General features: G+C 42.5%; 5 protein-coding genes, 1 long non-coding RNA gene, 2 other non-coding genes and 9 pseudogenes across 47 annotated transcripts; 9 read left to right on the plus strand and 8 right to left on the minus strand.

The window, feature by feature from the left end:
• Window positions 1-24,764: 24,764 nt before the first annotated feature.
• GOLPH3 (golgi phosphoprotein 3) lies at window positions 24,765-67,436 on the plus strand. Of its 3 annotated transcripts, none has more exons than XM_002745087.7 (4): window positions 24,765-25,062; window positions 51,951-52,082; window positions 56,417-56,531; window positions 65,521-67,436. In XM_002745087.7, the coding sequence occupies exons 1-4, from the start codon at window positions 24,838-24,840 to the stop codon at window positions 65,943-65,945; spliced, it is 897 nt and encodes a 298-aa protein (XP_002745133.4). In that variant the 5' UTR covers window positions 24,765-24,837; the 3' UTR covers window positions 65,946-67,436. The 3 variants fall into 3 exon arrangements, with proteins under 3 accessions (XP_002745133.4, XP_008990462.4, XP_035147611.1); XM_035291720.3 differs by lacking the exon at window positions 24,765-25,062 and adding an exon at window positions 49,196-49,796; XM_008992214.5 differs by lacking the exon at window positions 51,951-52,082.
• Window positions 67,437-80,901: 13,465 nt separating this feature from the next.
• On the minus strand, window positions 80,902-552,054 carry PDZD2 (PDZ domain containing 2). Of its 21 annotated transcripts, XM_035291724.3 has the most exons (26): window positions 551,755-552,054; window positions 381,401-382,239; window positions 200,113-200,614; window positions 187,124-187,266; window positions 181,972-182,104; window positions 174,788-174,940; window positions 149,223-149,334; window positions 140,829-140,974; window positions 136,905-137,024; window positions 135,740-135,854; window positions 131,937-132,010; window positions 131,565-131,790; window positions 129,984-130,101; window positions 128,172-128,304; window positions 118,421-118,502; window positions 116,914-116,948; window positions 115,715-115,871; window positions 113,676-113,833; window positions 113,025-113,531; window positions 110,079-110,223; window positions 99,979-104,020; window positions 98,710-98,827; window positions 94,037-94,138; window positions 92,470-92,755; window positions 89,941-90,075; window positions 80,902-83,750 (listed from the first exon to the last, which is right to left on the minus strand). In XM_035291724.3, exons 2-26 carry the CDS (start codon window positions 381,874-381,876, stop codon window positions 83,584-83,586), a joined length of 8,385 nt encoding a protein of 2,794 aa, XP_035147615.3. In that variant the 5' UTR covers window positions 381,877-382,239; window positions 551,755-552,054; the 3' UTR covers window positions 80,902-83,583. The 21 variants fall into 21 exon arrangements, with proteins under 21 accessions (XP_035147615.3, XP_078221761.1, XP_035147612.3 ...); XM_078365635.1 differs by having other exon boundaries at window positions 113,025-113,833; window positions 187,204-187,266; XM_035291721.3 differs by having other exon boundaries at window positions 113,025-113,833.
• Window positions 85,448-89,149, plus strand: LOC144581480 (uncharacterized). The gene is made up of 2 exons (XR_013532349.1): window positions 85,448-85,570; window positions 87,128-89,149. It is a non-coding gene; the product is annotated as an uncharacterized LOC144581480 (long non-coding RNA).
• On the plus strand, window positions 194,745-194,951 carry LOC118151580 (guanine nucleotide-binding protein G(I)/G(S)/G(O) subunit gamma-5 pseudogene; annotated as a pseudogene).
• Window positions 273,557-274,602, minus strand: LOC144581479 (translationally-controlled tumor protein-like; annotated as a pseudogene).
• Window positions 321,703-328,285, minus strand: LOC144581534 (large ribosomal subunit protein uL18 pseudogene; annotated as a pseudogene).
• On the plus strand, window positions 349,715-357,266 carry LOC108590687 (large ribosomal subunit protein uL6 pseudogene; annotated as a pseudogene). The gene is made up of 2 exons (XR_013532348.1): window positions 349,715-349,838; window positions 356,590-357,266. The product of XR_013532348.1 is annotated as a large ribosomal subunit protein uL6 pseudogene (transcript).
• Window positions 352,816-352,920, minus strand: LOC118151978 (small nucleolar RNA U13). The gene has a single exon (XR_004740366.1). It is a non-coding gene; the product is annotated as a small nucleolar RNA U13 (small nucleolar RNA).
• On the minus strand, window positions 430,485-431,101 carry LOC144581478 (prothymosin alpha pseudogene; annotated as a pseudogene).
• On the plus strand, window positions 494,002-494,523 carry LOC108590688 (myosin light polypeptide 6 pseudogene; annotated as a pseudogene).
• Window positions 552,055-562,127: 10,073 nt separating the features above from the next.
• LOC100413759 (ribosome biogenesis protein NSA2 homolog pseudogene) lies at window positions 562,128-562,913 on the plus strand (annotated as a pseudogene).
• A 37,537-nt stretch (window positions 562,914-600,450) lies between these two features.
• LOC118151901 (U6 spliceosomal RNA) lies at window positions 600,451-600,555 on the plus strand. The gene has a single exon (XR_004740296.1). It is a non-coding gene; the product is annotated as a U6 spliceosomal RNA (small nuclear RNA).
• A 47,671-nt stretch (window positions 600,556-648,226) lies between these two features.
• On the minus strand, window positions 648,227-676,531 carry C2H5orf22 (chromosome 2 C5orf22 homolog). 3 transcript variants are annotated; one of them, XM_002745063.6, is made up of 9 exons: window positions 676,351-676,531; window positions 674,102-674,247; window positions 671,617-671,766; window positions 666,881-667,310; window positions 664,108-664,170; window positions 663,733-663,854; window positions 658,447-658,513; window positions 654,416-654,555; window positions 648,227-650,220 (listed from the first exon to the last, which is right to left on the minus strand). In XM_002745063.6, exons 1-9 carry the CDS (start codon window positions 676,429-676,431, stop codon window positions 650,091-650,093), a joined length of 1,329 nt encoding a protein of 442 aa, XP_002745109.2. In that variant the 5' UTR covers window positions 676,432-676,531; the 3' UTR covers window positions 648,227-650,090. The 3 variants fall into 3 exon arrangements, with proteins under 3 accessions (XP_002745109.2, XP_078221767.1, XP_035147633.1); XM_078365641.1 differs by having other exon boundaries at window positions 671,617-672,888; XM_035291742.3 differs by lacking the exon at window positions 674,102-674,247.
• LOC100414477 (large ribosomal subunit protein uL18 pseudogene) lies at window positions 662,721-663,775 on the minus strand (annotated as a pseudogene).
• On the plus strand, window positions 668,798-670,058 carry LOC118151582 (histone-binding protein RBBP4 pseudogene; annotated as a pseudogene).
• Window positions 676,532-676,715: 184 nt separating the features above from the next.
• DROSHA (drosha ribonuclease III) lies at window positions 676,716-822,456 on the plus strand. 12 transcript variants are annotated; one of them, XM_035291734.3, is made up of 36 exons: window positions 676,716-676,835; window positions 677,300-677,369; window positions 677,886-678,016; window positions 679,632-679,695; window positions 682,353-683,186; window positions 687,948-688,040; window positions 694,220-694,330; window positions 694,559-694,790; window positions 699,430-699,571; window positions 705,234-705,388; window positions 709,852-709,932; window positions 718,985-719,071; window positions 729,064-729,150; window positions 735,458-735,529; window positions 737,079-737,160; window positions 738,106-738,180; window positions 750,081-750,250; window positions 754,218-754,342; window positions 755,970-756,069; window positions 757,965-758,072; window positions 771,663-771,770; window positions 774,168-774,306; window positions 774,984-775,044; window positions 784,869-784,928; window positions 786,295-786,394; window positions 790,182-790,284; window positions 792,247-792,317; window positions 798,134-798,178; window positions 799,664-799,821; window positions 801,169-801,274; window positions 812,513-812,654; window positions 814,089-814,171; window positions 814,262-814,365; window positions 816,409-816,501; window positions 817,648-817,694; window positions 822,046-822,456. In XM_035291734.3, exons 4-36 carry the CDS (start codon window positions 679,676-679,678, stop codon window positions 822,174-822,176), a joined length of 4,125 nt encoding a protein of 1,374 aa, XP_035147625.1. In that variant the 5' UTR covers window positions 676,716-676,835; window positions 677,300-677,369; window positions 677,886-678,016; window positions 679,632-679,675; the 3' UTR covers window positions 822,177-822,456. The 12 variants fall into 12 exon arrangements, with proteins under 12 accessions (XP_035147625.1, XP_078221766.1, XP_035147628.1 ...); XM_078365640.1 differs by having other exon boundaries at window positions 754,218-754,318; XM_035291737.3 differs by lacking the exon at window positions 694,220-694,330.
• Window positions 822,457-889,022: 66,566 nt separating this feature from the next.
• CDH6 (cadherin 6) lies at window positions 889,023-1,039,378 on the minus strand. 4 transcript variants are annotated; one of them, XM_002745091.7, is made up of 12 exons: window positions 1,039,185-1,039,378; window positions 962,495-962,850; window positions 923,802-924,096; window positions 920,016-920,135; window positions 917,861-918,028; window positions 915,080-915,267; window positions 912,288-912,541; window positions 904,238-904,374; window positions 901,569-901,690; window positions 900,415-900,532; window positions 900,008-900,259; window positions 889,023-895,062 (listed from the first exon to the last, which is right to left on the minus strand). In XM_002745091.7, exons 2-12 carry the CDS (start codon window positions 962,720-962,722, stop codon window positions 894,572-894,574), a joined length of 2,373 nt encoding a protein of 790 aa, XP_002745137.1. In that variant the 5' UTR covers window positions 962,723-962,850; window positions 1,039,185-1,039,378; the 3' UTR covers window positions 889,023-894,571. The 4 variants fall into 4 exon arrangements, with proteins under 4 accessions (XP_002745137.1, XP_035147635.1, XP_035147634.1 ...); XM_035291744.3 differs by having other exon boundaries at window positions 899,898-900,259; XM_035291743.3 differs by lacking the exon at window positions 1,039,185-1,039,378 and adding an exon at window positions 1,038,919-1,039,037.
• Window positions 1,039,379-1,153,433: the final 114,055 nt, after the last annotated feature.

Here is a 1,153,433-nt window from a genome sequence, read left to right on the forward strand (position 1 = left end):
CGGGGCGATGTCAGTGGCAACTGCAACAAGATTCACACCCTGGCCCCTTAGGAGCTTGGTTAAGGATAGGAGCACACCTCAGAATGGTGGCTGTATCTTTGATGTAGCTGGAGAAATTGCCATTGTTTACTAAGATGTCAGGTGCGATACAATTTAGTGTGTAAGGCCCGCCCCACAAGGGTTTATTCATGTTTCTCTTTGCTTTGTAATCTCCCAGTGGTCTGGCCTTTGCAGAAAGAAAACCTACTCATTTCTCCCCTCTCCCCTTTTACTGAGACAAATCAATAAATAAAAATAAAACTGGTAGGACAGATCAGAAGGCTGAATAGACTTATGATTTCAGACTTAGCTAAGGACAAACCAAAATAGCTAATGACCCTTGGGAGAGAGTTTCCAAGTCATGAGGCACCAATTAGTATATCAGGCAAATGTATTAGAAAAGGCTAATAGGATAAAAGAATCACTGATGAACCGGGGGACTGTGGCTCATGCCTGCAATCCCAGCACTTTGGGAGGCCAAGGCGGTGGATCACCTGAGGTCAGGAGTTCAAGACCAGCCTGGTCAACATGGTGAAACCCCGTCTTTACTAAAATGACAAAAAATTAGCCAGGCCTAGTGGCACGTGCCTGTAATCCTAGCTACTCAGGAGGCTGAGGCAGGAGAATTGCTTGAACCTGGGAGGCAGAGGTTGCAGTGAGCTGAGATCATGCCATTGCGCTCCAGCCTGGGTAACAGAGCCAGACTCCATCTCAAAAAAAAAAAATTATGAAAATTAGCCAGTTGTGGTGGCCAGTGCCTGGAATGCCAGCTACTCAGGAGGCTGAGGCAGGAAAATCACTTGAACCTGGGAGGCGGAGGTTGCAATAAGCTGGGATCATGTCACTGCACTCCATCCTGGCAACGACAACAAAAAGGATCACTGATGCTTCCAAAGGTAAGTGCTGTTGTCTCCAGGGTGGCTGTCTACAGTGGGAGAAGATGACTTATTTTTTTTTTTTTGAGACACAGTCTCTCGCTCTGTCTCCCACTCTAGAGTGCAGCGGCCCGGTCTAGACTCACCACAACCTCCATCTCCCGGGTTCAGGTGATTCTCCTGCCTCAGCCGCCAGAGTAGTTGGGATTACAGGCATGCACACGATGCCCGGCTAATTTTTTGTGTTTTTAGTAGAGATGGGGTTTCTCCATGTTGGCCAGGCTAGTCTCAAACTCCTGACCTCAGGTGATCCGCTTGCCTCAGCCTCCCAAAGTGCTGGGATCACAGGTGTGAGCCCAGCTGAAGATGGCTAGTCTAATGGAAATGTTCTACATTTGTATTGTAAGCCTTCTTTCTTTCGTTTTTTAAATTTATTTTTTACTTTTTTGAGACAGAGTCTTGCTCTGTCACCCAAGCTGGAGTGCAGTGGCACGATCTCAGTTCACTGCAACCTCTGCCTTGCAGGTTCAAGCAATTCTCCTGCCTCAGCCTCCACGCAGCTGGGATAACAGGTGCCTGCCAACATACCTGGCAAATTTTTTTTTTATTGCATTTTAGGTTTTGGGGTGCATGTGAAGAACATGCAAGATAGTTGCATAGGTACACATGTGGCAGAGTAAGTTGCTGCCTTCCTCCCCTTCACCTATATCTGGCATTTCTCCCCATGCTATCTCTCCCCAACTCCCCCGCCCTGCTGTCCCTCCCCTATTCCCCCCAATAGACCCCAGTGTGTAGTGCTCCCCTCCCTGTGTCCATGTGTTCTCATTGTTCATCACCCACCTATGAGTGAGAACATGTGGTGTTTCATTTTCTGTTCTTGTGTCAGTTTGCTGAGAATGATGTTCTCCAGGTTCATCCATGTCCCTACAAAAGAACACAAACTCATCTTTTTTGATTGCTGCATAATATTCCATGGTATATATGTGCCACATTTTCCCAGTTCAGTCTATCATCGATGGGCATTTGGGTTGGTTCCAGGTCTTTGCTATTGTAAACAGTGCTGCAAGGAACATTCGTGTGCATGTGTCCTTATAGTAGAACGATTTATAGTCCTTTGGATATATACCCAGTAATGGGATTGCTGGGTCAAATAAAATTTCTATTTCTCGGTCCTTGAGGACTCGCCACGCTGTCTTCCACAATGGTCGAACTAATTTACACTCCCACCAGCAGTGTAAAAGTGTTCCTATTTCTCCACATTCTCTGCAGCATCTGCTGTCTCCAGATTTTTTAATGATCGCCATTCTAACTGGTGTGAGATGGTATCTCAATGTAGTTTTGGTTTGCATTTCTCTGATGACCAGTGATGATGAGCATTTTTTCATATGTTTGTTGGCCTCATGTATGTCTTCTTTGGTAAAGTGTCTGTTCATATCCTTTGCCCATTTTTGAATGGGCTTGTTTGTTTTTTTCTTGTAAATCTGTTTGAGTTCTTTGTAAATTCTGGATATCAGCCCTTTGTCAGATGGGTAAACTGCAAAATTTTTTCCCATTCTGTTGGTTGCCGATTCACTCTAATGATTGTTTCTTTTGCCGTGCAGAAGCTGTGGAGTTTGATTAGGTCCCATTTGTCTATTTTGGCTTTTGTTGTCAATGCTTTTGGTGTTTTGGTCATGAAGTCCTTGCCTACTCCTATGTCCTGAATGGTTTTGCCTAGATTTTCTTCTAGGGTTTTTATGGTGTTGGGGCTTATGTTTAAGTCTTTAATCCATCTGGAGTTAATTTTAGTGTAAGGTGTCAGGAAGGGGTCCAGTTTCTGCTTTCTGTACATGGCTAGCCAGTTTTCCCAACACCATTTATTAAACAGGGAATCCTTTCCCCATTGCTTGTTTTTGTCAGGTTTATCAAAGATTGTATGGTTGTAGATATGTTGTGTTGCCTCCGATGCCTCTGTTCTGTTCCATTGATCTATATCTCTGTTTTGGTATCAATACCATGCTGTTTTGATTACTGTAGCCTTGTAGTATAGTTTGAAGCCTGGTAGGGTGATGCCTCCTGCTGTGTTCTTTTTTCTTAGAATTGACTTGGCTATGCGGGCTCTCTTTTTGTTCCATATGAAGTTTAAGGTGTTTTTTTCCAGTTCTGTGAAGAAGGTCATTGGTAGCTTGATGGGGATAGCGTTGAATCTGTAAATTACTTTGGGCAGTATGGCCATTTTCATGATATTGATTCTTCCTAACCATGAACATGGAATATTTCTCCATCTGTTTGAGTCTTCTCCTATTTCATTGAGCAGTGGTTGGTCATTCTCCTTGAAGAGGTCCTTTACGTTCCTTGTTAGTTGTATTCCTAGGTATTTTATTCTCTTTGTAGCAATTGTGAATGGCAGTTCATTCTTGATTTGGCTCTCGTTAAGGCTGTTATTGGTGTATAGGAATGCTTGTGATTTTTGCGCATTGATTTTGTATCCTGAGACTTTGCTGAAGTTGCTTATCAGTTTCAGGAGTTTTTGGGCTGAGACGATGGGGTCTTCTAGATATACTATCATGTCGTCTGCAAACAGAGACAATTTGACTTCCTCCTTTCCTATTTGAATACCCTTTATTTCTTTTTCTTGTCTGATTGCTCTGGCTAGAACTTCCAGTACTATATTGAATAGGAGTGGTGAGAGAGGGCATCCTTGTCTAGTGCCAGATTTCAAAGGTAATGCTTCCAGTTTTTGCCAATTCAGTATGATATTGACTGTTGGTTTGTCGTAAATAGCTTTATTATTTTGAGATACGTTCTGTCAATACCGAGTTTATTGAGGGTTTTTAGCATAAAGGGCTGTTGAATTTTGTCAATGCCCTTCTCTGCGTCAATTGAGATAATCATGTGGTTTTTGTTTTTGGTTCTGTTTATATGGTGAATTACGTTTATAGACTTGCGTATGTTGAACCAGCCTTGGGTTTTGTCTTTTTATCCAATTTGCCAGTCCGTGTCTTTTGATTGGTGCATTTACCCCATTTACATTTATGGTTAATATTGTTATGTGTGAATTTGGTACTGCCATTTTGATTCTAGCTGGCTGTTTTACCCGTTAGTTGATGCAGATTCTTCATTTTGTTGATGCTCTTTAGCATTTGGTATGTTTTTGGAGTGGCTGGTACTGGTTGTTCCTTTCTATGTGTAGTGCCTCTTTCAGAAACTCTTGTAAAGCAGGCCTAGTGGTGATGAAATCTCTGAGTACTTGCTTGTTCACAAAGGATTTTATTTTTCCTTCATTTATGAAGCTTAGTTTGGCTGGATATGAAATTCTGGGTTGAAAGTTCTTTTCTTCAAGAATGTTGAGTATTGGCCCCCACTCTCTTCTGGCTTGTAGGGTTTCTGCCAAGAGATCTGCTGTGAATCTGATGGGCTTCCCTTTGTGAGTAACCCAACCTTTCTCTCTGGCTGCCCTTTGCATTTTCTCCTTCATTTCAACCCTGGTCAATCTGAGGATTATGTGCCTTGGGCTTGCTCTTCTTGTGGAATATCTTTGTGGTGTTCTCTGTATTTCCTGGACTTGAATATTGGCCTGCCTTGTTAGGTTGGGGAAGTTTTCCTGGATAATATCCTGAAGAGTATTTTCCAGCTTGGATTCATTCTCTTCGTCACATTCAGGTACACCTATCAAATGTAGATTAGGTCTCTTCACATAGTCCCACATTTCTTGGAGGCTTTGTTCATTCCTTTTTGCACTTTTTTCTCTAATCTTGCCATCTCATTTTATTTCATTGAGTTGATCTTCGACCTCTGATATCCTTTCTTCTGCTTGGTCAATTTGGCTGTTGAAACTTGTGCGTGCTTCGCGAAGTTCTCATGTTGTGTTTTTCAGCTCCATCAATTCACTCATAATACCTGGCTAATTTTTGTATTTTTAGTAGAGGTGGAGTTTTGCTGTGTTGGCCAGGCTGATCTCAAACTCGTGACCTCAGGTGATCTACCCACCTCAACCTCCCAAAATACTGGGGTTAGAGGCATGAGCCACTGTACCCAGTCTTCTTTTATTTTAAAACCCTGTAATATAACCGAGTATTAACTTTGCCCAAGGAACTAAAAATTGTAGTGTTGCCAAGAATAGTAAACCTATTTCAAGGCCACTTTTCATTAAGAAACTCATGGCCGGGCACAGCGGCTCTCACCTGTAATCCCAGTACTTTGGGAGGCCGAGGCAGGTGGATCACATGAGGTTGGGAGTTTGAGACCAGCCTGACCAACACGGAGAAACCCCATCTCTACTAATAATACAAAATTAGCCGGGTAGGGTGGCACATGCCTGTAATCCCAGCTACTTGGGAGGCTGAGGCAGGAGAATGGCTTGAACCCGGGAGGCGGAGGTTGTGGTGAGCCACGATCACACCACTACAGCCTGAGCCAAAAGAGCGAGACTCTATCTCAAAAACAAACAAACAAACAAACAAACAAAAACAAGAAACTCTTTGGGGAGACTGAAATTACTTTCCAATTGCTCATCTCAAATTCTAGGTCTTAGTTAACCTCAGCTTTGGAATCTTAATTTTCCTGCCAGTAGGATATTCTGTTTCCTTAGTGAGTAGCCATTCTAAAGTTCCTTGGGAGAAGTCACTAAAGAAACAGTTAAAGGCTGGGTGCAGTAGCTCATGCCCATAATCCCAGCACTCTGGGAGGCCAAGGAGGGCAGATCAACTGAGGTCAGGAGTTTAAGACCAGCCAGACCAACATGGAGAACCCCGTCTCTACTAAAAATACAAAAATTAGCTGGGCGTAATGGCACATGCCTGTAATCCCAGCTACTCGGGAAGCTGAAGCAGGAGAATTGCTTGAACCTGGGAGGCGAAGGTCACAGTGAGCCAAGATCACACCATTGCACTCCAGCCTGGGCGACACGAGTGACACTCCATCTCGAAAAACAAAAAACAGTTAAAGGCAAAGGAAAATGGATGTCAGAGAGTGTTTCATGTTAGTTGGGGAAATCAAGACATAAGCTGTGGCTGAGCACAGTGGCTCACACCTTTAAGAGGCCAAGTCAGGTGGATTGCTTGAGTCCAGGAGTTCAAGACCAGCCTGGGCAAGATGGTGAAACTCCATTTCTACAAAAAATTGCAAAGATGAGCCAGGCATGGTGGTGCATACCTCCCTACTTAGGAGGATGAAGCAAGAGGATTGTTAGAGCCCAGGAGGCGGGGGTTGCTTGTGAGAGCCATGATCACAGCATTGTACTCCAGCCTGGGCAGCAGAGTGAGACCCTGTCTCAAAACAAACAAAAACAATAACAACAACAACAACAACAACAACAAACACAGCATAAGCTACTTTGTTCATCAATCCACATTTAATTAATGACATGGAATCTATCGTAGAGAAACACTTGGCATGCAGTTGTTTGTAAAAGGGAGTTTATGCCAGCACCATTGGAATAGTGAACATTCAGACATAAGTTAAATGCCCATCACTACAGAACTAATTAAGTTGTTTATCTCTGCTGTGGAATACATTTTGGCCATTAAAAAGAATGAGGTATATGCCATATATCCATGTAACTGAATTGTATGTATACCCTTTCAATTTATACCAAAAACGACTGATGTAGAGGTAAATGAACAGGTGACTGGCCAGCCTAAAGTTCTTCGTAATTGTTCTAGGAGGAGATCCCCAATATATAGTTAAGTGGAAAAAGCAACTTCCAGAACAATGTATATGGCACGATTCTTTTACATTAAAAATCTTTATGATATATGTGCAGGTGTATGCATGGAAATATCCAGAACAGAGGTGGGAAGACTGGGCACCAACCTCCAGTCCTGGGTACTTTGGTGGAAGGAGTGAACGTGGCAGTGAGAATAAAGGTGATATATATTTTCCTCTCTAGAAGTCATTATTTTTATTTGTTTATTTTTTGAGATGAAATCTCACTCTGTTACCCAGGCTGGAGTGCAGTGACATGATCTTGGCTCACTACAACTTCCGCCTCCTGAGTTCAAGTGATTCTCCTGCCTCAGCCTCCCAAGTAGCTAGGATTACAGGCATGTGCCACCAGGCCTGGCTAATTTTTGTATTTTTAGGAGAGACAGAGTTTCACCATGTTGGCCAGGCTGGTCTTGAACTCTTGACCTCAGGTGATCCACCCACCTCAGGCTCCCAAAGTGCTGGGATTACACGTGTGAACCACTGTGCCCGGCCTAGAATTGATTCCTGTCTGAACCTTTTATAAGAGTGTGCTCATGTTACCAGAGTAATTTTAAAAATTTACTTCAGTCTCTGTGCTTGTATACTTGAGTAGTTTTTGAGAGATCATTTGATGCATTCAATCCCTCTTGAAGACAAGAACTGAACTTATGACGATTTGTTTACCTCCTTGTGTGAATAGCTCCTTGGCATCTGACTCCATCCCATCCTCCTTCAAGAGCTAAGAAACCAAGAGATGATATCCGTGACAAATCCTCAAATTCCCACTCAGGTCACTTAACTAATTTGACTTTTTTTCCCCCTAACCTAACAATAGGAGGGTTCTCTCCCTGGCTCTTATTTTTTCTTTCTTTCTTTTGTTTTCTTTGTTTTATTTCCCTGCCTCTTAAGAGCCAATATATTGTCTCCTTTTCATTTCTGCTGTGTTAACCTGATTATTTTTCTTAACCAATCTGCTCTTGGCCCTGGTATCCATTGGTGACTTAATTCTTCCTAAAGTCTGCAGCCTGTGGCTGGGTGTGGTGGCTCATGCCTATAATCCCAGCACTTTGGGAGGCTGGGTGGGCAGATCGCTTCAGGCCAGGAGTTCGAGACCAACCTAGCTAACATGGCTAAACCCCATCTGAGCCCCAAATATAAAAATTAGCAGGGCATGGTGGTGGGTGCCTGTAATTCCAGCTAGTTGGGATGCTGAGGCAGGAGAATCACTTGAACCCAGGAGGTGAAGTTTGCAGAGCTGAGATCACACCACTGCACTCCAGCCTGGGCAACAAGAGCAAAACTCCAGCTCAATAAATTAATTAAAATTAAAAAATTATAAAGTCTGCAGCCTGTAAAATGAATATAGGGTCAGCTCTCACTAAATTACTCATTTGGATAAATGATGCTGATGAAGAGTTCAGAGTGCTTCTGGCAATAAATAACAATTCTTCTTAATTACTGACTTGGTTGATGTACTTCAAGAAGAGGGAAATCTTTTGAACCTAAATATTACCACACCCTTCTAGAGAAGCTTGAACCAAGTAAACTCTTCTTACCCTGTGTTTTAGGAATCTATTTCTCATGACTATTTCAGTTTTCTACTTCTTATGAGTCAATGGCTCATATCTGCTTCACATGGCATCAGCTGGGTTAATGCAATTAGAAGCTGAAAGAGTCACTGTCAAGATCCCCCATTCACATGCCTGGCAAATTGGTGCTGACTGTCAACTGGGAACTGAGCCAGGGCTATAGGCCAGGGGCCTCAGTTCTTTCTGTGTGGGCCTTTCCACAGGATGCTTGGACTTCCTCACAACATGGTGGCTGGGTTCCAAAAGCAAGCATCCCAGAAGAACAAAGCAGACATGCATGATATTTTTATGACCTAGCCTCAGGAGTTACTTCATGTGAATTCCAACATACCCGATTTGTTGAGACAGTCTCAAGGCCAACTAAGGTTCAAAAGGAGGGGATATAGTCTCTACCTTTTGATTGGGTACAGGGTATTGATGGTGGTGGGTGGTATGGTGGCAAGATTCTAAAAGAGTAAGTAGCCATACCATGGTTTAGAGAGAGAATTGGTTACTGGATCTGATCTGGAGTACTTCAGTATTTAAGCAAACACTTCAGTAGTTGAGCAAATAGAAAGACTGAGAAACTCATATTCCCAGCTTTTCTTCAATCAGATCTTCTATAGTTTGGTTAAAAATGAATTTTCCGGGGCCGGGCGTGGTGGCTCATGCCTGTAATCCCAGCACTTTGGGAGGCCAAGGCAGGTGGATCACGAGGTTCAGAGATCGAGACCATCCTGGTCAACATGGTGAAACCCCATCTCTACTAAAAATACAAAAAATTAGCTGGACACGGTGGCGCGTGCCTGTAATCCCGCTCCTCAGAAGGCTAAGGCAGGAGAATTGCCTGAACCCAGGAGGCGAAGGTTGCGGTGAGCCAAGATCGCGCCATTGCACTCCAGCCTGGGTAACAAGAGCGAAACTCTGTCTCAAAAAAAAAAAAAAAAGAATTTTTCAAAATCCACAAATACTTGCCTTCAAAAGTAAATGCAAAAAACAACAAAGTTTTTTTTAACCAATCAAGAAGAAACTCTTCAAAAAACCAACCCAATTCAATGTCAAGTTAAGGTTATATATTACTTATTTGACATGTTGACTTATTTAAACCTTCTCTTTCATAAGAGAGGGAGAGAGAGTTAATTATATCCCACCATCCTATTTATTTATTAAGTGGTGCAAGGTAAAATTTTACTGGGATTTTGAATAAAATAAGATATTGTAATAGTTACAATTATTATGTATATAGCTATGTCATCTGTTAGAATAACTTTGCTGCATCCTCTTCTTATCCTATTGGTAGAAAAAAATTCAGTTGAAATTATATTTTATATTTATAGTAAATTGTATTTTGGTAAAACTCTGCTGCTTTTTTATATGGTTTTAAAATACTCTATTTAAAATATCTCTCGCTATTCACTTAAAAATCATTTGAAATACTTTCTGAATGTTGTTAGTGAATTGATGGGGAAGGATGTTGGCACTGAGAAGGTGACTGGGTGAGAATAAGTGTGGAAGGAGAACACCTGTAATCCCAGCACTTTGGGAGGTTACAAGCGGGTAACTCACACCTGTAAATCCCAGCACTTTGGGAGGCCGAGGAGGGTGGATTGCCCGAGGTCAGGCGTGCCATTGGGGGCTGAAGAGCTTCTAGGAAGGGGGCTATATAAATGCAAAGTCATAAAACAATTTTGCCTTTTTTTTTTTTTTTTGAGATAGATTGTCACTCTGTCACACAGGCTGGAGTGCAGTGGCGAAATCTCGGCTCACTGCAACCTGCGCCTCCCAGGTTCAAGCGATTCTTGTGCCTCAGCCTCAGTCCCAAGTAGCTGGGACTAGAGGCTTGGCTAATTTTTTGTATTTTTAGTAGAGACGGAGTTTCACTATGTTAGCCAGGATGGTCTCTATCTCTTGACCTCGTGATCAGGAGATCATGCCTTGGACTCCCAAAGTGCTGGGATTACAGACATGAGCCATCGTGCCCAGCCAACAACTTTATCTTTTTTTTTTAATTTTTGTTTATCTTTTAAAGTTGAGCAAAAGATCGGGGGAGACCAGAAAGTCTGCTGTACCAGTGATATACCTTGAGAGGTATGTCAGGTAAAACAGAGGCAGGGAGAGAGAGAGCAGTGCTGGCTTATTCAGGAGCAGAAAACTGCTTAGGAAATTCCATGGTGGCTAGGGACAGGCAGCTGACAGACAGCCGCTCATTACTGACGTTGAGCATTTATGGGAACAAAACTAAATAAAGTATGGTGGCAATTGGAGAGGGAAATGTTTCTTTTGGCACCAGGGCAAAGTGAGCAGAGGTGGCAGTGAGTGAGGAAATAGATTAAATGTGTACACAGAGAAGAAAAAAGAGGAACCCACACCCCACAGAGCAGGCAAATAGGCAAATCTACAGAGACAGAAAGTAGATTAGTGTTTGCCTAGTTCTGGAGGACTGAGGTGAGAGGCAATGGGAGGCGAGTGCCAGTGCAGCCATTTTTGTAGAGGGAATGAGGGAAATGTTCTAAAATTGATTATGTAACGGTGGCACCACTTCGTGAGTATACTAAAAACCATTTGTACAATTTACATAGGTAAACTGTACAATATATGAATTAAATATCAACAGCTGATATTTTGAAAAAGCAAATTTAAATTTGAATACAAATAAAAATACGTAGATGTGTAGATGTTTAAAAAATTCGTGCTGCACGGAGCACAGTAACATACCTTCTCCATGTCCATTACTGCGTCCCTATTCTTACTCTCAAATTGTGTAGTTCCTTGCTTATAGCCATTACTGGAAAATAAGGAAAAGGAAAAAATAAAAAGAAAAAAAACATTGTGTAGTTCCTTTGGTTAGTTTCTTTTGTATCTTTCCAGGGTTTTAAAAAATGTATATATAGGCCAGGCACAGTGGCTCACTCCGTAGTCTCAGCACTTTGTGAGGCCAAGGAGGGTGGATCACCTGAAGTCGGGAGATTGAGACCAGTCTGGCCAGCATGGTGAATACCCGTCTCTACTAAAAATACAAAAATTCTCCGGGTGTGGTGGCAGGTGCCTGTAATCCCAGCTACTAGGGAAACTGAGGCGGGAGGGAGGAGAATTGCTTGAACCTGGGAGGCAGAGGTTGCAGTGAGCCAAGATTGAGCCATTGCACTCCAGCCTGGGCACTAGAGTGAGACTCTGTCAATAAATACATAAAGTACATGTAAATAAACATGAATATGAAATAAATAATGTACATTAAATGTGACTATGAAATAAATAAATAATGTGAATATGTACTCTTTTGTCCCTCGCATTCTTACACGAAAGGCATCATATTACAGAAACTGCTCTGCTCTTTGTCTTTTTCTATGCAGTATATGTTAGAGATCGCTCCACATTAGCACACAGAAAGCTTCCTCATTCATTTTCAGAGTTCATGGTCTTCCACTGCCCGGATGTTCCACAGTTTAACCAGTCTGCTATTGATGAACCTTTGGGTTATTTTCAATCTTTTATGTCTACAAACAATGCTATAACAATCATGTACATATGTCATCCCATACACTTTCAGATCCATCTGGAAGATAAATTCACAGAAGTGAGATTGTTAGTTCAAAAGGTAAATGCATTCACAATTTTAGGTGATATTATCAAATTGCCCTCCATTTTGCACTTCTACCAGCAATAGGTAACAGTCCTGATTTCTCTGTACTTTTGCCTAGATGGTATAGGCAAAACTTGCAAAACATACTGTGTGCCAGACTTGTCAATGTAATTGCAGAAATGAGCCAGGCACAGTGGCGCAGCACTTTGGGAGGCTGAGGCGAGTGGATCACTTGAGGTCAGGAGTTGGAGATCAGCCTGGTCAACATGGTGAAACCCCATCTCTACTAAAAACACAAAAATTAGCTGGGCATGGTGGCGCACCCCTGTAGTCCCAGCTACTCCAGAGGCTGAGGCACGAGAATCACTTGAACCCAAGAGGCAGAAGTTGCAGTGAACCAAGATCACACTACTGGACCCCTGCTGGGGTGACAGATCGACACTCCATCTCAAAAAAAAGCAAAAAAAGGAGAATAAATCTAGCAACACTTAAGACTAATATGCAAAGACATCCGTAGATAACAGATAAGCAAAGATCAATGAACTACTTTTAACAATAATAAACATTAAATGCCATTATATTTCTTTTTTTTTTTTGAGACAGAGTTTCGCTTTTGTTACCCAGGCTGGAGTGCAATGGTGCAATCTCGACTCACCGTAACCTCCACCTCCTGGGTTTAGGCAATTCTCCTGCCTCAGCCTCCTGAGTAGCTGGGATTACAGGCACGTGCCACCATGCCCAGCTAATTTTTTGTATTTTTAGTAGAGACGGGGTTTCGCCATGTTGACCAGGATGGTCTCTATCTCTTGACCTCGTGATCCACCTGCCTCGGCCTCCCAAAGTGCTGGGATTACGGGCATGAGCCACCATGCCCGGCTAAATGCCATTATATTTCTAAGCAGTTATATGTCATTTTGTATATGAGGATTAATACTTTGTAATAGTTATGTCATTTTGTATATGAGGATTAATACTTTGTAATAGTTATCAGGCCACAAAGTGCTCTCAGTTCTGAACTTGGCATAATTCTAGAAAGGAAAAGAGATGGAGTCTATTTGTCCACTCGTTGAATCTGGCCGTACCTTGGGCTTGCTTTGACCAACAGAATGTGGCACAAGTAATACTGTACTACTTCTGAACCCTGCATCTTCTCTTCCTCTTGGAAACCAGATACCGTCTGAAAAAGACTGGACCATCCTGCTGAAGACATGTGGCACAGACTATAGCCAGCACCAATTCCTTATCTGTGAGTGAGGTTACATTAAACCAACTGGCTCAAGTCAACATGACTACAGGCGTATGAGTGACCCCATGAGAGACCAGAGGAACAGCCCAGCTAAGCACAGCTCAAATTGCTGAATTAAGAAGCAAATAAAATAGTTGCTGTTTTATTTGAGCGGGATGGTTTGTTATATGGTAATAAATAATTATAAAACTGTTTTGGGGAGGAGCTCTGAGTAGAGAAAAAGATAGTGTAAAATAATGAAGGCTGGGTGCAGTGGCTTACACCTGTAATCCTAGCACTTTGAGAGGCTGAGGTGGGCAGGTCATTTGAAGTCAGGAGTTCAAGACCAGTCTGGCCAACATGGTAAAACCCAGTCTCTGCAAAAATACAAAAATTAGCTGGATGTGATGGTGAGGCCTATAATCCCAGCTACTCAGGAGGCTGAGGCAGGAGGATAGCTTGAACCTGGGAGGCAGAGGTTGCAGTGAGCTGAGATCATACCACTGCACTCTAGCCTGGGTGACAGGGTGAGACTCTGTCTCAAAATAAATAAATAAATAAATAAAGTAATAAAAGATAGGTTGGCTTTTGTTCATTAATTTGTTTAATCACATACTCTCCATCTCCATGCAGAAAGGATTAAAGGCTGCTCTAGTGGATAGACCCTAGGGTGACTGCTATTCATGATACCTGCCTTCTGGTGTTCACTATTCTTGAGCATGGGATGACAGGTTTCTAACTGACAGAATATGACAACAGTGATGAGATGTCATTCCTGTGATTTTGTTGCATTATATAACACTCCATTGTGCCAGCAGATTCACACTAGGGATTCTGCTTGCTGGCTTGAGTGAGTAGGCGACCATGTTGAAGAAGCTCACATGGCAAAAAACAATAGGCAGCCTCTAGAAGCTGAGTGCGACCTCCAGCCCATGGTCAACAAGAAACACAACCCCGCCGCAAGGAGATGAATTCTGCCAATTACCAAAGCAAGCTCAGAAGCCAGTTCCTCCCAGTGGAGCCTCAAGATGAGATGCAACTCAGCTGTCACTTAGTTTGCACTTGTGACTGGCTGAGGGTCCAGCTACGCTGTGCCTGGATGCCTGGCCCACAGACATGGCGAGATCAGAAATACATGCTATTTGTTATGTAACATTGAAAAGGAATACAGCTGCCCATCCTTTTATAGGAAGTCAACCTTTATTCCCAGAAGAAAAATGCGTGCTTTGTGAAAAGACGAAGGCATTCTACAGCTTTAGAAGGTCATTACTTTCTTATCACACTCTGATTTATTTAAAATCCAGAACAAGAGAGCATTTATTTTCATAGTTGACTCAAGGAACTGAGGATAATTAACTTAGAGAAGGCGAAGCAGAAAGCAAATTAAATGTATATACAGGCTGGGCGCAGTGGCTCACACCTGTAATCCCAGCGTTTTGGGAGGCCAAGGCGGGCAGATCACCTGAGGTCAGGAGTTTGAGACCAGCCTGGCCAACATGGTGAAATCCTGTGTCTACTAAAAATATGAAAAATTGGCCAAGCATGGTGGCGCGTGCCTGTAATCCCAGCTACTCGGGAGGCTGAGGTGGGAGAATTGCTTGAACCTGGAAGGTGGAGGTTGCAGTGAGCCGAGATTGCGCCACTGCACTCCAGCCTGGGCAACAAAATGAGACTCTGTCTCAAAATAAAATATAAAATAAAATAAAATAGTATATACATATATTAGGAGCTTTTTTTCCAGATAGCAATGAATAAGCGATTCCATTTCCATTTCCACGGAGCTGAGGAAAAGGGGTTGTCAAGTACAACAGAAGGCAGAGGATTATACATAAACCTGAATGAAACTTCAAGAAGATAACTTTGGGCTAAAACTTCTGGATCACAGGAGAGACCCTCACTAATAAGTTGGAAGATCCCTGATCTTTGGGTCAATTGCATTCCATATTCTGCCTTACAGAGACTAATTAAGGAGGTAGCTTAGAAGTGTAGAAGACTTCTTGATGATCATGGTGGAAAGATTTAAAATTTACCTAGTAAAATCATAAAATCTTGTCTCTAGATTTCTAGGAATAATGGAAAGTTAGAAAAGTTTCAAAGTTGTAAACTGATCTCTTGAGGGTTCCTTAAACTATGTAATTTGGGAATTTGTGTGACAGACTGCTATGTAAACAAATAACTAAAATAATTTTTGTAGTTTATCTAGTCTGTACATTCCCTTGATAGTCATTTGTTTCCTCTCTATAATGCTCAATGAAGGTAAATAAAAATGTCATGTTCTATATTTCTCTCAAATTTTAAATTATTATACAAACTTATTGGTTAAAAAAAGTATAGTTTATTATCCTGAAAGTATTTTTGTTTATCACCTCCTTATGAGCAAATCTTGTTCAAAATATTATAACCTAAAAATGAAAAGCACATATTACAAAAAGTATATTTTTAGTCCAAATCTTTTTTTCTCAATAATATATTATCTGGGAATATTCCAATACTCCACCTTCCAATATTATACACACTCCTAACCAAACCTAATTCAAAGATTCATAATTATTAATAATAGATTAAAATATAATTTACATATCACAAGATTTACCCCTATAAAGTATAGAATTCAGTTTCTAAGTCTTTAATTCATTTTGAGTTGATTTTTGTATATGGTGTGAGATAAAGTTCTAATTTAATTTTTTTCCCTATGATTATCTAGTTTTTCCCAACACTATTTATTGAAAATACCATCCTATCTCCATTGTATGTTCTTGGCACCATTGTCAAAAATCAGTTGACCATAAATGCACAGATTTATTTTTGGACTCTCTTACTTCATTCTAGTGGTCTATGTCTGTTTTTATGTCAGTACCATACTGTCTTACTTACTGTAGCTTTGTAATATACTTGAAACCAGAAAGCGTGATACCTCCAGCTTTTTTCTTTTTGTTCAAGATTGCTTTGGCTATTTGGGGTTGTTTGAGAAGTGCTTTTGGTTTCATATGAATTAAAAAAATTTTTTTCCATTTCTGTAAATAATGATATTGGGATCTGGATAAAGATTGCATTGAATCTGTAGCTCACTTTGGGTATTACGGATATTTTAACAATATTAATTTTTCCAATCTATAAACATCTAATGTCTTTCCATTTATCTGTGTCTTTAATTTCATTCATCAGGGCCAGGCACAGTGGCTCAGACATGTAATCCCAGAACTTCAGGAGGCCCAGGCAGGTGGATTGCTTGAGGCCAGGAGTTTGAAACTAGCCTGGCCAACACAGCAAAAACCCCTCTCTCCTAAAAATACAAAAATTAGCCTGACATGGCGTGCATGCCTGTAATCCCAGCTACTCAGGAGGCTGTGGCAGACGAATCACTTGAATCTGGGAGGTGGAGGTTGCAGTGAGCTGGAATCACGTTGCTGTACTCCAGCCTGGGCAGCAGAGTGAGACTCCATCTAAAAAAAAAAATTACTCATTCATGTTTCATAACTTTCAGTGCCTACTTTTAAATTGAGTTGTGTTTATATTATTGAATTGTGAGAGTTCTCTCTTTTTTTTGAGACAGGGACTTGGTCTCACTCTGTCGCCCAGGCTGGTGTGCAATGGCATGAACTTGGCTCACTGCAACCTCCACCTCCCTGGCTCAGGTGATCCTCCCACCTCAGCCTCCCAAGTAGCTGAGATACAAAAATGTCCAGCTAATTTTTGTATTTTTTGTAGAGACGGGATTTAGCCATGTTGCCCAGGCTGGTCTCGAACCACTGAGCTCAAGTGATCCACCTGCCTCAGCCTCTCAAAGTCCCAGGATTGCAGGCGTGAGCCACTGTACCCCACTGCACTTCCCCCTTTTTGATGGCCCCCTATTTTTAGGGGAAAGGGACGCTGCCAGACTTTAAGGCCAGGATCTTCACGAAGGTGGTAGGGCTGGGTCTCCTGGAGAAAACAATGGCTCCAACCCTTTCCTTTTTTATTTCACTGAAGTTTGTTTCCTCTTTGTATTTTTTGCAGAGATGGGGTTTTGCTACGTTGCCTAGGCTGGTCTGGAACTCCTGGGTTTAAGCAATCCTTCCACCTCAGCCTCACAAAGTGCTGAGATCACAGGCACCTTACTCAGCCTGTGAGAGCTCTGTATATATTACAGATACAGATCTGTGTTAGGCCATCTTTTTGCATTGCTATAAAGAAATACCTGAAATACAGGCTGGGCGTGGTGGCTCATGCCTGTAATCCCAACTACTCAGGAGGCTGATGCACGAGAATCACTTCAACCCAGGAGGTGGAGGTTGCCGTGAGATGAGATCGCGTCACTGTGCTCCAGCCTGGCGACTGCTGGACTCTTGGAGAGGACCTCAGGAAGCTTACAATCATGGTGGAAGGGGACGGGGTAGCCAGAGTATCACATGGTGCAAGTGGGAGCAGGAATGGGAGAAGGCGTGGGCCCCAGCCTTTGTCAAACAACGTATTTCTCATGAATGAACTGAGCAGGAACACACTTACCACCGAGGGAACGGTGCTAAACCATTTGTGAAGGATTGCCCCCAACCCCTGGGATCCAGTGGCCTCCCTCCCAGCAGGCCCTGCCTCTAACACTGGGAATCAAATTTTAACATGGGATTTGGAGTAGACAAACATACAAACCATACAATGTCCTTTATCAAACATATGATTTATAAGAGTTTTCTCCATCACATGGGCTATCTTTTCATTTTCTTGAGGGTATCCTTTGAAGTACATTTTCTTTTTCTTTTTTTTTGAGACGAAGTCTCACTCTGTCACCCAGGCTGGAGTGCAGTGGTGCAATCTCTACTCACTGTTAACATCTGCCTCCTGGGTTCAAGTAATTCTCCTGCCTCACCTGGGTTCAAGTAATTCTCCTGCCTCACCCTCCTGACTAGCTGGGATTACAGGCATATACCACCATGCCCAGCTACTTTTTGTATTTACAGTAGAGATGGGGTTTCACCATTTTGGCCAGGCTGGTCTCGAACCCCTGACCTGGAGTGCTCTGCCTGGCTTGGCCTTCCAAAGTGCCTGGATTACAGGTGTAAGTCACCACACCTGGACTTAAGACACTTTTTTTTGATTGAGTTGCTTTAATGATGTCAGGTTTATCTCTTTTTTTCTCCTGTTACTTGTGCTTTTAGTGTCATATGTAATAAACCATAGCTAGACTGGGTGCAGTGGCTCACAGTCTAATCCCAGCACTTTGGGAGGCTGAAGTGGATGGATCACTTAAGGTCAGTAGTTTGAGACCAACCTTGTCAACATAGTGAAACCCCCATCTCTACTAAAAATACAAAAATTAGCCAGTGCGATGCCACATGCCTATAATCCCAGCTTCTCAGGAGACTGAGGCACGAGAATCACTTGAACCTGGGCGAAGGAGGGTGCAGCAAGCCTTTTTTTTTAATCTCAAAAAAAAAAAAAAAGAGAGAGAAATCATAGCTAATCATGAAGATTTACACCTATGTTTTCTTCTGCGTATTTTATATTTTTAACCCGCACATTTAGATCTTTGATCCATTTTGAGTCAATTTTTGTGTATAGTATGAGGTAGGCATTCAACTTCACTTTCATATGTGGATAAATAGTTCTCCCTGCACTGTTGGTTGTAAAGACTGTTCTTTCCCCATTCAATTGGTACCTTTGTTCAAAGCCAATGAACCGTAATTTAAGCATGTATTTCTCTTAACTTTTTTTTGTTGTTTTAAAGGTCTATTTTGATGTTAGTATAGTCACTCCAGGTATTTTGTAGCTGCTGTTTGATGATATACATTTTAACATCTTTTTGTTTTCAACTTATTTGTATTTACAGCATAACAAATTACTATACGTTTAGTGGCTTAAAACAACTCATGTTTATGGTCTCACTTTCACAGGACAGGAGTTTGGGGTAGCTTATTGGATTCTCTGCTTAGGGTCTCACGAGGTTATAATCAAGGTATTGGCGGGGTTACATTCCCATCTTCACTTAAGGGTTCCCTTCCAAGCTCATCATGTGGTTGGCAGGTTTCCGATGCTTGTGATTATAAGATGAGACCATCAGCTCCTAGTGGCCACCTTTCTCCACAGGCAGTTCACACATGGCTGTTTTCTTCTTAAAGGCCACCTGGAGAGGGTCTCAGCTGACCCAAGTCTCCCTCCTTAGGGAAGGGTTAGAGCCTTTTTTAAGGGCCCACCTGATTATGTCAGGCTCATTTTGTGTTGCTGTAAGGGAACACCTGAGACTGGGTAATTTGCAAAGAAAAAAGGTTTATTTGGCTCATGACTGATTCTGCGGGCAGGAAGACTGAGCATCTGATGAGGGCCTCAGGCTACTTCCATTCATGGTGGGAGGCAAAGGGGAGCTGGTGTGTGCAGAAATCATGTGGTGAGACAGAAAGCAAGAGCAAGTGAGGGGGAGGTGCCAGGCTGTTTTTAACAACCAGGTCTCATGGGCACTAACAGAGAACTTACTTGCTCTGCCCTACCACAGAGGGTATTAGGCCCCACCTCCAACACTGAGGATCAAATTTCTTTTTTCTTTTCTTTTCTTTTCTTTTCCTTTCCTTTCCCTTTCTCTCTCTCTCTCTCTCTTTCTTTCTTTCTTTTTTTTTGAGACAGGGTCTCACTCTGTTGCCCAGGCTGGAGTGGACTGCGGTGGAATGATTATGGCTTACCACAGCCTTGATGTCCCTGGGCTCGGGTGATCCTCCCACCTCAGCCTCCCAAGTAGCTGGAACTACAGTCACATACCACCATGCCTGGCTAATTGTTCTATTTTTTGGTAGAGAGAGGGTTTCGCCATGTTGCCCAAGCTAGTCTCAAACTCCTAGGCTCAAGTGATCCGCCCATCTCAGCCTCCCAAAGTGCTGGGATTTACAGGCATGAGCCACCGTGCCCAGCCAGAGATCAAATTTCAACATGAGACTTGGAGGGGACAAACATTCAAACTATAGCACCCAGGAGAGTTTCTCTTTTGATGAACTCAATGCAACACCTGAGATTGAGTAATTTCAGTTAAACAGTTACCCAGTTTCCTTTTTTTGCCTCTGTTTTAGATCCAGGGACAGACTGGATCTCAGTTTCTTGAAACAAGCAAACAAACAAACAAACATACATACTTACCATATGATCCAATTGCACTCCTGGGCGTTTATCTCAGATAAATGAAAACTACATCCAAATAAAAAAAAGGCCAGGCGCGGTGCCTCACATCTGTAATCCCAGCACTTTGGGAGGCTGAGGCAGATGGATCACTTGAGGTCAGGAGTTCGAGACCAGCCTGGTGAAACCCTGTCTCTATAGAAAATATAAAAATTAGCCAGGCATGGTGGCACATGACGGTAATCCTAGCTACTCAGAAGGCTGAGGCAAGAGAATTGCTTGAACCCAGGAGGCGGAGGTTGCAGTGAGCCAAGATTGTGCCACTACACTCCAGCCTGAGTGACAGAGCAAGACTCAGTCTCAAAAACAAAACAAAAATAAAAATAAAAACATGTACATGAACATTCATAGAAGTTTTACTTGTGATAGCCCCAAATTAGAAATGACCTGAAAGTCCTTCAGTGGACCTGTGGGTAAACAAATATGGTACATGAATCCCATGAATTACCACTCAGCAAGAAAAAGGAACAAACTATTGATATATGCAATTTGGATGGATCTCAAGGAAATTATGCAGAGTGAAAAAAGAAAAATCTCAAAAGGCTTCATAATGTACAATTCCATTTATATAACATTCTTAAATGACAAAATTATAGAGATGGAGAACAGAGCAGTGGTTACCAGCAGTAGGAGCTAGTCAGGGGTGGAGCTGGAGCCGCCATGACTGTAAAGGGGCAGCATGAGGGATCTTTGTGATGATAGAGCAATTTTATATGTTTGTAATTATTTATTTATTTATATATTTTTTAGAGACAGGATATCACTCTGTTGCCCAGGCTGGAAAGCAGTGGCACAATCAGAGCTCACTATAGCCTTGAACTCCTGGGCTCAAGTGATCCTCCTGCCTCAGCCTTCTGAATAGCTGGGACTACAGGCATCGCCACTATGCCCGGCTAATTTTTTTAGATGGAGTCTCACTCTATGCCTCGCTAATTATTTTTAGATGGAGTCTCGCTCTTGTCACACAGGTTTGAGTGCAGTGGCGCGATTTTGGCTCACTGCAACCTCTACCTCCCAGGTTCAAGCGATTCTCCTTGCTCGGCCTCCTGGTAGCTGGGATTACAGGGGTGCACCACCATGACCAGCTAATTTTTGTATTTTTAGTAGAGACCAGATTTCGCCATGTTGGCCAGGCTGGTCTTAAACTCCTGACCTCAGGTGATCCACCTGCTTTGGCCTCCCAAAGTACTAGGATTAGGAGTGAGCCACTGTGCCCTGCCGAGACTTTTTTTTTTTTTTTGAGATGAAGTCTCACTCTGTCACCCAGAGTGGAGTACAGTGGCGGCATCTTGGCTCACTGCAACCTCTGCTTCCAGGGTTCAAGTGATTCTGCTGTCTCAGCCCCGCCCCCTGCCCCCAGTAGCTGGGATTACAGGCACGCGCCACCACACACAGCTTTTTTTTGAAGTTTTAGTAGAGACAGGGTTTCACCATGCCCACCATGCTGGTCTTGAACTCCTAACTTCAGGTGATCAGCCTGCCTCAGCCTCCCAAAGTGTTAGGATTACAGGCATGAGCTACCGTGCCCAGCCAATGAGGCTTTTAAGTATGAATCTAGAATGCTGTCCAACATAATTAAGCGGGAAAAAAAATGCTTCCCAACACAAGCATAGGTGGGAAAATGTATATATAATGTGCTTTTATATAAAAGTAAGAAACACATTTTCGTATTTGCTTAAATATATGTTAAAACTCTCTGGAAGGATAACCATGAAAGTACCTATGTATGTATGTGTTACCTATGTATGTATGTGTGCATGCACATGTGTGACATGTATACATGCAAGTATTTTAGTATCTATTACTATATAACAAATGACTCCAAATTTAGCAGCTTAAAACAACAAATATTTATTAACTGACAGTGTCTGTAGGTTAGGAACTTGAACAGCTTAACTGCGTGGTACTGGCTCAGAATCTTTCACTAGGTTTTTTTTTTTTTTGACGTGGAGTCTCATTCTGTCATCCAGGCTGGAGTGCAATGGCATGATCTCAGCTCATGGCAACCCTGCCTCCCGGGTTCAAGTGATTCTCCTGCTTCAGTCTCCCAAGTAGCTGGGACTACAGGTGCACACCACCACACCTGGCTAATTTTTGTATTTTTAGTAGAGACAGGGTTTTACCATGCGGGTCAGGCTGGTCTTGAACTCCTGCCCTCATGATCTGCCCATCGTGGCCTCCCAAAGTGCTGGGATACAGGCGTGAGCCACCATGCCTGGCCTCTTTCACTAGGTTTTAGACAACAAGTTGACCAGGGTTGCAGTCAATGGAAGGCTTGACAGGACAGACCTGCTTCCAAGATAGGTCACGCATATCTGCTGGCAGGAGGCTTTGCTTCCTCCCTACCTGGCGCAATCCTTATGCCTGAATGTCCTCAAGATATAGCAGCTGGCTTCCTCCAGAGTGAGCGATGGGTGGGATGGAGGGCAGCTGGGGAGAGAAAGAAGCTGCAAAGACTTTTAGGACCTAATCTCAGAAGTGACAAGTCAGTCATGTTGGTCACATTCTAGTTATTTGAAGCGAGTCACTAAGTCTGGCCCACACTTACGGGGAGGGAAATTAGGGTTCAGATTTTGAGGGGAGGAGTATCAGATGATTTGTTGGCATTAAAACCTTCAGGAGAGAAAGGAGAACAACTGGGTGAACAGGGGCAGAGCTGGGAGGGAGATTTTCACTACACACATCTTTGTACTCTTTGAACTATGTACTTGACTATGCTAGTCAAGTTATAACTTTTTTTTTTTTTTGAGACGGAGTTTCGCTTTTGTTACCCAGGCTGGAGTGCAATGGCGCGATCTCGGCTCACCGCAACCTCCGCTTCCTAGGTTCAGGCAATTCTCCTGCCTCGGCCTCCTAAGTAGCTGGGATTACAGGCACACACCACCATGCCCAGCTAATTTTTTTGTATCTTTAGTAGAGACGGGGTTTCACCATTTTGACCAGGGTGGTCTAGATCTCTTGACCTCGTGATCCACCCGCCTCGGCCTCCCAAAGTGCTGGGATTATAGGCTTGAGCCACTGAGCCCGGCATAACTTTTTTTTTTTAAAACAGGGTATTGCTCTGTCTCCCAGGCTGCTGTGCAGTGGCGTGATCACCCTCGTGGCAGCCTCAAATTCTGGGCTCAAATGGTTCTCCTGCCTCAGCCTCTGGAGGAGATGGGATTACAGATGTGGGCCACCACTCCTGGCTAACTCTTTTCAAATAATAAATCACATTTCTTTTACAAAGAAACATTTCAAGCTACAATATTTGGTAAAATCAGAAGAGAGAGAAGGGGGGGAAAAATGCAAAGAGGGTGTGAATGGGAGAAATTGGTTGAGGTGAAATCGACCTTCTCCCAGACAGGTGGGAAAAAGGGAAGGTCTACGTGGTGCTTCCCCCGCACCCTCTCCTCCCCTCATTTAGCATTGTCGCTTTTCAGGACATGGGATGATAGGCAGCAGGAGTTCTGGATAATGGATTTGTGGAGGGAGAACCCATCCAAAGCACTCTTTAACCACAGCCCATGATCACTGGTTTTTAATTTTTTTTTGCTTTGCTGTTGTTCCAGTCTGTCCATACACTGTTTATTTTAACAGGACGGTACACAATGCCATTCTTGGTTAATGTTTCACTTACAAGCGCCACCCTCTACTCTTCCAACTCCTCTCTCAGGTTCGACGGCTATTCTTTAATGTAATTTGCGCACGCCAAGAGGATTTCACCCGGTAATTACACGGAGAGAGATCTGATGCGTACAAAGACGTGGTATGAAACCCTTCAAGTTTATTGTCTCTATAAAAAGATCCTTAAGGTCGAGCGTGCTAACGTGTGCGGTACTAACTGTACTCACTGCGCCCTGGTCACTTTACGGCACAAATTCGAGGCAAAGAAAAGTTTTACAAACAAAACGGGTCTATTTATTCTATCTCCTTACTCCTGGAAAACACTAAAGGTCCACTTTCAAAACATTTGGACGCAGCTGCTCCTTCTAAAGGGTTAGGGAGTCCCCGCAGAGAGCGCGCCCCTCCTCGCCCAGCAGTGGCGGGCCAAACACTTCCAGCCGGTCGTGCGGACCCCAGAGTCCGAACGCGACCCGGTCACACTGCCGCCTCCGAAGACAGCAGTGTCTGGGGCGCGGAGGGCACAGCTGAAGGCTGAGCGGGGTCCACCTTCGCCTGGCCTCTGCTCCTCCGATTCGTGAGGGTGGGGGCCCGCCAGGTTCAGGCTCCAGACCCGGGTAGTGAGGGGGAAACGAAGAGCGGAAGGAGGGAGAGCACGTCGCGGGAGCTGGACTGCAGGACTGCAGGTCAAGGGGCGCAGGAACGCTCAGGAAAAGATAAGCACCGGGTGTAGGCGGCAGCTGCAGTGGCAGCGGATCTCCGCCTGCCGGTCCCCGCCCGCCGCTTCCGGCGCCTCCTGCCCCCGCCGCGCCGACTCTGCCACATCCTCCGGTGACGTCAGCCGGGGCCGCCATATTGGAAAGGCGCCGCCGCCGCCGCCGCCGCCTCCGCTTCAGACCTCGGGTTGTTTCGGGGGCCGTGGCCGCAGGCAGGAAGGAGCCCCTCTCCTGCCCCGCCGACGCTCAGCCAGCCCGCTTCGCCCTGACCTGTCTCTTCATGACTGGCCCCGGCCCCGCTGCCGACGGACGTCGCCCCGGCGTCCGGATTTAACCCGGAAACCCGGGTCGGAGGCCGCGCGGGGAGGAGGAGGGCGACCCGGTCGGTCCCGCGTCCCTCTCGGCCCGGCTCGGCGCCTCGGCCGGAGACATGACCTCGCTGACCCAGCGCAGCTCGGGCCTGGTGCAGCGACGCACCGAGGCCTCCCGCAACGCCGCCGACAAGGAGCGGGCGGCAGGCGGCGGCGCCGGCAGCGGCGAGGACGACGCTCAGAGCCGCCGCGACGAGCAGGACGACGACGACAAGGGCGATTCCAAGGAAACGCGGCTGACCCTGATGGAGGAGGTGCTCCTGCTTGGCCTCAAGGACCGCGAGGTGCGGGCGCGGCGGGCAGGGCGGGGGGCAGCGGCGCGGGGCCCGGGCGCCAGGTGAGCGTGCGACGCTTCCGGCCCGCGCACTTGCCCTCATAGCTCCGAAACCCGTGCCCGGTGGCGCTCAGTTAACCCCGAGCAGTGTAGGTGTTAGTTGACCCCTGCGCGGCGGGTGCTTTCCAGATCTTCTCAGTAGAGATGCCTGGGATTTTTTCTTACAGTCGCTCCTTTCATTTCGACACCCTGACAGTTTGTATTTCTTCGTCGCCTTTTTCCGCGTTTTTAACCCGTGTAGACCCAAGGGTGCAAATTCAACCCGGAGACGGCTCGGGAAACCAAAACACCTGGAGCCACCAGCGCCACGAACTCTCGGATTTTTGCAGGTTTAAGGACCTGGGAGGGGTGCCCGGATCTGCTTGCTGGGGATTTTTTTTCCCTTGAGTTAAAGTGTGCTGTTGGGAATTAGGAAAAATGTAGGCGAAGTGGTAATGGAAAAGCTCTTGCTGAGCAAAGTTAAATCAAAATTCTCATGAAACCTCCTGGTAAATGACCTTCTAGGTGAACTTGCATTGGGTAAGAGATTATTTTTAGTATCGCTTTTATATATTATCAGTTGATTAATCTCAATGTCTTGCCGTCTTTAGAAAGGGCTTTTTCATGGAGTGCTTGAAATGTAGGTTTGTGAGTTGATGGAAGGCCTCAAAGCTTCAGGTGTGTTGAAGTTGCAGTAAATATTTGTATTCTGACTTTGAAAGCGTTTATTTTCACTTCAGTATCCAAAATTTTCACACACAGAAAAGTTGAAAAAGTGCTAGATACATACACAAATGTACTCTTTCTAGACTTTATAATTAACGTTTTGCTATATTTGTTATATTTGCCTACAAAAATGATTGTTTTTAGACAGACACCTGCAATACCGTCAGATAAATGGAATATTCTATGAATCATGTATGATGAGGTGGTCCCAGAATTTGTTTTATCTCAGCTTGGAAATTATAGCACGTTTTTAGAGTTGGACACGATGTTGTGTTTTGAGTCTAAGAAAGTTTTCCAAATTCAGGAAGGTGGGCAAAAAAAGTTTTACAAAACAACGTAATCTTTCTACGTCGCTGAAACTTACTAGATATAGGCGAGTTTTATATGGACTGTTTATGGACCCTTCATGTTTAAAAACCTGATGAACTGAAGGTTAGCTTGTTATGTCTAGGGCATCTGCCGTGTCTTGGTTTCCCATTTCTCAGGTTTTAATAACAGTAATTTTGAAAAAAGTTGATGTTCCTCTGACTGTGAAAGGGGCGCTGAACCTGTTTGTGATGTTAAAGCAGGCTGTATGTGAAATTCCTTGTTTTTTGGATGAAAAAGTAAACTAGGTGTATAGTGTCCTAGTAATGTAATTTTTAGAAAATAGTCAACTTTAGGCTTCACAATTTGGAATCTTGATTATAAACATTTGTCTTTTTTTTCTTTTGTCTCGATCTGTTGCCCAGGCTGGAGTGCAATGATGCCATCTGGGCTCACTTCAATCTACCCCTCCTGGGTTCAAGCGATTCTCCTGCCTAAGCCTTCGGAGTAGCTAGGATTGCAGGTGCGCCAACCACACCCAGCTAATTTTTGTATTTTTAGGAGAGACGGGGTTTCACCTTGTCAGGCTGCTCTCCAACTCCTGACCTCAAGTGATCCACTTGCCGCGGCCTCCGAAAGTGCTGGGATTACAGGTGTGAGCCACTACGCGGGCCATAAAGATTTTATTTGGACAAAAGTAACATTATTGCAGACATTTTAGAAAATACAAAAACAAAATTGAAACGTATTCTTGAGTGAACATTTTGGTTTACAGTTTTTGAGACTTTTCTGTGTGGATAAAACTTGATGGAAAACAAAAACTTAAAAAAAAAGCTAAGGTAGCTTTTGGTGTTCTGAGTCACACTGAAATTATAGTGAGAAAGTACCTATTTGTTTTTTCAAGTACATGTTACTCTAAATCAAGCTTGTCCAACCCATGGGTCACATGTGGCCCAGGATGGCTTTGAATGTGGCCCAACACAAATTGATAAACTTTCTTAAAACACTGAGATTTTTTTTGCAATTTTTTTTAAAGCTTATCAACTATTTCTAGTGGTAGTGTATTTTATGTGTGGCCCAAGACAATTCTTTCATTGTGGCCCAGGAAAGCCAAATGATTGGACACCCTTGCTCTAAATGTTTAAGCTAAAACCTATTATTAACATGCTTTGTTTCAGTGATTGGTTCTCAAGATAATCAAAATAATTTGTTGAAGTTTAGCAGTACTCACATAATTGAGACAATTTTAAGTTCTTTGGCAGGTAATTGAAACCATGTGTTGTGTTTATTTTGTGTCAAGAGTCGCTCACTATACTTTGCTAGTCATGGCTTAGGCCCAGACGCTTGCTAGCTGATTGTGAGCATTTCTTCCTGATTTCAGCCACCACATAGGGAAATTTTTTCTCCTTTTTTGTAGGCAAGTCCAGAGAGTTGGGGGGTGGGGTTGGGACAACTGGGATTTTTTTTGTTTTAGGTTTTGGTTTTAGGGATTAGCTTTTATATATTTATTTAATCACATCTTAAAACATTTTTTTTTTAGAGATGGAGGTCTCAAGATGTTGCCCAGGCCGCACTCAACTCGTGGGCTCAAGCCATCTGCCCTGTGTAGCTGGGACTACAGGGTTTATGTCATCAAGCCAACTTACGTATTTACACTCTAATAACCAACTTTGTCAACTTACCTGTTCATATGTTTTTCCCTTGGGAGGCTCTCCGCGCCTCCCCCGCCCCATGTCTTTAACTTGTAGTACTCTTTTTGGGGGCAAGAATTGCTCTCTTATGCTGAGCCTAGGCATTTATGCTAATTAGTTGCTTTGACTTACTTTTACTTAGCATTCATCTTTTTAATCTTTTTATTTTACTTAGCATTCATCTAAGACATTTAAAAGCTAAACTTTACATTTAGGCAAGTCATTAATGTTGTAAATATTTCATATATATATGTGAGCTAATAACCTTATCTGAAATCAAAATCAAAAAATTTTAAGAAATTACTAAATGGTGAAATTAATTTACTTTTTTTTTGAGACTGAGTCTCGCTCTGTCATCCAGGCTGGAGTGCAGTGCCTGGATCTCGGCTCACTGCAACCTCCCACTCCAGGTTCAAGTGATTCTCTAGCCTCCCGAGTAACTGGGATTGAGTAGCTGGGATTACAGGTGCACCACCACACCCAGCTGAATTTTGTATTTTTAGTAGAGATGAAGTTTCACCACGTTGGCCAGGCTTGTCTTGAACTCCTGAGCTCAAGTAATCCGCCTACCTCTGCCTCCCAAAGTGCTGAGATTACAGGCCTGAGCCACCGTGCCCAGCCTTTCTTTGATTTTTGAAAGAAAAAACGGACTTCGTAATTTACATGTGTTGGATTTAAAAAATTTTTCTGTTGGAGAATAATAAACCAGGAGAAAAGTGTACATAAAGGGTGATGAAGTTTCACAAACCAAATATACATGTTAAACCAGCACCTAGGGCAAGAAACAGAAGCTCTAGCCCTCTGCTTGAATTTCTTTCCAGTCATTACCCATTCTTATAAGGGTAACCACTGGCTTAATATTAGAATTCAGCATAGATTAATTTTTCCTCATTTTTTGTACTTTGTGTCTGATTTTTGTTCAACATGAGATTCATCCATATTGTGTGAGGTTGTCCTTTGTTCTTACTGTCTTACCAGTTTATTTTTAATATGTTTATATTTAAAAAATTGACATATTCTGAGTCAAGTTCCCCTCTTCTTTTTACTGAACAGAACTTTCAGTTTTTGAATAAACAGATGGTCTGGCTTCAGATTACCTGTTAGGGGTGAGTCTAAAGTCATTGTGATTGATTTTTTTTTTCTCTTTACGTATTTCAGATTTTTTTTTTTAACCTATTTATTTTTGTGTTTATCCCCTTAGAGGATTTTGATTCTCACTTGGGCAGAGAATTAGTGCATAGGTATTTAAGTAATTCTTCGAAGGCGAAGGTGGAGGAAAGGATGGCAGATACTTTACACCTGAATTCAACTGCCAAATAATTAGCAGTATTTCTCTAATTGCCCCTGTGTTTGATGGGGAGGGGCAGCAAAGTGCAGGTATTTTCCTTTCCGTATGTGTGTGTTTATTCCATAGATGCCTTCAATAGAATATTTTCAGGATGCTTTATTGAGAATTACCAGAAATAACTGATGTGATATATGTTTGAGTGTCTTCATTGCTGGCAAATCTTAGTTTTTTAAGGTTAGATTTAATTATTTTCAGTGGCCAAGTATAATTTGGAGACATGGTCTTGCTCTGTTACCTGGGCTGCAGTGCAGTGGTGTGATCTCAGCTCACTGCAGCCTCAACCTCCTTGGCTCAAGTGATCCTCCTGCCTCAGCCTCCTAAGGAACTAGGACCACAGGCACACACCACCATGCCTGGCTAATTTTTTTTTTTATTTTTTGTAAAGACAAGGGTTTAGCCGAATTGCTGGGGCTGGTCTTGAACTCCTGTGCTCAAACTATCCTCCTGCTTCAGCCTCACAAAGTGCTGGTATTACAGGCATGAGCCACTGCGCCTAGTCTTTTTTTTCCCCCCTCAGAAGACGGATCTTGCTCCTTCACTAGGATGGAGTACAGTGGTGAGATAATAGCTTGCTGTAGCCTTGAACTCCTGGCTTCAAGTGATCCTCCTGCCTCAGCCTCCCAAAGTGTTGGGATTACCACGATGCACTCTTGAAGCATATTTTTCCCTTACTGTTTTGTCATGCAGCCAGACTTGTCCAATCAAATGTTTTCTCTAAGATGTAGGGTTTTTTGGAGACCTTTCCAGAGTAATGTCAGTGTGTGGATCAGACTGTTCTTTGGCATGGTTCTTTGAGCTGCTTTCTCTGGTCTATGGGCACTGTTTTTTTCCAGCCATCTTTCAGTTTTGTGAGTTTCAGCAGCCTTCCAGTAAAGTTGCTTTTTAAAGATAGAGTCAGTTAATAGTGTTTCTAATGCTTGTAGACAAGAACTGTAATACAGTAACTTAACTCTACATCTTGAAAAATAAGTAGGTGCTTGAGGTAAATAATATGTAATGGGGTAAAATAATTGAGTTTAAATAAAATGATGGAACTGACTTTCATGTGACTTTTACACAGGCTCCAAAGATGTGTTCCGTTTTTGGAATAAGGTTCTCAGGGTCACTATTTTGAAGTATAATACTGATCAAGATGTATAACTTAACGCTTTTTTTGAGATAGTCTCACTCTGTCACCCAGGCTGAAGTGCAGTGCTGTGATCTTGGCTCACTGCAAGCTCTGCTTTCCGGGTTCAAGTGATTCTCCTGCCTCAGCCTCCTGAGTAGATAGGACTATGGGTGTGTATCACAATGCCCAGCTAATTTTTGTGTTTTTATTAGAGATAAGGTTTCACCATATTGGTCAGGCTGGTCTTGAACTCCTGACCTATGATCCACCCACCTTGGCCTCCCAAAGTGCTGGGATTACAGGTGTGAGCCACCGCACCCAGGCCATTTTCCTTTCTATACAAGCAGTGATGTCCACTGTCTTTATATATCAAATCTGTAAATGAGAAATTCATTCAACAAGTATTCAGAATTTCTAGATGTGCTGAGTTTTAGTAATTTAAAATATTACAAAGGCTTCTGAGTTTTTAATGAATTTTGTGATTTCTAATACAAATATTCCCTTCATATTTTTGAAAGGTTTGAATACTCTGTCGTCAGGCTGGAGTGCAGTGGTATGATTTCGGCTCACTCCAACCTCCTACTCCCAGGTTCAAGCGATTCTCCTGCCTCAGCCTTCAAGTAGCCGGGATTATAGGCACGTACCACCACATCCAGCTGATTTTTGTATTTTTAGTAGAGTCGGGAATTCACCATGTTGGCCAAGATGATCTTGATCTCCTGACCTTGTGATCTTCCTGCCTCAGTCTCCCAAAGTGCTGGAATTCCAGGCGTGAGCCACTGTGCCCAGCCAAAAAGTTTCAATTTTTGTCAGTTGTTTTCAGATGTTTAAACACAGATATGAAATACACAGGATCTCAAACATTAGTTTTTGAAGTTCATTAGACCATTTGATTGTACTTTTTTTCTTTTGAAACGGCCTAGCTTTCTCATCCAGCCTGGAGTGTAGTGGTGTGATCATGGCTCCTGGCAGCTTCAACCACCTGAGCTCAAGCAGTCCTCCCTCCTCACTCTCCTCAGTAGCTAGGACAGTAGGTACAAAGTATTATGCTTAACTAATTAAAAAAATTTATTTTTTGTAGATCGTGATCTCAGTATGTCGCCCAGTCTCAAACTTCTGGCCTCAAGCAGTCTTCCTGCCTTGACTTCCCAAAGTTCTGGGGTTTTAGGTGTGAGCCACCACACCTGGCCTGCTTATTCCTTTTCAACAAGATTTTATACTGTTGAAATTACTTTTCAGGGCTTTGGGATTCTTTCACAATATGGTCAAAATATTCTCTATCTCTTAAGTTATCCTAATATTTATTAATTTTGGACTACCTGAGAGTTCTTGTATGGAGCATTTGAATTTACCTTTTAGAATTGTATTTTGAGGGCAGGGCGGTGGTGGCTCATGCCTGTAATCCCAGTACTTTGGGAGGCTGAGGTGGGTGGATCACCTGAGGTCAGGAGTACCAGACCAGCCTGGCCAAGTTGGTGAAGCCGGTCTGTACTAAAAATACAAAAATTAGCTGAGTGTGGTGGCAAGCACTTTTAATCCCAGCTACGTGGGAGGCTGAGGCAGGAGAATCACTTGAACCTAAAAGGTGGAGGTTGCAGTGAAACAAGATCTCGTTACCACACTCCATCCCGGGCGACAAGAGCAAAACTCCGTCTCAAAAAAAAAAAACAAAAATAATTGTATTTTGAAGTTATTTTGATGAGATTTTGAAACATTTGGGGGATTTTTCTGATATTTAAAGAAATACACTTTTATAATATCAGCTTACATGTAAATCTTAAAGACCTTGGAGGCATCAGGCATTATGCTTGTTCTGTTATGTGTGTCATGTTAAACTTTTGGCTGTACACTATTTTATATCTTTGCAAACCCCCCCACTTTCTAACAGTGTAACTTTTCTACTGCCGTTAATCATTATACAGTATCAAAGTATGCTGTAGTCTTTGTTTAGAGGATTTTATCGTCATGTTGTGAGTCTCCCTTTCCCTTTTTTTTTTTTTTTTAAATAAAAGATGGAGTCTTGCTCTTGTTGCCCAGGCTGGAGTGCTTGGCTCACTGCAACTTCTGCCTCTGGGGTTCAAGCGATTCTCCTGCCTCATGGGTAGCGTCCACTAACATGCCTGGCCAATTTTTGTATTTTTAGTAGAGATGGGGTTTCATCGTGTTGGTCAGGCTGGTCTTGAATTCCTGACCTAAATTGATCTTCCTGCCAAGGCCTCCCAAAGTGCAGGGATTACAGGCATGAGCACCATGCCCTGCCATGCTGCTGCTTTTTATTAAGGGTGCTGACAAGTGCCAAAGGTGGAAACTTGGCTTTATTTTAAAATTGGTGTTTGTGACTTTGGGTTTCTCTTATCAAAACTGGGAAGACTGCAACCTGTTTCAGTTGCATTGTGCAGTATTATAATGTAATCCAGTACATTTTGAGTTTTTTGACTTAGGTGTTACAGATATATTTAGAACATAGGCTGTTTCTCTTCCTGTTTGGTAAACTTCTCATCTGAAAACACACACACACACACACACACACACACACATACACACAACTAATATTAAAGTACAGTGTATTGCCAGAAAGGATGTTTCTGGTAACTTTTAAGAATAACATTTTAAACAAAAAAATAATTTATTTTTAAACTGAATGCATTGTATTTGGTTTACATATTCCTTTAATGGAAAAGTTCTTAAATTGGAGTCAACAGATGGAGCTTAGAAACTGTGAATACTCTGCAATTGTATGTGTGTGTTCTTGGGGGAAAGAGGACAGAGCTTTCATTAGATACTCAAAGCATTTAGTGAATCAGGACGATTAAAAATTACTGAACAGGAACTGTTTGTTTTAGCTTAAGGTGTTCATCTTTTTTTTTTTCTTCCTGAAAATAAACTACAGAAAATTCCAGGTTTCCAGCGTTGTAGCAAGTTGAATTTTAAGTGATTTGAGATATGAAGTCCACATTTCTGTGACCTGGCCGGAGGTACTCACCTTGCTAAATGACTTTTAGAAGCAGTGTAACTGCTTCTAAACTAGGATTACTACACATCTAGGAGTCTAACCATTTCCATCCATTCATCAAATGTTTATTGAGCACATGCTCTGTGAGAGGCCCTTTACTAAGTACAGATGCTCTGAAGAACGTGTCTTCAAGTTTATGTCATTTTAGTTCTGTATATCAAATCTCATGTAGTAAACTACAAAACTAAATTATGTTGCTGTTCTAGAATTTTCTTCCTGAGAAGAAAGAAAATTCACTCTGACCCCAGGCTGAAGTGCAATGGTGCCATCTATGCTCACTGCAACCTTCGCCACCCGTGTTCAAGCAATTCTCCTGCTTCAACCTTCTGAGTAGCTGGGATGACCGGCGTTCGCCACCATGCACGGCTACTTTTTGTATTTTTAGTAGAGGCAGGGTTTCGCTATGTTGGCCAGGCTGGTCTCAAACTCAGGACCTCAGGTGATCTGCCTGCCTCAGCCTCCCAAAGTGCTGGGATTACAGGCAAGAGCCACAGCGCCTGGCCTGTTGTATAATTTTTTGATGTCAAATATTTCAGCCTGACATTTGGCAGTCTCTCAGGACATTGACATTATTCACATTAAGAATACGTAATTTATTTAACCCTGGCTGGGCGCAGAGACTCCCACCTGTGATCCAAACACTTTGGGAAGCTGAGGCTGGTGGATCACCTGAGGCAAGGAGTTCACAACCAGCCTGGCCAACATGGTGAAAACCCATCTCTACTAAAAATGCAAAAATTAGCCAGGTGGGGTGGTATGCACCTGAAATGCCAGCTACTCAGGAGGGTTGAGGCAGGTGAATCTCATGAACCCAGGAGGTGGAGGTTGCAGTGAGCATAGATCGCGCCACTGTACTCCAGCCTGGGCAACAGAGCAAGACTGTCTCAGAAAACAAAACAAATCATAGTTTACTTTATTAAGTAATATTAAATTAATATTACTAAAGTAGCTTTACTTATTAAATTTGCTTAATACATTTACTTAAGTGATTTTTATGTATAAAAATACACTTAGAGTGTATAAACAAATATATAGTATATTCCATTAAGATTTCATGGGGGAGAAGGTAATTGAAAAAAATCTGAAAATACTTCTTAAGGAAACAATGATGAAATAAAGGGTGAGAAACATTGAAATAAGTCACTATTGAAAATTCTAAGCTTATGCTCAGTTGAGGTTGAAATTTTGTGTTTTTTTTGAGATGGAGTTTACTCTTGTTGTCCAGGCTGGAGTACAATGGCGAGATCTTGGCTCACCACAACCTCTGCCTCCCTGGTTGAAACGATTCCCATGCCTCAGCCTCCCTAGTAGCTGGGATTACAGGCATGTGCCACCATGCCTGGCTCATTTGGTATTTTTAGTAAAGACAGGTTTCGCCATGTTGGTCAGGCTGGTCTCAAACTCCTGACCTCAGGTGATTCGCCCGCCTCAGCCTCCCAAAGTGCCGGTAGATTACAGGCGTGAGCTGCAGCACCCAGCCAAAAATCTTTTTCTTTGATAGGAATTTTTAGTGCAGTAGAATTTGGCTTGTAGTTCAGTAGGAAGAGGAACAAGTTTAGCATACTAAACGGCATGTAGGAACTTATGAGTTAACATTTTAAGGTAAAAGTTATTTTTGTTGATAATATATAGGCAAACTTTGTATTCTTCTACCACTACCTTCTGGGACAGACTAGAAATTAAGGAACTGTATATAAAAGTTGCTAATGGTTATTTTTACTCTGGTTTCATTTTTCTAGTTCCAGTTTCTTAAACGGAAATGCTAAACAGTTTTATACCATATTTACAAAATAACCTCAAATAACACTTAAGAACTTAAATTTCAGTTCAGTCACTGAATGGAGTATGCCATTTAATTTTTGTCTGTACTGTGTTAGCTAAAATGAAATCAGAGGTTATTTAGTATTCATATGTTCCGTTTAATCCAAGTGTTGAACATCTTCTATGTGCCATTCCCTTTGCTAGATGCTGGGGTTAAAAACTAAAAATATTTTTTTTTTTTTCCAGACTAAGTCTCCCTCTTTTATACAACAGAGGAGTGTAGTGGCATGATCTCGGCTTACTGCAACCTCCACCTTCTGGGTTCAAACAATCCTTGTGTCTCAGCCCCCCAAGTAGCTGGGATTATAGGCACATGCCACCATGCCCAGCTGATTTTTGTATTTTTAGTAAATGGGTAATTTACCTAGCCTAGAGAAGTAAATTAAAGTTTATAGTGGTCTTGACAAGTATTTAATATTTCCATTATTTTTACTATTCCTTGACTCTCTTACACTTTATATACTGGACTTACTGAACATTTTACTCAAATTCAGATGCTCATCTATGCCCTTTTTTTTTTTAATTTTAATTTTTGACCAGGTGCGGTGGCTCACACTGGGAGGCCAAGGTGGGCAGATCACAAGGTCAGGAGTTCAAGACCAGCCTGACCAATATGGTGAAACCCCATCTCTACTAAAAATACAAAATTAGCTGGGCGTTGTGGTACATACCCTGTAGTCCTATCTACTCAGGAGGCTGAGGCAGGAGAATCGCTTGAACCTGGGAAGCGGAGGTTGCAGTGAGCTGAGATCATGCCACTGCACTCCAGCCTGGGTGACGGACACGGCACTGTCTCAAAAAAAAATTATTTAAAAAAATTTTTATGGGCCCATAGTAGCTGTGTTTATCTCTGCCTTTGTTCTGAACCTCTGGTCAGTTTTCCCGTTGGAATTCCTAGCCAAGCTGGTTTGGGAAATCTGGAAACCTGAAGTACCACTTGACTTCTGATTTTTAGGTCAAGCCTAGAGTCTTCCTTAAAGAATTCTTGGGATTGATTCCATAATTATTTCCTCTTTTACTGCTTAGCCTCCAGAGATACCAGTAGCCTTCAAGTCGCCAAAATGATAAATGACTCTAGTGACAAAATAGCACATGTAAAGTGCCTGGTAATTGGTACACAGTAAGTATTAAGTATTAATTTTCATTACACTTTGATCCTCCAAATTAGAAAACTTGAAAGACCTTGACCTCTTCCAGCTCTAGTGATCACCTGTTCTCTCCACCTTTCCATATTCTCACCTTCCCCCCACCCTTTTTTTTTTTGAGACAAGATCTGCTCTGTCACCCAGGCTGGAGTCCAGTGGTGTGATCTCTGCTCACTGCAGCCTCAAACTTGCTGGGCTTAGGTGATCCTTCCATCTTAGCCTCCCAAGTAGCCAGAACTACAGGCATGCACCACCACACCTGGCTAATTTTTGTATTTTTTATAGAGAGATGGGTTTTGCTGTATTGGCCAAGTTGGTCTCAAACTCCTGGGCTCAAGTGATCCTCCTGCCTTGGCCTCCCAAAGTGCTGGGATTATAGGTGTGAGGCACTGTGCCCAGCCTCACCTCCTCTTTTTGATGGTTCCCTATTTTTAGGGGGAAGGGACGCTGCCTGATTTCAAGGCCAGGATGTTCACTGAAGATGATAGGACTGGGTCTCTTGGAGAAGTCAGTAACTCCTAACCCTTTCCTTTTTTTTAAATTTCTTTTAAATTTTTTTCCTCTTGCCTCTATTATGTTGATCACTTTCATTTCCCCGTCACTGTAGGGTCCTTTGACTACTAAGGCCTCATCCCCAAGGGGCTTGAGAGTAGGGAAAGATGTGGGAACAATAATTAGCAAAATTGCCTTGAACTGTAAGATTATACCTTGTGCAGAGCTTTTTGTTAAGTGAGTTTAGAAATAAGAAGTAACGTGTAAAGTCCTAGCCTCCTCAGGGTTACAGTCCAATGGTGGGGAGATGAGACATGAGAATTAGAATTACCAGTATCCAGTAGTACTGTCTTAAGAGCCAGGTAGGGAGTAGAAACTAAATATTCAGTTCAGAGGAAGTAGTAATTTAGCCTGAGACTTTTCCAGGGAGGAAAAGGAGCAGAGGGGAGTAGAGCTGGACATTGCAAAATTTATGTAAGTGTGAGCATTCTATTCTAGGGCAGTAGGGGAGCCACAGCCTGGAACAGAACCTGCCAGGGAATTCTAATCACAAGGCAGTTTTGAAGCTGACTAGAAATTAGTTTCAGGATTAACTTCTATTCGATTATCACAAATATTCTTTTAAGGGGGCTTCTATGAATTTTGAATTAGAAAATTGTTTTTACATACATTTTAATGAATTTCAAAAGATCGGGAAACATTTAGAAATTATTGTTTATAAAATTTGAACTTACAATGTTCTGTTTATCCACCCACCCACCTATCCATTCATCTCTTCTTCATCTGCTTGTCTTCAAATAGTTAAGGGTCCTTTATGATCTGGGCAGTGTCAGAGTACTGGGCTAGAAACATTATACAAGTATGGCTTCCTTTTGCAGTCTCTGTAGTCTTAATCATGACGAGTACATATAAAAGAATAGAAGGAAAGCTGTAAGTTTATTTATTTTTTTGAGATGGAGTTTCGCTTTTGTTGCCCAGGCTGGAGTACAATGGCGTGATCTCAGTTCACCACATCCTCTGCCTTCCAGGTTCAAGTGATTCTCTTGCCCCATCCTCCCTAGGAGCTGGGGTTACAGGCATGCAACACCACTCCTGGCTAATTTTGTATTTTTAGTAGTAATTGAGTTTCTCCATGTTGGTCAGGATGGTCTTGAACTCTCAACTTCAGGTGATCCACCCGCCTTGTCCTCCCAAAGTGCTGGGAGTACAGGCGTGAGCCACTCTGCCCAGCTTATTTTTAATTTTTTTTTTTTGAGACAGGATCTGACTTCGTCACCCCAGGTTGGAGTGCAGTGGCGCCATCTTGACTCCCTGCAGCCTCTGCTTCCCAGGCTCAAACAGTCCTCCCGCCTTAGCCTCTGAATAGTGGGGCTACAGGCATGTACCACCATGCCTGGCTAATTTTTGTGTTTTTGTGTAGAGACGAGGCTTCGTTATGTTGCCCAGGATGGTCTCAAACTCCTAGGCTCAAGTAGTCTGACTGTCTTGGTCTCCCAAAGTGCTGGGATTACAGATGTGAGCCACTGCGCCCTGGCTTAGAAGACTGTTTTGCGTGTAGAAAAGATTGGTAGATGGAAAAACTGGAGACAGGAAGGCTGTTAGTAGGCTTGAGGTTATTAGAATTTGTAATATTTGGTGCTTGATCTTGGATAGAGCAAACAGGATTGATCAGAAGGATAATTTTTTTATAGAATTATTAGAACTTCATCTGGGCTTGGTGGCTCACCCGTGTAATCCTAGCACTTTGGGAGGCCGAGGTGGGTGGATCACAAGGTCAGTAGTTCGAGAACAGCCTGGCCAACATAGTGAAAACCCATTCCTACTAAAAATACAAAAATTAGCCAGCCATGGTGATACATACCTATAGTCCCAGCTACTCAAGAGACTGAGGCAGGAGAATCGCGTGAACCTGGGAGGCGGAGGTTGCAGTGAGCTCAGATCGTGCCACTGCACTCCAGCTTAGGCAACACAGTGAGATTCTGTCTAAAAAAAAGAATTATTAGGATTTCACAATCGTTAAAATTTAGGAGAGAAGATTATTAGTTTGAGTTTGAGGAACCAGTAGGGTGGAAATCCTGTCTTAATTATTAGCAAGCTGTCTGTGCTAATTGTAGAAAGAGATTTAGAAAACATAGATTACAAAAAGAAATAAAAATAAAACCCATCGTTCTACTTGTATTCTTTCAAAATGTTACTTTAATTCTGTAAAATTTTACTTTCCTCTGTTGTCTTGTCTGCTGTATCCTAGGCACTGTGCTATGGAAGACAGATGCATATATAGACGTAGATGTATATATTTATGTATTTGCATAATTACAAACTGTAATAGTTATGAAGGAAAATTAGAAGGTACTATGTGAGAATAGGTGTGTGAGGGAGGGCACAGGGACAGTTTAAAGAAATGGTATTTAAGCAGAGACCCACAGGATGAGTAGGAACCAAGTCCAGTGAAGACAGACCTTGTACAGTAGGTCTGGAGTGCAGTAGGTCTTGAATACTGAATGCCCTGAAGCGAGAAAGAGCTTGTTTTTGTTTGAGGAATGGAAAGGTGGTCCAGGTGGCAGGAGTGGTATGACTGGGAGAAAGGCATGAGATAGGGAGGGCCAGACCCCACAGGCCTTACAAGTCAGGCTAAGGGTTTTTTTTTATACTGAGTGCCATTGGGAAACCATTGATGGGTTTTTGGAGAATGATACAATCAGTCTGCATTTAAAAAAAAAAAAGCCAGGTGCAGTAGCTCATGCCTGTAATTCCAACACTATGGGAGGCTGAGGCAGGAAGATGGCTTCGAGACCAACCTGAGTAACTGTTTTTTTTACAAAAAACATTTGTATCTTAGTCATCTTTATCAACTTTGTTTAGTAATGTCTTGGCACTCAATAGAGTTTATTGAGTTAAAATTATTCTTGAAATACATTATTTCCAGCTGTGCCTGGTGACTCATGCCTGTAATCCCAGCACTTTGGGAGGCCAAGGCAGAAGGATTGCTTGAGCTCAGGAGTTTGAGACCAGCCTGGGGAACACAGCAAGACCCTGTCTGTATTTTAATAATAAAAATATATATTCAAAAGTATTCATGGCCAGGTGCAGTGGCTCACACCTGTAATCCCAGCACTTTGGGAGGCCGAGGCGGGTGGATCACGAGGTTGAGAGATTGAAACCATTGTGGCCAACATGGTGAAACCCCCTCTCTACTAAAAAATACAAAAATTAGCTCGGTGTGGTAACATGCGCCTGTAGTCCTAGCTACTCAGGAGGCTGAGGCAGGAGAATTGCTTGAACTTAGGAGGTGGAGGTTGCAGTGAGCCGAGATCACGCCACTGCACTCTAGCCTGGCACCTGCCAACAGACCAAAACTCTGTCTCAAAAAAAAAAAAAAAAATTCCAATAATTTTTTTTTTCCCTGGAGTCTCACTGTGCCACCCAGGCTAGAGTGCAGTTTGTACAGTCATAGCTTACTGCAGCCTTGAACTCCTGGGCTCAAGTGATCCTCCAACCTCAGTCTACTTTGAGAATTTAAAAAGTTACAGTTTTTACTTTATGCAGCATTGTGCCTCAGCTTTCCAAGTGGGAATGATTTTCCGCTTTTAGAAAATAATGCAGAGGCCAGTATCTAATAAATGTTAAAGTGACTTGATATAAAACTTACATGCTTTAATTTTATGTACTTCTATAGAGACTTGTCAAAATGTCCTCAACTTAAAATGCTTACAGTGTGATGCAGTGGTAAAAGTGCTGTACCTAGAGTCACAGCTCTGGGGCTTGTGGTATCAGTGCTTCTTACTTTCTCTAAACCTCAGATTTTTCAGATGTAAAAAGGATAATATTTTACTAGGTTATTGTGGAACCTAGATGATTGATAAATGACTTTGCAAACTGAAATGTTATTCTCGTATTAAATAAAACCTTCATGTTTCTTACATAAGAACACTATGACTTATAGTTAGGTCTTACTAACAAGATGCTGTTAAATATAGTTTTAAAAACTTCACCAGTGAAAAGCCGTTAAAAATTCATTTGCTTGAAAGGGAGTGTCTGCTAACATTGTGCTCTCCGCTGTGAAGTGATCAGTGGCAGGTGTGGAAAGAAAAAAAGGGATACCAGTCAAGCACCCCAGTCTGAAAATCTAAAGCTCTAAATGGTTCCAAAATTTGAAACTTTTTCAGTGCTGACATGATATCACAAGTGGAAGATTCCATACCTGACACACTTTGTTTCATGCTCAGGACTAGTTAAAATATTTTATTAAAAATATTGTATAAAATTACCTTTGGTTGTGTGTATAAGGTATATGTGAAACACATGAATTTTGTATTTAGACTCAGGTTCCATCCCTAAAGTATCTCATTATGTGTATGCAAATAATCCAAAATCTAGGATCTGAAACACTCTGGTCCCAATTTTAGGGATATTCAACCTGTACCCTCTTCTGTTTTCAGGGGCTGAAAGGAAGCACACCTTGATCATGCATTAAATAGACAGGTCTTGGGGCCGGGCGCGGTGGATCACATAATTACTTTTTTAGTAAGGAGGTCAGGAGATCGATAGCATCCTAGCCAACATGGTGAAACCCTATCTCTACTAAAAATACAAAAATTAGCTGGGCATAATGGTACGTTGTCTGTAATCCCAGCTACTTGGTAGGCTGAGGCAGGAGAATCGCTTGAACCAGGGAGTCGCAGTGAGTTGAGATCGTGCCACTGCACTCCAGCCTGGCGACAGAGCGAGACTCTGTCTCAAAAAAAATAAAATAAAAATAAAAAACGGGCCTTAGAAAGTAAGACAGAAAAAGAGAGCCAGGGCTTTGGAGCTAGATAATTTCATTTCCTGCTTTGCCACTCAGTGCGTGGCAGGTCCCCAGAGCCTCAGTTTCATTATCTTGTGAAATTGGAAGAATAGCGCCTACTTTACAAGGTTTTCTAAGAATTAGAAAGAATGTACACTGAATACTTAGCACAGTTTTAACAGACTAGATACCCAGTGTATGGCAGAGTATGACTGTGTGCACTTTTAAAAAAGGATTTGGAAGGATACGTTCAAAATGTTAGTGGAGATTATCTTGAAGAGGGAATGTGTGAGGGATGGAAGGGGAAAAGAAGGTGGAGACTTTTAATTATCTGTCATGTATTTCTATTTGAATCTTTTTTGAAAACAAGTGAGAGGACCTGAGAAATCTGTGTAAGTGGCCAAGAAACCACTGAGCAATCTGTCGAAGGAACAGATAGCAGAAGAGTAAACTGACAGAGCTGGAGCAGAAGCTGCCAGAGCGAAGCCTGGGGAGGGAGGGAGGTTATGGAGACAGCAGGAGGAGGAGCAAAGAGGAGTAGAGACAGACTTGTTGACTGTACCTTCAGGGAGTCTGCTGTGAATAGAAAGGAGATAGGGCAGGGTTGGTCCAGGTCTGTCTCTTTTGTAAATGTGAGAATATTTGAAGGCCATTTGAAGGCAGGTGCTAGTATACATGGTAGAGATTTAAGGTATTTTAGGAGGGCAGGAGTTGTGAGCAAAGGTAAATCTGGAAGGAGGAGAGAATGGGGGGTAGGGTTAGCTTTAGGCAGACTGTGTACTTTAACCAGACGAAAGAGCGGGTAGGTATGAAATTGAGTTTATTTAGTTGGTTTGTTGCTTTTGTAAAGTCATCTGCTAAAAATGAGCTGCGTTCAGAGGTTTGGGGAGAATAGGTTTTTGAAATATCTGATAGGGACAGTGGTGAGCTCTGAGTAGGGAAACAGGTGGATTTGCCGTGTGTGTGTGTATGTGTGTGTATTTTTGAGACAGAATTTCGCCCTTGTTATCTAGGCTGGAGTGCAATGGCACGATCAGGAGTTTCTTTTTCTTTCTTTTTTTTTTTTTTTTAGTGCATATAATTATATGGCAAGTTAGAATCAGAAGTTACATTTCCATCTTTGTTTCGTCTACCTTGTTATTTCCTTCCTTTTAGTTCTTGAAAAGTTAGTTTGGAGTTTATCTTTCTGGTATTTTCTTAGCTAAACTATACATATATTCATATTCTTGCCCCTTTCCTTCATACACACTGTTTGCACCTTGCTTTTTACATGTTATATCCTAAAGATTGTTCTCTGTCACTATTACTTAGAGATCTAGTAGCTATATCTTAGTATATTCATCCAGTCACTTATTGATAGATTTATGAGTTGTTTCCAGACTTTTGCTTCTACAGATAATGTCACAATAACCGTAAGCATATGCTGGTTTATATTTATGGGGCTGTTTCTTCACAGTAGATTCCTTAGCAGTAGAATTGTCAAGTTAAAGGATAAATGTATGTGTGATTTTTCTAGATCCCCAAATTTCCCTCAGTAAAAGTGGTGTCATTTTGACATTCCCATCATAATGTATGAGAGTGCCTGTTTCCCTTATCTTTGCCAACTATGCTGTCAAACATTTGGATTTTTTTTTTTTTGAGACTGAGTCTTGCTCTGTAACCCAGGTTTGAGTGCAATGGTGTGATCTCAGTTCACTGCAACCTTGACATCCTGGATTCAAGTGATTCTCCTGCCTCACCTTCCTAAATAGCTGGGATTACAGGCACATGCCACCATGCCCAGCTAATTTTTTTTTTTTTTTTTTTTTCAGTAGACACAGGGTTTCACCATGTTGGCCAGGCTGGTCTCAAACTCCTGACCTCAAGTGATCCCTCCACCTTGGCCTCCCAAAGTGTTGGGATTACAGACGTGAACCACTGCATCCAGCCAAGCTTTTGGATTTTTGCCAGTCTGATACATATGATTTCATGTAACTGAGAAGAAAAAAAAAAAGGTAAAATATGCGTAACATAAAATTTACCACTTAAAACATTTTTAAGTGTTTAGTTTCGTGGCATTAAGTAGATTCACATTGTGCAGTCAACAACACTGTCCCTCTGCAGAACTTCTCTATAATTTCATACCAAAACTCTACCCATCAAACAGTAACTACTATTCTCTTCTCTCCATAACCCCTGGGAACCACTCTCTCTATGAATTTGACTATTCTAGGTACCTCATATATGTGGAATCATAGAATATTTTGTCTATTTGTGACTGGCAAATTTCACTTAGCCTGATGTCTTCAGAGTTCATCTATGTTTTGTATCTATGTAATAGAATTTTACATAGATATGTGTATCAGAATTTTCATTTTTAAGGCTGAATAATGTTTTCTTCTATGCATATGCTACATTTTATTTAAATTCATTGTTGATATATACATGTTTTGCCTTATTTTTGAATTAGGTGGGGTTCTTTTTGCTATTAAGGTCTCATGTATTTTAAATGTGTATTGTTTTTATTAAGAATGACAAAGCGGCCGGGCGTGATGGCACATGCCTGTAATCCAAGCACTTTGGAGGCCAAGGCGGGTGGCTCACCTGAGGTCAGGAGTTCAAGACCAGCCTGACCAACATGGTGAAACCCCGTCTTTTTTAAAAAAAGAAAAAAACAAAGAATGACAAATCATCTTTTGTTATGTTTTGGTAATTTCCATTTCTTTCATGAACTTCATTATCTGTTACCTTTTTAAAAATTAAATATTTCAAAAAAATATATATATTTTGAGACAGGGTCTTGCTTTGTCACCCAGGTTAGAGTGCATTAGTGCAATCATAGCTCATTGCAGCCTCAACCTCCCAGGCTCAAGGCCTCTAGCTGCTACAGGCATGTGCCATCACACCCAGCTCATTTTAAAACATTTTTTGTGGAGACAGGCTCTCACTGTGTTACCAGAGTGGTCTGAAACTCCTGGCCCAGGTGATCCTCCTGCCTTGGCCTCCCAGAGTGCTGGGATTACAGGTATACACCACTGTGCCTGGCCTCAAAATAATAATAAAAAACAAACAGCAACAAAAACCCCTTAATTCTTAGGAACTAATTATATATTCAAGATTTATCTGTAAGTTGTAAATATCTTTTTCTGAATTGTCATTTGTCTTTTTATTTTGCATATGATTTTGTCTTGCAAAGTTTACCAAAAATATGTGTGGTCTCTTTTATTGCTCCTAGATTTCCCTAGCTGGGAAGTTTTTTCTTCCACTCCCAGATTATAAAGGTTTTCACTCCTATTTCATCTAATAGTACTTAATTATTTACTTTACCTTTCAGCCTCTGATCCGTTTGGAGTTTCTATTGATTTATAATGAGGAATTGATCCATTTGTTTTTCCTGATGGCTCTTCAGTTGTCCCAACACGTTTCATTAAAATGTTCATCTGTCCATGTTACATTGTTTTGTGATGACATTTTTATCATACACAGATTGAGAATCCCAAATCCGAAAATCTGAAATTGGAAATGCTCCGGAATCCGAAACGTTTTCAGCACCAACGTGACTATCAAAGAAAATGCCCATTGAAACATTTTGGATTTCAGATTTTTGGATTTGGGTATAATGCAAATATTCCAAGATGTGAAAAAAAATCTTAACTCTATGACACCTCAGTAACAAGCATTTTGGATAAGGGATACTCAACCTGTGTTTCATTTCAGCATGTTCTTGGGTCTATTTCTGGACTTTATTTTGTTGGTCTGTCTCTTCATGTGCCATCATTTTAATTTTAGAGACTCTTAAATCTATTTTAATGTCTAGTAGGACAGCTTTCATTTCTATTCCCTACGTATTGCTATCTCCCCAAATTTTCCTGGTTATTCTTTTTTATTTTTCTTTAGGAATTTTTATTTTTAACTTGCATAGCTCCAGGAAGAATCTGTTGCTATTTTTATTGGGATATTAAATTTATAAGTTAGCTTAGGAAGAACTGATAATAATGCTGAGACTTTGTATCTAAGAATGAAATATCTATTATTCAAGTCTATTTTTAAGTCTTTCAAGAGGGTTTAAACTTTTCACATAGGTTTTGCCTTGTTATTTTATGTTGCTGTTGTAAAGGTCTTTTCAGTTATATTTTAACTTTTTAATATTTCAGCATTTATATTTTGTTTGCATATAACAGCTGATGTTTAATTTTATATAATCTGGCTACTTTAGTTAGCTCTTATCTATAGTAATTTTTCCATTTTTTATAGGTATCCAACAATATCACCAGCAAATGCAATTTTACTACTACTATTTTTTCTTCTTCTTGAGACGGAGTCTCACTGTGTTGCCTAGGCTGAAGTGTAGTGGCTCACTGCAACCTCTGCCTACTGGGTTCAAGTGATTCTCCTGCCTCTGCCTCCTAAGTAGCTGATTATTACAGGCACATACCACTACGCCGGCTAATATTTGTATTTTAGTAAAGATGAGGTTTTGCTCTGTTGGCCAGGCTGATCTCAAACTCCTGACCTCAGGTGATCTGCCCAGCTCAGCCTCCCAAAGTGTTGAGATTACAGGCTTGAGTCATTGAACCTGGCCTTATTATTTCTTTAACGGGAGTCTTGTATCTCTAGATGTTTTTTCTTGTCCACCGTTTTTAATCTGCTCAATTAGTTATTTTTGTCAAGAACTTTTTGATTCTTAATTTTTGACGTAATCAAAATTTCATGTAAGACTTCAGACTTCTGAAATCTTCAGACTTTATACAATTTCTTTTTTTGTAACAGCTTTGCGATACAATTCATATGCCATATAATTCAGCCATTTGAAGTGTACAATTCAAGATTTTTAATATATTTACAGAATTGTACAACCATCACCATAATCAATTTTAGAATATTTTTATCTCTTCCAAAAGAAAACTTATACCCTTTAGCCATTGCCTCTCCCTTCTCTCATTCCGCCAGCCCTGGGCCCCCACTATATTAATTATCTTACTGCATAACAAAACAGCAACTTAAAACAACAAACATGCTGTTCTGTGTATGTGTCTGTCTGTCTGTCTCTGTTTGTCTTGGTTTGCCTCACATTGCATTCTCTCTCATTTCTTCTCTGCATATGTCTTCTGTTTTCCTTTCTGTCACCTTCATTCTCTGCATTTGTACCCAGTGGCCAGTAGCTTCTGAATCCACACAACCAGTACAGCTCTAGTGACATGCCCATATAACTGATTCAGTATGGCAAGTTTAGATAGGAGGAGGACTTAATTTCTTCATCCCGGTCCAGTTAGATTTGGCAAGTACAATCACCTTTTTTTTTAATAAATTTTTTTGAGATGAAGATTCACTCTTGTTGCCCAGGCTGGGGTGCAATGGCGCTATCTTGGCCAACTCCAACTTCTGCCTCCTGGGTATAAGTGATTCTCCTGCCTCAGCCTCCCAAATAGCTAGGATTACAGGCATGTGCTACTACACCCAGCTGATTTTGTATTTTTAGTACAGACGGGGTTTCACTGTGTTGGTCAGGCTGGTCTTGAACTCCTGACCTCAGATGATCCAACTGCGTCAGCTACGCAAAGTGTTGGAATTACAGCCACCATGTGGACCTGGCCTGTATGTCTGTTAGCCATTTCCAAAACACTGGCCACACCAGAATTCAATATTATGTAGAAAATACCATGTTGTATTTTAGTGATTTCATTTTGAAATATTTTGTGCATAAGAACAAAATGAAAACTATTTTGAGTACTTTATGCATATTCTGACTAGTAACTGAACATTTATATAATGTAGTATGTTTTATAAAATAGTTTAAGAGGTTGCTTACTGGTTTGCCAGGTATGTTTTATTTAGTAAACCTTGAGTTGTGATCCTTTCAAAGATGGGAAATAATAAATAGAAATGCACTTTTCTGCCCTCTTTTGAAAAAGATGTGGCAAGAGTAGGCCCATGTTTTACACATGTCAACAGTTGATAAGGGCTAAGTTGTCCTCCCCAGATAGATGAAAGAGGACATTGTCCAGCTTGCTGCAATCCACACCTGGGTCTCTTTATTCTGTCATGTTATTTATACATTCTAAATAACTGAGTTTGCAATCCTCCATCCCCATTCCATTCTAACTGTACATATTTGTCATTATTAAACAATTACTATTTGCCAGGAGTTGTGCTTTCTAAATATTATTTAATCTTCACAACTTCTGTTTTATATTAAGAAAACTAGTCTCAGAAATTTAACTGCATAGTATGTGTAGAGCTGGAGTTGATTCGAATTGCCGGGTGTGTGTTGTGCAGTCTGGGTTTTTGAGCACTGTTTTTTACTATTTACTTTGTGGTTCATAGTTATTTTCATGGAAAGTTTTTAGTTCTTCCAGTGTTTTGCCTTTGTCAAATTATTGCCACTGTCCTAACTATTGCCTTTAAAGCCTGAACAGCTACAACTATAGTCTTTTCCTTCCTGATCTTCTTGCTTCCAGTTTTCTTTTAATATATGCAGAAAAGCCTAAAGAAAATAAAGACCACCATAATCACCAGACATTACTACTGCTAAAACTTTTCTTCTGATCTCCCTAAAAAAAAAAAGACTATTCTCTCCACACACACACACACACACACACACACACACGCGCGCGCGTGCGCACTCATGCATACAATTTCATAATTTTTTTTGATGTTTTATAATAACCTCCTGCACCAGATATTTGTGTGTGTGTGACTATTGCTGGGCTGGAGTGCAGTGGTGCAATCTTGGGTCACTGCAACTTCTGCTTCCTGCACCAGGATTTTAAAACTGATTTTCATAGAATTGTAATATTCTGCAAGCTGTTAAAAGTATACTGTAAATTAAGATGTTTCAAGGTTAGGAAAGTTTGGGAAACACTGAATTTATTCCCTTTTTCTTCTAACTTTTTGGTTGTTTTTGTGTTTTACTATGATAATTATGTGATCAGTATATTTGTACATGTATTTTTGTGCACAGTATTTTCTAACTACAGGCCCATAAGAATTGTGTTAAAGAATATGAACATTTTAAAGTTTTTTGTAAATATAAACCTCTAATGTGTATATGTATTAATATTTACACAATTTCAAAATAAGATTATACTTTAGATCAAACTTGTCCAACCCTTGGCCTGTGGGCCACAAGTGGCCCACGGCTTTGAATCTGGTCCAACACATATTTGTAAGCTTTCTTAAAACATGAGATTTTTTTTTTCTTTAGCTCATCAGTTGTCATTAGTGTTAATATATTTTATGTGTGGCTCACAACAGTTCTTCTTCCAGTGTGGTCCAGGGAAGCCAAAAGACCAGATGCTTCTGCTTTAGATAATATAATTTTTTATCTCTTTCTCATATAGAATGTGTATTATGAGCATTTTCCCATGTTGTAAATGTTTTTAATAACATAGGACGAAAATCTTATGCTTCTGGTTATATCCCTCTTACGATATTTATACAGACTTTTTATTACATTTCATTTTGGGTCACCAACCTTATGACTTCCTTCTTTTTCTGAGACATGGTCTCACTGTGTTACCCATGCTGTAGTGCAGTGGCGCGATCTTGGCTTACTGCAACCTCCACCTACTGGGTTCGAGCAGTTCTGCCTCAGCCTCCTGAGTAGCTGGGACTACAGGCGCGTGCCACCATGCCCAGCTAATTTATATATATTTAATAGGTATGGGGTTTTATTGTGTTGGCCAGGCTGGTTGAGTTTCTTCTTAAGAAAAAGCTTCTGGGTAAGTAGGCACTTAAGAGGAGAACACCATCTCTTAACTCTAGTGGTGAGAACTCTTCTCAGTGTTTGCAGTTTTAGGAGACTTAATAAACAATACCCTTTTCTACCTTTCAAGTTGAGGTACTTGAAAGAGAAAAGGCAATCAGGCAGATGGAGATCTGGTGGCATATGGCCCAGCCCTACTTGAGATGTTTCTGCCCTCTCCCATCCTTTTATTTTAGAACATAGGAACTATTTATGACTACAATCATAAGCTGCTTGATATTGCCAGTTACTAATTTTCCCCACATACTTTATGATATATATATTTTTTCTTTTGAGATAGGTTCTCACTCCTGTCACCCAGGCTGGGGTGTAGTGGCATGATCACAGCTCACTGGAGCCTCAACTTCCTGAGCTTAGGTGATTCTCGCACCTCAAGTATCTGGGAACACAGATGTGCATCACCATGCCTGACTAATTTTGTATTTTTTATAGAGATGGGGTTTCACCATGTTGCCCAGGTTGGTCTGGAATTTCTGGGCTCAAGCAGTCTACCCACCTCTGCCTCCCAAAGTGCTGGGATTACAGGTATATGCCACTGTGCCCGGCCACCCTTTGGTTAGTTTTTGATCCTGCTTTTATGATGTGGATTTTAGCAGGAGTGTATCAATATACGGGACTTTTCTGTTGCTTAGTGTGTCTTTGTTGGCTTCATTTGTCTTTGAAATCTTGCTGGCGAGTCCCAGAAGCTGTGGTACAGAACTGTCTATGCCCATTCGTCTATTTTCCCATGTGAATCCAATTCTGTTTAAGCATGTGTCTTTCACTGGTGATGCCTAGAGCCATTCACTAAATTTAGATCTCTAAAGTTTGATATTAAAGACTCCATTTTGCTAACATCTCTGGTTATGCCATTAGTCTAGGAGCTGTTGAGGTTGAGATACATTTTAGTTCTTTGCCATCAGATGTAAGCTTCCAGGTACTGTTCAGCTGGAGTTGCAGGCTGTAGAGCTGTTCATGTCCAGTGTTGCTTTATGAGGTGTTCTGTTGTTTACAGTTTGTAGAGCTTCACTTAGGAACTCTTGTCTATTTGTCCAGGCCAGTCAAAGCCAGATACCTGTAACTTTAATTTCATGTAGAATTCATTCTCAGGATTCTTAGGGCTTTAATTTCATGGACACAGAAGCCATGCATTTTTATCTAGCCTCTGTAAACTGGTATTAGCCACTTTGCTAAATGTGTGGTAATCTTCATTTGATCTGGTAATCCTCACTTAATTGAACCTAACACTGATTTAAAATGATTCCCTAAAATCCAGTCAGTGTCGGCTGCTTCAACCTCACATTTAAATTGGTCTCTTAACACTGATGTTTTTGTTTATCTCCTTATGCCTCCTTTAATCTAAATTATTATTTTCCCAAAGGTCACATTCTCAGAAGTGGTAGCTTCATGAAACGAATTTAACTCCTTGTATCAAAAATAAAGTTTGATGGACCTCAGTGGTCAGTCATTTTCTGAAATAACAAGCTCACTGCTCTGGCCTAGCAAAGTGCTAGGATTGACCTGGGTCAAGCACCAGAGGTGAGGGCCAGGCCTTCCTAATCCTGGGCCCTCTATTCTTGAGAGATTCACTTGGCCTGCTCTCCTACCAAAATTATGTTATCCTGTTCTGAGCCTTAATGAGAATTAAGTATAGCTTCTGCTGTCTCATGAGAACTGGGTATGTTAAATTGATAGCTGGCAACCCTGCTGGCAAGATTTGTGGCTTTATAATTTGAACAACCCAGTTATTTGTTGTTAGAGTGCCCTGACCTCATCTGGTGATGCCTGCTTGACCAGTGTCCCGGATCTCTAGATGTCTGTCAACTTCCTTGTGTCTAGCTATCCTTCTACATTCTCTGTTGGGGCCAATCTGATTGTTACACTGTTTATTATTCAGAATTTTAGGCATATAGCCAGCCGTTTGTTCGTGGGCGGATATGTGTTTTTCTAATATATTCTTGCAAAATTAGCTGTGTGTGTATTCAAGAGACAGTGTCTCACTGTTTTGCGCCGGCTACAGTGTGTTGGTGTAATCACTGCTCATCGTAGCCTTGAACTCTTAGACACAAGTGGCCCTCCCACCTTAGCCTCCTGAGTAGCTGGGACTACTGGTATGCAGTGCCATACCTAGCTAACTAAATTTTTTTTTTGGTAGAAACAGGATGTCACTATGTTGTCCAGGCTGGTCTCAAACTCCTGGGCTCAAGCCATCCTCTCAGCTCAGCCTCCCAAAGCACTTAGATTAACCTTGTGTTTTTATCTTAAACAGCAATGAAGGAATGGTATTTAATTCTCTGTGAAGCTAAATTTGGCTAGGTTGTCTTTCCCTGAGCTGCTTAACTTGTCCACATATAATCAATCACTGTAATCTGAGGTTAACTCAATATCCGTTGGAGTTTGCAGAGTTCTGAAAGAACCTAATAAACATAGCTTAGTGAAATATGAATTATATTTCTAAACCTCTAACCTCTAAAGTTATTTGTTATTTATCTGTATGTAAGAATAAGTGGTGGAAAAATAAGCCCCTGAAAATTCTCCATTAGTAATTTGTGTTAATTGTATATTTTTCAGCATATTCTTATTGAAAGGAAAGGTAAAAGGCACCAAACATGACTTTGGCTGAGAATATTTCTGTTTTCACTCTAAATTCAACATAAATTAGCTATTTTGTTTTCTTTCTTTTTTTTTTTTTTAAAATAGGGTTACACATCATTTTGGAATGACTGTATATCATCTGGATTACGTGGCTGTATGTTAATTGAATTAGCATTGAGAGGAAGGTTACAACTAGAGGCTTGTGGAATGAGACGTAAAAGTCTATTAACAAGAAAGGTAAGAGGAGTGCTGGGTACCATTCTTTTTAAAGAGTTTGTTCTGCTTAAAATGTATGTTTTTACTAATAGCCTTCAAAAATTAAAAGTTGATTTTAAAGTTGTCTTTATCCAATTGTATTTCCATATCTTTTTTGCATTTCTGGTTTTCTGGTTCTTTATACATGTAATGAATAATGTAATTCATTGTTAGGGTAACCGGCCACTGGATCTTACATCTTCAGAAAGATTCCAGACTTCATTTGCTGCTTTTAAAAGCCATAATTTTGAAAGACTTGATATTAAAAAGTCAGAAATGTTACTGTGCAGTTTACACATAGGCTGTTGATTTTTTTCATTAGATTATGAATTCTTTTCAGATATCCGTCTGTGAAGGTTTGTGTAGGTACTTCTCTGGTATAATAGAGGTAATATTGGCTAGTTTTTAGAAATTAAACTTCAGCCTCAACCTCAAATGTTCAAGACTGTTTTTCTTCCGGTTTGTCATTGTGTTTCTTGGGCATGGTGTTTCAAAGCTATTAGTTTTTTTCCTGAGTTGATGTACTAATGAGTCTAAAAGTCTAAAAGTTTTAGGTCAGAGATGAAAGTTTTTGATTGATAAGCTGTCAAGAATAAGTTCTGTAGGAAAGAACACCATTCATGCATTTTTCTTTTTCTTTTTTTTTTTTTTTTTTTGAGACAGTCTCACTCTGTCACCCAAGCTGGAGTGCAATGGTGTGATCTCTGCTCGCTGCAACTTCCGCCTCCCTGGTTCAAGCGATTTTCGTGCCTCAGCCTTCCAAGTAGTTGGGACTACAGGCGTGTGCCACCACGCCCAGCTAATTTTTGTATGTTTTATGGAAATGGGGTTTTTCCATGTTGCCTGGGCTGGTCTCGAACTCCTGGGCTCAAGCGATCCACCTGCCTTGGGCTTTCCAAAGTGCTAGGATGACAGGCATGAGCTACCACACCCAGCCCATCATTTTCTAGAATACAGAGTTGCTGTTAAAGTCTGGTACCTTTCTGATTTTCTTTTCCATTTATTTTTTGTTTTTGAGATAGAGTCTCCATCGTTTGGGCTAGAGGGCCAGTGGTATGATCTTGGTTCTCTGCAACCTCTGCTTTCCAAGTAGCTGGGACTATAGGTATGTGCCACCATGTTTGGCTAATTTTTTTTTTGAGATGGAGTGTCACTCTGTCACCCAGTCCACAATGCAGTGGTGCCGTCTCAGCTCACTGCAGCCTCCACCTCCTGGGTTCAAGCGATTCTCCTGCCTCAGCCTCCCTAGTAGCTAAGATTACAGGCATGCACCACCACACCCGGCTAATTTTTCTTTTCTTTTTTTTGTTATTTTTAGTAGAGACGGGATTTCACCAAATTGTTGGTCAGGCTGGTCTTGAACTCCTGACCTCAAATGATCCACCCACCTTGGCCTCCCAAAGTGCCAGGATTACGGGAGTGAGCCACTTTGCCTGGCCTCCTGGCTAATTAAAAAAAAAAAATACATTTTTTTTGTTAGAGATAAGTTCTTTATTGCCCAGGCTGGTCTTGAACGCTTGGGCTCAAGTGATCTTCGTACTTTGACTTCCCAAAGGGCTGGGATTACAGGTGTGAGCCATGGTGCTGGGCCTCCTTCTGATTTTCAGTCTTCCTTGGTTTTTTTTCCCCGACTTCTAGAAGCAGTTGGGATCTTCTGTTATCTTTGTTGATGTTCTGAAATTGCACAATATGCCTTAATTAAAAAAAGAAAAGAAAAATGCCTTAGTGGGTCATTTTAAATTCATTATACATTAATTTTTTCAATCTGGAAATGTGTATGTTTTGGTTTTGAAAACTTGTAGTTCTCATGTCTTTTGCCCTCTCTTTTTCTAGAACTCTGTAAATTGGATATGGACTTCTTGGCTGCTCTTAAAGAGTTGTCCTCTGACCTTTCTGTTGAGTTTTTTATTGTGGCTCTCATGTTTTTGATTTCCATGAGCCTCCTTTTTAAAAATTGTAGTTTGTTTTATGGATGTTAATACCTTCTTTTAGACTTCTGAGGATATCATACCTCTTTTGAAAATTTCCTTCATCTGTATTATCTTTGTTTCTTTAGAGTTCTTATTTTCTCTTTTTGGTCTCTTCTGTGTTGGAAGCTTTTTTTCACATGTTATTGATTATTTATATTTAGGAATGGCCCTACCCCTCTCCCAAAATAATAAAACACCAGCAAGCTAAAGACAAATTATATGTTTGGATAGAAAATATTTATTTGTGAACCACGCTTACTACTGAATTTTTAAAAGGAATTTAGAACTTACTGAGTAATTGAAAAGTTTTAAGCAGAAGGAGTGGAATGCCATGGTAAGATTTGCCTGTTAGAAAGATCACTGAGGAGAATGGATTGAAAAGGCTGAAACTAGTTTAAGGAAATTAAGAGGCTTAAATTAATCCAGGTGAAAAACAACCAGATTAGGCAACTAGAATATAGTTGTTAGTATCTGTGGGGGATTGGTCTAGGACTCCTCTCAAATATCAAAATCTGGATGCTCAAGTTTCTTATAGAAAATCTCGTAGTGTTTGCATATAACCTATGTACATCCTCTTCTATACTTTGTATCATCCGCAGATTACTTTACAGTAAGTAACACAGTGTAAATGCTGTGTAAATAATTGTTACGCTGCATTTTAAAATTGGTATTATTATTTTTTTCTTAATATTTTCGATCCTCAATTGGCTGAATCCGTAGATATGGAAGGCCAACTGTAATGTCAAGATGATAGAAAAAGTGATACATTTGAGAATTAGGGGATAGGACTTCATAAGAAAAAGTGACTCACCTGCACCCAGGCTTTGGTATCCCTGACATAAGATTCATTGCAAAGGCACGTGTGTGGGTGAGCTTTGAGGCCAAATTGCAGTAAATATAAGGAGTGAGTGGGACATAAGGAGTGAGTGGGATGTAAGAAGTGGTGGCATGGCCACAATATTTAGATGTAACTTTTTCTCCTGAGGCTCTGCTTTATTTTCTTGTGCTCTCTCACCCTTCACTGAAAGCATGGTCTAGAATAGCACTGTTTGATTGGAACTTTGTTTGATGATGAAAATGGTGTGTTATCTGTACTGTTCAATATGTTGGCTACTAGCTACATAGGTGTATGAGCCACACAGTTAAGCACTTGAAATTTGGCTCCTGCACATTGACACATGGTGTTAATAAAACATATACTGGGTATACTGGATTTTTGGTCTTAGTATGGAAAAATCTATTAAGTACCTCAGTTCAAAAATATTTATTACATGTTAATATTTTGGTTATATTTGGTTAAATCAAAATATTAAAATTAATTTTACCCCTTTTTCTTTTAAAATATAGCTACTAGATAATTTAAGAATAGATTGTAGTTTATATTGTGGTTCTTTTATTTCTACTGATGATGATGTCATAGAGATGGATACTGTATGTGTATTTTAAATTTTTTTATAAGATTGAACAAAAAAGCAAAGGACACTTTGAGGACAAATTTAAATGAAGACTGTCCCATTTTAAAAGTAATATTAAATTGGCCAGGCGGGGTGGCTCACACCTGTAATCCCAGCACTTTGGGAGGCTGAGGTGGGCGGATCACAAGTTCAGGAGATCAAGACTAGCCTGGCCAACTTGGTGAAACCCCATTTCTACTAAAAATACAAAAATTAGCCGGGCATGGTGGCAGCCACCTCTAATCCCAGCTACTCAGGAGGCTGAAGCAGGAGAATCACCTGAATGCGGGAGGCGGAGGTTTCAGTGAGCTGAGATTACACCATTGCACTCTAGCCTGGGCAACAGAGCCAGACTCTGTCTCAAAAAAAAGAATAATGTTACATTTTATAACATTTAAGTAGCTAACATTATAAAATAATACAATGGATTTAATTTTGATACTATAGAATTTTTGTTTTCTTTTTTTGAGGTTGTAGTGAGCAACCTGGGTTAAGGTGATTCTCCCGCCTCAGCTGCCCGAGTAGCTAGGATTACAGGCATGCACCACCACACCCGGCTAAGTTTTGTATTTTTTGTAGAGACAGGGTTTCACCATGGGGGCCAGGCTGGTATCGAACTCTTGGCTTCAAGTGATCCACTTGCCTCAGCCTCCCTCTGGAATTCAGCTGTGAGCCACTGTGTCCAGCCAGTTTTCATTCATTATTATAACAATCCAGTTAGGTCAGATATTGGATTTCCTTAACATAAAAGTAATTTAAAATCTGAACTTTGATACTACATGAACATGGGGCTTTAAGCATAATGAATTATTTATATAATTGTTTGTTTTTCATTTAATGAAATCAAGTCTGAAGAGACATCAGTGGATCATTCTTTTTACTTTCTTTTTAGGTAATCTGTAAGTCGGATGCTCCAACAGGGGATGTTCTTCTTGATGAAGCTCTGAAGCATGTTAAGGAAACTCAGCCTCCAGAAACGGTCCAGAACTGGATTGAATTACTTAGTGGTAATCTGCTTTGAATAAACCAAAAACCAATTTCTGTTTAAAAGATTATGTAAAAGTTTAGATCCTTTTGAATGGAACCTAAACAAAATAGTCAGAAGCTTGTTATTTAGGCAGACTTGAAAATTATCAGTCATAGAATTGGAAAGTAATAGTTTTTATAAAATTTCATCCTCTTTAACAATACTGAACAGATACAGAATGAGAAGGTAATATTCTTTTCTTAGCGGTCCCATGTTCTTTATCAAAATTACCACATGCTACCTTTATCTGGATAGGCTAGGTTAAGCTGTGGTGGTAACCTCAAAACCTCAGTGGATTAAAACAACAGTTGATTGCTCATTCAAGCTGTAAATCAGTTACAGGCTACTTCATCCTCACTCTGGCAGCCAGGCAGATGGAGCCACTACCACCTGGAGCAGTATCAGTCACTTTCATAAAGGGGGGTAAAAGATAGCAGATTACTCTGGCTCTTAAGTTTCTGCTTAGAGAAGCCATGTTGTTCACATTTCATTGATCAGAGCAAATCAAACAGTCTCCTCTAACTTCAGGGAGACAGGAAAGTGTGCAACCTGAGGGAGGAAAATGTGAAAAATTTGGTTGATAGCATGGAGGACTGACATTTATATTAAAGTAATTTGTATATTAACATGATGTAAGTTTTATTATAGATAAGCAGAATTTCTAAAAGTCCTGTTATGAGGATATTCTTCTGTCAGTAAAAGAGGTTTTTTTAGGGGTTGGGGGACTAGTCAAGTGAAGCAGTGGGAGTGGAGAGGGAATAAAGAAAGCTAATTGTGATCAGTTAGCTGTAAATAACTGCTGCACTTGGACTAGCTGATTTTGTTCATGTATAGACATAAATATCTTTCTTTTTAAGACACAGGGTCTCACTGTTGCCCAGGCTGGAGTGAAGTGGCATGATCCTAACTCACTGTAACCTTGAACTAAATCCCGGCCTCAAGTGATCCACAGCTTCTGCCTCAGCCTCTGGAGTAGCTAAGACTACAGGTGTGTGTCACTATGTCTGGCTAAGTTTTTATAAATTTTATTTTTTGGCCCGACATGGTGGCTCATGCCTGTAATCCTAGTTCCTTTGGAAGCTGAGGTAGGTAAATCTCCTGATCCTCAGGAGTTGAAGACCAGCCTGGGCAACACGGTAAAACCCTCTTTCTACCAAAAAATACAAAAAATTAGCCAGACGTAGTGGCACATGCCTGTGGTCCCAGCTACTTGGGAAGCTGAGGTGGAAGGATTGCATGAGCCTAGGAGATGGAGGTTGCAATGAGACAAGATCATGCCACTGCACTCCAACCTGGGTGACAGAGTGAGACCCCATCTTAAAAAAAATTTTTTTTTTAGAGATAGGAGTTTGCTGTGTTGCTCAGGCTGGTCTTGAGCTCCTGACCTCAAGTGATGCTCCTCATCTAGGCCTCCCAAAGCACTGGGACTACAGGCATGAGTCACCATGCTCAGCCTGTATTTATTTATTTAAAAATTAAGTACATACACTCAATTTTTAGCTAATAGGGCAGTAATAGGCACTTTACACTTAGGGCAAGTTTCATTCTTCTTATTGGTAGAGGTCATAAACGTATTCTTGATAAATTTGCATTTTTGTTGGACAACCCTCTTGTAGCTCTGATAATTGACCTTTTTATCTCACTGAGAGAAACTCTGACTTATACCTTTCCCCCCTTTGTGCTTATTAGAGTTTTCTTCAATTGTAATTTCTTTTGCAAGAATCTATTAAAATTTCTTTGCAAATTTGATGAGGGCTTGTTTGGTTAAAACTAGATTGTATTATCTGCATATTCACTTAATCATCACATCCATCACATTGTCAGTGCTCTCTGAGTTAGCCTCCCATGTATGCCTGTCAGTGACATGCAGCCATCTAACAGAGACTCAGTGAGGGCATTAATGTCAACTCATTAAATATTAGCTAACATAATGTTTTAAGATAGAAATAGAACTGCTAATAACATTTAACTATACTCTCGTGGATCATTTTGCACAACATGGTGTTATTGTCTAGAGGTCATTGGCTTAACCAGTCTTTGGGTCTTTCTCATGTTGTGCTGCCAGTGTTGGCCCAGGACTGCTTCTGGTGGTGCAAACTAGAATTTGTAATTTGGTTCCCAACTGACCAAAAGAAGCGCTTCTCAAAGTTGCGGTGACATGTTTGGCAGATGCGTCACAGTGTTAAAGATTATTTTTATGGAAGGTAGAGTGTTTGCCGTCACTTTCCTGTTACTGAAATCCATCTTACACTTAATCTGTTAAGCAACATTTTTGTGAATGAAATTTGTAATATACATGCTAACTGAACTTAGTTCTCACCTTTGACTACTGTTCACTGTAACCACTTGATTAAAGCAGTGAAAAGATAGGTCTCAAAGCTTTTCTCACAAGTATGTACATACAGTTCAGATTCTGTAAAACAGTGTCTATTTGGATTAGAAATTTGGGTAAAATGTGAAACTAAAGTACTTAGCAAGGTTTTTTAAAAAACAATATCCTGTGAGTTTTATGTTGGCTATCAATGCCAGCACATTACCTGTGGCGTTTTAGTTGCTTGCTCTTGACATACACTGGGAATGCTTCCATTTCAGCATTAAGGAAGGGAATCCAGAGTGGGAGAAGGAGAATAAGAAAGTATCTCCTGGCAAGTAACATGTAAAAAGAAGAAAAAGAAAAAATACCTAATTCCCACCTAGTTGAGTATGAGTTACTTGCTGATTTAAAAATGTATTTTTAAAATATATTTTAATTGTAAAATACATGTAATGTAACTTTTTTTTTTTTTTGCCCATCACTGAGTAACTTTTTTTTTTTTTTAACCATTTTTAAGCATATGGTTCTTTGGCTAGCGTGCTGATTTTTAGATTTTTAAAAATGTTCTGTTGCTTCAATGTGTTATGTGGTATCCAACATTAATTATTGTACCAATAATGACATATGTGCTATGAAACTTAAAAGGTACTTCCAGACTGAAAGTATCTTAAAGTCCATTTAGGGAACAGTTTTCTCCATCTAATAATGTAGAAATAATAATATAACAGATGAGAGTTTGACAGTATGGTTCTCTGAAAGTTCAGTAGTTCAGAGAAAAGAAAAATCCTTGAGAACTTTAGTAGTTACAAGAGGAAGTGGAACTTAGATTAGGCCTTTGAAGGATAAGAGATGCAAAGAAAGGAATGTACTTGTTCAGAGGGATTCCTTGCTGTGAAGCCAGGGAATGTTTTAATAAAGAAACAACAGTTTCTCTACCTGGGGTGGAAGATACCCAGGGCCTCTCTTTTTTTTTTTTTTTTTATTATTTATACTATACATGTATGCATGTTAAAACTCTTGATAAATTTTAAACATTTTCTAATAATTTAAAATTAGTATACATATGTTTGAGGCAAGTTGAGAGACTACTGTATTTGTTTTATTTTGTTTTGTTTTTGAGACAAGCTCTCACCGTCACCCAGGCTGTAGTGCAGTGGTGCAATCACAGCTCACGGCAGTCTTGACCTCCCAGGCTCAGTTGATCGTCCTGCCTCAGCCTCCCAAGTAGCCTGGGACTACAGGCACATGCCACCATGCCCAGCTAATTTTTCTTTCTTTCTTTCTTTTGTTTTGTAGAGATGGGCTTTCATCATGTTGCCCAGGCTAAGACTACCGTTTAAGAATAGTTTTTAGCTTCTGAATCTTAAGGCATCGTTGGTTAGTTTGGGCACAAGGTATCACTACTCTGCCAAATTTATGGCCTAAGCTGCTTTAAGTTTTATGTCAAGGAAGATAAGTGAAATGATTTAGGTACCTGTCAGCATGTCATTCTCAACCGAAGTGGTTGTTGGGCAATGGACATGAATAATCTTTGAAGAACTTTTCCTCTGCATATTTACTTCTCACAATTTCCTTTACAAAAAAAGGAAACTATGAATAGATTCATTACATTTTAAATTTGCTTGTATAACTTGTAGTCTTTTCACATAGGTGAATAATTTCACCAGACTAACAACTTGGATCACAGTAACATATTTTAACCTAGGAATTTAAGAACTATTAATCAAGTATTTATTTCAAATTATTTAAAAAGTATTCACTGTTTTAAAAATTGAAGCAGCTAAATCTTTAGAAGCTAGCTAGATTAAACTTTTATTCCATCTTCTTCTGTTCAGTGATCTGAACATCTATTCTCTTCCTATCCCACTTAAACTGATTTTTTTTTTTTTTTTGGAGACAGAGTCTTGTTCTTTTGCCCAGGCTGGAATGCAGTAGTGTGATCTGAGGTCCCTGCAGCCTCCGCCTCCTGGGTTCAAGCAATTCTCCTGCGTCAGCCTCCTGAGTAGCTGGGACTACAGGCGCGCCACACAACGCCTGGTTAGTTTTTATGTTTTTAGTAGAGAAGGGGTTTTATCATATTGGCCAGGATGGTTCTCAAATCTCCTGACCTCATGATCTGCCTGCCTCTGCCTCCCAAAGTACCGGGATTATAGGCGTGAGCCAGCGCGCCCGGCCTACTGATGTCTTAATAATGCTAAACTCAGGTGTGACTTTATTCTTTCAATTTAGCTTAATTTAATTATTGGAAAATAAAAGGCAGAAATTCAGGATACCAAGATATTTTGATCACATGGTTATTACTTTGTGCCTTTTTTCTGTATGACAAATACTATTCAACAACATTTGGGATATTTCCTACACAGTTTTAGCCTTCTGCTGATGAGATTTCTTTATTCTTTTATAACATCTATTATATTTAATATAATATAATGAGGAGATCTGAATACCTTTCTATTTGTTGGAGTGAGCACATGGGGTTTACCCTCTTCCCAGGGAATTGCTACAAGAGATGATGATGACTGGGTCCCTTTTTATTGCTTCCTTTAAGGCAGAAATTGCCAGTAGGAAGGTCCAGTCATAAGTGAAATACTTTATTTGAAAGGTGGGCTTGTGTTTAGGCTATTCAAATTTTTAGTAGAAACATTAAACTGCAAGTTAGCATACTTTGGAATTGGGAAATTTCCACAGGAACTTTCGTAAAATTTACTAAGCATCAATTTTCACTGGTTGCAATATGTAAGTTTTAACTAAGGATACAGTCAGGATAATAAACCTTAGCATAATTTCAGTATAAGAGACAGTAGTCATAACTGTTAATTCCACTTATTTCCCATGAGAAAAAACAGAGCAGCAGTAGAGGGATGTGTGGGGGTGAGGGAGTGCTTTTGCGGGGAGGGGACTGGGAAGAGAAGTTTACTGTAGATCTCAAAATAATTCACTTCTTGATTTTTTTTTCGCCCCTATTGTTTGGCAGTAGATGTTTGGCTAAGATGTCTCTGGAGTGTAGAATTCCTTCCTATTTGACTTTGGAAGGTAAAAAAAAACATGGATGGCTTGGGCGTCATTTTTTCCACTATACTTTGGTTTTGTGACAACATAAACCTGTTAAGTCAGTGATGTCAAATTAGAGTTGCTAGGGGAGATAATACTTCTTTCATAACTTACAAATTATTTACATAATCTTAAAATTGAACTGTAGTTTTTTAAAATAGGCTTTTATGTAAGTTTGGCTTTTCATTATTTTATGTTGTATTAGTTTAAATTTCATAAATCATTTAACACAACAGTTACCCAATTCTAGCCTAGTGTCTAAAGCTGCCTGACACCTGCCATTGACGTTAGAAAACATAAAAGCAAAACTCATACTAGTGAAAGATGCAGCAGTTATTTAATGGTGAGACATTGAGTTTATACGATTATAAAGAAGATGGAAGTTACACACTTTTGAAAGATGTGTGCCTCTGCTTCGGGGCTTATTCTCTTCTCCTGCCTATGCACTTTGTTTCTTTTGCGTGGAATTCAGGCTTCTCTCCCTTTCATAGGATGTGGTGAATTCTGCTGGACTTTGAGGTTTAGTATAAAGTTCCTTTTTACTGTAACTTTCCTATGTGATACTTTGTAACGTCAAACCAGAGTCATATCTTACTCCTCTAGGCACTTTGTTCACATTGTTCTTATGGCCCTATTTTCATTTTATTCTGGCCAGTATAGTTCTAATATATAATATGAATGTTTCTTTCACTTGATTTTAAATTCCTACAGGATGTTAAAAATATATCCTGATGTTTGTATTCTCATTACCTAACAGGATTCTTAGAACATTACAAGTACTATAAATTCTGCCACATAGTTTATTCTGCATGTGGGCAAATAACAGCTAACATTTACTGAGGCTTTGTTCTAAGAACTTGATATATCATTTAATCCTCATAATAGCCCTGTGAGCTTGATAAATTTGTTACTGTTACTTTATAGATGAGTAAATGGAGAAGTAGATTAAGGACACTTGCACTAGGTCACTAGGTTTTTTTGTTTGTTTTCTGTATGTTTGTTTGTGTTTTTGAGACAGAATCTTCTTCTGGTAGCCCAGGCTGGAGTGTAATCCCAGCTCACTGCAACCTCCGCCTTCCAGGTTCAAGCGATTCTCCTACCTCAGCCCCCAGAGTAGCTGAGATTACAGGTGCCTGCCACCATACCCAGCTAATTTTTGTATTTTTAGTGGAGACAGGGTTTTACCATGTTGGCCAGGCTGGTCTTGAACTCCTGACCTCAAGTGATCTGCTTCCTTTCACCTCTCAGAGTGCTGGGATTACAAGTGTGACACCCTCTCACCCCACCATGTGCCCAGCTCTGGCTAACTTTTGTATTTATTGTAGAGATGGGGTTTTCCCATGTTGCCCAGGCTGGGACTGTTTCTGTTGACTTCCCTGCTACTCCTAGTTTTAGGTCACTTTCTTGCTGCTTTGCAAGTTTTTTTTTTTTTTTTTTTTTTTTTTTTTTAAACTTGGATGCTTGACGTGGATGTTAAGTGATGAATTTGATGGTCTTTCTTTAAGGAGTGTTGAGTTTTGTCTTGGGAGACAGCTGAGTTACTTGTGGATCAGCTTGCTTTTAATCTTTATTAGGGCAGATCTAGGTGGGTTTTTACTCTAGGGCTAGTTTAGCACTAGTACTAAGGTGTGATTTTTCTGGGATTCCTTCTGAATATCCTTGGTTTTTAGTGAGGTCTTTCTTTGCTCTCTAGCTAGTTGGCAATCGTATTTTTCCCAGCTCTGCTGAACTCTTGGAATTGTTTACTTTCTGGTAGTTGTTCTTTGCCTAGCTTTGTGGAATTTTTTGCCCTAATGTGTAGCTTCGCTTTCAGCCAAAGACTCAAGGAACACTTTGCAGATTTTTAGACCTGTTTATCTGCGTAGCTCCCTTTCTCCAGTAGTCTGCTTTGCGCATTGCAGCTGCCTTAGCTACTCTAACTCTGATCTCTGCCACCTTAACATCATGTGACTGCTGTGCTCAGCTTGGGGCCTTCCTGCCCTGCTGCCTGGGACGTGCCTCCGGGTGGTAAAGCTTAGGCAGTTGTGGGGTTCACTCACTCTCACTCTGTGTCACAGTTCTGGGCTGCTCTTGACTAGTGTCAGAGAACAGTTTTTTCATAGATTTTATCTAGCTTTCTAATTACAGTGAGAGGGCAGTTTTAGGACTGATTACTTCATCATAGGCCTGTGTTCTTTAGTAATAAGTATAGGAAAATAATTCTGTGTCCAGTTGAATGGTAATATATTTTAAGACAGCAACTTAAAATTTTAAGATAGTCTGCTAAAACTTTCTATGATGATGAAAATGTTCTCTCTTCCTATGCTGTCCAGCGAGTAGCCACTGGCCACTTCTCACTATTGTATAAGTAAAATGTGGCTGGTGCCACTGAAGAGCTGATTTTTTTTTGGGATGCGGTCTTGCTCTGTTGCTAGGCTGGAGTACAATGGCGCAATCTCAGCTCACTACAACCCGCAACCTCTGCCTCCTGGGTTCCAAGTGATTCTCCTGCCTCAGCCTCCTGAGTAGCTGGGACTACAGGTGCATGCCACCACCACACCTGGTTAATTTTTGTATTTTAAGTAGAGATGGGATTTCACCATGTTGGCCAGGATGGTCTTGATCTCTTGACCTCATGATCCACCCACGTTAGCCTCCCAAAGTGCTAGATTACAAGTGTGAGACACCACACCCGGCCAGAGCTGAATTTTTAAATTAATTTAAATAGCTCCATGTGGGTAATGGCTCCTGTAATGGACAGTGTGGTTGAAGGTTTTTCTCTTAGTATTATAGAGTCTTGGCCTTACAACTTTTGCATTTAAAAAAGATGCCTGTGGTTGATCTTTAATGTGTTCTAATTTAGAAAAATGTTAGTTTTTTTAAAATTATAAAAATAGTTGCATGTTCATTGGAGATCATTTGGAAAATACAGAAAGCACAAAAATTTAGCACACATCCCAAATATAAGTATGATTAATATTTTGGTGTATTTCATTCCATATTTCTATAAAGAATAACCCACTTTAGAGAAAAATTGTTTAGTTTTATTTTAGATATTTTTGTCTCAAAAGGAAATGTGTATAAATGGTGGGTTAAAATTGTGAAAATTTGTGTTCTTCCAGAATTAGCTTTATATTGTCATCGAATAATATCGTGGCCTTAACAGGCTTTCCTACCTTTATAGGTCATATATGTATAGCTGTTTCAGGAGTAACATATTAATCGGGAATCCTCCTTTTTTGGTCTATTAGTTGCAGACTGGTGTTTAATAGACGAAAATTTCTTATTTGGCTACTGGCTGCTTTTTGACCAGCAGCCAGAGGGAGGCTCAGACATATTTGGCTCATTTCTACTTAAGACTAAGGGTAACTGTGGTCAGAAGACTGCTTGCAGTTTAGTCATCTGAGAGACTCCTGTGCCTGAGGATTTGCCAGGTGCTTAGAATCCAAAGGTCTCACTGGCCTTAGGGAGTTCATGGTCTAGTTAGGGAGAAAAACATGGTGGATTTTCTTCTGTTTCTCTTGAGGGGGAAATAAGGTTTTACTGTTTATTTTAATAGTACAAAATTTTTGCAAAATTAGCAGATAATACTCAGCATTTCTAACTTCTGAAATCTTTTGTTTAGGTGAGACATGGAATCCATTAAAACTGCATTATCAGTTAAGAAATGTACGGGAACGATTAGCTAAAAACCTGGTAGAAAAGGGTGTATTGACAACAGAGAAACAGAACTTCCTACTTTTTGACATGACAACACATCCCCTCACCAACAACAACATTAAGCAGCGCCTCATCAAGAAAGTACAGGAAGCCGTTCTTGACAAATGGGTGAATGACCCTCACCGCATGGACAGGCGCTTGCTGGCCCTCATTTACCTGGCTCATGCCTCGGACGTCCTGGAGAATGCTTTTGCTCCTCTTCTGGACGAGCAGTATGATTTGGCTACCAAGAGAGTGCGGCAGCTTCTCGACTTAGACCCCGAAGTGGAATGTCTGAAGGCTAACACAAACGAGGTTCTGTGGGCGGTGGTGGCAGCATTCACCAAGTAACTCTGCTTGGGGTGAATCATTCTCCTTTCTCTCAAGTAAACCAGTAGTTTTTCTTCTGTTGACTTCTGGTTTTCTGTAATTTGTACTTTCGCACACTATAATTGGCTTTTGTTTTACAAAATGGTGGGTGGCTTTTTCTTTTTTGTATGTATACGGGATTCTGCTGGTACGAGAGGCCTTTTTCTGTTTTTAAAAAAAAGTTTTACTGCCATATTGGCATTCCATTCCCTGTTGCCATCCTCACTGTTACCTGTTTTGAGTTTCTGGTCTACTTTGACTTTCAAAGTACCTCCAGCCTCCTCATATGCACAGCTTTTGGATGACCTCAGCTTGAGTTTCTCCAGATGTGCATGTATGTCTAGCATTCTGCCTACAGTTCAGACAGAAGTCACAAAAAGGCCTTCAATTCACCAAAGGTAATATCTGTATCTATTAGGACATTTTATACATAGACTTCAGTTGAGATGTATACTTAGCAAAATTATTTTTAAATTGAAACAGCACAGTAAATACTTAATATAAAATGCCCCTTGGATTTTGCTTCCCATGTGAATCTATTGTATTATTACACTTGTTATAATTTTAACTATAAAGGTCCAATTGTTTCACGGAGCCAGTTTGGGATGGGCTGCATTCCATTTATGCTGTATATAGTTTGAATTATCTATAAATTGCCCCTTCTTCTGGCCACCCCTGCTCCCATCTTAGTATTTTGCAAGATTTAATGGGTTGTACACCTGGTGCCCTCACTTGCTTCAGTCATGGTTACTTGATGGCAAAATTGACCTCTCATCGCTGAAGGAGAGAGAGAGAGAGATGTATGTCTCATTGGTCCTGGGATTTTTGAGCTGTGCCGTTTATGGTACTCTTTGCCTATGCATCCCCTTTTTAGATTTTTAAAAATTTTATCTTACTGTTTTTATAATTTCTATCGAGAAGAGGCTTGTGACCAGTACCAATCTTGAGTACAGTTTTTTCTTTTTCTGTCCAGAAGTAAATTAATGTCTGCTCTGAAATGTCATTTATCTACTCACACGTTCTTGGGGGAAAAAAATCAAATGTCCTAGGAGATGTTGCATGTAAATTGGTAGCAAGTAATGATTACAACCCAGATGATTAAGAATTTTGTAACAGAAAGCTCTGCTATGTTTTTTTATATACAATTATAATTAGCATTGTCAGACTATAAATCTTTGCTTTTTAAAGTTTATTTTTACTATTTCTTTATCACTGTTCATTGTATCACCATTGGTTTCATAATGTAAATACTATATATTGAACAAATTAAATATCAAATTTTTTTATTACCATAGTCCATGTTAATAGTGGGGCTTTCAGGTGTTTAGAGATTTCTTTTGTTGTCGTTAACATTCATTGCAAAAGTACTAGATGCTATATAACTCTAGAGTTGAATTTTAAGGGATTCCCTAATATGTATACTATCTTTTTACCTGAAGTAATAAATAAACAATGATCTTGAAAGTGCCTGAATCAGAGCAAGCATGTCATTTGTATTTTTGTATTCTCATTTGTTTTCTTTGAAATGAAGTTTTACTTACTCTAGCATTATAATATTTTAATGCAAGGGTTGTGTTTCTTCAAGGGCTAGATAGTAGATATTTTAGGCTTTGTGAGCCACCTGCTATGTCCGTTGCAACTACTGAACGTTACTGAATGAAAGCTGTCATAGATAATACAAATAAATTGGTTAGGTTGTGTTCCAGTAAAACTTTATTTGCAAAAATGGGGCTGGCATGGCTTATCAGGCCTCAGTTTTAATGCATGGAAAAAAGACATTTTTCTATCCATTGAAATAACCTTCTTTACCTAAAATGACACTGCTGGTGATAACTACATGTAGAAACCATTAACTTATTCTTCCGGCAAAGTAGATACTGGAAACTGATACTGGTATACTGAAATTTCTTATTGAGTGAAAAGTTCCTGTTTTTCACTTGAGAAGATGTTAGAGGTGAGGTAACCGGTGTTTCTGAGATACTCACTTCCATCAGCAGCATCAGTATTCCCCAAGCAAGGGGACAGTTCCCTCGCCTGAACTGTCAGTGTTTGCTTTAGACCAGAGTACACGCTTAGCTCTACCTGTGTGTGGCCCCAACTTCAGTACATTTCTATATCCAGAGGAGAGGAAGTACAGTAAAATCTAGGAGTGGTGGTAATGGTGTAATCGAGAACTGTCCTGTGAAATATTGGTGCTTACAGTCCTCTTGAAAGCAGGAATGATGCAACTCCACATGTTAAGAGCAGTACTTCCACAGGTTTATGCTACTTTGATTAAAAGCCTTTACATAGATATCTATGTGCAGAGAACTCATAGTTTCTGTTTCTTTTTTGGTGACTTTTTGTAATTAATTGATTGTTCCTTAAAATAACCTGATTGGTGCAGTGTGCTAACAGAAACTTACTAAGTACCTGCTATTTTATATCTTATTTTGACCTCCCCAAATTCCAGTTACAATCTTCACTTTGTGAAGAAGCAGCTCAGAGAGGAGGATTTGGTCAGTGTCATATTATCTACTAACTCTTCGAGCTCTTAATCCCAAGGTGATTGAGTGACAGTGATGGCATTCAGCTGCAATTGTTCCTTTCTTATTTTGGCACTGGGAGGGGGCTGCTTTTCTCTAACTGAGACAGAATAGGCGTGCAAAATACTTTGATGGTGGTGTATAATAAAAAGATCAAGGAACATCTCTATTCTAATATCTTGATATAACTTACATAGATTCTCTTTTGGGGATGAAAAAGATGACTAATTCTGTGTATTCTCAAAAGAAAGCAGAAATGTCAAATGGCCAGGAAAGTCCCTGGCCTCCTGAAGCAAGGTTGATTGCAAGTAATAATTACAACCCAGATGATTAAGAATTTTGTAACAGAGAGCTCTGAACGCATTCCACCACTCAACCCTTCCTATTGTTCGTGAACAGATAGATAAAATACTTTTTGTAAGTGTAGTAAATCTTTGAATTTGTTCATCTCCCAAAAGAAAGAAAAGGGTTTAGAGCCTGGTTGGTTCAGTGGCACATGGGACCAGTAAGTAGCGACACCCAGCCTGATACTGTCAAGGGTCCATGGCTGCCAGGCGTGGCTACTCTCACCCAGCAGTCACAAGTTTATGTGAGGTATTTATGAAGTGTTTAATTTCCAACTCTGTGGCTTCTCTATCTTGTATTAACTTACGTATTGTGAAATAATACTGCTCCATTTCACTTTTGTCCAGGTTAAGATGACTGACAAACTGAGGTAGTTCCAATTCATCTCAGCCCTTTGGGTCCCAGGACGATATGTTTGACTATTGTAAGTTCCGCACAGATGTCATGTATTCTGTAACAGCACCAGTAAAGTGGTGATACTAACGTTCATAATCTTGCAGGCTATCCTTCAAACGGGTATGGACAGTAATGTGGTTTAGTTAAATTGGTATCCATACTTTCTGAGCCCAATGCTAGAATTATATAGATATTTACTCCTGATAGAACAGTTGGTGTAGTGTGGCTCCCATTAGTATCTTTATACACTGATATGCATTTTACTTTTTGCACTTATGTTGTGGAGAGATTTTGGGGAAAGTACACATCATTCTTTTGAATGGCTTTGTTGTATAGCTTAGTTAAATGTCCCATTAATGGACATTTAGATGATTCTCACATTTTACATTATTACAGTATTGTAGCATACTTTATTTCTTATTTCTGTAGAGGGATTTGATAGAAATGGATTTCCTCAAATAATATACCTTCAGAATGTAAAAGATAAATCCAAATTGGTTTCCAAAATTTATGTTAACTTACACTCCTGACAGTGTGAATGCTGGTTTTCCTATCCCCTAGCCATTACTGTAGAGCAGTGTTCCCCAACCTTTTTGGCACCAGGGACGAGTTTTGTGTCAGACAATTTTTCCATGGACTAGGGGTTCGGGGAGTGGTTTCAGGATGAAACTGCTCCACCTCACATCATCAAGCATTGGTTCGATTCAGTGCACAATGGGGTTCGAGTTCCTATGAGAATCTGATGTGGCTGCTGATCTGATAGGAGGTGGAGCTCAGGTGGTAGTGCTCGCTTGCCCGCCACTCATTTTCTGCTGCGTGGTCTGGTTCTTACAGGCCACCATTAGTGTTCCGTGGCCTGGGGGTTGGGGACCTCTTTCTGGAGGGTGTCATCACTCCTAGTCTTATCTATTGAGGGGTTTTCTTTTACTGCCTTTTGGTAATTTGTATTTTTTCTGTGAATTACTTGATTGTGTTCTTTATTCATTTTTCTAAAGGCCATTATGTTGTTATGTATTAATTCACCACGACTTAAGCCTGTATCTATCATGCAATTGGTTTTCCCAGTCTTAAGAGCTGGCATATGGTAAGTTTTGCTTTGGATTTCTTTAACATTCAGAAGAGTGTAAGGTGTACTGCTTGAGAATGCAATTTGTGGAGATCTTCTTTCTTCTAAAGAGGTATGTCTAGTGGTCAGATTTGATATATATTAATTAACTTTGGGAGAGTATGATCAAATTAACAAAATGAAATGTGTAAGTTCCAAATATGAAATGTATATAAGCATTTCATTAAAAGTTTTTATGATTAAAATATAAATGGAAAATCTCATAAATGTTTACATTAATGAATTAATCTAAAGCATACATGCTTACAGCCATCACTCAGGTCAGGACACAGAACCTTGCCAGCTGTACCCAGAAGCTATTCAATTCTTCCTCCCAATTACAGTCTTCCTAAGAGTCAGCACTGTCCTGATCCAGTGTGCATCTTTCATAATAGTATTGTTCTATTGTTTCATTTTGATAGGTCTTTTTTTTTTTTAATCTGTAGGTTTCTTTTCCCTCCCTCTTGTTTTTCCTTTGCAAAGTATTTGTTGATGGAATTAGATCATTTGTCCTGTAGAGTTTTGCAAAGTTTGGATTTTGTTGATGGTTTTCATGTAGTGTGATTTAAGGTGTTTCTTTGACTTCTACGCTGCATTTCCCAAGAATTGGTAATTGGGTCTAGAGGCTTAGTCAGATTCAGCTTCCTTTGTGTAGGTGATGCTGTTTAGTCTGTGGTGGTGTATGCTTCCAGCAGGAAGCACATCATATCTCATATTCTCCTTTCGTAATGTTAGCAGCCTTTCTGTTCAATTCTTAGATCCTGTGATTTATTAGGCTTGCAAAATGATGATATTTTATTTATTTGTTTTTTTATTTTTGAGACAGAGTCTTCTCTCTGTCACCCAGGTTGGAGTGTAGTGGCACCATCTCGGCTTGCTGCAACCTCCATCTCCCTGGTTCAAGCAATTCCACTGCCTCAGCCTCCAGCATAGCTGGGATTACAGGCACATGCCACCACGCCCGGCTAATTTTTTTGCATTTTTAGTAGAGACGGAGTTTCACCATTTTGGTCAGGCTGGTCTTGAACTCCTGACTTCATGATCCGCCCACCTCGGCCTCCAAAAGTGCTGGGATTACAGGCGTGAGCCACTGTGCCTGGCCAAAGTGATGATATTTTAATTCTTTTTCCTTATTAGTTAGAATATTCCTATAAGGAGAAATGTTATCTACATTACGTTTTAGTATAATTCATAGAGGGAAGGTAGAATAATTCTTATAGTCTATTTACCTATTTTCAAGATACAGCTGGTTTCCTGGCATCCTCCAAAAATAACTTTAATTTTTAAAATATTGTGAACTTACGGAAGCAAGTTCTATTTATTTTGAATTGACAAATAATAATTATGTATATTTATGGGTATAATGTAATATTTCATTCTTTTTACACATTGGAGATTCAGTCAAGCTAATTAAAATAACTATCACCTTACCATCTTACTTTTTTATGGTAAGAATACTAAAAACAGTTCTTTCTGGCAATTTTGAAGCACACAATACATTGACTGTTGTCACCATGCAGTGCAGTAGATCACTAAAACTTGATTCCTCAAGTCTGAGACTTTGTATCTTCTGAACATTTGTTTCCTTCCCTCTCTCCCTCCCCTCAGCTTCTGGTAACCATTTTTCTACTCTTTTTTTCTATGAGCTTGGCTTTTTTAGATTACACATATAAATGAGATCATTCAGTATTTGTCTTGTTTGTGCCTTATTTCACTTAGCATAATAGAACAATCATTCTTTTATATGTTTTGGTCTACTACAGTTATTAGCTCTGTTAATGCTTTAAATGTCCTGTCTTTAGCCAGTGGAACTCTCTTCAAGGATCTGGAGTCCTTTCGATAGTTCTAATAGTCTTTGATAACTTTCTGGTATGCCAAGATGTTTCAGGTTCATTTTGCATATTTCCTACCCTGTATCTGGAATCATGTCTTTTTCCAACAAGCCATGGTTTCTTTTAGCATGATGGTATTTCAAGACCGTAATTTGTGCTTTCAGAATACTTGTTACTACTGCCTTGATAGTTGCTTCTGGTGGAAAATTGTGTGTATGTGTGTTCGTGTGGTGTATGTATGTGCATAAAAAGTACCTCACAGAGTTTTAGTGTGGCAAGATAAAGTTGCAGGGATAGAATGATGGTGACACCGTGTCAGTACTGACTGAATGTCACTGAACTGTGTACTTAGAAATGGTTAAGATAAGGAACTTTATGTATATTTTGCCACAATAAAAAAACGAAAATTAAAGTGACTTATGAGTTTACATTGATGATTCAGATGGAAATTTCTTTTTTCTTTTCTTTTCTTTTTTTTTTTTTTTTTTTTTTTTTTTAGAACAAGATTTCACACTCTTGCCCAGGCCTAATATGGCTCGTTGCAGCCTCAAACTCCTGGGCTCAAGTGATACTCCTGCCTTAGCCTCTCAAGCAGCTAGGACTACAAGCATGTGACACCATGCCTGGCCAATTTTTAAATTTTTTGTAGAGATTGAGTCTCACTATATTTCCCAGGCTGGTCTTGAACTCCTGGCCTCAAGTGATCCTCCTGTCTTAGCTTTCCAAAGTGCTGGGATTATAGGTGTAAGCCACCCTACTCAACCCTCAGATTCAAATTTAGAATTTATTGGGTGTTTCTGTCTTCTTCTTCTCCATACCAAGAATGATGGAAATGAGTGATGATACCACACAGTTGTTCATTTGTTTCCACACATTCTCAAAATAATAGTATCGGCACTATACCAGCAATATTATTACTTAAAAATGAGCTTTTAAATGCTTGGTCCACTTGCCTTCCCTACTACCCTTTTTGTAGTTGGGCTACGTCTGCATTGGAAGAACATTAGTAATTATATAATCTTTCCCTTTTTTAACACTTCTTTAGTCTCAGCTCTTCAAGTAAATACATATTTAATGCTCGTCACCATTTCCAGTGTCACTGCCTGTCCAGTTATTTTGATTGCCTTGCTCATTTGTTGTTAGTGTCTTCAGAAAGGGCTTGTGAGAATAACAGTTTTGAATTTGTGTATGTTGATGGCAGTTTATCTGCAGCCTTTGACTTGAAAGTCAGTAGGTCTGGATAACATTTTTTTTTTTTTGAGATGGAGTCTTGCTCTGTTGCCCAGGCTGGAGTGCAGTGGCGCGATCTCTGCCCACTGCAACCTCTGCCTTCTGGGTTCAAGCCATTCTCCTGCCTCAGTCTGAGTAGCGGGGATTACAGGTGTCCACCACTATGCCTGGTTAATTTTTTTATTTTTAGTAGAGATGGGGTTTCACTGTATTGGTCAGGCTGGTCTTGAATGCCTGACCTTGTGATCTGCCCACCTTGGCCTCCCAAAATACTGGCATTACAGGCATGAGCCACTGTGCCTGGCCAATAAAGTTCTTAAGTCACATTTTCTTTGAGTAACCAAAGTATGTTCTTTCTGAGCATAAAGCATTGCTGTCACACAGTACTGGGATTATAATACGATCATGATTTTCTTTCTCTCATAATTGCCTTGTCGTTTTTGCCTGGATGCTCATGAAATTTTTTCTCCTCGGTATTTTTCCAACGTTACTAGAGTGTGTTTTTTTTCCTGGTTATTCTGGATCAGTATTCCCAAGTACATTGTGTGTTCTTTCAACATGTAGTGTTGACCATTTTTTAATTCTCAATTTCAGGAAAATAAATATTTTTAGTCTTCTGTTCACTTGTTCAGGTTTTCCTTTTGGGGGACTCATCTTCTATCTTTGTTTTGCTGTTTTTTTCCTTCTCTTTCTTACTGATCTTTAAATATTTGTCCTTTCTATTTCTTCTCTTTCTCTTATGGCATTATTGTGGTCTATTCACTGGGAATGATCTTTCCAGAGGACTCATCTTTTCTGAAATTATCTTAAATTTTTTCTTGAGTTTTAATACCTGATTTCTGAGTCTTTCTGGTTTTGGTTTATATTATTCATATTCCAGGTCATTATCTTGATATATTTTATTTTAGCTCATTCTGAGGTATTGAGTTTTAGTTCTCATTGATTTTTGTGGGCACAGCTTTCTGGTGTGCTTTTGTTGTCTGTAGGGATTTTATTTCTTCCTTATACTTTTTTTTTTAGATGGGGGTCTCACTCCATTGCTCAGGCTGGAGTGTAATGAGTGGCATGATCATGGCTCACTGCAGGCTTGACTTCCTGGGTTCCAGCGATCCTCCCACCTTAGCCTCTTGAGTAGTTGGGACCACAGGTGTGTACCAGCATGCCTGGCAAATTTTTTTAGTATTTCTTGCAGAGTAGGGATATTCTTGGGACCAGGATGTTACCCAAGCTGGTCTTGAACTCCTGGGCTTAAGTAATTCACCTGCCTCAGTCTTGCAAAATGCTTCTGTTGGAAAATTGTGTATATGTGTGTTTGTGTGGTGTATGTATGTGTTTATAAAAAGTACCTCACAGAGTTTCAGTGTGGCAAGATAAAGTTGCAGGGATAGAATGATGGCGGTAATTACACAATGTCAGGTGTGTGAGCCATTACACTCAGCCTCTTTTTTCTTATAACTACTTTGTATGGGATCTAACCTAAGATTGTCTTCTGTTTCTCCTTTTTACATGAAATTGCCTTTCCTTGTTACTTTAGAAGAGAGACGAGTTGGAGTAGCTTAACTTTAGCCTCTCCCTCTTCTGTTTTGTGGAGTGAAAAGACCTGGATCTGCTCCCCTCACATACTTTTAACTGAATTTTATTTTTCATCCTTGCTCTTGTCCTACTCAATTGGATTCTGTTTCCCATAGTTTTTCCTCAGCATGGGGTTTTGAGAGGTCATAGCCTATATCAGCCCTTTTCTCCTTCATCACAGACTTCACACACTTGCCCACTAGGAGAGGATGAAAACTGTTCCACACCCAGCTGCTGCTGTCTCACTGGTCCTCTGAGCTTTGCTGGTGATTTTGTGGGGTTATGGGGCCATCACTTGCTGTGTTGCTTTCCTTCTGTTTCTCTTGCACAGACAGTGATATCAGATTGGTCTCGGTAGTCATATCCTTATTCACTTGTATGTTTTGGAGTTTGTGGGGATACCTTTGTATCTAGTTTTATTGTGGATGTTTACTGTGTTTTTCTATCTTAACTACAAGCGTGTGTGTGTGTGTGTGTGTGTGTGTGTGTGTGTGTGTTTCCTGGGTGTGTTAGTGAGGATATGGGAAGAATAGAAACTACGCCAGTGTTCTGCCATCTTCTTCGAATCCACTGGGAGAGCCCCCGGTAGTTTTTAGTTTGTATGTAGTCTGGTTAAATTGTGAGTCTGTTGCTTTGTAGATTCGGAATTTAGCTTCCTGCTTAGAAGAGCTTATTCACTTTATGATTAAAGCAATATATTTAGTGTTTTTTTGGAATGTTTTTGTTTCCTTTCTTGCTTTTAAATCTTTGACCCTTTGGGAATTTTATTTTGATGTCAGGGATTTTGTTGCAAATGAGCTAGCTTTTTTCTTTCTCCAAAATACCTAGCCAATTTTTCGACACCAGTTATTGAATATATTGAATAATTGGTGTATATGTGGTGTTTTGTTGCTGCTGATTTTAAATGCCACTTTTTTATTGAATTGAGAATTATTATATATTTGGGCTTGTGTTCTAATGGTTTGCCTGTCTAGTTCTATAGCACAGGAGCCAACATCTTAATAATAATAAATTTCTGATAATATTTTAATAGGGCCAGTTCCCATCTTATTCTGCTTTTTCAAATTATTTTCTGGCTATTTTTACATATTTATCCTACCAGATGGACTTCAAGATAATTTTGTCAAGTTAAAAAATTTGAGATTATGATTGGACTTATGTTGCAAATTTGGGGAAAAATAAGATCTTTATAGTATGAGTCATCCTGTCCAAGAATAAGCTATACACATGGCCAGGTGTGGTGGCTCACGCCTGTAATCCCAGCACTTTGGGAGGCCGAGGTAGGCGGATCACCTGAGGTCAGGGGTTGAAGACCTGCCTGGCCAACATCATGATACCCCATCTCTACTAAAAATACAAAAAATATTAGCCGGGTGCAATGGTGTGCACCTGTAATCCCAGCTACTCAGGAGGCTGAGGCAGAAAAATTGCTTGAACCCGAGAGGTGGAGGTTGTGGTGAGCTGAGATTGTGCCACTGCGCTCCGACCTGGGTGACAGAGCGAGATTTTGTCCCCACCGAAAAAAATAAGCTGTACATTTACCCCTCCCCCCTTTGTAAGTTATCGCTTATGTCCCTTAATAAAGTTTTATAATATATTTAGGTCTTGCCAGTTCTTGCTAAGAATAAATTTGTGTTTTCAGTTGCTGGCATGAATAGAATATTTCTTCCATGATATATTCTAACTGGTTATTATTTGTAGAAAAGCTATTGTTTTGCTGGATGTTAATTTTTGTAGCCACCATACTGAATTCTATTTTAGTAGTTTTTCAGTCGAAACTTTTGTGTTTATGTGTACGCAAGTTTTGTCACGTGCAAATAATAATACTTTTGTTATTTATATCTGTTTTTAGAATTTTACATAATTGGACCTGGTACAGTGGCTCACACTTGTAATTCCAGCACTTTGGGACGCTGAGATCGGGGGATCACTTGAGAGGAGTTTGAGACCAGCAACATAGAGAGGCCCTGTCTCTTCAAAAAAAAATTTTTACCTGATTACATTGGCTTATACCTCCAGAACATTGCTTTTCAACAGTAATACTTTTCAGCATCGTGAGCATGTGTGTTCTCGACATGTTTTTGGAGTTCCTCCATTAGAGCATGATGTAGGCTTTTAACATGTCTGTTGACATCTTCCTCCCCTTTCTGCTCCCCCCCACTCCCCCCCTTCCCCTTTCCCTCGTTCATTTATTGACATGGAGTTTCGCTCTTGTCAGCCAGGCAGGAATGCAGTGGCATGATTTTGGCTCACTGCAACCTCTACCTACCGGGTTCAAGTGATTTTCCTGCCTCACCCTCCCAAGTAGCTGGGGTTACAGGCATGTGCCACCATGTCTGGCTAATTTTTATATTTTTAGTAGAGATGGGGTTTCACCACATTGGCCAGGCTGGTCTCGAACTCCTGACCTCAGGTGATCCAACTGCCTCAGCCTCCCAAAGTGCTGGGATTACAGGTGTGAGCCACTGCGCCGGGCCTGTGGACATCTTTCATGATGATTCTTTTCTCTTATGTCTTGTTAATGTAATGTCTATAGCTTCTTAAATTCAGACTGTTCACATATTCCTGGAATTAACATCAGTTGTGCATATTTTCTTTAATGTACTGCAGAATTCTATTGGCTAACTTTTAATCAGGATTTTTCAAGTTAATCTTCAATGTCACTTAGATGTCTACAATTTGATTTGACTTGTTGCTTCTAATGTGGCTTTTTGGTAAGGTGATTGGTTTAGTTCTACCAGATCTGTTTTCATCTCATTAAGTTTTCTTACTGCTCTTTTAATCTTGTGCTTCTTAGAAGCCACATTTACTTAAGTACATTGACATAACAGTTTGTATTTAGAATTCTTTTTCTGAGTCATGATCGAAGTTATATTTTTTTATCTGCCTTTTGGGTGTGTTTCACTCCCTGTCTTCTCCTCCCTTCTCTTTACCAGTTCTGAATTTGTAAGTAGGACCCTTGCTGGCTTTGTTTAATGGGGGTAAGTGAATTCTACTAAGCCTGCCATTTGCTCAAGATTGGTCAGTGATGGATCCTTTATAGCTCTCTGTGTTTAAGCATTGTTCAGATCATTCCTTAGGACAAGAGAAGGAAATTGGGTACTAGCTGATTTTAGTCCAAGATATTCAGCTGTTTTGAAGGGATCAGGAGGGTATGTGGAGTGATAGTGGCCATGGAATTTATGGAGTAAGGGTGAGCTGGGGCAGCTAATCTCTTACTGATTCAGGGTCCTATCTGGTGGGGGCTCCCCTCAAATCTGGCCATGTCCTTTCCTGTTACTCCTTTGGCCTGCTTAGACTGACCACTAGGTGTCTGGGAAGATGAAAATGTTTCCCCTTCTTCAATCTCATCTTCCCTGCCATTCTGAGGCATGAAGATGACTCCGGTTCAGCTTCAGCCTGGTTGTTTTTTGTGGTGGGGGGAGTGAGAGTCTTACTCTTCCACCCAGGCTATAGTGCAGTGGTGTGATCTTGGCTCACTGCAACCTCTGCTTCCCAGGTTCAAGCGATTCTCCTGCCCAAGTACCTGGGATTATAGGCACACACCACACCCAGCTAATTTTTCTATTTTTAGTAGAGACAGGGTTCCGCCATCTTGGCCAGGCTGGTCTTGAACTCCTGACCTGAAGTGATCAACCTGCCTCAGCCTCCCAAAGTGCTGGGATTACAGGTGTGAGCTACCACACCCGGCCTTCAGCCTGCTTCTGAAAGGGCTCAACTTCAGTAGTCCCCTTTCTCCAAGTTAAGGATTTTGGTGGTGGTCTTCAGAACTCTCATTCATGCCACCTGTGCTCTCAGTCAGCAAGAATTGTATTTCATTTCATTGTTCTCCTTCAGTTTGATCTTACCTTTTTTTGGAAATGGAGTTTCATTCACCCAGGCTTGGAGTGCAGCTGCCAATTCTTGGCTCACTGCAACCTCTGCCTCCCTGGTTCAAACTGTTCTCCTGCCTCAGCCTCCTGAGTAGCTGGGATTACAAACATCTGCCACCATGCCCGGCTAATTTTTTGTATTTTTAGTTTAGATGAGGTTTCACCATGTTGGCCAGGCTGGTCTCAAACTCCTGACTTCAAGTGATCTGCTGCCTTGGCCTCCCCAAGTGCTAGGATTACAGGAGTGGGCCACCATCCCCGCCTGACACTTGGTATATAGTTTTCCATTTCATATAATGGGTTTGTGGCTATTTTCCATTTAAAACTATTAAGAGTTTCCCTCTGTATTTGTTCATTTCATTGGGTTTCAAGAGGGGAGTTATGCAAACAAGAACTCTGTCTCCTAGGAAAAAGCTCTACCCAAGTAGAGGCAGGAGGGAACCAATCAGAAATTTGATTTCGGGATGTATATAGAAAATCAGGCAGGCAATAGCTTGTTTGTCCAGAGAAACTGTGATACTGAATGGGGCCAAAATGAGGACAAATGACCTTCATAGGCGATTTCTAGGTAAAGAACAGGTGAGGATTGGGGATTAGGATACTGTGACCAGCAGAAACAAACCTGAAGTGGGGAGGGTGCAGGGTGAGAACCCATGAATCCGAGTTCCTCCAGTCTGAGGCCAGGTTACATGCTGGGTCCTGTTCTGGGATTTCTGCAAGATGACATCTTGCCTTTTTCCTTGGGTGACTGTAGGTTGATATCTCCATCTTAAAACCAAGGCACCTAGGCTGGGTGCGGTAGCTCACGCCTGTAATTCCAGCACTTTGGGAGGCTGAGGCAGGCAGATCATGAGGTCAGAGTTCAAGACCAGCCTTACCAACGTGGCAAAACTCCGTCTCCACTAAAAATACAAAAATTAGCTAGGCGGGGTGGCGCGTGCCTATAATCCCAGCTACTTAGGAGGCTGAGGCAGGAGAATCCCTTGAACCCGGGAGGTGGAGGTTGCAGTGAACTGAGATCACGCCACTACACTCCAGCTTTGATGACAGAGTGAGACTCCATCTCAGAAACACACACACGCACGCAGGCACCTAAATGATGCTTTTTATTTAGCTCTGTAAAGTAGGATCCCAGATCATCCCAAGTGGGAGGGGGAAGGTGAATGGGTAGGGTTTTTGAGAAAAAGAACATTAGTCATTGTGAAAAATGTGAGAAAAAACTGAAAAGGCAAGAAGTGCTGAGTGGCAGCAAGGGTCCAGTTAAGGCTGGAACCCATGGATTTACAGCAGCAGCCTTCTGTCTAGTTGTGGGACTTTTCTCTAGGAATAGGGTTATAGGAACCAAGATGCTGGCTATTTGGAAGGATCCAGGATTGCCTGGTAAAACTACAGTGGGGCAAGTGATCTAAGCCTCTGCGCTGGACAGAGATTGCTGTGCTATGCGAGGGTTCTAGTCTGAAAGGGAATGGAAGGGTGGAGTTCTGACAGGGAGAAAACCGTCAGGGGCTTGTTGAAAGTGAAGAAGTGGGAGGAAGTGACCAGAAGGCCGGGAGCTTGTGGTAATGAGAGTAGGACATTTGGCCTGGTGCAGTGGCTCACGCCTGTAATCCTAGAATTTTGGGAGGCCAAGGCAGGTGGATCACGAGGTCAAGAGATCAAGACCATCCTGGCCAAAATGGTGAAACCCCATCTCTAATGAAAATACAAAAATTAGCTGCATGTGGTAGAGTGCGCCCGTAGTCCCAGCTACTCCAGAGGCTGAGGCAGGAGAATCACTTGAACCTGGGAGGTGGAGGTTGCAGTGAGCTGAGATCGTGCCACTGTACTCCAGCCTGGGTGGCAGAGTGAGACTCCTCAAAATAATAAAGAGTAGGACGTTCAATTTTAAGATTTTTGAGGTGGAAAAGTTTTAGATTGTGTTAAGATTGAGTGTGACATGGAAAAGAATGGCTAATTTGAGTTCTAGTGCCTTTGTACCTCTGACTCATTTAGGTGACAATAGACATTTCTTATATCAATAATACTCTATAATGGCCAAAATAGAAAAAAAAAAAAATCAAGTAGTAAGCAGAGTGTTTATTTTTTTAAAATTACTTAAAAAAGTTGTTTACAGAGATGGGGATTTATATAACTTGGCGACAACATTTTTTAAATGTACAGGCTATTTCATATTATTGCACTTACTCTTTAATATATAAGGCATTTTACTTTACATAAATAAAGGATAATGTATAATATCATACAAAGTTATGGTGCCAATTAAGTCAACCATCAAATTCAATGAGATGTGTGTGGGAAGATGGAAATGAAACCCAACCTACTTTAATCTTCATGGTATATTCTTGCAACTACGGTTTACTTGTTATAACACATATTTACCCTCATAGCTTATTGTGAATGACTGACCAGTTTAAAAAAAAAAAGCAATGACAGTTTTAGTAGGACAATAATACCATTAGTGTTCACTTTAGGAAGTGTGGGAATTAATTAGGCTAATTAGAAATACTAGTCATGCCTTGAACACTGAAGACAAATAAATAGCTTTCTATCTTAGGGTCAAAGACAGTTTAACTTTTGCTTCTTCCCTTAATTTTCAACTGCTGGCCAGGGAAACCTTCTGGCAAGACGTAATTCAGTGGCTGATAACTTTAGCATAGTGTATGTGATAAGCCAGAGGTCCGCCCGTATACTCCAGAGATGAGGATTAATGACTGTCAGAAGGAGGCCATTCCATTCGCTCCACATTGCGCAAGAAACTCCTGTTTGTTCACATAGGGCTGTGCATTTCTTATTATTAGGCAGAGCTCTAAGAGTGGAGACGAAAAGCAGTTTTCAGTGTTGACTTGAAATAGTCTTAGGCAAGAAAGCAGAAACCACAAAACTGACCCCAGAGACTTAAAAAACATTCAAGCATGCACCTTGCACTGACTTCCTACAGTATCCTACCTGTAACTGTAGTGAAAAGTATAAGTTAAATCAATCAGACCTTTCTAACTAACTCCGGTACTATATTTTCCTTTGTATTGCCGGTTGATGAGAAATCTGGACTCAGACAAGCCAGATATTCACTCATCTGAAGGACCTCTCCAGGCCAACTTCAAAGATGTTTAGTGGGATTAGTCACTTAGAAAAATCATGTACAAAGCTGATAGCTAAAGCCCCTCCATGAGTCTGGGGTCATAGCCATAGACCCAGGCTGCAGGTTATTTAAAGAAGTATCTCCAACATAAAATTTTCGTGTCATCATGCATACAGGTATGGCAAATGCATTCTCCACTCATATTCTCAGGATTCAAGGGTTGGTTTGTGCCACTGAAGATCTGGCTTGTGACTACGTAGTTCTGCTCCTTTACCTTGACTCACCCTGTTTCTCCATGTTGTTCCTCCTCCTCTTTATGACCTGATGAGGGTTTGGAATTTAAGAAAATAAGGTACAGTATGAGAGGAGAAAAGCCAACTCTGACAACGAACTGAACATCAAATGGGAATAGCTACTGGGAAGCAGCTCGTGCTGCCAGAGGAGGAGTGGCCAGGGTGAGTTTCATGAGCAGCATGAGTCACAAGTGTTCTGTAGGAAAACATTTTTGGCAAAAGGAGGACATTGCAAAGCAGGAAAATGAAAACAGCAAAAACTTAAGTCACTGCAGTTGCCATTATACTAGGTCAAGAAAAGAGATCCAATACTTACAATGTTAACATGTTGGGAAAGAGGAGAAGAACCAGTCTCCTCAAAGGATTCCATTAAGCTCCCCTATTTGGATTGTAAATATAATGTCTATTGTTTATAAAGCCAAGGACACTTAGAAAGATACTTGATTTTTAAAAATTTAGTTTAAATTTGTGGTTGGAGTGCATAAAATACAGAAATGGAAACCCAGTGACTGTGATATTTTTGCCTGCTCTTGTACTGACCAGTCTTGAATTCAAGCACTTTTAACCAAGACAGGTTCAAAAACTACTTGTAAGGTGCTTTCAGAGGCTGACCTTTTTGCTGCCTCTAAGCAGTGAAGCTCATAGCTATTTAATAAGGTTTATCAGAAGTGCTATCTGTGAACAGCCTTATGGCTTACACTTTTAGAGATAGAAAATGATCAATACTTCATGGTGATCAGTAACCTATTGAACTCTGCATACATACATTATACATTACACTCTCTAAAAAATACTCTATTTTGCTTTTTCGTTTTGGGATAATTCCTGAGCTCAGCCTAACAGGTCATAATTCACTTTTTTTTAAGTCTCTTTCTCTTTTCAGGGTAACATATACAGACCTCCAGCTCCTCCTTCCATTGAATGTGCCTAAAAGCATTCTGTCATTTATTTACTTAAAAAATCATATAAAATGATAGTCCTCTTAGGTGTGACAGTTGTGTCCCCCTCAGACTTTTAGTTACCTAATCACCAGGATTGGGTATGTTGGGAGAGCTGGGAAGAAGGAATCAAAGGTCTAGCTAAGTGTTTCAAATAAAGAACGGTATGTCCCATCTCGTATCCCCATCAGTAAACATAAAGGTAGGGGACAGGCACGGGAACAAAGGAACCCTCCAGGCGTGGGTGATCCAGGAGTTCATTTCATCGCTGCTGCACATATAAAGTCAGGCTTCATGTGTCGTAAGCACAAGCTTGCAGATTTTTATAGTCCTTGTCTATACCAGCGCTGGCCATTTCAAGAACGTGTAGTTAAGAAGTCGCTCTGATTTGCTAAAGAAAAAAGACAACTGAGAAAAAGGTTCTTGTTAAAATTCATGAAGCATTCCTATGCTTTCTAATTAATAACTGCACAGGTCCTTCTGGGACAGACTTCATAATATTCCAGGCATCGAAGTGCATGAGCCCAACCAGAGGTTTCCCATTAATAGCAAGAATTTCATCTCCAGCCTCTATTATTCCAGCTTGTTCAGCTGCACCACCTGTGAGAATAAACACAGAATAATGGCTTGACAGTTTCACAGTATTCAAAAATCCTAAGTAAGCTTAAATGAGAAAAATCTCTATTATTATTCTTGAATAGAGAAATATTTCTTAGAACACACAAAAATATCCATAAAAATAAAACTGGTCTACATAAAACAATTCAACCTAGCCCTTCCCCCCACAAACATAAGCAAGATAAAAATAAGCAACCGAGAAGGGGAAGATATTTTCAATGTATTTAATCAACAAATGGTTAATATCCAGACTAAAACACTGCAAGTCAACAACACAAAGTTGGGCAAAGGAAATCAACAGCTAAAATCCAAACAGCCAGTAAACACAGAAAAACAGGCTCAACTTTTTTTGAGACAGGGTCTCACTGTCACCCAGGCTGGAGTGGAGTGGTTCCATCTCAGCTCACTGCAGCCTCCCCCTTGCTGGGTTCAAGTGATCCTCTCACCTCAGCCTCCAGAGTAGCTGTGACCACGGGCACACACCACCATGCCTGGATATTTAATATTTTTGGTAGAGATGGAGTCTCATTATGTTGCCCAGGCTTCAGCTTCTAATTGTTAACAGATATTGGCTGATATATGCAAGTTCTGAGAATCAGTGACCGTGGAGACTACTTACAGAGTTCAGCATCTTCACATTATAGCTTTGTGTAGCTTTGTATGAGCTTTGAAAAAATGCAAGTGGAAGCCCTCCATTTATGTTCTCACACATAAATGTCTAAACAATGACACTGAAGAAAGGTATACCAGCTGTGGAGGCTTCATGGGAAAAAATCAGCATTAAAAGAAAAATTCCCACGTGTGAAAATAAAAATTTGAAAATAAAAATTATCTCAGAAATTTTGATTAGACCTCGAAGGATTGAGCAGATGTATTGATTTCATCTTTTTTTCTTTTTTTTTGAGACAGAGTTTCGCTCTCGCTACCCAGGCTGGAGTGCAATGGCACGATCTCGGCTCACCACAACCTCTGCCCCACTGGGTTCAGGCAATTCTGCCTCAGCCTCCCGAGTAGCTGGGACTACGGGTGATTGCCACCACGCCAGACTACTTATATATATATTTTTTGTATTTTTAGTAGAGATGGAGTTTCACTGTGTTAGCCAGGACGGCCTCCATCTCCTGACCTCAGGTGATCTGCCTGCCTCGGCCTCCCATAGTGCTGGTATTATAAGCGTGAGCCACTGTGCCTGGCCAGTTTCATCCTAAATTACTAAAGATCACTGTTGAAATCAAATATTATGTGATAAAATTAAAATACAGCTTGCAAGAAATCCAACCCACCCAAGGACAAAAATATTTTCCGTGGTTAATGATAGAGACAGATACAGTAGAAGAGAGACCTCACCAATATCAGCCCGTAGTGGGCCCCAGGAGAATGATTTGGTCCCGGTCACTGGTTTTCTTGAGATATGTTTTTGGAAGGACCAAAGAACCAGTTATACTTGTGGTAACATATGTATATTAACTAGCATATTAACTAAAGGCCCCAACAGGTTATGTGAAACAAAATTTTGAGTGTTCACCTGAGCCTCAGGGCATGGGGGGGGTTCCAGCCAACCAGAACAATGTGACACACACTGAGGGAGCAATAGGACTGGGTTTTGGTCTCAAATCTGTAACTTTAGGCAAGGTACAAATCTCGCTAAACTTCAGTTTTCTCATCTGCAAAATGATGATTTCGGTCTTGTTATCTTACTAGGCTATTAGAAGGACTGAAAGAGATGAAGCAGAGGAACCCGCTTAGGACAGGCGTCCTCAACCCCTGGGCCACTGACTGGTAGCAGGAGGGCTGCATAGCAGGTGAGCAGTGGATGAGGGAGTGAAGTTTCCTCTGTATTTACAGCCTGTCTCCATCGCTCACATTACCACCTGAGCTCTGCCTCCTGTCAGATCAGCAGCGGTATTAGATTCTCATGTAAGCGTGAACCCTGTTGTGAGCTGCGCATGCAAGGGATCTAGGTTGCATTTTCCTTATGAGAATCTAATGCCTGATGATCTGTCACTGTCTCCCGCCACCCCCAGGTGGGATGTCTAGTTGCAGGAAAACAAGTTCAGGGCCCCCACGGATTCTACATGATGGTGATTTGTATAATTATTTCATTATATATTACAATGTAATAATAAAGTACACAAATGTGATGTGCCAGAATCATCCCCTAACTATCCCCTGCCTGACCCCTCACCATGGAAAAATTGTCTTCCACAAAACCAGTCCCTGGTGCCAGAAAGGTCCTTTAGGAAACATTCAGTGTTGTACAAAGCAAAGGGTTGCCAGCATTTGGACTTTTTACACAACAGAGAGAGAAATTCTCTCGTTTAAACCACTGTTATTTTGGATTTCCTATTACACGAGGCCAAACTGAATCTTAACAGATTTGAGCCGGATATGTCCCTCCATTTACTCATGGATTTTTTTAAAATGTCCTTTAGAAAGCTTTTATGCTTTTTCCCAAAAAGGTCTTGCATAACTTTTGTTTAACATATTCTTAGGTTCCTTATGCTTATGATGAATTGGTGTCACACAGTGCAGAATCTGCATTTGGCTTTTTTTTGCTCAACACTGTTTTGAGCTGGTTCCAGTTCATATATATATATATATATATATGAGAGAGAGAGAGATGTAATTTACTTTTTCAACTGCTATTTAGCTTTCCTTTTTATGAGTATATTTTATTCAGCTACAGATAGAAATTTAAATTGTTTCTTAGCTTCCATTTTCATAAGCACTGCTAAAATTTTCCTTAGAAAATTTTGCATAAGAAAAAAACTTGCATAAGAAAAAAAATTAATGCTTTCCTTTCTCCACATCCTTGCCAACACATCATAGTATGAGATTTTTTATTTTTGGCCAACTTGATACATTAAAAAATGATTTCTAATATATATATATATATATGTATATATTTTTTGAGACAGAGTCTCGCTCTGTCAGCTGGAGTACAGTGGCCTGATCTTGGCTCACTGCAGCCTCCACCTCCTGGGTTCAAGTGATTCTCCTGCCTCAGCCTCCCAAGTAGCTGGGATTACAGGTGTGTGACACCACGCCTGGCTCATTTTTCTATTTTTAGTAGAGACGAGGTTCACCATGTTTGTCATGCTGGTCTCAAACTCCTGACCTCATGACCTGCCTGCCTCAGCCTCCCAAAGTGCTGGGATTACAGGCGTGAGCCACCTCACCCAGCATATTTATACTTTTCATTTGATACATTTAAGTTTGATCATCTTCCTGTGTTTCTTGGCCACCTACGTTTTAACTTCTGTCAATTTTGTATTGTTTTCTTTACCCAAATTTTCTTTTGTATTTTTCTTACTGAATTATATAGTTCTTTACATATTCTGCTTTTTTTTTTTTTTTAGACAAAAATCTCCCTCTGTCACTCAGGCTGGAGTGCTGTGGCACAATCATGGCTCATGGCAGCCTCGACTTCCTGGCTCAAGCAATTCTTCCACCTCGGCCTACTGAGTAGTTGGGACTATAGGTGCGTCCCACAACACCTGGGTAATTTCTATATTTTTTATAGAGATGGAGTCTTGCCATGTGGCCCAGACTAGTCTTGAACTCCTGGGCTCAAGTGAGCTGCCCACCTTGGTCCCCAAAGTGCTGGGACTATAGGTATGAGTCACAGTGCCCTGCCTATTCTGGATATCAACCCTTTGTTGATTAAATATACTGCAAGTACCTTCTAATAACTTATTTTTATATTTGCTTATACATTTTGCCATATAACAAATATTTCACATATATATATTTTTTAGACATAAGTCTTCTGTCCCCCAGGCTGGAGTGCAGTGGTATGATCTTGGCTCACTGCAACCTCTGTCTTCTGGGTTCAAGTGATTCTTCTGCCTCAGCCTCCTGAGTAGCTGGGATTACAGGTATGCGCCACAATGCCCAGCTAATTTTTACATTTTTAGTAGAAACGGGTTTCACCATGTTGGCTAGGCTGGTCTTGAACTCCTGACCTCAGGTGATCTGCCCACCTTGGCCTCCCAAAGTGCTGGCATGAAATCCCTGATTCATGAGTCACTGCGCCTGGCTGTATTTTTTTGAGGCAGAGTCTTACTCTGTCACCAGGCTGTAGTGCAGTGGCGTGATCTCAGCTCACTGCAACCTCTGACTCCCTGGTTCAAGCTATTCTCCTGCCTCAGCCTCCTGAGTAGCTAGTATTACAGGCACGCACCACCACGCCCGGCTAATTTTTGTATTTTTAGTAGAGACAGAGTTTCACCATGTTGGCCAGGACAGTCTCAATCTCGACCTCGTGATTTGCCTGGCTAACAAGGCTTGGGGTTTTTTTTTTTTTTTAAATAAATTCAGACTGTTTTGCCCTTGATGAGTTTTTCAGTCTGCATAGTCCTGTCACTTTTTCACTTCTGGAAAAGTCTTAGTCATGACTTCTTCAAATATTTCCTCATCCTATTTTTCCCTTCTGGAACTCTCTCATTACCTTGTTATCATCTTTATTTCCCTACACTGTATCTTTTAATAGTTTCTTCTGTTCTGTTTTTACAAATTCTGTCTTCACATGGATTTAGTCTCCTTTTTACTATTCATTAATTTAAAAATATATTTAACTCCATTTTCACTAATGAGGGGGTGTGTGCATTTAGTTTTTCCTTTTAAAGAGGCAGGGCCTTGCTCTGCTATTCAGGGTGGTACTGAACTAGTGGGGCTTCAGTGATCCAAGGAGCTGAGACTGTAGGCATGCACTACCCCACCCAGCTTGCTTTATTTTGTTTTTAAACGTATCTGAATACCCTCTTGGTCTTGTTTGATGGGTAACATTCCTGCCTCCATCGTGAATGGGCCATCTTGTTTGTTAGATCTGCTGGCAGCAGATGTTGCCCTGTACCCTTAGTCTAAGAGCCTTCTCTTGCGAGGGCTTTTACAGTCGAATTGCCAGGTGCTTGCCTGAGCCTGGTTCTCCTCCTGCTGCTGTTCTGTCAACTTGGTGAGTCTGAGGTTTTCTCTTTACACTGCCCTGGTACTATTGGTTCACACATCACACATAACAGAGACCTGACTCCAGATTTATGCCTGTCTTCTGCTTGCCCCAGGGGCGGGGAGCAGCAGAAGTCCTGGCTGCCACTCAAGTAAAGCAGACCTGTGGTGATCACAGTTCACTGGCAAAAGAGCGAGTCCCAGGCCTCCGCATCTGGCTACCGTGGGTGCTCAGCCCCTGCTCCTGGGTGGGCGTGAAGCCCCAGCCTCCAGCGCAGAGTTCTTTCTCATCCTCTGCTTCCTCTGCACCCCAAGGATGCAGCCTGCTGACCAGAGAGGCTTCATTTCCACTTTTCATCCATAAAGTTTTTTTTTTTTTTTTTCTATTAACACTGCATGTCAAGAGTGGAGAGAGGCTTTGGGATTACTATGCAATTGTAGAAATGTCTCAAGGTCATTAACTAACTAGTTGGTCTTTTAAAGAAACAATCCTTAGCCAAGAAGAATTAACCTTGTTACTTGCTGACCTACTTATTCTGTTACATTCTGTAACTAAATGGTTTCTGATCTATCTACAAGTATAATTACCTATATTGTCCATACAATTATACTTTTAAATATTATTAGTACAATGATATGAGTTGTTAATCTAAGATTTTGAAAAACTGCCCAAGACCAAAAAATGAATTATCCAAGTTGACGGAGAGATGTGTATTTACCAAGCATTTCAATAATACCTCCCATCTTGCTTTTTTCCCCACAAAGGCTATGCTTGGACTAATTACTTCCTTGCAGTCTAGCATTTACAAGTTTAGTGTTTTAAGTCAATGAGATTTTGGCCATTACTCAGTACTCCTGACTGGGAAGTCTAATGGTGTTACTTAGTGTGGTGTGTTCACATGAGACAGGGATCAGAGGCTCTGGCACCAGACTGCCTGCACTGTAGCCTGGTTCGCACTTACAGCTGTGTGACCTACATGGCTCGGTTTCCCCTTTTGTAAAATGCGGATAATGATGGCACCCACCCGATAAGTGTTGCCATGTGGATGGCATGAGTTAATACGTGTCAATACAGAATAAACCTTATATGTCACAAAGCATTAAAAACAGTTCAGATTTTTAAAAACAAATTTGATTTCTAAATGGAAGGCGTGGACTTTTTTTCACCGAGACATCCACGGAAAGATGACGGGTAACAGAAGGCTGACTGAGTTTTCTAGGACGTTACCTTTGTACACTCTTTTAATGACCAAGGGCCCGTCTCCCGTCACAGAGGATTTTCCCCCATCCAGACTCAGTCCCAGCCCAGCCGAGGTCTTCAGCACTTCCACACACACGGCATCATGTACAGCCATGCTTCTCCCTGCAGCGGCAGCATGTGTCAAGACAAAAATGACAGGTTGTTCATCATGCCACCTGTCCCAGTCTCCCCGGAGGCATTGCCTGAAGCCCCATGTACTCCTGGCACCCTCGAGTCCCATCTACCTTGAGGTGTTTCCAACAGTATTTGAGCCCAACTGCTGGCCTCCCGACTTTGGAGCTGGCCTCCTGGCTGTGTTACTGCTGTGCTTGCATCCTTTGTTCTGTGTGTTTTCTGCAAGCACTGGTGAGGGCTTTTATGCCCAAGCAGAAAACCCCGGAAGGCAAAGTGTTCTTGTTAAGCCTCCACACTGGCAGTGCACTTCTCAGTGAGGACTGAAGTCACACCTGGGGACTCCAAATTTGATTTCCTGCCAACCCTGGCAGCAGAACATCACTCTCTGGTATCAAAACTTGGCAGCACCAACGTGCCCAGCCTCATGTGAGACTGTTAGAATGGACCCCAAAGCCCCCAGGAACCCACAGAGCTTCCTGCCTCCCTGGCTCCTGCCACTCCTGCTCCTGCAAAGGGAAACCCTGCCCCAGGCTATGGCTCTCTTCACAGACACACTCGCTGCCTCCACTGGCATCTTGCTGCACAGTGGGGAGATGTGTTTCCATGGTGATGCCTGCTGTGTGTGAAGGTGGGCTGGGTTTGAATCAGGATTGTAAACTTGCTTGTACTTCCCTCCCTCGCCTGCCGTATCAGCCAAGGACGTCAGAGCTGACTGCAAAGGCACACTTAGTTGACTGGGATGCAGACGAAGGACCACATGTGTTCACTACGGCTGAGGCCAAGCTAGCATTGTCGTCTTTGGACATAAAAACCAGTCCATTGTCGTGGTTTAAAGAAAGCCACTCCACAGGGTCTGAAGGACATTTACTAATGCTGGGAGCAGCATGCTTTTTCAACAGGAAAATGGGTCCACTGCAGTGGCTCGACTCTGGCTGCATACTGGAGTCACCTGGGATCGTGAAAAGGTGCCTGGCTCCCACCACTCAGCATTTCCGATTTAATTGAGCTGGGGAATTTCCTGGGCATCAAGGCTTTGAAAGCGCTCCAGCGTCTCTACTGTGCAGCCTACTGCCATGCCCTTAGTTGGACGCTGTCAGTGTCTGGTGAGGAATGACTGCTAGGCCCAGGTAGACCTGGCTTAGGAAGACTGAAGAACAGGAATCGGAGCGAAGTGAAGCCTCCAGGCGCTCAGCATTTCATAGCTCTGCAGGGTCTGCTTCGAGGCCAGAGGCTCTGAAGTTGCTGCAGAAATACTGAGTGACTATAAATGACAGAGGACCATCCAGTTCTGAGTTTAGGAGGCTTCAAAACTGGCAGCTGTGAGGATTAAGTGCCAAGTGGTTTCCTTTGACAATTTCCTAGGATACCACTGAAAATCCACCAAGCAGTTGAGACAGTTCCAGGGGAAAGGCAAGCTTGACAAGGTCTGATGACCAAGGTGTTTCCCTGTAGTGGGGACAGCATCAGCCCTCTGGAAGAGGGAACATGAAATGACACAGACTGGGGCATGACTGCGGACGCATCTGGACGAGAGCGTTCCTCATTTGTTCTATTAAATCAGAGCCATTTTCAGCAAGGACTATAAACAGCTCAGGCCACAAGGAAGCCAAGCTATAGAAAGGAATCCAGCTACCCCCGACTTTATGAGAGAGAGATGTGGAGAAAGAACAAAAGGCCCTTCCCTAAAGGCAATGCCTGACCCATGTGCTCTGCTTTGCCCTCTCAAGACATTACCCCTGAAGGTCAAAGTGAACGGAGTACCACGTCTGCGGTACGTAACGGCATTACACGGCCCGCACTGCAGAAACAGACGCTGCACGTGGTCTGGGGCTCTGAGTCTGCATGGGACGTAGAAAAACCTGTTTCTAAACCTCTTCCAGTAAGTCTCTGTTTTCAGACACAAAATACTCTTGCCCTCATTTCCTTCTGTTCTTCTAAACCAGGAAAGAATACAACCTTGCTGTTTCCCAAGGACAAATCTTGGTTCTGGAATTTCTCCCTCAACACTGATTCATTCCCCCATCACAATAGTTTCCTGCTTTTCTTACCAGTCCTAACGAGAGGGTGTGAATAGGAAACAGATTCTGTCTTAGGACCCTTAGGGAAACTGCTAAGCAGTCATTTGAAATCTTCCACAGTCTAGCTTCTTAGGGAAACTGCTAAGCAGTCATTTGAAATCTTTCACAGTCTCTAGCTTGAACTACTGGGGGATTTTTCTAATTTATAACCCTGCTTTTGCAAGAGGCATCCAAACACATTAGACTTCGCTACATTTAATTTTTCGAGTCTAGAATTTAGCCGTAATTTTCCGTCATGTTCAAGCAGAACCTCCTCTTTCCGCAGTAGCTCACACCCTGCGGGTTGTTGAAATGATTATCTTACCAACACCAGGCTCCAGGGGGATGGTCTTTCTGGACAGCAAACCCTTCCCATTGGCTGTGGGAGGCTCCTGCCGGGCAGAGGCCTGCCGGGCAGAGGGCCTAGGCTGATCTGTCCCTTTCTTGATGACCACGAGGGCATCTTTGTGCAGCTGAGCCTGGTGCAGAAGCTTCAGGACATTCCCGTGGGCCAAGCCAGCCAATGAGGCGCCGTTGACTGACAGAAGGAAATCCCCTCGGTTCATAGTCCCTTCCTGAGAAGCTGCCCCCTGAGAAAACACCCTGTGGACCTGGGACGAGGAAAGGAAAAGGGAACAAAAGCCAGATCCACTTATGATTTCCAGTAAAATCGAGAAAGTAACTAATTGCATATCTGTAGTAAAGGAACTTTTTTTTTTTTCCGAGATGGAGTCTCACTCTGTCACCCAGGCTGGAGTGCAGTGGTACAATCTCAGCTCACTAGAACCTCCACCTCCCAGGTTCAAGTGATTCTCCTGCCTCAGCCTCCCAAGTAGCTGGGGTTACAGGCAAGCGCCACCACACCCAGCTGATTTTTGTATTGTTAGTAGAGATGGAGTTTCACCATGTGCCAGGCTGGTCTCGAACTCCTGACCTCAAGTGATCCACCGGCCTCGGCCTCCCAAGATGCTGGGAATACAGGTGTGAGCCACTGTGCCCAGCCTTGTAGTAAAGGAACTTTCTAAGGACAAGTTTTCTAAATCATACACACACCTGCTTTATAAAAAAAATTCAATGTGGGGGATGGATCACAAATATCAATGCCAGTGGCTGCACACATTTTTTTAAAAATCAACTTCTCATTAGTGTCTGACATGTGTCTGGCATCCAGGAGGCAATGGGAATAGAAGATGAACGAGGCCTGGGCTTGTGCAGTGAAGGGGACCCTCTAGATGGTCCCGGAGGCTTCTGAATGCTGAGTGACTGTTTTTGAGAAAGGGGTAACTGTATAAGCAAACACCAGTCTGGCCAGTTGATTCTCATTTTTTTAACTGCTTAAAATATTTAGGCAAATGATAAGGAGATAGCGAATTGTGTTTCTAGGTATTCGAAATGGCCTATACATCATGTCAGCTCTGTGTTAAAAATGTTGGCCGGGCACAGTGGCTCATGCCCACAATCCCAGCACTTTGTGAGGCTGAGCAGGTGAATCATCTGAGGTTGGGAGTTCAAGGCCAGCCTGACCAACACAGTGAAACCCCATCTGTACTAAAAATACAAAAATTAGCTGGGCATGGGGGCACATGCTTGTAATCCCAGCTACTCAGGAGGCTGAGGCAGGAGAATTGCTTGAACCTGGGAGGCGTAGGCTGCAGTAAGCCGAGATCATGCCATTGCACTCCAGCCTGGGCAACAAGAGCAAAACCTTGTCTCAAAAAAAACAAAAAAACAAAAAAAAAAAACCCGTCTTTGTGAACGAAAACCTTACATGTTACGTCTCTCACTTTTCCCTTTTTATGTTGGTAGCAGGGAATGAAACCACCCAGCAATCTCTGAACCTGATCACATTCTGAGGCTGCTTAAGGAGGGATTTTCCCGAGAGTCTCACTTACCGTGACTGATTTTGGCTCCACATCTGTCCCTCCTGCCACACTGAATCCCAGACCTGAGCCTTCTTTTTTATTCAAGACTATGAAGCAAACATCTTCTTTATTCTAGTGAAAACAAACAAAAATTATCCTTTGAGCTGGAGCTGCATAAAGTTAATAAGAAAAACAAAAACATATCTCCTTGTGCCAAGAGTAAGGAAGCTCTGATGTAAACCCTCTTGGAAGCAGTTTTCACTGCGGACCCTCAAGACTCTTCGGCTCTCAGCCAGGCGTGGTGGTTGATGCCTGTAATCTCAACACTCTGGGAAGCGAAGGTGCGCAGATCTCTTGAGCCCAGGAGTTGGAGACCAACCTGGGGAATGTGGCAAATCCCTGTCTCTACCAAAAATACAAAAATGAGCCAGGTGTGGTGGTGCACACCTATAGTCCCAGCTACTCAGGAGGTTGAGGTGGGAGGATCACCTGAGCCTGGGAGGTCACAGCTGCAGTGAGCCATGATCACACCACTGCACTTAAGCCTGGGCAACAGAGTGAGTGAAACCTTGTTCCCCCCCCCCCCCCAAAAAAAAGGTTCTTCAGCCCTCACGGCCCTGTCTTGCCCATCAAGCCGCATCCTGTCTAGATGGTACTTACATGGCAAATTCTGAGGGCCCACCTTGTAGCTGTAGAGCAGTGGGGAAGGTAGACAGGAACCAGGATGGGGGCAGGGGACAACTGAGAACTCCCGAGTCTTCAAGCCATTTGAGGCACCAGACTGCATCTTCCCAAATATGATCACAGCACAGAATTTAATCATGACGGGGATCCTTTATTTTTTACTCTACAATTCTTCACGTCTACAGTTTAGCTACGCCAGTCCCAGCAACAGCAGAAAGATAAGCGTCAGTGCAAAGAGGCAGGATAAGAGCACATCGAGGCCATGTTTTCTACATCTCCCTACCCACGTTCAGGTCATTGGATTTCAGGTGCAATTAATTAACTGACATCATAAAATAGAAAGTATAGCTGGGTGCAGTGGCTCACACCTGTAATCCCAGCACTTTGAGAGGCAGAGGTGGGCGGATCACCTGAGGTCAGGAGTAGAGACCAGCCTGGCGAAGGTGGCAAAAACCTGTCTCTACTAAAAAATACAAAAATTAACTGGGCATGGTGGCGGGCACCTGTAATCCCAGCTACTTGGGAGGCTGAGGTCCGAGAATTGCTAGAACCTGGCAGGCAGAAGTTGCTCTGAGTGGAGATCACACCACTGCACTCCAGCCTGAGTGATGGAGTGAGACTGTGTCTTTAAAAAACCCCAAAGTTCATTCAAACCAAAACCTAGAATGTCCTGCAGAACTTTTGGGGGAGTTGGGAGGTTGACTTCATGAGCACCTTCAACCATAAATGTGCTCACACATGGATGGACAGGGAGAAAGATGCTAAGCTTTCCAAACAAAAATGGGAATACTGGGCCCAGTAAGTGGTCTTTGTCCAGCTTCTGGGAGGTAAGGCTGATGCTGAAAATAGAAACACTTCTCAGATTATTATTATTTTTTTTTTGAGACAGTCTCGCACTGTTGCCCAGGCAGGAGTGCAACGGCACAATGTTGGTTCACTGCAACCTCCACCTCCCAGGTTCACATGATTCTCCTGCCTCAGCCTCCCGAGTAGATGGAATTACAGGCACACACCACCACACCCAGATAATTTTTTGTATTTTTAGTAGAGACGGTGTTTCACCATGTTGGCCAGACTCTCGAACTCCTGACCTCATGATCAGCCCGCCTTGGCCTTCCAAAGTGCTGGGGTTACTTACAGTCGTGAGCCACCACACCCAGCCCACTTCTCAGGTATTAAATGTCTTACTGGAGCAAAGAGACAATATTTGAAAATGAGACCCTCCTGCATTCCAGGACAAGTTAAATCACAAAATTTTCAATATATTCACATTGTTTGCAGTGGTATTTAAAGACACAGATATGCTAGAAGCTGACTGTCAGGCCAAATTTTGCCTCTGAGAGCCTCAGTGTGGTCTCAGGGCGGCCAGATCAATCATCAGGAGCTCTCCAAGGTTTGGGTGAGTTGAAGTTAGGAGACCAGGGTTTGTTTTCAATCTCTCTAATCTCTAATCTCTCACAGCATGGCCAAGGCCACAGAAAATAGTTTTGTGCAGTTCTATTCTTAGTACCTGCAAACCATACTCCTTGGGAAAAGCAAGGCAGGAAACTTCTAGATCAAAGACAGCAGAGTTAGCCCTGCTCACCGCTCCTCTGAAGACAGTGAGTAAATAAAGGGAAAAGAACGCCGGGTTCTGATGAAAGTAGGAACGATCTTCAAACCAAACCACAACCTCTGCCTCGTGGTGAACGTGACGGGGAGGTGAGGGAGGCCCCAGAATGTGCCCCCAAGGGCACACTCGGCATGCCATCCATACTGCCTTAAGGTCCCTGAAGATGTACATCTCGCTCGTGGTTGGACAGTCTGGTTTTCTCCTGTGACATTTCACCTCACACTGTAAAATATCTGGAGCAAAGGGGGCCTGGCAAAGTGTGACCCCACCTGTGCCCCCTTGACTGGCGGTCTCAGAGAGAGATTTCACATGTGAAACCCCTTCCTTGTCGTTATAACAAGTGGGAGGAGGAAGGGAGACGAGGGGCTATCCTCTTTTACTGAAATCGAAAGTGCTTAGCATCTTAAGGCATTTTGTTTTTCTTCTAGAGAGAGGGTCTTGCTCTGTCACCCTGGCAGGAGTGCGGTGGTGCGATCATAGCTCACTGAACCTCAAACTACTGGGCCCAATGATTCTTCTGCATCAGACTGCCACGAGGCTAGGACTAAAGGCATATGCCACCACACCTGGCTACATTTTTAATCTTTTTTGTTGTTGTTGTTGTTGACACAGGGGTCTCACTGTGTTGACGAGGCTGGTCTCAAACTCCTGGCCTCAAATGATCCTCCTGTCGAGGTATTTTTTAACTGCACAGACCCAAACCAGTGGCTGAGAATCAGAAGAGAGTGGAAGCTGAAGGGACTGGTCTCCTCTACTCCAACCTCTCTCCTTACCTCCTGGCCAACTCCTTACTAGGTGTCAAGGCTGGTCATTGGCTGAGAAACCGCACAGCCCCTCTGGGTAATAGTTCAATTTCTGGAACAGCGTCCTTAGATGACTTAATGACCCAGGTATACTACCCCTAAAGAAACGTTGTTCAGATTTTTCTAAACAGAAAAAATTCATTTATTAAGGTTCAAATCGCATTATAGCCCCAAGAAATGAATCTTCAGATTAGTATCTTAGATGTGAACCTGTGGTTTCTTCTGTCAGTGTTTACTGTCATAACTGATTTACTGAAAGATTTTATTTATAATTCCTTGTACTCCAGGGTTTGGATGCTCTTCTACAGGTGATCTTTGAACAAGACAGGCTGTAACTGCACTGGTCCACTCACACTGGGGGTTTCTTCTGCCTCTGTCATCCTTAAGACAGCAAGACCAACCCCTCCCTCCTTCTCAGCCTACTCAATATGAAGACGACGAGGATGAAGCCCTTTATCATGAGCCATTTCCGCTTAATGAATAGTAGATATACTCTCTTATACTTTTTTTCAATTAAAAATCATTATCTCATGTTTTTTTTTAATTTAAAAAAATCACTCCTGGCTAACTTTTTTAACTTAATCTTTGTGTGTGTGTGTGTGTGTGTGTGTGTGTGCAGTTCTGTTTTTTTTTTTTTCAATTAAAAAAAAATCACCTGACTGTGAAGATAAATTACTGAAGGGAGCCTGCCGCCCAGGCTGGAGTACAGTGTTGCAATCTCAGATCGCAGCAACCTCCACCTCCCAAGTTCAAGCAATCCTCTTGCCTCAACCTCCTGAGTAGCTGGGACTACAGGCACCCACCACCATGACCAGCTACTCTTTGTATTTTTAGTAAAGACAGAGTTTCACCATCTTGGCCAGGCTGGTTTTGAACTCCTGACCTCAAGTGATCAATCTGCCTGCCTCAGCCTCCCAAAGTTCTGAGATCACAGGTGTGAGCCAATGTGCCTGGCCTCTTAGGATTTTCTTAATAACATATTATCTCTAACTTACGTTGTTGTAAGAAGACAGTATATGATATATATAACCGACAAGCTTGTGTTAATTGACTATGTTATCAGTAAGGCTTCCAGTCAACAGTAGGTTGTTAGTAGTTAACTTATGTAGGGAGTTAAAACTTATATGTGGATTTTCGACTGCAAGAAGGTCAGTGCCCCTACCCTCAAGTTATTTCAGCAAAAGGGCAGGACTACACCGATGTATCTCTTCTCTCACCAGCAGGGGGCTCCCTTGACTAGTTTATGTCCACAGTTAGGTGGACAGAGGTACTTGAGGTCATTCTGCGATATTTCCGAGATGCCTAGCTCTGCTTTGTGGACTCTCTGTGAACAAACTCCAAACAGAGAAGTAGGAGTGGGGAGAATGGTAACTAGTTGCTACTGGGGGATTAAAACAGCAGTGACACCCATCTGGCACCTGGACATTCAAGATAAAGCCTAGCTTCTGAAGCTGCCTAGCAGCACGTGAGGCCCAAGTCAGACTGAGCTGTGAAACTCGAAAACCAAAGCAGTCCTCCCTCTCCAGGACCTGGGGTGGGGGGCAGACACCTGGGCACTCACGTGGCCGCAGTTCATGTTCCAGAGTTTTCTGTGTTTCACTCACCTCTGATTGTGCTTTCGCTTCCTGAATGAGAGTTAGGATGGTAGACTTCGACCCCACTGACGATAAAACAGACTGTAACCTTTGCTGGTCCCCCGCAGAGACCAGAAGTTGATCCAAACTAAATAACATAAACATATTTAAAGAACACTAAAGAAAAAAGCAATTTCTTCATTTTGTAAGGATGCATTTAAAATTATCTTACTCGATTGCAGGTATTTTCTGATCATCATACTCTCTTTTGGTCACAACTTCCAAACTAATGGAAGAATAAATCCTGAGTGCTGAACAGGAATGTCATTCACTGCCAATGGGAAGGGGAATGGCTATGAATTCAGAGATCCCCCAAGAAGTTGTGGGACCCATGCCGGAGCTTAATTGGACACTTCTGACATATTTAAAAATATCCAATACATAGGTTCAAGTGAAATATTTTATTTTTTATTTTTATTGTTTTTGAGATGGAGCCTCTGTTGCCCAGGCTGGAGTGCAATGGTGCGATCTCAGCTCACTGCAACAGCCATCTCGCGGGTTCAAGCAATTCTCCTGCCTCAGCCTCCTGAGTAGCTGGGATAACAGGCACCTTCCACCACATCCAGCCAATTTTTGTATTTTCAGTAGAGACAGGGTCTCACCATGTTGGCCGGGCTGGTCTCGAACTCCTCACCTCAAGTGATCTGCCCACCTCAGCCTCCCAAAGTGCTGGGATTACAGGTGTGAGCCACCATGCCTGGCCTCAAGTGAAATATTTTAAAATATGTTAGAAATTCTCCATTTCAACTCCAGCCACCTGCAGAGTCCCAAAGTACCCCCTGCACCGCACTCTGTCTCCCCCCGCACCGCTCTTAATGTTGCTTTTGCTTAAATGCCATGTCCTTTAGCAGCCTCTCCACAGAGCAATGCTTTGGTAAACACGTTTCCCTGCAGGGACTTTTACTGTTCCAGTAGTGAGACTAAAAACCAGGGGCTAAAATGCAGTGTGGGATCCCGGATCCTGGAACAGAAAAAGGATATTAGCAGAATTTATTCAGCAAAATCTGAAGGAAGAAGCCTGTAGTTTAGCGAATGGTATTATTCTGTTAAAAGTAAGAAATTAACATTAATTTCTTACTTTTGACCCATGGACCGTGGTATGAGAGATGTGAACGTTAGGAAGAGTGGGTAAGAAGAAAGGGGGAACTCTGCATTATCTCTGTGACTTTTCTGTAAATATAAAACGATACCAAAATGAAACAAGTTTATCTGAGATTAAAGTTAGGGACAGATACTTACTTAACTGACCAGCTTTTCCTACAAGGCAGATCCTGGGCAGTTTCGCCCACATCACTGGCTGAACTGGGTGTCTCAGAAACACTGGTTTTAGGGCCACTTCCTCCTGGACAGGCCCTGTTCCCGCCCTTCTCCGGACCTGAAACGCCTCCAGCAGGGGAGCTCGGCGACCTCTTGGGGATGATCTCCAGCTCAGTTTTGAAGAGCATGGTGTTTGGGCCTGCCGAGTAATCCTCGCTGCAGAGCTTGTCAAGGTCAGGCATGCTCAAGGCTCTCAGCTCCTGGAGCTTGGAGCGGGACACCAGCGAGGGCTGCACATGACGCACCGAGGATTTGTTCCTCTTAACAGGAGAGGCCGGGGTCATCGCTGGGGTGGGGATTCCCAAAGGACCGAGTGATTTCCTAAGGTCCGAATCAGAGCCCTTACGACTGGTCTCTGGCGGGTTCTGCCGGGAGATGGTCAGTGTCATGCTCGAGGGAGACTTGGCCATCTGGGGGAGGAGGGCACCAGCTTCACTTTGGCTTTCGCTGCAGGAACTCAAGCTGCGTCTCAACAACCTCACAGCGGCATCACCTGGGTGGCCTGGGCTCCCTGAAACAATGCTGCCAGAAGACCGCCTCCCAATGGGAGGCTTGGAGCTCACCGACAAAAACGGGGAAGCCCCAGACTTGGCTACCGGCCTGTCAGCATTGGCCAGGTTCTCGAAAGACTTGATCCGCTGCTTCACAGAGAAAAATGAGGTAGATTCGTGGAGCCAGTTCTGCTCATAGCAGTAGTGTCTTCTGGTGACTTTGATTTTGTCTGTGACTAGGCGGCTCGTCTCCTGGACTGAAATGAGATCCCCTTCATCTGTGGCTGGAAGATTCCTCGATGATTCCAGCAGTGGCTTGACACTATATACGCCCTGTCCGCTAGCCAAGCCAGGAGGACCTGCCCTGGATGCCTTTGCCTCGGGACCACTGCTTGTCGCAGGGACCTGGCTGTCCCGAGGAGAGCGACCCAGGCTGTGTGGGGAGTGACCCTCCCGCCCAAAATGGCTTGAGAACTGGGCTGGCATGGAGTAGGTCCGGGTCGCTGGCCTTGGGGTGAAGTAGGGATGGTCCTTCCCCGAGGGACCCCCTGGAATGCCGTTTCTGGTCACCCCTAGGGAGTCCAGACTTGACTTTCCCTGTGAGGAATCTGCCTTTCTAACGGGCAGTTGAGGGGAGGAGGAGGAGGATGCCAGTTTGGCCATGCTGAATGATCCTGGCATTTCCTGCTCCACCTGGGAGGCATGAGACGGGACTGCGGACAGATGACTTGTGGACGATTCCATGACCGGGTGACATAGGCTGATTTCACTCTTCTTCTGATAGTTGCCCTGGACCAAGCACCCTCCCCATCTGTCACTTTCAGCTGACTTGTTACCACATGCAGTCCTTGGCACTGTTTCAGCAGAAATCTCCACAATTTTCAGCTGGTTTGTTATTTCAAGGCAGTCACTGGCCATGATGCTGCCTCCTTTTTCACCTGTCAGCCTGGGTTGGGCTATGCCTGCTGCCGAATCCACATGGCTGGTCAGGCACTGCTCGCTCTGTCTGTTCCCTGCCACGGACACACCGTTCCTGGATGCCGCGGGACTCACCAGCCCAGAGTCAGCCCGGGGCGCTTTGCCCTCCACTCCACACTTAGGAGACTTAGGCGTGGCTGGGCTACCTCTGTCAGGCTCAGAGAGGACAGCCACGTGGAACCTGCTCCACATGCCTTGCTCGGGAAGAGCCTTGGGGGAGGTCAGGGGCGAGACGAATGTCCTGATGCTTGAGTCAGACACCGAGGGCTTCAGTGACCCGGAGGTGGCAAGGGGCGGTTTGCTCTCCAGCACACCCTGGGGGGATCTGGTGGGGGCTGTGGGGTTTCTGTCGGGCTCCTCATGCTCGGCTACGTGGAGCCGCTGTGATACCACCTTAGAGAGTGTTTTGTGGGAGGTCTGGGGTGAGATCAAGGGTTTCCTGTGGTCCATCCCCCCGGCCTTCACAGCATTTGCACCAGGAGCCTCGTAGCTGACTTTGGCCTTGCCCTTGAGGCTGAGCCTCTTCAGCTTTGGACCATACTTTGGCTTCTGACCGTTGGTCAGAATCACTTCTGCTGGACTCTTCTTAGACAGGTCCTTATTTTCCAGATTTGTTTTGGGTGGCGGAGGGCTATGAGGCACAGCAACACCCTTTTTTTGGCTTGAACTCGCCATCTGAATCTTGGAGTGAGGGCTTCCGGCAGGCATCAGGGAGTGCTCCTTCTCAGTTTTGCTCTGCAAATGGGTGCCTTGGTTATGTTTATTTATTTCTTTAAACCAGGCCATGATGGGCCTCCTGGTGATCACTTTTGGTTTCTGTAGCAAGTCATCCAGGTTTTGACTTTCAGAGATGTGTAGGTTTTCCAACACAGATTCTCCATTCTTAGGGACATCCACACTTAAGGACAGATTTGCAGCTACAGTAAGGTTTGTTTCGTATTTATCCAGCGTTTGGTCATCTAGCACGTCATGTTCCAAACCATTTACCATGTGAGGGGAGCGGAGAATGATGGGTGGGCTGTGAAAATGCCTGGCCACTTTAGAAGGCTCACTCTTTTCCATGGCTGAGCTAGCGCTGGTGGCTTCTGCGGTTTCTTCTGCACACAAAGGCCTGTGGTTCTGGGAGGTGCTTAAGTCTGCCTTAGTTTCAAGCTCCTGAGAGCTCATATCCAAGAGTGAAGACAGCTGGGAAGAGTTTGGGCCTGGATTGCATGAGCCTGGCAGGCCAGCGGCCTCCTCACAGGGACCAGCCACTGATCCACTCTGAGTGCCATATTTTAATGGCAGAACTTTGGCCGGGCCAGGACAGACGGCAGCCTGGGTGGGAAGATGAGCAGGACTTGAGGGTGGATTGGGGCAGCCATTTGTGGAACAAATTTCAATCTGCTCCTCCTCTGACTCCAAAGGATCTTCCTTGTGCAAAGACCCCTGGGAACGAGGAGGGGACCAGCTGTCCCTGGTGGAAGCTCGTGGGGCTTCAGTGAGTGACTCAGGTTCAGAAGATGAATCCTCAGCATCGCCATACATGGATGACAGAGATGGCTCCGTGCTGTCGCCCAGGCCTGATAGGGAGGTGCTGTCTTCATGAAAACTGCTAAAATTTCTAGAGTAGTTGCTCAGGAAATTTTTGTTCACAGTAAAATGTTTGTCGGGATTAATGGAATCTAAAACCGAAGGCTGGGAGGTCCACTGTGGGTGAGAGGGGGCACCAGCAGCCCAGGTTCTCCTTGGGGAGGAGGTCTGGCCCCCCAGGACTGGTTCAACACAGCGGGAGCTCCCACTTCCAGCCCCGGCTGCTGGGCGGCCTTGAGTGCTGCCCTCCTGACAGCTACTGTCCTCCATCTGGGAAGACGGAGACTTCACTGCAGAAGCATCCAGCTCCTTAATGAAGCTGTCAATGTCTGTCACAGGGCTCTCTCTACTCCCCGCTGGGCAGCAGTGTCCTGAGACACTGCCACATGCTCCTTTGGTGTTGTCAGTGGATGGCAGCAGGGAGAGGCTGGTTTGCGGTGCCCTTGAGGACACAGAATCTGTTCCCTCCAGCAGGGAAGGCTCCCAGGAGCTCTCAGGTACATGGGTTCCTGTTATTTCCAAAGCCTTGCTGTGGTTCCCTGGAACTTCCTGTCTTTGCTCCTGGTATGCGAGGCAGTCTCGTGGCAGGATGGCACCAGCTGGTGTTGCTCCCTCTGCCCCAGACCCCACTCCCCTCAAGGCAGCTGCCCTCATGATATTGAGAGGTGTGCTGGCTTCTGATGCTGATCGGGTCTTGCTGCAGTCAGTGGGAGCTGCTGCCTTCTCACCCGGGGAGTGGCTGCCCTCATGGGGGAGCCTGACTGGAGACCTGGCCTTGTACTCGGAGACCCTGGGCAATGCAGGCTGGCTGGGGGTCTCGGGCCGACTGACTTGCCCTGTGTCTACAGAGATCTTGCCGGGGTCAGGATGAGTGGTCCCCTTCTTCCCTGGGGAAGGGATGAGGTCTGAGGAGCTGTCCAGTCCTGTGTAGAGAATTAAACAGAAGGTTCACAAGAGAGGTTTTGTAGAGGAGCTAAAAGGAAAAATATGAGAAAGCAGCCTCTCAATTGTTAAAAACTGGAAACTATCTCAAATATTTTCTTCTTTTTCAGAAAGCCAGGCATGGGGTGGCTCACGCCTGTAATCCCAGCACTTTGGGAGGCTGAGGTGGGCAGATCACTTGAGGTCAGGAGTTTGAAACCAGCCTGGCTAACATGGTGAAACACTGCCACCACTAAAAAAAAAAAAAAAAAATTAGCCGGGCACGGTGATGGGTGCCTATAATCCCAGCTACTCAGGAGGCTGAAGCAGGGGAATTGCTTGAACCCAGGAGGTGGAGGTTGCAGTGAGCCAAGATTGCCCCACTGTACTCTAGCCTGGCAAAAAGAGAGAAACTCTGTCTCAAAAAAAAAAAAAAAAGGCATTCTGTAGCCTAAATGGAGGCCCTCCTTGTCTTTCTCGTTTTGTCTCTAAAATCATGGAGTACTCACATCTAAAAGAAACACCCTGCTTTAGACGCTCTAAGAGACGTCAGACTAGCCGGCAGAAGAAACGTTTGCATCTGCCCATTTTTCTCTCTTTTGGTTATTTCTATGATGGCGGACACCAGAGATCCCTCACTTGGGTCTCTCTACGCCATTGAGCCTCTGATGGCAAAGCTGCAGACGTGGGCTGTTGTTCCAGCTGGTTTCCTCCACTTCTGTATGGATGCCGCAGGGCCCTCATGGCTCTCTCAGTCCCAGCATCTGGCCTATCGTGTGGACTGGGGGATGTGAATGATGAACTTCAGCGTAAGACAGTCTAAGTGCTGAACTCGAGAGGCTTCCTTTTTAGTGCAGGGATGAGGCTAACTGGGGAAAACACACAGAATACAAAAGCCAGGATACAGGTTTACATGGAGCTTTGGCTGTCTTGATCGATTCAGAGGAGTGGGAGAAGCCAGATTATCCTGGGAAGCTTTGACAGAGGAGGTAGGCGCTTGAGTGGGGTTCACAAGGGAGTTTGGCCAGAGAGTGAGGAGGAGGAAGGTGAGGATGACTCCATCTCAAAAAAAAAAAAAAAGGCAATAGAATGAAAAGCAGAGAAGCAGGAAAGAGCATGAAATCTTGGGAGGTGGCAGGGCAAGGGTTGTGTGCCAGTAGACAGTGGGAAGTCATGCAAAAGGTGGGTTCCAATAGCCACTCACTCCTGAAAGTGCCTTTTCGTAAGGCCCTGCATAGTCTTGGGCTAATCTTCCACCTTAGACACACAGCATCTCCAACAGGGAAAAAATCTGGCATCAAAAAGAACAAAGCTATTTTTCTAGGAACTATGGGTCTGAGGTTGGAGTGAAAAATGAGGTTCCATGAAAGCTCATAGTTTGAGAAGTCAAACCCATTCTACCCCAAATATTATGTTTCTTTCACGTCTCTCACATTAAATCATCTTAGCTGATTTTTTTTTTACGTCCCGAAGTTGCTATGTGAATAATTAAAAACTAATTATTAGGACTCAGCACTGTGCTAAGAGATTTTCCAATAATTAAGGAACTACCACTATGCTGAGTTTTGCATACGTTTAATTTTCCTCCTGACACTGAGGTAAGTCCCGTGACCATCCGCATCGGAAGGATGAGGACATAGGAACAGCGTGGTTAAGCAGTGTGTCCAAGGTCACAGAGTTCACAGGTGGCAGGGCCAGCGGTCACCCCAGGAAGCCAGCTCCACAGCAAATGCTTCTGCCTAAACCCTGACTTTCTGGCCTCTGGGTGGAGAGCCCTTGGCAATAACAAGGTTGGATCATCGAGACCCCCCCATGGAAACCGTACTAGCTTTCCAGCCCACTGTGGAAGGCCAGGGGCCTGCCAAGACTCAAACCGACGTGCTCTTTCCTTCTCTGCTCAACCTTTTTTGAACTCCCCCTTAAGCATAATGGTCCTGCTTCTGCTGATACCAAATATGAGCGGTGGCGGGGGGCTGGGGGCAGTAGCAATGACACAAAAGGAGGGGATTTAAAGTCTGTTTTTAAATTTTGTATTCAGGCCGAGGGCGGTGGCTCATGCCTATAAGCAGGCGGATCACTTGAGGTCAGGAGTTCAAAACCAGCCTGGCCAACATGGTGAAATCCCATCTCTACTAAAAACACAAAATTAGCTTGGTGTAGTGGTGCACGCCTGTAATCCCAGCTGCTTGGGAGGCTGAGGCAGGAGAATTGCCTCAACCTGGGAGGCAGAGGTTGCAGTGAGCTGAGATTGAGCCACTGCACTCCAGCCTGGTGACAGAGGGAGACTCCATCTTAAACAAACAAATAAATAAAATTCATATTTGTTCACTGAATAAACCTGAACAGGCAATTCATGTTAGCAATTCGACTTTATTGCAAAGTCTGTAACTTAAAACACCTTTATTTGAGGGAGATGAGGTCACACTGAGGCACCCCATGGTTGTCACCTTTCAAAACCACCTTTCCTCTAGAAACACCTTCGAAACGCCCAGTCATAGGAGGTAAGTTGACTCTGTCATGGCACATCTGTGGGCTGGAAGGCCCAGCAGCCTCTCCACATGATGCTGGGTGTGGAAGGGGCTGCAGGACTGCTGTGTGGTTTCCTAGAGCAGGCTATGGGTGTGCTGACACCAGCATTGCCAATGCAAGGGACAGCCTGCTACGGCAGGCACATGGGCTGAGCAGCAGTCTCGCTGACCCCAGCAGGCTGCTCAAATATTATTTTCTGTGGATGTGTGAGTTTAAAAAGGTTGTTAGGTACTGGTGACTACCAACCACAGTCTTTTTCCTTTTTTTTTTTTTTTTGGTAAAAAGATTAAAAAACCCACAGGACTGATATATTTATTCTACACACTCATATATATGCAAGACTCAAATAATACAGGCCAGAATGTTAATACAAGTTTTCTCTTGGGCTTAGGTGATTTTTATGCCATCTTTCAAAACTTTCTCACTTATAGTTTCTTACATTTCTATAACGAACGTGTATCCCTTTCATAAGAGAGTGAAACATTTAGTGACAAACAAGGGCCCTGGATTCCCCACAGTGCTTCAGTCTCTCACAACAGCTTTGACAGCTTTTCCAACAGCTCCCACCTCCTCTCGTCCTGGTTTCCAACAGCCACCCTTTAACAGACAGTCAGCTGCTGCCAGGAAGCTGAACAGGCTGTAAAAATCAGACCTCACAGTCAACACGTCTTGGTCGGCCATTTGTTCCTGTGTAAACAGCAAGTTGATTTGTATTCCTTTCTAAAACTTTGTTTTTTTTTGAGACGGAGTTTCGCTCTTGTTACCCAGGCTGGAGTGCAATGGCGCGATCTCGGCTCACCGCAACCGCCGCCTCCTGGGTTCAGGCAATTCTCCTGCCTCAACCTCCTGAGTAGCTGGGATTACAGGCACGCGCCACCATGCCCAGCTAATTTTTGTATTTTTAGTAGAGACAGGATTTTACCAGGTTGGCTAGGATGATCTTGAGCTCCTGACCTCAGGTGATCCACCTGCCTCGGCCTTCCAAAGTGCTGGGATTATAGGCGTGAGCCACCGCGCCTGGCACATGTACCACATTTTCTGTCATTGATGAAACTCACAGTATTGACAAAACCTGGCCTACCTAGAATAAGAAACTCCTCAGTGTCAAGAAAGAAAAGAATTTTCCGCATGAAGTTGCAAATAGGAAATGTTGGTCTTAGTGAACAAAAACCAACCCTGTGCTATCCCTCTTCCATTCCAAAGCAAATCTGGATTCCAAGAAAACTCCCAGGGGCCCATTATGTAGAACAAGCACTCTTCAAATGTATGAAGATGCTGGCCTCAAATGAAGCCTTACTTTGAAAGGTGACACTGAAGACTGCCTCAATGTAACTTCATCTTTCTCAAATAAAACCCTTTTTAACGCACTTTGCAGTAAAGTCAACTTGCTAACCAAAAAAACCTTGTGTTTGTTCAGCAAGTGAACCTGAACCCAAAAGACAAGCCAGAAACCCCAGTAACAGCCTCATCACTGACCGAGGAACAAAGAGCCTTGGATCGCAGAACAAAGACATCAGGGGCCTGTATTTTTTCTGTGAACCGCCGTCCAGATATGGGGTAGATATTCTGGGGTTTCACCTTTTTATTTTTTGGGACAGCCCTATCAAGTGAGGCTACCTTGATTTCTCTGTAGTGCCATAGTTTGCTGACCAATCAGAAGGCAGGCGCTGTGACAGTAACCACCAGGTGACAGCTGCGGAGGACTGCCAGGACGCCCACAGAGCTCAACAAGTGGGACCACACTCATCACCAGTCACTGAGAAGAATGTACCCTAACCACAGAGTGCAAATTTAGAATAGCATTTTCCTTCTCTCTCTCTTTTTAAAAGTCTCATTCTGTCCCCCAGGCTGGACCAACCTCAGCCTTCTGGGTTCAGGCAATTCTCATGTCTCAGCCTCCTGAGTAGCTAGGATTACAGGCACGTACCACCACAGCTGCTAATTTTTTTTTTATGTTTCGTAGAGGCGAGGTTTCACTATTTTGGCCAAGCTGGTCTTGAACTCCGGACCTCAAGTGATCTGCCCACTTTGGCATCCCAAAGTGCTGAGATTACAGGCATGAGCCACCGTGCCTGACCAGAATCCAAATTTTCAATAAAGGTCTCCACTAACAAGGAAGCAAAGTCACTTAATTCAGCTTGATTTTAAAAAATCATGTTTTACAGCATTATTTTGCACAACTACTAGATGATGGGTAGTCAAATTTTATATCTACACACACACACACACACACACACTTTTTTTTTCCTTAGGGTCTAGATCTGTCACCCAGGCTGGAGTGTAGTGGCATAATCCTAGCTCACTGCAGTCTCAAACTCCTAGGTTCAAGTGACCATCCTGTCTTGGCCACCAATTACAGGCACATGCTACCACACCTAACTTCCTTTTTTTTGGGGGGGGGGATGGGGTCTCACTCTGTTGACTAGGCTAGAGTGCAATGGTATGATTTTGGCTCACTGCAACCTCCACTTCCTGGGTTTAAGCGATTCTCCGGCTTCAGCCTCCCAAATAGCTTGAATTACAAGTGCATACCACCACACCCAGCTAATTTTTTTTTGTATTTTTAGTAGAGACAGGGTTTCACCATGTTGGCCAGGCTGGTCTCATCCACCTGCCTCAGAGTCCCAAAGTGCTGGGATTACAGGCATGAACCACTACACCTGGCGAATTTTGAGAGTAGGGATAGGGTCTCACTACATTGCCCAGATTGGTCTTGAACTCCTGGCCTCAAGCAATCTTCTTGCCTTGGCCTTCCAAAGTGCTGGGATTACAGGCATGAGCCACCGTGCCTGGCCGCTAAATAAATACTGAGATGATTTCTGCCTCCATGATGTTACTTAATCTCTCATCAACACTTATGTGTAGTTTTTCACTTTCATTTCACTTGTCCATGATGGAGGTTTTCGCTGCCATTTCTCAGTGCATTTGATTTTCATAAGCAGAGTGCTGAGATTATGATGGGTGGGAAATCCTTTTGATTCATCTTTCATCTTGTTGGTGTCTCAAAAGGGTAGAAAAGGTCAGGTGACTGAGAATAGATGTATTCAACTCGGCACGAAAACTCTTTGAGTTCAGGCACGATGACCTAGCGAAGGTGCTAAATGCAGGCAGTATTTCCATATTAATTTGCATAAAAGATTTTCCCCTCAAAATGATCCATATATAATGCTTTTTTAAAAAAATACTGAGTCTTGCTCTTTTTGCCCAGGCTAGAGTGCAATGGCAACATCTTGGCTCACTGCAACCTTCGACTCCCCAGTTCAAGCAATTCTCCTGCCTCAGCCTGCCAAGTAGCTGGGATTACAGGCACCCACCACCATGCCCAGCTAATGTTTGTATTTTTAGGAGAGGCGGGGTTTCACCATGTTGGCAAGGCTGGTCTCAAACTCCTGACCTCAAGTGATCCGCCCGCCTTGGCCTCCCAGAGTGCTGGGATGACAGGCCTGAGCCACTGTGCCTGGCCTGTATAATGCTTTTATTAGGGTATTCCCAACCAATCTTTAAGTTTAACAAATGATAAAATAATCTTACCAGTCATGAGTTGTTGCCCTGGCTCTGGTGCAGCTTTGGGCAGATTCTCTGTGAGGTGGCTGGCATCTGGGTAGGACAGAGCACTGGCTGGCTCACAGTCGGCAGGGACATAACCATCTCCAGTGGTCAGCTTTCCCAGAGATTCCTGGCACAATGACAACCACAAGCCAGTTGAAATAGCTATCAGGCTTTCCGCATCGTAAGACGAGATCATATAGAGACAGCAGAGCTAGTCTGGGAAAAGTCAAAAGAGCCCTGGACTAGGAGCCAGCAGATCCAGGTTGTGGGTGTAAGGTCTGCTAGGAATTGAATGGGCTCATCATTCTTCCCCAAGCCTCCATTTTTTCAACTCTAAAATGGGGAGGATAAAACATTCCCAGTCTTACTCATAGAGTTTAAAAGAAGATGATTAAAAGAGAACAGTTACAAAAACAGCACATAAAAGGCTAGACAGATGTAGCATATTGTTATTATACTGCACAGAGATATTCAAGACTATAAAACTAACTCGTTAAGTTTGGTAGTGAGGGAATGAATGAACCTGGATATAGGAGATTGACATTTCATATTTCAAGACTTCACTTTGGCTAAGTGTCCATTACCTTCTCTTCCTTTCTTCTATCTAACATCCAATGCAATGAAATTCTAAAACTTTAATAGTTCAATCAGATTCATGTGAAATTTATCCATTGTGAGTCATGAGGTGGCCCAAAGGTGGCAGCAGAGCACAGAAGTGAAAGGGAAGAGGTGTTTTTCAGCAGCTTTGGTAAGAAATCATTTCATAAAATGTCAGTTGCCCACTGAGAGAAACCTACACAGGGTTTAACTCAGTTAATTTTCTATTTATTAATAACACAAATGTAACATAAAAATAGTAGAGGAATTTCAAAACTAGACAGAGGCAGTGGGTCACATTATATTGTGAATGTACTAAGTGCCATTGAATTAATTGTACATTTCAAAATGATTTCATGTTATATGAATTTCACGTCAATTTGAATCAAGTAATAAATAAAAACAGTATAATATAACCCACTTACCAAAAGAGGAAGGTTCTTTTCTTCCAATATTTGAGGATATATACTTTATAGCAATCCATTCTATTTTCTTTCTCAGATATAAGTAAAATCAAATTTTGTCACTAAAATTTTTATGAGAAAAATTGGTCTTATGTACAAGTTTTAAATGCTGCTCAAAAGTTCTGACAGTATGAATTCAGAATTACAAAAGCTCTTATTTTAATAGATATAAATTATTATGAATAAAAATCCTAATTTGGCTTTATACAGTTATCCAAAACTTGTTGATACTTTTTTTTTGAGACAGAATCTTGCTCTGTCACCCAGGCTGGCGTGCAGTGGCAAGATCTCAGCTCACTACAACCTCCATCTTCTGGGTTCAAGCAATTCTCCTGCCTCAGCCCACTGAGTAGCTGGGATTACAGGTGCACATCACCACACCTGGCTGACTTTTGTATTTTTAGTAGAGATGGGGTTTGTCCATGTTGACCAGGCTGGTTTTGAACTACTGACCTCAGATGATCCCCCTGCCTCGGCCTCCCAAAGTGCTGGGATTACAGGCATGAGCCACGGTGACCAGCTGATACTTTTTAAAAGTAGAATTTACCCATTGGCCAAACATTATATTTTAAAACACAGGTAGTGGTTGCAGGTAAAATATGATTTCTGAGAAAGAAAGAAGATGTGCATTTCTACTTATGAAAAATTAAGGTTTTGACTTTTGCCTGGTATAGTTTTTATGACTTAACATTTTCTGGGTCTATTTACCTATATTTTTATATAAACCACTTGAACACACATCTTTAAAAATACGGCATTATAAGTCATCTTAGATTCTTTGTTCAGAGAGAGAGAGGTTATTTATGTTAAGGAGATTATAAACATTGATTTCTCGTACTTTCTCCTTGGTGAAGTAGAGGTGTATTGAAATATTTAACAAATGAACCATTTGATAATTCTAACATACTTGTAACCACATAGTAACATAAACAATACTGACTTGCATTTAATGTGGTGCATTATACTAAGTGAATGCATGCCTGTTATTTCATATGATACCACAGCAAGGTAGTGAGTGGCCATAATGATATATAACCACTGTAGAAATTTGGGGAAACACAAGTATCGCTCATTACCTTATCAGCTGGAGGGAATCACTGTTAACATATAATTGGTGCCCCCGCCCCCAACTCTGGGAGATGACCAAGGCAGAGAGCACCAGCCCAGAGAACTAAGCTCAGAAATGTTCAGTAACTTGTTCAAGTTGTCACTTGACCAGTGCCAACTAATCAGCAGTGAAGCCCATGCCATGCCCAGGATTTTACTATCCCTGTGCTACACTGCCCTGCCATTGTCAGCCATAGGCCCTATATACAGGTAAGGTAGCAATTCTATAATATCTTCCGGCTAAATTATCTCATGACTCACAACCTGCTGATGTATTAATAAGCTCCCTCAGCTCACACTTGTAATCCTAGCACTTTGGGAGGCCGAAGCGAGTGGATCACTGAGGTCAGGAGTTCGAGACCAGCCTGACCAATATGGTGAAACCCTGTCTCTACTAAAAAGTACAAAAATTAGCTGGGCATGGTGGTGTGTGCCTAAGTCCCAGCTACTTAGGAGGCTGAGACAGGAGAATCGCTTGAAGCTGGGAGGCAGAGATTGCAGTGAGGTGAGATCACGCCACTGCACTCCAGTCTGGGTGACAGAGTGAGACTCCATCTCAAAAACAAAACAACAGCAACAACAAAAAACCTCCCAAGCAGTCCAGGTATTTAAGTGAATGACTCTGTTGAAAGACAATTCTCCAGCCGTCATCCTTTCCCACTGGCAGCTTACCCATGCTTTCCAACAGACTCCATCTTCATGCACATTCATGCATATTCATGCACTTCCACACCAAGTAACTTAAGAAAAAGTCAGTTACCTTCTCCACAGCTCCGCCTGGCCGAAAGCCAGTGACAGTCACTTTAATGGAAGTGGCCTGGACTTCCGAGTCCAGATCGCGTGGATCATTGGCTCTGCCAGTCAGGTTCACTGCCTCTGAGCCACTGGGCCTGACCTCAGCCTCAGATCTCTTGCACTGCGGGCTGACCCTGGCCACTGGTCTGTGCTTGGAGGACAGGCCTTCATTCTTCTGCTGGGGGGAACTGGGGCTCCCAGTGTTCATCGGACTCTGGGTGTCTGTATGGACTGTGTATTCCAATTTGGGTGCACTACTTGATCCTGGCAGTTCCTTTCTCCACCAGCTTCCAGGGCTCCCCTTGGGGGCCTCTGCAGAGTCTGTGAGCTTGGCTGCTTGGGAAGGAGTGCCCATCATGCCCTCTGGGACACTCTCCTGTAAGTCCACTGAGCTGCCAAGAAGAGGTGCCGAGACAGCCTTGCTGACCAGTGTTTTCTGGGGTCGTTCCTCTTGGTTGTTGATGTCCACACCCTTGGAAGAGATCAAGACACACCTCGAGTCATCCTCTGCCAGAGGCCTGCTGGGATCCAGGAGGGCCCCTGGGAGTGAAATGCAGTCCCCTTCTCCGTCAAACTCTTCCTCATCACTGGCATCATTGGCATCGTAGCAGCCTACCTTCCTCTGGCGGAGGAGAGGGTTGCGGAGGGCCTGCGGGCTTCCGGGGAGACTGGCTTGTCTGGCCACTGTCACCTGCTTGTGGAAGAGCCCAGAGGTCCGCTGGCTCCCAAGAGTCACAAGGCTGTTGGCTCTGGCTTTTCCAGGCTCCTTGTGAGCTGTTGGAGATGGGCACAGAAAAGTCAAGTGAAACTGAGCTTCCCACTTGGTCCTGTCTTATCCTCTGACCCCTTCATTAACACGTAAGCATTTCCACATTCGCTAACACCAGACAGCCAGCCAGGCACAGTGGCTCATGCATGTAATCCAGCACTTTGGGAGGCCAAGGCGGGTGGATCATGAGGTCCAAAGATCGAGACCATCCTGGCCAACATGGAGAAACCCTGTCTCTACCAAAAATACAAAAATTAGCCAGGTGTGGTGGCGCATACCTGAAGTTCCAGCTACTTGGGAAGCTGAGGCAGGAAAATCGCTTAAACCTGGGAGACAGAGGTTGTATTGAGCTGTGATCACACCACTACACTCCAGCCTGGCGACAGAGTGAGACTCCGTCTCAAAAACAAACAAACAAACAAACCACCAGACACACAACCTCCAGCCACTGGATACAAAACCTAGGCAATATGGTTTCCTGGAGGCTATACCAAGTGGACAGCCTTTCTCCTTTCCCTACTGACCTACCCAGCCCCGTTTTTTCTTAATCTCCAACCTATGGATTAACTCAGACATGTGCTATCAGAAGATAGAAACTTAATTCTTCCACCTCCATGATATCTAACACATTGTTAGGGTTCAACCTAAATGCTGCTGAGAATTCCTCTGTAGAAGTCCTCCCGAGGACTGATGGCATGTCCCACACACCTGGGCTGCCTTCTTGGCCCCTTGAGGTCTTTCCTTTATCTGCAGAAAGGGACACTTGGTTGACAGGCACATGAGCGCTTGCAGTGTGGTACAGCAAAGCCTGAACCGTCCTATGTCTCAAAGGTACTCTAGAAGAATGCCAACCTAAATCTGCAAACTTTTTATATCTTGCTAAATGTAGTCAAAAATGATATGTGTTTGCACCTTGAAATGTTTCTATAAGAACAGAGCAAGCTTGTCAATAGCTCTAAATAGAGTGACCATCGCCTGCCTCTACTAAAACAAGGGGATGTTCTTCAGATGTCAGAAATTAACAGGAAACCTCACCAGCAGAAAGAAGTCTGAGAAATTGGTATGAATCGCATCAGATTATCACCTCATATTGTCTTGGATAGATGTATCAATGAGATTAAAAAAACTTCTGATAATATATCTGAGTTCTCAATCTTTAATTCACTGCCTTCTACAAAGAATGAAGCTAGGGCTAGTGAGGAAGGGACCTGGAAATGGGCTGAATTCCCTAAAATGTAAAAATGTAAGGACATCAGGTTGCCCACCCTGATTTGATGCCATCCATAAAATTCAAGAATATGTTATGTAAATGGCATTGAAAGCAGATCAAGTTTAGCCACCACCCACTCCCGCTACAGAATGTGCATCCAGCCTGTTTAGTAGTAACTGAGTGGCCAGTCACTAACAGTGGCTGCATTTTCCAAGAGTAAACTCTTAGGGTACAGCATTGTCTCCAGTTCCTTTTTTTTGAGATGAAATTTCACTTTTGTCACCTGGGCTAGAGTGCAATGGCATGACCTCAGCTCACTGCAACCTCTGCCTCCTGGGTTCAAACGATTCCACTGTTTGAACCTCAGCCTCCCAAGTAGCTGGGATTACAGGTGCATGCCAACATGCCTGGCTAATTTTTGTATTTTTAGTAGAGATGGGGTTTCACCATGTTACGCAGGCTGGTCTCAAACTCCTGACCTCAGGTGATCCACCTGCCTCAGCCTCCCAAAGTGCTGGGATTACAAGCATGAGCCACCACACCCAGCCTGGTCTCCAGCTCTTTCCTCTTATTACAGCAGTAGGGTAGTTAAACTATGGTAGCCTCCAGCACAGAGGTGGGAAAGTCACTGCTGCCTGGAATGCAGAGCCCAGCCCCCTGGGGTGCCCCTGCTTACTGGAGGTGCTGGGAGGCAGGCTGCCATCCTCTGATGTGCTGCAGCCACTTCCTGGGTGATCCTCGTCCTCAGAGCCGGCCACCATGAAGTCCGATAAGGGGCCAGGGACATCATGAACAAAGTACTGGGAGAGTTCAGATTCAGAAATCAGGGAGTCCTATTGAAGAAGAAAACATCCAATGACTAAGAAAAGGCACCAGAAGCAGATTTTAAAGGGCAATTACGTCTTATCTTTCCAAGAACACTTCGTTCTAATCCACGGTCATTTGAAACAGCTGTGATAGTAAACACCAACCTCCATTTACTTCAAGACGGTGAAATTGACAAGTAATGAATAAAAAGGTGACTGCTGCCAGACAATGTGTTTAGAGACTTTTTTTTTGTTGTTTTCGGCTAAATTTTTGGCAATGATCAGAAAAGCCACAGCAGCAGAACATCCACCATCCCAGGAAAAGCACTGTGGGGATGCAATGGGAAAGCCAAATGTGATTCAAGCCAACCAGTCTAGCCAAGTGGTGAACAAAAATCAGGGGAGTCTGAGTCCTGCACCCCAATGTACTGAGACTCCACAAGAGCCTGGCTGAGGTTGATTCCACATCCTCCTTAATGCCCTGAGTCCCGGCTCAGCCTGCTTTATCATGGAGCAGTCTGAAAAGTTATTTTGCAAACTGTAAGGCCAGCTGTGGTGGCTCATGCCTGTAACCTCAGCACTTAGGGAGGCCGAGGCAGGCGGATCACGAGGTCAGGAGTTAGACCAGCCTGGCCAACACAGTGAAACCCCATCTCTACCAAATATACAAAAATTATCCAGGCGTGATGGCAGGCACCTGTAGTCCCTGTTACTCGGGAGGCTGAGGCAGGAGAATCACTTGAACCCAGGAGGCAGAGGTTGCAGGGAGCCAAGATCATGCCATTGCACTCCAGTCTGGGCAACAAGAGCAAAACTCCAACTCAAAAAAAAAAAAACCCTAGTTATTTTATTTTGTTGCTCTGTTCTTTTCCTGGATAAGTGTTTAACAAAAGAAACGCACATTTTTGCATCTGTTCTCAAGTGAGCATTGTTGTGATTTCCTGTATAAAGTGGCAAACACGACTCATGAGCAGGAACAGGAACTGGGCCCTCAGGCTTGACTTGTGGGCTCCAGGAACTGGCTTGTGGTCCAGTTGAGAGAGGCAGGTAGCAGTGCACCTTGACTCACCTTTTTTGCAAGAGAGGGACTCTTCAAGGGGGTACCTGTTGGAGGGAAAATTCACATATTGACAAAACAATAAAGCTCAAGTCACAAACAGGCTCACAGCCTAAACTAGAAGAGGAGGGGCAAACACAGTCAACAACACTCCCTTTGCTGGCAATGGGCTCCATGAACAGGTGTAGGCATGCATGCAGTCTACCTGGGTATCTGATCCTCACACCCATCCCATCTGCCATGAAGCTTCAAGCCCTATCTCAGATGCTACTGTCTGCATGATGAGCCCAGTTCAAATTTCTTCTGAATTTCCAGTGTTGTATCCTACCCACACATCAACTTCCATACACATCATATCACACATGAGTAGATGTGTCTTCTCTCTCTCCTTCAATCTACAAAGCAAAAATGTTGACTGATCTGATCCCATGGAGCTGGACACTGTACCTTGCATCTGTTAAGCTTTTGTTGATAAATTGCTGAATGGATTGAAGGATGAATGAACAAATGAACATCACCCAAGAAACTCATGCAAGAACTGAGGAGATGACTGAATATCTATTTTAGTTTTTAACTGCAGGGTGAAAAGGCTCAGGATTTAAACTATATGCCATGAAGCGGAAGGAACTTTGGGCATGAGGACTATGGCTTCATAAACTCTTTTATAAATGATCAAGTGGAAATGCTAGAATCATGAGAGCACAGGTTTCAGGCAGGTCGGGATGATGAACTGGTTGAATAAAGAGCCGATGATGGCAGTGTCCACTTTAAATATGTTAATTACAAATGTAAATAACCAGGATATTTCATGATTGCCAAAAAACAAAAACAAAAACAAAAAAAAACCCTATGCTTTCCTTTTCCTCTGACAACTAATAATTTATGTCTCAGTTCCTTTTCCTCCCAGGTAGCAATCTGATCATCAGTATAATCCCAAACTCTGAAATGTGTGAAGAGTCCCTTTAGGCTTCCATGCTAAAGGAAACATTATTTTTAAAACTTGATACAATGTTTCATATTTTAAATTAATAAGAACTTCCTACTATCTCAAGCCTTCCCTGCCTGAACTTTTCCACTTAAGAGAGAAATCATGATTTTTGCTACCTCTATTACCCTCTTTGAATGAAAACTTTTAAATTCACGTAAAGAAATCTCAGGCTTTTGGGTAGAGAATACTCTCCATCTACTAAACTACTGACATTTTGGTTATCATTTCCCTTTCATCTTTAGTATTTTGGATAAATCAAGCACGAACACATGAAATGCTTCTAACTCACCTTTGCAAATTATTTGAATGTAGTGTAAGAAACATGCATAATTAGATCTTTAATGAAACACATTAAATAACTGCAGAAATCAAAAGTAGCAGCCAAGAGAAAGCACAGACTGTCTTTGACAGCTACTTTTGCCAAACCTGATAATTACAAAGAATCCAATAATAGGGCACCGGGGAGTGCATCAGGGTGAACTTAATGAGAAACTCTTCTGAACGCTGAATGAAAACGTGTGATTACAGTACCTAAGCCAGGAGAGGAATTGGCCTCTTTGCTCTCCTGATAAGTGCTGCGTGCTATCACTTCATCCATTTCCTGCTCGGAAACCTGATTTTCAGCAGAAAGCAAAGATTAGATGGCTTCATTTATTTATTTATTTCTCCCAGTAAAAGTACCTAGGACCACAGTTAGAGTCAAGTGTAGTTAAAGAGGCAAACCACAGGGCCAAAGATTATGACCATCCTCTGAAGCAGTAACTCAGAGCATGTACTAAGTCCAGCAACACATACGTAACAAGACTTTCAACTGGTACCCAAGTTCATTAAGCAAAGCATTCAGTGCTACGATTGCCAACAACATGGCTAATATTTGCCTCTCTAGAAAATTCACTTCTTTCTTTTTTTGTTTATTTTTTTAAATTGAAAATTCATTTCTAATTTTATTTTTTGAGACAGACTCTCACTCTGTTGCCCAGGTTGGAATGCAGTGGCATGATCTCAGCTCACTGCAACCTCCACCTCCCAGGTTCAAGTGATTCTCCTGCCTCAGCCTCCCAAGAAGCTGGGATTACAGGCATGTACCACCACGCCTGGCTAATTTTTGTATTTTTAGTACAGACAGGCTTTCAACATATTGGTCAGGCTGGTCTTGAACTCCTGACCTCATGATTCACCCACCTTAGCCTCCCAAAGTGCTGGGATTACAGGCATAATCCACCTCACCCAGGCTTTCTTTTTTAAAAATTTTTCAACAATTTTAAACCTATATAAAACATGTAAGAGTAGTGCAATAGTATACTCCTCACCCAGAATCACTAATTTTTAACGTTTCTACCACATTCACATGCATGTCTTTCCTACACACACATAAAATTACAGCTTTTTGCTAAACCATTTGCAGCTAAATTGCAGACATCATGACCCTTATCTTTTAGAAACAAAGTCATTCTTTTAACTAACCATGATACTATTATCAAATGCAGGAAATGCAACGTTCACAACTGTGTATCATACATTTCATATTCCAGTTTGACTAAATACTGAATACCAAAAGTGTTTTTCTAATACTGTTCTTTGCAAGTACTACTCAAGTGTGCCTGTAGTCTGGGACTAGCTCACGGAAAGTTTAATGCCAGCCCGTGATGAGATAAGAACTTCACTACAGAATGCAAAGTAGCATACGGCTTCCTTCATCAACATCATGCTAAGGAAAAAATGTCAGCTCAACTATATAATAGTCTGCACAGCGAGAGTGTTTACATTTTGGTGCAATTACATCTTGCTGCAGACCTGAGACAGATTGGCCTGGATCAACATCTTTGCATAGTGATGCTTTGTTTAAAAAAAAAAAAAAATTGTGGGCCAGGAGCAGTGGCTCACACCTGTAATCCCAGCACTTTGGGAGGCTGAGGTGGGCGGATCACGAGGACAGGAGATCAAGACCATTCTGGCCAACAAGATGAAACCCATCTCTACTAAAAATACAAAAAATTAGCCAGGCGTAGTGGCATGTGCCTGTAGCTACTCAGAAGGCTGAGGCAGGAGAATCTCTTGAACCTGAGAGATGGAGGTTGCAGTGAGCCGAGATCGCACAACTGCATTCCAGCCTGGGCAACAGAGCAAGACTCCATCTCGGGAAAAAGAAAAAAGTTTTTGGCAATCTAGGATCTAGTTTTTGTCATGTCTTTAGTCTCCTTTAATCTGAAACAGCTCCCGAACCCTCCTTGGTCTTTCAGGGCACTGATCTTTCAGGAAGAAGCCAGGCCAATTCAAACCTTCAATTAGAATCTGTCTGATAGTTTCCTCATGCTTAGATTCAGATTACTAATTTTTTTTTGACAGGGAAAGTACAAAAATGATTTGCATCTCAGTGCATTCAGAGGCACTAAGGGTCAATGTGTCTTATAATTGGTGACAATTTTGATCTCTTGGTTAGGATGGAATCTGCCAGATTTCTCCATTGGAATTTTTTAAGTCATTAATGAGTAATCTGTGAAGAAACAGTTTGAGACTATGTAAATATCCCACTCTCCAATATATTTTTATCCCATGGTTTTAGCATCATTGACTATTATTGCTTAAATCAATTATTACTATGAAGCTTTCAAAACAGTGCCTCTTTAAATGTTCTATTCCCTCTATATTTATTAGTATCAAGGCAGAGTCATGGATGTTTTTCTCAGGTGCTATCCATTAACTGTCATTATTCATGGGAGGATTTTTTTAAAAGGCCTGACATATGGAGAAATATATTGATTAAAACAGTAAGAAAATAGGCCGGGTGCAGTGGCCCATGCCTGTAATCCCAGCACTCTGGGAGGCTGAGGTGAGCGAATCACGAGGTCAGGAGTTTGAGACCAGCCTGACCAACATGGTAAAACCCCATCTCTACTAAAAATACAAATTAGCTGGGCATGGTGGTGCATGCCTGTAGTCCAGCTAACTCAGGAGGATGAGGCAGCAGAATTGCTTGAACCCAGGAGGCGGAGGTTGCAGTGAGCTGACATCGCACTACTACACTCTGGCCTGGGTGACAGAGTGAACCGGTCTCAGGAAAAAAAAAAAAAAAGGTAAGAAAATGTTGTGGTCGGGCATGGTGGCTCACACCTGTAATCCCAGCACTTGGAGAGGCCAAGGTGGGCAGATCACGGGGTCAGGAGTTAGAGACCAGCCTGGCCAACATGGTGAAACCCCATCTCTACTAAAAATACAAAAATCAGCTGGGTGTGGTGGTGTGCAGCTGTAACCCCAGCTACTCGGAAAGCCAAGGCAGGAGAATCACTTGAACCCGGGAGGTGGAGGTTGCAGTGAGCTGAGATCACACTACTGCACTCCAGCCTCGAGAGAGAGCAAGACTCCATCTCAAAAAAAAAAGAAAGGGTGGAGTTTATTTTTTAAAGGTAAGAGTAGTTAAAACTTAAAATGGTAATTTTATGTATTAAGATAATATTTGGCATAAGCAATGTTTGAATAAGCACAGCAATGTCTTAATAAATATTTCTATATAGAATTAAGCATTACATTTTAACATCACAGGTAAATCATAATGACATTGTGGCCTTTATGTAATGCTTATGGTAGGCTTCACAGGAAATAAAATATGTACACCTACACACACACAGGCATACACACTTAAACACCACCCTCCACACAGAAAAGAATAATTTTTTATAAATGAGTCAGGGAAAACATCAGCTTAAACAGTGGTTGCTGTTTTTCTTAATACTCAACTTTCAATATTTGCAATTGCTTTTTTTGACTAGGAGAAAATGGACTTCTATTACTTTCTTCCATTTAACGTAAGCTAGAAGCTGCTGTCCCAGCAAGTCCAAATCTCAGGCTGACTAGACCTGGAAGGCTTAAATATCCCTACTGGGCAGCCACCGCTCCAGAAATTATGAGAAACAGAAGAAAAGAAATCCTTGTGGTATTTCTCTTGGAACGACAAGAAAACTAAGCAAGCACATACATTCAGTATCAAAATGTACCATTGGCATGAAATGCTGGGCTAAGTGGTACAAAAATACATTCAACATAAAATGGAATCTTGACCAAAAGAAAAATAACAGCATGAGGTTACAACTAAGAACACCATGTTTACCTAGGAAGAAACGTGAAATCCAGTCAAACAAGCACTGGCATTTGGTTTTGCTGGACGTATCTTCAAAACTATCATAGAAGACCGTTTTACTGTGGCTAGAAACACAGATGAACCTGCATGGTCAATGGGATCACAGCCACCAGTCTATGCCTTGCCCTGAAATGCCATTTGGATGTTTGATTGTATTGGTAAAACAGGCAGGGGGTTTGGGGCTGAGATGAACTGGACCTCTAAACAAATCATGACCCATGTTATGCTGTTATTTTGAAGTCAGACATGCCTTGAAGCCAATGACTGCAAACCACTGAAAACTTTGTTTTCTGTAACATTGCTGAGGGATTATTAGGGCAGCCACAGGTGACAGGACTGCTTCCCAAGATGAAAGGGGGTGATGTGGGTGGTAGAATCCAACTGGAGATTCTGGCCGAAGGAGCTGAGAACCACTTTAGATGCAACCATCAGGCAAAGAAAGCCAGCAGTGAAACAAGAGAAAACAGATTTTAAGTGAAGGTATCAGAACCACAGAATAGAAAGGAGAAAAAAATAGGAGGTAACAAGGAGGAAAAAATGGAAAAAGCTGGAAGCAGGAGTTGGTTGGTTGGTTTGATTGGACTGATTGATTGACTGACTGACTGACTTAAGACAGAGCCTTGCTCTTTTGTCCAGGCTGGAGTGCAGTGGTGCAATCTCAGCTCACTGCAACCTTCACTTCCCAGTTCAAGTGTTTCTCCTGCCTCAGCCTCCTGAGTAGCTGGGGTTACAGGCACCTGCCACCACCCCACCCAACCCATTTTTTGTATTTTTAGTAGACAGGGGTTTTCACCATGATGGTCAGGGTGGTCTCGAACTCCTGACCTCAAATGATCCACCTGCCTTGGCCTCCTCCACAGTGCTGGGATTACACATGTGAGCTACTGCGCACAGCTGGAACTTGGTTTTATATTAAAAATATTTATTTTAAAAACTTTTTATGCAAGACATTTCTGAGGATGCATATAGAGAACATGATCTGAAGAAAAGTAGAGCTGCCTCTGCATTAATCTAACGGCAATCTTTGTTCCAACACTGTTACTGACATCACGTCCCCAGATCAAGACACAGAGCTGTACGCAGCTTGACAGCACTTATTTGTCCTGGGGAGGACCAGGACCACAAATGAACATCACTAAGTATCTAAATTGATGCCATCAAGACATCTCAGATGCGGCACACAGAGCCCACAAGGGCTCTTGGCATAGACTTCTTACTGTTATAGTAACCTGGGAACATTTAGGATGTAATTAAGCTATACTACAAGGAATGCCAAGGTATGCCCATATGACAAGCATGGGTAAGAAGTTTTCTTTTCTTCTGAGACAAAGTCTTGCTCTGTTGCCCAGGCTACAGAGCAATGGCGTGATACTGGCTCACTGCAACCTCCACCTCCCAGGTACAAGGGATTCTCCTGCCTCAGAATTAGAGTAGCTGGGACTACAGACATGTGTCACCACACCCAGATACTACTTCTGTATTTTTGGTGGAGATGGGGTTTCACCATGTTGGCCAGGCTGGTCTCGAACTCCTGACCTCATGTGATCCACACACCTCAGCCTCCTAAAGTGCTGGGATTACAGGCATGAGCCACTGCACCTGGCTAAGAGGTAATATTCCTAATGAACACTTTTTTTTTTTTTTTTTTTTTTACTTATTTGAGACTAAGTCTCGCTGTGTCACCCAGGCTGGAGTGCAGTGGCGCAATCCTGGCTCACTGCAATCTCTACCTTCTGGGTCCAAGTGATTCTCACGCCACAGTCTCCTCCTAAGTACCTGAGATTACAGGCAGAAGCCAGCACACTCAGCTAATTTTTGTATTTTTGGTAAAGACATGGTTTTGCCATGTTGGCCAGGCTGGTCTCAAACTCCTGACCTCAAGTGATCCACCAACCTTGGCCTCCCAAAGTGCTGGGATTATAGGTAGTAAGCCACCACACCTGCCCTTAATGAATATTTTGAGTTGTTGAAAGGAAAGGCTGAATTTTGTTAAATACAACTTAATCACAACATTAGAGATAAGCTAATTTAAAAAGACTTTTACAACAAGTACTCAAAAGAGTAAAAAATAGTGTTAAAAGTGGATTGAGGCCGGGCATGGTGGCTCATGTATATAATCCCAGTGCTTTGGGAGGCCAAGGTGGGAGGATCACTTGAGGTTAGGAGTTCGATGGACAACATGGTGAAACCACATTCTAGAAGAGCGCAAAAAATCAGTTGAGCATGGCAGCACCACCTATAATCCCAGCTACTCAGGAGGCTGAGGCAGGAGAATCACTTGAACCTGGGAGGTGGAAGTTGCAGTGAGTGGAGACTGTACCACTGCACTCCAGCCTGGGTGACAGAGAGAGGCTCTGTCTCAAAAAAAAGAAAAACAAAAGAAAAGAAAAAAAGTGAATTGGGCTTGTTCCTTTCTTGTGTATGTCAAAAAACAAAAAATATTGGGTTGAGTTGAATGAAACGAACTTGCTGAAGTGTCCTATGGTTAGCTTCAAAAATTAAAGACAACTGTACAAGCATAGGAGATATAACCAAGTAACAGTGAAGACCAGCAACGTAGGGAATTTGATTATCTGCAAGCTCAGTACAGGTCAAGTGTGACACTGGTGCTGAGAAAACACGAGTGGGCTCTTAGGCTTTAGTTACAGAAGTGTTCTGCTCAGGGCACGGCTGGCTTAGACAGAGGAGGAGCCACTCTTTAAACCGGCTCTTGTCTTTTATCTAACAGCAACATCCTCACCCTAACAAGGCGGTTAACGTTCTTGGGGTCATGAATTACTGAGTATTTGACAGAAGCTATTGACTCCATCCACCATTGCAAATACTTTCACAAATTTGTGTAGTTCATAATGTCCTGGTAAGGGTCCCATGAACTTCAGGTTCAGAGTAGGCTGTGAATTTCCTGAGACACATTCCAATTAATCATGTAGCCCCTGTAGTCCCTGGCACCCAGTGGAAGCTCAATAAATGTTTAGGTAATGAATATGATATAGGATGAGAACTGATTATCTGAATCACCCTGGCTGGAGGGAGAGAGGGAAGGAGAGTCGCTCTGTTGATGCCTGGCAGCCTGCCTGCCTGCCTGCTTCACAACCTCCACATGTACCCCAGTTCACCCCCAGGGCCTCCTTGGTGCCTCTGCCTCCTGTTCAGTACCAGGTTCATGTGGACTGGTGGTCAGGCTTAGCAGCTAACATTAGACTTGAAGGATCTTCCCTCTCTACTCCCTAGTACAATTTGTAAGTAAGAAAAGGTCATTGAAAAATTCATTCTCAGGCCGGGCACAGTGGATTACACCTACTAAGACGTAAGCCCAGCATCTCTGGAGGCCAAGATAGGCAGATCATTTGAGGTCAGGAGTTCCAGACAAATCTGGCCAACCAACATGGTGAAACCCCCATCTCTACTAAAAATACAAAAATTAGCCGGGTGTGGTGGCACCTGCCTGTAATCCCAGCTACTTGGGAGGCTGAGGCAGAAGAAACGCTTAAACTCAAGAGGCAGAGGTTGCAGTGAGCGGAGATCACACCACTGTACTCCAGCCTGGGTCACAGAGCAAGACTCCGTCTCAGTAATAATAATAATAATAATAATTATTATTATTATTCATTCTTAACAGAAGACTATATGGGTATCTTTACAAAGACAAAATGTAAGGAGCTGCAGTGATATGCTACGTTCTGTTGGCTCAAGGTCCCACGTGGTTCCTCTTCTTTCCCGTGGAGCCATCTGTATTAGATAAACCAAGAAAGAACTCCCACTTTCAGAATGTGTCTTTAGTAGAGCAAGCAAAACCAGTACTGGAAAATGCGAATATATGTTAAATGTCATGGTCAGGAGAATTTCAATACATATTTATGGTGCTTACGTAGATTCCAGAACAATTGTGTGAGACACTGTTTACACAGAGTAGTTAATGAAAATGATCCTGGGATGAATTTAAAAATTCAATCGCAGCACTTTGGGAGGCCAAGTGGGTGGATGCCTTGACGTCAAGAGTTTGAGACCAGCCTGGGCAACATGGTGAAACCCTGTCTCTACTAAAAATACAAAAATTAGCCAGGTGTAATGGCACACACCTATCATCCCAGCTACTCAGGAGGCTGAGGTGGGAGGATCGCTGGGGCACAGAAAGTTGAGGCTGCAGTGAGCCATGACTGTGCCACTGCACTCCAACCTGGGTGACAGAGTGAGACCCTGTCTCAAAAAAAAAAAAAAAAAAAAAAATTTAGTCTTGAGGACTTGATCTATCAGACAGAAAAATAGTATCCTTCATAATTTTGAATGAACTTATAAGTAACTTTTCCATTATAGTTTATTTGAAATGCTGGGCTTTATTATTTCCCCCAACTTTGATGGAAGCAAAATATACAAAGTAACATTTGCAGATAAGCAATTGGTTTGCAAAGCCAGATTTCATCTTATTTTCACTTATTTAAATTCCAAGATAATCATTTGGTAAGATAAATAGGTATTTTTCTGACTCAACAGTTGAATGAACATTAAGAAGGAAACATTCCTCCACAAATCTGAAGACATTTATTTGTCCTTTAAAAGTATCTAATATGGGGCGTGGTGGCTCACAACTGTGATCCCAGCATTTTGGGAGCCTAAGGCAGATGGGTTGTTTGAGCCCAGGAGTTTGAGATCAGTCTGGGCAACACAGCAAGACTCCATCGCTATTTTAAGATTTTTTTTAGGCAAGCCATGGTGTCTCACACCTGTAATCCCAGCACTTTTTTGGGAGGCTGAGGCAGTGGGTGGGTGGGTGGGGGAATCACCTGAGATCAGGAGTTCAAGACCAGCCTGACCAACATGGAGAAAACCTGTCTCTACTAAAAATACAAAAGCATCAGGGCGTGGTGGTGCATGCCTGTACCCCAGCTACTCAGGAGGCCGAGGCAGGAGAATCACTTGAACCTGGAAGGCAGAGGTTGCAGTGAGCCGAGATTGTGTCATTGTACTCTAGCCTGGACAACAAGAGCAAAACTCAGTCTCAAAATAAATAAATAAATAATTTTTTAAAAAAAAGTAAACTGAACAACTTTGTACTCTAGAAATTCTATAGAAATGCAGAAACAGTTTAAGTGAATTAAGTATATTACCTGAGTTTAAGTTAATTCTAGTTATCTTTCCAACTATTATGAAAAATTTATTTTTATACTATTTTAATTGTGATACTTTCTCATTTTTTAAAATTTTTATTCTTTTTTTAATCTTCCACCATCTGACCAAGAATTTTATTTATTATTTATTTTTTTTTTGAGACAGAGTCTCACTCATTCACCAGGCACCAGGCTGGAGTGCAGTGACACTATCTTGGCTCACTGCAACCTCCATCTCCTGGAATTCTCCTACCTCAGTCTCTCAAATAGCTGGGACTATAGGCACACGCCACCACACCCAGCTAATTTTTTTATTTTTTTTGATAGAGATGAGGTTTCACCATGTTGGCTAGGATGGTCTCTATTTCTTGACCTCGTGACCCACACACCTCAGCCTCCTAGAGTGCTGGGATTACAGGCATGAGCCACCGTGCCCAGCCCGTATTTTTATTTTTAAAAAATAGAGACAAAGTCTCACTATGTTGCCCAGGCTGGTCTCAAATTTCTGAGCTCAAGTGATTCTCCCACCTCGGCGTCCCAAGGTGCTAGGATTACAGGTGTGAGTCACCATGACCCGCCCTCATTTCTTAATCAAAGAAAGTTTCAAATCCACTGAAACTGTTTTAAAAATAAATTAATTATTCAGCATTAAACTTAAAGATGAGAGAATTCCCAACATATGGCCAAACAAAAGATGTGGTAAGAAAAGCCTTCTTATTTTGAAACTGACATGGTCATAGAGATCGCCCAGTCCAAGGCTCTCAGATTCTCTTGCTGCAAAAATCCAAAGAGGTTAAGGACTCAGCATTCTTACCTCCCACCAGACAAGTTTCAAATTTACTAAATAACATTGTCAAAACTTTCTAGTAAGATTTTCTAAGACTGCGAAGATGAAGTCCAGATTAAAGATTCATTTCCCACATGAACCAGCTGTAGGCTGCCTGTCTATCCCCAGATGGGAAAACCATCTCATCAAAGAGTATACAATATCCTAGGAAGGTATATCATCTTCCCATGCTCAGAACAGGGTGAACCACCTCACCTTTGGATTAGGGTGCCGGCCGATGACAAGGCGAACAGGTCCTGGAGGGCATTTGCTCAAGATGGCGTGGACTTTGCTTAAAGCAGCATGGCGAACGTTGACGGAGTTCACTTCCAGGATTTGATCTCCGCGGCTAGGGAGAGCAACAGAATCCACACTCTGTGTTAGCAGCCAGCTTCTTAAAAGCTAAAAAAAGCTTTCCTTCTGGGAGAGGTTTATTATATGAAATGTTTTCTTTACTTTAAAGCAGCACAAGATATCCTTTCCCCTTGGCATACATGTAAAAATGCAACACATAAACACGTTCCATTTTAAGTGGGCAAAGGTCATTATGCATATTTACTGGCATTTTCAGAAATAGCCATGTCAAATAAAATTAATAAAGACAACAATGAAAAATAAAAATAAAAAAAGAAGAAAGAAATGAAAAATAAGAGACAACAATGAAACCCATCATTTCTTGGGCATATACTGTATGCCAGGCACTATACGATGCAGGCTGTATAACAACGCTTTGAGTAGGTACAATTATTCCCATTAGGTAGATAGGAACACAGGCTCAGAGAGGTCACCCAGATGTCACACACTGTTGGACTAACTCGGGTCTGTCTGACTCTCAACCATCACATGACAGAGCCCCTTGACCACCAGCAGCTCTCTCTTCCTACCATCTTGAAGTGATTATTATAACTGAAGGAGGAAATAGCTGAAGCTCAAAGGTTACCCAAGAATTTGTAAAAACGTTTCGAATTTGAACAAATGAGAAATTGGGGACAAGCTCGCGTTTTGACTGGAAATTACAGGGAGAGAAGTCAGTAGGAGGGAACAAAGACTCTTTATATGGGATTTGAAGAACGTTCATTTGGCAGGCTGCGGACACATGGAATCATTCAAGAAAGAAACATCATCTTGGGATGTTATTAAAGGATTTTTTTCTTGGGGTCTAAAAGTATATTTTCTTCAATGTAGTTTGGATGATTTGCTAATTTTTTTTTCATATGGAAATTTACTCTAATGATTAACTAAAAACATAATATAAGCTATTAACAGGGCCCCAAAATGAGAACCTCAGCGAATGCCATTTTGACAATCCCTTAACCACTGAAGGACTTAGAGGTTTACAGGGGAGAAAGATGATACTGTTTGCACAAAGTGCTTTGTGCAATGCATGTACATTCTTGTGACATGTAGGTGGGCACTGACCCACTGCAATTACTATATAATAGAACGCCTACATTATTTCTTACGTGAACAGAATGCCCATGTTACAACTCAACTATCTGGATTAAGAAATCAGACACTCAGTGATTTCAGAAAATAGGCACCTGGACCATTCAACAAGGAATGAAAATGGTAGAAAAAGTTTGAGAGAATTCTTAATAAGAAATGCCTCCAGTTCAAGGGGACGATTTCAGGACTGTTTGGCATCAAGTGGATTCTGAACCATTTGAGCAGTTCCAGTATTTCATATGCATATTACATATGTGGACATAAAATGAAAGAAAATATTGAGCTAACCATAGGTATCTGTGGAGTTGTATCTTGTCAAGTTTCTGAAACCGGACCTCTGAGACCAAATAGAACAAAATAAGTAGGGAAGCCAAGATCCAGAGTTCTCAGATTCAACCAAATTTCATGTATATTAGCATTTACATTTTTGGAGATGTATTAATTGTAGTCTTGGCTATACTCTTGGAAAGAATTCAAAGCTGCAGCAGCCCTCAAGGAAAGGAATAGGGCAAGTATCACAGGTGTGTGTATTTCATAGTTATGAACACTCCAGAGCCTTACGCTATCAGGCAAACAACAAACCTCAGGTTGCTCTCCATCTTGGCCACTGATCCTGGAGCAAGGCTGTGAATGTAGATGCCCGGAGGACTGTTTTCTAGAGCCAAGCAGCAGGCACCAATGCCTAATCCAACTCTTGGCTCTGTGAGAGGCACCATTCAAAGAAAACAAAAACAAAAATTACACAATCACTAGAAAAAAAGTGTAACTTATTTGAAACTGAATTAATTGGTATATTCAGACCAATAACCATTTATTTCTGGTTCACACTCAGAACGTAAATCCTGCTTTTCCTTGTCAACACTGCCACTTCTGTTAATGAAATGGGCCCATGGCTAACCTGGGAGCTAGTTACGGACTGAATTATTCAATAGTCGACTCTCTGCTTAGTCTAACGAATCTCATCATGTCTGCTTTTAGAAACAGGCAGACTAGGGCCAGGTGCAGTGGCTCTCGCCTGTAATCCCAGCACTTTGGGAGGCCGAGGCGGGTGGATCACGAGGTCAAGAGATTGAGACCATCCTGGTCAATATGGTGAAACCCCGTGTCTCTACTAAAAATACAAAAAATTAGCTGGATGTGGTGGCACATGCCTGTAATCCCAGCTACTCGGGAGGCTGAGACAGGAGAATCACTCGAACCCAGGAGGCGGAGGTTGCAGTGAGCCAAGAATGTGCCATTGCACTCCAGCCTGGGCAACAAGAGTGAAACTCTGTCTCAAAAAAAAAAAAAAAAAAAAAAGGAAGAAAGAAATAGTCAGACTATAAGTAACATTTTTATTTTTATTCTGGGTACATAAAGTCAAGCTTTCTTTTGCCTTTATTTTTTAACAACTAATCTGTTCATTGTTTAATCTTCCGTCATGTTTCTACAGTAGGTGGGGAGGAAAAAGAAACAAGGATGAAAAGTAGTATGATTTGGTGATCACATGTGACTTCTAGTTACTGGTGTTAACTATACACTTAACTATAATCTTTTGTTCTTTAAATTTTTATATTAGCCCTAGACTTAAGCTCATTGGTGATTTTTTTTTTTTTTTTTTTTTTTTTTTGAGACAGAGTTTTGCTCCTGTTGCCCAGGCTGGAGTACAGTGGCACGATCTCAGCTCACCGCAATCTCTACTTCCTGGGTTCCAGCAATTCTCCTGCCTCAGCCTCCTGAGTAGCTGGAGTTATAGGCGCTCACCATGCCCAGCTAATTTTTGTATTTTTAGTAGAGACAAGCTTTCACCATGTTGGCCATGCTGGTCTTGAACTTCTGACCTCAGGTGATCCACCTGCCCTGGCCTCCCAAAGTGCTGGGGTTACAGGTATTAGCCACTATGCCTGGCCTGGTGATTTTTTTTTTAAACACAAGCCTCTGACACACAGTGATTCATGGAGAGAGCTTAGAGAGCTCTGTGCTACTGGTAACTTCCCTTCACTTTGACTAAAGTAATTAACATCTTTCTACCTGACCCCACTGTCCATGTAGAGACCACCTGTTGTTGATAGAAGATTGTTCCAAAGGAATAACTCATAGAACAATGAGGAAAAATTAAGCTAAGAACAGATTCCAAAATGTAATTCAAGAAATGCAATGAAGGCAAGGAATCACTGGACTCACCTTTGTTGAGTGTTACTTCCATGACGATCCTGTCCTTGGGCCCAGGGGTCTTCCGGCCCAGGGATGAAGAACTGCTTTCATCAGAGCCTCCCGCTGAGGCTCCCGCACTGGTGTTGAAGTTCGGGGAGGCGGATCTGCTCATGTGTGTGGGTGTCGAGCAGGGGGTGAGGCTGGGACTCACCAACTTTGTGCGTACCGTTAAGACAAATAATCCACTCCGGATTTGCTGAGAAAACAGTGAGGAAAGGTGGGTTGAAATGTTTGGATTGCCTTCCTCTCAAAGGGTTAAAAAAAAAAATCTCACCAAACCCAAGCCAGAAGGAAATAAAGGAAGGAAAACAGGATAAAGGAGATCAGTAAGAATGTTGTTACCTTAAAGGTATGAATGGCTTCTTGAAACGTCAAGCCCTTTATTGGTATTCCATTTACATCTAGGATTTCATCCCCTAGTGATCAAATGTGAGAATTACATTAACATTAACCTTTCATTTCCTGGAATTTAGCTGCTCAGTCAGACTTATAATGGGATACCATATGGTCCCTGATTTACTACCGTATAAAATGACTTTTATTGTTTAGCTTAGCTCTCAGGAATGTCACAAAATGGGACAATTAATGACAATACATATCCTTTTGCAGTAATTCTGTATTTCAATCTTCAGTTAAAATAACTATGGGAAGCATGAAAATCTAATTTTTTTTTAGCCATTGCCAAGTTTGACAACAGATGTCCTATGTTTGGAAATCAAACTGCAAAAAATCTAGTTCAAAGGCGTTCCTCATAGTCATTGTTTAAAAACTTAAACCCACTGGCAATGAGGCATGAACACATCTAACATTTGAGAAGCCACTCCTGTATTTATAGAAAGACAAGCTCCCCGAGCCCAGAGAATCACCATGGTGTATGGAAGATGCTTTTAATGATAACAGAAACATTGCTAAGATATTACTGAGCAGTGGCAGCCCAGAAATAATAATTTTTTTATTAAAAAATTTTTTTTGAGACAAAGTCTTTTCTGTCACCCTAGGCTGGAGTGCGGTGGCATGATCTCGGCTCACTGCAACCTCTGCCTCCCAGGTTCAAACTACTGTTATGACTCAGCCTCCCGAATAGCTGAGACTATAGGCCACGCCATCAAACATGGCTAATTTTTTCTTTTTTGTATTTTTAGTAGACAGGGTTTCACCATGTTAGCCAGGCTGCTCTTGAACTCTTGGCCTCGAGTGATCTGCCCACCTTGGCCTCCCAAATTGCAGGGATTACAGATGTGAGCCAGCGCTTCCGGCCCAGAAATCATCTAATTGATGCAGTTCCAGGTTCTCTGCCAGTAAGCTGGCAAGTTACTATAAGCTTCTCTCTCAGAGATGACTGCAGGGTCATGTTAATTTGCCAGGCACGTGCAGGAACATGTTCGCTCACGGCCCCTGCCCCAGCTCTCCTATTATTTCCAACTCTAAGAAGGCATAGTCGGGCCATTTTTCAAGCAGTTGATAGTGTCTGCTAGGAATATAAAAGAACTTGGACATCCTGTTGACTTATCAGAGCTCATTTCTGGTTTGCACTCCTGTGACATGGCCTGTTTTCTGGAATAACAGTTCATCAGAAACACTACAAAGATGCCCCAGAGAGAAGAACAGATGAACTTTGCACAGCATTGCTGTATAGAAGAGGGATTCTGTACAGCTATAAGAAAGTGCAAAGCAGCTTAAGAACACACATTGTCACCTCTCGCAGCCAGCCAATCCCAGGAGCACACTGTGTGCATGATTCATGGAATCCTGTAGCTGGGTTACAAAAACGTAGCTGTGGCCCATGCATTGTTATGCACCTTCCCCTTAACGCAATTACAGAAGCTATAAAATAAGTGAAGTAATCGCTGCTTAAAAATCACCTGGCATAACCAATTACTCAATTAGGCCAGGAGGTGGATGTTTTTAGGTTGTTTCCATATGGAAAAAGGGACAAATATTAAAATGATTACTCAAGCTCTTAAAATGAATGCAAGGTTTTTAAAAGACATATCACTCAACAGGTTGAAAATCCATTCCAGTTACTAGCATTTCTTGTAAATGAACACATATGAAAAAACAGTATTTAGAAGAATCAAGTTCTATTAATCTTTCTTAACTATTGATTTTTCCCCCCATTCACTCCATTTTATCAGCCTTGCAGGATGAATTTCAATAAAGTGAACACATGGCACATTCATTATAAAAACGCTCTGCTAGAATTTTATATTGTTCTGAAACTCAGCACAAACACCACCTGGGAGTTAATCCTTCCTCTAAGAGAGAGAAGTAAATATTCTGCCATGGAAGAATTAAGCCTGGTCACGTCTTAGTGTTAGCATACAGGGTAAGATGGTTGTTCTACATAAAAAGTAGGAGATTCCAATTCACTCTTATCAGTTCCAAAAACAGAACCGGTATGACACAAAAGCACCTATAGCTTAGGTCACTTAAACTGAATAATCACAGCATTTTTGAAGATAACTAAAAATATTCTAAAGTCACAATTTCATGAAGGAAGTATATTAACAAATGAGGGGGAAACGTATCAGGATTCATGCTCTGGTGAATGCTATTTAAAATATGTGCAGGCTAGGTGCTGTAGCTTGGGCCTACACTTTGGGAGGCAGAAGTGGGACAATCACTTGAGGCCAGGAGTTCGAGATCAGCAGCCTGGGAAACATAGTGAGACCATAACTCTTAAAAAAAAAAAATTAGCTGGGCATGTAATACACACCTGTGGTCCTGGCTACTTTCGAGGTTTAGGCAGGAGGATCCCTTGAGCCCAGGAGTTTAAGGCTGCAGTGAACTATGATCACACCATTGCACTCCAGCACAGATGATAGAGCAAGATCCTGCCTGTGTATGTGTGTTCAGAACTTTTGGGCAATTCTACTTTATAAAAAGCATATAATCTTAATCCAGATAAATATGTCAGAGAAATAAATATACACAGAGATGTATATCTATTCTAGATACTCTAATAAAAGCAGCTATTGTGTCTGTATATAAAGAAAACTTTGGCCTATTTAAATTTTATTTTTTCAAGTAAGGTAGGAAAGTGAGTTGAACTTGGGATCACAAAGCTGGGTTTAAATTTCACTTCTGCTGTTTACTAAGGATGGGACAAGTTTCTAGTAACTTCATATTTCTGAGTGTCACTTTTCTGTTTCTAAAATGGTCATTCCAAAATGCCTATTTGTCAGGTTTATAAGGCAGTTAGTGAAATAATTAAATATGTGGAATTGCTTTGTGTTTAAAGCATGATAAAATATAAGATATATTTAAACATGAAAAAAATTATTTGCAAGGTAGAACTTGGCACCTCAATATTACTCTAATTTGCATTCAGAAGTACTTGTCTAAGTATATTCGCATTTGGGAAAATGGTAGGTACTGTGGAGAATTAAAAGATGTTCATTTAGGGCCAGGCACAGTGGCTCACACCTGTAATCCTAGCACTTTGTGAGGCTGACGTGGGTGGATCTCTTGAGTCCAGGTGTTTGAGACCAGGCTGGGCAACATGGTGAAACCTCGTCTCTATGAAACAATACAAATATTAGCCGGGCATGATGGTGTGCACCTATAGTCCCAGCTACTCATGAAGCTGAGGTGGGAGGATCATCTGAGCCCAGGGGGTTGAGGCTGCAGTGAGCCATGATCACGCCACTGCGACTCCAGCCTGGGTGATGGATTGAGACCCTGTCTCATTAAAAGAAGAGTTTTGCTCTTTATTTTTTTTAAAAAAGATGTTAATTTAGGAACCAGACTGTGTGGTGGTTGACTTCTGTAGCAAGATATTAAATGCCCACTAATGACCAGGAACTCTGCTTCCACACAAGCCCTGAGCTAAGAATGGGCCCCAAACTCAGGAATTTTTAAGGAAAAGAACATAATCAGACCAAGTGAACAAGAAAGACACTAAAATCCCAACAGAAAGATTAAGCCACTTTCCACATATTATCTCATGTAATCCTGGCAACCACTCTTCAAGGCAGCCATTAATATTCCAAGTTTACAACTAGGGAAAGGGAAGCTCAGGTTACACTGACTGTGCCAGGCAGATTCAGCCCAGGTCTTCTAGGCACTGTGGCATTCACTGCACGTCTTGTAAAGAGGCAGATTTTAATGGGATCAAAGTCACTGTCACTGAGGTTTTCTCCTACCTTCTTTAAGTCTTCCATCCTCGGCAGCTGATCCATTTGGGAAGATGGTCTTGACAAAAATCCCCATCTGTCCCCGAATGCAGTCTCGACCTCCAGCAATGCTAAAGCCAAGGCCCTACATCCGAAGCAGATGAGAGTCCAGGTTGAGAAAGTAGTATTTAAGTGAGGTCATCTTTCCCACTGTAGTATTTAACTGAAGGCATCTTTCCCACTGTAGTATTTAACTGAGGGCATCTTTCCCATTGCAGTATTTAACTGAAGTGCCCTCCCCAACCAGGCCTGGAGTTGAACTAATAAACTAGCTGCAAACTCAAGTTTGTGTTCTCTTCCTTATCCTGCTCCTTAGATCTATTTACATTGCACTAGCTATGCATTACATTAAGGGAGAAAGTTTTAGGCGGAAACATACCAAATTGCCAATATTTGACAATCTTTGACCTCCAAAAATGGCAATTTCATATGGATCCACTAAACAGCTCATAGGAGTTATTTCCCATTATTATGCAGGTGCCACATTTGTTTTGTTTTAGTGTTTCCATTTTGTATATCAAAAAGAATATTTTGATATTTGTGTAATGTCAAGTTATTCATATCATTTCCTGTATGATAATGGCAATGCCATGAAATTCATTCAAAAGGATAACTGAGGGTATTCCCTGAAGCTGCAGGCTCTGCTTTTCTTTCACTAGAGGTAAAAGCTGAGGGTCATTCATTCATTGCACCCTTGGTTCTTCCCTAGTGGCCAAGAGCTGGTGACTTGTCACATCATAGGAACGAAGATGGCATGGCCATCTCACACTGAGACCTATAGCACAGAATGCCAGGGAATCCACTTCAACCCATATAAAGGCCACTTTATCTGTCCTTTATTATTTTCATTTCATGTAAAGACAAAATAAAAAGTAACCATTTAAAGAATATGTGTGACTGAGTGCAATGGTTCATGTCTATACTCTCAGGGCTTTGGGAAGCTAAGGTGAAAGCAATGCTTGAGCCCAGGAGTTTAAGGCTGCAGTGAGCTGTGACTGCACCACGGCACTCCAGCCTGGGCAACAGAGCTAGAACCTGCCTCTAAAAACAAAAACACACACAAAAATAAAATGAAACAAAAAATGTGGGCTAACATTCACACAAAAGGCAGAACAGTCTGCAGAGAAGAGCTCACCTTGCCTTTTTCTTTGTACAGCCCAATGATGGAGATGACGGATGGCCGAATGAGCCTCCAAGGAGATTCCACCTGAGTCGTGCTTAAGGAGCGGGTGGACTTCTTCACAATGTGGTATTCCTGAAAGTCACACATAGCAAGGTCAGAGATTACTCTCATTTGTTCTACTGTGGTAGCTGGCAGAAAAATAGACTTTGAAAATCTTAGATGTCTTCCATATTAGACATCTCTCTCTGGTCCAGTGGTTTTTAAAAAAACCTTCCTATAAATACTATCACAGGTACTGGGTGCAGTGGCTTACCCTATAATCCCAGCACTTTTGGAGGCTGAGGCAGGCAGATCAGCTGAGGCTAGGAGTTTGAGACAAGCCTGGCCAACATTCAGAAACCCCGTCTCTACTAAAAATAGAAAAATATGAGCCAGGCGTGGTGGTACACGCCTGTAATCCCAGCTACTCAGGAGGCTGAGGCAGGAGAATCGCTTGAACCCAGGAGGTAAAAGTTGCAGTGAGCTGAGATTGCTCCACTGCACTCCAGCCTCGGTGACAGAGTGAGATCCAATCACAAAAAAGACTGTCAGAAGAACAGCCCTTACTACAACAGCCTGCCATGGCTTCTTTCCCCGCATAAAGAACTGCGTGGAGACCTCAAGCACCTTGTGTTGCTCTTTCCTCAGCCGCATTCTGCAGATTCTACTTCTGGAATGAAGTCAGGAAGCAGAAGGGAGAGGCCTCTGGGATCTAGGACGACCACCTGTGGTCAGGCTCTCCCTTGCTGGTCACCCCTGCCTCCACCCAAGGTTCACAGTCATGGTTAGACAGTATCTTACCATTTTAAGCTTAATTCACTCAATCAAAAACTCAGCAAGCCCTTGTTCCTTCTAAAACAAACCCAAACCACAAACCCAGACAACTGTTATTCCACATAAAACATCCCGCTGAGAGACGGCAGCAGCTCTCATCTCTCACATTTGGAAAATAAAACATTTTCCCAGAATGAGCCACACTTTCCCTTCCTGACACACAAAAGTTCCAACCTCTCCCCTTTTCTGTGTCCATCACCCATAATATACACATGCGTAGTAAGCAGGGTGTGCTCCTTAGAACATAAACAAGAGATCAAGGGACTATCGCCAAAGCACTTCTACCACCTTGCTCCTGCTCTTCTTCTTAGAATAATAAACTGCTTCAAGGATGCAGATCTTCTACCTAAGCCAAAAAAATCACTTCATGTTTAATATGAGAAAAGAGACATCACAAAACAGTTTTTATCCTAAGTCTCTGTGGATGCTACATTCAAACATAAAAATTAGATGTCCCCAATGATATTTTTGTATCTTTGACAGCTTAGAACAGTTATATTTTTTGCAGTTTTACAATATATCTGCCAACAATGTTGGCCTTCCAGACTTCCAATCATTAAAAGAAACGATGTGGGCTTGGCAAGGTTACTACCCTTTTAATGAAACCGTTGCAGTGATGGCCAGACATTGCCTGGGTATTCAGTCTCTGAAGACAGAGGTTTGTGTATGACCTCCTAAGGGAACTCCTCTGATCAGCAATCTTCAGCAGCACTTCACACCATCTCTCTTTGGGGAACCGTTAGGGACCAAAGGCCTATAGGCTTCACCAGGCTCTCAGAGTTTCCAGGGTCTCCCTGAACTTTTAGACCTGTGTTGTCTAATATGTTAGCCACTTGCCACCTGTAAGTACCTATATTTAAATTAAAATTACTTAGGGCCGGGCACAGTGGCTCATGCCTATAGTCCCAGCTACTCAGGAGGCGAAGGCAGCAGAACTGCTTGAACCCAGGAGGCGGAGGTTGCATGAGCCGAGATTGTGCCACTGCACATCAGCCTGGCAACAAAGCAAGACTCCATCTCAAAAAAAAAAAAAAAAATTAGATACACTCCCCATTAGCGACTTTCCATGTGCTCAGTAGACATATACGGCTACTATATTGGAAAGTACAAATAAGAAACATCTCCATCATTGCTATAAGTTTTACTGGAGAGGTCTAATTTAGATAATCTATTTTTTTTTTTTGGAGACAGGGTCTCACTCTATCACCCAGTGTGGAATGCAGTGGTGTGATCACAGCTCACTGCAGCCTTGACCTCAGGGCTCAAGTGATCCTCCCACCTCAGTCTCCCAAGTAACTGGGACCACAGGTACACACCACCATGCCCAGCTAATTAAAACAATTTTTCTTTCGTAGAGTTAAGGTCTTGCCACGTTGCCCATGCTGGTCTCGAACTCTTGAGCTCAGGCAATTCTCCCACCTTGGCCTCCCAAAGTGCTGGGATTACAGGCATGAGCCTGGTCCTAGATAATACTTTTTAGTAGAGGGAGAGAGAGACCAAGAAAAAAGAAAGATGAATCCTGGGAGAAAAAGAAAAGGGCAGAAAATAAAAAGAGGAGGCATGAGAAAAAACAGTTTTCTCGAAAAGAGAGGGAAAAATCCTTCCTTCTTTTTAAACTTTTTGCTGTGCCCTAGGTTTCCAGATTCCTGGAAGCGTGGTTAGAAGTGGATGCTTCTGGGCTACAAATGCCGTCGGGTGCCCTTGGCAGGTCAGTTAAGGAATTACCTCAACACTTAATCTCTGGTCATGACGGCAGTAAACCCGCTCTCATCTTTCAGGCAGCCAGACAAGGCCGGGAGTGGTGGTGCATGCCTGTAATTCCAGCATTTTGGGAGGCCAAGGCGGGTGGATCACGAGGTCAGGAGTTTGAGAACAGCCTGGCCAATATGGAGAAACCCTGTCTCTACTAAAAATACAAAAATCAGCCAGGCACGGTGGTGTGCACCTGTAGTTCCAGCTTCTCAGGAGGCTGAGGCAGAAGACTCGCTTGAACCCAGGAGGCAGAGGTTGCAGTGAGCCAAGACTGCACCACTGTACTCCAGCCTGGGCGACAGAGTGAGACTCCATCTCCATTAAAAAAAAAGCTTTACGGAGGTTCTGGCATATCACCTTGGGTGAAATACTTAACCCCTTCGAGATTCAGTTGCTCCATCTGTAAAAGGGTCATCACACACCGAAAGGGCAGGCCTACCTCCGATGCCCTGACCCAGGTCCTTTAGAACTCTACTCTCTATGGCTCTCCAAGCATGTGTGAATGTCGTTGCCGCCACACCCCGTCCTCTATCTCTGCTTCATCATAGGCCTCAGGACAAGATGCTAATGGTTCCCCTTGAGCCCCTGGGTTAGTGGTGCCAGGACTCAAAGAATATCCCACAGGTTTCTCAGGGACTGAGCCTGCCTTAGCCTTGCTTAGGAGACCACCTGTCCAGTTTCTGCCAGGCTGAGGATGCTGAGACGGAGAAGCTGCCTTCATGCAGGGCTGTGGAGCCCAGAGCTCAGATGGGAGCAGGTTCTGGAACATTCACTTGAGTAGCTAGTGCAGCCCCCTCTACAGCCCCCTGTGACCTTGGCTGCTTGAGTCATTGCTGTGTCACAGGTGGGACTCCAGGTGAGCCATGGATGGATGTGCACGCACACACACACACTCCCTCTCATACATGTGCCCCCGCCCAGCCTCACAGTTGTTACACTGACACAGGCCGCTCCTATTAACCCAGCAATGGTGGTTCACCACAGACTGCGAGGCTATTAACCCAGCAATGGTGGTTCACCACAGACTGCGAGACGCCGCTGTCTCCTGGCAATTGAAAGCACCTCTCGGTTCCAAAACACACAATAGGAAGGAGATGATTTTGAGATGCAATAAGGGATATCCCCCCCACTATTTTCAAACATTAGGCTGACTTCTTTCTAGCCTCTGCAGGTAGACCTCACTTTCTCTACTGTCTCTTCTCTCTCTCTATCCCATTTCTCTAGCCCCAGATACTCCTGGCCTGCACAGATGGGCCGTTCTTAACATGGAAGCCCTTGTGGTCTTTGAAAGATCCACAGCCCGGGTCAGACCTGCGAGGCACTGGAAGAGTCCAGCAGCTGCGGGAGGGAGTGCTTCCGGCCATCTCGGGAGACCTCCAACATCCGGATCCGGGGGTCCCCATTCCGCACCATCAGCTCATTATATTCTTCAACCGACTCGAGGCGGTGTACACCCCCTTGAGAAAAAAGAGGAGAAAACATGGTTTGATACGGGACAAAAAGAATCTTAAGCACATCCAGATGCACAAACTCATTGTATTTACACTCAGGGTTTTGAGAAGGCCTAGCATCCAGTCAAAGCACAGAGCTCACTCCTTCCTAACAGCAATCTCTGCATCAGCTAGTTACGTGCTGAAGCCATTAGTGTCAGGCTATGAAAAAAACTGCCAGTTTCTGAAATGACCAGACTGGATAAGGGGCAATGCAAATGTTTGTTCCAAAAAGATGTAGCTGTGGTGGATCAGGGAATAGTGAGAAGGCTATTAGCAGATGGTTCCTGATGACGGAGGAGTATCATTTTGTGACTGGTAGAGTTTCATTATTGGTGCAGATGCCTTTTTTCCAAGTATAGGCATGACTTTTAAAATAAACTTTTAATTAAAGGATAACAACTTACAGAAATGCACACAAATCATAAGTGTACGATTCAATAAAATTTCATATATCCATAACCAAAACCTAGATCAAGAAGTAGAATATTTACCAGAACCTCAAAAGCACCCTTTGGGCTACTAACCATCCCTCACCCAGGGTAAACCCTATCCCAGCTTTTAACATGACAGATTACTTTCGTCTGTTTTTGAATTTTACACCAATGAACACATACAATACATACGTTTTGTCTGGCTCCTGTTCTTAGCATCTTTTTGTCAGATTCAACCACACCATTGCATGCCAATAGCCTGCTCATCCCCATTCTGTAGACTAGTCCGTTGTCTAAACATACCACAATTTACTTATCCATTGTATTGGTGATGGAAGTTTGGCTTGTCTCCAGTTTTAAATCTATCACAAGGGTCAGCAAAGATTTTTGGCAAAATTTTTTTCCATGGTCACTTTTTTTTTGGACAGAATTTTCACTCTTGTTGCCCAAGCTGGAATGCAGTGGCATGATCTTGGCTCACTGCAACCTCTGCCTCCATGGTTCAAGCGATTCTCCTGCCTCAGCCTCCTGAGTAGCTGGGATTAACAGATGCATGCCATTACACCTAATTTTTTGAATTTTTAGTAGAAACTAGGTTCATTCACCATGTTAGCCAGGCTGGTCTCGAACTCCTGACCTCAGGTGATCCGCCCACCTTGCCCTCCCAAAGTGTTGGGATTACAGGCATGAGACACTGTGCCCAGCTCACTTTTTTTGGTAGAGTTGGCAAGCTTTTTTGGCACATGTTTTAGCCTTTGTCGGCCACAATTGGTCTTTGTTACATATTCTTTTTCTTCTTCTTCTTTTTCTTAACAACCCACTAAAAATGTGGAAAACATTTCTAGCTTGTAAGCCCTGCAACTAGAGTTGTGGACTAGAGCTTGCTGACCCCTGATCTAGAATATCCTGTTACTAAATATTCTCTCACATGTCATTAGATGTCACCTAGGAGTGTAGTCTCTGGGCTACACTACAAGCATCTGCCTAGCTACCCATGTTGCTTCACCAGCGCAGGAGAGTTCTAGAACTTCCATATCCTTGTCACACTAGGCAGTGTCCATCTTTTATTTTAGCCATTCTGGAATATATGATGGTACTCATTTGTGTTTTTTAACTTGCCTTTCACTGACAACTAATAGATCAAGATTCTTCTCACACGTTCATTGGCTGTGTTCCTTACGTAAAGTTGTAAAGTGCCTAAACAAGCCTTTTGCCCATTTTAAAATTGGATGTCTTTTTTATTCATTTATAGGCATATTTATTTACTTATTGGTGTTTTCTGTTTATTTTTTTGAGATGGAGCTTCACTCTGTAGCCCAGGCTGGAGGGCAGTGGTGCAATCTGCCCACTGCAACCTCCACCTCCCAGGTTCAAGTGAATCTCCTGCCTCAGTTTTCCGAGTAGTTAGGATTACAAGTGTGAGCCACCATGCCTAACTGATTTTTGTATTTTCAGTAGAGACGGGTTTCACCATGTTGGCTAGGCTGGTCTTGAACTCCTGACCTCAGGTGATCCACCTGCCTTGGCCTCCCAAAGTGCTGGGATTACAGGCGTGAGCCACCACACCTGGTCCATTTTTATTTATTTATTTAGAGAAAGAGTTTCACTCTTGTTGCCCGGGCTGGAGTGCAATGGTGTGATCGTGGCTCACTGCAACCTCTGCCTCCCAGGTTCAAGTGATTCCCCTGCCTCAGCCTCCCAAGGAGCTGGGATTACAGGCATGTACCACCATGCCTGGTTAATTTTGTATTTTTAGTAGAGACGAGGTTTCTCCATGTTGGTCAGGCTGGTCTCAAATTCCTGACCTCAGGTGATCCTCCCACTTCAGCCTCCTAAAGTGCTGGGATTACAGGCGTGAGCCACCACGCCAGGGCCATTTTTATTTATTTTTAATATATCTTGAATAAAATCTTTTGTGGGATCTGTGGATTGTAAATATCTTCTCTGCATCTATGCTTTGCCTTTTCACTGTCTTAATGTATATTGTGATAAAAATAGTTCATAATTTTAATGCAGTATAATATGTTTTTAAAAACTTTATTGCTTGTAATTTTCTTAAACAGAACTACTACAGAAGTTCTGTTTAAGAAACTTCTATAGTAACAATTTAGGCTGGGGGCAGTGGCTCCTGCCTGTAATCCCAGATCTTTGGAAGGCTAAGGTGGGTAGATTGCCTGAGCTCAGGAGTTCAAGACTACCCTAGGCAACATGCTGAAACCCCATCTCTAATAAAATACAAAAAATTAACAGGGTGTGGTGACATGCACCTGTAGTCCCAGCTACTCAGGAGGCTGAGACCAGAGAATCGCTTGACCCTCAGGTGACAGAAGGTGCAGTGAGCTGAGATCACACCTGTGCACTTTGGTTTGGGCTACTGAGTTAGAGACTGTTAAAAAAAGAGAAACTGCTATAGTACAATTTTCAAGACTTTATCAGTACCTAATCTATATTATGTTACTTTAAAATAGAATAATTTAAGGGACTTTCATCTTAAATAATGTATCAATTACATATGAACATAGCTATAATCATATGACAATGCTTATATTATATAAAATACGTGTTCATGTGCATATGTGTTTGTATGTATATACAGATTCTTCACATATCGAGTTCATCACCTAGACTAGGTAATGTTTCATCTGATGACCTAAAATTTCAATTTACCTAATTTTCTCTCTAAAAGTTTTGCACTGAATAAAACAAGATTGTTTTTAAAAGAATGTAAAAAGTAACAGAAAGAAGAACAGTGATACAGTTATATGACAACGAATGCCATTAAGGTTTTTTTTTTAAAAAAGCTAAATATTAATTTTGTATTATAGGGGTTTTTTTGGTTTCTTTTTCTTTGTTGTTTGTTTGTTTTTGGCAGAGTCTCACTCTGTTGCCCAGGCTGGAGTCCAGTGGTGGGATCTTGGCTCACTGCAACCTCTGCCTCCTAGGTTCAAGTGATTCTCCTGCCTCAGCCTCCCAAGTAGCTGGGAATACAGGTGCCCGCCACCATGCCCAGCTAATTTTTGTATTTTTAGTAGAGATGAGGTTTCACCACATTGGCCAGGCTGGTCGAGAACTCCCAACCTCGTGATCCACCCACCTTGGCCTCCCAAACTGCTGGGATCACAGGCATAAGCCACCGTGCCTGGCCAGTGATACAGGTTTTTAAACATATAAAATACTGTTGCAATCAAGAAAAATTTTGTTCTTAAAAAGATCACACATTGGGCACGGTGGCTCAAGCCTGTAATCCCAGCACTTTGGGAGGCTGAGGTAGGCAGATCACCTGAGATCAGGAGTTTGAGACCAGCATGGCCAACCTGGTGAAACTCGATTTCTACTAAAAATACAAAAAAAACTGGCTGGGCATGGTAGTAGTGCATGCCTGTAATCCCAGCTACTCTGGAGGCTGAGGCACAATAATTGCTTGAATATGGGAGATAGAGGTTGCAGTGAGCTCAGATCTCGCCACTGCACTTCAGCCTGGGAGACAGTGAGATTCCATCTCACAAAAAAAAAAAAAAAAAAAAAGATCACAAATCTAAGATATTAACATAGATAAATTAAAAGTACCAAAATTAACAGGAAACCCTGCTGACAAAAAAGAAGGTATGAAGTAAGGAAAACTCAGGTTAGAATATCAGAAAAATGTTCCATGAAATAAGAGATGATGTTGCTTTAGTCATTCTGGAGCCAGTCTGGGCAAAACCTTAGTGGAAAGAGTTGGAATCTCTAGAGCAGCTCTTTAATAATTCATGACTTCATACAAACTCCTGACCAGATTAATCTCTCTTGGCATGCTTACTTATCTCAAAAAGATTTATTAGAAGAAAATTCCTTGTGAGATGACAGGGAGGCACTTGTCATCAACAGAAAAGAAACCACATACAGTAGCATCTACAGATAATATGCTGATATGTGGATACGAGAGTGACTCATTTTAAGAAAATATGGACTAAATATCCTAGTTTATAGGACAAATTAGGAGCTGATCACATTAAAAATCTGTATGTAAATATCTTTAGAATGAACAGACTTAGTCCTGAATCAAGGCCCAATTCCTTAGGCCTCTTTAATGTGTCTCTGAATTACTTTTCCGAACTTCTCTTCCACTGTCCACTATAATAGTTTGTTGATCTATGCTGGCAGTTGTCAAAGGAGAGACCTGTCCTCTTCCTTCCTCCTTTCCAAAACTGTGGAGCATAGAAATACCACGTGAAGTTCTACCCGACTTTCCCTGCACCATCATCTCCCTCCCACCCAGAAATTCTGCTATGTCCATTTCCCTAATGACTCTGACAAACTCTGTTGGATTGAAGCATTGCGACTGTCAGACTCTCTTGGCTTTTTCAAGTGGCTGCGGAGGAAAAACAGCTGCCAAAAACTTATCGAATTAATTTTTCCCCATTATCCCTAAACATCTCCTATTTTGTCCCAAGTCTAGCCCACTGTCCCTACTTCGTCTACCAAATTCCCCAGCATACTTCCTTCCCCTCCTGTATCTTGCATCCCTGTGACCCAGACAGACTTCCACTCCCTGTACTCTCGTGTGTGCCTCATGGTGGCCATCACTGTGTGTATGTGTGTGCTACCTCCCACTGGGACTATAAGCTCTTTAGAAGGCCTTCCTGTCTGAACCCATTCAAACCTCTTCCCCTCTTGAGAGAGAACAACAGTAAGAATGAAAATCAAAATGACGACAATGGATATTAATGATGACAGCAGTCAGGCAGGGCATGGTGGCTCACACCTGTCATCCCAGCACTTTGGGAAGCCAAAGCAGGTGGATCACTCAAGGCCAGGAATTCAAGACCAGCCTGGCCAACATGGTGAAACCTTGACTCTACTAAAAACACAAAATTAGCTGGGCATAATGGCATGTGCCGTAGTCTCATCTACTCGAGAGACTGAGGCGCGAGAATCACTTGAACCTGGGAGTTGGAGGTTGCGTTGAGCTGATATGAAGCCACCGCACTCCAACCTGGGTGGTAAGAATGAAATTCCATCTCAAAAAAAAAAAAAAAAAAAAAAGAAAAAGAAAATGATGACAGTGGTAATAAAGTGGCAGCCGCCTTGTGGTGAGGGCTGTTTGCTGCCACACCAAGGAGTGGCAGTGCCATATGCATTCTTCCAAAGTGACCTTCCAAGAAGTCAAAGCACCTAGAAGGCATTCACATTTATTGGCAAAATAAATATATAACATAACCCTCATTTGACAGGTGAAGAAACTGAGACCCAAGAAAGTCACCTGACCCAGGTCATGTTAGCCAAGGTGGGGGATGTGGGAACTGACCCAGTTCTGCTGGATTCATGCACATGCTACTGCATTTCCTTGTCATGGCCTTGAATGTCTGGAAAGGATACAGGAGGAGAGGGTGGCATTCATGTGTGGCAAACAGGGGCCAGCCCTGGAACGACTACTCAGCCAAATACGCTACTTGTTCTGAATTAAGTAGTAGGAGCAGTTAGAGCATCACACATCTGGGAGGCCCTCCAGCTCCCCTCCCCATATCTGCATCAATAAAGGTCCAGATGGGGGAACAATTCTTTTCAAGATCTGCCCAGAGGCCAAAGGGCCGGGAAGGAGAACTCTGTCTGGGAGGCGGATCTTTTTCCCGGCATTGACTGAGTGACCTTTGGGATTCTCTGAACTTCTCCAGTCTCATCCATAAAATGAGGAATGTGACCTTGCTGGCTTCAGAGGCCTCTGCATTTCCTCAGAGTTCTGGGCACCTCCCTGAGAACCCGTTTATAAGGTACTGAACAACTCTGCCAAGACGGCAGACAGGAAAGCCTCCTGTGTGCCCTTGTGACTCCTTCGCCTCAAACACAAAGGCCTTATATGAATTTCCCTTTGTTCTTCCTCAGGGATGGAAGGGGCTGGTCACCGGCTCCCTGAAGACTTCTTATCAGCCTCTGGTCATCACCACTCTTTTTTGGTCCCCAATCCATGTTGTAACACTCATTCAAGTGTGATACTGCCTAATCATTCTGAGTCATGAGCACAAAATAACACATTCTGTCAATCAAAGGTGTGTTTGTTTTTTTTTTTCTTTAGACGAGTCTGGTTCTGTCGCCTAGACTGGAGCGTAATGGGACAATCTCGGCTTACTGCAACCTCCACCTCCTAGGGTCAAGCGATTCTCCTGCCTCAGGCTCCGGAGTAGCTGGGATTACAGGTGCATACCACCATGCCTGGCTAATTTTTTTTTTTTTGTATATTTAGTAGAGATGGGGTTTTGCCACATTGGCCAGGCTGGTCTCGAACTCCTGACCTCAGGTGATCCGCCCGCCTTGGCCTCCCAAAGTGCTGGGATTACAGGTGTGAGCCACTGCCCCCAGCCTGATGTTTTTTTAAAAAGATGTATTTCACCATCTTACACCTGCCATCTGCTCTGAGAATAAACTCAGGGCAGTGCGGGCATGCACTCTCCACCAATCTGGGTGGCAGGAAGGGGAAGCGAATGTTTTTTGAATGTTAACATACTACACGTTGTGCTAAATGCTTTCATGTGCTTTTCTACAAAATCTGCCCAACCTTTCAAAGTCGGGGTGTTCTCCTCTTTTTTCAGGTGGGGGAGTGGAAGTTAAGGGAGGTTAAGTCACTAGCCCAAAGTCACAAGGTAACTCAGGGCTAAATCTAGTTCTGCCAGGCTTCAAGACTCTTGCTTTTCTGGCCATACCAGATGACTGTTGTAGGGACCGAGGGTTTACATTCCCACTAAGCCAGCAGGCACAGTGCTGAGGGCCCATGCCACCTTCTGAGACCCACAAAAATGTTTCTATTTTACTATCTTTTAAATAAGTAGAAAAAAAGAGAACATAATAGTAAATGAATAGACACGAATGAATCCAGCTGCACCTTTGTGCCAACACAGCCATAAAATACAATTTTTAGGCTGGGCACGGTGGCTCAGGCCTGTAATCCCAGCACTTTGGGAGGTCGAGGCAGGCAGATTGCCTCAGGTCAGGAGTTTGAGATTAGCCTGGCTAACATGGTGAAACCCCATCTCTACTAAAAACACACACACACACGTGCGCGCACGCGTACACACACACATACACAAATTAGCTGGGCATGGTGGGATATGCCTGTAGTCCCAGCTACTCTGGGGGGCTGAGGCAGGAGAATCTCTTGAACCCGGGAGACAGAGGTTGCAGTGAGCCCAGCTCGTGCCACTGCATCCCAGCCTGGGAGAAAGAGCAAGACTCCATCGAAAAAAAAAAAAAAATTATTTTATTTTTTAATGGAGAAAAAGACCCATCAAGTGCTTGTGCCTAAAAAGTACCTTTCATAATGACTCATGAAAGTTCTAAGGTGCCTCCCGCACAGAGCTGCTGCTTTCAATACTGACTTTCTCTCTCTGGGTCCAGGCCAGCTGCCGTAAGGAAATGCCCAGAAGACATAAGTCTATTTGCTCCAAAAGCTGCGACTCCATCCTACCTTTTTCCTGCTTAGTTGACAAACGATCTGATACTAATGCCACATTAAAAGGATCATCTGAAATCTTATCCAAGTAAATGAACCAAACGTAAGACATTTAAGTTTCAGGACACAGACACACAGAAATGTTGACATTCACTTTGTTATGACTCAAAAAAAAAAAACTCATATGGGCATCCAGGCTGAATGCAGTTGTTATGCCTGGGGCATGTACCATCTAAGGAAAAAATGACTTTGAGGATTTAAGGAAGACAAGAGCTCCTTCCAGCAATGGCTTCATCTCCCCGCTCCTGAGACTAAAGCTCATCTTATGCAGGCTGCATCAGGTAGAGCGCCCACCTACCTGAAAGGCGACTCTTGAGCTTGATTTTATTGCTGCCCTGTTTGGGACTGTCCAAGTTCCCCTTGGATTCCTCAGCACCGCACACATCTTGGGGTTCATCTGTCCCAGGCATCTGAAATGCAGAAAGCACAGAGCAGATGGGAGAGGCCAGCTATCTGCGAGGAGTTATGCTGTCCCCCTTCACAACATTATCTCAAGGTTCAAGGAACAGCAGTACAGGTGTTATGTGAGAAGAAGGATCACGGGATCAAAGCACAGCCCTTTAGATAAGTTGCATTCAGAATGCCTTGCCTCGGCCAATTCCTCCTCAGCACTCATCTCACTGCCCAGCATGGAACCAGGGCCCCCAGGGCCACTTCGTCTTCCATTCTACATTTGAGGACACTTGTTGGTTAGAGTTACCCAGGTGGCCTCCCAGTGGTCACCACAAAGCTACAGCACGAACCCAGGTCTCTTGACCTGTGTGTGGGCCAGTGCTCTTCTCACAATGCAAGCTACAATAAATATTCAACTAGAAATTCAAACCCAATTCTAAGGTTTCCAAAATACAATAAACCGAATGTTCTGTGTACTACATTCCTGGGTATTGATCAGATGCCTCCAAGAATCAAGCACAACCCAGGCTCCCTGGAGGCGTCGACATGAGGTCAGCCCACACATCTGGAAATCGTGTGACCCCAGAAGATGATACAAGAAGTCTGATCCCAGGGCTCACTAGGTCCTCCATCCTACAGAAACCAAACATGCTGTAAACAAAACAAAACTCCTATTTATTAGAGAAGAAAAAGAGACTCATGCCCTTAAGAGTATTTATAAAAAATTGGGGGGGGTAGCCGGGACAATGGCTCATGCCTATAATCCCAGCACTTTGGGAGGCTGAAGCAGGTGGATCATGAGGTCAGGAGATCGAGACCGTCCTGGTTAACATGGTGAAATCCAGTCTCTACTAAAAATACAAAAATTAGCTGGGCATGGTGGCTCATGCCTGTAGTCCCAGCTACTCGGGAGACTGAGGCAAGAGAATCGCTTGAACCCAGGAGATGGAGGTTGCAGTGAGCCGAGACTGTGCCACTGCACTCCAACCTGAGTGACAGAGAGAAATTTCATCTCAAAAAAAAAAAAAAGGAACAACTGGGGGGTAAATTTTCATGTACAGGACTTTTGAGATACATCAACAATAAACCTTCCCATTTGAAATTTTATTTTCCTTTAAGGTTACAGAAGAAAAAATGTCTTATATTAAAATAGGTAATATTCTCACTGAGGAAGATATACATGCTTTAAAAAACATATAAGAGGGGCTGGGCGCGGTGGCTCACGCCTGTAATCCCAGCACTTTGGGAGGCCCAGGCAGGTGGATCATGAGGTCAAGAGATCAAGACCATCCTGGCCAACATGGTGAAACCCTGTCTCTACTAAATATAAAAAAAAAAAAAAAAAAAGGAAAAAAAATTAGCCAGGTGTGGTGGTACACGCCTGTAGTCCCAGCTACTCAGGAGGCTGAGGCAAGGGAATTACTTGAACCCAGGAGGTGGAGACTGTAGTGAGCCAAGATCGAGCCACCGCGCTCCAGCCTGGCGACAGAGCGATACTCCATCTCAAAAAGACATTTAAGGTATCAAGTAAAGAAAGGTTGATGATAAAAAGATTTCTGGCTTCTCTTAAAGATGCCAGTCAGTCTGACAGTTGTCTGGAGTTCATGACCATGAAGTTAAACTCAATTGGCAAGAGTCTTCCTCCCAACTGGGGCTGGGAGAAATCAACCTGGTCCTAGTAAAGTGCTTTTTGTATGTATTCAAAAGCTTCTTGATTTGCATTTTCTTTCACCAGTTATCAAAAGGTGGTGCAATTATAGTGCCACTCCTCACCCTCAAATTAACAGGTAATGAAAATTACATATTGTACATTAAATTCAGTACATAGCTAGGTACAGTGGTAGGTACCTGTAGTCCCAGACATTCAGGAGGCTGAAGCAGAAGGATCACCTGAGCTTAGGAGTCTGGACAATGTAGCAAGACCCTTTTTACCTCTTTAAAAAAAATTCACCTGAGGTCAGGAGTTCAAGACTGGCCTAGCCAACACAGTGAAACCCCATCTTTACTAAAAATTAAAAATTAGCCAGGCATGGTAGCACACACATGTAATCCCAGTGATTCAGGAGGTTGAGGCCAGAGAATCACTTGAACCTGAAAGATGGAAGTTGCAGTGAGCTGAGATCATGCCACTGTACTCCATCCTGGGCGACAGAGCGCGACTGCCTCAAAAAAAAAAAAATTCAGTATCTAAAAAGGTTTAAAGTAAGTAGAGTAATTCCACAGGTAATCTATTTTAAGAAGTAATTGTTTATATACAGATTCTGTATACAGTATGTAAAGTCTGGAAGAGTCCCTCTTCTTCCTCAAGTTCAAGTATCTTTCTGAGTTAGAAGAATAAAAAGGTCTGAGAACAAGGCAACGTAGGCAAAATTGAGGAAGGGGCATTGAGAATAATTAACTCAGACATATAAAACAAAGGTAATACATTTGTTGCATTCATACTGCCTTATCAGGAGCTGGTAGGTGTCCAGGCTTAAAATATGAAGGAAAGGCAGGAACAGAATCTTGAGGGAGATTTTAGAGATTCCCTGGAGGGAAGTCTTTCGCAAGCCCAAATGCTGACATCGATGCGTACACAGTGAGGAAAGAGCCATCTTTGAGACATGCCTGAGCTCTCAGCCATGTACAAATGGAGGAATCCAGAGAAAAGCCTTAGAGCTTCCCCTTTGCTTGGCTTAAAAACTTCATAAACAGAACCTGTCTCCAGACTGTGAACAGCAATTACCAGAAAGTGAGTTGAATTCCTGGTTCTGGCTGGGCGTGGCGGCTCTCGCCTGTAATCTCAGTACTTTGAGCAGCAGAAGTGAGCAGATCACTTGAGGCCTGGAGTTTGAGACCAGCCTGGGCAACATGGTGAAACCTTGTCTCTACTAAAAATACAAAAAATGGTGTGATCTCAGCTCACTGCAACCTCCTTCTTCTGGGTTCAAGTGATTCTCCTACCTCTACCTCCCGAGTAGCTGAGATTACAGGCACCCTCCATCATGCCCAGCTAATGTCCGTATTTTTAGTAGAGACAGGGTTTCAGCATGTTGACCAGGCTGATCTCGAACTCCTGACCTCAAGTGATCCACCTGCCTTGGCCCCCCAAAGTGCTGGGAGTACAGGCTTGAGCTACCACATCCAGCTGCCAGTAAGGTTGTTTTTATGCCAAAGATGGTAGATGTGGGCCAGGAGTGGTGGGTCACACTTATAATCCCAGCACTTTGGGAGGCCGAAGAAGGCAGATCTCTTGAGGTCAGGAGCTCGAGAACAGCCTGGCCAACATGGTGAAATCCCCCCTCTACTAAAAATAAAAAATTAGCTGGGTGTGGTGGTGGGTGCCTATGGTCTTGAACCTGGGAGGCGGAGGTTGCAGTGAGCCGAGATCATGCCACTGAATTCCAGCCTGGGTGAAAAAGCAAGACTCTGTCTTTAAAAAAATAAATAAATAAATAAACCAAAAAATAAATAAAGAGGAGGACTGACATCTTATTTCAGAACCCACTGAAAGGGTTAGCAGTGGGTAATGAATTTAAATGGAACTGTTTCCTCTTGTAACAAAAAAACTGGTTTTTCGTGAGTTTGCTGTGATATTAGATGGCTTGTAACTCAATGACCAAGAAGTGGGTTGCTTAGACACATTCATTCCAGATTATGCCAGGAAGCAGCAACATAAAATGCAATTTCGATTACACGTTGACTATTGTCTGAAAATGTCCACACTCTAAGAGAGTTCCTTTTCTGTGTGTGGTTTTTTCCCCTGATGCACAGAGCAAACTGTTCTGGAAATGATGTCATTTTAGTTGTTCTGAAATGAAATTTGCAAAATGTTCTCCTGGAAGGCCTTCAGTTCAGTGAAACAGTTGATAAAATCTATTATTCATGAGCAGTTTCTAATTCATGTGTTACAAAACAATGCCATTATTGCTTCTTGGCCTTTTGGCGAAGATCGCGTGTAGTACAAAACAAGGCCATTATATTAATGGAGTCTAAGAGGATTTGCCAGTTTCCACGGTAGAGCCTTCCTGCATTATTTTCCACACCTGTAACATACACAGTGCTCACTCAGTGAGGAAGCATCTTCAGCATCTGATTTTGTAGAGACGTGGTGGGGCAGAGTGGTTGAGAATCTATCCAGCTACCTGGGCACAAAGCCTGATTAGACCATTTTACTGCAATTTAGGCACGTCAATCAAGCTTTGACTGTCAATGTCCTCATATGAAGAATGGGCCTGCATTTAGGAATTAAATAACAGCTATCTGACTAAAGGTGGCAGATTTCTCCTGATTTCCCTCTTGAGGCCACACTAACATGAGGGAAAATATTTTTAGGAAAAGACAGAGATAATTCACAAGGATACAGAAAACAGAAGACAGCCAGGCATGGTGGCTCAAGCCTGTAATCCCAGCACTTTGGGAGGCCAAGGTGAGCAGATCTTGAGGTCAGGAGATCGAGGCCATCCTGGCCAACATGGTGAAACCGTTTCTACTAAAAATACAAAAAAAATAGCAGGGTGTGGTGGTAGGCACCTGCAGTCCCAGCTACCCAGGAGGCTGAGGCAGGAGAATCGTTTGAACTCAGGAGGCGGAGGCTGCAGTAACCTGAGATCCTGCCACTGCACTCCAGCCTGGTGACAGAGCAAGACTCCATCTCCCCCACCCCCCAAAAAAGAAAACAGAACACAACAGCAACACATTCTGGAAATCAGTAAGCTGATGACCATGTGGCAATGGATCTGACTTGAGAATCTCAAGCTGAATCCTAAGTGTAGATTGGAGAAGGCTGAACATTCATATAGAGAACTCCCCTAAATTTCAAAGGTTGCCAAGAGATCTCTGGAAGGAGCAAGAAGGTGGAAGCAGTGCCCCAAGAAACAGCCAAGAGAGTGAAAGTGATTGATGTGGCCACCAATATATACAGGTCTGATTCCGAGGCAGAGTCTCAGGGGCTGAGAATGTCTAGGGAAACTTTGAGGTGCATCAGACTCCACAGGAAAGCTAATAAAGAACACAGAGACCAAGCTCGTGGAAGTGGAACAGGGCCTGGGCCTCTGGAACCCACCACTGCGCTGGGCCAATAGAACCAACCTCCAGTGGAAACTTGGGACTGAGCAGCGACTTCCCAGTTCTTCCTGCTCTCCCCACGTTTACTTCAGAAATGAAGGGAAGAATGAAAGCTTCTCAGCTGCACCTGAGTATCCCACCAGCCAACAAATAAGGGAGACTGTCATCATGTTGCTCCCTAGTCAGAGTTTACATCTTTTCACCAGCAACTTACGGAAACTTGTTCTACTCCATGTATAAACCCCAAGCACAGGAGGTGTATGCAGAGTATAATGCAAGTTACATGCTCTATGGGCAGCAGCATGGACTGTGCCTGTAACATATTGATCATTGATATCCAAGGCAGGTTTTTCATTATGTGAAATAGCAACAGTCATATTTATGTTTAAATGGTTAAAATTACCTTGCAATTGTCTTATAGGGTTATCATAAGGATTAAAGAGAAATTCACTGGGAGTAAGTACTTAATGTGTATTATAAGAATAAAGGTAAGGTTTAGCCAGCCACGGTGGCTCACACCTGTAATCCCAGTACTTTGGGAGGCTGTGGCAGGCAGATCGCAAGGTCAAGAGACTGAGACCATCCTGGCCAACATGGTGAAATCCTGTCTCTGCTAAAAATACAAAAATTAACTGGGTGTGGTGGTGCACACCTGTGGTCCCAGCTGCTCAGGAGGCTGAGGCAGGAGAATCACTTGGACCCAGGAAGGAGAATCACCTGAACCCAGGAGATGGAGGTTGCAGTGAGCCAAGATCACAGCACTGCACTCCAGCCTGGTGACAGAACAAGACTCTGTCTCAAAAAAAAAAAAAAAAAAAAAAAGGATATAGGTAAGGTTTAGTTGAGCTGGGTGTGGTGGCTCACGCCTGTAATCCTAACACTTTGGGAGACCAAGGCAGGTGGATTGCCTGAGGTCAGGAGTTTGAGACCAGTCTGGCCAACATGGTGAAACCCCATCTCTAGTAAAAATACAAAAAAATTAGCCGGGCGTAGTGGCATATGCCTGTAATCCCAGCTACTCTGGAGGTTGAGGCAGGGGAATTGATTGAACTGGGGAGGTGGAGGTTGCAGTGAACCAAGATTGCACTGCTGCACTCCAGCCTGGGCAACAGAGCAAGACTTTGGCAAAAAAAAAAAAAAGGCCCAAATTTCCCCTCTCCCTAGGTCTCTGGATGCCTCCAGATTTGATGATTACACAGACTGTGGTTCTAGACTACAGAGATACACATTTCAACTTCATACCTATGGAAAGGGAGCAGATTTCTTAAAGAATAAAGCAAAACCAATGGAAATCCAAAGACATATGCCATCTTCTTTGATAGCATTCATTAAAATTACTTCACTAAAATTACTGCAAAACTAACAGCTAAGAAGTCACTTTTAAAGGCATGTGCCTGAAATGCTCAGTTTTTAGAAATCACCTTTGTGCACCAGAACAAGGAGGGTTTGAAAACATGCTCTGGTCCTCTGATCAGAGTAGGAGCAGAAGAAAAGAGAAAATAAAGCAATACATAATGACTAGAGAAAAGGGGAAACTTCCTTAAAAGAGGAGATCTCAGACAACAGACTCCACAGTGTGATGGGGAACTGGGATTGTGAAGTCCTAGAGCACAGCGACGTATGGAAAAGACCCTTGACGGTTCCTATCATAAAGAGACCAGTCACAGGAGAGGGTCACAAAAGTAGGAAGATGCTATGTCATTCCTAAATGAGGGGGTGACTGGGACCTGAAGAAATCTACCCCAGAGTCAAAACCACAGGGAAGAGAGTGGGATCCATGCCCAGAAAGCATGAAAGAAACGATTTTAAGACTATAGAGGGAGCTTTAGAAGGAAGATTTGGGACAGCTCTCCCAAGAGAGATCGGCAAGTGTGCACAGATTTAAAGGCAAACAGCGAGGAAGACCAAGAAGAATGAAAAAATCCTCAGTACATTCTAAAGGGACATAGTTATCGGTCATTGCTTGGATGAAAGTGGCCTGGGAAATGCATGAAGTGAGGGACTCTAAAGGGAAAAAACTGGAGAAATACCAAGCGGGCAGAGCCAGGCAGGAGGAGAATCAGCCAGAACTTAACGCTGGTCTGAGAGAACATTTCCTAGGTGGAATGAGCTAACACAGAGGCGGTGGAGGTCAGGATGCATTTGAACAATGGGTACTTCACGAAATAGAAGAGTCATTGACTGATTTCATCTCTTTCAGTGATGGACCTTGTATGATATAATCTAGATTAGTATGTTAGAAAAAAAGAGGTCTGAGTCACAAAGCAAAGAAACAGTAGAAATATTTTAAGAAGCACCCAAATTCAGCAAGCAAGTCTATAAAGAAGAAATGAAACTAATTTAAGCAGCAGGTTAAAAAGAAACTCAAGTGAGTCTTCCCCAAAGGGGAAGGATATGAATCACTACAGGCATATCCAATTACTGCCCCAAAATACTTAGGAGAAGGCAATGCTCTGTGGCCCCTGGGACATTCAAAACCTGAGAAAAAACGAATCTCAAGGAGTAGGCTGCAGAGGTATTAGCTCCTACTGGCTCATTAGGAGTACAAGCTCTAGAATCATCAACAGAAGGTCTGGATCATGAATCTGCCGAGGGTGTTTTTTCCAGCTGAACAACCGTGGAAGGGGAGATGAAGCTTTCTTCAGTCTAAGCACTTCTATGCCAAGAGGCAGTGGAAATGGAAAATGTGGCCCAGGACTGAAAACTCCTGCTTTTTAGAAGGTAGAGCTCCATCAGAGGCACCACTCACACCAATGCAGTGCCACGAAGCCTTTTACTTTTATGACAAAGTAAAAATGCAAATCAAGAAGCAGCTATTCAATATACACAGAAAGCAGCTGAAATAGGATGGGGTTGATTTCCCACCAACTCCAGTTGGGAGGAAGATTCCTGCCAATTGGGTTTAAGTTCACCGTCGTGAACTTCAGAAAACTGTCAGACCAACTGGCATCTTTCAGAGAAGCCAAGGATCTTTTCCTCATCAACCTGCTTTTACTTGATAGATTACTGAATCTCTCTGTTCTGGCCTATCGGGAGATAATTCTCCCTGGGTCTCTTGCATTTCTGCCCGGCTTGCAAACAAGAGACAGAGGCTGTTGTTACACGCTATTATCTACCTTTCCAGGGATGTTTGTAGAGTCAGCACCCTTGAAAGTTAGATAGTGTTGCAGGAGGAAGGGGCAGGTTCGTTACTCTCCAGTGCACTCGCATCTCCCTCTGGTGCAAAGGCTGATCAGGTTTGCTTTTAGCCCTTCATAAAAGACAAGGTTGCCTATGGTCAGGGATCCTCGGCTGTGATGCAAATCCACTGTGTGTGCACACACTGGGGCCCCTCTGTGTCACCACCACAGGGCTTGCGGGGAGAAGGGAAAATGATGTGAACATAAAGCCCTAAACTGGGATTAAATCCTAACGGGGATCAGAGAAGCCAAAATCTAGTTGCTGTGCCATGAATAATAAAGTCGTCTGTCTCTGACTCAGGAGTCGCAAGCCTCCTGCCAGCATCCATGAAACTATAGCGTAAAAGCTCAGGGGTTTTTTTGTTTTTGTTTTTTTCTTTTTACAGTTCTTGACATCACCTTTGGCAAATTTAAATAAGGTCCCAAGAACAAAATCTTGCCTAGGACAACTGTCTAGGGACTGGGGCTTGGCTCATTTTTCTAAATGTCAAGGGTGTGGGGACAATGTTTTAATACTATTGAGGGTCCACTTACTTTTTTTATTTGCATATCACTAAAAAGTATAGCACATGAGAGACCTGCTGCTGCATGAATTCAGTCATGCAATGGAGCTGGAAAAAACTGTATTTGTTCCCGTGGAAAACAGCCCAGCTACAGATGCTGAAAAACACAATCTCTTTCCAGCATTCAGCACTAAGGATCTCCTTAACTAAGAACTAGCAAAACAGTGGCAGGGCATGGTGGCTCACGCCTATAATCACAGCACTTTGGGAGGCCAAGGCAGGCGGATCATTCGAGGTCACGAGTTCCAGACCAGCCTAGCCAACCTGGTGAAACCCCCGTCTCTGCTAAAAATACAAGGTAGGCATGGTGGCGCATGTCTATAATCCCAGCTACTTAGGAGGCTGAGGCAGGTGAATCTCTTGAGCCTAAGAGGCGGAAGTTACAGGGAGCCAAGATTGTGTCACTGTACTCCAGCTTGGGCAACAAGAGTTAGACTCTGTCTCAACAAAAGAAAAAGAAAAGAAGGAGTAAAATAAGAAATAGGAGCGATCAAAGAAGGCCATTAAGACCTTTGTTTTTTTGTTGTTGTTGTTGGTTGTTGGTTTTTTAGCCAGAATTTCTCTCTTGTTGCCCAGGCTGGAGTGCAATAGCTCGATCTCTACTCATCCCGCAACCTCCATCTCCCGGGTTCAGGCAATTCTCCTGTCTCAGCCTCCCGAGTTGATGGGATTACAGGCATGCGCCACCATGCCTGGCTAATTTTGTATTTTTAGTAGAGATGGGGTTTCTCTGTGTTGGTCAGGCTGGTCTCAAACTCCTGACCTCAGGTAATCTACCCACCTTGGCCTCCCGAAGTGTTGGGATTACAGGCGTGAGCCACTGCATCCAGCTGAGGCTGTGATTTTTTAACACAAAAAGCCAAGGAAATTTAAGTCGAGATGTTAATTACTTTAGATTTTAACATCTTTGGATTATGACTTACAAGGGCATTTAATTTATTTGAAAATTATTATTATGTTGACATTTTATCTCATTGCAGAAGCTCTGAAAAGTTGCACCAGATGATGTGACTAGAAATAATTTTGGATGAGAAATACCACAGGGACTGAGTTTTAGTTTCTGGCAAATTTCGTCTTCTAGGGGGTCGGTGGGGAGCAAGCCATCACTACCCATGAGGCAGGTCTCTTGAGTTCAAGCTAAAAGTCTAGTACTGGCTGGGCGCGGTGGCTCACGCCTGTAATCCCAGCACTTTGGGAGGCCAAGGCGGGTGGATCATGAGGTCAAAAGATCGAGACCATCCTGGTCAACATGGTGAAACCCCGTCTCTACTAAAAATACAAAAAATTAGCTGGGCATGGTGGTGCGTGCCTGTAATCCCAGCTACTCAGGAGGCTGAGGCAGGAGAATTGCCTGAACCCAGGAGGCGGAGGTTGCGGTGAGCCGAGATTGCGCCATTGCACTCCAGCCTGGGTAACAAGAGCGAAACTCCGTCTCAAAAAAAGAAAAAAGTCTAGTACTTAGAAATGTCCTGTAACTGTTTCAAAGCATTTGTGAGATCTCCTGGAACGCACCGTGACTAATATCGTGTCGCAATCCCGAGTATGCTCGTTCTCAGCTAGCTCTTGCAGCCTTACAAAGCAAACATGCAAAGTGTGGCTTTTATCTCCAGCCGTTTTCTTTGCACAGGCGTGCCTAGTCCCCAAGAAAACCTCAGGACGGGTTGCACCCAGTCCTCGCCATGGGTTTACGATTCCCAAGACTTGAGAGAAAGAAAAAAATCTGCAGATGTGACAGAAGACATCTAAGCTCCAAATCCCCAGGAAGCTCTGTTGGCTCATTCCACTGGTCAGCATCCACAGGACAGAGGAACATGGTGATTTCCCTTTCAGGCTTCAGTCACACTAAGATTATTTTTAGGTTGCCAAAGGAAGCTCATTTTCCCAGTCTCTGGAGCAGATGTTTGAGTGACCGAAGGAGAACCAGATGGTCATCAGAGAGGCCTGGGCTGGGAATGAATAACCATTCAGAAAGTGGGAATCAGGACAACAATAAATCAGCACAAAGTAGCCAGAAGCCTGCAAGTTACTTGTAGAAATTAAAACACGAATCTACTGCTACACTCAACCCACTGCTTTCCAACCAAGAGAGTAACTCAGAACTAAAGAGGAAAACAGTAAAACTAAAAAGTGAAACCTGCCAACCCAGGGCATGCTCTGGTACACGCAGGGCATGTGTGCGTAGATCAAAGTCATCAGATGCAGCTGGGAGTGGGAGGAGCTGCAGCTGGGAGTGGGAGGAGCTGCAGCTGATGCCCACTGCAACACTCAGGCTGTGGCTCTGCAAATGAATTAATACTGCCCTTGTTCCAGCTGAGCCCATTTCCAGTTTCCTCCCATTCATCACCCCCAAACAATTTGAATGGGCTTAACATGTATTGCGAGTGCTTATTTTTATGTATTCAAATTTAAAGAGAATTTTTTAAATTTGAATACATAATTTGAGAATTTGAGGCAAAGCCATCACCTTTAAAGGCATGTAATCAGTCATTAGCTCCCAAATGACCCTCCTGCAGTCGGTTTGCATGTGTCTCCTTCCCAAGAGACGGCAGTGACCTCTAGTAACTTTCAGTTCTCTGAAAATAACAGGGGATGTGGATGTCAAGGAGGAGAATGCATGTGTTCGTCCTTAGTACAGATTTCAAATTTAGGTCAGGTAAGAACAGGCATTCTCTGGGAAGTGAGACTCCCTCACTCTTGCCGTGGTCCCATGACCTAGTGGGTGAGAAAACCATGGGGTCTGGAGCTGTTCTTTGGATTTGGGGGCTGGCTGCTCAGGGTAGACCCCTGGGTCCTTCTGGTCATTTCTCAGCAGGGTTGGCTACCAGGTTCACATCAGACGTATTTCTGGAAGTAGGACTGTGATATGCTTTACCCTAAACTCCAGAATGACAAAATCAGGTGTGTGCGCATACACATGCACACAGGAACGTCTCAAGACATGCAAAAAGAGGTGGGACGGCTGCTAAAAAAAGAGGCAGTGAAAGAGCCCAAAGAAGGAAACAGGGCTGAGCGCAGTCGCTGATGCCTGTCATCTCAACACTTTGGGAGGCCGAGACAGGCAGATTGCTTCGAGCCTGAGTTCGAGACCAGCTTGGGCAACATGACAAAAACCCATCTCTACAAAAAAAATACAAAACCTAGCTGGGTGTGGTGGCACATGCCTGTAGTCTCAGCTACTCGGGAGGTTGAGGTGGGAGAACAGCTTGAGCTCGGGAGATGGAGACGGGAGTGAGCAGAGATCGAGCCACTGCACTCTAGCCTGGTTGACAGAGTGAGACACTGTTTAAAAAAAAAAAAAAAAAGGCATGGTGGTTACATTTGCACATTTGGGCTCACTGTTAAGTTCCAGGCAGCACTCTCCTGCTTTCTGCTGCCTTCTCCAGATCAACATGAGCTGCTTGCTGCTTTCTTCCTTCCTTTCTTTTTAGGAATAGTGCTGAGCTCGTGGGCTTTGCTGACATATATTTCTAAGGGCAGGCGCTTCTTTAAGAACCTTTTGGGAAAGCTGAGATGCTGGTGAGTCTATGGGAAGGAGCAAAAAGAGAGGCTGTTCCAGGCTCACATGATCACCTAGCAGGGCTCAACAAACTCATGCCTGGGGCCAAATCTGGCCGAAGCACTCGTTTTTGTAAAGTTTTACTGGAACACAGCCATACCCACTCATTTACTAATTATTGCTTATGGCTGCTTTCAACGTAGAAAGGCAGAGGTGAGCGGTTGCAACAGAGACTATTTGGCTAGCAAAGCCTGAAATGCTTATTATCGGCCCTATGGTTATAAAGCCTCATCTACAACAGTGCCTCCATCCATGGGGGATATGTACCAAACCCCACATTTCTTTTTCTTTTCTTTTTTTGGGGGGAGGACAGAGTCTCAGTCACCTAGACTGGAGTTCAACAGCACAATCTTGGCTCACTGCAACCTCCACCTCCTGGGTTCAAGCAATTCTCCTGCCTCAGCCGCCTGAGTAGCTGGGATTACAGGTGTGCACCACCACACCTGGCTAAGTTTTGTATTTGTAGTAGAGACGGGGTTTTGCCATGTTGGACAGATTGGTCTTAAACTCCTGACCTCAGGTGATTTGTGTGCCTTGGCCTCTCAAAGTACTGGGATTACAGGCACGAGCCACTGTGCCCGGAGCTATTCATCAGAACGTTTCTGTTCACGTCTTCCACCCACAAATCTAATGCCTTTTCCATCCTGGCTAAGCGCTTATGCAGTTGGGCTGTAACTTCTGCAGCTTGAGGAGTGACAGCAAAACTAGCACAAATTTTCCTTCTTCACAGTTTCAAGGATAGAAGATTCGCTGTTACCGTGTTACCACTGATCTGGTAACCTCGGCATGTGACTTTTCTTCCTTCCTCAGGAACGCTTCCACTGAAAGGAAGCCCCATACAGCTTCTCTCTGGCATATCTGCATGGCCAGCATCACCGCTTGCTCTACAGGGCCATTATGAAGTAGGATACAAATGGCTCGATCACAGGAACCACAATACCACAACAGTGGATCTGATCATGGAGCTGGCTACGTGGCAAGTAATGTAGACGGCGTGGAGACACTGGATGAGGGGGTCATTCATGTCCCAGGCAGGACAGAGCAGAACAGCGTGAGATTTTACCACTCTCATCAGAATGGCCTGCAACTGAAAACTTCTGAATTGTTTGTTTCTGGAATTTTCCATTTAATATTTTCTGATAGAGCGTGACTGTAAGAAGCAAAACTTTGGATGGGGGGGTACTGTCTAACAGTCTAGGAATAGTTCATACTCTAGACTTACCCATCTCTCCACTGCCATCTGTATCCAGTCATTATGAAGACTTGAGAATTTTCAGAAAAGACGACTTAGGAAGTGGAAAGGAAGGAACTGACAAGGAGAGACATCTTAGGGGAGGAGCTAGCACCATAGTTCCTCTAAAAGCAACGTTCTCACCCAGGATTCTGCGTAATTTTATCTTTAAATGTCATTTTTAAATCGTACAGATGAACTCTTTAAAAAAACAAGGATTCTCTTTTTAAAATGCACATACTTTGCTAACTGTCCCAGGATCACTTGCCACTGTTTAAGTCGGTTTTAAATCAGACTGCTTTCCTAACAAACACACTGCTTGGAAAAATGGAAGAGGTTGGTTTGTATTTTGGCCTATAGGGTTGGTGGTGGTGGTGAAATGAGACCATGTGGCTTGGAGGACGAGGAAGAAGAGGCTGCCTAGGAGGGGAGACAGTAGGGACATCAGTGGGAAGTTCACACCAGGATGAGGGCTCTGAGCAGCAGGGGGCCTGTGAAGGCAGCAGGCATCAACTGAGCGGGAGAGGATGACAGGAGGGTTCAAAGGCAAATAGAATCCCATTCAAAATATTGCGTAGGGTCAGCCCTGCCTTCAGGAAAAAGGGAAAGAAACTTTTCATCCTCTCCCTCCATGCCAAGTTGTCCTTGCTCCCAGAAGCCAGCACCCCTACTGGCAGGTGACTTGCCACTGCCTGTCACTCACATGCTTCCCACCTCTCCATCCTCATGACTCCATGCCAAGGGGTCCTTGCTCCCAGCAGCCAGCACCCCTACTGGCAGGTGACTTCCCACTGTCTGTCACTCACATGGCTTCCCACCTCTCCATCCTCATGACCACCAATCCTGCAGCACAGGCTCTGGTTACTTCTCAGTGGGGCTACGCACGGCCAAGGGTCCCACATGCATCTCCCCACCTCCATCCTGCCTTTCTTCAATCCTATCCTCCTCTGTCCCACTGCTTGAGTAATTTTAAAACAAAAACTCTGACCCTGTCACTCAACTGAAAAACCATCAGTGAGTCGTTTTCCTTGTAAAAGAAGTCATAATTCCATAGTTTGAAACTGAAAGTGTGGGCTGAACACTTTGCTTAACAGACTTTGTGCCTCTCTGGATAGATTCTGCAATGTCCTATTTGAGGACCACTGTACATGTTATTTTTCTGTTCCGGAATGCCATCCGTTTCTGCAGGTATTCCTGTGGACGTCCTATGGAAGAGTCAAATGCCTCCCATCCAATGACCCCCGGCTGATTCACGGAAGGAATTAGATGTCTTCTCTAGCTCAGTATTGCATATGGCTCCTTGAGGATTCATTATGCAGGAGAGGGAAATATGAAAAGCACAGAAATAACCATAATTCATTGTGGAATATAAAAAACACCACGAGAGATGGAACAAGACTGGGTCTGCCATCTATGTATCCCCAAAGCACCCAGCACAGTGCTCAGAGTGTGGACGGAGATGTCAGGCTGGCCGCCATCCAGCGTTGATTCGTGCAATGACTTGGTTGTGGGCATCTGCAGGGTTATGTTATGAACTACTGCGCTTGTATCTGGTATCAGTAGGAAGAACGCTAGGAAGAATTCCAGATGTCTGCCGTGGGAGCTAAAGAGAAGGAGTAGATGGGTGGTGACACAAAGGCCACCTTTTGCTACTCAAAGCTTAAAAGATAATTCCACAGATATTTACTGAGTAGATATATTTGTTTCAAGGGGAAATAAATTTGAATATCCAAACAAAATCCTTATCAACACATTTTGGAAAATGCCTGCCCCATTTACAAACCAGGGGCTGGCTTCCTGATTATAAGTGCTCAAATGTGAGAAACAGGTACAACTGGCAATCAGAGAATGCAGAGATGACTGAAGGCTTGGAGGAGTTAGAAAGTCTCTGAGAGGAGGCTGTGTGCCACGGCTCATGCCTGTAATCCCAGCACTCCGGGAGGCCGAGACAGGTAGATCACTTAATGGTCAGGAGCTCGAGACCAGCCTGGCCAACATGGTGAAACCCCATCTCTACTAAAAAATATATAAATTACCCTGGCATGGTGGTGTGCGCCTGCAATCCCAGCTACTTGGGAGGCCGAGGCACAAGAATTGCTTGAACTAGGAAGGCTGAGACATGAGAATCGCCTTAACCCAGGAGGCAGAGGTTGCAGTGAGGTGAGATCATGCCACAGCACTACCTCCTGAGAAACAGAACGAGACTCTGTCTCAAAAACAACAACAAAACCAAACATCAAGGCAAGCAAACAGTAACAGCAGAGGGTGGGAGGAGGAGTTCGTCCTAAATTGCTCCATCTCTTTGTGAAATTTCTGCCCTGGATTCCACAGGGGAACTTCTAACCTCTTGTATTTTGCTTTGTTTTTATTTCTCAGGCTCTGAGCTACCATGTTGCATAAGATGTGGCTAAAAAGAGAAAAATGTCAAAAAAAATTCCCATCTTCCACTGCTCATGAAATCTTTAAGTGAGGTGGGTTTTTCTCTTCCCCCGGCACCCAATGCCCATTTATCTAACTCACCTATAAGCTGTCAAAGATCATGTTTTTGGCCAGGCACAGTGGCTCACACCTGTAATCCCAACACTTTGGGAGGCCAAAGTGGGTGGATCACTTGAGGTCAGGAGTTCGAGACCAGCCTGGCCAACATGGTGAAACCCCGTTTCTACTAAAAATAAAAAAAATTAACCGTGTGTGGTGGTTCGCACTTATGTTCCAACTACTTGGGAGGCTGAGGCAGGAGAAGCGCTTGAACCTGGGAGGTGGAGGTTGCAGTGAGCCGAGATCATGCCACTGCACTCCAGCCTGGGTGAGGTCCATCTCAAAAAAAAAAGATCATTTTGTCATTTGCCTAAAAACCAGCACAATAACTGTAATTGGAACTAAGCGAGGATCTTCTGTTCCTCTTAAGAGTAAAGTTTACTTCCTTGAGAATTGCAAATTGCTTGGTTGAAAATGTAGCAGAGGGCCAGGTAGCCAGTTGGAACAGGCCCCTGAAAGTGTGCCACGGGAGTAAGCCTAATTCAAACTTCAGCAGTTTTCCAGGCAATCCATCTGGGCCAAATAATTATTCTTATCTCTTTTCTTCCTCCATCCACTTAAATAATCACTTCGTCTTCTTAAGTATCAAACCAAACCAAACAAAAACCACCCCCTAATTAAATCTTATTTTCTCAGACCAGCAATAATTGCCATCTTGTCTTTCTTATCTTGCTCTGGCAATCCGACATAAGGCATTGAGTTTCAAGCCAACTTTTATCCATCCTGTGCCAGCTGAAGTGTTGCTTAAGGAACCTCTAAGTGAACTGAGACCTACTTGGGGAAGTCTGGGACTGAGGCGGGGTAGAGAGAGAAGTTCACAGTTTGGGGCAGTGGAGACAAAAGGCACAACTTGGAGAGCTGTGGATCGGTACGTGTTGCTGCCTGCTGTGGGTTGGTGCTGAGAACAAGGCATTTTCTGCATCGGCAGCTCTGGTCTATTTAATAGGAACTGGTGTCTGGGAAGGCTATGAGAACGATGATGTGCCAGCCAGTCTGTGCTCATGAGGATCCGGAGCAGGCTGGGGGATCTGTGCTTGTTTCCCATGAGCCCCACAAACACCCTAGCCTCACTCCCTCTGTCCCTGAACTGCAGAAAGTAGGGAGACAGCAGGGGGCTTAAAACCTCCCCTTGTCTCAACACCATGCACACAGAGGTCCCTGGCCGTTACCTAGCCCCTAGCTGGGAGACTCTCAAAAGCCTTGCCACTTTCACTTTTTTTTTTTCTGAGATGGAATCTCTCTCTGTCACCAGGCTAGAGTGCAATGGTGTGACCTCGCTCACTGCAACCTCCACCTCCTGGGTTCAAGCCATTCTCCTGTTTCAGCCTCAAGAGTAGCGGGGACCACAGGCATGCGCCACCACACCCAGCTAATTTTTGTATTTTTAGTAGAGATGAGTTTCACCATTTTGGCCAGAATGGTCTCGATCTCTTGACCTTGTGATCTGCCTGCCTCAGCCTCCCAAAGTCCTGGAATTACCGGCGTGAGCCAACTCACCCTGCCTACCACTTTCACTTTTTATAATCTTGCTGGGCATCAGAATTACCAGAAACACAGACTGCTGGGCCCTACCCCATCCAGATCTGCCAAGTAGGCCTCTCCAGAGCGCACAGGAGCCAGATGGGGGCGTGTGGAAGCTCCCTGCGCCCATTCATGCGTCCGCATCCACAGTGATCGTTCTGCATTTCTGTGACGTCTATGAACTCTTTGCACTGCATTCATGTCATTTTCCTGGCTCTTTTCCCCTCACAGCTGCCTTGAGCTATAATGTGACTTTTCCAGGGGAACGAGTTTGCTCTCGGCAGAGCTCTGCGGTCTTCCCTCGCATCGCAGGTCTCCAGCTTGTAAAATGCAAGGTTGGGACCAGCTACTCCCCAAGGTTCCCTGCAGCTCTGACACTTTATAGTTGTGTTTACCACAACCCACATCTCTGACTCTTGCAGTTCTGGGCTCTTTGCCCTGGTGCCTTTTTGGGCTTTTCACTTATATCCTGCTTATTTCTTCACCAACTCCCCCTGGGATGCGTAATCCTTTGTTTTTGCTGCTGATTTGTGAAAAACCAAGTCCTAAATTCCCTCTAGCTGCTTGCAGGTTTCTAACCTTAACCAAATAAAAAAGAAGAAATCTACTTAACCTGTTAATGAGCTGCTATTACAGATATCCCATTTTAAGAGAAGGGACACTGTGTTCTCCCAATGCTACATTTCAAAAAATGTCATCTAAATCACTAATATTCTTATCCCAGACAGAAATTCCCAGAAGGGAGGAGCAGAGAGACTTTCTCTCACTTGGGGACAGAAATGGATGTCCGCTATGTGCCAAGTCCATTTTAAACTATTTTTTTCTAATTTTTTTTTTTTTTTTTTTGAGACAGGGTCTGGCTCTGTCACCCAAGCCGGAGTGCAGTGGCGCCATCTTGGCTCACTGCCACCTCCACCTCCAAGGTTTGAGCAATTCTCCTGCTTCAACTTCCCAAGTAGATGGAATTATAGGCATGAGCCACCATGCCTGGCTAATTTTTTTGTATTTTTTAGTGGAGATGGGGTTTTGCCATATTGGCCAGGCTGGTCTTGAGCTTCTGACCTCAAGTGATCCGCCCACCTAGGCCTCCTCAAGTGCTGGGGTTACAGGCATGAGCCACCACTCCTGGCTCAGGTCATTTTAAATCCATGGTATGCTGGCTGGGGAAGACAGTGGAAGGTGACAAAACCTTACGATGAGAGGTATGCAGGGAGCATTACAGGATGATCAGAGGGTGCACCAACCATCCCCATCTGCACATCTGTCCAACCATTCATCTATCTTATACACACAGTGAGAGGAAGGACCTGGAGACACAATGAGCAACCCTGACGGGGCCCTGCCCCTGCGGAGCCTCCACTAACATTAAGTGAGCTGTCACTTGAATAACGATGTCACTGCCATCTGAGTTAAGGGCCATGAAAGACAACATAGGGCACTGCATGCTGGGAGCCTAGGGAGGTAGGATGTGTGCATCAGGGAAGACTTCCTGGAAGAGGTGAATCCTGAAGTTACAGAAATAGGAAGTGGAAGTCCAAAGAGGACAGACTGTTTTTGACCGAGGGACAGAGTGGAGAATCTATAAGCGGAGGCTGTGATTGCCCTGGGCTCAGCGAAGCTGCGAGGCTCAGCCCACACTGTGCATAGAAGCAGCCTAAGTGCTAACACTCTATCCTCAAGGCTTCAGGAAGAACATTCACTCCCGTTAGATGCAGAAAGCTCCATGCCAGTGTCTCTCAGCATTAACAGTTTTACTCTGTGAAGATCTGACTTCCAGTCAGACTCTGTGTCTTTCTGTTTTAATAATAATCACAGGTTTACACCCTTGGTGTTCATTGTTCTTTGTATAAGACTCAAGTTTAATTAGCCAGAAAAATCCAGGTCAACCCTGAAACAAGAGAGAGTTTCCCATCTAGGACACCATGAATCAACCAAAAATGATACATTCAGATGCTGTAACAGAAGTTCTTGATGCCCGGGACAGATTTGGAAACATTTAGAGCAGACATCTGATCAATTATTCAGTCCAAATAAAACACAAGAGGGCCTCTCTCCTTTCTTCCCACAGGCCTAATATCTGCACTCGAGGGTACTGGCTTTCAGGTCCCCAGACCCCTGCCAGTCCCACCAACAAACAGAGTCCAACACCCATATCAGACTCACAGAATCGGAAGGTCCTGCTTTGCTCTTCTTTCAAGAAATAGGTCCTTTATTCCTTCTAAAACCTGAATTGCCCGAAAGTTCTCCAAGATCTTTCCAAACTCGTGATTCCAAAAATGTTAGAACTGATTCTCTTGATACCAAAGGAAGCCGGATACAGGTCTCCTGATTGATGTACTAAACAAACCCTTCCAAGCTGAGCGTTGACAACTGCAGATTTGGCAAAGACAACCATTATTTCCATTTTGTTTGTTTTTGTTAAAAATATAAAAAGGGAGACAGGCTCCAATCACTTAATAAGTGTCATCCGTTTCATGTCCTGTTATACTGAAACTCTTCCTTTCTCTTCATTTTAAAGTTTCTTTCTCAGAAGGCTAGAACATAGACTTTTCTCCTGAAAAATCTCTTTCCTTTTTCAGATAAAAATTATTTACACTTGAGAAAGGACACTTCCTTTTTTTGAATAGCCAATAGTCATAATGCATGTGCCGCTCATTTTATTGGAGACCTTAAACATTTAAATGACATGCCAGATTCTTATTTAAAATATTGCTAATATTCTTAATTAAAATATTCTTCTTTAAATACTGCTTAGTCAGGCGAGGTGACTCACATCTGTAATCCCAGCTATTTGGGAGGCCAGGGTGGGAGGATCACTTGAGGCCAGGAGCTTGAGACCTGGCTGGGCAACATAGCAACAAAAAAATACTTAAAAAATTAGCAGGGCACGGTGGCATGTGCCTGTAGTCCCAGTTACTCAGGAGGCTGAGGTGGGAGGATTGCTTGAGCCCAGGAGTTTGAGGTTACAGTGAGCTATGATCACACCACCGTACTTCAGCCTGGGTACCGCCAGAGTAAGACCCTAGCTCTAGAAAAAAAGAAATTGTTAGTACAGAGCAGAAAATGAAGATTCGGGGAAGAACGGCCAATCAGGTAGAATAGGACCACAGGTGGTATGGGGAGGGGCTAGACTCTGATATTTCTGAGACCAAATTGGCAGTCTTTAATCTTGGATGTGGTGATGATGGGGGGGTTTGTGGCAGATATCGAGCTCTGTCACTGAAGCCAGACCCCACTGAGATGACTGACAGTTATGCAAATGACAGTGGGGTTCCGCCATCCTGCCCCCATTCTCTTTTTCACTGGCTTCTACTCCTCAAACTTGATAGTCACCATATGGTTTTATTCTAAGCATGGATGGAGCTTTCTGAGAGGGAAATCTCATTGCTATTTATTAGAGCCATTAAAAGTAAATCATAAGGGGGATGCATGGCAGCTCCTCGCCATTTGTATTACATTTGCTCAGCTTAAGTGCTCAAGACACACCACGACATACAGGTGCAAAAATGGTCCGTGTCTGGCCGGAATTTGGCGGCAGGTTTAATCATTATCATCTGTGAAATAAAAGGCTTATGTATCATAGTTGATTAAGAGTACCACATTTCTTTGAGTGGTCCTTTCATTTTTAAAAATGCTGAAACAAAGAATCTTGGATTGTGAACATATAACTAAAAAAAGAAAAAACATTTTTTCTGTACTTCTGCAACTTTATTTTTAAAAAGTTTTTATTTTTTGGAGTTCTGCACCTTTATGAGAAACAGCAGGGCCGACCCTGGTAAACTATGAGGCCTAGAAAATACCTGCTTCCACTGCCCACACTTCCTGCGCCCTACAGGGCTCGGTCTCAGGCCTGGTTCTCCTGGACTGAAACGACAGCTCAAGAGATGGCTGAAAAACTATGGGTGTTCGGGCTTTGGTGATGGATGGGCATGAAGCCCCGAAGATAATAGGCTTAGGAACGGTGTATTAAGAGCTTCAGGTGATGGCTGGGTGTGGTGGGTCACACCTGTAATCCCAGTACTTTGGGAGGCTAAGGTGGGAGGATCACCTGAGGTCGGGGGTTCAAAACCAGACTGACCAACATGGAGAAACCCCGTCTCCACTAAAAATACAAAATTAGCCGCGCATGGTAGTGGGTGCCTGTAATCTCAGCTACTTGGGAGGCTGAGGCAGGAGAATCGCTTGAACCCAGTAGGCAGAGGTTGTGGTGAGGTAAGGCCATTGCACTCCAGCCTGGGCAACAAGAGTGAAACTCCATCTCAAAAAAAAAAAAAAAAAGAGCTTCAGGTGACATGATAGAGAAACCCAGAAACAGAGCCAGGGCAACAGGTATACTGGTGGCGAAATACTGCTGAGAGGCTTAGCTTCACCTTAAAGGCAGCACAAAGCTTTCCGAATCCAGTGTGTTATGACAAAATGCACTGAAATTCCCTGGAAAAAACTACAGGGATAAACTCATAAAACAATGTGTGAGTAATCGGCAAACTTGTCTAAAGATAACGTTTTTGGTGATGGTGGGAACTGGCCTATGCTGCAAGTGTAAATTACTATCATCTCTCCAGGAAAAACACTTTTGACTAAGTAATTTTACTGCTATAAGCCATGTAAGGAAGTGTCCAAAAATAAAAAAAAAAAAGGTAACACAGACAGCTATAGGAGCCAAGATGTTCTATGCAAAATTAACAGTTTGAAAAAATGTGACTATAAATGTGAGATACATTGGTGAAAACAAATTATGGCACGTTCATGTTGAGGAATATTAGCCATTATAGATCGTGTTTCAGAGGACCCTTTAATAACAGGGATACGCCCATGATTATGCCATTAAGACCACAGCACACGTCGTATGATGATGTTGACATAAGGTCAACTAAAAATACAAATGTGCTTAGAGAAAACAATCAATTAGAAATCCACGGCAAAATGTTATAGATGGCTATCTCCGAACATAGGATCGTTGGTGATTATATTGTCTTTGGAATTTTTTTTTGGTTTTTTGGTCAAAAACATTTACATAGTAAAGCATTACTTTTATACTCAGAAAAACTCATAATTATGCATAATAAATTGTATGTAGTCATTCAAATTATAGATTTATAAAGTCTAAAAAATAATAATTTAAATAAAAATACATTATATAACATGTAATAGATTTTATTTATGTGATAGGTCATTTATTAGATCAGTATTTAGTATACAAAGTTCCCAATTAAATAATTCCTGGGAGTTTTTTTGCAAGAGAGTACGACTTAAGAAATTTTTTTAACAATGTGTGTGCTTGTCAGCGCTCCACAAAGAGCTGTTATGCTCTGTCCATGGCTTGGAGGCTCAGCGGAGGGGGTGCGGACGTGCTGCTGGGCTATCCTTGCTGCAGACATGGGGCTTGCTTAGCTTTCCACTGAAAGCTGGCTGAGATGTCCCGGGGCACAACTGCTGAGCAATCAGATCCTGCTCAGCAGGGACAAGCCCTCCGGCCAGCGGGAACAGGAGCGGACGAGAGGAATGGGCAACCCGCTGGGCTGGAGAGCCGCTAGTAAAGGATGTATAGTAAGAAAAGGTCAGAATGCTGGAGCCGTGCTGGAGTGGAAGTCTGCTGTTGCCCAGACACATTACTTCCCTTCTTGTGGGAAATAAGGAGCAGAGGGCATCTGCTGTGCCAGCACAGAGCACAGGGAGCCCCCCTACTGCCATCCTTCAGAAAATAGAATAAATCTAAAAGCCTTTGATGCTTACGATGTGAATGGTACACCCTTAGATGTGACGCCTTTGTGCAGTCTACAACCTGCACAACCATGCTTGGTAGCCCTAGGTTTCCAAGAACAAAAAGGAAGAGGAAAAGCAACTTTTTCTCCTTTAAATATAGCTTATTGTGCTAAATATGAGATGTGTCTTTTTTTTTTTTTTTTTTTTTGAGACCGAGTCTCTCTTGGTTGCCAGGCTGGAGTGCAGTGGCACAATCTTGGCTTACTGCAACCTTTGCCTCCCAGATTCAAGCGATTCTCCTTCCTCAGCCTCCCAAGTAGCTGGGACTACTGGCCCGCACCACCAGGCCTGGTTAATTTTTGTATTTTTAGTAGAGATGGGATTTCACCATGTTGGCCAGGATGGTCTCAATCTCTTGACCTCATGATCCACCCGCCTCGGCTTCCCAAAGTGCTGAGATTACAGGCATGAGCCACCGCTCCTGGCTGCATCTTTCATCTTCCAAGGCCTTACTGGAAGCAAAGCTGATTTTCCAGTGCTTCCCTATGCTGCCTAGGTTCAGGAGGAAGGGGCTCCAAGAGGCAGAGAGAGGGCGCCTACCCCAACAGCTGTTTAGATGGAGAACAGGGGCTGATAAGCGTTCACACTATAAATGACACATCCTTCAGATTGGGACACAAAGAAGAGAACACAGAGCCACCTTGCAACCAGTTAACCAAAAGCCCTCACGACTGTGTGTGTACCAGGCAGTGCAAGAGCAAACCAAGAGGGTGTGAAGTGTCCCGGTTGTGTAAAGAAGAGCTGCGAGCCATGCAGGGAGTCCCGGTTCGATTAAAATTGGGAGTCGGATTCCACACAACTTCACCTGAATCATTCTGTATTATTAAATTATTATTATTATTATTATTTTTGAGACAGAGTTTTACTCTTGTTACCCAGGCTGGAGTGCAATGGTGCGATCTCGGCTCACCACAACCTCCACCTCCTGGGTTCAGGCAATTCTCCTGCCTCAGCCTCCCGATTAGCTGGGATTACAGGCTCGCGCCACCATGCCCAGCTAATTTTTTGTATTTTTAGTAGAGACGGGGTTTCACCATGTTGACCAGGATGGTCTCGATCTCTTGACCTTGTGATCCACCCGCCTCGGCTTCCCAAAGTGCTGGGATTACAGGCGTGAGCCACTGCGCCCGGCCCTATTATTATTTTTTCAGACAGGGTCTTGCTCTGTCACCCAGGATAGAGTGCAGCGGCATCATCACAGCTCACTGCAGGCTTAGCCTCTTGGGCTCAAGTGATCCTGCCTCATCCTCCTGAGGAGCTGGGACTACAGGCATGCCCCACCACACCTGGCTAATTTTTTTTTTTTTTTTTTTTTTTTTTGTAAAGACGGGGTTTCATTATGTTGGTCAGGCTGGTCTCAGACTCTGGAGCTCAAGCAATCCACCCACCTCAGCCTCCCAAAGTGCTGGGATTACAGGTAAGAGCCACTGCACCTGGCCTTTTCTCCTTTCCACCAGAAATCTCCCCATCTAAGTTAAATTCGCTAATAGTAGTTGTCAAACACACTAGCAAGGCATAGCAGCAAAATCCTTGTGTATATTATAAAGCATTCTAGAAATTAACACATGTACTGAACAGTTGCCTTTTTTTTTTTTTTTTTTTTTTTTGAGATGGAGTCTTGCTCTGTCGCCCAGGTTTGAGTGCAGTGGCAAGATCTCAGCTTACTGCAACTTCTGCCTCCCAGGCTCAGATGATTCTGTTGCCTCAGCCTCCTGAGTAGCTGGAACTCACAGGCATGTACCACCATGCCTAGCTAATTTTTGTATTTTTACTAGAGACAGGGTTTCACCAAATTGGCCAGGCTGGTCTTGAACTCCTGACCTCAGGTGATCCACCTGCCTCCCCCTGGTGACTTTCTCATCTTACCATTTCAGTTTTTTCCTTAAATGAAAAATATCACCCTCACAGATTTTTCTCAAAGATTCTGAGAAAAACAGAGAGAATGCACTGGCATCTTTTCCCATCATCCTAGGCTCTATCACACTATTTCAAGCATTTATCCCATAATCCTGGTGCCCAGGACTCCAGGAAAACAGAATTCCAACAGAAAGCCAGGAGCACAGAGCCACTTACTGCTCTCTGGACAGAAGAGCCGGTTCCTTCGTCCTCTTCCCCGTCTGCCTCCTGGTCTTCGTTATCAGTCCAAGAGGACACGTCTTCCACGGAGCTGGTCAGATCCGGCAAGCTCTTAGATGTTAACCTGAGGAGGTCCTCCGCGGAGCTTTCCTATGGGGACACAATGAAAGGCCCACCCATGAATTACTCCTCAGAACCAAGCAGTTCTTGAGCGCAACCTGGCACAGGCAAGCTATGTGCTCCCAACCCAAAGACTCCGTGGAGTAAATGTTCTGCACCTGCAAGGTTACCACAAAGGTCGGGGGGTGTGGACTCAATTTAAACCCAAACCCATTCCACCCCCACCATCCGCCCACCGCCAAAGAATGTGTGATTCTTAGCTGTTTCTTTCTTTCTTTTTTGAGACAGAGTCTTGCTCCATTGCACACGCTGGAGTACAGTATGTGATCCTGGCTCACTGCAACCTCTGCCTTCTGGGTTCAAGTGATTCTCCTGCCTCAGCCTCCCAAGTAGCTCGGACTATGGGCATGAGCCACCACACCCGGCTAATTTTTGTGTTTTCAGTAGAGATGGGGTTTCACTGTGTTGCCAGGCTAGTCTCAAACTTCTTACCTCAAGTGATCCACCTGCCTTGGCCTCCCAAAGTGCTGGGATTGCAGGCATGAGCCACCATGGCCAGCCTTTAGATCAGTGTTTCCATGGATAATCCAAGCTCCCTGAACTTAAGATCCCTTTAAAAAACAATTATATGTATGCGTACACACGTGCGCGCGCACACACACACACACACACACACACACACACTTTTTTTTTGTGGGGAGGATGGAGTCTTGCTCTACCACCCAGGCTGGTGTGCAGTGGTGCAACCTTGGCTCACTGCAACTTCCACCTCCCAGGTTCAAGTGATTCTCCTTTCTCAGCCTCCTGAGTAGCTGAGACTACAGGCACATGCTACCATGCCCAGCTAATTTTTTTGTATTTTAGTAGAGTCGGGGTTTCACCACGTTAGCCAGGATGGTCTCAATCTCCTGACCTTGTGATCCACCTGCCTCGGCCTCTTAAAGTGTTGGGATTACAGGCGTGAGCCACAATTATATATTTTTTATAGACAAAGTCTCATTCTGTCACCTAGGTTGACTGCAGTGGTGCAATCATAGCTCACTGCAACCTCAAACCTCTGGGCTCAAATGGTCCTCCTGCCTCAGCCTCCTGAGGAGCTGGAACTACAGGCATGGCTTATTTAAAAATTTTTTGTGGAGTCAAAATTTCACTATGTTGCCTAGACTGGTCTACAACTCCTGGGCTCAAGCCATTCTTCTGCTTTGGCTTCCCAAAGTGCTGAGATTGCAAGAGTGAGTCACCACCCCTGACCCAGGCTCCTTTGCTGGCCTCTCCTGGGCTGCTTTCAGGATGCTGTCTAAAGCCCTCATCGGCAGGTCAGCATCTTCTAGAGCCGCTTCTGCCCCACTCTCCAAACTCATCCCTGTCCACTCTCCCCACAAACCCACTCTGATGCCATGCTGCCTTCCAAACCCTTTGGACTCTTCCTTGCCCACTGCCTTTCCTGCCGGCAGCTCCCTCTGCTGGTACTATCCTTCCTTTCATGACTGAGGCCCACGCAAGGAAGGCTTCAACACCTCTCCTTGTGAAAACCTACCTCGGTCATCTCAGTAGCCACTCCATGTGCTCCTCCTTTCTTCTCTAAAGTCTTGGACTACTGCTTGCAGGGTGTCTAACTCCATGTGTCCATCTCCCCTGCATGTCTGAGAACTGCTCCCACCTAACACCATGTCTATTCACTGCTGTGTCCCCGGCCCTAGCCCAGAGCTCACAAATCCATCATCTCCTCCTCCCTGCTCCTGTGCTCATCTCCCCAGCATATACTCATTAGAAAGAGATTCAATTGGCTCAGCGCAGTGGCTCATGCCTGTAATCCCAGCACTTTGAGAGGCCAAAGTAGGTGGATCACCTGAGGTCAGGAGTTTAAGACCAGCCTGATCAACATGGTGAAACCTGTCTCTACTAAAAATACAAAAATTAGCTGGGCGTGGTGGCAGGCGCTTGTAATCCCAACTACTTGGGAGACTGAGGCACAAGAATCCCTTGAACCTGGGAGGCGGAGGTTGCAGCGAGCTGAGACTGTATCACTGGGCAACAAGAGTGAAACTCCATCTCAAAAAAAAAAAAAAAGAGATTAGATTGTTTGTCAAATCAAAATGCCAGATAAAGTCTTTTCAATGAAGGCGGTCCTTGAACAACTCTTTCTGAGATACAGTCTTATCTGTCACCCAGGCTGGAGTGCAGTGGCAGGATCTCAGCTCACTGCAGCCTCTGCCTCTTGGGTTCAAGCAATTCTCCTGCCTCAGCCTCCTGGGTATCTGGGATTACAGGCACCCACCAACACACCCTGCTCATTTTTATATTTTTAGTAGAAATGGGGTTTCACCATGTTGGCCAGGCTGGTCTTGAACTCCTGTCCTCAGGTGATCCTCCCACCTCGGTCTCCCAAAGTGCTGGGATTACAGGCATAAGCCACTGCGCCCAGCCTTGAATAACTTTTAAAGATCAACAAAAATACATGGAATCAGACTCTATTCATTTATTTATTAGCATTTTATAGAGACGGAGGGTGGATCTTGCTATGCTGACCAGGTTGGTTTTTAACTACTGGCCTCAAGCGGTCCTCTCATCTTGGCCTCCCAAAGTGCTGGGATTACAGGCATGAGCCACCGCGCCCGGCCCCTTGAGATTTCATTTAAATGAAATGTGGAAACATCGCCCTCAGGAGGTAGTTGCTGATTCTCACTGTACAGAGAAGAAAACTGAGAATGAGGAAAGGTAACAACTTGGTCGGGCCATGCAGCTTTTAAAGGGCTGTGCTTGGTTTAAGTCCAGGTGGGACTGCCTCCAGAAAATGTGCTGTTTCCTTGCTTTTGACTCCGTTTTAAAGAAAACGTGTATGTACATGTTGCAAACACATACAGACGTTCCCAGCTGGAAGGACATGCCAGTTAATGCACAGTGAGTACTATCGGCGGTATTATGAGAATTTCAGCAGCATCAGCATCTCTGCATTTTGGGGGGTTTGTCTGCATTTGATATAATACATACATATTACTTGTTAATAAAAACTGAGAGTGAAAAAAACAAAAAAAGCAAGCAAGAGATCTGTACTGTTACATATTGCTTCCAGGAATATGAAAACTAACTTGTATATTTTGAGTTTATTCATTCAATACAAACTTCCTTAGCTCATACTGTAAGCAACAATACACTTGTGTGGAAACATCAGGCATCCTCTCTGCAATCAAGTAACTGCTGTATTTCCAAAACGATGCCGTAAAGTTTTGCAAAGAAGTGACTATTATCCGTAAAAACAATAGTTTACATTTTAGTTGTTCTTTACATTCAGCAAGTCAAAAGCTCTCCCCTCCCTCTTCAAGGAAGCTTGTGAATTACTTGCTCTTGTTGGATAAAGAAGAGAAACAGATGTCAAGAGGTACCTGAAGGCTGTTATCTTTCTCCTCCTAAGTGGATGAGGACCCTGGATGGTATAGGTGGAGTTGAGGAGCAGCAGGCAGCTGCTGCAGCAGTTTACTGCCTAATCGTAAAAACGAAGCTTATCTGAAGATGTTAGAGGCCTCGGTCAGCTTTAGGAGCACAGCTCGGGACAGATGCCCAAGGGCCAATAGATTGAGAACTTGGACCGACCCTCATTCTTTGGCTCTGCAATGCTACTCGGCCCTACAAGGACCCAAGCAAGTGTCCCTAAAAGTCAAAGCCTCTAGTAGGAACACATTATCTTTTTCTAATACCATTGGTTCTAGCATCCTTTATATTTTGTTTGCAAAAAGGCTGCCTGGTGCATGAGAAGCAGCATGAACTGTGAAGTCTGCTGCTCAGGCTAAAACCCGATTCTGGTTTCTACTGTGGTGTGACCTCAGGGCAAGGTAATTCACCACCTGGATGTTTGTTTGTGTGTTTTTGTTTTTTGAGACGGGGGTCTTGCTCCGTCACCCAGGCAGCCGTGACCTCCTAAGCTCAAGCAATCTTCTTGCTTCAGCCTCCCAAGTAGCTGGGACTACAGGTGTGTGCTACCATACCTGGCTAAATTGTTTATTTTTGTGTAGAGAAGAGGTCTCACTATTTTGCCCAGGCTGGTTTTGATCTCCTAGGCTCAAGCAATCCTCCTCCCTTGGCCTCCCAAAGTGCTGGGATTACAGGCATGAGCCACCATGCCCAGTCCAGCCACTTGGAACTTAATACCATTCACTGAATAAAAACTAAACGGCCGGGCGCAGTGGCTCATGCCTGTAAACCCAGCACTTTGGGAGGCTAAGGCGGGCAGATCACCTGAGACTGGGACTTCGACACCAGCCTGAACAACATGGAGAAACCCTGTCTCTGCTAAAAATACGAAATTAGCCGGGTGTCTGGTGGCACAAACCTGTAATCCCAGCTACTCAGGAGGCTGAGGCAGGAGAATCACTTGAAACTCAGGAGGTGGAGGTTGCGGTGAGCCGAGATTGTGCTATTGCAACAAGTGCAAAACTCTGTCTCAAAAAAAAAAAAAAAAAAAAAGAACTAAAAGCACCTGGCACCCTATGGGCACCTGGTACATGTAGCATCCTTTCTTCCTTTAAGTCAATGAGTCAATGCATCTCACAGAGAGCAGGCACCATCGAGGAACTAGTTTTCAAAGCCCTTCATTATTTGCTTTACCCATGAGTGGCTTTTTTTTTTTTTTTTTTAAATCTTTTATTTTGTGTGTGTGGATAATGGCTTGACAAAGAAAAGCTATCCTCCTCCCTGTTTTTAAAACTAGCAGGAGAGGCTGGATGCGGTGGCTCATGCCTGCAATCCCAGCACTTTGGGAGGGTGAGGCGAGTGGATCACCTGAGGTCAGGAGCTTGAGACCAGCCTGGCCAACATGGTGAAACCCCGTCTCTACTAAAAATACAAAAAATTAGCCATGTGTGGTGGCGGGCACCTGTAATCCCAGCTACTCAGGAGGCTGAGGCAGGAGAATCGCTTGAACCTGGGAGGCAGAGGTTGCAGTGAGCTAAGATTGCGTCATTGCACTCCAGCCTGGGTGACAGGAGTGAGACTTTGTTTCAAAAACAAACAAAAGCTAACAGGAGAAGAAGTCAGTACCAGAAATGAAGGTTTAGCACTACGTGATAGAACGCCTGTGCAAAAATCTACGTTCTTCAGCACACGACATTGAGGTCAGCTGTGCGAATCAAACAAGCTTTCTGTGTGTGTGTGTGTGTGTGTGTGTGTGTGTGTGTGTCCGTCCGTGTCCCAAAGATGCTTTCAAGCTCCCACTCTATCTGTCAAAATGAGGAACTGGTTTCTCCTTCTCTTGTAGCATTTCCCTCCTTGTGGAATTCACCAGCTGACAAAGAGAATCCAGGGTTTGTCTGCTGCCCCATCCCTAGCAAGGGGCTACAGATAACCCACAGGCAGACACTCTGAGTGAAGACATGCAGGGAGGACAATGGACTCAAGAGAAAGCCCCAGGCTGTCCTCTGGTATCTCTAGATGGGGAGGAAGGGAACTATCAATGGACAGTGGTCCCACGCCTACCTCCAGGGACTCAGACGCCCACTCTTCCTGCCAAGTCTTCACCAGGGCTCTGTAGATAGATTCTCTTTGGAAGTCTGAGAGTCTAGGTCAAGGACTTGGGGTAAAAGGTATTAAGGAAAGGAAAGCAGGGATATCATTTTTTTTGGATAGCTCAAAATGTTCTTCTAATCTATTTGTTCAGTATTCCAAAAATCAGCAATCAATCTTGCAATTCAAGGGGGAAAATACAGAGAAGCCTATCACGCCAGGTTTGAAATAACAGCAGAGACCATGGAAAAAGGATTATCCATATTAGCTCGAGCGTCATGCGGCAAAGGGCTAAGCGGGTGTGGCCTTGTCATGTCCTTCCCGGCTGTAATTGGAACAGAGCCTCATGGTTCCACTTCACTAGCTCCTCGGCCACACAGACTCTGCCCTAGTCTCATCAACGCGTTGTACTTATCCCACAGCTCAGACACACAAGAGGCCAACGCCTCCTCTTTCTCACCACGGCTGTAAAGTCCTACAGAGTTTAGCCAGTGCTTTAAGAAGCAGATGCTGGCATCCAGAACTGGGCACTAGATGAAGGCACTGCAGGGTGGGAATGAAAGAAGCTCTGGCCTGCCTGGGGCCTCAGGACGTGTAGAGGAGCCATGAGAAGAGGCAGCAGGGAGACAGGGGACAGACACCGGGTTGGGCGTTAGGGCCCAGGTCCTGGTGCAGCTGATGGCATCATGGCCTCTGTGAGACAATAGGAGTCATGAAAGCTCTCCCCCACTGTCTCATGTGTAAATTGACTGGGCAAACAGGACTCACAACGCTTCCTCCAGCTCCAACACTCAGAGGCCACAAGTGAGAGCAGAAGCCACACCTGCCCTTGGCACCCCTGAGGCTCTCTTGGCTGTCCAGGCTTCCCCGTCTCCTCTGCAGCTCCTCCTGGAGGAGCTGCTGCTCTCTCCACATTGTCCTTCCTTCCATCTGCCATTCTCACCTTTTCTTTAGTTATGTTCTTTCCTTTCATCCCCTATCACAGTGGTCCCCAACGTTTTTGGTACCAAAAACCAGTTTCATGGAAGACAATTTTTCCAAGGATGAGGAGGATGGTTCTGGGATCAAACTGTCCCACCTCAGATCATCACACATCAGATTCCCATAAAGAGTGCACAACCTAGATCCGTCATGTGTGCAGTTCACGATAGGGCTCGTGCTCCTATGAGAATCCAGTGCCGCTGCTGATCTGACAGGAGGTGAAGCTCAGGAGGTAATGCTCCCTCACCTGCCACTCACCTCCTGCTGCGCAGCCCAGTTCCTAACAGGCCACAGATCAGTACCCATCCACAGCCCAGGGGTTGCATGTGCCCTAACAAATACCTACAAAAACTCTTAAGGAAAGCCAAGTAACTAACTGCACTTTAGCTAAGGGTCTCTGCATAGCATTGCCCTGTAGAAGCATGGCTGTTTCAATGGCCCAAGGTAAACAAGTGTGTGTGTGTGTGAGAGAGAGAGAGAGAGAGAGAGAGAGAGAGAGAGAGAGAGAGAGAGATGGGAGGTGGGGCTCAACCCCAACTCACCACTGCCACTGTTACGAGTACCAAAAAACAAACATGACCTACCTTGCTGGCTACCACCAGCTGCACCATTCCCGTGGCGGAGCGAAGAATGGCCACTGCTTCCTCGTGGGAGAGCCCAACCAGTAAATGACCATTGATTACCAGCAGCTCATCTCCTAAGGACAGCCTGCCATCCCTGAGGAAATGGAGACGGGAAAAAAATCCCTTGTCAAGACATTCTGGCCTGAGAAGGGCCATTTGCTGGAGCTACTGAGGGTTGTGAGAAGGGACAGTCAAGACTGGGCTAAGGAGGACACTGTGATGGCCAGAAGCAGTTTGGGTGGGATTGCTTTATTCTTGGTGTCCAGATTCCCATCAGAGGAGTGAAAGCCTCCATGATTTCAGGCAGTGGTTCAATAATAAGCAAAGCGAGGTCACCACCCTACCTGGCATCAGTGTCACTGAAACTCCCATCCAGGTGGAGACGGTCATAGAGGAACCAAGACCCCAAGGCTTTAGGAGAGCCAAGTCATTCTTTTCTTAATTCTACCTGCCACCCTGCCCTGACGACAGTCACTGAGCTAAGCTCAGAAAGAGCAGAAGTATCCTAAGCCCACCTCTATTTCCTTCCTGATGCACTGCCCTCCTCTCTTCCCAGGTGGCACGACCCTGAACAGATGTCCGCTGGGGCACTGTGCTTTACTACATGTGTCTGTGTCTCCCAGTGGAGCTACATGTCCTTGAGGATCAAGTCTCTCACTCTCCTCAGCACCTTGTTCTTTTTCTTTCTTTCTTCTATGTTTTCTTTCTTGTTTGTTTTTGAGACAGAGTCCTTCTCTGTCATCCAGGCTGGAGTGGAGTGGCGTGATCCTGGCTCACTGCAGCCTGGAACTCCTGGGTTCAAGTGATCCTCCTGCCTCAGTCTCATAGCTGAGTACTACAAGTACTACTTGTAGTAGTACTCATAGCTGAGTACTACAAGCTGGACTACAAGTGTGTGCCACCAGGCCCGGCTGCAGCTCCTTTTTCATCCCTGAGTCTCTACAGCCAAGCTTCATATGCAGAAGGATGAATTAAAACAAAACAAAACAAAACAAAAAACAAGAAAGAAAGGAAAAGAACAAATAAACTGCCGGAAATGCTATCGCTGCAGGTATCACACCTGAGTGACAAACATGGTGTACAAACATTTTGTTTCTTTCCTCAATTACATTATGGCTGACTGAGCTTTCTTCCTGCTGGCAGGAGACTCAGCTGTCACAGGGACTGCCTCCCCTAGGGTGGGTCAGGGCTCTGCATGGCGACCATGCCGGAGCACTGGGCAGGCCCCTTTGATCGTGGTGAGTCCACAGTCCTGTGGACTCCACCAGCGCCTCCAGGGATCTGATCTCCCAGGATCCTAAAGGAGCCAGAGAAGGCTGAACGTGGCATAGGAAAGCTGGTGAGGCAGACAGACCTCAAGCTTCGGATCCGACCGTACCCTCTAGATCAAGGTTGGCCAACCCACAGCCTGCATGCAGCCCAGGACGGCTTTGAATGTGCCCAACACAAATGTGCAAACTTTCTTAAAACATGAGTTTTTTTGGTGATTTTTTAAAAAGCTTATCAGCTATCGTTAGTGTTAAGTGTAGTTTATGTGTAGTCCAAGGCAATTCTTTTTTTTCCAGTGTGGCCCAGGGAAGTCAAAAGACTGGGCGCCCGTTTTAAAGGCTCACATCAGCACCCAGGATACTGCCATGAAACACACGCATGTCCCTGACACGCCCAGAAACTCAGTGTCTCTCCAATCTGCAGGCTCTCTCCTTGCTTTCCTTCCATGAATCAACTGACTTCTCTCCTTCCATCCTCACCTCCACTTTCCTGCCTTCGACAGCTGTTCTCTCACTTTCTGTCTCCTTCCTCTAGGGCATGCGCCACTGCCTTTTCTATGAATTTAGGCTTTAACAGAAGACAGGAGGCACCAGAGACTTCTGCTAGTCTCTGATTCTGTCCTTCAAAAATCCCTGAAGCTGAGAAATGCTGAGGGCCCCGCAGCTGCTTGGAATGGTGGGAGAAGGAGAACGGGAAAACCACAGAAGAAACGAGCGGGACTCTCAGGAGTTGTGTGGGTGGGCCACTCAGGAGCTGCTTCCTATGGGAGGAGAGGGATTCAGGAATCAAGAATGCAATGGTTCGGACCAGTGTCCAGGCCTTACTTATCCAGAACACCACCAAGACCATTCCTATCCCTTGGGAGGCCAAGGCAGGCGGATCACAAGGTCAGGAGTTCGAGAACAGCCTAGCCAACACAGTGAAACCCTGTCTCTACTAAAAATACAAAAATTAGCTGGGCATAGTGGCATGTGCCTGTAGTCCCAGCTACTCAGGAGGTGGAGACAGGAGAATCGCTTGAACTCAGGAGGCGGAGGTTGTGGTGACCCGAGATCATGCCACTGCCTTCCAAACTGGGTGACAGAGTGACATTCCGTTTCAAAAAAAAAATCCCCATCCCTTTTCTTATTTCCCTCTTTCCTATCTCTCATCTCCTGTTATTAACTAAAATGCCCCGCTTGTGAATCATACACCCCAGAGGCTCATACACAACTCCAGGCTAAGAATGAAAAGAAAATAATGAGATCCACCAGAAATGGCTCAGATGGAAAACAGACAAGATCAGTTCCATGTAAGTTTTTATCTCTGGGCACAGGAATTTCCTTGCTAAAGACAGACTAGAACTTAAGACCTAGGATTAATGGGTAAGTGTCTATCTGACAAGAGCTCCTTAACACACATGCCATTTTGGAAGCTTAATAACACTATTTGGCATAAAAACCACCTAAGGTCTTAATCCTTCAGTAATTACTACCACCCAGACAACTAACAATTGCAGTTAATCTTATCTCTACTCTAGTGATTAGCATCCTATTCTGTAATAAAAGAACTGATGAGCATAAAAGACTGTGCTGGTTTGTGCCCAGTTTTCCATTCTTCAGACCACTTCCCTCCAGCTCCTTCAACTGTAACTCAAGTGATATCCTTGCGTCCCCTCTCAAGCTTGGGCAGACCAGTACCAGTCTGGTTTGCCACAACCCTCTTAGAAACAGGGTACCTGAGCTGAACACCAGACTAGATACAAGATGATCACCTCGCTCATCAACAAAACTCTCCCTTTATACGCCTACTATATATGTGTGGGCGTACAACATACATACACGCCCCACCAGACCTTGCAAATAGTAAACACCCTATTGTGCGTGGAAGCAATTAGCTAGCAGTCAAGAGCCTGCCTGACATTTTGGGATAGCTACATCCTTCTTACTCAAAATAAACTGTTTTGCACATGCTCTAGCTAAACACTGTTACTCTTCCTACTTCAGATCATTGCTCAGTTTAAAAAATTAGTTTTTGTTTGTTTTTTTTGAGACTGAGTCCCTCGCTCTGTCACTCAGGCTGGAGTACACTGGCACAGTGATGGCTCATTGCAGCTTCGATCTCCCAGGCTGAAGTGATCCTCCCATCGCAGCCTCCTGAGTAGCTAGGACTACAGAAGTGTGCCACCATAACCAGTTTTTTTTTTTTTTTAATTGAGATGAAGTCTTGCTCTGTTGCCCAGGCTGGAGAGCAGTGGCGTGATCTCAGCTCACTGCAACCTCTGCCGCCTGGGTTCAAGCAATTCTTGTGCCTCAGCCTCCTAAGAAGCTGGGACTACAGGTGTGCGTCACTACACCTGGCTAATTTCTTTGTATTTTTAGTAGAGGCAGGGTTTCACAACATTGGCCAGGCTGGTCTCAAACTCCAGACCTCAGGTGATCTGCCTCCGCCTCTCAAAGTGCTGGGACTGCAGGCGCACGTGGCTGCTATTTTGTTTGTTTTGTTTGTAAAGGCCAGGACTCACCATGTTGCCCAGGCTGGTCTTTTTTATTTTTATATATTTATTATTATTGTTTTATTCTTCAACATGGAAAGGAGAACATATATATATTCTTTGAGACGGAGTCTTGCTCTGTCACCCAGACTGGGGTGCAATGGCACCATCTCAGCTGGCTGCAACCTCCACCTCCCAGGTTCAAGCTGTTCTCCTGCCTCAGCCTCCCAAGTAGTTGGGATTGCAGGCGCCCACCAGCACCCCTGGCTAATTTTTGTATTTTTAATAGAGACGAGGTTTCGCCATATTGGTCAGGCTGGTCTTGGACTCCTGACCTCAGGTGATCCGCCTGCCTTGGCCTCCCAAAGTGCTGGGATTACAGGTGTGAGCCACTGTGCCTGGCCCTTTTTTATTTTTTATTTTTGAGATGGAGTCTTGCTCTATCACCCAGGCTGGAGTACAATGGCGCAATCTCAGCTCATTGCAACCTCTGCCTCCCAGGTTCAAGCGATACTCTTGCCTCAGCCTGCTGGGATTACAGGTGCGTGTCACCATGCCTGGCTAATTTTTGTATTTTTAGTAGAGGTGGGGTTTCACCATGTTGGCCAGGCTGGTCTTGAACTCCCGACCTCAGGTGATCCACCCATCTCAGCCTCCCAAAGTGCTGGGAATATAGGCATGCACCACTGTGTCCGGCCAAGCTGGTCTTAAACTCCTGGGCTCAAGCAGTGCTCCTGCTTTGGCCTCCCAGAATGTTAGAATTACAGGCGTGAGCTACCACAGCTGGCCTACAAAAGAAATTTTGAGGTATGAATTGTTTTCAGATTACAAGGAAAAAAAATCACATTTACTAAATTTCCTTTCCACATCTGTATGACAGAGATCCATGTATCTAAGTGTGCCTGAAATCCTGACAGACCTGACAGGTGAAGCCCCAAAGCATGAACTGTGGTCACACTGAAAACCGGTCACTTTCCTGGTCATTAGTCAAGTCTTATGGGAGTTAAGATCTTAGGAATGTGGTGTTCTACTCAGCAGCATATTCCCAGTAAGTAGCCTCAGCAAGTTACGATACATAACATTCACTTGAAACTAAAGCTGGACTATAAAGAGAGTCAGTCTCTCCTTGTTTTAGAAGATCCTGCAATATCCTCTGCAATTAGCCACTTCCTGTGCTCAGAGATGGGTTCGATTAGAACCACTCTTGCCTGGTTTCCTTTGCGCCAGCATAATCCTTATGAACTGTAATTACCAGGGCTTTGAACAAGTAAGTGGAAGGGCACCTGCACCAGCGGGGAAAGAGGAGGGAGGGAGGGATGGAGGGAAGGAGAGGAGGTGGAGAGATGAGGGAGGGGGTAGTTATCTAGTCACCTGTGAGCGGCACCTCCTTCCTTCACTTGAGTGACAACGATAGCGTGAGGTGAGCGCTTTGATCCTCGGCCTCCACTAACCTGAATTCCCAGCCCATCCGATTCTTTGAGCAGCTCCATCTTCCATATTCGGCCAACTTCCTCCTTGGAAGAAAAAGTGAGCACACAGTGAAGGACGCTGACAGACACATGGCACTGACACAGGAGAACGGAGCTGTCACGTCTGGCCAAATAACCATCACTTGTCAACAGGTATCACAGATCATCACAGGAGAAAAGAATCCGGTGGACTGGATCCAAGTCTGGCTGGCAGTGCTGTCCAGCAGAACTTTCTGTGTGATCGTGGAAATGTTCTGTATTTGGGCCATCCAATATGGAGCCACCAGCCACATGTGGCTACTGAGTGCATGCAATGTGGCTAGTGGCAACTGGGGAACTGAATTTTTTTATCTATTTGAGACGGAGTCTCACCCGTCAGCAGGCTGGAGTGCAGTGGTGAGATCTCCGGTCACTGCAACCTCCACCTCCTGGGTTCAAGCAAGTCTCCTGCCTTGGCCTCCTAAGGAATTGAACTTTTAATTGAATTGAATTCTAATTAAATTTCAATAGCCACCTGTACTCCAGCCTGGGTGACAGAGCGGGACTCCACCACCAAAACAAACAAGAAACAAACAAACAAAAACCAAAACCACCATATTGAATTGAATCTCAAACTTTCTTAAAACATACAAATGAGACGTTTGGTAGAGAAACCGAAACAGAAAATTGATGAATCTGATACCCACTGCCATAGACACTGGTCTGCACATTCCCTAAACACATTTTAAATATGCTTCAACCTCTATTAAAAAAATCTTCTTTAAAAAAACAACTAGGCTGGGCGCAGTGGCTCATGCCTGTAATCCCAGCACTTTGGGAGACCAAGGTGGGCAGATCACCAGAGGTCATGGGTTCAAGACCAGCCTGTCCAACATGATGAAACCCCATCTGGGCTAAAAATACAAAATTAGCCAGGCGTGTTGGTGCATACCCCTAATCCCAGCTACTTGGGAGGCTAAGGCAGGATTATTGCTTGAATTTGAGAGATGGAGGCTGCAGTGAGCTGATATCCAACCACTGCACTCCATTCTGGGTGACAGAGACTTCATCCCCCACAAAAACAAACAAAACACACAAAAAAGCCCCCCGACTAATCAATGTCTCTAAGCCATCTGATTTCTGATAGCCTTTCTACCTTGATTTATCTATCCTCCACTTGTCTCCTTATTTCACTCCAAGGACACACACATATGCTCAGAGCAGAACTGCTGACTTCTCCCAAGTCCTTAGCAATTCAGAGAAATGAAAGCAAAACCTTCGAAAGTGATTTACTTTGAGGTCTCACTTCAGACTCAAACTCTTCACTTCAGGCTCTTTGTAGCTCTAGTTATACGGGCCTGGGTCACAAGACATTCCTCAACATATGAAACAAAAGCCATCTGCTTTTAACATCCATCATGAAAAGTCCCACGGAACTATTAAGGTCCAACATGGACAAAGCCGCTATCTCCCTAGAAACAGGCAACCTACCTGCTCAAGCTGCTTGCAAAAGAGAAAGAATGTGAAGCATTTAGAAAATCTGAAATACACAGTCAGAAACTGAAATGAAACTTTATGCAGCAGTAAAAAAAAAACCAACCACCAGATGTTGCACAGTCACTGATGTGCAGCAACAGGAATGTCTGGGGAAATTATTAGCAGATACAGACCTGGTGGATCCCACTCTCTTTTGGGTACCACACTGTTCAGTGGGGCTCTGCTAGCCCAGGAACAGATACTGGTGCCAACTGTCTCCTCCATCCACTGACCACAGTCAAATGAAGCCTGTCTGGCCAAATGTAACTTCAGAAGTCACTGGTTTACCACAGTAGTTCATGAACTTGTCAACAATCTCTATTTCATCCAATCACCTCATTTTGGATCCACTGTTTTTGGTTTGCTGCCTCTGACCTCTGGAACACCTTTCCCTTCCCCATTCAGAAACATCCTCCCTGGCCTTCGAAGTCTCTTATTGCTCTACTACTTCCAAAAAGTCATCCTTGAGGATCAGTGCAACCGCCAAGATGGCAACATTCAACACTTACAGTGCATGAGGCCCTGTGGCCCAGTGGATACCACTGAAAAGAACAGAACCTGGATGTGCTGACTGGATATGGTCCTGGCCTGCTGGGCCCCCCAGGCCAGCACAGGGAACAGCCTTGTGGCTGCCTCACAGCATGCTGGAGAGTAGGATGGTGGCTGGTTTTTTTCCATGGAAGATATGCTTTGGCTGCTGGGGTCTAGAAGATGAGAGAGTGTTTCTTCCTGCCCCAGGACAGAAAACCTGTGGATTTCTTTCCCAAGAGCATCAGGGACCATTACGGAGCCCAGAAATAAGACAATCCATTTGGATTTTAGCCCAAATTATAAAAACCTATTTTCCAGGCATGGCAAATTTTTACTTACTACAAAGTGCTGTAGTCCCAGCACTTTCGGAGGCCGAGGCAGACAGACCACGAGGTCAGGAGTTTGAGACCAGCCCAGCCAAAATAGTGAAACCCTGTCTCTACTAAAAATAAAAAAAAAATTAGCCAGGCGTGGTGGTGGGCACCTGTAATCGCAGCTACTTGGGAGGCTGAGGCAGGAGAATCACTTGAACCTGGGAGGCGGAGGTTGTAGAAGATCACGCCACTGGACGCCAGCATGGGCAACAGTGTGAGACTCCATCTCAAAAAAACAAACAAAAACCTGCAAAAAACCCTATCCATCCTCCTTAGTAGTATACACCATCAATCTTTCCCTCTTTTCCCCTCCTCTTTGTTAAACAAAACATGTATGTATGGTTAACAGAGGACGTGACAATACTAGGTACATTCCTTTCTAATTTTTAAATGCTTTTAGAAGTAGGACTTGTGACAAGAAACATGGAAAACTATGTTCATGGAAACAGAATGTCAGCTCAAAGCATACAGACACTTAGAAGAGCTCAAGACACTTTCTATCAAGAGCACCCACATATCCACTCCACTGCCTGCCCCAGCCCCAAACCACAAAACTCATTAAAAGCAGAGTCATGCAAAACACATAACTAATAAAATTGGCTGCACAGGGCAAAAAGCATCAATCTGTAATAGGGCTCCCAACTACACTAGTCAAGAAACAGATTCTGTAACGTAATTTTTTTTTTCAAAATTGAAAGTAGGAAATAGAAGGGAGTGTCCAAAGAAATTAATGGAAGTTGCCTTGCCTTGGAATTTCTGATCATCTAATGAGGGAGTTCAGAGGACTTAAAAGGAAGATACAAGCAGCAAGAAATAGATTAGCAGTTGGGGTTTTTTGTTTGTTTAAGACAGGGTCTTGGTCTGTCACCTAGGCTGGAGTGCAGTGGCGCAATCTCAACTCACTACAACCTCTCCCTTCTGGTTCAGGAGATTCTCCTGCCTCAGCCTCCTGAGCAGCTGGGATTACAGCCATGCACCACCACATCCACCCGGCTAATTTTTGTATTATTAGTAGAGACGGGGTTTTACCACATTGCCCAGACTGGTCTGGAACTCCTAACCACTGGTGATCCACATGCCTCGGCCTCCCAAAGTGCTAGGATTACAGGCATGAACCACCATGCCCAGCTCCTTAGCAGTTTTAACCATACAATTATCAGGTTTTTTTTTTTTGAAATGGAGTTTCACTCTTGTTGCCCAGGCTGGAGTGCAATGGCATGATCTTGGCTCACTGTAACCTCTGCCTCCCAGGTTCAAGTGATTCTCCTGCGTCAGCCTCCCAAGTAACTGGGACTACAGGCATGTACCACCATGCTTGGCTAATTTTGTATTTTTAGTAGAGAGGGTAATTCACCAGGTTGGTCAGGCTGGTCTTGCACTCCTGGCCTCAAGTTATTCACCTGCCTTGGCCTCCCAAAGTGCTGGGATCATAGGCGTGAGCCACTGTGCCTGGCCCACAATTGTCAGTTTTATAAGTATCTGCCTACAGCAACATTCAGTAAAAAATCAAATCAGTGTCTGACATTTATTAGGCTAAAACTGGTACTGGCCAAAAACCAACAGGCTAACTTAAATGCAACAGTATTAAGGATATTTCCAACTGCCTCCTTAACAATTCCACTTGGGTATCTGATATATACCTTAGTACAATCAAAACTGGACTTTTTCCCTAACTTCTGGCTTTTCCATCTCAGTGAAAACCGCATTATCCTCTACTCATGCTAAAGATGATCCACAAGCCAAAAGCCTTTGAGATATCTTTGATTCTTTCTGTTTCATCTCCCACATCTGAACCATGAGCACAATCTATAGAGTCTACTTCCAAAACAGATGTCACATCCACCAACTGCAGCTCATCTCCCCACTCCCTTACCTCCCCCTTGTCAAAGTGATCCGAATCTTTAGCTTGAGTGACCACAGTAGCCTTCAGTTTGGTGTCCCTTTTAATTTTTCATCTCCTACAATCCTTTATTCCCCATCAAACATCCGACAAGAACGTTTAAAAAACATAGGCTGCAGGACAGGTGCGGTGGCTCACGCCTGTAATCCTAGCACTTTGGGAGGCTGAGGTGGGTGGATCATGAGGTCAGGAGTTCAAGACCAGCCTGGCCAAGATGGTGAAACCCCATATCTACTAAAAAAAATACAAAAAATTGCCAGTCACAGTGGCTCACGCCTGTATTCCCAGCACTTTGGGAAGCTGAGGCAGTGGATCACAAGGTCAGGAGTTTGAGCCTCCCCAACATGGTGAAACCCTGTCTCTACTAAAAATACAAAAATTAGCTGGGCATGGTAGTGCATGCCTATAGTCCCAGCTATTCAGGATGCTGAGGCAGGAGAATTGCTTGAACCTGGGAGGTTGGAGGTTGCAGTGAGCCCAGATGATGCCACTGCACTCCAGCCTAGGCGGCAGAGTGAGACTCCATCTCAAGAAAAAAAAAAAATACAAAAATTAGCCGGGTGTGGTGGTGGGTGCCTGTAATCCCAGCTACTCAGAAGGCTGAGGCAGGAGAATCGCTTGAACTTGGGAGGTGGAGGTTGCAGTGAGCCGAGATGGTGCCACTGCATTCTAGCCTGGGTGACTGAGCAAGATTCCATCTAAACAAAACAAAACAAAACAAAACCACAGGCTGTGTTGCGCTCAGCATAAGCCCTCCAACAGCTTCCCACTGGACCGACAATAAGATTCAAACTCCAAGGTGGCATGCGCGAACCTCTGTCAGCAGCCCTGCCCACACCTCCTGAATGGTCTCCTGGTGCCCACTCTTTTTTCCTGGAACACTCTATCACTCCTGCCTGAGGGCAGCTGCTTTTGCTGATTCTTCCCTGGGAACATTCTGCCCCAGACTGTGCAGGCTGCCCTTTTCCGACACCCAATCCTCAGCTCAAACATCACCTCTGTACTGAGATCTTCCTGCTCTGATACCCAACATCAGCCAGGCCCCTGCCCATGACACTGCCTGGCCAGCTTTCACTTCATCCTGTTTTATTTCATTTACTCATCCCCATCTGATGTGTGATTCGCTTATTTGCTGATTTATTGTTTGTGGTATGCTATCAGTGCTGCGAGATAGGAACCTCGTCTGTCTTGTTTACCAACCAGTTCTCCGGCAATGAGAATGAGGTCTACCACATAATAATGAAACAGATAGAGAATGTGTATCCACTAATCCTACAGTTCAGTGACGGTCACTGCGACTGAGGTTAAGAAGTTCACACAGATGGGAGATTTGCTTGTCAGTGTTCAATGTGTGAACCCTGGTCCAGCCGGAGAGACTGAGTTCTGCAACAGACCCTGTCTAGACAGATGGTTTGGCCATTTGTTTTCTTTTACATTAGCTTAAAGGGCAACAAGACTTTGTCAGCCTATTGAGAAGAAGCCAAACCCTGAAAAACTGGATGCTATGGACTACTGCACTAATGTTCTTGGAGTGTTACTCTTTCCTGTAAACTGCCAATTACTGTGTGAGTTCACGCAAGCATCCCTTCACTAAAGCCAAGGAAGGGATTTGTTTACCAGAACAGGAGCGGTGCATTAAAGGGAGCTGTCTCACAGCATTTAAATGACCCCATTACTGCTAGTACCAAAAATAAAACTTTACAACAGCATCTTTGCCCCAAATGTGAGAAGACACACTCCAACCAGAATCTAGCTGCAGTCAGTGCTCTGGCTCTAGTTGCAAACCTTTTCTGAAACCGTTTGCTTACTACCCCTTCTTATTTGGAATGATCAGTAAGACATATGTGATCATAATGTCAGAGCTGGAGGAAGTCCCTTGGTCATTAGACCAATATGTTTGGCTTATAGGTGAGAAAACAGAAGCCCAGAGAAAGGCCATGGCAGCCTGAAGACCACAGTGCTGGGGAGGGCAGGTCTGAGGCAGAAACTCCGCATCCCATCTCCCAGGGCCAGTACTCTTGGGGCCTTGATTAATAGCTACAGAGCGCCTACAGGTACAAGGCACTGAGCTAAGACTGGACATAAAGACAAAGAAGGTCCCGCCCTGCACTATTCACATAGCAAAGATACAGAATCAACCTAAGTGTCTGTCAACAGCTGGCAGGATAAAGAAAATGTGCTACGCATCAGGCTAGGTGCAGTGGCTCACACCTGTAATCCGGTACTTTGGGAGGTCGAAGTGGGTAAATCACTTGAGGTTAGGAGTTCGAGGTCAGCCCAGCCAACATGATGAAATCCCATCTCTACTAAAAATACAAAAAATTAGCTGGGCGTGGTGGCGTGTGCCTGTAATCCCAGCTACTTGGGAGGCTGAGGCAGGAGTGTCACTTGAACCTGGGAGGTGGAGGCTGCAGTGAGCCGAGATCACACCACTGCACTCCAGCCTGGGTGACAGAGTGAGATTTCATCTGAAACAAACAAGAAAGAAAATGTGTGGCTGGGTGCGGTGGCTCATGCCTGTAATCCCAGCACTTTGGGAGGCTGAGGTGGGCATATCATGACGTCAGGAGATCGAGACCATCCTGGCCAACAAAGTGAAATCCCATCTCTACTAAAAATACAAAAAAAATTAGCTGGGCATGATGGCGGATGCCAGTAGTCCCAGCTACTTGAAAGGCTGAGGCAGGAGAACTGCTTGAGCCCAGGAGGCAGAGATTGAAGTGAGCTGAGATTGCGCCACTGCACTAAAGACTGGGCGACAGCGCGAGACTGTCCCCCCCGCAAAAAAGAAAATGTGGTATATACCACAGAATACTCCTCAGCCATAAACAGAATGAAATCATGTCTTTTGCAGCAACATGCATGGAACCAAAGGCATTACTCTCAGTGAAATAACTCAGGGACAGAAAGTCAAACAGCCCATGTTCACATTCAGAAGTGGGAGGTGAACACTGGGTGCCCATGAATCCACAGAGTGGAATCACAGACACTGGAGACTGCAGAGGGGAGGCAGGCTGAGAGATGAAAAATAACCTATTGGGTACAATGTTCACCATTCGGGTGATGGGTACGTTAAAGCTGGAACTTCACCACTACATAGCATATGCATTGAAGAAATCTGCACCTGCATCTCCCAAATATATAAAACATTTAAAAAAATCAGGACCCCCGACCCACGAATCGGCCCGGCCCTCCAGCACACCATGCCTGGCTCCTCTAGCGTCGCTGCTATGAAGAAAGTGGTTCACCAGCTCCGGCTGGAGGCCGGGCTCGACTGAGTAAAAGTTTCCCAGGCAGCTGCAGACTCGAAACAATTCTGTCTGCAGAATGCTCAACATGACCCTCAGCTGACTGGAGTATCTGCAAGTACAAATCCCTTCAGACCCCAGAAAGTCGGTTCCTTTTTGTAGTGAAATGAATCTTTCAAAGGTTTCCCAAACCACTTCTTATGATCCAGTGAATATTCAAGAGCGCTCCATTTGAAGCCTGTACAAAAGCTTATCTCTGTAACACTTGTGCCGTAATATACAAACTTCCACTTGTCAGTCCCTAACATCTACCTCTCTGAATTTTCATGAGTTTCTATTTCACAAGGGTAGTTGTTTTATATACACTGGCAGCAGCATACAAAAAAACTTAGTATGAAAGGTTAAAAAAAAAAATCAAAGGTGCTGCTCTTAAAGTCTACTGGGGACGCAACAAGCCAAATGGTAACTGGAACACGTGGAGTCGGGCATCAATAAACACCAGCAGAGGGTACCACGGGAGACGGAAGAGGAGACGGCTAATGACAGAGCAGGTGGTGGGAGTGTCACGGAGGCCTCCTAGAGGATGGTGTCTTGAGGGTGTCCCCCACGAAAGGTAGAGGCTAAGTGATGCAGGAGAGGGGAGGAGAACCCGGGTAGTGACAGCAGTACTCACAAAGGCTCAGGTGACAGTAAGCATGGTCTTTGAAAAAGCCTGCAGTGTATTCACTCCAAATCAGGGAGGAAGAAAGCAGTAAGAAACTGGACATCAGGGATAGCTTTCAGACAGGGGTGAGTCACCAGAAGGGACAGGCCATGAGAAGCCTGCAACTTTCAGCCCCACCCCTCCATGTTTCGGAGTCAGGGGGGAAATGTTGGATTTTGAGTTAACAAATGATCATGCCTTCAGGATGAAGCCTTCATACAAATCCCTAGAGTATGGGGTTCAGAGAGCTTCCAGGTTGGTGAATTCATCCACGTGCTAGGAGGGTGATGGGCCCCCTTGCTTCCAACTCCACAGGGACAGAAGCGCCTGTGCTGGGAGCCCGCTGGACCTCACCTTATGTAATTCTCCATCTGTATTCTTTATTATATAATACAGTGGTAGAGGTAAAAAAAAGAAAGCAGTGAGAGATGGAGGCAGACAGTTAAGCAGGGATCAGATAATAAAGGGCCTTGAGGCCTGGCACGGTGGCTCACACCTGTAATCCCAACACTTTGGGAGGCTGAGGCGGGTGGATCACAAGGTCAGGAGTTCGAGATCAGCCTGGCCAACATGGTGAAACCCCATCTCTACTAAAAATACAAAAATTAGCTGGGCATCGTGGCAGCTGCCTGTAGTCCCAGCTACTTGGGAGGCTGAGGCAGGAGAATCACTTGAACCCAGGAGGTGGGGGTTATAGTGAGCTGAGATCATGCCACTGTACTCCAGCCTAGGCAACAGACCAAGACTCCGCCTAAAAAATAAACAAAAGGCATTGAATGACATGCCAATGTGTTTGGTACCAACCATGAAGGCAAAGTGGACCCACCCAACAGGTTTCAGCACCAGCGGAAGTATGTGTGTGCACGCACATGTACGTTGTGCACCCACGTGTATGTATGTGAGTAATGAGATGTGCTGTTTAGAAAGGTCCCTCTGATGGCAGTGGGCACAGTGGATGAATGGGACAGGAGTAGGGGTGAGGACTCAGGCAGGGAAATACTATGACAGCCCAGGGGGGATATGAAAGAGCCTGGCCCTGACCTGAAATTATGGGAGTGAAGAGAGGCGGGTTGAGCTGCAGAATGTCAAAAGGAGCTGGAGTCAACGGGACTTGATGATTGACCAGACATAGCAGAAGGGAGCGGGCAGCACTTCAGGTGACTCCAAGATGACCAGCTGAGGGTTTCCCAGGATTTTCAGTGAGAAACCAGGGAAGGTCCTGGACAAACGATGGTTGGTCATCCCCAGTAAAGCTCATGAAACCTCTAGCCCGGGCAAACTTTGTGGACAGTGAGACCTGGAACACTGGAGTGGGTTCAGGGGGTCTGGGAAAGGGACGCACTGAGTTTTAGGCATGATGTGAAATATCCAAGATGGAGACATCCTGCAGGCAGTGGGCACAAAACTCAGGGGCTCAGGAGAGAGCTGAAGGCTCAGACACGGACTTGGGAGATGTTACCAGTAGGTCAATGTAAGTTCACCCAGTGACCAAGGGGCCTTCCTGGAAAAGGACTATCCTCAGGCTGCTGCTCATCAGAAAGATGTTCTGAGTGTGACGCTCCTGAGTTTCCTACCCATTTCTGCAGATGCAGGTCCAGGCAGCCTGCATGAGGTCTTTGCTGAACGATTTACAGAGAAGGCACAGGAAAAAGGGCTGGTACTGTACAGGGTAGGAAAGACACAAATGGACCCAGACATACCCATGTCAGTCATGAATAAACTCGCCTGATTGGCAGGTGGTAGGACTATTTTCTTCTTTGCCATGTGACTACATTTGGCTGTATGCATTTTCAACATGTAGCATTACAAAAATACATTACAGTCTATGTAAGCCAACTTGCAAAAACTGTCATCTTAGAGGAGTAAAGATCTTTGCTAAGAAGGTAATGAGGGGCCAGGCGTGGTGGCTTACACCTGTAATCCCAGCACTTTAGGAGGCCGAGGCAGGTGGATCACCAGAGGTCAGGAGTTCAAGATCAGCCTGGCTAACATGGTGAAACCCCGTCTCTATTAAAAAAAAAAAAAAGTAATGAGGAACTTTGAACTCATGTCTAAAATAGTTTGTCTATATCCTAGAAGATTGTTTTAGAAGATAAATCCAACCTTGTCTTTTTAAATAGTAATCTGCTTGTATATGTATTATTGTGTGTTAACATTTTATAGAAAATACTACTTTTAAAAAAGAAAAATTTGTTTGAAGCAAATACATTTCCCGTTGGTCTGTTAAGAGAGAACAGGATGGAAAAGGAAAGACTGAGGATTCATTTTAATGTAACATTGTCTTAGAACAAGAAACAGTCTATGAAAAAGAAGTACCTGACAAACAAAAATGGTCTGAATCACTCTAAGCTTTTCTGTAATTTATTAGGTTTTTGCAGATATATTAAATCATTAGTAATGCAGAAATGGAAAAATACTGACATGTTTAAGCTCCCATTATTCAAATGGAATATAATTTTGTCCCACAAAGGCTTAAGAGGTAAATGGCCATTTTCTGTTTTCTGGAAATTTCCTTTTAGCATGACCTTGGTCTTTATCCTGGAGTAAAAATTAAAATGAAAGTCTACTGGTTCCAATTTGGGTGCCCCCAGAATGTATGGGAAAGCTGTGAAAATCTACTTTTTGCCAACCCTATCAATCCTGGGCAAATGCACCTAATAAAGATAATTTTATGGTTGAAAAGGGTGCTAAAATATTTGTGCCTGAGAAGATGTGTGGTCCATTCTGATTTACCAAGACAGAGTATGATCCAGAGCTGATAATCAGAATATGAATTATAAAGTCACAAAGAATGCACATTTCAGATGGCAAGTCTCCCCTCTCTACAGGCATATGGCTTTTTAGAAAAATGCCCCAAAGGGAATACATCACACTTTGGTTTTTTTAACTATTTATTTATTTATTTTTGAGACAGATTCTCGCTCTGTCGCCCAGGCTGGAGTGCAGTGGTGTGATCTCGGCTCACTGCAACCTCTGCCTCTCAGGTTCAAGTGATTCTCCCGCCTCGGCCTCCCAAATATCTGAGACTACAGGCGTGCATCACCATGCTTGACTACTTCTGGTATTTTTAGTAGACATGCTGTTTCACCATATTAGCCAAGGTGGTCTTGAACCCCTGATCTCATGATCCACCCACCTCAGCCTCCCAAAGTGCTGGGATTACAGACGTGAGCCATATCATCTTTTTTTTTTTGGTCCTTAATCCTTTTGGAGGGAACTCATAAAATTGGTAGCAAATCAATGGAGACACCAATTTTTTTCTTATTCACACATTCCATTTACAAATAATGCCTTCTCTGTGTCCAGCTTCATGAAGATCACCCAGCTCCTCAAATGAAAGAACATAATGTCTTGAGAGGGGGTTATTCTAATTCTTTTTAACCCATTGTACATGTGGCTACAATGGCAGAAATCACAGTTACTTTCAGGGTGCCATTTCCCAGCAGGCAAAACTCAACTTGATACTTTTTTGTTTTGTTCTGAGACAGGGTCTTGCTCTGTTCACCCAGGCTGGAGTGCAGTAGCGCAGTCTTGGCTCACTGTAACCTCCACCTCTCAAGCTCAAGCCATCCTCCCACTCAGGTCCCCAGCTAATTATTTTGTATTGTTGGTAGAGACAGGGTTTCACCATGTTGCCCAGGTTGGTCTCACACTCCTGAGCTCCAGCGATCGCCATCCTTGGCCTCCCAAGGTGCTGGGATTACAGTCACAAGCCACTGTGCCAGGCGCCAACTTGATACTTCTATGCCCATTTTTGATCTTTGTAACTTTCTCTTTCATCCCCAGAGCGCAACTCCCGAGTCAGAGAAGAAACCAATCAGTACCCACGTCGGCAGTTTATTGTTTCAGTTGGAGTCTGCAGGAATGTCTGCCAAGAAGATTCTTGGAATGAATGTGTCTACCCTAAAGAAACGTAACTCTCCTAAGACAGAAGGTTGTTCATAATGAGGGAGACCATTTGAGTCTAGAAGCTTACCCCTTACCATTCAGAATACACCAAAAGCAAAGCAGGTGTGGTAACCAACCTTGACCCTCACAGCTGGATTTCATAGTATCAGAGATTTTTGTGAAGCTTCCAAACTTCCTTAGAATTCAGCAATGTAATAACACGATCTCATGAAAATATCACCAATTTTGAACAGCTAAAAATAAAAGCAGATGCTTCCCTGCGTATTGAATACCTTTCCTGTGTAATACTGAGGCTTAGATGTTTGCGGTATCAGCTGTCACCAGGAATTCTTGGCGTGGCAGCAATAATTCCACTGGTGACAGCAGCAATAAATAATGATGCAGCTAAGTACTTTATCTGGACCTCACATGACTCAAATTTTAACACAGAAGACTTGAGTTTTCCACTTAAAATCACTGACTAGCTCTTCATTTACGTAGCATAAAATGACTGGAGTTTTGTCATTCTCTGATCACTTATCTTAATGGATTTGTTGGTTTCTCAATGCGAGGTCATCTTAGATGTATTTTTTAAACCTTAAAAGCAACTTCAAACAATATTTCTTTTAAAATTCTGAGCCCAGCTTGTATTTCCCACATGGGCTGGCCTGTAAAAACCAACAAACACCCCCAATAAATAAAATTCTGATTCCATAATCGAACCAAGCTTACCCGTGCCAGGCAGTCACTCGACTGGAAGTCCGTCTTCCCACCTTTTGAGAAGCGGCGTTTGTCATTGCTTGTGGTCAGAGGAGCATCTGTCTTTGGATTTCTCTGCTCTGTCCCTCTGTCCACTTCTGACCTCTCTAGATGGGGTCCAGCCACCTCCTTGAGAGAATCTGGACCATTTTCTAGCTGAAAGACATGGCCATTTCCAAGTTCAGAGTCAGGGCCGTTCTCTAGCTCAGCACTGGGATCACTGGACACCTCACAGCTAGTGCTGCCCTTGGATTCTTCAGGGGCCTTGTTGGCAGGCGGCCTGGAGATGACCCCAAACTTTCTGGTTCTTTTCCCCTTTTTCGCAGTTCGGTCACCCAACTCCAATGTAGGTGTCTCTCCTGGTTCAGAGCTGTTGCTGCTGTTGCCATTATAAGTGGAGTGGGCTTTGTGCTTAAAGCGACGCAGCATGATCAGGTAGATAAAGCCGCCATTCCAGCACTGCTCAGCCAGGTAACTGTAACAGACAGAGAGGCGCCAGTTAGAACCCACACACCCTTCCTGGACAGCACAGCAGACCGAGGAATTCAAGGGTCTGTACAGGACCCAAGTAACAACAAGTTGGCCAAAGGACTGAGGTACTAAGCTCCCTAAAGAGGTTCAACACCCAATTCATTTTTTTAATCTATGTAATAACTGGTGCAAAAAATGACCCCCCAACTCCCAAAACAAACATAAAACCCCAAGAACTAGAAATTACTAATTTAAGTACCATAGGATCAGGAGCTGGAGGAGGATTTTTCTAGGAACACAGCCAATGCTAACATATCATTAAAAAATAAAATTCTTGGGGAGGGGAGGGGAGGGACAGCGTGGTGGCGGGGTGGGCAGGGCAGATGGGGAGGGATCACACTGGGAGAAATGCCTGATGTAGGCAACCAGGGAGGGGGAGGGGGGATGTGGCATGTATGTACTTATGCAACAATCCTGCAGGATGTGCCATGTGTACCCCAGAGCCCAAAGTACAAAAAAAAAATAAATTAAATTAAATTCTTCTTGGCTCCAACCATTTCTTACATCAGAATTATGCTAGGTGCCCATCCATCTAGTTCCAATGGAATGAAACTATGAGTCCCCAGAGTAAAGAATGGAGAGCATGGATAGGGGAAAGTGTCAAGTTCTGCTCTTAGGGGCAAATAACACAACGGGAGCCTAGGCCTTAGTGAGTAGGGGTCACAGGTGTTGGCTGGTATTAAAAGGCAACTAGTGAGCCCGGGCATGGTGGCTCATACCTGTAATCCCAGCACTTTGGGAGGCTGAGGTGGGCAGATCATGAGGTCAGGAGTTCAAGACCGGCTAACATGGTGAAACCCTGTCTCTACTAAAAAATACAAAAATTAGCTGGGCATGGTGGAACATGCCTGTAATCCCAACTACTTGGGAGGCTGAGGCAGGAGAATTGCTTGAACCAGGATCTGGGAGGAGGAGGTTGCAGTGAGCTGAGATGGTGCCACTGCATTCCAGCCTGTGTGACAAAGTGAGATTCCATCTCAAAATGGAAAAAAAAAAAAAAGGCAACTTGTGGCCGGGTGCAGTGGCTCACACCTGTAATCCCAGCACTTTGGATGGCCAAGGTGTGTGGACTGCTCTAGTCCATCCAGGGGTTCGAGACCAGCTTGGGTGACATGCAAAACCCATCTCTACTAAAAAAAAAAAAAAATTAGCCCAGCATGGTGGCCTGTGCCTATAATCCTAGCTACTCAGGAGGCCGAGGCAGGAGGATCGCTTGGGCCTGGGAGACAGAGGCTGCAGTGAGCCAAGATCACGCCACTGCACTCCAGCCTGGGTGACAGAGTGAGACCTTGTCTACGAAAAACAAAACAAAACAAATAGGCAACTGGCTAAGCAGGCACTGGCAGCAACACTAGGCTGTGTTGAATGAGGATCGGGCTCAGGTCTTGGTAACGGTGCTAGTTGGGGCTGATCAAAGCATACATGGAATGTCATTCCCAGTCTGCACACCACATTAGGAAGAACACTGACAATGTAGAAAACACACAGGCAAAGGCGGACGGGAACGAAAGGCTGCTGCAGACTGTCAACCAGGAACAGTGAAGGAATAAGGGATGCTCAGCATGGAAAGACAAGGGCCAGGGTCTGTCGCTTCATGTATGGGAGAGCTGGCAGATGTTTAGAAGCAGGAAATAATATAAAGGAGATAAGGTGTGTGAAGCAGGACACACGGTAACTGCTCCAGATCTTAAAGAACAGTAAGAAAACACAACATCAAATGAAATGAGTAATTAGGGATATTCAGGACCAGATCATCAAAGCTTTAGCAAACAAAACACTTGCTCAAAGTCAGGAAACCAGGCGGGGCTGGACCCTCCACTCATGCTACCCAAGATCCAGCAGCACAAATCCGTGATGAACCCAGGGAACACCTTCCCCACTGGAATCTTGCCACATTCTACACATCACTCGTTCCTAAGCAAAAGTGTGAACAACCAAATCCTTCATAAATCATATCTGCTTCTGGACTTCACATGCCCACGAAGTAAAAGCCTGAGGCTGCATGCAACGCTGCCTCTGAAGAAATGATGACTGCAGGTAGAGAGACATTAGCATGCCTTCTGTGATCTTGTCAGCAGGGAAATCAGACCTGAGAGCTGGGCCAGTCATTACATTACGTGGGAAGGAAGCCAGATCATCAAAGGCCTCCTTTCATCTCATAGTGAGCTTTCACTTAGGTAGCAGGCCAGGGAGCGGGAAGGAGAGCTGACCAGATGTGCTCGAAATACACTAAATTCTGGCCCAAAGGCATATATTCCCCATATGTAATGGTCATGTTGAAGGAATGACAGTGACTAACTAAAGAAGAGAATACTTCTGAATTTTTGCCATGGAATAAAGCGAACCAAAAAAAAGCGGGGGACTCATGACTCAAACATCAACCAAACTCAAAGTCTTCTTTGATCTCAGGCTATAAACCATGGTAGTAAACTTACAGGTACAAAAACAGGCAGATAAAAGATCCTGTACAGATGCCAGGTCATCCTGTGAAATACAGAGGGACAAAGAGGCATTAAGACCATCTACTAGGCCAGGGGTAGTGGCTCACGCCTGTAATCCCAGCAATTGGGGAGGCTAAGGCAGGCAGATAACCTGAGGTCAGGAGTTCCAGAACAGTCTGGCCAACATGGTGAAACCGCATCTCTACTAAAAATACAAAAAGGAGCCAGGTGTCGTGGTATGTTGCTGTAGTCCCAGCTACTCAGAAAACGGAGGCATGAGAATCGCTTGAACCCCAAAGGCAGAGGTTGCGGTGAGCCAAGACTGAGCCACTAAACTCCTGCCTGGGCGACAGAGCGAGACTCCATCTCAAAAAAAATAAATAAATAAAAAATAAAATAAAAGACCATCCACTAGTCTCAAAAATAAAAATTAAACCTGGCTCTCAGAACAATTTTTCTATAATGTATAGATTTCATTTCTTTGTGTATACATTTTTTTCCATACTGGAAAAATCCACGGAAAAGTATAAAATCCTAAAAGTAGGTAGCCAGGTTGTAAGGTTTTCTTTGACCAAACCACTACTATTTAAAATACATGTGCTCAGATGTATCATCAACACAAGGCCAGATTGAGAGTGGTCAGCCAAGTCCTCGTTTGGGCTTTGACCTAACCATTAAAACAATGGTGACTGTTTTCCACCAGGCCTCACCTCTGGGTCTTCCATGCCTATCAGCCCATAAACAGATAAACAAATGTTGGTGTATCCGTATAACAGAATACTATTCGTCAGTAAAAAGGAATGAGTTACATGCTACGACATGAGTAAAACCTGGAAACATTATGCTAAGTAAAAGAAGCCAGACCAAAAAAGAGCTACGTGTTGTATGATTCCATTACATGACACAGCAGAACAGGCGAATTCATTGAGACAGAAGATTAGTGCTTGCTCAGCGCTGGGGGAGAGGGGAATTGGGACTCACTGCTAATAGACCCAGGGTTTGAGGGGTAAGGAAATGTTCTGGAATTAGGTAGTGGTGATGGTTGCAAAACTCAGCACTCACTGAAATGTACACTTTGAAATGGTCAATTTTCTGTTATGTGAATTGTGTCTCAATGTTTAAAAAAACCATGAATATAGTATTATTGGGTGAATTAGGAGTTCACAATGAATATAGTATTATTATAGAAAAATTTTGAGTTCATTTTTTGAGTAGGTGCCTTATAGACATTATTTACCTAAGAACTGTCTTAACAGAAGATGAAACTGCAGCTTGGAAATATCAATCAGCTCGCCCAAGTTCACATCATTAGTCAGTGGCCTGATTCCAAAGCTCACACTCTGCCCACTGAGCAATTCTCTTTAGATCACCGTCAACTCTGCACTTCAGTTTCCTCATCTGTAAAGTGCAGGTGTTAAAATGGATCATCTTATTGGCTTTCACATTCTAATAATTGTGAACACTAGCTTCCCAGGAAGAATTCTGGGGATAAGAGGAGCAAGCCATTCCAACAATATTAATCCGGTATGCAGCACAAAACATTAACCTGTTAAAAATTGTTTGTTTGTTTTTTTTTGAGACAGAGTCTTACTCTGTCACCCAGGCTGGAGTGCAGTGGCGTGATCTCAACTGACTGCAACCTCCGCCCCCGGGTTCAAGAGATTCTCCTGCCTCACTCTCCTGAGTAGCTGAGATTACAGGCACCCACCACCACACCCAGCTGTTTTTCATATTTTTAGCAGAGATGGGGTTTCACCATGTTGGCCAGGCTGGTCTGGAACTCCTGACCTCAGGTGATCCACCCACCTTGGGCTCCCAAAGTGCTGGGATTACAGGCATGAGCCACTGCTCCCAGCCAGAAATATTCATTTTATCTCCAAGTGGTCCTAGGTCTCCTGAACATTTAAGATCATTCTGAAAAAGATTTAGCCTGGAGACAATGTTCATTTAAAATTGCTTTTTGGGAATCCACTTTTTGTTAAATATGTGAAATCTTTAAACAACATGATGAGTGGTATGCAGAGACCTTTTCAGTACCCAGAAAGTTGGCCCACTGATTCAGAGTATAAGAACTTAAATATCTTTCTCCCCTGTACTCTTCTGGAAGTTCCAAAACCTTGGAAGGCGCCTGTGGCTGAGACAGTATTTTAGTTTGTCTGCAGGGTCCATTCTCGGCAAAATGACAAAGCCAGGAGGAGTGTACCTTGAGTTCAGCACCATCTCCCTGTCCTCTCCAGCTTCCTGGCAATAAATAAGACCCTGTCACCTTAAAGGAACTGTATGACAGGTTGTTTTATTCCTTCCTGGACACTGAATTTTCTAAGGCCTTCCTGCAGACGAAGGGCAATGGATGAATTATGGATGCTGTGGCAAGCTGGTGAGAGAGAGACTTTATTTAAGTAGGGGGCACTTTTCTTAGAATTCTTTAAACCACCTTCAATGTGATACTAGTATTTAAATGACTTACCTAACTTTTCTAACCTCTTCTAATTCATACACTCCAGTTCCTTTTTCTGTTCAGTAGGATTCTTATCCAGCATCAGAATCATTACACTTCATTCCAAAGTCAGTATGAGAAAGAAATGAAATACAATCATGTCCTCTAGGAAAATAGAAGGCGGCTTCTCCGTAAACAGGTCTGATTAGTCTTTCAGAAGCTTCTCCATCACATATTTTTTTAATTTGTGATTTTCCTCTGGCATGTAAAATTATTAATTCAATTAAGAGTTATTTGACTTTGACCTTTGCAGGATGACTATAAGACAAATGGAAGGACCAGGGTATCCAAAAATGAATGAGGTTCTGAGTTGTAGCCTAGAACTTTCGCTCTGAAATCTACTGTAGTTCTTTTTTTTTTTTTTTTTTTTTGAGACAGAGTCTTGCTTTGTTGCCCAGGCTGTAGTGCAGTGGTGCGACCTCGGCTCACTGCAACCTCTGCCTACTGGATTCAAGCAATTCTCTGCTGCCGTCTCCTGAGTAGCTAGGATTACAGGCACCCACCACCATACCCAGCTGTTTTTCGTATTTTTAGTAGAGATGGGGTTTCACCATCTTGGCCAGGCTGGTCTTGAACTTCTGACCTCGTGATCCACCTGCCTCAGTCTCCCAAAGGGTTAGGATTACAGGCGTGAGCCACCATGCCCAGCCAGTTCTCTTTTTAAGAGCCACACTCGCTCTGCTGCCCAGGCTGGAGTGCAGTTGTATGATCTCAGCTCACTGCAGCCTCTGTCTCACAGGTTTGAATGATATTCCTGCCTCAGCCTCCTGTGTTGCTGGGATTACAGGTGCATGTCATCATGCCTGCCTGAATTTTTTGTATTTTCAGTAGAGATGGGGTTTTGCCATGTTGGCCAGGCTGGTCTCAAACTCCTGGCCTCCTGTGATCCACCCGCCTCAGCCTCTCAAAATGTTGAGATTACAGAAGTGAGCCACCACATCTGGCCAGTTGTAGTTCTTTACTTCACCAGGTTTTTTCTGGACACATTGCTTCCTCCTCCCTTTCCCACAAAAGGTCCCTTATCTGAAAGAAAGTTTTGAGCAACTCCTCTGTTCCTTGATGCTTTATCATAATTCTGGAGTCTGGGCTCTCCAAAGATAGGAGTCCTGGGAAGAGGTTGGTAGAAGTGGAAGCTTAGAAAAGCTGGAGGAATTAAGCTGCCTGGAGTTTAAAGACCAAGAAAGACAAGAAAATAGATGAGAGGAGCAAATACAGGGAGATGTCAGAAGACTGAAGACATACATAATTTATCTATTACCCAATTCTATTAAAAGAGGGCGTGAGGCAGCTGTATGGTTTTGATATTTGACTGTTTTGAAAAAACCTTTGGAAAAAACAATTTCCAGGTACCTCTGAAAATCATCTTGGGCATTTAGCCATTGATTATTGATGCCTGGCACACAATGTGAACCCATGGTGGGTGCTGCCAAGCTGAACCGTGGTGCCTATGTGCACAATTCAAAGTAACCTGGAGCAGATGCTGGAGCTCATAACTGTAATCCAGAGCTTTTGGAAGTCATGGTGGGAGGATTGCTTGAGCCCAGGCATTCAACCAGCTTCGGCAACATGGCAGGAAGCTGTCTCTACTTTAAAAAAGTCAGCTGAGTGCCGGGCGCAGTGGCTCATGCCTATAATCCCAGTGCTTTGGGAGGCTGAGGCAGGCAGATCATGAGGTTGGGAGTTTGAAATCAGCCTGACCAACATGGTAAAACCCATCTCTACTAAAAATACAAAAATTAGCCAGGAATGGTAGTGTGCACCTGTAATTCCAGTACTCAGGAGGCTAAGGCAGGAGAATCGCTTGAACCCAGAAGGTAGAGGTTGCAGTGAGCCGAGATCACACCACTGAACTCCAGCCTGGGTGACAGAGCAAGACTGTCTCAAAAAAAAAAAAATTAATAAATAAAAAGTTAGCTGGGTGTGGTGGCACATGCCTGTAGCCCTAGTTACTCAGGAGGCTAAAACGGAAGGATCACTTGGCCCAGAATTCAAGGCAGCAGTGAGCCATATTTGTGCTACTGTATTCCAGCCTGGGCAACAGAGTAACACCCATAAGATGGACGGACAGCAATTAATTGTTCTCGCCCAGGATTGTCCCTCCCCTAGGAAGTAATGGGAGGCTGCAAAGCTGTTTGTGGTCTTTTGAAAACTTGCTAAGCCTAATTAACTCAGAGAACTGTTTGATGCTGTAAATCTACAGGGTTCCCAGAGAACAACTGGTTCAGAGGAAGCGTCAAATATATACAGATTAATTTCCCAGGGAAGTCCTGGCTGAGAAATGGGGCAAGTTTGGAGAGCTCCGTAAGAGGGATGGGACCCAGGTTGCCAGGGGCACTTTCTCAGGTGTCATCTTCCTGCTCTACTCAATTTCCTCACAGATTCCACAAGTCTCCCTAGACAGAGTCAACTTGTCCTTAGGGGACTCAAGGTGCATTTTTTTTGGCTGAATATTGTCTAGTAAGAGTGACTGACATCAGGCCAGGTGTGGTCCCAGCACTTTGGGAGGCAGAGGTGGGCAGATCACAAGGTCAAGAGATCAAGACCATTCTGGTCAAAAAGGTAAAACCCCATCTCTACTAAAAATACAAAAATTAGCTGGGCGTGCTGAGGAGTGCCTGTAGTCCCAGCTACCCAAGAGGCTGAGGCACAAGAATCACTTGAACCCACTACAGTGAGCCGAGATCATACCACTGTACTCCAGCCTGGTGACAGAGCAAGACTCTGTCTCAAAATAAAAACAAAACAAAAACAAAAAGAGTGATCGACATCTCAGCCTGAGCAGCACAGTCAGACTCCATCTCTACAAAAAATAAGTAGGTGTGGTGGTGCACACCTGTAGAGCCAGCTACTTGGGAGTCTGAGGCAGAAAGATCATTTAAGCCTAGGAGATCGAGGCTACAGTGAGCCATGACTATGCCACTGTACTCCAGCCTGGGTGACAACTGCCTCAGAAAAAAAAAAAGGGGACTGATGACTTCAGTGTGCTCATAATACCTTTTGTGAATATAATCGACTTCTTTGCTAGGACAGAAAGGGAGAGAGAGAAAGCCTTGCTCATATGGAGGAAGACAGAGTTTAGGTACCTGAGGCTTTGAAAACTGGGTCAGAGTCTAGGCCTAGAAGATGTGACTAAAACAGTCCATTCCAACTGCCCGCTGAAGAAACAGACTGAGGAAGCCACTTTCTACTACTTCCATCTCCTCTACTCAGCACAAATGGCTGGGGCTGAGCACCACCTGCCTCCTCTCCTGTGTCTGAACTCTAGAGCAGGGAATATAATATGGTTTGGCTGTGTGCCCGCCCAAATCTCTTCCTGAATTGTTGCTCCCATAATTCCTACGTGTTATGGGAAGGATCCGGTGGAGGTAATTGAATCAGGGAAGCAGGTCTTTTCCATGCTGTCCTCTGGAGACCTGATGGTTTTATAAAGGGGAATTCCTCTGTACACACTCTCTTGCCTGCTGCCATGGAAGACATGACTTTGCTCCTCATTTGCCTTCCACCATGATTCTGAGGCCTCCCCAGCCACATGGAACTGTGAGTCCATTAAACCTCTTTCCTCTATAAATCACCCAGTCTTGGGTGTGACTTTTTTAGCAGTGTAAAAACAAACTAATACAGAATATGAATAAACAAAAATGTTTTCTTCATTACAAAATGTGTACATTTAATTATTTTTATCACAAATTTATTTTTATCCATTTAATTATTTTTATCACAAATTTATTTTTATCACAGCCACATGGGACTGTGAGTCCATTAAACCTTTTTCCTCTATAAATCACCCAGTCTCAGGTGTGTCTTTATTAGCAGCGTAAAGCAAACTAATACAGCCCGGCACGGTGGCTCATGCCTGTAATCCTAGCACTTTGGGAGGCCGAGACGGGGGGATCACTTGAGGTCAGGAGTTTGAAACCAGCCTGTCTAACATGGCAAAACCCCGTCTCTACTTAAAATATCGGGCATGGTGGTGCATGCCTGTAATCCCAGATACTTGGGAGGCTGAGGCAGGAGAATCACTTGAACCTGGGAGGTGGAGGTTGTAGTGAGCCAACATGGTGCCACTGCACTCCAGCCTGGGCAACAAGAGCAAAACTCCATCTCAAAAAAACAAAAACAAAAACAAAACAAAACAAAACAAATACTAATACAGAATATGAATAAACAAAAATGTTTTCTTCATTACAAAATGTGTACATTTAATTATTTTTAATCACAAATTTTAGATTAGGTGACGTGTTGAGGAAGAAATAATTAGGTAAATATTTATTCAAGATTTCTTTTTCTCTGACTAATTATACTTTATTAGTGACTCACACCCAATTCAAATTATCAGCTATCAGAACTTGTTACCATTACATAGTTTATTGTTTGTTTCTGAGACAGGGTCTCACTGTATCTCTGGAATGCAGTGGCACAATCATGGCTCATAGCAGCCTTGACCTCCCAGGCTCAAGCAATCCTCTCACCTCAGCCTCTGGAGTAGCTGGGACTACAGGTGTGTTCCACCACACCTGGCTAATTTTTTAAAGATGTTTTGTAGAGATGGGTCTCACCATGTTGCCTAGGCTTGTCTCCAACTCCTGGGCTCAAGTGATCCTCCTGCCTTGGCCTCCCAAAGTGCAGGCATCACAGGTGTGAGCCACCACACCCGGGGACCACATGGGTTAGCAGCGGAATTTAAGTCACACTCATCTATACATCAGAACAGAGGTCCATGTTGCCCTGAAGCAACTGGCGCTTGGGGAGCCAGTGAAAATATGCTGATACTCTGGATCCTGCTATTTCTGTCAGTAACAAACATTTTTCATCTTTGAACCAGGAGTCTGCCTTCTGCCAACATCCATACAACTCTGGTGCGTTAGCTTGGTAGCTTACTAGTAGAGTAAAATCACAGTTCTTGACATATGATGGGAAAATACACAAAATATTTTAGTTTGCAATTGGTCTTTTCCCCAACATTAAGCCTATAGAAGGAGCTCAATGACATTTTATTCTTGATATCAATGATTAATATAAACCAATGTGCATCTTAAACCAAACCAATATTGAAAATACATTTTTCTTTTATTTTTTTGTGAGACAAAAAAGTAGAGACAAAAACCCCATCTCTACTAAAAATACAAAAAAAATCACTCTGTCGCCCAGCCTGAAATGCAGCAGTGCAAGCAAAACTCACTGTAGTCAGCGAGGTACGGTGGCTCACACCTGTAATCCCAGCATTTTTGGAGGCCAAGGTGAACAGATCACCTTAGGTCAGGAGTTAGAGACCAGCCTGGCCAGTGTGGTGAAAGCCCACGTCTACTAAAAATATAAAAATTAGCTGGGTGTGTTGGTGGGTGCCTGTAATCCCAGCTACTCGGGAGGCTGAAGCAGGTTTATCGCTTGAACCTGGGAAGTGGAGGTTGCAGTGAGCCAAGATGGTACCACAGCACTCCAGCCTGGGTGACAGAGACTCCATCTCAAAATAAAACAAACCTCATTGCAGCCTTGAACTCTTCGGTTCAAGTGATCCTCCTGCCTCAGCCTCCCAAGTAGCTGTGACTACAGGTACAGGCCACCACTCCCAGCTATTTTTATTTTTGTATGATAGAAATGGGGTCTTGCCATGTTGCTTAGACTGGTCTAAAACTCCTGGCCTCAAGTGATTCTCCTGCCTCAGCCTCCCAAAGTTCTGGGATTACAGGCATAAGTCACTGAGCCCAGCTGAAAACACAGCTGAAAATAAATTTTAAGACAGAACAGAGGTAGAATTATATTAAGAGGAGTAAGAAGGAGGTAGATATTTTACTCTATGATTGTACAACATGCTAATTAAATTCAGGATACCAGTTTCTAAGGCAGCAGTTACATTAGTGTCAGTCAGCATTACGTGTCCCTCCTCCACTGTTTCCCACCGTTTCTTGCACTCTTTGGACCATTAGCAGCCATATCTGTGCCGAAGCAGAGTTAGTTCTTTTTCTGATTACTGCCAAGAGCTCCTAGATTTAAAGGAGTAGGAAGAGGGGGAACTACAGAAAACTCCAGATAAAAAGCAGCTAAATCAGCCAGGTGTGATGGCCCATGTCTTTAATCCAGCACTTGGGAAGGCTGAGACGGGCACATCACTTGAGGTCAGGAGTTCGATACCAGACTGGTCAGCATGATGAAACCCTCTCTCTACTAAAAATACAAAAATTAGCCAGGCTCGGTTGTGCATGCCTGTAACCCTAGCTACCTGGGAGGCTGAGGCAGGAGAATGGCTTGAATCTGGGAGGCAGAGGTTGCAGTGAGCTGAGATCGAGCCATTGCACTCCATCCTGGGGGACTAAGTGAGACTCCATCTTGGAAAAAAAAAAAGGCAGGGAAATCACATAATCAATGGAAAAAATTATTTTTATCTCCATGCAACAAAGTATCACTAACTGTCATATTTATCTTGAAAGTTGACATCTCAAACCATGGAGACTGACTTAAATTCACAACTCTTACAACAAAGTAACTTTACCATAGGATGCACTGTACATTTCAACTCCAACAAAGCGTCACAGGAAGGAAACAGCAGTATGGCCTTTCCATCATGTAAGCTTACGTGGAGGTTCATTTCTTCAAAGGTTTTCATGGACCTCATTTCTGCATGAATCAATAAAAGCTTTTTACAGCACCGATACATCTATTGAAAATAGAAACTCAGAAGCTAAATGAAGCAGAAAATGATTAACGATGAGAACTGATTTTATAAAACATACTGCAGAGATACTGGCCCTCAAAGGAGAATCTCTAGGCTTCTACTTGCCAGTGATCGTATTTCTTTATTAAATTACTGTAAGTGGATCAAGGTTTCTTATAATCCTGTAGGGTTTACCTGCAGTCTATACACAATCAAATTAGAACTCTAGCCACACAGCTCTACCACACAACTTATCTTGATGAGGTTGGCAGCATTTTCCTGGAGGGGGTGGTACAACAGGGAATGCTGGGAAAGTCAGACTTTGCTGTACATGATTGAGTCTCATCTCATCAGGGAAGTGAGGAGCATCAGAACACGCACATAGGAACTCATTTCACTCTTTTTCCTGTTGACATAATGCTATTTTTTTTCTGTTTATAAAATTACTAGTTCATTACAAATTCACTTACTCATTTATTCATTCAAATAGTTACCGAATACCTACTATAAGCTAGGCACTGTTCTAAGCATTTGGGGGCTCAGAAGTGAGCCAAGATTCCCATCTTTGTGGAGATTAGAATCTAGTAGGGGCAAACAGACAAATGATACACCTATTAAAGTAAGCATCTAACTATAAGGTGTGTTAGAAAGTGAGATGTTCTGGCTGGGTGCGGTGGCTCACGCCTTCAATCCCAGCACTTTGGGAGGCCAAGGCAGGTAGATCACAAGCTCAGGAGTTCAAAACCAGCCTGGCCAACATGGTGAAACCCTGTCTCTACTAAAAATACAAAAATGAAGCAGGTACAGTGGCAGGTGCCTGTAGTCCCAGTTGCTTAGGAGGCTGAGGCAGCAGAATTGCTTGAACCAGGAGACAGAGTTTGCAGTGAGTCGAGATGACACCACTGCACTCCAGCCTGACGACAGAGTGAGACTCCATCTCATAAAAAAAAAAAAGTGAGATGTGCTATAAGAAATAGAAAACACTGAAAAGGCCGAGCACAGTGGCTCACATCTGTAATCCCAGCACTTTGGGAGACCAAGGTGAGTGGATCACTTGAGCTCATGAGTCCCAGATCAGCCTGGGCAACATAGTGAGACCCCATATCTACAAAAAATACAAAAATTAGGCAGGTGCGGTAGTGTGCACCTGCGGTCCTAGCTACCTGGGAGGCAGAGGCTGCAGTGAACCAAGATCGCACAACTGCACTCCAGCCTGGGCGATGAGAGTGAAACCCTAAACAAAACATTGAACAGCCTAAAGGGCTCCAGCATGCCAAGGGTTGAAAGTCAGGTTGAAATTTTAAATTCTGCAGTTAGAGTAGCCCCACTGGGAAGAATACACTGAACAAAGACTTGAAGAAGACAAAGAATTGGCCATGCAACTACCTGGGAGAGGAGTGTTCCAGACAGAGGGAACAGCCAGTGCAAAAGTGGTAAACTGGAAACATACCTGCTGTGTCGGAGGAACAGTGAGGAGGCCTTTGTGGCTGGAAAGGAGCGAGTGAGGAGCAACAGGAGATAAGGTCGGAGAGGTAACAGAGACCCGTTTACGCAAGGACTTGTAGTAGGCTCTTGTTAAACACTTTTGGGCAAATTGGGGTGCTACTGAGTTTTGAATGTGAAATGTATTCTGTTTTAATATGACCCATTTGTTTCTGTGTTGAGAACAGACTGTGGTTGGGAGGTTAGAAGCAGAGAGACCAGAGAGAATAACATCCACAGGAATTCCAGTAAGAGAAAAGGTGGAAATGGTAAGAAATGGCCAGAATCATGATTAATTATACAGGCAGATACAACAGCTATTGTGTTTTGATTGGATATGGGATGTGAGAAGTCAAGACGGTACGATGGTTCAAATGTATGTGTCCCTCCAAAATCCCAGTGTTGGAACTTAAACCCCAATGTGATAGCATTAAGAGGTGAGACATTTAAGATGTAATTATATCATGGGGCCAGAGGCCTCAGGAATGGGGTTAGCTTCCTGATGAAAAGGCTGGAGGAACTAGCAAGGCCTCTTCTGCTCTTCCATTCTTCCTACTGTAAGAGGGCACAGCGTTTATCCCCTCTGGAGGATGTAGCAACAAGGCATCATCTTGGAAGCAGAGACCACACTCTTACTAGACACCAACCTTGCTAGTTCTGGAGATTTCCCAGCCTCTAGAACTGTGAGAAATAAGTTTTTATGAATGACCCGATCTGTGGCATTTCTGTTATAGCAGCACAAATGGACTGAGACAGGTAGTGTCTAGGTATCTGAGCACCTGAAAGGATGGAGTGAGCAGTCATTGCCTGAGGCTGTAGAGCAGCTTTCTGGGGAAGGGTCTGACTTACTCTGAATGCACAGATCTGTTCAGAAGTTCTGGACACCCTGAGTTTGAGATGCTCATGTGGTAGTTGTGCAGGCAGCTGGATGTCTGAATCTTGATTTGGGGGCAGCGGACTGGTCTGGAGATAAAAGTGTTTAGTGTGAGAAGTGTCAGCACGTTGATGGTAAAGTATCCTGAAGATAAATCCTTTTAGGGGGGATTTCCTAGGTCAGAGGTCTTGCTGGGTCATAAGCATATTCAAATTATTTCCTAGGTACTGTCAAGTCTGTCCTTTAGCAAAAGGGTGATAATTTAGAATCCCACCAGTGGTGTCTTAGAGAACCCATCTGCTCCTGAATATTGTCACTCTTTTTGCGGGAGGGGGTGGGGGAAGGAGTCTCACTCTGTTGTCCAGGCTGGAGTGCAGTGGCATAATGTCAGCTCACTGCAACCTCCACCTCCCAGGTTCAAGTGATTCTCCTGCCTCAGCCTCCCAAGAAGCTGAGATTACAGGTGCTGCCCCTCTGCCCCGTCCACCCCTGGTTAATTTCTGCATTTTTAGTAGAGATGAGATTTCACCATGTTGGCCAGGCTGGTCTTGAACTCCTGACCTCAAGTGATCTGCCCACCTCAGCCTCCCAAAGTGCTGGGATTTCAGGCATGAGCCACTGTGCCCAGCTCTTGTCACTCTTTATAATCCTTGCCAGTTTAATAATCAAAAGCTACCTCATCTTCAAATCCACAAGTGAGTGATGACTACTTAAGTTAAAATTCTTAGTAGTCATTGTCTTGAGAATTGCCCTTTGTAAAAATCCTTAGTCTATTTACCCTCATGTACCAGCACAGTGGCATCACAAAAAATGCTGGTTCATGGAAAGATCCCTTCTATTAAAAAAAAAAAGACTCTTTAAAAGATGACTTTACTGAGGCATATCTTACATATATGATTCATCTGTTTCCAATGTATAATTCAATGATTTTTAGGAAATTTGCCAAGTTGTGTGGCCATACCATAAATCAGTGTAGGACATGTTCATCTCCCCAATAAGATCCCTCATGTCCACTTTATGAGTAATGCCCATTTCAATCCCAGCCACCACGTTCTATCTCTAGAGGTCTACCTTTTCTTGATGTTTCATATAAAGGAAATTATACAGTAAGCGGTCTTCTGTCTTATTTAAAAGTGACTCCTTTATAATAGGTCCTTAGTCACCAGACTTTAACTCTTCTGCATCTCCTACTGCCATTTATCCCCTACAAAATCTCAATTTGTGAGAACATGTCCTTTTTTTTTTTTTTTTTTAAGAGGGGGCCTTGTTCTGTCATGCAGCCTGGAATGCAGTGGCGCAATCTTGGCTCACTGCAACCTCTGCCTCCCAGGCTCCTGCCATCCTCCCACCTCAGCCTCCTGAGTCGCTGGGACTATAGGTGTGCACCACCATGCCTTGCTAATTTTTTGTATTTTTGGTAGAGACAGGGTTTCACCACATTGCCCAAGTTTGTCTTGATCTCCTGAACTCAAGCAATCTGCCCACCTTGGCCTCCTCAAGCGCCGAGATGACAGACATGAGCCATCGTGCCTGGATGAACATGTCCTTCTGGTGATATCTTTTTCACTTTGCTCCCCATTACCCTGAAGAGAGAGACCTCACCGTCCTGCTAGCATCTCACACATCCCTTCCCCTCCCATCGGTCCAGTGAGTATCTACCATTCCCTCTATTTTAGGCCATGAATCCCCTGGTGGCCCTTTCCACCTCCAAAGCTTGCTCATGTGACCCCACTTCAGTGAAGAAAGCATCCTCTCCCATTTGGCCTCCTACGTTATTCCCACAATTCCAATGTCACAAACTAACTCTACTTTGTCATCACACAACCAAGTCATTCCTCATTAACAAATGTTCCAAACACGCTAAAGCCATAGTATATGGTATGTTTCAGTTTTTGTCTGTCCAGGCTGCTATAACAAATTACCATAGATTGGATGGCTTATAAAAGCAGACATTTATTTCTCATAGCTCCGTAGGCTGAAGATCAAGGCACAGCAGATCTGATGTCTGGTGAGGACCCACATCCCAGTCCATAGAGTCTTCTTGTTTTGTCTTCACATGGTGGATGAAGTAAAGAGCTCTCTGGAGTCTCTTTTTTGTGAGACAGAGTCTCACTCTGCTGCCCAGGCTGGAATGCAGTGGCACAATCTCAGCACTGCAACCTCTGCCTCCTGGGTTCAATGCATTCTCCCACCTCAGCCTCCCAAGTAGCTGGGACTACAGACACACGCCACCATGCCTGGCTAATATGCACATTTTTAGTAGAGATAGGGTTTTGCCGTATTGACCAGGCTGGTCACAAACTGGGGTCTCTTTGTAAGTGCATGAATTAGATTAGATCATGAAGGCACCGCCTTCGTGATCTAATCACTTCCCCAAGGCCTCACCTCCAAAATACTTTCATATGGAGGATTAGATGTCAATATGTGAATTTTGGGTGGAAAGAACATTCAGTCTACAGAATTGTATATGCTAATATATTCATGTTACTATGCAATCACATCAACTGCATTTTATTTTTTACTTTCTCTATGTATTTGTGGCCAAATCTCTTCTCTACTTTCGTGGCCTGGCGCATGTGCTAATAAGCTTCCAAACCTCCCCGTGCCCTGCTCCCTGGACCAGCCAAAAACATGTATTTCCTATCAGAGGGGGGCTTTGCTATGACTTGTGCTTCAAAGCTGAAGACCGGTCAGAGCTGAGACACAGAAAATCCAGGGCATCCTCCCCGCGAGTTTCCAGCCCTGCCAGGTGCACTGCCCTGGGCAATTCCTGCGCTTCTCACACACAGCAGTGCCCTTAGCCTTACCTTGGAAGAGGCTACTATCAACGCCCAGGGATAACTAAAGGCAGAGCGAGAATCAGAAATTATGTCTGATGTATCTTCTAACCTCAGGGCCACCATACCCTGAAAACTGTGTCAAAGGTCTGGCGCGGTGGCTCAAGTCTGTGATCCCGGCACTTTGGAGACGGGTAGATCATGAGGTCAGGAGATCGAGACCATCCTGGCTAACATGGGGTAACACCATCTCTACTAAAAATACAAAAATTAGCTGGGCATGGTGGCATGCACCTGTAGTCCCAGCTACTCAGGAGGCCGAGGCAGGAGAATCGCTTGAACCTGGGAGGCAGAGGTTAAGCCGAGATTGCACCACTGCACTTTAGCCTGGGCAACAGAGGGAGACTCCATCTCAAAAAAAAAAAAAAAAAATGTTTCAAAGATGACCTAAGGGCCGATTTGCACACTTCCCCTGTCGATCTCCCGTGTTCCTCCACCGTGAGAGCTGCTGGCACATTTGCCACTTCCGCCTGGCTTTCCCCAAACCAGCCAAATCCAACAGGTCCCAAACGGCCAGTAAGTCACCCTCAAGCCCACACAGAGCAGCATTCAAAGGCTGCCTCGCCTTCCCCTCCTCAGAGGCGACTCTAAAAGATGGGAGATTCCCATGGGCCCACATACCTCAGAAGGCACTTATGCTTCTCACACATCAATTCAAACACTCAGGGCACATCTGTCCCCTCCAGTTCCCTCCCCTTTCAAGTGGATCCAGCTCCATCTTGAAACAATTTCCCCAGATCGTCTCAATTCTTCCCGGCGTCGCTCCATTGGCTGGGCCAGAGCCCGCCTCCACCTCACACCAAGCCTGGTTTCACTTATGTCAAAACAGCTTCCATCAAAATAGTGGGCTGCTTTTCCGAATTTATTTCACAGTTTTGAAGTCAGCAGAGAAAAGATATTCAAGAAATTGCAAAAATGACTAACCCCATCAACATATTCTGGCTAAGGCCAGGCGCTGTTCTCCTGAACCTCTTCTCTGCAGCCTAGAGGACTTCTGAAGATCTGATTTTCTCCTTTCTTTGTTTTCAGAGGTTCTGTGGCAGGCTGGCTGGGCCGGCCAAGTCCCCTAATCTATGATGGCTCATACCGACTGGCTTGCTAAGTTCTGCGACTATCCTCCCCAAGCAAAGGGTACTCCTTAGAAGCCGAGTTTGTTGGGTATTTTCCCTGTGGTTCATCTGTCTTCACCATCCTTCGAATTCTTCCTCTGGGTTTATAAGACTTTGATTACAAGAAAATTAAACCATCAGAACCCTGGCCTAGAAAAACGGATAAGCCATGTCTTTCCAGATGTTGACAGAGCAACTTTTAAGTCTTGGATTCTGATCAGTGCACTCTTCATGTGTCTGTTGACAGCTGGAGCCGTGACGGGTTCAATCTCTCTGTGACCCCTGGTTCTCAGTTATATTCAGACAGGAAAATGCAGAGGCATTTGAATTGATCTACTGGGATTTAATTTAAAAATAACGGTACGTGAAGCATCATGGAAACCCGAAATTGTTGGAGGCACAAACACAAATGTTGAAAATGCAAAGCTTGCTTTTAATGGTATGTTTATTTTAAAAGTTCCAAAAACTCATGTGGGTTTTTAAAAAGATATGGGGGCAGGTACAGTGTTAATTATAGTAACTACACGCTGTGTGCTGTGTTACCTGCATGCACACATCACCTCATTTCAATCTAAAACAACACTGCCAATGGAGAATTGATAATCTGTCTTTTAGAGGTGAGAAAACTGAGATTTAAAGACATTAACTTGTCCAAGGTCAGAAAGCTGGTGAAGGGTAGAGCTGGGATTCAATTCTGCCTCTGTCTGATTCCCAAAAATACCCTTATGATGACCTTGGGACTCCCTGTGGCAAAGGCCTATCCTAATGTTGCTCATCATGACCAGGTTTAGATGAGAAAGGGCTGCAGCTTCAAACAGCCCCAGGAGGACTCGCCCCGCTTTAACTTCATAACGGATTGCACTTTAAGTGTTTTTTTTTTTTTTTAGATGAAGTTTTGTTCTTGTTGCTCAGGCTGGAGTGCAATGGCTTGATCCAGGCTCACTGCAACCTCTGCCTCCTGGGTTCAAGCGACTCTCCTGCCTCAGTCTCCTGAGTAGTTGGGATTACAGGTGCGTGCACCACCACACCTGACTGATTTTTTGTATTTTTTAGTAGAGATGGGGTTTCGCGATGTTGACCAGACTGGTCTCAAACTCCTGACCTCAGGTGATTCACCTGCCTTGGCCTCCCAAAGTGCTGGGATTATAGGCATGAGCCACCATGCCCAGCTGCACTTTGAGTGTTAACACCCAAAATACGTCCCATACCAGTAAGAAAAAGGCCTAGGGAAAACAGGATATCCTCAGGCAAACCCACAGGGCAGGGAGCAGGTGAGGTGGTTTCTAAGGGTGTGGGAGGAATTTGCCAACTGTCTCATTCCATGTCTCAGTTATAAGCTTGAGTGAGTTCCCAAGAATCCTAGACAAATGGAATCAATACTTGCTCAGATTACCTAGAATCAGAGGACTAAGTAACCTGGCTCCCAGCCAAGGCCAAACTAAAGGACACACACAGGACATGCCTCTCTGACCTTGGCCTCTCCTATCAAGGGTACCCTGACGCTCAGCCATGTTAGTGGAGAAACCAAACTCTGTAAAATATTTAAAGAAATTTATTCTGAGCCAGTATGAGTGACCATGGCCCAGGGATCAGTCTCAAGAGGTCCTGAGAAAGTGTGGGTGGTCAGGATATACTTTGGTTTTATACATTTTAGGGAGACAGGAATTAGACATAACATCATAAATCAATACATGGAAAGGCTGGGCACAGTGGCTCATACCTGTAATCCCGACACTTTGGGAGGTCGAGGTGGGCAGATGATTTGAGGCCAGGAGTTCAAGACCAGCTTTGCCAACATTGTGAAACCCCATCTCTACTAAAAATACTTCTACCCGGGCATAGTGGCATATGCCTGTAGTCCCAGTTACTCTGGAGGCTGAGGCAGGAGAAACGTTTGAGCCTGGGAAGCAGAGGTTGCAGTGAACTGGAATTGAGCCACCACACTCCAGCCTGGGTGACAGAGTGAGACTCTGTAAAAGAACAACAAAAAAAGGCCAGGCATGGTGGCTCAAGCCTGCAATCTCAACACTATGGGAGGCCGAGGCAGACGGGTCCCCTGAGGACAGGAGTCGAAATAAGCCTGGCCAACCTGGCGAAACCCCTTCTCTACTAAAAAAAGGCCGGGTGTGGTGGCTCATGCCTGTAATCCCAGCACTTTGGGAGGCCAAGGAGGTCAGATCACCTGAGGTCAGGGGTTCCATAGCCATGTCTGGAAAAAAAGTCTCTGGAAAAACCAAGTTCACGGGAACAGGCAGAGAGTCAGAAATAGACTCAAACTCAAGTGCTGGGAAGCCGGAGCAAATGTGCCTTAGAGATAGAGCTCCTGTTGGCCCCTTGAGGCAGAGGTATGGTGAGGGCTGGGTGGGCCTAAGTCTTTACACTGAGAAGGATGAGGGTGTGTGTGGACACACCTGGGTGCTGGGCATTGGGGGACTGAGCTAGTGTAGACATTAAGCACAGAGTGGGGCTAACTGCAAACCACAGTCTTCTGCCAGAGAGAGATGAGGCAGATGTTTCTCAAAACACAGACCGCCAGGTGTGGAGGCTCACACCTGTAATCCCAGCACTTTAGGAGGCTGAGGCTAGCAGATCACATTGTCGGGAGTTTGAAATGAGCCTGGCCAACATGCTAAAACCCCATCTCTACTAAAAATATAAAAATTAGCAGGCCATGGTGGCAGGTACCTGTAATCCCAGATACTCAGGAGGATGAAACTGGAGAATTACTTGAACCCATGAGGCTGAGGTTGCAGTGAGCTGAGATCGCACCACTGCACTCCAGCCTGGGCGACAGAGCAAACCTCCAACTCAAAAGAAAAAAAACACAGACCAACAGTGGACTCTTGTTCCGCTTCCCCGTCCATCAGCTAGAGTCTGACCCTCAACTCCCAGGGCAACTGAATGCCTTCTGGCCTGACCTGAACTCCGAGGATGTTCCCAGAGGTCCTGGAATTGCCTCAAGGCTCCAGGTGGAGCCTGGGAGGCTGCCCAACCCAGCCAGGCTGCGGGATCAGCTGACCCCTGAATATTCTGTAAAACATGCAGGCTAGGCTACTCCACGAATATATCAGATGCACGTGTGTGCATGGACAGCCCTCGCCTCTCCCGTTCTAGCCTACCAGTCAGAACAGCTGCTCTCTGATCTTCCCTCCATTTGTCACAAATATTTGGGCTAAAGCCCTTCCTTTTGGTTTATCTGCCTCATTTAAAAAGAAAAAAATCAAGTTTTTCCCTTTCCTGAGGCAGGTGTTTCAAAAGCTTGGTTGTGGTAATATTAAATGCTTGTTTATTTATTTTATTTATTCATTTTTGAGATGGAGTCTAGTTGTGTCACCCAGGCAGGAGCGCAGTGGCACAATCTTGCCTCACTGTAACCTCCGCCTCCCAGGTTCAAGCAAGTCTCTGCTTCAACCTCCCGAGTAGCTGAGATTACAGGCGCCTGCCACCATGCCCAGCTAATTTTTCTGTATTTTTAGCAGATATGGGGTTTCATCACGTTGGCCAGGTTGGCCTTGAACTGCTGACCTTGTGATCCACCTTCCTCAGCCTCCCAAAGTGCTGGGATTACAGGCGTGAGCCACTGTGCCCGGCCTAAATGTTTAAACATTTTACAATGCCATTGGTCAGTCAACATTGTGACGGTTTTTCAATGTCAAGAGAAGGTCTCTGCAGACATAAAACTCCGGCTCTGGGAGAAAATGCCCACAGCATGAATAGCTGGGGCTCTGCTCTTGTCTGGCCTGACTTCAGAGGTACGAGCAGGTATGGGCATCTGAGCTACAAACGTGTTTTAGAGTACCAGGAAGTCACTTCATTGCCAAGTGTTCTCAGCAGGAAGCAGCTGGCATACGGCACACACTGGACTCGGAACCCTCCTATTTAGAGCAAACGGAAAGCATCCAAAAACAAAGCCACAGCCAGGGACTGCATGGAAAAACAAACACCAAGAAAAATTATTTCTTGAACAGCACACCAGGAAGAGTGTGATCTGGAAGAATCTGGAAGGGGACAGAAACAAAAGCATTTGAACAGAGGCGTTCCCCAAATCTCTGGGTGGGGTAGCGGGGAGACCTTGATAAGAGAGTTTCCACTGTGGCCCTTTTCCCTTGAGACTCACAAATACTTTTCACAGATACAGGGGCATCCCAACTCGTTCTAGCTCCCCAGGCTGGGGTGCAAACCACACACCTTTTCCACGCAGATTGGAGCTTTATGCGGGTGGCAGCAGTCCCGGTTCAGGACTTGAGACACACAATTCACCAGATGCTGTACGGCTCAAAATGGGCTCCAGGGGAGGCCCAGGACACGGCAATGCCAAGGACAGAGCCACACTCAGCCACGGGGCTCCTGCTGTTAACACTTGACACCCTCACTCTCTGCAGACATCTAAGAGACTCCTTGCAGCCCTCTGAGACCAGCTCTTCCGGCCTGCTGAGACCGTCAGGTGAGATTTATTTATCTTCCCTCCCTGTCCAACTGCCCCAAAGAATTTACATGTTGGCACCACCTGTTCTCAAAAGGGACAGCCTCCAGGTACTTTGGCTTTGAGCAAAAAGAGAGGAGTTAAAGGAAAGACTGCTAAGTCAGAAATGACTATAAGGAAAGAGAAGACACAGGCAGATCCGTGGAAAATGCCAACACTATTTCTTAGAAAAGAGCCGTAAAAAGGGGTTATTTAAATCATCAGGCACAAAGTTTATAAGGTCCAATTTTATTGGGAACATCTTCAAAACACAAATGTGTGGCTAAGCCCAAAGGGCCCATACAAGGCTCTTTCATACAGCTGAAGTTTCAAATCAAAGACTATGGATACCTTATCTAAAGAAAATTTGTTTTTAGGCTAGTCGTGGTGGCCTAAATCCCAGCACTTTGGGAGGCCAAGGCAGGTAGATCACAGGAGGTCAGGAATTCGAGACCAGCCTGGCCAATATGATGAAATTAGCTAGGCATGGTGGCAGGTGCCTGTAATCCCAGCTACTCGGGAGGCTGAGGCAGGAGAATTGCTTGAACCTGGGAGGTGGAGGTTGCAGTGAGCCGAGATTGTGCCACTGCACTCCAGCCTGGGCAACGAGAGCAAAACTTCATCTCAAAACAACAAAAAAAGAATTCTACAAATTTGTTAACTAAATTATACTCTATATAAAATATTATAGCATAAAATATTAAAGTAAAATGTACAAAATACATAAATTTTAAAACAACAGTAATTATATAAAGAATGCTTCAACAGAAGCACGGGTTCCTTCAGCAGCTTATAAAAGGGGGACTGGCTTGCCCTGGGGGTAGCTGTGGATAGGAAGGTTCTCCTTAGGAAATGGTTCGTGACCCAGTAGGAATTAGCTAAACTGCAAGGAGGTGGAGGCACAAGCTCTAGGTGGAAGAGAGAGGATGGTGGGCTAGGACTGTGAATTCCAACTCTGCCTCCAACTGGAAAGTAAGCAGTAGAAATCATGTCCACCTGGAATCTCAGAATGTAACCTTATTTGGAAACAGAATCTTTGCAGATATAATTAGTTAAGGATCAAGATGAGATCATCCTGGATTTGGGCAGCCCCTAAATCCAATGTGTGTGTCTTGATAAGAGATAGAAAAGGACACGCAGAGACACAGGAAAAGGTGAGTGAAGATGGAGGTAAAGATTGAGGGGACATGTCTACAAGCTGAGAAACGCCACGATTGCCTCCAACCACTAGACACTGAGAGAGGCATGGCGAAGTGGCTTTCTCCCTCCAAGCCTCCAGAAGGAACCAACCTTGACGACCACTTGATTTCAGACTTCAAGTCTCTGGAACTGTGAGAAAAGAGTTTCTGTGGCTTTAAGCCATCAGTTTGTGGTGGTTTGCTATGGCCGTCCTAGGAAAGGAACACACCCTTCTCCCTCCATTTGGATTTTCCAAGCTTTGGTGACTCTGAAACTTTCACAGCAGGCTGGCTGCGGTGCCTCACACCTGTGATCCCAGCACTTTGGGAGGCCGAGGTGGGCAGATCATCTGAGATTGGGAGTTTGAGACCAACCTGGCCAACATGGTAAAACCCTGTCTCTACTAAAAATACAAAAATTATCAGGGAGTGGTGGCGCACACCTGTAGTCCAAGCTACTTGGGAGGTTGAGGCAGGAGAACTGCTTGAACCCAAGAGGCAGAGGTTGCAGTGAGCCGAGATCATGCCACTGCACTCCAGCCTGGAAGACAGAGTGAGAATGTCTCAAAAACAAACTTTTACAGTAAGAAACAGTCTTGTACAACCTCTAAGACCTATTAAAAATAACATTTTTGCATGATTATGTAACAAAGTCATTTTAAGTAAATACATTTTTAAGATATTCTATTGAAGTGTTTTAAAGGCAGGGTGGCTCACACCTATCCCAGTATTTTGGGAGGCTAAGGGAGGAGGATCGCTTGAGGTCAGGAGTTTGAGAACAGCATGGGCTACAAAATGAGACTGCCATCTCTACAAAAGATATTATTTTAAAAAATTAGCTGGGTGCCATGGCATCTACCTGTAGTGCAAGCTACTTGGAAGGCTGAGGTGGGAGAATCACTTGAGCCTAGAAGATCAAGGCTGCAGTGCTGTGATCACACCACTGCACTCCAGCCGGGGTGACAGGGCAAGATCCTATTGGTGGGGGGAAGCAGTACTTTAAAACTAATAATAAATAAAATTCAATGCAGTCCTTTAAAATAGCAAGATAAGCCAGGCACGATGGCTCATGCCTGTAATCCCAGCACTTTGGGAGGCCTAGGCAGGTGGATGATTTGAGGTCAGGAGTTCGAGACCAGCCTGGCCAACATGGTGAAACCCCATCTCTGCTAAAAATACAAAAATTAGCCAGGCATGGTGGCACGTGCCTGTAATCCCAACTACTCAAGGGGCTGAGGAAGGAGAATCGCTTAAACCCAGGAGGCAGAGGTTGCAGTGAGCTGAGATCGGGCCACTGCACTCCAGCCTGGGCAACAGAGTGAGACACCGTCTCAAAAAAAAAAAAAAAAAAAAAAAGATAATTTCCCCTATTTCACAAATGAAGCCTGCTGTTTCATTTACCTCAGATTAATCCGTAAGACCAAAGTTGAGTCACTGACTAAAATGTAAATATCTATCACTTAAATATATTAAATGTGTACATTTTTAAAAATCAGAGAAAAATTGTCTGTGTTATGACATGAATAATAAGGAATCTCTGCTGCTTTAATTCTTGGATATTTGTAAGTTTTGCATTTAAATGGTATAAAATTTCTGAGTTTTTAAAATTATGATGTTTGCCATCTGGGTGACAAGAGGAAAGAGATTTCCAGTTGTGACTTGTAATCACATCACCTCAACCTGTATATTGCAAGCGGAAATAGCCTTGACCTCAATAAACAGCAGTTACATTGGACAGAAAAAGAGATTACTGCTGTATAAACATTTTGATTGAGCCGGTGTGGTGGCTCACACCTGTAATCCCAGCACTTTGAGAGGCTGACGCGGGTGGATTATAAGGTCAGGAGTTCAAGCCCAGCCTGGCCTAGATGGTGAAACCTCTCTTCTACTAATAAATACAAAAAAATTAGCCAGGCACGGTGGTGGGCGCCTGTAATTCCAGCTACTCAGGAGGCTGAGGTAGAAGAAATCCCGGAGCCCAGGTGTTACAAGCTGCTGAAGATCATCTTGAGGAGAACATGGAAAGTCGGAACTGTTAACGCTCCTCGTTCATTTGACTCATCAATGTCCCTTATACCTTCTGTCTTAACCAGTGATCTCCTATGGGTACAGGAAATCAAGAGGTTACAGGAGCGCGAGGCTACAGTGAGGTATGATCGTGCCACTGCACTTTAGCCTGGGTGACAAGGAAAGACGCCATCTCTAAAACAATAAACAAAAATAAAAGGCAAACCCAGTGGAGATTTCAAAGTCATCTACCCATGCTTCATGCAGGCTGCTAAAGGAACCTAAGCTTTGGGAGGAAATCAGTTTCCTCTTTGTCCTTTCCTTTACCCATACCTGCCAAGTTAGCAGAGCGCATGTTTTAACTTGGTAGCAACTTCTTCCCACTCCCTTCCCCATACTTCTAGACATCTTGTTAGTCTCGCAGGGACAGACGTGGTAGGTAACAGAATCAAGTACTTCAGGCAGCTGCACCGCCAGACATCACGTAAAAGGTCTTGTGAAGCAAGGCCTCCGCATTCATATCTTCCTTGAGACATGCCCACATTTCTAAAGGGTGCCCTCATCTAACAGGGCTAACTTCCCATCCTTATACAGTGAGGTTTGGATTTGCTACTCATGGTCCTATATGCAGGGGAAAGTGGGAGAAAGGTCAAGAGTAGTGCTAGACAAGGTGTATCCGTGAGGGACAAAAGATCAATTGGAACTGCAGGAGTTACACACTCGCTTTGTGCCCTGATTGCTGTTAATACTGCACTACTTTGTTATGTCTGATTTTTTTTTTTCTTTTGAGAGAGTCTTGCTCTGTTGCCCAGGCTGGAGAGCGGTGGCATGATCTCGGTTCACTGCAACCTCCGCTTCCTGGGTTCAAGTGATTCTCATGCCTCAGCCTCCCAAGTAGCTGGGATTATAGGTACCTGCCACCATGGCTTTTCTTTTTTTGTACTTTGAGTAGAGATGGGGTTTCATCATGTTGGCCAGGTTGATCTCAAACTCCTGACCTCAAGTGATCTGCCTGCCTTGGCCTTCCAAACAGCTGGGATTATAGGCCTGAGCCACTGTGCCTGGCCTTTTGTATTTATCTCTTATGAAAGTCACTATTGGGATTAGTGTCACCATCATCGTCTGACCACTATAAGCTTGTGCAATACATAAGGAAGATGTGGTCATCACCAGTGTTTAAGTGCCAACACTCAGGGATGGAGATGAAGCAGCTTCACTGAGCAGATCCAGACCTCTGGAACATGGCTCCTTCCTCCCCTTGTGGGGAGGGACAAGAGATGGTGAAGTTGCTATTTGAGGAAGTTGCTGGCCTCTGCTCAGAAAGATCTTCCCAGATTTCTCCGAGTCACAAGAAGGGCATGAGATTCACTAGGGAGTGGGCTGGGTGAGACCCAGCAGTGTATCGGACAGAAGGCAGGTTTGGAAGTTTGGTAAACCTGGGTCTGAAGCCATGTACTGTCCCTTACCAGTGGAGTGACCTTAAGCAAATTGTGTATTTATTTTTCTTTTTTGGTGTATGGTTATTTCTCTTCCCTGCTTTATTAAGGGATAACTGATTTATAAAATTTAATTTTTAATAAAAATTATTTTATTTTTTAAATAGATATGAGATCTCGTGATGTTGGCCAGGTTGGTCTTGAATTCTTTTATTTATTTATTTATTTATTTATTTATTTAATTTATTTATTTTTTAAGAAAGACATCTAAAAAAGATAGACTGGTAACTTGAAGATATTCAAAGAAATGCAGTCAATAAAGTTTCTTCTGCACCTTCTGTTATTTTTTGGGATCTTGAAAGGTTTTAACAATTGGAGGAAGAAAAAAAAAATTTTTTTTTTTGTATTGAGTAGAGGTGAGGAACTAGGATGTTGAAAAGCAAAAAAAGGAGAGAAGGAGAGGAAGAAAGAGGAAGAAAAAGAGGGAGAGAGAACAGGAATATTGCTTCATTCTAAAAATGGGTATTAATAATTGCCAATCAATATTTTGTGTATTTAAAATGGAGAACTCTATAAATATTTATTGAGTTTACTTGTTCCGGATCTGAGTTGAAGTCCTGGATATCCTTATTAATTTTCTGTCTCGTTGAGTCTAAATCTCGTTATGGGTCTTATGTATCTGGGTATTAAGATCTCTTATTGTTGCATTGATCCTTTTACCACTGTATCTTTGTTGCTTTGAAATCTATTTTATCAAATGTGAGAATTGCAACTCCTGCTTTTTGTTTATTTATTTATTTTTGCTCTCCATTTGGTTGGTAAATTTTTCTCCAACCCTTTGTTTTGAGTCTTTGTGTATCTTTGGATATACCGTTAGGTTTTGGCTGTATCTTTTGATGGGGGATTTAGTCAATTTAAATTTAGGATTACTGCCATTTGATGTTAACTGGCTATTTTAGCCATTCGTTGATGTAAATTCTTCTTTATGTTGATGCTCTTTACTTTTTGGTATATTTTTAGAAAGGCTCATACTGGTTGTTCCTTTCTATGTATAATGCTTCTTTCAGAAGTTCTTGGTCTTGAATTCTTGGCCTCAAGCAATCCTCCTGCATTGGCCTACCAAAGTGCTAGGATTACAGGTAAGAGCCCCTGAGCCTGGCAAAGGGATAACTGACAAACAAATATTGTATACAATTACAGTATACAACATAATTTTTTTTTGAGACAAGTCTCACTTTGTCACCCAAGCTGGAGTACAATGGGGTGATCTCGGCTCACTGTAATCTCTGCCTCCCAGGTTCAAGCAATTCTCCTGCTTCAGCCTCCTGAGTAGCTGGGATTATAGGCACATGCCATTATGCCCAGCTATTTTGTATTTTTAGTAGAGATGGGGTTTCACCATGTTGGTCAGGCTGGTCTCAAACCCTTGACCTCATGATCCACCCACCTCAGCCTCCCAAAGTGCTGGAATTACAGGCATGAGCCACTGTGCCTGGACCAATGTGATGTTTTGATACATGTAAACACTGTGAAATGATTAAATCAAGCTAATGAACACATTTATCACCTCACATACTTCTAATTTTTCAATAGAGAGAACATTTCAGACCTATTTTAATTTAGCCATAGTCATCATGCTGTACTATCAATCTTTAGAACTTCATCATTATAACTGAAACTTTGCACTCTCAACCAACATCTCCCCACACCGCTCCAACTCCCCACCCAAGCCCTGGCAGCCTCCACTCTACTCTGCTTCTGTGAGTTCAGCTTTTTAGATTCCGTATCTAAATGTGATTGTGTGGTATTTGCCCTTCTATGCCTGGCTTATTTCACTTAATATAATGTCATCTAGGTTCATCTATGTTACAAATGGCAGGATTTCCTTCTTCTAAAAGGCTGAATAGATTTTATTCCATTGTGCATATATATTGAATTTTGTTTATCCAGTCTTCCATTGATGGACACGTAGGTCGATTTCATATCTTGGCTATTGTAAATGCTGCTGCAGTGAATCAGAGAGTGTAGATGTCTCTTCTACACACCGATTTTACTTCCAATTTCTTGGATTACAATTGTTTCAATAGTGTATTATTCTTTGCATTTCTGTGATATCTGGTGTGATATCTCTTCTTTCTTCATAAGTTTGAGTCTCCTCTTAATAAACTTTTTCTTTTCAAAAAACCCAACTCTTAGTTTCATTGATTTTTTTTTTTTTTTTTGAGACGGAGTCTTGCTCCGTTGCCCAGGCTAGAGTGCAGTGCCATGATTTTAGCTCACCGCAACCTCCACCTTGAGGGTTTAAGGAATTCTCCTGCCTCAGCCTCCCAAGTAGCTGGGGTTTACAGGCACCTGCCACTGCACCCAGCTAATTTTCTATTTTTAGTAGAGACAGTGTTTCACCATGTTGGCCAGCTGGTCTTGAACTCCTGACCTTGTGATCCACCTGCCTCGGCCTCCCAAAGTGCAGGGATTACAGGTATGAGCCACTGCGCCCCGCCTTCTGTTTTCTGTTGTTTTACTTCTATTGTTTTTCACCCAACATTGGTGCACCTAAACATATAAAGCAAATATTAATGGAACGGAAGAAAGAAAATAAGCAGCAATATAGTAGGAGATTTCAATACCCCACTTTCAACAATGGATAAATCAAAGGCAACGCTGGACTTGCTTGAACAGCACTATGGAGCGAATGGACCTAGCAGACATCTATCTAGAACATTCTATCCAACAGCAGCAGAATACATTTTTTTCAGAATACGTGCACATGGGACATTCTCCAGGATAGATACGATGGACTACAAATGAATTCTTAACAAATTTATGAAGACTGAAGTCACATCAAGTATGTTTTCCAACCACAATGGTATAAAACTACAAATAGGAGGAAAATGGAAAAACTCACAAGTACATGGAAATTCGGTACTACATTCCTGAACAATCAATGGGTCAAAGAATCAAAGGGAAATTTAAGAAGTATCTTGAGAAAAATGAAAATGGAAACACAACATACCCAAACTTAAGGGACACAGTAAAAGCAATTCTAAGAGGAAATTCACAGCAATATGCCTACATTAAGAAAAAAGAAAGATTGCAAATAAACCCCGTGTGTGTGTGTGTGTGTGTGTGTGTGTGTGTGAGAGAGAGAGAGAGAGAGAGAGAGAGAGAGAGAGAGAGAGAGACTCACTCTGTCATCCAGGCTGCAGTGCAATGGCATGGTCTCGGCTCACTGCAACCTTGGCTTCCCAAGTTCAAGCGATTCTCCTGCCTCAGCCTCCTGAGTAGTTGGGATTACAAGCACCTGCCACCACACCTGGCTAATTTTTGTATTTTTAGTAGAGATGGGGTTTCACTATGTTGGCCAGGCGTTTCACTATGTTGGCCAGGCTGGTCTCGAACTCCTGACCTCATGATCCACCCGCCTCAGCCTCCCAAAATACTGGTATTACAGGTGTGAACCATGGCACCCAGACACAACCTAAATTTGATCTGAGAGAACTAAGGGGGAAGAAAAAAAGAACAAAGCCCAAAGTTAGCAGAAGGAAGAAAATCATAAAGATCAGAGAAAGATAAATAAGAGACTAGAGAAACAACACAAAGGGCCGGCGCAATGGCTGGCACCTGTAATCCCAGCACTCTGGGAGGCTGAAGCAGTTAGATCACCTGAGGTCAGGAGTTCGAGACCAGCCTAGCTAACATGGTAAAACCCCATCTCTACTAAAAATACAAAAATTAGCCAGGTATGGTAGCACATGCCTATAATCCCAGCTACGCAGGAGGCTGAGGCAGGATAATTGCTATAACCCAAGAGGTGGAGGATGCAGTGAGACAAGATCACACCACTGCACTCCAGTCTAGGCAACAGAGTGAGATTCCATCTCAGGAAAAAAAAAAAAAAAAAGAAAAGATGGATGCCAACCACCATCCTTCTTTTCTTGCCAGCCTTCTAATCTAGCATTCTAGAGGGTCGCATGTGAATCACCCCAATGTCAGGGTGTACGCTCAACTAGAAAGAAGTCCGTTTCAAAAAACAAAGAGGACAGGGAAGGTTTTCAGAAACATCTGTATCCCACTCTCGGCTCCTTGATCCACTTCTTCCCAGCTCCTAGAGACAGATCCTCTCTAGAAGTTCCACAGGGCACAGGGCTTGGGGGTCAAGTGCCCAGCTCCGGCCGGCATATGATTACACTCAATTTGGCACGTGAGAGAACTGTCAAATTGTTCCCTAGTGGTTTTTATGTGAACACAATGTCAGACAAGACTGTGCACACCTTGAAGCGGGTTCATGGTGCTTTTGTAACCTTGTGTCTCTGACCCTTCCAAAGCCAACCGTCACAATGCATTTCATAATATAATTAAATCTTTCACTGTCTGCACTGAGCAGTAATGAGGAATGGTAGAAAAATGCAGGTTATCAACAACAACAACGAGGCAACATATTCGAACCATAAGAAAACTTTACACAATCACATTCAGACATAGAGACACATTTTCTAAATATGAATCACTGTAAGTGAGGAAAGCAGTTTAAAAATAATAATAGCTTCTGTAATTTATGAGTGTTTACCATGGTTTATGTACTATGGCAAGAACATTGAGGAAATCATGCAATCAGTAAATACATTCTTGTAAAAAGCAACAAAAACCTCACGTGGTAGTGAAGTAGACAGAGTCAAATGTCCTAGTTACCCCTTCACACCACTCGCAAAACCAGTCCTGTCACCCAGGTTGGAAGGGCAGTGGCACAATCATGTCACACTATAACCTTGAACTCCTGAACTCAAGCAATCCTTCTGCCTCAGCCTCCAGAACAGCTAGGAATACAAGCTAGAGATACTGTGCCTGGCTAACTAAAAATAAAAATATATATTATATATTTTAAATTATATAATTTAAATATATATTTATATATAAAAGAGATTTACATATGATACATATTATATACATAAACAATGTATCGCTCGGCATGGGTATCTCAAATATACATATATATATAATCTAACGTATATTAGAGACAGGGTCTTGCTATTGTTGCCCAGGCTGATCTTGAACTCACGAAATCCGCCCATCTTGGCCTCCTAAAGTGTTGGGATTACAGGTAACAGCCACCACGCCAGGCCTCACCTTTTATTTTTTGTGATGTGTAAGCACACATCGGTTTAGTTCCTCTTCTCCTTTATGACTTCCTGTACCAATAGTCTTATTTCAGGAGGTTTAACCACTCTAGATAATAAAAATATTCTCCTGTTTTCTTCTAATATTTTCACAATTTTTTTTTATGTTTAGCTCCTTTTATCTCATCTGGAATTCTGTGAATAGGATTTAAGATAGGCTCGAACTTTATACTTTTTTCCTAAAGTTTTAGACAATTATTTCAATAAAATTTACTAAAGAGACTTTTTTTTTTGAGACAGAGTTTTGCTCTCGTTGCCCAGGCTGGAGTACAGAGGTGCGATCTCAGCTCATCACTACCTCTGCCTCCTGGGTTCAAGCAATCTTCCTGCCTCAGCCTCCCACGGAGCTGGGATTATAGGCATGTGCCTATACCCGGCTAGTTTTGTATTTTTAGTAGAGACATGGTTTCTCCATGTTGGTCAGACTGGTCTCGAACTGCCCACCTCAGGTGATCTGCCCGCCGTGGCCTCCCAAAGTGCTGGAATTACAGGCATGAGCCACCATGCCTGGCTTTAAACAGACTGTCTTTTTTCTTTCACTTTCGAAATACTTCCTTTCCATATATAAAATTTCCGGTCATATAAGGGCCAATTTAGGATTCCCTATTCTGTTCCACTGGTCTATGTGGCATGTGGCAGTTCCTACGCCACACTCTTTTAATTACTAGAACTTTAAAGCACAGTTTGCTCTCTGGTGAGAACCCCTCTTTATTCTTCTTTTTCTTTTTTTGAGGTAGCGTCTCGCTCTGTCTTACCCATGCTGGAGTGCAGTAACACGATCATGACTCACTGTAACCTCTACCTCCCAGGTTCGAGTGATTCTCCTGTCTCAGCCTCCCAAGTAGCTGGGACTACAGGTATGTACCACCACACCTGGCTTATTTTGTATTTTTAGTAGAGACAGGGTTTCACCATGCTGGCCAGGCTGTTCTCAAACTCCTGACCTCAGGTGACCCACCTGCCTTGGCCTCCCAAAGTGCCAGGATTACAGGCATGAGCCGCCATGCCTGGCCTATTCTTATTTTTCAAAGATTTCTTAGGTATTCACTCATTTTCCCCTCTTTTATATAAATTTTGGTTGATATGTTCAAGTTCCAAATAAATTCTTTTCAGATTTGATGGAAACTGTATTTATTTACAGATCGGAAAGGAAGACAGCAGAATCTGGTATCCTTAAAAGAATGCCTGCAGGGTTCATTGATTAGTTATAGGAACTATGGTTGTAGATACATAATCTCAACAACTCTTCTTAAAGATGCAATAAGTTAAGGCTGGCCCATTAAAAAGCAAACAAGTAATTCACTTAGTCAGCTCTAGTGGTCAGTTTTGAATCTTTAGAGTGAATCTTCATGCTATAATCAGTATCCCACGAGTTTTCAATTGAGGTTCTGAAATCCAAGATTTTCTTCTAATGTTGCTTTTACCAGATAATAAATCAAAGATATATAGAGATTACAAACGCAGACATTCCCATCACATAATTATTTCAAATCACTCTCTGCTATGATATCCCTTTCTCCACTCTAACTTGAATTTCAGAATGCAGTGTTTACACTATATCTCTTGGCGTGGATATCTCAAAATTATTACCACAGACAGTGGAACAAGTCCAAGGTTAAACTGAAAACAGCACTTAAGAGTTTTTAATTCTGTCATCCCTGTTTATATAATAATTACAATTTAATAAAGAAGACATAAAATAGTGACAGAGTTCTTTAGATACTGACCAGATCTTTCTTTTTTTTTTTTTTTTTTGAGACAGAGTCTCGCTCTGTGTCCAGGCTGGAGTGCAGTGGCACAATATTGGCTCACTGCAACCTATGCCTCCCGGGTTCAAGTGATTCTTCTGCCTCAGCCTCCTGAGTAGCTGGGACTGTAGGCATGTACCATCACGCCCAGCTAATTTTTGTATTTTTTTTTTTTTTTTAGTAGAGATGGGGTTTCACCATGTTGGCCAGGATGGTCTTGATCTCTTGACCTCGTGATCCACCTGTCTCGGCCTCCCAAAGTGCTAGCATTACAGGCGTGAGCCACTATATCCGGCCCTGAACTTACTTTAAACAGAACAAACAAAAACCAAAAAGGTTTAAAGTTGTTTCGAAGTGTAATGAGAGAGAGAGAGAGAGAGAGAGAGAGAGAGAGAGAGAGAGAGAGAGAGAAATAAGATCTGTGTTCAAAACAGACAAAAATCTAAGACAAAAAAAAATTTTAAAAATCTAGTGCTGATGCTTGAGGGCAGAGAAAAAGAAAACATACATGCTCTTTTATAAATACTTTACTTTTCAAACTTTTTTCCAAAGCTTTAGGAGATGACAATCGAGAATGACTGGAGTGCAGTGGTCACATACAAAAGTTTCTTTGCCCGATTCACCATATTTTTCCAAGAGGAGAGAAGGGGCACAGAACCTCTCTCTCATGAGATGCTACAGGGACCTATACTTGATGTAACAGGACATTCTAAGAGAAAACAGACAAACCAGCTGTGGCGCATTCATAAGAAGGAATACTATTCAGCAATGAAAACGAATGGATTACTCAAACATGAAACAACATGAATGACTCAAATACATTATGCTAAGTGAGAGAAGATTCAAAAATGAGAGAGAAATGACCAACAGTAAGCCAATCACACTGAGCTGGCGGGTGGGAGTTGGGGGTGAGAAGCCAGGAACACTCCCCCCCCACCCGGCCCCAGAAAGAGTTTCACTCTGTCATCCAGTCTGGAGGGCAGTGGCACAATCTCAGCTCACTGCAACCTCCACCTCCTGGATTCAAGCGATTCTCCTCCCTCAGCCTCCCAAGTAGCTGGGATCACAGGCGCCTGCCACCACTCCCAGGTAATTTTTGTAGTGGAGACGGGATTTCACCATTTTGGCCAGGCTGGCCTCAAACTCCTGACCTCAGGTTATCCGCTCTCCTTGGCCTCCCAAAGCACTGGGATTACAGGCGTGAGCCCCCACACCCTGGCCGTTTTCCAGGCAATTCTCACAGACTCTCCGTAGTCTGGCATTTGGCAAATAGAGTTCTAAGCAAGGAAAGTGACCGAAGCCACTGAATACAATTTGTCTGTATTACTAGTTGAGTCTTTTCAATCTCTCCTCTTTCCTTTCAGACTAAATCTGAGACTGACCCTCTCCCAGCCTTCTCATTAGCACACAGCTCCTCACATAAAACACACAGGGCAACACTTCCTCCTGAGCCGCTCCCGGTACTTTCAGTCTCTGGGAATGCACTTTCCATTCTCTCTGCGTATATGAATGCTATACATGCATTAAGGCCCAATTTGAGCAGCTGTCTTGGTTGGGTGCAGTGCCTTACGCCTGCCATCTTACTACTTTGGGAGGCTGAGGCAGGAGCTTGCTTGAGCTTGGGAGTTTGAGACCAGCGTGGGCAACACAGTGTGACCCCATGTCTTCAAAATAATTTTTATATATGAGTGGTTCTCTCACCTACTCCCCCAAGCTGAGACTGTTACAGAATCACACGACCTCAGAGCCAGAAGTACCCTTGGGGAAGCCCATTCCATTTACATCACGTCACTAAATTAGATACTCCTCTTATTAGAATTTCTTTTATTTTACATAAGTTTTCTCTTTTTAATACCTTATGTCTGCAAATCGGTATGTTTTCTTTAAGCCACTCTATGGAGACCTTGCTGGTACTTAAGATCATTAAGGTTAATTATTATACCACAGACTGCCTTCTGTCCTTCTCAAGCGCTATCATTTCCTGGGGGAGGAAAATAAGGCTTTATCTGTTCTAGGGATATCTCTTTCCTGGAGGAGTTGCAGCAACTCTTCACAGATATTAAAATCTGTCTGGTTCTTAATCTGGTCTGGAACACAAGGTTGAAAAGCCTGCCATTCTCAAAATGACAACTCTAGAAGCATTTCCACCATCTGGAGCAGCAGCAGAGGCATCAAAGCCAGCCCCCACCCCTGAGCAGACAGAAAAACATCCTCTGACTTACACGTCCCAGCTTGCTCGCCAAGACAACTCCAAACTCTGGAGCAGAGCTGGAAAGCAGCCACAAAAAGGGCAGAGGGTGTGAAATAATTTACTAATGGCCCATTAGAACTACTTTAGGAAATTCAGAAGTGATGTATTTCTGTGGCAATCCTTCCTCCCAAGTAGCCTTTGGTTGGGTTCTAATAGAATAACGTATTTCTTCCACCTGTACTGATTCTATCTGGAGCTACTCAGCAGACATGTGAAGTTTCTGGAGGTAATATATTAATACTGACGATGATAATGAGAACACTCTTACAGTTATATAATGCTTGGCACTTTCTTTCCCAAAGCCCTTCACATACATTATTCATTTGGCCTTCCCTCCCCTCCCCTCCCTCCCTCCCTCCTTCCCCTTCCCTCTCCCTCCCCCGCTACCTCGCTTGCTCCCCTTCCTCCCTACCCTCCCAAAAGACCATCAGAGCAGATATCACAAGATGGCACCATCTTGGCTCACTGCAACCTCCACCTCCCAGGTTTAAGCCATTCTCCAGCCTCAGCCTTCTGAGTAGCTGGTGGCACAAGTTTGTGCCACCACACCCAGCTAATTTTTGTATATTTTTAATTTTTAATGTAATTTTAATCTTTTTTTTTTTTTTCTGAAAGAGACAAGATCTCATTATGTTGCCCAAGCTGGTCTCGGATTCCTGGGCTTAAGCAATCTACCTACCTTGGCCTCCCGAAGTGCTGGGATTACAGGAATGAGCCACCACACCTGGCCTATGTTTCATTTGATTTTCAAGTCAACTTTGTAAGGGAGGTAGCACAGAGAGATTTTAATTTATAGATAAGGAAGTTGAGGCACTGAAGGATGAAACAGTCTACTGAAGAGGTGGGGCACCCAGGCCATTCCAGGGGCCTGTCAGCTGTGGAAGCATCAGGATGGTTGATGTCACTCAAGTTTTAGTCTAGAACTGAGAAAGGATGGTCGGGTTAAATTTGTTCCTGTACCCGGCATATACGGTTATTTCTTCATTGCCATTCTAATGCCACAGCCCGGAAACAAGGCCCATGGGCCTTAACGTAGTGGAGCTAGTCAAGAACCAGAGAGTACACACAGAACATGGTCTTTGTACACTGAGCCGGTAATTTCCAAAGTACCCTTGTCTATTGTCCCTACAAACCGAGGGTCAGTCCTGGCACCCTTGATGCCAGTTAGCCCGTTCTTTCTCAAGGCCTTAGTTTCCTCATCCATAAAATCAGGGCTCTGGGTCTGGGATAATAGGTCTACAGTGGTGATTTCCAAATTTGATTGATCAAAAGAATAATCCTGGCTGGACATGGTGGCCCATGCTTGTAATCCCAACACTTTGGGTGGGAGAAGTGAGAGAATCTCGTGGGGACAGGAGTTCAAAACCAGCCTGGGCGATGTAGTCACACCCATGTCTCTACAAAAAAATATTTTTAAAAATTAGCCAGTGGTGGTGTGTATCTGTACTCGCAGCTACTTGGGAAACTGAAGTGGGAGGATTCCTTGAGCCCAGAAGTTCAAAGTTACAGCGAGCTATGATTGCACCAGTGCACTCCAACCTGGGCAACGTTTCTTAACAAAAAACAGAATGAAACAAAAAATCTAGGAAGTCTTTTCTTTGAAGAAAAAAAGGACTGCTTTGTAAAATGAGCAGTGAAGATTTAAGCAAAAAAGTATGAATAAGGGACCTCCAAATCCCCTATCATTCACTGGTGGCAGAACAGCTGTGCCACAAAAACATTCTGACATGGCGGGCGGAGGGGGCATGCACAATCCGAGGAATCTTTTACAAATATGACTCTAGACTTCAGACCCGCCGGAGGGCCCAGCAATCTGTATTTCCTAAAATGCCTCTCCTGATGCAGTCAGGTTCACACAATGGATTTTGGGAACCAAGGACATAGATAATTGGGACTCTTCCTGCAGAGATTGGTATAAAACAGCATGTTTGGCCAGGCATGGTGGCTCACACCTGTAATCCCAGCACTTTGGGAGGCTAAGGAGGGCGAATCACCTGAGGTCAGGAGTTTGAGGCCAGCCTGGCCAAAATGGTGAAATCCCGTCTCTACAATAAAAATCAGCCAGGCGCAGTGGCACACGCCTATAGTCCCAGCTACTCAAGAGGCTGAGACAGGAGAATCGCTTGAACCCAGGAGGCGGAGGTTGCAGTGAGCCGAGTTAGCGCCACTGCACTCCAGCTTGGGTGACAGAGAGAGACTCCATCTCAGAAACAAAAAAACAAACAGTATGTTTATCAGGGGGAATTCTTCTAGTCCTAAGAGGTGCCACCAGTGCTTCCTCAAGGCTGGGATGAATACTCTTGGGGCCACAGAAAGTTTACCTCAAGAGGAGAAGTAGAATTAGGAAAGAAGAAAGATAGGAAGAGTGGAAATAGTGAGGATTACCCTGGAACAGCCGTGCGCCTCTCCGCATCCTCATGCCCATCTCCTTCAAGACCATCCACACACAGGCGGCTGGGGGAAGTGACCCAGGAAGCACCTAGATCCCATCCAGGGGAGACGATGTGGTCTCAGGCAGGCAGAGTCAAACTATGAAAGCTGCCACAGAACACCCTGGGGGCTCCCATAAGGAACAGAACAAGGGGGAAAAATAGGCTTGGGGAGAGTTTCCCAAAGGAATCTAGTAAAGGTAAACCCAAAGAGAGAATTCTGGTGGTTCTTCAGCCCTCTACATGGAGATGCTGCATCTAGAATCCTAAAACATTCCTAAAGACATATTCCGTGTGATGTTCTCATAGTCAACCACCTCTCTCCTCAGAAGGTAGGAGTTAGACAGCAGAAACAAGCAAAAGATGGCAGTAACATCTTTGGCCACTGGAAGAATCCCTCCTTCACTAGGAATCAATGACCTGGCTTTGGATTGCTCAATGCTGGTCTCCTGGGAGTCTGATTAGCATGAGTCAGTTTCCAGGCTGCTGTTAACCTCTGGTAAACACACAAAATTGGATTTCTGTGTATCAGTGCCACCCTGTGAAGCCACCAGCTGGCCCTGTGACATAAGTGGTTTGACCAGGGCCAAAAGCACACCATTAGGGGATAGTCAGTCAGGTTTCAGAGTTCTGGAGCTATTAAAGGGAGCTGCTCAGGCTGCAGAGGTACAGGGCCATTTTTATACCCTGATGCTCTGCCAAAAGACCTTTCTCTAACTTGCAAACGTCCATGAAAATCTTACAAAGATATACAACGTGCATCATCCAATGACGCACTTAATAAATCTCCCTTCTGGAAAGAAGCAAGCCCTATACACAACGCTCCTGAGCGCAGAGCATCTGGTCTGCACACGTGTGGGATCAGACGGTAATCTGCCCTCTTCCGCATCCAGCAGGGCTGAGGTAATTGGCTGCAGGCAGGCAGCTGCTGCGCACGGCTCGGCTCACAGCTCACCTGGTGCACACCAGCCAAGAGCCCAGGAAGCAGCCCCTCCAAGGCGCAGCTGCAGCTGCTTCCTAGGGAACTCACACCATGAGTCAGTCACCTGGGGACACAGGTACACACGCTGCCACCCCACCCTTCACATTGGCAGCCTCTCCCCAAGCCTGAGCTTCCACCTAATTAACATCCCAAAGTACTTTGGGAGACTGAGGCAGGTGGAACACGAGGTCAGGATTCTGTAGGCCAGCCTGACCAACATGGTGAAACCCCGTCTCTACTAAAAATACAAAATAAGCTGGGCGTGGTGGCGCAGGCCTGTCATCCCAGCTACTCGGGAGGCAACATATAGACTTGGAAGCAGGTGAAGTCTGTCCTCTGGGATTTTCCCACATTTCCTCTCCTGGAACATCTCTTCCCACAACCAATATTTAAGTTACCTACAACTCAGATTTATCAAAATTACAGGAAGTGAGTTTGGAAAACAGAGGTTCTTATCTGAATTGCTGAGCCCAGCTACTTTGAATTTGTTAGAAAAGCAGAGATCTCAGGCCCCATCCCAGACTTACTGCATTTTATCAAGATCCCCAGTCACCTAGGGATAGGCTAGAACACATTGTGCTGTCCTGGGGTTATTTTTTTTTCCTGGGAAATACCAAATGGTAGCCCTTAAGACTGGGTTCCTTTTCTTCCTTCTCTCATTATTTTGTGCTGTGGATTCTCTGGTTATCTAGTAAAGTTTCAAAAATTATATTTGAAGTGCATAAAATGCATAGGATTACAAAGAAAACCAATTATTTGGAAAAACAATATCCTAAATATTTAGAAAGTTGTAATACAGTAACCTATATGTGCTTCTTTGTTACACAGAATTCAAAGACTAGCAACACAGTTGCTGAACAGACTAGCTGACATAGTCTCAAAGTAGTAAACGGTGTAGATGGTATTGGGATTTTTCTGCTACAAATAATGAGTATCATTCGTGCTGGTGACAAAGACATAAGGATTGCTACTACTACTGTCCTTTGTTGCCTATATCCATTATGGAAGGAAATATTAAATTTGAGCTACAGTTCAGTTTGCTTCCCCTTCCAGGTTCACAGTCGTGCTGAAATCTAATCGAATCCATGTTAGAGGGAGAGATGCTTAAAGATCCCGTGTGAAAGGAATAAAGAGAACGTGGTGCCCTCTGTCTGTCTCTATCTGATCTTAGTTTGCGCACAAGCTGGTCAAATCACTTCCTTCTCCAATAGCGACTGCATTTGCCTCGTCAGCTTGTGTTTGTCTTGTGGCTTCCACATAGCTAAGCACACAAGTGTTTAATACGTACTTTGGATCAAACGCTCTAGGTTGGGTTCTAAATATTTCTGAAACAGAATTATTACATGCCGAATATACATTCCATGTTACATCCTGAATACCATGACACAGGGTAACTACAATAATCCCACTTTGTAGGAAGCGACTTCTTGATCTGCTTGAGTCCTACCGTACAAATGTGGATTTAATACAAACTACTAATGCTGAGTTCTGAACTGTTCCCCAGCTCGGCCAGAGTGTCTAGGGCAGGCTTCTGTCTCCTGCATCATAAGCACCTTTTCAGGGCAGTTTTCTTGCCAAGAATAAGCAACACTTTCCACAGCCGTGTCAACTGTGATTCTCAAAATAAGATCCATTTTCAGGAAAAGCCAAAATCAATTTGTCTCTAATTTTTTTTTTCAGATGGAGTCTTGCTCTGTTGCCCAGGTTGGAGTGCAGTGGCATGATCTCAGCTCACTGCAACCTCTACTTCCCAGGTTCAAGAGATTCTCCTGCCTCAGCATCCCAAGTAGCTAGGATTACAGGCACACGCCACCACACCTGGCTGACTTTTGTATTTTTGGTAGAGGTGGGTTTTCTCTATGTTGGCCAGGTTGGTCTCAAACTCCCGACCTCAGGTGATCCACCACCATCCCCACCACCTCTCCTGGCCTCCAAAAGTGCTGGGATTACAGGCGTGGGTCACCATGCCCAGCCTTGTCTCTGAATTTCAAAACTATACATCCAAAGCATCTAGACTGTTCTGCAGGCTATTTTCCCCTCACACCAACCCAAGTGCCCATGAAAGCAAAATGGAACTGAGCACATCAGCCTTGCAGAATTCATCTGACACTTGGTCTGAACTCTCACAGAAAAGTGCTATGACAGCATGAGGCATTTCTCTAACAAAAGCAAATTATTTGAGTGTGTTTGGACCACACATTTACAAAAAAAGGCAGATCTACAAACTGAGACACAGTTTTATATAAAGAGTTTTGTTCAGCCAGGTGCAGTGGCTCACGCTTATAATCCCAGTACTTTAGGAAGCTAAGGCGGGAGGACTGCGTGAGCCCAGGTGTTCAAGGTTACAGCAAGCATCGCACCACTGCACTCCAGCTTGGACAACAGAGTGCAACTTAGTTCCTTTAAAAAAAAAACTTTGCTCATCTCCAGGTCCCTGTGAGTGCCATGAAACAATAGCATTTCTCTCTTTTTCTCTCTCTCTCTCTCTCTCTCTCTCTCTCACACACACACACACACACACACACACACACACACACACACACACGATAGCATGCATACTCAGCATTTCTTTATCTAGGTTTGGTCACCTGAAAAACAGATCTCTAAACCTTGCAGTCTGAACATTCTATGACTAGTCAGTTGCATTAACATCTTGACCTAGTTCTCCACCTATCCTTGTTCCAGGGCCAATCACATAAGACATAGCCATAAAAAAGAAAATAGGTTGAAAGCAGAGGAAATATTGCCAATTTCAGAGTCAACGTGTGGATAACAAGGGTCTATCATAGTAAATCACATCAGAGTAAAAACGATTTTAATAATCAATGCTGTATTCACTGTGATTTGGCCTAGAATAGTGACTAACTTGTAGGTTTGAGATCTTGGCTTCGAGACTGCTTAGAGTCCAGAGATTGCTTCTAGAGTAAATGAAGAACCCACAGAATCAAAACAAAACAAAACACACACTAAAACTGAAAGCAGATTCTAGCCCCATTTTGAAATTCCAGTGACAACAAATGTAATGAATGAAGCCACCAGAAGACTACAGAGATGACTAATGTTTCTTCTACTGAAATGGCTGAATCCACTCACTTTTAAGATGAGAAGTTGAATTTCTATTACTCTAACAAACGCGTTACAAATGTCTCGTTAGACACAGGTGTAAGAGGATCTAATGTCTCAGCATTATGAAAACAGCAGGATTTTCATCACGCAAAGTTTGGATGGGCCAGTGGGACCCCAATAACATCCTCAAACACCAAGCTGTCCCCAAGTACATACATTTCTCAGCTTCAGCATTTCATTCTTTTACCATTCTTTGACTCACTTGAGGGATAAACTGAAGTCAAGCAAGTTCTAGCCTGTAAAACAGATTGTGCAAAGGACTTAGCTTTGCAAATCCAAACTGCATCCTTTATTTCTGCCACCTTCCTTCCTGCAGCACTTAGATGTAATTTTCTGCTTTCCCTCCAGGTCTTTATGGCTCCCCTGCCAAAACAGTCTTGCATCTGTTACAATAAAATACCTGTGATGTTTTCCAAAGCCAGCAGTTTACTGCCAAAAGTCAAGCCTCTACCCCGTAGGCAGTCACCTGGGAACTGAAGTCAGAGTGTTGCAAACTCAGGGCGAAGGTGGAATTTGGCAAGTCAAAGATGGTGCTCCTTGGAAAGCTCCTCCTCTTGCTGGTGGAAGTGGCCAGCAAGAAAAAATATGAACACTGTTGCCAAAAAAGCAGAAATCTTGGTGCAAAAGGCAAGAGTGGGGCTGGGCTCAGTGGCTCATTCCTGTAATCCCAGCACTTTATGAGGCCAAGGCGGGCGGATTGCCTGACCTCCGGAGTTCAAGACCAGCCTGGGCAACATGGTGAAACCCTGTCTCTACTAAAATACAAAAAATTAGCCAGGTGTGGCGGCGTGAGCCTGTAGTCCCAGCTACTTGGGAGGCTGAGGTAAGAGAATTGCTTGAACCAGAGGCATGGGTTGCAGTGAGCTGAGATCGAAACACTGCACTCCAGCCTGGGCAAGAGAGCAAGATTCCATCTCACACAAGCCAACAAACAACAAAATAAGGCAAGAGTGAAAAGCTGCTGTTCCATGAAGAGCACCATGATGAATTTTGGGATTCATGCCATTCAAATGAAGACCAACTCTGCTACCCTTGAATCTCCTGCCACTTACCTCATTGCTTTGGGGCTTCCATTTCTGTTATTTGTGTGGAGTTCTAAGTTATTCTCTGCAGAACCACTTTTTTCTGTAGGGGGAGGTGTGGGGATGGGAAGCAGAGTTTGTAAGAATTTTAAGTTTTTGTTAAAAGCGGAAGCCTTGGAAAAATACAATACGTAAAGAGAACGTTTGCCTGCCCTTCACTGGGAGTAATCTGCACTGATGTTCTGCCCCTGCGGTCTGAGCTGTCTCACTGAAATACAGGCTTCTTATCAAACGGGTTCTCAAAGGCCACTTTGTGCCTTCCTCAGATTCACCTTACTCTGCCAATTTCCAACTTGGTTTCCACCTTCTAATTTGGGAAGTGTTGAAATCAGAAAGGCAAAGAGATGGTCTGGGTGTATTTGGCTTTAGGCCTCCCTGACAGCCTCCAAACCTCAAAATTACCAAAAATACAAACTATCGGGTGATCCTTCTCTTCTACCAAACAAGTCACTTTTGGTCCCTTTAAAGACCAAGTTCTTCTGCTGCATGTAAAATATAATTGGTTTGATTCTGCAGGAAGAGATCCTGACAGAAAGGGAAGGCAGATCTAGATTCCCAAGTCACCGCTGTCATGGCCTGACTCATGGTGCAGGGACCTCATGGTGCAGGGCTAACGATGTGCCCCGCTGAGGCCATCTGTGGAGTCACAGTGTGGCTACCCAGTGAGGCACACTTGCGCTTATTAAACAAAGGCAATCTGGGCAGAGGGGCCCACAGCAGACAGCAAAGACAACAGAAGGCATAATGGCGCACGCTGTGCTATAAGGAAAAGTTGCCACGTCCATGGAGGGAGAACGTCGCTATCTTGCTCCCAGGACACTGAGGAAAGCCAGGGCTCCAGTGGGGATCTCCACGACATGATGGACCTTATGCTCCATCCCCAGTGCCCAGCGCAGAAAATGTACAGAAATAATGTTTGGAAGTGAGAGGCTGTATCGCCTACAAAAGCTCTTAAGAGGGGCACAGCCTGTAGGTAAACACAAAGCCACAGAAGGATCCCCTGCTGCCCACTGAGCCACGGAATGATTGATTCCCTTTTAGAGACATGGTCACATCTTGAACTCAGAATGATAACTTCTATTTGGCCTGGCTGTTCCTCTCCTCTAGGTTTACACACTTTGCATAGATCTGCATACATCTGGCTTGGTCTTTGATCCTATTCACCAACAGGGAAAAAAACCAATAAAGAGATGTCAGATTCCAGTCCTGTTTCCCCACAGCCGAAGGGAGATGACAGCAGCTCCAGCTTTGAGCAGGACACTCAGCCCTCACAACACTGTATAGACGAGTTGGCTTGTTACGGGCTGCTTGTGGCTTGCACGCCACTCCAGTGATTAGACTTCAGTAGTTTCTGTCTCTTTAGAAGCCAGCTTGGTTGCATGGCTCAGAAACAAAAGGGCCCCGTGTGCCACTATGTGATAACAGGTAGTTTTAGCGTTCTGACACACACTGCCTACTGCAGAGGAGGAGGTTACTCACCCTCCAGCCTGAGCCTTCTGGGAACCCAATGCCGGCCCTTCACCCCAGAGCCCACCCCACTGCATCTGGCCACACAGCACCACTCCCTCCTGGGCAAGCCTGGTACATTCTCTCACGTGCTGATTCCTGACCACCCCTTGCCTGCCTGGGGTGTCTAGGCCTCAGTCTGGTTGGTTTCCAGTTGAGTTTCAGCAGTTACGCAAATCAGGTTTCTGACTGTGTCTGAAATTCCAGTGCATACAGGAACAGCAGGTTGCTTAATCTCTAAATTCAGAGCCAACCCCTTTTCTAAATACAAAAGTGCTGCCTAGCTCCCATGGTAGATTCAAGGACCCAACCCTCTGACAGCCTGGCTCATCAAGCATACGGGCGCCATCTTGTTTTCCAGGCCTTACCTCCCGTGGGGCACCATGCTATTCATATTTTCATCCTTCCTCACTTGTTTTGTGAAATGAGGCCCCACCCCCATTCTCCTCTACTGACAACATCCCATTTCCAAATACAGGAGAGATGGTTGAAATGCCCTAGCAGTAAACTACCATCTCCCGTGAGGTGCTTCCCCGTGTTTCTGCAATGGACAAAAAGCTACTGACAAAGTCAGCTCTGTATCTAGGCCTGAGGTTTCGACACAAGTTACACATGAATAAGGCCACCAGATTTTCCTCTTCCTTGACTAGAAATGACATTAACAATGAAATACTGTGCTGAGTAGAAGAGAACTGCATGTTCGGGGTAAGGCTGGAGGGGTGAGGGTCGGGGGTCCACAGTGAGCTTTCTTAGAGAGCCATAAAGAAACACTGTTCCAAATATAAGAAAACATGGTATTCAGCTGCCTTTTTAAAAATAACAAAAAACATCCTTTTTTATCAAAGTGGCAACATGAAACACTCTCAGACTGTGGAAGTCTAGCCAGCATTCAGTAGGCAAAAGTAAGAAGTGAATGATTTGTGTGATTTAGCGGACGTTTGGTCCCCTCTGGGTTCTTCCAGTAGGCACACAGTCGATACATGGCTGGCTCATTGGTATCTTCTCCAGTGGAAAAAGGGTGGAAATCCAACCACAAGCACACAGTTCATCTAATATTTCTTTACTATTGATGGGACGCTGCAGAAAAGCTTCAACTTCCTAACTCCCGAATCTACCCACTTGGAGGCGATGGCACCATTTAACACAGACTAAGAAACTAAAATCAGTTTCCCAAACAGCAGCCCATTCAAATCACTGAGGACTTAATCTGCCGCATCAACCCACCAATCACGCTGTTCACCAATGATATTAAAAAGTCAACAGGTCAGGGTGGGGTGCTGGGTTCGGTGGCTCACACCTATAATCCTAGCACTTTGGGAGGCTGAGGTGGGCAGATTACTTGAGGTCAAAACTTTGACACCAGCCTGGCCAAGATAATGTCTCTAAGAAGAAAAAAAAAAATCAACAGGCTGACCAGCAAACCAGCACATTTTATTTCAGAAGATCAGATAGGCCTTGTGGGTCACTGTCTCTGTCCTATATTCTTGTTTCTTCAACTCTTTAAAATGTAAAACACATTCTTAGCTCCCAGGCCATACAAAAACAGGCGAGGACAGGGTGGATTTGCCCAAGGGCCATAGCTTGCTGAACACTGCTTCCAGGTGGAACCCTGGGAAGGAGCCTGTCCCCGACTCAGCTTAAGTCACTGTAGATAGGACCTGGGACAGATGAGTCTGAAGGATGGGAGACAAAGGGAGCCTACACAACAGGTGAACAGTAGGCAAGAAAGAGCAAGAGTTGGGGTGGGAATTGTAGGAATATAGGGTGAAAATTTTCCTAAAAGACCACAGGAGTTGGTGTTCCTCCTCCCATAGAAGGCTAGCTATGAAATGCTGAGAAATCACAAGGAGAAAGACACTAGCAATGATGTGTGGGCTTGCTTGACTAAACAGTCATCCCCCAGTCCTCCAAAAATGCAAAGCCACATAACGTGGCCACCATGGCATGAGGATGACCACAGCATGAGGACGCCAGCCAGGCAGTATGCAGCAACCAAAGCAGCTCCCACTTCTGCCTTTTCAGACACACTCCTGTGGCTACGGGGCATTCTCCAAACCTCAACACAGAGTTCCAGGATTCAGGCTGGGCTACTCTACTCAAACAAAGTTCTCTACCTACCTCTGATGTTCTTCTCGGGCTGACCACGCGCACCAGTTCTATCCAACCTCTTCCATGTTAGACCAATCCCACAGCACTCTGACCACTTCAGTAGGGGGAAAGCATGTCAGATCATCCCAGTGCCCATGAGAAGGCCTAGAAATGATTCAGAACCCCAGGCTGGAGATGATCTTTATTCTGTTCTTCTACTCTTATCACAAGCCCCAAACCTGACAACGGAAAGAACACCCTGAGACTCAGCTACCATCATGGGAATCGAAAATCAGTTTTAAAATTATCCTTGCATGTGGCTGCCACCCATGGTCCTCCCCATTTATTTTCTACTTCTGAGTGTGAAACGTCACTGTGACAGTTTCCAAGCCTCTGCACTCCCCCTACTCCATGACAAATATTCAGGATTCACACTTCACTTTCACACTGCTTTCCAACCCCCTGACTTAGAAGCTGAGCAGAGGCAGCCTGCCTTAATGGAGAAAACATTAGTGCATTCGGGATTCGCTCTGGATCCCAGTCAATTTCAGGATATTTCACAGCTGTTACACATCCACCTCCTTTCTTACAAAAGCCAGCAAAAATTAGTGAGCACCTCATTGGCTCTGGAATCTAAAAATATAGCCACAGTCAAGCCTGAAAATCAGTTTCTGGTTGACTCCCTTCAAAGTATTTGTTCTAAAACACAGTGTCTGAAGTTCATTTATTATCTGCCAATTTTTAAATGAGTTTTAGCTTCAATCCTACATGCTTTTGTGTAATTTTTTTTTTTTTAAGCAACTCTCAGAATAAAACTGTCATTTGGTCATCAGACAAGTAACTGAGAAAACTCTTGCTTGGGAAGACATCAGTATGATTCCAGCTGAGTCTTTTCTTTACGTTATTAATTGCTCATCTCTCATATAATTAAAAAGAAACCTTTGGAAGACCTGAAGTTTTGTGTGAGAGAAAATGTGACTCTCTTCACCACTCAGGTCTCCCCTCCTACCTGCTTTACGGCTGGTCAGGTGAACGTGCCCTGCTGTGCTTCAGCAGCCTCTGGAATGGGACAGACTCCAAAGTTGGTTGTGCTTCATTTCCCTTCTCCATTGAGGTCTTTAAAGTCCTGGGTTATTAACTATCAACAAAACACAAGCTGCGCCATGTGTGCTCCAACTTCCTGCCAGCTCCCCATGCTCCGTGGAGCTGAGGAGCAGATTCTCTCTTTCTCTCTCCTCCTGGCTTCACCTCCTGAGCTCCAGAGCCCCACCCACCCACAGCACTCAGATCATTTTTCATTTATGAGTGCATCCAGCCACATTGTGTTTGTAAAAGAACAAGCCAATCCTTGCCCTGCCAGTGTACTGGAACCAGGCTGCTATAAACAGTTCTCATTTTCCAGGAGTATGGGGGGAAATCAAATCCCAGCAGATGTCATACATGGCTTCCTCCTGCAGGTATCTGCAGATCAGCTCTTCCATCAGCCAAGGACACACACCTGGCTGGCCACAGCCCACAGCTGCTTCATTCTAGACTGCCATGGAGGTGGACTGAAGATTTCAGGCAGGAGAAAACCAAATGTGCACTTCACATAACTAAAAATGTGAAGCTAGGATGATCAGTGAAGAAACTTTCCACCCAGTGACCTAGTATTTCACAATGAATTTAATCTGTCTTGCACTTATTAAAGGGCCAGGTTTTTTTTTTAAAATGCATTCAAATACAAACAAAAATCAAAAGAGTTTGAAATATTTTATAAAGAAATCTGTTGGGAAATAAAAGCCATTTGTCATGATGACACCAAATCTACCAAGTTTTTTTTCTTTTTCCTTTTTTTTTTTTTTTTGAGACACAGTCTCAGGCTGTCGCCAGGAGTGCGGTATCTGCTCACTGCAACCTCGACCTCCCGAGTTCAGGCAATTCTCCTGCCTCAGCCTCCTGAATAGCTGGGACTACAGGCATGTGCCACCACACCCAGTTAATTTTTGTATTTTTAGTAGAAAAGGGGTTTCACTATGTTGGCCCGGATGGTCTGAATCTCCCGACCTCATGATCTGCCTGCCTTGGCCTCCCAAAGTGCTGGAATTACAGGCGTGAGCCACCGCGCCCGGCCAAATCTACAACTTCTGTACTCTATGCTTCCAAATTCCACTGTAGACCAGTACTAGCAAAAGCAGAAATTATCAGTCAGCCCTTGAGTTGCTGAGAACATCAGCAGCTTTTACTGACAATATGACTTTTCTAAGGTTTTTTGAGAAATGGAACGTTAAAAAATAGGTTTCCCTAAACCAACATACGTAGATAGTGGTTTCTATTATGTGTAAAATTTGCCTTGTTTTACAGCTGAAGCAAAAGGGGTCTTGCATGATGCAACAGCCAGACACTGTCGTAGAATTTTGGAATCTTTATTCCAAGAACCTTTGGTGTAGGTATAAAAATGTACATACACAACTTGGAATGGCATTTTCTTAATTCCAGTACTCACAAGGTCCTTTATTAGCTACACTTGCAAGGGACAATAGAAGCAAACATCCTCTGTTTTCTTCTTGCAGCCACTTTTTTTTTTTTTTTTTGAGACAGGGTCTGGCTTTGTTGCCCAGGTGGGAGTAATCTTGACTCACTGCAACCTCCATCCTCCAGGTTGAAGTGATTCTCCTGCCTCAGCCTCCTAGAATAGCTGGGATTACAGGTGCTTGCTACCATGCCTGGCTAATTTTTATATTTTTAGTAGCGATGGGGTTTCACCATGTTGGCCAGGCTGGCCTCAAACTCCTGGTCTCAAGTGATCCGCCCACCATGGCCTCCCAAAGTGCTCGGATTACAGGCATGAGTCACCACCCCCAGCCAGATTTGGGGTTTTTTTTTTTTTTTTTTTTTTAGTATATTCATTTATTTTAGAGTTTTATCCAGTATAAATTCTTCCCCTAGGAGTCCTGTATTGTCATAACCTAGTTCCAATCACAGTGAGAACTTTTTGAAACTGCTTCTACATTTTCCATATATTAAAAACACTGATGGCTTAGTATCTGGACTTAAGTCTTTTTTTTTTTTAAGATGGTTAAAATATCTCCTAAAAAGAAAATGCTATACATTTTCATCAAATGTGCTCCAAATGGGTTCTAGTCATCCCAATACCCTAACACATTCCTGAAAACAGAAACAGGATCCGCCTTTTCCAGATGAAACAAAGACACGACATTGCTGGTACATACGAAGTCTCCCTGGTGGGGCAGAGAAAGCACTAATGGGAGGACTAGTACCTCATCTCCAAACCCTGGCAGGGAGCCCCAGGCTAGTCAACATTTTTATGTGCACTCGAGAGGCCTGGAAGTTGATGTGTGGGCAACTTCCTGGAATTTACCTTCCTAGTTCAGGAAAGCGTGGACTCCTGCTCACAGTTCAACCTAAAGAGAAGGAAGTCTGCTCTTTAATTTTTTTTTTTTTTAAAGAAGGGAGGGAAAATGATTAAAAATTGCCTTGGCCTGTGACCAAACTGCAGAGCTAACAAGTGGTAACATTTGCCTATGAAGTATCCTTGATTCTATTAGCTGGCGACTTGCCTATGAAGTATCCTTGATTGTATTAAATGGCGATATCCGCCAAAAATCCATGGTCAAACCAGTTATCCCGCCTCTCCTTACCCCATTCTCTCAACAAAGGGTGGATAATACATAGCATATAGTTTTGCTTTAAGGGGAGTTACTGCTACGTTTACTCACAAAACAAGCCACGTCGCATGTGCCAGAATTCAGCAAGGACACAAGCCATCTAACCGTCCCAGATTTCTGGGAAGCTGAATTGCATTATCCATAACAGGTATCTGGGGCTCTGCCTTCTTCGTGCCCACCTTGGTTCCTTGGTCACCGAGCTTAGGAGACCACTGTGACCCCACTGTCCATCACCTGGGAGGGGCCCTGAAGATCACTGAGTTCTGCCTTCTCATTGTGTGGCGCGGAAACACAGCTCTACAGGAAGAGGAGGAAGCTTTGCAACATCACAAGGCACACAGGTGGAAGTACTGAGGTTAGAACGTGAATCTTCCTGACCCAAACTCTAAGATGGTGCTAAGTGGACAAGATGTGGATCTCTGTGGGCAGGACCTTCAGGCAGGGGCTTAGTAGTGGCGCTCCAGCTGGTCACAATGCAGCCTAGGGACACACCTAAGATTCTCCCAGAAGCTAAAACAGAAGGGTAACAAAGACAGCAATCTCAGAAATCCCCAGCAGAGTAGGAGTCAATCAAACAGCAAAAACCAAGGGACACCCCTGGGTATAAACCCAAGAACTGAAAACAGACACAAATTGATATTCACATGCCTGATATTTTTGGCAGCACTGTTCACACAATAACCAAAAGGTGGAAGCAATCTGTGCGCCCACTGATGGGCGAATGGATACAGAAACTGCGATACATACGTATAGTGGAATACTGTTCAGCCGTAAAAAGGAAGGAAATTCTGACGCAATGAGTTTTGAAAAGACACTATGCTAAATGAAATAAGCCTGTTATAAAAGGACAAACCCTGTATGATTTTAGTAATATGAGGCACTCAGAATAGCAAAATTCAGAGACAGAAAGTAGAATGAATGGTGGTTGCCAGGGACCCGGGAGGGGTGGAATGGGAAGTTCCTGCTTAATGGATAGAGTTTCAGTTTTGCAAGATGAAGAGTCTTCTGGAGATGGCTAGTGCTGGTGGCTGCACAACAGCGTCAAGGTACTTAATGCCACAAAATGATGTGTTTAAACTTATTAAAATGAGAACTTTTATATTAAGCATGCAAAGTCAATGGAGCCTAGATTTTCTTTGTCTAAAAAAAAAGTCTCACTCTGTTGCCCAGGCTGGAGTGCACTTATGCAATCTGGGTTCACTGCAGCCTCCTCTCCTAGGTTCCAGCGATTCTCCTGCCTCAGCCTCCCAAGTAGCTGGGACTACAGGCGTGTACCACCACACCCACCTAATATTTTGTAGTTTTAGTAAAGTTGAGGTTTCACTATCAAGATCAGACGGAATGGTCTCGATCTCCTGACCTCGTGATTGCCCACCTCAGCCTGCCAAGGTGCTGGGATTACAGGTGTGAGCCACTGTGCCCAGCCACCACTGGCTAGTTCTATGGCTATCATGCTTCATATGCTTGATGTCGCAAAATGAAAAGACCAGAAAATGCAATTCATAAGTGGTCTTAAAAACAACAGGAAGCACTAAGGTTTCCTTCTCCCCTTTTCCCATCCCCCATCAAAAATCCACACAGAAAGTTATGAAAGCAAACAAGGTTTGTTTCCCTGCCCCCTGACAGGAGACCATAAGGTCAGTGCTGATGGGGAACACCCTGCCAATTGTGCCAGCAAAGAGGACCCTGACCTGCAAGTTTGAGGAAGCAGCTCCCTTCCAACTTCTGCCATCAACGCAGAGGAGGGTTCAGAATACATCGGAGAAAGCTCCACACGGCTGCGGCCCATCCCTCCTCTCCCATCCAGCCCTCTTGGAGTTCGCACACCCTCAACTCATGCAATGCTGGGAGCATGAACTGACACCATCATGCTCTGGGGCTTTCATCGTATACAGATCTATTTCTTAGCTATCAAATCTGTCCCATTAGCCATAAGACTCTGGTGGACAGAGCTGCCTACAGCTCTCTGGTCCCCTCTTTTCAGCCTCCTTCCTCCCGCCAGGCCAGGGTGAGCCTTGGAGTGGCACCAGCTTCTTCCTTTGTTCCTTCCTCCCTCCTGTGACCTGGGTTATTCCCTCTACTTCCATAGCTATAGTAACCAAGTAAGAGCCACCAACTCCTCAATCTCTCTCTCTCCTGACCTCCTGCCCAGCTGCAGCTGAGTGTCCTGCCGGCACCTCGAACCTGGCATGCCCTAAAAAACCCACTATGCGGTCAGGCGCAGTGGCGCACACCTGTAATCCCAGCACTTTGGGAGGCTAAGGTGGGTGGATCACTTGATGTCAGGAGTTCAACACCAGCCTGACCAACATGGTGAAACCCCGTCTCTACTAAAAAATACAAAAATTAGCTGGACGTGGTGGCAACTGCCTGTAATCTTTTTATTTTAGATCCAGGGGTACATATGCAGGTTGGTTACCTGGGTTATACTGTGTTATGCTGAGGTATGGAGTACAACTGATCCTGTCACCCAGGTACTGAGCATGGTACCCAACAGTTAAGTTTTCAACCCTGGCCCCGCCTCCTCTAGTAGTCACCAGGGCCTATTGTTCTCATCTTTATGTCCATAAGTACCCAATGTTTAGCTCCCACTTATAAGTGAGAATATATAATATTTAGTTTTCTGTTCCTGTGTTAATTCACTTAGGATAATGGCCCCAGCTGCATTCATGTTACTGCAAAAGACATGATATCATTTTTTTTTTTTTTTTTTGAGTTGGAGTTTCGCTCCCATTACCCAGGCTGGAGTGCAATGGCGAGATCTCGGCTCACCACAACCTCCGCCTCCTGGATTCAGGCAATTCTCCTGCCTCAGCCTCCTGAGTAGCTGGGATTACAGGCACGCACCACCATGCCCAGCTAATTTTTTGTATTTTTTGTAGAGATGGGGTTTCACCATGTTGAACAGGATGGTCTCGATCTCTTGACCTCATGATCCACCCGCCTCGGCCTCCCAAAGTGCTGTGATTACAGGCTTGAGCCACCGCACCCGGCACAATTTCATTCTTTTTTATGGCTGTGTTGTGTTCCATGGTGTGTATGTACCACATTTTCTTTACCCACTCTACCATTAATAGGCACACAGGACATAGACTGATACCCTGTCTTTGCTACTGCTGCAATGAACATACCAGTGCACATGTCTTCTTGATAGAATGATTTGTTTTCTTTCCAATAGATACCTAGTGATGGGATTGCTGGGTTGAATGGTAGTTCTGTGTTAAGTTCTTTGAGGAATCTCCAAACAGCTTTCCACAGTGACCAAACTAACTTACATTCACACCGACAGTGTATAAGTATTTGCTTTTCTCCAAAGCCTATTCGAGCACCAGTTATTTTTTGGCTTTATTTTTAATCGAGTTTCCACCTTATTGCCCAGATTGGAGTGCAGTGGCACAATCTTGGCTCACTGCAACCTCTGCCTTCCAGGTTCAGTAGATTCTCCTGCCTCAGCCTCCCAAGTAGCTGAGAGTACAGACATGTAGCACTATGCCTGCCTAATTTTGTACTTCTAGTAGAGACAGCGTTTCACCATGGGTTAGGCTGGTTTCCAGCTCCTGGCCTCAGGTGATCCACCCACTTTGGCCTGCCAAAGTGCTGGGATTACAGGCATGAGCCACCGTGGCTGGCCTGGATTTTAAATTTAAGAGACAGGGTCTCGCTATGTTGCCCAGGTTGGAGTGCAGTGGCTATTCACAGGTGCAATTCCACTACTGATCAGCATGGGAGTTTTGACCTTTTCCGTTTCCATCCTGGGCTGGTTCACCCGTCTTTAGGCAACCTGGTGGTTCCCCGCTACCAGGAGGTCACCATATTGATGCTGAACTTAGTGTGCACACCCAATCAGCAAAGTGTACTACAGCCCAGAATTCCTGGGCTTAAGTGATCCTCCCACCTCAACCTTCTGAGTAGCTGGGACTACAGGGACACACCACTGCACCTGGCGGCTTTTAAATTTTTTTAAGAGGCAGTGTCTTGCTCTGTTACCCAGGCTGGAGCACAGTGGCACAATTATGCTCTCTTTAGCCTCAAACTCCTGGGCTTAAAGGATCCCCTGCCACTAAGTTAACTGGATTATAGAAACATGCCACCATGCCCGGATGTTTCTTAGGCCGGCCTTAAACTCTTGGCTTCAAATGATCCTCCTACCTCAGCCTCCAAAAATGCTGGAATTATAGGCATGAGCTACTCTTTGATGTGAGATGGTATCTCATTGTGGTTTTAATATGCATTTCTCTGATGATAAGCAAAGTTGAGCATGTTTTCATGTTTGCTGGCCACTTAGAAATGTCTTTTCCTGTCTTTGGCCCACTTTGGAACTGGGTTTATCTGTTTTTTGCTTGTTAAATAGTTTAAGTTCCTTATAGATTCTAGACATTAGACCTTTGCTGGAAACAGAGTTTGTGAATATTTTCTCCCATTCCGTAGGTTGTCTGTTTACTCTGCGGATAATTTCTTTTGCTGTGTAGCAGCTCTTTAATTAGGTCTCACTTGTCAATTTTTGTTTTTGTTCTGCTTTTCAGGACTTAGCCACAAATTATTTTCCAAGGCCGATGTCCAGAATGGTGTTTCCTAGGTTTTCTTCTAAGATTCTTACTCTTTGAGGTCTTACATTTAAATCTTTAGTTCATGATGAGTTAATTTTTGAAGTAAAAGGTAGGGGTCCAGTTTCATGCTTCTGCATATGGCTAGCCAGCTATCCCAGCACCGTTTATTAAACAGACAGTTCTTTCCTTGTTGTTTATTTGTGTTAACTTTGCGGAAGATCAGATGGCTAGAGGTGTATGGCTTTATTTCTGGATTCTCTATTCTGTTCCGCTGGTTTGTGTGTCTGTTTTTGTACCAGTACCATGCTGTTTTAATTATTATAGACTTATGCGTAGTTGGAAGTTGGGTAATGGGACGCTCCTGGCTTTGTTCTTTTTGCTTAGGATGACTTTCCACGCCCTCACTTAAAGGCATTTGTGCCTCCTTGGTCCCTTAGACCCTCCCGCCAGTCATCAAGGGCCATAGATAACTGCTCAGTCCCCATTTTCCAGCCTGGCTTGTCAGCCCAATCAATCCTCTGAGTTAGAAGTTGTTTCTTTCTTCACAGAAATGGAGACAATTTTCGTTTTGGAAACTCAATCCAGTTCCACCAGGACTTGAACTCATTTCCAGGAATCCTGCCACAGACATGAAGACCCCGAGGGACAGGCTCCAAGAGTTGGTGACAACACATACTCTGCTAGGCAGAGAGGGAAGAAGGAATTTTCTGAGCCAATTATCACCAGCCAATTTCAGCTTGAGAATTCTGTCGAATGCCTCTCAAGGCTCTGGGAACTCTAAGAAATCAACATTTCTTAGCATCCCTAAAGATATTTCTCTAAAGCTTCCGGGTATGATCCTGCTGGTATCCATGAGAACGGCTACCTCTCAAGACCAGAATCAGACAAATAATTAACAAGGGTCTCCTCTAAGCACATGCGCTATATAAACTCGCTGTGAAGATGAGGAGTATCCAGATGAAAAGATTCCCACCACTACAAGGCAACACACGCCAGATGTGAATCGATGGATTAAGGCAGTGAGGACACCGAGGTTCCCACAGGGACCTATCACCATGGGCTGGGAGAATCAGGAGCAATTTTTTTTTTTTTTTTTTTTAACAGAAAGTGGGTCTTCGGGAAAGCCTCAAAGCTGGTTTCTTGCTCTTGACATTTGCTCAAGTTCCAAGCTTCTCCCCATTACGGACAAAAGGAAAGTGGGCCACTCCTCACAGCAGCTGTACCTGGAGACAATTGCAATCTAGCTCAGCCCACCTAATTGGCACCGCACAGTGGGGAGAACAAGCCAAGTGGAACAGGCCTTTGGGAAAGGACTGCAGCCTGGGCTCAGACTGCTGCCCATGCTACTTGGAGCATATGAACTAAAGCAGTGGACCAAAAACCCATCGCAATTCCACTCTGACTGTGGGGAGAGTTTGGAAGCTCCAACTCTTTGTATTTTATCTTCACTGCACTGATACTGTAGAATGGTGAAAGCACTGCCATTCACTTGGTTTTTAGAAACTCAAGACGATGCGGATGTTTCCTCCCTAATGACTCCCCTGGAGTGTGGTACATCTTAATGCCACCAAGTGTGGAGGCGCATACCAGGTGTGTCAGAGGTAGGAGTCAGGGCTCTGGTGTTTTTTCAGCCAACGAGAATAACCTTGAAGCTTGACTCTCGCCAACGTGCTACTGTGGTCAAGGGCAGTCACTGATACTGTGCTTCTCTAGGCACCTGTACAGAGTGTACATTCAACAAATACTCCACCCCACTGTGATTCATCTGCAAGCACATTTTATTGTTTTGTTGTTGTTGTTGTTGTTTTAGATGGAGTTTCATTCTTGTCCCCAGGCTGGAGTGCAATGGTGCGATCTTGGGCAACTGTAACCTCTGCTTCCTGGGTTCAAGCAATTCTCCTGCCTCAGGCTCCTGAGTAGTTAGGATTACAGGTGCCTGCCACCATGTCCAGCTAATTTTTTGTATTTTTAGTAGAGATGGGGTTTCACCATGTTGGCCTCGAACTCCTGATCTCAGGTGATCCACCTGCCTTGGCTTCCCAAAGCACTGGGGTTACAGGTGTGAGCCACCACACCCAGCCTGCAAGCACATTTTAGAAGAGCTAGTGAAAAGCTGGGTATGGCAGCTCAGGTCTGCAATCCCAGCACTTTGGGAAGCCAAAGTGGGTGGATCACTAGAAGTCCGGAGTTCAAGACCAACCTGGTCAACATGGTGAAACCCTATCTCTACTAAAAATACAAAAATCAGCTGGGCTTAGAGGTGCATGCCTGTGGTCTCAGCTACTCAAGAGGCTGAGGCAGGAAAGTTGCTTGAGCCTGGGAGTTGGAGGTTGCAGTGAGACCAGATCCCGCCACTGCCCTCCAGCCTGGTAGACAGAGCAAGACTCCCTCTCAAAAAAAAAAAAAAAGGCTAGTGAAGCTTCTGTGAACTGGAAAGTTGTGTTTTTCAGAGTAGTTTCCTTGCCTAGTCAATCCCTCCCCTCCCCGTCTTTCTCTGCTCTTCTGTAAGCAGAGCAACAGTAGCAACGTTTAGTTCCCAGTGATCTCAGAGTTTTAAAAATTTACTGCAATCAGGGCATAATTTCCAGATCGCAAAATAATTCTTCTTAAAAGCAAAGCAAAAACAAAAACCAGGCGCTTACGTTTACTAAGTCTCCATTAGGATTTAAAAAATGACTAGTCTTTCTTATTCGAGTGGGAAAGGGTAGAGCAAAGCCCTTGGAGGAAGAAATCTATCAAAAACCACACTGCACCCAATGACGTGTCTGGGCTCAGAGCGGTACTTCCATTTCTCATCTTTACCATGAAGAATCCTCTCTTGGAATCACGTCTGTTCTGGGGTAGTAGGAACTTGACTCACAAAACCACAGCTTTCCGAAACACCGGCAAGGAAGCTGGGTCATATATGGAAATTTCTTTCCATGAGCCTGTAAACAATCAGTTACTTGTTTTCCCCCTTTTTTTCCCACAAGAATTTTCTCTAAGTAACTGAAGGAGATTTCCCATGGGAATTGGGCAATGGTGACTTCCAGGTCTTAAACTTTATCTAAAATAGCTGGAAAACAAAAGATACAAGAATGTGCCTGACTGGCCTCTAACAATGCAAATTCTGGCAATAAGAACAGCAGCTAAAGTGTGGAACTTCCAGGACCTCCGAGGAGGGCAGGCACTAGGGCAAAGACTCTCTGGTTTGTATTTAAGAAAGTATAAACCTCCCACCATTGACCAACTAAAGCTTAAATTTTTTACGACCTATGAAAAAAGTTTGCAAAAAGCCTTCATAATCTAAGTAGCAAGAATATTAGACTGTAATAAAATACATTGGGCTCAAGAGCTTCAAAGAACATTTTTTTTTTTGAGATGGGGTCTCACTCTGTCCATCAGGCTGGAGTGCAGTGAAACAATCTCGGTTCACTGCAACTTCCACCTCCTGAGCTCAAGTGATCCTCCTGCCTCCGTCTCCTGAGTACCTAGGACCATAGGGGCAGGTCAGCACACCCAGCTAATTTTTTTTTTTTATAAATATTTTTGGAAGAGACAGGCTTTCACTATGTTGCTCAGGCTGGTCTCAAACTCCTAAGCTCAAGTGATCTGCCTGCCTTGGCCTCCCAAAGTTCTGGGATTATAGGCTTGAGCCACTGCACCCAGCCTCAAGAGGTTCACGATTTTCTTTAGCTGTACAACCATTAGAGCATAGTTCACACATGGATTTCAGGGTGCCCACGGAAGGCTAAATGCTTCAGAGAGCACGGTACGTTAATGGCAGGGAATACTGAGAATTTTAAATCATAGATAGAAGAGAGTTGGGATTCAAATTTCCAAGCAAATCAGGTCTGTCTGATAACAAATCCTGTATGTTCTTTCCTCTCTGGCACCAGACTTTCACCATGTCCCATTTGTCACAGAGGACCTAAGTGAGTCCTCCATGAAACCTCTTAAGTGGAACAGAATGTTCTGTGAAAAGAGAGTGAGCACATGGATGTTTACAGCAGCTTCATTCATAATTGCCAAAACCTGGAAATGACCAAGATGTCCTTGAGCAGGTGATTAGATAAACTGTGGCACATGAATACAATGGAGTTATTACACGGCACTAAAAAGCAATGAGCTACCAAGTAATGAAGCCATGAAGGAAACAGAAAGGCATGTTACTAAGTGAAAGCAGCCAATCTGAAGGGGCTATCTGTGGTAAGGTTCTAACTACATGGCATTCTAGAAAAGGCCAAATTATGGAGACAGTAAAAAGATTGGGGTCCAGGTGCAATGGCTCACATCTGTAATCCCAGCCCTTTGGGAGGCCAAGGCAGACAGATGACGAGGTCAGGAGATTGAGACCATGCTGGCTAACATGGGGAAACCCCATCTCTACTAAAAATACAAAAAATTAGACATGTGCCTGAGGTCCCAGCTATTTGTGAGGCTGAGGCAGGAGAATCGCTTGAACCCAGGAGGCAGAGGTCGCAGTGAGCCAAGATGGTGCCAAGTGCTGGAGGGAGAAAGGGAAAAATGGGCACAGAGGATTTTTAGGGCAGTGAAACTACTCTGTATGATAACGCCACCATTATCATGTCATTATACCTTTGTCCAAAGCCATGGAATGTACAACGCCAAGAGTGAACCCTAATGTGCACTGTGGATGTTGGGTGATTATAAAATGTCAATGGAGGTTCATTAATTCTAACAAATGCGCCACCCCGGTGGGGGGTGTCGATAATGAGGAGGCTGTACATTTCAGGGAAAGAAGATGTATAGGAAATCTCTACCTTTTTCTCAGAAAAAAATTTTCGTTTATTTTTATTGTTAGGTCTCTATCACCCAGGCTGGAGTGCAGTGGCGCAATCATAGCTCGCTGTAGCCTCAACTTCCCAGGCTCCAGCAATTCTCCCACCTCAACCTCCCAGGTAGCTGGGATGATAGGTGCATGCCACTATGCCTGGCTAACTTTTATATTTCTGGTAGAGACGTGGTTTTGCCATGTTGCCCAGGCTGGTCACAAACTTCTGAGCTCAAGCGAGCCACCCACATTAGCCTCCGAAAGTGCTGGGATTACAGGTGTGACCCACAGCCCCTAGCCAGAAAAAAACCTTTTTTTTTTTTTTAAGGAGGTTGGGTCTTGCTCTGTCACCCAGGCCAGAGTGCTGTGGCACAATCATAGCTCACTGTAGCTTCAAAGACTTAGGCTCAAGCAGTCCTCCTGTCTCACGCTCCCAGGCAGCCTAGACTACATGCACACACCACCATGCCTGGATCATTAAAAAAAAAATTTTTTTTTTTTAGAGGTGGGTTTTACTATGTTTCCCAGGTTGGTCTCAAACTCCTGGCCTCAAGTGATCTTCCTGTCTCAGTCTCCCCTATAGCTGGGACTACAGGTGTGAGCCACCATGCCTGGCCTTTTTTTCCCCCCTCGATTTTGCTGTGAACCTAAAACTGCTCTAAAAAAAAAATTAAGTCTTAAAAGAGAGATGGTCGGGCATAGTGGCTCATGCCTGTAATCCCAGCACTTTGGGAGGCTGAGGTGGGCAGATCACCTGAGGTCAGGAGTTCAAGACCAGCCTGGCCAACATGATGAGACCCTGTGTCTACTAAAAATACAACAATTAGCTGGGTGTGGTGGCAGGCACCTGTAATCCCAGCTACTCAGGAGGTTGAGGCAGAAGAATCACTTGAACCCAAGAGGCGGAGGTTGCAGCGAACTGAGATCATGCCACCGCACTACAGCCTGGGCGGCAGAGTGAGACTCTCTCTCTCAAAAAAAAAAAAAAAAAAAGACAAGACAGTGAGTTCAGTTAAACTATGGGACTAAACTTAGCATTCCTGCTCACTAGCCATATGAATAATAACAAAGTCTTTATGCCTCAGTTTCCTCACATGAAAATGTAACGTAGCTGCAGAGGTTTCGCTAAAATCTAGAGACAGTGCTTTAGATCATCTCAGTGCCGGCCACACAGTGGGCATCTGTCAGGCTGTGGTTACAGTGACTCTCCACTAAAACCTACTCACTCCTCCACCACTGTTTCTTCACATTTCAATCCTTCTGCTGTTTGGGCTTATTTACATAACTAACCAAATTTTACATAGCTTGTCCTGGTTTAATTGAAAGTGACAAAGGGGAAAGTGGGAAATGAAAACAGAGTGCTCAGTGCACAGCCGTGTTAAAAGACTCAGAAGTCAGCACTCAGCGGTTCCCAAGGGGGCTGCCAGCTCCAATCAGGCCACTGGTTACTTGACAAGAGGAGGAAGCTGGGAACCACACACACCACCCAGGATTCTCCCGGAAAACATCTTGGAGTAGCACAGAAAAGCCTCCTGGTCATCTTCTGGTTGAGTTCCTGTGCCATCAACAAGACCTAGGGCTTCCACTCAGAAGGGAACTGTACTGTCCTTCTCAGGAGCACTACAAGCTTGATCTTTTTTATTTTCCAAATTATTTCCTGGCTAGGAATGAGCCAAGTCTAATGGAAGATAAAATAATTGTAATGATCAAGGCTACCCTAAAAATCAAGAGAGAAGCTTCCACCGGCATGATTAGCCACACTGTTTAAAAAGAAAGGTCATCCCTGAGACAGCCAGAACCCCAGGCCTCTCTTTTTCTGCCCTTTCCATTTGCTGACTACAGTAAACCTCAAGGGAGAATTCTGAAATGCCCAAAATGATGCCCATGAATGATTTCCAGCTGGTTCCTTCCCTATCATAACTTTTCAATTCCAGGAACTCTGTTCACCCTCGCTGGTTCTGTGTCATATGTAAGGAATTGACATTTCCAATGCAACATGACTGTGACCTTTCACCCAGCTCAATGCCTTTCCTTTCCCTACAGACTTCTTTTCAGTCTTGATATAGTTTGGATGTCTGTCCCCACCCAAATCTCATGTAACCTTTAATTCCAGTGTTGGCGGAGAGGCCTGGGGGGAGGTGATAGCATCATGGGGGTAGATCTCCCCCTTGCTGTTCTCGTGATAGTGAGTTCTCATGAAATCTAATTGGTTAAAAGTGTGAGGTGGCTGGGCACAGTGGCTCATGCCTGTAATCCCAGCATTTTGGGAGGCCAAGGCAGGTGGATCACCTGAGGCCAGAGAATCGCTTGAACCCGGGAGGTGGAGGTTGTGAGGCAAGATCGCACCACTGTACTCCAGCCTGGACAACAAGAGCAAAATTCCATCTCAAAGAAAAAAAAAAGTGTGAGGCACCTCCCGCTTTGCTCTCTGCCTCCTGTTCCAGCCATTTAAAATGTGCCTGCTTCTCCTTCACCTTCTGCCATGACTGTTTCCTGAGGCCTCCCCAGAACCAGAAGACTGGCTGGCCACAGTGCCTCACCTTAAGTCAGGAGTTCGAGACCAGCCTGGCCAACACGGTGAAACCCCCATCTCTACTAAAAATACAAAATTAGCTGGGTGTGGTGGCACAGACCTGCAGTACCGGCTACTCAGGAGGCTGAGATAGGAGAATTACTTGAACCTGGGAGGTAGAGATTTCAGTGGGCTGAAATCGGCACTGCACTCCAGCCTGGACAAGACAGAGGAAGATTCCACCTCGAAAAAAAAAAAAAAAAAGCAGCAGCAGAAGCCTGTAGAGCCTGCAGAGCTGTGAGCCAATTAAACCTCTTTTCTTTATAAATTACCTAGCTTCAGGTATGTTTTTAGAGCAGTGCGGGAACAGACTAATACAAGTCTCATGGGCACCTCTACTCTGAGCTCTTGGGAAATCCTTCCGGAATTTTTTTTATTTCTACACATCCTTCAATGGAAAGGGCTATTTTATGTTTATTTTTGAGAAAGAGTCTTGCTCTGTCACCCAGGCTGGAGTGCAGTGGTGTGAACATGTCTCACTGCAGCCTCAACCTCCTAGGCTCAAGTGATGCTCCTGCCTCAGCCTCCCCTATAGCTGGAACTGCAGGCACCCATGCAGGCTGATTTTTGTATCTTTTGTAGAGATAGGGTTTTTCCATGTTGCCCAGGCTGGTCTCAAGTAATCCTCTCACCTTGGCCTCCCAAAGTGCTGGGGTTATAAGCATGAGCCACTGCACCCATCCAGATCTCACTTTTTATTTCCTTCTTAACTCTCCTTGGCTACAAGTTTACAATATTCTCTACCTGGCAAGTGTCAGATGCAATAATCGTCCTAATCTTGTGGCTCCCAAGGGTTTTCTGGATCTCCTGCAAACTTCTGACCGTGGCCACTGACCCCTTCAACTGGCTGACCCTGTCTCCCTTGCCAGCTCTATCTGGTTCCCTTCATCTTGTGTGGCAAGATACTGCGTCCCCGCCCTTGTTCAAGAGATAGTACCTGTCCCTCATCGACCTCCTTCCACTCCTGCCAGCCTAAGTTTCGCACATTTGCACATGGTTTTATGGAGTTTATAAATAGTTTCACACAAACCTGACCTGTCATGATGACAGTTAGCACAGGGCTCTCGCTAATAGAGACGGATGCTGGTAGGAGGCTCACACTCACTCAAGTGAACTGTCCCATCAAGTCTGTAAGCCCCTCCCTTCCCCAGGCATCTGGACACTAATTTTATCTCTAGCTAGATGAAATGTCTTTGCCCAGGAACAGCTAGGCAAGTGGCTGCTGCACTGGCTTTGTGCAGAGCACAAGGCCTCCAAAGAGTTAGAATCAGGGAACACCCGGGATCTGTGAAGAAAACAGCTGAACACCTGCAAGGTCACAGTCTTGCTCAAGTGCTACTCAAGCCAGGGCAAGCCCAATCTAAAAATAGATGTACCTGAATTGGGACATCAGAAGGTACCAGCAGGCACAAGAACACCACGCCCAGCTCAGCTGGCCTCACTTGCTGGGCTGGGACAGCCAGCACCCCAAGTATGAAGCAAGAAAAAGATGGACGGGCACTGTCATTCAACCCTTACTCAAGGGCAATCAGGGACCCAGTGGGAGTAGAACCAGGCCTCTACAACTGACTGTGGGCATGCAAAGGCACCCTCCCCAGGAGGGGTTGAACCTGCTCTACACAAACGCAACTGAAGTAGAGAAGCCAACCCCTGGATACAGCCATCTGTTTCTGAATGACACCCAGGGAGACGAGCCCGCTCCAGGCAGGGTAACCGAAGCCACCAACACAGACACCAATGCCTTACTTCAGGATGGACCAATGACTGTTGGAAATAGACGTGCCACAAAGAAAAATCAGCACTGAGACAAAGGATTTTTCGGCAACGCAATTTTTACTTCCTGGACTGCAGGAAGGGTACTCTGGCTAGCCATCTCGCCACAAGAGTACAACGAACAAAGGAAAACACACAAATTTATTCCTTACACATCTGGGGTTGTCCTTACTGTTGTGTCTGATTTCCATTGGCTGGAGCCAGACCTCACGATGTAAACTAAAACCCAATCAACTAACAACTGAAAACTTTTCTAAGTAGCTAAAAGCAATGGAGAGCTGGGACATGCCAGTGAGCCCATTCAGCACAGGTATCTTGGTTAAAGTACAAGGAGTGCTGTAAGCATGGCATGTCTAACAGCTACATAGGATAGGGCTTAACGAAGTTATTACATGCTTATTTTAAATAAGAAAGGAAACTTTAAAAACTTTTCTACTTCCCACAATGATGAAGCCTTTTTATATTGTAAACACACCCAGCTAGAAAATGTCCAGGAGAAAAAACGAGATGGAAAAATAAATTCCAGCATTAAAATCAAAACAAAAACAATTGTTTGCCTTCCACAGATTCGGTCTTTAAACTCTATGAGCACCCACGACCATCAGGAACACATATGGCGCCCCTACCCAATGCTCTCTCCCACCGTGCCCCCAGCACATGTACAATCTGACACTCACAGCCCCTGCCAAACCAATCTCCAATAAATCTCTTAAAAACAAAAGGCTCTGAATAAAGGATTTCTGAACAAAGCCCGCTCTGAAGATGCACTGTAAAAAGGAAGTTTTCCCCATGGACAGAATGAAATCAGGACTGGGTTCAGATAGAAAGGCCAAGTGCATATTAACCTGTCTGTATACTACTGATCCTTTCATCTGTTTTTCAAAAACAGACCAGAAAATAGTATTTGTCTCTACACAGGGTAAGCGCTTGAAAAAAAATTAACACACACACACAAATCAAAATTCCCTTCTCTCACATCCTGGGCCCTGGGTCTTTAAAACTTTCTGGCCTGTATCTAGAGCAAATGGTATGCTTGCCAGCCTTCAGGATGTTTTCTGCCAAACCCAGAAATGTCCTTCTCCTGGGGACAGAGCAGGGCTTTCCTGGAGAGTCTGCCTGCTTCTAGGCTGAAATGTCTGCATGTAAGACAAAGATGGTTCTTTTGGTCAAGAGCTCAGAGGACAAGCAGCAAGGAATACTGGGAAACCCTGGCTGCAGGGTTTGCTGTCTCTATGGAACACCCCACAGCACAGAAGGTCCGTAACTGGTTAACTGGGGAGTCAGCAGAATCTGGGGGCCACAAGGCTGAGTCTGATAGGAAGGGCCAAGTGGAGATGCCATAGGCTTATCATTTTTTTTTGCCTGGATGTGACAGCAGCAATCTAATAACGTGGGGGCTTCAAGTGAGGGATGTTTCTCTAATTGGAATGCAGGCATTAGGAGGGTAGGTGCCATCTGGTCCCAGTATTCATTTGCAGCACTGCACAGTTCTGGAAACACCCAATATACTCTCTGTTGTTTAGAAAGTAATGGTATCCAGCTGGGCACAGTGGCTCATGCCTGTAATCTCAGCACTTTGGGAAGCCAAGGTGGGTGGATCACCTGAGGTCGGAAGTTCAAGACCAGCCTCACCAACATGGAGATACCTCATCTCTACTAAAACTACAAAATTAGCTGGGTGTGGTGGTGCATGCCTCTAATCCCAGCTACTGGGGAGGCTGAGGCAGGAGAATTGCTTGAGCCCAGGAGGAGGAGGTTGTGGTGAGCCAAGATCGTGTTATTGCACTCTAGTCTGGGCAACAAGAGTGAAACTCTGTCTCAAAAAAAAAAAAAAAAAAAAAAAGAAAAACAAGTAAAGGTATACAATGAAGACCCCCTACAACTTCTAAAAGAAAGAGGAATTCAACTCTAAAACTTTGCTTCTCTCACAGGGGCAACTAGGAACCTTTTCACCACTTACAGCTTTCCCCACCCCCTACATTTTGCTGAACTTAACCTCTGTATACACTAATCCCCGCCAGGCTCACTGTAAATATTTCATGCTACCGCCATTCCTGTATGAGCACATGTCAGAATTACTGAGGCTGCTAAGCCTGAATTTAGGTCTGCTTCACCAGCTTTCTGTGTCAATTCTGTGTTAAGAAGTGGTCCTGTAGACAGCATACACTCAATTTCAAAGACCACCCCCTGGAACAAAAACCACCTTTGTCATTGATTCATTTTCTCCAGTTCGTCATCTAAGAACATGACATTAGCACTGGCACCAGATTTCATTGGGGCATCCTTTCTCACATTGACATTTGTCCTCTGAAAGTTTCAAAGTTGTACTCTGAGACTTATTTCATCTACTCGTAAAGTTTTCCTTTTCAAAATGAGATCCCTGTTAAAGTCAGAATTTTTTTTTTTTTTTTTTTTGAGATGGAGTCTCGTTTTGTCACCCAGGCTGGAGTGCAGTGGTGCGATCTTGGCTCAATGGAAACTCTGCCTCCCAGGTTCAATAAATTCCCTGCCTCAGCCCCACAAGTGGCTGGGATTAAGGCGCCCGCCACCACGCCTGGCTAAATTTTGTATTTTTAGTAGAGACAGGGGTTTAACCATCTTGGCCAGGCTGGTCTTGAACTCCTGACCTCATAATCCACCTGCATCAGTCTCCCAAAGTGCTGGGATTACAGGCGTGAGCCACCGCGCCTGGCCAGGATCAGAATCTTGAGTTCTGACTTACTGGAATGACAATGCAGTTTCTTAACCTAGTCATTTTAATTTTGAAAAAACCTCCAAGTTTTTATGTTTGGAGCCATGTCAGCATGTGCCACTCGAGTGGAGAATTTCATTCGCTGTTTAATGCTGGGATCACATGGTACTGGAGAAGTTCATGGGGGCACACTGTGGTTGCGTTGGTAGCCACTGAAGAGTTACAGACATGACATTCCTGTCACCCAGAGGCAGGGAGTGACATCTGGCTCTAGCTCTTAGCAGTAGAGAGTGTGTGCTGGGGGTAGGGGAGAGGTTGGAGAAGGACCCAATTAAAATGCAAACGTTCCTTCCCTTGCTGCTGCTAAATGAACCTTGAAGGAAAATTAATACATATATTCCAAGCCTCTGGCAAAACCAAGACTTCAAGATAACCAGAAAATGCAAACTAAAATCCTTCATGACTGTATTTCTAATATTGCGTAAGCTCTAAACCCTGCCATAGTAAACAATGGTGTTAAACAAGCAGATTTGTTTTTTCCCCCTTCAACTCTGACCTGCTTATTCACCTGAGGATGTAAACCACCCATGTGCTAAGAAGACAGAAACCCACACTGGCAGCACAAGCCATAGGGAATGGCCCCACCCAGCAGGATCACAGTTTCTAAAATGCCCAGAAATTAACATTATAGTAGTATGAACCAGACACTGCATCCAGAGTCTGCACATTTCTTACAGTAACTCTTAGGGTCTTAGCCTTTGTATTTTTTTTTTCCAATTGTACCAACTAGATAACTAAGCAGAGATATGAATTAGATTTGCCTGATGCCGTCAGTGAGTAATATAGGATGTGGGCTAAATCTTAGTTTTGTGTTTCTTTCGTTTTTTTTTTTTTTTGGAGAGGAAGTTTTGTCCTGTCTTCCAGGCTAGCGTGCAGTGGCGTGATCTCAGCTCATTGCAACCTCTACCTCCCAGGTTCAAGCAATTGTGCCTCAGCCTCCTGAGTGGCTGGGACTACAGACATGCACTGTCACGCCCAGGGTTTTGCCATGTTGGCTAGGCTGGTCTTGAACTTCAGACCTCATAGGAATCCACCTGCCTCAGCCTTCCAAAGCACTGGGATTACAGACATGAGCCACCACATCCAGCCTGATACTATTCTTCTCATCAACATATTTTCTTCAAGTCTCCTTTATTTTCAGATCTTGAGCTTACTTCTGACGCTTTTCTCAAAAGCAACTGAAAACCTTTACCCTCAAAGAAGGATGTCATGTTTTTCATATTAAAAAAAAATGCTACACTTTTGTTCACTGTGTACGTTTGTTATCCTTGCACTCAGCATGTGGGACCCAGCAAATGAAAGCCCAAACTTCAGAGAAACATGGGAATAGAAGGTTATGTTCCTCACCCTATGAACTCCAAATAGGATACCAGACTTCAGAAGAAAGACTTCCTCCACTAAAAAAACAAAAAACAAGCAACGTAACTTCAGAAAGTAGCACCATGCTAGAGAGACACCTCCATGGAGTGGGTTTCCTTTGAGTGGTTGAGCAGTTTTTCACACTGGACCCTCACGTTAGCCCCACTGTTAGCCCCACGGCCAGAGGAGGAGAAACAGAACAAGGCGAACCTTCTCTAGTGTGTGAATTGTGGGGTTTGGTTACACTTAGATGAGCACAGAAAGGTCAATCTTCAATTCAGTCTGTATTCGCCAAAGCACCAGAGAATAAAGGCACAAATGGTGTACCCACCTGTCTATTATGGTCTGAATCTCTGTGTTCCTCCAAAATTGGAGGAGCCCCCTTAGGGGTTAGGATTTTAGCATACAAATTTTGGGAGGCCCACCTCAGCCTCCAAGGTATGATTTAGGAGGTGGAGCCTTTGGGAAGTGATATGGTCATGAAGGAAGAGGGCTCATGAATGGAATTAGTGTCCTTATGAAACAGACCCTAGAGAGCTACCTGGCCTCTTCCACCATAGAAAGACCCAGCAAGAAGGCACCATCTATGAACCAGAAAGCAGACCCTCACCAGACACTGTATCAGCTAATGCTGGGATCTTGGACTTCCCAGCCAGCAGACTGTGGAAAATAAATTTCTGTTATTTACAAGCCATCTCATTTATGGTATTTGTTATAGTAGTCCAAATGGACTAAGACACTGGTCTTTGTGTGGAAGAGCCGAGGTTGGGGTTGGGGCTGGGGCTGGGACGGGGGTGGATTAAGCGGTAGACACTGTAGATTGATTCACTCAATCCTCATTTAGCAGAAAATGTGAAACCACCATATTCCATTGCAGCCAGAATGTAGGCATGTGAGCTTATTTCTACCAATCAGAAGCATCCCAGAGTGACTGAGTGCAGTGGTTCATGCCTGTAGTCCCAGTGCTTTGGGAGACTGAGGCTGGAGGATCATGAAGTCAGGAGTTCAAGACGAGACTGGCCAACATGGTGAAACCCCATCTCTACAAAAAATACAAAAATTAGCTGGGCATGGTGGCACACGCCTGTAATCCCAGGTAATACGGAGGCTGAGACAGGAGAACTGCTTCAACTGGGATCCGGGAGGCAGAGGTTGCAGTGAGCTGAGATCACACCACTGCACTCCAACCTAGGTTACAGAGCGAGACTCTGTCTCCCAAAAAAGAAGCATCCCTGCGCAACCTGGACACAGCGTGAGTGACAGAGGCAGCAAGGGTCACCCATCATGATCCAGGCCTTCTGAGGAGCATGGCAGAAGAGAAGTGCAGTCCTGGCATTCATTCCTTCAGCTCTTGGGGATGCAGCAGCCAGCAGAGGCAGCGTGATTTCTCTGCTAGAACAGACCCACGGTGTGGTTTGGCTCTTTTCCTGGCTCCATCACATCCAAGCCTGATTCTCGGTTCTTCCCAGAACTTCTGTGAACCACCTAACCAACAACTTTTAATACATCCCTTTCTGCTTAAACTAGCTACAGGAATTTCTGTTGTTTGCAGCCAGAAGTCCTGCCAGACTCAGCAAGAAAGCAGAGAAATGAAAGGAAGCTGGAAGAACTGTGGGAGCCAGCTGACAGGGTGACGCGGTGGCCACGTGCTGTTAAGTCTGGGGCTTCTGAACCCAGTGCTGTATGCCCAGTGAGGCCACGTGGTGGCATCCACAGAGCAGAAGCTTTAGCGGTGGCTGCACAAAGGTTGAATGTCAACTCTACTGCCCTAGACTCTATACTGTCCTGGACAAGTTTCTTATATTGTCTGAGCCTCAACTGACTCATCTACAAAACTAGAGCAATGCTACTTCACTTCCAGAGTTTCAGAGAGAATAAAACTAGGTAATATGGAAACGGCCAAGTCCCGTGCCGAGTGACCGGTGGCTGTTTCAGAACTAGGACAACTATACCATCAAATCGTCACCAGCTGATTTGGCTTACATAGCATGCATGTCAAATATAAGGTTATATTTTCTCTAACACCTTATAAAAGAGGAAGCTGTTATACCGCTGAGTCTGTACAAATTATATTATGTACCTCCTTCAGTTATGTTGTTTCGGATGAAAAATGACTATCTGGAGAAGACACAACTGTCTAATACTTAACCAATGGGACTTTTAGATGCTTAGACACAACTGGTTTAACATCGAGGGGGAAATCAATTTAAAGTTAAGTTTAACAATTATTCCTAGGGGAATAATCTCACCATCTTAAGTGCTCTATTTTATCATAGCAGAGTAACAGGGTGGTTAAAAGTGGGAGCTGGCCAGGCTCGGTGGCTCAAGCCTGTAATCCCAGCACTTTGGGAGGCTGAGGTGGGTAGATAGCTTGAGATCAGGAGTTAGAGACCAGCCTGGCCGACATGGTGAAACTCCATCTCTACTAAAAAAATTAAAAAAAAAAAAAAGCCCGGGCACGGTGGCTCAAGCCTGTAATCCCAGCACTTCGGGAGGCTGAGGCAGGCGAATCATGAGGTCAGGAGTTTGACAAGCCTGGGCAACATGGTGAAGCCCTGTCTCTACTAAAAACACAAAAAAATTAGCTGGGGGTCATGGCAGGTGCCTATAATCCCAGCTACTTGGGAGGCTGAGGCAGGAGAATCTCTTGAACACTGGAGAATCTCTTGAACCCAGGAAGCAGAGGTTGCAGTGAGCCGAGACTGCACCACCACACACCAGCCTGGGTGACAGAGTGAGACTCCACACACAAAAAAAATTAGGCAGGCATGGTGGTAGGGACCTGCAATTCCAGCTGCTCGTGAGTCTGAGTCATGAGAACCCGGGAGGTGGAGGTTGCAGTGGGCCAAGATCGCACCACTGTACTCCAGCCTGGATGTCAGAGTCTCAAAGAAAAAAAAAAGGCAGAAACTCTGGAGCTCCACAGGTAGGTTTGAATCTTGGCTCTGCCTTTCACGAGCTGTGTGCCTTTGAGTAAGTTATTTGACCTTTCTGAAGCTTAGTTCCGTGAGTAAAGTGAGATAAGGCATCAATCTCACAGATTTCTCTGAGTAAATGAGTTAACACACGTAAGGCACCTATGACAGTATTTGGCACATAGCAAACGCATCCATAAACGTAAGCTAGTTTCAATTATACCATGAAGGGATGGAGGAACTGTGTCAGGGTTATATGAATACTTGTGGCCTTGGATAAAATGTCCAGTGGCAGCACCATACATAAATATAAATATTATAGTCTTTCAAATAATAAAGATGGAGGGTGATACACTCTGAAAACTGAATCAGCTGACTTAAAATGTGGCTCTGAGTATTTGAATAAATTTGCTTCATAAACGATATGAGTGGGAAAAGGAATATTCAAAATTAATGTCATTTAAATTTTAAATGTGATTTTAATTATGTATGTGAATGAAATATTAGAGCTATACATGACTATTTCATGTATATCACTGTATTATTAGTAAACTAAACTGTATCCTATTAGTATACTAAATAGTTTCTGTATATTTATGTTGGCCAAAAACCTTTTTGTAGCTCTTACTTATGTATGAGGCTTATATTTTACTATACAGGGTAAAAGAAAATGTTCTTCTCTTTTTTTAATCAGCATAGAAAATTCAAACTGCTTTCGAAAAGCATTTTTTTTTTAGACAGAGTCTCGCTTTGTTCCCAGGCTGGAGCACAGTGGTGCGATCTCAGCTCACTGCAACCTTTGCCACCCGGGTTCAAGCGATTCTCCTGCCTCAGCCTCCTGAGTAGCTGGGACTACAGGCGCCCCCTCTCCCATACGCAGCTAATGTTTGTATTTTTAGTAGAGGCAGGGTTTCATCATGTTGGCCAGGATGGTGGCGCTTTCTTGACCTTGTGATCTACCCACCTTGGACTCCCAAAGTTCTGGGATTATAGGCATGAGCCACCCCACCCGGCCTCAAAAAGCATCTTAACCACATGTCCTTGTGCTCCCCAAATTAATGCTCTTATGATCCCCACTCCTGACTTTTGCTAGATTTGAGTTTAAACGTATTTTATATTCAGACAAGCTACATGTTTTTCTAAAAAACAATGCCTCTACTCCAAATAAAGCATGGTCAAAATAAATGAAGAACTCAAGATGACATCAGTCCCATTTTTCTTAAGTCCTGTTGTTGTGTGGATAGCAAGTGGCAGCCAGTTATGATGACAGGTGATAGATCCAAAGTAACTGCCAAATCTGTTAACATTTTCCCATTTCTAAACCATCTTCAAAGAAAATCACATATTGAGTCATCCCATCCTCACAGTAGTCCAGTAGAGCAACTTCACCACCTGGACTCATGCTTCCCCCAATACAGAACTGGCAGCATTTTTGAGACGAGTCTTCCTCTGTTACCCAGGCTGCGGTGCAGTGATCTCGGCTCATTGCAGCCTCTGCCTCTCGGGTTCAGCAATTCTCCCACCTCAGCCTCCCGAATAGCTGGGATTACGGGTGTGTACCACCAGAGCCAGTTAATTTTTTTGTATTTTTGGCAGGGACAGGGTCTCACTATGTTGCTAAGGCTGGTCTCAAACTCCTGAGCTCAAGTGATCTGCCCACCTCAGCCTCCCAAAGTGGTGGGATTATAGGTGTGAGCCACCCTACCAGGCCAGAACCTTTTCTGAAATTACTAAGGATGTGCCTGATTTGTTCATAAAAGGTTTTACTCTTTCTGGTCTCTGTTCTTCAAGTTTGCCTTTGATTGATTTCACGTAACCTCTGATGTATTTCTTGTAGGCTTCTCTGGTGAAGGTTTCCTGCAAGTGAGGGTTTGTGACCATATCAACACCACAGCCATTTACTATGCTTTCCATACCTCACCATCAGAGCCTTTGGCAGAGGCATTTCCACCAATGAGCCAGTCATCAGTGTCATCCTACTGACCGTCTTCCCCTCCACTTCCAAGCACAGCCAGTCAGATTTCTGGGATCTTGTGAACACACCTTATCATGGCAGATGAGGTCCAAGTAGATAATCATGATGGTGGCTGAACAGTGGCGCTGCCTTAGAGGAGCCCAGAGCTGCACTCAGTGGGGGTGGGGCAGAGGAGGTACACATCTGTAATCCGAGCTACTTAGGAGGCTAAGGTGGGAGAATTGCTGAACCCAGGAGGCAGAGGCTGTAATGAGCCGAGATCACTGCACTACAGCCTGGGTAACAGAGCAAGACTGTCTCAAAACAAACAAAAAGCTAGCAGTTCTGTAACGGGAAAAGCATGAATCCAGGTGGCTTGGTTGCTCACTGGACTACTGTAGGCCTTGCCTACATTTCAAACAAAAAAAGGATCAAACCAAAATAAAAGGAAATAGAGAGGAAATATAAACTATCTTTGTGCATTGGCATTTTAAATATACATAAAATCAGTCTGGTGCAGCAGCTCATGCCTGTAATCCCAGCACTTTGGGAGGCCGAGGTTGGCAGATCACCAGGGTCAAGAGATTGAGACCATTCTGGCCAACATGGTGAAACCCTATCTCTACTAAAATTATAAGAAGTAGCTGGGTGTGGTGGCCCCCATCTGGTAATCCCAGCTCCTTGGGAGTCTGAGGCAGGAGAATCGCTTGAACCCAAGAGGCAGAGTTTGCAGTGAGCCGAGATCACACCACTGCACTCCAGCCTGGTGACAGAGCAAAACTCCGTCTCAAAATAAAAAAATAATAATAAATACATATACATAAAATCTCCAACATGGATAAAGATGCTATTCAATTCTATTTACCTGATCCTTTCCTTATGTCTTCAGTTAATTGGGAGTGGGAGTGGGGATAAGAAAATCCAACTAAAACAGCAAGACTTTCTTCTTAAGGCATAAAACATTAAACATAGAAAATACCGTATTTCCAAAAATTAGACAGGTGTGGTGGCGGGCGCCTATAGTCCCAGCTATTTGGGAGGCTGAGGCAGAGAACTGCTTGAACCCGGGAGGCGGAGGTTGCAATGAGCTGAAATTGCACCACTGCATTCCAGCCTGGGTGACAGAGTGAGACTCCATCTCAAAAAAAAAAAAAAAAAAAAAAAAAGAAAATATTGTATTTCCCAGTGTCCTCTACTTCATGGGAAATGGATGGATTGATGAATTTGGCCTGATAATCCACTACCTGTAGGTTTTAGTGGATCTCTTGAAAGAAAGGCACAATAACCCTGATGGGTGTATGGACCAGAGCCTTTATGTCATTTATGACTAATACTATGAATTGTGTCCCCTCTCAAAATACACACGTTGGAGCCCTAATCCCCCAATGTGAAGGTATTTGGAATGAGATCTTTGGGAGGTAACTAGGTTTCGATGAGGTCAGGGAAGGAACCCTATGATTGGATTAGTGCCTGCATAAGAGGAGAGGCCAGACAGCTTGCTTGCTCGCTTCTCCTGCCATGTGAAGACATAGTGAGAAGGCAGCCATCTACAACCCAGGAAGAGAGCCCTCACCAGAAACCAACATGCTGGTACTTTTGTATTAGACTTCCCAGTCTCCAGAACTGAGAGAAAATAAACGTCTTGTCATTTCAGCCACAAAGTATTTTGTTACGGCATCCTGCCAAAGAAAGGTAAGGATCATGGCCACTTAAAACATTAAGAAGTCATCGTAACCAAAACAATAATCTACTATAACAAGACAAAACCCTTTGCATTGATCATCTTCTTGGCTCTCAATAATAAACTTGGGCTAACCAAGCATTCTACCCAGATGGATAGTACAACCTTTAAAACTTATATATAATATTTAATCTAATTCTTACTGGATATGAGCCCACCCAAAGGTGGAAAATATGTTCAAACATTCTGTTCTAGATCGTGTAAGTAGTCTCTTTGATTTTTTGAGATGGAGTCTTGCTCTGTTGCCCAGACTGGAGTGCAGTGGCGCAACTGTGCTCACTGTAACTTCTGCCTCCTGGGTTCAAGCGATTCTCCTGCCTCAGCTTCCTGAGTGGCTAGTACTACAGGCACGTGCCACCATACTTGGCTAATTTTTGTATTTTTAGTAGAGAGGGGTTTGACCATGCTGGCCAGGCTTGAACTCCTGACCTCAGGTGATCTGCCCACCTGGGCCTCCCAAAGAGCCGGGATTACCTGATTAAGAGTCTACAGCTGGCTGCAGTCTCTTAATAGATTTTCTAAATCATTGGTAAAATGAAATTAAGGCCACGTGTGGTGGCTTACATCTGTAATCCTAGCACTTCGGGAGGCTGAGATGGGCTGATTGCTTGAGCCCAGGAGTTCCAGATTAGCTTGGGTAACACGGCAAAATCCATCTCTACTAAAAATACAAAAACTGAGGTGGAAGGATCACCTGAATCTGGGGAGGTCAGGGCTACAGTGTGATGGCATCACTGCATCCCAGGCCTCTGCAACAGGGGGAGACTCCATCTCTAAAACAAAAAACCAATAACCAACTGCACATCAGTAACATGAAGTGTATTTTACTTGTGTGGCATCTCAATTAAAATTATCTCAATTTCAGCCTCCAGGCACGGAGGCTCATGCCTGTAATACCAGCACTTTGGGAGGCTGATGGAGGTGGATCACCTGAGGTCAGGAGTTCGAGACCAACCTGGCCAACATGGTGAAACTTTGTCTCTACCAAAAATAACAAGCAAGCAAAAAAATGGGTGCCTGTATTCACAGCTACTCGAGAGGCTGAGGCAGGAGAATCACTTGAACCCAGGAGGCGGAGGCTGCAGTGAGCTGAGATCTAGCCACTGCACTCCAGCCTGGGCAACAGAGCAAGACTCTGTCTAAAAAAAACCAAAACAAAACCACAAATTCACTCCCTCGGGTAAAAGCAGATTCACTTGCATAATTTTATAGGTGAATCTGAAAGACAAGCAGCATTTAGATGTTCTGCTTCTTTCCTAATGCTCAACTATACCTCAGCCTTATTTGATGTAATTGTGCCTGGAATTCTGTCTCTGTACCTTTCCAATAATATTTACCATCTACTACTAATAATAAAAAAGACATATTAACAAGTGTTGACTTCCAGTGACTCAAATCTCCACATCTCAGCCTCTAGGTCATGATAATAGCAATATTAATTGTTTTCTCAGGCAATAAAATGTATTGGCATGTTTATAAATACCGGTTAATTTAAAAGGAAGATAAGAAATCTTTCAACTATGAGCAGCCTTGCCCACAGTAAGGGCTCATTAAATGTTTGTTTATTGAATGATTGTTGACTAAATAAACTTTTCCCAGATTTTTAACATTTCTAGCTGATTTCACTATGCTAACCTTCACCCACTTGTAATTTGTAGATGTAATAAGTTTTTACTAATAATTGAGCGTATAAGAAGTGGCCTAACTTAATGTTGAATAAATATCTCATGATAAAGACTTACTGGTTATTATTTTGCTGGTTTGGTTTTGTTTGTATTTTGGCTAATTGAAACCCACACAGTTGAAAGAAATACATTGCTCCAAAATACTTAAAAAAAAAAGGTGGAGGGGTGCAATGGCTTACAGCTGTAATCCCAGCACTTTGGGAGGTTGAAATGGGCAGATCACCTGAGGTCAGGAGTTCGAAACCAGACTGGCCAACATGGCGAAACCCTGTCTCAACTAAAAATATAAAACTGCTGTGCGTAGTAGTGGGTGCCTGTAATCCCAGCTACTCGGGAGGCTGAGGCAGGAGAATCGCTTGAACCCAGGAGGTGGAGGCTGCAGTGAGATCATGCCATTACACTCCAGCCTGCAACCAGAGCTAAACTCCATCTTTAAAAAAAAAAGCTTTTTGTTTTTTTCGAATTTACAACAACTTTTCCTTTCCATTTTTTGGAGACACGGTCTCATTCTCATTGCCCAGGCTGGAGTACAGTGCCGTGATCGTGGCTCACCGTGTCATCTCTCAGCCTCTTGGGTAGCTGGAGCTACAAGCATGTGCCACCCTACCCAGCTAAATTTTTGCACTTTTAGTAGAGACAGGGTCTATGTTGCACAGGCTAGTCTCAAACTCCTGGGCTCAAGCAATCCTCCCACCTTGGCCTCCCCAAGTGTTTGGATTACAGGCATCAGCCTTTCCTGTTCTTTCTACCTCTAAATTACATAATAATATTTACTTTTTACTTTTTTTTTTTTTTTTTGATACAGAGTATCACTCTGTCTCCCAGGCTGGAGTGCAATGGTGCAATCTCGGCTCACTGCAACCTCTGCCTCCCGGGTTCAAGAGAATCTCCCGCCCTCAGCCTCCTAAGTAGCTGGGATTACAGGCATGCGCCAACCATGCCTGGCTAATTTTTTGTATTTAGTAGAGGCAGGGTTTTACCACGGTGGCCAGGCTGGTCTTAAACTCCTGACCTCAGGTGATCCACTAGCCTCAGCCTCCCAAAGTACAATTTTTACTTTCAAGTTGTAAGACGTTTTTTTTTTCCTGCTGAATGCAAATCCCTTATCAGACTTTATTATTTGCCAAAATTGTTTTTTGGCAAATAATAAACCTTTTTCATAAATGGTGCTGGAACAATGAGAAACTGACATGCAAAGAAATAAAACCCTAATACAATTTTAAGTTCTTGTTGTTGTTGTTGCTTTGAGACAGTCTCACTCTGTCAGCCAGGCTGGAGGGCCATGATCTCAGCTCACTGCAACCTACACCTCCTGCGTTCAAGTGATTGAACTTGAACCTCCTTCCTCAGCCTCCCGAGTAGCTGGGATTACAGGCATGAGCCACCACGCCTGGCATAAAATTATAAGTTTTAACAAAAATTAATACAAAATGGATCACAGACCTAACATAAGAGCTAAAACTATACAACTTTTAGAAGAAAAAATAAGGATAAATCTTCATGATCTTCCATTATGCAAAGGCTTATCAGATAAGAAACCAAAACTACAAGTGACAAAATAATAAACTGGCCTAACCCAAAATTAAAAGTGTTTGTGTTTCAAAGGATATCATCAAGAAAATGACAAAAGCAACCCACAGGAGAGAAAATATTTGCAAATCATATCTAATAAGGGAATTGGGTTAAGAATGTATCCAGGCTGGGCGCAGTATAAAATTGTGGATCACCTAAGGTCAGGCGTTGGAGATCAGCCTGGCCAACATGGTGAAATCCCATCTCTACTAAAAATACAAAAATTACCCGAGTGTAATGATGCACACCTGTAATACCAGCTACTGGGAGGCTGAAGCTGGAGAACTGCTTGAACCTGGGAGGTGGAGGTTACAGTGAGCGGACATTGTATCACTGCATTCTAGCCTGGGCAACAGAATGAGCCTCTGTCTAAAAAATAAAAAAAAGAGAATGTATCCAAATCAATCCCTGTAACAATTAAATAGTAAACAGATAATTCAACTGAGTAACAGGCTGAAGATCTGAACAGATGTTTCTCCAAAGAAGATATACAAAAATGGACAATAAACCCAGGAAAAGATTCGTAACACATCATTAGTTATCAGACAGACGCAAATCAAAACCACAATGAGAGACCATTTCATACACATTAGATTGGCAATAGTTGTTTTTTTTTTTTTTTTTTTTTTTTTTTGAGACAGTTTCCCCCTTATTGCCAGGCTGAAGTGCAATGGCGCAATCTCGGCTCATCTCCTCCCTCAGCCTTCCCTAGTAGCTGGGATTACAGGGCTTGCCATCATGCCCCACTCATTTTTTTGTATTTTTAATAGAGACGAGGTTTCACTGTGCTGGCCAGGCTGGTCTCGAACTCCTGAACTCAGGTGATCCACCCACCTCAGCCTCCCGAAGTGCTGGGATTACAGGCATAAACCACCTCACCCGGCTGGTGATAATTTTTAAAAAGGACATAATAACAAGCGTTGGTGAGGATGCGTAGAAACTGAAACTCTCACTCATTGTTGGCAGGAATGTAAAATTGTGTAGTTACGTCAGAAAAGTTTCACAGTTTTTCAAAATGTTAAACATAGAATTACCAAATGACCCAGCAATTCCACTCTTAAGTATACACCCAAGAGAAACGAAAACATTATGTCCACACAAATCTTGAACATGAATGTTCTTATTAGTTACTATAGCAAAAATGTGGAAACAACCCCAATATCTATCACCTGGTGAATACAGAACACTGGACTGCCATCTGGTGATAAAAAGAAATGAAGTAGTGACATATATCACACCTGTATGAACACTGAAAATATGCTTAGTGAAAAGAAGCCAGTCACAAAAGACCACATAGATTTCATTTACATGAAGTGTGCAGAAAAGGAAATTCAGAGACATAGCAAATAGATGAGTGGTTGCCAGGGAATGGGAAGTGCTGTGGGGGAGGAAGAGTGACTGCTAATGGATGCAGGGTTTCTTTTTGGGGTGATTAAAATGTTCTAAAAGTAGATAGAGGGATGTCTGCAGATCTGCTTGAATTTACTTAAAAACCATTTATTGTAAACTTTAAATGCATGAAATGTGTAATAACGTAATCTCAATAAAACTGTTAAAAACAAAAACAAAAGGCTGGCCTTGGTGGCTCCCACCTGTAATCCCAGCACTTTGGGAGGCCAGTGGGAAGATCACCTGAGATTGGGAGTTAGAGACCAGCCTGACCAACATGGCAAAACCCCCGTTCCTACTAAAAATAAAGAATTAGCCAAGTGTAGTGGCACATCCCTGTAATCCCAGCTACTTGGGAGGCTGAGGCAGGAAAACTGCTTGAACCCAGGAAGCAGAGGTTGCGTTGAGCCAAGATCGCGCCACTGTACTCCAGCCTGGGCGACAAGAGCAAAACTCTCTCTCAAAAACAAAAACCTCAGATGTAGGTGTGTGGACTCCCCAACACTATTTATGTCCCCTCACAAAGGTACTGAAAATTGATTGAGAAGTATATACTTCTCCAATTTGAAACAGACAAAAATCAAGATCCTTCAAGTCACTTTTTTTTTTTTTTTTTTAGATGGAGTTTCACTCTTGTTACCCAGACGAGTGCAATGGTACGATCTCAGCTCACCGCAACCTCCGCCTCCTGGGTTCAGGCAATTCTCCTGCCTCAGCCTCCTGAGTAGCTGGGACTACAGGCACGCGCCACCATGCCCAGTTATTTTTTTATATTTTTAGTAGAGATGGGATTTCACCTTGTTGACCAGGATGGTCTCAATCTCTTGACCTCGTGATCCACCCGCCTTGGCCTCCCAAAGTGCTGGGATTACAGGCTTGAGCCACCGCGCCCGGCCACTTTTTTTGTTTTCTTTTTTTTGAAGACAGAGTCTCGTTCTGTTGCTCAGGCTGGAGTGCAGAAGCGTGATCTTGGCTCACTGTAACCTCTGCCTCCTGGGTTTAAGCAACTCTTGTGCCTCAGCCTTCCAAGTAGCTGGGATTACAGACACATGCCACCATGCCTGGCTAATTTTTGTATTTTTAGTAGAGATGGGGTTTCATCATGTTGGCCAGGCTGGTCTCAAATTCCTGACCTCAAGTGATCCACCTGCTTTGGCTTCCCAAAGTGCTAGGATTACAGGTGTGAGCCACCGCGCCTGGCCAAAGTCACCTATTTTTATAGCATTAGCCTAAATGCATATTAAAAATGCTTGGCAAGTATAACAAGTTCTTAGAAAGGTCAGCTCTTGCCTCCATCTCCCCTTCCCCTTTTTAAACTGGCAACACACTAGTGTTCAGGAAAACCAGAAAAACTGTATCTCAATGAGTAGTAAGTATTTGTCCAGGAAGATTTAGGAAACTCACTTTTAGTAGAAAATTAATCAGCAAAATCCTCTAAGCATTTCTGATGGGGTTTTCCTCAACACACACCCCAGCACAAACTTTGGGGATGGCAGGAGAGCAGCTCTGAGAAAAGCTCTCTGCATCAAACCCCTAAAGCACTCACCTTCACCCAACAGCTTCAACAGGACTGCCCTGGCCATGTCAGCATTTTATGTAAGTCATCTCTTGTCCTTTCCCCCTCCCTGGCAACTGCCAGAGGAGCCTAATTTACTAGGGCTCCTTCTTACTGTCCTGAAGCCCAGCTTTAAAGCCATATGTCCACTTTTATCATTGGCCATATACTACGTGCAGTTATCGATAAACTGATAGAAGCAGATAATCCTACAGAGGCAAGAATGGTCCAACCATTTGAAGAAGCCAGGTCTGGATCCTACTGAGGGACTATGCTAACTTCTCTTCCTGGGTCCATAAGGGGCATGGTTTCAAAGGCAAGAACTTCCCAGCGCCATGCCTCCATCCGCCTCTGCATCGGGGAACCTAGAGTTCTTTGTCTAACTTTCCCACGCCTGAGCTAGGTAAAATTCTAGGTGGGCTTCCTTTGTTCAGAAAGCCCGCCGAATGCCCTGGAAGGAGACGCTCAGTTGTGGGCCCAAGCAACCAATCTGGAATCAGAGTCAAGGATCAATGACTCCAGGGGAAGTTTGAAAGAACTCCTCTCATTGGACAAGAACATAAATGGAGCAGAAATAACTTCAAAGTTAAAACTCCACTGCACCTTGCCTGCGCGCATTTCCCTCTCTGGGATCCCCTCCCACAACAGCATGGGAGCTCTCTCTCTACCTCTCTCTCTCTCTCTCATAAATCTCTCTCTGCAAAACTCTTTGGTTCCTATATTTACTTAGCAGGTAACCTCACCATGCCGCCAGGGCCTCTCCCCCATTCCTGGGGCGAAGGAGCCCAAGAACGTGGGATACCTGGTTACACTTCCATACTCTGTACTTTTGGTATGATTCATATGAGTTCATCACTAAACAAAATGCCTGTAACATAGTTGACTCCAGGGAGGAAACAAATGTTGAGTGTCCACCCTCTAGAGGTAGAGAGAAAAGATACACAAAACTGGCCGGGTGCAATGGCTCATGCCTATAATCCCAGCACTCTGGGAGGTGGAGACGGGTAGATCACCTGAGGTCAGGAGTTTGAGACCAGCCTGGCCAATATTGTGAAACCCTGTCTAAAAGTAAAAACACACAAAAAAAATTAGCCAGGTGTGGTGGCAGGCACCTGTAATCCCAGCTACTCAGGAGGCTGAGGCAGGAGAATCATTTGAACCTGGTTGGTGGCAGTTGCCGTGAGCTGAGATTTGGCACTGCACCCCAGCCTGGGCAACAGAATGAGCCACCGTCTCAAAAATAAAATAAAAACACACACAAAAAAACCAACAAACAAAATGAGACCTTATATCATCTGCATTTTCCTGTTTCATATGTGTCTCTTCTGTACTTAACTAGACTGATTCGTTGGATGTTGGAAACTTTCTGCATGCTAATACTTTTGTTCGTTTTTTGAGACAGAGTCTTGCTCTGTGGCCCAAGCTGGAGGGCAGTGGCACAATCTTGGCTGACTGCAGCCTCCGCCTCCCGGGTTCAAGCAATTCTCCTGACTCACCCTCCCAAGTAGCTGTGATTACAGGCGCTCATCACCACGCCCAGCTAATTTTTGTATTTTTATTAGAGACGGGGTTTCACTATCTTGGCCAGTCTGGAATTCCTGACCTCATGATCTATCCACCTTGGCCTCCCAAGGTGATGGGATTACAGGCACGAGCCACCGTGCCTCACCTGCATGCTACTTCTTTTTCTGCCCTAGCCCCAGAAAAAGAGAACATTTCATTTCACATCAATAGAAGGCACTCAGTGATGCTGGGGGAACACAGAGATTCCATGTCAGCGACAGTTGGGATCTCAAGTGCAACTTCAGCCGGCGATTCTTCCGAACACACAGCACCTGCGACTTACATGTGAACATCAGGACAACACAGAGAATAACAGAGGTGTGGACAACACTCCGAGGGCTGAGGACATGGATCATACTGGCTGGCTAGGAAAGTTCCACAGAGAAGATGAAAAGCAGTTTAGGCTGCCCACAGACTTCAGAGGCAGGAACACAATTTTCGCACTGTAGTAAGAGAAACTCAAGGTTTACCTTCCCAGGAATATGTTCCCCATTGGCCTGACACAGTCCTGGTGCCCTAAACTTCAGCGTTCAAGTTCATACACTGTTGGTGCTAATTCAAAAAATATTTTAAAATATGTTTCTGCAGAAGGTAAAAAAAATAGTTTAACCTTGTATTTTTCACATGAGTAATGTATAGGCCCATTTTAAAGGAAAAAAGCCTCACCAAATCCCCCACCCCACATCCAGAGCTCTCATTTGAGTAACATTGATTTATGAAAACAAAATATTGGCTGGCTGTGGTGGCTCATGCCTAGAATCCCAGCACTTTGGGAGGCCGAGGCAGACGGATCACCTGAGGTTCAGAGTTCAAGACAAGCCTGACCAATGAGCAACATGGAGAAACCCTGCCTCTACTAAAAATACAAAGTCAGCCAGGCATGGTGGTGCATGCCAGTAATCCCAGCTACTCGTGAGGCTGAGGCAGGAGAATAGCTTGAATCCGGGAGGCAGAGATTGCAGTGAGCTGAGATCGCACCATTGCACTCCAACCTGGGCAACAAGAGCAAAACTCCGTCTCAAAAATAAAATAAAATATGATTTTATTGCTCTATCTTTCAGCTGTAAAATATTGCTATAAAAGAAGCTTTCTTTGTAACTTTTTTTTTTTTGAGACAGGGTCTCTGTCACTTAGGCTAGAGTGCAATGGCACAATCATGGCTCCCTGCAGCCTTGACCTCCCAGGCTCAAGCAATCCTTCCACCTCAACCTCCCAAGTTGCTGGAACTACAGGTGCATGCCACCATGGCTGGCTAATTTAAAAAATTTTTGAGGATACAGGATCTCAGTATGTTGCCGGGGCTGGTCTCAAACTCCTGAGCTCAAGTGATCTGCCCACCTTGGCCTCCCAAAGTCCTGTGATTACAGGCATGAGCCGCTGCATCCAGCCAGTAAAATAAAATCATTGTGACAAACACAATTTTAAAAATTCTTATGCATCTCTAAAAGCTCAGAAATCCTTGTTTGAGAAACAGAACTTTAAACTATTTAACGGTTTCTCTGGATTTAATATCCAGCCCTCAGCACACGGCCTGACATGTAGCAGCAATTCACTAAACTTTTTCTGAGCAGATGAATTCTATCTGGGGAAAGAAGCTGGGGAAAGTCCAAGGTTTAAAACACTACTGAGGTAGATGAACTCAAAATCTAGGCACTGAACTGAGATCCTAGGTAGGTGGATATTTAAAATGCACGCGCGCGCACACACACACACACACACACACACACACGTGCCTGAGAGTATCATACAGGAATCTGATGAGGCAATAAAGTCACTAGGATGAGCTAACTCTGCCAACAGTTACCTCCAAGAAACCAGCTGACACGCATTCTCAATTGAGTCTCCAGCCCCACAGGTGTACGCCTAGAGTAGTCTATTTTTTTTCTACCTTTCCGTCACAATACCTGGGAGATGTCAGAGAGGGCAGACACAAAGCATGGTCCAATGGGAAATGCCAGGCTCTGAAGTCAACCAGCTCTGGATCCTAGTGCTCCCGAGTCTGTGTCCTTGTGCACAATTCTGAAATTCCAACATGCAGCCTCCACATGAGCAAAATGGAACAAACTGCTATTGCACAGTGTGGCTGGGGGTTACAGTGAGAAGGTATTAAGCACAGCATTGGTGCTTAATAAAGCCAGTTCCCTGACAGAGGCTGGAACATGGCCCCCGCTACTATCGACAGCCATGAAGAAAGAAGAGTGAGGTGGGAAAGGCTTCCCAGCGCGGGCGTCAACACAGTAACATCGTCTTTAGAAAGGGTGGGAGCAGACAGTGAGGAAGGGAAAAGGTAGAGGCGCCTGCATGAGGGAGGTAAGCGTGTTTTGTGGCTGAGTGAAAAAAAAAAGAGGAAGAGGATTTACAATATGTTCATGTAAGGCTCCGGGCAGAATTTAAAGTCACTCTATCGGCTCAGCCAAATGAGAAGATCGTCTTTCTGACAAATCCCAACAGAAGATGTGTCAGTGAGCTAAAAGTATCTTGGTAGCTTCTTCCATCTGGGCTGCTATCACAAAATACCGTAGACTGGGTGGCTTATAAACAGCAGAAATTTCTTTCTCACAGTTCTGGGGCCAGAAAGGCCAAGATCAAGGTACTGGTGGAACCTGGTGAGAGGCCATTCACAGATGACTGTGTTCTGGTGTGTCCTCACATGGCAGAGGCCTCTTTCGTAACAGCGCTCATCCCATTCATGAGAGTTCCACCCTTCAACCTAACCAGCTCCAAGAGGTCCCACCTCCTGAGACCTTCAACCTTCAGGGTTAGGATTTCAATATATGGATTTTACGGGGACAGAAATGTTCAGTCCACTGCACTTGGCAAAAAAAGGAAAAGGAGGCTGGGCGCGATGGCTCACTCCTGTAATCCCAGCACTTTGGGAGGCAGAGACGGGCAGATCACAAGGTCAGGAGTTCAAGACCAGCCTGGCCAACATGGTAAAACCCCATCTCCACTAAAAAATACAAAAGGTAGTTGGGCGTGGTGGTGCCTGCCTATAAACCCAACTACTCGGGAGGCAGAGGTTGCAGGGAACCGAGATCACCCCACTGCACTCCAGCCTGGGTGACAGGGTGACACTCCCTCTCAAAGGAAAAAATAAATAGAAAAGAAAAGAAGAAAGGGCAAGATTGGGACAAGATTGAGGAAATGAGGTAATGAACTCCAGAATAACTTTCTAGCACCTGAGTAACCTTTTGGTTTACCTTCGGGGGCATTTCCCTCAAGCAGCGTTAGGGATTCATTGGGCTGAGGATAGAGCCATACTTAGGACATTATCTTTCAATCCTCAGGCCACACCGGCTCACCCCAAACTTAATTTCAGACTATAGAAAAACCAGACTAAAATGAAGCCAGGATACAGCATAATCATAACCATGTTATTCTGAGTGTGCATGCAGACAGGGGTCTGGAAGTGCTTGGAAAAGCAAAATACAGTTGAAATGTACTGGGTGTAAGAAGGAAAAAAAAGAAAAAAAAAACAACCAAAAAAAGAATAAATGTACTGGGTGGTGGGACTGAGGAAAATTCTCCCTTTAAAAATAATTCTGATCTTATTAGTGCAATGCATAAAAGCTGGGAAGGGAAAAAACATCAAGAATGGCCCAATCTCCTTGATGTCACTCAGCCCATAGCAGGAAAATCTGGACTGAGACCACTGTTGAAATCCTACACCCCACCGTGCCTGGCTTCTAGTCCATTCAATCGTAGGCCAGATGCAGCTGCAGCTGAGGCCAGAGCTTAGGGGAATGAAAGGCTTAAGACTAAATTTCCTTTTGTTTTGTTTGTTTTGAGATGAAGCCTTGCTCTGTCACCCAGGCTGGAATGCATTGGCACCATCTGGGCTCACTGCAACCTCTGCCTCTTGGGTTCAAGCAATTCTCCTGTCTCAGCCTCCCGAGTAGCTGGGATTACAAGTGCCCACCACCATGCCCAGCTAATTTTTTATATTTTTAGAAAAGACAGGGTTTTACCATCTTGGGCAGGCTGGTCTCGAACTCCTGACATCAGATGATGCGCCCGCCTTGGCCTCCCAAAGTGCTGGAATTACAGGTGTGAGCCACTGTGCCAGGCCTGAAGACTAAATTTCTTTCGGTCAAAACTTCAGTGCAAACTCTACTCATATAGAGCACCCTTAAAATGCAATGTGCTGACTGGATGCTGTGGCTCACTCCTGTAATCCCAGCACACTGGGAGGCCGAGGCAGGTGGATCACCTGAGGTTAGGAGTTCAAGACCAGCGTGGCCGACATGATGAAACCCCATCTCTACTAAAAATACAAAAAAAAAAAATTAGCCAGGCGTGGTGTCGCCTGCCTGCAATCCCAGCTCCTTGGGAGGTTGAGGCAGGAGAATCTCTTGAACCTGGGAGACGGAGGTTGCAGTGAACTGAGATTACATCACCATTGGGTGACAAGAGCAAAACTGCACCTAAAACATAAAAATAAAAATAAATAAAAGCAATATGCTGATAGCAGACTAAACTCAGCAATTTCTATACAACTTCATGCTAACAAATGCCTAAGCTAATTTTTTCTTACTAGTCTGAAATTTTTAGTAACTGTAGCACACACACACACACACACACAATCCCTGCTGAGAAACTAAACAGTATAAGAAGAATAGAGTAAGAGCCTACGCGAGGTGATTTACACTTTAAGACAGACTTAGACATGGCTCATCACTACATTCATTCTTCTGGAAAGTCTCTCTATACTCACGGACATTCATTCATTATCCATGCATTAAGCTTTTTGGCATTTTGTTTTGAGACAGAGTCTCACTCTGTCACCCAGGCTGGAGTGCAGTGGCAGGATCTCGGCTCACTGTAACCTCCACCTCCCAGGTTCAAGTGATTCTCGTGCCTTCCTTCGCCCTCCTGAGTAGCTGGGACTGCAGGTGTGCACCACCATGCATGGCTAATTTTTGTTTTTTGTAGAGACAGGGTTTCACCATGTTGCCTAGGCTGGTCTTGAACTCCCGGGGTCAAGCAATCCTCCCACCTTGCCCTCCCAAAGTGTTGGGATTACAGGCATGAGGTACAGCGCCCAGCCAGGTTTTTGTTTTTTAATGCATACCGCAATCAGTGGCGGGCTAAGCAGTAACGTGGGGCCAGGATGGTCTCAAGGATGATTGCTATCTCCGGTCTTCACCACGACCTAACTCTGCCAAGGCCAACACAAACAACCCTCACAAGGGCAAGGGCGGAAGGCCCCAGTCAGTGAATATAAGTTTAATAGTTTCAAGATTATCCAAAAAATATTTTCTTGGAGAAATAAGCCATGACAGGAAAAAGCAAAGCTTAGTTTTTGTCTGCCTCCCTCTAGAAAAGCCCCCCCTTGCCCTCTCCATTGCTCCTCCCACTCCATACTTTGTTCACACCTGTTTCAGCACCCACACTGTAGCACTGCCTGTGTCTACACACCTGTCTCCACCATCAGATTGTGAGCTCCTTAAGAAACTAGGCCCAGCTGGGCACAGTGGCACACACCTATAATCCCAGCACTTTGGGAGGCCAAGGCAGGAGGATCGCTGGAGTCCAGAAGTTCAAAACCAGCCTTAGCAACACAGCGAGACCCCCTTATCCCTACAGAAAAATACAAAAAAATTAGCTCGTGTGTTGGTGCACACCTGTGGACCTAGCTAGCTGGGAGGATGAGGTGGGAGAATCGCTTGAGTCTGGGATGTCGAGGCTGCAGAGAGCTGTGGTCCCACCACTGTATTCCAGCCTGGATGACAGAGCAAGACTTCCCCATACCCCTCAAAAAGAAACTAGGCCCACTACACCTGTGTACCCCAAACTCAGGCACAGCCTGGCACACAGTAGATGCCCAACCTGCCCTGCTGTTCTTAGATCATCCTGGTTTATTCCAGCATAATTATCAGTGCTCTCTTTTGCTCTCAGAAGTGCCCAGTGTGAACACTATATCCTGTGATCTCCCTATCAGTAAACAGTAAATACATCTTGGCCCTTGATGTTTATAAGATCTTGTTCCGTGATCTGCTGTGGTTACTGCTGGTGAGCAGAGCAACAGGTAACATGGGTTGAAAGATGGGTACAGCCGGATGCTGTGGCTCACACCTGTAATCCCAGCACTTTGGGAGGCTGAGGCGGGTGGATCATGAGGTCAAGAGATCGAAACCATCCTGGTTAACATGATGAAACCCCATCTCTACTAAAAATACAAAAAAAATTAGCTGGGCATGGTGGCACGTACCTGTAATCCCAGCTACTCAGGAGGCTGAGGCAGGAGAATTGCCTGAACCCAGGAGGCGGAGGTTGCGGTGAGCCGAGATCGCACCATTGCACTCCAGCCTGGGTGACAAGAGCGAAACTCTGTCTCAAAAAAAAAAAAAAAAAGAGAAAAGAAAGATGGGTAGAGACCCTGAGGAGAAGGTGATCCAGAAATGAGTTTTGTTAAGAGTTAGAGGCGGGGCATGGTGTCTCACACCTGTAATCTCAGCAGTTTTGGAGGCTGAGGTAGGAGAAATGCTTGAACCCAGGAGTTCAAGGCCAGCCTGGGCAACACGTATTGAGACCCCCGTATCTACACAAAATGTAAAAAGTTAGCCAGGCATGGTGGTGCACACTTGCAGTCAGAGCACTCAGGAGGTGAGGCGGAAGGACTAGCAGAGCCTGGGAGGTTGAAGCCTCAGTGAGCTGCGACTGCACCACTGTGCTCCAGACTGGCCAAAACAGTAAAACCCTGTCTCCAAAGAAAACAAAAAGCAGCCATGGCTGGTGGCTTGGATTTGTCACAGCAGATTTCCCTTCTAATTACTTATTAACCCTTTGATAACGGTATCAGTCTTGCCTCTCCTTGGCTCCGCTGGGCACACTGGCATGGTTTGGGCATGGGATGAGACTGGCAATGGCAAAAATGTACTGGGAGCAATGGGGAAGGCTCTGCTGTGATTGACAGTGTTGGCGAGTGTTCAGCATTCCCACCTGGATCTCCCTGCCTCAGTGGCTCAGTACCCTGCCCACGATGCCAACTCCTCTCCAGTGCCCTGAGAAATGGAAAAACTGGCCGGGCATGGTGGCTAACACCTGTAACCCCACCACATTGGGAGGGTGAGGCAGGTGGATCACCTGAGGTTGAAAGTTCAAGACCAGCCTGACCAACACAGAGAAACCCGTCTCTACTAAAAATACAAAATTAGTTGGGCATGGTGGCCCGTGACTATAGTCCCAGCTACTCGGGAGGCTGAGGCAGGAGAATCACTTGAACCCAGGAGGTGGAGGTTGCAGTACCAAGATTACACCATTACCCTCTAGCCTGGGCAACAAGAGCAAAACTCCATCTCAAAAAAAGAAAAAAAGGAAAAACCGCCAGGCATGCTGGCTCACTCCTATAATCCCAACACTTTGGGAGGCCCAGATGGGTGGATAGCATTAGGTCAGGAGTTTGAGACCAGCCTGGCCAACATGGTGAAACTGTCTCTACTACATACAAAATTAGCTAGGTGTGGTGGTACATGCCTGTAATCCCAGCTACTTGGGAGGCTGAGGCAGGAGAACTGCTTGAAACCGGGAGGTGGAGGTTGCAGTGAGCTGAGATCATGCCACTGTACCCCAGCCTGGGCAACAAAAGCCAAACTCCATCTCAATCAATAAAAATAAAAATACAAAAATTACCTGGGCATAGTGGCACATGTCTGTATTCCCAGCTACTTGGGAGGCTGAGGCAGGAGAATCGCTTGAATCTGGGAGGCGGAGGTGGCAGTGAGCCAAGACTGCACCACTGCACTCCAGCTTGGGCGACAGAATGAGACTCTGTCTCAAAAAAAAAAAAAAAAAAAACCAAACCCTGAGCTTTCCTTACAGTCCTCCAGGATGAGAGGGAACATCAAGAATGAAAGAAGGTGAGGATGGGGCTGAGTCAATGACGGCACTCGGCTCAGGGTCCTGGCTGATATGGCACAGCAAGGGGCATGTTAATATGGCTGCCAGACGCACTGATAGCAAGGAATTATCCAGGTGGATGCCATGTGTCCCGGGGTCTGGCCTCCTTACAGCATAGTAAGTATAGGAGACTAGGACCACCAGTCTCCACAGGTCCTTCTTCCCCCCATCTAATTGCCACAGACAAGGGCAAGCACAGGCAGCCAGGCGGGAGGGGAGTTACTATTACTCCACCTGTCTGGCCTGTTTCCTCTGGTTCCAGAGAAACTCCTCCTTGGATTTAGGGGCCCACAGGGACTTCCCAACTCTCGCCGCTCATTAAGCCTGTTTGATTTAAAAGGAGAAGATTAAATACACAGCTCACAGCCAAGATTCCAAATGTTAAGCCAGCCTTCCCTTTGTGGTTGGGGTACCCTGCTAAGCAGTACTAGTAATTAACATCTAGAGCTGGGTTCTGAGCGGCTGGAGGGGGTGGGAGTCGGGGAAGAAGGGGCCCTGGCTCTAGGCCCGGCTTGGCTGTTTTTACTAGTCCATGATCTGAGCCATTCATTTGGTTTCTTCATTTTTCCCTACCGGGAACTGACCCTCTACCTAACCTCCATCCCCTGTGAGCAGGCTGTGAAAAATCAAAGAGGGTTAATAGAGTCATTTTGCAAAAGCATTAAAAAGGCCCACAGCACTGCACTGTCCAACAGGATACCCACTCGCCACATGCTGCTACTTAAACCTAATTAAAATGAAAAATTCAATTCTTGGGTCAGGCGCATCACGTTTTGCACGTGGCTAGTGGCTGCCGTTTGGCCACCTCACGTAACACGGCATCACCCGTTAAGTTCTAATGGACGGCACTGCCCCACAGCTTCTCTTGGTCTCTCCACACACACAAAAAAGAATACCCCAGCCTTGTCAATGCTCAGGAGAGCAATGCTTCCTATGTGGTTTGTTTTTGGGGGCTTTGTTTTTGTTTTTGGAGGGGGACAGTCTCTCTCTGTCACCCAGGCTGGACTGCAGTGGCACCACCTGGGCTCACTATAACCTCTGCCTTCTGGGTTCAAGCGATTCTCTGGCCTCAATCTCCTGAGTAGCTGAGATTACAAGGTATGCCTGGCTAATTTTTGTATTTTTAGTAGAGACAGGATTTCACCATGTTGGCCAAGCTGGTCTCGATCTCCTGACCTCAAACGTTCTGCCCACCTCAGCCTCCCAAAATGCTGGGATTACAGGCGTGGGCCACTGCACCTGGTCCCCATGTCTTTTAATGCCTCCAAGGAGAGGAGACCCTTACTCGGACACAGTAGGGCCACCACCAGGCCCACTTCCAAATTCTAGAAAGTGGCACCGTTTTTCTTCCAACACTTAAAACTAGCGTTGGTGAGTAAGCAGCTTTCCATGCAAGGCTCCTACTGCCTTTATACTCAGATGGCCCTTTCAGACCTAATCTATTATTTACACAGTCCTACTTTTAAGAAAACGCATTTCAAACATTTTCTCAACAGGAGCGTGAGGTCCGTGTGAAGCCAGGGACCAGGAGACCCAGGCACTTCCCTCCCATCCTCCTGACAGGCTTTTCTGAAGAGCACCAGAAAATGGCCAACTTGAACTATTTAACAAAACAAAAAGACACAGTTGTCCCTCCGCCAAGTGTTAAAAACATTCCAAGAGAAAGGGCCGAAACAGAAGCTCCTCCCCTCCAATCTGTTCCTCATCTGTCCAAGGACTTATTGGCTCTCACAGTAAATTAATCAATTGCCAAAAGAGAGCTAAAACCTTGACTCCAACATAAATACTTCTTGGTAACAATCCCTCAGCATGACACTTCAGATTTCAAGTGGCTGGGTGGCCTTCCAAACGCCTCATTAAATGGCTACTTTATAGCATTAAGAGGAAAAGGCTCTGGGATTTTCTGTACAAATGTATAAATCAATCTTTTCAAAGACAACAGAACAACTACTCACACAATCTACGTGATCGGGGGACACGGGGAGGAGCGTGGAGAAACTGAGGAAGGAGAAACTGACGCCGACGGAGGTTGGTCTAAAGATTTTCTTGGCTCTGGGCATGAGGGTATCTTGACTGGGAACATTTCCATTCCGTCCAACATGTTTTTCCATTATCAAATGGGACCACTCTACTGATGGCCAGCTCCTCCGCCCTGTGCGTATCATCCCAGACTGACTTCCTATCCCTCAACAGCATTTCTCATAAAGATTTCCAACTCACAGGCCGTTAAAATCAGTCAAGTTTATGGACTTCTCTCACAGAATGATTTAGTGTTGAGAAAAACTACATCCTCAACAGCTGGTTATTCACGACCCTCTGTGTCTAAGACATGGTAAGAGTTAGGAAAGCACACATTCTCCTCTCCCCCCAAATAATTTTATGTGCCTTGTAGCGTATAAACCACCAAGTTAACAGCCAAGCGTAGACATCACTGCCTCACAACTCCGAGTACATAGCCCTGATCAATCTCATTCCATTTTCTTTTTACAAAGCTTCTATGGGGCCAGGTACAGCTTCTATGGGGCCAGGTACACCTCTAATCTCAGCACTTTGAGAGGCTGGGGAGGATGGATCACCTGAGGTCAGAAGTTTGAGAACAGCCTGGCCAACATGGCGAAACCCATCTCTACTAAAAATACAAAAATTTGCAGGCTGGGCATGGTGGCTTCCACCTGTAATCCCAGCACTTTGGAAGGCAGAGGTGGGCAGATCACCTGAGGTTGGGAGTTCAAGACCAGCCTGACCAACATGGAGAAACCCCATCTCTACTAAAAATACAGAGTTAGCCAGGCATGGTGGCACAAGCCTGTAATCCCAGCTACTCGGAAGACTGAGGCAGAAGAATTGCTTGAACCCAGGAGGTGGAGGTTGCAGTGAGCCGAGATTGTGCCGTTACACACCAACCTGGGCAACAAGAGCGGAAACTCCGTCTCAAAAACAAAAAAAGCAGCTGGGTGTGGGGGCATGTACCTGTAATCCCAGTTACTCAGGAGGCTGAGGCAGGAGAATTACTTGAACCCAGGAGGCGGAGATTGCAGTGAGCCGAGATCATGGCACTACACTCAGCCTGAGTGATAGAGTGAGGCTCCATCTCAAAAAAAAAAAAAGGAGGAAGGTGGGGGGGGGAGGGAGAAAGGGAGGGGAAGGGAGGGAGGGAGGGGAAGGGAGGGGAAAGAGTGAGCTTCTATGGGCAATATCTGCACCATCCAAATTCCACTGCTGTAAATGGCCCAAAACAGCTGCACCCCTGGAACCCAGGCTTGAAAAACAGGGTCGTATCCCTCTGATGTGCCCAATCACCCACTGTGTGCTAAAGTTAACAATGCTGAAGACTCCCACTCCCTCTCCAGCTAAGCAGCCTTTCAAAGCTATGTGTGACTGTCCCTCCCATAAACTAATCCATTTTATTTTTCCTTTAGAAAAAGTGCTATTTTTATTTCTTAACTATATAAAACTGATGACTGAAAGCAAAGCGTAGGGCAGTTCTGAGACACAGTCCAAGCACAGGCAACCCTCAGCATTTGAGCCTGTGTCACTCTTGACTCTGTCCCCCTAACTGGCAGTTCTCTGTACGGCTATGCAAAATTTAGTCAGATTCCTATGGAAAAATCAGCCCCATTGTGCCAACAGAACAATGGACAATGGATAGGACAGTGAGAGGAGGGAAGCCAGCTCTGGAGATCTCAGGAATGGCACTTCTCTGCTGTAAAAATGGTTCCTATTAGAACAGCTGCCACCCTCCTAGCCCTCCTCCATCCACAATGCTGCTTTCTTTCTCAAAAAGCAAAATGAAACCAAATCAAGCCTGTGGATGAAAGTGCACACTGCTCTCAGGCTCCGAATGTGGTCCCTCCACCGGCACCAAAGTCCTTCCAGAGAGGGCGTCCCAGGACACCACAAGTGCTCCAAGCATTTCTGAAGCAAGAGTCAGTTTCCTCACACAATTCCCACTCTGCCGCTGCCTCTCCATTCACACTACATATCGATTTTGTGTGTATGTGTGTGTCAAATCTGCCTTTCCCCCAGAGCATACCAAGTATGTACTTAAAAATATCCACCACATTGTAAGATTTTCAAAACTCATCCAAGTGGTCAATACAAAGAAATCCACGGTAAGAATGAGCCCAGCCCATAGAAAACATCAAGGAAGCAGGCACAGAAGGAAGAGGCCAGACCAAGTAGGCACGAGGCACAGCCTGGCACTGGTTCTGGCACCCAGGCGGCATTCAAGAGATAGTACAGAGGCCGGATGTGGTGGCTCACACCTGCTATCCCAGCACTTTGGGAGGCCAAGGCCGGCAGATCACCTGAGGTCAGGAGTTCAAGACCAACCTGGCCAACATGGTGAAACAAAAAATGAGCCAGATGTTGTAATCCCAGCTACTTAGGAGGCTGAGGCACAGAATTGCTTGAAGCTGGGAGGCAGAGGTTGCAGTGAGCAGAGACCACGCCACTGCATTCCAGCTTGGGCGACAGAACGAGACCCAAAACAAAAACAAAGAGGCAAGTGCAGAATCTACTCGATGCAAAAGTCCCTCTGGCTCTACCTGCAACAGGCACTGGGTCCTCCCGTAAGACCTCACTTCCACCCTGGGCCGGGGCTGCAGGCCCACAGACCTCAGCATCCTTCACAAAAGCACTTTCCGTCACGGAGTATCCTGGTCCCTTGCCAACCCACAGTTCTCAGAAAGGTGGAAGGGCAACGGGAGGAATTTCTCCAGCTGGCAGAACCTCAGTGGAGAGGAGAGAGGAAGGGAGTCGGGGCAGCAAGCTCAGCAGGCTGGGAGGAAGAAGGAGCAGCAGGGAAGGAAGGGGCCCAGGGGAGGCACGTAAACAACTTGGCACTAGCAAACCCAACCACAGCTTGGAGTCGCTACCAGCCTAAGGGTTCACCCCATGCAGCAACATGCTGTAAACAAATGCACTGTTCATTGCTGAAGATATGCACTGATCCATTATTTCAGTGTGTTATTCCAACTATATAATGGTCAGGTGCGGTGGCTCATGCCTGTAATCCCAGCACTTTGGGAGGCCGAGGTGGGCAGATCACCTGAGGTCAGGAGTTCAAGACCAGGCCAGCCAACATGGTGAAACTCCATCTCTACTAAAAATACAAAAGTTAGCCTGGTGTGGTTCATGCCTGTAATCCCAGCTACTCAGGAGGCTGAGGCAGGAGAATCGCTTGAACCCAGGAGGCAAAGGTTGCAGTGAGCTGAGATCGCGCCATTGCACTCCAGCCTGAGTGATGAGAGTGAGACCCTGTCTCAAAAAAAAAAAAAAAAAAAGGCAAGCTACCTTTCTGCTCTTGTATCTGAGGTTATAAGAGCTCATGTTTACCCAACTTGGCTGCCAGGACATTTACAGCTTCCATTTGGCCCCCTTGAAATCACAAAGAATGTGTTCTGGCCCAGGCCCACCACTCCAGGGAACAATAACCATTTCATACATTGGTATTTAGTTACAGAGCTATGAATGCCTGACAGCCAATCAAAATAGGGTTCCTGCAGATCAGATTTTGATCTCTGCAAATGAGGATAAAAGCTATAGCCAACTCTGGAAAAGCAAGAAAGAGAAAACACTCTGTTCATAGAATTTGAACATGCTTTCTTCTATCCATTCATAGAGATGGCTATTGAAGCGGTGATGAAATGCACTATACGCAGCACAATGTTGGGACACGGACAGTCCCCATGGCATGGAATCTTGATATGTCCTCAAAGATTTGAATAATAATTTAGGAATCTATGTCTTCAAATTAGCCAAATTTGAAAAATCTTAATTGGATTTCCATATAAAGTATAAACCAAAATGTCCATCATTGCTCCGATCTTTTAAAGGTAGGTATTGCTGAGAAAAATGTAAGTAGTCTAGCAGAGCCCAAATCAGATCTAGTGATTAAATCACAGACCAGTGTGGTCACTGAAGGCACCTTTTTCTCAATTACAGAAAAAAACATTTGTTTCTCTAACCAAGATCCTGAAGATAATGAGAAAGGCTAAGAAGAAAACATTTTAAAATCTGCCTTGGAAGGGAAAACGTTACCCAATTCTTATAAATCTCTGAAGGCTGCTGCACAGGAAAGAAAAAGGAAGGACAAGGCAGTTGAAATGTAGGCAGGAAAAACCAACCAGCTGACAAACGGAGTTTGCCTGTTGCTGAAACTGATTTGACCATTCATAAAAATGCTAGATACTCTCCAAATCCTGCTAAGAGGAGACTCAGGAAACAGCTATCAGAATAACTTAGAGTTACTCTCAATCTTAGCCTTTATTCTCTAAAAAAAAATAGTGTGTGACTACTTGCTGGGGATACACTTGAGGAGAAATGTCAATTCTTAACATCCATTTGAGCATTCTGCCGCTGACAGGAATTAGAATGTAAATGGGTGGTCGCCCCAGTGAATGACCATATCAATGTCCTGGTCCAACTGCTGATCCACCTACACTGTTGGACATTGCTGTGCCTATACAGTAGGTTGGCTAATGGAGGAAGGGTGGATAGTAACAGATATTTAAACACTGGGTTAGCCATTTTCTAACAAATTCCACAATGAGCCAAGGTCATCTGACCACCAAAGAAAAGGACCTGCCCATGTCCAAGCTCTTCTCCAAGCATCCTTCATTTGTGGTCCCGCTAAGCAAGAGACAAGCTATGCCATTCAGGGTCTCGGGATCGTCTATGTTCTTCTGAAGTTGAGAAAAAGAGAATAGTGCTTTTAAAGACACATTCTAGTAAAACAGGCTGGTTGATGGGGGCACTGGGAAGGGATGGAGCCAGTTGTCTGGGAGCAAGAAAAAAGCCCCTGGGGAAGGCATGGACCAGAGAACATCTTCAGTGAATGAAGTGGTGCAGGGCAGTGCTCCCAGGCTTGCTGTGCTGTCTGCCACACATTTCAGTTACCACCAACCACAAGCAATCTGAGCATGTGAGGTGTCAGGGTGCTTGTTGAGCTAATCAATTACCATCAGGGTATTTTTCTCCTTTTCTCAAAAAATAAAATGCAAACCACTTGAAAACTCTGCACTCTGATTTATCATTATTAAAAAACTAGGACTAGAGCTAATTAATACAGAGTTATAAGGTATCTTCATAGGCAAAAATAATCTGGGCATGGTGGCTCGCACCTGTAATCCCAGGATTTTGGGAGGCCAAGGCGGATGGATCACCTGAGGTCAAGACCAGCCTGGCCTATATGGTGAAACCTGGTCTCTACCAAAAATACAAAATTAGCTGGGCGCGATGGCGTGAGCCTGTAATCCCAGCTACTTCGCAGGGTGAGATAGGAGAATCACTTGAACTCAGGAGGCGGATGTTACAGTGAGCTGAGATCACGCCATTGCACTCCAGCCTGGGCAAAAAGAGCAAAACTCCATCTCAATCAATCCATCAAGAGATCTTTCAGCAAAGTTTCTCAAGCAAATTGTTGTGAAGCAATTTTCCTTTTGACCTATATTAGGGATACCAGGTGTGATCTTACCGGAAGCAATACGATGACAGTGAACAAAGCACAGCATTTTAAAACAAATCATAAAAGAGAACAGATTGACTTTCTGGGTTGGGCGTGGTGGCTCATCCCTGTAATCCCAGCACTTTGGGCGGCTGGGGCAGGCAGATAATGAGCTCAGGAGTTCACGACCAGCCTGGCAACATAGCGAGACCCCATCCCTACCAAAATCCCCGCCCCCCCGCCCCCAAAAAAAAATTAGCTCGGTGTGGCAGTATGTGCCTGTGGTTCCAGCTACTTGGGAGGCTGAAGTGGGAGAATCACTTGAGCCCGGAAGACCAAGGTTGCAGTGAGCTGAGACTGCACCATTGCACTCCAGCCTAGGTGACAGAGTGAGAACTCATCTCTTATTTATTTATTTATTTTTAAAGAGACAGGGTTTCACCTTGTTGGTCAGGCTCGTTTCGAACCCCTGACCTCAGGTGATCCACCCACCTTGGCCTCCCAAAGTGCTGGGATTACAGGTGTGAGCCACCCGCCCAGCCAAACTCATCTCAAACAAACAAAAAAAAAAATTGATTTTCTGATAAAGCACTAATAAATCTAAACTTAATAATCCTGTGCTACTCAGAAGTTTTAAGACAGTTGAAATTTTAAAATGCAGTAATGCTATCAAGAGTAACGATCAACACTTATCAGAAGCTTAAACTAGACCAGATAAATGCAATAATTCAGAATCCTCACCATCTCCTGTGAGTAGATATTACTAATATTCCCACTTTACAGATAAATCTGAGGCACAGATAGTTCCCAAGGTCATACAAATGAGAAAATGCTGGAACCCGGGCTGTTTCAGAACCCAGTGGTCTGAAAAGCTGCATAAACACTGAGTTTTGTTTTTTTGAGACATATTTTCCCTCTGTCCCCAAGTTGGAGTGCAATGGTGCGACCTTGGCTCACTGCAACCTCTGCCTCCCAGGTTCAAGTGATTCTCCTGCCCCAGCCTCCTGAGTGGCTGGAACTACAGGCACATGCCACCACGCCCATCTAATTTTTGTATTTTTAGTTGAGACGGGGTTTTACCATGTTGGCCAAGATGGTCTTGACCTCCTGACCTTGTGATCCACCCATCTCGGCCTCCCAAAGTGCTGAGATTACAGGCATGAGCCACCTCACCTGGCCAACACGGAAAAAAAATTTTTTTTTTGAGATGGAGTCTCCCTCTGTCGCCAGTCTGGAGTGTAGTGGCACCCCGCCAACACTAAAATTTTTGAAGGAGTAAATTTGAGGCCATACCTGGTCACCGCCCAGAAGTGGGGCTCCATTGCTTTCATCTTTATGTCCCTTGGCACACAGCCTGGCTCCAGAGTCAATGCCCTATGTTACATTATGCTCAGGGAAATTTATGTAATTGTGGATGGCAGTATAATTACAGAGTTTATAATTCAAAATAGTACTGAAGACCTACAGACACTTGATTACATTTAATTATCAAGACCAACCTCCAAACAATTAGAATTAATAGGAGGATGCTGCAAGATTGTTGGAAACAAAAATCCAAATTCAGGCCGGGCACAGTGGCTCACACCTGTAATCCCAGCACTTTGGGAGCCTGAGGAAGGTGGATCACTTAAGGTCAGGAGTTCGAGACCAGCCTGACCACTATGGTGAAATCCCATCTCTACTAAAAACACAAAAATTAGCCCGGCATGATGGCACACACCTGTAACATCAGGTACTTGGGAGACTCAGAAAGGAGAGGCTGAACCTGGGAGGCAGAGGCTGCAGTGAGCTGAAACCACACTACTGCACTCCAGTCTAGGCAACAGAGTGAGACTGTCTCAGAAAACAAAACAAAACAAAAACTCAAAGATCAATAGTATTCCTTTAAACTAGCAATAACCAAATAGAGAATGCAATACTAAGAAAAAACACTGACTGGTATAGTAACCGAAACTAGAAAGTACATAGGCACGAGTCTAAAAGAAACTTTGGTAAGACATCATAAAACTTTACTGAAGGCTATAAATGAAGAAGATTTGGATTAATGAGATGAGAGACCTTATTTACGGAGAGGGGAGGACAACATTTTAAAGATGTCAATATTTCCGAAGTAATCAATAACTTCAGTGAAATTCCAATAAGAAATTTTAGGAAACTTGAAAAATATTTTAATGTTTATATGGGAAGAACTAAGAATATCTAAGCCAATTGTGAAACAGGAGTATGAAAAGGATGAACTGATTCTATCAAATATTAAAACACAGTAGGTAACTGTAGTAATTAAGACAACATAATATTAATGCAGGAACAAATTATCAGAAGGGAATAAAGAACCATAACACTGACCTTAATATTTTTAGGGACTATACATGTGAGACCAAGACCATGTTAATCAGTGCACTGGATTTTTAATCCATTTAGGGTGTGTGGTGTGTGTGTTTGTGTATGTATGTATGTATTTATTTATTTTGAGATAGAGTCTTACTCTGTGGCCCAGGCTGAGGTGCAGTGGTGCTATCTGAGATCACTGCAACCTCTGCCTCCCAGGTTCAAGCAATTCTCCCACCTCAGCCTCTCGAGGAGCCAGGATTACAGGTGTGATCGACCCCACCTGACTAATTTGTTTGTACTTTTAGTAGAGACAGGGTTTCGCCATGTTGGCCAGGCTATCTCGAAATTCTGGCCTCAAGTGATCAGCCCGCCTCGGCCTCCCAAAGTGCTGGGATTACATGCATGAGCCACTATGCCTGGCCTTGAAATATACTTTTAATTCATCTGAAGCTTGTTTTTCCCTTCCAAATGAAGATCTTATTATATATTTTCCACATGAAAGCCAAAAAAAACCCTAAATATGAAATAGTACTGGAAGAAAAATATAGAGGATATAGAGAATTTTCTTAAAGCAGAAAAGGCAGTTAAAATGAATCACTCCATTAACATGGCCAGATTTCAGAAAGAAAAAATGTAGCGTACAAAAGGCAAGATGCGATATGTTAATACTATTTATGTCAACTAGAATACACATAAAAAACGCATCTATAACAATACATAGTATTTAAACATCAAAACTTAGTCTGGAAGGATATGCACTAGAAGAGAATGGAATAGAGCTGGGCTTCCCAGGAGTAAAAGGGACTTTTGTTATCATTTTTATTAAACAAAGACTAAAAGGCTAGGCAGAGTGGCTCATGCCTGTATTTCCAACACTTTGGGAGGCCAAGGTGGGTGGATCACCTGAGGTCAGGAGTTTGAGGCTGAGCCAGGAGAAGGCTTGAACCCAGGAGGTAGAGGCTGCAGTGAGCAGAAATGGCACCATTGCATTCCAACATGGGCAACAAGAGCGAAACCTCGTCCAAAAAAAAAAAAAAAAAAAGAGCCTCCCGAGTAGCTGGAATTACAAGGGAATTACAAGCAACCACGCCCAGCTAATTTTTGTATTTTTAGTAGAGATAGGGTTTCTCCATGTTGGTCAGGTTGGTCTCCAACTATCATGACTCACTGCAGCCTTCACCTCTTGGGCTCAGGTAATACTCCTACCTCAGCCACCAGAGTAGCTGGGACTATAGGCACATGCTACCATGCCAACTAATTTTTAAATTTTTTGTAGAAATGGGGTCTCATTACATTGCCCAGGCTGGTCTCAAACTCCTGGGCTTAAGCACTCCTCCTGCCTCAGTCTCCCAAAGTGCTGGGATATGTGAGCAAATTTCTGTGTTTATTTTTTTTTTTTGAGACAGAGTTTCGCTCTTGTTACCCAGGCTGGAGTGCAATGGTGCGATCTCGGCTCACTGCAACCTCCGCCTCCTGGGTTCAGGCAATTCTCCTGCCTCAGCCTCCTGAGTAGCTGGGATTACAGGCACGTGCCACCATGCCCAGTTAATTTTTTGTATTTTTAGTAGAGACAGGGTTTCACCACGTTGACCAGGATGGTCTACGTGATCCACCCACCTTGGCCTCCCAAAGTGCTGGGATTACAGGCTTGAGCCACCACACCGAGCCCTTTTTTTTTTTGAGACGGAGTCTCACTCTGTTGCCCAGGCTGGAGTGCAGTGGCGTGATCTTGGCTCACTGCAACCTCCGCCTTCCTGGTTCAAGGGATTCTCTTGCCTCAGCCTCCCGAGTAGGTGGGACTACAGGCACACGCCACCACGCCCAGCTAATTTTTTTTTTTTTTTAAAGATGGGGTTTCACCATGATGGCCAGGCTGGTCTTGAACTCCTGACCTCAGGTGATCCACCCACCTCGGCCTCCCAAAGTGCTAGGATTACAGGCGTGAGCCACCGCGCCCAGCCTAATTTTTTATATTTTTAGTAGAGATGGGGTTTCACCACATTGGCCAAGATGGTCTCGAGCTGACCTCATGATCCACCCTCCTCGGCCTCCCAAAGTGCTGGGATTACAAGTGTGAGCCACCACACCTGGCCGCAAATTTCTTAAAATAAATCTCAATCGCTCTCAGGCTCTCTATATATAATACTTAGTCATACATTGCTTAATGATAGGGATATGTTCTGAAAAAAGTGTTGTTAGGTAATTTTGTCATTGTGTAAAAATGCCATGTACTTACACGAAACTAGATGGCAGCTTATATATTATTTATATATTTTTTCATACGAAAAACCAAACATCCCAGCACTTTACTATCAATCATTTCCCCTACTTGTCCTGCAATGCCAATATCAAGTGCCATTAGCAGGTTTCTGTGTATGTTCCATTATAATCACATGGAACCACCATTGTATATGCAGTCCATCGGTGACTGAAACATCATTATTCAGTGCATGACTGTACCCACACACTCGTGACATACACACATGTGGGTAGATATATGTATCTATGTGTGTACACACATATCCTCTCAGTTCTGTTTCTCTGTAGAACCCTGACTAATAAGCCAGTGTTTTAAGTTTGGAGGCAGCCATGGTTTCTCAACAACTACATGGCTACAATAAATACAATGTCTGTCACACTGAGAAGGCAGAAAAGGCTGCCTTGGGGGAGGAAGGGGCAATGACAGGCCATAGTAGACACAGTGGGTTTAAACATATATTGTTTGTCTTCAGGGAAAGTGTATCTCATGAAAAGATAAACTTCTTCAGCCAGGCAGGCTTCTTGTTGCATGTGTATTTCCTAGTGACAATCTCCATCTTACCTGTTGGCAAGATGCATTCTAGAGGACATATGTCCACATTCCCATGGAGTGGGATGAAGAAGAGCTAGAGAAGTGACCTCTGTCCTTCCTGTACCCGATTCTTTCCCAGGGAAATTCTCCATGTTTGTTTTACCAAAACCTCCAGTTGGCCGGCCCTGAGATGGAGCACTCTCCGGACTGTCCTCCCACCTCCTATGGCTGGGCTCTGCTTTGCCCACAAGCTGTCAGCAGCCTCAGGAGGGCTGGTTACACACACACACAACACTGTAATCTGCTCAACGCAACTCCAAATACCACACATGCCCTGCTATGAAGTGACTCCCAAAGATAAGCTGGTACCCCTTTCCCAGTAGAGATTCCTTGATTTCAAAGAAAACATATTTGAATCATTTCAATATTCTGCTTTTTTAGCCAGGCATGGTAGCTCATGCCTGTAATCCCAACACTTTGGGAAGCTAAGGAGGGCTGATGACTTGAGCCCAGGAGGTAAAGGCTGCCGTCAGCTTCATTCACACACACAGCACTCCAGCCTCAATGACGAGACTGTCTCACAAAAAAAAAAAAAAAAAAAATCTATACGTACGTTCATTTTAGTTTGACTCTTGCAAATCAAGACAACTCAAGCACAGGGCACAGTGGCTCACACCTGTAATACCAGCACTCTGGGAGGCTGAGGTGGGTGGATCACATGAGGTCAGGAGTTCAAGAGCAGCGTGGCCAACATGGTGAAACGCAGTCTCTACTAAAAACACAAAAATTAGCCGGGCGTGGTGGCACAGGCCTGTAATCCCAGCTACTCAGGAAGCTAAGGCAGGAGAATTGCTTGAATCCAGGAGGCGGAGGTTGCAGTGAGCTGAGATCGTGTCACTGCACTCCAGCCTTGAGACAGAGCAAAACTGTCTCAAGAAAAAAAGAAATCTCAATCAAGAAACAAGAATGAAGGTATAGAAACAATGATTCCAGATGATAACAATATATATTATTAACTCACTTCTTGACATGCACTTTCTATATAATTGGTGTGAATGAAAGACTTCTCCATTAGATCATAAGGATATTCCAAATATAGGTGGATCCTCTACTGTCCCAATTAGATTATAGCTGAAAATGTTTTGGGGGCAATTTGATTAGATAACTGTAAATGAAAGAATCTGGGCCCGCGCAGTGGCTCACACCTATAATCCTTGGCCTTTGGGAGGCCAAGGCAGATGAATCCTTCGAGGTCAGGAGTTCAAAACCAGCCTGACCAACATAGTGAAACCCTGTCTTTACTAAAATACAAAAAAAAAAAAAAAAAAAAAATAGCCAGGCATGGTGGCACATGCCTATAATCTCAGCTACTTGGGAGGCTGAGGCAGGAGAATCACTTGAACCCAAGAGGTGGCCATGGCAGTGAGCCAAGATCACACCACTGCACTCCAGTCTGGGAGACAGAACAATACTCCCTCTCAAAAAAAAAAAAAAAAAAAAAATCTATATTATTAGATGTAAATATCCCATTTAAATATTAAAATATGATACACTTAAAATACCTTAAGGTATTAATAGAGTAACACATATACACATGTATATATTATATACATGAATATATAAACATTAAATGCATGCTAAAGTAGAAAGCTTTCCGGTTTACCCTCAGCTCTCGCTCACACTTTAGGAAAACATTTATTTAAAGTCTACAGCGGCACTGGCATTTTCACACCAGTTCCTGTGATTAGAGCTACATTTTGTGAGTTTTCCAAAACATATCTTCCTCACTTCAATCTAAGTTATTTGAATAAAGTTCTTAACTTGTTTCTTTCTTTTTTTTTTTTAAGAGTCTCACTTTGTTGCCCTGGCTGGAGTGCAGTGGTACGATCTCCACTCATCGCAAACTCCACTTCCTGGGTTCAAGCAATTCTCCTGCCTCAGCCTCCCGAGTCACTGGGATTACAGGCACCTGCCACCATGCCTAGCTAATTTTTGTATTTTTAGTAGACACGGGGTTTCACCATGTTGGTCAGGCTTGTCTCAAACTCCTGACCTCAGGTGATCCGCCCGCCTTGGCCTCTCAAAGTGCTGGGATCACAGGCATGAGCCACTGTGCTGGCCAACTTGTTCCATTTTTAAATGATCTTTAAAAGTCTTGTTTACAAAGAAACCCGACTCTTGTTACTGTGAGGTCAGATGCTCTGGAATATTAGTAGATTTTTTTAAACCACCCTCTTCCTTTTTAAAACTACGATTTCCTTAGATGACCTCCAAAACATCCAAAACCAGCACTGACTAAGGTCATTTTGAAGTAATGTGTGTTCTCTAAATACTACTTTGTTCAATATAAAATAATTGCAAGACCCTCCCACAGTGAGAGAGAATTTGTAGAGACTTAAATATAAGGCAACTCTCATTTCTGATCACTTTTTTGGGGGGCTGGGGGCAGAATCTCACCTTATATTTGGGCCTATGTGTTAAGCTGTATAACTTATTTTCCACATTTTCTCTCAAATGTTCTTTTCCCTCAGCAGGTGGTGAGGGCAATATGGTACTGCGTCCTAAGTAGAATTCCCCAAGCTAGAATTGGGGACTCCAGAGGAATTCAAAGTGTGGGTCCCAAGAACACAGAAACAGGTGCGTCTCCCACAGGACAGTGTGGCCAACATGAGGTCAGCCGGCAGGGTCAACGGCTTTCTGTCTTTCTTCTTTCTCAAAAAATAATTTGCAGCTAGGTGTGGTGACTCATGCCTGTAATCCCAGCACTTTGGGAGGCTGAGGCGGGTGTATCACCTGAGGTCAGGAGTTCAAAACCGACCTGACCAACATGGAGAAACCCAGTCTCTACTGAAAATACAAAATTGGGCCAGGCGCGGTGGCTCACGCCTGTAATCCCAGCACTTTGGGAGGCCGAAGCAGGTGGATCACAAGGTCAAGAGATGGAGACCATCCTGGTCAACATGGTGAAACCCCATCTCTACTAAAAATACAAAAAATTAGCCGAGCATGGTGGCGCACACCTGTAATCCCAGCTACTCGGGAGGCTGAGGCAGGAGAACTGCTTGAACCCAGGAGGCGGAGGTTGCGGTGAGCCGAGATTGCGAGATTGCACTCCAGCCTGGGTAACAAGAGTGAAACTCCGTCAAAGAAAAGAAAAGAAAAGAGAGAGAGAGAAAGAGAGAGAGAGAGAGAGAGAGAGAGAGAGAGAGAGAGACGAAAAAGAAAGAAAGAAAGAAAGAAAGAAAGAAAGAAAAAGAAAGAAAGAAAGAAAGAAAGAAAGAAAGAAAGAAAGAAAGAAAGAAAGAAAGAAAGAAAGAAAGAAAGAAAATACAAAATTAGCTGGGCGTGGTGGCACACGCCTGTAATCCCAGCTACTCGAGACGCTGAGGCAGGAGAATCGCTTGAACCGGAGAGGCGGATGTTGCAGTGAGCCAAGATTGCACCATTGCACTCCAGCCTGGGCAACAAGAGTGCAACTCTGTCTCAAAAAAATAAATAAATATAATAATAATAATTTGTATACTTGTGGTATGATACCTTTAAGGGTGCTGGGAGAGTATCTGTCGGAGATACTCCTGGGCAGCTGAGGGCACAAATCCTCCCAGACGCCATCACCACTTTCTGCAGGGGGTCAGACCCACCCTTTCTCTGTCCTCAGATGCCGGAGCCAACAGCAGGAATTAAGACTCTGAGCTCAGCCGCAGCACTGCTAGAAAGCACTGCCGACAGCCATGAGAGCCAGAGAGGGCTGTAACAGACGGAACATCCTGAAGAAAGGCATGAATATCTTGGGAGATTCCAGGGAGTCCCCATGATTACCTATTTCAATAACTGAAGTGGAAAGGACAATGGGCAATATTCTAAGCTATAAAGATGCTCATCGCAGCCAATGCATTTCTGTTTCAAGGGGAGGGGGAGGCAGAAAAAAATGTGCAGTGCTGACAAACATACGTCACAGGGACAGTGGGTCAGGAAGGAGGAAGCCCAAGCAGCTAGGACTAAGGAGGGTGGCTGGAATTTAGCTACAGACAGCACAGGCTCCTCCAGCCCAGCTGACCAAGTCCAGCCTCTCACCAGTAGCCGTGAATGGATTACGTCCTGAAGGAACATACAGACAGAGCATGACTGGAACTTTGATAGTTGCAAAGTTTCTCTTTCTCTTCGGGATTTTCTCCATTATGAAAACTGACCTTTATCTGGGGGCAGTTGGCTCACACCTGTAGTCGCAGCACTCTGGGAGGCCAAAGCAGGCAGATCGCTAGAGGCCAAGAGTTCAAGACCAGCCTGGTCAACATGGCAAACCCCATCTCCACTAAAAATACAAAAAATTAGCCAGCAGTGGTGGCGCACATATGTAATTCCAGCTACTCTGGAGGCTGAGGCAGGAGAATCCACTTGAACCCGGGAGGCAGAGGTTCCAGTGAGCTGACATCATGCCACTGCACTCCAGCCTGGTGACAGAGCAAGACTCTATCTCAAAAACAAAAAAACCTCATCTTTAATGCAAGCCTCATATGATGAATGAGCAAACTAATTCAATGATGTTAACAGCTGGCTCAAAAGTGACAAAACCCTTTAGAAAAAGCAGCAGCAGCAAACCCAGCACAAGGGGCCCAGGAGTTAAGTTTTATGAAGGGCATCCATAGTTGGCGTAGTGACAAACACATGTGCAGTCCCTTGCTCACTCTACCCTCACCACAAACCTGAGAGTGACAAACTTTATCCCCACTTTATAGTTGAGAAAAGCAAGGCAGGGATGCTAACTAGCTTTTCCCAAAGACTCATGGGGCAGCTGCATTCATTCATCCGTTTGAGACAGAGTCTTGCTTTGTCACTCAGGCTGGAGTGCAGGTGGCATGATCTCAGCTCACTGCAACCTCCACCTTCCAGGTCTAAGCGATTCTCCTGCCTCAGCCTCCTGAATAACTGAGATTAGAGGTGCATGCCACCACACCCGGCTAATTTTTGTATTTTTAGTAGAGACAGGGTTTCACCATGTTGGCCAGGCTGGTTTGGATCTCCTGACCTCATGATCCGCCCACCTCAGCCTCCCAAAATGCTGGGATTACAGGCGTGAGCCACTGCACCTGGCTGACAGCTGCATTTAGAACAGTATCCTTCAATAAGACAGTTTGTGTGTGGGGTCAGGCAGAAGTGAGCAAGTGACATACCACCTTACATTACCTATGCAACTCAGGGTATGTCAAGGCCCTTCTGAGCCTCAAGTCCAGAACTGCAAAATGATGATAATCCTCAGCTATCTAGCTGTGGGATCCCCTAGTTAAAATTCCCATCACAAAGCCTGACAAATAGCAGGTCATCAGTAAAGGTTACCAGCTGCACCTGCCCAATCCGGCCCCACCCCACTCCACCCCTGCTGCCTTCCTTTTCCTAATCTTTCTGAACCTATGTCTCATAGGTGCTGGTAGAGATTTATCAGGACTCTGGCTGACACACATATGTAGAAGAATGTAGTAACACGTGGGGTGGAACACTCAATAACTGGGATTCACCTCATCACACAGACCTAGGCTTACTCTCAGTCTAATTTGCTTTATGTCTCTTCATTAAGGAAAGGCTTTTTGTCCACTTGAATCCAATTTGAAGCTGTAAATTTAGTGGCATCAAAAGTTTTTGATTTTGTAGGGGACACCTGGTACCCTGGTCCTTGAACTAAATATAGACCCATGAAGGGCCACAGTTTCAGAAGCAGCACCGATCGATCCCTGTGTGGCAGCAAAGGCCTCTCAGAAGCCCTCGCCTGGCTTGAAGGAGACCACGTCTGCAGATGACAGCTGAGGCTCTGGCTCCAAAACCCACACAGCTTATAACTAACTCACCCGACCCAACGCCCAGTACCTCATACACCCACATACAATGCTGCTCTGAAGTTTACAGGTGGTGAGATGCTCCAGAGCAGTGGTGGTGGGCTGGTCTGAATAGCCCCCAGCTGTCTACACCGGGGCTATGTTGAAGTCTAGGTTGGAATCCGCTGTCTGGATGCCATTAGGTTTTTTTTTTTAATGAGCTCAGAGCATGACTATCTGGTTTGCATTTGCAGCCAGAGGGAATCAATAAAGAACAACAGAGAAGCTTTTTAAAGGATACCTAGTGTAGGTTAGTTGCACCAGAAAGCAGCCAGGAAATGACCAGGTGGTGTAACCAGAGCAAAATGAGGACAGAACTCCATCAAGCCACGGAGGTCTGGTACCATCCACCGCATTTACTAACTGGGCTGCAGACAAGGCCCTGAACCTCGTGGCCTGAGCTTCACCTTCAAAGGATGAAGCTGGATTAGACATGCTCCTAGATCCCTTCTAGCTAGAAAATTCTATTATTTTAGTCCTTTAAGGAATCCCTGGCTCTGAAAAACATGATAGTTAATTGCTAGCACAGTGTGATGCCTATAACTGCCACTCGGTAATTGCTTACCACATGAATGAACTGACACTGATAAGGACACAAATGAAAAGTTACAAAAATTCACTAACAGGCCGGTCTCGATGGCTCACACCTGTAATCCCAGCACTTTGGGAGGCCGAGACAGGCAGATCACGAAGTCAAGAGATCAAGACCATCCTGGCCAACATGCTGAAACCCTGTCTCTACTAAAAATACAAAAATTAGCTGGGTGTGCTGGCATGCACCTGTAAACCCAGCTACTTGGAAGGCTGAGGTAGGACAATCGTTTGAACCCAGGAGGTGGAGGTTGCAGTGAGGCAAGATCACGCCACCCTGGCGACAGAACGAGACTGTCTCAAAAAAAAAAAAAAAAAAGAAAGAAATTTCACTAACAGGCTGCACTCCAGCCTGGCAACAGAGCAAGACTGTCTCAAAAAAAAAAAAAAAAAAAAAAATTTCTCTAACAGTCACAGACATGATATCTGCATACATACTAGAGACACATGCACTCCGATATGTATGTTACTATTCTACTTCAAGAGTCGCCATCCTGAGGCTGGGTGTAGTGGCTCATGTCTGTAATCCCAACAATTTCAGAGGCCAAGCCAGGCTGATTGCTTCAGTTCAGGAGTTCCAGACCAGTCTGGACTACATGGCAAAACTCTTTTAAAAAAAAAAAAAAGAGAGAGAGAGACAAAAATTAGCCAGGTGTGATGGTGTCTGCCTGCAATCCCAGCTCGGGAGGCTGAGGTGGGCAAATTGCTTGAGCCAGAAAGGTGGAGGTTGCAGTGAGCTGTGATTACACCACTGCACTCCAGCCTGGGTGACATTGAGACCCTGTCTCAAAAAATAAATAAATAAATAACAAAAACAAAAACACAAAGTAACAAAAGCAAAGAGTTGCCATCCTGGTTTAAAAAAAAAAAAAAGTTGCCATCACACACAGGTGGCTGAGATCTGTAATCCCAGCACTTTGTGAGTCTGAGGCAGGAGGACTGCTTGAGCCTGGGAGTTCATGACCAGCCTGGGCAACACAGGGAGACCCCCATCTCTACAAAAAATAAAAATAAAAATTAGCTGGGCAAGGTAGTGCACGCCTATGGTCCCAAGTACTTGGGAGGTTCAGGTGGGAAATCAACTGGGCCTGAGAGGTTGAGGCTGCAGTGAGCCGTGATCATGCCACTGCACACCAGCCTGAGAGAAAGTGCAAGAGACAGGCAGAGTGCAGCACCCGGGGCCAGCAACAACAGCAGGGAAACTGCTAGGACCTCTAGGTCTGAAGGGCAAGGTCAGGAAGCAGTATTATCAGACTGTGCAGGAACTGGAGCTAGGAAACTGAGTTGCCTCAAGCGCTTAGAAGACATCAGCCATTGTCAGAACCCCTGCAAGGTTAGGGGACCACGAGGGAGATAAATACCCAGATGCTCTTTCCTCCTCCTCTGATCCCCTGCCAGTGCCTCCCATTGGCTGAATCCAACCAGAAACCGCAGGCAAGGGAGTCCAGATGCTGCAGTTCAGAGACACAATCTTCTTAGGACCGAGGAAGACTGAGAATGAATTGGGGGCAGGGGGAAGAATGACACATACAAACAACTGTAAGTTACACACACACACACACACGCATATATATCTGGTATGTATTTGGGACAAATATGTCTTGACTTCTAAAAAAAATTATTTGTTCTACAAAAGGGCTTCACCATAGGATTAATCTAAATGGAAACATCAAGGTCTTCTAGTGTATCTCAGTTACAACTTACAAAAACAGAAATTTTTTTATGTGTAAATTTCTTCAGGTGTAAACTTCCACAGAATGCTTACATTGTTTAAGGAATGGCATATTTATTTACAGGGGGACTGATAAGTGAAACCGTTAAGACAACAGCCCACAAACCAGACAAAACTGTCTCTAACAGCTTTCCTTCATCACCTGTCCCCACAAGCTCACCAATTTCCAGAGATAAAACCAGCTCCAAAGTTCTCACCCTCATGCATTTTTCCACTTAGATTTTCTATCAGTTGGCAATTAAAACAAGCATCTCAGAGGTCAGCCAAAAGTCTTAGCAAATGTAAGAGCCAGTTAAATAATCTCTAGATTCAAAAGTGTAGTAAGACGTGTTAGGAGAAACCACCTGGAAAACCATGCTAGGCAGGCAACGTTTCAGGGATGCACATTTCAAATGGCGATTCCCTGCCAACCAATGCTTAACAGGAACCCCTGGAAAAAGTTACAAAAATATCAGTACTTCCAAAATGCCATTTTGAGATGGAGTTTCGCTCTTGCTGCCCAGGCTGGAGTGTAATGGTGCGATCTCGGCTCACTGCAACCTCCACCCCCTGGGTTCAAGCGATTCTCCTGCCTCAGCCTCCCTAGCAGCTGAGATTACAGGCACCCACCACCACACCCAACTAATTTTTTTGTATTTTTAATAGAGAGTAGAGATGGGGTTTCACTATGTTGGCCAGGTTGGTCTTGTTGCTGAGTTTGGCTGCTGGCAATGGGAATCTGGAACTGGGATGCTAAGGGCTTCTCTGAAGATTATGGGGTTAGGAAGATAGAGAGTAACATATAAGGTGGATGGAGACTAGAACAGTCAAAAAAAAAGGTCTCATGGCTGGGCATGGTGGCTCATGCCTGTAACCAGCACTTTGGGAGGCTGAGGCAGGCAGAATCACTTTCAGTCAGGAGGTTGAGACCAGCCTAACCAACATGGTGAAACTCTGTCTGTACTAAAAAATAAAAAAATAAAAATTGGCCACGAGCAGTGGCTCAGGCCTATAATCCCAGCACTTTGGGAGGCTGAGGCAGGCAGATCATTTGAGGTCTGGAGTTCGAGACCAGCCTGGCCAATGTGGTGAAATTCTGTCTCTACCAAAAATACAAAAAAAAATTAGCTGGGCGTAGTGGCACACGCCTGTAATCCCAGCTACTTGGGAGGCTGAGGCAGGAGAATTGCTGAACCCAGGATCCTGGCAGAGGTTGCAGTGAGCCAAGGTGAGGCCACTGCACTCCAGCCTGGGCGAAAAAGCAAAACTTTGTCTCAAAAAAATAAATTAAAATAAATCTGGGACTGGTGGCACTTGTCTGTAAATCCCAGCTACACAGGAGGCTGAGGCAGGAGAACTACTCGAATCCAGAAGGCAGAGGTTGCAGCGAGATCACATCATTGCAGTCCAGCCTGAGGAACAAAGTAAAACGCTGTCTAAAAAAAAAAAAGTCCCATAGTCATCTCCCAATTAATGACCACATGTATGAGATTTCTCAGTATGGTCTCAGTCTCAGCTATTCTAGCCCATACTACTTTAAATGTCTAGTCCTGGGGAAACAGGTGCACAAATTGTGGTCCTTCAACTCAATGGGAAAATGTGCTGCCATTAAAATTAATGAGTCTGGGCCAGCACAGTGACTCACCTGAGGTCAAGAGTTTGAGAACAGGCTGGCCAACATGGGAATATCCCCATTTCTACTAAAGATTCAAAAAATTAGCTGGTCGTGGTAGAGCTTGCCTGTAGTCCCAGCTACTTGGGAGGCTGAGGCAGGAGAATCAAGGGAACCATGGGGGCAGATGTTGTAATGAACTGAGATCACACCACTGCACTCCAGCCTGGGCAACAGAGCAAGATTGCCTCAAAAAAAAAAAAAAAAAAAAAATTTAATGAGTCTGTATTAACATGAGCAATCCTTGTGTTACTCATTCATCATAGTGTTTGAATACCAACAGATGGTGTAGGGTGTTCAGGATGTAAGGATGAACTATAGGGTGTAAGGCATACATGTTACGTAGTACCGAATGGGCTCTGGAGGCATTCCATTCATAAAAATAGGGAGAGCACATCATTGCCACTTGAGACAGACAGGAACCAACAGTGTACTTTCTCCTGCATTCTGGTCTCCCCGACACCACCAAGCATTTCCGGAGTTTGTTTCATCTTTGAAACTTCCCAAAGTCTGGCAGGCACAAAGGGTGGAAGATGGAGGAAATGATACAAAGTCCGCAGGCAGACTTTTCAGCCTCCCTGGTCCCAGGAGGGAGGGATAACTAGCGCTTCGCTTTTCACAGGCAGGAGCATGAGGTGTCTTCAGTGCTGCGCCATTTAAAAACAGTCCTCACTTCAGTGACAGCCCAGGATGTTTGCTCCCTAGGATCGGTTGGCAATCTCCAAAGCAAAGAACTCCCCCTTTTCCCCAAATGTCTCAATAGTTATTCCTTCCTTTGAAGTTGGAAGAGAGAATAAAATTACTTTCATCTGCCTAGAAAATAGGCTGAGTAGAAAGGAACTGTACTTGGAATCAGAAGGAGAATCAAAGGAGGAATCGAGCAGCTCAAAGCTGAGTGAGCCCATGGTCTGCCTCATCTCTTTTTGGAGATGAGTGATACATAAATAAATCTCCACCTGCATCACTTTGGCAGCAAATGATATCAAACCCTGACTCAAAGTGGCTTAAACAGGGAGCAAATTAATCATCTCACATGCCAGAAGTGCAGAGGAAGGGTGGGGCCCCGAGCTGTGCTTCTCTGGGACTCTCTGGGACCTGCTACTTACTCTCTCCTGCACTGTGGCTTCATCCTAAGGCTGGAGGCAAGATGTCCGTGCCAGTTTACACAGCAACACAGAGAGGAAGCAAAAGAGCCATCTACTTTGCGTTTTTCTTGGTAGTGAGTACACCTTCCCTAGAACCTCCATGATGGACTTTCCTTCACTCCTTAGCCTTTGATAGTGAACTCTTTCTTACAGCTTGTCTCTGGGGTGTGGAATGGAGATACATGACCGGAACAGGCTGATCATCTCAGACTATAATGCTTCCAAGTCCACCTGAGCACACCGCCACCCAAGGGGCTGCTGGTGAGGACCAAAGGAGGAAACAGACACGAATATATTTCAAAGTTAATGTGCTGCAGAGTTATCCTCATAGACAGAACCCTGATAAGCCGCAGCATCACATATGTTCAGAAATGCCTTCTGCTCAATACTCCACACAAAAGCAGCAGCATAACGAATGACCCGATGGAGAAGACACTACCATGCCAACAGGAATGACCAACAGCCACTCTCTTCAGGGGCTGGGGCATTTCAAATGATTACTGCTGAGATGAAAGTTCAATGTGGCCTATCTGCAATGTGGCTCCAGGTGGGCACCTGCAACAGGAGAAGGAACTGAGAGGAGGGTTCTGGGGCAAAGTTGGGGGTGTCAGGCAGGGAGATTCATTTTCCAATAAACACAATGGTCCGATATGAGTGAGGGTGAAGGGAGGGATGTTAAACTCGAAAAGATAAAGAGAACAGGAGAAACAATGATTGCAACACAATTTTGGAAGCTGGAATGCAGACAAACTAGTGGTAACTGACTTAGCAGATGAGGGAAACTGAAAACCTAGCACAGCACAGCAGTGTGGAAACCAGGTTGGGATTTATGCCCCCAACAGCTCTGAAACTGGGGGCAACATGCACTGGTGGGGAAGGGGCCCCAAATCACCTTAGCCCTAGATACGAAGTGAAGGCTGAAATTCTGCAACTTGTGTGCTCTGCTGTGTCATGGCAACTCCAGACTCAGAGACACCAGGTGTAGCTGAGGGCAGGGGCTAAAAAACAGGCGAATAAGACAAAGTCATCATACCACATGGTTAGACTTTCAGACTCCTTCTCATCTGGCTCCCAGAACACTGCAGCCAACCAATTCCCTTTGTATGGGATTTCTCTTCACCGGATCAGTTTCCCCAGAGAACAAATATTTTCTACTATCAGGTGGGAGTCCTCCAATAAAACCACCAGTGGGCTAATCCTACAGCAGAGGTCCTCTATGCTAGCTGCATATTTGAATCACCTCAGAGCTTTAATATTCACAACTACCTGGGCCCCAGCAAGAGTGTATGTCATTCAGTTACTCAGCAAATACTTATATGTATGGAAAGGCTAGTGTGTGCCAGGCATTGTTCTAGATTCGGAGACATTGTTCTGTCTCCTTAGTAAGAAGTAACTATTCCTGGGTATACTTAATCTATGTAGACCTTCCAGTTAGCTTTTTAGTGAGTGACCAGTCGAGGATCATTAGACATTTGAAGAAAGCCTTTAATGTGGAAGTGATTAAAAACCAAAAGCAACACACACACACACACACACACACACACACACACACACACAAAACCAAGAGGAAATCAGAGGAAACAAACAGTGCAGGGAGCAGAGAAATGCTTCAAAGAAGCTGTAATTGAGATCCACAAAGAATTGAGAAGCTTTTCATCCAAGAAACAGTAACAGGAGGTTATAAAAAGAAAATTTCAGATATTTTTAAGGCTTTCTGGGGAATTAGAAATATGACAGACATAAAAATTGAACATATGGGTTGGAAGACAAAAATGAGGAAATTTCCCAGGAAGTAGAAATGTTGTTTTAAAAAGGAAATAGAAAGTATAAGAAAAAAGGTAATAAAGCCACCCAACAGGTTCATTTTGCCTGCTGCCCAGATAGAGCCAAGTTATCAAGACAGGGGAATTGCAATAGAGGAAGTTTGACACAGAGCCAGCTGAATAGGAGAATAGAATTTTATTACTCAAATTAGTCTCTCTGAAAATTCGAATGCTATGGTTTCTTAAGGATAGTTTGGGGGACAGAGTGGCTAGGTAATGGGTGCTACTTACTGGCTGGGGATTCAATCATGGGGTGTGGAAAATAGTCCTCATGCCGAGTCCATTTCCTGGTGGACAACATGGTGAAACCCAGTCTCTACTAAAGATACAAAAATTAGCCGAGCACAGCGATGCATGCCTGTGGTTCCAGCTACTTGGGAGGCTGAGGCACGAGAATTGCTTGAACCCAGGAAGTAGAGGTTGCAGTGAGCTAAGATCATGCCACTGCATTCCAGCCTGGGCAACAGAGACTCCGTATCAAAAAAAAGAAAAAGGAAATGCCAAAACCTGAAAAGACATCTCAAAAGGCCAATCTTAGGTTCTATAATAGTGATGTTATCAAGCTGCAAATCTTGTGGCTAATGGCTAATCTGTTAGTCCTATCTGATCCCCAGGCAACATGGGGATTTGTTTTGGGGAAAGGGCTCTAATCATCTTTGTTTCAAAGTTTATAAACTCCTCCCAAAGTTAGTCTGGCCTACACCCAGGACAACCTGGAGGTTAGAAGCAAAATAGATCAGAGCTCGTTCACCATCACAGCTGTTCTAATTTTTGCAAAGGTGGTTTCAGTAAGAAAATTAGAGATTCAAAGCATGAGGGTCTCCTTCCAGTTGACTGGGTGTTCCAGAAGAAAAGGAAGGAAAGTATTATTATTATTTTAACTCTAAGAAACTGGCCAGGCACAGGAGCTCATGCCTGTAATCCCAGCACTTTAGGAGGCCAAGACGGGCGGATCATTTGAAGTCAGGAGTTGGAGAAAAGCATGGCCAACATGATGAAACCCTGTTTCTACTGGAAAAAAAAAAAAAAAAAAAGGCCTGGTGTGGTAGGTCACATCTGTAGTCCTAACACCCTGGGAGGTCAAGGAAGCGGATCACCTGAGGTCAGGAGTTCGAGACCAGCCTAGCCAATATAGTGAAACCCTGTCTACTAAAAAGACAAAAATTAGCCAGGCGTGGTGGTACATGCCTGTAGTCCCAGTTACTTGAAGGCTGAGGCAAAAGAATTGCTTGAACCCAGGAGGCAGAGGTTGTAGTGAGCTGAGATTACGTTACTGCACTCTAGCCTGGGCAACAGAGCGCGACTCCATCTCTAGAGAATAAAAAGAAGTGGAAGTTGGTGAGGGGTAAGGTGAATGAGTACCATCCTAGTTATAAGCTTTGTAGACATATTTGACTTTTTAAATTATACGTGTATATATAGTTTTGATAAGGAGGGAAGCTCAGGCTATGAACCAGATTACAGGAGAACCCAATAAAATCAGGAAGAACCACTCTATGGAGGACAGAGCAACAAGCACTTGGCCAAACCTCTGGGAAACAGAAGACTTGATGAAGAACGCAGGGCTGAGCAAAAGGGCACAGCAAGTAAGAGACCTCAATGTCCCAGGAAACGGGGTGCAATGAACTTGCCATTCTCTTCAATGACACCTTCCTTAAGTGTGACCTGCCTGGAGCATACAGAGATGAGCAGGAACTGAGGCTCAAGTGCCAGGTGCCCCGCTGGGAAATTTAGGCACGTGAGGAGGCAGAAAGGCAGCTGGTGACTATGCTGCTCTTAGACCGGTCTTCCCTTCATCCCGAAATTAAAGGGAGACTGAAAATTACACCCAGCAACACAGGCTCAGAGAGGCTGAGGGCGCAGAGCAAGCCTTAAGTCCACACTTCGGTTCCCCGACCCCCATCACTTTCCCTTTCTTGTTTGTTTGATTTGTGGCCCACTCTGAGAACTCTTTCTTTTCTTAATTAAGACCTGTCCCAGGCCTCTTTCCCCAAAGGCTATCTTGTCTGAGAGTCCCGCAGCTGCCCCCAGGGGACTTGGGTTTGACTGGAGATCCCGAAGAATTAACTGTGGGTGGGTCCCGCTTGCCCTCAACTCATTAACATGTCAGCAAAAGGAGCCCCGGGCGCCTACAGGTTAGTATTCAACGGCCAGATTCGCAGTTGGGATGAGACTATGCCCTTGCAATTCACCTGCAAAGTTGAATTGAGAGTTGCAAAACAGTGTAAGAGTGCAAAGTCTGAAAGTACTATAGTTTGTGTGTAAAGATATTTCTATATTATTCAGAGTTTACAGTATCAAACTCAGCCTGGCCGATTTCTATGAAAAGCATTAACTGTTTACATTCGCAGAGCCTTTTTCTCCCAGACATGGTTCCCAGGATGACAGCTGTGGTTACCTCCTTTTTTCCCTCCATCTCACGAGACAAGACTGACTTCATTTCACTTCCAGTGTTTATAAACTACCTAGCAGAGAGGAGCTACGGGACAGAAAATGCCATGCTCTTTCCAAACATCCTGCATCTCTAAAACTCTGATTTGTGGATCCTATAACCAAAACATTTTGTGAATCAGTGGTGGGGCTGTTATCCAAGCAGGCTGTTTAGTAGTTTGGGGGCAAAGATCTGTCCCCAAAGGAGATCACGACTTCGTGTGGGAGCATCCACAGTTCCCGCGGGTAGAGAAGGCAGCTTTGCTCCGCCTCTCCTCCTGCTAGCGACGGCTGAGGACACTGACGGATGCCCGGGCTGCTGCCATGCACCCCGCTCCTACGGGGGCCTCAACTGCACAGCCCCGGGTTCTGAAACCGCCTTGGTCTCGGAGCGCCCCTCCCCCCCGCCACCTGTCCCCTCTGCGCACTCCTTCCCTGCCCGTCACACATACCCGGGGCGCCTCCTTCCGTCCAGCCATTGACAGACCAGCTCCAAGTCACTCACTCCTCCCGAGGAACACAAACCGTCTCTCCACACGCATATCCCCCGCTTTAAAAACAACACACCCCAGGAGTTCGGGAGACGCGAAGAGCAAACGCTTAGGGGGCGGCTCCTAGGCTATGGCTAACTCTCCACGTTTGTGGATTCAGCCTCCATCTGCACCCCGACCCGGATCAGACCGGGAAGCCTGAGGCTGTCGTCGCCGGAGAAGCCCATGTCCTACCTCCAGTTCTGAAGTCACCTTCGGAAGGTTCCCGTCCGCCCCCCTCTCCGGGGCTCCTGGGAGTCTCCGCCAATTGCAGCCGCGCGCGGGGTAATCCGCTCGCCGGGCCGGGCTCCGCGCCCCCGGGGCGGTTCATTAGCCTAATCAGCTGCGGGCGGCCCGGGGGCGGCGGCCAGCTGCCCTCCCGGAACGCGCAGCCCCTGCAAGACTTCCCAAGGGCTGCTCTCCTCCCGCTCCGCGTCTGTGGGAGGACCCTCTCCTCCCTGCGCGCGGCGGTGGAGGAGGTTAGGAAAGCCTGTAATGCAATCCTAAACTCGGCTCGCCACTCCCCGCCTCACTTGTCAAAACCCCACAGCATTCCAGGATCCCTGCCCCGGTCACTCCCCTGGCCGGGAAAAGGAAACCGCCCTGCGGAGGATTTCAGGGAGTTTGGGGCTTCTCATCCAAGACACTTTTGTTGACACTAGGGGCTCAGGAGCTTCCTGGGGCAAACCGGAGCAGGCTAGAGGAGAAAGCGGCAGACCCCAGCCCCTCGCCTGCTACGAAAGTTCTCCCTCCCAGCCCTGGCCAGAAGCTCCACCCACCCCCATCAATTACACTTCACTGCCACTCCGTTTCATAATCCGCAGCAGCCTGGGTTCTTACGGGGGTGGAGCCCCCAGCTAAAATCACAACTATCGCACGGGGCAGGATGTCAGGGAACTTTCCAGAAATCTCCGGTCAGAGCCTTTCTGCTGGAGTAACCAGATTTACCACCGCGGAATTAGACTCGCCGGTGACCGCACGACTGAAGCATTTCCTTTATACCTTCTCCAGCGCCCCTACCCCTCCCACCTTCTGTGGGGTTCAGTCAACAAGCCATCCCCGGAGAGGCCTGAGTGGGCCTCGGCCCCGCAAGCCATCGCTCCAGCTGCAAACTGATGAGGAAGCCCGACCCACGAGGCCGAATTGTTTACATCACACCCACTGAGGCTTCCTGTCTTAAATTAATGGGAACACAAATAAGACAGGAAAAGAGTGTTTGCTTTTCTTAAAGCAGGGGAGGGGGCTGGCAGCGGGAGGGGGAGGGTCACCCCACATTTCACTGCTTTTCAAAACTTAGTTGTATTCTATTCATTCCATTTTTCTACTCCTGACACTTGTTGAAAAATAAAAGCGTCGCTGGTGCCAAACCTCAAACCCTTATGGAACCTCTGCTCAAAACACATTTCACCTGCCTAAAAAAGGCATCCAGGGTGGAGCTCCCAGGGACTTGAGTTAGAGGTATGGAGAGCTCCTGAGTTTGATGGCATCAATCTCAGTGCAAACAAACTCACTCAAGCCCTGGGCCTCCCTCCCGGGACTTGCACAGGCAGGTACACATTCACTCCACTCCTTGGGGTTGATGTTAGTCACACCCCAGTCTCACTCCACCCTTCTCTCTCTAAGCTCTGGTGCGGGCATCCAGCAGCTCCTGAAAGTAATGAGCTTTGCAAGGGACAGATCTGGTGGAATTCGAAGCAATTAATTATAATGGAGGAGGCAAAAGAAAGCTTCAATTCCCAGTACCATTACTGCCACTGGAATGGGTAATTAGAGCCGAAGAAGGGCCAACCCATGTCAAGCATGGGCTGGAAATCTGCCCACTCTCAGAAGCAGCCCCAGAGCACATAGGAAATAATGATCATCATGACCAGCCCTGGAATTACCCCTACTTGCTTCATTCGGGTCCGCACAACAGCCAAACCAGAAACAGGCAAGGAGTGTCAGGCCCTGCCAGTCCTCCTCTGGAAGAACCCAAAGGAAACAAAACCCCAGGATAAGGTTTGTTTCAAGGTGTGGGTATTGCAACCAACAATACCTCATGGAGTTTAGGCACCCATGAGAACAGGCTTTGTAGGCCAGTCCTCCACTGCAATTCCTGGGTCAAAGCAAATTAGGCTGATGATTTCATAAAGAGCGAAGATGCCGGGCACAGTGGCTCACGCCTATAATCCCAGCACTTTGGGAGGCTGAGTTGGGTGGATCACTGTTTGATACCAGCCTGATCAGCATGGAGAAACCCTGTCTCTACTAAAAATACAAAAATTAGCCAAGCGTGGTGGGGTATGCCTGTAATCCCAGCTACTCGGGTGGCTGAGGCAGGAGAATGACTTGAACCCAGGAGGCAGAGGTTGCAGTGAGTCGAGATCATACCATTGCACTCCAGTTTGGGCAATAAGAGCAAAATTCCATCTCAAAAAAAAAAAAAGAGAGAGAAAAAGGCAAGGTCAAGGGTATTGGAACTCTCTAGCAGAACCTATCTGGCTTACAAATATTATAAGGGCCTCAATGAATGTTGCCTTCTCCTCCTTCCCTTTTCCTACTCTTCTGCCAAGAGGCAGTCGTCTTTCATTAGTATCCTGTACATTTCATGGGAATTAAGTTCAAATTGAATAATTTTCTAATAATTTCAGAAGTGCTCCTTCGCTTCCTTTCTATTTTTCCATGACAGTTCTCAACGTTTTAGCTTCTTTCCTCCTTCAATGCAGGTATACAATAAATTATGTGTGTACATCAGTGGCTCATGCCTGTAATCCCAACACTTGAGGAGCTAGAGGTGGGCAGATCACTTGAAGTCAGGAGTTTAAGACCGGCCTGGCCAACATGGTGAAATCCTGACTCTGCTAAAAATACAAAAATTAGCTGAGTATGGTGGTGGACACCTGTAATCCCAGCTACTCTGGAGGCTGAGGCAGGAGAATCACTTGAACCTGGAAGGCGGAGGTTGCAGTGAGCCGAGATCGCACCACTGCACTCCAGCCTGGGCTACAGAGGGAGACTCCATCTCAAGAAAAGAAAAGAAAGGGAGGCTAAAGTAGGCAGATCACTTGAGGTAAGGAGTTTGAAACCAGCCTGGCTAACATGGTGAAACTCCATCTCTACTAAAAATACAAAAATTAGCTGGGCGTGATGGCACACACCTGTGGTCCCAGATACTCTACTTAGAAGGCTGAGGCAGGAGAATTGCTTGAACCCGTGAGGTGGAGGTTGCAGTGAGCCGAGATCTCACCACTGCACTCGGGCTTGGAAAACAGACTAAGACTTCCTCTCAAAAATTAATTAATTAATTAAATTAAAAATAATAAAAACAAATGTATGGTTTTAAGTATAATGCAAATAAATACTCTGCCCCTGTCCTCATTTTTGTTGCCTAAACTCAGTTTAGGGCCTGTAAGTGCTGGGAATTAAAAATGTGGTGGCTCATGCCTGTAATCCCAGCACTTTGGGAGGCTGAGGTGGGCAGATCATGAGGTCAGGAGGGCAAGACTTGGTGAAACCCTGTCTCTACTAAAAATATAAAAATTAGCCAGGCATGGTGGCCAGCGCTTGCAAGCCCAGCTGTAGGAGGCTGAAGCGTCAGAATCACTTCAACCCGGGAGGCAGAGGTTGCAGTGAGCTGAAATCTCACCCTGCACTCCAGCCTGGGCAACAGAGCAAGACTCCATCTCAAGGGGGAAAAAATATGACCACATCTGTATAATACCTTAATTTCAGGAAAGCTTTTGCATACATATGCCATTCTCATCAGCAGCAGGCCAGAAAGATATGATCTGGTGCGTCTTTTCCCTAACCAGGGTTTCACTGCTGACTGGAAAAGAGATCAATAGCCCAGTAAACAAAGGGGTACTTAGAATGCAGTCTACAATTTTATCTTGGGTCTGGTTTAAATAATACTTGAAATTGCTACATGCACACCCAGGGTCTACAAATAACATTAATTTGAGTGAGAACTGCTGATATGTTAAGAGAATCCAAAGTAGCTTCCACACACTAAGGAAATGGTTCATTAAAAACAGTTTAGAGTTCAGCATGATGGCTGATTTCAAAGTGGTATCCTCAGGGGTGATGATCAAAATGACAGGCACAAATGGGGCTTAATGTCTAGATTCAAGAAAAACTGACAAAGAGGTGAGGATCACAGCAGATCATGCATTTAATAGGAATCTGCCTGCTGCACTAAGAAATAGGCAAGGCAGTGCTGGGGTGAACTCACATTGGTGGGAGTTTGACAGGAAAGGGAAGTGCCCCCCTTCTTCCTACCCCATAACAAAGAATTTTATAGCAGAGAGACTCTTTCTGGTGTGGGGGGCGGGTATGTCCAGTCTGATGCTCTTATTGTAAGGAAGATGTGGAAAGGTTCCAAAGCAGAACCTAAGTGATTAGACAGAAAATAGAACCTATGAGGGGAGGTTAAAGGATTTGGAGTTGTTTAGTCTAGAGTGAAAAAACATGATTAAAGACAAACTTAACAGTCTTTTCCTACTTGAAGAGTTATTATAAAAAGGATACTGACCAGCTGTTTGTCATCTCTACAGAGGACAGAAGAGGTAAGAGATTCAAAATACAACTTTAGAATTTTGGAGGCTGGGTGTGGTGGCTCAAGCCTGTAATCCCAGCACTTTGGGAGGCCGACGTGGACAGATCACAAGGTCAGGAGATCGAGACCATCCTGGCTAACACGGTGAATCCCCATCTCTACTAAAAATACAGAAAATAAGGCCAGGCGCGGTGGCTCATGCCTGTAATTCTAGCACTTTGGGAGGCCGAGGTGGGTGGATCACCTGAGGTCAGGAGTTCAAGATCAGCTTGGCCATCATGGTGAAACCCCATCTATAAATACATATATATATTTATATTTATATGTGTGTGTGTATATATATATATATATATATATACACACACACACATACAGAAAATAAGCCAGGCGTGGTAGCATGTACCTGTAGTCTCAGCTACTCGGGAGGCTGATGCAAGAGAATCACTTGAACTCAGAAGGCAGAGGTTGCAGTGAGTCGAGATTGTTCCACTGCACTCCAGCCAGGGCGACAGAGCAAGACTCTGTCTCAAAAAAAAGAAAGAAAAAGAAAAAAAAAATAGCTGGGCATGGTGGCTTGTGCCTGTAGTCCCAGCTACTCAGGAGGCTGAGGCAGGAGAATTGCTTGCAGTGAGCCGAGATCATGCCACTGCACTCCAGCCTGGCCTGGGTGGCAGAGTGAGACTCAGCCTCCAAAAAAAAAGAATTGGGGTACAATGTAAAGACGACTTGCTTAATCTTAATGGTAACTGCTTGACCTTAGGATAGTCTCATCTCATATCACTGTGCAATCTCCATCTATCAGACTCCATGCTAAGTGATAGTTTTGCATGTTTAAGCAGAAGCCAGGCTAGAAAACTCCTTCTATTCCCTTCTAGAACTACAGCATTCCACTGCTATTCCATCACATGTGGGAGTAAAGATCCTGAACCTCTATGTTCCCTAATTCACAAACAAGGTGCCATGAGAATGTAATATTCCCTCAAAACATTGGACCTTTGTTTTGTTTATTGGGATGAGCATCTCATAAGAATATGCCCAACTGTGGACACTGACTAGATGATAATATGTATTTATTTATTTATTTTTGAGATTGAGTCTCGCTCTGTCCCCCAGGCATCTTGGCTCACTGCAACCTCCGCCTCCCAGGTTCAAGCAATTCTCCTGCCTCAGCTTCCAGAGTAGCTGGAATTACAGGTACGCAGCACCACACCTGGCTAATTTTTGTATTTTTAGTAGAGACAGAGTTTCACCGTGTTGGTCAGGTGGATCTCGAACTCCTGACCTCAAGTGATCCACCCGCCTTGGTCTCCCAACATGCTAGGATTACAGTGGTGAGCCACCTCGCCCAGACTGATAAGTCTGTTTCATAGTTTCACTCCTGTTCTGTGTACAGGATGTATTGCTTTTTAATGGGTCTCAATAATTAGCTGATGATGATGATGATGATAATAATAGCTATGACTTATTAAGCTCTTACTATAATTATATTGGGCACTCTGCTAAGTACTTTATATAGATTATCTTTTTTTATTTGCATGAGCCCTGTGAAGTGGGTATAATTATTAGTCTTTTTCTAACAAGGAAACTGAGTCACAAAGAGGTTAAGTAACACAGCTAAAAAATGTTGAAATCTCAATCCAAACCCATTTGGTCTGACTCAAAAGGGTGTACTTAATCTTTACACTACTGCCTCTTATCATTAGGTATTTTTAGCTATTCAGAGGGAGGAAACACGGCAAAAAGAAACATTCATGCTTATTGGCCCAAGCTGATTGAAAAGCAGCCTTTACATAGGTTTACATTGCCTGTGGGAAAAGAAATCATCTTTTCCCAGCATAACAGGAAGGGAAGGACCAAGTTCACTTTCTGATAGGGAGGGTGCATTGCTACCTCCCACACAGCGGAAGAATTCAAATCAAAGTTCACCTTTATACATTTAGTTATTCATCTAACTTTGCATACAGTAGGTCTTCTGTGACTGTTGAATGAATACAAATGCTTTATGACTGTGATGCCTTAAGACACACTGAACTGAAATGAGATTTTCCAGCATGTTGGTCAAGGCTCTGCTTGGTCATTTCCTTTTTTCTTTTTCTTCAGCTGCTTAGTCAATAAGTTTATTGTCTTTATCTGAAAAACCTTTATAGAAAATTGTTTGGTTTATCTCTCAGCATCCCACTCCTGAGCTCTGAGGAAGCTTGCCTTCTTTTTTTTTTTTCTGAGATGGAGTCGCCCAGGCTGGAGTGCAATGGTGCAATCTCCACTCACTGCAACCTCCGCCTCTGGGGTTCAAGTGATTCTCCTGCCTCAGCCTCCCAGTAGCTGAGATTACAGGTGCCCATCACCATGCTCAGCTAATTTCTTTTGAATTTTTAGTAGTGACGGGGTTTCACCATGTTGGCCAGGCTGGTCTCAAACCCCTGACCTCAAATGATTCACCCGCCTCGGCCTCCCAAAGTACTGGGATTACAGGCATGAGCCACGACACTCAGCCAAGTTTGCCTTCTTTTGAGCTACCTGATCTTTCTTCTGGGCAAGGGGCATTTTGGGATAGTTCCACCTCTGCTTTTTAACTTCTTTTTTGGGCCTCTTCTCATAGAATGGATTCTCTTGCATAGCAGCATGAGCTTTCTTTTTTTTTTTTTTGAGATGGAGTTTCGCTCTTGTTACCCAGGCTGGAGTGCAATGGCACGATCTCGGCTCACCGCAACCTCCGCCTCCTGGGTTCAGGCAATTCTCCTGCCTCAGCCTCCCGAGTAGCTGGGATTACAGGCATGCGCCACCATGCCCAGCTAATTTTTTGTATTTTTTTTTTAGTAGAGACGGGGTTTCACCACGTTGACCAGGATGGTCTCGATCTCTCCACCTCGTGATCCACCCGCCTCGGCCTCCCAAAGTGCTGGGATTACAGGCTTGAGCCACCGTGCCCGGCCCAGCATGAGCTTCTTACACATCCCCATCATGTCTGGCATTACACTGTTCTGTGCGTATTGAGAGAACTGTTTCTGGTTAAGTATCTTCATCACCTTCCATTAGGTAACGCATGTCATCTGCCACATTCTGACACATGATGTGCTTCCAATGCACTTCTGCATGAAATTCCTCACTTTCAGAATCATAACCAGGGAGAGACAAGCCTTTGGTACTGCCAGGAAGAAACAGGCCTCCATTCACGGCTTCCTTCAGGGCCTCCAAAACTTTATTGCCAGTGGTAGTTCTGGCAAGGCGTGCATCCAAATAGCAGGTAAAGGCTATGATTCTGGCTGATCATCAATGCTTCCCACATTGTATTCATCTCCGGTCACCTCCACTTGGCCTTCCTACATCTTGCCCATGCCAAACCTACTGAGAACCCTGAGGGCCAGCAGCAGGCCAGGACAATATGCTGCCGCAGAGTTTGTCAGCCAACCTTCACACCAAATTTTGGCAGTTTGTGTGCATAGGCTGCGCAGACTCTCATATCCCCTCCTACATGGGCATAAGCAATCTGACAAATGATATCTCTGTTACGCGAACTCTCATCCTGCATTTGGGTGTGTTGTACTTATTTTTATCTGTATCACCAAGCATTTCTTAGCATAGTGATCAGTTTTACCCTCTCATCGTCGTCTCAGTTTCACTTGGTATCTCTTAAAGTGGGCCTTATTCTTGACAGCTTTAACAAACCCTGTTCTACAAGACAGAGACTCACATCCATGGCTCAGCATAGACCTCTGGCTGGTCATTTCTTTTTTTTTGAGACGGAGTCTTGATCTGTTCAGGCTGGAGTGCAGCGGTGCGATCTCAGCTCACTGCAACCTCCGCCTCCCAGGTTCAAGCAATTCTCTTGCTTCAGCCTCCTGCGTAGCTGGGACTACAGGCGTTCACTGCCATGCCCGAATAATCTTTTTTTGTATTTTATTAGAGGCAGGGTTTCACTGTGTTGCCCAGGCTGATTGTGAATGCCTGAACTCAGGCAATCCATCCTCCTCGGTCTCCCAAAGTGCTAGGATTACAGGCATGAGCCACCCTGCCCAGCCCTGGCTGGTCATTTCCATGGACTTCTTATCAGATGTCCCCTGAGAGTCTTACAATCCAGTGTTTCCTTCAACTCAGTATCTATGAGACAACATAGATCATATAATATGGGTCACATATTTTCCCAATGTCAACTACTTTTAGATCAAGACAAGATTTTTAATGAGGTTTATTGAGTGCTGTTGTATATCAACAACAGATGAGTCATGAGTGAAACAGACATCAAAATGATTTTTAGAAAGGCAAGTGAACCACACACAAACAAAAAATAAAAAGCCTTTTACGCCAAAGGACAGATATTTTCCCATTAGGACAATTTATCCTGAATCTATAAACAGAGAGGGGCATAATTATACAAGTGTTTGCTAACAGATCTAAACCTCATGCGGCTATAAAAAGCTGGAGAGAGGAAGAAAGCGGAAATTCCCAGGAGAAGATTCCCAACCACGTTCAGAACCACCAGCTCTCCACAAACACAAGCCCCAGCCGTGGCACCAAGCAAAGCACGAGAAGAAACCTCAGGATTCTGACACAGTCCACAAAATTAACTTTGAATTGTCCTGAAACCAAACAATGACAATTCTATCCAATCAACTTTTGGCTGACACACAGGGGTGGTGACTTATTGGTGTCCCAGATGTAGTTAATGGAAACATGACGCCATGATGCTCAGAATTGAAAAGGTATTTAGTCAGTGTTGATTGAATGGATGGATAAATGAATGAAGTCTGAACAGATGCCCGTGTCTCCTTCCCTCTTTGCAGCTCTGTTGGGAAGATGTCCTCAATGCTTCAACCCTGGCCGGGCATTATGGCTCACGCCTGTAATTCCAGTATTTTGGGAGGCAGAGGCAGGCGGATCATCTGAGGTCAGGAGTTCAAGACAGCCTGGCCAACATGGTGAAACCCTGTCTCTACTAAACATACAAAAATCAGCCGGGCGTGGTGGCACATGCCTGTAATCCCAGTGACTCGGGAGGCTGAGACAGTTCAGAATCACTTGAACCCGGGAGGCGGAGGTTGCAGTGAGATGAGGTTGCACCACTGCACTCCAGCCTGGGTGACAGAGAGAGACTCTGTCTCAAAAAAAAGAAACCAAACGAACAAACAAAATGCTTCAAATCCAAAGCCACCACAGAGGGGCTGAAACATTTGACATAGTTCCCCAGGAACAGAACAGTTCATGGAACTGGAGACTGGCTTCCCACCCAAAGATATACCAATGGGTGATCTTCCAGTGAACACAGGAAGGGGAATTGTGGTACCTATGGAACATCTTTGCAGGCCTTGATTGAAAAGCTGCCGTTATTTACAGTACAGATTCTAAACTCTATTTGAAGTCCAACAGAAGCAAATACTAAACAGCTAGCATCCATACAGGATGCCAAGATCTGTTCTAAGACCTTCACATATTAGGTCATTAAATTCTTATTACAATCTTAGAATATATAATTATTACAGCCACCCATTTTACAGGCGGTGAAACTGCACAAGATTACCTAATTAGCTCATGGTCAGACAACTAGTATGGAGAGGAGCTAGAACTCAGAGTCCCTTTGGAACCAGTGCTTGCTCTTAAGTGCTACTCAATGCTACCAGTCCGGATCTTACTCTCTGCCACTTCTCTGCATAAATTCATTGTTTGCCCACAAATATGCAAAGAACATTCTAATCTCTGCAGGACAAGTTTCCTGACCTCCCTTCCACCATTACCTCTCTCTTGTGAGTGCTCATCACTCATTCTCCAGGGAACACACTGAAACTTACTTGGTTCACATCACACCTCTCCAAATACCTCTGAAATTCCTTTGGTGTTGGAACTGTGTGTTACATGGCAGTCCGGAGATGGAGTGGAATAAGAAAGACCTAGGTTTAAAGTCCAAATCCCATAATTATGACCCATGGGATTCTGGGTAAGTCATCTGACATTTCCTGTCCTTATATTTAAACCATCTGCCTTAAGGGCTTGTTGAAGAGGAGGGGCTGAGTGTCTAGGATGATGCCTGATATTGTAAGCCAGAGATTCTGAATCAGGTGTTATTTTACACACCCTTACCCCACCCCTGCAGGGACATTTGGCAATGACTGGAGATATCTGATAGTCACAACTGTGGGGAAGGATGCTTACTGGAATCTGATGGAAAGAGAGAAAGAGAGAGAGAATGCTTTTCCTTTTTTTTTTTTTTTTGAGATGGAGTCTCACTCTGTCACCAGGTTGGAGTACAGTGGTGTAATCTTGGCTCACTGCAACTTTCTCCTCCCAGGTTCAAGCGATTCTCCTCCCTCAGCATCCTGAGTAGCTGGAACTATAGGCACGCACCACCACGCCCAGCTAATTTTTGTATTTTTAGTAAAGACCTGGTTTCACCATGTTGGTCAGGATGGTTTCGATCTCTTGACCTTGTGATTCACCCGCCTCGGCCTCCCAAAGTGCTGAGATTACAGGCATGAGCCACTGTGCCTGGTCGAGAGAGAGAATTCTTCTCATCTCCCATTCTTTGGACATGGTGACAATATCTTCTTCCATTTCTACCTTTTACAGTCAGAAAACATGAATAATTTTTGTGCAGTTGTATGAGAGAAAATGTGAAACTTAACTGTGGCCTCTAGTCATCTTGAAGCATCTCTGGGAGATGTCCCGAACTAAACCACCTGCCCAGAGCTGAGCATAACAAGATAGGTTCTTTCTTACCTTGGGCCTCTGAACAGACTGAAGCTGAGGCTGTCCTTCCCACTTTAAACACCATCACCTGCCAATTCCTACTCACCTCTCAGGACTCAGCTTAGAGATCACCTTCTCGAGGGAGAAGGGGGACCCTTCCCTAGAATATATTCAGGGCCCTCCTTGGTGCCCCAGTAGTGTCCCCACTGCCCATCCATCTGTCTGCTTACCCTTATAGACTGTAAAACCTTTCAGGGAAAGGTCATGTGGTCTGACACAGTTTTATTGCCAGAACCTCACACTGTGCCTAGCATATACAGGTGCCCAATAGTTATGTGTTGAACAATGAATATAAATCAAGAGACTCAAATGCATTAATTCCTGCAACTACTTACTGAACGCCTACTATAAATCAGGTACAGAACTAGGCAATGGGCAAACAACTATTTGTACCCTAATATGAACAACAACAACAGTGAAAACAACCACAGCTAATGTTTACTGGACATTAACTATGTCCCAGGCATCCTGCTAAGCTATTATATTTGATTTTTATCCTCCCCCAAAAGCCCACGTGGCAGACACTATTATTCCCATTGTACAGATGAAGAAAGACATCGATTCACTCACACAGCCCCTAATGAAAAAGAGTCTCTGACACGTAAGTTCACAGCCATCCATTTACACGAACTTAACTCCCACCAAGAAAAGACTACGTGTGAATTCACTCATGAGCTTTTCTGATGGCCATCATCTTGCCTGGAATGTCCCTACTGACTCTGTATATTGCTTGAAACTTACTTTAAAATATTTTGGATGGGGCATGGTGGCTCACACATGTGATCCCAGCACTTTGGGAGGCCAAGGCGGGCGGATCGCTTGAGGTCAGGAGTACGTGACTAGCCTGGCCAACACAGCAAAACCCTGTATCTACTAAAAATACAAAAATTAGTCAGGTGTGGTGGCATGCACCTGTAATCCCAGCTACTTTGGAGGCTGAGGCAGGAGAATTGCTTGAACCCAGGATGTGGAGGTTGCAGTGATCTGAGATCATGCCACTGCACTCAAGCCTGGGCTCAAGAACAAAACTCCATCTCAAAAAAAAAGAGAGTAGGCTGGGCTCACTCCTGTAATCCTAGCACTTTGGGAGGCCAGGGCAGGTGGACACTTGAGGTCAGGAGTTCAAGACCAGCCTGGACAACATGGCGAAACCCTGTCTGTACTAAAAATGCCAAAACGAGCTGGGTGTGGTGGTAAACACTTGTAATCCCAGCTACTTAGAAGGCTGAGGGAGGAGAATCACTTAAACCCAGGAGGCAGTGATCTGAGATCACCCCACTGTATTCCAGCCTGGGTAACAGTGTAAGTCTCTGTCTCAAAAAAAAATTTTTTTGGCCGGGTGTGGTGGCTCACGCCTGTAATCCAAGCACTTTGGAGGTCAAGGCGGGCGGATCACCTTAGGTCGGGAGTTCAAGACCAACCTGACCAACATGGTGAAACTCTATTAAAAAAAAAAAGAAAAAGACAAAAAATTATTTTTGATACAGACTGTGTGATGTCAAGTGATGTCACCATCACCTACACTCCAGAGGCCATGAGCTAACGTGTGAAAGACACCCGTCACGAGTCTATGCTCTGCAGCTACAGTGAACACTTGAAATATCATTATCTAAATCTGCAGCAGAAGGTTCCGAAGGTACCAAAATGGAAGTTAGAAATATTTCTTTCTTCTGTGGAATGATCAAGGTAAGTTGGTTAGAAAGGTTTGCACAGGGACCTCTGCCTTTGCCTGCTGAGCTGTAAGGATGATAGGTGTGCAGAGCCCTGACACCTCTGATATGGTTTGGATCTGTGTCCCCAGTCAAATCTCATGTAGAACTGTAATCCTCAGTGTTGGAGGTGGGGCCTCATGGGAGGTGATTGGATCAAGGGGTCGGAGTTCTCATGAACAGGTCAGCACCATCCTCTCAGGGCAACTCTCATGAGAGTGAGTCAGTTACTGTGAGATCCGGTTGTTTAAAAGTGTGTAGCACCTCCCCTTGCCTGCCTCTCTCTCTCTCTCTGTCTCTCCCTGGTCCTGCTCCTGCTCTTGCTATTTAAGGCATGCCTGCTTCCCCTTTGCCTTCCACCATGATTGTAAGTTTCCTGAGGCCTCCCCAGAAGCTGCTATGCTTCTTGTGCACCCTGTAGAACCAAAACCTCTTTTCTTTATGTATTAACCAGTCTCAGGTATTTCTTTATAGCAATATGAGAATGGACTAATACACCTCTGTGTTAGCCGTAGCTGGGCAGATGGGCCTGGTGCTCCCCAGCTAATGGAAGATTCTGTCACTGGGTGTGATGATGAGGTCAGGTGCTTCTTGTTCAGGATCCTGGTGCCTGCACCTCACAGTGAACCTGCTAGGAAAGAGCACGTACAAGAACAAGCAGTGGAGACGTTGCCAGACTTATCTAATAAAGCAGGCTGTGGACGATCTCTACCACTCCATGGAAAGGCAGGAGTCAAGGACTTGCTTTCATGGTGACCTCCCACCTGGTAGGGAGGCTGTGGGTCAGGAGGCGAACAGCTTCCACCTTTCCTGACAATCAGAAGCTACTGATGTTGAACAAAGGAACACGACAACTCTGAGTGGCCAGTTGGCTCGGGCGGGGCTGCAACACCTCCTTCTCTGCCTTGCTCTCTTGGCAAACACCCATTTGTCTCAACATTCAGCACCAAAGTGCCCCTGCTTTGAACACTTTCTTTCTTGATAATCGCCACCCTTTGGGAGCTCCGAGGGTTGCTGAAATGGCTGCCTACACATTGCTGAGACCCTTCTGATAAACCTCAACTGCCTGAGGTAAGCTGGGCAAGACTCTTCCTGCACCCTGAAAATGCTGATTTTTAGAATATGGTTTTCTGAGCCAGGTGCCATGCTAGGTGCCGAGGTGGGGTGATGAAGCTGCAGGCAGTTACCATGTATTATGGGATAACTGCTAAGTCCAGGGAACTGGGAGATGCCGTCGGGGCAACTGGTTAGACTGAAAGATTGGAGAGGGCTTCCAGAAGTGCTTGTAAGCGGAGCCCTGAAGAAAATATTCCAGGAAACAGAAGTGGCAAGGGCCAAGGTCCATTCTGGCTGCAAATTTGGTGGGTCTGGGGTCAGTATGAGGAGAGAGGGAAACTGAACAGAAGCTGAGTGAGGGCTTCGGAGGCAGGGGTTTGGGCTTCATCTTTGGCGGGCTTTTAACAGAGGAGTGAGGTGGACAGATTTCCATGTTAGAAAGATTACACTGAGGCAGGGCATGGTGGCACATACCTGTAATCCCAGCTACTCTGGAGGCTGAGGCAGGAGAATTGCCTGAACCCGGGAGGTGGAGGTTACAGGGAGCTGAGATGGCACCATTGCACTCCAGCCTGGGCAACAAGAGTGAAACTTTATCTCAAAAAAAGAAAGATGGCTGGGCAAGGTGGCCCACGCCTATAATCCCAGCACTTTGGGAGGCCGAGGCAGGTGGATCATGAGGTCAGGAGTTCAAGACCAGCCTGACCAACATGATGAAACACATCTCTACTAAAAATACAGAAAATTAGCCAGGTGTGGTGGCACATGCCTGTAGTCCCAGCTACTCTGGAGGCTGAGGCAGGAGAATCGCTTGAACCCAGGAGGTGGAGGTTGCCATGAGCCGAGATCGTGCCACTGCACTCCAGCCTGGGAGACAGAGCAAGAATCTATCTCAAATAAAAAAAAAAAAAAAAAGGGAAAGAGAGATTACACTGACTACAAGGAGGAGCACATCCCAGAAGGCCAGCTGGGCAGAGGTGAAAAGAGGGGTAAGGAAGCTGTCACGTGAATCCAGGCAGGAAAAGATGGTGCCTGGCCAAAGTGAGTTGCTGTGGGCCAGGGCTTCCCTTGTGTCAAACAAAACTCCAGAGCTGCTCTGTTTATAGGCTCTTTCCTACTGCTAGACTGTCAATCCCTAGAGGGCAAAAATTGGAATTCACTCATCTCTGGATCCTCAGTGGCCACAGGTGATAAAGTCCTCAGTAAAGGGGTGGCTGGTGCATGTTGAACGACAGAATTCCTTAAGTACAATGATCATTTCCTTTTGCTAGATTCCTCAGGCGAGGCCTGTCCTCTCTGCCTCTGCGGCCTGCAGCAATCTCTTTTCGCCAGTTACCCTACTCCTTTTACCCTGAGTTGCTCCAAGGTGTACACTGCCGCTCACTTCCTTTCTTACAAAGCACAGACTTTGATTCTAGTCTTCACAGCCCCCTAAATATCTTACATTGTCTTTTCCTCCCACTATGGCCCAGCTTATTCCACTACTGTAACTAGTCAAGACCTGGGCTTGGCTTAAAGAGTCCCCTCCCCAACCATCTTGAAAGTTTTACAGTGGCAAACTCACTTGTGTGGAGTGACTCCTCCCTCCCATCTGATATCCTGAGTCTACTTCATTCTTTATTTTACGTTAGAAAACACAATATTTTATGGTTTTATTTGAAAATAAAATAAAACAGGCCAGGTACAGTGGCTCATGCCTGTAATCCCAGCACTTTGGCAGGTCAAGGCGGGACCATCACCTGAGGTCAGGAGTTCGAGACCAATCTGGCCAAGATGGTGAAACTCCATCTCTACTAAAAACACAAAAATTAGCCTGGTGTGGTAGCAAATACATATAATCCCAGCTACTTGTGAGGCTGAGGCAGGAGAATCACTTGAACCTGGGAGGAGGGGGCTGCAGTGAGCCGAAATTGTGCCACTGGACTCCAGTCTGGGTAATAGAGTAAGCCAATGTCTCAAAATAAAATAAAATAGTCCCCCATCTGCAAGAAGCATTCATGAACTCCTACTAACCGGATACAGAATCTTACCCAACCTTACTCCCATTAATACATATTCCTGTCAATTGCATATGATGGCAGTTTCTCCTGTTTGTTTTCTTTCTTTCCTTCCTTCCTTCCTTCCTTCTTTCCTTCTTTTCTTTCTTCCTTCTTTCCCTCCCTCCCTCCCTCCCTTCCTTCCTTCCTTCTTTTTGAGAAGGGGCTTCACCATGTTGGTCAGGCTGGTCTCAAACTCCTGACCTCAGGTGATCCACCCACCTCAGTCTCCCAAAGTGCTGGGATTACAGGTGTGAGCCACCGCACCCGGCCTCTCCATGTTTTCTCTTCAAAGGGGTAAGAGCACCCTTGCCTGTACCTACTCCATCTTCCCTGACATGGTTTGGCTGTATCCCCACCCATCTCATCTCGAAATGTACTTCCCATGTGTCAAGGGAGGGAACCTGGTGGGAGGTGACTGGATCATGGGGGTGGTTTCCTCCATGCTGTTCTTACGGTACTGAGTGAGTTCTCGTGAGATCTGATGGTTTTACAAGCTGCTCTTCCCCCTTCACTCTCTCTTTTTTTCTGCTGCCTTGTGAAGAAGGTACTTGCTTCTCCTTTGCCTTCCGCCATAATTGTAAATTTCCTGTACTCCCCGCACCAGCCGTGCAGAACTGTGAGTCAATTAAACCTCTTTCCTTTATAAATTACCCAGTCTTGGGTATTCCTTTATAGCAATCTGAGAACGGACTAATACATTCCCCTTTCCCTTTTCCTTGCACCAAAGAATCTTGTTCCAGCTCACAGAAGTCTTCCGCTTTGACTTATCCCTGAGAACTGGGCATTGGACAATGCAAACTCAGAAGCAAAAAATCCATCGCAGCCATTGCTCACCTCTAGGCCGGGTCCACACCCGGCCCTGCCAGATGGCTTTTTAATAGTGAGTGCTGTATTACCATGAAGGGCCTTCTATAAACTCTTAGGAGAGTTAAAGCTGGATAGTATCCCAGAGGCTGTTCCTTTCCCCTGCAAACCTTTGTCTAGCAGGGGCTGGTGCCTTTCCTTACACAGGTTTATAGTAACGTTTCCAGATAAAATACAGGAGACCCAGCTGAATTTGAATCACAGCTGAAAAATGAATTTTTTTTACTCTCAGTAGATCGCAAAAATCACATGGAATTTTTCACTTATTAAATCTGAAAATCTTATTTTATAACGACCAAGTCCTTACTCCTTGGTCTTGACAAAAATCATTTCTCTACTCAGTCACGGGTAAATAATTATATGGAAAACAAAACATATGCACATTGTTACAAACTGAGAAGCTTGAAGACATTCCTTTGTGGTCTCTGTTTCTCACTCTGATGGATATCTGCTTCCAACAATAAGTTTCTAATCATTTTCTTTATAGCTGACTTGAAGTCCCTCGCCTTTGCCTAACCTCTCTCACTCCGTTTATAACTCTCTCCATGATCATTCTTTTCGCATCATTAAGTTCAACCACTTTGACCCTTCTTCCCTTCCCAAGCAATCAGCATTCAGCTGAGTGCTTCACCTTGACTTGCTCTCTTATAATGATGTATCAAAATGGCTCTTCTTTACGAGTCAATGAACCAAGTTCAGGAAACACTGAATTGAGGGTAGGTAGCTCCCTCAGTTCTTCCAAATTGACCTCAAGGATCAGATACCTCTTCGTAATTATTCCATGCTCTCCAACTCTAGGAAATCCTCCTGAAAAGCAGCTTAGGATTCCAGCCTCAGTTCTTATCTGGTCCACCACTGTTCTCCATCAGCTAAACAAGCTCCTAGTTGGGAAAAGCAAAGGATCAGACAGAACCCTGAGTAATTTTCTTGCAAATGAAAAACGTGGCTTCCTCTTCAGGCTTCAGGGGCCATCTCAGCTTAAAAGCCACGTTGTTTACACATGGCACGGTACCGAGGGCCCACCTCACTTTAACCCCAAAGAGGGTCGAGTTTAGCCCATTTATCAATGCATGTCTGCGGAGGAAGGGATGAAGGGGAACTGTAACGACTATTTTCCAGTTTACACTTGGAGCACTGTGGGGGAGACTCGGAGAGGGAGACAGGGTAGAAAGCAAGCTCTGATGGAAACCCGGGTGTGCTGGTTAACACAGAAGGAAGGACACAATGAGATCAAGAAAAAATAGTTAATGACCAGGTATGCTGGCTCACACTATAGTCCCAGCACTTTGGGAGGCTGAGGCAGGTGCACACTAGAGCTCAGGAATTTGAGACCAGCCTGGCCAACTTGGTGAAACCCCGTCTCTGCTGAAAAATACAAAAATTAGCTGCGTGTTGTGGCAGGCGCCTGTAATTCCAGTTATTTAGGAGGCTGAGGCAGGAGAGTTGCTTGAACCCAGGAGGTGAAGGTTGCAGTGAGCTGAGGCTGTGCCACTGCACTCCAGCCTGGGTGAAAAAGCAAGGCTCCATCTAAAAGAAAAGAAAAGAAAAAAAAAAAAGTTGTTGTTAATATGTCCAGGGTGGGAAAACACTTTGGAATTACCAGAGTCATAAAGAATTTCATTAAAAACAGGGTGGTAGTCTGGGGTGGTAGTCCAGGAGTTCAAGACCAGCCTGACCAACGTGGTGAAACCCTGTCTCTACTAAAAATACAAAATTAGCTGTGTGTGGTGGCGCACACCTGTAATCCCAGCTACTCAGGAGACTGGGGCAGGAGAATCGCTTGAACCTGGGAGGCAGAGTTTGCAGTGAGCTGAGATCAAGTCATTGCACTCCAGCCTGGGCAACAAGAGCGAAACTCCATTTCAAAAAGAAAAAGAAAAACGGGAGGAAAAAAAACATTTCATTATTATTAGTAATAGTAATTAGTAATGAAAGTATTAGTAGGGAGGTGGAGGCAAAAAAAAAAAGTATTCGTAATTAGTCACAAAGTCATCTATACCTTTTGAAACTCCTGTCATATTGTTAGTATATCTTTGCTTTTATCTGCCTTTCACTTCACCCCACAAAGAAGGAATGATAGATATGATTATACACACTCCAGAATAATGAAACTGTGAAAAGGATGTGGGCACTTCTAGGAACCCAGGTTTCTTGACTTCTGGTCCAGGGGGTTTCCCTGTCTAGCAGATAGCAGTTGCTCTATTAGAAACCAGCCAGATCCAGGCCAAGACACTGCTTTCAGACTTATCACAGTGCCTTTGGAAGGCTGGATGGGCTGTGTCAGGGTGAGTGGCCCAGTCGACAGAGGCTGTGGAGCCAGGGGGCCTGGGTTCAGATCTCATCCCTCCTTTACCAGCCTGGATTCTCTCATCTGTAACTGGGGATAATGACAATTACCTTGCAGAGGTGTTGTGAGCTAGAATGAGCTGGCGCATAACTGTAAATGTGCATCAACATTGTATTAACAATGACTAATTGTAGGTTTAGAATTCTAACTTGTGTAGAAGAGTTCAAATATATGCAAATCCCAGCTAAAACAGGGATGAAATGGAGGAGAACTGGTAGTTTTTCAAAGCTACCAAAAGGCTTATCAAACTATATGGTTTTTTTTAAGTGACAAGATAAAGTTACAAATTAATGGCTCACCTTCATTAAGTGTTCATGGCATGTCAGTCCCTGTGATAAGCCTTCACATGCAGACTCTCATTTACTCTCTCATTGCCTTAGGAGTTACGTATTCTTTTTTTTTTTTTTTTTTTTTTTTTTGAGATGGAGTCTCACTCTGTCATGCACCGTGCCTGGCTGATTTTTTGTATTTTTAGTGGAGACGGGGTTTCACCATATTGGCCAGGCTGGTCTCCAACTCCTGACCTAGTGATCTGCCCACATTGCCCTCCCAAAGTGCTGGGATTACAGGTGTGAGCCACCACACCCAGCCAGGTATTGTTCTTGAGACAGATTCTTGCTCTGTTGCCAGGCTGGAGTGCAGTGGTACGGTCTCTGCTCAGTACAACCTCCGCCTACCCGGTTCAAGTGATTCTCCTGCCTCAGCCTCACAAATAACTGGGACTACAGGTACGCACCACCAAACCCAGCTACTTTTTGTATTTTCAGTAGAGACAGGGTTTCACCATGTTAGCCAGGATGGTTTCGATCTCTTGATCTCATGATCCGCCCACCTCAGCCTACCCAAAATGCTGAGATTACAGGCATGTGCCACTGCTCCCCGCTGGGTATTGTTCTTTATTCCATTTTACAGTTAGGGAAAGCCTGACTTAGTGGGATTAAGAAAGAGCCCAAGGTCACACATTTTATAAGTGGTAGAATCAGGACTCATTAAGTTCATACCCACAGATGTGTATAACCGAAGCAAACCATTCTTGTAGGTGTGTGTGTGTGTGTGTGTGTGTGTGTGCACCCGTGCATAGAGAGAGTTCAGAAGAAAATAGACCAGATATTAGCAATATCCCACCACTGGATGGTGGAATGACAAGTAATGTTCACTTTCTTCTTTATGCTTTACTGAATTGAGTAGATAGTGCTTTTATAATTTAAATGTTTTTCCTTTTGATAACACACTTTAAAAAGTAAACCAAAATGAGGCTTCAAAAATATAATGAGTGGAACCACCATCCTTTAGTAATTAGCCAAAATGATGAGCACAAAGGGAAAGAAGAGAGGCACCCAGTATATGTTCTGCAGGCCTTTCAGAAACATGGAGTTGTTCCTTTGGCCACATATATGCAAATCCATAAGAAAGGTGATACTGTAGACGTCAAGGGAATGGGCACTGTTCGAAAGGGAATGCCCCACAAGTGTCACCATGGCGAAACTGGAAGAGTCTATGTGTCACCCAGCATGCTGCTGGCATGTAAACAAACATGTTAAGGGCAAGATTTTTGCCAAGAGAATTAGTGTGCACACTGAGCACATTAAGCACTCCGAGAGCCAAGATAGCTTCCTGAAACGCATGAAGGAAAATGATCTGAAAAAGAAAGAAGCCGAAGAGAAAGGTACCTGATTCAACTGAAGCACCAGCCTGCTCCACCCAGAGAAGCACACTGTGTGAGAACCAATGGGAAGGAGCCTGAACTGCTGGAACCTCTTCCCTATGAATTTATGGCATCATAGGTGTTTTAAAAAAGGCCTCTCTGGACTGTAAAACATATATATATATAATGAAAATGAAAATGACTACTCCTTGAATCAATGTGTGTGGGGGAGATATAAATAGCATTTGCAAGGCCCATAGTAATTAAACTTTCAGGATTTTCACCACGCCCCCAATCAAAGAAACCTTTAGAATAAAATGAGTTGTTTTTTTAAAAATCAGGGTCTGACCCAGGCTGGAGTGCAGTGACATGATCACGGCTCACTGCAGACTCAACCTCCCTGGGCTCAGGTGATCCTCCCCGCTCAGCCTTCCGAGTAGCTGGGAGTATAGGTGCGTGCCACTATGCCTGGCTAATTTTTGTGGGTTTTTTTGGTAGATACAGGGTGTATTAGTCCCTTCTCATGCTGCTCTAAAGAACTGCCTGAGACTGGGTAATTTATAAAGGAAAGAGGTTTAATTGATTCTCTCCTGAGGGGAGGCCTCAGGAAACTTACAATCATGGCAGAAGGGGAAGCAAACATGTCCTTCTTCACATGATGGCAGGAAGGAGAAGTGCTGGGCAAAGAGGGAAAAGCCCGTTGTAAAACCATCAGATCTCTTGAAAGCTCACTATTACAAGAGCTCTCGCCAGTTATTTACTACACATGGGGATTATAGGAACTGAACCGCAATTCAATATGAGATTTGGGTGGGGACACAGACAAACCATATCATGGGGTTTTGCCAGGTTGCTCAAGCTGGTCTTGAACTTCTGATGCTCAAGTGATCTGCCCACCTCAGCCTCCCAAAGTGCTGAGATTACAGGCGTGGGCCACCATGCCCGGCCTAAGCTTCTTGAAAATAAAGATTATATTCCATGTCCCTTCTACCTAAAATGTCAGGTTGCTATCTCTTAGGCAGTAGATCTCAGTTCTAAACCTTAAATTTGAGGTTTAGAAATATCATGAACCAAATATTTGCCGCTTATTTACTCTATAATAACAAAATGAGATCTTAAAGTCTGTTTTTTTTTTCCTTTACCACATTTTCCCTTGACATGATTATTTATAACTTATGTGCAAACTCCTTGCTCTTCTGTGGTCATTACAAAGGATAAAATGATAAAAGATCACTAAAGCAAACATTTGTCTTTCTGTTTGCTTCGAACTCTCTTCAAGGAGTACTACAAAAGTAAATTAAGATTTTGCACCCCGTCAACAGAACTGTCTTCAAAGATGGCCTCTGGAGGGGAGTAAAAGAATTGAAAGCAAACTGAAGGAACTCAAAAGCAATGCCATTTTCCTGTTTTTCTGCAGTTAACAACAATGCAGCGATGGCAGAGGAAAGCAACCTGTACCCAGAACAGGTGCCTGAATCTTTCTGGTGAGAGCTCCTGGGGTCCTTGCACATCAGATGATCTGGAGGGCAGGAGGGATGCATGTTGAAAAGCCACATGGGAGGATGGGAGATGCAGAGGCTGAGCTCTCTCTCCCAGGCCATTAAAGACTTTTCAGATAATGAAGAAACTCTCACAACAGAATTGGTGTGAAGGTCAGCTAGGCCAGGTGTGCAGAATGTGCTCACAGACCTGGCCTCCTGGGAATGTCCCAGACCTGAAATTCTCTGTGGCTCATCCAGATGCCCTGGTTGTGCTATAACGTGAGAGTGGCAGGGAGGTTTTAGAGTTCATGTGCATGGATATCAGCCTACTCCACTAAGTCAATGAAAAACTACCATTGAAAACCATGGACTTGTGAAGAAAATAATGATAACTTGTTTGCCTAGCCTTTGTTCTGTTTATTTTCAGAGAACAATGCCTCCAGATCAGCTTTGGAAAACCCACCTGCAAACTGACATGATTGTTTACCTGTTCGAAATTCGGTGTGTTTCTTTTTCAAAGAAGAAAAGGAGGGTTAATTATCAAAATATTTTAGACTGTAATTCCAGAGATGAGAGGCTGTTTGTGCTGCTGAGCCACGTGATTATACGGATCTCTTTGAGGAGCATTTCCAGCTCCAGGGGTTTCTGGGGATTAAAATATACCTGAGCAGGGCATGGTGGCTCACACCTGTAATCCCAGCACTTTGGGAGGCTGAGGCAGGCAGATCACTTGAGGTCAGAAGTTCAAGACCAGCCTGGCCAACATGGCGAAACCCCACCTCTAAGAAAAATACAAAAATTAGCTGGGTGTGATGGTGGGCACCTGTAATCTCAACTATTTGGGAGGCTGAGGTGGGAGAATTGCTTGAATCTGGAGGGCTGAGATCATGCCACCGCACTCCAGCCTGGGCAACAGAGGCAGACTCTATCTCAAAAACAATATAAAAATTAAATAAATAAACCTAGGGTCTATAAAGTATGAAAATGCAGAATATAATTTTTAATATAATGTTATATTTTACAGATTGAAGAGCTCTCAGAATTTTGTGTATTTTACCTGTTTCTGAACTTCACAGACACCAATAAGCACATATATTTTCTCACTCTCTTTTTTAGCTGTTCATCTCAGTTTCTTTGGTCTGACTTCATTTACTTTGTGCTTTTTATTTTTGAGCCAGGGTCTCACTTGTCACTCACCCAGGCCGGAGTACAGTGGTGTGATCTCGGCTCACTGCAGCCTCTACCTACTGGCTCAGGTGATCCTCTCACGTCAGCCTCACAGGCAGCTGGGACGACAGGCACGCACCATCATGCCTGGCCAATTTTTTTGTTTGTTGGTTTTTTGAGACAGAGTCTCACTCTGTCACCCAGGCTGGAATACAGTGGCATGATCTCAGCTCATTGTAACCTCTGTCTCCCAAGTTCAAGCAATTCTCCTGCCTCAGCCTCCCAAGTAGCTGGGATTACAGGTGTGATCCACCATGCCTAGCTAACTTTTTGTGTTTTTTACTTTTACTTCCAAAGTACTGGGTCTACAGGCATGAGCCACTGTGCCCACCCTCATATTCTTTATGATCTTTTAAAAATATGAATCCATTCTTAGCTGGCCGGGCACAGTGGCTCACGTCTGTAATCACAGCACTTTGGGAGGCCAAAGTAGGCAGATCATCTGAGGTCAGGAGTTTGAGACCAGCCTGACCAACAGGGAGAAACTCTGTCTTTACTAAAAATACAAATTAGCCAGGCTTGGTGGTACATGCCTGTAATCCCAGCTAGTGAGGAGGCTGAGGCAGGATAATCCCTTGAACCCAGGAGGCAGAGATTGCAGTGAGCTGAAATCATGCCACTGCACTCCAGCTGGGGTGACAGGGTGAGACTGGATCTCAGAAAAAGAAAGGAGGATTTAGATCAAGTCAGGGAAATTTGTAAAAATCATGGCTTTTTCCCTCAAAATCAATAAAATTGGCCAGGTGCAGTGGCTCACAACTATAATCATAGCACTTTGGGAGGCCAAGGCAGGCGGATGACTTGAGATCAGGAGTTCGAAACCAGCATGGCCATCACGGCGAAACCCCATCTCTACAACACAAAAATTAGCTGGGCGTGCTGCTGCACACCTTTAATCCCAGCTACTTGAGAGGCTGAAGCAAGAGAATTGCCTGAACCCTGGAGGTGGAGGTTGCAGTGAGCTGAGATCATGCCATTGCACTCCAGCCTGGGCCACAGAGCAAGACTCTGTCTCAAAAAAAAAAAAAAGCGAATAAAATTATTCATTTATAGAGAAAACATTGAAACAGGCTTACACAAATACCACCACTGTGCTGTTTTTAAATAGGGAAACATTTCCTTCTATTTCAAAACATCTAAGTCAGACTGGTAAATTGGGAGCACCAATGCAGAATCCTTTTTGCAAACAACAGATTTAAAAAGCACTTAACACATAACACTTTTATTTATTTTTAGGTGGACAATCATGGCCATTCCAAATTGAGACCCACAAGGGTTTATGACTACATTCTCAATGAGTGACGCGCCTGCTGGAAATAACGGGACTGACTCAGGACCAGTGAAAGAAGATACACAGGACAGACGAGGAGGCTCATGCCTGTAATCCCAGCACTTCGAACGGATCACCTGAGGTCAGGAGTTGGAGTCCAGCCTGGACAACATGGCAAAACCCCGTGTCTACTAAAAATATAAAAATTAGCTGGGCGTGGTGGCACATGACTAATCTGTTTCTTGGGAGGCTGAGACAGGAGAAGCACTTGAACCCAGGAGGTGGAGGTTGTAGTGAGTTGAGATTGTGCCACCTGGACAACAGGGCCAGACTCCATCAGAGAGAGAGAGAGAGAGATGGGGGGAGGGAAGGAAGGAAGGAAGAAGAAAGAGAGCAAGAGAAAGAAGGGAGGTGAAGCGGGGAGGGGAGGGGAATGGGAGTTGGGGAGGCACAAACCCAAGACTTGGATTTTTCCGAAGGAACGCTTATGTCTCTCAACAAACATTTGCTGAGCTTTCGCCAGGTGTTAGGTGCTGTGCTAGTTAGAGGTGCTCACTCAACCCAGGACAATGAAGCTTTCATTTTCTCGGTCCAATTGATGAAAAGTTAAACATCCGCTGGAGAAATCAAGACTGAGAAGATGAGTTCATGTAACCATCCCTAGATGAATTCTTATCTTCTTGGTCAGTAAGGCAGGGTCCTTGACGCTAAAAGATACTTTTTTTTTTTTTTTTTGAAATGAAGTTTCACTCTTGTTGCCCAGGCTGGAGTGCAATGGCGCAATCTTGGCTCATTGCAACCTTTGGGTTCAAGCGATTCTCCTGCCTCAGCCTCCTGAGTAGCTGGGATTACAGGTGCCCACCACCATACCCAGCTAATTTTGTATTTTTAGTAGAGACGGGGTTTCACCATGTTGGCCAGAATGGTCTCAAACTCCTGACCTCAAGTGATTCACCTGCGTAGGCCTCACAAAGTGCTGGGATTACAGGCATGAGCCACTGTACCCGGCTCTAAAAGATAAAATTTTGAAAACATTAAATAGAACAACACAGCATATAGAAGAAAAGTACGGAAGATATAGGAGGGATAATAACTTGCAGTGATCTCATCTCACAACCACGCAGCCACTGAGGCCTACACATCAGTGACCACTGTTTGGCCCCACTATCTTTGGATTACGTGCACAGGAAGAAGTCAGCACAGCTGCAATTTGAAGTGTCTTCCTCTAACACATAGAATGTTCTTTCTTTGTCTCAAAAACATCTAAGAGTTGAATCCACCTCATGAGGCTATCAAAGTTTTGAAACACTAGCAGATATTTCTCAAAAGCAAATAGACTTGAAGAGTTCATGTTTCTTGCTTTTTGATCACTCCTTATTTAGACCAACTGATGCTCAAATGAGATAAAGCTCTTAAAGGTATGTTCCCTAGTCACTGATTTTTTTTTGTCTCTACAAGCTGAGGTCATCCACCACCTGTGGGGCTTGAGATATCAAAATGAAAAAAATTCACCAGGAGGCTGGGCGCGATGGCTCACGCCTGTAATCCCATCACTCCGGGAGGACAAGGTCAAGAGATCGAGACCATTCTCGCCAACATGGTCAAACCCTGTCTCTACCAAAAAAATACAAAAATTAGCTGGGCGTGGTGACACATGCCTGTAGTCCCAGCTACTCATGAGGTTGAAGCAGAAGAATTGCTTGAACCCCAGAGGTGGAGGTTGCAGTGAGCCAAGATCACGCTACTGCACTCCAGCCTGGGCAATAGAACAAGACTCTGTCTCAAAAAAAAAAAAAAAACAAATCAGAATTGATGTTTAATCATTTCATTAGTTACTTCGAGCCCTTATCTTTGTCCAAACTTTTTACTCCATTTACCGTTTTTCCCGTGCCATAGTTATTCTTTGTACCATTAAGTTTAACCACTTTGACCCCTTTTCACTTCCCAAGCAACTACTTTCAAATGTCCATATCACTGTGACTTCCTACATCTAGCTGAATCCTCCATTAGAACATCTCCTTTTCTACAGAGTAATGATCTCTGATAAGGAAAAAGACTAACAGGGAGCCGGGTCTCCACACTTCATAAGTTGCCCCATGGAAGTCTTCCAGCCCACCTTGCTTTCCCACTGGGAGAATTCCTCCGGAGAAGGAACTTTAGAATGTCAACGCCTGCTGTCTGAGCTGTGCCACAATGGCTCTGAATTAGCCTGAGAAGCCTTGGTCAGGAAAAGCAAAGAAATCAGAATTGCAGGATAAGGCTTCTCCCAAAAGACTCTAAGAAGTGTCCCTTCTATCTGTACAGATCAGACCGTTTGGACACCGTGCGGAAGTCTCATGAAAAACACATAACTTTATCCTGAAGACATTTCAGCTTCCCTTTTTAGGTGAAGGATCAAGGGTGTCTGCACGTCTGGGAAAAGGGATAGAGGAGAATTAACAGCCAGTACTCCAGGGCCTGGCTTACTGATAAGGAAAGGTTGTGACGATAGAGGAATCTGAGGAGGCAGGAGGAGCTTGACACAAACAAATGGATATCCCAAATAGGCTAGTTAATAATTTTTACAAAGTTGAATATTAAAAAAATAAAATTCACAGTTAAAAATGCCATCAGATTAAATGTATTAAGGGAGTGGTTTGGAGGGAAAATTCGAACAAGTAGAATCAAACAGAGTTGGAAAAAATCATATTGGTGCTAGACAAGAAAGTTTTTTTTGTTGTTGTTGCTGTTTTGAGATGGAGTCTCGCTTTGTCACCCAGGCTGGAGTACAGTGGCCAGTCTTGGCTCACTGCAACCTCCAAACTCCCAGGCTCAAGCGACCTTCTTGCCTCAGCCTTCTGAGCAGCTGGGATTACAGGCACCTACCACCACACCTGGCTAATTTTTTGTATTTTAGGTAGAGATGGGGTTTCACCATGTTGGCCAGGATGGTCTCAAACTCCTGACCTCAAGTGATCCACCCACCGTGACCTCCCAAAGTGCTGGGATTACAGGCTTCGGCCACCATACCCAGCCATAGACAGGAAAGTTCTTACAGCTATTGATACCACTTCACTTTGGCAAGGCAGAGTTAGTAACTGGTAAGAGGTAAGAAGAGGGCTCTGACATACTAGTTAAGCTCTGTTTCTCAGTTTGGGTGATGGTTAATATAAAAGTTCACTAAGCTGGGCTGGGTGTGGTGGCTCATACCTCTAATCCCAGCACTTTGTGGGGCTGAGGCAGGCAGATCACCTGATGTCAGGAGTTCAAGACCAGCCTTTTCAACCCCATCTTTACTAAAGATACAAAAATTAGCCAGATGTGGCGGCACATGCCCGCAATCCCATCTACTCTGGAGGTTGAGATAGAAGCATCACTTGAACTGGGAGGCAGAGGTTATAGTGAGCCAAGATCATGCCACTGCACTCCAGCCTTGGTGACAGAGTAAGACTGTCAAAAAAAAAAAAATTCACGAAGCTGATTACTTTTGATATGTGCCTTTATGTATATTTCAAAGATAAGTTTACTGGAAAAAGTACTTCAGGAATGATAAAAACAAAGACCTCCAAAAATCTATTCCTCTATAAGAGTAACAAAAACACTGGAAAAAAATGACCAAAATCAACTTTTCCAGAACTCTGGAAGTTAGCCAAAAGCTTGAAACATCACTAGGAGCCACTGAGGCAGAACGAGTTTGGAGGTTCCCCAAAACTCTATCTTCACAGCACCGTTACCATTTGACCTGTTGGGTGGCTCACTGAAAGGCTCCATTTTCAAGGTTTCTCTTTACTTGACTTGATTCAGAGTTGATGCTGCAAGAACAGCTTTATCCCTAGGTTATTTGTTGCAAAAAACCCATGACAACTGTTTAATATGTGCAGTTGCCTGAGAAAATATCTGTAAATCACATATCTGATAAGGAACTTATATCTAGGCTATTTAGTCTATATAAAGAATTCTAACAACTCAATTTGCAAGTGGGTAAAGAATTTAAGTAGACATTTCTAGCTGGGCATGGTGGTTCACACTTGTAATCCTAGTGCTTTGGAAGGCTGAGGCGTGAAGATCGCTTGAGGCCAGGGGTTTGAGACTAGCCTGGGAAACATAGCAAGACCCTATTTCTACCAAAAAAAAAATTTTTTTTTTTAATTAGCCAGATGCAGTGGCATGTGCCTGCAGTCCTGGCTATTCAGGAGAATAAGGAGGATTGCTGGGGCCCAGGAGGTTGAAGCTACCGTGAGCCTCTGCACTGCACTCATTCCACTGCATTCCAGGCTGGGTGACACAGCAAGACCCTGTCTCAAAAACTAAAATAAACAGACATATCTCCAAAGACGTACAAAGGGTCAAAAACACATGAAAAGGTTCAACATGATTAACCATTAGGGAATATAAATCAAAGTCACAGTGCGGTAACTTCACACCCACTGGGATGGCTGATCTATAATAGAGACAGAGCACACATGTTGGCAGGAATATGGAAAAATTAGAACCCTTATACCCTGCAGGTGGGGATGTAAAATGGTCCTGAAAAACAATTTGGCAATTCCTTTTAAAGTTATACATAGTTACTATGTCATCATCAATTCCATTCTTACGTATATATCCAAGAGAACTAAAAACATACTCATACAAAAGCTTGTAAACACAGCATGACTCATAATAAGAGTTAAAAAGTGGAAAAGGCCCAAATGTCTACAATGGATGAATGGCTAAACAAATATGGTTAAACATATGGAATACTATTTGCCAACATAACGAAGTAAAGTTCTGAAACCTGCGGAAACATCGATGAGCACTGAAGGCGTTACACTAAGTGAATGAAGCCAGTTACAAAAGACCACAGATTGAAATACCTGGAATAGGTAAATCTATAGGAACAGAAAGCAGTCTCTGTTCTCCCAGGGCTTGGAGAAGCCGAGTATGGTGAATGCCTGTAATGGGTATGTGGCTTCTTTTTGGAAGGATAAAAATATCCTAAAATTAGATACTGGTGATACTCAATCCTGTGAATATATAAAGCCACTCATTGTACATTTTAAATGATACATTTTATAGTATGTGAAAATCTCACTAAGGCTATTTTTAAAATTATTTTTATTTTTACTTATTTATTTTTGTTGAGACAGAAATATTATTGCCCAGGCTGGAGTGCACTGGTGTAATCTTGGCTTACTGCCACTCTGCCTCCCAGGTTCAAGCAATTCTCCTGCCTCGGCCTCCTGAATAGCTGAGATTACAGGTGCATGTCACCACACCCAGCTAATTTTTCTATTTTTAGTAGATATGGGGTTTCACCATGTTGGCCAGGCTGGACTCAAACTCCTGATCTCAAGTGATGCCCCCACCTCAGCCTCCCAAGGTGCTGGGATTACAGGCGTGAGCCACCACACCCAGCCTCAAATATCTTGTAAAAAATACAAATAAAAGGGAAACAGGTGAGTGGCTGTTTTCAGACTGCAGGGAACTGTCACCTGGAAAGGTGTGGAGCCTCACTCCTATCCTCCCCACCAGGTGGCACTGAGCAAGGTAGAGAAGCACAGAAACTCTACCCCTGCAGAGCAGCCCCCACTCACTAGCAGCCCACAGCCTGGCATGAAACCAGCACGATTATCTTGCAGGGGATAAAAGGCAGGAGACAGGAAACACATTGGCTCACCTTGAGAGAGAAGAGGGATCCAGGTATTTACACCCCCATAGACCAAATACCTTTTTCCTTCTGTGTTGCAATCTCGCTACATTTAATTTGTTGTTTTCTAATTAAAAAGGAGTACATGGAGGGCCAAGTGAACTTGAACTGTTTCTCATCAGAAGCTGTAAACTCAGTCTTCCTGTTCATTAAAAGAAAAAAAAAGCTTTCCTTTTACTTGACAAAAATAGCATGCCTGCAGAAATAAGTAACAGTGTTGGAAAACAACCTGCAATTGCTGGATAGAAACAGTCACTGTGATCGCTTAAGGTATTACGTACCTAAAGCAAGCAGCACTGTGCTGAGCATGTTGTTGGTACTCAGGAAATGGTAACTATTGTTTCAAATACCTTTTCCTTAAATGCTCTGCTGGTGTAGTGCTCACTACCTTGGAATAATCTTAACTGAACAGTGCCCTCCAGAGGCCACTGGGAATTCAACTGTGCTGAGTTTAAAGATGGTCTGGAAAAATACCACAGAAAATTATCATTTAATTGTCTTTTTTTCCCTTTTTTCTTTTTTTTTTTTTTTAAGATGGGGTTTCACCATGTTGGCCAGGACGGTCTCGATCTCTTGACCTCATGATCCGCCCACCTCGGCCTCCCAAAGTGCTGGGATTACAGCAATAAGCCACTGCACCCAGATCATTTAATTGTCTTTTTTTTTTTTTTGAGCTGGAGTTCTAAGGTGCGATCTCGGCTCACTGCAACCTCTGCCTCCTGGGTTCAAGCAATTCTCCTGCCTCAGCCTCCCGAGTAGCTGGGATTACAGGCACGCGCCACCATGCCCAGCTAATTTTTGTATTTTTAGTAGAGACAGGGTTTCACCATGTTGACCAGGATGGTCTCAATCTCTTGACCTCGTGATCCACCCGCCTCGGCCTCCTAAAGTACTGGGATTATAGGAGTAAGCCACTGCGCCCGGCCCATTTAACTGTCTTTTACATTGATGTGGAGTCAGCACCAGAGCCTGGTGTCCCAGGATGTATTAGAACCTGATCAATTGTCTGATTTATCACCCACAGCAGCCTTTTTTTTTTTTTGCCAGGGCTTGTTTGTTTGCAAGGGATACTTCTGAGGACATGGAGATTTGGGGACACAAGTCCACCTAGGCACGGTGGGAAGTGGTGCTGGGAACTGCCAGCCCCGGGAAGGTACTGCCCCATCCCTTTTTCTGGGGACACTGTCTCTCAGCCCTGTCCTTTTCTTCATGTCCACTCTGTGTTTCTCTAAAGAAACTGGCTTCCTCTTGGCATCTGCCATTCTGTAACTGTAGCATGGGCGTGTGGCTCTGGCTCTGGCTCTGGCCATGAATCCAGATGTGGTTCCGCTTGGCCTTCTAGCTTGTGTCATGCAGCAAAGCAGCTTGGTCTCTCCCTGGCTTGATTCCAGATTTTCAGGAGATTAAACTGGTTGTCAATCGAGTCTAATGGCTGGATTTAGTGCACCTATCCCTGGTGGGCAGCCAGGAGGTGGAAGTGGGGATGCGAGTGTGTGTGTAGGGAGATAGGGCCAGTGTTATGTGACACAAAACAAATTTAGCACATATGGAAGGGCAGACATGTTAAAGAGGCTGTTTTTCTACAAACACAGAGCTATATTTATAGAGCTTTACCATGTGCTATGCACTGTTCTAAGGTTTTTTTTTTTTTTTGAGATGGAGTCTCACTCTGTTGCCCAGGCTGAAGTGCAGTGGCACAATCTTGGCTTATTGCAACCTCTGCCTCCTGGGTTCAAGCAATTCTCCTGCCTCAGCCTCCCCAGTAGCTGGGATTACAGGCACCCACCACCCCACCTGGCTAAATTTTTTGTAATTTTTTTAGTAGAGACGGGGTTTCACTATGTTGGCCAGGATGGGCTCTATCTCCTGACCTCGTTATCCACCTGCCTTGGCCTCCCAAAGTGCTGGGATTATAGGAGTGAGCCACTGTGGCCAGCCTGTTCTAAGAACTTTCTAAACACCATTTCATTTAATCTTTACAAACCTTCTATGAAATTTGATCCTACAATCATCCCCTATGAAGTAGTTGCTGATAATGATGTTTGGGTATGTTTTTCTAATGCACTTTATTCCTATTTTAAAGATGAAGGAATCAAAGCTTAGAAAGTTTAAGCCAAGACTTAAACCAAGGCAGTCTGATTCTTTTTTTTTTTTTTCAAGTTAGGTAATGAGCTGACATCGTAACAAAGTTTGAGGGTGGCACATCTCACGCAAGTGCGTGAACACCCAGTCATTAAACTCACTAACTACAAAAGGATCAAGGCAGGCCGATTCTATTTTTCTTTCTTTCTTTTTTTTTTTACTTTTTTTTCCTTTTTAATGGAGACGGGGTTTCACCATGTTGGTCCGGATGGTCTCGAACTCCTGACCTTGTGATCTTCCCGCCTCGGCCTCCCAAAGTGCTGGGATTACAGGCTTGAGCCACCGCGCCTGGCTGATTCTATTTTTCTTTTGTGTGTGTGTGTGACGAAGCCTCGCTTTGTCACCCAGGCTGGAATGCAATGGCGAGATCTCGGCTCACTTGCAACATCTTCCTCCCAGGTTCAAGTGATTCTCCTGCCTCAACCTCCTGCATAGCTGGGATTGCAGGCACCTGCCACCACACCTGGCTAATTTTTGTATTTTTAGTAGAGACAGGGTTTCACCAGGTTGGCCGGGCTAGTCTTGAACTCCCAACCTCAGGTGATCCACCTGCCTTGGCCTCCCAAAGTGCTGGGATTACAGGTATGAGCCATTGTGCCTGGCTGGCTGATTCTAAAGCCTGGAGGTTAAACACTCACCCCACCTTCCTTCCAGAGTAGCCCCTATGGCATGGGAGATAATTTGGCTATGCAGAAAAAAACATCAAATTTGGTCTGGTTCTTAGGGAGGTTATAATCTGGTTAAGGCAGGCAAGATTTATACATGCAAAACAATGAGTAAATGACAGGAGAGGGATCAAGTACTAAATTGCATGTTGCCATTAAATTTGTTTGATATTGCTATGTAACAAATTACCACAAATGTAGAAGCTTGGGAGCAATACCCATTTATTAGCTCACCTTTCTGTAGGTGAATACAGCTGCTCACACCTGTAATCCTAGCACTTTGGGAGGCCAAGGCAGGTGAATCACCAGAGGTCAGGAGTTCAAGATCAGCCTGACCAACATGGAGAAACCTGTCTCTACTAAGAATACAAAATTAGCCAGGCATGGTGGCATATGCCTGTAATCCCAACTACTCAGGAGGCTGAGACAGAATCGCTTGAACCCAGGAGGCAGAGGTTGCAGTGAGCCGAGATCGGTCTCAAAAAAAAAAAAAAAAAGAATACAGCTGTGGCAGGGCTGGGCTTGTGTTGACTGGAGTTGCCAACAATCTCATCTGGGGCTCAGGGACCTTTTTGAAGGATATGCTGTCCTGGCATACTGATTATTTAAGTTAAAGGGACCTGAGAAACAGCAGGTTGCAAAAAGATCGCTTTGACCTTCGTCCTGTTTCTTAAAAGCAGAAGATTAAATTCCCATGTGAAAGACACCCTCCCTATGCTAGCAAGATGCAACATTCTTGTCATCAAGGGAGACACTTCAGGTCAAGGAAATTCTGTACAAACAAGCCTTTCTTTTCCTAGTTACTTTCCTACCCTAATAACTATTCTAGCACAAGCCCCTTTGCCTTACACGTTTTCAGAGTTTACTATCGTGTCCATTCCAGAATGGAAGAAACTGACAATAACTGCTTCTTTGGGTCTTCATTTTTTTGGAGGGCTCCTATAAAACACCTGTGAAGAAGTTTGTATGCTTTTGGCCAGGTGCAGTGGCTCACGCCTGTAATCCCAGCACCTTGGGAGGCCAAGGCAGATGGATCACGAGGTCAGTAGCTCAAGGCCAGCCTGGCCAAGTTGGTGAAACCCTGTCTCTATTAAAAATACAAAAAGTTAGCTGGGCATGGTGGCAGGCGCCTGCAATCCCAGCTACTCGGGAGGGCTAAGGCAAAGAACTGCTTGAACCCAGGAGGCAGAGGTTGCACACAGATCACTTGAGGGCAGGAGTTCGAGACCAGCCTGACCAACATGGAGAAATCCCTGTCTCTACTAAAAATATAAAATACATGCCTATAATCCTAGTTACGCAGGAAGCTGGGGCAGGAGAATCACTTGAACCTGGGAGGCAGAGGTTGCAGTGAGCCAAGACTGCACCACTGCACTCCAGCCTAGGCAGCAAAATGAGACTCTGTCTCAAAAAAAAAAAAAAAAAAATCGATCTTATCTCACTTCTCAGGACCATAAGAGGAGGGAGGTGGTTCTTCTGCTCCTGTATCTTCCAAGCTCACCAGTTGTTGGCAGAATTCAATTCTTTGTGGTTGGAGGCCTGAGGTACCTTTTGCCTATGAGTTGCAATCAGGGACTGCTTTCAGCTCCTAGAGGTTGCACCTCTCCATCTGCAGTTCACGATGGGGATTATTTGCTTTCCTCTAGACCTGCTGGAACATTTCTCTTACTGTCACTTCTGTTAGCTGCCAAACTCTCTGCTTTGTTTGTTTTACTTGTTTGTTTTTTGATTTTTGAGACAGTCTCACTCTGTTGCCCAGGCTGGAGTGCAGTGGTGTGATCTTGGCTCATTGCAACCTCTGCCTCCTGGGTTCAAGCAATTCTTGTGTCTCAGCTTCCCAAGTAGCTGAGATTACAAGCACATGCCTGTAGAAATTTTTTTGTATTTTTAGCAGAGACAATTTTCACCATGTTGGTCAGGCTGGTCTCAAACTCCTGACCTCAAGTAATCTGCCCACTTTGGCCTTCCAAAGTGCTGGGATTATAAGTGAGAGCCATCTCGCTCAGCCAAACTCTGTGCTTGTAATGGGCTCCTGTGATTAAGTCAGGACCACCTGGATAATCTCTCTTTCTTTTCTTTCTTTCTCTCTCTCTCTCTCTTTCTTTCTTTTCTTTTTTTGAGATGGAATTTTGCTCTTGTTGCCCAGGCTGGAGTGCAATGGCGCAATCTTGGCTCACTACAACCTCCGCCTCCCAGGTTCAAGCGATTCTCCTGCCTCAGCCTCCCAAGTAGCTGGGATTACAGGCATGTACCACCATGCCTGGCTAATTTTGTATTTTTAGTAGAGATGGGGTTTCGCCATGTTGGACAGTCTGGTTTCGAAATCCTGACCTCAAGTGATCTACCCGCCTCGGCCTCCCAAAGTGCTGGGATTACAGGCGTGAGCCACCATGCCCGGCCTAATCTCCCTTTCTTAACGTCAACTGTATTCTGTAACATAACCTAGACACCAGAGTAAAATCCATCAAATTCAAAGTCCTGAGGATCAGGCAAGACATGTACACAATGGGGCGTGTGGAACTGGGGGACCATTTGAGAATCCTGGATACTACTCCACATAGATTAGGTGGATGTGCAGGTCTGAGACGTTTGCAGGAGTGGGAGGAGGAAAGGCTTTACGCAGGGGCTTTCACTGCGCCCTGAAGCATAGGCCATGCTAGAGAAGACAGCATGACCTGGGATGGCCTTAGAAACTCAACCATGTGAATTACGATACTTAGGAAATTTTAGGGGATAAGAATTTCAAATAATATTAGAAAATGTTTCATCAATGAGATGGAGGAGGGAACTACCACTACTAGATGTTAGAACATAATTAAAAGACTGGGTAATGAGCATCAAAATAGACATACAGATCAGAAGAAAAATAGGATACCCAGAAATGGAAATGTGTGTATACTGCTGGGTGCGGTGGCTCACGCCTACAATCCCAGCACGTTGGGAGCTCGATGTGGGCAGATTGCTTGAATGCAGGAGTTTGAGACCACCCTAGGTGACATGTGAAACCCAGTCTCTATAAAAACTACAAAACATGTTTTATTTTGTTTTTTTATTTCTGGCAACTTTCATTTAATTTTTTTTGTCTTTCTTTTTAATGTTTTGCTTTGTTTTTGTTTTTAGCCGCATCTACTATGAGAATAAAGATGATTCTCAGCAATCAGACTGCTGACATTCCAGAAAATGTCAACGTTACTCTGAAGGGATGCAGGGTCATCGTGAAGGACCCCAGAGGAATGCTGTGGAGGGAGTTCCATCACATCAACGTAAAACTCAGTCCTCTTGGAAAGAAAAAAAAGAGGCTCCAGGTTGACAAATGGTGGGTGACAGAAAGGAGCTGGCTACCATTGGGACTATTTGTAGTCATGGACCAAATATGATAAAGGGTGTTGCACTGGGCTTTCGTTACAAGATGAGGTCTGTGCATGCGCATTCCCCATCAACGTCGTTATCCAGGAGAACCGGTCTCTTGTTGAAATACGAAATTTCTTGGGTGAAATATATCTCCCCAGGGTTCAGATGAGGCCAGGTATTCCTTGTTCAATATCTCAAGCCCAGAAAGAATAATAATCCTTGAAGGAAATGGCATTGAACTTGTTTCAAATTCAGCGGCTTTGATTCAGCAAGCCACAACAGTTAAAAACAAGAATATCAGGAAATATTTGGATGGCGTCTCTGTCTCTGAAAAAGGAACTGTTCAGCAGGGTGATGAATAAGACCCCATGTCCAGCTACAGAAACAAGATGCTGGATGATTCCTAAGACTTATTTGTAACTTTTAAATGATGCAATAAGGCCGGGCGCGGTGACTCACGCCTATAATCCCAGCACTTTGGGAGGCCGAGGCGGGTGGATCACGAGGTCAAGAGATTGAGACCATCCTGGTCAACAAGGTGAAACCCCGTCTTTACTAAAATACAAAAAAAAAAGTAGCTGGGCATGGTGGTGCGTGCCTGTAGTCCCAGCTACTCGGGAGGCTGAGGCAGAATTGCTTGAACCCAGAAGGCGGAGGTTGCGGTGAGCCGAGATCGTGCCATTGCACTCCAGCCTGGGTAACAACACGAAACTCCGTCTCGAAAAAATAAATAGATAGATAGATAATGCAATAAAAGAACCTATTGATTTGGGGAAAAAAGAAAATTACAAAAAAATTAGCCGGGTGTGGTGGTGCAAACCTGTACTCCTAGCTACTTGGGGGCTGAAGTGGGAAGATTACTTGAGCCCAAGAGGTTGAGGCTGCAATGAGCTGAGATCATGCCACTGCACTCCAGCCTGGGTGACAAAGTGAGAACTGTCTCAAAAAAAAAAGTGTATGAAAATAAGTGTGTGTATGTACACATATAAATCATAATAAATCATCCCGTTACTGGGTATAGTCCCAAAAGATTATACATCACTCTACTATAAAGACACATGAACACGTATGTTTACTGCAGCACTATTTATAATAGCAAAGACTTGGAAGCAACCCAAATGTCCATCAATGATAGACTGATAAAGAAAATGTGGCACATATACACCACTGAATACTATGCAGCCATAATGAGATCATATCCTTTGCAGGGACATGAATGAAGCTGGAAACCATCATTCTCAGCAAACTAACACAGAAACAGAAAACCAAACACCACATGTTTTCACTCGTAAGTGAGAGTTGAACAATGAGAACACATGGACACGGAGAGGGGAACATCACACACCGGGCCTACTGGGGGTCAGGAGGCAAGGGGAGAGACAGCATTAGGACAAACCTAATGCACGCAGGGCTTAAAACCTAGACGGCAGGTTGATGGGTGCAGCAAACCACCATGGCACATGTATACCTATGTAACAAACCTGCACATTCTGCACATGTATCCCGGAACATAAAGTATAATTTTAAAAAACATAATAAATCAAACTTCACAAATTGAGGAAAGTTAATGATTAATAAATGGTATTTAGGCTGGGCGTGGTAATCCCAGCACTTTGGGAGGCCGAGGTGGGTGGATCACCTGAGGTTCAGAGTTCAAAACCGGCCTGACCAATATGGTGAAACCCTGTCTTAACAAAACAAAAAAAAATAAAGAAAGAAAAAAAATAAAATAAAATAAATGGTGTTTAGATAATTAGATAGCAATTTAGAAAAAAATTAGATTTATAATTTCCAGCAAACATAAAAATAAATGCTCATTAAATTAAAATTTATTTAATTTTTTAATTTTTAATTTAATTTTATTTATTTTTTTAAAGACGGGGTTTCACCATGTTGGTCAGGCTGGTCTTGAACTCCCGACCTCAGGTGATCCGCCCATCTTGGCCTCCAAAGTGCTGGGATTACAGGCCTGAGCCACTGTGCTAGACCTAATTGTGTGCAGGTTTTTTTCTTTTTCTTTTTTTTTTTTGAGATGGAGTCTTGCTCTCCAGGCTGAAGTGCAGTGGTGCAGTCTCAGCTTACTGCAGCCTCTGCCTCCTGGGTTCTAGCGATTCTCCTGCCTGAGCCTCCCAAGTAGCTGAGATTACAGGTGCCTGCCACCATGCCCGGCTCATTTTTGTATTTTCAGTAGAGACAATGTGTCACCATGTTGGCCAGGCTGGTCTTGAACTCCTAACCTCAGGTGATCCACCCGCCTCGGCCACCCAGAGTGCTGGATTACAGGTGTGAGCCATTGCGCCTGGCAGTTAAAATTTAAATTATAAAGATAAATTTAAATATATAATCACTAAAATTGGTAGAAGAGAGTTACAGGTCTTTGGGAAAATGATATCATCCTAAGATTTGAAGCAGTGAAAAGATAATTATAAAAGAAAAAGCTCAGATTTACTTATAGAAACAGTTAAAACTTCCATACAGTAGTAACAACATTTAAAAGATTAAGGAGAATTTTAACCACACAGGGTAAAAAGATTAAGATCTATAACATCTAAATGTGTACCCAGTGCTGCAGATGAGGGCCCCAAAAGATAATAGTCAAAAGATATGAATAGATCGTTTAGATGACATGTAAAATAAAATAGAAAAAAAAAAAAGAAAACTAGGGCAAAATGGCCAAACTTCCTGATCGAATAAGTGCAAATTAAAACTACAAAAATGAGCCATATTTCCATTAAAAAAAACATAAATTTTAATTTTAATATCTAACATGGAAATGCTTCTGCCACACAGGCATTCATACATTATTGTTAGGAATGTAATCTGGTAAAACAAAGTGTATAACACAATTTAACAAAAATGTCCTTTGACATAATACCTTCATTCCATGAAATTTGTCCTAAAAGGATGGTTCAAAAGGAAAAAAAGTCCTGGTCACAAGCATTTTAAGCAGCATATAGAGAAGATGAGGATGAAAAAATAAAAATTTTTTAAAAGTAAAAAAAAAAAATGCAGTGTTAAATATAATACTGACAACTGGCAAGGACAGAAAGAACATGCTTACCTCAATTACCACTGAGGATTACACCTATCAAGACTACTTAACAAGGAGAACATGTTCAAGTGTGTTAAGGGAAAAAGTGTAGCCACACCTGACCAATCTGGTTCCTCTTTTGTTGTTGTTGTTTTGTTTTGTTTTGTTTTTTGAAAGGGAGTCTCTCCCGCTCTGTCACCCAGGCTGGAGTGCAGAGGCATTATCTTGGCTCACTGCAATCTCCACCTCCCAGGTTCAAGGAATTTTCCTGCCTCAGCTTCCTGAGGAGCTGGGATTACAGGAGCACGCCACCACACCCAGCTAATTTTTGTATTTTTAGTTGAGACGGGGTTTCACCATGTTGGCCAGAATAGTCTCAATCTCCTGACCTTGTGATCCACCTGCCTCGGCTTCCCAAAGTGCTGGGATTACTACGGGTGTGAACCACCGCATGTGATCTTTTTACATCGAGATCTGTTTTTCATTCGCCATGGACCCTCGAGTCATGTGACCTCAGCATGCCTAGATAAACCAAGCTTGCACCCACAGGAAGAACCTAAGTGTTTGGGCTAAGGAGTGGGAAGGAATTAAGAAATGGACACTGTATGGCAGGATCCAGAATCCAATCAGATTGAGCTCTGGCATCAGCCCATGGCCAGATCCTGCCATATCATGTATCCCAGCATCTCCTCATTGCAAGATCCAATCAGGTTACACCTCATTACCTTATGCTTATAATGCCAGACCCCATCCCCAGCTTGGGGAGGCAGTGGTTTGGGAGCTATCCCTGGTGTTCTCCTTATTGCAAGGAATAAAATCCCTTGCCAAATCCTCCTTCATTGTCATCATTGGGCTGTCACCTGTCAAGTGACTGAACCCACCCATCGTGTGAGTAAGAAAAGGATAATAGAGAATTCTGCATGTAGTATGATTCAAAGTAATTCCTGTGGTGTTTGTGACACTGTGAGAAAAACAGCACTTCTGTATATTGTCAGTGGGGATACAAATTAGTATAATCTCTTGGGGAAAGCAATTTGCAATAGGAATAACAAATTTAGAATGTGATTTATTTGAAGATCCCACTTCAAGGAATTTATCCATTACATACACTTACACATATACACACAGACATACGAACATAAAATTTATTGCAGAGTTCCTTTTTTTTTTTGAGACAGAGTCTCACTCTGTTGCCCAGGCTGGAGTGCAGTGGCACAATCTTGGCTCACTGCAACCTCAGCCTCCCAGGTTTGAGCGATTCTCCTGTCTCAGCCTCCTGAGTAGCTGGATCACAGGTGTGTGCCACCACTCCCAGCTAATTTTTGTATTTTTGGTAGAGATACCGTTTTACCATATTGGTCAGGCTGTTCTCGAAAACCTGATTTCAGGTGATCCATCCCCCCTCAGCCACACAAAGTGCTGGGATCACAGACATTAGCCACCACACCAAGTTTAGAATCTTAACACAGAAAAAAAAACAACCACCAGTTGGTGACTGATCAAATAAATCACATGAGGAAACTCAAGTGGGATACTACACAGCTGTTAAAAAGAACAAGAGACAAAGTGACATGTTCTAATTTGAAATAAGTGCTAAGATGGGTTTTTAAGATCTAAAAACAAAGGTTAAGATTCAGAATACTGTGGATAGTGTGCACCCATTGTGTAAAGAAGAAGATAACACAGAGTATTTGTAGATGGTTAGAGAATTCCTGGAAAGATACCGAGAACAGAGTGAGGCTTGTTGTGTAGCTGGAAGTAGTGACAAGAAAATGGAGGTCTGAACTGAGGAAACTTTTCATTCATTGTCCTTCCATTCTATTGCATGCACATTGTAAAAGCATTCTTTTCCAACGAAAAGAATCAACAAAGGTAGTCTGAAAAACATATATTGTAGATAAACATAGATTACAAGGAAATAGAAAAATTAAATCTGTTGAGTTAGCATGATAGAGCTGTAGGCACATGGTCACAAATTAGATCTTAACATAGAAAATTTAAATTAATGGAGAATTAGGGTGTTCTTTTCTTTAAAATGCTATTTTGGGCCAGGTGCAGTGGCTCATGCCTGTAAACCCAGCACTTTGGGGGGCTGAGGTGGGCGGATCATGAGGTCAGGAGATCGAGACCATCCTGACCGATGTGGTGAAACCCCCATCTCTACTAAAAATACAAAAAAATTAGCTGGGCATGGTGGCGCATGCCTGTAGTCCCAGCTACTCGGGAGGCTGAGGCAGGAGAATTGCTTGAACCCAGGAGGCAGAGATTGCAGTGAGCCAAGCTTGTGCCACTGCACTACAGCCAGGGCAATAGTGTGAAACTCTGTGTCCAAAAAAAAAAAAAAAATGCTGTTTCAATGTTGCCATTGAAATAAATAAAAATTAGTGTGGGAGGAGAGAAGGGGTACCTGAGGAATTAAGTGATAGGATTATAAATATGTTGTTCTAAAATGAATAAACAGAAGAATGAGTCACAGAGAGCTTGCAAATGGTCCAGGGAGCAAGCACTTAGCAAGAGGAGCCAGTGTGTCTGTGCCTGGTAGGGTAACTGGCCAGGACACACTGACTCCTCTCTTTGGGAACTCCAGGTCAGACCTGGAGAATAAGAGAGGAGAAATTGGGGTGGAGGAGTTAGAATAAGGTCTGGTTTACAGATCCCAAGGAAAACCAGTTCCCTGGAGAAGATTGGTAGTAAGCACAGGGTGGAGGAGAAACATCTAAATCCTGTAAACTTCAAAAGAGACATCTTCCTTAGGAGGACAGGGTTAAAGTCTCTACTTGTGAGACAACTACTTTCAAAGTTTTGATTTTTAATGCCTCTCAGTAAAAAAAGAAAATTGAGAGGCTGGGTATGGTGGCTCATGCCTGTAATCCCAGCACTTTGGGAGGCTGAGGCAGGTGGATTGCTTGAGCCCAGGAGTTCAGGCCAGCCTGGACAACATGGTGAAACCCCGCCTCTTTAAAAAAACACAAAAAATTAGCCAGGCTTGGTGGCACACACCAGGTGGTGACACAGAGAGACTCTGTCTCAAAATACACACACACACACACACACACACACACACACACACACACACACACATTTTAACCTGAAGTGCTGAATATTTTAAAAGTTATGTAGTTAAATATACTTCAAGCTTTTCAAAAATTTGTTTTAACACTTTGAGATGTGATAATCCAGAAGTATAGCTTGAAGTAAGTTCATAATAAATGGGTGCTATATATTTTTTTCTTTTTGAGATGGGGTGTCACTCTGTCTCCTAGGCTGGAATGCTTGGCTCACTGGAGTCTCTGCTTCTGGGTTCAAGTGATCTTCCCACCTTAGCCTCCCAAGTGGCTGGGATTACAGGCATGAACCAAAATAGCCAGCTAATTTTCATATTTTTAGTAGAGACAAGGTTTCACCATTTTGGCCAGGCTGGTCTTGAACTCCTGACATCAAGTGATCCACCCACCTCAGCCTCCCAAAGTGCTGGGATTATAGGCGTGAGTCACCTTGCCCAGCCGGATGCTGCTTTTAACAGCTGCCATAGCTGAGATATCTCACAAGGATACATAGATTCAAATGGAAGAAATATGTTAGTGGCAGCATTTAATCAATCATAATAGTCATTTTCCAACCCTATCCGCCACCTGTGCTAACATTTGGTTGAAACTGTACATTGACTTTGTCAAGTTTTTCTTGCAAACTCGAAAGCTACCATACTTTTAATAGTTTTTAACATATAGCTTTTGGAAGATTTAAAAATATAAAATTTTGTTCTCCAGATTTTAAAGATGCATGTGAAACTTTTTGTTGGCAAATGTAATCATTTTTGTAAAAAAAAAAAAGTCATAAAACTATGGAAACATTTCCTAATACCCATTTTGAAAATGCCCTTTGCATAGCATGGCTTTTTTTCAAAAAGTAGATATTTTCTTATTTATTGTTAAAATGTCATCTTTTCCTTGGAGAGACACGTTGTCTGTCTGTCCTTGCAAAAACGCCTCTAGGAAGGAGGCCACCGGCAACTACTGTACTTGGTTTCAGAGATAAGTGATTCAAGGTCCTCAAATTTGAATCACTTGTCTTTTTTGCAGAATAAAAATCCCAGTCATCTTTAAGTTCTATTACTCTATAAATGCTTTGTCTAGAACTAAACATCAAACCTCTATATAGTAAGATATTTTCTTTTTTTTTTAATAGAGACGGGGTTTCACCATGTTGGCCAGGCTGGTCTCGAACTCCTGACCTCAGGTGATCCACCCGCCTTGGCCTCCCAAAGTGCTGGGATTACAGACGTGAGCCACCGCACCTGGCCATATAGTAAGATACTTTCATCATCATTCCCTGAAATAAGCCAACAGGATGAAATGGCTGAATCAATTTCATACTCTTAGACTATTTTTGTAATCTTACCTAAAATTTTTAAAAAACTTATTTACACATTTAACTTTTTAAAAAAATTTCCGGGTTCACGTGATAATTTCATATATTCATAGGTAAACCAAAAATAAAATTCTAAGCCCTCCAACTGGCTAAGTGGACCCTGCTTCTTGGCCAAGGGGATTCCAAAGTAAACCTGAGAAACTGGTTGAAGCCATGATGGGAAAAGGGGGTAAGACTTCCCTTTGGAATTCAGGCACAACAGACCAACGTTAACATTAAAATAGAGATTTCAAGACAGACAAAACAGACTCTTTGTAGCAACAAGATACCAGATGCTGACCTGACTCTCACATTGCATCATATGACAGACAGCAGGCACTGAAAGAAATTGAAGCATTTTATTCCAAAATATATTTTTTGACATATTTCGAAACAGCCCTGCAAAGCTGTCTCTTGTGGGGAAAGTCTACATTCTATAAAGAATCCCCTTCCTTTCTCTCCTGCTGATCCAGAAGAGATTTAACTAAGAGTCTAGCACCTTTTACAGTCTGATAAGAGATGTTTGTCATCTATTCTTTTTTTTTTTTCTTTGCTGCCTAGGCTGGAGTGCAGTGGCGGGATCTCGGCTCACCTCAACCTCCACCTCCTGGATTCAAGTGATTGTCCTGCCTCAGCCTCCTGAGTAGCTGGGATTACAGGTGTGCCCCGCCACCACACCCAGCTAATTTTTTGTATTTTTAGTAGAGACAGGGTTTCATCATGTAGGCCAGGCTGGTTTCAAACCCCTGTCCTCAGGTGATCCACCCACCCGCTTCAGCCTCCCAAAGTGCAGGGATTATAGGCCTGAGCCACTGCTCCCAGCCATTGCCTTGCCATCTATTCTCTCGGAAGCCTGCTACCTGGAGGTTTCATCTACGGAAGAACTTTGGCTTCCACAACCCCTTATCTTAACCCAGACCACTCACTTTCTATTGATTCCAGGTCTTTTTTTTTAAGAGTCTCGCTCTGTCACCCAGGCTGGAGTGCAGTGGCACAATCTTGGCTCACTGCAACCTCTGCCTTCCAGCCTCCCAAACTGCTGGGATTACAGGCACCCACCACCACGCCTGGCTGATTTTTTTTAGTAGAGATGGGGTTTCACCATGTTGGCCAGGCTGGTCTTGAACTCCTGACCTTGGGTGATCCACCTGCCCCGGCCTCCCAAAATGCTGGGATTACATGTGTGAGCCACGACACCAGACCTGATTCCAGGTTTTTAGATAATAACTCTTTCAACCAATTGTCAATTAGAAAAATCTTTGGGCCGGGCGCGCTGGCTCACGCCTATAATCCCAGCACTTTGGGAGGCCGAGGTGAGTGGATCACGAGGGCAAGAGATCGAGACCATCCCGGTCAACAAGGTGAAACCCCCGTCTCTACTAAAAATACAAAAATTAGCTGGGCATGGTGGTGCGTGCCTGTAGTCCCAGCTGCTCGGGAGGCTGAGGCAGGAGAATTGCCTGAACCCAGAAGGCGGGGGTTGCGGTGAGCAGAGATCGGGCCATTGCACTCCAGTCTGGGTAACAACAGTGAAATTCCATCTCAAAAAAAAAAAAAAGAAAGAAAAATCTTTGATTCCACCTTTGACCTGGAAGGCTTTCCCCATATTGACTGATGCCTGCCTGTAACTTCCGTCCCCTTAAAAGGTAAAAAATCAGGGCCAGGAGCAGTGGCTCACACCTGTAACCCCAGCACTTTGGGAGACCAAGGTGGGCAGATCACGAGGCCAGGAGTTCCAGACCAGTCTGACCAACATGGTGAAACTCCATCTCTACTGGAAATATAAAAATTAGCCAGGTGCGGTGGCACGCCTGTAATCCCAGCTACTCAGGAGGCTGAGGCAGGGGAATTGCTTGAACTCAGGAGGTGGAGCCTGCAGTGAACCGAGATTACACCACTGCATTCCAGCCTGGGTGACAGAGCAAGACTCCATCTCACACACACACAAAAAGGTATAAAATCAGGCTGTAACCTAACCACCTTGGGCACATGTTTTCAGGACCTTTTGAGATTATGTCTTAGGTCTTGGTCATTCATATTTGGCTCAGAATAAAACTCTAAATATTTTACAAAGTTTGACTCTTCTCATCAACATATAATTTGTAAATCTCAAATCAGTGCAATTGGGATATCCTGAATTCTTTTTTATTCTAGTTAAAGCTACTGTTACCTGATGTAATTTTCCCATAAAGCATTGTTTTAACTAACAAAATTGTTGAATTTTGAAAAACATATCGTTTCTGGTACCTCTTACCTTTAGTGACCTCACAAATAAATAGGTATATTTCATTATTGAAAAAGAAACAAGCAAATATTCTTTAAAATACATTTTTTTTTTTAAGATGGAGTTTTGCTCTTGTTGCTGTTGCCCAGGCTGGAGTGCAATGGCGTGATCTCAGCTTACCACAACCTCTGCCTCCTGGGTTCAAATGATTTTCCGGCCTCGGCCTCCAGAGTAGCTGGGATTACAAGCTTGCACCACCACACCTGGCTAATTTTGTATTTTTGGCTGGTCTCAAAGTGCCAACCTCAGGTGATCTGTTGGCTTCAGCCTCCCAAAGTGCTTGGATTACAGGCATCAGCCACCTGGCCCGGCCAAAATTTTTTTTTATTTAAAAAAGCTTTTACAAAAATAGAGTTCATTTTGGAATTTAACCATGTTGCCTTGGCTGGTCTTGAACTCTTGGGCTCAAGTGATCCACCCATCTTGGCCTCCCAAAGCACTTAGATTACAGGCGTGAACCACCGTGCCTGGCCAGAATCAAGCAAGTACTCTTAATTGGAGCATGTGTGCAACAGCAATACTTAAGTCCAGCTGTATGGCTAATCTCCCCCATGGCACTCTTTCTTTGAAGTTTCAGCAATATTTCTGTGCCTCTTCCAGCAGAATTTGCTGACAAAACCGTGTGTTCTATTTGGTAGCTATGTTGTTTTCCATGCATTATTTTAGCTATTTTTACCACACCAGGAAGACTGTTTCTATTGGAATGTAGGTTTTCGCCTTAAGAAATTATGTTTTTAAAAACCCTCACAACAGGCTCTTAAACATTCAGTTTGCTAAAATTCTGAACTAAATTTAGTATTGAAAAATTTTAAACACTGCTAAAACATTTTAAACTATTCGTATTCATGTTCTGAATATTTCGATTTTAAATATCTTGCTAATTGGGATGGCCTCATATCATCAAGTATTACCATAAGGCACGATCTATGCTTAGGATGAGGTTTTTCTTTAATGCCAGTGGTTGTAAGTTTGTATTTCACAGGGTTTCCTGATGAATTTTGGTTTTGTCTGACTTGTCAGTCTACACAGATTGTCATCGCCTTACTTCATCATTAGCACATGGTAGTGGGAAGAGAAGTGTTAACTCAGTCCGTTCTTATCGTTTGCTTATACCTGCATTCACTGTATTATTTTTAGGCTGGGAGCAGTGGCTCACTCCTGTAATCCCAGCACTTTGGGAGGCTGGGGTGGGAGGATCCCTTGAGGCCAAAAATTTGAGACCAGCCTGGACAACATGGTGAGACCCTCATCTCTGTATATGAAAAATAAAAATAAGAAATTTCTTTAATTTTTCTGCCCATTTGGTAAAGATTAATTCAGTTGAAACAAGATAATTTAATCCATAAACCCACTTCATCAAGTGAGCCTACATAAATTCCAGTCCCTTGACATAAGCCCAAAGTGGATTAAACAGCCTAGGCACCATGGTTCACACCTGTGGTCTCAGCTACTTGAGAGGCTGAGATAGGTGGATTGCTTGAACCCAGGAGTTCAAGGCTGCAGTAAGCTTTGATGGTGTCACTGTACTCCAGCCTGGATGATGGGAAAAAAGAAAAGGAGTGGTGAATTAACCAGTGAGGGAGCCTTTATGGACCTTCCCCTCTTCCCTCAGGATGTGTCATGGACTACTCAGAAAATGGGACTCACTGACACTCAGATTGAGCAAGGAAGTCAGTGTCAGTCCATACTTAAATTATTGGTCAAACTCATTTTTTTAAAGATTAAAAAATATCTTGGGATGCTAATATAATTTTTCCTCTTACCCATGGATCTTCTCAGGTTTCCCACCTTAGCAACCACCATTCTAGAGCATAAGCCATTTTCTGGTGACTTCCATCTACATTCTTTCTGCCCATTCCGCTGGTTCAGATAAGGACTTCACAGGAATGGATATCTGGACTAAATAAAACCCTTGAGTCAGGGAAATACACCCAGATTTGCTGTGGAATTCAACAGAGATCTGTACTTAACAGAGCTTGAATTTTTATTTACTTATTTTTTTGAGATGGAGTCTCATTCTGTTACCCAGACTGGAGTGCAGTGGTGCAATCTCGGCTCACTGCAACTTCCACCTCCTAGGTTCAAGCAATTTTCCTGCCTCAGCTGGGACTACAGGCGTGCACCACCACACCCAGCTAAGTTTTATACTTTTAGTAGAGATGCGGTTTCACCATGTTAGCCAGGCTGGTCTCCAACTCCTGACCTCAAGTGATCTACCTGTCTCAGCCTCCAAAGGTGCTGGAAGCACAGGCATAAGCCACCATGCCTGGCCAGAGCTTGATATCCACTTCCCTTGCCCCCATAATGGGTCAGGCCTCCTTTCAGGGATGTTTGTGAAGATACATAAGTGATTCCCAAGGTCAAAAGTTTCTTAATAAATCCCAGGCCCATTTAAACTAACCAACCTTACAGTCCAGCCTAAGGGCTGAGGAGACATGCACTTCAGCCATGGAACTAGCCCAGCCTTCCTCCCCAAAAGGAAATGGCTAAATTTAAGTCAAAGAGACATTGAAAGTGATAGAATCATCTTTTCTTTGGTGAACAAGGAGCCCTGAATTAGGGACTTTTGGGATGAGTCAGCTATTTTACCATCCCTGTAGCCCTGGCATCCAAGTTTCTGTGACTCAAAGATAAGGGATCCAGGATACTCACACCTTTGTGTGTTCTCCATACAATTCAACATTGTTATTCCAAATCATCAAAAAAGCCACTAGTAAGTCCAGGCTGGTGGCTCACACTTATAACCTCAGCATTTTGAGCTACCAAGGTGGGCAGATCACTTGAGGTCAGGGGTTCGACACCAGGCTGGCCAACATGGTAAAACCCCATCCCTACTAAAGATAAAAAAATTAGCCGGGCATGGTGTGTACCTATTGTCCCAGCTACTTGGGAGGTAGAGGCAGGAGAATCGCTTGAAACTGAGAAGTGGAGGTTGCAGTGAACCAAGATATTGCCATTGTGCTCTGTCCAGCCTGGGTGACAGAGCAAGACTCTGTCTCAAAACAAACAAATAAATAAATAAATAAGCCTCTCGTAGTCAGCACTTCAGGGCATTTTAAATATAGTATAACAAACTCATATCCTCAAAATCTTTGGATAAAGATCACATCTCAAAGAAGAATCCCATGCAGAAATCTATATAACTGCTTAAAAGCTTTGTTTCATTTTACCTTGTACAAAAGAGTTACATATTTGGGCCCTTAAAAAGCCGATATTGTTGCCTTCCAGCAAGAAGTGCCTTTTTGATACTGGTGCCCTCCAACACCAAAAGATGGGAGCGCAAGTGTGTTCATTTCTGTGCTTGGCAAACCCAGGTGGAATGGGAGTGAAGGTCATTAGCAATGGCTCACCTAAGCATCGCATGCAGTTGGCTACCTGCCTCTGCTTCTACAGTAACTAAGAGAGGGCCAAGGATCGAAACAGGTGCCAAAGCTTGAAGTTCAAAAGCGTTTGGGGGCAGGAAAAAAAAAGCCCGAGAATCATTTGAGGGCATTTGGTGCTCAAAACGAGTGAATAAAAATGTTCGTAACTTATTTAGTACCTGGACACAAATGATAAGGTAGAAGTCAGGATTGCAGAAACTGGCCAGAGGTGCCCACAGATAGAAGGGCATGAAGTTGGACTCGTAACACTACACTCACACTAAGATGCTTTTATCTTTCTTCTCTGTATAGCTTACAATTGCCATTACAATTCCCAAAAATAGTGCTAAGAGTTTAAACAGGAGTCTTTTTTTTTTTGTTTGAGACGGAGTCTCTGTCGGCCAAGCTGGAGGGCAGTGGCGTGATCTCTGCTCACTGCAACCTCTGCCTCCTGGGTTCAAGCAATTCTCTGCCTCAGCCTCCTAAGTAGCTGGGATTACAGGTGTGCACCACCACACCCGGCTGATTTTTGTATTTTTATTAGAGACGGGGTTTCACCATCTTGGCCAGGCTGGTCTTGATCTCCTGACCTCGTGATCCACCCGCCTCAGCCTCCCAAAGTGCTGGGATTACAGGAATGAGCCACCATGTCCAGCCCAAGAACAAGTGTCTTGCGTGGGTATTTTGGTTTTCCATCTTCCACGGCTAAAGTTAATCACCCAGGGGCTGAGCTGCCCCCATTCAGAAAGGTTGTGACAAGGTACCAGAGGAGGAGCAGGTCACTGGGATAAAATTAAAGAGCATCTCTTGATCTGGCTCTGAAACCTCAACTCCCCGTAAATGCTGGGAAGTCACTCCTTTTATGGAATCTCTTCCCTCATAAAAATGAGTGGATCCTGAAAAGCAGCTGTGCATGCCGCTTTCAACAACGATCTGTTGGCTGCAACTGAGGGTGTGGCCAAGTTCACCAGTTTTCTAAAAGGACTCACCTCACTGGCTATCGTGGTGCTGGAAATTGACTTGCTGCTCAGGCTTTCCTTAAAAGGCTTCTGATTCCAGGCTGGAGTTAGAGAAACTCAGGATGAAGAACTCCCCTCTGTCATCCATCATGAAGAGCTCGGCACAGGCGGATTTCTCAGATCAGCTCCTCATTCATTAGTGCAGTGCCTGAGAGCCCCGGCTGTGTGTGTGAGGAAGAGAGCCGGATGGGGCACCTCCCAGGGCCATAGGAAAAAACACCAGTCACAGAGACGAGAGGATAGCTCAGATGCTGCCATTCAAGAGAGAGCTCTGAAGGCCGAAAACGGTCGAACAGCACAGCCTGTGAATATTAAACTGGACTGGGGCTCCCAGCACTTTCTCACTGTGCTCGATTTCAACCACAAGATGGCAGGCGACGGCCCTCAGATCCTCACAGCTTGTCAGACGGCACTCCCGAGAGCTGAGGAAAGCAAGCTCCCACCGTCCACTCCAATGGCCATCGCTACACTCTTAGGAGGCAGCTATAAGCTAAACTCTTGTTGAGATGGAAGGTTCTAGATGTAACCATCCATTTTCAGAACAGGTAGAAAAATAGATTTTCTATATTTTTATGTAAACAATAAACTGTAAAAAAATCCTAATTTCATTAGTTATTATTATTTTTTTTTTTTAATTTTGAAATGGGGTTTCACCATGTCAGCCAGGCTGGTCTTGAACTTTTGACCTCGTGATCCACCCATCTCGGCCTCCCAAAGTGCTGGGATTACAGGTGTGAGCCACCGCACTCAAAAATATTATTATTTTTGAGATGGAGTCTTGCTCTGTCACCCAGGCTGGAGTGCAGTGGTGCAATCTTGGTTCACTGCAACCCCTACCTCCCAGTTCCAGCGATTCTCCTGCCTTAGCCTCCTGAGTAGCTGAAACTACAGGTGGGTGCCACCACGCCCAGCTAAATTTTGTATTTTTAGTAAAGATGGTATTTCACTATGTTGGCCAGGCTGGTCTCGAACTCCTGACCTCAAGTGATCCACCCGCTTGGGCCTCCCAAAGTGCCTGTGGTTACAGGCATGAACCACTGTGCCGGGCCTCATTAGTTATCATTTGTGATTCTACAGAAAAAGTTCTAGAATTTGAGTCAGAGGGCATGAATTCTAGTCCTCACTCTTCTCTAAGATGATACTTGATCCCGGGAAACCACCTCCTGAAGCCCTAGTTTCCACCTTGGTAGTGAGAAAATGGGACTTGGATGAACCCTGGGATACCTTCCAGAAACCAAGTCTTGGAGTGAAATAGCATGTGGAGACAGCAGTCTGAAAAGAATGAAGTGGGTCACGAACAAACCGTCCGCAACGCTTCATTCACACTTCATCCTTGGGGAATGGGCTGTTCCACATGGTGGGTTTTCCACATACTTGAATTTTAAATGCTGAGACTTGTTTTCCTTTCAACCTGCAAGGAAAATCTTTCTAAAGTGTATTACATGCTTCTCTGGCTTCTTAAACAGCTAGCTGTGTATAATTTCACCTTTCCTTAATATCTCTAAGTCACTGTGATGACGACCTCCTACTATAAATCCAGTTCTGCATAGAGCATCAGGTTCCTTTGGGTATATTCGGGTAGGCAGGACCCTTATGCTAAATGGCCCCAGAGATGATATTATCAAGCTATAATTGGCAATTCTTCCTCTCCACCATCTCCTACCTACATCAGTACCTGCAGTCATTTCTCCAAGTAACACCTTCTAGCAGCCTCTTGACACTGTTTAAAGTCTGCTATAATCCAGAGAGAATTCAAGGTTGCCATGGGTAACCAGAGCCTAAGCTTGCAACAACCCTAAATTTAATTTCACACGCAAGTTCAAGGCAGCGGGTACTGTGCTGAAGGTGACTTCTGACCAGGGCTGACATTCCGCTGGTCCTCACAGCATGTCACACCTCTGTACCAACTGTCCTGTCGCCCTGAGCCCCCAGCCCCCTCCTGCCAGCCCAGCCTCCTGGCTCTTCTTGTAGGACTGCAGACTTCTCACACGCCAGGAACTCAAAGGTGCCATTGGCCCGCGCAGGCTCCAGTTCCTGCATGCACCAGCATCCCTTCCAAATGGTGGGTCCCCATGCATGCCACTTGCTCAATATTGGAATGTACCCCAGTGTCTGGACCAAAGAGTATTGTTTGTCTTCGCTGTGAAGTGAGCTGGCAGCATTTGAGGCTCTTCCCTCTCCCTCAAATTCAAAGGGTGTTTCTCAGGTACAGGCTGTGCTCTGGGTTCAGGCTGCCTGAGGCTGACTGGGTGGGGTGTTAAAAGTTACCTCCAGTTGAACATCTACCATGTGCTGTATTCAGTACATTAGGTAAGTCATCTGTCATCCACTTAACAACCCTTTTAGGGAAATTAGCAGCAACAGCCTGTGGATGAGGTCACCTGTCCCCATCATGCAGCCAGTAAGTGGCTCCAGAAGCCAGACCCACCTCTCTCCAAGGTCTCTGTTCTTTGCACTGTGCTCTGCTCACGTTTACTAATGTACAAAGACGGACAAGCGCAGTGGCTCATGCCTGTAATCCCAGAACTTTGGGAGGTCAAAGTGGGTGGATCACCTAAGCTCAGGAGTTCAAGACCAGCTTGGCCAACAGGGTGAAATCCCATCTCTACTAAAACTACAAAAAATTAGCCAGGCATGGTGGTGGGAATTTATAATCCCAGCTATTGAGGAGGCTGAGGCAGAGGAATCACTTGAACCCAGAAGGCAGAGGTTGCAGTGAGTTGAGATCGTTCCACTGCACTCCAGCAGGAACAACAAGAGTGAAACTCCGTTTCAAAAATATGGGTGTGTGTGTGTCTCTGTGTGTGTGTGTGTGTACACAAACACACCAAAAGTTTACATTTTGCAAAAATGCATTTTAAGTGAAAAGACTTTTAGTTTTCTGAAAAGACTATTTGTTTCTGTTTTAGTGTGTGGGTTTTGTTTTAATTAATTCCGTATTTTGTGACCAATTTGGAACAATCTGTCCTTAGGGAACAAATCTGGTCTACTTATAGAAAGCTAGGGAGTGACTGCAGTTACAAAGTATTCCTCTGTAGGAACTAATCTAGAAAAATCTTCCCAGTTCTCCTGCACCAAACAAGTAAGTAGAACATTCCAGAAGGTCCCCAGAGTGGCTATGATGGAGCTCACAAACAAAAACTTTCCTCCATAAGTTATCAGTTATGGCTTCAAGATGGGACACGTGACATCAAACACCACGGATACCTCCTGTTCCCAGAAAGTTCTCCAGGATGAAGCTGCTACCACTCAAAAGAATAAAGGTTCCCAGGGTTACTAGGGATCAGGAGTGCCAGCCAGTGAGAAGGTAGGAATCAGGAACAGGATCTGTAATTTGGGGACAGTCAGAGGTTTAGGTTCTAACCTGGGTCTAGGGTACAGAAGGTCTGTCAAACCCATGGCCTGGAATTTTTTGTTCTTTCTTCAGGTATGGACATTCCAAATTGACCCTAAACTACTTTTTGAAATAAGCAAATCATGACCTCATCTTCCACACATTGTACCTGCTCCTCCCACACTCAACACACACATGATTCTCAGTGTCCCATCCAAAAACATCCATAGCACTCTGAAGTGTCCAGTGTCGGGGAGGAAATCATCCGAAAAATGGACTCCTATAAGGTGACAGGGATCACATGCCACCTGTATTAGAAGTTTTCTAGGGTGACCACAAACTGGGAGGCTTAAGCCACAGGGATTTACAGTCTCACGGTTCTAGAGGTGAGAAGCCTGAGCTCAAGGCATCAGTAGGGCCAAGCTCCCCTAGTAATGGAGAGGCTGGGGAAGGGCCTGTTCCAAGCCTGTCTCTTGTCTTCTGGACATTCCTTGGCTTTCAGTAGCATAACTCCAATCATACATGGTGTTGTTCCTGTGTGTCTGTGTCCGAATTTGCCCTTTTTTTTCTTTTCTCCTTAGACGGAGTCTTACTCTGTCACCAGGCAGGTGTGCAGTGGCACGATCTTGACTCACTGCAACCTCCACCTCCTGGGTTCAAGCGATTCTCCTGCCTCAACCTCCCGAGTAGCTGGGACTACAGGCACGCATCACCATGCCCAGCTAATTTTTGTATTTTTAGTAGAGAAGGGGTTTCACCATGTTGGCCAGGATGGTGTTGATCTCTTGACTTTGTGATCCGCCTGCCTCAGCCTCCCAAAGTGCTGGGATTACAGGCATGAGCCCCTGTGCCCGGCCAGAATTTGCCCTTTTAATGAAGACAACAGTTATCCTGGGCTAGGGGCCAGCCTCCTCCAGTAGGACCTCAGCTTAACTAATTCCTTCTGCGATGACCCTGTTTCTAAATAAGGTCATATTTTGGGGGCTAGGACTTCAATGTAGGAATTTTGGGGGGGCGTAATTCAACCCATAACATCATCTAAGGTAGTTTTGAATTCAAAATCAAACTCCAGACGTGGAGCAGAACAGACTGCAAGAGAGTGCCTCATAACGACAGCTGTACTCGCTAGTGTGGACTGTTTATCACGCTGGCGGTTAAGTTGGTGTGTTAACCCCGAAACCCATTGGTTGCAAATAAGAGTGAACAGACAACCACAACTGAGGAGCCATTTGCTGGGGGGCAGAGAGGTACACCAGCGTCTCAACAGAACTCTAATTTCTACTTACTGCTTTTTAGGACAAAACTCACATAGATAAGTGTGAAAATTTAGTGTTGAAGGAAACAGTTACAAAGAGTGACAAGGAACATCTTGAGAACATACAATACAACACTTTCAGGCTGGGCGCGGTGGCTCACGCCTGTAATCCCAGCACTTTGGGAGGCTGAGGTGGGTGGATCATGAGGTCAGGAGATTGAGACCATCCTGGCTAGCACAGTGACGTCTCTACTAAAAATACAAACATGAGCTGGGCATGGCAGCAGGCGACTGTGGTCCCAGCTACAGGCAGAGGAGAGAGAGGAGAACATGCCTCAAAGCCTTTATTTTATTTTTTATTTTTTTGTTAGAGATCACATCTTACTCAATCACCCAGGCTGGAGTGCAGAGGCACAATCATAGCTCACTGCTGCCTTGAACTCTTGGGTTCAAAGGATCCTCCCACCTTAGCCTCTTCAGTAACTAAGACTACAGGTGTGCACCACTGCATCTGGCTATATATATATTTTTTTTTTGTAGAGATGTTATCTTACTATGTTGTGGGAGGCTCCTGTGGGAGGCTGATGCAGGAGAATCGCTTGAACCTGGAAAGCAGAGATTGCAGTGAGCTGAGATTGCGCCACTGCACTCCAGCCTGGGTGGTAGAGTGAGACTCCATCTCAAAAAGCAAAACAAAACAAAACGAAAACCAAATAAAAATAAAACATTTTCAACTCTCTACTTCCTAAATCTCAAAAGTGCTTCTCTAGTCCTGAAGCTCTGGCTAGAGCTAAATTTGCCAAAAGGAATCTATACTAAAACTAGGCTTCCTTTTATTTTACTTATTTTATTTATTTTGAGATGGAGTCTCTGTTGCCCAGGCTGGAGTGCAATGGCAGTGCGATCTCAGGTCACTGCAACCTCTGCCTTCTGGGTTCAAGTGATTCTCCAGCCTCAGCTTCCTGAGTAGCTGGGATTACAGATGCACATCACCATGCCTGGCTGTTTTTTTTTGTATTTTTAGTAGAGGCAGGGTTTCCCCATGTTGGCCAGGCTGGTCTCAAACTCCTGGCCTCAGGTGATCCACCCACCTCAGCCTCCCAAAGTGCTGGGATTATAGGTGTGAGCCACCACTGCCCGCCAGGCTTCTTTTTATAAAATGAGGCAGGGGGCTTGATTTCCTTGTCAAGTTTGGGCAGGTAGAAGCCTTATAGTTTGCTCTTCATAAGTCATTTTCCTACCTGGAGTCTGATTATAGTGAGGAGGTATCTGGTGAAGATGTAAACCATCCATGAAATGACGCACCACATCGCACAGGACCAAAATACAGGTCTAGCGCAGAGGCTGAGGCAGCACAGCGCAGTGGTTAGGAATGTAGACGATGGAGCCAGAAGGACTTGGGTTCAAATCTGGTTTTGCCTCTTACTTTGGTGACCTTGGGCTATTGATATACAGCCAAGGTTTCTCATCAAAGGCGGTCCTTTATGAAATTGTGGTCGCTATTAAATGAGATAGTGGTTGGCAGACATCCTTTATGGCAGAAACTGCTCGATAAATGGTACTTGCAAATTTTTCTTTCTTGAGACGGAATCTCGCTCTGTCACCCACGCTGGAGTGCCATAGCACAATCTTGGCTCGCTGCAGCCTCTGCCTTCTGGGTCCAAGTGATTTTCCAGGCTCAGCTTCCTGAGTAGCTGGGATTACAGATGCACATCACCATGCCCGGCTGTTTTTTTTTTGTATTTTTAGTAGAGGCAGGGTTTTCCCATGTTGGCCAGGCTGGTTTCAAACACCTGACCTCAGGTGATCCACCCACCTGGGCCTCCCAAAGTGCTGGGATTACAGGCACCAGCCACTGTGCCCCACCCACTTCTTGCAATTATTCAAGGGAACTAAGGAGTGAAAATTCAAGCTAGTCTATCTGGTTAACTCCTTGATTGTTATGAGGGAAGAGGAGCCCAGAACTTGAGGATTCCTTGCCTCATTACTTGATTTAATTTCAAGCTCTCTTTCATGAACACCAAGCAATAGGTCTTCGTCTTCCCCTTCTCCTACTACTACATCTCAGTGGCTTCAGGGTACACCGTCTTTCACCTGGCTTTTCATTGTCCAGCAAACAAATGGCGACATCATCACAGACAGTACTTTCAAAGTCATGACTGTTGAGCACTAAACTAGACTTTACTTCCTCAGTTGTGGAAGGTTTCCAGAAGCCCAGCGTTTTCATTATTATATGTTTATATGTTCTTATTATCTATATCCTTTTTTTTTTTTTTTTTGGAGGCAGAGTCTTGTTGTGTTGCCCAGGCTGGAGTACAGTGGTGCCAACATGGCTCACTGTAACCTCGACCTTCTGGGCTTAAGCATTCCTCCCACCTTAGCCTCCCGAGTAGCTGGGACTACAGGTGTGCACCACCATACCTGGCTAATTAAAAAAATATTTTTGTAGAGATGGATCCTTGCCATGTTGCCCAGGCTGGTCTTGAACCCCTGGGCTCAAGTGATCCTCCTGTCTCCACCTCCCAAAGTGCTGAAATTACGGGTGTGAGCTAATTTCCCCCTATTTTTTGTATTCTTGATGCTCTGACATTTGGAGTCTTGAATGTGGACAAGCTGCCTGTCCCAGGGGTAGCTAATTCCTGGAGATAGCAAAGGACTCCCTTGTGAGTAGAGCTTTAACATACAAACCAACCAACCCAGAGTCTACCCAATTATCTCCTTTATCAAACTCACACACTACTCTCCCTTCCTCAAATCACTCCAGGGCCAGATAGTTGGACAACTAAGGACCACCCATATAGTCCAGAGCCTACTGAAATTATTCAAACTATCCAATCCTAAGCACACTCAGCATACCTACCCTGCCTCCTCTGTTCCTTCCCATGAAAACCTCAATAGAGCCTATGGGGCTGGGTGCAGTGGCTCACACCTGTAATCCTAACACTTTTGGAGGCTGAGGTGGGAGGATCACTTGAGGCCAGGAGTTTGAGACCAACCTGGGCAACATAGTAACATACCATCTCTACCCAAAAAAAAAGCCAGATGCGGTGGTGCACACCTGTAGACTTAGTTACGAGAGAGGCTAAGGTGGGAGGATCCTTTGAGCCCAAGAGTTCAAGATTGCGCCTCTGCACTCCAGCCTGAATGACAGAGTAAGAGGCGGTCTCTAATAAAAAAATTTAAAAAAAAATAAAGGCTTTAAGTCATGCTCTCCTCACTCTCCTCTGCCTCCTGAGTAACCCTGGCATGTCCCTGTGTAGCCCTGCGTGTTGTGGCATGCCTCCTGCTTCTAGAGATCTGAACGTTCGTGACAGTCATTTCCATGTCAGTGTCTCTTACCGTACTTGACTAAAACAAATCTCAGGTATGTTATGGAAGAGCCAAATGTAACGATTATGAAACGTACTGGTCTATTCCCTGACATTTTCTCCCATTCCTATTTCCTAAGCTCCTCAGCTTCAGCTATTTGAGTGCAGATATGTACAGGCCACACCCATCCAAGCATCTCTTTTTGAGTGTCCAGAAGTGGATCAGTACACAGAGTCGGACATTCGGCTCGGAGTCAGAGAGGGGGACTGAGCCTCGGCTCTGCCAGTTATCACTGTGGCATCCCAGGAACACCAGTTGACCTCTACAGGCTTCTGGAACAATAACACTAGCCCAGAAGATAAAAAAGTGTTTCACAGATTTACCCCTAATATTTTAGCTTAGGCAGCTACAGCAAACCTCCCTCCCACCCCAATGCCACCATCCCAACACACTTACCCAGGGTCTCAAAGCTAGTTGCTAGATGACCTCGGAGAGAACCTGGAATCCCAAACCCAGTCCACTGTTCCCTCGCTAAAAGCATCTCTGCAGTTGAAGAGGCAAACCAAAGGAATTACTGGTAAGATGTCTACTACATACGTACTCACACCTGCCCACCAGCTCTGTGCTACGTCCTTTCCATGTACTGGATCGTTTGAATTTGGACCATGTTCTATGTGCCCGATGACTTCTTATTGACCTCCACATCCAATCTCCATCCTTCTCGACCCTGTACTTTGCACCAGGGCACTGATACATATAGACAAATCGATGGACTCCCCTGCCCCTTGGCTTCTGGCTGGTTTCCACGGATGGGGGGCTCTGACATCGGAGGGAAGATGAAGATTAAGGTCAAGGTATTTCTGCTCCAGTTCTCTCCTTGCAGAGTCTCCTTGGATTAGATGTCTCCATCATCCAAAGATTACTACGTTTCTCAAGGTAGCCTTATCTCCATGATTCTCTCCTTCTAGGACATAGGAGCCATACTCCCAGGAGCCCCTGAAAGCTTGACAAAATTCATGGATCTCACTCAGAATATCTTGAAATTCTCTTTTCTATATACCTATTGTTAGACACCATGAACTCCAGGCTTCTCTTCAAGGAATCAGTATGTCAGTACTGATTCATCCTCCATTTTAAAGTCTAACTTCATTGTAGCTTCAGTAAACAACCTTTCCCATCAGTTCTGATCAGTCGTTCACATCTGTTCCCCGGCCCCCTGCTCTGTCCTGACTCATCCTTGTCACCTGTCCCAGCCACCTGCTCCAGTCACCTGCTTTGACCTAGGTCACCCCTGGCTACCTGCTCTGACCTGCCCGTAACTGTCCTTCCCGCCAAACTACCCACCCTGCCACTCTGACTCCTATCACTGCTCTCTTTAAAACAGCCAGTCGGGATTAGTCTAGACTGTGCGGTCTAACCCTAGCTAATAAGGGAATGACACAGCAGTAGGGGTGACCTCCGTCAGGAATAGGAACCACTTCCCCTCCCTTGTCCAGGTGTACACTCGCCATTGTTCCATCTGTAGTTGCCTTGCTGAGGCAATTTACATTGCAGTGCTACTTCTTTTGCATTAAAACCCTGTTGTGCAGTAAAGAATTAACTTCAGGGGTGGGGTATTGAGACCATGTGCATTCCAAAGAAAGGACTAGCTCCCGGGAGATAACATCTAGCCCCTTGGAATACCTTGCTTGACAAAAGTATCTTTGTATACCTGGGGGCATTTGGCCTTGTCAAAGAGTTTACGCTAAGACTGTGACTTAGGGTGGAAGACTTGGGTCATGTGGCATTAGTCTGACCTCTGGAGTGACTTGAGAGGAGTAGCTAAGGCCAACCACACAGGTACTCCATGCTCATATGACCTACCCCCAAGAAAAAACCTTGGACACCAAGATTCAAGTGAGCATCCCTGGTTGGCATCAAACATCACTGCCGGGAGAACTGAGCACTGTCTGCACAACTCCACCGGGAGAGACGACTGGATGCTTGAGCCTGGTCTCCCCTGGACTCGACTCTCCCTGTCTTTTACCTTTGCTGATGTTCATCTGTGTCCTTTCAGTGTAATGAACTGAAACTACAAATACGACTGCTTTTCTGAGTTTGTGAATCCTAGTTAATCACTGAACCTGAGAATGGTCTTGGGCCCCTGGGGTCTTGTTCCCTGATGCACCTGGGAAACACCAAGACAGTCCAATAATAACTTCGTAGGGTGGTGGATGGCCATGTGGGTAGAAAACAGAAATATGCTCAAGAGTGTTCAGTAAACATTCAGATGAGATCAAAGTGGAGCTTCCAGGGTGGGGCTTCTGGACTGTGAGTCCGGGAGCCTCATGGTTACTGGGACTAAGGTGATTTGGGACAGGCAGATGAAAACGAATCCAAGACCCAGCCTTTGTGCTCCAGTTGTAGCAGTGATGCTGGTTGAATGGATGAGAGGCTTTCAGTGAGACATTTCTTATGCCATCAGCTTCTTACTGGCAGGATTCATAACCCTCTGCAGCTGCAGATTTACACACCCGACACCTGGGAACCACAGCCTTCCCATGTCCAGCCCCCATGCCAACAGGTGTTCCCCCACTTACCTGGCCCCACTGACATCAACTCCAACCATCAGCTGCCCGTTCAGTGAGAGGATCTCATCCCGCAGTCGCACCTTCCCACTCTTCCCTGCTGGGCTGTTCTTCCTCAGCTCTGTCACCCAGATGCAGCCCACATCCAGCACAGGACCCTGGTGGGTTTTCCTCTTCTTGCCCCCTCTGCGCTTTTCACCATAGTCTCCGAAAACAGGGATGTTCCCAAAACTGAGCCCCACAGTCTCGGTGTCCCCCAGCTCCTTGGTGAGGTACACAGTACAGATCTCCATTTCAGGGGGGCTGTGATCAGGTGGGACTGTACTCTCATCCACAGAAAAGTTCAGCTGGATGTACTCCTGCAGCTTCTGGATGGCCGCCTGGCAGAGCCGCTGCTCCGGCCCATCCCCACCCTCCTGCAGGCTGTTCTGCAGCCACTGGTAGAGGAGGGGCAGGTGCAGCACAGCATTGTCCTGGGTGATGGGCATGGTGCTCACTCCCAGACAGCAGCATCATGAAAGGGCCTGCTCCTGGGGGCCGGACCCCACAGGGCCCCATGTCCCCTGGGGTCCCTGGCCATCATTAGCTTTACCTGTGTTCATATTCAGGCTGGCAGATGAGCCTAGGGACACCCACTCGAGACTATGCTATTTGCCTTGGCAAGAGGAAGGTAGGACCCAGTTAGGATAACTGTGGAACGATGGCCCAGGAGTGCTCAGTGAGGGAAGGAAGGAAGTGTCTAACAAGTTCCTGCTGGGTTCTTTTCACAGCAGGACCATGCAAGTGACGCAGGAATGGAGGATCCCTCTAGCAGCGGCTGGCAGTGTGTCCTTCCCTGGGCTCATTCGCACCTGGGAGAGGAAGAGGAAAAAAACAAAAAGCTCCAGTTACAACAGTGAGACTTGTCACCTGGAAAACATGGCCTCCTGTGGTACAGAAGGACTGTGTACTTTTCAGATACCAAGCACAAACCCAGAATCTAACGCCTCCCCATTCCCCCATGTCGCCCCCTCCACGCTGTATAGACATACACTCTCTTCTCTCAGACAGAAGCCTCTGGAACACTGGTATTCTCCAGGAAGTTTCCCTGATCAGCAGAGAAACCAGATGACTTGTGCTAAGACGACCCCCATCAATATACCATCAAACTCACAGCCAAACAGGAGACTGTGTGACAAGACCCTGTGGAAGGCTGTGGCAAGATGTGAATATATTTAAAATCATACAATCCTTGAAAATGAAAATCTATGTTGATTCGCCTTGGGCAGCCCAGCTGCACACACAGGAGGGCTCGCCATTCCAGAAATATGTTCTGACAACACTGCCCAGAGAACAAAGATCCGATCAACACCACGGAGAGATCCCGCCTCCGTCCCCAGGCACCACCATTCCTAAACTTTGCCATCGTGGAGATTCAGAGGGAAGCCTGGCTCTTTGCAGCCCGGCTTTTCCATTTCCTTTGACAAATGGTTAAAACTGATTTATTTTCAGGCCAACCTAAAAGCCATCCACTACAGAGAATGGTTTCTCCAAACACCTGGGTGAGAAGACAGGCGCCTTCTTTGCTTGCTTTTAAACAATTGAATACAGTGGTGACACCAGCCAGCAGATAGCAGGGCCAGCGGCTCCCACCAGAGCTAGAGCCTCACACTCCCTCTGAATTCTGCACAGTGCCTGGCACCTCTTAGACCCCCAGTGAAAGGTTAATTGAATTCCACTGCCAACTTGCCTTCTCCACCAAAGAAAAATTTCACCTCCATTCTCCATAAACAGAAAAAAATGATCCCTTTCACTCTTTTCTCTGAACTTCACTTTCTCCCAGAGAAAGTAAATATAAACCATGACATCCAAGGTGGAAAACATTCTCCATCCTTCTCAGGAAGTGATTTAACAAGGAATAATAATGCAGGGGAGAGGTGTCAGAAGCCATGTCAATAACAAATGACCTTATTACTCAGTAACGAAAAAGAAATTTCCAATATAGTGTGCTTTGACTTTCCAAAGAATTTAACTGCCAGGTATTAATTGGTTCCAAATAAATCAAATGCTTAGCAAATATCATCTATATAATCACATGGCTGTTAAAAAGAAATGCAAGGCCGGGCGTGGTGGCTCACGGCTGTAATCCCAGCACTTTGGGAGGCTAAGGCGGACAGATCACGAGGTCAGGAGTTCGAGACCAACCTGACCAACATGGTGAAACCCCGTCTCTATTAAAAATACAAAAATTAGCCGAGTGTGGTGGTGGGCACTTGTAATCCCAGCTACTCGGGAGGCTGAGGCAAGAGAATCGCTTGAAGCTGGGGAGCAGAGGTTGCAGTAAGCTGAGATCATGCCACTATATTCCAGCCTGGGTGGCAGAGCAAGAATCTGTCTTGAAAAACAACAACAAAAACTAAATGCAAGATAGGTATGGGATTGAAAGGTTCTGTAGCCCATGGACACCTAAGAATGAGACTGAGTGTCTTTAAGGGTATCCGTGTATTTCCAACAATTTTCCCTCTTCTGAAAACTGCTCCCCAGCCTCCACCACCTTCTAGAGCCTGAGGGTGGGTCCTCAGTGGTCCAGTCGCTATCCTTTGGCCCCACCCCCTTGGCCAACAGTGATTGGACATCTGATCTGAGCTGAGCCAATTAGCTTCACTCACTTCCAATGCAGTAATTCACAACTTGGGTTGCAAAGAGTGGAAAACAACCAGTAACCAAAAAAAGGTCTTTCCAGTAATCCTTCCAGTCCTTTATTCTATATTAAAAAAATAATAATCCATATATGTACAAAGACTGAATTGCTTATTGCTGAATGAATAAGCGATACCTCTCACTGAAAAATTAGTTCACAAGCATCCATATTAAAATCTTATGAATAAACCAAAGCATTTTCCATCAGGCCTAACAACCTTTATGAGTCTCCTTTTCTTCATCTGTAAAATTAGAAAGTTAAGCCTTCCATTAAATGATCCCTAAGGTTTTTCACACTCAATGGAGAGGTATTCAAATACAACGCCAGGGTCTTTTTTTTTAGCCGAAGTCTCACTCTGTCACTAAGGCTGATGTGACATGATTTCAGCTCACTGCAACCTCCGCCTCCTAGGTTCAAGCAATTCTGCCTCAGCCTCCCAAGTAACTGAGACTACAGGCCCCCGCCGTCATGCCCGGCTAATTTTTGTATTTTTAGTAGAGTCAGGGTTTCACCATGGCCAGGCTGGTCACTGTCTTATTCATCAATATCTTCACTACTCCAGCACAGCACCTACCACATCGTAGACTCCCAATAACAACATTTTAAAAGATGCTTTACATTAAAATTTTAACAGCCTGTGATTCAAGATGTTAGTCAACAGTTGAGATGGCTCCACACATATAAAAACAGAGTAAATATCTTGGGCAAGATGCTCTTTAAATAAGTCTGATTGAGAAAAACCAAACTGAGGAGTAGTAGGAAGTATTTTCCTGGTGTCAACTGGTATTCACTCACTCACTGATTTATTCAGCAAGTATTTATTGAACATTTATCAAGTCCTTGAACTTGGCACTGGTTATATACCATCAATAAGGCAAATTCCTTGCCCTGAAGGAATTCATAGCTTAGTGGGGAGATACATAAATAAATGGAAATTAGGTCTACGATAACCCCACCCTGCAGTTTAGACAGCTCACCCATGCTGGAACAATCAGGGTTCTTCCCTGAGAGCTCAGTACTGAGACTCTGAAAGAGCCCTAGTTTCTACTGTGTGGCAGGAATCATAGCTTTTTAACTAATGAACTTTTGAGTAATTCTATCTCCTGTGTGGACTGAGTAGCAAAGAAAGTCATCCTGCTGAGAAATAAAAGTTGATCAGTGGCGGACAGAGACGCAGGACTGGGAGAGAGCATCCCCTTGTTTCCCCACGGCTTTCCCATCCTCACTTTCCGCCATCTGGACAGGGCTACATTGCTGCCTGCTCCATAACCTGAAAGACAGCATTGATCCTTACAATAAATTACATTGTAAAATTCTGATGACTTTAAAATGAAAAAAATAGAAAAGAAAAAACAGTCATGTGGGGTGGCTCACACCTGTAATCCCAGCATTTCGGGAGGCTGAGGTGGGTGGATCACCTGAAGTCAGGAGTTAGAGACCAGCCTGGCCAATATAGTGAAATCCTGTCTCTACTAAAAATACAAAAAATTAGTTGGGCATGGTGGCGGGCACCTGTAATCCCAGCTAGTAGGGAAGTTGAGGCAGAAGAATCTCTTAAACCCAGGAGGCAGAGGTTACAGTGAGACAAGATCAGCCATTGCACTCCAACCCGGACAACAAGAGCAAAACTCTGTCTCAAAAAAAAAAAAAAAAAAAAAAGAAAGAAGAAAAGAAAAGAAAGGAAAGAAAAAAAAAACAAGAAAAATGAAACTAAACAAAATTTTCAATGAAAATAAACTTTGCCTTGAGTTGTTTTCCACTCCACTCTTTGCAACCCGAGTTGTTAATTACTACATTGGAAGTAAGCGAAGGTAATGGGCTTAGCTCGGATCTGATGTTCAATCACTGTTAGCCAAGGTGGTGGGGCCAAAGGATAGCAACAGGACCACTGAGGACCCTAGAAGGTGGTAGGGGCAGGGGGGCAGTTTTCAGAAGAGGAAAAGTTGTTGGAAATACACAGATACCCTTAAAGGCACTTAGTCCACGTGTCCGTGGGCCAGCCCAGCCTTTCAATCCCATACCTGTCATCAAGGGCTCTCCAGTCATCCTTCCAGTCTTTATTCTACCAACCCATTTCCTGGGATTTTTCTAAAAACAAGGGAAGTAAAAGCATCAACATCCACTTACAATGATTTGAGATGATTCAGGGCATAAGAAAAGACAGATGATGTTGCAATACTATGAAAAGTGTGGTTCTTCCACAACATCCAATAAAACAGTCCAGTAAGCAAAACATTGACTCGGAGAAGACACAGAACAGAAATCTGCAGTTATAAATGCTGACAACCTGGATGGCTGGTCTGTGCAAAGGCCTACAAGCTTCCCATCTTGAAAATCAGTCCATCTCAACAGTGAGCACAATTTTTGGACATGGAGGTTCACTGCAACAGCCCAGTCCACTTTTGCATATCAAAAATAATTCTCCAATTAGATTCCCATCTCAAGCAAATAGCTGTGATAATTTAAATTAATTTTGAGTCATCTGAAGCTGACAGCCTTAGCATTCAAAATAAATGCTTCTGTTACTGAGATAATGTACTGATATGGTGATAACATCTACCAGGTTTCTTGGATCCTGTCTCAGCTAAGCCATGCATTCTCAGTAGAGGTGACATTACTCACAAGGGGGTGACAATTAGTTGAGGGGGGCAAAAAAAAAAGTCTTAGATGCTATAATGGTTAGTGGACCCCTCCTCCTCCTACCAAAGCTCAATCCTACCAGACAAAATCTTATACCTTGGCAGGTATTTTCTCATCTTACCGAAAAGTTAAATTTAATTTTTCTCCAGGTAGGGATGTGAGGACAATAAAAGGCTTGAGAAACAATGAACTAAGTGACGCTAATCACTTCCTACAGGCCTAGGGTCACTCACAATTCAGAGCCTAGATCCTTACCGAGGCTGGGGGTATAAAAGGAACCTCTGGGTTAGCCAGACCTTGCCTTAAAATCAGATTCACAAGGGGCTGTCATGTACGAGCTCTCCCTTCAGACGTCCTGGATTCTAGACATTCTCCTATTCTCACCTCTGCTAAATTCCAAGTTCCTCAACCTTCGCCTAATCTTCCTATGCTCTGGGCTGGGTTCCTCTTCTCACTTTTAGAAAATGCTATCATTTTAAAAGGAAACCAATTCTGTACACACCTGCTATGTAAAGCAACCAGCTATGATTAAATATCTACTATTCATTCATTCAACAAATGTTCACTAAGTGTCTATCATGTGCTGGGGCCTGAACAAAACAGACAATGTCCCTCAAGTGCAAAGGCCCTGAGGTGAGGACGTGCCTGGCTGCCCAAGGATGAAAGAGGACAGTTGTAGCTACAGGAGAAACAGTGGGGAAGTGCCCTCACTGCGCTAGGAGCTTCCTTGTTTTCTTCTTCTGCTCCACCCACCCCCTACCCCACAATCTTCACGATTATCCTCTAAAAAAGGATGTCTGGCCCTATTTTACCAACATTAGCTAATGTTTTCTGAGCATAACTATGTGTGAGACACTGTTCTAAATAAGCACCTTTGGTGGGATGTGGTGACTTATGCCTGTAATCCCAGCAATTTGGGAGGCCAAGGCGGGTGGATCATCTGAGGTCGGGAGTTCAAGAGCAGTCTGGCCAACATGGTGAAACCTCAGCTCTACTAAAAACACAAAATTAGTAGAGATGGGGCATACACCTGTAATCCCAGCTACTAGGGAGGCTGAGGCAGGAGAATCACTTGAACCCAGCGGGTGGAGGTTGCTATGAGCTGAGATCACTCTCACTGCACTCTAGCCTGGGTGAGACAGAGTGAGACTGTCCCAAAAATAAATAAATAAAATAAAATAAATAAGCACCTTCCTCAGATTACCTTAATGGCCACAGCAGTGCTACTGGGAGACATTGTTAGCATTCCCCTTTTATAGGCCCAGATAAAGAAAGGAATCAAAGGCTAGGAGCAGTGGCTCATGCCTATAATCCTACTTTGGGAGGCCAAGGTAGGTAGATCACCTGAGGTCAGAAATTCGAGATCAGCACGGGCAACACAGTGAAACTCTGTCTCTACTAAAAATACAAAATTAGCTAGGCATGGTGGCGAGTGCCTATACTCCCAGCTACTTGGGAGGCTGGGGCATAAGAATTGCTTGAATCCGGGAGGCAAAGGTTGCAGTGAGCTGAGATTGCGCCACTGCACTCTAGACTGGGCCACCGGACTGAGACTCTGTCTAAAAATAAAGCCATAATCATAGACTCAAAGTAGTGAACTAATTTGCCCAAGATCTCATATTTCATAAGTAACAAAGCCAGGACTAGAACCCAGACCCACTAGACTTGGCCTTGCTCCTTGTACATCAGCATGCTGCCTGCCTGCCCGCCTGCTTCTGATGACCCTGGCCTCCTGTACTATATATATACCTGACTTATCCAGGCCAGCACCCAGCCTGGTGGTCCCTGCTCCACAGCCACTCATGGGCCTCATATGATAAACATGTAGCTTGTGTCAGAAGCTTGTAGCTTTCTTTTTTTTTTTTTTGAGATGGAGTTTCGCTCTTGTTGCCCAGGCTGGAGTGCAATGGCGCCATCTCGGCTCACCGCAACCTCCGCCTCCCAGGTTCAGGCAATTCTCCTGCCTCAGCCTCCTGAGTAGCTGGGATTACAGGCACGCGCCACCTTTTTTTGTATTTTTAGTGGAGACGGGGTTTCACCATGTTGACCAGGATGGTCTCGATCTCTTACCTCATGACCCACCCACCTCGGCCTCCCAAAGTGCTGGGATTACAGGCTTGAGCCACCGCGCCCGGCCAGAAGCTTGTAGCTTTCTACCTGATACCCATTCTCTCTTCCTTTATTTTGTTGCAAGTAGCAATGAATTCAACTAAAATGCAGTCTCTCTTGCAGGTATGGATAGCTCAACAACATAATTCTGGCCAATAGGATGAAAGTGGAAATTGTTGGGCAGGGCTTACACCAACATTCCTTTAGGGAAGAGCAGAAAGGAGAGGAAAAAGGAACCCCTGTGCCGCTAAGTTGCTGTTATCTGGATTTTACCAATCCAACCAATCAGCTGAATGATACCCCCAAAAAACACAGAATTTGGTGCCTGGAAGTGGGGGAACTAAAAGTAATAGGACCTCTAATGTGGAATTGGATGAGCAAGAGGGGTCAGGAAACAGATGTTAAGGACTTGAAAGTTGTGAACTGGAAAGCGGTGACCCGAGCTATTCAGTGTGAAGTGTCCGTCAAACTGCCAACTGCTGGATGTTGCAAAGTCATTTACATGTTGACTGAGGTAGTGGAGTTAGGAAAAATGGTAAGGAAATTTTAGAATATTGGTAGGTGCTTTTTCACTCTCAGCAAATCTACAGCTCCCCAACTCAGTAAGCAATCAGAGATGAAGAGAAATAGCACTTTGCTTAGAAAGGCGCTCTCCACATTGAGTCTGCAATCTAAATTGCGTAAGCCCAACATCATGGACCCTTGCAGGGTTAAAGAAGCAGACAGGTGGTGTTCTACTGGCTGGAGTTTGTAAGTCTGTTGACAACACTGTGATTACCCACTAGAAACATCGTTCCAATTGTCCTCAGCAGCATACATTAAGCAGCACATGTTATGTTAAAATTTAGAGAGATGGGTGCGGATTCTCAGTTAAAAAGTAAAGGAGGCCAGGTGTGGGGGTAGGGGGTGAGATTACACACCTGTAATCTCAGCATGAGGTGGATGGATCACAAGGTCAGGAGATCAAGGCCACCCTGGCCAACATGGTAAAACCTCGTCTCTACTAAAAATACAAAAATTAGCTGGGCATGGTGGCACGTGCCTGTAGTCCCATCTACTTGGGAGGCTGAGGCAGGAGAATCCCTTGAACCAGGGAGTTGGAGGGTGCAGTGGGCCGAGATCTTGCCACTCCACTCCCGCCTGTTTCAAAAAAAAAAAAAGCAGAGGATTCAAATCACAAGGAATTGACTAGAAACACACAGACTAGATACCTTAACACACACACACACACACACACACACACACACACACACACACACACACCCAACCCTGGTCCATAACAGCCTGGGATGGTTAAATCTCTATGGCAAACTTGCACCTCTTCCTCTCCCTCTTTCTCCCCAGCAATTCACATCAACAAGTAGGCTTCAAAATGTGTTCAGCCCCCAGAAATGATGTCCTTCCTGTGCCTAGCACAAAAGTGGCCATGGCGGGTAGCACATGAAGAATGCGCTCCCAGTAAGAGGCAAGGGCCATGGAAGGCAATAAACAAGGAGTTCCTTCCATCAGAGCGAGGGGTGGCCAGGGTGAGGACCCTTGCTATTCGTGGCCAGAAGGATTTGGTCATTGCTATCGACACCACTGTATTTTTCCATCTCTCCTTTTATAAATTGATTTTTTTTTTTTTCTGAGACAAGTTTTGCTTTTGTTGCCCAGGCTGAGTGCAGTGCCATGATCTCAGCTCACTGCAACCTCCACCTCCCAGGTTCAAGCAATTCTCTTGCCTCAGCCTTTCAAGTAGCTGGATTACAGGTGTAACACCATGCCTGGCTGATTTTGTATTTTTAGTAGAGACAGGGTTTCACCATGTTGGTCAGGCTGGTCTCAATCTCCTGACCTCAGGTGATCCACCTGCCTTGGCTTCCCAAAGTGCTGGGATTACAGGCATGAGCCAATGTGCCTGAAATTTGTGTTGTAGTTATTTTATACCTTTCCCAGTATTGTATGTTGGGGGTACTGAAGATTGCTCACAAGGAGCCCTATCTAGAGCTGATGGAAAAGACCACAAATCACCCAGAGATCTGGGGCTCTAGTCTGGACATGCTACCTGGATGAGGCTTGGGTGCCACCTCCCTTGGCCTATGCCTGGAATGGAAAGAAGGGCATGTCTCAGTAACCAAAGAAGGGGACTGTGGCAGAGAATACTAGTTCCCTACAGAATATCATGCTTGCTTTTTCCTTACTAACAGAAACCCACTTGTGTTTGAGGAGCAAATGCTCAGCCAAAAAGCAGTTTCTTAATGGGCCTTCAAAGAGGGGTGGACATAAGATACGGGCCTGGCCCATGAAGTTGTTGGGAGAGGTATCCAGGAAGGCTCCTTTTATATGGGGTCTCTTTTACCTTGTTCTTGCTTAGAATGCATGTGTGATGGCTGGAGCTTTAGCAACCATCTTGTGATCCTGAGCAGCTGTACCAGCCCCAGACGTTCCACCTCCAGACTTCTTACCACATGAGAGAAAAACAGGCACCTATCTTGTCTAAGCCCTGTTAATTAGATATTATGTTAAAGTTGAATAAAATCCATAGGAAAGATATTGCTTTAATTTACTCTTCATCCTCAGATTCAAGACCCTGAATATAATCCTGACTTCTTCAACTTCAGCCCTGCTACTTTTTCAATTAGCAGTTATTCCAGAGTTCCTACCTCGATTTGAGGGTTGCACAAAAAAATACAGAGCATGTGTCTGCCCCTTAAAAAGGTGAAAGCACACATATAAACTTAACCAGTGACACATTAGCATAATTGTATAATCCCAGGTATTTCACGCAAATGTACAACTGACTGAGAAACTGCAAATACAAACTACTGGGATTCCCTTAAGTCAGCTTATGTTTTGGGAGAGCTAGTTTTTTTCTTTTTTGAAAATGAAGTTTCACTTTTGTTGCCCAGGCTGGAGTGCAATGGTGCAATCTCAGCTCATGGCAACCTCCACCTGTGTTCAATCAACTCGCCTGCCTCAGCCTCCCGAATAGCCAGGATTACAGGTGCCCACCACCATGCTCGGCTGATTTTTGTATTTTTAGTAGAGACAGGGTTTCACCACACTGGCCAGGCTGATTTCGAACTCCTGACCTCAGGTGATCCACCCACCTCGACCTCCCAAAGTGCTGGGATTACAGGCATGAACCATAGCGCCCAGCCTGGGAGAGCTACTTTTTATCTGCCTACATGGCTGACTCCACACTAGATGAAGGGCTGCGCATATGAGGCAAAAGAATTTGATCCAGCCTTTTACTTCATGCCACAAGGGTTGATTCTGCCAGGCACTGTGCTAGGCTAGAGAAGAAAAGATGAACAGGCTGTGGAGGCTGCAGTCCACTGGAGAAAGAGACCATAAAATAAACAGCAACAGTAAAATGTGCAAAGAGCCGTGGAAGGTGCACTCAGAAGCACAGGATGGATTCTGAGAAGTGAGGCTTTCCAAGGTCAATGCTGAGGTTTTAGGGGATGAGGGAGGTGGCTCCCATATATTAATAAATTATAGAAGATAAGAACCTAGAAGGAACCTCAGGGATTATCGCCTCCAGCCTTCAATTTCACAGATGAGAGAAATGAATATCAAGGCAGGCCCAAGATCCTTCAATTTCTGGGTTTGATGACCCTTGATGAATAGGAAAAAGAAAAAAAAAAAAGAATGAAATTAAAAAGAGCAGCTATTTTGAGAATCTATTACCTGAAGACATTATATGTCCTATGGACTGTCTGTCCAAATAAAAATGGGAAAGAGTAGAAATTACAGGTAGACTCATGAATGTTGAAGACCAAAAAACTGAAATGAATATTTGAAGTTATTTCTGTTCCCTACCTACTTCTAAAATGTATTTGCTGTAGCTTCAAATGTGAGCTCTGCAGTTTAAGACTGTTTACTCAGCATGTCAGGATTCGGTCAGTTCCGGTTTAAGAATATTTCTAGAGTTTAGATATCTCACTCCTAAAAGAGCACACTAACTGAGGGAAGAGGACACGTATCAGGCAATCTGCATACTTGTACAATGGCAATTCAATGCTTTGAAACAGTTGCTATCTACTGAATGGGTGATTGACCACGAATAGTCAGGGCTTCTGTGTTAGCAGCAAGACAGCCATGAGGTCACGGTGACTGTCCATTGCCTCTGACCATCCTGTCCATGTGGTATGGAATAGGCAGCCATGACACTACCAACCCGCTCTTCCACAACCCAGGAGAGCACACCATCCACATACAGCATTATCATATGTTCTTTACTTACACCAGAGTGATTTTTTAAAAAAGGGTAGTTATTTTACAAATCCTTTCTTTTTTTTTTTTTTTTGAGAAGGAGTTTCGCTCTTGTTAACCAGGCTGGAGTGCAATGGCGCCATCTCGGCTCCCCACAACCTCTGCCTCCTGGGTTCAGGCAATTCTCCTGCCTCAGCCTCCTGAGTAGCTGGGATTACAGGCACGCACCATCATGCCCAGCTAATTTTTTGTATTTTTAGTAGAGACGGGGTTTCACCATGTTGACCAGGATGGTCTCGATCTCTTGACCTCGTGATCCACCCGCCTCGGCCTCCCAAAGTGTACAAATCCTTTCATACCAATTGTGCTATGAGATGCTTCTGGTGCTTAGACTTTTGGGTACATAATCCATTTACTATATTTAAATTCTTGGCATGTAACTACACAGGATCTGACCTCATCATTAATTAACGATGATATAAATATTTATGATAGCCGGTAATACACTCTGCCACTAGCAGGCAAGTCATGCAAAATCTTTGAGCCTCAGTTTTCTTACCTGTCAAATGAGGCGGTTTTACTACATCTATTTCCAGCTCCGGTATTGCCCCGACACCTCCCCAAACCTTGAAGCTGAGTTAGCGAGACAGGGATGAAGTGGCTGGCCTCATCAGGAAGCATGTACACAACACGGGAAGTCTAAGCTGCAGAGAAGACGGGCCAAATTGCTTTATCAGACTTTGAGTATCTGCCGAGACAAAGGAGGAGGGGAGCCCCAGGGGTGGTTTTACATTTATGTGCTTATAACCCTAACCCAGCTCTTCCAGAAGACAAGACAAAATAGATCCTACTGAATAAAAGCTCTCTGGAACAGCAGAAGAACCAAGGTTTCAAGAAGCGGGGAAGAATTTCCCTGGGCGGTGGGCTACAATAGGAAATCCTGGGTCTCCACTGAGGCCCCACAGCCTCTTCAATTTGGCAAGATCCTCAACTGTGCAGAGACTGACCTCCACCCGTTCCCTTCCCTGGACTGCTCGCCTGCTTGCCTGCAGGAACTAGGGCTGGAGGCAGAAGTGAATTCTCAGAGGAAACCAAAAGATCACAGAGCACAAAGGTTCGACCTTGTGTCTCTCTGAGAAGCTCCCCCATTTCCCAGGCCTTGCTGTGGGAAAGGCCTCAGACAATGAGAAGGAAAGTCAAAGTCCATGGGAGCGAGAGAAACAAGAATCCTCAGCTGACCTCTTTCAGTCAGAAACTCAGAATTCAGCAGAAGAAAATATTATAGAGGAGGTTGGAGAATATACTAATCCCGAGTCCCTCCATGACCCCTTGGCTACTCATGTGCCATCTTGGTCCTTAACTGGGTGGGAGAGAAGTGATGTGGAGACAATAGAAGACTTGAGATAGCATAAATGGAGAGGAACTAGGTGGAAAACCATCAAAGCTTGGGGTGAGTTCTGGGGAAATGACGAGGTTGGATCCACCGTCTCTCTAGGTCCTGCTGTGGTAGCCGCATGTACACAGTTAAAGACAGGGCTGGGCAAGGCACAGTAGCTCATGCCTGTAATCCTAGCACTTTGGGAGGCTGAGGCGGGAGGATCTCCTGAGCCCAGGAATTCAAATGCAGCTGAGGCAACATGGCGAGACCCTGGGTCTACAAAAGATTGAAAAATGAGCTGAGTGCGGTGGTGCGCACCTGTGATTCCAGCTACGTGAAAGGCTGACATGGGAGGATCTCTTGAGCCTAGTAGTTTAAGGCTGCAATGAGCCATGCTCACACCACCGCACTCTAGCCTGGGTGACAGAGTGAGACCCTGTCTCAATATTTTATAGACATGTAACTCTCTCTCTCTCTCTCTCTCTGGTGGGGAAGGTTCACTGCCAAGGAGGTGCCACAAGATGACCTTGATGTTGGTGAACTTGCCACCATCCATGTCTTCATGTTCTCAGGCTTGGAAACATGAATTCAGCACATTGTAACGGCATCCATTTCTCATGTGCAGACATACAGTTACCAGCAAGAAAGCTCATTCACGAATGTTCAGTTGGAAAGACAATTACTGAGTGGGCCGGATGTCTGCATCCACATAATCAATGCATGCTTACCCTGAAGGCAGGATACAGCAAAGCAAACTTGGAATCAGGAGAGCCAGGTGAGCACAGGAAGGGCTGTAGCTCAGGCAGCTTCAGGCACTCCCACTCCCACACTGGAGTCAAGGCTTTGCAAAGGAAACTGTCTACTTAGCCAAGGCTCCCTCCAGCAGAAAATATTAGAAAAGACATCACTAACTTTTTTTTTTCATTTATTTTCTTTATGACCTCGTCTCTGAGTATTTTTCTTTCTTTTTTTTTTTTTTGAGACGAAGTCTTGCTCTTTTGCCAGGCTGGATTAAGGTGGCACGATCTCGGCTCACTGCAACCTCTGTCTCCTGGTTTCAAGTGGTTCCCCTGCCACAGCCTCCTGAGAAGCTGGAACTACAGGCACACACCACCATGCCTGGCTAATTTTTTGTATTTTAGTAGAGACACGGTTTCACCATGGCCAGGATGGTCTCAATATCCTGACCTTATGATCTGCCTGCCTCGGCCTCCCAAAGTGTTGGGATTCCAGGCACGAGCCACCATGCCCAGCCATTTTTTTATTTTTAGTAGAGATGGGGTTTTACCATGTTGGCCAGGCTGCTCTTGAACTCCTTAACTCAGGTGATCCACCTGCCTCGGCCTCCCAAAGTGCTGCGATTACAGGCGTGAGCCACCATGCCTGGCCACTAACTTCTCACTCTTAGAGGTTTTGATCCCTGTTGTGCACTGACCACCCCAACCGTTCTGTTCACACCCACCTTCTCCAAACTGCACATTATGACATCCATAAGTAGTGATTTCTGCTCTCTGAATTACAAGCACAATTGCATTTCAGTCCATCCTCCGCATGATCGCTGTGATTTCAGGTTTGGATTCTGCATGCTTTCAAGGACAATGTCTTACCTTGGGAACTCAAAGACTGGCTATTCAACCCTGTATGTTGTATTTACTAGTTTAATTCTCAAAATAAAACTTGACTTCCTTATGTCTAAGTTCGGGGCTGTGAAGAAGGGATCTCACCATTGTCCCAGGTCCCGAGGACAACTTCTGGATTTAGTGTAACTACAGGAGCCAACAAAGTGGCCGCCTGGGGCACTCCCAGGCAGTTTTGATGTGCTCAGAGTGGTGTCTGTGAATGCCTGAGAGGTGAGGACAGGAGGGACAGAACTAAAGTCACAAGCAAAGCTGGGAATCCATGTTCTTCTGTCCACTCTTGACCCAGAGCCCTACTGAGGAGCCTTATGCTCTGAATTTCCAGACAGCTCCTGCGTTTCCCAGAGCCCTGCGGTCCTGTGGCAGCGTCCCAGTGCCACAGACGGGGGAACAGATTGAGAAGGACCAGCGACTCAGTGACAATCAGAGCACTATGTGTCCATGACATCACTCGGCAATAACTCCCTGCAGACTGGAAAGCAGGTTCTCATCCATTAAGCAAAGCATTTCTCCAGGAAAATAGGAAATTGGAAGGAAAAAAGAATTCTCTGTATTAGAGACAACATAGGCACAAGGACACCTCTTTACAGGGGGAATGTAGGCGGTTGGGTACATTTAAGACAGGAGTCTAATGTTTCCATTGCTGAGCCCTCAGAGGAAGGTGCTGTGGGAAATGGACACTCTCAGGCACACTGCCGATCTGGGGAATTACCAAGATTAGCAAAATGGCCATTACCTGCCACCTACCAGGTTCCGCTGAAGCACTTCCAACATACTTTAAACACCCTGGTTGGACAACTCCAAGTTCAGTATCACCCTCTTTGTGATGCTGAGCGTGTAGCCTGTGCCAAGTCAGATGCTAAAGGAACTATGTGAAAATAACCGAAGACTTGTTCTCAACTTGAAATCACAAGTCTTCTCGCCTGAGGAGGTGATTAAAAACTTGGCCTCCTTCCCCAATGTGGATGCTCGAGCCCCCTGCCTGGCAGGCCCAGGCGCTCTCCTGCCCAGTCCTGTCCTCATCCTTCCTTCCCTGTTCTCCATGGCTCTCTCCATTATACTTTCCACCCAAGTCCTTTCCCAAGAAGCCCAAGACCAGAAAAAAAAAAAAGAAAAAAAAAACCAGAAAAAAAAAGGAAAGAAAGATACCTGTGCATGCTTCTGGTGTTGCCAAGTTCCACAAGATAAAGACTGGTTAAGCAGTGAGGAATCACTCCTTAGGGAGGAATCATTCATTCATCCAGCAAATAAGTATTGAGTGCAATAAATAAAGCAACCTGTCTAAATAAAGTGTAAAGTAACTTTAAATAAAGGTCTTCACCTTTGGGAACTTAAAATCTAAAGTGGTGGCCAGGCACTTTGGGAGGCTGAGGTGGGTGGATCGCTTGAGGTCAGGAATTTGAGAGCAGCCTGGCCAACATGGTGACACCCTGTCTCTACTAAAAGTACAAAAGTTAGCCAGGTGTGGAGGTGCATGCCTTGTAATCCCAGCTACTCAGAAGGCTGAAGCAGAAGAAATCGTTTGAACTGGGAGGCAGAGGTTGTGGTGAGCCGAGATCATGCCACTGCACTCCAGCCTGGATGACAGAGCCAGACTGCATCTTGAAAAAAAAAAAAAAACTTTTAAAGTGGTCTTTCCAAGCCAGGTTGAGCCTCAGAATCATCTAGGCTTCTTAAAGACAGGCAGATCCAATCTTCAGAGATTCTGATTCCCAAGACCTGGAGGAGTGGTGGTGGCAAGCGGATGCCTGTACTTGTTAACGAGTGTTTCAGGTAACTAGCGTAACCGGGCCCTGGAAACTAATGGTCGGTTAGAACAAGGGGTGACAACTACTGCATGACTGAGATGGGGACCACAGAAGAAAGTCAGCTCTAACATCCTAATGTCTCCAGAGATTCCTCATTTCCCACCCGTGTAGGGCGGTAAGATTTAGCAAATAAGAATGCATAGCTCCCAGTTAAAAATGAATTCTTGAAAACAACAAATAATGTTTCAATATAAGTATGCTCCAAATATTGTAGTATATATATATATATATATATATATATTTTTTTTTAGATGGAATCGCCAGGCTGGAGGGCAGTGGCACGATCTTTACTGTAACCTCTGCCTCCCAGGTTCAAGTGACTCCCCTGCCTCAGCCTCCCCAGTGGCTACCATTCCTGGCAAATTTTTTTGTATTTTAGTAGAGACAGGGTTTCACCATGTTGGCCAGGATGGTCTTGATCTCCTGACCTCCTGATCCACCCACCTCGACCCTCAAAGTGCTGGGATTACAAATGTTAGCCACCGTGTCTGGCCATATTGCAGTATATCTTAATATAGGTATGTCCCATGTAATAGTTGGGACATATTTATACTAAAATATTATTTGTTGTTTATCTAAAATTCAAATGTAACTGAGTGTCTGGTATTTCGTGTGGCAACCCTACTCCCATCCCATCCGAAAATGAAGCTCTCAGAGCCTGTGACCTGCATGCCTTGTCTGCCTTTGTGATATATGGAATCCCAGCTGGCACCTCTGCCCTGCTTCAACAGCCTTTCACTTCCTCCTGGGTGCAGATATCACCCATGGGCCAGGGCCACCCACAGGGTGCAGGCGGAGAGTGAATGAGTCAGCGCTGGGATCATAGCTCAGCACCCCACTCTGAGGAATTTCTCTTCCTGACTCGTATTATCTCAGTCTCTGGTCTCAAATGCCCAAATCTGCTCCTCACAGCCCAGCTGCCTCCCTCAATGCCTCTATTTGCCCAATCCCTGTAAATACTAGTCCCCTCTGGCCAACCGAGCTCCCGAAATAGCCACTGATACAACGAGACGTCTGTCTCATATTATACAACTGTGTCATAGGGTGAAAGAAGATCAGGAGCAGAAAAGGAAGATCAGAAATAGGAAAATGTTCGCAGTAATCACAAGAAATCATCCACCAGTGATTTTCAAACCATGATCCTAAGGCTACAGCATTTCATAGGTTTTCAAACACAGCTGCTCTGATTCGATTTCATTTGCTTATGCTTCTGGGTAAGATTTTATTTGAATGAATTTAAAGAGCTAAAACACTGAAGTATAGAGTTTGCAACCAGTTTGAAGAGATGCTTGCATTGGGTTGTGAAGAACACTGCACTGTCTACCCAGCAACTCCTCCCTTTTTACCCCCAATAAAATCCTGGTTTTTGTTTTGTTTGTTTTGAGACTGGAGTCTGCTCTGTCACCCAGGCTGGAGTGCAGGGGCATGATCTCAGCCCACCTCAACCTGCGCCTCTTGGATTCAAGCGATTCTCCTGCCTCAGCTTCCTGAGTAGTGGGATTACAGGTGTCTGCTACCATACCTGGCTAGTTTTTGTACTTATAGTAGAGACAGGGTTTGACCATGTTGGCCAGGCTGGCCTTGAACTCCTGACCTCAAGTGACCTGCTCATGTTAGCCTCCCAAAGTGCTGGGATTACAGGAAGTGTGAGCCACCATGCCTGGCCTGAATCCTGGTTTTTGTGCAAGGATTCAGCCATCCTCCTCCACATAGCAGGGGCCTCAGCTTTAAAGATGGACCTAATTGGCCAGACATGGTGGCTCATGTCTGTAATCCCAGCACTTTGGGAGGCCAAGGTGGGTGGATCACGAGGTCAGGAGTTCAAGACCAGCCTGATCAACATGGTGAAAACCCGTCTCTACTAAAAATACAAAAAAATTAGCCAGGCGTTGTGGCGGGTGCCTGTAATTCCAGTTACTCGGGAGGCTGAGGCAAAGAATTGCTTGAACCTGGGAGGCGGAGGTTGCAGTGAGCTGAGATTGTGCCACTGCATTCTAGCCTGGGCAACAGAGTGAGACTCTGTCTCAAAAAAAAAAAAAAAAAAAAAGAAAAAAAGATGGGCCTAATTGATCAGTAAGTGACATCCTTCCCTTAAAGCAGTGGTTTCAGGAATGCGCAGGTGACCTAACACTGGGCAATGAGACATGAGGCGGTGCCTTCTGGAATCTTCTGGAGAACACTGCCTTGTTCCTAAGACAAAGTGCTGAGATGTGATAGTCCCTTTTCTTTCTCTGGATGTCATCAGCTCTCAGTGACATGCCTGGAACTGCTGCTGCTACCCTGCTGCAGCCTAAATGAAGCTCAATCCTGGGGATCACAGAGTGAGAGGAAAATGAGATCGTGATTCTGAGGACACCCTAGAGCCACCAAATATTCTTCCTGTTGAAGCCGGTCTGGGTTGGAATTTTGTAAGCAGCCTCTCAAAAACATCCTGTTATATGTGTGCTTCTGTGCTTGGAGCTGCATATTAAAAGGGAATGTCTAAGACAGACACACCTGAGATTCACAGCAATAAAAGTGGACCTACCTGCCTTTATTTCTATCCCAGAGGGCAGAAATGTGCTCAATCCTTATTGCTCTCTAGACACTGGCTTTCACTTTCTTTTGACTTTGAATGAAAATAGCTCTACTTTAATGTTTGTTGATAAAATATCAAAAATAAACTTACTCCTCCTTCTGGCAAGACCTCCATATTTAAACCATATCAGAACCACAAGAAAAAGCAGAAAGTGTTTGAAATCCCTTGTGAACTTTGCTTTGGAACACAGGCAAAGGCAGAGGCTGAACTCCCCACCCCATGCCCCAGCCTAAAGGCGCAGAATCCCACAGCCCATGGATAGTTCCTGTGCTGACTCCCCCACCCCAGCCCTCACGCGCTTTTTTCCTGCGGCATTCCCCTCCAGTGACTACTGAGCTAGTCCCCGGGCTCCAAGGGTAGAACTCCCACTCTGCAAACTTTCTACCGATGCTTCTCCAATTTCACACAGTCATCAACCTATCAATCAACTCTTCAGAAGAGGGCTGCAGGCTTGACTCTGGACTATTGACTGGAAAAGTCAGCTTGCTTCTCAGGGCTTCTAAATGGTATAGTAAAGCCACTAGAAATAGTGACATCTTCAATCCTCCAGTGAAGACATAATTAAAGTAGTGAATGGCTCCAGGCCAGGAGTGCTGATTCCAGCACAGCAAGACAGAAATACAGCCAAAGTGGACAAGAAACTAGAACACAGGGCCAGGTGCAGTAGCTCACGCCCGTAATCCCTGCACTTTGGGAGGCCGAGGCAGGTGGCTCACGAGGTCAGGAGATTAAGACCATCCTGGCTAACACGGTGAAACCCGTCTCTACTAAAAATACAAAGAATTAGATGGGTGTGGTGGCACGAACCTGTAGTCCTAGCTACTTGGGAGGCTGAGGCTGGAGAATCACTTGAACCTGGGAGGTGGAGGTTGCAGTGAGCTGAAATAGCGCCTGGTGATTGAGTGAGACTTTGTCTCAAGAAAAAAATAAGAAAAGAAAATAGAACACAGATTAATCCTGAACACTAATAAAAAGAAACACGTGAAGCTGCCAAGGAGATGAGAACATGCATACCAAATTGAGGCCAATTCATTCCCTAAATATTTACTGAGTGCCACTATCCTGTGCCAGGCATTACCATAGATTGCTAAAAACACAAACTGAACAAGTTCTGTTTTTGGCTTCAAGATTCCCCAATATTCCTGCCGATAGCTACATAAATAACCTTCAAAAAATGACAGAATTCACAAGGAGGAATTGGGGGTGACTGGAGTCATTTACACAAGCCCAGTCCTATGGAATCCTGAAAGTAAACGCAGAGGTGGTATATTCACACAACAGGCATGGAGGGTGTGTGAACGATGGGGCTGGAGTTAGGGTGCAGATGTAGACTGGGGCAGAGTACACGTGGAGTTTGACTTTTGTCACGTAGGTCTGGTGGTTTTATTAATTTTTTTTTTTTTTTTTTCAGACGGAGTTTCACTCTTCTTACCCAGGCTGGAGTGCAATGGTGTGATCTTGGCTCACCGCAACCTCTGCCTCCTGGGTTCAGGCAATCCTCCTGCCTCCGCCTCCTGAGTAGCTGGGATTACAGGAACGCGCCACCATGCCCAGCTAATTTTTTTGTAGTTTTAATAGCGACGGGGTTTCACCATGTTGACCAGGATGGTCTCGATTTCTTGACCTCGTGATCCACCCGCCTCGGCCTCCCAAAGTGCTGGGATTACAGGCGTGAGCCACCGTGCCCGGCCTGTGATTTCATTTTAGAAAAGTATCGAGATGCGAAAATGTTTGCCATCATAGGAGGAAATGGGTTACAAAGTAATTTTGATTATTTTCATTTTTTAAAAAATGAAATTGTTATGTAATGGCTTTTAAGGATAGTCACTAAAATGACTGTTTTGATCTCAGGAAAGGAAGACTATGAGTGGTTTTTTACCTTTAAATACCTAGATTTTCTAAATGCTTAAGAACATATATTACTTTACTGATAAAAACACAATGTGGCTGGGCATGGTGGCTCACACCTATAATCCTAGCACTTTGGGAAGCCAAGGCACATGGATCACCTGAGGCCAGGAGTTCAAGACCAGCCTGGCCAACATGGTAAAACCCTGTCTCTACCAAAAAAAGAAATACATATATATATATATATATGTGCCAGGCATGGTGTTGTGTGCCTGCAGTCTCAGCTACTAAGGAGGCTGAGGCAGGAGAACTGCTTGAACCCAGGAGGTGGAGGTTTCGGTGAGCCAAGACTACACCACTGTACTCCAGCCTCAGCAACAGAGAGAGACTGTCTCAAAAAAAAAAAAAAAATGAGACCAGGCACGATGGCTCATGCCTGTAATCCCAGCACTTTGGGTGAGGCAGGTGGATCACATGGTCAGGATTTCGAGAGCACCTGGCCAACATAGTGAAACCCCATCTCTACTAAAAATAAATAAATAAATAAAATAACATAATGTGTGGGGAGTGGGGTAGGGACGAGATGGGATCTCTGTGCACTGAGTGAGACCACATGGCAGAGAGGCAGTTGGAGGAGTGTCCTCATAGCTCAGATGGGACACAGTGACTGCCTGGATAGGAGAGTGGCAGTGGGATGGTGGGGAAGGGGCTGGCATCTTGGACAATTTCAGAGGCACAGTTGACTAGTCTTGGTGACCACTTGGAATGAGGTTAGAGAGGAAGGGGATAGAAAAGAGGAGGAGTCCAAGGTGACCTAGGGGCTCAGCCAATAAAGGCCCCTTATTCACACAGTCCTTGTCCTTTGCCTCTTACATTCCAGGAATCTGAGTCTGGCCCTCAGATTCTTGCCCTTCTCTGTTCCCTTGGCTAGCTCCAGACCTAGTGGGAATGGCCAAGGCTTTCCTTCTTAATGCGACAGTGGACTGGCCCACCCCATGCCCACCTACCACAGGCTGCCCCCCACACTCATGAAGTCTTAGTCCAAAACTCCCCATCTGAATCCACAGGGCCTGGGAGAGCCAGGTTTGTTATCAGAAGCTCACAAAGCTCAGCCTCTTTTAAAGCAATTAAACCCCAGTGTGGGAGACCTTTGGCACCAACTTTTTCCACCTAGTAGGCTCTTGGCAAAGATCTAACAGTCAACCAGCGTTGGAAGGCCAATGCGTTACCCTGGAGCCAAGTGGGAGATGAATACACACACATACACACACGCTTTGTGAGTGCAGCTCTCCATTCCCTCTTCCCCTTCCAATTTCCCAAAGCTCCCATTCAACAAGCAAAACATGGATCTGATTATGAGGTTTGACTTGGGCCAAACAGTTGCAGCCCAACTCTCATCAGACACACTAGAGTAGGGGCCAATTTCCATCAGAAAAGCCAAGGGAAATGAATGACAAGTATAGAATGGAGCTGGCTGGGCTGAGGAGAAGGAGATGCAAAGGAGAAAATTGTCTCTATTATGTCAAATCCGTCCTCAGATAATGAACTGCCAGGCCGCCACATGCTTTTGCAGCATCACATTCATCTGTCTTTTTTTTTTTCGATTACGCCTCCATTCCAGGCACCTAATAAAAAAGTATGGGTCCACTCCCCATTCAGGCAAAAATCTATAGAACATGAAAAAGGCAAATTCTAACTAGAGGACAGTATTTACAATCAGCTCCAGATTCCCAAAGGAAAACAATTTTGACTGAAAAAAGTCATTTGAGAAGGACAACTTTTGAAAGTTTAGGAATAAAGACTTTGTACTAGAGTGTGAGGAAGAAAGGCTAATTAGAAAACAAAATGTAGTTGGCAGTGCGCTGGACTTGGCTCCTGCTGTTTCCCAACAGCTGATTGTTAAAGTTTCAGGAAGTTTGCAAGCTGGCTGACACCATGTTGCTACTTTGAAACCAGCCATGGTGGGAGTGTTTACACCATGGAAATTGGCAAATGCTACAAATCTGCATGGCCCCTCCCTGCCAGCCGTTTGTTAAACATTTAACAGCACACTAAGGAGTATGATCCCTTTCCATTTTTAAAGTTCTGTTTATATACACATTGGTGTTATGTGTAAAAAGCCAGGAAGTAAAATAGCTAAAACATTAAAACACTAACAATTTTCATTCTGGGTGGTAAGACTAACAAGTAGTTGTCTTTTGTTTTCTGAGATGGAGTTTCGCTCTTGTTGCACAGGCTGTAGTGCAATGGTGCACTCTTGGCTCACTGCAACCTATGTCTCCTGGGTTCAAGTGATTCTCCTGCCTCAGCCTCCCAAGTAGCTGGGATTACAGACGTGCACCACCATGCTTGTCTAATTTTTTGGGTTTCTTTTGTATTTTTAGTAGAGACAGTGCTTTGCCATGTTGGCAAGGCTGGTCTCAAGCTCCTGACCTCAAGTGATCCACCCACCTCAGCCTCCCAAAGGGCTGGGATTACAGGCATGAGCCACTGCACCTGACCTTCACTAGACTATATGTACATCATGAGACCTCAAATTTCTTGCTGAATAGTTAGAATGAAACTTGAGCTCCTATTGTCTCATGATTAAATAAATCTAGGAGCTTTTTTGAGTAAAGGAAAGGGGGTTACTAGCCCCAGTTTGACTTGGTTTTGGAACCAGTTTATGGTCTCTGCAGGAAAATTCCACCTTGTTTTTTCCTACTTCCTACATACTCCCTGTGTGACTTCTGACTGTCGGGTGTGGGTTGCCGATATGTTGCTTCTCAATGGCTTTCACTTCCTAATCCCATAGACTGTGAATCTCAAGAACTACATGGGGCCTCCAAAGTCCCCACTCGCACATGAACATGAGAAAGCCGGGACGGGAGGGGTTTTCTAACACTCCATGGAACCTTCTCAAGCAGACAGTGAACATGTGTGTCACCCAATGGTCCCGCTTCAATCAGTTGTCTCCCTGCTCCAGTTACTCAGTTGGCCTGAAGAAACTTCTGGCTGGTCTGTGATTAATAGAGAGGCCTGATTCTTCATGGATGTCATTCTTCTAAAAACAGGAGGTGCCCTCCAGGCAAAAATGTCTAGGAAACCATGAAAAAAAAAAGGCAGCACTGATTCCAAAGTCTTGTTGACCAATCTTTTAAGACAGAAGTTTAAAATGTATCCAATATCATATATTCCAATGTTGCACCTAGAAGGTCAAAGAACCACCTAGATCTGTAAAACAGATCTGTAAAACAGGAGCTCAGGTGTCCAATCCTGCTCCTCCTCCCACCCCCACCCAACCAGACAGGGCATATCCATCTCATTGATTTACACATTGGGATTCCATATCAAAATCTTAGTTTAAGAAAGAGTTCCAGTGCCTAAAAAGTAGTACATTCGAAAAATCGCTTATCTAATCTAATCATTTCATTGAGTAAGTTAAAGAAATTGAGGCCTCAGAAGGGAAAAGTCACCCAGGCAGTGAGTGAAGGAGCCAGGACTGCCCACTAATTACACCCAATCACTCTTGCGTCAACTGTCCTTTAAATTGGCAGACAGTTAACTTGGCCTCATGCAATCTTCCTGTCTTTCTGGTCTACCACACTGTTCTTGTTCTTGCTGATGAGGAAGTGATTGTTTTCAATTAGGGTCTGGGCTCCAGTACCTACACTGGCCTCCCTTTTGACTTAGACCTTCTTTCCCTGGACTCTGGCCAATCCAACAGCAGACCTGCCAGACCTCATCTTAATTCCATATCCTTTGTCTCTCCCAACCACACAAATCCACACAATGCACGCACAAAGCAAATCCACATAGATTTTGGTGGCCTTGAGAACTTCCAAATATCCCATCAGCCAAGGATGTAACAGACTCTAATAAACCCAGTGCCCCATGCATAGCAGGCACTGACTCAGTGTTCCTAATGATGTTGATGATAAGCTTAGGGATGACAGGTAGCTACGCACAAGATAAATACTGAAATATACTGCAACATCCACACAGACTGCGATCTCCCCTAGCTCTGAATAGTTACATGGATATTAAAACAGTCACAGACAGGCCCTGTATCACTCTCGATTTCCTGTTCTGTCAAATACCGAGCAGCAGAACTGTATCTGTTGTCACAGAGGTTCCCAATTTATAAACAGCAAATGTATTAGACTCAAAGCTCATCCTGGAGCAGTTTCATTAGATCATGCTTATTTGCACATCCAAAGGATTTTCCCTTCATAAATTGCATCACGGCAGTCTTTCCATTAACAGCAAGCTTCCCTAATGATTTAACTATACATGCTTCTTTAGCAAAACACACACACACACTTTTAAGACAGCAACTCCTGCAAACTGAGAGGCATTTAAATGAAAAACAGAAGGGGAAAAAAAGTGAAGAAACAGAAGATAAGACCGAGCTGAGGCCATTCATGGCACCTTGATTTCTTTTTTTTTCTAAATTTGAGGCTCTAAGAGAGCTGGAGCCACAGCAGAGAAACTGCTCTGATTTGGTGCTTTGCGCAGAAAGCATCCCTCTGAACCCAAGTGTGTAGAGCTCTCCCAGCCACTGCGTTCCATTATATCAGACTATTCCGGGGTGGCCATAGCTTGCGAGTCATCATCTCCTTCTAGGAATCTGTCCTGGACCAAGAAATCTCACAACCCTAAAGACCAATGGAATTAGAACATATTCTGAGCCCCCTGACTATTGTAATTCTGTTAATAATTCCTGACCCCACTGATGGCCAATGACAGCCAGTGAACTGGAAACTCGGGGTGACTCAGGGTTACCTGGGATGGCATCTACTCAGGATGAATTCTGCAACCCTAGATAAGCCCTCCAAATACTCTTTTCCAATTCAAAAGCCTGCCATTCAGCTGCAAATTAAATTCTCACTGAAGCACATATGGGGAATCCTGTTCAATCAGTCCCATCAGCTCCCGTTGTCTGGCAGTATCTCTGAGCTGAGCTCTGGAAGGTTTTCTTTAAACCTGCGGGAGACCTGGCGTGCAAGGATGGTGTCAGACCTCAAGCCTCTGACACCATCGGTTTGGTTTAAGAAGCTGTGATAGAACTAAATTATCTGACATTTTCTTCTTCATCCTCTTTTATTTTTCCTCCACAAACAGAACAAGCTCCAAATGTGACCTACTTTCCCTTTCTTTGTGATTATGCAGAAGTCAAAAAGCTTTCTCTTCAGCCTGACTAATATTTCCAGTGACATGCTTTTCATCTTTGGGGAAAGAAGAGTCTGCCTCAGGCTGCCAGAGAATATAAGTCGTGGTGAGATGACCGACCAGGACGGGTGAATTACAAAGGTTTCACCTGGGGACTCCTAAGCCACTGTGACCGACCACAAGAAAAAAAACAAACAATCAAAATAACAAAAACCAGATTTCGTCCCTTGAAAGTGATTAGCATTTAGTCTGAAAGTTTTCTTCAACAAGAATCAAGATGGTATGGGTGGGTAAGTGACTCTGAAGTCCTCTCCACAGCCCCCATCCTATAACTCCAGCCAGCCTCTGTGGCCTCGGCCTGGAATCCTGCCACCCTCCAAAATCCACTCAGGAGCTTCCAAATTCTGCATTTTGCATTAAAAATTAATTGACTTCTTCCAACTCTTCAGTGACTCAGAACACAACAGCGTTTCAAAGTATCAGGAGAAACGATTTGAAAATAAAAGCCAAGTACCTAGCTTAGGAGGAAACCTGGCTCTATTAGTTAACATTAAGCTGATATTGACTTTCCCCCACTATTTTTACTTTGGAGGCTGTGCATTTGGGACACGTCTGATCTGCTGTCCTTTTCCCCGACATTGAAATTCCAAATTCCAATTTGTAATCGGGAAACATTTGCTTTGGGGACTTTAGAAATGTCCCTGCTGGCCAGAAATTCTGGCACTAGGATTCTGACCCAAAGCTTCTCTTTTATCCTCAGTGAGGTGAAACAGGGCCTGCTCAATGTTTACCAGACAAATTGTTCACAACAGACACAGACGTGCAGCCTTGGGATCCAACTGCCTTTGCTGAGATCCAGGTTGGTTCAGCTTCAGGCCACCTTCAGGCTGTCTGGTCAGTATGGACTTATACACGGGCGCACAGCTTGAGGGGTCTGGAAAAATCCCTGTGCCTCAATGGGGCTCTCTGGCTGCATCTGCCATCAGCAGTGCAGGGATGGGGGTGTCCAGCGTCCTCAGTATCGTCTCCCCAGAGCGCTGAATGCCATCCCCATGGCTGTTAAGTAGTTTATTCACTCATTCATTCCAGAAGAATTTGCTGACACCTGAGGGCAGCACAGGCCACATGAAAGTGATGGAAACAGACATTGTCCCCACCTTCAGGGAATCTGGGAGCGTGATAAGAAAGGACAAGGGTTCCCCGTATTACCATAGGGAAGCTGGAGTGTGCTGGCTCTCGGCCTCTGCCTCTCCCTCTTCCTACATGTGATCCCTTTGGTCCTCCACTGCTGTCTCTGCTCCAGTGCCACCATAAATCTCTGGTGCAATCATGACATGAAGCAGGGATGAATGAAGAGTGGCTCTGGGTCATACCCTCCAACTAGGCATCAGTTCTGCCTCATCACTGCTTAAGTCCTGATCTTGTGTCTCAGTTCTTTCTTTTTCTGAGATGGAGTCTCACTCTGTTGCCCAGGTTGGAGTGCAGTGGTGTGATCTTAGCTCAATGCAACCTCTGCCTCCCAGTTCAAATGATTCTCCTGCCTCAGCTTCCCGAGTAGCTGAGACTACAGGCAGGTTCCACCATGCCTGGCTGATTTTTTTGTATTTTTAGTAGAGACAGGGTTTCACCATGTTGGCCAGGATGGTCTTGAACTCCTGACCTCGTGATCTACTTGCCTCAGCTTCCCAAAGTATTGGGATTACGGGTGTGAACCACTGTGCCCTTCCTTCCTTCCTTCCTTCCTTCCTTCCTTCCTTCCTTCCTTCCTTCCTTCCTTCCTTTTCTTCCTTCCTTCCTTTCTTCCTTCCTTCCTTCCTTTCTTCCCTCCCTCTTTCTTTCTTTCTCTCTCTTTCTTTTTCTTTTTTGAGATGGACTCTTTATATGTTGCCCAGGCTGGAGTGCAGTGGTGTGATCTCAGCTCACTGCAACCTCTGCCTCCCAGGTTCAAGTGATTCTCTTGCCTCAGCTTCCCAAGTAGCTGGGACTACAGGCATGTGCCACCATGCCCGGCTCATTTTTTGTATTTTTAGTAGAGGTGGGGTTTCACTATGTTGGCCAGCCTGATCTCAAATTCCTGACCTTGTGATCCACCCACCTCAGCCTCCCAAAGTGCTCAGATTACAGACGTAGGCCACTGTGCCTGGCCTTGTGTCTCAGTTCTAATCCCTAAAGCGTCATCTATTTCTAGTTCCCATCGCAGCACCCAGAATAACGCCCTGTCCTTTGGGCTAATGGCTGGAGCGTGTTGCAAGCTGTCTGCTCGCCTACCCTTCATGGAGTTCCCAGCCTTTGGAGACTCTGGTGCCAACTGTTTGCCTGAACTACAGCATGCTGTTGCTGGACCTCTTTGACATGAGTCTTTGCCTACCCCACTTGAGTGGAGAGACCTAACTCCAGGTCCCAGTTCTGTGCAGCTGGCGCCTCCCATCCTCTTGCCATTGGCTGGGCCAAGCCTCTAGATGTGGTGACAGCCCTGGAAGGAAGAGCTGACCTCACAGGTGGAAAGCCTGGCTGATAAGGAAGACACTGTTCCAAAGAATGATCTGGTTGTTCCCAATTTATCACTTTGCCTTCAAGTATGTTACCACAAAATATTTGGCAAGGAACAGGCCAATTCAAAATTGGAGAAAGTGAAAATGACTAAATAGCAGTTGGCAGAAGGGGCCTGGATAAACCCTTTCAAGCAGCATGGATCAAGGAGACTAGGGACAGGCCAGGAACCCTGTTCTCAGGCTCAAAGGAGACCATGCCTGGGGGCATGGGCAGTTGGTCCTGGGCAACTGCTTCAAGTCTTCAGGCCCCAACATCCTCATCAATATTGCAGAGAAGATGGCCATCTGAAAATTTTAAATAGTCTGCATCTTACTTTCAGTTGACGGACTGATCTTTTAAAAGATGTGGCCAATTTCTTAAAAAATCATCATGTAAAGGGGAAATGAATACAAGGTAGAAGTCATCTGGTTTGAAACATCAACAGAAAAATGAAGATCTTGGAAATGAGGACCAGCACATTTTCGGTATCACATGCAGCAAAACGTGATGCTGAAAAACAGTTCCAAGAGCTGTCTTCCTGCCAAGGGTGACCATTGGCGGACACATCTGAGAGCAGCCATCTATCACATGGTCTTCTTCAAGTCATCATTCCTCTTGAAGTCTCTGAGAAGACCTGTGCAGTTAAAAGCTGTTTAAGGGGCTGGGCGTGGTGGTGCACGCCTGTAATCCCAGCACTTTGGGAGGTCGAGGTGGGTAGATTACCTGAGGTCAGGAGTTTGAGACCAGCCTGGTCAACATGGCGGAACCCCATCTCTACTAAAAATACAAAAATTAGCTGGGTGTCGTGGTGGGCACCTTTAATTCCAGCTACTCAGGAGGCCGAGGCAGGAGAATTGCCTGAACCCAGGAGGCAGAGGCTGCGGTGAGCTGAGATAGTGCCATTGCACTCCAGCTTGGGTGACAAGAGCAAAACTCCATCCAAAAAAACCAAAACTAAACTAAATGCAGTTTAAAGTTTAAAAAAGAGCTTTTGAATCTTGTATAGGTTGGGTGATGTGACTCATACGTGTAATCCCAGCACTTTGGGAGGCTGAGATGGGTGGATCTCTTAAATCCAGGAGTTCGAGGCCACCCTAGGCAACATGGTGAAACCCTGTCTCTACTAAAAATTCAAAAAAGATTATCCAAGGATGCTGGTATATACCTGTAGTCCCACCTACTTGGGGATGGTGGGGCTGAAGTGGGAGGATCACCTGAGGCTGCAGAGGTCAAGGCTGTGGTGAGCTATGATCACACCACTGCACTCCAGCCTGGGCGACAGAGTGAGACCCCCATCTCTAAAAATAAAATAAAATAAAATGAATACAATAATAAAAAAATTATTTGACCATGAAATTCTTTTTTTTATTAGCATCTCTCAAATATGGACATCTGAGCTTCACATTAAAGGAAATAATACTATAAAGGGCATATTTTTGTTTGTTTTTTTCCAGACATAAAGACATGCCCAAGCTCATCCCCACTGGTCATTAGAGAAATGCAAATTAAAATCACATTGAGATACCATCTCACACCAGTTAGAATGGCAATCATTAAAAAGTCAGGAGACAACAGATGCTGGAGAGGATGTGGAGAAATAGGAACGCTTTTACACTGTTGGTGGGAGTGTAAATTGGTTCAGCCATTGTAGAAAACAGTGTGGTGATTCCTCAAGGATCTAGAAATAGAAATTCCATTTGATCTGGCAATCCCATTACTGGGTATATATCCAAAGAATTATAAATGATTCTATTATAAAGACATAGGCACACATATGTTTAATGCAGCACTGTTCACAAAAGCAAAGACTTGGAACCAACCCAAATGCCCATCGATGGGAGATTGGATAAAGAAAATGTGGCACATATACACTATGGAATACTGTGCAGCCATAAAAAAGGATGAGTTCATGTCCTTTGCAGGGACATGGGTGAAGCTGGAAACCATCATTCCCAGCAAACTAACACAAGAACAGAAAACCAAACACTGCATATTCTCACTCATAAGTGGGAGATGAAAAATGAGAACACATGGGCACAGGGAGGGGAACATCACATACCAGGGCCTGTCAGGGGGTGGGGGTCGAGGGGAGGGATAGCATTAGCAGAAACACCTAATGTAGATGACGGGGCAATGGATGCAGCCAACCACCATGGCATGTGTATACCTATGAAACAAACTTGCATGTTCTGCACATGTGCCCCAGAACTTAAAGTACAATTAAAAAAAAAAAAAGTGCCCAGCAAAAGCCAAGCAGGCAGAATTTTTTTTTTTTTTTTTTTTGAGAGACAGTGTCTCACTCTGTCACCTAGGCTACAGGGAAGTGCCCTGACCACTGCTCACTGCAGCCTCGACCTCCTGGGCTCAGGTACCTCTTCCACCCCAGCTTCCTGAGTGTCTGGGACTACAGGCATGCACCACCATGCCCAGCTAATTTTAGTATTTTTTTGTAGAGATGAGGTTTTGCCACACTGCCCAGGCTGGTCTTGAACTCTTGGGTTCAAGCAATCCACCTGCCTCAGTCTCCGAAAGTGCTAGGATTACAGGCATGAGCCAACACACCTGGTCTCAGAATCTTAATTTACCTTTTTTTTTTTTTTTGAGAGGGAGTCTTGCTCTGTAGCCCAGGCTGAAGTGCAGTGGTGCGATCTCGCTCACTGCAACCTCGGCCTCCCTGGTCCTGGTTCAAGCAATTCTCCCACTTCAGCCTCCCATGTAGCTGGGATTTCAGGCATGAGCCACCATGCCTGGCTAATTTTTCTATTTTTTCAGAGAGACAGGGTTTCACCATGTTGGTCAGTCTGGTCTTGAACTCCTGACCTCGTGATCCACGTGCCTCAGCCTCCCAAAGTGCTGGGATAACAGGCATGAGGCAAAGCACCCGGTCTTAATTTACCATTTTAAACCTAAGTTCACGACTAGCCACAAATTCAAAGATATGCCTACCTTGGTCTCCTTTCTTACCCATTGACTCTTGAGGCCCTTCAAAGGTACCATCCAGCTAGGCAAGTGGTGACCACTTTTCAAGGGGCCCCAGGGCACACACAACACTGTCAGCAAACTGACCAACACAGAACTAAATCACAGTGATGTCTTCCCGCCTCAGGGATGTGCCTCTGCTGGTTTGGACACAGCCTAGGGACAACTAATTGCTTTTCAGCTCAGGCTACACAGCTTTCTCACATTCATTACTCCCCAGGGCCATATTTTCCAGAGCTGCATTTTTCAGAGAATAGAGTCAGAGGAAGAGGGAAAGAGAAAGAGAACAGGGGTGGGCAGGAAATAGCTTTTCATCTTTATTAGAAGTTAGATTACTATTTTCAAAATCCTTCACTTAAAACAATAAGCAGTCCTTTCCCAATTGCAGCTTTTGAGCATCAAGTTGAAGGCTGAGGCTGCAAACTAGAGGACAGTGTGGCCAGCGATGTTCTGGGAGGGCAGAGGAGCACTGTCCAGCAAGGACTAGGTGTAGCTTCCTCTCCAGGGCTCTGATAACCTGGTTACCATTAGCAGTGGTGTTGAAGGAATGCCAGTGGTCCTCTGATGTGGCAGTGGGTGAGGTCTGGGCTCTAATGAGAGAGGGGGCTCCAGGAGAGAGAGCCACCAGCGATGGGCCTGAGAAACCCCGTTCACTCTCGGTCCTCTTCCTTTGAGTAATTCTTTTATTTCTTGAGATGCAATTTCGCTCTGTCACCCAGGTTGGAGTGCAGTGGTTTGATCTTGGCTCACTGCAACCTCCACCTCCCGGGTGCAAGTGATTCTTCTGCCTCAGCCTACCGAGCAGCTGGGACTATAGGCATGTGCCACTATGCCCAGCTACTCTTTGTATTTTTAGTAGAGACGGGGCTTCTCTATGTTGGCAGACTGGTCTTGAACTCCTGACCTCAAGTGATCCGCCCACCTTGGCCTCCCAAAGTGCTGGGATTGCAGGCATGAGCCACTGTGCCCAGCCCATTTGGGCAATTCTGAAGGAATGGTAGCAATCTTGCCAAGGCAATTCAGGAAAACTGGGCATTGGGGCATTTGCCAAAGGAACACATGATGAAAAACGCGAAGAGGAAGATCCAGAACGATGGTATGAAGTGGACACTGGAAAACACTGACATAGGACAGCTTGTTTTTTTCAAGGAAGAGAGAATTTCTAGGAGACAAAACAAAAGTCCTTCTGCATTGGGTTTCCTGAATGCCCCTAAAGAAGACTGGCCAGGCGCGTTGGCTCACAACTGTAATCCCAGCACTTTGGGAGGCCGAGGTGGGCAGATCACAAGATCAGGAGATCAAGACCATCCTGGCTAACATGGTGAATGAAACCCCATCTTTACTAAAAATACAAAAAATTAGCTGGGTGTGGTGGCACGTGCCTGTAGTCCCAGCTACTAGGGAGTCCGAAGTAAGAGAATCACTTGAACTGGGGAGGCGGAAGTTGCAGTGAGCCGAGATCGTGCCACTGTACTCTAGCCTGGGCGATAGAGCAAGACTCTGTCTCAAAAAAACAAAACAAAACAACAACAACAGAAAACAAACAACAGATGAAGAAGGTTTTGTTTGTTGTTCAAATCTTTAATATGTATAGGAGGGAGGAGGGGCTTTGACTTGAGGTTGCCCTCTTTCTCTGAGGCAAATATTCCAGAAGTTCCAGGAAAGTTTTCGGACATCTGATCTAGAGGCAAATCCTCTAAGGGTGTATTTTCTAGCCCTGAGACCTGAAGGTTTGAGAGGAAAAGTAAAAGTGAAGGGGCATGAGGGCCGAAACAAGAAATTAGCATTCTGAATCCTGACAGAAAAACTGTCGTCTGGAGCTTCCAAATTGTTTTCACATCTGAAGGAAGGAAAAATCCATCTCCTCTTCTTTGAGGTCAGAATCATGCTTTACTCTATGATGAGAAATGATGGACTGACGGCATGAAGGGAACGAGTGTGGATGGAAGCATGTGAAAGCTTCAGGCTGCAAGTCCACGAGTTCCTCCCGAGCACCAGTGGGTGGACATCCGTGATGGGCGCAGGTGCACTCTCCCACAGTTCTGCAGCTTGTCTTCCAGAGAAATTCCATGGCCAGACCATCCCACTCGTACATAGTAAATAACCTTCTGGGCTTGGCTATTTTGGTGCCTTTGGTCAAGTCAGAGCCTGAGCTCACCGCTCTCAGAGATTAAAGGTCTACACTATGACTGTTTTCTTTTTTTTTTTAATCAGAGGGCTGCCTACTGTCCTTTACTTTCAAATTCTTTGAATTTTCAGATCCTTTGAAGACTGCTTGCAGCTGGCCATTTCCAGCTTGATATCAGATGACTGGCTTCGATGAGGCTGATGAAGTGCTAACCTGAGGGACAGAAGCCTCTGGTTTCTGGATTTTTCACAAAGAGAACTGGTCTGCATGGTGCTGAGTCACTATCTCCACGCCAAGAAGGAGGGTCTGGGGCTACCTCTTCTGCTTTCTTGCTGATGTCACAACCTTTTAGTCTCCTCTTCTCAAATGTTCCATGTTCTCTACTTCAAATTATATTTAAGAACATGGCTGGGCATGGTGGGTCACACCTGTAATCCCAGCACTTTGGGAGGCCAAGGTGGGCGGATCATAAGGTCAGGAGTTCGAGACCAGCCAGGCCAACATGGTGAAACCCTGTCTCTACTAAAAATACAAAAATTAGCCAGGTGTGATGGGCGCCTGTAATCCCAGGTACTTGGGAGGTTGAGGTAGGAGAATCACTTGAACCCGGGAGGTGGAAGTTGCAGTGAGCTGAGATCATGCCATTGCACTCCAGCCTGGGCGACAAAGCGAGACTCTCTCTCAAAGAAAAACCAAAAACAGAAATACACATATGCATCGTTCAAATTCAGCTGAAGAATTTGCCAAAATGGTTCCTTCCTTCCGATGTGGCTCGTAAACATCATTCTGTCCTTGTGGTAGATTTTTATTTTGTTGAGGTTCATGAATTTATTTCTTTTGGGTCTACTCTAAACAAGAAACTGCACAGACAATAAGGACAGAGGCTCATGGCTGAGGTAGAGAATGGGCCACATGCTGGGGACTGGCTGGGGAAAGGGTTTTCTCAGGACGCTGTCATCCTGAGCGCCTGATACCAGAGGCCCCGGGACAGCAGCCCCTGGCAGGGAGGAGCTGTGTGGGCAGGAGCCGCAGGCTTGCTGATGCTGGCAAGGCTCACTGATGCTAAGAGCTCCTGAGGGCTAGACTCAGAGCTCTGCAGCTTCCAAAAACAGAGAGAATGACCTCTCAGTCACTGCCCTCACAAACCAGCAACTCTTATTCAAATGAAAAAGACATTTCTATTTCTAATAACTCCCTCAAGTGCTTTAAAAAAAAAAGCACATTCTTAATTACCTACTCTACTGAGCTCCACCTTGATTTCAAGACCAATAATTCCCAGTGTGTTCACTGCTGAGGAGAGCGCGTGATGTAGGGCTGGGGGCAGAAGAGGGGCCGAAAACGCCGAGAAATATCAGGCCAAGTTTAAACAGCAGAAGGCAGCACTCCAAAGGGGAAGGCCACCAAGCAGACTGGATTACTCTGAAATCCAACTCCCCATTCACAGTCTCCTCCCTCCCCAATCCTGAAATTACTCTTCCATCTAATGAGCTTTGATGTATGGCCAATGTCTGCACTCAGCCCACGGTACTCAACAACCACTATGAGACATGGCTCCCATAGAAGTCGATGCGCAGCTGTGAACTGCTTCGTGTCAAATGGTCACACTGAAGGGAAGGCGAGGCCTATGCTGGCCTAAGAAGTGCCCACAGGGGCCAGACGTGGTGGCTTACGCCTGTAATACCAGCACTTTGGGAGGCTGAGGCAGGCGGATCACCTGAGGTCAGGAGTTCGAGACCAGACTGGCCAACATGGTGAAACCCCATCTCTACTAAAAACACAAAAATTAGCCGGGCATGGTGGTGCATGCCTGTAATCCCCCCAGCTACTTGGGAGGCTGAGGCAGGAGAATCTCTTGAACCCAGGAGGCAGAGGTTGCAGTGAGCAAAATCGTGCCATTGTACTCCATCCAGCCTGGGTAACAAGAGCAAAACTCCATCTCAAAAAAAAAAAAAAAAAAAAGGCGCATAGCCCTTCCTCAGCTGTGGTTTCTGAACTTTTAGAAGGTAAACTGATTATATGGTTTGGATCTGTATCCCCGCTCAAATCTCATGTTGAATTATAATCCCCAGTGTTGGAGGTGGAGCCTGGTAGGAGGTGACTAGGTCAAGGAGGTGGAGTTCTCATGAATGGTTCAGCACTAAGCGCCATTTCCCCTTGGTACCAATAGTAAGTTCTCACCAGATCTGGTTGTTAAAAAGTACATGGAGCCTTCCCACCCTTCCTCCTGACTTAGTCATGTGAGGTGCTGGCTTCTCCTTCACCTTCTGCCACGACTATGAGTTTTCTGAGGTCCCTCCCAGATGCCAGCATCATGCTTCCTGTAAAGCTTGCGGAACTGTGAGCCAATTAGCCCTCTTTTTTATTGTTGTTGTTGAGATGGAGTTTTGCTCTGTCACCCAGGCTGGAGTGCAGTGGCATGATCTCGGCTCACTGCAACCTTCAACTCCCAGGTTGATTCTCCTGTCTCAGCCTCCAGAATAGCTGGAATTGCAGGTGCCCACCACCACTCCTGGCTAAGTTTTGTGTCTTTAGTAGAGACAGGTTTCACCATGTTGGCCAGGCTGGTCTTGAACTCCCAGTCTTAGGTGATCCACCCACCATGGCCTCCCAAAGTGCTGGGAGTATAGTCATGAGCTACCGTGCCCAGCCTCACCCTTTTACTCAGCCTCAGGTATGTCTTCATAGCGGTGTGAGAATGGACTAATACATTCTCATTTTTTCCCTTCGAGAATACCAACATTCTCCTAATTATTCAAATTCTGAGTGTTGTCTTTACTTTTAACTTTCTTCTTTTCCTTTATCCCCCAAGCCCTCTGTCTTTGGAACATTTCTCACAGATCTTATTATTTCTCTACTTCCACTGCTACCAGCCCATTTGCAAGAGTCTGACTCTTCTCCTTCTCTCATCCTGCCATCAGTCACCAAACTAATATTCCAGACTAAAACCCTGCTGCCGTTGTTATGTTTCCATTTGAGTGACTTTTCATTGTAGTTGCCTTCCCATGTTAAAAACCTAGGCCAGGCACGGTGGCTCTGGCCTGTAATTCCAGCACTTTGGGAGGCTCAGGCAGGCAGATCATGAGGTCAGGAGTTCAAGACCAGCTGGCCAAGATGGTGAAACGTTGTCTTTACTAAAAATACAAAAATTATTTGGGCGTGGTGGCACGCACCTTTTATCCCAGCTACTGGGGAGCCTGAGGCAGGAGAATCACTTGAACCTGGGAGGCAGATATTGCAGTGAGCCGAGATCGCACCACTGCACTCTAGCCTGGGCATCAAAGCTAGACTCTGTCTCAAAAAAAAAAACACATTTGAATTTTCCATCCTGGTATTCAAGACTCTTTACAATTCAAAACACCCCCTGCCACTGCTTTCCAACCTACAGCTCTTACACAGCACCACCCCCATCACCACCACCCCTACAGTGCTTCCCCTCCCCACGCTGAGTGAAGGCATTTCCACCCTAGAGTTTCTGCCTGATGGTTGACTTCCAGAATGCTCTTCTTCCCTCCTCTGCTCTTTCACCCAAAAATTATTTATTTATTTATTTTGGAGACAGGGTCTCGCTCTTGTCGCCCAGGCTGGAGTGCAATGGTGTGATCTTGATTCACTGCAACTTCTGCCTCCCAGGTAAGTTCAAGCAATTCTCCTGCCTCAGCCTCCGAAGTAGCTGGGATTATAGGCATGTGCCACCACACCTGGCAAATTTTGTATTTGCAGTAGAGATGGGGTTTCACCATGTTGGCCAGGCTGGTCTCAAACTCTCGGACTCAAGTGATCTGCCCACCTTGGCCTACCAAAGTGCTGGGATTATAGGCATGAGCCACCGCGCCCGGCCCCTCACTCAACAAATGTTTATTGCAGTGACTCTGTGCTGAAGACTAAGTGCTTAGGATACATAAGTGGATAAAACAAAGATCTCTTCCTGAGGATGCTGCCTTTTTTTTTAAGACAGAGTTTCACTCTGTCACCCAGGCTGGAGTGCAGTGGCACGATCTTGCTCACTGCAGCCTCCACCTCCTGGGTTCAAGCGATTCTCCTGTCTCAGTCTCCTGTAGCTAGGACTACAGGCGTGCACTACCACGCCCATCTAATTTTTTTGTACTTTTAGTAGAGATGGGGTTTCACCATATTGGATGGTCTCGATCTCCTGACCTCACAATCCGCCCACCTTTGCCTCCCAAAGTGCTGGGATTATAGGCATGAGCCACCGCACCCAGCCTGGATGCTGCCTTTCTATTGTTTTATAATCCACATCCCTCCCATTCTTTGAAATCTGCCTCAAATCCCACTTTCTCCCAGCGATCTTCATGATAACCCAGGCATGTCCAAAGTCTTCTGTGTTTCTACAGTTCATGATGCTTACTGTTGGCACTGTACACCCAGGCTCACAATTATTACTGCCTTGAATTATTTTCTCATTATGCCTCTAGGCTTGTTTCATCGAACTCCTGAAATTATTTCATGCCAGAAACTGTGTTTGGTTCATTGTTGTTCAAGCACCTAGCATGCTGTCAGCACACTTCCTAAGAATCACGCTGGGTTCCCTGTAGATGCTCAGTAAATACATGTTTTAATGCACTTATGCCTGAGTTCAACGTAAGAACCACCAATGCAATGGCCACTTTATTAATTAAGGACCACCCTCCTCCCACTCTGGGTCTGCTTCCTTAGAGGTGCCAGCAAACACTCCCCACTCCTCCTCCCACCGGCTTTACCGGGAGCAGGGCCTGAAGCCGTGTCCCTGAGCTGCTCTGCAAATGCAGAGTCCTGGGGTTGGAAGAGGCTGTGTAAACCATATTTCCTTTTGGAAATTCATAACGCATGTATTCATTTTTGATGATCTTTTATTAGAAGGCCTCAGAATGAATGACAGAGACACAGTCTTTGGTCTTAGAAAACACACACCTTATTAAGAGTTCTGAGGCCGGATGCAGTGGCTCACGCTTGTAATCCCAGCACTTTGGAAGGCCAAGGTGGGAGGATCACCTGAGGTCAAGAGTTCGAGACTAGCTTGGCCAACATGGTGAAACTCCATCTCTACCAAAAATACAAAATTTGGCCAGGCGTGGTGGCGAGTGCCTTTAATTCCAGCTACTCGGGAGGCTGAGGCAGGAGAATCGCTTGAACCTGGGAGGTGAAGGTTTCAGTGAGCCAAGATCACACCACTGCACTCCAGTCTGGGCAACAGTGCAAGACTCTGTCTCAAAAAAAAAAAAAAAAAAAAAAAAAGTTCTGAGAAGTCCTTTGGCACAGAGATTTTAGGTATGTTTATCTGGGTTTTCCCAAACGATTCCCACCTCCCACTTCTGGTGAATCACCTAGCAGTGTTGCATGGGCTGCATGTTGGACTCTGACTAGAAGGTCAGCAAATCAGGCTAAAGCAAAATTGAGGATGAAAGAATAAAGAACTTATCTTTTAACTTCATAGTAGGAAACTTCAGTCCCCCGAAGCCTGGAAGAGCCTGGTGTGTGTGCACCACCAGCTGTTCAAATGCATCCTTTTAAAAACACTGTGGTTCTGAGCGGGGTGGTCACAATACACTTGAATCCTGCAGTCGCTAGTTCACACTGTTCCTCCCCGGCTCCCAGAAATAACAACAATGGGAGGAGGTGGAAGAGGGGGTGTGCACGGCGGGGGAGGGGCTGAGATGAGAAGTGCTGGTGTGGGGGAGTGACCCACTCCTGGGTTCTAAGAGTCTTGCTCATCGGGTTAAAATTGGGGCAGAGCAAATGGCTCATCCAGTGTGCAGACCTGTTGGCATTGGAGGTGGGAGAGGAGGAGGGAGTGGGAAACACAGCCAAGCCGACCAGGAACACAGTGTAGCGAGGGAACGCGGCGGAGGCGGGTGTGGAGATGATTTCTCTAACACTTTTCTTACTCTACCATTTTACTTTCAAAGCAGAGGCCATACACCTTCCAGACTTTGGGAGGAAACGGGCAGATTCTGAAATGGACCCATCTACCCACCTGGGGTGCATTCTCCACCCTTCCACCTCTGGGGAATGAAGATGGAAGGGGCCAGGTTAACATGAGGATGGGAGAAAGGGAGGGAGAGAGAAGGACTCTTCTAAGGGAATACATCTTGTGAAACTCAAAATCAGAGGCGTTTCTAAGCCCCTTTCTGCTTGAAGGTGATGCGTGATTAAGGGCTTGCGCCAGGCAGGCCTGCATAGGGCCCAAGCGTGAGAGTAGAATCTTCTGGGGCCCATCGCCTGCGTCATGTCCCTCCTCCCCTCTTAATGTTTTCAGGTAGGACCTGCGCCCAAACTACATGTGCTGTCCCCCCAGGTAGGGCCTGGACCTGCTCCTCCATGGTCCATTTCCAGGCCCCATGTGTGTCTGCTAAGCTCTGGGGGGCCCTTCGTGGAGGCACCTCCCTGGCTGTAAGGCTGCCAACCCTAACTCCACCTCCAGTGCAGTGGGCGCCCTTTCCAGCAGCCACTGGGCATGCCTTCCAAGGTGCTCTAAAGCAGTCACTGACCGAACAAGATTTGTTGAGCACCTGCTAAGTATCAGGCTCAGAGAAGACATAAAATACAAATGAGTTAAGGTCCAGGCTCTCGAAAAGTTTACAATCCAGTGCAGTCCAGAGCAGGAGGAGGCATCCCCCAGAGAGGCACCTGAAAACCCCGGGAGCTCCTGGATGGAGCTGCCAGCGCCTGTCAGGCGAGAAGTACAAAACAGATGAGCCCTGGCCTGGGCAGGGACTGCTGTGGGCGGAAGGGACCAGACATGTGGAAAGAGTTAGGGAGACAGACAGGAGCTAGAATTAATGGTGCAATAAAAACAAGAGTTAACTCACCCTCAGAAGCCAGAGCACTTTTTAGGGCATGAGAAAAACAACAGTTCAGCACAGCTGGCGGGTGGCGTCACAAGGAGGGAAGGGGAGAGAGTTGGCGTTGACCTCGCAGGTGGCAAATCACAGCCTGGACAGGGAAAGTGTCTCTAGTGCCCATAACAAAACCACCTGTGATCATTCTCTTTTTATTTTGAAATGGAGTTTCACTCTGTCACCCAGGCTGGAGTGCAGTGACGTAATCTCGGCTCACTGCAACCTCCGCCTTCCAGGTTCAAGCAATTCTCCTGCCTCAGCCTCCCGAGTAGCTGGGATTAAAGGCGCCCACCACCACATCCAGCTAATTTTTGCATTTTTAGTAGAGACGGGGTTTCACCACGTTGGCCAGGCTGATCTTGAACTCCTGGCCTCAGGTGATTCGCCTGCCTCAGCCTCCCAAAGTGCTGGCATTACAGGCGTGAGCCACATTGCCCAGCCAACCATTCTCTTCCACTTAAGACTCTCTTTAAGAATGTGCTGAGCTTTTCGGGAGTGCCACCTCAGCCAATTAGCTGCACTAGCCACTGGGCACTTCCATTCACAATTTTTTTTTTTCTTTTTTTTAATGAGAAGGGGACTCGTCTGTCATCCAGTCTGGAGTGCAGTAGTGCGGTCATAGCTCACTGCAGCCTCGAACTCCTGGGCTCAAGCAATCCTCCTGTTTCAGCCTCCTGAGTATCTGGGATTATAGGCATGTACCACCATGCCCAGCTGATTTTTTAAAATGTTTTGTAGAGACAGGGTCTTGCTATGTTGCCCAAGCTGTTCTCAAACTCCTGGTGTCACGTAATCCTCCCGCTGCGCCCTTCCAAAGTGCTGGGATGACAGGCATGAACCGCCCCACCCGGCCTACATATTCTTAATATGCTGTAACTTCAGGCCCTTGCCAACTGTAGACACAACATTCAATTCCAAAATGTACATAGTGGTGTTTTTACTTTGTTTCTTTATTCATATTTGCTGAATTAACTGGAGTACTCATATCACCATCTCTTCCAACACCTGGCCCTGAATATGTGTGTCTTTTGTGTGGCCCCCAGCAGGGCCAACTTAGAAGGAAGGAGGCCTTCCCCACATGTAAGGCAGTGCAGGTGTCCGGTGGTGCCTGGCAGGGCCATGGATACTGAGCCAGCACCAAGTCACCCAGACCATCTCTGCCAGGGTCCCAGCTGTCACCCTGCAGCCACGTTCCCCAGCTCCTATGTTCATCACCTTATTGGCTCTGTGGGGTGCTCAGGATCCTTCTAATCCATTTTCTTTCTGCTCTGAGTATCCAGAGGAGGTCTGGTATCTACCAAGCACAAGAGTGTCCCCACAGCTCACCCAGCCACAAGGCCTGCAGTAGCCACAGGACTCCTTGTGGGCCCAAGGACATGGCTGATGAGTGCTGCTGGGAGGTCTTGCCAAGATCCTCTATCCCTTGCTTTTATTTAATTGCTCATCAAATATGAATGAATAATTGGAAACAAACTGGAAGTGGTCCTTATCCTCAGAGAGAAGACAGCTTCTGGATCTTTCTCAGAGTGTACAATTGGCCCTTAGAAAAATTCTGACGTTTTCAAAGCCACCTTCACTCCAGCCTCTCTTATGTTGGAGGTAAGTGTGTGACCTGGAGCCAGGCACATGCACCCTCAGGTCCTCGAGGGGCCGGGGCTTCTGAGCTTCCCCATTCCATCTTCTCTGGGCGCTGTCCTTGTCTCCCTTGTCATCACTGACCTTTCGGGTGTCCCATTCCTCTACAGGCCAGGCATTTCTGGAGGTCTAAATTGCAGCCCTTCACACATTAGTGGTCAGCACATGTTCCAGCTTTGTAAAGACATCTGAAGGCATCGTTTTCTGTAGCGAATCCCTAGACCCAGTAACACTAGGATTGGAGTCAATGAGGGCAGCTGTCTATTGCAAAGGCCATGTCTAACTCTTAAGAGCAGTAAACACATAGCCTTTTACTCCGCTGCTTGGCCCCGCCCCTCCTCTCTCCTGCCCACTTATGACATGGCCGAGCCAGGCCACGTTCATCAGCTGTTAATAGCTGCCATTTAGAAGCTTTTATTCCGTTTCACAGAGAGATGAACAAATTGTTTCTGGGGGAAAAAAGGGGGGCATGTTTTTCCTAATCAATGAATCTATTACTTATGTTAGATTTAGTCCTTTTTAAGGATGTTTACTTCGAGAAGATAGAACCTGCAAAAAAAAAAAAAAAAAAAACAAAAAGGCACACTACCTAAAGATTAAAAAAAAAATAAGTGATATAGATAGCTAACTTTTGCCGAAGTGTGGACTTGGAGTCTCCAGGATCAAAGTGTGCTCCTTCGCGGAGAGAGAGGAGAATGCAGTCATCTGATTAGCTTTGTTGTAGGCGACGTTTGTACAAAACAGGGTATCCCACGCTTACTACCTTCAAACTGTGCAGGCGCCACCTCCCCCAAAAATGCTGGTTAAAATGGCCATTGGCAACTTCCAAGCCCAGAGAAACTTCCTCAGGCTCAATGTTTCAGTTTTTACCCCTACCCGTTCTTCCTATGTTATAATTTGCTCCCATCTAGAACAAAAACAAAAAACCATCCAGAAACAGTGGTGGAAGCAAAGGCAGCTCAGAAACCAACACAAATAAGGAGCTGTTTGTCATCGGTGAGGAAGCAGACCACAGGCTCTGAGCATCTGTGGTTTGTCCAGAGGGTGGACCCTGGGAAGCTGACACGAGGCGGCCGGGAGTCGGCCGCGGGCCGCTGCTGCCCTATCATTGCCTCCGTTGCCTGTAATTTTCAAGCAGGATGCCCCACATCACACAACATCAACATCCTTCCCTGCGCTTTTTATAACATCAATGCTGAGTTTTCGCTGAACAAGCCCTCACTTGTCCAAGCCTCAGTTAGTCTGTTGTATAACATATGTAGATCGGTATTTTTATTGACTTTCGAAACACACCAAATGTTGTTCTAGGAGGCGTGGCATGTCGGTTCACAGAAACACTTAGGTTATCCATTGCAAGCACCAGAAGGGACTTTCGTGGTCCTGTAATTTAACCTACTCCTCTAGCCAGTGTGGAAATGAGGCCAGGAGACTTGAGTGAGTATCTGATCTAAGGATACACAGATCTTTCCAGAAAGAGCCACAGCCAGAATTCAGGCTCTCTGACTTCTGAACCAGAGCTCTTTTTACTCAGAGAGACCAAAGAAAAGACTTAATCTTTTAAAGGCACGCTCTATTGGCTCTGATTAAAAAAAGGGGGAGAAAGTTACTTAAAATACAGAGGGAAGCTGGAAGCCTGATGATAGCCAATTAAGTTAATACACTCTCCCAATTAAACCTTCTCCACAAACCAAATTGTGGAATTTGTGTTCCTCACTTCTCTTCCAGTAGAATCCATAATGAGCTGTGAGGAGACCCAAAGGTGAAGAAGAGGAAAAAGACAGCCGAGAACCTTGAAAATTCAGCCTCAGACCCTTCATGCCAAGGGGTACAAAGGGATGCCCATCGCCCGCCCTCTCCTCCAATTGCCCATGGCTACAGGGGGCATCTGATCTCTCATCCCTGTGGTTCCATATCAGGATGGAGTGGGGGCTCTCAGGTCCCTAGCAGCTGTCCCCTCCTGAAGAGGGTGTGAGGATCGATGAAGGACTGGTTGCCAAGGGCAGCAGGCAGAGGCTGCAAGGCACCACATTGAGCCCAACATCTTCATTATTAAACCTACAATTTAAACCCAATTATACTTTGCAGAAGGCTGCAGTCTCCCATTTAAACCACTCCTGGAGGAAAATAAAAAAGCCTGTGATACAGAGTTCAAGGCAAGCTAGAGAAGCACTTGTGCCGCAGGAAGCTGGGATTCGGGCTCACCACAATGATAGTAGCCCTGGGGTTCTCACTCAGAGGGAAGAAGAACAATGGGATACTAATGCTAGAGAATAAAAACAAGATGTAGGCATCCTCCCTTTAGGAGAAGCAACGAGATATCCTGGAGATTTAGAAGTAAGTTTATTTACTTTCCTCAGCAGGAGAAGGCCTAACACCTCTGTGAGGTCTCAAACTGGTAACAAGTTCCTCCCGAATGCTGCCTGGAGAAAAAAAAAAGGAATCACTTGCTAACATCTAGAAATCAGGATTGTCCAGGCAGAAAGTAACTTTGCAGCCTTCTATTGAAAAAAATCTATTATCCAGTGATACTATGGGTTATCTGGAGCCAAGTTTGGCTGTCAGCTTTACTTATTTCTTTATTTATTTTGAGACAGAGTATCACTTTGTCCCCGAGGCTGGAGTGCAGTGGCTCAATCTCAGCTCACTGCAACCTCCACCCCCTGGGATTCAAGAGATTCTCGTGCCTCAGCCTGAGTAGCTGAGGCTACAGGTGTGTGTCCCCACACCCAGCTAATTTTTGTATTTGTAGAGACAGTATTTTGCCATGTTGGCCAGGCTGGTCTTGAACTCCTGACCTAAAGTGATCCACTCTGCTGTCAACTTTAGATGAATGAATGGGGCACTGGCTGTCTTGTCTACCCCAGTCTCCACCACTCCCTATTGCCTGCTGGCATAGCAGACCTGCATCCGGGTCCCTTATCATGCAGATATGCTTTTGCCTTGTGCTTCTGCTTAAAGAAAGTTATGAAGAAAGTGAAATCTGCCTTATAATGGTACCTCAATAAAAATTTTTCTTATATTTATCTCACTTCATTTATTTATGTTATCCATCTGACACCTCATAGACATTTAATTATTTGATTTCGAATCCAAATGTCCTTCAGGAGACACGTGTCCGACAGCAGCTGCTGAAAATACCAATCATAAGGAAAGTACATTTTAATTCAGATAATAATCATCAAGTACCCGCTGGGGTCAAGAGGCTGTGCTGGCCTTGGAGGAGGGGCTCAAGGATAACTAAAGGCCACGGCTTTCACTGTGAGCATTTCAACTCAGAAGACTGGGTATGACCGTGGAGAGGATGGTGGCTTAAGGAAGGCTCCAGACACTATGGGATACAGAGGAGGCAGCAACCACATCTGCTGAGACAACAGGAAAGGCCGTATCTAAGCAACAGTATTTGAAATAGGCTTCAAAAAAAGGGGTGACCTTGACAAGTAAAGAAGAAAATCAGCCGGGCATGGTGGCTCACGCCTGTAATCCCAGCACTTTGGGAGGCTGAGGCAGGTGGATCACCTGAGGTTAGGAGTTCGAGACCAGCCTGGCCAACATGACAAAACCCCATCTCTATAACAAATACAAAAATTAGCTGGGTATGGTCGCGCAGGGCTATAATCCCAGCTACTAGGGGAGCTGAGGCAGGAGGATAGCTTAAACCTCGGAGGCGGAGGTTGCAACAAGCGGAGATTGTTCCACTGCACTCCAGCCTGGGCAACAGAGCGAGACTGTCTCAAAACAACAGAAAAAGGAAATCAAGAGAAACCTGCTCAAGGATAAGTGTGGTGGCTCATGCCTATAATCCCAGCACTTTGGAAGGCTGAGGTATGAGCATCAATTGAGCTCAGGAGCTTGAGACCACCCTGAGCAATGTAAGGAGACCCCGTCTCTCAGATAAAAACTGATTTTATTTTATTTATTTTTGAGACAGAGTGTTGCTGTGTTGCCCAGGCTGGAGTGCAGTGACACTATCTTGGCTCACTGAAGCCTCTGCCTCTTGGATTCAAGTGATTCTCCTGCCTCAGCCTCCCGAGTAGCTGGGACTACAGGTGTGCACCACCACGCCTGGCTAATTTTTGTATTTTTAATAGAGATAGGGTTTCACCACGTTGGCCATGCTGGTCTTGAACTCTTGACCTCAGGTGATCACCTGCCTTGGCCTCCCAAAGTGTTGGGATTACAGGCATGAGCCACTGTGCCCAGCCTCTACAAAAGCATTTTTAGGAGAGATCCAAGATGGCTGATCACTAGCAGCTCAAGCTTGTAGCTCCCAGTGAAAACGCAGAGAACGAGAGGACGCCACACTTTCAGATGAATTTTTGTTGCTCACGGACCAGGAGATTCCCAGTGGATGAAACCCATGGGTCACCAGCGCGAATCTTGTGGCCGGCGCGGCGGTTTTGCTGGCACCCCAGTACGGGGGTTCTTGGTGCAGAGTAAAAGGGACTGGGTCCCCTTTTGGTCGACATTTGGAGCTCCGGGAAGGCAGAGTCACCCATTCAGCAGATTGAAGAAGGGATTCAGGAGGGAAGCCAGACCAGAGACTCCCAGGCAGAAAAGCACCACAAATCTTGACACTGCTGTATTAGCCCACACAGTGGGTTGCTCAGATTTCGGCACTGGGAATTAACAAGTTGGATGTCCACTCAGAGACCTAATTTGAAAATCAGTAATTACAAAGACAACAGGTGGATAAATTTACAATGACTGAAGAAACCAGCATAAAAAGTCTGAGAATACTTAAAATAAGAATGCCTCTCCCTCTATAGAGGATCACAGTTCCTCATCAACAAGAAAACAAGGCCTGATGGAGAACAAGTGTGTTCAAGTAACAGAATTAGGCTTTAGAAGGTGGATAATAAGAAACTTCTGTTAGTTAAAAGAACATATTCTAGCCCAATGTAAAGAAACTAAGAACCTTGAAGAAAGGTTTGATGAAATTCTAACGAGAATAGACAATTTAGACAGGAATCTAAGTGAATTAATGAAACTGAAGAATACAATAGAACTGTGCTAAGTATGCACAGGTTTTAACACTCGAATTGATCAAGCAGAAGAAAGGATATCAGAGGTCAAAGACCAACTTAATGAAATGAAACAAGAAGACAAGATTAGAGAAGAGTAAAAAGGAATGAGCAATCTCTCCAAGAAATATGGGACTGTGTGAAAAGACCTAATTTACGTTTGATAGGTGTACCTGAATGTCATGAAGAGAATGAATCCAAGCTGGAAAATATTATTCAGGATTATTCAGGAAAACTTTCCCAACCTAGTAAGGCAGGACAATATTCAACTCCAGGTAATACAGAGAAAACCACAAAGATATTCCTCAAGTAGAGCAACCCCAAGACACATAATCGTTAGATTCACCAGGGTTGAAATAAAGGAGAAAATTCTAAGGGCAGCTAGAGAGAAAGGTCAGGTTGCCCATAAAGGGAAGCCTATCAGACTCACAGCAGATCTCTCAGCAGAAACCCTACAAACTAGAAGAGAGTGGGGGTCAATATTCAATATCCTCAAAGAAAAGAATTTTCAACCCAGAATCTCACATCCGGCCAAACTAAGCTTTATAAATGAAGGAAAAATAAATTTTTTTGCAAACAAGCAAGGACTCAGAGAGATTTCATCACCACCAGCCCTGCTTTACAAGAGCTTCTGAAAGAAGCACTACACACAGAAAGGAACAACCAGGATCAGTCATCCCAAAAACTTACCGAAAGGTAAAGAGTATCTCCATAATGAAGAATCTATATCAACTAATGGGGAAAATAGCCAGCTAGCATTAAATGACAATATTAAACTCATAAATATCAATATTAATGCTAAATTTAAATGGATTGAATGCCTCAATCAAAGACACAGGCAAATTTAATAAAAAGTCAAAACCCATCGGTACACTGTATCCAGATCCATCTCATAAGCAAGGACACACAAAGACTCAAAACAAAAGGTTGGAGGAAGACTCACCAATCAAATGGAGGAAAAAAAAACAGGAGTTGTAACTTTCGTCTCTGACAAAATAGACTTTAATAGTAACAAAGATTAAAAGAAACAAAGAAGGACGTTACATAATGGAAAACCGATGAATGCAACAATAGGAGTCAATGATCATAAATATATATGCACCCAATATAGGAACACCCAGATACAAATTCTTAATGACTTATAAGGAGACTTGGACTCCCGCACAATAATAGCGGGAGACGTTGACACCACATTGTTAATATTCGATGGATCAACAAGATAGAAAATTAACAGGGACATTTATGATTTGAACTCAGACCTGGAACAAGTAAACTCAGCGAATATTTATAGAATTCTTCACCCCAGGTCCACAGAACATACATTTTGTTGTTGTTGTTGTTGTTGTTAGAACAACTCAGCAAAATAAAATTCCTGTTTATTGTTAGACAACATTGTTTCACACATACATCAAACAGGCCAAAAAAAATAAACAGCAACTTCATAGACAAAAAAGGAAAAAAAGGAAATCTTTTAATCTCTGGCCTTTTAACCATCTCATACAAACCAACTACTTATAGTACAGCTAAGTACATACACAACAAAGGTACCGGAATGCTCGGAATACGATTGTTTTTCTGTTGTCGTTTTCGCTTTTTTTTTTACAAGGTTTTTTTTTTCCTCCTTTGAGATTATAATGAACATGGTCACACCACAATAAAGTCAGAAGTAGGACAGAGAACGCTCCGAAGGCTGGCTTGGTCATCCGAGATCATTAAAAATGGATGACCCTAACAATATGTACAAAAATATAAAATGTAAATAAAAAATACAAACAAATTTCCTTTTTAAAGTACTTTTAAGAAAAAAAGCAGGGCCTTGGAAGTTTTGGTTCTTTTTTCCTCCCCTGTTGCAAATTCTCATGGTTTGGGTTGGGTAGTGGAGAGCGCGTCGTTCGTCTGCGGGTGGCACTGCCCGCGGTGGGCGGGCGGGCCGGCCTCTCTACTCGAAGGTGACCACGTTTAGATTCTGAGAGGGGAAGTGAAGGGTGAAAAGGTCACGGCGGCCTTTTTTTTTTTGTTTTTTTAGTTTAACTTTTCCTTTTTTGCTGTCTAATCATCCTAGTCGGTCTTCTGCTTCTTGGTATCGACATCATCATCATCATCATCATCATCATCTTCAGCTGCCTGCTTGCCCGTAGCAGACTCAGCTTCCTCATCTTCATCTCCATCCTCCTTCTCGCCATCACCTTCTTATTCCTCCTGCTCTTCGTCCCCACCTTTTTCCTCTTGTTCATCTACCTCCGTTGTCAGCCTCCTGCTCCCCATTTTCCTCATTCGCATTCCCATTAGCAGGGGCGTCTCTTCCATTTTCCGCCTCTTCCACAACTTCCTTCTTCTCCTTCAAGTCCTTGGTGGTGATTTCGGAGCTGGTGTCTACCGCTGCGTCTGACATGGTGGGGCACACCGGTGATCCGATGCGGGGGATTAAAAAGAAAGCGAGATTTGAAGGACTCTGGCGATAAAGCTGCCGGAGTCGGCGACGGCGGAGGGGCTGCTGCGAGCAAGGAGTCGGATGAGGAACAATGCAAAGATGGCTTTTCAGAGCAGCCAGTCAGAACATACATTTTTTTTTTTAGTATTACATTACACCTATTTTGAAAGTGACCACATAAATGGAAGCAAATCACTCTTCAGCATTTGCATAGCATTTCACAGACTTAAATGAAATATTGGTTGGCTGTTTGTTTGTTATTTTCTTTCCTTATTCCTTCCTGTCTCCATCGTTAAGCACAATTATCGGCATAAAAGAGGCTTTTAATACCTACTTTTAGATTGCATTCCAGCCTGGGAAATAGAGCAAGACTCCTGTTCTCTCTCTCCCTTTTCTCTTTCTCTTTCTTTCTTTCTTTCATAAAAAAAAAGAGAGAGAGAGAAAATAGTTATCAGCACCACCTGCTGCCTTTCTCCTGGGTCTTTCCTTCTCTGGCTTAAGTTCTCTGGCTTCTTTAACCACTCTTCACATGACATGTTTGAGTCTCTGCAACATAATCCTCCCTTGTTCAGATTTTCAGTCATTCCTCTTCATGAACAGCATTCTACAAAAGGGTAGGAACTGCCCTCATCCCAGCCCTCTGCAGCCTGAGAAATGACACCACCATTTTTGGTGGCCCCTGTTGATCAGCCAGGGAAGGGGAAACCAAGCAGCCGGCAGATGCCCATCCCAGTCGGGAGTGCTGTCCAGCAGTGTGTTTCTTACTCCACAGTGGCAGGTCATGAGAGCCTGGCTTTCTGGCTGGATGTTTCTTTTTTACCCTCAGGGTTCTTGATGTGGGCTTTCCCTGTTTTGTTAGGAGGATAGTGAATCAATAAAAGGTCAACAGCATCTTCAAAATTAGTTTGTCGGCCGGGCGCAGTGGCTCATGCCTGTAATCCCAGCACTTTGGGAGCCTGAGGCGGGTGGATCACAAGGTCAAGAGATCGAGACCATACTGGTCAACATGGTGAAACCCTGTCTCTACTAAAAATACAAAAAATTAGCTGGGCATGGTGGCGCATGCCTGTAATCCCAGCTACTCAGGAGGCTGAGGCAGGAGAATTGCCTGAACCCAGGAGGCGGAGGCTGTGGTGAGCCAAGATCGAGCCATTGCACTCCAGCCTGGGTAACAAGAGCGAAACTCCGTCTCAAAAAAAAAAATTAGTTTGTCATCAAGATTTGATCAGAATGCTCAACTCCAAGAGGTCTTGGAACTTATTTGGTATGTGTTAGTATCTAGCAGTTAAAATGCACAGTTCTTTTTCATTTAAATTTTGTATTGTTATAATTGTAGATTCACATGCAGCCATAGAAAATAATACAGAGAAATATCCCTTTTACACTTTCCCTAGTTTCCACCAAACCTTTGCAAAACTACAGTACAATATCACAACCAGGATATTGATATTACTACAATCTACCAATCTCATTCAGGTTTCCCCAGTTCTGCTTGAACTCATTTGTTTGTATGTATTAAGTTGCATATCATTTTGTCACCTGTGTGGGCATGTATATTTATAAATTAAAGACTCCATGAAAATATCATCCCCTTTCTTTTAGGCTGTCATCTGACTGAAATTCTCAAACTTGCTGTTAGGCAGAATCTGTTCTCCATTCTTTCTTGGGATGGTGGAATTCTAACCCACAAATAGAATTTTAATAACAGAAACAAACAGGCCAGGAGTGGTAGCTTACACCTGTAATTCCAGCACTTTGGTAGGCCAAGGCAGGTGGATCACTTGAAGTCAGGAGTTCGAGACTAGCCTGGCCAAGATGGCAAAACCCTATCTCTACTAAAAATACAAAAATCAGCCAGGTGTTGTGGTGGACATCTGTAATCTCAGCTACTCAGGAGGCTGAGGTAGGAGAATTGCTTAAACCCAGGAGGTGGAGGTGGCATGAGTTGAGATCACACCACTGCACTCCAACCTGGGCAACGGAGGAGACTCTGTCTCAATAAACAAACCAACACCCCAAAGTACAATGAAATAGAGTAAAAAAAAAAATTTTTTTTTAAACTAGCTGGGCAGGGTGGCACACACCGGTACTCCTGGCTACTTGGGAGGTTGAGGTGGGAGGATCACTTTCATCCAGGCAGTCGAGACTGAAGTGAGCTATGATTGCCCTACTGCACTCCAGCCTAAGTGATAGACCAAGACATTCTCCCAGGGAAAAAAAAAAAAAAATACAAAGAGAGACAGAGAGTGAAATCTGCACAAGAGAAAATGAGGTGAGTATGTACAAAGGCAGAGAAGCACTGGGGTGTGCAGGGAACAGTGAGAAACCCTCCCTCAAAGATAGATAAACTTGGAAAGGGAGGAGTTACGCAGTTTAACTTCTGGATTCTGTTCCCACCTCCTCCCCCAGCCCAGCTTCAAAGAGGCAGAGGCGGCATCTTAACTACCTGATGACAGCTGAGTGATGCAGAAGGGCCACCCTCACAAAAATCTCACGCCTCGAGAGCACCCAAACCACCTCCCAGAATGCTGATGCCAGGGAGCTGGGGGAAGGCTCAATGTTACCGATCTGCAGTTCTGGCTGCTCATACACCCTGGTATTTAATGCAGCACCAGCTGAGACCCAGGGCCCTGCTGGGGATATGCCTCATTATGCGGTATGGCTCCTGCTTTCATCCAGAGGAAACTTACAAGCAGGGAATTAGCAAACACATGGGCTACCATCATCTTTCCATGCAATTGCTGATAGAAATGCCTTGGAGTTCAGACTTGGCTCCCCACCTATCCATCCTCAAAACGTATAGTCTCTTACCTTAAAAATGCATCCTGGGCCCAAAGTCTTTTCACTGGCTTCATTGCAGTCATCATAGCACGAGCCCTTATCATTCCACGGACACCTCTGCAAGGGTCTCTTAATTGGTCTCCTTGCTCCTCCTCTAACTCCCCATCACCTGTTCTCCACACTGGAGAAAAGGTCAATTTAATCATCTCTCTCTCTCTCTCTCTCTCTCTCTCTCTCTCTCTCTCTCTCTCTCTCTCTCTCTCTCGGAGATGGAGTTTCACTCTTGTGGCCCAAGCTGGAGTACAATGGCATGGTCTTGGCTCACTGCAATCTCCAGCTCCCAGGTTCAAGCGATTCTCCTGCCTCATCCTCCTGAGTAGCTGAGACTATAGGTGCACACCACTGCACCTGGCTAATCTTTGTAGTACAGATTGAGTTTCACCATGTTGACCAGGCTGGTCTCGAACTCTTGACCTCAGGTGATCTACCCGCCTTGGCCTCCCAAAGTGCTGGGATTATAGGTATGAGCTACCGTGCCTGACCCATGCCACTCTCTTACTCAAGACCACCAAATGGCATCCCTTGATACCTAGCATAAAATCTGCAGTCTTCACTGTGGCTTTCAAAGTGCTGCATAACATTACCCCTGACTGCCTCTTCCCCATAACCCACCCACTCACTCCACTCCAGCCACAGTCAGTCAGGTATTTACTGAGCGCCTGCGAAGTGCCTGGCAGCCCCCTCACTGCTGGGAGTGCACCAGGAACAGCGCCCCCCTTGCTCTGTCTTGAATAGAGGAAAAGTGCCCTTACCTCACATCACAGCACCCACTCAGACCTTCTCAAATATCCTCTGTGGAGCAGCGCCCCCTCATGACCCCACTCTTCACCCTCCCGGCACCCATGCTTGGCAGACCCTCATGTCACACATATCCTTGAGCACTGTATTCCCTCTTTGTCTCCTCCACTAGAGTGCAGCCTCCAAGGGGACAGGCTTTCTGTTTGTTTTGTTCACTGTGGCACTCCTGCATCTGGTGGGTGCTTGGTACAGCATGATGGAAATAAGAGCTACTCTGTAAGGCCCTGCCCAAAGGAACTAGCAGAACTCAGAAAGGAGGATGCACGGGTGAGCTGAGGCAGGCAAGAGGGGGTGGTGGAGATCAAGAAAGCCATGACTGGAAGTGTAGGAGGATTTGACATGGGTGGTGTTAGAGATGGCAGACTGGTCCATGTGTCCCTGAAGTCAGTTCCTGGGGATTCCTGCCACATGATAAAGAGGGACAGGAAGGACAGGGTAAGCTGTGGGTATCCAAGGGCTGATTGTTTTAAAAATCATCTGCATCTCCAGAAATCCTGCTTCCAGAGTCCTGGATAGCCCCAGGTTTTGGAGACACTCACTGTTCAGAGGACCCTACAAGCCCAGAGATAAACAACATCATAGCAGATGACAGTTTTCTACGGAACACTGTCTTTCTCCTTATCCCCACTGAGGGCCTCACCGGGAAGGCAGAGCCAGGCGCAGTTCACTTGGGGAAAGGAGCCATCCTGAGGGATAGGAGAAGCCTGTGAAACACCCCAGGGACACTTGGGGAGAGCATAAGGGACTGCAGGTGAGCACCAGGAAGGTGAAGACATCAGAGTCACACCGTCACCTTTGCACTCTTGAATCAGACGTCTACCCCAGATTCACTGCCACGCTAATCACTTAACCCCTCTAGCCTTCATTTTCTCATTCACTTACCTATACAGGTCATGGAAAATAAACAGATATCTGTGGACCTACACTGTGTCGCTGATTTAGGACAAAAGATGCACAGGTGAAATATCCTTCCTGCCTCTCAAGCCCTGTTTAGTGCTACCAGGAGACATAAGGAAGGAAGCAACTTTAAAATAATAAGCCCTACCTCACAGGGCTGCAAAATGTAAGACGTGAATATGAATGAAGGCCCCCTATGAAATAGAGTTAATGAAGTTCTCTGATCTTGCTAGCTTAGCGCTGCTCCTAATTTTAGCGAGTGCTGACAAGGGACTGGAGAACCCCAAGGTCAGGGTTATTCCTGTGCTATTCCAGGCCTGAGAACCAGTTTCCTGGAGGACCAGTGCTAGGGAGAGACAAAGAACAGGGCAATCCACCCAACACCACACACCCATGCGCAGCTAGCCCAGCCCCACTGGCACTGCAGTGCCCAGATAACCTAAAATCTGTCATTGCAATGCAAAGACAAGCTCACACCTGGGATTGCAATGCCCAGATAACCTAAAACCTTCTCTGAGTCTTTGGTTTCAACCTCCACCCCAACCAAGCCTGTGATCAGAGCTGCTGACAGGCAGCAAACTGGAGAGATTTAAATTTCATCTCCTTTTAATTTTCCCACCCACCCCTTGCCAGGAATGCCTACAGGCAGGGAACAGCCTTCCCTAGAAGGATGTCCAGAAGGCAGGCATCAGGAGAGAAACCCCACAGCTTTCTGCTGGAGGTGTCAGAAAGACCCATCCTGCCTTCTCTCAAGAGGAGCCTGAAGGTTCAATGAGAGCAGCTTGGCTTTAGGATGTTGCGATTATGTGCTGGGTTTTGAAAGGGGGATACTTCCTCTGAAACAGCTTGATGACAGCTGATTTGATTCCCCTAGCCACATTACAGATGAAGAATGGGGAGTGGCTGGAAAAATGACATGTCCATAGTCACACAAATAATTTGTGAGCAAGTCAGGTATAGAATACAAGTCTTCTGACTCCCAACGCTTTCATCTCCTATTAGCAAATAAACACACAACAGCGAAACAAAAAAAATAGACCAGTGCTAGGGAGAGACAACAGTAGAAACCCTGTCTCTACTAAAATACTGGCACCAGCTGGGTACAGTGGCTCACACCTATAATCCCAGCACTTTGGGAGGCTGAGGCGGGCAGATCACGAGGTCAGGAGTTTGAGACCATCCTGGCTAACACAGTGAAACCCTGTCTCTACTAAAATTACAAAAACTTAGCTGGGTGTGGTGGTACGTGCCTGTACTCACAGCTATTCAGGAGGCTGAGGCAGGAGAATCAATTGAACCCAGGAGGCGGAGGTTGCAATGAGCTGAGACTGTGCCACTGCACTCCAGCCTGGCAACAGAGTGAGACTCCATCTCAAAAAAAAAAAAAAGACTATGTCATGGCAGGTCAAGGACATTATTTGTCTGATCAAATATCTTGTTGCCCAGTCTGGGAAATGAGGCTAGCACTCTCGGGTGGCTTGTCTGAGCAAGGCCAACACATTTACCAGGAAGAGAGCCAACTAGACGTTTCCAGAATGCACCTCTGCTGGCAACGGACAGCCACTCATGGCATCATTTTAAATTTGTGACTTCAGTCCCACATAGCCTGAGCTTTTTCATGGTAATCTAAGGAATACGGACCTTCTTGGGAATATAACTCAATCGAGAGTTTTAACAGAGAAAAAACAACTACATACTTTGGGAATCCCAACAGGCCTGAGGGCTATGCGTGAGCACTCCGCCCTGTGGTAGAGAATGCTGGCTGGCAGGTTCCTGGGGCAGGATTATGGGGCTGGGGCATTGGGAAGCTAGCTCTCTGAGGTCCGGTGGCACAGCCATTCGCACCACAGGGAGTGGGAGGGCGACCCTGGCATTTGGCAAACAACTCCTTGAGCACAATACATGGACTGGATGGTTCTGCCACCAGGGGGAGCAGAGGTCAGTATGGGACATGCCCTGGAAGCTGGCCAGCACAGGCAGAGCCCTCAAGCCATGGGACTCTTACTGTGAACTCCTTTGCACACACATGGAGGACAAAAGAAGGTGGAGGCTTGGGTCATTCGTCGCCAGGTTGGCAAGTTGAGACTGATGGTGTTCAGGACGCTACCCCAAAACACGGCACCTTGGCACCTGAGAAAACAGCAGAAGCAGGGAGGCCACTCTTACCTGCTCCTTGCTGTCCCTATATTCAGAGGAAAGGAGCATGCTATCGCTAAAGATACAGGGACACAGAGAAGAATCTGAACACAGGCCTTGCTAGGTTCCCTCCACTCCACTTTCTCCCTTTAGATCATACCTTCTTTGTCAATTCTGTTTCTCCATGAATACTCATGCTTCACAAAAGCCAAGCATAAAAATCTTACACGTTTACTATTTCTTTGGGTCATTTTCAAAGGCTCTCATGACCTGTAAAACTTTTTAAAAAATTATTTTGAGATGGAGTCTTCCTCTGTTGTCCAGGCTGGAGGGCAATGGCACGATCTTGGCACACTGCAACCTCTGCCTCCTGGTTCAAGTGATTCTCCTGTCTCAGCCTCCCAGGTAGCTGGGATTACAGGCATCCACTACCACACCCAGCTAATTTTTGTATTTTTAGTAGAGACAGGGTTTTACAGGCTGGTCTCGAACTCCTGACCTCATGAGCCGCCTGCCTCAGCCTCCCAAAGTGCTGGGATTATAGGTGTGAGCCACGGCACCTGGCCCATGACCTGTAAAACTCATATTAAATAAAACTGTGGCCGGGTGCGGTGACTCATGCCTGTAATCCCAACACTTTGGGAGGCTGAGACGGGTAGATCCCAAGGTCAAGAGATTGAGACCATCCCGGCCAACATGGTGAAACCCCATCTCTACTAAAAATACAAAAATTAGCCGGGCGTGGTGGCACACATCTGTAGTCCCAGCTACTCAGGAGGCTAAAGCAGGAGAATCACCTGAACCTGGGAGGTGGATGTTGCAGTGAGCCAAGATTGTGCCCCTGCACTCCAGCCTGGTGACAGAGCAAGACTCTGCCTCAAAAAAACAAAACAGAACAAAAGCTGTATGTTTTTCTAACCTGTCCTTTGTTACAGGGACCCCTGCCACGAACCTAGTGATAGGTAAGGAAAGAAATCTTTTCTCCTCTTTGGGAGGAAATCAAAGGGCTCCCTGGAGAGAGTGCAGAGCACAGTGGATAGGCCTTGTCCAAGTGGCCTCTGAAACTCGGGGTGAGGACACACGGACCACCTTTCCATCTGCGGGTTATCTGCAACGAACCAACTGTCAGAGGTGCTTGTTTGCACCTGTTGTCCTTGGATAATAGCACCCTTTTTACTCTCAAAAGTATCCTAATTTTATGAAAAATCATACGATAACCCTGGTTACAGCACCCTTTGTAACATATTTTTTCCAGGGTGATGATTTAAATACTATTTTTGAGCACAATTCCTTGTGTATACCAAGAATGACAAACATTGGCACACCAGTCCACGCCCACCTCTGCACCCACGGCGGATGCTGCTAATGCATCACAGCTCTGTTTCCCACTGATCCTAGACAAAGCGACAGAATCCTCTCAAAACAATTCAGACAGCCAAGAAAACGAGTCAATGCGAAAACTGATATTGATCTGCTCTCGCTGGTCTATACTTCATCTGTTCAGGAAGCTACTCAAAAGGACTTCAGCTTCCTGAGGCCAAGAAGGCAGAGCCATAAAAATGCTGCCCTGGTTGAACCTGGGCATTTGTCTTGGCCAAGGCCAAGATTGTAGTCTCATTTCTTTGGGGACTGGCAGTGACTTCTGCCCAGGATCCAACAGACTGTTGGTTGGATTCCAGGCATTCTGGGCAGAATGACTTCCAATCAGTCCAAACCAGCTAGAGCCCCACACTTCTATTTAGAGCCCTATACTTGGTTGCTTATGTTGCTCTAAGAAACAGTCTATGCAGTGGCTTGCTATAATGGTAGGCGCTCCACTGGCCTCTATGGATCAAGTTTCACTAGGTTATTTTGTACCCCTCTCAGATTCTGGCTACGGTAGAAGGCACAATTCAGACCAATTCTGCTGAAATTTAACATTCTGCTTCCTAGAACAGACCCATGATTTCTTCATATTAGAAAAAAAAATCATTTACATGAGTTAGGAAACCTCTCGCCACAAAATTATAAGACGATCACTGAACATTCACAAAGATAGAACATGGTGACCTAATACAACTTGAAATAGAAGAAATTTGACCTTACAAAGGAGTCTTCACCTCCAAAGAGGGGATGATGCTAAAACAGGAAGGCGAAAAGGCTAATGGAATGCTTTTTGTAAAAATGGACGACTCTAATGAGCATGTTGGTATCGAAAGGTGAGAGGTAGAGTGAAAGCATGAGCGAAGGTGACTTGGGCCTCATGGTTAGTGAGATCTGGGCAGGGATGTATGTCCAGGGCGCGTGTGAGAGCTCCTTGGAGGGCAAACACTTCCCACATACACTTGAATCCATGTATTATTTTTTAAAATACTTATTGAGCACCTAGTGCGTATCAGGCACTATTCTAGATGCTGGGGATAAAACAACAAACAAAATAAACAGAACTAAAACTCTCTGTACACACGTACACACACCCCCCAAGAGGTGTGGCCAGTTTTTATCTGGATGGTGGTGTTATTGGTCTTTATCCCCCCTTGGGTCCATCCACATATTCTAATTTTTCTTCAATAAGCACAAATTTCTTTATTACTATGAAAAATATCAGGCCAGGCATGGTGGCTCAGACCTGTAATCCAAGCACTTTGGGAGGCGGAGGCGGGTGGATCACTTGAGGTCAGGAGTTTGAAACACCCAACATGGTGAAATCTCATCTCTACTAAAAATACAAAACAATTAGCTGGGCATGGTGGCACATGCCTGTAATCCCAGCTACTTGGGAGGCTGAGGCAAGAGAACTGCTTGAACCCGGGAAGTGGAGATTGTAGTGAGCTGAGATTGCACCACTGCACTCCAGCCTGGGCAACAGAGCAAGACGCCATCTCAAAAAAAAAAAAAAGAAAAGAAAAGAAAAAGAAACATATTGCTTAAAAACTAAACATTTTGAAAAGAAGGCACTGAGACACAGGAGAGCAGGCCATGGTTATCTCAGGGACACTCGTTTATTTTTCAGTTGAATTATGAAGGTGGGGACAAGGGAATCCAAGTTATTTGGATATTCCCCTCTTCCTTCCTTTCTTCTTTCTTTCTTTTTTTTTTTTTTTTTGAGAGAGAGTCTTGCTTTGTCACCCAGGCTAGAGTGCAATGGCTCAGTCTTGGCTCACTGCAACCTCCACCTCCTGGGTTCAAACGATTCTCCTGCTTCAGCCTCCTGAGTAGCTGGGATTAAAGGCACCCACCACCATGCCTGGCTGATTTTTGTATTTTTAGTAGAGATGAGGTTTCACTACGTTGGCAAGGTTCGTCTTGAACTCCTGACCTCGTGATCCACCTGTCTCAGCCTCCCAAAGTGCTGGGATTACAGGCGTGAGCCACTGCACCCTACCTTGTTCCCTTCTTTCTAACAACCCTGTGAGGTGTTTGTTGTGGGGACTTGGGAGGATTCCAGGTGGGGACGGAGCTAACAGCATAAATGACACATACTTCATTGCTTCATCTAACACAGTGTCTTATCCTAGCAGGGGGAGAATTTTCTTTAAGCATGATGAAGCTATTCAGTTATTCAGTAAAATCCTATGAAATAATTTGAATATATCCTTAGCCTCAATAATTATACATGCAAAAAAGGAGAAAAAGAAAACAGTGTTTTTACAATGAGATTCTTTCCTATTCAACCATGAAGGGGAAAAATCTTTTTTTTTTTTTTTTTTTCAAGAATTCAAATTAAGATAATATTGGAGAATACATGTCAAAAAAGATTATATAATTCTCTCAAATGATATTAATATCAAAAGGTACTCTCCTTTTTTTTTCTGGAAGTTAATTAAGACCCTCTCTTGGACACCAGTTATGACAGAAGGGACTTTTTACCTAGTAAGGATGTGACAGACCTACTCCTGACCCTCCTCTGTTAGTGGCCAGTAAACATGGGCAAGGCAAGGTCCCACCTCCTACTTTTGAAAAAAGCCAAACTAACAACTCCGCCCAGTCTCAAGGAACTGAGAGAATTTTAAGTCCATGAGCGTGATTTAGAAACATCAGAGCAGGGTTAAGTCAACAACCAAGCCACAGACCTCAAAAGGACCAGACTTGATGGTTCAATGATGCCAAGAAAAAGATCCCACCTATAAACCCTTTAGAAAGCAACCCCCTCAGACAGTCCAGAGAAACCAGTTCCACTTTGCAGACCAGCCCTGTACAAAGCTCTTACCACGTTAGGAAGAGGTTACTTCTGCTTTGGTTATAAAACAGGCACAATTAAAGGGAAGAAAAGGAGAGACTAGGACAGAAAAACTCTACATTTCATGTCGCCTGAGCCAATGAGCCGAGTCTTGAAGTCTTGATTTCATTTTTTCACCTACCAGCCTCTCAAAATGCAGAGTCGTTGTCTGGATTAGAAAATTACACACATCATGCATACCTGGTTTTTCAGTTTCTTCCATGGGGTATGGTTCTTCCATTTCTTTAATATCTGAGGCACCAATATCCTGGCTGAGAATCTGACAGGGAGTGGGTGCCCCCTCAATGGTTGTTGGGGATAGATGCATGAATGAATGGGTGAAAAATCCGTCCTAAAAAAACCCGGATGACATGGGCCTGCCTTCAAAAGAGCCATTCCCCTTTTCCTAGCAATAATTTTGACTATTCATTCCATGAGGAATTTATTATTTTCAATATGCTAGGCATCATGCAAGATACAATAGTATAAAAATATGACAGACTTCCACCATAACTGATGAGAAAAGACAGGCAATGGCAAGCAGTAGAATACGGGCAGGCTCACGCCTGCAGTCCTAGCAGTTTGAGAAGCTGAGAAGGGTGGACCACTTGAGCCCAAGAGTTCGAGACCAGCTTGGCAACATGGCAAAAACCTGTCTCTACAAAAAATACAAAGATTAGCTGGGCATGGTGGTGCATGTCTGTAATCCCAGCTACTGGGGAGGCTGAGGCTAGAGGATCACCTGAGCCTGTGAAGTTGAGGCTTTAGTGAGCCGTGATTGTGCCCCGCATTCCAGCCTGGGCAGCAGAGTGAGACCCTTTCTCAAAAAAAAAAAGAATGTAACCAAATATGAAAATACATGATATACTCAACACTAAAGATATTCATAGTAGGTCAAAATCAATTTATGTATGGCAGAATTCAGCAGGGGAAAAGAGTACTAATGCTATTCATATACCATCCTCCAAAGGTGAGGCCGGACTGGCTAATCTGAAAGAATACTTGGAAGAGTTCTTTCTCTTTCTTCTTTCTTTCTTTCTTTCTTTCTTTCTTTCTTTCTTTCTTTCTTTCTTTCTTTCTTTCTCTTCTTTTTCTTTCTTTTTCTTTCTTTTTCTCTCTCTTTCTGTCTGCTCTCTCTCTCTCTCTTTTCTTTCTTTCTCTTTTTTTGAGATGGAGTTTCGCTCTTGTTGCCCAGGCTGGAGCACAATGGTGTGATCTCATATCCCTGCAATCTCTGCCTCCCGGGTTCAAGTGATTCTCATGTCTCAGCCTCCCAAATAGCTGGGATTACAGGCGTGTGCCACCACACCTGGCTAATTTTGTATTTTTAGTAGAGACAGGGTTTCTCCATGTTGGTCAGGCTGGTCTTGAACTCCCGACTGCAGGTGATCTGCCCACCTTGGCCTCCTCCCAAAGTGCTGGTATTATATGCATAAGCCACCAAGTCTGGCCTCCTGGAAGAGTTTCTGAATTCACTTAGAAGCTCATTTTTCTATCCAGTACTACCAAATAACAGATAGCAGAGAAAGTGCTAGGTAGACAAACAGAAGAAACAATAATCTTCATTCGATTCACATCTTCCAGCAGTAGTGGTAAGCCAAGTGCTTTTAGAGACCAAGCAGATCACCGATCAAAAGGCTTTGTGAACCAGGGTTTGTTCTGAGTGTATCACAAGCATTTTTCCTAGTCCTTGCTACAGTCCTCTGGGAAGACACAAATATTATTCCACGTTACAGATAAATAAACAGGGGCCCTAGCAAGTTACAGCTCTGCAAGTTTACTAGGCTGGCGGCTGAAGTCAAACAACCAGCAAAGGCTAGAGACTCAGGGCAGGAAGCTGAATCCACAGCCTCAGCTGTTCAAGACCACCATCCCCTGGGGTAGAAACAGTTGCAGGGAGATCAGGGGAGGGGGCAGGGGATGGTGAAGCTGAGGCTTGGGATCCCTTAATAGTGATGGGCCACGACTGGGCTCCAGCAGATTGGAGCCATGTCAGAATGTCAGGGCCTAGGGAAATGAAAAAAAAAAAAAAATCCACACTTCTAAACATAATCTCTCTTAATTTTCAAATATTTACAAGCATTTCAGTCTTTAATAAAAAATAAAAAGTAACCACTGTGCAAACCCAACAAAACCATCCACATCAAGCTCAGCCCACGTGCTTCAAAAGGCAACCTTCACCTTACACTTTGCCAAGAATCATTCACCTGTGTTGTTTCGCTTTTCACCATAACCCTGTGAAGAAAGCAGGATGACTTCTTATGGGTGGCTACAGAATCCGTAAACAATTAGAAGACTAATGTAATAGAAGACTGCAATGGCATGGTTGAATCCCGCTTAGAAAGAATAAATAACTTTCCTGCACCTGTTCATAAGAAGGGGGCCTCAATTCAAAGTCCTGACCGAAATGTGGGAAGCAACCAAAGCTGGACTTGAGTTCCACCGCATTGGTCAGAGACCTCCACTATGCAGTTTGCTGGAGAGAGAGCTGCCCTTTGATTTACAGGTTGTTTCCTTTTCCCTAGAAAACGTAGCCAACTCTAGGCAGGGTCCTGGGTTAAGTATACACTACTCAATGCACCTGGTACTCAATGAATATGTGTCTAAAGGAATAAACCAGATTCTTTCCAAAGAGGAGTTTTCAGTAGGAGTGAGTTGCAGACAGCATGAGAGTATGTACTGGGGACTGGGGAGCCTTGGGAGGAGAACAAACACCAAGACAGAAGCAGAGGCACAAGTGTTTTGTCTGCTTCACAGTTTTGCCTAGAACTGGCACTGGCGGGTCCATGCCTCTTCCAAGAGACTTGGCAATGAGAGAAACTCAGAGTACCTAATGGCTTCCCCAAGGCTCCCAGCTAGTAAGAGAAGGAAGTTTGGATGAGAACTCTGGTATTTTCACCCCGAGTTCAGCTTTTTCTTGTGTTTTACTATAGCCCCTTGTTTACTGCACAGCCTAGAACTCAGGCCTGCTGTGATCTCGCAGGCTTCAGGTTCTAGGTCACCATGGAGGGATGGATGCACATGTAACAAGCTCCTAAAAAAAATTCTGGAAAGAGATTTTTTTCTTTAAAAAAAATCTTGGTTTTAAACTGAATCAATTTTCATTGCCAAAAATTGGGGGAAATAGAGAAATGCATAATGAAAATAAAGTCACCCACAATCTTACCAACCAGAGACTGCCACAATTTTGAATTATTTCTTCACTCTTTTTCTGAAGTGTGTGTGTAGAATATTCTATAAGATCTGACTATATGTGCAAGTTCAAAGCTTGTACAGGGGGTCTTCAAAAATTTTATGGGAAGAGCATAATATTAAAAAACTATGCATAGATTTAAAAAAATTTTTTGCACCCAAATAGACTTATACTAGTGTGTTAAACACGTCTGAGCAGGATGTCGTTTGAGGCACTAAGAAGGGTAAGACATCAGCTTGAAAAACCCTATGAGTTCTGCTAACATTGAAACAAGAACAAACATCTAATTCATGGTGAAGCTTGAGTGGAAGAATGGTGAAATCATTGATGCTTTAGAAAAAGTTTATGGGGACAATGCCCCAAAGAAATGAGAAGTTTCCAAATGGATAATTAATTTTTAAGAAGGGATGAGACAATGCTGAAGATAAAGCCTGCAGTGGCAGACCATCCACACCAATTTGCAAGGGAAAAAATTCATCTTGTTCTTGCCCTAATTGAAGAGGAACAACAGTTAACAGTGCAAACAATAGCCAACATCACAGACGTCTCAACTGGTTCAGCTAATACAACTGTGACTGAGAAATTAAAGTCAAGCAAACTTTCCCGTCAGTGTGTACCAAAACTCTTATGCCCAGGTCAGCTGCAGACAAGAGCAGAACTTTCCATGGAAATTTTAAACATGTAGGATCAAGATCCTGAAGCATTTCCTTGAAGAATTGTAACAGGAGAAGAAACATGGCTTTACCAGTATGATCCTGAAGACAAAGCACAATCAAACCAATGGCTACTGAGAGGCAGAAGTGGTCCAGCCAGAGCAAGAGCAGATACACAGGCCAAGAGAAAAGATCATGGCAATAGGTTTTTGGGATGCTCCAGGCATTGTGCTTGTTAACTTTCTGGAAGGCCAAAGAACAATAACATCTGCTTACTATGAGAGCGTTTTGAGAAAGCCAAAGCTTTAGCACAAAACCACCCAGAAAGCTTCACCAGAGTCCTTCTCCACCACAATAATGCTCCTATTCTTTCCTTTTGTGAGAGTTTCAGTGGAAATCATTAGGCACTACAGTTCTGATTTGGCTCCTTCTAACTTCGTTTCCTAATCCTAAAAATACCTTTAGAGGGTATCCACGTTTCTTCATTTAATAACATATTGAAGGCCTTTGACATGGTTAAATAAATACCCAAGACCCCCAGCTCTTAGGGAGGAATTAAATGGCTGGTATCATTGCTTACCTTGAACTTGGAGTTTCTGCTAGGAAATAAAGTTTATCTTTATTTTTATCTGTTAATTCCATTTTCCACTAACTTTTTGAAGTCTCCTCATATCTTCCCTTCTTTTATCTTAAACATTTTATCATATAATTATAATTCTTCAAAGACTGACATTTTAATAACTGTATAATACTACAACAAATGGATCACCATAATTTATTCTGCTAATTCTATTGTTGAGAATTTAGGTTATGAACCATTTTTTTTGCTATCATAAACGATGCTCTGATGAATAAAAAATTGTCTTTATTTCCTATTAGTTCTGCAGGATGTATTTAAAGACAAGGAATCATTAGCTGACAGGGCATGCATTTTGAGATTCTTTGCACATATTGTACACGTGCTTTCCAAAAAGGTAATAGCCACTTACATTAAAATTGTGTATATCTGGCCAGGTGTGGTGGCTCACGCCTGTAATCCCAAGCACTTTGGGAGGATCACTTGAGGTCAGGAGTTCAAGACCAGCCTGGTCAACATGGTGAAACCCCATCCCTACTAAAAATATAAATTACCTGGGCATAGTGGCATACACCTGTAGTCCCAGCTACTCGGGAAGCTGTGGCAGAAGAAGTGCTTGAACAGGGGAGGCAGAGGTTGCATTGAGCTGAGATGCTGTCACTGCACTCTAGCCTGGGTGACAGAGCAAGATTCTGTCTCATTAAAAAAATGTGTATATATATTTTTAAATACTGTATTTGCCCCTTAGTCTTCCTTAACTTCAGAAACAACTGCTTTTCTAAAGAGACGAGGCTCCCTCTTGTTGTGTATCACTAAACGATACTTAGGCAATAACTGTAGCTGTATTCTTCCCAATGAAGCTTTTATTTCATTTCATTTCATTTATTTTTGACTAGAAATAAACATGCAACATTTGCTAAAAGAGGCAAAAACGCACTTGATTGTTTTCAAAGAGCCTCTGGTGAGTGGGCTGTTGTGAAGTCACATGCAACGGCTGAAATCTACCCCCATCATACAAATCAAGAGGAACAGGCTGGAAGGAGAAGCATTCCATTTGAAATGGCAGCAATGGTTTGGAACTGTGTGGCCAAAATGCCCATTAGCTGTTTGTCAGGAATATTTTTAGAAAGTGCAGAACAAGCCCACGAGGAGAACTGGTGCTATAGTGTCACCCTCTCCCCAGGAATCTGCCGGCAGCCTTTGGAAGCCGGCTTGGAACCAGCTGTGCTCTCTGCACTGACAAACCCAGCACCCGCACAACTCTGACAGCCCTAAAAGCACAACGAAGGAAGGACACACTGCTGGCCACCCAGATTCCCCTCCGAGGATCATCGAGAGTTCCACTCACTGCAGGTGGAGAATTTCTCTTATCAGGCTGTGCGGTTGTGAGAAGTCTGAGGTTAAGACTGGGGACTCCACATGTGGTGAGGTGGGCTATCATTTTCTCAGCTCTATGGAACAAAACAATTCTGGGAAAAATTCCCATGATCTGAGTACATCAAATATCTCATATCCTGCAATCTCTCCAACATTCCAAACTGTAATTTTCACTGCTGCTCTTCAGGTCTGCTGTCTTCCATGGCGACTGAAGCTTGCACTTAGGCAGACCTGCGTGACCCTGAACACATTACTTCACATCTCTGAGCCTCAGTTTCCTCATCAGAAAAGTAGGGCTAGTAGCAATGTCTGTTTCCTACGGGTCTTATAAGAATTAATGAAATAATCCATAGAAAGCACTTTACAGGACACCCGCTCCATCAAGAGCCCAGAACAGTGCTTATTTGATTCTACTAAGTGGTCATGATATAGTTGAAAAGCAGATTTATCCAGCTAGAAATTACTGGCCATTTTCCTTCTGGATACCACTGTTCTGGAAGGAGAAGAAAGGAGATGAAATCGAAAGAGGACATCTGCATTATTTTAGCCACTCCTATAAACCACACACAGGAGGAGGAATTTGTAACAACAGCTAAAAATGAAGTTATTGAATGACCTATGGTTATCACGGTCCTGCTTTGGCATCTTGAGGATATGGACATTAGTGTGAACGCTGCACAGCGGCAGGACTTGCCTCAGACCCCACCCTCTCCTTTTCCTATAAGAAGCAGACTGCCCTGGCTCATGCCTGTAATCTCAGCATGCTGGGAGGCTGAGGCAGGTGGATCACAAGGTCAGGAGATTGAGACCATCCTGGCTAACATGGCAGAACCCCGTCCCTACTAAAAATACAAAGTATTAGCTGGGCATGGTGGTGTGCACCTGTAGTCCCAGCTACTCAGGAGGCTGAGGCGGGAGGATCGCTTGAACCCAGGAGGCAGAGGTTGCAGTGAGCCAAGATCGCACCACTAAACTCCAGCCTGGGTGACAGAGTGAGACTCTGCCTCAAAAAAAAAAAAATTAGATTTTCTTTTTTTTTTTTGGATACTTTAATTTCAGAACAAAATGAACAAACAAAATAAAAACCCACAATACACAACATCCAATCCTGCTGTCAGAGTAGGGAAAGAATGGGGGCTTGACACCCTTGTTTCCTGCCTTCCACCAAAGGACAGGACAGAAAAACACCAGACACCAGCAGGGGAAGCCAGGTGGGATGGGGCACTCAAGGCTGCAGGGGGAGCCACGGGGACACTATACAAGGGCAGTTTTCCAACTATGAACTCCTAATCTAGGCAAAACCATTCAGGACATAGGAGTAGGCAAGGACTTCATGAACAAAACACCAAAAGCATTGGCAACAAAAGCCAAAATAGACAAATGGGACCTAATGAAACTCCACAGCTTCTGCACGGCAAAAGAAACAGTCATTAGAGTGAATCGGCAACCAACAGAATGGGAAAAAATTTTTGCAGTTTACCCATCTGACAAAGGGCTGATATCCAGAATTTACAAAGAACTCAAACAGATTTACAAGAAAAAAACAAACAAACCCATTCAAAAGTGGGCAAAGGATATGAACAGACACTTTACAAAAGAAGACATACATGAGGCCAACAAACATGAAAAAATGCTCATCACCACTGGTCATTAGAGAAATGCAAATCAAAACTACATTGAGATACCATCTCACGCCAGTTAGAATGGCAATCATTAAAAAGTCTGGAGACAACAGATGCTGGAGAGGATGTGGAGAAATAGGAACACTTTTACACTGTTGGTGGGAGTGTAAATTAGTTCAACCATTGTGGAAGACAGTGTGGTGATTCCTCAAGGACCTAGAAATAGAAATTCCACTTGACCCAGCAATCCCATTACTGGGTATATATCCAAAGGACTATAAATCGTTCTACTATAAGGACACAGGCACATGAATGTTCATTGTAGCACAGTTTACAATAGCAAAGACCTGGAATCAACCCATCGATGGAATCAACCCATCGATGATAGACTGGACAGGAAAATGTGGCACATATACACCATGGAATATTATGCAGCTATCAAAAACTGTGAGTTCGTGTCCTTTGTAGGGACATGGATGAACCTGGAAACCATCATTCTCAGCAAACTGACACAAGAACAGAAAATGAAACACCGCATATTCTCACTCATAAGCGGGTGCTGAACAATGAGAACACATGGACACAGGGAGGGGAGCACTACACACTGGGGTCTGTTGGGGGGAATAGGGGAGGGACAGCGGGGAGGTGGGGAGTTGGGGAGAGATAACACAGGGAGAAATGCCAGATATAGGTGAAGGGGAGGAAGGCAGCAAATCACACTGCCACGTGTGTACCTATGCAACAATCTTGCATGTTCTTCATATGTACCCCAAAACCTAAAATGCAATTAAAAAAAAATTAGGCCAGGTGCAGTGGCTTACGCCTATAATCCCTGCACTTTGGGAGGCCAAGGTGGGTGGATCACGAGGTCAAGAGATCGAGACCATCCTGGTCAACATGGTGAAACCCTGTCTCTACTAAAAATACAAAAATTAGCTGGGCATGGTGGTGCACGCCTGTAGTCCCAGCTACTCAGGAGGCTGAGGCCAGAGTATCACTTGAACCCAGGAGGCAGAGGTTGCAGTGAGCCGAGATCGTGCCATTGCACTCCAGCCTGGGTAACAAGAGTGAAACTCTGTCTCAAAAAAAAAAAAAAAATTAAATAGAAAAAGGAAAATAAAAAAGAAATATTTGAGCCTGGGTAATTTATAATGAAAAGAGGTGCTCATGATTTTGCAGGCTGTATAGAAAGCATAGTGCTGGCATTTGCTTCTGTGGAGGCCTCAGGAAGCTTTTACTCATGGTGGAAGAAGTGAGAGCAGGCACATCCCCTGGTGAAAACAGGAGTGAGGGAGAGAGAATTGCGGGGGGAGGTGCCACATGCATTTAAACCACCAGATCTCAGATGCTGTGTGAACTCTGAGTGAGAGCTCACTTACCACCAAGGAGACGTCCAAGTCATTCACGAGGGATCTGCTCCCAAGACCCAAACACCTCCCACCAGGCCCCACCTCCAACACTGCGGATTTGGGCAGGAACAAATATCCACACTATCAGCAGGCATACCTGCAGGGTAGGCCACACCATAGATCTGAGGTCTAACCTTATTCTGCCACTGATTTGGCAAGCCACTTCCCCTCGCCATAAAATAAGGCAATTAACTAGTGCTCATCTCGAAACTTTTCAATAATATAAGAATATGTAGTTCTATCTGCATAAATAGTTTTTTCTTTAGACGGAGTCTCGCTCTGTCGCCCAGGCTGGAGTACAGTGGAGCAATCTCAGCTCACCGCAACCTCCGTCTCCCAGGTTCAAGAGATTCTCCTGCCTCAGCCTCCCGAGTAGCTGGGATTACAGGCATGCGCCACTACACCTGGCTAATTTTTGTGTTTTTAGTAGAGACGGGGTTTCACCATATTGGTCAAGCTGGTCTCAAACTCCTGACCTCATTCATGATCTGCCCACCTCAGCCTCCCAAAGTGCTGGGATTACAGGCATGAGACACCGTGCCCAGCCAACAGTTTTAAGATCTAAAATATTTTTTCCTGTGCATTTAGTAAAGCGTTTTCTTTGTTCACATTAGTGTGAGCAAATGGGTCAAAGAAGGTATAATGATAAGTTGAAACAAGATTATGGGCTGCTGGTAGACTTGTGGATTCAGTGCAAAGAACCTGCATCAAACTAGGTCAAAGCAACAGGTCCTTACTGAGTCGCTTTCACAGCCGAGCCTGTAACAGATCCTCACGCACTGCTGTGGCACCCACGAGCCCTGTGCAGACTTCCAGGCAGAACATGAGCAGTGATGGGAAGACAAGTCAAAAGCAAGAAAGCCTATTGATTATCTTAATGAGATTCTTTTTTATGTTTACTTACAAAGTTGCCTCAAATCATCAAATACTTTATTGAAGAATATTTTCCACCCAGTGAACAGCTGAAAACTGTATAGCAAAACACAAGGTACTGTCAGCATTACCTCCATTTTAGATCATTTTCATTCAGTGCATTCCTCCGCACCACCCACAGATAGGACCTCCTTAACAGATGTATTCTGAAAATTGCCACCTTAGAATTCTTTTGTGTGCTTTATAATTTGATTTTTTTTAAGACGGAGTCTTGCTCTGTTGCCCAGGCTGGAGGGCAGTGGCACGATCTCAGCTCACTGCAACCTCTGCCTTCCAGGTTCAAGCAATTCTCCTGCCTCAGCCTCCTGAATAGCTGGGATTACACGTGTCCACGTCCACATCAGACTAATTTTTGTAGTTTTAGTACAGATGGGGTTTTGACATGTTGACCAGGCTGGTGTTAAACTCCTGACCTGAGGTGATCTATCCACCTCAGTCTCCCAAAGTGCTGGGATTACAGGTGTGAGCCACTGTGCTGAGCCTGGAATATTTAAAAATACAGAGTTTACAAATGGGTCTTGGAAGGTCATTATCGGGCTCTTCTTAGTTACCTTCAGCAGATGGTAAGCTCCCATCAAGCTATATACTCTTGTCTCTTATACTTCTAACTTACAGATTTTTTAAAAAGCATCAAGATCCAACTACCAGGAGAAAAGGAGGCAGCAGTGACCCAGTGACAGCACGAGGCACCCCCACCGCACCATCCCCAACAAACACACTAGGCAAAAACAGTGCATGAGCTGTGCTAATACAATTCAGAACTAGCACCTTCAGCTCACCCTCCAACCCAAGAGCTACTTCTGAATCCCTCCCCTTCTCCCACATGTCTTGAGCTGCCATCACATCCACACATCACAGCTCATGGAGAGGCGGAGAGGGGCAGTGGAGGGATCAATGCTGGACAAGTACATTAGCAGTTCCAACTGACCTGACCAAGAAATGAATCTCTCTATATGTAGTCAGAACCTTGGAGTCAAGGGATAGAAACCATTCTGAAGGGCAGAGACAAAGGAATTTACGGATGCATGTAAATGAAAAGTCCTTGAGGAATTGCAGTATTGTCATTTATAATGAGAAATACATGTGTGCTCTTCGTTTCTGGCACAGCTCCTAAAACCCTTGAAGTCTCTGAAATGATAAATGTTTTTCCTATGCTAATGAGATGACTGGTGGCTGAGAGTTCCTGGAGAGTCATAGGATGGGGGCTGGTTTTTAGGGGAACCAACTTTTCGATTAGAGGGTGGGCACTTTCAGCCTATTTCCCAAACTCCAGGGAAGGGAGAGAGGCTGAAGCTGGAGTTGGTCACCAATAGTCAATGATTTAATCAAGCAAGCCTTGTAATGAGGCCTCTATAAAAACCCAAAATGGGCTGGGCATGGTGGCTCACGTCTGTAATCCCAGTACTTTAGGAGGCTGAGGTGGGTGGATCAGCTGAGGTCACAAGTTCGACACCAGCCTGGCCAACATGGTGAAACCCTGTCCCTGCTAAAAATATAAAAAATTAGCTGGGCGTGGTGATGGGTGCCTGTAATCCCAACTACTCAGGAGGCTGAGGCAGGAGAATCGCTTGAACCCAGGAGACAGAAGTTGCAGTGAGTGGAGATCGGTTACTGCACTCCAGCCTGGGAGACAGAGCAAGACTCCATCTCAAAAACAAAACAAAACAAAACAAAAAAAACCCAAACCCAAATGACAGGGTTTGCAGTGCTTCCAGATTGCTGAACATTCACACCCCAAGAGAGTATGGAGGTCCCGCCCTTTTCCCCAGCCTCCACCTCTTCATCCGGCTGTTCATCTGTATCCTTTATCCTATTTTTTTATTGGACAGTAAACTGGTCAATGTAAGAATTTTACTGAGTTCTGTGAGCCATCCCAGCAAATTATGGAACCCAAGAAGGGAGTTTTGGGGACCCTAATTTTACAGCTGGTCAGCAAGAAGTACTGGTGAGAACCTGGGACTTCATACTGGTTTCTGAAATGGGAATAGTCTTGAGAGACTATGTACTTAGCCTGTGGGGTCTGATGCTAACTCCAGGTAGAGAGTGTCAGAATTGAATTAAATTGCAAGACACCCAGCTGGTGCCCACTGGAGAATTCATGTGTATGAAGAAATCCCCACATCTGGTTACAGAAGTGTTCTGTGTTGTGCTGAGTGAGAGGAGAGTGGGAGAAAACCATCTGAGTCTTCCTGCATCGCAGGATCAGTGATAGCTCTCCACACAGCCGGATCTGCATATACCGTCACCAGGAATCGCGACTTTCCTGAATGTATTGGCTTCGCTTCCAGTTGGCTCTCTGCACATAGGAGTAAAGACGGCCAGCAGAAGGCAAAGCTTCATCGTACCAGCTTGGAAACCCCGCTGAGAGCACGTGCCTCTTTCACGCTGGGTCCAGAAAAAGTCTCAGAATAGACTCATTGTCTGACTTGGATCGTGTGCCCATCACTTCGCCAGTCCCTGAGTTTTGTGCCTGCTCTTGGGACCAGAGTGTGGGTCAGACCACACGCAGCACGTGGATTAAGAGTGAGAAAGAATGAGCTCCAAAGCAAGAGAACGGGGAAAGATGCCAGAGAGACAGAAATCAAAGATATCCCCAAAGCACAAGCCTTAGCTGTCAACCATTTGAACCCCCAGGATTTTTTCATCCTCAGTTTGATGCATGCTAAATACTGTTTGAAATTCTGTTAAATCACAAGGCGTTGTTCCCCGTGAAGAACTGGAGCATCACCAGCACCCCAGGGCAGCCCTTGTACTTCCTTCCAGGCACCATCCACTAGAAGGTAACCGGTCCTGAATTCTAACAGCACAAGTAAGTTTGGCCTGTTCTGATGCTTCACATAAACGGAATCGTGGCTTGTACTATATTGTGATTGTGTCCTTTTCTGTCTGCATATTATAATTTAATAAAAAGTGTATTTAAACAGCTGCTCTTGGCCAGGCGTGGTGGCTCATGTCTGTAATCCTAGCCCTTTGGGAGGCTGAGGTGGGTGGATCACCTGAGGTCAGGAGTTCAAGACCAGCCTGGCCAATGAGGCGAAAGCCCATCTCTACTAAAAATACAAAAATTAGCCAAGCATGATGGTGGGCACGTGTAATCCAAGCTACTTGGGAGATTGAGGCAGGAGAATCACTTGAACCAGGGCAGCAGAAGTTGCAGTGAGCTGAGATCACACCACTGCACTCCAGCCTGGGTGACAGAATGAGGCTCTGTCTCAAAAAATAAAATAAAATAAAAATAAAGAGCTGCTCCTGATATTTTCCCCACTCTATCAACATCATAAATTATGGAACTTTCGAGGACTTTCTCAGCTCTCTTAAAAATGGCCTTCTCCTCCAAGGAAACAATCTCTTAGGTAGCAAATTCTTTCAAGCATCTGCAGTAAACCACAGGTGGCCAAGGTCATAGGCAATGGGGCTTGTGTGAAGAACTTGCCGTGTTTTTTGGCCTCCCACCTCCTTCTTCTCAGATTTCTGGCTTAGGCTCCATCCTATTAGAGGTGGGCATTGAGTAAACGTCTCTGGCTGGGTGCAGTGGCTCATGCTTGTAATTCCAGCACTTTGGGAGGCTGAGGCAGGCAGAAAACCCGAGGTCATGAGTTCGAGACCAACCTGGCCAACATGGTGAAACCCCATCTCTACTAAAAAACAAAACAAAACAAAAATTAGCTGGGCATGGTATCAGGTACCTGTAACCCAGCTATTCAGGAGGCTAAGGCAGGAGAATTACTTGAACCTGAGAGTCACAGTTCACAGTGAGCCGAGACTGCACCACTGTACTCTAGCCTGGGCAACAAAACAAGACTTTGTCTCAAATAAAAAGAAAGAGAGAAAGAAAAAGAGAAAACGGGCTGGGTGCAGTGGCTCATGCCTATAATCCCAGCATTTTGGGAGGCCGAGGTGGGTGGATCATGAGGCCAGGAGATCGAAACCATCCTGGTCAATATGGTGAAACCCCATCTCTACTAAAAAAATACAAAAATTAGCTGGGCGTAGTGGTGTGCACCTGTAGTCTCAGCTACTTGGGAGGCTGAGGCAGGAGGATTGTTTCAACCCGGGAGGCAGAGGTTGCGGTGAGCCAAGATTGCGCCATTGCACTCCAGCCTGGGCAACAAGAGTGAAACTTGGGCTCAAAAAAAAGGAAAGAAAAGAAAAGAAAAATCATCTCCCCATGCTGGTCTTTGCACCTGAGGTTAAAGGTGAGCAGAGGACAACCATCAGTCAAGCGACAGCTTGCTAGCAAACCGGCAAAAGATCATGGGTAGGACAGAGAGATGACATCACTAAGTCACCTCAAAATGTGGTTCAAGGACCCCTTAATAATGAAAGTTTCAAACTCTTGCCCCCTCTCCACATGGAAGCTCATCTGTGGATAAGCCCTGAGAGTCCACAGATTCCAGGTGAAAAAGAACTTCTCTGTAGGGCAGAACTATGGCAAGCCACCAGGTCAGGCTAGCTAGAGGCAGAATAGCCAGGCTTGGGAGGGAGGGTACCCCTCCTCTGCTCCAGAATTATGCATGTAGAGGATGAGGGGCTTCTACAACGTTTGTTCCTGACAGACTTCCTGTGATGGGTGAGAAGGCAGATTAAATGATTTGTAAGCCTTTTTTTTTTTTTTTTTTTTTTTTGAGATGGAGTTTTGCTCTGTCACTGGAGTGCAGTGGTGCAATCTTGGCTCACTGCAACCTCTACCTCCCAGGTTCAAGTGATTCTCATGCCTTAGCCTCCCACGTAGCTGAGATTACAGGTGCATGCCACCTAGTCTGGCTAATTTTTGTATTTTTAGTAGAGATGGGGTTTCACCATGTTGGCCAGGTTGGTCTTGAACACCTGACCTCAGGTGATCCGCCCACCTTGGCCTCCCAAAGTACTGGGATTACAGGTGTGAGCCGCCACACCCAGCCTTTTAATGCTCAGATTGCATGATCCTAGCAAAGCTCCTCTAATGACCCTAATGGCAGCCCAGGGGCTAAACCACTGAAACCAACACTAAGCACTCAAAAAGGTAAACACAGAATAATCCCATGAATGAGCAATTCCACTCTTAAGTATATGCCCCTAAGAACTGATAACAGGTTACTCAAGCAAGTACTCAACATGGATGTTCATAGTACCAAAACTGTTCACAGTGGTCAAAAGTTAGAAACAGCCCAAATGTTCATCAACAGATGAATGGATGCACAAAGTGTGGTGGAGCCATACGATAGAATACTATTTGGCCATATAAAGACATGAAGGTCTGGGCCAGGTGTGGTGACTCACGCCTGTAATCCCAGCACTTTGGGAGGCCAAGGTGGGTGGATCACCTGCGGTCGGGAGTTCAAGACCAGCCTGATCAACATGGAGAAACCCCGTCTCTACCAAAAATACAAAACTAGCCGAGTGTGGTGGCACATGCCTGTAATCCTAGCTACTTGGGAGGCTGAGACAGGAGAATCACTTGAACCCAAGAGGCAGAGGTTGCTGTGAGCCAAGATCACGCCATTGCACTCGAGCCTGGGCAACAAGAGTGAAACAGACAACATTGCACTAAGTGAAAGAAGCCTAATACAGAAGGTCACACATTGTATTATTCTACTTACATGAACCATCAGAAGAGTTAAATCCAGAGAAATAATGTTCAGCTTAGTGGTTGCCAAGAGCTGCAGAGGGGAGCCAATAGGGAGTGCGCTTCATGGATACAAGGTCTCTTTTGAGGGATGATGAAGATGTTTTGGAATTACACAGAAGCAGCAGTTGTACAACATTGTGGACATACTAAATGCCATTGAACTGTATACTTTAAAATGGTTAATCTTACCTCAATTTAAAAAATAGAAATAAAACCGGTACTGAGTAAGCAGGCTCTGTGCTGCACTGGGTACCACGATTGCCTGGTAAATATGGGGGCCTATCATTCTGGGCCTCTTAACTAAGCATACCCAACCCACAGCCGTTTTCTGGATTTGGAAATTTAAAACAAAGCAAAACAACATCAACAAAACACCAGCCACCCTGAAAAGGCTCTTTAGCCTCTCAATCCCCAAACTGCAGGCTGGAAACAGGAGAGGTAGATATAAATTCATCACCCGCAAGTCAAAAGGCCAAGCAACCTAGGCTTGAAAATACCTTGGGAGCTCAAACAGAGGCACATGAAATATTTTTGCTTTAACTAGAAATTAAGTGAAAGAATATGTTTTAGACCAGTTATGATATACACAACCTTGAGAAGACATAACAATATTTGAAGGCCTCAAAATCAATTATTTCATTTCAGCAGATTCAGCAATTGGCTTGGCCAGAAGAACTATCATCCAAATATCCACCCTTTTATTCCTTGAATCAAAGCTTTTTTCCTCTTAAAGTAAGAATGTATCAAATGTTTCAACATGTAAACAATGTCACCATCCAGCTCATGATAAAGCGGCTGATTTTCTCATTTTGAGACTCATTCCAAGACCCTCCGGAAAATACTGATCTTCTAGGTCTCTTGGAGGGAGGACCCCATAGCTATTCACCTGGAGAGATTCCTCCCCCACCTCCATTCCCTTATACACACACACACACACTCACACACAGACACACTCACACACACACACACAGACACACACACACTCTCTCTCTTACACATATACCCCTGGTGGCTTGGTTTTTTGCAGCCATTTATTCTTTGGCTGATTGGTCCTTATGGCAGAGTGGAGGGTGGAGGGCTGAACCTCTTCTGTGGCCCACCCTAAGGAGAGATGCAATTCCTGGCAAAATCACACTTACCCCGCCTCTCACAGGTAATACAGTTAGGCCCTGTGGAAACAGGAATTGATGTGTGCATGATGTGGCAATACTGACTCAAGTACTTTTTTTTGTTTGGTTGTTTGTTTTTGTTTTTGAGATGGAGTCTCGCTCTGTCACCAGGCTGGAGTGCAATGGCATGATCTCAGCTCACTGCAACATCTGACTCCTGGGTTTAAGCGATTCTCCTGCCTCAGCCTCCAAAGTAGCTGGGATTGCAGGTGTCCACCACCATGTCCAGCTAATTTTTGTATCTTCAGTACAGACAGGGTTTCACCATGTTGGCCAGGATGATCTCAATCTCTTGACCTCATGATCTACCCACCTGGCCTCCCAAAGTCCTGGGATTACAGGTGTGAGCCACCTCACCCAGCCCTCAAGTACTATTTTAACAGCTGCTCTTCATGGGCTCTAAAATTAAAGGGCAACAAGAAATCATTCATCCTCTGGAGCTAACCTACCTATAAGACAGAATTTCCAGCCCTTCAGAGACGTGAAAAATTTTTACTCCTCAACACTAAGTCTTGCCAGAAGTACATAGGGATTAAGAAAAATCAAACAGCAAACAGTTATTAAGAACTAACTCTGAGCTGGGTGCGGTGCTCACGCCTGTAATCCCAGCACTTTGGGAGGCTGAGGCAGGCAGATCACCTGAGGTCAGGAGTTCAAGACCAGCTTGGTCAACCTGGTGAAACCCCACCTCTACTAAAAATACAAAAATTAGCTGGACATGGTGGTGCATGCCTGTAATCCCAGCTACTGGGAGGCTGAGAAAGGAGAATAGCTTAGGCCGGGCGTGGTGGCTCACACCTGTAATCCCAGCACTTTGGGAGGCTGAGGCGGGTGGATCCCAAAGTCAAGAGATCGAGACCATCCTGGTCAACATGGTGAAACCCTGTCTCTACTAAAAATACAAAACTTAGCTGGGCGTGGTGGTGCATGCCTGTAATCCCAGCTACTCAGGAGGCTGAGAAAGGAGAATAGCTTGAACCCAGGAGGTGGAGGTTGCAGAGAGCCGAGACTGCACAACTGCACTCCAGCCTGGGTGACAGAGTGAGACTCTGTCTCAAAAAAATAAAAAATAATAACTAACTGTGGGTATGACTCTTGAGATACAGAGTCACAAGGCACACGCTCTGTCCTTGCGGAGCCCATCAGCTCTTTGGGTGGAAATGCTGTGTACATCATAAACAGCTACACCCAATTATAAAAACAACCCTTGGGTGAAGAGATTGTTCTGAAATTGGTGATGGATGAAAAGAGCTAAGGACGGTCCTCTAACTCCTAACCTCACATTCCTTCTAGGGGAGTGGAAAAAAGGCAGGTCTAGAGTAGAACACTCTGAGTTCAAACACCATTCCCACCCTGTGCAGGCAGTGCGACCCTAGCAAGATACCAAACCTTTCCAGACCTCGCCTTTCCATCTGTAAAGTGGGCCTGGTACCACCTATTTTGTAGGGTGGTTGTGAGGATCATATAAGATTTCTGTCTCTCAGCCAGGCGCAGCAGCTCACGCCTGTAATCCCAGCACTTTGGGAGGCTGAGGTGGATGAATCATCTGAGGTCAGGAGTTTGAGACCAGCCTGACCAAGATGGTGAAACCCCGTTTCTACTAAAAATACAAAAATTAGCTGGGCATGGTGGTGAGTGCCTGTAATCCCAGCTACTCGGGAGGCTGAGGCAGGAGAATCGCTTGAACCTGGGAGGTAGAGGTTGCATTGAGCCGAGATCATGCAATTGCACTCCAGCCTGGGCAACAAGAGTGAAACTCTGTCTCAAAGAGAAAAAAAAGGTGTCTCTCTCTCTCATTTGAGGCTATGTATTTCATTTGATTAATGTATATATAATAATAGACCACAGGATGCAGTGGCTCAGGCTGTAATCCCAGCTACTTGGGTGGCCGAGGCATGAGAATTGCTTGAACCCAGGAAGCACGGGTTGCAGTGAGTCAAGATTGTGCCACCACACTCCAGCCTAGGCGACAGAAAGACTGTCTCAAAAAACAAAAAACGAAAAAAAAGATGCACATTGCATACTAGGTATAATAAAAATACCACATGGAATAGAAATTCATCGATAATAATTAATACAAACAGCTATAAATCAGAGACCGAATATGCTGCATATATTATTTCAATCCTCTTGACAATCCTCCATTAGTCATTTTATAAATGAAATATCGTTTCATGGACATTGGAAAAAATGTCCATGGGCAAATAAATCTTTGCAACCAAGAAGCATGTAGCTCTCTGAATTTTCCTAGGTTACATCAAAGCTATAAAGAAGCATCAGATTGAATGCGGTCACTACCATTTTTGCCCCAACATCGTTAGCGCTTGCAAGGAGCATCCAAAATCAAGTGCCCTTCAACATCCAGACAGTCAGGTGACTTGCAAAAGAGAATTCATGTTTTGCATTCAGCTGAAAATACACCACTCCTTCTCCTTTTCTCCTCTTCCAAATTCTTTATGTCCATCCTGTTTATTGGGCCATAACTTTCCTTAGGGCAGCATTTCTCAAGGGGTGTGTGTGCGTGTGCGCGCGCGCTTGTGTGTGTGATTTTGCTCCCAGGGGACATTTGTCAATATCTGGAGACATATTCAGTTTTCATGTGTGTATCTGTGTTTGGGGGGAAGGGGGGCTGCTGTGCTATTGGCATCTAGTGCATAAAGGCCAGAAAATGCTGCCAAGTCACCCATCCCAGTCAAACAAAGAATTATCCCACCCAAAATGTCAATAATGCTGAGAAAGCATGCTTTAGACTCCAAGAAGGAATTTCTTTGCAACCATAGCACATGCCCATAGGTGGTCAGCAACCACGTGCCGATTTTCTTTTTTCTCTTTTTTGAGGCAGAGTCTTGCACTGTTGCTCCTGCTGGAGTACAATGGTGCGACCTTGGCTCACTGCAACCTCCACCTTCTGGGTTCACATGATTCTCTTGCCTCAGCCTCCTGAGTAGTTGAGATTACAGGTACACACCACCACACCTGGCTATTTTTTTGAATTTTTAGTAGAGACACAGTTTCACTATGTTGGCCAGACTGGTCTCAAACTCCTCATCTCATGATCTGCCTAACTTGGCCTCTCAAAGTGCTAGGATTACAGGCATGAGCCACCACGCCTGGCCTCCTGCCTGATCTTAAAACAAGAGCCTAGCTTCATTGAGTGCAGGCTGATATATCTGCAGTGGGAGGCAGTATTGGAGGACAGAAAAATTTCAATCAGCCTCACTCTCACAGTGACCCAAAAGGCGTCTCATCAAGATGAAGAAATACAGTTCAAGTCAAGCAGACATCAAGCTCATGCCTATTCTTTGCAAGAAATTTCTCACTTGGCTCTTCAAATAGTTTGGATATTTGTTCCTGCCCATAATAACATGTAATCCCCAGCGCTGGAGGTGGGGCTTGGTGGGAGGTGTTTGGACAGTGGGGGTGGATTGCTCAAGGCTTGGTGCTGTCTTCGTGATGATGAGTTCTTCTTGCAAGATTTGGTCGTTTAAAATTGTGTGGCACCCCCATTTTCTCGCATGCTCCTGCCATGTGAAGTGGCTGCTTCCACTTCCCCTTGTGCCATGAGTAAAGGCCTCCCTGAGGCCCCCCCAGAAGCTGAGCAGATGTCAGCACCATGCTTCCTGTACAGCCTGCAGAACTACAAGCCAATTAAACCTCTTCTCTTTAGAACTTTCCCAGTCTCAGGTGTTCCTTTACAGCAATGGAACAACTACCTAATACAGCTCTTTACTATCTGAACGGTGGGTATCTTTCTGGGCCAAACCTATGCTCTACACCACAACGGAATGTACAGGTCAAAGCCTCAGACAGGATGGTCATCTCCCAGGGCCAAGCCTGGCTCTGCCCACCTCCCTCCTCCCACAATCCTCCCAGATCTGCTGAGGGTACACTGTCCAGGCAACTTTTTTTGATCTGGGTTTCTCATCTCCAAGTTGATCCTCCTCTTCCCAAATGAAACCTAGGCATGCTGGGTAATATACTTTTTTATTTTTTTTTTTTTGAGGTGGAGTTTCGCTCTTGTCTCCCAGGCTGGAGTGCAATGACACAATCTTGGCTCACTGCAACGTCCACCTCTTGGGTTCAAGTGATTCTCCTTCCTCAGCCTCCTGAGTAGCTGGGATTACAGGCATGCACCACCACATCCAGCTAATTTTTGTATTTTTAGTAGAGACAGGGTTTCACCATGTTGGCCAGGCTGGTCTTGAACTCCTCACCTCAGGTGATCCGCCTGCCTTGGCCTCCCAAAATGCTGCGATTATAGGTGTGAGCCACTGTGCCCAGCCCATACTGGGTAATATATTACTACTGCAAACTTAAAGAGTTGACAACAGCATGTGCAAACATCACTCCATGGCCCTGGAAGATAGCCCAGAGGAGGCACCTCTGCTCACAGTCTACAGGTGAGGAAAGCAGAGTGAGGTTCCCCAGGTTACACAGCCAAGGGGAAGTAGGAGGGCTCCAAAGCTGTGCTCTTGCCTCTGCTTTGCTTTCCATTCCATTATGTATCCACAGGGAAGACCTGGGAGTACCCAAGAGTGCCTATTTCATCAACTGTTACTCATGCGACAGGGAGTGGAGACACAGGCAGCTGTAGGAATGGCCCTGTGAGAGGAGATCGTATAGTCCTAGAAAAAGACCAAATGGAAGACCATGGTGTAGCAGAAGCCATTCCGACAATGACAGATTCAAATACCAAAATGGATCTTTTTCAAGAGCTAAATTCAATTCAAGATCACAGTCCAAGTCCCAGCCCAAGAAAGAAATGAAGGCTAAATCCCGTTGTAGGCCAGCACCTCACACCAAAACTAGAGGCATCTCTAAAAACAGATTCCAAAACACATTAGAACTCTGGCTCAAGATATGAAAAGGAATCAAGGGAAAAAGGACCTCCTAGATCCAAATCTCAGTCAAGATCAGTCTAGGTTAGGTCAAAATCTAGATCAAGGTCTTGGACTAGTCCTAAGTGGCCACTGGCAGCATAAACCATGATCATTTTTAGGCATGTATCATTCACTCACCCATAGTTTAGTTTACTTAAATTATCAGGTATACAATGTAGCAATGATACTTAAAAAACACTTGTTAGTTTTCCCTGTACCAGGTAATGGTTACAATTAAAATGGTACATTGTTGAGAAGCTACTCTTTTTTTTGAGACAGTCTTGCTATGTTGCCTAAGCTGAAGTGCAGTGGCATGATCTCAGCTCACCGCAACCTCCACCTCCCGGGTTCAAGAGATTCTCCTGCCTCTGCCTCCTGAGTAGCTGCGATTACAGGTGTGTGCCACAATGCCTGGCTAACCAGCTAATTTTTGTATTTTTATGGAGACAGGGTTTCACCATGTTAGTCAGGCTGGTCTCGAACGCCTGACCTTCTGAACTGCCCACCTCGGCCTCACAAAGTGCCGGGATCACAGGCGTGAGCCACTGCACCCAGCCAAGAAGCCACTCGTACGAGTCCAGTTTGTTCAATGTTATGAACAGCTACTATTTTGTGGTATCTCTGTATATTTCTGTAAAGATTCTGATTTTTTATTATTGATGTATTTAGTGAAAAAATGTTGGTTAACCATAATTTGCAACATTGTCTTATTAAAAATGAACTTTCATAACATATTTGGTAGAACTGTTAACTTAGAAATGCAGCTTGCTAATAAGACAGAATGACACAAAAGTGAGGTAGTAGCCACAGTACAACACTGACTGCCCAGACGCATTTAGGTTCGGGGTGCACCTTTCTATCTTGTCAAATGTCTAGGTCCATGAGAATTCTTTATGATGCAGTGTGGATTTGTTCTTTTGTTAATTCCACCATCCTGAGGAATGATGCCAGTTGGATTACACAGTATTTTCAGGGAGATTGAGTCTTTGACTGAAACATGGAGCCTTCACTGCTTTTTACTGGTTCCCATAAATTTGTAACATAGAAAACATCACAAAAATTCACCTTAAAATTTGAGCAGGTTGATGATGGCCAGATAATTTTAAGGGGAAAAGAATGTTCTTATGTAGTTACCTAAAGTTTAAGGAGCATCATTGACCATAATATCACTTAGTTTTCTTACAGCTGTGAGAAGCAGGTAAATTGTTTAAAAGTAGGTTTTGTGCGTGTGTGCATAGTGTAAAAGAACTGAATTTTTTTTTTTTTTTGAGATGGAGTCTTACTCTGTAGCCCAAGCTGGAGTGTAGTGGCACCATCTCAGCTCACTGCAACCTCTGCCTCCAACGCTCAAGCAATTCTTGTGCCTCAGCCTCCTGAGTAGCTGGGACTGCAGGTGCACGTCATCATGCCCTGCTAATTTCTCGTGTTTTAGTAGACACGGGGTTTCACCATGTTGCCCAGGGTGGTCTTGAACTCCTGAGCTCAGGTGATCCTCCCACCTTGGCCTCCCAAAGTGCCAGGATTACAGGTGTGAGCCATCACACCTGGCCAGCACTGAAACTTTGATGTTTACAGCACTTGGGCTATGCATTTGTACCAAAATTTGCCTGCCTCTTTCTGAGAGAGGCTTGCCTTTCACGCCTCAGTTTATTCCATAAGAGGCAAGTTGAAAGACAACGCTGTCAATCTAGGTGATTCTGTGGTGCCATGAAATTTAAAATAATTTTGGAATGAGGATTAGTCAGTTTTAAGCAAGAGTCACATCTTTGGAGTTTTTGATGATCAGTGTAGTTCCTGTCTAAAAATAAAGAAGTAGTACCCTCAACCATTTCTAATTTCTAGTATTTCTCTGAAAGATCGTTTTGGGGACAAAAGTGACTTGATATGTCCGATCTCGTTTCAGAAAAAAAAAAAACAACTAACATCTTAAAAAAATCTCAGATTGCTTGCTTACAGATATAAGTAAGAATTATCATGGAGAAATGATCCCTTTTAGAAGATTACTTTTTTCAGTTTTGGTTTTAGTAATCTAGGCTTTATCTATAAAGAATGAAACAGTGAATTTAAAATACTGTTTGTGGAATGTGTTTAAAGGATTGATTCTAGAACCTTTGTATATTTGATAGCATTTCTAACTTTCATTTCATTTACTGTGCAGTTAATGTTCCTGTTCTGCTATGTAATCATTTATATGTACATTTCTTCAATTTTTTAGATTTTTCTGGATGTGTAGTTTAAGCAACAGAAAGTCTATTTAAAACTGTCGCAGCGGGCTAGGCACGGTGGCTCACACCTGTAATCCCAGTACTTTTCGGGGTCATGGCAGGTGGATCACCTGAAGTCAGGAGTTTGCAACCAGCCTTGACAACATGGTGAAACCCATCTCTACTAAAATTAGAAACGTTAGCTGGGTGTGGTGTTGGGCACCTGTAATTCCAGCTACGTGGGAGGCTGAGCGGGAGGAATCGCTTGAGCTTGGGAGGCAGAGGTTGCAGTGAGCTGAGTTCGAACCACTGCACTCCAGGCTAGGCAACAGAGTGAGATTCTGTCTCAAAAAACAAACAAACAAACAACACACCCCCCCACACACACAACTATAACAGTAGTTTGCAGTTCTAGCAAAGAGAAAAGTTGTGGTGTTAAACTTTGTTTTTCTTTCTTACAGAAGCTTCTAAAAAGTCATTTTCGTATGTTCTTTTTAATGAATCTTGTGTACAACCTTTAACATCAATGTTTGGGTCAAAACAAGAACCAGCTTATTTTCTGCCTGCTGTAAATTAAGCAAACACGCTATAACTAAAACAGAATAAAGGGGAAAAATAAAGATAAGAAGAAATCAGCTGTACAGAATGGAGAGGGTGGCAGGGCGTGGGGGCAGGAGAGGCTCTCTGTCCAGGCACTGGGAGAGCTCCCGAGCTTGAGAAATGGCTTGACGGTTACCTTGGCTGTCCGGAGGTGAGAGGGAGGAGCAGAGCGTGTGGTGTGGGCAGGGGCTGCCTCATGCAAGGCCTTGAATTCTGTCTAAGAGCAATGGGAAATCAGCACTGGAAAGTTTATGCAAAAGAGACACTGCTGTTGCGGAATACTCGGTTGTGGTGAGAACGGTCTTGCGAAGAGCAATGTGAGGCTGTCTAGGCTGGAGGAAGCGGCCTTGCTTGGGGATGGACGCAGTGCCCGCGGAGAGGAGAAGAAAAAAATCAAGATGATATTGAGGCGGAGCAGATAGGGCTTGCTGATGGATGGGAGAGAGGGAGGAAGGAAGGCTGGGCTGTGTGTCTGAATTAAGCCCATTACTAAGGGATGCAATTTATGGAGATGAGGAAATCCAGAAACAGATTTTCGGGGAAGTAGAGTCCCATATACCAGCTCTGTAACCAACCTCTGTCTTTAAAATATCCTCATTCTTAGCCTCCTCATTATTAATAAATATTTATTGATGAAATAAAACTGCAAGACACTGCTACTAAGACTTTTTTTTTTGAGACAGCTAAGACTCATTTTTTAAGAAACTGAAGACAGGGAAAGCAGAAAAAAATTGCGAAGCATTAGGCATAATTTAATTGCATTTGAGGTTGGCTTTTTTTCTTAAAGATAGGCTATAAATATATACATGCTAATTACGGAGGGACTTGTACGTTCCACTTTATCCTTTCCTTTCCTTATTAGCTTCCTAATACTTTTTCTAAAAAAAAAAAAAAAAAAAAAAAGAGGCAGTTATTTGGAGTCAGGCTTTGTATTCCCAGAGAGCTCCTCTGAAAAGGCACTGTGTATTTCCTACTGGAAGCCCTAACCTGTTAGGACATCTGAAGAAAGCAGAGTTGGGAGGGAAAAAGATACAAGCCAAGCCAATTATGTGGACAGCCCTATATGGGGATGGGCTGAGCACTTCCCAGGGTCTTCTCACATGGGTTCTCCACTAATACATTCAGAGTCCAATCTGCCTTTTCTTTTGGCTTCATCCGTTTCCATTTTTCTAGTCTGGCATACTCACTGTGGAGGCACCTTAAAGTCAGACGGTGAGGATCCCTTTTCTTATTTAGCTCTCAGCTGCTCCTCTCTTGCTTCATCTGTCAGGATGTGCTCAGTCATCCATCACCTCCTCCAGGAAGCCTTCCCTGACCATGCCAGTCTGTTAACAACTCCCTTTCTGGTCTTCATTGTTGGGGCTCACAAAATAAGAATCCAAAATGAAGCCATCAGAAGCAGCTCTCTCCGACCTTCTCCTGCCCTCTTGTCTCTGACTCCCTCATTCTCCCCACAAGCTCAAGGCTACCCACAGAAACTAGAACGCCTTTCCCCAAGGCAGTTCATAGAAACCAGAACCCCTACTCTCCAAAGCCAGCCAAAAACCCTAAAAATATTACCCTAACTCCCACCTTCTCCATAACCTTTGGTTAAAAACTGGCCATAAAGAATCCATCTGACATATCTTGTTTGATTGTAGCTCATAAGACTCCCATTCCAGAGAGGGTCCTGCCCCATCCCCAGGAAGAAGGAACATGGCACAGAGAGGCCAAGAAGAAGCTACACAGACAGGACTTGCTAGATTTCCCCAGTCGATTCATGCTAGATCACACACCTTTTGTCCATATTTCTTTTTTTTTTTTGAGACGGAGTTTCGCTCTTGTTACCCAGGCTGGAGTGCAATGGCGCGATCTCCGCTCACTGCAACCTCCGCCTCCTGGGTTCAAGCAATTCTCCTGCCTCAGTCTCCCGAGTAGCTGGGACTACAGACGCGCGCCACCATGCCCAGCTAATTTTTGTATTTTTAGTAGAGACGTGGTTTCAACATGTTGACCAGGATGGTCTCGATCTCTTGACCTTGTGATCCACCTGCCTTGGCCTCCCAAAGTGCTGGGATTATATGCATGAGCCACCGCGCCCAGCCTGTCCAATCATATTTCTACATGGAGGTCCAAACTTTGGTAAACCTAAGCATGAAAATGGACAATTTCCCCTGTATCTTTGGGTCTTTGTTCTGAAGGCTCCCATGTCACACAAAACTACGGTGAAATAAATTTGTATTCTTCTTCTATTAGTCGGCTCTTTGTCAGTTGATTTGCAGTGAACCTTCAGAAGCAAAGGGGAAGTTTCCCTAAATCATCATGCCATAAGAATATCTCAATTATAGCATTTTTTTTCACCATGTTGTGATGTTTTTCAAGGTATGTCTGTTTATTCCATTAGACTGGGTGCTTAGAATGGATACCTACTATGCTTTTTTGGCTATCCATTGCCTTTCAACGTTCTATTTGCAGAAGTTCCCTTCTTCTGATTCTGCACATCTTTACGGGAGATGCCAGAAACTTGATTTCCCAGCTGCCCTTGCAGCTAAGATGTAAACATGTGATCTGGGCTCTGCCAATCAGAAGGAGAGAAGTGAAGAAGTGACTGTTTTCTGGAAACCATATGGCAAAGTCAGTTGCAGACACCCAACTTCAGGAGACAAAAGCAGTGGAGGAGTTAAAGTAGTGTCTTGTACTCAGCACTAAGCCTTGGTGCCAGGGCACTGATAAGAGCAAAAGATCTCCACTGGGGCAGTGCACTGCCTAGACTGGCTGCTTTGCTTCCAAGCCAATTCTGCCTCTGCTAGAGCTTCTTTAATAAATAACCTCTTTGGCCACGCATGGTGGCTCATGCCTATAATCCCAGCACCTTGGGAAGCCGAGGTGGGCAGATCACCTCAGGTCAGGGGTTCAAGACCAGCCTGGCCAATATGATGAAACCCCATCTCTACTAAAAATACAAAAATTAGCCGGATGCAGTGGCACATGCCTGTAATCTGAGCTACTTGGGAGGCTGAGGCAGGAGAATTGCTTGAACCTGGGAGGCGGATGTTGCAGTGAGTTGAGATCACACCACTGTACTCCAGCCTGGGCAACAGAGTGACAATCCATCATAAAAACAAAACAAAACAAAACAAAAAACTTCTTTGCTTAAACCAGCTAGAGTTGATTCTGTGTTTTGCAACTAAACTTCTTAACTGGTAACTGGGGTCCTCAAGGCAGAGATGAAAATCTTTTACTTCTCTGTCACTAGTTTCTAGCAAAATGTTATGCATATTCAAGGCACTCAGTCAATTATTGCTGATTAAAGGACTAAATTAGAAAACGGACAGAGAAGCTACACTGTAAATGATTAGCTTCTCAAGTCCTCTTTCTTTCAGTCATTAAAAAGTACTATTTCTTCCCTAAATCTTCTAATTAGAGAAAACACACGGGGATTTTGCTTCCCTCCATGATTCTCCAGCTGTGTTCCTGTGGAATGCTAGTGACATTTTTATTGCTAAAACAGAATAATGGTGAGTTTTTCCAAATATGTGGAGATAATTTATTTAATACGAGGAGTTTTGTCAGTTTCAAGTTGTCACTCAGTAACTTCAAAGCTCTGGCAGCTGCTACTGCTTTGTCAGCAAGTGCAGTGGATGAAAAAGTGATGGTGCCAGTAAGCGAGTAACAGCAAAAACGCAAAACCTCTAGTCTGCTTAGTTCAACAGTTTCCCCCTTTCCTGTGCCTATTTTGTTCCCTGGGATTTTACTTAATAGATGGCATACTTCACACCGCATCCTATTTTCCGAGAGTAAAGTTGCTCCTAGCTCATTCAGTAGAATCCAATGACTCAATGTTTATTGAAAGAACACCATTGACTCACAAATTATTGGCCACCTGAATATTTTTGAGAATGGCAATTCAAAGGCCTTCCTAACACCACGCTACCCTTCTGTTACAAGCTGAATTGTGACCCTGCCATAAATTTATATGTTGAAACTAACTTCTAGTACCTGGGGAGCTAGGGTCTTTAAAGAGGTCACTGAGTTAAAATGAGGCTGTTAGGCCGGGTGCAGTGGCTCACACCTGTAATCTCAGCACTTTGGGAGGCCAAGGCGGGTGGATCATGAGGTCACGAGACCGAGACCATCCTGGCCAACATGGAGAAACCCTGTCTCTATTAAAAATACAAATTAGCTGGGTGTGGTGGCAGGTGCCTGTAGTCCCAGCTTCTGGGGAAGCTGAGGCAGGGGAATCACTTGAACCCTGGAGGCAGAGGTTGTGGTGAGCTGAGATGGCACCACTGCACTCCAGCCTGGTGACAGAGCAAGGCTATCTCAAAACAAAAAAAAAATGAGGCTGTTAGCATGGGCCCTAATTCAACCTGACTAGTGGCTTTATAAGAAGAAGATTAGGATACAGAGAGACAGCAGGGATGCGTAAGCAGAGAAGAGGACACAGCAAGAAGGTGGCCATCTGCAGGACCAGGAGACAGGCCTCAGAAGAAACCAAACCTGCCCACACCTTGATCTTGGACTTCCCACCTCCAGAACTGTGGGATAACAAGTAGCTCTTGTGTAGCCGCATGGCCTGCGGTCCTTTGTTACGGCAGCCCAGGCAGACTAAGATCCCTTTCTTTCAGGCCTCCCAGCCTCAAACTGGAGCCTGCAGACTCAGACCATGGAACCTGGACTGGAGCTTCTGGGTACCAAACCTTCTTCCCCCAGGCCCATCTGTCTCTTGCCCTAGTTTATTCTCCACACCTGGGGCTGGGCAGGTGGATGATCAGATAACAGTACCAGGCTGGGAAATACAAAGGGATGTCCTCCATAAATCGGCAGATTCCCAGCTCGCCATCCCTGGGAAGTCACTCCTTAACACACGCATCCTGCCCTCCTTAGCATCTCACCTTCCTTCCTCTGTTCTTTTCCAGAACCAAAACCAGCAAAAAGAGTGACCTTTAAATTCCATTAGTGCAAGATGAGTTATAGGGAGGAGCTGACAGCACTGTCAAACCAGGCCCCTTCAGAAAGCCCCAAGGGAAATGAGGAGAGGAAGAGAGGCAAAGAGGAGGTGGGAGGGGCCGAGACAAACTGTCTACCTCAAATTTGTCCCTGGGACTTGTGCTGGCTCCAGGCCCCTTCTAGAGACAGTGGTTTCTAGGGATGACCAAGCATCTGAAGCAGGACTCCCTGGGTGATGAAGTCCCCGGGAGGGCTCCCACCTTCCCCTGCCAGGCACCCCTCCTGCACTGTCCCCTCTCAGATGCCCACCAGCAGTGGGTGACAGCTGCTCTGAGTTAGTGTTCAGGCTCTGCGTGTCACAGAGGACAGCAGGAATGGGGACGTCCCACTCTAACCAGCCTGTAGGAGGGACTGGTGGCGCGCAGCCATGTGGCATCTCTCATTACAGTCAGTGGAGATGGAGAAGGGACAAATTCAGGGACAGCTTCAGAAGGTAGGATACACCAAGCCTGAAGCCTGGGAAGGTTTGGGGGAGGGAAGCAGGGGCAAGTGTGGAGCTAAGATCACTCAAGTTCTGGCTTACGTGGCCAGGTAGGTCATGGGCACCATTCTCTGGTAATAAGGACCCTAGGAGAAGTAGGTTTGGAGGCAATGATCACGTTATAGTAAATGTATGCATGCATCTCTTTCTCAGGCTAGACTGTATTCTCCCTGAGGGCAGAGTCAGTGATTTAGGCATGTCTGTATATTCCAGTCACAAGTTTGCAGCATTCATTAAGCATTTATGGAACAAACATGAACTAAGGGCTTCCCACATGCCCAGGACTAGCTCCAATACCACACACCGGATCTAGACTCGCAAAGGCCAGACACAACCGGCACTCGATACACGCTGTCTCATGGGTAAGTAGTTTATTTACTTTATTTCATTTTATTTTATTTTTGAGACAGAGTCTCACTCTGTCACAAGGCTGGAGTGCAGTGGTGTGATCTTGGCTCACCACAACCTCTGCCTCCTGGGTTCAAGTGATTCTCCTGCCTCAGCCTCACAAGTAACTGGGACTACAGGTGCCCGCCAGCACACCCAGCTTATTTTTGTATTTTTAGTAGAGACAGGGTTTCACCATGTTGGTCTCAGGATGGTCTCAATCTCTTGACCTCCTAATCTGCCCACCTTGGCCTCCTGAAGAGCAGGGATTACAGGTATGAGCCACTGCACCCAGCCTCTTGGGCCTCTTGGGTAAATATTTTAAAGGATGATGTACTGACTTTTTTTTCTTATTTTCTGTATTCTTAATGTTTTGACATTTAGGGCCTTGTTGAGTGGGGAGAGACTTCCTCTCCGAGGGCTAGTCAATTCTTAGACATAACAAATCACTTACCTTCAGTATACCTTTCATATATAAACTGATCAATCAAGAGGCCATACCCAACCCCCCGGCCTCTTCCCACTACCTCTTTGATTGAATTCCCACACAGAGCCCCCTGCCCTAATCATTCCAGGGCCAGGTATCAGATCACTAGGGACAGCGCCTGTGCCCCAGAGCCCACTAAAAGTATTCAAACTTGCCAATTCTTTTTTTTTTTTTTTTGAGACCGATGCTTGCTCTGTTGCCCAGGTTGGAGAGTGCAGTGGTGCGATCTCAGCTCACTGTGATCTCTATCGCCTGGATTCAAGCGACTTTCCTGCCTCAGCCTCCCTAGTAGCTGGGATTACAGGTGCCCACCACCACGCCTGGCTAATTTTTTGTATTTTTAGTAGAGACAGGGTTTTACCATGTTGGCCAAGCTGGTCTCAAACTCTTGACATCTCAAGTGGTCCCCCTGCCTCGGCCTCCCAAAGTGCTGGGATTACAGGTGTGAGCCACCGCACTGGCCTACAACAAGCTTGCCAGCTCTAAACCTGCTCACCGGCCTTGCCCATTCCTTCCCTCAAAATCACAATGAAGATACTTCCCCACACTTTCCCCTCACTTTCCTTCCGCATCCTAACCCAGTGTGTCCAGGTGTGGCCCTGTGTGGTGTTCTGGGTCTCTGTTTCTAAGGATCTGTGAGTATAAGCTTCCTTCTTCATGACAGCCATTTCCATGTCTGTGTCTCTTACCATACCTTATTAAAACAAATCCCAGGCACATTTTAAAACAGATGGCTCAATGTGAATAAGCATTCAGGAACTGTAAATTCATAATTCATTCCTTCCAGGCAATGCAAAGTACATCTTCTTCAAAAGAGAGAAAGGAGGCGTTGGTTCTCTCATTATGTTGAAATTGAATGAAGTGAGAGAGAAAGCTAGTTTTGGGAGAAGATGGGCCTTAATCCCAGCTACTTGGGAGGCTGAGGCAGGAGAATCACTTGAACCTGGGAGGTGGAGTTTGAGGTGAGCAGAGATCATGCCGTTGCACTCCAGCCTGGGCAACAGAAGCGAAACTCCATCTCAAAAAGAAAGAAAGAAAAGAAATAGCAGAAGAAGGGCCTTCTCCATATGCCCTGCAGAGAGCTTTGCACGGGCTGAGAGAACGCAGGACGATCAGTCAACATTGGCTACATCAAAGTCAGAATCATCCTTGTCAGGAACGACTTCATGAAAGCCACACAAGCCAAAAAGACATAAAGGAATCATCCCTTTTATGATCGTTCTTTCTAAATGGTGGCATCAGAAGCTCCCATTAATCCAGAATGATGAAATGAGATTGTGGATACACAAAGCACGTGGCTCAATGTCTGGTATCTGGTATTCGCTCCGCGAATTATCCTTGTCACTGCTGTTGTTCTTAGCAATTGGTAAAAGGGAGTCTGTGACCAAGTGGCTTTTCTAATGAACAACTTTTGGGTGACCAGCTACTAAAAAGTCAGTAAAATTCATTCATTTGACATTGTGGCTGAGCTGCATGCGATTTTATCTTCCTTAGATGATCCTGAATTTACTTGGAGATGTCATCCAGCTTCTAGGATGTCATAAATAAGATTAATTGCCTCTGTGTCATAATGATCACAAAATAGATTCTGATTTATTTGGTTCCTGGATGTGCACAAGGAAACTCAGTGGGAATGCTGAGTGACCCACAGAATTGCTGGACCAGGAAGAAGCGTGACTTTCCTATGGGGCATCCAAAGACCTATGAACCTTACCAGGCATGCCAGCCATGTGTGTTTGCCTCCAGAAGAACCAATCCAATCTTGAAGAATTCATTTCTTCAAGAAACTTCTTTCATAAAGCCCTCTCTACCAGAGACCGGAGAGGAACAGACAGGAAACAGGTATCTAAGAGTCCTGCCCAAAATTAAGATGTTGACTTTTCCCACCTTACCTGATCAACCCATGGACCATCCCAAGTTCCACAGAATCAGACACTTTATTTCTTAGAAATAAAGTAACCTAAGTTATGTGTCTGTTTCTTTACATTTGTCTTTAGGGACTTTATATGCCCAAGCAGATGAACTCAAATAGAGCAATACACGACTCAAAGGAATTCTGCCAAATCCACTTCTTGGTTTTGAGTTGTAGATACAGGATTAGGATTATAAGCACCTGAAAAATATTAGCCCTCCAGCAGGAAGAAGAAATGAAACCTTTCCTTGGACAGTATGAAGCTGCAAAGCAGGGGGGCTTGAGCTCCTGTTCCCATTCCCATAATACCTCCGAGGTTTCTCCTACCTCCTCAGTGACACCATTTCCCTCTCTGGAGTCTTTAAACATCCCCCATTCATCTACCAAAATACTGATGGAAGCATCTACATGATCATTCAAGTAACAGACAACAGCAAGGACTGTAGAAGTCCAGACACGAGTGGAACCCACAGATGCAGCATTAGGATCACTCATGCATCAGCCCTGGTGGCCTGACAACCTCAATCAGAACCAACATCGGGGGGTACCTGGCCCACGGCTCTGCTTCAGCCCTGGCTGGCCAGGCAAGCTTTCCTGGCAAAACTTACTGAGCCAAGCTAGTGGCTACAAACCTATTTCCATCACTGATGCCTGTCTGCAGGGAAAGACGGATTCAATATATTCAGATCTTCTTCTGATACGTGTCCTCAGTCACTGCCATCAGAAGAAATGCCAGTGTACTCACTGGGTGTGGGTAGGATGGATACTGTCTTGGGCCGTTTGTGTTGCTAAAAAGGAATACCTGAGGCTAGGTGATTGATAAAGAAAAGAGGTTTATTTGATCCATGGTTCTGCAGGCTGTACAAAAGCATGGTGCTGGCATCTGCATCTGGTGAAAGTCTCAAGATGCTTCTGCTCATGGGAAGTGGTATGGCCGGGTGTGGTGGCTCACACCTATAATCCCAGCACTTTGGAAGGCTGAGGTGGTCAGATCACCCGAGGTCAGGAGTTCGAGACCAGCCTAGCCAACATGGTGAAACCTCATCTCTACTAAAAATACAAAATTCACTCTGTGAGTGGCACATGCCTATAGTCCCAGCTACTCAGGAGGCTGAGGCAGAAGAATTGCTTGAACCTAAGAGGCAGAGATTGTAGCAAGCCGAGATTGTACCGTTACACTCCAGCCTGGGTGACAGAGTGAGACTCTGCCTCAAAAAAAAAGCTGTCATGTAGAGATCACATGGTGAGAACGGAAACAAAAGAGAAGGGAGGGAGGTGCCAGGCTCTTTTTAACAATCAGCTCCCGCAGGAACTAACAGAGGAAGAACTCACTCATTACCACAAAGACAGCACCAAGCCATTTATGACAGATACACCTGCATCACCCCAACACCTCCTGCTAGGCCCAACATTAGGGATCAAATTTCAACACAAGATTTGCAGGGCTCAAATATCCAAACCATAGCAGATACCAAGATGTACTCTTGATTTCAATTATCAAGCAGCCTAATTGGGAATAATTAGTTTGCAGATGAAAAGATAATTAACAATGCACGGTAGTGTCTCATGCTGGGAAATCATGTAGCCCAAGGTTATAGAAATCCAGAAGCTCGGGTCTTCCAGCAGAGCCTGGAGAAGGAGGCAGATCCTGAAGGCCAGGCAGGCTGCAGGTAGTCGAGAAGGAAGTGAGCCCTGCAAACGAGGGATTCGGGCAAGCACATGCAAATACAGAGGCCAATCAATACACCTGTCCCCTTTCTGGTGAGAGCAGAGCATGATCAGACCAGGTATGGAATTAATCTAAATGGCACAGGCCACTCCTCAATGCCATACCCAAGAGAAACACGACCAGTACCTCTTGGCACTGAAGTTTGACATGGTCTCAAAATCCTTGTCAACACTGTGGTCCAGCAGCCATAGTCTGAGTTAGCAGATCACTGGGTCAGAATTATTTACCTATAGGATGCAAGGAAAAAGCAAAGACCTGGAACCAACCAAAATGCCCATCAATGATAGACTGGACAAAGAAAAAGTGGCACATATACACCAAAGAATACTATGCAAGGAACAAAGAAGGCTCATGTTGGGTACATCTCACTCCTGCAGTCAGAAGGAGCTTTGATCTTCTGGCACAGTTAGGCTGACACCTTTGCACACACAAAGACCCTCTGGCATCATTACCCTCCATTGCCCTTAATGCGACCCCAGACTCCAAATCTCTTTCCAACTTTACCCTCAAAGACAGCTGTCTTCAATTCCTGCCCTTGTCTGTGCACACAGGCCACTTCCCTACTGAGAGGTAAAGTGTATTCCTCCACTCCTTTCAATACGAGCTGCTCCGTGACTGCTCAGCCAATGGAATATGGCAAAAATGCACCATGCCACGTGGCCCCTAAACTTTAGAAGAATTAGCAGCTTAGCTTACTCTCTCTTGGGAGCCACGAGCTGCCATGTAAGAAATCCAGTGACCCCACTCAAGAGAGCACCTGGAGGGACTGTACGGAAAAGGAGAGGCCCTGTAACTACAGAGAAAGAGAGAGAGAGAGAGAGAGAGAGAGAGAGAGGATCAGCCATCCCAGCACCCCAGCTGAACCCAGTCGTCCAGCTCTTCATTGCCAAGGTCCCTGACCTGAGAGCAAAACATTCCTAGGACCTCTGGATCAGCCCAGCCATGAGCTGACCCAAGAAAGCCGAGTCAATGCCATGTGAAGCAGAGACCCGCCCCGCCAAATTCTGCCCAAATAATCACAATCAATAAAATAACTGTTCTCTTAAGCTGCTGAGTTTGGAGTGGGTTGTACTGTAGCAACAGGGAACCAGGATGATGTGTTCACGGGGCCCACTCCACGGCAACTGCAAGCGCCCCTCAGGGCTATGGGTTCTCACAGTGATCCCTGCAAGTGCTGTGGTCTTTCCATGTCCCACTCAAGTCAGGGACCTGCACTCTGGACTGAGACGCCACACTTCTGATCACCCACAGCCTGGGCCTCAGCTTACCACCAACTTCCCTCCTTTAATTTGACATGTACAATTTCCCAAGAACTCAAGTTAATTACTGACTTCCAGACTCAAAGGTTCCAAGTGTTGTCTATTTGTTATTCTATTTTTAAGGAATACAAAGGGCAAACTCCCCCTCCTTCTGAGGCTGGGGCCTTTGAGAGCTGCAGTCAGTGACGGGTTCAGCTGCACAAAAACAAGCCTGCAAGCCGGCTGAAGATAACCCTCACCCTGCTTCGGCCACAGGCAATCGTGGATCGGGAAGTCCTGCTGAAGTTGGCTGTGGCCCTACGGTTCACAGGCTCCATCTGGCTCATATTACAGATGAGGCCACTGAGGTCTGTTGATGAGGCGTGGCTAGTTCAGGGTCACAGAGGAAGTGGGTGAAGACTGCAGCAGATGCCCACCCTGAGTCACAGTTCAGCAGTGACCTGCTACCTCCTTCCACATCTCTGCACTGACAGCTCCAGGGAAATGCTTCTTTTGCACATGCTCCAGCTTGTGCGTGTCCTTTAAAGTCCCCTTGGCTTAAGCCACATGTGCAGTCAAGCATAGACTTGATTCTGCTTTGGGGTCTTTATGCAGGAGCTCACTGAAAAGCCCACCCTAGGCAAGAACAAAGAGACCCTCTCCTCTTAATTTTCCTTCCCATCCCCTGACACGCATACACACAGTAGCTAAGGGTACAGCACATGTTCCGGTTTAGTACGGTACATACAGACTCTCTGCCCTTTAATTAGGTTGGACTGCAAATTTTGGTGCAAAGCCACAAGGAATGAGCTTTGCGGTTTTGTTTTAGGAAAAAGGGCAGTCCAGATCCCTTTACCAATCTCCATCCATGACGAACATCCGGCACAGACCTGGTGTCTAGAAAGGCCTTTCGCTGCTCTGACCCCCAGCTTGAATGTTGTGGCTTGGAGGCAACCCACAGACTCTGCAGCTGGAAAGAGCTCCCAAACAAGTTACTATCACAGGGCGTGGCTGGGAATGGGAAGGAACACACAACATGTACTTTTGTGTGTGTGTCTTTTTTCTTTTTACAACATAGGCTTTTTATTATAAATGAAGACTTCCTCCATGCCAGACACTGTACTAGGTGCTTTGCAAATAGGTTATCTCCTTTACTTCCCACAACAACCTAATAAGGCAGCCTCTCATATCTTCTTTTTTTTTTTTTTGAGCTGGAGTTTCACTCTTGTTGCCCAGGCTGAAGTGCAATGTTGCAATCCTGGCTCACTGCAATCTCCTCCTCCCAGGTTCAAGCTATTCTCGGATGACAGTCATGTGCCACCACACCCAGCTAATTCTGTATTTTTAGTAGAGACGAGGTTTCACCATGTTGGCCAGGCTGGTCTCAAACTCCTGACCTCAGGTTATCGAACTGCCTCGGCCTCCCAAAGTGCTGGGATTACAGGCGTGAGCCACCACACCTGGCCTTATCTCTATTCTCTAAAGATGATGAAACTGGGAGTCACAGAAGCTGGAAACAAGCTCCAGGTGACCAGCAAGCAAGCTGCAGAGCCGGAATGTGGACAGAAGTTCAGCCAACTCCAAAATCCACGTACTGCATGGATGGTGCACTGATAATGACGCTGACTTGTCAAAACTTTATTTAGTACCACAAACCTGCACTAATTTACTTAAACTATCTCCGTATCATTCACTAGCGCAAATCATGTCAAATATGTAAAACTGTCACCCAGGTGACTGGATGGAAAAATGCACCGTGCCACTGGGTGCTACTGGGATCACAAAAATACAGTCCGAGCAACCAGAAAGGAAGTTCGAGCTCTTTGCATGCATCTTTCAAACACAATTTCATGGGCCTGTTATTTTTCTTTAAATTTCCTTTTATCTCTAAGCCACTTCCTTCACAGGTTCTTCGCTTTGCAACATGTAGTCCCAAATTCCCCAGCATAGGAACAGAGTTGTGGGTGAGCAGCTGTTCCCTGGTGTAGACTCCCTAAAAATGGGTGCTGCTTTTCAACCAGTTTTTTTTTTTTTTTTTTGACACGGAGTCTTGTTCTTTCACCAGGCTGGAGTGCAGTGGCATGATCTCGGCTCACTGCAACCTCCATCTCCCGATTCAAGCAATTCCCCTGCCTCAGCCTCCTGAGTAGCTGGGACTACAGGCGGGTACCACCACACCCAGCTAACTTTTCGTTTTTTTTTTTTTTTTTTTTTTTTTTTTTTTTAGTAGAGACGGGGTTTCACCATGGCCAGGATGGTCTCGATATCCTGAACTCATGATGTACCTGCCTCAGCCTCCCAAAGTTCTGGGATTACAGACGTGAGCCACCATGCCCGCCCTTCTCAACCAGGAGAAATGTGTTGACATGACCTTTTATTTTTTAAGACAGTCTCAGGCTGGAGTGTAGTTTTGCAATCTCGGCTCATTGCAACCTCCACCTCCCGGGTTCAAGTGATTCTCCTCCCTCAGCCTCCTGAGTAGCTGGGATTACAGGCATGTGTCACCATGCCTAGCTAGTTTTTGTATTTTTAGTAGGGATGGGGTTTCACCATGTTGGCCAGGTTGGTCTCAAACTCCTGGCCTCAAGTGATCCACCCATCTCAGCCTCCCAAAATGCTGGGATTATAGGCGTGAGAGCCACAGCGCCCAGTCAGTGTGACTTTCTTTACGGCCTTGGAAAAGATACTGAAGGAAGCTTGGTGAAGGCAAAGACTGTAATCCTAGAGTTGTGGGGGGAGGTGCTTTTTCTAAACCCACATTTCCCTATCATTCAAGGTGTGCTGAAGAGAAAACCGACCCAGGACAAACCCTGGCTCTCACCTTCTCTCCTGTTCTTTTTCTTTTCTTTTTTTTTTCTGAGATAGGGTCTTAGTCTATTACCCAGGCTGGAATGTAGTGCCATGAGACTCACTGCAGCCTTGACCTCCTGGGCACAAACTATCCTCCTGCCTCAGCTTCCATGTAGCTGAGATCACAGGCATGTACCACCATACCCCACTGACTTTTTGCTTTTCTATAGAGATGGGGGTCTCACTTTGTTGTCCAGGCTGGTCTTGAACTCCTGAGCTCAACCAATCCTCCCACCTCAGCCTCCCAAAGTGCCTAAGCCACAGCAACTGGCATTATTATCATAACCATTTAAAAATAATTGCTGAGGCCGGGCACTGTGGCTCACGCCTGTAATCCCAGCACTTTAGGAGGCTGAGGAGGGTGGTTCATGAGGTCAGGAGATCGACACAATGCTGGCCAACATGGTGAAACCCCATCTCTAAAAAATAATAATAATAATTGCTGAAAACTACCCAGGCCATCAAGAACGAAGTTGCAAAGAAAAGACAAAATACTGGGCTTCCCTTAATGGGTTATCAAAGAAGCCCACAATTAGTCCTGAGCTGAAAGTGACCAGAAATTGACTTTGGCCCAATACCACGTGGAAGTCTAGCCTCAGACCCACCAGGCTGCACATTTCTAGGGGCTCCACTCATGTTGTAGACTGGGCAAATTTTACTTCCCTGAATTGGTCAGAGCACATGATGTACTTGGCGACCCAACTTTACAAAGAAATCTTGATTTTCAGAAACAGCATTTCCTCTTAGGACAAAACAGAAGCATCAATTTCTCCTTGAAATAACTTTGAGACCTTTGGAGGATCTTCAGTGGATGCAAAGTGAAAAAAGAAAGAAGGCTAGGCTTGGTGGCTCACACCTGTAATCCCAGCACATTGGGAGGCCGAGGTGGATGGATCACGAGGTCAGGAGTTCAAGACCAGCCTGGCCAACATGGTGAAACCCTGTCTCTACTAAAAATATAAAAATTAGCTGGGTGTGGTGGCACATACCTGTAATCCCAGCTACTTAGGAGGCTGAGGCAGGAGAATCCCTTGAATCCAGAAGGTGGAGTTTATAGTGAGCCGAGATCGTGCCACTGCACTCCAGCCTGGGTGACAGAGCAAGACCAGAAAGAAAAGAAAAAAGAAAAGAGAAGAGAAGAGAAGAGGAGAGAGAGAGAGAAAGAGAAAGAGAGAGAGAGAGAAAGAGAAAGAGAGAGAGAGAGAAAGAGAAAGAGAGAGAGAGAAAGAGCAAGCGAGCTTTGGGGCTATAGCAGGAGAATCCCTTGAATCCAGAAGGTGGAGTTTATAGTGAGCCGAGATCGTGCCACTGCACTCCAGCCTGGGTGACAGAGCAAGACAAGAAAGAAAAGAAAAGAAAGAAAGAGAGAAAGAGAAAGAGAGAGAGAGAAAGAGCAAGCGAGCTTTGGGGCTATAGAAGTGAGTTGAGAAAGAATAAGCATAATCTAAGTTCAGAAGACAGCCAAAGAAAAACAAATGGCCAGGCTCCTGCCACGTGGCCCCTTCTCTAGGACACTGGTTTCTCATGGGCCATTTATGGTTGGGACCAGATGCTGTAAATGAGGGGTATGCAGTGACCACTGCTGTCCCCCATACCATCTATTCCCATGATGTGCAATTTTAATTTATAATTGTGGGTAAGTCATATATGTGCTCAGAAGGGGGCAGAGAAGGGCCACAAGGGGCCAGGGATTTAGATAAATAGGCTGTAACAGATACAGTGAAAAACGCCAGACCAAAATTGAAGAGATTGGCCTTGATCAGTTCCACTCCATGGGCGTACCCTTCCTGCCTCCCCTGGCCTGGTATTGTTACATATCTCTTGAGAATGAGGCCTGGGAGCCACTGTTACTCCACTGTAGGAGTGAAACAGCTCTCACATATTTGGGGACATGAAAGAGAGCATCTCAGAATTGGTAATGTTTCAAGTCTCTTCTAAAATTAAGACTTGGCCGGGCATGATGGCTCACACCTGTAATCCCAGCATTTTGGGATGTTGAGGCAGAAAGATCATTTGAGGCCAGGAGTTCCAGACCAGCCTGGGCAACAAAGGGAAACTCTTGTCTCTAAAAATAATACAAGCTGAGTGCAGGGGCTCATGCCTGTAATCCCAGCACTTTGGGAGGCTGAGGAGAGTGGATCACAAGGTCAGGAGTTCAAGACCAGCCTGGCCAACATGGTGAAACCCTATCTCTACTAAAAATACAAAAATTAGCCAGGCGTGGTGGTAGGTGTCTGTAATCCCAGCTACTCGGGAGGCTGAGGCAGGAGAAGTGCTTGAACCTGGGAGGCGGAGGTTGCAGTGAGCCGAGATCGTATCACTGCACTCTAGCCTGGTGACAGAGTAAGGCTCCGTTAAAAAAAATTAGCGGGGCATGATGGTGTATGCCTGTAGTCCCAGCTACTCAGGAGGCTGAGACAGGAGGATCACTTGACAGGAGTTGAGGCTACAATGCCGTATGATTGCATCACTGCACTGCAGCCTGGGCAGCAAAGTGATGAGACCCCAAATTAAAAATAAAAAGGAAGTTCACTTTTGCTGTAGTCTCCACGTGGGTGCCGCTCTATCTTTCTATACAGACTGTATTACTCATATTAGCCATAATGAAATACCACAGACTAGGTCACTTGTGGCAGAAATTTCCTTCCTCCACAGTCCTGAAGGCTAAAAGTCTGAAACAAAGCTGCTGTCAGGGCTGGCTTCTGGTGAGGCCGCTCCTCCTGGCTTGTCACTTCCTGCTGTGCCTTTCTTCTGTGCACAAGCAGAAAGAGCACACTCCCGTTCTCTACCTCTTCTTATAAGGACACCAGTGTGACTGGACGAGAGACCTACCCTTCAGACCTCATCTAACTTCAGTTACTTCCTTCAGAGCCCTACCTCCAAACACAGTCACACGGAGGGTTAAAATTAAGGCTCCAACACGTGAATTGTAGAGGGCTGGGCATAATTCAATTCAAAACAGAGGTCCTTAGGAGGAAATGATGGGATTGCTTTTTCTTTTTTCCTTTTTTTTTTTTTTTTGAGACAGAGTCTTGCTCTGTTGCCAGGCTGGAGTGCAGTGGCGCGAGCTCGGCTCACTGCAACCTCCGCCTCTGGGGTCCTAGCGATTCTCCTGCCTCAGCTTCCCAAGTACCTGGGACTACAGGCACACACCGCCATGCCCAGGTAATTTTTGTATTTTTAGTAAAGACAGGGTTTCACCATGTTGGCCAGACTGGTTTCAAACTCCTGACCTCAAGTGATCAGCCCACCTCAGCCTCCCGAAGTGCTAGGATTACATGCGTGAGCCACTGTGCCTGGCCTGCTTTTGCTATTAAATAATTCTGCCCAGGCTCTCGCTTGTAGCTGCTCACCGTGCTCCTGGCCTCAGTCAAGAGGCTCCTCCCCACTCACCACATGCCTACTTGCCAAACCGTGTTTCCCTGCTTCCCCTGCGCCCCAGCCTGCTGCCCACACCAGCCCTGCCCCTTGCAATATATCCCGATCTCTCCCAGATGTGACCTGGCCAAATCCTCTCTCCAGTGCCTGCTAAACCTGTTCCTTACTTGTAAATTGAGGCCTTTGCTGAACCTATTACTACATGTGCTTTGTCTACAGACAAGCTGAGAGTCAAAACTACATCTGGCCACTAGCAATGTACACAGGACCATACGGCAAACATCTTAGCCACCTCATTCATTGATTCAACAAATATTTATTAAACACCTACTACGTTCAGCCATTAATCTCGTTGTGTGGGAGCCATCAGTGAATACAACCAGCAAATAATCCTTCCCTCATAGAGTTTTGTTATTGTTGTTTTGACATGGAGTCCTGCTCTTGTCGCCCAGGCTGAAATACAGTGGTGCGATCTCGGCTCACTGCAATCTTTGCATCCTAGGTTAAAGCAATTCTCCCTGCCTCAGCCTCCTGAGTAGGTGGAATTACAGGCGTCCATCACCACGCCCAGCTAATTTTTGTATTTTTTAGTAGAGATGAGGTTTTGCCATGTTGTCCAGGCTGGTCTTGAACGCCTTGCCTCGGGTGATCTGCCTGCCTCGGCTCCCAAAGTGCTGGGACTCACCCGACCCCCTCATAGAGTTTACATTCTTCCTATCCTAATCTTCCTGCTCATACCTTCCCTTTGCCCTGATTTCTTCCATTTCTAAAATATTCATTGTTCTGTGTCTATTTCAGTCATTTTATATTTGACGGGATTTCCAATCTTATTACATTATACAAATCTATACCTTATGGTACTGTATATTTTTTGAAAGGGTCTAGTTGCCTTCAACAACAATTAGGTGGAGTTACTGTAAGAAATAAATTACATGATATGTATAAAATACCGAGCACATTGTCAGGGCTCAGTGCAAGGTAGTTTTCTTTCTTTTTAAATCCTAGATATTTAAGACCAACCTCAAATTCCTTCTCTATCTAGGAGTCTTTACTGGCACCAGAAAATGCAAATATTTTCTCTTTTTCTGTGTTCTCTTAGTACAAATTCATCCACCGTGTTGATATCCTGTTATAGTCTTTCGTAAATTATTCTCTAATTCTATCCCATGTGTGTATCAGCCTTCCTTAAGAGTAGATGGTAAACTTCTGGAGGGAACAGAGCCAGTACTCTGTGTGTGTGTGTGTGTGTGTGTGTGTGTGTGTGTGTGTGTATACATAATCTTGCTCTGTATGTGTATATTTTTTGAGATGGAGTCTTGCTCTGTGTGTGTGTGTGTGTATATATATATATATGTATTTTTTGAGATGGAGTCTTGCTGTGCACATGTGTGTGTGTGTGTGTGTGTGTATTTTTTGAGATGGAGTCTTACCCTGTCAGCCAGGCTGAAGTGTAGTGGCATGACCTCAGATCACTGCGACCTCTGCTTCCCAGGTTCCAGTGACTCTCCTGCCTCAGCCTCCAGAGTAGCTGGGACCATAGGTGTGTACCACCACACCCAGCTAATTTTTGTATTTTTAGTAGAGACAGGGTTTCACCATGTTGGCCAGGATGGTCTCAAACTTCCGGCCTCAAAAGACCCACCCATCTTGGCCTCCCAAAGTGTTAGGATTACAGGCGTGAGCCACCACGCCCAGCCAATATTAGTATTTGTACAATACAATCCAGGTTTCTGTAAGAGCTGAAGTAATGTGCATTCTCTCATTCTCACTCTATATTTTATTTTTAAAATCTGGCCCTGTTTGCCAAATAATACCAGTTTTCCTAATTTAGGTGAGGGGAGCTCTGTATTTAAACGGTAATTTGATCTACATTGCTAGAACACATTCATCGTTTAGCATGAGGAAAAAGGCAATGATATTTCAAACAACAGAAACATTTCATGTAATTAAGAGCAAAGGGCAAGAATATTACAGTATGTTCTATAATAGGAAAAATATGTAGTCAACATATCTGAGGAAAAGAGCACTAGTTAACTGTGGCACGTCCAGTGGATGAATGCACTTAGGTTTTCAAAGAAACACGTTTTGAAGGGTCCTTACTGCAATGAGAAGGTACACACTGTGTGCTGTTTTGTTGTGGGAAAGGCAGTATGTGAAATGTAGACCATGACTCCAATTTTATAGACATTCTATTTACATGTATCCATACATATAGGAAAAAAAGATTTAGAAGAAACTTCTTAGAAATGAACAGTATTGTAGGCTGGGAACGATGGCTCATGCCTGTCATTCCAGCACTTTGGGAGGCCAAGGAGGGTGGATCACGAGGTCAGGAGATCGAGACCATCCTGGCCAGCCAGCCCACCTGCCCCTCCCCTCCCCTCCCCTCCCCCATCCTCCATCCCTTCCTCCTTCCTTCCTTCCTTCCGTCCATCCTATTATACTTTAAGTTCTGGGATACATGTGTAGAATATGCGCGTTTGTTACATAGGTATACATGTGCCATGGTAGTTTGCTGCACCCATCGACCTGTCATTTAGGTTTTAATCAATCCATCATCTAGGTTTTAATCAAGTCATCTAGGTTTTAAGCCCTATATGCATTAGGTATTTGTCCTAATGCTATCCATCCCCTTCCCCTGACCTCTGACAGGCCCCAGTGTGTGATATTCCCCTCTCTGTGTCCATGTGTTCTCACTGTTCAGCTCCTACTTATGAATGAGAAAATACGTTGTTTGTTTTTCTGTTCCTGTGTCAGTTTGCCGAGAATGATGGATTCCACCTTCATTCATGTTCCTGCAAAGGACATGAACTCATTCTTTTTTATGGCTGCATAGTATTCCATGGTGTATATGTGTCACATTTTCTTTATTCAGTCTATCATTGAGGGGCATTGGGTTGATTCCCTAAAGCACTCTGTAATTCAGGCTTTCCACAAAATCCAGTGGCTGCTCTTCACAATTAAGGCAAAAGCTTCTCTGAAAATAAAAACAAGTGCTTTGTTCTTCCCATTTAGACAGCATGAAGCCCAGTGCTCTTCCATGTATGAATGGAGCTGAGAAGACCAGCTGGTGACCAGTGGTTATTCCCAAGAGCAAACAGAGGAAAGAAAGCAAATGTGAGGGCAGAGGCCATCCTCAGCCAAGCCCTCTCCCCTGCCCCGGCAGACGGAGAATGGAATTCATAGCTGCCTGATTCCTCCAGCCAGCAGCCATGGCAGTATTTTTAACAAGGCATAAAACTTGCAATTCTATTAAAAACACATGTCTCTTGTTTCAAAGTACTATTAGCAACAGCCACTGAGAGTCAGTAAACACAGCGTCAACCAGAGAACACACTCATTCGACGGAGCCTCAAATGCTGAGTATTCTATACTTTACAAAGAAACCCTGGTTCTGGCTGGAAGAAATTTTGAGATAATCTCTTGGGCTTTCTCTCTGACTTCTAGAGACTGTTCAATCTGCTTGAAAACACTAACTGTTCTCATTCTTAACCATTTCCCAAAGAAAAGAGAGAAAGTCAGTAGGCTAGACTTTTTAAAGGTAGGGAGAAGGAACAGCAAAGTGGGCAAAGTGGAACTCGATGCCTGGAAAGCCAATTTCTGCCCTTAGATCCGCCATCATCAATGCATGTCCTTGGGAATTCTATGGGCACCTCTAAATTAAGGAGAGATGTCGGGCGCGGTGGCTCACTCCTGTAATCCTAGCACTTTGGAAGGCCGAGGCAGGCGGATCACAAGGTCAAGAGATTGAGATCATCCTGGCCAATATGGTGAAACCCCGTATCTACTAAAAATACAAAAATTAGCTGGGCATGGTGGTGTGCACCTGGACTCCCAGCTACTCAGGAGGCTGAGGCAGGAGAATCGCTTGAACCCGGGAGGCGGAGGTTGCAGTGAGCCAAGATCACGCCACTGCACCCCAGCCCGGAGACAGCGCAAGACTCCATTTAAAAAAAAAAGGCGTGGTGAGAAATGGACTGGTTGAACTCTTATATCCAAGGCCTAAGGTGGGGAACTTGAGCCTTGCTTTGTCAAACCCAGCTTTAAATCTCTTTCCCCACTTAGCAGCTATAGTAGCTTAGCTTGTTTAAGACTTAGTTTTGCCATCTGTCCAGCAACGGAAAACAATGATGCTTCCCTCACGGGATGGCTTAAAGACAAGATGAGACAAAGGAAAAAAAATGCCATTAACAAAGGGCTTGGCATGTAAAGCTCCATAACTCTCATCCCCTCTCTACTCCCAAGAATGCTGCCCTAAAGCCCATCGGAAAGTAAATATGAAGAAAAAATGAGCCAAGGTGGGGTGTTGGGGATGGAGAGACAGCCAGCAAATCACTGAGAACGGTGTATTTACAAGTGTCAGTTTCTGTGGGAACCCAGGCCATGTGGCTGCTTAGAAGTCAGTTCCATGCACTCAGGTTATCAGGCATTTAAACATTTCCCTTCAAATCCTGATGTTTGGGGTGGAGGGGAAAGTAGGGAGGGAACCTCCAGATCAGACATTTTAGACTCTAGGAGAAGAAACAGAAAGCTCTATTTATCTGGGCTCCCCAGCTTGCTAATTAACTTAGGGACTGGAAACTATTCTCACGTGTCGGCGCCTGCACCATCTTCTCGTTATTAGAAAAACATCTGCTCATTATCCCCATGGTTTCTGAATGTGAGAGAGAACCAGAGTTGCGTTCCCAGATGCAAATGTGTGGCATCAAAGCTGCCTGGGGACTGGTGGCCCCATGCAGAGTTGGGGGCTTTGGGAGATTAGAGGCAGTGGATTAGAACAGGCAGTGGGTTTTCTAAATAAGAGGAAGAAGGCTTTCATGTCTGAGGATGCAGAAGGCATTGTGAGCAAAAAGACACCTGTGAGTATAGCTAAAGGGCTCCCATTGAATAGGTTAGGAAAAAGGACGTCTCAGCTGGGTGCGCTGGGCGCGCTGGCTCACGCCTATAATCCCAGCACTTTGATAGGCTGAGGTAGGTGGATCAATTGAGTTTGGGAGTTTGAGACCAGTCTAGGCAACATGGCACGTCTCTACAAAACATACAAAAAAAATTAGCTGGGCATGGTGGCACATGCCTATAATCCCAGCTACTTAGGGGGCTGAGGTGGGAGGACCACAGGATCACTTGAACCTGGGAAGTGGAGGTTGCAGTGAGCCGAGATCGCACTTCCGCACCCCAGCTTGGGTAACAGAGTGAGACTCTGTCTCAAAAAAAAAAAAAAAATTATCCAGGCCTGCCCCCTTTTTGTGTAAAATTCAGGTTTTAGCCATGGGACAAATATTCACGGAGGAGCCACAGTGTGCTCAGTGTTGGGTCTCTACAACAATCCAGCCCTGGGGACTAGAGACTCAGGTGTCAAATGGCAGGTGGCTCCAGCACTGGAAGCACACCTGTCCCTGCTCCAGCACAGCCAGAGCACAGGCTGCCTATGCTTCAGCTGCCCACTAAAGGCCTGGGAAGAAGACAGCCCCCTGAGAGATGGGAGCCCAGGCGCGGTGACACCTAGCTCCTGACATTCAGAAGAACGCCCTCCCTTTGCCCTCCCAATCTAAAGTCACCAAGTCTCCTGGTCCACCCAGGTCTGAGAGGTTTCCTGGGATGTGGGACCCTCCTATGCTAATGCCATGGCAGTCCTGACAAACTAGGATGAGCTGGTCACCTTAAAATGTCCCATTCTTCTTCCCTTTTCCTCCTCGGCCAGGTAATAGCTTCACCCTTCCCTCACTAGGAAACTAGTATCAATCGGCTTAAAATTTTTTCATGCCTCAGTTTCTCTATTTGTAAAAAGGAAAGGCTAGGAGACTTTCTTTCCCAGGATGCTGGGAATCTTTGCAGGGCCTGACAGGGAATGCAGCCACCCTGGCCTGAACAAACTACACACAGGATGAGACAGAGGCCACCTAACTAAAAGGGCTGACAGCAGGATGTGGGTGGAGGAGAAAGGAAGCAGGGACGGGGAAGGGAACAAAGGGAGAGAGGATGAAAGCAAAGACCTCAAGCTCCCACCTACCACTGAAACCATCTGTTTAACTCAGGCATCCCAAGCTCATCCTCCACCAACTGCTGGCCAGCCCTTCCTCCCCCCACTGCCTCCTCAGCCTCCACCTCTGTCTCTCCTCCCTCCTGCCTCCGGGAAGGCCCCACCATGCACTCCTGGTCCCAAAGTCAGCAATTACCTTGGCTTTCTTCCTCTTTTACTCCCGCTAGGCCTAACTCACTTTCTCATCGTATGGTGTCTTCCTCCCAATCTCTCTCACACCTCATGTCCTCCAGTCCATCCCCACAGCCTCTGCCTGGCTCTCATTTGGGCCAAATCACCTGTCCCCTGCAACAGACTCCTGTTTCCATCTGTCCCACTCCAGGCCAGCCTCCACTCTGAAGCCAAGTGTGCTGTCCGGAACACACAGAGCTGATCCTCATGATCCTTCAAGGGTTCCCCAAGCTTTCAGGATGGCATTTAGACTCCTTAGTTAAATCTCTCAACCTCCTTTATTTCTTTTTAAATAAAGTAGAGGGCCAGGTGTGGTGGCTCATGTCTATAATCCCAGGAGTTTGAGACCAGCCTGGCCAACATAGTGAAACCCCATCTCTACTAAAATACGAAAAAAAAACAAAAAAAAACAAAAAAAAAACAGCCTGGCATGGTGGTGTATGCCTGTAAGTTCAGGTACTTGGGAGGCTGAGGCATGAGAATCACTTCAACCCGGGAGGCAGAGATTGCAGTGAGCCATCATGTCACTACACTCCAGCCTGGGTGACAGAACAAGACTCTGTCTCATAATAAATAAATAGGCAAGCAAGCTAGAAATGGGGTTTTGCCATGGTGCCCAGGCTGATCTCAAACTCCTGGGCTCAAGCAATCTGCCTGCCTCGGCCTCCCAAAGTGCTGGGATTACAGGCATGAGCCACCATGCCTGCCCTCAACTCCGTTCTAATCTGGCACTTCTGAGCACCCCAGACCGTGTCTTTGCCCCTAATTCCCTAGCTTGACTTGAGCCATAATGAACCACAGGCGCTTTCCTGGACACTCCGTGCTGCTTCAGGCCTCTCTGCCTTCAACGTTCAGTTCAAAAATTCCTTCCTTTGGGAAGCCATTCCTTAACCCACCCCTCGTCCATCCCTTCTTGAGATTGTTCTGATTTAGATGCTTTTCTTCTTTCCTGCCCCGGGACTCTGCACTGTTGCACTTACCACCATGAACGGGAGGGGTGAGGTTCATGTCCTTCTCCCCTACCAGAATATAACAGTGAAGACAGGTCTTCACAAATACTCATCTTCCTATCCCTAATGGCAGCTCAGGACTTGGTGCATATTACAAATAACTGTTGAATGAATGAATGAAAACCAGCAGCCTTGTCCACACATAATACCAAACCCCAAAGCAGCTTCAATATCAGGGTCAGATCTTCTCCACTGCTGAGGGAATAGAAAATACTCCAACCAAAGACTCTGCCTGCCATTCCAGCCCTCCACAAACGACAGCAGGGAAAAGGGACAGGATCACAAACCAGGGTGGCTCCAAACGCAGATGACCTCCGGCTGCAGCCCAAATCTGCAGGTACTTCCTACTTAATTCCTGGGCATTGGTGGCCTCATTTACAATATAAGGATAATAATAACACACATCACGATATTGTCATGAGGAGTGAATGGAATGAGGTATGTAAAACATTCAGCACTTTGCTGACGCTCAGTGCTGGTTCCACCCAGCCTTCTTTTTTTCAATATTTCCACAACAGAGGCAGAGGCTAATAAAATTTGTATTCACAGTGCACTCAGGCAGCTCCTGCTGGGTGAGATTCAGTCTAAGAAATAAGGAAGGAGGCAGAGACTTGCTATCTCACCTGTAGCCTGGAGGTGCTTAGCTACTGCCAGGGCACCCCAGCCAGACCCAAAGGTCTCCTTCTTGGCTTGGAGGGAGGTGGTATTACTGAGCATGGTAATCTCAGAGGCCTCCTGGTAGCCACGGAGCAGCTGGAGGGGCTTTGTGCCAATGTCCTGTGCTCCTCCCCTGCTGGTTCAGAGCCAGAGGAACAGATTGGGCAGTGGGCTTCTCTTCACTTTGGAGATCACCATTTCCTGCAAAGAGACACGGAAGAAAGTCTAGCAGAGAACATGAAGATGTCCACAGTGAGTGGTTCTCTCCAGGGGCAAGATCCCAGGGGATTTTTAAATCTTCTTTATGTTCTTTCATATTTTCTTTTACTTTTCCTTTTTTCTTTTTTCTTTTTTTTGGAGACAGAGCCTTATACTGTTGCCCAGGCTGGAATGCAGTGGTATGACCTCCGCTCACTGCAATCTCTGCCTCCCAGGTTCAAGCGATTCTCCTGCCTCACCCTCCCAGGTAGCTGGGATTACAGGTGAGCGCCACCACGCCTGGCTAATTTTTGTATTTTTAGTAGAGACAGGGTTTCACCATGTTAGCCAGGCTGGTCTCAAACTCCTGACCTCAGGTGATCCGCCCACCTTGGCCTCCCAAAGTGCTGGGATTATAGGTGTGAGCCACCATGCTGGTATTCTTAAAGAGGTTATGGAAATAGAGAAGGGAAGCTGAGAGCAGTGGCTCATGCCTGTAATTCCAGCACTTTGGGAGGCTGAGGCAGGCGGATCACAGGGTCAGGAGTTCTAGACTAGAATGACCAACATGGAGAAACCCTGTCTCTACTAAAAATACAAAAATTAACCAGTTTTGGTGGTGGGCACCTGTAATCCCAGCTACTCAGGAGGCTGAGGCAGGAGAATCACTTGAACTCTGGAGGCAGAGATTGCAATGAGCCGAGATCACGACACTGCACTTCAGCCTGGGCAACGGAGCAACTCCATCTCAAAAAAAAAAAAAAAAAAAGGAAATAGAGAAGGATAAAAAAAAAAGGTAAGACAGCTGACAAGAGAGGAGAACTTTGGGGAAGAAAATCAAAAGATGCCTAAGGCAGAATTATGAAGACATTTTACACCTCTGTCTGCCTCACGATGTCTTCAGAAAAACAGACACTCTTCCCCAAAAGGCTTCAGAGGTTAAACTGGGTAGGAACCATGGAAGTGCTATATTCTGTTCTCAAGATAGGAGGCAGGTGAAAGCAAAGGTTGACCAAAGAGACCCAATCAGATCTTTTTAACACCCGAAGAAAGAGGCTGCCCCTGCCTGAGGGTTCATGATGCAGTGGAAGGATGCCTTGCAAAGAAACCAGCCTCTACGGTGGTGTGCACCAAGAAGGGAGATGGAAGGGCCTTGGCACAAAATTTCAGGAGCATCAGAAGACTCAGTCTTGGCCAGGCGCGGTGGCTCACGCCTGTAATCACAGCACTTTGGGAGGCAGAGGTGAGCAGATCACAAGGTCAAGAGATCGAGACCATCCTGGCCAACATGGTGAAACCCCGTCTCTATTAAAAATACAAAAATTAGCTGGGCGTGGTGGTGTGTGCCTGTAATCACAGCTACTCGGGAGGCTGAGGCAGGAGAATCGCTTGAACCTGGGAGGTGAAGGTTGCAATGAGCCGAGATCACCACTGCCCTCCAGCCTGGCAACAAGAGTTGAGACTTTGTCTCAAAAAACAACCACCAAAATTCAGTCTTTAGGACAAGTCATATTTTAATGCAGCTTTTGACAAGATCCAAGTTAATATGAAAATGCATGATGAACGAAACTTCAATATTTTCAATAAAAACTGGATTTGAGAACAGGGTTGGGATTACAATGAGGCAAGTTGAGACTGAGTTGTACAAGTGTGAGGTCAGATTCTGTCTTGATTTCAAATGTAAATATTCAGTTCAATGTAGATTTTCTGGCATAATTTTTACTTTTTGAAATGTGGCATCAAAATGTCATTGACTTTGATGGATGAGGTTTTGGGCACCCCCAAAATCTAGGTCTCATCAGCAGCCCTGAGCGGGGGGGCACTCAGGAATGGGAGGACCAACTTGGCCAGAAAATGTTTCTCTGAGGACACAGCATTCAAGGTGGACTTTGAAGAATCAACAGTTGCTCTGCTCATAGTGAAGCCATTCTTTTATTTTTTTTTATTTTTAAAAGATGGGGTTTCAGCACGATGGCCAGGCTGGTCTTGAACTCCTGACCTCAGGTGATCCACCCACCTTGGCCTCCCAAAGTGCTAGGATTACAGGCGTGAGCCACTATGCTTTATCCCTTTCCTTTTTTTTTTTGAGATGTAGTCTCTCTCTGTTGCCCAGGATGGAGTGTGGTGGCATGATCTCAGCTCACTGCAACCTCCACCTCCCAGGTTCAAGCGATTCTCCTGCCACAGCCCCCTGAGTAGCTGAGATTATAGGCACGTGCCACCACGCCTGGCCAATTTTTGTATTTTTAGTAAAGACAGAATTTCACCATATTGGTCAGGCTGGTCTCAAATTCCTAACATCAGGAGATTCACCTGCCTGGGCCTCCCAAAGTACTGGGATTACAGACATGGGCCAGTGTGCCCGGCCTAGTCCTTTACTTTCTTAATAAACTTGCTTTCACTTAAAAAAACAAACAAAGCCATTACTGCAGGAGGAGAAGGTCCTGCAGAACTGAGCAGTCAAGATGTGTGACTTCATCAAAGACCAGACCGCAGAGTTTAAGGAGACCTTCCAGCTGTTTGACCGAACAGGTGATAGCAAGATCCTGTACAGCCAGTGTGGGGACGTGATGAGGGCCCTGGGCCAGAACCCCACCAATGCCAAGGTGCTCAAGGTCCTGGGGAACCCCAAGAATGACAAGATGAATGAGAAGGTGCTGGACTTTAGGCACTTTCCGCTCATGCTGCAGACAGTGGTGAAGAACAAGGATCGACCAGGGCACCATGAGGGTTATGTCAAAGGACTTCGGGTGTTTGACAAGGAAAGAAATGGCACCGTCATGGGTCCTGAAAACCAGCATGTGCTTGTCACACTGGGTGAGAAGATGACAGGAAGAAGTAGAGATGCTGGTGGCAGGGCACGAGGACAGCAATGGTTGTGTCAGCTGTGAAGAGCTCATCCGCATGCTGCTGGATGGCTGAGGAGCGCCTCAGTTTCCCCAGAGTCTGTGCCTTTTCCTGTGTGAATTTTGTATCTAGCCTGAAGTCTCCCTAGGCTCTCCTGTCTCAGCTCCTTTCTCATCTTGTCTCTCTTGGATGATGTTTGCTGTCACCATTCACCAAATAAACCTGCTCTCTGAGTCCTCAAAACAAACAAACAAACAACGGGATGTAACAGATGCAAAAAAAGTAGGGCCCAGCCTGTGCATGGTGGGAAGGACACAGTGTGTCTGGGGCAAGAGGCAGCCGAGTAAGTCCCTGAAGTGCCCAGTCCCATTTCCTCTTCCAGGCCTCCTTCCTCACAGGTGCTGAGGCATTCAGCATCTCGTGAAGCATCTCCTATGCACCAGGTACTACAGATTCATGCCGAAGGTACAGTCACTACCCACAAAGAGCTCACGTCCAAGACACCCTACAGTTGAAGACAGCCAACCCTATGGTTGTGTCCAGCTTTTAACATTCTACAAACATTGTTGTTGTTTTTTGTTTTTTTGTTTTGAGATGGAATCTCGCTCTATTGCCTAGGCTGGAGTGCAGTGACACAATCTTGGCTCACTGCAACCTCCGCCTCCCAAGTTCAGGTGATTCTCCTGCCTCAGCCTCCTGAGTAGCTCCGATTCCAGATGCCTGCCACCACGCCGGGCTAATTTTTGTATTTTTAGTAGAGATGGGGTTTCAGCATGTTGGCCAGGCTGGGAGTGGAACTCCTGGCCTCAAGGGATCTGCCTGCCTCGGCCTCCTAAAGTGCTGGGATTACATGCATGAGCCACTGAGCCTGGACTACAAGCATTGTTCTGTTCTTGACATTCTAAATGCAACCATCATTACAGAAGCATTTTATTTAGGAGTGGCCTATATTCTATCATTTTCTTTAAAAACAATATTCAATCCTGGGCAGTTAATGGTGCAGTTAATGATGATCCCTTTCAAAAAGGGCTTTGACAGATGAAATCCCTTTTGCTCCTTCTCAGCCTGGGAAGCAGGAAGGAGTTAGTTTTCTCATGTCTCGTTTTTCAGGTGAGGAATCTGAAATTCAGCATTAAGTGACTTCCCCTAAGTTTTCTGACCATAAGGGCAGAACTGGGACTAGAATCCAAGTCTCCCAGCTCCTGAAAAGAGACTGACGGTCCCTTCATTAACTGTGCATAGGGAATATGGGAGCGAACTGAAGGGCAATTTCCCCTCATTTTCATCTAAACTTTGCTAACAAAGCAACTCCCGGCTTCAAGTTGATCCCTGGAAGCCACAAATGCAGACAGACACTTTGGGCTTGACTCTAAACTCCCTGCTGGTGATGATGGGAGGCTGTATAGCCCTAAATATTCATTACTGAAGGAGACAGAAAAGGAAGTGCTTTTCTCACTGTCCTCCCGCCCTCACCCCAACATTCCTCACCACTCTGAGCTCTGAACAGGCAGAGGCCCCAGAAACTTCACATCCAATCATGAGTAGCACGGCAGGCCCCTGCCAGGCTCTATCCTCCCAATCAGGGACTTCATTTTGCACACCAAGGTCCTTGCCAGATCCAAAAGTTGCCTCTTTCTGGCCTGAAGTTAAAAAACAAACAAGCCACTTAACCTAAGCCAAGCAGCAGCCATAACAGCAGCAGCATTCAAGGCTGAGCAGGAACACCGGCCCGCACGGGAGTCCGGGAATGACGCCGATTCCCCTGGCCCCAACAGAGGCGGCAGGTCCTCCTGGAGGCCTGGACAGCAGCCGGCAGCCAGTTGGATGCAATCACCGGATCATGAGCTGCATCACAGCTCCTCTCAGGTGCTGGCAATGGGCCCTGGCCGGGCCTGCATGCATAACAGGGCCTGTTGGAAATATCATCATGCTTGAGCCCTCACACACGGTCCACATCGCTCAGCTGGTCTAGGAATGGCACAACGCCTCTGCGTCCGGGCTGCCGTGAGCTGGCCCAGGAGCCTAACAATCCTGGAGATAGAAAGTCATGAGGATGACAGAGCTAGCGAAGCAGGAGGCTGTCAGAAGGCAGGTAACTGAGTCAGGCCAGAGCCTAGACTCTGGTGCTGTTCCTGCCCATGCCCCAAACCCCTGCCAGACTCATCTGTAATTTTTTTTTTTTTTTTGAGACAGAGTCTCACTCTGTTGCTCAGGCTGGAGTACAGTGGTTCACTGCAACCTCTGCCTCCCAGGCCCAAGCGATTCTCATGCCTCAACCTCCCGAGTAGTTGGGACTACAGACATGTGCCACCACGCCCGACTATTTTGTATTTTAAGTAGAGACGGGGTTTCACCATGTTAGCAAGGATGGTCTCAATCTCCTGACCTTGTGATCCACCTGCCTTGGCCTCCCAACGTGCTGGGATTACAGACGTGAGCCACTGTGCCCGGCCACACCTGTGCTTTTTACTGCTTTGTGTTGGTATTGGCAATGCCATCAAGGTCGTCATCATCATCATCATGGGCAGCATTCACTGAGTGAAGTGGGCTGGACAGTGGTCCCCAAAAAGACATGTTGGCATTCTATTCCCAGAACCTGTGAATGTTACATTATTTGGAAAAAGTTTTTGCAGATGTGCTTAGGAATTCTGAAAGAAGAAGCTTATCCTGGATTATCCAGGTGGGTCCTGAATGCAATGAATGACAGATTCTTAGGAGACAGGCAGAGGGAGGATACACAGAGACACAAAGAGGAGAGGACACAGAGAAGAGGAGGGGCAGTGTGGTCACAGAGGCAGACACTAGAGTAATCTGATCACAGCTGAGGAACAGTTGTGACCACCAGAGCTGGAAGATGTAAAGAAGGAGTCTCAGGGGCGGCATGTCTATGCCAAAGCTTTCATTTTGGACACTGGGCCTCCAGAACTGGAAAAGAGATGTCTGTTGGTTGATGCCTCCCAGTTGATGGAAACTTGTTATTGCAGCTCCAGGACACAAACGCCCACAACACTATCTCGGCCATCACCCTCGTCATCAGCCACAGCTCTTCCTCAGCACATCCTGAGCGTGCACAGCACATTCTGGGCACCAGACACTTGACAAGGTTGTCCAACAACTCCACAAGTTGCTTGTATTTAACAGAGGTGCAAACCGAAGTTTAGTGAGGAACTGGCCGGGGTGGTCTGGACCCAGAAGAAATGCAACCCTGTATGGACTGCTTATCCAACTAGAGACCAGAAAGCACTTTGACAGTGTCTCCCTTATTTGCAGCTGCCTTGGGAATTTACACATAGGAGTTGATCTTGTTTGTGATCCCAAATGATCTTTTCACCAGACTTGTCTCTGAGGCTTGGCTCTTTCTAAAAGTCAGGGAATGAGTAACTGTGGGGACAGGACACGACGTTTCAAATGACCTACGTGGTAGTTTTGATGAGTTTGCCAGTGCTTCAACAGCTCACATGGGCCTATGGGAATTTCTCTTTCTCCTTCCTAAGGAAGGACTTTGAAGCCAAGACCCTACCCAGAGACCCTTCGGCATTGACTATCAGAGCAGAAAAATATCAGCGTACTTTTGCCTTCGTTTTGAACAGAAATTATGGGAAAATGGATTCATAAGGAGAACATCATAACCTTCCAGAAGTTTCCCTGGCCCAGAGAGCAGTGCAGCAGAGAAGAATCTTGAACCCTCTCTGGGAGCAGAGAGGAGAATCTTAGAGGTCAGGGTTAGCTCCACCCAGGACTCTAAGGATACAATCAACCATGACAAGCCTCACAGAATCCAGTCCAAATGGCTGCAACTTTAGGGACCAAATCTAACACCAATATTCTTATTAAACATACCATATACACATGAAGGGCTAGCTGACTTAACACATAGTTCTGCTCATACAGCAATACCTTGGGGACAGGCTGGGCATTGTGGCTCATGCCTATAATCCCAGCATTTTGGGAGGCCAAGGCAGGCAGATCACCTGAGGTCAGGAGTTTGAGACCAGCCTGGCCAACATAGTGAAACCCCGTCTCTACTAAAAACGTGTGTGCGCGCACACACACACACGTTAGTCAGGCATGGTGACAGGTGCCTGTAATCCCAGCTATTTGGGAGACTGAGGCAGAATTGCTTGAACCCAGTAGGCAGAGGTTGCAGTGAGCCGAGATTGCACCACTGCCCTCCAGCCTGGGTGACAAGTGCGAAGCTCTATCTCAAAAACAACAACAACAACAACAACAAAACCTGTGGACAGATGTGGCTTCATCTAGACAAGCCCATCCTGAATCCCACAGATGCTAGGCCCCTGAGTCCCAGTTCTTGGCCAGCCTCCATAGGCCCCTGAGTCCCAGTTCTTGGCCAGCCTCCATAGACCCCTGAGTCCCAGTTCTTGGCCAGCCTCCATAGGCCCCTGAGTCCCAGTTCTTGGCCAGTCTCCATAGGCAGGGCTACATCCTTGATGTTTTCAATGTTGCTGCTTGGGAAATGCCAATTACCCCAGGAGAGCCTGGAAGGGAAACAAATCAAAGGAGTTCTTTTGCCCTGTTGTGACCTGGCTGACACCTCCTGCTTAAGGAAACCCAATGTTCTCAAGCAGAGCAAATATTAAGTCAACTCTGCAGTACATTCATTCACTCTTCATTGAGGAGAAAAAGAAGGGAGGGGACGCAGGAGGCAATCAGCACCTCCAAGGTGGTTCTCCTCAGCTTTCTGGAGTGGGAAGAAAGCCTGGTGAGCAATCTCCTCAGCTCTCCAGGGCCAGAGAGTGTGCATATGTGAGAGTGTGCATGTGTGAGAGTGTGCATGTGTGAGAGTGTATGTGAGCGTGTGAGTCTGAGTGTGTGAGAGTGTGTGCATGTGAGTATGTGCGCCCCCATGCACATGCGCACAGAGCCTTCACTATATCCATCACCTACCCTGGTCACCTGGTAGGAAAATGGGCTGGAGACTTGGCCCCTGACCCTGTGCGTTTTTCACAGAGGGGCAAGGAACAGTAAGGAACAGTAAGAAGCCTAAGGTGCTGGTTTGCCCTGTGTGCTGACAGCTGGAGACTACAGAGCCTGCGTTATCTAGTTCAACGGAAGCCAATGCGACCAGAAGTGGACCAGCTCTATTTACCTCTTTCTGGCCTCCTCAGGGGACTTGGTTAGTCTCACCAGGGCCTTTAATTTCACAGAACCACAGTTTCTATCTGCAGCTCCCAGATCAAAAAGCTTTGACAACTGAGGTTTTTTTTTTCTTTTGTAAGGCATCTGGCAGCAAAACTTTGCCTGATCTCAACTACCCTGAGGCCATTTATTGTCTTTATTTATCTACTCTTGTAATAGTTCCACATCTGGCTGCGTAATAGTTCCACATCTGGAAATATTAATTGATTTGTGAGGTACTACTCCAGGCCCCACTGTATATGTTATATAACACAGTATATGTACTGTGTGACCTTTCTAAAGATTCCAAAAAAGCTGAGTTCTAGCCCCAGCACCACCGCATAATCCCAGCACTTTGGGAGGCTGAGGTGGGTGGATCACGAGGTCAAGAGATTGAGACCATCCTGGCCAACACGGTGAAACCCCATCTCTACTAAAAATACAAAAATTAGCTGGATGTAAAGGCTGGGTATGGTGGCTCATGCCTGTAATCCTAGCACTTTGGGAGGCTGAGACAGGAAAATCACTTGAACCTGGGAGGCAGAGGTTGCGGTGGGCAAAGATAACATCATTGCACTTCAGCCTGGGCAACAAGAGTGAAACTTAAAAAAAAAATATTAGCTGGCCGTGATGGTGTGCACCTGTAATCCCAGCTACTTGGGAGGCTGAAGCAGGAGAATCGCTTGAACTCGCGAGGCGGAGGTTGTAGTGAGGAGATTGCGCCACTAAACTCAAGCCTGGCAACAGAGAGACTCCATCTCAAAACAAAAAAAAAAAAAAGCTGAGTTCTAAAACACCTCAGGCCTTAAGGATTTCCAATAAGAGACTGTGTTCCAAAGTTAAATGTTGCTATGGTCTGAATTGTGTCCCCTGGAATTCATATGCTGAAGCCCTAACCCACCATGTGACTGCCCTGGAGACCCGGTCAAGAAGAAGGTGATTAAGGTTAAATGGGGTCAGGAGATGGGGTCCCGATCCAATAGAACTAGTGCCCTCATAGAAAGAGAAAGAGACATCAATGCGCTCTCTCTGCCATGTGAGGACACAGTGAGTAGGTGGCAAGCTGAGAAGAGGCCCTCACTAGAATCTGGCCGTGCTGGCACACTGATCTCAGATGTCCGGCCTCCAGAACTGGAGCAAATACTTCCCTGTTATTTAAACCACCCAGTCTGTGGTATTCTTTTATGGCGGCCCAAGTTGACCAATATAGATTTTGGTACCAAGACGTGGGGCGCTGCTTTAACAGATACCAAAAGATATGGAAGCAGTTTTGGAACTGGGTACTGATGGGCAGAGGCTGGAAGAGTTTGGAGGTGTATGCCAGAAAAAGCCCAGAGCGACGTCCGCTGAATACTGGTTATCAACATGGAGGTTAAAGATCACTCCGGCGAGGTCTCAGACAGAAATGAGGAATATGTTACTGGAAACTGGAGGAAAGGCCATGTTTGTCATAATGTGGCAAAGTACATCTGTAACTTTTTGGGTACCATGGATTTATTTTTTAAAAATAAATAATCAGATGGCAAAGAATGTGGCAGAAATGTGTTTTGTTATGGCAGCTTGAGTGGACGCATACACAATCTTGCGTTTCTCCGCCAGACTTGGTCCATCAGCTACTTGGAGCCTTTACCCATTAACCTGACTTAAGAACACTCCCATACCCTGAAATCCTTTCTGGAAGCTTGTTTAGGTAGTTTGGATTTACTGATGAACTTTTTTACATCTGTGACTATATCATTTTGCCTCTTTTTACGTCTCACTCCAGATGAATAAAATTCCCTCTGGTGTCTGTAACAGCCTAGTTGGGGTCTCCTTCAGGCTCACAGCACCAACTCCATAGCCCTGCACACATCGCAGGTGAACAGAGATTCTGAGGGGTTAGGCACTTGCCAAACTTATTCCAGAACCCTCCAACTACAGGCATGAAAAGACTAGGAAAGGCTAGAAACAAAAATAAATGTAGCAGATTATGAAATTAACATAGGGAAACAGTTAATTGTAATATATGCAAAAATAAGTTTGAAAAATATAATGGAAAACCGTATCCCTATTTTCAATACAAACTAAAAAGATTGTAGAAGATTTGATACATAGATACATCAAAACTTTGACATATGGATATTCAATAAGAAATATCTATATTGGCTGGGCGCAGTGGCTCATGCCTGTAATCCCAGCACTTTGGGAGGCTGAGGCAGGTGGATCACCTGAAGTCAGGAGTTTGAGATCAGCCTGGCCAACACGGCGAAACACTGTTTCTACTAAACATACAAAAAACTTAGGTGGGTGTGGTAGTGGGTGCCTGTAATCCCAGCTTCTTGGGAGGCTGAGGCAGGAGAATCGCTTCAACCTAGGAGATGGAGGTTGCAGTGAGCCTAGATCATGCTACTGCACTCCAGCCTGGGTAACACAGCGAGACTCTGTCTCAGAAAGAAAAAAAAAAAAAGATATATAACTTAAAACTATCGACAAAGAAATATGAAATTTTTGTATAATAATGTATTATGGCTATTTTTAAAAGTCATCATCTTTCATAAATACATAGCAAAAACATTGACAAATAAATGATGATATCTGGGATTTGTCTGAAAATAATATGGGCTGGGTATAGTGACTCACAGCTGTAATCCCTCCGTGGGAGACCAAGGCAGGTGGACCGCTTGATCCCAGGAGTTTGAGACCAGCCCTGGCAACATGGTGAAACCCTATCTCTACAAAAAATACAAAAATTAGCCAGGCATGGTGGCACACGCCTGAAGTCCCAGCTACTCGGAAGGCTGAGGTGGGAGAATTGCTTCAGCCCAGGAGGTGGAGGTTGCTGAGCTGAGATCACACCAATGCACTCTGGCCTGGGCGACAGAGTAAGACTCTGTTTCAAAAAAAAAATTATAAAATAAATAATCTGGAGGGTAGTAGGTATGCATGTGGACAAGGCAGCATGGGCTGAGGGTGGAGAAGTGGTTTGATGGATACAAGAAGGTTCATTTTACTGTTTTCACAACTTTTGTGTATGTTCTCAGTTTTCCATATTAAAAAGTTCTTTAAAAAAACCTGTTGAGGAACTGAAAGAAAATTTTAAATTTTAAAAGTCTAGCTTGCTTTTAAATAAAAAGGTTTGATGATTTTTTTCACTCCAAATTAATCTATAAACTTAATATAAACCCAATTAAAATACCAACAAGGAGTATTTTTAGAAAGCTCCTCTGGAAAAATAACCGTAATAGCCAGCAAAATTATGAAAGAGAACGGGGTGGAAGGGGGTAGGGCAGAGAAAGCCTGTTCTTACAAGCATTGAAACTTATGAAGCTACAATAATAAAAGGAATTTAGGAATGGAGAATAAACAGAGAGGGCAATGGTGCAAAATGAAATTCCAGAAATAGGCTCAGTGCCTGCTAGGTGCCAGCCACTATTCAAGATGTTGAATAACTGGCACCAAGCAAAATGGAGAAAGATTCTACCCTTCACTACGTACATAAATAAGAACATCTACATAGTGGGAAGTGTTTTAGAGAAAATAAGACAACGAGATAAAGGGCAACAGGGGTGACATGAGTTGAGACCTAAGGAACTAGCATAACCCAGATGATCTAGGACAAGGGGAAAGCATTCTAGGCAAAGGGAGAGGCAAGAGCAAGACCCTAAGGTTGAATGAGTTCATACATGACAAAACAAAAAGCAGGTTGTAGGAGAGCCGGGCACGGTGGCTCACACCTGTAATCCCAGCGCTTTGGGAGGCTGAGGCGGATGGATCATGAGGTCAGGAGATCAAGACCAGCCTGGCCAATATGGTGAAACCCTGTTGCTACTAAAAATACAAAAATTAGCTGGGCATAGTGGCTCACACCTGTAGTCCCAGCTACTCAGGAGGCTGAGGCAGGAGAATCGCTTGAACCCACTAGGTGGAGGTTGCAGTGAGCCAAGATCGTGCCACTGCACTCCAGCCTGGGTGAGAGATTGAGACTTCGTTACCTATAAAGATACAATGGGTAATGGAGAAGAGGCCAGGAAGACAGGCAGGGGCTAGATTATATCAACCTTGCAGTGACTGGTGAGGACTCTGTATTCTATTTTAGTTGAGATGGAAAGCACCTTAGAGGGTTTAAGTTTGCAGAGTGACATATCTGTTTAACATTTTTTAAAAAAATTACTTGGGCCGGGCACCGTGGCTCATGCCCAAATCCCAGCAATTTGGGAAGTCGAGGCGGGCGGATTGCCTGAGCTCAGGAGTTTGAGATCAGCCTGGGCAACAAAGTGAAACCCCGTCTCTACTAAAATACAAAAAATTAGCTGGGCGTGGCGGCGTGTGCCTGTAGTCCTAGCTACTCAGGAGGCTGGGGCAGGAGAATCGCTTGAACCCGGGAGGTGGAGGCTGCAGTGTACTGAGATGGTGCCACTGTACTCCAGCCTGGGCAACAAAGCAAGATTCCATCTCAAAAAATAATAATAATACTCTAGCTGCTTTGTAGACCAAGGGTTCTACATCAACAAGAATATTCTGGAACTGCCCTTCCAGTTTGCAATGGGGTACCTGAGAGGTGATGTTGGGATAAAAGAGGTGGAAGTGACAGAATTGATGGCAAGTGTTCTGATTTGAAAGATGACCTTAACACAGCACCAGTATGCTGATGGGTTAGAAGTGGAGAAAAAGAAAGGAATCCAGGGTGACTTCCATTGCTTTGGTCAAAGTAACTGGGAAGATGATGGAACCATCAATCAAGACAGAAGAAGAGTAGGGGCCATGGGGGCAGTAAATCAAGGACTCTACTGTCACATCATCCGTCACTTGAGACACCTATCAGACACCCAAGTAGGACTGTCAGTAGGCAGGTAGGTGGCTGCTACAGGAGGATGGAGCTCACCTGGAATTTGTAGGGTGGCATCAGCATAAACATACAAGGAGGGCAGAGTGTATGTGGCAAATGACTCTCCTGCATTCTTGGTGGGAGTGTACCTTTGTGCAACCTTTCTTAGGGACAATATGGCACTGGGTATCAAATTTAAAATATACGTTGACTTTGTTCCAGTAATGCTACTACTTGTATTAATTTATTTAACAGATAAACATGCAAGAATTTCCTAGGATAGAGGTACAAGGATGTCCATTGAAGACTCACGGCAGTAAAAAATTAGAAACAAGCAAAGCATGCCTCAGTGAGGGACTGGTTAAATAAATTCAAATGTCCATATGATGGACTACTTTGCAGAGGATACAAAAAGTACAGGAAACCTTTGAGCTGATATCGAACTAGCTCTGAGGCACGTTATGTGAAAAATTAGCAAACAGAACTTCTTGTATTTTATTATCCTTCTACATAAATGTATGTGTGTCCATGTACAAAGCCTTCTGATTTTCATCTTTTCTCATTCCCAAAGCACTGTTTGAATTTTGTAACCACGTACATATTTTCCATTTAAAAAAACCAATAGGGATTATCTGAATGGTGAAATTATGGGTCACCTTTTTGTTTTCTTTACACTTCTTGGAATATATTTTTTAAGGCACCATAACAAATGTTACTAGAAAATAAAACTTCAAAGAATATGATCCCACATCCTATCCACTAAGATTGTGGACAAATCACTTTAAATCTACAGGACAATCTTATGACCTTCTTTTCTAATTTGTTTTCTTTTTTGTTTGTTTGTTTAGCATTCTGATCTCACTGAGATTTAGTACCTTCAGGCTCTGTAGGAAGCAGCCTGTACCCAAAGCCAAGCTGTAATAGTTGCAGGGGAGCTACAGAGCTGCCAAGGAGGGTGTTTAATGAGCAAAACTTATGGGCCAAATGCAAATTACTAGCAAACACCAGATGGCCGGGGTCAGGGGGAGATGGCCTCAAAGAGGTAAGTCAGAGCACTGGTCAGGTCCAGAGAAAAACGACTCCCATCTGACTTGGGGGCGGGGAGAGCGTCACAGGGTGCACACAGCTGGTGTGCTCACTCCCCATGATCGGAAGAAGGGGTGATTCTGCTGAAACTATGGCTAGAAAGTCAGCAGAAAGGGTGGGGTGGAGGATACGAAAGGAACAAGGTCACTTGTGGTGGAAATGGAGTGTCTTGGCCTATGTGAAAAATTCACCTGCAGGGCTTTTGAGGGTTAGCTGTCCTGAAATCCCAAAATGTCTAAACCTTGTACACAAACATACAAATGCACACACACACACACACACACACAGAGCCTAAAGACGAATATGCTAGTTCTATTTAATCTTGGAGGAGAAAATTAACAGAATTCAATTAAACAGTTATTAAGAACTTTAAATGGAGATTAGCTGTTATTTTCACATTTCTTTAACCTTTCAAATTACACTCCTTATTTAAATACAAAGTTAATAGTATTGGATAGTGCTGGTCTTATTTGTTGTAATGAAGCCTCGTTCTTAACTGCAAAGCAAGAATGTACCATTCCACCTCTCCCATGAACCACCTTTACTGGCAGCCAGCCTTCCAGAAACACAGAGCTATCACGAAGGCACTGATATTCTCCAGGGGCAGTCTGCCCTAACCACGGACTTGAAAGAAAGTAAACTGTTCGCATTGGCCTTGTACACCCAAACTTAGACCACAGACACGAAAGCGTCCAATTCGAATGCTGACCCCTGTCTTTGCCAAGTCCAGCCTAAGCCCCTCTGCTAAGCTTGTGTGGTAGCTCTCCCTCCCTCCGCCCACCCGTGGGTCCTCCAGGAAATCACAGCAGCTGCTTCAGACCACCATTGCTACCCTCACTCTCGCCTCTAGTTTCACCAATCCTAGTTCCTTTAAACTCGCCATTTGGGTCTAATTTTCTAATCATATAATTCTATCTATATGTCTTAGGGAGAAGAAAGAATATGATGTTCCAAAAAAATTACAACTCTCTTTTGGTCCTATACTATGTATTTTCTGCCTCTGGTAAGGAATCTAAGCTATGCCACTATGATATATTTAGTTGGAATAAACTCCTCTCCAGCATTCCTTCTTTTAAATTTTTACTATTCCTTTCTTAGGAGAAACTAGCTCAAGGGAGCTGAGGTATTTAAATGGAGTCTCTACAGTCATCAAAAGTATCACATGCCCTGAGAGCAACCACTGTTGCTAAAATCAGCCTGTCAGTATCTTCAAACTCTAATAACTTGTCTTAAGGTCAACTTTTTATTATAAGGACTAACTTTTGAAAAGTGTTATAGTTTCGAAAACCCTTCTACAAAACATTCTGTGATCCAATATGCTAGGAGAGGCAAGTATTGACAGGAAGACAGACACAGACACATATGCAAATATTATATATATTACACATATATAGTGTATATATGTATATGAGGAACCTATACATATGTATAGGCTCACACCTGTAATCCCAGCACTTTGGGAGGCCAAGGCAGGTGGATCACTTAAGGTCAGGAGTTCAAGACCAGCCAGACCAACATGGCGAAACCTCATCACTACTAAAAATACAAAAAATTAGCTGGGCGTGATGATGCATGCCTGTAATCCCAGCTGCTCAGGAGTTTGAGGCATGAGAATTGCTCAGACCTGGGAGGCGGAGGTTGCAGTGAGCCGAGATTAGGCCACTGTACTCTAGCCAGGGCGACAGAGTGACACTCTGTCTCAACAACAACAACAACAAAAAAAACAAAAACAAATAAAACATGTTATAAGTATTGATAAATCAACAGTCGTAAGCCTTTAATGTTCATCACAGGTTAAAAGGAAAAAATAATAATTTTCCATCCAAGTGAATATCACTACACGCATATTCAGAAGCATTTAGTGATATCCGGCAATGGTCTCCATTCATGGAAAAAGCAAAATTATTTGCATATATGGTGGAAATTATTTTACAGGTGTTGACCTTGAAGACAAGCAAGTTGGGTGGGGGAAGAGGAGGGATCCTGGGAAGGAAGTCAGATTTGGCCAATCCGCAGAACGGGTGTCCACAGTCAGCCACTGTCCAAGGGGCCAAGGCCGGCTCGAGAAGCACAAGCTTACCTGTGGTCGTCACTGCGGCAGGCATCTCTCAGAGCTGCAGGGGACAAGCTGCTGGGCTGGGCAGAGGCTCCCTGCACCCACCATAGGAGGTAGCTACCAACCCAGCAGGGCCTGGCGCCTGGTCAGAGATTTCAAGGACAAGCCGACGTCATTTCCAGAGAGCAATGGAGTAATTAAGCTCGCATGTCCTGATGAGAAGGCTGGCAGGACTGGCTGCAGAGCCACAAGCCTGTTCCTGGCTGCCTGAAATGTGTTCACCACCAGGGTCTGGCCACAGAAACGGGAGCCTCATGCAGGTCGATTCTAGCCCCTCTGGGCCGCACAGGTAGACTTAGCTTCCTGAGGCTGGAATAAATGAGGAGTATATATATTTTTTAATTGGCTTCCCAAGTGCAAAGTTCCTCCTCAAATCTTAGGAGGCTGAATCCCAGTCAGCCATAATCACCGCTTATTAGCAGTTGGTCTCAGAAATGTTATTTGAACCCAGAACCCTTCTAATTTCTTCTCTGATCAGACAGATGGGTAGAAGGCTTTCTTTTGCAATGTCTACCAAGCAAAGGCTTGCCATTTCCCCAGTACCTGCTCCATCCTTCCATCTGACAAGAGCCTTTCTGTGAAGGGAAGTTTGGGGTCACCATCAGATTTGTCCCCTAGGACCCAGGCAGATCCTTGTAACAAGCAGTCAGCCGAGGGCCTTGTCCTCCCCAAGCCCACTGTCCATTCAGTTTTCTGGTGACACCTACTCCACCCATGAATGAATGAATGAGTGAGGACTTGGCAAGCCTTCTCAATCATTTCACGAGTGTGAAGCATTATAAACATAAAGTAATTCCATACCAGATAGCCGAGAAAAACGCTCTAGGAGATGCATGTAAACCCTGTGGAGCTAAACATTTTGAGGATTGTGGTGTTTGAAGATTTGATCCAATTCTACAAACCATGTACTTTTATGTAAGTTTAGGCAATCCACAGATCCTTGGAAGGTGAGTTTAATAACTCTCGGTTTACACAGTCTCAATACTACAGGATCTAAGAAACTCAACCCCCAGGGAGAACCTTCAAAAATCCAATACTCAGGCTGGGCATGGTGGCTCATGCCTGTAATCTCAGCACTTTGGGAGGCTGAAGCAGGAAGATAACTTGAGGTCAGGAGTTTGGGACCAGCCTGGCCAACATGGCAAAACCCTGTCTCTACTAAAAAAATACAAAAATTATCCAGGCATGGTGGTACACATCTGTAATCTCAGCTACTAGGGAGGCTGAGGCACAAGAATTGCTTGTACTCAGGAGGTTGAGGTTGCAATAAGCCGAGATAGTGCACTCCAGCCTGGGCAACAGCAAGACTCTGTCTCAAAAATAAATAAAAATAAAGCAAAAATTAAAAAAGCAATTCAACACAACACAAGACACCACAATACAATACAATGAGAAGCATCTTTTCAGATCACAATGCCCCACCAGATACCTGCAGGGAAACCCAGCGTCCTCAGAGACCACGCCTTTCACGTGAAAGAACAGCTGCCTCAACCCACTTTTTAAAATCCTACGCTTTGGAGAGGGAACCTTTTGAAAACATAAGCTACCGGAAATATTTTTATGCAGAAGCTGCTTTGCAAAAGTGAAAAAACATTTTGCTTTCCATAAGAAAGCTTGGAATCTGTGCCCATCCAGCATGGATCTTTCAGTCAAGGGCAGGGAAAAGAAGAGGCACGTGTCAAGTCATCTTACTAGGAAAATAACACTCTGAGAAGGGTCTCCCACAAAACAGAGAGCCTTTCTCTTTGGTCAGCTCAGTGGAGGGGGCTCTGTAGCCAGAGGCCACTATCCTTCCCATACCGCCCTTCCCCAAATAGTCTGGAAGGGTAAATTTTTTGACATCACTCAATGTATAAAAGAAAAAAAGTAGTTGAGGGAGGAAAGTTACCTAGTGAGGTGGGACCCTAGCTATTTCTCCCTTTGGCATAATTAAAAAGGAAAAAAAAAAAGAAATATAGCCTGGGCACAGTCACTCTCAGCTGTAATCCCAGCACTCTCGGAGGCCAAGGTGGGCAGATTACTTGAGGCCAAGAGTTTGATACCAGCCTGGCCAACATGGTGAAACCCTGTCTCTACAAAAGATACAATAATTAGCCAGATGTGGTGTCATGAGCCTGTAGTCACAGCTACTCGGGAAGCTGAGGCAGGGGAATCGCTTGAACCTAGGAGATAGAGGTTGCAGTGAGCCGATATCACACCACTGCACTCCAGTCTGGAGACAGAACAAGACTCCATCTCAATCAATGAATCGATCAATCAGAAATTCCACTGAAAACACCCAGACTGTAGGGAGTGCTGTGATGAATCACCCCACAGAGACTGACGTCCCAGGCTCCAGATGTCCCCACCAGAACTGACATCCCCAGGCTCTGGAAGTATCACTGCAAGGCCAGCTCTCTCAGGGAACTGCCCTCACCAGCTGCTGCTTCCAACATGGGGACATAGAGCCTTGGATCCCAGATCACAACTCTTTACGGCTGTGCTAGCCCAGAGCTCTGGGGTGAGTGGAGTAAACCGAGTCCTTAGCAGATGTACTGCAGCTGGTGCTGGTCACAGGTGTTGGTCTCATCACACGGGTACTGGCCAGGAGCTTCCTCCAGGGTATTCTCACTAGGAGCTGGCTTCCCTGGGAATCCAACCTTCAACTCACAGGCCTGCCCTATGGGAATGCTGGCTGACTGTCTGTGCCCCATGTCTGGAGTTGGTATAGAGACCTTTATTGATATGTAATTGACATGCAATAAACCATACATATTTAAAGCATACCGTGTGATAACTTTTAATCTATGAAACCATCTTCACATATGGTTATATATGAAACCATTATTATACATGAAACCATCTTTACGATTAAGATAATGAACATAGCCATTAGCCCCAAAAGTTCTCTCCCTTCCCTTGGTCCTTCCCCCTCACTCCTGCACTACTGTCCACCCATCCCCATTCAAGTCCCCAAACATTGGTCTGCTCTCTACCCCTAAAGACCAGCTTGCCTTTTCTAGAATTTTATCACAGATAAATGCATTTATGCCGTATGTACTCTTTTTTGTCTTGCTTCTTTCACGCAGCATGATTCTGAGATTCATCCCTATTGCTGCATGTGTCAGTATCAATAGCTCATTTCTTTTTCTTTTTTTGAGACAGAGTTTCACTCTTGTTGCCCAGGCTGGAGTGCAATGGTATGATCTCAGCTCACTGCAACCTCTGCTCCCAGGATTCAAACAATTCTCCTGCTTCAGCTTCCCGAGTAGATGGGATTACAGGCATACACCACCATACCCAGCTAAGTTTTTGTATTTTTAGTAGAAATGGAGTTTCTCTATGTTGGTCAGGCTGGTCTAGAACTCCCAACCTCAGGTGATCCGCCTGCCTTAGCCTCCCAAAGTGCTGGGATTATAGGCGTGAGCCACCGTGCCCGACCAGTTCATTTCTTTCTATTACCAAATAGTATTCCATCACATGGATATCCTCCTTTTTAAACAAGTAAAAAAAAATTTTTAGAGACAGGGTCTCATTCCTGAATGGTTTTGTCCCAGAAGCTCCCCTCAAACCCAGTGAAAGTCTGGAGAGAGCAGGCACAGTAATCCACGGTCATCCCAGTCATGCAACCTTCCTGGCAACTGAAGCTTTCAAAGCTTTCAGCTCTTTTCAGCCATGAACCACTTTTCATTTTGGATGTTTTACCCCAAGCAGGGCACTGCTCCTGGGCAGATTCATCCTTTGCTTATAGGGTTGACCCTATCAAGGGGACACAAACCCTCAGAACAAGGGAGTGAGTGAGGTTACCCGGTAGGGGAAGGAATAGGATCCACTATGTCTCTGGCCTTGGGGAAAACAGACCTCAAAGCCAAACCCCCTGCCCTTTCTAAAAAATCTCCTCTAGGGAAGCCATATGCCTTAGAGGAGTCACTTGAAATTGTTCTACAGGGCCAGGCCTGGTGGCTCATGTCTATAATCCTAGCACTTTGGGAGGCCAAGGCTGGCAGATCATGTGAGGTCAGGAGCTGGAGACCAGCTTGGCCAACATGGTGAAACCCTGTCTCTACTAAAAATGCAAAAAATTAGCTGGGTGTGGTGACACGCGCATGTAGTCCCAGCTACTCGTGAAGCTGAGGCAGGAGAATCACTTGAACGAGGTTGCAGTGAGCCAAGATCATGCCACTGCACTCCAGCCTGGGCAACAGAGGAGACTCCATCTCAAAAAAAAAAGTGTGCAGAAATGAATAGTGCCCACTTGCCAGCCAGTGCCCTCTATGCACCCTGTTCTCATCCTTTAGGAGGACCGGCTGGTAAGAGATGGATTCTGGGGGTTTCTGGGTCCCCCAACCAAATACTCTCTTACTTTCAGCTCTGTTCTCTCCCTTTCCATCCTCTCTCCTCAGCTCCCATCCACTCCACAGCACCCGGTTCCCACATACAAGGTGGTTGACACAGAACAGGGATTGATCTATCTGATGCCTTCTGGGGCTTCATATTCCCACAGTCCCACACGTGAATCCTCCACCCCTCTGGGTCAGAGGACAATGTGCCTCTGCTTCTTTCTGCCCTCATTTGCAACATGGAGACAACAACAGCCCCCACCTGGAAGGGCTGTCATATTGATTAAATGAGATAATGGAAAATGGAGCTCATAGTACCATACCGGCCACCAACAGCAGCCATTCATGTTTTATGATTAGGATTCCCAAATGTTTCATCTGTCCCCAGATGTTCCCTCTCCAACTTCCACATTTCCATAAAAGGTCCCATCATCACTCTCAGTCACCCAGATTCAGAGGCATCCAGTAGGCCACAAAATTCTATCTTGTCCTCCCTCCTCTGTTCCCGCCCCTCTGACAGCCACCACCCAAGACCAGACGGCTCTCATCTTGCGCCTTCACTGTTCTAATTGCCCAATTCAGCGGCTTCTAGACATCTGGCTTTCACAGGCCAATAAACATTTTACAAATTATTTTTGGAACCAAACTATTTCTAAGTATTTTTGCTTTTGGCCAATAAAGATACTAAATAAATATCCCTGAGAAACAACATACTCTCATTAATGACAAGACAGTTCAAGTTCCTCCAAAGGAGAAAGGCCATAAGTGTAGCATAAAGCTCTGTTCTTTAAAATGAGTAAGTTTAGCTTTTAAAAAAAACTGACTGTCTTGACTGTATTTTCTTCATTTCTCACCAGACGGAAACTTCAGTGCTGACTGGTACCTGTCTTTTCACAGACTCTATTTGAAGCCTGTTGGTCTCAGTCATCTTTCTAACTGGCTTAGTCCACTTGGGCTGTTACCGCAAAGTACCACTGACTGGGTGGCTTATCAACAACAGAAATGTATTTCTCATGGTTCTGGGGGCCGGGAAGTCCAAGAGCAAGGCTCAGGCAGATTCAGTTCTTGTTGAGGGCTCTCTGGCTCTCTTCATGGTTATGACCTCAGTGGTGGAGAGAGGGAGGAAGCGAGTTCTCTGGTATCTCTCTCTCTCTTTCTTTCTTTCTTTCTTTTTTTTTTTTTGAGATGGAATCTTGCTCTGTTGCCCAGGATGGAATGCAGTGGCATGATCTCAGCTCACTGCCAACTCCACCTCCTGGGTTCAAACAATTCTTCTGCCTCAGCCTCCCAAGTAGCTGGGATTACAGGTGTGCACCACCACACCCAACTAATTTTTGTATTTTTAATAGAGACGAGGTTTCACCATGTTGGCCAGGCTGGTCTTGAACTCCTGACCTCAGGTGATCCACCTGCCTCGGCCTCTCAGAGCGCTGGGATTACAGGTGTGAGTCATTGAGCCCGGCCTAGTATCTCTTCTTATAAGGGGACTGATCCCACTGTAAAGGCTCCATCTTCAAGTCCTAATTACCTCCCAAAGTCCTCAGCTCCTAATACTATCACATTGATGATTAAGATTTCAACATATGACTTTGGGGGACAAAACATTCAGTCTATAGCACTGACTAATCCCCATCTGCTCTAACCCACACCAATTTTTCCCCAACTCTCCCCATGTACACACATCCTCCTTCGGGAAAACCAAGGAGTCATATCCTCTTTTTCTAGGTAGGACTTAAACATGGCATCCCAGGTCCAGGCAGATGACTTGTCCCAAAGTAACAGCTGGCATTTTGGAACTCGCAATGGATTTCCCCATAAAAACACGGAATGGGGAAGACTCCCTCACATCAACACACACACACTCACTCTGTATTGTACAGAGTCCAGGACAGTCCTGTGCAGGGCAGGGCTGTCTTCACAGCCCCACAGAACCAGTGGTCAGAAGGAAGAGCGTTGCTCCAGAAAAGAGCCGCGTTCCCACCTGAGATGTCCTGGGGAGCCCTGCCACCCCCCTTTACAGGTCAGCTGCTCCTTCTCTTCCCCCACACCTGAATACCTTCCTTACAGGAGCTCCACAGCGCAGTAGCCACTTTTCTTTCCCCATAGTATCTCAAAGCTTCTCCCTAAGCCATGGAGAAAAGGTCTCCCAAGAATTTTTCCTATTCCCAACAATAGGAAACAATGGCTAAAAATAACAATGGGCAAAGTGACAGCATTTCTAGACGTCTACAAAGTGTTTCATTATCAGAATAATTCCTGGGGTTCAGTGTTATGTAAAAGGGAGCCCCCCTGCCCGTCCCATCTGCCTTAGGCCCTTCCTGTTCCATAACTGCTTCCTTCTTTGTCTCTGAGAACAACCGCTCACCCTACTCCATAGAGACAATCTCCTCTAAACCTCCTAGAATTTCAAGTTAGCAGACAGACCTGTGCCTCTCACTGTGCATAGGGAAGTGCCCTTCCTCTCATTTTCCTCTTTAGAAATTTAAAGTAAAAAAAAAATACTAGAATCCAAAATGCAAAGTGGGTTCTTTGGATCCGGAGAGGGCCCTCGTGAGATCCTTCTGCATGCTGAAGGAAAACTGGTTTACTGTCACTTCCAAAGGGATGCTAGCTCCTCCCTGGACAGCAGGGCGGGAGGCCCCAGGCTGCAGGTGTGGTTGGTGGGGGGAAAAGAAGCAGCAGCCACAGATTCATTAGCCTGGGGGAATCAGAGGGAACTACGGGGGCTGCCCAAATCCCACACTGGCAGGGACGCCTTTGAGCCTTTGGGTCCAGCCAAAGCACGCCCCTCACTGGAGTGTAGACTGCTGCTCCACAGAGGGTGGTCCACCAACTGGCTGTAGCAGCTTTGCCGAGGAGGGCAACAGAAATGCAGGCTCCCAGGCCCCCCCCCGAGACCTACCAATTGGAATCTGCATTTTAACAAGACCCCTGGATGATTCCTACATATATTAAAGTCTGAGAAGCGGTATTGCAGAACATCTAGGACAGTTGTTCTCTAGGTGGAGGGATTTTGCCTCCTAGGGGATGCCTGGCAATGGCAGGAGACATTTTTGGTCATCACTATTGGAGGTGCTAGTGGCACCTGGTGGGTAGAGGCCAAGGATGCTGCTAAACCTCCCACTGTTCACATGCAGCTCCCACAGCAATGATCCATCCTTACACATCAGCAGTGCTAAGGCTGGGAATCCCCTGATCCAGGTGAAAACATCCAGGAGAGAACTGAGGAGAGGGCCTAGAGCCCCACCCCTCCAGGTGAGGACTGCAGACCAGCAGCTTCAGCAGAGAGGAGCCCCTTAAATGCAAAGCTTCTGACCTGACCCCATAACCACAGATCAGAACCTCTGCAGGGGTGGGCCCCAGGAATGAGTGTTGAACAAGCTCTCCATGGGATCTGCATGCATGCTTTCTGGTTTCTCGCATTTTGCATTGAAAGCATTAGTGGAGGCCATGGGTGCCTGGCCTTGGATGGCTGTCGGGAAACTCAGGCTCAGCCAGGCTGGCCACTTGCCCAAGACTTCACAGCAGGAGCAACCACAATCTGGATGTGAAGGAGGGCCGTGCTAGAGGATGTGGGGGGCCGTGGGACTGGCACTGGGCTCTGCAAGACAACTTCAAGGACAATGGCTTAGAGGCTGTGCCACCGCTATGAGCACAGCACGCCAGCTCCTGGTCCTGATGCTGACAGGGGTGTCCTGACATGACTCTGCCCGGGAAGAGAAGCCTTCAAAGCTGTCAGACAACAAATGCCAGCAACCATGGACGCAGCATTACACATACCATGCCCTAGCAGTGAGAATAAGGAAGATGATGGTGCATTGGTGACAGGGAACTATTTTTTCTTTTCTTTTCTTTTCTTTTTTTTTTTTTTGAGACAGAGTCCTGCTCTGTTGCTCAGGCTGGATTGCAGTGGCGCAATCCAGGCTCACTGCAACCTCCACCTCCCGTATTCAAGCAATTCTCCTGCCTCAGCCTCCTAAGGGGCTGAGATTACAGGCGTGCGCCACCATGCCCGGCTAATTTTTGTATTTTTAGTAGAGACTGGGTTTCAACATGTTGGTCACACTGGTCTCGAATTCCTGACTTGTGATCCATGCGCCTCAGCCTCCCAAAGTACTGGGATTACAGGTGTGAGCCACTGCGCCTGGCTGACAGGAAACTGCTTTCAATCTGCTCTTACCCTCTCTATGTCACCACCTCTGGAAAGCTCTCCTTAACGCCCCTGATGAAACCCTCATATCTTTTCGGTTGTACTCCATTCCTTGCGCTCATCTTCCGACTGTCTGACTGCACTGTGACTGACCTCTGTGAATCCTCCTGACCCACAGGACTGGGAGCAGGGATGGATTGTAGCAGACATCAGGGTCCTAGCTTCCAGCCCACCCTGCCTGGACCACCTAAGGACAGTTCTGTCTCTCTCCGAGGGTGCTCTCGGGCCTGGGAGGTGCCAAGGAATTGTGCCCCTAAAAGCAACCTGTACCCAATAAAGAAATAAGGGTGGGAGCTGATAGATAACCCTGAGTCCAGGGGTCTTGGTGGGGCGATTCTGAGACGTGTTCTACACAGACTCTTAGCAGTCACAGAGGGCCTGAGCCCTGGTTGTCACCGCAGTCACCTCATTAGCGCACCCTTTGTCAGCTCTCTCCCTTCTCATCATTTCTGCACCCAAGTAAACTTCCTACCCCAAATCCTTGTCTCAATGTCTGCTTTTAGGGGAACATGAACTAAGACAAATATTTTGCTCACTGCTGAACCCCGTGTTTAGCCAGCTCCTGGGCACAGTAAATCCATATAAAAAGTATTTGTGGAAGTCAAATTCAAGTCCTGATATGACTGAAAAATCCAAAACCAGCAGCAACCAAAACACTGTCAAAAACCCCACTGATGGCCTGAGCAGTGCGAGCCAGGAGAATGTACATTTCTTCTCCTTGAGTTTAGGTCTCAACACGCTAAAAACAACGTGTCCTAACTAGAGGAACAATGGAATTGCTAATCATCAGGGAGGAACAGGGGCGAGCTCAGCGGGGAGGAGTGTCCACTCTGCAATCCAGAAGAGCAAGGCTCTGATTCCTCGCCTCTGGCTCCTAAAGCTCCTTGCATTTCATTTTTCTCACCTGTAAAATGGGAACAATAAAGGTGCCTGGTTGCAGGGTTGTGGAGAGGATTGAATGAGATCCAGGATTTAAAAAAAAGTTTAGTATAGTCCTAGCTCAGAGTAAACACTCAGCAAATGTTCTCAACATCATTATTACTATTACTATTGTTTTACGGCCCATTTTAGGCAGCCTTCATGTTTCTTCAGGTGATAGATGGTAGCAGAGTGCCAGCGACATAATAGATACTCAACAGTTCTTGCATACATGTGCAAAGCAAGCAACCAAGAGCAGAATGTAAAAAGCCTATAAAGCAGGTCAGGTGCAGTGGCTCACACCTGTAATCCCAGCACTTTGGGAGGCTGAGGTGGGCGGATCACAAGGTCAGGAGTTCCAGACCAGCCTGGCCAACATGGTGAAACCTTGACTCTACTAAAAAAAATACAAAAATTAACCAGGAGTGGTGGCGTGCGCCTGTAGTCTCAGCTACTCGGGAGGCTGAGGCAGAAGAACTGCTTGAACACAGGAGGTGGAGGTTGCAGTGAGCTGCGATCACACCACTGCCCTACAACCTGGGCGACAGAGTGAGACTCCGTCTCAAAAAAGAAAAAGCCTATAAAGCCTCTTTTACAAATGCTCCTAATAACTTTTTCTGTTCATTAATCCCACTTGTGTTACTGTGAACTTTGGAAAGCCACTCAATCATGTGAAGGCCTACAAGTCCTACCTGTAAAACTTAGTATTAGATAATTTTAGGGTCCCTTGCAGGCTTTACTTCGAGATATTTGAAATAACTCCCAGGGAAGTGTGGCAAGAGCCAATCCACACCAGAGATGAGGCCAGGACAGGGGACAGCCGGGAGGCACAGTTTTTCCCTACTATTTACATTAGGGGCTGGATAAATCTTTTTTGTTTTTTTGAGACAGAGTCTCGCTCTGTTGCTCAGGCTGGAGTGCAGTGGCGCCACCTTGCCTCACGGCAACTTCTGCCTCCTGGGTTTAAGCAATTCTCTGCCTCAGCCTCCCAAGTAGCTGGGATTACAGGCATATGCCGCCACACCTGGCTAATTTTTGTATTTTTAGTAGAGACAGGCTTTCACCATCTTGGCCAGGCTGGTCTTGAACTCTTGACCTCATGATACCCTTCACCTCAGCCTCCCAAAGTGCTGGGATTACAAGCATGAGCCACCGTGCCCAGCACATCTTTCTTTCTTTCTTTCTTTTTTCTTGTGACAGGACCTCACTGGATCAACCAGGCTGGAGTGTACAAGCATAATCAGAGCTCAGTGCAGCCTCAAACTCCTGGAATCAAATGATCCTCCTGCCTCAGCCTCCCAAGTGGCTGGGACTACAGATGCACACCACTACCCCAGCCTAATTTTGTAAATTTTTGGTAGAGATGGTCTTGCTATGCTGCCCAGGCTGGTCCTGGCCTCAAGTGATCCTCCCTCCTTGGCCTCCCAAAGAGTTGGGATTACAGGCATAAAGCACCACACACACCATGGATAATTATTTGTTAGAGAGGATATCCCGTGTGCTGTTAGATGTTCAGCACCCCTAGTGACACCAAAAACATCTCCGGACATTGCCAATGTCCTGTGGGGCAAAGTCCCCCATCGCAGAGAACGCCAGTGGTAGAGGCTTGCTTTACGCAGTGACCCACAGATGAGCTCCAATCCTGTGGTCGGGCCCCAGTCCCAACGCCACACGGAAGTGGAGATCCATGCTGCTCCTTTGTCTTGGTTTGTCGATTTTAGTATTTATTAAAACAACAACAACAAAACCGAGAAACGCCTGGATGCTGTTTCCACCTTTTTTCCTCTCTTATTCTTCATGATTTGCTACACGTCATTAAAAAGCAGGCCCTTTGGAAATAACCGAGCACTGACTGCAGATTTGGAATTATTTTGTTTTCCCTAGTCTGTCATTAGCCGTATTTGCCCACAAATAAGATTAATGTTTTTCAAGCTCATCTACTCGCAACCCCAAAACATAATCCCCTCCCGGGTTATTACCAGCCATTTATGACGTTAGGAACAGCAGGAGACCTCAACTCCAAAACCCAAATGATCCTGACATGCAAATATGCCATGAAAAACACAGGGCAGAAGAGTTTGAAGGATTTATTAGCAACAGGGCTGCTGTTAACCAGCCAGATCCGAGGACTTAATTCAGGCAATGGCCAAAGCTGCTCTGTGGGACAATGAGACCTGAAGTTGCCTGCTCAAAGTCAGCACACTCTCACGAGCCAGACACTTGCCCCGTGGGTGGGCAGCCCCATGGTTCCAAGGAACAGAAAGGGGTCATTTGGGCCAGGCGCGGTGGCTCACACCTGTAATCCCAGCACTTTGGGAGGCCGAAGCGGGCAGATCGTGAGGTCAAGAGATGGAGACCATTCTGGACAACATGGTGAAACTCCATCTCTATTAAAAATACAAAAACAATAGCTGAGCGTGGTGGCACGTTCCTGTAGTCCCAGCTACTGGGGAGGCTGAGGCAGAAGAATGGCTTGAATCCAGAAGGTGGAGGTTGTAGTGAGCTGAGATCATGCCACTGCACTCTAGCCGGGTGACAGAGGGAGCCTCCGTCTCAAAAAAAAAAAGAAAGAAAGAAAGAAAGGAGTGGTTTGATCTTCCACCAACTTCCAGTGGCTTTCTCTGAACAGGGGCCACAAGGTTATTTGTGTTAATCAATTCCTTCCTTTTCACCAAGAAGCAAATTCCTATAAGACTGGAAAGCAGACCTCCATCTCAGCATACACTGGCCAGCACAATGAAAAAAGGCAGTTTGGTGAGAAATGCACTCTCTCTGCAGACGTCTCCTCTACCTTCCTGACCAGGGCGGGCAACCTTGCCCTGCTGCCTCCTGCCTTCTGGTGTGCAGGGCTCAGGGAGGCCATGACTAGACCTTCAGGAGTGAGCCGTAGGGGCACAATAGCTGCAGTGAAGGGGAGTCTGGGTAAAGGCATGTCCTACTCAACCACCGTGGGCACTGCTGGTTTCCCCACTCAGGGTCCTTGCACTGGCTGTTCCTTTTTGGTGGCCCTCCTGCCCTGGAATCTGTGCCCGTCTGAGTCCTTCTTATGGCTCAGGCCTCTCCTCACTGTCAGTTTCTCAGAGTAGCCCTCCCAGCCCCCACTATCCAGTAAGTCCCCTCCATCCCTCCGTAGTCTCTTAACCTGCCTGATTCTTCTTCCAGAAGCACCTGAAGTTTTATTTCATTTTATCTGGCTTCCATTTCGTGTTTGTCTTTCCACCTCCTAGAATGTGGGTGCTAAGCGGGCTAAGAGTTTTGAGGGTCTCGCTCACCCCTGTATCCCCATGCCTAGAAAGAAGGGTACCAGGCACACCACAGGTGCCTGTCAATATTTGGTGAATGAGTGAAAGTTTGGGCTTGGGCTAAGCAGTCACAAAAAACACAGTGGACCACCCAGCAGGCTGGGAGTCTGAGCGCTCTTGAATGGCTGCTAATCAAGAACTGCTTTATCTGATCTTAAAGACTGACCCCATATCGTCAGCAACAGGACTCACACCTGTAATCCCAGCACTTTGGGAGGCTGAGGTGGGTGGATCACGAGGTCAGGAGTTCAAGACCCGCGTGGCCAAGATGGTGAAACCCCGTTTCCACTGAAAATACGAAAATGAGCCAGGCGCAGTGGCAGGTGCCTATAATCCCAGCTACTCGGGAGGCTGAGGCAGGTGAATTGCTTGAACCCAGGGGACGGAGGTTGCAGTGAGCCGAGATTGCACCAGGGCACTCCAGCCTGGGCGACAAGAATAAAACTCTGTCTCGAAAAAAAAAAAAAAAGACTGAACCCATGTCTTGGATATTTTGCCTTCAGTTTCTGTACCTATCATTAAGCTCCCAGTGAAATTACTGTTTTATGGTATATGGGCCCAAACTGTGGCTTCAGAAAACCAAGCCTTCAGACTGGAATGGAGGAGAAGAGAGACCGGCTGCATTCTGTCCCATGGGGGTTAGCTCAGTCTCCTTACTAAGCCATCCTGCCAAGCCTGTTTCTGAGCACCCAGCTCATGGGTCTATTTTTAGGGAGCGCTAATGGTTACCTAGACAGTAAAAGCAGCCATCGCCTTGTAAACACAGGAGCAGCATGCCCCTTGCATGCATGAACTTGCCAGAATAATTGCAAAAGTCACTTTTCCTTGAGGTCATCACAAATAATTAGTAAGAAAATTTTTTTTAATAAGGAGATAAGCTTGGCTGCAGGAGAAATATGCTCATTTCTCGTATTTAAAAATTAAAACCCAATGCTCCTTTCCAAGATCCTGGGCCTGTTGGAACTGGAAGATGCATTCCAGGATTGTTCCGACCCTAGAGAAGTCTATATTCCCTCCACCTTCTGCTCCAAGATTGAGGCTGGCTGGACAACCATCTCCTTCTCCTCCTTGGTCAAAGAGGACGCTTTCCCTAGGAACAGTCCTACCTCCATTTGGGTGTCTCACTTCTCAACTGCCATTTGGAAATCTTTCTCATTTATTCCCTAGAAATAAACCCTGAGAAACAACTCATCAAACCCAGTTGTAGAAGTGTAAGTTCCTGTACCAATGTGACCGCGGAGCCCATGCTGCCTCTCCACCTCCAAAGGACTAGAGCTCTCCCCTCTAAGCTACTGGAAAACTGAACATCTGAATGAATGAGGTCCTATCCTCAGTTCCCTATCACCTTATGGCTTCCTTGCCTTTCTTTTCTCTGGATGCTGAAGTTTATGTGTGTAAAACTTCCGTCTGACGAGCAGACATGCGTTTCGTGGGCTCTTGTATTAGTCGGTTTTCACACCAATATAAAGAACTACCTGAGACTGGGTAATTTACAAACAAAATAGGTTTAATTAGTTCACAGTTCCACATGGCTAGGAAGGCCTCAGGAAACTTATTATCATGGCTGAAGGTGAAGAGGAAGCAGGAAGCTTCTTCACAAGGCAGCAGGAGAGGGAGAGAGAGTGAGGGGAGAACTTCCAAACACTTTTAAACCATCCCATCTCAGGAGAACTCCCTCACTATCACAGGAACAGCGTGGGGGAAACCAACCCCATGATCCAATCACCTCCCCCAGGTTGCTCCCTCAACACAACGGGATGATGATTGAGATGAGATTTGGGTGGGGACACTGAGTCAAACCATAGCAGCTTTCAAACCCTAACAAACAAAAATCGCCTCTCTGCCTCCATCGAAGGCCAGAACACAAGCTGAATTTTTGGGTCCGGGAAAGGCTTCTTGGGGGAATGCCTTCCATGCTTGTCCCTGATGGAATACCACACGAGCCACAGGAAGGGCAAGGTGAAGTGGGAGAGAAATTCCAGGGACAGGAAAGAGCAGGCGCAATGGTGTGACAGACACACATGGAGGAAGAGGCAGGCTGGAGGCGTGAAATCAAGCTCAGGAGGAGAAGAGGGGAAACAAGAAACAATCTGTGATGATTCCCCCCACCAAATCCAGGTTAGGTGCCTCTCTTACCTGCCTGGGTAGCATCCCAAGAGCACCCCCTGCAGTGAAGTACTTACCAGACAGTAGCAGAAATAGCAGGCGAACACCACAATTCCATATATTCCCCCTTCATAGTGTAGACTCATTGTGGGCCACCTTTTCCAGCCCCCCCTTCCATCTGAGTGGGGCTATTTGGGGCTATCTGGTTACTTCTTGCCAATGAGATGTACAAGGAAGTGAGTGTTTCACTTCCAACTCCAGGCATTTCAGAAGCAGATGCACTCCCCACTATCTCCTCCCTTCCACCAGTTGGGGACAGAGTCCTTGCAGCCCTAGGACATTGTGGGGACACAAGATGGAGAGAATCTGAGTCCCTGAATCACCATGTGGAGGAGAGCCACCTGCTGACCAAGGATGAGTGAGATCATGAGAAATCTGGGCTAGTTTGCTTGACAATTCTTTCTTTCCGATTCCAATTTTCTTTTGTGGTTTTTGGCTTTTTATGACACCCATGCTGGAGAAAAGAACCTTGAAAGGGTTGCTCCTGGGATGGTTTCGTATGGATCACAAGACAGCTAGGGCAGGTTTGGCCATGAGCTGTTTGTGACTTCAGTGTAGAAATTTAGTGTATGTGTGTGTGCATGTATTTCTGTGTGTGTGTGTGTGTGTGTATGCAGGTATGCACATGTGTCTGAGTGTGATGGCCATAAGATTTCTGCTTCCTGGGATTTGAGTTCTGCACTAGGCTGTTATGTGAGAGAGAAATGATTTTTTTGTTATGTTAAGCCATTAAAACGTGGAGGTTTGGGCTGGGCATAGTGGCTCACGTCTGTAATCCAAGTACTTTGAAGGCCAAGGCGGGTGGATCACCTGAGGTCGGGAGTTCAAGACCAGCCTGACCAACATGGTGAAACCCCATCTTTAAAAAAAAAGGAGGTTTGAGCAGGGTGCAATGGTGCATGTCTGTAATCCTGGCTACTCAGCAGGCTTAGGTGGGAGGATTGCTTGAGGCCAGGAGTTCAAGACCAGCCTAGGCAGCACAGCAAGATTCCCATTTCAAGAAAAAAAAAAAGTGGAGGTTTAATTGTCACAGCAACTATCATTACCCTAATACACAGGCTAGATAATATTTACTTATTTAATTGTAGGTAACATCCTCTAGCCAGTAAGAGGCCCCCTGTATCATCACCGCCTAGTAAAAGCTGGACATTAGGTTAACATTTGCTGAATAAAAACAGTCCATTTGATTAAAAAAGGGCTCAAATCCTAGTAAGCAGTTACCTTCTTACTTTGCCATATGCCATCACACTCACACACAGACACATGTATAAGCATGCCCATGTGCACATGTACACACACACACACACACACACACACACCCTAAACTTCCGCACCAAAGCCACAACAGTTCAGGGCCAAACCTGCCCCAGCTGTCTTGTGATTCATATGACAGCAGAGACCATCCGAGGAACAACCCTTTCAAGGTTCTGTTCCCCAGCATTGGTATTATATGGAGCCAAATACCACAAAAGAAAATTGGAAGAGGAAAGAAAAAGTCATCAAGAAAAATAGTCCAGATTTCTCATGATCTCACCCGTGAGTCAGATTTGCATTTGGGATAACAACTAACCAAGCAGACCAGAACAGTCTGTCTACAAGATGTGGGCCTGCCAATTTCAACAGCACAGAGAAGGCAAACTTCTTAAACTGGATTAAAAGGACAAATCTAGTACACTTGTTTATTTATTTATTTTCTTTTTGTTTTTTGAGAGAGAGTCTCACACTATCGCTAGACTGGAGTGCAGTGGTGCCATCTCGGCTCACTGCAACCTCTGCCTCCCAGGTTCAAGCAATTCTCCTGCCTCAGCCTCCCAAGTAGCTGGGACTACAGGTCCTGCCACCACGCCCAGTTAATTTTTTGTATTTTTGGTAGAGACGGGGTTTCACCATGTTGGCCAGGCTGATCTCAAACTCCTGACCTCCCAAAGTGCTGGGATTATAGACAGGCGTGAGCCTCTGCACCTGGCTTACTTTTTTTTTTTTTTTTCTTAAAAAAAAAAAATACCAAGGTAAAACAGCCTCCTGTTTAAAAATAGCTCTATAATTGTCTCTTAAACACTGAATGCCAAGTACCTGTACCGTGGCATTTGGGGCAGGGGAAAAGTCCTACCAAACAATCTTTGCCGTGTGACCCTTAGAAAGCCACCTTACCTCTCTGGGTTTAGATCTGTTCATTTATAACATAGGCGATTACAACAGACGAACTGTAAGTTGAAGGAAGAAATCATCATCAGTAAAAGGGAAACTGAATTTTTCACACCTTGCAAGTCTTTTACTATTAATGTAACTTATTCCTAACAGAAGAAACAGAATATTTTTTATGGGTAGCTTAATTTAGATCAATTTATTCACCTAGGACAGAAAGTGAAGTCCAAGGCACTGTGGAGGTGAATGGGTCTTTAGTAGTGAGAGGCAGGAAAGGGGTGACTGTTTTCATGTAAGAGGCGGTGCTGTGGTCTGAATGCCTGTGTCCCACCCCGCAACTCCAAATTCATATGCTGAAATCCTAAACTCCAAGGTGATGGCATCAGAAGGTGGGGCCTTTTGGGAGGTGGTCAGGTCATGAAGCCAAAGCCCACATGATTACAATTAGTACCCTTATAAAAGAGATCTCAAAGGCCAGGAGCAGTGGCTCATTCCTGAAATCCCAGCACTTTGGGAGGCCAAGGAAGGCCAATCACCTGAGGTTAGGATTTCGAGACTAGCCTGGCCAACATGGTGAAACCCTATCTCTGCTAAAAACACAGAAATTAGCTGGATGTTGTGGTGCATGCCCGTAGTCCCAGCTACTTAGGATACTGAGGTGGGATCGTGCCACTGTACTCTAGCTTGGGTGACAGAGCGAGACTCCATCTCAAAAAAAAAGAGGGGAGGGGAATCCAAGAGAGCTGCCTTGTCCCTTCCCCATGGGAGGAGGCAGCTAGAAGGTGCCATCTACGCACCAGAGAGCAAACCTTTACCAGACACCAAATCTGCTGGTGCCTTGATCTTGGACTTCCAGCCTCTGGGACTGCAAGAAAGAAATGTTATTTTGTATTTTATTTATAAGCCACCTATTTTATGGAATTTTTGTTGTAGTAGCCCAAAAGGACTAAGACGGGCAACAGGTGGATTATGGAGCTCCAACTGTGCGTCAGAACAGTTTCTGCTTTTATAGATAAAAGAGACTTTAGGAATTACATATTTACTGATTGATATTAGATGGAGTTTCAGTCTTGTTGCCCAGGCTGGAGTGCAATGGCATAATCTCAGCTCACTGAACCTCCACCTCCTGGGTTCAAGTGACTCTACTGCCTCAGACTCCCAAGTAGTTGGGATTATAGGTATGCACCACCACACATACTAATTGTTATATTTTTAGTAGAGACGAGGTTTCACCATGTTGGCCAGGCTGCTCTTGAACCCCTGACCTCGGATGATCTACCTGCCTTGGCCTCCCAAAGTGCCAGGATTACAGGAGTGAGCCACTGCACCCGGCTGACTTTAGGAATTATTCACTGCAACTGTTTCCTTCTAAGGGTGAGGAAACTGGACCTCGAGAGGCCACTACCTCACCTAGGATGACTTGTCTGGACTAGAGCTGAGAGTGTTGGTGTCGGGGCCACCCACGAGTCTTTTCACTCTCCCATCATCTTCCTTGGCCTGCACCTTGTACAGTTACAACATTTACCTTTTTGCCCCTGAGTATCTCTGATTTAAAAACAAAAACAAAAAATCTGATAGAGAAACTGGTTATTTCTATCTATCTTTAGGCTTGGTGATTATTGCTGGATTTTAATTACTCAAGCTGTCCCTAATTCTCAAGCCCAAAGGCCAAGAAAGCTCTCTGAATATTCATATAATGAAGTTAGAATCAGGTGAAAGATGGAGAAGTGATCACATACTTCACAGCATGTAAGAGGGGAAGAGAGGGTGAGTTCTCCTTAGTGTTCCAAGAGTGGCAGCTAATAGGTGCTATAAAAATAACCACTCACAGGTTATCTGTAAGTCGAGTCTCTACAACTTGGATTTCAGATCCTTGGCTCCGCTGTCCCCTTTGACTCCTTTCTTCCACCTGGTGGACTGTCCTAGGCTGATTCCTCCCCATTTTGATGCTTATCTGCTGTTTTAATCAGTCCTCTGGTTCCTACCGGGATAATGTGTTAGAGGCGAAAATTAAAAGAAGGTAAATATTTGCTTATAATAGTCTTCCTATACCTCAAGCCAATTTCCCTGCAGTATATGACATCTCCTTTTCTTTTGAGTTTGTAAAAGAAAACCCAGGATTGACCTCCTCAGCATGGGCCACACAACAGGCTGCTATTTTAGCAGCAGCCCAGAACCTCTGAAGCCAGGACCTGCATTTAATTAAAAGCCATTCTAAGCAAATGGAAGAGCTAACCCTGTCTCATTTGTTTCTTTCCAAGCCTCTGCAAACCGGAGGTGGTGGCGTATGAAGAACACTGCACTTGGGTCTAAGAATTACTTGTTATAGGCCAGGCTCAGTGGCTCACGCTTGTTATCCCAGCACCATGGTAGGTCAAGGTGGAAGGATCATTTGAGGCCAGAAGTTCAAGACCAGGCTGGGTGATACAGCAAGACCCCATCTCTACAAAACAAAACAAAAAATAAAATTCAATGGGCATAGTGACACATGCCTGTAGTCTAAGCTACTCAGGAGGCTGAGGTGGGAAGACTGCTTGAGTTCAAGAGTTTAAAGTTGTAGTGAACTATGATCACACCTTTGTCCTCTAGCCTGAGCAGCAGAGACCCTGATATAGTTTAGCTTCGTCCCCACCCAAATCTCATCTTGAATTGTAGTTCCCATAATCCCCCTGTGTCGTGGGAGGTAATTTAATCATGGTGGTGGTTACCCCGTGCTGCTATTCTCATGATAGTGAGTGAGTTCTCTCAAGATCTGATGGTTTTGTAAAGAGCGTTCCCCTCTTTGCTGGGCATTTCTCTCTCCTGCCACCTTGTGAAGAAGGACATTTGCTTCCCCTTCTGCCTTGACTGCAAGTTTCCTGAGGCCTCCCCAGCCATGAGGAACTGAGAGTCAATTAAACCTCTTTCTTTTTTTTTTTTTAGAGAAGGAAAGAAAAAAAAATAAGTAAAGGAGAGGAAGAAAGAGGAAGAGAAAGAAGGAGAGTAAATGGAAATATTGCTTTATTTTGAAAAAAATTGGGTATTAATAATGGCCAATCAATATTTCATTTAAACTAATGGGTGGGTGTGGTGTGGTATTGACAAGAATGTATATTTTGTGTATTTGAAGTGGAGAGCTCTATAAATATTTATTAAGTTTACTTGTTCTGGATCTGAGTTCGAGTCCTTGATATCCTTATTAATTTTCTGTCTCATTGAATCTAAGTCTCCTATCTGGGTGTTAGGATCATTAGCTCTTGTTGTTGCATTGATCCTTTTACCACTATATCTTTGTTGCTTTAAAATCTGTTTTCTCCGATACGAGAATTGCAACTCCTGCTTTTTATTTATTTGTTATTTATTTTTGCTCTCCATTTGGTTGGTAAATCTTTCTCCATCCCTTTGTTTTGAGTCTTTGTGTATCCTTGCATGTGAAACAGGTCTGGATGTAACATGCCGTTGGGTTTTGGCTGTGTCTTTTGGTTGGGAATTCAGTCAATTTAAATTTAGGGTTACTGCCATTTGATGTTGACTGGCTGTTTTATCCATTTGTTGGTGTAAATTCTTCTTTATGTTGGTGCTCTTTACTTTTTGGTGTATTTTTAGAAAGGCTAATACTGGTTGTTTCTTTCTGTGTGTGATGCTTCTTTCAGAAGCTCTTGTAAAGCAGGCCTGGTGGTAATAAAATCTCTGAGTTCTTGCTTGTTCATAAAAGATTTTATTTTTCCTTCAGTTGTGAAGCTTAGTTTGGCTGGATATGAAATTCTGGGCTGAAGGTTCTGTTCTTTGAGGATGTTGAATATTGGCCCCCACTCTCTTCTGGCCTGTAGAGTTTCTGCCGAGAGATCTGCTGTAAGTCTGATAGGCTTGCCTTTGTGGGTAATCTGACCTTTCTCTCTGGCTGCCCTTAGTATCCTTCGTTTCAACCCTGGTGAATCTAACGATTATGTGCCTTGGGGTTGCTCTTCTTGAGGAATATCTTTGTGGTGTTCTCTGTATTACCTGGGGTTGAATGTTGACCTGCTTTGCTAGTTTAGGAAAATTTTCCTGAATAATATCCTGAAGGGTATTTTCCAGCTTGGATTCATTCTCTCCGTTGCATTCAGGTACACCTATCAAACATAAATTTGGTCTTTTCACATAGTCCCACATTTCTTGGAGACTTTGCTCATTCCTTTTTATCCTTTTTTCTCTAATCTTTTCTTCACGTTTCATTTCATTAAGTTGGACTTTGACCTTTGATATCCCTTCTTCTGCTTGAACAATTCGAGTGTTTAAACCTGTGCATACTTCTCGGAGTTCCTGTATTGTATTCTTCAGTTCCATTAATTCACTCATACTCCTCTCTAAGTTGTCTATTCTCAATAGGATTTCATCAAACCTTTTTTCAAAGTTCCTAGTTTCTTTACGTTGGGCTACAACATGTTCTTTTAACTCACCGAAGTTTGTTATTATCCATTCCTTGAAGAGTGATTCTGTCATCAGGAGGCGCTCGTTCTCCATCAAGCCTTGTTCCATTGTTGATGTGGAACTGTGATCATCTTTAGCGGGAGAGGCGTTCTGACTTTGAGTATTCTCAGCCTTTTTACGCTGGTTTCTTCCCGTCATTGTTAATTTATCCTCCTGTCGTCTTTGAAATTACCAACTTTCAGATTAGGTCTCTTGAGTGGACGTCCAGGTTGTTAGTTCCCAGGGCCAGAGCAGCAGCGTTAAAACTGATGGTGCTTTTCTTCCCAGGATTCTCCAGTCGGGCTTCCTTCTTGTTTCCGTAGTAGGCGACTCTGCCTTCCCGGGGCTCCAAACCTCGGTCAGAAGGGGAACCGGTCCTGTTTACTCTGCGCCGAGCGCTGCCGCATCAAGGTGCCGGCGGAACCGCTGCGCCAACCACGAGAGTCGCGCTGGCGACTTGTGTTTCCACCACTGGGGGATCTTCTGCTCCGTGAGTGACCAGACTTTGTCTGAAAGTGTGGCGTCCTCTAGTTCTCCGCGCCTTCCCTGAGAGCTGCAATCCCGGGATGTTAGCGATCGGCCATCTTGGATCGTTCTCCTAAACCTCTTTCTTTAAAAAATTACCCAATCTCAGGTTTTCTTCATGGCAGTATAAGAATGGACTAACAAAGACCCCTATCTCTAAAAAATGTTTTATTAAAAAATTTTAAAAAGAATTACTGATTGTAACAATAAAGTATCCATAGAAATGGAATGGAAGAATAACATGCCAATAGATGTGGTGACATATTTAAGGAGCACTTAGGCTCCAAATTTATTTAATTTATGAATCAAAGAATTGCTCCTTTCTATTATCCCTAAACATTTAATTGTGCCAATGAGGATATACTGATAATTGCACTCTATTAAGTTGAAATTTGTCTCCAACACCAAGTAGAAGGCAGTGGTTTACCAAAAACAGCGGACCATGGGGATACCAGGTCTCCTTCAAAAGTCTGACTACCCAGCTGGGTCACCTTAGGAAAATTACTGATCCTCTGAGCTTTTGGTTCTTCTCTGTTCAGTGGAGCTAATACTCTATTAGGGAGCTTAAATGAAATGATGTAGACAAAGTATATAGGATGGGCTTATTCGTTGCTGATTTAAACCTCAAAGTTGGTATCGGCATTCGAAGTCACCCAGCTCAATCTTGTAACATAAGTCCTCCGACCTCTGCTTTATGCCTGCAGGAGAAGGAAACTTACAACCTCCCAAGGCACCCCATGACACTTGGAGACAGGTACAATGGATAGAAAAATTTGCCCAGCATGGGGCTGTTATCTCTTTCCCTTAACTTCAATGCTTTGCCCCTTAGTCTGGCTGCTGGACCAGAAATGAGAATAAGTCTTAGCTGTTCCCGTACAAGAAAAGCCGTTGAAATAGTTTATCCAATGACTAGTACTTGCAAACCCCCTATGTGCAAGCATACAGAGCCATATACAGAGAGGTGAGGGATCAGTCTGAATGTCTTATCTCAGGGGCTAGTTGAGTGGGGGTGCCGCTGGACAAGCTGGGCAACAGAGGAAGAGGTTTATATGGGGAAAGTGGTGAGCTTGGCTTGGGACGTGTTACTCTGGAGTAGCTGAGGGATAACCAGATGGAGATGGCAGGTAGACACTGGATGTGTGGGTCAGAGCCCAGGAGGAGGGTTGTGTCTAAAGGTTCAGATCTGGGAGTGACCAGTACTGAAGTTGAAGATGTGGCTCAAATTGCCAGAGGGTGAGATGAGAACCTTTGTTTAAGAGGCAAAGTATGACACCAATCAAAAAAGTAGAAGGGGAATAAAGGTTGTTGCAAAAGTAAATTAAAGGGCTCCACGGAAAGAAGCTCAGAGAGAAGGTTAAGACTCAGTATTATTTAAAGAGGTAGGAAAAAAGTGGTGTTCAAGAAGCCAGAAGAACAGGGTTCCATCAAAGAGCAGTGCCAACCGAAGTCGGTATGGAAAAGATTCACGGGGAGGCAGGGGAAGAGAACCACTGGTGAATGCAGCAAGGGCATTTCAAGGAAGAAGCAGGAGCAAAATCTCACTGCACCATCCACTGCGGAATTAATGAGAGATTTAAGAAATGAAAACAGCCCATATAGACCAGATTTTCAAATCATGGAGTTGTTAAGCATATAAAGACAAACGGGTCTTAATTAATGAAGGGGGAGGTTTAAACATGGTGGAGAGGAAACAGACACAGAGAGGTTAATGACAGAAAAGAAACGATACTGATCAAATGTGATCTTTACAGGAGAGAGAGAAGACAGGCTCCTGAGCGCCTGGGGGAAATCTTTGATAAAAGGAGGGAAATTTTCACAGAAGCAGGAAGGAAAGAGCGCAGGCTGGATGTGGAAATAGATCCTTTGTAAGTGAGGGAACAGGATGGAGTTTCCACTGATCATCCGTCTATGAAGAAAATATGAAGATCCCTTGCTGAGAGGGAGGGAGAAGACGAGGAGGTAGAAGTTTGAGCGAGAGGAAAAGAGTTGGAATAGACACTGGGGTGACCAGGGGCCTGAAGACTGTCCATCTACCTGTCTGCCAGCCTGTGGATCTGATGAGCTTAGAGACCATTCTACAATTGCAGCAATCCAAATAGCTGGGTGATTATTTTTTCTTTCATAGAAATGCTTAGCAGCTAGGACATAGAGGCAGAAAATGCAGGTGGTTGAACTTATTTTGTGCAGAGATTTTGGCAGGTGGGGACAACTACAGGGAAGAAGATGGGCGGTTAGAGTATTGGCAGAGGAGTGGATACAGCTAGGGGTATGGGCTAAAAAGCGCAGGACTTAGAAGGCAGCTATTGTCTTTCCGGCACATCTCTTCTTCTTTCATTTTTTTTTTTTGAGATGGAATCTCACTCTGTTGCCCAGATTAGAATGCAGTGGTGTGATCTCAGCTCACTGCAACCTCTGCCTCCTGGGTTCAAGCGATTCTTCTGTCTCAGCCTCCTGAGCAGCTGGGATTATAAGTGCACGCCACCACGCCCACCTAAATTTTTTTGTATTTTTAGTAGAGACGGGGTTTCACCATGTTGGTCAGGCTGGTCTCGAACTCCTGACGTTGTGATCCGCCCGTCTCAGCCTCCCAAAGTACTGGGATTACAGGCATGAGCCACATCTCTTCCACTAACTCCTCCGTTGTGGGTGTCGCCAGGAGCAGCACACAGTGGTCAAGATGTGTGGGATGAGCACCGAGATCAACACTCTGTCCCTGGCCCCCTCAGACCTGGGGTTTGCTCTTATTTCAGAGTCACGTCTCAGTGCTGATGCATGTGGATCACACAGTCTCATGACCTGCCTCCGTGTTTTATACAAAGGCTGCTGTTAAAACAGGCTCCTGACTATCCCATAATAAATGCAGTTGACTTTTCCAGATTCAAGTGCAGGACCTGCACCTGAGGCCCTTGGCTGACTTTTGCAAGACTTGGCCTATCCTGTAAGCCTATCTAGATTCTGATTCTGGTGTGAAATGAGGTCACTGTGTTTCCTAGATCCGGGTCATAAGCAAATAAGATAAACTTGTCATTCATGTCTATATTCAAATAGTTGATAAAAATGTTGAACAGGAGCAGGATAAAGCCAACTGTAGAACTGTACAGGACTCTCTCTGGAACTTTCTCTCTGGATGAACACCAATCCACCACCCACTGTCCAGGCATTCAAGGGTCAGCTGCAAATCACAACCTGCTGCTACTGTCCAGTCCATACTGCACCATCTTGCCCTCAAAGACACTGCACAGGGCCAGCCAAACACCTTGCTAAAAAGTCCAGATAGGCTAAGTCAGCAGCTTTCCCATGATATGCAGGTCTAGTAACCTTATCCCCTTTGGATAAAAACACAATGTGCTTTTCTTTGCTGTTTCTTGTACATCTACAACCAGATGGAGATTGGTTTATGACATTTTCCAGCTTTACAACATTTCCTGTCTCACTATGACATCACTCCCTCCACCCACCAACTGAGAACTTCAAGGGCCCACAAAGGTGTTAAGAGCTTCATTTCTAAACCCTCCTCCAACTCCTGTGTATCAGGTTACCCATCTCCCAGGCTGTGAGGTGAAGAATGTTAACTTGATAATGAGACTACAATAGAAAAGCCACTACTTCTAATGAAGAGAGAAGGGCTCCTTAACACAGCCTCTTTGCCCTGTCTTGGAGCTTCCTCTCAAAGCCCCTAAAAGGCAGCTAAAATTTTATTACTTTGAATCTGATTTAGAAAATAAAGCTAAATGAGATTGTATCTGAGCTTTCTTGAATACATCATTTTCAAAACAGGATACTGAAACCTTAGGATTTGAAATCTTAAAAGCTCTGCACTCCGTTGCTTTAAAAAATCATAAAATGAGAATGACACAGATCCATGATAAACCAGAGTGAACAATGCCAAGGTGTTTGTGCTGAGTGACACCCCTTCCGCTCGGCAATGGTGCTTAGACGCTGCAAACACATTAAACGAGGATAGTTTAACGAATCCATCAACATCCCTTTACTGACTGATGCTGGGGACACACAGGGGTGAAAGAGATGGCTGAGTGCCCTTGGAGAGGTTACAGTTGAGTCCAGGAGGGAAGGGGAAAAAAAAGGCAACTCCATCAAAAGGTTCACCAACAAAGCAACATGTGCTGGGTAGCAGGTAAAGATGCCAGGTGTTCCAGGGAAGGCTGCCAGCCAGGGAAGGAGGGGAAGACTTTTCAAAGGGAATGAGACTTTCCCTGGGCCTTCAGAGACGGCCAGAATTTAGACAGTGGGCAGGTGAACATTCACGGTGGGAGTATGGAATACATATGCATAGTCCATTTAAGCAAGTGAAGTTTATAATTAGCCAGACTCACACCCCCACCCTCTTTTCAAATATAAAGATGAAAGTCTGACATGTAACGGGGAAATTAACAAAGAACAAACCTGACTCTGCAGTATGGGGTCTATGCCTCCCCATCCAAGTTCAGCCTAGGTCAGAAAGGGAAGAACGTCCACAGCATCTACACTAATGAGATGATCCAATTTAAACCCTAATATGCTATCATACATAACACAGATTTCATTTCTACCATCCACTGCAATTTGAGTTTTGAGACTAATGGATTTTCTAAGAATGCAACAACTTATGCCACAGAGGCAAAGTCCTTAAAAGCAGAAAAACAACAGAGTTCAGATCTGGAAAGCAGTGGTTGGCAACCCTGGCTTCACTTTAGAATCACCTGGGGAGCTTTCAAAAAATACCAGTGCTTGGGCTATACCTCATACCAATTAAATCAGCATCCCTGGGGCATCAGTATTTAAATTAAATACCAATGATTCTAATTCATTCTCTCAACAAGTGTTTCCTGAGTGCCGGCTATAAGCCAAGTATCGTTCTAGGTGTTGACGATACGACAATGAACCAAACAGACACCACCCCCTTCTAAAAAATACCCTCATAGGTTTTACATGGTAATGGGAAGAAGCAGGCAGAAAAGCAAATTAGGTCAGTAAAATATACACTCTGTTAAAAAACCGACACTGTGCAACGGAGAAAATAAAGCTGAGAAGAGGGATATGAAGCCATGGGCTAGTGTAGGGCAGCAGAGAAGACTTCACTGACGGGGACATTTGAATCGGACCCGAAGGAGGCAAGGGAGAGTCTGCTACATGAAGGAAGAGCATTCCAGGCTGAGGAAATAGGTGCAATGGCCCTGAGACAGAAGCAAGAGATGAAATCAGAATGAGAAGGGTAAGGGGAGGGGAGAGACCACCAAGGGCCTGGTGGGCTGTGTAATGAGTTTTGCTTTTCCTCTGAGTGAGATGGGAAGCTCCTAGGAAGGTCTGGCAGAGAACTGGCATGAAATGATTTTCATGTTACTAGACTCTTTGTGCCTGCTCCATTGAGAATGGACTATGAGGAGGAAAGGGAACAACAGCAACTGGGAGATTCCTAAAATAGCCCAATTGAGAGGCGAGTGTAGCTTCCATGAGGGGAGAAGTGATGAGCAATGGTTGTATTCTAAAGAATGATTTTAAAGAGCGAACAAGAGATGAAGCATCTGGAAGGGGCAGGGTGGGAATCGGAATTCGGTTTCAGATGACCGGGAGACCTTCAGCAGGATGGTCAAGTAGATAATTATATATGCAAGGAGTACAGGATGAAGATCGATCGGTGGGAGTTCTCGACTTATGGGTAACATTAAAGCCAGGAGGATGACCGACACTGCAGACAGTAATCACAGAGAGAAAAGACAGGAAGTGCAGCCAGAGTCCTGGGCCCTCCAGCGTTACCAAGACGTCAGGAGGAAGAGGAGGCGGTCTAGAAACCTAGGAAGGAATGTTCCTACAGCACCAGGGGGAATACCTGGAGAGTGCGGTACCCAGAGAGCCAAGGTAAGGAGCATTTCAAGGATAAGGAGGGATGACTTGTGTGTCAAATGCTTTGCAGCATCAAGTAAAAGGCGCAGAATTGACCCCTGGCATGAATGTCATGTGCAGCAATGACAGGAGCAGTTTCTAATGTGCACCGGGTAGAGAACCACTTCCCTAGAGGGTCATGTTCTAGACTCAGCTTAAAACATATATTGAATGTCTGTCTTCCCTACTAGAATGTAAGCGTCGAGCACATAATAGGTGTCAAATAAAGATCTGATTTATACTTCGGGAGGCAGAGTTGGGTGGGTCACGAGGTCAGGAGATTGAGATCATCCTGGCTAACATGGTGAAACACTGTCTCTACTAAAAATACAAAAAATTAGCTGGGCTTGGTGGCACGCACCTACAGTCCCAGCTACTTGGGAGGCTAAGGTAGGAGAACAGCTTGAACCTGGGAGGGGAAGGTTGCAATGAGCCAAGATCATGCCACTGCACGCCATCCTGGGCGACAGAGCAAGACTCTGTCTCAAAAAAAAAAAAAGAAAAAAATCTGATTTACTGAATGAATGAATGGGGCCGCTTAAGTGTGATATTCTTTAGACAGTTCAAGAAATCATCTAAAATGATCAGTGTGTAAAGTGGAAATCTTTCCATTTGAAAAGAAACTTGGTGATGGAAGGATAACTCTTCAGTTGCCTTTATCAGAAGATTCATCTTCCCACACATCCTGAGTCATAACTAGCCTGCCTCAGAGGTCCTCTCTCTCCCATTAGATTATATGTTTTTGAAGGGCAGGACTATATCAAACTATGGGGATCTTCATAGATTCCTTATAAGTATGACCTGAAGTATAGTCCAGGCTCTTTTATCTCACCCAGACATGCTGATCTGATGCTAATTTCATTCATTAAAAACCTTCATGAAGGGTCTGCTGTAGTACAGCCACTGCACTAAGTACTTGAGTCACAACATCAAACAGGATATAGTCTGTGCCTGGAAGAGCCTTCCAGTCCAGTGTTCCTGCCCCACAGTGGATATCAACTGCGGCTTCACTTTGGACTAGTTTGCAACCTCAACCAAACTCACGGGTGATGGAGTACAGTATTATATGGCTCCATATTTACTCAGTCCTAGATATATGTATCTATCAGCAACTATGCCAAGGGAGATCCTAGCTAGTTCCAAGCGCCCAGCAAAAGAAAGTGAGGTTCAGGAGGCTATGTTCTTGCTTTTTTTTTTTTTCGGTCTTTTTTTTTGAGACAAGTCTCACTCTGTCACCCAGGCTAGAGTGCGATGGCACGATCTCGGCTCACTGCAACCTCCGCCTCCTGGGCTCAAGTGATTCTCCCACCTCAGCCTCCTGAGTAGCTGGGACTATAAGTGCATACCACAACGTCCAGCTAATTTTTTGTATCTTTAGTAGAGCTGGAGTTTCTTCATGTTGGCCAGGCTAGTCTCAAACTCTTGACTTCAAGTGATCTGCCTGCCTTGGCCTCCCAAAGTGCTGAGATTACAGGCATGAGCCACTGTGCTTGGCCACTATGTTCCTGAAGCAATGTTTTCATCATTTTTTTCCTCCCTCTGGTCCTGAAGACAGCCAAACAATTTGATACAATTGATAATTCAAGGCAAGCTGAATTTGATTTTTATTCCCTATACTCAGAATCTGAAGTATATATAACTTTTCTCTATGTGGCATGTGCTAAATAAACATTAGTTGGATGAAAAAAGGAAAAAGGTTGATTTGGGGGCAGTGAGGACAGAGTATAAGCACTAGGAAAGAAATGAGTGTCACGTTGAGAGGATAACACTACCTGCTTCAAACGTTTGCTGAGCTTTCATCGTTTTCAGAGGTTTTATGGGAAGCTACCCACCTCCCATCTGCAGGACCGCCATTGTTGGCAAACCTTATAGGCTGTGGCAAGATGAAAGTGGGGAAGAGCAGTTGAGAAAAAGTTATTTACGATGTCAAGTCCAGGCCCAGGGCAGTGGCTCACACCTGTAATCCTGGCACTTTGGGAAGCCAAGGTGGAAGGATCACTTGAGCTTGAGAGTTCAAGACCAGCCTGGGTAACATGGCAAGACACTATCTCTAAAAAAAAACCAAAAACATTAGCCAGGCATCGTGATGCATACTATAGCTTCAGCTACTTGGGAGGCTGAGGTGGGAGAATCACTTGAGCCTGCGAGGTTGAGGCTGCAGTGAGCGGAGATTGTGCCACTGCACTCCAGCCTGGGCAACAAAGAAAGACCTTGTCACAGAAAAAAAAAAAAAGCAAGTCCAACTATCCTAGCGTACAACTTTCAGCACAGATTTTAACCAATGGAAATCCAGAAGCACATCTTGCTCCAACAAATAAGAACTGTGGTGGGTGGTGACATTCCCCCAGGAGAATAGCACATACAATTCCTCCCAGGCTCCATTGTGACTACCCACCTGCATGCTAGCAGGAACAATGAGCAGCTCCTCTTTGGTTTATGCTAAAAATAAAGGGTCCTACCAATGAGTGACACCTTACATGCACAACCCTTGGGCAAAGTTCTGGTTACCATAGCAAACCCCACTCATGACAGCAGAGGTGAAGCACAGGATATACAGCAAATGGCCAGAGTTCAGCCTTTCTGCAGGAGAGCAGCTATATTTTTGCCAGATATCCTAAAACAATCAGCCACTATAGACCTTTCTATGAACAAAAGCCCAACCTACCTTTGTGGGTCTTGGACATTCTCACAATTACTATTTGCCCAAAATAGTAGTTTTTTTTGTCCGATGTTTACTTACTGGGATGCTGATGTAATTCTCAAGATGGAACTTATTTTTAAAAGGAGGTCCAACAACAGGGAAAGAAATGAATAGGTGATTTCTCATTCTCCCTCCCTGGTCTGCAACCTTTGAGACCTATCTGCTACCCACCTCCTATCTCTGCAGGACCGCCACTGTTGGCAAACCTTACATGCTGTGTCAAGGCAAAGATGGGGCAGAGCAGTTGAGAAAGAGTTATTTAAAATAGCAAGTCCAGGTCCGGGGCAGTGGCTCACACCTGTAATCCTAGCACTTTGGGAAGCCAAGGCAGAAGGATCATTGGAGCTTGAGAGTTCAAGACCAGCCTGAGTCTTGAACTGGGCAAGAACCTGTCCTTTGTCTTCTTTCATGACTGGCTCAAAGCTAGTGACCAACAAATGGACCCATCTTTTAGTAAGACCCAGTGGAGAGGCTCTTGCTAACAGCCAATCTGAAAATGGAGGCCATGCTCCCACCCTAGGGCTCTTGTCAGCTAGGAAGAAACGTGGAGGCCAAAAAGAGCAAAGAACATCACAGTGTTCATGTGTAAGGAAAACCAGGAGGAAGAAGATCGCAGAGCTTTCTCTCATTACAGAAAAATTCTATTTTGCATATAAGGACTTGACCCAGTCATCTCTGCCTTTCCTTTAAGCGTTCAAAGAAGAGGGGTTAAAACCATCAAGTTGCAATAAAGATCAGAAAAAGTCTTGAGCCTGAAAGTCCTAAAGTGGAGAAAAAGAGGAATGAACTTCTTAGTTTCTCTTGATGAAGTCGCAGGCCAACATTTCAGAGAAACAGTACATTGGGAATGTGAGTGAGTATATTTCTTCCCTGTGTGGTAACAATCTGTGTCCTGGGTTTATGGGCAGGAAAATGAATTAGTAAACTCAGAGCTCTGTAGAGACTTTAGGGATCCCAAGCAGTTCCTGCTTCTAGGAGATTCTGTATGCAATCGTGTTGGGAATAGGGGCTTAGTAGCCAGAGAGAGTTGGATTCAAATTCTCACTCCAACTCTTGATATGTAACCTCAAGCAAGTCACTTACCCTTTCCAAGCGAATGTTTCCTCATCTGAAAAATAAGGATACCTGGGAACAGTGTCTGAAATGCTTTAAGAGCTTGACTTGTCAACAGACATTTACTGAGTGTCTATTGTATAATTCATTTTCTGCTCATAAACCCAGGACACAGATTGTTAACACACAGGGAAGAAATATGCTCACTCAGATTCCCAATGTACTATCTCTCTGAAAAGTTGGCCTGGGACTTAATCTTGAGATGCCAAGAAGATCATTTCTGTTTTTCTCTACTTGGAGGCTCAAGATTTTTTCTGATTTGCCTTCAGACTTATTTTTGTTGTTGTTGCTGTTATTTGAGACAGAATCTCGCTCTGTCGCCCAGGCTGGAGTGCAGTGGTACAATCTCAGCTCACTGGAACTGCTGCCTTTCAAGTTTGAGCGATTCTTCTGCCTCAGCCTCCCAAGTAGCTGGGACCACAGGCATGTACCACCACGCCTGGCTAATTTTTATATTTTTAGTAAAGGTAGGGTTTTACCATATTGGCCAGGCTGGTCTTGAACTTCTGACCCCGTGATCTGCCCACCTCAACCTTCCGAAGTGCTGGGATTACAGGCGTGAGCCACTGCGCCTGGCTAAGACTAGATATTTTAAACCCTCTTCCTTGAACCCTTAAAGGAAAGGCAGAAATAGGAACAATTTTCAGCATGTGAGATACACAAACTAGTTCATTGCTTTAATGGAGCTTATAATCCAACAGGTAAGACAGACGGATTTTATTTCAAACAGGAGTCATGCGATAGAGTACCTGGGGGTGGTTCTGTTAGATCATATGTTCTTGGAGAAGACGTTCCTGTGAAGATCTGGGGGAAGAAGTTTCCAAGCAGAAGACGGGCCCTGATATGGGACAGAACTTGGCGTGTTCCAAAACTGAAAGAAGTACACCGTGTAGAGATCAAGGTTACGGACACAAATGTGGAAGGCATGGAATGGAATGAGGGCAATGAGTGTAAGAGAGGGAATCACGGCCGGGCGCGGTGGCTCACGCCTGTAATCCCAGCACTTTGGGAGGCCAAGGCGGGTGGATCACGAGGTCAAGAGATCAAAACCATCCTGGTCAACATGGTGAAACCCCGTCTCTACTAAAAATACAAAAAATTAGCTGGGCACGGTGGTGCGTGCCTGTAATCCCAGCTACCCAGGAGGCTGAGGCAGGAGAATTGCCTGAACCCAGGAGGCGGAGGTTGCGGTGAGCCGAGATCATGCCATTGCACTCCAGCCTGGGTAACAAGAGCGAAACTCCGTCTCAAAAAAAAAAAAAAAAAAAAGAGAGGGAATCACAGGAGAGGAGGACGCGAGGAGCCTGAATCACACTGAAATGGCAACGAGAAATGTCCAGTTTTAAGCTGGGGAGTGATATGACTTGATTTGTGTTTTTAAAAGACCCCTCTGGCTGGACACAGTGGCTCGTGTCTGTAATCCCAGCACTTTGGGAGGCCAAGGCAGACGGACTGCTTGACCCTAGAGTTTGAGACCAGCCTGGGCAACACAGTGAGACCCTGTGTTTTTTAGAGACCCTCTAAAAAAACAAAAAAACAGGAAGAGACCCTCTAAAAAAACAAACAGGAAAAAACTTCTGAGTTAGTGGGGCAGGAGGGATGAATAGGAGGCAGAGCACAGATTTTTAGGCCAGTGAAACTACTCTGTATTCTAACATAATGGTAGATACATAACATTGTACATTTATCAAAATCCATATAATATACAACACTAAGAGTGAACCCTAATGTAAACTACAGACTCAGGGATGAGGATGTTCCAACAGCTTCATAGACGGTAACAAATGAACCATGTGGTGAAGGATGCTGACAAGGGCGGAGCCTCTGCATGTGGAGGGCAAGTGGTATACAGGAAATCTCTGTACTTTCCTCGTTGTGAACCTAAAATTGCTAATAAATAAATAAATAAATAAATAAATAAATAAAGTCTTTAAAAAATTAAAGACCCCTCTGGCTCCTCTAAGGAAAAGGACTGGGGTCAAGTGTCCTCAGGTAGCCCAGTTAAAAGATGACTGCAGCACGTGTCCAGGGGTGAGATGGCAGTGACCTTAACAAGGGTGGCTGCTGTGGAGGCGGGAGAATGGCGTGGACGCTAGAGGTGGGGCCAACAGGACTTACTCCAGGATTTGGATACAGAATGTCAGGAAAAGAGAAATGAAGGGTGGTTTCTAGTTTTGGGGATGTGCCCTTGGGTGGATGGTGGTGCCATTTACTGAGATGGGAGGAGGAGAAGGAAAGAACTAGCTTGGAAGAGATATTATCAAGGATTGTGTTTTGTTGTGTTAGGTCAGGAATACCTGTAACACCCCCACACGGAATGGTAAGGGGGCAGTGGGGCACATGAGTCTGGAACACAGCAGAGATCAAGCCTGTGGACAAAAATTTGGAAGGCAATAGTGCAGAGACAGTAGGCAATGCCTTGAGATAGTTGAGAACTCCTGGGAAAAGCCAAAAAAGAGGATCCAAGGCCAAGTCCTGGGTCAAGAGCATAAAACAATGACTCTCAGTTGTTGTTATTATTTTCAATACATTGGGAAGGAGAATGTCGGCCAACTATTGTTATCAGCATCTTTTCATCCATCTATTTTCCCACCCATCCTCCCATCCATTCATATCGTGAACCATCAGGGAACACATTTACTAAAAGGCAATAGAGGGTAGTGGTCCACGTGCAAGCTCTAGAGCCAAGCTGCTGTATGTAAATTCCAGTTCTACCAACTCCTGGCTGTGTAGCCTCAGAGAATTCTCTTAACCACATTCTATCACCATTCTTCCATCTGCAAAAGGGACTGCAGTGGGTTGAACAGTAGCTCCCAAAAAGATATACCCACATCCCAAAGCCTGCAAACGTGTCCTTATTTGGCAAAAGTGCCTTTGCAGATATAATTAAATTAAAAATCTCAAGTTGGAATCACCCTGAATTATTTGGGTACCCCTAATCCCAATGACAAATGTCTTTATAAGACACACAAAGTAGAGACATGCAGACAGGAGAGGAGAAGACACAGACACGCAGAGAAGGCGATGGGAAGACAAAGGCACAGACTGAGCTGAGGCAGCACAAGGAATGTTGCCAGCTCCCAGAAGCTGCATGAGGCAGGGAAGGATTCTCCCCTAGAGCTTCCAGAGGGAGCACAGCCCCATCAACACCTTGATTTCAGACTTCCGACCTGAGAAGAGGATACTGTGAGAGGATAAATTTCAGTTGATTTAAGACAAGTTGGTGCTAATTTCTGACAGCAGCTCCAGGAAACGAACATGGGGTAATAACAGTATGTACCTCACCAGATTATGAGAACTGAATGAGCTGTATGTGTAAAGTGTCTAGAACGGTGCCTGGCAGATAGCAAACGTTCGGATAATTTTAATTTTTACCCGTGTACTAGGGCATTGTACTGGACTTTTTTTGTTTTTTTTTGAGACAGAGTCTCGCTCTGTTGCCCAGCCTGGAGTGCAGCGGTGCAATCTGCCTCCTGGGTTCAAGTAATTCTCCTGCCTCAGCCTCCTGAGCAGCTGGGACTACAGGCATGTGCTACCACACCAGGCTAATTTTCTGTGTTTTTTAGTAGAGACAGGGTTTCACCATGTAAGCCAGGAAGGTCTCAATCTCCTGACCTCGTGATCCACTCGCCACAGCCTCCCAAAGTGCTGGGATTACGGGCGTGAGCCACTGTGCCTGGCCACATTATACTGGATCTTGAAGACTATAGGGGAAGAGGCAGTCTTCACAGATCTTCAAGGTAAAGACAGAGCAGGTGAGGGATCCAAAGGCGGGAAGTGTGCTCAGGGGCCCTGTGCATCTCCTAGGTGCCAAATAGTGGGCTGCAGCTCCACAGCTGCCACCAATAAAGCAATCAAGAAGCCTGACATCTGCTTAGGTTTTCAAAGGCAAGTAGTAGGTCCAGAGAGGGGTTAATATGATTCTTTCTGGTACCTTCCTCTCTTCGTGCCATCTCACTGCCTACTCTCTCTTGGGAATCCAAGCTGATGAGGACACTCGGAGCACATTTTCTGGAGACAGCTGTCCCGTCTTTCAGCCTAATGATACTGGCAATTAAGGTGACCAAGGCAGGGTAGGAGTGGAGAGTGGGCGGTGGCAAACTGTGGAGGAAAGCGATGCCAGTTTTGTAGGCTGAGTGGTTTTGTAATAATATTTGCATGGCTGCTTTAGCCTTGGAAGTGAATTCTCTTCATCAGGAGACCCATATAGCACAATCTAGTTTTACCCAATCTCTATAAAACACACTGTGCCAGTAAGAGTGTTGGGTGGCTGGTGGGGGGTGTTCCACTGAAACTCAGCTGAAATCAGACATTTTACAAGTGTCCATTGGCCAACGCACAAAAACCTAGAGTTTATTGCCATCTTGCTTTATTAAACAGAAAAAGAAACCTTCAAGCACTTGGAGACAGTGTGTGATTCTATTTGATCACCTGCATGCAAACAGAAGCAGCGTCAGGAGCTACTTAACGTTCAGGAAATGCAGAGGTCAGGCTGCTGAAGACACTTCTGGTGGCTCAGTCCCTGGAATTCCTCAGGGAAAAGGGGTATTACTGGGTGTTCCAACTTGTACCCACAAACCCCAGATATTATTGCTACCCCAAAATACACTTGCCTCTCCACTCTTCAGAAACAGAGTCGTCTGGAATATTGGAATTACAGTAACACCCCAGGACGTGTAAACAGGACAAGCCAGGTTCATCTTAGGCCGGCATCAGAAACGTGCTGGTCTTTGGTGAAAAGGACAAAAGAGTTGATGTTTGGCCAGTACAGTGGATCACACCTGTAATCCCAGCACTTTGGGAGGCCAAGGCAGGCGGATCACCTGTGGTCAGGAGTTTGAGACCAGCCTGGCCAACATGGTGAAATCCCATCTCTACTAAAAATAAAAATAATTAGCCAGGTGAGGTGGCACATGCCTGTAGTCCCAGCTACTTGGGAGGCTGAGGCAGGAGAATCTCTTGAACCTGGGAGCCAGAGGTTGCAGTGAGCTGAGATCACGCCACTGCACTCCAGCCTGGGCAACAGAGTGGAACTCTGTCTCCAAAAAAAAGAAAAAAAGAATTGGTGTTTACTTTGTTCCCCCTAGGTATCCCAAGGTCTCCCTAGGAGTGACAGCAGTGAGAAGGCCCCTGCAGCACCAAGCTCCCTGGCACCCTCTCTCCTCCCACCAGCTGTCTGGGGATGCCTGGAGGCCTCCATGTAAGGCAGCTCAGTTCCCCACCCTCTTCCCCCTACTGAGTACACCGTGATCTAAAATTACCATCTCTCCCACCTTCCTCCCAGCACAGCTCCCACTGCCTGAGCTGGCAGGTCCCAGCCAGGGAAATGACTCTGGGATAGCCACAGCACAAAGTGTGCCTCCGCGCATGGTAGGAATCCTAATTCTGCACTGTATGAGTGTGGTCTTTATTTTTAGCCATGCAGGATGATCTTGGCTGTCCTGAGGCTGGGATGATAGAGCGTGTTGTGTTAACTTGGATGATAAAGTCTAGGGCTCACAAAGCCAAGTACTAGAGGTGTCCAAGTGTTGATAAAAATGAGAGCAAGAGGAACCCCTCTGAGATCCATTTCGACTCCTGCTAAAACACCTCAGAGAACCAGTCTGGGGCATCCCAGTGTTAAGGGCCAAATACGCCCTAGAAGCCCCTTCCTCAGGAAGCTGTTAAAACCAGAGATCCTCAACTGCAACGAGCTAAATTTATTTCACCCTGAAGGCCAGAGATTGGAAAATGCCCATTCTTTTTTTTTTTTTTTTTTTTGAGACGGAGTTTCGCTATTGTTACCCAGGCTGGAGTGCAATGGTGCATTCTCGGCTCACCGCAACCTCTGCCTCCTGGGTTCAAACAATTCTCCTGTCTCAGCCTCCCAAGTAGCTGGGATTACAGGCATGTGCCACCATGCCCGGCTAATTTTTTGTATTTAGTAGAGACAGGTTTTCACCATGTTGGCCAGGATGGTCTTGATGTCTTGACCTCGTGATCCACCCGCCTCGGCCTCCCAAAGTGCTGGGATTACAGGCGGGAGCCACCGCGCCCGGCCTGGAAAATGCCCTTTCAAGGGCTTGCAAATCCTTAAGAATTTGTGATTTTTTAATCCTCCTGCAGATATCTAGGCATTTCAGACTGCTTCTTAGACTTAAAAGACAACAAAACTTCTCCCATCTCCCTGCTAGTATTTCATTCGGAGCTCGCAACAATTGTGTGTTCAGAATTAATCCTCTTTGCTGTGAAGTTGGTTCCCCCAATGCTGCTTTCCCAAAACCTCTTCACATGTCCTAGAGGACTCAATGAGCCACAGAAACACTGTGTAACCCAAAAACAAATAATCCAAGAACACCTTTGTCAGCCAGGTGTTCGATGCTATCTGGTTTCATTCACTGGCTTCCTAAAGAGAGTCAAGAATCTTAGGTTTCTGATTTTCTGGAAGTTAAGAGCCCAGTCATTATTCACTCAAGATGCGTTCCGGTAGGGAAGGCATGCACAGAGCAGCCGGGACTCTCAGGCTGGAGACTGTTTTCTGGTCCCATCGAGAGTGTGGGGTGAAGACGCTGCTGGCATCAGAGAGAGGTCATGGCCAGGGGTAGGCCTCTTCCTGGAACTGGGAGAGGCTTAAAAGAGAAATGTGTCTTCTCCGCATGCTTAGTGTCTTAACAAACCATCTCTCAACTCAGCCACTTTATCAGACCACAAAAGGCCTCTTCATCTATTAAGTTTTCAAACCGTAAATGCTCCCAGTGTCTTCTTGAACATATTTGTAAATAGAACGCAGAACTCTTCAGTTCTCAGACAATCAGCCTGAATCAGATGACCTACCTGGCTTCAAATCCTCCCTGCCAGAACCCATGGGAAATGTATTCTTTTCCAATTCCATCTTTTCTCTATTTCTAAAGTACGGATAATAGGAGATCGGGATGGTCAAATTTTTAGATACCATAAGAAGATCTATCCTGGCCGGCCATGGTGGTTCATACCTGTAATCCCAGCACTTTAGAAGGCCAAGGCGGGTAGATCACGAGGTCAGGAGATCGAGATCATCTTGGCCAACATGGTGAAACCCCATGTCTACTAAAAATACAAAAATTAGCTGGACGTGGTGGCATGTGCTTGCAATCCCAGCTACTCAGGAGGCTGAGGCAAGAGAATTACTTGAACCTGGGAATCCAAGGCTGCTGTGAGCCGAGATGGTACCACTGTACTCCAGCCTGGTGACAGAGCAAGACTCCATCTCAAAAAAAAAAAAAAACTATCCTTTTATATGCAACCTATGCATAAGTCCAAAAGACAATATAATCTAGACATAGACCATCTGGTTAGAAAATAAGGAATAATTTGAGAAAAATTTTCAGATAATTCTATACTTCTGTTTCCTTAAAAAACATTATTTAATGCCTATAATCCCAGCACTCTAGGAGGCTGAGGTGGGTGGATCACTTAAGCCCAGGAGTTTGATACCAATCTGGGTAACATGGCAAAATCCAAGCTCAACAAAAAATTTTTTAAAAAAAATTAGCCAGGTGTGGTGGCAAGTGCCTATAGTCCCAGCTTCCCAGCTACTTGGGAGGCTGAGGTGGGAGGATCACTTCAGCTTGGGAGGTCGAGGCTGCCGTGAGCTGTGGTCATGCCACTGCAGCCTGGGTGACAGAGTGAGGCCCTATCTCAAAAAAAAAAAAAAAAAAAAAATTCACATTTCTCCTAGATTCATTTAATTTGGCAGATACCTATGTAGTGTTTAGTAAGTCAAGTGCTCCTTTTCTTTCCCTCTTCACTAATAAGTAAGACTAGTTTTTCATCTTTCCAAGTATAATCAAAGACCCATTAATAAAACCAAGGGGGACTGCAGATTTTTAATTCTTCCTCAGCCACCTGCATCTTGGCCAACACGTTCACTGCTATTGAAAGACAAGAGTTCCTCAGATCAAGTAACTGTATTTTGTGACTCTAGTTATGGTTGTCTAAGGGGGCAAGTTCTCTGCTTTTCTGGGCCTCAGTTTCCTCAAATGCAGGCCTTAGCAAGTGTGAGTGCATGATCCCCTTCCAAACCACGGAGGACAGAGGAGACTATCCAGGCTCTCCCTGCTTTGCACCTGGCAACTGGATCTCTGAATAAGAGAGGGACACGAAATTCAGATGCAGCAGGGCAACAAGTCAACAGATTAAAAGGCAGAAATCTTGAAGGATTCATCACGGTGTGAACAGGGAGACCCAACTGCTCAGAGTAGTCCAAAGCGTTACATCCACAGCTGAAGGAAAGCGTCAGGCAAGTCTGCTAAAAAGTCCAGCCTTCTGCATTCATCTGGGCTCTCGCTGACTTTGGTGAGAGGTTTAAGCATTTCTGGACACACTATTCAAAAGGATCCACTACAGAGCAGATGCTGTCATGGAGAGCCTTCCAAACACACCTTACTACCTCTTTTGATTCCTCCCAAGAACAACCCTGTGAAGGAGCGACTGCACCAATTTTACACATGAGCAAACGGAGGCTCCAAAATTTCTAATCATCTGGCCCAGCAGGAAATTCTCTGCACTGCTAGGATTGCAGCCAAAGCCTCAGACCCCAGCTCAGGAGTCCTTCCTTTCCCTCCCGGCTGCCTCCACTGGTGCCAGGTGCCAGGTTTGCTTCCCCTGGCAGGCAGCAGTACTGCAGCCTTTCCCTAGCCCCCAGCTTCACAAAGTGACCCCCAGCTTTCAGCAAATGACTCCCCTGTTTTCCTCACACTCTCCAGAGCCTCACCAACCTCTGCTTCCTTCTGGCCTTCCAGGGAAGGCAGATGCCAGAGCTGTTCTTTCTCTGCACCTGCTCTTGATCATCTGTGCTCTCTCTCTGGCCTCTTCCAGCCCAAACACCCCTGATCTTGCTTCTCTACTCTCTCCCACTTCTCTTTTGTTTACCAAACATGTCTGGGAGGGAGAATGAAGGGACTCTCCTGAATAAACCTTCCTTTAATGCTACAACCTCCTCAAAATACTCTGTGGATTATTTTCAACCAGCACACTTCTGGATCCAGTGTCTATACCCACAGTTTCGCTGTCTTGGCCATCATTTTCTCCTTCTTCCCTTGCAGCCTGGCTTCATGAACTCCCCTTGTAGACACTGTTCTCCCTATCAGTGGCCTTTTCCTATCAGCCTTCTGGGTGTGGGTGCCTCTGAGACATCCCTGCCTCTCCACTTGTCCACCAACCTTTCTCATGGGCTTGCCTGCCTAGCTCTTCCTGTCCTTGAAACTCAGGTCTGACCTTAGCATCCTCCCTAGTGCTGCGGGGATGCGGCTCAGGGCAGAAGAAAGAGGCTGAAAACTGTTGCGTCTCCAAGTCTGGCTTCTTTTTTTTTGAGATGGGGTCTCGCTATGTTGCCCAGGCTGGAGTGCAGTGGCTATTCAGAGGCACAATCCCACTACTGATCAGCATGGGAGTTTCGACATGCTCCATTTCCAACCTGGGTCGGTTCACCCCTCCCTAAGCAACCTGGTGGTCCCCCGCTCCCCGGAGGTCACCATATTGATGCCGAACTTAGCGCAGGCACCCAATTGGCATAGCGCACTACAGCCCAGAACGCCTCCGCTCAAGCGATCCTCCAGCCTCAGCCTCCCGAGTAGCTGGGACTACTGGCACGTGCCACTGCACCTGGCCAAGTCTGTCTTCTTAAAGAGATTCGGCCTCTCTTTGGATTTGCTCCTGACCTTTTGTGGGTGCATCTTTGGAATATGTCCCCTTGTGGTCGGTGCAGTAGGAGAGACCTGGAGCCACCTTCCAACAGAGATGCCCCCACCACCATGGTCTGAGTCACTTAGGCCAAAATGATCAAAGGCAAGGGAGTATCCACAGCTCTGTGTTATCTTGCTCAGCTCACCCGGCCTGGAGCCTGTGGGAGAGGGTTTCCACAACACCCTAGAGTATGATCAGCCTGGGCGGTGGGGCCTGGGGTGTTCCCTCCGCCTCTTTTCCTGTCTAGCATAAGGAAGTTGATGGGTGACCTGTTCCAGGCCTTATCTGGGTATGAATAAAATAAGGCCCTAAAGAAACACACCCAGGGCAGCATGGTATGTGCTAAAGGGCTATGAAGGAGCAGAACAAGGGTCCAGGCCCGGCGCAGTGGCTCACACCTGTAATCCCAGCACTTTGGGAGGCCAAGACAGCAGGATCACTTGAGCCCAGGAGTTCAAGACCAGCATAAACAACATGGTTGCAAAAAATACAAAAAATTCAAAAATACAAAAAAAACAAAAATTATTTCTACAAAAAATTATCTAGGTGTGGTGACACACACCTGTGATCCCAGCTACTCAGGAGACTGAAGTGGGAGGATTAATTGAGTCTGGGCAACAGTGAGACCCAGTCTCAAAAAAAAAAAAAATTCAACACATCTCCCTACTATCTGGAAAACTAAGTTTTTCTGAGTCCTTAGCACTGAGTCCTAACTCAGGATCACCGTCTCAGCACACACGACTTCTACCTAAGAGCTCCTCCACTAAGCCTTTCAGATGCTCTGGCAAAAGCGACTTCTTTTTCTTCCATACTCCCAAAATGTTTTATTTGGACCACTCTTCAGGTACTTTACCCACTTAATCATCTCTTCATTCCTTCATCCAATAAACACAGGGCGCCTACTACATGCAGCATGCTCAGTGGTCTGCACCAGAGCCCTCAGCAGGCTTTTCTCCCTTCTCCTGCTGGACGGAAACTGACAAACGGACGGCTGCGAGGGAGCCTCTTTCATCTAAGCATATCCCAGAACCTCAAAGCCTCCTCAGCCTCCAGCACAGCAAACCACAGGTATTCCAAAAATAAAATGATTGAAATGAATAGAGAAATTATCATAAGTTTCCTTAAATAGTAAACTGCCATAAAGCGCATGCAAAATCCATTTCAGTGATAGATTTAAAGTAGAATTCAATATTTCTCCAGGAGCATATTAACTATGTCATGGTAGATGCACTTATTTACTGTACATGGTTCTGATTCTTCCTCTCCTATCACCTGCCACCCCCCTACTCCCACACCTAACCCACAACACACACACACACACACACATTCTCTCACTCTCTCACACCACTAGGTGGTTATTACAGGAGCAGCAGCTCTGGGCCCATCCTAATAGAAGAAGAAATTGATGAAGCCAGAACCACCACCTACAGCCAGGGGTGTGTTCTGAGACATTCTCTTCTGCCCCCACAAGCAGCACTCCCACACCACACCTGCCAACCTGTACCTATCTGACCTCAACCCACAAGTCACAGCCCACAAAACCTAGCCCAGCAGAGATACCAGGCCCCTAAAACCCAAGCCCAGAGCAATCTGAGTGTGGGAGACCCCAATGGAGAAAAAGCCCTGAAAGTCCAGGGGGTCTCTCTGCAAGGACAGATCAGGGCATCACTTATTGCAGCCACTCAGCAACCACTTCCAGTAGTTTCATTGCGGTTTGTCAAGGCAAACATATCCACCTACCCTACCTTCGTAGGAGGCAAGGGGTTGGGCCAGCTGCAAGGGACAGACTCAGACTCAGCTCCATCCCCCAACACCGCCCAACCTCCAGTACCAAGGCAAGTCTGGGGCTCTGGAATGCCCTCGTGCCTGCCATTCCAGTCTCTGTGACCAGCCTGTGCCAAACCTCGTCCTCTTCTCACTTCAGTGTCCCTTATCAAGGTCTCTGCATAGATTTGGGCTGCCGAGGACAGCTTCTGGCAAACTCCTGCCAGGGGTCCTGAACCCTGCCCCTGCTCAATTCAGCCTTGCGCTTTAATGGATTTTTCGAATAGCGGGAACAACGGGCAGCTCAAAGGCTTAAAACGCAAACGCTAACCCGAGGGAGGGAGCGAGGAAGAGATGGTGGGGAAAACCAGGTTTTAGGAGAAACTCGACTTCAGAGGAAGAGCAGGATTTTCCTATCACTACATTCCCCAGCTCCCTGGCAAACGCCAATAACCGGCCCTAAGATGCCCTTGCTCTTTGCGCGCCCCCTGCACTCCCTCGCCCCGCATCTAACGTCTCTTCTGTGCAGAGAGGGGGGCGAGAGATGAAACAAATCCGAGGGAGGGTGGTCCCCAAGACAGTACCTGCAGCTGGAGTACCTGAGTACCTCCGCTCCTGCCGAAGGAGGGGGCCAGAAGACGGCCCAGGGATGGGGACCCGGGGTGCGCGCCAGGGCAGGGGCTCCCGGCCCTGTCCTGAGTACCCCCCGGCAGTGCGTCTCCGGCGGTCCCGCTATCGTGGTCCCGCTCTGCCCGACCCCCTCGCCTGCGCCCCGCCCTCCCCGTCCCTGGCCGAATGCGAGAGGAGTTTGCGCCGCCCAACGTGGGACCCCGGTTCGGCGTCCTCACTCCCCGCCCCGCCGGGACTGGGATTCCCGCACCCGCATTTGTCGCTAAACTTTCCCGGGCACATAAGGTCTCGGGGGTGCCGGGCCTCCCCACTCGCCTGCCCACCCGGAGCCGCGCGTCCTGCAGCGCGACGGTCGCTTCACCTGCTGGCGGCTCGGCCGAAGCTCCCGCGGCTTCCTCGCGCGTCCAGACCCAGGCGCCGCCCGGCGGGTCCCCGCGCAGCTGCCGCACCGCGGCCACCACCGGAACCGCCGCCGCGCCTGCCTCGAGCTGCAGAGCCGCGGTTCGCCGGCAGCCGCGGGAGGCGCAATCCCGGCGCCTTGGGCTCGGCCTGCGGCTCCTCCGCCGCCTGCAGCCGCCGCCCCGCCGCGTCCCGCTGCCCGGAGCCGGCACACACCGGCGCTGGGGTCCGCTCCTCGCCGCGCCGCTCCGCGCAGGGTATCAGCCAAGCCTCCAGGATGGGCGGGGATTCCCTCCCTCTGGTTGATTCGAGGGGCGGGAACTCCCTTCCCGGAGTGACAGGGACGGGGGGCGGGGATTCCCCTGTAGGAATAACAAGGTGGGCGGGGATTTCCCCGAGCGAGCCCCGCCGCGGGCCAGGCGTCTCTCTGGGTGAGCCAGGAGTCCTGGTGCGCCCGCTTCAGAAACCTGGGGATCGTGGGAGGAAAGCATCCAGGGAGATGGCTGCTCAGAATCTCCAGACAGGCGGGGCTTGGGGCGCCATCTAGGTGGAACCGAGCGAGCTAGGGGACTTGAAGTTGCCTCTGCATAGCACTTTACATAGCAAAGAGAAAAATGTCAATTGCCTTATCAAAGAATGGGGCGGAGGGGCCAGAGGAGAAGGGAGCAGAGCTGACCACTCACCCCAAGCTACCCTTAGCCTCTGGTCCTTGGGATACCAAAGGTAATTTAGCACTGGTATGAGGATTTCGGGGAGAGGGGACCTCTTGGCACCTCAGAGCTGCTTAATCCCCCAGTTAAGCCCCTGCGGGAAATCCCATGGCCCTGGGGTGGTGCTTTGGGTCCCATGAGCACTAGCCACGAGCTCCTGCTGAGTGGACTGTGAGAGCTAGTGCCAGCCGCCCTTGGCCTCCGTCCAGGTCACTCGAGGAACGGAGCCTCAGGCTTTGGGGATCCTTCATTCCTGTGGATTTTCACGAAGGCCTTCAAATATTTTTGGTTCTTTTTTTGTCATCCTTGTCATTCTGCCTACCACAGGGAGAGGCTGATAAGAACATAATAGGAAGACTGCGCAGCTCTGCACATTAAGCTCTCTTAAGAGGAAAAAGCTGGTCTTTTTCAAGTGCTGGCAGATAAGAGTAAAAACATATGAAAAATTACAAAACCTGGGGTAATGAATAGTTGAATAATGCTTTTGACATTTTCTACAGAGCAGTAATTGGAAATCTTTGCTTTCGGGGGGGATGGGGATGGGACAGCGCAGGCCCCAGCTGCAGTTCTGCCCAGCAAGGCAATAAGCTCTGATCTCTCCGAAAAGCGGGCAGACATAAATCACCTGCACAGACCGGACAGAGCTGTCCCACAACACCGGAGACCAGGGTGGTCCCAAGGCGTTTGGAGACGGTATTTTCCTCAGAGGTTGGGGTGGAGACATTCTTGATTTCAGCTGTTCTTCAGCTTTTATAATTACCAGGCCATTGAGATTAATGCTTGCACAAATCCAAGCATCGTCTATTACAAGCTGGGCACTCTCAGGCACTCAGAGCTTCTCTTCCTGTGTGTAAATAGAGAAAACACCTCCCATGCAGGATTGCTGGAGGGACTAGGAGTAACACAGCTATTCAGCACAGCACTTAGGAGGTGCTTTATGAAATGGTAACCATTATCAAGAAAAGGGATCATTAGGACACCACAAAAAATCCTTCTAGAAGGATCAAACAGGGCTGGTGCTTTCTGTTTGTTTCACAGCTAGGGGACGTGAAGTTGCCATCTTCCACCACTCCCTCCCGTGTTTTCTCAGCCTCTGTACCCAGCACTTAGGCCTACCTCCCTCAGCACCCATTAAAAGTTTGCTGAATCAATGAATATGCAAAGAAATTTATCACTCAAACCGTAGTCACTGCTATTTCATATCCACTCCGTCCCCAACTCTTTCATTCCAGCCGTGTACTCCTAACCTGTAAATTCTGTTTCCTCTGCCAGAGTGACATTCTCACTCTCCTGTGTCTGCTGTAATTCCAAGGAGGTAAATGTCATCTCTACTGAAAGGCTTCTGTGATCATCAGAACAAACATCAGTTTCCTCTCCTTGGTAATTGCTGCAATAGTAGCACTTTATGCAAATTGCTAATCTAACCCTTGTCAGGTGTATTAATTTGTGGGAGTCCTGGCGTTTTGTCTCATATATTTCTAGCCTGTGAGTTCTTGGAGGTAAGAAAACTTAAAGCTTATTGCTTGGGTTCCCAAAGCCTAAGGTGGCATGGTCAATAGCCACTCAATAAATATTTGCTGAATTAAAATGAATTGTTAGGTATATATATGAATGTTATATGTGGCATATATGATGTACAAATATATTATGCAGATGTATTTTATCATCTGTTCCTTCAGACATGGTCCTGCTGACCTGCTTTAAATACTTTGTTTCAATCACTTTTCATCTGGTATTTTCCAGATATTTTTGGCAAGTTCTCGTTTGCTAATAATAGCTCAACTCACAAGAGGTCAGTCAAATGCATGGAAATTTTGTTTTGCCCTTGCAGTCTTGTCAGTTTGGAAAGCTGACAACTAAGGGCATTTATTTTCCAATGTTTGAAGATCAAAATGTAAATCCTTTCTGCCCCCTTGTTAAATATTTAGTCACAGATTAGTACTTCTATCAAAGTTGCCATTTTAATTTAGTGCTCATAAGATATGTGATGTGGAGGAGGAGGCTGTATATAGAAAATCTAAGACTTAAGAGCAAGGGAAGACTAAAATGATGAACCAAGAAAAAAAAAATGTATTATCCTGAGCTATATGAGTGACAGAATGCAGTGCGCTTTGGGTGAGTCCAAGTAGATTCCCATGGATCGGGGTGCCGTGTGGTTTACCTCTGAGCTTTCTCTCTGTGAAGAAGAATCTACAGAGCAGGCAGCTGAAACTTAAACTGGAGGTTTTGTTACCAACTCTTGAAAAGACTGCTTCCCATCTTTCTGCCTCAGCTGCTCTTCCAAGTAAGTTTCAAGGGAGGAGGAGAAGTAGCCTTAGTCAACAGCTGGCTCAGTCACCATTCTCCTCCCAGCCCCTGTGGGCTCATTTTATCGCCAAAACAGATTTTAACTTCCTGTTTACCTAGCTAATTACCCTTTCTTCTTTATTCCGGAAATTCCTGGCCACTAACTCTTCCATTCATGACTTCAGGCTGGAATGAGCCATCCCGCTAACCAAGAATGGGGCTTAAAAAGAGCAAATGAGGCCAGGTGCGGTGGCTCATGCCTGTAATCCCAGCACTTTGGAAGGCTGAGACGGGTGGATCTCCTGAGGTCAGGAGTTTGAGACCAGCCTGGCCAACATGATGAAACCCTTCCTCTACTAAAAATACAAAAATTAGCCAGATATGGTGGTGGGCACCTGTAATCCCAGCTACTAAGGAGTCTGAGACAGGAGAATCACATGAACCCAGAAGGTGGAGGTTGCAGTGAGCTGAGATCCTGCCATTGCACTCCCACCTGGGAGACAGAGAAAGACTCTGTCTCAAAAAAAAAAAAAGAACAAATGAGTAACAATGACAGTAAAACATTAATTCAGTGGATCCCAATCTGGACTGCGCTTAAGGATTCCTAGGAAATTTGAAAATTTTAAAAACTGCAGCCTCACTCCCTGAGATCACCATATACTTGGTCTTTGGGGAGCCCCCTGGATGACCCTTAACCAGAACCCCAGTGATTGCAATTTGGCAGGCCCACAGAGGATACTTGGAGAAACACTGAAGTAGAGTGACGTTACAGCTGACAGGGAGCCCAAGGTCAGATTCCAGTATTTGGTCCTAGTACTGAAGAGAAAGGCTTTATTTTAAACATTGATGAAAACGTTGTAATATTTATCCTCAGACCAAATATTTTATTTAGCCAAAAAAAAAAGTACCTGCATTTGATGCATACTTTAAAAAAAAAAAAAATTGGGGTTTTGCTTTGAGACGGAGTTTCACTCTTTTTGCCCGGGCTGGAGTGTAGTGGCATGATCTCAGCTCACTGCAACCTCCGCCTCCTGGGTTCAAGTGATTCTCCTGCCTTAGCCTCCTGAGTAGCTGGGATTACAGGCACGCACCACCTTTTGGAGGACACTACTGTACCTGGGTGACAGAAGCTGTAAGCCCCAAGAAGACTCAGTGCCATGTCCTGTCTCTTGTGTAAACCAAAAATAAAGACCAAAGCCAAGTATAAAACAAAAGCTATGTGTGTGTGTAACTAAAACAGCAGTGGTGTGATCACGGCTCACTGCAGCCTTAACCTCCCAGGCTCAAGCGATCCTTTCACCTTAGCCTCCCAAGTAGTTGGGACTACAGGTGCATTCCACACTCTTGGCTCAGTTTTTATTATTTGTAGAGAAGGGACCTCAGTATGTTGCCAAGGCTGGTCTCGAACTCTTGGGTTCAAGCAATCCTCCTACCTCAACTTCCCGAAGTGTTGGGATTACAGAAGTGAGCCACTGTACCCACGCCTGGTTAATTTTTGTGCTTTTGGCAGATACAGGGTTTTACCATGCTGGCCAGGCTGGTCTCAAATGCCTGACCTCAGGTGATCCACCTGCGTTGGCCTCCCAAAGTGCTGGGATTACAGGCGTGAGCCACTGCGCCCAGGCCATACTGTTTGAAAATATATATTTAGGGGAAAGGTTTAAGCACTTTTCATCCTATGTACATTGAGAATGATGAGTTTCACTGTATCCATGAGCATGACATTGGATTTTATGCAAATGTGTTTTGCTGTTCCCAGTGCGGTCTAATAATACGGCACGTGAAGAATTTGCAATCTTCTCCTGGGCTACCCCTTACAAGCCAACCCATTATTTTATATCTTTGTCTCTCAACCTTCCATTTATACTATGGAAGCACTGGTTGCCAGGGTAATCTTTTTATACAAGTTTTGGCAGAAAAAAACTGAATTACAAACTAATAACTACAGACCAATATGACTTTCACAATTTATATAGATGATACAGTCATTTTGCAAAAGGGTAGAGTGTAGTGTGAATCCAAGTAGATTCTCCTGGACTGAGGTGGGATTTGATTTACCTCTGAGTTTACTTACTTGACACACATTAAGACAAGCCAGGCGTGGTGGCTCAGGCCTATAATCCCAGCACTTCGGGAGGCCAGGGCGGGTATCACCTGAGGTCAGGAGTTCAAGACCAGACTGGCCAACATGGCAAAACCTCATCCCTACTAAAAATACAAAAATTAGCTGGGTGTGGTGGCAGGCACCTATGATTCCAGCTACTTGGGAAGCTGAAGTAGGAGAATCATTTGAACTTGGGAGGCGGAGATTGCAGTGAGCCAAGATTGCACCACTGCCCTCCAGCCTGAGAGACAGAGTGAGACTCCATCTCAAAAAAAAAAAAGACACTAGCAAAACAAGCCTACTAAAAAAAGACAGAAAGAGAGAGGTTCAGTTTTGCTTAGCATAACCAGTACTCTGCTATCAGCATATCTCAGAGAAGCTGTTTTAGTTATGCATAGCTTTTGTTTTATACTTGGCTTTGGTCTTTATTTTTGGTTTACACAAGAGACAGGACATGGCACTGAGTCTTCTTGGGGCTTACAGCTTCTGTCATCCAGGTACAGTAGTGTCCCCCAAAAGTTGGGAAGCTTGGGTTCTCCCCCATTCCCTGTTCCCACGTTGTTAGAATTCAGTCAGATCGCTGTGTATCCAAATTTGTAGACCACGAGATGAAGGTAAGCTATTTGCACAACACATTCTCCTCCCTAATTCCTATCTCCCCTGCTGATCTTTCTTGTTCTGTTCTGCATTACTTACTTATGAAAAGGCATTATTTTAAGTTAATCATATACTATTTTTACTCCTTCATCAGATACTTCTACTTCCAGATATTTTCACCGAATAATCTCAAAAAAGTAATTATAAAAATAAATTACATTTCTTATCTATCTATTCCATTTTCTTTGGGTTTTTTTTGTTGGTTGGTTTGTTTGTTTTTTGAGACAGGTTCTCACTGTGTCACCCAGGCTGGAGTGCAGTGGTGTGATCACGGCTCACTGCAGCCTTAACCTCCCAGGCTCAAGCGATCCTTTCAACTTAGCCTCCCAAGTAGTTGGGACTACAGGTGCATTCCACACTCTTGGCTCAGTTTTTATTATGTGTAGAGAAGGGACCTCAGTATGTTGCCAAGGCTGGTCTCGAACTCTTGGGTTCAAGCAATCCTCCTACCTCAGCTTCCCAAAGTGTTGGGATTACAGAAGTGAGCCACTGTACCCAGCCCTGTTTTTATTTCTTTGTTTGTTTTTAAATAGTACTTATTTTGCCTATCTTAGCACCTGACTTCATTGGCATAGCTAATGTGAACATGGAACTAAAAGTCAGCTAAATGAAACCCAGCCTAAGAAAACCAACAGAGACCCAGTGCTGTGTTCTATGACCAATCACAATAACACAGTAAAATTTGAGCACCTCTCTGTAAAATGGGGATATTAATATCTATCTCTAAAAGTCTGTTAGGATCTTGTGTCCACAGCAAGATGGGAAAGTACTTTAGAAAAATTTAAAGGTCTCTTCAAATGAGAGAATGTGAGAGCAACAGCTCTTGGAATGACAATTTGTCATAAAATGTACATGAATAAGATGGCTTACATTTCTTCTCAATGTACAGCAAGAATTACCAAGTGTGGTTGATAAGGCCATTGATAAATCATCATTCACAACTAATTTGCATGATGTATGAATTAGTGAGCCAAACAAAAAATGCATTTTGCATCTCTGCTGCACTTAAGGGCACCGGTCAATGAAATCCACGGAAAATACAACCTTGGGGGAAATGCTAGGGCACACTTGATAAAGCCAGATTTGGTAACAACAGTCTTTGTCTATTTGGAGATACATAAGAATGTTTATTATTATTTCAATTTTAGCAAATGCTGACAATGGCCTCCTTTCTAATTATCCATTGCAATGGCTTCCCAATTGAGCTATTTCTCGGAAAAAAAAAACAAAACAGAGAATAGTGCTCTTGGTTGTCCTTTATTTAAGTCACAGGGTCACTCTCATTTCTAGTTAATAAAACGCCACAAAAAAATTTCAATGCCCATTTTCTCTATCTGTTGATTTTTTTGTGTGAATCTCGGGGGAAGTGAATCATGTTTTCTGCTTCACTGTGTGCACCTATCAACCAAGCATATAACCCAAACTGCTTTTAAATAATTTGCTATTGTAATCTACCTCATTAGACCTCCTGGAAATAAAGAAGAAACCAAAGAATGAAGGACACACGGGAGATGACAAGATCCCAGAATTCTAGAGACCAAAGGCAACATCATAGGAATCGCTTTGCCCGGGTTGGTTCTGTGACTTGCCTAGGAAGCACTCTTTTTTTTTTTTTTTTTTGACAGAGTCTCGTCTTGTCACCCAGGCTGGATCTTGACTCACTGCAACCTCTGCCTCCCCGGTTCAAGCAATTCTCCTGCCTTAGCCTCCCAAGTAGCTGGGACTACAGGTGCCCGCCACTACACCTGGCTAATTTCTTGTATCTTTTGTAGAGACGAGGTTCTACCATGTTGACCAGGCTGGTCTTGAACTCCTGTCCTCATGAGCTGCCCACCTTGGCCTCCCAAAGTGCTGGGATCAGAGGTGTGAGCCACCGTGCCCAGCAGAAGCACTCTTAATGGAGACACAGCATGTATTTTAGAAAGATGGAGAAGAGGCTGGGCATGCATGGTGGCTCATGCTTATAATCCCAGCACTTTGGGAGGCCAAGGAGGGCAGATGACGAGGTCAGGAGTTCGAGACCAGCCTGGCCAACAAGGTGAAACCCCGTCTCTACTAAAAATGTAAAGATTAGCTGGGTGTGGTGGTAGGTGCCTGTAATCTCAGATACTCAGGAGGCTGAGGCAGGAGAATTGCTTGAATCTGGGAGGTGGATGTTGCACTGAGCCGAGACCGTGCCATTGCACTCCAGCCTGGGCAACAGAGCAAGACTCCATCTCAAAAAAAAAAGAAAGGAAGAAAGATGGTGAAGAAAGACCCTGTAGGATCAGGTGACCTTTCTTTCTGCCCATCATTTTGGCCATGCTAATTCTATCTCTTGCATAATATCCAATGCCTGGTTTTCACAGTCAAGATGCCATGTCTCAGGACTGTGAGCTCTGAAGAAGGAGACTGACTTCAAGGACTGATGTCATTCCTGTTCCCTGTCATTGAAGGGTACACACATATCTCTGCTTTATACCCTGGTTGAGGAAATATTCTCCAATGAAGGTAGCAGACTTATAAATTAATTCCTTATAATAAATTCCAAATACTCCTCAAAGAATGATGTTTTTCTTACTAAAGTCTTTTGAGGTGTGTACTATCAGTCAGGATGTCATGGGGCTTATCAATATTGTATCTCTGCATGAATTTGCAAGATAGTGCTTTTAGAGATCAAAAGAGTCCACAGAAAATGCAGTAATGTGGAATGGCATATAGCAAAGTTTGAGAATTACTGTAGATATGTAATTTTTTTTCCTAACAAGAGCTCACAATCTACTAAAAAAAAAAGGTACCTGTTTTCTGGAATTGTTAATGGACAAACCTTTATGTAAAATCAAAGTGAATTGTCCCATAGACACCACTTCCTATTATAGTTCTTTGCTAGATCAGAACGAGGGCAAGGCAAGAGAGGTGCTAGTGCATAAAACTTAAGGGGGACCCCACTTTCAAGGTCAGCCCTGAGAGTGGGTGCACAACACTGAGAATGAGTACCTTCTTAGATTTTCCAAAGTTGATATCTCATAACTGTACATACTTGGGGGGTACATGTCATATTTTTATACCTGTATGCAATGTGTAATGATCAGTTTGGGTTAAATGGGATATTGATCACCTCAAACATTTCTCTTTTCTTTGTGTTGAGGACAATATAATCATTGTAGCTATTTTGAAATACACAATAAATTATTGTTAACTCTAATTTCTCTACTCTGCTGTCAAATGCTAGAACTTATTCCTTCCATCTCACTGTCCTTCAATTTGTCCCTAGCTTCCTCTCTTGCGTCACCCTATCCCTGGCCCTGGTTCTCTGACAGAGCACTTAGAATGCAGAAGACATCCAGAAAGACATCAGCTGGGTGCTGATCAGCAGAGGGGAGTGTAGCAATAGCGACTAACAGCACAAATGTTAGAGATCAGCCTGGGCTTTGCCAATGACTGTGGGCTTGACCTTGGGCAGGCTGGATCCAGACAGAGAACCCCATGATGCCATGCTGCGGCTGCCTGCCCTGCCTGCCTCCCTCCTTCCCTTGCAAATGACCACACACAAGCCACCAAGCAACACGCAGCTGTCAACACTGCACAGACAATGAGCAGAGGCAGGTCTGGCAGCACTGTATACATACTTTCTAGTTTCTACACCTCAGCAGAGCGCTGGAAGGCAGAGTGCTCAGCAGCCTCCGAGAGACACTGGCGATGTTTTCATTGGTCCATGCCTGCTGTACGCCTTTGCATCTGCATCACCTGCCTTGTTCTCATCTCCATAATCCTCTGCCTCCACCTTGATGCAGTTTCCTCTCCCACACTGCCTCCCAAACCCTTGGGCCAACTAGCAGTCCCTCTCCATAATTAACAAATATCCCATTTCCTCTTCCTTCCCATCTCTAGATCTTCAACCTCCAATGAAGACATGGCATCCCCTGCAGCTCTCTCTAGTTAGTCCATTTATTTGATCACAACATACATTACCTTGCAATTTAAGGTCAGGAGTGGTGTAGGGACTCCCATCCCCATATATTCCATGGCCTACCATTTCCCTCACTTTCTTTTCTAAATTCTCTTGTGCCTTGGTTGCATCTACTTGGAGAACTGCAATCCAGGATGAAACCTGACCTCCCTGGGCTTGTACCTTGAAGTTAAAGCACTGACAGAAAAAAGTATGTACCTGGGCAGATGGTGAATTCCTGGTTGCCCTGATTGTCCAGTAACTGTTTCTCTAATCGACCCATCTCCCATGTATGCAATAAATGTTTCAAAGCTTTGTAGAATGTCAAATTTCTGACTCCTCTTGTATTACCTTTTTCTTACCCTCTTCTTATCTGAAGATGACCTTATTTTAAAATTCCCAGATAAGGCCGGGCACAGTGGCTCATGCCTGTAATCCCAGCAATTTGGGAGGCCAAGGCGGGGAGTTCACGAGGTCAGGAGTTCAAGACCAGCCTGGCCAACATGGTGAAACCCCGTCTCTACTAAAAATACAAAATTACCTTTCCTGTCACAGCCTGCGTGGTGTCGGCTCATGGGTTTCTGAGATCCGAAAATTAAGAGCGTTTTCACACCCCAGGGGCCGCTCCTGGTGGCTCTGTGGCCGTCACCATGCCACAGAACGAATATATTGAATTACACCATAAACGCTATGGATACCATTTGGATTATGATGAGAAAAAGAGAAACAAGGAAAGTTGAGAGGCTCATGAAGGTTCAAAGAAAGCAAAGAAAATGATTGGTCTGAAGGCTAAGCTTTACCATAAACAGCGCCAGGCTGAGAAAATACAAATGAAAAAGACTATTAAGATGCATGAAAAGAGAAACACCAAACAAAAGAATGATGAGAAGACTCCACAGGGAGCAGGAGCTGCCTCTCTGCTGAAGAGAGAGGGACGATCTCGAACTAAAGTACTTTCCAATATGATTAAACAGAAACGAAAAGAGACGGCGGGAACATGGGAAGTCCCTCTGCCTAAAGTCTGTGCCCAGGGAGAAACAGAAGTATTAAAAGCTATCCGAATAGGAAAGAGAAAGAAGAAGGCATGAAAGAGGATGGTTACTAAAGTCTGCTTTGTTGCAGATGGCTTTACAAGAAAACCACCTAAATATGAAAGATTCATTAGGCCACTGCACTTGCGTTTCAAGAAAGCCCATGTAACACATCCTGAACTGAAAGCCACCTTCTGCCTACAAATACTTGGTGTAAAGAAGAATCCCTTCCCCACTGTATACAACTTTGGGTGTTATTAGCAAAGGTACTGTCATTGAGGTAAATGTGAGCGAATTGGGCCTTGTGACGCAAGGAGGCAAAGTTATTTGGGGAAAATATGCCCAGGTTACCAACAATCCTGAAAATGATGGATGCATAAATGCAGTCTTACTGGTTTGACAGCAGTTTCATATATAATTATTGAGGACTTCACACCAATTGAAAAAACTGCCATTACTGTAACGTTTCTGAATTCTACCAAACAACCATACATGTCTGCAATCAAGAGATTTATTATAAACATTTTAAAAATACAAAAATTAGCCAGGCATGGTGGCACGTGCCTGTAATCCCAGCTACTCAGGAGGCTGAGGCAGGAGAATCGCTTGAACCCAGGAGGTAGAGGTTGCAGTGAGCTGAGATCGTGCCACTGCACTCCAGCCTGGGTGAGATTCCATCTCAACGACCAAAGAAAAATTCAGATAGGAGCTCCTTAACTTCCCACCTTCAGGTTAGTAGGTCTTCCCTGAATAAGCTCCCACCTCCCTTTTTTTTTTGAGATGGTGAACCTCTGCTGTAAATACAAGTTTTTTCTTTAGTTTTTATTTCAAAACAAAGCTTTTTTTTTTAATTCCAGGAAACAAGTTGTTGGGGTTTGTTCGTTTGTTTTTTTTGTTTTTGAGATGGAGTCTTGCTCTGTCACCCAGGCTGGAGTGCACTGATGAGATCTTGGCTCACTGCAGTCTCTGCCTCCTGGGTTCCAGAGATTCTCCTGCCTCAGCCTCCCGTGTAGTTGGGATTACAGGTGCAGGCCACAAACCCCAGCTAATTTTTGTATTTTTAGTAGAGACAGCGTTTCACCATGTTGGCCAGGCTGGTCTCAAACTCCTGACCTCAGGTGATCTGCCCACCTTGGCCTCCCAAAGTGCTAGATTACAGGTGTGAGCCAGCACAGCCGGGCAGCAAACAAGTTTTATTGGAATACAGCTGTGCTCATTCATTTATGGACTGTCTATGACTGCATGTACTGTAGGAGCACAGCTGAGTAGTTGCAACAGAGTCCGTGAGGCCCATAAAGCTGAAAATATTTACTAGCTGTTCCTTTGGAGGAAAAGGTGCAAGAACCTCCTGAATGTATCCTGCACCAAACCTTGTACTCTGTTCTCAGACATCTTTTTAAAAAGTCTTATCACCATCCTTGGAAACATGTAGGAGCACAAACATCACGCTTTAAAATGCAGCGTCCCTACCCTAGCCTGCGAGGCTCCACGTGATTAGCCCGTCCACCTCTCCACCCTCACCTTGTGTACGCCTCCAGTGCCGAGTCCAACCGTGCTGTCTGCCTTTCCATTCCCCCAGTGCTCTCTGCTCTTCCACACCGCAGAACTGGGAATACTTTGTTTTGTTTGCCTTGGAGGCTCTTTTTTCTTTTTCAACTTGTCCAATTCCTACTTAGTCTTTAGGACTTTGCGTAAACCTCATTTCCTCCAGGGAGCCTTCTCTTTCTCCAGTTTAGGTCAGGTGCCCTGTTTCAGAACACTACTTGCTTTCATTTAATTTTTATTTGTTTGTTTATTTATTTTACAGGCAGGGTCTTAGGCTGGAGTGCAGTGGTACAGTCATAGGTCACTGCAGCCTTGAGCTCCTGGGCTCAAGGGATTCCCCTGACTCATTATCCTGAGTAGCTAGAACTACAGACACACATCATCACACCCGGTTAGTTTCTTTTGAAATTTTTTTTTTAACAGAGACGGGGTCTCACTCTGTCATCCAGGCTGGTCCTGAACTCTTGGGCTTAAGCAATCTTCACCTAGGCCTCCTAAAGTACTGAGATTACAGGTATGAAACACTGCTTCAGGTGTTCCGTTTTGCTATTTATTTATTTAGAGATAAGGTCTTGCTCTGTTGTCTAGGCGGCTGGAGTGCAGTGGCATGATCATGGCTCACTGCAACCTTGGCCTGCTGTGCTCAAGTGATCCTCCCACCTCAGCCTTCCAAGTTGCTGGGACTACAGGCACACACCATCACGCCTGGCTACTTTTGTATTTTTTGTAGAGACAGTGTTTTCGCCATGTTGCCCAGGCTGGTCTCGAACTCCTGGGCTCAAGTGATCCACCCATCTTGGCCTCCCAAAGTGCTGAGATTACAGGCGAGAGTCACCAACCCTGACTTCCAGTTTTATTGTAAAGCTCTTAATTTTTTGAAAACGTTTGTTTAATATTTGCTTGTGTGGTGAGACTAAAGACTTCATGATAGAAAAATCTTTGTTTATCTGATTCAGAAAAGTAATCTTCAGTAACTGACACAGAGCCTGGCACAGGACAGATACTCAGAAAATATTTATTGAATAAATGGATGACTGGCAATAACATTATAGGGTTGTGGTGAGGATAATGAGAGGAAATATACACATTCCATTTAGTTAATTGCTTAGTCCTGAAAAAAGTAGAGAATATTTATATTTTTAATGACGGTGATGATGATGCCCTGACTTTGAATTACTTCTGGATTTCTTGATTTGGCAAAAGACTGAGGACCAATAACGTATTTTATTCTTATAACAAGAAGTAGAAATTGTTCTTCAATTGATTTCTTCTCTTTGGCCATGTATAAAAGCCGTAACTGGCTTTTCATAGTGTGAGACCTTAAAAAAAAATATCCAAGCCCAGGAGCCTAAAATCCTCATAATGCATGACTCTTCTGTGGAATAGTTTCTGCTAGCCCTCTATTTTCTACCCTGCCCTACACCCCAGGAGGCTGACCTGTTATGTTTCTTTGACTTCTGTCTTCTGGTTGGGTTTGACCAATGGGTACCACCAGCCAGAGGTTGGAGGAAGGAGAGCAAGGGACAAATATGGATCCTCCCCCACCCCTCCCCTGGGCTGCAGGTTGACAGCAAAGCCCCACTACCTAAGGTTGTAGCTTCTACCAGGAGGCTCTTTAACTCACGGGCCCTCTGTCTGCAGGGACTCCTCCTCTTGCTGGTGCTAGCCTGTGGTAGTTACAGCTCCTGCCATCGCTAGATGTGGCAGGCTTCATTATCATTTTGGCTTCTTTTAACTTGTCCACACCTTTGCCAATTAAACTCTCCTCAATGATCCTATCCCTGCTTGAGTGTTCAGTCTGACTCATATGATTCCATCACTTAAATAAACATAATGAAAACATTTCAAGAGGTTCTTGCTGCTTCTGTAGATCTCTCTGGTAGTCTGAGTACATCTTCAAGATTGGCTGATGTCACATGAGCTTAGATGCCATTGTTCCCCACTTCTCAGTAGGCCAAAGGAGTCTGGAAGCAATCTGAGTCGGGCATGTGCCCGCGCTTCCAGAGGCTGGCAGTGGCAAAGACAGAGCTACTCCTCATCTCCAACCCCTATGCACGGAGCTCAGAGCTACATCACGGCTACTTCCCTCTGAGAGGATCACCCACCAAAAGCCAGGCAGCTGGGACCCCAGATAAATCATTCTTGATGACAACCCCTCTGCAGTGAGTCTAATCCAGGTGAACTCTGAAGCTCGGGAGTGTGCAGCTGGCTCTGTGCCCCAATTTAGAGCAGGTCTGGGAAGCATTCCCAGATGGCTCCTGGATGTCATTGCTTTTTCTGGCTGCATTCCTGGGGGAAGTGCGAAAACACACATAGGTCTCCTAGCTGCAAACCCAAGCAAAGAGCACATTGCCATATCTTTAGCAAATGATAACACACAACTCAGACAACCAAAGAACAAGAGAGAGACATATCCACTCAGCTGAACCGATTCACTCTTTAGAGCCAAGAGACAGCCTGTGGAAGGTCCTCTATCCTCTCAATGAATCAATTCTCTGCCTTAAAAGCAAGTGTCCAAGGCTTCAAGCAAATCACAGAACCTGACACTTCTTTGTGCATCTCAATTTCCCTATCTGAAAAAGTGGAATTCTACCCACTGGCAGAAAGGTAAGCAGTCACCTATTAAGGTGAGCCAAAATCTCCATACGCCTCAATTTAAGAACCCCAAATGCAAAACCAATGTTTTATCTCCTTTATTAGGCAGGAGGTAGGTCCCATACAGAGGCGGTATGAGTTATAATTAAGGGCATGGACTCTAAAGCCAGACTACCTGGGTTTGACTCCTGTCTGCTACCAACTAGCTGTGTGATCTTGGAAAAGTTATGTAACCTCTCTGTGCCTCTGTTTCTTATCTGTAAAATAGGAATGATGATCATGTCTACTTCATGGAGTTGACATGAAGATTAAACGACTTATAAAGAAAGCGCTTTGAATATGCCTAGTATGTGGTAGAGACTGTGTAAGTCATTCAGTAACATAGTAATTTCAGTCATTATTCATGTATCTTTAGATAGACTTATCTGGAATGTTGATCAGTCCATAGTTTTTTCACATTTTTTGGCTGTAGCCCAAATAACTTCTGGGATGAAATAACAGAACCTCTGTACCGGCACTGCCAATTGTTAGATCAAGGGAATTGGGCTTGTGTCTTAGCTGTCATCAGGAAAAGAATATACTGGATACTAATAATTGGAAAAGCACATTCTGGTCCCTGGCCTCAGCCTGGCAGCTAATCGGTTATGCCCAAAGAATAAGGTAAAGCACCAGGTGGCCTTACCTGTAGGCCTGCTGCAGAATAAAGAGAGGGCTTTTAAGCAGACATCCATCACTGCTAACTGAAAGCCTAGCGTGATTCCCCATCCATCCAACACAAAGGTCTTTTCACTTAGGCATCGGTCCCACGAGGCAAATGCATCTTTGCCCTCCTAACACGCTGTGTAACTGTGTGCTCTTCCCTCTATCCTCTTCTTCAATTTCCCATTTTAAATCAATGACCCACCTAGCTTTCTAGAAGCAAGTTTTGTTTTTTCTCCACTGGCTTTCTTTCTTTTTTTTGAGACAGAGTCTCGCTCTGTTGTCTAGGCTGGAGTGCAGTAGTGCCCTCTTGGCTCACTGCAACCTCTGCCTCCTGGGTTCAAGTGATTATCCTGCCTCAGTCTCAGCTGAGATTACAGGTGTTGGCCACCACGCCCAGCTAATTGTATTTTCAGTAGAGACAGGGTTTTGCCATGATGGCCAGACTGGTCTCGAATTCCTGGCCTCAAATGATCTGCAAACCTCGGCCTCCCAAAGTGCTGGGATTACAGGGATGAGCCACTGTGTCCAGCCATCCACTGGCTTTCAACTACAACACAAAGCCTCCAGGTCTGAGGAGGAGTTCAGTCTTCAGCAGTCTTCCTCCTAAGGTAATCCTGATCATCTGATAGTCTTAATGAAAACACTTCGGTTCCCCTGAGAACGGTCAAGAGTTCTTAAGAGTGGCTGTCCTTTCGTATCTTAGTACTAATTGCTAACTTTCATTGAGTACTTATGTGCTAGGCACCATGCCAAATATTTTATATAAGATTCACATTTAATTCTCACAATAATCCTATGAAATAGGCACAAGAGTTTACCATCTGAGCCCTTAGAACAGTGCTGTCCTTTACGAATAGAATGTGAGCCACAAATGTGGGCTACAGATGTAATTCTGAGTTTTCTAGTAGCCAGATTATAAACAGTAAAAAGAAACAAGGAAAGCTAAATTTTTTAATTTTTTGAGATGGAGTCTCACTGTCGCCAGACTGGAGTACAGTGGCGCGATCTTGACTCACTGAAACTGAAATTGCCTCCCAGGTTCAAGCAATTCTCTTGCCTCAGCTTCCTGAGTTGCTGGGACTACAGGCACCTGCCACCATGCCCAGCTAATTTTTGTACTTTTAGTAGAGGCGGGGTTTTACCATGTTGGCCAGGATGGTCTCAATCTCTTGACCTTGTGATCCGCCCACCTTGGTCTCCCAAAGTGCTGGGATTACAGGTGTGAGACATCATGCCTGGCCTAATTTTTTTTTTTTGAGACCGGGTCTGGCTTCATTGGCCAGGCTAGAGTGCAGTGGCATGATCATTAATTTTAGTAATATATTTTGCTTAACCAAATACATCTTAAAAACTTGCATTTCAATATGCAATCAATATAAAATTATTAATAAGCTATTTTACATTCTTTTTTTTTTTTTTTTTTTTTTGAGATGGAGTTTCACTCTTGTTACCCAGGCTGGAGTGCAATGGCGCCATCTCAGCTCACCACAACCTCCGCCTCCTGGGATCAGGCAATTCTCCTGCCTCAGCCTCCCGAGTAGCTGGGATTACAGGCACGCGCCACCATGTCCAGCTAATTTTTTGTATTTTTAGTAGAGACAGGGTTTCACCATGTTGACCAGGATGGTCTTGATCTCTTGACCTCATGATCCACCCGCCTTGGCCTTCCAAAGTGCTGGGATTACAGGCGTGAACCACCGCGCCCGGCCTACATTCATTTTTTTGTACTAAGTCTTCAAAATCCAAATTTCAATGAACACATGTAGAAGGCTGGACATGCTGGTTCACACCTATGAAATCCCAGCAGGCCACTTGTCTTGGGAGGCCAAGGCAGAAGGATTGTTTGAGCCCAGCTTGATACTAGTCTGAACAACATAGCCTGTATCTAGAAAAAAAAGAAAAATTAGCCAGGTGGTGGCACCCACCTGTAGTCTTAGCTACTTGGGAGGCTGAGATGGGAGGATCACTTGAGCCCAGAAGGTTGAGACTGTAGTAAGCTATGATTATGCCACTGTACTCCAGCCTGAGTGACAGAATGACACCCTATCTCTAAACAGAACAAAACAACAACAACAACAAAACAAATATAGAAGGAACGAGGGAAATGGATAGAAAATCACCATTTGCCAAACACCGTGGTAATAAGTGTTGCATGCAAGAGCACATGTGGTGACATGCAACAATTATTACCGCGGTGTTTGGCAAGTGGTGATTTTCCATTTCCCTCATTTCTTTTACATTTATTAATTAGAGAATGAAAATTTAAGGAAAAATAGGATACTCGCCTACTTTATACTCTCAAAGTAACTCTCCCAAGATACTCATTAATTGGCCGGGTGTGGTGGCTCACACCTGTAATCCCAGCACTTTGGGAGGCTGAGGTGGGTAGTCATGAGGTCAGGAGATCCGAGGTCAGGAGATTGAGGTCATCCTGGCTAACACAGTGATGTTAAAAATACAAAAAATTAGCTGGTCATGGTGGCAGACACCTGTAGTTCCAGCTACTTGGGAGGCTGAAGCAGGAGAATTGCTTAACCTAGGAGGCGGAGGTTGCAGTGAGCCAAGATCACGCCACTGCACCTCAGTCTGGGCAACAGAGCAAGACTCCATCTCAAAAAAATATATATATATATTCATTAATTATAAGAAAATAAACAGTAACTTTACAGTGGAGAAACCCAGCAGACAGTTACCGTTCTCAGTGGTAAAAAGGTAGCAATACCATGTGCCTCCAGATAGCACGTGCAGAGGAGGACACAACATCACTTCTGTGGTCTTACAAAAAATCTGTAACCCCAGTCTAGTCATGGGAACATGTCAGAAATACCCATATGGAGAGATAGTGTACAAAATAACTGGCCCATAGTCTTCCAAAATGCCAAAGTCATGAAGGATAAGGAAAGCCTGGGGAACTGTCATATATTGAGAGAGACAAAGGAGACAGAACAACTTAACACAATTGGAATCCTGGATTGGATCTTGAAACAGAAAATCATATTAGCATCACAAGGGGTGGTCGAATAAGGCCTGTAGTTCAGTGAAAAATTATGTACCAGTGGCTAGGCGCAATGGCTCATGCCTGTAATCCTAGTGCTTTGGGAGGCCAAGACAGGAATATTGCTTGAGTCCAGGAGTTCGAGGCCAACCTGTGCAATATAGTGAGAACCATCTCTACAAAAAAATACAAAAAATTATTCAGGCATGGTGACGTGTGGCTGATGTGGGGGAATTGCCTGAGCCTGGGAGGTGGTGAGCCGAGATTGTGCCACTGCTCTTCAGGCTGGGCAATGGAGTAAGACCCTGTTTAAAAAAAAATCTATCTATCTATCTATCTATCTATCATCTATCTATCTATCTATCTATCTATCTATCTATTCGAGTGTTGATGTCCTAGTCTTGATCATTGTTCTCTGGTTATGAAAGTTGTTACCATTTGGGGCATCTGGGAAAAGGGTATACAGGAACTCTACTGTTTTTGCAGATTTCTGTAAGTCAAACTATTTCAAAATAAAAAGTAGAAAAACAAAACAGGCCAGGCACAGTGGCTCATGCCTGTAATCCCAGCACTTTGGGAGGCCAAGGTGGATGGATCACCTGAGGTCAGGAGTTCAAGACCAGCCTGACCAACATGGTGAAACTAAAAATAAGAAATTATCTGGGTGTGGTAGCGCATGCCTGTAATCTCAGCTACTTGGGAGACTGAGGCAGGAGACTCGCTTGAACCCAGGAGGTGGAGGTTGCAGTGAGCCAAGATTGTGCCATTTCACTCCAGCCTGGGCAACAAGAGTGAACCTCTGTCTCAAAAATAAAAAAAAGAAAGAAAAAAAATGCAATGCAAATAAAATGCAAATTGATTACAAATTACCTTTGCAATTACTTCAAAAGATGTGGAAGTCCAGGAAATTGATAAAAATATTGAAGTATTGCTAGAAATGCATGAAAAAAAATTAACTAGGTAAAACGGTTCACTTTTAGAGAAAAGAAATCAACAAGGATGTTAACAGGGTGTGGGTTTCAAAACAAAACCAATGATTTAAATGCTGAAAAATTATGAGAGATCCTTGGAAAAATGAATGATGCACTCTAATGTTTGCCAAGGACTTTCTGCTAGAAAATCATAGACAAAGTGAAGGCTGTTGTACCATGCTACCGTATAATTTTAGTTTAAAAATTATGCCAAAAAATCCACATGAGATTTATTTTTATTCATGCTAAGAATGAGCGCATAGTTGCAATTATAATCTATGTTCTACTGGATGAGATGAAATGTTATTTTTATAATTTATAGCTTTATTTTTCATTAAAAGGAAAAAAAGCCTCACTTGAAATTTTAATCCATCTTTAATGGCTTGACTTTAATTGCTCTATTCCAGCCTCAGAAACCTGATCCTCAGGTCCACACTCTTAACCACTGCACTATTTCTGTCCCAAAGAAGAGGACTTCCCTTTGTTTCCATTACCTGATCAAATTTCCTCTGAGTCACCCGAAACAAGTTTCATGCCCTTTGTGAGGCCAAGGCACTCTGGAATGCCTTTTTTTTTTTTTTTGAGACAGAGTTTCATGCCTGTTGCCCAGGCTAGAGTGCAGTGGCGCGATCTCGGCTCACGGCAACTTCCAACTTCCGGGTTCAAGCGATTCTCCTGCCTCAGTCTCCCAAGTAGCTGGGATTTACAGGTGCATGCCACCACACCCAGCTAATTTTTGTATTTTTAGTAGAGACAGGGTTTCACCATATTGGTCAGGTAGCTCTCGAACTCCTGACTTCAGGTGATTCACCCACCTCGGCCTCCCAAAGTGCTGAGATTACAGGTGTGAGCCATGGTGCCCGGCTGAATGTCTTCTTTTCTATGACATTCTATGCATTTATTGAGGATGGGCAACTCTATAAATAAATGGGAGACAAGGCACAGGACAGAGTAAATGTGTGCATGAGTGTCAGCCGTGTGTGTGTGGCACCTGTGAACTATCCACCCTTGGTTCTCCAAAACCCATCAAGCTTACAGATAACACTGAATTTTATAGAAACTGACTGAATCCTAGCTCAAAACCAATAAAATCATTCAAAAATACTTCAAGTGTTCAAAATGATTATTTGTGATTTTTTAAAGTGAGACATGAAGAGGCTAGAAAGACTGGAGAAAGGAAACATCCATTATCGGAAAGGAGCTCCATACAATGGAAACTATCAGTAGCAAATGTTATGGACAGAGACCACTACGTTCCAGTGAGGGGTGGGAGGCGCAAGTGGAGAATGGTGGAAGAAACTTGGAGGAGCCAGACAGGAGAATATTCTCAAATGCATCCCTGTCGAGGAGTTTGAGACCAGCCTGGGCAACATAGGCAGACCTTGTCTCTACAAAAAATTCAATTAGTCAGCTTTAGTGGTGCACGCCTGTGGTTCCACCTACTCAGGAGACTGAAGTGGGAGGACTGCTTGAGCCCAGAAGGTAGAGGCAGGGTGCAGTGAGCTGTGGCAATGCCTGTGCTCAAGCAAGCAAGACCTTGTCTCAAAAAAAAAAAAAAAGTGTTGGGAAGTATTGGGTAGGCAGATGAAAATTTTAAAGTATTGATGGAAATGCAGAAAAGAACCAATGACAAACTAGGTCAAATAATTCACTTTTAGAGAAAAAAAAAACAACAAAGATGGTTACAGGATGTGGGTTTCAATAAAACTGATATAAATGTCAAAAAATTATGAGAGATCCTTGGAAAAATAAATGATGCTCTCTAATACGTTTGCCAAAAACTTTCTGCTAGAAAATCATACAAAAAGTGAAGGCTGTGGCATTGCTTGTGAAGGACAGGCATTGCTTTAGACATACATGCGCGCGCGCGCACACACACACACACACACACACAATTGAAACACAGGTGATCTCAATTATTAAAGTGTACTATGGAAAGTTACCAGTCCAGCCCTGATCCTGATCCTGAGCTTGGGAGGTTACTTCCCAGACAGACAGAGGGACGACCATTTTCTTCACATGCACATCCTGGCACACGGAAGCTAGGTGGTAAAAAAATTCATTCAGATTCATCTTTATCCCAAAATGACCCTCTAAACAATAAAAAAATTGGTGACCTTCTAGTAACCTGTGGAACTGACAGTTTGAGAGATGACATACAGGGGCCAACCAATGTCAGCAGGTAGTGGGCAGCAGGGTGTGACTCCCTGTCTCAGCATATTGTAGTCTGCCCGTTGATCCCAGGCAGGCTAACATCCTAGCAGGCCACTCTCCTCCTACCTCAGTGCCACTGCCACCATTACCCAGGAAAAGGAGACACACAGAGACGAGGTTGGGGGCAACCTTTTCCCAATGTGGCCCACATAGTTCTCGAAGCTCTTCGTTAATTGTTTGTTTTGAGACAGAATCTTGCTCTGTTGCCCAGGCATGATCTCGCCTTACTCTCCCTGCAACCTCTGCTTTGTGGGTTCAGGCAGTTCTTGTGCCTCAGCCTCCCAAGTAGCTGGGATTAGAGGGGCATGTGCCACCATGCCCAGCTAATTTTTGTTTTTATTTTATTTTTATTTTTTTGAGACGGAGTTTCATTCTTATTGCCCAGGCTGGAGTGCAATGGCGCCATCTCAGCTCACCTCTGTCTCCCGGGTTCAAGCCTTCTGAGTAGCTGGGATTACAGGCAACTGCGTCATGCCAGGCTAATTTTTGTATTTTTAGTAGAGATGGGGTTTCACCACGTTGGGCAAGCTGGTCTTGAACTCCTGACCTCAGGTGATCTGCCTGCCTTGGCCTCCCGAAGTGCTGGGATTACAAGTGTGAGCCACCATGCCCTGCCTAATTTTTGTATTTTTAGTGGAGCCAGGGTTTCACCACATTGGCCAGGCTGGTCTCAAACTCCTGACCTCAGGTGATCTGCCCACCTCAGCCTCCCAAAGTGCTGGGATTACAGGCGTGAGCCACTGTGCCTGGCCTCTTTGTTAATTCTTCACAGTGCTTCTAGAAAGTTCTTTTTTCTGAGTGTCCTGGCTGCGAGTCCTCAGGTTCCGCAGTGTAGTGAATACTGCCCTGCACTGCTTTCTGTGATCCCGTCAAGGATAATGCTCAGGTGTCAGTGCTCTTTGGGAATTGCCTTAGCTAAGAAGAGCTGCCTTGCCCAAGGACACACCCCCTTCCTAAGGCAGAATAAAGATCCAGGCCTCTGCCTGTCCCAGCTAAGGAAGAGTTGCCCCAGAGTTATCCCAGCTTCTGAGTTCTCAGGAAGGTTAACTGAGGACTGTGCTGCAACTGAATCAGAGACCAACTCCCCCCCGCCCAATTCTGCTTCCTTCCCCACCTTCCCCAGGTGCCGATCCCAGCAGCACTCCCTGATCAACTTACCACATGCAAATCTCCATCTCAGAGTCCACCTCCTGGAGGGCTCAGCTCAGGACACACTCCCTTCTCCATTTGCCATCTCCACCACCTGCCATGAAGGCCCACTTTTTCCCAACCACTCTTGGTGTTTTCTCTCTACATGGACTTCCAAGGCTCACTGACACTGGGTCGTTGGTCATTTTGAGCTCCAGTTCCCAGTGAAAAGTTCCCTCCCTCTATGCATGATTAGCCACTTTATTCTGCCAAAGGGAAGAAAAACCAGTCTGGCATCACCATATGTATATGTCCCACCTCCACTTGCAGCTTCCCAGTGGCCTGGCAGAGTTGCTGGCTGGGAAGAAATCATGCCAATGTGAACATCTATCTCTCTAGTAGCTGAACCCATCTCAGAGCTCCAGCTTACCAGGAGCGGGGGTACCCCATCTTTAATCATTCCTGAGCCAAAGGTTATACACAGGCTGGCTGCAGTGGCTCACACCTGTAATCACAGCACTTTGGGAGGCTGAGGTGGGTGGATCATTTGAGGTCAGGAGTTTAAAATCAGACTAGCCAAATGGCAAAACCCCGTCTCTACTAAAAATACAAAAATTAAGGCCAGCTGCAGTGGCTCATGCTATAATCCCAGCACTTTGGGAGCAGAGATGGGCAGATCACCTAAGGTCGGGAGTTTGAGACCAGCCTGACCAACATGGAGAAACCCCGTCTCTACTGAAAATACAAAATTAGCTGGATGTGGCAGCAGGCGCCTGTCATTCCAGCTACTTAAGAGGTAGAACAGGAGAATTGCTTGAACCTGGAAGGCGGAGGTTGCGGTGAGCCAAGATTGCACCATTGCACTCCAGCCTGGGCAACAAGAGCAAAATTCTTGTCTCAAAAAAAAAAAAAAAAAAAAAATTACCCAGGCGCGGTGGTGCATGCCTGTAATCCCAGCTGCTCAGGAGGCTGAGGTAGGAGAATCACTTGAACCCAGGAGGCAGAGGTTGCAGTGAGCCAAAATCATGTCACTGAACTCCAGCTTGGGCAACAGAGTGACACTCCATCGCAAAACAAAACAAAACAAACAAAGGTTACACACAGCCTCAGGCAGCTTCCATTGTATATCTTTGGCCAAGACCCGTTGCTACCTACCTTGGCAGCCATGTTAGGTTGGCACAGCAAGCCAAGAGGCACCAATCCTCTGTACTTGCCCACATGTGGAAAAAAGTACAGTTTCTCACACCTAGAGAGGCATACAAGTAGAATCCAGCAATAACTGTGCTGCCTTTGTGAGAATCAACTCAACTCTTTTTTTTTTTTGAGACGGAGTCTCGAAAGTGTGGCCTGGGTGGTGTGCAGTGGTGTGATCTCAGCTTGCTGCAACCGTGATTCTTCTGCCTCAGCTTCCCTAGAAGCTGGGATCATAGGCACCAGCCACCATGCCCGGCTAATTTTTTTGTATTTTTAGTAGAGACGGGATTTCATTATATTGGCCAGGCTGGTCTCAAACTCCTGATCTCACGATCTGCCCTCCTTAGCCTCCCAAAGTGCTGGGATTACAGGCATGAGCCACTGGGCTTGGCTGAGAATCGACTCTTAACAAGAATAGAGGAGAGCAAACAGGGGCCAGAGAGAGGCAGGACCCAGAGGCTCTTCCCAGGGTGTGAAGACTCTGGGAGGAGAAATGACTGCATGAAAGGCAGGGGCGGGTGGTGCAGAGGTCAAAATACAGGAGGAGATAGACTGGCACGAAGGGAGGGGAGGGCAGCCTCTGAGCAGGGAGGTGGGGAGGCAAATGCTGTCGCTGGATGCCCCAGGGGGACGGGGATAGAAGTTAGGAGGAAGATCAAGTGTTAGCTAGCTCAGGGGGTTCAGTAAACCAAAGCCACAGACGCTGGGCACAGAACAGAGTTTCTTTTTCTCTCCCGAGCCTCTGTGGAATTCTGCTAGGTGTGGGCAACTCCTCAGAGGCACCCAAAAAACAAAGATCTCTCCACAGCCCTTCCAAGCTCAGAACAAGGTGCTGCTGTGAGAAGCCTCAGCCCCACGCCAGCTCCCTGACTGGAGGAGGTATCAAGAGTCGCCAACACAAGGTGCCCTGCCTGTCACTCTGGTTTCCCATGGCTAGAAATGAGGGCATCTCACACTCCTCACTGGCATGAGAGGACCCCTGTGTATTTTCCCTGTGAAATACACCAACATGAGCCCAGCCCCTTTGCCAGCCCCTTGCCTGGGAACAGCTTGTTATCCCATGGAAATCTTCCCCCAACTCCCCACTGGGACCAATATGTAAAGCCCAGCCTGTCACAATGGTCTCCGTTTTTCATTGTTTTGTTTCGTTTTCAAGAAATAACCTTGGGTTTTCCTTGCTCCTACTCTCTGGGAGAGCTACCTAGAGAGAGAAATATTGGAAGCAGCCTAAGCTAATGGCCTTTTAGTGCAATTACAGATGCAGCCAGCCAGCCAGTTTTGCTCACATTGTAGGGGCTGTGTGACCCAGGGGCGCACACTAAAGCCACATCTCACTCTGCCCACACCAGAAGGCAAGGCCTTCTGGCTTTCACAATGCACTGGGGTTTGTTGTTGTGTTTCTGTGTGGCTAGGTGCCTTACAATGTTCAAATGACACCAGTTTTCATGGGATCATTCTGCTGTGGTTTATATATGCACCCGGGGTCTTGACCAAGGCTCATGCTTTTTCTATTAATTAAAAATCAAAGCTCCCTGAAGGAAATCTATTGACCCAGAAATTAAGATGAGCACAGTGAGATTTTTTTTTTAAATCGTAATTTCTCCTTCCACTTATCTATTTTCTATGGTCCTTCAAAAGTCTTTCCATGACCGTAGAATCCACTGAAGAGTTCCACTGGGGATTTGAGAGGAAAAAAACGGGGGAAAATTGACTTATGACAGAATGCTCAAGTCATTATGAGCTGCTAGTAGTTGCTAAAATCTGTTGCAGTTTGAAGATACAAATGGCAATGCTGCAATAACTAAGATAATTTTTATTATTAAAAAACTGAGGGGCCCGGCATAGTGGCTCATGCCTATTATCCCAGCACTTTGGGAGGCCGAGGTGGGTGGATTGCCTCAGGTCAGGAGTTCAAGACCAGCCTGGCCAACATGGTGAAATCCCATCTCTACTAAAAACACACACAAAAAATTAGCCAGGTGTGGTGGCAGGCGCCTGTAATCCCAACTACTTGGGATGTTGAGGCAGGAGAATTGCTTGAACCCAGGAGGTGGCGGTTGAAGTGAGCTGAGATTGCGCCATTGCACTCCAGCCTGGGCAATGAGAGCGAAACTTAAAGTCAAAAAAATAAAAAACAAAAAAAACCGGGTGGTTGCAATGGCTCACACCTGTAATCCAAGCACTTTGGGAGACCACTTTGGGGAGGATCGCATGAGGCCAGGAGTTTGAGACCAGCCTGGGCAACATGGGGAGACCCTGTCTCTAAAAAAAAATGCTGGGCATGGTGGTGCACACCTACAGTCCCAGCTACTTGGGAGGCTGAGGCAGGAACCCTTGAGCCCAAAACTTCAAAGCTGCAGCGAGCTCTGATCGCCTACAGGTGTACACTACCACAGCAGGCTGAAAACAGGTTTTAAAAAGAGTAATGGATGGTACGTAAAAGTGTGTGTGTGTCAGGGGTACCATCTTGAAGCTAGAGACTGTCAAAGCACTCTTAGAAACTTGGAATTTGGCTCGTGTGTCAACTTTTCTCCCAGAGTAACTTTTGGCTTATACAGGGTGAAGCTGGGTTAATGGTACAGACCTATTTTATTGCGACAGCTTGGAGGTTAGTGGTCTAAGACTAGGTAGCAATGTAGAGCAGCAAGTTAAAAAGCGAAGCTTGATGTGACGTAGGGTGGAAATCTCTCCCTGCTTCTGTGAGCTCTTTCTGTGAAGGAGGTATCCCTCGCTGAGTTTGTTTGGCAGAGCTGGTGTTACAGACAATCCCACAGCCTCTGGGGTGGGCTCTCCCAGAAGACAGAGGGGAGGTCTGACTCCCAGGCCCACCCATAAATGCACACACAGGCAGCCTACTGTAAATCGAGGAACTTCCTGGAGGCCTTGCTCTCTCATCTTACATTTACAGTAAGGCCCTTGGGACTGACTAAGCAAAGCCGAATTTCCAAATGAATGAAAACTTAATGGACTTCTTCATTCCCCACGTGGCTGCCAGTACTTGGACAGTGATGAGACCAGTCACTATTACTCTCAACTGGTTAAAAAAGAAAACAGGCCAGGGGCGGTGGCTCACACCTGTAATCCCAGCACTTTGGGAGGCAGAGATGGGTGAATCACAAGGTCAGGAGTTCAGGACCAGCCTGACCAACATGATGAAACCCTGTCTCTATTTAAAATACAAAAATCAGCCAGGTATGGTGGTGCACGCCTGTAATCCCAGCTACTCAGGAGGCTGAGGCAGGAGAATTGCTTGAACCCGGGAGGTGGAGGTTACAGTGAGCTGAGATCGCACTACTGGACTCCAGCCAGGGCAACAGAGCAAGACTCCGTCTCAAACAAACAAACAAAAAAAGAAACGGGAAGCAATTCTCCTTCCTGCCCCAGTGTCCAAGGAAGGAGACCTCTTGAGCTGACAAGACGTGGGTCCACCCATAGAGTGCTAAGAGCCGAGGCTTTGTGTGAGCTCAACGCAAGGCCAGCTCTCTCTTGCATGCCCTGGCAACACTTCAAGGCCTTTATTCAAACACCTGCCAGGTGCCTCGTATGTGCCAGGCACTGCACTAGGAACGAGGGGCATACACTAGGAGAGCCTAAGTCCTGACTGCAAGAGGGCAGGGAATAGCCTGAGATGCACACATGAAACTCTTCCACGTCAAAAGGTAGCTCAGCCGGCCGCCACGGCAGTAGCCACAGATGGAGTACAGAACCAGCCGTGTTACCTGATGGGCCCTGTGTTTGGACTTCCTTATTGCTCACTTCCATGGAACACTGTAGAATGATGGAGGGCTGGGGTCTTGGGTCTGTCCTCAGCTCACATTGAATGTGTGGCCATGAGTAAAACCCTTCAGCCTCCAGGAGTCATGGATTCCTTAACTATAAAAAGAGGGTAGAAATAATATCTCGGCCCATACCAAATAGTAGGTGGAAAGATTTCTGGAAAACTTCAGGCCCTGTGCACTTATGCAGGTCTAGGTCCCTCACTTGAGTGGAGCCTGTCACTTACATGTCTGGTCCTGGGACAAGTGCTTTTCATAACATTTTCCACAAAGAAGTGGTCAGGTTTGGGAGCCTCACTACTAGGGTTTTAAATATCCTTCTTTTTTTTTTTGAGACGGAGTTTCTCTCTTGTTACCCAGGCTGGAGTGCAATGGCGCCATCTCGGCTCACTGCAACCTCCACCTCCTGGGTTCAGGCAATTCTCCTGCCTCAGCCTCCTGAGTAGCTGGGATTACAGGCACGCACCACCATGCCCAGCTAATTTTTGCATTTTTAGTAGAGACGGGGTTTCACCCTGTTGACCAGGGCCCTCTTCTTATTTTTTATTTTTATGTGTGTGTGTGGTTTTTTTGTGTTTTTGAGACAGCATCTCACTCTGCTGCCCAGGCTGGAGTGCAGTGGCATGATCATGGCTCACTGTGACCTCCACCTCCTGGGCTTAAGTGATTCTCCCACCTCAGCCTCCCAGGTAGCTGGGATTATAGACGTGCACCACCACACTCAGCTAATTTTTAAATTTCTTGTAGAGATGAGGTCTCACTATATTGCCCAGGGTGGTCGCAAATGCCTAAGCTCAAGTAATTCTCCCCATTCAGCCTCAAAAAGTGCTGGAATTACAGGCATGAGCCACCACGCCTAGACCAACATGCCCTGCTTGCCCCTCTTGTAATGGGAATCCACGCTTACTTCCTCAAACAGCAAGCATGATGAGTGCAAATCCTCATGGCAGAATTTCATCTTTCTTAGCAGAGAGCTCAGCTTACACACTGAATGAGGGTAGCTTCTTATGGTTGTTTTTTTTTTTTTTTGTTTTTTTTTTGAGATAGAGTCTTGCTCTGTCACCAGGCACCAGGCTGGAGTGCAGTGGCATGATCTCAGCTCACTGCCACCTCCACCTCCTGGGTTCAAGCAATTCTCCTGCCTCAGCCTCCCAAGTAGCTGGCACTACAGGTGTGTGCCACCACATCCAGCTAATTTTTGTATTTCAGTAGAGACAGAGTTTCACCATGTTGGCCGGATGGTCTCAATCTCCTGACCTTGTGATCCGCCCGCCCTGGCCTTCCAAAGTGCTGGGATTACAGGCGTGAGCCACCGCACCTGGCAGCTTCTAGCATTTTTTTCTCAGCCACAAATATGTCTTCCCCAGCACAAAGATGAAAAATTACACTTTTTTTTGAGACGAAGTTTTACTCTGTTGCCCAGGCTGGAGTGCAGTGGCATGATCTCAGCCCACTGCAACCTCTGCCTCTTGGGTTCAAGCAATGCTCCTGCCTCAATCTCCCATGTAGTTGGGACTGCAGGCATGTGCCACCATGCCCGGCTAATTTTCTGTATTTTTAATAGAGATGGGATTTCACCATGTTAGCCAGGATGGTCTCTAACTCCTGATTTCGTGATCTGCCCACCTCAGCCTCTCAAAGTGCAGGAATTATAGGCGTCAGCTACTGCACCTGGCCCACATTTTTAGCTCTTCCAGTGTTTTGTCTTCTTTTAGTGCTTATATTTAGGTGCGACTTAATGTTGTCACAATGTGTGATCTATTTTCCATTTCTGGGGTATAAGGTGCAGCTTAAAAGAAAGGTGTTTGTGGCCAGGCATAGTGGCTCATGCCTGTAATCCCAGAACTTTGGGAGACCGAGGCAGGTGGATCACAAGGTCAGGGGTTCAGACCAGCCTGGCCAAGATGGTGAAACTCTGTCTCTACCAAAAATACAAAAATTAGCCAGGTGTTATGGTGCACGCCTGTAATCCCAGCTACTCAGGAGGCTGAGGCAGAGAATTGCTTGAACCTGGGAGGCGGAGTTTGCAGTGAGCCAAGATTGTGCCACTGCACTCCAGCCTGGGTGATAGATCGAGACTCTGTCTCAAAAAAAAAAGAAAGGTGTTTGCAGTTTCTAACCGCATGAGCTGACCATAATCTAACAACATGAGGTTTAATACAAGTACAACTTTAAATAATACTATAAATCATTTCTTCTTAACCGTCAAGCCACAACTTACACATCCAAATGAATCTTTTCCTTCCAGAAATATCTAAAGGAAAAACATTTTAAAGTTGTTTTAAAAATGTTCTGAAGAGGACTCATCCAAGAAGATTATTTTAAAGTTCGTCAAGTTGAAAGTACAAATTTAAGTGTGTCTGTTAAAAGCAGTTGCTGGTCAGACATGGTGGCTCACATCTGTAATCCGAGCACTTGGGAGGCCGAGACCGGCAGATCACTTGAGGTCAGGAGTTTGAGACCAGCTTGGCCAACATGGTGAAACCCTGTCTCTACAAAAAATACAAAAAGTTACCCAGGCATGGTGGTGCATGGCTGTAATCCCAGCTACTTGGGAGGGTGAGGCAAGAGAATCACTTGAACCCAGGAAGTGGAGGTTGCAGTGAGCTGAGATTGAGCCACTGCACTCCAGCCTGGCTAACAGAGCGAGACTCTGTCTCAAAACAAAACAAACAAACAAAAAACAGCAGTTGCCTTATTTTATTCTTTCATATCATCTACATCCCTACCTATTCTACATACAGTGAGGTGAATACAGCTGGTCCTCAAATAATGTTATTTCATTCAACCTGTTTCATTATAATGTTGATAAGAAGAAAAATGGATTCCTGGTTGAGGCCACTGTCTGTCTGGAGTTTGCATGTTCTCCCCATTTCTGTGTGGCTTTTCTCAGGGTACTCCAGCTTCCCCCACATCCCAGAGTTGTGAAAGTGAGTGAACTGGCTTATCTAGAGGTCCCAGTCTGGGTGTAGGTATGAGTGCGCCCTCTGATGGGATGGCGTCCTATCTGGGGCTCATTCTCCTCTTGGACCCTGACCTACCACCTGTGACCCTGAACTGGCATAAGTAATAATCTTACTTGTTTTTATCTTCTTCCCTTTTTTTCCTTCCTTCCTTCCTTCCTTCCTTCCTTCCTTCCTTCCTTCCTTCCTTCCTTCCTTCCTTCCTTCCTTCCTTTCCTTCCTTCCTTCCTTCCTTCTTCCCTTCCTTCTTTCCTTCCTTCCCTCCCTCCTTCCTTCTCTCTCTGTCTCTCTCTCTCTCTTTCTTTCTTGTCTTGCTCTGTTGCCCAGGCTGGAATGCAGTGGCGTGATCTCGGCTCACTGCAACCTCCACTTCCCAGGTTTAAGCGAGTCTCCTGCCTCAGCCTCCCGAGTAGCTGGGATTACAGGTGCCTGCCACCACATCCAGCTAATTCTTGTATTTTTATTAGAGACAGGGTTTCGCCACGTTAGCCAGGCTGGTCTTGAACTCCTGACCTCAGGTAATCTGCCCTCCTCAGCTTCCCAAAATGCTGAGATTACAGGGGTGAGCCACTTCGCTGGCTTTTATGATCTTTCTTAAATGTATGTATAGCTCACATTTATTTCGATGTTTAAAATTAGAAGCGTTTTGTTCTTTTTTTAGACGTTTGGGCCTGGTGCAGTGGCTCATTCTTGTAATCCCAATACTTTGGGAGGCAGAGGAGAGAGGATCGCTTGAGGCCAGGAGTTTGAGACCAAACTGGGCAGCATAGTGAGACCTTATCTCTACAAAAATTTAAATATTAGCCAGATGTGGTTGTGTAAGCTTGTAGCCCTAGCTACTCTGGAGATTGAAGTGGGAGAATCACTTGGACCCACAAAGTTGAGACTACAGTGAGCCATGATCATGCCACTGCACTCCAGCCTGGGAAACAGAGCAAGACCCTGTCTCAAAAAAAGAAGTTGGGCCGGGTACAATGGCTCATGCCTGTAATCCCAGCACTTTGGGAGGGTGAGGCGGGTGGATCATGAGGTCAGGAGTTCAAGACCAGCCTGACCAACATAGTGAAATACTATCTCTACTAAAAATACAAAAAAATTAACCAGGTATCGTGGTGGTGGTAATCTCAGCTACTCTGGAGGCTGAGGCAGGAGAATCACTTGAACCCAGGAGGTGGAGGTTGCAGTGAATCGAGATCATGCCACTGTACTTCAGCCTGGGCGACAGACAATGTAAGACTCCATCTCAAAAACAAAAAAAAAAGAAAAAAAGAAAGAAGAAGTTTGTTACTAGAAATATGCTGTAGCAACTTAATTCTTGTTTATATCAATTAGCCTAAGGTAAAATTGTTTTCATTATTCCCCATTTCACTTAAAGTTGCAGTTTCTAAGAACCTATTGAGTACATTATGTGAGGACTTACCATATTCAAAATATTCAACAACTGGTACAGGGGGTACACCTGGCAATCAGAACACACCTAGCCGAAATGTGGTGCCAGGCCATGCTGGTTGAATATCAGACAGAAAAACAGATTAAAGGATTCACATGCCTTGTCTGGGATATTTAAATTTTAGTGCTACATGTGAAGGACGAGTTCTACCTTTGAGAACTCTTAACCTTAGACAATTTGATAATGCCAGATGAACTGTGGCAGGGACAAGACCACTCAGGGAACAAATAGTTCCTAGCAAGAGTTCTTGCTGTCCATCTGAGAAAAACTAGAGAGTTTAGGATAGTCCCAGTTACTGAAGATTTATTTAAGGCCGGGAGTGGTGGCTCACGCCTGTAATCACAGCACTTTGGGAGGCTGAGGCAGGAGGATCACCTGAGATCGGGAGTTTGAGACCAGCCTGACCAACATGGAGAAACCCTGTCTCTACTAAAAATACAAAATTAGCCAGGTGTGTTGGTGCATGCCTGTAATCCCAGCTATTCAGGAGGCTGAGGCAGAAGAGTCACTTGGACCTGGGAGGTGGAGGTTGCGGGTGAGCCAAGACTGCGCCATTGTACTCCAGCCTGGGCAATAAGAGCAAAACTCCACTCAAAAAAAAAAAAAAGAACATGGAATCCTCAAGAGAGGGGTCTGTACTTGGCGGATATTTCCCCCCATCACCTAACACCAAACCCGGTGTGTCATGTAAATTACAAATACAGATAGATGTAAGCGTGCACGTTTTTATGAGAGAGACGCAAGTGACTATGGTACTTATTTTGTGCAAGTCATTCATTGCTGATGGTGAACCCATAGACCTGGTTGACATTTAAAAAAAGAGTAGCTCATACTTCAAATAAGATTAGATAACCAAAGTTTCTAATATGAAAGGAGACTATCAGCAAAACGTCAGAATTAAGTTCTGTAGTAATGACACCTTGACACTGTCGGAGACATATAACCACGATAAACATGAGGACTCCAGTATTAACTGCAGCCCAGAAGCAGCCTCAGACTTTATCGTTATTCTAAGAGCCACATGGAGACTATCAAATACCCAATCAAATTTATACCACAACAAAACATACATTCACTTGTTTGGCCATTTTAAAATTTAATCCATATGTCCCTGAAAAATTTATTAACTATTTGTGACTAGAGAAGACTGCTAGGCATCAAGACGGAGTCTCTCTCTGTTGCCCTGGCTGGAGTACAGTTGTGTGATCTCCACTTGCTGCAACCTCCACCTCCCGGGTTCAAGCGATTCTTCTGCCTCAGCCTCCCAAGTAGCTGGGATTACAGGCATGTGCCACCAGGCCTGGCTAATTTTGTATTTTTAGTAGAGATGGGTTTTCTCCATGTTGGTCAGGCTGGTCTCAAACTCCCGACCTCAGGTAATCTGCCCACCTCAGCCTCCCAAAGTGCTGGGATTACAAGTGTGAGCTACCATGCCTGTCTTAAGCAATTCTTATTATCCAACAGTGTCTTCTCCTATATTGTTTTATGATTTCTTTTTGTACCTTAAAGTCTGCTTTTAAATTTAAGATGCTCTGCTTCCCATGAATCCAGATTTTTGTACAAATTTAAAAGTGTACATTTAACCTGAAGGCCTGAAGCCCTTAACTTTAGGGTTCTATCTGTCTTGTCTGTCTTTACAGATTGTTATCCTGCAGAATATAGTTTGAATAGAATGCAGATGTATGTATCGGCTGGGGTTAATGGCTATGTGGAATGCAACTCTGGTTAGATGGTGTTAGGTCACTGCTGGGTAGAGGAGAGTCATGTCTACATCTAGTCATGGTCAGATCAAAACTCATCGCCGGGCAACCTACACTTTTTGGCGAAGAGCAAACTTCTCTGCTGCTAGCCATTGCTGCTTTTCTCATCTTCCTTTTAACCATTAGGCTACTTTACATACCAAACATGTTTTAACAACATGTTTTACCAGTTCTCGGCCAAGTGCGGTGGCTCACGCCTGTAATCCCAGCACTTTGGGAGACCAAGGCAGGTGGATTGCTTGAGGCCAGGAGTTTGAGACCAGCCTGGCCAACATGGTGAAATTATAGTTATTGTATTAAGGGAAAGTCCAGGGAATTAAAAGGGAAATGTAGACTGAAAACTAGAGTAATATGTGTACCTGGGAATATCTCTTGGAAGCTGCCCAAACCAATTTTTTAACCTTGATTCCATGAATCAAAATACAAAGAGCAGAATGGCTGGCATTTAGAAGGCACTGGATAAATATTTGTCCAGTGATTGCACAAATTCTTTTTTTTACTTTAAAAATATCTCCGTATCAGGCTGGGTGAGGTGGCTCATGCCTGTAATCCCAGCACTTTGGGAGGCTGAGGTGGGTGGATCACCTGAGGTCAGGAGTTCGAGACCAGCCTGGCCAACATGGTGAAACCCCATCTCTACTAAAAAATACAAAACTTAGCTGGGTGTGGTGGCACATGCCTATAGTCCCAGTTACTCAGGAGGCTGAGGCAGGAGAATTGCGTGAACCCAGGAGGTGGAGGTTGCAGTGAGCTGAGATCACGCCACTGCACTCGAGCCTGGCGCCTGGCAACAGGACAACACTCTGTCTCAAAACAAAATAAAACAAAACCTCCATACCTACTAATTAATTTATTTGCATTAAGGGAGGCATTTTCCTCCTCCCCCTCCTCCCCTGCTCCTTCTCCTCCCCTCCTCCCCCTCTTCCCCCTCCTCACCCTCCTCCTTCCTCCCTTTTCTTTCTTTTCCTTCTTTCTTTCTTCTTCCTTTTTCTCCTCTTCTTCCCCTCCCCCTCCCTCTCCCCTCCCCTCCCACTTCCCCTCCCCCACCTTCTTCTTGCTGGAGTGCAGTGGCTCAGTCATAGAGCAGTGCAGCCTAGAACTCCTCAGCCCAAGCGATCCTCCTGCCTCAGCCTGCCAAAGTGGTGGCACTGTAGATGTGAGCCACTGTGTCCAGCCAGCATATCTGCTTCTAAGGGAAAAAACCCTTGTGGATTTTAGAAATGTTGTATTCTGTATTAATAATGACCAGTTATTGGCCAAGTGCAGTGGTTCACACCTATAATCCCGGCACTTTGGGAGGCTGAGGCAGGTGGATTGCTTGAGGCCAGGAGTTTCAGATCAGCCTGGGCAACATGGTGAAACCCCATTTCTACTTAAAAAAAAATGCAAAATGTGGGCTGGGTGCTGTGGTTCACGCCTGTAATCCCAGCACTTTGGGAGGCTGAGGTGGGTGGATCACGAGGTCAAGAGATCGAGACCATCCTGATCAACATGGTGAAACCCCGTCTCTACTAAAAATACAAAAATTAGCTGGGCGTGGTGGCGCGTGCCTGTAGTCCCAGCTACTCAGGAGGCTGAAGGAGGAGAATTGCCTGAACCCAGTGGGCAGAGGTTGCGGTGAGCCGAGATCACGCCATTGCACTCCAGCCTGGGTAACAAGAGCAAAACTCTGTCTCCAAAAAAAAAGCTTAGCCAGGTGTGGTGGTGCATGCCTGTAATCCCAACTAGAGTGGCTGAGGCATGAGAATTCCTTGAACCCAGAAGGCAGAGGTTGCAGTGAGCTAAGATGATGCCACTGCACTCCAGCTTGGACAACAGAACAAGGCTATGTCTCAAAAAAAAAAAAAATTACCAGACATTAAAATATCAGAGTCCCACAAGAATGGCTTAAAAGATATATAAAATTATCTTAATGTTGATATATAATCTCTATGCCTGGGCTGTCCAATAGAACCTCCTGCAATGCTGGAAATGTTGCATATCTGGACCATCCAGTAAAGGAGCCACTAGCCACATGTGGCTACTTAGCACTTGAAATGTGGCTAGGGCAACTAAGGACTGAGTTTTAAGTTGTATTTAAATTTAAGTAGCCACATATGGCTAGTGGCTTCCAATATTGGAAAATATAGCTTATCAAAGGATGAGAAAAACACAATTGGAAACAGGAAAAGATTTAAAGGCGTTCCCTTAGTAGGCCTTCCCCATTTTTTCTCTTCCATGGGACAATTTGTTCACTTCTCTTCTGACTTCCTTTACTGAGATCATCTTTAAGTTTTATCGTTTTAAGGATGGTAAACGCTGTTTCACCCACCGGTTCTTTGCTCTGGTGAGTCTTAAACTTGGCTGCACCTCAGCCTCACCCCCAGAGATTCGATTCAGCATGTCTGGGGAGGGGACGGGGCATCTGTGTTTTTTAAGCTCCACAGATGATTCTGATCTGCAGCCAGGCTTGGGAAGAACTACTCTACACCAGAGACCCAAACCAGCAGCCCTTGGGCCAAACACGCCCTCAAAACATATGTTATCCCACACAGTGTTGTAAAATGTTTTGAATTAGTTGCCAACTTCTGCACATTGTAATTTTTTATCCAAAAAAAAAAGTATTGAGTAAAGGCTGCCCCCTTCAGATACGGCATAAATTCTTTAATTCCATACTACTTGCCTACCTCAGAAGGACCCCACTTCCCAACAGGCATTTGAGCTTGAGATCCATTCCTTATCCCATATCTATACAATACTTGCCAAAGCAGAAAGAATTACTTTATCACCCAACCATCGTGTAAAACCCCTGCATGAATATGATGGAAGTCTCAATAGGAGGATAGATCGTAATCCAGAATCACAAGACCACTCCTGTTCAGGGACAAATCATCATTTTCAGCAAAAATATTTTCTCACTTTTATTTCATTTATGTATTTATTTATTTTGAGATGGAGTTTTGCTCTTGTCACCCAGGCTGGAGTGCAGTGGTGCGATCTCTGCTCACTGCAACCTCCACCTCCCAGGAGGTTCAAGAGATTCTCCTGCCTCAGCCTCCCAAGTAGCTGGGATTACAGGCACACACTACCATACCCGGCTAATTTTTTGTATTCTTAGTAGATGTAGGGTTTCACCATGTTGGCCAGGCTGGTCTCCAACTCTTGACTTCAGGTGATCCACCAGCCTTGGCCTCCCAAAGTGCTGGGATTATAGTGTGAGCCACCATGCCCGGCCACTTTATATATATATAATTGCACTTTAGGTTCTGGGGTACATGTGCAAAACATGCAGGATTGTTGCACAGGTACATACATGGCAATGTGGTTTGCTGTCTCCATCCCCCCGTCACCTGTATCTGGCATTTCTTCCCATGTTATCCCTCCTCAACCTCCTTACCCCCCACTGTCCCTCACCTATTCCCCCCAACAGACCCCAGTGTGTGATGCTCCCCTCCCTGTGTCCATGTGTTCTCATTGTTCAACACCCACCTATGAGTGAGAACATGCAGTGTTTGATTTTCTGTTCTTGTGTCAGTTTGCTGAGAATGATGGTTTCTAGCTTCATCCATGTCCCTACAGAGGACATGAACTCATCCTCTTTTAGGGCTGCATAGTATTCCATGGTGCATATGTGCCATGTTTTCCTTGTCCAGTCTATCATCGATGGGCATTTGGGTTGGTTCCAGGTCTTTGCTATTGTAAACAGTGCCTCAATGAATATATCTGTGCATGTGTCTTTATAATAAAACAATTTATAATCCTTTGGATATATACTCAGTAATGGGATTGCTGGGTTAAATGGAATTTCTATTTCGAGGTCCTTGAGGAATCACCACACTGTCAATTGTTGAACTAATTTATACTCCCACCAACAGTGTAAAAGTGTTCCTATTTCTCCACATCCTCTCCAGCATCTATTGTTTCCAGACTTTTTAATGATCCCCATTCTAACTGGCATGAGATGGTATCTCAATGTTGTTTTGATTGGCATTTCTCTAATGACCAGTGATGATGAGCATTTTTTCATATGTTTGTGGGCCTCATATATGTCTTCTTTTGAAAAGTGTCTTTTCATGTCCTTCGCCCACTTTTGAATGGGTTTGTTTTTTTTTTTCTTGTAAATCTGTTTTAGTTCTTTGTAGATTCTGGATATTAGCCCTTTGTCAGATGGGTAGATCGCAAAAAATTTCCCATTCTGTTGGTTGCCGGTTCACTCTAATGATTATTTCTTTTGCTGTACAGACGCTCTGGAGTTTAATTAGATCCCATTTGTCTATTTTTGCTTTTGTTGCCAATGCTTTTGGTGTTTTAGTCATGAAGTCCTTGCCTATGCCTATGTCCTGAATGGTTTTGCCTAGGTTTTCTTCTAGGGTTTTTATGGTGTTAGGTCTTATGTTTAAGTCTTTAATCCACCTGGAGTGAATTTTAGTGTAAGGTGTCAGGAAGGGGTCCAGTTTCTGCTTTCTGCACATGGCTAGCCAGTTTTCCCAACACCATTTATTAAACAGGGAATCCTTTCCCCATTGCTTGTTTTTGTCAGGTTTGTCAAAGATCAGATGGTTGTAGATTTGTGGCATTGCCTCCGAGGCTTCTGCTGTGTTCCATTGGTCTATATCTCTGTTTTGGTACCAGTACCATGCTGTTTTGATTACTGTAACCTTGTAGTACAGTTTGAAGTCAGATAGCATTATGCCTCCAGCTTTGTTCTTTTGCTTAGGATTGTCTTGGCTATGCGGGATCTCTTTTGGTTCTATATGAAGTATAAGGTGTTTTTTTTCCAGTTCTGTGAAGAGGGTCATAGGTAGCTTGATGCAGATAGCATTGAATCTATAAATTACTTTGGGCAGTATGGCTATTTTCACAATATCGATTCTTCCTAACCATGTGCATGGAATGTTTTTCCATCTGTTTGTGTCCTCTCTTATTTCCTTGAGTAATGGTTTATAGTTCTCCTTGAAGAGGTCCTTTAATCCTTTGTTAGTTGTATTCCTAGGTATTTTATTCTCTTTGCAGCTATTGTGCATGGCAGTTTGCTCTTGATTTAGCTCTCTTTCAGTCTGCTATTGGTGTATAGTAATGCTTGTGATCTCTGCACATTGATTTTGTATCCTGAGACTTTTTGCTGAAGTTTGTGTTTACTTATACTCCAAACTCTTTTACATAAAGTACTGTAAGTCCAGGCAGTGAGACTGTCAGGGAGGGTAACTTTGTTACAAATTTATTCCCATTTTGGAGGGGAAAACAAAGCTTTTTCTAGCTCTCTCATCCTTCACTCATGTTTTCCTTTCAATATATTTATATTCAGCCATGGTTCTTAACATTAAAAAGAATAGATCACATTTGTTTATCTTTCCTCCCTCGAGACTCCGCTGTAATGATCGCTAATGAATGAAAAGTATATAAACCAAAATGATGAAATAAAAAGTAGACAGGTCATCAGTTGATGCAAACTTGATAGAAGAGTGCTAATTGATTTAGAGGCAGAGGAAGGCATAGCTTTTGAGTATTTATGGGAAAAATGGCTTTTCTTCCCAGAAAAAAATGCATGCATGCCAAACACTTTGCAATCAATTTTAGGAGTTTCTCAGCCTCTGTGTCCCATCTATTGATTCCTGGTTAAAAAACAAAAAATAGGCCGGTGCGGTGGCTCAAGCCTGTAATCCCAGCACTTTGGGAGGCCGAGGTGGGTAGATCACGAGGTCAAGAGATCGAGACCATCCTGATCAACATGGTGAAACCCTGTCTCTACTAAAAATACAAAAAATTAGCTGGGCATGGTGGCGCATGTCTGTAATCCCAGCTACTCAGGAGGCTGAGGCAGGAGAATTGCCTAAACCCAGGAGGCGGAGGTTGCGGTGAGCCGAGATTGCGCCATTGCGCTCCAGCCTGGGTAACAAGAGCGAAACACCATCTCAAAAATAAAAAAAATAAAATAAAATAAAAAAAACACCACCAACTAACTTGAAATAGCACACATTACTCGACAGACAGTTTTACTGGATACAAAGCACCCAAATGTCAGCCACGGCTTTCTAAAGTGGGGCATACTTTTTAGATAAAATACTGTAATCGGGCTTTTGTGTCAATAAAGGGGAATGCAGCCTGGCATACCATTAGCCTTTAAGTAAAATGCAAGAATAAATTGTCTCACTTCCAGGAGCATGTTCAACTAAACATCATCTAGAATTTATGACTGAAGGCACAGTGGATTTCTCAGCATACAATAGATAAATCGATAGCATTTGAATTTTTAAACAAATCCTTAGAGACATCCGTGACAGGGCTGAGACATTTCCTGAATTTGCACTCATAGAAACAATTGCTTGACACTTTAGCCTGGTCAGTTCCACTAATTCAGAGCTGACTCTTTTGCTCTTGAGTTTTTTTCCCTGAGTGGCAGTTGGTCTCCTCACTGAGGTGATAAATTAGGAGTCACCTTAAGGAGTGAAACATGCAATATGAAACAATCTTATTTGCTACATAGAAATTCCTGCACTTCCATTCTAATCTATTTCTACATATGACAGGCATCAAAGGTAAAGTGAATGATTTTTCTCACAAGATGACTTAAGGTTTTCTATTTCAACCACTTTATATTATTGAGAATGTTTAGGCTTTTCACACATCTTGATTCCCCACCAAGTAATGCGATGGATATTTTTAGAATCTTCATGTACTGATATTCTCCTTTTGTCCCCGGCAGAGGCTCTCTCAACTCTGCTCATGGCAGAAAGAGGATATCTCTCTTCTACCCAGACTGGAGTGCAGTGGTGACATCTCAGTTCACTTCAACCTCCGCCTCCCTGGTTCAAGCGATTCTCCTGCCTCAGCCTCCTGAGTAGCTGTGATTACGGGCACCCACCACCACACCTAGTTAATTTTTGTATTTTGAGTAGAGATGGGCTTTCACCATGTGGGCCAGGCTAGTCTTGAACTCCTGACCTCAGGTGATCCACCCACTTCAGCCTCCCCAAGTGCTGGGATTACAGGTGCCACCATGCCCAGCATCCCAGGCTTTCTTGATAACTGGCTTCCAGTAGCAAATGGGATACCCTAGCAGGAAATCAGAAGGTGGGAGAAGAGAAATATATGGTTTATTTCTTCCCTTCTTCATTTCTGTTTTGGGGTTAGGCCTCTGATAGTAGCAACATCCCTCTGAAACTATAGATTCTGCTGAATGACACCTTCCCATCTCCAGCTCTCACTGGTCTCCAGGTATTCTGTTTTCTCCCCCTTGTCTCCTCTGCCCTTGGTGTGGTCATGGCTGCCCTTGCTTGCTAGCCTCTGGGTGTCTCCATAGGCTTTGTTGGTTCCTTTATCCATACCTCTGAAAAAAATTCCCTTACGAAAGTCCCTTCTTTGGAACTAGTTGAAGTGAAGTCTGCTATTTGCCGGGGTCATGGCTGACACACTTCATGTCTCTTTATTTCAAACAAGTAAGACTAGTGAAGCAGAAAGAAGAAAGGAGAAAATGCTGAGGAAGAGACAGGAACAGTGTGGTTTTAAAAGGCAACACTCGGCCAGATGCGGTGGCTCAAGCCTGTAATCCCAGCACTTTGGGAGGCCGAGGCGGGTGGACCACGAGGTCAAGAGATCGAGACTGTCCTGGTCAACATGGTGAAACCCCGTCTCTACTAAAAATACAAAAAATTAGCTGGGCACGGTGGCGCGTGCCTGTAATCCCAGCTACTAAGGAGGCTGAGACAGGAGAATTGCCTGAACCCAGGAGGTGGAGGTTGTGGTGAGCCGAGATCGTGCCATTGCACTCCAGCCTGGGTAATAAGAGTGAAAAAGAAAATGCTCTTGAATTAATTGCTTTAATTTTCTAGGGATTAAAAAAAAAGAAAGAAAGAAAATGCTCTTTTCTTTGCAATGGACCCCCTAGTAAGATGCCACTAAGTAAAGTAGGCATCAACCTACTCTTGAGCTTTGCTTTTACCAAAGCAGTCCAGTCTTGATGAGCTTTATCACTCCTTGTCATCTTCTGTGTGTTCATTTCTTTTTTGAGACAGAGTCTTACTCTTGTTGCCCAGGCTGGAGTGCAATGGTGTGATCTTGGCTCACTGCAACCTCCGCCTCCTGAGTTTAAGTGATTCTCCTGCCTCAGCCTCCCGAGCAGCTGGGATTACAGGTGTGTACCACACCCGGCTAATTTTGTATTTTCAGCAGAGACAGGGTTTCTCCATGTTGGTCAGGCTGGTCTCCAACTCCTGACCTTAGGTGATCCGCCTGCCTCGGCCTCCCAAAGTGCTGGGATATTGAGTGAGCCGCCCCACCCAGCCTTGCTTGTTCATTTCAAAGCAAAAAGGGAATTTCTATTAACTGAACACATTGTATGTGCTCATAACTCTTGACAATACTTGAGGTATTATGACTCACATTTTAAAGAGGAGGAAACTGAGGCTCTTGAGAGATCCAAATATTTGCTCCAAATTATATAACTAGCAGGTAGTAAAGCCAGAATGAATAACTTAGCATATATGCTTTCATATAGAATATTGCTTTCTTTAAAGTATTTCTCTTTGACTGCAATCCTTTTTTTTTTTTTTTTTTTGAGAGGGAGTCTTGCTCTGTCACCAGAATGAAGTGCAATGGCATGATCTCGGCTCACGGCAACATCCACCTCCTGGGTTCAAGTGATTCTCCTGCCTCAGCCTCCCGAGTAGCTGGGACTACAGGCATGTGCTAACACACCCAGCTAATTTTTGTATTTTTAGTAGAGACGAGGTTTCACCATGTTGGCCAGGATGATCTCAATCTCTTGACCTGGTGATCTGCCTGCCTCGGCCTACCAAAGTGCTGGGATTACAGGCATGAGCCACTGCGCCCATCTTGACTACAATCTTAAGACACTGTGGCCCTCTGCAAAAAAAATCTTACTGCTGCTAAATATTTTTGATGAAAAATAGTTGATCCACTTGTTTATTTTTTGTCTCTTTTGAGCCTTCTCTGTAATGACAGCTAATGAAAGGAAAACATGTAAGCCCAAACGATGATATAAAGGATAGAAGGGCCATCAGTTGATGAAAACCAGACAAAGGAGTGGATGTTGATGTAGAGTAAGAGAGAGGCATATCTTAAAGGGTTTCCAGAGGGAATTATGGGCAAGAAGGAAGATTATTTGACTGATGGAACCCTGGAGAACTTTGGGAGCAAAGATCGGACACACACTGGTGGACAAGAGTAAGAAGTGGGGCTGAAAACAGAACTGGTGTAAAAACAGATGTCTACTGTCCCTGCTTATCTCTACAAATGTACATATTTTTAAAATGAGGTATTGAACAGATAATTGGGAAGTCTAGGTTATTGGGGTTTGTCACTTTTTCTTCATTGCTGTAGGATGATCAAGAAACGTGACTACTATTCTTCTCGTCTCTACCCTAACTCCCTCTCTCTCAGAAGGCCAGCAGCAAAGTATCTACCAGGTAGGCAGGAAATTACAGGCTCCTCCTCTGGAGAAATTGACTAGTCCTAGAGAAAAGTCCTCCACATTTTGGCCTTTGGAAGTTCCCTGAGATAATGGTCATTGCCCACACCTGATCACTCTCGACACACTTGGTCACAAACACAGCTCTCAGCTTTTCTGTGTCCCATTCTCAAATATAAATAGATTTAGAGTATTCAGATAACAACAAAAACATCAGGAAAATTAAAATTAGATGGCGGAAATGAAAACCTCAGTAGCAAAGTAGAGGGTGTATTTAGTGGATCCAAAACCAGAGCAAAGAGGCAAATAATTGGACAATACAAGAGAAAACATAAGAAATTAGATGCTCAGTCCAGGAAGGCTGACACCTCATTAATTTGAGTGCCAGAAAGAGAACAGAAAAGACTGGTGGAGAAAAGCATTAATAAAATAATGTAAGAGAATTTTTCAGAGCTGAAGAACATGAGCCTCTTGTTAAAAAGGTCTTTTTGTTATCTAGCCCAATGAGTAAAACTCAACGAATGATATCCCACAAGGCCAGGCACAGTGGCACATGCCTATAATCCCTAGCACTTTGGGACGCCAAGGCAGGAGGATTGCTTGAGCCCAGGAGTTCAAGAGCAGCCTGGGCAACATAGTGAAATCCTGTCTCTATAAAAAATTAGCTGGGCATGGTGGCACATACCTGTAGTCCCAGCCACCTGGGAAACTGGGGTGGTAGAATCACCTGAATTCGAGAGATCAAAGCTGTAGTGGGCCATCCTCATGCTGCTGCACCGAAGCCTGGGTGACAGAGTGAGACCCTGTCTCAAAAAAAAAAAAAAAATTCCCACCAAATAACATAAACCAGTGACAACAAAGGACTCATTATCACGAAATTTCAAACCCTAGGGATAAACAGAAGACTTTAAAAACTCTGGTAGGGGTGGGGAAATAAGGTGGAGAGAGAAAATTCAGGAGCAGAAGCTTGTGAATAAGAATGGCATCAAACTTCTCAAGTGGAAGGAAGAAGATAATGGAACTACACCTTCAAATATCCAAGGGTAAGTTATTTTTTTAACCAAGAATTATATATTTAACCAAATTGTCTATCAAGCGTAAGTGTAGAAAAGAGACATGTTTACACGTACACATACAAGTGTTCGAACAGGGTACCTCCTGTGAAATTAAATAATTCAAACTTAAAGCTGTTGGAAATTTGAATTATTCTGAACTTCAAGTGGAGGGTGGCTATGCAGTCGGAGTCACACCAGACGCAGCTGCAACTTCTGCCTTTTTCTCGTAAATAATTAGGAAACCAAATGGCCTCAGCCATAAGACTCCCTCCAGCACTACCCCCGTCATGGAGTAATAAAGTGATCTTCCTTGGGATGCAGCAAGCTGTAAGCAATCTAACTGCTGTCATATAGGTACTGGTCTTGTAAGGAAAACGCTGTAATCTGCTAAAATTCCTGTCTCTGCCTATTTAAGTGAGACCTTAGCTTCTCCACTGTGGAACACTGACCTTGTTTGCCTGTAGTCAGTGCTTCCCGAGTAGCCATCCTCAAGGCTCGTGTTTGAATAGACCCTGTACAAATTTATATTTTCTGAATCTCATTACTTAAGGTTGAAATGCTGGCAACCATGACGGGACTTGAAGCAGAACTTCGGAGATCCTCATCGCTTTGTCAACAGTTGAGCCTTGGTACCAGCACAGGTGATGATTTTCATCCTCCTGACTTCACAGACTATGCAAATCTCTGGTAAGGCCCCTTTCAAGTTTGCATTCTTCTGGATCGGTGGAGGATTCAGACTTTGTTTGCATCATACACATTCCCAAGTCAAGGGGGTTAGAATTGAAGTTCCACCGCAGGGTAGGAGTTTGGTTTGTTATTCTCTAGAGATTCTGCTAATGGAAGATTTGTGATGTTCACTTTTCTTTTGTTTGGAACTACTGCCTGGAATTTTTCAACCTTTTCCCTCGTTCCACATTTTGGTTAGGGAGCAAACAGTTTCTCTTTGAATATCTGTGGCTTAAGTGAAAATTTTGTAAATTTTAGAGCTGGTCAGATTCTGAAGCTTGGTTCAACTGACAAATCTAAAGGTTTTTTCTGAGTGACAATATTATAAAAGGCTTTCTATGAGGACAAGATAAGTCCTGAAGATAAGAGACATTGTCCTTCCCAGCCAAAAGGCACCTTAAGTGAGTTAGGTGTTGAGGGAGCATTGGCACTTATCACTCATGACATAAATTGTTCTAAAGGGAATCCCTCCAGAATAACACACAGGGAAACTTGCTTAATCCTGTGAGCATACATAGAGGTTGATCACCTAGTGCCTTAAGCCCTCAAGTCTCTTGGGACCATCAAGACACATAAACCAGAGGAACTGACTCAAGGGTGATACTTTGAAGAGCTATTACCACAATCAGCACACTCAGTTCAAAACACCTCCCATTTGTAAATTAGTTCAACCATTGTGGAAGACAGTGTCATGATTCCTCAAGGATCTAGAACCGGAAATACCATTTGACCCAGCAATCCCATTACTGGGTATATACCCAAAGGACTATAAACACTCTACTATAAAGACGGATGCACACGTATGTTTATTGCGGCACTGTTCACAATAGCAAAGACTTGGAACCAACCCAAATGCCCATCAATGACGGACTGGATAAAGAAAATGTGGCACATATGCACCAGGTAATACTATGTAGCCATAAAAAAGGATGAGTTCATGTCCTCTGCAGGAACATGCATGAGGCTGGAAACCATCATTCTCAGCAAACTGACACAAGAACAGAAAACCAAACACTGCATGTTCTCACTCACAGGTGAGAGTTGAACAATGAAAACTCATGGACGCAGGGAGGGGAACATCACACACTGGGGCCTGTCAGGGAGTGGGGGATCAGGGGAGGGATAACATTAGGAGAAATACCTAATGTAGATGACAGGTTGATGGGTGCAGCAAACCACCACGGCACACATATACCTGTGTAAACTGCACATGCTGCACATGTACCCCAGAACTTAAAGCATAATAATAATAATAAAACTCCCACTAGGTCTCTTTGGTTATTCAAAAGTAAAGTCTAAATTATGAGCAATCACACTTCTAAAGCTGAGTCTTCCTCCTTATGGAGAGATCCACCCTTAGAGACACCAGCTAGATTCATGTTTAATATTTATGGTACCTTTATATGCAAATATTTAGAAAAATGGTCCCACATAACTGACAATAACCAAATTATATTGCCAAATGGGGGTACATTTTAAGTACCTCAACTAGTTTGCACACTTAATTAGAAAAAGCTGGCTCTAAAATAAAACAACTGCAGATTGATTTCCGCGGTACTTAGAAGCTTCTCAAAGAGGTTCTGATAAATCATTTCCTTGCAAGAAGAAAACAAAAGTGCCTAAAAAAAATTTTTTTAATTGAAAAAGACTGCTGAAATCTCTCCTTCTTCAGCTCTTCCTTCTCTTTTGTCAAAACTTCTTTGTTTGGACTTACTTTCCCTCCCTCCCTCCCTCCCTTCCTCCCTCCCCTCCCTCTTCCTTCCTTCCTCCTTCTTTCCTTCTTCCTTCCCTCCCTCCCTCCCTCCCCCTCCCTCTCTCCCTCCCTTCCTTCTTTCTTCCTTTGCCTCTGTCTCCTCCTCCTCCTCCTCTTCCTCCCCCTCCTCCCCTGCCTCCTCCTCCCCCTGCTGTTCTGACTCCATTTTGGGAATGCCCTATGTTCAGTAGAGGAGAATCTGCCTTGGTTTAAAGAATTACTGGATCCTCTTCAGGACCCTACTGGATTTGCTAGAGCATTTGTTTTGTTGTTTGTTTTGTTTTGGAGACAGGGTCTTGCTCTGTCACCAAGGTTGGAGTGTAGTGGAATGATCTCCGCTCACTGCAACCTCCACCTCCTAGGTTCAAGTAATCCTCCTGCCTCAGCCTCCTGAGTAGCTGGGATTGCAGGCATGCACCATGATGCCTGGTTAATTTGCTAGAGAATTTATATATGTGCTGCTGAAGTGAGCACAATTTACCAGAGAATTTGAATTAAACATTCACACTTATGATCCTAGATTTTCTGATTTATATCAATTGGTTCATATTTAGTGTTAGAAAGTAAAGCCAAACATTAGATAGCAAAGGGAAGTTGGAGAAATCCTTTAGAGGACATCCATAGAGTTCCTGAGGATCAAGAATGGTCCTGCAATACTGCCAAAGGTCTACTGGCCACTATTCCCTTAGGTTTCTAAAGGTTGGAACAAAACACAACCATGCAAATAAAATCCTGATATGCCTATAATGTCATACTATGAACATTTTGAAAAAATATTAAATAATATTCAGGCTTATCAGAAGAAAGTTATGCTCATTGCCAAAATGATACTCTCCTTAACTAAAGCTTTGTAAATGGTGTAGATGAAGAATTGTCAGTTACAATGAAAAGACAACACCCCATTTGGGGTACCTCTCAAACTCATGATCTAGTTCATTTTGCTGATCAAATGTCCTGTACCTTAACCCAGAAATAAAAGGAAAGGGAAGCTAAGCAGGGAAGAAAAGCAAATAAGACCATGAGTTTACAATTCATACAATTGTCCAACCAATGTGTAACCCCTGAACAGCCTAAAAACGTTCCCAAACTGACCCAGTCCCCTGCTTTGCAATTACTGAAAAAAAGCCCGAACGTTTCAAAACAGATTGTAGAAAAGGAAAATGGAAGGGACAGCAACAGGAAGAAAAAGAAAGGGATGCTGTGAGGAAACAAAACGCATCTTTTCTTTCCTCCTTATAACACCTTCAGGAAAGTCAGAATTAATTTAAATGGAGGCCAAACACAAGCTCTTACTGACACTGGAGCTACATTATCAGTGATAAATCTCACCTAGTGAGGTTCCATTCCTCGGAGTCAAAAAACAACACAAATGATGGGGGTAACAAATACTCCTATACCGCTATATCAATCTCAACCTATAGTTTCTCAGTTAGGTCCCCTATAGGGAACCTAACGTGCTCCTCTTTGCCCCTCAGCCTTCAACCACTTGATGGGGAGAGACTTCCTGGAGTTACAGAACACTCATCTCTCTTTCCCTCAAAAGGGGGGAAATGTATTTAGAATTACAAGACAAAATAGAATTATTAGGTCCAAATTTTTTTCAAATTCTGATGCTTTTTATTCACAAATAACAATTCATATTGTCATAGAGGAAACTAGATTGTTAAATAATGAAGAGTTACTTATGAGCTGTTAAACATAGTACTTGAGTGCTCACTTCAGGAGCACATATGATAAAATCGGGATGATGCAGAAATTCGTGTGCCCCCTGCATAAAGATGATATGTTAAGTTCATGAAGTGTTGAACTTCATATTTTATATTAATAAAAAATTTTAAAAAGATTAAAAATTGTACTTCATCAATTGTGGTCAAAATTCTCCACCAATATTGGGAAAATTATCTTAGCTGCCCGAATTAAAATTGAAATAAATGAATCAAAACCTTTTCCAAATCTTAAACAATACTCTCTAAGATCAGAGGCATAGGAAGGGAAAGACCTATAATTCTGGATCATATGAAAAGAGGCTTGATTATTTCTTATACAAGCCCATACTCCAAACCGCAGAGGGTGAAGTTTTGTACAGAATCTGAGAGCAGTTAATAACACAGTCATTCCTCAACATCCAGTGGTTACCAAACCTGCCTATGTTGTTGACTGCCATCTCAACTGAAGGTGTGTGCTTTTTTTTTTTTTTTTTTTTTTTGAGGCAGAGTCTTGCTCTGTTGCCCAGGCTGGAGTGAAGTGACATGATCTTGGCTCACTGCAACCTCTGCTCCCAGGGTTCAAGTGATTCTCCTGCCTCAGCCTCCTGAGTAACTGGAATTACAGGTGTGTGCCACCAGGCCCAGCTAATTTTTTGTGTATTTTTAGTAGAGATGGGTGTCACCATGTTTGCCAGGCTGGTCTTGAATTCCTGACCTCAGGTGATCTGCCTACCTTGGCCTCCCAAAGTGCTGGGATCACAGGCGTGAGCCACTGCGCCAAGCCTGAAGGTGTGTTCTTTATTGTAAGAGACCTATGTAGTGCATTCTTCAGCATTCCTGTGGATAAAGATAATCAATTTCTCTTTACTTTCACTTGGAAAGATAGACAATACACATGGACAGTTATACCTCAGGGATATACTGAGAGCCCAACTTATTTTTCACAAATATTAATAGCAGACCTTTTAGATGTTGACTTCCTTAAGGAATACACCTTGATACAGTATGGAGACAACTGACTTCTCTGCTCAGGGGATAAACAAACCTCGATAGAGGTTAGAATTTATTTATTACAATGATTAGCTTCAAAGAAACATAAAGCCTCAAAGAAACAACCTCAATTCTGTTAAAAACAAGTAAGATATTTAGGTTACCTAATATCAAAGGAAGGTCTTTTTATCAATTCAAGAATTAAGGAATATTGGCCTTCCCTATCCCCAAAACTAAGAAACAACTGAGAGAATTTTAGAGTTTGCAGGATACTGAAGAAATTGACTTCCAAACAACTCCTTAAAAACTCAACCCTTATATACTCTTTTTAAACTAGACCCCCTGGAATGAACAGAGGGAAATCAGTTAATATTGAAATTTTTTTTTGAGATGGAGTCTTGTGTTGCCCGGTACAATCTCAGCTCACTGTAGCCTCCACTTCCTGGATTCGTGATTCTCCTGCCTCAGCCTCCTGGGTAGCTGGGATTACAGATGCGTGCCACCACACCAGGCTAATTTTTGTATTTTATTTATTTATTTATTTACTTTTGAGATGGAGTCTCACTCTGTCGCCCAGGCTGGAGTGCAGTGGCGCGATCTTGGCTCACTGCAAACTCCGCATTCCAGGTTCAAGCAATTCTCTGCCTCAGCCTCCCAAGCAGCTGGGATTACAGGCACACACCACCACACCTGGCTAATTTTTGTATTTTTAGTAGAGATGGGGTTTCACCATCTTGGCCAGGCTGGTCTTGAACTCCTGACCCCATGATCCACCCGCCTTGGCCTCCTAAAGTGCTGGGATTACAAGCATGAGCCACCGTGCTTAGCCAATTTTTGCATTTTTAGTAGACATGGGGTTTTGCCATGTTGGTCAGGCTGGTCTCAAACTCGTGAACTCAGGTGGTCTGCTCTCCTCAGCCTCCCAAAGTGCTGGGATTACAGGTGTGAGCCACGATCCCTTGCTAACACTGGAAGAAATGTAAGAGTCTTATAGACGTCTCAATGTTAAGGCATCTGAATTATAACAGTTCGTTTTCATTGTTTGTTCATAATTGCCTTAGGCATTCTGACTCAAAAAACATGGAGATCAAAATAGACTTGTAGGATACTGTAGTTAACAACAACTGGACCCTACAGCTAAAGAACTGAAACCTGGCAAGACAGTTATGGTGGCTACTGTCCTGTTCACAACAGTGACCAAACCAACAGCGATAGGATCGCCCCCTCACGGTCTTCATTCCAAAGCACTTCCAAACTTGCACCACATACAACACTATTCAGTTAGTAGTCTGGCTTCCTATACAAAGTTCTTCTTTCTGCTCCCTAATACAATCTGCAGATGTAAAAGTCTAAATTTTTCTAAATTCATCTGCCCTTAAGATGAAACACCACATGATTGCATAATCTTAACCAACCAGCTCCTCCTCTAGGATGGACCTGTAAGAAACCCTCTTACTAATGCTGACGTTAATTGGTTTGCAGATGAATCTTACTTAAAGGACAGATCTGAAATTTACCATGCAGGTGATGCCATAGTATTCCTGACTGAGGAAACAGAAAATGCTTATCTTCCAGGGGAGACCTTGGCTCAACAAGCAAAGTTAATAGCATTAATTAGAGCCTGTCAACTGGCAAAAGGAACAACTGCTAATATATATACAGATAGCTGATATGCTTTTTGAGTAGCTCATTACTTTGGAATGCTATGGAAATAAAGATGATTTTTAACCTCTTCTGGGCGGTCCACAAAAAATGGACACCTTATTTCAAAATTATTGGAAGCTCTATTATTGCACAAATCATTACCTATTATCAAGATTCCAAGCCATTCAAAGTTGAATATTCCAGAAAGCAAAGGAAATCAATTAGCAGATAGCACAGCAAAAAGGCCTGTACTAAGCGTATCTCAACAAGAAAACCCATTTTAGCTTTTAAGAAGGCACTTGATTTTGATATAAAATTAGCTCAATCCAAAGCTCCAAAAACAGAACTAGAAAATTGGGAAACTAAAGGGGGAATGTACTTCTCTGAGACTGGGCTATGATATGGACCAAGTGGGCTGTCCATGCTTCCAACCAAATTACAGTCATCTGCTTAACTCATGTGCATGATTTAACTCATTGGAGCCCTGATAAGATGATTGGTTTGGACAAACAAGATTATTAGAAATCTCCAACTGTTGCTCATAAGGTACATAATTGCTGCCACATCTGTCCAAAACAATCCATGGAAAACTACATAATTCTCTGGGTCATTTTCCTTTACCCGAAATGCTCAATTGAGATATGGCAACTAGATTTTTTATTCAGCTACCATCATTACAAGAATATAAGTAGGTTCTAGTAACGATTTGAATGTTTTGTCATAGGGTGGAAGCATTTCTATACAGAAGGGCAACAGTCTTAGTGATAAGTAAAATTCTTGTAGAAAAAAATTATTGGCCGGGCGTGGTAGCTCACGCCTATAGTCCCAGCACTTTGGGAGGCCGAGGTGGGTGGATCTTGAGGTCAAGAGATCAAGACCAGCCTGGCCAGCATGGTGAAACCCCATTTCTACTAAAAATACAAAAAATTAGCTGGGCATGGTGGTGTGCACCTATAGTCCCAGCTACTCAGGAGGCTGAGGCTGGAGAATCACTTGAACCCGGGAGGCGGAGATTGCAGTGAGCCGAGATCGTGCCACTGCACTCCAGCCTGGTGACAGAGCAAGACTCTCTCAGAAAAAAAAAAAAGGAAAAAATTATTGCAACTTGGATAGTCCCTCTAGAACTTCACAGTGACAGAGGACAGACGTGCTCATTTTACTATACAAATAATCCGGCAAGTATGTAAAATCTGGCTCATTCTCCAGTGTTTCCATTGTGCCTGCCACCCTCCAGTCATCTGGGACAGGGAAATGCACAAACAGAATCACCAAAACTCAACTAGCAAAATTAACCGAGGTTTTAGAAATTCCTTTGGCCAAAAGCTCTTGCATTGGCTTTGCTTAACCTAAGATCGACCCCTTCTGGTAAACGTCAGTTGTCTCCATTTGAAATTATCACAGGCACACGAATTAAATTGTTTCTAGGAAACTGTGAATCTATGATATTAAAAGGGGATATGTTCTATTATTGCTGTAGCCTTTAAAGGCAGCTAACTAAAAACCCGAAGTTAGTAAAAGACTCTTTCCACACGGAGCTTCCAGGAGATGAAAAACTCAAGGACTATGGAATTCAACCAGGAAATCTTGTTGATTGGAAATGCTACCTTTTAAAGTAGAAATGCTTTTTTTTTGAGATGGAATCTTGACCTGTCGCCCAGGCTGGAGTGCAATGGCGTGATCTCAGCTCACTGCAACCTCCACCTCCCGGGTTCAAGCGATTCTCACACCTCAGCCTCCTGAGTAGATGGGAATACAGGCATGTACCACTATGCACAGCTAATTTTTGTATTTTTAGTAGAGACGGGATTTCACCACGTTGACCAGGCTGGTCTCAAACTCCTGACCTCAGGTGATCCACCTGACTCGGCTTCCTAAAGTGCTGAGATTACAGGTGTGAACCACTGTGCCGGCCAATAATTTTTTTTTTTTTTTTAAAAGCAGGGCCAGGCTCGGTGGCTCACGCTTGTAATCCCAGCACTTTGGGAGGCTGAGGCAGGCGGATTGCAATGTCAGGAGATCGAGACCATCCTGGCTAACACAGTGAAATCCCATCTCTATTAAAAATACAAAATATTAGCTGGGCATTGTAACACACACCTGTAGTCCCAGCTACTTGGGAGACTGAGGCAGGAGAATTGCTTGAACCCAGGAGGTGGAGGGTGCAGTGAGCCGAGATCTCACCATTGCACTCCAGCTTGGGGGACAGAGCGAGACTCCGTCTCAAAAATAAATAAATGAATAAAATAAATTTTTTAAAAGCTCATCATTATTGATCATTAAGAGAAATGAAAATCAGAGCCACATTGGGATACCATCTCACACTAGTTAGAATGTCGATCATTAAAAAAATCAGGAGACAGCAGATGCTGGAGAGGATGTGGAGAAATAGAATGCTTTTACACTGTTGGTAGGTGTATAAATTAGTTCAACCATGTGGAAGACAGTGTGGCGATTCCTCAAGGATCTAGAACCACAAATACCATTTGACCCAGCAATCCCATTACTGGGTATATACTCAAAGGATTATAAAACATTCAATTATAAAGACACATGCACACGTATGTTCATTGTGGCATGGTTTACAATAGCAAAGACTTGGAACCAATCCAAATGCCCATCGATGATAGACTGGACAAGGAAAATGTGGCATATATATATATATATATATATATATACCATGGAATACTATGCAGCCCTAAAAAAGGATGAGTTCATGTCCTTTGTGGGGACATGGATAAAGCTGGAAACCATCATTCTCAGCAAACTGACATAAGGACAGAAAACCAAACACTGCATATTCTCACTCATAGGTGGGAGTTGAACGATGAGAACACATGGACACAGGGAGGGGAAGATCACACACTGGGGCTTGTTGGGGGTGGGGGGTAGGGGAGAGATAGCAGGAGGTGGGGGTATTGGGGAGGGGTAACAGGAGAAATGCCAAATGTAGATGACAGAGGAATGGATGCAGCAAACCACCATGGCACGTGCATACTTATGTAACAAACCTGCATGAACTGCACATGTACCCCAGAACTTAAAGTATAATTAAAAAAAAAAGAAGTAGTCTCACTCTGTCACCCAGGGTAGAGTTAAATGGCATGACCTTGGCTCACTGCAACCTCCATCTCCTGGGCTCAGGCAATTCTCCTGCCTCAGCCTCTTGAGTAGCTGGGATTATAGGTAGCCACCAGCACACCCGGCTAATTTTTGTATTTTTAATAGAGACGGTGTTTCACCATGTTGGCCAGCCTGGTCTCGAATTCCTGACCTCAAGTGATCTGCCAGCCTCAGCCTCCCAAAGTGCTGGAATTACAGGCATGAGCCACTATGCCTGGCCATTTTTAATAATATTTTATAGGAGGGCAAGACAGGCACATCACTTGTGGTCGGGAGTTCAAGAGCAGCCCAGCCAACATGGTGAAACCCCGTCTCCGCTAAAAATACAAAAAGAAAAAAGAAAAAAGAAAAAAATGAGCCAGGCGTGGTGGTGCCTGAAATTCCAGCTACTCTGGAGGCTGAGTTGGGAGAATTGCTTGAACCTGGGAGGTGGCAGCTGCAGTGAGCAGAGATTGAGCCACTGCACCCCAGCCTGGGCGACAGAGCCAGACTCCATCTCAAAACAAAACAAAACAAAACTTTAAAAGCAAAGGAGCAAAGGACATAGGGACATAGGAAGGCTTTTCAGAAAAAAACAACAGTTCATTATCTTTATTGGTGGTACTGTCCCAAATGAGAGATAAGAAAACTCAATTTCAGGATAGTATAACACAAATTTGGGATGGTTTTATCTGGCTTATCCCCTATTTGTTCTGCTTAGTCAGCTTTCCCCTAAATGTTGAGAACAAAAGAATCACACCAAGGATACACAGCCCAGTAGCACAAGAGCTATGGGATGGATACCCAATGAACAGTGCATCCAAACCATTATATTACACAGTGTTGATTGACATGCCACTGAGGGGGCATGGGTATTTACTGGCTAGCTCCAAATTGGACATCTTGGCTATGTGGCATCAAGCTATGGCCATGGTTACTCCCAGGGTGGTTAGAGTTAGAGCAGTGTTTTTTGCATTATGCCCGGGCACAAGACTGAATAATTTGCAATCTTGTAAATTACAAAGCCTGCAAATCTTCCTCATTTATAATCTTATTGGTTTTGTTCTGCATTTCATTGGTATGATCATTTAGCTTCCATCTTTCTGCCACGACAGGGTATCGATGAGGTCCTTTGGCATGTAAAGGCCCTAACCAATTACACAAAAAAGACACTAAATGATAGTTGCATGATTATCTTGTTATTAAACAGTAAAGTTTCTCTCATGAGAAAGGCTGCATTGTCCAGGTGCAGTGGCTCACGCCTGTAATCCTGAAATGGGAGCCACAAAGAAATTATTTAGATAGTAAGGGCAACAGAGTCCTTGCTGGAGTTTCTCTTTTAACAAAAAGCAGCCCCCAAATTATTTCTTTTCTAACAAAGAGCAGCCTGAAAAATCAAGCTGCAGACATAGATAAGCAAGCTGGAAGCTTGCACGGGTAAATGCCGGCAGCTGTGCCAATAGAAAAGGGCTACCTGGAGGCCAGGTATGTTCAAAATGGAGGCCCCATCTTTCCTTTTCTTTGTCACCACGTGATAGTAAAAAGGCAGGCAACATGGCACCCACCGGATAGAGAACTCTTCTGCATAACAAAAGATTAGGGTGGGGTTGCCAGCTTCCTCTCACACTATGCAAATGACACACCTAGTCCTAACCAGTTATTTGTGTGCTATGCAAACAGAACAATGGTCTGGCCAATCTTTTGTGTCCTATGTAAATCAGACACTGCCTCCTCAAGCCCATCTATAAAACCTTCTGCATTGCACTGCAGCAGCAGAAACCAATTCGGGTCGCCTCTCTCTGCAGAAGAGAGAGCTGGTTCGCCTTTTCCACTATTAAACCTCCACTCTTAACCTCACTCCTTGTGTTCACATTCTAGTTTTCTGTGGCCATGGGACAACAAGCCTCTGATATTACCCCAGACAAATGACACCACTTCAATTCCAGCACTTTGGGAGACTGAGGTGGGTGAGTTATTTGAGGCCAGGAGTTCCAGACCAGCCTGGCCAACATGGTGAAACCCTGTCTCTACTAAAAGTACAAAAATTAACTGGATGTGGTGGTGTGTGCCTGTAGTCCTAGCTACTCAGGAGGCTGAGGGAGGAGAGTTGCTTGAGCCTGGAAGGTGGAGGTTGCAGTGAGCTGAGACTGAGACACGGCACTCCAGCCTGCATGAGAGATGGGGTTTCACTACTTTGGCCAGGCTGGTCTCAAACTCCTGACTTCAGGTGATCTGCACATCTCAGCCTCCCAAAGTGCTGTGATTACAGGCATGAGCCACTTGCCCAGCCAATTAATAAAAAGAAAGGTTGCATTACAGCACCATATGGCTTTAGACATACTCACTGGTATCCCCTGTGATGACACTGGGGGAAACCATGTTATCATAAAGACAAGAGTTGTGTCTCTTTCCGGGAAGAATCAGATAACATCACTAAATTAGTGGCTGATATGAAATTCTAAGTAACTACCTTTCAGATCCTACACCCACTCTAAATGACTGGCTACTAAGAAGCAGGTTTGGATCTTGGGGAACTTTGCCTCGGAAGCTGTTATGCATTCTCGGAATTACAAGCATTTGTTGTATTTTGTCCTGTTTTTGCCTTTACTGCTGCTGTGGCATTTGTTTGCAATGGAGTCAACATACAACTGAAAAAACTAAAATAACAGTTGCTCAAAGAATGCATTAATTGAAGATGCAACTGTGTAGCCTGACTCAGGTCACAAAATCACTTCATGTTGCTTTAAATTCAGCCTATACCCAACCGTTTTTGTTTTTTTGGGGGTGGGGGGATGAAGTCTCACTCTGTCTCCCAGGCTGGAGTGCAGTAGTGTGATCTCAGTTTGAAGCAGGAGCGGCCACGGGAAACAGACCTCACGAACACCGAACTGTGAAGGAAGGGGTGACTTATTCGGTCGGGAGCAAGGTGGCGTAGCTGTCCAATAGCCAAGCCCGAGCTCACAGAGGAAGTCTCTGCCCTTTTAAAAGTTCACAACTCTAGAATTTACATGTGAAAGGGTCTTGGGCCATGGAGCAGGGTAGGGTGCAGTGACTTAGGTGGGGGTTTGATTGTGTTTAAGTAAAAACGATGCCTGCAGGAACGATTCCTCCCTATCATCCCTGTGATCTATAGGAGGGCAATTAAAGGTGGCACCCAGTCTGTCAGCCTTTACTTCTACTGAAATGCAATGTGGAAGTCAAGGGAGAGGTGGTCTTAGATGCTTAAGGGTGATTAAGGGTCTCCTTCCTCTGGCTCACTGCAACCTTTGCCTCCCTGGTTCCAGATGGGCTTGAGGAGGCAGTGTCTGATTCTCCTGCCTCAGCCTCCCAAGTAGCTGGGATTACAGTCTCGTGCCACCACACCCAGCTAATCTTTGTATTTTTAGTAGAGACGAGGTTTCACCATATTGGTCAGGCTGGTCTCAAACTCCTGACCTCAGGTGATCCACCTACCTTGGCCTCCCACAGTTCTGGGATTACAGGTTTGAGCTACCCCACCTGGCCACACCAACAGTTTTAGAGCCTGACAAATTCCCCCTGCCATGGGATATTACACTCTAGGAATGAGCCCACCTAGCAACACAGGACTAAACTCTTAAACTTAAAAGGAACCAAAACTGAGTTCATCTATGAAAGATTGATGTAAAGAGGGAAATGTGAAATTAAATAACTCAAAACTGTTGGCGATATTTTTTTTTCTTTTTTTTTTGAGACAGAGTTTCGCTCTGTTGCCCAGGCTGGAGTGCAGTGGTGCGATCTTGGCTCACTGCAACTTCCGCCTCCTGAGTTCAAGGGGTTCTCTTGCCTCAGCCTTCCGAGAAGCTGGGACTACAGGAGTGTACCACCACGCCTGGCTAATTTTTTGTATTTTTAGTAGTAGAGACGGGTTTTCACACTGTTAGCCAGGATGGTCTCGATCTCCGGATCTCGTGATCCGCCCATCTTGGCCTCTCAAAGTGTTGGGATTACAGGTTGGAACTTTAAATTATTCTGAGCCTGGAGAGGAATGTGGCTATGCAGCCTGAGTCCTGCCGCATGCAACCGCAACTTCTGCCTTCTTTTTCCTGTAAATAATTAGGAAGATTAAATATCACCAGAGATAAGACCCTCTCAGATCACTACTCCTCACAGAGTAATCAAGTAATTTGCCTTGGAATGTAACAGTCCATAACCAATCAAATCACTGTAAAGCATGCACTGGTCTTACGAGGAAAATGTAATCTGCTAAAATTTCTCTGTCTCTGCATGTATTAGTGAAACCTTAACTTCTCCACTTTGGAATGATGATGCTGTTAGTTTAGAGTCAGTGTTTCTGGGTGGTCATCCTCAAGCTTTGCATTAGAATAAATTCTGTTCTTAATCATATTCTCCGAATCTCATATTTAAGGGTGACACACCCAATCGCCTTTCTTAGAAAGCTGTTTAAGGATGTGTCCAAGCATTCACAAATATGCACATGCACACACACACATACACACTCTCTCTCATACACACATAAAAGAACTCAATTAAAGCCAGTCACAGTGGCTCACGCCTCTAATCCCAGCATTTTGGGAGGCCAAGGCAGGTGGATCACGAGATCAAGAGTTCAAGACCAGCCTGACCAACATGGTGAAACCCCATCTCTACTAAAACTACAAAAATTAGTCAGGCGTGGTGGCACACACTTTTAGTCGCAGTTACTCGGGAGACTGAGGCAGGAGAATCACTTGAACCTGAGAGGTGGAGGTTGCAGTGAGCCAAGATGGCACCACTGCACTCCAGCCTGGGTGACAGAGTGAGATTCTGTTTAAAAAGAAAAAAAAAAAAAGGAGGATATTGGGATTTTGGAATACATGGAATTGAAGAAACAAGAAGATCCAAGAGAGGCAAAAAGAATTTCCAGGGTGACGTGAAATGGAAGTTCCAGTATAGCAATTAAGCAATAGGCCCATGGTGGAACCATGCAGATTGGAATAGGAATGAGGGGGCACTAGGAAGAGACTGGAACTGAAGCAGGGCAGGCAGTGATGTAATTCTTCAATTAACTGACATGTTTTGTATAAAATTTAATTGAGAGTCATTTTACAGGGCTGTTGAGGGTGTGGAAATAGTTAGATGTCCAAAGAAAATTAAGAAACTTAAAATGAGGCAATCATTAACTCTAGAAAAAAACAAATTGCATAAGAAAGGATAATCATGCTACTAGGCTCAAAAATAAACTACATGCTACATATACATAGTCAAAATTATAAAAACACTATAAAAATTTTACAGACATTTGAAATTTTGGCCAGGTGGAATGGCTCATGTCTGTAATCCCAGCACTTTGGGAGGCTGAGGCAGGTAGATCACCTGAGGTCAGAAGTTTGAGACCAGCCAGAGCATCATGGCAAAACCCTGTCTTTACTAAAAATACAAAAATTAGCTGGGCATGGTGGCACATGTCTGTAATCCCAGCTACTTAGGAGGCTGAAGCACAAGAATTGCTTGAACGTGGGAGGCAGAGGTTGCAGTGAGCCGAGATCGTGCCACTGCACCCCAGCCTGGGTGACAGAGGAAGACTCTGTCTCAAAAAATAAACAAAATAAAAATAAATAAATAGATATTTGAGATTTTTTTTTTTTGAGAAAGTGGTGAAAGGAAAAGATAGAAGTAAGCTAACATCCTTATTACTCCTAGCGGGAAATCAATGGATATGTCTACTGAGATACACCAAGAAACAGCAGTATGTACATATTACTAAGAAATAAAAAAGTAAAATCAGTGAAAACAGCCTAAAAAATTGAAATTAGGTATTTGGCGAATTGTGGCAGTAGGATAATGAAGAGAAGGATCTATTTTATAAAAATCAAGTTTAGTAATCTTTGATCCTTTTTATTTTTTTTGAGACAGAGTCTCACTGTGTCACCAAGGCTGGAGTGCAGTGGCATGATCTTGGCTCACTGCAACCTCCGCCTCTTGGGTTCAAGTGATTCTCCTGCCCCAGCCTTCCAAGTAGCTGGGATTACAGGCACACACCACCACACACAGCTAATTTTTGTAGTTTTAGTAGAGATGAGGTTTTGCCATGTTGGTCAGGCTGGTCTCTAACGCCTCACCTCAAGTGATCTGCCCACCTTGGCCTCCCAAAGTGCTGGGGTGACAGGTGTGGGTCCCCTCGCTGGCCAATCTTTGATCTTTCATACTATTCAAGTATAGCACTCTGATAAAAAAGGAAAAAAAGTAATAATTAAAGTTATTTTATATAATACAAAACTTTGTAGTTGAAATTATACAATATAACAAAATCAGAATTTTGAAGTATAGTATTAATGTTCAGTTTAAAATATGTAAAATTTTATTTAATCATATGAGTTATTACCACAAAGAAGACATGATTTGGAAAAGCCATTTTTCACTTTGTAATATGCTTTGTAAAATTGGAGTTTTTAAGTTGTGATAATTAATTCATGAAGGGTTAAGGATTTTTTTTCTGCTTTTTGAGGTTTATTAATATTTAAAGCTTGGATATGTATTTGAAGCATAAAGAACTTTATCAAATTAAAGAGTGACAAATCATTCCCCTTTGAAGAAAAATGTTACAATTTGCATTCAAATTCCTTCCTTATCTTTTTTAAAGAGGAAAGACAGACTGGGTGCGGTGGCTTATGTCTGTAATCCTAGCACTTTGGGAGGCCGAGGTTGGTAGATCACAAGGTCAGGAGTTCAAGACCAGCGGGACCAACATGGTGAAACCCTGTCTATACTAAAAATACAAACATTAGCTGGGTGTGGTGGCATGCACCTGTAATCCCAGCTACTCAGGAGGCTGAGGCAGGAGAATGGCTTGAACCTGGGAGGCAGAGGTTGCAGTGAACTGAGATCATGCCATTGCACTCCAGCCTAGGTGACAGACCCAGATCCCGTCTCAAAAAAAAAAAAAAGACAGCATGAATTTTATGTCTCATTATACTTACCATGCAAGAGTTTGTAAATGGAAATTATATCGAAATGATAAATATAATTGTTTATGCTTTTCCTGGATTAAACACATATGCACATGCCCATATATATATATATATATATATATATATATATATATATATATTTTTTTTTTTTTTTTAGATAGAGCCTCGATCTGGTGCCCAGGCTGGAGTGCAGTGGCACGACTTTGGCTCACTGCAACCTCCACCTCCCAGGTTCAATCAATTCTTGTGCCTCAGCCTCCAGAGAAGCTGGCATTACAGGCACCACGCCTGACTAATTTTTGTATTTTTAGTAGAGACGGGGTTTCTCCACATTGGCCAGGCTGGCCTTGAACTCCTGACAGGTGGTCTGCCTGCCTCACCCTCCCAAAGTGCTGGGATTACAGGTGTGAGCCACTGCACCTGCCCATGCACCCATATTTAAATGATAAGAAATCAGCAACAGTTATTGTACCCATCTGCAGTCGGAGCCTGATGATGGGACAGCCTTCTTTTCCTTTTTCCTTTTCCTTTTTTTTCTCTTTTCCCTTCCCTTCCCGTTTTTCCTTTCTCTTCTCTCCTCTCTTTTCCTCCTATTTACTTTGTTCCCAGTATTGGCTGGGTGCTGGGAATATAAACAAGGATAAAGTATCACCTTTTCTCTACAGAAATTATAATTTGGTGCCACTGTACACAACTAAATAGAAAACAATATGAACACGGCAAGAACAAATTACTATGAAGAAATCAAAATTTACGAGATGTCTGGGGACAGAGTACATTGTGTTGGGGCTCAGAACATACCACCCCAAATATGACTGTAAGAGATGAGAATAGGCTACCCCGAAACATGTCTCTTTGGCATGTTGTTTATTTTGAGCTGGTTATTTTGAGAAACTGCAGACACAGGAGTATTTCTGAAAAGTTACCCTTTAAAAAAGAAATTTACGGGCCGGGCTCAGTGGCTCACGCCTGTAATCCCATCACTTTGGGAGGCCGAGGCAGGTGGATCATGAGGTCAAGAGATGGAGACCATCCTGGTCAACATGGTGAAACCCCGTCTCTACTAAAAATAGAAAAAATTGGCTGGGCACGGTGGCGAGTGCCTGTAATCCCAGCTACTCAGGAAGCTGAGGCAGGAGAATTGCCTGAACCCAGGAGGCGGAGGTTGCGGTGAGCTGAGATTGAGCCATTGCACTCCAGCCTGGGTAGCAAGAGCGAAACTCCGTCTCAAAAAAAAAGAAAGAAAGAAATTTACATCTTTAAAGGCAATCTCCACTTGTAAGGGTATCTCTCTCTCTGCACCAGGAAAAAAGGGAGAGTAAATCAGTAGAGACTCATAACCAATGGAGAAGGCTTAGTTAAATTTAAATCTGCACAAAAAAACCTTACCTTTGTTTTATGGTGTTTTCCAGACCTTTCTTCTTACCCTTCTTTCTTTTTTTCACAGAATGATGATATTTAAGCCTGAAGTGTAAATGCTTCTTTTGAGAACCACTCTAAATATTTACACACTTCTCAGAGTTTTCTCCCAAATATACATGAGGTATATATGGTAAGAAAGCGTTTGTTTTTCTCATGTTAATCTTTCTTTTGTTATAGGTAGTCCTGATTAAGAACTATTAAGGGAGGTCGGATAACGTGGCTCACATCTGAAATCCCAGCTCTTTCGGAGGCTGAAGTGGGCGGATCACCTGAGGGCAGGAGCTCAAGACCAGCTGACCAACATAAAGAAATCCCATCTCTACTAAGATACAAAATTAGCCAGGTGTGGTGGCATATGCCTGTAATCCCAGCTACTTGGGAGGCTGAGGCAGGAGAATTGCTTGAACCTGGAGGCAGAGGTTGCAGTGAGCCGAGATTCTGCCATTGCACTCCAGCCTGGGCAACAAGAGCAAAACTCCATCTCAAAAGAACTATTAAGGGTAGAGAGGAAATTATTTTTCCATCCCTACAGCTGGGAAGAAGTCTGATGAGGACAGTTTTTCACTTTGACTCGGAGGGTGTGACAGGCAACGGAAGAAGCCTCGATGCCCTGCGGCAGAGGGGCATGAAGAGTCCAAGGGCACAAGCAGGTCCCGTGCAAGCCCCTGCATCCAGAGAGGTGTATGACTTCTGGTCCACGGTTGCCCTGACCACACTCTCCCCCCAGATCACTCACAGACACTGGGAGGTGAATAATAAGCCTGGGGGTGTTGGGTTAGAACTGGAAACACCTGGGTGGGGGCGGGGTGGACTACGCATAATGAGGAATGGCTGTTCATTTTTAGCACAAAGGAGAATGCATCGCAAGCACATTTAAAGAAATGAGTGCTCTATGAATAGTGCTAAATGAAAAATTCTTGGACAAAAGGATTTTCTTCAACTTCCAGATTATTCAGAAACAAATTCATATGTGCAATTGGACATGAGATGTTCTTTCGTTCAACAGTTATTTATCAGGTGCCGGCCATGGGATGTTGTCAGTATTCAAGGCACTGGCAGCCAAAAAAGTTCTTACCCTTGTGTCATATTCCAGTGACTCCTATTCATTTTTAGTTCATCTTTCTAGATAATAATAATAATAATAAAAAACAATTGTCAGAAACTAACTTAAAGATTTGTCAAAAAAAAAAATAAAGATTTGTCAAGACTAATTTAAGTGACTGACCAAGAATAGTCAAAAAACTTCGATGCAAACAAATGTATGGGATTTTTTTTTTTTTAAACATTCTTCTTCTTTTCGTTTTTGTTTGCTTGTTTTTTTTGAGTCAGAGTCTTGATCTGCTGCCCAGGCTAGAGTGCAGTGGAAAGATCTCCGCTCTCTGCGACCTCCGCCTCCTGGGTTCAAGCGATTCTTCTGCCTCAGCCTTCCAAGCAGCTGGGACTACAGGCGGGCGCCACCACGCAGGGCTAATTTTTGTATTTTTAGTAGAGAAATGGGTTTCATCATTTTGGCCAGGATGGTCTCGAGCTCCTGATCTTGTCATCCGCCCGCCTCGGCCTCCCAAAGTGCTGGGATTACAGGCGTGAGACACCGCGCTTGGCAACATTTCTTCCTAGAAAAGTGCATCATTGCCTTTATAGTAGAATATTAATGTCACAAAACTGGAAAGCGCTCTTTTGATAAATCTGATAGTCTGGTGCCACCTTGTGTCCAAACTATTTAATTACGCTATTTAATAACAGCGATAAATTTAATAAAGAAATGTATGGATTTGCCTGTCTGGACATTCCATAAATGCAATCATTTTCTGGTATGATTGCATTTATGGAATGTCCAGACAGGCAAATCCATAGAAACATAAAGCAGAACAGTGCTTTACTCTTTTAAATTTGAAATTCCCTAATTACGAGAGGATATTTCCCACAATTAAAAATTAAAAATTTAGCTGGGTGTGGTGACTCACTTCTCTAATCCCAGCACTTTGGGAGGCCAAGGTGGGCAGATCACGAGGTCAGGAGATCGAGATCATCCTAGCCAATATGGTGAAACTCTGTCTCTATTAAAAATATAAAAATTAGCCAGGCGTAGTAGCAGGCACCTGTAATCGTAGCTACTCAGGAGAATCGCTTGAACCTGGGAGGTGGAGTATGCAGTGAGCCAAGATAGCCCCACTACATTCCTGCCTGGTGACAGAATGAGACTCTGTCATAAAAAAAAAATTAAAAATTAAAATATATTAGCCAGGTGTGGTGGCACGTACCTGTTAATGAAGAAAGAGTGTGTATTAATTTCCTATTGCTGCTGTAAAAAATTACCACAAACTCGGTGGTTTAATGCAATACAAGTGTATTATTTTATAATCCTGGTGTCATATGTTCAAAATGGGTCTCTATAATGCAAGACAAGTGTATTATTTTATAATCCTGGGGTCATATGTTCAAAATGGGTCTCTATAATACAAGACAAATTTATTATTTTATAATCCTGGGGTCATATGTTCAAAATGGGTCTCTAAAATCAAGGTGTCAGCAGAGCTCTGTTCCTTCGAAAGGCCCTAGAGGAAGAGCCATTACTTTCTCCTTTCTACCATCTAGAGGCTGCCCTAATTCTTTGGCTGGCAGTCCCCAGCGTCTTCAGAGCCAGTGATGCTGCTGAGTCTTTCCCATGATGCAGCCCCCTCACACTACCTCTGGGCCCACCTAGGTGATTCAGGCTAGTCTCCCCATCTCAAACTCAGTGGATTTCTTTCTTTTAGTAGAGATGGGGCTTGCTGTATTGCCCAGGTTAGTCTCCAACTCCCAAGCTCAAGCAATCCTCCCGCCTTGGCCTCCCAAAGTGCTGGGATTACAAGGATGAGCCACAGCACCTGGCTGTCAATGGATTTCTTGGTCGCACCTGCAAACTGAATGCCCCCTTGCCTAGTCACAGGTTTTGGAGATTTGGATGAGGACCTCTTTTAGAGAAAAGACATTATTTTCCCTATCACAGAGTCCATTGGTTTTTTTTTCTGGAGGCAAATATGCTACTTTTTATGTTTCCATTAAATGGGAAAGACATTCTCTGTCCCTATTTGTAACTTGGAATCGATGAACAGGAGAGAAACATCACTTCTGCCAATGCCTGTAAAATTAACCAAGGGTTTAAAAAGCCCCACAGTGAATTTTTATTTATGCTTTCTTCACTAAGCTTAGCTAGAGAAACCCAAAGTAAATATTAAAAAATGTTAAATTAATCTTTTTTTTTTTTTTTTGAGACGGAATTTTGCTCTGTTGCCGGGCAGCAGTGCAGCGGGGCGATCTCAGCTCACCGCATCCTCCACCTCCTGGGTTTAAGTGATACTCCTGCCTCAGCTTCCTGAGTAGCTGGGACTACAGGCACTGGCCACCACGCCCAGCTAATTTTTGTACCTTTAGTGGAAATGGGGTTTCTCCATGTTGGTCAGGCTGGTCTCAAACTCCTGATCTCATGATCTGCCCACCTCAGCCTCCCAAAATGTTGGGATTATAGGCGTGAGCCACCATGCCTGGCCAAATTAACCTTAAAATTAATTCAAGTTGACAAAGACAGGTGTAAGCCCAAATATTGCTTGATAGTACACAAAATATACAAGTAGAAGGTTTTGTTTGTTTGTTTACTGGGAAAAATGGTTTTATCTGCAAACTCATTAGAATTAAACTCAGGAAATGGAAAACTGGAGACCTCTGATAGGGATAAAGGAGGAGAAAAGAGGAACCTGCACCTCTTTATCACAGTAGCAGGTGAACACCCTGTATATATTGGTCATTGGCCAGCAAGGCACGAGTGGCCTCCACACCCAGAGATTTTAATGGTTGCTCCTGAAGTAGTCTTCAGGATGAGGATGATAAATACGGTCCTTCTCTTTTCTGTGAATGTAGGCAGTATATGCTCATCTAACCTCAGTGGAAAATCAGCAAGAAAAAATGAGTTTTCAATAGTGCTGCCCTGCCTTTTCTAGAATGTCATATATAAGGTTCTATGGTAAGGGGACATCAGTATTATCTAGGTAGGATAAGAAAAAAGAGAATTGAATTATTCCAAATAATTGAATCATTTTAGAATATTCAACCATTAATAATTAAATATTCCTAGACGGAGTTTTGCTCTTGTTGCCCAGGCTGGAGTGCAGTGGCGCAATATCCACTCACTGAAACCTCTGCCTCCCAGGTTAAAGTGATTCTCCTGCCTCAGCCTCTCAAGTAGCTGCAATTACAGGCATGCGCCGCCATGCCCAGCTAATTTTTTGTATTTTTAGTAGAGATGGGGTTTCTCCATGTTGATCAGGCTGGTTTTGAACTCTCAACCTCAAGTGATCCGCCCACCTTAGTTTCCCAAAGTGCTGGGATTACAGGCATGAGCCAGTGTGCCCAGCTGAGTATTCAATTATTTCTGTTATTAAAATGCTTTAGCAACTGTGAATAGTACTGCTAATACTAAAGGAAGTCTTTCCGGGGCCTGTGTAAGGCCAGGCTCACGAAAATAAATACTAAAATGCCTCCAAGAACCTCCTTAATTAAAGTTATGTATTAATTAAAATCTAATAATTTTAATTATAAATTGAATAATCATAAAAATATTAAAATTTAATAATCTAATTAAATATTGAATAATTAAAATTATTAAAGTATTTTAATAAATAGTCATTAAACTGCTAGCATAAGTCTTGGAACTATGTGTTATATAGTTTTCGTTGTAGAGGTTTTACATGTCTTTTTACCCTGTTCCTAAGTATTTTGTAAATTTTAATGCTTTTAAAAATAGTAATGCCTAGCTGGCCCTTTGGAAAATTAAAAAAAGAAAAGACAAAAATGGTAATGGTTTGATTTCTTCCTTTCCAATACATATGACGTTATTTTTCTTGCCTTTTTACACTGGCAAGACCTCCAAGAAAACATTGAATAACAGTGGGGAAAGTGAACATTCTTGTTTTGTTCACAATAACAAGGGAAAGGTAGCCGGTGTTTCACCATTAAGTATGCTACTGCCTTCCAGCTTTTCCTAGATGACTTCTGTCAAGAAGTTCCCTTCTAGCCTTAGTTTACTAAGAGATTTTCGCTTTTAAATCATGATGGCTATCACTGAATTTTGTCACAGGCATTTTGTTGCATTTATTGAGATGATCATATAGTTTTTCTCCTTCATTCTGATAGTGTGACAAATAGCAACAATCGATTTTCAAGTGTTAAAGCAACTTTGCATCCCTAAAATAAACCCCACTTAGCCATAATGTATTATCATTCCTTTCTATGTACTCCTCCTTTCAACACTCTATTTCCTCCTCCCTCCCTCCCTCCCTTCCTTCTTTCCTTCTTTTGTGTTTTCAAACAGGGCCTCACTCTTTTGCCCGGGCTGGAGTGCAGTGACATGATCACTACCACCTCGGCCTCCCAAAGTGCTGGGATTACAGGTGTGAGCCACTACATCCAGCCAGGAAACTATTTCCTAAAGGAGTGATGGCCGGGAGCGGTGATTTACGGCTGTAAGGAGGCTGAGGCAGGAGAATCACTTGAACCCGGGAGGCGGAGGTTGCAGTGAGCCAAGATCGCGCCACTGCACTCCAGCCTGGTGATAGACAAGACTTGGTCTTAAAAAAAAAAAAAAAAATTTGTGTAAGATTAGTGTTAGTTCTTCCTTCAGTATTTGGAAGAATTCCCAAGGAAAACCATCTGGGTCTGCTGTTTTCTTTGAAGGATGGCTTTCAGTTCTCAATTCAACTTCTAAAATTAATATAGAGTTATTCATATTTTCTATTTTTTTTGCATCTGTTTGTAAGTTGTGTTTTTCAAGAAACTCCTTTCATCTGACTTGTCACATTCAACGGCATAAAGTTACTGACTGCAGGCTTTGTGGTGACTCCCCTCCTTCTGTGTGAGGACGGGAATGTGTGCTTTCCTTCTGTTCTGGAGCAGGCTGCTGAATTCTCTCTCTCTCTCCTTTTTTTTTGTTTTTTTCTGAGATGGAGTCTTGCTCTTGTTGCCCAGGCTGGAAGGCAGTGGCACAATCTCGGCTCACTGCAACCTCTGCCTCCTGGGTTCAAGCAATTCTCTTGCCGCAGCCTCCTGAGTAGCTGGGATTTTAGGCACATGCCACCATGCCCAGCTAATTTTTGTATTTCTAGTAGAGACGGGGTTTTGCCATGTTGATCAGGCTGGGCTCAAACTCCTGACCTCCTGATCTGCCCGCGTTGGCCTCCCAAAGTGCTGGGATTACAGGCGTGAGCCACTGTGCCCAGCCAGGGTGCCGCATTCTCAGTCTCCCATGCCAGTGTCCTTTTCCTAGGCAGGGCGAAAAGGATGATCTTCTACCAGCTATAGAGAGGCTAGCACCCTCTTCCCCTTTCTTCTATTTCTCATCATCCACAAACCCCTACACACTCATAGATAAGACAGACACTGTCTGGAAGATCCCTCATTTTCCCCATGATAGGTTCCCCAAAATGTTTTTGGGACACAAGAATGTATAGATTTGGGGGATGTGGACAAAACAGACAAATACCAACTCATAATTACTATTACTATGATTATACATATGCACTTTAAATCAAATTATATTGAGTTTTTTAGTTGTGTTACTATATATAAACAGACATATTTTTTACTGTATATAAATACACACACATTTATCATTTTAGCCATTTTTAAGTGTACAATTCAGTGGCATTAAGTACATTCACAATGCCATGCAACCATCCCCACTCCCAATTTCTGGAATTTTTTTTTTTTTTAGACAGATTTTTGCTCTGTCACCCAGGCTGGAGTGCAATGGCATGATCTCGGTTTATTGCAACCTCTGCCTCCTGGGTTCCGGTAATTCTCCTGTCTCAGCCTCCAGAGTAGCTGGGATTACAGGTGTGCTACCACACCTGGCTAATTTTTGTGTTTTTAGGAGAGAGAGCGTTTCACCATGTTGGCCAGGGTGATCTTGAACTCCTGATCTCAGGTGATTCACCCACCTCAACCTCCCAAAGTGCTGGGATTACAGGTGTGAGCCACTGCACCCGGCCCATTTCTAGAACTTTTAAATCATTCCGAACAGACATTCTATACTCATTAAATAACAACTTCCCATTGCCCCCTCCCTGCAGCCCCTGCTAGCCTTTATCTACTTTCTGTCTCTATCAATTTGCCTACTATAGGTACCTCATATATACTGTATTAGTGTTTTCATGCTGCCAGTAAAGACATACCTGGAACTGGGTCATTTATAAAGGAAAGAGGTTTAATTGACTCACAGTTCCACACGGTTGGGGAGGCCTCACAATCATGGCAGAAGGCAAAGGAGGAGAAAAGACACATCTTACATGGCAGCAGGCAAGAGAGAGAGAGTGTGTAGGGGAACACCCATTTATAAAACCATGAGATAGTGAGTAAGATTTACTCACTATCATGAGAACAGCCCAGTAAAAACCCACCCCCATGATTCCATTACCTTCCATCAGGTCCCTCCCACTACATGAGGGAATTATGGGAGCTATGATTCAAGGTGAGATTTGGGTGGGGACACAGCCAAACCATATCATATACCTATTATAGGTTCCCCATATTACAGGTACTTCATACAATATTTGTCCTTTTGTGTTTGGCTTATTTCCGTTAGCATATGCTTTTAAAGTTCATCCATGTTGTACCCTATCAGAATGTTATTCCTTTTTGTGGCTGAATAATATCCCATTATATATCCATTATATATATATACACATGCCACATTTTACTTACTCGTTTCTCTGTGATGGACACTTGGCTTGTTTCCACCTTTTGAATATTGTGAATAATGCTGCTATAAGAACTAGTGTACAAATATATGTTTGAGAACCTGCCTTCAGTTCTTTTGGGTATATATGTAAGAGTAGAATTGCTGGACCATATGGTAATTCCATGTTTAACTTTTTGAGGAGCTGCCAGACTTTTTTGCACAGCAGCTGTACCATTTTACATTCCCATCAGTAATTCATGAAAATTCCAGTTTCTTCATATTCTTGCCAACACTCGTTATTTTCTGCTTTTTTGATAATAGCCATCTTAATGTGTTTGAAGTTATACCTCATTGTAGTTTTGATTTGCATTTCCCTAATGAGTTATGATGCTGAGCATATTTTCATGCATTTATTGGCCAGCTGTATATCTTCTTTGAAGAGATGTCTATCCAAGACATTTGACCATTTTTTGCATTGCTTTTTTGTTGTTGTCGTGTTGGAGTTATTTATATATTCTTGATACTAATCTGTTATCAGATATATCATTTGCAAATATTTTCTCCCATTCTATGGGTTCTCTTTCCAGTGTCTTGATTGTGTATGTGTCGACTTGACTGGGTCACAGGGTGTCCAGATAGTTCTCGGTGTGTCTGTGAGGGTGTTTCTGAAAGAGATTAGCAATTGAATGGACAGACTGAGTAAAACAGAATGCTCTGCCCAATGTGAGTGGGCATAATCTAATCTGTTTAGGGCCTGAAGAAAACAATAAAGTGGAGAAAGGGAGAATTTGCTCTCTTTGTCTGAGTGCTTGAGTTGGGATAGTGCCCTTTTCCTGATCTTGGAGTAGGACTTACACCATTGGTGCTTCTGGTTCTCAGGCCATGGACTGGAACTACACCGCTGGGTCTCTAGTTTGCACAGGGTGCATTGTGGAACTTCTCAGCCTCTATAAACATATGAGCCAATTTCTTACAGTCTCTCTCTTTCTGCTTGTGTGTGTGTGTTTGTATATCTCTCTCCTATTGGTTCTGGTTTTCTGGAGACCCCTAATGCAGGTGTCCTTTGATGTACAAAAGTTTTTGGTGAAGTCAAATTTTTTCATTGTTGATCATGCTTTTGATGTCATATTCAAGAAATTATTAGCAAACACTAATGTCATGAAGATTTTCCCCTATGTTTTCTTCTAAGAATCGTATTGTTTTAACTCTTAAGTCTTTGATCTATTTTGAGTTAATTTTTGCATATGGTGTGTGAGGTAAGAATTCCATGTCATTTTTTCCTGTATGTATATACAGTTTTCTCAGCACAATTCGTTAAAAAAACAGTTCTTTCCTCATCGGATGATCTTGGCACCATATATGTGAGAATTTATTTCTGAGCTTTCTATTCTCTTCCTTTGGTCTGTATGTCCGTCCTCATGCTAGTACCACACTCTTACGATTACTGTAGCTTTGTAGTAAGTTTCAAAATCAGGAAGTCTCAGTCCTCCAAATTTGTTCTTCTTGTCAAGATTGTTTTGGCTATTTGTGGTCATATATTAACTTTTAAATACGATTTCCTTCCACTTATTCTTCATGATGCCTTCATTCATTCATTCATTCATTTTTTTGAGACACAGTCTCACTCTGTCACCCAGGCTGGAGTGCAGGGGTGCGATCTCAGCTCACTGCAACCTCCACCTCCCAGGTTCAAGTGATTCTCATGCCTCAGCCTCCCAAGTAGCTGGGATCACAGGTGCGTGCCACTATGCCTGGCATATATATATATATATATATATATATATATATATATATATATATTTTTTTTTTTTTTAGTAGAGACAGGATTTCACCATGTTGGCCAGTCTGGTCTCTAACTCCTGGCCTCAAGTGATCCACCCACCCCAGTCTCCCAAAGGGCTGAGATGTGCCTGATCAATGGTGCTATTTTAACCAAACATATCACATGCAATTTTAATATGGTTTATTCTGATACAATTATTTAAGGTGGATTAGCTCCTATGAGATTGGAAGCAGGGAAATGAGGTCAGTTTGCATGGAAACTATATTGGTTCATCTGCAAAATTACCCAGCATGTAATATTTTGTGCCGTCAAGAAAGAGCAGCAGGATGCAAGCACAGGAGCACAGCTGAATACAGCAAATATAAAGGAGTACGGTATTGAAACCGATGCACTTTCTCTCCATGCCCTCCTTTTTCCTTTTGAAATAATTTTCCAAATTATTGCAAAAATAGTACAAAGAGTTCACATATGCCTTTCTCCCAGCTTCTTCCATTTTTAACAATTCCACAACCATTACATAATTATCAAAAGCAGAAAATAGCACTTGTACCATACAATTAACCAAACTGCAGACTTTGCATATCACCTGTTTCCTCCCTTAAAGTCCCTTGTCTGTTTCAGGATCCCATCCAGGATCCCATCTTGCTAAATCACATGTCTCCTTCATCTCCAATCTGTGAGAGTTCCTCAGTCTTTCCTTGTTTTTTATGACCCACTGATTACTTTACAGAATGTCTCCATTTGGATTCATCTGATGATTTCTCAGGATTAGATTGAGGTTATGCATTTTTGGTAAGATTACCCCAGAAGTGATGCTGTGTCCATGTCAGTACATAATGACATCAATGAGACTCATTACTGGTGATGTTAACCTTGATAACTTGACTACTCTGGTTTCTCAATCAAGTTCTGCACAAAATTTCTTCTGTAATTGATAAATATCTTAGAGAGATACTCTGATACTGTGAAAGAGCTTGTTTCTCCTCCAATATTCGTGATCAATTTTAGCATCCATCAGAAGAATCATGCTTGCAACAATTATGGTAGAGTTTGCCTAGTAATTCTGTATTTCTTTTATTCCATGTTTTTAAATTAGAATTCTTTGTAAGAAATACATACCCTGTTTCTCCCATTTATTTATTCAACTGCTTATTTGTATCAGTATGGACTCACGGACATTTATTTTATTCTGAGCTAAAATCCAGTACTATTTTAATTTGGTTGCTCCAGTTGTTCCAGCTTTGTTCATTGAGAGCCCTCCTTCACATTAGTTCCTATGTCTTTTCTTTCTTTCCTTCCTCCTTTCTCTTTCTTTCTTTCTTCTTTCTTTCTCTTTCTTCTTTCTTTCCTTCTTTCTTTCTTTCTTTCCTTCTTTTTCTTTTTTCTCTCTCTCTCTTTCTCCTTTTCTCTTTTTTCTTTTCTAAGACAGAGTCTTGCTCTGTTGCTCCGGCTGGAATGCAATGGCAAAATCTCGGTTCACTACAACCTCCGTCTCCTGGGTTCAAGCAATTCTTCTGCCTCAGTCTCCTGAGTAGCTGGGATTACAGGCAAGCGCCACTACGCCCAGCTAATTTTTGTATTTTTAGTAGAGACGGGGTTTTACCATGTTGGCCAGGCTGGCCTCAAACTCCTGACCTAGTGATCCACCAGCTTCAGCCTACCAAAGTGCTGGGATTACAGGCATGAGCCACCGCGCCCAGCTGTTCTTGTCTTTTCAACATGCTTCCATCCTTTCAAGCACCTCCTGATTTTCTAGTGCAACAACCTATTCCAGGCTCATTTTGCATTTTGCAAAGGAGACTTGGTTCCTTTCACAGGAGAATGGTGTTTGGAACTCAAGACCTAGGATCTAGGTATGCTCATAGCCATTGGAGTATCACTGCCTTCAGGCACTCTTAGCAGAGAGCTAGGACATTTATGTATGTATGCTAACTCACACATATACACACATCTAAATGTAAAGGTGTGTGTGTGTATGTGTATATTTGATATACTAAAACCAGTTATTTTGGACTGGGCACAATGACTCATGCCTATAATCTCAGCATTTTCGGAAGCTGAGGTGGTGTTGATAGCTGATGTGATATCTCAGTTCTTGTCTCCTTAGTTTAAAAGGATTTAAAAAGAGACACACAGCAAAGGGAGTGCAGCACAGAGTAATGTATTGCAAAAGAAAAAGAATATTTTGAAAGTTAGGTGCAGAATAGACAGTACACCCTGAGAGAGAGGATTCAGGGCGGGCTGCTCGTAAGGATAAGACAGCAAAGATTGGCACTAGGGAGACTCCTTTATGGGAGCCTTCCACGATGATTCATAAGGAGGTGGAAAGAGGTGTTGCTAGTAAGCATGTACTGGGGGAGGGGAGGGGAGGGGGTTGTCCTCTGGGTGCACATGCGCAGTAGCTGTACATGCCTGTTCGTACGTCGCATGTCTCATTAGCATCTTAAATCTCTACCCAGGGGTGTGTTTTTTACTATTATAATGAGCAAAGGGTCAGTTTGAGGATGGGTAAAATCAAAATACGCATGTGCTCTAGAAGCAGCGTGCCTGCTGAAGATAGCTTTGTTTGAATGAGCCCAATGCGGATGCCGAGGCTTACTGTGTTGACTGTATGGTCACCATGGTTGTTTGTCCTGAGAACATGGTCACTTCCTTGACTACCAGCTCTGCCTCGGTGGGAGGATTGCTTGAGGCCAGGAGTTTGAGACCAGCTTGGGCCACATAGCAAGGCCCCATCTCGATAAAAATAATAAATACAAAATTTAAAAATGACTGTAATACTGATCTCTCTGATTCCAACTTAATACCACAAAGCTCATTCTAGCCGTCTCCCTTTCTCAACTTGTAACTTTTTTTTTTTTAAGAGACGGAGTCTTGCTCTGTCACCCAGGCTGGAGTGCAGTGGTGTGATCTCGGCTTCACTGCAACCTCCGCCTCCTGGGTTCTAGTAATTCTTCCAGCCTCAGCCTTCCAAGTAGCTGCGACTACAGGCACATGCTGCTACGCCAGGCTAATTTTTTGTATTTTAGTAGAAACAGGGTTTCACCGTGTTGCCCAGGCTGGTCTCGAACTCTTGAGCTCAAGCAATCCACCTGCCTTGACTTCCTAAAGTGCTAGGATTACAGGCATGAGCCACTGTGCTTGGCCCCCTACTTCTAACTTATTTCTTTGAGAGATAATGGCTCCTATATATAATGTTCATTTATTTATTCAGTAGTAGTATATACACAAAGTATTTATTGAATTGCTAATTCATAGCTCTATGAGAAACTAATTTACTAACTAGGGTATGGTATTTATAAATAGTTATTTTTGCCATTAGCCTTTCAGTATCCAAGCAAAATACTGTTTTCAAAGTTACTTAATTATTTTCTTCCCCATCCCCTCCTGAATGGTCGTTAGTCATTTGTAGTATATTTAATTTGTTCAGTCATTACTATTTGCATTCTTGTTTTGGTTCTTCTCCCATTGTGGTTGGTTTTAATTATTTATTTTTTGGATGTGTGAAACATGACTACGATTCTAAGAGGCAAAGCTGCACACAGAGCTGTTCTCAGAGAAGCAAAACTTCCTTCCCTTCTCTAGAACTCCTTTGGAATTTCCCCTTTTTTTCCCACCCCTTTGCTACCCACATCCTGTAGGTAACCAATCTCTTTGGTTTCTTGTTTATCTTTCTGTATATCTTTTGCACAAACAAGAAATCTGTTTTCTTATACTCCCTTCTTAATTCTTTTTTTTTCTTTCCTTTTTTCTTAAAAAAATTTTTTTTTTAGAGATGGGGTCTTACTACATAGCTCAGGTTGGTCTCGAACTCTGGGGTTCAAGCAATCCTCCTGCCTCAGCTCCCAAATCTCTGGGACTACAGACGTGAGCCACTGCGCCCTGCTGCCCCACCACTTCTTTCTTACATGAAGGGTAGCATGCTTTTGTATTCTGCATTTTTCACACCCTCTTCTTCCTGTTTGCTCCGTTTGGTCACATCCTCTGTCTTGGCTGTGCAAAATACTGTTTTCACCATCCTGGTGTATTTTGTTTTTGTTATTACATCCCAGAAGCTCAGATTCCTTTCTACATCTTCTTCCATCAAGCTATTTTCAGCTTTTTTTTTAAAGGTAAGATTCTATATTTATTGTATTGTTTTTCTATTTAGAGTTTAGTGTGTTGCTTATTGCTATGCCAGTATTTCTTAAGAGCTCTGCTTTAAAAAAAATTCTCATTATAAAATTGCATAGTCTTTGAGTGGCCTGCTTCAACACTTTCCCCCATAAGCCCTGTTATTTTTAGTATGCAAGTTTGCAGAAGATAAACCTTTTATACAAATTTGTTTAGTAGCAGAAATGCCTGTTATCCGTACTTCCATCATCACTTTTTGAGTCTTTTAACACATTTCAAGAGGCCATCATCGTGCATTCCATCTAAATTTTCAAGAGAGTACAAATTTGTGTGTGATGATATTACTGGAAATTGTATTCTGAGCCAAGTACTCATATATTGTTCGTTATCTACAAAACAACCACTTACTGTGTTTCTTTTCAAAGATATCTGTAAATGGTTTATTTATAATATTTTGCAACTGTGAAGCCATCCTCTAGGAATAATTAGTAAATCTGTGTAAATTTCTTTACCTCCTTTTAATCAATTCCATCCTATAAAGCTTGCAAAATTGTTCAAACTCATGTAATTGAGGTAATTCAAACCAGGATGCTCCTGCTTGATAAGCAGTGGGTGATGGCCAGACTCTTTGTCCCTGGAAATCTTCAGCAGGTGCAAAAGAGGATTGACCACTAAAGGAGCTTCTCAAAGCTGGTGATGATGATGCTAGTGCAGTGCTTTGAAATCTTAATGTGCATACAGATTACTTGAGGGTCTTGTCGAAATGCAGACTTTGGTTCCAGTACGTTTGGGAGGGCTCGCCATTCTGCATTTCTCACCAGCGCCCAGGTGATGCTGATGCTGATGCTTCAGGTTTATGGAGCCCTCCTTGATAAGGAAGATTATAGATTTTTACTGAGAATTGAGAGCAGCATTCAATGGAAAATTCTGAAATACTGGAAGTGCTCTCTGTCTGTACTGTCCAATAGAGTGGCCACAGGCCATGTGTGGATACTGAGCACTTGAATTATGGCTAGTGAGACCAGGAGCTGAATTCTAAATTAAATTTAAGTTAATTTGTGTATAAATGAAAATAGCCACATGCAGTTAGTGGCTATTATCCTGAATAGTGAATATCCTTTTTTAAAAAAAATGTGTATATAGGCTGGATGCTGTGGCTCATGCCTGTAACCACAGCACTTTGGGAGACAGAGGTGTGTGGAGACTTGAGCCTGGGAATTCAAGATCAGCCTGGCAACATGGTGAAACCCTGTTTCTACAAAGTACAGAAATAAAGTATTAGCCAGGGATGGAGGCATGCCCCTGCAGTCCCAGGAATCCAGGAGGCTGAGGTGGGAGGACTGCTTGAGCCTGGGGAGGTCGAGGCTGCGGAGTGTGCCACTGTACTCCAGCCTGCGTGACAGAGTGAGACCCTATCTCAAAAAATAAAATAAAATAAATAAATATAATCATGTTCAGAAGTGAAGGGAACTTTCCTTCCACCCTCTGAAGGTTTGATAATTTTAGTCTCTGGAATAAATTGGACAGTAGACAGATCAACAGGAGAAAAGGCGTACAGATTGATTATGTGCATATGCATGGGAGTCCCGCAAACCATGAGACTCAAAGAAGGACCAGATGGCTGAAGCTTAAATAGCATTTTGGGATACAGAAAGATATAGTAGCTTGGGGTTTCCAGGGGCGGGGAGGTGCAATCAAATTATGGAAAGCTAAGGTTGAAAATGTCTGGCAAACAGAGGTTGTCTTTTTATGCAGATAGTCTTCCAGCTAGCAGTCTTTCAAAAGAAGAGACTAGGCCTGTGTTTAGACTTCTTTCCTGAGAGTTAATCTTGCCTGTCCAATGAGATTACAGGGAGGGGCTCACAATTGCATTCCTTCTAGAGCAATTTCAGAGAAAGCTCCTCTGGCGGGAGGCAAAGAGGGGAGAGAGGCCTTGATCTTCTTTTAGTGGAAACCATCAATTTCTGAGCCCCAACACTTGTGTGTATAAGTATCTGTACAAACAAGTAATATTGTTTTTGAGGTCTTTATGTTTTCATAAATGTAATGCTATTGAGCACATTATTCTAAACCTTATTCTAAACTTTGGTATGTTACGTATTAATAAATATTCAGGTTGTTGTCCATTTTTTTTCAACTACAAACCATACAGAAAAAAAATCTTGGCCTGGCGCAATGGCTCACGCCTGTAATCCCGGCACTTTGGGAGGCTGAGGCAGGCAGATCACGAGGTCAAGAGATCAAGATCATCCTGGCCAACATGGTGAAACCCCGTCTCTACTAAAAAAATACAAAAATTAGCTGGGCATGTTGGTGCGTGCCTGTAGTCCCAGCTACTTAGGAGGTTGAGGCAGGAGAATTGCTTGAACCCAGGAGGCGGAGGTTGCGGTGAGCCGATATCGTGCCACTGCACTCCAGCCTGGCGCTTGGTGACAAAACAAGACTCTGTCTCAAAAAAAAAAAAAAAAGAAAAAAAATCTTTGTGCTTGCCACCTCAAATACATGTTTATTTCCGTAGGATAGATATTGAGAAATGGAATCGCTGGGTCACTGAGAATAGTTACTGTTTTGAGTTATTGCCAATTCGCTTTTCAGAGAAGTTGAAGTAATTTATTACAATCAGTTTCAGAAGGAGAGTACCATGTCTCCACATTCTTGATTAGTATTACCAACTTTTTAATATATTTTTGCCAATTATATGGTGAAAAGTTACATCTTACTTTAATTTACATGTCTATAATTGACTAGGGAGACTAAAATTTATTTGTATGTTTACTGATCATTTGTATTTTCTCTTCTGTGACTTGACAGTTCACATTCTTTGTTCATTTTTCTTTTCTTTTTTTTCTTTGGACAGAGCCTTGCTCTGTTGCCCAGGCTGGAGTGCCGTGGCGCAATCTTGGCTCACTGCAACCTCCGCCTTCCGGGTTCAAGTGATTCTCCTGCCTCAGCCTCCTGAGATTACAGGAGGTGGGATTACAGATGTGCACCACCCTGCCTGGCTAATTTTTGTATTTTTAGTGGAGACAGAGTTTCACCATGTTGGTCAGGTTTGTTTTGAACTCCTGACTTGATGATCCACCTGCCTTGGCCTCCCAAAGTGCTGGGATTACAGTCATGAGCCACTGTGCCCGGCCTCTCTGTTCATTTTTCTGCTGAGTTGTCTTATTCTTATATATATCCAAATTAAATTTTTTTGTTACATTTGTTTCTAATTTGTATTTTTTTTTGTACTTATATTTTAAGTTTGCTTATGTCTTTAGGTTTTTACAGAAGGTTTAAATTTAGACATGGTTATGCTAATCTCTTCCCTTGCAACTTTCCTTAATTCAGGCTTTTCTGACCCAGAGTCATAAGCACAGTCTCCTACGTTTTTATATAATACTTTTATGATCTTACTGAAATATATAATCCATATGCAATTTTTATTATGTGCGAGTTAGAGATCAACCTTCTTTTCTCTAAATGCATGGCCAATTATCTCAATACTGTTTATGGAATGGTCCAGCCTTTCACCACTGATAAATGTCAACCTTTATTAGATAGTAAATTCCTATGTATGTGAAAATCTTTTTCTGAAGTCTTCATTCTGTTTCATTAATTTTGTCTGTTTATTCAAGCATCAATATGACATTTTAAACAATATTAAACATATGCTTTGATATCTGCCAGGGCAAGTTTCTCCCATTTTTTCCTCCTAAAATTGTCTAAGCTATGCATCCACTTCTAGCCTTACTTAGGAATTCTTGAATTAGCTTGCCAAACTGTATGCTAGCGACTGCTGGGTTATTTTGGGGATAACATTTTTCGTATCAAATTGAGAGAACTGGCTTTTTTGAGACAGTCTTGCTCTTTTGCTTAGACTGGAATAAAGTGCATGATCTCCACTCACTGCAACTTCCACCTCCCGGTTCAAGTGATCATCCCACCTCAATCTTTCTAGTAGCTGGGACTATAGGCATGCATCACCACATCCAGCTAACATTTTTTTTTTTTGAGCCAGAGTTTCGCTCTTGTTGCCCAGGCTGGAGTGCAATGGCATGATCTCGGCTCACTTCAACCTCTGCCTCCCAGTTCCAAATAATTCTCCTGCCTCAGCCTCCTGAGTAACTGGGATTACACATGTGTGCCACCATGCCCAGCTAATTTTGTATTTTTATTAGTGATGGGGTTTCACCATGTTGGTCAGGCTGGTCTCGAACTCCTGACCTCAGTGTGATCCACCTGCCTCAGCCTCCCAAAATGCTGGGATTACAGGTGTGAGCCACTGCACCTGGCCTAGTTTGTTTATTTTTATTTTTTGTAGAGAAGGGGGTCTCACCATGTTACCCAACTTGGTCTCAAACTCTGGGGCTCAAATGATCCTTCTGCCTTGGCCTCCCAAAGTGCTGGGATTATAGGCATGAGCCCCTGCACCCAGCTTGGCATGTTAAAATACTGAGATTTACTGTCTATAACCAGTAATGTTAGGATTTCTTCTACATCCCAGAAAGTTTACTTTTCTTCTTGTAATCTATATTTATTATTTAGGTTCTGTTGTGAACTTTTTTCTATTACATTTTCCATCTATTACTGGTTCTATTAGACCATTTCCACACTGCCATGGAAAAATATCTGAGACTGGGTATTTTATAAAGGAAAGAAGTATAATTGACTCACAGTCCCACATTGCTGGGGAGACCTCAGGAAACTTAGAATCATGGCAGAAAGCAAAGGAGAAGCAGGCACCTTCTTTACAGGATGGCAGGAAAGAGTGAGTGCTGAGAAAAGAGGGAAAAGCCCCTTGTAAAACCATCAGATCTCATGAGAACTCACTGTCACAAGGACAGCATGGAGATAACCACCCCCATGATTCAATTGCCTCCCATTGAGTCCCTCCCGTGACACATGGGGATTATAGGAACTACAATTAAAGATGAGATTTGGGTGGGGACACAGTCAAACCATATCACTGGTGTATCAGAAAACTATTAATTTATAAATGTCCATCTGCCATCTAAGCCACTTTGTTATTATTTGTCAGTTTTCATAATCTATCATGTGGTAGATTAATCATACCCTGGAGCCTCCCCCTCTTATCTCAAATCCCTAGGAATGACAGAAAAGTTATACAAAAAATAAAATATATCCCTGCCCCGTAAAACATATAGATAAGAAAAAAAAAAAAAGAAAAATGCATAGTGGCATCCTGTATATACTGTTAATCATTTTATATTTTCTGCTTCCTCCTAGTGGAGGAACAGTACACAGACAGGAACCCCCTTCTATGTAAGGGTACCACTGTATGGATGTCTGATAACTTAACCAGTCCCTGTTGAAAGACCTTCCTCCCCAGTCTTTTACTGTCACAGTGAAAATCCACATGTAAAAGTCTTGCCATTGCCCCATGGGTTCTTCCTGCCTGCTGCACAGACGATTGCAGTTCACTGAGACTGTGGTACTGCAGTAAAGAAAGTTTAACACAAGCCGGGCGCGGTGGCTCACGCCTGTAATCCCAGCACTTTGGGAGGCCGGGGTGGGTGGATCACGAGGTCAACAGATCGAGACCATCCTGATCAACATGGTGAAACCCTATCTCTACTAAAAATACAAAAAATTAGCTGGGCATGGTGGCGCATGCCTGTAATCCCAGCTACTTAGGAGGCTGAGGCAGGAGAATTGCCTGAACCCAGGAGGTGGACGTTGTGGTGAGCCGAGATCGCGCCATTGCACTCCAGCCTGGGTAACAAGAGCGAAACTCCGTCTCAAAAAAAAAAAAGAAAGTTTAACACAAGGCTAATTATATGGTTTGCCTGTGTCTCCATCCAAATCTCGTCTTGTAGTTCCCATAATCCCCATGTATTATGGGAGATACCTAGTGGGAGGTAATTGAATCATGGCAGTGGTTACTGTTCTTGCAGGCTATTCTCATGATAGTCAGTGAGTTCTCATGAAATCTGATGGTTTTATAAGGGGCTTTTCCCCTTTTGCTCAGCACTTCTCCTTCCTGCCACCCTGTGAAGAAGGTACCTTCTCCTCTATCGCCTTCTATCATGATTGTAAGTTTCCTGAGGCCTCCCCAACCATGCAGAACTGTGAGCCAATTAAACTTCTTTTCTTTGTAACGTACCCAGTCTCAGGTATTTCTTCATAGCAGTGTGAGAATGGAATAATACAGTAAATTGGTATGCAGAGCATGCAGTGCTGCTATTACAATATTCAAAGCCAGGTGCAGTGGCTCATGCCTGTAATCCCAGAACTTTGGGAGGCTGAGTGGGGTGGATCACGAGGTCAGGAGATGGAGACCATCCTGGCCAGCATGCTGAAACCTCTGTCAATACTAAAACACAAACAACTGGCTGGGTGTGGTGGTGCGCTCCTGTAGTCCCAGCTACTCAGGAGGCTGAGACAGAAGAATCACTTGGACCCAGGAGGCAGAGGTTGCAGTGAGCTGAGATCATGCCACTGCACTCCAGCCTGGTGACTGAGTAAGACTCCATTTCAAAAAAAAGAAAAACCAAAAAGCAAAAAAAACAAAACAAAAAAGATACTCAAAAATGGAGAAGTGACTTTGGAACTGGGTAACAGGCAGAGGTTGGAAAAGTTCAGAGGGCTCAGAAGAAGATAGGAAAATGTGGGAAAGTTTGGAACTTCCCAGACTTGTTGAATGGTTTTTTTTTTTTTAATTTTTTATTGGATTTTAGGTTTTGGGGTACATGAGCACAGCATGCAAGACAGTTGCGTAGGTACACACATGGCAGTGTGCTTTGCTTTTCTTCTCCCCTTCACCCACATTTGGCATTTCTCCCCAGGCTATCCCTCCCCACCTCCCCCTCCCACTGGCCCTCCCCTTTTCCCCCCAATGGACCCCAGTGTTTAGTACTCCCCTTTCTGTGTCCATGTGTTCTCATTTTTCATAGTGATTTGGACAATGAAGTCCAGGCCAAGGTGGTCTCAGATGGAGATCAGGAACTTCTTGGGAAGTGGAGCAAAGGTGATTTTTGCTATGCTTTGGCAAAGAGACTGGTGGCATTTTGCTCCTGTGCTAGAGATCTGTGGAACTTTGAACTTGAGAGACATGATTTAGGGTAACTGATGGAAGAAATTTCTAAACAGCAGAACTTTCAAGAGGAAGCAGTATACAAGTTTGGAAAACTTGTAGCCTGAAGATGTGATAGAAAAGAAAAACCCATTTTCTGGGGAGAATTTCAAGCCGGCTGCAGAAATTTGCATAAGTAATGAGGAGCTGAATGCTAATAGCAAAAGCAATGCTAATAGCAAAGGCAATGCTGGGGGGTGGGGAATGTCTCCCAGGATGTCAGAGACCTTTGTGGCAGGCTCTCTCATCACAGGCCTGGAGGCCCAGCAGTGAAAAATGGTTTTATAGGCCAGGCCCAGGATTCCCTGCTCTATGCAGCCTCAGGACATGGTGCCCTGTGTCCCAGCTGCTTCAGCTCCAGCTGTGGCTAAAATAGCCAATGTACAGCTCAGGCCATTCCTTCAAATGGTGCAAGCCCCAAGCCTTGGTGGCTCACATGTGGTGTTGGCCCTGTTGGTGCACAGAAGTCAAGAATTGAGGTTTGGGAACCTCTGCCTAGATTTCAGTGGATGTATGGAAATGTATGGATGTCCAGGCAGAAGTTTGCTACAGGGATGGAGCATTCACGGAAAACCTCTGCTAGGGCAGTGTGGAAGAAAAATGTGGGGCCAGGTCTCCCACACAGAGTCCCCACTGGGGCACTGCCTAGTGGAGCTGTGAGAAGAGGACCACTGTCCTCCAGACCCCAGAATGGTAGATCCACCAAAATCTTGCATTGAGCGCCTGGAAAAGCCACAGACAATCAATGCCAGCTGATGAAAGCAGCCAGGCATGGGGCTGTACCCTGCAAAGCCACAGGGGTAGAGCTGCCCAAGTCCATGGGAACCCACTTCTTGTGTCAGCATGACTAGGATAGGAGACATGGAGTCAAAGTAGATTATTTCAGAGCTTTAAGATGTAATTATTGCCTTGTTGGAGTTCAGACTTGCATGGGGCCTGTAGCCCCTTTGTTTTGGCCAATTTCTCCCATTTGGAATGGATATATTTACCCAATGCCTGTACACCCATTGTATCTAGGAAGTAATTCACTGGTTTTCAGTGAATTACAGGCTCATAGGCAGAAGGGACTTGCCTTGTCTCAGGTGAGACTTTAAATATGGACTTTTGGGTTAATGCTGGAATCAACTAAGACTTTGGGGGACTGTTGGAAAGGCATAATTGTGTGTCATTTTTTTTTTTTTTTGAGAGAATCCCACTCCATCATCCAGGCTGGAGTGAAATGGTGCAATCTTGGCTCACTGCAACCTCTGCCTCCCAGGTTCAAGTGCTCTCCTGCCTCAGCCTCCCGAGCAGCTGGGATTACAGGCATGTGCCACCACACCCAGCTGATTTTTTGTATTTTAGTAGAAATGGGGTTTCACCATGTTGGCCAGGCTGGTCTTGAAATCCTGACCTCAGGTGATCCACCTGCCTTGGCCTCCCAAAGTGCTGGGATTATAGATGTGAGCCACAGTGCCCGGACACTTAATTGTTTCTTGAAATGTGAATACATGAGATTTGGGAGGGGCCAGGGACAGAATGACATGGTTTGGCTGTGTCCCCACCCAAATCTCATCTTGAACTGTGGTTTCCATCATCCCTACGTGTTGTGGGAGGGACCCAGTGGAAGGTCATTAAATCATGGGGGCTGTTACTTCCATGCTGTTCTTGTGATAGTTCTAGCAAGACCTGATGGTTTTATAAGGGGCTTTTGCCCCTTTACTTGGTACTTCTTCCTGCTGCCCATTGAAAAAGGTGCCTTTCTTCCCCTATGTCTTCCACCATGATTGTAAGTTTCCTGAGGCCTTCCCAGTCATGCGGAACTGTGAGTCAAGTAAACCTCTTTTGTTTATAAACTACCCAGTCTTGGGTATTCCTTCATAGCAGCATGAGAACAGACTAATACAGCCAAGCACAAGAACTGGAGTTATCACTCAAGTGAGTCTTCATAAAGGCTTGAAGATTAGGGTTTTTCAGGGATAGTTTGATGGGCAGGGAACTAGGGAATGGATGCTGCTGATTGGTTGGGGATACGATCATAGGGGTGTGGAAAATGGTCCTTTTGTGCTGAGTCTTCCTCTGTGTGTGTGGCCACAGGACTGGTTGAGTCATGGGTCATGAATCTGGGTGGGGTCAGTCAGTTGCCAGAACACAAAAGTCTGAAAAACATCTCAAAAGATCAGTCTTGGGCTGGGCATGGTGGCTCATACCTGTAATCCCATCACTTTGGGAAGCCAAGTCAGGTGTATCACCTGAGGTCAGGAGTTCAAGACCAGCCTGGCCAACACGCTGAAACTACATCTCTACTAAAAATACAAAAATTAGCTGGGTGTGGTGGCAGGCACAGCAGTAGTAATCCTAGCTACTCAGGAGGCTCAGGCAGGAGAATCACTTGAACCTGGGAGGCGGAGGTTGCAATGAGCTGAGATCACCACTGCACTCCAGCCTGGGTGACAGAGCTCGCTGTGACTCCAGAAAACAAAAGCAAAATAAAGACCAGTCTTGGTTTCTACAATAGTGATGTTACCTATAAGAGTAATTGAGGAAGTCACAAACCTTGTGACCTCTGGCCACATGACTCCTGAGCAGTAAGGGATTACAGAAACTATGCCTACATTTTAGCAGAATTCAGGCCCCTCCCACAATGCTAATCTCATGGCCTTTCATTAGTTTTTGGCCCCTGAGCAAGGAGGAGGTTAGTTTTAAGGAGAGGCTATTATCATCCTTGCTTCCAAGTTAAACTGTAAACTAAATTCCTCTCATGGTTAACCTGGTCTACACTCAAGAATGTGCAAAAGAGCTATCTGTGAGACTAGAAGCAAGATGGAGCCAGCCATGTCAGGTTTCTCTCATTGTCAGTGTCTCTGCAAAGGTGGTGTCCGTCTTTGCTCAAGTATCTGCAGGATAAATTCCTAGAAGTGAAATTCCTAAAACCTGAAGTGTATGCAATACACTTCAATGTTAATAGCTATTACCAAAGTGCCCTCCAGAGGTCGTACCAATATGTATTTTTAACATTAATATATCAGCATGCTTGTTTTCCCACACCTTCAGGAACACACTTGGTTTAACACTGCTCAAAAGAAATACAAAAATGGCATCTCAATTCTTGCTATAGCAGATGCTACGGATGTCCCAGCCAGTATTTCCATGTCCCCTCTAAGTTTACCTGCAGAGGATGGTTCCTGTCCATCCTGACAGCGTCCAGCGTCAGCGTCCATATCTTTCTGATTCTTTTCCTGAGTCATTTTGAGATGTCGCAGGAAGTTGCTCAGCCCATGTTAATTCTTGGCTGGGAATTAACAGCCTATCAGCCTCTCAGAGGCAACCCTCAACCAAAGAGGAATGGGGACCAATGGATAATTGCCCAAACTTCCCCATCTCCCAGCAGGCAATTCTGAGGCATGTTCCTGCCAGTTCTTCTGGGGACGCTAGTGAAATTGAGCTCTTGTTGGCTAGAGCAGTAATCTCATTAACGCATCCTTTAATCACTTTGCTACCTTCCCTGTCTCACTTTCCCCACTCCCTCACTTCTTGCTATCACCTCTCAAATAAACTACATTCACCCAGATCCTTGCCTCAGAGTCTGCTTTTGGGGGAACCTAAACCAAGAGGGATGGTTCTAGAGCTGGTTCTAGAAAGGAGTCCCTCAGAATGGGATTTGAGAATTTGTTCATGCCCCGGTCGGGAACAACAACCTCACTGCTGCTCAGGGAAGGGATAGCCCATGGCTTAGCACCTTTTTTTGTGTGTGTGAGATGAAGTCTTACTCTGTTGTCCAGGCTGGAGTACAATGGCGCCATCTCGGCTCACTGCAACCTCTGACTCCGGGTTCAAGTGATTCTCCTGCCTTGGCTTCCTGAGTAGATGGAATTACAGGTGCCCACCACCACGCCCAGCTAATTTTTTTGTATTTTTAGTAGAAACAGGGTTTCACCATAATGGTCAGGCTGGTCTTGAACTCCTGAACTCAGGTGATCTGCCTGCCTCTGCCTCCCAAAGTGCTGGGATTATAGGCATGAGCCACCATGCCCGGAACTTAGCATGTTTACTAAGATTTTCACCAATGATTGTTTAGTATCAGACAGAAGGGAAAGCACTCAGCTAGGGAAGGATTGTGGAGGTGGCTGACTTTTGTGAACTTTCATGGAGTCCTTGAAGAGAATAGCACAGCAGGTAAACCAGCTATCAACTCAAGGCATGAAAGCCAAAAGGCTTTCATGATCAACTTTATTTGTATTTATTTTTTTATTTACTTTTAGAAACGGGGTCTCACTATGTTGCCCAGGCTGGAGTGCAGTGGCTATTCCCAGGTGCAATCCTACTACTAATCAGCATGGGAGTTTTGACCTGCTTTGTTTCTGACCTGGGCTGGTTCATCCCCTCCTTAGGCAACCTGGTGGTCCCCCGCTCCCGAGAGGTCACCATAATGATGCCCAACTCAATGCGGACACCTGATCGGCATAGCACACTACAGCCAGAACTCCTGGGCTCAAGCCATCCTCCCACCTCAGCCTCCCGAGTAGCTGGGACTACAGGCACGCACCACCACCCTGGGCCATGATCAACTTTACTTAGACCCTCATCTCTTGCTGCAGGAGGGCAGACTTTGCTATATTAGACTCAGAATATAATCATGAAAATGTCAGCACTACAACAGATACCAAATTCACAGCCAGAGCAGATGTCCTATGTTAATATCAGGGCCTAGAAAGGGAAGTGGTAGGACTGTGGAACCTGGAATGGCTATGCTACACAACCTTGAACCCCATATTCCTTTGAATCTTTAAGAAAAAAAAAAAAGCATGCTGGCTGGGTGTGGTGGTTCATGCCTGTAATCCCAGCATTTTAGGAGGCTACAGTGGGAGATTCACTTGCGCCCAGGAGTTTGAGATCAGCTTGGGCAACATAGTGAGACATCATCTCTACCAAAAACAAAAAAAAAATTAGCTGGGTGTGGTGGCACCCACCTGTGATCACAGCTACTTGGGAGGCTGAGGTGCAAGGATTGCTTGAGCCTGGGAGCAGTGAGCTGTGATCATGACACCACTCCAGCCTGGGCGACAGAGTGAAACCTTGTCTCTAAGAAAGAAACCAAGCATACTTATTTATTAATAATCTTTCTTTTTCTCCTGTGATCTAGAAATAGTTTCCTTCCTTCCTTTTTCACTTTATTGTAATTTGATTCAATTGTAATTAATTTTGTTGTAAGGAGTAAATTGGGACTGCAACTACCCAACTCATCTTTCACCACTGATATAAAATGCTAACCAGATTGTATACCAAATTCCAGTATGTACTTGGGACTTGTGGGAGAGAAAGCTAGGTGTTCTCCAAACCTGCTCTTTCTTCTATCTGTCCGGATAGAAGAAAGGATACATTTCCCAGGTTTCCTGCAGCTAGGAACTGATGGGCCTGGCACATAGGAGCCTCCCAAAAGATACCCCATCCAATTTGCCTTCTTGCTAGGTGGACTGGAGATACTCTCTAAGAAAACCTCGAAAGCTAGTGGGGCGTGGTGGCTCATGCCTATAATCCCAGCACTTTGGGAGGCCAAGGCGGGTGGATCACGAGGTCAAGAGATCAAGATCATCCTGGTCAACAAGGTGAAACCCTGTCTCTACTAAAAATACAAAAATTAGCTGGGCATGGTGGTGCACGCCTGTAGTCCCAGCTACTCGGGAGGCTGAGGCAGGAGAATTGCTTGAACCCAGAAGGCGGAGGTTGCAGTCAGCCAAGATCGTGCCATTGCACTCCAGTCTGGGTAACAACAGCAAAACTCTGTCTCAAAAACAAAAAACAAAACAAAACAAACAAACAAACCTCGAAAGCCAATGTTAAGGATGGCAAAACCGAAGGTATGAAGAGCCTGAGTAGAATCCTCGTGAAGAGGAAAGCTGCTGAGCAGAAACACATTCTGGACTTTATGAAAATGACAAACAAACTTGTATTTTGTATGAGACATTAATTACTTTTTATTAAATCAGATGTCCTTACTTTAATATAGGTCTATTTCTGGACCTTATTCTGTTTCATTCATCAGTTTCTCTGCTCATATCCCACACTATACTGTTTTAAATGACTAGTTTCATAATGTATTTTAGTACCTAGTAGGAGTTAATAACTTCATGAATTTTTCACAATTTTTTGGAGTTCTTGTATGATCATTTTTCCACAGGAATGTTAGAATCAGCTTCGCTAGCTAAGATAAAACCTCCTTTGTTATGTTTATGGAAATTTTAAACATTAAAATTCGATATAAGAAGCAGTGACACCTTTATAATAATACTGAACTGTCTTATATAACCATAATATCTCTTCATAGATGGTCATGTCTTCATTTATATTCTTCAGTAGTATAAAGTTTTATTTGTATAGGTGGTAATTTTTATCTTGTTTACTCAGTATTTTTTCGAATTGATGGTATCATTAATAAGGTCTCTTTTCTATAATATTTTATACCTGGCAGTTGCTTATCCAGGAAGCCTACAGAAATGCTGTGGTACCTGTTTTAGCGCGGTGTCAAATGAAAATGAAGTGACCAGTCGGACATGCAAGAAAAACATCTACAAGCAAAATAAATGTTAGGTTTACAAATGTTTACACCGTATAGCAGAAAGACAGACTGCCTTCAGAGAAGGCATGTTGCTCTTGGTTAATTCACAATGGTCAGAGTTGCCCTCCGTTTTGATTAGAATTGCAAAGAGCTGCTATTTTATATACTGTCCGTACTATTTAATGAGCAAGGACTGCTGTGCTGGGGTTTGAGGAGGCACAAGAAACCTCACCATTCTCCACTGTTTCTAATAACTCAGAAACAGGTCCAGGCCTCCAGGCACATGGATATATCACTATCACCGATAAAACTGATATTACTCTTCACAAGATGGCACCAAAAGCGAAGGAAGCGCCTGCCCCTCCTGAAGCCAAAGCCAAAGCAAAGGCTTTAAAGACCAAGAAGGCAGTGTTGAAAGGTGTCCACAGCCACAAAAAAAGATCTGCACGTCACTCACCTTCTGGCAGCCCAAGACACCACGACTCCAGAGGCAGCCCAAATATCTTGGAAGAGTGCCCCCAAGAGAAACAAGCTTGACCACTATGCTATCATCAAGTTTCCACTGACCACTGAGTCTGCCATGAAGAAGACAGATGACAACACACTTGTGTTCACTGTGGATGTTAAAGCCAACAAGCACCAGATCAAACAGGCTGTGAAGAAGCTCTATGCCACGGATGTGGCCAAGGTCAACAGCCTGATTCGGCCCGATGGCGAGAAGGTACGGGTTTGACTGGCTCCTGATTACGATCCTTTGGATGTTGCCAACAAAATTTGGATCATCTAAACTGAGTCCAGCTGGCTAATTCCAAATATATGTATATCTTTTCACCATATGTCTTTCCAAATATATGTGTATCTTTCACCAGCTGGCTAATGTTTGTGGCAGCAACTAGCTTCCCAATACTGCACCAAGACAGACTCTGTCATCCACTGGCACCGCGGGACAACTGTAAGCCCCTCCCATGGGGCCTGCCCTTACAAACTTAAGGCATGGAAAGGCAAAACAGAACATACATTTCTATAAGAGGGCATCTTACAATTCTCTTCTTTCATTTTTCCTCAGGAAGGAAGGAGGAAAAGGGTAGATAGAGCAAGGCAGGACTGTAACAGAAGGTACCTCAAAGTGGAAGTAGGTATCAGAAGTGAAATTGGTACTCCTTTAATGGCAAAACAATATATTTTTAGGGATCAAAAGTTCATACACAGTTTTTGGATATATCAAATGTTAGATTTTAGATTTTGAATGTTAGAAAGAAATTTAAACTACATGTATTTTTAGGTCATGCTTACACATACATTGTGGAACTTTTTTTTTTTTTTTTTTTTTTTTTTTTTGAGACAGAGTTTCGCTCTTGTTACCCAGGCTGGAGTGCAATGGCGCGATCTCGGCTCACCGCAACCTCCGCCCCCTGGGTTCAGGCAATTCTCCTGCCTCAGCCTCCTGAGTAGCTGAGATTACAGGCACACGCCACTGTGCCCAGCTAATTTTTTGTAATTTTAAGTAGAGACGGGGTTTCACCATGTTGACCAGGTTGGTCTCGATCTGCCGACCTCGTGATCCACCCGCCTCGGCCTCCCAAAGTGCTGGGATTACAGGCTTGAGCCACCGCGCCCGGCCGAACTTTTTTTTTTTTAGATAGAGTCTTGTTCTTGCCACCCAGGCTGGAGGGCAATGGCACTGGCATGATGTCGGCTCACTGCAACCTCTGCCTCCTGGGTTCAAGCGATTCTCCTGCCTCAGCCTCCCGAGTAGCTGGGATTACAGGTGCCCACCACCACACGCAATTGAGTTTTGTATTTTTGGTAGAGACGGGGTTTCACCATGTTGGCCAGGCTGGTCTCAAACTTCTGACCTCAGGTAATCCCGCCTCATCCTCCCAAAGTGCTGAGATTACACTCATGAGCCACCACACCCGGCTGGAACATGGTTCTTATCAGGTCTTATTCATAACTACACAAAACAGATCACAAAACTGCTGGGAAAATGACAAAATTCGCCTTGGCCTCCTGTTTGTAATACAGTTACAAACAGTCTATGGACACAATCCTTAGATTACAGGTACAATCGTTTAGCTGTTCCGGATTCATGTATTCACTACACTTAATCCTCGGTAAATGTTGGTCCTTGCATTAATGTTTGTTTAATGTGCTCTCAAAGATAGCATGTTCATAATAGGATGTATAACATAGGGCAGATAATAAGGTTTATCACCACCGAGCCTCCAGTGACCATCAGATTTTCAGTATTTATTAATTCATTACACATGCTTAGAGGCTAATTCATTACACATGCTTAGAGGCCTTATGATGTGACAGAGACTATACCAGAGACTGGACCAACGAAGCTGTATCAGAATGCACTCGAGGAGCTTGTGGACAGATGTGGGGGTAGGGTCGGGGGGCAGATGTAAGAGCTCACTGAAGTGTTCTGACAGCACAGGAGTCCTCTAGGAACACAAGTTGGGCCTCGAATCATGCCTAAATCAAGGGACTCTGACACTTTAAGTTGCCCAGCTTTACACAACTTGTGACTGGCAGAGGAAGTACTCGGACTTAGACTGATTCCAAAGCCACCGATACTTCAGGTGCCACTTTGTGATGATGCTGCCCTCATTATAACGGCTCCTGAAGGGGCAATGCTGCAGAGGGCAGACGGTGTGGCTGTGTGGTTCTGAGTAGTCTCTGCTCAAAAAGCTGGCCTTCGAACCTAGTGCTAACCCTGACTTCAGCCTCCCTCCTTGAGTCATCAGTGTTAGCTGATGGGCTGTGACCTTATTAGGCCAAGCTGACAAAGGCATTCCCCCTTCTCTAACAATCCCGTTTTCCTTACCCCTCAACAAGATGAGGCTCATCTTTAGTCAGGCAGAGGCCCAGGAGAAGGAAATGCTTGGGAGTGGTTTGGGAAATACTGTGAACTGGCTGCAGGTACCCGTTTTACCACACCTCCCTGTCATGCTTCGGCTGATTCATGAGGGATTTGTTGTTTTATTTCAAGTTGCCTATAAATCAGCTATACCAAAAATGGTGAGGACAACCCTAGATTCTATGAAGGTAATTCGTTAAGTCCAGAAGCAGGAACTTCCAAACACTGTCTACATCAAAAATTTAGCATCACAAATCTGAGTTTTATCTACAAGCATCCAGAAGGGAAAGTACAAAGAAGCGGGGCAAGCTTTGTCTTCTCTGACCCTCTGTAATTGCATAAGAGTATAAGATTTAAAATTGTGAATAAATGGATGTATAATATAGGGCAGATAATAAGGTTTATTAACTGAAAGACCCAAGTTTTAAATTATCAGTAGCTCTGCCTAAAGTTATCTCTTCTTTCCTTACAGGCAAGAACCTACTTTTTTTTTTTTTGAGATGCAGTCTCACTCTATTGCCAGGCTGGAGGAATGCAGTGGCATGATCTCAGCTCACCGCAACCTCTGCCTCCTGGCTCCAAGCGATTGTTCTGCCTCAGCCTCTTGAGTAGCTGGGACTACAGCCACGCGCCACCATGACTAGCTAATTTTTTTGTATTTTTAGTAGAGATGGGGTTTCACCATGTTGACCAGGCTGGTCTTGATCTCTTGACCTTGTGATTTGCCCACCTTGGCCTCCCAAAGTGCTGGGATTACAGGCGTGAGCCACTGCACCTGGCCAAGGGCCTACCTTTCTTGAATAGACCTCTAACCTTGAAATTCTGTTATTTACAGGAATATGGTTGGCACTAATAGGGGGCTGAAAATAATCAGTATTTGGAGAGTCATGGGAAGAGCAGCTAAGACTGGGGCAGCCACCAAAGGATATTCTCATTTGGACTGAGTTTGGAAACAACAGCCAGTGATTCCAGTGCTAAGGACTTTATACGTATTTTTCTTCACAATGTCCTGATGAGTTAAGTTCTCTTCTTGTAAAAGGGGAGCTGAGGCTGAGAGAGGTCACTGAGCTCGAACATGGGGAAGGGGACACTGGAGCCAGGCAGTCGGCCTCTGGAACCCACATTCTTACCACCATCTTCTGCATTTAGTTATGGAACTTCTCACTCAGCTCAATCTTGGCATGATTCACCTCAAATGGGATGCGAGGGCTTCTAAATAGTGCTGCTGGCTGACTGACAGGCTTCAAAGATCTGCTTGCTGTCGAGGAGCGTTTTGAAGTTAGCAAAACGGTAGAGATGCTGTAGTTGGAGATTGGCTGACTATTCAGTGAAGGTCCTCAAAGGAAGTACTAATGTGCCGTCCTCAGCCTTGTCTTAGTTTCTGTAACAGAACTCCTGTTTCTGAATTATAGGACTCAAACTCACCAGACATTAATGTATAGAATGCCAATTTACTAATTTGCAATGCTTAGATAGACCCTCCTAGTGAGTGACCAGAATGTTCACTGTTCAGAGAACTCTGTTCTAAGAACCAAGGTTGGTGGGAACCTCCTTAGTCATTATAACTTCATTTGTGAATGCAAATGAGAATAAAGGGAAAGGATGGTGCTGATACCTGGAATCCAGGATGCGGCTAGAAATGCAAGAGGCAGTCCAAGACCAGTGAGTGCAGACACGAGCACTGCAACTGCAATAAAAGTGCTACAACTGAAGGTGACACAGCAGAGTACGACCATGAGGATGCATAAAGCTAACCCTCACTTTCATGTGGAGCCTAAAAAAAAAAGAGTCAAATATACAGAAATAAAGAATAAAACTGGTTCCAACGGCCAGCGGGGAGAGGGAAGAAATGGAAAGATGTAGGTCAAAGGACGCAAAGTGGCTGATCCACAGGATGAGTGAGCCTAAGATGTAATGTGCACACGAAGATACAGTTAGTAAGGCTGCACTTGATTCAGGATTTTTACTAAAAGAGATTTTAGGTGCTCTTGTCACGCTCACACACACAAAGGGCAACTATGTGAGAAGTGCTTCTGTTGATTTACTTGACTATAGTAACCATTTTACTATGTATATCAAAATATGCTGTACACCTTAAACATTTATAATAGGCCGGGTGTGGAGGCTCACGCCTATAATCCCAGCAATTTGGAAGGTTGAGACGGGTGGAACACAAGGTCAGGAAATAGAGACCCATCCTGGCCAATATGGTGAAACCGTCTCTATTAAAAATACAAAAATTAGCTGGATGTGGTGGCACATGCCTGTAGTCCCAGCTACTTGGGAGGCTGAGGCAGAAGAATTATTTGAACCCAGGAGGTGGAGGTTGCAGTAAGCTTAGAGTGTGCCACTGCACTCTAGCTTGGTGACAGAGTGAGACTCCGTCTCAATAAAAAAAAATTAGCTGGGTGTGGTGGCGTGCGCCTGTAGTCCCAGCTACTTAGGAGGCTGAGGCAGACGAATTCCTTGAACCCAGGAGGCACAGGTTGCAGTAAGCCGAGATCACACCACTGCACTCCAACCTGGCGACAGAGCGAGATTCCATCTAAAGAAAAAAAAAAACACTTTACAATAAAAAATGTTGATCCCCTCATCAAAGTATCAGTATACTTTGAGAAGGCAAGACTGTATGTCAAGCATTTCTGAAAGATGCCCAACAAAAACTCCTGAAATTTCACTAAAGTGCTTTCTCTTGAGATGTATGGTGAATGAGAGAATCTTGTATTGAAAAACACACCACTGACTATAAACTACTGGCAGTATGATGAGTTTGCTGCCAGAAATCCAGGGCCACTGCTGCAAAAACAAAGCCAAGACGAGGAGAGATTATCATAAAGAGTGAAAGAGGCCGGGCATGGTGGCTGACGCCTGCTATCCCAGCACTTTGTGAGGCTGAGGCAGGAGGATCACTTGAGCCCAGGAGTTTGAGACCAGCCGGGGCAACAAAGTGAGACTTCATGTCTACAAAATAATAATAATAATAATAATAATAATAATAAAAAGCCTAGTATGATGTCATGCACCTGTAGTTCTAGCTACTTCGGAGGCTGAGGTGGGAGGATCACTTGAGCCTAGGAGGTCGAGGCTGCAGTGAGCCAGCATCACACTACTACATTCCAGCTTGGGCAACAGAGCAATAGCCTACCTCAAAAAAAAAAAAAAAAAAAAAAAAGTGTGAAGGACATTAACTAAGAGCTCCTTGAGAAGCTAGAACGCATAAAGACCCATGCCTATAGGAAATATTTCTAAAGATATATAAAATTGACAGTCAAAAGGTTATTATGAAAGGCCTGACTTAAATTTTTTCCCCCTAGATACTAGGAAATACACAACTTATTAAGTCTGCACTTACGTTTAAGTCTATGCTTTCATTTAAGTTACATTTTAAAAAAGCCACTAAAATCCCATGCTTTAATGATATTAGTATACAATTCAAAACACTGTACCACGGTATCCCCTCACTGGTACTTAGAACACAAATGAAATACATCTTAAAGTATCATCCTATTTGTGCAAGACATAATTTACTAAGTTGATTCAACAATTGGGGACTGAATTTTACTCTGAAAGAGTTGATCACAAAACATGAGAATTAAACAAACATTCCTATAAAAGAAACTGATGCTCTTTTATTCAACCTGAGTTAAAACCACAATGAATCTTATCTGAGTTCATGGGAATCAATAAATGACTAGTAAACCACTCACAAAATCAAAGCCATCAACATACTGAGATCACACACAATTAGTGCTACAGTTCAAAACATAGCCTTTAACTTCTTTAGCATGCAAAGGAATCATAAAAGTAACTCTGTAAGCACTAACCAAAAATTTAGAAAATTCAAAAAGAAATAGCACAGTTCTACAATTCTGATTTTACCAAGAAAATAAACCTTTTTGGCACAATACTGTTCTATCAAAATGGAAAGCTGAGTCAGGCTGGTCTGCTTTTCACAACACAAATAAGCATTCATGCTATCAGACTTGAGAAATTAACTCGGTGACAAAAATTCACTGGAAAATAGAATCCTTGGAAAAACGGGGTTAGGTGCCATCCACTGAGAGGCAATGATAAAGTGTGTCCTTGGGTATTAGCACAAAGTTAGGCAACACAGTATAATTTCAGCTACATGCAACTCTATAGAATACATGCGGATAAGACCTGAAAGTTACATGCAAGAGTGAAAAGAACTGCTGTGTTGGGATTGATGAATGATGGGGGTTTTTCTTTAAATGTCATTTCACCTTTTAAAGGAAAATAAATCAAGTAGTTAGGTAACGAAGATTACTGAACTAAAGAGATACCAAAGATCAGAAGATGGCAAATTAAGAAAATGAAGTTTCATGATTAAGAGTGACTCAGGGAGGGTGTCTTAGTCACGAGGGTTGGTGGAAGACAGTTTATGTCTTTGGGTATTTATGGCAGGTCAGAATTAAAGATTTAATTTTTTCCCTTACTATTTACATAAAAAGTATCTGAAAAAAGTATCAATCCAGACTTGCCAATAAAGTGGCACTTAGGGACTGTATTATTGATACCTACAATGACTGCCTAGAGGCACAAAAACCCTGAAGGGCTTTATCAGCAAAAAAACAAAAAACCAAAAAAAAAAAGTTAATTTTTGTTTGGTCAAGTGTATTCAACCAGACCACCTTGACACCAACAATGCTGGAGAGCATTTGGCAAGAGCAGGGCCACAATGCCAAATTCCTTGGAAAGGTGGCCTTCCTGTGATAATTTCACTGACTGGCAAATTTGTGGGTTTTTTTTTGGTAGTAGCTTTTGAGAATGTTAGTTTCTGGCTGGGGCAGTGGCTCACACCTGTAATCCCAGCACTTTGGGAGGCCAAGGTAGGTAGATTGCTTGCGCCTAGGACTTCGAGACTAGTCTGGGTAACATGTGAGACTCCATCTCTATTTTTATAAAATTAGAAAAGAAAAAAAAAAGAGAACGTTACTTTCCTATAAGGCCAGGGTACCCTGAGTACTGAGACATGTCTGTGGTTGTCCTTTCCTTCATAACATTTCTCATAATCCATAATTTATTTCTCATCTGTCTCCCCTAAAAGGGCAGGGGACTTGTCTATTCTGTTCATTACCATATATATATACACAGCACGTAATATCTGGTACATGTAAGTGCTCAATAGATATTGGATGAATGAATAAATAAAGTATGAATGAATCTCATATAGTCCAATAGACTTAGGTGAAAAGTGAAAAGAAAAAACACCTAAAAAATACTTAAGGAAGACAGATAAGCAAGAGTTCTATCAGTTGAGGTTATTAGACTTGATGCCAAAAAAACTATCATCATTCTACAACGGACAATAGTTGTTTAGAGATTCAAAATATCTGAAAGATTTCAATTGAAAGTTAATACAAAAACAGCGTTCTCTGGAACACTCATTTATAAATAATTAAAGGCCTGTTGCTAAACCAAGATACAATCGGAGCCTAACATCTTATTTGTTTCAAGGGGGAGAAGACTCTGCTGCATACACTTGGATGTCTAGATTTCCATAGAGGGCACGTAGCATACTGAGGACCTTTTCTTGAATGATGTCAACTTGGTCAGAAGGACAGTAATCATCCAGACTCGACCTAGAACCAAGAAGAGAAAGAAAAAAATATACATAGGATAAAATCATATTCTGAGGAAAAGCTGAATGTGTTGATTTCAACATAACACAGAAATTAAGGTGTGCTGGATTTTGTATTAGTATCAGTTGAAAGCTAGTAAATGTTTACCCTGTGTGAGACACCTTACATAAATTATGTTCTTTAAGTTTCACAGCAACTCTATGAAATAGGCACAATTACTATCCCTTTAAGGAAATCTGAAACACAGAGATTAACTTGTACAAGGTGACATGTGGCGTGAGCCTTAGTGCTTGATTGCTAGACCACTGTTTGCCTGAAAGCGAGATGATGCTTGGGAATACAGGGGCTTACAATCTTAGTGATTGGACATCTTTTATTGTGTGTATGCTGGGCTAGAAATGATGAGGGTTGAGGTTTTCCAACTGATAAAAGGATTCTATTTCTAAAAATGATTTGTTAACTACAGAAGTATAAAGGATTGATGCCTTGGTTCAAAATGAAATGTGGTGATGCGCTGGTGTTGGATTTAGTTTCCTCGGCAGTAGGAAGCAGACACGAGCCAAGTGAGTTGGGGCAGAGAACTGTATTTTGGGAGTCTTTCCAGAACTCACCAGCTACAACCTGAGTTGCACCGGGCAGTTATACAGTGCTGCTACCAATTATGCCTGGATTAACCAGTGTCTCCTCATTCTGGATAAGGGTGAATAAAGCCTTTTAGAGGATAGAATGAGAAGAGCAGCACAGAAATCTTTATAGAAGAAACTGGAATTAGTTATCTAGCCCAATCCTTAGCACAAGTATTTTAACCTAAAAAGTTAATCCGTAAGACCACCGATAAACTCATTCCATGCCCTGGTAACAGGTTATTTTTGTGGCTTAATGTGAAAATTTAAGACACAATCAATAACATAAAAAACTTTATATTTATTTATTTATATATTATTTTTGAGATAGAGTCTTGCTCTGTCACCCAGGCTGGAGTGCAGTGGTGCAATCTTGGCTTACCACAACCTCTGCCTCCTGGGTTCGAGTGATTCTTCTGCCTTAGCCTCCTGAGTAGCTGCGATTACAGGTGCCTGCCACTATGCAGGCTAATTTTATATTTTTAGTAGACTGGGTCTCACCATGTTGGACAGGCTGGTCTTGAACTCCTGAACTCAGGTGATCTACCCTTGGCCTCCTCCCAAAGTGCTGTGATTACAGGTGTGAGCCACCATGTCTGACCTGAGAAACTTTATTAAATACTAACATACACATATGGACAAAGGCCTACTTTATTTTTTGAGACAAGATCTTCCTTTGTTGTTCAATGGCATGATCATGGCTGACTGCAGCCTCAACCTCCTGGGCTCAAGCGATCCTCTCATCTCAGCCTCCTGAGTAGCTGGGACTACAGGTACACGACACCATGCCCAGCTAGTCCGTGTGTGTGTGTGTGTGTGTGTGTGTGTGTGTGTGAAGTCTCACTATGTTGCTAAGGCTGGTCTTGAATTCCTGGGCTCAAGCAATCCACCCACCTCAGGCTCCCAAAGTGCTAGGGTTACAGATGTAAGCCACTAAGCTCAGCAAGACCTAAAGTGTCTTACAAGTCTTAACAAATAAAGGGTACTGCAATGCTTTTGAAAATATTTTTGACTTTTTTTTTTGAGACAGGGTCTCATTTTGTGGCTCAGGCTGGAGCGCAGTCATGTGATCTTGGCTCACTGCAGCTCAGCTCCACAAGTAGCTGGGACTACAGGCAAATGCCATCATGCTCAGCTAATTTTTGGTGTTTTTTGTAGAGATAGCATATTGCCATGTTGCCCAGGCTGGTCTCAAACTCCTGAGCTCAAGTGATCCACCGGCCTCTAACTCCCAAAATGCCAAGATTACAGGCATGACGTGCCACTGCATCTTGCCAATTTTTGAGTTCTTTAAACACTATTAGAGTGGTTCTTGATGGGCGCTACTCCCATGAGGGTGTTTCAAAAATCTCTTAGTATATTTTTGATTGACACAATAACTAGATGAATCCTATTGACACTTAAAGGACTGGGACAAGAGGGCTGGGCTGCTAGAAGGCTTGCAACAGGCAGGATCATCCTGCGATATGAACAGCTGTGCTATGTCTTTAATATTTTCAAAGTCTACAGGGTACTCAAGTAAGTGAAAAGGCAATTTTTAATTTTTTGAGTCTATGATACAGTTTGGCTGTGTCCCCACCCAAATCTCATCTTGAATTGTATCTCCCATAATTCCCATTGCTGTGGGAGGAAGCTGGTGGGAGATAACTGATTCATGGCAGCAGTTTCACCCATACTATTCTCGTGGTAGTGAATAAGTCTCATGAAATTTGAGGGTTCTATAAGGAGAAACCCTTTTTGCTTGGTTCTCATTCCGCCTTTGCATGCTGCCATCCTCTTAAGATGGGACTTGCTCCTCCTTGCCTTCCACCACGATTGTGAGGCCTCCCCATCCACGTGGAACTGTAAGTCCAATTAAACCTCTTTCTTTCGTAAATTGTCCAGTCTTGGGTATGTCTTTATTAGCAGTGTGAAAACAGACTAATGCAGCCTAGAACTGAACATTCTTTTATATATAAAAGTATTAAAAATGCATTAAATACCAACTACTCTTTAAATTGGGGAAAGACTGGACTTTAACTGCAGACCCTTATGAAGAGGCTGTGCAATGACTAAAAAAAATCTTGTCATTATGGCAGTGCTGCTTGTGGCATCTGGTCAACACATGGTATCTGTCTGCATTTGTAACTGCTACATTTACATCACGCAGTGTAACTGCTACAGTACATTTTTAACTGCATCTCTTAAAGATGTGAGGCTAGTGTGGCATTTTAATATATTTTATTATCGATTACGTTAATTCCTCCTATATGTGTAGGTATTATGTGTATGGGAGATTATACTACCTATAATGTATATTATCTATGTGTACATTATAGGTAATATGAATATTATCTATATATTTGAATTATATATATATATGTAGGTTATATAATATGAGGTTTTAGGATGATAAAAGGATGTTACAAGGCCAGGCGCAGTGGCTCACACCTGTAATCTCAGCATTTTGGGGGGCCGGGTCAGGCGGATCATCTGAGGTCAGGAGTTTGAGACCAGCTTGGCCAACATGGTAAAACCCTGGCTCTACTAAAAATAAAAAATTAGCCGGGTGTGGTGGCACGTGTCTGCAGTCCCAGCTACTCACAAGGCTGAGGCAGGAGAATCGCTTTAACTTGGGAGGCAGAGATTTCAGTGAGCTGAGATCACGCCATTGCACTCCAGCCTGGGCAACTCCGTCTCAAAAAAAAAAAAGGATGTTACAAAATGTTTGTCGTGAATTACATATTATTAGCCTGAGTGTTTAAAGTACTTATTTTAGAACCTTATACTTCCATATAAAACCAGCCCAAAAATTAACACAGGAAGGCATTATAATTATTCAGCAATTATGTTCAAATTAAAAACTGGCTGCAGCTAAATATTAATTGGTAGGACACAGAAATGAGGATTCTTGTGTTCATCTGAAAATTCTTTGTTCACCTGAACATTACCAACTTCAAAGAGAAGATAACAATAACTACATTGTTTGTGTATCATCACTCATAGCAAAGAGAAAATACAACATCTAAATTTTGAGCTGAGTAGGTAAAAAAAAAAAAAGTATTATATTAGAAATCATTAGATTTACCTACAGAGATTGTATTAGTTTCCTGCTACTGCTATAAAACATTACCACAAACTTAGTAGCTTAAATCAACACTAATTTATTATCACATAGTTCTGGAGGTCAAAGTCCTAAAATAAAAGTGCTGACAGGGCTGCATTTTTTGTAAGATCCCAGGGATAATCTGTCCTGTGGGCTTTTCTAGCTTCTAGAGGCTGCCTGTGTTCCTTACTTTGTGGCCTCATCCTCTATCTTCAAAGCCAGCAGTGTAGAATTTTCGAATCACACTCTGTTTGAATCACACTCTGATTCTGACCCTCCTGTCTTTCTTTCTAAGGACCCTTGTGATTACACTGGGCCCACTTGGTGAATCCAGGATAATCTTCTCACCTCAAAATCCTTGAGTTAATCATGCTGCAAAGTCCCTTTTATGCACATAAATATAATGCAACATATTCACAGGTTCCAGAGATTAGGATGTGGGCATCTCTGGTTTGCCGTTTGCTGTTATTCAGCCTAACACACTTACCTTGCAATTGTCACAAGAGCAGGCTTTGGTAAATTCTTCAGTAAATAATGTACAGATTGAATAAGATACTCTATTTCTTGTTCTGTGCTGATATGGTGAGGAAGTTCTGAATAATCGCAGGTCAAACCAGCCTGGTGAACCTGAAAATAAGACAATTAAAAATTACACTGTATGATAGTTGTTTTTAAGAGCTTCTTTAATCATTAATGGCCTTATTGACAAATCTTTATTTTACTGATACATAAAGGATGTACATATTTTCAGGGTACATATGATAATGTAATACATTCATAATAGCATATAAGTATCAAATCAGGGTATCTGGGATATCCAACACCTTAAATATGACAAACTTTTAATTATTAATATTTTTATGCATTGGGATTATTTTTTCCCTAACAGTTAATATGTCATAAAAGTTACTTGCTCTCTGAAGTGTTGGTAGAACTCGCCTATATATCTGTCTGGGCCAGATGCCTCTTCTTAGAATAATTATTTAACTACTTCTTCATTTTATGATTATTGGTCTTTAGTTGAGTCAATTTGGTAATTCATTTTATTTTGAGATGGAGTCTCGCTTTGTCAGGCTGGAGTGCAGTGGTGTGACCTGGGCTGACTGTAACCTCCGCTCCCCTGGGTTAGGTGACTCTCCTGCCTCAGTCTCCTTGGTAGCTGGGACTACAGGAACATGACACCATGCCCAGCTAATTTTTGTATTTTTAGTAGAAATGGGGTTTCACCATGTTGGCCAGGATGGTCTTATCTATTAACTTTGTGATCTGCCCGCCTTGGCCTCCCAAAGTGCTGGGATTACAGGTGTGAGCCACCATGCCTCGCCGGAAACCTGATGGTTTTAAAAACAGGAATCTCCCTATACAAATTCTTCTTGTCTGCTGCCATGTGAAATGTGCCTTTCACCTTTTGCCATGATTGTGAGGCCTCTCAAGCCATGTGGAACACTAAGTCCATTAAATCTTTTTCTTTTGCAAATTTCCCAGTCTTGGTATGTCTTTATTAGCAGCATGAAAACAGACTAATACAGTAAATTGGTACTAGTAGAGTGGGGCGCTGTTGAAAATGTGGAAGCAACTTTGGAACTGGGTAACAGGCAGAGGTTGGAACAGTTTGGAGGGCTCAGAAGAAGGCAGGGAAATGTGGGACAGTTTGGATCTTCCTAGAGACTTGTTGAATGGCTTGGACCAAAATGCTGACAATGACATGGACAATGAAATCCAGGCTGAGGTGGTCTCAGATGGAGATGAGGAACTTGTTGGGAACAGGAGCAAAGGTGACTCTTATGTTTTAGCAAAGAGACTGGTGGCATTTTGCCCCTGCCCTAGAGATATGTGGAACGTTCAACTTGAGAGAGATGATTTAGGGTATGTGGTGGAAGAAATTTCTAAGCAGCAAAGCATTCAAGAGGTGACTTGGGTGCTGTTAAAGGCATCCAGTTTTTCTGAGAATGGTCTTGCCCTGTCACCCAAGGTGGAGTACAGTGGTGCCATCTCGGCTCACTGCAGCCTCCGCCTCCCAGGTTCAAGTGATTCTCTGCCTTAGCCTCCCGAGTAGCTAGGATTACAGGTGTGTGCCACCACACCCAGCTAATTTTTGCATTTTTAGTAGAGATGGGGTTTCCACATGTTGGCCAGGATGGTCATGAACTCCTGGCCTCAAATGATCTGCCTGCCTTGGTCTCCCAAAATGCTGGGATTATAGGCGTGAGCTACCATGCCTGGCTAAGGCATTCAGTTTTAAGAGGGAAAGAGAGCATAAAAGTTTGGAAAATTTGCAGCCTGACAATGTGAAAGAAAACAAAATTCCATTTTTTTGAGGAGGACTTCAAGCTGGCTGCAGAAATTTGCATAAGTAACGAGAAGCCAAATGTTAATTCCCAAGACAATGGGGAAAATGTATTCAGGGAATGTCAGAGACCTTTGCGGCAGCTCTTCTCATCACAGGCCTGGAGGTTTAGGAGGAAAAAGTTGTTTCATGGGTAGGACCCAGGGTCCCAGTGCTGTGTGCAGCCTAGGGACTTGGTGTCCTGTGTCCCAGCTGCACCAGCAATGGCTACAAGGGACAACATAGAGCTTGGGCTGTGGCTTCAGGGGATGCAAGCCCCCAGCCTTGGCAGCTTCTATGTGGTGTTGAGCCTGTGAGTGCACAGAAGTCAAGAACTGAGGTTTGGGAACTTCTGCCTAGGTTTCAGAAGATGTTTGGAAATACCTGGATGCCGAGGCATTAGTTTGCAACAGGGGCAGGGCCCTTATGGAGAATCTTTGCTACAGCAGTAAGGAAGGGAAATGTGGGGTAGGATCCCCACCCAGAGTCCCTAGGGGTACCACCTAGTGGAACTGTGAGAAGAAGCCCACTGTCTTCTAGACCCCAGAATGGTAGCTCCACTGACAGCTTGCACCGTGTGCCTGGAAAAGCGGCAGACACTCAATGACAGCCTGTGAAAGCAGCCAGGAGGGAGGTCATACCCTGCAAAGCCACACTAATGGAGCTGCTCAAGACAATGTGAACCTACCTCTTGCATCAGCATGACCTGGATGTGAGACATGGAGTTAAAGACAGTCATTTTGGAGCTTTAAGATTTGACTTTCCCGATGGACTTCAGACTTGCATTGCCCCTTTTTTGGGCCAATTCCTCCCATCTGGAATGGCTGTATTTACCCAATGCTTGTATATCTACTGTATCTAGGAAGTAGCTAACTTGCTTTGATTTACAGGCTCACAGGTGGAAGGGATTTGCCTTGTCTCGGATGAGATGTTGGACTGTGAACTTCTGAGTTAATGATGAAATGAGTTAAGACTTTATGGGACTGTTGGAAAAGCGTGGTTGTTTTGAAATGTGAGGACATGAGATTTGGGAGGGGCCAGGGATGGAATGAAAAGGTTTGGCTGTGTCCCAAACCAAATCTCATTTTGAATTTTAACTCCTACAATTCCCACATGTTGTGGAAGGAACCCAGTGGGAGGTGACTGAATTGTTGGGGTGGGTCTTTCACACGCTGTTCTCATGATAGTGAATGAGTCTCATGAGATCTCATGGTTTTAAAAATGGGAGTCTCCCTGCAGAAGCTCTCTCTGGTCTGCTGCCATGTGAGACATGCCTTTCACCTTCCGGCATGCCTGTGAGGCCTCCCCAACCATATGGAACTGTAAGTCCACTAAATCTTTTTCTTTTGTAAATTGCCCAGTCTTGGGTATGTCTTTATCAGCAGTGTGAAAACAGACATCTCTTATTTTAAAGAATATCAGCAAAATCTTACAAATTCAATCAATACTTAAATTAATACTTCAACTTCAGTCAACAAGTGGTCTGACTGTATTCCATAAGTAAATACAACATGCAAACTCAGCTTACTGAAGTAAGAGAAAGACACACTAAGAGGCAGGAGACGTGGAAGTCTTAGCCTTGGCATCAAATCTCAGAGAAGTCATTTGAACATTTTAAGCTATAGCTTTCTCATCTCAAGTACAAGGTCAAAAGGGAAAATATACGCTTCAAAGACTGCAAAATGATGTAAAAATAAAGGAAATTATGACTCAAAGTATCTTTGGCCACAGCATTCAGATCCCTGTTGACAAACACCTGACACATTTAAAATGTGCTAGTCACAGCTCTCCCTTTTTTCTTTGTCTTTTGGTTTCTACAAACAGAAAGGTTTTAAATAGGAAGGAAAAAAAGGAAGGAAGAAGAAAGCATAAATACTAATCAATAAAAAATAGACAATTTTAGAAACGGTGTACTTTTGGCTGCTGAAGAGAGATCTGACCACAGACAAAATTTAAAAAAATACACAGGACTTTCACCTGATACATAAAATTGAGAAAAAAATGTTTTTCCTGGAAAACTTTTCTAGTATTCTATTTCAATGTATGTGTTTTTTCACTCATTTCTTAATAATTCTTTCAGACTTCACAGGAGCACAAACAAAAACGAACTACTTTAGCAAAAAGCAAATTTTTCTACCCAGAAAATTGTCTTTCTAAAGGGTCAATTTTATACTTTAATATAAAATATTTACCATTTCATAGTCTGGTACTTCCATCCGTTTTTTCAAACTCTGTACAAGGGGAACCAGTGATTCCATTCTGGAAAAAAGCCACCCCATTCAAATTAAACATCACAACCACTGCAACTAAAATGACAATAGCAAATGATACATTATACTAACATTTACCATAATAACATGCTTCATATGGTACTTAGGAAATAAAATATAAAGCTGTTCAAATATCTTAAAATATTAAGAAATAAATGTTTCCTATTTTCTTACCTAAAAGATTACAGATTGTGTTAAGGATTAAAAGTGAGCATTCAAGAAAATGAGATTTCTTCTTCAAAAATAGGAAGTTCCAGTGACTTTAAAAATTATTTTGAGGACTTTATTTACTTGACTATAGTAATCATTTTACTATGTATATCAAAATATCATGTTGTACACCTTAAATATTTACAATAGGCTGGGTGGGGTGGATCACACCTGTAATCTCAGCACTTTGGGAGGCGGAGGCAGGCAGATCACCTGAGGTCAGGAGTTTGAGACCAGCCTGGCCAAATGAAACCTTGTCTCTACTAAAAATACAAGATCAGCCGAGTGTGGAGGTACATGCCTGTAGTCCCAGCTACTTGCGAGGCTGAGGCAGGAGAATTGCTTGAACCTGGGAGGCAGAGGCTGCAGTGAGCTGAGGCCAAGCCACTGCACTCCAGCACAGGCAATGAGTGAAACTCTGTCTCCAAAAAAAAAATTATTTTGATTAGCAAGAAAACTAAGTGTCTGTAGCGTGCTGTGATGAAAAATTAGACTGTTTCCTGAAAGCTAAAAAAAAAAAAAAAAAAAATTAAGAATTGTTAATTGGTATATATAATTATTATTACTATTCTTATTGAGACAGGTTCTTGCTCTGTCACCCAGGCTGGAGGGCAGTGGTGTGATCACGGCTCACTGCAGCCTCGAACGCTAGGCTTGAAGAATCTCCCACTTCAGCCTCCTGAGTAGCTGGGACCACCACATCCGACTAATTTTAAAATCTTTTTGTAGAGATAGGGTCTTACTATGTTGCCTAGACTGGTCTTCAACTCTTGGCCTCAAGTAATCCTTCTACCACAGCCTCCAAAAGTGTTGGGATTATAGGTATGAGACCAGGCTTGGCCATTATATACAATTATAACCAGAAAAATCCTACATCATCTGATATAACATTGGTGCATTTAAGGTATTAAGTTTAGGCGAAACCCTTTGGAAGGTCTGACTGGCTAATGTTTCTAGTATTTTAATCCCTCCTCCATGAATATTCATTAATTTGCTGGGAGGGGAAAAAAGAAAGAAAAAAGGAGACATGGAAGCCTGCCTGCTTGCCCACTGGTCCTGTTACTTTTTCCTTTTCACTAATGAAATTTTCTAGGCTTTTGGATCCTTACCACTCACCTAACTTCCCTAGACATAGTAAAGATTCCATGCCGAGGGTCTGGCTCTCTAGGGTCATGGTTAGTTGAGGGAGACTTTTCTTTCAGGCGCATCTACTTTTCCTTTAGGCTATTTTTTCCCCCTCAATACCAAGCACAGTCTAAACTCACTACTGTTGTAGTCTCAGCATATCTTCAAGTCTGTGATAGAACTCTCTGCTGGTGATGAGGAGCTAACTGGGCATGCTCAGTAGGCAGAGTGTTGTTTCAGTGGAAGTCTATACAAGTCTGTGGGCTGGACTTAGGATTCTAAGGTTTCCAGGCCTATTGTTGTTTAACTTTTAAACTTAGTTTGAGACTTCATGAAATAACAAAATAGTAGATATTTTTCAGTATTTCTAGGAAGACTCCTGTCCTGTGACCTATTTTTGTATCTCCATCTTCTATCGGTTCAAAAAAGAGGGAATCATTTTTAGAACCAGCTCGCTATACTAAAGAGGAAAAAGCAATAACTGATTTTTTTTTTGAGACAGGGTCTCCCTCCATTACGCAGGCTGGAGTGCAGTCGTATGATCCAGCTTACTGCAGCCTTGACCTCCCAGGCTCAAGTGAACCTTCCACCTCAGCCTCCCAAGTAGCGGGGGACACAGGCGCACACCACCATGCCTGGCTAATTTTTTACATTTTTTTGTAGAGACAGGATTTCACCATGTCACCCAGGCTGGTCTCGAACTCCTGAGCTCAGGCGATCTGCCCACTTTGGCCTCCCCAAGTACTCAGATTACAGGCGTGAGCCACCACGCCCAGCCATTAACTGATGTTAAAGTGCCTAATCAGTACTTACTGATGTGATTAATATTACTATGAATTATTCTTCCACATCACTGCTGTGTTAAGTCTCAATAATTAAAGCTTTAAGATGTTTACATTTCAGGGATGTTTCTGAATATTTTAAGTAAAATTTACAATGAGTATTTTGAATAGATAATACTTATCTGTTAGCTAATTATCTATTATCACATAGCAAAATAAATAATTTCTCACTCATATACTTTATCATTTAGCCATAGAATTCCTCTTCCCAGAGGCAACCACTGTTCCAGTTTCTTCCATATTTTTCCAGAGATCTGCTGAATTATTTTTAATAACCATAACATGACAAATCTTAGGGCTATTCATGTTCTGGCCTAAAGTACTATGATTCTATTTTCCCATTTTGTCTTGCTGTCTTACAACTGACTTTCTTTTGTTTAAACCAGAGAGAATAATATGACAGTTTATGGGAATCTTTAATCTTAAAATATGTTAGTTCAGAGGCAAGAGGTTGCAGTGAGCTGAGACTGCGCCACTGCACTCCAGCCTGGGTGACAGTGCGACTCCGCCTCATAAAAACAAGACAAAGCAAAACAAAAAGCTAGTTCTGGTTTTCCTTTGCTCATGGGGACAAAAAGTTTGTCTGATGGTTTTATTTTAGTTTTCTGGCCATTTGAGTTTACATGATTTAAGAAATATTTTAGAGAAAAGTAACTAATATTTATGTCAATATTCTTTCACGCCAGCTTCAATACCAAAGACTTTCACTCCAAAAGAATGTCTCTCTCCATACTTTCAAGGTAATATGAACAGTCAGTCAAATAAATGACTTGATGGAGAATTTAGCCTTCAAATACTGCTCCTTCATGTCAAGAGATTGAAAATCCCCTTCTACTTGTATTTGGGTTTTCCTTAAAAGAAGGTAACATTTTCACATTGTAATTTACTTGTCAAGTAATTTACTTTTCTGTTGGTAGGTTAGTATTTTTTTCTTATTCTACTTAGAACAGGGGATGCCTATGTACTACTCATCTTTAATTCTCTATAAGAACTCGTACAATATCTCATATTTAGGGGCAGCTACCGTACCAAGACTAAAAACATGTCTACTCACTATGTGACTTTGGGTAACTTACTTAAACCTTGGTTTCCTCATCTATAAAATTTACATAATAAAACCATGAGACTGTTATAAGGAATACATGAGATAATACAAGGAAAAATCTTAAATAAAGTGTACACAGAAAACACCCAATAATGTTAACTATTGTTAGTAAATGTGTTGAAACTTAATACTAATTCTTTTTTCTTTCTCTCTCTCTCTCTTTTTCTTTTTTGAGACAAGGTCTCTGTCACTCAGGGTAGAGTGCAATGGCATAATCACAGCTCACTGCAGCCTCAAATTCCTAGGTTCAAGCAATCCTCTCACCTCAGCCTCCCAAGCAGCTGGGACTATAGATGTGTGCTACCATATCTGGCTAATTAAAAACCTAATTAAAGACATGGTCTTGTTATGTTGCCCAGGCTGGTCTGGAACTCCTGGCCTCAAGTGATCTTCTCCCGCCTCAGTGATCCAAGTAGCTGATACTATTTTTTTTAATTGCTGTCCATAAGTTTATTGTCTTTATCTGAAAAATCCTCATAGAAAATTGGTTTAGCTCTCAGCAGCCCACTCCTGAGCTCTGACGAAGCCTGCCTTCTTTTGAGCTACCCGATCTTTCTTCTGAGCAAGGGACATTTTGGGATGGTTCCATCTCTTCTTTTTAACTTCTTTCTTGGGCTTCTTTTCATAGACTGGATTCTTTTGTATAGCAGCATGAGCTTTCTTATACATCTCCTCCATCATATCTGGAGTTACACCTTTTTTTTTTTTTTTTTTTTGAGACAGAGATTCTCCTGCCTCAGCCTCCCGAATAGCTGGGACTATAGGCGTGCCACCATGCCCAGCTAATTTTTGTATTTTCAGTAGAGACGGGGTTTCACCATGTTGACCAGGATGGTCTCAATCTCTTGACCTCGTGATCTGCCTGCCTTGGCCTCCCAAAGTGCTGGGATTACAGGCATAAGCCACCACGCCTGGCCACGCCATTCTTTATGTTTTGAGAGAACTGCTTCTTGTAAGCATCTTCATCTTCTTTTCATAGACTGGATTCTCTCATATAGCAGCATGAGCTTTCTTATACATCTACTCTATCATGTCTGGTTACGCCATGTATTGAGAGAACTGTTTCTTGTAAGCAACTTCATCTTCTTCCACTGCATGTAATCTGCAACATTCTGGCCCATGATGTGCTTCTGGTGTACTTCTGCATTAAATTCCTTGCTTTCAGAATACTAGCCAGGGATCATTTGGTACTGTGAGGGATAGACAAGCCTCCATCCACAGATCCCTTTAGGGTGCTAAAAACTTTATTGCCAGTGGTAGTTCTGGCAAGGCGTGCATCCAAATAGCAGGTAAAGGCTATGATTCTGGCTGATCATCAATGCTTTCCACATTGTATTCATCACCAGTCACCTCCACTTGGCCTTCCTACATCTTGCCCATGCCAAACCTACTGAGAACCCTGAGGGCCAGCAGCAGGCCAGGACAATATGCTGCGGCAGAATTCGTCAGGTTAACCTTCACACCATATTTTGGCAGTTTTGTACATATGCTGTGCAGACTCTCATATCCCCCTCTATATGGGATAAGCAATCTGACAAATGATAGTTCATGTAACAAACAGAGCTTGTTTACACAAACTGTTTGTTACACGAACTATCATCCTGTATTTGGGTGTGTTATATTTATTTTTATTCTGCATCACCAAGCATTTCCGAGCATAGTAATCAGTTTTACCCTCTCATCGTCTTCTAAATTTCACTTGGTATCTCTTAAAGTAGGCCTTATTCTTGACAGCTTTAACAAACTCCATCCTGTGGAACACAGACCCACATCTGTGGCTCAACAGAGACCTGCAGGCCCAGCAGTGCTAGGGGACAGAAAGGTGCTGAATTCTAATTTTTTAAAAGCAATGTATCTTGCAAATTTAGGAATATATCTAAGACTGAAAGTTAGTAGAGTTGGGGAAAAAATGTTTGGGAGTCTTACCCAGGGTTTGAAGCCCATCTCTGTACAGTTTCTTCATCATCACCATCACACAAATCAGCAAAAGTAGCTTCCAAATCCTCTAATTGATGAATTCGAGTATCAACAATATCGACCAAATCTTCCTTTAAATACATTGGAAAACTGAGATTATATAGTTATTCTTTCAAAAAACAAGCAACATCCTATTACAAAAAACCTTGGCTCAATTAGTTAAAATGTAATTTTCAAGTACTAACCATGGGCTTCACCAACACACACACACACACACACACACACACACACTGAGCAGTCTTTTGAGATCACTCTAGTAATTTGCAAGATATTATTAGTTATATGATAAATGAATAAAACCCCAAAGAAACAAATGGAGGATACCTCTGTTAGGTCAGTGCTGGGTTTCTTAAATTGGTACAGCTCTTGTAAGATTTTGTACTCCTCCTGGAAAACAAAATAAAAAATCCACATACCAGAAAAAAAAAAGTTAAACTTTTTTTTAATGATATGCTTTAAGGAAGAGACAGCTTTGCTTGTGATACAAAAACATCCTAGATAATTATTTAAAGGTTTGTATAATAGAATCAGACAAAATGTATAAATTTTTATTGTAAATATCACTTTTTTAAGGCAACTCTATCTAGTTGGGCATGACAATACTATGTAAATATTATCTAAGGAACCATACTAGGGGGCTAGTGAGTCAAGAGACAAAAATATTTTTAATAATATTCTGCTATATAAATGGCATGTCCTAGGATCTAAACAGACTTTAGCTGTTTAAAGGAAATACACGTATCTTTAATAACAACAAAGCACTCCCCATGCCCACTTTCAGAAGAGAACTCTGAAGTACACAGGCAATACTGTAGGCAGAATCCACGTAAGATGCTTGCTATACAGACTCTGCAGGAGAATGTTTCCTTTTGTTTAGCACAGCTACATGGATCTATTATATAGGTGGGTACTTCTGGCCCCAGTAATCCTATATAGGAGCATTCTCAGGAAGAGGTTATGCCCAAGAGCTAAAATTCATTACGCACAATGTGGTGGTATATCTTCAGTGCTTTATTCATAATAACAATCCTATGAGTTGGGTCTGATTATTCTGATTTGATACTTGAAGAAACTATGGGTCAGAAAGGTTAAGTAACTTTTCTAAGATCATATAGCTAATAAATAGTAGAGGTAACAATAGAATGTAACTCCCTTTAACTTTTGAAAATGCTTTTTTCTTTTTTTTTTTGAGACGGAGTCTTGCTTTGTCACCCAGGCTGGAGTGCAATGGCGTGATCTTGGCTCACTGCAACCTCCACTCCTGGGTTCAACAGATTCTCCTGCCTCAAGCCTCCTGAGTAGTTGGGACTACAGGCGCATGCCACCATGCCTGGCTAATTTTTGTATTTTTAGTAGAGACGTGGTTTCACCGTATTAGCCAGGATGGTCTCCATCTCCTGACCTCGTGATCCACCTGCCTCAGCCTCCCAAAGTGCTGGGATTACAGGCGTAAGCCACTGCGACCAGCCAAATTAAGAGATGGTCCTTGCTCTGTTGCCCTGGCTGGAGTGCAGTGGTGTGATCATGACTCACTGCAGCTTTGACCTCCCAGGCTTAAGTGATCCTCCCATCTCAGCCTCCTGAGTAGTGAGACACAGGCATGTGCCACTATGCCTGGCTAGACTTAAAAATAGTTTTTTTTATAGAGATGGGGTCTTGCTACGTTGCCTATGATGCTCTCGAACTCCTTGGCTAAAGTGATCCTCTTGCTGTGGCCTCCCAAAGTGCTGGGATTATACACATGGGCCACCATGCCCAGCCTGAACATGTTCTTGAAGAAAAAATGAACAAATGTCTTTCCTAATGACATTTAAAAAATTGTTGCTAAATAATAAAGTGTAATATGCTTTTAAAAAGTTCATTGTACCAAAGGGTATAAAGGCTCTAAATATCCTTGTGTTCCCCGGTTTCCTGATAGCACTCTAAAAGGAATAACTGCCATTGAATTTCTCATGTAACTTTCTAGAAACTTCCATTACAGATATTTAGTTGAGTAATCAGGCATGTCACTGCTCAAGGAGTAATTTGTTTCACACAGGATTTATATATAGAATATCTCTGGAAAGGTACACAAGAAACTGACCACAATATTTGTTTCTTATTTATTTTTGAGATGGAGTTTCGCTCGTTATCCAGGCTGGAGTGCAATGGTGCGATCTCGGCTCACCACAATCTCCGCCTCCTGGGTTCAGGCAATTCTCCTGCCTCACCCTCCTGAGTAGCTGGGATTACAGGCACACGCCACCATGCCCAGCTAATTTTTTGTATTTTTAGTAGAGACGGGTTTCACCATGTTGACCAGGGTGGTCTCAATCTCTTGGCCTTGTGATCCGCCCGCCTCGGCCTCCCAAAGTGCTGGGATTACAGGCTTGAACCACTGCGCCCGGCCCACAATATTTGTTTCTGAAGCAAAGAACTGAGGGAATGGGGATGTAAGGAAGAGGGTGCTATATTTCAATGTACACTTGTCCCTTGGTATCTATGGGGGATTGGTTCTGGGACCTCCTGTGGATACCAAAATCTGCAGATGCTCAAGTCCCTGATATAAAATAGTAGTATTTGCATCTAACCTATGCATATCTTCTCATATGCTTAAAGTAATCTCTAATATTAAAATATTATGGTACCTAATTCAGTGTAAATCCTATGTAAATAGCTGTTATACTGTACTGTTTTTTATTTGTGTTATTTTTTACTCTTGTATTGTTGTTTCTAGTTGTTTTTTATTTTTTCCAAATATTTCCTATCTGTGGCTGGTTAAATCCAGTGATAGAAAACCCATGGATACAGAGGGCTGACTGTATATACTTTATCCGTCACCCATGTATATATTACCCCAATTAATAAATGCGAAATAATAAATACTATCTAGGGCAGCCGTTGGCAATCCATAGCCTATGGCCCATTTTTGTATGGCCTTCAAGTTAAGAATGGTATATACAACTTTAAAAGGGTTTGAAAACAACAACAGAGAAGATCAGCAGAGAATGGGAACCCCAAAGCCTAAAATAATTACTAGCTGGCTGTTTGCTGATTTCTCATCTAGAGAAAAGCCATACAATTCTCAAGATCCATGTGTTAAAAATACAGTATTTACCTGAGTGAACATTTCTTTGAAGGGATTCTTGACTGAAAAAAAATCCAAGTCAATATCTAAAACAAATGGATTCCCTTTCTTCAAAATTTCCAGGACTTCCCCAGTGCTGGCTGTGGTCTGGCATTCCTGATTTCCAGAAGAACATGAACATGATGGTTCTGGACAAGTCTGGCCACTTCTCTGTGTCACTGTGTCCTTTCCCAGTCCTTCTGAAGAAGAGTCACAGTTAGTAGAGGCAGTGTTTTCCGAATCTTCGAGGGCTAGCTTTGGTTTCTTAGCAGAAGACATTGCATCATTTTCTTCTTGATTGTTACAGAGTTTATAAGGTTTTACCATAATTACATCCAATTGTAAAGGTTTTTGGTTCTCTAGCTGGTCTTCAGGTACATACAGACCATCACTTAGGAAGTAATGATCTGTACTTGTAACCCTGAATCAGAGAAAAAATGATTTTTAAGAAGAATGGGCAAATCAGTCAACATTTCATTATGGCACGGCAGAAATATACGAAAGGACCTATTTGACAAAAACTGAGAGCTGTCTCTAGTATTTGTACTTCCTGTTCTTCTGTAGAAATAGCAGTCCTCAAATTCTTAGCTGGACACACAGCTGCCCCATGTAAGGACTATATTTCAGTCTGCCTTGCAGCCTGATGTGGCCAGGTGATTAAATTCAGACCAGTGGTTGTGAATGGAAGAAAAGCGTGTTGAGCGTTGTTATCCTGTTCCCTGCTGACTGGCACGTGAACACAGAGGGGGGAAGCCACCTTGGACTATAAGGACAAGGACAATATTCTAGAGATGGTGGTGCAAAAAGAGAGAAGGAAGTAGGGTTCCCCAAACTCTAGAGCTGCCACATAGGCCTGGACTGTGTATAGTGAACTCCAATATAAGAATAAACTATCTCAAGTCAGTGTTCCTTTGTTCTCTCTTATACCAGCTGAATCATTATCCAAAAGAATCATTTAAAAGAAAAATTACATCTGGAAATAATTTCTCTTACTAGAAACTTCCCCTGACATATTTTAAAGCTACGTTAATTTCTATAAAACCGTAATATTTTCAATATGAAAAGTGACTTGGTAAATACTTTTAACAGTGAAGCCAAATACTCCTTCTAGAGGCATGCCTTACCCACCTAAAATAATGGTTAATATTTATTTCCCACTTGTCCTCTCCCAGCATACATGGCTTTAAACTGTAAAAGCTAGTTTCCAAAAATAGATTAGTGACATAATAAAACTAATGTCCAAGCTTATTAAAAACTGTACAATCCTAAGAAAGACAAGGCTGTATCCCCCAACCTAAATTTAGATTCTTTTTAATAACAGTAGTTTCTCTGTGCTCCGATCATACAAACATACAAATATTTATCAAACTGCACACCTACATGTATATGTGTCTCGTCCATACATTTTTACTTGCAGGAACAACCAAAATCATGAATCAAAATCTTCCAAAATTGTTAATCACACATGGAGTTTCAAATGTCTGTGTCAGATTGCTGAAAATTATTTGATTTTATAGGTTAAATTAGGCCTAATCACTGAACTATTCAATAAAAACCCTACTACTACTTTACACATACCAGTAGTATGTACAGTACTTACATGCTGAGTCTTAATTATTTCTTTTGAATTATATCTGAAATAAATACAATTTTCATATATCACAGCAAAGCTATTTCTGCAAAAGATGAATCTATACTACAAAGTTAATTGTATAATTAAGAATTAGAAATAAAAAGTATCATTTTCAATGAGAAAGACTATCTTATTTTCAATGTATTACTATTCCATTCCATTATCCCTAAGGTTCTAGAAAGTTATGGCTATACTGCTTAAAATATTTACCCCATCAGCTTGCAGCCTCCCTGCCCCTCCTGCAACACTTGACCCCAGTATTCCCCTGGCTCGCCATGGTTGACAAGGAAGCAGCTTTTGATAATGCAGTGGAGGAACGAGTGATCAATGTACAAAATATGGAAAAAGAACACTCCTTTTCTTTATGATTTCGTGAATCGTAATTCTGGAGTGGCCCAGCCTAACTGCCCAGTGGCTTCCAGATGTAACCAGACCAGAAGGGAACGATTTCAGCATTCACAACTTGTCCTGGGGACACACACATCGGATGAACAAAACCATCTTGCTATAGCCAGTGTGCAACTCCCTAATGATGATGCTCAGTTTGATGCGTCACACCATGACAGTGAGAAAGGAGAATTTGGAGGTTTTGGTTCAGTTAGTGGAAAAACTGAAACAGAAATTAAGAACCATGAAGGAGAAGTAAACAAGGCTCATTATACGCCCCAGAACCCTTGTATCATCACAACAAAGACTCCTTCCAGTGATGTTCTTGTCTTGGACTATACAAAACATTTTTCTATGCCAGATCCTTCTGGAGAGTTTAACCCAGACCTGCATCTTCATGGACATCAGAAGGAAGGCTATGGGCTTTCTTGGAACCCAAATCTCAGTGGGCACTTGCTTAGTGCTTCGGATGACCACACCATCTGCGTATGGGACAGTACTGTCCAAAGGAGGGAAAAGTGGTGGATGTGAAGACCATCATTACAGGGCATACAGTGGTAGTAGATGTTTCCTGGCATCTGCTCCATGAGTCTCTGGGTCAGTTGCTGATGATCAGAAACTTATGATTTGGGATACTGGTTCAAACAATACTTCCAAACCAAGCCACTCAGTTGACACTCACATTGCTGAAGTGAACTGCCTCTCTTTCAATTCTTATAGTGAGTTCATTCTTGCCACAGGATCAGCTGACAAGAATGTTGCCTTGTAGGATCTGAGAAATCTGAAACTTAAGTTGCATTCCTTTGAATCACATAAGGATGGAATATTCCAGGTTCAGTGGTCACCTCACAACGAGATTATTTTGGCTTCCAGTGGTACAGATCACAGACTGAATGCCTGGGATTTAAGTAAAATTGGAGAACAATCCTCAGTAGATGCAAAAGATGGGCCACCACAGTTGTTGTTTATTCATGGTGGTCACACTGCCAAGATACCTGATTTCTCCTGGAAGCCCAATGAACCTTGGTGATTTGTTCTGTTTCAGAAGACAATATCACGCAAGTGTGGCAAATGGCAGAGAACGTTTATAACAATGAAGACCCTGAAGGAAGCATGGATCCAGAAGGACAAGGGTCCTAGATGTATGTCTTTACTTCTTGTGATTTTAAACTCCCCTTGTTTCTTCTCAGCCCTGAGAGTGATTTAACACTGGTTTTGAGACACAGACTTTGTTCAGCTATCCCTCTATGTAATAGGTACCCCCAATGATGCTATTAGCCCAAACAATGGGTGTTTTCTAAATACGAATGGTGGGGAGAGGGGGCTTGATTCAGCAAAGCCACAGACTTACATTGAAATGTTCTTCAGGAATTTTCCAGTAGCAAACCCAGGTCTAAAGTAGCTACAGAAAGGGGAATATTATGTGTGATTATTTTTCTTATGTCCCCAAGTTTTTCAGACTCAGTTAAGTAAAGGCTAGAGTGAGTAAGGAATAGAGCCAAATGAGATAGGTGTCTGGGCCATGAAGTATAAATACTGAAAGATGCCACTTTAATTCACGAAATAGGGGAGATTCAAGTCATATATTTGAGTAGATTCCTACTCAAATCTTGACACCTGACTTTGCAGGCTGCACATTTTCATATGTAGATCAGTTTCCTCTTGGTTTCTTCAGTTAGGTCAAAACTACATGTTCCTCTTTCCCCATATATTTCTGCTCATTAGTGTATTTCTTGAGCTGTTTTCATGTTGTTTCTTTCCTTTCTGTGAAATGGTGTTTTTTTTTTTTTTTTTTTTAACTTGCAACCACCGAGTTGTAAAGATGTATGTTTTTACCTGACAGTTATACCACAGGTAGACTGTCAAGTTGAGAAGAGTGAATCAATAACTTGTATTTGTTTTAAAAATTAAATTAGTCCTTGATAAAAGTTGCTCTTTTTTTCAGGAGTTAGTCCTTGACCACTAGTTTGATGCCATCTCCATTTTGGGTGACATGTTTCACCAGCAAGCCTGTCACTCTCCATGACTAACTGTGTAAGTGCATAAAATAGAAGAAATTGCTTTTCTACATTAAAAACAAAATTCAACCCATCAGAAGAGAATTTTTAAGTCAAGAACATATTGGTATTTCTAAAGGTATGATAGTATCACAAGATACACAAAACATTGGTTAAATAGCTTATGCAGTAAAAACAGTTGCACCTGCATCTCAAGTCAGAGGATGCTGTACTTTACTTTAGATTAAGTACTTATCTGAAATTAATTATATTATAATTAAGAAAATTAAAGCCCCAAATCTACTTATTCAGCTGTTGGATTTATAAAAAAATCAAAGTGAGATAATTTTGCCCTTTTACTGCTAATTGTTTAATTCAGCAGACAACAGTTACATTGAGCGATACACTACTGAATATATAAATCTGTAAGATACTTCAATGGCTTAAGGAGTTTATCACCAATGAAGCCCAAATTCCCGAGGATAAAGATCACATTCAAAATCTAATTAGACCAGCAGCTACATATAAATGGTATATGAAGAACATCAAGAGACTTAAAAGTTTGTTTTTGGTGTTTTGAGAACTCTTCGGAGAAGTTGAGGCTTAATCTGACCCTATTTGTGGGCAGAGACTTAGGAAGTTATTATAGGAATCTAAAATAAGATAGAAACATTCAATAACTTCCATATTCACAAATATGAGGAAATTACCTGATTGTTGTGGTAGAAGTGTCTTTGCCTACTAAAAACTGGTGTCTGCCCTCTCTGATTTGCTGAGCCCATGTGGGATGAAACCATATTACATGTGAAAAATGGCCTGCATAAACCGCGGGCATAATCCAATTTTCAATACTTAATTCTCTGGAAAAGAAATAGAAAGACAACATTAAAACTTTTAGTTTTTTTTTTTTTTCCCCAAGTGTAATTTCATCCACAATATTTTAAGACCACAGGTATCAAAGTGTGGTCCCTTGGTGGTTCCTGAGGCTTTTTCTGGGACATCACTATGACAAAACTATTTTCATAAAAGTACTGACGTATTGCTGGGTGCAGTGACTCCTGCCTCTAATCCCAGCACTTTGGGAGGCTGAGGTCGGCAGATCACAAGGTCAGGAGTTCGAGACCAGTCTGGCCAACATGGTGAAACCCTGTCTGTACTAAAAATACAGGAGTTCAAGACCAGTCTGGCCAACATGGTGAAAACTCATCTCTACTAAAAATACAAAAATTAGCCAGGTGTGGTGGTGGGTGCCTGTAATCCCAGCTACTCGGGAGGCTGAGGCAGGAGAATCGCTTGAACCCGGGAGGTGGAGGGTTGCAGTGAGCCGAGACCATGCCACCACTGCACTCCAGGCTGAGTGACAGAGAGACTCCATCTCAAAAAAAAAAAAAAAAAAGTACTTGGAAGACAGTGTGGCAATTCCTCAAGGACCTAGAAAAAGAAATTCCATTTGACCCAGCAATCCCATTATTGGGTATATATCCAAAGGATTATAAATCGTTCTACTATAAGGACACATGCACATGAATGTTCATTGCAGCACTATTTACAATAGCAAAGACCTGGAACCAACCCAAATGCCCATCGATGATAGACTGGACAGGGAAGATATGGCATATATACATCATGGAATACTATGCAGCCATCAAAAATGATGAGTTTGTGTCCTTTGTAGGGACATGGATGAACCTGAAAACCATCATTCTCAGCAAACTGACACAAGAACAGAAAATCACGCACCGCATGTTCTCACTCATAGGTGGGTGTTGAACAATGAGAACACATGGACACAGGGAGGGGAGCATCACACACTGGGGTCTATTGGGGGAAATAGGGGAGGGACAGTGGGGGGTGGGGAGTTGGGGAGAGACAGCATGGGGAGAAATGCCAGATATAGGTGATGGGGAGGAAGGCAGCACATCACACTGCTATGTGTGTACTTATGCAACAATCTTCCATGTTCTTCACATGTACCCCAAAACCTAAAATGCAATTAAAATAAAAAAAGACCAAATCAAGGCCAAAGGAAATGAATTTAAAAAAAAGTACTAAGGTATTATTTCCTGTTTTCATTTATTGACATTTGCAAAGATGGTACAAAGGCAATGGTGGGTTGATGTTCCAACATTAATTAAGGCAGCAACACCAAACTGTTAGTAGTTACTGTATTTTTCATTACCAACCACCAGCATAATAAATAGATAAATAAAAAAGTTTCATTTGAGAATATCTCAATTTTATTAACTTTCCACCCTAAGTATACATTTTTAAATATTCTGTGTGGCAAATTCAGAAATGCACTGAAAGCTCTTCTGCTATACAGTTTGAAGCATAACAGCTGTCTTAAGGAAGAGCACTTGTGACTGAACTTCGAGCTGGGCACCATTTATCTTGAAAGGATTGATCAATAAACTATGGTTATTCACACTTGACACTGAATTGCTGAATTCCACATTTCAGCTAAGCTTTCATAAACTACTACCTGTCAAGTTTTCTTGTACTATCAGACTATTATCTGAAAAGGCTATGAAAATACTCTTTCCTTTTCCAATTACATGTCTGTGAAAGCCTGAATTTTCAGCATATATTTCAATCAAAACAACATATGGCAATGAACTAAATGCAGAAATTGACATGAGAATCCAATGGTGTCTGTAATGTTTTAGCAAATATTAAACATTGGCCAGGCTGTTTTTGTAAACAAAGTTTTTTTTTTGTTTGTTTGTTTCTTTTAAGAGATGGGGTGTGGTGTGGTTACGTTGCTCAGTCTGTAGTGCAGAGGCTATGCACAGGCTTGATTACAGCCTGGAACTGCTGGCCTCCAAGTGATCCTCCCACCCTAGCCTCCTGAGTAGCTGGGACTACAGACTCATCCACCATGCCCAGATTGTAAATAAAGTTTTATTGGAACACAGCCGCTGTCATTTATTCACACAGTGCCTCTGATTGCTTTCATACTACAAAGGCAAAGATAGGTAGTGGCAACAGAGACCATATGGCCAGCAAACCTAAAACATTTACTAATTTGGCTCTTTAAGAAAGTTGTCAACACTTGTTCTAAATAAAATGAAAAAGACAAAAAGAAATGAAAACTCCCCAAACCCATAAGGTTAGCAAAGTCTATTTGCTATAATTGCTTATTATCTGTGAATTGTACTTCAAACACAAAAGACCATGAATAAAATCACTGATTACCCGAAGAGTGTTTCCTTATCAAACACGGTGTCTGCTGGCATATTCACAGGAATAAGGAGGTCTGGATGTGAATCAAAATGTAAAAACCTTATATTACTGGCAGGAAGATGCTTTGAGCCAATGGCCCTATATATAAAGGGTAGAACCTGTAAATGACAGAGGCATACAATCAGAATTAATACTGAAACCATGAGCACATACCCCGCTGCAGACTGAAAAACAATGCTAAACAGTGTACATATCGAAAGCATACTATGTTGTGAAAAAGTGGAAAAAGAGAGCCAGGTGCAGTGGCTCACGCCTGTAATCCCAGCTCTTTGGGAGGCTGAGGCAGGTGGATTGCCTGAGGTCAGAAGTTCGAGAGCAGCCTGGCCAACTTAGTGAAACCCCGTTTCTATTAAAAATACAAAAAAATTAGCTCGGTGTGGTGGCGGGTGCCTGTAATCCCAGCTACTAGAGAGGCTGAGGCAGGAGAATCACTTGAACCTGGGAGGTGGAGCTTGCACTGAGCTGAGATCATGCCATTGCACTCCAGCCTGGGCAACAGGAGCAAAACTCTGTCTCAAAAAAAAAAAAGTGGAAAAAGATAAAAATTTGTTTCTTGTAAATGGTGCAGATGATAATCTCAAATATTACTTTGTCCTCAGAACTTTCAATTTGCACCTCCAGCTACCTTCCTGCTGCCACCTTGAACTCAACAGGTCATGAGGGGAAACAGACCAGGACTGGGGCTCAGGAACAAACTATGGCTTAATGCCTGTTCTAACATTAATGAGGTGTTCAAGGTACCCTAGGTCTCAAAGTTTTATTTATTTATTTATTTTCTTTAAAAAGAGGTAGAGTTTTACTCTGTTGTCCAGCCTAGAGAGCAGTGATGTGGTCATGGCTCACTGTAGTCTTGGACTCCTGGGCTCACGAGATCCTCCCACCTCAGTCTCCTGAGTAGCTGGGATTACAGGCACATGCCACTATATGCAGCTATTTCTTTCACTTCAGTTTTTGTAGAGGTGGGGTTTCGCTCTGCTGTCCAGGCTGGTTAGGGTCTTTCTGGTACCCTGAGAATGGTGGGGTTGGGCTAGGTGGTCTGTAAAGGCCATTTCTCCTCTTCCATCTTCTCTAGTTTTAGGTTTAATACCTAATTTGAAAGCACTGTCTAACCCAGGCTTTCTCATTCTCTCAAGGTCATAGACATTATATCTAGGTCCTGAGAAACCTATCTTCCTCTCCTATTAATTTTCGCCGTCAGTAAATCCTTCTTTTTTAACATCCAGAGAACCGCTTCACATCCCCAAGCTTACTGATGCTACTTTAAAACAAATTTGTTAGATCCATGGGCCTCCTTTGTTGACTTGGAAAAGTCTAGATTAAGACACCAATTTAGCTACTGTAAAGCAGCCCGGCCATAAACATGGAAACCCTTTTTAGTATTTATATATGCAGGCACCGTGTTAAGTTTTTTTTTTTTTTTTTTTTTTTAAAACAATACGGGCCGGGCGTGGTAGCTCACGCCTTAATCCCAGCACTTTGGGAGGCCGACCTCAGGTCAGATGTTCAGACCAGCCTGGCTAACATGGCAAAGCCATGTCTCTACTAAAGATACAAAAATTAGGCGGGCATGGTGGCGGGAGTCTGTAGTCCCAGTTACTCAAAAGGCTGAGGCAGGAGAATCGCCTGAACCCGGGAGGCGGTGGCTGCAGTGAGCTGAGATCACGCCATTGTACTCCAGCCTGGGCAACAGAGAAAGACTCCGTCTCAAAAAAAAAAAAAACAAAAAAACTTTTTAAACACAATATGTACACAATAATACTCCTAACGTGAGTCCTATGATTGCTGTCCCCATTTCAGATCAGAGCCCAGGTTCCAAGCATAAAGCCTCCCATCTAAACAGCACGGCTGTGATGGCGATGCCAGGAGACATTTGGAAGCCAGAGTTAACTGCAGGTTAAGGACACGGGGCTCTGTAGCCAGACCGTCCGGGTTCGAGTCCCGACCCTACCAGTGGTTTGGTCCTGGGATTTGGGGCAAACCGAGGTAAATACATTGCCCCGACCCGTAGGAAGCGCACAGAAACGTTAGTTCCTATTCTTCCTAGTTAGCTGTTTTAGTGTCTTTCCCCAAGCAACGTAATCGGGCAGTTTAACTCTGGCTAACTCTCAGGCCTCCGAGGCTAAGGCTACGCTGTCTGCTTGGTCCTCGGAGCGTCAGGGCGTCGCCGACTCTGCCCCAGAGCCCGGTCGCCGTCCGCTCACCTCCTGATGATCCTCCACCACCCATACAGGGAGCTTCGGGTAACGTCGGAGGCCAGTGGGCCATCCGGCGGTGTCACTCATGTTTTTGCGCCCGTCAGCTTTGCAGCAAAGCCGTGGCAGCTGGAAAGGACCCGGGAAGGCAGGCGCCTCAGTCCGGCTTCCCCTCTCCCGGCGGAAGCACGCCTTCCCCCGGTTGCGTTTTTGGATTGGAGGATTTAGGAGGAGGGAGGGCAGGCTCCAAAGGGTCTTTTACTGACTATTGGTGTAGACGTCCATCGCTCTCTTTGACGTGTCCAATCACCGCGTACAAGGCCCTGCGGTGGGCAGAAGCGTTTTTCTTCCCTTGGCCCAGCTTTCTCAGATTTGCTTTTTAATTCCCTCGGTTTCCTGTTCCGGAGGCTCGAGCGGCGCCAGGGTCTTGGTGCCTGCAGTAGTAGCCTGGCTTTGCTCTGACGGGGATCTCGCGGCCTGAGAGCCTTTTATAGGTAAAAGGGGTACTTTGCAAGTGTTAAAAGACAGTTTCCGAGTGTCAGAATTTAAACGGGGCTGGAGTCTCTGGGGCTGGGGTGAAAGGCGTCCGGTAATTGGGGTCGGGCAGCCCCATTTCCGATCTGCAGCTAAGGGCAAAAGAACGACCCTAGGCCTGGATTCCGCAAATAAATGGAAGTGAAAAAGGAGACCTTTCATTCATTTGCGGAGTACACGCTGTGGTCCAGGCCTGGGGCCGCCCGGCTCTCGGAGGGGAGCGAGATCCTGAGCTCAGCGCCTGTCTAGTGGGGCGCAAGGTCTGGCGGGAGATGCAAACACTAAGCATGCAGTTACAGAGCAGGATGAAGGTGACTGCCCTGCAGATCCACCTGGGGAAAGAGGGAGGTCTCAATACAAGTGTAGTCACACTTTACAACTCTTTTACATGTACTGACGTTCCTGGCCGTGTTAACTATTCAAGACGGCTCCCTCAGTGTCTCTGCTTTCAAACAGCAACTGAGAAGAGACGGAGAAAACAGTTACTTTTCCAGGTGCAGTGAATTCCTTGACTTTGGAAGTAAAGTTTGCATTCACAACACAGCCGGATTGTGCCTTTAATAGGTCAATTTCATGATTAGTATTTTTAGATTTTCTAACTACAAAAACATCCACAAGGATCTGGTAGTGAATGTTCAGCTGTTGTTACGCACTGTAAAAGAGTGTTTATGACCCTGACTTTTGCCCGCCTCTAGGTTCAGCATACATCTTTGTGTTCCCTAAGACCTGCACATATCTCCTTTTTGTGTTTATTGCATTATTTGTATTTAAAAAAAAACTTATTTGTATGTGGGTTCTGAGTTCCTTGAACCCTACAGGCTGTATGTCTTTCTTATCTCTGAGTCTGCAGGGCCTGGGACAGTGCTTCCCATATATGGGCTCATTAAATGTCACCTGAATCAGTGAAAAGGTCTGCTTTCTGTTGTGGAGGTACATGGAAGGGAAATGTACAGTAGCAACATGGAAACATACTAATGGTGAGACAGTAAACATTTATTGACCACCTACAGTGTGAAGGATGCTTTTCCCGAAGGATATGGGATACAGACATGACTGAATCAACCCATGTCATCAAGGAACTTATAATCTAGTGGAGGAGTTAGACATTTGCATACTTCACCATGATGTGAGGCAGCCTCTGGTAAGTGCAGTGAATGAATTAAGTATAGAGGGAATAGGATTACTTAAGGGAATCAGGAAGGGCTTCATAGAGGAGGTGGCATTTGAGATTGGTAGATGGATGGAAATTCATTGGACAAATTCCTAGGTGGGAGATTTTTTTTTTTTTTTTTTTGATGGAGCTTCTCTCCTGTTGCCCAGGCTGGAGTGCAATGGTGTGATCTGAGCTCACTGCAACCTCCGCCTAGGGTGGGAGATTTTAGAGAGGAGAATGGGAGGAAAGAACTAGGTGGTTCTTTGTACTTGTATGGTAATCAGTTGGGAAAATGTGGGGTAGTAGGCTCTTTCAGGAGGTACCGGAGAACAAGCCTGGGTTCAGAGTCTCAAGGGTCTTAAATGCCAGCACAGAGTTTGAACTTGATTCTGTTGTCAGTGAGTAGCCTATGGTGGCAGGAGCTGTCTGGGCCCCAGGTTTATCATGAGGGTATGGGACTGGATCATAATCAGGAGTTGGGCCTGTAGTTCTAGCTATTTTGGAGGCTGAGGTGGGAAGATTGCCTGAGCCCAGGAGTAAGAGACAGCAGTAAGCTATGACTGTACCACTGCACTCCAGCCTAGGGACAGAGTAAGACTCTGTCTCTAAAAAAAAAAAAATCAGATATTATTTGGTGCCCATTATTTATTAAGCACAGTGATTGATAACATAATCTGAAATTATTTTCATGAGCCATTCGAAAGTCTACACAGTAAAGTTCTATTGGTGAGACTTTTAGTTAGAAAGACTTTAGGAGTATGTTTCTATGTTAAAGCTTTTTGTACTCAATATTTATGAGTTTGTTTGGATGTTTTGCTGAAGTTCAAGTATTTGGAAAATCATTCATGTTTACAATGTTTTTCTGTGGGAGGAACTGAGAATGAAAATCAAGAATCGTAACTGTTGTGTTAACAAGATTATGGTTATGTTTGAATTGGAATGCTGGCCTCACTGTGATGTTTGTGTTTGGTCTATGCCTACATGTTTTTACCAAGAAGGAAACTAGAATATGAAGAGGGAGAGGGGAAATGATTTTTTTTCCCCTCGTCTTTTAACAAAGTAGAGATGATCTATGCCTATGATTTAAGTCTTTTGAGCTGGTGATAGTTTTGAGTCAGCAAAACTAGTAATAAGGACATTTTATTTTATTTTATTTATTTATTTTTTGCTCTTGTTGCCCAGGCTGGAGTGCAATGGTATGATCTCAGCTCACTGCAACCTCTGTCTCCTGGGTTCAAGCTATTCTCTTGCCTCAGCCTCCTGAGTAGCTGGGATTACAGGCATGTGCCACCATGCCTGGCTACTTTTGTATTTTTAGTAGAGACAGGGTTTCTCCATGTTGCTTAGGCTAGACTCGAACTCCTGACCTCAGGTGATCTGCCTGCCTCAGCCTCCCAAAGTGCTAAGGACATTTTAAAATTTAAGGACATTTAAAAATGTAGTTGGAAACTTTAATGCAGTTCAACACGCTTTTAATTTTGTTAGTAGGCTAAGTGTATTGGAAACTGCAGAATCAGTGTTATGGTAATTGCGGAAGTACTTTTTAGCATTGGCAGTTGGGGAAACATGTTTATGTCGGTTTCATTCTTTCTGTTTTTTACAGCTCATATTCTCTGTAGAAGATGTGACATATCCAGGCAGTGCATCATGATGCAAGGCAGTACATGGTGAGTGTTGTGATGGGAATGGCAGTAGTTAGGAGAACAGAGAGAGGAACAAACATTGGTGCTGGCCTATAGAGGGTGGAAAGGATTTAGATACTTGGGGAGACAGGATAATATGCCCGTTCTTTCAGCAGTGGGCACAGTACAACAGAGGGCCATGCACAGGGCTAGAAAGCCAGACCAGAACTGTTAATGGAAATCCCAGAGCCTGCCTTGATAGCCCTTACAGTTCTGAGGTGCAGTAGACATTAAAGGTGGAATTAGGTCCTTAGTAGGTGGATTGTAATTATTGTAGGACCTGCTAAGAAGCAACAGAGAGTGTTGTGAGAACAAGGAACCTAACGAATCGTTGGGGGCAGTGACAGGGTTGTAGAAAGGCCAGCAAGGATATTATTGTAATAGTTATGCAAGAGATGATGATGTGAAGTAGATTAATTCAGGAAGTATTTATGAAGCAGAAACAATAGGAATTTTTGTTTATTTTTTATTAAGGGATAGTTGCCATATAAGTGATAGCAATTTTAAAATAAAATTTTAGCTAAGGATGGGGGGTGAGGGAGGACAAGTCAGGTGATTGATTCCCTGGTATATGTCTTAAGAACCATTAATGGTGTCATTTATTGAAATAGGAAATACTAGGAAAAGAGCAAATGTTTGTCTTGGAGGGAAAGGTAATTAATTTGTTTTAGCATATGTTATGTTGAATTTGCAGAGTCAGTGAGACACTCAAGGAGAGAGATCAGGTTGGCAATTAGTAGTGAGGGTCTGGAGCTCAGAAGTTGGGGGCTAAAGATGTAACTTTGGGAGTTACTGACAGATTGGTGGTAATTCTAGCAATGTGGGTAGGTAGTGTCACTTTGGAAGAGAGAGCGAGCAGAGCACCTGGGCTAGACCCCTGAAGAATACCAGACTGTTAAAGGCCCCCTAGCAGAGGAGAAGCTGGCATGAGGAACAGCCAGAGATGTAGGAAAGCCACAGTGAGGGTGTTATGTCAGGAAGCCAAGAAATGCATCCATGGGGGTGGGGGCTGGAGAGGCAAGCGGGGAGGAAACTGGACTGATCCAACAGAGATCAAGCAAGTTGATTGAAAATGACCTTTGGTTTTCAAGACGAGGTGAACACTGATCATGACACTCATTGGATTGGTGGCAGAAGCTGAAGTTGGATTAGAGTGAGTTGGAAGTGTATACGCTTTTGTCTTAGCTTGGGCTGCCATGACTAAATGCCATGGACTGGGTAACTTAAGCAGTAAACACTTATTTCTCACAGTTCTGGAGGCTGGCAGTCCAAGATCAGGGTGCCCGCACAGCCAGGTTTCGGATGCACGCCCTCTTCCTGCCTTGTAGGTGGCTGCCTTCTTGTTGTAGTCTCACTTGGCAAGGGGTGGTGGCGGGGATTTCTTTTCTCTTCCTCTCTCTGTAAGGGTACTAATCGCATCATAGTTGCATCTCAGATTTCCCACTTCTATATAGCATCACACTGGGCGTTAGGGTTTTCTCGGCATGAATTTTGGGGTGGACACCCGTAGGGTATTAGGGTTTCCTCAGCATGAATTTTCGGGTGGACAGAAACATTCAGTCTGCAGCCACTTTTTCTGGTCATTTGACTGTGAAGGGGAGGACACAGAAGGGGCAAAGACAAGGGAAACCTGGAGACCAAGGACAGTACTTTATGCTGGAGTAAACCCAAGCACTTTCAAATGCTGATGTGAAGGGTCTGGTGGTGGGGAGAGGTGGAAGATTGCAGTGGGAGGGTGGTAATCCCAAATATGCATTTGGAGATGGGATCCAGAGCACTTGTGGCAGGATAGGCTTTGTCAGGAGGAGGGAATTGGGAGAGGCTGGAATGGGATCCATTGTAGAAATGGTAGGAGAAGCTGAAGGAGTTCTTTTCTGATGGTTTTTGTGTTTCTGTTTGGTAGGAGACTAGTTATGTGTTGACTGTGAAGAGAGAATGGGATATGGGGCAGGGTCCTGAATGTTATCAGTAGTTATGGTGGGTAGTTCACCATGCCAGAGGAATGGGTTGGCAGAAGCCAGTGATCATGAATTTCTTTGGCCACCACCCTGCCCAGTCAGGTATTTTTCTATAGTACTACTTTCTGGTCAGCCTCCAGAAAGCAAATTATTGGGTTCTTTGAGGGCTGGGGTATTGCCAGCTTCTTGTGACTGAAGTAGAGCAGGGCAGAGGAGTGTAGGGTATTAAAAATGAATCATGGAGATGCCGATGCTGGGCAGTGGAGTCTGTGCTGAATGGAGAGGGAGGTGAAGATGGGAAGATGCTGGTGCAGATGTGCTTGGGACCGCCTATGGTGAGGTCAAGATCAGAGGGCAACTTGAGCAAAGGCATGATAGCAAATGGTTGAATAATGGGATGTTGAATTGCTCATTTTGGAAGTGGAGCAGCTTTCAGGAATGGTTGTTCCAGGGACTAAGCATGGCAGTGGGTTGGGTGGTCAAGAAAGGGGAAGAGGAGTTTATTGACCTTAAAGGGTTTCAGATGTTAGCAGGAACCCAGTATTGAATGGATGGAATATTCCAGTGCCTTCACTAGGGAGTCTTTGAGTTGCTCATGAAGATGGTCAGGCATTTATGAAATGCTGTTAACACAGTGAGGATTAAAAAAAAAAACTTCCTTTTTTTTTTTTTTCCACCATGAAGTCACAGAATGTCATTCCACCCAGGACGAGGATGTCCCCGAGGACGAGGAGGACATGGAGCCAGACCCTCAGCACCATCCTTTAGGCCCCAGAATCTGAGGCTGCTTCACCCTCAGCAGCCTCCTGTGCAATATCAATATGAACCTCCAAGTGCCCCTTCCACCACTTTCTCAAACTCTCCAGCCCCCAATTTTTTGCCTCCACGACCGGACTTTGTACCCTTCCCCCCACCTATGCCTCCGTCAGCACAAGGCCCTCTTCCCCCCTGCCCAATCAGGCCCCCTTTCCCCAACCACCAGATGAGGCACCCCTTCCCAGTTCCTCCTTGCTTTCCTCCCATGCCACCACCAATGCCCTGTCCTAATAACCCCCCAGTCCCTGGGGCACCTCCTGGACAAGGCACTTTCCCCTTCATGATGCCCCCTCCTTCCATGCCTCATCCTCCGCCCCCTCCGGTCATGCCGCAGCAGGTTAATTACCAGTACCCCCCAGGCTATTCTCATCACAACTTCCCACCTCCCAGTTTTAATAGTTTCCAGAACAACCCTAGTTCCTTCCTGCCCAGTGCTAACAACAGCAATAGTCCTCATTTCAGACACCTCCCTCCATACCCACTTCCAAAGGCTCCCAGTGAGAGAAGGTCCCCAGAAAGGCTGAAACACTACGATGATCACAGGCACCGAGATCATAGTCATGGGCGAGGTGAGAGGCATCGGTCCCTGGATCGCCGGGAGCGAGGCCGCAGTCCTGACAGGAGAAGACAAGACAGCCGCTACAGATCTGACTATGACCGAGGGAGAACGCCGTCTCGCCACCGCAGCTACGAGCGGAGCAGGTAAGCCACACGTGTGTATTTCTTAATGAACCTCAGGGGCCCAGGCACAGTCATTTTCCATTTGGCATGGCAACCAAACCAGAAGGGTCCAGTAGTGCATTTTCATTTATACAAGGAAAGACAGCACATTTTGGACTCTCTTTTCAAGAGGAAGAAACGACCAGCAGACAAATAAGTTGATGTCAGAAAAAAATTGCTTTTGAAAAGCATTCCAACTCATCACTGTAGATTGATTTCAGTGAATATAAGACTTTTGCTCTGAGAATGCAGTTGACATTTTAATGATGATCCCATTAGATGAAAGATCTTGTATTGTTTGTGTTGTCATAGATTAAATTGTATTCAGTGTGATCATCTTATCAGGTTACAGCATTTGAGTTTTTTTGGAACTGGTGATCTGCATGTTAACGAAGAATCAAATTAGCTAAAGGGCAGGACATTCTGATTTTTAGGATACGTGGAAATTTATTGTACATTGTTGCCTTCTTGGTTTGTTTCTTTGTAATTTAATGAAGTAAAATTATTTACACATTATGAAAGTTAGTTTTCAAAATAGTTTTTTTTTTTGTGATAGAGTCTCACTTTGTTGCCCAGGCTGGAGTGCAATGGCGAGATCTCAGCTCACTGCAACCTCCACTTCCTGGGATCAAGAGATTCTTCCACCTCAGCCTCCCAAGTTGCTGGGATTACAGGCATGCACCACCATACCCGGCTAATTTTTGTTTTAGGTTTTTTTTTTTTTTTTGAGATGGAGTCTCGTTGTGTCGCTCAGGCTAGAGTGAGTGCAGTGGCGCGATCTCACCGAAACTTCCACCTCCAGGTTCCAGTGATTCTCCTGCCTCAGCCTCCTGAGTAGCTGAGATTATAGGCATGTGCCACCATGCCTGGCTCATTTTTGTGTTTTTAGTAGAGACAGGGTTTTGCCATGTTGGCTAGGCTGGTCTTGAACTCCTCACCTCAGGTAATCCACCTGCCTTGGCCTCCTAGAGTGCTAGGATTACATGCGTGAGCCACTGCGCTCGACCCAAAATAGCTTTTAATCTGATTTTGTTGCACTGAAATGGATTCTTACCGAAGAAAGTTGTATTTAGAAAATACGATTCCATTCTATATTACATTTCTTTTTTCAAAGGACTAAAAACATATTTAAGTATGAGAGAAAAAAGGTTTCAAGGAGGCATTTCTAAAACTGGAATTCTAGCTGGGCTTACAGTAATACTCAAGTTATATGCAACTTTTCGTGTGTGTGTGTGTGTCTTTCTATAAGGAAGCTTACATCAGATTCTCAAAGAGGAGGGTGTGAGTCTATTACCCTAAGAGCCTAAGAACCATTGGTTTATATGGAAAATAAAAGACACATCAGTTGTGCTACTGTTTATTTGTTACCTCAGTGAACTCTTGGGTTGATGAAGATTCGAGGTCTTTGGTTGTCAAGCTAATTCTGGTGCTTCTCTTTCATTCCCCTGTAGTGTACTTACCTTCATTGTCTGGTGGAACTTTTGTGCTGAAAGTGTTTGAGCTCCCCAAACCAAGTCACTTCGCTCTGTGGGTTTGCAGAGAGCTGGTCCTGGCTCTTGTCACTCTGCAGCTGATTTCAGGAACCAGTTCACATCTGTGTCCACATTTTCCTCAGGGCTTTATTGATTTGGTTCTGACTGAACATTCTGCCAGTAAATTAAATGATAGTGGCCATTCTCTGCCCTGAAGAGAGGGACTAGTGCTCAGAAGGTTCGGAAGGAAAATGCTTTGTTTCCTCTCCCTGGTGGCCTGGTAGAAGGTAGAAGGGAATGTGTTTCTTGTAGGGATGACTGATTTCTGGTGGGCCAAAGCTGAGTGAGAGTTGGTAGACTTTAAAAACTTTTTCAGCTTGAACTGCGGTTTCTGGTCAATATTATTCTATGATGGACTAGCTGGCAGAGGCATGTGATAGTTGGTGTTACTACAGTTCTATAGTGCAAATCTAAACTGGAAAGAGTAAATAGTTCCTAAATAGTTTTCTTCAGACTCTAAAGTAATTGTTAACAATCTTGTTTCTGGGAATTTTGCGGCAAACATTCTAGATAGTGTTGTATTTCACCCTCTGTTTTGAGAGGCTATAATTAGAGGAGTTGTCAGGGCTCTGCTGTAAATCCTACATTTTTCCATCAAGGCTTCAACTTTGAGTTATGTGTTTGTTTGAGGAAACTCAGAAGTCCAGTGAATTGAGGATTTCAGTAAAATCAAGTGTCATAAGAATTACTTCTAACTTGATTTATCCTAAACTTCCTTTACTATGAGGATCTATATCTTTCTAAAATGGTCTTTATTTATATTCGAGTTGTTTTATAATGTGCTTGGGGCATTTGCTCTGGAGCTGCCTAGTAGCATAGCTTCATTATAATTGACTCCCTTTGGGATATTAATTAGGCGAAGTGTCAGTCATCTGTTTTATATGGCATGCTTCTATGAAACAAACATGGATCATGTGAAGTCCTAATATAACTTCTAGAAGTATGTTGGGGAAACTGAAACTTCATAAATTTGGATTGTGTTAAGTTTATGCAAATTCTGTAGTCTGTCGTCTGGCTGCTCCTCCCCTGCTTCTTGGGGTAAATTAATCTATCCTTTCACAAATTCTATCTTCCCTCTTTTTCTCTGCCTCTAAAATGTGATTGAATAACAATTGCAAGGTTGTTTTAGGTTGGACTATTTTTAGGAAAGATTTGTGTAGAAGTGGATATATATATCTGCTGTCACGAAAGATGAAAGTTACTCTAGGGGATGAGGAAAGAAATCACCACAGGCAGATGTAGTGCACCAAGCACACTGTTCAGCTGAGTGGTAAGGAAGGGAGCCCTGGGCTTCACCTAGCAAGAATTCTCACAGCTGTCCTGGTGACAGTACAAGTGTAGCTACTGGAGAACTAGCATAATGTACCTAAGGAACATCTTAATGTTTGCAAACAAGGAGGAATCTTGGGAAAAGTAACACAAAAATAGCTTTCCTTGCTTTAAGTGAGTTTGTCTTAGTAGTGTTACTAATGTGATTTCTATCCAAATTGTTCTTTTCAAGTCCTACCCACTCAGGGGTACCAATCATCGTTAGAAGTGTTATTCTTTTTTTTGAAACGGAGTCTCGCTCAGGCTGGAGTGCAGTGGCGCGATCTCTGCTCACCGCAACCTCTGCCTGCTGGGTTCAAGCAATGCTTCAGCCTCCCAAGTGACTGGGCCTACAGGCGTGCGCCACCATGCCCGGCTAATTTTTTATAGTTTTAGTAGAGATGGAGTTTCACCATGCCGGCCAGGCTGGTCTAGAACTCCTGACCTTGTGATCCACCTGCTTCGGCCTCCCAAAGTGCTGAGATTCTAGGCACGAGCCACTGCACCTGGCCAGAAGTGTTATTCTTAAATGCAAAATTCTATTGACTACATGTTAAAAAACAAAAATTAGAAATATCCTCTAATTAGGATTTTTATTTGGAAATATAGGCAATTCTTTTCAACAGCTGTGCCATTACAAATTACATATATCTTTGACATGTGGCATGTCTATACAGTAATTGAGATTTACTGCCCAAATATAAACTGTGATTTTAGAAATGTGTGAGATGAAGAATGTAGAGTCCCAATCTCTGGCTGCTTTATTTGGGACAGCTGATAAATGCCTGAGGATTTGTGTATATATATCAGAAACATTATTCAAAGGAGTCTTCCTATAAAACAGGGAAATCTTTAAGTGAAAAACAGTTTCTGTTTTAATACCTAAGCACTCTCTGATCTCTGTCAGTTTTGTAAGTTTTATTTTCAATGTATTGACATTTCTGTTTGGTGATAGCTTGGGGGATATTTTTGAGTTCAGACATTTTTATGGTTTTCTTTCCGGACTCAGGTTAATAGAGCATTTTATATTTTCTATTCTAAGATTGGAAGGTTACTTCCTTTAGACTTAAATAGTTTTGATTCAGACATACTAGAGTTCAGATTTCTCTTCTAGAAGCTATTATTATTAAACTCCAATTTTACATTGGAAGGTTTTTAAAATTCATTATTCTGTTTTTTTACATTAAGTAAACCCAGCATCTCCATTTAGAGTTTTTTTTCCAGATGAAAAATAGTATTCAAGTGACTCAGTCATGGCCTTGTGGCAGGTTGGTGATAGTTAGAACTACAACTCAAGCCTATAAGCTATAAGTGTTAAGAGCTCTTTCATTATAGAACCTTGTCCTAATTTTCATCTCCATTTAGAGTTTTTTTTCCAGATGAAAAATAGTATTCAAGTGACTCAGTCATGGCCTTGTGGCAGGTTGGTGATAGTTAGAACTACAACTCAAGCCTATAAGCTATAAGTGTTAAGAGCTCTTTCATTATAGAACCTTGTCCTAATTTTCACTATAAAAGCTTTATAATTTGCATTTATTTGATGGGTAAACTAGAGCGTTTTCTAGAAAGCAATAGTTTTCCCTGTAAGTTAAATAAACAAGGAGGCTGATTGCAAGATCTTAAGGGAAGATTAGGATAAAATTCCCTTTATTGCTTAGCATCACGTATGACTTCTTTCTTTAATGAAAACTGCAAAAATTGTCCAAGTTAGTTAACTTCTATAAAGGGAAAAGCTCCTTTATAACCTGTAATAAATTAAGGAGGCATAAGAATGTCCCCTAGTGAATAGTACCTGAAAAATTCTTGGATGTGGTCCATTGATTTAGAAGATGAATTCAGTGAAAAGAGATGGTGTTTTTGAGTCTTTCTGTTGAAAACAGCTCTGTGTATTAATTCCTTTAAGAGAGCGAGAACGGGAGAGACACAGGCATCGAGACAACCGAAGATCACCATCTCTGGAAAGGTCCTACAAAAAAGAGTATAAGAGATCTGGAAGGTAAGCAAGGAGTTGACACTGGAATAAGTCATAGGATTCTCTCCTTGAATTCAGGTTTTGTGCTTGTATAGAGTGTCGGCAAAGTCTTCATAATGGATTCAGAGTCTGTCCAAGATGACTTGTGAAAAGCGAAAGCAGCCTGTAATTTAAAAGCCATTATTTTCAAGATGTGTTGATTATGCACCAGGAAAATCTTGATAAATTTCCAACAATTAGAAATTATACAGACCACTTTTTCTGACCACAGTGCTATAAAATTATACATTAGGTAGGGGCCGGGTATGGTGGCTCACGCCTGTAATCCCAGCACTTTGGGAGGCTGAGGCGGGCAGATCACCAGAGGTCAAGAGTTCAAGACCAGCCTGACTAACATGGAGAAACCCCGTCTCTACTAAAAATACAAAATTAGCTGGGCATGGTGGCATGTGCCTGTAATCCCAGCTTCTTGGGAGGCTGAGGCAGGAGAATTGCTTGAACCCAGGAGGTGGAGGTTGCAGTGAGCCGAGATTACGCCATTGTAATCCAGCCTGGGCAACAAGAGCAGAACTGCATCTCAAATAAACAAGCAAACTGTACATTAATAATTCATATTTCAAAAAACCTTGGAAATTCATAATTATACTCTTAAATTTACATGTTTCAGAAAAAAGGAGCAAAACTGCAGTCATATTTTCATTAGAAAATGACAATGATTAGATTGTTATCACCCACAACTTAAAGGGTGTAATCAATTCTATATCCCAAAGTAAAATTTTGTGGTCTCATATGAATATAATGGCAATAAAGAACAAAACTCTAGAGTCTGACAGATTTGGTGTTAGTTGTTAGCTCTCCCAACTTTATTATTGGGCAAAGTTATCAGTGTCTTCGTTTGTAAAATGAAGACAGTTATATGTACCTTCTTGAGTGATAAGGAGTCACTGAGATAATGCATGTCAAATACTTAGAGCTGGGCCTGAACTAAGTGCCAAATAAATGGTAACTATGTATGTAATTATTATCTGAGCCCTTGGCTACAAAAATTGGTGGAGCTTAAGAAAAACAAAAAAGGGACCGGGCATGGTGGCTCACACATGTAATCCCAGCACTTTGGGAGGCCGAGGCGGGCGGATCATGAGGTCAAGAGATCAAGACCATCCTGGCCAACATGGTGAAACCCCATCTCTACTAAAAATACAAAAATTAGCTGGGCGTGGTGGCATGTGCCTGTAGTCCCAGCTGCTTGGGAAGCTGAGGCAGGAGAATTGCTTGAACCCGGGAGGCGGAGGTTGCAGTGAGCTGAGGTCTTGCCACTGCATTCCATCCTGGCTCCCAGCGATGGAGCGAGACTGTCTCAAAAAAAAAAGGGATTTAAAGATAAATTAATGAAATGGAAACAGAACTATAGTCATATAACTATATTGTAAGTAAATGCAAGTACAACTTTTAAAGTGGGAAATCAAGAAAAGAAAAATGTAACATTAGGTTTGAGAAAATATAGGAATGAAAAGAGATTAAAAAATTTAAAACAGCGTAAAAATTAACTTGAATGTGATGGGTTGATTTCTAAGAAAGCAAAAATAATTTCACACAAGAAGCAGAAAACTTTAATAGGTCAGTAATTGTGGGAAAAATGGAAAAAGCTGACTTTGCACCACCTCTAAAAAAAGTTTTAAAGTGGTCTTGAACACTAAAAAAAGACAGAAAGAAAGCTCAGCTCATTCTGTGGTAGCAGGAAAAACCAGATGGCAAAACTTAACCAAGGGAAAAAACACTGACACAAAATGATGCAGCAATCTCTCTTACAAATGTGGATATAAGAACACTAATTAGGATATTGGCAAATGTTTTCAGTAGTTCATTAAAATAACTGATAGAGTTTATTCCAAGACTGCTTGGATAGGAAACTTAGTATTAGAAAATCTATATTCTTTTTGTCAAAATCTGTAGGGTTATCTCAGTACTTGCCTATGAGATATTTAAAGTAAAACCAGCATCCAGTTGTGAGTAAAAACTAATAAACTAGAAATATTAGCAGATGTCTTTAACATGATGAAGAACGCTAGCTCATGATGAACCTGTGGATATCATCCCTGATATGTAGTGTTGAAATCTGCAGGTTTTTTCCATACAAATTTGAAAAAGGGCAAGGAGGCCCCACTGCTTATCTTTGTTACCCAATATCCTTATGACACACAATCAACATGCTAATTAAAAACATGGTGTTTTTGTGTTTCCCTGGTATTGTACTGCCATCGGTGGTATAGTCATTAACAAGGATCCTCACTTAATAGGAAAAGGAAAGTTAAGTGCTACAAGTGCTTTTGATAGGATGATTACATGTTGATCCAGGTAGATGAGATTAATTAGGAAGGATGATATGACATGAGTTAGATGAGATTAATTAGGAAGAATAAAAAGAGGGCCTGAGGAGGAGAAGATGAAATAGGAGAAAAGCCAGGGTATTATGTCAGTGGACATCACTGAGGACCTATTTGAGGAGGATGATTTTTAATGTATAAGTGCTGGAAATAGCCTCGGTCTAATGGTTTCTTCTCTAATGCCTGGGAGCTTGCACAGAAGGTAGACTTGCATTCTGTGAGTTCTGACTAATGCAGTAGAAAATAAAAATTAGAGATGGAAATACCAGGGAGGGGAAAAGTTACCAGTTTGCCCTATAGCGTATTGGTAAGAGGAAATATTTGGAGTTTGTATTTTGAATTTTGGAGTGCCGAAGACACTTAAAAAAGATCTGTTTCTGTTTTGAAATGCCCTTCTCAAAGTGTTAGAAAAAATACTAATTGATGTTCATAACAGATGACCATGACCATTCATTACATCATTCACAACACCTTTTTAAAAGGATGGGGGAGGATGTTTTTTGCCTGTGTTTCTTGGCAATAATAAGAAACATTTGGTGGGATTTCTTTTTAGAATGTGCTGAAATGTCAATATCAACCATATTAGCGTTTAACTCCCACTTCCTAGCTTTATTGTGTTAAGATAAGTGACTGATTTTCAAGGCTCATTTGTAGGGCATGTTAATATCTGTCTCATTGGCTTGCTGTCAGGATTAAATGTGAAATGTCAGTAAAGTGGTGACATTTCAGCAGAGTGCCAGCCTCGGAGTAAGCACCAAAACAAACAAACAAACAAAAAAGAGCCACTAGGAACTAAGAGTTGCCATTACTGCCTGACCAGTATTTTTAATAGCCTTTTAAATAAAAAGGACTACCTGGTTAGAAAATGTAATGCAAGGAAAAATTAAATTTAAAATTCGCTATGGAAAGTTATTAATAAATTCATTAAGCATCTTGTAATGCATAGGACCAACGGGAAGAATAAAATGTAGCTGATGATAAAGAAGCTGATGTAGTGAAAGGGAGGTATGTCATAGTCCCGTAGCGGATAACCATGTGGTAAAAATACTAGTTTTCTTCACAGTATACTCATGCACCACATGACATTTCAGTCAGTGACAGACTGTACACAATGTTGGTCCTAAAGATTATAGTACCTTATTTTTTTACTGGACCTTTTCTATGTTCAAATGTGTCCAGATACGCAAATACTTACCATTGTGTTACAATTGCCTACAGTATTCAGTACAGTTCCTGCTGTACAGGTTTGTAGCCTAGAAGGAACGGCTATAATAGCACCTGTCCTAGGTGTGTAGTAGGCTATCCTATCTAAGTCTGTGTAGGTACACTGTGATGTTTGCATGGCGATGAAATCACCTAAAGACTCATTTCTTAGAATATATCTCTGTTGTCATTAAGTGATGCATGACTGTAATGTATAATTTTAATGTAACTTCAGTTAAAGTACTGGTTTTTAAAAAATTTTTTTAAGTTTTAAAAAATATAAAAAGAGATGGGGTTTCACTATGTTGGCCAGATTGGTCTTCAACTAGTGGCCTCAAGAGATCTTCCCTCGTTGGCCTCCCAAAATGGTGGGATTACAGGCATGAACCACCCATGCCTGACCCAAAGTACTGGCTTTAGAACTTATAATGAGTCATTAATTTTTCTTTAAACTGGAAGTTAGGATAGTATAGAAAAATAGTAACACGAGGATACTTACTCTGGAAGTATTAAATGTTCTGGAAATAGATAATAATTTGAAAAATTTAGTATAGGTTAAATAGATCAATGAAACAGATATTGAGCAACATTCAAGAATATACATTACTTACATCTAATACATAATATGTAAAGTTATATGTGATAAATCATACCTATTTTTTCAAATCAGAGGAGAAACTGGCAATTGGTGAGCCATTTGGAGGAAAAATTGAGATTAGATTTCTGCCTTACACCTTGAAGAGAATTTAAAAATTGTGTTAAAAGTAACTGATGAAAATGTAAAATTTTTATTTAACCTTGGGATAGGAAATGGTTTCTAGGCATACTAAGGCAGGAAGCATAAAAAGATCTCTAGATTTGACTTTATAAAAGTTTATGTAGCACCAAACAAACAGATTTCAAAGCAAGAAACTAGAAACAGTTACAATGCATATGACAGAAGGAGGACAGTTATCTTAATAAAAATGGTTTCAACCAATTAAAGAAAGACTCTAATCCTAATTTTAAAAGTATTTGCATACCTATGACCAGAATGTTCACAAAAGAAGTAAGCATGAAATGTATTCATTTCAGTATTCATAAAATATTGCAAATTATATAAAAATACATTTTCATCAGAATGGCAAAGATTAAAAATAACCACGGTGATGGGATGTGTGGAAATGGGAATTCATATGTGGTTTTGTTGGTTCTCTAAACGAGTAGTAGCTAACTGGAGAGAAGCCTTAAAAAGTATACATTTGGGAAAGAATCTGAGAAGTCTCCAAAGAACACAAATGTGTTCATGATAGCATTGTTTATGGTGGAAGAAAAGTAAATGTTAACCTAAATGACAATTATTAGGTTTGTTAAATTATGATACATACATTTAAAAGAATAATAATGCACCTGTTAAAAATGCTCCAAATATAGAATTATGGAAACGTGTTCCTGATTTACTACTGAATTGAGAAGGTCAGGCTATAACATTAAAACATTTGTGAAATATAGTGATTATCTCTGAGTGGTGTTATGTGTGGTTGTGTTTTCTTTTTGTTTATGTTTGTGCTTTATTTTTCTCTATAGTGAACATACATTGAGAGTAAGTTTTCTGGTAACAAAACTAATGCATATTGTAATGTTTAGAAGTTATATAAATAATGGGTATACACTTTCTAATCCTCCCCAAGTATATATACCTACACAGACATATATACATACAGACTTTCCCTATTATAAAATTAGAAGTTAGTGGTAGAGTTAATGAGAATAGTTGTTACTTTGATCAGGACGTACAGTTTCATGGACAGTAGTAATATCCATGGTCTAATAAAGCAGTTTTTCTACTTAGCTGCATTCCCAAGGTCCGTTCTACCTAAATTTCTTGGGCTTAAATTAAAATCTACCCTGTAGGTTTTCTTGTTGTTATTGTCATTGTTTTGAGACAGGGTCTTGCTCTGTTGCCCAGGCTGGAGTGCAATGGTGTGATCATAGCTCACTGCAGCCTCGGCCTTCTGGGCTCACGTGATCTACCCACCTCAGCCTCCTGAGTAGCTGGGACTACAGGTGTGCACCAACATGCCTGGCTAATTTTTGTATTTCTTGTAGCGACAGGGTTTCACCATGCTACCCAGGCTGGTCTGGAATCCCTGGGCTTAAGTGCTCCTCCTGCCTTGGTCTTCCAAAGTGCTGGGATAACAGAGGTGAGCCACCATGCCCAACTGACCCTATATGTTTTTTCCCTCAAGTACATCCCAGGATGGGTCTTTGCAGACTTCAAGGCCAGGATGTCAAGGAGATGGAGTTGTTTTTTCATTCTTCTTTATTGACCGAGTTAATGTTAGTATATGTGAGGATCAAAATTAGGCAAAGTGTTGATTCACTAAGTAGTAATACCCAAGTCTGAGGTTCCAGAGACATAGTTAAGGATGATATAACTGGTTTACTCTTGGATTATAATTATAGTCCTCAGGCTAAATTTATGGCCATCTTGGGACCTTGTTTTGTGGAATCTTAAAAGTTTTTTTTTTTTTCCTGGCAAAGCAAGATGTGGAGGATTCAAAACTGGCCTTCTCATTGCTGAAATTGTCCATACGTGGACATTTCCAAACATTTCGCAAATATTTTTTCTTCTAGGAGTTACGGTTTATCGGTTGTTCCTGAATCTGCTGGATGCACACCAGAGTTATCTGGGGAGATTATTAAAAATACAGATTCTTGGGCCCCACCCCTGGAGATTATGAATCAGTAAGTAGATGTGGGGTGGGGCCTGGGAATTTGTATTTTTAAACAAGTAAACTTCAGGTGATTCTGATGCCACCAGACTGGTATTTGGGAATCACTCGTTTAACAAAAGTATGTGGTTTGGCATGGTATTGGTATTTTAGGTGAAAATGCACCAAATAGGTGAAGTAGAATAGCTTTTACAATGGAAGAGAATTTTTAATAATTAACCTCCTTTGCCCTCTTTTGAAGTCGCTCCCCGAGTAGGGAGAAGAAGAGAGCTCGTTGGGAGGAAGAAAAAGACAGATGGAGCGACAACCAGAGCTCTGGCAAAGACAAGAACTATACCTCGATCAAGGAAAAAGAGCCCGAGGAGACGACGCCAGACAAGAATGAGGAGGAGGAAGAAGAACTTCTTAAGCCTGTGTGGATTCGATGTACTCATTCAGAAAACTACTACTCCAGCGACCCCATGGATCAGGTGGTAGGTCCAGAGCAGCAGACAAGCTATAGACCAGGGTTTCTCTGCATTGTCACTGTTGGCATTTTGGGCCGGATAATTCTTTACTGTGGGGACTGCCCTATGCAGTGTAGGATGTTTAGCAATATCTCTGGGCTCTACCTATTAGATGCCAGTATTATCCCTCCTCAGTTGTGATGACCGAAAACGTCTTCAAATATTGCTGCATGTCCCCTGGGGGGAAACGATCACCCCCAGTTGAGAATTGTTGTTATAGAGAAAAGCCGTTTTAAAAAGCTAAAGGCCAAGAGTGCAGTAGGTTAATAAAAGTATCTTTTTATAATGCATTTATTTATTTTTGAGACAAGGTCTTGCCCTGTCACCCAGGCTGGAGTGCTGTGGCACGATCATGGCTCACTGCAGCCTTGATCTCCCAGGCTCAAGTGCTTCTCCCGCTTCAGCCTCCTAAGTAGCTGGAATTACGGGGGCATGTGCCATCATGACTGGCTAATTTATGTTTTATAATTTATTTATTTTAAGATGACCTCTTACTCCATTGCCCAGGCTGGAGCGCAGTGGCGTGATCTCGGCTCACTGCAACCTCCACCGCCCGGGTTCAAGTGATTCTTCTGCCTCAACTTCCCAAGTAGCTGGGACTACAGGCATGCGCCACCAAAACTGGCTAATTTTTGTATTTTTAGTAGAGTTGGGGTTTCACCTGATTGATCAGGCTGGTCTTGAACTCCTGACTTTGTGATCCATCCTTCTTGACCTTCCAAAGTGCTGTGGTTACAGGTGTGAGCCACCACACCCGGCCTTTTTTATTTTTTAGTAGAGACAAGGACATACTATGTTGCCCACTCTGGTCTTGAATGCCTGAGCTCAAGCAGTCCTCCTGCCTTAGCCTCCCAAAGTTCTAGGATTATTGGTGTGAGCCACTGTGCCAGCCTATCCTGCATTTTGAATGATACTGGTAGTCTTGATACTGGTGGTTTCATAAGCTTTAACGTGTAACTAGTTTATGGTGTGTATGTGTATATGTGTGTGTGTGTGTGTGTTTCTCCAAAATGAGAAATAAGGAAGAATTTGAGTTTGTCTCTTCGAAATGTATCCTTGACCAAAAGAGCACCAACCGCATGAAGTTGCCCATGCGTATTGGCTAGTTTTGCAGAAAGGGAGAGCCATTGTTGCCATTAATGGGCTGGAGGGAGGACTCCTAGGGCACATGCTGCCAGGGACTGGGCATCTGTGGAGCTGCAGCTGCCACTCTTATCACCATGGTGGACTGCACCACCACCTCTACATGCTCACTTCTCTTTTCTTTCTTCTGTTTACATTTTATTTTCTGTTACTGTCTCCTTTTCACTGTGTCTTTCCCTCTTCCCCCTACGTGTTAGGCCTCCATCCTGTTAGGCATCTTTGCCGCAGAGTAGGCATGCAGTAATGTTCATTGATTAAATCAATGAGTTGACATCTCATTCATTGAATTAATGAACTCATGGACAGATTTAGGGCATGAAAAGTTGCAGATGTTAGATTTAGTGCATGAGATTAGATAAGAGATAAGAGATAAGAGAGGGTTGTGTTGTTTGTAATTTTGTGAAAATAGTTTCTATTTGAACTCATATCTGTGGAGAACTTAAAAGGAGATTTCTGTGTTTTTGGAAATAAAGGGTTTGAGAAGGCTCTCATAGTGGTGCAATATTTTACTTGATAAATTAGAGCAGACTTTGAAGTCATAGTTTCTGTGGTCATCAAGTGAGATGTTGATCACTACCTGCGGAGGTCTGTCCTGCAGACCCTGTCTTGGTGATGGATGGGTAAAATACACACACACCGGAGTACAGTAATTGAGTGGGCCAGGGACGTCCAGCTGCTCTCAGGGCGATTGCAACGACCTGACCCCTTCTAACTGTTCCTCTTTACATTTATTCAGTATATATTTAATAACAGAGGTTCTAAGTCAACAGGCTCTTGGCTAATTAACATGGTTTAAAGAGTGGTTTTACAAATGATAAAAGGTTTTCTTTCCGTTACCATGAATGGGTAATCCCCCTTTGCGACCTCCCCGTGAGAGGGCCATCCAGTACAAAGTTTACTTGAATAAACAAATAGAGACAAAGGAATGTGGGGTAAACAGACTTAACGGGGGAAGCTTCTATTATCCCTAATCTTTACCCTGTGACCTACTGCTGTAACCAAAGAACTGGCCGCCTTCAGCCTGTTAATGAAAACCTTTTGGCCTTCCAAAAGCTTTGAGACTGTAATCTTACAACTTTCCCTAATCTTTCCCTTAATATTTTGCCAACCACCCTGAGTGAATATCAGCATGGTACAGGGAAGGGAAAGCTCACATAGTGTGCACTTTCACTGTGTGAGAACATTACTCCATGCTTCTAATGTTATCTTAGTTAACCCTCAAAACACCCCTGGCAAGAAGGTGTTTTGTCAGCTTAGAAATGCTGCTGGGAGTAATAACACCTGACTAAATGGGACTTCAACAAGCTGGGTTTGTTTTTCTCATAATAAGGTACCTGGAGGGAGGCTCTGGCTGGTGTTTGTGGAATGGCTCAGCAATGGCAGGCTTTGCTGTCTTCCTGAACATCTTCCACAGTTGCAGGATGATGCAGGACCTGCAGGCCTCAGTGTCCCCATACACAGGATGCAGGTGGTATGTGGGGTGGAGCATTCCTCTAGTGTCTTGCCCAAATTCTCCTTCCATCCCTTGGTTCCCCTTCTCTCCCTTCACCAGAACCATGTCACATGCCTACCCCAGGGATTCGTTTTTCCTTACTGCCATGACATCCACAAATGGCATGGATTAAAACAACACACATTTGTCATCTCACAGCTCTGAAGGTCAGAAGTCCAGCTTAGGTCTCACTGGCTCCATCAAGGTGTCAGCAGGTCTGTGCTCCTTTCTGGAGGCTCTGGAGAAAATCTGTTTTCTTGTCCATTCAGGTTGCTGGCAGAGTTCAGTTTCTTGTGTCTGGAGGATAGGACCTTGTGTCCTCGCTGACTGTCAGGTGAGGGCCCTTCTTGGTTCCTATAAGCCATGTGCATTCCTTGACTTATGGATCCCTTCCTCTGTCTTCAGAGTCAGCAGTGGTGGTTGAGTCCTTCTCATGCTTTAAATAGCTCTTGCCTCTTTTGCTGTTATATCTCTGACTCCTGTTGGCAAAGGTTCCTTGCTTTTAAGGGCTCTGTGCTATGATTGAGTTCACCCAGGTGCAAGTCCTTTTTGCCATGTAAGTTAACATATTCAATTTCTGGAAATTAGGACATGGACATCTTTGGGAGGGGCAGGTGGCTCAGCCCACTTTCCCAGAGATCAGGAGTTCTCTGGAAGCCTACTTCTATTAGGAAGAAGGCAAGAATGGCTGCCATAGATGTTTTTATTCTTAAAAGAATAAAGGTGAAGACACTGAAGTTCAGGGAGTTTAAATAGAGCTGGTTGTTTTGTATTACATCGTTATGGGTATATAAAAACTCCAGTGTAGGAGCAAGTCTGATAAACTCAAAAGGCTGACATTTGCCTTTGAGTTTTGTCATCTGTGGTGCAGAGAAGGTGGTGAGAACGTCAAAGCTGTCCTGGCATTGCCACTCTCAACAATGAGATGGAGCCTGAATTATCCCCTCTTCTGAGTACCAGATTTTATGATTTGCCTTAATTTTACATTTGACAGGTCTGATTTTTACATTTTAAGGCTACTAAGTCAGAGTGTGGACATGTAAAGTGATTTTCAACCTGGAAAATGAGTGAGAAAACCTGGAAAACTTCCACTAGGAATGTGTTGCAGAGTCCCCTATTTGTGGTATGTGTGTGTGTGAGAGAGAGAATGTGTATGTATGTTTATGTCCTTGTGTTTAAAGCATGAGTGTGTGTGTGTGTGTGTGTGTGTGTGTGTGTGAGAGAGAGAGAGAGAGAGAGAGAGAGAGAGGGAGAGAGAGAGAGAAGATATATAGCATATTGTTGCTGGTTGGATTGATGTAGTAGAAGATAGATTATCAATGATTTTCAGTAGGAAGTGTACATTCCCTAGGAGGGTATTTGGTGTCAGTTGTCATAAATTCTCTGATGGTCATTATTTTTAAAAAAAATGACATATTAAGAGGGCATAGATGAACTATTTAATGTTTCTTTTCTTTTTTTTTTTGAGATGAGGTCTCACTGTGACACCGAGGCTAGAGTGTAGTGGCACAGTCATAGCTCACTGTAGCCTCCAACTCTTGGGCTCAAACAGTTCTCCTGCCTTAGCTTCCTGGCTAGCACAGGCACATACCATCTGACTACTTTTTTATTCTTTTTCATAGAGGTGGGGTCTTTCTATGTTGCCCAGGCTGATCTTGAACTCCTGGCCTGGAGCAATCCTCCTGCCTCGGCCTCCCAAAGTGTGCTAGGATTACAGGTGTGAGCCACCACGCCTGGCCTGTTCTAATGTTCTTGAATGTTGGCAAGGCACTTTTACCTGAGGACTGTGTCCACTATCAGTGTGTGTTTGATTCGGAGTAAGACTGCCAGTAGTTGAGCATTTTGTTTTTAAATGTTTGTTAAATTGAGGGTTGAAAAATAGCATCTTGCTATTATAAATGCTTTAATTGCCTGTGAGACCTTATGTATCTTTGATATGATTGCCTAATATTGATCTTTTATTTTTAAAAGGGAGATTCTACAGTAGTTGGAACAAGTAGGCTTCGTGACTTATATGACAAATTTGAGGAGGAGTTGGGGAGCAGGCAAGAAAAGGCCAAAGCTGCTCGCCCTCCGTGGGAACCTCCAAAGACAAAGCTTGATGAAGATTTAGGTGAGTCAGAGTCACTAACGAGACTGAGACCCTTGCAATTATAGCTTCATTCCTGAATTTTGGGGAAATACCCTTGAGAGTCCCACACTGAGGTTTCTTCTTTTTCATTTTATTGTTTTTTAATTACAGTCAGTAAGATACATAGTGGTAAAACTTCCTTGTTTTTGATTGTATTTTTCCTTAGTTACATTTGGCGGAATATAGCAGTGATCTCATTTGCAAGGCATGATGACAAGGGTGCCTGCTGGGAGTTGTCCAGTCAGAAGAGACAATAGTTCAGCATCCTTCTGAAAGCAGGAATCTGTGCCCCTGCCTCTCATGAGGGCAGGTGGCCTTCCTTGGCCCTCTCCTTTGCCAGGTGCGCCTGCTTTGATGAGGGAGACAGCGACTGTAGTCCAGCTCTGTTCGAAGGTTTCCCTCTAGTCACGTGGACAGTTTGCATAGCTTTTTCTTAAGGTGGTCTATTTTTTCATGCATATGTACTGAGGTTCCAAGAAGGTGAGCTCTTTGAGGATGAAAATTGCTTTTTACCACTTTGTATCCTAACAGAATGTCATGCACAGATAAGACATTCAGCATGCATTTTTTTTTTGGTATTTTATTTATTTATTTATTTTTTAGGAAGGGAGGAAGGGAGGAAGGCAGGAAGGGTGGAAAGGAGGAAGGGAGGGAGGAAGGAAGGGAGGGAGGGAGGGAGGGAGGGAGGGAGAGAAGGAAAGGAAGGAAATCAGGCAATGAGAGAGACATTGCTGACCTGGATCTAGAGGTCTACAAGTTGATTTCTTTTTTTTCTTTTTTTGAGAGAAGGAAAGAAAAAAAAAGTGAAGGAGAGGAAGAAAGAGGAAGAAAAAGAGGGAGAGAGAACGGAAATGTTGCTTTATTCTAAAAAAAGGGTATTAATAATGGCCAATCAATGTTTCATTAAACCTATGAGTAGGTGTGATGTGGTATTGACAAGAATGTATATTTTGTGTATTTAAAGTGGAGAGCTCTATAAATATTTATTAAGTTTACTTGTTCCGGATCTGAGTTCGAGTCCTTGATATCCTTATTAATTTTCTGTCTCATTGAGTATAAGTCTCTATGTATCTGGGTGTTAGGATTGTTAGCTCTTGTTGCATTGATCCTTTTACCACTATATCTTTGTTGCTTTAAAATCTATTTTATCAGATACGAGAATTGCAACTCCTGCTTTTTATTTATTTATTTATTTATTTTTGCTCTCCATTTGGTTGGTAAATCTTTCTCCATCCCTTTGTTTTGAGTCTTTGTGTATCCTTGTATGTGAAACGGGTCTGGATGTAACATGCCGTTGGGTTTTGGCTGTATCTTTTGATTGGGGGATTTAGTCGATTTAAATTTAGGATTACTGCCATTTGATGTAAACTGGCTGTTTTATCCATTCATTGATGTAAATTCTTCTTTATATTGATGCTCTTTGCTTTTTGCTATATTTTTAGAAAGGCTAATACTGGTTGTTTCTTTCTATGTGTAATGCTTCTTTCAGAAGCTCTTGTAAAGCAGGCCTGGTGGTAATAAAATCTCTGAGTACTTGCTTGTTCATAAAAGATTTTATTTTTCCTTCAGTTGTAAAGCTTAGTTTGGCTGGATATGAAATTCTGGGCTGAAAGTTCTTTTCTTTAAGGATGTTGAATATTGGCCCCCACTCTCTTCTGGCTTGTAGAGTTTCTGCTGAGAGATCTGCTGTAAGTCTGATAGACTTGCCTTTGTGGGTAACCTGACCTTTCTTCTCTGGCTGCCCTTAGTATTTTCTTCTTCGTTTCAACTCTGGTGAATCTAATGATTATGTGCCTTGGGGTTGCTCTTCTTGAGGAATATCTTTGTGGGGTTCTCTGTATTACCTGGGGTTGAATATTGTCCTGCTTTGCTAGTTTAGGAAAATTTTCCTGAATAATATCCTGAAGAATATTTTCCAGCTTGGATTCATTCTCTCCATCGCATTCAGGTACACCTATCAAACGTAAATTAGGTCTTTTCACATAGTCCCACATTTCTTGGAGACTTTGCTCATTCTTTTTTATCCGTTTTTCTCTAATCTTGTCTTCTCATTTTATTTCATTAAGTTGGACTTTGACCTCTGATATCCCTTCTTCTGCTTGAACAATTCGAGTGTTTAAACCTGTGCATACTTCTCGGAGTTCCTGTATTGTATTCTTCAGTTCCACTAATTCACTTATATTCCTCTCTAAGTTGTCTATTCTCATTAGGATTTCGTCAAGCCTTTTTTCAAAGTTCTTAGTTTCCTTACATTCGGCTACAACATGTTCTTTGAACTCACAGAAGTTTCTTATTATCCATCTTCTGAAGCCTGATTCTGTTAATGGATGCGCTCGTTCTCCATCAAGTCTTGTTCCCTTGTTGATGAGGAACTGTGATCCTCTTTAGAGGGAGAGGCGTTCTGATTTTGAGTATTCTCAGCCTTTTTATGCTGGTTTCTTCCCATCATTGTAAATTTATCCACCTGTCATCTTTGTAATTACCAACTTTCAAATTAGGTCTCTGAGTGGACGTCCAAGTTGTTAATTCCCAGGGCTGAAATATGAGCAACCCACTGTGCCGGCCAAAACAGTGGTGTTAAAACTGATGGTGCTTTTCTGCCCAGGAATCTCCAGTCTGGCTTCCTTCTTGAGTCCGTAATAGGTGACTCTGCCTTCCTGGAGCTCCAAACCTTGGTCAGAAGGGGAACCAATCCCGTTTACTCTGCACCAAGAGCTGCAGAGCTGAGGTGCCGGCACAACCGCTGTGCCGGCCACAAGAGTTGTGCTGGCGACCTGTGTGGCTCCTCCAAACCTTGGTCAGAAGGGGAACAAGTCCCGTTTACTCTGAACTGAAAGCTGCTGTGCCGAGGTGCCGGTGAAATCGCTGCTCTGGCCACAAGAGTTGCGCTGGCGACCCGTGCAGCTCCTTCACTGGGAATCTTCTGCTCCGTGAGCGACCAAAATTTGTCTGAAAGTGTGGCGTCCTCTGGTTCTCTGCGCTTTCACTGGGAGCTGCAATCCCGAGATGTTAGCGATCAGCCATCTTGGATCGTTCTCCAGTCTGCATTTTTTTTTTGAGGTAGAGCTGCACTCTGTTGCCCAGGCTGGATTGCAGTGGTGCAATTTTGACTCACCACAACCTCTGCCTCCCGGGTTCAAGCAGTTCTCCTGCCTCAGCCTCCCAAGTAGCTGGGACTACAGGCATGTGCCACCACACTTGGCTAATTTTTTTTGTATTTTTAGTAGAGATAGTATATTTTTTTGTATTTTTAGTATTTTGTATTTTTGTATTTTTAGTTTTCACCATGTTAGCCAGGATAGTCTCTATCTCCTGACCTCGTGATCTACCTGCCTTGGCCTCCCAAAGTGCTGAGATTACAGGCATGAGCCACAGTGCCCAGTCTTCAGTGTGCATTTACCTATATGCTCTCTCTGGCTCTCATCTCCCCACCTCCATTACATCCCATATGCTGAGAGGCAGTTATCCATACTGGGCAAAGCCAATGAGTTGGGAGCCAGATGGCCTGGGTTTGAATCCCTGCTCTACCACCTACTTGATATGTGACCTTGGGCCAGAGGTTAATCTCTGTCTGAGACTTTCCCATTTGTAAAGTAGGGATGACAGTAGCATTGCTCTCATGCAGTACACATAAATACAACTCCGTGTTGGATTTTATTGTGTTAACGACTACATTAATCTCTTATAGGATTATTTAAAAAAATTAATTATTTTTCATTTTGTAGAGATGGAGTCTCACTACGTAGGATTAATCTAACTTCTAGGTCTTTTGTTTTAATTGTGGTAAAATACACATAATATAAAATTTACCATCTTAACCATTTTTAGGCATACAGTTCCACAGGGTTAAACATGACATTGTTTGCAACCAGTCTCCAGAACTGTCTTCCATTTATAAAACTGAAACTCTGGCTGGGTGCGGTGGCTCACACCTGTAATCCCAGCACTTTGGGACGCCAAGACGGGCAGATCACTGGAGCTCAGGAGTTCAAGATCTGCCTTGTTAACATGGTGAAACCCCGTCTCTACTAAATATACAAAATTAGCTGGGCATAGTGGCATATGTCTGTAATCCCAGCTACTCGGGAGGCTGAGGCAGGAGAATTGCTTGAATCCAGGAGGTGGAGGTTGCAGTGAGCCAGGATCGTGCCACTGCACTCCAGCCAGGGTGACAGAGTAAGACTCAGTCTCCAAAAAAAAAAAAACCAAAAAAACAAACTGAAATTCTGTACCTGTTAAGGAATAATTTCCCAGCCCCCAATTCCCTCATTCTTTTGGCTACTACTATGCTACTTTCTTTTTCTATGAATTTGACTATTTCAGACCTTTCATGTATGTGGAATCACGTAGTATTTGTCTTTCTGTGACAGGCTTATTTCAGTTAGCATGACTCTGTCTGTTTTTATTCGGTCACTTTAAGAACTAACATCTTATCTTGCTGTTATTGAGAGAAAATAATGTAGTTTTTGGATTTGCATTCCCAGCCTTCAGCCTGGCATTCCCAGCACTCCCAGCTCCTCACCTCCCAGTGTTCTTCTATGTGGCCTGTGATCTAGCTAGTCCACTGTGTTCTTAGCTCCATGCTTTTGCCTGCGGTGCTCCCTCTTCATTCCCTTTTTTTTGAGATGAAGTCTCTCTCTGTCACCAGGCTGGAGTGCAGTGGTATGATCTTGGCTCACTGCAACTTCCGCCTCCTGGGTTAATGTGATTCTTCTACCTCAGTCTCCTGAGTAGTTGGGACTACGGGTGCGCACTACCAGGCCCATCTAATTTTTTTTGTATTTTTAGTAGAGACTGGGTTTCCCCATATTGGCTAGGAAGGTTTCGCTCTCTTGACCTTGTGATCCATCCGCCCCAGCCTCCCAAAGTGCTGGGATTATTCCTTTCTTCTTCTCTCCTCCTCATCATGCTTTCTCATCCTGTCACAGTGCCTGGTTCATATGTGCTCATACTTTGAAATTGTCACCAGTCTTTCTGGATACAAGTGAAACTGCCCTTTTGTGGATCATTACATAGCTCAAGTGTTAAACTACGTAATACTACTATGGTTTCTCATTTTTCTGGCGTTGCTCATCGAGCCTTACTTTTCTCTCTTAAGATCTTTATTTTCTTTGCCTCTCCAACTAGATTGTGACTTAGCATTGTGGGCTGTATTATTTTTTTGTGGTGTTGTTTAGTAGAGTATTCGGTGTAGAGTAGGCCCTTAAGTATTTTCTAGAAGAATAAAGAACTGTTCTTACCTTTTGAGGTTTAAATCATTTGGAAGTCTCCACAAAAATCAGTTTGTTGGTTAGGTGCGGTGGCTCACACTAATAATCCCAGCACTTTGGGAGGCCAAGGCAGGCGGTTCACCTGATGTCAGGAGTTCGAGACCAACCTAGCCAGCATGGCAAAATCCCTTCTCTACTAAAAATACAAAAGTTAGCTGGGTGTGGTGGTGGGGGTCTCTAATCCCAGCTACTCAGGAGGCTGAGGCAGGAGAATCACTTGACCTTGGGAGGCGGAGGTTGCAGTGAGCTGAAATTGCGCCACTGTACTCCAGCCTGGGTGACAGAGTGAAACTCCATCTCAAAAAAAAGAAAGAAAACCAGTTTGTTAATTCCAATTCCATCAATTTCTGTGTTTTTCTCCCGACCCCTGTTAGAGAGTTCCAGTGAATCCGAGTGTGAGTCTGATGAGGACAGCACCTGTTCTAGCAGCTCAGACTCTGAAGTTTTTGACGTTATTGCAGAAATCAAACGCAAAAAGGCCCACCCTGACCGACTTCATGATGAACTTTGGTACAACGATCCAGGCCAGGTGCGTGTTTTTAGGCCCTTGCTGTGAAGGTTGCAAACAGACATAACGGTTATTGCTGTAGGCTCAGAAGATGCATGTTGTCTGGTATTGAAACTGAATTTTACTCTCAGGGTTGTGTCCTTCAGAACTATTTCTTTTCAGCTTCAGGTTCAGTTCCAAAGCATAAGCACTAGAGCAGCTGTTCCTTGAATCATTTTTGATGATGTTTGTAAATTTCATTGTAGGGGAGAGGGGTAATGGCCTTGCCTCATTAAACTTGCAGTAGATGGAAGGAGACAAATGGTAGGATGAGGAAGAGAGAACTGGGAGGTCTTTTTAGAAGTAGTTCACCTGGGAGGTATCTTGCTGCAAAATAGTAAGTAAGTCCTATAAAATTGCATATTTTTAGTTGGTAACGGTCACAAGTTCTCTTCCTTGTTAAGCATGTTTGAGCTGATGATATAATAGCTGGACATAATCATTTTTATTTTTAATTACTGTTAATATGAAATAATACATAATAAAATTAGCATTTTTATAACAGATATGTGCCACAGTGGTATAACACCTACAAAAATAGTATCTTTAATGCATATAAAGTTAGTAAGCATAATAAAGCATCTCTATAAAAAGATAATTTAAAATGTATATTTTGTGAGTAAATTTATAGCATTCTATATTAATTAAAACACTTTTTTTTTGGTTCTTGTTAGATGACAGCTATCCATCTTTTTTTTTCTTTTTTTTGAGATGGAGTTTCGCTCTTGTTACCCAGGCTGGAGTGCAATGGTGTGATCTCGGCTTACTGTAACCTCCGCCTCCTGGGTTCAGGCAATTCTCCTGCCTCAGCCTCCTGAGTAGCTGGGATTACAGGCACGTGCCACCATGCCCAGCTAATTTTTTTTTGTATTTTTAGTAGAGACGGGGTTTCACCATGTTGACCAGGATTGTCTTGATCTCTTGACCTCGTGATCCACCCGCCTCGGCCTCCCAAAGTGCTGGGATTACAGGCTTGAGCCACCACGCCTGGCCCCCATCTTTCTTTTTGATAGAATGTCTGGCAGAAATGTATTTTGTGTGTTCCTTTTACTCTCTTAGAATTGAGCAGAAATGTTTGCAAAACTGCCAATGCATTTTAAAACTTGGTTTTCTTTTTAAACAGCTTTGTTGAGTTATAATTTGCATATGATACAATTGTACTTGAAATTTATAATCCAGTGCTTTTTAGTATATTTATGGGACTGCACAACTATCTCTATAATTGAATTTTACAACATTTTTGTCCGCCCTAAAAGCAGCTTTCCCCATATATGTTTTTTGTTTGTTTGTTTTTGAGACCTGGTCTCACACTGTTGCCCAGGCTGGAGTGCAGTGGTGCAATCATGGCTCACTGTAGCCTTGACTTCCTGGGGGCCAAAGCGATTCATCTGCTTTAGCCTTCCCAGTATCTAGGACTATAGGGGAACCCCGCTACTCCTGGCTAGTTTCTTTTTCTTTCTTTCTTTTTTTTTTTTGAGACTGAATTTTGCTCTTGTTGCCCAGGCTGGAGTGCAATGGTGTGATCTTGGCTCACTGCAACCTCTACCTCCCGGGTTCAAGAGGTTCTCCTGCTTTAGCTTCCTGAGTACGTGGGATTACAGGCATGCACCACCATGCCTGGCTAATTTTGTAGTTTTTTTCTTTTTTTTTCTTGAGACAGTCTCGCTCTGCTACCCAGCTTGGAGTGCAGTGGCACGATCTTGGCTCACTGCATCCTCTGCCTCCCGGGTTCAGGCAGTTCTCCATCCTCAGCTTCCCAAGTAGCTAGGACTACTGGTACCCGCCACCATGCCTGGCTAACTTATGTATTTTTAGTAGAGACAGGGTTTCACCATATTGGCGAGGCTGGTCTTGAACTCCTGATCTCAGGTGATCTGTCTGCCTCTGCCTCCCAAAGTACTGGGATTAGAGGCGTGAGCCACTGTGCCCGGCCTGCCTGACTAGTTTTTAAATAATTATGTGTAGAGATGAGGTCTCGCTATGTTGCCCAGGCTGGTTGTGAACTCCTAGGCTCAAGCAGTCCTCTTGCCTCAGCCTCTCAAAGTGTTGGGATTAGTGGTGTGAGCCACTGCGCCTGGCCCTTTAGTCTTTAATTGACTGTTGTTTTCCTGTCTCGCAAGAAGCCTCTACGTTGATTTCCGTGGATACCTGTTTCTATCAGAAATTCAACAGTGCTTTGTATACAATCTCTAATGCTGTTTAGTGTTATTGGGTTTGTGTCCTCTGTATGGTTGAGCCTTGTAAAGGGCTGAATATGTAGGATCCCAAACCTTGGTAAAGGCAAGCATGTAGGATGTCTGTGTGCTTCCGTGGAGACCAGTGAGCACTAAGTTAGTTTTTTGTATTTTTCATCACAGCAATTCACGACCAGCATTAGGAGTATGTTATAACTTTTTTTCTTTTTCCTTTTTTGAGACAGTCTTGCTCTGTTGCCCAGGCTCGAGTTGTAGTGGAATGGTGTGATCTCAGCTCACTGCAACCTCCACCTCCGGGAGGTTGATTGATTCTCCTGTGTCAGCCTCCCCAGTGGCTGTGACTCTAGGCATGCACCACCACGCCTGGCTAATTTTTGCATTTTTAGTAGTGACGAGGTTTCACCATGTTGGCCAGGCTGGTCTTGAACTCCTGACCTCAAGTGATCTGCCTGCCTCAGCCTCCCAAAGTGCTAGGATTACACGTGTGAACTACCACACCCAGCCTTAGGAGTGTGGTACAACTTTTTCTTTTTTTTGAGACAGAGTTTTGCTCTGTCACCCAGGCTGGAGTGCAGCGGCATGATCTTGGCTTACTGCAACCTCTGCATCCCTGGTTCAAGCAATTCTCCCTGCCTCAGCCTCCTGAGTAACTGGAATTACAAGCACCTGCCACCATACCCAGCTACTTTTTGTATTTTTTAGTAGAGACGGAGTTTCGCCATGTTGGCCAGGTAGGCCTCGAACTTTTGACATCAGGTGATCTGCCTGCCTCGGCCTCCCAATGTGAGCTACCGTGCAGAGCTGTGTTGTAACTTTTGATGAAATCCTGTTACATCTCTTATTTGCCAGCTGTTACCTTAGGTAATATCTTAACATAATATTCCTTTTAGGTAGTAGTATTATTCCTCTGCTGTACCACCTGGAGCTTTAGATTTCCCAAGAGGCTAAAGAAAGTTATAGCTTTTATTTTAATACTTTTTTTCAAAGAGTCTTATTGACTTTTATATTTTAGCTGGACACAGTGAGTTAGAAATTTCAGTAACTTTAAAGAAATATGTGTACGTATAAATGTATATATATTTTTTCTTTTCTTTAAAGGCTAGTCAAGAAGCAGTGGGAGTGGGGAAGGAGCAAAGAAATCTGTAACTGGCTGTGATCCATTACTTGTAAAAGCCATCGCATTCCGACTAGCCTGTATTTTTAAATTAATACCAAGAAAGAGAAATGGAACTCCACTTCTTCATTCTTCCTATTTGAGCTCTGGTCTTGTTTTTGATTTAGTGTTACCATTTACACCAGAGAAACTCATGAACCTGGCTTGTGAGGCCCTTCAGATTTTGATCTTAGTTCAGCTTCTTTGGTTTTCTCTGTCACATAAAATGATCCATTTTATTTAGATGGATCTTGTGGCCCAGAGCATGACATGGCCTTCCCCTGCCTTCTCTCCTTTTCCCATGCATCCTGGTGCCTCTTGTGGAGCAGCCATCTTGTTTTCTCATCCAGCCCATCTGTTTGACACCCTGGCGTTACTTCCTTTCAAGTGATTTTTTTTTTTCTTGTGAATTACCAAGCATATCATATATATGTTGTTCTCCTGTCTAGAACAATTATTCCTTGAGCACGCGGACCCTCTGCTCTTTTTCATCCCCCAAGCTCAGCACTCATCTGTCTGAGACGTTTTGAAGAATTGCTCACCTATGGAGCCTTGTGGGTGGAATCTGGGGCACTGAAGCAAATTCAGGGAAGGAGATGTAATCTAACCTGACCAGTGTGGGAAGTGTTTCTGGTTTTAGTAGCATTTTCTTCTCTCTGCTAGTGAGCTACTTTACAGTTTCTCTTTCAAAACATTTAATCCGCAGGTCACCTTCAAAGCATTCAACGTGTTCCTCCAGGACATAAAATTTGCTTTTGTGAAAGAGTCATTTTTCTTGAGATAAGAATAGGGAAACAAAAACGTCCTGGGAATTGGTAGAAGGAGATGGGGGCAAAGAGTGTGCTGACACTGGTATTTTTTGCTTGGCTGCACAAACAACTCGGGAATACAGTATTGTCATACGGTTTCCCTTTATCAGGCAATATAGACATTTTGCAGCTTTATTGGTTTTGGAACATCCGTTTAATCTTCTAACCGTGACAGCCTCTCGGCTTCAGTGCTCATGACGTTAAAACCTACACATTTTCGGAGGCATCATCGTGCATGGTGTAGATTTTTCCCTCCAATAAAAACGAATTACATTGTGTTTCTGACAGATGAATGATGGACCGCTCTGCAAATGCAGCGCCAAGGCGAGACGCACAGGAATTAGGCACAGCATTTATCCTGGAGAAGAGGTAACTGGTTTCGGTTATTGTGTTTGTAAATGCCGAGAAGCCTGAAGTAGACAGATGTTGTCGCTGTTCTTTCCCCTGTAAATGAAATAATACCATCAAACTTCTCTTCATATGCCCTAATAGTCTCTGTTACTGATAATTGCTGAGGAAAACACGTGGGTTTTTGGGAGTGGGAGTGTTCTCAAAGAAACTTTAAAAAAAGTTTTACCAGTTTTATTATTTAAAATAGGCATGGTGTATTTCTTTTTCTTTTTTTGGTGGGGGGGATGAAGTTTCACTCTTGTTGCCCAGACTGGAGTGCAATGGCACTATTTCAGCTCACCGCAACCTCCGTCTTCTGGGTTCAGGTGATTCTCCTGCCTCAGCCTCCTGAGTAGCTGGGATTACAGGCACGCACCACTATGCCCAGCTAATTTTGTATTTTGGTAGAGACAGGGTTTCTCCATGTTGGTCAGGCTGATCTCGAACTCCTGACCCCAGGTGATCCACCCCCTTGGCCTCCCAAAGCCCTGGGATTATAGGTGTGAGCCACTGCACCCAGGGAGCACAGTGTATTTCATATGTGTTTACCATTTTAAGTATTCTTCAACTGTACATATTATAGTTTTGTTTCATTCTAAGTGGCTATGAATTACCCTGGAGAAATGCTCTTACTAAAGTGCTCTGAGGTGCGTGTCTTCTCTGTTAGTCTGTTCTTTCCACCAAACTGAATATACATTGACTATTTTACCTGTGTCTCCGCCCTTGGTTTGTCAGGGACCCTCTAAATAAGTTTAACTGAATAGGTAGAACACTTTCACACTGTAGAGTCATCTATAACTATCCCTTTCAATTATTGTCCCTTATTTTTTTGCATTATCTTTTATTTGTATAAACTATTTTAATTAATCCCAGGCTTCTCACTTTGTAATTTGGCTCATTATATTTAAACATAGTGTATGTAGAACCTTAATTTAAAACTTCTTTGAGGCCTTAACAATAATGGAAATAAAGACTATGAGATGGTGCCTGACAGTTTGAAATACTTGCATCACTTCTGCTTGTTCATCTTTGAAAGTCGGCAAGCGCAGCAAGGAATTGTGGCACAAGGTGGTGTCTTGTGAGCACTTGTTCATGTGCTTCAGGTTGGGAGCTCTGAGATATTGATGAGGGATCAACATCTGTGACAAGAAAAGAGCAGAGGTGGAAACTATTCACCTGTGATATGGGCTGGTCAGGCCTGGCTTGTCAGAATTTTTGTGTGTTGTGCGGGGATGGCTGTCATACCCCCCTCTCCCTCAGTCCCCAGAGCAGGGCGCCCCAGGAAGGGCACACCCTTGGGAGAGAGGGCTCTGCAGCTGAGGCTGACCCTGAAGGAGCCAACAGCTACAGGCTGTGTGCTGACTGCACGATGCACATCTGGGCAGCAGGCCTTTCCTTGAAGAGAGACTGGATGGGCAGTGGTGCTCAGGACCTGTGGGCAGGAGAGGCAGGTGACAGTTTGGTCTCCTGGAGGAATGGTCCCATTTTGGGGGCTCAGCATGGGTCATTGTATCTGGCTAGTTGGACGTTTGGCAGTAGAGCTTAGCTTAGCCTTGATAAGTGGGGTCCATGCTGTTGATCTCATGTGAAGCCTCCATCTCTGCTACTGTGGCTACTTCATTCATGTGCCCCTCCTGTCACTCAGATGGCTGAGGACAGAAGCTGGCTGGCACCACCTGCCCCAGTCATTTTGTCTGCTTGGCACCTTGGTACCTCTTCCATGGTGGCTGCTGTCTGACGGACCTTTATGTGTGAGATAGAGCTCATCGTGTTCCCTCCTGTTTGTCCACCTGCAGGTCTCTACCTGAAGACCTTCTCATCCCTGATCTTCCAAGCTTTTTCCTTCTAGGCCTCTGATCAGCTGGCATGGCCACTTGCTTCTGCCCACGAGTCTATCTATATTCTAACTTCAGGCCATATCTCTTTCCCTGCAAAGTGGATGACCAGGTACACTGCCTGAAACTCTGCCCATTGGGAAAGATTTCCCCACATCGCTGTCTTTCAGAGCCATCCCAGAGTGAGGCCTTAGTGCTGTCTATTTTCAGCTCACCCGTACTTGCCACCTGACCTGTTCGTAAGCCAAGCTTGGGCTTTTTCCTCTGCTTTCATCCATACATCCTTAGTCATTAGCTAAGGGAGGGGAGCTGGCACAACAGTGGTGGAGCTGTGGGGATCTGGGCCACCTGCTCGGGCAGCTTGTTTGTGCCCTTGGCTCCTGGGTATGGTTGACTCTGGGAGTACCACCTCTGCCTTATGATGGATTGTTGCTGATGCTGTATTTCCTGGTGGGACTGAGAGAATTTAACCTATGATGGGTGGTTCTGGCCACATGTGTATCTGGTATCTCTTGGCCAGGCCTTATATATCTATCAGGGCCCAGTTGCACATCTGGAGTATTTTTTCAAAGGCACATAATTCTTCACTATAGATGGCAGAATGTCAGGGACCAGCATCCCTCTTGGCCTCTTTTCCCACCAGCACTGTAGGATCTGCCGAAACATACAGCCCCAGCAGGAGGGCTGCTTGTACTCTAGTCTGGAACGGCTGAGGCCCTTTCTCACGTGGGCTGTCCTCCGTGTGGGCAGCTGTCTGTGCTGTTTGCGCCACTCTGTAAGTGGGTCGGAGCAGTGTTTCTAGATGTGCATTCTCTTGCCTCCTGAACCTGAAAAGGCCCACTAGGTGTTGTGCTTTCTTCATTGTAGAAAGTTGAAGATACAATAATTGTCTTTTACTTGGGAGGGGATGTCTTGGCATTCTCCAGACCACTGGACTCCTAAAAATTGGGTGGCTGCAGCAGGCCCCCAAATCTTTGTAGAGTTTATCTCACATCTCCTGTGGTGCATGCATTTTACTGAGGTCTCTAGCCTTATCAACATAATATCAGAGGTGTAATGGAGCGGTGTGAGCTTCTGCAGTATGCCTGGACAGTCGGGAGCTCTTTAATATTATGAGTGGGTGGGAGTATTAACACAGCCCTGGAGCAAAACTGTAAATGTCTGTGAACCATTCTGATCCTCATTTCTGATTGGGATAGAAAATGACCCATTCACCAAATCAGTTGCCACATACTTTATATCTGTTAAACTACAACACCTGGCCTGTCAGGTACACTCGGAGCTCCTGCTTGGTTGAATTTGTGTTAGTCTACAGTCATCCTGCAGGATCTTCAGGGGCCAGACAGGTGAATCAATCAGAGATGGGGGTGGTGTCATCTCCCCTTTATCCTTCAGATCCTTAAGGGTGGTACTCATCTCCACCATCCCCCCAGGGCAGTGTTGGTTTTGATGCCTGGGTTAGTGGGGTGGTGATAATTTCAGTTTCTGCTTGGCTTTCCCCTTAGATAGGTTTTACTCCACATGTCAAGGACCCAGTGTGGAGTGGCACATTGGGTCTGCCAAGAATGTCAGTTCTAGTGGTACATTCGAGGACCAGGGAAATGACCACTGGGTAGAACTGCGATTGTATAGATCCATTGTAAGTCACACCTTGACCAAAATCCATTTATTACCTTGGCCTCATATTCTCTACTGTAACTGGGGCACCACAGTGATGTATCCAGTCTCCAAGTGTCAATGATGATTCAGATACTGCATCTAACGTGGCTTGAACTGTCTGGAATTCCTCTTCTCCCGTTGTGCCATTCCCCAGGTAAATGGCCATAAGCCTCTTTGGGGAATGACAGGGTTGTCAAGACCATTTTTGCTTGTTATTTTGTTACAGGATCCTTCCTCCTTGGATCTGGCCACCTCTTCAGTCAGTGGATTTTAGTCCAAAAAACTTGATCAGGTCTGGAACTAGGGGCAAGGGATAGTGTGACTCTTGGAATGAGCTATTTTCAGTCTCTTGGTTATCTATTCTTGGTTTCTTATGTTTGTACAAACTAAGTAGTACTCTCATTGGTTGCCCACTTACTTTGTACCCAAGGACACCATGATCTGTTAACTGTTTCCATGACTCTTTCTGGGTCAGACTTGGCTGCCACTTGGGCCTGGCTTTCAGCACTTAGCCTTATCACCTGGCATCTCTTGTTTCAGGATTCTGTCATTCCTATTACTGCTGGCAAGCTCTGCTCTCTGACCACTTCTGTGGTCAGCCCTGGCCTACAGAGGAGGCCAGCATTGATCTTCCTCATGATGTTTCTGCCCCTGTCACCTGTGCATTCCTTTTGGTGTGTCCCCTGGGGCTTTCCATGCAACATGATTATTTGGCGTATTTTCCAGCCATGGATACTGTATCCATTCTAACTTCCTTTAGTCGGTGAATTCCCTCCTCCACTGTCTACCATGGCAATTCCGGTATTTCAGCTTCGCTGAGTGTGGGCCATTGCTTCTTCATGCTCTTAGGAGCCATGCTAGCAGGGAGTTCTCAACATACCTTGGTGGTGTTGTATCCTGAGTGCTCCCAAGTCAATATACTCTTCCCTAAACAATTTTGTATTCTGACCCTGCTGATCAAGCGCTCTCATCTTTGGGTCCTCTGCAGACTTCTCTGGCTGTTGGTTAGTTCTTGAAATTCTTTTGAGATATAATCTCTTTCCTTCCAGCTCCTCTCCAGTTGGGTTATGCCCTGAAATGACCCTGATTATAGGCTCTGGCCAGTGGGGAGACTGTGTGCCGGGGCATAGTGTTGCCTTGCAGGTTCTTCCATCGTCTTTTGGCACAAGTGAGTGGTTACTTTTAATTGGGAGAGATGTGCCATCTCTGTAGTCAGATGGTTTAGAGGAATCTGGGGAGTAAAAACCTAAATGTCCCCATTTCAGGTTTTCTGGGTCCTGGCGGTGGCTAATTGTCTTGGAAGCTTGGCCACTCTCACAGGTAAGCCCTAGGCTTGGTCCTGCTTGGCTTTGACCTCTCACTGTAGGTAGTGAGAGTTTCTTCTGGCTTTCACATCTGACTTTCAATTGTCTTTTCTCCTTCTCTGCTGTTAGACTTCTGTAGAGCAGTGGTTCTCTAAGTGAAGGCTCCCAACTGAGACTCATATCAGCTTCACCTGGGAACTTGTTAGAAAGGCAGACTCTCAGCCCACCCTAGCCACTGAATCAGAAACTGGGAGTGGGGAAGAAGCAGTCTGAGACATAGCCAGCCTCTCCCCAGGTGATTTTTGGGCAGGCTACGGTTTGGAGACTATGGTAGAGCATCACTGGTGCTTAGCAATAGCCATCCACCCCTGAAGGATCATGGCCATTGTTCTTACAGCTGCTGTTCTCTCCATAGTCTTAAACACCTGGGTGTTTGGTCTGCTTCCAATGGTACAGTTCTAATTCACCATCTTTAAAGTTTAGTTACCCTGTCATCTGGTGCTAGGGGCTGTCTGTTTTCCACTTACCACAAGTGATGGGATCTTCGTTGCTCGTTAGGAGGGGATTGAGCTCCGAAATACCATCTTATTTCCTGTTTTCTTGGGTCACTCCTTGTACCAGCTGCATCTTGGGTTCTCTCGAACCAGATGTGAAGATGGAGTTTGGGGTACATGATGTGTATTAGGAATCAACAACTGTGGAAGTAGGATTGGACAGAGGGATTGGCTGAGCTGTGAGCGAGGCCCACCAAAGCTGCAGTCAGCCTGGGGGTGATCTGTGGAATGAATATTGCCCGTTTGAGTTGGGCTGAAATGGCTGGGCCTTTATACCTCTGCCTTGCTCAGTACCTGATGTGGAGTGGGTCATGCCTGACATCAGGGGAGGGAGCTCTGCAGTGGAGAGAGATCCTGAAGGAGCTGACAGCTGGAAGCTCCCTGCCATCTGTGCCCTCCACAGCCAGGCAGCAAGTCCTTCCGTGAACTTGGGTCTGGGCAGTACATCCCCATGTCCATCACAGGTGTACCCAATGGTGTCGTCACAACGGATGCCATCACAGCACACTTCTTTTCCCATCTTAAGATCCGTGCGTATTCTGTTCCACCACCTCTCATTCTTCCTTCGTTTCCGACCTCTTCGATTTTTACTCAGCATATTTATTCTTTCTAGTTTTTAAAATATCCGATTAAAATTGACTGCTTTTAGTTCTCAGATTAATTTCTCCACTTTTTTTTTTTACAGTATATTCATAAATATAACCAAAGGTCAGTTATTGTGTTATTTTACAAGGAAAAGGAAGATGGTTATAGGATTTTAGATCTAGAAAGATCCTTAAATCTTGTGGTCTGAACCCCCTCTGGAGTATACCGTAAGGGACATATTGTGGCTGTAAGACGTAAAGTGTAGCCATGACATGTGTAGTCATTCACATGTCTCACAGGGCTGATACTCTGTGTCAGCAGTGTCGTCCGAGTCAGCCTGTGTCAGCAGGCTACAGCCCAGCCTGGATTTCCAGGAGACAAGGCCATCTAGGCACAGATGCAGCTTTCATAAGCCTTAAAACAAAGTTTCCCCTTACAAGAATACTTTAAACTTCTTTTAGAAAAGAAGTTTTTCTGGTAGCTGACCTGGACTGAATATAGGTATAAGCAAAGGAGAAGGATCCTCCAAACTTAAGAATGGTCTCTGTGTGGAGACTCTCCTGGTGACGTGGTCATTTGACTCACTGGCCATATCTGGCCTGCACCTGCTGTCCGTCTTTTAAGAGAATAAGTAGAATAAACTGCTAGCATCAGTTGGTGACTAAGACTTATCTTTGAGGAGAATCAGTTGGAAAGGGAGAAGCCCCTCCTGGAAGCGCTGGTAATTAGGTCCACTTGAAACACCCCACCCACCAACATGACCTTTGGGGATGGTGGTGGGATTTGCATAAGCAGGTGAGTAATGGCACTCAATTCTATGGGAGAATCAAGAGACAGTGAGTGGGAGCTAGCTGTGATCCAGCTATCGGGTGAGCCCTGTGGACTGCTCTACAGTGGGTCTGGTGGTTTTTATTCTGCTTTCTGGCCAATTGCTACCTTCTGTGTGCATTGTGTGTCTGTGTTATGGAAACTGCCACCAGGCAAAACCTGCCAAAATTATTCTTAAGATTCCTCCAGGCCCCCAGTAAGGTGGGGGGCAATCTTCCAAGGGGAGGAGAACTGTCTGGATGCTGGAGATGCCCTTGGCTTCAAGAGCTGATTGCTGGCTGGTGTGTCTCCAGCCCTTGCTCTGCCAGAACAGCACCTTGGCCTGAAGGATCCTGACATTGTGACACCATAGGCCAGGAAGTCTTTGGTCAGGTTTATCTGCAGAAAGCCTCTCTGTTGTTGTCTACCAGTGGGGGAATTAGAAGATGGTCCCTGCAAGTCTGTACAATCACTGAAGGGCATATCACTCCCTCTGATGGGACAGCGCAGCTTCTCCAGGGGTGTGCTCCACCCTCCAGTGCCTGCTGGGAGCCGCATCCCCCAGTCTCACAGGCTCAGCTCAGTCACATCACTTGGCCTGGCCTTCAAGCTGTGGAATGATGATCCTGAGTGTGTCAGGTTACTATTGGTTGCACTGCAGGCATGATCAGTCACCACCTGGGTCGTGGTTAGGACAGTGGCTGCCACCTCCACAGCCTGCTCAGATGAGGAGGCATGCCTCAGGCACTGTGGAAGTCTGCAAAGAGATGCCCCTTTGTCAAGGACAGAAATTCATAACCTCCTTGAAGACCTGATGGAGGGACTCAATGAGAAAGTTGACACTGTGTATCACATAGGAAGTGGTTTGTAACATACAGACTGAAAACTGTAAGTTGTAGCTCTCTCCAAAGATAGTAAGATCTTCCACGACTTCAACACCCAGTCAAGGTTATCCAGGAAGCACAAGTTGATGGGGCTGTGGGCATGGAGCAGGCAGCCATAAGCTGTCCCTGTCCTCTGCTGCAGTGGCTGTTCATGACTTGGAGAATAGCCTACCTCAGCATGATCCTCCCCATCAAGGGCTGAAAGTGGCTGGTGTAAAGTTCAGGAAGGAACATTTAAGCATGTTCCAGTGAGTTCATGCAGCCGCCACCTCCATGGGACCAGGGCACTGTTGGGAGAGCCCTGTATAGGCCACTTTGAAGCCAGGCATTTATGTTTGGTTTTTTTTTTTTGAGACAAGGTCTCTCTCTGTCACCCAGGCTGGAGTGTACAGTCATGCAGTCTTGGCTCACTGCAACTTCCACCTCCTGGGCTCAGGTGATCTCCTGCCTCAGCCTCCCGAGTAGCTGGGACCACAGGCATGCACCGATACACCAGGCTAATTTTTGTAAAGACAGAGTTTTGCCATGTTGCCCAGGCTGGTCTTGAACTCCTGGTCTTAAGTGATCCTCATACCTTGGCCTCCCAAAGTGCTATTACAGGCTTGAGCCACTGTGCCTGGCCCTACTTTGCAGTTGTTTTTAAGGAGAGCCCCATCAGAGATCAAACCAGCTCTCTTGGCCCTGAAGTTAATCAAGCTGTATGGGCCCTTCCCATCCTGGAAAATGCCAAGACACAGCCACTCAACCAGGTGTTCCCAGCTGCAGCTCAGACCTCTTCTAGCCACTGCTTGGCACCTTGTAACCAGAGGTCTCACATCTTGTATCACTCTCCTTGGCCTCCCCTGGCTCATCGCCCACAGGATGAGACCCAGTCCAGCTGTCTGCAATAAGGGCAGAGCTACTTCTCCTGGCAGTTGCAATAAAGGGGACTCCCAAGTGGGCCCATCTCCAGGAAGCCTCATGAGTTCTTCCAAACCCTCCTTACAACTGGCGTGGCCTGCTCACCCACCGACCCAGATGGAAGAACACCAGGGCTTCATCAATGACAGGCACCCTGTGTGTGCTAGTGGTCCAGTGGGTGTCCCCCTGGCACCCTCATGGATGATAATTGCCCATTTACCAGGTTTACGATATTTTGGAGGCCCCCAAACCCACAGACATTTGTGGCCTTATTGGACCTCCCTGCTTCACCAGCACCTGGGGAAGTGGCTGAGAGCTGGAGACTGGCCACCCTTTTTTATTGGTCTAGGTCTGGCAAACCATACTGTTCTTTCCTACCAGCTGGTGAAGGAACAGATGTAAAACCTCTTTTGTTAGATGTGAATCTAGGAAATAGAATATATTTTTAAGTAAAAATACTCTGTTGCTTCACTTGTAAACTGATTTTTGTGTTTTCCCCTCAGGCCATCAAGCCCTGTCGTCCTATGACCAACAATGCCGGCCGACTTTTCCACTACCGGATTACAGTCTCCCCGCCTACGAACTTTTTAGTAAGTTTCTAACAAAATCACATGTATATCATTTAAGATGTGAATAGAGTAAAATGTGAATAGGCTAAAGTTATTGATACCGTTCTTAAATGTTCTTACTTTGAAGAATATTTTGTTTTTATGTTGAGAAATTGGCCTTTATAATGACGATGTTTCTGTCAGCTTCCTCTTCACTATACCACTATATCTTTTTTCATTAAATATTGTTGGCATTACTTAATAGCCAAATTCATAGTAGCCAACAATATTGGAACTATGGAGTGGGAAGAAAATACAGAACACTTCCAAATCTCTTAAAAATTAGTGAGCAGCTTATTTATTGTGTTGTGATCAAAATAAGAACATCTTTTGTATATTTAAGACAATAATAATAATACAATGTTCCAGGCACCATTTTAAGTGTTTCACATGTATTAACATATTTAATTATAACAAAATACCTCTGAAGTAGATATTATCCCCACTATACAGATGTACAAATGAGCAGTAGTCCCTGTTTTACAGATGAGGTTAAGTAACTTGCTCAAGATGACTCAGGTAATAAGTACCAGGTTAGTTATTTGAACCTACGAAGTTAGCTCTGGTGTAGATGCCTATACACTATTCTATAGTACATATTTTATTTTGTCTTTCACAGTACAAAATTAATTAATTTGGATTACCGTATCATCAGGAGACTTCAATTTCAAAATTAAATTATTCATAGTTATATATTTTAACAACTTTAATGAGATATAATTTATATACCATATAGCTGATGCAAATGGGTCATAATTCAGTGTGTAAGTGTATAATTCAGGATTTTTAGTCTTTTCTTTTTTTTGGAGTTGGAGTTTCACTCTTGCTGCCCAGGCTGGAGTGCAATGGTGTGATCTCAGCTCACCTCAACCTCCGCCTCCCAGGTTCAAACGATTCTCCTTCCTCAGCCTCCCAAGTAGCTGGGAATACAGGCATGTGCCACCACACCCAGCTAATTATTTTGTATTATTAGCAGAGATGGGGTTTCACCATGTTGGCCAGACTGGTCTTAAACTCTTGACCTTAGGTGATCCACCCACCTTAGCCTCCCAAAGTGCTGGGATTACAGCGTGAGCCACCATACTCAGCGATTTTTAGTCTTTTTACAAAGTTGTGAAATCACCACTGCAACCTAACGTTAGAACATTTTCCTTATTCCCAAACAAACCCTGTACCCAACAGCAGTCAATTCTTTCCCACCCCCAAGGCTTAGGCAACTGCTAAGATACTTCCTGTCTCCATGGAGTTGCTGATTTCAGATATTTCATATGAATGGGATGATCATAAAACATATGGTCTTTTGTTTCTTGCTTCTTTCACTTAGCATAAGTTTTTCAAGATCTGTCCATGTTGTAGCATGCATCAGTACTTCATTCCTTTTTATGGCCAAATAATATTCTACTGTGGATATATACCTTATTTTATATATCTACTCATCAGTTGATGGATATCTACTCATCAGTTGATGGATATTGGCTGTTATTAATAATGCTGCTGTGAACATTTATGTTCAGTTGTTTGTGTGAACATATGTTTTGCTTTCTTGTGGGTATATACCTAGTACAGGAATTGCTGGATCATATGGTAATTCTGTGTTTAATGTTCTGAGGAAATGCCAAGCTGTTTCCAAAGTGGCTGTACCATTTTTGCTCATTATTTTTTTCTTTTTTCAGTGGTGAGATCTCACTTTGTTGCCCAGGCTGCATTTGAACTCTGGGCTCAAGTGATCCTCTTGCTTCAGCCTCCCAAGTAGCTGGGATTACAGGCATGTGCCACTGTACCTGGCTCTCTTTTCATTTTATTTAATTTAGACCATTTGTGTTAAGTTTTTCAAATACAAATGGACATAATATTTGCAAAACAAATAATATATATTTTGATATTCTTTTGGTCCCCTTTTCCCAAATTGTTCTTAATATGTAATACTTAAAAGAATGAAATCTGGGCCGGGCGCGGTGGCTCAAGCCTGTAATCCCAGCACTTTGGGAGGCTGAGGCGGGTGGATCACGAGGTCAAGAGATCGAGACCATCCCGGTCAACATGGTGAAACCCCATCTCTACTAAAAATAGAAAAAATTAGCTGGGCGTGGTGGCGTGTGCCTGTAATCCCAGCTGCTCGGGAGGCTGAGGCAGGAGAATTGCCTGAACCCAGGAGGCGGAGGTTGCAGTGAGCCGAGATCACGCCATTGCACTCTAGCCTGGGTAATAAGAGCGAAACTCAGTCTCAAATAAAAAAAAAAAAAGAATGAAATCTAATATCTGTGTTAGAAATATGTCTTTTAGGTTATCAGTCTTAATAATTACTGCTATATTTAGCATTTAAGGTTAAAAATGGCTGGGCCTGGTAGCTCATACCTGTAATCCCAGCACTTTTGGAGGCCAAGGTGGGTGGATCACCTGAGGTCAGGAGTTCGAGACCAACGTGGCCAACATGATGGAGTCCCATCCCTACTAAAATATAAAAATTAGCCCGACATAGTGGCACGCACCTATAATCCCAGCTACTCCGGAGGCTGAGGCATAATAATTGTTGGAACTGGGGAGGCAGTGGTTGTAGTGAGCCAAGATCAGGCCACTGCACTCCAGCCTGGGGAACAGAGTGGGATGCCATCTCAAAAAAAAAAAATAAAAAAGTGGATTATAAAAATGGCATAAGGAATAGAGTCCCTCATGCTTAGATTGATATACGTGCTATTTAGTTACAGATCCAATTTTCAGGGAATGAAGGCCTTTGAATTTGTATGGGAATTGATTTTTTGTAGTGTTTGGTTGGTTGACTTCTTGGAGAGGCTGGGAATTGAGCTATGATGGGTTGACCTTCTGGCACCCAGAGGCCTTTCAGAGACTTCTAGGCTGTTGCTGGTCTCCACTCTATGATGCTGAGTCTTCTTTCACTCTGCATTTGAATCAGTTATGTTTTACCTTGCTCCTGTTACAACTTCTGTTAGTTCAGAAACATAGTTCATTAAGAACAGAACTGGTAGTGTTGTGAGATTAAATAAAACAAGTTCCTAGAAAATGAAGCTTAATATAGCCTTTTATTTATTTATTTTTTTAAATTGCATTTTAGGTTTTGGGGTACATGTGCAGAACATGCAAGATAGTTGCATAGGTACACACGTGGCAGTGTGATTTGCTGTCTTCCTCCCCTTCACCCACATCTGGCATTTCTCCCCATGCTATCCCTCCCCAGCTCTCCCCCCCACTGTCCCTCCCCTATTCCCCCAATAGACCCCAGTGTGTAGTGCTCCCCTCCCTGTGTCCATGTGTTCTCATTGTTCAACACCCACCTATTAACGAGAATATGCAGTATTTCATTTTCTGTTCTTGTGTCAGTTTGCTGAGAATGATGTTCTCCAGATTCATCCATGTCCCTACAAAGGACACAAACTCATCGTTTTTGATGGCTGCATAGTATTCCATGGTGTATATGTGCCACATTTTTCCAGTCCAGTCTATCATCGATGGGCATTTGGGTTGGTTCCAGGTCTTTGCTATTGTATACAGTGCTGCAATGAACATTCGTGTGCCTGTGTCCTTATAGTAGAACGATTTATAGTCCTTTGGATATATACCCAGTAATGGGATTGCTGGGTCAAATGGAATTTCTATTTCTAGGTCCTTGAGGAATCGCCACACTGTCTTCCACAATGGTTGAACTAATTTACACTCCCACCAACAGTGTAAAAGTGTTCCTATTTCTCCACATCCTCTCCAGCATCTGTTGTCTCCAGATTTTTTAATGATCGCCATTCTAACTGGTGTGAGATGGTATCTCAAGGTAGTTTTGATTTGCATTTCTCTGATGACCAGTGATGATGAGCATTTTTTCATATGTTTGTTGGCCTCATATATGTCTTCTTTTGTAAAGCGTCTATTCATATCCTTTGCCCATTTTTGAATGGGCTTGTTTGTTTTTTTCTTGTAAATCTGTTTGAGTTCTTTGTAAATTCTGGTTATCAGCCCTTTGTCAGATGGGTAAACTGCAAAAATGTTTTCCCATTCTGTTGGTTGCCGATTCACTCTAGTGACTGTTTCTTTTGTCGTGCAGAAGCTGTGGAGTTTGATTAGGTCCCATTTGTCTATTTTGGCTTTTGCTGCCAATGCTTTTGGTGTTTTGGTCATGAAGTCCTTGCCTACTCCTATGTCCTGAATGGTTTTGCCTAGATTTTCTTCTGGGTTTTTATGGTGCCTGGTTTTATGTTTAAGTCTTTAATCCATCTGGAGTTAATTTTAGTGTGTCAGGAAGGGGTCCAGTTTCTTCTTTCTGCACATGGCTAGCCAGTTTTCCCAACACCATTTATTAAACAGAGAATCCTTTCCCCATTCCTTGTTTTTGTCAGGTTTATCAAAGATTGTATGGTTGTAGATATGTTGTATTGCCTCTGATGCCTCTGTTCTGTTCCATTGGTCTGTATCTCTGTTTTGGTACCAGTACCATGCTGTTTTGATTACTGTAGCCTTGTAGTATAGTTTGAAGTCTGGTAGTGTGATGCCTGTCACTGTGTTCTTTTTGCTTAGAATTGACTTGGCTATGCGGGCTCTCTTTTGGTTCCATATGAAGTTCATGGTGGCTTTTTCCAGTTCTGTGAAGAAAGTCAATGGTAGCTTCATGGGGATAGCATTGAGTCTGTAAATTACTTTAGGCATTATGGTCGTTTTCACGATTCTTTCTAACCATGAACATGGAATGTTTCTCCATCTGTTTGTGTCCTCTCTTATTTTGTTGGGCAGTGGTTTGTAGTTTTCCTTGAAGAGGTCCCTTACGTTCCTTGTTAGTTATGTTCCTAGGTATTCTTTTTGGCAGTTCATTTTTGATTTGGCTCTCTTTAAATCTGTTACTGGTTTATAGGAATGCTTTTGATTTTTGCACATTGATTTTGTATCCTGAGACTTTGCTGAAGTTGCTTATCAGTTTCAGGAGTTTTTGGGCTGAGACGATGGGGTCTTCTAGATATACTATCATGTCATCTGGAAATAGAGATAATTTGGCTTCCTCCTTTCCTATTTGAATATGCTTTATTTCTTTTTCTTGCCTGATTGCTCTGGCTAGAACTTCCAATACTATATTGAATAGGAGTGGTGAGAGAGGGCATCCTTGTCTAGTGTCAGATTTCAAAGGGACTGCTTCCAGTTTTTGCCCATTCAGTATGATATTGGCTGTTGGTTTGTCGTAAATAGCTTTTGTTATTTTGAGATACGTTCCATCAATACCGAGTTTATTGTGGGTTTTTAGCATAAAAGGCTGTTGAATATTGTCAAAGGCCTTCTCTGCGTCAATTGAGATAATCATGTGGTTTTTGTTTTTTGTTCTGTTTATGTGGTGAATTACATTTATAGACTTGTGTATGTTGAACCAGCCTTGCATCCCTGGGATGAATCCTACTTGATCATGGTGGATAAGGTTTTTGATTTGTTGTTGCAATTGGCTTGCCAGTATTTTATTGAAGATTTTTGCGTCTATGTTCATCATGGATATTGGCCTGAAGTTTTCTTTTTTTTGTTGAGTCTCTGCTGGGTTTTGGTATCTGGATGATGTTGGTCTCATAGAATGATTTGGGAAGGATTCCCTCTTTTTGGATTATTTGGAAGTTTCAGAAGGAATGGTAACAGTTCCTCTGTGTGTCTGGTAGAATTTGGCTTGTAACCCATCTGGACCTGGGCTTTTTTTGTGTGGTAGGCTTTTAATTGCTGCCTCAACTTCAGACCTTGTTATTGGTCTATTCATAGTTTCTACTTCCTCCTGGTTTAGGCTTGGGAGGACACAAGTGTCCAGGAATTTATTCATTTCTTCCAGGTTTACTAGTTTATGTGCATAGAGTTGTTTGTAATATTCTCTGATGATGGTTTGAATTTCTGTGGAATCTGTGGTGATTTCCCCTTTATCGTTTTTTATTGCATCTATTTGGTTATTCTCTCTTTTCTTTTTTATCAATCTGGCTAGTGGTCTATTTTGTTGATCTTTTCAAAAAACCAGCTCTTGGATTTATTGATGTTTTGAAGGGCTTTTCGTGTCTCTATCTCCTTCAGTTCCGCTCTGATCTTAGTTATTTCTTGTATTCTGCTAGGTTTTGAGTTTTTTTGATCTTGCTCCTTCAGCTCTTTCAATTGTGACATTAGGGTGTCAATTTTGGATCTCTCCTTGCTTCTCATGTGGGCACTTATTGCTATATATTTTCCTCTAGAGACTGCTTTAAATGTGTCCCAGAGATTCTGGTATGTTGTGTCTTCGTTCTCGTTGGTTTTGAAGAACTTCTTTATTTCTGCCTTCATTTCATTGTTTATCCAGTCAACATTCAAGAGCCAGTTGTTCAGTTTCCATGAAGCTGTGCAGTTCTGAGTTAGTTTCTGAATTCTGACTTCTAACTTGATTGCACTATGGTGTGAGAGACTGTTTGTTATTATTTCAGTTGTTTTGCATTTGCTGAGGAGTGCTTTACTTCCAATTATGTGGTCAATTTTAGAGTAGGTGTGATGTGGTGCTGAGAAGAATGTATATTCTGTGGATTTGGGGTCGAGAGTTCTGTAAATGTCTATCAGGTTTGCTTGTTCCAGGTCTGAGTTCAAGCCCTGGATATCCTTGTTAATTTTCTGTCTGGTTGATCTGTCTAGTATTGACAGTGGAGTGTTAAGGTCTCCCACTATTATTGTGTGTGAGTCTAAGTGTCTTTGTAAGTCATTAAGAACTTGCCTTATATATCTGGGTGCTCCTGTATTGGGTCCATATATATTTAGGATCGTTAGCTCTTCTTGTTATATGCATCCTTTGATCATTATGTAATGTCCTTCTTTGTCTCTTTTGATCTTTGTTGCTTTAAAGTCTATTTTATCAGAGATGAGAATCGCAACTCCTGCTTTTTTTTGCTCTCCATTTGCTTGGTAAATCTTCCTCCATCCCTTTATTTTGAGCCTTTGTGTATCCTTGCATGTGAGATGGGTTTCCTGGATACAGCACACCAATGGGTTTTGTCTTTTTATCCAATTTGCCAGTCTGTGTCTTTTGATTGGTGCATTTAGCCCATTTACATTTAGCGTTAATATTGTTATGTGTGAATTTGCTACTGCCATTTTGATACTAGCTGGCTGTTTTGCCTGTTAGTTGATGCAGATTCTTCATTTTGTTGATGCTCTTTAGCATTCAGTGTGATTTTGGAATGGCTGGTACTGGTTGTTCTTTCTATGTGTAGTGCCTCTTTCAGGAGCTCTTGTAAAGCAGGCCTGGTGGTGACAAAATCTCTGAGTACTTGCTTGTTCGCAAAGGATTGTATTTTTCCTTCACTTATGAAACTCAGTTTGGCTGGATATGAAATTCTGGGTTGAAAGTTCTTTTCTTTAAGGATATTGAATATTGGCTTCCACTCTCTTCTGTCTTGTAGGGTTTCTGCCGAGAGATCTGCTGTGAGTCTGACGGGCTTCGCTTTGTGGATAACCCGACCTCTCTCTCTGGCTGCCCTTAGCATTTTCTCCTTCATTTCAACCCTGGTGAATCTGACGATTATGTGCCTTGGGGTTGCTCTTCTTGCGGAATATCTTTGTGGTGTTCTCTGTATTTCCTGGATTTGAGTGTTGGTCTGCCTTGCTAGGTTGGGGAAATTTTCCTGGATAATATCCTGAAGAGTATTTTCCAGCTTGGATTCATTCTCTTCGTCACATTCAGGTACACCTATCAAACGTAGATTAGGTCTCTTCACATAGTCCCACATTTCTTGGAGACTTTGTTCATTCCTTTTTGAGCTTTTTTCTCTAATCTTGGCTTCTTGTTTTATTTCATTAAGTTGATCTTCGACTTCTGATATCCTTTCTTCTGCTTGGTCAATTTGGCTGTTGAATCTCATGCATGCTTCGCGAAGTTCTCATGTTGTGTTTTTCAGCTCCTTCAATTCACTCATATTCCTCTCTAAGTTGTCCATTCTTGTTATCATTTCCTCGAATGTTTTTTCAAGGTTCTTAGTTTCTTTGCATTGAGTTACAATGTGTTCTTTTAGCTCACAGAAGTTTCTCATTACCCACCTTCTAAAGTCTGATTCTGTCATTTCATCACACTCATTCTTTATCCAGCTTTGTTCCCTTGCTGGTGAGGAGTTGTGGTCCTTTGATGGAGGCGAGGTGTTCCGGTTTTGGGTGTTTTTCTCCTTTTTGTGCAGGGTTCCTTTCATCTTTGTGGATTTATCCACCTGTTGTCTAGGTAGTTGCTGACTTTTCGATTGGGTCTCTGAGTGGACGTCCAGATTGTTGATGATGAATTATTTCTGTTTCTTAGTTTTCCTTCTAACAGTCTGGCCCCTCTGCTGTAGGACTGCTGAGGTCCACCCCAGGCTCTGCTTGCCTGGGGTACACCTGTAGCAGCTGCGGAACCGTGAGGGATGCTACCAGTTTCTTTTTCTGCTATCTTTGTCCCAGAATGATGCCCGCCTAATGTCAGTCTGATTAGTCCTTTGTGAGGTGACTCTTTGGATATACGGGGGTCAGGGAGCTGCTTGAGAAGACTGTGTGTACTTTATACTTGAGGAGACAGTCTGTACTTTATAGGAGCTCAAGTGCTGAGCTGTGAACTCCGTTGTTCATTCAGGGCTGCTAGGCAGGTACGTTTAAGTCTGCTGCAGCAGAACTCATAAAGCCCCCTTTTTTTCCTCAGATGCTCTGTCCCAGGGAGTTAGGGCTTTATTCATGAGTATCCATTGCACTGTCCTGCCCAGCAAGGAGGCAGTCTAATCACTGCTTGCCTGTAGTGGCTATGCTGAGCTGCTGTGGGCTCTGCCCTGCTGCCGTTTGTAATTCCCTATAGTCCTGTTTATATGGGTGTGGTTAGAGCTGCTGTGGTGATGATGGCCTGCCTCTGTAGTGGCAGACTCTTTCTGTTATGTCGGGTTGCCTCGGCAACAGTGGTTTGCCTCAGCAATGGCAGGCTGTGTCAGCAATGGCAGTGTAACTCTGTAGGGGTTGAGTGCCTTGGTAATGGCGGACGCCCCTCCCCCTCCAGGCTGCACCGTCCTGGGTTCAGCTGTGCTTGCCATAAACTCTCAACCCCAAGCGTTTCCAATTGCTGTTTTGTTTGTTTTTGTGGTGGTAGGACCCACCGAGCCTGATCACCTGGCTCCCTGCCTCAGAGCCCTTTTTTTTTTTTTTTAAGTTGAACGCTTGACTTTCTCCCTGGTGTTCCAGTTGCCTGCTGAAAGGGCGCCGTGATCTGTGTGATTTCCCGTGCAGCAACCCACTGCGCCGGCTGGAATCACGTTGCTGCCTGGGAATCTCCTGGCCTGGCTTTCTGTTTAAGTCCCGTTTAATCAGATGAATGTGCTAATCTGCCTTCTGAAATCTCCAATTGCCAGTTTAACAGGGCAACCAAACCAGTGTATTTTGTACGGAGTGTTGCTGTGCTACGGCCCCAGCCCAAACAGCCGCGCCGGCCCAAACAGCCACGCTGGCGGCCCGTGCGGCTCCTACACCTGGGAATCTCTTCGTCTGTGGGCAATAAAATTCCGTCTGGAAATGTGGTGTCCACTCACCATCTGTGGATTCACTGGGAAATGCAATCCCGAGTTGGTCGTACAGCGCCATCTCTAGCCTTTTATTTATTTATGGCACCCATAATATTACATCATTCATTGTCTCAGTGGGACTACAGGTGCGTGCTACCACGCCCAGCTAATTTTTGTATTTTCAGTAGAGATGGGGTTTCACCATGTTGGCCAGGATGGTCTCGATCTCTTGACCTTGTGATCTGCCTGTCTTGGCCTCCCAAAGTGCTGGGATTACAGGCGTGAGCCACCATACCTGGCCTCAGTACACAAATATTATACTTAATATCTGAAGCCAGAGCATTTCATGTAAAATTACACTTTGTATAAAGTTCTCCCTGGTGTCCAAAAGGAAGTCCTTATGTTTTATTGGTTACTTTGTGTCCTGATGGATTTCTGTACATGCAAATTGTGTCATTTATTTAATTTGGGGTTTGTATTTCTGTTTGCTTTTAGACTGACAGGCCAACTGTTATAGAATATGATGATCATGAGTATATCTTCGAAGGATTTTCTATGTTTGCACACGCCCCCCTGACCAATGTAAGTATGTGCCAGTTGGGTGCTTTTCTCTTCTTTTGTACCTTCATCCCTTCTTTCCAAAAGTCAAAACATTTTGTATCATCTGACTCATAAGAAACATTTCCTTTGTGTCCCTCTGTAGCATAAATGAGCTGCAGGAAGTCTGCAGCAGTGCATCAGGTGGGCAGTGTGACATCTGTGCTAATGAGTCACAGGTTCAGTCCGCATTAAATGGTGTAAGTAAATGTGTCAGAGTAACATTTTGAGAGTGCAAAAGATTGGAAAAGGAGGGTAAACTGTGGAGTAATGTGTTAAAGCTATTTTGGGTTGGTTGTCCTTCAAAAGAAAGTTGGAAAGTTTTAAGGAGAAGCCATTGTTTAGTCTCTGAGCAAAAGAGATAGAGCTTATTCTGGACGTTTGGAGCCTGAATTCATGAAATACATTTTCTGCTTTTGAATCCCAGGAAAATGTCTTCAAGAGACTTCAATATATGGATTCATGGTATTTTTATACAGGTATTAAGGCTGCTTTGCTGATAATTGGTTCAAATGGTCCTGATTTGTGAGTCAGAATCTTTCCATCTCCATGCTGGCAGTCCCAGGAATTGTCTTTCTTACTTCGTATTTCAGTTGGGTGTAGAGTGAATTGGTGGGCAGTGGCACAGGAAAAGACGTGGTAGTGTACTTGTGTCAGTACAGATGCTGTTGTAGAACTGGCTGAATTGTAGCTATTGTATATCAAATAGAATGTTCTTTAACCTTTTCTGGGTTGGTGGCATGAAATTACATCTGCAATTTGAAGAATTATTTTAGTACTGTTTCCCTCATACATGAAATTCTGTTCCATTGGAGAGTACAGCCAGACTCAAATCTTTGCCTTACCTTAGCCCTTTTTGTCATTATTTTTTTCTATATAAGTAGATAGGATTCCATAGTAGTGATGCTAATTTAAGACAAATTGTTTTCTTAATGAGATTTTCTTTATTCCACAGTATTTTTTATCCTACAGAATTTTCTTTGAGAAAGTGATTATGTTGTAAATGTAAAAATAAAATCATTTGATAATACATATTATATCTGCCTCCAAGGGGTAGCATCTTCTGTTCACTAGTAGAAAAGCAATAGTACTAGGCCATTCTTAAATAATCTTTATGGAAAGGTACTAAGAGGTTTCTGAATTTTCATGATTTCTCTGCTTTTTTTTAAGTGTCATAAACATTCACACCCTTTGTTACACCAAATCTTATAGCCTTAGAGTTGATTACCCTCTACTCCCCACAGAGGGCTTACAAACACACAGAATTTAGTTAGCATGAAAATACTTAAAGTTCTTCTTGTTCATCCCACTTCTTGATTCCCTAGAAGTAATATAGATCTTATTTTGACTTTTAGGACCACCTTAATCAAAGAAGGATAGCAGTCTGGCCTTAGAGAGACCAGGGTTTAAAATTAGTGAATACCACTTACTAGCTCTGTGATTTGACATCTCAATCTTTATAAGCTTTGGCTTTCTCCTCTCTAAGATGGGGGTATTAGTTGTAGCAATCTCATTGGCTTTTGTGAAAACTAAATACGATGACACATGATAAGTGTTTATCATGTGTTTGGCACATAATAAATACTGGCACCTCTTGCTTTGGAAAGGATTTTAGACAGAGCTGGGTTTCAATCCTCTAATCCTTTGTTCTTTTTTTGACCTTGGACAAGTGAATTTTTTGAACTTTATTAATGATAGCAATGCTTGGAGTTTTAGTGAGACTCAGACATAATTTTTTTTTTTTAAAATATGGACTTAAAGAAAAAACAGTAGTTTTAGGTTTACAGCGAAAATGAGTAGAAACATCATTTAAAAAAAGACGCCCAGCACGAGGTTTGGCCTGAGAGGTCATTAATGCTAAATTAGTCACAGTTGTTACTGTCATTATAAAACAAACAGATGGAAAAAATTCCTGGCTTCAGCATATATTTTATGTAAATGTTCAAGTTCTCAATGAGAACTTTATTCTGTGACAAACCCCATCATTTGTATTAGAGATGTTGATAAAAATGAATTGAGTTTTAAGCTGAGTGTTGTACTGTTCATAGGAATTAGATCCGTCAAAGGCCTCTTGAGTTTGAAGTAACCTTCTAAGAAAAAGGATTGTTAAATTGCTTTACCAATCTGGTTCCTTTTCTTGCTAGAGAGAAAGTGTCAGCAAGAATGTCATGCAAATGATGGTAATGATAGAATCTCTACCAAATCTCCTTCTGCAAGTTCTCTTAAGGTCTTGAATTGAAGTGGATTGAAAGCCTTCTTGGCTGAGTATAGAACATTCTGGGAGAATTTTACCTTTTTATGTAGTACCTTTGTATTGCAGTACCTGATGTTAAGCGCTTTGACAGCTTATCTGAAGTTTTAAAGATACTTGTATTTGTCAGGTGTGGTGGCTCACACCTGTAATCCTGGCAATTTGGGAGACTAAGGCAAGGGAATCGCTTGAGGCTAGGAGTTCAAGACTAGTCTGGACAACACAGAGGGACCTCATCTCTACAAAAAAATTAAAAAATTAGCTGGGCATGGTGGTGCACGACTGTAGTCCCAGCTAATCTAGAAGCTGATGTGGGAAGATCGCATGAACCCAGCAGTTTGAAGCTGTAGTGAGCTGATTACCCCACTGTACTCCTGCTTGGGTGACAGAGCTAGACCCTGTCTCTTAAAAAAAAAAAGAAAAAGGAAAAAAAAGGAAAAGTGCTGGCATGGAGGCTCACGCCTGTAATTCCAGCACTTTGGGAGGCTGAGGTGAGCAGATCACCTGAGGTTAGGAGTTCAAGACCAGCCTGGCCAAGATGGTGAGACCCCCATCTTTACCCAAAATATAAAAATTAGCTGGGCGTGGTGGCGGGCCACTACTTGGGATGCTGAGTAGTAATCTCAGCTACTTGGGAGGCTGAGGCAGAAGAATCGCTTGAATCCAGGAGGCAGAGGCTGCAGGGAGCCGAGATCGCGCTACTGCACTCCAGCCTGGGCAACAAGAGCAAAACTCCGTCTCAAAAAAAAAAAGTAAGATATATGTATGAGTTACACAGTATTTTGTCATGTTCTCAAAAGCACAGGAAAAACCCTTGATCATTTCCCTCCTTCTTTCAGTTGGCTTCCCAATTGCAGTGGACTCACTGACTGATGGATTTGATTAATCAGTATGTGGAAGTAGTAGAGTTAGAATACGGAGGTGTAGAGAGAGTTTTTTAGTTTTTTGCCAGGGTGAGATAGGAGTTAGTATAAGTCAGCATAGGATATTCTTTAATTTTAAGTATTTAAACATGATAGCAGTCATTTATATTATTTGATGGCATTGGTTGGGAGATATTTTGGTGATCTTTGAAGTTACACAGTGTCTTGGTTGACCAATGTGTAGCAAAATAACAAGCTCTCCTTGAGACTTAGAGAGAGACCAAAGTTTGAATAGATGAGGAGATCCTGCCTTTCCAAATTTGTATGAGAAGGGCTCTGGTGGTAGGGATGGAAGCCCAAAAGAAAAAAAGTATATGCAAAGGGAAGAGGTCAGACAAGGAATTCCAAGAAGTGATTTTAGTTAAAATGAGATGGGGAAAGGACTGTACTTGCATAAATCATCTAGCAGAGTGCCTTTTCCTAGGATAGCAAGGAGTAAAGTTTGCACATTTGCTTTCTGCCTGCCTCTTGAGAATTCCAAGACCTCTGGTTGTTTTCTCTCCTATATACTCTCTGAGTAATTCATTCTACCCATGCTTATTCTGATCCCCACCAGATCAATATTTATAGTGGTGACACATATCTCTGTACTGATATTCCACTCTCACATTTTAGATTGATTGCCTTTTGAAATGAACCTCCTTGATGTTTCCTCATATACCTTACCTCCAACCTGTGTGAAACTGGACTCATAATCTTTCCTGCATATTGAATTTGAGGTACTCAGGGGACACCCTCCTGAATTAAGTGACCTGGTTGGTCACTTAAGCCAGAAACCCAGAAATGATCCTCGATTCTTTCTTCATTCTCCCTCCCACATCAGAATGGTCACTGTATATTTCAGTAATATCTCCTGAAGTTTTTCTCTTCCTTTCCAGTCTTCCCTTCATTTGGCTCTTGGACTATTGCATTAGACTTCAGTCTGCTCTTTGCTCCCTTCCAGGCCATCCCCACACTGTTTCCACAGTGTCTCATCTGAAATGTAAATGATGATAATCTCTAACTTAAAGTACTTGAATGATTTCTTGTTGCCATATATCCATAAGCTCTGACCTTAACATGGTTTGTAAAGACTACCTAACAGAGTTCATATTTTCCTCTCTAGATCATCTGACATCTCTCTCTCTCCCCACGCACACCTCTGAACTGTGAAATGACTACTTCTTTCCTCAGCTCCCTTTCCTCTGTTTTGCTAGAAGCTAAACACCTGCTGTGCCTTAACTTTTTCTGGATGACCTAGAAAATTCCTCCCCATCTTTTTTTTGTGTGTGTGATGGAGTTTCGCTCTTTTACCAAGGCTGGAGCGAAGTGGCATGATCTTGGCTCACTGCAACCTCTGCCTCCTGGGTTCAAGCGATTCTCCTGCCTCAGCCTCCTGAGTAGCTGGTATTATAGGCACCTGCGACCACACCTGGCTAATTTTTGTATTTTTAGTAGAGACTGGGTTTCACCATGTTGGCCAGGCTGGGCTTGAACTCCTGAACTCAGTTGATCCACCCTACTTAGCCTCCCAAAGTGCTTGGATTACAGGTGAGCTACCATGCCCAGCCCCTCCCCACCTCTGAAGACAACTCATATGTTACCTTCTCTTTGGTTCTTTTGCACTTTATCCTTTTTTTGGTTTCTTGTTTTTTAGTTGAACTTAGAAGTTACATTGTATTGTGTTCTGTTTGTATTTGCTTACATGCCTTTCTTCTTACAGAGCTTTGCCTCTTAAGATAGGACCTGTAGCTTATTTTAGAGTAACTATGAACCTAATATAGTTGTTAGCAAAGAATAGGTATTTTAAAAATATGTTGAATCATGCAAAATTTTGTAACTCTTAAATATTTTTAAATGCTTATAAGAACAAAGTAGAACTTAAAAATGGTAGTGGCTATGATGAATTTCACTCAAATTAACCACTGTCCTTCAGAAAAAAAAGGAAAAGCCCCCAAGAACTAAACTTCATATCTGAGAAAAAGACTTCCAGTAGATGGCGTTATAAGACTATTTTTCTGTGTTTCTTACTATCTCGTTCACAGAATTAAAATTTGTTTCTTTCTGATTGCTATGGTTTATGAAAATGATTACATCTATATAAAATCATCTTATGGACAGATTAAGCAGCCAGAAAAACTCAGTTAATGCACCTCTAGGACTTCTGGGTCAGTTATTTTCCCCAGCTAGCCAGCCAAGTCTCTGCAGTAATCTCCCTCCCTCCCTTTCTCATTCTTGAATTCATTCAAAAATATATTTACGGACAACCTATTATGTGTAGGCAGTATGCAGTTGTCTGACGATACACTGGTAAAGTAAGATAGATGTGGATTTATTTGATTCTGAGCCTTCCTTCATTTTCACATGTATCCTGAGTATTAGAGCAGGTAATGAGAGGGGTATACTCTAGTGGCTAAGAGCTGGGGTCTAGAGGAAGACTTCCCAGTTCGTCAAGCTACCTGTTATCTTAGGCAAGGTACCTGATGACTCTCTGCCTTAGTTTCCTGCACAGTACAGTGGACATAGTAGCCAAACCTGTTTCACAGGTATGCTGTGATGGTTACATGAACGAATATTGTGAAGCATTTGGGATGGTGCCTGGCTCTAAAAGTGTTAGCTATTATTATTTTTATTATAACTTGCTGTTATTATATTTATTACCACAATTGCTTTTGCTCAAGAGTCAGATGGGTAACGTGAATTGGATGTTTTCAGTGACCTATGTATCCATAATTGATGAGTCATTACCCTACTATCTCTGATCTGCCTAAGGAGCCAGAGATTCTAAAATACTTTAAAAACTTGAGAAACGGAAATGTTTATGGTTATGGTTTTATTAATTCTTTAGAGGTGATATGTGTGGTTTGAATGGGATCTTGTCATGTTTGTGTTGCTGCTGCTAATACTGTTAATTAAGCACCACATTATGCAGGTTTCTTGGAGAGGCCAGGCCAGCTGGGTTCTTGTCATTAAAATCCAGCAGTTGTGGTCAAGCTTCATGTGCAATGTTGTTAGCCGCTGAGATGAAGGTGAAGCCTTCTCATTTGGTTCATGGCCTTTTGGGTCAGGTAACAAACGTGTGTAATATGAGCCTGCAGGGAGATATTGGGGAACTGAACCTCACTTCTTTTTATTGCAGATTCCACTGTGTAAAGTAATTAGATTCAACATAGACTACACGATTCATTTCATTGAAGAGATGATGCCAGAGGTAAGGGAAAAGACTGTTTAATGGTTTGATGTAGTTTGCTCTTTGGCTTGTTCCACACTACTATTTGAAAGCATTGTACGTGGCCAGATCTGGCTTTTGCCAGGAATATCTCTAAAGTATCATATTCACTGTTGAAAGGGTCAGTGAAATGTAGCTCTAGTATCAAGGTTAAAATTCAGGTCATTTTTCAACTTGTTGACCTGTTTTTGAACCCATTTCTCCTTGTGTTACATCTGCTGATATTAAGTTTACATCTGTTTCTAGTTTCTTTTATGTAGGGGACAGATTTTGGTTACTGGCGGTTATCAGAGAGGAAATTGGAATAGTGAAACAATCTGATGGCTGTTGTAATAATCTTATTTGTTATCTCCAATGACAAGATCAATGCTTGCTTCATTTTTCTTCCCATATATTTACATATTTTTCCTAATTGTTTTTCATTGCTGGTGCTCAGCAGCAGATTTATCTAAATATATGCAAGAGATTTAAAATTCCAAAGGAAGATTAATGTGAATCTCAGAATGATTCATAGCCTGATCTTGAATTTACTGGTGTCAACAAATCACACTAAGAAATAACAACTAGATAGTAAACAAGCTTGTACACTTAACATTGTGTTGTCAGGGTCAATTTCCGGAGCCCCTGGCTTTTCTTGCAAACCTTGTTTAATGGGACAGCTCTGTCATGGGCAGGGACCATGGAGGGGGAAATGGATGGGCATGAAATGTGTGCCTCATTGGCACCTGTTTCATTCTGAGCAAGTCTTGTTTATTGTACCTTCCTTTCAAAAATAATTAAAGAAAAAGAACCACTCCTTCATTCTCCTGCCTAGAAGGGTTTTTCTTTTTCTTTTTTAACTTCCTTTTGGTTTTTAAAGTCATATGCCTGCCTTCATTTGCTATTGTAAAAGTTTATGATTTCTGGCGTGATCTCACAGAGGGTGATTTATGAACCCTGAGCAAAATAAGTAGGCAGAAGAATTATGAGATAAGTTCTCAGTTAGAAATATATCATCTGGTTAGCTTGTTTACAGGAGAAATTTTGGTGCAGAGTTGTATAGTTTTTCTTAGCCCTTTATTTGCCTTCATTACGGATTTGAACTTTTTGGGTACACATGACTTCTGTTTGTTGGTAACTCCAAAAACCAGTTTTTTTGTTGTGTGGGGTGGGGGTGGGTGACAAGCCTATCAGAGTCTGCAGGTGCTTATGTATAATCTGAATTAACAAAAAGTCCCCAGAAGATTCTGATATCGTTTATAATTGAATTAGAAAAATGTGGTATTAGTATAAGTGAGACTTCGCTTTTTAAATTTCTCATTTTATTTGTATACTGAGAAGGGCTAAGTTGACATTAAGTAATCCTAATGGCATTACTGTCTATTTCATTTCCATCTGAAACTAGTGATCAGTGGCCATACTTTTCAGGAAACTGGATAGTTTTAGTATAGTTTCAACAGACACTTTTAAAGGTACTTGACAAGAACAAGTTGAACCTTCAGTTAATGTATATTTGCCAATCTACAGTATTTAATTTTGGTTTATTTTTCAGAATTTTTGTGTGAAAGGGCTTGAACTCTTTTCACTGTTTCTATTCAGAGATATTTTGGAATTATATGACTGGAATCTTAAAGGTAAGTAAGAGGATTAAAAAAAACTAATGCTTATAGAAAAACGCTATGGTATACGTGAAAACTCTTATAAAAGTTGTAGGGAGATAGTTGAAATTTCTCTTATTTTTTAAATACCCAGGGAAAAGTGTTATTCACAAGAATATTAGTTATTATTCACAGGGATACTCGTTATCATTTGACATGAATAAGTTTCTATGGATTTTACTTGATACAGTTCGATGGTGCTTAATATTAGCTGGTAGCAGCTTGAAGATGGTACCAGTTATGCGTTAACTACCTTGATTTATGTGTACTTGGGAAATTACCATTAGTTAATATTTTAAATCTAGTAAACTTTGCTGTAACAAATCTTCTAAGATGGAAGTTTATTTAAACACAAAACTTCCGTTAGTCATTAAAACACGTACTCACGTGCACACACGCACACACTTAGAGTGAACTAGATAGATTCAAGACTTGATGCTTGGTTCTTGGATAGTAGCTTACTCTTTTGGAAGTATCTGTATTCTAACAGTTACTTACTTATTTTATTGCTGAATGGTTTTTCAAACTGATAGCATTTCTAAACATTTTTCTAATGTAATGATTAAAATGGAAAAGAATTAACACATAGTCATATTATATCATGCAACAATTCAGTTATAATAAATCTTGATATTTAAATAATGTTACTCTATGTATTTGTTGCTTGGGGCTTTCCTCTTCTTTTTGCCTTCCTCTATTCTCCTCATTACAATCTTCCTTGGGTGCTTGTGGCTGTTACCAATGATTGATTTAGCCACTGGGGAGGAGTGGCAGGAGGTGGTGGCATTTTTTATGTCTCTACTTCTGGTGGTAGTTTTTGTGGTTATCATAAATCTTAGAAATTAAGTTGCAGTGCTTGTTTTTAAAGGCTGTTTGATTTTTCTTTTTCTTTCTTTTTTTTTTTCGTTTGTTTGCATTCAGGTCCTTTGTTTGAAGATAGTCCTCCCTGCTGCCCAAGATTTCATTTCATGCCACGTTTTGTAAGATTTCTTCCAGGTAAGTCTTCTGGCGGTGAGAGAGTGCATCTGAAAATAAGCTTGCCATTTTCCTTTCAATCTTCAGGGACTACTTTCCCACCTTAGATACTATTAATTATCTACTTCTCAGGTTAGGCATGGAAATGTAAAATTATACATGTGGGTTTATATCCTTACATAAAATATGGTAGCCTAAGTTAGATGAACAATGGAAAATGGATTTGTAAATTTTCGAAATCTACCTGACAAATATGCAGATGTGTTAACATGGAAAACTGTGGCTTAAAAAATGCATATGGCTAATTGGAAAACAATATAAAAATTTCAATACAATATGATTATAACTGTGCTGAAAAAATCACTGTAATAAGAGTTGCATTAAGGTAGTAGGATTATTTTTTCCTATCTTTTGATGTGTGCTTGAATTCATTTTATGGTGAAAAAAGATATAAAATAATTTTTTCTCTCAAAATATATAAGGAAATACATGATAATTTTTTAAAGCAACATTTTCACTGTTTTCTAATTTTTTTTAAAAGAACCCAACTGTAATATTCGGCATTATATTTAGTGTTTTTTAAAATGCTTGGAGTCAGTTTAGTGACATGTACCTACAGTCTCAGCTTTTTGGGAGGCTGAGGAGGGAAGATTGCTTGAGCCCAGGGGTTCGAGACCAGCCTGAGCAACAGGCTGTCTCTAAAATTTAAAAAGGTTCTGTCTCTAAAATGAAAAAAAAAAAAAAAAAAAAATGCATTTTTAATGAAATATTTTGGATGCCTTTTTGCTTGCAAAATCTTTCTCCTTGAGGCTTCTGCCACCCTCTTCCCACTCCTTCTTTATTTATTTCCTGGTCAATTGCCAGCTTTATCCAGTGCTGTAAAACCTGGCTTACAGTTTCCTCTCTCCACGAGGTTCTGTTACCAGCCTGGTGAGATCTTCACTTACCGTTCTACGCTGAGCTATATGATTATTTGACGTTTCCTACTGTAATGATTGTCACCACTCAGCCACTTAATCCTAAGATAAAACCTTGGACCATGCCACCACCCTGTATTAATTATCCCTAGAATTTGACTCTAGTATCTCCCTGTCTGGTGACATCCTTCGGTCCTTCCAGCCTCTCATGTCCTTATTGCCTTTACTTCGACTTTGATCTTTCCTTTTCTCTTTTACGAATGGCCACTTTGCTTTGCCCTCCCCACCAGGTCGTGTGCTCTGACTTTTACGAGGTCTTGTGCTCTGACAGTCAGTTCCAACTGTCTCAGCTGCTTGTATGGCCACCACCTCCAAGTAAATGTCATCAATCCAACTGCTTGCCTTTTCTTTTACATGTGGGCCGCTCAGTAATACTGGATAATAAAACGTAGCTGCTGCTATAAATCTGCCGTCTGTAATCTTGGTTGGGGAGTTTTTCTTTGTGTAACCTTTCCACCCAATAGGAGCAGTTAAAGAATTTCAGTTGTATGTTTGCGCTGTCCTCCTTATCCCTCTTGTCCCCCCCGTGGGCAGGAGCCCTTGCCTCCCTGATGCCTGGGAGCCCTGTAGTGAGCCTGTCAGGGTCTGGCTTCCTCCAGTGCTCTTGTCCATTCACAGCCAAATTTTGCTTCAGTGCCAGCCCCTGTCTCACCCTGTCCCTAGCCCACTGCAGCTGCTGATGCCGAAGGCAGCCTCCTGCAGACCAATTCCAGAGGACGTGCCTCAGTGTTGGTCTCCTCCCTGCTGTGGTGCCTGGGCACTCCTTACTTTCCTCCCGCCTCTGATTCCTCTTGGGTGGCTTTAGCTTCTCGCTGCTCTGCCTGGTTCCGATTTTTCTCAAGATATTGTCCTCATACTCTATTCTCAGTCCAGACAGTCAAATGGCTTAGTTTATTTTGGGTTACCATGACTCATATTTTTAGTATTACTGTTCATGTTTATTTTGTTTGGAAATGCATCCAAAGGCTTTTCTCCTTTTTATATCTGGTGTTGTTTTATTGAGATGCCCGTTTTTCTCTTCTGGTGAATGATCTTTGATTTTAGAATGGAGCTTCAGCAGTAAACTTATTAGAAAATGGTGTTAGAGTGAATTTGTTGAAAAGCCTTTTCCTTTCTATATCTACTTTCCTCTAGGCATTTTATGACCAAACAGATGTCTGAGAGAAAGTGGGCAGTTTTAAAATCACCTTAAAGAAAAATCTGATGTTGGATATTTACTTTGTGGGATTTCAACTCTCACATAAGTACATAGGGATAAAATTTAGGTTGTCAGAAAGAAACGGCTCTATTGATTTGTTTTTAAATAGGGATTACCTTTTCATTAGACTTCCCTTTGAACATATTCATACTAAGAAGACTCCAAAGGATTCAGAAAAATACTTTTAAAATACATTTTGGTATTAGGAAATTATGGTTGATTTGTTTTTCATAATGTGACTTTATTAAAGATCTTTTAGAAAATGGTGAATTAAAAACACATTTTGTTAAATACTTTCATCTTTTTCTGTGCATATAAGGGTGTTTTTTATATAGTCGTCATCTACTAGTATATGATTTGCCTCTATTTTTTAATAGTTCATTGAGCAGATGGATATTTTTAAAGATCATGATATATAGTGCCAAATTTCTTGTCGAAAGAATAACATCAGTTTATGCTGATGTGAAAATTGTGTTAATATTCATTTTTAGCATTTTAGTCCTGCCTATCTTCCTTCTCTCTGTTCTTTCTTCCTTTTAAAAAATTTCAGTGGTGAGTTCCATGAGGCTGAAGAGTAAACATTTGTCTGCCTTGTATCACTAGTGTTAACGTACTTCATGGCAATTAGCAGAGACTCAGTAAATACTTGTTTACTGATTTTCTTTAATTGTTTATAATATTGCCTTATCTAAATATTCATGTTTTTGGTTGCTAATGAGTATGCTTTTAAAAAAAAAAAATTTTTTTTTTTTTTTTTTTTGAGATGGAGTTTTATTCCTGTCATACAGGCTGGAGTGCAGTGGCACGATCTTGGCTCACTGCAAACTCCACCTCCCAGGTTCAAGTGATTCGCCTTCCTCAGCCTCCCGAGTAGTTGGGATTACAGGCGTGTGCCACCATGCCCGGCTAATTTTTATATTTTTAGTAGAGACGGGATTTCACCATTTTGAACAGGCTGGTCTCAAACTCCTGACCTCGTGATCCACCTGCCTCGACCTCCCAAAGTGCTAGAATTACAGGCATGAGCCACTGCGCCTGGCCTATTCAAAAATTCTTTGGTGTTATCTCTCATTTTTATAAAGTAAACTTTTGATTGAACTATAACGTAAATATTGAAAAGTGCATGTATCATGAATATAGGACCTCAGTGAGTTTTTACAAAGTGAATATGCCCATGCACCCAGCAGCAGGTCAAGATTAGTAGCATCCAAGAACCTCCTTTGGACCCTTTTCCAGTGACTGCCCAGACACTCAAGGGTAACTGCTATTCTGGCTTGAAACACCATGTATTAGTTTTACTTGATTTTGAACTATAAAAACTAGAATTTTATATTCTTTTTTGCTTCTCTCTTTTGTTTAATGTATTTCAGAATCATCTCTTGTTGCAGTTGACTGTAGTTGCCTTCTTCTTATTACTATATAGTATTATATGGGATGACTAAATTAAAATAAACCTATCTATGATTAATGGACATTTGGGTATTTTATATATATATATATATATATATAAAATATAAAAATAAATATTATAATGTATAATATATCTATATATTCATGGTATGTATATTCATGTTCTATATTCACTATATATAGATATATTCACTCTATATCTGTATCTGTATATTTGAATAGCATATATATGTCCACCGAAGACAACTTGTATGTATCGTTTAGTGAGCATATATATATTTTTTTCTGTTACATACATACCATACCAAGGAGTGGAATTCTGGGTGCGTTTATATTAAGCTTTATAGACACTTTCAGTTCTCCAAAGTGACTGTACTATTTTATCTTTCCACTAACAGTGTATGAAAATTCAAGTTATTTCACATTCTCACCACTTGGCATTTATTTTTTCTTTGTCAATTTAGCCATTCTGTACTTGATCTTAGTCAAAAGGCCAAGAAGTGATAATTTAAGTGATTTTAATTTGTGATGATTTTAATTTGCATTCTCCTAATGATTAATAAAATGGAGCACCATTTCATGTATTTATTGGGTACCTAGATAGTGTTTTTAAAAAGTATCTGTTCAAGTCTCTTACCCATTTTTCTTTTGGGCAATATCAGCCTTTGTCTCATTGATTTTTAGGTTTTTAGAATTATATACTGTATATGAGTTCTTTATTAGATATATATATATATATTGCCAATACCTTCTCTGTAGATTGCTTTTTGATCTTAATGGTGATTTTTGATGAATAGAAATTCTTAATTTTGATGTAGTCAACTTTGTAGATATATATTCCTTTATGATTAGAGCTTTTTGTATCATTTATGAAATTTTCACCTACCCCAATGTCAAGTTACTCACTTATATTTTCTTCACGTTTAGATCTGTAATCAGTCTTGAATTTGTTTTTACAATTGGTATGAGATATGGGTCAAAACTCATTATTTTCAATGTGGTTATACAATTGACCCAGCACCATTTATCGAAAAGAACAATTTCTTTAGAAAATTGAAGTGTTGCTTTTGCTTTTGATCATGTTGACTGTGTGTGTATGTGTGTGTGTGTGTGTGTACACAAACAATACAAAAGTATATAAAGTAAAAAAAGTGAACACTTCCTTCTGAAAATGTGAAAATGAGTAAATATTGTAAATGGCTTGATTTGAATTTGTTTTAACAGCTAGAAGAAGAATTATGCTTTTTTTTCTTGAAGTGGAATAACACTAAATATGTTACACACTTTTTTTTTTTTTTAACTCAGATACTTCAGGCATCCTCTGTACTGTAAATACTTTGCTTCATTCTTTGATACATATTTAGCATTTTATATTATGGATGGACATTAATTTTTTAAATAATTCCTGTGGTGACAAATATTTTGGAGTTCTCCATTTTTCCCCTATTTTGTTTAAATGCTTCAGAAATCATCTGCGTTTGTCCTGTTGTATTTTTTGTTTCTGTAAGGTAGAGTTCTAGAAGTGAAATGATTTGTTAAGGTAGCATGCATATTTTAAATTCAGAATGATATTGGCCAAGTTTCTCTAGAAAGGATATACCAATTTGTAGTTCTGACCAATAGTTTTTAAAAGTACTGTTTTTCTATACACCTGCCAATACTGGATGTTACTAGTCTTTTTTTTTGAGACTGAGTCTTTCTCCGTCGCCTAGGTTGGTGTGCAGTGGCATGATCTCGGCTTACTGCAACCTCTACCTCCCAGGTTCAAGTGGTTCTCTTGCCTCAGCCTCCCAAGTTGCTGGGATTACAGGGACTTGCCACCACACCTGGCTAATTTGTGTATTTTTAGCAGAGACAAACATGGTGTTCATCAGGCTGGTTTTTTTTTTTTTGAGACAGAGTCTTGCTCTGTTGCCATGCTGGAGTGCAATGGTGCTATCTCAGCTCACTACAACCCCCTGGGTTCAAGTGATTCCCCTGCCTCAGCCTCCTGAGTAGCTGGGACTAGAGGTGTGTGCCATCACACCTGGCTAAGTTTTTGTATTTTAGTAGAGACAGGGTTTCACCGTGTTGGTCAGGACGGTCTCGATCTCCTGACTTTGTGATCTGCCCACCTTGGCCTCCCAAAGTGCTGGGATTACTGGTGTGAGCCACCACACCTGGCTAGGATATTACTAGTTTTTTACAGTTTAGTCCAAGCTTGTTCCACCTGCAGCCCATGGGCCATGTATGGCCCAGGATGGCTTTGGATGGGGCTCATCACAAATTCGTAAACTTTCTTAAAACACTGTGAGTTTTTTGTGATTTTTCTTTATAAACTCATCAGCTATTGTTAGTGTATTTTATGTGTGACCCAAGACAATTCTTCCATTGCGGCCCAGGGAGGCCAAAAGATTGGGCAGCCCTGGTTTAGTCCATCCAATAAGCAAAAGTCTGATGTTACTATTTGCATGTTTCTTGAGCTTCTTTGAGAATGAGTAGCTTTTCACATATTTTCTATGTGGTCTTCTCATTCTTACTTGCTTTTTATTTGTGTCAGTTTATCTGTAATAAACTGTAATATCTAACTGAAAATTCAAATTTTGTAAGTCATCATCGTATTTCTCTAATTCTTAAGTTCACCCATTTTGAAGATAGCTGTCCCAGTTGCTTTGTACAACTTTACCCAAAAGTAAGCTTGATAGTTTAAACCAAGGATTATTCAATGCTGGCCAGTTAAGTCAGAGCAATCAGTTTATTGAGATTTTAAAATTTTTCTTAAATTTTGTTTCTTTCCTATTCCACTCTCTACCTTTGGTAGCAAAATACTTGATATGAACTAGACTGAGTATAAGGTTTTATTCTGGGTGTAACTGGGGCAAAGGTAGGTCGTAATTCAAGATAATGAGATCACTCTTAGGGAAAAGCCTACTCATTGCTTATATTACCCACCTAGTAAAGCATTGCAAATCCTGAATCAGTTTTGCAAATTGTCTGGAAAATGGATTCTTTGAAATTGCCCCATCTGGAGCAGTAGTTCTCAGCTGTGGCTGGCAGGGGGTCAGGAGGTGGGAGAGTGTCATAGAATTTCCAGGGGGCAAGTGTAGTTTGCAAAACCGTCTATTAGTACCACAACTTAATATACATTTAGAAAATGTAGAAAAGACCCGTTAATACATATTTTAGAAATAAGATTAGTAGGATGTCTCAGCAGGAATATCCAGAAGACACAGAAATGCAGTCATACAGTTACTGTCAGTGTAGAGAAGGGAGATGGTATTTTTGTATTTCTTAAAGTTGAGTATTATACAGTTGAGAAATACTCTTATAATCAGCCATATACTCAACACAGATTCCCTAACAAATTACCCCCTCCCCAAATAACCATATAAATAATCAAGCAATATAAACTGAGAGAACTGGGTCTCTAAGAAACAGTTTATAAAGTCTGTCAGTTCATTAATGACTGTCCAGATTCATTCCCTGAAACACAAACTCCAGTTCTTCCCGAATAATGAGCTGTTGTCACGGTTCCAGTTCCAGAGTTGGCAGAAGTCCTGCTAACCTTAGCTTACCCGCTCTCATTTCTCATTTATATCATGTCCTATTTATTTCAGCCAACAAGATAAAAATTACTTCCTAGCCCTCAGTGACATGGCTCCATAAATCCCCAACATAAACAAGTGGCAAAGCAGACAAACCAAAAGAGCCAATTCATTAACATTAGTGAATTCATGGCAGCCTGAGTGCAAGCGGCCAAGTTATTAGTCTGCCTCAGAAAGTCATTCCACAAATGTTTATGGAGTGTCTTTTTGCCAGGCTGGGTGTGAGAGACGTAGCCCATGCCCTGTGGGCTCTGGCAGGACTCTCTAATTTATGCATCTCCTCTTACCTTTCCATGGAAATTGAACCCCAAAACCAGACAGGGAGCAGAGTCTCAATCACCCTTCCTTGAGAAACCTTTCACCTCAGGTTATCTGCCCCGAGTTTCTACTTTGTTACAGTGGTAAATAAAATCTCTTTAAGGTTTAGTTGCCATTTGAAATATTTAGCAGATTTCAGTATGGATTTGTGGTTTCTCCTTCAGTGTTGTTAACTTTGCACCTGATGCGTGTATATGGTTGTTTTGAATTATGTCTGGTTTTATGCTGCTGTGCGGCTCACTCCTCCCTCATCATTAGCATTGCACCTAAATAAGAAGTGGCTAACTGCCATTCTTTTTTTTATTTTTTTTTTTAACAGGGAGTCTTGCTCTGTCACCCAGGCTGGAGTGCAGTGGTGCAATCTCGGCCCACTGTAACCCCTTCCAGGTTCAAGCGATTCTCCTGCCTCAGCCTCCTGAGTAGCTAGGATTATAGTAGTCCACCATCATGCCCGGCTGATTTTTGTATTTTTAGTAGAGACAGGGTTTCACCATGTTGGCCAGGCTGGTCTCGAACCCCTGACCTCAGGTGATCCACCCACCTTGGCCTCCCAAAGTACTGGGATTACAGGTGTGAGCCACCACACCTGGCCAGCAGCCTTATTTCTTAATCTTACAGTTATTCCTCTCCTAAATTGGACAGTATCTATACTAATTATTTTCTACAGAGTTGAGGCTTTTAAGGGAGTCTTGGTTTGTCATACTCCTCTCTCCCAGTAGCTCTTTTAAAAGTCTTTTCACATTACATTCACTGTCGTGAGTCCGTTTCTCTTTTTTCTGAAGTGCCATGTAAAAGCATGTGTGGAGATTCTAGTGCTGTTTTATGTACCTGGACCTGTGTATATTTACGCCTTCCATCATGCCCTTCTCCCCCCATGAAAATATGTGTCTTTTTTCTAATCCTTATAGCAAAGCAATATTCTGTTCCTTCTTATGGTATTTTACACCCCTATTGTATCCCCAAAGTCCCTGGTACTCTTAAGTAATCTCACCAAGTCTAGGCATAAGCCAAAAGCTATTTTACTCTTTCCTTAGTTCCTAGTGAATCTAGTTAGTGTGGCGGTTCTTTCCAGGGTTCTCTAGGTTTCCTTTATTCCAGCTGTTCTGTGTGTATGCACGTGAAGTGTGTAGGCAACATATTCTGATGTTAGAATTTTTTTCTTCCACCTTTCACCTCAGGCCCCTAAGGAGATTGGAAATTGTCATGGACTCAGACTGAGAGACAGGCATGATGGGTTTCCTAGGCTCCTTAGCAAAGAGGGGAACATTACCGGTTGAGGAACACATGTCACATGCAGGTGGATTGGAATATGTTTTTATTATTTTATTTTATTTTTTGAGACAGGGTCTTACTTTGTCCCCAGGTGGGAGTGAGGTGGCACAGTCACGGCTCACTGCAGCCTCAACCTTCTGGGCTGAGGTGGTCTTCCCACTTCAGCCTCCTGAGCAGCTGGGGCCACCGGCATGTGCCATCATGCCTGGCTAATTTTTCTGTTTTTTGTAGAGCTGGGTTTTGCCATGTTGCTCAGGCTGGCCTTGATGTCCTAAAGTCATGCAGTCTGCTCTCTTCAGCCTCCCAAAGTGCTGGAGTTACAGGCATGAGCCACCATGCCCAGCTGGAATGTGTTTTGAGACTGATGTGGAGAAATATGCCCCCCTAACCATAGGTCTTTGAACTGTGCTAACAAAAACACTATAGACTGGTGGCTTAGACAATGAACACTTACTTCTCACAGTTCTGGAGGCTGGTAGTCTGAGATCAGGGTGCCATTATGGTTGGCTTGTTGATGAAGGTCCTCTTACTGCTTCATAGCCAGCCATCTTCTCATATCCTCATCTGTTAGAGAAAAGAGAGAGGAAGCAAGCCCTTTCATGTTTCTTCTTTTAAGGGCACTAATCCCATTTATGAGGGCTTTACCCTCATGATCTAATTACCTCCAAAGGCCCCACCTCCTAATACCATCGTACTGGGGGTTAAGATTTTAATATATGGCTGTGTGCTGTGGCTCACACCTGTAATCCCAGCACTTTGGGAGGCTGAGGTGCCAGGATCATTTGATCCCAGGAATTGGAGAACAGCCTGGGCAACATAGTTAGACCCTGTCTTCACAAAAAAATTTAAAAAGTAGCCAGGCATGGTAGCATACGCCTGTAGCCCCAGCTACTTGGGTTGCTGAGATGGGAGGATTGCTTGAGCCTAGGTGGTTGAGGCTCAGATGAGCTGTGATTGCATCACTGTACTCCAGCCTGAGTGACAGAGACCCTGAATCAAAAAAAAAAAGGATTTTAATATATGAAATTTGGAGGAACACAAACATTGAGTGTGTAACACTATGGAAGTTTGCTTAGTAATGATGACTTTTGGGTTTAAGGCAGTTGCTTTGTAATGAGGCATAAAAAATGTCACTGCTATGAATTAGTAGATAGAACATATCTTAATGTGGGTTGATGTGTTTTGTGATTTTTGTCAGTTCTTGGACAATTATTTACGTACTTTTCAGAAAGAAGCACAGTGTCTTTGATTAAGGTAACTTATTTTCTGAGTGTTATCTACAAAGATTCCTTTAGGAACTATTGTGATCCATCATTATTAGCCTATGTGCTTCTTGAGCGCCTAGAACTTGTGGCGTTTATTCCATGGTGATGATGACATGGGACCACTCCGTGCCTGGCACATATGGTGAAAAACATGCTCCTGTCTCAGAGTCAACTTCAGAGCTCTTGATGAGCTGTAAAGCTTTGTAAGCTCTGACTTCCCTGCTGCCTCTCTCATATTCTTCTCACTTCACACCATCCACTATGGCCTCATTGCAAGTTCCTGGGCACAGTTCCACTCCACCAGGGTACAGAGCATAGCAGTGCAGTTCCACTCCACCTTAGGGCATTTGCTCTTTCTTCTTCTCTTCCAGACTGCTGCATGGTGGCCTCCCTTGTTCCTTTCAAGTTTTGTCTACGTGAAACCTCTTAGAAGATTCCTTTCCTAACCAACCTTTTAGATACAGCTCTAGTTCCTTGCCCTGTTTGATTCTTCTTTGTAGCACTCATCTCAACCTGATCTTTTATGTAGCTCTTTTTTATTGTCTCTACTGCAGTATAAGCTTCAGGAAGGTGAGGCTTTGGCTATTTCCATCATTGCTGTGTTCTCGGGGCCTAGAACAGTGGCTGTTACATAATAGGTACTCTATAAATATTTGTTGAACAAATGAGTATTTGGATGAATCAGTGAATGCATGCCTACATATATAGTGGCTGTAGAACAGCAGTGCATTCTAGTTCCAAAGTAACATCTCAGATGGAGGAACACAGCTCACACAGAAATGTTGACATTTACTCTCTTTTCTCTCAGATGTGCAGTTGTGACTCAAGTTCTTAGCCCACAGCAGGCCATGTTAAAATTGTTTAGTACCCCAGACTCAAACTGGGTGCCATTAATCCCTCTGACCAAGGAGGACACTGTCTTCTGTGCCATCCCATTGCTGCCATCTTATGCTCTTGGTCCCCATCTTTCTCCCTGAAGTGTTTGGTCCTGTACTACTGTTCAAAGCATATCTCATGTCCTGGGAGAGGGTAATGATTGTTCTCTTCAGGGCTCTTGTCCTTCGTTTGAGTGGGAACAGGCAAAGAAAAATGGTGTAAAATGGTTGCCCATGCTGGTCAAGAAGCTAAGTCCAAAGAGAAGGCAGAAGCATGTGGACCCCGTGTTAATGCCCACGTGAAGTGGATGTCTTTGGTTCATCAAGTACTAGATTAATTGGCTTTTTCCAAGGTACTTGAATGATGCCCTTTGTTATTTTTATCCCTGTACTTGATGCTATATGTTTCTGTAGGCTTCGGAACACTTGGTATTTTTTCCATGTACTAACTCCATAATGATCTTCCGTGATATTAGCACTGGCTCTTTAGCTCTGTTCATCATGGCAGGTGCAGCACATTAGCACCAAAAAATTAGACCATAATGCCACAGTAGCTTATTGAAGACATCCATAAATGTCTCATAAAAGCTTAGAATTTTCTTAAGACAGTAACATCACTTCTAAAGAGCTTTCATCTGTTACCTCAGAAAGAATGATAAAATATTTAAGACATAACATGGTTCTGTATATTATAAACTATGGTTCTTTATGCTGGGTGGCTTTAAATTTATTTAGATAGGCACCTTTTTTTATATTCACACCTCACAAATGGAGCCTTTTATCATTTATAATGTTGTTGTTGCCAATTTAGTAAATGAGATGGTTTACGAGCACTGTTCATCAGTGAAACAAATGGCTTTCATATTATTTGGCACCTGGTTAAACAGTGTAAATTTTAAATTACCTTTTTGTACGTGCTCTTTTCCTTCATTGTCTTGTTTTTTCCTTATTCAGCTGTTGATTTGCTGTAAGACGAGTAGCCTTATTTTTTCCCCTTCTCTCCACTCCCACTCCCACCCAAGATGGAGGAAAGGAAGTGCTGTCGATGCACCAGATTCTCCTGTACTTGTTGCGGTGCAGCAAAGCCCTGGTGCCTGAGGAGGAGATTGCCAACATGCTTCAGTGGGAGGAGCTGGAGTGGCAGAAATATGCAGAAGAATGTAAAGGCATGATCGTTACTAACCCTGGGACGGTATGTTCTGGTGTCTGTATATTCAGAGGTTGAAGCACCTTTTCCAGATCTGAATGTTTCATGAAAACAGTAACAGCACATTTTGAAAGTTTTAGGTGCTCACTGCTTCTTGTTCTTTGATAATTTTTCCTGTAAATATTTAGTAAATAAGAAAATATTATAATTTAGGCATATTTGGTAGTAAAATCACCTAATTTAGAAATTTATTCTACCTGAAGATAGGTACATTTTTAAGGCTTTTGATGCATGTTGCAGATTGCTTTCTAGAAGGACCGTAAAATTTGTACTCTGCGAGCATATGAGAGTACCCATATCTTCATGCTGGTTATACTAAGAGAATTTGATGGGCAGCGGGGTGGGGGCACGGGCGGGAAACTTCTTAGTTCAGTTTTGTATTTATTTTGATTGCTAAATGTTTATTGCCCATTCTTGCTTTCTTTTGATAATTGCCTATTAATATCCTTTGTCTGATCTTTTTTGTAGTATTCTTTTTTATTGATCCTCCACCATAATTATTATAAATATTTTCCATTTTTTTGGGTGCTTCTTAAGTATTTTGTTTTAAAACAAGCTTTTAATGTTCAATATTTTTAAAGTAAAAAAGTGAACATTAAAAGGAGATAATTAAAAGAAAACTAATTCTTATATAAAAACAGCATTTTCTTTATATGAGACAATTTTTTTCTCTAAAATCGTGTTAGTGTTTCATCAAGAGTTATATATTGGCATCTTACAAGGATTACATTTTATAGAAATGGAGAATTAAAATATTTCCATGAAAAGAGGTGGAATAATCTATTTAACAAAGCTGTTGCTTTCTAAAAAGCTGCCAATTGCTTAATAGCTTTCATTCATAAACTGAAAACTCTGGATCCACTTTTTGTAGCGTGACAGTAACATCTGCACAAACAAAATGTTATTTGCAAATAAAACATTCTAGCTAGTATCAATTTGATTCTTTTAAGCAAATCCAGAAAGTAAAATTGTTTAATAAAAATATGCTTAAGCATAAAATTTGTTTAAAATCAGAAAAATCACATAATTTTCACTGTTATACTGTGAAGCCACATAATTATTGAAGTAACTTTAAAAGAAATATGTAAGTAATAACCCTATCAGAGTAGGACTGTGATTTCTGTTTTTCTTCTTAAAACAGTTGCGTATATTGATATAGCCTCTGTTACTTTGCATGCCGAGTCAGAGGATGGGGTGATGGTGGTGGGAGATGTCCATTTTCAGCTGGGTGGTTCCACTTGGAGAGTTCTGTGTTCTGCAGCAGACACTGGGGAAGCATGTTCACCCTGGGCTTCCTTCCATGGTATAGTTACGTTTTCCTGAAATCGAGAATCAGTTGGAGAGTTTAAAAATAACTTAAGGATACCCTGGCTGACTCAACCCCATATGTTCCAGGTAGTGAGGCCCAGTTTTGTAGTTAAAAAAAAAATTCCTCAAACAGTTTGATTTTTTCATTGCTTGTTTTTGAGCCAGAGGCATAGATGAAGTTTATGATCACCATGATCGTCATCCAACTAATTTGTTGAGGGACTGTTATATGAGCCAGGTGCTAGTGGAATTATATATCAGGTTGGTTCAAAAGTAGTTGCGGTTTCTGCCACGACTTTTTACTGTAATTAAAAGTAATTTAATTACTTTTAATGTCAGAAACTGCAACTACTTTTGCACCAACCTAATCCATGATGTTTGCCCAGTTGAAAACCCAAAGGCCACTAACATATGAAAGGAGTCTTTGATGAATGGTTGAACTAATGGACCCATCAGGAAAGCCTCTGATTTTAGGAGAGATCACTGGGCTAGATTTGCCAGGAGTGCTTCCTAAATAGTAAGATCTCTAAGGAATTGAAAAATTGTAGAAATTATTGGCATGATTAACTGTGCATACCTGAGATGCTGTAAAATCAGTATTGAAAATCTGAAGTCAGACCTAGTCATGAAAGATTTATATTGGAAGTTTTGGTGTCAGGCTTAGGAATGTGTTGAAGTTAATTCTTTTATAGTATTTATCTAAAGATATGCTTAAAGGAGGAAGAAAATCTGAGAACTCAGTATTATGAAAACATCCTACTGAGAAGTGTGGAAGTTGCTCATATGACAAAGTAGACACGACACTACCTTTCATCCTCTGTAGGACTTGCTTTGAAAGATTGCTCAATGGCAAGAATATTGGGAAATTTATTAAATTTTTCAAGCCATTATGGTCACATTAAATACTTTATTGCTACAGAACTTAAAAGAATTAATCTTCCTGCCTAAGCATTTTGCCTCTGCCAGGGAATACTTTTGTTATTAGCAAGAATGTTTTTTATTCTTACACAAAGATGGTATAATAAATGTTATAGGGTGTGGCCAAAGTCTAGAATTTGTTTTATTTCCTGCTCCCACCACCCCTGCCATAAATTTAGAGAACTATAGATACTTTAAATTACTGTTTCCTCTGTTGGTACCATAGCATGGTGCTTAAAATCACGGAAATATGAATAATTCAATAGCATTCTATTGGACAGTTTCCCTTTAAAAAACATATCCTGCTGTTTTGTTGTATGAAATAATGAAAGCAATTCTTTGACCTTAAATAGCACATTGCTACTGTTGATGGACATTTAAATAATTTTGTATTAGATTACATGTGAATAAAATATTTTCTGTTTTCAAATTTTGAGAGCAAAGACCAACTTTTCGAGAAACTAGTGAAAGTTTGCTTATTAAATGACACTTAAATATTCTTTAAAAACTTAAGTTTGAGTTTTTTTTTTTTGAGACAGAGTCTCGCTCTGTTGCCCACGCTGGAGTGCAGTGGCACGACCTTGGCTCACCATAACCTCTGCCTCCTGGATTCAAGTGATTCTCCTGCCTCAGCCTCTCGAGTAGCTGGGACTACAGGCATGTGCCACCATGCCTGGCTAATTTTTGTGTTTTTAGTACAGACAGGGTTTCACTGTGTTGGCTAGGCTGGTCTCGAACTCTTGACCTTGTGATCTGCCTGCCTTGGCCTTCGAAAGGTTTGAGTTTTTTCAGCAATGTGACTGAATTCACCCAAGGCTGTTCCCTTTGTCAGCTTATTGGATATTTGTCAGGTGGCTGGTTGATATCACAGTTAGTTTTTGGGCATTGTTGTGGGACAGAATGAAGATTATTGGCTTCTGTATGAATCTGTTTTATATACTTAGCCTCCAAAGCAACTGAGCCACAGACTCTACAGTGTGCTATTAAAACTGAGTCTCTAATTGAGACTGTCCTGAGAGTTGATTATAAGCAAGGAGGTTGCTGAAACCTATCCTCTGTCATTTTACCATCTTTTCATAAACGTAAGCTTTCAAGATGAAAGCCATTTCACAAATCATCCAGAAAGAATGAGCCATTAACTTCTTCTTTTATTAGACACAAAGAAAAAAATACTAGGCTCTTGGTTAAAATACACAAATGCCTGACATGGACATAATAAGAGAAGCTTAACTATTTGGACTTTTACCACTATGTTTTCTAACTTAAAGGTGTAGAATTGAAGGAATACATAAGATCCACTGAGAGCAAGTTGGGGAAAAAACTTAAAAATGGAGGCATCTGTTTGTGTATCCTGAAATGTGAAATTAAAGCGGAACAGGCTCTGCCTGTGATGTGGAATCCTTTTCCTGTGCCTTCGCAGAGGTTAAGGAAAGTTATATCTGATTACGTGTCCTTTTAAAAGTTTAATTTTTAAAGGTTTTATGTGAACGGCAAAAAAGGACAAAATCATTGTTCATTATGCCAAATGGCGTAGGCTCACTTACAGGGATGGCATTATAGTTTTTATATTGTATAGCTTCTATAATTAAAGGATTTTAAATGACCTTTTCCCTTTGGGGACAAGGCTTTCCTAGAAAAAAGTTCGATTAATTCCTTCCCTGCTTAGGGTAAAGTCAATACGTAAAGACTTCTTATGGGAATAAATGGCTTTGATTTTTCTCCCTAGAAACCAAGCTCTGTCCGTATTGATCAACTGGATCGTGAACAGTTCAACCCTGATGTGATTACTTTTCCGATTATCGTCCACTTTGGGATACGCCCTGCACAGTTGAGTTATGCAGGAGACCCACAGTAAGATACTTCTCGGTGTTTGTCTTAGCCAATTTCACCTTCTACTAACAGCCAAACGAGCAGAGAAATACCCTTTAGTGGATGTTTCCTGAAATTAAGTTCTGAAATGAGCCATGCTTCCAGTTTAGGTTACCAAATGAAACAATTTTGGTAGCTCCCAAAGAATTTTTTTCTCTACATATTCGAGTGCAAGAAACTATTATTCAATAGAATATTTTTGGCAAACTTGGTCAACGTAAGTCCTTGTATGTTTTTAAACTTTAAGGAACTTTTTCTTTGTTCATCCTTATAATAATAATAATTATTATTTTTTACTTTTTCAGTGCCCTCTAGAGGAAAGTAGCACATATGGGTTCCTAGCACTGCTGAATTTATGCAGAGTTCCCTTTTTGGGGGCATCTTAAGAGCGCAAGATCACATGCAAAGTCAAGGGTTGTATTGGAAGTAGGAGCCATGACTTCTGACTCTTAGAATTGATGTAACTTTCCACATTTGGATTTTTCCAACTGGCGTGTTAGTGTTTTCTGGGAGAAGATTTAGTATGTATGGGAATGGAGATGGTACCATTACACTGTTAAGGACTGTTTGGATTTCCTACCTTGCTAAATACACAAACAGCTTCCTGACTTAATTTTTTTTTTTTAAAAAAGGATTCACAGTGGGAGAAAAGGGCATGGGAGATTTTCAATTCATAAATACAGTTCTGGCTGACATATATTAGAAGAGGCTAAAGGGTTTTGTTCTTTTTTTCCCCTCTTTCGATAAAAGTATGAAGCAGTGAACCAGGTACTGTGTAAGTACTTCTTTCTTTCCTCCATTCTCTTAAAAAAAAAAAAAGCAGAGGCCCAGCTAAGGGCAAGAAAAGAACAATTTTAATATGACAGAAAATCTTTGGAAAAGTCCTTCTTGTCAGAAAAATGTTAGTAGAATGTGATTAGGCTCTTGTGGACTCTCAGATGGCAGGACTGTGAATTGATAAAGGACTGCATATTCTCTTCATTTCCAGGATGCTTTCACGGTATCCTTTAGACTGGTCTGGGTTATAACTTACTTGACTGCAACAAATATGCTTATGTTGTCGGGTGAATACAAATTGGTATACACCATTAGTCTTTTCCCCTCTCCAGTGGAAAAAGGAAAAAGCTATATAGCTCAGGTATTGGCTCAAGTGGAGCTCTCTATTCTAATACTCTTCAATTCTTATATTTGGTATAAGTAGTTCAGTTTCCCTGTTAAGGCAAGGGTCTTTTTTTCAACAAATATGAGAAAGTGTATATTTAAATAAAATCTGTTATTTTCAAGAGATAACAGTGAGAAACAGGATGATTCCATTGGTTGAAGTGTTTTTGTGTGGCTTTGGAATTCTTTCCAGAGATTCATTCATATAGTCACACTTGGTTTGCAACCGAAATAAGCAATAAACAACAATGACAAGGTTCCAGTTAACTCTTGTCTATCCTGCCCCTCAGCCTCAAAGTCATAGCCTTCCTTAGAATGACAGCTTTCTGCCATTAAAAATAATCAAAAGAATGTAATCCATGATTTGAAGAGGCCTCTTAAAGTGATTTTGATGTACTTTAGGTTCACCTTCTGTTTACCTGAGATGTCTGCCTGTCCTTTTCCTTAGGTACCAAAAACTGTGGAAGAGTTATGTGAAACTTCGCCACCTCCTAGCAAATAGTCCCAAAGTTAAACAAACTGACAAACAGAAGCTGGCACAGAGGGAGGTCTGTATCAAACCCCATTTCTTGGTGATTAATGATGATTTGCTTCAGGTTTATTTCTTGATTGTTGTATCACACTATACTTCTGGTATAAGATGAAAAGGTATTTTTAAAAAATCGTACGTTACCCTCCTCCCCACATTGTTATATGAATTGATTTTAAAAAATCTTTTAATATTTAAGGGAGCCTTTTTACCCCCGTGTTAGTCTGTTTTGCATTACCGTAAAGGAATACTTGAGACTGGGTAATTTATAAATAAAAGAGGTTTATTTGGCACATGTTTCTTTCTGCAGGCTGTACAAGAAGCATGGCACCAGCATCTGCTTGGTTTCTGGGGAGGCCTCAAGGTGCTTTTAGTCATGGTAGAAGGTTGATGGGGAGCAGGCACGTTCTATGACAGGAGAGGGAGCAAGAGAGGGAGGAGGGGGAGGTCCCAGACTCTCCTTAACAAGCAAATCTCAGGTGAACTCATTACCATGGGGAAGGCACCAAGCTATTCATGAGGGATCCACCCACGACCCAAAAACCTTCTGTCAGACCCCATCTCTCACATTGGGTATCATATTTCAATGTGAAATTTAAAGGGGCCAAAACATCCTAAGTATGTCAACCCCTAAAATGCCAATCTCTTAATGGATTATTACCATTGGGAATCAGACATATCTTTTATAGATAATAAAGCTTAAATTTGTTGAATCAGCCTTTTATCTTTAATTTGGTTGCACATTATACAGCATTGGGTTTTACTAAGATTTCTTGGTCTTAAAAGTTGGAAAACATTGTCTTCCGCAGGTCTGCCAGTTGAGTAGAGTAAACTCATTTTGTAAGCTTTCATATCCCAAATTCCATATTTCCTTACTAATGGGTGGTATTATCCTGGAATCCAGGATAACTTATGCTTTACTTTTAATTATAAGAATAAATGTTTTCAGTATCAACATTGATTTTTGTCTCAGGGAGGTTTTATTCTGCTGGGGTTGTGTAAGAGCAAGCCTTTGCAGCTGGAAAAAGTGTTTGAATTCTGGCCTTGTCACTTACGGTGATTTAGGCCAGTTGGCTTCCTTATAAAGGAGGGAACTAAGGTTGAGAGGCTGACTGGAATGTTCCCCTGTTGGTGCACTCAAGAGAAAGGTAGTTGCATGGCCTTCTGAAATATGCCATTAACCTCTTGTGGTATTTGGCTTGTAAAAGGAACTTAATAGTGGGGGTGGGGGTGGTTCCTGTTGTTATTATGAATTCCTATGAGATTTTGATTCAATTGCATGCATGTAAGTATACAACTGTTTTTATAATTATTGGAAGGGCCGTGAAAGGGAAGAGTTAGTTCCTGATCATGTCTCACAGGTGGCATTTTGGATCCTAGTCTTTTTTCATATAAAATATGACCTTACAGCAAGGGTTTTTATAAGGGGTTTACAAGTTAGAAGGCAACTTTTAGAATTATGTGGGTTTCAGGTTAATTTACTGATTGTCTTTTTTCTTTTTTCTTTCTTTTATTTTTCCTGATTGTCTTTCTTAGATGTAAATACTTAACATAAGTCATGATAAGAATTTTACATGTTGATTTCAAATCCAAAACCACATTTTGCTTCCTTTATCAATGCAAGGGCATATTTTGTTCGAACATATCAGGATGGTAGATTTGGATTAGATATTTTCTTATCTAGTGATAAGAAAAGCTGCCCTATATACCCCAAGAAATGCTGCCTTATACCCCAAGCTTTGGGCATTCCAGCCTCCATTTTAAAGAAAATACTGTAATTTTGTATGAAGAGGTTTGAGTATCTGAATATAAGGGTAATATTAAATGAATCCAACTCATTTTCTAATGCTTGATGTTTGGCTTACTATTGCTTTTTAGCAGTTGTGTTAATCATCATAATGAATTCTTTTCTAGGAAGCACTCCAAAAAATACGGCAGAAGAATACAATGAGGCGAGAAGTAACAGTGGAGCTAAGTAGCCAAGGATTCTGGAAGACTGGCATCCGTTCTGATGTCTGTCAGGTGGGGACACTTCTGAGGACACAGGTCCATACTTTTTCTTCCTTTAAAGCAAATCTGGCAGTGAGGGTTTCTTAACTGAGAATGCTCTGTAGAACATATTACCTTGAGGCTAAATGGAATACCAACTACAAATTATTTATTATTATTTAGATTTTGTTTTCATTGTCTGTTTTGATGCTGGGGTGTGTGTGTTGTGTTTGTGGGTGCTGGGGTGGGGAGAAGCTTATTTAGTAGTGTTCAATTCAGTCTCTTCTCTTTGCATGAAGGTAAGTCTATCTTCTCATGCATCTGCTCGTGCATCTGCTTATTTGCAGCACATGTATAGGTGCTTGCACAAAAGAGATAATCCAGCAGCCATACAAGCAAACTCCAGAAGTGTATGTTTTCTAGACTGATGACTCAAGTTTATATTGCAGAGAACTGAAGGCATTAATGAACAGAATCAGTATATACTTCATATTTGAACCAAATGATAATATATTTTCCTTGGGTGAACTCAGTAGAGTAACATTTCAGCTATATGTAACTGACTGACTAATAAGCATTACTGTTTTTCCTGTGGATGGAATTTATATGTGATTAAAGATCCCCCAAACCAACATATTCTGTTGTTTTCACTTGATTCTTTTGTCACAATTGATATTGGATGAGGTCCATGAGAATTACAGTAAAGGAAATGTGTACACAGGCTGTGGTGAGGTAATGCGGTTTGCTGTGCTCAGCCTTTTGGAAGAATACTTTCAGGCTTCTTCCATTTATCTGTTTTGATGGTGGCCTGTGTTGCAGTAAGTTCAGGCAGCTTACTCTTAGTGTTTATTTCATAATGAAATTAAGAAATGTATTATCATAATGAAATTATGATAAGTTATAAAGAAATTTAAAAAAAATCAGTATTGATATTTAACTGTTATATTGAATAGCAGGGTTTAAAAGTATTGCTACACAATTTATTTGCTAAGTAATGTCCAAAGCTAACTATTTTTGCATTAAGATGAACTGCTATTGGTGTAATATTGCCAATTAGTTTCACGTTAATCGTCTACAGTGGTAGCCAGCTATTTTCACCAATTGACAAATATCTTAGGACTGTCAGTACTTTCAGATGGATATTTTACTTCCATTGATTGTCTCTCACTGACATTTGAAACCATATCACCCAGTTTCTCTGTTTGCTAGTGTTTCCCCAAAACCAGTGTAATGTCATCCTAAGGTGGACATCATCAGAACAGTGAGCAGAATGCTAGACAGCTCCATATCTGGTGATCTCAGTGATAAGTCAGAGTTGATCATCTCAGAGATCATAAAATTGTTGAATTGTTAAATTCTTAATAGAACTAGAAGGCACCTTCCAGACCTTCTAGTTAGTGGTTTTGAACTTGTGTTTTTGGTTACCTTCAAAATATTTTTTTCACACAAAACCTTTCTAGAGCCTTTATTTATAAATATATAAAGATTAACTGCCTGATTGACTAGTGGGAGATGGGCGTGGAGAGAGCATTCTGTTTTACTTGATTTCTCCCCCACCCCCTGTAGCAGTCCCTAAGGCCTCTGAATACAATACCTTTTTTTTTCTGAAGCATTGAGCCTTTTTTTCTCTTTTTGTAAAACAAATAAGAGTGCCGAATCATCTATTCCAATACAGTTTTGTGTTCTTCAGCTATATCACAAAAGTCTTCCTCTACCGTCAGCTAGAGGAGAAGCTGCTAGAGGAGTAAGTGATCTTGTCTCTTGCTGTGTGATATGCTATATTCTGTTTCGAGGTTGGTAGGCAAAAAGACTCAGTCAGTTTTCTTGCCTAACTGATGGAAGAAGAGGGATCCTGATTAAACCCTTGCAAAGGTGAATGCTTTATGATCTAATAATTGTTCCTCCTTCTGTAGAACTCTCACTCTTCCGAAGAGAACTGCCATCTGTCTAGAATCCATGCTTCCATTCTCTGGTCCTCCTAATGGAGTCTTTTTAAAATTTTGATAGAATTACCCTTATATGTAAATGACTTGATAAAGAATGTAAATTGTTGCCTATGAGTTCATATACTGAATACAGAAGGAATTGCTTTATGGTTTGTAAAGAAATATGTCTGCATATAAATGAAGGAAAATGAGCCAACAAGCTACCTGAGAAGTCCATAGAAGCGGAAGAGAAAGAAATCTTAGCACAGTGGCAATATGGGGGCTGAGAGTGACAATTAAAACCTAAAAACCCCTGTGCTTCAGTGCAATAGTTCCTTACACACCAAAATCAAATTCTCCTGGAGGTATTCTGTAACTCTCAAGCTTAGATGAATAGATGAAATACCTGTTTATTTTGACATATTAAATATTATTTCACCATTAGTGAATATTCTTAGGGTTGTGAAAGTAAATTGTTACCTACATTGAGTTTAAAAGATCAATTTAGAGGTGTTTGTCAACTCATTCATTACACAGGAGCAACCTAGTTCAAACTTTAAATACCAAAAGAAAAAAAAAAAAAAAACCAAAAAACAAAAACCCTACAGTAACGTTTAGGGGAAAATGGCAAAAATAAATTAGTGTGGTTGACTTTTGGCTCAAAATAAGTATTTTTGCAACACATATTTTCATTATGTTTATTTATACCTTTCCTTGTTCCAGAGTGGTTTTAAAGTGGTAACTGTTTATGAATGTGGGAATAAATAAATCACTGTCTATGCAAAGCGATGGGCTCCATAGTGAAGCCTTCAGTGCGAGTCATTTGAAACTCCCCTGATTCTTTTCACTGAGCTTTCACTTAGTTTGTCCTATTGCATCTCCCCCTAGTCAATCAGGCAGTTATTCCTCATCTTTTTACAAGTCTTCCTTTCTACTGGTACATCTTACAGAAAACCTTTGACAAGTATAGAACTTCTGGGTACATTTTTAACTAAGAGTTTTTGCCACAGATGATACTTTAGTACTTCCTGGAATTTTTATGTTTTAAAATTCTCAGGTATTTTACGTGTATCACACAAAGGTTCTGAATAATTGCCCTTAAATTCCCAATGTTTGCCATACATTTTGTTTGAAATTTTTTAACCTTGAAATTCCTTCAGTGAATAATGAAGGCAACAAAGCCATTCCCTGTAGTTTTCTTGTAAAAAAAAAATCAGACAAAATGTCTTATCATGTAGCATTAATGACCAAACATCTATGAATATATTTTAGAGGCTGTTTTAGTCTTATTTTTAGGATAAGGTAGTCTTTTTACATCCTTAATAAATGTTAAGTCCAGTGCATGTTTGCCTACTCAAGAGTCATATATGTTAACATTTTTTATTGTTTACTTGGCCTTTACTTCATTTTTAATGTAAAGATTTTAATGATGTTTAATAAAACCTATAATTTTTTTGAGGCGCGCACCGACAGTGTTTTTGTTGTTGCTTTTTACAAGTAGTATTGACTGTGGCTTATTATAATATTTAATTTTTTATACTAGAAATAATGTTTTCTTTTGGTGTGTTTTCCTCACATAAGCTGGTAGCATATCATAATGCAGTTTAAAATATGCAAAATAAAAGCATTTAGTATTTTTGGTAATAAAGAATAAGAATCTGATTGACTGGGAAGTAGCAGCTAAGTGAATTTATACACCAAATACTTTGAATAATCCTATGATTATCAATAGATAGGCTTATATGTAATTTTTAGCAAAAGAAAGGTTTTCTCTAAAATCTTTGGTAGTTTTTCCCTGTATTTGGTAGTTCATTGATATAGAACCTACTGATTTTTAGTAATAATTGCTAGTAGGTGGCTGGTAAAAGCCTTGAGATGCTGTCTGGTGGCTATAGGAGATGAAACTGTTATGATGAATCTGACGTGGAGTGATCTCAGTACCAACATCTCCCTCTGGAAGTACATGTTCCCCAACCAGAGAAGTTACCAAGGATTGTGAGGAGATTAGAACATTCTACCTGGTGCCCCAGCCAACGTTCAGAGGATTGAAAACCTAGGGGTGGATGCTATAACCTGTAATTTTGTATGAACTGAATGTGGACCTGTCAGCGTATTTGTAGAGAAATTGTTGAAGGATTTTCTCTGTTGCTGCTTGTTAGAGTGAATTCTAGGTAATGTGGAAGAAAAAGGAATCAAAATCCGAGTCTAAAAAATTCAGCATAATGACTCAGAAGAGGAAGAAAAGCAACATGCTGCAGTAGGACCTCTATTTTAAGAATGGGGTTTCACACACCGAGGTTGAATTGGTATCTTCTGTAGAGGGAGGCGCCTGGACCCTATACCATACTGAGAAGGTGGTCCATGGAAATTAACAAACTGACTCAGAAGATATCAAAAATTTTGATATCTTGATGGAGCAGAGAATTTGTACCCTTACAGTGGCATCACCAGTAGGAGGCTCATGCCAAATGGGGGGACATTGTAACTTCTTAAGGGAAAAAAAGGAAGCACAGGTGCCTGGAGAACTGTTGGCCTTTGAGGAAAGCTGAGTCATGGTAGTTGGTATTTCTATTGAGTGGGCAGAGAACTGTATTTGGACTCATTAATGAATGTGCTGTCTTCCTAGAGTGACTATCTGGAGTGGGATGGAAGGCTGCCGGGCATTGTCAGACTGTCTGATTCTCTTACTCAGTGATTTGTCAGGCAATGACTCAACAGTGAAAAGTAACATCTCTAGGGATTCAGAGACTTTGGACAGCAAGTTGAAGGATGTATTTTCTAAATTAGATCTTGTCGGGTGGAAAGGAGGAATGTCTGAGAGGGCTTCATAGTTAGCAAAGGAATTTTGAGTTTAGTCTGTATGAGATACTTGTTTTTTTTTTTTTTTTTTTTTTTTGAGATGGAGTCTTGCTCTGTCGCCCAGACTAGAGTGTAGTGGCATGATCTTGGCTCACTGCAACCTCTGCCTCTTGGGTTCAAGCAGTTCTCTGCCCCAGCTTCCCAAGTAGTTGGGATTATAGGTGCTGGCCACCATGCGTGGCTAATTTTTTTTTGTATTTTTAGTAGAGATGGGGTTTCGTCATATTGGCCAGACTTGTCTTAAACTCCTGGCCTCATGATCCACCTGCCTTGGAAAGTGCTGAGATTACAGGTGTAAGCTACAGCGCTGGGCAAGATACTTGACTTTTAAATTGGAGCTATAGTGCTGCTTGTGAGGAAAGGAAAAATTTGTTTAAAGGCTAACTGGCCTGATGGAGAATTAGTATTTTACACACACACACACACACACACACACATTTTTTTTTTTTAGAGGTGGGGATCTTGCTGTGTTACCCAGGCTGGAATTAGGCTGGAATGCAGTGGCTATTCACAGGTGCAATAATAGTGCACTCTGGCCTTGTTGGCTTGGACTCATGGGCTCAAGCAACCCTCCTGCCGCAGCCTCCTATAGCTGGAACTGCAGGTGCATGCCACCTCATGTGGCTAATATTATATTTTATTAGGAATAATTTAAAACATACAAGATGAAAAAGTATGATTAACTCCATGAACTATCACTTAGCTTCGACTGTTATCAAAAGCATTTCTGTGATATCATCAAATGCCTAGTCAATGTTTACATTTTTTGCATTGTCGATTAAATTTATTTTAGTCTGTTTGAATTTGGGTCCATGCGAGATCTATACATTGTGATTAGTTGACGTTGTTGAAATATCCTTAATCTGTAGGTTCTCATTCCATGTCTCCTTTTTTGTCACCCTTGCAAACATTTGTTGCTGAAGAAATTGGATCATGTGTCCTGTAGAGTTCCTACAGTGTAGTCTGAGTTTTGCTGATTGCAACTTTCTGGTGTCATTTACCAGGTGCTTCTTCCCTTTGTGCTTCCTATAAATTAGTAGTTAGATCTAAAACTGCACTGTTCAGTACCACTGGCTGTATGTGGCCATTTAAATTTAAATTAATCAGACTTAAATGAAATTAAAAATTCTGCCTCTCAGTTGCCCTCACCACACTTTCAGCACTCAGTAGACACATGTGGCCACTGTCTACTGTAACAGCACAGATAGTAGGCTATTACCATCATCATAGAGTGTTCTGTTGAACAGCGCTACCAGATTTAAGTTCAGTTTTTTGCAAGATATTTTCATAACTGGTGGTGAGGACTCTCTGTATGTGATAGTATAGGTCACTGATGGATCGTTACTTAGAGCCAGTATTAGTTAGGGTCTGCCAAAATGATAGTCTATTTCTATCTTCATATATAACTTAAAATAATTTTTAAAAAGGATCTTTTCTTCATCAACTATTTGATTACCCTGAGATACAGATCCTATGGGACAGCACCATAAATTACTTATTTGATTTATTCCGTAATACACAACTAGTAGTCCCAGAATGACAACTTAACAGCACCACCACCAATAGGGTGACAGAAAATAGTTGCTCGTTTGTTTGGGAGTACAGATGGTCCTTGACTTAAATGGGATTACATCCCAACAAACCCATAAACCCAGAGTAAGTTGAAAATTTCATAACTTGATTTTCAGTTTATGATGAATTTATTTATTTATTTTTATTATTTATTTTGAGACAGAGTTTCATTCTTGTTGCCCAGGCTAGAGTGCAATGGCATGATCTTGGCTCATTGCAACCTCTGCCTCCTGGGTTCAAGCGTTTCTTTTGCCTCAGCCTCCCGAGTAGCTGGGATTACAGGCATACACCATCACATTTGGCTAATTTTGTATTTTTATTAGAAACAGGGTTTCTCCTTGTTGGTCAGGCTGGTCTCGAGCTCCCAATCTCAGGTGATTCGCCCGCCTCGACCTCCTGAAGTGCTGGGATTATAGGGGTTTGCCACTGTGCCTGGCCTATGATGAGTTTATTGGGACATAGCCTATGATCAGTCGAGGAACATACTGAATTAATATTGCTTACATGTCACTATAAAGTCAAAAAATTGTAAGTTGGGGACTGTCTATTCCTTTTTTGTCCTTGATTATCTATAGCTGTATCTCACTGGGGATTTATACTCGATATTCTGTTGCTTGTGGTTATGCCACAAACTGGATACACAGTCATTTGTTTTATTTTGCTTTTGATTTTAAGGGTTCCATTCATTGACTGACTGATTGAGTTAGGGTCTTGCTGTGTCACATAGGCTGGAGTACAGTGGCACTGAGATCACGCCTCAGTACAGCCTTGAACTTCTAGGCCCAACCCATTCTCCCACCTCAGCCTCCCAAGTAGCTGGGACCACAGGCATGTGCCACCATGCCTAGCTAATTTTTCTATTTTTTTGTAGAGACAGGGTCGTGCTTTGTTGCCCAGGCTGGTCTCAAGCGCCTAGCTTCAAGTGATCCTCCTTCCTCAGCACCCCAGAGTGCTGGGATTACAGACATAAGCCACTGTACCTGGCCTAGGTTCCTTTTTTTTTGAGATGGCGTTTTACTCTTGTTGCCCAGGCTGGAGTACAATGGCGCTATCTTGGAGGCTGGAGTACAATGGCGCTATCTTGGCTCACTGCGTCTCCCGGGTTCAAGCGATTCTATTGCCTCATCCTCCCATGTAGCTGGGACCACCACGCCTGGCTAATTTTTTGTATTTTTAGTAGAGACGAGGTTTCACCGTGTTAGCCAGGGTGCTCTTGATCTCCTGACCTCCTGATCCACCTGCCTCGACCTCCCAAAGTGCTGGGATTACAGGTGTGAACCACCATGCCTGGCTGATTCCTTTTAGAAATTAAATATTGTTTTATAATTATGTAAAATACTTATATGACTCTGCAGTCTGATTTACAAAGCCAAGTGTATATGTTTTAAAAAATCTAATTTCTATCTCTGTTCCTTGTATCCTTTCTTGCCACCCATCCCCCACAGGTAACTAACTATCTTTTAAAGATGTCTTGATCTGGCCACACACTGTGGCTGCGCCTGTAATCCCAGCATTTTGGGAGGCTTAGGCGGGCAGATCACCTGAGGTCAGAAATTGGAGACTATCCTGGCCAACAAGGTGAAACCCCGTGTACTAAAAATACAAAAAATCAGTCAGGAGTGGTGGCATATGCCTGTAGTCCCCGCTACTCTGTATGCTGAGGCAGGAGAATCGCTTGAACCCAGGAGGGAGAGGTTATAGTGAGTTGAGATGGCACCACTGCATTCCAGCCTGGGAAACAGAGTGAGACTCCATGTCAAAAGAATAAAAGACTTAATTTCTTATTTTTATATAAGCAAATATATATATTTTTGTATGTTTTCCTCTTTCTTGTATTAATGGTGGTATCATAAACACACTTTTTCTACTGAGATTTTCTTCACTTAACAGTATGTCTGGGCCAGGTGTGATGGCTCAGACCTGAAATTCCAGTGCTTTGGGAGGCCAAGGCAGGAGGTCTGCAAACTTAACGAGATGTGGTGGCGTACATCTCTAGTCCTAGCCACTCAGGATGCTGATATGGGAGGACCACTTGAGCCCAGGAGTTTGGGGCTGCAGTAAGCTATGATTGCACCACTGTACTCCAGCCTGGGCGACAGAGTGAAAGCACATCTCTGAAAAAACAAAACAAAAGAAAACAAAACAACAACAACAAAAACATGTGTCTGGGAGATCATTCCATAGTACTATATAGAGTTTATTGATATGTTTGGCTTTCTAACAGTTTTATGTTAGTGGTTACTATGAAATCCATTATATTGGCTTTGTTTTTTCCTCTTCATATCTCTCTTTGTATTTAGGAAGCTTGTATTTTTATTCTAATGGTTACCTTTATACTGACAAGTTTATAGATGATTAAATTTCTTCCTTACCTCTTTCTGTGTGTGTGTGTGTGTGTATCTTGTCTTTTAGTAAAAATCCCTTCTCTCTGCTTCTTTCCAAAATCTCTCTCACCTGGTATCTAATTTGAAGTGATATCTTTTGTTGCAAGTTAATAAGGCAGACAGCAAGCTCATTCTACTCTTTATATATTTCTTATTCTCCCCTTGTTTTCTCATGGTTGTACTCATCAATGTTAGAATGTTTAATTATTTCTTATATTGACTCACTTGTGATTATCTACAGATAAAAATATATTTGCAGGTAATCACCAGATCATATGTCATTATCAGTCTCCCACCTTCCGTTTTTTTGTTTGTCTGAAGTTCATTTTCCAAAACATTCCTCAAGAAGGACTTATAGAAACAATGGTCCTTGAGTTTCTGCATGTTCCTCACAGTTTGCCTGTGGCCTTTGTTTTAACGGTCAGTTTGGCTGGATATAAAATCTGTGGATCACATTTTCTTTTCTTTAATATTTTAAATATGTTCTCATTGTTTTCTGACATAAAACATTGCTGTCAAAAGTATGATAACAATATGGTTGGGTACAGTGGCTCACAACTGTACCTGAGCTCAGGAGTTTGACACTAGCCTGGGCAACATGGCAAAACCCTGTCTCCACAAAAAATACAAAAAATTAGCTGGGTGTGGTGTTGCACACCTGTGATCCCAGCTACTCGGAAGGCCGAGGTGGGAGGATCACTTGACCCTGGGAGATGGAGGTTGCAGTGAGCCAAGATTGTGCCACTGCACTCCAAACTGGGTAACAGTGAGATTCCATCTCAAAAAAAAGAAGAAAAAAGTGTGATAACAATGAGTTAAAGTGACTTGGTCCTTTTGTCTGATACCTAAAGGATTTTTTCTTTTTCTTTAGAAGCCAATAGTTTACTAGAATAAGTCTCAGGTCTTTTCAGTTAATTTTTTTTGGGTATGCTGTGTACCCTTACAGTATATACTTTCAACTGTCAGGGAAGTTTTCTTTTTCTTACATTACACATATCATTATTTTCTATTATTTTTATTTTTAAAGTATTCCACTTATATGCATCCTATATGTTCTTTGCTTCTCTTCTGGATCTATCATGTTCTCTTGAATTCTTCATTCAAGAAGCAGTAATTACTTCTTGGATCTTATATCTTATATAAGATTCTATATAAGATATATTTTTATCACTGTGAAAACAACAGGAGGAGGAGCTCCAGAACCATGAAAAACTATCCTGGCTGATGCCCCCTTTCTAAAAGCACAGGAAAATATTTCATTTAGTTTACTTAATTTTTAACTTTGTTAAAGAGCAACAGAAAAGAATCATGATCAAATTCAAAGAGGAAAGAAAGAGGGTGGAACAATAGCCTTGCTAATAAAAACATTCCAGAGAAACTTACCAACAGAACAGTGTTAGTCACACTAAGATCTGTCCCCTCTGATTATGTATCTTATATAAGATGCAAGAAGTAACTACTATTTATATCTTCTTATATCTTGTAAGTTATATTCATCTTTTTTCTTTTCTGCTTCGCTTCTGGATCTGTCATTTTCTCTTGAATTCTTCATTTCTATTTCTAAAAAGCACTATTAATTGGGTTAATCTGATTTTGTGTTCCTTCTTGTTTAGTCTTGATTATTTCCTTTTATGTTTCCTTTTCCTGTGTTTTGTCACTTCTTTTCAAATCTTCCTTTCCTCTAATCTCATTTCTGAATTTATGTAATGTTTATTTGTAATTTTTATTAATCCTCCTATTTTTAAAATTTCTTTTCTTATTTTGAAGGTTATAGCTTTCATCTTTTCTGTTGGTAAATTTTTCTGGAATATTTTTATTAGCAGGGTTGTTATTCTACCCCTCTTTCTTAGAAAATCTTTGAGTGGGATTTGATCATGATTCTTTTTTGTTGCTCTTTAAGAAAGTTAAAAATTAAGTAAACTAAATGAAATATTTTCCTGTGCTTTTAGAAAGGGGGCATAAGCCAGGATAGTTTTTCATGGTTCTGGAGCTCCTCCTCCTGTAGTTTTCACAGTGATAAAATATAATATGGCCTCACACTAAGATCTGCCCCCTCTGCTTCTCTCCTCTGCTTTTATCTGGCCCTTTTCTCTTTGGCCTTTCATTATCCCTCTCTTGTGAGTGGGGCTTTAACTCTCAGCACTTTCTCCTTGTTGTAGGGCTTTTACCTTGTAGAGAGCTTCAATTTTTGTATTTTGTGTTTTGAGTATTTGTGGGTAGGTCCCAGGTGTCTTCAGCACAGTTAGACTGACCTCCTGTATTCATTCAGTGAATTAGATTCTACAGAGCTCTCTCCAGTTTGGGTTATTTCTGGTGAACAAGTGTTGTTAATTTTGAGTTTCTTCCATTATTGGGACCATCAGAATCCCTGTGTCTCTCTTCTCACACGCAGATGCTGAGACATAGTTCTTTCTCCTCAACCACTCTTATTTAGGGGCTCATGGGCATACCTTGTTATTTAGGTTTTATGTAGACAATGTTCATTGGTCTTTGATTTTGCTAGTCTAGTTGCTCTGTTTTTATGGGAGAATTTGAAGAGTTTTTTTTTTTTTTTTTAAATGAAAGCAGTTGCCAGACATAAAGATGTCAGACGTAAAGATGATTTTATTTTAACATTGCAAAGATTGATACTTTTAAAAACTGAGCTAGAAATTTAAAGTCTTGTAGGTGATATTGAGACTTAATGTCTGGGATTCAAGATGGTCATGGGTCATCTATACCCTTCCATGGCACTTACAAGAAAGATGTATTTGGAAGGAGAAACAGGCTTTGTTTGGAGCAGATTTAGAGGAAGTGGTTAAGGGATTCAAAGCTGTTTTACATGAGAACAGTTTAAAGGAAGTAAGGTAGTAAGATGTATGTTAGCTAAAACAAGATGTGGAAAGCCTGTCATTAACTGCATTTTGTTTCTGGGTAGAACTAAGATTAAAGGGGTAGAACCTCTGAAGATACAGATTTGAGCTTAAAGTTAATGATAATTTTTGGCTTGGAGCAGTGGCTCATCTTAGCACTTTGGGAGATTGAGGCAGGCCGATCCCTCGAGCTGAGGAGTTTGAGACCAACCTGGGCAACGTGGCGAAACCTCTTCTCTACAATAAACACAGAAATTAGCAGAATGTGCTGTTGCACACCTGTAGTCCCAGTACTGGGGGCTGGTGGCTGAGGTGGGAGGATCTCTTGAGCCTGGAAGGTAGAGGCTGTAGTGAGATGTGATTGTGCCACTGCACTGTGTAGCCTGAGTGACAGAAGTAAAAAGTAATTTTCTAATAATCAGCAAACTCTAAAGTTTTTTTTAGACAGGCAGTGATTCATCTCTTATAGGAAATATTAAAAAATAAACAATTTACCAGGTTGAGTTTATGCTTTAGAAAGGCAGTTGCACTGAATAGTCTTAATGTCCTATCCCATGTCCTATCCACCTTGAGTTTTTAGCATCAACTCTTGAGCTTCCTGCAGTTTAAATGGCTGGAAAACTGTATTATACTTTGGTTGTGCACATTGTTTCCATATTATTGTGTCTGGAATATGTTGTTTCAATATAGCACTTAGGAAAACAGTGAATAAGGTGCAGATAATTCAAATCCTAATGGCATATCTCTAGCTTTAATGGCAAAAACAGTGTCTTCGCCTTTTCTATCTTCCACTCATATTGAAAGGCCTTACACGTGGAGGTGCTCAATTATATACTTACTGAATTGAATTGGCAAGAAAGTCTTCATTGAGGAGAGATCCTTTTTGGTGGAACGAATCTTTCTTTATAAGTTATATAACATAACTAATTTCAATAGTTTCAAGCAAATCCATTTTCATATATTTTTAAATAATGCCAGCTTAAAATACTTCAAAGACTGAAATAATATAAAGCATATGTCAGTCAGTCTGTGGGCTGGGTCCATCCTCCAGGTTCTGATGAATAAGAATGACTCCTTCCATTCTCTTGTGTTCTTGGGAAACAGTATTAAGGAAAAGAAAAAAGATATGCCTTCCATGAAATCATCTCTCAACAAGAAATCTAGAGCCAAAGGAAAAGGGATTGAAGCAAAAATTTAAATTCTTTGTCCTTGGGTACCTTCATGGTACTGGTGGCTTTATAAAATTTGTCTTCAGAATGTTAGATCATTAAATATTAAACCTAGGGTGGCATATCTGGTGGAGAAGTTCTTACTTAAAGAATAGTCATGGGCTTTAGGGTTTGTGAACCTATTAAAATTGTGTACAACTTTTGCATGCTTGTGCACAGGGACATTTTCCTTGGATTCTCAAAAATACCTTGACCCTAAAGAAGTTTCAGAATGACTGAATCCTAATCCATTCCTCTTTAATTAAAGATAGGCACAGAAATACATGTGACTTACTCAAAGCTACCCTGCTGAATACTGAGGGAACCAGGGCTATTCCTAATGGAATGAGGGCTAACAGGCCTTGTTATAAGAAGATTTTTGTCTTGTCTTGTCGTCTTTCTTTCTTTCTCATTTTTTGAAAGAGAGAGAGAAAGAAGGAAGAGAGGGAGAAAGGGAGATTTTTGTATTTTCTCTTTTAATCCTTTTAGCTATCCTCGGACATAGGTATATTTATTCACATTTTGCAGGTGAGGAAACTGAGGCAGAGAGGTAAGATAATTTGCCCCAGTTCACACAGTGAATGAGTGGCAGAGCAGGATTTGGACCCGGGTATTCTGGTTCTATAGACTGTATACTCTTAACAGCTACTGCCCACTGCCTCTCAGAGGATTCTCCCCAATGCCATGCAGCCAGTAAGCTGTTTTGGGACTTAGTGAGATGGAATTTGGGATGTGAAAATGGTTCTAGTTTTTTGTAAAATAAATGAAGTGACTTTATAAGTTTTTTTAAAGGTAAACATGTTGAAGTATTTTTTTTTCCTAGCATGCGATGATGCTACCTGTTCTGACCCATCATATCCGCTACCACCAATGCCTAATGCATCTGGACAAGTTGATAGGATATACTTTCCAAGATCGTTGTCTGTTGCAGGTAAGAATTACTCTCCTGTAAACTCATGTAATAACAAAATAGGAGTAATTCATCTTGCAGGTCACAAATGGTACATTGGGTTCTCTATCCTGAGAAGTGACAAGAATTGTTAGAAACATAGTTCCCTCCATTGCTCCACCTTTGTTGCCTCTGCTGCTTTCCAACCCATTCTCTCACATTTATTTGAGACTATCCCTAAAGAGATTGACTAAAGCTAAAATTTCCCTGTCAAATCTAAGTACCTTCTTCCAGCTTTTCCTCCTTTATGGCTCTCCTTTCCAGGTGCTGAGTGTTCTGAAAGATGTAGATTTTTTTTCCCTCTGAGACAAAGTTTTGCTCTTGTTGCCCAGGCTTGAGTATAATGGTGTGATCTCAGCTCACTGCAACCTCTGTCTCCCGGGTTCAAGTAGTTCTCCTGCCTCAGCCTCCCGAGTAGGTGGGATTACAGGCATATGCCATCACGCCCGGCTAATTTTTATATGTTTAGTAGAATTGGTGTTTTGCCATATTGGCCAGGCTGGTCTCGAACTCCTGACCCCAGGTGATCTGCCTGCCTTGGCCTTCCAAAGTGCTGGGATTATAGGCGTGAGCCACCATGCCTGGCCTAAAGATGTGGATATGTTTGTTTGCAGAAGAGGGCTCTTGTCAGAGATCTGGAAATTTGTTTGTTTTGGCTGCTTTAAAAATATTTTCAATAGATTTAGGGGTACAAGTGGGTTTTGTCTACATGGATGAATTGTATAGCAGTGAAATCTGGGCTTTTAGTATACTTGTCACCTGAATAGTGTACATTATACCCAGTAGGTAGTTTCTCATCCCTCACCCCCCTCCCAACACTCCCCACCTGAGTCTCCAGTGTCCGTCATACCACTCTGTATGCCCCTGGGTACCTGTAGCTTAGCTCCCACTTGTGAGTGAGAATATGCGGTATTTGGTTTTCTGTTTCTGAGTTAATTAACTTAGAATAATGGCCATCTGAGCTGCTGCAAAAGACATTTTATTCTTTTTATTGCTGAGTAGTATCCCACGGGATATGTATACCACATTTTCTTTATCCACTTGTCAGTTGATAGGTGCTTAGGTTGATTTTGTATCTTTGCAGTTGTGAATTGTGCTGCAATAAACATAGAAGTGCAGGTGTTGGGCCACTTGTGGTGTCTCACGCCTGTGATCCCAGCGCTTTGGGAGGCCTAGGTGGACGGATCATGAAGTCAAGACATTGAGACCATCCTGGCCAACATGGTGAAACTTCGTTTCTGCTAAAAATACAAAAACTAGCTGGGCGTGATGGCACGCACCTGTCGTCCCAGTTACTTGGGAGGCTGAGGCAGGAGAATCGCTTGAACTTGGGAGGTGGAGGTTGCAGTGAGCTGAGATCGCGCCATTGCCACTCCAGCCTGGTGACAGAGCAAGACTCTGTCTCAAAAAAAAAAAAAAAAAAAAAAAAGAAATTCAGGTGTCTTTTTGATATAATGACTTATTTTCCTTTGGGTAGATACACGGTATATACAGTAGTGGGAGGAGTGAATCAAATGTTAGATCTACTTTTAGTTTATTAAGAAATCTCCATACTGGTTTTCAGAGCTATATACTAATTTATATAGCTTATATAAAGTTCAGTACATAAGCCTTCTCTTTTCACTGCATCACACCAAAATCTTGTTTTTTTGACTTTTTAATAATGGCCATTCTGACTGGGATAAAGTGATAAGTGGTATCTCATTTTGGTTTTAATTTGCATTTCCCTGATGATTAGTGGTGTTGGACCTTCTTTCACATTTGTTGGCCATTTGTATATCTTCTTTTGAAAAATGTTTGTTCATGCCATTGCCCACTTTTTAAGGGGATTCTTTGTTTTTTTTTCTTGCTGATTTGTTTCAGTTCCTTGTAGATTCTGGATATTAGTCCTTTGTTGGATATATAGTATGCAAATATTTTCTCCCATTCTGTAGGTCATCTGTTTCCAGATATTTAGGGAGATAAGATGGAAAGATCAGGGCTTAAGATTCAACTGGATAGACAGCTCCGTTTACTGCCTAATTTGGGATGATACAAAGATGGTGCTCTCATGCTGAGTTTTTGGTTTTTTGAGACAGGGTCTCCTTCTGTCACCCAGGCTAGAGTACAGTGGCATGATCATAGCTCACTGCAGCTTGACCTCCTGGGCTCAAGTGATAATCTCACCTCAGCCCCTTGAGTAGCTGGGACTCCAGTCACATGCCACCACGCCTAGCTAATTTTTTTTGTTTTTTGTAGAGATGAGGTCTCACTGTGTTGCCCAGGCTGGTCTTGATCTCCTGGACTCAAGTAGTCCTTCTGCTTTGGGATTACGGGTATGAGCCACTGCACCCAGCTCCTGCTGTTTTTAAGACTGAACTTATTTCATTGACATTTTAGCTGGCCATGACTCATCCAAGTCATCATTTAAATTTTGGAATGAATCCTGATCATGCCAGGAATTCTTTATCTAACTGTGGAATTCGGCAGCCCAAATATGGAGACAGAAAAGTTCATCACATGCACATGCGGAAGAAAGGTATGTATGTCTGGATGATTTTAAGATGTTCATCTCCTATTTTTGGCCTGTGTTTTCTGTTGTAACTTATTTCACCTCCAGGAATGGTCCTTGGGTAACTCTTTCACCATCTCGTATTCTAGTCCTTACTAACTCATTTTTTTTAATTTGTTTTTTTTTGAGACAAGGTCTCACTCTATCACCCAGGCTGGAGTGCACTGGCACAAGATGTGCTCACTGTAACCTATGCCTCCTGCGTTCAAGTGATTCTTTTGCCTTAGTCTCCCAAATAGCTGGGATTACAGGCATGTACCACCACACCTGGCTATTTTTTTATTTTTGTTAGAGACAGGGTTTTGCCATGTTGACCAGGCTGATCTTGAACCCCTCAGGTGATCCACCTGCCTCTGCTTCCCAAAGTGCTAAGATTACAGGCATGAGCCATTGCGCCTGGCCTCATGGACTCTTTTATAATATTTGCTTTGAGCAAGAACTATAATAAGGGTTGATGAGATTTTTAGAAAAATTTCTTTTTCCTATCCAGTGTTTTAAATAATTATTTATTACACATTCAGACAGGCAGGTACCAAACGTTTTAAAATCACATTGAGAAGAAACAATTTTTTCTACTGTAATATGATGGTCCTGGAATTCTTCTATCAGTATTTACTTGTGTATTTGTTTTTAATTTTAAACAGGGATTAACACCTTGATAAATATTATGTCACGTCTTGGCCAAGATGATCCAACTCCCTCAAGGTAAAGTTGATTTTTACAAAACAAGTTCATTGATATATAATTCACATACTATACAATTTACTCATTTAAAGCATACAATTCAGTGGTTTTTAGTATGTTAACAAAATTGTGTATCCATGGCCATCATCTAATTTTGGAGCATTGACATTATCCCAAAGAGAAACCCTGTACCTGTTAGTAATCTCTCCCCATGTTCCTTAGCCTGCCCAATCCTAGGCAACCACCAATTTATTTTCAGCCTCTATGCATTTGTTTCTTCTGAACATTTTCTATGAAAGGTATCATATAAGCCAGTCCTTTGCGACTGTCTTCTTTTACTTAGCATGGATTCAGGATTTGTCCATAGTATAGTATGTGTCAATACTTCAATTTTTAATTGCTAAATAATATCCCTTGATATGAGCATACCATATTTTACGTATCTGTTCATCAGTTAATGGGCATTTGGAATGTTTCTACTTTTGGGCTGGTGAATAATGCTGCTATGAGTATTTGTGTACAGACTTTGTTTGGACATATATTTTGATTTCTCTTGGGTGTATATAGGAGTAGAATTGTTGGGTCATATGGTAACTCTGTTTAACCTTTTAAGGAACCACCAGACTGTTTTCCAAAGTGTCTGCACCATTTTATATTCCCAGCAGCAATATAGCAGGGATCCAGTGTCTTCCCATATTTGCCAACACTTGTTATTGTCTGTCTTTTTTATTCTAACCATTCTATTCTAGTGAATATGAAGTATTTTCTCATTGTGGTTTTGATTTGCATTTCCCTCAGGGTTTATGAAATTGAGTGTCTTTTCATGTGCTTATTGGCTGTTTGTATATCTTCTTCAGAGAAATATCTATTCAGATCCTTTTCCTATTTTTAATTGGGTTACTGTAAATTATTGAGTTATAATTGTTTTTTAATATAGTCTCAGATACGAATTCCTTATCAGATTTGCAATTTTTTTTCATTCTGTGAATTGTCTTTTCACTCTCTTGAAAAGTTTTGCAGTGCAAAACTTTTGATGAAGTTTTAGCTATTCTGAGTCCATTGCATTTCCACACGTTGGATTAGCCTGTCAATTTCTGCAAAGAAGTCAGTGGGGATTTTGATAGGCATTATGTTGATTTTGTAGAACAATTTGGGAACCATTACCATCTTTTAAAAAAATGTTTATTTAAAGTGCAGATTTGTTACATAGGTAAACTTGTGCTTATTGTACAGATTATTTTATCACCCAGGTATTAAGCCTAATAGCTATTAGTAATTTTTCCTGATCCTCTCCCTCCTTTCATTCTTTACCCTCTGAAAGGCCCCAATGTATGTTGTTCCCTTCTATGTATCTGTGTAACCTGTGGTGTTTGGTTTTCTGTTGCTGTGTTAGTTTGCTGAGGATAATGGCCTCCAGCTGTATCTATATCCCTGCAAAGGACATGATCTCATTTGTTTTTATGGCTGCATAGTATTCCATGGTGTATAAGTACCACATTTTCTTTTCTTTCTGTTTTTTTTTTTTTTTTTTTTTTTTTTTTGAGACAGAGTCTCATTCTGTTGCCCAGGCTGGAGTGAAGTGGCATGATCTCAGCTCATTGCAACCTCTGCTTCCCAGGTTCCAGCAGTTCTCATGCCTCAGCCCCCTGAGTAGCCTGGATTCCGGCTAATTTTTGTATTTTTGGTAGAGATGAGGTTTTCCCATGTTGGCCGGGCTGGTCTCCAGTTCTGGCCTCAAGGTATCCATCTGCCTTGGCCTCCCAAAGTGCTGGGATTACAGGCCTGAGTCACTGTGCCTGGCCCCACATTTTCTTTATGCAGTCTATCATTGATGGGCATTTAGGTTGATGATTACCAGCTTAACCGTGTTTTTTTTTTAATAGAGACAGGGCTCTTGCTATGTTTCCCAGGCTTACCATCTTAATCTTAAGTTTTCTGACTCATGAACTCGATGTCTTTTCATTTATCTGTCATTTAAAATTTTTTCAATAATGTTTTATAGTTTTCAGAGTATACACTTTACACATTTTTTGCAAAATTCTGAAGTATTTTGTTTTTTTTAATGCTGTTATAAATGGAATTGTTTTCTTAATTTCATTTTCAGGTTGTTCATTGGAAATGTGTGGAAACACAGTTAAGTTTTGTGTATTGGTCTTATGTCCTCCAACCCTGTTGCCCCAGTTTATTAGGTCTAATAGTTCTTTAGTGGATTAGTTAGGATTTTCTTACACATGAAATAATATTACCAACAAATAGCACTAGTGTTACTTCTTCTTGTATAATCCTTTTACATTTCATTTTCTTAACTTCATTGCCCTGGCTAGAGCCTCCAGGACAATACTGAATGGAAGTATTGAGAGCAGATCTCTATCTTCCTCATCTCAGTAGGAAGCATTCAGTCTTTCACTATTGAGGGTGATGTTAGCTGTCGGGTTTTTATAGATGCTCTTTATCAGAGTAAAGAAGGTCTCTCCTATTCTTAGTTTGCTGCGTGTTTTTATCATGAAATGGTGTTGAATTTTGTCACAGCTTTTTCTGTAGCTATTAATATAATCATGCCCTTTTATTCTATTTGATTTGGGGTATTAAACCAACCTGGCTTTCTTGGGATGCCTCCCACTTGATGGTGGTGTCTCATCCTTCTCATGCTGCTGCATTCAGTTTGGTAGTATTTTGCTTAGGATTTGTGTGTCTATATTCATAAGAGATCCTGGTTTGTAGTTTTCTTTTCCTGTGATGTTTTGTCTAGTTTCATTATAATGGTAATACTGGCCTCATATAATGAGTAAGTTTTGTAGGTTAGCTTTTCTTATTTCATTACCTGATTTTGTAAGATACCTTCCCATATTAATATTCTCATCTATGTATGGTCTTGAGGCCTTTGAAGCATCTGGGAATGGAATGGCTTAGGTCTATATAAACTCTTTAATGCAGTTTGACAACTGAATGGAAGCAAGTGCTTAATGGCTGATGAGGCTCTGGGGTTTCTTGCAAGGAGGATTATCTTTGTGTGTGAGGTATAGCAGATTCTATTTGGAAAGCCAGTAGAGGAAATTGCTTGAGGGTGGCTTTCTTTTAAAGATGGGGAGTTGAAAAGTGGAATAGCTATGCTTATCATTCTGGGGATCCAGACTAGGTTGGATTACAGGTGGGCAGAGTAGGGTTGGAAGTGATAGGAAGTTGAGGCAATTACTTCAGCTGCCCACTGACCTCCACAGAAATTGCCAGCAATGGCTGACATGGCTTTTTTTTCCCCAATAGCTCCTTCATATATCAGGTTTTTAAAAAATTGACTTGCTTTCAGTTGTTCTCTTTTGTGGTTATCATAAGCCAAACCTCTTCAATCAAGATGTAAAAAGAAAAGCAGGATAGAGCTTTAAAATTCTTATTTGAAAATGATCATATGCCCATATACCTCACTGTGATGTTCTGTGAGAGTCGAAGATCAGAAAAGAATGAATTAAAATAGCCCTTAATCACACCCTCAGGATGGTGTGTGATCCTGAGGGTGTGATTTTATTCTACCCATGGTTTTATTCTACCCTGCGACATTGTAGAGTCTGTATTTTGGCAAGCAGAATCCTATATACCCCATAGCCCTCTAACATAGCTACATGAACATCATAGACATGTACTTTTCAATGATGCAAATCTGGATTTCAATAATTTTTGTCTCATCTTTCCCCACCGCAGCTGTTGGTATGTAAGCTATGTCTTTTGATAACTTCATTCGAACCTCATGATTTATGTTTTCTTTTGCTTTATTACAAAGAGGTGGTTTTCTTGGCTTTCTTACCATGGCAGAAGGGATGATACCTGAGAAACTGTTATGTCTGAATTTACCATTTTGAAAATGATATTACTGACAGAGAATAAACAGATAATCTCTCTTGTCCCTTGACATTTGGCCTTTGTTGCTTGTGTTCAGAGGCTCTTGCTCTGAGTATGATCTTTTTGCTGATGCAGAGTTAACCCCAAGTGTCTGTTCAGAAATAGCCTCTTGGCCTTGGCTGCCAGGGTCTGCTGCCAGTTGACTGCTGTCAGCTAGCAGTCCACAGCTGGGCACAGCTTCTTCCAGAGATTGACCCCAAGTAAGACTGAGCTCCTTACCTGGGTTGTCAAGCATACCTTGTCCCTTCCCTGCGCGCTGATCATCATTGTAAAACTTCCTCTGTAATGCCAATGTAACCTTGTAATATCCGCTCAAATCCTGCTGGTATTTGTTTTATGGTACATACTCTTGTTCTTCTGTGGGCCCATAATTGTGTTATGGGGCTATTTTTCTTTACAGGACTGTAAAGATTTTGAAGGTCTATGGTCCTATCTATTTTTTTTTCTCCCTGTTTTTGTAACTAGTGCCTGTCACAGAACAGGTACTCAGTAAATAAGTATTAAAGGAAGGAATGCCATTCATCATACTACTTTTATCCCAGGTTATTTACTTACTGACTAGAAATGGGGCAACAGGGAGATCAAGAAAGGTTACGGTCAGCAGGGCTTTAAATGGCTGGGTAGTATCTTTCTTAATCTCATTTGTGATGGGCTAGGGTTTACAAAAAAAGGCATGAAGGTTTAAAATTAATAAGTAATTTTTGATAACGTGGCTGCCATTAAAACTACAAAATAATTAACTTTTATGATGCTGTAATCTCAAGTGAATATGCCACCCATAATTTTAAAGAATGTCACTCTTTAACCACCTAAATCTGAGTTGTTAATAGTTATATTTAATTCATTCATGCAAATTGTGATGAACTGTTACCACAAAAAGGGTGTCTAAAGGGTGAGGCATTTGGTGGCATTCAAGTAATCTATGTATTATCAGTAAGACCCTTGGGAAAGAGGGACCAGAATAGTAGCAATGGAAAAAAGGGGAAAACCAAGCCGCCTTGGTTTGCTTTTTTTTTTTTTCTTTTGGATTGGTGAGAGTCATTGCTACATATAATGCATAAAAATCTTGGCCAGCCACAGTGACTGACACCTGTATTCCTAGCACTATGGGAGGCCAAGGTGAGTGGGTCACCTGAAGTCAGGAGTTCAAGACCAGCCTGACCAACGTGGCGAAACCCTGTCTCTATTAAAAACCCAAAAATCAGCCAGGTGTGGTGGTGGCCACCTATAATCCCAGCTACTGTGGTAGCTTAGGCAGGAGAATTGCTTGAACCCAGGAGGCAGAGGTTGCAGTGAGCCAAGATCATGCCACTGCATTCCACCCTGGGCAATACAGCGAGACTCTGTCTCAAAAAAAAAAAAATAGACCAACAGAGAGACACATATGGATTATTTGTTAATGTCTATGTATTTAAGGAAATGGTAGTTGCAAGTGTTTTGCATTAGAAGCGGAATAATATTTATTAAATATATGTAAATCCCATTGAGTGAATTTAACACTCTAAATGCTTCAAGTTAAATTCCCAAGTCCAGTACATCTGAGATCTTGTGGGTCGGTAGCCTGTCTTCTCTGCAAGTATCCAGGCAGGTGCGATGAGTTGAAGGAATCCTAAGTTGGGTAGAAGTTCCCATTGACCTCCAAGGCCCCCTTTAGCTAGTCACTGCTTGAGACTTGGGATGCCAGAGTGGGAAAAGATTCTGCATACCCTCACTGGATTTGGCTTTCCTTGAGTCAATGCCACCTTACAGTACTTACTGTTACAGGGAGATTGTTATGTTTTATAAAGTGTATTGAATTCCGCAGACAAAATGTGCTGTATAAATGTTACAGTTAATCTAGATTTCATAATGCCTCGTTGATTCACTTCTTAAAAACAAATGGAGTGTTTACTGCTCAGTAAACATCTCATCTTGGAGCCTGCTAGTGTGTGTAAAGACGGTGATTAAAGAAAGTCTAAACAGTAAAAGAAGGAACAAAAGATCTGCTGCTGTGAGGACTAGCCATCATTCTTCCCATTTTTCCAGATAAACCATTGGCTTAGGAATGGTACAGTACAATAATAAACTAAAGTAGTATTTAATAACCATTCATATTTATGGCTTATTGCCAGAGTTTAGTGATAATGAAGATACAGAAAAACACGTTGGATATGGGCAAATTATTTAATAAATGGCAGACTCACTATTGAATAAATGTGTTTAGAACCATGACCTTGTATTTCAACAACATGAATAATAATCCAACTTTATGGTTATTAAAACCCTAGATGTAGTTTTTGTCTCCATGAAAGTTTATAAAACAAATTAAGGTAAATCTTATTATGCCATTATGACTTCATTAAAAATACTGTATGACTTAAAGCAGCCAATACTCTTTGACTAAATGTCTTACTATTCTTTAAAAATGCGTTAGACATCCAAGTATGGTTTGTCCCCAGCCCTTGCCAGGGTTTCTTGCTTTCCATGTTGAGATTTTTCTGTATAGTACTTTGCACTATTAGGAAGAAGATAAAGTTTATGCCACAGAAAATGCATTTTTATTTTACTGGCTCATGAAAAAGAATTTATTTTGAAAAAACTCACTCTCTTATTTCTATCCTTACTCAAGACAGTAACTTAACAGGTTTCTTGAAATTGCAGGTGGACTTAGGAGTTAACATCGTCTTACCGTCAAATCATGCCTCTATTCCTTGATGTTTTCTCCAAGAATGATGGCAGTTGCTTCTGAAGTTCGGGTGTATTTGACAGAAAGCCAAATCTCAGTACTGAAAAGTTAAAAAAATTTTTTTTTTTGTTAATGTAATATGTTATGCTCCACTGTGGAACTTCTTAGTCACTCTTGGCTAGTGGAGTAGCAACAAAAAGAAGTCCTTTAAAATCTAATATGTATTTGGTAAAAAGAAGGAAAGTTTGTTTTAGGACATACTCTTTTTTTTTTTGAGACATGGTCTCCCACTGTCACCCAGGCTGGAGTGCAGTGGTAGAATCATAACTCACTGCAGCTTTGACCTCCCAGGCTCAAACGATCCTCTTGTCTCAGCCTCCAAAGTTGCTGAGACTACAGGCATGTGCTACCATAGCAGGCTAATGTTTTTATATTTTGTAGAGATAAGATCTTACTTTGTTGCCTAGGTTGGTCTTGAACTTCTGTCCTCAAGCAACTCCCACCTCAGCCTCCCAAAGTGCTAGGATTACATGCATGAGCCACTATACCTGGCCTGCCTTTTTTTTTTTTTAAACTAAATTATGAGATTATGAATTTGTCAGGTAGACATAAATTGAATGTATTTTCTCTTTATTTCTCTTTTGTTTTTTCATTTCCCTATTGGCTACTACAATTGAGTATTCCTCATCCAAAATGCTTGGGACCAACAGTGTTTCAGAATTTTTTGGATTTTGGGATATTTGCATATACATAGTGAGATATCTTGGGCATAGGACCCAATTCTAGATGAAATTCATTTATATTTCATATATAGCTTATACACATAGCCTGAAGGTAATTTTATACAATATTATTAATACTTTGTATAGACAAAGTTTTGACTGCAACTTGCCACTTTAGGTCAGGTGTGGAACTTTCCACTTGTGGCATCATATTGACACTCAAGAGTTTCAGATTTGGGAACACTTTGGATTTTGGGTTAAGGATGCTTAACCTGTAATTGCCTTCCAGAATGATATTTTCATGTAAATTAAAGGCCATAAATTGAAAGGAGGGTTTAGAATCACTCCCTTGTTTTTCACAACTTATCAGATTTTTCCCATTACCTTTTATTTCCTGTAAAATTCCAAAATGTAGAGGAATAGTAGGGTAGAAGAATAAACTTACTAATGTGATAAGTGAAACGATAGCAATTATACTTAAATTTCTAAGTAGATGATTTAGTAGCTAAGAGAAATTTATAGGTATTTTAAATTTTCTACTGTATACTGAAACTATAGGGATACTTTATGGAAATTAAACTGGCACACATAAAACAGAATAATACAGATCCGATCTAATTTTGTTGTAAATGGAGTGATGTGTTGAAATTTTGTGGGAATGGGGGTGGGATGGTGGGAGTTAGCTAGCAGCTTGGAAGCTCCAGTACTTAGGGTAGGCCTCCCAGCTGACTGTAGGAATGAGTGGGATTTGGGAGAGGTGGCAGGGAAGGTAGAGGGTATGGTGCCTGCATGGTACAGCTGTACAGGCTGATCAACATGGAGTTGAAAGTTGCTGTTGAAAGTAGATACAAGGGGTGGATGTGATGAAACTGGATAAAGAATGGCCTCAAAAGGCAGCTGTTGAATTTTGGGGGGAGAATTTTGTGGGTTGGTGTCAGAGAGATTGAAGAAAGGCCCTGAAGGTAGTGAGGTCAACTCATGCCCAAGCCTGTCCCTTGCTGTCTTTGCTCAGGCCCCAAGGCCTCTGCATGTCCCCTTCTCTCCTCAGTGCATCCCTTTGGTTTTTCTCCCCTTGTACATCCCCAAATTCATATTTTCTCTTTCAGCAGTCAGCCTTAAAATAGACCTTCAGGTTCTTTTCATATTTAGTCATCCCCCCGTTATCCTTCCAGAGCCTCTAGTGAATGCCTGAAACCAAAGATAGTAATTCATAACCCTGTATGTACTATGTTTTTTCCTACACATACATACCTATAATGAAGTTGGGATGTGGAAGCGAAGTGAAAGAAAAGAATGAAGGTCACGGCCTAGGCTTTAGCTTAAGTAGCTGGCGAGGAGTAGTGCCATTACCGTGGAGGGGAGGACCAAAAGGGGAGCAGGTTTGGGGGGAAAGCAAAAGGTGCATTCAACAGTTGTTTTCAGCTGTGTCTCCAGAATGCATCCCAGATCTGACTATTGCCCGCCCCCCACCGTGACCTCCCTAGCCTAAGCCTCCGTGTGGGAAAGTCTCCTTGCACCTGCTGCAGCGTCCCCTCAGTGCTTCTTTTTCCCGCACTCGGCATCTACACAGCAGCCAGTGTGGCCTGTTGAAAACCTCAGTCACTTCATGTCATGTCTGTGCTCAACCAAAGGGGCAGTGAGAAAAGCACTTTACCACTGAGGGAAGGTGCTCCTTTGGCTTCACTGAGGTGCAGGAGGAGGTTTTCCATGGGGTACCTTCTTGGTCATTTCAGTCGTGTATGCGAACCCAAGAAACTAATAGCCTGCGAGATATGACTTCATCATGTAATAAAAGTATAAATAAAATGTGATCTATGTGCTGAGGGGGAAGTATTAATTTTGATGACGGGCATTGGGCAGGGCTTCATAAAGAAGATAACATTTTCGCTGAGCTCAAGGGGTTAGTAGATTTTCAATGTGGCTCATTGTATGGGAGAGAGTGAAAGGCTCTGGGGTGGCAGGGAGCTTGGCCTCAAGAGGCACACTGAATGTCTTAGGGGATGCCTCTTTCAGAGAGTGCCAGGTAGTTTTGGAGCAGGGCCCAATGTGTAGATAGGAAAGGATAGGAGTGGGTAATGAGACTGAAAAGGCAGATCAGACTTATTTTGAAGGACTTCCGATACTGGGTTGAGTTTAGAGTTGGAGTGATGCGGGATTGTCTTTAGGATATCATATCAAAACGGATTTTTCAGCGGTCAGAAAATCACTGAATGCATCCTTCTTTCTGTCTTCTACCTGATAGTAGTATGGAAATACTAATGATTGTTAGTGAGCTATCACCTTAGTGAGATAAGTCTCTGGATGCTTTAGGTCTGGTTCCCAGAGGAAGAAAGCCCCCAGGTAGAAAGCCTGAACCACACAATATGAAGGAATGCACCCTCCTTCCCAATAGGCAGGTGCCAGGTGCCTGTGGGCTAAGATGGTGGTCAGTGCTCTTAATTTATGAGGAATAGGGAAGGTGCTTTGATTATTAAAGGTGCTAACCCTCATGTGCCCTTTTCTTGTGGGGTGGTGGTGGTGGGGTGTTAGTATGTTATTTTAAGTGGTCTTTTTAATTCCCCTTGTAGGATTAATCACAATGAACGGTTGGAGTTCCTGGGTGATGCTGTTGTTGAATTTCTGACCAGGTAATTAGGCTTTTTTGTTTTGTTTTGTTTTACAATTCTTCAATAATTACATTTTGTAGGTAACATACTTCATACTTATTACATTGCTTTCTTTGTAATTAGCCAAATAAGGCATTGAAACACCATGTATTTTATCTCTTTTGTAGAGCTCAAAAGCCACATATCTGTGGCTCTTGCCCTGACAACTTGCACTCACTGATGCTGTAATGAGTGAGATTACAAGATGAAAGGCTGGTGTCTCTGTCCTGTCAAGTATATGTTAAAGTTGCTTACAGCCACATGAGATCAGCTTGTCTTAGTCTAGATGCTTCAGAGCTTATATTCAATTTGTAAAGAAAGGGAGGATATTTTAAAATGTCATTTCATCTTCTAGGATTTGTCTTTGATCCCTTTCTTACCCTTTCTTATCTCAAGGGAAGTAAAGCTTACAAGTAATTTTAATGACCAGATTTTCGTGTGTGTGTGTGTGTGTGTGTGTGTGTGTGTGTGTTTTCTTTCCGGAAGTATTTTAGGATCATTAATTTGAACAGTAGGGGTAGGAAGCTGGGGCATGGTGGCTCATGCCTATAATCCCAGCACTTTGAGAGACCAAGGTAGGTGGATCTCCTGAGATCAGGAGTTCGAGGCCAGCCTGGCCAACATGCCAAAACCCCATCTCTACTCAAAATACAAAAATTAGCCAGGCATGGTGCTGCACGCCTGTAGTCACAGCTACCTGGAGGCGGAGGCAGGAGAATCACTTTAACCTGGGAGGTGAAGGTTGCAGTGAGCTGAGATTGCGATGTTGCACTCCAGCCTGGCAACAGAGTGAGACTCCATCTCAAAAAAAAAAAAAGAAAGAAAAGAAAGTAGGGGGAGGAAAGTGTGTTTTGCTTTTCTATACTGACACAATTTCTCTTTTAAAGGGAGACAATACCTGCTTCTCTTAGAACTCCTTGAGCTGTTGTTATTCTCTTTAGGTCATTTCTTTTCACAAGATGGACATAATTAGGAGAAGGGACTCCTTTCTCCAGGGGCCACGCATAACTCAGCCCAAGGAAAAGCATTTGTTTCACTGCTAATTTTTAGTATTAAATGTGTTTGCTCTTAGAGTGTGTGACTGATTATTCTGCTCTTTGTTGTCATCGGATTTCAGAGAAATCTTTTAACAGAAATAAATGTGAAAATGAGTGAACGCTCTAGGATTTAGCACATTCAGATATACTGTTCTTACCGTTTAGCTTTCTAAGACTTTTAATCAGAGCCTTTCGTTTGATTCAGCTGGTATCCATTGCGCAGATACCGTGTGCTAGCCCTGTTTCTGTGACTCAGAACCACAGACAAAATGTTGTGATGCATATTTATTCATGTGCTTTTTTTTTTGTAGTGTCCATTTGTACTATTTGTTTCCTAGTCTGGAAGAAGGAGGATTAGCAACCTATCGGACTGCCATTGTTCAGAATCAGCACCTTGCCATGCTAGCAAAGGTATAGAAAACATCTGTGGCATTTGTAGCCACGTCTGACTTGCTCCTCTTCTGTCCATGCATAACTTTGCATTTGAATAAGTAACTCTTTAGGATACATTAGGGATGTAATATTTTACAGACCAGGAAGTATTTTTTGTTGGGTTTTAAGGATCCAGCCTTATTAGTTCTGTTACTTTTGTGAGTTTCACCAGCAGCTAATGAACTCCACAGTGAGGTAACTTGAAAACAGATGAAGAAAAATTTGACAGGTGTGCATGAACAGAGTTAAACATTTGGGGAAAAGGAACATGGGAACAAAGCAAAAGAAATGAGATACACTGTATTTTCCCTTTGGGTAATATTTCTGTAGTACATTTGTTTTTAATTTACGTTAACAAGCCAAATGATGGCTTTGAACAGAATATTCCAGACCATTTTTTATCCACTAGGGGTACTTTATACACCTTTGAGAATCCCCCAAATCACAAATCCTATTAAGATTTAGGGTGTAGGCTGTCCCCCTAGCCTCATTGACTTAGCTCAGTGACTAACAGAACCTTTTCTAAATTCAGATTCATGCCAGGCATTTTACTTATGTGATCTCATTTGATGTTTCCATCTCCTTATGATGTCTTGTTATAATAAATCATAGCTGATAAGAACATGGACACTTGCACTGACGCCTCAGCGTTCCAGTCCACACTCTTCCTCTTACAAACAGGTGGCCATGGACAAATTGACAAATTGTTGTTCTCTTCTCCAAGCCTCTGCTTTCTCATCTGTAAAAGGGAAATGATATTAGCCCTTGCCACACAGCCTGGTTATGAGAATTAAATGAGATTATGAGTTTTAATGATTTTGTTTATAAAGTGCTAGGCATAATACTTGTTTATAGTAATTATACAAAGATGTGAATAATTTTGTAGGGGCTGTTTTTATCGCTGCTGCCCATGTTCTTGTGATAAATCCTTACATTTTTATAGACCTCTGGGTTTATTTCATAGTAGGTAGAATGGTGGCTCTTAAATCCCCAAACACTGAGGATCCACTGGAAAAGCTTTTGTGGGTTTTGCCTAAAGTAATTTGTATATTTTCTTCATTTTGATATAAAAGTTTGATGTTGAAAGAAAGAGCAGATAAATCCCATCCTAGCTTTATGAATGGTTTCTTAATTTGATCTTGCCAAGGCATTAATTACATTCAAGATGTGGTTAATTTTAGCTTATTAGAACACATTGTTTAATTTTATTTGATAACATCATCATTGTAGCCACAGTGGTAGGCTTTGAACTGGTTTTGGAGGCATTTGAGAAGGTAAATATTGATGTCTTAATGAAAATCTGTAAGTAGCCAGGTAAGCTAACTTGGCTTTTAGCAGGCTCACAATGAATGAAATTTCAAACTGCTTAAGTGTTTGGTTGATTTAGTTGTCACAGTGCTTCCTGATCATTCACATAAATGCCACTGGAAGTACATATTAATAAGTAGGTTGTCACTCTGTTCCTTATTGTTTTTAGTTTAGGATGTAATGGAATGGCATAATTATTTTTCAAACACTTGTAGGGAAGATATTTACACAGTATGGGGAATTGCCATGGCATGAACACAAAAGCTATTATATAACCCATTGGGTGCTGTGCAAAGCTATGACTAATGACAGAGTTTGTCCCTGCAGGGAATATTCTATGTGGTCTTCTTGCACCAAGCCCAAGGCTTGCCATTCCCATAGTACTCAACACCCAGTGGCTGCAGCAGAAGGCTGTGGTGGTCCCACCTTTCTTCTGTCTAGACCCGTAGTGCTTAGCCATTTGGGAGGGAAGGGAATTGATGGAAAATTGTTGACCTCTTTGAGAATCTAATGAAAGCTGTAGGTCACCTTCCAGACTAATGAATATTTTAACACATAAACAGTAGCATACCACTCTCTCCTTTTTAAAAGTTGTGCTAGTGCCTACATGGAAAAATAAGGATGCAAAGACTAAAAGAAGTCAGGAAATTCACATCGCAGCACTCCAGAATACAGTAGATGTTTATAAGATAAAATATGGCTTGCAGTCTGCTCACAAGCAGGCCTCCAGAGATAGCAAACAATTAGATTTTCCCAGTGAAGTTGTGAAACAGATGAAATTTACATATTCTAGTATAAACTCTTGTGCTTTGGGATCAATTTTTAAAAAGAGATACTTTCTGCTGTTGCATTTGCGGTAGTCAAAACTCATTTGAGTATATTTTATAATCACGGATTTCAAACAGTACAAAATACTACAGCATATATGTCTTGTTTTTATTGTCTTTGTCTTTTTCCAGTATAAATAAATATGGATATTTAACACACATACCGAGACACACAAAATGTATGTCTTTTGTCTGAGGACTGGTGGAACTCATATTGTCCTAGGCTGTTCATTGACTTGTGATTTGTTCCATGTTATGTGGCATATTATTGCTTAGTATTTATTGAATTGAATTGCATGGTGATGGAAATTGATTTATTGCATATTTATGCAATGTTTGTATCTTTCTTTTTTATGGGAAGAATTATGATTTCCATTTATTCAATCTCAAGAGTTTTATAAAAATATTCTTTCACATCGTGTCTAGTTCTAAAAGGCCAGAATTGATTTGTATGCTGTAATGCCATGGGATAAGAAATAAGCAGCCATGGAGATCAAAATAAAGGAAAAGTATGAGTAAGATAGTGAAATGAATCCAGAGGTAAAGTTAGTATGCGCTGATGTAGTCATCAGGCCTACCACTAGAACGGGGCCACAAATTTGGCTCAAAACTCTTCTGAGGCCACATCAGAAAAGGAAACACAATTCATTGCAAGTGATATTTTCAAAGCCCTTAAGATTAATCCAATTCGTTGCTCAGAAGGTCTCACTGAACCCCCAGAGATATGAGTATGGAAACCTCATAAAGGGGAACACAAATGCAAAGATATCAGCCTCCCCCAAAAAATTTTAAAAAAAGATTTAGAGGTATAAGGCATTTTGAAGTCTTCTGAAGGTCTTTACTCTACCACATAAAAATCTATTTTGGGCCAGGTGCAGTGGCTCATGCCTATAATTCTAGCACTTTGGGAGGCTGAGGCAGCTGGATCACCTGTGGTCAGGAGTTTGAGACCAACCTGGCCAACATGGTGAAACCCTGACTCTATTAAAAATATAAAAATTAGCATGGCATGTTGCTCACACCTGTAGTCCTGACTACTTGGGAGGCTGAGGTAGGAGAGTCACTTGAACATGGGAGGTGGAGGGTGCAGTGAGCCAAGATCATGGCACTGCACTGATAGAGCCAGATTCTGTCTCCAAAAAACAACAAAAAAAAGTCTGTTTTGTATGGTGCTGACATTGTCAGTACCACATGACTCAAGTCAAAGAAGTAAAATTGACTTTCATAACTTTGGGTTAGGTTTGCAATTCTCTCCCTAGGCATATTGGATGAACCCAGGGGCTTATGGTCTCGTAGCAGAGTCTTATTCCAGCCTGGGCTAGTGCTTGGTCTGAACTTGAAATTGGAAATTTCAGATCTGATCAATTCTGAACCCTACTTGAACTATTGGAGTTTGTAGAAGCCTGTTTGGGAAAGAACTGAGTTAGTCAAAACTGAGCCATATGTATAGGACTTCTAATGAATGGTAAACCAAACTCTCTCTTAATATATTCATATGAGGCCAATAGTTTTGTAACCATTCTCCCACCCCCATCTTGTCTCCACACCAACCCTCTGCAAGAAATGGTGAGTTACTGTAGTTAAGATTTTGGCAAACTCTTCCTTACGTTTTGTCATTGTGAATGTTGCAGAAACTTGAACTGGACCGATTTATGCTGTATGCTCATGGGCCTGACCTTTGTAGAGAATCGGACCTTCGACATGCAATGGCCAATTGTTTTGAAGCATTAATAGGTAATTTTTCTCTTCATAGTCTACTTTCTTGCATGTCTAAACGGTCTGGAGAGCACATAAAATTTATTGTGGAAACTTGGGACAGAATTACATGTTTCCAACGCATATGAGGTTCCTAGTACAAAACCTACCACCTTACATTATAGTTATTTTAGTTCCTTCAGAGCAGTGAACATGCCTCTATTTTTTTTTTTCATTCTTACTGCCTGAATTGGTGTCTGATATCATGTAGATGCTTATGAATTGAAATGAGGTGAATTAATATGCAGTGGATTACTTTCCAGATTGATTCAGGATCACATACATAAACAAACAAATTAGGTTGCTGGAGACTCCAGTGTTGCTTTTGATTAAACTATTTGTAAGATTTCTGTTTTAAACATCTTGAGAACATCACATTTTTTAAATCCCAGGGTTTCAGTCTGTATAACTTATTGATTCACTTGAAGCAAGACTGATGTTGACATTTCACTCCTCACTAAGGCACTTTACTTCCTTGGCTTCTTTTTGACTGTAACCAGAATACAATTAGGTGTCAGTACCGGAAAGTTAGAAGAGTTAATTAGCTGGTGATTGCAAGTATGTATGCTTTACAATGAAATGTTACAGTAGATTGACAGTTTGATTTTTTTTGATGTAAATGATCAAGTACATTTTTCAGAGGGCTTTGTTCTTATCATTTTTGCCCTCTTCCTTTGAAAATGAATATAACAGCTTTCCATTGTAGTTTCATGCTGATGATAGTGGCAAGAGAATGTTTAATAGTTACCCACAGTCTTTTCACAGCTATGTCTGTTTTTCACAAATATGTCTATTTTCAAAGAATTTGTCACATGGAATTACTTTGCTCTGTACACATAATATTTTTGACAGTTGGTGTTGCCATTGCCTCCAGAACCAGCCAGACATGATTCAATTTCCTGTTCTATCATTTATCAGATCTATGTCTTTGGCAAGTTACCTAATCTCTTTGATCCTCAGTTTCCCCATCTGTGAGATGGAGATAGTATCACTTACCTCACAGAGTTGTTATAATGATCTTAATATCCGATTCTGGCAGCATCCAATCCAGAGCAAAGCTCTACTTCCTTAAACTGTCCCCCCAAATCAACTAATGTGATCCTAAATCCTCTAAGTCGTTTCTTACACTCTCCTACTGAGGTGCCCCATGAAAGTGAAGTTAAGAATGTGGAAATGCTTTGCATGGTACCCAGGGCATAAGTGGTCCCCCAACCACAACAGTTACTACCCCTGTTACTCTTACTATCATTGTTACTACATCTATCAAGAAATAATAAATGTCTTTAGTTGTCAAAAGCCCTGATAACTAAGTGCCTTAACATTTTACATGGAAAAGTAGCCTTTCTGAAGACAAGTGTAAACATTTGATTTTAAGAAAATGTGACCACTCCATTTCAGAGTTAATTGATACCCAGTTAAAATGTTAGGATACTTCCTGGTTATGATTCATGCAGTGTGTGTGTCCAGTGCTTAATTATTTCAAATTAAAGGTAAAACTTCCCCTGATATTTTGTTCGCAGATTACTTCATTGATCTATTTTTTTTTTCCTTAGGTACCTGTGTATATTTGGTCTGAAACAAACTATCAATGTATAAAATACAACAGAACATTTTCTTTACTAAAGTCAAATATTTGTGCATTGTTCCCTTAGTAAGGGTTTATACCTTTACCCTTCATGATAGTTAATCTTTGGCCTCTCTTACTTACAATATTAGATTTAGATTTTAGTACATTGAATTTCGTATTATTTCTGTCTAATTTGTAAAACAAAGTATAGCAAAAAGAGGGAAAATGTCACTTTTCAGACAATTGCTTCTGAACATGCTGATTTGTTTTCTGTGAGTGGTTTTTGGCCTGCCTCTTTGCTTTTTATAGAGATACGTAATTTTCTTTGACTATTGATGGAGACTCCCTTTTGGCATTCTCTTCCTTTCATCTAGGAGCTGTTTACTTGGAGGGAAGCCTAGAGGAAGCCAAGCAGTTATTTGGACGCTTGCTCTTTAATGATCCGGTATTTATATGGAATCATTTGATTTTTATATTCTGTATCATTACAGAAGATTTTATTTCAGCTGGTCTTTATAATTTGAAGAGAATATAGGAGAAACTAAATAGCCAAATCTACCATAGATGGGACATTTAAAGTAGACCGAAATAGCTTATGCAACCGTTGCAGATGGAAAGTTCCATGGACCTTTACACAAGGAGTTTTTTATTCACCTGAACCTTGTTTTTCCTCATGGTCACTTACAAATTAAATACGAAAACAAATGTAATAGGACTTCGTTATTTTGAAGCGTCTTGAAGTGAATTGTGATTTTATATTTTAGAATCATTGGGTATCTACCCCATGCAGGCTTAGTTGAAGTAATAGCCTTTTGGCTTTTCCGTGTATGATTTGTTTTTATGTAAATTATGTAGACTGGATAAATGTTTATTTACTTTAGAAAGTTCATAGGGAGTTTCTCATACGGGTATGAATAAAGAATATGAAAGGACTTTTTTTTTTAAAGCAAATTATATTTTAAGAAAAAAATGATAGAATCTAAAATAGTTTCTGTTGTTACTTAAACATTTAGCTATTAACATTGCCAGAGACACCTTTTTAATCCTGCATATAATAGAGCACACTGGATGCTTTCTGCACCAAAACAAGTCAATTTAACATTTAAAGGGAGAAGCAACTCTGTATTCCAAATTGAAATGTCATTATAATTGAATGAAATAGCCCTCATGGAGCAATAAAGAACACAGGAAGCCAGTTTTAAGCCGCTGTGAAACCTGCAGCTTAATCTGCTGTCTGACGTTATTACTGTATTACTTTGGGTAGTTTTTAAAAGAAGGATCAATAGTTTTGAAAAATATGACCTGGGCAATGTTCATATCTGGTAATTTGATTTTTGTATTTGTTTTTCTAGAGATATGTGATGATTTTTACATGTGTGAATTTCCTCATTATGGGAAGGTTATCTACAGGTGTTCTGTGTCCCTCATTTTTATCCTGCACATGTAAACACATGTGCAGCTTGATTTGCGTCTGTAGCAGATGGTGTGTGTTTTAAGACCTTTTCTCAGTTCTTAAATTTTCTTTGTTCGGGCCTTCACCTTTTGTGGGTCATTTCAGCAAGCTCTTTGCTCTCTTTGCTTCCTGCAGTCTTGCCTCTGTGCCCCCCAGCACCCTGCAGACTCCTTCCCCCACCCCCATCTCTTCCCTGTTCCCTTCTCCTATCTTACCTGCATCCCCCAATCCACTGTGTTCTGTTGTTCTGTTTTGCTGCAGTTTTCTATTTGTCTTCTTAATTGCATCTGTGTGTGTTTAGATTCTTTTCTCTTTAAACTGCTTCTCTCCCAGTTGTCTACTTAGCGAGCTTATCTTGTGTTTCCAGTACCTAGTGCAATGCTGGCATGTGCAGCGTTTCATACTCATTTGTTAGAAGAGCGAAGTGAATAAATGAATGGATTAAAAGCAGAGTCTGAACATTATCTTACAAACAGAGTGGTTGAGATTCTGAATTTGTTGTAGTCTGCCTTTTGTGAAACTGTACAAGGCTCACAATATAGGAGTTTTCCTCGTTAGTATTTTGAAGTACACAAACTTAGACACTCTGACTCATTTGACATCTCCGTTTTGGTTTCCACCTACGAGTTGTAGCATGTGAGAGACGTGAGTGAACTTGTGTACTTCTTTTTTTTTGAATAAGGCATCATGAAGGCCTAATCAGCCAAAGACAGCCAGGGCCAAACCTGTAGGCAACAAAGTCAGGTTGATTGGCCGTGTGGTGGGAGTGGAGAGAGGCATCCTTTGTGAGGCCTGGGCTGGTGCTAATTCTCAGGAGGTTCTTGGCTCTGGCCAGTTTAGGGGCAGCAAGAGATTACTTTGGGATTGGGTGCCGTCAGGAGTCAGAGGCAGTTTGGCATTTGAGTGTCTGCAGTGAGTCAGAAGGTCATAATGGCATTTACAGCTGCTGTTAAGACCTTGAGGGAGACATTGTTTCCTGTTCACTTCGCTGCTGGCTTTATCTGTGTCTGTCCTCCCAGCCTTGTAAACAGCAGGGCTGTTTTTTTCTTTTTCACCCTGAACTGAATTTTACTCTGTCAGCCACAGTTTTGCTGGTTTTGTACTTTGGTCTTTGTGTGACCCTTCATGTCTGACCCAGTACACTCAGATCCATTGTTTCGTTTGGATCATGTCAGTGGCCTGCTTACAGAGATACAGTGATGTTGGCCGGGCGCAGTGGCTCATGTCTGTAATCCCAGCACTCTGGGAGGCCGAGGCGGGCAGATCACAAGGTCAGGAGTTCAAGACCAGCCTGGTCAATATCGTGAAACCCTGTCTCTACTAAAAATAAAAAATTTGCTGGGCCTGGTGGTGGACGCCTGTAATCCCAGGAGAATCGCTTGAACCCGGGAGGTGGATGTTGTGGTGAGCCAAGATGGTGCCACTGCATTTCACCCTGGTGACAGAACTGTGTCAAAAAAAAAAAAAAGTGGTGTTAATGTAATTTTTGCTATGCCCCTGCTTTTCATACCTTTTCTCTTTATACATCTGTCCCAGTATCTCTGACTCAAGCCTTTTCTCTGGAGCTCCAGAAATTGGAAAAAGTGTCTTTTCAAGTTGCCTCTGGGCACCTTCTTAGAGGCGTTCCACAGATACCTTTTTTCAACATGTGCAGTATTGAACCCATCGCTTTTAACCCCAAACATGTTTCTCCTCCCTTATTTTTATCTTCTAAACCAGAAACCTTAGGATTTATTTTTGTCCGAAGCTTTCTTCTCCTCTTATCTGATCAATTGCAAAATTCTATCAGTTCTGACCCTACTATTTCTTGAATTGCGACCCTACTGCTTTCATTTTTGTCCTCCTCATTTCTCACTGGAACTCTTTACCCAGCTGCGCGCCCCCCCACCCCTGTCCATCACTCATACCACATTTAGTGTTGTCTTCTTTTCAATGAGCAGATTTGGTTATGGCCTTCCTTGCTTGAAGTCTTTGGTTATAACTTCCCAAGCTCTATATACTGCATACATAGCATTTTGGAGTTTTCAGAATCTGACTCTCTGCTGTTTTTTTTTAAACCTTTTCCATTCACTAGGAATCACCTTCTCATGCCTGTGTACTTTACTATTTTTGTGTTTTTGGTGCCCTGTTTTTGATTCTCATTCTCTACTGATTTGCCAAAATCTTCATATTCTCAGGACACATCTGAAGAGTCATCTCCTTTCCGAAGCTTTATCTGACACCTCAAGGCAGTTTTCCTAGCACTTATATGTATATATCTTATTATTACCAAGAACCAACTCAGCTGTAGAGAACCCCACCCAGGCGGTGCTGAAGGAAGTGAGAAGCAGACACCCAGATAGAACAGCAAAGTGGGTCTGTCGGGGGTGGGGGCAGCAGCCTTCCGAGCTGAGAGCCTCAAGGGCTGACAGCATTCCAGGCTGAAGGCCCGGAGTAGACTCTGACCCACACATTTATTCTCTCTAAACAGGTAATCATTATTAACAAACAGGTGTTCAGTATTTTCTCATAACACAAAACATACCAAGTAGGCAGCTGGTACCTGCTTATCACTGATCACAAACAACCTAAGAAGTATTCTCCACGAGGGAGCCACAGGAGCTGGGTCAGATATCTTAAAGAATTGTTTTTAACAGGTATATAATATTTATGTATTGTCCTGCCACTTTGGAATGCCCTAAGTAGTTTTCTACTGGTGGGGGGCATGGTGGCTAGGTTTTCCTTGCCATCGTTCTGCCTAGCAAACAATATATTCTATCATACACTCAGCATTCATCAATATTCATAAACTTAACATTTCTCAACATCAATATTCATAAACTTAACATTTCTCAACACATTACTATGAGACTTCCCACAATGTATTAAATTGTACTTATTTACCTTCATTCTTTCCCACTAGGCCCCTTTGAGAACAGAGCTAGGTATTCAATAAAAATATGTTGCATGAGCAGATGACCTGATCAGAATATTTTCCAGAAGAGCCAACTAAGGGTGGAGACCTTGCCTAAGGTCCTTGACTTACCAAGGTAGCACTGGAGTTCCAATCTAGATCTATTCAGTAGATATTCTCTGACACCAAAGTGCAGCAGAACCTTATCTTGGTATCTACAGGGTAGATTAAAGCAAGTGGACGAGTTGCATTAGTCTGGCCAGGGGGTGTTGTGCTATTACACCAGGAAGAGTGGCAGCAGAATGAAAGGAGAAATCACAGTTTTGTTTGGGTATAAAACATGAAGGAGATAGAAGAAAAGTGAATCAAGATTTCTGGGAATTTTGCGCCTTGGAAATTGGGTTGATTGGAATGGCTGTTTATCACTGTTGTTGTCATTGCTAATAGTAGTATTTTCTATGGGCCAGCTGTGGGTTTAATGCTTTGAGTGCATTGCTCAGGGTAGTTGTCAGAGAACAGCTTGAGTAGGTCCTACAGTTATCTTTGTCTTAAGCTTGAGGACATGGAAGCTGAGAGAGGTTAAGTGACTTGCCAAGATGGAGTCAGGATTGGACCTAGGCAGCCTGACTCCTAAGCCTGCCATCTTCTGTAACAACAGATGCTCTAGTTTAAGGAGAAAGGTGAAAAGTTATCATTTGGTGCTGCTACATATGCGGTAGTAGGTGCCCACGTGCTATTTAGAGTTATGCACTGGGAACTTAGGTCAGTGCTGCAGCCGAAATGAATAATCCAAACTGAGGTAGTAGTTAAAGCATTGAAAATGGTGGAATTCTCCAGTGGCAATGGTAATGAATAGGTCAGCCAAGGGCTGAAGTTTGATAAATGTCCACTTAGGGTGAAAGGAGGAAGAAAAAAAGCACTGAGAGAAAATTGTTGAGAAGGTAAGAGCAATCAATATAATTTGCACTACAGAGATTTCAAAGATTTCTGAATTGGTTAAGAAAAGTTCTCTAAAGTGCCCCAAAAGAAAGTTTGATATTTAAATGCTTTTAAAAGTTATTATTTAAAAAGCCCTGAGTATATTTTATTAAGATATAAGTTGTACAAGTAATATTCAGTGTTTTACTTTATCACTCTGTTACAGGTGGTACTAAATTTTCCTGTACTTCTTCCCCTCCAAAAATATATATATATTTTTCCTCTTAAAGAATGTTTTTGTTATTTATTTCAAAAATCTAACATCAAGGTCGGCAAATAAATTCAGTCAGAGGCTCGCTAGTATCTGAAACTAAAGGAAGAACACTTTAATCCTGAGGAAGTTCTCATTATAACTGCCTCTAGATTTAACTCAGTGGATAAAATAATGTACGAGGGGTTTTTATAAAATTCACTCATTCCAGTAGTTTAAGTAAGCATATGTGGTGACCCGCTGTAAAAGCACGATCTCATAAATGTGAAATCCTATGAAGACGACATGGGGTGTTTTCCACTTCATCTTAAAATAGCTCAGATGATAATGAATTCGTGCCTAAAATAAAGGACATTTGAGTTTTAATTACAAAAGGCACAGCTGATGCACATTCCTGAATAATAGTAAGAGAAAAATATGATTAAAAGAGCAGCTTAGTGCAATGTATTAGGTTAAGCAAATGTGTAACTTAGTTTTAAAAGGTGTCTGACTTCTGGGGCTAGAGGTGACTGTCTTCCTCCCCTAAATAGGCTAATTAGAGTCACTACAGGCGGTTTGAGTGGTGAATACACTTAAACAAAATTAGTTTGCCAGCACTATTGAATTTGCCATAAGTGGAGTCAGCATCTGAAACAGTTCTGTATTTCAGATACTGACGTTTTATGTAGTACTCTAGGGTGCGTTACACGGCCCCTTGAGCATTAAAGGCATCACTCCATTTTCCAGGACCTGCGCGAAGTCTGGCTCAATTATCCTCTCCACCCACTCCAAGTAAGTATGACCTCCCTGTCTGCAGTGAGCTTTATAACCCCAGCTATTCATGTTATTTTCCTTTGCCTTTTTTTCCTTTCCCACTTTTATCTTTTGATTCTCTTCAGTGGCATTATGCCTTTAAGCTGAGGTGTCAGACCTGGAAAACTCTGGAACAAATAGTAGAATGAACCCATGCCTTGGGTTTATGTGGTCTGGAACGGGGGAGGGGGAGTATTGGGAGTCATCCTTCCTTAACAAGGCGAGAAGAGCTACCGTGTAGGTGTGGATGCCCCACCACCACCAAAAGGTGATACTCAAAGTGTTAAATGTTGACCCCAGTATATCCGCACAGTTACTATTGTAGGGAAAGTGTTAATAGATAGTATGAAATCAAGTCTGAGCATACTGAAATAGTGGAACAAAAACTAAATTAATATTGTTAAATTATAGTCTCATCTGGATCTTAGAAATTGAAAGCCTCAATTCAGAGTGTATAAAACTTACTGTAAATTAAAAAATGAGTACAGTGTGATAGCTTTTCACTCCTGATTTTGAAATTTAAAAGCTCTACATATGGTGGTGACACCTATGTCTCCAGATGGGCTAAGAATTCTTACTATTCTTTGCTTTTAGTTGTGTTTTGCTTTGGGATATATGCATATATGTAAACATGCATATGTATCCTCATGTATGCATATTTTTGTATATGTATATAAAATAAATGTAAGAATCATCGCTAGTGGTTGAACTCTCATGAGAGGCTTTACAGTAAGAAATGACATTAATTCAGAGTACTTTAAAAATATTTTATTAATACATAAGTGGCCAAAGTTGTTGAAAATGTTCATTTTAATCACGCTTTTCATATTTGCTTTCTGCCAGTTGTTAAAGCCTCATTGTTGGAGCACCACCTGTCTAGTGGTATAATTATCTCCAACGTACATTGAACTCTGTTTTAATGATGCTCATTGCCAAAATAGGTTGGTCCCTAGAAAACACAGTAGTCAAATTACTTTAATGCAGTAGTTTTTAAAGGGCCACATGTACGTCACCTGGGAACGTGTCAGGAAAGTGGATTCCCAGTCTTGACTCCAGACATAGGAAATCAGTAACCTTTGGGGCAGGGCCCAGCTGACTGCGTTTAACATGGATGCTAGGGTTTGAGAACCGTTGTTTTACTAGTATTTATATTCTCTATTAGCTGTTCTTCACTTTGCATCTCCTTGGAGAGTTAGTATAATACTTGGGATTTTGACCTATCTATGTACAGTACTTGGCCTTGAAATTTGGTAGAAGATTGGAAAATATTATTTGAACCTTCTTTAAATATTAGATTTGTTTGCCATTTGAAGAGATGAGAAAGGAGCTTCCATGCTTTATTGGCATTTCAGAAATTTCTGCTCATGGGAGAAGGAATTTTACAAAACACTGTCCTAGAATTGATCATTACACTTATAACCAAAAACAAATAAATGATTTTTATTTATTTCTATTTTCGTGTAGCTACAGGAGCCAAATACTGACCGACAACTTATTGAAACTTCTCCGGTTCTACAAAAACTTACTGAGTTTGAAGAAGCAATTGGAGTAATTTTTACTCATGTTCGACTTCTGGCAAGGGCATTCACACTGAGAACTGTGGGATTTAACCATCTGACCCTGTGAGTTAAAAGTACTCTTACAGTCCCAATGTGACCATTTAGATGAGGCAGTCCCAGACCTTTGGAGCATGCCCTTCGAAGGAATAGGGATTTCAAATGTATTTCCAGGAAAGTCACATTGTGAGATGGGTGAGCAGACAGACCCCAGTGTGGACCCGGGGTTATGCTCCAATTCAGTGTTTTTGGTTCCATTGTCATGCATCTTGTTTCTCTGTGAAGTTTTAAGAAAAGTGTGAAGGAAGTAAAAACTTTTTCCCAACAGGGACAGATATTAAATATTTTTGGTTTTGTGGGCCATGTGACCTGCGTGCAGTGATTTGACTTTGCCTTAGTAGCATTGAAGCAGCCATTGATGAAATGGAAATGAAGGAGCATGGCTGGGTTCCCAAAACTTCATTCTTAGAAACAGACTGTGAGCTAGTTTTGGCCCTCTAACCCCTGCTCTAGATGAATGATTTGAAGGTGAGCTAGTGAAACAATTAAGAAAATTAGCAAAATTTTCTTTGGGGTTGTTTTTTCTTCACTTTTTTTACTCCCCTTTTCCAAATCAAATATTCCCAAATCTCTTTAAATTGTAAAGATGAAAGATGCTTACCATAGTTTTTTTGTTGTTTTTAAGTTTGGATTCCACCTTTGAATAATACAGTATATTATTTCTTTTCTTTTCTTTTTTTTTTTTTTTTCTGACAGGTCTCACTCTTGCCAAGGCTGGAATGCAGTGGTACGATTATGGCTCACTGCAGCCTCCTGTGCTCAAGCACTCCTCCTGCCTCAGCCTCCTGAGTAGCTGGGGACTATAGGAGCATGCTACAATGCCTGGCTAATTTATTTATACATATAATATATATGTATATATTTTTGGTAGAGATGGGGTTTCTTCATGTTGCTCAGGCTGGTCTCAAACTCCTGGGCTCAAGTGATCCACCTGCCTCAGCCTTGCAAAGCACTGGGATTAGAGGTATGAGCCATTGCACCTGGCCAGAGTATATATTTCAATAAATTTAGTAAAGAAAATTCTTGGACCTGTTTGCTTTCTTTCAAGATTGTTGTTTGTATTATGCTTGATTTTTCAATTTACACTCTTCAGCTTCTGACCAGGCAGCATTTACCAATCTTTATTTTGGCAGTGGTTTAATCCTTAGATAATATTCACTTTACTCTTCTTTAAAACTCAACCTATATTACCTCAGATCTCTTCTCAATCGAGGGGCCTTAGGGAGTTCTATTTGGTTTTGTACTTTAAAACAAAATTGTCTTTTTAAGTCATGCCTTTTAAAAAATTCTGGGTGTTTTTTTTAAATCCATAAATGATTATTGATTTCTTTACATTGATATTTCTTTTTCCAGAGGCCACAATCAGAGAATGGAATTTCTAGGTGACTCCATAATGCAGCTGGTAGCCACAGAGTACTTATTCATTCATTTCCCAGATCATCATGAAGGACACTTAACTGTGAGTTTGTTAAATCACTTCCTCCAATAAGATTGCTGTAAAACAGAGTGAAGATTAGAGCGGTCAAATATATCTATGTAATTGATTTCTTCTCTTAGTGACTTTAGCTTATCACATGGCTTTGTTCATTTCATTGTGCATATTGTATACAAAGCACATATACAGTGACAGCTCATTTTATACTCCCGCCTGTTCTGTGCAAAACATTGAGTTCGGCCTCATGGAAGGAGCAAAGATGAGTTGACACCAAGTCTATTTACAAGGAGCTTAAAAGTATTAAAAGAGATTAAAGCTTAAATAAATAACTACAAAAATAAACAGTATACTATATCTATGTCGTGTGTGTATACACATAGATACACACCATAGAAAGCATAAGTTAGTATAACTATAAATGCAAAGTAGAACATGGTAAATATTGTGAAGAAGCCTAGGTAAATTGCTGCACTTGTGCAGTTTAGGAAAATATGAGGTTTCTTCTATCTGTAGAGTTCAAAGAAGGTTTCATGGATGTAACGATGTTTGAGCCTTTAAAGATGGTTAGGGTTTGGCCATTGGGATTTAGTGGTAAGAAATGTCTGTGCAAGGGCAGTACCCACACTGGGACTGCAGAGCAAAAAGGCATGGCATAAAAAAAATGAGAAGACTGAGAGGCCTAGGGACTTAGTTTGGTTAGACCATTGCAGAGTTGAAAGTGAGTTACAGAGACAGGTTTGATTTATAAACAGAGTGGAATGGTCCCCCGTCTCTTATTTTGGTTTCATTTTATAAAACTTTTTTGAGCTTTTTTATCTGCTGCGAACGGTTTTTACTCTGTGAAACCAGTCAGTGATGTCCTGGAATGGTGAAACAAAACATGCAGAAGGTGATCATGATGATCTCCCAAGGCACAAGGAGTAACCTTTGAGAAGTCCCTTGAGGATTGGACATTGAGAAAGTAAATACTTTATTGGGCAAAAAAAATATCAGTACACTACAAGATACTTCGTGCAGTCTATCTTTATGATGTTGAAACAAATAACAAGTCCTTCGAACTTTGCATCTCTATGGTTTTTATGTTTGTTCTGCTTTGAATAGAATTGGATTTTTATCTTTGTAACTGTGAACTCTGGAAATAGTTTATGTGAGGCATAAATATTGGAACTAGAGAGAATATGGTGACTTGGCTATTTAGATGTCATTTTTCAGTGGGATTTCTAAGCCTAGCATTCATTCATTAAGTGAGTATCTATTGAGTTCCATCGTAAGTGCTGAGGAATCAGCAGTATTCTTATTTTAAATTAATGGTTTGATTACCATTTAAAGTTAACTGTTTTTAGGTGGACAAGACCGTGTTTTTTTTTTCATGATTTAATATTAAATTCATAAGAAAATATAAACATTTTTGGGGAAGGCACTATTGTCTAGTATCTCACTGTTCATTAGATAATAAATTGCATGTTCAGTATCCTCTGACACTTCATACGTGTTAGAGTATCTGGTTGGCCTGAGAAATGGCCAAACCAACTAAATGGTTTGAGGTAGTAATTCATCTTAGGGCCGCAGAGGCCACTTTTGAAAATGTTTGCTTTAAATACTCACATACCATTCCCCTGGTATTCCTACAAAATTAATTGTGAACTCTAGGATCTTATAGAGATGGGATGTTCCAAGTTGATTGTTTCCCACCTGCTCACATTCTTCTCCCACCCCACTCCCCACCCCTAGCATGGAACAGTAAAGAAGCCAACACTCAGAATGGCATGAGTCCTGCCGTGATCTAGAGAAAGGTAAAACTAGGACTAGAAAGAGACTCCAGTTCTGTGTTCTTTCCAAAATCACTTCAATGCCAGAAGTGCAGTTTTATCCAAAATGTATTTAAGAGCCTTCCTGTCTTAATATTAGAAAGTTTTTGACTAGCTTATTAGAATGGTGTTGACAAATGAGAAAACTATGTGAAGGCTTTTTGAATTACATTCACAGAATGGTTTGGTAGAAATCAGCAGGACTAGCAGATCTGCTGGCAAGACAAAGATGAACCATCATAAGCTAAACGTAGATTCTAACAGATATCAACTCCCACCAGCCTTAGCATGGCTGCTCCCTCCTCCATCTTGAAACACAAACTTTGTTGGCTTCTGTCATGGGGCACATTCCTCTTACCTCTTTTTTTTTTCTTTTGAGATGGAGTCTCACTCTGTCACCAGGCTTTAGTGCAGTGGCACAGTCTCGGTTCACTGCAATCTCCACCTCCCGGGTTCAAGCAATTCTCCTGCCTCAGCCTCCTGAGTAGCTGGGACTACAGGCGTGCACCACCACACCCAGCTAATTTTTGTATTTTTAGTAGAGATGGGGTTTCACCATGTTGGCCAGGATGGTCTCGATCTATTATTCTCATGATTCGCCCACCTCTGCCTCCCAAAGTGCTGTGATTATAGGCGTGAGCCACCATGCCCAGCCCTCCTCTTACCTCTTCAGCTACTCTTCCTCAGCCTGCTTTGCTGACACATCTTATTCTCACAGCTAAAAAACAGTCCATATCTAAAACGCTCACTCTTAGGCCATGTTCTCTTATTTTAATAGAGTCTCTCTTGCCAGGCTTCTCCATGTGTGCCATCAGTTTCATCTTACTGGCAGATGACTTGTCAACTGGTCTCTTCAGTTCTATCTCCTTTCTGAGTTCCAGCCTCAGCTGCCTTTGCAACGTCTCCATATATGTAAGACTGAATTTATAATCTCCTGTCTGGGTCCTTGTCCACTATTCCCCGAGTAATTGAACTGTTGCACCACCCATCCAGTGTTGCATGTCAGAAACCTAGGATGCCTCTCTCTAGCTCCCTTTTCTATATCCTAGTCCATTCACAAGCCCTGACAAAGTGTTACTCCTTGAGTATTTGTTTAATTTATCCTCTTCCTTATGACTTTTTTTCTATCACCCACATCCTCCCTACCAGCCTTACTCACCTGGACCACTGCAGTTTAATTTCTGCATAACTATCAAAACATTGTAAGGGCCAGGTATGATGGCTCATGCCTGTAATCCCAGCACTTTGGGAGGCCAGCTGGGAGGATTGCTTGAGCCCAGGAGTTCAAGACCAGCCTGTGCAACATAGTGAGACTCCAACTCTACAAAAAAATTAAAAACTGGGCCAGGCGTCATGGTTCATGCCTATAATCCCAGCACTTTGGGAGGCTGAGGTGGGTGGATCACTGAGACATTGAGATCATCCTGGCCAACATGGTGAAACCCCCATCTCTACTAAAAATACAAAAATTAGCTGGGTATGGTGGCGTGCACCTGAGTCCTAGCTACTCGGGAGGCTGAGGCAGGAGAATCACTTGAACCTGGGAGGCAGAGGTTGCGGTGAGCTGAGATCACGCCACTGCACTCCAGCCTGGGCGACAAAATACATACATACAAACAAATACAAAAAAAATAAAGAACTAGCCTGGCAGAGTGGTGTGCATTTGTAGTCCCAGTTACTCAGGAGGCTGAAGTAGGATGATCGCTTGAACCCAGGAGCTGTGATTACACCACTGCACTTCAGCCTGGGCAACAGATCAAGACTCTCCTCTCTGTCTCTCTCGCTCTTTTTTTCTCTCTCTCTCTCTCACTCACACATACACACACACACACACACACACACACACACACACACACACACACCAGTTACAGAGTGATTGATAGAGACCCAGTTGAAAGAAGTGACGTTTTAAATTGCAAAGGATAGGAATCTGAAGGTTGTGTTCGTGTAAAACATAAGGGAACGCAGCATCTTCCCATGAGAGGAGTGGGCTCCTGGAGTCGCCACATTTCTCCTGGATGTATCCTAATATTTGAAAAGCTTGCCTTTGCTGTTCTTATGGGCATTTTTGAACTCTGTTCGAGAGGTGGACAGTTTCTCAGGCAGAAATCCTTCAAGCCCCAGGTCTCAGGCCTTTGTGAAGTCATTTTTGCAGCTCCCTCCCCTGGTCTTCCTATGTCAGCTCATGCCTCTGTCCAGTCCATTTTACATGCTGCAGTCAAAGGAGTCTTTTCACAACAAATCTACACTGGACTGTCATCTACAGTGACTACACTGTGATGACACCAGCCGTTCATCTTCAATCCCCTGTGGTTGTTTCTCTTCCTCTCCCCACCTCTTATTATTGGAGTGGCCCAGTTCTCAATCGTCAGACCTCTTTTCTGTCAACTTCTGCTCCATGAGTGATCTCATTCTGTCTGTCTCATGGCTCTGAATATATTTTCACACTACTTCCTAATTTGTGTCTTTGACCTTTTCCCTTTCCTCTCTCTTGTAAATTTGTTTAAGTTCTTTGTAAATTCTGACCACTTCTCACCAGCTCTGCTGTTATCACCCAGTCTGAGCCACTGTTGTTCAGATTATTAGCCATAACCTCCCGAATGGTCATCTGCCATGCCCAGTCTATTTTCAAGCACATCTAGAGGGATCATTTTTAAAAGAGAAGCCAGATTACATTCCTCTTCTGCACAAAACCTCCCAAATCTTCCCATGTCAAAGGTAAAAGACAATGATGTTACAGTCACCTTTATGACCTAACTCCCTGTCCCTGTCTTGTAGACTCTTAACACTGGCCTCCAAGCAGTTCCTCCAGGACACAAAGCAAGCCCTGGCCTTAGGGCCTTTGCATGTGCTATTTCATCTGGCTGCAGTATTGTTCTCCTGGTAATCCATACGGCCAAATTGCTCACCTCCTTCAAGTCTCTGTTCAGATGTCATCTTATCCATAAGGCCTTCCTTAGCCTACCCTGAATAAATAGGCAGTGGTCTCCCTTTGTCCCTAGCACACCTCCTCAGCCTGGAACCTCTTATCTTTTCCTCCTCCTTAGCATATAGTATGCAATGTACTTGTTTACTATGTGTCTTCTCCCACCAGAGTGTAAACTCCGTGAATTCCAGGGTTTTTGTTTGTTTTCTCCATTCCTGGTTCCTGAGTCCCTGGGAAGTACCTGGCATATCAGGGCTCAGCAAATATGCTTTGAATGAATGATCGTCCTATACTGGCTTAACTCTCTTCAGTTGCTCTTCAGATAATTACTAAAGAACAGGCAAAGCCCTGGGTGGTCTGGCCTCACCCGCCTGCCCAGCTTCATACCACAGGCTCTTCCTCGCTCTGCATCTCTGCACTGGGCGGCTGCTTGTGCTTCTCCAGGTCTCCTCCTGCTGGCAGGCCTTTGTGTATGCTCTTCCTCCCCCAGAAGCTGTTCTTTTCTAGCTCGTCCTCTTATTTGCCTGTTATCTTCTACTCTTCCTTTAGATGTCCTTTCTGGGGTGACTTCTGGATGCAGGGGAAACTCCCTGACCACCCTTCCCCACACCTCCACCCCCCGTCAAAATTCTGTGTTGTCATCCTTCCTGGCATTTACTCCAGTTTGCCTACCCCACTAGACTAGGAGTTCTTTGAGAGCATGCTTTTGTTCGTCACTGCGCTCAGCAGTGCCTGGCATATATGGGTAGGCCCTCAGTACGTATTTGCTGAACAAATAAAAGAGTGACAGTTTTGCAGTCAGCTAAGTTAAGGGGGAAGAGGTAGTGGCACTGGAGGGAAGTGGACTGTTGCTTTATGTCTAAGGGAAGAAGCTGAAAACTGGCTTATGAATATCTAAGGATTAAAATTCATTTAAAATGTGGAGAGGATTACTTAAGACAGTTGCATTGGTGGGGTGTGGCAAATGATTCATTATTGTGATTAAAGAGCACACAGCTACAGTAATTCACATTGGGAGGCATTAATTAGCTTTGAGCCATTCCCTTGCACACTTACCGGGAAAAGGACAATTGAGCAAAAGTGATACGGTTTTCTGGTTTTGAATGCTGATGGGGAAAAACATTCTGTTCTGTAAGTTGGCTATTCAAAAAGGCCCCCTCGGGAAGGAATGTCAGGCGTATCCAATTGTTCAGCGATAACTGAGTTTGCCTTGGGCTACAGAGGGAAGAAGTTTTGTTTCACAGGCTGAGGTTTCTGGTTTTTAGGATGGGTCTATGCAGTAAGGTCAAGGTAAATTGTGAGAACACCTCAAAGCATTTACACAGGCCAGGATGTCTGTCATGTGACACTTTCAAATCTTAAGCCATTGGAGTTTTCTCCTCTGTATCATTCCTCTTTCTTGGCCTTTTCAGTGTGCTAAAAATAGTTGCTCATCTCCATGCTTACTGTGTGCAAGGCACTGAACCCAACGGTGGATGCACCACAGTGGCGATGAACCTACAGTTCTTGTTTGTTTTCAATGATTTTGGATAATGGGAAAGAGAGCAAGGATTACAGATAAAAAGCTGGAGAACCAGTGATCTAATCCTGCCCTGCTGCTTCCACACAACACTGAGCATAAATCATTCAGACAAGCAGGTATTTTATCTAAAAGATCTTGTTGAGAAGATAAGACTCCACAGCCTCCTGTTTGAGGATTTCTGTCACTGACATAATTTGGCTTTTTGTATCTGACCTGTATTTGCCTGCTAGCATTTATGTACCTTTTCTTTAGTTATCACGGGAAATGGAGACCATTTGGCCACCACTCTTGGTATAATAGACCTGTGTGGCATATCACTGTCACTTTCAATAGTATATTCTGCTTTCACCCCACGTTCTTATATGAAAGCCCTCGGAATCATGAATCACGGTGCTCACTTGACACTAGGTGGCGCTCTTCGTTAGCTCATTCCCCCAACTGTGTTTTTTCCTCTTTCGATTCAAGAGTGAAATAGGGAACTTGAAGGATGATTGTCAATATGTGTGTTTTATTTAAACAAATACATATTTTTCTTATGAAAGTTTAAAGTAATTATGAAAGACTGCTATGCTGGGATAATAGAAAACATCCTGGATTCTCAAAACCAGAATTTCAGAAGTGGGATATTTACATTGGTCTGTGACATTGCAGCGGGAATTCAGCAGCCCTTTTCTCAGGTTTACAGAGAGCTTTAACTATAGCCTTCTAAGTTTTTCTGGTGATTTCAAATTAAACTTTGTCTTTTTGGAAGTATTTTTTTTTTTTTTTCAAAGTTGTGAAGGACAGGTTAGCACCTGGTAAAATGGAGAATTTTATTTATTTATTTATTTTTGAGATGGAGTCTCACTCTGTTGCCCAGGCTGGAGTGCAGTGGTGCAATCTCAGCTCACTGCAACCTCTGCCTCAACCTCCTGAGTAGCTGGGACTACAGGTGCACGCTGCCATGCCTGACTAATTTTTTTGTATTTTAGTAGAGACAGGGTTTCACTATGTTGGCCAGGCTGGTCTTGAACTCCAGACCTTGTGATCTGCCTGTCTCAGCCTCCCAAAGTGCTGGGATTACAGGTGTGAGCCACTGTGCCTGACCCAAAATGATGGAGAATTTTGAGGACAGTGAGTGGATGTGACAGGTAACCAAAACATTTTGCACTGAAAACAAATTAAGAGGAATTCTTAGAATTTTCTAGAACCTTTCCCTCCATAACTGAAGAGCAAACATATCTTGTCTAATTATGATGATGCTGTTATTGATAACACAGCAATTTACATTTCTGTTGTGTTTATATATGGCAGTCACTGTAGTTAGATTATATGTCGTTCACTCTAATTCTCAAAACAACCCTGGGAGCTAGACACTACATTCTCCATTTCAGATGAGGAAACTGAGGCTCAGAGATATTTTAATGACTTAGACAGGGTTACTTAGCTAGGAAGTGCTAGAGCCCCAATTTGAACCCAGGTAACTTGGTGCGAAGTCTTTTGCTTTTTGCTATCTCTAACACAAGGCATTGTTTGCAGAATAGTCTGATAAGTGCCTTCTGCCCAATTGGGTGCTTCGTGTTTGTTTTCTAGATTTCCACTAAAATATATACATAGATATTTCCTCTTTGTAAAATAATAATTTATAACATCACCATCTGCAGGCTTTTCAACTTCTTGTCCCCATTCAAATCCTTATGCCAAAACAGTCTTTCTAAAAAAAAAAAAAAAATTACCTTGCAACTGCCCCCATCTGATACCTTTTGGGATTCCTTTTCCCTACAGGGAAGCACAGGCTTCTTTACATTGCCTGCCAGCCCCACTGCATCAGCTCTCCTCACTTGGCTCTAATTTCTCCTCCAGGTCCACCCAGTGGTCACCTTGCTGGGTAATGGCCCCTTCCATTTGCCATAGCTGTTCTCTCTTCCTTGGAAATCCTTTCCCACCCTTCTCTCACTGGCTGACTCAGTCTTTTCCAGTTCTGATTCTGTGTTCATCAGAATCCACCCACATGAATCTTTCCAAAAGTTACATCTCCAGAAATGTTGATTCCTTGGTTCTTGAAAGAAGCCTGGGCACCAGCTTCTCAGAAGCACTTTGTGATTCTGGTGTTACAGCCATGTGGATGAGGCTTTACTTAAGTGTCAACCCTCCTCTAGGAGGCCTCCCTGGAAGGCTGAGGTCTAGAGGAGCACCTGCGTGTACCTGCGGTCTTTGTGCTGGCACTGCAGCCACCACAGTGCATAGCAACAGCCAGTCTGGACACAGCTTCTGAGGGTGTCAGTTCCTGAGGACAGCAGCAGGACGTTGCTCCTCTGAGGATCTTCAGCTGTCAGCACTGAGCCTGGCATGTAATTGGCCTCCACCACCGGTGCACTGAACTGCGGTAACCTCAGGTTTTCTTTCTTGCTGATCCCCCGGGTCGTGTTCTTTGGCAAATAACATGATTCATTATGAAGTAGAGTTCAGCAAAGAACAAGAATGAAAGTTGTCATTTAGAGAACTGCCATTCAGACTTTCTTGTCTAGGTGAAGAGCAAGGTCTTGTCTCTTTTCAATTCATTTTCTAAATTTAAACTGACGATGGGAATATGGATGATGTATAGCTTCCTTCTTCCCCACTGACTTTTGGTTCAGGCTCTGGGTTTTTGGCAAGAACCGCACAGATCTCACTTATTACTGGCCACCCTTCTGCTTTCTGACCTGTCAGGCCATGTCTGAAATAAAACTGGAAGCATTTCGATTCCATCCTCACTGCTTTCCTCCTTCCCCGTCAGACAGCATTACCGTACAGCACTGAGTGAGGGGCCCTGACACTGGAAGGTGGCAGCTGGGACCTGGCAGCCAGGGATGTGTCATAATTTGTGTGTGCTTATGTTGTTTCTGTGGCATGAACGTTCCATATACACAACTTAAAGAGTTTTCTTCCCATTCCGAGAGGACCCAACTTGTTGAGCACAGCCTTATTTCCATGGTAGCTGTCCTGTTCCCTCATAGCCTCTGCTTTAGGAAAGCTCCTCATCCCCATCTGAAATCAAAACCTAAACAGATACGTAACTTTCAGCTCAATTATTCCATAATTACAAGATATTAGGCTAGTGGGCTTCCTTATTGGTTGAGTTTTCTATTAATGTTATATGCTAGCCTTTTAATTTTGAGCTCCTCTGTGGATGCTAATCTTAGTGAAACTCCATATTGAAGAAGAGATGGGTTTAAGGGGGAGATAGGAGGAGGAAGGGAAGCAAAGACAGGCAAAGAATAATAGTCTGAAATTCAAGAGCCAGCATGGCTTATGAAGATCAAGTTATATTTCTGCTTCATGAATCATTGTCAGACAAATTAAGAACATATTGTTTCTTATTTATCTATTGTCAAGGATTCACTATCAGACACTGGAAATAAATCTTGATTTTCATAAGCTCTGTTGACACCATGGAGCCACAGAGCATAAAACTTGCATCTAATAAAGAAAGTGTGACATGGAACAGCAGGGAGTGGAATACCGGCACAACTCACAGCTGCTTCCAGCTCCTCGGCCCTGTTTTCAGGAATGTTTCTTAGCAGGAAGTTTTTTAATAGACCAAGAATTGATTATACGTGTTCTAAAAAAAAGTTGTAGTTGTAGATGCATTATTCTCCCAAATCTTAGAGAATCAGGGATGATTATGTTCCATTTTTGTGTGGTGAGTTCCCATCTTTGTATCTACCCACTTGCTCCCAGCTGTCCTCCCCTTCACTTCCCTAGTGAGTGGTTAATGAGTGTTAAATGCCTAAAACATACTTGTTTTATGGACACTTCTATAATGGATTGGTTGCATAATTTTTGTGCAGCGTATAATATTACTAGCTGGATAATTCTTGGAGGACTCTTAGCTGTCTGTTGAGATTCCTAGTAAAAATTTTTGTTTTGAATTCCTAAAGTTGAAATATGAAAATTATAGTTTAATTTGATTAAAGACAAAAGATACCAGTATGGGCTGGGTGTGGTGGCTCATGCCTGTAATCCCAACACTTTTGAAGGTCAAGGTGGGTAGATCCCTTAAGCTCAGGAGTTTGAGACCAGCCTAGACAATATGGTGAAACCCTGTCTCTACAAAAAAAAACCACACACACACAAAAATTAGCTGGGTGTGATGGTGGCTGCCTGTAGTTACAGCTCTCAGTAGGCTAAGGAGGGAGGATAGCCTGAGTTCAGGAGGTGGAGGTTGCAGTTAGCCAAGATGGTACGCCACTGCACTCCAGCCTAGGTGACAGAGCAAGAGCCTGTTTCAAAAAAAAAAATAAAGGATATCACTATGAAAACCTGAGACTCAAGCTAGATGCTATAAATCTTTAAAATTATAATAAAAGTAAAAATCTAAGTAATTTAAATCCTTTCATAACACTTACTTAAACATCACTCCCTAAGTGCTGTAACATCAAAATTAGCATCAGTGCCATGAAACTTGAAGCTTACTTTAGACTTTAAAAAATAATCCTTTAAAACTAATATACAGTGACAGAAAGCAGGCCCGGTTTCCCTGGTCAATGGTGAGGCAGGATGCACTGCATGGGGATGCTGGGAATTTGTTTGGAGTGATAAAAATGTACATGGTTTACAAAACTCATCTAACTGTACACTGAAAATGGGTGCATTTTATTGAATGTAAGTTATACTTCCATAAAATTGATTTTAAAACTCTTAATGCTTCCTCATTTAGTAGCATTACACTTATTAGAATCTTAAGTCATATTCTACACCCCCCCCACCCCCACCACAGCCCTGTCCAATGCCCCTAAAGAAGTAAATGAGCTATTTAAATGGCAGTAAGGTAAAATCCAGGATAGCAGAGTGGAGTACGTTATTAAGGAGAAGGTAGATGGGTATGGAGCATGTCACTGTCATCTGGATGATGGTTGAGGACGCAGACCTCACTTATTTTGGTGCCCCTATCAGTGAGATGCTCTCAGGTTGGTTGGGTCCAACCCAGGAGTAGGAGAGGTCAAAAGTGACATGTGTTCTCAATGTCCCGCATTCCTTTTGGGCAGTTGTTGCGAAGCTCCTTGGTGAATAATAGAACTCAGGCCAAGGTAGCGGAGGAGCTGGGCATGCAGGAGTATGCCATAACCAACGACAAGACCAAGCGGCCCGTGGCCCTTCGCACCAAGACCTTGGCGGACCTTTTGGAATGTGAGTGCCACTCACTCTTCTCTCAACCTGCAGGTTCAAAGTTTAAGTCCAAGTAACGTATTTATCTTCCTCCTCATTATTATTATGTTCTGGCTAAAGAAACCTTTTTTGCGATTTTAATTTTATGCTTTTTACCAAAGCCTTTCTGAAGGAAAATAATTTGAAACTAAGGCATGTGAATAATGAACTTTATGTTTAATCTATGCTCAGTGGTACCCCCCCAACACGTACCCCTCCACCCTAACACTCAGCTCCCATGTCCCTTTGTGTGAAACAGTAATAGAATATGAAGATCGGTTGTTGTGAATCAGAGCCTTTTTGCCACCCAGCAGCCTTCACATAGGGGCACAGAAGAAAGAAGGGTACTTTATTCACTAAATACTAAAACGATTATCCATTGTTTTGAATGAGTGCAAAGCTCCATGGACAAATGTCATCTTTCGCAGTTTCCGACATGTTCTGGTAGCATTGTAAATAATCCTATTATAGTTAACGAAAGGATTATATACATAGTTGTATTGTTTGTATTACTTCAAAATAAGTGGGCCATTCACTGAGCCTTAGAACTTTTTTTTTGAATGTGATGGTATTTTTGACAATTGGAATTATATTCAAGTATCGAAGTCTACCATGCAAACCAGCTTCTTTACAAAGTGCAAAGGCATTCTGACTAAGGAACTTAAAAGAACTTCTTTTGCAATGAAAGAAAAGTAATTTAAAGATGAAAATCACATAAAAATTAAATTGAGAGATCATTCTCATTGAATTTCTTTTAGCTCCATGAAAGCTATTTTTATTCCTTCTTTTGAAAATGCATCGTTTGTTTGCTTTGTTAAGATCCCTTTAAATGAGGTCATCCTAGGGGGTCACCAATTATGAACGCAAAATTTGATATATTGTTGTCATTAAGATCAGTATTGAATTTTTCTCTCTCTCTTTTTTTAATAAATTCAGATTGAATTTATAAATTGTCCCATTTCTGTTCATAAAATGTAACATAGAATTCTTATAAAACAGGGGATCTCAGGATTGGTGTTGAAAAAGCGAGACCCAAGGATGTATGTATTCTGGCATCATATCTAATCTTCAAGTAGTATTCTGACTGATTTGATGTTAACAGGGTTGGGTGCTCAGATACCAATTCTTTTCCCGATATACAGAGGCATTCTGTGTACCTTTTAAACTAACGATTCATTTAGTCCTTAGCTCAATGCAGTTTGGTCTTTGTACTCTATGATTTGCATCTTACACATCTCTTGCTGCTTCTGATATTAATGATAAAAAGTAGGCTAAGATGAAATTGTTATGCTAAAAAATAAGGAGGGCCTGGAAGTTGAAACTGTTACTCAAATCTTGCTTAAAAGTCTAGGTCTCTTAGTCTTTCTGATAAATGGCAATGATATGGTTTATTTTAAAGAATTCTTTTTCCCCCAGCATTTATTGCAGCGCTGTACATTGATAAGGATTTGGAATATGTTCATACTTTCATGAATGTCTGCTTCTTTCCACGATTAAAAGTAAGCCTACGTAAAGTTTGAATTAGTGATCTGCATTATGTTTGGTGATTCCAGAACCCGTTACTAAATAGTTTTTGGGGACTTCCACAGGAGTTCATTTTGAATCAGGATTGGAATGACCCCAAATCCCAGCTTCAGCAGTGTTGCTTGACACTTAGGACGGAAGGAAAAGAGCCAGACATTCCTCTGTACAAGTAAGTACTTGCTGCCGGCAGGCCATGGGATCCAGCGTGCTTAGAGTTGACTTTCCATTGCCTTGAAAACGAGTCATTGTGGGGTGATCATGACCAGAACCCAGGATTGAGACTTCTTTACTGTCAGCGTGACTCTGGCCCCACAGGGAAACTTGTTGGCTCTCAGTCTTAGCTGCAGTAAGTGGCTCCCACTCCCTTATCTCTATGCTCTCTCCCATTCCTAAAATTCTCTGTGAACTACTGCCCCGTAGGGAGACAAACTAAGATTATGAGATCAAAAAGAAAATTTGGATTCAGTGATTTTTATATACATTGTTATATCTGTCTTCTTGTAACCTCTGCTGGGCTGTGCCTCTAGATGAGAAGATCATGTATGATTATTTGTAGCAATATTTGGGTGCCTCTCTGTCCTTTCCCTTGAACCCCTATTGGGTTCAACTTGGAACTTTTCTTCTCAGAATGTGTATCAAAGCCATCATGTACTTCTAATATCTTTATCCTTTGAGTGGTAGCCAAAAGTCATTAAAAAGGAATGTAGGCGAGTAGCGGGTCACTACACTGCTTCATACCCGTTTTGATGAAAACACGAGGTTCAGCTCTGAAGTAGAGTAATTATCTCGAGGCACACACCGGTTGGTTAAGAAGATGCTTTCAAGGTGGAATTACAAAATGAAAGGATTATTGAAATAGGTGGGTTGCATCTGAAAGTATTGTGTGGGTAAATGATTTTAAGGATGTTTCAAGATTGTGTCAAAGCCGTTTCACCCCACTCGTGTGTGTGTTCTGCAGCGCGTAAAGGCTCCCCTTTGGACTTTCTCAAATTTCAAAATACACAGGGAAAAACGTTAGACTGGCAGTTAGGAATTTTCAGTCCTTTCACATGTTGTTTTTATTTAACAGTCACAGCCTTATTGCTAAGGAAAAACTAAAGCCAGGAGAAGAGGGTGAGTCACCCCACAGCAAGCTACTATAAATTATTCCAGAAGCTGCCACTGTTAAACACTATTTCCTTTATTTATTGGGGGAAAAAAGTCCCAAATGTTTGGAAATAGCACTTTAATATGTGCCTAATAAGCATAATGAATATCCAAACTGTATTCTCTGAAAGGCTCATAGCATTTCCTCATCAGAGTGATAATTAAGGTTCAATAAATAAAATGAGGACGCCAAACTTTCCATAGCACATGCCTGATTACTGTAATAAGTACTACCTTAAAGAAGCCGCTGGTGCACATTCATCTCGAGTGTATGAACACAGAGGAAATTGCTATGCTCCCTTCTCATAAATCCCCCAAATGAAAGTCCAAGATGAGTTTGTTCTTTCTATCAAGATGATGGGGTTGTTTTACATGGTTTTTTTCAAGATTACTGTGTTTATTGCATTATCTTTGTTGGCTACTTTTAATTTCCCTTTTCCATGAAGTTATCAGTTTTACTGCATTTGAAATCTGCACCATGTCATTAAAATCCAGAGTACCTGGAGCTTTGTTTTTTTGGCGATTGTGTTATGTACTTGGCATTACAGCATACCTTTGAAATGATCTCAGATATTTCAGAAATTAAATACATTTTCTGATCTTTTAGATAAGATGCCAGACATTAGAAAGAACCCATAAAGATGTGAAAGCATTCGATGTGGCTTGAAGTGTATTACCCCAATATTTATTGTTTTGAGCTGTGATTAGCACTGAAAACCAATAGACTGGAGCTCTGAACTTTTCATGATAAAAGTTTGTGAATATGCACACTTAGAAATTCTTTAAAAATATTTTACAATTCATTGTTAGCCTTTAGATGTTTATGTTACTTTGGGAAGAAATATTAAAATACAATGCAGAATTTTAAAAAATTTCTACTTCAAATGTTCTCAATATTTGTTGGGTTAGCAAGTAAAAAACTGACTCTTTTTATACCTTTCTGCCATTTTCACATTTCCTGTTATTTCACTTTCCTCTGTCTAGGGGGTAAGTACACAGTTTTCCTCATAGTAGCCATGATAAATAACAATTTACTGTAATTAACATTCTTTCCTTTCCCTTTCAGGACTCTGCAGACAGTGGGCCCATCCCATGCCCGAACCTACACTGTGGCTGTTTATTTCAAGGGAGAAAGAATAGGCTGTGGGAAAGGACCAAGGTAGGAGAAGAAACTACCTGGAATTGCTTTGAATGAACATCCTGTGTGTGTAATTCCCTAACTGGTATTTCCAAACTCAACCATCTGTCTTTTTTAACTCAGAGAATAAAATGTTCAAGAGTAGTAGCAAAGTGAATTCCAAGGATTAATGTCCCCACATTCATTGTCTTGAAGCCAATCCCTGAATCAGCCCTGGACAGTGGGAATTCCATTGTTCAGGGGGCTTTAGCTACCTTGAGAAAACCACACTACCTGGTTAGAAGGTCTGCCTAGTTTTAGTTACCCAGAAAAGTGCACTTTGATGCAAGCTGTGCATGTAAAATGTGTCGTGTTGCACATGACACAGCCGTTACACTTTTCTCTTTTTTGGAGTTAGAGCCTCACTTTGTCACCCAGTCTGAGGTGTAGTGACGTGATCTCTATTCACTGCAACCTCTGCTTCCGAGGTTCAAGTGATTCTTGTGCCTTGGCTGAGGCACAAGAAGCTGGGATTACAGGCATGTGCCACCATGCTTGGCTAATTTTTGTATTTTCAGTAGAGACGGGGTTTCACCGTGTTGACCAGGCTGGTCTTGAACTCCTGACCTCAAGTGGTCTGCCCACCTCAGCCTCCCAAAGTGCTAGAATTGTAGGCATGAGACACCACACCCAGCCCTGTTAGACATTTGATTTACTACTACTCACCTGAGCTATGTGAAAATGCTAGCGTCTTTAGGTGAAAAGAATTATGTATATTATCACCTTTCTTTGAACCCTCTAGTCTGTATCTTAAACTAAGAAATGATTTGAAACCTGTCTATATATATATTTTTTATTCTTTTCTGCTTTAAACTTTACAGTGAAGGTATTCAAACTTCAGTATGAAATACTTCAGACCTAATATAAATGGAAGGCATTTTATTGCAATATTGAAGTGTGGAGTGAATAACTTAAGCAGGCTTTGTGCAAATCAGTGGCATTCCTGCAGGCTCTTGTGTATATTCCTATCTGTGCAATTCAGTGACAGTGGAAGTAATCAGAGGAGATTTTATGCACCTAACATGAAAATCAGCCTGAAAAATTTGTAGCCATACCTTGCATTTTTGAAAAAAAAAAAAAAAAAAAAAAAATCTTGAAATTAAAGTGTATCTTACTTTTATTTAATAGTATTCAGCAAGCGGAAATGGGAGCAGCAATGGACGCACTTGAAAAATGTAAGCCTATTTCTTTTTCTATAATTATCTTCATAATATAATGAGTGTTTTATGGAAAGAAAATGAGGAAGGAGAAAAATGGTAAGTACCGATAAAATGTGATCTTGTTTTCTTCAGAGAATATAGTAGAATGTGAGACATTCTAAAATAGGCTTGTATTTAAAATGAAAGTATTCCTGAGTGCTTTTTGATTTGCATTTTCCTTTCTTGCTTAGAGTCCTACTCTTGGTGCAGGTGACTTGTGTGAAAAACCTACTGTGTTTTCTTTCTTCCTTTCCTTTCTTTCTTTCCCTTCCTCCCTCCTTCCTTCCTTCCTTTCTTTTTCTTCCTCTTTCTTTTTTTTTTTTTGAGACAGAATTACCCTCTGTCGCGCAGGCTGGAGTGCAATGGTACGATCTTGGCTCACTGCAACCTTCGCCTCCTGGGTTCAGGCGATTCTCCTGCCTCAGCCTCCCTAGTAGCTGGGACTGCAGGTGCCTGCTGCCATGCCTGGCTAATTTTTTTGTATTTTTTAATAGATGGGGTTCACCATATTGGCCAGGCTGGTCTCGACCTCCTGACCTCAGATGATCCACCCGCCTTGGTCTCCCAAAGTGCTGGGATTACAGGCTTTGTATTTGATTATGTTTCTTTCATATATTCTCTACTTTCCAAAATCTTGTATACATGTGAAGGTTTTTTCTTTTTTGTTTTTGGCCATTGTTTTATTGAATGGGCTGTTTTTACATACTTCTCTACACCTTTCTTTTTTGCTCAATAATGTATCATGAACAGCCCTGAACATTATAGAAAACAGTTCCAATTCATTCTTAGTGGCTACCTAATATTTTCTGCTATAGATGTGCTACATTTTATTCAGCCTTTTTATTATTGGTGGATACTGGTGTTTTTTTTTAAATTATCACCACCAGTAAATGTTATATTTTGGTTCTTCTTAGTTCCGTGGAATAGGTTCCCAGGAGTGGGATGTGTGGGTTGAAGAAACTTCAATTACATGATTGACCTTGTAGGAAACTGCATGGTCTTTTGTAAACTGAAGGCTTACGTGCAAGGGATTTTTCTTCTGAGGTCGATTGTGCTGAGCAGCAGAACCTGTGGGCACCGCATGACAATGCAATTCTATTATGCTTCAAGTACTCTGCCAAATGAGGCGGGAGACAGCAAAGTGCGGGAAGCTAAAAGTGAAGAGGCCCAGAATCCTCAGGCATGGGAGAGATTCCAGGAAAGGCAAGCAGGCCAAGAGCCAAGTGGCAATCAGCAGACAGACCTTCCTGTTGGGGGGCAGAGAGGTTAGTGGAAGCAGAAGCTGGTACTGCCAGGGTCAAGCACCCACGGATTCTTCACTGAGAGTTTTAAGTTGGCTATTAGGAGCTTCGTCCATTGTATATATAAATTTGCACTCAGAGTGAAATTATTGTTTTCAATTATAAAACAGTTCTGGAGAGATCACCTATTCTGAGACAGGCCTGCATATCCATACGAGGAGGAGTGAGTTGTTTGTTTAAACTACTGGAAAGCAATTTGGCAGTATGTAGCAGGTCCTTAAAGAAGTTCATATGCTTGGGAGGCCAAGGTGGAAGGAACACTTGAGGCCAAGAGTTAGAGACCAGCCTGGGAAATAGTGAGTCCCTGTCTCTACAAAAAATTAAAACAAAAACAGAAACAAAACATTAGCCAGGCTTGGTGGCATGCACCTGTAGTGTCAGCTACTTGGAAGGCTGGCCCGAGGATCACTTGAGCCCAAGAGTTTGAGGCTACAGTGAGCTATGATCATGCCACTGCACTCTAGCCTGGGCAACTGAGTGAGACCCTGTCTCTTCCCTTCCCCCTCAAAAAAGTTTATATCATTAGAATCATGACAACTTGATTTATAATAGCAGGAAAAAAAAAATCAAACTATGTGTTTAAGAGTAGGAAATTGCTTAGTAAATTGTAGTATATCCCAGGGTTAGGAAACATTTTCTGTAAAGGGCCAGATAGTAAACATTTGAGAATTCCTAGACCATAGGCTCTGTTGCAATTCTTCAGCTCTGCCATCATAGCCCACTGGCCTGGATAGTATGCAAGCTAACAGGTGTGTCTATTTAATGGGAGTGTCTGTCTACCAATAAAACTTTATTTATAAAAACAGATGGATAGCTGTATTTGGCCTGAGGATAGCAGTTTACCAACACTTTCTATATGGGAAAATGCTTATACTAGAATAAGTGTAAAAAAGTATACCTATAAATACATACCTATACTGTACTTTCCCAATGAGTAGATAGGGAAATGATTTTAAATGTTCCAGTATCGAGGGGTGTGTGTGTGTGTGTATACAGGCATATACACACACTCGCACACACACGTATATATGTGTGTGTGTGTGTAATATATACATGTGTGTATATGTGTGTATATGCCTTATACACACATGTATATATATGTATATACACAAATTTACACTGCATATATATGTAATATAACTTCATATGAAAAGGCTATAAGGATATATTTTTAAAGTTTTATTAGTAGTTAAATCTGAGTTGTGTTTTTCAAATGCAGATTTGATTTTATAGTAGCGTTTACTGACGAAATCGAGTTCATTTTGTAGAAACTTGCTTTACAGCTAACTTAGTGGGATTTATTTTTTTTTAAGTACTTATATTTGAAACTTACATAAACAATCAATTTGATCAGTTTTAGAATAGGATTATGTTACTTTTTTATTTCCAAAATACTGTATCATATTTCTCTTTTCTCTGGGCTGGGCGCAGTGGCTCATGTCTGTAATCCCAGCGGGAGGCCAAGGCAGGAGAATCACTTGAGGCCGGGAGTTTGAGACTAGCCTGGCCAACATGGTGAAACACCATCTCTGCTAAAAATACAAAATTAGCCGGGTGTGGTGGCATGCGCCTGTAATTCCAGCTACTCAGGAGGCTGAGGCAGGGAATCACTTGAACCTGGGAGGCAGAGGCTGCAGTGAGCTGAGATCACACCACTGCACTCCAGCCAGGGTGACAGTGAGAGTCCATCTCTAAATAAATAATGTGGCTGAGTGAGAGTCCACCTATAAATAAATAAATAAAAATAAATAATCAATCAATTGATCAATCAATCAATCTCTGACTCTGAGACATACCAGGGTCTTTGCTGATTCCCCACCTGTCTTTCAGATTCTTTTCCTACCACCCTGTTCCTTCTTTAATCTGGTGTGAGGATGGTATACTATATAATTAAGAGGGAAAAAAGAATTTAGGATGTATTATACAGTCATCTCCCCTTATCCATGGGGGATACCTGACCCCAGAGGATGCCTAAAACTGCAGATAAAACGGAATATTATATAGACTGTACTTTTTCTTACACATGCAAAACGTAATTGAAAGATGAAATGTAATTTATAAATTAGGCACAGAAAGAGATTAATAATAACTAAATAAATGGAACAATAACATATTGTAATAAAAGTTGTGTGCATGTACCCTTGATTGTATGCTGTGCCTGCTGTCGCCTGCTCTCTCTCGTGCTCTCTCTCAGAATATCTTACTGTATGTTACTCACCTATTTTTGGTCCATGGTTGATCATGGGTAAATGAAAGCATGGAGAATGAGATCATTGATGAGGGAACTGCTGTATATGGGGACTGCTGTATAGGTAGATCTACTTCATTGCTCAGCATCCTTAAAGCAAATCAATGAACTCGTCTCCAGGGATGCCATGCTCTCCCACATCTTAGATTCTTTGTGTATTTAAAACATGAGGTTATGTGTCTGCTTTAACCAACTAAGTTTTCTACTTGAGTTACTTTTGCAGATACAGCTTTGGGCCTGTCATCGTAAACTTAAAAATTAATTCTCAGACATAGTGACTTAGAAAGTGGCCTCTTTTTGTCCACCTAATCTTTCTTTGCTCTTTTCTGAAACGTTAATTCTTGGTAAATAATGGTGTGATAGTATCATTTGTTTGAAGTTTTTAGTTTGAACTTTTCAAAAACTGTGACTCCATTTTACTGTATCCCTTCATCTCTCCCTGAAAGTCACCTATTGCCAGGAGAGTGAAGCCAACGCACCTGCTTGGTACCATTCCCAAGCCACACATCTGTGTTTTGACATTTCTGTGTGTTTGGTACCTGTTATACCGAAGTTCACATCAGATATTGAAATTTACAATCAGGAGTGCTCATCCAGACTTCCAATATGTTTTTGAGTGATGAAAGAATAAAGGAAGAAAACAATTTTCTTTCTTGTGCCTTACAAAATACAATTATGGACATTTCATATGCATGTATGTTTGTGTCTGTTTAGCTGCATCATTCTTTGTTCTAGTGGCCGTCCTTTATTAAGTATAAAATTTATCTCCTTGTGTCAGATAATTTTCCCCAGATGGCCCATCAGAAGCGGTTCATCGAACGGAAGTACAGACAAGAGTTAAAAGAAATGAGGTGGGAAAGAGAGCATCAAGAGAGAGAGCCAGAAGAGACTGAAGACATAAAGAAATAAAGGAGGGCACACAAGTGTGGAGTATTTACTTGCCCAGTAACTGTGACTGTTGTCTGTTGAGACCTAGCCCAGTTTTCCTATAGACAATGAATGAAGTGTTCTCATTGAAATAAAATGCAGAGTCAAATAGCTATTGTTGTTTTACTGATCTTTTTTTAGCTGGATGTTCTTTATTACGAAGTATTAGATTTTTCATCTATTTAATGGAAAACTTGACTTTCGTGAATGTGCATTATTTCATTTTATTTTGCTCTTTGAATAATAAAATTCAAGAAGCATATTCTATGTGGAATAGATCCTGTTTTTCTACCTCTGTCGCCAGTTGTGACCCTAGACCTTCAATTCACAAAAAATTGACTTTACTAGACATTTTGACTACACTCTAGAAACATCTATACTTTTTCAAATCTCTCTATTTCTAAGCAGATTTTCAGCTTTCATCTGGTGGCTGTTTATCAAATTATCAGCTGCAAATATCAAACTTACCTCTCCCTAAGTAGTGGGTGTTTTGTAGAAGGAATCCATTTAACAATTAATTGGCTAATGAGAGAAGGGGAAAGACTGATATTTGTCACATCGATTCTTCGAATCATTAGAATAGGAGAGAAATCATGATTCTAAGCCAGGCCACACTTAAACCAAGTGCTGTCACCTTGGGGTTAGTGAAACCTTTAAGAAGTTAGTGAACAGACTTCAGGGAAGTCAAAACCTCCCAATACTATATTCAGTTTTCTGTATGTGTTGGAGATTTGAGAGGGCACGGGGAAGGAGGAGGGTTTATAGCTTTTATCAGCTCCTCTAAGCGGGCCCTGCCGTAAAAGGCTAACATGACATTAAAAGACGTGACATTTTTTAAAAAGTCATTTAAACTGAACATCACTGGTTTCTTATTAATAAAGGCAAAACTTCTTTGTAAAACAAGTATGTTTCATTCATCATTTCAGGAAATATATAGTGAGTGCTTCCTTTGTATCAGACACTGGTCTAGTCTCTGGGGCTATAGCAGTGAACAGAACAAACTCCCCTGGTCCTCGAAGAGCTTGGGTGCTAGTGCAGGAATACCCATGATAGACGAAGAGCCCACTGGCAAGAAATCAAGCAGGGACTTGCAGTGGGTGGTTTTCAATGAGGTGGTTGAGGAGTTCTCCCTGAAAGGGTATCAGTTAAGATTGGAAAGAGGAGAGGAAGTGAACCACTCAGGTGTCTGTGAGTGATTCTTATATAAATCACTATTAAATGTTACATATGTATTGTCAAAAATTTGAAAAATGGGCTGGGAGCAGTGGCTCATGCCTGTAATCCCAGGCCATTGGGAGGCCGAGGCGGGTGGATCACTTTAGGTCAGGAGTTTGAGATCAGCCTGGCCAACATGGTGAAACCCCATCTCTACTAAAAATACAAAAATTAGCAGGGCATGGTAGTGGACGCCTATAATCGCAGCTACTCGGGAGGCTGAGGCAGGAGAATTGGTTGAACCCAGGAGGGGAGGTTGCAGTGAGCCAAAATTGCGCCACTGCACTCCAGCCTGGGCGATAGACCAAGACTCAGCCTCAATAACAACAACAACAAAATGAAAATTACTTTCATTAGCAGGAGAAGAAAACAAATGTTGCTTAGAAAATATTATGGAAAAAGTAGAAAGCATAAGCAGAAAGATAAATTACTCATGATTCCATCACCCAGAGAATTTTTATGTCCTGTCAGACTAACTTTGTGCTTAAATACACACATGCACTCATGTGTTTTAACAACAGGATACCCTACATATGGTTTCCATAGCCTTTCTATCTTTTAAAAATAATACATCATGAATATCTTTCAGTGTTGAATTCGCATTTACATAATACAGTTCTTGGTGGCTACATAGTAATGTGCATCTTATATGCCAGTTTTAGATATACTGTAATTAACCAATCTCATCAAAGATGTGTAGGTTGTAAGCAATTTATTGCCATAGACAGTGCTGCCGCATGCCTTTCTGAAGGTGTACACGTGCACGTGCACACACACACACACACACACACACGAGAGAGAGAGAGAGAGATACCATTCTAGGATGTCTTAATTTGCTAATCATAAAAATGTAAGATGGTGCCTTTAAGAAAAGCTTGTCCTGATGCCCTTCCTCCCAACCAGCGATGCCAGGAGACAACTGGGGGCAGCACTGGGGGGAGGAAAAGAGAGCTCATTTCTTTCTTTTTTTTGAAACAGAATGTCTCTCTGTCATCCAGGCTGGATTTCAGTGGCACGAACTCAGCTCACTGCAACCTTCACCTTCTGGGTTTAAGCAATTTTCCTTCCTCAGCCTCCTGAGTACCTGGGATTACAGGTGCACATTACCATGCCCAGATAATGTTTGTATTTTTAGTAGAGGTAGGGTTTCACCATGTTGGCCAGGCTGGTCTCGAACTCCTGGCCTCAAGTGATCCACCCTCCTCGGCCTCCCACAGTGCTGGGATTAGAGGCATAAGGCACTGTGCCCAGCTAAGAGAGCTTATTTCTGAGCCACACTGGTTTTTGTACATCTACCACTCTATTGGGTGCACTCCTTCTGAGCATTTTATTTAAGTTATATGAGCCCCAGACATTAGGACTGGAAGGAAAAGAATGCTGGTGGCTTTGAAAATGTTAGGAGCAAAAGCGAGAAGCAGTTGAATTTTTTTTAAATAAGCACTTTTACTGCTCTTGAATTGCATAAAAATAATGTCAAAGCCAATATGCTTTTCAGGAATTTCTGTTGGACCCTGACTTTTCCTCTCTGCAGCGCTTTGGCCCTTTCAAGTTCTCTGTCCATATTAATGGCTCTTGAAACCTGAAGTCAAGTCCATAAAACACTCGAGTACCTCTCGTAGTGGAGCCGCCACACACATCCTCAGGGGAGCTTGGCTTTCAGGGCTCTACAGAGCAACCGTGAGACAAACACTAAATACTGTAACTAGACTCAAAGACCAACTCAGCAGGCCCTGTGACCAGATTCTAGCCCCACTCCCCACCCAACCCAATGTTCTCACATGTTCCAGTTTGATTAAAAGAGTCAGCAAGAGCGTGTGTTCAACTGTTCACTCAACTGCGTGTTAAGTGCTGTTGGTCACAGAAGCTGAATATGAAGGTTTCTTCCCACAAGTCACTTGGGGTCTGGCTGGGGAGACAAGTGATGATGTATGTGCAGACAAAGGGCTTCCAAGCAGGGAAGGAAAGAAGGGAGAGTAGCCCAGGAAGGGAGGGCTTCACAGAGGAGTTAATACTTACGGAGTTCACTGAAGCTCCATGATGAGAGGGAGTTTGCACAGTGGGGGAGGCCATGCCCTTGCAAGGAAGCAACAGGATTGAGAGGCCAGAAAATGGGTTAGGAGCCTTAGTCAATTTGTGCTGCTGTAACTAAATACTGACACCATAAACTCAGTGACTTACAAATGGGAAATGTATTGCTCACAGTTCTAGAGGCCGAGAAGTCCAATTTCAAGATGGCTGCAGATTTGTTGTCTGGTGAAGGCCCACGTTTTACATTGGTAGAAGGGGCAAGGTGGCCCTCTGGACCTTTTATAAGAGCATGAATCTCTGTGAGGGCTCTGTCCTCTTGACCTAATCACATACCAAAAAGCTTCACCTAATGTCACATCGGTGATTAGGTTTTCAACATAGGAATGTGGAGCGTGGTGGGATACCAACATTTAGATGGTAGCGAAACTATTATGATGTTCCATGAAAAGATGTGATGAAGGTCAGAAACCAGGCATTGGAAATATGGATGCTGGAATAGAACAGATTCAAGATACCCAGGAGAGAAAAACCTACAGGATACTGGGTAAGGCAAGGTGTCTCAATACTGTTGACCTTTGGGGCCCAATAATTCTTTGTTGGGGTGGGGGGACTGTCTTGTGCATTGTCAGATGTTTAGCCAAATCCCTGGCCTCTGCCCACAAGGTGCTAGTAGCACCCCTTCTCCTGGGTGTGACAAACGAAAATGTCTCCCAATATTGCCAAATATCCCCTGGAGGCAAAATCATCCCTGGTCAAGAACCACTAGGGTAGGAGAAAGGAAGTGAGAGAGCACCAGGCCAGTTTTTGTGCAATCAAGGTACAAACTAGAAAAGCAGGATTAGGCCGGGTGAAGTGGCTCATGCCTGTAATCCCAGCACTTGGGGAGGCCAAGGAGGGTGGATTATCAGAGGTCAGGAGTTCGAGAACAGCCTGACCAACATGGTGAAACCCCGTCTCTACTAAAAATACAAAATTAGCCAGATGTGGTGGTGCATGCCTGTAATCCCAGCTACTTGAGAGACTGAGGCAGGAGAATCACTTGAACCTGGGAGGCAGAGGTTGCAGTGAGTGGAGACCATGCCATTGCACTCTAGCCTGGGCAACAAGTGAAACTCCATCTCAAAAAACAAAGAATCAGAAAGTATGCTGTTTACCACATGTTCTCACTCATAAGTGGGAGTTGAACAATGAGAACACATGGACACAGGGAGGGGAACATCACACAGCAGGACCTGTCAGAGGGTGCGGGGGTAGGAGAGTGATAGCATTAGGAGAAATACCTAATGTAGATGACGGGTTGATGGGTGCAGCCAACCACCATGAAATGTGTATACCTATGTAACAAACCACGTTCTGCACATGTATCTCAGAACTTAAAGTATAATAATAATATAATACAATTAAAAAATTTTTTTAAGTGTCTAGTTGTCTCTGTTGAACTTGAGGGACGTGTAGAATGCCTCTGTGGAGATGCTGAGGAAGCAGTTACTTATATGGTTTTATAGCTCAACAAAGATGCTTGGGCTGAAGTACAGATAAGAAACGGACACAGAAAAATTAGTGGTGTTTGGACTTCTACGAGGGAGAGCATTGTTTTTCCAGGCTGAAGACAGAAAACCATTTCAATGATGTATTGCTTTGAAACTAGGTTTAATACATTAGATAAATTTATACTGGTGAAGGAACCCAACTCTCCTTTGAACTATTTCATTGCTAGCTGAGATTTTCTGAAACCAGTAGGCTTTTAAAGAATTATTTTCATCATCTTTCATAAGTTTGTGAAGTTTCTGTGAAATTTCCCTACAACTACTTTGTACAAAATGAAGACCCCTTAGGAATTCCTCAGGTAATTGTTCTGAACTGGGAGTAAAAACATATTTACAGAAGCCTTTTGGAAATATTCCTTATAGCTACCAGCCCAAAAATTCTTCACCAGACTTATCTCATGAAAGACAAAATAAAGATAAGCCTGTTAGGTATTATGATATTACTTATAAATATCAGAACACTTAAGAGAACAACCTGTGCAGGAGATGGTTACTTGACCCCCAGAGCTTTTTCTTCCCCTTGTATAATTATTGTTGGAACTCAACTGCTTGACTGGAGACCATGTTTTAGTATCTTTGTATTTCACTGAGGCTGAATTACTGGCTCCCACTCAAGGAATGTAAAGAACCGAGGCTGCAGTGTTAAGAAGCAGGTTTGCTATTTATTTCTCCTTTTGTCCTGATTTACTGGCTAGATCTTGATATCCAGGGAGGGCAGCCTTTACAGCCACCATCAGTGAGCACACTAATGGCTGCAGGGAGCAGTCTCCCACTCATGTCCCGCCCCACACCTTCCCCTCTGTTGATAGGGGGATCCTGCTTAGACTCCGTAAGTGAGAAACAAGTATCTACATGTTAAGCCACTGCAGTTTGGGGATTTCTCTGTTATAGCAGCTAGTGTTACCTAACTGATGCCACCGTTTGAGGAAGGTGCTTAACAACCCTAATGAAATATTTGCCAGTCCAACCAGATGAATATGTTTTCTCACCTGCTCCTGAATGCTATTCCAAACCAATGCTGATATGTTTCTGATATGGTTTGGGTTGTATTCTCACCAAATCTCATGTTGAATTGTAGTCCCCAGTGTTGGAGGTGGGGCCTGGTGGGAGGTGGTTTGATGATTGGGGTAGATTTCTTATGAATGGTTTGGCACCATCTCTTTGGTGCTGTTCATGTGATAGTGAGTCCTTACAAGATCTAGTTGTTGAAAGGAGTGTAGTACCTCCCCTCTCGTACTGTTTTGCTCTTGCCTCCACCATGTGAGATGCCTCACTTCCCCTTTGCATTCCACCATGATTGTAAGTCTTCTTGAGTCCTTCCCAGAAGCCAAGCAGATGCCAGCATCATGCTTTCTGTACAGCCTGTGGAAATGTGAGCCAATTAAACCTCTTTCTCTCTTTTCAAAAAATAAATTTCCCAGTCTCAGGTATTTCCTTATAGCAGTGCAAGAACAGCCTAATAAAGAAAATTGGTACCAGATGTGGGGTATTGCTGTAAAAATACCAGAAAATGTGGAAGCAACTATGGAACCAGGTAACAGGCAGAGGTTAGAAGAGTCTGGAGGGCTTAGAAAGATCGGAAGATGAGAGAAAGTTTGAAACTTCCTAGAGACTAGTTGAATGGTTGTGACCAAAATGCTGATAGTGATATGGGACAGTGAAGGCCAGGTTGAGTAGGTCTCAGATGGAAATGTGGAACTTATTGGGAACCAGAGCAAAGGTCACTTGTTATGCCCCAGGAAGAATTTGGTTGCATTGTGCCCCTACCCTAGGGACCTGTGGAATTTTGAACTTGACAGTGATGATTTAGGGTATCTGGTAGAAGAAATTTCTAAGCAGCAAAGCATTCGAGAAGTGATCTGGCTGCTTCTGATTGCTTAAGCTCATAGACATGAGCAAAGAAATGACCTGAAGTTGGAACTTAAAAGGAAAGCAGAGTGTAAAAGTTGGGAAAATTTGACAGCCTATGTGATAGAAAAGAAAAGCCCGTTTTCAGGGGAGCAATTCAGGCCGGCTGTAGAAATTTGCATAAGTAAAAAGGAGCCAAGTGCTCATAGCCAAGCCAATGGGGAAAAGGCCTCAAAGCCATTTCAGAGAACTTCCTGGCAGCCTCTCCAATCACAAGCCCAGAGGCCTGGGAGGGAAGAATAGTTTCATTGGCCAGGTCCAGGGCCCTACTGCCCTGCACAGCTTTGGGACACAGCTCCCCACATCCCAATTGCTCCAGCTCCACTGGGGCCCAGGTATACCTTGGGCTACTGCTTCAGAGGGTGCAAACCATAAGCCTTGGCAGCTTCCATATGGTGTTAAGCCTGCAGATGCACAGAATGCAAGAGCTGAGTGTTGGGAACCTTCACTCAGATTTTAGAGTCTGAATAGAAAAGGCTGGATGTCCAGGCTGAAGCCTGTTACAGGGGCAGAGCTGCGATGGAGAACCTCTGCCAGGGCAGCGTGGAGGGGAAATGCAGGGTTGGAGCTCTCACACGCAGTCCTCATGGAGCACTGCCTAGTGGAGCCATGAGAAGAGGGTCACCATCCTCCAGACTCCAGAATGGTAGAACCACCAGCAGCTTGCACCCTGCTCATGGAAAAGCTGAAGACACTCAACTACAACCTGTGAGAGCAGCTGCAGGAACTGAACACTGAGAAGCCACGGGGCGGAGCTCCCCAAGGCCTTGGGAGCCCACCCCTTGCACCAGTGCACCCTGGCTGTGAGACATGGAATCAAAAGAGATTATTTTGGAGCTTTAAGATTTAATGACTGCCCTGCTACCTTGCATGCAGACTCTTTCTTCTGGCCAATTTCTGCCTTTTGGAATGGGAGTGTTTACCTAACACCTATACCCCCATTGTATCATGGGAGTAACAAACTTTTTTTTTGGCGACAAAGTCTTGCTCTGTTGCCCAGGCTGGAGTACAGTGGGATGACCTCGGCTCACCACAACCTCTGCCTCCCAGGTTCAAGCAATTCTCCTGCTTCAGACTCCTGAGTAACTGGGACTATAGGCACCTGCCACCATGACCGGCTAATGTTTTTTTGTATTTTTAGTAGAGAATGGGTTTCACTATATTGGCCAGACCAGTCTCAAACTCCTGACCTTGTGATCTGCCTGCCTCGGGCTCTCAAAGTGCTGGGATTACAGGCATGAGCCACCACGCCTTGTTCTTTATTTTACAGTCATAGGTAGAAAAGACTAGTCTTGTCTCAGATAAGACTTTGGATTTTGGACTTTTTAGTTAATGCTGAAATGAGTTAAGACCTTGGGGGACTGTTGAGAAGGGATGATTGTATTTTGCCATTTGAGAAGGACATGAGATTTGAAGGGCCGGGGTGGAACTGTATGGTTGGATCTGTGTCCCCAGTGTTGGAGACGGGCCTACTGGTAAGTGGTTGGGTCATGGGGGTATGATGATGGTTTGGATCTGTGTTTTCCCCCACCACAAAAATCTCATGTTGAATTGTAACCTTCAGCATTGGAGGCGGGGCCTGATGGGAGGTGACTGAATCATGAGGTTCAGCACCATACTCTTGGTACTGCTCTCATGATAGTGAGTTCTCCCTGCAGTTTTTCCAAAGCATGTAGCACTGCCCCTCTCTCTGTCTTCCTCCTGCTCTGCCGCATGCAGTACTGGCTTCTGCTTTTCCTTCTACCATGAGTAAAAGCTCTCCTTTCCAGAAGCTGATGCTGCCTTGCTTCCTGTACAGCCTGCAGGCTGTGAGCCAATTAAACCTCGTTTCTTTATAAACCACCCAGTCTCTGGCATTTCTTTATAGCAATGCAAGAATGGACTAATACAGGGTGGATTTCTCTGAAGGCTTTAACCCCACCTTCTTGGTGATGTTCTCACGATAGTGATTTCTCACAAGGTATCATTTAAAAATGCAGTACTTCCCTCATCCTCCTGTTTCCTTCATATGAGACACCTCGCTCCCCCTCTGCCTTCTACCCTGACTGTAAGTTTCCTGAGGCCTCCACAGAAGCTGAGCAGATACATCATGCTTCCTGTAGAGCCTGAGGAACTGAGCCAAGGAATCTTTATGAATTACTCGGTTCCAGGTATTTCTCTGTAGCAGTGCGAGAATGGACTAACACAGTTCCTTAATGTTGACATGTTCACTTATGGTTCAGAAATGCCCCTACTCTTAAATTAAAAGAAAACTTAAAGTATAACAACTGTGATGTAAAATAAATTCTTATGAATTAGGGGTATTGAGGCTGTGCTGCATTCTGAGATTCATTTTATCAGTATTTGTGACACCTACTATATCCTGGGCGTGGAAGGTTAAAAGCAGAGTCCTTTTCCCTAAGAAGCTCTCTAGTTAGAAAAGGAAACACAGCCCGGCGCGGTGGCTCACACTGGGCATCTCAGCACTTTGGGAGGCCGAGGCAGGCAGATCGTGAGAGATCAAGACCACCCTGGCTAACACAGTGAAACCCTGTCTCAATTAAAAAATGCAAAAAATTAACTGGGCGTAGTGGCACTCGTGTATAGTCCCAGCTACTTGGGAGGCTGAGGGAGGAGAATCGCTTGAACCTGGGAGGCAGAAATTGCAGTGAGCCACTGCCTGGGTGACAGAGTGAGACTGCAAAGTAAGAAAGAAAAGAAAGGAAGAAGGGAGGAAGGAAAGGGAGGAAGGAGGAAGGAAAGGAAGGAAAGGAAGGCAGGAAGAAAGGCAGGAAGGAAGGGAAACACATATATCCATGCATATAAGGTGCCATATAGAGTATCAGAGAAGAGAGAGTGACTCATTCCTTCTGGAAGGTGGAGATCAGATTAATCATCAGGGGTGACTTTAGTCTGCCATGCTGCTGACTCTACCTTACCGTACTTCCAAAACACAACTTGTTTTCAGGCCAAACATTTTATGTATTTATTTTAAATTACATTGTCATTATAACACCTAACACAATTATCAAAAACTCCTTAATAACTGAAAACGACCAGTCCATATTCACATGTACTGCTAGTTCATTCAAGCAATGATTCAGCAACTCCCATGATCTATAGGAGTGACTTCCTCTCCAGTGTTCTTTGCTAAGGACAAATGATCTTTATTCAATCTTACATAACTGAGCCATGTAAACGCATCTCCAGCTTCAGCTCCCAGTAGACTGTTGTTGCCGTGCTGTTCCCATGTAGAAATTTGGGAGCTGCTCTGAGGAGGTAAATAAGGGCAGAACTTCCTGTTTTGTTTTGAAACTATCCTAACTAGATTCTCGATCTCTGTCTTGCAATTTGCAAAACAGAGAAATCCACACATTGCATTTCCGTGGTGCCAGAGACATCCTGTGGAATAGGATCCACACATTGCATTGGTTTTTGTCTCTGAAGTCATTTAAATCTAGAACAGTTCTCCACTCCCTTTTCTTTTCATGACTAGTTGAAGAAACCGGGTCAGTTGTCCCTTAGTCTTCCCACACTCTGCATATGATGCTTTGCTTTCTTGTGGTGTCATTTATTTTTTTTCCTTTATCCTCTGTATGAGATATAAAGGCTTCATTTTAAGGCTTAGGTTCAAAATTTGCAGCAAATGTGTATTGCATGATTCTCTTCGCCTCCACGCCCCCCAAAATAATTATTTCAATAGGGCCAGCTCTCAAATTATTTGGGGTAATAGATGATTGTGATGGTTAATTGTATATGTCATCTTGGCCAGGCTAGAGATGTTGCTTTAAGCACTTAAGTTTGTGGAAATTTGTTACACAGTAATAGAAAACTAATGCATTCCCATTCCAGCAAGGCATGATGGCTCATGCTTAGCAGGTGGATTGCTTGAGCCCAGGAGTTCAAGACCAGCCTGGGCAACATGGTGAAACCCTGTCTCTACAAAAAAATACAAAATTTAGCGAGGTGTGGTGGCATGTGCCTGTAGTCCCAGCTACTGGGGAGACTGGGACGGGTGGATTGCTTGAGGCTGGGAGGTCGAGGCTGCAGTGAGCCATGATAGCACCATTACCACACTCCAGCCTGGGCAACAGAGCGAGACCTCATCTCAAATCCCGTCAAACCCCTAATACACGCCCATTCTCTTTCTAAATATCCCATATCTTCATGTTACTATTGTGGTTAAAATATTTTATCAGCTGGGCATGGTGGCTCATGCCTGTAATCTTAGCACTACGGGAGGCCGAGGCTGGTGGATTGTTTGAGCTCAGGAGTTTGAGACTAGCCTGGGAAACAGAGTGAGACCCCATTCTCTACTAAAATTTTAAAAAAATATTAGCCAGATGTGGTGGCACATAACTGTAGTCCCAGCTACTTGGGAGGCTGAAGCAAGAGGATTACTTGACCCCTGGAGGTTAAGGCTGCAGTGAGCCATGATCATGCCACTGCTCTCCAGCCTGGGCAACAACGAAAGACCCTGTTTCCAAAAAATAAAAACAAAACAAAACAACAACAAAAACCCAGAGTTCCCCATAGCCTGGAGAGTGAAGCCCAAATTCCTTGTGATGGCATTTATTGCCTCATAAGCAGGCATTCAGCCCAGCCTTGCAGAAGTAGTTGCAGACTTTTTTGTTTTTGTTTTTGAGATGGGGTCTTCTCTGTCGCCCAGCCTGGAGTGTGACACAATCACGGCTCACTGCAGCCTTGACCTCTCGGGCTCAGGTGATTCTCCCACGTCAGCTTCCAGAGTAGCTGAAACCACAGGTATGTGTTACCACACCTGGCTAATTATTCTATTTTTTGTAGACACAGGATCTTGCCAGTTTGTCCAGGGTGGTCTCAAACTCCTGGGCTTAAGTGATCCTCCCACCTCGGCCTCCTGAAGTGCTGGAATTACAGGCGTGAGCCCCTGCACCCGGCCAGTTGTAGATATTTAAATACATTCTGCGTCTCTCCCCTACAGGACTTTGCAGTACCTGAAATAGGCCACCTCCTTGCTCATTACTTTTTATTTATCTTTTGGGCCTCAGCAAATCTTTCCCGGCACCTTAAAGCCAGGTTCAGTGTACATTCATGGGATCTTTCCTGAATCACACTTTTCACATTGAGATGTAGCTTACCCATCTTCCCCAGCTAGGCTACAGGCCCCTTGGCAGACAAGGTCATTGCTGACCCGCCTTGGAACCATCGGCTCCTAGCGCAGTGCCTGGCTCTCCATGAGCTCTCCATTATTGTTTGTTGAATAAAAAGCCAGGCTCTTCCTTTCCATTCCACCACAAGCCTCAATTGCCCTAAAGCAGAACTCTTGCTTCCTGGATGCCACCCTCCTGCAGGAAGTTGGGCTAAGGCAGAGAATGGCCCCCTGCAGACAGGAACATGTTCATCCTCTCTGGATTTCTGCACTTGGATTTGGCTGGGAACTAAATGCTAAAACAGACTCCACCAGCCCGGTGGACTCTGGCAGGAAGCCGGGGAGCTTGTCTTCCCTTGTCTTCTGGCTTCTCCACATCTTTGAGGTAGGGAGCTCGTATAAAACGGACAAAGCAGCTGAATTACAGCTCCGGTAGCATTATTTTAGATGACAAGATAGAGCTCCAGAAACTCAAGGAAAGGCTTAGCCATCAGTGACAGCACCGTCGGGTGGCATGGGACAGGCTTTAGTCACCGACTCCCGTAATCTCCAGGAACAGCTCTCTCTCTAATTATATTTGCTATGGACAAATGATCTCTATTCAAGCTTATGTAATCAAATTATATAAACGCATCTCCAGTTTTCATTTCCAGCTAGATTGTCACTGTGCTGTTCCTATGTAGATCTTTGGGAGCTGCTCTGAGTAAGCAAATGAGGGAGAACTCCCAGTTTCCTCCTCGAGACCGCCCAGCTAGATTCTCGGTTTCTGTCTTTCACTATCAGGGGCCCCAGAGACATTGCCTCTTTTTTGTTTTGAGATGGAGTCTCATTGTGTCGCCCAGGCTGGAGTGCAGTGGTGTGATCTCTGCTCACTGCAACATTTGCCTCCTGGGTTCAAGCAATTCTCCTGCCTCAGCCTCCTGAGTAGCTGGGATTATAGGCACGTGCTGCCTTGCCCAGCTAATTTTTTTGTATTTTTAGTAGAGACAAGGTTTCACCATGTTGGCCAGGCTAGTCTAGAACGTCTGACCTTGTGATCTACCCATCTCAGCCTCCCGAAGTGCTGGGATTACAGTTGTGAGGCATCACACCCGGCTAAGACATCCCTTTGAAGAGACCCCTGCCATGATCATCTCTGCCAGGAACTCAGCAGTGAGTGGGCATTGCTGTCCCATCACCCAGTAGCTGCTTCTGGAAGTTTTCTTTCATTTCTGCTGAAATATTTGTCAGGTTAAAGAATAAGTTTTAAATGAGTTCAAAAAAAAAAAAAGAAAGAAAGAAAGAAAAAAAAAAAAACCACCCAGACCTGCACTAGCTAATCATTTGTATGCTGAATATTAGCCCATCATGATTTGAAACTCCCGGATAAAACAACTTAAAATGAAAATGCAGGGAGACTCTCAAATGTAGCGATTCTAATGCTCACCTCTATTACTATAATAATAGGGGTCTCAAATGGAACTGTTGAGAACAGTGGCTGCCCCTGACTAGAATTCAACCAGAAAGATCAAGAGAGAGTCCTAATTGCCTTTCTTCTCAGATCAAACAATTGACTTAATTCTCTGGGCCTACACACTGAAATGTGTTTGAGGAGATTCAAATAGGTTACTATAGAGGATTAAGGTTTTCTCTGCAGATTATACTTTTATGCCCTGTAGTTCATTGCTTGAAGTGTTAAGTAGTTTTGTCAAAATAAGCAGGGCTGGAAGGATTTTTAGAAACTTACAAATCACATTCTCTTGCTGAGTAACACAAGGGACCTCTGTTGTTTTTTTCGCTCTCCCCCTCTTTTTTTTTTTTTTAAATTTAATGGTTGAGGCGTGAAGGTAGAGAGAAATTAACCAATGTAAGATTAGCTGGAAATTTCAAGAGGCATCTCAGATAAGAGAAATATGAGTGTGGTGGTTTATTGTGTTTCCTCTCTTCAAAATTGTTTCACGAAGGATGCGACTGAAGAAGCCACATAAAGAGAAGGGATTTTCTTGTGAGTGCTTAACTGCCTGAAGAGAAAGTCCAAGGGGGATGTGAAATCCGACCCCCGAGGCTCTTCTGCAGTGCCGTGCTAATCAGTGTTACTTTACTCACTAAGACTTCATTTCTGCTTAAAGGAGTTGGTGGCAGAATAAGCTTTCATTCTCTCACAATAGAATATTCCCAGGAAAGGGCACTTGTCAGGAAGTCATCAGTGACATTCTGTCCTTGGTGCCACAGATGGCCTTCGCTCAGCCAACTTCATCCTGCTCATTCGCTCTCCCCGGACCCTCGGGAATGCATCCTTCCTTGTCAAAAAGTGGCTCGGTGGATTTTCGCACTGCATGGAACAGTGGCGATCTGTACACCTCCCTGCACTTTTTCAGCTCTCCTGGGTCCATTGCTCTTAGTAAAGCTACGTTAAGAAGCCTAATTGATGTTGCAACCTTGCACAACACACACGGCACATGTAAACTGCAGACTCCATAAAGCCCTGACAGCGTCGGGACGGCCTCTGTGTGCACACATCCCTGGGAGCCAGGGCACTTTGGTTCTTGTCCTGGCCTGGCACGATCACAGTTGCACCTAGGGTCACCTTTCTAGTGTCTTTCCAGAACTCAGCTCTGCGCCCTGGGTCTTGGCAGGTGCCAGGGAAATGACTCTTTTTGCTTTCATCTCTCCTCTCCTCTGGCGTGGCCCCGTCTCCATTTTTCTCAACCAGGCTCTTTGTCTTCAGCAGCCCTTGCCAATGCTGCCTGACTGTTACCAGAGGTGCTCACACACACCATCGCACCCCGCAGTGTCTGCAGGGTCTGGGAAACTCATGTATCATTTATAACCCACTCCCCAGGGAGACAAATTTCTGGTAAACCTCAAGGTAGAGTTGAGCAAGGAGGGTTGGGATGTAGGATTGCTTTTGGGAGGACAAAGCTAAACGGCAAGGGAAGGAAAAGAGAAACCAAAAACCTGGAGGGAAGGCATGAGTATGAGAGAGTGAGAATGGTGTCCGCTGGTTCTCAGAGCTGGGAGCCAGATCATGAGAGCGCCATCCAGGCAGAGGAGCAGTGGGGTGGGGGCGGGGCAGAGAAAAGTCTAGGAGGATGGCAGGGTCAGGAAATGCTGCGTGTTCAGCATGGCAGACCCCCTCTGTCTCCTTGGAGAGAGCATCAGTAAAACACCTATTGCTCATTCATGAAAGCAAACAACAGAATAAAGAGGCACCTAGTCCAAGATCCAGACTGACCAACAGAACTGAGGGCACATGTACGGTCTAGCCCTTTCTGGGTCACATGGCCAAGGGGACTGGGGAGCTGCTTTCTTCCTCTGCTAGCTTTTCCCATCTCTCCTCTCCTTTCTATCCATTTCCCTTTTTGGTCATTTCCGTCCTGATTGGGTCCCAAATGGACCACTCTGCTCTTTAGGTCTCCAAGTCTCAGCCTTCTCTGTCTAGATCTCATCTCTCTGTTAGAGTCTCAGCACATTAATTCTCTCAAGTGGCATTGGTGATGCTCAAATAGATGAGGATTTTGAAAGCCTTGGATTCAAGGTGCAGAATGAATGCTTTAAGACAGGGGCCATGAACTGTTCGTATAAAGGACAGGATAGTACTTATTTTAACCTTTGTGGGTCAACAGGCAAAATCGAGACTATTACGTAGGTACTTACAAGATGACAACAAATCTTCACCAATTGTTATGGATGAAATTCAGAATTTTACACACACTGGCATTTGAATTCCACTTCATTGTTACATGCCATAAACTATCCTTCTGATTTTTTTCCCAACTATTTAAAAATGTAAAAGCAATTCTTAGCTTGCAGAATATATAAAAACAGATGGCGGGCTGGATTTGGCCCAGGGGCTATAGTTTGCTGACACCTGCTCTAAGAAGACTGAAAACTGCCACCGTAAAGGAAACTGCACTAAAACACTGTGTTCTGCCCAGAGTCTCTGCAGACTTGATCATGATGACCTGGACTAAAATGCTGGTGATCAAAACCTCAGTTCCAAAATCAATGCCTGTGATTCATGGTGGGTAGTCAACACGATAGAGTTATAGAATGTTCTGCTTTTCTTTCAGGTAATTAGGCTGCAGGCCCAGATGCCTTTGTAAGGGATGTTGGCATACCCCTAAAGCACATGCTGTTTATCAGAAGTCTGCACCAGGGACCATGTGGCCATCTTACCTTTTTTTATGACAATGTGTGGTTCCAAAGCACTTTAACATACAATATCTCATTTTAGCCTTGTAACAACCTGAGAGGTAGAGTTATTGTTAGCCTCATTTTGTGATTGAAAAAAAAACACAACTGAACAAAACCAAGGCTTCCAGAAGTTGTAGAGCAGCCCAAGATGAGACATCCAGGAACGGGTAGAGACGGGACCGCAGGTGCTGCTAGGAACTGTGGATAGAGTCAGAAAAGAAAGAAGACAGATCTGGAGCTTCGGTCGAGAGGGTAGACAGCCAACTAGGAAAACAAAATCATCCTATTAACATTAAAAGAAGTGGCACACACATCAAGATGAAAAAGAAACACGTCCTTCTTTGAATATTTTCAGAAATATTTAGCTTTGTTTATTGTAACCTAAAAGCATATCTTAAGGTAAAATACTCTAAAAGCTGAATAAATCCAAAAGATAAAAAGAATGACTTCAAGGTAATAATTAGACTTCCAAAACCAGTCCCAGGATGCTTCTAAGGGCCAGTACCTCGTAGGCGTGTTTTATTGTCATATATGTCAAGGTCTTAAAACAGGAGGCAAAGAAAGGCTTGAATAAGGACACAAAGCTTGAGATTGTGACCCTTTCACACAGATCTAAAGGAGATCACAGAGGCCTAAGGCTTTAATGAGCCGCGGCAGGTTAGTGGCAAAGGTGACCCTGCTGCCCACTGGGGAGAGGTCAGGGAAGCGGGGACAGCCTGCTGCTGCTGTCTGCTTCTATCACAGCCGCACGGTGACATCACGCAGGCCCAGTGTTCTTTGAACACTACCCCCAGGAAGTGTCCTCAGTGACAGAACTGATGCCCTCGGAAGTAGTGGGTAAGAGCAACGCCTCTGGAGTTGAGCTAACCTGGGTTCAAGTCCCCAGTCCTCCCCTTCTGGGCATGTGACCTCGGGAGCCTGCTTTTGCATGGCCGATGGTTTATAAAGGAGGATAATACAGATAAGCCACTGGCTTGTGAGGGGCACCAAATATGATAATGCACGCCAAATGCCCGCCACATAGCAGGTGCGTGACACTTGTGTGGTATTGTTATCAGTGTTATTTATTAGGCCCAGTAGCAAACCTGAATGGCTTATGACTGCAGAGAGTCAGTTCAGTGGCAGAAGAAAAAGCGTTGGGTTGGGATTCAAAAGACCTGGATTGCACGTCAAATTCTGACCCTTGGGAGAGGTTAAGTGATCAGAGGAAAGTGACTCACAGAGGCTGAGTTGCCTCGTCTCAGCCCTGGAGTTCATAACATCTATCTCATAGGGTCGTTAGGAGGATTATGAAAGACTGGGTATGAGCTTGCTTTATAGATTAGATTATTATATAGTGCCACAAAAATGTTCACAGCAACACCTCTAAATGTACATATTTATATATACCACATCTCATCCCAGAAAAGATTCCAGGCATTCTTCAAGCCCCAGGCAAAGCTCAAAACTCACATAAAAAGCTGCACAAAATAATGAGTCATAAAAAAATGATTTAAAAATGAGCATCCAGGAATAGGTGGAAGGAGGAACAAAAGATCCAGGAGAAATAAACATTTCAAATGACAGGTCAGAAGACTTTGTCTACTTTACTGTTCAAATTGGATATCAGATTTATCTGTAAGTTTCCTGAGCGTCAAAGGGAAAAGGGGGAGATGTGGTTTTTCATTCTTATTGAAAACAAATGCATACATACCTATCTTCCCTGCCTCCCCTCCATTTCTCCCCTCCACTGCTAACTTTATCTTCTCCCCTCTCCTCTGTTCAACAGAAGCAGTAACTTTCGATCCTTACGACTCCCTTGCCAAGGTAAGTACTATTTGTAGGTGAAGAAACCAAGGCTCAGAGTACCTAACCTGCTTGGGATCACACAGCAGTATCAGGCAAGGCCAGGATTCAGAGCCAAGTCTGAAAGCATCAAAGCCCTCACTTCTCTCCCACCACACTGAGTAAAATTGCTCAGCTAGGGCCTTCCTGAACTGCAGTAGCCAGGAAGGCTCTTCACAGAGAGTAGGCTGGGGATTGTCTTAGTGCCCCCAAATTCTGTCTATATGTGAATCAGCAGAACATTACTTTCAAGGCAAAGGAAGTGGAATGAAACCTTCCCATGATCTCAGTGTTACCCATGCAGAACAATCCTTAATGGAGGCCACAGACTGGGGACAACAAGGGAAGAAAGGAATAGTTTGCTATTCCTGGGCTTGTAAATGAACTTAGTAGAGGGTAGTGCAGAGGTGCCTCCTGGCCAATGATTGCAAAAGGCTGCAGGTGAAGTAAATTGGACCCAAAGCAAACAGAATCTCAGGGAAAGTGATCTGAAACCAGAGAGAAAATTCCAGCTTAGAAATGGAGCAAGAATGGCGTGGAAGGAAGACACCCTTCAGCGAGAGTGAAACAAAGCAAGAGGAAGAAGAAAATATAGCCCCAACCAGTCTTTCATTCAGGTCTGGTAACTGATACCACAACTCTGCTGTCCAGAATTACAAGTCCTCATAACTAAGTGAGGTTCCAGTTTACTATGTTGTATAAAGTATACAGTCCCCACTGGTCTTTTTAATAGGTCCATAAAGTCCTGAGTTAAGGAGCTCCTCCAGGCACCATCATTTTGATATCTGGATTGGAAGAATCTACCAATTATTGCAACCCAGAGTAAATGACACCTGTGATTTTCACAAGCCTTATGTCTCTCTGGGTGGCTATAGATTATGTTAGCATGGATTCCAAAGTTCATTTCACAGTAGGGTCATAAAGGAGGCACTGAGTGACCGAGAAGGCAATGTCGTCAAGCAATATTCCTATAATAAACGTAGCATTTAGTATCATAAGGTTTTTCTCCCAGCATCTCTTGATCAATGCCACGGCCTTAGCACCTATAATACATCTCAGAGACGGGAATTCTGCAGAAGCCAAGATTACTTGGTTCAGTTCTGTGTTGAACTCTGTTGATGTCAAGTCTGATCAAGGGATATATTTTATATGGCATTGGCATTGGGTCATTTTTTAAAACAGAGACAGGATTTCACTTTGTTTCCTAGGCTGGTCTTGAACTGCTAGGTTCCAAAGTGCTGGGATTACAGGCATAAGCCGCCACACTCAACCTATCTTATATATTTTAAATAACTGTCCATTGACATTTTTCTTAACCTGTGGTTTTGATAAGAACTGGCCAGTTGATAGTTTGGCTATATTTTCAGACACTGTTTTATATTTTAGAGAGACAGTGTGTCATTGAAGATGGAACTATATCCTTTGGAAATAAAAAAACATGACAATTTGATACTTTTTAATGAAATGTGAGTAGGCAAAGTATGGCGTCTACGTGGATTGATAGCTGTTTGACCACTTCATGGAGACAAGACACTGAAAGCTAGAATTGTTCTTGGGAAATAGTTTTAGGGCTTTTCCAATGCTTAAAAAATGATTAACGAAGCCCTGAAAAGGTTACTCTGTAGAGCATGAGAAGCAGCTTTGGGCCTGTAAACCGTTCGAGTGGTTGTTACTAGTTCTCCTCAATGACCACATACAACCTGGGTAATGTTCCCAAAGATAACATAGTTTTGATCGAAGCAGTTTGATACCGCCAGGATGCATTAATTGAAAGATGTCCTTATTTTAGTTTCTAAATAAATGTACCTGTTTTATGTAATTGGATATGTACCAATTACATTTTGTACAACATCTGCCAGAAATGATTTTAGTTGGGTCCTATAATTAATTAACTGGAGGGGCCTCTGAATCAGAAGGGTTTACTTGTTATCAAATGTAATTTGGAGGGATTTGGGCCATAAATCGCTGGCTGTGAGGAATATTAAACTCTAGTCATATATTTTAGAGTGGAAGCCGCAGTGTCAGGAAGAGGGCTCTGAACGGAATCTTCACCTCTAGTTCGAATGTGAGGTATTTGCAGACGGGACCAGCAAAAGAAAATCAAGAAACAAGAAATGAATGAGACAAAAGAAATACAAAGGAACATCTCCTAGGTCCAACATTACCCAAATGAATTGAAACGCTACATTAGCAGATGTATCTGGGTTTCAGAGATAAGTCATTTACACTCTGCTGACTGAAATACAGTTTCAGGAGTAAAGTTGCAATGGCTGTATATTATATCTCTGTCCTTTTTGTTTACGTATTTTTTGCTCAGTCAAAATACCACTAGCATAACTAGAAAGGTGAGGTCATTCCAAGGCAAGGCCTCAAGTAGATGGTGGCTTTTGGGAATCCGAGTCAGTTGTCAATAAACAAAAGGTCACCTCTGTTCCTTTGGGAACAGAAACCCTGCCCCAAAAGGATGAGGTCATGTCCTTTGCAGGGACGTTGATGAAAGGGAAACAATCGTTCTTGGCAAAGTGACACAGGAACAGAAAACCAAACATGGCATGTTCTCACTCCTAAGTGGGAGCTGAGCAATGAGAACACATGGACACAGGGAGGGAAACATCACACACTGGGGCTTGCTGGGGGGTAGGGGGCTAAGGGAGGGATAGCAGAAGGTGTGGGGGTTGGGAAGGGATAGCATTAGGAGAAATATCTAATGTAGATGACGGGGTGACGGATGCAGCAAACCACCATGGCACGTGTACACCTGTGTAATAAACTTTCACATTCTGCACATGTACTTCAGAACTTAAAGTATAATAAATTAATAAAAAAAGAACCCTGCCCCAAATCAAGCCAGGTATGTAATTCCTTAGTTTCTCTCTCAGACTCACTAACTTCTCAATCCAGGCTTTTCTACAAATGTGTGATTCTGATTTCTCCTGCTCTTCAGATGGGAAGCAGTATACTAAGACAGAAAGAAGAAAGGAATGTCTCAGAATAGCTAGAGATGTAGCTGGAGCCAGTGCCATGTTAAGTCCAGAATTACAACAATAAAAAGAATTCTAGACCTAGAACTATGTTTTACAAAAGAATCAAATAGTGTGTATTCATGATAACAACTCTGAATCAAAGCCTGGCTAAATGCTATTTTCTAGGACATGCATGATGTATGTTGAAATTGATCATAAACTTTATTTGTAAGCTCAAGATTAAATAATGTTTTAGGCCAGGTGTGGTGGCTCACACCTGTAATCCCAGAACTTTGGGAGGCTGAGGTGGGTGGATCAGCTGAGGTCAGGAGTTCAAAACCAGCCTGGCCAACATGGAGAAACCCCATCTCTACTAAAAAAATACAAACAAATTAGCCGATAGTCCCAGCTACTCAGGAGGCTGAGGCATGAGAATCACTTGAACTCAGGAGTGAGCCAAGATCATGCCACTGTACTCTAGTCTGGGTGACAGAGTGAGACTCTATCTCCAAAAACCAAAAACAAACAAAAAAGGAAGCAGTGCAGGCTGACTAGGTCCTCCATCTCCTCATTTTCACGTGTCATCAAGGCCTGCAGGACAGATGGGTGCATTTTTGAAGCTTAGTGAGTTAAATTGGGATTAGACCCAAATCGCTGCTGCTGGAAGGAAACCACTGTTTGTGTTCAGTGGGTAGGGAGTAGAAACAGGGGGCATCAATATGTTTAGTGTTTTTACTGAATGATGCTCCATTTCTGAAAGATTTCTATTAAAATAGATTCGAGGCAATAAAAAGAAAAAATGTCTCTGACCTTTATGAGATAATGTGGAGTGGGTATGAGTCTGACAAACCAAGCTCAAGACCTCGCTTTGCCTCTTACTAGCTGTTTGACTCCAGGCAAGTTTTTAATACTGTGTCTTTTTTTAAATGAAAAAATGGACAGACCATTTAGAAACCATCAATGCCATTGACAGAGGCGTGGTTGAGAATATCTGTGCCCCAGTTGAGGGGCATCACTGGGACCCCATTGTCTGCCAACTTCCTCAGTCCCAAAGCCTCATGTTTTGTGGGTGTCAAGTTCCCCTCAGAGCTCACTGACTTGTGGAGAGAAGAGGGTAGAGGATCAGTTCTCAACTCAGATCTCAGCCAGGGCCCCACCTGGCCAGCCACAACTCATACAGGTAACCAGAGCAGCTCTTCTCCCATGGGAGAAGAATGCCTGCAAAAGGCAGTGAGCTTCTTTGCTGGCTGTTGTCTCAGAAGTGTCTTTAAGTTTCTGTTTCTTTCCCTGAGCAAAAAGCCTGGAAGTACAATAGTTACATCTGGGGGACTGGCCCATGGCTGCACAATAAATAAGTGTCATTTCCTTTTGATTTGCTGTTGGTTCAGTCACTACTGAACCAATAGTTTCAGAGCTGTTTAGAGAGTTTTTTCTTTTTTTTTGAGAGAGAGAGTCTTGCTCTGTCACCCAGGCTGGAGTGCAGAGGTGTGATCTTTGCTCACTGCAACCTCTGCCTCCCGGGTTCTGCCTCAGCCTCCCAAGTAGCTGGGACTATAGACATGTGCCATCATGCACAGCTAATTTTTATATTTTTAGTAGAGATGGGGTTTCACCATGTTGGCCAGGCTGGTCTAGAACTCCTGACTTTGTGATCCACTCGCCTCGGCCTCCCAAAGTGCTGGGATGACAGGCATCAGCCACTGTTCCTGGCTGTTTAGGGAGTACTTGGTTGAGATGGTGTCCTGGGTAAGGCTGAAGTCAGCAAGCTCCCACTTGGTTTCTTGTCCTCCGTGACGGGGTCCGCAGAGCCTCTACTTTCCTCTCTGCCTCCGGCTCCTGTGAGTTCACCTGTTTTCCTGTCTTCTGCTTGTTCGTACTCTTGCTTGCAGACTCAACAAAAGCAGAAGGCAGCAGGAGGCATCTGGGCCTTTATAGCTAGTCATGTACAGTTGTCAGCTCCTGTCAGTGGGTGAACATGTGAGAATCGGGGCTGTCCTGGGCCTCTCCTAGTCCTGCTTGGCCGGGTACCTGTTCCTGGAGACTATCTGTGATGCACTTCTGGCCTGAACCCCATGGCCTTGGTGAATCTCTGCTGTTTGGCACTAAGCCTGAGACCTGTGGTGCTAGCCAAGGTGCTGATCACAGGACTGCCAGAATCCAGGATTCACAAATTCACCTCTGCAGAGGCAACAGAGTTGGAAACCTTGTCCTGATTAGACAACTAAGTAACTTTTTGCTACTTGGAAGGGGCAATTGTTACACTTCTGGGTTCTCCAGTGGTAGTACCTCTCAGCTAGGGTTAGGGAGGGTGGGTGGGGAATAGTTACCTCAAGGGCAGCACATTCAGCAAGAACAGAGTTCTTGCGGGGGGGAGGTGAGGGTAGAGGCACAGGTGGGGTGGAAGATGAGGAGCCTAGGGTTCCAGTTCCCAGCCTGGAGGCCAGCGTGTTCCACAGAGCTGGCTGTGGCAGGAAATAGATTGCTTCCTAGGTAAAAGAAAGAGTAAAGGGTGGGGGCAAGATAGAGGCTGGGGACAGAAGGCAAGGGGTGGGGTCAGTAAAGTTTAAGCCTGGACTTTGGCAGAAGGGCCCATAGTGAGTGGGAAGAATGACAGGACTGGAGTGGTGCTTAGCCAGGAGGAATCTTCTGGGAGGAACAGTATCATGATGGCAGAAGGCCCCAGCAAGGGGATACTGGGAAAGGCATTCTCTATCTCTGCAAGTGCCTGATGGCTCTCTGAATGGTGACTTTAATAAGGCAATATCCATGCTTTTAAAGAGTTTATGATTTAGCTGATGGTGCATTGTATTCACTCAATAGAGGGTTACACAAAAGCTCTGGCAGCACAGGGTAAAATGACCAATACGTGGCATGCAGTTATGTGTGGACCTTCTACGAAAGGAGGATTTGCAAATGGAATGGAATAATTAGAGGGAGCAGCATGAAGGAACTGCAGTCTGACCTGATTCTTGAAGTATGAGGCAGGCTTTGGAGAGCTAGAGGGGGAGGGAAGAGGGGTCCAGGTAAGAAGATACTACGACAGAGTCAAGTGAGGTATGGCCGAGTCAAGTGCGGTGTGTTTTCAGGATAAACCGGGCAGGCTGGCTGGGATGCAAACTGCATGAAGTGGACAGGTGGAAGATACTTGGAGGATAACAAGGAGGCCACAGGGATAATTTCCTCAAAAATTGGAAGAAAGAAGCCTGCCAGTGTATAATCTGTCAGAGCATAGATACACAAGGCCACCTTCAAATCCACAGTGTTTCCTGGCCCAGGGGATTGCACTGTAACAAGATACAATCTATAAAATTAACACATAGCCAAAAAAAAAAAAAAAAAAAAAGAAAAAGAAGGATTATTTAGTCTTTTTCTGAATAGCAAATGACATTTGGCTGTCCCCATCCAACTCTGTCAGGGAAGAGAGTTTTTAAAATTTTTATTTTTTATTTTACTTTAAGATCTGGGATACACGTGCTGAATGTGCAGGTAAACATGTGCCATGGTGGTTTGCTGTACCTGTCAACCCATCATCTAGGTTTTAAGCCCTGCATGCATTAGGTATTTGTCCTAATGTTCTCGAAGAGGGAGTTTTAACCAGATGATTTCTAATTTTTTGGTTTAATTGGCAAGAAAAACACGGCATCAGGAGGGGCCGCATCAGAGAGCCTGAGTAGATGCTCTAGATGAACAAAGGAGTGAATAAATGATGTTGTTAAATGCTCCATTAATCCAATTCTTGTCTTTTTATACTCATCATGCATTCTTTTGATTGTAACTTAGCCTTCCTTCTGGAGTTGCTTATGGAAAGAAAAGTGCTGATCAGAGACATTTCGAGTATGCTATTCTCCTCAACAGGAAGTGCTTAGTGTGACATGGTAAACTGTTTCTGCTTTTCTACATCATACTAATGAGTTTGGCTAATGGGAAGGATCCATTTTTGGTTTTTGAGTATCAAACACTAAGTGGTGGTCAATTTGCCAGCACAAAAATCCTCACTTGAGGGTTTTTGAGGGCAGTCTTGCCATGGGTTGGGAGGGTGCTATGTGGAACAGGATATGGAAAGTCTTATGCACCTGCACGATGAGCCTTGAGTTTATTCTACATGCATTTGAGCAGAGGTCAGGTCAATGAATACTTACTGAGCACTTGCTCTGGGGAAGGCACAGCTCCATGTGGGAACAAATGATGACTAAATAGTCTGTGGAATCTAGAAGGTACTGGGGAAGACAGCTTCTCACAGAACCATTTGTGATGAGCATTGAGAGAAAGGTAGAAAATAGACTTCAGGGAGGAGGTAGCGTTCAAATGGGGTCTAAGAGAAAGAGAAGAATTTTTAACTGGTAAAACCATGGGAAAGTCCATTTTAGGGCATGAGAGCAACCTGATGGATGAGAAGAATCTCCTTGTGGCTGCAGAGGGTTGACGGTGGGGAAAGGAGAAGGTGGGTAAAGCAGAAACAACCTTGTCTGACGGTGGTCCTGTAAGTAATGACAAGCAGTTGGTGGTTTGTGAACAGGAGTGTGATGAAAATAGATTTTCTCTTTAGAAAAAAAGTCTGGAAGGATCATGAAGAATAGATTGGAAATGAGACATTTTGGAGGTGAAAGTTAAATGCTAAGACTGTGCTAAGTACCGAGTGAAAGCCTGAACTAGAAGCGTAGGGGAGAGGTAATAGGGGTGGAAAGAAAAGGGTAGATTCTAGCACAAGGTTCTCTTTCTTTTTTCTTTTCTTTTTTGAGATGGAGTTTTGCTCTTTTTGCCCAGGCTAGAGTGCAATGGCACAATCTCGGCTCACTGCAACCTCCACCTCCCAGGTTCAAGTGATTCTCGTGCCTCAGCCTCCCGAGTAGCTGGGATTATAGGCATGTGCCACGATGGCCAGCTAATTTTGTATTTTTAGTAGAGATGGGGTTTCTCCATGTTGGTCAGGCTGGTCTCGAACTCCTGACCTCAGGTGATCTCATCCTCCCAAAGTGCTGGGATTACAGGTGTGAGCCACCTTGTCCACCCCCAGCACAAGGGTCTTTATGCATTGGTTGAGTGATCCCAACAAGGCCCACGGGTAGACTGAGGGGCTAAACCTCAAAGGTTGTGTGTCAAATTTTGTGGGAGTCACATATGAATTTAACTGGGGAGAGGATTCTGCTAGCTAGTATCCCCCAGTGAACAGATGCCAAGATGGGATTAAACATTCAAGAAATTTCATAGGAGAAATGCCTGTGGGAGGAAACAAAGAGGACACTGCAAGAGGCTGAGAGAGCTCTCAGAGAGGGAAGGAAGAACGGAAGTTTAGGGGGAAACCCTCCAGCCAAATTACCCATCAGAGGAGCCTCTACTCTTCCAGAAATGGCTGTGCTTAGTATTCCTGCCGTGTTTAGTAATAGGGAATGGACTATCGGAAGCAGAGGCCAGGGGCCAATGCAGCAGCTCTATGTGTAAGTACAGCAGCCAGGAGAGCCGAGTGGCTCACGTTCATGATCACCACAAGGACACATGGCTTTTTCTTTCTCTTTTTTTTTTTTTTTTTTGCCATGGAGTCTGTCTCTGTCACCCAGGCTAGAGTGCAGTGGCGTGATCTCTCCATATTTACCTCTCTGAGAAAATTGAGAATTTCAGGTGAGGACAGAATTAATTACAATTAATGGAAATATTTTCCATGTAATAGCTTTTCACTTAATGCCAGGAAAGAATTCAAGCTGACAGAAGGGGGTTAAGGGTATTTGCTTTGAAGCGTTTCACCCAGAACAAAAGAATCATCTTCTTTCTTCCTTCTTTTCTTTCTTTTCTCCTTTCTTCCTTCCTCCATTTGCTTTTTTTCTTGGTGGAGTCTTGCTCTGCCACCCAGGCTGGAGTGCAGCGGTGCGATCTCAGTTCGCTGCAACCTCCACCTCCATATTCAAACTATTCTCCTGCCTCAGCCTCCCAAGTAGCTGGGACTACAGGCACATGCCACCACGCCTGGCTAATTTTTATATTTTTAGCAGAGACAGGGTTTCACCATGTTGGTCAGGCCGATCTCGAACTCCTGACCTCATGATCCGTCTGCCTCTGCCTCCCCAAGTGCTGAGATTATAGGCGTGAGCTACCATGCCTGGCCAGACATGTGGCTATATTACATTCTCAAAGAGGTCCATGGCCAGAAGGGGTTAAAACCTTTCTAGAAACTGTTGAGGCAAAAGCAACAACGTGTAAATAATGTATGTGCATATCTAGGAGAATGGCGATGGTGCTACCTGTTCTATGACATGTGGCATGAGGCGCTGTGCCAGGGAGTGTTTTGTTTCTGCCATGTTGTGTTTCAGATGCCAGAAGCTCAGATGACACAGTTCGAGCTGCAGCTCTGTGAAAGAGCATTTTCATTGAGAAATTGAGGTGACAATGGAAAAACAATTGGAATGAATAAGTTTTCCTAAAAGAGTTTAGATTGAGCAGAGCAGAGGTTCAGATGACATTATTTTAGAGATGGGGGCACTGGGGCATAACAGTCCAGGTATATTCTTGAGAGAAACCAGGATAAGAGTGAGAGGTGTGGTCTGAAAGAGCAGTAGATAATCGCTAGAACACTCGCATCTTAAAAGCAATGAGGACAGAGGCCAAAAAAGAGTGGGGTTGTCAAAAATACCAAATGCTTGCAGAATATCAAGTAGGAAGAGGTCTGAGAAAAGTAGTCACGTAGAAAAGAATCAGGAAGCAAACTTTTCCGCGTATGCCCACAGACCTCATCTTACCATGATGCTACATTTGTATTAGAGTATTTTCCTGTACTTTTTGGAAGAACTGTTCACTACATTCTATCCCTTCTCAATTCCAAATTAAGAAAAAGTAGGTAGGGGCTTGTTGGAGGTTGGAAGAATCATTCCTATTGCAAAGAAATGAATGGTAATCTTTATAAATGTCTGTGGCACATTTTTCCTTTTTCTGTGTCTTAGTTTGTCACTCAAACCCCATGAAACAAAATCTAAACAATCCTTAATGCATGTGCTTTACGTTGAATATTTTAGCTGTAAGCCATATCTGGCTTTGACAGCATACCATAGCATTTAATAAAATGGATGATTGGTACCATCATTTATTGAATTCACTTTTGGGGAAAAAACACATTTGTGGGGTAAAGATCCTTTTCCCTTGTAATGCGGGGACTGAAAACTTGTACTGTTGTCTGGTGGTTCAGAAATGCTTCTCTGTGCCAGTTATTGATCCATGTTGTTTGATGACCGAGAGTTTAATTCCTATAAAGCATAAGTGGATGGAGGATCGATGTAAGAACGGTCTATTTGGATAGCAGGCCTTGTTCTTTTCAAAATGGCAGTTTGGTTTTATCTACTGGGTTACTCATTGCCCCTTCTATAAGGATCCATATCACTAATTTACTTGATTTTTATTCTGGGAATCATTTATTTCTTATGTGAAATTTATTGATTTTTTTTTTGAAACAGTGTCTTGCTGTGTCACCCAGGCTAGAGTGCAGTGGCATGATCACCACGGTTCACTGCAACCTTGACTTCCTGGGCTCCCACCTCAGCTCCCTGAGTACCTGGAACTACAGGCGCATGCCACCAGGCCAAGCAAATGTATTTCAATTTTTAAAAAATTTTTGGTAGAGACAGGGTTTTTGCCTAGGCTGGTCTTGAACTCCTGAGCTCAAGCGATCTGCCTTCTTTGGCCTACCAAAGTGCTGGGATTACAGACATGAACCACTGTGCCTGGCTTCTAATATAGTTTTATTAGAATATGCACATTTTATAATATATCGTATTTCCCTTTCCCCCTTATAAGAAGGATATTACTCCATACTTAGGTATAGTAATATGTTAACCTTGGTCCTGGTAAGATGACTCTAAGAGAAGTGGATAGTTAATGCATATTTGTTGAATGACTGAATGAATTAGTTTTTTTTTTTTTTTTTGACCAACTCACTTCTATTTACGATGTAAACATAATATGGGGCTTTAGTTTGTCAATTATTTTGGTTTACCTTGGAAGTAGACTGAGCATTAATCCTGAATTCAATCTATAAAACAAAGAAGCAAGCTGTACCCACAAAAAATAAAATAAAGAACAAGTCAATAAGTCTCTCTGATCTTTCATGGCTTAATGTAATATAATGTAATCTACAAGAGCACAACCAATAATGTTTTCATGTTTCATGTGGCTCAAGAAGAAAAATTATCACTTTATTTTTAGATAATACTTTTGAGTTCATTCAAGGAAAAAGACCATGGGAGAAGCATGGTCTTTGAAATTGGAAAGTTTATACAAAATTTACTAATGTTGTGATCTTACAGAGCTAAATTTGTCCATAAAATTGAAGAATAATGGCAACTATCTCCTAGGGTGGTATATGAATTAAATGTGAGAAACTATGTGAAGCCCTGGACACATGATTGGATGTTGCTAATCGTTCGGAAAACATCCGTTCCCTTCCTTCCTTTCCTGTAAGCATCAACACACTCAGAAATTCAATTATGGGAGATGAAAGGCAGTCAAAGAGCAATCAATTTTCTTCACTTTTATAAATCAAGAACATATTTGTGAGTTATATTTTTGTGTGCTTGCTGGAGAAAACAAGGTCAACAAACTCATAACTAGGTACCAAGTCTCACTGTTCTCTTGTATTAGCATAACTGTAAAAGCACGTCTGTGGGCATCCTAATTTGCTCTTTAAAATCTGGTGTTCCTGAGTCTGAGGAGGAAGCCCACAAACCCCTCACTCTGCTTCAGGTATGGACATTCTAGTGAAGAACTGGTATTTTCTATAGGATTATGACTCTTTGTGACTGAAGCTCAATAGATAAACTAAAAGCATAGCTACTCCTCAGCCCTGGAAATGACTCACTTCTCAAGTAATGCTCTCACTTCACTTGAAGATGAGCTTTAAGATGCCCTGAATCAGAAATGCTCATTGTCAAAGGGGTCTCTGGCCCGTTCCCAGAAGAATTTATGGGTTGTCTAATAGAACTGCACAGGCATTTGGCTGAGTGCTTTCTGAAGCTTGTCTTGCCAATTCCTGCAATTTGCACCAGGTCACTCGTTATCCATTTTAGCTGACTGAACAGTTTGAATCACGGGTGTGAAAAGGCAACCAAAGCCATAGTTGGCAGAGCCCTTCCAGAAATGTGCTGTTGCCGCCTTGACCATGTGTAAGCTGGGTCATGAACTACAACTGGCTGTTTCTTCCCTTTGCAGAAAACACATATGTACACATTCACTATTTATTAGTCTCTGCAAAAATGGATTCACAATGAACATCAGCAAAAAGACAAGAAATCTAAGCCTGAGTGGGAAATACTCCAAGTCACTGAAAGCAAACCCTCTGCCAGCTCAAATGGGTCTCCAGCCTTGTTTCAAATAGTTTGGGTGTTCTTTTTTAGATTGATTAGAGCTTAAACGTTCAGTGCCGCTCTCTGTTACACAGCAAATGTGGTGTTCAGGTACTTATTTACCAGTTTAGCGTTTCACTAATAGTCTGTGATTTTCTGCCTAGGTTGCTTTGTGACAATCTCATGCAGAATTTCCTCCCATGCAGTCTTTTCTCTCTTAGATACATCTCATTATCCATTTAAGAGTAATGAGATAAATACGTGCCATCAAGTGACTGTAGGGAAATGTGTCCAGCACCACCTTGCAAATAAGTAGTTGCTCTCTCACTGGAGAGCTTTAAAATATGTCCACGCTGAAAACGTTTTAAGGGACGGGTTAAAAAAAATCTTTACTTAGTATTGCATCTATGCAATTCTCACAGGAGTTTTGTTAAAACTCTACTTACCATGAATACATTGTGGGTGTTTTTGGAATCAAAAAAGTGGCCATGAATTGGGTTCTGCATTGGGCATGTTCATGCAGGGTACAAAGTATAGCAGTGATCGGAAATGCTTGATTTCTGTAGAAAAGGCAGCCACTGAGGTCAGTGCCTTAAGGAAAGGTGGTGGACGGTAGAGGCGGTGTGACCAGAAAAGCTGGCAGCTGCTGCCAGAAAGGGCAACAGCTAATTCTGGCCTTTCATTGCAAGCAAAGAGGGACTGTTAAGTCCACACGTGAGGGCCTGGCTCCCCAGGGCAGGAGGAATGACTCCGAGGCTAATTGTGCAGTGTTTAGTATGATGAAGGAGGCTAGTTGTCCTGAGCCTTCACTCTCCTCTCCTGCTGCTAGGTACTTCATTAGAGCAGGAGGTTAAATGATCTACCCACAATTCAAGATACCATGGTTTGTTTCTCTGCTTAAGTGTCCTATGGAGATTTGCCACATAGTCTGTGGCATTCTCTGATGCACCAGGATTTGTGAGAAGCCCTCAGACTCTGTCCTACTTAAATTTGTGAAATAGAGGTTGGAAGCTGGGACAATACACAGATGATAGTTCTGGAATCTTAAAAATAATTATTCAGAAAATCTCTTCTATCTCCTATCTCCATCTGAGTATCATGGGAATTCAAATTTAGAGATTAGTTTCTCTTAAAATCAGGCCTGCTGCTCATGTTGCCGTAGTAACATTGCTAATGAAAGAAAGAGTTTCCAGGAGACCCATTTGTCAAACTCGATTCCAATCACAAGGGCTGGATTTGTAAATTCCACAGACTACTTCAACTTCATTTTTCCTCTACAGAGTCATGTATTATTTTACAGTTAGGCATTAAAACTATGTAACTGGATTAAAATGTAATGAAATACTTACTATGACTGATAGGTTCACTATTTGAGATAAATTTAAAAGATCACAGTCATCATTGCACATAGCCAGTGATTCTTTCCTTGAGTTCACAGAAGCTTTAGCGGTAAAACTTTTTCCAAGTCCTGCCTGTGGCCGTGATGTAAAGACAGATGGCTTCCAACTCCTGCAAACTAGAAAAAAATGATGCACTCCAACTTTTGGAGCTTTGGAAAACTGACTTTGATGTGGGTATCATTATTAGTGTGTGATGCATTCTTTCAGGAATGCTCTGCCCGAGTGTAACATGACATACTCTGAAATATGTGCTTTGCTTAGAAGACAGCAGGTTGAGTACATGTTTGCCTTTGGAGTCACCAAAACCACTGGGAACGAAAGAGGATAGAAGTTGCTAACCCAGAGTGAGAAGGCCAGGATAAGGGCAAGGAGAGTTGGGTAGCCAATAGATAAAGTTTAATCAGTTTAATACATTTCTGGGAGATACAAAGAGAATAGAAATGTGTTGAAGGACCGAAGCCCAGAACATGCTGTGAGAGGTAGCAGAGCAAGTGAGAGCCAAGAACTTTAGGATCTACATCAAATCACAGGATAATACAGGAGTAAGGGGCACTAATTACAGAACTCATGGAACAACTACATAGGTGGGTGCAATTCTCATAGGAGTTTTGTTAAAACTCTACTTACAATGAATATATGTGGGTGTGTATGGAATCAAGAAAGTGAATATGAACTGGTTTTCCCATTGGGCATGTTTCATGCAGGGTACAAAGTACAGCTCTCTCTCACAGCTCTGCATGCAGAATGGCAAAATGCCTAAGACTTATTTGTAAACCAAGCAAACAAGCAAGCAAGCAGGCCACCCACCAACCAACCAATCTACCAACCCACCAACCAACAGCCCACCAACCAAGCAACCAACCGACTCATGAACCAACTAACCAAGCAACCAACCAACCCACCAATCCCAAACCAAACGACCAACCAACCCACCAATAACCAACCCACCATCCAAACAATCAGTAAAAACAGAGGGCTGTTTTCTAAATGCAAAATGAACTCTAAGGAAAAGTTAAGGTCCTAGCTGTGTGCTAGTGCCTGTGGTCGACCTACGGCCTAACAGGCTGGCCCCTCGTTTATTCTAGAGCAGTCTAAAGAAAAACTGTCACTGGCATGCTTCATTCACTTGAACAGACTTCCCAGTCAGAATTCCCTCAAGGAGAGAGCCTTTTGGAATATAGATCTACTTATACAACGGCAGAAGAGAGCTATACCAATCACCCAGGCTTTTGCTGTTAAAATCATCAGTCATGGGAAAAAATAGGAAGAACCATCAGTCATAGGCAAAGACCAGCCACATGGAAAAGAAAGTCCAAGGTAACCTGTATCAACCAAGAAACCCTTGGGGCTGCCCTATGGAGTAGCCATTCTTTCATCCCTTTACTTTCCTAATCAACTCGCTTTCACTGTACTCTGTGGACTCACCCCGAATCCTTTCTTGCTTGAGATCCAAGAACCCCCTCTTGGGGTCTGGATTGGGATGACGTTTCTGTAATTTGTGGACTTTAAGCTTGATACCGCAACTGAATGCGACTGTGGTTGTCTCCCTTGGTGGTGGGGTAAGGTGTGTTTATGAGTACCCATGAGTGTTGAGGAAGGGAGGACTTTGGCAGACACTATACATTGGATTACTCGACACCTGCTTACAACCCCCTTCATTGTTATTTATCTTTATGGTAGAGGGAGAACTGTAAATACTCACCCAGTCACCTACGCTAGTAGTAACAATATGACGCAATTCTGGCCAGTAAGACACAAATTTGTGGAGGAAACTGTTCTAGGAAAAATATTTGCTTGGTTGATAAAGGTAACAGATGTAGCTGCCCCTGGCCCTCACTTCCCTTTTCCACTTCCTGCTGCCTGGGTCACAGATGTGATTCTTAGAACCACAGTCAGCTTGCAACTGTGGGACAATAAGCCAAGCCAACGTGCAAAGAGGGTATAGTGAGAAAAGACAGTCTAGGTTTTTCATAACATCACTATCCATTGTATCAGTTCTGGATTGCCTAAACTTACTGATATTTGAGTAAATTAAACCCATATGTATTTAGGACATTATAAATGAAATATTCTGTTACTTGAGACTGAACAGCAACTGGTCAATAACATAAAAGAAGGAAGTGGAGTGAGGAGGAAGGAAGGAATGAAGGACAGGGATGCTTATAGCCTTGTCTTACATAGGGTAGGGCTGAGAAGTGGACAACTGTCATTGGAATCTGATCTGTTTTAATATTTGATCATTGCTCATCTACCTCCACATTTTTTTTGTGTTTTTAATCCTGAGATCTTCTATTTACTATAATATTTTAGGCTGAGACATTCTGGCTTTTTTACCTAGAGGAGGGCCGACAAGGCTACGCTCATTGATCAAGTTCTTTTGAAATTCTAAGTGTGCTTTTGAAATTTATTTTCTTGAAATCCAAAGGCTTTTGCTTTGCAAGAGAAAGAAATATGTCACTGAATTCCAAAAGCTTGGTTTTAAGTAGCCAAGGAAAACTCTCTGAAAGAATTAGGGCATAAAGGTTTGTTTGCCTGAAGTGAGGAAGGAGGACAGAGGTTGAGAGAGTCGGGGGAAAGCAAGTGCTTGGAGCTTGCTTGTGTCCCAGCCACCCTCACCCCCAACCCCAACCCTAGAGTGGAAGTGTCAGAGGCAATTGAACCAGAGCGACTCCATCTTGAATAGGGTCTAAGTAAAATAAGGCTAAGACTTACTAGACTAACCCCAGGAGGTTAGGTGTTCTTAGTCACAGGATGAGACAGGAAAGTCAGCACAAGATATAGGTCACAAAGACCCTGCTGATAAAACAGGATGTGGTAAAGAAGCAGGCCAAAACCTGCCAAAACCCACCAAAACCAAGATGGCGATGAAAGTGACCTCTGGTTGTCCTCTCTGCCCATTATATACTAATTATAATGCATCAGCATGCTAAAAGGCGCTCCCACCGGTATCATGACAGTTTACAAATGCCATGGCAATGTCAGGAATTACCCTATATGGTCTAAAAAGGGGAAACATTTTCAGTTCTGGTAATTGCTTACCCCTTTCCCAGAAAACACATGAATGATCTTGAGTTTTGCATATAATCAAGAAATAACTAAAAGTATACTCAGTCAAGCAGCCTATGCCACTGCTCTGCCTATGGCATCACCATTCTTTATTCCTTTACTTTCTTAATAAACTTGCTTTTGCTTTATAGACTTGTCCTGAATTCTTCCTTGAAAGAGGTGCAAGAACCCTCTCGTGGCCTCTGGGTTGGGACCGCTTTCTAGAAATGGGAGTGGGTAGTTTAGAAAAGAGTAAGAGAAGAAAGGAGCCTCCCTTTCTGGGAGGCAGCAAGCTAAACACAAGTCTCACAGAAGTGCCTCCACCTCCTAACAGAGTGTGTCATAGCTGTACAATGGGAATTGTCCTGGGGAGGGCCTGAGATAGCCCTGCTGAGATCCCTGTGTCCCCACAGTCACAGAAGATGGTTGGAGAACTGTTCACATCTCTTAAAGGGTCATAGAAGGGTTAAGATGGTGAGTGGATCTGAAAGGAATCTTATATAAGAACATGGATGATACAAACCATGTGGACTAATAACCAGAGTTCATGGTGATACCTGGAATGGCTCAGATGTCAACAGAGATGCTAATGACCAAACATCAGCAGATGCCAAATAGAACAGAGGTCAACTGTAGGATACCTACCCCCAGTTCTTTGGCACCACATAAATCTCCCAGAAAAGACCTGCCCTCCCACAAAAGTGGGTGGTAAGGGAAGAATTCAGCTGGACTGTAAAGAGCTTAAATGTAAAATGACTGAATTTGCTTGGAATCAACAATGATTAAGGTTTATGTCAGCTGGTAAAATGTGGTCTTTTAGTTACAGAAAATAAAGTTAATCCTTTTTCATGCCCAAGAACATGGCTTGAGAAAATTGAACCTGCTACAAAAGAAATTGAAGCATAAGTATATTATTTAAAGTAATTAAAGATAAACAAGCAAAGAAATAAAAATGATAATACATCAAATATTAGAAGGAGGAAAAGGTGGGAGAAGAGAGAATGGTTGTATAAGTTAATTAAATCCTCATCTTTCGTTTCTGGGAGACAATAGGCTAAATATAAATTTGATATGTTCAGAAATCTCATATGCATGTTATTCAGTATTTTGAAAGTAACAAGTCTAAGAATTAAAGAACTGAAACAGTTAAGATGTTGTTTCTTGGGAGAGGAACTGGGGGCAGGTAGGAGACTGTTTCTTTCCATCATAAATTGTTTTTTCCCATTTGATTTTTTCTTACAATACACCCATGTTACTTTTATATTAATTAAACTAGAAAAAAATAATCATGAGCCTGTGTGATTTGTTTGTGCTCTGTGCTGCAGTGGTCTATGCTAACAGAATATGCACACTAAAGATAAAAATACCTCTGATAAAAAAATTAAAAAAAAAAAGAAAAAAAATACCTCTGATAAATGTTCTGAGAATATGAAATACTGTGCATCATATAAAGAGGTTTTGCAGACCTCTGTGAGAATTCCCAGACTCTATGGGCAAACATGGCAACCACCAGAACAACAGAAAATAGACATGATGGACAAGACATAGGAGAAGGACAAATAACATGCAAAGCTTAGATAGCAGGCTTTTCAAACACAGTTATTGGGATTGTATCAAAGGCTGTGCCATGGCAATTGGAGCCTTGGGATGATACATTTGGAATTGGATTGTCTTCTGTGAAATGTAGTGGGAGTGGTTCTCAAGGCTTACACACACACACACACACACACACACACACACAAAGTTTAGCTTTAGCTCTAGCCCATCAATCATTATCTTTTTCTCACTCAGCCCTTGACTCTTGGAAGCAAGTTAGAGGACTTGAAAGTCATGGTCTGTGAGAAACCCATGTCCACTCCGAGGCAGGGGACTGACAGGAAGTTATGAGTTAAACCTGAAGTCATTTGACCCATACTTAAACAAATGGCGGCCCCTGGAATGAAGAACTGTGAATTAGAGAGGTCTAGGAGACAGCCCAACAAACCATTGTAGTGCTGTCAAGCAAGTAACCCTTTGTACACTGCGATCACTTCTCTGCCTGGGTGTTCTTTTTACCTCCAACTCTGGCCAACATCATTATCTTCTCAGGCTAATGGAACCAAAGAGCAGAGACACACTCTGGGACAGGTGACTGAGTGACATGCATGACATCCCTCATCAGTGCTTCAGGCAATACATGCAGCACCACTTTCAACATGCTACTGAGCTCCTTTTTAGAGTTGGAGGAGGTGAGGGTTATGTACATATCCCACATTGGTTTAGGACTGGTAGCAACAATTAGTGTGATTAAACATTTCAACCTGACATTTCTTGAGAGTATTTATAGAACTCAAAAAAGTCACAGAATAAGCTGAGATTTATTTTCTAAAAATGTCTTCAACTCATGGCACCACAGTTATACTCATGCTGTTCTCAGTGATATTATGGTTCTACCAAAGAAAACTTCTCTTCATGTGGCTAGGATGAGGGGAATAGGAGCTTCTGACCTTCACAGTGCAATTTTGTTTCCTGTGACATCATCTGGGAAGCACTGGGGGTAGACCGCTTTGCTAGAATCCAATACCTGAAAACTGCCTTTGCTTTCTAGCCATTCATCTGGCCACCCAGGAACAAGCTTCTTCAGCATCAACAATATGGAAAGAGCATTAATCAAAATCAAACTCCATACACATATTTATACCTCTAACAGCTGCTCTGGTTGAAATTCAGCCCTAGGGTTTTTGAAGTCTTGAAGGGTAGGAGTTGGAAAACCTGCCATTTAAAAACTGCAGGCAGTTGTCTCGTTCAGTGGAAGCATCAGAGTTCCTTTCTAAAGACGGTTCAACTGGGTGGGGTGGCTCACACCTGTAATCCCAACACTTTGGGAGGCTGAGATGGGCGGATCACCTCAAGTCAGGAATTTGAGACCAGCCTGGCCAACATGGTGAAACCGTCTCTGCTAAAAATACAAAAATTAGCAACCATGGTGGCATGTGCCTGTAATTCCAGCTACTCAGGCAGCTGAGGCAGGAGAATCACTTGAACCCGGGAGGTGGAGGTTGCAGTGCACCAAAATCGCACCACTGCTCTCTAGGCTGAGAGACAGAGCAAGACTCTGTCAAGGACAGAGGAAGGGAGGGAGGGAAAAAGGGAAGGAGGGAGGAAGGGAACAAAGAAGGGAGGGAAGGAAAGAAGAAAAGGAAGGAAGGAAAGGAAGGAAGGAGAAAAAGAAAAGTAGGAAGGAAGAAAGAGAGAAAAGATAGTTCTTTTTTTCTGGGTGAACTGCGTCAAAACCCTTAACACCCTTCTGTCAGCTTGAATTCTTTCCTGGTGTTAAGTGAAAAGCTATTACATGAAAAAATATTTCCACTTATTGTAATTAATTCTGTCCTCACCTGAAATTCTCAAACAATTTTCTCAGAGATAAATACATCGTTTGGATAACGAAAGCACCTAGAATTTGCACATAAAATGTAATGAAATATTTTGTTTATGTATTTTTCCCGCACCACATTCTTTACCAGTTTTTCAACCATTTTGAGACTTGTGTTTATGTTGCACTCAAACTGCATTTAAAATTAAGTTTAAGCACAAATATCTTCCGGGCAAAATAGAGCTAAACATGACAGCACTTTGGAAGATGTGGAAATAGTGCAAGGGTGCAATAGACTGAAGATAGTGGAAGAGGCCCCCTTTTCATTTCTTTTTCCCTGTATGTATATACAGAAAGCTAAACATTCAAATGTGCGCAATTCAAATTTTTTTTCCAGATGATATTCTCTAACTAGAAACCATTGGACCAAGTAAATTGGTGAATGTGGCTTTGCCTGATTATAATTATTAAATTATAATCACACATAATTTCAGAATGTGATTTCTTATATCTCATTTATTTAGAATGTTTTGGGATATGAAAGTCATCATTCTGAAAAAGGGCATGTGATAGGCAGAATAATGGCCTCCGCCCAATGATATCCATGTCAAAATTCTGGTAACTCATGAATGTGTTACTTGACATGGCAAAGGAGACTTAGCAGCTGTGATGATGTTAAGGGTCTGGAGATAGAGGGATCATTCAGGATTATCTAGATGGGCCACTGTCATTGCTAGGGTCCTTATGATTGTCGGGGGTGGTGTCAGAGAAAGCAAAGTGATGGTGGAAGTAGTGCAAGCAAGGAACTAGATGCGGATACAGACAGGGGGTCTCTGGAAGCTGGAAGGGGCAAGGAAATGGATTCCTCCTGGAGATTCCAGAAGGAATGTAGTCTTTGTCATCCTTTTTTAGACTTTTCATCTTGGAAATTGGATGATAATGTTTGTGTTGTTTTTAAGCCACTAAATTTGTGCACATGTGTGACAGCAGAGATAGGAAACTAATGCAAAGAATCCTCAATTGCAAAGTAGTGTAATTTTCAAGAGCCGTTATGGTAAGCTTGACAGTCTATATGAGATCTAAGTCTGTGCCCACTCTTCCTTCTATAGCAGGGGTCCCCAGCTCCCTAGTTGCAGACTGGTACCGGTCTGTGGCCTGCTAGGAACTGGGCCTCACAGCAGGAGGTGAACAGCAGGCGAGTGAGCATTACTACCTGAGTTTGCCTCCTGTTGGATCAGCCAGGGGAATTAGATTCTCACGGGGGCGCAAACCCTATTGCGAACTGCGCATGCCAGGGATCTAAGTTGTGCACTCCTTATGAGAAATTAATTACTGCCTGATGATCTGAGGTGGAATAGTTTCATCTCAAAACCATCCTCCACCTTTGGTCTATGGAAAAGCTGTCTTCCATGAAACTGGTCCCTGGGGCCAAAACAGTTGGGGACCACTGTTCTAGAGAACTAGGTGAAGTCAACTCTAACCTGGAGGTAGATGCTTGAGACTGAAGAGTTAAAAGCCTATTTTAGGAGCATGTATTTCTGAATCCAGCTTAGATAGAAATGTGTCTCCAGACATATTTTGCTGTTGCTGTTTGTTGGGGATGGCATGGAGTGGGAGAACAGGCTGGAAGAAGTGGTAGGAAAAAATACTTTTTTGTTCTGTATGGTTTAGGGTGGCCTTGTACCCAAAGTGTTCATGATCTCTGGCATGATGAGTGAAATTTTTGTTGTTATTTTGATACTGTTATGAATTGTGTCCCCCCTGCCCAAATTCTTATGTTGAAGCTCTAACCTCCAATGTGATGGTGTTTGGAGATGAGACCTTTGAAAGGTAATCAGGTTAACATGAGGTCATGAGGGTGGGGCCCTCACGATACAATTAGTGTCCTTATAAGAAGAGACACCAGAGAACTTGCTCAGTCTCTCTGCCATATGAGGAATCTAGCAAGAAGATGGGCCATCTGCAAACTAGAAAGAGGGCACTGTCCCGAACTCAGCCGTGCCAACCCCCTCATCAGAGACTTCCAGCCTCCAAAACTGTGAGAAAATTAATTTCTTTGAGGCATTTTCTTATGGCAGCCTGAGCTAACAAAGACAGATCTGAGGGGAAATGAAGAGAAGCATGTAGGGCTTGATTTCCATATCACTTGGGTGGGAGGGGAAATAAAGAGACCCAGGCTAGTCCAGATTGAGAAGAAAACCAAAGTAGAGGAGAACTGTTATTTTCTGAAGAGATATGGTGGCCTGTTGTGGAGGGGGCTGATGTTTGATTACTGTAGGTATAATAGGCAGTTTTAAGATGCCCCTCAAGACTCTTGGTCCTGATGTATTCATACTTTCTTCAAGTTATTTAATCAAACACTAATCTAGGTGCTGCTGTGGAAGTTTTGCAGATCGAGGAAGTTTTGCAGATGTGATTAAGCTCCCAAATCAGTTGACATTAGATAGAGTGAGTATCTGGGTGGGCCTGGCCTGATCACATGAGCCCTTCAAATTTGGATCTAGAGGTCAGGACAGAAGAAGTCAATCATTCAAAGCGCAAGAAGGACTTGAGGCCAGGTGCAGTGGCTCACACCGGTAATCCCAGCCCTTAGGGAGGCTGAGGTGGGAGGATCAGTTGAACCAGGAGTTCAAGACCAGCCCCAGCAACATAGCAAGAACCGTATAGAAAACTAAAAACACTAGCTGGGTGTGGTGGCTCATACCTGTGGTCCCAGCTACTCAGGAGGCTCATGTGGGAGGACGGCTTGAACCTGGGAGGGTGAAGCTACAGTGAGCTATGGCCTGTCGCTGCATTCCAGCTTGTACAACAGGGCGAGATCCTGTTTTAAAAACAAAAAACAAAACAAGAAAACAACTTGACACATCATTGTTGGCTTGAAGATAGAGGAGGCCACATGCCAAGGCATGTGGGTGGCCTTGAGCTGCTGAAAGCAGTCCTGGCTGACAGCCAGCAAGGAAATGGGACCTCAATTCTACAACTTCAAGGAACTGAATCCTGCGAATAGCTTGAATGGTTTGGAGGCAGAATGAATGGCTTTGAGCCTCCAGGGAAGGACTCAGCCCAGTCAGCACTCTGATGTCAGCCTTGTGAGACCCTACACAGAGAACACAGCCATGCTGTGCCAAACTCCAGACCTACAGAACTGCGAGCTAATAAACAGGCATTGTTTGAACTGCTAAATTTAGAGTAATCTGTTCCTCTGCTATATGAGAAAACTCATATAGCAGACTGCATTGTTCTGGTTTCTCCATCTCTGAGCATGGACTCCAACTTCCTAGGAATGAGACTCATTAAGTCTCACTTAAATAGTGAGACTTTTACTTGGAGCTGCACATTTATCAGAGAGTCTCTCTCTGTCCAGCCTTTAAGATAAAACATACCTAGAATAAATTTTGGAAGCCTTGGAAATGACCCTTGGGACCTTTGAAATTTATAATAGATTATTTTCTATGCAGTTAAGCATATAAACTCAGAACCCTGATTTTTTTGTTATTAAAAATATGTGTGGCTCCTTTTCTATCTATGGGTTAGGCCGTTTTAGTTAAATATAGAAATGGCTGAGGCAATCAAATTTCAGGAGCTGTTTGTTATTGTAGATGATGTATGAGAATTATCTTTTATTTTACAAAATCTCTACTATAAGGAAAGGAACCTGCTCTCTACTTTCCTAAACAACCAGACATTTTAAAGATGGGGTTTGTAAGCTATTTTCCACAATCCATCTGTTTGATAAAATGTGTTTTTAGTAAATATCAGTGTATCTAATTCAATTCAGCAAATAGTGAATATTCTATTTTCTTTTCAAAAATGTTGCCTGAGTAAGTTTGTGGAAACATTTTTTTTTTTTGCCATTGCACAAATCAATCCCATTAAAAGAGGTCTATTAAAAGGCTGCTATGTAAGGTACTGTGAGATCCATTACAGTAGATTTAAACTATCCCCACGAAAAGACACCATATGTCTCGTATGAAGAAGAAAATTTGTTGCTGGAGTCAGAACACCAAACTCAGTTGGGCTTATACAACAGTAGACATTTATCAACTTAATTGAAAAGTACAAAATCAGGCCTGGCTCCAAGTGCTGTTTTACCCAGAGGTTCAAAGTATCACCATTTCTCCAAGATTGCTTTAGCTCATGTCCCCTTCTCTATGTGCCTGATTTCTCTCTGGGCTGGCCCCTGCTTCATGCTACCAAAATGACTTGTACAATTCTAGACCTCACAGCCTCACAACATCTGAGAAAGTGAGGATGAGTCTTTTTGGAATTCTTTTGGAAGACAACGGAGGCTCTTATTCGCAAAGTTTCAGCCAATATCTCTTAGGCCTCGTGGTTCTGAATCAAGTTTTAGCTTCTTCCCTAAACAAATTATCAAGACTCGCCAGGTGCCCTGTCTCAGGCCTGTAATCCCAGACCTTTGGGAGGCTGAGGCTGGTGGATCATGAGGTCAAGAGATTGAGACCATCCCGGCCAACATGGTAAAACCCCGTTCTCCACTAAAACATGAAAAACTATCCGGGCGTAGTGGCGCGTGCCTGTAGTCCCAGCTACTTGGGAGGCTGAGGCAGGGGAATCGCTTGAACCCAAGAGGTGGAGCTTGCAGTGATATGAGATCGCGCCACTGCATTCTAGCCTGGAGACAGAGCAAAAAAGAAAAAAAAATGATCAAGACTCTGAATTAGGAGTGAGGAGGAGGTAGGAAGCAGTGTGTTTTGCTTGAAAACAACGGAAAAGCAAATTCCACCACCTAAACCACATGCCTGAGAATAGGAAAGGAACAATTGTCTGCAGAAAATTTTGCAGCTGTTGGAGGGAAGAGGCGAATCAATATATGTCTCCAGTGGTAGAGCAAAATAAACGGGGTAAGAAAAGCACAGAGGACTCTGATCCTATGGTGTCAAAGGGAGAAAAGCTCAACCTTCTGTCAGGGTTGGGAGGATAAGAGATTTCACAAAATAGTGGTGCTTTGCCTGCGATTTCTACTTATTTTCGAAGTTCCATCTAAGGGGAAAATAAAAAGATATCCTCAGATGTAAGAACATATCAGCAAAAGCAAAAGGGCAGACAGGTGTTGAGCTGTGTGATGGTGATGTCGGTCTACAATACAAAAATGCTGGGAAACAGCTGAAAGGGGGAGTTGGAGGCTTTCTGTGAAGAGCTTTCCTTGAATTCCAGCAGATGAAATCAGATTTAATGTAGAAGCCAGTGGGGACTCCTCAACTGCTTTTGGATAGGGGAAAGGCATTACCAAATATGCCCTTCGGAAACATCAATCTGTTAGCAATGAATTAGATGAATTTCAGAAGAGGGAGACAAAACGCAGAGAGGCCGGTTAGGAAGCTATTGTCATATTCCAATGAGAAGCAACAATGAGAGTGACAGTTAAGAAGAGGAAGTAGCTGACGGAAGGATGTAGAATCTTCATGGCTTGGTAATATCTTCATTGGAAAGAACTAAAGGAGGATGAGTAGTGACAGAGCTTTGGTGTCAGGTGATTATCAAGAAAGTGGTATTATTGATGCAAATGGGGAACTCAAAAAGAGCTTTTCGAGAGCAACAGGGTCCAGAAACAGCCAGTGATAAAGACTGCCAGCCCCCGTCATAGATGATCCTTAATTACCTGATGATCAAAGGGGCCTCTCTGTTATAATTCACCCCTTTTATGAGCAAAGGTCGTTAACTATGATATTTCCTACCACGTCCATTTATAATCTCTTAACATCACAGACCCATAACCCAGGGACAGAATCACAAGTCTTCAAAACTGTTAGTGTTGGGTGAGTTTGAAATACATTTTTCCTTAAGCAGATTCAGAATGGAAACTCCAGAGTCAGGTAGATGGAGATCAACAGTTTACTTTCAGTACTGAAAAACTTTAAAAGGTTGAGGCTTAGTGTGAGAGTCAAATGGACATCCGTAGGTTGCCCTGAGAATTAAAACAAGTCACTGCTTTATAGCTGGTGTTTGGGATGCACACTTTCTCTTGCAGGGACAAAGCCTCTACATGAACATTCACCCTTAGTCCTAAGAGTATGACACCTTCTCTGTGGGCAGGCAGATGCCAGAAAAGAGGGATATATTGGTCCAGTTCTTTCGTTTCTTGCTCTGGTGGGGAGGAAAGAGTAGAGGGGAGAAGAAAGGCTTGGGTTTCACCTCCCGCATGTCCCTCCAAGTGGTGTGGGAGATAAACTTCCTCACTGCCAGTGGAGATTTCCCCCAAGACCTTGGGCAGAACTTGTCTTCCCTCTGTTCATCATCAGAGTATCTCTGATATCTGAGGATCCCTGGACTCTGGCTCCCCCTGGTCCTGGCTAGACCCAGTGGTAGAGGAAGCCAGACCAGGCAGATCTCTCAGAAGCTAGAAGGATTTTAATTTATGGGCTGTTGTGGTCCAACTGGGCTTTTAGGCATTTCACTCTGGTGACAATGTGAAGAACGGCACATGGCAGAGAAGACAGTAGAGAAGATTGGGCTGGAATCCAGCAGGGAGAGTAACGAGGGGATTGACTGAAGCCCTGACCATGGACTAGACGGGGGCAGACAGATTTGCAAGCCATTTAAGAGGAAGAATCCATGAAACAGGAAGAAAGAGAAAACTAGATGATCCCAAGTGACAGCCTGGCCCAGGATGGAAGATGATATCATTCCACCAGGGAAAGAACTATAGAAAGATGAGCACATTGAAGGGAAAGTGACATTTCCTCTGTGGCATTTTAGCTACATATGGCCTTTCCAAGTGAAGATGATCAGAGTTGACCTCACCTCTCTAGGAAGCACATGGCAAAATAAAGCTGAGATCCACTGCCGGTGAGAGCATGGAGACACTCATTTTCTATTTCTCATACTTTCAGAGAAGGGAGGGATTTTTACTTCCTCACCCAGAGAAAAAAGGACAGGAGGAACACTCTCAGCCCCTCCCCATCCCCCTACTCACTTCTCCAAGAGAGACCTCGTTTCTTTTTTTTTTTTTTTCGAAATGGAGTCTTGTTCTGTCTCCCAGACTGGAATGCAGTGGCACGATCTCAACTCACTGCAGCCTCCTCCTCCCAGGTTCAAGCAATTCTCTGCCTTAGCCTCTTCATTAGGTGTAACTACAGGGGCCCGCCACCACACCCAGCTAATTTTTTGTATTTTTAGTAGATACTGGGTTTCACTATCTTGGCCAGCTGGTCTTGAACTCCCGACCTCCCTCCTTGAGGAGGTAATCCACCTTCCTTGGCCTCCCAAAGTGCTGGGACTACAGATGTGAGCCACTGCGCCTGGCCTGAGAGTCCTCTTCTATATCTGCTCATCCATGGAGCACTTCCTCAGCTCCTCTGTATGACATGTTTCCAGGGCAGACTGCCTGTTTTGAGGGGATCCGTTCCGTGCAAGCCCTGTGACTGCTGACCTAAAGCTATGTTCTCAAATGAATTTTATCATGAATATGGCTGACTCTTTGGCCCCATCGGTGTGTCCAGCCTTATCTGTCAGTGGTCCTGAACTCTGGAGTAGAGTGTATTTGTTTACTGGGGCTGTCATAACACAAGTATGACACAGACTGGGTGCTTAAATAACAAAAATTTATTTTCTTACAGTTCTGGAGGCCAGAAAGCTGAGATCAAAGTGTGGGTTTCTACTGAGGCGTTTCTCCTTTGTAGATGGCCACCTTCTCCGGGTGTCTTCATGGGGTCTTCCTGTGTGATTCTTTGTCTTAATTTCCTCTTCTTATAAGGGCCCACCAACTGACCTCATCTAACTTAATTGCCTCTTTAAAGGACCCCCATGTTTCTCACTCTCTCTCTCTCTTTTTTTTTTAAGACGGTTTTGCACTGTGGCCCAGGCTGGAATGCAGTGGCACAATCTGGGCTCACCACAATCTCCACCTCCCAGATTCAAGGGATTCTCTTGTCCCAGCCTCCTGAGTAGCTGGGACTACAGGCACCTGTCACCACACCTGGTTAATTGTTATATTTTTTAGTAGAGATGGGGTTTCACACCACGTTGGTCAGGCTGGTCTCAAACAAGTGATCTGCCTGCCTTGGCCTCCCAAAGTGCTGGATTACAGGTGTGAGCCACTGTGCCAGGTCCCCCTGCTTCTTCAGTAGTTTTGTTCTCTGATATTTCTTTCACCAAGTTTGAACTTAAATGGTTTCCCTAAGAGAGAATATGCATCCAGAGTGATGACTGATTTTATGGAATTCTGTTAATATCAAATGTGACTGAAGACTGCTGTTCAGAGCCTTGTTTTAGGGACATAAAACCTTTAGGCAGCTCCATACAATGAGAGGAAGAAATGACAGATCTGTGGTGATGAAACACTTTTCTTGATCAGTGTGATTATATTAGAATGCTCTACTCGGATACATTGATTTGTCTTTGAGAGTGCTTTGTGCCACATAAATCTCATAAAAAGATCTTTAACGTGTTGCCCCAGAAGGCCACTGCTTCGCTCCTCAGCAAACAGAAGCAACATCAGGGAGCCATTTGTCAAAGTTTCAAAGGGAATGGTTCATTTATGAACTGACATTGGATGGTCTTGTATTCCAACATTCATGGGATTTTAAAACAAAGATGCATTTTATGATTAACCTCCACATATAGAAGCAAAGAGTTATATTTGTCTCTTTTGACTAACTTTAGCAACCTGATTTTTAAAAAAATGCCTTCAAGGAGAATCATATTTATTACACCTCAAAAATTCAGTTTATATGCATCATTGTTCAGAGCAATTTCTTTCTCCCTAAATTGAATGGCCAAGTGATTATTTGTTTTGAAGATTCATTTGTGCTTTAGAAGATCTGGCCACCCACGGAAAAGAATATTTTTGAGAGCATTTTCCTCTGCTTCTTTCTTAGGACGGGGAAAATAGGTCTTGAAAGAATTATAAGTGAATTAAAAAATATTGCTTAAAAGTTTCTCCCTTATTCTGGAACACAGTTTTCTAATATTCAAGAGCTGTAGTGAAAAGAGCATTAGCATGTGTTAAGATTCTCTCTTTTGAATTAGGTGAAACTGAGCCAGTTTTTGAATTGAAAATATACTTTCTTTCCTCCTATGAGTATTGTACCCATATTACTGGAGAGGTAGTATTAGAGGATGGGGGAATGACTTCACTTATTATTTAAGAACGTGGATTTTGAGCCAGTCTGGCTTGGCAAATCTGTTGCTTGCTGGTTGGATGACACTGGGAATGTGACTTAACTTCCTAGGTCTTGGTTTTCTTATCCGTGAAGTAGGTATAATAATGGATATTACCTCATATGGTTGTTTTGACAAGAGAATGAAATAATTTATAAACATAGTGCCCACCCACTATAAATGTGAGATCACGACCATCCTCATTATCACCACCACCACCACCACTATTAAATAACAAATAACCTTTAACTAGTTTAACTATTTTGCTTTTCTTAATCTGCTAAGACATGGACTCAAGGGAAAAATAAAATCCATAAAATTCAAACTCATCTGGGCAAGACAGGTTTAAACCAGGCTTATATTATTTGGAGAAAAATATAACTTTTATATAGATAGATCTCTTTCAAATATCTATATTTACATATACACACACTATATATAATATAAAATATATGCTTACATATAAAAAGGTAATAATATACTCACTAAAATTTCATAAAAATTTTAAATAATTTGAAATGTGTTTACTAAGATTTTATATTAAAACTATACTTCCATTTCTCATGCAAAACCATTTTCTAAATAAAAAAATATTTAGTCACAAGTGCAAAAGTGGAATAAGATTTAATAATCTCCCTTAGGAACTGATTTTGAGGTTTAGACTGTGCTTTTATGAACATTGCATTAAGAACTCTTAAATCCTTCTTATAGTGTCTTCATATTTAAGCTTCAGTGGAGAAAAAGGAGTTTGCCATTCTCTTACTTATTTAAAAATATTTCTGGATTTAAAAATATTAAGAGCTTCTGCTTGAAGATGACAGCATAAAGATAATTGCACTAAGCTCCAGTCTTCAATATTAACTGAAAGCAACACAAATTCTAACAAAAGAGTCCATCGTTAGCAAAACCAGAAGATAGACACAACCCCAAACTATGAAGAATTGCTTCTAAATATAGGGGGATTTGGCCCCAGTTCTAGAAGTTGCCAAATGTAGATTCACACTGGATAGTCCGTTCACATTGCAGAGTTCTCCAACAGCAGGGGGAACAGCTCCAAGGGACTTTTCCAGTTATCCCTTATCGGGAATCACTAATTCTGTATCTTACCCTGAGGAACTGCAGACCGGAGACTGGAAGGAGAAAAATCCATGAACTTTCCAGAAATGTGCTTGTGGCACACGATGGTATAATACCACTGATAAGAATATCCACATAACAATTGCTGATATTTAGTGAGTGCATACTGTTTGCTAGGTACTGATTTAAGTAGTTTACATGTATCAACTTAATCTTCAAAGATAATTTATATGAGGATGATACTATTATTATCCCAATTTTACAAGTCAGTTACAGAGCCTGGGTTCAAATGCCAAGCCTGTCCTCTTAACCCCCATGCCCTGTGGCATATCTGCTCTGGGTATGGAGTCACCTTTGATCAGTAAACCCACGTCAGCTAAGGAGAATGAAAATAAATGGCAAGTCACTTTCTACAGAACTAGAGCCTTATGGGGCTTCACTGTGAGCCACAAAAACCTTCTGCTCATTTTCAGAAGGAATGCGGGTCGATAGGAAGAGAAATGTCCTTGCAGCGAAGGCACAGCAGAGTTGAGAAAGTCATCCAAGGCAATATTGCTCCTGTAGACTTGGCTCTTTCTTCCCTTTTCCCTCCTCATACAACTCTTGAGCAAAAAACTGAACAAGTTGGAGCTTCCCTTGTTTAAAAGTGACTCATAATGTGACTTGATGTGGTGGCTCATGCCTGCAATCACAGGGCGGATCACTTAAGGTCAAGAGTTTGAGACCACCCTGGCCAACATGGTGAAACCTGGTGTCTACCAAAAAAAAAAAAAAAAAAAAAAATTAGCCAGGGGTGGTGGCGGGCACCTGTAATCCCAGCTACTTGGGAGGCTGAGGCAGGAGAATCACTTGAACCCAAGAGGTGGTGGTTGCAGTGTGCTGAGATCAGACCACTGCACTCCAGCTTGGGTAACAGAGTGAGACCCTGTCTCAAAAAAAAAAAAAAAAAAAGTCATAATGAGAAAGAATCTAGCATAGGCTAATGTACAGGTATTTGACAGCTAGAAAGCAAAAAAGAAAGACCACAAAAGCAGGTGGAATGAGTGGGGGAAAACAAAATAAAGGCAAATAGATAATACACATCAAAAGGTGAATTTAATTATGAATTTCAAATAATTTTACATGAAGAAGAGTACAGAATAGACCCCCTAAAAAGATTTTAATGCTATAAAAAGTTGCTGCTATAAAAGAAGACTTGATTCTGTGGATTGAAGGTACATACCTTGTCCTCCTGTTCTGGGACAATGGATAATGGTAAAGTTGTTGGGCGTCAAGAACACAGAACCTGATATACACCTAGCAGTTGGAATAGTACCTATTACATAATACTCAACTAATATTTGTTGAATAAATGATTGTAACCAAACCAGAAAATAAGGTAATTTACCTATAGCAAGGAAAAACCAAGTTGGTATTAAATTTCATAACAATACTAGAAAATGTTGAGGCAATCATTACAAAGTCTTTGGGGAAAAAAACGTGCTCTGAGACTTTTATACTCAGTTAACTGTCACTCGAGTATATAGAAAACAGATTATTTTGACACAACAAAGCACTCAGGAAATATGGTACACATTAGCTTTCTTTTTTGGCAAACAAAAAAAATCTACTTAACTATGCAATCCAGCTAACCAAGAGATAAGAGGTTAATGAAAATGATGAGCTCAGGAATGGGAAATGAGAATACTAATGTGAGTACTGAAACTATTTAGCTACAGCACCAAGTCTAAACAACCAGGAATTAGGGCATTAGAAAAGAATGAATGTTAAAAATGGTAACCGATTAGAAATAATGATCTTAGTAAAATACTCAAGAGGTGGAAGGAAGTAGAGATGGGAAGAAGGGTACATTTCTTCATTTCCTCTTATTTAATATTTCATTACGGAGCTTGAGAAATTCTAATACTGATAATTCAAATGATGAAGGTTTAAGTGTATTATTTTAATGCATAAAGATAACATCAGAATAATTTAAAATAACAATATAACTGACCAAATCAGTATCTGGAGGGGTGTATAAATTTGGGAGGAGAGGTATGCATGATAATTTCCTCATCTCCTTTTGAGGAAGTTTGTATGGCTACTGTTTCAGGTTGTTTAAATGTATTATTCAAAAGTATTAACATTTAAAAACTAAAAATTTATTATAAACAGAAAGCCATACAAAAACGAAATAGAGAAATCAGATCACATAGGAAAATACAAAAGACAATGTGAGTATTAAAAACATAAAACATACAGTAAATGTGGAACTAAGACCAAAGATATGATCAGATTAATAAATGCAAGTGGAGGAAACATCTATTGAGATTTTGAAGGAAAAAAAAACTCAGCAAGGTTGAAAAAAAAAAAAAAAATCAAAGGTAGGCAAATTCCTGTGCCCCTGCAAAAGAAGCCCCACAAACCAAGGCAAATGCAAACAGAAAAGAAGCAGGGGCTGCAATGTTAATATTATCCACGATCCAAGACTGAAATGAGGGCAAAAACGAAATGAGAAAAAGGCACTGGGAATGAAAAAGCTTATGAAGTTTGGAATCCACAGTAATGGCCTGTCATTGATGGTTACATGCTAAAAAGAATTAGATCAAAATTCCTAACATAAAGCTGTATGAAATAGAAGACAAATATACAGAAACCCAAGTATGGTAGAGCCTGTCTGGCCCTCTTCTAGAATTAGATGAAACATTCATTCAGTAAATCGTTCATTCATTGGACCAACACAACACTTACTGAGCATCTGTTCCTTACCACGTGCTGTGCTAAGTGATGGCAAATGTTTTCGAGGAACACAACGGGGGAAGAACTTCCTGTCCCCATGGAACTTCCAGTCTACTGGGGTCAGACATTAAATCAGCACAGAGGAAATGTATAATTGCAATGTGATAAATGATATGTGAAGGAAAGTTATGTGGTATAGTGTGTGAATAAAATGAAGGGAACTGGATGAACCCAGCTGAGAGCTGAAGGATAAGAAGTAAATCAAGTTGGGATGGAAAAGACCATCCCAAGGATGAGAGCAGCATTTACGGAGGACTTTCAGGGTGATGTGTGTTGGAGGAAGAGAGAAGGCCAGTGCAGTGACAGAGGGCAGAGTGCACAGCACACGCCCCACCAGGCAGTTTTGTAGCCTCTGTTAGGGAACTCCTACTCCATCCTAAGGGCAACGGGAAAACACTCAATAGTTTTAGGCAGGAGTGAAACACTCAGATTTATGACTCGAGAAGATCTCTTTGGCTGCAGTATTGAGAATGGACTGGTGGGATGAAAGTGGATATGGGAAGAACAGATGGGAAGTTACTCCAAACGAGAAATGGTGCTATCTGCATCAGGGTGTAGTGGAGAGCAAGGATTAGGAAGACATTTAAAAGATCAATATATCTGGACTGTGGTGACACCTTGGCTATGAAAATGAGAGCAAAGGACACACTACAGATAACATCTAGGTTTTGAGTGTTCACAAACAGAAAGGCTGGAGGCTGGTTTTCCTGATATAGAAAACACTGAAGGAGACCAGGACTGTGCTGGGGGAGATGGCAAGTATGGACATGCTGTGTTTGAGAGGGTTAGGAGCAGCAAAAATAGAGATGCTGAGAAAGCAGCTGAAATATGGCCTGGAGCTCTGAGAAGTGAACTGGCTATGAACCAAGGAGGCAGAGTGTTGGAGGAGCCCTCATCAAGGTTGTGATTCACCCCAGGACTAATGAAAGGAGTGCAGGCAGAGATGATACCAGTTCAGTGCTGAGCATGGTGCCTCAAACACAGTACAGTCTCAATAAATGCTAGCTATTATCCCTTTGAGGACCGCTTTTCTTCCATTTATTTTAGTCTTTCTTTCAGAAATTCCATTTGTCTACATGTTGAATCTCTGCTGACTGTTTTCCAAGGGCCAAATATCTATGTCTAAGTTTTTGGTGTGGCTCAACCTACTCCAGGCACAAGTGGTGGCTGTCCTTTTCAGTTTCTTCCACCTGTCACGTCATCCAGCCCAGGGGCCACCAACTCTCCACCAGGTGGGTTGGCTGCACTCTTGGGGTCCTGGCATATTTGCTTCCAAGTAATTGTGCTTCCCTGGGATACACTTCCTGCTTGCTCTACCATCTGTCCTTTCTTCGATACTGCCCTTCAAACTTGGAGAATGTTGCAGGGATATTTCTCCAATACCTTTTCTACTTATTGTCATCTTGTTCCACCTCAACTGTAACTCTTTGAAGTTGTGACATGTGGGAGAATTTTCCCTCGTTCAAGTGTTGACAGAACATTTTTACCGTTTTTAAAATAATTGTGTCACTATCACAAGGGGCTGGGCAGGAGGTGAGATGCTTTGTTCAAGTCGCCCTCTTACCTCAACCATACCTCTTTCCCTTTTATCCTGACTTATTGGACCCAGATTCCTGGCTGTTGCTCTTCAGGGTCCATATCCTTTTTGCAGCCTCTGCTTTGGATCTTCTCTTCAGAGACACATTGACTTCTCCATCTGGCTGATTCTATTTTTAAATTCAACTCTCTACTCTGATCTTAATATATGTCTTCATACCACCAGGCCTTGGAGGAGAATCACTTCTTTTAGCTCTGTTTAGAGGGTGTGATAGGCTGAGTTTTAGGATGACCCCTGTGACCTTCATTTTGTGTTATGCCCATGACGATGTCATGGTCAATAGCAAAATAGAGACAACCTGGGTGCCCCTCACCTTAACACGCAAGCCCTTTAAAAGCAGAGTTTTTTGTGATTGATTGGTGGCAGAAGAGGAAGTTGGAGAGATTTGCACCATGAGGATTCAGCACACCAATGCTAGTTTTGAAGATCAAGGGGGTCACCTGCCCAGGAATACAGGTAGCCTCTGAAAGCTGACACTCCTCCCTGGCTGACAGCCAGCATATAAATGGGAACTTTAGTTCTACAGCTGCAAGGAACTGGATTTTGCCAACAGTCTGAATGAATTTTGAAGCGGATTCTTTCCCCGAACCTCCAGAGAAGTGCCGTGCCCAGCTGATCCCATCCCTCTGGGACCCCAAGCAGAGAAGCTAGGCATGGCGTGCCAGACTTCTGACCTACAGAAATGTGAGCTAATGAGCGGGTATTGTTTTACATCACTAAGTCCGTGGTAATTTTCACACAACAATGGAAAACTAATACACAAACATCACTCACTAGCTTAATATACTCCACAGAAAAATCTGATGAATTTTGGATGGAAAGAAATCAGGGAACTTTGCAACACCTTTGCAAACAAGTGGTAAAACCAACATAGCCCATATTTTTTCTTCATGCCTGCTCATTGTTCTCAAAGTCACCAGAGCCAGTGGTCATGCTAGCCATCACTCCTCCCTCTTCTTCCTCACCCTCAGCTAGTCAATGAGTTCTGGCACATATCCTTCTAAAATGTCTCCCCTATCTTTTATTCTCACTGAGTGGTCTTATTTAGAAACACTCATTACATTTTGATGAAATTACTATCACAGTGTTCTAACCCAGAGCTTTGCTTTAATTCTCTAAATTGCTCTCGTTTTAAACTTTCTAGATCCCTAATTTGATCATATCACTCTTGTACTCTACCTCCTTCGAGGACGTCCTACAGCCTGCAGAAGAAAATCATTCTCCCTGGCGCTGTGTTTCCAGCTCGTTTCCACACTTATCGTTGGTTTTAGTTATACGAAATGCCTTGCCTTTACTACAGTGAAACTTTTTTTTCCACTACTCTGTGCTTGGAAGACTATGACAACTCTGTCCGAAACATTGCTATTCATCTTGAAAACTCAATTTGAATGTCATCCCTCCTCAAGGGTGTTTTATGGGTGGGACACTGACACTTCTCCCTCACAATCCCCTTCATTTTTAGAAAGTTGAGTACCCTAGTGCTTTTCTATCCTTCATCACTCAGAGACCCGGGCAACCACTTTCCCAACAGACAGAGAGACCCTTGATTTAGACCAGGGTCATGGAGATTTGTATCAGACAGGGTCCAGCCCAGCACCCAAAGTATAACTCAGTCTTCATTATTAACTTAAGGGATGACCGGCTTTAAAGCAGAGATGGGCAATTTGCATAGGAAATTTGTCTGGGAAAGGTGGTCCAATTATCCCTCTATCTCTTTTCTTTGAAATTTGAGTTTGTGGAGATGCTGAGGTTTACAGGTTTGACCTAACAGCAGTCTAATGGCAGGAAAGATAGCAAGGCAGTTCAGGTAACGCTGATTTGGGTCCAGAGAGAGGGAACACTGGGGAGTGGTTGGGCGCCCTTGTGGAACCCTCACTACTTTGATGGCTAATAAGGCAGGGACTTTGTCCTGTCTGTGCTGCTTTGGACTTGATCTGCTGTCACCAACTTCTACTCAGCTAGAGCAGCTTCTGCATGTTGGAGATGGGAAAACAGGATGCCCCGCTTCAGCTACCAGCATATTGGTGTTGGAGCTTGGAGCTCTGGGATCTGCCTGTTGCCTTCTGTTTGCACTCCAAACTACTAATCGTCATCATTTTCTTAGTCAGCTTCTGTTTGAGTGTAATTAGTGGAAAGGAATGTGACCTACCTAAAATATTTGTCTAACCAGGTATGGCTAAGGGAAATGAATCATGCCGGGATGGGATTGTCATTTCTTGGGGGAGCCAAAGCTTGACAGATAACCTCGCCAGGTGACTCCAGTAACACTGAATTGGACTTACTGGCTTACCTGTTTGGTTCTCCAACCAGCTCACAAACATCTTCAGGTCTTATTGTTTTCTATCTCTAGTGAGTACCTGGCTCATAATAAGCAATCAAACAACATTAAACAAAATTTTAAAATGTAGGATTTGATGTCCTCCTTATAGATACATAATTATATTTGGTTTTACATTTTCAAAGGATGATGAACTCTGATCATTAAGTATGCTGCTTAATTACCAGTTATTCTGATACTTGAGAAAAATATTTGATGCAGATTTGTTGGTAATATCATTTAGTGTTCTAATCAGATGAATGCTATGAAAGTGAAAATAAAAACCCTGCTCTAAGGCTGGACATGGTGGCTCACACCTGTAACCCCAGCACTTTGGGAGGCTGAGGTGGGTAGATAGCTTGAGATCAGGAGTTTGAGATCAGCCTGGGCAACATAGCAAGACCTTGTCTCTACAAAAAAATAAAAAATTAGCCTGGTGTGGTGGTGTGCCCCTGTAGTCCCAGCTGCGTTTGAGGCTGAGGTGGGAGAATCACCGGAGCCCAGGAAGTCAAGACTGTACTGAGCTGTGATGATGCTACTGCACTGTAGTCTGGGTGAAAGAGTGAGACCCTGTCTCAAAAACAAAAAACGCCACTGCTCTAGCAAAATACTTAAGATATATTGTTTTCCTTTGAATTTGAAAATTACCTAAAAACATAGTTTTCTTCTATAGAAAATAGAAATAAATAATCAAAAGATATGTCAAAAGATTACACTTTTAGCCTCATCAAATACTATTTTTGCATTAATAAAATACTTAAAACTTTAATTTTTATAATTGTCCTCTAATAATATGAAAGATTTAGTAACTCATATGATAAAGAACATTAGCCATTTGGACCATTATTCTAATTAAAAAAATTTTATTTACTACAAATGGGAAGGAATACTTGTTTAACTGTTATTCTTTCCTCACTCCTTGCAAAATTATGTAAAGTTAAACACCTTGAAATACTTAGAAATATGATTCAATGTATCCAATTCAACAAATGGAAGGGTGGCTTACTAATTTCTCCTTGGGGGTTTATTAACTCAATCCACCTAACAACCATCCATTATGGGTAAAATAGGTAGAGGAATCAAGTAATTTCTTCTTCTCACTGGTGAGAGTATATGCAGCCATTTTTAATGAGCAATGCTGAAACATTCGCAGCATGAAAATATTTAACAGCTCTTCTAGGATAAGCAAGAATGCTGCTTTCTTTTTATCTCTGACAGAGCTTTGCAAAGAAGGATGCATGGAGCAGGTGCACAACAAATGCATTTAGAAACAATTGAATAAATGGATCCAGAAACAGGGACGTTAGTGCCAAAATACATTGAAAGAAAACATTAAATGTCTGGGGTGTTTGGGAGGTTGACAGTGAAGTAAAAACAAAACAGTTTGTATATGTAAAAAGTGTTCATTCCATTAGCTCCCATTTGGAAAATCATTATTTTCATCTAAACCAGTGATTAAATAATTTTTTTTCCCTAGTGGGAACTTTTTGCTGCTGATTCTCAACTGTCACTCTGTCACACCCTCACCCCAACAATAGATCCAGCTCTGTTGCCTGGGCTGGTCTCAAACTCCTGGCCTCAAGTGAGCCTCCCTCCTCTGCCTCCCGAAGTGCCGGGATTACAGGCATGAGCCATTGCTGTGCTCGGCACAATGTTTTCTTTTTTCCCTTGTTTTTGGGACAGATTCTTGCTCTGTTGCCCAGGCTGGAGTGCAGTGGTTCAATCTCGGCTCACTTCATCCTCTACCTCCCAGGTTCAATCCATTCTCGTGCCTCATCTCCTGAGTTGCTAGGGTTACAGGTGTGTGCCACCATGCCTGGATAATTTTTGTATTTTAGTAGAGACAAGTTTTCACTAAGTTGGCCAGGCTGGTCTCGAACTCCTGACCTCAAGTGATCTGCCCATCTCCCCCTCCCAAAGTGCTGGGATTACAAGTGTGAGCCGCCACTCCTGGCCCATGGTGTTTTCTTTTTTACAAAGAAAATTCCAAATCTTTTAAAAAATTAACCTAACTTTTGAAAAATTTAAAACATATTTTCAAAGCTGTTGGATGAGATGTTCCCCCTCAGCACTGATTGTGCAGTGTCTTTTCATGGTCCATATGAATCCCTTGACATTGCGTTTGCTCAGCACCACTGTCCTCTCCATTGTCATGTATTTAGAAGAGATGAAGACTGTCTTTCAGCGTATATATAACACTTGTCCCCCAGGTACTCAACCTTTTTCCTCCTGATTAAGAAGCCCAGCTGCGATATTCAACACACACAAAAATTTAACGTCTTTTCCTGAGTCACTATCCAATAATGTATCTGCAATGTGTGGGATCATTGCAAACATGAAAAAGATGCTCAATGCACTTGCTACCTGAAAGCGAATGTGAAAGGGTGCACAATTTGAGCCATAAAACTTAGGGAAATATTACAATCGTCACACTTGCTTACTTTTAGACACAGCGTGACATTCTTGAAGAATAAAGAGTAACTATTCTTCAGAAACAGAAAAATTCACTCATTCAGGTATTGAATAAATATTCATTGGAAGCCTACTGTGTATGTAGCACAGCAGATACATTGATAGATAACAAAGATGTATACTGTATCATATTGGCCATGTATGTATCATTTCCTAGAAGGCTTTACCAACAAAACAGAAATAAAGGAGACTGATTATTGTAAATGGTGATGAAAGTTGTTCCTTATGTACAGTAATAATGTGACACCAGGTGTCTCTTTAACAACTTTATTTCCCCAAAGACATTATACATTACTCATTGATAACCAGGAAGAATTTTAAGAATACTCTTGTATGGAGAATGCAGACCTAGGCAAATTTGATTGTGGATAGAGGAACCAACCACTGATGCTTTAAAAATAATTTCCAAGTGAAATGAGATAAGTCTGACTTTCTTAAAGAGGTCCTGTTTCCTAAGACAATCATACAGATTTAAATCAAAAGGTGTCAATGCAAAGCAACATTGGGATCTCATGATTAGACCAGCAGGTTTTGCACATATGGCAACCCACTCATTCTCCAAGAACCCTTGAAACTAAGGAAGCAGGAATAAACAGATAAGTTGTCTAAGAGAAGCATTTATTGGCTTTTTCTGTGAAGAAGCATGATCTTCCAAACTGTGAACTAGATTGTCAAGAGACTGAATTTTCAACATTGTTGAATATGTCATTGAACTGTTCTGTAAAAATACATTATTACAATTCCCTACATTTTCTATGTAGCTTACAAGTTTAATGGAGAGATGAATGGCCTTATATCACATTACAGCTTTCATATTTTTAGAGAAAAGGAGATGATTCAAGTCTTAATCACACACATTAGGATAGAGAAAGGGTTACTACAAATTCACGGTCTTGAACACCGACTTGGTTCTTAATACTATCTGGAAAGCCTTCTCTTTCTCAGTCGTCTCTTTTATTCTCCATAGGGGTAACTATGCCTACTTCTCCACAGGAACACCAAAACTTCCTGACTCCAAGTCTATCATCTTAGAGGATGTGTACCTTACATCCTTACCAGGACTTTCTTTCATCTGCCAGAGAGTTGGAAAAGCTCACCAGCTTCCCATCCTTACCCATAGCAACTTAGCTGAGGACCTATCGTCTCCCACTGAAATTACTGTGGTCAGAGTCTTCGGTTACCTCCTCTTTTCTGTGTCCATTGGAAACTTTTCAGTCCTTAGCTTGGTTGACCTCTGGGCTAACTCTCCATCTTTATTATACCTCTTTCTAAAGCTGGAAACACCAAGTCTCCCTGCATTTTTTTTTTTTTGAGACAAAGTCTTGCACTGTTGCCCGGGCTGGAGTGCACAGTCTTGGCTCACTGCAACCTCTGCTTCCGGTGTTCAAGTGATTCTCCTGGCTCAGCCTCCCAGGTAGCTGGGATGACAGGTGCCTGCCACTATGCCTGGCTAATTTTTTGTTTTTAGTAGAGACGGGGTTTCCCTATGTTGGCCAGGCGGGTCTCAAACTCCTGACCTTGTGATCCACCCACCTCAGCCTCCCAAAGTGTTGGGATTACAGGCATGAGCCAATGCACCTGGCCCATTTCTTCTAATTCTTGACTAAATATTTCTCAGTCTGCATAGCAAGTTCTTTTGGTTTTGTTTATTCCTCAAATATGGGTGTTCTGATAGGTTTTGTCGTGTCCCCTCTTCCTTTTATGCCCTAGGGACTCTCCCTGCACAATCTTATCCATTCTTTGCCTGAAATTATTATCCCTATGTTGCTGATTCTCAAAGCAACATCTATATCCCAAATTGCTATTTTAAACGTCAAAACTCTGTATTCAACTGCTGCTTGACTTCTCTTGAATGTCGCATAAAGATCTCAAATTTAGCATGCTCAGAGTGAACACATTATCTTTCCCTCAAATATTTTCTTTTTCCTAGACACTCTGTACAATAGCACCACAAGCTACATAAATGCTCAGCCCAGAAACAGGCAGGGATGGTCCACAATGTAGTCAAACCACAAACTCATTTAAAATCTCTCATGAATCCATGGATGTGAAACTCAAATTGCTGTTAGCACTGTCCTAGTGCTGGCCATTCTTACCTCTTGTCTCAATTACTGCACTTGCCACTTATTATGTCTCTAAAAGTTTAAGCAATGAAAGAAGGATAAGCGAATGGTAACTTACCTAGCAGAATGGAGAAACTGAGGCCTAACTGCTAGCACAGTGGTAGGATTCAATAAGAAGCAAGTCGATTCATAATGCAAAACTCAGACAAGGTCAGAAATCAGAGATGCCAAATATCTGTGATTGCCAGGATGTGGAGTGCAGCTGAAACAGATTGGCTACAAATCTGTATAAGGAGCAGTTAGATCCCAGATCCTCTTCCCTCCCCTGTACAGCTGGATGACTTATTCAGCATCCTTGCCCCATCCCAGCAGAAGGTAGGAGATTTACTCTCCAGAAAAGCAGAATCAAAGAGAATCCACATGCAGGAACATCAGGCAGTGACAAGTATTCCAAAGGTAGATTAAGTGAAAATCTGTATTTTGAATATTGGGACCCCTGTAAAACTCTCTGAATAACAGTAGCCAGAATTAAACCCACAGAAAGGAGACTGAAGGAATCTTCTCAGGGGAAACTGATGGATCCAAAATGAAAGATTTACAAATGTTGGCAATTAGGCGTTCCAATGAAACCATCAGTTTTCTTCAGTTACTCTGTGGTGAGGCCTGCCAGCTGACATATAGAGCTTCTAATTAGCTTTTTGGTACCTCACTATTAACTATGAAAAGGCAGCTAAGGATCACCAGACAGTTGAGGAAGACTTCTTATCTAGAAGACAAAGACCAAAGCAAACAGAAAAGAAACTCAGGAAAAACAAAAACCAGATAAGCAGCAGGGAGCAGAAGAAAATATTTACAAAATTTTATGATTTCAGAGATGGAGAGTGATATTGTGAACAAAAGTAAAAACCAAGCTAAGATTCCCTTACATGGTTGAGAGAAATTTAAGGATCATATCAGGAAGTTTATGTCTGAATTATGACAGGTTTACAGAAAAGTAACCAATTAAAAAAAGAGGCAGTTAATTTCTGGAAAAAACAAAGTTGAACAAGAAAGTGAAATGATAGTGTACTGTAAGACTCAACTGTGAACAATATTTTCATAGGAGTCATAATAGAAACCTTAATGTTGAACTACCAATTGTGCTAAGGAAATGCGGGGGGCAGAGACAGAGAGAGAGAGACAGACAGACAGAGACTGACTATTGGGAATGTCATAGGTAGTCCAAATCCTTACTCTCCATTGTGAGAAGTCAGTAGACAATAGTCAAAACTATAAACCCAGAACTAGTAGTGTTAAGTTGAACCATCTAAAATTGTTGATATTAACCCCTTTTCACCTACAAAAATAGTAGCTTCTAATGATTGCTGTTATTAAGAAAGAAGAATGTCAATACCAGAAGAGCTATCTGGAAGAGTTGAGGGGATATCTGTGAGTAACAAATTGGAAGTGGAGTAAAGAGTTTTTGCCATAAGCTTTGAAGAACTATTTGGCATTTTAAACAATAGATTAGTTTAATAAAATTAAAGTTAATAAAAAAGGAATAAGTGTCTTACTTCTAAATCACCGAAGTGAAAGCCCAAATGTTACTAGGAGAAATGATTAATAGCAGTAATTGATCTAATCGTGACCACGTTTTCTCCTTTAAGATTTTTACCTTTTAAAAAATGACTATTAGGAGAGCTTACTCTGGAAGACGAAAAATAGTCTGTTCTAATAGCTCATTTAGAACTTTAATTGAAAATTTGGTTTTGTCTTCCTCCAATTAAGCTAATTGAAGTGGAATTCTGATTGGGCCCTGGGAGAGAGGGAGTTCCCCAGCCGAGGCTCAGAGACCAACAGCTGACTCTAAAAAGAGAAAAATAGAAGCAAACGCTTAGGAAGACTGGTGAATCAACTCGAGGGATTTCAATCTACTTATCGACTGACAGAAGCAGGAAAGTAGCCAGAAAAGTTCTGAAAAAAATGAGGGGTTGTGGGAAGCTTCATCTGAGGTTTTAAATAAATGCATCCGAACTACTCGTGGTATTTTAATGAGAAACCTGCAAGCTTTTCCAGAAAGGGCATCTGTTTTAATCCCTTTATTATTTACTAGACAAGACCATGCTTTGCATCCAACAGGTATGGGAAAGTTGTAAAGTATATTTAATATTTAATATTAAATATTTAAATAAATACAACTTAAATACCATATAAAATATTAAAAATTTAAGAACTTCCCTTCTCATCCGTTAGGAATGCCTAAGTCCTGTGGAGTGCATAAAATAGCCCTGATTATTTCTGGAGTTGGACTGGGGAATCTGCACTTTAGAGAAGTGTTCCGGTGATTTTGCTAAAGGTTCTAGTGCTCTTTGGAGGCCCAGCTCAGGTCTAATGCCCGAACCAATCTGTCCCTCAACCTTTTCTCACTTGCTAGCTATCAGTTGTATCATTTTATTTTTTCCTGTTCTTTTAAGGTAAATGTGTGTCTTTGGATCCCGTCTGCTCTCACGCTGCCAATAAAGACATACCAGAGACTGGGTAATTTATAAGAAAGAGGTTTAACCGACTCACAGTTCAGCATGGCTGGGGAGGCCACAGGAAACTTATAACTATCGTGGAAGGGGAAGCAAACTTATCCTTCTTCACATGGTGGCAGCAAGAAGTGCAGAGTGAAGGTGTGGGGAAAAGCCCCTTATAAAACCATCAGATCTCGTGAGAACTCAGTATCACAAGAACAGCATGGAGGTAACTGCCCCTACGATTCAATTACCTCCCACCAGCTCCCTCCCACCACACGTGGGGAATACAGGAACTACAATTCAAAATGAGATCTGGGTGTGGACACAGCCAAACCATATCAGACCAATTGTTTTCAGTACAAATTACTCACTAAATATTTATTTGTGATTTAACTTTTGTAACTTTGTAGGGTTTTATAGAAATGTATTCCTAAATTAAAAAATGGTTTGTCATTTTCGTCTTGATTTATGATAGACAATATATTTTTCACATAAAGCAGTTAGTAAATTACCACATAAGAGATGTTCGAAAATTGTTGAAAATGAGCTCAACCTTAATATACTATTTAATATATTTTAGTACTATAAATACATTTAATAATGCTTGAGGTAGTAAAACATAAGAAAATATTGTCATAAATTAGCACTAAATTGGAAATAGTGGCATTCTGAGATAACTTTCAGCTCTTTCTGAATCTCTGCCAAAGCCATAAGTCAGGAAAGAATCAGGTGTCTTTCTTAAGCTTTTGATCCTGACTTCTGAGAAGAAGAATAAAATGACAATAACAAAAAAAAATTCTGATCAATAAACTTCTGTCTTCTCACTTTGTGGTGAGTGAAAAGACAGGGAGAGTTAGGATAGAGAATTACCATGTTTTTTTCTGGAATCCATCTCCTCCTTCTAGCTCTCTTAGCAGATTAGCTTTAAGCTTTGACTATGTCTCATCTTCCTCCAAGTTTCAACCCCTGCCGTCACCTTAGTCCCTTAGAACTTAGCTGTAATATCAGTGATGGATTGTGGAAAGAAACCCTAAATGACTGAAGTTGAGTTTCTGGTCCTCAGAAGAATCAGGGTTGAACACAGAAATTAAGTTCAGTTACAGAAAAATTAGGCAAGTATGTTTCTTCTAGTTTGGAAACAAAGATTTGTAGCTGCTTTTCTGCTAGATGGATACCCACCTAACTGAGCAGTGGGTTTTCTGGGGATTATTGGGGTGGAGAAGTGGATTCCATGGCTGCTCAGGGACTCAGCAAGTCTCTCTTCCTTCCCTACAACAACTCCTTCAGTCATGGAGTCTAAATCACCTGAGGAGAGACAGGGAGTCCCAATTCCTTATTTTCCCTCTCCTGTTACAGAGCATTCCCACCCTACAATCTGATATTTGCAGTTTCAATAGTATCAAGCTTATTCTTTCTTTTTTTTTTTTTTTTTTTTTTTTGAGACAGAATCTTGCTCTGTCACCCAGGTTGGAGTGCAGTGGTGTGATCTCAGCTCACTGCAACCTCTGCCTCCTGGGTTCAAGTAATTCTCCTGCCTCAGCCTCCTGAGAGGCTAGGACTACAGGCACATGCCACTATGCCCGGCTAATTTTTTCTTGTTTTCAGTAGAGACTGGGTTTCACCGTGTTAGCCAGGATGGTCTCCATCTCCTGACCTCAGGTGATCCACCCAGCTGGGCCTCCCAAAGTGCTGGAATTATAGGCGAGAGCCACTGTGTCCACTGTTTATTTTTATAAAAGCAATTAGAGCTTTTGTAGCCTTGGGTGCAATTTTACGTGTCTTGGGGATATTTTTCCTTAAGAATACTGCTCTAATTTTATAATAGGAATCAGCTAGGTAATTGGGGGTTAATAGCAGAATTTTGCTCTTCAGGCTCTTTTTTTTCTTCTTCACAGAGGCTTTGGACTGATCTTATGGAGAGGAATATCTTTCAAGCTGCAGCCATCAGCAGTGTCCGACATCCTCTGAATCTGTATAAAGGAAAAAAAGTATCCTTTTTTCTCCCAATAAATATTCTCACAAATGGGTAGGATTGGACTATGCATTCAAAGGGAAAAATGTGGGGCTCGATGGCAGATCGCAGAGTCTGAGTTAAAAGAAGTGGGTTTAATTCGAATTCCTGTGATGGGGACCTAAAGGCAAATGACCCCACATTCTTTGAATGTTGGAACCTATTGTACAGAGCGTTCGTGAGAGTTATATTAAGTAATATAGATGATAGTTATTCCAAAGTGCTGTATAAAAGTAAGGCATTATTATCAGGCTGCTAAGCAAAGTGAAAAGCTTTAATAAAACCTATCCTTTACTGACTATAAGGAGGCTTTTTAAAAAAACGAATGTGCAAACAAGATATATTCGCCGTTAAAAGTTAAGGTTTGGGGACCAAATGGCTCAGGAAGCAATAAAGATGATCTAATTTGTCAAAGAAGACATTTTAAAAAAGGAATAAGTATATTATAGAGAGAAGTAGGAGACAATCTACTTCTTTTAAAGAGCTGTACCTATTCATAGCATATTTGGAAAAGTATCGAATTCAGGAAAATGAAGCCTACCGATGGTAATTACCATCACCAATTTGTAATTCAGTATGAAATATTCAGTCAGGCAAATTAAGATGAATGAAAAGAGATTAAACCATGGCAGCCTTTGCTGGAAGAGTGCACAAAACAGGGTGTGTGTCCTGTGTAACCCTGTATCCCTATCACTTTGATCTGTGCCTAGCTCAGAGTAGGTTCTCAAATGATTTTTGGTAGAATGAATGTAAAAGTTCAGGAGGATCACTGAAGGGAAATATCTCAACCAAGCTGAAATTAATGTCTGAATTGTGCAAAGAGAGACCTACTTACTGGTTCAGATTTATTATCAAGATGTATTCCACAGCTTTTTAGCTTCTTCAGTTATTCCAAACTTTTGGCAATCACAAGACCAGAATGCTCTTTGCAAATGTTGGGGGTGAGTAGTCAACAAAACTTAGAAGGAAAGAAAACAAATTTTTTTAACTGGAAAACTTTGTCTCTTAGGTTTGGATGGCACATAGGTCACACTATGCTGCCATTGGTGGCTGCTTGGGGCCTTCCCTTTAAGGATCCTAAGGTTTTATCTAGACCATCCATGAAAAAATATCAATTGATTGGCAATGTCTGGCATGGGCATTGGAGTGAGAAATGGTGGATAAATACCTCTTAAAAAGGTTTTTAATTTGAAGATTGCATTTGTGAACAACTTTCTACCTTCTCTGATAATAACACCTCATGATTATTATGGGATGTAGTTTATTATGGTGACTGAAATTGAGGGGAATTTGGGAAAGATCTTGCAAGATTGACAGGGACTGAGGCTGTATGTGGCCGAGGCTTTTAGCGCTCAGTGGATACACGTGTGCTTGTCTACATTTCCCTGCCTCTTCCTAATGAGTTTGGGGCCAGGTGGCTGAATGCTCTTTGTCAGGGTCACCTTGCAGGCAGTGTGCTCCAGATGGCATTGCTACAGGGGGGAGAAAGATCTACAACCACCCTGAACTTCCCAAGAGTGAGGAGTACACTTTATGGAGATGTTGGATTTTGTCTGTTGCCATTGCCAGGTTAATTACCCTAATATATAATTGTTATGGGAAGTGGTTTGTTAGGATGGTGGGAAAAGCTTACTCTGTCTAAATGTTTGCACATTGCACTTCCTGCCTACCTTACCATTAGGTCAGGGAAGTTTTCTAGAATCCTGCAGACTTCATTTGCTCTGTTGTTGCCTCAGGGATACCATATACCCCTGGGGGCGTTGCAGAGTTGGGGACAGGGTGAGACGGAGTGGGGAGGGACTTGGCTGTAGAGCGCTGTGCACACTACTGGACAATGTACATGTTCAATAATGGCATTTCTAACTGTGTCATTCCCTTCTGTGTGTTTCTGTTTCTGACCACGTTAACCTGAAACTAAATGGCAAAACAAACAAACACCCCAAAACCAAAGTCAAAAGCAAAACAACAATGTCATTTTGTCTCGCACTTGTGATCCTTGTGTTCTGATGCTTGTGACTTTTCCAAGACTAGTCCCTTTCAGGAACCTCAGCTGAGACCAGTGACATGGTTTAAATATCTCTTTTCTGTTTCCCCTGCTATTCTTTGATTTCTTATCTCACTTTATATCAATCCTACCAATTCCTAAACCTCCTCCACACCCCTCTACCTGGGCAGAACAGTTTCTCCTTCCTAAGGATACTTTCATCAGTACGTCTCATGAGATGTCGCCGCAGCATCTTCTAGTGTGTACTGTGATGATGAGCTTCTTGCATTTCTTCCCCCCAGACCATGAGCTTCTGGAGAGGAAGGAAAGTACACTGATCTGACTTACTGTCAAATATTTGGCAGCACACAGTGGAGCGCCTAATACATATGGAACGAATGAATGAATAAATGAGAATCTTCTTTGCAAAGCTATGAATTCTCACAGTTAAAAAAAGTATGAAATGTCCTCTGTAGAAATAGGAGGCAGCTTAAAAAAGAACAGGCATGTTAAATATTACAGCTCTAAATATGCTAAAAACATTTTATTTACTCATAGTATAAGGATGCTGGGAGGGTTTTATTTTTATGTTCCTTGGCTCTGACTCTTGCTTTATCTTTTTTGTTTAATCAACCCAGAGACAATCGTTTTTATGGGAGTGAAATAATGGATGAAGATTTGGGAGGGGCAGGAATATAGAACTGTCCTTTTTTTTTTTTTTTTTTAAATCTAAAGCAATTACCATGAGGATAAACAACTTTCTTCTCAATAAAGCAGCTCCATAAATAATAGTAGAATTCTTGGTGTCCCAGCAGTAAGAAGTCTGCAGGGCAGTGCCAATGATATATATTGCTGGCTGGGAAAAACTATTGTTTACAAGCTAATTGTTGTACAATAAGTCAGCTTTTGTTAGCTCTCTGAGAGGTTAAAACAGCAGGTTCAGAAAGATAAAGTGTGTTAGCATGTATATTAAAAAAAATCTGTGATTACAAACAGTAGTTTGAGAGAACTGAAAAAAACAAGTTAGAAAAAAGGCAGTTTATTAAGTAATATCATATAAATAACGTGTTACAAAAATTGATTTGCAAAAGGCATATTTACTCTTTGTGAGAAATCACTTTTTAAATTGCATTCGTTTCAAATTTATAAGTCTAAGAAAACAAAACAAAATAAAAGAAGCCATTTCAAGGAGTGCGTATTTGCCATTTGACTGCCACAAAAGGCCTGGCCACACTGAGCTCAAAGTGAATACTCTCAACCCCATTCTTCTAACACAGAAAACTTTCTTAGGTAAACTTCGAGGTTATGAAGATCTCCCTACCTAGAAATGTCAACGGAAGCTGAGCAGGGCTTGCTTTCATCAGGTGTTTTTGTTGCCAAAGACACGAACGATACTGAGGAAAACAAGAACTGAGCACGCCCGCCAGTCAGTCTTCAAGGGTGGCATCAATTTCAATTTATACTTGCAAGTGTTTTTAATTAAAAACAATCAATACCAAAAAGCTTTTATTTTCTGGGTTTGAAAATCACGAATCACAGTGGGAGAATGCCAAATTGCCTTAGCTTGGTACTACTGAAGACGCACAGAGCATTTATTATAAGGCCGATTCTTATGCAGTTCACTCTGAAAGCAATGAAAATAATCTCAAACAAAACAGTACAGTGGGTTTGAAGCATTCCTACATTTCTTCTGAGCGGATCAGTTTTACATTTGCTACACAGCATTCTCCCCGAATGCCTAGTAATTCTATACATTTGATTCTTTAATAAACACTAAACTAATAGATCATAGAAAACTAAAAGCTTAGAGAAGGTGCCTCCAGACATATTTACATGAATAGCATCGCCTCACAAGAAAGACCAAGACCTCATTAGAGTGGAATGCTTTTTCCACAAGACTGGGTCCATGCCTCATTTGTCAAATTAACCCCATTTGAGGAGAAATTTGAGTTTGTGGTTCATGGGTTTTTGAAAAAAAAAAAAGGGAATTAAGCAACTTGTAAAGCTCCTTTGAAATTAATCTAATAACCCAGTGGCTTCTCAGCTAAGTGCCTCAGTCCTGTCTGAAATATAGTGGGTAAGAGCCTTTGTTTCCATTTGACCTCTTTTCAACACTTTCATCTGCCGGCTCTGCTGGGCTAACGTTTTCCCCCAAATAAAGATGAAAATGCACCATAAATAAGGTATTACAAAATGGGGAGTAGATTAAAGATTGTCTCAGCAATGCTTAAATTAAATTGATGATGCAGCGACCATAAACTTCTGGCTTTAAAAATGAGCTATTTCTTTATTAACTTTTAACAAGTGTATGAGTCAATGTATTTTCTAAGAGGGTATTGCTCTCCACATTAAATATGGTTGGGGTCTGATATTTTTAGTAGAGAATTATCCCTTTAGAAAATTATTCCATAAAGATGCCATAGGGAGATTAAAAATGCTGTGACCGTAAGAACTACTGAACATTTAAGGAGCCCACAGTATAATTTTATATTCTCTGGAAAAGGAAGCTGCTTGTTTGAGCTTAGGAAACAGCTCATTTTCCTGAAGATGCACATACCAAGTGTTAGTTTTTCCACTCTTATAATCTTATAAGGAAGGTTGTAGTGTTAATTTAAACACAGACTGCTTGGATTTTGAGTCCCCTTTTATAACGTCACAATTCAGAAAAGATTTCATCTTGATAAAACATAAAAATTAGGATTACACTAAAATGGCCCTTGTTAGAGGATATATTTAAAAATACTGGGGAATCATGACTTTTTAGAGCCCTTGTTAGAGGATATATTTAAAAATAGTGGGGAATCATGACTTTTTAGAGCCTTCTTCCAGAGTAATTACACTGCTTTAAAACTAGTGATTAGAATAGAATAATTTGTTTGGTGGTCTGCTCCTGGTGAACATGAGTGTAGCTGATAAGGATGAGTATCTGGTTTAAATATTTAGTTTGCACCCAGGAATCAGCTTTGATCTTTCTTTTCAACTGTGTGCTTTTAATGGTGCTTGAGTATACAGAATTATCCAATTCATAGTTTACCACCACTATCCCTGATGGAGTATCTACTTCCAGGAAAAGCATTTGGTATGAGATATTGTTCAGGCGATCAGGACATTGAAAATTTATGTACATAAAAGTGAAAGTAATGGAAACATTCTAAAGTTAATTTGGATTCATAAAATTTGGATGCTTCTAAGATACAGATTCCATTTTTAAGAACTTTTTGCCCAACTTTTTGGGAACTGAAAATAAAAACTAAACCACACATTTTTTAAAATCCTGAGTTAAAATTAAATGGGCAGGTTTTGTTCCATCTGAAAAGGGAGTAATTTCGTTGCTGAACATCCCTTTATGCACCCAAACTGAAAAGGCAGGAAAGTTCTGGAAGGAACATCTATTCATTTACTGTGCCCAGATTTCCTCTCTTGTGGTTCTATGGAATCATCTTCGCTTCTTTCCCATTTGATTTATTTACTTATTTGGGCACAAGTGTTTTTTAGACCTTTCAGCAGAAAGTGGCCAGGGTGTGAAGGGGCTTTAAACAATGGCTTAATGTTTTTTAAAATTCAGCGTATTCTGGGGAGCATCTTAGTAGTTTAAAGGAACTCTTCTTTTTGAATAGAGGGCAAAAACATATCATCGAAAAGATCTCAATGTCCCTGAAACAACCCACAAAAGCAATCTTGTTATGTTTAATGAATTTTAGTTTCTCAGTCATCGAAACGAATATTAAAATTTTACTTCTTCCCACTCTCCTTCCATCTTTCCTATCACCAATATCTAAAATTAGGACACAGACAATAAAAAAACTGAGCTGAAAATTATTTTTTTCTCCAGAAGCCTTTCATGTTGCCTGGGACCTAGCAATTAAAAACCAAACCAAACCAAACCAAACCAAACCAAACCAGTACATGCAATAATGTTTGACCCGATGTTGGGGAGGGAAGGAAATGACAGGAAGCTGGAGAGTGATGGAACTATGGCTCCTATTGGTTCCACGATGTCAAAGAGTCTGAATGATAGGAAAATGCCACTCAACTTGATACTTACAGTACCCTGGTACTAAATATTCAGCCCCAGTCTCAAATTATCCAGTTTCCTATAAATTTACTTCATCATCAGCTTTTGTGATAAGAGATTAATGTTATTTCCATAAGTAGTCATATTAACATGTTCTTGGTATGCTGTATCATCTTCAGGGAGGGATAAAGGACCTTGCCAATTACATCACAGATATTCAGCCATAGAACTTACTTTCACTTATTAGGAGAACACAGATCTTTCCCTTAAATATTGGAAATTGCTAATGTCAGTCCTCAACTTCAGATGCTACCTTTCTTTTTACAGAACTATCTTTCTTGATTTAATTTGTTACATGACATAAAACATAAGAATAGAGACCTCTTTAATTTTACAGTAAATCGTGTGATTAAGGTGCTGTTCTGTTGCTATGAATAACTGGTTTTTATTAATTAACTTTACTAAGCTTTTTTCAACACTTACCTGTGACTATGATACGTATCAATTCATTGGAGTGAAGACCTCATATAGCCTTTTGTTTGCATTCCTGTGTGTGTGTGTGTGTGTGTGTGTGTGTGTGTGTGTATGAAGAACTAGAGAAAAGAAAACCCTGAAAGCAAGAAATACCTCAAGCATAAAATACTTGTTAATATATAGGGCAGTCCGTTATAAAATTGGAAACCATTCAGAAGACACAGGAATAATATGATTGTAAAAAATTTTCACTCGAATCAGGTAACCCAAAATACTACACTTCTCTTCTTTTAAAGTTTCCATCTTAACTTCTTGGGTAATACACCTATTTAAAACGTAACTAAACAACAGCGTGTTTCCAAACAGAAAATATGTACTGATATGACAATATCCCCAAATGGACATGATGCTAAAATTAGTCATAGAACATTAATATTAATTGAAAATAAATCCTTAAGACTAATAAGTGAACTCAGCATATTCTTAAGTCTATATATATACAGAGCCTGTCTTTTAGGTTTTCAAAACAAGGATGTTTGTTTTCCTTACAGTACGTTGGGAATTTCTGATGACTACACAAGGTAAGAGTCTAATGATAAAAGTCATTAGAACAGCCGTGTGAAAGAAATGATTTGAATCTGCCAGAAGGATTAGTTTAGTTCAGTTGAGTCTTCCGGATAATAACTGACTATGAGGCTAATTGCATAATTAGAGAAATTACTTTTCTGTCATCGTCTGAGACCATCACTTTATCATTAGTTCAAAGTCAAGGATGGCAGGGTGATCATGAAAGCAAAGGTAAAAACAATGAAAAAAAATTAATGCTTTTGAAAATCCACTATCATTTTAATTACACTTTTGTTTAAAGGAATCCAATTTTCCCTTTGTAAGGGTCTTCCAAACATGGAATATGTAGGTTTTCATCATAATCTCAATGTTGTTTATCCAAACGTATCACATTATATAAATAGGTCGACGTTTCCAGATGTCAACGGCAGGGTATCAGGTTCGAGTATAGCTCTAACCTCTCCAGTGAACTCCTAGAGTGAGGTTTAAGTTTTATTTAATCTAACTTTACTAATTCAACTTAGTTGTGTAAGAAAGATATGAAGATATGAATTATTGTACTTCACATTGCTACTTTCATATACAGTATAGTAGAATAATACTGACAACTATAGACAAGGAGTTAAAATTTATCTTAGGAAAATTCTTTCGAGAATTTTTAAACAATTTTGACATTAGCCTACTGATAGTTGAAAGAATTTCAAGGAACCCGTGATACATGTGGTGGCCAAAACTTTGAGCGTATGCTAAAATATATTTCCTTTGTTAACATTATTAGCTATCTCCCCTCCCCCTTTATATGGTACAAAGGCAAACTTTCGCATATCTAGTCTAGGATATAACCAATCATGAGTTAGTGGAAGGAATGAAGTCATACTAAGTTTGTGGTTGTTTTTGGATGTTACTGTTTAATTTGCTTCTATTCCTTAAGGGTAATGAGAAGTTTAACATATGGGTGGATTTGAGGTTTTGAATAGTAGTTGATGCCAGAGAAAGTTCTTGAAGAACAAATAGGATGGGCAAGTGTTATTTTAAATTCTTTGCAACAGAAATAAACCCCCCTATGTAGTTCATCTCCTTGTGAGCCGATATGCCCTCATTTCTTTCACTGTGATATTTTTATCTTTAAATTACAGCCACTTATCCCATTAGCCTGTGAAATGTATAGTTAGGGCAGTAGGCCGGCCTGACACGGAGTGTAGTAAATCCCAGGCCAGCGGATGTAAGGACGTTGCCCTGAGAACAAATGGAAATATTGTTCCCTGTCCTCCCCTCTGGCCCGTGCCTGTTGGGATGACTTGGTTAACTGGATGCACTAAAAAATAAAAATTTGCCCCTTGGAAGCTCATAAAAGTGTACTAGAAAAAAGTCTCTACCATTGGATCCACACAGACGGCAGCCACTGGCTTTTAAAACGGGTAGAACAGAGAACCCATCACGGAGTAGTGGGTAAATATAAAGAAATAGCCACTTCACATATTTTAGCGTCGTATTGGAAAATGAAAAAGGCAACAGATTAGGAGTCTTTGTCACTGTCCACTCCTCCGTACATATCTGCAAGCTTTTTGAATCGAGGTCCCCAGTCACTAAGATAATCATAGTCTTGATCTCCATCCGTGGTCACTGACTCCAGTGAGCTCAGGGAATCCGCCACGGAGCCAGTGCCTTCGTAGGCGTAAGTGGCCAAGGAGTCGTATGGCGGGGCAGTGGGGTCCGTGTCATTTTCCTTTAACCTTTGGTTAATGAAATCTCTGACATCAGTATTGTCGCGAGCTGTTGGAGTCCGTCGGGGTAGAAAAAGGGCTTCGGGCACAATGTCCCTTCGTAATTTGTTGTCCTCTATGGCTTCAGGATTCCTCAGCGTGCCGATATCAAAAGCCTGGGTGTCCTCCTCTCCACCACCTTCGTCGTTGTAACTGACAATGTTATCTCTGATGTCCTCTTTGGAAATGATCAAAGGCTCTTTTTTTCGCTGCCGCCTCAGCGCTGCAAACAGCACCACTGTCACTGGAAGCAGAAAACAAAACAGAAAGGGAAGGACAAGTTAATTTGCTGCCCAATTAATGTCAGTAAGAAACACCGTGCTCAAATGCGAAGTTTTTAAAAGTTCTCTAGAAAATGCAGACTCAACTTTTATTTCTTTAAGGATGCACTTGCCTCCATCCATGATCAAACCGGGACCCACAAAATGGACTAAATATTTGAAAGAAGGTTATAATTTAAGTAGAGGATAAAAACACCATCATATTTTGACGGTAGTTCCTTTTTTACTTTGAAATGGCAAACTAGTTTCAAGGTAAGAAAAAAATAAGATAATAAAAAAAGAAGCTCAGCCTCAGTGAAATGTACTGCGATCAGAGAGCAAATTATGCGGAACACCTAAAATGCTCAGAAACTGGTTAAAAACAAGACTGGCACCTTTGGGGATGTGTCGAAGGGATTGCATAACTCCACATCTAAAATAACTTTTGCGCCATGCCCTTTTTGTTGTTGTTGTTTTTTCCTGAGAAAAGTGTAAGATTAGTTTAAAACCCAAGGTAGACATGTGAATATTTGCATATCTTTCCTATATATAAAGTGATATTGTTCCAGAAAATACCTGGTGACTGGGGTATAATTCAGAAAGCCGTTTTGGATTTCAGGATTGGCTAACTTGAAGTGGGCAGGTAAGAATCCACATGCCATATTATTTCTGTTTGAGCTAAATGAAATAATGTGAGATTTTAAAATTTTTATTTTCCCAAGGTTCATGTTATACAAGTTTGTTACTGAGAATGTTTATTCTTTTGATTTTTCCCTCCTAACTCAAATTAGAGGCAAAGCAAGAATTGTGTTTAAATAGCTCTTGATCTTTCTTCACAGCTGGCTGGGTGGAACACAGCTGGCTACCTGTAGAGAGACACATCTATCTACAAATGGACATATGGGTGAAAAAACATATAAGCATAGTAAAAGCTTAGAGAGAAAACAGCCATCTAGGCCACAAAGTGCATTGTTAAACTGGGTTTGTGCAGAAGAGTTTATAACAGGAAGTCACAGTAATGTCTCTTTACTATGTCATCCATAACAAGGCACAACTTTTATGAGCCATGAAAACGGAATTATTGCAATAAGAATTATGGAATAATGCCTGTTTAGTGAGTATACTTAACTACCTATATAATAATAGATGTAGGCACACCCATGTATCTATATATTAAAATTTCATCAGTATGAATAATAATTGGTTACCTATTGAGAGCTTTCTATGTGCTAAGCACTGTGCCAAGTGCTTAACATCCCGAATCTCATTTAATTACCACAATAGTCCTAGAAAGTAGATACCCTCATTAAAACCCCATTTTACGGAAGAGAAAATTGAATTTTAAAGATGTTACATGTGCATGCAATTCAAATCCGGGTTGGTCAGACTAAAAAGCCTGCACTCATAACTGCCATGCTCTGAAGCATGTTTGGAGTATAGTCTATTTCCAAAGGAAATGTAACTTTGCCACTTTCAAGTGTGTGGTTTTGTAATTGTACACACTCTCTTTTGTTGCCAGAAAGTATCCTGATGCCCAGTGTGTCACATCCATTCAGGGTATTTATTCATTCATTCATTTGATAAATATTTATGTAGCGCCTACCCTGTACCAGATACGGTTCTAGGCACTGAGTGAGTGCGTGGGTGGGGTGGGGGACAGTTGGATGGAGACAAAATAAACAATGTATATCATAAATAAGGATATTGTTAGAAGGTGATAGTGCAATATGAACAAGAAAGAGCAGAACAGAACAAGGTGGAGAAAAAGTGCTACTGTATATGTTTGAGGAGCCCATATGATCATACAGCAGGTTTTTTTTTTTTTTAAGACAAAGTCTTACTTTGTTGCCAGGCTGGAGTGCAGTGGTACATCTCAGATTGCTGCAACCTCTGCCTCCCAGGTTCATGCAATTCTCCTGCCTCCGCCTCCCAAGTAGCTGGGATTATAGGCACCCACGACTATACCTGGCTAATTTTTGTATTTTTAGTAGAGACAGGGTTTCATTATGTGGACCAGGCTAGTCTCGAACTCATGACCTCATGTGATCCACCTGCCTCAGCCTCCCCAAGTGCTGGGATTACAGGTGTGAGCCACCACGCCCAGCCAGCACAGTTTTGTGTATGTTATTGGAGGGAAGTTGCATAATTTGAACAAAGACATGCAGGGCTTTGGGCAGAGCGATGCTCATGATCTACCCTTCATACTGGTTGCCAGTGTGAAGAATGACATGGATTTGCAAAACAGAGCGTTGTAAGTAAGGACAGCCATTGGGATTAGAGAATAGAATCAAGCTAACTGTCTCTCCAAGAATTAAGCGCTTATGTACATGGGCTCATTCAGTCATGTAAGGCAAGAGGCAGGCATTTATCATCACCTCCTAATTCTTCCCTGGCTTAAGGTATCTATAGCTTTTATTTTAGTCCTATGCACATTTGGAAGTGCAACTGTCTAGAAGGGAGAGGGCACATTCAAGAAATCAAAGGCATTATTCAGTCTAATTCTTCTGCAGTGAAAATGGCCTGTATCTGTTCTTATTAGCCCAGTGAATATCTGAACGGAATTTCTTGAGAGTATCGCTGTCTACAAGAAGAGCTCTCAAAGCGAACTTTTATAAAATGTCAAAATGTGACTGGTAAGCACATGAGGTGTTCTTAGAAAGTGATACCCTGATGAAGTGCCCTCAGCAGGAACTGAGTCTCCCCTTTTCCCTTACCCTTTTAAAACCAGAGGATAGCAGTAAGATTTTTGGGGGGATAGAGGGACGATTGGGCAAAGTCGTGTTCAGACTTTCATCATAAAACTGGAGGGTCAAGAGATCTGGGTTAAGTTAAATGATTTGACTGTTCTAAGCCAATTTTCTTATTTGTAAAAGAAAAGCAATAGTACAGTATCCAGTCTTATTGTCAGGAATGAGTTAATAAATGTGAAAGTTTTGCAAACTCTAAGGCACTGTAAGACATGAGATGTAGTGGTTGTCTAGTTGTTTTCACTGTTGCTTTATTTTTGTAAAATATCCATTACCATATGATCTACTTTCTTGACTCCAGATTTCTTTCTATATCAATGTGGCTCTCCTTCATTTTCCTCCACTTTCTTCAATTGCCACATTTTAAGTTCGGGCCGTCTTTCAGCCTGGAAATTGCCCTGCATTTCATAAGTTTGAAAAGAGAGCAGAGTGCAGTCTTTAGGCACCAAGCCTGGGGAAGAAAACTTGAGTTGGAAACTTTAGTTCTACCACGTGTCAGACACGTGACGTGGCTACATTACTTCACATCTTGGAGCTGCAGTTTTCATATTTAAGGTACAGGTAAGTATGCACCAAATGGTGCTGAGGATTAGGTGAGAAAAACCCTTGTAGAGCATCTTGCACAGCATCTGACCTATGTTGTGTACCTAGTAAAGGCTAAATCCCATCTATCTTTCTCCTTCTTTTTTCTTAGGTATAGAATTCTGAAAAGATTAAATAAGACGTGAGAGGTACCGAGGCCAATTAGAAGTCAGGAGGAGGCAGTGAATTCACTGGAGGAAGAAAATGAGAGGGGGAAGATTCAGTGAATTGACTAGAAGGAAGAAAAGGGGGAAGAGAAAATGGGTAGATGATGATAGAAAGGAAGAATCACCTCTGTCAGATGTGAGTTATCTCTCCTTCCATATACTACTAAAAGAGTCCATGGAACACTCCTGGGTTCCACACTACCAATACAAGGTTTCTAAAAAACAACTCTTTTCATCAAAAAGAACATTCATATCTTTCTCTTCCAAAACAATGTTCACAGACTCACACCATTAGAAACACTGATTTGTCTTTGCACACTGTCAGTTTTTATTTACGCTCATGTCTTAAAATACTTTCCCCAAATCTTAATTGACAAACAGAATCACAGTTCTGTAGCTGAGTCTCAATGCTTCTGTTAGAGTTAGCAGGGTTGATGTGGAAAGTGAAGGAGCTCTCGAGCAGGGATCCCTAGGCATTCTGTTCTTGGCGAAATGCAGGTTCTCTTTGACTCTTCTCAAAGTCACTCTGTCTTCATTTTTTAAGGGAGAGTTTTTCCCCCTGTATAATTCAGGTTGACTCTTAACTTCTTACTTTTTCTTTTCATTATATAGGCAAGCTTTACAAATCTTTCTTTTATTTTTGGAAAGGCTGCATTAACAAATATTTGATTTCTTAGTTCGCAAAACAATCAAGGGCTGTTGAGAAATCTGAGCTCGACTTGTAGGCTTAATTAGTTGGTTGGGGTAAAAATTTCATTTGCATCCTTGTTAGACCCTGATTTTCATTTTTATTACATTCATTTCTTTTGGGGCCTCATACTCATCTCCTCAATCACAGAGGCTGTTTATGGTTATTTGAGAAATAGACCTTATGTATGTGGCAATCAGAGAGCAATGCTAAGAAGGCAATCATATAAATGGTAGATCAACATTAGTTTACTGAGTTAAAAAATTTTCATAGCTTTTATTATTCCAGGATGAGAGAAAAGTCATCACATTCCTCTTCCCACTTTCCCATAGAACTTTAACGTTTACCTTTATAGAAAGGGCCCTCATCATACACTCCATGCCAGACACCAAACAACGTTTTCCAAGTAAAAACATTACACAACAAATGAAATGAAAAGAGCACATTGACGTTGCCCTGAAATCCCCCAAGATTCATTCCCAGTCTGATAGACAAGAGATTCTTTCCGTGGAATGATTCCTGGGCAAGCAAAGACACGAGCAACTTTCACGTCTGTTCATTCTCCAAAGCCATTTTCGAGCAAAAAATGTGTTCACATCGTACAGCACAGATTCTCAGCATGTAACTCTACTCACCTAGATCAGGCTGTATGCCTTAATGGGGGAGGCAGATAAATCTAGAGTGTCACAGTAACAGTGTGAGCCCCTCACCATGGGGAGATAGGAGGCAGGGAGAACCAGTTTACCTAGTAGGATCACGATGCACAGAAGGATGGCAACCAGAGCCCCCGTGCTCAGTCCCGTGGGGTGGATGAGCGCCTCCGCATGGCAGGACTGCATGTTCCCGTGGTGGTCACATGCACAGACCCGGACAGTCACTGTCCCAGTGCTGCTTTGAACTGGGTAGTCGTTGTCTGAAATGACCACAGGTAAGAGATAGGTGCTCATCTCGTGTCTATTATAGCCATTTTTCCGAGTTAAGATTCCCGCCGTGTTGTCTGGAATGGAAAGCAAAGTGGTGAATGTATGCTGATACTGTGCCATGTACTGAATCAACTGTGATGGGAAAAGATAGAGATACAGATATACGTATACGTACAGATACAGGTACGGATATAGATGGAGACAGAGAAGGTAACTTGAACTTGTTTACCTTTGTTGTCTTGAATGGTAAAGTTTGAGCCACTGGCTGCTTCAGGGGCCAAAGAAAATGAAAATTGGTGTCCACTATAAGGGTCATCCTTGTCAACAGCACGTAGGGTCTGAATCAACTAAGAGAAAAACCAGAATGCTGCCATAAAGTTTTGATAACTCAAAAGTGTTTCTTAAAATTTTGCAATAAATTGCTTGAAAAAAGGATTTAAAATTTTAATTACAAAAATGATAGGCTCTAAGTCATATACAGTGAACCTGTTTTATTGTGGGCTAGAAAACCAAAAGGCAGGGAATGATTCTTTGTGGTGGGGATGGATGTCCTGTGCATTGTGAAATGTTCAGCAGCAACTCTGGCCTCTACCCACCAGATACCAGTAGCACTCTCTAGTGTGACAGTCAAACTCTCTCAAGATACTGAAAATATTCCCAGGGAGAAAATCACCCTGATTGAGAAACGTCTGGCCTTGAGTGATGCCAAGCTATAAAATTTCCCAGTAGTCTGTGACAACATCGCAACTTCACAAAGTAGAAGCGCTCTTTGGACAGTCTGTTTAGAAAGGCACTCTTAGCATTACATAAGCTGTCAATTGCAAAAAGCAAAAAGGGAAATGAGTATATAGAACTTGGTCACCAGCTTCCTACTTGCACGTGTACTTTAACAGTGTACTTCGATTTTAATAAACTGAAACATAATTTTTATATCGCTGGCAGCAAAGACCTATTTCATGTGGGGACGAATGTGTAAAACAGTAAAACATTCATGAATTTGTATGACATACAGATGGTCAAAGTAAATAAGTGAAATTATGAATTATAGGCCATTATAAAGTATGTTCCAGTTATTGCTTCAAGTACATATGGTAATTAAACGATCTGTTCACCCATACAGGTTTTTCCAATAAAGCTGTGACTAATCTATTTTAATGAAAACTTGATATTGATTTGGAATCAGCATCAGTCTTTGATGAACTTCCAGTTCTTCAAAACTGTTAGTTCTCATATGTAAGTCCTGGTTCTTATTTACAGCATTAATTTCCGTAGCATTCACTTCATAGATAATTCACAACTCCCCTTCAGCCCTGTGAATCATCTGAATGATTAGAAGATCTAAATTAATCTTTCAACTTGAATGTACTTTTTAATGAAACTCACCTGATCTGCCTTTGCTTTTTCACAGACAAAAGTTTCATAGAACTCTGCAAATTCTGGGGCGTTGTCATTGACATCTAGAACTTTAATATATAGAGGTACTCGGCTACTTTGCTTTGGATTATCTGTCACATACCAAAAAGAAAGAAAAAGGCATTTACATGTTGATTGCCGATTCCCTTTACGCAGCATCCACTCTACTCCTTCATTCTCATTCATGCCCGGATTCCCCAAGCTGCTGTACTACCGGGCATTAAGTATCAGTGTGGTCACAAAAAGTAGAATTAGATTGTCTGGTACATCTGGAGTTGGATACACCTGTTGAAGTTAACTGGGGGACAAAGCTACTTGTGTTGACATAGTTCAACTGCATAATTAACACAAAACCAAGAAAGGCATTTTAGAGGTAGATTTTCAAGGAAGAGGCGGATGGGGAGCAGATGGACAAAAGGAAGAAGAGGGAAAATGAATGAAACAGCAGAAGACCAAAGGATAGTTATCGATCTTAGTGTTTTAGTTCGAGTGCTGAGTGAGGGCGAGATGTCATGCTAAACCCTTTGCAATATGATGTTATTTAATGCTCTGAGGTAGACAGAGTTACTGCCCTCATTTTGTAGATGAGGAAACTGAGGCATGGAGAAGTTAAGTAATTTATCCGTGTTTCCAGAGACAGTAAAGAGTGAAGTCCAGATTCAAATTTGGGTCTGTCTGACTCCAAGCCCAGGCTGAAAGCCCAGGCTGTTCATCTGGAATTAATGATAGAGCAGAATCAATGTTTGCAGACCTGAGATAAATGAAGGATTTTCGTTTCCTTCTGTGATAAATCTTCCAGCACAGTATGGAAGACAGATTCCTGGTGTAAGAATTAGGAGTTAGAATCTGTCAACTCGGCTCTCTTCATTTACTTCACTAGTATGTCTATTTGTTTGTTCACTTTGTAAGTATTTAGTGAGCATCTAATACCTAATATAGAGCAGCCTCTACTTGAGATGCTGGGGCACGTAGGAAACATAACAAAGATCCTGTTTTCTGGAGCTCTATTCTAATGGGGATGGACCAACCATAAACACATCAATATATATATAATGTGTCAGATGGTAAATGCTATAGAGAAATTAAGCATGGAAAAATGATTGAGATAAATAGAGGTGCTACTTAGAATGATGACAGATGACTGCTTCTCTGATGAGACATCATTTGCCCAGAGACATGAACGAAGAGAAGGTTTAAGCCATGTGAATATTTCTGGCTTTTCAGGTAGAGGAATCAGTATATGCAAAGGCCCTGAGGTGAGCAGGGGCTGGTTTTATACAAGCTCTTGGTTTTTGTTATATCAAAGGTTGTTAAGAAGATTAGACAGTAAGATTCTTTAAGATCAATTGTGTCTAAAATTTTACTCACCCTGTTCTTCAAAAGTTAGAGCAGCTGAATATTAACTTTTAAGAAATATTAGTCACTAATACTTGAAATGTGTCATAGAAACATTAAATCTTAAAAACAAATTTTTAGGCACAAAGCCTAAAATACTTACAAATCTGCTTTGGTAAAAAATAAAATTTTGTGGTCTTAATGATCCTTTTCAGTGGACAATAATTTTATAATTTAAAAACTTTAAAGATGCTCTGTCTTTGGTATCCACACTCATCCCTTAACATAAATTGACATAAACTTCAAGCTAAATCTTGACATAAATTCTAAAGAGCAAATTCCTAGCTTATTTCTAATGCATTGTCCTTATCACTATCTAAAGGCAATGCTTCATTTTGCCCATATTGGTTACTATTCTACCAAATATCCTTTAGTTACTTCAAATCTCATGAGTTATCCTGACAGGAAATGCAACTGTAATAAACTGCTCGATATGGAATATTCCACACTGCCCAAGTGAGCTAAAAATGTTTAGAACTTTTAAAAGTAAACACAAAAACTAAAAAGTGAGGTATAATTTAGAAGCCTATCTTTAAACATTAAATTTCGATTTTTAAGGTCATTTTCCACTTACGTTCTTCAGGCTGCACATTGTATTTACAATATACATTAGTTTTCATTGTGTGTAATCACTTTATTTGAAGCATTCTTTTGACACTATTGTTCTCTGCCTTCAGTTTCATGGGATTACCATAAAATTCATCCTAATCATTTTATTGATTACTTTGTAGTTTATATTACCCACTTTGGTATACCATGGAAAGTGATAATTTATCTCTTAATTTTATAAAGACTTTGAAATAGAAATTCTATCGTAAGCTAGAGAATTGATCTCTAAAAACTTTCTAAACAATGCCCACATTTTACAACATACTTGACCCCATCATCTTTTGCTCCCCACGCAATGTCTAATTGAGAGTCTGTTTTTCTGCAGCTGTTTATGTAATGTTCTAATTTATAAGCTTTTTGGAATTAAATCCATCAAGTACCAATTCAATCTCATTTGTGAGATACATTCCCATTTTATTGTTTCCAGACAGCAGAACTTCCATGGTTGCCTCTCCATTTATGAATGAGCCAATGTATGTCTAGAAGAGGCATTACTGGAAATCACTCCAGGGCTCTTCAATATATCTGTCAAGTGGGATTGTCAATACATGGTGATAAGCTGTGCTCCCCAGCCCTTGCTGGGACACTCACTCACTCTATCAATGGGGACAGCAGTGGTATTAGGTAGGACTTACTGATCTCTGTTGCTATCACTGTAATGTTGTGCCATAGCAGTGTTTCTCGATCAAGAAGTTTCGATGTAAAAATGGAACCATTTCCAGAATCAATGTTGAATATTCTGTCCATATCTGTGTGTCGATCAACAGAGTACCTGAAAGTGCAAAGTGGAATTAAGAAAGGCTTTTCCTTCTATTTCCTATTCCCACATTATAGAATACCAAAAAACATCTGAGACACATCATGTCCCAGAATATCTGTAGTATGGATTTTTTTCTATCTCTAGTGCATATTTGAATATCTACAACTTGACATTAAGTAAAATATTTTGAGAAATTGGCTCCTTACAATGGAGGTCTTAATAGTAAACTCACTACACTAGACAAGTTGCATGATTTTGAGCATCACCATTAAATTTTTTTCTACTATATATAAATTTGGATCAAGCTTATATAGTAATTGTTTCATTTTTAACTCAAGTTTTTACAAAGTGAGGACTTTAATATACATGTGTGTTTGTTTGTATGCATATGTAGGGTGTTGATTATTTTCTACTCTCCATTTAATTAAAAAAATCTTCTGTTGAAATAAGCAAACGATGGCTAATGTGGCCAAGGTTAGTAAGGCAGAAGAGGGAAATAGGAGATGAGATTGGGAAGACAGCCAGAGTCTAGACTGCAGAAGAAGGCTGTGGTAAGGAGTTGGGATTTATTCTAAATGCAATAAGAATCTAATAAAGGGTTTTTTTTGTTCGTTTGTTCTGAGATGGGGGTCTCACTCTTTCACCCTGTCACTCAGGCTGGAGTGCAGTGGCATGATCTTGGCTCACTGCTTGACCTCCCAGGCTCAAACGGTTCTCCCACCTTAGCCTCCTGAGTAGCTGGGACCACAGGTGCTTGCCACTATGCCCTGATAATTTTTGTATTTTTTTTTTGTAGAGACAGAGTTTCACCATTTTGCCTAGGCTGGTCTTGAACTCCTGAGCTCAAGTGATCCCCCACCTTGGTCTCCCAAAGTCCTGGGATAACAGGCATGAGCCACCACACCTGGCTACAAAGGGTTTTAAGCAGGGGAGTGCCGCAATCTAAATCATGGTTAATAAAGATCACTGGTTGAATTGAGGAGAATGGTTGGACGGTGCTGCCACAAACAGAAAGAAGAGGAGTGAAAAATAGGATTCTGGGAAGATGGGTAAGTTCCATTTTTGATAACTAGGCTGAGGTGCTTGAGAGAAGTCCGGGAAGAGATCTCTAGTATGAAGCTCAAGATTAAGAGCTGGACTGATCCCAGATTTCCATTCAGCTATCTAAGAATGTCTAGTGGAGGAAGAAAAACACTAAAGACAGAATCACTTACATCACTTAAATCAGTGGGAGACCGGAGACACACAGCGGTGCCTGGAACCGACTAGGAACTTGATAAATATTTAAGAAGGAGAGTTTGAATAAATTCAAGGAAAACCAAGAGTAGCATTTTGGAAACCAAGCATTCCAACCCTAACACTGGCAGAAGACTAGTGGATTTTGAGAAATGTTGTCTTACTCATAAATGTATTACTAGTTTTTAGAATAGGTATGTGATATGGGTTGGCTCTGTGTCCTCAGCCAAATCTGTTCTTGAATTGTAATCCCCATATGTCATAGGAGGGGCCTGATGGGAGATGATTGTATCATGGGAGAAGATTTCTCCCTTGCTGATCTTGTGATAGTGAGTGAATTCTCATGAGATCTGATGGTTTAAAAGTGTAGTACTTCCCCTTTACCTTTTGCCATAATTAAAAGTTTTCTGTGGCCTCCTAGCCATGCTTCCTGTATAGCCGGTAGAACTGTGAGCTGATTAAATCTCTTTTCTTCATAAATTACCCAGTCTCAGATAGTTCTTTATAGCAGTGTGAGAATGAACTAATACAGAAAATTGGTACCAGGAAAGTGGGGTATTGCTATGAAGATACCTGAAAATGTGTAAGTGACATTGCAACTGGGTAACGGGCAGAGGTTGGAACAGTTTGGAGGGCTCAGAAGAAGAAAGAAAGATGTGAGAAAGTTTGGAACCTCCTAGGGACTTGTTGAAAGGTTTTGACCAAAACGCTGACAATGATATGGACAATGAAGTCCAGGCTGAGGAGGTCTCAGATGGAGATGAGGAACTTATTGGGAACTGGATTAAAGGTCACCCTTGCTTTGCTTTAGCAAAGAGACTGGCAGTGTTTTGTCCCTGCCCTAGAGATCTGTGGAACTTTGAACTTGAGAGAGATGATTTAGAGTATTTGGCAGAAGAAATTTTAAACAGCAAAGCATTCAAGAAGTGATCTGGCTTTTGCTAAAACTGTATGCTCATATGTGTGAACAAAGAGATAATCTGAAACTGGAACTTATATTTAAAATGGAAGCAGAGCATAAAAGTATGGAAAATTTGCAGCCTGACCATGTGGTAGAAAAGAAAAATCCATTTTCTGTGGAGGAATTCAAGCCTACTCCAGAAATTTCCTTAAGTAAAGAGGAGCCAAATGTTAATAGCCAGGACAAGGGGGAAAATGTCTTCAGGGTATTTCAGGGACCTTGATGGCGGCCCCTTCCCTCACAGGCCCAGAGGCATAGGAGGGAAAAAATTGGTTTCATGGGCAATGCCTAGGGCCCAGCTGCTCTGTGCAGCCTTGTGGCAGCCTGTGTTCCAGCTGCTCCAGCCCCAGCCATGGCTAAAAGGGACCAAGGTATAGCTCAGGATGTAGCTTCAGAAGGTGTAAGCCCCAAGCCTTAGTGGCTTCCACATGATGTTGGGTCTGAAGGTGTGCAGAAGGCAAGAAGTTGAGGTTTGAGAATCTCCACCTAGATTTCAGAAGTTGTATGGAAATACCTGGATGTCTAGGCAGAAATCTGCTGCAGTGGTGGAGACCTCAGGGAGAACCTCTGCTGGAGCAGTGTGGAGGGAAAATGAGGGATTGGAGCCCCCACAAAGAGTCTACACTGCCTAGTGGAGCTGTGAGAAGAGGGCCACTCTCTTTCAGACCCCAGAATGGTGGATCCACCAACAGCTTGTACCATGGGCCTGGGAAAGCTGTAGGCATTGAATGCCGGCCCATGAAAGCAGCCTCAGGGATTGTACCTTGCAGAGACACAGGAATGGAGCTGTCCAAGGCTGCTGGAACCCATCCTTTTTATCAACATGCCCTGAAGGTGAGACATAGAGTCAAAGGAGATTATTTTGGAGCCTTAAGATTTAATGACTGCCCAGCCGGATTTCAGATTTGCATGGGGCCTGTAGCCCCTTGGCTTTGGCCAATATCTCCCTTTTGGAATGGAAACATTACCTCTGTATCCTCACTGTATGGAAGTAACTAATTTGTATTTTGTTTTACAGTCTTATAGTCTGAATGGACCTGCCTTGTCTTGCATGAGACTTTGGACTTGGACTTTTGAGTTAATGCTGGGATGAGTTAAGACTTTGAGGGACTGTTGGGAAGACATGATTGGTTTTGAAATGTGAAGAGGACATGAGATTTGAGAGGGGCCAGGGGAAGAATGATATGGTTTGGCTCTGTGTCCCCACCCAAATCTGATTTCGAATTGTAATCCCAATATGTTGGAGAAGGGACCTGGTCAGAGATGACTGAAAGATGGAGCAGACCTTGCTGTTCTTGTGATAGTGAGTGAGTTATTATGAGAGCTGATGGTTTAAAAGTGTGTGGCATTTTCCCCTTCCTCCTTCTGCTATGATTGTAAGTTTCCTGAGGCCTCCTGGCCATGCTTCCTGTAGAGCGTGTGGAAATGGGAGTCAATTAAACCTTTTCATAAATTACCCAGTCTCAGGTAGTTCTTTACAGCAGTGTAAAAGGGAACTAATATACTATATTTATGAGCTGGGTGGGAGTGGGATATTACAGAGAAAATGGAAGAAAGTTGATATGTTAAGGCTATTAGGAAAAAAATTGCCCATTTTAGTTGGATTTAAAAAACTTTATGAGGTTTAAAAACATTGCCTCAGTAGAAATTCAGTTTAAGTAAATGACCTAACTAGGCAGACATATGTGGAATCATTATGAGTGTGCTAAGAAAAATAAACCCTTGTTACTAATTTGCCACAGTTACCACATCCAAGATTCTACTTGAATATATTATTTTGGTTTAAAACATGAGTAGTGAATTATAATGAACAATATTTTTTACCTTCATAAAATTTATTTTTGTCATCTAGTGAGTGTCTAAATGAAATAGATATGCAATTATCATAGGACATTTAAACCTGATTTTAAAGAGAATTAATGAAGTTCACAATGGGTGTAATACCAAGTTGAATTTGAATTTCAGTTTCAATGTATATGAACTTACGTCTTTATTATCGAAAGGGTTAAAACAAACAAAACAGCTATAGTTTTGCCATTTATCTCATGAATCAACATTTATTACGAACTTAGGCAACAGTATTATGCTTACTTAATCACTTCTTATTTTAAATTTGAGAATGATAACTATTTATAGCACATAGTTAATTGCAAAAAGGAAATCTCAATATTCATAGACTGTAAGAAATTTAATAATTATCTACATACTTTCTTTTCTCATGGAAAATGCTAAGCTTAAGATGTGCTGCTTCTATAAGCTGTTACAATTATACAGAGCAATAATCTTGTTTTGTTCTTTGTGCCATTTCCTCCTGCTGTAGTTTTAAATTTTACAAGTAGTCATATTTTCCTATCAAGCCTTGACATAAAGGGTAACAGAGAGAAATTTTAGTTGACGGCAGCTTTCAATTTGAAAGAGAAAGTAACTATTTAGGGAATACCAAAATTGTATTTTTTCTTTGCGTTGGGACACTAATAAATTAATAGAAAATCTAAAATGCCCACATCATTGATGGAAAATGCTTGTACACAAAGCCTTGATTGTTTGTTGTTTTTTCTTTCCAAGGTAGTTTAAATTTATATCCAGGATATTTATTGTCCAGTCATATTACTGGTAATCATCACTGATAAGAAACAAGATAATCAATCCCAACGTGATTATAGCAGATCCTTCTGCTAGGTAGCTCTTTTTTTCCTAGGACTTCATTGTATTTTGTGATTAAATAATTTGTTTTCTAATGTAGCCTCAAATCAGGAGGATTTGTGGTTCTCCCTGGAAAGGAGGTGTGTTTGCACAGATTTTTCATAATTTGTATTTATAGTGACATATTATAAGACTCTTTCACAGAAACCAAAGGGAATTTGAGATGAAGTTATTAGAAGAAAATAATTTTATGTGATTAAAGAATTAAAGATTTGTGTCTGCATAATGATAAATCAGTGTTAATTTTGTGCCTAACGTGTTGTCTAGCACTTAGTTGTTCAACATTTATGTCTTGAATAATCAAAAACTATGTATGAATGTACTTTTCTAATATAAGATTGAATTTTATCCTATAAAAGGACACTGGAATATCATTTATATACATATACGTGTGTGTGTGTGTGTGTATATATATATATATATATAAAGTATTTCTAGTCTTAAATCTATATCTGTGTGTCAAATCCATATGTACCAAGGAAAGGCTGGCAGCAAAAAACTTCAAAATTAGCTGATGGCCAACATAATCTGACAAGCTAACTACTCTCTTTCATAAAACAGAAAATAATGCAGTGGGTAAAATGGTATTTGGTCTAAAAAGTAATATAGATATGAAAATATAGCCTGAATTCACAGAACATTCTCTCTTTTAATTAAAAACATGTTGGTCTGCCAAGGAGATAACCAAAGCTTATATTTGTAAACTTCCAGCATTAACACTTTCAAATTGAATTTGATACTTGCTAAGATTTTTTTTCCTTGTATAATTACAACAAACTCCAAGTGAGAGAGCAGTTGTGAAAGTACTTACATTATTTGTGCTATATTAGTGAAACCCATCATTCATTTTCCTTATTAATAATTTTAAATGTATGTGGAGAAACGCTTGATCCATGGAGTTCACATGTGGCTACCCTGGGTTGACCGTAGCCCAGTTCAAAGTGTCTTATAGATATTCCAGTAGGATGATAAGAGTTTATTTGCCCAGTGATTTAAAACCGTTCCCTGAAAGTAAGCCAGACTTTTTTCGTGTTTAAGATGTGGGGCTTGTCATGAGGTTTCGTTTGAACAAAGGGCTCAACTGGGAAAAAGTTAGAAATGATGGCTGCCTTAAAGCCCCAAGTTCTTTTATCTTCAATAAGATTCTTCATGCAGCAGCCAGAGTTATCCATTTAAAGTGGAGTTTTAGATTATGTAACTCTTCTACTCAAAGGTTTCCAGTGGCTTCTTATCTCAATCAGAATAAAATCCAGTCTTCACCATGAACTACAAAGCCCTACAGTACCTGCCACACTCACCATCAGCTATCACATCTCTCTGGTGCCTCATACCTGACCTCGCCTGCCTCGCTCACTCTCTTCCCGCTGCGGAGGCCTCCTCATTACTCTTTCAACTGTCAAGCAAGCCCTGGTATCAGACCTTTACCCTTGCTTTTCTCTCTTCTTGGGATGTTCTTCCCCCTGGTATGAACATGGTTCACCCTTTAATTTCATTCAAATCTTCACTAAATGGTTCCCTACCAAGAATGCCAAACCTGACCCCATTATCTAAAATAGTACTCCAGTTGCTCTTTATTTCCTTATTCTGCCTTATTTTCCTGCTTAAATTTTTTCTTTGTCTTGAACAAAATTCCATAAACATTCCTACTTAAAATTTACTTTTGCCTGACATATTACGTATTTATTGTTTGTCTATTTCTGTCTGCCTCAATTAGAATGTAAACTTCATGGGATCAGGATGTATTCCCTAGTGCCTAGAATGTACTTGGCATTTGGCTGGCACCACGACCAGAACCTATGTGTGAACTCAAGGCAAGAGCTTCTCTAGTTTTTTGGTCTGCTTACTTTGTTTATGGGGAATAATTGACATAATGCTATTCCGGTGTAGCACTTTCTTCTTGAACTCCTGACCTCAAGTGATCTGCCCACCTCAGCCTCCCAAAGTGCTGGGATTACCTGCGCGAGCCACCGTGCCCAGCTAGCACTTTTCTCAATTAGTCAACTAAGCTACTGGCTGAAGGCTGGAGGTTGGTTGACTCCAGCATTTTCCTGTTAAGATTCTAGAATACTGAAGCACTGGTGGTCCCAAAGAGCAACAGGTCTTCTTGCAAGATGATTTACAACTAAGGTGTAAGGAAAGCACAGGGAAAACAGAACTAGTTTACATAGCATAAATTTGGATTCTGTTCTATTAATTTCCCTAGGATTTCACGGACATAGATCATGAAATGATTCTTGTTTTTATCTACATCTGAAAAAGGAAAAATGCATCCAAATAGAGGATAATTCTGTCTCTAAGTGTTACCCGATAGGTTTTTCTACATTTGAAAAACACTCTCAAGCCCAATGACTGGTTTGTTAAATATCATATACTTTTTCTATACCACTCTTTGACAAATTTTAAACTTAAAAAAATCTCAAATCTTGAGAAATAATCCCAGGTCATTCAGCTGCATCACCTTATACTATTTCTGTTTAAGCAGTAGACTCCTTATAGCTTGCTGTCCTTCCCAAATGTGTGTTTTTTTAAGGTTTACGTAGTTGGCCCTGTGTATGCAGAGGTTCTGCAACTATGGATTCAACCAACTACAAATCAAAAATGTTTGCGGAAAACAAAAAGGAAACGATAAAAAATAATACAAATAAAAACATCAAGATAACTATTTACATAGTATTTTCATTGAATTGGCACTCTAAGTAATCTAGAAATGAATAAAGCATAGGGGAGGATGTACTTTGGTTATATGCAAATCTGTGCCATAAGGAACCTCAGGATCCGTGAACTTTAACATGGAGTCGGGCCTGGGGAAGCAATCCCCCAGGGATAACAAGGGACTACTGTACTTCTGCCAAAATATTTATGCAGTGAGCAAAGAGAGTTACAGGTGCTTTTAGAATAATTTTTCAGGAAAACACAATTGTCTAATTGGAAAAAAAGGGATTAATCTTTTCTAAAGTGCAGGCATTTATTTAAATATAAATTGACTGAAGCTTATGAAAGAGACACGTTGCAGAAATGTGCTTACTTGACAGGATTCCTGACAGCGTCTGGATCTTGGGCTGTGACGGAGCCTATTGTGGTGTTTATCTGAGCATCTTCTCTTATTTGTAGGATGTAGGCCAGTTTGCTGAAGACGGGAGGCTCATCTACATCCTCCACCACAATTCTAACCGTGGCTGAATCTTTGAAAGGCCCCAGGTAGAGAAATCGTGGCTCAACATGAGGATTGGAGGCTTCCACTTTAAGGGTATACACTTTCTTCTTTTCAAAGTCCAAGAGCTTGGGGTGGGGGAGTGGGGGAAGAAGTGACATATTTAAAGCAACCAAGATGCAGAAAGCCAAGACATGAAACATTTTTGGTGTAAATCACTGATAAATAAATACAATCATATTGCTTAGAGAAACACATTAGTGTGATAAAGATACGATGTATTTTTTTTCTTGCATCTACGCTGTTAGGCAGGAAACGATTATAAAATCTGTGAAGGAGTTCAAATGCCACATAGCCCTGAAGAATGTATGGGCTGAAACCATGCCTACTGTTGATTAAAAGTAGGTACTGAGGTGCAAGGCATCGTACCAGGAAGGAAGGGCACTTGGAAGCAGGAGTCTGGTAGAAGCCACTCTGTCCCCATTTTAAAAATCCTCATGTTTCACTAGAGGGGGCCATCAGAGGCCACTTGGCAAATATGCAGTGGGTTATTCCATGTCAGATGTCTCACATCTGGCTTTAATTACTGATGAGTATTTAAAATGGGCCAATGTCTTGGCCCCACCTGGGGTCATTAAACTAACATATCTGGGGTTACCAATTAAAATCCAGATTATTAAACACTTTCCCTAGTGATTCTATGGTGCAGTCAGAATTGAGGGTCACAGGTTTGCATTGTGAATCCTTTGCCATGATTCAGACAACATAAAGTTTTTTTTTTTGCATGAGGTAATGAAATATTCCAAATGGTAGCCTGATAAGGGCATTGGGCTAATTATTTGCCAAAGGAAGTAATGATCATTGTTGTCAGGGGTCTTTAGGAAAAGTAGCTTGTTTTGGAGACGTGGTGACCCCAAATGCTTATTGCTGACTTTTAGTTTTAGATGATAATATGACAAGGCTCACTAGAAGCACAATTAATCAAGACGTTAGTGAATGTGATTTAGTCGTCTTGGCAAAATTTCAGTTCGAATCTGATAAGGCACCAGGAAAATTAAAAAGGTTAATGCACACTAATGGGCTTCCTAATTATATTATAGTGTAAAACATTAGTCTGAGTGTCACTTAAACATGTTTTATTGTGTTTCCAGATATTAAGACACGTAATCCAAAGCTTGGGAGGAAAAAGTATCTCGTTATTTACATCCACCAATGCTTATATTTGTTAGAAAAGATAATAGTATGCTAAAGGAGAGAAAAATATTGCACCATACATGATAAAAGTGAAATCATAAAAATTTAATGAAAATTAATATTATTTTTAGTCTTCAAGCATACAATGTATTGGTTTTGAATTTTTGCCATACTTTTGTATACTGCTCTGTGGTGCTAGGCAGTTCGAGTGATAAAATAATTAATCAGTGCTTTGGAAAAAAACAGAAATCAGAACATAAAAGATTTATTGTTGTGTCCCAAAAAGTAGCTAAAGCAGTCACAGGAAATTTATGGTATTTAATTTAAATTTGTGGTCTTTGTATATCGTCTTTCTGTGAGGCGAGTCATCTTGATCATGGCTTGCTCTGCTCTTTTCCTTCACAGTGTGCGTCACAATCTGTGGTTATACATTTGTTTGTTTGTTTACTTGCCTCCTTGTCTCTTTCTGCCAAGACTGGAAGTTCCATGAGAGCAGAGAACATCTGTTGTATGTGCCAGTGCACCTCCAGCACCCACAGCAGTGTCTGGCGCTGTTTATTTACTGTTCATTTAAAGTATTTACTTTATGTATTCTTTTTTTTGAGAGTCTTGCTCTGTCGCCAGGTGCCAGGCTGGAGTGCAGTGGCATGATCTCGGCTCACTGCAATCTCTGCCTCCTGGGTTCAAGCAATTCTCCTGCCTCAGCCTCCCAAGTAGCTGGGATTACAGACGCGCACAACCACGCCCAGCTAATTTTTATAATTTTTTAGTAGAGACGGATTTCACTGTGTTGGCCAGGATGGTCTCGATCTCTTGACCTCGTGATCTGCCCACCTCGGCCTCCCAAAGTGCTGGATTACAGGCGTGAACCACTGAGCCTGGCCTACTTTATGTATTTTAATGAATATCACTTATTTGTATTACTTATTTACTTAGGAATTTCTTAATAAAAATTCATTGGATGTATAGAATTAACATGAATGTATATCATTTTAGACCTCTGAAAGCCAACCCACGAGATCTCAGTGTCATTAGAATTGGCATTTTTTTTCTTTTTTTTTGAGACAGAGTCTCTGTCACCTAGGCTGGAGTGCAGTGGCATGATCTCGGCTCACTGCAGCCTCTGCCACCCAGGATCCAGCGATCCTCCTGCCTCAGTCTCCAGAGTAGCCAGGATTACAGGCACCCGCCACCACACCCAGCTAATTTTTGTATTTTTAACAGAAACAGGTTTCACCATGTTGGTCTCAAACCCCAGGATTCAAGAGATTCTCCTGCCTTGACCTCCCAAAGTGCTAGTATTACAGGCAGGAGCCACCACACCCGGCCAGAATCAGCATTTTTTCGGAAAATAATAAGTAAAATAAAAATCTAAAGGAATGTTTACGCAAGATATAATTGCCCATGGTAACTTGGGAACTGGAGAAAAGTACATGGGTTCACGCTGTATGATGTTTAAGAAGTGGCATTACCTTTTTGACAGTTATGATCCCTTCCTGGGTTTCCTGGTCGGTGATGACATGAAACATATCCAGCCCCTCACCGTCTGTGATGCTGTACTCAATTTCAGCATTTTCCCCCACATCAGCATCGCTGGCCTTGATCCTGCCAATTGGTGTGCCCGGTGGAGAAGATTCAGGAGTTTTAAACTGGTATGTACCTATTAATCACCAGACAGATATAAGTCAAGCATAGACTAACTGTACTTTATCATCATAAAAACAAAACCCATTCTCCAACAGTTCTTTAAGACATTACCACAGGTAGATTTGTGCTTTCCTCGGCCTGTTACCCTTATGTCTTGACTTTCACGGTTGTTAAGAATATTTCTTCTTGACCTATGTCCTTGCAAATGAAGAACACTCTGTCCTGTAAACAGGCTCCTAAGTTTGTGAAGTGATTGTGAGAACAACTGAACAGCTACAGGAGGCACAAAAGGTTTCAAAGCTTTTTGTTCAGTTAATCTAACAGGAAGAGTAGAGGAGAATTTAATCTGAACTGCAACTTTAATTACTAGGTATTCTTTAAAAGCTTTCCTTCTACCATTGCTAATAATAGCTGGAGGTGGAAAGAAATTATAGCAAGTTGGAGGCTGTGTCCAAGTAGCTATTCTTTGACTAATACATGGAGCTGGACCTACTTGCAGAGTTAGGGATATAGGTAAATACGTTACGTGATAAAACTCCGAATTTTTTTCTTTTGACTCTTTTAAATGTTATTACTATATTATTTTATGTATAGGTTTCTCCCATACTTATATTCATATTACTAATTTGAAATCTATGTTTCCTAGATACCTTTTAAAAAAATATGCACCTGTTGCAAACTGAGTTTAGAGAGACTACATATGAGTTTCAGTTTGCATCTGCCAGGTAACCATGAACTTAGCACCAGAAATATCCAATGGTAAAACCAAAGCTTATTCTACCTTTTCCATTACATTTTTTTCAACCATTCATGCAAATGATTTAAAAAGAATTTAAACATTCTGTGGCACTACTAAAGTGTAGGCATTCAATAACAGTAATCTCTTAAGTATTGAGTTCATACTTGGTAAAATGATAAAGCAGGCTAAAAGGTTTTTAAAAGTTTTTTTGACTCAAGTACATCACTCAAAATGAGTTTGTGTGTGTGTGTGTGTGTGTGTGTGTGTGCGCACACGCACGTTGTTTTTTCTCCAGACAGGGTCCCGTCCTGTTGCTCAGGCTGGAGTGCAGGGGTCCTGCTGCTCAGGCTCAAGCAACGCCCCCACCTCAGCCTTCTGAGTAGCTGGGACTACAGGCACATACGGTCGTGCCTGTCTAATCTCTTTTTACTTGTAGACACAGGATCTCACTATGTTGCCTCGGCTGGTGTTGAACTCTTGGCCTCATGCAATCTTCCTCCTTCAGCCTCCCAAAGCTCTGGGATAACAGATATGAGTTGGTGTGCCCCAGGTTAAGTATTTCTCTAGTGTTTTCAGCTTCCATTTTTAGGGCCTCCTGCCCCTTTGTATCTTCTTCTTTCCCTTGCCTTGGCATATTGCTCAATAACGAGTCACAGGCTATCTAAGCATAGCAGAGTGAATAACAAATTCCTGTGATACTGAGGTGCGAGGGAATCTGTATGCTATTCTTCCCCATGGAATCTCCATATTAAAACGGAGGTTTTTGGGCAAACTGTTGGTGATCCTGATAGTTTTCTTTTCTTTTCATTATGAATACTTAAAAAAAATTTATTTATGTTGCTTTAAGTTCTGAGGTACATGTGCAGATTGTGCAGGTTTGTTACATAGGAGCTGAGAGTTTTCATTTCAGGCCTCTGTAAGGAAAATTCCAGGCCTCAAAACCTTTCTTCTATTTGTTATATCAGATATTCCTTAAGTAACTCTGATCTTTTTGCATTTAGCTAACTGATGAAAAACTTGAAAAAATAAAGAAAATAAAGCTACTTCCTGTTGATCCATGCATATCTCTATTCTAAAGGAAGCCCATATTAGCTGATTAGTTTTTTAAAAAATGCTGTGATAGAACAAGTGGGTTTTCTGTATAATAATTGAGCTAGCTTTTGTAGAAGGCGATGGTCCCAAAGGGATTTTGTTCCTGGAAGAAAAGTTACGTTAGAACCAGTTCCCTGTTGGGTAGCTCTATGTGAGAGTTTGTAGCATACTCCTGAAACCACACTGATATTCATGGATGTTGTTTCTTCTTCTTCTTCCTTCTTATCTAATCACGAGAGTTAACGATTTTGGAGATGACTTTCGGTATCTCAACTAACCATAATGTAGAAAACGATTTATGATTACAAATGGATTAAGTACCTAGTTACTTCCACAGTTATATTTTTAGAAACAGTAAAATGATAAATCCTCTTCTTACAAAGCTTTGTGAGGATTTAAAAGAGATTACATGCCAGATTAAATTCACAGAACATAATGTCAAATTTTTCCTAACAAATTGCGGCATGCTTGTATACATATGTTCTGCATGAGCAGATTTATGTCTGTGGTAGTTTTCTTAATAAGGAAAAATGAAACAATGATGTTGCCTTTACAACAACAGCAGAAATCACTCAGCTAATTACCAATAGAGGAATGTAAATGTTCACATTTCCGGAGTGCATGCCATGTTGGCAACTCACTTTTTAATAAAAGTGCCAGTTCTTCTTAAGTCCACTAACTTTGACAATAATGATGAAAATGGAAAATAAAAATTCTTAAAGTTCAAGTTTTGTAAAAGCGCATTAAAGAAATTCATTCAATCGAATGTGCCTACTCTGCGGGAATCGGGGAGGGTTGTCGTTGACATCAGTCAGTGTGATGTTGACTGTGGTGGTCCCAGATAGTCCTCCCATCTGGCCGCCCATATCCTTGGCTTGAATCACCACTTGATACTGCTCCCTGTTTTCTCGATCCATGTTGAGCAAAGCTGTCTTGATGATACCTGTGGATGTGAAATTTAAGAGTCAAAAGGACGCATTGAAATACTTTATGGAATCATTTATTTGTGCAAACAATCATAAACCGTCACCCACAATATGCAAAACATTGTGCAGATGTCATGGTGATGTAAAAATAATTATAAGCAGCCTTTATCCTCAAGGATATTACAACCACACACAGGGGAGATAGATACATTTAAAAAAGCCAGTAATACAAGGAGAATAAAAATAAGTACAAGTCAGATGCTGCAATAGTATAGACTATTAAGAGTTATAAGACACTCAATATTATAATAACATGATGGATGTATAAATATTAAGTGTTATAAGATGCCACAGCAAAATCTAAAATGGCTTGTGGTATAAAGGTGTACTACAATAGATGCTTGATAAAAGACATTTAGGTGAATTATGAGGAAATTGTTAGGAAAACCACATACTTGAACTGACTTTTGAGTTTTCCATTATGGATTGGCTAATTATCCCTTAAATATACCTACCATAATGAATGCTCTGAGGATTTTCTAAATTATAAAGCTATGGTCTTTGGAAAATATAGCACCAGTTCTCTCATAATGATCATCTTGTATGATCCTAGAGAATTTTGGAATTAAGGTTCAAGGTCTTTCAGCCTTTTAGAATTCCTAAAGCTGACATGAACTTTAGTTCAACTGACCCCAATGGCAATCAAAATTTTTAAGTTAGGTTAATTTTGTTAGGTAGTTATAAAATAGTGAAAGAACTTCTAAACGTTTGCCCAGTTTCTCTGTAAGGTTTATGCTTAAATTAACTTGCTTTCAAATTTCACTGGAGAAGGCTTTATAACTTTCTGCAGAAGCACATTCTAGTGCTTAACAACTAATGAAGCAAAAATAGCTTTTCAAAATTTTTAACAAGAATACCTCAGACAACAGGTCAATTTTATTCCTATAGTCCTGGCTTCAGTGAAAGTGCAGCTGCTTTCTGTTCTCCAAATAATAGTAATTCTCTATTTAAATACAGGAGATCACCTTAGCCTTTTGTCCTTTAAGTTGAATAATTCTAATTTTTCATCCTCATTGTTTTTCAACTCAACATTTTCTTTCTCCTTGGGATTCTTTCCAAGTTCATCACACCACTTAACACGGAGATTTCCAAGTGGATGTGGGAACCTAGAGAGGTTTTGCTTTCTACTGAGAATAATGGATGTTTTAAAAAATGTATAAAAGGAAATTGACTCATTATGATAAAAAAGTGTAGAATTTACTAGACAGTAAAATGATATTGGCTAAAAACAAATCATTGTAAGATAGGATGCTACTTTGTGGAGAAAATACAGAAAACAGAAAAATGAGATGTTGACAAAAGCATTCCAGGTGGCATTTCACTTTGATTAGGACTGCGTCAGTTAGAGGGCTAGACAAGGATGTGGTAACAAACGATGCAAAATCTTAGTGGCTTCACACAAGCAAAGTTTATTTTTTTCTTGTGCTCCAGACAGGTAAGCAGGTAGTTCTGTTCACCATGCCACTCAGACATTCAGGCTATAGACTACATCTCAACACTGGTTTTCATGATCACTGTGGCAAGGGACAGGAATTTTCAATCCTGTCCCTTGAAAATTTTACTTAGAAGCGACTTTTATCATTATCATAAATCGCATGGCTACATCTAGTTTCGGAGCAGAATAGAGAGACACAATCCTACTAAATATTTAGAAAAAAAAGATTCTGGATATCTGTAAACAGGCCAATAGCTATCAAAAAGGGGTTGACCTTTTAGTTTTGCCCCGAACTGGAAGAAAACTAAGGCAATGCATAATTTTTCTCAATCTACTCCATATAAAGGGTGGGTGAAAGTGTCATGTTTATAAATATATCATTAGCATTTGGTAGATGAATGTAAGAAAAATCCAATCACACTGATTATTTTTATTAAAAAATACACTAGCTCAGCTGAGCATGCCAATTAAAATTACAGATTGTAAAAAGAAGGATCAAAAAATCTAACCTGTTTCTGATTCAACTGAAAAATAGGGCTGTCCCTGTAGAATACTGTAGACAACTTTAGCACTGTTCCCATATGTTGGATCATCTGCATCCGTTGCGGTGACTTGGACAACAAACGTACCTGTAATGACAGAAACATAAAGTGAAAACACATCAAGAGTTCAAAAATATCAATCTTTGACACACACTTTAAAAACCACGCAATCTGAATTTTGTATGGAAATAGCATGCTGAGGAGTGGAGAACTTTGATAGGATGCTAGGAGAAAAAGAACTGGGTTCTTTAAAGAAATGCAATCAACATTTATAAATTGTTTCAGGATTAGGTTACAGAGAATCATGGGAACAATCATGACTTCAGGTAGAAATGATTCCAGCCTGTTCCCAGTGGCAGGAATTGGAACTGGACTCTTGCTTTAGTGATTCCTTCAAGTTACCCAGGACAGTCAATCAGCATCTTGCTTCCTTTGTCCACAGGAATTAGTTCAGGAGTTGTCCAGTCAGGGGCCACTCATGGTTTTGCTGGAAATTCTGTCATAGATACTCTTGTCTTTGGACTCTAAAGTGCTGATATACCTTTGCAGCAGCTGTTTTGTGATCTTAGAAATGCCAGCCCAAGGACAAGTTGAACAGAATAGAAAATTACAGAAAAACAGCTAGAACTCAGATCAAATCCTGTCCAAAGCCCGTTTTACTTGTGGACCTAAGTGACATGACCAATAAATACTTATTTGTTGTTGTTTAAACTAGTGTGGGTTGGGTTTCCTGTTATTTACCAATAAAAGCATCCTAAATGATAAATCTATCTGACAATTCTAAACAGTTGAAAGACCTTGAACCTTAAAGGCTGTAGTTATGGATTACATAAAGAATCAATGAATTGAAATAGCAGAGCACAAACATCTGGAATCTGTAATTCCAAAAGGTTATTATAATTAAATTGTATATTCAAAGAAGGCTATTACATTTCAGATTGTTATTCTTATTTTAGAGACCGCAGTCACCTAACAATCTTCAAAGTATTCTTAACCCCCTGAAATTCCACATAAACTTTCATGTGTATGTCTACATGCCTATTTCACTGAAGAGAAGGTCTATAGATTTTATACGATCTCAAAGGGCTCTGTGACTTCCCAAAAGGATAAGCGTCTCTGATTAAGATCACTTAATGGCTGTTTTTTGTTATTTGTATCAGATAACCAGTAAGCATTCTGCTGGAGTTTCCCTTTCTGTGAAAGGGGAAGGGAAGTTACATCTAGGGAATATTAGGAATTCTACATTGCTTTTGTAATAGCTAGCCAACTTCACTTGTTGAACAAATAGATTGTAATACTCTAGGATTGGCTACCCTGAATGTATATTGCTGATGCACAAAACAGAGTACCTACCCTTGCAATTTGTCAAGGGAGGTGGGGAGAATGAGAACATCTTATGATTTTTAGAGTGAGAGTGAAGTCAACCAACACTCAAGTTCTTATTTAACATTAACACAAAATTTGATGGCTTTTAGAATATGATATCTGGACATTTTAAATGTCTATTCGTTGCCAGATATTGTACTAGGGGCTCTGCACCTGTTTTCTCATCTAATTCTCATGATGGCCCTTAGGAGTTGACATTTATTATTTATTTTTTCAAGATACAGAACTGGAGGATCAGAGAAATCAAATAATTTGCCCAAGGCTACACCGCTGGCTCTAGTAGAGTTTCAAATTCAGTTCTGTTTGATACCGATGTCCATTTTTGCTCCCACCCCATTGTCCTACTACCTTTATGTAATTTCTTGAAGATGCCTTTGTATAATTACGATAATGACATATCAATTAAGGATGATGAATATCAGCTTAACTGTGACTGTGTGCAAATTGAAAAAAGGTTTTTTTGACCCTGGAGATGTATTACCGTCAATCACCCCTAAATGTTTGTAATACAAATTTAATTCTATAATGGCTTCAAAAGTGAATGGCGCCTTTAGAACTGTGCAGTGCAATACCTGCATATCTGGTTACAGTTGCCCTGAATGGTGCTGATGAAGAGACTATTCTTCATGAACTCTTCTGCCTTTTACCACGGAAAGGAGAAATTGTTCTCCTAACAAATTTTTCTCTTTAGAGAATGCCATGCTATTGCTGCTATAACCAGTGAAGAAGAAGAAGAACAAAATCCAGTCATCTCTCTCTTTGCTTTGTGAGGCTTGCAATTTTTGTAACAAAACAAAGTGGCTTTACATAATGAGATAAGCAATTTCTTCGTAAGAAAAATGTAGAAGTTTTACAACGATTTCCATGGATTGGTTATTTTCTATGTCTTGGATCTGTGAACTACCATGTCTCTGATATCTAAGTGACAGAATCATAATAAAGTTATGTAATTTCAGCTCTTTTGAATTTGACAGAGTGAAAATAAAAATAATTCTTTATATAAGTAGTTTAAAATTTGTCACTGTCTCCCATGAAGGACTTCAATGTGGCTAAGAGTGATGTCAGTAGAATTCTTTTTCTTAATTTAAATCCTGTTTACTTCTCCTAATTTAAACAAATTAAATCTATTACTTATTTAAAATAAGTAGTGGAATTGTGTATAAAGTGTTAATTCACTCTGTGTATGTCATGAAAGTCTTTCATTTCCACCAGGTAATAAAGGGTCCTCTCCCTAGACATAACCTTCCTATTGTTTATGGATTAAAAAATGTTCTTTGAATCTCTTTTCCAGATATACAGTTACTAGATACTTAAAGCAACCATCACTACTTTGGAGACTGGACTGTAAATGTAAGCTTTTATTTTCTATCTGGGTGGTTGTTACTTGGACCCTAACACTGATGTGGGCTAAGAGAAGTGGAGAAGGTCGCTGTCTTTCAGCCCAAACAAGAGAACGGGCATTCAGGATGGGAGAGAAAGGAGATGGTCTCTCTTCCGACCTCCCGCTTCCGCCCTGCCACTTGTCAGAATCTCTTTAGAGGAGATGTGGTTTTAAAAATAAGAAATAGAAATACCATCTGATCCAGCAATCCTATTACTGGGTATATATCCAAAGTATTATAAGTCATTCTACTATAAAGACACATGCACATGTATGATTATTGCTGCAGTGTTTACAACACAAAGACTTGAAACCAAGCCAATCCCCATCAATGATAGACTGATAAAGAAAATGTGGCACATATACACCATGGAATACTATGCAGCCATAAAAAGGATGAGTTCATGTCCTTTGCAGGGACATGGATGAAGCTGGAAATCATCATTCTCAGCAAATGGATACAAGAACAGAAAACCACATGTTCTCACTCATAGGCTGGTGTTGAAAAATGAGAACAATGAGAACACATGGACACAGGAAGGGCAACATCACACACTGGGGCCTGTTGGGGGTGGGGGAGATAGAGGAGGATTAACAGAGTGTGGGGGATTGGGGAGGGATAACATTAGGAGAAATACCTAATTTTTAGATGATGGGATGGATGCAGCAAACCACCATGGCATGCGTATACCTATGTAAGAATCCTGCACGATCTGCACATGTACCCCAGAAAAAGTATAATTTAAAAAAGAAAAAAAATAAAATGAGACTAGAGTAATATTAGGAAACATATGCACTTACAGTAATATTAGGAGACAGGGAAAAGGAAAAATTCCCTTTTCCCCACCCATGTATTAGGACATACATGGAATGAAGAAGTGAGCATCTAAATTCATTCAGCTCAGTACTTGGAGTTCATGGGATTCCTTACTTAGCGGATGCACTAGGGGAGAGCCAGTTTTTGGTTGAAGTCACATCTCACTCACCGACATCAGACATTTCGGGGACGGTGGCTGTGTAAACCTCCTTGGTGAATATTGGTTCATTGTCGTTGATGTCATGGATCTTGATGATGAATTCAGACTCGGGCTCCACGGGTCTCCCTGTCCTTCTATTTATGGCTTGAGCTCGAAGGATGTAAACAGGTTTTTCTTCCCTGTCCAGCCTCTTGGTGGCCTGTATGTCGCCTGTGTTTTCATTAATAATGAAGAGATCTCCTGCTCCATCTCCTGAAAGGATATATTTAAGTGATCCATCTCCTCTATCCTGGTCTGAATGTAACTAGTGTAGAAAAAAAAAGATTAAAGAAAGTAAAAGTCAAGCATGTGGTCCTAAACTGTTTTTGTCTTTTTGGTGCATGCTATGTTAACTTTTATTCAATTATTTCTAAGGCTTGCAGGTTTTTTTTCTTTTTATCATTTACATAACCTCTCAATGGTAAATTCCTTCATTAATGAACATGTGTCTTTATAACCATAGCATTTTCCAGAATGGGATCAGAGTTTGGGAGAAAATTCAGTAATCTTTATTTTGAAGAAGGGAAAACAAAAGGCAAGAGCCATAGTAAGGTAGCCAAGGACATATTAGGCTGGCTGGAATAAAACTCTTTTCACTATTTTCACTACAGCTTTCACATTCCACTAATACACTCTCGCCCTCACTTGTATGTACACAAATGTATTAGAGAAGCAACATCCTATTGAGAAAAGGACTTTGATTTTTGAACTAGAGAGTCTTGGATATATCCTCTTTCTCCTTGACATTTATTATCTTGGCGAATTCAGGGAAGCTGGCAACCTCCTTGAGTCTTGGAGATTATAACCATTTTTTTCTGGGAAGATGTGATGTTTATTTATTTATGAAATTCATCTCGAAGCATTTGAGAAATATCCTAAGGGCTGCCATGAGAAATTCCTTGAAAATCACCTGACTAGATAATTTACAGGTCATTTGGAACAATAACATTTCACATTCAGATTTCAGTATAAGATAGGAAAGGATCTTCTAATAATTAGAGTCAACCTAAAATTGAAACAGTCTGTCCTATGAGGTAGTGAGGTCCCTGCTCCTAAAGGTAATCAAGCAGAGACTCTGATGACTAACTGTCAGTGATATGGTTCTGGGTAAAGGGTGAAATTAAGTGAATTCTGAGGATACTATGGAAATAGAAGATGAGAATCCTAACCTGGATAAGTAGTCCATGTTTCCTGTCCCAAAGATTATATCCACAGTGTTGAGTTTCTAATGTTTCCTAACTTCCCTTTTTCTCACCCAGTAAAAGGTTAGATGATACCTTTAGATGGTACTTAGACCTAACTATAGGTCTATAGGATATATATATATGTATATATATACACATAAGCATTTATAATTAGGATATATATATATACACATATACACACTTAAAATTAGGATATATATATATATATATCCTATCCCATATATATAGAAAATTATATCTACACATTATATATATTATATATATAGGATAGGATATATAATATATATAATTTTCTCTATATATTTATATATAATTATCTATATATATTGTATATCCTGTCCTATATATATAACATATATATAATTTTCTATATATATATAAAATTATATATACACATAGGATAGGGTGTGTGTGTGTGTGTGTGTGTGTGTGTGTGTGTATGTATAAAATTAGGTCAGTAGGTCTTCAGATAATCGAACCCTATTTGCAAATTTTCAAAAAGTCCTTTTTATTAGGGAGGACTATTTATAAATCCCCAGAATTATAAGCATCCATGGTATATAGAGAAGTCAGTCTTAGTGGGAAGGCTGCTACTCTCTACCTTGTTTCAATTCTGTCTAAACAGAGTACGGGCCATGCTACAAATGGCAACAACAGCGACACCAAGCCTTCCTCCTGTTAATATACTGCACAAAGTGCTCAGAGACGCATTACACATATGAAAATAGACTCTTAGGGCAGAAAGACACTTTAAAAATAATCTAACCTAGTCTAAAAGTATTCCACTGAATATCATTTACAGGAAGCGCTGAGGGAAAGAAATACTTTATATACGTCCCCTTTCTTGGAGTCATGGTTAACATGTCAAAGGCTCTGAGTGTCTGCACTTTGAAACTATATTTGATTTGGTGTAATCTAGTTTTCCCTAACTTTTTTGTTTAAATAATCCTTTTTGGATGTAACTTATATTGATACCCCCCATACCAGTTTTCCAAAAAAGATACTTTGGGAAACATGAACTAATTTAAAATCCATCATTGTGGAGTCAAGAAAACTGAGAATCCGGTGTGTGCTGTTTCCAAAATCACATAGCTCACATGAGAGAGTCTGAAGATTAACACTTGAGCACAGGAAGAGGCTTTATAAATGGAGTGGTGCAACTTTCTCCTTTTTAGAGGCAGAGAAACTGTGTCTAATGAAACACACCGAAAGCGAGTTAATCGTGGCATTTGGGGAAGAGAATATTATTCATATAATTAGTAGCCTTGAAAGCAATTTGGCAGAAATAATGGAAGATAAATTCGAATGGGGAGGAAATTGCTTAGAAGTGAGATAAATGCAATCAGAAATGTAAAACAAGAGCATCCCATGATTTGAGTAATGGGATACGCTAAGGAAACGTTGAAACCGTGATGCCACAGAAAGAGCCACTGGGGAAAGTTTAACTCTCCATCGTCAAATTCAAATGACTGAAGAGGCTCTTAAAAAGCGATTTCATTAACCCATGAGGAAGGAAACCTATGTCACTGCCTGGCGGATCCTTGCTCTAGGGCAGCTGTGGTCAGCAGCCTGGCACAGTGCGGGGGGCACGGTTCTAGGCGTGAGCCATGTTCATTCTTTTTCACTCAGCAAGTGTAAGACCACAGCAGAGTCAATTAACCTCCCTCAGCCAGAATCCTTATCTGCAAAATGAGGATAATAAGAGCTACACAGCAAGGCTGTTGTGAAGATCTAATTGAAGACCACATGCAAATAGTACATTAACCACCATGTAAACATGCAGTAAAAGCATGGTATGTGTCTTATAAATTACAAAGTGCCTCCCAAATTTAAGAGAGTGCTACCATTATTAACTCTTAGTTCATAATCAGCATGTTTTTGCTCCTATTTTGACTTTGAGAACTTTGTTTAGAAGACTTTGAAAATGCAATTTTACAGACACATGGTATCTCTAAGGTAAAATCTGTGATCAAAAGCCAGTGTTTTTTAGCTGGCGGTGGAGGGAGGGCCATTGGTGTCTTTACATGTGATTTATTATATTCGGTATTCCACTAGATTATACACGCTTCTCCACCAGTTCTTTCATCGGTTTCAATATGTAATTGTTGCACACTTAATAGGTGAATTCGCACAAGATTTATTCAGGTAAAAGTAATCAGAAACTTATTTTTAGCTGTCAGGAGAGACCATTTCGATGACTTACAGAACAAACACCCCAGACAGTGTAAAAGGGCAGAAGAAACGTCAAAGAGGAGTGTGGGCTAGGATTGCTTTGCAGATTACAGTTCTGATTTATCAATATTTGAAAACTAGTGGGAAAACGCATCTCTTCTCTTTGCATTGCCTGGTAAAAAAGCAATTTAACCTCCTCCCTCCAAAGTGCGTTTTCTGGGTCTGTCAGAGTACAAGGAGCAGAAACCTCCCAAAGTCTCTGCTTTTTCTTCCTACTCTCCTCCTCTGCCATTGAACTCCCCTGGGGCCAGTTCTTTACTTAGGGAAAAAAGGAAACGTAAGACATCAGTGCCTGTGAAAGAGGTGGTGAAAACCAGACATTAGGGGTTTATTGAGCACTTAGATTTTAATTGAATTTTTTCTTTTGTGATGTCATCCATCATGGTTACTGTAAAAGACAGAAGTTAAACAACAGCAAATAAAAGGTTGTAGGCTGCCTGAGGCATGTTTTTACTAATGTCAGTTTAATGTGGCTGTTCCATTAAGTTTAATCATCTGGTTCACTTTTAACGATTCACCATCAAGTAAAAATTATCCACTCGCCTCAGAAAGTCACATCTCACTTGTGGCTGGTAAGACTTTTTACTACTGTACCTGTAGCATTTTGTGCCAGAGGGAGCTTTTGGTCTCCATCTGTTTCCTTTGTTGATTTTTAATATTTATTTATTTATTTATTTAGAGATGGAGTCTCACTCTGTCACCCAGGCTGGAGTGCAGTGGCATGATCTCGGCTCACTGCTGCCTCTGCCTTCCAGGTTCAAGTGATTCTCCTGGTTCAGCCTGCCGTGTAGCTGGGATTATAGGCACCTGCCAACACAACTGGCGGTAATTTTTTTGTGTATTTTTAGTAAAGATAGAGTTTCACCATGTTGGCCAGGCTGGTCTCAAACTCCTGACCTCAAATGATCTGTCTGCCTTGAGCCTCCCAAAGTGATGAGATTACAGGTGTGAGCCACTGTGCCCAGCTGATATATATCTATATATGTGATATCTATCTATCTATCTATCTATCTATCTATCTATCTATCTATCATCTATCTATCTATTTATGATATAAGAAATATCAGCATCTTGGCAAATAAACACAGGGATTTGTGGCTGTAGACATAGCTCCATAGTGGGTGACACCAAAACCATGGCAGCATCTTTGCCTGCTGGGTGTTGTGGTTTCCTGGGGACGCAGCATGGTTTTACACTCTAAATGTGCCAACTCCCTACTTGACTTTAAATCAAATTCAAAGGCATAACAAAGACTTTTAGTGATCTACGAAGCCAGCTAATGCTGTCCGATTGCTCCCATTTCCTGTGTGTCCCCAAGTCACCATCTGAGTCAGGGACCAAATGGAATCTCCTAAGCATATGCATTTTTGAGACATAAAACAGTCCAAACAATGTTGGTGAGGGTGTGGAGAAAAGGGAACACTCGTACACTGTTGGTGGGAAGGTAAATTAGTTCAATCTCTATGGAAAACAGTATGGCGATTTCTCAGAGAACTAAAAAGAGAACTACCATTCGACCCAGCAATTCAGTAAATCATTCAGTCATCTACCCAAAGGAAAAGCATTGTATCAGAATGACACCTGCATTCATATGTTTACCACGGCATCATTCACAACAGCAAAGGCATCGAACCAACCTACGTGCCCACCAACAGTTGACTGGGTAAAGAAAATGTGGTACATCTACACCCCAGAATACTACAAAGATGTAAAAAAGAATGAGGTCATGTCCTTTGCGGCAACATGAATGGAGCTGGAGGCCATTATCCTAAGTGAACTAACACGGACACAGAAAATCAAATACCACATGTTCTCATTTATAAGTGGGAGCTGAACAAAAAGTACACATGGACATAACAATAGGGAAAATAAACTCTGGAGACTCCAAAGCGGGGAGGAAGGAGAGTGATGGTTGAAAAATCACCTACTGGGTACAATGTCTAATAATAGGGTGATGGGTAAACTAGAAACCCAACCCCTACCATTACACATAAGAAGTGCATGTATCTTCTGATCTAAAATAAAAATTAAGTGAGACATTTATGCAGCCAATAAACATATGAAAAAAAGCTCATTATTACTGGTTATTAGAGAAATGCAAATTAAAACCACATTGAGATACTATCTCATGCCAGTTAGAATGGCAATCATTAAAAAGTCAGGAAACAGATGCTGGAGAGGATGTGGAAAAATTAGGAATGCTTTTACAATGTTGGTGGGAGTGTAAATTAGTTCGACCACTGTGGAAAACAGTGTGGTGATTCCTCAAGGATCTAGAACTAGAAATAACATTTGACCCAGCAATCCCATTACTGGGTATATACCCAAAGGATTATAAATCAAGACACAAGCAAATTTATGTTTATTGCGGCACTGGTCACAATAACAAGGACTTGGAACCAACCCAAATGCCCATCGGTGATAGACTGGTTAAAGAAAATGTGGCACATATACATCATGGAATACTATACAGCCACGAAAAAGAATGAGTTCATGTCCTTTGAAAGGACATGGATGAAGCTGGAAACCATCATTCTCAACAAACCAACATAAGAACAGAAAACCAAACACCACATGTTCTCACTCATAAGTGGGAGTTGAACAATGAGAACATGGACACAGGGAGGGGAACATCACACACCCAGGCCTGTTGGGGGTAGGGGACTAGGGGAGGAATAGCATTAGGAGAAATACCTAATGTAGATAATGGGTTGATGGATGCAGCAAACCACCATGGCACATGTATACCTGTGTAACAAACCTGCACATTCTGCTCATGTACCCCAGAACTTGAAGTATAAATTAAAAAGACTAGCTTACATTTGTAGTCCCAGCATTTTGAGATGCCGAGTTGGGCAGATCATGAGGTCAGGAGATTAAGACCATCCTGGCCAATATGGTGAAGCCCTGTCTCTACTAAAATACAAAAATCAGCCGGGTGTGGTGGTACGTGCCTGTAATCCCAGCTAATTGTGAGGCTGAGGCAGGGGAATTGCTTGAACCTGGAAGGTGGAGGGTGCAGTGAGCCGAGATCACACCACTGCACTCCATTCTGGACAACGGAGCAAGACTCCATCTCAAAAAAAAAAAAAAAAAAAAAGGAAGAAAAAAATTAAATAAAAGAACTTCCTCTCCCCACCAAAAAACAGTTCAAAGAGAAGCTTACCTAGATGACACACATAGGAAAGGACCTATAGCAGCCTTACATGGGCTTAGGAAAGTATAAAGTGATGTTTGGCTAAAATGGAAAATCGAATTATGGCTAGGGTGTAATGCAAATGTAACGTTGCCCTTTAAGAAATGTTATGGTTGCTACTCTGAGAAGTCACAAGACAATTAGAGAACGCTGGTGTTGAAAAGATGCTGTGTGATTGGGATTGAGAGAGAGAAACAGCAATTACAGCAGAGAGAGAACATCTTTGTGTTAAATAGGTGGAATATTACTTTCGATCAGCACAATAAATCATTGATCAAGTTATGACCATTTGAGGCTTCACTGCATCAGTATCTACGTATATGTACAAACGTCTGCGTATATACGTACATCTTCACTTGTAATGCATACGTAATGCTAATAAAGAGACTTCGTGTTGTGAAGGCTTGGAGAAGCTTGTTGGGTAGAGTTTGTATCAGGAAGAAATAGAACCCTGCTTGAAGTATATGGCAGGGATTAGAGTCTATTCTGTTTTGGAGATTCTGGAATTATAAAAGTATATTTTAATAAGATTCCATATGAAACATTATGCTGTATTTGAATGTTAATAATTTGGTATGAGTTAACTCATTTATATGTGATGATTATTTTACCAATTGAAAAGTTGACGGCAGCATACGATTACGGCAGGTTCCCAGCTGTGGGTCGGCTGGGTGTGTGGCTATTCAACGTTGTGATTCGGTTTTCACCTTGTAATATGTGTGAATGGAAAGGGTGCAACTTCAGTGTCTCTGGTTTAGCAGGAAGTGGCTTGCTCTAGTCCAATTTTTCCCCCCCACAGGTTGCAATGTAAGTGAGACAGTGACCTGGCTTCCCCCAGGCTGATGAGGACAGTGAGGGGATGGCAAGCCACAACGTGAAAGGAACTCAGGTTCTAGAATAACCTCATATCCCACCAGCCTGTAATTGAAAGAGGAAAAAAAAGGCATTGCACTTCAGCCATTCTATTTTTGAAGTTTTTTTTATTGTTATTGTAGTTTTGCCTTGACCCTAACTCAGTGGTTCTCAACGTGCTGTCCCTGGACCAGCTGCATTGGCATTACCTGGGAATTAGTTAGAAATGGAAACTTCTAATACTATGTTGAATAGGAGTGGTGAGAGAGGGCATCCTTGTCTTGTGCCAGTTTTCAAAGGGAATGCTTCTAAAAACCCGAACACCACATGTTCTCACTCATAAGTGGGAGTTGAACAACGAGATCATGTGGACACAGGGAGGGGAACATCACACACTGGGGCCTGTACAGTGGTGAGGGGATAGGGGAGGGATAGCATTAGGAGAAATACCTAATGTAGATGATGGGGTGATGGATGCAGCAAACCACCATGGCACGTGTATACCTATACAACAAACCTGCATGTTCTGCTCATGTACCCCAGAATTTAAGTATAAAAAACAACAACAAAAAAAGAAATGGAAACTTCTGGCGCCACCTACCTCCAGAATAAAACACTCAGGGGATTTCACACAGCACTGTTTTAAGAAGCCCCTGAGGTAGTTCTAATGAGTGCTCAAGTTCGAGAGCCACTGTCTTAGCTGGTACAATGGTAATAGCTACAGTAGGGACACAGGCAAGGGAAAGGGTGAGTGTAAATGCATGCTCTGTTCTCATCACATAACCTTGGGGGAACTTAGTTAAATTCTCCAGGTCTTCATTTCCTTACTATGCTATGGAGATAATAATACTACTTAATTTACAAGTAGGTTGCTCTGACAATAAATAAAATAGTGTGTAGGATGCTTAGTAGAGGGCCTAGCTCAGAGAAGACCTTCAATAAATTACTCTTGAATTCATAAACATGAAGTATCCAAAGGTGGATTTTGGGAAAGTGGTGGGATTTGGATCTGATTTCTGACTTTTCTATTAATCAGTGAAATAAATGAACGAATCTTAGTCTCTGAATGAATCTTAATAAAGAACTGGAAGTGATGAACGTTGCCTCTTCTATCTACCCCTCAACTTTTTTTTTTTTGAAACAGAGTTTCACTCTGTCACCAGGCTGGAGTGCAGTGGCGTGACCTTGGCTCACTGCAACCTCTACCTCCCAGGTATGAGCGATTCTCCTGCCTCAACCTCCTAAGTAGTTGGGACTACAGGCATGCACCCCCATGCCCGGCTAATTTTTTTTTTTTTTGTATTTTTTAATAGACAGAGTTTCACCATATTGGCCAGAATAGTCTCAATCTCTTGACCTTGTGATCTGCTCTCCTCGGTCTCCCAAAGTGTTGGGATTACAGGCGTGAGCCACTGTGCCTGTCCCTCTATCTGCCCCTTAAATGCTGGCATCCTGTGGGCCTGTGTCTTTGGTCCTTGCTTCCCTCCTTTCACATGCTCTCCCCATGTGAGACCTTCTACCTATTTTCATGGATTCAACTTCTATCTCTGTGCCATCAGTGCCCAAATCTATCTATGAAACCAAGGAAGAGCATTTTCTTGAGATCTAGAAAATTGCTGGATAGAGTTTTTATCAGGAAGAAATGGTCCCCTTTTGGGCAAGTCCCTTAGACAACTTACACTCAGCCCAACCCTACTGATCTCATCACCTTCTCTCAAAATCATTTTCCTCCCCCTACCTCTGTGAAAGCCACCAGGGACTCATCCTAGAGCATCCCCTCTGCCACTATCCCCACATTCATTAAGCCACCAACTCTAGTCAATTCTACCTCTTATGTATATCTTGATTCACCTACATTTTTCCATTTTCACCGCTGCCACCTTGGTCCATGCCATTGCCTTTTCTCATTGGTCTATTGTAAGAAGGCACTCCAAACACACACCCAGGTTGGCTTTCTTTAGATTTTCCTTTCTGTAATTAGAACAACTTAAGAACAACACCAGCTCTGAAGATGCCACTGTCCTCTAATTAAATCCTGCAGTGTCCTCTCTTTACTCTTGGGGTAAAGTCCTCATCCCCACCCCTTAACATGGCCTCCAAAGCCCAGCAGAGCCTCTGCTTCTCCTCTTTTTGGCTCCATCAGCCATCATTCTCCCCTTAACTCTCCTGGTTCCAGCCACACCCTACTTCTTGCAGTTTCTTGAAGATACATCACTAACTAGCTCTTTCATAGCTAGACCTTCCCACATATGGTTCCCTTGACATCAAGCCCTTTTAACATCCTCACCTGGTTAAGCCAACTGCTGTGCCAGGTCTGTTTAATCTTTCTCTCCTCAGGGAAGCCTTCCTTAAGCTGCTGGTCTAAGTTAGATTCTCCTCCTATACGCAATCAATTCATTCCCCACTTAGCCATCAGCACATTCTGTTGTGCTGATAGAATGGAATTGATGTGCTTTACAGCTGTTTTCCTAGCTAGATTGAGGATTCATAAAGAAAGGCACCAAACCTGTCTAGGTCACGTCTGTATCCTCAGAGCTCAACATACAGGCACGTTATAGATACTAATAGTCAATAATAGCAAGGCATGAATGTTTGAATGAATAAGTAAATCTTGTAGAGATTAAATTGGATAAGATATTAATGACCAGTGAAGCTCTCTGGCACATAGCAGACACTCAGTAATCTCAGCGTCCTCCATTCTCTTTCTTACTTGACTTTAGGATAATTCTGTAGATCAAAAATATACATTCCTGAAATGGCCAGATAATTGAGCAATTACTACTAAACATTAGACGCTTTGTCTAATCTGAACAATCTGAGGATGTAATTCAAGTTATTGCCTAACACCTGAAAAAATTTCTTTAATAACAAATTCAACCTCAATATAATAGTAAAGCCAACTTGTACTGGATTTGTTGACAAGGATAGACCAACTGTAAGTACACTGGATTCACTGACCATCATAAACACATTGGGTTCTGGGTCAGAAGTCATCAGGTAAAGGTACAAAGGCTGCAGGATTTTACTGAACCATATTTCAAGTATCCTCCTGTTGCAGAAACTAAAGAGAAATGCTCCATTTCACAGAGACATTATTTCATAGTAAAATAATTTAACTCTGCCAACTACGACCATTTAAAACACTTATTGGTCTGAAGAGTTGCATAAGGTAATAAATAAAAGCATCTAAACTCTGCCTTCTATAAACTTGCAATTTAGGTTTGGAATAAAATATACAGAAAAAAGCAGAAACTAGACACTATGCTCTCATTAGGTATTAGGATTAACAAGGTAAGTAAATAGCATAGAAGGAACTTGTAAGTTGGAAAAGATTGAATCAGGGAACGTGTAAGCTCTTTGATGGTTTAGGAAGACCTCTACCGATGGGGAGAAAACTGATTTAGCAACCGATATAAGCGCCTGGCATGGTTTCAAGGCTCAGTGTGCGAGAAAATCAAAAGAGGCCTTGAGTATGTGCCTGGGGTAATAAAAGCCATAAAGTCAGCAAAAATAGAACCATTCCCTCCCTTACATTGCAGGGTCACATATTTTCTCACACTGCACTCAAATGTGCAAGGAAAGATGCAGCTTCCTTCTTATTATTTTTGTTTATAGCTTTTCCCTCAAGCTCTAGTCCCACTGAGGATTAGAAACTCGATACAGGTTGAATATTGACTCAGTAATTTAGTGCAATCCCAATAAAGTCTGCCTGATTCAGTAATATGGTCTCTGGATAACTCTTTTGGATAAATCCCAGTCTTTCTGGTTTCTTTCTCCTCCTACTTTGCTCCTGATCCAGTACAAGATGACATCTGTGTGTATGAAGGAGAGGAAGCCACATGGCCTTTGTCAGCGAGGAATCTGGGGGCTTTGGGAGCCAAGGACAGTCCTCATACTGCCCTCTGACCCTCTGGTCTCTAGACAATATCTCTCATCTATTACTTTCCAAAGTGGCATCTGTGGTTCTGGCAGATCATGACCTCTGCTCTCCAGTGATCAAGGTGACTAGCTTCATCTGATGTCCACCACTGGCATCACCTACTGCCCCAGAGGTCTGGCTATGTCTTCTTTGTTGCCCTTAGGACATGTAGATCTAGCTACAGGATTGCTTTGTCCTTCTATTGGACCATCTATTGGATCAATCCACTCCCTTCTTGCTCTGGAGAAGCACAGAAAGCCTCCTGGGAATGGAACAGGGCTTCTCTCTCACCACATGATTTCCCAAGAGGGAAGTGGGAAAAACCCACTCTGCTTTCAATTTTACCCACAACCTTGCCACTGTTCCACCCCGGGGATTCAGATTCGTGTGGCTCAGGGCAGTAGAAATAAGACTCTCTGTGTGTATTTGGCAGTCAGGAATGTGAAGTCCCTTCCTTGGTTTCAGGGATACCCTACCACACAAGCTTCTGTAGATGGAAGGCCCACTTCCCAGTACAAACCCTGTGGAGATAGCTGGGATGGAAAAATGTCCTGCATGCCAGGGCATGGTGCAAGTAATGCTTGGTGACTACATTTATAAATGGGATTGGTGAGTTTTATTTTGGTTGGCCGGCTTATTTTTTGATCTACAAAATGGGCTCAAAAAGGATCTAGAAAATAGGGCCGGAAACAGTGGCTCGCACCTATACTCCCAACACTTTGGGAGGCTGAAGTGGGTGAATTTCTTGAGCTCAGCAGTTTGAGACCAGCCTGGGCAACATGGCAAAACCCTTTGTCTACCAAAAACACAAAAATTAGCTGGGCATGGTGGTGTCCACCTGTAGGCCCAGCTACTCGGGAGGCTGAGGCAGGAGAATTGCTTGAACCCAGGAGGCAGAGGTGGCATATGGGAGCACCCAGGTACATAAAGCAAGTTCTTAATGACCTACAAGGAGACTTAGACTCCTGCACAATAATAGTGGGAGACTTCAACACTCCACTGTCAATATTAGACAGATCAACGAGACGGAAAATTAACAAGGATATCCAGGACTTGAACTCAGATCTGGACCAAGTGGACCTAATAGACATTGACAGAACTTTCCACCCGAAATCCACAGAATACACATTCTTCTCAATACCGCATGGCACCTACTCTAAAATTGACCACATATTTGGAAGTAAATCACTCCTCAGCAAATGCAAAAGAACGGAAATAATAAAAAACAGTCTTTCAGACCACAGTTTAATCAAATTAGAACTCAGAATTAAGAAACTAACTCAGAACTGCACAACTTCATGGAAACTGAACAACTGGCTCCTGAATGTTGACTGGATAAACAATGAAATGAAGGCAGGAATAAAGATGTTCTTTGAAATGAACCAGAACAAAGACACAACGTACCAGAATCTCTGGGACACATTTAAAGCAGTGTCTAGAGGGAAATTTATAGGAATAAATTGCCCACCAGAGAAGTGAGGAAAGATCTAAAATCAACCCCTATCATCAAAATTGAAAGAGCTAGAGGAGCAAGATCAAGAAAGTTCAAAAGCTAGCAGAAGACAAGAAATAACTAAGATCAGAGCAGAACTGAAGGAGATAAACACACAAAAAATCCTTCAAAAAACCAATAAGTCCAGGAGTTTGTTTTTTTGAAAAGATCAAAAAATGGACAGTCTGCTAGCCAGATTAATAAAAAACAAAAGGGAGAAGAATCAAAGAGATGCAATAAAAAATGATAAACGGGATATCATCACTGACTCCACAGAAATACAAACTACAATCAGAGATTACTACAAACAACTCTCTGCATATAAACCAGTAAACCTGGAAAAAATGGATAAATTCCTGGACACTTGCACCTTCCCAAACCTAAACCAGGAAGAAGTCAAAACCCTGAATAGATGAATAACAAGGGTAGAAGTTGAGGCAGGAGTTAATAGCCTACCAACCAAAAAAGTACAGGGTTCACAGCTGAATTCTACCAGGTGTACAAAGACGAGCTGGTACCATTCCTTCTGAAACTATTCCAAGCAATCCAAAAAGAGGGAATCCTTCCCAAGTAATTTTATGAGACCAACATCATCCTGATACCAAAACCTGGCAGAGACTCAACAAGAAAAGAAAACTTCAGGCCAATATCCATGATGAACATAGATGCAAAAATCTTCAATAAAATACTGGCAAACTGATTGCAACAGCACATCAAAAAGCTTATTCATCAGGACTAAGAAGGCTTCATTCCGGGGATGCAAGGCTGGTTGAACATATGCATGTCTATAAATGTAATCCACCACATAAACAGAACCAAAGACAAAAACCACATGGTTATCTCAATAGATGAGGGGAAGGCCTTTGACAAAATTCAACAGCGCTTTATACTAAAACCTCTCAATGAAATAGGTATTGAAGGAACATATCTCAAAATAATAAAAGCTATTTATGACAAACCTACAGCCAATATCATACTGAATGGGCAAAAACTGGAGGCATTCCTTTTGAAATCCGGCACTAGACAAGGATGTCCTCTGTCACCACTCCTATTCAATATAGTATTGGAAGTTCTAGCCAGAGCAATTAGGCAAGAAAAAAAAAAAATAAAGTGTATTCAATTAGGAAAAGAGAAAGTCAAATTGTCTCTATTTGCAGTAACATGATTGTATATTTAGAAGACCCCATCATCTCAACCCCAAATCTCCTTAAACTGATAATTTGGCTTTTGTTGCCAATGCCTTTTGTGTTTTAGTCATCCTCAACTTCAGCAAAGTTTGAGAATACAAAATCAATGTGTGGAAATCACAAGAATTTCTATACACAAATAACAGACTAACAGAGAGCCAAATCATGAGTGAACTGCCTTCACAATTGCTACAAAGAGAATAAAATACCTAGGAATACAACTAACAAAGGATATAAAGGACCTCTTCAAGGAGAACTACAAACCATTGCTCAAGGAAATAAGAGTGGACACAAACAAATGGAGAAACATTCCATCTCATGGTCAGGAAGAATCAATATTGTGAAAATGGCCATACTGCCCAAAGTAATTTACAGATTCAACACTATCCCCATCAAGTTACCAATGACCTTCTTCACAGAACTGGAGAAAACCACCTTAAACTTCATATGGAACCGAAAGAGAGCCTGCATAGCCAAGACAATCCTAAGCAAAAAGAACAAAGCTGAAGGCATCACACTACCTGATTTCAAACTATACTATAAAGCTACCATAATCAAAACAGCATGGTACTGGTACCAAAACAGAGATATGGACCAATGGAACAGAACAGAGGCCTCGGAGGCAACACCACACATCTACAATCATCTCTGATCTTTGACAACTCTGACAAAAACAAGCAATGGGGAAAGGATTCTCTGTTTAATAAATGGTGTTGGGAAAACTGGCTAGCCATGTGCAGAAAGCAGAAACTGGACCCCTTCCTGACACCTTACACTAAAATTAACTCAAGATGGATTAAAGACTTAAACATAAGACCTAACACCATAAAAACCCTAGAAGAAAACCTAGGCAAAACCATTCAGGACCTAGGCATAGGCCAGGACTTCATGACTAAAACACCAAAAGCATTGGCAACAAAAGCCAAAATAGAAAAACGGGACCTAATTAAACTCCAGAGCTTCTGTACAGCAAAAGAAACAATCATTAGAGTGAACTGGCAATCAACACAATGAGAAAAAATTTTTGCAATCTACCCATCTGACAAAGGGCTAATATCCAGAATCTACAAAGAAGTAAAACGGATTTACAAGAAAAAAACAAACCCACCCAAAAGTGGGTGAAGGATATGAACAGACACTTTATTAAAGAAGACATATATGAGGCCAATAAACATATGAAAAAATGCTCATCATCACTGATTATTAGAGAAATGCAAATCAAAACTACATTGAGATACCACCTCACACCGGATAGAATGGTGATCATTAAAAAATCTGGAGACAACAGATGCTGAAGAGGATGTGGAGAAATAGGAACACTTTTACACTGTTGTTGGGAATGTAAACTAGTTCAATCATTGTGGAAGACAGTGTGGTGCTTCCTCAAGGACCTAGAAATAGAAATTCCATTTGACTCAGCAATCCCATTACTGGGTATATACTCAAAGGATTATACATCATTCTATTATAAAGACATGTATGTTCATAGCGGCACTGTTTATAATAGCAAAGACCTGGAACCAACACAAATGCCCATCGATGATAGACTAGACAAGGAAAATGTGACACATATACACCATGGAATACAATGCAGCCATAAAAAAACGATGAGTTAGTGTCCTTTGTAAGGGCATGGATGAATCTGGAAACCATCATTCTCAGCAAACTGAGATAAGAACAGAAAATCAAACACTGCATGTTCCCACTCATAGGTGGGTTTTGAACAATGAGAACACATGGACACAGGGAGGGGAGCATTACACACTGGGGTCTGTTGGGGGAGTCAAGGGAGGGACAGTATGGGGGGTGGGGCTGTCAGGGAGGGATAACATGGGGAGAAATGCCAGATGTAGGTGACAGGGAATGGAGGCAGCAAACCACATTGCCCTATGTGTACCTATGCAACAATCCTGCATGATCTGCACATGTACCCCAGAACCTAAAGTATAATATGTATATATATACAGATATACATGAATATTTTAAATTATGCTTTAAGTGCTGGGATACATGTTCAGAATGTGGAGGTTTGTTAATAGGTATACACATGCCATAATGGTTTGCTGTACCCATCAACCCATCATTTACATTAGGTATTTCTCCTATTGCTAGCCCTCCCCTAAACCCCACACTCCCCAATAGGCCCTGGTGTGTAATGTTTCCCTCCTTGTGTCCATGTGTTCTCACTGTTCAACTCCCACTTATGAATGAGAACATGCAGTGTTTGGTTTTCTGTTCCTGTGTTAGCTTGCTGAGAATGATGTTTTCCAGCTTCCTCTATGTCCCTGCAAAGGACACGAACTCATCCTTTATTCATGGCCGCATAGTATTCCATGATGTATATGAGCCACATTTTTTTTTTTTTTTATCCAGTCAATCATTGATGGGCATTTGGGTTGGTTCCAAGTCTTTGCTATCGTAGAATGATGTATAATACTTTGGGTACATATCCAGTAATGTGATTGTTGGGTCAAATGATATATCTGGTTTTAAGAAATTTTTTTCTTGTTGTTGTCAGGTTTGTCAAGGATCAGATAGTTGTAGGTGTGTGGTGTTATTTCTGAGGCCTCTATTCTGTTCCATTTGTCTATATATCTATTTTGGTACCAGTACCATGCTGTTTTGGTTACTGTAGCCTTGTAGTATAGTTTGAAGTCAGGCAGCATGATGCCTCCAGCTTTGTTCTTTTTGCTTAGGATTGTCTTGGCTATACGAGCTCTTTTTTGGTTCCATATGAAATTTAAAGTAATTGTTTTCTAATTCTGTGAAGAAAGTCAATGGTAGCTTGACGCAATAGCATTGAATCTATAAATTACTTTGGGCAGTATGGCCATTTCCACGATATCGATTGTTTCTAATCATGAGCATGGAATGCTTTTCTATTTGTTTGTGTCCTCTTTTATTTCCTTGAGCAGTGGTTTGTAGTGTTCCTTGAAAAGGTTCTTCACATCCTTGTAAGTTGTATTCGTAGGTATTTTATTCTCTTTGTAGCAATTGTGAATGGGAGTTTACTCATGATTTGGCTGTTTGTCTATTATTGGTTTTTGGAAGGCTTGTAATTTTTGCACATTGATTTTGTATCCTAAGACTTTGTTGAAGTTGCTTGTCAGCTTAAGGAGATTTTGGGCTGAGATGATGGGGTTTTCTAAATATACAGTCGTGTCATCTGCAAACAGAGACAATTGGACTTCCTCTTTTCCTAACTGAACATCCTTTATTTCTTTCTCTTGCCTGATTGCCCTGTCCAGAACTTCCAATACTATGTTGAATAGGAGTGGTGAGAGAGTGCAATCTTGTCTTATCCTGGTTTTCAAAGGGAATGCTTCCAGCTTTTGGCCATTCAGTATGATATTGGCTATGGGCTTGTAATAAATAGCTCTTATTATTTTGAGATATGTTCCATCCATATCTAGTTTATTGAGAGTTTTTAGCATGAAGGGGTGAATTTTATCAAAGGCCTTTTCTGCATCTATTGAAATAAGCATGTGGTTTTTGTCCTTGGTTCTGTTTATGTGATGGATTAGGTTTGTTGATTTGCATATGTTGAACCAGCCTTGCATCCCAGGGATGAAGTCAGCTCGATCGTGGTGGATAAGCTTTTTGCCATGCTGCTAGATTTGGTTTACCAGTATTTTATTGAGGATTGTTGCATCAATGTTCTTCAGAAATATTGGTCTGAAATTTTCTTTTTTTGTTGTGTCTCTGCCAGGTTTTGGTGTCAGGATAATGCTGAACTCATAAAATGAGTTAGGGAGGATTCCCTGTTTTTCCATTGTTTGGAATAGTTCCAGAAGGAATGGTACCAGCTCCTCTTTGTATCTCTGGTAGAATTTGGCTGTGAATCCATCTGATCCTGGGCTTTTTTGGGTTGGTAGGCTATTAATTACTGCCTCAATTTCAGAACTTGTTTTTGGTCTATTCAGGGATTTGAGTTCTTCCTGGTTTAGTCTTATGAGGAATTTATCAGTGTCCAGGAATTTATCAATTTCTTCTAGATTTTCTAGTTTATTTGCATAGAGGTGTTTATAGTATTTCTCTGATGGTAGTTTGTATTTCTGTGAGATCAGTGGTGATATCTCCTCTATCATTTTTTGTGTCTCTTTGATTTTTCTCTCTTTTCTTCTTTATTAGTCTGGCTAGCAGTCCATTTATTTTGTTAATCTTTTCAAAAAAAAACCAGGTCCTGGATTCACTGATTTTCTGAAGGGTTTTTATGTCTCTATCTCCTTCAGTTCTGCTCTGATCTTAGTTATCTCTTGTCTTCTGCTAGTTTTTGAATTTGTTTGATCTTGCTTCTCTAGTTATTTTAATTGTGATGTTAGGGTGTCAATTTTAGATCTTTCCCGCTTTCTTCTGTGGACATTTAGCGCTATAAATTTCCCTCTAAACACTGCTCTAGCTGTGTCCCAGAGATCCTGGTGTGCTGTGTTTTTGTTTTCATTGGTTTCAAAGAACTTTTTTATTTCTGCCTTAATTTCATTATTTAGCTAGTAGTTATTCAGGAGCAGGTTGTTCAGTTTCCATGTAGTTGTGTGGTTTTGAGTCAGTTTCTTAATCCTCAGTTCTAATTTGATTGCACTGTTGTCTGAGAGACTGTTTGTTATGATTTCCATTCTTTTGCATTTGCTGAGGAGTGTTTATTTCCAATTATGTGGTCAATTTTAGAATAAATGCGATGTGGTGCTGAGAATGTATATTCTGTCAATTTAGGGTGGAGAGTTCTGTAGATGTCTATTAGGTCTGCTTGGTCCAGAGCTGAGTTCAAGTCCTGAATATCCTTGTTAATTTTCGGTCTTGCTGATATGTCTAATATTGACAGTGGAGTGTTAAAGTCTCCCACTATTATTGTGCAGGAGTCTAAGTCTCTTTGTAGGTCATGAAGAACTTGCTTTATGAATCTGGGTGCTCCTGTATTGGGTGCATAGTTTAGGATAGTTAGCTCTTCTTGTTGCATTGATTCCTTTACCATTATGTAATGCTCTTCTTTGTTTTGATCTTTGTTGGTTTAAAGTCTGTTTTATCAAAGACTTGGATTGCAACCCATGCTTTTTGTTTTTTGCTTTCCATTTGCTTGGTAAATCTTCCTCCATCCCTTTATTTTGAGCCTATGTGTATCTTTGCACATGAAATGGGTCTCCTGAATACCCATGGTGCTCACCAATGGGTCTTGACTCTTTATCCAATTTGCCACTCTGTGTCTTTTAATTGGTGCATTTAGCCCATTTACATTTAAGGTTAATATTGCCATGTGTGAATTTGATCCTGGCATTATGATGCTGGCTGGTTATTTTGCCCTTTAGTTGATGCATTTTCTTCATTGTATCGATGGTCTCTACAATTTGGTATATATATATATATATATATATTTTTTTTTTTTTTGCAGTAGCTGGTACTGGTTTTTCCTTTCCATGTTTAGTGCTTCTTTCAGGAGCTCTTGTCAGGCAGGCCTGGTGTTGACAAAATATCTCAGCATTTGCTTGTCTGTAAAGGATTTTATTTTTCCTTCCCTTATGAAGCTTAGTTTGGCTGGATATGAAATTCTGGGTTGAACATTCTATTCTTTAAGGATGTTGAATATTGGCCCCACTGTCTTCTGGTTTGTAGGGTTTCTGCAGAGAGATCTGCTGTTAGTCTGATGGGCTTCCCTTTGTGGGTAACCCCACCTTTCTCTCTTTCTGCCCTTAGTGTTTTTTTCTTCATTTCAACCTGGTGAATCTGATGATTATGTGCCTTGGGTTGCTCTTCCCAAGGAGTATCTTTGTGGTGTTCCCTGTATTTCCTGAATTTGAATGCTGACCTGTCTTGCTAGGTTGGGGAAGTTCTCCTGGATAATATCCTGAAGAGGGTTTTCCAACTTGGTTCCATTCTCCCTGTCACATTCAAGTACACCAATCAAATGTAGGTTTGGTCTTTTCACATAGTCCCATATTTCTTGGAGGCTTTGTTTGTTCCTTTTCATTCATTTTTCTCTAATCCCGTCTTCATGCTTTATTTCATTAAGTTGGTCTTCAATCTCTGATATCCTTTCTTCCACTTGATCAATTCGGCTATTGATATTGTGTGTGCTTCATAAAGTTTTTGTGCTGTGTTTTATAGCTCCATCAGATTATTTATGTTCTTATCTAAACTGGTTATTCTAGTTAGCAATTCATCTAACCTTTTTTCAAGGTTCTTACTTCCTTGAATTGGATTAGAACATGCTCCTTTAGCTTGGAGGAGTCTGTTATTACCCACCTTCAGAAGCTTGCTTCTGTCAATTTGTCAAACTCATTCTCCATCCAGTTTTGTTCCCCTGCTCGTGAGGAGTTGTGATCCTTTGGAGAAGAGGCATTCTGATTTTTGGAATTTTCAACCTTTCTGCGCTAGTTTTTCCTCATCTTCATGGATTTATCTACCTTTGGTCTTTGATGTTGGTGACCTTTGGATGGGGTTTCTGCATGGATGTTCTTTTTGTTGATGTTGTTCATTTTTGTTTGTTAGTTTTTCCTTTTAACAGTCAGGACCCTCTGCTGCAGGTCTGCTGGAGTTTGCTGGAGGTCCACTCCAGACCCTGTTTGCCTGGGTATCACCAGTGGAGGCTGCAGACCAGCAAAGATTGCTGCCTGTTCCTTCCTTTGGAAGCTTCATCCCAGAAGGGCACCTGCCACATACCAGCTGGAGCTCTCCTATATGAGGTGTCTGTCAACCCCTGCTAGAAGATGCCTCTCAGTCAGAAGGCACAGGGGTCAGAGACCCACTTGAGGAGGCAGTCTATCTCATAGGAGAGCTAGAGTTGTGTGCTGGGAGATCTGCTGTTCTCTTCAGAGCCAGCAGGCAGGAATGTTTATGTCTGCTGAACCTGCACCCACAGGTGCCCCTTACCTCAGGTGTTCTGTCCCAGGGAGATGCGAGTTTTATCTATAAGACCCTGGTTGGGGCTGCTGCCTTTCTTTCACAGTTGCCCTGCCCAGAGAGGAGGAATCTACAGAGGCAGTCTGGCTACAGAGGCTTTGCCAAGTTGTGGTGGGCTTCACCCAGTTCAACTTTCCTGGCAGCTTTGTTTACATGATGAGGGGAAAACCGGCTACTCAAGCCTCAGTAATGATGGATGTCCCTTCCCCTACCAAGCTTGAGCATCCCAGGTTGACTTCAGACTGCTGTGCTGCCAGTGAGAATTTCAAGCCAGTGCATCTTAGCTTGCTGGGCTCTGTAGGGGTGGGATCCGCTGAGCTAGACACCTTGGCTTTCTGGCTCCAGCCCCCTTTCCAGGGGAGTGAACAGTTCTGTCTCACTGGTGTTCCAGGTACCATTGGGGTATGAAAAAACTCCTGCAGCTAGTTTGGTGTCTGCCCAAATGGCTCCCCAGCTTTGTGCTTGAAACCCAGAGCTCTGGTCACGTAGGCATTGGGGGAAAATCTCCTGGTCTATAGGTTGTGAAGACAATGGGAAAAGCATAGTATCTGGGCTGGAGTGCACCATTCCTCACTGCACAGTCCCTCACAGCTTCCCTTGGTTAGGGGAGGGAGTTCTCCATCCCCTTGTGCTTCCCGGGTGAGTGTGGTGATGCTCCACCCTGCTTCGGCTTACCCTCTGTGGGCTGCATCTACTGTCTAACCAGTCCCAGTGAGATGAGAGGGTACCTCAGTTGGAAATGCAGAAATCACCCACCTTCTGCTTTTATCTCACTGGGAGCTGCACATTGGAGCTGCTCCTATTAGGTCATCTTGCCAGCCACATCTAATTGATTTTTATAACAGTGTAAATATTTTATCATTTAAGTCTTCACTTATGTGATTCATCATCTGGCAATTGGTCTGGCTGGTATTTGGGAAAATGATAATAGCGGACATTTGTTAAGCTCATACCATGGGCCAGGACATGATCTGAACTCGTTACAAAGATTACATAATTTGTTACTCATCATGATTTTATTCTTAGCCCCTCTTAACTAATGAGGAAACTGAGGCAATATAGGAGGTAGATCACTTCTCAGCATCCTACAATGAATAAGAGCAAGATTGGAGTCCAGGTGGCCTACTCTATCGACTACAACACATTTTTTTTCTGTGTTTTTACATTTAATTCTATAAACATCCATGAAAGGCTTACTCTGTCCCAAACAATGTTTTGAGCTACAAAGGTTTATCTAATTCAGTGCTTTTCAACCTCTGGTCCATTGGCATTTGGGGCTGGTTAACTGTTCGGGGAGCTGTCCCATACATTAGAGGATGTTCAGCAGACTCCCTGATCCCTACCTACTAGATGCCAGTAGTGTCTTCCCAAGTTGTGACAGCAAAAATGTCTCCAGATATTTCCAAATGTCCCCTTGGGTCAGAAAATTGAGAACATTGTTCAAGCTTTTATATCAGTCTGTCTGTCTGTCTGTCTCTGTCTTTCTCTTTCTCTCATCTGTCTGCCTTTCCATCCATTTGTCCATCTGTCTGTCCATCCTTCCATCTTTCTTTTCAATGTGTACCTTGTGACTTGTAAAATACACTTAAGTAATACCGTAAGGGGTCTATATTTGCAAATATTCTGCACAACTGTACTCAAGTAAATTCTTTATCTTTTGTTACATTTAAGAACCCCTGAAACAGACCTTGTGTTATGTGGAGGAGAATTTTTGACAAAGTGCTAAAAGCAAAAGAAGTTTTTAAGCCTGAACACAGCAGACGTTTACTAATTCCCTTGACAATTGTTTTTAACACTCGATACCTTGAATTTCATGTCAAAAGTACTAGAGTAACTTAAATGAACAAAACTTTAGTGCGATTTTAGTGGTGGTAGGCAGACTAATGCACCCGCTTCCCCAAAGATGTCCATGTCCTAATTTCTGGGACCTGTGACTGTGTTGCCTCATATGGCAAAAAGGACTTTGCACATGTGATCAAGATAAGGATTTTGAGGTGGGGAGATTATATTGGATTTACCCAGGTGAGCCCAGGGTAACTGCAAGGGTCCTGACAAGGGAAAGATATAGGGGAGAGCTGGTGTCGGAGATGGAATGTGACGATAGGAGCTGAGGACAGAGAGAGACAGAGAGGAAGAGAGAGACAGAATTTGAAGCTGTTGTGCTGCTGACCTTGAAGATGGAGGAAGGTGTCATGAGTGAGAAGCCAAGGAATGCAGGTGGTGTCTAGAAGCTGGAAAAGATGGGAAATGGATCCTTTCCTGAAGCCTCCATGAGGCCATCTTGCAGATACCTTGATTTCAGCCCAGTGAAACCCATTTCTGACCTCCAGAATTATAAGATGAGAAATTTATATTGTGTTAAGCCACAAATTTGTGGTGATTTGTTACAGCAGCGACAAGAAACTAAGACAGTAGCTCCATATTTCTGAAATTGAAGGTGAACTAAAATTGCATGTGATCCTTCCAGAATCCTAGTGGAGGAGGGACGAAAACTAACCCTTGCTGGATGCTTGACTGTGTGTCAGGCACTGCAAAAATGCTTCGTGTGCTACATCCGTTAATTCTCCAGGAGGTAATTTTTATTTTCTCCATTTTTTTCAGATTAGGAAACTGAGGCCAGAGAGGTTAAGTAATTTATCCAAAGTTAAGCACAGAGCCAGCAAGGATACCAAGGCCTGCCTGACTCCAAAGCCTGTTCTCATTCACATCGAAGCAACTCTCCCTACATTGAATATAAAGAATTCTGTATTCATTGTATTTATTATATCAGACCCCAGGCTAAGTTATTTGTAAATTCTATGAGCACAAATGATACAAACTATAATCAATGTTATTGTACATTTGGGATTTGTCAATTAAACAAATGCCTTTTGGTTTATTAACTGCATAAAGTTATTTCCCCAAAAAGGCATTGTTTACTGCTTTATGCTTGGCTTTTGAAGTCCAAGATCCTTCTTGCCTTGGCAGACTGTGACATTAGTCTCAGCTCCTGCTTAGTCTAACATTTTCATTTTCAAAAAGCCAGTGGTAAATCAAGCTGAGAGCCAGATCCCAGTCAAAAACTGATTTAGTAGGGCATTGTAACTCACCAGTAAGAATGCTACCTTCTTGCCTTATAGTGTAATCTCTTCAGCAGCCGCCAAAAAGGATACACACACACACACACACACACACACACACACACACACACACACACACTGCCCCAGCCCCCTTTCTCTTCCTCTCTCCTGCTCTCTTTCTCTTTGATACATATGCCTTGGAGGAGAATATCAATAGATAAAATGCAGACATTTGCAATATGATAATTCAAAGGCAGAAATTAATAAAATGTGTTTCTTAATAGCAAATGGACCTTTTCCAAAATGTGTTCTTCTTGAAAGGTAAAAAAAATGTTGGATATTATATTCTTTTATGTTGACTTTTACTTAGGATCTAAAAAGTTAAAGCTGTATATCTCTATAAGACAAGTGACTATTTCTTGTCTATAAGACAAGTAACTCTCAAGCATTCTGTGTGTGCACAATAAATGATGAGTAAATTGAATTCCATAACCGGTCATACTGTCAGGGAAATAATGGCAAATGATTCTAGGAAAGAAGATAATGAGCTCATTTATGAGTTTTTCTTGCTGGGAACCAGCTTAGATTTCCAAAGCTCTCCTCTTCCTCCTCATTTTGAAAGCTCCCTTTCTCCTTTCTCTGTTGTACTTCTTCTTCTCCTTCTCTCCTCTTCCTCCTCTATTTCAAAAGCTCTCCTCTCGCTCCTCCTTCTTCAGTTAAAGAAACCAACGGAAACACTAGTGAACGGAAATTCATACTGTCTGATGGCCCTGCTGGGGAAGGTGTCCTCACTGTGGTGTCAGTGCCATGAATTTTCTGTTCCTCTCTGTCCCACTTGTGTCATTGTTTCATTTGTCTACCATATCTGAAATACTCCCTGCTACTTTAATATCATAATAATGTGATATACGAAAAGGATATCAGACTTAAACCTCTCAAAAAAGCGGAACACTAGCCTCAGCTTTGGTACTGTGCTGGCAATGCCCTGCAGTCCCTGACTCCTCTGAGCCTGTGTTTGCTCACACACAAAAGGAATGAATCATGGTCAACTAGAAGACCAGTTATATGGATCACCTGAGGAATGCTCGTACATGTGACAGCATTTTATGAGCTGTAAAGCCAGACACAGTGTGAGACAGTATTATCATTGCTCCCTGTCTTCACTACCAATTTTCGGCCATGAAACTCTGCTATGAGATAATCTGGGATGACTTGTAGCCTGCCAGGGAATACTTCCTCTTGTGTTGTATTCTCTTTTCGCTCTCTCCCACCCTACACTTTCCCTTTCTTTAGGTGTTACTCGCTGGTTTGTGTGGTAGTCAAGATTCCTATGGCCACGTTATCATTTTAAAACTCAGGGAAGCAATGGCTACTGCTGAAAAGGAGATAAAATGAAATGAAGTTCCATCACTCAAGTTTGCTCAAGTCACTTAATTTTCTCGATTTGACTTGAAGACTCTATTTTCCTTTAAGAGGCAAGTGGATTGGCAATCAGCGGGATCATAGCTTTAATACAAGCTAAATAGCTGCCTTTTTTTTTCTTTTAACATGATATATGCACTTGGGAGGATAGACAGAATAGTCAAGGCACAAACAGGATAAGAAAGTACAGTTGACCTTTGAACAACATAAATTTGAATTGCGTGGGTCCACTTATACCTGGATTTTCTTCTGCTTCTGCCTCCCCTGGGGCAGCAAGACCAACCCCTCTTTCCTCCTCAGCCTCCCCAACATGAAGGTTATGAGGATGAAGACCTTTATAATCATCTACCTTCACTTCATCAATAGTAAATATATTTTTCTTTCCTTATGATTTATTTATTTATTGAGACAGTCTCGCTCTGTCGCTAGGCTGGAGTGCAGTGGCATGATCTCAGCTCAGTGCAGCCTCTGCCTCCTGGGTTCAAGCAAATCTCCTGCCTCAGTCTCCCAAGTAGCTGTGATTACAGATGTGTGCCACCACGCCCAGCTAATTTTTGTATTTTTAGTAGAGATGGGGTTTCACCATGTTGGCCAGGATGGTCTCAATCTCTTGACCTGCCTTGACCTGCCTCTTGATCTGCCTGCCTCGACCTCTCAAAGTGCTGGGATTACAGGCATGAGACACCACGCCTAGCCTATTTATTATTATTATTATATATATTTTTTGAGGCAGGGTCCCACTTTGTCACTCAGGCTAGGGTGCAGTGGCATGATCTTGCTTACTGCAGTCTTGACCTCCCGATCTCAGGAGATCCTCCTACCTCAGTTTCTCAGGTAGCTGAGACTGCAGGTGCATGCCACCATGCCTGGCTAATTTTTTGTAATTTTTTTTTTTTTTTGTAGAGATGAGGTTTTGCCATGTTGCCCAGGCTAGTCTGGAACTTCTGGGCTCAAGCGATCCACCCACCTTGGCCTCCTAAAGTGTTGGGATTATAAACGTGAGCCTCTGTGCCCTGTCATGATTTTTTTTTTAAACAATATTTTCTTTTCTCTAGCTTACTTTAAGAGTACAGTATATAATTAATACAACATACAAAATGTGTGTTAATAGACTATGCTATTGGCAAGGCTTCCACTCAGTGGAAGGCTATTTGAACCTAAGTTTTTGGGGAGTCAAATGTTATACAAGAATTTTGAACTGTGCAGGTTGATGCCTTTAACCCTTAGGTTGTTCAATGGTCAAGTATAATGCTTTTCTTATTTCCTAAAGGGAAACTTTGCTTCTTGGGGAGTATTGATCCTCATTGAGCCTCTAATACTCCGACCCCTCATAAAGCCTCATGCTCCAGAATAATGAGGAAATCAGCCAGATTTTTATGTTTCACAATTTATGAAAACAAACAATCCAGCGTGCTAAAGTTTTGCATAACTATTTTAAAGCAGGATTTTCTCTGCATTTCCTCTTTTGTGCTTCGTTTCTGATTTGTACTCATAAGTAGTAGAAAGAGATGAGATGATTTTCCAGAAATGATTGTTTTCTGTGAGAACTCAAAATATGTTGATTAAAAGATATAGTTGGTTAAAAAAAGAATGTCATTGCATAGAATCTTTCTGTCCCTATATTATCGCATTTCTCTCTATGGCTGATACTTTTGTAACTCGTTGTAATCAACAATCTCAGGTTTTAAATGATTTCTCTTTTACTGAACACTTGAATTGTCTGTACAATGTAGCTTCTTAGCAATTTTAAGAAAAAGAAATTCGCTTTTTATTGGCCAAATCTGTTTGCCTTTTTCTCATTTTGTTCCAAATTTTTTTCTACCAAGATCCTGAATAATGTTTGATTTTAATTTGTAAAAGTCTCAAAGGAACCAGCTTTCATGATACAATATTACTTTTTATGTCTTTTCTTATTTTTCTTGTTAGTTTGTGCATGGACCACTGCCTTGTCTTTCGTTTATTTGTTTTGCAATAAGGTAGCTTGAGTTCTCTTCTTTTGTATTATAAAATATTTGTGCCATTTTGATGTGAAATTTCCAGAGGTAGTTTTCATGGAAGGACTTTCATATCCTTGGTTTATATATCTACTATCTAACACATCCTTGAACTTTAAAGACATTAGATTTTCCATTGTCAATCCAATGCCACAAAACACTATCAATGATATTCGTATCAAACCATTACATCTGTCAATTGGGAGGCACAGAAATCAAATGTGAGCATGGTGACTATAGTTAATACTGTACTGTATTCCTAAAACTGGCTAAGGAAATAGATCTTAGATGCTTTCATCACACACACAAATATACACACAATGGTAACTGTGAGGTGACGGATGTGCTAATTAGCACGACAGTAATCGTTTCACAGTGTATATCAAAATATCATGTTCTACTCACTAAATATATATCATTTTGATTTGTCAATTATACCTCAATAAAGCTGGAAAAAATCGGAAGGCAGTTTTTAGATAACAGGGTGTTTTAAAAAAATATTTTCTGTTCATTGTAGCTTAATTCAAGTAGTATTTGGCTGTTTTTATGTGCAAAAGTATGTGCTAGACACCGCTGGGTGTATGAGTAAGACAGGTAGACTAGGGTCTTGGAGAGTTTGTAAAGATGTAAGTATTCCAAAGTTTACATTCAATATCTGAAGTACTAGTTGAAAGAGTCGGCGTGGGATCTAATTCAAAATACTATTCAATATATTTAAGGTCAAAGTTCAACCTTAAAGAATTAAATATTTTGCTCTTAAAAAGGTGAAACATTCAGGGTAATTAAATAATTAAACCAACAATAATTGTCTCACAATAAAACTTTGGTTCTATTACATATGGAGATTATGATATTAATCATAACTTTACTGTGATAACAATTCCTACTTAAAACCCTATTATAACCCAAGTGAAAAGATCATTTAAAAAAATTGTTGGGTGCCTGGAACTTAAACTTGGGTGCCTTAAAAGAAACAAGAGTTAACCAGATTCTATAACATTCGTGGCAATGGAAATAATGTAAACCCCAGACTGTACCATAGTTATGATGTTTTCAAATGAAAGGATAAATATCCTTAAATAGAGGGGAATCTACCAGTTACCAGGGATCATCAGACAATGTGAGGGGTCTTGCGCATATTATTTTTCTTATGGTTAGAATAATAAAGGCAACTTCATATTTTTATATTTACTCATGCCCCGAATTGCTGCTGATGTGTCATACTCAGCTGGCTTCACTGCTTTGGCACCATCTTCTGACCCATAACACGTGGCTTCACAACATTGGCCATGAGTGGGATCACCTGTTCACCTTCAGCTCTCCTTTCGGTTCATTTCATCTGTTCTGTGAAGGCACACTTCACAGCAGGGCACCTTTTCTCCTTACACGGGTCTTGCCTTAGTTCTTTACTAGTGTGATATGCCAGGCCTTGTTCTAAACCCTTTCTGTGTATTAACTTATTTAATCTTCACCTCAATAATTTCATGACTCCTTTCATTGAACAGTTGAGAAAACGAGGGGGCAGAGGGAGACTGAATAACTTGCCTAATATTACACATGTAGTCAGAAGTGCAGCTGAGGCTGAAACTTAGATATTCCACCCATGCTATTGACTTACACTCTCTAGCGAGTAATTGTTGAATGAATGAAAAAATTTTCTCTGCAAATGTATTCCAAAAGGGCCATAAGTGAGATAACTTCCTCAACTACCTTCTTAACTCCAATCTCCATTCCCTGTAGTCGGCATTAAATCCCACATTCAGAGTGAGATTTCAAGCTTTTTGTTATTCCCTCATCACTGCTCTCAAGTCCTTTGAAACACATCAATTCACCTAAAATACTTAGATTTTTCTCACATGTATATATTTTAATCTTTTAAAATGTCCCTCTTTTTTGTGCACGTATATTCTCTGTGAATAAGAAACTGGAAGAAATTTTAAATGTTTCCCCCCGGAAATACTTTGACATGCTTCTTCTCTTCTTATTCCAGGTCACACAATTTCAAATTTGACTCCTTATACTGACCTTTGAGAATATCCATTACTTTTACTCATTTATTAATAATTGTGATGAAAAAAGCTCTTTCTAATTTTCTTATGGGGAATTCTGTACTTTTTAAAAATCTATCTTCCATTTTAGATGGAAATAAAGGTTTGCAAGAACACTGATTTGTTTAGCATGCTCATGAGGGTTATATTTCATTGTCGTCTTAATAACTGGCAAAATAAAAGCTTGTAGGAAGGAGGAGTTTGCTCCCAGCAGCTTACACAAATGCACAAAGAGTTGCCTCCACTAGGGTGCAATGGCACATTATCTAAACATGATCTAATTTGATGAAGGCTATCAAAAGGAGGGCCCCTCCCAAATGGCTGCTTATTTTTGGAAAATGTGGGTGGGACATAAGGAAAGCATTTTTAAATTTTGGCTAGAGAGGTTGAGACCTCTAAAAGTCAAATGTATAATTCTGGTTGCAGTGTATTTTTGGCTTTTCATGCCAGTGGAAATGAAAAACACCAGTGGTTTAGGAATCTATCAACGGTTGATTATAATATGTCAGGAATGTATTATCTGATTTTTGATATAAAATTTAGTCAAAACTAAAATTATAAATTTTTATTCTCCCAAAAAGACACATGCACTCACATGTTCAGTGCAGCACTATTCACAATAGCAAAGACATGGAATCAACCTAGGTGCCCATCAATAGTAGACTAAAGAAAATGTGGTACATATACACCATGGAATACTATGCAGCCATAAAGAAGAATGAAATCATGTCCTTTGCAACAACATGGATGCAGCTGGAGGCCATTATCCTAAGTGAATTAATGCAGGAACAGAAAACCAAATACTGCATGTTCTCACTTATAAGTGGGAGCTAAACATCAGGTACTTATGGATGTAAAGACGGCAACAAAAGACTCTGGGGACTAGTAGACTGAAGTGGGATGTGGGAGGGAGGGGCCAGGAGCTGAAAAACTAATTATAGGGTACTATGCTCAGTACCTGGGTGATGGGATCAGCTGTACCCCAAACCTCAGCTTCACGCGCTATCACCAGTTACCAAACCTGCCCAGGTACCCTCTGAAGCTAAAATAGAAGTTGAAAACAATTAGAGATCTTGATTTTAAAAGTAATGTAATGTAGGATGTTGGCATTTGGCTTATTTATATTATTATTATGATTACAGATCCATATTATGACAATGAAGAACTCTGGTGCAATCAGTATTTACATGGTTTACTAATACTGCGATCAAGTTATGCTGAAATAAATACGTAACAATGCCTATAGAATAGATTCAAGGGGCTTTGCCATAATGAGCACTGGAGCCTCTCTAACCTTCCAACAACTTCAACCTCTGCTTAACTCGTTGGACTGTGGAGGTAGCAGCTACAGTGGAAACAAAAAGGATCCAATCTCTTCACTTTTTTATTTCCTTTGACTTCTTATTTTTTTTATTATTATTTTTTAAAGACAGAGTCTTACTCTGTTGCCCAGGTTGGTAGAACAGTGGCGTGATCTTGGCTCACTGCAACCTTTGCCTCCCAGGTTCAGGCGATTCTCAAGCCTCAGTCTCCTGAGTAGCTGGGATTACAGGCACATGCTACCGTGCCGGGCTGATTGTCATACTTTTAGTAGAGATGGGTTTTGCCATGTTGGTCAGGCTGGTCTCGAATTCCTGACCTCGAGTGGTATGCCTACCTTGGCCTGCCAAAGTGCTGGGATTACAGGCATGAGCCACAAGCCCAGCTCGGTCCCTCCATTGTGTTCAGCAAATTGAATTCAAGCAGGAGGCTGTAGGATTCCACAGCCATGATGAAATGGAAGTTGGAGGATGCAGGATTGGTTCCTTGAATGGCTTTCTCTATTACTCTGCTGTGCGGCTGCCCGAGGTAAGAGTTGCCTTGGGTTTATGACCAAGGCCAGACATTCTAACTTTTCTGCTCTCCACATGAGCTACTGTGCACAGAGGGGAGTTTAAGAGCCAGAAAATTGCTGCTATACAAGACATTTTCTTAGTAACAAATAGCAAACTGGAGCTTTTGTCATTAAGAAAGTGAAATCAGTTGGTTTCACTTTCAGTGGAAACAAATGAGGATTATAGATAACAGTGGCTGTTGGAAAGTTACTTCTAGAAACGTTTTCTAAGAAGTACGTCCAATGAGCAAGTGTATGCATGCACTTTCTCTTAAATATGCTAACTCGTAGAAATATACAAATGTTAGTTAAATGGCTGAGCATAAAATTTAAATGATGAATAAGACAGATGTGCCCAAGGCACTTGCCCTGATTCGGGGGAAAGATGATTGCAGGCCACTGAACCAGAACAGAAGTTTAGAGAAGGTTATCAAGGGAAAGAAAAAGAAATCACAATGACCAGAAAGATCACGAATTGCATATCTACTTTTAAAATGCTCACACGTAACTATTTTGAATACCACTGATGTGTTCTGGAAATTAAAAGAGAAAAGTAAAATGAATGTGCATAACAATAATGCAGACATACTTGGGAGCTCTTTAAAAGTAACCTTTTTTAAAAAAAACTTTTTTTTGTCTCTACCTTTGGGTTTCACACAATAGATTCTCAAAAGGTATTTGTGGTATTGAGTAGAATGCAATCATTGAATACCAATGCATATTCTGGGGGTTTTTCACTTGTGCTTCAAAACGGCTTTGCAAAGTGGACATATAGGGGAAGGTATTTAACTGGGTAGGTAGGTGGTCAGGCAGTCTCAGCTGTCAGGGTCTTAGCGGTGTGAGACAATGGCCTGAAATACTTGACTGCTCTGAGCTTTAGTTTACTCATCTGTAACACAGGGATGGAAACAATAGCCAAGCGTTAGGGTTGCTGTGAGGATCCAGTCGGATAACACACTTGAAGTACTTAGGACAGGGTCTGGGACAGAGTCATGCTCAGAAAATATCGGCTATGACGATGCCTTCATCTCACATTGCTGTTTAAAGCAACAAGTGGTCCAGGGACTCTCTGAATCACACACGGAATCAGTGCTAGGAGGTTTCAACTCTTCAGCTTATGCTCTTTTTAGGAAAAAAAAAAAAAAAAAAGAATTAAAAAAGCAACATTTCAACAACGGCATCTTGTAAGTAACCTTTCAGAACGGATAAAATATTGCTTCATGTTTACTAATTTGGATCATGTAATTATAGTTAGAAATAATTGCTCATTTCTAATTTTAAAGGTGTGTATGGCTGACAACTTTTATTTTTATGGTCCGTTAAAACATTACTGTCTAATTATCTTGAGAAGAGTGGCTTCATTGAATTGGGTAGACATTAATTTTAAAGACTGAGGAGAAAGGCATTTTGGGAAGGCCTGTATGTTAGAGCCTCAAATAGAACCCACATTTTCATCATATTTAAAAAAAAATACAGCCTATCAGCTTTTTGAAAACTGTTCCCCCAAAACCATCACCAACTTTCATTGTAAAATACCTTTGAAAATATACAGTTTATTAAATTCCATAAAAACAGATCTCCTGGCATGTTACTAAAAATAGAAGCATCTCAAATGCTTTGTGGAGGTTGATCTTATGTATACATTATGTGGGAGGAGGGGTTAAAGAACATTGTGGAAGATAAAATGGAGGAGACAGAAATTAAGTGTTGCTGTGGCTGTTTAATGTACTGTGCAAATCTTCTACCTAAAGTTAGGCATCATGCTGGTATTTTAAGGAAATTCATCTTTGTGTTAATAAATGCCTGTGTCTTCAAAATCAAATCTGTATCTACATCTACCTGTGCTTTTTTTTTCCCCCTATGGAATGTAATCTTAGACTATGTACCAATCATCATCAAGAAATTGCTACATTACATAAAACAGGGTCGAGGGGTACAGGGATCTCTGAAAATGTGGAATTACAAGGCTTCCCTCCATTTTTCTATGATATTAAGTTTACATAAACCAAAGATAACCCATGTGGATTTTGTACAAAAATCACTCTTTTCTTCAGCCTGACAAGAAAATCTGTACTTCTTCGTGTTTTCTGTCGGTGGTAGAACTTTTTTTTTTTTTGAGATGGAGTTTCACTCTTGTTACCCAGGCTGGGTGCAATGGCGCGATCTCGGCTCACCGCAACCTCCGCCTTCTGGGTTCAGGCAATTCTCCTGCTTCAACCTCCTGAGTAGCTGGGACTACAGGCACACGCCACCATGCCCAGCTAATTTTTTGTATTTTTAGTAGAGACGGGGTTTCACCATGTTGACCAGGATGGTCTTGATCTCTTGACCTCGTGATCCACCTGCCTCGGCCTCCCAAAGGGTGTTAGGACTCTTTTACTCTGCTGGTTGTTCAGTCTCTAAATCTCTGACTATTTGAACTCCAGCTCTTGGTCCTTTGGCTTCTACACCCGATTAATTGGAAGGTCCTGGCAATTCTCCCGCTGCAGTGTAAGCTAACACCTGCTCTGTCTTTAGATGGGGTTCAAATACCTAGGAAGCTCTGCTGAGTCACAGAGCCTAGTTGGCTCTTCTCCTTTTCATTTTGATGATACTTTGTGGATGCCCAATTTATCACTGAACTTGCCACATTTTGTTATCATGATTGGTAATAATATCCTCCTGGGCCAGTGGCTCCCAAATTTGGCAACATGTTAGAATCATAAAGAATTAAAAATAAACTAAATCAGAATTTCTGGGTAGGTGAGTCAGGGAAGGTATTTTTAAAAGCGGCACTTCTCAAATTTTTAGTGCATACAATTCACCTGGGGATCTTGTTAAAATGCAGATTTCGGATTCACTCAGATCGGAGGTGGGGCCTGAGACTCTGCATTCCTAACAGGTTCCCAGGTGAGGCAGATGCCACTCAAGCGAAAGCAGCTTCAAGCAGCCCCCACATGGAGATGCAGTTTAGAAAGCAATCACATCCCGTTTTATATCTTAAACTCACCAACTCAGAAACGTACTGGATACAGGACCGCTTATTTCTTCCTATCCCGTTACCCGTTCCTGCCACCACCATTTTAAGTGAGTGGAAGTTGACATTTTATCAAACATCAGAATTTGGCTTGTCAATATTTCAACTATAATTGGCTTTCACCACTATCCTCCCTCCTGCCCCCCCCACCCCCCCCGGCCCCCCGTCTTGTCCCTGTCTCTGCATTAATCTTGCTGGCACTAGAACGCAGTGGAAGGGTGAGGAAAGTTAAGGCGGAGGAGGAGGAGGAGGCAGGTCTCTGCAGTTGCGTATGCTTCGGTTGTAAAGCCCCGTCTAGTCATTGCCATTCCAGCCCCTGGACTCCTCTTTGGCTGCTGTGACCCCTCCCCCCGCCCATCTATGACCTCCCTTTTTTTCCTCCCTTTTACACCTGAAAGCCCTTTTCTTCCCTCACTTATTCTCACATTTTTCTCACTCCACCATCCTCATGATGACTTACCACCAATTAATCTGCATCATCATTATTTCAAATGAACACAAAGAGAAACAGATGTTTATAATGTAAACATTTTTTTCTTCTATTTTAAGTGTTAGTTTCTCAACAGCATTACTTTCCCTCAGTTAATGCTTCTGTCCTTCCACATACACATCGATCTTTTGAGTGTTAGGTACCCACCATAGGCTCTGATGGTGGGTGCCTAACACTCAAACTAATTTTTAGTTAGTAGCAACCTGCTCAAATAGCATAAAGGTTCTGGCCGGGCGCGGTGGCTCAAGCCTGTAATCCCAGCACTTTGGGAGGCCGAGGCAGGTGGATCACGAGGTCAAGAGAACGAGACCGTCCTGGTCAACATGGTGAAACCCTGTCTCTACTAAAAATACAAAAAATTAGCTGGGCATGGTGGTGCGTGCCTGTAATCCCAGCTACTCAGGAGGCTGAGGCAGGAGAATTGCCTGAACCCAGGAGGCGGAGGTTGCGGTGAGCCGAGATCGCACCATTGCCCTCCAGCCTGGGTAACAAGAGCGAAACTCGGTCTCAAAAAAAAAGGTTCTATTAGCCTTGGTACACCTTTCTACGTCAGCCTAACTATTCTAATGGTTCCCGGAGTGTGCACTGAGGCAATGTGAGTTGCAGGAGGGAGCTGAATGGGAAGTATGTAAGATTTGGAGGGATAGCCTGGTATGGTGGTTCATGCTGTAGTCTCAGCTAGTTGGGAGGCTGGGACAGGAGGACAGCTTGAGCCCAGGAAGTCGAGGCTGCAGTGAGCGGAGAATGCGCTGCCGAACTTAACCCTGGGTGACAGAGCAAGACCCCAGCCCAAAAAAGAATTAAAAAGAAAAAAGGAGGGAAAAGGAGAGAAATACAGCAGCGTGACCTCTGAAGACCCTTTGTGAATTACTAGCTCAAGGTAGTTCACAGTTTCAACAGTAGGTGGTGCTGCATTCATTTCAATGATTTATATTTACAAAGCTGGGTTTTTCATAGTGGCTGTGACAAAAAGCAATTACAGTGCAAAAATCAAGATGGAAAAGGAAACGAGAGGGCTGTGTCCGATCCGATTGAGAAGTTGTGCGGTGTTCAAGAGATGCACACATACCATTTGTAACTGTGGTTAAGAGGAAAATACATTTTGTCAATTTATGTGTATTGGTTTTTCAAATAATTATTAAGTTGTTAGAACAAAAATACTTATTAAGTTGTTTGAGTCTATTTAATACATGGCACTATGAGGTGTTTCTTTGAGTCTAAGGTCACTGTGAAGAAGGACTCTGTGAACGAAGAAAGTTTTAGAACCTCTGCTCTGGTCTAATCACTTTTTTCTTCTAAAAGTTTCCTGACCTCATGAGCTGGATAATCATATGAGGTGTCTCTTTTACTCCAGGTAAATTAAAAGTGGATCAACTTGTGGTCACAAATGAGGGGCAACTCTCTCCTTGGTCTTCTTTTTAAAAAATGTGTTTTTCTATTTTTTAAATGGTGGTAAAAAAATACCAGTGAAATTGTTTCATCTGTTGAAATCCTATAACTTCAAAGAGGAATTTGAGAAAATGCCATATCAACAGTTCAAATCCACCTCTAATGTATCTGATACAGCCACGGTGGCAACTAGGACAACTTCAGTTGTTGCCCTTGATTTTTTTTTTTCTGGCAAATATCTCCTGTATTATAACCACAAGGAGGAGAGGGAGGGGCAACAGGGAAGGACAGATGATGAGGAGGGAGGGAAATTTATCTAGCTGCCAATAAACTATCCAAATCCAACTAATCTAGTCAAAGCTGTAGCTGTGAAGAGATTTTGCCAATGCTTCTCTATACTTTCTGCCGAGATTTGTTAATTACCTCATTTTACTTCTGCAGTGATATAGACGTCAATATGCCGCTTTAATGCATTGCACGTAGATTTAATAGAACATAGACAGTGGATTTTTACCAATAATAGTTACTTCTTTATGTACCTACTCTGTCCCTGCCACTAGTGCAGCTCCACCAGTAGGCACTGCTGCATGCACTTTCTGGGTGAAGAAACTAAAGCCCAGGAAGGTTAATAACCTGTCCTGGGTCACGTAATTGGCAGCTGGCAGCACAGTGGCGCATTCACAGATCTGCTTGAGTCCACAGCTTGTAACTTTTCCCCATGGCAATATTCCTTCTCACAATTATAATTGTAAAACTGATTCTTACGTGGTTTTATCCACTGCTGTTTCTAGTATCCTGACATAACCTGGCTTTTTTTTTTTTTTTTTTTTTTTTAGAATATATGGTATTATAGGTATAAAACGGCATCATACTTGGAGAAGAAAACTGGAAAGGAGAAAGGGGAGCCATTATTTAGATAAAGCACTTTTTAAAACTTGATCTTCTATGGCAATGATGCTATTTGTGTTGTAAAAATTGCTTTAAAGATTTTTAAGATGATGATGATTTTTTATGACATCACCCAGTTAACCTAGTGTTCTTCAAATTTCACCAAGGGAATGGAGTGAAGTACAAGTAGCTGAACTGTCTTTAGGAGTCACACAGAGTGTGAATTTCACAGCAAACATGGCTAGATCCTTGGGGATCTGTGCTGATGTTCGCCCCTTCACTGAACATTTCCTCTCTTACTTTATTCCACATTAATAATTCACATCATTGGAACACCTCCTGGTTACGTCAGCCCAAGCCATGGATAGCTTCCTTCATTTATGGTGGTAAATACTTAAAAAGAATATTTACATATGGTTATTCAGGGATATTTGATCACAGATTGAAGTGTGAACATGCAGCCCTTGGAATCTGCAAAAAGTATGTGTTTTTTTTGCATGTTATCCTAATATAGATGTCTTAAAATCATAGCTGTAATCATAAATGAATGCATTTTCTCATGTATATTTTTATGTTCACTCTCGGTTTGTTTATAAAGGGATGTGTGACAATGGTTTTTTAAAAATCAATATTGCCTTACGAGGCACAGAACCTGCAAAGTACCAACCTGTAACTCTGTTTTCTTCTTCAACATCTTTTTGGTATGCAGATATTCTGCAACAAGTTTGGAGCTGATGATAAAATTCCAATGAATCTCATGATGACAGGCTAACCAAGCTGTTTCCCTGACTCAGCTCCAGTAATCTGTGAGGGCTATAATAAGAGATGCCTCCTCACTTTACTTTCTGGAGTCAATAAAATGGTCAGATATTTGGAAAGAATACCTTTATATAGCATTTTTCTCTTTTACAGATTTTGCCACAGATCACAAGATTTTGAAATACCTGTCTTTTTGCCAACTATTTGAGATAAGACTTAGCAGGAGCAGCAGCAGCTGTCAAATCTAAGGTAGTGCTGGGTTTTGACAGCAAAGGGCTCCATGTGGCCAGAGAATAGAATAGATGGTGCCAGAGGTAGCAGAGTTAAGAGGTTGTTAATTTGAACTTGGCCAAAGGACTATAGCTCAGAATATTTGCTTTTAGAACGAGAGAAAAAGGAGCCTTCCTTTCTTTACAGCTTAATCTCTCCATTCCTATTTTTAATACACCCTACTTTATAGAATAGCCAGACCATATTTTTCAAGCTACAGTAAAAATTAAAGGATTTATGATAATCCTATGCGAGTGGTTGTGGGCGTTTCACTTTCAACTGGAGCATTTTCTCTCTCTGTTGCAGGGCTAACATTTCTCAGCTTCTTGCTACAGTCTTCTTCCTGAAACTACTCAAGTGGAAAAAAAAAGTCTTACCGGATAAGCAACAATCTTTTGGGGAATAGTTCACATCCTCCCCTTCTATTTATTAGAAGTAACTTCTTCAGGCTTTTAAACCCAGAACATCAAAGGAATCCTACCTTGCCCACATACTGATAATCGGATCCTGTGTATTCCTCCAGGAGAAAGAACTGATTCCACATCCAGCTCCTTTTTGAACGGTTCAGCTCATTTTTGCTGTTTCCAGAGAGCTCCAGGGCCCTTTTCTTTGCTGGGAAACCACTAGTCCTCTTAGATAGTGGAGTTGAGAGAGTTGGGTAGGGCTGACCCACCCAAAAGAGCAGCAAGAAGTAGCGGTAAGTTCTCATGCTGATAGCACCGTCGAGTCTCCGGGTCGTGAGTGCCCCTCTCCGGGAACTGCCTTTTTCACTGCACTGTATCCAGCCTCATTCCTCCTTCCTTCCTTAATGTTCCTTGCTTGGCTCTCAGAGGATATCTGGAAAGAATAATAACATATCAAGCATTTTTAGAGATGCTTAAAATTCAGTGTTAGAGCAAATAGGCTGGAAAAAAGAGGACAGAAATTTGAATAGCAAAACAACAAAAAAAGTTGGCTATCAATATTGAAATGAAGGAGACGGTCTTCCAGACATGCTAAAGGGAAGGCATGTGCTGGGTAGGAAGCTGTTGTTTTCTTTCTCCTTTTCTATCGCTTAAAAATCCTATTTTAAGGACTAGCTTTGCTGTAGGTCAATGTGCCAGAATGGATTATTGCCCTACTCCTTTACCTTGGAATATGTGGGCTGAGATCTGGTAGAAAAAATGAGTTTGTGTTTCTGATTCTATTTGCATATTTATCCTCATGAACAAGTCTAAGGCAAAGAACATCACAGACCATTTGAATTCAATTGAAAGTGCATAATGTTGGAACTTCGCTAAAATGGATTGAATCCCTGAGATGTGCCAGGCGTGAGTCAAGGCAGAGCCTGCTCTGCAGACTCTTGGCTTCGGAGATGAGCTGTGATAGGACCTTTGGGTCAAATGAGGTTGGAAAAGACCATACACCGTCTCTTTGGAGTGCAGATTAGCATATCAAAGTGCCTGAAATAAAGTTTCTAAAGTGATATTTTGCAGCAATGAAGCTAAGCCTATACATTATTAATCCAGCATTTCCCAAACTCGACCAGAAAACTTTTTTTTTTTTCCTTAGAGGACCCAATAATACTATCGGATGAGTGATTAAGCAACCTATAGAATTTGTATGTAATAGACTATTTAATAGACTAAATGAGTGATTCTATTCAAATTTCCTCAAGAAATCCTGAACTTTATAAATTTTTGCTTGTATCATAAACAAGCATATTTTTTCAAACTGGTCAAATTACATTTATATTTGTTATGACAAAAACTACAGTTGCATAGTTGCTAGGTAGTTTTCACAGATGCATCAAACAAATCTCAGTACCACAGTGAGGGTCATCAACGATCAGATCTTCAGAAAAGTCAGCTATTATACATGCAGGTAATAATTTTCCACGGAAAATAATAATTTTCAAAAGCACAGTCTACCTTTAAATAATCCTAGTGGCCAGATTGCTTGGTGTAGATGTCCCAAACTGGTTTAGAAGTTTATGCTGTCAAAGTCATGTATGCCTATATCTCCTTTATAAACTTTTCCACATTTTTTGGAAAAAAAGCCAGTAAATTACTCCTTTATCTACTATTTGATATAGAAAAAACATTGTCTTAAATAATACTAACGACAGCAGCAAGGAAGTGTTTTGTAATGCGGAACTTTAGTAATTGAACTGGTACATTTACTCTAAACCATGCAGATCAACAAACATGTTTTAGGTAATGTGATTAGTAGTTTTTTTCTCTACATCAGACAAAATGGGTTCACTTGATTCTTGTCATTCTACCAGGTAAATGTATATGCAACAAGGTTGTCGTTTGTTTTTTACTCCAGCCATGAGTAATTATAGCCACCTAATACCTGGTTTAGTCAAAGCCTTCTATTGAAAGGTAAGTGAAATATTGTATAATATTCAGCATTTAAAATCCTTTATTTCATTCTTATGCATCTTCTTGACGGCAGGCTGGGGAAGTTGAAAATTCCACAGGTAAGTAAATTAGTACTGCGACAATTAGTCATACTGGAAAAATGCCAGGCAACAGTATACTTGTCATCATGCAGCCTTGGTACAGGTGTGGAATGACTGATGATCAATTAGGCAGGAATAATTCTTCTCTCTCCTCATAGCTGGTATATAAAGGGGACTGAGAGGGCATATGGATAAAAGTCCTCCGAAGACATCTATTCATTTTTAGCAGCAAAGATTACACTGAGGTTGATTCTGTGGAAATACATTTTTCTTAATTTCCCTCATTCTCCATTATTTTGCAAAGACAAATCCTGCAGTGAAGAATTACACGTCTGCTGCTGCACTCCGTGAGCGCCCCATGATGCTGGCAGGAAAGAGGGATGTGGAGAATGGAGGTGTCAGCTGTTTAAAAGGCAGACTCCTGAAGGCCATTTTAGAGAAAAATCAATCCCTGTGGGTGTTGTGTGCAAACTCTACAAGCTGTTTCCACTTGAATATTAAATATTAGTTCTTTTTAATATCACAGATACTAAAATGTCAAGTATTTCGTTTTTTTCTTAGTTGGTAATGAGCTTTTAAGTGATAAAAATTTTAGTAGTATTTCCAAGTAGGCTACAACCTCTAATTTTGCTACAGCCCAACTCTTTTTGTATCAACTTGATAGGGTATCTCCTTAATAAAAGCTTAACATATATAATTAAATTATCAATGCTCAAACTCATATTCGATGTTAGTTTTTTAGAGGGATAGATATCTCTGTGAAATTATAAAGTTTTTTTTAAAACCCTTTAAACTGTTGAATATATAACATAGCAATTCTCATTTAATATTCCCTTTTTAAAAATATACTTTAGGTTCTGGGGTACATGTACAGATCGTGCAGGTTTGTTACTTAGGTATACTCGTGCCAAGGTGGTGGTTTGCTGCATCCATCCCCCTGTCATCTACATTAGGTGGTTCTCCTAATGTTATCCCTCCCCAATTCACCTACTCCCTGCTATCTGTCCCCCAAACCCTCATCCCCCAACAGGCTCCAGTGTGTGATGTTCCCCTCCCTGTGTCCATGGGTTTTCATTGTTCAATACCCGCTTATGAGTGAGAACATGTGGTGTTTGGTTTTCTGTTCCTGTGTTAGTTTGCTGAGAATGATGGTTTCCAGCTTCAACCATGTCCCTGCAAAGGACATGAACTCATCCTTTTCATGACTGCATAGTATTCCATGGTGTATATGTGCCACATTTTCTGTTTCCAGTCTATCATTGAATGGCATTTGGGTTGGTTCCAAGTCTTTGCTATTGTAAACAGTGCTGTAATAAACATACATGTGCTTGTGTCTTCGTAATTGAATGCTTTATAATCCTTTGGGTATGTACCCAGTAATGGGATTGCTGGGTGTTAATAGGCAGGATTGCCTAGTGGTTATGATTATCAATGCTAGGGTCTGCAACATTAATCCCTGTGAACTTGGGAAAATGGTTTAATCTCAATGTACCTCAGTTTCATTATTCATTATTCTACCTCACAAGGTGTTAGAAGGATTAAATGGAGCATTACATGCAAACCACTTAGAACAGTGCCTGACATTTAGTACAATATTCATAGGTATTAGATATTATAATTACTAATTATTGTTGTTATTCTCATTTGTACTGCATGTATAGAATCCATCTACAACACATTGCAAACATCTGCAGAAGATAGCATAGGTCTCTCTTAGGCCTAGACACGTTTTTATAGATCAGAAAACATCTCCACACAAGTCAAAATTTTCTTAAAATTAAAGAATAGAAGCACTTGAAAATCCTGAAGTACTTTATATACTAATTGTTTTCTGTGGACTTCAATTCAGCATTTAACAGTAGTAGTATAGGGACAGGGAAGGCAGAGATACTGGGTGCCTTGTCACCACTGTTTGCATTAAGGAAAAGAATATGGACCAAAAAGAAAGTTCCCTGGAGGTTGGACTCATTCATTAAATCTATATCTTCTTCTTTTCCATTTTATTACATTAAGGTTTTAAAAGTCATCTTTACGCAGGTGAAAAAAGATCAGAACTAGCTTTAACCTAGTAATTTTGCCCTTGTAAAAAAGGTACTGGTAATTAATATACTGATATTATTCTAATGTTATATCAGAAAAGAATTTGACAAGTTAAAATGAATGATATCTGCTATGGTTTGAATATCTGCCCCCTCCAAAACTCATGTTGGAATTTAATCCCCCATGTGGCAGTATTAAGAGGTGGGGATTTTAAGAGATGATTGGATCATGAGGGTTCTTTCTGCCCTCACGAATGGATTAGCCCATTCAAGGATTGATGGAGTAATAAGTTATCATGAGAGTGTGACTGGTGGCTTTATAAGAAGAGGAAGAGGGGCTGGGCATGGTGGCACACACCTATAATTCCAGCACTTTGGGAGGCTGAGGTTAGTGGATCACCTGAGGTCGATAGTTCAAGACCAGCCTGGCCAACATGGTGAAACTTTGTCTCTACCAAAACACACACACACACTAGCTGGGCATGATGGTGGGCACCTATAAACCAGCTACTCAGGAGGCTGAGGCAGGAGAATCACTTGAATCTAGAGGTGGAGGCTGCAGTGAGCTGAGATCGCACCACTGCACTCCAGCAGCCTGGGCAACAAGAGCGAAACCCCAGCTCAAAAAGAAAATAAGAGTAAGAGAGACCTGAGTCACATGTTAGCATGTTGAGCCCCCTTACCATGTGATACTCTGCAGAGAGTTTCTACCAGTAAGAAGATCCTCGCCAGATGTGGCACCTCAACCTTGCACTTAGTCTCCATAACTTTAAGAAATAAAATTTGGCTGGGTGCGGTGGCTCACGTCTGTAATCCCAGCACTTTGGGAGTCCGAGGTGGGTGGATCACAAGGTCAAGAGATTGAGACCACCCTGGCCAACACGGTGAAACCCTGTCTCTACTAAAAATACAAAAAAATTAGCCGGGCGTGGTGGCACACACCTGTGGTCCCAGCTACTCGAGAGGCTGAGGTGGAAGAATTGCTTGAACCCAGGAGGTGGAGGTTGCAGTGAGCCAAGATTGCGCCACTGCACTCCAGCCTGGTAACAGAGCAAGACTCTGTCTCAAAAAAAAGGAAAAAAAGAAATAAAATTTATTTCTTTATAAAATTTCCGGTTTCAGGTATTCTGTTGTAAGCAACAGAAAGTGACAAAACAGTGTCCAAATTTTAGATTTTACTTAACCTAAAAAACATTAAATGGGAAAAAATTAGTATGTTGCAAGCATACCCTTAAATGCAAAAAACAGGGTTCCTATGGTGCACAACGGTCATGTGTTCAAGCAAAGGAAGACGATGGCCCAGAAGTAGCCCAACTTTGAGAACTGTGGGAAACTGTTGATTTCTGAGCAGGCAAAGTAGAGGGGAACCATGTGGCAAGTGGCAATCAGATTGGTGGCTCATTTTGTAGACATCAGGAAGTAAATGGAAAGGGGAAAGGAGTAAGGGCATGCTCAGATACTGAACTTAAAATAGCAGGCAGGGTTATTCAACCACAAAATACCCGAAGACTAAACGATGCTGAACAAAGTAGATATTGTACCTTTTTGCTGCCCTCATCCTGCCCTCCATTCCCTCTTAGCATTAGGAGCCAATGAATTAGAAACATGAACAACTCTCTAAAAATAAGACGTGAGCTGCCTAATGACAGTTTAGCAGTGGAATTACAAGGCTACGTAGGAGACTATGTCTCTACTTTCTATTTGTTGGAATCTCAGTTTTTTTCTGAGGAACTTTCTATTTTCTATAGGTAATCATTTGTATGCTCTGAAATTTGACATGCAAAAGTAGTTGGTGGTCAAGAAATCTAGTTTGAATCTTTGCAGAACCTTATTTTACCGATGACTGGAAGGTAATTGAGATGTTTAGGGATAGTGGAGCAAGGCCCACGTCGCTTCGGTAATTGCATACTGTGAAAATTTATTTGCCTGGCAGCCAATGTGCATATGTACTTCAATATCCACAAGAGTACACGGTCAAGTCCAGATTTTATTTAATGTGTTCCATTTTGGGGAGCCTGGGCCTCATTAATTCAAGTCCTATCAAGTTAGAATATGTGATAATTAATGCAAAGGCTGGGCTGATGTTTTCTTTTGATTAGCAAAACCTTTTCCCCTAGATTATTGAAAATTAATAGTGCAAAAATATTTCATAGGGATATATAGAATGAGAAGACAACCTAATATGTCCTCAAGTTCCCTAGTGTACTTTGGAATCACCTTTTATTCACAAATAATTAACATGCTAATTAGAATATTTTTTAATTGATTGAATTGCTTCTCCAGTGACTTACGTTTGATAACAGCTTGAATGACTCAAATGTCTTACCTGGCTTTGAGATAGCGATTTTATTACACTATTTGCAGACGAATAAATAAATATAAGACAGATTTGAAAGCAATATAATTACATTCAAGTTTTGAAATTCAGACGACATAGATTTGTTCTGGTGTTCCTGATTAAGTCTAATCAGTGTAATATCACTATAATGCTATCTAGACTTACAAATTAAAGCAAGCACATTTGTTCTTTGGTATGCAGAGTCTTAACTTTGGCATTGAAAGCACAGTAGGCATTTAAAGCAATGTTATTAATATAATTTAACCAGCTACCATAGTAAGAGAATGTTTTGAAACCTATTATGAATTGTTTTTCAGCTAAATGGTGTTGCATAGGCATACTGTGGCACAGTACTTTATATTTCTGTAAATACGGTCTATACTTAAGTCATCCTATCCTGGATGATCTACACTTAACTCTTCCTAACCCATAAACATAGAACTCTTTTTAGCACATGTATCATAAATCCCTTATCAATTTTTGGTACATTTTCTTGTATTATAGCATTAATGAAATAGAAAACAGCTGGTTATTTATGACTTTTTGACATCTCTCTTATTGCATTACAATTCTGAGCCTGAAATCTCAGAGTCGTGCTCTGTCTTTGTGTGTGATAAGGATGGAGATGGTACTTAATCCATGAAAGCCTAGAAAATTAAAGAAACAGATTGTATTTCAAGATGCATTAAACAGAGTGAAGCCAAAGGGAAACATGCCTTCCGACAAGTAAATCTGAAAAAAATATGATATTTATTCTGAGAGAAGACTTTTATAGCCAATTAAGTTTGCTCAAGATCAATCTCCTGATAAGAAACTTTGTTTTGAATAGGTGGCCACCTGCTGTGAATAAAAATATGTCTATAGAACATGGCTGATCTTCCAGAAGTGGTAACATAAGGATAGAACCAGTTTGAAAGTTTTGGTGGGGATTTCACATGAAGTCTTCATTTCTAAACCTCCGTTTCATTTTTCTGTAAATGTCAAAGTCACTGTTGAGTAAAATTGGTTCCGTTTCGTGTGTGTAATGAACTCCACTGAAATGTGTCAAACAGCTTTGGCACCTCTCACCACCAAGCATTTCTCTTGTGCCAATGAATCATTATGGCAAGAGCCATCAAATGATGCCTGATATATTTTTTTGTAAATGTTTATATTTGTGAATAATATGGCAATCTGTTTGCAAACAGACGTATTTCCAGATGAAGCGATTTTAACAGCATTACCCTTGTTCTGAAAGGATATTCCACACATTGCATTAATAAAGATAAAACCCAATGTGTTACAGCACATAAAGTGGCATTTTATATGTAGTGGGGGACTGAAATAGTGACTTGGAACAAAAAACGAAATGGATCACAACTTAAATTAGAGCATAAAGACAAAGTTCTTTTACCACATGTCGGGGAAAAGTCCAAACTATTTTATTATGAGAGCTACTAAACTATGTAAACATGAGAATATGATGAGCAGACTCAGGCATGCCACATGTCAAGGTGAGAAACTTAGCCCCTCACAACGCTGGCTGGACAAAGAGGGGAGCAATTTGTGTCCCAATTCTTTTATCTCTAAAATGGAATGATATTAATAGTACCTACCTCCTAAGATAGCTATGAGGATAAAAATGAATGAATTCATGTGAGGCCTTACTTATGAACATTAAGATGGCTACAATGACTTAAACTGCCAAAGGTCTTAGCTCCTAGGGACATATTTGCTTCTTGTGCATTTTTTGGTCATACCTTTTATTCTACAATTAAGAAACTTAAGTCAGTTGCTACTCTTCAAGAAATCAGTAGATCCGTCTGGGCGCGGTGGCACATGCCTGTAATCCTAACACTTTGGGAAGCTGGGGTGGGTGGATCACGAGGTCAAAAGATCGAGACCATCCTGGCCAACGTGGTGAAACCCCATCTCTACTAAAAATACAAAAATTAGCTGGGCGTGGTGACGTGGGCCTGTAGTCCCAGCTACTTGGGAGGCTGAGGCAGGAGAATTGCCTGAACCCGGGAGGCGGAGGTTGCAGTAAGCCGAGATCACACCATTGCACTCCAGCCTGGGCAACAGAGTGAGAGTCCGTCTCAAAAAAAACAAAAACAACACACACGCACAGAAGAAATCAGTAGATCCTCATTTCTGGATTAACTTGAAACCTTGAAAATTCTGGTGGCCTTTATTTCTGAAGTAGAGGGAGCTGCCTCCCACAACAACACAAGGGCTTCCTGGGCTGCCACGGTCCCCACTGTCCTTCCTGTGCTCCCCTGCTAGGGTCTTGTGTTCCAATGCCATTCGCCATCTCCCTCCCACTGGGGTTTTCCCAGACCCGCTTGCTTCATTCCTTTAAGCACCTTGCCTTGCTCTTGAGCGCCCTTTGGGCATGTGGACCCTGTCTTTTCCCGAAAGATTTACTCGTGCAAACAAAGAAGAGAAAGCATTCTTATACTTTTAATCAGCTCTTCATGGTACGAATTTTAAACATTTCTGTAGTAAACTATACGTTTAGGTTGCAGAATTGTAGGAAAGACTGGGTTTCATGTTATTCTCTGCTTATATGTTAGGTTCTCTGGCAGATACATTAATTTTTTTAGACACATGGCCATTTAAGACAATGAAGCTTAAAAAGACTGGGAGATGTCAAAACCCTCTTACAAATTAGCGTGGATGATTTCAGTGAGCTGGCTCTTAACAGCTCAATGAGAGGGCAGCCAGAGAGTATTGGCTGGCAGCTATGTTCCTGCAGGAGATGAAGGTATCTTAGTGAGGATGGGAAGTCCAAAAGAGATTTAACTTTATTAAATTGCAAAAGCAATCACATTGTTTAGTTTACCATTAAGTAATTGTGAATTTGGCACATCATAGATGATTTTTAGAGGCTAATACTTGCATAAAGTGTTACAAAGAGTAAAGATGTTTAAATTAACTTTGGCTGATATGTGTAAGTCTTTTATCAATTATACTATGTCTAACTCATAAATAATGCTACTGGTTAACAGTTGCTATATTCTACCCCTGAACTTGTCACGTGCTAGGTACTTTGCTAAGCACATCACAAAGGTGTTTTCATGAATTCTCATGACCATCCTGAGAGTTGGATAACATTCTTCCAATTTCTGCAGATGAGAAACTCAAACTTAGGTCAAATACCTTGTCCAAGGTCATGCAGTGAATATGCAATGAAGCCAGATCCCAAGCCATGCATCAGACTAGGGTGCCCTCACTCTGAATACTCTCGAAGGGGGTGCGAGTCAGGCTGCTGCCCACATGACAGGTGCTCAATCTAGCTGTGGCTTTAGAATTGAGTGTTCTTGAATCCTCTAAAAAATAACACCAGTGCAGGTCTCCAAGGGGTAAAAATAGTTGTCACAAAATCACAAGCTAAGAACAGCAAACAAATGTGCCAGGTAATGGGATAAATGCTGTACACATGTGTTAAGTCTTACAACAATCCTTTGTGATGGGGACCATGTTCTTATCCTCTCTTTTAGAGATAAACACAGGCTTACAGGGACTGAATACTTTGCCAGAGTACATAGCTAGAGAGTGGCGGAATTTGGATAAAACTCAACCAATCTAGAGGCTTCTTCTTAGTCATAACATCCACAATCTCATTTGTATTTTGCTTATGGAAATAGCATCTAGGTTGTATTTACTCTCATTTCAGACAAAATTTGAACAAATTTATCATCAGGTTTCTAAATCCCCAGCAAATTGAAGGGATGACGTAAAGAGTGCTGGAGGCTGGAGTCTCAACATCAGAGGGAGAGGGTAGCTGAAAGGCACATGAAGAGTAGCTACCACAGGCAGGCAGAAGAACTGAGCACAGAACAGAAAAATTCAGGGGCTGGTTTTGGGAGAGTGATGAAGTCCTACATCCCGGTAGAAAGAGCAGTGCCTGGCACATGGTAACACCAGGTAAACATTGGTGAAATAAGCGAATGTCTAGATGAAGGCACGCATGGCTGAATGTAAGAATGACTAAATGCAGGAACTGATGATATGACTAATGACTATCAAAGTGAACATGCGAGTACTTCGCGGCACTTGGAGATATCATCACCGTGTTTCAAATACAGCACACTGATTTTCATAATAATGACCTTCAATCATTCGAGGAAGGTCCAAGTTCTTTGGAATGTTTGGTTTGAAAGGCATGGATGTGCAGAATAAATACGAGGAAGATTCCTGTGGAAAGTTGTGATACTGATATTTAGAAGAGCCAGGGTTTAGATCTCACTCTCTTTCTTCCCATGTGATCTCAGGCAAGCTGTTCCACCTCTCTCATCTCTTGTTTCTCATGTATAAAATTACGGCTGATGTGCTCATCCTCAGGGACAGAATAGCACGGTGTTTAGAAGACAGGAGGAGCCTGTTTGCCCGTTTTTATCCTGGCATCAATACTTATTAGCTATGAGACATTGGCAAGTGACTTGATAGGCTGTGTTCCAGTTTCCTCATCTTTAAATCAAGAACAGTAAAGTTTGGGGTCTCAGTGGAGGCACCTGATAAATAGCATCTCCCTTTTTCTTCCAAACTCAAAAGATGAAGAATACAGGAGTGTTGGATGAAGACCAGTAGATCACCTTTATTACTAAAAAACAAAAACAAAAACAAACCAGGCAGGTTGGAAAGATGGCTAGTGTAAGAGCCACAGGGAAGGGAGGGCTTGCTAAGAAAACCCCAGAATCAGGCAAGCTTTCCATGGAGCGGGAGTTACACTTTATTTTGCTGTTTCTCTTACAAAAGTGCAAGTGGTTCTTACCTCTGGGTGTCAAGCTCCAATTCTAAGTTCAGAGCCAGAGGGAATGCCTTTCTGTTCTCACCCTTGCTCAGCTCAGTTGCAGACCCCGAGGTCTGAAGAAAGTGATGGGGAGGAATCTGTTTTAATCCCCACTAATTAAAAAAGATCATTAGAGACCTCAGTAATCCTGAGAGCCAGTAAATCACTTATTATTTACTGATGGTTCTGGCATTTAAAGCTTTGCTTTTTGGAGTTGTTTTAGCATCACTAAAAGGAAAACAAGTATGAATAATTAAAGATGGGGAATTTAAAGTTTCCCTGAAAATACCTTTCACTTCAGGTCAATCAATGCATTACAGGCAAAATGAATTCTTTTCTGTCTCTCTTCACCTTTCCCACTGCGCGCGCACACACACACACACACACACATACACACACACACACAAGGGATAGTGATCCAGATTTTTATGTGCTTCAGACACTTGCCTGTTAGCATTGAAAAACTACCACGGCACTTCTCCCCCAAAAGGATAGCAGTATTTACAGAGGTGTAACCCTTTACTCCATGTTTTAATGGAAAGAAATAATCAAAGCTCCACTTGCTGTTTGGATAGCTTTGTTCATTCAATGTGTTTTGTGTAACTTTATCTGCAGAGAATTCATAACCTAAATCACATGCTTCTCATAAATATCTTGGTATAATAACTCAGAATAATTCATTTAATAAATTTTGTATAATAACTTAAAGGGGTTCTGCAACACGAAAAGGCTTCTTCCCTGAGACTATTAATAGGATAGAAGGGGGCTTGTGAACGTGTGAACATCCTCACTAATGCAGGTTCATGGTAACTGACCATCAAATTAAACTTGCTCTACACAGGAAGACAATGTGTTTGAATGGGATGCTGGATGTTTTATCAATTTTGATTGCCTTAATTTAAAAACTTTAATTGGAACCTCTGTTTACTAGAGTCAAATTGTACATAAAATATCACGCAAAACATTTTAAAAGAGAATTTTAATTATATCACCAAAGAAATGCTGTTGTTCAATGTTTACTAAACACTTGCCAGGACAAGTTAATTAATGCGTGTTTAAATAAGTGAAAGAAGAAGGTAAGCAGAAAAAAAAAATCACACTCATCTTTTGTCGCATTGTACTGCAGTTGTCAAAGATGCCCCGTTTCTAATTTAACGATGGCACCGTCACAGTGCGCTTGTGTAATTATAAACAATGGGCACAATAATGCAGTGAGGGCCAAGGCAAAGCCAATTCCCACTGGGAGCTGTTGCTCAAAATAATTGCTCATTGCCGCTTGATGTTTCGAAGTAATCAAATCAAGCGCTTTTCAATTTCCTTCAGCTATTCAGTTATTCCACAGGAGAATATCAGAATGTTTGGATGTTGTATTTTTAATTGGTCAGTAATGTGAACTTTTTGATTATTGAAAACTACAGAAAAATACTTTTTTAATAGAGCATTTGTGTAGAAAAAGAAATACTTTGATGATACTGAGTTTTTAGTTCTAATTTTAATAGACTACCAACTTTTCCGCTTTCTTTATTCTTTTAGATTCTCCACTTTCTCTATTAGTGATGATTACTTATGTTAGTAAAGACTGATACTGAAAAGCAGTGAATGACCTGCTAAAAAACAAAATGAAATCAATCTTTCTAAGATACATCCTGTTATCTCAGTAGCTTTATGAAAAAAACCAGAAGAAAAAATATCAAAAATAAGTTTGAAATCCTTTGGAGAAATAAAATGCACACATTCCACTAATCATCACTATCATTATTAAGAAAATTGCTTTCCTACACAGCATAACTGATACAGTTGTCCTTTTTAACCTCGGGGAGCACATTCCAAGACCCCCAATGGATGCCTGAAATCAAGGATAGTATCAAACCCAGTTGCTGTCAACTGGAAGATGTTTCTATTCATGTCTTCCACCCACAACTTAGTGCCTTTTTCATCTTAACTAAGCACTTGTCATGCACTGTGGCCATGACTTTTGCAGTTTGATGTGAGACAGCAAAACTAGCACAAATTTCTTTTTCCTTCTCCATGATTTCATGAATGAATAGAAGATTCGTTTTTACGGAAGATCTTAGCAACCTCAGCATACAATTTTTTTCTTTCCTTATTAAGTCGAGAACATTCCCCTTTTCACTTAAAGGAAGCACTTTACAACTTATCTTTGGCATTTCCAAATGGCCAGTATCTCTACTTTGCACTTTAGGGCATTAAAATATAAAATGAGGGTTACTTGAACACAAGCACTGTGATACCTCAACAGTCTTCCATAACCACAAGAGCTAATTGACTAACAGGTGGGTTGTGTAGACAGTGTAGATAAGCTGGAAAAAAGGAAAATTCACAATCCAAGCAGGATGTTGTGGGAGGGGGCAAGGTTTCACCACGCTGTCCAGAACAGTGTGCAGCTTAAAACTTATGAATTATTTATTTCTGGAATTTTCCATGTAATATTTTTGGACTCTGGTTGACTGTGGATAACTGAAGCCATGGAAAGAGAAATCTCACATCAGGAGGGATTACTGTATTTACCTTTTGTTTTTTAAGAGAGCAGATTTTTTTAAGACCTACTCACCAACACATCCCATGATCTTTTTCTGAAAAGTTATTCAATATTAACAATTTCATTCAGAACCACTTCTGAAAAAAAACTTGATATCAGTCCTGTTATGGTTTGTTTCCATATTTCTGAAACTGATTGCCAAATTTCTCAAATTGACAAGTTCTGGCACAACGTGTACAGGTCTGGGAAATGGCATTGAATTCGGAACAGGTCTCTTTGGGTGTCCTATTTGAAATTTCACTCCAGGTGAGATAGTTGAGTTAGGTTTCTTCTATGCCTCCACGGGTTTGTTATAAAAATTAAATATGATATAGAGCTATTGACTGAATATATGCATGCTTGCAAAAATTGTATGTGGAAACCTAATCCCCAATGTGATGGTATTTGGAGGTGAGTTCTTTGGAAGGTGATTAGATCATGAAGGCACTGCCTTCATGAATGAGATTAGTACCCCTAAAAAAGAGATCCCACAGAGATCCTTTATTACTCTGTTCTCTCACTCCTAATAAAGACATACCCGAGACTGGGTAATTCATAAAGGAAAGAGGTTTAATCGGCTCACAGTTCAGCAGGGCTGGGGAGGCCCCAGGAAACTTACAATCATGGTAGAAGATGAAGAAAACTTGCCCTTCTTCATATGATGGCAGGAAGAAGTGCCCAACAAAAGGGGGGAAAGCCCCTTATAAAACCATCAGATCTTGTGAGAACTCACACATTATCATGAGAACAGCATGAAGGTAACTGCCCCCATGACTAAATTACCTCCTACTGAGTCCCTATCTCGACATGCGGGATTATGGGAACTATAATTCAAGATGAGATTTAGGTGGGGACACAGCCAAACCATATCAGATCCCTTGCCCCCTTCTGCCATGTGAGGACAAAGCAGGAAAATAGTCCATGAATCAGGAAGCCAGGTCTTCCTGCACGCTGAATTTGCTGATGCCTTGCTGTTGGACTTCCTAGCCTCCAAAATGTTGAGATATAAATTTCTGTTGTTTATAAGCTGCCTAGTCTATGGTATTTTGTTGTTGTTGTTGTTATAGCAGCCTGAGAAGACTAAGAAATAAAACTAGATAGAACACTTAGCACATTGCTACATAATCAGGAAATAGCTAGTACTACCTTTAATATTATTGTCTACAAAGAGCCATGTGAGACCAGCACAGGTAACAATTTACTGTCTTTGAGTCGGTATCAGTAAAGAATGTTAAGTCAGAGTATCACAAAAGGCAGCCTTCCTAAAACACAACACAAAACAAAAAGCTCTTTCTCTATGTATTATTTTTCTTCAGAAAAGAAAACTTTATACCTATGAACAGGCATGGGTTGGTACTTAAGCATGCCATTGACTTGCTCTTCTTTATTTCATCTGAAAGAACAAATAGAATTTCCTAATGTATTTTTCCTTATAAAATGAGAACCTCAAATCCCAGTATATTTGCACACCTACTAATTATCAAATGAGTTTCCCTGAATATGAAAACTAAGCCAAAATATAACTCAGCTCTATAAGCTACTGTCGAACTCAGATATTGTTCCATTTGGAGCATCTGGGCTTATTATTTGATTAGCAATCGTTTAATGGACTTAATGCAGCTGTTTATTTTTTCCACAACTCAGTAGAACGGTTTTGTAAAATGAGCATTTTTCTGACGAATAAAAAATACACATACACACACACACACACATGTGTAATACACCTTAAAAATATACTGTCAAATATTTCTGACATCCTGTTTTTAGAAGATGTGGTTTTATTGCGAATGTAGAATTTCTTTCATATGAATGTAACTAAAAAGCAGGTATCCATGGTCATAAATACCTCATTTCACATTTTCTTTAGCCACAGCAAAAAATTTCAATTAATTGAATCACAGCCACCCTCAAATAATGCCAGAAGTGCAATACTTGGTGTTCCAGGTTAGGGGCAACCATTAATTAAGATGCAAAGGATCAGCATGAAAGGCTCCAGTTTTTGTCCCAGACTCTTTTTTTTTGATGGATATGGACTAAAACATCTAGAAAATACAGCTTCAGCTATATGGGAAGGAGGAAATTAGGTACAGACTTTACTTTGCTTGGCCTGGAATTTTTGCTAAAATTCTGAAGTATCATTTTGGAATATGAAAATAAAAATAATCTTACTTAAGGACTTTTATTTGTATTTATTTATTTAAACTTGACATATTTGTTAAAAAGAAAGGGCAGCTTCATGGGTAGATGTACAAATTAATATATACGGAAATGCTAACGTGAGAAGAGTAACATTCGTATGCTTTGTTCAGTGATCTAATGGAGTTGCTATTCTAAATTCCCTGTAATTTTGTCTACATTTCAATGTTCAGAGAGAAAACCGATCATGAAGGCTACTCAGGATTATGGATATAAACCTGTGGAATCAGTTCCCAAGAGGAGGGTAGTGAAGTGACTTCAAGTTCCCCTTTCAACTTTCAGAGCTGAGATTAAAAACTCCTTGTTATCAACTCACAGAACAAGGAAATACAGCATTCCCCCCATCTTTTAGACATCCACCTACCTTCAGGTGTGACTTCTGAACTTGCCAGAAGGACAGAAGTGTGGATGTGTCCCCCTTAGACCTAATTCTCCTTGCCCTGGTTTGGTTTGGTTCCAGTTCCTGTACATCCAGACTGCCCAAGTGGTGAGGATTGCAGCGGGGAGGTGATGTTTGCTATAAAAATGCCTTGGTTCTTCAGGAAGCAGTGAAGGCATTCATGGTCTGGTGTCTATGACGTCTTCCAGCGGCAGTGGGGAGCTTTGAAACAATCATTAAGGCCATTAAGTGAGAGCAGAAGTCAGGCACTGACCACAAGACTGAGTCAAAATGCTCCCGTTGGGTTTCTAAGTGGTTGGTGCTTCTTCTCACATTGGTCTTGCTGTCAAACACAGCATGTGCATTGTTCATCCTTCTTGGTATCACACTGAATCTGCATCTAGGGAAGAGGCCTGGATGACGGTGGTGAGAAGGATGCCTTGCTCCTCCCAAAGCTGACACCCTGGTGACATTCTGCATCACATCAGGCTGAGCATGAAATTCTTCCTCGCTGAAGGGGGGGATTCAAGTGGTGGAGGGATCTTTTCCTGTGGACTTGGATTCAGGCAGGCTTGTGCCTTTTCCTGAAACTCTGTGATTGACAGGCATTGACTAAAAGGATGGGTTTTGCAGAGAGCTGTGTGGTTGCTTGAGTGGCTGAGATGGCTCTGCAGCTGGTGGTGGCTGCTGTTGCCACAGGAGTTTCCAGCTGTGTACAGGCTGTGTGAGCTGCTGAGGTGCCCCTGTTCCAGCTGGCCATTTGACATTTCACCATCACTCCCTGGGGCCCCTTGTGCCACCATTGCATAAGGTGAGATGTGTCTTGCTGACCAGTTCCCTGCAACTGGTGCTTAGGATTACCATGTTGAGGCTGTGTAGAGTCCTTACAGGGCAGTACTGCCAGGCCATTTGTCACTGTCCTTGTCATCCTGGCATCATCCTTGGTGTGGGGGCTGGAAAGGAGTCAGAGGATGTGAGAATGCCCCTCATAGAGCTGGGCCTGTTGACACGTGACTCCTAAGTGTCAGAGGAGGTGGAGAGATCTCTCCTTCCAGCACAGCCTTGTGGCTGGAGCATCGTGACCCTTGGTGCCTGGCTCACTCGGACTTCAGGGGCAACTCAAGAACCAAAGCATGTGTGAGGTGGAAGAAGAGCCAGTACACATGACTGGTTGTTCCTGAAACAACTGGAGGGAGGGAAGTGACCCCAGTGCTAGGGGCCATGCACAAGTTGCCTTTCTTTGTCATGCAGTCATGTGGTATCTCCGACTTGGGCCCTTCTGCAAGGGAATTCACAAGTCTACAGCTCTGGCCATAGTGACGAACTCTTTGGTTATGAAATCATATCTGGGTTCTGGACTCTGAGAGGCCTGTTTGTGCAGCCAGTTCTTTCCTGATAGCAATTCCAGGAAATTGACCCCAATCCAGACCCCAATAGACTCTGCCTGAGGTGTTATATCCTCTGGTTTTGAAACCAAATCTGTGTTCTAAATTCTGGAGTGCCAATTTCTCTGGTCAGTTGTTCTCTTGTAGTTATACCAGGGTAGGGGTCCTGTTCAAACTATGCTTAGGGGCATCCTTTTTACTTGGGTTCAAAAGATTCCTTCATTGGAGTCCTCTTGGGAGAGAGCTACATGAAGTGTTGGTCCAATCCCTAGAGGGAAGGGTCATCTGAATTCCACAGAGACTGCTGGCTCACTGGGCAGTTCCTGGAGGCACTGGACTCATCAGGACCCAGAAAGGCCCATCCACTTCTTAAATACCTTCTGAATTTAGCCGTTTTTTTTTTTTTTTTGAGATGAAGTCTCACTCTTGTTGCCAAGGCTGGAGTGCAATGGCACTCTCTTGGCTCACTGCAACCTCTGCCTCCCAGGTTCAAGTGATTCTCCTGCCTCAGCCTCCTGAGTAGCTGGGGTTATAGGCACCTGCCACCATGCCTGGCTAATTTTTGTATTTTTAGTAGAAACAGCATTTTACCATGTTGGCCATGCTGGTCTTGAACTCTTGACCTCAGGTGATCTGCCTGCCTCGGCCTCCCAAAGTGTTGGAATTACAGGCATGAGCCACCATGCTTGGGCTGAATTTAGCCTTTCTTTAAATATTTAAGATCTTGATGGGTTCAGAGGAAGCCAGAGTAAGTTGAATTTTAAGGGAACTACAGATGCTGCTAGGTAGTTTTTCATTTCTTACAGCTCTTTTCCAAGTATAACTTTGATCCCAGGCTCTATGGTTCTGACATATGGAGATGGTTTGGTCTCTGTGATGTTCAAGTATTGTTCCCTCCTCGTTCTGGATGGCCACATTATGGAAAAGATGGGGAATCTCTCCTTGTAGATATACTTTGTATACTTTTCTCAGCTTCTCCATGAACGTGTTTTATTTTGTCACCAGATCAATTGATTGAGGTCAGTGGAATGATATGAAAGGGGAAAATTATATAGGTGGGTTGTTCTCAGGCTCAAACCATGAATGATCCCAAGCAGCATTGCATGTTGGACAGAGGGCAGCCAGCCTGCTGCAACTACGCAGTGTGAAACACCTACAGCAGCTCATAAAACCCAAAAGGCGGAAAATAGGATATCCTCATTCATGCTTTGAAGGAAAGGAACACAGACTGTCAGTGGTTAGGCTCACCATCTTCCCCTCAAATTTATTTGAAAAATAGACAAAATTGAATGTATTTGTTGGGTACAACATGATGTTTTGAAGTATATACACTGTGGAATGAGTAGATCTAGCTAACATATGCATCACCTCACATCGTCATTATTTTTGTGTTGAGAAGGATTTTTCTTTTTAGGAAAAAAACCTCTCTGCATTCCATCTTATCTTTATTTCAAGGGAACACTAATTGAATGAATTCTCATTGAGGGGATGAAGGGGGAGACTAAGATCCTTTGGAGATGGTTGAAGCCATTAAGCATGAAATTTGCAAACTATGGCATAAATTATTTAGAAATTTTCCCGGCCGGGCGCGGTGGCTCAAGCCTGTAATCCCAGCTCTTTGGGAGGCCCAGGCGGGTGAATCACGAGGTCAAGAAATCGAGACCATCCTGGTCAACATGGTGAAACCCCGTCTCTACTAAAAATACAAAAAATTAGCTGGGCATGGTGGCGCGTGCCTGTAATCCCAGCTACTCAGGAGGCTGAGGCAGGAGAATTGCCTGAACCCCGGAGGCAGAGGTTGCGGTGAGCCGAGATTGCGCCATTGCACTCTAGCCTGGGTAACAAGAGCAAAACTCTGTCTCAAAAAAAAAAAAAAAAAAGAAAGAAATTTTCCCCAAATTGCTCGCCAAAGGGCCAACATAAATCCTTTCCTATAGACAATGCATGATCTTTCAAAATACCTAGGTTTTTTTTGAGCAGAATAATCTTGTGTGTGTGTGTGTGTGTGTGTGTGTGTGTATGTTTTGCTTGTGAGGGGATTCCGGAATGTGGATATTTCTTAATATTGCTTTATGATGGTTGAGTTCAAACAAGAAGAATTCTGAGAAAAAGATCAGTACAACTTGTTAGCCACCAATTTATCATCTACCTATACAAGATTTAATGGTAGTGTTAACCCGAAGTCTCAAGAATAATTAGAGCCTAAAACAAGTCCTTAGAGTAAAGAGATGAAAAGAACTATATAAAGAGAAGGCTGTCATGAAATAGAAATTGCACAAAGCAAGGGAACTTTCATCGTGTTGAGTAAGTACTTTACTATGGGATCCTTTTTTAAATTAGGGTGCCTGATAAGTTCGATGAAAATGAAATATGTATGATTAGCAGGGACTACCTTAGCTCAGAGTAGTTGGAAATGAGTGGAAAAAGGACAGAGAGGTGCTTTTTCTTCCCCCAAGTCATTACCAGCTTTAGTTCACAGAAAAGCTATTTCAAATACTTGCTTTGAAAGGCTGCTTTGAGGTCTGCTTTTAATTTGAACAGTTAAATATCATATTCATGCCAATGAATCCTTTTTCTTGTTTTAATATCATTAGGAAGAGAGCTTTCCTGGCCAGAGTAGAGAGTGTAATTGCTTAAAAGAAGAAATATATAACACACATACTTAATAAAAACCTTTAAAACAATTTATGTTGGCTAGGCACCCTTATTTACATAAGACAGGCTTTTAGTTTTTAAAACTAAATTACATTGAACCATATGGAAAAAATCTCCAGAATAAAATTGTAGCAAATAAATAACCTCTCGCAGTTCTTGGTTGGGCCTTCTCTGGTTGTTTCTGTTTGGGCTGCAGGGTAATTTTACAGGAATCCTTTATTTTGCGAATGCAATTAGAGTTGGCCACACTTTATACAAACCGGAAAAGCTGCTAAGAACAGGCAGTGTTCATCCTAAAACTTTGGTCACAGGCACTTTGAAATTTACTATGTCTTCTGATGCTACCACTAATGGGAAAATATTTGTTTGAATTTAAAGTCATTTAAAAATATTTTTAAAAACAGAATGAATCATCACTTTTCATAGCTCAACAGATTGCCGTCTGCATGCACAACGCTTCCTGCTGCTTATGACTAAAGAGAAATGACTTTGGCACTTTATCTGTGATGAGTGATTGTAGTTGCAATTGCCTGTGAGGCACCAAGACACCTGCCACAGCATCCTTGGGTGTTTTCTTGTGTAAGGCACTCCTCTCCAGACAATGTGGGGGCAGCAAGCCAATATGCCACCAGATAGAAGCAGGTGGAATGTTCCCATGAAGAGAATGAGCTTTGGAATTAGCTGGATACAGGTTGAAACTTTTACTTTACTTATGAGTTTTTGGACACATTACTTAACCTTTTAAAGTTTTAACTTCTTCACTTCTAAACTGAGGAGTGACCATATTCAGGTTCTATGGTATTAATGTGGAGACCAAATGATTCAGGTGTACAGAGGAGCAGATACCTAGTAGCTATTATTAGATCATTTTTGGGAAAGGTTTGGTGAATTGATAACTCTTGATCATTGATAACTTTTGATTTTATGGTAGTCAACTCATTCTCAAACTTTCTGCAAAAATGTCCTGAGATAAGAAAGGTATGAGGGCAGAACCCAAAATGCAGAATTAAAAATGTCTTCAGCCTGGGTGTAATATCTCATGCCTGTAATCCCAGTACTTTGGGAGGCTGAGGCAAGCAGATCACCTGAGGACAGGAGTTCAAGACCAGCCTGGCTAACATGGTGAAACCCTGTCTCTACTAAAAACACACAAAAAATTAGCCAAGCATAGTGATGCCCACCTGTAATCCTAGCTACTTGGTAGGCTGAGGCAGGAGAATTGCTTGAACCCTGGAGGTAGAGGTGGCAGTGAGCCAAGATCAGGCCATTGCACTCCAGCCTGAGTGACAGAGCGAGACTCTGTTTCAAAAAAAAAAAAAAAGTCTTCAATGTTATCTTACACACCTATGCATATTTTGCATTCTACTCAATAAGTGTTCTAAATTATTTTATTGCCAAAAATCACGTTTGCCGCTCAAAGTTTACAAATCTGATGCTCTAGGGTCACCTTCCACTGTGGCTTGAGTGTGGCCCACCTGGGCTGTGCTGGAGAAACACCAGATAACACAGATGTCTATAAACCCAGTTTCTACTGTACAGATGATAGGTGGCGCTTCCTCCCCCTGACATCCCGCTTCATCCCCAGTTGAAACATAGGCAGGGTAGGTTCTCACTTACAAATTATCCTTGACATTTTAATCTAAAATTTTAACTCGTTTGGCTGAGAAATAGGGTGAGGGATGCAGAACACAAATTTCTATTCCGTAGTGAGAAAAATTAAGCAACAGTAAAGCATGTGCCACTCTATGTCGCTCTTGTCACATCCCTATGTTGGAGTCCATTAAGACAATATTAAGGCTGGGTGTGGTGGCTCATGCCTGTAATCCCAACACTTTGGGAGACTGAGGCAACTGGATCACTTGAGGTCAGGAGATTGAGACCAGCCTGATCAACATGGTGAAACCCTGTCTCTACTGAAAATATATATTAAAAAAAAAATTGGCTGGGCATGATGGTGTGTGCCTGTAATCCCAGCTACCTGGGAGGCTGAGGCAGGAGAATTGCTTGAACTGGGAGGTGGAGGCTGCAGTGAACGGAGATTGTGCTATTGCACTCCAGCCTGGGTGACAAGAGCAAAACTCCATTTCCAAAAAAAAAAAGAAGAAAAAGAAAAGATTAAGATGGTTTGAGTCAGGAGACTTGCTCTAGAAATTATGGCATATGCTCAGTAGAGGTCGAATCTCATCCTAGGAGTCTTTAGAAATTTGTGGATAACTTTTAGAGTAAGTGAGAAGAAAGTTAAAAACATGCTTTGAGGGGCTGGCTACATAGGCAACTGGGTTCATGACTTATGTTAACGATTTCTTTTTTTTTTTTTTGAGACGGAGTTTCGCTCTTGTTACCCAGGCTGGAGTGCAATGGCGCAATCTCGGCTCGCCGCAACCTCCACCTCCTGGGTTCAGGCAACTCTCCTGCCTCAGCATCCTGAGTAGCTGGGATTATAGGCACACGCCACCATGCCCAGCTAATTTTTTGTATTTTTAGTAGAGACGGGGTTTCACCATGTTGACCAGGATGGTCTCGATCTCTTGACCTCATGATCCACCCGCCTCGGCCTCCCAAAGTGCTGGGATTACAGGCGTGAGCCACCGCACCCTGCCAATGATTTCCTGTAGATAAAAATCCATGATGAGGAATAATTATGGTTTGTATTAGTTTTCAACTTTCTCCCATTCTGATGAATTAAACTACTAGGCAACGTGAAAGTAAAAACCTGCAATGTCCCCTGTTAGCCAGCAACCCTCTGAACCCCCATGAGCTGGGACACACAACTTGTGGAAATTGTAGGGGTAGGAAATGGCTTGTTAACACTTCACCCTGAACAAAGGCCCCTAAGCTGATGGGAAAGAGAGAGAAAAGATAAAGAGAGGGAAAGAGAGAGAAAGAGAAGAAGAATAGGGAGAAGTGATGGTCTATTTGTAATTATAACAGAGAGAAGAATTAAAATGACCATGCAAAGTGATCTTCTGCTGTCTGTTGAAATTTCCTTTGGTGGAAGTAATCTGCCCTTGTTACAGGGTCCACAACTACTTTGGCCTTTCCTAGTAGATAGGCTTAATTCAGCAATTAGACTGTGTCATACCCATGCAGTCATCAAACCTCCAAACTTAGCTTGGTGTGAATCTTCCCTCCTCTGCTGGGGCTTGCTTCATGCTAGAAGTTCACACTGGAGAAAGAGACGCGGTTCTATTTCCTCTTTCCTAGCCACAGAGATCCCCATTTTTGACTTTGTTTTCTGCTCCGTGTCAGTGTCAAAGTTGCTAGTAAGGATAAATAGCAAGGTCATGGGACTCTTCTTTATATTTTCTGGGCCTGGCTGTTCAAGCCGCTGTTTCCGGGGGGCTCAGCATATGGTTAGAGTGTACCTTTCCTCTCTTGGAGACTTTGACAGAGTCCTCAGATATGGTCTAACTCTGGCCCCTCTTCTCCTACAGTAAGTACCTTGCCCCAGGCATAGATGGTTCTACTCAGCTTGGGGCTGCCTTCCTAAACCCCGGGCACTTCAGGATCTTGGAAGTGCACTTGTTCACAGCCCAAGGCAACCCCATGCCAGTTCTTTCCCAAGCGGCCCACATCTGGTTCATGGGAAACACATATCTGTATACTGAAAATCTTTTGCTGATGCCAGTGAAGCAGAATGCGCCTGGCTCTGTCACCTACATAGTGAGTCAGCCCCTCTCAGTCCCTAGTTCTTGCCTGCTTTTCCTCTCTCCAGCATGAGCCTCCCAACTGCAGGGAACACATTTCATAGCTCTCTGTGTGGTGCCATTGAGTCCCCCTTAATGAAGTCTCTCTTAATTAGGCTTCAGATGGGAAGGTAGCAGCTCCTCTTATGAAGGCAGGTGGGGAGTCTGCAACAACAGAGCCTTCCAAAGGAATTCCTTCAGTGATCTCATCTCAGAATCCTCCCTCTGACCACCTTTTATATTCTCGATTTGAGGCGGTTGTCCTTCATTCCCATTGTAAATTCTGCACAGGATGGGAGTGGCATCTGTATCCTTGTCCACATTGTCTTGGTAATTAGTTTCAGTTGAGTTGGAAAGAGTCTTCATCCTTATCATACATATGTCTGGCTTAATTCAGTTAGAAAAATAAGCAAACATTTCCTAATAAATACAATTAAAAAGATATAAACATGACACCAAAATTAAGTCACTGCAGCACATTGAACATCTTTGGGCGGATAATCCAGTGCTTTGAGTTTGATTTGGCCATAAAAACAAATGCACAAAATTGGCTTGAAAATTGTCATAAAAGGAAATGAAGGTTAAAACTGTCTCAAATTCACATCATGAACTTTTCCTTTAAAAGTAATATTTATAGGCTTGGCGCCCAACCTATACATGAGATTGGAAGCAAACATTTCATTTTCACATATTCATGAGATGTCTTTGATGATGTTGAGCAAAGAGTAGATAGAATCCAGGCTTGCTTTAAAGATCTGTAGCAGGGATCCCTATTTCAGCATGGGCTGGGGTTACCTCTGGGATCTAACAGGTCTGGATGTGCCTGGCATACTTGGGGCAGCCTGCCTGGAGTCTGAGCCAGAGACGCTATGATGCCTCCCAGGAGAGAACTCGTTCTCAGGGAGGGAAGTGTCAAGCAGGCAAGCTTGGACCAGTTAAGAAGCCTCAGCCATCACATAGAAAGGACAATTCTGAGCACAGCAGCATGCTGTCACTTGGATTTGTTCCCCCAGGGACTCAGATACGTGTGTCCTAGGGAGAGAGGGGCCTGCAAGTAGAAACTGAAAGAACTATTTTTACTAAAATCTTTAGAAACACTGAAGATTCAGACTATCCTGAAACCCCAACCACCCCTTGTGTTTCCTTGCCGGGCAAAGCAGGCCATCTTCCTGTGCTGAGACTGATGTGGTCTGGCTTAAAGATGGCTTAGTAACCTAATCGGGATGGTGACCTTGCAAGGCGTGCCACTTCTCCTCATGTCCCCACCTTACCAGCCCTCACTGCCTCCAGACCTATATCTAGCAGCAGACCTCAGCAGGTTTCATTGGCCAGTTTCAAAATTAGACCCAGGAATGAAAGGCTCTCACACCAGAAGAACTGCAAGATTTTTAGAAGAAATAGATTCTAAGAGTGTTATACCAGGTAGAGAGAAACACAATTTTAGATTGTGCATGTGTGCCCTCAGCAGATATTCTTGGTTCTATTGACTTGGTTGGTTGATTCAAAACTGGTCCTGTCAGTGCCGGGGATTCATCGGTACAACATAGCAGAAGGAATCCAAAGACTTAGAGTGATAGAAACTTGAAGCGCACTTATCTTTTGTGACTGCTGATCTACTGTAACATATGTATGCCACCATGCCTGGCTTATTTTTTTTATTTTTATTTTTTTTTAGTAGAGACGAGGTCTCATTATGTTGCCTTGGCTGATTGCAAGCTCCTGAGCTCAAGCAATCCTCCCATCTCAGCCTCTCCAAGTGCTGAGATTACAGGTGTGATCTACTGCACATGACCAAAATGTGGCATTTATTTTTTTCCAATCCCCCCAAAACTCTTATCATTCTGTGGGGAGGACCAGGCAGCATCTTGATCACAGGTGAGTTCTATCAAACTTCCTTTCTCATAAAAGACACTAACTCTGGATATAGATTTGCTTTTACTGCCTGCTACGATTCTGCCACTGCTAACCATCAAGGGGCTTACATTGCAACATTCACTGTTATAGTGAGCTACGCAACACTGCTTTTGAACAACAACAACAAAAAGCAAAGCAGTGGGTTCATGCCTGTGGGATTCTCTGATTTTTACCTTGTTCCTCGTTACCCAAAAAAGTGAATTGGCCTGTTGAGAACTCAGTTCCAGCAACAGTTGAGGGACAACATTGTGAGGTTAGGTTACCATCCCATGGGATGTTCTGATCTAGTGATTAACATTGAGCTGATCTAGAGCTCAATCTAGAGTTCAATGTCTCCATAAACTGAATTTATAGGTAGAATGGTAGTTCTCATTATTACACGTAAATGTCACTTGCAAATATTTTGTTTTCCAATTTCACAGATTTGGGCTCTCCTAGCTCAAAGACTTCATGATGCAAAAGAAAATTACTTCCATTAGGGGACATAACAATGGGTCCATTTAAGTGAATGTTGTCATTGCCATATTATTGGGCTCTTCAGGCCACTGGGCCAAAAGGGAAAATCTATGCCACTGTGTTGTAGGATGATTCACCCTAATCATCAAGGGGAAGTAAGGTTGGTGCTTTGCAATAGGAGCCAAGAGTAGCTCAGGGACCCTGTTGAATGACACCTATTCCTGCCATGGAGAGTGAAAAAGGTAACGGAAGAGTGGAACAACTCTATGGCATATACTGCAATAAAGTCACCAAAACATTTCCTTTTTCCTTCTAGGCATATGGCAAGACTATAATTTCCAACCTGCTTTGCAGCTAGTTTTGACCATGAGACAAAGGTCTGTTAATGGACTGTGAAGAAACAGTATATCCTACTTTCAGGCCTACCCTATAAAAACTTCCCATGCAGTCTTCTACACTCTTTGTTCAGCGGCTTAATGCTGATGATGGTAGGGCTCTAGAGAAGGGCAGAACTGTAAGAAAGAAGGGCAGAACTATAAGACAGAAGGAGCAGGGGCATCTGAAAGTCATCATCATCTGACTAAGGACACCCCTTCGGGCTTTACTTAAGAGAAAGATATGTCTGGTGGTTAAAGCACTTTAATTTCCAGGTTTATGTGTTATAGCAGCTGGCTTTAGCCCGACTAATAGCAAGCCCCTTAAAAGCTAACCCTTTGGGTCAATGGCACACTTCAGATGAGAGCCTGACTGTAAGCCTTGATGCCTGGATTCCATCCATGAGGAATGCTTTCTGGATGAGGGGATCCAAAGAGCAAGAGCCCACAAGGAGATGCAAACACAAGGGTTGGAGGAGGTTGAGCTGGAGTGGATCTCTCATCTTGGGAAACTGTGCAGTTGGGCAGCTGGATGCCTGAAAACTCAGCCTTGGTTCACACTGGGAGAGCTTTATTTGAATGCTGGCTACACAGACAGCACTGATGGCCAGTGAAGATGGACTGAGAGGTACCATGACCAGTAAGACAAGAGACACTTGCTTTGTCCAGTTTCTCCTCTCTGCACCTGATGATGAGGAGTTAGAACTAGAAGATTCATGGGAATGAGGAAAAGGGAAACAATCTCTCTCCAATCCAGTTTCCTTGGGGCTGTAGCCTGGGTGAGGCCAAGAAACTGAAAAAGCTTTAGATTGGATATGACACTGGAACTTCCACTTGGACAGGACCAGACTGGACTATAAAAATGACAAGGCAATCAGAAAGTTAAGGAATTTGTCCAAGTTGTTATTGATAGGTTGGGAAAGAGAGATTCAGAGAGCTTGAAAGAATGTGGCAATGAAAGGAAAATAGTAATTTCATAACGTTCAACTCTGTTACATGCAGCTTAGAGTGACACTATCACCACACATCCATTTTCTCTAGCTTTCACTCTGTGATGCCAGATGAGCCTGGAAGACAATCGGAATGAATCCTAGCATTATATCTTCTAGTTGTGGAAAAAATGAATTCATACGAATAAATAAAAATTGCTGTGTCTCTTCTTGGTAGTTGGTGGGCTGTCTGAGAAGAGCGAAATTTTCCTAGGAGAGGGCAGTATTCTTTTTTCCCCTTTCTGGATTCTTTTTCTTAAATTGTACTTTAGGTTCTGGGGTACATGTGCAGATCATGCAGGATTGTTGCATAGGCACATACATGGCAATGTGGTTTGCCGCCTCCATCGCCCCGTCACCCATATCTGGCACTTCTCCCCATGTTATCCCTTCCCAACCTCCTCACCCCCTGCTGTCCTTCCGCTAGTCCCCCCCAACAGACCTCAGTGTGTGATGCTCCCCTTCCTGTGTCCATGTGTTTTCACTGTTCAACACCCACCTATGAGTGAGAACAGTGTTTGATTTTCTGTTCTTGTGTCAGTTTGCTGAGAATGATGGTTTCCAGATTTATCCATGTCCCTATAAAGGACACAAACTCATCAATTTTTATGGCTTCATAATATTCCATGGTGTATATGTGCCACATTCTCCTTGTCCAGTCTGTCATCCATGGGCATTTGGGTTGGTTCCAGGTCTTTGCTATTGTAAACAGTGCCACTATGAACATATGTGTGCATGTGTCTTTTATATGAGAATGATGTATAATCCTTCTTAATGGAGTTGCTGCCTGTGAGATGTAGGATGATAGTGTCACTGGTTTAGCCTCATTTTCTGCTCCAAGAGTGGCCCTAAATGATCCGATTGCAACCTGCAACCTTGCTCTCTAAGTAAAGGCCAGGGAACTTCAGAGTACTCATGTTGGTGAAAACTTTTCCTCATGCCCTGCACGAATCAACATCTCTAGTCTTGGGAGGGCCTCTTACTCCCACAAATCGAAGAAAGATATACCTAAAGTTAGCATTTCCCAAGGCGTATTTCACAGGACTCTAGTTCCATGGGATATATATGTAAATGCTATAGAAGGAAAAGCATCACTATGATCAAATAACTTGGGTAAATCTGGACTAAACAAAGGCAATCGTTTTTTCTTTACCACAGGTCTTTTCACAGCCTTTAATATGCTAAAGTGTAGGATAGATCTCATGACAGTTATATATAAAGTCATTCAACAGGCTTCTAAGGCCCGGGACTCTCTTGTTACCCTAGGTTGTCTTGGAGGAGTGAATGTTCATCAGCTCATACTTTGAGACCCGCTGGTCCAATTCATTCCCCCCCTTTGCAGAAAAATTCACAGGTAATAAAATGATATTGAATAAAAAGAGAAAGTAAAATCCTATTCATTTATCTGAAAGATCATTTGAAGAATTGTCTCTGTTCAGATTATGGGCTTTTTTTCCTGAACTAGAGAGAGGGATAGACCATCCCCTCATAAAGTGAAGGCCGGTGATACTGGCAAGCATGTTTCATCTCAGCACCAAAGAGCTTTGGATTCCTCTGTGACTCTTCTAATAGACAGCCTTTGTGCAAGCGAGTTTTAAAATGAATGTGATGCCTTTGCCTTGTCAGATTCTTCCCTTTTCATCCCATGCGCCACCTTTAAACTGCCTGTGAGGATAAGAGAAGCCGTGCTGGCAGGTCACACATTTTGTTATAACTGGGGCAAACCCTAAATTCACCTTGCTTTTACTGTTGCTTTTATTAGCCATTCATTTGTAAATACATATTCCCATAGACTTCTAGAGATGCTTCTTTATATCATTTCACATTTCATGTCAGTGTTTTCTGATAAGATAAATTTTATTTTTAAACATAGATGGAGAAGTAAACTTCCACTAAAATCGTATGGACTAGAAATATGGATTTGGTAATCATCAGAAGTATCTTGGCAATAACGGAACCACTTTTCATTATGTGTAAAATAAAATAAGTCTGAAGTTGAAGCCAAGAAATCCAGTTTCTATTTCTTCTGTGTTCCCAATACATTCTGGGGCCCTTGGCAAGTTTCTTAACTTCTCTAGGCCTCAGTTTCTTTAACTATAAAATAAGAAGGCAGGACACAATATCCTCTAGGGACCTTTAAAGCTATAAAATTCTATGGTCCTCCTACTGTTTTTCCAAATTTTCACATTCGGCAGATTTCAATATGTATCTACCCTATGACGCCCTGCAGAGAAACAGTTATGACTTCCAGAACTATGCTGCCACGATATGTTAAAATAGATGCCCTAACCCGCAGTATCATTCCCTATTAGTTTATGAAGGATGAACTGGCATCGTTCTTCTAGCCATCGGACAAAATTGTATTTGCGCATTTGATTACTTAAGTGGGTTCCTTTTTCCGAAACATATATAGAGAAGTAAATGTATGATCAAAAACTCAGACTAGCCTTTAACTTTTGAATATCCTACGTTGCCATCAAGAACAAAGTTAGGAAATAGCTGACATATACACAGCGTAGAGAAGAGTCAAAACTTTTCAGAGCCGCGCTGTCCAATTCAGTACTATTAGCTGCATGTGTCTATTGGGCCCTTGAGATCTTGCTAGTCTGAATTGAGATGTGCATAACAAACACACCAGATTTTGAAGACTCAGCACAAAGCAAAGTAAAATATCTCAGTATTTAAAGAAACCTTTTATGTCTATTTTTACTTTCATACTTATGGTTTCCATTCTCTTAAAACACATACGATTTTTTCACCACCTTCTTATTTACTGCCATGATTGCAGTAATTGTTTTGATTATGATAGTGAAAACAAAAAAGAAGAGAAAAATAATTTAGAAAGACAGTTCTTTCCGTCTCCTTTCGAGGGAACAGCTGAACCAAGATAGCTCGATAGGGAAAAGTAGAGCAGGTTTGGAGTGAAAGGGCCTGGGGAGTGGGTGACAGGGAAGGCCACCCCTACGCATGGCCTCTCTTTCTTTGAAATAGCAATATACTTTGTAATGGGTACATTTTAGTTCTCACCAGAGAGCACAAGGCATTATTCTAGCTCTCCCTAGAATGTGAAAGGAATAACAACAATTTGATTGCTTTTAATATGTAAAATGCACACAGAAAGTGATTAAATTATCATCAGCTGCCACCCTCTGACAGTTACATACCAGATTGAAAAATCCCTAAATGTACACCTTAAGATAATTTAAAAAATCAGTTTGTGGCCAGGTGCTGTGGCTCACGCCTGTAATCCCAACACTTTGGGAGGTCAAGGTGGGTGGATCACGAGGCCAGCAGTTCAAGACCATCCTGGCCAAGATGGTGAAACCCTGTCTCTACTAAAAATACAAAAATTAGCTGTGCATGGTGGTGGATGCCTGTAATCCCGGCTACTAGGGAGGGTGAGGCAGAGAATTGCTTGAACTTGGGAGGCAAAGGTTGCAGTGAGACAAAATTGTACCACTGCATTCCAGCCTGGGAGACAGAGTGGGACTCGGTCTCAAAAAAAAAAAAAAAAAAAAAAGAAAAAGGAAAAAAGAAAAAAAATCAATTTGTTACTTATGTAAAAAGCAAAAATTTAAAGAATTTCTGAACAAAGATTTAGGTGGTCCTAATTTCATAGTATGTCTTTTCTCGTTTCTTCAAATTTTCATTAAAGAGAAGAGCCAAAAGAAGAGAAAGGAATTAACATCCATTGTCCATCTTTTAGGTATCAGGCACTAGGTAAGGGGATTAAAACATCGTGGGAATACTTAACTATTGCATCACTCCTGCAGGGTACACCTCATGATCTCCATCTGCTGAGTAGGAAACTGACTCCAGAGTTTCCAAGAAGTTGAACAGGCTGCCCACATTTGCACAAGGCATAATACGGGAATCAGTAATGCATCCCATAATATTCTGACGGAGAAGCCCATTCTACTTTGCTGCTTCTCCCTAGTCTCCCGGAAAAAAATGTGAAAGGAATAACAAGGTGTGAAAAGAATTGAGGGTGTGACATGTGTATCACACACAAAGACATATTGGGGGGAAAACGGTCAGATCCATTCTCTTACCTCTGTCTCAGGGATGAAAAGTCAATTTTTAATTATACGGTGAAGGTGGTCTGGGGGCCGGCCTATCAAAAATGCTGAGTTAAGGGTTGGAGAGTCTATATGGAGAGAGGCTCAGATTTATCACTGTTGGTGAGGAATAAACCTCCTTACATAAAACAGACTGGACTTTCTCTGCCTTCAGCCTGCCCTTGACCCTGATGTGAGCAGCAGGAAGTGTGATCTCCCTGGACAATAAATAAATAGCTTGTGGATAGCGTGGTTCAAAGTGTCTGCCGTATGATCTAGGGTGCTGATAGCATGTGGGAAACCATGTGCCCATCAGCATCTGCTGACACCTCCATCCTTTTAAGGACACAGATTTGCTCACCTCATGTAATGCCCTTGAGAGTCTACTGAGAGCTCCTTTTAGCCTTGTGATAACATGGGCCCTAAACCTGGTGCCTGATTCATTCTTTTCCAGAAGACCTGTCTTTGATTGTTATTTACTAAATATTATTCCTTATATGAACCTGTATCATCCAGCTGTCCTCTCTGAAGCACAGCAAGGTTTAAATAAACAAAATGGATTCATCATTCTTAAACATACTATCTTGCCAAAAAGTTATTTTTCTGCATGTTAAGAAATATAAAATGGCTAAGTGGCAGTGTATTCTTAAACACACAAATCTATGTGGATTTTATTCCAAAATGAGGCAAATTTTTCTCCTTACCATCTTATCAGTGTGATTCCACAGTACTCCCCAAGCATCTGAAATCACATTGAATAAGGCAGCAACTGTGATGAAAGACAGTTAGAGGAGAGAACAGTGCATAGGGACCCCCTTCTCTGTTCAGATGTTGGGCACAAATATTGACATTAAATCCCAGCACGAGGGACCAGATTTTTAAATTCTGCTGATCAAAACAGGTTCACAGCCAGCACACTCAAGTTCAAAGAGAGGACAAAATGACACTGGGAGATGAGGGGCAGGGAATCCCTCCCAAGCAGAGTCCTCTTTTTTTTTTTTAAATCCCCAGTAGTGTTCCAGTAGATTAATAGAGAGGCCAGCCAAAGCTGGAGAGGATTTCATGGTGTTTGCGGTAGGACGCAGCACGTGGCAAGGAAGGATGCCTGAGCTCACCACGTGGCGGGGCCTGGGAAGGGCGCCCTGGGGAACTAAGGCAATCCGAGAGAAATGCGTTTCTTTTTCTCTGCTTCCCATCACCTTCATTCACATTGTGTTCCCATCCCTTATTAATTAGAGGAGTATATTATGATCCTTCAGTGGGTCATTATAAACTGTAACTGAAATAAACTTGAGTGATTTGTTTCAGTGGAAGACCCCTTGGTTGAGGTAGTTAGTAGTAAACTGTAGAGTACAATGAGGATAATTGATGTGAATGTTGTCATTATTTAGGAATGTCTTCAAATTTTCCCATTCATTTTCCCGTGATCAAACAAAATTACTTATATTTAGCCAACTGACTATAGAAAATACAAATCATTTGCCAGAGTTTAGAATTGCTATTTGTATACGGACCATTAATAAAAATTTATACTGCATAATAAATTGTTACATATTTTTAGACATCTAGTTCTCATTCAAAAATCTGACAAATGTTTTCTATAGTTCAAAAACTGATTGGAAAAAAGAATAAATTCTTAGCAGTTAAGAGCAAATAGAAATGCAAATATCAATGATATTAGTACAAATAATGGGCATAAATTAATACAAATATGGTTAATGAATGTCTCAAAATGTCCACAATTCCTTTATGATCAAAGGAAAAGAAAAACTGTAAAACAATTATTTTATAATAAATTTTAATTTTGTAAATAAAAAATTAACATGCTGGAATGTGGCTAAAATATTGCTTCTTGCCTGTGTTTCAGTATATTCAGTTTTTGGCCTTTCCTTTGGGGTTAAAAAACAAGAAAATATGTTTGGAAATGAGACTGTCTTTTAAGTGTTCTCTGTAAACAAGACTTATTCATTTGGTTTTTATTGCTACAAATAAATTACTTATTTGGGGCTTCTCTAAAGCAAAGGGTTTGTGTTGTAAGTCATGCATAAAATTAGCTATTTCCCCCCACTTAGCTCAGTACCTGCTTGCAGAGAAATTGTATGAGTACTTAGTTTTCACTGTCATTAGAGCAAACTGGAGACTAAAGAATAAACGAGAACAGTTAAAATAAAATAGAAGAAGACTCTAACTGTATCAGAATGGCAGAGAGCTATATAAATGTCAACTTTGAAATAAAATCACAAGGCATTATTTTCTATGGGCACAGAAATGCCACTCAAATCACAAAATTAGTTTTGTTGGTGTTGCATCTGATATAATGGATTGACTGAAAAAAATGGAATTTTTCTAACTTTGGGCTTGAAAGAATGGCACACAAAGCGAAAAGAATAAAAAATGAAAAAGGAATGATCCCGTCCTTACACCTTATACAAAAATTAACTCCAGATGGATTAAAGACTTAAACATAAGACCGAACACCATAAAAACCCTAGAAGAAAACCTAGGCAAAACCATTCAGGACGTAGGCATAGGCAAGGACTTCATGAATAAAACACCAAAAGCAATGGCAGCAAAAGCCAAAATAGATAAATGGGCCCTAATTAAACTCCACAGCTTCTGCACAACAAAAGGAACAGTCATTTAGAGTGAACTGGCAACCAACAGAATGGGGAAAAATTTTTGCAATCTATCCACCTGACAAAGGGCTAATATCCAGAATCTACAAAGAACTAAAACAGATTTACGAGGAAAAAACCACCCCATCCAAAAGCAGGCAAAGGATATGAACAGACACTTTTCAAAAGAAGACATATATGAGGCCAACAAACATATGAAAAAATGCTCATTAGAGAGATGCAAATCAAAACCACATTGAGATACCACCTAATTGCCAGTTAGAATGGTGATCATTAAAAAATCTGGAGACAACAGATGCTGGAGAGGATGTGGAGAAATAGGAACACTTTTACACTGTTGGTGGGAGTGTAAACTCATTCAACCCTTGTGGAAGACAGTGTGGCACTTCCTCAAGGACCTAGATATAGAAATTCCATTTGACCCAGCAATCTCATTACTGGGTATATACCCAAAGGACTATAAAACATTCTGTTATAAAGACACATTCACACATATGTTCATAGTGGCACTGTTTTCAAAAGCAAAGACCTGGAACCAACCCAAATGCCCACTGATGATAGACTGGACAAGGAAAATGTGGCACATATACACCATGGAATACTATGCAGCCATAAAAAACGATGAGTTTGTGTCCTTTGTAGGGATGTGAATGATTCTGGAAACTATCATTCTCAGCAAACTGACACAAGAACAGAAAATCAAACACTGCCTGTTCTCACTCATAGGTGGGTGTTGAACAATGAGGACACGTGGACACAAGGAGGGGAGCATTACACACTGGGGTCTGTTGGGGGAGGCCAAGGGAGGGACAGTATGAGAGCTGGGGAAGTCAGGGAGGGATAACATGGGGAGAAATGCCAGATGTAGGTGACAGGGAATGGAGGCAGCAAACCACATTGCCATGTATGTACCTATGCAACAATCCTGCATGATCTGCACATGTACCCCAGAACCTAAAGTATGAAAAAAAAAAAAAAGAAAAAGGAATAGAAAAAGTGAAAGAATATGTTATCATAAAAATATATTTAAACCCTAAAGAAGTTGATTATATGGTAGTGGGACCTAGGATTGGTGATTCAAACATTTTCTTCTACCCCATGATCTTCTCAACAGGATATTTGGCGACTCACTCAGTATCTCAAAATCTAAAATAGGTTGAACCAATCTATTAATTGATGATATTGACTACAGTATGGCAAACTCCCTCCCCCACCACAGTGATGCCTTGTATTGCACACCGGTGGATCATGGAGTGCTTGGGGACAGGATGTTTTGAGTTACTTAGGATAATAGAGCAAGAAATTAATTTTAAAGTAGCTTCCATATCATAAAGAGTATATACGTATGCATATGTGCAAACTTACACATGTGTATGTGTATGCATATATGTATATATGTTTTTATATTTAATTTGGGCTAATCATCAATATACTAATATTGATGAAAGAGAGGCCTATGAAAGAAGGTCTGGAGCCTAGAAAAGACAGGTCTATTTTTACAAAAACTGATTAAATAGTTGTGGTAGGGAGTGCGAAGAGTCACAGAAGTGAAGAAAAGAATTGGAAAGGAAGGAATGTGGACATTCTGTGATTTACAGTGAGAACCCAGTGGTGGAATGGAGGTGGAGATGCGATTCCACACCTATCAGTCCTATAGGATTCTGAATGGCAAGTATTAGGAAAATGACATCTAGTTATTAGTAACACTCTTTTAGGGTAGGTATTCTGTGGATGCCTTCCCATTATCAATCTATGATGATTTTGCTAAATTGAAATATAGGACTTAATTAGCAGACATACACTGCATATATGTGATAAGATTCTAAAATCATGACACAGTCCATGAATAAAACCAGAAGAACAGTCTTTAAAATTTTATCCCTGTTTATAGAAAGTTACAGATTCACCAATTTTCTTTTCTGGTACTATTTTAGCACAAGTTTTGCATGTACTAAAACAACTAGTGTATCATCAGTTTTTGTTACATCAGGTAAGAGTAACATGTTCATAAGGAATAAAAATATACCTTTGAACAGAATTGTTATTAGGCTAGAGATTTAAACATTTCAGACTTTAAAATTCAATATTTAGAGTATTAAGAACACACTGTATAGAAAAACAGGAAAAAATTTGTTTGCGATATAGACTAAATCACCACAATATTTCATTCATTCAGAAGCCATCAGAACGGAGCATTTAATAATTAAATCATTCATTGAGAATTATCTTTTGAGTATCCAACATGTTGTGTTAGGAACTCACGGTGTAAACTCATGGAGTTTACGTTCTAGTAGAGGAAACACACTCGAATTGGTGAGGCCCATGGAGATAAAGTGGACAGGGTGAAGGGATGCTGAGTAGCAGAGAGTGAGGCCATGGGTGTTTTATAAAGTCAAGGAGAACCTCTCTGTGAGGAACCTGATGACAATAAGCCATTCATGGGAAGAACTGGCAGAAGTTTCCAGTAGAGAAAACAGCAAGTGTCGTAGCCACATGGGAAAGATTTCAATGGTCTTACTGGAGCAAGGTCAGAGTAACCAAATTTGAGTATGAGATGAGATGACCAGAAATTGTAATGAGTAATGATAAGCAATAATAAGGAAATGGGATAAGCATAGTTTTCTTTTTTTTTGTTTGTTTTTTAAAGACAGAGTCCCACTCTGGAGTGCACTGGCAAGATCTCAGCTCACTGCAACCTCACCTCCCAGGCTCAAACAATCCTCCCACATCAGCCCCCTGATTGCAGGTGTGCACAACCACGCCCGGCTAATTTTTGTATATTTTGTAGAGACAGGGGCATCACCATGTTGCCCAGGTGGATAAGCAAAGTTTTTGCTTCGATTACAATGTTTGTAATTTAATCTCTCTTCTCTTTTAGCTTTTATACTTTACATGATTTTCTTTGTATAAAATATGCTCCTTATAATATATACATTCTATATGGGCATATGTGTGCATTTGCATGTATATATGTGTGTGTGGATGTGTAACATGTGAGTGTGTTTATGTGCATGTATAAGTGTGCTTATAGAGATATGTCTATGTACGCATGTGTGTGTATTATATATTCAGTTGTTCATTACATGGTAAGAAACAGCATGGTATAGTGGACTTTGGACTGCCTGACTGTGTTTGCACATTGGCTCTTCCATATTCTAGCTCTGTAACCTCTGAAAGGTTATTTAACCTCTCTGTGACTCAGTTTCTTCATTCGTGTAACAGGGAGTATTAAAGGACCTATTTTAGAGGAATGTTGTGAGGATGAAATGAATATATCGAAAGCTCTTAGAACAACGCCTGGTGTGTTGTATATGTGGCCGTACAAGTGTTGCATTTATAATTCCTCAACAAATAACATTTTATCCGAGTGAATAGATGATATTCTAATTAATAATTCCAAGTTACATTCTCACAAGCAAAACCAATAACTAAAAAGCCTGACTTGGTATGTTTTCATTGGCCACGCAAATCCATTTGCTTGGCAAACTTGTTTGAACTTTTATTTCTTTTCAGAATATTTTTAGCTTAAACAAGAAACCTCTTCTGTTTCTAAATCGGGACGGCTAAATACTTCTGTCCTGGATGGAGAGTGCTGCCAAAAACGTTTTCTGGAGGTTAAGCGTGCATGAAACATAATGTCCACTTGAGGGAGCTCTAGGATTTCTCCAAAGCCAGGGTCTTAAGAGTCTATCCAGCCTGGGGGCAGCACCTGTGACACGGGGTTGGGTTACATAAATGTGGAAGAAACATTTAAAATGTCAGAATGAAAGTTTGGAAAATAAAGTGCAGGGTAGTAAAACTGATAATTATTTTACTGTTTTCCAGTTATGTATTTAATCGAGGGGAACAGAAACACTTTCTTGAGAACTTCAAACGGCTCAGCTGGAAGCACAGGAATTAGCATAAAGTGAAATATTTATGGGAGCTTAATACTGTTTAGGACTCATTTTCTCCTTGCCTTAAGACAAGAAGTCAAATTAACCATTTCTAATTAAAGAGTGAGAAACAAGGTGGCGTGAGACCAGAAGTAGAAGCTAAATGGTAATGCCCACGTTGTGAAGTCTGCAAAGTCATTTGACATGGAGGTCAAGAACAGGACGATACGAAATAATTCCTGTAGAGCGGGAGAAACAAACTAGGGTGATTTGAAAAGAAGCATAATTATAGTAGGCTTACTCTACTCCTTAAGTGAATACTTTTCTTCTAAGAGCAGAGGTCTAAAACTGGACATGGTAATGCCCTTTTATCTCTTTATGTTAGAGGTTGAGCTACAACGGAAGTGCTACGGTTTGAATATCCCCTCCAAAACTAATGTTGACATTGAATCCCCAATGTGGCATTATTGAGAGGTGGGGACTTTAAGAGGTGATTGAGTCATGAGAGATTTGCCTTTATGGATAGATTAATTCATTCTCAGATTAATGGATTAATGAAATAGTGGGTTAATGATTAATGGGTAATCACGGGGAGTGGAGCTGGAGGTTTTATAAGAAGAGGAAGAGAGATCTGAGCTAGCTCACTCAGCCCTCTTGCCATGTGGTGCCCTATGCCAGCTTAGGACTCTGCACAGAGTCTCTACCAGCAAGAAAACCCTTACCAGATAAATCCCCTTGACCTTGGACTTCTCAGCTTCCCAAACTGTAAGAAATAAATTCCTTTTCTTTATGTACTACCCAGTTGCAGGCATTCTGTTATGAGCAACAGAAAACGGACTAAGACAGGAAACATGCATGAAATATTCAAAATAAGCTGGAACTGCTTTAAATACAATTCATGGGAATTCTGACTCCGCTAAAACAGTAATCTGTTAAGGATACTAAAAAGGAAAGAAATTCCCAAAGGCCAAGGAAGACAAAATCCTGGGAGTTTCAGGCCACTCTTTCTCTCCTTATTGCTAAACCACTATGGAGATACACAATGGTTTGATTAAAATGTCAATTTTATGCACATATTTTAATTTTAATTGCATCGTGAGTAATCTGTTAAAAAGAGTTTGAACATTTGGCCTCTCAATCATTATGGGTTGAATCACCTTAAGATGAAAATAAGGCAATGAAGACTGTTATCCAGAAGAAAAGAAAAATATTGCGTTTGAATATACTTTCAACAAATGAAAACTATAATTAAAATATAATCATGTGATTAGAGGAATATTTAAAAAAGGATATTGTATTGTGTTTCCTGCATATTTTTATGTGCTTAGGTTTTACATTTTAAAGAGTTTGTTCATCTTAACATGGGTTTAAACATTTTTCACAAAGATTCATACTAATCTTTTCATTCACAATTCATAAAGTCTCCCACAATTGTTCATCAATTAGGATATAATATTTTTGCCTGGATGCTATACTGTATTGCTTAGCTTCCTTTGTATACATCTCTAATTTCTCTTCAGAATTATTTTGAGTTTGATTAAATTTAATGGATTTGCTGTTCCACTTGAGGACAAAAATCAATATTATTTTGCAGATGTTTTTAAAATCATAGGTTAGTGTTTTAAAAAATAGTATTTTCATTTTTCATGGAGGATTTGTTTCTCTTTGCTTTGCCTGTAAATTTCTTTTCTCATTTTTCATTCAGTACATTACTTATGATCTTAAACACCTTCCATTGCTTTCTTAAAGATTAAACAGGAAGATATGTCTGTGGAGGAAGCCTAATGCTTCTGAGTTCTCTGTTAATAAATAAACTGGAAGTGTATTTTAACAGTGTTTAACATAAATACTTTAAAACAGACTCTCAGAGACTCTTTCTCTAGTAAGTGAAGGAAAATGAGCTAGGCTTTAAAAACATATTTTCTCTGCCTGTGTTGATTATACAGACACACCTGTGTACCATCTCCTAGTGAGTCCTCTATGTTTTTGGAGAAGTCACCTACTGGACAGAGATGACTTTTCTCTCATGTATGTTAAGTTGATCTTTTAATTTGCAATGGTAGACCCTAAACACCACCTTGAGTGAGAACCTGCAGAAATTCTGAGGCCCTCAGCTTCTTCACTGCTGTGTCTAAATTCAGTGCTCTTTCTGTGCCAAAGAGAAAGCAAATTCTCTTCAACTGGGATATTCTGCAAGGAGTGGAATCACTGTTATTTTGACTTTGTTGTTCAGACACGCCACGGCGGCAGCAGAAATAGCATCCGCCAATTAAACGCCCATACAGCATTCAAAGGATATGGAAGATAGAATTTAATTATGAAACAGATGACACTACTCAATCTTAATTGTCATACGAGGATCCAAGTCACTGGCCTGAAAATCACCAGCGAGGGGAATGGAGAGCAAAGTCCCTTACGTCACCAAGGGCAAAAAGCCTCAGCCCATAATTATGCTGCTCCTTAATAATACCAATTAAGAGTAACAACAAGAACACAAAACTTCTTCCTATGTTCTGTGATATTAAGTACCGAGAAATGTTTATTCAGCTACGATGATGGTCCACAATTGGATTTCTCTTTGTCATAATTAATTCTTTCACTAAAAAAATCCTTAGTTGGGACTTGGGAGTTTCTTGAATTCTCACAAGTGTTTTCAGAGTTGAAATTCATTTTACATAAAAAAAATTAACCACACTTATTGGTTTAGCCAATAATATCAGGGGAACTAGAGACCTACAAAAGCTTCCAAATTGGCACCAGCCGTACAGACGTAAGAGCCAAGCTGCCTTCACAACTTGTTACAAATGCCTAACAGCTCCAGAGAGAAAATATTTTCCTGAGCCTCCAGTTCCTCATTCTGTTTTGCTTTTCTGCAAACTTCACAAAGATAACAGGCAATATGCTTCATTTCCTACCCCAAAATCTATTTTGGCCAAACATTCAATTTCTAACCAGAATGGTGACCAGAAGTGGATAACAAGCGGTCTGTTAGGCAGGGCAGAAAAGCACCAGATTTGGAGTCAAAACAGTGGGTTTGCAGTCTTTGTTTTGCCCTGTCTTCCTTTATCACTGACGGAGTTTCTTCACCTTGATCGAACTCAGGTTTTGGAGAACTGGGCAGAGCATGCGAGGTGCGTTGTAGATTAAATAAAATGATACAGTTGGTAACCTTGGAAATGCCACACAACCGCTGGTTAGTATCACAGGTGATGAGAGCTGTGTCAGAATGGAGGAAGAACTAACCTCAACTGAACATCTACTAAGAGTCTATCATTATATAAAGTACTTTTTTTTAATGCCCTGTGAGAGAAGTATTAGTTTTCCCACCTTACAGGAAAGGAAATAATCATGGAGAGATTAAATAACATGCCTAACATCAGGGGACCCCAACCTCTGGGGCCAAGGGCCTATAACTGGTCTGTTAGGAACCAGCCGCACAGCCGGAGGTGAGTGGCAGGTGAGTCAGCATTGCAGCCTGAGCTCCGCCTCCTGTCAGATCAGGAGCCCATTAGATTCTCACAGGAGCCAAACCCTATTGGGAATTGTGCATGCGAGCTATCTAGGTTGCATGCTCCTTGTGAGTGCGTAGCTAATGCCTGATGATCTGAGGTAGGGCAGTTTCATCCTGAAACTATACCCTCGGCTCAGCCCACCGTGTCTGTGGAAAAATTGTCTTCCATGAAACCAGTTCCCAGTGCCAAAAGGTTGGGGACCGCTGCCTAGGGTCATACAACTGGGTTATTGGCAAAGCTGGGGTGGGAGCCCATATGTGTCTGGCCCCAGGACATACTTTTTTCCCATTCCACAGTTTGGAATCCAGGTGACTACAGCTTCCTTCTCCAGCTGATTCACTTCCTGAACCTTGGCACTGGGGATCTGTGGCAGGCAGAACAGAGTCCTTCCAAATAGGCCATGTCCCGATCCATGGAACCTATGTTATTAATACCTGGCATGGCAAAAGAGACTGCGAATGTGGCTAAGGACCTTGAGCTGCAGAGATTATCCTGGATCATCTGGGTGGGTCAAGATAATCACAAAGATCTTTAGACCTTATAAGAGGTAGGCAGGTGGGTCAGAGAAGATGTGACAGTGAGGCACGAGTCTGAGACAAAGAGAGAGAGATTGAAACATGCTACACTGCTGGCTTTGAAAATGGAGGGAGGGGCCGAGGAAAACAGGTGACCTCTGGGAGCTGGAGACCGGAAGGAAGTGGCTTCTCCTCTAGAGGCTCTAGAAAGAACACAAGCAAACCGACAGGTTGATTTCAGCCCATTATAGTCACCTCTGACCTCTGACCTCCGAATCTGTAGGAGAATAAGTCTGTATTGTTTTAAACTCCTAGTTTCGTGGTAATGTGTTGCAGCAGCAAGAAGCGATAATACTGGCTCACTAAGCTTTGTTTAGATGTAGGATGGTTCAGGTCCGGGCGTTAACTCAGGAGGTGGGATGGAGCGTGGAGCCCGCCGTGTTGATGGGCAGGGAGTGTCTGAGAAGCACAGCCACAGCTTGTGGCTGAGACGGAATCTATATTTGATTCTCTGCAGAAATAAAATGGGGGTTGGAGGACATAAAGATATAAATTCTGGAGGAACCTTGGCAGAAGCCTTGCTCTGTGAGGTTTCAGGAAGAGGTGAAGAACTAGGGTGTTTGCCTCTGATGCATTGCTGGGAGGGGGAGGTGTACATTCTATTCTAGAACACTGGGAAAAAGTCAGGAAATAGTTCTCTTTCAGAACTCCAAAAACTATAAAGCAAATAACTTCCAAACATATATACTTGTTTAGTTGTTATATTAATGTGCTTTATACTCATATACAGTATATGGTACTGGTCAAATAAAAATATGAGTTGAAAACATATGTAATGTAAGGTTGTCAAGTTTCCGAAAGCCCAGTAGCTTGTCTTCCACACTCCTCGTGGAGTGGAGTCGGGGGTGAGGAGGGTTTGGGAGAATGTGGTTTGATGGGTGGAGGTTTTCTCCTGACATATGTTCCTTCCCTAGCTTAGTTTCAGAAAGGGGGGAAGTGGGATAGGGTGAGGAGATACCTCCACTCTTCTCTCCGAGTTAGCGTATCAGCTAGGCAGGGAGATTTGTGTGCTTTGGAGTTTGAGGGGCCCCGTTTTAGGAGGAGTGTGTCTGCTATAACCCGGTGTGTGGTGCAGGGAGAAGCGGAACAGCTTCCAGGGACTGGGCGTTGTGAGGGTGTGCCCTTATATGGTTGGAGCAGGCTCACCCCTTTCTTATGAAAGCCATGAGACCACCTTTCTTCACATTCGATTCTGAGAAACACAACATACTTCAAAATCCTTAATTAGTCTCACAGAGTGAGTTGATTGCATAATAATGAGTATAGTGGGATTTCACTGTCTCATCTTCAGAAGCCTAATTTTTCACAACGTATTTGCAGTCCCAAACAGTTTCTGAAAATAGCAAAGATGATACATTTGTCTACCTAGTTTGTAAAAGCATTTCATGTTCAAGAGGAGTTTAAACTGGCTGTTTTCTTCTCGTGAGGTAGGAAGGAGGTGGGGACCCTGGGAGAGGAAGCAAAAAGGGACAAGAAATAGGAGAACTGCACTCTGGTTGAGGACTTCCCTAAAATGCTGTGTGAACATGGCCAATTTGCACAACCTCTCTGTGCCCTGGGTTCCTCTTCTAAGAAAAGAAAGTGGCTGATTAGAAGAGATCACTTGTATGCCATCAGAAATAAACACTGTAGGCTGGGTGCAGTGGCTCATGCCTATAATCCCAGCACTCAGGATCACCTGAGGTCAGGAGTTCAAGAACACCATGGTCAACATGGTGAAACCTCATCTCTACTAAAAATCCAAAAATTAGCCAGGCGTGGTGACAGATGCCTGTAATCCCAGCTACTTGGGAGGATGAGACAGGAGAATTGCTTGAACCTGGGAGTTGGAGGCTGCAGTGAGCAGAGATTGCACCACTGCACTCCAGCCTGTGCAACAGAGTGAGACTCTGTTTAAAAAAAATAATAAATAAATACTCTTGTATATACTATTCAAAGTGTGTTTTTCTCTGTAATGAGAATATTTCTTCTCAAACCTTCTATCCAATGGGCTACTTAGTTTTATCTAACCTGAGAAAAACTCTTTATTTCAGGGGAAACCCTGTTTTTAGTGCAGTAAAGGATTAGGGTAGGTAGGACTTAGGACTCTACGTTTCTCCTGCTGATTATATCTGGTATATGTTGAACAGAGCGTGTATTTGGAATGTGCATTCTGGTTTATTTACTTACTAGCTGTACAGTTTTAGGAAAGTTATTTAACCTCTGTGCTATTCAGATTCCTTATCCACCATACTCCATAGGGAAAATCGCACCCATCGTGCAGTATCATTATGCACATTTGAATATGTAACACAGTGGGATGGTGATATGGTTTGGCTCTCTGTCCCCACCCAAATCTCATGTCAAATTGTAATCCCCAGTGTTGGAGGATAGGCCTGAGGGGAGGTGACTGGATCACGGGGGTGAACTTTCCCTTTGCTGTTCCCATGATAGTGAGTGAGTTCCCACACAATCTGTTGTTTAAAAGTGTGTATTACCTACCCCTTGTCTCTCTTCCTCCTGCTCTGGCCAGGTAAGCTATGTCTGCTTCCCCTTCGCCAATCACCATGATTGTAAGTTTCCTGAGGCTTCCCCTGCCATGCTTCCTACACAGCTGGTGGAACTGTGAGCCAATTAAACCTCTTTTCTTTATAAATTACCCAGTCTCAGTAGTTCTTTATCGTAATGTGGGAATGACTAATACAGACAATGTATGTCTAGAACGATCTCTCATGTTGTGTCTATAGTAAGAGTAATAATATCAACAAGCCTAAAGAATACATGGCTCACATCCTCTGAGACTCTGAGGGATGATGTAAGCCCTCCACACTGATGCAGTGTCTTCTATAAACACAAAGCCCAGAGTCATTTATGCATCAAATAGAATACGTAGAATAGAAATTGAGCCATATAAAGACATGATTACCAGAAAATCATTCATTGGACAACTCCTTACAAGAGGGTTTCACAACTGCAGCACTGTTTACATTTGGGCCAGACTATTCTTTGTTGCAGGGACTGTCCTGTGCATTGCAGAATGTTAGTGGCGTCCCTGGCTTCTACCCATTAGACACCAGTAGCACCTCCCAGCTGTAACAGTCAGAGATGTCTCCAGCTATTGGTAAGTGTTCCCTGGGGAGCAAAATCACCTCTAGTTTACAACCATTGCCTTAAAATTATGAGTTAAGCAATACAGAGAATGTGAATGAAATGTAAATTTTGTGAGATGACATGTTAACTTATAAATACTAAAATCTCACCCAGTAGTGAGAACTGGGTGCAGTGGCTCGGGTGTGTAATCCCAGCACTTTGGGAGGCTGAGGAGAGTGGATTGCTTGAGCCCAAGAGTTTGAGACTAGCCTGGGCAACAAGGCAAAATCCTGTTTCTACAAAAAATACAAAAGTTAGAGGGGTGTGGTGGCATGTGTCTGTAGTCCAAGCTACTTGGGAGGCTGAGGTGGGAGGATCACTTGAGCTTGGGGAGGTCAAGGCTGCAATGAACCATGATTGGGTCACTGTACCCCAGCCTGGGTGACAGAGTGAGATTCTGTCTCACAAAAAACCCACTAGTGAGAGTAATTAAAATGTCTCTGGTAACTTGGAGTTTAACTGTGTCTTCTAGCTGTGCATACGACTTTAGATAATTTACCTAGACTCTCAAAGTTTAAGTTCTCTCATTTATGAAATGGGGATAGTAATCATCCATGCCTTACAGGATATGGTTTAGCTGTGTCACCACCCAAATCTCATCTTGAATTACCACATGTTGTGGGAGGGACCTAGTGGGAGGTAATTGAATCACGGGGGGAGGCCTTTTCCATGCCGTTCTCATGATAGTGAATCAGTGTCACAAGATCTGATGGTTTTATAAAGAGGAGTTCCCCTGCACAATCTCTCTCTCTTTGCCTACTGCTATCCATGTAAGATGTGACTTGCTTCTCCTTGCCTTCCCCCATGATTGTGAGGCCTCTCCAGCCATGTAGAGCTGTAAGTCCATTAAACCTCTTTCTTTTGGAAATTGCCCAGTTTCTTTACCAGCAGTGTGAAAACAGACTAGTACATGGGGCTACCATGAGGATGAAGTGAGATGATGTCATAATGTTGGGCCCACAGAAGCACTTAGTACATGTTGACAATTATTTTTTCATTGTTGTTTATCACCACTGCCACCACCATTGTCACGATCACCATCATTGATAAATCTCTATGCAGCAGGCAGTAGTCCTCAATCTGAAGTATAGCTTTAAAAAAATAATTATTTTGGCAACTATGTTCTAAATTCCTTTATAGGATTTCAGACTTAAGCCTTCCAAATGAAGGGTGCATCAAAATATCTATTCTTTTTTCTCTTCACTTGTTCATTCATTAGTAATGATTATATTGGACACAGTTAAATATGCATTTCATCCACTGGTTGCCCGCAGGGAACCCAGTGCAACATACATCACCAGAACCAAAATGTAATGTTAATAGAAATTAACAAAAGACAAATCATTCCATAGCACACTAATTAGTTTTTTAAGAATTAAATCACCAAGAGCTGCACATTCTACAAATAATTACAAAAAACGAATAAAATAAGAATCTCATTAAACTATTTAAACAAAGTACTGGATTTATAAAACTCCTAAGTTCCACATTAGAGAGCACAAGTATGTTTCCCAGAAGGAGGGATAATGTTACAAAGCTTCCATTTTTTTGAAATCCTAATTTTATTAGCAGCAAAGTAATTAATTTTTGTGACGACAAATTCTTCAAGGAGAAATAAATACGAAGTCAGAACATTGTGAGCAAAGTAGTTAAAGAAAGAGATGAAAATACATAGTCGTAAGAGCAATTTTTATCCCCCACTATGAAACTATGTCCTTAAAATGTGGTTCATTTTTAAAAGAGCTTCTAAACAAATCTCTACTACTCCAAAGATAAAGACAGTATCAATGAACTTGCACATAAGTCAACAGGGAAAGAAAATGAGACGTATTTTTTTCAGGTACTGAAAGACACTGTGTAGCTTGAGAGAGTGAAGAGATGGCTGAAAAGAAAGTTCTGTGTGTGTGTGTGTGTGTGATAGAGAGAGAGAGAGAGAGGGAAACTGGGGGAGAGAGAGGGAGTTGGCATCGCAAAAGAACAAAGGACTTCACTGTCTCAAAAAAAATGAGAACTTTGTAAGAAAATATAGTCCCTCAAATATCTAAGGATCATAGTACTAATTAGGATAATGCACGAAATAATGAAAACAGGGATGACCTAAAATTTATAGTAGATTGCCTTAGTTTTATTTTTGCTAGGTGTAATAGAGGCTATGTGGAATTAGATAGACTTTGATTTAGGTTATAAAATCACCATTCAAGCCTTGTTCTACTTTAAATTCTTAATTTCTCTGAATCTCAATTTCTCATCTGTGTAATGAATTTATCTCTATATATGTAAATATAACGTTTTATAGATATTAAGAGGATTAAGTGAGATAAAGTGTACTAAAGTCTTAGCACTGAACTCGGCACCCAGGAGGTGATTCTAATTGCTCGGCTATCTGAATCATCAGCAGAAAATACTTTTATGTTAAGCTCAATTTAATGTATTCCTTTGGAAAGTTTTTAATTAAAAAAACTTTCTGTAGTGTTATCCCAGACAAAATGAAAAATGCATAAGATTTGATTCATATGAAAAATAGAAAAATAAGGAACTTAACATACTTATATCTAATCCACTTTCTCTGATTTATGTGCAGGGCAAACTTTTATACCTATATCAATCACTTTTACAAGATAGCAGGAATACACTCTTAGAATAAGGAAAAATTGGCTTCAAGGGATGTTCATTTGATTGTCAGAGTTTCATCACTGTACACCAGATATTAGCAGTTATATATTTCCAATATTAAAACATACCTAGAAGTGGTGATTATCTCTATTCCAAAAAAAAAGTTACTTGGGTCATTTTAAGATTTATTTCTCTTGTAAGAAGTTTTATAGAAGGAAAGTTTTCCCCATATTTAAAACTACAATAGAGAAAGGTATTATATAGTTGTATTCAAAATGTTAGTAGATAGAGGAAGGGAAGCTAACACATTCTAAAGCCTTCCTGATGGTTTTTACGTACGGTTTCTCATATAATCCACACAACAAGTCTAGCAGATTTGATCCCCACATTTACAAGTGAAAAAAAATTAAATAACTTGAGGAACTACCTGTCTCAAAAACTCCTAACTCATAATGGCCAAATTGGAATTTTAAGTTTCATATATAATACTCTACAACCCAAGGGTGTCTACCACAAGACATCATCTTGAACAACTCTCTCCCCAGTACCTCACACGACATTTGGATTGATTAAAAGACTAATGTGCCTAAACTTGTTAGCTTGTGCAAATTGTGAATAAAAGATCAAGTGCAAGATGGCACTGTCATCAAGTTTTATAACTCTAAACCAGGCTTTCTGATTCCTTCCAGTTCCTTCCATGAGTCATCAATCTTTAATGGCAGTCTTTTCTCAGGTGTATTTAATAAAATGTTTAATAAAGCTCAGTAAAAAAATACTGAAAGAAAGATAGTATCTTCATCAATGAAATAAATTTTTTGAAAATTCTAGAGAACAATTCCTCTATTAATTCTAGGATGCCATGACTTGGAGCTGTTGCGCGTTAATTCTTTCTGAATAGAATTAAAATTGACTGCAGATGACCAAAATTATGTGAGTTGAGCACGAGACCAATAAAACGTTTCTGGTTCTGGCCTACAAAATCAACACTATTGTTATGTAAGGAAGAGTATTGATTCAACCTATCTAATCAGTGGTGTTGACTTTCTAAAGGGTTCTGTCAGTCTGCTGGAGTGCTTGACTAGTGAGTGAGTGACTGGGGATGGACCGAGTCACTGCTGTTGACAAAGGACCTCATCAATGTGCAGCCAGGCTGTGCTTGCATAACGAACATTCAAGACATCTATTAAATCGAATTCTGTTCGAGAGATTCAATTTGCATGACAAACTACATGGTTTCTATTTAAATGTCCCCTTCTCCCCCACCCCAGCCGCCACACACAGCCTGTGCCCAGGATAGGGTGAGAATTCAGGCAAGACAGCTTAAGATCTTAGTCAAAGGCTAAGGGAAAGAACAAATCCAGAAGATGTTCAGGATGATGCCCCATGGAAAAAGATCTCTTTAGTTCTTAACCTGGGTTAGTCGCTTGCTTCCCTACACTCCTTACCCATGCTGACCTCTCTTCTTGGGAATCTTGGCCAGCTGTCATCTTTCCATCCCCAGTTTTTCTCTTGGCTTCCTCCTTTTCATCTTTCAGGTTGGGAGATAAAATATCATTGCTACAAAGAGTCTTTTTATAACTTCTATATCAGAGAATATACCCCTTAAGTTATTTGCTGTCATTATTCCTAGGTCCATCTTTTTCATAGTCTGCATTATAGTTTTATGTACATACGTATTGACTTATTTGTTTACCTCTTTTTTCTTCCTTCATGAGACTGTAAGCTTCTCAGGGACAGGGACTGTGTCTATTTTATTCACCAATGATACTTAGCACCTAGCTCAGTACTTGGCACTTAGCAATGCTTCATAATGAAATAAATGAACAGAAGAGAAAATTAATAAATGGATAGAGAACTTGGCCTCCCTCACTTTAATAACCTACACTAACTCTAAGAGTATAAGATACTATGAGATATAAGGAGTGTGATATGTGCTTATGAAGTTAAAATATCCCAAACACTTTTAAGTGGATTTAGCATATTTGCTGGAGCTGGTCCTGCTTCCTGAGTTCTCACATTTAAAAAAAATCAGTGTTTTTCTTTGGTTTTGGCAACATGAACAACATTGTCTCATTACTTCAAAAAAGGAACTGATTACCAGGTAGAACCTTTGAAACTAAGTCCACACACTGACAAGACCCTTTGATGCTGTCCAACATGGAAGATGTGTCATAGAAAACATAAAGAACATTTTTGTGTAAGTTTACAAAGAAAGAATAAGGTTCTAGCTCTAATTTATTAGGAAATATATTACACTAAACTATGCAAAATAAAAGAGGTTTAAGACAATTTTACTGAGTATCTGAGTTTACCCATTTAAGGCTTAAACACTACAATATGTGTGGAAATTAAGAGGGGAACAACTTTATCATGTGATATACAACTGTCTTTCTTCATTGAACTGTGAATGGATACTGACCTCTGGGACAAAACAAATTCTGATGGTTGGTTGATAATGCATAGAAGTTATTTGAACTTTTAACATTTTAACTAATTCATTTATTCAATACTTACTAAATACTGTACCAGGCATTGTTCTGGGTGCTGGGGGACCCAACAGGAAATAATATATAACAGATCTTTTCCCTCCTGGAACTTAGAATCCATCAGGGGAAACCGAGCAATATACAAATAAATAAATGAATAGAAGTCATTTCAAGATGAGAAGCTCCATGCAGGAAATGAAACTGGGGTAAGGTGATGGTGTATCTGGGGTGAGCTCAACATATGACTGCCTCCTTTACATCATTCATGCCTCAACTCAAAGAAAGCATGAATGATGTGAAGAAGGCAGTTATATGTAGAGTTGGAAAGACTCAACATTTCAGAGAGTAGAAATGGAAGAATCTCATTTCAGAGAGTATAAATAGCAAGAGCAAAAGTGTTACAGGGAGAGAAAGCTGTGTATGTTTGATGTATTATGTTCGGGGTGTTCCAGAAAACAGAACCTACAGGATGTGATGCGTGTGGCTGTGTGTATGTGTATCTCTCTCTCCCTCTCTCTACTTCCCTACCTGCCTAGAGAGAGAGACTTTAAAGAATTAGCTTACACAATTGTAGATGGAGGCTTGGTGAGTCCAGAAAAATCTGATGGCTTATCTTGTAGGAATTTAAAGTACAGGTAACCTGGAGACGCAGAAGAGAACTGCAGTTTGAGTCCACAGGCCATCTGCTGGCAGAATTCCTTCTTGCTGTGTTTGTGTGTTTGAGTCTTTGTTCTATTTGGTCTTCAATTGATTGGATGAGGCCCACCCACATTACAGAGGCTAATCTGCTCAAAGTCCACCAATTTAAAAACGTGTTACTCTCATTCCAAAATCACCTTAATAGAAACATTCAGCATAATGATCTGGGCACCTTGGCTCAGCCAAGGTGACACATAAAATTAACCGTCCCATCTGAGAAAGAAGTTAAATGTGACTGAAGGGCAGTGTGCTAGGAAAGAAAGAAGTGGCAGGAAATGAGGCTGGGTTAATGCTGTGGGGACCACTGGAGCTTTTGAAGCAGCAGGAGTAACATGATCTGATGTAAATTTTATAGATGACTCTGTGTTAGAACCTGGATTTCACAGAAGTGAGAGAAAAAGCAGAGAGAGAAAGCAGGGATGCAAGGTGGGGATCTCTGCTGGAGTTTGGGCAGGAGGAAATAAATAGTGGTTTGGATTTAGGTTCTGCAAGTGGAGGGAGGAAAGGAGATGGATTCTGGACATATTTGGGCAGAAGAGATGACTGTACTCTGATGGACTGAATGTGGGGCTCACAAAAAGGGACCCAGAGCTTATCCTGGGCTTGGGTAAGATGGGGGAAGATAGCAAGAACATGCTTAGGAATTTTCTGTCGAAATAAATGAGAGCGAGTCTAATTTCTTTAAAAACAAAACCCCTATGTATTCTCATACCTACGATTTCTACCAGTAAAATGAGCTTTTTGTTAAATGGATGCAATTGCTGTGCATTTGGAATTACCTACCCCTGTTTTACTTTAATTAACTATAAATCTTTGAGACATGTGAGATAAACCTCTTTCAGGTATAGTTTTCTTTTGGCTATAATTTTAAATACAGTGATTGAGTATTGTGTCCCATTTTGCTGTTTTTGTGAATTTATCTGCTGATAAAATGTGTAATTGCTTCATTGGATAATTAAGCTTAAAGTAGTAATGGTTGCAAGAACATATTGCAAGTATATTTCGAGTTGGTATTTCCATGATTTTAAATGTTCTAGAATTTCAAATGTGTTATAATAATACCATTTTTATCAATTTGGTTATAAAAATGAATTAAAATAAACTTACAAGACTTTAATGACAATAGAAAAAAACAAATCCCTTTTCTATTTCAGCAAGAAAAATTCTAAATACTGAATTTTAGCTTTGTCTATACTTACATTCAATATTTATCTGTATTTAAGCTAAGTATAGCTTAAAGTTCTTTCTGCTTGCAAAAACTGGCTTAAATTTTGGGAAGTGATTACATTTCAATAGCAAAACAGGAGGCCATGCCTTAAATCCAAGTTTAATGAAAATATTAGCTAAATAAGGCAAGGCAGGGTCTGGGACTCGGATTTCTTTTCTTACTTCTGTAGGTTTGATATTGTAACGTGTGTAACCATGACAGAGCTGAGAAATGTTCACCTCCCTCAATATCAGTTACTGTTTTTCACCTCACCACCTAAACATTCGGTTACTTGAGGTCAGGGAGGGTGTCTTGTCAATCACAGCATCCCAGTGTCTGGCATGGTGTCTGGCCCACGTGCTTATTAAAGTGCTCAATTAATAGTCCTGAAATAACCAATTGATTGAATCAATTCACTTGTGAGTATCCAGTTATTTATTTTGAAATAATATAGGTCCAGCTTTTCACACTGTTGGTCCTGACCCACTAAACTCATCTGGAAAGACTGATGAAAATTTAAAAAGAGTTAAATGGAATAGAAGATAAAAGAACAGATACTTTTGCATGTAGAAAAATTCTTTTTTTGATTATCCTTTGTTTTAATTATGAGTATATATGGATGCATGCGTTACGCTGTGATGTGAAAGGTATTTTTTATCGTGGTTTACAATTTAAAAAGTTGAAAACCATTTGAAAGTTAAAATGTTTCTCTTTATTTTTTTAAATTATACTTTAAGTTCTGGGGTACATGTGCAGATCATGCCGGATTGTTACATAGGTATACATGTGCCATGGTGGTTTGCTGCATCCATCCCCTGTCATGGGCATCTACATTAGGTATTCCTCCTGATGTAGCATCCCTCCCCAATCCCCCCATCCTCTGCTGTCCCTCCCCTAGCCTTCCCAACCACCAACAGGCCTCACTATGTGATGTTCCTCTCCCTGCGTCCAGGTGTTCTCATTGTTCAATGTGTTTTTCTTAAAAAGGATCTAAATTTATGAAAATGTTGCCTACTACTAATAAAAGAGAGACAAAGATTATATGGAAAATTGACTGTTCTACACACAGAACATAGAAATGTATGAACCCCACTTCATTTAACAGGGATATATTGTTGCGGGTATGAAAGCCCTGGGCTGAGTATTGTGAGGAATATCAACAAGCATAAGATAAGGTCTCTCTGCTCAAAGAGCTCGGCAGTACCCAGGGAGAAGGCCCTAAAGCCACACGTGAGCCTCACCACAGTCTCTCAACAGAAAACGCTTCTGGATATCTTTTCCTCATGTCTTTTGCAACTTAACACAGGCTTCCAGTATTATAGTTAAAATCAGTTATAAGTTAATCAGCATTTCGGGCTAGTCAGGAATCAAACTGCCATTTATTATTTGGTTTTCATGGACAAATGACTTCCAAATGAATTTTTGGTATAAAACCTGTTTCTAAGTTGAATACCCCTTGTTACATTTTTTTTTTTTTTTTTGGTAGCAGGTATTGGCGGACTCTTTTTCTAAAGGGCCAGATAGTGAAGATTTTAGGCTTTGTGGGACATACTCACCTCTGCTGGAACTATGTGACTGTGCTATGGTAGAGTGAAAGCAGCTATAGATGATACATACACTATTTGTTCCAAAAATTTTATTTATGGACACTGACATTTGAATTTTATATAAGATTATGTGTAATACAGTATACATCATGAACTACTTGTTTTCTTTTGATTCTTTTTAACAATTTAAAATGGACAAACCATTCTTAGCCTGCAGGTCACACAAAAACAGGCAGTAGTTGGATTTGGCTTGAGAGCCATAGATTGCTGGCCCGAGTTGGAGCGACAGTGTTTTTTTCCCTCAAAGCACGTATTGTAATGTTTACGTGCAACTGAATTGACAAAATCAGCATTAGTTTGTAAGCAAACTTCTTAAACTCTGAAACTATTTTATTTTTTAGAACAGATTCAAAGTTTCAAAGTCAGATCTATTTTAAGTTCCAACACTTCATTGAATGTGTGCATAAATGAATGATTTAAATAATATAATAGACTATCTTGTAGAACTTACAAACACCTTAAGACCCCTTTATACTCCTGCTGTAGGAGGGCATAGATTTTGAAAAAAAATCAAAGAGCCTTCTTCCTGCTTTATGACAGTGAGTGTAAACACAGTCATTGTCAGGAAACTCAAGTTTTAGGTCATCTGTCTCTTGGTTCCTATGCGGAGATTTGCTGTCCATTGTCAAAATGGATAATCCAGGTTTGATTTTATGAAGGGAGCTGCCTAGTTTCCTTACATGTGAGTCAAGAACTGTGCAAAGGCTTTACCATCCAACTCACTTAATCTTCCCAATAATGTTAGGAGGTAGGACATGGAGAGAAAAAGAGACTGAGTGATTTACTCAAGCTCACCCTGCTAATGAGTACTGGAGGAAGGCCCTGGCCCTTAGACTTGATTCCATCCTGCATCTGCATACCCATGGCAAAGCTCTTTACTTAGGACATGGAGACTTTGAATACCCACAAGTAAAAAAATAAGGAAATGGACATGGAGACAGTAAAATCATCATTTTGGGATAAATAATGAGTCTTCTGTACACCAGATCTGGAATTCTCAATTTACCTAACTTTATCAGAGTTATATTTTTTTATTAGGTTACATCTTCAAAGCATTGATTTGCTCCAGTCAGTGATTATTTTACTTGGTAGAACTAAACTGGCTTCAAGCTATTTGGTTTTACATTTTTTATTACCTAAATATTGATGGTACTCCCAAACCTATTACCTTCACAGCATTCTTAAAGGTGTGAATAGTAAAGCGAGAAAATTAAATGTTTTAAATTATTTGAGGAACCCGGTGTAGAAACCATATTGAAACCTAGGTTGAATAATATTCATACCACAGCAGTTTATTATGGTTCAATAAAGGCAGTATCTAATTCTATGTGAATTGCATTTAAAGGATTAAAAAGTCATTAAGTATTTTCAATAAACAAGTAAAGTGTCAGAAAGCATCACTAACTAGTTGATTGGTGCTTACTAAAGGACTTTTCTTGTAATTATAGTTGAAAATATATTGTTAATTATAGACATCATTCAAGAGAATATTCAATGAGAATTATAGTAGAAAAAAGTTGCCAATTTATCCCAAAGTGGGTAAGATACTTCCTCAGCAGCAGGAGTATAATTTCAACTGTAGAAACTAGATAAAAAACAGTAGAACCTAATCACTCATATGTGCAACTTAATCCATTTCCATTGGATCTCAGGAAAGAATATGAATTGTGAAGTTTTTACATCAAAGTTTCAAACATTTTGAAGCTAGACATTTTGAAAATAGCAAGATGAATGCTACAATATGAAATCATTCAAAGTTGGCAGTTCCTATGAGGGTCCACAACTTTACCGGACATACTCACATTTTTTCATTAATTTCAGGTCAAGATTTATCTGCAATCAGTAAATAAAGGCTTACAGAAATGTAGTTCCAGTGCCAAATGCCTTAGCTTCGAATGTGATTTTCTTCCAATGTGATTTCTTTTAGATACAACATAATTTCTTTCTGATCCTGAGCATATGGGCCTATGCTAATATGAAATGGTGTCTTAGAAAGATTATTTTTGTTTTCTGCAGAGAGCAGTCCTCCTTTGACCTATATTCAATATGCGACACAGATCTGATTGTGCAACCGCCATTAGCCTCATCCAAATCCCCTAGTTGGAGGTTGGGGCTTAGGTCAGGGACTATTACTCTTGGATGTCAGAGCTAAACTTAATTAATGCCTTTTAAAAATATATGGATGATATTTTGTTCCCCTAGGATGTAGAAAAATGGCCTGCAGAATTTAATCCTGAAAAACGTTAAAAACAAGAGTGGTTGAGTGGTTTGACATGCCCTGTGACCTCTTTTTGAAGTCAGAAGCACTGCCTAGTGTGTCTGGCTTTTTCCCAGCCTGCTGCCTGTTTTTTTTTTTTTTAAGGCGCAGATTCCTTTCTGTGCACCTTTCTGGTCATCAAGGGTCTCTCTGGTAAATCATTGCCCTTTCAACACAGGTCCTCCCCAGTTGTGTCGTTTTAGAACTCATGAAGGCCACAGGACCGGGAGTTACAAAGCAGAAGCCTCGGACTCACAATTACGAGGAACAATGGCCGTTTCTATGGTGCCAATTGGCAGAGGAGGGAACTCTTCTTGGGAACTGGTGCTGAAATGTTTAGCAATCATTTTTCAATGAGAATTGGCAGGTACCTGCCAGAAGGGGGGAATGTTATGCCAGCACAGGTGTCAGGGAGCAAGAGAGGATTCTGAAGGAGGTAATTGACAAATCAGATAGGGCTGGGGAGGGTGAGGGGAAGAGGGCATTCAGCTGATAGCTTTAAAAGCAATTTTTAACCAACGTTATTTAAGAGCCTTTTAGAAAGCAGATCCCCCTTTCCCAGAGGCATCTGCCAACTGACAGTCCAACAGGAAAAGAGGAAACTACTTCCGAAAAGGCTTTAAAAAAAGGACTTTTAGAGGCTGTTAAAAAGACATACAATCACATTCTGCATAAACCCGTTTAAGCAGCAGTTTATTGCACAGACTGGGCTGTTTCTTTCGCTTAACGGTCTGCTGTTCTCCTTTACCCACCACCCTACCAACCCACCACCCACTCTCTAGAGCCTTTCACCTGAGAGCTGAGAAACACCCCTATTTTCTTGCTGAGCACCGCACAGGATAGAGACACCAATAAATAGCTAATTCCTTTGAGTGTGATTTGGAGATACAGTTTTGATTTTAAGCATTTCCTCCTTGCAGTAAAATGCATCTGCTCTATATTTGAATATCTGCAACGTGTGCTGCTTGGGAGATTTTCTGATGGGTGTACTGCAGCCTTCATTCTGTACATTCATTGTTTGGGTTCTAACATTCTTTCCCATCCTATTATCTATAGATAACATCCCTATTATCCAGCCAGTGATGTAGCTTGCATCTGTGTCTTCAGATTTGAGGAGTATGCATTCAAAATAACTCTTACGACATCTTTTTGAGAATTTTTCTAGAGACGTAATGCTCTCGGTGAAGGAAAAGTAATTATGCTTATCGTTTTATCTTCTGTAATTAGTACATAGTAGAGAAACAATCAGTACTTGTTGAAGATGGAAATGAGTAAATGAATGACTAAGTACGAATGAATGACTACTGGAAAAATAGGAGTAGGGAACAGCAAAGGAAGGTGTTTAGGGCACCTACGTGGGCTAAAAAGCAGCTTCAACTCGCTGGTCACTTTCATTTCTAGAACTGTAAGTCAATTCTCCCTTTTATTTGGGGCATTTTGGGTGGTGGTGCTGTTTGTGTGTGTGCGCACGCGCACGATTATGTGAACACTGTTTTTGATGACACAGTTGTGATCTGTTGCTTTTTTCCTGTCATTACCCCATGGACAAGGGCAGGCAGGCAAACAGGTTAGAGTAATACCCGCAGGCCAAGATGATAAACTTCTTCCCAGATTTCACATCTCCCATTCTTACTCGATTTTGGCTGTAGTTGGTTCACACCTTCCTAAGCCCAAATGAGAAAGGAAATTGGGTTGCAGATTTTCTAGGGAATGGTGCTGAAGAGGCTCTGAGGAATTCTGAATTTCAGCCACGGTTGGCACACCGCAGTTTCAGCCAAATCACGTTTCAGTGAGTAGAATTATGGGAATATTGCCGCCGGTGGCACAGTATATTTGTGATACAAAAAAATGTCATGGCTCATTCCAATTAGTGAAAAAAATTTTTTAAATCTTGCAGGTTGCTTAAAAATACCCAAGACCTCCCAGTTGACTGAAAATTTGGAGGAAATAATGTTAACAACAGCAGTAACATGTGACATTTGGGGGTGTTTCTGCATGCCAGGCCTCTTGTGGAAATTCTTTTTGCAAGTAACTGAGTTATTCCTCACAACACCTTGATTAAGTCAAAACTATCATTATTCTCATTTTATTGGAGTAAACTGTACCAGAGAAATGTCCAATAGGGCATTTTTTGGACAAGGTATTTCTTTTTTTTTTTTTTTTTTTTGAGACAGAGTCTTGCTCTGTTGCCCAGGCTGGAGTGCAATGGCATGATCTTGGCTCTCACCACAACCTCCACCTCCCTGGTTCGAGCGATTCTCCTGCCCCAGCCTCCTGAGTAGCTGGGATTACAGGTGCATGCTACCATGCCCAGCTAGTTTTTGTATTTTTAGTAGAGATGGGGTTTCACTGTGCTGGTCAGGCTGGTCTCACACTTCTGACCTCGTAATCCGCCCACCTCGACCTCCCAAAGTGTTGGGATTACAGACATGAGCCAACGTGCCCGGCCTGGACAAGGTAGTTCTTACACCTACACAATCAACTTGGGATTCCCTTTGTCATACAAAACTAAGATAGTTGAAGAGCTCAGTGATGAGATGCCCCCTTTTCTCCAAATTTCACACACACATAGCTGGTCTCCTTATTAAAGAGGGAGCTTTTATGGTTATGGCTCCTTAACTCTGTCACCACATTGCTGGCCAAAACAAACGAAAACCCACAAAACCCAACGACAAACAAAACATTTTTGTCCTAGTTACATTTGCAGAGAGGTGAATTCACAATGTGGCAAGGTCAGTTCTAGGGGAATACAAACGAGATCAAGAACAAAACATAAGATTGTAGATGTTATTCCACTTTGGGAACGTTCTGTTGTGGGGCACACATAGCAACCACCTGAATGCGTAAAAAAGCAACCCTAGAACTTCATTGTTTTTTTTTTTTTTGCCTAAAATTACCCAGATAATAGGTTTAGAACTGTGTTGACTTTTCATTTTATATTTTATAATTAGTTCTCATACTGTTTTGACTTGGATTTAGATAAACATCTGCATTTCAGCTTATTTGTTTTCCAATAAAACCTAAAAAAGAAAAAGTTCCTAAAGACGGATTTGGGATATTTATAGTAAGAAAGAAACTGTTGTGCGATTCCATTTTTGAAGAACATCTTCTTAAAAGTTTCTTAAAGCTCTAGTGGTTAGGACTGAGCTAAAGGCAAAATTTTGCTTAAGAAACACTTCAGAACATACTCCTAAAGTTGAAGTCCAAACCAAATCCCCTCACCCCACAGAGCAAGGACAGTGCTCACATAGCATGATGTCCTTTGAATCTCTTAAGGTTATTTTCCAAATGAGACTATGAGAACAAAATGAAATTATATTTTCCTTCCAGCTAGTAAAGCCTCAAATCCCCAGATGAAAGAAATGTTTTCTTTTTGGACAGTGATGTATTTCTAGTCAGTCTATTCCCAAAACAAACACACCAAAAACCCATTTCACACACAGGCTAAAATAAAGGATAGGAACAGAGGTCATTCAAAGAGTTAGTATTGCTCTAAAGTGCCATTTTGCAGGTAACCCTCACTGAACAGAATACGTGGCTTTGGGTCTTATTATCTATTACCTCTAAAGCTATAGTTTATTAAGTGGAATTCCGTTGAATTTTTTGCTTACACAACACAGTTGGCTCTCTGTATCTGTGTGTTCAGCATCCACAGATTCTACCAATCATGGATCAAAAATATTTAGAAAAAAACCATTAAGAAAACAAAATAGAAAAGAACAGAATAGGACAGAAAATATTAGAGTACATCACTCATAGCTAGGGTAAGGATTGTTCCATGCTATTTTTGTTGTAAATCTTTTTCTTACTGTAGATCATAGCTAAAAAGTTTGCAAGTCATCAGATTAGATGGCCTTAAGGCCTATTTAGGTTTGACATTCCAGCATTCCAGTTTCCCTGATTATTAGATTACAATATTTAATGAGTAGTTGAACATGTTCTATGCAAGACAGAGACAGAAAATTCTCAAATACACCAAACCTATACAAATCAATCCCACTTGCTTCTAGGATTTCGGAAGACAATATGGCATGTAGATAGCACAGAATCTAGCATATAGGCCCAATATTAGATGGTTACTATCAACATTGCTATTCAGATGATAGTCCTCCTGAGGAATAATTTCAAATAAAAGCAAAATAGTTTATTTCCACTAGTAAAGAAAAAATGTTGAGGAAGTACCTTTTAAAACCTATGACTTACTTTGGGAAGTCTATTAGCACAGCAGAAAAAAAAGAAAAAAAGAACATTCCTCACTTTGTGGCATCCAGAAACACAGACACTGGCAGTTTTGCAAAGCAGGTGACTGGCTGATATTGTTGGCATCTGGTTGGGGGTGGCCTGCTGTTCAGAGTTGCAATCAGGCTGAATGGTGTGAAGTAGGACCAGGGTGTCACAGAGGGATTGAGATATCCAGACACCCAGCCATGGGCCAAAGGCCACAGGCCAGCCTTCTCTTATTCTCTGTGATGCAAGTTTCTTAAAAGTTACTATCATACTCCTAATTGTGAACACATAACAAAACCTTCCTAAACACATGTGCACCCCTAAACACAGTGACAGAAAGAAAAAAACAAAATAATACAAGTACAAAAATATAGTAAAACAACTGTTTACATTGCATTTACAGTGTGCTAGGTATGTAAGTAATTTAGAGATGATTTAAAGGATATGGGAGGATGTGTGTAGGTTATGTGCAAATACTTCACCATGTATATAAGGGATTTAAGCATCCTTGGATTTTTTGGTATCTGCTGGGGGGAAGGAGGGGTGTTCTGAAGCCAATTCTAGGCAGATACTGATGACTGTACTTATATTTTCACTTAGTATCAGTAATTTGTGTGTTTTTCTTTATTAATTGTACTTTTGTGGCAAGATGGCTAGCAAGAGTACCCTTCCTGCAGTCCAGGAAGTAAAAACTGCGTTACTGAAAGATCCTTTGCCCCAGTACTAATTTTTCTTTGCAGCACCGAGCATCTATATCCAACATCTATTTCCAGCAACTACGAGTCAGCAATACTGATTTTTTTTCTGAGACAGAGTCTCGCTCATTGCTCAGGCTGGAGTGCAATGGCGCGATCTCAGATCACTGCAACCTCCGCCTCTGATTCAAGCCATTCTCCCACCTCAGCCTCTAGAATAGCTGGGATTACAGGCGCGCGCCACCACGCCCGGCTAGTTTTTATAATTTTAGAGACGGGGTTCACCATATTAACTCGAACCCCTGGCCTCAATCAATCTGCCAGCCTTGGCCTCCCAAAGTGCTGGGATTATAGGTGTGAGCTGCAGCACCGGGCCGCAATACTGACTTTAAGTGATTAAATTATAGTAGATGGTGTTTGTTGACTACCCAGCATCTTTCTCGCCTTTTTCTTTCTTCCAAATGGAATCCCAGTTTTGTTCAAGTATTTTCCTTGTACACACACACACACACACACACACACGCACACACTCTTTAAGAAAAGTTGATCCCAAGAATGGGTCTTTAGTCTAAAAAGCTAAATAGCACATAGAATTTCTAGCACTTAATATTGTATTGAGTGGTCACATGAGCTGAGTTGGTTGCCACAGCGGGCTGAAGGACATTACCCTTAATCCTTAATTGTGAGAAAGATTTTTTTTTTCTCTCTTTTCTACTAGACAAAAATAAGTAAGGGTGTAGCTCTAATGGCCACTGGCAACCATCTTCAACTCTGAGGCAAATCACAGGGTGAATGACTTTGATGCTGAGGATAGCAGAAGAGAGAAGCATCCTGAGTTTTTGGTTGTATCACTGATCTAACACATCAGTTGGAGCCTGCTTTCCAATAGACTGTCTCTTACTTAAAAAAAATAATTTTACCTCTTTGTAATCCAGTTTGAGATGGGATTTTCTCTTACTCATAGTCCAAAGTTTCCCAGTACACCAGCTGAAACACTTAGTGAACTAGCGTAAGAAGCAATCAGATCTTTAGGATGCTGAGCATGAATGACTGTAACTTGCTTTTCTGACCGCCCTTCCTGTTAATAGGGTTACTTATTGGCTTCCCCTTTACTCCCACTAGCTTAATCACTCCTGAAAATTCCTTAACTCTCTCCTTCTCATTCTAAAGCTGGGGATGTGCAGTGTGGGAGAGGATGTCCTTACCCAGTTTAGATTACCTGTGTTAATAAGAGAGGTTACTGATTGGAAAGCTGTAAGCAAGAGAAAGGCGCAGAGGCTTAAACACAATTCTTGGAATCACTGATCTCATTTTTCTGAGCCCACAGTTTCTACTCCTTTTCATTGGAAGTTACAGTTTCCCACAGTGGTGAGGTGCAGTAGAAAATTTGCCAGAAGCTACTACGATACCTACTGTAGTCTAGGAAATTCATTTATGTAAAAAAAAAAAACACAAAAAAACGAATTTGTATTCTATTGATTAGTAAGTTTACAATTCTCTATATACCTTTGACTTCAGAATGATAGCTGTCACATTAAATAGGGGAAATATAAGGAAAATCATCCAACTCTCTCCCACTTCATCTCACAACCTTTGGCATGCTCAGATAGAGCTGGGTTGAACTGCATGTTTCACTGCCAAGCAATATTCATGAAGATGCTATTCCATGCATTGACGGCCACTTAAGGAATGACACTGGACTACATAATCAGTTGGATTTAATTCACTCTTTTTGCTACAGCCATGTTCAAGGTTACAACAAGGTACATGGAATCTGGTATTAGATTTCCTGTAGAAACTCAAGAAATATTTCCAAGGTAGGAATTTGAAGGAAAGGTAATTTTGCTCATGAAACATGTTCATAAGAGTTTTCCATAGTTTATTTTTTTGATTCAGTTTGATGTACTACTATGGGTTGATAATAAAGTAAAAGAGAATCAAAGTTTATCGCACTAGACTACACCAATAAGAAATAATATATAACCACAGTTTTCACCCTGAACAAATCAACAAAACATGTAAACAATTCAATGCCTTGGAGTACAGTGAACAAAAAAAAAGTCAGCTTTCAGATAAGACACTCAATTATTCTGTCAGGAGACCCGTTACTTACAGAACTGTAACCATATTTCAGACATTTGGCCAAAGGCACCAAGGTCATCTTGGGAAATATTTCCCTTCCCATCTCAAAAGGGTACCCCTTTGAACAGTCTAGAAGGCCCCAACCTTCTTGCTTCTTAAGTATATTGCCACAGTGTAGCCAAATGAAATCAAATTACTGGAAAAGAAAACTAACTTCCAACATGAAAAATGTAGAGAAGTATATAAATGTAGTCCAGAGATTCATAAAGAGTTCTCTCAACAAACATCTAATGTGTTCTTGCCATTTGCCAAAAACAGGGCTAGGCCTTGTTCTCCAGATGCTTACAGTGTGATAGGTGAGACCTAGACAGTCATGTAGAGACTTTTGAAAAGCTATTTTTACAGTTACACTTAGACTAAGTAAAGGATCTTACACACTCACGCCATGAGAAATCTAAGCTGAGAGCGAGACAGGTAGGTGGGGGGTCAGGGAACGCTTCTTGGAGAAGCAGATTCTTGGTCTTTGTTCTGAAGATCCAGTAAGATTTGGCCAGGTGAAGATGAGTGGGAGCCCTGGTCAGCTAAATATTAGTACAGAGTGTGACTGTCAACACATTAAACTCCAGAGTTAGCAGTGGTAGGTCCCAATCTATTTCATGACTAAATGACTTGAATTCTGACAAAATAACTTTCTAAAACAGCAGCTTGTAACGGTTACATTTAATCTCGACCACATATTATGTGTCATCTGACATCAAAGTGTGGCATTATCTGTGGCGCTCAACACAATGCCTTGCCCAAAAGTGTTCATTAAACGGCTGAGTTGAATTGAAATCCCATCATCTCAATCCTAAATTTTAACTAGTCTTCTTGTGTAGAGTGATTTCTTGCTGAACTGTATTTTGAGTGACCAGTATATGTATGGCTTTGTGCATTATGGCAAGATCACTGGGAAAATTGTAGGGATTTGTGAAGGAACCCCCATGAAAATATTCTGAAGCGTACCTATCAAAAATATAAAACTATGTTAAGCTTTTGGTAGTGAAGGCAGGTATGGTGCTTCTTTCTAAGTTGAGTAGGAGGTTCAAAGCTAAACCTGAACATGAACAGAAACCTTACAAATCTTGCAACTCCGAGCTAATTTCTGTATTAATGTAAGATGCCAGCATGGAAGAATAGAAAATAGAATCAATTCTGAATATCCTATTTATTTTAAATAAAGCTAGTATTATTGGTCTTGGATAGAGTATGAGGAAATAATCTATTTGCCCTAAATTGCTAGTCAGTGTATGTTTGTCTTGTTACCTGCTTTCTCTCCAGAACTGAGCACAGAGGCCCTCAATAAACATTATAGAATGAATAAAGTAATTAATGATGAATCTGAACCTTTCAAACACTTTTTCAAGGTTTCCCTTGGGACCAACAGTAAGTGATTATAAGACTGACTCAAATTAAAGCGAACAGACAGGCCGGAAGCTAAAAGGCCTCTGTGAGGCTGAAACCTGTTGCCTTGGGCTATAATTAATTGATCTCACTTGTTGTAGAATATACTGGTACACTCACTGAAGGATGAAAAAGAAAATGGGTTTTCTTTGTAACTATAATTTTAAGCCCTGAGTAATGTGTACATGTTACATGTATATGTATATATAAAATCCCTATACCTTTGTCTTTTTTGTATTTGAGATTCATACATTTGAATCTGTCTACCCTATTATCTATCTATCTGCCTATCTATCTATCTTCCATCTATTCTATCAATCAATCAATCAATCATCTATCTGTCATCTACCTATTCTATGATCTCAGTACGTGTATATAGAGCATAAACGACACAAGAATGCAATAATTAAAACAATGTGGGTTCTCAAGGCTGCCAGGATTTAATTTTAGCTCCAAAAAGAACCAACTGTCTGACCATGAGCAAATTGTTTAACTGTTCTGTTCCCTAGTTTTATCTCTAAAATTGGGAAGATTGATAGTATTTACTTGAAAGCCTTGTGAACATTAAATTCATGTAAGATATTTAGAATAATGCCTGAAATATTAAAGTGCTAAGTGTTAGCTTTTATTATTCCACTCCATTTTCCCAATCTTTCTTATTTTTACTCCTTAAATAACAAAATTCAAAATACTTCACAAAGAACATATAGGATTATTTGGGTGAGAGGAGAAAAAAAGATCCTTCACTTAGCAAATAAGCAATTTTTAAATTTATTATAGAAAATATATGGTAACACACATGGATACTGAAACTGTAAGATAAAAAAGCTTGGTAAGGACATTGTTTAGGTATGATTTATAAAAAATAAAATATATTGAAAGTATAAACTCAGGGTTACATTCTGTTTCTAAACACAAACTAAGAATTAAAAAAAATGAAAGACTTCTGCTAATCTGCTTAGGAAGGCATAAATTATTAATCAGGCTCCAGGCAACAATGTTTAATACCAACTTCAATAAAAAGTCTGCCTGGGCCAGGCACGGTGGCTCATGCCTGTAATCCCAGCACTTTGGAAGGCTGAGGCAGCTGGATCACAAGGTCAAGAGATTGAGACCATTCTGGCTAACATGATGAAACCCCCCTCTACTAAAAAATACAAAAATCAGCTGGGCATGGTGGTGCGCGTCTGTAGTCTCAGCTACTCTGGCGGCTGAGGCAGGAGAATTGCTTGAACCCTGGAGGTGGAGGTTGCAGTGAGCCGAGATTGCACTGCTGCACTCCAGACTGGTGCCTGGCGACAGAGAAAGACTCTGTCTCAAAAAAAAAAAAGTCTGCCTAAAGGAAGGCGAGGGGTGGTGTCCCTGGTGTTGAAAGCTGGGCTGCCCTATCAACCTGGTTAGTCCTCCTGGCTCCCAGGACACCAAGGATAGGGCTTCCTTTGAAATGGGCTCACTTGAAAGCAGTCAGAATTATGAAAAATTAAGTTGTTAGCATGAGATAGAAAAGTTGCATTTTCAATGGCATGAATGAGCTTGAAAAGGAAATCAGCTGTAAAAATATTTACAAGATGCTTTTGTAGCTTACATGAGAAGAATTTCACCTAGTAAGCATTTATTGAGCCTTCCCTATGTGCTTACAGTTACAAGTAATGCCCTCATCTTAAAACTCTCATCTTGAGATGGAGAAGTGATATTTTAAAACCATTTTCTTCCCCAACCTGGATTTATCTATTCCATAAAGCATCTTATGTTTGTATCCGGTGGGCTTTTGCTGTGCAGAGAATCAAATAATGGGTTTTCCAAAAGTCTTGGCTGAATATCATTCTTACGAACACTTGTCAATCAGGTAAAACCTAAATTGGAAAGTACTTGACAAACTCAGCATCTCCTTAGTAGTCAGAGCCCTGTAGCTGCTTTTTTGGATTGTGGAGTTTAACATGCAGTCCAAATTTCACTTCTTGCTTTAAAGTCTTTTATAGATTATAGATATTACCACATATTTTAAAATCACAGGACAGGTTTGGCTCTCATCTTCTGTGATTGGTTTCTTTAACCAGCCATGATGAAAAGATTATCATAGAAAGAAAAACGAGAAAAAAGCCGTTTAAAAATCCATTTTGGTTTAGTGAGAAATTGGGAAGCAAACATGCTTAATTAATGTTCAGAACCTCACAAGTACAAAGTTTTTATTCTATAGTGCTCAATTAATCCAGCCCAGGGGTTCAGTACTTTCTCCTTTCTCTGCCCACCACATAGAAATCTTGTATTATATCAAATTAAACTCGTTGCTTGAGAGCATTTTACTCTTACATTGCTTCCAACTTCATATTTTAAATAAAATACCCATCCTCCTAAGTGTTACATTTGGGGAGAAAGTGATTATCTGATAATCACTAAACACCTTGCTCCGTCCACTCATATACTGAGGTCATCTCTTCAATTTAATTTAATTGCTTTTTGGAACACAAAATACAAGCCCATTTAAATTCAAGAAGAAAAAGTTTTCTAAGAAAAACAAATCACAGTGCTCTTTGGAAAGATATTTTGGATTGTGGCATCAGAAGTAAAAGTGAACTTGAGGAAGAAAAGAAAGTATCATAAGACAAAGTATCTAAATATAGCGCTTGCATTTGACATTCCTGCACTCTTATCTTAAATGCAATTTTCTTCCAGGTAATCACATTTGCTATGAATGCAAAAGTTATTGCTGAGCAGGCACTTTTTGTATCTGGAGGTTTGGAACCACCTCCTCCTGGGTACATTAACTAGTAACTGACTCCACTTCATTCTGTTGTCTTAATTAGAACCCACCTCAAACCTCTCTCTCTCTCTCTCTCTTGCTCTTTCTCCCTCTTTTTATAAAAAGGCAGGTGAATCAGAGACTGAAAATGTGCCACTGGTATTTAACACAAGGCCACTCTCATAGAATTACTTCTTTGTGAAACACTGATGATATCTCTACTAGATACTTTAAAACAAGTAGCTTAGTATAAGAATAATTGTTTGGGGAAAAGTAGCTGAACTTGGTTCAAATGAGGGGCCAGCAGTAATATAGCAGTCATGGTAGATTTTATCATTTTGCATTGATAATTAGACTGACCACACACCATTTTGATTGGTGTTAAATTAGAGCCTGTTGCTAAGGGGAGCTTAGAATATTTTGTTGAGTTCGAACCTGAGCAGTTACATATATATATGTATATATAGATGAAGTTTTGCTCTTATTGCCCAGGCTGGAGTGCAATGGCACCATCTCGCCTCACTGCAATCTCCACCTCCTAGGTTCGAGCAATTCTCCTGCCTTAACCTCCTGAGTAGCTGGATTATAGGTGCTCCCCACCACATCCAGCTAATTTTTGTGTTTTTAGTAGAGGCGGTGTTTCACCATGTTGGCCAGGCTGGTCTCAGACTCCTAACCTAAGGTGGTCTGCCTGCCTTGGCCTCCCAGAGTGCTGGGATTACAGGCATGAGCCACCATGCCTGGAGTACAGATGTTTTAAAATGGATGATCGTAGATTAATGAAACTCTCCCTCTCTTTTAATTCTGCAAAAGGAGGTTTAAACTTTGTAGTTAAAAATATGATAAGCTCATTTTCCTGACTGAAATCTATATTATACACTAGAAGGCAACTGCTTTTTGAAGTAAAAATGCATAACTCAAAATACAGATCAACGTGTTAGTAAATTTTTGTTTGTCTACAATTATACAAAGCTCACTTTTAGAAAAAAGGAACACATTTTATAATTTATATGGTTAAGGTGAGCTTATAGAGTTAGATACATATGTAAAACTTTTCATTTCCCACGGAATTATCCATTATGTAATCAAGTGGGCAAATTCATTATTAATGACACATTGTGGCCATGAGCTTGGCAAAGCATATTTTTTTTTTAAGGATCTGTTAATACATTCAAAGATCATATTAGCATTCCAAACGTTAGTTTTAATCTCTGTAAGTTTTAATTAAGAGACCCAAGGATACCTCTTGATTAAATGGTTTTTGTTTAGTTTGTCTTTTTGGTGTTTTAAATATAATTATAATTCCCCTTTACTTTTTGTTCATCCAAATAAGAAAAAAGAGAACGAGGTCAACCATTTTTCAGCATCATGTCAGCCATCGTATAAACCAGTGGTCCCCGGACTTTTGGATTTCATGGAACATTAACAGTTTTATTTTCTAAAGGGGAGAGGGTTGACATCGAGTTACTTGTTAAATTTTAATTTTGCCAAAAAAAAAAAAGCCATCATACTCTTTCCAATACTTCCATGAAAGAACTGACATTTTAACTTCAAAGCAGTGGGAAGTCACTGTCTGAGTTCTTTAAATCAAATAAATTGAGATTTATGAGAAACACAATAGGTTGTCATCATTTTTTATATCTGACCCCTAACCAATAATTTTTTTGTTTCAAAGATTTAGATAAGGCCTACTCAAGACTGCCATCAACCCATTACAAATAAAACAAAACCCAAAACCTTATCATATGCCTCCCTAGCAGTGGTCAATATTTTGAGGGAAAATGTTAATTCTTTGCAATAGAAAATTTACAAAATGTAGGAGCACGTGAAATTCCTAAAGAAGCCTACATCCTTATTTTCACCATAAGTTTCTACATTTGTCCCTTCACAGAATACTTATAAATAATAATATTGTAGATTTAAATTTCCTCTTTAATTTTTATGCCAGAATTAAGTGGTGATGATAAAAAGCAATAACATCCAATAACTAGAAATCAAGCTACAACAGAGAAAGATAGAGATAAGAGAACAAAACAAATCAAATGTATCTATGGATAAGTCACTCATGTCTCTGGTCATCAGTTATTTCATAGTTAAATGGAGTATTAGATAAAGTCATCTCTAAGCTCCTTCCTGTGTCTCACATTCTCTGATTATAATTCTAATATCAAACTTTCCTTGAAGGCTAGATTAACTACATGGCTTTTTGATTGGTGGCAGAAGAATGGAATATAATGAAAATGGTTCACCAATGTCAATCATATAAAGTGTGACTGAATTCAGAGGGCTTCTCCCTCCCTCCCTTCTTCCCTCCCGCCCTGCCCCCCTCTCCTTCCTTCCCTCACTCCCTCCCTTTCTCCTTTCCTCCTTCCCTCTTTCTTTTTTTGTTTTTGTAGGGATTGTTTTTTGGTGGCATGGTAGTGGTGTGTGTGTGTGTGTGTGTGTGTGTGTGTATAATTTTACTTGGTAAATCATTCAGAACAAATGCCAAATTGTGATACTAATGAAGTAACAAAATAATAGTGGTCATAAAATAGAATAATTGCTTTACGCATCAGATAAGGAAAGACACAAACACGATCTTACTTAGCTTTATCCAGAGTCCCAAATGCTACATCCATGGTAATGTCAATGAGCTGAGGATGGACTGATGCCCTTAGTGGGTGCTGTGAGGTTGAGATGTCCCTTCCCCTCAATGCAATGAATAAGTGTCATTTTAGCTACCTTCCTGAAACATCCCCTCCCTCATAGAGATCCCTCTGAAGGTAGAAAAAGATAATTTATTCTCTTATAAAAAGTACCATCACTATGTTCAGAAAAATGGCCCACACAATGTTTTCTACAATTATAAATTCTGACACATGCTTGCAAATGATTTATCAAAAATGAAGAACTTAAAAATATCTCCCTCAGACTTCACATCTGCCAAGCTCTGGTCAAAATAATCAAATCATTCCCATGCCCTCTGCTGCTCTGCAGTACTCAGAGAGAGTCACACTTTTACTTCTAAGACATCACAAGTGTTTGTTAACAGCACATTCATTAAGTGCTTGGCTCAAACGGAGATTCCCTAGAAATTCAAACCAAAAAAGGGCTAAGTAAAGAGGATACAAGTATAGCAGTGTCGTTTTGATTTACTGTGCAATTATTACTATGCAAAATGCATGTACAATATGTAGAACAGGGTGTGACAAAGGTTAGTTTATTATTTATTATCATTATTATTTGGATGTATAAAAATCTGAGCCAAAATACTGTTAGTGTTTTTTTTTTTAAATCTTTGCTGGATATATACATATATATCCAGCCCTACCAATTTAGGAAATTAGAGAAAGAGAAAAACACATCATTCTTTCAAGTGCTAAAACACAAAGATAAATCATACCCTGTGGTATGCTAATTTTATGGGTCTCATCTTCTTCATAAGTCATTTTTCTCACAAGGTAGTACCACATATACTAAGAAAAGCGTGTAATCCATGATGCCCATTTACATGACAAATCAAATTCAATATTAAGTCTCTGGCATTAATTAAGCTCTACCTTTTATAAATCACAGCAAGGTTATGTGATTGCTAGAAGAAACTACCACCCAACAGGGTTAGTGTAAAGACACTAAACAGATGAAATAAGATATATATATATACATGGATATATACACACATATGTACCATGTAAAAAATTGTATATATACACACATATATACCATGCAAATAATGCCCCCACCTCTTTACATGGTCAGTACCACATATGTATATATATATACCATGTAAAGAGCTGGGGGCATGCTGTCTTATAGCTCTGCTTTTCATCATGCTGTATTACAACACAGGATCCAAATGGGTGACGAGTAGAATACTTAGTCTATATTGTTACTGTATACTTTGGATTGCAGGCATCAGAGGAACACATGGTTTTTCTATTTAGCAGGCAGGACAATAAAGATAATAGAAGGAAAAGAGTTGATATTCTTCAAGGCACTAAGAAAAATTTTTCCTTGATTCTGATGCAGTTTCAGACCACTTTAAAAAAGATAATCTTCTGGTTAATTTACCATCCATCCAGGGTTATCTCCCTTAGATGGTGGTTTTTTTTTAAAGGTAATTTTCAAGTTTGCATTTTCTGGTAGAGAAGAGTAGTGTGTATAAATATGTTAATGATGTAATTATGTTTATAAAGTGGCATTTAATAGTAGCACCATTTATAAAGAGGAAAATGCACCCTGTGTAAAATTGGCTATTTTTGATTCTATTTCTATTCTTATGTTTCCCTCTGCTGTAAAAATGTACCTCCTCATCTCTTTCCATTTTACTCACTTGGATAGTTCCCCAAGTTAATTTTTTCTTGCTGTTTTCTCTTCCTATAATGTATTAGGTCTCTTGGATATTTCTGGCCAGACCTACCAATTTAGGAAATTAGAGAAAGAGAAAAACATAGCATTCTTTCAAGTGCTAAAATACAAAGATAAATCATACTCTGTAGTATGCTAGCTTTATGGGCCTCATCTTCTTCATAAGTCATTTCTCTCACAAGATAGTACCACATATACTAAGAAAAGCTTGCAACTCATGCTGCCCATTTACATGACAAATCAAATTTAATATTAGCACTCTGGCATTAATTAAGCTCTACCTCTTATAAATCACAGCAAGGTGATGTGATCCCTAGAAGAAGCCAGCACCCAATGGTGTTAGTGTAAAGATACTAAACAGATGGTATATCTCCAGTAATCTCTGCATATGTGTCTACTCTACATTTATGAATGTGTGCTTAGAGCATTCATCCTTCAGTTAGTTTTCTTTGTTGGAGGGGTTGAAAATTTCTTCGATAGTTCAATTTTGAACAACTAGGCTATTGGCTGTAGCTGGATCCCTCTGACCCAACTATTTTGTAGTAAATTCGTGTGTAGCACTTTTTTAAACGGTTGATACTCTCCTCTCTTCCCTTACCTCCTGTTTTGTGAGTGATAGCATGACAAAGACTATATACTTTTGGTTCAATAGTTAATCAGAGAGAAGCTGAAGTTCCTCACAAGATTGTTTTGAAAAAGAGAGGCTTCTGTAGGAATAGAAACTTAAAAAAAAAAGTAGACCAGTTAATCTTTGTAAGAGGCAAGCTCGAACAAAAATATCATGACTTAGTTTCAGGAAAGTGCTTCGAGCACTCATCTGTCTTCAAAATAAAATAAATCCCAATGGAGAAAACAATATGAAAAAACAAAAGAAGGAGAAAAGAAAATCAGCCCAAATGCTCTATTTCTGTATTTTTTTCTCTAATATTCTTGGAACACTGTCACAACTGGGTGTTGTGTTTGCGTGTGTATGTGTGTGTACGTGTGTGCGTTCTTTATGCAATTCTCTTACCAATGTTCTTGAGTCTTTGAATTTAGAATCATTATTCAGAAAAATGTTTAAGTCAGGGAAGGTTTGATTATCCACATTTTCACTTTTTTTTTGAAGTAAATACAGTGTGCTCAGTAGACACTAGCTAAGTTGAAACACTATTAAAAATGCAATTCAGACTGAGTCACTGCTTGTTATTTTTATAAGCGAGACCCTAATTCTGATGGACACCAAAGAATAAGCAGCCGTGACTAAGCAAGAAGCACAAGGCAACTGGATTCTGCCGGATGTTATCTCATTTGGAACACATTTCAAACTTTAGAACAGATTTTTAAATTGGAAGTCGAAACCTGCAGACTGTCAGCAGAAGAGGCTGATTCACCCTCCAGAAGTTATCTTACTCCAAGTTTCAGGCAGAGTATTTTAAGGAGTAGTTCACCTAAAATGTGTTATGATATATCAAAGAAAGAAATGAAGCAGAAAAAGCCTGGAGTAAGGGTGACACAGGTATCTAAACATCTTTTGGATGTTGAACATATATTTATTTGAATGGGGAATTCTTTGAATTAGACACCTTTAGTTCAGCACAACTTGTGAATGTTTATGGATTTCTGAAACAGTAATTGCATTTTTTCCCTTCAAATATTTCTTTTGTTGTGGGGGGCACTCTTTGTGTAGAACTTTTGGGGCTCTAAATATAATATTATTATTTTTGAGTAAATTAGAAGTAAGGAAGTAGAGTCTTGGAAAGGTCACAAATAAGAAAATCTTATACTGATGATGGTAAATTCTTTATTAATTGGACATTGCTTTCATTTGGAACATCTAGCAGCTACCAAAAGTCTAGATATCCAGAAAACCATAAAAATATTTGTAAGTCCCCTAAGTTAGAGGAAGTACAGAAATAATGGCAATAATAATTATATGACCTGTCACAAATATTAAGAACTCTCTTAGAGTTTATAATGATTCTAAGCAAGTTAGCTTAGAGAATACGAACTTGTTTACAGAGAAAAAGTTGTTGTATTCTTATTATCTTAGATAACAAAATCCATTCTGCAACTGAACTCCAGGGAGAAATGCATGGAGTGACCCACTAGAGGTCCCTTCCAACTAAAAAAAGTTTCAATAGTTCAAAGGATGCAGCCTTAGCAAGTTGGCATTCATGACTGCAAAGCAACTATGGGGCCAGAAGGGGGGACCACACATTTCAATTCCTTAGAAAGGCTGTGATTTTACTCAGATTGTCACATTTCATTCCTTTTTTTTAAAAAAAATATCCCTATGTGGGACATTCACTCAATTAGTCCTAATTAAAATTTCAGAACTTGTTGCAATGCATTGATACCATAACACAGTATCATATAATACCCTGTGACGTTAGCTGTGCTTTCTAGAAATGTTTTAGCTGTTTTCAAGTGTCTCAAGCAGTATTTTGCAAGATAAATTTTTTCTTTAAACGAAGAGTGCCTCAGTAAGTTTTTCTTTGCAAAGCTGATGGAAGTGGTGGGTGGAAGAAGTAGGGTACACGTTTTTTGATAGTAGGCAACTTGGTAGAAAATGATTATGTTTCCATATATTATCTTTGCAGAGTTAGCAGTACAAAATGTAAGTGCAATAAATTGGTGTAAAAGCCAGATAGTTAAGGGACTAAAAGTCCCTATGGGGATAGCAACCTGTCACTTTTCTTGTAATGGTAGCAAAAGATAATTGTAGACACAAATACAGTAGAACTAAATCGGTGCCATTTTCCTTAAAAAATGGGCTGCTGCCTCTTGGTTTTTCTGAAGAAATTGGTTACTTCCTCTGCTTCAAAAGTATTGCATGAACCATTAAATTAGCTGGGAAAGATCTGCCTTTTATTTTCCTCCAGTACCTTTTTTAATTAGAATATGCCAAAGAGTAAAAGGGGACGAGGTACAGTCCTATGTGATTGCATTTTCCAGTCGATTGTTGAATTTCTTTTAAGTTTCTGAGCTTCGCATTGACAATCTGGCCTCTGGCATAAACTTTGCCCTCCTGGTTATGACATAATAAAGACATCTGCTCTATCATACCCCTTTCTTCCCACAGCTGGTTTTATGGTTCTCTAAAATAGCAAGCATAGAGCCATGCAAATACTAGTTCATAAAGGATGCTGCTCAAGTCTCAAGTGAAACTGTAAGAGATTTTTTCCCCCTCTCTCTCAAAGTAAAATCCTAAGGGTTTTCCTTTTCAGGTAAAGCTTTCAGCAAGAAAAGAAAGAAAAATAAGCAACCCTTTGGCACTGTTCACATAAGCATATTTGTTAGTCCTTCTTGGAAGAGTTGCGCATTAACTAGGCATATCCCCGGGTTCCTTTTCCAACAGGGAGGAGTTTGCAACCCCCTGATAATTAACCACTCAGAAAGCCCATATTTTGGTCTGCACCCGTCCAGAGCAGCCATATATGTACACAAAAGCCACTCCTCAACATTCTTGCAGGGAGAACCTTTTCCTTCTTTCCCACTGTGTGCTTTTCAAAGTGAAAGTGAAGACTGGCAGAGACGCGGTCTGATGCACCTCTATAGGGTGACTATCAAAATCAAAATGTGTGTGTGTGTGTGTGTGTGTGTGTGTGTGTGTGTTTTAAATGAGAGTGGGAGAGAGAAACGTGTGGCTATTCCAGATGATTAAACTTCTTGGTTCTTAAATGTTCCAAGTCATAGTTAACTCAGGTGTCCAGCCCCTTGCACGAACGGAGACCTGCATTTAACTCCCCATAAAATATGGATTTTATTGCAGCAGTGACAACACTTCTTAGCACCAGGCTGACCTCTCCAGCATCTCCCATCTCGTGATCTACGATAACTCTTGGCAGGAAAATCTCTAACTACAGAAGAAGTAATCTCAGCTCTGCAACTGCTGCAGTCCACAACATTGCAGGGTCCCTCTTTATTAAATTCTGGGATTAACGCACTGGGGGCTCCAATTTCTCTGCATCTGGCACCTTAAACCGAGCGCACTCCAAGCACTCTTCAGTCAGCCCGGGGAAGGCTTTCTCCCCTAGATTTGAGGCTGGCCAGCCGTGAGCAGCACGAGCGAGCGGCGCCTTCCACATGACTTTTCCCTGGACAGTGTGCTCCATTTTCCGAGTCCAATGTTGGACTTTCCTTGCAACCTAAGCATTTCTGTCCTAGATGAGCCGGCAGGCGTTGCCCGAAACGTGCAAGCTTACAGTTTTCTTTAGCTCCTTCTCCCAGCCAAATCGTCTCTTTAGTTTAAGTTTTCCTTATCGGGAGAATTGCAGAGTTTTCAGACTACCTGATTTGCTTTCCCCTCAAAGCCAAGAAATGTAACCCAGCCCAAGCAGTCACCGCACAGACCCTTTTGATGCGGGCAGGTGGAGATACATCCAGCCCCAAACGGCTCGGCGGGTCCTGCACGCACCGGCGCCCTTGGTCATTGACCAGCCAACTTTGCAAATGCCGGAGCTCCCCTGGCAGCCTCTGCCGGCGCGGAGAGAGGCGGCGGGTTCTTCTCCGGCGCCCGCTTCCCGGTGCCCCCTCCCAGCCCCGCGGCGGATCGGGCTTACCAGGAGGCGGAGGAGCGGCGCCCAGGCTCCCCGGGAAGCGGCGTCGGTCCCGGGCAGCGGCAGCAGCGCCGCCCGCTAAGCCGGACCCGCGCGCCCGCCCCGACCCGGGCTCGCAGGCTGAGAGCATCCCTCCCAACTCCGCGCGCGGCACCCACCGGGCGGAGAGGGCTCTTTCTCTGATTGGCTTCCATCAACGCTACAGAATTAAAAAAAAAAAAAAAAAAAAAAAAGGAGATGTAGGCACAGCCAGCGGAGCCCGAACCCACCTCTGCAAGCCTCCTGCGCCCGCGGAGACCTTGCGACCCGCCCAGCCTGCTCCTGCCTCCGCCGCCGCCGCGGTCGCTGGCTCTGCAGTTCTCGCTGTCGCGGCCGAAACTGCAGCTCTCGGGATGCGAAGGTTACCGGCTCCGGAGAGCTGGCTCTTGTGGGCACACACTGATTTGCAAGTGAATGAAGTGGGAGGGAGCAAAGAGAGGAGGACTTTGTTAAAGAGGCCCGGAGCCTGCCCCCGCCCGCCCCCTCCCCTTGACAGAATGACTCCCAGTGTTTGAAGTCCTGAGCAATTCGCTCCCTGGAACACTCCTCCAGCCCCAGGCTTTCCTTTCCCTTTTTCTTCTTTCTTTCTTTTTTTCTTGGGCGGGGGTTTAAGATATACTCAGAACTTGTATGACTCCGTCTGTTTCCTCTTTTATACTATCAAAATGCACCTTGTGCTGTTATCAGCAACGATCTGATGTTCTTTTTTCGCCGACCAAGCAATTACAATTCCCAGGGACACAGTACCTCGTCACGCTCTCAGTTGGCCAGCTTCGTGTGACAGCACGCATAACATGCACACACATAAAACGAGCCGGTCTCCTGAGATGACAATACCGATGGCTTTTCTTTACAACATAAACAGGCGTTCTCCAGAAGCAAGCAGACATGGATAGATTCATACGTGTCTTTCCTTCTCTCCTTCCAGGAAGACACATTTTCACGTAGCCCCATGATCTCTGTGATTCTTTTGGAGTGACCCCAGGATGTCGTAGCACGAAGCCATGCTTCCCTGGGCTTGCAGAAACACTCAAAACCCAGACCCTCAGGCTTGCCAATGACTTACGGCTGATGCCATCGTTCTAAATGAACGGATACAAGCATACACACGACTTGCAGAAGAAGGGTGCATTCAGTGAATGATATTGAAGGTCTGCCTCACGTTTGACGATCCTTCTGGAAAGTTACCAAAGTAGGATAACCACCAAATTAAACTCTTTGGTACCCAGAGCGGTGTGAATGGCTAGATTGATAGTTACAAAGAGGTAATATCTACTATTAAGGTACAAAACCACAAAAATATGAAAACTGTCAAAGTATTATTAAATGAGAGTAACGATTTTCTGCATAGGAGACACAAGCATGATGGGATCAGCCACTGTTGGATTAGGACAGTTAAATCTAATTACCACAGTGATTGCACGTAGGGTCGCTAGCCTCCCAAACTAGCTGTTGGCCTGTGCTGCAAGTTCTCAGGAAGATTTCCACTGCACAGAGATCTAAGAAGTGCCAGGCTGCTTGGCCTCTGAGTGGTTAAACTGGCTGGAGGTTGGTCCTGTTCCCAACTGAGCTCTTACTAGAAAATCTTTTGTTTCTCCAATAGAAGTTCAGGCATTTAAATAAAGCCGAAATCAAAGTATTCCTCTAGGCAGCCAGTGCTTCAAAGAAGTGTGCATGGAAAGGTTTTAGCACAGATGTTCCGCACATGGATGACGGAAAGACTTGAGTTTCTTTCTGGAAAAGACCCTCCCTGAATGAAGAATTGCTACCAATTTGCAAAAAAAAAGGCTGAACATTTTATTTTTCTACAGCTCTTTAAACACCTATGAAGAAAGAATGGGGGAGAAGAAAGCTGCTTCAGATTTATAGTTCATTCTTCAGATTATAAAATTTCTTATACATTTAATTGGAAATATTAGCTCTATGTGTCTGTGTAGTCCTTTACTGCTTACAAAGTACTTTTGTAGACTATTTTATTTAATTCTTCCTTCAACAAGTGGTGTAATATTTTCTCCATTCAGACGGAGAAAACAGATTGATGAGGACACAACAGGTTACATAACATGTCCAAGGCAGTGAAACTGGAACACACAAGAAACAGAAATATTACTGGTGAAAGGGTGTGCAGGTGTATGTGCAGACAGAAACCCACAGACTGTACATGCAGGTATAATCTGTTAGCATATATGGTAGTAGGCTAATACATGAATACATGATATATAAATATGTTAATAAAATAAGTCATATTTTAAGACCACCTTTAGCAGAAAATAATTTTCAAATTGGCTGATTTTTATGGTATAAGAGGGTTGATAGTGAAGTTGACTTTCTATCTGTTGAACCAGTTAATATCTCACAAAGGAAACCTCTAATTGTTTGCAATATACTATTCTTCAAATCCCATTAAGCTACATGGCAAAGGTGGTTAGAACAACTACTTTATGAGCGGATCATCTGTTTCCTTCTGAACAGTTCAGGTGGCGGCATTAAATTATATAAAAGACAGCACTTGTACTAAAGGATTTTATGTGATTTTTGAGGCTTTCTGGTAACATTTGTCACAATAATCATTAATCTTCAAATATAGGATTGATGTGAATATTCAGAATTATTTTATCCTCATTTTAGAGACCAGGAACTGAGACTAACTGAGGTTACATGATGACCTGGAGTTGTGTAAGTACTGTTTCTGGTTTGTTCTCTATCATCACGCCAAAGCACGTTGGCAAGTAACAGTAGCCCATCAGAGACAGTTAAACAAATGAAGAGGTCTCTGTTATTATTGAATAGGGTTTCTCCTGAAAGTTAAGAGTGGAAATTTGGCAGAGTCTCTGGAAAGGCCCAGGGGCAGGCATGGGAAGCCACCAGCATTCTACCCCTAGCTTGATCTCCTCCTCAGGGAACTTCTGCTTTCCTTTCATCTCCCTTCACACTTGCCTCTTTCATCCTTCAGCCCACAGGGCAGAGAGGCACCCCTACAATTCCAGAGCTTACCTGTGGAAAAGAGGGTTTCTCTTTCAGCCCCCTTTCCAATTTCTTAGAAAATGGCCCTAAGGCCCTGCGTGGTGGCTCTTGCCTATCCATAATCCCAACGGTTTGGAAGGCTGAGTTGGGAGGATCATTTGAGGTCAGGAGTTTGAGACCAGCCTGGCCAACATGGTGAAACCCTGACTCTACTAAAAATACAAAAAAATTTACCTGGTTGTGGTGGTGCATGCCAGCTACTCATGAGGCTGAGGCAGGAGAATCACTTGAACCCAGGAGGCAGAGGTTGCAGTGAGTGGAGATTGTGCCACCATACTCCAGCCTGGGCATCAGTGAGACTCTGTCTCAAAAAAAAAAAAAAAAAAAAAAAAAAAAAAAGAAAAAAGAAAGAAAATAGCCCTGATTGGTCAGGTAGCATTGTCTTATACCCATCAGCTGGGGCTGGCACCCTCAGGACCGAAGAGGGAGGAGCATTTAAGGAGTGTCCTTGTACACTGGAAAGACAATCCAGAAAGTGTCCTGTTCCCCATATCCTCTTGTTTTGTTCAGTAGTTTGGTACAGCTGAAGCATCTCAACAATTTTCAGGCTACTTCATTGCTTTCTATGCCTCAGTCAAACTTACTGGTACTTCTCTCCTTTCACAGCTTGCAAAGTTTCAATTTCTTTCTTTCTTTTTTTTTTTTTTTAAATCTCCTTTATAAACCATTACTAGGGATATTAATTTTGATGAAGGATTTTCCAACTTCCACTAAATCTCTCTTCAGATGATTAAGAGGCTATCTTATCTTTATAATGGGGATGCATATACATAAATAATTACAAGTTTTATGACTTTCTTTTAGATAATACCCATCTGCATGCAACGATTATCTGATAAAAACGTTTTCACGATCATTAACAATTATTCTTGATTAGGATAAAAAATTTAGTTTTTAAACCATGAACTTAATTAAGAATCTTGGCATCGGCAGTTCTGATCAACCAATCCAAATCTTCGATCTAAAACTTAACCCTAAACGTGTTGCTGCTAGGAAAAGCCACATAGTGCAATGCTTATGGCTTGATCATCATGGAGTGCACAAGCAAACAGATTTCAGTGAGGAATGAATGACCATCCCCTACCTCTGCTGCGCGCGCGCACACACACCCTGATACACACATACACCCATACACATACTGTATATAAGGAAGGAAACAAGCTTTAACCACTCTGGATATTATTGAATTAAAACAAAGGAGACAAGAAATCTCGATGGAATTCCCTTTTTGTAAGAGCCATAGACATCTCAATATAAGCTAAAATAAATTCACGCAAAGTTCATGTGCTTCTCCAGGTTTTCTAATCCTGGGACAGCTTCCAGTACTATATTTAAGTGGGTTGGATCCCAGGATGCATTAAGACATTTCCCTCTTGATCATTATATTTGACTCATCACTAGGTAGATTGCAATAAGCCAGAAGATTTCCAAATGAGCTAAATGCACAGCAGCAAAATGTTATTGACCTACACAGGGTATTTTAGTACTCTGGGTATTTCATAGTGGGTAGTGTGGACTTCAGTGTCGCTGAATTCTTTTTACATTTTACTCACTGCTTTGTAGTAAAATATCAATTTGCCTGATGAGATATGTACAACTCAAGTTTGGTAGACTGAAAATCAAGATTGTATTATGGCAATGAAAGGGCATGTCCTTGTTTAGAAGAAACAATTTATTAAGAAGAAAAGTGTTGCATCAGAACATTCTTCTAAATAAGTGGTATAGACCAGAATAAACAGAACATCTTATACTTTCCTCCAGAGGGAAACATATTCTCTCCCACCAACCCCCTTCCAATTATAGAAGCACTTGATGGGAAGAGTGACAGGTTGGAGTGGGAAAGACAATATAATAGCATGTGTTAAAAAATATTTTGGGATTTTATAGATTGTGAGAACATCAAAATTTTACAGTATATTATGGCTGTCAAAAAGAAGACAAAGATTAAGACGAGAAGGTGGAAAGAAGACCACCCTCTGTCTAGGTTTTAGTATTTCCTTCAGAATAGAGCAGACCTCACCTACAGCCTTCTGTTCCTCTTTGAATATTACACTTAAATATACTTTTTCCTGCCTTTTGCTGATGTCTTCACTGCATTTCATAGAATACCTATAGTATTCTGGCTTGATGTCATTGTTTACATGTTCCAGAGTGTGTATCTATTGAATTATTGATGGCAGAGTCATTGTCTAGGGTGGAAGAAAAAGTGCTTTAGTGCTTGCATGTATGAATAAGAAGAGATTCAGATAAACTAGAATGGGTTCTGTAGACAGAAGCTGGAGATGGTTTATAGTCTTAAGATTTGCATATGAGCTAAAAGTGGCAAGACTGGAAAAGGGAATGTTTAAGTTGGTCATAGATACTCTGCAAATACTTTAGGAACTGTCCTATGGAAGAAAATTAGACTGGGTTTTAATGTGACATAGGCTTCAATTAGGATCAGCTGGTGAAGGCACTGGAAGATAAGTGCATTTAGTTGATTCTAAGACACCCATATTTTCATAATTTAACCACTCTGAAATTCTGATGTCTCTTAATGATTGACATGATAAGAAAACATCATGTCACGATATAATTCTCAGTATCTCTTCTTTCTCAGCAACTCTTCAAAGAATGGTGCTACTTCTTACCATTGGTATTGCAGCCCTGATGACATGCAGATGGTCGATTTCAGCTCAACATGCAAAAGGATTTTCAAGACATTTGTGTTCAAGATGAAAGAGCCTGGCAGCTTTAGGATAGAGGTGAGCCCCATCCCTGAAGACATTCGATCACAATCTGGACCAGCACTTGTTGTAAATGAGCTCAAGTATGAGATTTGGAACGGAGTGATCTTTTGCATTTTTGTCAAACTTGAGGTTCTTCAACTTGGATCCAACCTCTTATTTTTTGGCAGATGAGAAAACAAGAATCACACCAGTAGAGATATTTTTTTCCGAAGCCAGACATCTCATTAGAGCTAGAGAGGCCAGACTAGCATGCCTCCCGTGATCCAGTCTGAAGCTACTTTTATTCACTGCTTATCTTTGCTTTCTCTTCAGGCTTAAAGTATAGAAAATGGGTTCCTCAATATTTTGATGAGAACAGTAACTAACATTTACTGCATATATACAATGTGCCGAGTACTTGTTCTCCGTGTATATTATTCGCATTTAATCCTCTGACAGGCTATGCAGTAGATACTGTTATCATTCTTGTGTGTAGATAAGGAAACTGAGGAAGGAGAGGTCAGGGAATTTGCTTAAGATCATGCAGTTAGTATGAATCCGAGCTGAGGTTTAAACATACACTTTTAAGTGGAGGTGAATTCCTGTGCTCTTAACCGTCACGTAGATGCCTCCTGATTGACAGAACTTTCTGTGGAATCTATGTGCAGTGATGCAAAAATTAAAACCTGCTGTAGTCTGAAATTTCTAATTTTGAGATAAACATATTTTGGGTGTTACGTGACTGTCTTCTTTATTATCTGCCTCGTAATATCTGGATAATGGCTTCAGTTCCTTAATTTATGTTCAAACAAAATCTGTACTTTTGTTAAATTTTTGGGCTAACAGAAGGCTTACTAATAATGTAAGTAATTTTTCTTTTTTTCAAATCAGGACAATTCACTTTTATCCTCTGCCACGTGTGTATCCTGCCTGCTTCCAATTTTTCCCTATTTGTGGGTACCTTAAAGTTGCAAAAAATGGAATTTAACTTATTTATTGACCTTTATGTCTTATTCACCGTGGCCCTTGGGCATCTGAAAAGATGCATTGACTCTCGCTGGTCTTTTCTGTGGAGAGCTATCTTTGTACACTTCTCAACCCTCGGGGGCAGGCTTTATTCCTCAAAAAGAAATCCTTCACCAAGGATTCAGGCAGAATTCTTGGTCACAGCTGAGGTCTTATCTTTGCCCCTGGGAAACTGTACTTATTATCTCTCTGAGAAAAAAAAAGAAAACTGGAAATAAAGCATCTCAGTGTCATTTGACAAGAAAATTGTAAAATTTTAGGTAAGTCCATTTTGGGGGTACCTTTCTAGACGGCATAATATTCATAATATCCAATATCCTTTTTCATATGCTGGTGGCTTGCTGAAAGGTGGTGTGGTTTAGGCCAAGTCCTCATCTCTTGGCTTTAGTTTCTTCTGTAAAATGAAGGTGTTGAATAGTTTTTTACTCCAGTAGTTCCGAAAACCTTTTCTTTACCTGTTGCTATTTTGCATGTGGCCACTAGGGGGACAAAGGGAAGCTCTCTCCACTGAGACTGTTGCTGCCCATTACGGATTCTGAATAAATAGTCTTGAAGAACAACCACAGGGAAAGCCGATTTTTCTTAATGAGGCATTGAATATTTTAAAATGCCTTTTTACTAATTGGTATTACAGTATGCTATGAACTGGTACTTCTTTGTAAAATTTAAGAATTTGAGGAAAGCGATTATTACTGTTTCTATGACTAGTAAAGTCTTTATAAGCGTAATCATGTATCTCCATGAATATTACCATGTAGGAGATTTCACTAAGCCCATTAAAAATCAGGGATATAAGTCTTCTTTGAAAAATATCACAGACCACAATGTCTTAAGAATGCAGATAAAGACATTTAAAGGATGTTTTGAAATTTTTTAGTGGTTATCAAAATTGCTAATAATTAATTTTCAAAAAAACGAAAGCAACACAAATGAAACATTTCTAATTGCAAAGTGTAAAAGGAACTCAATATTTTGTAAATCAAAAAGGTCCATAATACATTTTAGTAGCTAACCTTTATTGAACATTTAACGTGTGCCAGGCGATGTATTAAAAGTTTTTGTTTATATTCTGTTTCTCTTGACAGCTCTGTGAAGTAATCATTCTTATCATGCTTATGAGTAAATGGGGATTTACAGAGCTTAATGACCATGGCTTCTCACACTGCTACTGCCGGCTTGTAGCAGAGTGGAGCTTTGACCTCTGGCACCCCACGTCACTGTGGCACATCACTGCCACATGTAATAGCCTGTGTTATGCAGCACTTTCCAGGCTATGAAATGCTTCATGTCCATTTCTCCTCACATGTTCACTCCAGTTCTCTTCAGTAGAGGGTGCATTTACATTGGCCATTATTTTTTCCAGGTAGGGCAGGCAAATGCAGACAGGCTAAGAGTCTTAAACAAGAATCTACTATTTGAAGTTAGGCAGAATGGATTTAAAAATGAGGTTTTTTTTTTTAAAAATTGATATATAATATTTGTACATATTTATGGGAAACATGATATTTTGTTACATGTAAAATGTGTAATGGGCAAGTCAGGGTATTTGGGGTATCCATCACCTCCAGTATTTGTTATTTCTATGTGTTGGGAGCATTTCAAGTCCTCTCTTCTAGCTATGTTGAAATATATAACGTGTTGTCGTTAACCATAGTCATGCTTCTGTGCTATTGAACACGATAAGTTATTCCTTCTAGCTAACTGTATGTTTATACCCAGTAACTAACCTCTCAACTCCTTTTTATCTCCTCTCTTGTCCACATCCTTCCCATCCTCTGGTAACTGTCATTCTACTCTTTAATGAAATAAACTTTTTTTTTTAGCTCCCACATATGAGTGAAAAGAAGTGATATTTGTCTTTCTGTGCATGGCTTATTTTACTTAACATAATGACCTCCAGTTCCATCTATGTTGCTGCAAATGAATTGATTTCATTTTTTTATGGTCAGATAGTATTCCACAGTGTATATATGCCACATTTTCTTTATCTAGCCATCCGTTGATGGACACTTAAATTGGTTCCATATCTTTGCTATTATGAATAGTGCTGGGATAGATATGCAAGCGCAGATATTCCTTTGACATATTGGTTTCTTTTCCTTTGGATTAATACCCAGTAGTGAAATTGTTGAATCTTATGGTACCTCTAATTTTCGTTTTTTGAGGAATCGCCAAACTGTTTTCCATGGTGACTGTACAGATTTACATCCCATCAGCAGTGTATAGGAGTTCCCTTTTCTCTACACTCTTACCATCTGTTTTTTGTCTTTTCAATAATAGCCGTTCTAGCTGGGGTCAGATGATTTATCTCATTGTGGTTTTGATTTGTATTTCCCTGATGATTAGTGATGTTGAGAGCTTTTTCATATAGTTGTTGGCCATTTGTATGTCTTCTTTAGAGAAATGTCGATTTGCATCCTTTGTCCATTTAAAATTATTATTATAATTTTTTGCTGTTGAGTTATTTTTGTTCCTTGTATATTCTAGATATTAGTCCCTTGCTGGATGACTGATTTGCAAATATTTTCTCCCATTCAACAGGTTGTCTCTTCACTCTGTTGATTGTTTTCTTTGCTATGTAGGAGCTTTTTAGTTAAATACGGTCCCTTTTGTCTGTTTTTGTTTTTGTGGCCTGTGCTCTTGAGGTCTGAGCCATAAATTCTTTGCCTTGATCAATGTTCCGAAGTGTTTTCTCTGTTTTCTTCTGGTAGTTTTATAGTAGACACAAGAGTACTTTATCATCAACTATTAGAAATAGAATCTGGGGATGAGATGAAAACTTCTAAATCCCGAGCTCTTTGTTTTGAAAAGCTTATTCTTCTAGTTTACTTGTCTCTAACTTAAAAACAAGACCCTAAAATTCTCAGGAAACTTAGAACTTCATGTTTTTGAACAACAATAATCACTCCATTTATTGAGTGCCTGTTATGGGCCAGGAACTACACAAGCGGTGCTTTATAAGTTGTCTTTTGATCCCTATGAAAACTTTCTAAAGTCATGCAACTCACTTTATTTATGATCTCACTTTATGGATGAGAAACATGTATCTCAGAGAGATTAAATAACATGTGTAAGTCACTGAGCCAGCGAGTGGTCAGAGCTGAACCCAAATCTTATGTGTGATTTGAACTCAATGTACTTAATGAGGTTCAAGGTCTCCTATTTGTTTCAAATGATTGTGGTGACACTTTCTATCCTTAGATATGAATGTGACCCGAGTTGCAGCTGATAAGGCAGGAAAGAAGCCCGTGGCTTTATGTGGAGGTGAGAGATTATGTGCAGTAGAAGAGGAGGGTAAGGTTTCTGCTAGTCTGCTGTTTATTTTGCAAAATATCATTTTTTTTAGTGAAAAATAAGTGCAGAGCTATCCTATTGTACACCAAATCGGGGCTGTTAACTTGGAGGGATTGGGTCTGAGCAGTAAATCGTGGTGCTTGGAGCCCAAACACTGTCTAGTGATATGATGATATCCAGCTAGTTATTTAGTGTTTCTACCACCTCTAGTAATGGGTGGTAGACTCTTCTGTTTCTACTTGATCCTCACAGCTCAGCCTTTCATCTCTTAAGATTCATTTTGCTTTTTGTTCATTTTAATATGATATTTACCTAAAACGGAAGAAAAAGGAAGCACAAAGCTTGCCTCTCCTGAGGTTCCTTCAGATCTTCAAGACGCCACGAGACAAGGGGAAAGACCTGATAGTTTTATATGACGGTTCAAAATTAAATGGATGATTCTTCTTCTAAGAGTTTTATTTTAAATAACTGATGGTACATATAAGATTAGTTTAATACATCACATAATGTTATCCAAAATGAGGGTTTTGGATAAGTACATGCAAGTTATATGGCTCTGCTTAAAGATGGTGGTTTCATGTATTAGTTTTATTTGTACATTTACCTACAAATGCATGTAGGCTCCACTTAAGTTTTGTCAAAAAATATCATTTTTACACTGAAAACAAGTAGATTCTCACAGTGTGACGTGTTCCATGTGTATATTAGTTAGACCCTAACTCCATCACATGTATCCTCCAGTCCTGCACTCAGGTTTTCCCAGAAACTTCTATGTGAGGCAAAAGGTTTGGTGGAATTTGAATTATCTGCATAAGTATTGCAAGATTACATTTAACTGTGACATCTAGTTTGATTTCTTCATTCCTTATTACCTCTTCTTCCCCCTTTCCATCCGTTTGGAGCATCTAGGCTACCCAAAAAGAAAATGATTATGTGATTACGATACCGGAAAAGAGCAGTTACAGTGTGCCTTGCTAAATCATTTTTGGGCACGTATCTTACTCTGCTAGCATTCATATGGCCCATGATTACAAACATACAGAGTTCTTGAGGATTGATTAAATGTTAAAAATATAGCATCCTTTTGCATATTAGAACAGGCTAGTAAAAGTGGCAAGAGAGTACACAGCCTATCGGATGAAACATTTAAATTCAGATATTTCTGGTGCAAGTTTTTATGGTGTGAGAAATATTACTTAGTTCACACCTCCTTTGAATCCCTCTGCATGTTGCTGCCTCTGTGGCAGTATTTTTTATTTTTTTTTAAACTAAAAAGTTACAGTGACTTCAGTGAGATTTTGTGATAAGCTGAACTCCTCACAGCTTGATCCTCTTCTGACTTTGTAGTGAAAACCACTGTTGTTGAGTGGAATACAGGTTGCTAGTTTCTCTGTTGGGCTTGGCATTGGACCCAAATGCCTCATGTTTATTTGCTGCCGCCCGGTGACTGCCCAGCTGATGCATGGCTCTGAATATAGACTGGGGTATGAACATATTTTGGGGTTCAATATCTAGGAACAGAATTTAATGACATGGATCTTCCCATAGAGCCGATTTCTGGGTTTGTGGTTTGCCCTCTCGGATTTGAGACTAATTCCAAGATGCTGATGGGTTTTAGAGGCTGGCCTCTTGGGAGGTGGCAGCGTGCCATGATGCCATCAGTTTAGACTAATGATTGCGCAGGATTCTCATGAAGCAGATGGCTACTAACCACAATATTAATATTATTTTGCTTTGTAAATGTAAGGAAAAAATACTTTCCACGCTTGCAAGGGAAACCTTGTTTGGATTTTATAAAGAGTGATCTGCAAGAGAAATAACATGCTGTCAGGGCCTGTTTTATATGCTTTCATTATCAGTGACAAATTGTGATATTAATTCTATAGCAAATTTGTGCTGGGGATTTTAGCATTTCTTTCAGCCATTTCCCTCCTCTCCATAGCTAGCTGTAGAATAAAATGCTATGAATTTTACCTTGGAGGGATCGACAGCTGGATTTAAATGTTACTTCAGTAATTTGCTTAGAAATACTACTGTTTATAAATTTGAGGACTGGATATTCTCTGACAGGCTTCGGAATGAAGTGGATGTTTGAGGTAATTGCTTAGAGAATCCAGGTAGGAGAGACACTTCCGCCTGGATTCCCTTAATAATGTAGCCAAAAAACAAGAGGCATTTATTTCTGTTTGAATTAGCCAAGTAATGACTTCTGTGCTCTGCCTTGTTTTGCTGATGACATTCTGGCTTATGCAGTTTGGGAGAGATGACAGTGACAGTCAGGTTCACGTCGATGGCATCCTGTGATCTGTGTAATTCAGCCTGGGGTACCAGTCATTATTTTGTTCTGATCAGTGTTCTGGACCTTCTATCATGCTGTTTTCAGGAGAACTCAAAGCAATGGTAATTCAGGAATGCCTGATGTCACGGGATGAGGGAATTTGGCATGACTTTGCCTCCAGCACGAGAATTTTGAAATTTGGAACGTGAGGTTGAAATGGAATGCTTGGCAGCTGTGTGCATTCGTTTTCCATTCCCCTCTCAGATCATCTTGAAGCCCAGCTCAGGCAATCGTGATTCATTTTCTGTAGTTCTCTTGAATACACCAGATGTTTGGAAATGCGTTTTCACCTGTTTAGTTTTTTGACTTTCTTATTCTTGTGAAGCTCTTAAAATATAAGTGTAAAAAATGGAGAACCCTATATTTTGGATTTATTCAACTAATAAGAGAGATGTAAAAATCACAAAATGCTAAGAAATGACTAACAAGAGAAGAAAATCATGTTTTTCACAGAAAAGGCTAGAAGGAAGACTCAGTAAGGGATGATAGTCCCAGTGTGCTTACAAGGTTCATTTTGAACTTTTGACAATTTAGTTCCAAATTCAAAAGCAGAAAAGCAAAGATAGTATCCACGTGACTGTTTCTTAACAATCCATCCTTAATTATATTCAACATCTAGTTTTTGTCCACTTAGCAGTTTTGCAGCAATACATTAGAAGGACAGGAGGTGATGTAATGTTAGAAGGAAGTTTATTGACAGTGGAAGTGACAGCTGACCTTGAGTGGAAGGAGAGCAACCACCACCACAAAGAAAAAAAAAAAAACCACCAGACACTGAGGGTACTGCTGTGGAAATACTATGATGAAGCCTCACAAAGATGACTCTGAAACTCAAGGAAACTTAATTTATAGTCACTTTCCCTTAGAATGCTACTAACACTTTTTTAAGAAGTTGAAGAATGAGTTGATGATGTTTGGCAGCTGAATAGCTGTGCTTCGACAGTTTGGTAATTCATTTATGTGGAATAGTTAGTTCCCAGTGATGCAGATGGTCAGGTAGCTTTGCAGGCATGTTGTATCATATCAAATCAAACACCGTGTTCTTCCCTGGGTAATAATGATTCAAGGAATACTGATGAAGGTCAAATCTGATGTCATTCCTATGGAGATTTATTTCTGTGGGCCTTGAAGACATTTTCGTTTTACAAACTGCCTGTTAAAATTAAAATGTCAATAGGTCAAATAACTATACGCTGGTAACCCATTGGTATGAAATTATTAGATTATGATGGCAATGAGGTACTGTGAGAATTTGATGCAGAATGAGAACTCACTCATTTCTTTAGCTATCACGATCTCCATGCTTTGGATACTGAGAAAGATTTTAAAGACAAATTCATCCAGCTTGTTTCAGCTCTATAAATAGTTGCCCAACTTTCATTTTCACCTTCCCAGGGAATAGAAATCTAAGCTTGATGCACTGGGAAGTCCCATCCATAGTGTGAGCTGTAGCTGACGTATTGGTTGGTCACTCTTTTTGACTTCATGACAAGCTTGCTGAGTTGATGATACTACAATTGCAAAATAAACCTTGCAATTAAACTGCATCTAGTTTTGTGCAAAGAGAACTCACAGATAATTGACCATATTATGTAAGTCAGCCAAGGAAATAATAAATATGTTCAATTCAAGCTAATACATACTTATATGGACAGCCATATTTTTGAGTGGTAATAACAAGAGAGAATAAGAGATGGAGAGTACATCTGTGGTGAAGGAGATGCTGTGGTAGTAGCTGGTGTGGACATCATGTGAAATATTGGTCAGGTGGCCCAGCTCGTGTGGAGAGAACACTAATGGTAAACTCTACCAATATCAGTTCCAAGTAGAAAGGCATTCTCTAGTAAGATTGCCTAGCTTTAGGGTAATCATCCATCCTAGTTTGTCTGAGATAGTTCCGGCATACTAGTTATACTGATTTGATTATTAATCGTGCCCTATTTCACTGTCAAAAGTGTTTGGGCTTCGATGATAAGTAATTATATGATCAGTCTCCTTAATTTTGAATGAAACAGAAGCAAAAATATGAAGCCCATTTGGAGATGATCATTCACAGATAACCTCTCTCAGAGCCTCTTACTTCCTTACAAGAGAAATAATAAAAACACACCTGACAGTCATAAGTCTAGTTTTCTACCTAGTAAAGAAGTGACATCAAAGCGTAGAGTAACTTCAACCTTCTCTCTACTCCCTTTATAGTTTGTGGAGCCACCTACGCTCATGGTGGAATTGATAATAACAAGGCAAAGACTAACATTTCAGGTGAGAAATGTGGAGATAAATAATGCTACACTTCTGAGTTTATATCTAATAGCGTATCATCCAGGAACAGGAAGGGAAGCGGTGAAGTTCAAAGATTCTGTCCAGAGAAATGTTAATGTCCCCACACTCTCAGCCTGCTGTGTCTGGCCTGAGTGCAGCGCTCTACCCCAGAAGCCCAGCCTACCCCACATCACCAGCTGGGGAGGCTACGGGAATGAATTGATCATCCTTCCATGGTCATTGATGCTGATTGTAGTGCATGGTACATTTTTTACACTCTTTATGAATGAGTCTGGGAAGCAGTTTCAGAATTTTTCAAAGTGACTTTTGGGAGTGATATTTATTATACCAGGGAGGGATCTTTACAAACATGAAGAACATGAAGACCTGTCTCGACAGTCACACAGAGTATTTTTTATGGTGTTTCTGGTGTTGAAGATCCCTGGTTACTTTTATCTTCACTCCCTATGTAACATAGGTATTTTCTCACCACTAGGCTTTGGAATATGCGTTATAGTTATCTTACACTTGGCAAAGACAATTAAGGAATTGTGCTTATCTAATTGCACCAAACCTTCATGTATTTTTGCATCCGCCTGGTATCTTTCTGTATCTATAGCCTCTTTTTTTTGTTCCTACTTTGAAAATACTCCTGAGAAAGGGTTAGAAGATTAAACAGGGGATTCCACAGGATATGGTCTCAAGCCACTGGTTGAAGTATGGCAGATATGCAGTGGGCACATGGCACATGGGGGGATGCGGAAAGAAAGGATTTAGGATATGTAGTAGTCTGTTTGCACACTGTTATAAAGAAATATCTGAGACTGGGCAATTTACAAAGAAAAGAGGTTTAATTGGCTCATGGTTCCACAGGCTGTATAGGAGCCGTGATGCTGGCATCTGCTCAGCTTCTGGGAGGACTTCAAAAAAATCCCCATCATGGTGGAAGGTGAAGCGGGAGCAGGCACGTCTTACATTACTGGAGAAGGAGCAAGAGAGAGAAGGGGGAGGTGCTACCTATTTTTTCTTTATTCTTTTTGCAATGGAGCTTTGCTCTTGTTGCCCAGGCTGGAGTTCAGTGGCATGATCTCAACTCACTGCAACCTCCACCTCCTGGGTTCAAGTGATTCTGGTGCCTCAGCTTCCTGAGTAGCTGGGATTACAGATGTCCAGCACCATGTCCAGCTAACTTTTGTATTTTTAGTAGAGATGGGGTTTCACCATGTTGACTAGGCTGGTCTTGAACTCCTGACCTCAGGTGATCTACCCCTACCTCCCAGCCTCCCAAAGTGCTGGGATTACAGGCATAAGCAATCATGCCTAGCCAGTGCTACACGCTTTTAAATGACCAGGTATCAAGAGAACTCACTATCATGAGGACAGTACCAAGAGGGATGGTGCTAAAGCATTCATGAGAAATCCAACTTCACGATTCAGTCACCTTCCCCCATGTACCACCTCCAACACTGAGGATTACAACTGAACATGAGATTTGGTGGGGATGTAGATCCAGATCATATGAGGATGAGAAGGTGGAATGAAGGGATGCAGTGCTCAGGTCCCACTGTGCCATGTAGCAGGCATGTAGAGAACAGTGGGGCAGCTGTTAGGCCAGGGATTCCAGCAAGCAGAAGCAGAGGCCTTCAGCAAGGAAGATGTCATGGCAGGGACCTCTGAAGTCTGATAAAGTCTAGGACAGTTGAGACTCTGGACTTAGCAGCTTCAGAGCCTGGATCTACATCCCAATATCTCCCTTTAATAGCTGTGTGGCTTTCAGCAAGTTTCCTAGTCTCTCTCTCTGCCTCAGTTTCTTCATCTTAAACTGGAGATAATTACAGTATGCATCCAATAGGGTTGGTGTGAGGCTTGTATGAATCTCTGTAAAGAGCTCAGAATATTTGCAGGCACATTATGAGCACTGAGTAAATGTTAGGTCTATAAAAACACCCTGACTGTTGGTTTTTGGCATGATCCTCTTCCTACAGCTGTGTGTAGTGTAACACAACATTGCTGAGCCAGAAAGGGCTTAGCTAACAGGACCAGCAGCAACACAGCCATAGGATACCAGCAGGATTTCTCCATAGCACAGCATGGATTCTCAAACGACTGGCTTGAATTCCCAATTCTCCTCTGGGCCAAAGAAGACAAAAAATGCTGAATGCATACCGTATAAAATGGAACAATTATGACCATCGGGGAATATCAGTTGGCCTTAAAGCAATATTCTCCTCTTGATGATAAGTGCTGGAAAACCTGAAAATACCTCATCTCTTTTTGCCATTCCCACACTGTAACTGGGTGTGTAGAGCTGGTGTTTATCACTGTATTACTTCCTTGATAGTTGAAGATACATTATGCCTTACAATTGGGGTGATCAAAAATCCCATTTAGTTATCTTGAACATTGATTATTCAAGTATATGAGACTCTCCTAGTTTCTAATATCAACACTCAATAAACCAGCTTTTATTGAGTATATCTAGGACTGTGCTGGGGATAATGGATCTACAAGACATGGTTGTAGCCTCCTGGGAGCTGATGATCTAGTTGAGAAATCAAATACTAGTGTGCTTTTGAGTACTGAACTGCTAGACACTATTACCGTTACAGTCTATGGAAATGAAACCAAAAACAGTGTCTCCCAATTCATTCTTCATTTGCGTTCTGATGGTGCATTTCCCTTTCCTACTCGTCTAGATTTAACATCTTAGTAACCCAAGAGCTAATGTAGTGCTTTGAGTAGTCTGTGGCAAGTTACTAATAAACGTTTGTTAAATTAGTTCCTGTCCTGCTGATTATTGACTGAACATAGGAAGATCTTGTTTTCTATGTGTTTTTGTGATTTATTCTGCTCTTGAATATCATTTTTGTACCTGAAATTTTTACTTAAACTTGATTGTTGTCACCTCAATTTCACTGTAATTTTTTAAAACCTCTTGGTTTAAAAAAACTTAAGATCATCTATGTAAGGTGCCTAATCCTGGGCTTAGGGCATACAAAGTGATCAATGAAAATAAATTCAACCATTTAATACATTTTTGCTCTTCTGCTAGGCACTTCCACTTCATTCTTTTCAATTGTGTGTCATTTTCAAGTCCATTTCCATTTTATGCATTTATTCTTAAATTATGGAAGATGAAAACTAAAGTGGGAAAGCATCAAGAAGAGGGGTCATCTCTCTCTTCTGGGACAGGAACACTAGCTCAAGTTATATATTCTGTGGAGAGAAAGCAAGAGTAAAAACAATAAACGTCCTGAATATACTTCCCATTAAGCAAGTAAAATTATTCTTCTCTTCTCACAGCTTTGTATTTGAGGCTCTGTATTTTATTTATAGCATAAATTCTTTGCTCTTTTTCAGTAGGTGCTGCTTCTTGTACTGAGCAATGGTTACGAACATCTATTTTTCATGCCCCATGTAATGTGCTCCTATATACAACTGAAACTTTCTTTCAGTTCGCTTGCTCATGCTTTTCATAGCTGCAACATGGAGCAGTATTTTAAAACCTTGCAAACCTCAGGTTCATACCTGGTGTTGTTTATTCATACAAAATACCCCTCCTGCAAAAAGTGACTTTCAGTTCTTTCTTTGAGCTTAGTTTTATAAAAATACAGCATGGCTCAGTTGGAGTTTGTGATTTTTTTCTAACTTCAAATTAGGGTTTTCTTGTCACTGACAGGTTCCCCCACAACCTTGGAAGATGAATTGCATTTTATCAGTTATCTCAGAGGAGTCCTTTGAAATGAAGTAAGGAAATGGCTCTACATTTTTAAACAGGTGATTTTTTTACAGGACTATGACCATAATGGAAAAGATGCCGACTCCCTTGAGGTTTCTGATACCAAGCAATGACTGCACATTGAATTTCATCAGAGTTCTCCTGGCTGGCAGGGGCTGGGGACCATCTTTCTTCTCCATCATGGATGTTACCAATTTTTGATTCTGAGTGTTAAAGAGGAGACTTCAAAAACAGGATCTCTTGGTGTATTTACATGGTTTCTTGGCATGGTATGTTGACATCTGATACATAGACCCTTTGTCCCTTTCCATTACAGCATCCACTAGGGAGACCAGAAAACTAGTGGTTGTGATTTCATTTAGTGCTTGTTCCAAGTGAAGCAATCTCTTTTGATTTGCCCATAAAATTAATTCAGTTTACAAAATATGATTAATCTGAGAAAGTGATGGAGATCTCCATATTTACTCTCAACTTGAGAATTTGCTGTTCATTCAAGATTAACTCTGGTTATGCACACACACAAAATTGTTCTTTTCTTTAACCTAGAAGACGGGTTTAATCTTCATTTGTGTTGGGTGACAAAAAACCTCAATGTTCAAGATGCTGAAACACTGGTTATTCTTCGGGAATGGCTCAGAAAACTTATCCCATTCAGACCTCATATTTTATTTATAAGGCATAACCAGTATCCAAACTATGCACTTTGCCAGCCCCACACAACATCTGAAACTCTTCAGGCTTCTATTATTTTATACAACCATCATCTCTTATTGCCCACTCTAGGTGGACAATTAACCAATTCACTAAACTAGTATCTAGGTCTGAAGAAGAGAAAAAAGAGCAGTTATAAAAGGTTTGTAACTTAGACCTTTGGATATTATGAACCTTTGTCTTTTGTAAGACACTCTCAGTATGCTTTTAAACTTTGGTTCCTTGTTTCCTATGTTCTACAGTATTTCTGTGAAGCCAGCAGTGTATGAGCCAGGAGAAATTGAGATAGAAGAGAAATAAGAACTATCTGTGACTTAAGCTTTATAACTGCAAGTAGTAAATAATGATGCATTCAATAAGACATATTAGAATGAAGAGGCAGGAGATGTAAAAAAATCTTCTGTATAATCATATTCCTTCTGTATAATTTTCCTCCCATATCCAATACATACACTTGTATTTAGAAGACAACTTATAAATCGTCTTGGGGGCTACTGCATTTACTGCAATGCCTGTATGGGTGACCAGTTGGCATGGCAGTGATCGATGGACTCCCAAAACTAGGTCCGGTGGTTCAAATGTAGTTCAGCTTGGCAGTGACTAAAAGTCTTTATGATCCAGTGATTGTTCAGCGACCTGGATGAAATGAATTGGTCTCTTTCCTAGTGAATAGCTGTCCATGTCACAAGACTAGAATGTAACTGGTACTAATTGTCTCCCTGGTTGATAGTCTCAGCAACAGGGTTAAAGGGGTTATAAGGAAAGGTGACAAAATGCTCTGTCTTTTCACACCATTGCTCATGTATTGAGCTCACTGCACCAGGTCATCCTATTCACGGGGCAGAGACGAGGAAACCACTCATTGTTGCAACCTGAGTTAAACTGAGCCTATCTTAAATGACATGTCCTTAATCTTTTGATTATCTCTGTGACCAAATCTTTATTCATGCTGAATTTAGTCCAGCATCTTCACCCCCAGGGGGGCAAAAGCAAAAGCAGTGTTAGAAAAGCAAAAACAAAAACAAAAATGAAAAAACATAGTCCTGAAAATGACATGTTTCTCCTTGTTTAGAGCAAAATGTAGATTTAAAAAATTCATAAAGTTAACTTCATAGTTTCTTTATAATTGTATCCTGTTAGAGAGTTGACTTAAAATTTACTCTCATCAATGCTTGTCCTTCAGGACCCATGAAAACATTTTTAAAAACATGTTTTTTCTTACACAAAATGAAGTTCGAAGAATCTTCCTGGGGTAGGAATAATTAATAATGAGAAGATGTTAATTTTTACTAAATGAATATAAAAATAAAAATTCAATCCTGGCTGGGTGTGGTGGCTCACGCTGTAATCTCAGCACTTTGGGAGGCTGAGGCAGGAGGATTGCTTGAGCCTGTGAGTTCAAGACCAGCCTAGGAAACACAGCAAGACTTCATTTCTACTAAAAATAAAAAGTTAGCTGAGTGTAGTGGTGCATACCTGTGGTCCTAGCTACTTGGGAGGCTGAGTCAGGAGGGTAGCTGGGAAGTTGAGGCTGCAGTGAGTTATGATTGTGCCACTGAACTGTAGCCTGGGTGCCAAAGTAACACCCTGTCTCAAAAAAAATTCATAAAAACAAAGGTATATATATATATATATATATATATATATATATATATATATATGTATATATATATATATAGCATCCACTAGGGAGATGAGAAAACTACTGCTGTGTGTGTGTATATATATATATGTGTGTATATATATATATGTGTATATATATGTGTGTGTGTATATATATATGTGTATGTTTGTGTGTATATATATATATACACACACACCCCTATATATATATATATATACACAAACATACACATATATATATACACACACACCTACACATATACACACATACCTTTGTTTATGTATATATATTTGAAATTATATGCATACATACATATGCTTCATTGAAACAAAATGATATCAAAAGATAAACAGACAGGCAGATCAATGAAACCCAACTGGACAATGGCCAAAACACATCCCTACATAAGGGAGCACAGTACTTGTTAAGCAGGGTATTTCAATCCATGAGAAGTTTGGACAATTGGGTATTCAGAAGAAGAAAGCAAAATTAGATTCCTCCCTCACACCATATGAAAAGGACAAGCTACAGATAGATAAAAAATCTAAATGTAAAAACTACAAAGTATAGAAAATGTTTATAAGCTTAGAATGACATTCCTAAGTAAGACATGGAAATCAGACCCCATAAAGAAAATGTCCTGGGCAGATTTGAGTTTGTTAAAATCCTAAATTCTCTAAAGGACAGCAAATGAAAAGCTAAAATACAAGCAGCTAATGTGAAAATATTTGCCCCATATGTAAAAGGTGTGTGTAGCAAATATTCCTAATATTTAAAGACATTAAATCACTACATTAAGACATCAGTACATTGAGAAAAAACAATAACCACTTAACAGAAAAATGGACAAACAATATGAATAGGCAATTCAGAGATGAAGAATTAGACATGACCTATAAACAGATACAAGTTCTCAATCTCGGCATTAATTAAAAAAAGAAAATCAACATATAACATCCCTTTTTGGCTTTTAGACTGGGATAATATAAAGAAAATAAACATTCTGTGCTGTGCTATACTGGGCTAATCTTTGGCATGAATATGACCTTCTCTTTCCCTACAGAATTAAAGTAAATTCATAAGACCTTTGGAGATTAGTTTGGTAATAGTGATTAACATTCTAAGTGCTCTAAGAAAATGGCAGAATATGTCTTCACACGGGCTTTATGTAACCATCAAAAAGAATAAGGCAGAGTTATATGTAATAACATGAAAAAAACGCTGGGCACGGTGGCTCACACCTTTAATCCCAGCATTTTGGGAGGCCAAGGTGGTCAGGTCACCTGAGCTCAGGAGTTCAAGACCAGCCTGACAAACAAGAAGAAACCCTGTCTCTACTAAAAATACAAAATTAGCCAGGTGCGGTGACACATGCCTGAAATTCCAGCTACTTGGGAGGCTGAGGAAGGAGAATTGCTTGAACCTGGGAGGCAGAAGTTGTGGTGAGCTGAGATTGTGCCATTGCACTGCAGCCTGGGCAGCAAGAGCGAGACTCCATCTCAAAAAAAGAGGAACATTTGTGTTATATTGATGAGTGAAAAAAATTAGTAGTGTGATGACAATTCTTTAATATTTGCATGTATTTCTATAAAACCTTAAGAAAATATTAAATGTTAAGTAGTATATGACCCCAATTGGTAAAAAAAAAAAAAAAAGCGAAAAATGTGAAGTAGTAGAAAGGGTGAATAGACTGGAGAAGCCACGAAAGGGCTTTTACTTCTTTGAATAACTTTGTTTAAAAGGATGGGAATAAAAATAACTGTCCAGAGTGGAAGTTTGGGGATTTTTAGTGAGTTAGACTTGTGATTACACAGTCATGTAACTTTGTACTCTTGCCAACTTTTATTTTTCCAATAGGGGTAAAGCAGCAATGATCATTAGGACTTAGCCTAATCACTAAATGTGCTCTTCAGACATGGCTATGGTGAGTGTTCCAAGCACCAACCTGGTTTTAAGGGATGCTCCATACTGGGAGGAGGAAAGTGTGTCCCTTCCATGTCTGTTGGGAGAAGGCTTGCCTTCCTGTTGCTGAAAATGAATTTCAGAGCTATTTGATTCCTTTTCTTGTCAACATGTAGTACCGACCATAAGATGACTCAATAAATATCAATTTTTCAAAGTAATTGTCAATTGGAAAATATACTTTTATAGACATTAGGTCTTCAAATGCCATGTTTTAATAATCTGTGAAGGTTTAAAATGTGAGATCATTATTTCTTTTTTCTTGCACTTCTATAGATTCAAACTTCTTCTGTAAAAAGTTTTAATAGTTTCTCTTGTCAAGTTGGCATTTCAATCAAGGAGATAATTCATCATCTCTCCTCAAACAAAGAAGTGGATCACAACTTCCAATTACTAAAATGCAAAACTTGTCCTCTCTACTTATGTTTTTATAACACAGTGTGGAAATCTGTCTTCTGATTTCTCAGAGTAAGAAATTAGTTTCTAAAGTACCAAATTGCATTTAAAATCACTTTCTTTTTCCCAGTCTTATTCCTTTTTTCTCTCATATAACAGTTTCTGTGATGGGCTTTTTGGAATGGGTTTGTTCTATTTTTTTTTTTTTCTTTTTTTTTTTAGACGGAGTCTTGCTCTGTTGCCAGGCTAGAGAGTACAGTGGCGCGATCTCAGCTCACTGCAACCTCCAACTCCCAGGTTCAAGGGATTCTCCTGCTTCAGCTTCCCGAGTGGCTGGGGTTACAGGCATGTGTCACCAAGCCCAGCTAATTTTTTGTGTTTTTGGTAGACATGAAGTTTCACCATGTTGCCCAGGATGGTCTCAATCTCTTGACCTCATGATCTACCTGTCTTGGCCTCCCAAAGTGCTGGGATTACAGGTGTGAGTCACTGCACTTGGCCTGTTCTATGTTTTTATGCAGCATACATCAAGCTAGACATTTGAAATTTCATATTTAAATATATATATATTTTACCCTGATCAGTGTCCCAACTCGTAGTTACGATATCTCCCACATGGGAGATATTTCGTTGCCAGGTCGTATGTGAACTTCTGCTTATCAACAGCAGCTTACTGTTGTCTTTCTTCTGAGAAAACACTTTGTTCTTATGTAGAAAAATCACAAGAAAAATCATAATTTCAGGGATTAGTGATGAGAAGCGATTATGGCCTTTGCCCCATACTAAGCTAATAATAAAACCTAGAGAGAAGGAATTATGGAGGTCCACTTCACCAAAATGCTGCTTTTGAGTTACCAATTTGTTATTCAAAATCTGTTCATGTTTAAATCCTTTAGCACCTTTTAGGCTTGGTAAAATGAAATAAAACATTTACCCTTGGCCTCCTCTACTATCTGGGACCACTCCATTATACCTGGAAGAGGTGAGGAATGCTGAAGAACATACCCACCTGGTGGTAGACAGCCTTTGAAAGAGCTCACCTGTTGTTTAAGAAGTTACAAGGAAAAGCAACTCTCACATAAGTGATAATTTTTTTACTTAGCCTCTATTATAAAAAAGAGACAGAGAGAGAGAAGACAAAAGCTGATATAAAAACCTAACAAAAGTGAAGTCAAAACTAAGGCATATTTCAAAAAACATTGACACATAAGTGAATATTCGTATAAGGATTTTATATATGGGAGCAAGCACTTAGCCATTTTAGAATGAATACTTTGGAGATAAATTAGGGAGATTTATCTAGCAATTCAGTTTCTAGGCAGGAAGGTCCTTGATGTCAGCTTTGGAAGTAGGACGGTTTTGGTTTTTGTTTTTTGGCTAGAAATCAAAAGGGGGAAAAAGGCACAAAATAGTTGGAATAATATTAAATGATACCATGGAGTGGACTTGGGATAAAAATGATTCATATGTGGTTTAGTAATGAAATGATGCAGACATTATTTTAAGTGAAAAGCAATGTGATATAATAAAGTTTGTGGCAGCATTTAGATCCAGGCTAAGGGGACCTACGTGAAGACCAGCCTGGTGACAAATGGAGGCTGAGCTAAATCACTCATTATGGAGGGGCTAAGGGTGACCCACACTAATGCAAAAGGGCAGCCTTTTGCCCGCTTCCTGGGTTTTACACAGCACTAAATGAGGTCAGATGCCTCAGGTGCTTGGAGGAGGCAGACGGCCAGAGGCAAAGATGCTGCTCTGTAGCTGGTGTGGTTAGACAGTGAGCAAAAGCACACACCATCCACCTCCCTATGCCTGCTTAGTAATTGGGCTTCCCTCATCTTGTTTCCACATTTATTGGTCAGGAAGGGATCTGTCCATTTAATTTAGAACTTATATTTTCAATATAGCTGACATTGGGTTAAAAAATCAATATGAGACTTACAAGATGCAATAATGTAATTGGATGGACAACTAACAGTAATGGATAATGCGGGCTTAGTTTGGACTGCCTTGAACAAACAAGGAATCAGGCTGTCAATATGTTATAAATAACATTCTAGTTATGTAGAATTATTAGCTTGAATTGCAGCCCTAGACACTGATATAATTAATCCATGGCAACTGGCAAGTTGGGTGTGATAATTCAAACATGTTTTATTAAATTTTATTTTTACAAATAAGTAGATTTTTTTTAGAGAAAAGTACCTTTCCTCTCTACAAACAGAACCATTGTACATGCATTTATGACATATGAGCACATATGTATATGATATTCATAGTATTTTTCAGGTTATGGAACAGCATTGTACATTTCCTGAGAAGAAAGAAGATATAAGTTGCTTAGGCAATCTAATAACATTTAGATGGAAATAATTGAGTGTATACTCAAGTTCCTCAGTGTCAGCTTCTGTGAAGATAAGGTCACTGTTAAAATTTCCCATTCTTTTTTTCTTGCCATGGTTTAAAATACATGAGCAACAGCACAACTCCAGAGGGATTTCTGGTACGTTGACTTTTCTAGAAATTAGGATCCTTAGAAAAGAAGAGGGAGAGATACATTTTTACAGTTTTTCTCTTCTGCAGCTTTATTGATAATGTCCAAAACTTGTAAGGAGATAAGATGTTCTTCAATAGGTGAAGAGGGTCATAAACTTGGTATGTTCATACAATGAAATATTATTCAGTGATAAAGAATGAGCTATGAAGCTGTGAAGAACATAGAGAATTTCAATGAATGTTAAGTGAAAGAAGTCAGTCTCAAAAGACTGAATACTGTATGATTTCTCCTATTTGAAATCCTGAGAAAGGCATCACAACAGAGACAGAGTAAGACCAGTAGTTTCCAGGGACAAGGGTGGGATAGCTGAGGAGGAGGGAGGAATCAATGAAGCACAGATGAATTTTAGGACAGTGTAACTACGCTGTCTGATACTGGCATGGTGGACTATTGCATTATACATTTGATAAAACCTGAATCCTATGGACTTTAGTTAATAATAATGAATCAGTATTGGCTCATAAATTATAGCAAATGTACCACACTAATGAGATGTTAATAATGGGGCAACTGTGTGTGTGAAGGGGAGGGGTAGATATATGGGAATTCTTTTTTTCTGTTCAATTTTTCTGTAAACTTAAAACTGTGTAGGGGAGAAAAGACTTCTTTTCTTACCCTTATTGGATTCTTGGCTGAGATCCCTATAACAACAGACAGATTTATAAGAGAAAGTCATACAAATGTATTTAATATAAGTTCTACGTGACACGGAAGCCTTCAGAATTGAAAACTTCACAAAACAACAGGGGAAAGTATATATTTTTATGGACAGCCATGCAGAAGTATGATCAGAGGAAAAATGAGTATGTTAGAATGGTAACAAACTGGGGTGAATTTAGCAAGGCCTGTTTATTCAGATTTTTCCCTGAATCCTTATGTGTCATTATGTGACATTTCTTTCCTGTAGTATACAGTGGGCACCTCTTGAATGAGGGTCTGCCACCTACTTAGAGGAAGGTCAGATATTGCCTTTATGGTCTGCTTCAGAGAAGAAGGGAAGGAAAAGTTCAGAGAGACCTTCTTAGAGAGACCTTCCTGCTTCTGCTGTTTTCTCAAATGCCAAGATGCCATATTTTGGGATAGAATGTTTGACTCCTTTCAACTGCTCTAAAAAAATGAAGTCTATGAATTCAAAAATTCTCCCTTCAAAATTAGGGTTCAAAATAGAAACTTTCAATTCATAAGGTTAAGGCTAGTCTGGGTGATGATTGGATGACATTCCATTGGAAAAGGGACACAGCACTGCATCGTCTTTAAATTTCATAGATATAGGGAGGGGAGAGAGGGCATGGGCTGAAAAGCACCATGGGTGCTATGCTCACTACCTGGGCGAAGAGATCATTTGTAGCCCAAATTTAGCATCATGCAATATACCCATTTCACAAACCTGCATATTTACCCCTTAATCTAAAATAAAACTTGAAGTCATATAAAACATTTTATATATTCATATATGTACATGCATATGTGTGTATACATACAATACATAGATATGAACATAAAAGCATATGTTTACATAATTCTATATTTTATGTACATGCATTTTATATTTGATGTATAAATATGATTGTTGTTTTCCAAGTGACCCACTTTGCCCTCAGTGTGGTCTCACCTTGAACCTCCCCATGAGAACAATGTTTCCATCTTTAAAGGCAACAATATTCTCTCAAGTCCATTTACGTAGCGAGAAACTTTTTTTTCTACAGGTGAATAAAAGAATAAATAAGCCAAGCTTCTCCATATCACCATCTTTTCCATGGGTTCACTTCAAGATTTACATAATTATAGAAAGAAGAGGAATATAAAGCAATATATACACGCAGAATACACGTGTATAATTTGTACACACTTATATGCTAATGTGTGCACATGTGCAAGTGTATCTGTGTCTGTGTGTATTTGTCTCCTCTGTGTGTGCATGCCGGTGTGTATTTTTCTCTTAAAGATCTCTAAGCTAAACTAAGAGTCATCAACACTACCTTTTTTCTCTTCTGTGGATAAAAGTCATAAACCATGTTTATTTTTCTCCCTTTTTAATTTCACAGTAAATGAGTTCCATAAATTGCTCACACCAAAATTATGGGTGGCTCTCTTTTACGTACGTACAAATCAAAGTCTTTGTGATTGTGAAGTAGACAAATATTCTTTGGTAGGAGGTGGCTTCATATGGTTTCCTGTCTGTTCTTGCAAGACAATAGTATACATGTATTTACAGAACAACGTATATTCCACCTGGGAGGGAAGGAGAGTCAGTAGGCCTATGCCTTCCCTGAGAGATCAGAAAGACAATGTGGGTAAATAAATTCCTTTTTCTGTATTTGGTTTTTACAGCAAAGGAGGAAGAGAAAGATAGGGAAAATAGGTTATGGTGTGATTTCCGACATGGATTCCTTACGTGTAGTGGGTCAATAATAGTTTTTGACATAATTTTGCATCTCTGAATTGTCAAATGCTATCAGTAATAAGCAGGTTATTATGTTTACTGTGGCAATGCTTATGTATGCATTTATGGTTTTGCTTTTTTTAATCATTAGAAAGCATTTTTCAATCTCAGTTTAAAGTTACCTCATTAGAGAGTCCTTCCAAGTCTACTATGAGCTCTATCCTATTCTATTTTTCTTTCTCACTGCATTCCATTCCTTTACTTCATAGAATTTTACATGATTTATAATTATACATTATTTGGTCATTTTTTCATTGTTTCCTACCACCAGAATGTAAGTTCCACAAGGACATGAATGTATATTTTGTTCATCTCTGTATTTTCAGCACCTTGAACAGGGCCTGACAGATGGTGGGTGCTTAATAAAGATTTGTTGAATGCAGGAATGAATGAGTCGTGGGCTTGGATACCACTGTAGGTAGGAGCATGGGATCTGGGACCAGAATGTCCTATCACATCTTGGCTATGTCACTTAATAGTTATGTGATTTCAGACAAGTTATTGAAACTTTTTGCCCTTCAGTCTCCTTATCTGTTAAATGGGCCTGTTAACAATACTTTCTGCCCCATAGGTTTGCTTTTTTAGGGAACTAAATAAACTCATGTATGTAAAGAAATTAGGTCAAGGCATTTTCTTTGTGGGCAGTCAGTAAATATTTTTAATCTTTATATTTTCCTTTTATCTGAAATGAATTTGTAACACATGAAGTCTCTACAATGAATGTCATTAGATTCAGAAATATAGAATTTAAAAATAGGCATGACTTATGTTGAGAATTCTGGTGGATGAATATACAACAGTACATGCCTCTGTATAATTATATATATAGAAGCTAGCCTAAAACAATACCACCTCACTTTTGCTTATAATTCACATTGTATTTAATTCTGACACCAACACTGCAGAGTAAGGACAGAAGGCTCTGTGTTGTACAGAGGAGGAAGCTGGTTCAGAAATGTTAACTGGAAGTCCCCAGATCCCATAGCAGACTAATGCCTGACTTCAAGCCACATCTCGTGACTTTCAGTCCAAAGCTCTTTATCATCACTTACAGAACTATTGAGTTGGAACTTTACAAGTCATCTGTTTAGCCACCACTTGCTAAATACATGGCCAGCATTAACCATGTGCACAGCAATATTTCCTCCTCAGCCTTATCATACACCTCTCCTTTTATTTGGGTTAGATCATTATATTTTAGAAAAGTGTTAGAAAGAGCAATCTATTATATGCATGTAAGCTAGATATATTTATTTTGATATGTATTTGCCCCCTTTATGTGCCTATATTCGATTAAGAATAATAGATAATCTAGAACAATGCTTCTGAAACATCAATGTGCATATAAATCTTTGGGGGATTTTGTTAAGGCCCAAGATTCTTATTTCGAAGGCCTGGGGTGGGGATTCTGCAATTCTACCCAAGTCCTAAGTGACATTAATGCTGCAGTCCGTGGACTATACCTTGAGCAGCAAGGGTTTGAGTTACTCAGTCAAATACATTTACATTTTTGCACATATGTGTGAGTGAGTGTGCACACGTGTGTGTGTAATCATCTGATGGATATTTTACAAATAATGGAGAAGTGTAAATGAGTTATGAAAGGAACTAATTATGGAAATTCAATGAAGCAAATGCTTTTTTTCAGAGAGGATGAGAACAGTAAGCAGAAGGGAGACAGGTGGAAAAAGTCTGACATGGGCTTCATTCTTTTTGCTTTTAGATCAAGAAGCTTTTAGATCTCTCCACCCAGTTGCTTCACAGACTCCCAAATCTCAACAAGTTCAGATTGAGCTAATTATCTTCCACCAAGAGTCAGTTACAAGAAATAATGATTCTGGGGGCACACATAGGGTCTTTGGAAAGGAAGCGCTGCTCCTGTTTGTTGAAGTCCCCCCAAGTGGGACCTATGTTAGAGACAGGTTGACAGTGCTTCCAGTGTTGCCTTCTGGCTCACTGATAAGCCTTTGGGTTCCCAGTTCAGTGTGAATAATTGAGTGTTTGCAAGGAATGACCTAGGACAGTCAGTTCAGTCTTTTCTGTTTTTTTACATGTAGCCAGGTGGCATTGGTGTGCCCCACAGAATGGCTAAAACTGGCTGGGCAACATCAAGAGGTACTGGTGTATATTTTGCATGGAAGGTGCAGGAGCTAGGGCCTTCCTTGCTCTTTCTGATGGATGTCTCAGTGAGAAAAATGGTGAGCAAACTGTAGTCAGAGCTGTCTAGTGGGGCATGGTAGACCTTGTCAGCCAGTTAAATTTAACATCCTGTCAACAGTCTGAGAGACCCTCACTGGGGCTTCTCCCCCCAACACACCCCCAGGAAGGCACAAGTGGGAAGCTTCTCTTTCTTCTGAACATTCGGGATATAAGATGCTCCCTTTCTCATTTCCTGGATTGTTGCTGTTCCTCCAATGTCACAGATTGTCCTGTCTTGTTCTTCAAGTAGTAATTACTTTACCATTTTCCAAACCTTGCCTTGTTATGCTCAGACATTTAATCCAGAAACGTGAGACCTTAGAAGAGAACATTGTTATAAAACTTATAAAGATCCAAAATATCCCAACTTTGACCCACTGAGACATTTTAGGGGTACTAGCCTCCTAGTCTAAAATCATTAGACCAGAATGTTCATTGCCCTTATGGTCTAAGGCCATGTCAGTCTAAGAGGAGAATCCAGGCAGGTGAACCAGAATCAAATTAGAAACCCCTAGCATTTTTTTTTTTTGATTGGCATGTCATCCAGGGAGTGTATGAACCAGATTGAGCTGGAGTTACTGTTCAAAGAGGAGATAGTGCATCATGCCCAGGAATGGTCAGATTGGAGTTCAGAATTTTCATAATAGGTCTATATAAATGATATGATTCTTTTGCTTTGATTATCGTACATAGGTAATTATTCTTTGCTTTGTATTATTCCAATATTTTATTTTTTTATGAGTCATATTGAACAGTTGCTATTTTTCTACACGTTTACTTTTCTGACAAAACAGTTAGTTCTTTAGCGAAAGGAATTTTGACTCTTGCCTTGGTATTCTTTTGTTATTTTTATTTTTATTTTTTAGCTCTTGGGGTACATGTGCAGGATGGGTGGGTTTGTTACACAGGTAAACGTGTGCCGTAGTGGTTTGCTGCACAGATCAACCCATCACCTAGGTATTATGCCCAGCATCCATTAACTATTTATCCTGATGTTCTCCCTCCCCCTACTCCATCCCTCAACAGGCCCCAGTGTGTGTTGTTCCCTCCCTGTGTCCATGTGTTCTCATCGTTCAGCTCCCACTTATAAGTGAGAGCACGTGGTGTTTGGTTTTCTGCTCCTGCATTAGTTTGCGGAGGATAATTTGTCTTGCTGTTCTCAAGGCCTAAGAGAACAGACCTTGAGAATAGCTATCTGGCTCTGTAGAAGGTTCTCAAAAAATGTTTCTTGACTAGTGCTCAGTGGGGAAAGATGGACTAGGAAAACACTGTTCAAATTAACTGTGAATAGTGTAGAAGACACAGAATCCGGTTAAAAGGAAATTATTATTGATTAGTTATGTGTAGAGGAAACAATAGAATTGGGGATAGATATTACATATTTCTTCAAAGATTCTACAATTGTATATTACTTCAGAAAAAAAATCCAATAAGAGTCTCGGAGATTAATGTATGTTTCTTGTATTTTTTTCCTCCATTGCATTAAACTATTTAGCAATGTTTTGACATTTAATAGCTATCTATAGAATTATTCGATTGTATTGTATTAATTTTTTTTGGTCTTAATGATGCTTATCAAATTAGTTCATTAAAGTAAGAAACTTCACACTGAATTTCAAAGTGCCTGCCTGAGATGAATGGCAACATTGCAAAACTAAAGAAAAAGAGTCAAATGCTTAAAAAAAAATTAGGACCGATTTCCTCAAGCTTTGTCCAAATATCCTGGGCTAGTTCCGGTAACAGTGGGAAAAGCGCTCTGGCACTCTGGTTTAAGGACTGATGATGTGCTTATATTTGGAGAAGTTCTGCCAAGCAGTTTTAGAAAGGGAACATGAGAAGAGAGGAGCTGCCGATAAGCAGTGAATGGTCTGTGAATGGTGAGGGCAGTAACGAGCTTGTCTCTGAATCCTCGGTGACTCGATGGCATGCATTATTTGCTAGCTTGCAATTCTGAGTTACTGGTTTACTGCTGGGCTGCAAAGCTCACCTTCTCTTGTCTTTATTCTTATTTCTTCTGAGTGCACACCACAGGAAGTGAAAGTTACAACTTGCTTTGACAGACATTCCAGAGCCTTTGGACTTTATAGACAGAGGGAATATATTCAGAAGCTTCCTGCTTGGTGATCACATCCTTTGTTCTTTTGTGCATACCCTAAGTGAACTTTGCTCCAGACAAATTAGCCTAGGGCAAGGCATTAAAAAGACAACATTCCAAGAAGGGCACATAACCCAGAAAAAAGGAGTGCTCCTTCATTTCCATTTACGTTCCTATTTTTAGCCAAACATTTATCATTTTCATGTTTAATTCCTCCTAAGAATGCTAGTAATTTATCTTTTTATTTTGTTGTGAGTGAAATTGCTTCTGTCTTTTCCTTGAAGTTTTTAAGCATTGGTCAACTTTAAGGACAAAAAATCCTTATACTTAATAGGAAAGCAACTTGACCAACATGTCTGCTTGAGTTTTTTCACTCTGGAATTTGAGACAGTGTACAGATGTCATAAATCTGCTGAATCATATTTGATTGTAATATCCCACCTCATGAAAGATCTGAATTTCATTAAATAACATCTTACTTTCCTGGTTTCTGATCCAATAGTCATTTTTTTCAGGGAAGTATTCCTTGACTGCTGTTACATTATTATCATATAATAATATAGCACATACATTATGGTTGATTGTGTGTAAACTGTATATGTATCTGACTTTTGAGTGAATGGAGAAGGTAAGAAGAAAATCATATTTGTATCTTGGTTAACTAATCATTTAGCGCAGTATTTGGCACAGAGGGTGAATATTATCTATTGCTTGTTGAGATGAATAAAAGTAAATCCTACTCTAATCTGAAAATTTAGAGGGGTTGCTTCATTTTTACAGAAAGATTTACACAACAAATTGCTGTGATCTCATGAGTGAACAATAATTTGTCTCCTCAAATAACGATCGTAGTTCAGACTGTTCTTTTTCCCATTTGTAATATTATAAGAAAGTATTAAGTTCCTATTTCTAGTGTACCTCAATTCCTGGTGGACAACACAGTCAGACTTATCTTCCAGAGACACTTCTTTCATCATGTCTTCTCTTTACCAAGAATTCTTTAAAACATCCTTATTAGGAAGGAGTAAACTGGGCCACTTTACATCCCATGCAGTGCCTAGTATGGTGCCTCGTACAGAGTTGCTCAATGGATGCTGATTAATGGGAAGATGCCAGCCTGAAGGTGATTCTAACAGTGGACTGCTGAGCTCTGCTTTTAGCCATATCTTGTTATATTCATGTATCAATGATGTATATGAATACATAGAATGTATGCTTATCAGATTTGCAAATGACCTGAGGCTGGAATGGATAGCAAATATATTAGATGACGGAATCAGAAGCTGAAAACATTTTGACAAGCTTCCTCTAACAAGATGAAATTTAATAGGGATACAGGTAAAATCCTACCTCAAAAGCAAAAAATCTTCCTGCTTAGCAACTGAATGTAGCAGATTCTCAGAAAAGGTCATCTGTGATAGGGTAGCCACACAGGTCAATGAAATCTTAGACTTATTTGGAGAAGGGAAGGAGGAAGTTGAAGACCTACCCCCTGGTATTGGTCACATCTGCTTATATACAATTTACATATGGTTTATGGACAATTATGGGTTCCATATTTTCAGAGGTACATAGACAAATTGGAATGTAGTTAGACAATGTCAAAAGTTTTTAAATCTATGCTGTTAAATGAGTACTTTTCTATGATAAAACTCAGGGAAAATATAGCTTTTTTTAAAAAAAAATAGTGGAAGTGTAATCATGAAGAAAAGATATTTGGCGTTTCATGGTCTCAAAGGTTTGACTAGCATTAGTATCTAGAAGTTATAGGGTAAAAACTTTGGCTAATTCTAAAGGAAAAATTTTTAATAGTCAGCTCCTGATTAGGTCATAGCTTGCCCAGTGAAACATTGAGTTGTCCAGTTTCTTTTTAAAAGAGGAAAACACCAATAAGAAAAAGCCTGTATGAAACTGACAATGAGATACCACTGTTTCCCTATTAGAATGACTATAATCCAAAACACTGGCAACACAGCATGTTGGCAAGGATGTGGAGAAACCGGAACTCTTTGCTGCTGGGAATGAAAAATGGTGCAGTCACTTTGGAAGACAGTGTGGCAGTTTCTCACAGAACTAAAGCTGTTTTTACCCTATGATCCAGCAATCATGCTCTTTGGTATTTACCCAAAGGAGTTCAAAATTTAGGTCCATGCAGCTACCTGAACTAGAATGTTTACAGTTGTCCTTCAATGGGTGAATGGATAAACACACTGTGGTACATCAAAACTATGGAATATTATTCAGTGATAAATAGAAATCAGCTATCAAGCTATGAAAAGATATGGAGGAATCTTAAGTGCATATTGCTAAATGAAAGAAGTAAATTTGAAAAGGCTACCTATTGTATAATTCCAACTATATGACATTTTGGAAAGGCAAAACTATAGTGACAGTAAAAAGATCAGAGGTTGGTGGAAGTTCAGGGGGAGGGAGGCAAGGATGAATCGGTGGAACACAGGGGAATTTTAGGGCAGTGAAACGAATGTACATTATACTCTAATGGTGGACGCATGTCATTATATGTTTACACACAACCACAGAATGTACACCACCAAAGGTGAACCCTAATTGAAACTATGGACTTTGCAGATAATGACGAGTCATTGCAGGTTCACTGACAGTAACGAGTGTACTGTAGTAATGCAAGATGTCAATAAGAGGGAAAACTGTGTGGGGGTTGGGGATGAGGGAGGGATATGGGAACTCCCTGTACTTGCTACTCAATTTTTCTGTAGACTTAAAACTTTTCTTTAAAGAAGGCTGCATAAGACAGTGATGGGGTAGAACAGAAGGACTGATATCCACTAGGCGGAGGTTTCTCCTATAGTATCTAGTAAGACTTAACAGAGATTGCAGTGGAGGAGGAGGGCTGATTTCAGCATCATAGAAGCAGTACTGAGTATCAGGTCCAGAGGACACTTGTGAGACCAAACACAGGTTCTGCAAGAGTCTAGAGGAGTATATAAGTGTAAAGTATAATGATTATTAAGATGATATGAGACTAAAGCCTTCAAGATGGAAATGGAAAGTGCAACAAGTGGTCATGGCTGCAGGACTCTGGTGTGGGCTAGCTGGTTCAAGGCACAGGGTCTGGCTGCTCTGAAGTTTCCTATTTCTGCTGGGATTCACAGTAAACTTGGGGACTACTTCCTGGGAATGCTGCACACACATATATACACATACACAAGTGTGTATATGTTGGAAACCGGTTTATAGCATCGGGAACAATCCACACCGAGACAAGGGATCACTCAGCAAGGCTAGTTCACTTCCTGCAGGAAGCGTGCAGCTTGCCAGCAGTCTTGCCATGAGAGCACACCTGAGCAAAGGAGACAGGGACATCTATAACTTTCACAACTTGACACAGTCGCCCTTTTGCTGTGTCCAGTTTCCATTGGCTGGAACGGGACCTCACATTCTGTACTTGGAAATTTTCTAAAGCGGTAAGGGTAGAGGAGAACAAAGGAAAAGTGGAAGTAACTTGAGGAATGCTAAGAGAAGCGATAACATTTCCAAATAAGAAAGGGGGATAAGTGATGACTTAAGACTTGCCTGGGCTTGTCCAGGCCTGTCAGGACAAATATCCAGGTTAAAGTGTAAGAGCTAAGAACGCGGATGCATTTATTTCTTTATTATGACCAACAGCTACTTTAAGATTATTAGCAAAAGCTTTAAAGTGAATTAACCTTCGAAGAAACTGTTATTTATTCTCAATAAACTAGGAGGAAAGCTTTGAAGAGAAATCTTTTATTTATTCTTATTTCCTACAGTATATATACATGCATATGCATATATGCACATATACAGATGTTTATACATAAATAGACGTGCACACAAATATATGAGTAGGATAATTTTGTATACTGATAAAAGCCACTAAATGTATATGATGGGAAGTGACAGTGGCAGGGTGGAAGCAGGAGATGAACTCCAGTCAGTGTGCTCAGGCAAGGTTCTATGGAAGAGACAATTGAGTTGATACTTGAAAGATACAGATGAAGCAGCACTGAGAAGAGCTGAAGGAAAAACATGGCAAGCAAAGGTACATATTTTTACATTTACTTGTTAATATCCTGTTAGTTCCCCTTGGCTGTATGTGCACGTGAAAGCAAGTATGTATTAGGAGGGTAGTAAGGATGAAAGAAAGAAATCTTGAGGAAGCAGAGGAAGAAAGGTAAGTGTGGTAACCAAAACTATTTCAAGGATTGGACCCCAGAATTTTGCAGAACGTTTCTAGGAAAACATAGGACTCTCATCTTTGCCAAGGATGACATTAGATCATTTTTTTCTTGTACTGGGTCTGATAACTGGGTCTCTTAACTAATGTGAGAAGTGTGATTGCTTTGTCAAGTGTAAAAAGATAAGCAAGAATTGTGAGAATAATTCAGAATAAAAATGTATTCTATTTCAAAATTTTAAAAAATGTGAAGGATTAAATTAGCACAGACTAGGCACCTCTCTGAGTGGAACACTGAGTTGTGGGAGTGACGATTTTCTGTTAAAAGAGGCAGCAGGAAGAGGGCAAGGCTAGGATCGCTGTGAATATGGCTGAGCTATGCACACATCGGAGGACATGCCGTCTAAGTCCTGAGGAAGACAGGAAGTGATAACATAGTTTCAGTCATGCAGGCTTTGCAAATATACACAGAGAGCTAGAACAGCTAAGAGAAAAGAGAAGTGAGGGAACAGGGAATGGGGGAGAGAAGAGAAGGATCATGGACTGTACAGTAGCGGAATAGGATAGGATGGAAGAGAAAGAGGAGAGAAGAGACACAGATTCCCCTAACGTATGATTTTGGAAAGACTACTTAAACCATGAACTTGAGAGATTTTTGAATAAATTATAGCTTTATTAAGAGACTTACAGATGAAACTTTCTAAGATACTCACCTGATCTAGTGTTGACCAGCACAGCGCTGCAGATGTCTTACGTAATGACGTCTTTAAGAAAGTGGAAGTATCACGTGTTATGTTTTCTTCTCTTCCAACTCCGTGACCTTTCTTTCCGTGTTTCTTTTCTGTGGAAATGGCAGAAATTCATCTGGCTTATGATGGACCATCACAGATTTTGAATGGTATTTTTTTTTTCGAATCGGGAGCCCTCAAAATGCTTGCCCATTCAAATATCTGATGAGAGGGTTGCTAGGCTTTGCAGTGTAGAGATCTTTAAATGGCATTGTCCATGATATAGTATGCGGTTTTCATGATGCTTTCAGAGGTCTACAGCTGCAACTTCTGTCCAACGACCTCTCTCAATGTCATAAATCAGCTCATTTAAATTCCAGGAAATCCATTCAAGGCAGTGAAATTAAGTAATAATTGAAGTAGATACTAGCTACTTCAGCACAAAAGGTTTTATTTTGGTGTATTTTTAGGGCTTGGTACAACACTCTGATACAAAAATACTAAATCAACAGAAGAAAAAAAAAATCGGTAGTGTTGTAAAGGATATGAGAAGGGAGAAAAGAACAAAGGACTTTTCTCCAATCAAATGCAAATGCAAATGACCTGCAAGATTGTGAAAACAGTCTTCCTCCTGACAATGAACATTTTCATGCAGTGAAATCCGTTTTTGAGACTCATTAGCAAACGCTGTGATCTTGCTTATTTTCTATAGGGTTTGGTTATTTCAAATTGATTAGGAGACCTCTGATGTGGGAGAACGAATCACTGAACTACCGCAGGTATTTCTGTAATTGGTTATCGTGCTTAATTACAAATGTTTCAGCACAACCAATTTATTCTGGGCCAGATTTCCCTTGCCTTTCTACCGCTGGTCTTGCTGGTACTGTTTTCTGTTTTCAGGGAGAGAAAGGAGAGAAAGAGAAGACAGATTAACCTTCTCCTAAGCACGTTTTGGTTCTAAAGAAAAGCAGATTAATGAATTGATGGATTCATGCAAGTATCCTATTAATAGTAGTAGTTAAAAAGGAAAGAAATGGAAACATGTGTATGCCAGTTTGTAGAGGGAGGTCATTCATTGCAAACTGTTACCAATCTCTTCTGGTTCTATTATTTCCATTAACTAGTGCTGGGAACTGGAAGTTCAGGCCTCTCATCTCTCTCACCCTGTCATGATGCTGGCTGACCTTCATGTATTCAATCCACTTGTTCCTGAGCTCATCAGAAATAAATGGACTAGAATAAAACAGAATATGACTCCACATAGTGCTATTCATCGTCCAGCAATCCTGAAGACCAGAGTAAGTGGCTTGTTGTGCCAGTGTCCCAGGCTACAGATGGACACACACTGCATTCTCCATAGTCTCTCATCCACAGCCTGGGGCAATTCAGAACCAAATAATGAGAGGTGAGACCCTGGTGAGGGCAACAGCGTCATGCCTCCTGTCTCAAGAGGACCAGTGAAGAGCCACACAAAGTTTGCAGCCCCCAAAGGAAGATGGCAAGAGTCTGTCTTTAATATCCTGTGATCAGAATGGGATGTAAGGAAAAGCGGACATTTTTTCAGACCATTCCTGCTGGACACTGTACATCACTAGGAGAGCTGCTACCTATTAAGAAGTGTCTCCTTACCAGTGCTGTGGCAGATATCTTGGCACAAAAGCAAAACATGTATTACATGAAGCAAATTTTGATTTCTGACTAGGACTTTCAAATTTAATTATTATTGTTATTATAATCTTAAAAGTTGAAGCAAACCTTCAAATAAAGTGAATTTTTAAAATCCTTACTACCAAAGAATAGGAGGGGTTAAATTTGATTTAGTTTGTTTCTGCCTTGATGAAATTTACTGGATATTTATAGGAAATTATAAAACAAACCAAGATTGGGGCTGGGAGGGCTCTTTGAAACAATTTAGGCTAACTCAGTCATCATTCAGACGAGAGAGCTTAAGAGGTCAAGTGACTTTTCTCAAGGTCTGCTAGTGGCAGGGGGGTGGGGACCACAATCTAGCTTTATTTCAGGTGTAAAATGGGCCTGATAGAAAAAGCTTTTCTGTTTTCTGGGTATTTCCAACAAGTTCCTCCTTATGTCAGGAATTTTCGGTCCTTATAGAGTGATTTCATTTTGCTTTTGTTGTGTAGAGTATAATAAATTATAAGAGGTGATATTTTTCGTTTTTCAAAATTTATTTTAACATCGAATGAAACTGTTTGTGTTTGATTCCTGAACATTTGTTTAGGTAGAGAAGGCACTTTTTTTCTGTGGCAAAGATCTCTGTTTTACAGTCCCTAGTATTTACTATCAGTACTTCAGTAAACTTTTGTAAATCATTATTGAGGGTGAGAATTAATTTTGTGAAAAGTAGCCATTGGCAATGTTCACATAAATGTGTGAGAAAAACATTCCAAATTGGGATTTTATACTCGCCAAAGGAAAAGCTCTTCTGTTATATTAGAGCTGCCAAAAGAATTCAGAACTCAAAAGATCCAAATGACAGCAAAGCAGATTGAAGCTGCTCTTCTTTCCACGTTCTCTTGTCTTTATGCATTCAGGGCTCTGCATCAAGAAAACTTATATGCAAGGGGTGCAGAGCAGATCCAATTATACAGAGCTTCAGCTAATGTCTGATGCTTTAAGTACGTTTCAGAATTTCTGTGGATCGCTACAGAGCCACCTCTCAATTTCTGAAAGTAATGAGAAAAACCCTGGAATACATTACCCCAAAACCCATAGAATGAAGTAATTAGCATTCATTACCAATTTTATTTCAATGGCTAATTGCACTTCACACATACTGATACAAAAAACTGGACAGTCAAGGAGCCTCTCTGATCATTTATTATATGAATACGGAAAGAGCATTTGAAGGGAAGTTTTACTGCTCCAGAGTGTTGGTTTGATAGATTGCTGTAATCCATCCAAAGCCAGACCTGAGTATTGGTGAGTGGAAAGGGGATGGGGGCGGGAAGGGGGGATCTTGATGGTTATGATAGATGCCCATTCTATTTGATAGGTGAGTGGAGCAGGGAACAGGTGGCTGTGGTGAAGGTGGCGGTGGTGACATTCTTATGCATATGTGTGTGCACTCTGACACCTAGGAATGTGCCTAAATGCCTACCCTAGCAAAGATTCCAGAAACTTTGGCATGAGGGTCTACTGGAAATGCTAAACTGGGAAAATTTCTATTTGAGGGACCTGCTTTTGATTTTCTGCTCTGAGACTCAGGAGGTTAAAAAACTCCAGTAATCTTTGTTTGAAAATACCAGAGGACTGCAGATATACATACAGTTAATTCTTATCTTATTCTTGGCTCTCTTGCTACCACATCCACTGAATAGGAGAAAAAAAATACATTTTGTATCTTTATTCATGGAAATTTTCGGGAGCCTCTTATAAGCCAGGTACTGGACTAGGAGCTTTTGCATGCATGTTGGGACCCCAGATTGAAACAGAAAGCAGAGGAAAAATAGGAAATTTGGGAAAGATATAAAAATAGAACAGTTAAAAATCTGTGGGTATTGCACAGAAGAAGAACCAGAAGGGATCCTGTGTTACCTCGAGGTTAGGAGGTATTCATGACCCCTAAGCCAGAAGGGCAGATGGAACTCAGAGAGACATGGCTGACTCAGGAATTCTAGCTCTATGGAACCATGCAGTCAGTGAACAGCAACCCTTGAGAGAGCTGAAGGAATGGATGCTTTTCCCCAGCTCTCCTTTCTCCATCACATCTCATGCTGAGGTGTTCTATTGGCTGAAGTCAACTGGAAACCAGAGCAGAAGGGAGGTCCTTAGTGCAGTCCATTAACATTTTAGTGGACAGATCAGGGTAGAGAAGGAAGAAATGTACTGAGAATGCATGCTTTGTCTCAGTTCATTGTGCAATCTCATTGTACACTATCACAGCATGAATTGCGTCAGGCAGCATTTCTAACTGCAGGCAACAGAACTGACTGGCTGGCTCAAACAGGAGAGGATACTGAGATCCTTCTGGGATCTCTTGGAGGGCTGGAAAGCCGGGTTCAGGGAGGACACCACAGCTGCTTACTGTGTGCTTACATCACAGATGCGACTGCTCCAAGACTCCAGCCACGGTGGAAGATACCTTCATGGCTAGAGATTCTTCCTCCTGGACCTTTTTCCTTGTTTTATCAGCTACTAATTCCAACCAGGGCATGTGCCTATGATTGGCACAACCTAGGGTGGACCTAGATCTCTTGACTGAGCATCACTACAAAAGAGGGTGGAAGAGTGTGTTCTCAGCATTATTAGCTTTCTATAGAGTTATCGGTGCATCTCACAAGAGTTTTAAGTAAAGAATTCTCCAAATCTAGGAACCAGGTTTCAATGGTGGGTGGCCAAGGAGCATGTGAGATGCCTGCTACATGTAGGCTTTATTAACTGTGTTTTCAGATGAGGAGCTGAGGTTCAGACGAGCTAAAAATCTTTCCAAATTTATAGCTTTAGTTGGGAGTCAAACCTCAAGTGCAGGTTTTGGCTCTTTCTACTCTGTCAAAATTTCTCTCTTCTTTCCGACAACTCAATCTGATTTTCACTTTAGTGACTTTTTTTTTCTTTTTAAGACAGCACTGGATATTTTTTGAAAGTGCAAATGATTCTAAAATTGACTTGGATGAAGAACTGTATGAGAAAAACATTAAAAAGGAAAGAAAAAAAGAATAGTGAGAGGAATGCTTTTCTAGTATTAAAACATAATGGAATGCTATTGTAATTGAAATAGTGTGGGCATAGCAGGGCCTCCACAAGAAGCAGAAAGCACACAAAAATAGAAAATTTGGAAGGATATAAAAATAGAACAGTTAAGAACTGTGTGGGTATTGTGTAGAGAAACCAGAAGGGATTGTGCATAAGAGGAGTAGAGTGTCTTTATGACCCCTCTACCGATTACAAGGATATACAGATTAACACAATAGAGTGGAAGTTCTAGAAAAAGATCCACATAAGCATAGTACTTCAATATGTGATACAAATGGCATTTTAATAGTGACTAGATGAGAAATTTGTTGGGCAACCTGCTGACCATGTAGCTTTTAAAATTTACATCTTATAGGAATCAAATTTGAAAGGCATTATATGTTTTAATATGAAAAAGAAAAATAACAGAAAATAGAGATGAATATTTTTACAATCTTGATCTGTGTAGAGCATTTCTGAGTATGGCATCAAAGAGCCAGGAAGATAGAGAAAACCATTGCTAGATTGGGGTGCATAAAAATTAAAAATCTCTCCAGGCAATAACAACATAGACCATTGCCTCCTGGAAACATGCTTGCAAAATATATAAAATAAAAGAACTAATATTTTTAGTACCTAAAGAAAAAAAATTCACCTAAGAAGACATGAAGATGGCTGATTGACAGATGAAAGGCTCTTTAATCTCATTTGCAGTAATCAAATGAATTCTCATTACAACAAAATTAGCAGGAATTGAAACAATTAACAATGTCCAACGTCGGCAAGAAGAGTGGGGAAGATAATTTTTATTTAATACTATTCTTGTCAGGGTCAAAAATTGGATTACCTTTTCTAGGGAGTTATTTGACATTATTATTATTATTATTATTTTTTATGGTAGGCTAAGTGGAAACAAGAGAGAGGCTAAAGTTTCAAGGTTGTGTAAGTAGAGGATTAGGTACATAACAAAAATAGGGGTCCAACAGGTGAATAGGCTTGAGTGGGGAAATTGTTTTTCCAGCCTATCAATTCCCAGTTTCCCACAGCTAACCCCACAGTTTAGGCAGTCTCAAGCCAATCTCCAACCACGTTTTTCTTTTTCTTTTTTTTTTATGGATTGGAGGTTTCAGCGGAACGGGATAATCACAAGGAATCAGGTGTTCAGAGGAATGTGTTGAATAGAGGTGAGGAACTAGGATGTTGAAAAGTAAAAAAAGGAGAGAAGGAGAGGAAGAAAGAGGAAGAAAAAGAGGGAGAGAGAACAGGAGTATTGCTTCATTCTAAAAATGGGTATTAATAATGGCTGATCAATATTTTGTGTATTTAAAATGGAGAACTCTATAAATATTTATTGAGTTTACTTGTTCCGGATCTGAGTTGAAGTCCTGGATATCCTTATTAATTTTCTGTCTTGTTGAGTCTAAATCTCGTTATGGGTCTTATGTATCTGGGTATTAAGATCTCTTATTGTTGCATTGATCCTTTTACCACTGTATCTTTGTTACTTTGAAATCCATTTTATCAAATGTGTTATTTATTTTTGCTCTCCATTTGGTTGGTAAATTTTTCTCCAACCCTTTGAGTCTTTGTGTATCTTTGGATATACCATTAGGTTTTGGCTGTATCTTTTGATTGGGGGATTCAGTCGATTTAAATTTAGGGTTACTGCCATTTGATGTTAACTGGCTATTTTGTCCATTTGTTGATGTAAATTCTTCTTTATGTTGATGCTCTTTACTTTTTGGTATATTTTTAGAAAGGTTCATACTGGTTGTTCCTTTCTATGTATACTACTTCTTTCAGAAGTTCTTGTAAAGCAGGCCTGGTGGTAATAAAAATCTCTGAGTACTTGCTTGTTCATAAAAGATTTTATTTTTCCTTCAATTGTGAAGCTTAGTTTGGCAGGATATGAGATTCTAGGCTGAAAGTTCTGTTCTTTAAGTATGTTGAATATTGGCCCCCACTCTCTTCTGGCTTGTAGTGTTTCCGCTGAGAGATCTGCTGTAAGTCTAATAGGCTTCCCTTTATGGGTAACCTGGCCTTTCTCTCTGGCTGCCCTTAGTATTTTCTCCTTCATTTCAATCCTGGTGAATCTAATGATTATGGGCCTTAGGGTTGCTCTTCTTGAGGAATATCTTTGTGGTGTTCTCTGTATTACCTGGGGTTGAATAGTGTCCTGCTTTGCTAGATTGGGAAAATTTTCCTGATAATATCCTGAAAAGTATTTTCCAGCTTGGATTCATTCTCTCCATCACATTCAGGTACCAATCAAACATAGATTGGGTCTTTTCACATAGTCCCATATTTCTTGGAGACTTTGCTCATTCCTTTTCATCCTTTTTTCTCTATTCTTGTCTTGTCATTTTATTTCATTAAGTTGGTCTTCGACCTCTGATATCCTTTCTTCTGCTTGATCCATTCTGCTTTTTAAACTTGTGCATATTTCACTAAGTTCTCGTGTTGTATTTTTCAACTCCGTTAGTTCATGTATATTCCTCTCTATATTGTCTATTCTTTTCAGCGTTTCGTCAAACCTTTTTTCAAAGTTCTTAGTTTCTTTACATTGGGTTAGAACAAGTTCTTTTAATTCCAAGAAGTTTCTTATCATCCACCTTCTGAAGCCTACTTCAGATAATGGAACACAGTCCTTTTCCATCAGGGCTTGTTCCGATGCTGATGAGGAACTGCAATCCCCTGTAGAGGGAGAGGGGTTTGGATTTTGGGTATGCTCGGCCTTCTTAGGCTGGTTTTTTCCCTTTATTATAAATTTATCCATCTGTCATCTTTACAATTACCGCCTTTCTAATTAGGTTTCTGAGTCGACATCCAATTTATTGATTCCCAGTGCTGGGATTCAAGCAACCCACTGTGCCGGCCAAAATAGCAGTGATAAGACTGATGGTGCTCTTCTGCCTGGGAATCTCTGGTCTGGCTTCCTTCTTGAGTCCACAACAAGCGGCTTTGCCTTCCCGGAGCTCCAAACACCGGTCAGTAAGGGAACCAGTCCCGTTTACTCTGCATGAAGAGCTGCCGCGCCAAGGCGCCGGCAAAACCGCTGCACCGGCCACAAGAGTCGTGCTGGCCACCCGTGGGACTCCTCCCCTAGAAATCTGCAGGTCCATGAGCGATGAAAATTCGTCTGAAAGTGTGGTATCCTCTCATTCTCTGAGCTTTCACTGGGAGCTACAATCCTGAGCTGTTAGTGATCAGCCATCTTGGATCTCTCTCTCGTTATTTCACATTATGTACCAAAATTTTAATTTATTTTATATTAGAAAATAGTTTAACAAACGTAATAGTCACACAGTACTAAACATTGTAGTGTTATTTTTAACTGGAAAAATTAGTAAAAGAACAAGAATTCATAAATGGGAAGCTAAATGACTCATGTCCTCTTATAAAGTGGAATATTACTTAGTCATGAGAAGGCAGATATCTATTTATTGATAGCAAAAGAGATCCATGATATTTAGTTGAAAAAAGCAGGGTATAAAATTCTATGAATAATTGATGAAAAATATAAACAACATATTTGGAAAAAACAGGGAAGATTATATCCTAAAATGTAAACTATGTCATCTGGCTAGTACCATCTCAAATGACCTTTTTTTTCTCTTTCTTTCTACAATTTCTAATTATTTTATGATAAGCACTGATAAGCATAAGAAAGCAAAACTGTGTCTGTTTTGAAAAAATGAAGTAAAATATATATTTCCTCATTAAGCAACATATAAAGATTAGATTTATTAGTCCATTTTCATGCTGCTGATAAAGACATACCTGAGACTGGGTAATTTATAAAGAAAAAGAGGTATAATGGACTCACAGTTGGGGAGGCCTGAGGAGGCCTCACAATCATGGTGGAAGGCAAAAGGCATGTCTTACATGGTGGTGGGCAAGAAAGAACGAGAACCAAGGGAAAGGGGTTTCCCCTTATAAAACCATTAGATCTCGTGAGACTTATTCACTACAATGAGAACAGTATGTGGGAAACTGCCCCATGATTCAATTATCTCCCACCAAGTCCCTCCTACAGTACATGGTAATTATGGGAGCTATAATTCAAGATGAGATTTGGGTGGGGACACAGCCAATCCATATCTCTAGACGTTCTTGTTCTCATATTAAATGACTCTTCTAGGCTAAGTTGTATGTGTGCATGTGTGTGTGTGTTTAAAAGGGTAATACAGATTGAGAAAGAGCAAAGGAATAGAGAAAGAGGGAGAAGATAGTGGTTTGTCCTAATTTGCAATTCTCAGAAAATGTGGAGGGAGGGAATTGCATCTACAACCTACTTTTTACCTAGAGCTGGTCCCAATCCTGTGTGCAGCTTTGCAGGCATCTGGTCTAGAAGACAGTGACTCTCCCATACCTCTCTCCTGTAGCAGTGCTGATACAGAAGGGAGATGACTAGACACCCCCAAAGCAAGCAGAGGGCACTAGCCAGCCCGAGGCTGCATAACCTTCTCCTTGATTACTGGATGTTGAATGGTTGTACTCTGGAGACACGTTCATTTTTGAGTTGATAAGAATGGTTTTTGCTGCATGTAGAAGAAAATGAGGCACTGGGAAGGACTATTGGGAGGGTGAGGGAAAGGGTTCAGGGATGGGCTGAGGCCTGTTACCTTGAAAGGTTCTCATCTTCAGACTTCAGGGGGCATTGTGGACTTCAATATTTAAATAAAGTGATTCTAGCTTCCATGCCACGCACTGATAGGGCCCTGGGAGCTTCCCGGCATGCTCAGCAATGGTCCAGGTGGCTCTGCCCACGGCAATGAGAGTTCACACCTCTCTTTCATGCTCACATGCTGGAGCCTGCCTCCCATTTCTTGTCTCCCTTGGTTCTGGAGGCTCCACTTTCCTACTGTTTCACCACATACTACACATCACCTCTTTTATTTTTTACCCAAAGTATCAGTAATACAAGCCTGTTATAGGCAGCAGATTTTTATTGCAGCTTTAGAATGCAGCAGCGGAAGATGCTGGTGGTGAAGGGAGTAAATTGGCAGAATACATTCAACACTTACGTCTAAGTGTTTCCTGAAGTTTATTTATATTTATATTTACTTTTTGTTTTCTTAGAGACAGGGTCTCACTCTGCCATCCAGGCTGGAGTGCAAAGGTGTGATCACAGTTTGCTGCAGCCTTGAACTCCTCGACTCAAGCAGTCTTCCCTCCTTAACCTCCTGAGTAGCTGGGGCCACAGGCATGTGCCACCAAGCCTGGCTACTTTTTTACTTTTTGTAGAATGAGGTCTTGCTTTATTGCCCAGGCTGGTCTTGAACTCATGGCTTCAAGCATGCCTTAGCCTCCCAAAATGTTAAGATTATAGTCATGAACCACTATTGCTGGCCCCTAAAAGTGAGTGGTGTTTAGAAACCCTTCTTTTCCTTAAGCTGCCTTACATATGCCTCTTCCTTAATTTTGGGGACACTCATCATTTCCACTTCAGGGGCAGAACTTAAAATACCTTTCCAAAGTCAATTCAGTTCTCTATTTTTCGGTGCAGGGAGTAGAAGGAACCAGCTTTTCATATCAAGAAAGACCCTTGGTATGTTTTCCTAAACAAAAATAATCTGTCCTGGTGATTAATTACATTGCTCCCATGTTTTCAATAGGAATTGTTTAACTTTAAATTTTCTCCATTATGCAATACTGGATTGGGATTAGACTGGAGGAGGGCCAAGGTATTCTTGAGATCTTTATTCTATTACAAGATCTTTCTTAATTCTCAGAGGCCACTCTGTTGGCTGGGTTAATCCTGGCACCAAATGTACCTTCACTTTAGAACATAGTAGGGAACCAACAGGACTTCAATGCTAAAAGCTGAGAAAATTCCCTACTCAAGGCTGTCCTGAAACTGAACTGATAAAGAGGGATGCTTTATAACGAATGACCCATGAATAGAGAAAAGGAAGACAATGAATCAGCAAAAAAGGAAAAAAAGGGAGCAAAAGGGAAAGGGAAGAATATGTGAGGCAAATAAAGGACAGAGTCCAGCAACAACAGGAAAAGGAGCTAGTTGAAAATTTCTCCCAGAGTTCTAGACTTAGAACGGATCCTAGTGATGGATTCCACCCCGCTCTTAATACACACAAGGAAACTGAGTCCCCACAAATTAGGTGACTTTCCCAAAGCCATTTGATTAATCAACATAGATCTAAAACTAGAATCTGGGTCTTGCAGCCACCAACCCAGTGTTTCTACTTGTACATATTTTAGTTATTTCTGGAGGTATTAGATCAGCCAGATCATCATTAATGAGTGAAAATAGTGTGGAACATATATGGACATCAACACATCAAGATGACTGACTAACAATCTCAAGGGTGCAGGGTTGCCTCTTTTGGGGAATTTTGGTACCTCCTATTTTCCCTGGTTACTACAAAATGTAGTAGCTTTCTTTTTGCCTAAAACTGAATATTGTGTTTGGGAAAGTGACTTTCATTCCATTTTTTTTTTCCTTTGAAACAGAGTCTTGCTCTGTCACCTGGGCTGGAGTACAGTGGTGTGTGGTCTCAGCTCACGGCCTCCACCTCCTGGGTTCAAGCAATTCTCATGCCTCAGCCTCCCAAGTAGCTGGGACTACAGGTGTGTACCACTGCACCTGGCTAATTTCTGTATTTTAGTAGAGAAAGGGTTTCACCATGTTGGCCAGGCTCGAACTCCTGGCCTCGAGTGATCCATCTGCTTTAGCCTCTCAAAGTGCTGGGATTACAGGTGTGAGCTAGGAAAGTGACCTTGAACATGAAAGGATTCTAATGCTAATAATAGACCTCATTTTCCAAATAAATAATAATCTATGAAGGACACCAATAATAATATTATTATTGAGCAAATATTTGCACATTGGAAATGTATACAGACATATCTATATCTATATACATATATCTCTATGCACATATATCTGTATCTATCTACATATATCTAGATATATATATGTCTATATTCAGACATAGGTATCTATATATATCTTTAGATATATGTCTGAATATAGATCTATCTTTCTCTATATATCTACTGTCAGTTGGAAAAGATCAAAAGACCAGTATTCAAGAGACCACTTCAAAAGGGAAACCAGTATTTTGGACTAAGCTTTATCTCTTTGCATATAGGTGACTACACCACAAGAATAGCAGCAAAAGGAAAGCTACCAAGTGAAAAGGAAGAACATTTGAAGCAGGAGAGAAATAATTTCTGAGCAAGAAGGGCTATGTGACGATGGTTCATTCAGCTGGTGATCCATTACGCCTGTTAAGAGGCCAAAGAGAACTGTAGATCTCTGAGGTCCACAGGGGCAGGGGCAAGGGAATACGATGAAGGGAACACTAGAATAAATGAAGTGCCTTAACAGCTGAAAAGGCTGATGGATGTGCTCTGCACCTCAGAAGACGGAACTCCCAGCAGGAGAATAAAGAGTGCGACAGAGCAGAGCCTGCTAGAACCACACAGTTAGGGAACTGATCCTCTAATAACCTCCCCTTTCAGAAGTTTATAATGTGCTATAAAAACCCCTTGTCTCTGGACTAAAACCTGGCACTACCACGCTTAACTGCATTTTATTGCCATTGCACAAATCTCTGATTTGCTGTTACTTTCTCTTAAATAGAATTGGTTCTATTTTCAGCAATGCAGGTGCCAAAATGTTTTGTAAAAATTTTCTGTAGAGAATGGATTTGATTTTTAAAATGCAGAGACTGGATTTCAATTCTTAAGTTGAAATGCTGGACTAGGCACCAAGGACTTTTGATTAAATCATGCCTATGTTCATGCTCTGAATCCCACCTTGGATGTTGATACAGAAAACTGCATGAAAAGCAGAGATATTCAGCTTCATGATTTCTAATGGTGAAGGTCATCCTATGGCTAACTTTCTTCAACGGCCTTCGTAACAAAATTTTGGAAAGCATCTGCTTCTCATATGTATATTGGCAGTTTCGTTTGCTATCAGTCAAGAGGAGATAAAATACTTTATTTCATGATCTACTGATACTTTAAAAAATAGAACCAATGATAGACATGGTGATTACAGATATATTTTAAATGTTGCCACCATTAGTAATGAGACTTCATATATCTTTACCTGACACAATGTTAATTCAGTGGTTGGTCATAGTTCATGATCTATCCATTCCATACCTCCCAAACAGGCTAACTAGAATTCCAGTCAAATTTAATGACTGTGTATAATCAAATTCAGAGTCAGAAGTAAAACTTGAGTCTTTATATCTCTACTTTCCTTCCCTATGTCATTCTCTATAATCAGAATCAATAATAATGAATGAGTTATCATTATCTATTCACTAATTTCCAAGTAATTACCTTTTCCTAAGTACATAGGGTATATGCAGTGTTGAAAAATTGGCTACCATCATTCAAGCCTAATACATTGAAGTAAAAACACACTTACCTAGACAGCCAAAAATCTAATTAAGCAATTTATACTATTTTATATTTTCTAGGATTTGTTCCTGAAGAAAGGGTCACTTGGACAGTACAGATGTTCCAGTTAATTATTTTCAAAGTTAATTGCTATTTGGTTTTGACTCTGTTGGTTTATTTATTTTCAGGTTAGAGGCCCAGCTTCAAGCTAATATGTTTAATTCAAAGGTCTAAATAATCCTCCCTCCCTTCTAGTTTTAGTTTTAAAGAAACTAGTGGGCGGAGTATGCTCTCTTAGGAAAGAAGCATTTTACACAATGGATGGGGAAATCATGTTTTTTCCAACTTTGAGCTACGTATTTGCATTTTTCTTCCTCTCGTCATTAGAGCTGGTATGTGAAGGGCAAAAAGACTCCTCACCTTGAACCATCCTTTATTTATTTTTTTTGAGAAAGAGTTTCTCTCTTTTTGCCCAGGCTGGAGTGCAATCATGCGATCTTGGCTCACTGCAATGTCTGCCTCCTGGGTTCAAGTGATTCTCCTGTCTCAGCCTCCTGAGTAGCTGGGATTACAGGTGTACACCACCACGCCCAGCTAATTTTTGTATTTTTAGTAGAGATGGGGTTTCACCATGTTGACCAGGCTGGTCTCCAACTCCTGACCTCAGGTGATCTATCCTCCTTGGCATACCCAAGGTGCTGGGATTTATAGGCACGAGCCACCATGTCTGGCCACTTTATTGTTTTAATAACTCAAGGTTGAGAGTTCTGGAAATAGACTAAGAGCCGAAGAAGAGTCTCACTTGTACATGGTTCCTTTGCAAGCACTTTGATTCTGTTTTTAAGGCTAAGTCTTCTGTTTTGACTATCTGAGCTACAGGTTACTGCTTTGAATTTTTTTTTTTTGGACTAACTTCAGTTCCTTTTGCACATGTTGAGCTGTGGTAGTCACTGGGCATCCTGATTTGGACAATAATTGCTCTGCGGTTGTTTTTGTCCAAGTTTCTGAACAACTCTTAGAATCACAAGATTCTAAGTGGGATCTCTTTCCACATGGTGTGCTTGAAACTTAAAAACGGGACTTATTATCTTGTCTAGGCTATGGCTTTCTGGTGGAATGACTTGAGTTGTTCACTTGGGGGTAGGAGGGAGGGTGAAGAGGCAAAGGACACTCTCTGAAAAATTTCAAACAAATAATCAATTGCATACGGTTAGACCAACGTACTTGACATGCTGCTTTGCAGCCAAATGAATTCATTATTATACCACCTAGCAGGCTGCTCTCTAGCATCCATTAACGGGCATTGTTTCAACCAAATAGAGCAATTCCCTGGGTTTCCTATGGCAGGACTTACACTCTGTAGGTGCCGTAAAGGCCTCTGGACCTTTCCTTACTGTTTTCCCTTCTCTGCATTTTAAAATGCCTGATTCTTTCCCAGATACCCCGACAAACTATTGTAATAATGGGTAAGTCTAGATTAATATTATCCTTCCCTTGTCATATATCTGCATTTGAGCTGGAATCCTCAGAAATGGCTTTACTGGAGGAGATTTCAGGCCCCATACAAGGCATGAAGAGACGTGAGTTTTCAACTCATCTCAAACTAGGCCATGTAAGTGACTGTCTACGCTGACTTCAAAGGCATTTAGTTTTGGTGCTTAATCTGGTCTGCCTGTGAGAGGCTCACCATTATGCCTTCTAAAACGAAACTGTGTGTGTGGATGTGTATTTAGATTCAGCATAACAGTGTGTATGATTTTTTTTTTTTTTGGTTTGTGCTTTCAAGAATCAACTAAGAAAGTTCTGTTATTTGATCCTGCTGATGTTCCTTTCAGACAGCTGCCACCAGCACCGCTTGGCCACTTCCTTTTTATTTCCTATTCCCTTTCAACTGTCTAGCTTACTTTGATATGATTTCGTCTCTCTCTGTAATGGCAATGAGAGAGGATGTTTTTTCCCAAGGCCATGGCATGATATGCCTTTTAATTCATTTTAGGCTTATTACCTTACAAATTTAAGAATGAATTAGGGTTCTGTTTGCTTGGGCCATGCATGCTTTAGACAAGTGGGAAGGTAAGAGGACAACGTTAGATCATGTGTTCACTTGGTGACCCCTTTCTAGGACAGAATTTGTTGTTAGAGGTTTGATTCCTGGGTCTGCCCCTTTTCTGCCTTGTGACTTTGGATAACCCACAAAATCTATCTGCTCATTGCCTCCTTCTTTGTAAAATAGTAAAGAGAATATAATTCTACCTTCCTGGACTCCCAGGGATGCCAGGAGCTTTCAGATCATGTGTGAAAGTTGCTTTAAATTCTCTGAATTCCATGCAAGAATGCTTTTAAAAAGGCTTAATACAGAAATGTTAAACAGAGAGCAGATTTTGTTTTGGAAAACAATGTGTGTTTTTTAGGAATAATATTTCCATTGCACAATTACAGTTTTTGAATTTTTTTACTGTGACTTCTGGAACTTATTTTTAACACATGATTTAACAATATGCTGTGTTTTTGACAGCCTTATATATCTTTCTCGAGAAATCTGCAACACTACGCTGTTAATTTGAACCTAGGGAGTGAATCTGGTCCCCAGTGAATATTGCCATCACTGGAACCGGAGGTCCTATTAACAATCCACAAAATACAAATCACAGGTAAGGCTGCTACGTAGTAGATTCTTTCCTGTAGATTATAGTGCCTATTTTGCAATGCATTTTTCTTTCTCAGCATTTGGCTTCTGCCTGACCTATTAGCAACTCCAAGATAAGACACATTATTCTCCTTAACTTTTGGGAAAGAAAAAACTTTGCAATTAACGCAGAGACCATACATTTATATTAAATAATATGCATCATGAAGTATGCTTATATTTGTATTTATAGTTCCTTGTTGCTAGACATCTTCCATCATTTCTGGGTTAGATGGTGGCAATTTGCCATTATTTCCTTCAGAGGAGAGGGAGCATATGGTTAGCTCCCTAGATTTGAGAATTCAGACCATCTATATTCACTAATGAAATGATTTTGAAATTATGGCAATTGCTTCTTTCTCTCTCGAGACCAAAAACTGTGATCCCCAATTCCAGTTTCATCACCCTCCAGGGTAGCTCCAATCATCCCAGAAAGTGGCATGAAAATTTGAAGACAAAATTAATTTTCATTCAGTTTAAATTAAAAACAAAGGCATGCCAAATTGAGCTGTTAAAGAAAGGGTTATCTTGACAACCAATAAATGCCATTTTCAATCTGAAAATGTTCTATTCAGTGCATGGTGTACACTAGCTAGGAGCAATGTGAGATGTACTCAGGGTGGAGCCTCTAAAAGCAGCAGACTAGGGAGAATCTCATTGTCCAGAAAGTTCTTTTTTTTTCCCCAGATTTTCTAATTAAGGCTTGAAGTGATTTCAGGACAATTATTTGAAGGAGGCAAAATTATTGTTTAAGGTTGATCCCTGCTTTTTGTTAAATCTGAATCCCATTTGAACCATAGATAAACCTCCATGCTGGGGAAAAACAAAAACGTTTTGTTCCATTTCTTTCCATGTTATATTTTCCATCTATCAGCCCCAGAACTCTTAGCTGGTGTCATCTGCCGGGTGTCTGTTAGAAAGTACTCACCAGACACATCCCTTATTTAATGGCATCACCACCCATCATTATTAGGCTTTTAAAGAAGTATCGGGTGGGGTGCGGTGGCTCATGCCTAATAATCCCAGCACTTTCAGAGGCCGAGGCAGGCAGATCAGGAGGTCAAGAGATGGAGACCATCCTGGCCAACACGGTGAAACTCTGTATCTACTAAAAATACAAAAATTAGCTGGGTGTGGTGGTGCGTGCCTGGAATCCCAGCTACTCTGGAGGCTGAGGCAGGAGAATCGCTTGAACTGGGGAGGCAGAGGTTGCAGTGAGCTAGATCACGCCATTGCACTCCAGCCTGATGACAGAGAGAGACTCCATCTCAAAAAAAAAAAAAAAAGAAATATCATTATGTCAATTAAATGGTCTTTCAAGAACAAGAACATTTTTTATTAACCATGCCAGTGTGCTCCTCAACATTTTTGCATTATTTCTTCTCTTCTGATCCTGTCGTTGAAGTTCAGCATAATTTCTTTTGAGCCCAAACGCATCTCATTTCTTTCTGTCTGAGATCTCTGCCTCATCTTAAATGAGATCCCTTCATTTTCTTTTTTACTTAAAATATCTCTAGGATCATTTCTAGGTAATTTTTACATTTATAATTCACACAAATCTTTTATTTACTGCTCATCGATATGAAATCAAATTATAAGCACTTACCTTCCTTGCCACATGATTTATTCTTTAGCACTGAGGAAAAAAGGCAAGTCTTGGATTGCACAACAGCTTAAAGTTATAGTCATAGCAAACTGCATTCTGATCAGTGGGGTCTGGATGTTGCTGTGAATCTTGGTTAGTGATTTGGTAAGATCTGATAAAGTGTAAATAAACGAGGTCATTATCCTGTTGGGCCTCAGCCTACAAGATGCCTCTTCATTAATGTAGTACCTAATATTCCTATAATATTTTGTTTAGAAAATGGGAAAATATATTTCATCATAGATTTGAAACTTTCTTTTTTTCTTTTTTATTTGAGATGGAATCTTACTTGTCACCAGGCTGGAGTGCAGTGGTGTGATCTCTGCTCACTGCAACACCCACTTCTTGGGTTCAAGTGATTCTCCTGCATCAGCCTCCCGAGTAGCTGGGATTACAGGCATGTCCTATCACACCCAGCTAATTTTTGAATTTTTAGTAGAGATGGGGTTTCACCATGTTGGCCAGGATGGTCTCGATCTCTTGACCTCGTGATCTGGCTGCCTTGGCCTCCCAAAGTACCGGGATTACAGGTGTGGGCCACAGTGCCTGGCCAAAACTTTTAAGAGGAATGAAGAGTGGGATGGGAAAGAAAGAATATTCTTTGTATATTCTGACATTTCTTTTTCTCACCCCAGTTTTCAATGATAATCATAATTATTATTTGTAGTAGCAGTACTATTTTATATAAAGATCCAGATGCAGTTGAAGTCTAATTTAGTATTATGAAAGAGGCATCACAGATATTTCTGTCCTATAACCAGAAAGTTTCACTGCATATGGAACACGTGTGGTGATTTGACTCCCTCTGTAACCAGTTTTGGATCTTTAAAGGCAAAGAATATTGGCAAGAAATGCAAATGTCACATGTGGCCAAGACACATAGCTGAGCAGTCTGTGGGGTGTGTCCATTGAGGGGATGCTATTGGGCAGTGAACAGCTCAGCTCCCGGCTGTGTCCCAGTTCCATTGTGCCCCGTGACTAGTTCTCACCAATAGAGTATGAAGAGGAGTGACATCCAAAACAGTGTGATTAAGAATCAGGTGAGCCTTGGTACCCACTAGTGTCTTTCACCATCTAACAGCTAAGTGAAGAGCACCCCATGGTCTAAGATGGACGAAGAGATCATATGGAAGGCACCCAACCAAGAAGACATTCACTGATTATCTGTTTGCAAGCCAGACACAGTTGCCGGTGGCTCTTTCCTGTAATCCCAGCACTTTGGGAGGCTGAGGTGGGCAGATCACCTGAGGTAGGAGTTTGAGACCAGCCCTGCCCAACATGGCAAAACCCTGTCTTTACTAAAAGAGTACAAAAATGAGCCGGGCCTGGTGGCACACATCTGTAATCCCAGCTACTTGGGAGGCTGACACACTAGAATTACTTGGACCAGGGAGGCGAAGGTTGCAGTGAGCTGAGATCGTGCCACTGCACTCCAGCCTGGGTGACAGAGTGAGACCCCATCTCAAAAAAAAAAAAAAAAAAAAAAAAAAAATCACGAGGTCAAGAGATCAACTCGATCCTGATGAACATGGTGAAACCCCGTCTCTACTAAAAATACAAAAAATTAGGTGGGCATGGTGGCGCGTGCCTGTAATCCCAGCTACTCAGGAGGCTGAGGCAGGAGAATTGCCTGAACCCAGGAGGTGGAGGTTGCAGTGAGCCGAGATTGCACTATTGCACTCCAGCCTGGATAACAAGAGCGAAACTCCGTCTCAAAAAAAAAAAAAAAATTCTGGTGCAGCAGCTAGCATTTATTAATACTTTGATAAATGTAATATGAAAATATCCTATTCTGGTTTTGGGATAGTCAGCACAAATCACGTGCAGCGTAGTCAACAGTAGGAAGAATCAAACTGAATACATCCTTACTGTGTGCCTTTTTCTAACCTTAATACTTGGAAAATACTCTAAAATGATTCATTTATTTCTAGTTTTATTGATTATCTTTCTAACTGACAGTATTGCCTGAAAGGCTTTTATGAGCCCTTTGAAACGCTAAGTTTCAAAGGTGAGTTTATTTTAAAAGTTTCTTGTATAGCGGGTCATCCAAGGGTGTGTGTATCATTTAGTTATAATAATATACAGCATGTGATTCAAATGTATTACGTGTAAGGGTTTGCATGGGGCCATGTGTTAACATTCATGTTTTGGATATTGCACAGCACAATGTATTATGATACACCTGTCGTGAGATAATTAAAATTGTTCGCATGTCGTAAGAACTAGAAATGAAGGTACACTGGATATCAACACTTGATAAGGAAAAGATTATACATGTCTCAACATTCTAGTCTTCACCATCATTTAGCATGGATGTTTTTCTTTCTCTCCTTACTCTTTCCTTCTCTCATAAAATTCCATGGAGCCTTGACAATACTTCAAATTCTACAATGTCTCAATGAAAATGTGACATGATAGTATAAATTAAGATCATAATTCTCATCTTACTTACCTTCATTCAAATGTGCAATAGTTCTGAAGGGTTTGAGGGGTTTGGGATATATTTTAAAATACTACATCAGGAAAGTTTTACTGTTGATCATAGGTGGAAATATCATATTTATAACTCAATTGCAATTCCGTCATTACTTTGGGGGCACAAAGTCCTCCAGGGAGAGTCAAGCATTTGCATGATGCATCCCAATGCTCAGTTACGTGTTTGTAACTTTGTTTTAACCAAGAGATGTGTAAAATCACAAATGACTGGGTAGCTCTCTATTGGATGCAACAGGGAAACCTTAGGAATCCCATTTTCCACTTATTAAAATTTAATGCTTTAATATTAATAGAGGCTATGAACTAGGTTCTTGCTAAGATTTTTAGATGAGAATCTGAAAATGCGCCAGACTTGGCCAGCCTAGCAATATTTAAAAATTGGACAATTCTTTCCTTTTAAAAATCTATCCTGTACCCCTTTCTCTCTTAAAATTATGTTCCTTTTACATCCTTTCTTGGTGACTAGTTTTTACATTTTTGTGAGGGTCTATTTTCTGTTGTCTCAGAGGAAAGCAATTGATGCCTAAGTTCACAGCTTCCTCTTGTTCTGTCACTGTCTATGATCACCTCTTGTCTGAATTAGTGCAAAAACCCTCGTACCTGGTCTCCCTAAATCCAATCTTCCTACTTCCTCATTTATTCCCCAGGCTGCAACCGTAATGATATTCCAGAAATACAGATCTGTTCATGCTTCTCCCTATACTTAGAACCTTTTCTTGTTTTCCCATTGCTTTCAGAATAAAATTTAAAGTCCCTAACAAGGTGGATAGGATTTGGATTTGAGGTCTGACTTGTTATTTATGGCTGTGTGACTTGACCTAGTTACATCTCAGTTTCATTTCACCATTGATTCTCATTATTTGTGGTAGTCATGCTCTGCAAATTTTCCATGAACACTAAATTAGCAAATATTGAATCATTGCTCCTTGGGAAAATATAGGACTAGGTTCCTTTGAGCCTCTGGTTACACCACTTTTGTCAACAGATCAATATATAACCTTGTTTTACATGTATTTCTGTAACACCTTAAGTATATATTGTCGATTCATTAACATTGAACTCCTGGGTAACAGAATAATAACGCATGCTTAAATTAATCTAATACTTATATTTTCTCTGTAAAGTACATTACAGTTTCCTTGCACTTAGAAACACTAGATAACATTTCAGTACCATGCTTGGGAGCCATTTTAAATGGTGAAATCAACAAAGCACAAAACTCCAAAAAGCATGGCACTTTCAAATAGACTGTGAAAAGGACACTTGTTCATAGTTTGGGAGCTGAAACAAGAAAGCACAGAGTCACCATGTTTGGCCTCAGTCTGGAACGTAAGTGCACATTGGGTGACTCAAAATATTCATGTCTACCAGCCCTCATCCCCTGCTGCATATGTCTGGGAATGACTGAAAAGATGCAGTGAGTACTGATTTGGGAGTTAAAGTAAATTTGATAGAGTAGATGAATTTTCAGATCTCAATCTGTGGAGAGTAGATGAACTGTACATGAAAAGGGATGTGTTGCTAGCAGACACTCTCGGTTTTCTACCCTCCGTGTCCAGCTTGTGCTTTGTTTGCCAACTGTTTCGTGTATAGCCATGTGCTCAGAGAGCCCCACCCCCTGCTAAACCATAATCAACTCCAACATTCATGAGGACCCCCCATTCCCTTTGCCAGTGAAAAGTTTAGGGAAGGGCACTCGACCCAGTCTAGCTAATGAGGGATGGGGTGGAGGAGAGAGAGATTTTCTCGCTGATGAAAAGACACACCAGAAGAGATACCCTTCTTCTTCTTTTGTTTTGTTGGAAGGTTTTGTGCCTGTCTAGAACAGCAGACAGCAGGGATGGCCTCTGAAACCATGGAGATAGGCTGATGACTCAAAAACCATTTGAACAGGACTGAGGTTTTTTGGGATATTGATGGGCAACAGAATTAACCAACCAAGACTTCTTGGTATGTGAAACCTTTATGTCAGTGTGAGTAGGTTTTCCTTGCTGGTTAATTATTTGCATCCTAAAACATCTAGATAGTAGGCTAGGCTTTATTTTCCATAAGATCAGTATTAGGAATACATGAGAGGAAAAAAATAAAAATATACATGTATATATACACATATAGACTATGTGTTATATGGTTGAAACTTGGTAAGTATTACTTTTCCCTATTGTCTTTTTTCTTTTGTGCTTTTTTTGAGACGGAGTCTTGCTCTGTTGCCCAGGCTGGAGTGTATTGGCACAATCTCAGCTCAGTGAAACCTCTGCCTCCTGGGTTCAAGCAATTCTCCTGCCCCAGCCTCCTGAGTAGCTGGGATTACAGGTTTGCGCCAACACACCCAGCTAACTTTTTTATTTTTGGTGGAGATGGGGTTTCACCATGCTGGCCAGTCTGGTCTCAAACTCCTGACCTTGAGTGATCCACCTGCCTCAGCCTCCCAAAGTGCTGGGATTACAGGTGTGAGCTGCTGCACCAGAATTGTATTTTTAAATATAGGAAGAGTATACAAGTTAAAGACTAACTACCAAATATTTGTCCTCACTGTTTCTAATGAACAAGAAATGAACATGAGCTGACTCAAAAGCTCATGGGACATTTTACTTCAATGTTCTTGGTTAGAATCATTATTTCCTTAACCCCTTTTCCCCTCTTGGCTGTCTGTAGCTCAACTATTCACTTTTTTTCGTATATTAGACTCTGGCTATATGCTTTTAAATTGGAATATCATTATTATTACAAAGTTGTCATAATATTTCATCATGCTGTGGGGTAGAGAGAAACTATACTGCAGGGGCTTTGTGAATATCCGAAATGAAGAACAGCAAATGTTCAGAAATTGAGGTTTATATATAAGAAATAAATGGAGGAGGTTAATTCTAAATAATTGTTTATTCATTCAAGTAAGTATCTATGAAACCTTTACTATAATCAAAGCATGGGCTGGGTTCCAAAGTGCTCTAGAGGGCATACATCATGCATCCAGGGCTTAGTGTGCTTGGCATGGAATAGGTTGTAACATTTTGGAGACCACAGGATGTTTTTCAAACATTTTTGTACTGTCCATGCTGCCAAGTGGAGAAAATTTTACACAATAACTCCTCAATAGGCTGGGTGTGGTGTGACTCACGCCTGTAATCCTAGCACTCTGGGAAGCTGAGGTGGGAGGATTGCCTGAGCTCAGGAGTTTGACACTAGCTTGGGTAACATGGTAAACCCCAATCTCTATTAAAATTAAAAAAAAATTAGCTTGGTGTGGTGGCACGTTCTTGGAGTCCCAGCTACTCTGGAGGCTGAGTCACGAGAATTGTTTGAACCTGGGAGGCAGAAGTTGCTGTGAGCTGAGATCGTGCCACTGCACTCCAGACTGGGTGACAGAGTGACACTGTCTCCAAAAAGAAGTCCTCAATAGATACTTGTCAAATAATGGTCAGTTGTGTAGAACGAACACACACACACACACACACACACACACACACACACACTTATATAGGACTAATAATTGTCTCCTTTATTGAGTTTTTAAATGCTATTGGATGACCTTGGGTCCTAATATTTCCTCCAGTTCATACGTTTTTCTGTTAATTACTTGCCTGAAACCATCAGAGAAGTGTCGTTTGTCCAGCTTTGTAGAATGATCAGTCACTTTTCGACACTGTCATATCTCGTGGTTTGTAGGTGATAGCACTTGGTAGCTTTCTCTGTGATTTTACTTTCCTGAGAGGGTTGATGAAGCCACACCATTCCTCAAGGATTTGCAACCCTGCCATCTCATGTGAGCACACACTGAGACCTCGAGCTACTGCTCTGGAACCTCATAATAATTTCTTTGAGACGTTTCTAGGATTCTGACAAGTAGTCTGACCTGGAGCTATTTCTTTTTCTTCTAGAGATTGCATTAGAGCATTTAGAATAAGGCCATATTCTCTCTTTGAGAGAAATAGTATTTAATTTCCTTCTACTCACTTGTCTAATATTTTTACTTACTCTCCTATTATTTTTCAAAATGCATTTCAATCAGTGTGACATTGGAATTGTCATATTTTCTGTACAACACACATGATAAAACTGAGAACCTTCTAATGAGACATCCTTCAATCATAATTAAATTAACACAAAACACAGATTTAAACTGTTTTGGAGTGCTGTGTAAATGTAAATCTTTTTTTCGTTCTTTTTTTCTTTATTTTTCGCCTAACCAATGTGCTAAGCAAATGTATTATCGCTATTACTGTTAAATACTATTTTAACACAACTGCTGAAAACATCACTATAATTTAAAAACCTATTTATTAATTTATTATTATTATTATACTTTAAGTTCTGGGGTACATGTGCAGAACGTGCAGGTTTGTTACATAGTTATATACGTGCCATGGTGGTTTGCTGCATCCATCACTCTGTCATTGACATTAGGTATTTCTCCTAATGCTATCCCTCCCCTCACCCCCTACCCCCTGGCAGACTCCAGTGTATGATGTTCCCCTCCCTGTGTCCAGGTGTTCTCATTGTCCAGCTCCCGCTTATAAGTGAGAACATGCAGTGTTTCATTTTCTGTTCTCGTGTTAGTGTGCTGCGAATGAGGGTTTCCAGCTTCATCCATGTCCCTGCAAAGGACATGAACTTACCCTTTTTTATGGTGCATAGTTTTCCATGGTGTGTATGTGCCACATTTTCTTTATCCAGTCTATCATCAGTGGGCATTTGGGTTGGTTCCAAGTCTTTGCTATTGTGAACAGTGCCACAATAAACATACATGTGCATGTGTCTTTATAATAGAATAATTTATACCCCTTTGGGTATGTAGCCAGTAATGCGATTGCTGGGTCAAATGTTATTTCTGATTCTAGATCCTTGAAGAATTGCCATAGTGTTTTCCACAATGGTTGAACTCCCACCACCGGTGTAAAAGCATTCCTATTTCTCCACATCTTCTCCAGCATCTGTTGTCTCCTGACTTTTTAATGATTGCCATTCTAACGGGCGTGAGATGGTATCTCATAGTGGTTTTGATTTGCATTTCTCTAATGACCAGTGATGATGAGCTTTTTTTCATATGTAAAAACTTATTTTTTAATGAAAAACAATGGATTTTTAGATTTCAAATCTTTAGATTTTAATAAGAACAACTTTTTATAGATTTTTAGTAATATTTTGTTCATGCCATTTTGAATAAACATGTTATGATGTTTGCTGATTTTCGCTGTCTCCTGTGGGATCGCTTATGTTTCTAAATGAGATGATGTATAAGGAAAGGTTAAGTTGCTGTAAGACAAACAAATCTCAACGTTTTGGTGAATTAGCACAAAAGTTTATTTTTTGCTCAAGGTATATGTTCATTGTGAATCAGAGACAAGGGGCACTACTCATTATTGTCACTCATGGATAGAAGAAGCCAGTGGAGGCTCAATTTGGACATGAACTTCCCAGCGACTAGAGAACGTGGTCCTTAAAACTTCTGTTAAATGATATGTTTCTCTTGTGCTTCTATTTCTTTGGCCACAACAAGTCACATGATGTGATAGAAAGCACAACCCTCCCCCAAAGTCAGTGGAGGACTGGGGTCTTTGTGAATGGCTCTTAAGCCTGTCACGTGTGTGCCCGGTAACTGGAGAGAGAATTGAAAAGGTGAGTTAGGGGCTGCTTTCTGAGGCTGTGTTTGCAAAACACACAAACCAGTTTGATATGGTTAGGCTTTGTATTCCTACCCAAATCTCATCTTGAACTGTAATCCCCAGATGTTGAGGGAGAGACCTGGTGGGAGGTGACTGGATCATGGGGGCGGTTCCGCATGCTGTTCTGATGATTGTTCTCATGAGATCTGATGGTTATATATGGCAGTTGTTCCTGCTCTTGCTAGCTCTTCTCTCTCCTGCTGCCATGTGAAGAAGGTCCTTGCCTCCCCTTCGTCTTCCACCATAATTGTTACTTTCCTGAGGCCTCCCCAGCTATGCAAAACTGTGAGTCGATGAGACCTCTTTCCTTTATAAATTGCCAGTCTTCAGCAGTTCTTTACAGCAGTGTGAAAATGGACTAATACAGAGTTTTACCCTTATGTTTCTGTGAGCTGGTTTTCAGTTGAAGGTATTAAGAGAGACGCTGTAGCTGTTATCAACTACCTTTTTTTCTCCTGCCTATACTCATCTTCAGGAAGTATAAATTTTAAACTTTGTGGGCTGAACAATAAGTGAATTATTGCACAAAGGATGATCAATTTAAAAGTTTACTTATATGTATGAAGTTTAAGATGACTAAATGGTGACTTTTTTTGGATATCAATATCTATTGCTTTTATTGTCTGCTATATAGTAATACAGTAAAATCCTTAACCTGGTTATAGTAAGGAGACACAGCTTCCTCCCACATATGTGCAGTATTCTCTTGACTACTTTAAACATGTGATTACTTTTCCCCCTGAACTGAGTACACGTTAAAAACACAACAAATAAAAAATCATGTTTTTTTAGTGTGTTTAATAATCACGTGATGTATTCATATTTTTCCATTGCCAATCCACTGACAGATTATAAGAAAAGAAAACCAACAGAGAGAAGAAGACAAAAATGGAAACCACTGCACTGTCATGGTGGCAGGTAAGAGCGTGATTTTTGAGAAGGGATTGGAATGATCCAGCGTGGTAGAGGGGTTTTATTGGCCTGAGTACACATCAAAAAGGCTATTTTAAAAATCAACTTAAGGAAATGTAAGCCAAAATAAACTAATTTTCATTTAGTATAAATTAAAAAATAAAAGGTGGGTGTATGCTTTCTTAAGCAGAAGTTTAGTATTCAAGCGACTGCTATGCCAAGTGGAAAGTAATGCCCTTAATGGAAAATAATGAGTAGTGAGGTCAAGAAATGGATGTGCTTGAAATTATTTTCTTAACAAAGAACAGACCTTTATTCTCTAATTTCTTTTAATTTCAACAATAAGGATTTTCAATCAATAGACAAAGTCGAGACTTCTGTGTTATGAAATGTTCAAAAATTCTTTAAAAAGTGTCAAATAGGACTGTCTCAAAGTGTACTTATTTTTCAGGGACTTTGAAGCTAGGTTTCCTTAGCTTTTACGTTGCTTTCTTTTGTGATTGCATTGCGTTCCCTTGTTTGTTTATTACCACACTATAATGTGGGTTCTAACGGTAGCAGACTCCTCCTGGCTGCACAGCGCTGGACTAGAGTATGCTTGGTCCAAGGACACTATCATGGGATGGAAAGGCTTTCTGCAGCTTTGTGTCTGTATTCCCAGAAAAAGAGGAAACAGAGGCTGGGCACAGTGGCTCATGCCTGTAATTCCAGAACTTTGGGAGTCCGAGGCGGGCAGATCACGAGATCAGGAGATCGAGACCATCCTGACCAACTTGGTGAAACCCCATCTCTACTAAAAATAAAAAAATTAGCTGGGTGTGGTGGTAGGTGCCTATAATCCCAGCTACTTGGAAGGTTGAGGCAGGAGAATTGCTTGAAACTGGGAGACAGAGGTTAGAGTGAGCTGAGATTGTGCCACTGTACTCTCCAGCCTGGCTACAGAGCAAGTCTCTGTCTCAAAAAAAAAAAAAAAAGGAAATGACTTAGGGCGAGTCTTGCTAAACTGGAAAAATCAATTCGATACACTTGTAAGTAGAATTGGAAAGCATTGTAGTCAGAGAAAAAGGAGAAGGTGTGTAAGTAAGGTTGCTTTCCATTCCCGCCCGGAACTGAAAAATATTTAGGGAGGTGCAGTACCTCTTTACAGCTGGAGGTTTCTTTTTGGTCATGTTAACCTGTATGGGGAATCAAGACTGAATAGGTATTTTCATTATTTCTATTGATTCTGCTTTAAAAATTTTTATTTTAAAAATATTTTTTAGTTATGAAAGCTGTGCATTAGACTGGAAACAAAAATAGTGAATTTGACTGAAACATGCACTTCCCACTTAAAAATATGGCAAATAAAGCTGTAACAATAGCTCTGACCTCAGCAGCACTGTCCTTTACATTACACAGTGCAAATCTGGGCAGTGGTCTAACATCAGATCTGTAAACCATTGCTACAATTAAGTTGCAAGCTTTACATTCTTAAATAATATTATTTAGTCAGGACATTAAAAGCCAGGAAAGCAAGTTTATTTCCCAGAAGAAAACTCCCAACAATAGCTTCTGCTGGTCTTCATGTTACTCTAGTACAATTGGGCATCTGATATCTTTTTTTTTTTTTTTTTGAGACAGAGTCTCGCTTTGTTGCCAGGTGCCAGGCTGGAGTGCAGTGGCACAATCTCAGCTCACTGCAACCTCTGCCTCCCAGGTTCAAGCAATTCTCCTGCCTCAGCCTCCCGAGTAGCTGGCACTACAGGTGTGCACCACCACGCCCAGCTAATTTTTGTATTGTTAGTAGAGTCACCATGTTGGCCAGGATGATCTCGATCTCTTGACCTCGTGATCCATCCGCCTTGGCCTCCCAAGGGCATCCTATATCTTAGAAACCAAAAGAAAACATGTAGATGACAGGGCAGTGCATGCAGCAAACCACCACCATGGCACATATATACCTATGTAGCAAACCTGCATGATCTGCACATGTACCCCAGAACTTAAAGTAAAATAAATAAATAATAAAAACCAAAACAAAACAAGTGGAGTTTGAAAGTCCAAAATGCAACATCAGCTACACAGCCTCTCATTTTATGAGCTGTTGGCTTTTGCTTATTTTTAAGCATATGTGGTAAGGATGTTTAGTAAGTTATTGCTAAGCCCTTTTGGATATTTACTTTCATTTATTCCCAGTCCCAGAAATTTGAAAGATAGGATGAAATGGTGACTGTCAGTAATGTGTAGAGTCTGTAACAAAATCAAAATAGAGACTAAACAACAACACAACCAGGAAACACAGAAAGTGAACTCAAGAGAAAGAAAAAAGAAAACTCCAGCATATCAAAATTAAGCAGTCATTAGTATTATATCAGTCGACTGCTCTACATAAGTGGGACAGTTTCTTGCCGCATTTACTTTCACCTTGTTCTCTTCTTCTCTTCCCTTTTCCCTTCTTCTCTGTCATGATAATTGCTAGAAATTCATGCAGAAAAGAAAATTGATAGACAAACCTAAACAAATTAATAATCCTTGCACAGCACACTTACTAAGAACCAGGATAAAACAAAAAAAAACCCATAACAATTAATCGTTTTAACAGAAAATAATATTTTGAGTACTCTGAGATACAGACATCAAAGGAATGTTCTCACGTGGAATGCTGTCTATGACATTGTTTTTGGGAGAATGTAACTAGCACCTGTGTTATAGCTTTCGTTAAGCTTACAGTTTATTTCCTGAACTTATATTTTAGAAGTCAGGCTGGCCACTGTACCCTTGATGCTTAGATATAAGTTCTAATCACATTTAGACATTTTATTGATTTCTAAGCAAAATTACATTTTCATTAAGCATCGTCGTTTTGGAGCATCCTGTTTTCACCGCAGTCAAGCGTCCAGAGGAATGAAAACAGCAGCATTGTGTTGCCAAATGCACATTTTCCAGTCATTTAGTGGGTTGTCATTAAAAGGTTTGAAAAGATTTTTGTTCCCCAAACTCAGGTTGAGAAATATTGTCTGGTATTTACACATGTCTGTGTTTACTGTCTAATGTAATTGTGAGTAAGATTTAACACAGAAGAAATGAGATGTTTGCATGGTCATGATTATCAAGAGGTCGAAGGTAGTGTTTTCCTTGGGTGATAACAGCTAGTGGAGCAGGACTTGAACACCATGGTCGACTGCACACATTTCAGCACCATCGCTCTTGGAAACCTTTTTGGTTCGGTGCAGAACTTCTTAAAGATTAAAACAGCTTTGTGGTATCAAAAGGTATTTTGATGGCCAGCTAAAATTCCACACGGTTAGGATTATGCCCCATAAACTTTATCCTCCCTTCCAATGATTTTTAAATATGATTTTTAGAGATGGATTAAATGTGGATTCCTTTGTATTTGTAATACATATTTCAAATTACTGCAATAGATTTACTGTGCACTTCTGCGTGAACTCCAGGGACCTGAAGGCCGGCTTGGTCAAACGACTTCCAGGAGCGTTCTGGTTATTAACATGCTTAATGTTGTAGGCCAGATGAAATAAGGAAGGCAGCAGAAAAGCCCAGCTTTCTTTGGAGACAATACACTCTATCTTGCTTTAATTTGCTCCTTGGAGTCGGTGCACGCTACTGGTGATATAGGTAAGGCAAGGTTACAAAAAGGTCTCTCTACTATTACTCTAAGGCAGAGTTTCTGCATTATAATTAAATTCTGTAAATTTGGGCTTGTCAAATGCATAAAATCACAAAAATAATGCATATTAGTTTATACAAAAGGTTTACAATCTCTCATCCAAAACTCTTGCAACCTGAAATGCTTTTAAGAACTCAAATCCTCCCTCCCCCAAATTTCAGAAAGAGAATATTGTGCACATATTGTATATGATGCAATCGATACTATCAGCAATGTCTAGGTAGAACCCCAACATCAAACACATTAATATTTTTTCCAGAAAATGTGAACGTTCGCAGTAAGTAGTATAAATAGAGAACATGCTCACCTCAGTTCGGATCAGATTTTGTCATCAAAACTTAAGAAAAAAAAGTTTTTCAGAGCTTTTTGGATTTTGGAATTTCAAATAAAGACTTATGGGTCTGTACCAATTTTGCTTTTTTGCTACAACTTGGTAGACTTTGTGAAGTTTTGAAATATTTATTAATAAAAAAAGTCATAGTGAGATTATTTTAAAACGTTAAATGTATATAATATCTTTAAAATATTTGGAAATATTCTGTCATAATGTTGTTGATGTAAAGATAGTATAAGTATTACTGATAACTAGTTTATACAGATGCAAGCATTTTTATTTGCTTCACAAGAGAATGAGATGATATTACATAGTTATTTATTTATTTTGAGATGGAGTTTCACTCTCGTTGCCCAGGCTGGAGTGCCATGGCGCAATCTTGGCTCACTGCAACCTCTGCCTCCTGAGTTCAAGCGATTCTCCTGGCTCAACCTCCCAAGTAGCTGGGATTACAGGCATGCACCACCATGTGCTGCTAATTTTGTATTTTTAGTAGAGATGGGGTTTCATCATGTTAGCCAGTCTGGTCTCAAACTCATGACCTCAAGTTATCCACCTGCCTCGGCCTCCCAAAGTGCTGGGATTACAGGCGTGAGCCACTGCATGGGGCCTGAAAATACATATTTAAATTTAAAATTTTTTCAGGCCCGGCTTGGTAGTTACTCCTTTTCTTTCTTGGATCATCAGTTTTTCCCTCTTGATCATTCACATCAATCTATGAGCTTTCTCTGGATTTTTCCGTGTTTAAAAATATCTGCAACAGGATTTAAATTTGCAATTTCAGCTGAGTATCATAATAAGATAGATGTGACCAGGCACGAGGGCTCATGCCTGTAATCCCAGCACTTTGGGAGGCCAAGGCAGGCAGATCATGAGGTCAGGAATTTGAGACAAGCCTGGCCAACATGGTGAAACCCTGTCTCTACTAAAAATACAAAAAATTCGTTGGGCACGGTGGTGTGCACCTGTAATTCTGGCTACTTGGGGGAGCTGAGACAGGAGAATTGCTTGAACCCGGGAGGTGGAGGTTGCAGGGAGCCGAGATCATGCCACTGCACTCCAGCCCGGGTGACAGAGTGAGACTCTGTCTCGAAAAAAAAAAAAAGACAAAACAAAAGAAAAAACATAGATGCTGCATTCCAGAGTAGGAATACGCAGAATTTTCAAAGGCGTTATAGAAAAGTTGTTACATGACCCTTGAATTCTACATGCACTTTGAGTAGAAAAGGCTCAGACTAAAAACAATATTTGGAGAAAATTTCTTTGAACATAAGCAGCCCCTGTGAGATGAGTCTTCTTCCCTTCTCCACTGTTTCTTATCTCAGGTGTGTGAGAGGATCTTCGAGACACCACTTGAGAGCATGATGATGTCTTAACTCAGGCGTGCGACCCCATAGTGAGACATTTAAAAGGCAGAGATGGAATGGTTCAGAAAACCGAGGTGAAGACTTATTGACGTTGTCTGAGGTCTAACTTTATTCCCAGGATCTGTTTGGGCAAAAAAACATACGCGTGTTTCTTGGGGATTTGTTGAGCACCTTAAGTGAGAAAAAGCTGTTCTGGAGGTCATTGTCAATTTGACCTAATAGGATCATCTTTAGAGGATTGAAAAGTCTTCAGCAGAGAAGAAGCTGGAGATAACCTGAGGAGAGATCAGGGCCCTGCTAGAATAGAGCACAGTCATCTGGGGGAAAGGCAAGTGAGAGGCTGCAAGTGTCAAAGATCCTAGGACCTGTGCAGAAAGTTTCACAAAAGACAACTCTAAACATCCTCTAAGCCAAGACAATAGAGCCAGCTTACAAAGTGCCAATCCTATCAGCATTTTCCTATAATCTTTTTTTTTTTCTTGAGATGGAGCCTGGCTTTGTCTCCAGGCTGGAGTGCAGTGGCACAATCTTGGCTCCCTGCAACCTCTGCCTCCTGGGTTCAAGCTATTCTCCTGCCTCAGCCTCCCAAGTAGCTGCGACTACATGTACGGCACTACACCCAGCTACTTTTTGTATTTTTAGTAGAGGCAGAATTTCACCCTATTGGCCAGGATGGTCTCAATCTCCTGACCTTGTGATCTGCTCTTCTCGGCCTCCCAAAGTGTTGGAATTACAGGTGTGAGCCACGGCTCCTGGCCTCTTTCTTACACTCTTTATTTCTCATGGTCTCTGCTTCCTCCTTCCCACCCCAGGCTGCATGAAAAAGAGTAGCTGGCCCTGAGAGAATGGGGATTGAGAAAGAGAAAATAAACTCATTCCTTTGTCTAACATTTTTTGTCTCACCCAGGGAATTTACATGGTGTTACTTCTATGGAAATTATTGGATTTAATGTTGGACCTCTATATAGAAATCTTTTATAAAACTATAGTTTATATATAAGATGTTCCTTTGAATTAAATTGGAAGCTTTGACTCAAAATGGCTGTGGAGATTGTGATTATAATTATCAAACTGAGATCATGTTTTGTGACTTAAGGTGACTGTAGGAGTTTGCAATTACTAAGAGTAGTTGAAAAAGTCATGGGATTGCCCAAGGTTTCTTTCAGGAAAAAGAGAAGGATTTAAAAAAAACGAGTTGGAGGTAAAAATAAATTTGATCATGATGTATACCCTGAGTCTTTTTTGGCCAACATAATGCTTTCAAATTTTATCTTTTTCTTGTATATTTGCAAGCATACCTTGGAGATGTTGTGAGTTCGGTTCCTGACCACCACAATAATGCAAATGTTACAATGAAGCAAGTCACGTAAATTTTGTGGTTTCTCCAAACATACAAAAATTATATTTATTCTATGGTGTAGTCTATATTAAGTGCACAATATCAGTATGTCTAAAAGTATACATACCCTAATTAAAAATATATATTATTGCTAAAAAACATGCCAACAATCACCTGAACCTACAGTGAGTCGTAATCTTTTTGCTGGTGCAGGGTTTGGCTTCAGTGTTGATGGCTGCTGAGTGGTCAGGTTGGTGGTTGCCGAAGACTGAAGTGGCTATGGCAATTTCTTAAAATAAGACAGTAATGAAGTTTGCTACATTAATTGACTTAAAAAATAAAAACAAAAATTTTTTTTGAGATGGAGTTTAACTCTGTTGCCCAGGCTGGAGTGCAGTGGTGCGATCTCAGCTCATTGCAACCTCCGCCTCCCAGGTTCAAGTGATTCTCCTGTCTCAGCCTCCCAAATAGCTGAGATTCCAGGCGTATACCACCACACCCAGCTAATTTTTATATTTTTAGTAGAGATAGGGTTTTACCATGTTGGCAAGGCTGGTCTCAAACTCCTGACCTCAGATGATTTGCCCGCCTTGGCCTCCCAAAGTGCTGGGATTATAGGCATGAGCCACCCCACCTGACCTTAATTTTTGTATTTTCAGTAGAGATGGGGTTTCACCATGTTGGTGAGGCTGGTCTTGAACTTCTGACCTCAAGTGATCCACCTGCTTTGGCCTCCTGATTGACTCTTTCACAAAAGATTTCTCTCTGCAGCATGTGATGCTGTTTGATAGCATCTTATTCACAACAGAGCTTATATCAAAATTGGAGTCAATCTTCTCTAACTCTGCCACTGTTTTAGCAACAAAATTTATGTAATATTCTAAATCTTTGTTAGCAACTAAATTTATGTAATATTCTAAATCTTTGTTATCATTTCAACAATGTTCACAGCATCTTCACTAGTAGCTTCCATCTCAAAAAACTACTTTCTTAGCTCATCCATAAGAAGCAACTCCTTATTTGCTCAAGTTTTATCATGAGATTGCAACAATTCAGTCTCATATTTGGGCTCCACTTCAAATTCTAATTATCTTGCTATTTCCACCACATCTGCAGTTACTTCCTCCATTGGAGTGTTGAATTCCTAAAAGTCATCCATAAGGGCTGAAATACACTTCTTCAAAACTCCTGTTAATATTGATATTTTGACTTCCCTTCATGTATCACAAATGTTCTTAATGATATTTAGATTGGTGAATCATTTTCAGTGGATTTTCAATTTATTTTTCCCAGATCCATCAAAGGAATCACTATCTATGGCAGCTACAGTCTTACGAAATTTCTTAAATAATAAGACTTGAAAGTCAAACTACTCCTTGATCCATGGTTTGCAGAATAGATGTTGTGTTAGCAGATATGAAATAACATTAACCTCCTCTTATATTTCCATTAGAGCTATTGGGTGATCAGGTGCATTGTTAATGATGGTAATGTTTTAAAAGGAATCTAGTTCTGAGCAGTAGATCTCAACAGTGAACTTAAAATATTCAGCAAACCATGCAGTAAACTGATGTGCTGTCATCCAGGCTTTGTTGTTCCTCTGATAGAGCTCAGGCAGAGTAGATTTAGCATAATTCTTAAGTGCTCTAGGATTTTTGAAATGGTCTATGAGCATTGGCTTCAAGTTAAAGTCACCAGCTGTATTAGCCTCTAGTAAGAGAGTTAGCTTATCCTTTGAAACGTTGCAGCCATGAATTGACTTCTCTCTAGCCATGAAAGTCCTAGACAGCATCTTCTTCCAATAGCAGGCCGTTTCACCTCCACTGAACATCTATTGTTTAGTGTAGCCACCTTCATCAATTATCTTAGCTAGCTCTTTTGGATAACTTGCTGCAGGTTTTATATTAGCGCCTGCTGTTTTAGCTTGCACTGTTATATAAATGGCTTCTTTCCTTAAGCCTTGTGAAGCAATCTTGTAGTTTCCACCGTTTCTTCTGCAGTTTCCTTACCTGTCTCAGCCTTCATAGAATTAAAGAGAGTTAGGGCCTTGCTCTGCACTAGGTTTTGGCTTATGGGAATGTCGCGGCTGGTTTCTTCTTCTTCTTCCAGACCACTCACACTTTCTCCATATCAGCAATAAGGCTGTTTCACTTTCTATTCATTCATGTGTTCACTGGAGTAGCACTTTTAATTTCCCATAAGAACCTTTCCTTTGCATTCACAACTTGGCTAACTGCTTGCTGCAAAAGGCCCAGCTTTGGGCCTATCTCAGCTTTTGACATACCTTCCTCACTAAGCTTAATTATTTTTAGTTTTTGATTTAAAGGGAGAGGTTGGGCATAGTGGCTCATGCCTGTACTCCTAGCACTTTGGTAGGCCGAGGCAGGTGGTACACTTTAGGTCAGGAGTTTGACACCAGCCTGACCAACATGGTGAAACTCCATCTCTACTAAAAAAAAAAAAATACAAAAATTAGCCGAGTGTGATGGCAGGTACCTGTAATTGCAGCTACTCAGGGAGACTGAGGCATGCTAATCACTTGAACCCAGGAGGCGGAGGTTGCAGTAAGCCAAGATTGTGCCACTGCACTCCAGCCTGGGCCACAGAGTAAGACCCTGTCTCAAGAAAAGAAAAAAAGTGAGCGATATGACTTTTACTTTCACTTGAACACTTAGAGGCCATTGTAGGGCAATTAATTGCTCTAATTTAATTATTGTGTTTAAGAGAATGGGGGGCCCTGAGAAGAGGAAGAGAGATAGGGGAATGGTCAATTGGTGGAACAGTCAAAACATACACATTTAAAAAATAAGTTTGCTATTTTATATGGACATGGTTCATGGCTCTCCGAGACAATTACGATAGTAACATAAAAGATCACTGATCACAGATTGCCACAACATATAATAAGAGTATTAATTTAAAAGTATGAAATATGAAAATTACCAAAATGTGACAGAGATATGAAGTGAACACACGCTATTGGAAACATGGCACCAACAGACTCCCTCAATGCGAGGTTGCCACAAACCTTCAATTTGTAAAAAATGCATTATCTACAAAGCACAATGAAGTCAAGAGCAATTAAACAAAGTATGCCTTTACCTCAGTAGGTGTTCAGTTTTTTCTTCTATTTTCTTGTAGAATAAAACTGTTTCCTTATTGGACAGATGTTTACTTATACTCAATAGCTTTTCCTTCCACATTTCTCATTCATGATTCAATCCCCTTGAAACCGTAGTCATCCCTGTCACTGCAGAAGAATCAGTCTTAGATATCACCAGTGAGCTTCCAGTTGTCAAATCCAACATACACTTCCGTGTTTCCTTGTTATTGAGTCCCTTACTTAGCAGTGTCTGACCTCGCTGATTACTCTATCTTTGTGGAAATGCTTTTCTCTCTTGGTTTCTTTGATACACACTAACCTCATTCTTAAAATCTTTTTGTGACATCTCAGGCTTCTTGTTGATTCCTCCACTCCCTGTTCTATTCTACATCAAAGATGCCCAGGGCTAGGCTATGGATCCTGTCTCTTCTCTGCACATTAGGTGATTTCATTTGGGCCGATTGTTTTGCTGAGCTGATGACATGCCATGCAAATTTATATCTCCATCTCTGATCCCTCCCCTGAGCTATGGACTATGTGTGTAACTGTCCACCTGACCACATTGTTTGGATGCCTAACAGACACTCCAAAGTTAATATGTCCATCAGGCAGTTTCCCCTTGAATCTGTTCCCCATGGCTTGCCCATGCCGGTAAATGGCACCATCCACTCATTCCCTTGGGCTAAAAACACTGGAGTTGTTATTGCTTCCTTTCCTTTATATTCCCACATCCACACCATTCTCATGTCTTACCAGTTTTAGATTCAGCATTCCTTGTGAATAAAGAATCTATGTTTACTACAACAATCCAGATGATAGATTAGTTATGTTTTTAGATAGTTCTAATAGATGTCTCAAAAACATCTGGTTGGAGATGAATGGTAACTTTCCACTGCACCGCTCCAATGGTCTGATTCCTACTTAAGTCTCCATCCTTATCACACACCTTACTTTCTTTGGTTGGCTTTACTCCAGGTAGACTTGCCTCCGCTTGTCCCTGACACATGCCATACTCTTTACTGACTCAAGGCCTTTGCGTTTGTTGGCCCTCTTGTCTAGACGTTTTCTTGTTGATATATTGGTTCACTTGTTTATTGTGTCTTTTCTTGTTCCCCTCACACAGAGGTCATGGTGCTCTCTTTCCTGTTTGGCGCTGTGTTCCCAACAGCTACGGAAGACCAGCACACAGTAATTACCTATAAATATTTGCTGATTGAATGAAAGAATGTTAGCATTTAAGGCTTGTAAGTTAAATAGAAAAAAAAATCATGCTGTGATTGAAACAGCAGTGGGAGGACCGATGTCTACTCTCAGGTCCTGACTCAGCCACTTTGGTGAACTCAATTAAAAAAAAAAACTTCTCCACATATATTTTTCCTTACTCTCAAACATGCAGCTTCTTCTGTGCATTAAACAAAAACAAATGGCAGTCCACAGAAATGAATGTGTCAGACATCTATTTCTACATTGAATTCAATACAACAAAACCACTTAATAATTTCAGACAAATGGTCTCTCCCCAGTAACAGTGCCCTTTTGATAAAATTTCACACCACAGGAAATCCATTACAATAAAAATCTGTTCCAGTATCTGTCCACTTAGCAATAATTCTCTTTATGTTTGATGCCTCTGTCCTGATAAACTATCCTAAGGACCCACCTCTCCTTCCCTCTGAGAGTTCCAGAGTTTGAGCTCTGCCTCTGCATGCTTGCTGTTGTCATGGTAGCCTTGCTAATTTTGCTTATATATTTTTCCCCATATTTTCCCACAACCTTTGAAAAGACCAAGCGAAATATGTGCCAAAGGCTATTTCTGACTTAATGTTGTAAGCATAAAAATATTTCTTTTCTTAGCCTCTTGAAAAATATTAAATGGTTGTCTCAGCATCATTGATTGAGACTATTTGTTTATTCCCAGGGCTGTAAGTTAAGGCCATTCTATTTTGATAGAACTATTTATTTAAAACAAGCTCAAGATCAAAGGCATCTCATCTAGTATGCAGGGAATGCTGTTTAACCCAAGTAATCCAAAAGTAAATAATTTATTGGATTACTCAATAGATTGAGAAATGAAGGTAGGATTTGGGTGTATTTGTTTTGCCTTTTTCTTTTTAATTACTCACTAAGTAAGCACATGTGATATGTGAGTTTAGAAGAAAAGAAAGTCTTATTGCAAGAAGACATCCTGGTAGTGACCTTAAGTGTTTCAAGAAGGAACGGATCCCGTCTGTAGGCATGGAGTCAGGGCAGCCCTGCTGTCCATGCTTGCTTGGTGGCTGACATACTGGCATCTAAGACCTATCTTTGCCCAAAACAAAACCAAAAAACAGCTGTGTGGCTGCAAGAAAGCCATTTAAACTCACTTGGAGTCCAGTTTCTTTACCTATAATACAAGAAAAAAATCTTTCACATCCCTTCTGGCTCTAAGATTGAGCCATTCTATTCTTAACCAAACAAAAATTATGATAGCAGTGGGTCAAGATAGGAGGCAGTTTAGCAGGAGCGGGGAGGCCCTTATTTGAACTTCTGCAACTCCAGGCATGGATTCCTCTTCTCTCCTTTTTAAAAATTAAATGCTCACTTCCTTTCAGTCTGATAGAATGTCATTTTGTTTCATTTGGGTTTTCATTTATTCTGGAACATGCCAGACAGATCTTGTACCAAAGTTATTTTATTGTTGTGGATAAAAGAACACAATACACATTTTTGTTCCTTATTCTTGCCTTTTCAATGGGTTTTTGAATTGCTAATTTTTTTTGTCGTCAATTAAAAATACATCTCCACAGCCCAGCTGCTCATGGACCCATGTTGAGTGTACACCATACATCCTTGGTAGTGCAGCTTCTGTTGGGAAGGCCTGAGAAGCACTGCTTATTCATTTATTTAGTGACAAGAATCCTGATTAGTTCTTTCTGGTAAAAAGAGGAAATTAGCTAACTGTTATGGACTGAATGTTTATGTCTTTCCCAAATTCATATGTTGAGGCTGTAACCCCTAATGTGATGGTATGCAGACATGGGGCCTTTGAGAGGTAATTAGAGTTAGACGAGGTCATGAGAATGGGGCCCACATCATGGGATTAGCACTTTTATAACAAGAGGAAGAAAAACCAGAGCCCACTTTGTCTCTTTCTCTGCCATGTGGGGACATAGTGAGAAGGCAGACATCTGTAAGCCAAGAAAAGGGCCTTACCAGGAACCGAATGGGCTGGCACCTTGCTCTCAGTCTTCCCAGCTTCCATAACTGTGAGAATAAAATAAATATCCATTGTGTAAGTCACCCAACCTATGGTATTTTCTTATAGCAGCCCAAGCCGACCAAGAAACTAACTAATGGAAACATTGCAGTAGAGTTTAAGATAGAACACATTGACCCTGGAGCAGTAAGAAAAAGCTGGCCGAAAGTGCTAGGAGGTGTAGGTGGACAGCCTACCACTTCACCTGTTTGAAAGGCTTTACCATTTAGTCAACTCAGTACAGAGACCTCAATCAAATGAAGTGCACACAGCCACAGTCACTGGTCTATCAGTTCCAATCAGGAAACCCTTGAAAATGTGACACAAGCAGTTCAGGCAAAATTAGAGATAACATTTATAAAGCTCATGATACAAAAAGTAGCGCATGAGTTAAAACATCATCAGATGGGTTTAAATGAATTTATGGATAAAAATGTATTACATATTAACAAAGGAAGTCAGGATGTGAGAAACACTCTGGCTTATAGCCTCAAATATTTTGAAGTAGACAACACGCACAAAATGCACCTTGTTGCCACTCTCAGAGACAGCATATTGCACTAACTGGCTCATTAATTTGACCTATTATGGCATTTCTTATGATCTTACATTCCTATGACCTCCTTGAAGGCTCATTTGGCCTTGAAGCACCACAAGGTGAAAAAAAGTCTCAAAATTAATCAAGAAGTTGCCAGAGTACTTTTACACAGGCTTAGCAAATTGTCAGCTTATCCTTGAAAGAACAACCTTCCCCAGAACCTTTTTCCCTATGACGAAGGGGAGGAGAAGGGGATTGTGAAGTTGCTGTCAGACACTGAGTTTCCTCTCTAATTCTCATTCACCTTTTAGCCAGACACAGAAAAATCTCGAGTTCAAATATTTAGACAATCTCAGATGAAGGAGTACAGATCCGTTCATTCCTGAGACTTTCATGAGAAGGCCTGGTTCCCCAGACACAATGGGCTGTCATTGCTAGTAGGAAATCAAAATGGACTCAGCCTAAGGTAAACAAAGCCACATAGAGCAATGAAGGTAGTGCAACATGCATTTCTATTGCAAAATACCATAATCTTCAAGGTGCGCTCTCTTGAATTCATATGATCGAATGAGAAAGTAATTAGGTACCTAGGTATGATTACTTTGATTTATGTCTAAGATGCACAAAAGTTTTCAGCCAAAAGCAATAGGATGGGGCAGCAGTCACATGCGAATAGGTCTGTTTTGATGAAAAACACCAGTATGCAAACTGTTTTTCCAGGAGATGGACACTTGCTCCGGAGGTGGTTGAATCTTTCACCTATTTGTTGTGTCTGAAAAGTAAATGCTTGTTCTGCAACTATAAGCCAGCCATAAGTGAAAGCAGTCTTGCCAGCATTGCCTGAGTCATTAGAAGAGTCAACCAGTTGTTCTCCCGTCCTTTCTGCGTGGCTGAATTTCCTTAATGACCAATTCATTGTGTGTCTTCAAGCATGACACCCGAAAAGCTGTGATGTCTTTAATGAAGGATCCATTAGTCTTTCAAGAATGTGAACATGTGAAGTTGAAAAACCTATTCAATAAGGTATCCCCTTGAAAGAACGCTAATCACATGAGGAAGTACATTTACACGAAATATAACTTCTTCATGCATGTTTAACTAAGCAGAATGGCAGAATGGTTTTTGGAGTCACGTTAGCTGACCCTGAGAAGAACACAGGCTTAGTTTACGAAATACCTTCTATTTTCATAAAACTGCGAAAATGCCACATTTCTCTTCAGTCCACATTTAGATGTAGCAGAACGTTTTTTCTCAGAACGTAAGTCATTGTACGGTCCTCTTTCTGTGTTCTTTGACCTTGGCAGCATACCATCTCCAAGATTCCACAATCATAGACAGTCACCCCGCTGTTGTGGGCAGACAGCTGCCTCATACAAACCTTTCTGGTGCCATTGGAAGTGACTCTCTGGAGACAAAGCCCAAGAATGACCCCGAGTATTACGTCTTTGTACATTCAGTTCTGCATTTCATCTTCGCAGTTCTAAACCTATTCAAAGGTCTTTCTGTTTGAGCTTCTAAAATCTAGTGTATCCTCTGCTGAATTGAGAGAGAAAAAGATGTAATTATAATACATGAACTGCCCTTGTTCTGCACATTAACACAGTAAGAGAAAATAGGAGTTTTAATACAAAAAATAGGTTTTTTTGCTCTTATTTCATATATTTGAAAATAATGCAATATATTGGGAGTTAATTTTAAGGTAGTCAAGTGTGATTCATCACCATTAAGTCACTTTTACCAAGGAAAATAACCCAATATACTTTCTATATAATAGAAGGAGAAATAAGGTATATTTCATCTTAACACAGAAATACAATTTTGTCCCAGACTGTAATTGGATTAGTGGTATAGGAAGGCAACTTATAATAGGGTTTTATTGTGTTTTTCCCTAAAGTTGCATAATCAAGGCACGTACCTGAAGAATCATCTGAATGCCTTTTTCTCTGGGGATATTCCATAGTGTCCATTGAAAGTGTTCACCTCGGAGACTTCTATGATAGTATTAATTTTTTGTCAAATGAAATATTTGGATAACGATTATTTCATAAAAATCAGAGTTAATAAAGAGTTCAGCATGCCAAATATTTGTCTTCCAAGCAATTCTGGGGGTCAGGGAGGATTGAAGCTTGTGGCTTTGATTACATGAGAGGTGAGAATACTATAAATATCATGAGCTGGGGTCTTGCCTGAACCAGACACCTTAGATACAGACATGGTCTGGTCATCTCTGAAACCCTGCAGGGCATTGCCCCCTCATTGCACGAAGGACAAAGGATGGAGGAAATTTCCTGGGAGAGGATGCCTTCTGAGGAGAGAAGGAGGAGGAGGCAGTCAAGATTGACCCAATAACAAAGACTTAATCTTCAGAAAGAAGTAGGGATTTTGAGTTCAGCATGGAGTCTTGTTTGTAGCTGAGTTGTCTTCCAGGCCAGCCTGTGGCCTCCTTCCTGTGGATTCTGAGTTTCTGTGAAGTGTGTGTGTAAGAAGCCTGGGTGGGAAGGATGGCTTTAAGTAAAAACTGAAAGCATGGATGGACTAGTGATTCTATGAGACACTGTCTTGGTACCAACACTGGTAAGCTGCAACACAAAAACTGGGAAGAATGTCTGTCCACTTTGTAAATGAACAAACAACACCCCCCACCCCATAAAACTAAAAACAAACCAACAAAAATACTCTACTGCTTTGGCTGATTGCTGAAGGTCCCCACACACCTGTAGTGTGTGAAATTGTGGGGCAAAGTGGGAAGTGATGTATCTCAGCAGAAATGCCTTGCTGTGTTGTAGGATTTAGAGGAAGAGGCCATAGGAGTGGAGAGAAGATGGGGAAGAAGAGAAAATTAATAACTGAGGCCACCTGCATTATGATTAAATTCTGTAATGATGAACAAAGTGCTTAATTGCTTTCCTCCATTTTAAAATTATTAAAATGGATATTAATACCACTGGCTCACTTTCATGTTTAATGAGCAGTGTAAATTTTATTGCTTAAAAAAGTTTTAAATAGTTTTTTTAAGGGATTTGCCTATTTATGATGAATATTTTCTGTTGGCACTGAAATGTTAGAAAAACTCTACTCTCGACCCCCTACTTAGAATGTATAGCTATTGCAAATTGGAAAGTGTATGAAATATAAGGTTGACTGGATTCCTCATTCTTCTGGGCTCCCTGGAAAGTTGGCTTAAGATTATCCCACTAATTTAGGGGTTCTCATTATTTTGGACCAGAAATTTTTTTGTTTTGAGAGGCCATCCTCTGCACTGATGATATTTACTAGCATCCTTGACTTCTCCCCTCTAGATGCTTGTAGTACATCCTCACCCCATTATTACAATATAACATGTTTCCAGACATTGCCAGTGTCCCCTGGGTGGGAGAAGGTGAGGGAATTGTTGCAGATTGAGAATCACTGCTTTAATGTAGTCATTCAAAGCAAAATGCCTGAAGAAGAAATAATGTTAGTAGAATTGACTATAAAGTTATTAAGATAATATGAACATCCGGATGCATTCTTTACTTAATTCTTGAAATCCTTTTTTTCTTAATGTGGGAATGTCATACATGTTTAAACTGAAAAAAAAAGCTGGTTGCCATTTATGCTATTTATTGAGAATTTCCTGAGTGTCCCACATTGTATTAAGCACTTTATTAACATACCTTTTAATTCTTGCAACTATTCTTTGCCATTGGTATTATTATCTGTCTCTTTCAGAGAAGATTAGAGAAGCAAAAGAGCTTTCCCAAAGTTAAACAGCTGGTCACTGAAATGCATAGTATTTAAGTCCACATCTACATGGGTTCAGGCATTGGAGATTGACTTCGTGCCTCAGTCAAAGTCCCTGAAAGAAAATGGCCACTTCAGTGGGGTAACCCAGGAGACCTCAGCAAACAACATATTTACACATGAGAGCAGGAACACTGACAAAGAATGGTGAAGCTCCCCTACCAACATCTGCCAGACCTTACGCTAGGTCTGAGGGGTTCAGGGAAAGGAGTAATGACCAAAATCCATAACGAATGGCTAGACCTTCAGAGGGGACTGACTGACAGGAGTATGGAGGGATACAACCAACTCAACAGCTGCTAGGCTGGAGGCACCTGGGGATGGGAGCACCTTAAAGCCTTCCATCCTTTGAACTCCCCTTGATGAACTCCCACATCCAATAGGAAACCACGGGCAAAGGAACCTGTTGCTGTCTCATCCATACAGGGCGAGCTTCCAGGGCTCAGAGCTGGCTATGGGTAAAGAATGGATCTGAAGTGGTAGAGGGAAAAAAAATCCAGACTGTTTTAACCTTAATAAACCTTTATATAATTCAGATTTTCATTAAATATTTTTGAGCACCTACACAGATCATGGTAATAACTGCTGGTGATAATGTGCAGTCGCAGGTGTCTGCAAACTTTTTCTGTGAAGGGCCAGTTAGCAAAAATTTTAGCCTCTTTGGGCCATATAGTGGTATCTGTTGCAACTGTGTCTGCTGTTGTAGTGCAAATGAATGAATAAGTCCAACAAAGTGTTTTATTTGTTTGTTTCGTTCCAAAGTGTTGGAGTTTGCCATTCTTTCTGCTATAGAAAAACACAAAGCTACATACCATGTGTACTAAGTTTTGTCAAGTTATTGTTTCTCCAAATATGGTTCATGTCATGTATATGTGTGTGTGTATATATATATATATATATAAATACACACACACAGACACACACGCACACACACACACACACAGATCACCCTATCTAAGCTTACAAAATTCAAGTCATCTTGCAATAGGATTTATAAGTTTTACTTTTTATTATTTCAACTTCATTATTGCAAAATTAGGCTGAATGAAGAGACTGACTTTGTATTTGACACACTTTTTTTTTTTTTTTTTTGGAGACTGGGTCTCTCTGTCTTTCCCAGGCTGGAGTGCAGTGGTGTGAGTGATCATGGCTCACTGTAGCCAAACCTCCTGGGCTCAGGTGATCCTCTTGTTTCAGCCTCTTGAATAGTTGAGACCATAGAAATGTGCCACCACACCCAGAAATCTTCGAAAATTATTTGTACACATGATGTCACCCTATTTTGCCCAGGCTGGTCTTGAACTGCTGGGCTCAAGTGATGCTTCTCCCTCAGCCTCTCAAACTGTTGGGATTACAGGTATGAGACACGACGCCTGCCATTTTAACATACTTTTAAAGCACGATATGGTGCTTACTGGCAAGTGGGGAAAACCAAATGGAAGAAATAGAATTATTGTTTATGAAACCAACAAAACTGTGGAAAAGATGATATTGATTAATGGTGTGTGGAGAACAATTTAAATGTAATTATAGCATCTGCCTAAATAACTCTTATTAAAGTGGGGCCAATTTTAAGAGGCCAGGACATTTGGCCTCTGGGCTGATGCTATACAGTTGTTTCCCATTATCCACAGTTTTTCTTTCTGCAGTTTCAGTTACCTTCTGTCAGTCATAGATGGAAAATAAATGAGCACAGTACAAGAAGATATTTTAAGACAGAGGGAGAGAAAGAGAGAGAGAGATACCACATTTATTTAGCTTTTATTATGGTGTATTGTTGTAATTGTTCTATTTTATTATTGTTAATTTCTTACTGTGTCTAATTGATACATTTAACTTTATCATAAACATGTTTATTTAGGAAAAAACATAGTATGGATGGTGTTCAGTGCTTTCCACAGACCCAGGCATCCACTGGGGGTCTTGAAATGTATTTTGACGGCTTGTGGATAAGGTAGTGTGTTAGTCTGTTCTTGCATTACTGCAAGGAGCTACCTGAGATGGGTAATTTATGAAGACAAGAGGTTTTTAAAAAAATTTTTATTTTTATTTTAAGTTCCAGAATACATGTGCAGGATATGCAGGTTTGTTACATAGGTAAATGTGTGGCATGGTGGCTTGCTGCACCTGTCAACCCATCACCTAGGTGTTAAGCCCAGCATGCATCAGCTATTAATATTTGTCCTAATGCTCTCCCTCTCCCTGTCCCCTGACAGGCACCAGTGTGTGTTGTTCCCCTCCCTGTGCCCATGTGTTCTTGTCGTTCAGCTCCCAGTTGCAAGTGAGAGCATGCAGCGTTTGGCTTTCTGTTCCTGTGTTAATTTGCTGAGGACAATGGCTTCCAGCTCCATCCATGTCCCTGTAAAGGACATGATCTCACTCCTTTTTATGGCTGCCTAGAATTCCATGGTGTATATGTACCACATAGAAAAGAGGTTTAATTGAATCACAGTTTCACAGGTTATACAGGAAGCATGGCTGTGGAAACCTCAAGAAACTTAAAATCATGGGAGAAGGTCAAGGGGAAGCAGATATGTCTTACATGGCCGGAGTAGGAGGAAGAGAGTGAAGGGAGGTGCTATACACTTTTAAACAACTAGATCTCGTGAGAACTGACTCTCATGAGAATGGTAAGGGGATATCTGCCCTATGATCGAATCACCTCCCACCAGGCCCTTCCTCTAACATTGAGGATTTCAATTTGACATGGGATTTGGGTGGGGACACAGAGCCAAATCCTTTAGGGGGTCTACTGTATTAGTCAGATACTTGTGCCAGAAAGTTCATATTTTATAGAGAGTGTTAATTTTATCTCAAGATCCTAAAGACAAATATTGAAATTTCAGTGAGTTAACTTTTTCTCTTTTTTTCTCCCTCCCTCCCTCTCTTTCTTTTCTCCTTCCTTCCTCACTTCTTCTCCAGCTCCTTGTCTATTCCTGTCCTTTCTTCTTTCTTTTTTATATTTAAATGCAAGTGACATCATCTTAATGAAGCCCAACACATATGTCATGGGACTCTAGCATCCCTCTCGGTTTCTTTAGGCATCTCTGCCTTCAACTGCAGCTGCCAATTTTATGAGTTGCTTCGCCATTCCAAGTGTGCCACCCTATTGCATCCCTTGGTGTTCCAAATGTGACAGTATTCTTCTTCTTTGATCCCCAGCCCCCTTGCCCATTAAAAAGTCCACATGTATAGTGAACTTCTTAATGCATCTGTAATATGTAGGAGGCATTGCAATGCAAACCAACTTATAATTGATTACTAGGCAAATTCATAGATTGTCTAAAATCCTTGAGTAACTCTCTTTGACAGTCTCTAGCCTCCAATGCATTTGGCTCTCATCCAATCTCTCCCCTTTCTCCTGGCTCCTGGAAACACCATGGCTTCCAGCAAATCTCTTCTACCTTATCAAGGGCAACATTCAGGGTCTCTCCGAGCCTAATTCTGCATATTAAAAAACTCCTTGATACCCTGTGCTTGCCAATGGACAGGCTGCTCTGGCTTGTCCCAATCTCCCCTCCACCACCATCTGGAAGGGAAAGGAAAGAGCCAGAGGAATTATTTCTCCCTTGATATGAATTAATTAACCTTCCCTAGAGGGCAGACACTGAGAGTCTTGTTTAATTTAGAAAAAAGTAGACTTGATCTTCGTTATGCATTATAATTTTGGCAACTGCAGCATACAAGAAGTGTAGATTTTATCCATTCATTTTTTGTTTGTTTTATATCATTCCACTTTAGGGTTTTTTTTTTGTTTGTTTGTTTGTTTGTTTTTTTTTGCCTGACACTGTCAACTATGCAAAGGTGATAAGATCCTATTGACCAGTTAAAGGGAGAGAATGGCCCTGGAATAGTTAAGGTACTCTTTTTCACAATTTTTGTTTGGGGTTATACTCCTGGCAAAATGTGGAGACAATTGAACAATTTGGGTTATTTTTAAAACTCTGCCAGGCTTTCAAAAAAAATTGTATTTTATTTATAGAAGGCTTCTCTTCTCCCCCTTCTTTAATCACTCACTTGAAATTGAACGATTAAGCAATTAATTGAATAATTTAGGTCTCAAATCCCATTTACTTTAAATTATACATATAAGATCCTCTTTGTCCTAATTAATCTTATGTTTTGAAGAACCAATCATAAAGAACAGATGGGATGGAAAAAGTTTTCTTTCTAAGAACGGTTAGATGAATAGAGAGCTGAAACTCATATGTCTAACTTCAGAGATACTGATTGGGATAATCACAGCGTAGCTGAGAAGAGCCAGAGATTGGCTCTTGGCGTAACAAGAATCCCTTCTCTAGCAGTTTCCTACTTCCCGTGGTTTTAGCCTTTTTGGATGTCAGTTCTAGGAATGAGCCAAGAGCAATGAGTCAGGTTGAAGTGGACAAGAAAGATGTGGTGCTATAAATGGTATAGACCTGAAAGTATTTATAAAATTTGATCAAGTGGGTACTAAAAAAAAGACACAGAATATCTTGGCTTTTAAAAAAGCTTATTTTACCAAAATTATGTACATTGTAGCCCAAGGAATTAACTATATTTCTTTTTGAAATAAAAAGCTACATTACTACAATGTTGATGTTAAGGAAACCTGTAGAGGAGAAATTTTGATTAAAATGAATTCTGGTTACTATGAAGGGAAAAGGCAAGCCAAAGTAGGGACAAAATGAAGTCTATGCCTCAAGGAAGAGCGGGTTTAGACTATAAAAATGTGAGTCCCGAAGAGGAGGAAATAGGGGTAATTTATTTAACTGAGTAACGAAACTTAAAGGTAATCTGAGTAATGGTTTCTAAAGTAACCTAAGGTGCAAAACCCGCCAACTGTGAAAATGTAACTCAATGAGTTTTAATTTATAACAAGAAGGTATATCCCCCACATATTGCATAACAAAAGTTTACAAGCAAAGAGATTTCCAGAACATAAACTCATAGACAGAAATGGATGGCAGAGCTTATTCCTAGGCACTTTCAAAATTGGATTATTATTTTAATGCATCAAATTTTGTGGTTAGCACAGAGTTGAAATCACCAACAGAGCTATCTTAGTGAGGATAAAGGCAAAAATTCCTTCTCTGTAAAATTCAGTTGAATTCAATCTGATTCTACAAATGTTTTTGAAGGCTAGATGATCTCTGGGGGCCTTTTGAAATACCATCCTGACTTGCAGAAGTCATAGTTCCATATTGCTGCCTGCTGGGTTAAGAAGACTTTTGACCGAAACATTTGGGAACATTTTAAAGTTTCTTTCTGTTTCTTCTTTCTTTCTTGACTTTCTAGAAACTCCTCTTTGTTATTTGTTTATGAATTACTGTTTTTCTCTCTGAGTTCTCCTAGTTTCTTTTTAGCATTTTAATCTCTTACTCTATTGTGATGAGTTCTTTATGGAACCAAGTCTCTTTGATGAATGACTCTCAAGCTCATTTTCTTTTCTGAGCCCTGTCATGTATGAGCCCCTGTTTTAACAAAGATTCCAAGAACAATGGTGTTTTCTGAGACTTTCAGTGCAAAGAAAATGCCAGAATTACAATTGTTTGCATCTTGAAAACCTACACAGGAATGAAAGGTGAAATCTCCTCTATCCCCGTGTTTGTTTTCTGCTTTATTCTTGAGGCATTCACACAAGGACATGTCCTGCAGATCACTTTTTAGGTATACTGTTTTGCCTTCACCCTCCGATCAGCGACATCATCCATTATTATCAAGCAATAAAGCTCTTGCCACTGCCCCGCTATTCTACAGTAACAGCATCTCTCTTCTGGTTACCACAGCTGCTTTCTGATTGGCCTCCTGGCTTCCACTCCCGCTTCCCTGCAATTCACTCTCTACGTGACAATCAGAGTGGTCTTTTAAAAGTCCGGATCAGATTTGCCTGAAATACTCCCAAGGCGTTCTCTAATAATTAAGCTACAATCCAAACATGATGTGATTCCTGCCTTCCCCCAGACATCACCTTGCACTGCTTCCCCTCTTGCCTACCACACCCTAGTACCACTTGCCCCGCAGGCCTGTTCCTTGGTGGGCACTGCTCATTCCTCCATTCACTCCGTGCCACCCTCTACTGTCACATACCTGTTGATTACATTGTCACATTTGCAGAGAGGCTCTCCCTAACCAATCTATCAGTAGTAGCTTCATGCTATATCATATCACCTCTTTCAATTCACTTCATATCCTTACCACTATAGGTGCTCACCTCCCTTTTTATTCTTTTTGTGCTTAGGCTGCTTTCACCCAGTGAAATACAGACCTTATTTATTTACTTACTTATTTATTTAGTGAGACAGAGTCTCTCTCTTGTCACCCAGGCTGGAGTGCAATGGTGTGATCTCGACTCACTGCAACCTCCGCCTCCCAGGTTCAAATGATTCTTCTGCCACAGTCTCCTGAGTAGCTGGGATTACAGGCATCTGCCACCATGTCCAGCTAATTTTTGCATTTTTAGTAGAGATAGGGATTTGCTATGTTAGCCAGGCTGGTCTCGAATTTCTGAACTCAAGTGATCCACCTGCCTTGCCTTGGCCTCCCTAATTCCTAGGATCACAGATATAAACCACCATGCCAGGCAAAATACAGATCTTTCTTTCTTTTTTTAAATTATACGTTTTTTTGTTTTTGTTTTTTTTAGATGAAGTCTCACTTTGTCACCCAGGCTGGAGTACAGTGGCACAATCTTAGCTCCCTGCAACCTCCACCTCCCAGGTTCAAGCGAATCTTCTGCCTCAGCCCCCAAGTAGCTGGGACTACAGGCACACCACCACGTCCAGCAAATTTTTGTATTTTTAGTAGAAATGAGTTTCACCATATTGGCCAGGCTGTTCTCGAACTCCTGACCTCATGATTGGCCTGCCTCGGCCTCCCAAAGTGCTGGGATTACAGGCATGAGCCACCATGTCTAGCCCTTTTAATTATACTTTAAGTTCTAGGATACATGTGCAGAATGTGCGGGTTTGTTGTATAAGTGTACATGTGCCATGGTGGTTTGCTGCACCCATCAACCCATCACCTAGGTTTTAAGCCCCATGTTCATTAAGTATTTGTCCTAATGCTCCCCCTTCTATTTCCCCCTAACCTCTGACAGGCCCAGGTGTGTGATGTTCCCTTCCCTGTGTCCATGTGTTCTCATTGTTCAACTCCCACTTATGAGTGACAACATGTGGTGTTTGGTCTTCTGTTCCTATGTTAGTTTGCTGAGAATGATGGTTTCCAGCTTCATCCATGTCTCTACAAAGGGCATGAACTCATCCTTTTTTATAGCTGCATAATATTTCATGGTATATCTGTGCCTCATTTTCTTTATCCAGTCTCTCATTGATGGGCATTTGGGTTGGTTCCAAGTCTTTGCTATTGCAAATAGTGCTTCAATAAACATACATGTGCATGTGTCTTTATAGTAGAATGATTTATAATTCTTTGAGTATATACCCAGTAGTGGGATTGCTGGGTCAAATATTATTTCTGGTTCTAGGTCCTTGAGGAATCGCCACACTGTCTTCCGCAATGGTTGAACTAATTTACACTCCCACCAACAGTGTAAAAGCATTCCTATTTCTCCACAGCCTCTCTAGCATCTGATGACTTTTTAGTGATCATCATTCTAATGGGCATGAGATGGTATCTCATTGTGATTTTGATTTGCGTTTCTCTAATGACCAGTGATGATGAGCTTTTTTCCATGTTTGTTGACCATATAAACATCTTCTTTTGAGAAGTGTCTCCTCATATCCTTTGCCCACTTTTTGATGGGGTTGTTCTTCTTTTTCTTGTAAATTTGTTTAAGTTCCTTGTAGATTTTGGATATTAGGCCTTTGTCAGATGAACACATTGCAAAGATTTTCTCCGATTCTGTAGGTTGCCTGTTCACTCTGATGCTAGTTTCTTTTGCTGTGATGAAACTCTTTAGTTTAATTAGATTCCATTTGTCAATTTTGACTTTTGCTGCAGTGGTTTTTGGTGCTTTAGTCATGACGTCTTTGCCCATGCCTATGTCCTGAATGGTATTGCTTAGGTTTTCTTCTAGAGTTTTTATGGTTTTAGGTCTTACAGATCTTTATGACTATGCCTGGCTTGTGCATCTGCTTCCTTAGAGCCTAGGATAGTATTTGGTATGCAGCAGATGCTCAATAACTGTTTACTAAATGAATAATAATCTTTTCATTTTCCACCTGGCATGTCAGACTGCAAACAAATGATAAGAAAATCTAGGTTCATTACTAATCCAATTGGTTAATTGTGTCCCCTGTGTAAATAATGAGATAAAATGTGTCTTTCCTATAATAACACAGAATATCTCTAATGTGCTTCTTTTGTTAACAAGGAATTTCTACTGCCCTTGGACTGAAAGTAATTTGATATATTTTTATTATAAATTTTATGCATTTGAATATTGGATTTGGTCTTCAGCATTAAGACAGATTATGTTTATCTTTCCCTTCTATCACTTTAATTTTAGTTTCAGTTAAAGATATCCATAATGTTAGGATCCTAAGGCCAAATGTTTTAAAGATCTTCATATTTTCAAAAAGTGTATTGGAGAGGTCTGCCCTTGAGTTTGTGGTGCCTATCAAGAAAACCAGTGGATTGTTCATGCCCAGGGGCCCTTTTTTTTTCTCTATATTGGCCCTAAGTAGCAGTGCTGGGACTGTGGTGGAAGCTACATATCAAAAGAAGTTTTGTCTAATGAAGCTTCAGTTTTATTATTAGAAGCTGCAGGTAGTGCCCAAAAGGTTGCAAAGTTGGGAAAACAAGTCTCTGACTTGCTCAAGCTGAAAGTATGAAGTATGTGAGGACTTAGGGCTGATTCAAGCACATATCTATGACCCATTTACAGGTACTTATGAAGCCAACTTATGTTGTTAAAGCCCCTGTCTGAAAACTAGTTGTAATTGATTTAAGGGATGTCTGATTCTTAAATCCATGACCCATTTCACTAGGCCCATTCCACCTAAAGATCTAGACTGTGAAAGAATATTTTTCAAATGGTAGCAGGATTACCCCATTTGTAAGTTGTAAAATCAATTCAGTGGGTCATGATCAGTAGGTTTTTTTTTTTTAGGGAAGTATAATAAAGTTAAATCAAATAGAAAGTATCAGAGGGCATCATGTATTGTAAAGCCTGCAACCATTTCATAAAAATTTTCTATCAGGTATATGACTATAGCGTGTGTGATATCATGATGTAAAACACATTTTTCACTGTGAATGGGGTAAAAAATCTGTGAAAGCCACCAGAAAATGTCATATTGGGTTTCACTGGGTTTATCAGACATAAAATGAAGAATAATTCACAGAGAGAACTTTCCCAAGGGTAGAAGGACCAGTCCCCAAGAAGGCACAAGTCAAATTTTCCCTTAACTTTGTGAAGTAGAAAACCGCTGAAACAAAGAAGAGAAGGCATTGGACTGTATAATTCACAACTCCCTTAAACGGAGCCCCACAGTTTTTGTCACTGCTAAAACATAACTTGTTTAATGGTGTTTTGATCTCTCCAACAGAAATTAAGATGCTTGAGGTAGGAGTGGCCATGTAATTCTTTGTATGTCTTGTAATGTGAAGTACGAAGCACTCATATGAAACATTTTTGTTAATTTACCAATTGAAAGAATACAGAGGTGGGTAACTAAAGAAGATGAGATCTAGCCTGTATTATTTTGCCTAGCTCAGCATTATAACCCTTGTAGCTTTACCCATCATCCCTGCCCATCAGTTGTAGGTCCATCACCTATCTGCCTGTGCTTTTAAGACAAATCTGCTTTGAATCTACTTAAAAGATAGGCCATGAGGTAGTTATCTGTCATTAAAAGAACCTTTCAAAAATTCCAAATAGCTTATCACAATCAATTCCAGTTTTTAAACCCTCAAGTCTGTGATGCTATCAGGGAAAGGGATCCCTTTCTTTTAGCTTGATTTGTTTTTCTTCATTACGGTAAAGTCAGAATGCAGAGGAGGTAGAAATGGTTTTAAGTTTCTGTTTGGATTCTTTTCATCTAACTCAGGTTTAGGATCAGTTCCCCCTTTACAATCCAAAGTCATCGAGTTAAATTAAACAAGAGATTCCTGAGAAGGGGAAGCCAAGCATGACTAAAACCTCGTCTCAGACACATGTCAAGCTTGGTTAGAAATTAGACCTCCCTTCGTTACTGCCAGGAAAGAAGGAAGTCTCTTTTAGTGTGACCCAGCAGGAGTGAGCAGGTCTCATGTTAGTTTTAAGTGATTTACTTTTGTATTTCTCTTTTGTAGTCCACAGCAGGTCCTTTCAGGAGGAATAAAAGGGCTCACTCTGCAATCTGCCTTTATTGTTTCACTGAAGAGTGGAAGCAAACATATTTCAATCAGAAGAATTATACCTGAGTGCTATAAATGTTTCCGTGGCCAACAGAGAAAGCCCTGATACATTTAAGGTCAGGGCTGATATTTTCAGAGAAAAAGTAATGATCAACCCAATGGGGAAATAAAATCATATACTATTCCAAGTGAATTATCTCATTGGGTAATAATGAAGAGATAAGGCCAGAAATTCCAGAGATTAGCTGCCACAGATAAGATTCCTAGACTTCTAAAGAAAAAAGAACATTGCTAGGATACGCAGGGACTCCTATGGAACTTGAATGCCACTGTTTTATAGTGCAGCCACCTTTCTATTGATTAGTATTAGCGAAATGAGAGGGCCCCACATTGATGGATTATCAAAGACTACCTAATCCTGTTTTTTTTTTTTACTATTTAAACTTTCTTGTTGCTATAGTTAGAAATATGTGCAAACTAAATCCTTGTTTCTTCTTTCACTTGACCTTATTCTGATTCATCAAATTGATTCTCTTACACTCTGAACTATGCCAATTATTGTGTCTGTCAAGCCATACATTCATTAGAGTATTGGGGCTAATGGACATGCTGTAAGAGCACATTCATCTTTAGAAATACGGTAAAAGCTAATTCTTTTGGCTCAGCAAAGCTCAGGTTGACATCTTGCCACTCTTCTGCTGCCAGGAATATCTGGTGACTTAATGAAGCAAAGATCTTAAACACACAACTCAGTAGATTATTCAGTATTGAGGTTTGCACTAGAGTCCGTGAAAAGGGATTAACACTTTCAGTTCTACAAAAGCCTGGGTGATGAGTTAAAACACCAGAGGACTCCCAGAATGGACAGTTCATCAGAAGGATTACAGAGTAACTTGTACTTCGTGAGCCCATTGATCTTCCTTTTCATATGGTATTTAAAAAATAATCTTTTATATGCCGCTGGTAATGCAACTGGATTAGTGGAGCCAACGGGCTGTGACTATTTAAATATTAATTGGGACAGCAATGTCTAAATCAGTGGTTCTCAACCCTGACTGCATGTTAGAAATCACCTAGGGAGTTTTTAAAATTTGTCAGTGTCTAGTGCCTACGTCCAGAGAGACCACTTTAATTGGTCAGGGATGGTGCCCTGGCATCAGGATATTTTAAAAGCACTCCAGGTGATCTGCCTGTGTAGTCAGCATTGAGCATGACTAGTAAATAAATGCTAAAACAGAATAACTTTTTGTTACCAGAGCACTGAACACAACATTCTATTCTTTTAAAGATTTTTCTATGTGTGTACATTTCATTAAAAAAATAGAGCAAGCATCCTGTTTCATTCAATCTCAATTACTTGGGATTGAATCACATGGGCTTTGGCCATGTGATAACATAGTATGACCTGTTTGAATGCAATTAAAACATTTTGACCGGCCGAGGCGGGTGGATCACGAGGTCAGGAGATGGAGACCATCCTGGCAAACATGGGGAAACCTAGTCTCTACTAAAAAATACAAAAATTAGTCAGGTGTGGTGGCACATGCCTGTAGTCTCAGCTACTTGGGAGGATGAGGCAGGAGAATTGCATGAACGTGGTAGGTGGAGGTTGCAGTGAGCTGAGATCACGCCACTGTACTCCAGCTTGGTTCCTGGTAACAGAGCAAGACTCTGTCTCAAAAAAAAAAAAACCCATTTTGACCATGTTTAGGAAGGCTTTCTAAACCTCAAAACATACTCAAGAGGAAATTCATGCTTTAGCGGAGTCTCTTGGATTTTTTGCAGTGTCATGAAATTTGGTTATTGAAGCAAAAAATGCAAATATATCTAGACTCTTTGCTGGTCCAATAAGCAAGCATACAAACAAACAAAAAACCTCCTTAAATCTGTTTTGTTTAGTTAGTTAAACTAACTAAAAAGAAGGAGCCAATTATTTATTTGACAATTTGTGCCAGAAAGAAAAATGTTATTTTTTCACAAGGTAGTGATATATAAAGAGGAGCAATAATGGAGACACATCAGTAACTGCCTGTGGGGTTTTGATCAAGGTCCTCAGCCTTGCTGGGCCTCGAAGTCACATAGTTGGTGGAGGAGCTTGGATGAGTGTCTGCCACTCTTGTCTCATACTCTGTGCTGGGCTATTTTAGAAACCAATGATGAGGACTGAGTGGGTAGAGAACGAGGTAGAGAGGACTTGCATTGGCTCCTTCTGTAGAAGATGAGTATGATTTCCAAATTTCTCTGCAGGCTGCCCCTCCTAACTCTGTTGTGCACACTTACTTGAGCTCTTGGGGAAGAGGGGGAGTTAATTCACTGTTCTGTTCTGGATTCCAACTTCTACTTACTGACTGGCTTACACAGGACACTCACTAAACTAATTAACTAAACAAAACAGGCTTAAGGGTTTTTTGCTTGCTTGCTTGCTTACTTATTGGATTGGCAGAATCTTTGGGCGTATTTTGCATTTTATGTCCTGATGAACAAATACCATGACACTGCAAAAAGTCCAAGAGACTTTTCTAGAGCATCCTTTTCCTCTGAAGAAGAATGACCAGGCCAAGCATGTTCCCAGCAGCAATAATGAGGGCACAACTGAAGATCTGGCTCCAGAGCCAGGGTCTGGCTTCCCTCTGCATCTCCTCACTCTGATCTTTTGTTTTTCCCACACCTCCCTGTCCATGGTTTCTCCAACTTTCCTCTGAGATGCAACTACCTTCGTCAAGTGCTTCTGTGCCTGGAAGAACAAGTTACTGTTCTTCAGATGGTTTCTAGTAAAATGCTGTCAAAAAGCAAAGAAGTCCAGTGAAGGCAAAGAGGGATGTGGTTTCTTTTAGAGAAAACTGGAACCTAATTGGCTTAAATTCCTACAGTCCTTTTGCATCTTTTCTCTTGCTCTGATTTTTGTTGCAAAAATGCAAAACTTCTATACTTCTTGTTGTTTTCTCTCCTTATATTTGTTTTCCTGAAATATTTTGGTAACATATACACTTTTCTCTACAGTCACTAATTTTACAAATTCTTTTTCTAATAATAATCAGAATACATTTTTTTCTCCAATCCAAATTCCCTCTCTAATTAATCTACTCATGCAACATCTTCTAACTTTTATGTGTCTTTCTAATTTGATTGCTGTGTAAAAAGACCCCATATATCACACATTTTTTGGTTTTTCCTTGATTTTTTTTTCTTATTTAATGATGGATTTTACAATGCAACACTAAAAGAATTGTATGACCTTTCATTATGATAAGGCAGCTCTTTCACTCTATTCTTCTAAAAGTGACTACCTCTTTATCAAACCTAATTGCTAAAATCCAGAAACAGTGACTTTTGTCCATCATAAATAACTTTGTTCTGCTTCTTGCCCATTTTTTTTTTTTTTTTTTGCATATTACTTTCTCCCACTGTAATCTGCCTGCCCCATAACACACGCTGTTTTCTGGTATTTTTTTTAATGGCATATTTCAAACATGCAGAGCAGTATAGAAAATAACACTGAATACCTGCTCACCAGCAAGTTCAATCAAATCTTGACATTTTTCTAAACCTGTTTTAGTTATCTCAAAGAAATAAAACCTGCAGAAACAATTATAGTCACCTGGGTATCCCTTTGTCTCTCTTCCCATTCAACTTGGAGGAGACCTCTGGCCTTCGTCAAGGTAAGTGCTATGTTAAGTTTGTTGTTTATTACATCTATGCATACATTTTATCATTATTTAACATATATCCATAAATAAAATAGGGATATTTAGCAAGTGACATTTTATGAAGTACCATTCTATAAACTGCTTTTTTGGCTCAATACTATGATTTTGAAACACGTGGCTCAAATTTATTTATTTTACCTCTCCTATCATGTTCTATGCAATATTTATGCAATTCATTTAGCCAGACAATGGACATTTTAGTCTTGTCTCTAATTTTGAGTTGCGATAGACAATGTTTCAATGAACATTTCTGCGCTTGTTTCCTTCAGCATATGGGTCTGATTTCTTCTGTGTCCCCAGTGCAATGTTAGTTGTTGTAACAGCACCTCCAAAATTAAACCTTCTTGCCACTTACTGCCAGGGGGCCAAAAAGCAAATTTCCTTGTTTCTATTTCATTTTAGTACACTCTAGGAATGTCAATAGTAAGGCTCTGACCAGAACAATTAAAAGGAATTGAGCTACCTGGTTAGAATGAAAACAGCCTGTGCTGTGAACTCTTTGTGATTCATTGGCTCCCTTACTTGTAAATGTACGCTGCTCTTGCAACAGATAATTGCTGATATGCCACGTCCCCAGTGTTCTTTCTATTTTACCTTCCACTTGGAGCTCAGAGGAAATTGTTCCCTCTATCCCTCTAGGATAAGAGTCATTTTCATGGGCTCTTTCAGATACATACATTGCAATCCTCCTAGATCAATCAGAGATTTAATGTTTAAAATCACCTTTCTGTAAGAAAGTTGGAGTGGGGATCTTAAACAGTAAATGATAGTGCAACTCTATTGCACTGAACCTTATTCCATCTTTGTTCTGGGCTCATTGCTCTATATAATAACAGGGGAATCTTTTCTGCCAAACATCACCAAATAATTACAATTGAGTAAACATAAAATTCTAGGTCATGTTAATATTGCCTTTTTCTTTTCTTTCTTTTTCTCTTCTTCTTCTCCTTCTTCCTTCTTCCTTCTCCTTCCTCTTCCTCCTCCTCCTCCTCCCCCGCCCTTCTTCTTTGACAGGGTTTCTCTCTATTGCCCAGGCTGGAGTACAGTAGTGCAGTGGCACAGTCGTGGCTCACTGCACCCTCCAACTCCTAGGCTCAAGTGGTTGTCTTGCCTCAGCCTCCAGAATTGCTAGGCCTACGGGGTCATGAAACCACATCCAGCTACTTAAAAAAAAATTGTAGAGATGGGAAGGGGGTCCCACAATGTTGCCCAGGCTGGGCTTGAACTCCTGGCCTCAAGTAATCTTTCTGACTTGGTCTCCTAAAGTGCTGAGATTCTAGGCTGTGCCACCACACCCAGCCTTGTATTGCATTTTTAAAGTGAGATTGGAGAAAGGTGAGGCTAATCATGGTAGCTCTTGCTTTGTGGGATTGCTCCCATCTTCCCAAGTTGTTCTCTTATGCCTAGACAGATACAGATTCAATTTTGCTTTTTTCTGCAGCCTGAGCCTCTTCAATTGGGAAGAATGCCCAGTTACACAGCTCTCCTTGGATTCTGATGAACTCAAGGGGAGTAGACGAAGCCAGGGGAAACATGGACCACCACTCATCTCACCTAATGCTTTGTTTGGTTTAAGACAGCCTTATGTTTGACCCTTGTGATATCTTACAGAGCAGTCAACTTCTCTCCCACATGGAGTCCCGTATTTTTGCAGTGAAGTAACCAAAGTTTTTCTACTTTTATCATATAATCTACCAGTAATTTCAACCTGAGTCACATTTGTTCCATTAGAGAAAACAGGGCAAGGGTCAACATTAACAAACAGAGGGGATCAGTTCCTTGGATCAATATTCTGACTGAATGAGACTCATGGTCCCTCAACTTTCAGTAAATGATATAACATTTGAAACTAGGAAATGGAAAGGTAATTGTTGTCTACTCCAAGTAAGCCACATTTTTTTATTTGAGTTTTCATTAGCTAATCCAGGCTGATTATTTTTCTTCTGATTATTCCACTACTTAGGATGGCATGCAAGGATAATGTTACCTCCTGGACACCAAAGTCTGAATTCTGTTTGGCCTTTCTTTTTTTTGTTTTTTGAGATAGGGTCTTGCTATGTTGCCCAGGCTGGAGTGAAGTGGCTATTCACAGCTGCAATCATAGTGAACTACAGTCTCAAACTCCTGGGCTCATAGGATCCTCCTGCCTCAGCCTCCTGACACTTCAAAGTCTGAATTTAACATAGAAGAAAAGATTTTCCTTGCAGGAAGTTATCCTATGCATGCCCAATCTTTTGTTTTTTGCTTGTGCCTATAGGCAGGTGCCATCAATATATTTTTAAAGGCATCATAATAGAAAATCTTTTGTACACTCTAATTCTCATAGGTGAAAATAAGCCTCAGACCAAACAACAACAATAACAGAACGAAAGCAAAGTGAAAAAAAAGAAAAGCTCAAGATAGAGTCATGACAGTGTTAGTCTCAAAAGGTTTTGAGTGAGCCTATCCAGTGGACTTGTGGGTCTAAACCATTCACAAATACCTAACATGGTATATAAAAACCTAACATGGCATACAAAGGACCTATATAAAAAGAAGGCAGCTTCCCTATCTTGGCTAAGGAAAAGGGACATGGCAGGGTCTGTGCACCATCACTACCTTATGTCCTGCCTTAAGCTCTGCAGCTTGTTGTGTTGATGTGCTCGTGTGTGAGCATGCGCTATACCCACTCCCCATGAAGCCAATTTATTTAAATCCAGGACAATCTGCTGCTGATTATTCCTAAACAGCACTGTCTATTTAGCTTCCTACAGGGTGACATGGTGGCTCCTGAGTGCTCAGTGTTGGACCTTCCACTCCTCCATCCCAGTTCTGATTGGAGTGGGGAGGAGTGATTATTACTCATCTACCCAAGTAAGACAGTAACTTTTAAAACTAATCATTTCTTGTCAGTGAGGTTGCAGCCTTTTTCCTGTTCTTCAAATTTCACTCCTTGATGAGTTTGATTCTGGGCTTTTAATGATGGCTGCTGATCAGAATGATTAGATTTAAACTAGTCAGTTAATGTTATGAGAAGTGTCCTGTGGGTCTATGTTTGGGCTACCTAAGAGGAATAATACATAATTCCCATCGTCCTACATGGTTCTTGCCTTCTAAGTGCACATATGTTTTCTAGCAAGTCCATGGACAATTTGGAAAGTGTGTGTGTGCAGTGAGTGATCTCCAACTGAAACATCCTGGGAGGGCCACACCTACCATGGACTGGGTTGGACAGTGCTTCAGCACTTGACATGCCATGATCATCTCTGACCAGTCTGTGGAAGCTCCCCTGATTATTGCTATAGATCACAGCAGCCAAATTTCTTTCCCCCAAATAAGCAGGAATGCCACATGTGGCTTATCTGTGTAGAGCTTCATTAGCTAAACAGCTGAGTGATATAGGGTCAAGCAGAACTTCTCACTGCTCACTGTCACCACAAACCACCACACTATCCCCAGCCCCCAGCAGCCTTCCCAGTTCACCACAGTGTGCCTCCCAAATATGATTATAATGTGGAAGTAACGTGGAAAGGTTTGGTAATCTCTGCAGACATGTGTTCTTAGGCTTAGCTGTACTTTAGGATCACCTAGGGAATGTCAAGTCTTAAAACTCACTTCTAGGCCCCACAAAACAATCAAATAATAATTTTTGGGTAAGGTCTGGGCATTGAAATTTAAAGTACACTCCCTGGGTGACTTGAATGTGCAGCTGTGCCTGGGTACCGCTGCTTTGGACTGAAGTTCAGGCTAGAGGAAAGGGATTCCGGAGGGAGGGGTGAGCAGGAGAAACACCTGGAAGGAGGTAAGGTAGGGTTCTATGGCTTGATTGAGGCTAGATTAGGGGCCAGGTTGGGACTAAGCCAGGCCCAGAGAATGCTTCCTCTAAAGGGCTCCATTTTGTCATTTACCCCTGAAACCTAGGAATAACCACTAGTGTTGCTCAGCTTTCCATTTTTATGTCCTACGCTGCCATTCCTATAACTGCTGAAGTTCATAGCTTGCAGAGAGAAGTATTGTCTGTCCCACACATCTCTGTTGCTCTCAGAGAAGAAAAAACCTCACACTGGACCTCCTAGGTCTAAGACTTTCCACTGTGATCGATGCTGAGATGAACCATGATCTGGGAGGAAACTGGAAATACTTATTGTGGGAGCCACTGCCAAGTGGACAACTAGGGTAAAATGAGGCAGAAATGTTGCTTACCCAGCATGGTACTTGAAACTTGGTTTCAATTCAATGTTTGAATTGAAAAATACAGTAACTCATAACGTGTATATGTGTGAATAAAACATACACCTCTTCCATCTTCCTCATTACCAGATGTTCTTGATTTAGGAAAGCAGTCCAATTTATCCAAAACCAAGCCAATAAATGATCAAGTAAGTGAATGGCCAATTCTTCAAATATCCAGCATGCCAACGCATTCAATTGTATCAATTCCCTAAAAACTTTGGATATTCAAAAGCAGGTGAAAAAAAGTCACATCACATTGAAATGTAAACCTTTATTATTAGAAACACAAATTAAGGCTTATGTACTAATTGAAGAATTGGCGTGGAATACTAAACACACCTACACTTTATTTTAAAAATAGAAAGTAAATAACTCTTAGACATGCGTAATAGAAATCGGAAGAGGTCAAAATAATCATGTCACCCCTCCCCCCGAAATTTGGTTTCTAACAAGGGGCATATGTTGATCTGGCAGTTGTTAGCAAAGAGATTCAAGACAAAACTCGGACACCTTTCAAAGTAGTGGAAAGAAGTGAGAATGCCTGGGAGGTGTCACCAACACTTACGATAACAATGGAAAGAGAGTAACCGCAAGTGAAAAGAGCAATATACGGCTAAAAAAACCCACATGAATTTGGTTAAATCTTAAAAATCATAAAACCTTAAATATGCTAAATAGGAAGTTTGAATTAGGGAACGAAGAACAATCATGCTTCATGTTCATTTTGGCTATCAATTGCTAGAAATCACCTACTAATGTTGATATGCTACATGAAAATTGATAAATGAATCTCAACATGTTTTTTTTGAGTTTCACAGGTGTATAGTTTTAAAAGCAGAAATCACATAAAAGAATTGGAGGAACATCAGCATCAACTGAAAAATTTCCATATAAAATTCTGAAATAAAAATTAGTCAACTAAAACCTTGCAGGAATCCTCAGTATATCAGAAACCATCTCATCCTATAAATTGCTAGAAGCTTTTTAAAAACAAATATTTTGATCAATAGATTTCATTAATAAATATGGCAGTTGGCCATTCAGCATATGGATTTTTTAATGAATTGACTAGAATGGTAAGGTACATAGAGACAGTAGAATTACCCTCACTTTCTAGGGAACTAGGTTAATTTCATAGATAAAGGAGCCAAGTTTCTATCTGCTTTGTTTGTGCAATGGTATGGTTCCATTTTCCTTAGAAATCAGAAGATTATAGAGCACATTATTCAAGCTCATGTCTGACCTTTGAGAGATACAACAGAAATAGTCCACAAAGCATATTAATTAAAGGATACTAGATAAGAAATATAAAATGCAGTACAGCTAATTGCCAGAAAATCTCATACCAAGCTTTTCAGAAACGCACATCTGAGCTCTTATGGAGAAAATGAATCCATAGCTACAGAGCTCGAAGTGCCAGTATATATGAGAAAATTGTCACTTCCAGATCTAGGATGGTATTTGGCACATGGTATGACATATGTCATGTTCACTGCAAGCAGTTTCTTGTGCATATGGTTCTTCTTGCTAGAGGAGCCCATCCACAGCCTATTTTATCAATAGTGAAGATACTCAGACTGAAAATAATCTTGTTTTTTGCATTAAATAAAATCAACTTACATTTGACCAAGAAAGCAATATATATTTTATTGATAATTGTTACCCTTAAGCCATCATTGCAAAAAAAATCCTATACTGATGGTGTAGAACAGTTCCATGCCTACATACTAAATACTAATTGTACTGTAACAAGAGTTTAAGAGTGTTCACTAAATATAGGGATTTACTATGGAGTCTCTGAATCCCATATCAGACTAACCTTAAACAAAAATTCTCCTTTTTTTTCAATATGAAAATGATTTTGTGATATCCTTTTTTCTGTTATGCTGCATTGGAAGTTTTATTGATCAATAGCATTTAGAGATGTAACTTTCAAAAGGGAGTCTTGGCACAAATTCTTTGATTATGTCTGACCACTCTGGTATGCTAAGTAACTAACATATAAATGCAACATGTTAAGTAAAACCAAATTCATTCCCTTTTAATAGATTTTTAAATGAAAAGAATTTGGCACATCATTTGTGAGTTCTAATTTGATTGTTTTCTTTTTAAAATACAGGAAAGTAATTTTAGAAATTAAATAGACTATGATTTAAATGCTCTCTTTTTTTTTTTTTTGAGATGGGGTCTCACTATGTTGGCTAGGCTGGTCTGAAACTCCTGGACTGAAGTGGTCCTCCTGCCTTGGCCTCCTAGATTGCTGGGAATACAGATCTGAGCCACCATGCCCAGCCTAAATATACTTTCTAATAGTGGAAAAATGATTTTAAAAATACATTTTATTTGTGTGGCTAATAGATTTTTATAAGCATTACGAATACTCAGAGGTAAACTTCAGTGGCTATTTTTAAGTATTGGAAAGTACCAAGGAATTGTTAACATCAAATAAATGGAATCTGGAAATGCCCGAGTTCAGAAAAAAGAAAACCAAAACCTACATTTCAGTCAGAAGAATAATTCTTCGCACTGCTAAAGAAATCTTTGTCACAAGATTTGTAAGAATGGGTTAGCATTTTTACCAATATTCTATGACCCTCAGAGGCAGAGAATCTAGACTTTGGTAAATTACAGTGAAATTACAATGTCATGCTCTTTTTGATGCAGTCTCTACAAGCAAGAGCCCTTTAACTACATCTCTCCTTCAGATTGTTTTTGGCTGGGTTGCAGTGACTGTCCTGAGTCTGTCTCAGATATTCTGGTTCTCTTCCTTCTGGGCATGCGATAGAATTGCACTGACTCATTCTCTTTAAATTCAACATGACCATGTGACTTGCTTGGAGCAATGAAATGTGATTGGAGTCAATGTAGCACTCTCGGTGGAAGCTTTTTTTTTTTTTTTTTTTAAATTTTTTATTGCATTTTAGGTTTTGGGGTACATGAGCAGAGCATGCAAGACAGTTGCGTAGGTACACACATGGCAGTGTGTTTTGCTTCCTTTCTCCCCTTCACCCACATTTGGCATTTCTCCCCAGGTTATCCCTCCCCACATTCCCCTCCCACTGGCCTTCCCCTTTTCCCCCCAATAGACCCCAGTGTTTAGTACTCCCCTCCCTGTGTCCATGTGTTCTCATTTTTCATCACCCGCCTATGAGTGAGAATATGCGGTGTTTCATTTTCTGTTCTTGTGTCAGTTTGCTGAGGATGATGTTCTCCAGATTCATCCATGTCCCTACAAACAACACAAACTCATCATTTCTGATTGCTGCATAATATTCCATGGTGTATATGTGCCACATTTTTCCAATCCAGTCTATTATCAATGGGCATTTGGGTTGATTCCAGATCTTTGCTATTGTAAACAGTGCTGCAATGAACATTTGTGTGCATGTGTCCTTATAGTAGAACGATTTATAGTCTTTTGGATATATACCCAGTAATGGGATTGCTGGGTCAAATGGAATTTCTATTTCTAAGGCCTTGAGGAATCGCCACACTGTCTTCCACAATGGTTGAACTAATTTACACTCCCACCAAGAGTGTAAAAGTGTTCCTTTTTCTCCACATCCTCTCCAGCATCTGTTGTCTCCAGATTTTTTAATGATCGCCATTCTAACTGGCGTGAGATGGTATCTCAATGTGGTTTTGATTTGCATCTCTCTGATGACCAGTGACGATGAGCATTTTTTCATATGATTGTTGGCCTCATATATGTTTTCTTTCGTAAAGTGTCTGTCGGTAGAAGCTTTAAAACACTTCGTGCCATTTTTCTGTGCTCTGTTTCCCTCTGCCACCGTAATGGGTAGTTCTCCATGGAAGAGTCTCTGTCAGCTTGATTCCTAGAGAGAGAGGACACATGGAACCCCCAGCTGGCCCAGTGGACATGAGAAATGAGCCTTTGTGGTTACAAGTCATTAAGATTTGGGAGATTGTTTATTCCTGCTGCATAATGTTTTCCATCCTTATTTCCCTAACATAATAAAAGTAACAGCAGCTTAGCTCCTCTCCCGGAAAAGAAAACCAACTAAAAGAACGTATCACAAAGTATTTGCTAAAGAGACAGCACATTTTCTATAACATGTAAAATATATATATATATATATACACAGTAAGAAAATTAATTGCTTTAACTGTGCTTTATAAAATTGTATTTGATTTTATCTCACATTTTTAATGTCAGATAAATAGTTTATCACTGTCCCTGTATCACTTTATTTTATTAGCTAGGGGTCAGGAAACTTTTTTTTTTGTACATGAACAGATGGCAAATATTTTAGGGTTTGTGGGCCATACTTTCTCTATCACAGTGACTCTGTCACTGTAGCCTGAAATTAGCCATAGACAATATGTGAATGAATGAGCATGTTTGCAATGTTCTAATAAAACTTACAAAAACAGATGGCTGGCCTGATTTGGCCTGGTGACTATAGTTTGCCAACCTCTGTTATTATTAATAGATAATATATTTATAAGACTCAATTCTGTTAGACTTAATAATACTGATGTGTTTTATATTTTCCTATGTGGCCCAAGCAAACATATTTTTAAAAAGTGAATTGCATTTTGTTTTTTACCAAGTTCCAACTAGTTTTGTGGTATAGGTGGCATAATTATCATTAATGGAGAAATTATACTATATAGCATCTAGGATGCATTACAATTCTGATTTACTAAATCATATGGTTTTTAACTAATTTAAACATTTTATTTTATCTTAACAAGTAAAGCCATTGAAACACATTGAGACAAGAGGTTTGTTTGAAGTCGTGGAGGGTGAGACCTAAAACCTTGGTTTTTGGGTCTCTACCTATTTCTATTTTATTTCCATTATTACACATTGACTTCCAAATGAATAGAATAAGCTTAGAAGAATTAGACCGGCCAGGCGCGGTGGCTCAAGCCTGTAATCCCAGCACTTTGGGAGGCCGAGGCGGGTGGATCACGAGGTCAACAGATCGATACCATCCTGGTCAACACGGTGAAACCCCATCTCTACTAAAAATACAAAGAATTAGCTGGGCATGGTGGCGGGTGCCTGTAATCCCAGCTACTCAGGAGGTTGAGGCAGGAGAATTGCCTGAACTCAGGAGGCGGAGGTTGCGGTGAGCCGAGAATGCGCCATTGCACTCCAGCCTGGGTAACAAGAGCGAAACTCCGTCTCGGAAAAAAAAAAAAAAAAAAAAAAAAAAAGAATTAGGCCAAGAATTTTAAACAGGTTTAAAATGTAAAGACTTTATTTGGACTTTATCCTGGACTTTATTTAAAGACTGTGGGAACTGATTTTAGTTAATATTGAATAGAGCATGTGTTAAATGAATGTATGTGAATATGCACAAAACGCATTAAGCTTCAGTTTCAGGTTTTTTCAAGGTAGGAGGGAAAGAAAGATGTAGAGTCCTGCTATTAACCTAATTTATGATGTTTACTTATTCCTACCTATCTGACTAATGCTCCTTTTGTTCTCTTTATAATTCTCAGTTTCTATCTACTACCTCTGTCCCCCCAAGAGCTGCAAACATTAGCTGATTAATACTCAGTCTTCTTAGCCGCTGTGATCAGTAGGAGTAATCTCTCATAGCACATTGATATCTGAATCAACGTAATATATCTCAATCACCTTTGCTAATCTGTTGGAATTTGCTTAGTGGTTCCTGAGCTTATATCTCCACTACCACAATGTGTTTGGAGAAAGAAGTACCCAGGACATAAAGATATGAGAATCCAATTCTGTAAAAGAGAATAGGTTTCACTTTTGCAGTTTGAAACGTTTCATCAAAGTCTTTTTTAAAAAAGTTTTGCGTTCTTTTTTTCCAGTTCGAATTATTCTGAAGTTTTTCCACATACAAATTGCCAACTCGGCCAGTTTTCTTTCTTTCTTTCCTTCCTTCCTTCTCTTTCTTTCTTTCTTTCTTTCTTTTCTTTCTTTCTTCCCTCCCTCCCTCCTTCCTTCCTTCTTTCCTTTCTTCACACACAAAAAAATACATATATTTTTTCCTTTTTGTTTTTTTGAGACAGAGTCTTGCTCTGTTGCCCAGGCTGGAGTGCAGTGGCGTGATCTTGGCTCACTGCAACCTCTGCATCCCAGGTTCAAACAATTCTCCTGCCTCAGCTTCCTGAGTAGCTGGAATTACAAATGCCTGCTACAATGCCTGGCTAATTTTTGTATTTTTAGTAGGCAGGGAGTTTTTCCCTGTTTCTCAGGCTGGTCTGGAACTCCTGACCTCAAGCGATCAATCTGCGCGATCAATCTGCTTCGACCTCCGAAAGTGCTGGGATTACAGGCATGAGCCACTGAGCCAGGCCCATTTTCCCTGATATTTAATACTCTTTTCTTTTCTCTTCACCCAAATAACATAGGAGAAGGGGAAAAAACACTTAGACCTAGAAAGAAGAGTATATTTTGGAAATCTCTGCAGTTAAGCTGTATATTATCTTGTGATTGAAAATGTCATTTGATTTATTTTTTGGAGACTCTGTTATAAACTGAATGTTTGTGTTCCTCCCATTAAATTCATATGTTGAAATCCTGACCCCCAATGTAATGGTATTACAGAGTGTCTAGGTGTAGGTCTCATTAAAAGGATTAATGTTCTTTTAAAAGGGACCCCAGAGAACTCACTCACCTTCTTTCTGATGTGTGAGGGTACAGAAGTCTGCAGTCTGCACACGGCAGAGTACCCTCACCAGAACCTGTCCTTGCTGGCACACTGGTCTTGGACTTCTGGCCTCCAGAATTTTGAGTAAAGGTTTTTGTTGTTTGTAAACCACTCAGTCTGTAGTATTTTGTAAAGCAGCCTGAACTGAGTAACACACTGAGATTGTTAATTATAGCCAAATCTTGATTATTTGTACATTATATAAATTCTCTGTACATGTATTTGATCAGAGATTAAATTTGGCTACTGTGGTGGCCTAAATAATTACCTATCAAAGAAGTCTATGTCTTAATCCTTGCTCCCTGTTAATATGTTACTTAAGATAGCAAAAGGGATTTTGCAGATGTGGTTAAGGATCTTGAGATGGGGAGGATACCTTGGAGAAATCAGGTGGAGCTAATATGATCCCAAGATTCCTTATAAGAGGAAAGCAGCAGAGTTAGAGTCAGAGAGGAAAAGATATGCTTTTGCAACCAAAGGTTGGTGTGATGTGCTTTGAAGTTGGAGTAAGAGACCATGAGCCAAAGAATGTAGGCAGCTACCAGACGCTGGAAAAGATAAAGAAGCCCATTCTCTCATAAACCCTCCAGAAGGAAGGGGCTTGGTGCAGCTGTGCCCATGCCTTGAGTTTAGACTTCTAACCTTTGAAACTGTAAGAGAATAAACTGCCACTAAGCTTGTGGTCATTTGTTACTGGTGCAATAAGAAAAAATGACACTTACCTCCTTGGGTTATCAAGGAATGGAAGCGAGTTTGAATTTCCCAGTGAAAATCTACAAGAGAAAAAACTAGCTTTTGGATCTCAAATACCAGAACACATATCTTAATCAAACATATATTTGTCATTTTGTCTTCTTTTTTGGGGGGATAATTGTGAGTTCTTAGAAATGCTGCTGATGTTAGGCCAGTCTTCCATTGGGTGCCATTGCTCTGCCGTTTGCTCTGCTGATCTTGTATTTTCTACTTGCTTTCTATAAATTTAAGGAGCATTGTGGGGAAGTGAGAAGCTGGCCTAGCTTGGAGAAGGAGTGGGCGGGTGAACTTGCCTCCAATTAGGCACAGAGAATGTCCCCATTTTGTTCCAGGGTCATCACCTGCATAGCCTGCAGTGGAGCCAGGGGCCAAAACACAACAAGGAAACAAAAGTCTCCTGTGACAAATTAATTGGAGCAGAGAATAGGAGAAAGAGAATCATCCCACTCCTTCTCTTTACTCAAGTGGTCTGTGAAGTCGAGTGGTGGAAGGGAGAATAAAACTCCATTTTATGATGCTGTGTGTGTGTGTGTGTGTGTGTGTGCGCGCGCACCAGGCGCTTTGCTAGATGTTCTTTTTTTATTTTACTTTTTAAAATTGCATGTTAGGTTTTGGGGTACATGTGAAGAACAAGCAAGATTGTTGCATAGGTACACACGTGGCAGTGTGATTTGCTGCCTTCCTCCCCTTCACCTATATCTGGCATTTCTCCCCATGCTATCTCTCCCCAAATCCCCACCCCCTGCTGCTTTTTTTCTAATATGCATTATACATTGAATCTTTTTTAATTGCATTTTAGGTTTTGGGGTACATGTGAAAAACATGCAAGATTGTTGCATAGTTTAAAAAGCATTATAAATCTGTTTTTATTTATAATGCTTTTTAAAGACTTGGCCACAGCCAAGATACAGGACTTATAAAGATAAAGTAATCCTAGAATTTTCTAGAACTTTTAATCATCCTCAAAAAGTGTCCGATCACTTGATGGTGGGACCCACAAACCCCACATGCTGTTGTCTTGCAAAGTCAGTGCTCTTTGAAGAATACACTCCCCCCAAAAAAGAAAAAAAAAGAGAGGGGGAAAAAAAAGAAAAAAAGAAGAGAATACACTCACAATTCTCATGGTTTTGTTATATCAGTTATTTCTAGCGGGTCTCAGTTTTTATGAAGCCCAGAAGGAAAACCCATACTAAAACATCAACAGTTGCAAAGTTTAAAATGTAGATTCAGATAAATGCTGTGTTTATATGTGGTCCTCTCTCCTGCTGCCCACCGGGCACCGGGGATTGATTTTTTCCTCTTTCCCACCCGATTTTATAAAATATTTGCTTTGGAAAGTGATTATGTGACTTATTGTCCAAGTAAACTATAGTGTATCTTTACATGGGTGCTGAATTAAAAAACTTAACATGATTATATAAAAACGAATCTATTCTCAGGAAAGAGATGAACAAGTTAAGCAGTTTGAACTCACTGGGCCATTGGTATTATACAAAGTAAGATGGGATGCTATTTATTTGCCTTCAGCCCTTACTGTGGAGGCAAAACATCAGTGCTGGAAAAGGCTGGTGCATAAAGCACAAATGCCAAGTGGTCTGGTAGTTTGGTACCCAGGGAAGGGTGTAAAGCTAAAGGAGTGAGAGAGGAAAGTGGGCTGGATGGAGATGGTGAAAGAAATCTCCCCAGATGGGATAGGGCCCAGTTTGATTCAGAAGCCTAGGGAAGGATTTTGAAACGTGATGAGAAGAAAGGAGGAAGGGGCGAGTTCAAGATTCCAGGGGATAGCACTCGCAATTCTGAGCACATCAGGTTTGAAAGATGGAGAGGAGCCCTGCTTTGTGCATTTCTAATCTAATGTGAGGGCAGGCCACTGCAGTATTTTTCTTTTCCCTGGGTTGCTGAAGAGAAACCTGCTCTTCCTTCCCAGGTGGGGCACAGCTTCTCCTCTGTTTTGCCAGCCTCCGCTGCTGAAGTGCTGTTGCAGCGGTAACAGCAGACTCTTCTCCAACAGGCACAGACTATCTTGAAGGCGTAGCGTCCTGTCATTTTTCACTTAGCATTTGCTTCAAATAGATGAATAAAAAAAGTTCTAGCAATTGGAAGTTTTGCAGTATCAACAAAACCTGTGTGAGAACTAGTCCTTAAGTGTAAAGTCTCCCTGTTAAAATCGCGTATCTCAGGTTCCCCCATTCCTCATCATAACCTGCCAATAAGGTATAATTTTGACATTCTCAAGACTTGCACTTGTCTTTATTTATCTATTTGTGAACAGTTTGGAGCTAGGTGCCATGAGAAATAAAATGTTCCACCAGTCATCATCCCTACCCTGAAATTTTGAAAATTATTTTTTTTTTGGCTTGCCTCAGAGCTTGAAAGTCTGAAAAACTGAAAAACCACCCTTTGAAAGTGAAAACAAAGCGGGTTACGTCAGATTCTGTTTTGAGGCATGGCTTCCTAATTATCTCGTAGGACTCAAAAACCTTTTAGAAGAAAAACCTAATTTTGGAAATAAACTTCTTTCCAAGAGTGAAAACGTGCCACACGGCTGAGTGCTGTTATTATAACTGAGAAGGAGAATTTGCAGGCTGCGCATGAGGCCAGCAGCCACGGCACCTTCTGTACTTGTTTTTCACAGGCGTGCTCAAAGAGTACTCCCAAACCCACCTTCTTCCAGCTCTTGGTATTCATGCCTTTGACTCCAACCTTCATGATCAAATACGACACACAATGGCTTTCTATAATAAAACTGCAAGCTCTTTAAGCCAACAAACACTTCACATTCACAAGTCTTCAACGAGATTTTTCAAAACTCCCTCTTGGGGTACGTACCATTTTCAGAGTCAATGACCCTACTTGTTGTCTGTGCTAAACATCTATTAAGAAACAACTCTAGCATTTATCTACTCTCGTTTCACCTTATATAGGGCTCTTCTGTATTTTCAACAATTGTTGGGATGAAGGTGCCTAAATTCTGTGAGTTCAAAGCCAAGCTGATTAATTTTCTCCCTAAATGCTTAAATCACTGATGTCAGCTAATTACCTCACAAGTCATCCTGATGTTCAAACCAGGAACCTCAAAGTCTTCCAAGAACTCTTCTCTTTTGCTCCTGTCCTCCATCCAGCCTGGGGCCTCCATTCCCACCGAGCCTCTGCTTCATTTCAGACTCACCAAATTTCTCACCTGATTAGCACCAGACACCTCATTTTTGCCCCCTGCTATTTCTGACCTAGTCACATTGCTTCAAGTAAAATATCTTCTCAAAACATAAAATGGTTCATTATAATATCTTTCCAAAAATTGTTCACCTAAAGAAAAATATCCAAATTTCTTGACATGAATTATGTCCTCTGTAATCTGGTGCTAACCTACTTTATTTTTGCTCTAGATACATAGAATTTATTAGTCCCTCCCCAAATCTATTATTCTCTGTCAAGTCTTTTTGTTTATCCTCATTTTACTTGAAATTCCTTTCCACCTATATCTACACGTTAAAATACTCTCCTTTAAGACAGTTCAAATGCCACCACATCAATAACTCCTTCCAGATGTGGCTCTTTCAACTCTCATTACTCGTTCTCTCTCTCTCTTCTGGTGCATATCAAACTTACCTAGTAGCATAATTTAACAGAAGAAAGTTTGAAATTGTCATCACAAGTTTAGGTTCAAGTCTTGAGCTTTTCCTTATCTGTGATCTTGGGCAAGACTTAGTTTTTTCTCAGTCATTAGGAAGTGGATTCTATTTCTTACTTTCAAGGGATAATTTACCTTTATTAAATTATGAAGTGCTACAAATGTGATTTGTTAGTATTTGAGGAACCAGAAAAAGGTTGTAAGACTAAGGCCGTTCTTGAAGGTTCTATGTGGCAGATCCCTTGAAATCAAAACTTATGATTGAAGTGGCCAGGAGCAGATTTACGCACAATAAACACAATTAGCAGAGCAAAGTGAACTGAGAGTGTCTATCTCTAAGTTCATAGAGTTCTACTTGCCACCATTGTATAAGTAAAAATGCATGTTTTTTTTTTTTGAAATGGGCAAATTTGGGTTTAAATGCTGAGGAAACCCTTACTAATCATGTAGCTTGGAGTGAGTTATCTAACCTCTGGGAACCTCAGTTTCTCACCTGTAAAAACAATTTACTGGCAAAAATTTGCCAATGCCCACCATGAAAGGCACCAATGCTGTGAGGCATCATTCCTTTTAGATGGCAAAACTATAGACAATTTAAAAGGAGGGATGTTGATTTTGGTAAGAAATGGAAAAGGTTCTCAGTCTCCGTGGCATCCTGAGGAAGCGTTTTCAGTTGTTGGTCCAATCATACAATTGGAGTTTCTCCCGTGGGAGGAATTTCAGGCAGCACTCTTTTCATTAGTGAAGCTGAACTCAGGAAGAGTGCAGTGTTGGTAAAGAGTGGATGCTGGTTTGATGACTAGACTAACAAAAAATAAAAGAGAGAAGATGCAAATAGGCACAATCAGAAATGACATAGGGAATGTTATCACTGACCCCACAGAAATACAGATAACTGTCAAATACTACTACAAACACCTAGGCACACAAACTAGAAAACCTGGAAGAGATGGGTAATTCATTGGAAATGTACAGCTCCCAAGACTGAAATGAAGAAATTGCATCCCTGAACAGACCAATAATGAGCTCCAAAGTTGAATTAGTAATAAATAGGCTATCAACCAAAAAAAAAAAAAAAAAAAAAAGAGTGGATGCTTCCAGAAAATCTGCAGTCTGTGAGGCGCCTCTGAGAGTTTTCAGGAAGGGTTGGAAGACTCATGCGATGGACATGTAGATAGAATAATTTTCTTTCCTTTGTTTTGAGATGGGGTCTGGCTCTGTCACCCAGGTTGAAGTGCAGTGGTGCAGTCTCAGCTCACTGTAGCCTCAACCACCAGGGCTCAAGCTATCCTCCTGGCTAAGCCTCCCAAAGATGTAAGCCACTGTATCCAGCTTGATTTTCTTCTTCCTTCTTACTTTTAACTCAGGATAATCATAACTTCATGGGCACTGCAAGCGGTGTTGTTTGCTCCATTTTTGTTGAATAAAAGCTACACACACCTTTTCTTTAACCCCTTCTTTTATCTTCTCTTATCCTGCCAGTTTTTGATATCTGATATCTAGAGGACATGCTATACTTTAAAAAATTATTTTTTTCAAATCATCTCCTCTACTCTTTATGGAATAGTAAAACTAATTTACACTATAATCACATGCAGAAGGGTGGGAGGATTTTGAGTTGCTTTTGGTTCTTGGCCTTGTACTTTATGTACTTGTTGGTAAATCAAGTACATAAATGTTTTATGAGAGCTAAATATGTAAGGAATATAAAGTATACATTTTATACATAATGAGCACAAAATAATGCATTTTCTCCTTTTCTTCCTTTCATTTTTCCCATCCAAAATATTTTCCCCTGAAACATATAGTATCTCTGATAAAAATACCGTATCGGATATCAAATAGGTTCAGCTCACCTCCCGAGACAATGACTGCAGTTGGATGTGTTAAGAAGGATTGTGAAGCTCTGTCTGAGCGCACTAGGAAACGGAGTTATGAACAATTGAGAAAGTTTGCCATGGAAACGCCATGGGGATCATGGTAGCAGATAAGCAAGGTGTTTTCCATCCTTGATGTATGTAGAAGACATGTGGTTGGTCAGTTTGTGCAAATGTTCCTGGAAAGGTTTCTGTTAAATGCGTAGATAAATTCTTAAGGCCTAATCTCAAACTTAGGACTACTTGCTTCATTTTGAAATCATGAAGTCTGACTGTGTGTATAAAGTTGCATTTTCTGGTTGTTGTTTAGACTCATGATTCTGATAACTAAAATCTTGATGGAAAACAGTAAACAAAGCCATCAAATTGTATGAAACGTTTTCTCTACTTCGTCGGTTCCTGAAAAACCAAATGGATAATGCTTTTGAAATTCAGTTTCAACATAATAAATAAAATGACCTATCATGAAACCATTGTAGCATTAGTTTTTAAAAACATTAAATATACTTTTTTAGGAATGAATTTTTATGATTTGGGGCCACTTCCCTTTGACCTGTAGGACTATTTGCAATGAATCTCAATCTTTTGCCTTTGGATAAAATCTTCTCTCCTTCCTGCATTCTTCTTCCTTGACCTGATCCTAAAAAAGGCCTCTTTTTACCAGTCTACAACATGGGCCCCAGCAAGAATTAATTGATTCTCTATGGTCAACAGCAGATTTCAGATGTCTGAGTAATGCGGGCAAAACTCTCTCTTTTTTTTGGATGGGTGGGGAGTGGCAGGAGGGCAGGGAAAAAGAGAAGTATTTAAATTTCCAAAGCAGTTACCTTAATCCTCTTCTATTTTGCCCTAAATTGGACTGTGTTTGTTGTTTGAGAGTGACAGGGTGTGGATATTTTAGTTACTGCCAGGTAAGACTCAATCTCCTCTCATTCTTTCAGGACCTTGGGGGATCTTTCACTGTATTGCTCAAATTCCCTTGCATTCCTACGTTTGTTAAACTGAGGCCCAGAGATTATAGCTAAGCCTAGCAATGCATGCTGCTGTAAGGCTGATCATTAACTGCCTTGTCCAGATGGTCCCTGCTCTCCCTGACAGATATTAGGGCTAAATTGTTCATCTCCAGCATTTCTTGTAGACTGCCCAATATGTTTACTGTGGTCCATTTACAGGAAAGTGACATCAAGCAGATCTGATGCTAACATTGTGGCAGTCACCCTGACAAGAAAAGTGGCAGATCTAGGGAGCAATGTGGAGGACGCAGCAAATGAGTAAGTTACACCTGAAAGCACCAGCCTTCCAAGGGCAGCTATTTTAGTAATCTGTCAAAGACAGGTAGGAATTCCAGCTTAGTGCTCACTTCATGCTGGCCTAGAGAAGATTAGCAGCGCAGCAACTGACACCTCGAACTATTTTCCTTTAAGTCATGAAAACAACAAGCAAGCAACAAAAAAACCACTAGCCTCACACCTACCTCAAGGTCATTCTCATATATCAATCATACTGAGACCAGTTGGGTTTCCGGAGACACCTATCATGAGAGACTTACAAACTTACTTGCGTGCTGCTTAAAAGTTGCATTTTCCTTTTAAAGTTTTATGCTAATGTCCACTTAATATCCCAGCTCTCACCTTTATGATTCTCCCAGCCCAGCTATCAACTCAGTTAACACCAGTCTTTATTTTCTTGTTCTGGGAGCCATAAATGCTAAATCCAGAAGTAACTTTCATCATTTCCCCTTTTTTTTTCTTTGAAATAATAGGCGGACACTGTTACACATGAAGGTGTAGAATGGTTAAATAAGACTGCATATCCATGTTTTAAGTGGAGATAGACAATCTCTTTAAGAGAAAAAATGTCAGCCATGTGCAAGGCACTTGGCTTCATGATCTCATGGATCCAAGAATCCACAATCAAATTCCTCCTATCAAGTAACTCACATTAAACCATTAGGTCTGTTCATCAAGTAAACTGTGTTCTTTGGAAACTCTGCTGTGGATGCAGTTTCTAGAAAGCCATTAACTTCATGAGAGTCCATTTATAACCATTAATTATAAAGATGTGCGATTTAAATAATTCTGGCTACCTTTAAAAAGATAAGCTGGAGAGTGCAAGAGGAGAAACAGGAAGGTTTCTTAATGACCTCGTCCAACACAGTGGATGAGAAGCATACAACCCAATGCATTATGTGATGGGGAACAGGAAAACCGCAGTGTAACAATATTGTGGTCGTTTATAAC

The sequence above is a fragment of the Callithrix jacchus genome, chromosome 2, assembly GCF_049354715.1.
Source record: "Callithrix jacchus isolate 240 chromosome 2, calJac240_pri, whole genome shotgun sequence".
NCBI classification, from domain to species: Eukaryota; Metazoa; Chordata; class Mammalia; order Primates; family Cebidae; genus Callithrix; species Callithrix jacchus.

Excerpts from the sequence above, each read along its gene's own strand:
- CDH6 (XM_002745091.7), bottom strand. The coding sequence starts at position 962,722 with ATGAGAACTTACCGCTACTTCTTGCTGCTCTTTTGGGTGGGTCAGCCC. Across the intron at positions 918,029-920,015 it reads TTCAGTTGAATCAGAAACAG|GTATCATCAAGACAGCTTTG; the intron begins GTTAGATTTTTT and ends TCACATCCACAG. Across the intron at positions 901,691-904,237 it reads AGTGATAGCAACAGAGATCA|ATAATCCAAAGCAAAGTAGC; the intron begins GTAAGTCCTACC and ends GGTATGTGACAG.
- C2H5orf22 (XM_002745063.6), bottom strand. The coding sequence starts at position 676,431 with ATGAGTGACACCGCCGGATGGCCCACTGGCCTCCGACGTTACCCGAAG. Across the intron at positions 674,248-676,350 it reads TGGTGGAGGATCATCAGGAG|GTTCTACCCTTTATATATAG; the intron begins GTGAGCGGACGG and ends TGTCATTTACAG. Across the intron at positions 663,855-664,107 it reads CCAGCACTGACCTAACAGAG|GAAGATTTGGTCGATATTGT; the intron begins GTATCCTCCATT and ends ATGTATTTAAAG.
- DROSHA (XM_035291734.3), top strand. The coding sequence starts at position 679,676 with ATGATGCAAGGCAGTACATG. Across the intron at positions 709,933-718,984 it reads GCATTTATCCTGGAGAAGAG|GCCATCAAGCCCTGTCGTCC; the intron begins GTAACTGGTTTC and ends TTTTCCCCTCAG. Across the intron at positions 814,366-816,408 it reads CCAGACATTCCTCTGTACAA|GACTCTGCAGACAGTGGGCC; the intron begins GTAAGTACTTGC and ends TTTCCCTTTCAG.
- PDZD2 (XM_035291721.3), bottom strand. The coding sequence starts at position 381,876 with ATGCCCATCACCCAGGACAATGCTGTGCTGCACCTGCCCCTCCTCTAC. Across the intron at positions 132,011-135,739 it reads GGATGGAAGACTTAAAGAAG|GGGATGAAATCCTAGATGTA; the intron begins GTAGGAGAAAAC and ends TTTGATCACTAG. Across the intron at positions 94,139-98,709 it reads AAGCGAAAGCACAATCAGAG|AATAAAGAAGATGTTTGCTT; the intron begins GTGAGTGAAACA and ends TGTTTTCACTAG.
- GOLPH3 (XM_002745087.7), top strand. The coding sequence starts at position 24,838 with ATGACCTCGCTGACCCAGCGCAGCTCGGGCCTGGTGCAGCGACGCACC. Across the intron at positions 25,063-51,950 it reads TTGGCCTCAAGGACCGCGAG|GGTTACACATCATTTTGGAA; the intron begins GTGCGGGCGCGG and ends TTTTTAAAATAG. Across the intron at positions 52,083-56,416 it reads AAAGTCTATTAACAAGAAAG|GTAATCTGTAAGTCGGATGC; the intron begins GTAAGAGGAGTG and ends CTTTCTTTTTAG.